This window comes from Hesperophylax consimilis, chromosome 26, assembly GCF_061612785.1.
Source record: "Hesperophylax consimilis isolate HC1 chromosome 26, BYU_Hcon_1.0, whole genome shotgun sequence".
Classification (NCBI taxonomy): Eukaryota; Metazoa; Arthropoda; class Insecta; order Trichoptera; family Limnephilidae; genus Hesperophylax; species Hesperophylax consimilis.
Window position 1 is genome coordinate 26,795,587 of NC_142861.1, and position 1,153,433 is coordinate 27,949,019.

Sequence of the window (1,153,433 nt, forward strand, 5' to 3'; positions counted from 1 at the left end):
TTTTTTCAAGTCTCCCCTTAAATGTTAATGAACCCATTCCACTCCGCTAACCGATGATTGAACAACCTTAATCAAGCTGAAAATGTGTGTTGAGGCTTACTCTGTGTACCAACCTTCCTTGTATCCACAATATACATATCAAATAAGTCTGCCTACGCGTTTGTATTAGAGGGGAGAAAGTCATTATTGATAGTCACAATTTTATTTGCGGTAAACACAGTATACTATTATTGCAAAATTTACTGAGGATTATGATTTTAATTATGATTTTGTCGGGTGGCTCGGTATTTTAATAAAATCAACTGTAGTATTTTACGCACCGATGTTTGCTAAGCATTTTAAATTCCTGTCGAAACCAAGCAAACATGATTAAAAAAAGTTTCTCAAACTATAAATTCATTATTTGCCGGAGTTTATCAATCCACATAAGGTAAGCAATGCTTTATTTCAATTTATAGAAAAAAAAATTATTTACAAACAAGTTCTTCTGTGTAATTATTATTACGCTTGACAGTTTTTTGTCTTCTGAAGGCATTATGAAACTGTCACATCGTAAGAAAAAATAGGTTGAGTGATGTATTTTTCTAAATGGATGAGCTGTAACCACCTGCGCAATATACAGTGCGAACTTAAAGACCTAGAGAGATTTAAAAAAAATATGTAAATTCTTTCATAATTCTGTCGTGCAAAAATGTACGGCATTTTTTTAATAATACAGAAAATTTTTGATAAAAATCTAAATCAGACTAAATATTTGCTGTGCCTGGCATTAAGATGAAGGCATTGTGTCGGGAAAATACAAAACAATCCATGGTTGTGTGGGGTGCTGAAAGACTGAAGGGTGGGAAGAGGCATGCTGTAAATACTGATAGCCGAGTTTAGGCAGATCCTGATTGGTATGACGTAGGTACTGACATTACCTTCTGGTTCTATTTGCCGAGCATTTATTCAAAATAATTAGTCCTCTTTAAGATAATTTTAATGGACCACCTTTAAAAACGACAAAAACAGGAAACTTTAATGCCTTGGTCGCATTGAAATTGTTTATTTATTAACACGCTTTTTAGGCCAGTGCAATTAGCGCCAAAAAGGGGGTCGCGATCGTAATTATTCCGGTAGTCCCAATTTTTTTATTAATTTTATAAACTAATCCCCTGATGTAAAATCTGAGTTTCCGACCTTGGCGCACCTGTGCTCGCGCCGACATTTTGAAAAAACCGGCCGAAATCGCGTCAAAATCTAGTTTTTCCCAAATATGTCATTTTCAATGCAAATTTAGGCTAAAGTAGTTTTAAAAGTATAATAGAACATAAAAAAACCTACAACTTTTGGTAATGAAATTACTTCTATCTCTAATAGGTACTGAGGTAGAAAGTCGAAAAGGTACGTATATTTTTTTAAAAATTAGTTTTTTTGTGCGACTAGGTTTTGTTTTTCGTAAATACCTTGTTTCCAGTAGAACTTCATGAAAATTTTATTGATACCAATTATGTAGAACATAAAATTTCCAAAAATATTTGCAATTTTTATGTTAATATAGTTTTTCTTACCGATATAAAGTATAAACAAATTTAGGTAAGGTACGCACAAAAAATCTATCACGGTTTATTATCACGTTATTACATTTTTGTTTGCATTTTTAAATACACACATCTATAAATTTACTAAAGGGCACATCGGTATGGTAGGAGATACCCGTCCTCCCCCGCTTCTACTCTGATTCGTTTATTTTCATAACATTTGTGAGGGTATTGAGTCACTATGTGGGATTGAATCAGGAACGTCAGAGCAACATGTAGAGATGAGGCTTACAAGAATTAAGAGGGATGATTAAGACGTTCAAACTCTCATTGATTGGTTTACTTGCCATGAACTATTTCCTAAAACAAACAGGCTTATGTCTATTAATAGTAGCGTAAATAGGGGATAGCAAAGTAACTTGTCACATGGCTGAAAATATGCGAAAATTTGGTATGTCTAAAGTTATCAACCAGAACTTTGGAAACCTACACTTAAAACGTAGTGCTACGATAATTTCTCTTGCGGCGGTGACCAGCAGTGTCAAAAATCAAGCTATGGCAATATATTCATTAATGCTATTTTATCGTATGTATATTGTCAAAAGGTCTGAAAGTGAACTAAAAGAATATTTTCAATATGAAATCTATCCTGTTTCATTGTCTCGTTTCTCAGATGAAAGCATGCGCAAAGGAACGAGGTCTATATTTTACTCATCATTCAACCCTCTAAGCAGTAAAATACACATAATTGATGGAGGATATTTACTGCACAAAGTTGTATGGGGTCGTGTTTAACCCTTTTCAGTGATTTTCCAGCAATATGTGAGGTGTGTACGAAATCGTTATGGATCCAATGAAGTATTGGTCTTCGATGGATACCTAGATTCTATAGACAAGAAAAGCACTAAAATGGTGGAAGAGTTACAACTTCTGCTGAAGTTTTGTTTTTTGAAAGCATACACCCACAAGTGCCACAGGAAAAGTTTATGTGGAATGAGAAGAACAAGTCTCGTTTTATTTCCCTACTCAGAACCTCATTTGCACGATCTCACATAACGACAGTACAACCTGAAGAGGATTCTGACGTTCTTATAGTAACCACAGCAAACTCATTGTCATCTCAACATGATGCAGTCGTTGCATAATCACATAATCGTTGGTCAGGATATTGACCTGCTGGTACGCCTCAAAGCTCTTTCACCTCCCAACGTATATTACCAAAAAGTTGGTAAAAGTAAATCACCTAACGCGTTGTACTTGAACAAATGTTTCAAACACATTGAAATAGTTAAAAACATTTTATTCCTTCATGCGATACAACTGGATCTCCGTTCGGTCAAAGCAAACACAAATTTTGTAATATAAACATACATACACCCACAGTAACAACACGACAAAATACAATATTCTACAGCAGCACACATAAGCGTAACTACATTGCCCACTCTCCGATACAACGACTTCACACAATGGGAAATCATTACTTGGGTGATGTTGACATATTCAATACCAACTTGGCAAGTTTTGTGGATCATTTAAAACATTTATTTCAACAATACTCCTAAACACATCATGTAAACCAACAAATAGCTGTAATTTTCTGTTTTTGTTTCTTGTGTTTGTATGACTTGTTGCATAGCTTTTATCAAATGTAATTTTATTCTTATTTTTTTATGTTTGAAAGTATTTGTCAAATTAAAATTATACTACCAACCATGTAAAAGCCCTTTGGGCGTTAAATAAATAAATAAAAATAAAATAAATAAAACATAAAAATATTCTTCTCAAGAACCACCCAGTGAATGAACTTGTTGGTGTATTTAAAGATCCAAAAGCAAAGCCAGATACAATCACTTTGGCTGCCAAACAATTATTTGCACTTTTGTATGGCGGCAATGAGAAATCAAATTTGGAAAATTTAAGGTACATCATTTTTGTCAAAGGAGTAAAAAAGAAATTCAATTTATCCGGCTACTACCTACCAAAAATGCAGTCCAGCAACACGCCTCAAGAACATACTTGCAAGTGCAGACTTGGCTTGGTCACGATAAAGATCCATCTGAATGGGGGTGGAAAAACGATGCTGTTGGGTTACTAACTCCAGTATCAATGTTGAAGGAAGCTGCACCTCGAGCCTTGCGGAACTTTATATCATGTTAGTGCAAAAAGATTGCGTTGTAAAGTGCACCTGCAGAAAGTCGGGTTTGAAATGCTCCCTACTCAGCATTCATTGCAATGGCAACTCCTGCGAGAATGCTGTAGAAGACTGATGAAGTTGATGACGATGACGAGGAATATGATGACCCAATCGGGACAAATTTTGGTGATGAGATAGATGAAGAAGCTATTCAGGGCCAGGAGTAAGAAACTTTAGTCAAGGGCTCGTACTTCTGTCTAAACTGATCTACCATTTATTTTAATTTTTGTTATGCTGACAACTTAAGTAAAAAAGATAATAATGTCAATAAATGTTAATTTTACGAAAATACCAATTTATTTTTGAAGTGAAACTTCTTTACGCGCGTCATGCAATTTCGAGGACCGGAGTAAAACCGACTCATGACCGAAACGAAAATGCGGGTACCCCCACCACCGATTAAAGTTCATTTGATCTAGTCAAAGTTTTGAAGTAACATATAAATGCTTCTTAGCTCATCCCGACAACTGGCGTTGGTGGTGTAATGGTCAGCATAGTTGCCTTCCAAGCAGTTGATCCGAGTTCGATTCTCGGCCATCGCACATTATTTTTTTGTTTTTAACGCCTTTTTCATTCAATATCTTATTTTTTAGTAGGTCAGAACATTTTTTAAAAGAAAATAATATTGCAAAATAATAAAAACACTTATCTCACTGTGATAAAACATTACTCCGCTAGAGCGCGCTTTGCGTTATTGTGTTGGATTAAAATTATTATCTAATCCGTATATTATGATAATTGTATTACATTTATTTAATTAATTTATTTATTTTGATAATATGTAATAATTTACAGAAAAAAAAATTAAAACTATCTCCCTCTGATAAAATATCCGTTCGCTAGAGCGCACTACGCGATCTTGTGTGGGATTCTATTTCTGTACATTGTACATTATTTTTAAAAATATATTATATTTTGGGTGTGATGTAGGTAACATTATAAAACATAACAAGCTCTCATATTTTCAGAACCTACATAATATAATCAATTTATTCGGCTTTGCTTACAGTTGGTGCTCAGCGTGGTTGGCTTTCAATCAGTTAAGCGAGGTTCGATTCTCGGCTGTGGCATTTTTGAAGTGAAACCTTATTGAGGTGGGGGAGCCGCTCACGAACGTTCTCTCTCTTCTCTTCTTTCCTCTCTCTCAGACACCAGCGAACTGCGCCACGCCAAGCATCAGCTGAAACTAGAAGTTTCACTTCTGTCTTGCGTAGGCTTGACACACCCACTTTTTTTATATTTTATATTCCTTATCATCTTAATTATATTAATAATATTAAATTTATTTTGTGATTACGTTGATAGGCATGTCAGACCTAGCTGCGAGTATAAATGTAGCGGCTTGGCCTATGTTAGTGGTCTTCCTATTGGGAATGTATGGCGACCGATATGCTGAAATAGGCCATTAACTAACTAACTAACTAACCATCACGCCGTTTCCCCGCAGGAGTAGGCAGAGAGGACGGACCGCCAAACAACTCGGTCTTGGCACACACTCCTTGCCTCATTCACGTTCATACATCGTCTCATACATACTCTTCTACTGTTCTGACTTTGAATATATAATATATACCATCTACTATATTTATAGCTAGATCTGACCCAGGCATGACGATTGTTGTCGACGTATATGTTTTTACAAAAATAATTGTTACAGAAAAATAAAATCAAGAAATGCCAAGTTTAAAACACTTTACCTCTGTTTTAATTTTTGGCCTGGTTTTGGTGGATTAAAGCATGGATATGTAATAGAGATTAAAAACATAAATCCAATAGATATTTCTGTTATGAAATTTTATTTACTACAAAATTAACGTTTCGGACAACGTTAAAGTGTCCATCATCAGGGCAGATGTGACAATGTAACGTTCTGCCCTATAACGTTGTCCAAAACGTTGGCTAAAGAAGGAGTTAGTGCAACACGGCATAATTCCCCAAAAACAAATAACAAAAAATACTTTTGGCCGTGAAAATCTTAAATCATATTAGTAAAAAATTAATCCATCAAATTTTATTATTTCGTCAAGATCCAAAAAAAAAAAGTGGGTGTGTCAAGCCTTCGCAAGACAGAAGTGAAACTTCTAGTTTCAGCTGATGCTTGGCGTGGCGCAGTTCGCTGGTGTCTGAGAGAGAGGAAAGAAGAGAAGAGAGAGAACGTTCGTGAGCGGCTCCCCCACCTCAACAAGGTTTCACTTCAAAAATGCCACAGCCGAGAATCGAACCTCGCTTAACTGATTGAAAGCCAACCACGCTGAGCACCAACTGTAAGCAAAGCCGCATAAATTGATTATATTATGTAGGTTCTGAAAATATGAGAGCTTGTTATGTTTTATAATGTTACCTACATCACACCCAAAATATAATATATTTTTAAAAATAATGTACAATGTACAGAAATAGAATCCCACACAAGATCGCGTAGTGCGCTCTAGCGAACGGATATTTTATCAGAGGGAGATAGTTTTAATTTTTTTTTCTGTAAATTATTACATATTATCAAAATAAATAAATTAATTAAATAAATGTAATACAATTATCATAATATACGGATTAGATAATAATTTTAATCCAACACAATAACGCAAAGCGCGCTCTAGCGGAGTAATGTTTTATCACAGTGAGATAAGTGTTTTTATTATTTTGCAATATTATTTTCTTTTAAAAAATGTTCTGACCTACTAAAAAATAAGATATTGAATGAAAAAGGCGTTAAAAACAAAAAAATAATGTGCGATGGCCGAGAATCGAACTCGGATCAACTGCTTGGAAGGCAACTATGCTGACCATTACACCACCAACGCCAGTTGTCGGGATGAGCTAAGAAGCATTTATATGTTACTTCAAAACTTTGACTAGATCAAATGAACTTTAATCGGTGGTGGGGGTACCCGCATTTTCGTTTCGGTCATGAGTCGGTTTTACTCCGGTCCTCGAAATTGCATGACGCGCGTAAAGAAGTTTCACTTCAAAAATTTAAAAAAAGAAAAATCAACTTTTAACAGCCCTTATATAATCTAACTCATTTTCTGTATGAAAATTCGTGACTTTTTTATATTTAAAATACTACAGGATAATGTTAAAAGCATTCTTCAAGAAATAGTGATTTTTTTCTTTTTTAAGACAAAACAAGCCGTACTTAAGAGCATGAAAAAATATGTTTCGCATCGAAAATTTGCCTCGTCTAAATATGTACACAAATGTTCACATCATTATCTTTCATTCCATAAATTTCCCTTGAGTACAGACGATTTATTACTCTTTAAGATAAGAAAGCAATAAATTCAAAACTGTAGTGCGTTCAATTTCTAGGTATACACCTAATATAAATTATGGAATTCAAATTTAAAAAAATTAAACGTAATTTTTTAAAGTATATAGTTTTAGCGGGGTAAGAGATCAAATTTGTTAAGTAATCTTTTTTTTTGTGTAAGCTTTTGTTTACACTAAGGACACCTAGTGACAGGTTAACAGCATTTTCATTGTATTTGAAATGAAATTCTTAGGACGGGACATTCATAAAATAAATGGTTTCAATATTATATTTATAATTGTGTGCTCCTGGTAAAACGTGAAAAATAAGATAAGTTTTCAGCATTGTGTGGATCCTGGATTCATTAAAGAAATAAGATAAACTGTCCAACATCCACGAAATGATATCATTGTATGTTGATTGAGCAAGATTGAGGTGAGTTTTTTTACCTCTGCATTCTCTTGCAAGCTCTTGTTTTCCGGGCAGATTTATCAAAAATATTCATTTTTGTAGGAAGGCGAGGAAAGTGGACAGAGCCTTTATTTTTTTGTGAATACCGCAAAAGAGTCCAAGCACATGGACATGGCATCTCCGATTGAGCTATGTTGTGAGGCTGAAGGTAGTGGAGAGGTGGGGGAGACGGGAAAGAGGATGGTGGTGAAGTACCTGGCTATTTAGACCCCAAACACGGCTGAAGCAATTTTAAGCCGTTTCAACAATACAACACCACGGCGATACGGAGATTATCTTCTATTCTGGAACGTGTCGCAAATATACCTTATATAATTTTAATGATTTAATTTTGAAATAATACAAATCAATAAAATAAAATTTACTTGCCAACGCAGGGATTATTAGAGGATTTCTGGACGACAGCCTTACCCCTGGACGGCGGATGTCGTCCATTAGAAAATAAAAAAACCTCCTTTCAGCATTTTGAGTTCCTGGTAAAATGATTTGAAATTGGATGAAAATCAACACCTTCAGAGGCAAAATATCTTAACGCTCAGTGTTTAAAGCTCTAAGCTCGTTCAAATCTCAAAATTGAAAGCAAAAATAAAAGCTACAACCTAAAAAGCTATAAAATCTCAAAGCTCGAATCTCAAAAGCATAACTAAAAACACAAAGCTCAAAACTCACAACTCAAAGCTCAAAGCTCGGAGTTCGAAGCTCAAGGGTTAGAAGGTGCGAATTTGGTTCCTGTCGAGGATAGATTCCGTATCAAAACAACTTCAAAGCTCAGCAGGTTGCTTAAACTGGACTCCGATAATATATGAAGCCATGATAATGATAAATAAATTATACTGTTTTTCCTCTTCACGCTCTTGCGCTCCAATTAATGTTCATGAATTTTAATAATAAATAAAAGTTTTAAGTTTAATATTTATTATATTTTATTGTGTATGAGTAAGTAATCACACATTTTGGTTTGTAGTAGATTATGTGGTACTTATATATTTTGTACCAATTTACATCTGTAAGATGGTGTGTTCAAAGTTTATATTTAAAAAAAATAATGCGATAACAGTATTATAGGCTCCTGGTACAATTTCAACTAAATACAAGTGAGGTATTATTAACAATATATTTATTTTACCCTTTCTTAATGTTGTGTGCTGTTGAAATAAAAAACTGAAACATATATAGCTACTTAAAAAAATCTACGTCATTAAAGTATTTGCAGGTCATGTACTTTGCATACTTTGCAACATTGAAGCTTACCTCCCACCAAAGCTCAGAATATTCAGATTTTTTTTAAGTCATTTTTCTTTTTGCCGTTTTGTCGAAAGCTGATTTGTCGTCTCCCCCTTTTCTAAAAACGGGAGTCAACACGCTGAAAAGTGCCCATAATCATATTTTACGATAGCGACAATCTATATTATATATATACGCATGTTATCGCATACATGCATACATACGCATATGATATCAGCAAATACTTTTTCAATACCTTTACTCCGGTTGAAAATACTCTTAGAAATGTGTTTACCATATTCTACGTGTTTGTAACTTTATCGTATTATACGGCGTGACGTATATATTTTCTAGAACGTATTACGATATTAAATTTTTAGTATGTGCGCTCGTTCGGTGAAACAACAGAGGTTGTTTGTTTTGTGAGACTTTGACAGTAATGGCTTGTTTGTTGTTTGTTCATTTCAGAAAACAAAATATATTATTTAAAAGCGATCGTTGTTTTTTTTTGTCTTTCTATCAGAAATTAAAATAGTAAATAATTGACAGAAATACGGATAACACTGCAATGGCCCTAGGTGCAATGGTCTAGGGATATAAAGTGATGAGTAATGTGTCAGATCTGTTTAACTTTAATTTACTGTAAGAAAAAATAAGTAAATCATTGATAACAAATTGTGAGCAAATATTTAATTTAATTTATTAATATTTATTTTTTATTGAAATCACTTTTCTTTTAACTTTTGAGGTCAAACATATCAATTTAATATATCATTGAAGATGAAGATTAAACTAATAAATCTAAATGACAGGCAAAAATTAAAAAAATGTGTATAATTCTGAATTAGAAATATTAGATGGACAAAAATTACTCAAGTCCCAATGGCCGCGTGGTTTGAGGCGTTGTTTCGACAACGTTCCGGTAAGACAGACTTGATACGTGGTGAAATATGGTAAGGAAACGAATAAAAGATGTTTATGGTATCCTAGAATTGTCATTAGTCGAATTACACAGATCAAATACAGTAGCCAGAGTAGTCACAGTTGTTGCTGACGATAAATGACGATGCATGATCGATTTAATTGAGATGCATGTAGGTCACATCACGGTGGGATGTGAATCCGTGGTCCATGATCATGGCAATGAAGTCGGTGTCTCGACAGCGCCGGTGCCAAACTTGCAGGCGGTGTTCATCACTGGTGAAGACTAGTGTGAAGTAGATGATTGTGATTGTGAGCTCAAACCGCGCTGGTGACGCTTGATACGCGTAGTAAGTACTGCGACTTGATGCGGGAGCGGCGAAGTGCCCGGAGAAGCGGGTTGGTCGCCCGTCATCAGTTGTAGCTGGACGTTCAAATGGGACTGGCCCTCTTGTTAGACTGACTGTTGGTACTTCTATCCCTCTTTTTCCCATACTTATCTTCAGGGCTCCATCGGGTGGTCCGCTAAGGGGTGTGGAAGTCCTGACCTGCACCAGTCGCCCCAACCACCACCAATCTCTCAACAGGACTGCCAGTCGTGGTTCGGCGAAACTCCCCCGTCACTCTATTATGTCACTTATTTCTTCTTTGTGTTTACAGGTACTGAAGTGTGGGTTCCCTCCACCAACTATTTGCCTGACACTTGTTACCTGATTATTTGATGCTTATTGTTCTGTGTTGTTCTTAGACTAGTACCTGTAAGCGCTCGCATTACCGCTTCCTAACACCGTATGCGGGGACATTGAAGGTCTAGCTTCATTTTTATACTTTGTAGAGCCGTTTATTCAAAAAAATTACATTCATGCAAGAGCTCCGAAGGGGTGACCATAAGTCACCTATACCGGGGTGGGACAGGGTGGGTGTAACCTTCAATGTTGGTACTTCGATGTCGCCGTGTTTATATAGGTCAACTGCAATGTGATTCATGTTGCATTATTGAATTTCTAGCACCTAGTAGTAGCTGCCGCTACAGATTTATTAGTACTAACTTCTTCTTAAATGAAATGTATTCTTCAATAATAATTGCAAATTCACTTTGTAGCGTCGGCGTCGTTTTAATTTAAGGAAAATAAATAACTTTGTATTTACCACAAAATATGAAACATGAAATACCTCAAACATGAAACATACAAAAACATATCGATCATTTTGATTAAATAGTGGTAATAATACTTACAAAGTTATTTACTTTATTTAAATTGAAACATATTGAAGCGCACCGGTTTTAGAATCCTTGACTTTTGGATTCGGATTCAAGGATCTTAACCGCTCGGCCACGGAAGTCGTCGAATCATATGCTATCAAAAAATACAATAGACCTAGAGTAACCTGGATTTGAACTCGAATTCCTGTAATTATTGATAGAAGAGCCCTGCTAGACACAATATTGAAAATTAATTAATGAAACACCGTAGGCACTTCATTTTCTCCGCTAGACGAATTCTGACAAAATCTAATAATGGTACTAGTCAAGACGTTCATCATACACCTTACTTATGAGGATACGTTCATAATTATTAATCAAATACCTCTCTCCTTTAGTCCTTAATATACTTTGTACAGGGTGTAGCAGACAGTGTAAAAACTGACAGTGCAGTTTTGAATGGCTATTAAACGGCGTAACTTAGGTACAGAAATGAGGTTTATTTTATATTATTCGGTACATCATGTCGTATTTGATCAAGTCTTGAAAGCCATCATAAATAAGGTGATTGATCCCAGCAGTGATAATTTACGAAGGAGTTGTCAGCCGCATTTTGGCACATAGCAACGATTTCCTCCCGAATTACATTCATGAGTTCTTCTAAGGTGTGAGGCCGATGTTTAAAAACATTTTCTTTCATTTTCCACAGAAAAAAGTAGCGAATCGGTGTTGTCCGGACCAAACCATAGTAAAGACTAAAATGGCACGACCCTCCCGACACAATGAGACATCTCCCAGGTTCCTACCCCATAACAAGGAATGTACAGGCCCTTCAAAACTGCACTGTCTGTTTTGCACTCTGTATTCGAGGCAAAGCAAATGAATATTTTTGAATTTAATATACCAATTACTATATATTTTTAGCAGCTCTGTAGCTATTTAAAATGTTTTAAATATCATTCCTTCGCCCTGGCGGGAGACCACCGTTCTAAATCATAATTTTGTTTGTAATATCTATAGCCACATCTTTATTCACTCACTAGATCTAAATAACTCTACACATTCTCCTTCAATCCTCGGTCCTCGATTCCTTCAATTTCATAGTCCTACACGGCAGTTGGAAGTCTTTTACAGGACATATAACATTTACGAAATGAAACAGAAGGAAACAAAGTTTTCGTTTGATAATTTCTTGGTTTCGGTAGTCATCTATTTTCTGGCTATTTGCTAAAGTACTTTGGTAGCTTTGAGTGATAATTTGCATAAGCAAATTCTTTCGCAAGCAAACACAGCAGCGATCACACTTTGGAGTACCTTCTATATGCGACACACTTAACAAAAATATAGAGGACGTGATAATAATATGGCGACGGGCCGAGCGAGCCTGAATCGAATCATTCAGTTCCTTCCAGTGCGCTTCCACCTCCTCGCTCACCACCTTTTAGTTGAAATATCGGTATTAAATTGTGTTAACTGATTATATAAATACCTTTAAGCAACTTTGATGGCATTCTTCTTTGATATGAAACATCTAAGGGTAAGAATAGTTTTAGACGTTTCAATTTCTTATTTTTTTTCTATGAAATCCACTTTATCTTTTTTGCTATGAAACAAAAACTAGATAATATTATAGTATTTGAACATACGTAGAAATATGTTTCTGGTAGGTACTTACGCGTTCGAAAACAAGTAATGGTAGGTTTAAGAATGTACATCATTTGAAGCATAAAACTTCCCAAAGTTGAAAATGCCCTGTACATTTTTTTAAATGAAATTCATGTCATCATTTTTTATCATCATAATTTTTAATATGACGGATTTTAATTTCAAAATTTTTGCTTTGGGGATGATAGTAATATTATTAAATTAACTTTGACCTATTAATTTTTCTCTCCTGCAATGATTTTTTAGAAACTTTGCCATACTTTTGAGTACCTACGTTGCTGCTTTAAAATGTGTGCAAGTAACTCAAATACAACCACGTCAACATGCATTTAATTAACCTTTTTTTGTGAACAGTGTAGTGTTTAAAAATTCAACCATTTTAAATTTTATTTATTTCTTCCTCAATCTAATCTTCAATATAAAACCAGTCGATAATGTTGATAGAAGTCTCAGAAAAAGATCATTAGGAAAATCTCTCCGTTTACCCTCATAAATTTACGCTTGAAAACGTTTCAGAATTATTATTTATTGTCAGAAACAAAGGGCAGATTTTTTACTATTATTTCTGTGATATTTATGAGTTTTTTCATGAATGTTATTCTTCAAAATTCTTTGTGCGGTAAACAAAGCCTTCAACAACACTTTTGTGCTGAATTTCTGGGAAACATTTTTATAATTCCTCGCCCTGAAATGCGGAAGAAATAAACAAGCCCTAAACCATTATTGTTATTTTAGCAAACAATGGGGCAAGTCCTTAATAATAAAATATTTTAAAAATATATATGCCATTCTTTAGAAGCTATCAAATAGAAATGGACTTAAAAAAATATTTTACGGCACGTTCCAAAAAAGTAATATTATTTATTTTATTTGAAAGCATTGTGTTTTATGAATGTTTTTTTAGAGACCACTCAAAAACCTTTCTCTAACTAACTCTTAACCTTATATTAGTAATTTTCAACGTTTTTATATTTATAATTTTTTTTCCTTTATTTTTTCCGCATATTTTTTTACACCAAAATTAAATACACAATTTCAGAATAAAAAAAATTATAAAAAAAATTTAATATAAAAAAATTATATATTAATCTTCAAAAAAATAAAATTTGAAAGGCACAGTGTGCGTGGGTAATATAAAAAATAAACTCCTTAAACAAAGTAAAATAAAAGGAATATATATGAACAGCGTTTCAACGTCTAATTCATTAAGCCATAATTTTAAGTGTTCTACACAATATGATATTTTATTAGTAGTGTGTAATGGTTTCGGTAAAAGATTAAATGCGTTTGCATTAATTTGGTATTTATTTTGGGGGTGTAAAATACATTATTAATCCTCTTGCTCAATCTTTTTTTTATTTTTTTGATGACATAGACGCTGAGGAAAATAATTTCCTTCAGGGCCTTTGTCATCTTAAGAGATGCTTTGTGGAGGGTCTGTGCGGAAAGGAATGAGAGGAAGTTTTGGGAACAGGTATAGCGGGTGGGTAGGAATTTAAGAGTGAACGGACGTATGAGTCCATCTCGCCTAGTGCGATGCAAGGCGGTGCGATGGGTAGAGAGAATCCACTTGGAGACGTACGGTTTCTCGCAGGATGCTTTGCTTACTGCGTACTAAAATATTATTAGCTTCCCATGTTTGTACAACATTAAATTGTTCTACTAACCTCTAAACATGAAATTGGATGTTGGTTGTATTCACAAATAAAACATTATTTCCTTAATTTTCTCAAATAATTTAATTGTTTTCCATATCAATATACCTACAACATACTCAAACAATATTATATTTAAATTTTATGTACAAATTAATGACATCCACTTGAAAGTTTTAGATTAACAATGCTGAGTTTTTTTTACCTAACAATAAATTTATATTTTGGAAACGAAGTTTTTATATAGTTACAACATCTGAATACCACTTTTAAAATACAATCCGTCCCATAAAAAATTTAAGAAAGTGACATTTTATTGTGAAAATGCATGTTTTTTAAATTGTGTAATTTTTTTAAATCGCTGATTCTAATAAATACCTACTAAAAACTTGAGTAAAATTGTCATTAGGCTGACATAATTTTAGTTATAATTATTATTATCTATATATTTACAATCTTATGTGAAATACTTCTTATAAAATCAGACCATCAATTTAAATTCAAATAATTTATCGTGTATGTGACGCATAGATTATTTTGTAATAACAAAAGATCCATTTGAAAGAAGACATTGATAACGATACTACATTATAACATAATAATATTAATTTTAAGAATTTGGATCCAAAAATTTCTTAAAATTTCTTCCTTAAATAACATCGATAACCAAAATATTAGAAATCTAGGTACGTAAACTTTGTCCAAACCCAATGTTATCAATAAATAAGACAGTAAAAATAAGTAAGAAAAAATGCATAACGTTTTGATAAACTTTCGAATAAAAGTTGGAAGAAGTCCCATTTAGAATGTTCGAATGAAATACTTTGGTATAATTTAGGAGTAATGTTATTATTTAATATTTATAACTAGATCGAGTAACAATATCACTTTATTTTTTGTTCCAGTTCGCCAAGTTCATAAATTATTTAATTCGCTACCATGAGAGTTTACTGTTAGAATTATTAAAACTTCACATTTAGTGTTAGTTCTGTGAGTATCACACTCTCATTTCGCTCATTGCAGCGTGAGGAACACTGTGTTGGTCTCCATTGGAGTTGGTATTAGAATTCTTGAAAGTTCCGTGTGTAGCCCTCAAACTCTGGGTGATTGGAGGACTGTCAGACCTTCTCAGCATCGGGGGCGAAGGAGGCATGCTGAGATGCATCGTGGCTGATCCATTAGGAGGTAGTAGCATTCCGTGGTGATGCATTTCAGCTATCATGTTCGAAGTATTGATCAAATGCTGCTGTTGAAAATGGACCGAGCTATTCTTAGGAAGGGTTGCGACCGACGACAAGTTCTGATGACCCATTTGCGTATTAATGTTTTTTTGAGCGCTTCTGTTCTTGTGTGGAAGGGTCAGGCTGTTACCCATCATCACGTTAGGGCTCGATGGAGGTGCTTTGACCAAAGCTCCGCTGTTGATTTGCATGTTTGAATTCCCGCAAAGATGTTGCCCTTTGAAGTTTACGTCGGTGATGTGAGGATCGTTTTGAGATCCCATATTTTTCTTCTTACTGTGTTTTTGAGTTTGCGTTTCGACGTCGACAATGACGCTCGCATTTGGCGCATGATCGAGATGGTAATGGCTGTGCTTTTCAGAAAGTGGATCGAAACTAGATTTGTTGTAATGTGACATGTTCTTGGAGTCGAGTCTGCTCTTATCTCTCTGGTAGTACACTCCGGCAAAGATGAGCACGTTAAGGATTAATAAAGAGCAGCCAATTGCGATAGTTACGCTGAGGGCGGTGGAATAAGCTGCGTATCCGGCAGCTTCCAAGCTAGCTAGCGGGTCGTTAGTAGCGTTATTCGTTCCTCCTGGAATCGTGCCAGGAAGCACCGTGACACAGGTAGTTACGACGGTATCGGCAGTCGTTAGGGAGACGTCTACGAAGAGGGTGTTGTTGGCGATAACCTGCTGGCGTCTAAAGACGTCTGTTGACGTTTCGTAAGGGAGGGACCTCGAAAGCGGGTCCGGCCGGACCACGCCGTCGTACAGATCGGCGTCGTTGTGGTTCCGGAAGAGGTTATGACGTGCCACGACGTCCTCCATCCCGGCACGATGCAGTTCCGGCACGAGGCGTAGCCACACGGACAGCTGGTGAGCTCTGAAGTGGTTTTTCATCCTGGGCTTCATTCCTGCAACAAGAGATAATAAGTAGTAAGTACCTAATCAATTGGTTATGTTTGAACATAAAATTATTTGTATATCTTTTACAAGTACTTAGGTAGGTTATCGTTTTCAAATGTGAGAAATTTTTTTAATATTTCATCAACTGGAATAATTTTTTTCTTCATTTTGTTACTTTTATCATGGGTAAGCCATTTATGATCTCTAATCCCTCACAAATACAAAAATCAAAACAATATATATTTATATTATTATATCATGTTAGTAATGATATATTTCAAGCACAGTCATGAAACAACTGAGATCTTTTGCCAGAATCAAAAATGTTAAAACGGAGATATCGTGCTCATTTACTAACAGTAAAATATTAGTTATTTGTAGGCACAAAATTAATTGAAAGTTAATATAATAATATGCTATAATTATATTATATAGAAGTACATATTATTATTTTTAGGAAACAAACAGTCGTAAATTAAATTATAAACAATAAACATTCGTATGTTCTAGATCAAGGAAATTAAGTAAAATTTTGATTTATTTTCTGTGTCTTTTTAATACATTTTAAATGACAAAAAATAAACATTATAAAGAAATACATATAAACAAGAAAGAAAAACAGTTTTCGCGTGATTATAGTATTCAATACAATAAACTCAACAACGGATAACGACAGTATATTTTTAACACAATAAAAGTATTTAATCTTATCAATTTAGTGATTTAATGCATTTAACATGATTTCAAGCTACAATTGAAAATGTCTTCATCTCGTAAAGCATTATGAATTTTACAGATACGCCTATTAAAGAGTTTTGCGCGTATCTTTTTTTATCTAAAGTGTGGTGTTCTAAATAAGTAGTTCGATCTGGTGTTGTATTCAGGGCAACGAAATGCAATCTTTTGATAGACATTTAACGATTTTGTGTAAGGTTTAAGGCATCAGAGATTTGCGTTTACATAAGGCCGTAGGTTCAAACCGATCATCGATGTATTTACCACTGAACAGATACTCGTTAGAAGTGTGATACCGACGTGAAAGAAAACTAATATCTCCAATTAACATAAGACCTTATGACTCCTAGGCCCTATTAGATAATCCAATGAAATTGTCGAAGAATGAATTTAAATATTAAGACTAGAATATCGTAGAAATCGTCATAATTATCGCTACCATTTATAAATACTCGATTCTTTTTAATGATTATTTCGAATTACGAGTATTTCAATACAATGACGGTTCACAAATGAGTTTCGAGTTAGTTGGCTTATAGTGATTTTCAAACATATTATTTTTTGAATTATGAAGCTGTTTTTTTAGATGTTTTCAGACAGAGAAAAACGTTAATCTATTTAATAAATTCCACATCGATTATGATAGTTTTATTTATATTTTCAAGTAATGCATGATCGAATATATTTGACTATTTGAATATTTAAAGATGCAATTTATTTACATTTTTGGGGGGATTCACTTATCATTGTAATAAATTTAAAAAACATTGTACACAGAAGTCTCACTGATCTCTTTAGACTATATTTTGGCAGTTAAAACATATGCAATTAATATGAGATTAAATTTTCTGACACAAATGTTTGTATAAAAAAGTTGAATAGTTGAATGTTGAAAATGACAAAGTCACTTCATTTTAAGGTATCACGTTTCCTTTGATCTGGGATCTTTATCCTCGGGGCATTAAACCCTCTTGGAATGACTACATCTTGGGATTAAAAGGCGCCTGAACCTAAATTTATTTTGAATAAGGCGCCTTGAAAGCATTCTAGGCAAAATAAGTTTTAATTTGGGCCAGTGTGAGTAATGCGTTAACTTACTGTACCCACGATAGCTATCGACGTTACCTAGGTTCTTTAATCTTTAATATCTCTGTAATAATACACAACATCAGTCTTGAAATTCAGTGGTTCACCAAAACATGTTTTTTGTTTATTTGTAGTATAGAAACAACTTGTATATTGGTTACAGTAAAGAAACAATTTACAGTTATTAACTATTTTATGTTGGGTACCTATGATATGTTTCCTGTGTGATATGTATAGTCAACAATTACCAGGTGACGTGCATACTGCATAAGTGTGTAAGGGCGCGTGTGCGTGTGCATGTTCGAGTGTGTGTGTATACAAATGCGCATTGAAAATTTTATATTATTGACATGATTTCATTTTTAAATTAGGGCAGTGAGTCAGAAAATATGTCGATGTTAGAGTTTAGGAAAATATTAATCAGTGATTTAAGAGCACGGTTAATTGGGAGTATTAGATGAATTAGTTTGTTTAATTAAGCGGGTGGAATATGCACTATACGTCATGTATGTCTCAAAGTATGATAAAATTAATAAGGGACAGAAGATCACATCAATGTTTTTGTACAACATTTTATGAATAAATGTTAAATCAGCTTCCAATCGCCTTTGCTGCAAAAATTTAAATATACATAAAAAGTTGTTGTTGAATTTGAAGGTGAGATATTTTATAAAATTGTTTTGAAGACGTTTTATGTTATGGATGTATAGTTTATAATGTGGGTTCTAAATTGGTGAGGCATATTTTAGTGCACTTTCTGACTTATGCGAAATATACATTACGATTGTACGCAGATAACTGAACACTTTAGTTATACGTATGACAAAACCAAGCAGTTTATACGATCTACTTTACAAATATCAATTATTTCTGTTAAATATTTTATGCCATGTTATTGAATGAATTATTTTTCCCCTCAGCCAAGTATTCCAGCTAAAAAATTTCATTTTTGTAAAACTCTTAAGGCCTCGTAGTAAGTTTTCAAAGATGGTTTAAAATGGAGATATGTAAATAGGAATGCTGTAGGGAGAATATTTTCGCTTAATTATTGTAGTAAAAAACATTAATAATTAAGCGAAAATGATGAAAATATTTAATAAAACATAACTCGTTTGAAAAAGAGCAAACATCTATCTACAATGTTAATTTTTTCATACCTATAACGTATTTACCAGAATTTAACAGAATATTTAACAGAAGAAAACGTGTTCTTAATAATTTTCGGAGTTTACTTTGCGATTTTTTTCTATCAAGTGAATTTCATAGAATTACCATTTCGGCATTACAAATGTTTAGATATTGTTTTAAAAAATAACAAAAAATTCTTGGAATTTAAAACTTAAAAAGTTAAAGAGAAACTTGTTATAAATCGGTAGAAATGGGAATGCGGGGCCTTATTTAAAAATAATTTTCAATTATCATTTTTATGATTAAAATTAATTTGAACTTTAAATTAATTGATATCCTAAACCTATTTTTAAAACTTCATTACAACATTAATGTAAATTTTAATCATTAATGAATATAACTAATTTTAATTATGTTTTGAATTTTAACTATCCAATATAATATATCATTTAACCCATATTGGCAATGCGTTATTATGCAAATTAAATAATATGAACGTAAAACGATTAAAATTTAATCCTTTAATAACAAATAAAGAACCTTCATCGATGATTCAGATATTTAATATTTTTTCGGTGTGTATATTACGATGCATAATAAATATGTGAAATTGAAGTGAAAACGCGATTCAGTGCATTAGTTTCATTTATCTATGAGCAGATATTTTCTTGTTTAATCGAAAATGTAGGTCTGGAAAAAAAAGTAATCATTGGATGATGAAAATACAATTAATGTTAAATGTCTTCGTTATCCTGCGCGATTTTTGTAACCATTGTATGCGTTTTAGGAAATAATTCGTCTAGTTTTTTTGTGCTTGTTTTTATACTTGGCATTTTCATCATAGTTACGCAATTCGAAAGAAAGATTCGTTCGCTAAATGTCTAAAGGAATATATTTAAGGCGATGCACTACAAAGAAATTTAAAATCATGCGTTTTGGTTTGAAAATTTGGTCGCCTAGAAATGTTTCAGATGATTTAATTAAATACTGCGAGTAAAATACATCCTGGCTTTTGAAATAATCGAATATTTTTTTAGATAAGTCTTTTTATAAGCCCAGAAAAAAATAATGTATATGCCTATGAAAACTGCTTTAAAGTTCAAAATCTCCTACTTACGATCCCATTTTCGGTTATGGTTTTATTGTGTACAGTGGAAAATTAAGTTATTTATAAAACGATGGAAAAACATTTAAATATTTGTGCCTGAATATCCACAAAATAAAATAAAAGGCACTTTTTGGCAATGCTTTTTTCTTGCATAAATCAAAACAGGTGTGAAGCGGGAATTTGAGCCTTATCACCATCTACGTAAGATGTGTTATTGATGGCGGCTCGATTCAAAATATTACACGACGCACTTTGGACGGAATGGAAAAAAAACGCGAATTAAGTGGTTTTTGCATACGTTAATTTTTTTAATATTTATATTTTTTTTAGTGTAGTACAATAGTTTTTGCATTTTATGTGTTAATTTAAATATGTCAATAGGGCTTGATGGAAGTTTGGCAACGCTGCAAAGTGTGTCGTAAGTTGGATGTTCAGCATCGCGTTTTTCAGTTCATTCCTACGCGTGAGCAGAGACGGTTGTGTAATAAGTGACTTTTGGATATATTTAGAAAATTTTCTTATGGCTGACATTCCTCAAGGTATTCTTAATTTAATTTACAAAACTATTTATCAATATATCATGTGTGTGAGATTTGAACTAACATCTAATTTTACACTATTTTTGAATTTTTTTGCTGTTAAAATGCATATTTCAATTAGCATTTAGAAACAAAACATCGTTCGTTCCCATTTATGAATATATAAGTATTGTAGACTGAAGTCTCACCTTTAATGTCATATATAAATTGTGATCATCTTTTGTCCTTCCTTGAACAATTTTGTTATTTTCAGGAAGGCCTATATGCATTCTCCGGAGAGAATTATTCGAGGCATTAAAAAAACGGGGTATATTAAATGCCACTTCTGCGAAATCGAAATAGTTTTTAATTAATTACGTAACACAAAAATACCACATAGCGGCAGGTTCTAACATTTTGAGCCCTACATTTTACAAAAACATTAAGAATTTTTCACTACAATTAATGACGAAATGGAGAAAAAGCCATTTATAATAAAAAATTAATATTTTTACTAAAAAATAGTTATAATTCATTAATAAGATTAAAAAAAAAATTGCACTAATATTTAGCCATCAAACAATTAATTCGTGTTTTTTCTTCATTCCGTCCACTGTGCGACGTAGGGAATCGCCTAAACTATCCCGCGGTAAGTGGGGGAGTAGGTAGTACCACTATTCTACTTATATTAGCTTAAATACTTGACATATCATTTTAGTATTTTACGTATTTCTACACATATACCTTAGTTAGCATTAATAATTGAATGAATAATTGGGATTTCTGTAGTTTAAAAACCCATAAGACAGAACGGGTCGTCGGAAGACCCACATGGTTACGAAAGTTTTGTTTGCCATCTTGGCCTGTAGAGAGTTAAAGACATTCGACATTCTAGTATCTTTTTGTTTTTCATTCATGAAGTGTTAGAATGAATATCTTTGTTAACGGCTTATAGGACGATCGTCCATAACGTGATTACGATCTGTTCCTGGGACTAGTATAGAAATTACGACTAGTATTGAATAAGCGACGCTTAATTCAGAAATAAACGCTTAAGTTTTATAAAAGCCATTTTATTATGTAGGGCGCATCAGAACACGAACACCCAATAAGGGACATTTTTCTTTTACAGGTACTCTCTCTTATGGGAAGTTTTCTACCATCAGGGCTATCTTGAATATGAAATTATGCTAATCATGTTGATTAATAAGCCACTAAATGTGATATTTCCCCAATTACGTCTAGCTGACATGAACATAATATTAGCAATGTACCCTATAATTTACGTAAACTTTATACGACATCAGCACAAATACAATTCATCTACCTAGCTCCTATGATCTTCAACCTTATCCCTGAACTTTAACACCGAAACCAAACTCCATTCTCTCAAAACACAAATAAATCTATGAATTTATAATAAAAACACATAAATTTGTTTTTGACTATCGTGGTCAAAAACAAATTTATGTGTTTTTATTATAAATTATGATGAGCCACAAAGTGAATGCTTTTTACAATTACGTAAATCTATGAATCTTTACATCTATAATACATTGCGATCATAACACCCATACATTCTACACTCTAACCACCTAATCTCTCATATTTCTTATCTAATTTTATTAGTTTAATTTTTACATAAAATAGTTACAATTCAATCTGAAATCTATAATTCAAAAACATTATTATTTGCATATTATGAAAAATTTCAATTTACTTCAATTGCCATAAAACAGGAACACCCTAGCATGGCGGGTGGAATAAATAAAAAAATAAAAACATATCTTCTTTACAATTTTTTTTTTAATGAAATAAATTAAAGTTTAAAAAATGTAATACCGGTTTTTAATTTTGCTATAATTTTGTGACTGTGACAAGAATGGGTTATAAATAAATAAATATAATATTTATAATTATACTGTTCACTGTTTTGCGACCCAAGGGAAAATTCATTAAAATTATCTTGAGGTAAATGTATTCCCAATTTCCACACGACCAGTCTGACATCTGACCGCGGATAAATAAAGCGGAGCCCCATGGTTAGATTAGCGGGTAGATTAAATACCCGTCCTTTTGGACGTTTATCTTGGACGGGTTGCTCCTGCCCAGTGTCGGGGGTTAATGTAATTACTGGCCGGGAGATGAAAAAATATTACAATAGTAATACAATAGGGGTTGGAACAGATGGAAACTCAAAATGTAAGGTAAGATAAAAATGATGAAACAAAACTAAGTTATAATGATTTAAATAGTTAACATTTTCTATTTTATATATTTGCATTACCTTATTCTGATTCTTGTGTTCAATTTCGTGCCTATAAGTACTTTAAAATTAATCTACTTATCTCTGGCTGAATCCACTTTCCGATATGGAATTACTTCTTGGGGAAATTCTTGTAAAACTAATATTAGTTACATCCAAACATTACAAAACTCCATTAGAAAATTGTTAATCCAAAAATATACCAATACACACAGAAGTAACATTAAATTAATATACAAGTCAATGAATGATTTACCCGTTAGAGGAATATTATTGTAATTTAACATGTTATATTGTTTGATTCTTTTGAGAAAATTTATCTTAAATATATAATAGAAGATTCACAAGAATTGGTGGTTCCGAATGTACCAATAAATACGGTAAAAGAAAATTAAATTATATTATACCCAAAATATTTAATAAATAAAAAAATAATACCATTTGTACCGCTTAAATAAAATTTAATCTAAGAAATAGGTGACCGTCAATTTGTAATTGTTTTTTGTGTAATGTTTATATATATATTTTTTTATTTTTTATTCTAGGTAGGTACCTATTAGAAATAATATAAATGTATCGTCTGTAAGTGGGCTACCCACAGTTTTATAATGCCTTCAGAGGGCGGAACAGCTGTCACGCGTAATAATAATTACACAGCAGAACTTGTTTAAAAATAAACTGTTTTTATAAATGCAATAACAATATTATTGAATATATAAAAAAATAAAAAAAAATAAAATGGAGTTCTACAAATTAAACTTAATAACAATAAAAAAATAAAAATAAAAGTTTATATTTCTATTTATATTTACAATATCATCATTATTATACATAGGTATAAAACGTTTGGAAATGTGCCTTATAATTAGATAAAATATTGTCATTACGTACCTGCTGACAAACTACATAAGTAGTTAAGCAGGTTTGAATGGAAATTAAAAATAAATTAAAAATTGTTCCCACTCAAAATAACTGCTTTTTAACCCACAGAAGAGAGAAGATGCCGATAGAAGTGTGTCGTGGGAGTGTTTGTGTGCCCTTACTTCTAGCGAAATTGATTGAACATATTCAAATGACTGCAAGTATCTGCCTGTCTGTGACTTTGAAGTCAAAAGGTCTAATATAACTTATCGACAAGGTCAGTTTTATATTAAATCATTATAGATCGCACGTTATTGATTTGTATTGTATCACTTGCTGAAGTTTAAGTGGGTATTTTAAATTTATACCGCGCCGTTTTCGTTAAAAACCACCTCTGTGCCTAATGTTTCGTGTGTCCATTTTAAAGCTACAAACACATATATTACTTTAACTTCTTTGCCTTCATGGTACCATATAAAGGTAGTGTAACCGAGCGCTGGAAAGTACAGTGAAATATATTTAGCACCGCACCTCTGAGCACCTTATAAATAATGCCTTTAATTTATCGGTTGGGATTAAGTGCACTTCTGGACGTTACCGTTTGAATTGGGTAGAATTTCCTAAGGAAGTCTGTCTTCCTGAATCAACAGCGTGTTCTTCTTTCTTTACTGGAATATATCCTCATTTAATAGGGTGTGTCTAAAATATCAAAATGTCTGGTATCGGCTCAAAAGTAGAGAATTTACGTGCTTATCAACGGAAAATTAATTAATGCTGAAAATGACGTTATCTGCATAAGGTAAAATTTGTTTTACATTTGTTATTTTTATATTTAATTTAAAGTCTAATGCGTGAGCTGAAGATCAGACGAATGATTGTAATGCTTGCAATTACGCCCTACTTTTGAGCCCTAATAATACACTAACATTTTTCACAAATTTCCACAAAACATCTTCCCACCCTACCACAATAATGCTTACATGATAAATATAAACAACATTTTAAACTCAGTCACAAGTTTATAAGGTTTGAGTAAAATAACATGTTATTTTTTATGTGAAACCGCACAAGAGTCCCAAATGCTCTCAACCGTCTGGAGCCAGTAAAACTATGACATCTCTAATTGGAATATGTTGTGAGGTTGAATGTAGCGGATATGTGAAGGGGATGGAGGAGAGGAAGGTATGTAAGTACCTGGCTATTTAGATCTGGTCACCAAACGTTTCAAAAATGTTTCAATTCTGAATGGTGGTTTTACACCAGGGCAATACTGAGAGTATCTTCTACTCTGACATTCATTAATAGAAGTTATTTAGGGACACCATTAAATCATTTTGATGTAAATAGTGTTTTTTTTTCAAAATTATTTGTCTTTTTAAATGGGGCTAATATTAATAATGGCTTTAAATTACTTTTGTTTAGTTTGGAGAACCTGGTAAAATTTTACTAGACTTATAAACATGGGTTGGTTCGTTCAAGTTTGACAGTAAATTATTACTAACCACACACATGAAAGTGCATTAAAATTAACGAAAGACATAAAGAAGTCACATCCACGCTCCCGTTTTTATTTTATTTTATAGTTTTACTGCAAGTTTTGGAAAAAAATCTTACGAGACTCCTATTTAGGTGACGGTTGTGCAAATATCTATGACTTCATTGGCATTTCAGACAATCTCCACGTAACAAGAGTAGTGTGACTAGATTTTATTAGTGATGATGGCCGACATATGGAAAAAGCTCAGAAAATCCCCAGGCATTGGATACGTGACGTGCAGTTAACTAGAGCAAAAACCTATTTCATTAGCATTTTCAGGAGTTTAATACTAGTGCATGAACCACGTAAATATTTGGTACTACTGGGCTCGGATCACAGAATAAACAATGATCTTAGCTACTTGTTATGTATGGCCATGTTGGCAGTCCTGATGCGTCACGTGGGAGATTATAACGAGTGTGCGGGCAGTCAATAAACGTCATAGCTCTGAGTCAACAGTCTTTTATTTTTAATAATCCCCGATATAATAATTGGCGACGAGGATAATCTAAAAAGTTTAATGTAAAAACGAGTAATATTCATTTAATAGTCCAGTGTAAAACAGTGATTGCGTCTGTGTTTTTTTTTCAATCATTTTAACATGTCTACGAGTACTTTGCCAGTGCCGCAATACGAGTCGAGTTGTGAAACCCCCTGTCAGATTTAGTCATAGTGATTATGTTTAAGTTTTATTTGGTATTGTAAATTGTTTGAAAATAAAAAAAAAAATAAAGGAGGAAAGGATGTTATGTATGGCCATGTTGGCAGTCCTGATGCGTCACGTGGGAGATTATAACGAGTGTGCGGGCAGTCAATAAACGTCATAGCTCTGAGTCAACAGTCTTTTATTTTTAATAATCCCCGATATAATACTACTGAGTATTACATTTTTTAAATATTTTGACAGTATCTGTTATAGCTCACAAAAATTTATTCAATTGAAACGACCGTGTATACGAAAACTTTACCAACTGAAACGTAAAATAGAAACTGACTTAAAAATCAGGGAAAAACACGTAAGATTTATACATTGCTTATCCAGTCAAAGGGGGTTGTTTATCTGTTGTATCAACTAACAAATTATAATTCCCCGAGAATAACAACAACAACAAAAATAGATTTTTAGCTCATTGTAAGAGCAATATAAACAAATGATTTGTGTGATTTATATTTACATAGGGGAAGGGAGGGCAAGATGGAAGGAGCGGGCAAGATGGAAACTATCTACCTATCGCCAACCACGCGACAAAGTGCCCGTGTCTCTACGCACACAGATATAAGCGGCCATGTTGTATTTATGTCCGGTGACTCGGTTCGGCTCGCGCCACCAAGCAACTTCCACGCGTGTTTTGTATTTTCGCGACGAATTCTTACAAAATCAGTGGACTTTAAAAGTGTGATTACGCATAGAAAGTAAGTAATACTACCATTTTGTTTTTATAAACACTAACTATAAGGAATAGATTTATGAATGGATATTTAAAGAGGAAAAAAATTAAAGGATTTTCTAAGAAATTGATATTATTATTGGAAGTTAGCTTGTGGGCAAGATGGAAAATTGCATTTTAGGGCAAGATGGAATAGTTTCCATTTTGCCCGCGTGCAATTATTTTGATTTCTGTTTTAATTTTTTTCAACTAATTGAGAATGATTCTCTTTATAGATGGTGTTCAAGTATATTACAAAGAGAAACATAGGATCTTGAACTGAAAAAAACAATGCTGATAGTGATGGGCGAAGCTGTAACTACTACAATACGCGCAGCTTACAGCTACAAATATTTATTGAGAAAACAAGACCAACAGCAGATAGACTTGTTTAATTAATTCCATATAATCATGTTACTTATCAAAATCTAGAAGCTTTAAATTTAGCTCGAGAAAAATATATATTCATGCTCAGTATTCCCCTCCACTAAGCCACAAGCTGCAACCATTGGACGTCTCTTGGAAGTGGCTTTTGAGCAAGCCCTGACACTATTCAAAAGAATCATCCTGGAAGAAGATAAAATCAGTTTGATATAGCTAGGCTAGTATGCATCGCCTATGAACAAAAGTGCAACTGTGCAAAATGCCACTAGTGGGTTCAGAAAGGCTGGCATCTTCCCATATATAGAAATTTGTTTACAGATTTAGACTTTGCATCGGCCACTTTTTATGAAAACGCTCCAGTAATTGAAGGCGAACAAAATTTCACTGTTACTGATGAGGGAGACTAAAATGCCGACACAAATGATTATTCGTCAATAAACGTCAATATTGTAGACAATATTACCAATGAAACATCTACTGTCCATGATGGTTATGAAAAAAAACAGGATGAAGAAGTGCAACTTAATTTTGATAATACACAGAATACGATGTGAGAAGACAGTATATTTAAAACAAGTTTAGGTGTTATTGATAAGAGTTTGGAACAACCATCCACCTCGTACTAAATTTCTCCAATTAAAATACTTCTATCACCAAAAGTTACTCCTACAATAAAGAAGCGAAAATTGAGATGTAAAAAATCAGAAATCCTAACTAGTTCTTCATTCCAAGAAACTATTGAAAAAAATAAGGAGCTGAAAGCGAAACCAAAATTAGTCCTTAATCCGGTCATCAATGGCAAGGAAAACAAAGGTAAGGGCAAAGGAAAGGGTAAAAAAAAGGGGAAAATGACAGAAAAAGATGAGAACATACTACAACATCCGGAGCAGTCAACACAAGACGATGTGTTGTGTGTATTATGTGGAGAAGCATATGTGGAACCGCCCACAGAGGACTTGGTACAGTTTCCACAGTGTTGTGGTTGGGCACATGAACTATGTTCAGACATAGAAAACGGTTGTCTTTTATGTGTCAACTGTAAAATGTAAGGATATCCTATTCATTCCATCTTGCCCTTATAAGCTTTCCATCCTGCCCTCAGGGTTAGGGCAAGATGGAATATTTTCTGTTTTTGTTTTATGGGTCGTAACAGATTTTACACTCAATTTTAATTATTTTTAATAACTCAATTTTATAAGCATGTAAGATCTCTCTGAAGACTTATTAAAATAAATTATTGATATTATGTTGTTATATTTTTTTTACATCTTAACGTTAAGCCTTCCATCTTTCCCTCCCTTCCCCAACACAAAAAATATTTATGTTATTAAAACACATCATTTTCATAGGATTCTTATTAAATTCACGAGGTAAGAGACAATAAAAAAAATGTCTGAATTAACTCCTTCTCTTTTTCAAGACAAGAATTTCACATGGAGCCCAGTTATTTTTTACTAGTTTTATTTCGTTACGACGTTTGTCATTTTTCTGGCTACGCCACATTGTCAGCTTTGTTCTACTCCCATCAACCATAGAGCAGGAATTAAAACTCCACGTTTGGTTTTGTACATGGAACCGCACGCACCTAGTGAAAAATGCGGTAAGTAAGAATTCAACCGTCATCGACTCAAGATCGAAGAGTTATTTATCGGAGAGAAAACAAGTGACTTGCGACTAATTTTCATCGAATATTCTTCCCAAGTGCGAGCTCACCTGGATATCAATAGTCGAAAGAATCACCAAACCTGGTAAGTGAAAAAACATTACGAATACTTTGTATTTTAGTTGGGGCAGCGCAATTTCCTATCGAATTACAAGTCTCATTAGAACATAGAGAGGATAGAACGCCTTTATCTGCCCCTATTAGGGTGACGCAACTACAACATCATCGCACAAGTACCAACTCGATTCTTAACTTTTATAAAAACAAAATATTGTAACAAATATACCGTTTAACGGTTGTGAATCGATTTCTTTAGCAAGGCTGTAAATCTACAAATAACATCATAGTTTAAATATTTTGATCACACAAAAAGGGCAATACGTAAAAACGAAATTCATATTTATTTACATTGTTATTTCATAACGCGTTTTATATGTTGTAAGTAAAAAAGGTATTAAAACCTTCGCAGTTTACCCAGCAATTTGCTGCCTTAATACTCAACACGTTTAGCAGTGAGTTGAATGTGTCAACCACAAATTTGTGAGGAAACCGCGAGAGTTTAGCTTTTAGCGTGCGGTTTTGATGCAATTTTACTTTATAATTCTGCAACTACGTTATCAAATAAACTTCCTCGAAAGGTTGAAAGGAGAGGAGAGGATAATAGAACAACGAACAAGTAAAGCCTTAATGTGCACGAATGCTTTCAGAATACTCTTCAGCCTTAAATGACGTTATATAACATTTATTTATTTATTTATTTATTATTTATTAACGCCGATTATAGCGGCTTTTACAAAAAAATAACATTTGTTATACATATTAATACAGAATATACATAGATAAAAAAAATATAAATATAAAATACATAAAAGAGAACAATAGAAATAGTTATTATAAATACAATACAACAATTGTTTATATATTTATATATATATATATATATAAATATATAAACAATTCATATACAATAAATCCCGGATAAATTAATACTTTAAAACTATATTTGATTATAATCAATCTGAGAAGCGCTGACATACAGTTTTAATTAAATAGTGTTTGTATGAGGTTAAGCTAGTAATGTTTATAGATTCATCCAAAACATATTTATTACCAAGTACATGTAGGCGATTTATTATGGAATTGAGTTCAGCGTTAGATCCTGTATTGTTGCAATGATAGGGTAATTTGAAACGAACTGATCGACTAGGTACATGGAAACATATTAACGAAAGAAGTTCAGGGGAGTTCAACAGGTTGGTAACGATTTTAAATAAATAAAATAGGTCAAAACAAATTCTTCTTTCTTTTAATGTATCGAGTCCCAATAATTGTAACAGAGAGGGGTAATTAATGTTTTCGACGAATATTCCCAATTTAAAATTAATATAACGTAAAAATTTATGTTGGACTCGCTCAAGGGAATTCTCATGTACACTGTAGTAAGGACTCCAAATGGTGGTGTTAAATTCTAGTTGGCTTCTAACAAGTGAAGTGTAAAGTAATTTGACAGTTTTTAAATTTTTAAAATCCTTTGAAATCCGTAAGACAAATCCTAACATTTGCATTGCTTTACTGGTTATATTATTAATGTGTTTAATGAATGTTAATTTAGTGTCAAATGTTATACCAAGGTCTCTTATTTCATCCACAGATAATAAGGTGTGATTATTGAGAAAGTAGGTGAACAAAAATGGGTTTTTTTTTCTGTGGAATCTCATAAGTTGACATTTTTTTACATTAAGAGTTAATTTGTTTTTAAGACACCAATCGTAAAAGCTATTAATATTAGATTGAAGTGTTAGACAGTCCTCGATATTGTCAATAATTCTATATATCTTCATATCATCAGCGAACATTAGAATGAGAACACGGGTGAATATGTTTGTTACGTCGTTAATGAATAAATTAAAAAGTAAAGGACCAAGATGCGAACCCTGGGGTACGCCACTGGTAGCTTCGAACATGTAGGATAAGTGATCATTAATACAGACAGTTAACTGACGCCTAAGTAGGTAACTCTTAAACCAAGATAAAAGGTTTCCATTAATGCCGAGTTTCAAAAGTTTATTAATGAGGATTTTATGACAGACCTTATCAAACGCCTTACTGAAGTCCGTATATATAGAATCAACTTGTTGTTTGTTGGCAAGTGCATTGGAAATAAAATTTTCATATAATGTTAGGTTAGTCAAAGTTGATCTGCCGGAGATAAAGCCGTGTTGACAAGTTGCGATACAAGAGTTTACAAAGAAGCTGATTTTCTTAAGAATCAATTTCTCAAAAAGTTTAGGTATAGACGATTGAATACAGATAGGCCGATAATTTTCAACAAAGGATTTATCACCACTTTTAAATACAGGAGTTAGGTAGCTAAGTTTCCATATTTGTGGAAAGTGTCCTGTGGAGAGTGACTTGTTGAACAGTATATTAAGCGGAACAGATAAACTTTGGACACAATTCTTAAGTAAGATGGAAGGAATCTTATCAGGTCCCGAGCTCGTTTTGGGTTCAAGTGATTTAATACAGACTATAATGTCTTCAATATCAATGTGTATTTGCGATAAGTGTAAATTTATATCCGAATTGAAGTAAGGAATTAAGTCATCTGGAATATCAGGTTCATACACGTCCTTAAAGTAATCAGCAAACATGTTAACAATTTCATAAATTTTACTGGAGCTATTTTGTCTGTAACGTATATTACCAGAAATACCAGCATCATTGTTTTTCATTGATTTTGTGTATTTCCAAAAGTATTTTACATCATGAAGTATCGTGTTCTCAACCGAATTAATGTAATTTTTATAACATCTTTTTGTCATTTTTTTGCAATCTCTTCTAATATTGTTGAATGCCGTATAGTTGGGAATTGTTCTGTGTTCTTTATATTTTTTATGTGTTTCTTTTTTAATAACAATTAACTGAATTAATTCTTTGCTGAACCATATCGGATACTTTCGTACTTTATGATGAATTAGAGGAATTGTGTCGGAAATGATACTATTCAGTTGAGAGTAAAATAGTTCTACGCTATAGTTGAGATCACCTTCCTTGAGAACAGACCAATTTACTTTGTTAAGTGCATGATTAATGTCCTGGTAATTAGCATTAATGAAATTACGACTACAATTTTTAATTAGAGGGTCACACTCTATTGTAATAGGTACTAGTATTGTAAGTGGAGGGTGGTGACTATCAATTGGGTCAAAGGATTCGGCTGACTCATAGACTTTTATACCCTCATCAGTAGAAAAAATTAAATCAAGTGTCCGATTACTACAATTCAGCACATTGTTACATTGAAATAGACCTAAATAGTTCGACATGTCTAAGATTTCTCTCTCGCACGCCGTTAATGGTAAGTAATCCAAATCATTAAATTTACAATTAGGTAGGTTATAATCACCGCAAATTATAATATTGTGATTAGGGTGGTTAGATTTGAGTAGCTCGACATCTTCACAGTGATTTTTATACATTATTATATTAGAATTTGGTGGAATATATACACATCCGATGATAGTTTTTTTGGATTTATCGTTTAACATTACAAAAATTTGCTCAACATCATTGTTTTTGTTTTTTAATAATTTCGATGAAATTTTTTTATTTACTGCTATCAGGACGCCTCCTCCTCTTGATTTGGAGCTGGTGTTCCGATTTCGGTCAACTCGGTAGATACTGTGGTTAGGTAGACCGAGCTCCGCTGAGTATATCGATGGTTCCAGCCAGGTCTCAGAGAGTATGATGATGTCCTGTGTGATGGTGGGTGCATTAGTTCTAAAGTCACTGAGTTTAGTCCGAAGTCCCCTGACGTTCTGGTAGAAGATGTAACGTGGCGCGGTTATAAGTTTTTTGGTATATTTATTATAATTTTGGGTCTATTGTTGATATATTTGATAATTAAATTATTTTCTCCCTTGCTTTTTCGATCTTCCAGCTCCTTCCACAAGTTTTGTACTTCTTGCCGTTGAAGCATTGTTAAGTCGTTCTTGGTCTTGATAATTACATTTCCATACGGTATTCCTTTTTTCTGTAGAACAGTTCTGGCTTGATATTTATCGGACAGTTCGACCTTGATGGGGCGTGTTTTATTAGTGTCCTTCTTACCCAATCGATACACTTTAATTAGCGAGGTATCTACATTATCAACATTGTTAAGAATATTCTTCACATTATTCAGATCTTCACTCATTGTTGCAGTTTGAGAATTACCCGAGCTTTCAGGAACATTGAACATTATTACATTTTTAGATCGCGATTTTCTCTCGTCCATTTCATTCAAAGTTTCGCAAATTCCTGTTAGTTGTTCCGTTTCGATGTTGGTAGTTGATAAATTTTTGGAATGATTAGGTGAAATGTTCCTGTAGGCATTCAATTCACCTTCAAGAAAACTAACTTTTGTGGAAACCAAACTAATATTGCCTAGTAGCACTGAGAGTTGAGGCGTTAATTTACCCATTTGTTCTTTAGTAAATTTATTAGTGGGATCCATGATGGTCGTATTTAAATCACGTATAATATTGTTTGCTAATGTGATGAATGCATATGTATCGCAGGAGTCCATGATAAAGTAGCTGGCGAGATAGGTTTAGCTGCCCTGACTTGTATCGGCGGGAAGGAGTGAGTACTTGCGCTGAGCGGCTAGTACGGACACGCACACAGTCACGCTAGAGTAGTAAGTCGCGCTCGGTGGAATTAGGTACCTAATAGCGGTAATGGCGGATTATTTTTAATAAACTTAGGTTTTGAGTTGACACAACACGTATGTGGAGTGATGCACTACTTTCACTGCACTGTTACTAAATTAGCACTAGAGTAACGTATTACTTATGATCAGGATCTATTTAAATTCGTTATTTTTTTAATATTTTAGCAGGAGCTGATTCAAACACGTTAGTAATGTGTATATTCGTATTGTTGTTGATGGTAACATATTATGTTGATGGGTCTTTCCACGACTCGTTCTTCAGTTTAACAGCTCGGATCTGGAACAATTTACCGGCCTATGTGTCTCCATCTTCCTACAACATGAGCCTATCCAAAACCTAGGTGTGCTCCTTGTTTTAAAAAAAAAACATCCAAAAAGCATCTCCAGTGACGAAATAGATCCTGAGGTGACAAAGATAACATAGGTGTGGGGTAATTTAGATAAATAATACTAGTAATACAAACATATTGGTCAAACACCGGGTCACTTCCCGTCACTTGCACTTGTAAATATACAGCAGGACGGATAATACTAGGTCTTATAAATACCGTTGTTATTATATTCTTTCTTATTTGCACACATATTCACCCACATAGAAACAAGTACCTAGAATCTAATTTTACCATTGTCAGAGTATTTATATTTTAGTCATGATCACTGCACAAAACGGACCAAAAGGATTTGTCAAAGTGCCAATAAATTCAAACAGAACAAATCATAAGATTAACTTTCCCTTTACCAGTTTCCTTATTGTGTTGATGACGTGGACTGGCTGTCTTCTCACTTTGACCTGCGTCGAAGTTCCTCCACCATGCGAAGAAGTACGAATCATACCGAAGTAATAACTTATTAATGGGGGATTTTCTGACATAACTGCGTTTAGTTCAAGTAGATCTAAGTAACTTAATACCGAATTATCCAACATAACAAAATTAAAACGAGACGAATATACCGAATTATTTTCAGAAGCTTTTAATTGAAAAAGGGATTGGGATCTCAGCTTTATCCGCTGTGATGAGATCATTTATTATAAATATAAAATATCAAGAAACAAGACGTTTAATGTTTATTATGCTCATGTAAACTAATTTGCAGTAAGCTTTTTGGAAATACGTTTCTCAGAACAACGTAATGAAGAAACGTATTTTCAGAGATCATTAAACGTGAAAGCCAAATATTATATATACAGCGTATTTTTATACTATCAGTATAACAATTTTTTTAAATATATTTATCATAAATATCGTTTAATGATAGTTGTTATAATATAGGACGAACAAAGTTAGAACTCGTAGCTTAATTTGAAATTTTTTTTATTTAATATAATTTGAAGGTTATACCCATCAGTTAATATATCATTGAAGTAGAAAAAAAAACTAATAAATCTAAACGAGACATGAAACAGAAAAACATTCGATTTTTATTTACATGTGAAATTAATATATACCTAAGTAGTATTAATATATATATATATATATATATATACATCGACAAAAATGATGTAGACGTTGTCCTGGTAAGACAGAGATCTTTGGTTCGATTTCCAGTTAAGACCGTTAAATTGTTTTTTGTGTCTTGTCCTGTTTCATTTTTCGTTTAGATTTATTAGTATTATCTTCTTCAATGATAAAGTAACATTATTTGACAGTAATATTGTAATATCCTTGTCTGATATTTTTATGCTGTTATTTTTACTACGCGCAGCGTTGAATTGGGATAGATTCGGATATTAATACATTTCGCATAAAATGACACACTCACATCATTGTATATCTCACATAAAAGTTAATGAACCACTTCGTAATTTAAGTTATAGTAGTCGATACTACTTGGGTACAAATTAAGTTCACATTTGCGACTGTAATCTTCATTTCTTTGAGCCAAAATTCCAGACAGCCTTGAAGTGTTCATCATAACGGCATCAGATGATGGTATAAACTATAATTAAAGAAGGAGGGTGAAACCTACAGCCTTTTTTTGAAATTCTGATTTGATTCCGCGTCGGCAGGATTGCGGTATTTCATCGGGACTGGGATATTATAATATAACAATAATATTTGGGAATCAATAGATGCGGTTCCGATGACAATGTGGCACTTTGAAGGGCTGCACGAAATATAACACAATGTGTCGCCGAAGTGTCACCTCATCCCGTCCGCTTGTGCAGTCATTAGTTGAAGCCTGCATGTTGCAGTAAAAGCACGTTGCGAAGGATCCCCGTATTATCAAGAAATCGTATTGTACAAGAACATGATTGTAAAAGAGAATGCAAGGGTGGAAATATTTTTTCATGGTATATACTTGTCAAAAACTGTAGAACAAACTGTAGAATGTCAACCAATCATGGACATAAAAAGCCCTTGAGAGAGAGCATTAGTAGATTTTTGTGTGAATTGCATTGAAGCCAAACCTTGGGTGAAGACAAATGCCTGGTGCCTAGCAGCCATCTTGTATGAAACCTTTTGAAATGACTGTGTGCAAAGTGGTGCATCATGATTTTTTGTGAAAATTAAAACTTTGTTTACACCACTTTTAATTTATAACAATCTACATGTTTCAAAGCCAAACATTTTAATTTTACAACTATTGAAGAAGAAACTTTTGTTCTTAATGCGGTTTTCGTGGCTCATGTTATTTTCTGGTATTTGATGAGACAGGGAATGGGATATGTCAATAAAAAATGTAGGTAAGTATTTTTCATTTATCTTCCCTCTCATCCCGCGGCTTCAAATTGTTATCGAATAGCTCCGTCCAGGGCTTTTTAAGTTCATAGAACCTTAATTAGAACATTAATTATTTTAAAAAAAATGTTCTACCTCTTTTTTCCAGAATTAGTGAATGTACTAACACCCATTTCATTTAAGCTCACAAATTTTGTGCAAAGCCAGTTAACATTGATTATCATGATGACATGATAATACTTTTATAAATAAATTAAGGAATTTTAATAGTTGTCTTTGACCAAGATTTCTGTTCTGGCTAAGAGAGGGCCTCAAATGGCTTACTGCCAAGACATAAACCATGCTGGATTCAATATGGGAATAGGAAGGTTACCATTAATATTAATCTGGTTCCCATTGTGGAGAAATACATTACGACCTTCCTCAATGTGACCCTTCTCGCGCATTTGTCAAAATACTGCACGTGATGTATAACGCATTAGACTAATAACAGAATTCGTATTGTAGTTGTCTCCGAATTTGATTTAGAATCGGAAAGTACCGATATTATTTCAAAAAAAAATTTTCTAATAATACAATGACGTTTCAATATCTATAGACGCGCCATAAAAAGCTCAAAACGGCAAACGAAAAGTACGTCCATTGTAGTGCTTTCGATTTCGAAATTTTAGTACTAAACTGCTTTGCATCGCGTAAAGTCGTGCTATACCTTCAAGTAATTGCATTAATAAAGTGCCAGAATGCCCTCATGCGTAATGAGAAAGTGTCTTATATTATCGAAGAAAGCAAACACTTTGTGGCTTGAAATTATATAAATTGAAAAAAAAACTTTGTTTTTAACCAATTTATTGAGTTATACAGGTCGACCAGGTTCTGTTGTCCTATCGTTTATTTCGTTCATACTACTGAATTTGACTTAGTGACCTGTTAATTATAGAGCTTGATTTTGTGCTTTTATTCCGCATAAATATGAGCGGATTATAGCAGTACTTGCCGGATAATCGAATGAACTAGCAAGAGTGCTGTGCTGTAATTTTATTTAAAGGTGTAATTATGTTCTTAAATATTTATGTTATAATTGAAAGTACAGTTTTTTTTCTAATATTAACAATCATTACTTTCCTAAGCATAAACACCAGCTTACATTAAGAAAAATAAATATTATATATTTATTCATTTGCGTTATAAACAGTCTTCATACATTCGTATTCTAAAGCGTGAGTAATTTTTATATCATTGACCAATTAAATGAATAAATTAAAAATTTAGGACCAAATTAATAAAAGAAAAACACATCAATAAAATATAAACAGTACCGATAAAGTGCAACTACTTCAAGCTACAAACCATGTTTTGTGGAATATTTCCTAAGCAAACATTTAAACGTGGAATAGGTAATGTTCAAAATGATTGTAAATTGATCGTGTAAAAACATACTACTACCTAATAACGAAAAAATAAAATTTTATCCTGAATGTTTATTGATTTAGAATGTATTTTTTGTGTTCCCACGTGTAATTTACTCTTATTCAGTTTTTTATCGTGTATTTCCCTCGCACCATTTAATAATCACAAGATTTATTCAGCGGTTTTTCATCTTTCCCGCGTTTTTTACCTACTAAAATTAAATTAGCTATTTTCGCGAAATAAATATTGCTAACGTGTATTTTGTTATTATAACTTATAAACCGACGTGACTATTTTTGTATATTTGTTCCATTGAAGACAAGACAAAAGAGACTTCAAACTGGATCTCAACAGAATATATCTGAGAAGCTTTCTTGTTGTTATTTGATATAGTTACAAAATAATCTCAGGACGTGAAACAGATACCGTTCTTTATAGAACCTATCTTCATATATAATCTTAAACAATTGACAAAGTTAGTATTATCTGAAAACGAAGAAGGCTGACTTCTTTATTTGAGCGTTTATCATAGACGTATTATGTACGATATCTAGAAAATTATCAATTTTAATTTTGAATGTAAGCGTCTACAATAAATCAAACTAGATGTCGTTATTTCGGCTGAAAATATTCTTAATTATTTCATTTTTGAAAATTGTGAGTTTGTTTCAATAATTATTTTTAATATTTCGAAATTTTCTGTTTACTTTATTCAGTCCTCGTGATGTTAAGATATAATATGACTTTTTATGGAATAAAACATTTTAATAACTTTTTCATTTTTTGAAGTGAAACTTCTTTACCCGCGTCATGCAATTTCGAGTACCGGAGTAAAACCAACTCATGACCGAAACGAAAATGCGGGACCGATTAAAGTTCATTTGATCTAGTCAAAGTTTTGAAGTAAAATATAAATGCTTCTTAGCTCATCTCGACAACTGGCGTTGGTGGTGTAATGGTCAGCGTAGTTGCTTTCCAAGCAGTTGATCCGAGTTCGATTCTCGGCCATCGCACATAATTTTTTTGTTTTTAACGCCTTTTTTTTTTTCAATGGTTGACCATAATATCAATCCACTAAGTAATATTTTAGGCCTGTAGCATACTTGAAAAGTTAAAGAATGATATAAAATTTTTTATGATGTTAACGATAAAAAAATAAAAAAAAACATAAAATTACCATAAAAAATGGGCCAACGGCACGCGGTGTTCCCAAGCGGTCACCCATCCAAGTACTGACCGCGCCCAATGTTGCTTAACTTCGGTGATCGGACGAGAACCGGTGTGTTCAACATGGTATGGTCGTTGGCAAACGCTAAACAATATTAATTTCTATTCTACCTGCCAATAAATATATGAAAATTAGTATAAAAAAGCCCTAATAATACTGAAAACATTAGCAAGGTGTGTGCGACGTTGATAAAAATAATCATTACATACGCGCTTGAAAAAGATCGTAATTACATCCATAACTTTGCAGGAATTTTTTTTTTCAATGGTTGACCATAATATCAATCCACTAAGTAATATTTTAGGCCTGTAGCATACTTGAAAAGTTAAAGAATTTTATGATATTATTAATGATAGTAACGATAAAAAAATAAAAAAAAACATGAAATTACCATAAAAAATGGGCCAACGGCACGCGGTGTTCCCAAGCGGTCACCCATCCAAGTACTGACCGCGCCCAATGTTGCTTAACTTCGGTGATCGGACGAGAACCGGTGTGTTCAACATGGTATGGTCGTTGGCAAACGCTAAACAATATTAATTTCTACTCTACCTGCCAATAAATATATGAAAATTAGTATAAAAAAGCCCTAATAATACTGAAAACATTAGCAAGGTGTGTGCGACGTTGATAAAAATAATCATTACATACGCGCTTGAAAAAGATCGTAATTACATCCATAACTTTGCAGGAATTTTTTTTTTCAATGGTTGACCATAATATCAATCCACTAAGTAATATTTTAGGCCTGTAGCATACTTGAAAAGTTAAAGAATTTTATGATATTATTAATGATAGTAACGATAAAAAAATAAAAAAAAACATGAAATTACCATAAAAAATGGGCCAACGGCACGCGGTGTTCCCAAGCGGTCACCCATCCAAGTACTGACCGCGCCCAATGTTGCTTAACTTCGGTGATCGGACGAGAACCGGTGTGTTCAACATGGTATGGTCGTTGGCAAACGCTAAACAATATTAATTTCTACTCTACCTGCCAATAAATATATGAAAATTAGTATAAAAAAGCCCTAATAATAAGAGAGAAGAATACTAGAAGTTTCACTTCTGTCTTGCGTAGGCTTGACACACCCACTTTTTTTATTGATGAATGAACGGGTTTCAGCTTGTTACTGGTATCTTCAAACTGAAACATCATTTTGACTGAGTAAATTTATCTAGTTCATTTTCATTATTCCTTTATCCTGACGAAAAAACCATTGGTTTTGAAACATGCCGATGCTTTATGCTTAAGTAGTGATTTATGCAAAATTATTTATTTATTACAAATTGAAATGACACCACAAAGTGAATTTGCAATTATCTATCTAGGTTTCGAAATAAAAAAATTGAATTATTAAAAAAACTGTTATTCATATTTTAAGACTTTTTCACTACAAATCCATCTTAACTTCACCATAAACTCTTTATGAAAGAAGGCGTTTAAGCTCTCAAACAAAACGATCAGGGTATCGATTCACCAATCCTCCGCCGTCAAAAGTACATACATTGGTCGAAAAATACATGTATCTTTTTTATGCTAGTTTATAAAACGGCAATTTTTTTATTTTTGATTTTTACTAAAAAGCTTCTTATTTCAGTTTAAATGTATAACCATAGTTTAAAAACTAAGCAGCTAAAAATGATGGGATTTTTCCAAGTTTACGCTCAAAATCTACAATCGATATATTATATTATCTTTGCACACGACTGCATAGTGATGTATGCTTTCGATTAGAGATGTGGAACCTTGAAAAGTGTTGTAAAATCTGATTTGCTGTAAAATTTTATTTCGACTTTAAATATTGGATAAAATTAAGGATAACCTACCAAAAAGCTACGCGTTACCAGTATGTTCAAATAGAAATACTCGGTAGGTAAAAATGTTTGTGCATACTGTGCACAAGCGTCTGGAAGTTTTGGAGACGTTTTGTGCAGAATCTCAATAATCAATCAAGAAATTAGAAGTAAAAATGCTTGAACTGTGAGCTCAGGAATTTTGAAAATTCCGTTTATTCATCGTTCATTCGGTCCATTTCAGGTACATTTTTTTTCATATCGCAACGTAATTTTTTTCCATTTTCACTGAAGAGATATGCCGCTAATATAAAGATCGTTTAAACTGGAAGCCCGGTAGTACAAAATAGATTTACATAGTTCTGCAAAAAGTAAGTGGACCTTGCGTCCAAAAAGATAGGTTTCTAATTTTCTTTTCTTTTAAATCAAAACCAAAAATTTCTCTGAAATCAAATCATTTTTAAGTAGGACGAACAACACAATGATTTTCCATTTCACAAAGAATCTTTATGGAATCATTAAAACGGCCACCATCTTGAACCGGCACTGGAACACAACAACCAAATTTACAGACAGATGATATTTAAACACGACTTCGCTCAGCCAATAATAATTTGGATAAATAACCGTTTAGTTATGTGCATTAGATTTTAGTATTTTTTTCTGCATCAATTATGTTGAGAAGACCAAGAGAATTAAAATATATTTCTGCAAATAAAGTGAGTGCACCCCTGCCCAGTGCTAAAGCTTGAGTAAAACGGTCCTTGCACTTGATTCATTGCAATTCGCCAGCGCTCGCCTGATTTAGAACGCGGCACGTCGTCAGCGCGGACGTTTCGGCGCCCAGGGTCATAACTTCTTCGGGGCGGTAATGTATTCAGTTTCAGGGATCATAATTCGATGGTTGATTTATGGAAGGAATGGGAATATATCACTCGTGATTCACGTGTTAAAGTGTGAATATTATTGTGGGACTACTTTATTTCCTCCCACATGTGGCAATACTAACGCGAATTAACCCGCCGCTAGACGCAAGCGAGCACGAGAAGAGAAATCTCCATTCCTGTTTCAACCTTCGTTCCTACCGCCACTCTCTCTACTCTTTCTGTCACCGTCTCCGCGTTCTGTAAAATTGTAATGTTCGTCTTCACGAATAAATTTAATTAATTGTGCAGACACTCATTTCAATCTCCCATCTCCTGAACACAATTTACGGTTCGGGCAGCCACCGTAAATTACAAATAAGCATAGCTCTCATACACACATAAACATCCTGCCACATTATATTAGATTTTATTTTTATTTTAGGTAGCTGGACAGTTGTGTACTGTATCGTAGTCACAATAAAATATGGCAGAACACAAAAAGGAATAAACTATGTTGGAAATACACGAGTATTTCCGAAAATGTTTTCATTTCCTAAAATTAAATCGAAAACCTTTAAACATTTTTTGGCTGGTAGTTAATTTTATTTTTCTCGATTCTTTGACGGCCTTCGTAATCGAAGGGCTCGACTCACAAGCTGAAGGTCGCATTTTCAAAACCCTACGTGATATTTTACAAATCTTTCATTTAAAATAGTATATAGTATATTCTTCATAAATTGACCACTAATTGGTTTCATCAATTAGGTAGAAAGGAGAGTGAACTTTTACTACACAAAAAATGAAATCATACACAAACCAAAAACAACAGCGAAAACTCCAACAAAACAGTAAAAGATACGTTTATGTTATAATCTTTATCATTATATGTATATATGTACCTACCTAATACTTTTAAATTAGAATGCTACCCAAGCAGCAGTTAATCTTATGTTTAATGTAATATTTTACTTTATGGTATTTCTTCTCTTTGTTATTCATATTTATACAAACATGTTAGTAGGCTTAGGCACCAGTTAAAAGTACAAATACCTATTGTTTCATTATTATTTTAATACTATACTTATCAAACAACTTATCAAAATGTTAATACTCATCCTAATTTGACTGTCTTAAAACGGGAATCCTCCTAGTTGGGCAGTCAAAAAATTTCTCAAATAATGTATATAAATGTATAATCTTTTACTAATTAAAAAAAAAAAAAATCTTGCGGCACCTTCCAGAGTGGAAAATGCTCTCAGTATGTATTCCTGATGTAAGACGTAAGACCACCTTTCCGAAATGAAACGTTGATTGAAATGGCTTTAGCCGTGTTTGGTGACCAGATCTGAATAACCAGGTACTATTTAACTTTCCTATTCCCAATCTCCTTCCCATTCCCATACCCCAATTGAGGATGCTGCAGTCTCACTGTTTCAGTGAGACTACAGCATCAGCAACAGTTGGGACTCTTGTGCGGTATTCACATAAAAAAATAAATATAAAACTGCACAATAGTCATAACTGCTCGAAGCCAGTGGAACTATGATATTCGGTGGTGGTACCTACGTTGTGAGGCTACAAAGAGATTGTGGAAAGGAAAGGAGAGTAAGGTTATAAAGTATATACCTTGTAATTCAGAGCTGGCGATCATTCACCAGGGCTATACTTAGAATATCGCTGGAACCAATGTGAAGTGCCGCAACGTATTTTCACATTATTTTTCATTTTGTGTGTTTATGCCGTTGAAATAATTATTTCATCAGTCATCAAGTCTTTTATAGAATACAAGTAAAAATAATACCGACCTCGTCAACCGAGTTGCAGATACCACAAGGCAGAACAAATGTTCCGACACATACAGCATTGACAAGATGAACTGTGCTAATGAGTGAAATTTATGAAACAGCAGATGTATTTAATTAAAACTTTTTGAAAAATGTAAAAATAAGAAATCTTGTAAGGTAATTAGATAATTAACCAGCCGTAGGTATAATAATTTAAACAAATATTTAAAAATAAATAACAGTCGAAGGTCGACAAAAGGGTTATGTTGCGAGGATGAAGAAAGTGGCCAATAGGGGAGATTTAAAGAAGGAAGGATTTAAAGTACCTGACTAAACAGATTTGCACATGATCAGCACGCACGGCTAAAACCGTTTCAATTCCGATGGCATCACGATCACTGTCATCACTGAACTATGAATGGATGGGTGATTTGCATTATCTTCATTGAATTCCTAGCTTAATTGATGTTTATTGCTGTAGAAATTCTGACAGGCGACAGATGATGCCTTGCTATATCACTCCACGTCATGCCACTCCGATTATAAATCGTACATCCAGTGACATTTTCTCTTCCTTAAATCCTGTTAACCCAAGGTCAATGTTGGGTATGACTTTTCGCTCGTCGTTTCAGAGAAAGTGTTTTTTTAAATTGAAATATATGATATGGGAGTCGCAAATATTGCACACCAATCGGTTCGTGGTTTTATTTTGAACTATAATCAATATTTGACACAACTATTGGGGTAGCTGTGGTTAACAGTTAGAATTAGAAAAGGATTCTGATTTACCCTTGGTCTATTATAATGATATTACGGTTATCACTGCACAAGCTTCCGTAATATATTTTAATTTAACGCATCGAAGGAACATGTTCACAGCACCGTTTTTCTAATGATGTATAATATTTTTTGTGCAATGTCAGATGAAGGTATGTAGGTACTCCACACTATCAGACAGGGGCAGGTAATTGGGTAAAAGGTAATTGGGTGGATGAATGCAGGAACACACTTTAAAGGGAGATGCATTTAGTTGCATCAATAGATATACTTATGATGCACATATTGACCTTCCTTACAACGTCGTATTACCGTGTTTTAATATAATTTTCCTGGTTTTAAATATTACACACAAGTTGACTCCTTTGAGGAGAAACATAAAAAAGGAAAAAACTTAACTACCACGGTAATTGGTAACCTCCTCTAAAAACAGGGCAAGAAGCGAGTTTAAACTTCAAACAGATTTTTTTACAAAGTAATTATTTGTATACTTAACTTTATTTGAGTCTAAAGTCAACCACTGACAACTTCCGTGTCGTGAGCAGTGTAAAAATTTAAAAAAAACTCTTCGTGTATAGTTACAATTTACCCCGAAGAAGCAAAGATATCTTTGGAAACTTATTTATTGATTTGTAATTTTTTTTAATTAAACGCAAATAATATGGTAGGTACACACAGTACAATACAGATTAGATCATAATAATTACTTTCCACTAATTTATCCACTCAAGCGATTTTTGGCATATTATGCCAAGTTTGCAAAAACTTTTGAGCAATCGCTTGCAATAATGTTCCAAATTTCACCTGAACCTAAAATTATGGGATAAACGATGATATCTTGGTGGATTCATTGGATTTAAGACCCCGCATATCCAATTTCTACCGATTTATTGCTCTTGCAGTTTTTAACTTCCATGGATATAGAATATTTTACATGGAAGTAATGATTGAAGAAATCGGGAATGCCAAAGAAAAACATAGCATGATCAAATAATTATGTGTGGTAAAAAACTGGTGTTTGTGATGAGCAAAGAAATGTGTTAGGGCAATGTATGACGTGGTAGTGGAAGGCATGCCATGTTCAATTGAAACAAATACTTATTTTAATACAATAATGTTATTTCCACATTAAAAATACCCTCAGTTTTCAGGTACACTAGAATTCACAACATTACTCCAAACAATTCATAACTCCGAGCAACGCTGGGTACACGTCAGCTAGTATATTATAACTATTATTTTATAAGCAATAAAAGATACATGACGCCAACGGGACTTGAACCCGTGTCCTAAAGCCGCCATAGCTCAGTGGTCAAAGCTGTCGACCGGAAATCGAAAGGAAACGGGTTCAAGTCCCGTTGGCGTCATGTATCTTTTATCAGGAGATTTTTCAATGTGGATGAGTGTTTCAGGCTAATAATTATTGCTTATAAAATAATTGCTACCCTTTTTTCTATGCATAAAAAATCTTGTCTTAAACATTAGTTTACCAAAAAAAAAAAAAATTAGTATATTATAATTCAAAACCGGACATCATCAATGACTACTCCCTAATACAACACTAATTCAGGGCAGCATAATACAACATTGATGGCATTAGACTTAATTCAAGAAAAATGAATTATTTATGTAAACTTTTATGTCGACATAATTTTATATTTTCATTTGTTGTTTGTTATAACAAGTATTTTGTCAGTAATTCTCCCCAAAAAACCTTGTTTTTACGCGCGGTTTCTAATTTAAAAACATAGGAAATATTTTGCATATGAAAAGATCCTCCATATTTTCTTCGCAAAATATAGTGAAATGTTCACATAACCTTTTCTCATTTGACGATAAATAGGCACTAGTTTATTCCTACGGTAATCTCCATTAAGGCGCTTTTGCTCAGCAACTCCACGATATTTAATTTAGATTCTCTCTGAATAAGTTATAACAAACATAGTAACTTAGTACCTTCGTTGAGGAAGGGGTGGGGGTTATTCTTATGGTTTTGATTTTATAATGATGGGCCCTGCGATAATTTACTACGGAGTTTTTACTATTATTTTATTATTGGTTATATGGACAACGCCTCCATTTTACGCTTCGAACTTAAGCATATCTCCTTTGTTTCACTATTTTCCTATTGCAATATCCCAGTTCTTAACAATTCATTTATTTATTGAACGACCATAGGGCATTTAACAAACATTTTATGAAAGTACAACAATATGTACAACAATACATATAAAACATATCAGTACAATAAAACTCTTTTTTACTATTTTTTTAAATTTGAATACTGCACATGAGTTCTAATTGCTCCCAACCGTCTGGAACCTGTGAAACTATGGCAGCCTCAATTGAGGTATGTTGTGAAGCTAAAGGTAGTAGGGTGAGGTATGAGATGGGAAGAGGAAGGTCGGGGAGTTTTAAGATATTCAAATCTGGTCACCAAACACGGCTAAAGCCATTTCAAGAAACGTTTCAATTCTCAATGGTGTTCTTACGCTATGGCGATACTAAGAGCATCTTTCACTGTGGAACACAAATTCATATTCAATTCAGCCGTCGCCTTATACTTATTATCTTACACAAATTATACACAAATTCAAATCAGTTTCATTTACCAATAAATATATTTGCTGTGATGAAGGATGGAGATGATTAGAATATATCGAATAGATCCCTGTACTGTATTAGCAGTACCTCTAATCTTAACGACGTAAGTGAAGCATCCGTGCACGAAAATATGCGAAACATAGCCTTGGTGTATTGGGCAGACCTACGGCTGAATTTTCATTTTCAAATTTCTAAAATTATGTTTGAATCTTAACGACATAAGTGATAAAGACGTGTAAAACAAAATTTGTAGACTTTGCGAAGCGGGTCTAGATAATAGATCTTTCAGTTGGATTATATTTTAATTATTTCTGTTAAACATATTACTCAAATTTCAAATGTTTCTACTGGGATTCCTCAGGAAGTTACTAATGCATCATCAAAAAAACTTAAATCTGGTGTTTACAGCTAATTTTCTGTTTGAAAAACGTTTAATAAAATTTTTAAACCGTATTACATAAAATATTTTAACCATAAGGTCCAGTTTTTATTAATCTTAAAAATAATTAACTCACATCCACTTTGATCCCTTTAGAAATATATGTGATTTTAGTAATACGTTCATTAGAAATATTTAAAAGTATTATTTTTGTCGAATCTTACGTCGCGTTAATATATCATTGGGAGTTTGTCAATTTCTTATTCAACGTCGCTGTCTGTGGATTTCGGCACTATTTCCATCAAATGATATTACCAACTAGATTTATAATTTCAATGTAAATATGTATATAATTTCAAAGAAAAAAACGTGGTTTATGGTTTCAGTAGTGTAGATTTGACAACATTGTTTGAAATTATCAATATTTTTTTGGTATTTTTTCGTCACGGCAAATATCAGAGTTATGTGACTCTATTTTTGTTCACTAGCTGGATTTAGTCTATGGTCTAGTATATTCTATGAAATATAAAAGCATTTTTTGTAAACTTCCATGGTAAGGCATAAAATAGGCAAACATTAGAGGCACGTTTAAATTTAATACCGACTAGTGTTCGAGTTGTTCATAAGTGTCGGATATCCACTCTAATCCTTTCCACTAAGTCAGATCTCATAACACAATTAACTTTTTCGCTGATGACGATGATAGTAGAAGGAATTTAAATTTTGTCAAACTCTTTGTGACCAGGAAATTTTTGTCCTTTTATGAAAGAAAGTTAAAATTTTTTCCAATGAAATTAATTAATTATCAACCTAGGTACCTATGCAATTTTCAAATGAATTGTTATTTTCAATGAAACCAGTAAGTGTGTTATAAATATGTAACATTAAAACAGAATTTAAAACACTTATGCAATATGCCGCCAATTTTGCCACCGGGTGTGGATTATCCATGCCATTACTGAACTTATCAGTAAAATTTCATTCGCATAGTGATAATGTAACCCAGTTTCAGATAAATTAGACACTAGAGGGCCTCTCTTGTATTTTCTGTATTGGTGGTAGTATGGTTCATAAGGTTTCTATACCATAGCATAAAATATATCACCTAACATATTTGTGTTGACGTTACGTTGTTTGACGTAATACGAACGAGGCTTACTTTGCTGAATAACAGAGCAACGCTTGTCAATGTGCAGAGTGATTCAGAAAATATTACTACTTTCGTGTTTATTATAAAAACACTAACATTAAACCAAATTTAGTAATTATATTATAACTCAACCACTGACCGGTCAGTGGTTGAGTGGGCATAGCGCTTGGGTCTCACCCGAGCGTCGCGTGTTCGATTCCTCGGCTGGCTAAGTCCTCCATCACAACACAAGCAACATTTTCGGCTTTCTGTGGTGGTAGTAGGAGATTTTCAAACATTGTTGGGTTATTCGTAACCCGGGAATATTTGTCTTTCTTTTAAAAAATAAATATTGATTTATTTTTTGGGTATTATGCCGTGTCGCGCTACATTCTACTTAAGTCAAAGTCTTGGACAGAATTACATCAGGGATTGACCAAGATTGTGGTGAAGTGTGTGCTTATGTATGTAGATGTGATACCGTGTTCCATTTCCATCAAGAGCTGGTAATACATTATAATTTATCCGCTTGATCTTATTTGGCCACATGTTGGCCAATTTGCAAATGTTAACGAGCTCACGTTGTCCGAAATGTGGGCAATTGTGAAGAAATATTTTAAAACATTAATGGCCTCATTTCGTAAGCTCCAGCGCGATGGAAACTTCAATTATTCATTAAACTATATTAGATTTTAACACTCTAACAAAAGATGTCCTCCATTTCTTCCAACTTATTTGTTTTTGACATTCCATGAAACGGAATTATTGAATTATTTTTTCTTACAAATTTTTGATCATGTGTTTACATATTAAAAAAATTAAATTTTAATTTATAGAAGTGCTTACCAACTAGGCCATAGACAACATACAGAAGTCATAATATTTAAAATTGCTACAAGTAGGGACCACAAACGGCAATTTTAAAGTAAACAATATGCAGAATTCACGCTTTATAAATTGAACGATTTTTTTAATAATATGCAAAAAACGATCAAATATAGGTTAATTCAATAGCCCTCTAGAACTAGTCTCCGTATTAAAATTCGAAAATATAATTTTAGAGGGTGGGGAAATTTCCAAACCAAACACTCCGAGCGCCCAAGGCTGAAATTGATTATGTATCAAAACGCTCCAGTGGTGAATGTATATAATAAATATCCAATAAAAATCCATAGATAATTTTCAATATTATACAACGGATAAAGAACCCTCCTTTGCTATAAAACAATGAATAGTCCTTCCAATGTCAGTTTCTACAACATACTATTATTAAGGTTTTTACATACTCGGTTATTTATAAATTGAATAAATTATATACCACGTGTATTAATAAAGCTGTATAATTTGATGGCCTCGTAGTAGAGGGATAAGGCTCCGGAGATAAAATCTAGAGCTGTGTGGTTAAAATCCCGGCGGGCCTAAATATATTTTATTTATTTGATTTGTGTTATTTCACTATTAAATCATTTTTCATAATGTAAGGAATATTTTCCGCACATTCTGGAGTGAAAGATACTCATTGCTCTGGTGTAAGACAACCATTGAGAATGGAAAAAATTGCTTTAGCCATGGTTGTTGACCAGATTTGAATAGCCAGTTACTTCTTCATAATCCTTTTCCTCATCTTCTTCTCTTCCATACTACCTTTGGCCTCACAATTTACTCCAATCGGAGATGCCATAGTCTCACTGGTTCCAAGCGATCGGGAGCGTTTCACGTTTCTGGTCCATCTATCAATATTTTTTATTAACTTGCTGTGAAAAATCACTATTGTTAAATAATTCTAATGAATCTCGCTATGAAATTTAGCAGAATTATTATTGATATCTACTTTTTTAAATCCACAAGAGTTCAGTCCATAAATAAATACTTGAAATATTTCAGTAATATTAACATAATTCGTTTTGGGTTTTTCAATTATACTTAATAAAATATTACCATTTTAGTCCGTCAATAGCCTTTTCAACAACCCTGTACCTGTACGTATGTACTGTAAATGCAAATGAAATGAAAGTAAAAGCGATTGCTCGGTAAACATAGAGGGCGCTCGTTATGAATAGTCGATTTTTATGTAACGACAAAGCCAATTTATAGTACGGTATTTCCCAACCTGGCAAAAAATCCCAATTAAAATCATCCAAGGGAAGAAATGTATTATAATTGGCAATTAGAAAAAATGCCAAAACAAAGATTCGTTTTTAATCAGTCAGATTCTAAGAAATATAATGAATTGTTGAAGATAATATTAGCCATTCTTAAACGAAAAATCGAAACAAAAAAAATCTGAAAAAGATACGGTCTCATCTAGGACTTGAACTCAGGACCCTCGCTCTCTATTATCTCCAATAATTAAATATTTTAATTTGAGGTTTTACTCATTAAATTAATCAGAAAATGAAGTTCAAAATCGGTAACATTTTTTTGATTTTTTTATCTGAGTATTTATTTATCGCATAATAGACCTTACTGTTGCAAGCCGTTTGGAGGCATTGAGGCTTTGACATCCCCAATTTGAGTGTTTTGTGAGGCTGAAAGTGATGGAGAGGAGGAGAGGAGGAGAAGAGGGTCTTTCGGTTTTGAACGTTGTTTTTTCATCTGGGCGATACTTAAGTATCTTCCATTCTTGAACGTGTCGCAAATATACGATGAATTGTATTATTATTAAGTGCTATGCAGAAGTGCAAAATATGTTTTATTTATTTATTTATTTAGATATACAGAGTATCGAGCGGTCGGTGGACGAGTTGACATCGCGCTTGGGTCCCACTCAGGAGTAGTGTGTTCAATTCCTCGGCTGACTAAGTCCTCCATCACAACATAAGCAACATTTTCAGCTTACTGTAGTGGTAGTAGGAGATTTTCAAAAATTGTCAGCTTATTCGTAACCCGGAAATGTTTGTCTTTCTATACAAAAAAAAATTGCACTCACCGCTCTGTTCAGCTCAAATAAACAAACATTATTTTTTATTAATGGTAAACTGTTAACAAGACAAGTTTTTTATGCAAAGCACAAAGCAAAACAATTATTTAAAGCAATAATTATTGGCCTGAAACAAAAGTATAAATTAAGAAAATCGTAAAAAAATAAAATAAATGCTTCCGACGGGAATTGAACCCGCACCTTCTGATTGAATGACACGGAACCACTAGATCGAATCTTCTAGACCGCGTATTTAGCACACTAGATTGAATCAAAATGACATAAAAAACATTGCAAGTTATAAAACCACATTCGGACCAAGATATTACGTTTATTTTGCAAAACAAAACTCCATTACATTCTTCCCCTAGATATTGAACGAATAAAAGTTTAATGGGTCAAAATCAAGAATAAAAATCTGGTTGAAAGAGGGCAAAGTAAAACCTCTAAAATAAACATTAAAAACGTGATAGAAGTAAATAAAAAAAGAACTAACTAACTTTAGTCAATGTCTTTACAAGACACAGTACAATTACTATTCATAAATTCACTATTACCTATATTTTGTATTTACAATGTATTAAAAAATAATACACAATTTCCTTGATTACACTTTTACAAATTACCTGTTCAGTTCATCGATTATATAGTTAAAATATTTTTGAAATATTATGACATAAATATTCTATTAAAACTATGATTACAGTTACAGGAGATAAGATACTCCCACATAATCGACATTATATTTATGATTGATAAACTTGAACGAATAACCCCCTCAATAAGGTGTTTTTAACTAAAATATTATTATTTCAAACAGAATTAATCTGATATCTATAACTTGCATACGTAAAAATCGAAGGTTTTTTTAAATTTTTTATTAAAACACAAATAACATTGTTTACATTTAATAAAAAATAAATAATGCCATCACAAAGTGAAAAGCAGTTAGAAGAAGTTTTCTTCGAAAAATTATTTTTTTTAATTTAAAAAGAAATAAGGGATTGCTAATAATGACAATATAATCACTCCCGGATAGAGTATGTACATTGAGGTTCAGTGTGTTCCTCTATAAAGCATTTTAGTGCAAATATTATTTACATACATGATAGTTATAAAAAGTCATTGTATAATATATAAAGAAGAACGAAAATAACAATTACATACGTAAACAATACAAAATTATTTGAAAGAAATGAAGAAGAAACATAAACCTAACATAAAACATGTTATATTTTTAATTACTACAGCTTTTTCATGAATACACGAATGTTAAAAACATCAAATTACATAGTATACTAAAGATGTGTAAATATTATTGAAGCGTTTTGATATTGTATGAAAAATAAATAAATAAATGTGTGCCACAATTAACTCTGCAAAAGCGTACGTAAATATTTTGAGGCATACATCAGAAGTTTGACGATTATTGCTGACATAAGTTCTTACGTCCCTTAACCCGGTCTCAAGTTTGTAACTAAATTAACCCACCCAAAATACTACTAATTAACCGTACCCTAATTAAACAACACTAGTTAGTGTGGGTGGCAATTAGAAAATTATTTCCTCAGAACTCGGAAATAGAACACAAACAAAAAGTATTTTTAAAGTAATTTCAACTAAACAAAACTTCCAAAACCGCTTTTAGTCGGTCGATGTGAAACTTATCAAAACTATCTTCTCTGTTAGCTTTTCTCACTACATTATAAATTTGACGAACTTTGATGAAGATCATTTTTTTACTGTTATATTTTAAATCTGATTCTGGTTTTGAAATATTACAATTACGTCATAGTTTTACATTTTTATTAAATTTATTAGCAAGTTTACGACAAGTAAAACCAAAAGCTCTTATTTCAAAGCTTAAATACAATTTAATTTAACTTTGCTGTGCTACTAACTTTTTTATGCATAGTATTCGTTAAATGAAGTATTTTAAGTCAATTTGTGGGTTGTATATGGGCCAAATACTACTTGATTATAATTTGTTTTTCTTTTTATTAATTATAATATCTTTCTGTATTACTTTCTTACTGAATATTGTTTATTTTTTGTGTTTTTTTATTGTTTAAAGCGTACCTACTTTGTATAAATTGCGTAATTGCGGGATCTTAAATGGTTTATCTTATTCACGGTGAAAATTATATATTTAAATTATATAATTATATAAATTATTATATTTTATAACTCTTTGTATATTAATATATAAAATAAATTATATATTTATTGTAATATTAGTCTTTGGGAAAGTGCTCATTTGGATAATAATAATTATATGTAATGTTAACCCATAACTCAAAAGTGAAGCATTTATTTGAAAACTTAGAAATGTAAACTACAACCATATTAAATTACTTAAATCCTGTTCTACTGAAACTTATAATTATAAATTACAAAATATGAGACCCAATTACTAACAGAGTTCAAGTAGTCTACGTGTATTATTACTTTGACTTAATATTGAAACGACGTCATAAAGTAACAGTTATTCCACCTCACAGCCTAACGATAATTACCCGAAGTGCCTGAAACTGAATGTGTCATCTGACGCTACAATTATTCCAAAACCACGTTAAATTGCAAAACCGTCCTTAGACTTAGAACGGAGATGTCTCAACAGCACGATAAGCCAGGCTCAAGCCGTGACTCTATTATGGCTTGATGACATAACTGGAAATGCAATAGTTTTGCAGACAATACAGTCAACAATTCCACATTTGCATCAAGTATCCAGGCCTTATATAAACAATACAAATCTTCGGTATTTGACTATTCGCTTTGACGATAATTTACATAAATTTGTGGATGCGGGGTACTATTCAATACTCGAATGCTGTGTTAATAGTTTTCTCTTGTTAAGTTCAAACGAACAGAAACACATTATTATACAAATTTGCATATTATAAAGTCACGTTACTATTTCATTATTTGAGTACAGTTGTGTTGTTTGACGTAGGGCGAGATGTTTCAGCGCATTTATGAATACATCATTTCAACATAATTTATGTAATTTAATAGAAATACTAAAGTATTTCCATGTTCTCTCACTATCTTCATTGAGTTCTTATTATTTTATGCAAACGAATATCTTTGTTATAATTTCGTGTTTGGTTTTGTTGTTAGTAAGAAAACTTTAGATTACTTCACACAACGAAGAAAAGAGATTCATAGTCATACTATTTTTCTTAAGTACGGTGCGTTCAATGTCAAACCACGTTGAAATTTTTTCACACGGCCCTCCCATATTTATAAAGAAACAGATACATTTGTATAATCTATTAATTAATCTATTTATCGCATACCAAAAAAAGGGAAATCGACCCAAATCGAAAATAAAAAGGAGGGCAAACTATATTTATAAAGAAATTATAAATTATAAATTAAATATATTTATATATTATAAATTAAACTTTATTTATAAAGCTCTCCCATATTTATAAAAAAAACAGATACATTTGTATAATCTATTAATTAATCTATTTATCACAGACCAAAAAGAGGAAAATCGACCCAAATCGAAAATAAAAAGGAGAGCAAACCAGGACCCAGGTTTTGTAGATAATTGTTGAAACACTTATTTCGCTTCACGAGTAAATTCGTGGTGTTGAGGAAATGACAGTAAATTTTACTCATTTTAATCACAATTAATAATTAATTTTATGAGGTTAAAACTCTTTTTCTTTTTAACGTTCCTACAAAGAGTAATGAACAACACTTTTGTTGTTTCCAAATACCTACGAAAAGTTTTATTACCATAAAAATATATCAAGTAGCACGAGAGTTACATTGCAAACGTCTAGAACTTAAACCTGCAACTTTAATGCGGTAGTTTTTGATGTAAAATAGGGTTGTTTAAATTATGTAACACGACACTCTGATCCCAGTAACACTGTAGTGCCTTGAAGTCCTAGCCATGCAATAATCTCTCATATTTTACACGCTACGTGACAGCTGGTTATTTGCAACTGCAGGTAAACTTGCGAACTATGATATTATTCTCATGTAACTAGCTATATTGCACACTATGTGATGCCACGAGCAGTAACGTGCAAATCTAACCGGGACATTAATTTAATAGCGATAAAGCCCCTGTATACCCAATTTCTACCGATTTTAAAGATAATATTTATACATTTATTATGCCGAAACGTTAATTATATGAAATTCCCTCAATAGAAAAAAATCGCAGGGTAAGCTCCGAAAATTATTAAAAACGCGTTTTGTTCTGTTATTTAATATGTTATAAACATGAAAAAAATCAAAGTGTATCCTTAAATGCAACTAAAGCATTTGTCGTGAGATGTTTGCACTATTTTAAACGTGTGTATTATTAAATATTTTCGTTTTTTTTTAAACATTAGTGTGCTCCCTTTGACATTCGTATTTACATATCTCCCTGTCAAGCCAACTTTGAACGCATACTACGGGGCGTTAAGTCGCAGTAAATAGTAGACGAAAATTTGTTTTCTTCCAATGAATCAATAACTTTTTTTTTGTTTTGAAGTAAAAATCGTAGAGAAAATACAGTCTTCCTGCTATTGTGTAACCCGAATCGAATAAATTAGCATTAAAAAGACATAGTGAAATATAATTAAACATAAATTTCAATATCTACATCTCTTTGAATAATATTAGTTATTGACTGAGCGTATCGAAGTCCTATTTTAACTCGACCATTTTGATTTTCGTTTGTCTGTAAATTTGTTTTGTTAATCTTAGTTCTGATTCAACGTGGTAGCCAATTATTGGGTTCAGAAAATATTTTATTTTAAAATATGAAATTTTGTGTTTATTGTATTTTACCTTCCTGAAAAAAAGTTGTCATTGAAATAGTACAAAAATATTACAAGTGCAATATTTACAAGTGATATTCTAGCGAATAACAATAATATTGTTAAAACCGGGTAGTTTAAGTAGCTGCATGACGATTGGTTGAAAGTGAGCTCACTTTGTTTACCTTTTACGAGTGCTAGCCGATTTGCGGAAAACAGGCGTATCTCTGCCAATTCCCATTATACAAATAAAGTGCTAGTCCGATTGCAGACAAATAGGCGTTATCTATTCCAAAAGCGAAAAACACATATTAAAGTAATTTTATAAATTCTTAAAAATCCCAAGTGCTGACACTATTATTATAATAATTTATTATTTGACGGTATAACAACAGTGGAATTTGGACTAGAGGCGAACGTGTTAGCGCCGAGTTTCGAAGAACGACAGTTCGAACCCCATTAATTCCAAATAAATAATTACCGTTTTATATCTATTTTTTTCCATAAATATTGGTAAATATAAAAATAAATATACAAGTGAAAAAAAAAACAGGACATTACAATAAATAATACAATACAACTCTTAGTGACATGTAAACATTAAAATAAACTTTAAATGGCAGATCCCCCGTGTACCCCCCCAGGGGCTAAAGATCCTTTTAAAACATCGGGAACCACGCCGAGGTCACCGATAATCCGGAGCAATAGCAGTCCAGAACTAGTTAAGTCCCCAAGACAAACCCGAGCCGAAAGCAGAAAAGTTATGGACAAACGACAAAAGAAGGAAATTAAGACTAATAAACAAGCGTCAATCCCCACTAACACCAACTCTGCTCTTTCTACCACCACCGCAACAACATTCTCCTCTACTACAAGATCCTCACCAATAACACACGAGTCCAGTCCAGCGCTTCCATCTATCAACGAAGACAAAATTCCTCCTCTCAAAACCAAACCGATTCTGACTTCTGTTAAAATCCCCCAATATATTTCTCTCCAGAAAACGAAACAGTCCGAGACAGCCATGAATATTGTTCAAATTGCCACTCTGGCACTGAAAGCAGCCGAGCCTCTCAAAAATAACATATCCAAAGAAGTCCGCGACACAATAATCTCATCTTTGCTGGAGATAATTGAGAAAGGAGCCACACTGGGAAAACAACTTCATGCTCTGGAAGTCGAATTACTTGAAACCAAGGTGCAGAATGCAGAATGTCAACTGAAGATGGAAGAAAGACACTGTAGGGAAATGTCAGCTTTCTGCGCCAACTCTCAAAAAGAACCCGTACTCAGTTACGCCTCGGCAGTAGGGAATCGAGGAGATCGCACCAGACATGCCGTAATAGTGTCGTCATCAGACCAAGAAGCGACGTCAGAATCCATCACCTCAACAATAAAGGATATTATCAAGCCAGCCGACCTCAGAGTGGGTGTCAGTGGTATGTCAAAGGCCAAAAATAACAAGGTCATAATTACCTGCCCTAAAAAGTCAGATGCACAGAAGATCCTAACAGCAATTCCAGGGCTGACCAATGGTAACTTGGTTGCTCATGAGGGCAAACGTCTTAGACCTAATGTTATCTTGAAGGGGATCGAAAAAGAAACACAAGATTCCGAAATATTAGACATGATTTTGCAACAAAATGATACTATCTACGAAGCCACTGGAAATGATAAGGAAGCTATTAAAATTCTAAGATTCACAAACAACAGGAAAAATGATAGGCTACGAAATGTTATTCTGATCGTCAAAAAAGAAGTACACTCAGCTATGTTAAAACAAGAAAGAATAAATATAGGTTTCCAACGAGTCCGAGTCGAAGACAGCTGCCCAATCATGCAGTGCTATAAATGCATGGGATACGGTCACTCCGCCGCGAGATGTACTGAATCAAAAGATCGTTGTCTACACTGTGCTGGTGAACACAAATCATCTGACTGCACAAAAAAGGAACAAAAAGAAGAATTCCGTTGCTGGAACTGCTTTAAAATGGCCAAAGGCAAAATTGAGGCACCAAAACACAGATCAAACGATAGGGACTGCCCCTACCGTGCCATAATGATGTCACGCACAATGGAGAGAGTTGACTATGGCTAACTCAACTGTAACTACAGCATCCGGGACCCAGGCCAGTATAAATGAATACAAATATGAGAAAATTGAAGACTACAAGCCAATAAAAAATAGCCTTCGAATAATGTATCTTAACGCGAGAAGTATCAGAAATAAAATTGACGAGATTGAAGAAACTTTAAAGAGCATCAAACCCACTGTACACGTACTTGCAATATCCGAAACCTGGTTGGAAGATGGTGAGGAGTGCTTCTTCAACATCGACGGCTACCAAAGTACATTTGCGTCTCGCACCAATGAAAGAGGAGGAGGGGTGATTCTCTACACACACCATTCACTAAATGCTACAACTATCGAAAAACATTGTAGTGAAAATTCTTTCTTAGGAATTAATATCCGTAATAGAAATTTTAAACCGTTAAATATTTATGTTATATACAGAAAGCCTACCTCAAACATTAACGAATTCTTAATGTATCTTGAATCTATTTTAAATAACTGTAGAAATGATACCCTTATCTTTGGTGACTTCAACATTGACATTCTTCAAAAAAATAATACATCTCTTAAGTACATCAACACGCTAGACTCATACAACTGTTTCATATGTAACACATCCTATCCTACACGAGTAACAGATACCTCTACTTCTCTAATAGACCATATCGTCTCAAACAGACAAAATATTTCCTCAACTACTGCAAATATAGATGCCTACCTAAGTGATCATAACATTTTGATATTAGATTACCAAAACAGCTTGAAACATCACACTAATAATAGAATACATTCTTTTTCAAACAACACCAAAACCGATAAAAACATGTTAAAAACATATTTAGAATCCCACAACTTTCCACACGAAACCACCAGGAATGCAAATGAAAACTATAATAATTTTAATGAATACATCAAAACAGCAATAAAATCATCCCAACATAAATCTGAGTTACGCATAGGAGACCAACGGAGGGGTAATACTCCATGGTTTGATGCAAAATTAAATGCACTTATCAAACAGCGCAACAATGCGTTTAAACTCTGGAAAAAAAATCAGCAAAGTGATATATTCACAGCACTGAGAAATAAAACAAGAAATCAAGTTACCAACTATAGAAGATATGCTAAAACCAAATACTACACGACTATATTTAAAGAAAACCTGCGTAATCCGCGACAGACATGGAAAATAATAAATGCAATTCTAACAAATAGCTCGACACCCCAGAAAGATGAAATTGAATGTCTTCTCATTAAGAATGAAGAAATAACATGCCCAACACAGATAGCTTCAACTTTTAACAACTTCTTTATATCAGTTGGGGAAAACTTAGCAGCCACAATTGCATCATATCCAGATGATTCTATCACTATAAACACGGATCAAAAAGCAATCCAGTCCTTATACATGGCCAAAACAAATAAAACAGAAGTTCTCAGTATCATCTCTCAACTAAAGTCTAATGCATCTCCAGGTTTAGATGGAATTACACCAGTGTACCTGAACTTTTGCAAAGATATATTAGCTGACCACCTTGTTTTTCTTATTAATCAATCCCTGGATAGTGGAATCTTCCCAGATCAACTAAAGATAGCAAAAATAATTCCGATTTACAAAGATGATTGCAAAAAAAATCCTTCTAATTATCGTCCTATATCCATCCTATCTGTCGTCTCTAAAGTTTTTGAAAAGGTTATTAAGCTTAGGGTCACTAAATATCTCTTATCAAACAATTTACTCGCATCCCAACAGTATGGATTCAGAAACTAATCTAACACAAAATGTGCTGCCTTCGATTTTGTATACGCCCTCCAAAAGCATATAGACCAGGGTAAGCATGCTGCAGGCTTATTTATAGATTTAAAAAAGGCATTCGATACGGTTGACCATGGGATACTACTAAAGAAGCTAGAACACCTAGGCATAGTAGGCACTCCCCTGAAGTTACTGTGTAGCTACCTCTCTAATCGACACTGTCAGACCTTTGTTGGAAAAGGGACAAGCAACATGGGAACGATAAAATGTGGCGTGCCTCAGGGCTCCGTACTTGGACCATTGCTATTTTTAATATACATAAATGATATTGCTAAATGGGGACTTAAGGGTACAATACAACTCTATGCAGATGACACAGTGATTCTTTATCACAATAATGATTTAAACAAACTTGAAAAGGAAATGGAAAGGGATATAGCTTGCCTGGCAAACTGGCTGCGACTAAACAAACTTAGCTTAAACATAAAAAAAACACATTACATACTGTTTGCAAATAAAAAAAATGTAAGTCTTTATATAACTCTTGATAATAACCGCCTTGAAAGGGTTGATGTTACAAAATATCTTGGCCTTTTCATTGATTCACAACTCACATGGAATCACCAATTTAAACATGTTCTATCCAAAATTACTCCTATAACTGGTGTTTTATATAGACTTCGCGGGTTACTTCCTCCCTCTCTATTAAAATCGATTTACCATGCTATGATTCACTCACATCTAATATATCTCGCCGGAATCTGGGGATTTGCTACAAAAAAAATGATTTCAGAAGTCCAAGTCGTCCAAAATAGAGCCCTGCGAAATATTTTCAGTTTACCTTGGGACACACATGTCAAAGACATCTACAGAAACACCCAAATACTTCCTTTTAATACCATTCCCACTTTTGAAATAACGAAAACTATATTACAAGTAATTCAACACTCGGCACATTCCAACACTACACTCTATTACAATTGCGACGTACACCAACACAACACAAGAAATCACAACAAACTTCATATACCAAAAATCAAATCAACAAAATATGGACTAAGATCCCTAGAATACATAGCTCACACAAAATATAATCAACTACCCAACGAGATCAAATGTGCAAGTCAATGTAAAAAGACCCAAACTAACATGCTCAAACTTCAACTTATTAATGACTATCTGAAATAATAATGTTGTGTATGTCCCATAATATGTCCATTTAATACATACAACTATATGTTTCATGTAATGCGTATCATTCCCGCAATGAGTTTATTAACTCCTGGGAGTACAATGCTTTATATAATATACTATATTCTGTATTGTATACTTTTAATAAATAAAAAAAAATAAAATAGTGACGTTTCTTTGGAATAATTGTTTAATTCATTATTATAGAAATTGAAATCGTCGTATTTATTATTTAAGTAGGTAAATATTTGAGTTCTACATACTACTTACACGTCTAATTCTGATCACAGTACTATTACTTCTATGCCTGGGTGGAAACTCGCCGCATTTTCCACATCAAGCACTAAATTTAAATAAATAAATTACTTTCATGCTGATCTTAAAAGGCTAGACAGAGAGAGCATAACCAATTTATTTACTCGTCCAAGGACTTCAAGAATTGTGAAATTGTACTGGCAATAAACAGAAAAAAAAATCTTGGTCATAATATTGTGTTAAACGAAAAATAGAAAATCAATTCATGATTCAGGTAAAGATTGATGTAAGAGGTAGCCGTCATCAGTACGTTCCTAACTTACGTGGTTGATACTAGAACAGTTCCATTATCTCTAATGAGAGCTACCTCCAAAAGAAAATGGCACGAAATGAAGAAAAAGATTTTATCAGTCCCAAATAACACAAGGATTTGTGCTTAAAATAATGAAGTTTTGGATCTATTTATTTTTTCTTTTGAGTTCATCGTTTTTTTCTTATATTATCAATAATCCGAAGTGCCTGGCATTTCCAGTGCATGCGCTGAGTTTATCGTGCCGACAGTTGTAATAATTTCCATCGTATTTTGAACATCAGGTATCAAAATTCTGCTTAGCGGTGGGAAAGAGGACGGGAGATTTTTTTTAATTATCGTGTGGACAGTGACTTTTATATTGTTTTGTAGGTCAAGTTTGCAAAATGTCATCAATCTCGGAATAAAATGGTGAATTTGCATAGTTAATTAATACATTTTAAAATGTCTCGGTAGTGGATTTCATGATATTACAAGAGTTTGTATAACCCCATCACTACCCTTGGTAGAAGCGTCATATTTACATACTATACTACGCATATATTAGCTTCCATGTAGAGCTTTTAAGACACTAAAGCCTGTCATTACATTGGCTGGATGGATGGCATTCTATTAAAGCCTTTCAAAATGTCAATTCACAGAAACCGGTTTCAATGTTATCTTAAGATACCCTGGAATACGCGGATCGGAATAATTCCCTGAATCCTTCCTCGGGATCTGTGGCTTATAAGAGGATACATAATAATGAATTTTGTGATTTCACTAATCAGATATTATTCCTATCCCTGCAATTAATTGTACCTATTAATAATCACTAAGTAGGAACATGGTATCGTTTTTGGCGTCTTCAAAAGCTGAAAAGTTGTATCGCATTACAAATATTTTAGTAAATTAACACTTTTAGTGAAATCGTAAATATATATGTTTTTTACATTAATACTAGTGGATCCCCCGCAATGCTTCGCTATTTCTAATGTCTCTCTCGAGCGCCTCCGACTTCTTCCATCATTCACTACAGTATAGCACAATTTAATGTTAAAAAACTACATTACATCGCCTTTAATTCGACTTCATATCTCATTATAGTGCAGAGATATTCGGTCAAGTATTTCTCGGATGTCCCCAACTTCTTCTATCATTTAAACACCTTTAAGCACTCCTGGCACTAATAGATATATACGTTGAAATTTTCAGCGATATCGGTCGACTATTTTTTGAGTTTTACGAGCACAAACATACGCAAGGTGAATTTTTATATATTTAGATTAAAAACCAGTTAGAATTTGCAGACTGCCTTCTATGTAGGGATGTTAACACTTGGGGTTGCATTTATTTTTGGATGAGAAATCTGAAAAATACTTTTTTTTTATATCTCAACAGTGCCATATATCGGGTATATTTCAAGCTGGAACCAACCATACACATTCACAAAATTTAATTGAAATCGATTGGGAAGTTTCTGTGATCTTTATACATAAAGATACCCAATTTAAGCACTTGGAGTAAATATCTTTCAAATACTGAGAGTTTAAAGAATTAATAAAATAATGGCTACAATTATTTTTCCAACGCAATAATTTCTTCAATAACTACAAAGTGCTTAGGTAACAAAATAAACACGTTATTTACTTTTTATTTATAATTGAATTATGGCTTATGAAAGACTGGAATTGGAATGTAAATGGAAAATTTATTCTTTCTCGGTACTTGTGAAAATAATAAAATAATATTATATTTTCCGTATTGATCATCGTCCATCGATATTGATCATCGGATCAAACTGAATTTCGATTAAATGGCTCCGATACTCGAATAAATAATTGGTCTTTCCCAACCTAAAATCTAAATTCATTTGAATTTAATTTTTGTTCTCGGAATGCAAATCGAGGATGCGGATATTAATCCTCGTTGTCGATGACAATGCTTTCAATCAAATTTACAGACGCGCAAATATAGACATTTCTCTGAAATAGGACGATTTTTTCATTATTTATATTAGCTTTACACAGGTGGACTTGAGGAAAATTTGTCATCTTTGAGGAGGCTGTGTGGGGGGTATTTTTAAGGACAGGAATTAAAAGAATATCTGGGAAGGAAAAAGCTTGAAAGCAAACGCATGTACCAGGCACCCCTGCTAAGTCATCAAACATAGCGAATCACCTGAGGTGACTTATGGCAGAGGTGTTGGTTATCCAATAAATGGTTCCCGGGGCGGAGGTATCCATACCCGCAACCCGTCACCCCAAGTGGTTATCTAAGTTTCGGGACTTAGCAAGAGTGCCCGTGTTCATGGATTGAGTTTTATATAAGTCTTGGCGGCGGATGCCGAAAAATAATAATGTAAAAAAATCGTGATTATTTTTTAAGTCGTTTTTCCTTGTTGGGCTTCCTTATTCTGACGATGGAAACTGTAATGCTGTTCGAAACATTTGCTAAAGGAGGAAGTGCAATACGGCAAAATAACCCAAAAATTAATCATGTACCTACATAAAATATTAGTGATTATGAAATTTAAATATTTTATTATTAAATATGGAACACCATCACAATATTCGAAAACATTTCGAATATTATTACTATCGTAAATAAACATCTTGAATACGCGAAATGTGGTCATTTAAGTGGCTCTTAAATTTTTCAAATTTTCTAGTAAGTTTTGCAGCGAGTGATACCTATACTTGGACGATATTGAGTTTTCGAAGAGGTTTTATTACTCCACATAAGCTAAATTCCACTTGAGGATTGCGCAAAATATTATGGCAGAGTCCGAGAAAAATAACTTGGCGAAAACAAATTTGTTATTTTTCCTCGCCAAGTTGAAGTTGTAGTAACGAAATCAATCACATGTAATGTATCAAGTTGAAGTTGTAGTAATGGAATCAATCACATGTAATGTATCAAATTTAAGTTCTAGAAACGAAATCAATCACATGTATCTAGTTGAAGTTGTAGTAACTGAATCAATCACACGTAATGTATCAAATTGAAGTTGGAGTAACGGAATCAATCACATGTAATGTATCAAGTTGAAGTTGGAGGAACGGAATCAATCACACGTAATGTATCAAGTTTTACTTAATAGGTTATTATTTATTTATTTTATTTATTAATCTTAAGTTAGCTCACATCTTCGTGTGTGCTAATAGTTTTATAAACATATAAACATGTACATTGTTTGGCAAACATAATCTTTCTTTAAATATTTCAATAAAGTCACAAAAAAAGAAACATTAATAATTGAGATAGACATATTTTCTTAATTCATTTTTGAACTTATTAATATTTTCTATCACAGCAATTTCCTTCGGGATTTTGTTATAGAGTTGAACGGCTGTTAATAAAAATTAACTTGTTTTATAACTATTTGGTAATGTTTTCAAATACTTACATTAATTATCATCTACATTTGTTTTATTATATTTTCGTCTTAACTGCATCATTGCATTCACTTAATTGTAATATCATTTTATTTTCACTAAATACTAAATACTACAATGTTCCAAAGTCTGCTAATAATTATTTCGAAAATTCGCTAATTCAGAGGCTACACAGACTTGGTAATAAGTATATTTCAATCGATGTTTACCACCACTACTCAGCATCTACGCTAAAATTCAGTCTATTAGAATATTTTTAAAAGATCTACAATTATTCGACCGGTCAGTGGTTGAGTGGGCATAGCGCTTGGGTCTCACCCGAGCGTCGCGTGTTCGATTCCTCGGCTGGCTAAGTCCTCCATCACAACACAAGCAACATTTTCGGCTTTCTGTGGTGGTAGTAGGAGATTTTCAAACATCGTTGGGTTATCCGTGACCCGGGAATGTTTGTCTTTCTTTTAAAAAAAAAAAAAAAAAACTACAATTATTTGTTCCTGTAAATTTTATCTGTATAATCATTTTTCTATGTTCTGTAAAACACCCAATAGGCCGTGATAAAATTTTGTTAATTACAAACGTGCTTTACAAATAACAACAAAGTTACTACAAATTACTCTTTGACTACTTTCATCGTACCTCAAGTAGCTATTTTATACTCTTGTTTTAATTTCCCACTAGAATGCATAAATTATCATTTCTCAACAATTTCTTTAAAAACACGTACACTAGAAGATAAACGAAAAATAAAAAATTAACATTCTTAATAAAATTTTGCGAACTCCTGTAATTCATAAACTTACATATACCCCAATAACAATACTAAAAAATACACTGTTCTACTGCAGCATACCTACACTCAACTATATTTCCAACTCCCTCGTATAGCGGCTTCACACAATGGGAAACCAATACTTAGGTGCTTGATATATTGAATGATAAATTTTAACTAGGCGAATTTTGTGGATCGTATAAAATGTGTATTCTAACACTACTCCTAAACCTTCTGATGTATTTTAATCTGTTTGATCGCCTAATTTTTGTGTTTTAATTTTATTTTTACTATTTATTTTAATGTTTTAAAGTTGTACTACCTACACGACAAAGACCTCTGGGCCTAAAATAAACTAATGAGGAAACCTAAAATAAATAAATGAGGAACTAGCGTCATTGATCCCTTCGGCACCGGTGCGTAGTCGGGATACACGCCAAACGCGCGCCCAACATTTGTACACAGTTGACATTTGTCACATGAGAACGGGTCGCTTCTACGATTCGTTCTTAAGTTCAACAGCTCGGCTGTGGAATGAACTGCCGGCCTCTGTGTTTCCTCCCTCCTACAACATGGACTCTTCAAGACCCATGTTCACTCCTTCCTCTCCACAAAAAGACCCTCCACACAGCATCCCCAAAGATGACATAGGCCCTGAGGGAAATTATTTTCTTCAGGGCCTCCTGTGTGGAGTTAATATAAAAAAAATAAATTGCTAATAACCCAATCTTAACGACTGAAAACGGCTCGACCCTCCCGACACAGTGCGACAGTTCCTACCCCCGCTACACGGGATGTAACGGCCCTTCAAAACTGCACTGTCTGTTTTGCTGCACCCTATATATAACACTTTTGACGGCTTACCGTTTTATTTTTTATTGTGAACATCTAAGTATTTAATTAAAACAATTTGTTAAGGTTTAAAGCACTTATTTTGAATACATAATGCTTGACTGATTCTTAACCATGAAACGGAAAAGATGTATCCATCGATTATTGACGTGTAGGGAAAACGTATTATATTACTTGAACAATAAAACAACAAATGTAACCACATTTAAGCGTATCTTACCGATTTCCAGGTATTTTTGATGCACCGAATCGTATTCATCCCACACGATGCTTCGAAAGCGATTCCTCTCCCGGGAAGCCGCGAGGATCGTCTCTTGGCGGAAATGGTCGTTGGGATTCCTGGAAAAATAAAATATTTCTGTTATTAAAATTGGGAATACATCAAGAATCAAATATTTCTGATATTAAAATTGGAAATACATCAAGAATCAAATATTTCTGATATTAAAATTGCCAACACATTAAATGAATATATTAAAATTGGGAATACATCAGGAATCATTGTGACGACAAATTTTATAATTTGGAAATGCTTTATTCACATTTTGTTGGTAAGCAACAACATTGTTTTATCAGTGAAGAAATATATTGACGTGTGTTGTGAGCGTGCCCTGTGTTCAAAGTAAGCTCATTAAGTAGATATTAATTTTGGTTGTTGGTGCATGGGTAAGTAAGAAATGTGAAATACTCCTGCGTAAAATTATTTATGTTCAATGAATTTTATTTATCAAAATCTTTTAATTCATCTGAGATTTAATGAAATTCTTTGAATGGATATCCTTTTGATATCTCTTCGATTGGTTTGAATACAACGTGTTTTGTATTTTGAGTCATTTTTCAAGTTTACTCTTATTCGATAATTACATTTCTCCTAAAAACGGATTATGAATATCTGTTGCGCATGTATTCCAGTAATAAATAACACTCTCTTCATAAATAAACACTGTGCCTTTGTTTAGACTAAAAGCTCTTCTTATCTGGAAGGGCGTGTGTATTATGGTATGAAAATCTCTGTTTCTCGAAATCTGGTACCTCCGCACCATGGAAGGGCGACCTTATATACTACCGATATCGAACGGAAAACTCTATAGCCCTTGTGATCAACAACACTTTGTAGATGCATTTATGTCTTGTAGCTTGAACTATCACAATTTATTTTTCCCATCTGGGGCCTAGGAGTAGGTCTTATGTAAACAGGCGACATCAGTTATGATTTAAGATTTTCACGGCCAAAAGTATTTTTGTTATTTGTTTTTGGGTGTTATGCCGTGTTGCGCTAACTCCTTCTTTAGCCAACGTATCGGACAGCATTGCAGTGTCCATCATCAGGGCAGATGTGTTATTTGAAGTTGTGTTAAAATGTGAGCTTATGAGACAAGGTCTATGTAGGCCAGACAGAGCGGACTATCTCCAAAAGGATTTCAGAACACTTCAGAGCTTGTAAACTCGGCCACCCTGACAAATCGGCAATTGCCGAGCATTTGATTGACACCGGGCATTACTTTAGATTTGTTCCTGAAATCCTGGGGAGACCCAAAACTTATAGAGCACGGCTGATTACGGAGGCCATTGAAATTCATAAAAATCCCGTAAACATTAATAGAGACGATGGAGCTAAGCTCAATAGTTCTTGGTATCCGGTAATTGACGGCTACACCAGAGCTAAACGAAGAAAACCACTTTAAATAAAAAAATGATACGTTAATGTTAGCTCAGAGGGTTGGAGCTGGCAACACGGTATCACAACCTCATACATAAGCTCACATTTTAACACAACCTCAAATAACACATCTGCCCTGATGATGGACACTGCAATGCTGTCCGAAACTTTGGCTAAAGAAGGAGTTAGCGCAACACGGCATAACACCCCAAAAACAAATAAAAAAAGGCGACATCAGTTTTTTTCTAGTCAGTACAGAATACACTTCTTTATATTGTCTAATCAGTGTGTTATATGAACTTTTTTTGTTTATTTACTTTTAAAACCAACCTATTTGAATTGAAGATTTTTTCAAAAACTTTTATGTCTTTAAAGTTAAAACTTAACATTAGTTATTTTTTTGTTAGTGAAATAAAAAGGTAGAACTCTTTGTTTTGCAATGATATGTTATTTCAACGCACCTACGTGTACCAAAAAATTACATATTTTTACCATTTTCTTGGTATGCTTTCTTGCGTGTTAAAAGCAATCTTCAAGTATTTCAATTAATAAATTTACTGAGCGAAACGTGTTTGCCATTTGATTACTCGCTATAACGAAAAAAATATTTTTGGTGCGTGCTTATAAGAAATTTACAAAACAGTCCATATTTTTACATTAAACATTAAGTAATCAATTCAAGTTTTTCGTTCAGAATTCTCACAATATTAGTAAATTCTCCGGAGGCAATTTCAGTGGCGTGCCATAATTTCCCCTTATTTATAAAACGGAATAAAACTTTAACGGTTAAGTGAAATTTCACTTAGAAAAGAAGACATAACAAAGAGTAATGTCACCCAAAGTTTCCAGAGATGGTTGAAGCAGCCGTTACGAGAGATTTTTCCACATTTATGTTTACTTATCCAGGATGCTTGAATACCGTGAAATACCACGCTGTGCAAAGTGTTTTTTTTTTCTTTTGTATTATAGTTTGCCGCAGTTGTTGGGATGGAGAATAAATATATTCAAGGCCAAAAAGCCTTAAAAAAATAACCGGATAAAATAAATAATGTTTTACATAGATTAATAATGGCTTTTTCCTGGTAAAAAAATATAATTTCTTTCGTAAAATATAAAACTTTTCTTGAAATTTCTACTGAAATACAAAAATTATAGATAATGCTTTCTTTTTTAAATTTAGTATTATTTAATCAAAGTTCAACTATATACCCAATTATTTTCGAAAATTTAACAGAAACGTGGAAAAAATGTGTTTACGTAATACACGAAATATATTTTTATTCTAACTCTCGTCACGAAAATTCCTATAAGCACTTCTTTTTCAGTCTTTATTATATACTACAAATACAGTGCGTTGGTGAAAGGTATCATTTTTCGTTGAATTACAATAAATTAGAATTGATTTTAAAATACGTAGTCTTCAAACAGATGTACATGTATTCTCTTCGATACCATTTGATATCAAACCATTTTACTGATAGTGACGCGTTCCAGCCGAGAAAATGATTTCATGAATGTTTATTTATTAAAAAAATAGTAATTTTTTATTTGAAATGTCTTTTATTTTAATGTTTGACATATAACCCGTCGTCACAGCAGTAGCCAACAGGCACATGGAGAAAAATTCTTAATACTGAATATTTATTAAGAATCTCTTCAAATTATTCGTACTCCGGTTAAAAACTGGAATACGATAATAGAATCTGCTGGCGCACTGCAATAATTTAATGTCAATACGACGAATTAATAGAGTGAAGATACGTTACTGAGACGCATCTGGTTTCAATCAACTAGGTCCGGAGCACATACTTCATACCAAATATATACCGTTCGTATAACTATTTCATTTGTAAACATGTATTATTTAAATGACTATCTTTTTCGTAATCAGTGCTACATTTTTATTCGATAAGTATGAATATAGCGTGTCTTGTAGATGGCATCAGGGGTTATATACCAGAACCTTACCTCAGGATAGCTCTTAAAAGTCGAGACGTGGAGTCAGCTATCTGCTTCTGCTTCCATCATTCAAGACAAGGGATTCAGTTTTCAACGTTATACTATAGCAAAGGGCAACGTTACAACATACAAAGAATTACCACATAGAACACATTTTATACTCACGGGGCATGGAAAATATTACGGGTATAAAATATACCCCAAAATTAGTTCAATCTCTCTCTGAATTTAAGCTACAAAGTCGATGCTTAGTTTATGAAAGCACATAGAAAGGGGATAGAATGGTCCAGCTTACATGGTTCTTCAATTGGTGAGTGGAAGTATGGTTGGCCATTGTTCACGTGCAGCATACACGTCGAAACATGAGCGTACAAGTTAGTTTCACCGAGAAGTTCGGCCAGGAGTTTATACTATATTGCTTTGTTGAAAGGTAATGATTTTAGTGTGATTATCCAGATATTAGTCTGGAAATTCTTTTGTATCCAAATTAAGCTTCTGGAACGCGGGACGCAACTTCGGAGCGACGTGTTGACGCTCTAAGGCGAGCGTCCTAACGGCGTGCGATTAGTTCTTTGTTTTGCAGCGCGAACGCTAATGGCGAGACTAATGGCGAGGCCATGAGGGGCTGCCACTTGCGGCGATTGTAAGAACTGGCGTGCGGCACAATAGACTATTATTATTATAACTACTATTTAAACCGCCATGTAACAATATGTAGTTATTTTATTTTATTTTATTTAAACGCCCATAGGGCTTTTACCTATAATAATGTACATCTTTTTTTTTCAGTTTTACAGATTACATTAAAAAAAATCAGTGTTAAAAAAATACAGGTTTAATAAAAAAATAAAAGCGTTAACAAAATATGTTACATAAAAATATAAGAGTTTAAAAAATATAGATATGGATAGAGTACAAATATGTAAGTGAGACGAAAAATAGAAAATCTGCCAAAATCCTCCAAATCAACCATAATGATAATAATAAAGTATAACAATAGTTTACAAATTAGGTAAAAATAGTTCGCACATACTCCGTTTAAAGTTTGCCAAGTTCAAATTATTGTCAAATACATTTATATTGCTAAAGTATTTGTTACCAAGCTGTGTAAACGTTGTATTGAAGAGTGAAAACTATAGTTGGAATGAGATGTATGTATGTAAAATGTTGATATTTGCCTAGTTGTTCGTGTAGGTATGTGTAGATTTATTAAATGCAGGAGTTCACAACAATCGAGTTTAGAGTTCAAAAATTTGAATAAAAAGGTTAGGTCGTTTATTTTTCTTCTGTTTTCTAATGTCGGAATATTTAAAAGATTCAATAATGACTGGTAATTTATGTGTTCTAAAGGGATGTTAAGTTTAAAATTGACGAAGTCTGGAAATTTTCTTTGATTTCTTTCAACATTATGAATATGTACATTGTAGAAGGGCGGCCAAACTATGGAGTTATGTTCTATCAGGCTTCTAACAAGGGATATGTACAATAGTCTTTTGATTTGTAAAGATTCAAAGTTTTTAATTTTTTTTAATATAAAACCTAATGTTTTCATACCCTTAATCACAATTTGTTGAATGTGGGTCGTAAAGTCTAGTTTCTCATTAATTATTGTGCCAAGATCTCGCATTTCCTTTACTGTTTCTAAATTTGTTATATTTATTGAACAGCCAAAAAATTGTGATAGTTTTTTTTTGGAAAAGGTTTACAATTTTGCATTTTTCTACATTTAAATATAAATTGTTTTGTGAACACCAGTTCTTTAGCATGTCTATATTAGATTGAAGAACTTGACAGTCATTTAAGGAGGTTATTTCTTTATATAATTTAATATCGTCAGCGAATAGCAGTACATTGACATTTTTAAAGCAGTTCACTATGTCGTTTACTAAAACAATAAATAAAATTAGGCCAAGATAAATACCTTGCGGTACGCCACTAGTGGCCAAAAATAGTTAAGATAAAAAAGATTTTATTTTAACAAGTAAAGTTCTACCAGATATGTAGCTACTTAACCAGCTTAACATATTTGCTCTGATTCCTATAGCATGAAGTTTTTGGATCAGTACTTTGTGAGACACTTTATCAAAGGCTTTCGAGAAATCAGTATATATACAGTCAACTTGTTTATTTTTAGAAAAAGACTCCAATACATAGTTTTTAAACAGTAGTCAATTTGTTGTAGTTGATCTACCTCTAATGAAGCTATGTTTTTTGTGATTTATTAACTTTGTTAGTGTGAGATATACACAAAATACTATGTAATACAGAAAATTAATAAAAAATTAAATCAGTAATTTACTCCATCGACGATGATGATAAAATACACTCAACTTTAAAAATGCGAGTATTTTATAAAATTAAATTAATGAAACTGCAACATTTTAAACAGTATTATTTATTTTCCGTGATGTCAAATTTTGTTACCGATATATCTAAATAATTGTCTACGTAGCCATTTGAGCAATTTTTGTCATAATAGGCGAAGTTTCAAAAACATTTTGAGCGATCTATTGTCATAATGTTTTTAATTTATAGAACCTAAAAATATGGGATAGACGGTGAAATCTATGTGGATTAATTTGTTTTAAACATCTGTAATCAGTTCGTGTTTCCTTATTTATTTATATATGTACAAGGTGGGGCAAAAGTAATGTCATGTGATTGTGCTATATTTTTTGCAAATGGTGAATGTTCTTTGACCTTGATGTTGTAGACAAGATGACAACTAGATGACAAGAAGAAATGGCGAATGCACACCTTATGAGTGCGAAATTATTGTTACTGTTTATTGACCAAATAGAGAACATTTTTTTTCATTTCTAACAAAATGGCAGCCAATTCATATTATAACTATACTTTTGCCCCACCTACGTTAAAACAATAGACCGGAAAGTGGGCAAATAAGCATTAACAGATTGAAGTTTAATTTAACCCTCGCCTCAGTTTGAAAATATCTTACGCTCTGCATCAATGTACATAAATACAGGTTAATATTATTACTTACCTATATTGATTCAAAGACCAGATATACAGGTTAATAATATAGAAGGGATTCAACTACTTAACTAGGCTTATGTTTTGATGGTAACTAACAGTAACCCTTAACAGTTAGCTGGAGTGAATTGTGGTGGAATATTCGGCTTAAGATAGACCCTAAACTAATATTGTTCACGCATTGCTTCAACAGGGTGAATTTAATAATTATCTTATTATGCAATAGTTATAATTAATTAATATTTAAATTAAAAATTAATATTAAAGTAACAAGACGATTGAATACATTAGAAATGAGATCCTAGAGATGGATGAGCGTTCAAACTCTTTATCGAATGAAAAGATCCTAAAACAATGCAAGGCCGTAATCGTATCTAATAAAAGAGATTAAAAAAACTCAGAGTGTTTGGCCGGTTAAACAAAAAAATTCCACAGGCGTGAATTTCACGTAACCTGTCGTTATAGTATTTAAATCACAGACGGACGAAATCAGAGATTCCCAAAAGCGCCATCTCGGCGCGACAAATAAATGTATTGAATCTTCGGACATTTCAGCCTCGCCGAATATTTTCGAGTCATTTAATATTTCATTTTGCCAAAAACTTTTATTATTATATGTTTTTTTTTAATATGTGAAATCGCACACAAGTCCCATCTGCTCCCAACCATCTGGAGCCAGTGCAACTATTGTATATTCGATTGAGATGTGTTGTGATGCTGAAGGAGATGGGGAAGAGGAAGGTGGGAAAGTACCTTGATCATCAAACACGTACAACTCCATTTCAAGCAACGTTTCAAATCTGAATGGTAGTCTTTCACCAGGGCGATACTGAGATCTCTGATCACTCTGAATCGCGCCGTAAATATGATACTTAGTATATTTACTTAAAATTAGTAAATTGTGAATTTCCATTATGTCATAAATTTTATGATTTGAAATTAAAAGGTTCTTGGAATTTAGTGTCCGAGTGGGATCGTTCCGGATCATTTCCCATAAGTATACATTAGGTCAAAAACATCAGTAGTAACTATGTCAGAAATATTCAATCAAGACTTACGTGAAAGTTTCAATAATACACCTAGACATAATATTATAAGATAGTATTTACCTACTTATATTTCGCAATAATCCAAATTTATCGAATTATCATCCGCTTATAGATAATAACACGCTGAAAACTTAATGATATAAAAGATTGCCAATTTATTAAGAATCTCTTTAAATCATTCGTTATCCTGTTAGAAAACGAGAAACTGGAAACCTGACCTAACCTAACCGGATTGTAATAAAATTAGCAATACTCATTTTTCTCCGTACACTAACCTACGTTCTTCGTTCTTTATCACAATAATGCTGCAGCTCTTTCTTACACATTAAATTATATGTAGGTATTTGAAAATGAGACAAACGGTGTACGTATGTCTTTTCCCCTCAAAAAAAAGATGTAAGCATTATAATTGGCGGCTTGCGGGCTAACAGGAACGTCGTAGCAACGCACTCACTTAATTTTGGTCAATCTAAGAATAATATTTAATATAACCAAAAATAAAACCACTAAAAATCAAGACAAATATAAGTAATAAATGAAATAATCTTAATATGAGTATAACTTAAATTTAACGGGCTTGATTTTTCGTGGTACGAGCGTATTCCATATCGCACTACCCATACTATATCAATTAAATATACACGCAGTGAGTGAATGTTGACCATTACAATGTAAAATAAGAAAATATTCTTGCATAATACACAACACCTTTACACTAAACACATCATTTTGTACAATTGTACAAATGTACCCGACAGATTTTTTTTAAATTTTCTTCATTATGAAATTTCTTGCCTCGAAAAAAATCTTGCCCTTAAAATGCTTCGGATCTCTTCGGCGAGGCGGAAATTTCAGAGAACACCATACATTTATTTGTTGCGCCGAGATGACGCCACTTTAATTCACAGTTCTCGCTTACCAATAATTATATAAAATCGTTATAAGCTTCAAAATTGCTAGTATTCTTCATAATACGCAGGGGATAGAATGACAGTATTTTTAGCACACCACCCATTATTGCCCCATATCTCACACGTATTAAGGTACTCGTATATTCACATCTACTGGCACGTAACGTACCAGACACGTAGCGCACCAGACACGGCTCAATTATTTTCATACATTATATATGAAGACGATCATATCATAGCGTAGCGTGTCGGCACAGACACAGACCCACTATGTAGAATGTTTTTTTCTGTACCGTCACAGTTTAGTACCAAATAGCTTCTAGGCAATTTCTCCTCACCCTGGATTTGGCTTCAACTTCATTCATACTAAATCGCATTAAGTCCAGGGTTTTATAGGTTCATGGTGCTGTGTCGGTTCTATGTCGGTGCTTTGCAGGTAGATGTGATGCACGCGTCTGTGCCGGTCTGGTACGCTACGTGTCTGTGCCATTAGATATGAATAAACCTGGAAATAAAACACCGTTGCCATTGCCGTCGTTGTACCGTTGTCGTAAAAATTATGAAAACCCTAATCGAGATATGTGACGTCCCATTCTCATTTATTGAGAACAAATAGGTATTATAGCGTATAGCAACAGTTTTGTTAAGTTGGTTGCTCTCAACTACTTACATTAAAAAAAACCAAAGTTTTTTTGCGTGACACTTTATATTTTTAAAGCATCCTTCGTAGATGGGTACATTTATAATATTTTCAGTTGAATTTGACAAGGGCGGCACTCACGAGAGCGCCGGCTTGGGGAGGCTGGAGCGCTTAGCGCAGAGCGGGTGGGCGGGTCCATCCCCACCTCCGGTACGCCACTGTGCCGCACTGGGACGGGGGCAAGCCACCGCGGGACGCCAGTGCTGTTTATTTGGTTTGTTATACACTTAATCCTGAAATGTTTATTTTCTTCAAGTTTTCAGACAATGTACGTGAATAGAGGTATCTACTACGACATATTATTATTCAGAGGAATTATTTTCAGAATGTGTACCTTGATTTTAGTACTTTTAAACCAATTAGTAACCGAGTGGATCAATCAGGGATTCAGGCATCGTGGGTTCATCCCCTTATCATTTTACATGAAGAAAAAAAAATGGTTACAAATATGCAATTTAGGAGGAATACAAATACTGATTGTTAGGTTATATATTTTCCGACTTGTCTTTTTAAATTTTTTGAAAAAATATTAAATAACACCCTTACGCGGTGGTCGTATAAAAACACTACCAATTAACCACTTGTTAATATGATTATTTTTCTGTTAGTACCTACCTCAGATCAAGTAATTTAACTATCACATGAAGGTCTACACGGGCACAAGTATATCAAGTTTGTTGTGAATCACTTAAATAAAAACCTCCTTTTAATAAATAAAACACGATAAAAATAACAATATTTTCCGCTCCCTCTCTCTTTGCTTTAAGTATTATGTATGAGGCGATACTGACCATAAAAAATAATAAAAAAATAAAATATTGGAAATCTCGCCCCGTTTACTTTGAGCGTTATCGGCCATCCTGTAAAGAGGGAAGAAATATTCCATAAACATCCGATTTAATCCCGTTGCTCGCAACTCTTCCCGAAAGGTGGACGTAAATTATCATTTACGGGAATTTCTTCGGGCGGAAGTCGGGTCTTTCATATCGGTCTTGTATGTTTTTTGCACTTTTCACCGACAACGCCCGAAAAATAATGGATCCTTTTGAAAATAATTTTATGAAATTTAAATTTTCAATGTTATTTTTTTTTATTAATATTCCATCAAAAAGTTATGTATTTTGGTCCTTCACCTAGCATAAACATATATTTGGACAAAATTTAAAAAAAAATTGAAAAAACAAAATATTTTCAAAACCTATGTTTTTTTATCGACTGTAAATATCATGAAAAAGGATATTTTTTCTTCGACTTCTATTTACTGAGAAAAATAAAGTAATTTTATGTTTCGAAGAGAAGTTATTTTATTTTTTTAAATTCTTTCGAAAAAAAATATGATTCCTATCCACCAAAGTTTATTTTCTTGAAAAGTTGTGTTTTATTGTGTAAATAACTTAATTATTGAATAACTTTATCGCTTGTTGGAATATATAACATTACAATAAAATAAAATATTACTAAAAAATAAAAAAAATTATTCATTTGAAGTTTTCAACAAATTTTTTGAAATCGGGTCAATTAGACTCATGTAGGTATATACTGTGTACGTAGTTGAAAAGTCGAAAAAAAAATCTTTTCCTATAAACCAATATCAAAACCGTTAATCCAAACCGTGTAATGAGATGCAATTGAAACACACAAAATGGGAACGTCGGCTTCACGAAATTTGCGTTTTGTATAAATTCATGATCAACCCCATAATTCTCAATTTATTCATTAAAAAATTAGAGAGCTACATTTATTGCTAGTTTGATGCTTATGGTATAAATAAAATATATTAAAAAGTAATATAATTTGAACAAAGCCGTGTTGTATATTAGTAACTACGTTATATAACAAATACAAGTAACATATTTAACTGCTAGTCAGAAAAGGAATTTCAATATTCAATTGGTATCGGTTTAATGGTTTAATATACAAGCGTGTATTTACAAAACTTTTGCACATCCATGTTAATCTGAACTCCGAGTTTTTTTTAAATTTTTATCATGGGTAGTTTATTTTTGTAAAGGATCTCTACACAAATTTGCTTCGTTTTTATTTTTACAGTTAAGATAGATTATACGGAAAATTTGGAAGTAATTTATTATATCTTCCTGTGTTTACATTACAACCTTTCTAGTGTATCGTATTATCAGTATTTTGGGAAAAAAGTACACTTTAAAAGCAATACAGAAATGCTACTGGTAATATTTATCTTGTGAAGTATTTTGTTTCTTTGTATTGCTCAAATAAAAAATTGAATACACAGGAAAACCTACTACGATTAGATTTCTACAAAGGTCATTTCGTAGAATGATTTTTTGAATAAGTAACCAAGTAATAATTTTGAAAAAGTAATACAGTGAGCAAATACGTGCACACCCCTACAAATATCTTTACTTCCTCGAAAATTGTTTTGCTAACAAAATGAATACCATAAAATCTATGTTTTCAGCATTAAAATAATTTCACTGTTAGAATAACAATATCATCACAAGATTTTAACTTAGGTCACACGCATAGGTCGTTCGTTTGCGGTAATATGTAGGTGAATGATTGAAGAGCTATAGTGCCACGCGATTTGCTAAGCATTGCATACGAGGTCTTGCGCTACGTCGTCGTTGGTCAACCGAAGCGACGGTACAGGAGGAACTATTTTCGCACGATTTTCTAATCTTCGAATTACTGTTTGATAAAGAAATTCAGCAGTCCAATATTTTTATACTGTTCTACATATTTAACACTGTTTAAATTATTTTTAATAATTATTCAATAAGCTGTTAGAATAATAAAATCAACATAGAGTTTAACTTACTTGCGTGCATTTGCGTAGAACACACCGAAATTTTTATTAAAAAATTAATCTTGTCGGATATACCACAAATTCTCACACAAAATCATACATTTTCAAGGTTCTTCATTTCTTAGAAAAACTTTAATATTGGCAAAATCAATACACCGGCATATATCTTCAATTATTAGAGGCGCTATTTTATACTAAGATCTCGTCGAAACATTTTGGAATCGGTAGTTTTAGTAAGAGCGTTGGGAGAGTTAGAGGTCAGATGGAGGTCTAAAAGCGGAACCTGTTTTTTCGCTTTGTGTCTCGTCTAAATATAAAACATCAATGCACACCGGTAAAATTTGCAACAATTACTGATAAAATTAAATGAATCACCACTGTCGTTTTCAATAATAAATACTTCTACGACATTTTGACGACCTTAATTCTTCGAATGAAAAAACCCAAAAGATGATAGGAAGTATCCACTAGTTTCTACAGAACTTAGGTGAGATCTCAACAGGATCTGGGCTGCAAACTACAGGATAAAGGTTATCCTGATGATAACCAACCACCGATGGAAGAAGGTACAAAAAGAAAAAGGCAATATTCTATTTTAATGATCTTCGTATTTAATTTTATAACAGAAACAGTTGGTTATTTTTGAGCCAGCTCCAACTAAAACATCTAATTACCTCATTTCGATTAAATTTAGAAAAATCTAGATAGCGGGAAGCACTAAGAAAAAAGTTATGTGAACTACAAAAAAATTCAACGCCCTCGGGCTAGGGTTTTATTCTCATCCTCTAATGGGAATATGAATGGTTTTTAGTTTAATATATTCAGTTGTATTAATTGAATTTTCTTTGAAAAGACGCATTTTATGATGATATTTTGTAAATTAATTTTTATTCCATCGACTATTTCAAAGCAGAGGCTTAGTTTTCGTGGTCTCATGTTTCTCAACCGCATCAGAAAAATAGTTTATTTTTATAGTAATACGTTTAGTAATATATCATATGAATATAATTTCGATATTGTATTTACAATGTGCTGAAAACAGAGATCTTTTGAAAATCTAAAAAACACATACCCGTTGTAAACTGTTTTTTTCAATCAATGTTTTCGCATGTGGTTTGCTACTTAGAGGGTTGTTCGAAGTGCGTCGCTTGAATGGTCCCCGTTATACGCCGATTCTTGGCCGGTTTACGCTTTTGATGTGTCACAAATATTTATTTATATTTTATTTTTTGGAATAACATAATCAGTAAAAGATACGATCACATCTGGAAATTGAACCCAGTTCCTTCGCCCTGCCGAGGCGCTGCTCTACCAACTGAGCTAATGGGACCATATTTCATTCGGTCATATTTTAACAAAATCATACTTCTTATAAGAACTGCCAACATTGTCTTAATTTTTCTTGTTATATTTCTTATACGAAGTATAATACAGTTTAAATATAACCGAATAAAATAGTATCCTATTAGCTCAGTTGGTAAAGCAGCGCCCCTGCAAGTCAAAAGAGCTGGATTCAAGTCCCAGATATGAACGTATCTTTTTGTGTTTCAAATTTTCCTTTAAAAAGAGCTAATTTTATCACCATTATTTAAAAAAAAGGATGTATTTGATAATAATTTAACCATGGCAAACTTCAAATGCCTTATGTGTGAACTATTTCCACCTAGTATAAATTATTGTAATTTTTTTAATGATAAACTGATATTATTTATAAGACAAGGTTTTTGTGAATAGCATAAAAATAATTAATTATTATAATAATAAAAAATATAATATTATATGGCGACTATTTATTGCTTATAATAATTTAGTAAATAATTGAAGTTCATTTGGAGAATATTGACAGATTCTCTAATTAAATAAAATTAATTATATATACATATATATTTTTTTTAACGTTAACAAAAAAAATTCATGTTACTTATTTTTTTATTGTAAGTTTTCAAATAAATTGTAAGTATTGCATTTTATGTAAAAGCCCCTAGTGCGTTTAAATAAAATAAATTTTGATAATAAAGCATTACGGTCGTGATACATACTTAAAGTTTATACAAAAATTAGTAAAAAATATTGATAAAATAAAAAAGATTGATTTAATATAAAGGTTTGAAGAAAGAGATTATTATCAGACTGAAAAATGGTAAATAACAATACTTGTGTAGTCAATTCTTTTCCGGCACTTGGTGCTGTTATAACACAACAACCACTCTAGAAATGCCCGACAAATGGAGCGTGGGGGAAATCGTGGAGAAAAAAGAAGAAATAAAGCGATCCAGAAATTGGCTAATCGAGCTCGTAATGGAGTCACGGTAGACAGTATATTTATTTTGAAAATGTTTGGCGGGCATTACCGAACTGCTTCACTCAAATTGAATGGTGAAGGAAGAAAGGAAAAGCCTTAGAAAATAAAATTGACAAAGAGAATTAGAAAATCTCTCTGACAGATCTTAACTACAGCATAAATCTGTTTGTTGATCTGAAGCATCGAAAATTCTCGAACGGTTAACTCTGGTGTTATGAATTTCTGACAAAGTTTTTTTTTATGTCTGGAATATCTAAAGCAATTCTGCTGCGATTTTTAGTTGGCTTATTAAATTTAATATCTATTAAGAATCTTATAAATTTTAAAGAGGTATCGGTTTTGCGAAGCACAGTTTTAATATTGTGAAATAAAGTGTACAAACATGTACACTTTATTATATATATTATACTTTATTGTATTACTTTATTATTATAGCATATTACATATAAAAAAGTTATAAAAATTGGTTTAAAACCAATGATCTATAATACTATAATACTACTGTTTTTGTTACAAAGTGTATAAAGAATGTGAAAGTTAAGATTTGGGTTGGTACCAATAATAAAAATGTTTTTCGCGAGTTTAATCATGCGCATTAAAATATTCTTCAAGCGCCAAAACCACGGTTAACAGCTTTGTCACATGTTGTCTATTAAAATATCTTCACAGGTCGTGTTTTGTTCATAAAATAATCAGTTTACTATTATATTCATATTATTCTACATATTTACCACTTATTTGAGTTATTTTTCGTCTGTTTTAGACAAGTATTTAGATAATAATAGCTTTTGTGAAATTTACTTTCATGTTATGTCATAAAGTTAGGTTAAAAAGGTTATGCCATTTTTGAAATATAATTTTATAGGATATTTCTATTTCTCTAAAGTGTTGTTTTTTTGATAACATAAATGCCTAACGGACGTATTGGTAACAATCAAAAATTGAAAAATATGCAAACAATGCAATATTTATATATTTCCAAATATTTCCAAAATTCTATAACATAAGAGAATAAAACATATACACGCAACACAAAAAATGTATAAGGCAAGCGGCACGCACAAGCACATAGCTCATTGTAAATGCCGATTTCCATTCTCTTCTAATGTTTTTATTTTGGTGTGAGAATTGGATTTTGATTTCTAATCTTTATTTTTGATGTAAATTTATCTTTATTTTAATGTTGTTTTTTGTTTAAATGTATAAATTCGCATATTTTAAAATGGGGGCCTCAGCACGGGTGAACAACCCAGTGAGGCCAACGTTGCTGAATTGAAATGTTAAGTATTGTAGAGTAATGTATCAATAAATAAATAAATAAATAAATGCGTTGAACATTTAGGTTTTTTTCGGGAAATTAAAAGCAATTAAAATATTACTATATATATTTTTGTATGAACGACATAAAATATGAGGTCCCAATATTCTTGAAAACTCCATACATAAAATGACTGTGTTATCTGAATTTCGATTTCTCTGGAACTTTGCAACGATCAAAAATATTTGTGGTAAGGTTTAATTCCAACTTTTTTCTTTTTTGAAATTAAAATGTTGCACTTTTAAAGTATTAAAGTATATTAAAAATGCAAAACCTAATAGGTAATTTTATCAAGTATCTAAAATAGTATTCGTTTTTATGACATCTTGAAAATGAATAAATATGTACAACATATAAAATACATTGAAATTTCTGTGAGAAATTATTATTATTTGAAGTTTACACAATAGATAAACCACCCCCTGTTACTGGATAAGCTTTGTATGTATCTTTCCATGAATTCCGTTATGTCAGTTTTTATTTTACGTTTTAATTATTGAGGTTTTCACATACACGGTCATTTATCAATTGAATTAAATTTTCTCCACGTTTATTAGTAAGACCGATGTTTTGTCATATAATATATTCATAACAAGAACAATTAATAAAAAAGAATTGAATTTTACATACGACTTTAATATGAATGTTTATAGGAAAACACAACGCAAATATTGTAAACATTTCAAAACGTATTTTATAATAATGTTTCGTAATAATCATGTTTACTGAAAGAAAAAAAATGCATTTATTTCCAAAGAACTTGAATTTTGGATAATAATAACAATTTATAATAATTATTGGTAATAAATAATTTGCTAACAGTTTACAGTCACTAATCTGGCGGATGTGAACACTTAATTATTTTGCAATAATAAACATAACCAATATTTGAAACGAAAACATGTAATGTTAATTTAATTTGAACGCTGTTAAATATTCATCATGAAATATATAATATTTATGATACAATTTTAAATGAACATGTTATTAATAATAATTAACTTCGAGTTAGTCATCAGTGGTGTGTTTGACACAGAAGGACTATCATTAAAGATTCAGTAGAAGCATAATTTGAAATGTTATTTTGTGCCGAGTTATATATTTACAACAGAGAAACATGACTTTTATTGTGTATAATACCGGGTGTCCCAAAATATGTATGCATACTTTTATACTTCATTCTTTAAAACAAAATTCCATGCTAAACCCATTTAACATTATGTCTGATACAAGACTAGACTTTGTGATAGTAACGTGAGAACCTTCGTGAAAATCTGACGAACAGATGGATTGAGCAAAGAAGCGCCATCGAATGAACCCGCGCTATCCAGACTCAGACCACTGGATGTTTTTTGTGGTGACTCATCAAAGCTTTGTCCGTCATAAACGGCAATAGTTGATCAATTGAAGGCGGACATTGAAAGAGAGTGCAACAAAATTCCCAATGAAATGATTCGCCACTTTGTTGTCAACGATGTTTGGATAAAAATGGACACCAATTCGAACATTTGCGCTGACTAAAAATGAATAAAACATCTTCTTTAATTTGTTCTTTTAATCTGTCAAACATATAAAAATATACATACTGTTTTTATAATCATACCTTGTATTCGATTATTTCAATTATTAATATTATTTTTCTTTCTCTCCTTCTAGATTGTAGATCATTTCTTAATAAAAACATTAGTATCCAAATTCCCTTCCATTTTGGGAAACAAAATTTACTTTCTTAAATATTTCCTTTCAGGGAATGTACCTACTTCATTAAATCTACAAATATTTAATAAAGTTGTGTGAATATATAAAATTGTGTTTTATAACGCAAAATAATATAAGGAAATATCATAATATTATTTATTTCACATATTTAAAAAAAAATATAAGATTTCGTTTTCTCGAAATATTTTCACTTAATGATAAATTTAAAATATTTAGAGAATTCATTCACATAATTTTTAAAACATTTTTTTAAATAATTCTGTTTTCTTAGAATTGATTATACTTAATCGCAGGACTGTTTTCTAGTCGCAATTTGTGGTTAATTATTTTTTTTAACTTATAAGCATATTCCTCTTGCCCATCTCATATCTTTCCCCGATATATTGGGCCTTGCAAAATTCTCAAATAATTAGGAATAACATAGATAGTATGTTTGCTTCTAGACGATTGGGAGCAGTTGCGACTCTTGAGCGGTAAATAACATTAAAAAGTTGAGTAATATGGTTAAGAAAGAAGTGTCCTTTTTTGTTTATATGAAGCAGATACTTTTTACATTAACTTAGTAAACTCCACATTTATTTTTTATGCTCAATGCCGACCGAGTTTCGCTACATCCGTACATCCTTTTTCATAGCCGTTTCAAAATTACTATTATAATAGATTATCATACAGCCCTGAAGAAACTGTTGTAGCGAAACCTGGTCGGCGGTAAGTATAAAAAATAAAAGTGATGTTTACAACGTTTTTCTTTTATTTTAAATTATAAAGTGGTCTGCTAATTGTTTCTTGCCTGTTATTATTGTCAAGTCATAAAGTGTTTACTTTTTTATTTAAAAAAATATTACATTTTTATTTTGTTTCTGTAATAACACTTATTCTTATATTGTGTATTTTGAATCAATTTAATTCATAATTTATCAAAGCGTTGAATGTAATTTCCCACTGGAATGGAAATCTGGCAATTTGGAAAGCAAACATGTACGTACCATGTTGCCAATTATATTATGTTAAAAGTTATTACGGAAATAAAAATCCGTTTGCGAGGAAACTGGGTAACTCAACTACTCAAAGTCAATAAAAACACCAGAAAATAAATATTTTTACCTTTACTTACGGTAATTAGGATACAGTGCGTTCAATCTATATTGGGAATAAGTACGGCAATAATAAATATCAAATGAAGGTAAACCTCGTTAAAATATCAAATAATCGACGTTTTTTGTTTTCGTACATTGTTCAGTGACATGCCTTGATATAAATCAAGTCTGGACAGAAATAATGAGTGTGAGTGGTTTATTTATGGATTGAGTTATGTTAAGACGTGTGACTATAACACGTTGAAATAAAAAAAAAACAAGTTAACGCTTCCCTCAGCAAAATTAGGCTCTCAAATTAACAAGTCAGTACATAGTATTAAATAGAATAGCAACCACGTCAAAAGCCTATTAAATTGTTGTTGCTTTCTACGCCCCTAACGTGTACAAATGGAGCCTTAATTTCAGCCGGTAACGCCGAGGTACAGTTTGAAGCACCGCGTATACCTAGTCATACCAGCAAGGGTAGGTTTCTCAAGGGCGTGTATGCTCGAGAGGCTAGAAACTTGCCCCTTTGTTAGGCATATGAGATGATAGGTGGAGTGCCACTAGGATCTCATTTTGTACCACTGAGTATTTCATTGAAATGAAAACTTTAAAAACATAAATCCGAGTGACGTATTTTTCAACAAGCTACACATAATGTGAAACATATATTACTTAAATAATATAGGAATACTTTTACAGTATTCTATACATCGTTGCAAATGGAATTAAATGTTTAAAAAAATGTTTTTCTTTTTCTCGCCTTTTTTTCCTTGTTTAATGTTTAAACTCGAGACAGATATCGATTGGTGGACTTGTGAAGAAGGGGTGGCAAAGGGAAAAAGCATATTTGGAGGCGGACTTTTAAATTCTGGTTACTTAATATCATTAAAGTCATTTCAAGCGACTTACCCATTCGTTTCTGGTTGGATGTATCTTACCAGGCGATTATGAAAGTATCTCCGAATCCAAAACCAAATAAGTTTTTTGCTTTACCACGGAGGTTGTAAAAACATCAGCCATAAATATAATTTATTTATTTAGAATTCGTATATGGTTTGTTAATGAATTATTCTTAGTCTACGGGTTATATACATAACATATGGGGGAGGGGGAGAGGGGTTGTCTACAAGGGTTTTTAATCAATTATATTTATTACGTTTGTTACTAAGTCGTTTAAGACTGCATATAAATGGTAAGACTAAGAATAATTTGTACCAGTCTGAAGATGGCTTTAACGAGCTAAAACCGGTTGCGGACAATAAATTTAAAGTGGAATAAAGTTTCATATTTTTTTTTATTATAAAATATTATAATAATTCTTCCACCACGAATTTTCAGTTTCAAAAACTAAAATATTAAAACAATGCTGTTTAGGAAGATCAACCCAATAAACTCAATTGCAAAATCTAAATCCACAACTCCACCAGCAACGTTTGCCTCATCCGACATTGTAAAGATGTCAAGAATGGCTGAACGTAACCATTTCTTATGAGGCGAGGACAACCAATATCGACAAGAATATAATATGTAAATTTACGGTGAAGCACTCGATGCGATGTCGTATAATGCGATGGAGGCGAATGTGCAAACAGCTATTGCGCCAGCGGGGATTTGATGTGCATTTTATGGCACACACTGACGTTTGCATGTGCATCTCGAGGACTTTGGTGCATCGCTAGTGCAATAAAAACACCTTCACTCTCTCGCTGGTTCAAATTGAAAGATTTTACAGCTTAGTAAAATTTTTATGAAGCCTCTGAATTTGATTGGAAACCAAAGCTTAAAAATAATTGCCTTAGAAATATTGTTTGTCATTACTAACGGTAAAGTTTTGGGTACTTTAAATCTTAGATAATTTGTAGTAGATTACAGAGAGATAATTTTATAAAACTCAGAGTTACATATTAATAATGATGATATTGATTGACTGATTGAAATAAACTTGTTACTTTTGTTTGATAAATTTACACAAATACAATTATTTTGTGTAATCCCAATCCTCAATGATTACACTCTGAAATGACAGTTAGATCGACGCAAGTTAAAATTCATTATGTGTAATAACACACTATTATTTTGAGATTATTCACAACAAAACAGTATTTTCTTAAAACTTTTAAACTCAATTTTTCGAATGATTTTCGAATTGCAGGTGCAATAATTCAGCGTGCAGGAGGCCACTATGTTCAAGGCAGCATTATTTTTATTTCTCAGCATTCCATAAAATAAGGTTCAAGTAACTATAAATAGTTTATAAAGTCACAAAATAATAGGTATCTTGTACCTTATGTAAAGCTTTTATGTACCTTCTTCAGAAAAGGGAACAATGTGAGACACGCATTTCCAAAATACCAGGTATAGTACCTACAATAATAGGGCGTTGTAGTTATGGTAGATTTTTATATTTAATACACCATAACGAACGGGGCGATTAAAAAAAAACGTAAAAGCATTCCATTTTCCATTAGTCTTATGAAGATATCATCGGCATTTAGCAAAAAACTTTAAAAAAAATTATTTTTGTATTGTCATAACTCATGTGCATAAAGTTGATTTGAATATAGAAATCAATTTGCTAGACATAAATTTGTTTTTATATTTCCTGCTTTTTTCTTAAGATGCTTTCAAATAATATCATACTTGCGGTAAATACAAATAATTTATTGTATGAAAAAAATTTGTGAATTTTATCGATATTCGATTGATGTAGGAATATATTGCCAAAGTGGGTTGTCTTCAAGACTAAAACTCTTCAGATTAAAACGACAGGAGAAATATTTAAAATGGCTCGTGCTAGATTCGTGCCATTTTAATGCAAAAAATCATAAAAAACCCGAAAACAAACGGATCTTATAATTTGGTTTCCAAAATCCAGAACAACCTTTGTGATGTAATGGTTCCACAGAGCGAATCCGTAGATTATTGACACACAAACATGATTTATTAGATGAATAAATCACAATAATTTCCAGATTCACGAAATCTCTTTTCATTTGGTTACATGAACCAAATAAATACACAACATATTACAGTTTTTGTCGATTTGCCACAAGTGTCGTTTGTGTAGATCTGGCCACAAAAATCAACATTCATAAACCATACACTCAAAACATTCTCAGTTCAATTTTTTACAATTTTTTTTTTTCAAATCTACATTTTAAGTGTCTTTTAAAAAATACTCTGAATGTATTTTTTCCGTTTTATTGATAAAGGTCATTACAATTACGGCGAATGGAAAAGGGTTTTTATCGAAATGGATCTCAACCCTTGCAAATGTTTCGAGACCCTTGGATTAAAAAAAACTTTTTAATGGAAAAGTTGGCTCTCCTGGACCGTGAACGACAATTCTGTTGGCCGGGAGCCTTGCTTTAAAAAATGCGAACACATAGGCGTGGATGAAAAAACTTTTCACTATTAGGAATAATTTATTGGATACATCGGCACTTGGATTGGCTTGTGAAAGGGATTCAGTGATAACTCAACACATTGACAGTTCAACACACTTTTAAAAAGTGATATAAAGTCATTAGAAACGATGAATATATATTTTTTAACCTAACCTTACCTAACCTAACCTACTTAACCCAGTTAATAATTTTTTTGTTTCATCACTTTCCATGACTTTATATAATTGTTTAAAGATGTGATGAATTATCATTGCGATGATTTATCTGGTCACCTGTGAAATGGTAGGTATTAGTAGTTAAATATTATTTTCTTTGCAAAGGATTACATTATTCCATGTCGAACATCAACATATTTTACCCCACAAGAGTGGTGGATATTAATTAATTAATATCATACATCATACCTTCAAATAATAATACGAAAACAGATGAACTGCTTCAATTTAAGTAATCAATAATACCACCCAAATTTGCTCAAATAAAAATATGTACAATTATTTTTTTACATTACGGAAGTAATGTGGAAACCAAAGAGACCTTTAGAAAAATAGTATCCCTCTTCAAAAATAATATGCCAACTTTGGGGAAGCTGTGTGTACGGTTTTTTTAAGGTGAGGAAGATCTGGAAAAAAGGCATAAGGGGTGGGTAAAAATTAGGCTTGAGTTTGTCTAGGAAAGACGAACAATTGAATGCGGTGCAAAGCGATGGATCGAGAGAGTCCTGCTGGAGAGTAAAAAGATTTCCCAGTAAAACCAGTCTCTCCAAATCCGGCCCAGACGCATCCAGTGCAAAGATCTAAACAATCCTTACCCCATGATCCTGAGCATCCGCGCTAAGTCAACAAACGTAGTGAATCATTTGGGGTGACCTATAGCAGAGGTGTTAGTTATCCAATTAATATCCCGGGGCGGCGGTATCTGTACCTGCCTCCTAAATATCGTATATAAAGAGACACAAAGAGAGACAATATAAATTAGTTCAACAATAATTGTTACATATTTTTGAGCAATAGGATTTTTTCCGAAAAGGAAAATTAGCTTCACCTATAACCTTCAAGTTTTTTGCGGTATTGCAATTAAAACTAATTGAAATGAATAGGTACACCATGCGTTATTAACACGCCAAAAGTATAATTACGTAATACGTCCGGTACATATATTGTCCATAATAATGTATTTTAGCAATTAAGAATATAATATTTCACATGTTTTCAGTTATTCATAAAATGTTATCAGATAGATACAACATTGCGTATGTTTTGAATAAAGATACAATACTTTAGCTACCGTTTTCTTTTTATGTGAGTGTGTACAAGTCATTATTATACTATACATGAGAGAAATGTGAGGATGCCCCTGGAATATTCTAAGTACTCTCAACGGAAATAATAGGAATTATCCGAAAAGCAAGAAAACAAAGGATGTTAAAGAAAAAATAATGGCTTTTTAGCTCATTGCCATTCCTTTTTGGCAGAAATGTTTTCCCATACTAATGTGCTAATTAAAATGTTGCGCATTTCTTTTCTAAATAAATAAAATTCCTTTTTCAAAAGACTTATACACATGAGTCGTAATTTTGAATGGCGTTTTTATTTTATTTTTTATATTAAGCCCGCACATGAGGTCCTGAGTAAAATATTTTACTTGAGGGTCTATGTCATCTTTGGGGATGCTGTGTGGAAGGTATTTTTAAGGAAAGAAAGGACAGGAAGTTCTGGGAATGAAAAAGGTATGATAGGTGGGTAGGTATCTAAGGGTCAGTGTGTCCAGGAGAATAGACGTATTATTCCGTCCGTTCCGCTGCAGTGCAAGACGATGAATCGAAAGAGACCAGCTGTATAGGCCAAAGGGTTTTTCAAAATCGGCCTCTTTCGATCTTGCCCCACCACGCAGAAGGTAGACTCGCGCATCTGCCGCCAAGATCTGAATTTACCTCACCCGGTGAACCCGGGCAGCCCTGCTAAGTCACCAAACTAAGTAAACCACTTAAGGTGATCTAAGGCAGATAAAATGTATAATAATAATTATGAATGGTCAATGAATTGATACTTATATGTAATTTATCTTTTTTGTTATCAATTATCATAATATAAAGGAAATAATTAATGTCAAGTTTCTATGAATGTTGATATTTTTGGAATTAATGTCTCCATATTTTTTGCACTTACATATTTATAGGTGTTTATGAATTTATATTATGGTACGGGATGTGAGAGATTGAACTAAGATACCTACATTCTGGAATAATTCATTTATTATTACATACTTTTAACCAATATTTTATTTTTATTAACAAGATGCTTATTTTATGAAATATTATCTAGTGAACTAGTAAAATAGTATAAAAATTAGTTTAAAATATGCGCTTCCTTGAAGTTAATCGAAAATACTAATTTCAGATGTCTGTCCGTGATATGTTAGTCCTGCGTGACTGGTTCAATGAATTCAAATTTGCTTCAAATTCAAGTATCATTTTTAAGCTATAATGTAGGTATTTACCCATTGCATCATTTCAACGGAAAATTATTTTAATTGGCGTTTCCAAATATAGGACTGATTTTGTCAAAAATAAGATTACCGTGTGATATTTCACAGGTCTTTACTATCAATTAGTTACTAAAATAAAACATATATTTTACTTACATGTTTACGGTTCGACATTTGACTTCCATAATTTAATATTTAAAAAAAAACAGATGTTAGTAACTTTAAGCGTCACTAACACGAAATTTTTTAGTTCGTAAGAACTTATATAATTTATATTATTTATATGTACAGTATTCTCACACCCTGCCTGTGATGGACACAGGATAGATATTTCATAGCGGGCAGTCCTGAAGGATTCCTGAAAGAGTACTGAAAGCATGCCGGGAATGTGAAATGGAAAAGGTTCACACTCATTCTTTACCTTAGGAAGATGTTGAAAGACCTTTTAAGTTAAATTCCAGAAGAAACTCGAATTTTTGTAACACCCTTTGGTCCTCCTACTACATTACGAGTTGAAAGTGTTTGAAGAACAGAGCTCTTAATAATACTTTCCTGGTAGTCAATGGTATAAAATGAACTAGATATAGTTCTGTGATGCTCGATTTTGAGACCAAAGACTTATGTTTTGTTTTCCATAAATGTGATAAATATTTTTGATAACTTCAACACTGTGAAAAATAGTGACTTATGGTTCGTTAAAAATATTTAAAAAACATGAAACAATCTGCAACAGAATAGTAATGTTAGGTTAGGTTAGGTTCGTTCAAAGTCCCCATCAAGCACCTTTTCTTATTTGATATATAAGCTGTAAACATAGGGACTTGCTTTAAATTTTACACAACTTATAAACAATCGCTAATGTTTCGTAAATGGTTCTAATTTTACCCATCAGCTGTGAAATACTACAGGGATAAAATAAATGTAGTCTCTAGAATGCTTCCATACTCGTAGAACTGTCATATTTTGAACCAGGGCCGGCCCATGGGAGCAATTCACTCCTGGCGCCGAATCGCCAAGGGACCAAGGCGCTGAGAATACCTAACACCTAACAGTCCTAACTCATTGCCCTTGAGATTGTTTTTCATACAAATGAAACTGCACAAAATTATTGATTACAGTGATCACCTATCTAGGTGTCCACTGGTTTTGACAAGGGTCGCGAAAATTACACTAGCGCCAGGCGCCATTTGGTTCAGGGTCGGCCCTTTTTCGAACCTCATATTAGAATTTTACCGGTTATTTTCAATGCTTAAAGTGGCAATTTTAGATTTTGTATTTTTTTAAAAATTATTTTTATTTTTATGTGGAACCGCACAAGAGTTTGGGACTCTCCTAACCATCTGAAAACAGTATGACTATGGCATCCCTAATTAGGATGTGTTGTGAGGTTGAAGGTAATGGGAAGGAGAAGGAGATAAGGAAGAAGAAGGTGGGGAAATCATTGCTATTCAGATCTGGTCACCAAACACGATCAAAGCCATTTCAAGTAACGTTTCAATTCTGAATGGTGTTCTTACACCAGGGGTGACACTGAGAGAATCTTCCACTCTAGAACATGCCGCAAATATAAAAAATATACTATTTTAAATGTGTTAATTGTGAAAAAACACAAATGAATCTAGTAAAATTTACTTACGCACGCCGGGATTTGAAACCACGTCCTCTGGCTTGCTAGTCGAGAGCCTTACTTCTAGACAGATTTCTTTTTGAAAATAACAGAGGGCGCCACTTCCATTTACAATTATCCCAAACTGTTCCCATTATTATAAAAACAGTTTTGTGCGACCAGTGGCCTACCGCAAGGTAGGCAAGGTATTTTGGCCTGATTTGTTTCTCATTTTCATTTACGATATAACAAATCGTTTCGACGATGTCGAGGTATTGCTCTTTGCTGATGACATCAAGCTATATAAAAAAATAACTGATGTAAATCCAAAATACTTTCACTACTTACATTTAGAAGTAATATTGTTTAAATCTTGTGTTGTTTCTTAATAATTTATTTACCTTAACACTAACATGTTTATAATTGAACTAGAATTCCCTCACCAAACACAAGAGCACTGTCTCTTTATGGTGAGGAAAGGCTACTTTAATTTCTATTGTTTTATATCTTGTTTATATCCTGTATACTTATCTATGTAAAAAAATATATTTTTCAAATATTAAATAAAAAAATAAATGAAAATAAAATTACAAAATAAAAATTTAAAAAAAATAAAATCACTGCCAAATATTACAGTCAAATATTAATAAGTTTAAAGATGGGTGCGTACAAAATAATCTGTTTTTAAATGTAGACAAATGCAAAACCCTGACTTTCTGCAGAAATAAAAATCCTATTTTATTTGAATACTCCATTAACAATACAGCTTTAGAAAGAGTCACGGAAATGAGAGATCTCGGAATTATTTTGGATGAAAAACTAAGTTTCGCCAATCATATCTACTAAATTGTAAACAAAGGCATGAAAACACTAGGCTTCGTATTAAGAACAACTAAAAACTATAACTCCATACAAGCCATTAAACTGTTATACATATTTTTTGTTTTTAATAAGTTTTTATTATTCACAATGTACATTTGTTACGTATAAATTTTTTATAACATTAGCGACCGGTTTCGACACGTCCGTGTCATTAACTAGCTATTTTAAAAACGTTTTTAAAATAGCTAGTTAATGACACGGACGTGTCGAAACCGGTCGCTAATTTTATAAAAAATTTATACGCAACAAATGTACATTGTGAATAATAAAAACTCATTAAAAAAAAAAAATGTCTAGAAATTGTTACATAGTGAATGCCAAAGAAATACAAAAAATTGTTACACATATCTTTAGTTAGAAGCATAATTGAATACAACTCAGTAGTTCGGTCTCCCTCTTACAAAATTCACATTAATAACATTGAGCGAATACAAAAAAAATTACGTTTTATAAATTTTAAATTAAATATCCCACTAGAAGACTTACAATATCATTTCTTATGAAATACTAACGACTTAACTTTTTTTTCAAAATTCTAAATTCGACTGTTGTGAACTTCTGCAACTCATAAACTTACAAATACCTACAATAACAACACGAAAAAATACAGTATTGCACACATATCAGATAAGCCTATCGATCGGAATTTTAAAGGTCTCAATTTCACTTTGCTGGTTGATATTAAATTTACAGAAGCAAATAATTAAACGATTTGTACACTTCAAAACTTTAGGAAAAATAGGTATTAAAATAGGAAAAATTAATATTATACATGGGTATACATTATATATTATTTATTATTAAAAATATGTCTATATGGCGCATCTGCAGTGCTTAATATCATTGCTTTTCGTCTAGAAACTTCTGTTTTGGATGCTTTCTGAAGTAAAAAATTATTAATGCCTAAATAATTTACATTTATTTCCGCTTGAAATTATTCAGATTCTCCGCGATTTCATTCTTATTCATTGAATTGAAAACGAAATTAATGTCCTTTTTAATATATTTTATTAAAAAAATTAAGTCGTGTTCCTAAAATTATCTTGCATAAATCATGACGTTGTAGTACCTACTTAAGCCAACATTAATTTAATACGACGAGAAGAACACTTATCAAATATTAAAAACGTTCGAAACAAAAATTCCAAGAAATTTTCGCTGTAGCCAACTGAACTTTTTTAAAAGTGAAATACAATTTGTGTCATCGCACATATTTTTTTTGTCTATTTATATACATAGAAAGTATTTGATTTTCTTATTTTTCAGAAAATTAAATTGTACTTGGAAATCGTACTCCTTTTAAGTTTGCAAAATTTGAATTCTAATTTAATTAAGTTTTAATAATTCTCAGTTTGTAAAAAGTCTAATAAAATAAATTGTGATAGTATAATCTAATCACATATTATAAGTAAACTCCAATTTGACAGTATGTTACAATAGACTGTCAAATTTTCCATCTGGTAACTCATCATTTATATTTTTTTCTTTCTTTTTGAAATATTTTGTGTTTGTATGTAGTATTACTTTATGTTTGTTATTACTATATGATTGCTTCACTCAAATGTAAATTGTTAACCTTGATACAGGCTTAGGCTTAGATATTTATTAGGAAAATAACATTTCTCGATATATTCTGAATGACTTATATTTTATCAAGAAATTGGCATGCTATCATTTTTTTAACAGGATATTTTTTTCCGTGTATACTTTTATATGATTTTTCACCGTGTTTCCATTTTCAATAGAAGTAGAAAGTATTTGACGCGAAGACTTAATTGATTTACTTTTAATTGTCATAAAAATATATAATAAAAAATAAAAATAAATTCATCACTAAATCATCCTTGCTAAGTTTGTTCTTATTTTGACTACTCCCAAATGTCTCCCACTACCCCCACCTAACAATATCTAACTATTTCTGTACTTGTAACTTTTTTTGTAATTATAGTGATTTATTTTTGAGGTATAATTCCGTGTTGCACAACTTCCATCTTTAGCCAACGTTTCGGACAGCAGATTTCATCATCAGGGCAGATGGACTCTGTAATGCTATCCGAGGCGTCGGCTTGAGAAGGGGATAGCGCAACATGGCATAATTACCAAAAAACAAATCACTACCATATTTTTGGTCGTGATAATCTTAATTTTAAGAGCGCCATTGAATGACCGAACTCGGACAGTTTAAATAGTTAGCGAATTATAAGTATCGAGAAAAAAATGTAAAAAATACTATTCAAAAACAACAAAAAATTGCACTTTTGACCTTCAAAACAAGAGGAAGGTGACCTTTTAGGCGTGATTTAAAAAAAACCACCACCACATCATTTTTTCACCCCTTAAAGCCAAATTATTAAATTTTTCAAATCTGATGTTCAATGATAAAAAAAATTACTGTTTACAACTGATTTTGAACGAAACCTTCGTAAACTTGAAGACTTCAGTCTTCAAATAAAGAACAAAAAACAAGAACATTACATTTGTTCTAATAGTTCCGGTAGACACTACACTGAAAGGAGTGTGGTAATAAAACTCACCCAGTCCTGGCGAAGTTGGCGATGTACAGAATGAAGGCTTCGGAGAGAGCAACTTCCGACTTGGTGTAGTTCTTGGGGAAGTGACTGAATCCCTCCACTAGCGGCGCTCCGAACAGATAAGGTAGTTCCTCCCCGTGTACTGTGCCCATTCTCTGGAAATACAAAACAAAATAATATTAAATAATGTTGACAGATTTGCAAATTTTGTGATGGAGTTACCAATTTAACAAATTCACGGAAACAACGCCTATTGAAGTAGTTTTAGAGAAAATTTTAATTTATTATTTTTTTATTTGTTTAAATTATCACATTTATACAATTTTGTGTTCATGTTAACCATCACGCCATTTCTCTGCTGGGGTAGGCAGAGAGGACGAACCGTCAAACAACTTGTACTAGGATGGTAACATTAAAAATAAAGGAAGTGTTATCGCTGCGCCCCGACGTACAACACACAAATCCACTTCGCATGGCGCACTATGTATTAGTTCACCGCCCATTAGCCGGATATTAACCGATGTGATCGGTTAATTCATCAGATTAGGATTAGGGACGCGTTACGACACAACGGTCTGGTAAGTGAGGTTCTGTATTGCATTAGTATGTAGCCTGTTTATTTGTGTCACTATGCAAATATTTCTGCACTTGATAGTAACTGCGCCTGTTATATATTCATCCTAGACTTGAAGAAAAGTTAATAGATGTCGCTCATTTGAATTAAAACGGGATATATTTATCCAAAAAACTATCTAGATTGCATTTATTTCGAGTTGAATCTTGCGATCATACATACAATGATAGCAGCCAATATAAATGAGCGATGAGAAAATTAAGATAACATTAAGAGTTCTTATTCGTAGTATGATACAGTTAAATATGATCGAAAGATATAGGGACTCATTAGCTCTGTAGGTAGAACTGCGCCCCTGGAATGCGAGTGTAATGGGTTCAAGTCCTAGATCCGACTGTATTATTTTCTGATTTTCGTTAAAGAATCTCTAATATTGTCTTCAATAATTAAATAATATTTATAGATTATTTCAGAATATACAATGTTTTTTTAATGAATAAGTCATGAAATATCTCGAATTAATCAATTATAATTTAGATGACTACGCTGGGATTTAATATCGCCACCTACGAATTGATAGTCGAGGGCCTTACACCTCGACCACGGAGGGTGTTGTACAACATAGAGACCATGTATAAATAACTAAGTATTTCTCACTCATCATCTTTCCTTCCTCATTACTATCTCCATAGTTTAAAACCTTACACCGTATTCCAATTTTAGGGTAGTGGGGATTTGCTGAATATAAAGCGGACTGTAAAAAAAACAAAACGTTTTTTATTAAAATTTTGAAATTTAGGTCACATCGATACAAAGGTGACATGCGTTTGAACTTTCGAATTAAAAATAAATATCATGTTTTATTTCATTCTTTGAAATAAAAATATAAATCACTCCCTGGAAACAAGGAAAAAAAACTCTGGCCTCGTTTTTCTTTTTCCGACTCAATAAACATTTTGCTTATTGCGTTTTGAATTTTGAACAGTTTGACGTTTTATTTTGACTTGTTACATACAACATTTAACATTACTCTCAGTCATAAAAGAAAATATTTTGTGTGAATGGCAATTTAAACAATGCGAACATATTTATAAAGGAACTATTTATTTTGTTCCATATCACGAGCTTTTTCATTAAACTCATCCAAATTGATTTCATGATTAATGTATTTTTGGTATTTGGACGATATTGAATAAAAATACATTTTAAAACTAATTCACACTAAAACTATTCCCATTAAAACTATTCCCACTACAACTATTCATACTAATTAGTGACATCGAGATGAAATACAATTTTATTTTATTTTACATTTGGAACCACGAGCATGCAAACTTTATTGAGATATAAAGGTAGTATTCAATAAAGCCACCATCTTGATCCGGAAACGGAACGGAACAAACAAATTTACAACACTTTGAATATATTTTTGTTAATATTTTTGGGGTGTTATGCCGTGTTGCGCTAACTCCTTCTTTAGCCAACGTTTCGGACAGCATTTTAGTGTCCATCATCAGGGCAGATGTGTTATTAATAACACATTGGCTAAAGAAGGAGTTAGCGCAACACGGCATAACACCCCAAAAACAAATAACAAAAATACTTTTGGCCGTGAAAATCTTAAATCATATTTGACTTTGAATATACTTTTTATGCCAAATTTCAACATAATAATACATTATTCTTTTGATATTTAGCGAAAATTATTGATAGTTAAATTATTTTTAATTAAGTATTTAATTGAATTTTTAGTCCTTTTTATGAATGTATCAGGACCAGCAGATATTTCCAAAGCGGGTTTTGCAAGTCGACGAGTCATTTATTAAAGGGAAACCAATCTCTTGGGCCGAAAACAAAACATTTATCTGCGAAAAAATATCTTTCCCCCTTTCAAAATAATTTTTGCGTCGGCAGGGCACCATTTCATTGCGAAGAAGTAAAAAGTATTTATCTTTAAATAATATACCATTCAGTTGCTTTCTTCGTCGAGAAACAAAACGTTAACAATGTATGTGAAAAGCATCTTGTCTATTTCTCTGCCGTGAAAGTCTCCGTAAAGCACCCGTAGGTAGTTAATTTTGAAAATTTATGGGCTTCAATAAATAAATAAAAAAAACTTTATTGGCTCGGGCCTGCGTCCACGTGACGTATTTGTTCATTTTTATGATTTGTGTTTACTTCCTATAACTCCTGTACCCCTGGAACACTGATTGGAAAATCCCTATAAGTGTGATCGGACCGATTTGAAAAGAAAAAATACTACACCAATAAAGAAATAATAATGACTAAGCAATATGGATAGCTTTGAGATTAGATCAGTTTTTGACATGATATATTTTCTATAGCTACCTGATGTCTACGCCATTTAGCACCATTGAGATGATTTTTGTCATCAAATTCACAAACTTTAAAAAATTATCAAACTGATTTGAATCACAGCAATAATTAATGTATAAGTTATATGTTTTTACATATATATATTCAGATTAAAAGTTTAAAAATATATATTTTATTTCTAATAACTTATCGGTTTTCACTGAAAATACGGGCAAGACCTAAAAACAATATTTTTTAATGTAAGTATGAAAGTTGTAAGTCTCTAACTTCTGTTGTAAATATTTATGTCAGTAAGTCACTAGTTTTAAGTCAGTCGTTAAAAGCCTTAGTCGAAAGCCACTAGATATAAGTTATAGATGTAAACCTCTAGTTTTGAATCAGTACTTATAAGCTTCAGCCGTTAGTCTTAGATGTAAGTCACTAGTTATTATTATGAAGCTTAGTTGTAAACCAGTAAATTTTATTTAAAATAAACATGTTTGTACAGCGTCTTTGAGGTGATTTTTCACGAAACCGACCCTACATGGATAAACTAAATATTAATTTTATTAACAAATTATCCAAAACATATTTCTTATTATAACCTGCCTGCTACATAATATTTAAAAAAACCTTTATATCGAAAACCACGGTGTATGGTAAAATACGTATAATTACTCAACCAATAAAAGGTTTTCACTGATGTATCTTAATTTAGTGAATATAAAAGAAAAAAAAGTTACATTAGCCTATAAAAATGGAAAGGTGGGATGGAGAAAAAGGGATGGATCTAGCCTGTGTAGAGTAATGTATATTATGTGAATAATATTTATTAATTTTGAATTTAGCCATCTAGTTAAAATAAGGTTTTCTTGAATATTAAAGTGAATGCAAAAAATTTTAGAAACCGAAAACGGAACTTTGATACAAACAAATTGACAGACAGATGAAATGCCAAACGGACGAGTTAAAAAAAGGCTTAGTTAAGCTCAGTCAATTAAGACAAAACGGTGCTCAACAAATCATCCAAGTATTATTGTTATTATAATTTAATAAAAGAAAATTTCTTAAATACAGTACCGATTTGAAAAAAAATCAATATCTGAAACCAGACAGGCTAATGACATTGATCGTATCTTCAAGAAAAAAAAAAAAAAAAATTAAATTTAAGAAAGATCAATAATTTCGCTTGCATTGTGAAAAAATGAGCCACGTTCGAGTAGCCAGCTACGTCCACAAAACACTTCTATCTGCCTTGTTCGGTGGAAGTTGTATAGCGCTCTAAAGCGAACAAGCTATACTAAATTTTGAAAATTTTATATCATTTTTACGTTAAATCAGCCCTTATTTCCGAACGCCTTCCTTTATGAGGGTTATAATAGCAAGGACATACACGATACTGGATTGGCTACATAGATAATGTAAAGACGACCATTTATTCATATGTTATTATTTATTTATTATAATTCCCATGGCAGCCCAATTCATTTCTTACGTGCGGTGGGAGATGTATGTAAATAATTTCATTTTTCCCGTGGGAAAAGAAGACGTAGATACGTACACTGTTTTTCTCATTTTCAATTACCTAATATTATTTAGTGTAAGAAAGAGCTGGAACATTATTGTGATAAAGAGCGTACGTTTTGTATTTTGTATGTAGTGTTTGCTCTGAGTTTATGAAATTTGCACAGCATTTTTTAAGTATTTCTTGGTGAATGAAATTAGTCAGGGTCGTAACTTGTATTACGAGCTACGGAGATTTGAAATAAATACATTGACTATCGAAACAACAATAAACGCGTAACCTGGGTTCGCATAACTTCCGATAAAACGTTGTCATTTTAGGAGCGGGAGGCTCCTCTGTTTAATCTTATGTCTACATTTTAATGGCTGTACATCCAATTACTTACCTAGCACATTGTATATCTTTCTGTGTTTTGTATATTATTCAGGAAATATACGTGGAGTAGAAGCTATAAACCTAGCGTAAAAATGATACAAAAATTAAATATTTTACGAGCGCTTGATTTAAACTCCCATTTAGACACATTTGAGCGTTATGCGTGAAATGGCGAATTAAATAAATTACTGTAATTGGTATGAAAGTAGTTTACTTAGAAAGAAAGTGTTTTTTGGTCTTTCTTCTGGCTTAACTGGATGTTATAGTTGAAAGATTTGTGAAGCTGGAAGTAGTTTTTTTACTATTTTTTATTAGTTGCAATTGCAAAGTTTGTATATGATGTAGGTATAAACTATAATAAAAGTATAATTTTTTTCACCGTCCTCCTCGCTAGAGTTTCCTGTTCTGAGGCGGCCTGTAGTTATAAAACATTATTGCCTTTCATAAGAAAAACTGGTAAGTTTTTTTTATAATATAATTCATTTATTTTATTTAGTAAAAGTTATTAAAGACACTTGGAAAATGTTTTATCTGTCCAACTAGGAGAAATTCCCGTTTTACGACAGACAAAATGAACATTTTTTTTGCAACTAAAGACAAAAAAGAGAAGAAAACAAAAGAATGAGAAGAAAATAAATATTTTAAAATTAAAATAGATTTTAACATAAATTTAGTTGATGTTTTATTACCAAACGTATTAAAATTTTAACAACACAAGTATTTTTTAATAACTTAATAGGTAAAACCTCAAAATGTCATACATACCTATTGAAGATAATATTCACGATTTTTAAATAAAAATTTAAAGCAAAACATAAGAAGCAGACATCTTCAATAATTAAATGAATTGTTTACTTATATTTTGCTGCCAAGTAAGACAGATGATCATAGATTTACATTTCAAATGAACACGGTTAGTTAACTTTAAAAATAACAAAATCTGATAAAAATGCAAGTAAAAAAAATATAAAAATTATTATAAGTATTTTTTGTGGTATTTTGGCGTGTTGCGCTACCTCCTTCTTTAGGCAACGTTTCGGACAGCATTTCAGATGTGTCATGCCCTGATGATGGACACTGTAGTGCTGTCAGAAAGGTTGCCTAGAGAAAAAGGTAGCGTAACATGGCATAATACATAGCGTTACATGGCATGGTGCTAATCTCGAATCATGTCTGAAAGAAATGTACATTTGAAATAAACCTTAATAAAAAAAATAATAGTGTTCTTATTCTAGAAAGGTACCTACTTTATCGCTTGTCTGAATTGTTCCTGATATCTGCTCCAATATGAAATGACAATTAATTTCAAAGATAATTTGAGTTCATTGAACGTGAATAATTTCACGAAGGAATATTTCACTGGCTTTGTTACCCATTAAAAAACCTACTAAATTTAAATATTTTCTAAAGAGAAAGTCTTTGTTTGGAGAATTCAGACAAGCGATTAAGTACATACCCATAACATGATATTTTAACAGAAATTTATTTTACTTATACATTTTCAAAAATTGAACTTATTTGTCAAGAATTTTTTGCATTTCTTCCACGCAGAAGGCCCCGAGGACAATAATTTCTCTCAGGGTCAATGTCATCTTAGCGTAGAGGGTTTTTTTTTAAGAAAAGAAGGAGAGAAAGTACTAGGAAAAAAATTGTATCAGTGGTGAGTAGGAATCTGAAGGTCCGTTGGTTCAGGAGTGACAGACGTATGAATCTATCTCTCTAATTACGTTGCAAGGTGATGGGTCGAGAGAGTCCTGCTAGAGGTCAAAAGGCCTCCCTCAACCAGTCTCTCTCGATCCCGCCCGCCACAGGCCGCCAGCAGGTGGGCAGACGTATTAGCCGCCAAAGTCTAGACAAAACTCACCCCATGAACACAGGCACCCTCGCGAAGTCATCAAACTTAGCGAACAACTTAGGGTGGCCAATGGTAGGGATGTTGGTTATCTACTACCTACATAGTACCGGCCTTTCAAATTGAATCGAATTTCACGGATCTGAGCCAGAATAACATACTTAAGTACTGGTGATTCAATTTCACTAAATGAGGGACAACGTTATTTCGACCCCCGGGTTGAGCAAGCGTTCGATACGTCACCTACTAGAATCAGATTTCGTGTGAAAAATATCTTAAGATCCAAAAGTCAAAAAGAGAAGAAGTTTACTGGAAATTTTATAAATATCTTTATTAGCAAGTTGTATCCACATTAAACAAATAGCCTTTTCAAATAAAACTGTTTATTTCCTACAAAATAACCCCTAGCGTTTTCTCAATTTTGGTGCGGTTATTTTGCCGGCGTATAAACACGAAGAAATATGACTAGAAAAATAAAAACACCCATCGTGGAAGATAGTTTATGAAGCATTACGCTCATAAAGAATTTATATTATATTGTCGCACGCACATTTCAGATTCGGGAAAAAATAACTGAGGCAAATACCGCAACCAAAGCAAACATGTCTGGAGATAATCTGTTTTATTTACTTAAGATAATAAAAAAGCTTATGAAATAAGTTCTACTTTTTTACATTACAAACCCAAACAAGAAAATAATTTCAGAGCCAACGTCATCTTTGGGGATTCTGTGTGGTGTTTTATTGTTCGGGCATATAGCCTATTGTTTGTAATAATTTACTACTTACCCGTCCTATAACCTGGTCACCAGGAGACGGGAAGATCCTTCAGTACCGTTTCTGCAGCGCCACTGACTTACTCGGTTGTTAGGTTAGAATTACAGGTTAAATGCAATATGACGTGGAGTTTTTTCGTGCTTGCAGGGAGAGGGAATATTGAAGACACCAAGACAAAAGGTAGGACATCATCATTATTCTGGTGGTATCCTCTCATTGTTCTAATGAAAGTAAGAAGAGGAAGTTATGGAAAATAAAATGGTATGATGGATGAGTAGGACGTCGTAAATATTTTCTTCTCCCACTTATGTGCAACGCGACATGTCAAAAGGCCGGTTAGAGAGGTGAAAAGGTCTCCCTCAATCGGTCTCTCCCGTTACGGCACGCCAAGCAGTTGGTGGGCAGGAGCATTCGCCGCCGATACCTGGAGAAACATTACTCCATGAATCCGGGCATCCCTGCAAATTCACTAAACTTAGCGAAACACTTGGGGTGGCTTATGGCACAGGTGTTGGTTTTCCAATAAATGGTTACTGGAGCAGCGGTACCCATAAACGCATCCCAAATAAGTTAGAAAATAGCAATCGATTTACATTTTGGCAACCACAAAAATTAACTTCATTATATTTTATGGTAACATACTTGAGTTCATTTTCTTCAGTTATGGTACCGCCGCCCCGTTAAACATTTATTGGATAACCAATACCTCTACCATAGGTCGTTCTAAGTGGTAAGCTAGATTTGGTGAGTTAACAGGGGTGCCCAGGTTCATCGGGATAGGTGTGTTCAGGATGCGCCTAGACTTAAGCTGCGCGGCGTGCCAGATCGAGAGGGGCTGGTGACAAAGGCCGTAAGGGAAATTATTTTCTTCAGCGCCTCCCTTGTGGGGTTAATGTAAAAATAAAACAGAGCCTCGTATCTATAATAGGAATAGCGACAAAAATGCTGTTTCAGATATTTGATTTATCGGTTAGGAAAATAAAGCATTGTTCTTTTAATAAGAATACCGCAAAAGAGTCTCAACTGCTCCCAACCATCTGGAGGCAGTAAGAATATTGCATCTCCAATTGAGGTATGTTGAGAGGCTGAAGGTAGTGGCGAGAGAAAGGAGATGGGGAAGAAGAAAGTGGGGAAATAACTGACAATTCAGATTTGGTTACGAAACACGGCCAAAGCGATTTCAAGCCACTTTTAATTCAGAATTGTGGTCTTATACTAGGGTCATACTGAGAGTATCTTCGACCCGGAACGTGCCGTAAATATACCTTATATAATTTATTTTTTTATTAACAAAATACCTAGGGGTCATTATTGATTCACACTTACGCTGGACTGAGCACATAACTTTCATTACTAATAAACTAAAAAGAGTCATGCACCTAATAAAGTCAATCAAAAACATTTTCCCACATTCAATACTTAGATCTATATATTTCGTCCTCTGTCAATCGATTGTTACATATGGCATACTGGCTTGGGGAAGCGCTACAAACACTGCAATCGACCCAATACAAAAAATTCAAAAGGCAATAATTAAAATCATCTTGCAAGTACCATTCTACACAAATTCAAGCGAAATTTTCAAAACATTAGACGTCATGTCAAAAAGACAACTTTATGCCAAATCTGCACTACTAAATTTCCTCCAACAGAAACTACACATTCCAATGCCACCTCAAACAACAATAAAAACAAGGTTGACAACAAACAATACCCTGAACATACCGATAACATACACCACACACGGACAAAGAAACTTCCAGTATTACGCTACAAAACTTTTTAATTGTATGCCCACCACTCTGAAACTACTACTAATGGGAAATACATACACATACATTCACAAAAAACTGATCACAGCCTGGATCAAAAAACAAGATATCCATTTTATACAAAACATTATAACACCAAACCAAACATATGCAATAAATCTCTACACTATATGTTCACTTGTACTATTGATATATTCTTACAAACGCTTTTTTTTATTGTAATTATTATAAAAAGAAGAACGAATCAAATTAATTATTGCTGTCAATTAAACAAACACTCACTATGTCTCCGAGTATTATCTAAACATAAAATAAATCTTATAGAAAAAATCAAAACCTACAATTTTAGATATGAACTGAAATCGAGCAAGAATAGTGATACACTAATTATGAGCATTATTACTTATTCATTTACTCGTAGAATTTTATATACATATTTTATCACACCTAAATAAATACAATGGAAAATTTTAACTTAAGCGAAATTGATAAAAATCTAAATATAGAAGAATACGTATGTGAAGCAGCCAGTGAATGCAATAAGATCTATGACAATATAATAAATAGACTAACAATCTTGCACCTAAACATTAGAAGTATAAATAAAAACATGGATGAACTTTTGGTATCCCTAAATACATTATGTTCACAGCCAGATTTCATAATACTATCCGAGGCGCACATACATGCAAACATAAATATACCAATCATCCCAAACTACAAAAATTACAATACAAATTATCAGATTAATAAAAATAGTGGAATTGTAGTATACGCTAAAGAAAAATTTACTGATATCAATATTACCGAAATACACATATGCAAAGCAAACTGTTTGTCATTAAATTTTGTTTTAAATAATATGCCATTCAATATAATCGCAATATATCGAACACACAGTTCTGATGTACCTTTATTTATAGAAGAATTAAAAAAAATACTATGTAACAAAAACCATCTAAATTGTATCGTAATAGGTGATTTAAATATTAATATTGGTCCTAATAACCACTGTAAAAATAAATTAGATTATATAAATGCTATGAATGAAATGAACTTTATATCATGTGTAAATAATTTCACAAGAGAATTTGCAAACCAATCGCCATCATGCCTGGACCACATATGGAGCAATATTAAACACACAGAAAAAATTAAATCTATTATATGGAAAAATGATATAACAGATCACCATACAAATATTTTTATTTATGATTTCAATAAAAACTTAGGATTATATGACTCTAGAAAAAATATTAACATAATTTCCAAATTGAACAATGTAAAATTAAACAATAAATTAAGTAACGAATCTTGGTCCTCAATACTAAATTGCCAAAACCCAGACATGTGCGCAAACTTCTTTGAAGAAACTTTAAATGCTCATATCGCAGACTGTACAACCTTTATAAATAATCAACCAAGTTCTAAATTAAGGCAAATCAAACCATGGATTACGCAGGGATTACTCATATCTATCCGGAAAAAAGAAAAACTTTTCATAGACACAAAAAAAACCCTACCAGTAGCCAAGTAAAAAACGAATACAAAATATTCCGGAACAAACTCATTAAAATTATCAAAGACACAAAAGAAAAATATTACAGGGAGAAAATAATCCTCACAAAAGAAAACCCTAAAAAAACATGGAACACTATAAATGAAATAATGAATAAAAATAATAAAAATAAGTCTACAATAAATGTCATAAACAATAATGGAACTAACATAAATGCTATCCGTGAACCAAAAATGTGCGCAAATATTTTCAACAAATTTTTCGCTACCGTCGGTCAAAAACTTGCATATAAAATTGACCAAAATTATCAACCTGATGACATACATGAAGATAAAATAACAAATAGCAATCTTTCAAATTTTAAACCGACTTCAGAAAAAAATATTGAAAACATAATACAATCACTTAAAAATGGTAGTGCGCCAGGATACGACGGTATAACTACAGAAATCTTGAAAAAATACTGCAATTTTCTAACCAAACCGATTACGCATATAATTAATGTAAGTACTAAATACGGAATATTCCCGTCTAACTACAAAAAAGCCATTATAATCCCAGTATATAAATCCGGAGATCCAAAAGAAGTAAACAATTACCGCCCAATATCCTTATTATCCAACATTGCAAAAATACACGAAAAAGTAATAAAAAAACAAATTACTGATTATACAGATAACCAAAAAAGTATTAACCCTAGTCAATACGGTTTTAGAGATAAACTTAGCACACAAGACGCAATTGCAGAATTAACTAAGATTATTTACAAAACATTAGATAGAGGCAAAAAATGCTTAAGTATATTCATTGACCTCAGTAAAGCTTTTGATAGTGTCTCACATTCAAAATTAATTAATAAAGTAAATAATATAGGAATTACTGGCAAAGCTAAAACATGGTTAAAAAGTTATCTCTATCAAAGAACTCAACAGGTTAAAGTAAACAACGAATTAAGTGAAATAGAAAATATAGATTTTGGAATTCCACAAGGAACTGTTTTGGGACCTTTACTTTTTATAATATATGTTAATGAACTTTTTCAACTCCCAATCATTGGAAACATCATATCTTACGCAGATGATACAGTTATAACTATTGAAGGAAATTCATGGAATGAGGTCGTAGTATCAGCTAATAATGCAATAAATATCGTTAAACTATGGTTTGACGAAAATTTATTGACACTGAATGTCGAAAAAACCCATTTTATACCTTATAGCCTAACAGGGAATAACTCAAATGTAAATCTAAACATAAAAATTCACGAAAGAAATTGCCTCCTTAAATTCGCACCCTGTAATTCAAACTGTATAAACATTAGTAGTAAAAAAGAAATAAAATATCTTGGAATAATTATTGATAATAACATTAAATGGAAAAGTCAAATAAATTCCACAGTAGACAGAATGAGAAAACTAATCTATATATTTTTTAGACTAAGAAATATTGTATCATTAAAAATACTAAAAGATATTTATTATGCATTGGCGCACTCTGTCCTACAATATGGAATCGTGGCTTGGGGGGGTGCATATAAATCATCCCTACTCCCACTGGAAACTATTCAAAAAATACTAATAAAAATCATCTTAAAAAAGCCATATTACTACCCAACTATAAATGTTTTTCAAGATTTCCCGGTTCCCCCACTTACAAAAATTTATGACAAAATTGCACTTCTACAAATACATAAAGATTTCTTTAGTAAAAATAATTTACCACAATTGAATATTAGCAAAAGAATAATATCTGTTGGAGGACTAACCGTGCCACTAGCACGAACCACAACAGCACAACATCACTATATATTCAAGGGTGTAAAATTATTTAATAAATTACCCCTTGATATACGATCGGAAGAAAACTACGAAAAATATAAAAAAAAAATTAAATTAAAATACTCTTGTACCACCTCATAACTTTACTTATTGTTTAGAAATATGTTTTTGCCTTTTAAATTCTTTGAATCATTTATTAACTAACCTATATTTTTATTACTTTTATTGTTATTTTTTGTGTTATTTTTTGTTTTATTACTAATATTTTTTGTTTAATTTAAACAAATGTAAAAATATTTTTGTTGTCCTCTCCTAAACACAAGCAGCTGCTTTATTAGGAGAGTGATTGATATATTTTTGTTTATATTGTTAAAAAAATTGTAACCTTGTTTATATGTTTCAATAAATAAAAAAAAAAAAAAAAAAAAAAAATAATCATGGATGAATGTGTATGTATGTATGTATGCATGTGTTTACTTATATGTGTGTATGCATGCATATATATATATATATGTATTTATGTATGTATACATGGGTGTATATATATATGTGCATATAAATAAATATTTTTTTCCTTTTTTCTTCAAATAACAATGTACAATAACCATTTAAAAAAATAATAATTTAAAATCCCAACTTACATTTATATAAAGAAATTTAACCAATACACATGTACCATTTAATCAAAACCACGTAAACACCTCAGCACAGGTTCTCCCAGTGAGGTGTTCACGAAACATATAACATTATCTACCACAGTGTCACCTACTCAAACCTACCTCACACCCAGCAAAAAACACCATATTAACAAAAGTTCTAAATTTATGTATTATATACAAATGTAAATATTTGGTAGACACTGTAATGTATGTATAGAAATAAATAAATAAATAAATAAATTTAAAATACTTAAATTTTAAAATAATCCACATTAATCCAATACAATTTAACTGCGCACGCCGGGATTTGAAACCGCGACCGGTTGCTAATTCGGATTGCTGGTAGAAAACCTTACCCTTCGACTAAGGTGACGGAGGTCTCTGCTCTGGAATGTTGTGTAAATTTCCTATTGAATAAGGATTTACGATTTCGATTGATATTTATGTGAGATTTGCTTTTGGTTTTAAACTACTTTTAACTTCGGGAATCGATCAGTGACCTGACGCAAAATGTGATGTAAGCCTTTGAGGTAATTTTTTCACAAAAACAGCGGTGCAAATAATCCAATCATTATTATTAAGTACAAAATTACACAAATGCATTACCTATTATTTTTTCATTTAATGATGTTTGATGGTGGTAGTAGGAGATCTTAAAATATTTTCATGTTATTCGTATCCGGGAATGTTTTTATTTCTTTAAAAAAATGTGTACAGCAGACAGAGGTTAACATAAAAAAAATACAAATACCAACAGTCCAATTTCCAATAAAAAATGTGTATAACTGTGTGTAGATAAACAGAAATAAGCAAATAAATCAACAACAACAACAGAGAAAATTAATTTTGGTAGGAGAAATCGGTAAGATCCCAGGAAGAAAAATAATATGCCACAACCAAAACAAACTAATTATTGACTCGTGTCCAAACCCTTGGTGCCAATAAACAATTTTTCAAGCTTTAAGTCATAACTCACATTAAAAAAATCAGAAAGTTAGTTTCCGGTTTTCATTCTACCCACCAAAACATCAATTTGTATAAAATGTTTCTTCAATCCGAAAGTATATAACTGACATCTAACTACGGAGCAAAAGAAACATGTTCAAAGAAATAAATTGCTGGAGGAAACCTTGTTCATATGGAAAAGATACCTTGCAGTAGAGATATCATTTCCAACTCCGTTGGCGATTGGTCATATACGTATTGAATACTCATGTGAATAAGTATAAGTTTAAAAGCGTGGAACCCGACAAAGGCAACATAGAATATTGTAGAAACCTTGAGAATGACAGCACTATTTCGTCGCATGTTGGGAATTCCCTGTACAACGTCTGAAATAGAAGTCGCAATAAAAATTTCCAAGATGAGAAAATTTTAACACTCTTCATAAATATCAAAAACCGTAGACCACAGTTTGTTATACAATTTTTAGACGTTTTTTACAAAATAAAAAAAATGTTAGTAAAAGGTAAAACTATATTACCGAGGTATCTTTTTTTTATATGAAACCGAAGAAGAGTCCGAATTGCTTCTAACTGTCTGCAACAAATGATACTATGGCACTAAAATTTACTTAAAAGGGAATGGAATTTAAATCCGCGACTTTCGGACTGGGTAGTCGAGAGCCTTACCACTCGACCACGGAGACCGTCAAAGCAGTTTTAATGGAAAATTTTCATAGCTTTTGTATTTATGTCATATAAAATATGCCTAGAAATGTTGGTTAAATATTACAAATATAAATCACAAATTTCGAAGAATTTAGAATTTCCACATTTGAAATGTTTGAAGAAATAAAAACACAAAGGAGGATAGGGTTTATGTATTTTAAATATCCTCTTACATATTCATCATTAAATAAACGTTACCAGCATGGAGGATTCAGAATTTTGTTTCATGTTTTAGGTAACAACATAATATACCCATCTAGCTTTAGTTAAATTTAAATACAAGTTAACAGAACCTGTTTTTCAAGAACTTTATTTAAAAATATTATTAAAATTTTATCGTAGAACATTGACGTAATCAGAAAATCGAATGAACCATTAGCTCAGCCAGATAATACGTTTGGAAGTGCTTTTGGATTATCAATTCCTAAAACTTGAAGTAAACATCGAATTTTTTTATATTAGTTACACACAGGAGGTCCTGAGTAAAAAAATTCACACAAGGCTTTTGTCATCTTTGGGAATGCTTTGTGGAGCGTCTTTTAATGGAAATGAAGGAGATGAAGTTCTGGGAAGGAAAAGGTTATTCTAGGTCGGTAGGAATCTGGGGGCGATGTGTCCAGGAGTGGTGGATTAATCCATCCCTCCTACTGCGGTGCAAGACGATGGGTCGAGAGAGTCCGGCTGGAGAGGTCAACCAGTCTCTCCAGATCCGACTCGCCACGCAGTAAGACCTAGACAAACCTCACTCCACGAACACGTGCACTCCTTCAAAGTCACTTCCATCAGATGCTCTGTATCCACTGAGCAATGTCGGCTTATTTCCAACACGCCAAATGATTCAACATGTACTAGTACCTCAGTCAACAATTACTGCTCGCTATATTTTTTCACCTGTAAACAACCAACTTTATTTTTGTAGGAAAGTCTTTGCTAGTGCTAAATTTCTCACTAGATGGCGTCGAGACATATGATATCTTCTAAGCCGACATAGCTCAGTGGATACAGAGCACCTGACCGGACATCAGAAGGCACGGGTTCAATTCCCGTTGGCGGCATTTATTTTTACTCGTGAGATGTTTTCAATTTGTATTAGTATTTCGGATGACTAATTATTGCTTATAATTATTTAATGGCCATGTTGTGTGGTCCTTTCTGAAATACAGTTTTGTTTATATACAATGTTATAAATTATATTTTTTTTGTTTATATATAATTTTATACTATACAATGCTTTGCCATATTTAAGAATAAGTTATAAAGGTACATTAATTTAAAGTATCTAAGAAAGCTAAGATATTCTCTTACACCGAAAAACACACGGACAAATATTTTTTCACAAAAAATGTCAATGTAGAAATAAATTATGTGCAATTTTTATCATTCGCTAGGGGGTTTCCAAAAAAACACATCAAGTCATTCCTATTTGTACAACTTCGATGGCATCAGCTTCTAACTAGTCCAGTATATTTCATGACATTGCTATTGGTTTTAGTTAGATCTACAAGTAGACAAGAAGAAAATTATTCACACTCGTCAATAAATCTAATCATGAATAACATATTTCATCTGTAGGCTTTCAATTTCCATTGATTGTAAATGGATAAGCAAGCCTTCCACATCCGCTTACCCTCCAGTCATTGTTTTATTTAATGGTTTTAGGGTGGGACGAGGGAATTGTAACCAGCCTAAAGTGCTCTCAATTATGCAACTACCCGCAAGTAAAATAAGTGCCAAGCGGTGTTTGATCGCATCCCTTTAATTGGATTGTTGAGGGATTAAGGGTTGTACGTCAGCATTATCTAAACACACATCCGCTACGTTTAGCATTGTACTTTACACCCTTAAAGTCATGGCATTGTATATGTTTGGTTGAACTATAGCTATAGTGAATAAACAAATAAAAATATCTAAAGCACTAGAAGAAACAACTGCGCTCGTTGTACAATTCAAATAGGGTCATACAAACATGCGTTACTTTCTTGCGCGATACGATCACGTAAGTGTGTTCCTTTCTCTTTAAGTGATGAAGATCGTCAAAAAGAAAATTGCATATTATTATTCAAGTAAGCGATCCAATTTTTCTTTGAAAGCATGTTTTAGTCCGACCCTGTAATTTCGTTTATCTTCAAAGATCAAATAGTAAATGTAAAAAATGCTCGTCTAATTCGATAACTCACGTGTATCCGAATTCTATCAATTCTCAACTAACCTACATGGGCAACAAAGCCGCATTGATATGTGTCCCTACAAAACACCATAGATTTGTATCCTCCGTACAAGCAAAGTTAAAGTGGACAGATTTTTGCGAAACCCGAACGTAATCCTCAACCTCAATCTGGCTTAGGATCTCGGTATAAACTATACGATACTTTTCTAACTCGGCTTTGTTCAGTGTTCATGTAGGAAGAGCAACGATTCATTTCACCTTTGTTAATACAACTACAAGGTTATTAGATAATAGGAAAAGGGAATAGAGCTGGTAAAGATATATATTATTCTACTTTATCCAAAATATTCTTAATTTAGATGGTTGCGGCTAAAATTACTAATACCTATGAAAAAATAATGACAGAGTATTGGTAAAGATTTATTACTCCACATACTGTTGTATAATGAAAATGCTCCCACATTATTGAAGTAACACATTGTTCTAACTCAATGCAAGAAACAATTATTTACACGAAGAAAAAAAGAGTTTTGCTAATTTATTAAGAATATCTTCTAATTGTTATTCTGTTAAAATCACATTACACATTTGTAAATTAACTAAAAGTTTATCAGGAAACCTATTTATTCTTTCGTAAAAACCTGCAATCCCGTTTTTATCCGTATTACAAATAATTTGAAAAGATTCCTAATAAATTACAAATTTTCATTTTTCTACGTAAAGGTTCTTAGTATGGATTATTCAAATAAGCTGTGCGTATTTAGATTGAATCGGAATCTTTCCACAAACCTCACAGCATGTTAACAAAATCCAACATGGCGGCTAAACATCTTTTGGCACGAGAAATTTTGAGGTTCGATTGAAAAAAAGGAACATTAATGCAACTTTTACTATTTCCTCTAACATTTATAGTAATTTATTGAAATACTAATTGAGTTGAAACCAAGTGTTGATTGAATATCATTGAAGGGGAAGATAATATTGGGTTATTGTGCCATTTTGCGTTTCTGATAATGGACACTGTAACGCTGTCCATACGTTGACTAATGAAGGAGGAAAGCAACACGGCATAATTAGCCAAAAATTAAACAACATAATACTTTTGGCCGTGAAAATTTCATATGATAATTTTTAACATATTAAAATGTTTGTAATAGTATAGTAGCAATTCACCCGTCCGCACTAAAAGCTTTGTAGATCTAAAGTAATTTTGGCATAATTTTGTTTATTTTCTATGATTCGTAATTAAGTAACTGTAACTAATTCCTCGTGTACTTTAAAAATAATGTTAAATTATTTGAGCTAGCTGAGAATTGCCAACATTTTGATCATCGTTGTCCTTTTAAATTAATGGCATAATATCTTGTAGATGTATATTTTGTCATACTTGTCCTTTTATAATGTAATTCTTTTTTTCTTCTCTCTGGTACTTTTTAAATTTATAGTTATTGTGTTTTTTACAATCAAATATCAACATATGGTCATCCTACATGTTTACCATATTATACAATAATGAATTGGCTGGAATTACTCGTAGCTTAAAGGTTCCAATTTGTGGTAATATTAATGTAACAATATCGTTCTCTCAATTTATAATCTTTGTGTTGTTTTTATTATTTTGTAATTTTTTTAACCTCAACACAGGCTTGTTCTAGTGAAGTTAAAATATAAAAAAAGTTACATGTGATGAAACAATAAACTACATTTTATTAAATTTACTTTATAATCTAGTACCTATTACACTAGTGAGAATTTGTAGTACAAATTTATTGTTTTTCTTAGTATTTCATTTAACAATCTAAATCTAAAAGCTAACATAGTTTGCTTTGATTTTACTATTGAAAAAACGAGACATAAAAAAAAAGATAATGGTCACAGCAAGGAATTGAACCCAGGATCTCTCGTCTTACCAGGATAGGCGTCTTAACCATTCGACCATTTGAACCTTTTTATAAAACGTCGCATTTGTTGTTCACATTAAATTTAAATTCAGAATTAAGAATATCATCATGCAACCAATTTGAATTTGAAATATGAGATCGACAGAAATGACGGTTAATAAATAGATCCTAATGGTCGAGTGGTTAAGACGTCTGCCTCGGTGAGACAAGAGATTTTGGGCTCAATTCATAGTTGTTATCCTTTTTTTCTTTGTCTTGTTCTGTTTCATGTTATTATTGATTTATTATTGTTATCTTCTTCTTCAGTGATATATTACATTGATGGATATAACCTTCAAAATAAGATAAAAAGAAAAAGTTTTTCCTGTTAATTAAATAATTTGTGCGTATTATGAAGTAAGCGGAGTAAGGAAACTTAACCAACATTTTTATTTTATTTGAACACCACTTTATTGAGTACCTATATATTATAATATAAACCACCTAGACTCGGTTCAGCCTGAACCTTTATCAGGGTTATACAGGGTGTCCGATAGTAAAGTGTGCCAACTTCGCTAACTATATACATGATTATAGAAGTAAAAAAGAAAAAAAAAGTTTTTTCGAAATTCCAATGTTTTAAGGTAGTTTTTATTTTAAAATTATTATTTTTTTGGTAAACTAATGTTTAAGACAAGATTTTTTTATGCATAGCACAGAGGGTAACAATTATTTTACAAGTAATAATTATTCGCCTGAAACACTCATCCACATTGAAAAATCTCCTGATAAAAGATACATGACACCAACGGGACTCGAACCCGTGTCCCTTCGATTTCCAGTCGACAGCTCTGACCACTGAGCTATGGCGGCTTATCTCTTATCCGCGAAATAATTCAATATATAGTTAGTTGTTTTCAGATGAAAAAATGTAACAATCAGTAATTGTTGAATGAAACACTAGTTTTGTCGCAAGATATCTAAAGTTTCGTTGACCAAAAGTAGTGTGCGTTTAACAAAAGTATTTACAATGTTTGTTGATTTCTTTATCTTCGTATTTATTGACTAGTTTTGTTGTTATTTATTCTTAATTTTGTTATGATTGATTATTATTTATGTATTGTTTGTAGCTCTATTAAAAATTATTATTACTATAATTATAACACGGGTAGGTTAGTGGTAAACATAAAACTAATAAATTAATACGTTTATGTCTATTAAAAATAAAAGCGTTTGCAAATAATGTCGCTACATGTGCACGAAGGGTACAAGAAGTTCAGGATATTGCGCCTGTACCCCGTGGGGCTAAAACCACCCAGCGTGCATTTTATTCATAGCTGTCCTCTGTAATGTAGACCTACATAACATTGAATATTGTAGAATATTTTTAGATTAACCTTGTTTAACTTCATATGTACAAGTACAATAATTTATCTCTGTACTAAAAAAGCTTTGTTCCAAAAATAAATTGGATTACGTACGAGAACCAATTTAATTTTTTTTATTTTCTTGTCAGCATTACTCCCACAATAACAGGAAATTCCATTTCCGACCAATTTCATAAGGCATTACAATAATATACCTGGGTATCCTATGCCAATAAACCTCCCTACCTCTTCTTACCATCAAATTAGGTCATTGTTTATTATTCATAAGGTATTTAGAGATCCAGATGGGTAAATCATAAAATGGAATTTTTTTTAAATATTATGTAATTTTTCGTTACTTGTTGTTTTTCGGAGAAAAAAATATACGTTAAAGTGGTATGCAGGGGTATAAAAATATACTCCACAATTCGAAATTTAAAAAAAAACTAACAAACAAACAAAAAAATTATAGTGCTTTATTTTTTGATATAATTTTGACATGTTGCGCAACCTCTTTCTTTTGCCAACGTTTCGGACAGCAGTACAGTATCTATCATCAAGGCAGATCTGCAAACACTTTATTCCAGCAGATATTGACCTTCCTTGTCTCTCCATAATATCATCGATGTCATTCAGATCATAAATATGTCCAAAATATTTTAATAATAATAAAAATAAATTTTAACAGTAATACCAACATCTATTTTCCTTTATGTAACATACTGACCATGTTTAATGAGTTCATTTTCACATTTGAAATTTTTTTTGCCAAATTTCCACATAAAATATTGAGTATATCGTTTCGTTAGTATTCTAACTAGAAGAACTATATTATTCCACGTAATATATATTATCTAAATATACTCCTTGAACATGGCAACATACCTAATTTGTATCATTTAAGTATTTGAATTCATATGATTTGGTTGGCAACAAATTCACCTCTCAACAAATTTCTGATGTGACGGGATTATTTGTTGTACAGTATTAATTTAGTTTTTAATTTTAAGTAGATCAACATAACTTTATATTAGAATTTGATTCCAGTTATTTCAAATTGCGTACCATTTCTTTGATTACCACAAAATCCTCATGTATAAAAAATAGTTACTCGCAATTTAAACATAATTTTGAAGAAAACGAACCAACTCTTCAATCTAAATGATTCCATAGACGACGGTGTTCCCTTTATTATTCATAATGTGCTCCATTTTTTAATATTCATGAATAATTCTCAAACATTTCTTGTTCTATTTTACAAAGCGGCGTCATTCTCAAGAACCCTTTTAGTGCAGCCGGAGAAATATCTCTCAAGTTCGTCTAAGTTATAAAGTGGATGCATTCTGTTGGTAACCTTCCTCGCTAAGTCCTCACTTCCTATCTGCAAACACTCCGCTCTCGTCTTCTCTGCTCTAGCCAGGTACTATCTACCTACTACCTGTTCAATGCTAAAATAGTAGAGTGGTAGTTCCATGCTTTTTGTACCCGTCCTGTGACGAAAGAGATGCAAATATTATTAGAGATTTGTTAATCTCATAATTTATGTATTATCTACTAAAGACAATGTTCGGCAAAATATAATTTTAATCAATCTGAAGTTATAATACTTAAGGCTGTACTCTATTTGACTTCCAACTGATGACATGTTAATTTTTTTTAACATTTTGAATATTTTTTAAACTATCCCCATATTATTTATATAAAACTTAACATTTAAAAGCTTTATTTGATGTAATTTCAATATGATTAATAAAACTTAGTTTTTGATCAAAGTGGGTTTATGCCCAAATCATTTACCTCGGTCAAAGTTGTTAGAACTATATAATTGATGGAGTAATCATAAATTAATGTTTTTTTTACCCTACGAAATCTCATAATTTGACATTTGCTGAGATTTATTAATTTGACAGTCATTAATATTTCTATTAGCTTTGTATATTTTTCCTTCCGCAAATATAATTTGGATTGCGTTAAAAATGGTAAGAACTTCCAAACTACAAATAACAAAAATAAAAATGGTCCCAAATATGACCTTTGGGGAATAACTCGGTGAATTTAAATGTAGTAAAGCCATTCATTTTAACAGCCAATTAATTGCCTAATACTTAAATTACTGCTAAATCCCGTGTATTCAAGTTATTATTGACCCTACCATTCCAAATTCAATAAGCATTTTAAAAAATAAATCACGATTGAATCTGTCGAAGGCTTTGCCGAAATCGGTAAAGATAGAATCAACTTGTAACTTCTTTGACGTAGATTTGGATATAAAGTTTAAGTCAACTAAAAGGTTAAACAAAGTAGGTTTTTCTGAAGTAAAATCATGTTGTTCAGGTAAAATGACTAGCTTGATACAGTTAATGTTTTATCTAGAAGTTTTTAAAACAATTTAGGAAAAGTTGATAAGACAGATCGGTCTATAATTGCTCACCTTATTTAATATTCATCTAAATGGTGAAATAACCAAACTGACCAATGGTGTAGTCTCCTACACTAAAATTGTAACTTATTTACAAATATATACTATAGGGCTCGCTGATGAGAATGGTTGATTTTTTGGAAAATACTTAATGTTTTCGGGAGGCCGCAAAGCCTTCAAAATGTTTATATTTGCGTCTAACCAATAGAAATGTGATGTAAAGATACATACAATGGTGTCACGAAACATGATTGTAGAAAATTAACCCAAGTTTACTTCAAAAGCTGGTAACTTCATAATTTTTGGAGATAACGAAAAAACTATTTTACTCACGTTACGACTGCAAAATGCCAAGGATCACATTTGTGAAAGTCGTATTATTATTTGTTCTTTCATGAAGTATTTTTTTCCAATCCCGACCAAAGATAAATATTGGCGGTTTTTCCCAAAGACCGTTAGTGCAGTGTACTTCCATTAAAATGTGAGAAAATAAGACAAACTTGGATTATAATTTAAGCACATTACAAAGACAGTGCTTCTTTAAAATTCACGTGAACGTACAAGGTATGGTGAAAGAACAATTAACAAGAAAATCGTCACTACAAATAAAAACCACTTATATGGTAAATCAACATCCTATTTTCGGGCTTACAATAAAAAGCCGACAAAACCCAGACAAAATTTGCTCCTGCATTTCACAGAAAGAGTTTTTAGGTTAAGTGGAAAAGAATTTCAACCATGTTCAATGCTCCAGTTGGTCTATTCCGATGATGTAGATTGACCCAGATTCGCTTTGATTGGATAAAACGACTATTTGACATCGACTAGTCTGATAAATATTGCAAGTAGACTCATTCTTGCTGACCATCACCGAATTTGGTAGCTGATTTTATATTCAAAGTAACAAAACTTCTCGAAATTTTTCTTTCTCTTTTGTTCGGAAATGAAAACATTTAAAGTTATTTTTTCCACGAAATAGTGTTACTTTCAAAAATTTTTTGAAAAAATTCTTATAATGCCCACAAAAAAATCAAAGTTTCAACTATTTTTAACACAGTCTTAAATTTATCAGGGCTGGTCCGCGGTTTAACTATAAAAAATGCTTAAATCATGTAGGCATTCCATCCATCGATGTGGTTGATGATTTCATCAAAACCATGTTCAAAAATCATATTACTGATATATGTTTTTGTGCAATTCGTTTGTTGTATATTATTTTGTTTTAGTTAGTTTGTTGGTACCAAGCATTTTCGTCTTTCATTTTTACTGTTTCTCCGTTCGTGTTATATGGTGTGTGCTGTGTTTTTATTGAATGATATTTTGTAAATAATAAATAAATATAATAAATAAATAAAATTGCATTACTTGGAAAAATATGTTTTTTTTCTTTTAGTGAAACTGCTTTTACTTATACAAGTAATATTTTGATGAGATTCTTTACTTAAATTAGCGATGAGTCGTTCATGAAGAAGCCGCACAAATGACTCCTGGCTAACCGTTCCATGGCTGAACCGAACAGTTACTTACTTTTCTATGATGAGACATTTTAGAAAAATAGCGCCATTAAAATCATCCAATTATTAATTGTTAGTAAATACTCAGAGACGTGAACGGCGTCTGACAGTCCAACATCTGGACTTGGACATATGTATCTACACCTTTACTCGTTATACGAAGCGGCGTACCTGTATAAAGAGTCGTACGATCATTAATAAGCTTAGGCTGGGAGCTGGGAGCCGTATCGGGGAACCGTATCGGGTGAGTCGTACTGAGCGAGCCTAGAATTCTCATGCGCTCTGAGCTCGCGGCTCCTGTTCAATTGAGCCGTCGCGTTGTTCAATTGAGCCTTGACTCTTTGAGCTGGTACCGGTGGCTTCTGTTTTTAATAAAATGAGTCATGACCCACCGCTATTGTAAATCTGCTTTCTGTAAAAATCTCTAAATAATATAAAAACAAATCGCTATCCGCGTCTGTATGTTTGAGCGCTTAGTTCTTCTAAAATAAGCAACGAATTTTGATAGAATTTTCAATATCATTTATAAAATTTCTTCCGAAAAGTTTATATAAATATTTAATACATGTAAATTATATTTATAGAAAATTGAGAAAATTCACTGTATTGTGATTAAGACGTAATTAATTATTTTTGAGGGCTTGCTAAATTGTATATCTTAAAAAGGCCTACTGAAAAGTCCGAAATGGCATATGTCTATCTATTAAGTAACGCCGGGTACACATCAGCTAGTAATTTAGTATATAGTAATATTCTGCATACTGCTATTGGTAAAACCGTAGAAAAAAAACGAATGACGCAGAAATAAAAAAAAATTGTCAATGAACTTGAAATTGAAAACATTAATTATAAGAAAAGGTTAGTATAAGGTTTTATTTATTTTAATAAAACCATTCTAGTAAGCTCCGAATCAAAGAACTTTAAGATATCACTTTTGAGTGCATTTCCTTCTTGTGTAGCTTTTATACTTGGAGTTTGATAGTTCCCGTTGAAATGCGATTGCAAATAATAATAAAACGAAAGTTTGAATGTTTCATAGTTTGTTGCCGACTAAAACGGTTTGAAAGCATTAGCATAAGTTTTAAGTGGTTTCGCAATGAACAGAAATTGTTTGGTGTGTTGTAAAATTCAAGTAGTTACTTACCTGTCTATTAAGTACCAAACATCTGAGTAGGTAACTGAATACAAACCGTTTGAAAATGTATGTCGGTAGTAAAATTAACATAAGGAAGCATTGAATAGTTTAATTCCATGTAATAATAATTAGATAATTTATATAGAGTCGTTATTGTGAAAAATCACGTCAAGAACGCTGTACCTATAATTTATTACGAGTTACTAGGATCTATCTAATTTTACTATTTAGAGACAGATAAAAAAGACACATACTTATTACCATCAGATAAAAACTTGTATTGAAACGTTTACAATTTTTCATGCAGAGGACACTATAGTAAAAATACCATAAATTGTTTTACATTTGCTATTTTATCCTCCAGTGTACTATCGATATTACTTTTTCATTAAAAGATTAGTGGGAAGAGTAGAATAGATATTTATTAAAAAAACTGGTTAATTTATCACTCTTTAGGACTGGAGAACTTTTATGAAATGACCTTAAAATGCTTAAAAATTCATAGTTGTTAACGTTTGTTAAACATGTAGTTGTTGCAATGTTGCGGAGTGTACAGGTAAAAGTTTTCTGAATTTATGGATATGAGTAAAAGATAATATGATAAATAGGTGAGTTTTAAGTTAAGGTCTGAATTCTGTAGAGCCTGTGATCCTTTTTGGAGGACGTGGTGGTCTTTTCCAGGCTTTAGGTCCCGACACTTCGAAAGCACGTTCACCGAACTTATTATCTATGATGATACTGCTGACCTGAGGGTTAACTTTTTGGTGTATTGATATTTAGGGACATATATTAACAAGGTTAAAGGACTTAACCACCAACAGTACAATTACTTTTAAAATCCCGACAATAATTAAAAACAGCTAAACTTAAGAAATTTACTTAAGAAAATGTTTTCGGTTTTATGGATAAAAGTATACCTATTACTTCAATGCAGTTAAAGTATTATTTAGTGTGTATTAGGTATTTCATTAGAAATTTTTTATTATGGAATGTATATAACACGATTAGTTCATTTTTATTATGGTACGTAGAAATCACGATTAGTTCATTCGCATTCTTATTTATTTTTTTTTTTTTATGTGACACCTCACAAGAGTGTCCCTACCTGTGCAGTGCACAGACAGGGGAACTATGTCACCACCCGGTTGGGCGGCGTTGTGAGGTGGAGTAAGGTAGGGGCTGTAGGAAGGGATTTGTTAATGCGGGCCTTGAAGAGGCTCGGATTATAGGAGGGAGGAAAAACAGATGCCGGTAGCTCGTTCCACATACGAGCCGACTTACACAAAAACGAGTCGTAAAAACGGCCCGTTCTCATGAAGCCAACGTCAACCGTGAACGGGTGTTCAGTTCGTGTCCGTCGAGTTTCGCGCACGTGCACCGGTGCATCAGGAATCAATGCTGCTAGCTCCTTGGAGCAGGCTCCATTGAAATACCTGTAGAACAGACACAGCATGCCTACATTGCGTCTATGCATCAGAGAAGGCAATCGGTCTGTTAACAACGGATTGTCAATCAGACGGATCGCTCTCCTTTGCACAGACTCAAGCAGGTTTATCAAGTATTTTGAGGCACCAGCCCAAAGGTGGCTCCCAAATTCAATAGTTGGGCGGACTTGAGACTTGTACAGGGTCAGCAGCTGGTCACTGTTGAAGAATCTCCTGTACAAGACGCCCAACTTTTTGGAGGCCTGATTTACTCGGGCTTCTATGGATCCCCGATACTTGAGCTGGTCTGATATAGTAACTCCAAGCATTTCAATGGAGTCTTTATTGGGGAGAGTGCTCCCATTAAATTGCACCAGACAGTCATTGATCTCCCTCTTTGCCGAAATCAGACACGCTTGGGTTTTTGAGACGTTGAAACTGACCAAGTTGGCCTTACCCCAGGCACGAACCATCTCTAGGTGGTGGTCAATTTTTCGCTTCAAAACTTCCCGAGCTGTTCGGACATCATAGGTAGAAGGGGGCCTGTCAAAAAGATAACCCTCGTGAACGGTGCTGTCATCAGCGTAGCAGTGAATTGGTGCACATTCAACGAGATCGTTGATGTGCAATAAAAACATGGCATATATCATTTTCCGTGAAAACCGCATAAGGCTCAACTGCTGCCAACGTCTAGTGCTAGTGAGACTATAGCATCCCCAACTGGGGTGTGTTCATGTGGTGAGGCTGAAGGGTAGTGGGAAGGGGAAAAAAATGGGGAAGAAGAACGTGAGGGAGTGGCTATTTTGTGGCTATGCAGATCTGGTCACCAAACACGGCCAAAGCCATTTCAAGTAAAATTTCAATTCTGTATGGTGGTCTTACACCAGAACAAACCTTACACCATATAGTATACCGCAAGTAAACTGTTTTTTACTTGCTACCCTCGACCACGGATGCCGTCAAAACATTACAGCTATCAATCGCCTTATCTATTCGTAAAGATTGCGATATATCAGTCATAAAACTACATTTTTTACTGTGAAAGTGTCCATATAAGTAGGAGCCAGCTTGAAATTGTAATAGGCGAATTGCATTTCAAGAATTTTTCAACAAAATGTAGGTAGCAAATAATTGTAACCCTCTCATTTTAAGAAATTATCGAGTTTAACCTCAGCGGAAACATGACATTTCCTTATTTAATCGCCCCCTGGAGCTTGATAATAAAACATTTAAATAAAACCTTAAATTTTCCAAAAAAATGTAATCTTGGTATTAAGACATTGAATATTTATCTAAAGTACCGGGTTGTTCCAAACAATGTTCCATTATTCTGATCCCTCCAAAGGGAACGCTTCTGACCTGGGCCCATTGTTAGCGATATTAAAAAAGGATTTAGATTGTAAAGAAAAAAAAAGTAATTCCCTTGGGGTATTTTGAGGAGATTCCTTACAAATAATAAAGGAACAACAATAGGGGAGAAAACGTTTACACGCCGAGGATTTTATTCAAATTTACTTTCTTTCTTCTAGGATAACTGTAGATTATTTATTTCAAATTAATAATTGAAATCAAATTAATAATATAAACTAACTGTAATTTAGGATGAAAACTTAAAAGAAATTTGTTGCAGTTGCAACTGGACATTACAAATGATATATTAAAGGTTACCTTATTTTTTTCCATTTTGAAAAAATCCTTTTGAGATATCGCTTGTCATAATGTTCTTTATATATAAAACCTAAAAATATGGGATGGACAGTGAAATTTAGATGTATTCAGTGTCTTTAAACCACAGTAAGTAGTTTCATATGTTTTCAAATTGATATTTTGGGAATGGTATTAATTAAATAATATGGTAAACATAGTAAGTGTATATGACAAGAATATCATTGTTTAGTTTGAGCATGCTTCAATATTGAATGAATAAATGTTATCAACCGTTCTATATTGTGAATAATCACCGGGCGGACGGAAGGAGATAATGCAATCAAATTAATAATACAATGGTGCAACCGCAAACGCATTTGGGTGTCGTGACTTGTGACGCTGCTTGTGACAGATAATCAAATTAATTATTGTGAGAGTGACCCGTTAGAGCAGCCGAATTTAAAATGGTATATTTATATTGCCTTGAGGAATTTCCCACGTTCTGATTATAAAAATGGCATTTATCATATTTTTTTATAATTAACCGTCTACGTGGTCGAGAGGTATGTCTCTCGACTAGCAAGATAAGCAACCGGCGACTGGAGGTCGTCGGTTCCAATCCCGGCGTCCTTAAGTAAACTTAATTTGATTTCAACTAAAAATTACAAACAAATTTAAAATTACAACTTTATATAGAGTGGCAGCACTCTCAATAGTGAAGTAATCATAATCGAAACGTTGCTTGAAATGGCTTTAGCCCTATTTGGTGACCAGATCTGAAGATCTGGCTACTTTCCCGCCTTTGTCTTTCCCATCACGCCAACGGTGAAATCCAATGTCTCACTAGCATGTGGTTTAGCATCACAAAAAAACAGATTTTATTCATGGTTTACCATTTTCTGCCCGCAACGCAACAAAAAATGGAACTTGTACGCAAACGAGATTTAAGGTGACACAAAAATCTGATTTATTTATTTTAATTATTTCTGATGAGCTTATTACTAAAATCTTAAATGTTTCTAGAGGGATTCCTAGGGATGCAAGTTATTTATATTTAAGATTAATAAAAACAGGACCTTACCATAAAATATATTATGTAAAAAGTTATGTACATTTTATTAAATGCAAAATGTTGTAAGATTAACGGCAAACACCAAATTTTATTTTTCTCGACGATGAATTAGTAACTTCCCGACGAATCCCTCTAGAAACATTAGAGATTTTATTTATGTATTCATAAGAATAAATTAAAATATACCACTCGGAAATTTCCAATTTCTATACCGCTAAAGGAAACACCGCTGTAAGTACTTTAATAGTGCAACGCACGTAACTGTATTCGTGTGCAGGTGCTGAAGTACTTACACCGTTACAGTTCAGTGTCGGCCAGAGCTTAAGCCGGAAAGGTCGGATCTTTCCCGGCCCGACTGTATGGCGATTTGTTTTACGTATTTATTTATTTAATCAAACAATTACTTTTAAATCTATTAGTGAAATTTTCTGTTTTTTATAATTTGACTTCTTCCAAAATTAGTTAAAGGTTTTTTGTATGTTACACCAATACAAAAGAATACATTATTTTTTAGAAATGATTTGTACTTTAAATATGCACAGTGGTCAAGTTCCAGAAAAAATTGGACATTGATAAAAAAATATTAAAACAGTTTATTTTGTAGAAATTTTTAAATTCTTAAGTTTATTTATTTCAATAGTTTAATATTACCTTAAATATTATTTTCAACAAAAAGTTTCGCTGTTATGTTTGATTTTTATTTGTAATTTTCACGCCTAAAAATGATTTTAAATTAGAACTTTTTTTGATATAAAAAGTATTTCAAATATAATTATTATAAATAATGTACATATTTTTTTTTAAATACAAATTATATTATTTGGCTTTCAGTCATGCCAATTTTTGGGCACCGAAAAATTGGAAGTGATTGTAAAGAATTCACAGATGCCATAAATACCTATCTATAGCTGATATAATATTTTAACAAAAAAATGCCTTACTTTAAATTGCAAGCTGAGTTTTCAAGAATTTACAGGTTCTGCCCTAGTATAAGATATTAAACAAAGTGATAGGTATAAAATTTTAGCTATTCAAAAGTAAATATGGGAAAGCAGAACACAAAAATAGTTATCCCTAGCAAAATTATGGCACCAAGGAAAATGCTTAAGGGATTGTAGAAGGTACTACTGAAATACTCACATAAAATTAGATTTTTGGGATAAGTTTCCTACAGAACATAATTGCACAATGTCAGTTTAAATAATATTATATATCTACATATATATGTAAGTATATACATATATGCGCAGTCGAAAACCTTGAATTGAGCAAATTGAATTTGGAGTATAAGAAGTACCTAGATTAATATTGGTTTCCGGTGACCTGCTTTTATTTTTAGCGAAATGCATTTTTACACCAAATAGGTAAGCTAAGGAATTGCTGGTGAAAGTAAAGTAAGCGTTTCATTTGTAAAAATATTATATTTTCTATTTTTGTACTGTTTTGTATGTGAAACTTGTAATTTTGTTATCAAAATACCAATGTAAAATTGTACCTAATAACTCCCACCTTTTTTTTAAGTTCCTCCCGTCCTACAGTGAGTATTGTAACTCATCGGGATTGCTTTAGCAAGAAATAATAAAAAAAATCATTAATAATTAAAAACATGCAATTTTTTTTAAACTTTCATTTGCTCCTATCAAAGGTGTCTACCAAATAAATATACATTTATTAACCAAAAAAGTATTTGTGATTTATAATTTTTTGGGATCCCTTACAAATTTTTTCACTGTACGTAGATACCATAAATTTCCAAACACCATTCAAAGTATGCATTGCATTAACTAATGCTAACAATAATAATAATTATTATTATCGTAAACAAATTTATATTTAAAAAAACTTGTCCGTTTGAAATCAAACCATGTCACATTGTCCAATATTTGGTCTGGCGCGGCGAGCAAATGAAACATGATACGAAATGGTTAGGTATATGGCTATGCCCACTTAAAGCGCGTTCACGCCCATAACTGATATTTTTTGGCGTCTTATTTCGCCTTAGTAACATTTTTAGCTGTAAGTGTTCAATTAGTACCAGAACTTAGACAAAACTGAAATTTAATTTACGACAAAATAAATAAGTTTAGTAATTTATTCATTAACTACTACATTACATAGGAAATTTTTGTATTATGCGCAAAAGTTATCAAACAAGATTAGTTTTAGTAAACCAGAGTAAATTATTTATTCAGTAAAATGTTTTTCATTAATAAAAGAGAAAATAAGATTGAAATGAAAGTGGAAAACAAATTTCCAATAATTACCTCGAAGGCGGATAGAGAAGTGATGAAAGTCACTCGCTAAGACTTGAATCTGATTGAATGTGCTGAATAAATATATATAAATACATACATGTTTAAATATATTTTGGGCAAGTGGTTAATATATCCGTAAAATAAACAAATTACGAAATAGAATGGAGCGTGAAGACTGTCACCAAGCTACGATCAAAATGCACACTTGATTTTTTATATATTATTTTTGCGGCAAGTTCCAGAGTAGAAGATACTATCAGTATCACCCTGGCGTAAGACCACCATTCAGAACTGAAAAGTTGCTTGAAATGGCTTTGGCCATGTTTGGTGACCAGATTTGAATAGCCAGGTACTTCCCTACCTTCAATCTCACAACATACCCCAATTAGGGATGCTATAGTCTCACTGGCTTGAGACGGTTGGGAACAGTTGGCGAGGTTTCACAAAAGACCGTTAAGGCGAAAGAGCCAATGAATGATTTGCGTTTGTTGAGTTGATGAACGATGTTGGCGACATGCGTCGTTGTGCTTGTAATGGTTCATGACCCATTTACTAATTTTCAACTATCTACTTTTTTATCTGACATTATTAATTAAAAATGAATCAAATTTAAATTTGATCAATGTATTTTAACACAATTATAAGATTATCACAGACAGTATTGTTTATTTGAAGAGATTAAAATAACTTCTTTCGTTCAAGAACCGGGGAATTTGTCGCTTTATTTCGTCGTTTTCTGGTCCGTTCAACATCCCCTTCTTTAGGGGTGTTCATTTACGTGACCGCAATGAACAAAAGATTCATTTTCAGAAATTCCGGTAATCTCGCTTGATGGTACTTCTACCTGAGAATTTGTGCAATGAAAGTCCAGTAAAACTTACCAGTGAAATAGACAAACCAAGATTTGCCAACGACAAGCAAAAATGGACAAGAATCGAAAACATGTTTTGATTCACTGATTAATTAAAAAAAATTATCAGCTAAAATTTTTGTTCACTTAGAGTGGTTTGCTACGTTTGGGAACTTAGCGGGGATGCCGGGGGAGAGATCAGACCTGTCCTGTGCAGGCACAATTGGAGCAGTCAGCTCCGGGTGACAACTCGCCAAGGTGCCGAGGATCCAAGACGTTGATAATACCTGACACCTAACACAACACTTTTACATTTTTTCAAGCGCCAGGATCCGTTCGGCTCACGGTCGACCCTCAATTCATACGTCCGCCACCCCTAGACACACTGAACCCAAGATTCCTACCAACTTCTAATTTATTTTTCCTTCTCAGAACTTCCTCTCCTGACATAGGCCCTGATGGAAATTATTTCTTTTGTGTGGAATTTATATAATGAGAAAACTTAATTATTTAAACTAGCTTTTCAAGAATAAATGAGTAATTTTCATAAATCTTCCGTAACCTATCAAATCGATGTATGATATTCATAAAAATAAATGTTTTGACAGAATACCTAATAATGAGAACTTCACAAAAACACTATGGGTATGTTTATTTTAAATTAATGAATTATTTCATTTCATTGCTTTCTTTAAATCTGATAAAAGTATCCAGCGCTTGTGATTGCGGATTCTTACCGAATACCAAAAAATGAGAGACCATAACATAACAATGACTTCAAAATCCTGTGTCTCATTTTTAGAAAATAAAAGAAGGGTTTTAAAAATAAGTATTTATTATTTAAACAAATTATATCATTTGTATTAGTTCTCAGGGGTTATTTCAAACTCTTAATAAATCAACTCCGGCCACAAAACTCTTTTGAATTGTGATAGAATGGCAATGGAATCTGATATGATAATTGGAATAATCTGGACCCCTCAGGTTTTTACCTTGTTTACTGTCATATTATTCTCGACAGCTAACACCATCTATGGTTAACCTAATGGGCTAATCAAGTGCCATCTATAGTTGAGCTCATATCCACTAGAGCGATTTTTGGCAAATTTTGCCAAGTTGGCCAAAACATTCAAATCGCTCAAATGGACTAATATCAAGGATATTCCAATTTGCTTTAGAACACAAAAAATATCTAGTGAATTCTATATCAAAGAAAACAAGCCAAGACTCAAGTTTTCAGTGGCGTTTTACCGCTCAATTCGCACCTTGCATTCTAATAAAAGCCGCTTCGCGCGAACCATTTAAGGTAAATGTACATTTGTACATTTAAAGGGGGCGCAAAACTGTTAGTTCGCGTTCCATCACCATCCGTCACGATCACCATTAGTCCCGACTCCCGGCGCGATTCGCACTGGATTTGGGCGATTCCGCGGAACTTTCCACGTTTATACGTATCCACGTTTTTAGTCGTACCGCAACAAACTGGCGCCGCGTATAAATTAGAATTGATGGGCCAGAACGGGGATCAGGGCGAGTAATTACTGCGATCCGCTTCCGGGGGGAGATTGGCGATAAAGCGGAGGAATACTTTAAAGATAATCATGAGTTTTCATAGTCATGAACGTAGGTGAGTTGTTCCTTACAGAGTGCCATTGTCGGCGTGTGTGATGTTTATTCCAATTTGAACATATTACGCAGGATGATATTGTCAGATATAATCAAATCAAACGTAGCTTGAAATGGCTTGAACCGTGTTTGGTGACTATATCTGAATAGTCAGGTACTATATCACCTGCCTCTTTCCTATCTCGTTCTCCTCTTCACTACCTTTAGCCTCATAACATACCCCAATTGAGAATGCCATAGTCTCACTGTAGAAGTTGTGCGGTATTCACAAAACATATCTTCAAACTGTTTCATAAATCAAAAGATTAACATATTATAACGTTAAGGATTTCCGAGGCCAAAATGTTGAGAAAAGTGACACAAACTGTCCGTATTCATGAACATCACAAAACAAAGAATCTATAATAAGGCCAACATATTGAGATAATTGAGAAAAACTGCGCCTCTATATGAAGAGCCCAAAACAAAGAATCTATCTGAAGAGACTTTAACCTATACAAGTGAACTTACGATATGAAGTAGAGATTACAAATTAAAAATGAAAGAATAACTTAATTTTCCCCAAATTTAGTGTGTGTTACTGAATATAATATATGGTTGGATATGTCGAAAGAATCCAGGTAACAGGGCAAATAAGACAAAATGTTCACGAAGTGGTGTAAAAAAACTATGCATTTTACATCGTATTGCATTCAACAGTATATATTCCGGAGAACTTGTGTCATTATTGAACTTCTCATCCCCGGAGTGCCTACCCGGAGAGTTCTCAGGAAACGACCCTGTTTTTTTCAGATGGAATCACGTCACGTTAACGGCACCGCCCAAACGTTAATATACGAAGGCTTGTTCACGCTTAGGTCGGAAAAGGTTTCACTGTACTGTGTAAAAGCTAGTATGCTATAATAAAAGTTTAGTATTTTTTTCAATATTTCAAATAGATTAATTTTACCAGTCAACAAAAATTAACAGATCAAAAATAATTAATTGAATTTCTCTGGATACGATAGGAAGCGGGTAGATCTAATTTTTGTAGAGTAATAAGTTTTGTGTTAATGTCATTTGTAAATATTTCAATTTTATTGATACGATTTTTTCTTCTAATGTTGTTCGAAGAAGTTACAAGTTAAATTTTACACCGATTGCGATTGTTTCGCTAGATAATTCCTTTTTATATTTAACTATTTAAATAGATTTCTTTAACAGTTTATTAAATAAATTTAATATTATTTGTCCACATATATTGCACGGAAAGACAAAACTTTGAACGTACCTTTTTATAATCGTTTTTTAACATCATTAAAGAGTGTCAAAAACCGGCAAATAGAAAACTAAATAAAATTGTGTTAAAGTTTTTTTTTAATTTCTGGGTATATTTTAATCATTATACATAAATTTAACAGTCGAAAAATCATTATTGTAAGTAAAAGATTTTTTAATGGAAGTAAAATCGACAAATAAAAATCATGTCCACAACAGAACCCAGCAAAGTGAAAAGATTCAATCGACAAGATAGCTAATACAGCCAGTCCACACGCACGAGTTGTCGCCGAGAAATCGTGTCCTTGGAACAGCAAGGTTCTGAAAATTATTTTTTTTCTAAATAGTGTTTCTAATATACGTGTTAGTTGTTATTTCTTATGAATTTAAAGGAGTGTGGTTTTAGAATAAAGTTGTTTAAGTGACATGGTGTTAAGTTTTTCGAAGATTCGTCAGTGTTATTCTTACAAGGATGTAATCATCCTTCCTGGAACGTACTCAAAATTTAAGTTAAGTTAGTATCATCTCCAGACATCTTTCTTGGTATCGAATTGTCTGCGAAGGGAAACTTAATTCCGCTACATTGCATTCGGAATGGCACGTGAATAATTCTATGCAATCTAAAATATGTGAAAGAGACCCCTTCGTGAATTGATAACAGTTCTGTCTCAAGTCTTTCTATAGTTTTTTGGGCATAGTGGTCTGCTTTTGATTTGTAATAGTATTTGGTGAAAGGACTGACTATTCAAAGACGATTGTGGATAAAGCCGCTATGAACTCGATCACATTTTATTTACATACATTTTACGATCTTAAATTTATTTTTAGACATAACCGTTTTATTGTTTAAATTACTGCCTAAATTGTATATCACTGAATAATTCATAACTATTTCGACATAAAAACAAATGCGAAAAAATTAAACGGCCAAAAGGAAAAACTAAACATATTTCAACATCTTTGTTATTATTATCGAGCGATAGCTACCCAAATTTGGGTAACTTTAAAGAAGATTTTTATCATTTTCTCTTACATATAGATACTGTTCACACTTTGAGGAAGCAATAATATAGAGGAATCAACTCAAGACACTCAAATAATATGAAAAACAGTTATGACAGAATTTCACGGCCAAACAGTGATTTATTTTTGGGGTACTATGCCGTGCTGCGCTACCTACTTCTTTAGACAATGTTTCGGTCAGCATTATATTACATCAGGGCAGAAGCGTAATCGAAGATTGTGGTGAAGTCTGTGCTTATGTTAGTATACGCGAAACCATATTGCCAGCTTCAATCCTCTAAGAACTTATGTTACAGTATTATAGTGGTTTTCTGCGTTTAGTTTTGGTGTAGCCCAATCACCGTAAACCAAGAACTGTTGAGCTTATCCCCGTCGTCTTTATAAATATAAATGATTTTTTTGTGAATTTCAATTACCTCCGTAGTTAGGCGCGCTATGTGCGTGTTGGGTCTTCCCAGAACTTCAGAAACAAATCCTAAGTAATGGGCGTTAAGAAAAGATGGATAAATGAAGGGGTAGCACAACAGGGCAAAATATCCCAAAAATAAATCACTGTAACACAAACAATAATTAAAATCGTTTAATTAGGTTTTGTTCCATAAACCATCTATCAAACTAAGGTATCTCTTTCAAAACTTACTTATAAGTGGTTGCGCACTGTACGATTTGTATTACGTATTGAAAATATCTCATTAACATTTGTAAATGTGCGGTACAAAAAGTTTAAAACATTTGTTTTGGTTGAGTCTGAGTAGATTCTTACCTTTTTGATTTATTTGAAGGTAAAGGGCCCGCCTTCAAAATATAAAGTAAAGTAGATGGACGTGAAATGCAAATGAACGGCAACTTTTACCACCTGACTTTATTCTCACTAAAAATAATTGCGTCTGAAAGGTTAATAGACTGTCGCAGAGTTGTTGCCATCTGAGCTTGCCAATTTTATGATAGCACATTATTATTTATTATTTTACAAGGTCTGGGTGATTTCATTGACAGCTATGGGACAGTTATGGTTATCTAGCTAGATTTGGTACATACAAGTACACGAGCAGAAATTTGTCGAAAGCTTGGCAAGAAAACTGATTTAAGATAGTTGTCACCTGCTTACTACGTCATTTGAAATAGATTATATGAAAAAACAATAAATTTATAGAGTTTTTAAGGCCATATTTTTAGCCGAAAAACATATCAAACGGAATTATTTATGAAAATTCTACTCAAATCACAAATGAGTAGAATTTGATTCCATTTGCACGGAAAAAAATCGTATCGCTTATTTATTAAGAATCTCTTCAATTAATAGTAGTCCGGTTAAAAACGGGATTGCAGGGCTAAACAAATAAATTAATAGGTTTTCTGATAAACTTTTAGTAAATGACGAATATATTATCACGCTGTCGGAAAACGGAAAAAAATTAAAAACGTAATATTTTCACATTTCTTCATGCTGTATTACCAAAGCAAGTAAAAGTGATAAAAGTTTATCAGAAAACTTGTTAATGCCTGCTATCCCGTTTTAAAAAGGACTACCAATGATTTGAAGAGATTCTGAGTATATTATTTTTAAGCAATAATTATTAACCTTAAGCAGATATAAAAATTAAAAATATCTTCCGAGAAAAAATATATGCCGCCGAGAGGAATTGAACCCGCAGCTTTCTGATTGCCGGTCAGTTCCCCTACCAATTTACAACGCGCCAAATTATTTTTGAGTCGGAAGTTTTTTTCAATTCATAAAGGTTTTTGAGGCTAATAACTATTTCCTTAGAATAATATATTATCCTTTGTTCTATGTGTAAAATTAAAATTACTTTATCATTAAAAATAATAACATTCTTAATAAATCAGCATTACGCATTTTCCTCCTTGTAGTTATATATCTTATTAATTTTCTATAAAAATGATATAATTCTTATCCATTAACCTCATGATAATATTTCCTAAGAGCTGTTTAATAAAAGGCTATCAACTAATTTCGTCGGAGGAAAATTGATATGGAATCAGTGTTGCCTCAATTCAAAGGGGATATAGGTCTTTCACAAGGGTTATACGAACACACAGCTTCTCGGAAGATTTATCCTAAAAACGTCACCCGGTTTTCATTCTAAAGCCTATCATAGATCAACGTCCGACGTAGAAAGATTTTTCTTCGATTCACGCAAGTACAATAGTTTTCAGGCACCGAAATAAAACTAACAAACTTGCCCTATGCTAGAAAAAAAAAACCGACATCAAAATTTGGACAAAATTTATGTTGTGCTATCGGTCATCTGCCACTAAATTAATTTTTTACGACAATTTGTGGAAGGTTTTATTTACCGTTTTGTGTTAAAAGAGTCAATTTTAATTTATGATTAAATTACCAGTCGCTTACGTACGTAAAGATTAGCATAAAGTGATTAATTAAAAATAAATACTTCAATTTTTTTATTGAATTGAGTACCTTAGAAGAAATAACTTCTTTTAATACTTTTGGAAGGTTAATTAGGGTTTATTAAGTCAATGGGTGTCCCATATAAATAAAAATCGGATCTGCTTAGGTTACAAATAAATTCTTTAGAATTTGGTAAGCATTCAAAAAATATAGCAGCCAAAAATATAGGAAAAAATTACTTGAAGATAATATTTATATTTTTAATGATATACTAATGTTTACGAGACAAGACAAGAAAAAAAATACATGCCACCACCGGGAATTTTAAATTTGTTTACTATATTAATTTTCAACATTAATTTGTTGAAAAGAATGTGACATTACTGGGTTCAAAGGTCATTAATTACCCATTCTAAGGTCACATTGTACATGGTAATTTGTGTGATTTATAATTGTAATTTTTGTCAAGTTTATTACTACGTTATTTTTTAAAGTGATTTTTGTAAACGTTCAAAATATACAAGAGGTAATTAAATTTTAATTGAACCCGCAGCATTCTGATTACCGGTCAGGTGCCCTACCAATTGCGCTACGTCAGCTTACATGGGTTCAATTTCCGTCGGTATCTCTTTACTTTTTTTTAAATGTATATAGTTGTTTCAGGCTAATAATCATTGCATAAAATTAAGAAGATAACAACGTTAATTCTGAATTTGAAGTATAAACTCAACAATAATAACGTAAAAAAATTATGTCGCAATGGCCGAGTGATCAGAAGCGTTGTCCCAGTAAGACAAAGATCCTGGGTTCGATTTCCAGTTAAGACCGCAACCTTTTTAAAAAAATTCTATTACTTGTACTGTTTCATTTATATTTATTAGTATTTTATCTTCTTCTATAATGATATATCTTTATTATTTGCAAATCTCACTAGGTTTTATTCCTGCTTTGAGGTCTACATGTCACAATTTATTGTTTTACATATATTCTTCTTGTTTTTTTTTCTTAATTGCATTTTTCATTGCATTAGAGTCGATTTTACAAAAAAATGAGCCAGAAAAACGACTTGTGGTTAATTTTCCAATTTTAATTGAATATCGACGTGTATTCCAGAAATAGAATAACCGTTACCTGCGAAGGTACGAAGAAATAATTAATATTAATTTATCAAAACTAGTTAAAATATTTATATATTAAATATTTAAATATTTATATATTAAATAGTTAAATATTTATATATTAAATAGGTAATTTTTACACATTAAATAGTCAAATATTTATAAATTAAATGGTTAAAATTTATATATTAAATAGTTAAATAGTTATGTATTAAATAGTTATTTTTTCAAACTAAGGTCTTATCTAGTTGATCCTATTTCAATTTTTCATATATTTAGATCCTTCTCACGACGCAGTTCGTGATAAAATAATTTATTACAAGGTAGTTGTGGGACGGCCATGTTTGTGATTGTAATGGTATTTGTGCATTGGCTTTATAATGCCATCGGCGTTCCACAAGGTCTTGGTGTGAGTCCATTTGCAATACGCTAGACGTAATGGTACTGCATCAATCAGGCTTAATTTGTCGGAGTCTGAATGCCCAGATTTTTTTTAAAGATAAATAAAACAGAAGGAAAACAATTGAGACAGGCAACATTAAGAAAAGAAGAAAAATATTATAATATTAAAAACAAAACATTTGTAGAGCGCATTTTGAGTTATTTCACCTTAGTACTAAAATTAAATCGACGACTAGATAAATATTGAACTGAAAATTAGCAAGTAGATTTTTGCTTGGCACGTTGATGTTTTATTACATTAGTTTGCACTTAAGTAAGAAGTTCTTCTTCTTTCGATCTGTAAGGGGGGGGGGGGTCACAGAAGAACATTTAGGTCAGTGAATTAGTCTAGAGCCTCAGGCGTCGCCCTGTGTACCTTATTAATCCAGCCGGGGAATGCATTCACCACATTCATATATCGCAAACTTTTTAAAGCCCCACCTGTACATCAAACAGGCACAGCGGCCTGGGAGAAACTTATCCTATTGATGACGGACCAGAGTTTACGAGGCAGTGAGAATTCAGGCTGTCTCTCGGAGAATAACAAAGATTTTCCACCATTATACTTGTTACGATCAAATGAATCAGATACTTGAGCCGGACCATGTCAATATTCAGAATATTGGAAGAATATGTTTGAATAAGAATGAGGCAAGGAGTGTGTTCCAAAACCGATTTGTTTAGAAGTTCATCCTCCGTGCTTATCCCTGCAGAGAAACAGCGTGATGGTTAGTTAGTTAGTTAGCTAGTTAGTAGTAAAACATTGTGGGATTTAATCTGTACTTTTATTTTTAAAGATTGCTCTCATGTTCAAATTACTTTAAATGTGAGATGTGACGTGACGGAAATCATTTGTTGATTTAAAGATCAAACGAAATCTATTTCCCAAACATTTAGGTGAGATATGGTAAACGTTTTGCATTTACCCTGTCACTCAAACGACCAGATACAAATAGTAGCCAAACGCCACATCCCCTAAATCATGCTATGCCAGCCGATCCACCGCAAAGCATCCCCATCAGGGGTGGAATAGATCCACCGAACAGAAATTCCTTAGAAGTGTGATTTTCTATGCTTGTTTGGAAAAAAAACTGTTTACAAATTAGTTTTATTTTACAAACTCATCACAACAATACTACATGTAAACAGTGCACGGTTTTGTTTCTGCTCCAGTTTAAAACATAAATAAGAATACTTAATTTTATACCTGTGCGTATAGGAAGTACTAAATTACAAGTGCAAATCGAGTTTTAGTGTAGTGATAGAATTCCAAGTGATTCCAATCTCGCAGTTAAAAGATATATCAAAACCAAAATAAATATAAATCTGTCAATCGAACTGTCGATTCGTTAGTTCGCACTTGCTTCTAGTGTGTGTGTAAGTAAAGTTACCTTCACATTTACGCATACTATCCCGAGTACGTGATCAGGGCAGCTAAACTTTTTCATATTTTATATTTCTGCTTCGATCTACTAATTATGGATTCGTGTGATCCCTACCATTTTATTACGATGGCAAGTAATATAATAAACTCTATGAACAGTACCATTATGGATCCATCGAATAAATTTACCAAAGAGCAAATGGCTAAATTAACTCCTAAACTTTCGGAACTTTTGGGGAATATTAGTGTTGTTGGTGCGAAAGTGGGCTTCCTGGAAGGAGAGCTGAAGGCCTATACAAACATCTCACAACAGAAGCCACCTCAGGTCCAACCTCTACCTAACACCATACAAGACCTACCTGGAATTTGCGAAACACTAGCGGAAATGGAGGAGAGAAAATTACGTTCTAAGAATATTATAATGTTTAATGTACCTGAGTGCTCAACTGGTACTCAAACTGACTGCATGAGGGTGGATAAGAACAAAGTTTTGAGCATTCTAAGCAAAGTTGAAAATGTTGATACCTCTGAAATAAAAATGTTCCGTTTAGGTAAAAAAGAAATGGATAAAATACGTCCGATCAAGATTGAACTGTCAGATCAACATCAAGTGAAACTGGTTCTTCAAAAAAAGGCGATAGACTACAAAAATTTCAGTATTAAAACCAAAAAAGACTTAACATGGGTTCAGCGCCAAGAAATTCAAAATGTATGGAAGGAGTTAGAAAACCGGAAAAATAAGGGAGAAAATAATTTAACCATAAAATATATTAACAACTCACCTAAAATTATCAATGTTCAACCAAAAAACTCCAGCCATATAAACGCCTCATCTACTACCAGAACGTCAGGGGCATCAGAACAAAATTAAAGGAGTTCAGAGTAAATGCTCCATCTTTCTCAAATGATGTCATCATACTCACTGAAACATGGCTAACATCATCAATCTTCTCAGCGGAGCTAGGACTACATAGGCACCATGTCCACCGAGCAGACCGGAGTCAGAATACCAGCTCCAATACAAGAGGAGGTGGTGTCCTGATAGCGGTCCGCAAAAATATTACTTCGAAAGCACTCAAAATCAAAAATACTGATGTGGAACAATTGTTCGTATTGTTAAGTGGTGATTTCAAGAAAACTATTATTGGAACTGTTTATATTCCTCCTAATGCCAACATATCAATCTATAAAAAACACTGTGAAGATGTTGAGTTAGTAAAAACAAAATATCCAAATCATCAAATAATTATTTGCGGTGATTATAATTTACCTAATTGCAATTTCAACGTTTTAGACAGTAATTTTAATTCAATACCAGCAACCGCCTGCGAACGAGTAATTCTAGATATGTCTTTACTTTTTAATTTAACCCAATATAACCATGTACGTAATATTAATAATCGTGTTCTTGATCTAGTTTTGTCAAATGAAAGCAACGTTATTATAAATGAATCATTAGAGTCTATTCTTCCGATAGACAACCACCATCCCCCACTAGCAATACTTATCTCTTGTACTAAAGAAGGCAATCAAAATAATTCAATTCCTACGTATAACTTTAAAAATGCGAATTATCGGGACATAAATGATCGTCTCCACAAGGAAGATTGGTCATTTCTTAAGGAAGGCGATATTAATCAAAATATTGAATCTTTTTATTACTTGCTGGATAAAATTATTACAGATCTCATCCCACTCATTCATTTTAAAGAATCAAAATATCCGAGATGGTTCAACAAAGAACTTGTTCAATTAACTGCCCTTAAAAAAGTTTTACATAAGAAATATAAAGAAGACAGGTCTTTATCAAATTATATTGAATTTAAAAACGTTAGAAAAGATTGTAAAATCTTATCAAAAATGTGCTACAATTCTTTTATTAATAATGTTGAAACTTCAATAAATCATAATGTAAAGTATTTTTGGAACTATGCAAAATCAATGAAAAATAACAACTTTGGTATACCCGCCAACTTGGAATATGCAGGTAAAAAGGCCAAAGACACTAAAAGTATCGCTGACCTTTTTGCTGATTTTTTTAAAAGCGTTTATGAATGTGAGACACCAGTTTCTGCTAGTACAGTATCAAATTTTACTACTGATCATAATCTTAATTTATCTTTTATCCACATAGAATATAATGATATATTGACTGAACTAAAATTACTAGATCAAAGCAAAAGTGGTGGACCAGATAAAATACCTCCTGTATTTTTGAATAATTGTGCTACCAATCTGGCGTACCCTTTATATTTGCTGTTTAATCAGTCTTTACGAACAGGATGTTTTCCTACTAAATGGAAATTCAGCTTTCTTACACCTATTTTTAAAAAAGGCGATAAACACGAGGTGATTAATTACAGACCGGTGTGCCTTTTATCAACAATTCCTAAAGTTTTTGAAAAAATTCTTCTTAAAAAAGTTATTTTCCGATTAAACCACGTCATTTCTCCTAAGCAACATGGTTTCTCTACTGGAAAATCTACCCTTACTAACTTGTTAACCTATCAAAACTATATATCTGATTCCATGTCTAGTAAATGTCAAGTTGACTCTATTTATACCGATTTTAGCAAGGCGTTCGATAAAGTCAATCATGAGTTATTGCTGAATAAACTCCATAAATTCGGTATAGGTGGTTCACTATATAAGTGGTTTAATAGTTACTTGACCGACAGATTACTGGCTGTTAAAATTGATGGCACATTTTCATACAAATTCACTGCTACGAGTGGTGTTCCCCAGGGATCACACTTAGGACCAATCCTGTTTTTATTATTTGTCAATGATGTATTGTATATTTTCAATGATGTTCAAGTGTTAATGTTTGCAGACGACCTGAAATTATTCAAAGCAATCAGAAACATTAACGATTGCCATATATTGTCAAATAACTTGTCAAGATTAATTATATGGTGTCGTGATAACCGCTTGCAACTTAACATAAGCAAATGTCAAATTATGAGGTTTCATCGAATAAAGTATCCAATATTTTTTGATTATTCCATTAACAACATGTCGTTAGTATCTGTCTCGGAAATTAATGACTTAGGTATTTGGTTTGACACGAAACTTAACTTTATCAAGCATATTGAAATAATAACCAATAAAGCTTTGAAAATGTTGGGATTTATTTTAAGGGTATCTAGTGATTTCAATAAGGTAAATACTGTAAAAACATTATATATGTCACTAGTAAGGAGTCATGTAGAATACAATTCCACGGTTTGGTCCCCAAATTATGAGGTTCATTCACATGCGATTGAAAGAATCCAAAATAAATTTTTAAGATATGTAAATTTCAAAATGGGCATTCCTAGAGAAAACCTAAATTACGATAACTTACTTTGTTCATTAAATTTAATAAAATTATCTGATCGCAGAATTATTTCCGATTTAACCTGTTTGTATAAAATCATTAATTCAATGTTTGATACCCCTGATTTATTATATGTAATCTCTTTTCATACTCCAAGCAGGTCGGTTTCAAGACAGTACCTACCATATTATTGTAGCAATTCTATGTCAACGTCCCAATATCATACTCCTATGCGACGGATTCAACAGCTAGGAAACAAATATTCAGATGTTGTTGATATATTTAGTACATCAATTTCAATATATAAGCATACCCTATTGAAGTTTTTTTTTTCATCGAGTAGTGGAATATTTGAATAAAGGTATTTAATTTGATTTGACTAACATATAATAATTTTGTCAACTGAAATAGAAAAAAATATTTTGGATTTTTTATATGTTGTGCCTGCATTCTGTGTAGATCAAATCAAGTTGAGTGATATTTTGACTTTATATTTATTTTTCTGCAATTGTTTTAATAGTCGTTTCCTGCACTATTTTCATGTATAATTTCGTAAATATTTTTTATATATATGTATGTAAAAGCCTTAATAGGCGTGAAATAAATAAATAAATAAATAAGCGTCAGCTGAAAAGTTGGCAGGAAGGAAGCGTAAAACGATATAATAACCCAATAGTTGATAACGATGATTGAAAATGTTTCAATTCAATCAATTTCGCAAAAAATAAGGCATAAAAGGAGCCTACATAATGTACAAAAACACGCCAGCAATACACTTCTACTGGTTCATCTTTACTGAGCGTGGGATACATAGATCCTTGAAAGCGCCGGTGGCTCACTCGTTCAGTGTCACATTAAAACCTCAAATTTGGGTTTTGTCAGAGATCAAAACAACAAGCGTGGCTTCGTTTGAAACATGACAATTTAATGTTTTACCAAATGTATGGGTGATGGGACAATGGGTTCAGACTGGATTATTTGAAACCGAACAACCAGTATAACAAATAATTAAAAATATCCATAAAATTAACAATCACCTTATATTTTTGAAAACAGTTGATGAGTATATGTATTTATTTATTTACAACTTTATTTAGGCCTTTAGTAGGAACTTTTATGTATGAATAGTAAAAAATAGATATTAATATAGTACATATTTACCATACATAAAAAACTGTTTCGGTAACAACCTTTTGAATTTTTAAGTGGTAATGATGTCCACTGACTCGGTAAAATTATTTTCTCAGTAAGTATTCTGGGCATTGAGGAATACATAATATGGTAGCTTGTATCAGAATTTCTGCACTGAAATAAATCCCGACTTTTAGTATTATCTAGTGGAATCCGAAAGTTTATCAATGCAAGCATTTCTGGACTATCAACATTTTAATGCATTATTTAGAATTTTATATAGAAATACCAAGTCATTGAAAACGATTCTGTCAAACAATTGAAATTTATTCTTTTCATTTAAAGTAGTGTTATTATTCGACAAAATAGCTGAAATTCACACTTAAATATAAGAACTTATTTTGTATTCTTTCAATAACTAAACTTCTACATGCGTATTATAATGTGGGTTACAGACGGGAAAAATGTAATCAATTTGATTTCTAACAAAAGAAAAATAAAACAGTTTAATACTTAGAATTTTTTAAATTTCTAGTTAACCTAGTTATAAATCCCAATATTTTAAAACACTTTTTAGAGATTTCCGTTATGTGGTTAAAACGTAAAGATTTGGTTGAAAAGTGATGCCTAAGTCTTTAATTTGTATTAATGTCTGAAGAGTATTGTTATCAATGAGGTTATTACAGATCACTGGATTATTTATTTAGGATTTATGTTATTAGTAAAGGATGAGAAAAACCACTTAAGATATTTATAAAAGAAGAAGTGAAGTAAATAGATAACATTGGAGCTTCATAATACTTGGTTTCCACTCACAGTTATTTGAAACTCTTTTATCTCTTTCTCTCTTATGATGCTATGTGAATTCCATGGAGAGAGAAATTTCACCAATTTGAGTAAGTTGGGTATTTTTTAGTTTTATCTCCATATATATTATTATTCCTTCGAGATTGGAACCATACTATAAAAAAGAATACAAGAAATGTCACATGGGCGTGTTTCGTTATACGAAAGTCTTATCAGTTTACATTTCGTGGGAGAACTTTGTTATGTCTATGTCAGGTAAGTTTAAGAGATACAGAGCGCGCGCTATATGGGCTAGAACCAGAAGGCACTTGTCAGTTGTAAAATTGGTGTCCATTCAAATTTGTATGGAAAGCAGTTAAATAGCGTTCTTCTTTATTCTATGTTTGTAATCAAATATGTCATAAAACAGTGAGGCATTAAACTGGCAGATGAATGAAGAAATGTGAAAATTTGGAACTAAGAACTTAGAACTTTAAAAAGGAGATAATTTTACATTATTTGCAGTGAATTATTAATGTAGGTATATAAAGAAGTCAGGGATACTTATAGACAAATATCTACTGTATGTGGCACGATCGAGTGAAATCAATAGTCACGATTTTCCCAATAATCTGCGAAATCCAACTTCTTTGGTGCTGGTAACCTCCGCTTAGGTTTTGAAATATTGTTAAATTTCTTAGAATATCGGAATGCTTCCGAGGTATCAAAAATATGCAACATTTTGTTTATTTTTGATGTCGTCGTGATAATTAATATGTATCATACTTAAAATTGTCTTCGAAATTTTTGTTTTTGAATTAAATATTGATATTTTTAAATAATAAAATTTTAATATCAAACATTAAAATGTTCAAAAAAACTTAACAGAACATTTTGATTCAAAAAGTACCCAATTTCGAAAGAATTCGAAATTTGGAAAACACATTCCTTTTGTGTAGGGAATTAGTAAGAAAAATTTCAATTTAATTTTTATGCCGTTCAGACAATAAACAAATAAAAATTATCAATGAAAAAATCTCGTCAATTTGTAATCAAATATTTTGATTTTTTTTTGCATACATAAACATATATAAACTGAGAATAATTATTTTTATCTATGCATCAAAGAAAATAAGAAAAAAGGTTTTTAAATGTACCGACGACGCACAGTGGCTTAAATTTGAGCGCTGGCGCGACATTGACCCCAGATCGGCATGTTCCCGAAATGAATTTTTTTTTACCAATGTGTTCTCAGTTAATCACTGACATTAAAAAAACCATTGAAAATAACATCCGAAGCTTACTTACTCGGTAATTACGCACAGAACTGAGATGTTCGGGCGCGCAACTATGCTGCTGTATCTAGGCGAGTTTGAAGGCGTGCGGAATCAGGTTGTTTGTGTACTTGTTTCACAAAAAAAGTATTTTTAAAAATTATTTGACATATTCTTTAAGATACTTGATTTATTTAAATAACTGAAAAATATATTTTTTTCATAAATTATAACTGTTGCCTTGGTTCAAAGTTTACCTTTTTTTCCAATTTTTTTACCAAAGTTTTCCCTTTAATGGAGTAGGAATAAAAATCTTTAAAAGTCTTCACGCAAATTTTAATAGGATATTATTGCTGTGTCTTTTTTGTACACGAAAAAAAAAATCACTACCAAATTTAGCCAGCCACTCCAGTAATTGCATTTTTAAGAAATGATTGTACTTAATTTTCGTCAATTTTTTTCAGAATCCTATATTTTACTCCGATATGTCAAAGAAAGATCAACTGTATGTAATATTTAGTTCTTCGTACCGTTAGAATAAAATTAAAGTTATTCCCAATTATTCACTGTCAATTTAAATTAACATCTGAAACTCAACTATTATGTAATTAGTCGCAGAACAGGGGTACACTGATATTCGGGCGCGCAACTATGCTGCTGTATCTAGGCGAGTTTAAAGGCGTTCGAAATCGGGTTGTTTGTGAACTTATTATACAAAAAAGTACTTTTAAAAATCACTTCTAGATATTCGAGATATTCTTTAAGATACGTGCTTTATTTAAGTATCTGAAAAAAAACTTTTTTTCATAAATTATAACTGTTGCCTTGGTTCAAAGTTTAGCTTTTTTCCATTTTTTTTTCCTTTAATGGAGTAGGAATAAAAATCTTCACTAGTCTTCACGCTAATTTTAATAGGATATTATTGCTGTGTCTTTTTTGTTCACGGAAAAAAAATCACCATCAACTTAAGCCAGCCACTACAGTAATTGCATTTTTAAGAAATTATTGTACTTAATTTTCATAAAATACAGACTTAGCGCCCAAGTTACACGCTACTTTTTATAAAAGCATTAAAATTGTTATCAACATTTCAACTTATAATAATTAACAAAAAATAAGTGGTATTTCTTATTTATACTTAAAAAAACATCAATGGTGCCAAATAGTCGAACGCCGAGAGCGATGTCGCGCCAAATCATTAAAATTGGCCACTGTGCGACGCCCCGATCAGATCTGTCCTTTAGAGTTCTAATATAATATGATGTTTGTGGCTAGTATTTTCTTTCCTAGCCCTGAAGGGTTAATTATTTATTTGTCATTTGACTTAGTCATTTCGAAATAAGCCACTAGGTAAAACTCTAGATAGGAGCATCAAAAATACGCCATTATTGGTACCGAGGCTGTTCTCAACTATACGAGTTATTTTCGTGCTAAAATTTAAGATTTTAGAGAATTATTTATACCGCGTCATGTTTGAGTGACATGGCATTATGACTGGTTTTGAACATGTGTTAATTTCCAGCAAACGAGGTCTAATTAATTCGGACTATGAAAGAGTATAATAATTAATGAAAACCGACAAACGCAAAAGCTAGTTTTCGTGTTCACTATGATATATTATTATTTATGAAATTAAATTAATTTTCATATTTAGGCAAGTCTATATTTTATGTGCAATTTATAAAGACAAACTTTATTATTGTTTTCGAAAAGCTTCACACAAAATGTTTGTAGCAGAAAATATTTCTGGCTGAGCAGCAAAAGTGACGGCCTCTGTGGTAGAGGGGTAAAACGCTCAACTAGCAAGCCGGAGGTCGCGGCGTGTTAGAGGGTAAGACTCACGTCTGGCAAGCTGGAGGTCGCGGCGTGTTAGAGTGGTAAGACTCTCGTCTAGCAAGCCGGAGGTCGCGGTGTAGTAGAGGGGTAAGACTCTCGACTAGTCAGCTGGAGATTGCGGCGTGTTAGAGGGGTAAGACTCTCGAATTGCAAGCCGGAGGTCGTGGTGTGTTAGAGAGGTAAGACTCTCGAATTGCAAGCCGGAGGTCGTGGTGTGTTAGAGGGGTAAGACTCTTGAATTGCAAGCCGGAGGTCGTGGTGTGTTAGAGGGGTAAGACTCTCGAATTGCAAGCCGGAGGTCGTGGTGTGTTAGAGGGGTAAGACTCTCGAATTGCAAGCCGGAGGTCGTGGTGTGTTAGAGGGGTAAGACTTTCGAATTTCAAGCCGGAGGTCATGGTGTGTTAGAAGGGTAAGACTCTCGAATTGCAAGCCGGAGGTCGTGGTGTGTTAGAGGGGTAATACTCTCGAATTGCAAGCCGGAGGTCGTGGTGTGTTAGAGGGGTAAGACTCTCGAATTGCAAGCCGGAGGTCGTGGTGTGTTAGAGGGGTAAGACTCTCGAATTGCAAGCCGGAGGTCGTGGTGTTTTAGAGAGGTGAGACTCTCGAATTGCAAGCCGGAGGTCGTGGTGTGTTAGATGGGTAAGACTCTCGAATTGCAAGTCGGAGGTCATGGTGTTTTAGAGGGGTAAGACTCTCCAATTGCAAGCCGGAGGTCGTGGTGTGTTAGAGGGGTAAGACTCTCGAATTGCAAGCCGGAGGTCGTGGTGTGTTAGAGGGGTAAGACTCTCGAATTGCAAGCCTTAGGTCGTGGTGTGTTAGAGGAGTAAGACTCTCGAATTGCAAGCCGGAGGTCGTGGTGTGTTAGAGGGGTAAGACTCTCGAATTGCAAGCCGGAGGTCGTGGTGTGTTAGAGGGGTAAGACTCTCGAATCGCAAGCCGGAGGCCGTGGTGTGTTAGAGGGGTAAGACTCTCGAATTGCAAGCCGGAGGTCGTGGTGTGTTAGAGGGGTAAGACTCTCGAATTGCAAGCCGGAGGTCGTGGTGTTTTAGAGGGGTAAGACTCTCGACTAGCAAGCTGGAGGTCGCGGCGTGGTAGACGGGTAAGACGTTACATACCGACGGTGACATGGCTCATATTGAGGTGTCACATAAAAAAATATTGCGAATTTTTGTCGTTAAAAGGCGTTTTGTAAGCAATTAATTGCTTTATTTTACTGTTTCCTCTCTTACAAAATAATTTTATTTGTTTTACAAACAATACGCAATAAACATGTTTTAAATTAAATAATAAGCAGACAACATGGTGAGGAAAATGATAATCTTCTATTTAAAAACGAGAATATTGAATTTCTAAGAATTTTTATCACAAAACGACGTTTTGTTTCTTTGAAGTTCTGAAAAACACATGATTGTCATAATCATCATTTATTACCCATTTAATAAATGTAGTGGCGTCTATAGCGTTGGCAAGTTGCTTTCGAACCTCTTACTTTGCATTTCTTATATTTACTTAAGACGGCCTCCTTGGTCGAGGGGTAAGGCTCTTGACTAATTACCCGAAGATCGCAGGTGCAAACCCGGGCGCAATTATTTTTTTTTGCTTATTGAAGACAATATTAGCGATTTATAAACGAAAATCTGAAACAGAAAAATCAGAAAAGGATACGAAGGTTTAGAACTCGCTAATATTGTCTTCAATAATTAAATATTACAATTTGAGTTTTACTCAGTAAAGTTATTCCGAAAAATAAAAATATTTTTTTGCTATTATTTTGTTTTTTTTTAAATATGTATATTTATATATTTTTTTTAAAGATAGACAAACATTCCCGGGTTATGAATAACCTGACAATATTTGAAAATCTCCTACTACCACCAGAGTAAGCTGAAAATGTTGCTTGTGTTGTGATGGAGGACTTATTAGGAGGGCCAATTTAACTAACGAGAATCTTCCTGTCCCACAAGTACAACAATTCCAAATATATTTGGATGGTCAGGGTTTGTTTACTTCTGCCTGATTTGCAATGTGTGCAGGTATTTTAATCGCAACTTCTTCCAGAAGGATCGAACCATGTTACTTAGTAATTGCTTGCGCTGAGCAAGATTAATCTTTGTGTCTGTCATAACAGAATCAGGTATGTGAGACTGCAACGTCGTAGACATTCAAAAATGCGCAGGCGTTATGACTTCCAGGGAGGGGTTAGAAAAAATGACTGTGAGAACGGTACGTAGCTCCTTGTAAGTGAAGAGCTGAGTTCCGATCACACGGTACAAGTGAGTTTTCATACATTTTATGTTTGATTCCCACATACCTCCGAAATGAGGTGTGCGTGGTGAAAAAATTTTCTACTTGATACGTCGATTAGCGAGTTTGCTCTAAAGCGTAAAGCGTTAAAATGTGTGCTCAAATTCACATTAAACAAACTTCTAGAGAGCATTTAATTGTGCCTTTGCACCCAGAAATTGGTGCCATTATGTGAATACAAGCATGACACAGGACAACGCCGAGAAATAAAACGGCTGAAAGCTGCCAGGAAAGCATTTGACCTTAAGTCTGAGACCTATTCAAAGCGCATGGCTTTGGTTAAAAGGCATGCAAATAGACAGATATATGCCTCTTAAGAATGTTCCCCTCTCCGACGAGCAAGCGTAATACGAAGGGGACCTGCATAATCTACGCCGATATGAAGCATTTGTATCTACAACACGATATGAAGGTAAATCTGCCATCATCGGCGTAGGATGTGATGGGTTTAAGCGGAAACAATTACATTTAAACGTAACAGATGATCCTCATCGAGAAATATCAATAAATTCTGAAGCTTTTAGGAAAGTCATTTGCCTTTCTGGAGTGATGATGATTTTAAATCAAACATTATAGTAAAACACATCATCAAGGATATAATTACTAAAAAACAACAAAAAGAAAATTAATTAATTAATTAACTAATGTAAAATAATAATTTCTTCATAAATTTTTTACGGTAACGGAGAGTTGTAGAAAAGTTTGATAAAAAAAGTTAATTTCTTAAAGGAGAACGGCTGAGCGTCCTTTTTTGTACAAAGTTTAAATACGGATTCAAAAAGATAATTATTCAGTCTGGTTGGGTATATTGGACTCCATCCCAATCCCGTGGTTCAATAGTTAATTTATTTATTTAGAATTAACGAAACAAGTGCCACAAATATAGACATTTTTTTACAGTAATAAGTACAAAATAGAAAGAAAAGATTTATTATATGATTATATAATTAAACAAAACCAGAGAAAATAGAATACACACCAGAGCAAAGAAAGCAGTGAAAATTAAAAACAAACCAAAAAAACAATTTTCCAATGATCTCGTTAAAATTTAAAAATATGTACTGCTAAGTGTTTTATAGAGGCATATTCAAAAAATCAGCTAACAAAGCATAAGAGTAACGTATGCGTGTAATCTATTTATAACATAATTGTAGCCTGAAACCGTAGTACAGTCGTCACAGAAATACATAGTAGGAAACCATGATCTATTAGTAGACAAATTAAAGTGAATCAACATTATTGTAATAGGGCTATCCAACTGTCAATTTACATTTTTATTTGAGGCTAGGGTTAAATAAAGTTATTATCCTCTGGCGTCATAGAAATAACACTTAGTTATTCCAAGTTAAGTTTCCTCAGGTAGAGAGTTGTGAAATGCTTAATAATTTTCATTAGAAACCTCCAGCTTGCTACTAGAGCATTTCCAACGCTTGGCGCAGTCCTATAAAACAATGGCAGTTATACCCTCCATTGTGAATTGCAGGCATAAATAACCGGTGTGTACAAAGCGACCAGCGCGTTGGCAGCTTCTGTTAGCGGGTTCTGGATGTTGAGAAATGTGCCATGTGATGTGTTCCTATCCTAGAAAAGAAGTGTGCGCAACCTTTTAACACCGCGAAAGCAATTATTATTTTTCGAATGTTTTTATATTTCAATTTCCGAGTTTAAATCCCAGCGTACTTAAGTTTTTTTTATTTATTTGTTTTATTTCATATTATATTTTCGGCACGTTCCAGAGTAGTATTTAGATACATTCAGTGTCGCCTTGGTGAAAGACCACGTTTCAGGAACTAAATGTTGCTTTAAATGGATTTAGCAGTATTTGTGACCAGGTTTGAATTGTCAAGTTCATCTCGGAATTCCTCTACCACATCACATTCCCTTTCCCACTATATTCAGTTTAAAAAGATATGCCAATTTGGGATCTCATAGTTTCATTGGTTCCAGACGGTTGGGAGCATTTGGCACTCTTGTGCGGCAGGTACTCATATTAAATGACTGTAAAAAGTAGAAGCACTTTTTCATTTGAAAAAAAGGTAGAATTCCACACAAGAACATTCGTACAATAGTTTTTCTTTTACTACCTATCCAGATTTGAATTTTGTTCATATATTAATGTGGAATTTCCCATTATCTGTGAACCGCACTCTCCTGTTACCACGATCATCTCACTGATGCCCATATTTATTATATCATTTGGCGACTCTGAATATTATTTTTATTATTACCAATGTATATATTTGATGAGTTCAATTGTTCACAGGCTTACTATAGTAATGCCTAGTACGCAGTAATGACCATCACTGAAAAATTATTTTCTTCACTTGTGTAAAAACAGTTGAAGACCTCTGATCGAGTAGATATTTCAAATTCAATAATGAATTATCTTTTGATAAAGTTGGTTTTGAAACGGAGGAAAGAGTTAAATATATACTCGTAAATAGGAGGTTATAAAGTTCGGTCAATTTTATATTAGGACGTTTAGTTATAACGTCGCATCATTGGAGCTTTAGTACGGTATCGCAATAATAATATATAATGGCTTATTCTACAAAGTGAAAATAATGGGGGTAGTGTGATGCTGTGGTTACAAAGGAATAATATTATTTATAGATAAAGGGGGGGCTATTTACACATTATCAACAGTATTATAATTAGATGGATCGAGCCAATATAATATAATATTACGGTACCCACAGAATCAGATTCAAATGTGGTAAGGCACGGCCGAGATTAAAATATTGAACAAGATTTTATTTTATTTATTTATTTAAGGATAAAACACAAGTACAGATAGTAATTAAAATATAATTTTATAAAACAATAACTTGAGAATTTGCCTGCATTCTAACTATTTCTCACAGGTAAGGACTTGGTAAATAACAATTTTAAATATTTTTTACATGTAAATTAGGAATGAGTATAAAATATTTTTTTTTTGTTTAATTAATATATTGACTACTAAATTACTATAAAGACACCATGTACGTTATTATAATAAAGTCCATTTATACCTAAGAGTGACAACGAACATTAAACATTTTTGATAGAATTAAATATGTTTTTTACTTTTAACTGGTTGCTTATGCATTCTCTGCATAGTAATGCACCGACACAATAAAGCACCGATATGCTAATTTACCAGCAAAATAAATCACTGATATAATCATGCACCTACATAATAAGGCTCTGACATAATGATGCACCGAAGTCATTTTGCACCGATATACTAATGCACAAACAGAGACATATTTCGAAATACTAATACACCGAAGAAATAATGCACAGACACGATAATGCACGGACATAATAATGCACCGAAATACTAATGCACCAGCATAATTATGCACCGACGTGATAATGCACCGACACAATAATGCACCGACATAATAATAAATCGACAAAAAACATTTGACTTCCTTATCTACTCTTGCACAATATTTTTTTTTGGTTTTGTGACATTATTTTTCAATAAAAATTGTATAAATATTCTTCAACATCTACATTTAACACTAGAAAGACCGGGTACTGCTCCATACCTATAAAGACCACAACGGTCATTTTGACCGCTGATAACATGCGAGTTTATTATTATTGTAATTGTGTAAAATTTGGCATAATATTAAATAACTAAAACAATAATTATGTATTGAAATGATTTACTTTAATCAATTAGGTGCACATTTAGTACAAACTGTTGTTTTTTTATAATTTCCGAGGCACTTTCCGCAAACAGATTTCTTACAATTATCACATGTGTCAGATGTTTTATTTTGTTTACATTTTTTATTAGTTTGGCACTGTCGTCTTTTAGAAGTTTTATTTTCCGGTTCCCTTTTCTGTCAATTCTTCAGGAGCAAACACAAATGGACCAGTTATGGTATTTGTATATGCTGACCTTAGTTCTCCAACAAGCTGTAGGTATAGTAAAATTGTGAGGAGATAATAATTTTTTTGCTACCTTTTTATAAATTATCCATGCATTTATAGCGGCTAGATCAAGTATGTTGTAGAAAACGTGCACAGGCCACCTGCTACTTCCAGCTCTTACGGAATTTTTTTGATGCATTTGGTCGATTATATCGAAACCATATTTTGTAGAATTGTAAAATTCAATCGATTCGGGAATTTTCTTTGTTCCGTCGACAAATTGAACATCTGGATGTACTGTACTCAATATCATAACATTTTTCTACGGTTTTCCTTGATAAACAGTTAGTGTAGTACCATTGTTAGCTTTCAAAATAAATGATTCATAACGTGGAGTACAAATGGTTTTGCAAACTGCTGGTATTTCTCTCCTGGCCCTTTTCATCGTTCCGATAATAATTTGTTCTGCTCGTAATTTCTCTGCCAGCTTCATCGAAGTAAAAAAATTGTCAGTTGTAATGTTTCGTCCCTTTTTGAGATACGGTTGTAATAGTTTCATTATTATTACATATTCTGGTAATGAATTGAAATCTCCAAACTGAATATCTCCAATTTCCGGAAGTTCTGTTACTCTTGCAGAAAAACATCCTACAAGTTGTGTACATCTCTTCCACGGCTGCCTCTTATTCTAACCCCTCGACCACGAAGATTTGAAATCGGATTTCTAGGAAAAGATGTCGATGTCATCTGAAGATCTTCATCTAATTCTGTAGCTTCTGATGAAGAAATATTGGGCTCCAAAACAAAAACGGTGTCATAAATTTCACTGGCACAACATTCTTCATCTGACTGATCCTCTGCAATGTTTTGAAGTCTTGCTAGTTCTTCCATTATATCCGACTCGGTAAGATTTCTACGAGCTCTTATATCGATATGATATTATGTTCCAAAGTTTCAATAAAACTATAGCAAAAATAATTGGAACACAATCTACAAAAATAAAACGAAATTTTTGATGACTTGAAATACTTACGCACAGAATATGCGGTATAATACTAACAACTTGCACCCACAGTGCAGATCTAGTAAGAATGATACCGAAAGAAATAGAAAGGGAAATTAGTAGTAACATGTATAAGTTGGAATGGGTATATTTAAACTTGGATAAAGAAGATCCTAAACAAACTCAGCTTAAAATGGCCCTAACGGTCACATTGACCGCGGCGGTCTTTGTAGGTATAAATCATTATATTACAATAAATAAATAAGGTACGTACATGATTTTTTTCACTATGGTCGTTAAATCATAAATCATGAAAAGTAAAAAAAAATCAGATCATTACCATAAATATTAAGCAAAATATCGTCATATTACATCGAGAAACGGTCAAAATGACCGCTTCGGTCTTTCTAGTGTTAAATAGAAAAAAATTTTATTCCCCTGTAGAGCAGCTGGTTGAATTAGCAGTCCTATGAAATTATGACTAAAAAACTATGCTATTTGGCTACTTGCATAATGATTTTGGGAAATGGGTCTAGCAAAATATATGTCTTTGAGATGGCCAAATTATCTTAAACCTTAAGGGTAAAATTAATAATGCCTTTGAACATTTTCCTCTTGCGATAATAACGGGTACCTGCTTGTACAACAAACTTCGTAATTATCAACGTAAGTATATTCTTAGAAACCATAGTTAATTAGTTGCCAAATTATTTTATTATTGAGATAATTAGTTAATCTAAGTGCCGAACCAATTTATTAAAAAAGTGATATACTTAACAGCAAAGCAAAAACTGTAATTGCAATGATCTCAAATTATTTTTTTCAGACTTAATTAAATTAGTCATTACATCATGTTAATTAAGTTGGATCCGTACCATTCCTATTATAGCCGTCAGATAAAAAACTGTTACCAAATGTTGACAGCCCACGACAATATTATTGTTCCACTGCATTATGTTAGGCACACTTGAGATATACAGTATAGGTGATCGGAAATATAATTTTTTGCCTCCAAAAGTGAAATTATCATCAGTAAATTTTAAATAATTAATTAATGATCGTTCTGTAGCCAAGTTGACGAACACGTTTGTTTTCCACATAGAAATTGTGAATTCAATAATCAGGTTGCTTAGTCCTTCATCATTGCACAAGCGACATTGTCCCACTAGAATGGTGAATGTAGAAGAAATTAAAGTATTCATTTGCATTTTTTTACTGAAAAACTAATGTTTATAAGACAAGGTTTTATGCATAGCATAAACGATAACAAATAATTATAAGCAATAATTAGTTGCCTGCATAGACATTTTATTCATATGTCTGTGGTTGTCTGAAATATCAATACAAATTTAAAATATCTCCCGAGGAATAGAACGGGAATTGAACTCGTACCTTCTGATGTCCGGTCAGGTGCTCTAAATCAATGAGCTATGTCGGCTTTCCAACCGGCCAAATAATTAAACATGTACCTCAATCAACAAATGTTGGCGGCATTTATTTTTACTCGGGAGATATTTTCAATTTGTATTGATATTTCAGGCGACTAATTATTGCTTATAATTATTTATTTATTTGCAGGTTATTCGTAACCTTGATGAGTCATGACGTGATACCATTTTGCCAAAAGATACTTATTTCCTTTAAGATTTAATTTACAATATCAGGATTTCTTTTTACCATCTATTACAAAAATTATTTTATGAATATCTAAGCAAATTCTGCCAAGAATTGGTAAACTCTAGGTGCTCAGAAAGCCGTATAAATTAAAATCCAATATTCGAATAAAAAAATCGTTTAAATTTACAGTCAACAGATAATATTCTTTTTCCGGTACATAATTCGATAACCATTGTAGCAGAGTGGTAATTACTGTAATATGGACTTAGAGGAAAAATTAGAAACCCAGCGCTTGCAAGGAAATTAATAAAAATAGTTATTTCCCAAATGAATTTTATTTTTCCTTCTGATTTATTAACCAGATGTAAATATAAAGTGTGGTGATCTCGACTGCGCCAAATTTCAGTGGACTGGTTCCAGTTTGTAATACTTTAGTGTGGTACTTCAGGTAAAGATTTAGTGGATGATCTATGAGTAATTATTATTTGTAGTATTATGCCGTAATGAGCCGCTTCCTTAGCCGTGTGTGAGTAATATTCAGGTTAGGTACTTAATAATAACAGAGTGTAGGTACACTATTTTCACAGTTTAATGTCGCAATAATTGTACAAGTTACTTGAAAGAAGTAAACTGATAAAAATACATGATACAAAAGCAGACATACCCTTTTATACGTCAGCCTAATCATGTTGTAATCTCTTCTGATACTTCAAACCATCCGCTTTTTCTTCTTCCATTCCGGCACTTCTTTGAGTTTCAAAACTTTCTCCAAATTATAAAAACAATTATTTATAACTCTTGAATTGAAAAGATTATCCCGTAATTTGTAAAAAACATTTACTTTGCGGCTTAACTTTACTTGATCTTCAAAATAATAGGAAGATCACTGTATACATCTAATTTAGAAACACTTTGCGATTACGCAAAGCATTAGCTCGGGTAATGTCGGGAACTTCAGCTGGTAAATACAAAAATTGATAACTTAGAAGCATTTGAAAATAAAAAAAATCCCCAACCAATTAACCTTGTATATTAAATAACCAAATAAATTTATATTGTGGCCCTAATCTAAATATGTATTCAGTATGCCGCTCTGTTCCTCCCGCAAACCCATTATTTAACCACCTACTCCTAAGTACACCTCCCACTCTCAATATTTATGTATGTCTGTCAAAATATTATAACTCACACATGATGTAAGTTTTATTATTCCACTGATGAAAAAAGATAACTTTGAAACCAGTCTACCGGTTTCAGAAGTTATCATCTCTATGAGTTAAAAATAAGCTTAAAGCAAATTTTTGTATTAATATTGAAAAAACATTGTGTTTTTGTATTTACTTCTGTCTCATTTTACAAATTAATTGCCTTAATACGCAAACATAATGGAGATATACAAATAAGTCCTGGATAAGAAAATCTAAAGAGCATGTAATAAGTCTTAAGTCTTCTCTTGGGAATTTATAAATTATTCGGATGAGAAGAGACTTAGAAAAAGCCATTCTTTAACTACCTTCCACGTGGAAGGCTCTAGGGGTAGCAAGGAGGTGGTAGAGATTGGGCGTGAGGGGGTGGGATTATAATACATGGAACCTCACGAGGGAGAGTAGAAACATGTTTTTAGCGGTGTAAAGGGATGAGCGTTTTGCTTACTTAATTTTTTTTTTTCATTTCAAATAATAATATGTAAATTGAGTAATGAAACTAAGTAACACATTTGTTGAAAATAACAAACTTCTTAATGTGAAATTGTTAGTTTTAAGTTTTTCTGATCAATTAGTAGGTTACAAGGCCCGTATTTGCTAGGATACTCAAAACTTCGGAAATTCAATTATCTGACTAGATAAAACAACGCAATCAAGAAAAGTCTTAAACCAGATACAAGTGTTAATGTATCTGTTGGAACCATTGCCAAAACAACAATCAGTAAAAAAGACGAAAGAGGTAAGTTATACAAAACATATGTTTGCGAATAAATAGCCCTGACCTTATGTATTCATATACGATTATTTAATGAATTAAAACTAGAGCATAAAAAAACTGTATTAAGCATCATCTTTACATAGTCACTGCTTAATTCTTAATCTTTAATTTATTTACCTCAAAAAAGTCATTTTTCAAAAGTAGTTTCAAAAAAAGATTTTTCAGCTGTATAATAAAGCTATCTCAACTCCGCAAGATTGCAGAATTTCTCATTTTGTATGCACGTCGTTGAAGATTTAACAGAAAATAAACAAGAAGCATTTGAACTCTGGCACATAATCTCATGCTTAGAATTCCCTGGACGCACCAAGTAACCTATGAATAAATGAGTTAAAAATTAAAATAACATAATAAAATTTACAAACAATATACGAACGAACTTAAAGTAATAAAAAATCACATTATTTCACCAGCGATATCAAGCACCCGATCTAACTGAAACCGATATGAATAGGAAACGTTGTAAACAATATTCTTTTACAAGCATCCTAAATACTTGCTGTCCCTCTTCCACTACTGACAATAAGTAGGCGTTAAGAAGACAAAAGCTTTTCGTCGCCGGTAGAAGCTTATACCGACACACAAATACATTTACTGCTAAGGTTTTTTTTCCTGCATTAGCAATACGAAAATTATATATACTATAGTCTCACTGATTTCCAGCATTTCAGACTCTCATGCAGCGTTCATAGAAAAAAATGTCATTTAGTCTTGAATGGCTATTTAATTTCAAACCATCCTCTTCTCCAGCATTTCCTAAATTAATATGTTGTCAACCTTCAACTAGATACTAAAAAAAATCTAGACTGACCATAAAAGTCGTCATCACGGATTTCCGGATAATTACCCGCTTATCCTATCTCGAGACATCGTTACTCATCTTTACAAAATCCAATGCAAGGACTTAACACAATCACTTACATAATAAAGAGATAAAACCCTTAAATGTGTGACCATTTTATCATTTTAATTACTTCCTTCTTGAGGATTTTATAGCGAGATTTTTCCGCTCCTCTCTCAGAGGTTACCGCCGAGCAGTGCCGACTATATTTATGTTAATAACTATGTAAAAATATTCAAATGAGATCGGCAGTTCGCGACTGAACTTCTGAACGGTGTCAAGTTGAGTTTTACCTCGAGTGAATCTGAAATCATGACTCCGGTAATATGTTGTAAAAATGCATTTTGCTTGGGCGGAGGGAGATTGAATCACTCTGCGAATGGAAGGTTAAATAATATGGGTAGAGTGTGAACTGAAAAGAGATAAACGAATGTTCTTCTTGCCTGATACCAACATATATGGGACGCTTTTCTTGTCAGGGGACAAAGAAAAATATTATTGTCGAACTGAAAAAAAATTAGATGCATGAAATAGTTTGTAATTTTTGGCGCATTTATTCAAATCTAATATAAACATTTTTTAATTAGAAGTTTTAAACAAAACGGCAACTTCTTACTAAAACAAAAGCTTTGACTTAGTCAAAGAAATAAATTTGCAAGCTGTCTTACCTATAAGAAATAGAATATTTAAATAAATCAACCTGAGAAAACAAGTTTTTTTTACTATAATACATCTCTTTTAAAACTTTGGTTTGAATGAAGATTAAACCAAAACCTTTTCAAAAAGGAGGTTGGGCATATTCCCAATGGTCAACGGTAGTTAGAGTGTGTGTAGAATTCGAAAAAATGCAAGAATAAATTCAATAAGACATCAAAGAATAAACAACAAAATGTACCAACTTACAATAAAATTGATTGACCTTTTCTTAGAGATAATCTGTCTTACTCATAATATATAATACGGAGGGATAAAAACAGGTTAGTAGAACGTTACTCATAATCACGTGAGTACTGCGTATACCGACCGTAATACCGCAATTATAGTTTCAGATAGATTTTTGAAACGCTCGGCCCCCAAGATTAAGATCGTATTACTAAAGATCAACAATCTGGTTTATTTGACAAATATAAATCGGTCCGCTCTAATATCTTTGGTCCACAACGAAAGTGTAAACTGTCTACTGGACTTCTATGTAGGCTCCCATTTACAAGCAATGCAGCCAATTCCTGATGTCTAAAAGTCTTTCTCAAATTTGATTTTCTTTATTATTATTATGCATACATTTTTTTCTTTTCAATCATACAATATTTATATTTTCATTTTAAATTCTTTGTATTATATAGAACTCGTGGGATTGCACCACTCTGGAATATACAAGTCAAAAAAAGTTACATAAAAAAAGCAATGTATTTCTTGGCAGAGGTTCATAGCAATCATTTTTTTTGTTTACCCTTTTAGAGAATCAGTCTAAAAGCAAATTAGTTAACGTATGCATCATGGGTTGGTGGTGAACTAGTATGTTCACTGCATTGAAGTTTAGTCTGTTTGTGAAGCAGCAAGTCAAAACCAAATTTCAAACCGCCGCTGGTAGATCAAAGTTAAGATTATGCATTACTCGGGAGATTTTCTAAAGAAGAATCAAGGCAGGTAGGAAAAATATTTACTCGTTTTAATATTAACCTGCAACACTTTTGTTTAGTTTCAACGAAAATTTAAACGTTCATATTATATTTTGTACATTTTAGGAAAGTGATTTTTTTTAAATTTAAAATTCCCTGTGTAATCATTGACCATATACTATCAAAAAAACATAAAACTTTGTGAAGTGCAATGACATCTTCAAGTGGGGCGGTTAACCTCAAATTTTCAAAAAATAAATGACAGATTGAAGGACGATCCTTTAATTGAATTTATTTATATTATGTTTTTTTGTTGTTTTCATTACTAAATAAGTATGTTTATTAATTTTCTCCTATTCCGCTTCACTCTTAATACGCAATATTTCACTTTAAAATAAATGGATTTAGATTTATTAAATCAAAACAAGATTTATTATGTCGGGGGAGACGGAAATATACGCACTTTTAATTTTAATTTCGTTTATTAAGTCACTTACGCGATATGTCAATTAGTATGCGGCGCCGCCGAAAGCGACTATGTTCATATCAAGAGTTGGATTATATTCATAATATCGTAATTCATACCTACAAAATATTTCATAGACACTGCTGCCAACCAAAAAAAAAATAGTATTGCCATATAAAATAAATAATATCATCGTTTATAATTAATCCATATTAATATGTAAGTCAATGTATTATTTATAACAAATAATCAACATATAATTAAATAAAATAACCCGAATAACAAACAAATAGAATAAAATGTGATTAAACGTATTCCGTTTAGGTAGTTAAGGTTAGGTTAGGTTAGAACATGTAAAATAGGTATTAGAATTAAATCACAAAAAAGTCTATACAAACCTAGCGTAGCCCACATACTATTTGAAAACTGGGATATAACTCTAAAGGGGACGCGAGCAGGCGTTATTAAAGGGGCATTTTTTTTTGCTATAGAAAGTCACAGTAAGATTAGGTTAGGTTATATAATAATATTAATTTAATATTTTCAAGATTTTATTTTCTTTAACTGAATTAGTTCGTAGGTAGGTACTGTACCTAACCCGCGCACTGGCTAGGTAAATAACTAGTTGTGGTATTTCCGACAAATGTCACATTATTTTGTTTCTTTCAAATCTCGTGTGACATATCGCGTAAGTGACTTAATAAACGAAATTAAAATTAAAAGTGCGTATTTTTCCATCTCCCCCGACATAATAAATCATGTTTTGAATTAATAGAGCTAAATCCATTTATTTGAAAGTGAAATATTGCGTATTAAGAGCGGGAGCACACAGAGAGCGGTCAGAGTTCTGCGTTCTAGTGACCGTTGACCGCTCAAGAGTTCCAAAGCACACAAGCGGCGTTCAAATTCTCGCGTTCTAGTTTCGTTTGGGTCTTTGCATATGCAACATGTCACTAGAAAGTTCATCATCCGATGAAAAATTATTGCTCTTGAGGAGCTTAGCAGCTTCTAAAAAGAAAAGGAAGTATTGGGTGCACCCAACGCGAGAAGAACAAGGCGAATTTACTAGTATTTTTCAGGATTTCCTTAAAGATGAACAGCGATTCTATATTGGGTGCACCCAACGCGAGAAGAACAAGGCGAATTTACTAGTATTTTTCAGGATTTCCTTAAAGATGAACAGCGATTCTATATTTATTTCCGAATGTCGATTAATAGTTTTAATGAATTGTATAACATCATTCAACCCGATATCGAAAAACAAAATACTAACTGCAGGAACTGTGTTTCATCAAAAGAAAGGCTGGCTGTATTTTTAAGGTATGTATTTATTTATTAAGGATAAGAAAAGACATTAGAATATTTATAAATAATAACAAAATATACGAATAAATAATTTACATCACTTAAATCGTATAATAAACTCCTTTCCCTAACCAATTCAATTAACTTATCCGTGTTTGTAACCTCAGACATCGCGGCGTTCTGGCGTTCTCTGCCTCGGCGGGAAAAGAACTCTTAGAACGCGACGTACCGTTTTGACCGCCGCGGTCTGACTGCCCGCTGTGTGCGTTGTTGTTATAGTATCAGTACATTCTAATGACCGCCGAACGCGGAACTCGGAACTCGGAACTCCTGACCGCTCTCTGTGTGCTCCCGCTCCCATTGTCTTTATTAAATTAGTAAGTTATTTGTTTTTATTTAAAAATTTATATGTTTTTATTTTTATTATTTTTATTTTTAATCTAAATATATTTTATATCTCATGTAATATGGTAGACTGGGATTGCGCTATCCTCCTACTGGATAAAAAACATAAATAAATAATAGTCTCCATGTTACTAAAACTCCACAAAAAGCCCAAAACTTTAAAACTTTATTATTATTACTTACTAGTGGACCCCGAAATACTTCGCTATTGTGAATGTCTTTCTCAGATGTATCCGAGTTCTTCAACCATCAACTACTGTATAATATACCATAATATTTCGGTGGAGAGATATTGTAAGTATTCCTCGGGCGTCTACGACTTCTTCTACTACTCTCCAAACATGCCTAGCACTAATTAAATCAAACTTCAGAATTTTCAGCGATACCGGTAGACTACTTTTCGAGTTGTGCGAGAGCAGACATACGCAGGCTGTTATTATTAAGATTTAGAGCGGGAGCACACAGAGAGCGGTCAGGAGTTCCGAGTTCCGAGTTCAGCGTTCGGCGTTCATTTAGAATGTACTGATACTATAACAACAACGCACACAGCGGGCAGTCAGACCGCGGCGGTCAAAACGGAACGTCGCGTTCTAAGAGTTCTTTTCCAGCCGAGGCAGAGAACACCAGAACGCCGCGATGTCTGAGGTTACAAACACGGAAAAGTTAATTGAATTGGTTAGGGAAAGGAGTTTATTATACGATTTAAGTGATGTAAATTATATTCGTATACCTACTTTGTTATTATTTATAAATATTCTAATGTCTTTTCTTATCCTTAATAAATAAATACATACTTTAAAAATACAGCCAGCCTTTCTTTTAATGAAACACAGTTCCTCCAGTTAGTATTTTGTTTTTCGATATCGGTTGTATGATGTTATACAATTCATTAAAACTATTAATCGACATTTGAAAATAAATATAGAATCGTTGTTCATCTTTAAGTAAATCCTGAAAAATACTAGTAAATTCGCCTTGTTCTTCTCGCGTTGTGTTGATTGGGTGCACCCAATACTTCCTTTTCTTTTAAGAAGCTGCTAAGCTCCACAAGAGCAATAATTCTTCATCGGATGATGAACTTTCTAGTGACATGTTGCATATGCAAAGACCCAAACAAAACTAGAACGCGAGAATTTGAACGCCGCTTGTGTGCTTTGGAACTCTTGAGCGGTCAACGGTCACTAGAACGCAGAACTCTGACCGCTCTCTGTGTGCTCCCGCTCTAAGATGTTGGCTATTGTTTCTAGCTCTTGCAACTAATTTTAGAGACTTCCGTTAAAACAAACATTCAAACTACCTCGCATCAGTTGGTTGATGCCACTCTTATTTTATCTGATTAGTGCAAGGTTAGCATTTCAGTATGGTGATGGTTTTTAACCGTTTTAATGACCCGATGGGTCCCCCTATCGGTTCTCATGTCTACTCAATGATTCTAAAAGCCCCCACTGTCCATACACGACACAATATACATTTACACATATTAAAAAGTATTCTCATCTAAGGCAGTTTGTTTTTGTTTTTGACGCCAGTGGAGAGAAAACATTTACAAAGAGGAACATACAAAGAAAAACGAAAGAAAAAGCAATTTTAAACACGTTCCCATGGCAGCGAACAAGACAAGAACAGCCTTCTGGCGCACCACTCGCAGTCCCAAGAAGAGATAGTGAGCAGTGGGATGAGAAAGTGGTCCTACGAACCCTTCACACCGTCCCCGGCAGCACAGTAGACGTGACTCCTATGAAAACGGTGTGATAGTAGAGAAGAGACTTTTGAAGAACCAAGTAACTCACTCCAGCCACAAGAGAACTTCGGAGAACTACACAGATACAGTACGCCCTCCTTCTGAAAGTCTACATGACTCTGGCTTCGATGGAGTCCCAGTGCCTGAACTGGTCACTTAGAGTTACACCAAGCATATCAATGGGAGGCAAGTTGGAAGCTTTCTTGAACGGATAAACAATTTCATAGGCCTGTCAGCAATAGGTATAGGATTATTACTCACGTAAATTGGCGACAAAAATGGTTGTCGTGATTTAGCGATTGTTATTTTGGTATCGCATAACAAAACCACATTTTTGCTTTTGTCTTGCAATTCAGATTCTAATGCAGAAAGAGTAAAAGGTAAATTGTAATCAAATCAGATTTTATTCGAAACGCTTTACAGAAAACCTCTATTCGTTCCGCAAATTCTCGAAACCAAGCGATTTAATCCGAAATTCCTCGTATGGGGAACAAACGAGAAAAAAATTGTTTCAATTTGTCCCTAATATAATAAGAGAAGGCGGGAAAAGTCCACTTTTGTACGTCACTTAGGGGCAAGTCGGGAACACAGGAAGAGAGGAGACAGAACGGGGAAAGTGGGGAACTCTCAATTCTGCTCAGATGTGCACAATGTGGTATACTTTATGAACAGGAATAATCCAGGGCTACCCTTTTATTACGGAATACATGAAGCCAGGCGAATCATCCATGCACAGTTTGTTCCGTATCGCTTGCTATATTCCATGACATCATTCTGTTACTAAATAGAACCGTACTCGGAATTCAGTTGTCAAGATATTGAGTCAATGTAGTGGATTATAAATAAATTTTTCTTGCAATAGTTCAATTTTTCCACAGGAGCAAGCCTGGATCATAATATTATAAAAACTGTTTAGGCAGGAATAAAGCGTAAAGATTTGCTAGGCTTTGATCAACTTTACTGAAGTATTCGTTTATTCATTTTTTTACTGGAACAACTTTTCTTTAATATCTAGGTTACCCATTCATGTAACACATCACTTAAGAATAAGAGAATACTAATAACCGTTATCATTTTTTTTTTCTGTTTCATATTTAGTTAAGATTTATTATATTCTTCTTCAATGATATATTACATTGATGGGTAACTTTCAAATTTATTAAAGAAAAGTTGTTCCATCAAAAAATTGAATATTTATTGAAGCTTTTAGAACAAAGTCTAGAGCTATCCCATATTAATGAAATTCGGACAAGTAAATTAAAAATTTATCCGAGACACTATTTAAATTAAAACCCATTCTTGAGAACTTTGTGATCATTAAAATAATGATTATTAACCCATTATTTAGAACTTTGCAATCATTAAAAAAATAATTATTAATCCATTATTTAGAACTTTGTAATCATTAAAATAATGATCATTAACCCATTATTTAGAACTTTGTAATCATTCAAATAATAATAAAAAAGTGAATGTCTGTAAGACAGAGACAACGTTTTAAACCACTCAACCATTGGTACCTAGTCATTTATATCGATCTCATATTTCAAATTCAGCGATATTATCTTGCAAATAATTTTTCTCATATTTTTTGGCTGCTATCTTTTTGAATGATTACAAAGAGATCGGAAAGATAGGTTTGATTCCCATTTGAGACCGTTTTCTTTTTTTATTTTTCTGTGTCTTGTTCTGTTTCATGTTTCGTTTAGATTTATTAATATTACCTCCATCTGAAATAATTAGTTTAACTTTATTTTTGAGACTGATTTATTTTATTCACAGCTTGCCTAAAATGTTAGCTTAAAAAAATCGCCTGGTTACGTGTAAAGGTGCGTGCGATCGCCGTAACGTTCTTTGAATATAGAAATTATTATCATCATTAAAACGAACGTAAATAAGATTTACTACATAATTTGTTACTTTTTGCGTACTTTACGATTAGGGGGTAGGATTTTTCCGAATGTTCTTAGCGCAACTATTCAGTGGTATAATATAATTGGTGGACTATAAATAATTAAATTAAATTACAGTAGTAACTTGAAAAGGCACCTTGGAAAATCCTGTAGGAGGTATATATAAATTTATTAAATTCAAGAAGGTGGCCTTCTTTGTTCTACTGTGTATTTATTGTACGTGGCGGCGTAAACACATTGGTACTAAAACCATTTTTCATCATGAAGCAAGGTTAATTTGAGTGGTAAATCTTAAGGATATTTTGAAATAATATATCACTGTTTGTTGGATCTATTTTAAGACAAATATAAGTTTATTTTTGGTGTATCTATTATTATATATATATGGGAGTGTGGTTTGGGTACCGCCGCATCTGGAACCATTATTGGATAACCAACGCCTTTGCCATAGGTCACTCTAAGTAGTTCGATACGTTTGGTGATTTAGCAGGGTGCCTGGGTTTAACGGGTGAGGTGTGTTAAGGATGTGCTCCAGCTTTGGCTGGTTTGGGGAGACCCTTTGACTTCTCCAACTAGTCTCTCAACCCATCGCCTTGCGCCGCATGACACACTGATCCATAGATTTCTACTCAATCCTGATACCTTTTACCTTTTCATAACATCCTCTCCTTCTTTTCTTTAAAAAAATCCCTACACAGCTGAAATAGGCCCTGAGAGAATTTATTTTCTTCGGGGCCTTCTGTGTGGTAATGCAAAAAATCGATTTAAGCGGAAAAATGTTTTTTAAATATTTTGTGAAAATTTTATAAGAAAAAAACGTACGTCACAAATAATCTTTACCGTAAGATAGTATTTTTTTAAATGTATTCGCTTTCATAATTGTCTAGTTACAAAAATACTTTATTTACCAGTTTACGCCTATATTTTAATGAAAGTAATTTTCCTATTTCATTTTAACTCTACTTAATTTATCCAAAGGATATTTTTTGGTGTTTATAATATATTCGATTCGTAGTAAAGATTTATCAGAAGCTCCCAACAAAAATTTAGGCTCTCTAAATTGATTTATTAGAAGTTCGTGATAAAAAATTCTTTCTTATTATTTAAATCAGATTTGAATCTGAGTAAACTTATTTTGTTTATGAACTTCGCATTGTGTAAATGTGGTGATGTTAAAACTAAATAGCATTTTATTGTCTACTCTACTGGTCCCGGGGACACCTAGAAGTTACACGTCACGATACCGTGCCGCACCGTATTCTATTGAATGCCTGAAAACTCTATGTACTGCTATGTAACCTCTGTTAAATCTTCAAACATTCGACAAAGAGGCGAAGCACATTTAAGTAAAATGCCTAATTAGTTGGGAAGAAAAAAAAAAGATTTTTTAATAAAGTGGTTAGTTAACTGTGTATTTTAAAGAATTTTTCTCAAATCGTGTAAAATTTTATACTGCCTTTTCCGGTCGATGTTACAAAACTTCGTAACCTTCCTATATACTTCGAACCTGCCTCGCTGTCTGGTCAGTTATTATTTTAACTTTCTTTTTACTACTCTATTTGTTTAGATAAACAGCAGTTAAGTAGAAACATATACAGTCGGCCAGTTGGACATTAAATCTTCAGGAAATCGTGGAAAGGTTTCCACGTAGGCCGTGTTGGGAGTTAGATAACTACCAACGTTTAAAGCAAGTTATTCTGTGTTTACTCAGCAGGTTGATCCATTCTAGTTTGGGATGTTTGCTTAAGCGGGTACTTCGAATAAATCCATTTATGTGTAGATTTATGAAGGTACATAATATTATTATGGCATAATTATTTGAGAGCTAGTATTTACTTACAGCCCGACTTTACACGTGATTTCAAAGCAGTCTAAATATATTTTATCGAAAATTTTAAGCATGTTTTTTTTACTTTAGCTCCACACAGGAAGCTTTGAGAAAAAAAATCCCTCAGGGTGTATGCCATCTTTAGAAATGCTGTGTCGAGGGTTTATTTTAGGTAAAGGAAGGAGACAAAGTTTTGGGAAGGAAAAGGTATGAGGGGTGGATAGGAATCTGTGGGTCAATGTGCCCAGGAGTGACGGACGTATGAATCCATACTTCTAGTCTACCATCCTCCCTCTAGTCTAGTCTGGTTAGAGGGTCAAAGGCCTTCTTCAACCAGTATTTTCCGATCCGACCCGCCACGCAGTAGGTGGGCAAATACATCCGCTGCCAAGAACTAGACACATCTCACCCCAAACAACCCGGACACCCCTGCCAAACCAAGCCAAATCACTCAAGGTGAACTATAGCAGGGATAAATATGATTTAAGATTTTTACGGCCAAAAGTATTTTTGTTATTTGTTTTTGGGGTATTATGCCGTGTTGCGCTAACTCCTTCTTTAGCCAACGTTTCGGACAGCATTGCAGTGTCCATCATCAGGGCAGATGTCTTATTTGAGGTTGTGTTAAAATGTGAGCTTAAGTATGAGGTTGTGATACCGTGTTGCCAGCTCCAACCCTCTGAGCTAACATTAACGTATCATTTTTTATTTAAAGTGGTTTTCTTCGTTTAGCTCTGGTGTATCCGTCAATTACCGGATACCAAGAACTATTAAGCTTAGCTCCATCGTCTCTATTAATGTTTACGGGATTTTTATGAATTTCAATGGCCTCCGTAATCAGCCGTGCTCTATAAGTTTTCGGTCTCCCCAGGATTTCAGGAACAAATCCAAAGTAATGCCCGGTGTCAATCAAATGCTCGGCAATTGCCGATTTGTCAGGGTGGCCGAGTTTACAAGCTCTGAAGTGTTCTGAAATTCTTTTGGAGATAGTCCGCTCTGTCTGACATAAAGACAAGGGAACTAGTGAAAGCTTCTAGCATCAGGAAAGAGGATTGGTCTAAGCTTTTTGTAAAAGCCTCTAGAACTCCTGCCCTGTATGGTCTCCCAAAAATACATAAAAAGGAAATCCCAATGAGACCGATTGTCAGCGCTATTGGCGCTCCTACATACAAACTTTCCCAATACCTCTCAAGATTACTGCAGATGCAAACTGGTAAAACTGAATCGTGGATTAAGGATTCAACAGATCTGATAAGTAAGCTCAAGAAAGTTAAGACTGAGGAAGGAGATATTCTGGTCAGCTTTGACGTCGTGTCACTTTTCACAAATGTGCCTCTAGAAGACTCCATGACAATGCTCAGGGAGATATATGAGGAAGAAATTTGCAAACTTTTTGAACACTGCCTCAAAACGGGATACTTTGCGTTTCAGGGTGAACTATTTGAGCAATTGGAGGGAGTTGCGATGGGCAGTCCGTTATCGCCAGTACTGGCCAACTTTTTTATGGAGAAGTTTGAAGAAGTGGCACTCAACACAGCTTCGGCTGTCCCTAAAGTATGGTGGCGCTACGTCGACGATGTCTTCGCCATTTGGCCTCATGGAACGGAGAAACTAAACGAATTCCTGGACCATCTTAATTCTCTCCACAGCAAAATTAAATTCACAATGGAACTGGAAAACGAAGATAAAATCCTGCCCTTTCTAGATGTGGAGGTGATGCGGAAACACGATGGTAGCCTAGGGCATACTGTATATAGGAAACCAACCCACACGAATCGGTACTTACACGCTGATTCGCACCACCACCCAGCGCAGAAGAGAGGACTTATCCATACATTGGTGACCCGAGCGACCAGAATATGCGAAGAACATAAAATCGGAGCGGAACTTACGAAGCTGACCGATGCACTGGAGCGTAACGGCTACCCAGCAAGTCAGACAAGGCAAATCATAAGAGCCAAATCTGCACCAAACGAAGACAGAGTTGAACAAGAGTCGAAAGGCTGTGCCTTCCTGCCTTATGTGCACAATGTGACAGACAAAATTGCCAGGCTTTTGAGAAAGGAAAATATCAAGACTGTCTTCGGAACAACAACAAAGATACAGGACTTACTGAGGTCTGCAAAGACTAAGTTTCCTCTGGAAACAGATGGAGTGTATAAACTCAGCTGTTCCGGATGTGACAAGGTCTATGTAGGCCAGACAGAGCGGACTATCTCCAAAAGAATTTCAGAACACTTCAGAGCTTGTAAACTCGGCCACCCTGACAAATCGGCAATTGCCGAGCATTTGATTGACACCGGGCATTACTTTGGATTTGTTCCTGAAATCCTGGGGAGACCGAAAACTTATAGAGCACGGCTGATTACGGAGGCCATTGAAATTCATAAAAATCCCGTAAACATTAATAGAGACGATGGAGCTAAGCTTAATAGTTCTTGGTATCCGGTAATTGACGGATACACCAGAGCTAAACGAAGAAAACCACTTTAAATAAAAAATGATACGTTAATGTTAGCTCAGAGGGTTGGAGCTGGCAACACGGTATCACAACCTCATACTTAAGCTCACATTTTAACACAACCTCAAATAAGACATCTGCCCTGATGATGGACACTGCAATGCTGTCCGAAACGTTGGCTAAAGAAGGAGTTAGCGCAACACGGCATAATACCCCAAAAACAAATAACAAAAATATAGCAGGGATGGTAGTTATTCAATAAATGGTCCATAAGGCTTGGACAGAATTTTTTTTTTCAAATCATAGTAGTCATGGAAATGAAAGTTATTTAATAAAGAGAGAGGTGCGTTTCTTTTTAAATTTTTCTGTTCTCATGCTTTGATAGTTTCTCTTGCTACAGCCCCTCATGCTTTTGGGATAATAACTACTAAATTGCTTAAATACGCTGTCAGAAATTTGTAGAATTAAAGTGCATTTCCGCTTTGCAACAAAATCCTAAAATAAATGGAATATTTCTTAACATATCCGTAAACTAAAAACTGTTTTGAAAGGTGAAAAACAACGGATAAAATTTTATTTTAAATAATACATAATTTTAAAAATATTAAAATTTTATTGTAATTAAAACATCATTTTCAAAATATTGAAATCTTATTGTATTTAAAACATCATTTTCAAAATATTAAAAAAATTTGTAATTAATACATCATTTTCAAAATATTAAATTTTTTAATTCAAAGATTCACAAAAGAGACTTACCTTGTTTTTTTCGTTTAAACACTGAGGTAAAATTACGTATGGCAAAAAAAACACATTTTATTAGACAAATGTATTATAAACATTACTGTTACCTCCCTTTTTGTGGTTTCATATAAAAATATTTTTTCCTCAAACTGCAGTCGGAACCTTCGGTTTTATAGAGGTGAACATTTTGATTCTTCTGTAGTTAACTCCTAGATTTTAATATAAAGTGTAGTATTTTTTCTTTCACACACAACGGTTTTTATAAGACCATCCATTTTTCTCAAAATTAGTTATTTTGAGTTGTTTCTCCAAATAGAACGAACAAAATGACTCCACGGGTAATAGCCGTCTGTTCGCAAAACAGAAAACATGAGCCTGCTTGAAAAGTAAATAATTATTAATCTTTCTATTTTTAAACTATAACAGAATCATGGGATATTATAATCGTTGGATTTGTGAAACTTGTTGCCCTTCAAAATAAATATTGTCAACTTTCTTTATTATATTCCTAAGTATGTCTATGATCGAAAAATGACAAATTAGATATAATACATATCATAATATCAATGGTAATAAGAATAAAATAGCAACAATAAGGCAACATGCAATGTTTTAATGTGCATATTAATCTGCGTACAAAGTTGTATCTTCTCCATAAAACAAAAAATTACCTATACGAATTGTACAGTCAAGTAAATCCGTAAAGAAATTAAACAGAACAAAGACACATTTCAATTCTATTTCATCGCTTGTCTGACATAACTTATATCAGTTCCAATGTTTAAAAGTAAAAGTTCACCGAACATGATTAATTTTATGCGTTACGCAGGATTGCAATTTTTTATCACGCACCAATGCACCAACAATCGAAATTATTTTGTAAGGATTTTAACACATAGATTAATCCGAGGCAAATATGAAAACACTCTCTACAAAGTTAATAATTATGCTCTAAAATAAAAATTATTTCAACAAATCGGGTGGGAAATTTTACTAATATTTACCCAGAAACTATGCCACTTACGATTAGTTGCATCGATGTACACATTTACGTATACAATAATACAATAGTATCGTTCCTCAAAATATTAACAAAGAAACATGAATTGCTTACTGCGGTTTGAAGCCAATGAATCCACATAAATTCCTTCGTTTATCCAATATTTGTAGGCTCTAAACATAAATTAAGCACGTTATGACAAGCGACCGCTAACGTTTTTGCAAAAATGCCAACATTTGCCAAAAATCGCTGGAGTGGATAGTATTATAATAAAAACATTAACAGTTCAAGAAAGGAATTATTTTAATAGAACATTCATGGTAACTCCATTAATGGAGGACTGAACGTAGTTGGCGCTGACAAAAAAATGTCCAAAGAAGCGAAACTAACAGTCCACAATGGAGTACTTGCAGCTACCCTGATGTACGGAAGTGAGGCATGGAACTGGTAGAGAAAGGATGATAGACTGAATGCTGTAGAAATGTGATCCTTGAGGCGTATGTGTGTAAAACCATGCGTGATCGTGTGAGAAATGTGAAGATCAGCAAAGTGTGCAAGGCTGATGTAAGCTTAGTGAGTAAGATTAAGAAAGGGACGCTTATATGGGTTGGGCATGTAGAGCGAATTAGCGAAGAAAGTAGTGTAAGGAGAATATATGATGCAAATGTAAATGGTAGCAGAAGTCGGGGACGCCCGAGGAAAACATGGCACGACCAAGTGAATCAGATACTTGAGTCAGAATAATAGAAGACGTATGTGACGATGTATGAATGTGAATGATGCAAGGAGTGTGTGCCAAGACCGAGTTGTTTAGCGGTCCGTGTTCTCTGCCCACCCCTGCGGGGAAACATTCATAAATCGGCAGTATTTCGATAAAATTTTATTAAATTCACTTTCTTATAACTTTGTTACGACATTTTCTCATAATTTCAACAGCAGTATATTAGACGTAACATCAAATTAATGAAATTATTATTAAACTTCTTCTCTTCCGCACTGAGATTCTCATCTTAAAATGTAATAGCTATAATAATATTCAGTACCCATACTGAAATATAAACTGAAGACATCGCGTCCGCATTTCTGATAATGATAAAGCAAGTCCCATTGGCACTTTCTAGACGGCAGAACCAATCTTGTTTATTTCAAACACACTTTTCCAGATTAACTTCCCGAACGACAGATTTATCTTGTCGGCCGGAGCACTGCAGAATCGCGGGAGAGAGTGTAGAACGGAGTGTGTTCTTCACAGTAGAAGTAAGTAGACGTACAGTAGGAGGACAGTAGAAGTGTAAACCGGGTGAGACTACGTATCGAGGAGGGTAATGCTTTCGATAAAGCTGGCATACCTGGAAGCTTAAGTACCAAGTTGTGAACTTTATTTAATAGGTTATAGGAAGTCAACTTCCTGAACGACCAACGTTCTGAAAACGAAATTGCTGAAAGCCAAAATATCGGAAAACATTTGGGAAGTGGGTACGGGAACCGCCACCCTTGGAACCATTTATTGGATAACCAACACCTCTGCCATAGGTCACCCCAAGTGGTTCGCTACATTTGGTGACTTGGCAGGGGAGCCCGGGTTCATGGGGTGATCTGTTCGGGTCTTGGCGACAGATGCGTCTGCCCACCAACTGCGTGGCAGGATGGACCATGAGAGAATGGTTGAGGGAGATCTTATGACCTCTCCAGCAGGACTCCAAGAACATCCCCTTGCACCTCAGTGAGAGTGATGGATTCATACATCCGTCACTTCTGGACACATTGACCCTCATACCTTTTTCTGTTCCTAGAACTTCCTCCCCTTCCTTTCCTAAAAATATCACGGCATCCCCAAAGATGACATAAACCCCGAGGGGAATTATTTTATTTTATTGTGTTCTACCCATGTAAAAAAAATTACATGTTTTTTCAAGTGACAAGATATATTTAACTGTACATTGATTAAGATACTTAATACATGAGAACGGTTCTAACCTTATCAAATTAATATGTTAGTAATAATAATATTAAAAAAATAATGAAAAGGAAAAGTCATAAATTAAATGTTTAAGTATTGTTGTTGACTAAATAAAAATTTAATTATGAATTTAACAATACAAATTTTATGATAAATTTAATAATAGAAGCATACTGAAAAATTAAGTAATAAAAATCATAGTTCACATCACGTTAATGAAATTTATTAATTAGTTTTGTATTTAAGCAAATAATCATGAAACATAAGTCAAAGTGTAGTTATTTTTCATAGTAGGAATATGCATTATCGCCCAATGGCCATATGTGTAATTTTTTTTCTTTAGCGGCCTCCATTAAGACCCTCGACTATAAATCCAAAGGCCGTGGGTTCAAATCCAGGCGTGCGCAACTAAATTTAACTTGTTTCATATGTTTTATTACACAATTTAGTAATTTAAAACAATATAAAGTTAATTTGCGGCACAATCCAGAGCGGAAGACACTCTCAGTATCGACCTGGTATAAGGCCACCTCCCCATTACATAATGCCTCACAATACCCCCTATGAGAATGTCATAGTCTCACTGACTCCAGAAGTTGAGAGCAGTTGCAACTATTATGCGGTATCTACATAAAAAATGGTGTGTTGTTGATATGAAAATAGTCTTTCAATAGTTTATATTGAGATACAGCAAAATATGTATCAACCTTTATTGAGGTGATATTTGCAAAAGCACAGCGCTTTGCAAATAATAATATTATTAGCTTGTATTGAGCAAAATAAAACTTTTTTTTTAAACTTCCGATTTTATTGTCCGGGTTAAATCTTCCTCATAGGAAAAACTAAACCCTTCCACACGCTTTTCCACAAATGATCATCTAATCAATCAACATTATGCAAGTCCATTATATAAACAAAATAAATAATAACAATACAAGAAAAACACGTCAACTCTCCAGAGATCAAATGGGAAAATAATTCACCGACTCCAGATATTTTCATATCAGAGGGATCGGCTCGGTAGAACTTCTAACAGGGCCTATAAATCCTACTGATCCCTCAACACATTTTTTTTTATTGATTATTTGTTTCCCTATTATTATTTAATACAGGGGTGTCCAAACTAGATGGGACCCAGGGCCAATAAAAAAGACTAAATACATTGGTGGGCCGCAAAATATTTATAAAAATAAAATACTGGTAATAATACGTAATATCGTTATTTTATTATCTACTTTTTCATTAATTTGTCTTTTACAATTCTGTCAACATCAACCTCAATACTAGTGGTAGCTAGGCGCAGTGCATGTTTAAGTGAAGTATCTGTCAATGAAGACCTGTATTTCGATTTAATAAACTTCATTGTTGAATATGCACTTTCACAAAGGTAGGTACTGCCCATCATCGAGCCCATTTTTTGCCCGAAATTCGTCAGTTTCGGGAAACGTTCAGCGAGGAGCTTAAAAAAATCAATTCCTGTTTCTGTTCTGCCCTTGTAAAAGGGGTCTGATTGCAGATCACACAGTTCCAATTGATAATCAATCTTCACACTCGCAACTGCGATCGTTAATGGATGAGTAAAGAGAGCTATATCACACTCAATTTTTTTTAAATCTGCAAAACGCCGCTCAAATTCGACGATTATTTCGTCCATGTATTTGAGGTGGTCCAAAAAATTACATTCTTCAAAATTTTTCATCTCTAAATAATGTTCTTTACAACTTGAAAAAAAAGAAAAATCATTTTTTTGTAGAGACGTTTTGAACAATTTCAGTTTACTTCTGAATCCATTCACATTTCCGTACATGTTGGCTATATTGAGGTTTTTACCTTGCAATTTTAAATTTAATTCATTCAAGTGTTGCGTCATATCAGTTAAAAACGCAAGATCAGCCAGAAACTGAGGATCTCACATTTTATCTTGTAGTTCAGAAGTGTCAGATGATATCTCATTTTTTAGAAATAAAGGTATTTCTTTTCTTAAGGCGAAAAAGCGTTGCAAGCACTGGCCAGCACTTAGCCATCTGATTTCCGAATGCAATAGTAAATCTCCATAGTTTGCATCGATTTCACTTAAAAAGTCTCTAAATTTTCTATGTGTCAATGCCCTGTTTCCACCTCTAATCAAATTGGTTATCCTTATAACAACTTTCATAGCATTCATTTGACGCAAAGATTTTCCACACAAGGCTTCCTGATGTATAATACAATGCAACAACGGGCAATCAATGCCATTTTGTGTTAGAAGTCCCGCGAATCCTGTCACTGTCCCGGTCATAGCTTTTGCCCCATCGGTCACAATACAAGAACACTTACGAAATCCTCCATATTCTACTATAGTTTTGTTAACCGCTTCAAATATATCACTGCCTTTAGTTGTTCCATGAAATGGTATTAAATCCAGCATTTCTTCCGTGATTGTAAAATCTTTGGAAATGCAACGTATAAAGATTATTAATTGACTGACATCGGTCTGGTCGGTACTTTCATCCAAACATATTGAATAGTATTCGCAATCTACAAAGTAATCACATATTTTTTTTGTAATATAATTACCCATGTCCTCTATTCGTCGCGCCACCGTTTGATGAGATAATGCAACAGATTCAAACTTTTCCGCTAATTTCGGCTGCATAAAGCGTTTAGCCATTTCAACTGCGCATTTTTTTATTAAAACTCCATCACTAAATGGTTTTTTTGCTCTGGCTAATTGTAATGAAACTTCATATGAGGCAGCCAAGCTTTGTTCATTCTCAGTACTTACTTTTGAAAACATACTTGTTTGCTGTATTAGTTTTTTTTTGTACTCAGCCACCATAACTTTTCTTGCTTCACCGACATGTTTTTTTATACTTTTCTTCATGTAAAGAAATATAGTGTCGCTTAACATTATATTCTTTACTTACAGATAAAACTTGCATACAAATCAAACACTGAATTTTATTGTTATTGTTGGAGATAAAGTAGTCTAACTCCCATTTCGCATTGAATGTACGATTTTCTTCACTTAACTTCCTCTTCTTTGTAGACATGATGAAAAGTTCAATATACTCAAACACAAAGCGAACAACGTAATACCAAACTTTAAAATAATGTAAAAGTCTTTAATAACCCGAGAGTAACCTTGCGCAATCAAAACTTTCATTGCGTTGAATGACAAGTGACAAACAAATGCCCAATGAACGATGCGCGGTAGGTACCTATTTTGAGTTCGGGGAATTCCCCGAATTCTCGAGTCAATAGTGATGTGAGCGACGTGATCGAACATACCCAAAACGTTTGAATTTCGTCGCGACAAAAATAGTTTGCTCATTAATGTATTTAAAACTTCGAACAAAGAAGATAATGAACTAAAATCTGAATAATAATTGCTTTCATACAAAATGTGACAAGAAATAAATAAAGTAACTAAGTTAAAGCAATTATTAATTAAAATAAATATAGTTTAAAAAAACTAAAAAACACGCTTTTAAATAATATTGAACTAAAAACTTCAAAATAATTTTTAAAATAAGCTTAAAGCAATAATGAATGAAAAATGATAGTATTATTGTTAAAAAGCGTGGGCGCTTTGTGCCATATTTTTCGTATATTGTGCGCCCGACGCTTTTTCACAATAATACTATCATTTTTCATTCATTATTGCTTTAAGCTTATTTTAAAATTTATTTTGAAGTTTTTAGTTCGATATTATTTAAAAGCGTGTTTTTTAGTTTTTTTAAACTATATTTATTTTTCACTTTTTAGTTTCGTATGCTACAAAAGCGTGTTTTTTTAGTTTCTTTAAACTATATTTATTTAATGGTAGTTTCTTTATTACCGACTATGGTTCTAACAGGTAACTTTTATTCCGGAGAGGGAGCCTGAGAAACGGCTACCACTAGGGCCGAGGAAGGCAGCAGGAGAGTTACATACAAGCAAGCAAACAAGCAAGCAAGCAAGCAAACAAACATACAAGTGAAGTTAATATAAAAGCGTGTTAATAAAGTATTATTATATGCAGTGGGTACACCTACAGACCTCTTTGTAGTCGGTGTAACCGAACCGGACTTTTTTTTGAAGTCGGTTAAAAAAAGGTTCAATGGGCCGCAATAATCTAAACCGCGGGCCGCATGCGGCCCGCGGGCCGTGGTTTGGACAGCCCTGATTTAATATATTCATTGTGTTATGAACATGAAGAAGAAACCGTTCTAGTTTTAACAATACATAAAAGTCCATTTTGTCGAGTATCGCACCTCGCTTCTAAATAGGTTACCTTTGCCCTGCATTCAATTTGCAGCGAGTCAAGCACAATAATGCTCCCTGCGCACTTCCAGCTACTCTGTTGTCGTATTTGGAAATATACTTACTGCTAACTTTATATATTAGGGAGAGCGCTCACTGAAAAATCGCAGATAAAAGTGTTTGAACGTCTGCCTTGCTTTTATTTTAACTAAAACACTGGATGGGGAATTTTATCGATGTTGGAAGTGAGTAAGAAAATAAATTGATATATTAATAGAATATTTAAAGCTGCTAATACATTTAAACTGGAAGTTAGCCAATTAAATAAGTTTTATCTAACTTTATTAATAAAAATTAAATTTTCGTTTGTTACAAATCTATTTTTCTTAAACTGAAAGTTGTTCACCGATGGATTAAATTTTGACACAACGTTGCATTCGAATACCCGTTTTTTTTTGACACAACGTTGCATTCGAATACCCGTTTTTTTTTGACACAACGTTGCATTCGAATACCCGTTTTTTTTTGACACAACGTTGCATTCGAATACCCGTTTTTTTTTGACACAACGTTGCATTCGAATACCCGTTTTTTTTGACACAACGTTGCATTCGAATACCCGTTTTTTTTTGACACAACGTTGCATTCGAATACCCGTTTTTTTTTGACACAACGTTGCATTCGAATACCCGTTTTTTTTTTACACAACGTTGCATTCGAATACCCGTTTTTTTTTGACACAACGTTGCATTCGAATACCCGTTTTTTTTGACACAACGTTGCATTCGAATACCCGTTTTTTTTTTGACACAACGTTGCATTCGAATACCCGTTTTTTTTAAATAACCTATTTTATAAATGTCACCTGTTACAGGTAAAACATGTTTTTTTTAAACATCGCTATCTGCTGGACGTAAAAGCAACATGTTGTTGTTTTATATTTATTGTTAATTTTTTAGTATTATTTTATTGTTTATTGTTAAATTATTGTTTCTCTATCTGCACAGGCAGATTGACGAGGTACAGCTAGTATCCTTTTAAATTGAATTGCTTCACAATTTTCCTACTATTTAATCAAATCCTTCACAGGTTGCTTAGCTAACATTTGGAAACTAACAAGAATCTAACACCAATATTAAAAAAATGTAATGAATGTGATATAACTAACTATAGACCAATATGTAAGAAATACACAATACCGAACCTTAAAAAAACTATTACTAGATAAAATTTCCACTTATATTAACAACCTCATTGTTACGACTCAACATGGATTTTTGTCGGACAGATCGACTTTGAGAAATCTTTCACAATGGGAAAACTATATATATAGATGATGATGGATGAAAGTTGTTTGAGTGCTGTAGAAATGAGATCCCTGAGGTGTATGCGTGTAAAATCATGTATGATCGTGTGAGAAATGTGGATATCTCACTGATGTAAGCGTATTGAGTAAGATTAAGAAAGGGACGCTTAGACGGTTTTAGCATGTAAGAAAGGAGTGTAGGGAGAATATATGATGCAAATGTGAATGGTAGCAAAGGTCAGGAAACCCCGAAAAAGACATGGCACGATCAAATGGATAACATACTTGAGTCAGGCCATGTCAAGAGTCAGAAAAATAAAGGAAAAATATGCATGAGACGATGTAAGAATGTGAATGAGACAAGGAGTGTATGGCAAGACCGAGTTGTTTGGCGGTCCGTCCTCTCTGCCTACTGGAGTGATGGTTAGTTCTTTTATTTATCGAACACATTAGCTGAGAACACTTTCAGGACACAGGACTTTATTAAGGCCAACGAGAGCTATTGGTTCCAAAATCCTGTTTAAATGTAACAATATCAGGATAAAATATTTTAATCACTCGCTTATACCTAGATTACATATAGTTAGAGAAATTCAGATACAGCGAATCGAATGTTTTTGCATGGAAGGTAGGTACAAGAAAGATATACGGTCATATATTTTCAATCAATGTAAATTAAACCTAAATCTACTTAAACTTGTTTTTTATATTTTGTATGTACATGTCTCTCGTTCTAGAACTTGGATTCATTTTATTCTTTCAACATGCAACTTTCACTAGATATTTTACTAAAATCAAGAAGAAAATGCGATGCGTATCCCGTTGGTCTTAAAATCTTAATTTTGCTTTGGAGATTTTTGAAGCGATGAGGGGGGCGTGTTACAAAAATAAGGTTGAAAAACACTGCTCTAACATTATATTAAGTAAGCGAGTCTAAAAACTCAGTTATCTACATCCAAACCTTTATCTTCTGGCCCCATCATAAATCGGCTACTCGAATTTTTACACAAATATCCCATACTTTTAATAGCTCCGGTTAATTTGAACATTTGTCTAAAACAGCGCAGTAGAAGAAAAACATTTTTTAATATAAAATCTTAAATCATATCTATAAATATTTTGATATAATTTAATTTAATGAAAAACTAATTATACTTTTGAACAAGTGCAAACGAGGTCAACGATGGCTTATTCGGAAAAAGCTCCGTTCAAACAAGTTTCAAACGACGTGGCGTCCCCTTCAACAACTTTGAAACGAGTAGCCAATTTGCATGTTGTGTATGACACCAGGTTACTATAGGAAAAGCCAGGCACTTGCTTCAGTCGCCTCTCCCACGTAAGCTTTTAATATTTAACCTCGGCCACTCTGCGTTACTTTACATTATGTGTATAGTACAGTGCTTTTCACTTTCATGAATGCTTTTAACATTGCAGTTGCAGACCATTAAGGGTTAAGTGAAAGGCAAGAGAAGGAATATCATCATATAGCTGGATTAGTTAAGTTTTTTCAATCTTCTGGAACACTGACGTCGTTTAAATTATATGAATAACGCATCGCCAATTATAGAGGTACCTATGTTGTCGAGAGCGCGGTTTAGCTCGAGATGGGAAATAAAAAAGTTACGAAGTAATTGTGTTTTCAGAAATCATATCTAAACATATCGTAATTCATTGCAAGAAACGTTTCAAGTCCGAATGTATGGTTCTGAAAGTGTATTACTCTAAAGTATACAGCTCTTAGTGCAGGGCAAAACAGCGAGGATTCAATTTGGGACGAAGGTTTGGGTACGGCTGCCCCGGGAACTATTTATTGGATAACCAACACCCCTGCCGCAGGTCATCCCAAGTGATTTACTTTGTTCGGTGACTATCAGGGGTTCCCTGGTTCATGGAGTTAGGTTAGTCTAGTCGGCCAATGTGTTTACCACCTGCTGCCAGATTGAGAGAGACTCTTTGACCTCTCCAACCAGACTCTCTGCACCCATCGCCTTGCACCGATGTGGGAGAGAGGGATTAACAAGTCCGTCTCTCCTGGACACATTGACCCTCAGATTCCTACCCAACCCTCATACCTTTTTCCTTACCAAAATTTCCTCTCATTCCTTTCTGCAGAAAGATCCTCCATACAGCATTCCCAAAGATGACAAAGGTCCTGATTGATTTCTTTCCTGTGTAAATAACCATTTAAAAATCCACACCTAAAGCATACGAAATTAACTTATTTCATTCTAAGGGAATGAAAATCAATTACTAACTACCTAACTTACTTCGAATGTTTAGGATCGACAATAATGCACCAAAGAGTCAATAAATTAAACAACCAAATAAATAACCTTTAAATACATAGTTAGGCCTTTCAAGTCGATCTCATTCCCATTAATGTCCTCTCAAACGTACTCAATGCCAAAGAAAGTACTCAAGAATCAACCAAATTCATTTTCAATTCTTTTCAACGCACCCCTTCCAGCCGCGAGGTCTAATTATCGTATTAGCCTGAACAGGGAGGACCCTTAGCCCTTAGGGATAAAGGCATACTATTATGATCATCTAAGTGTTATTATCATTACAAGAAGCTCTTCGCTTAGACCGAAGCTCTTTTTAAGCTTTTCAGCTTCGTCGTGAAAGTCGTCAATGTTTTTAAAACTCCCTAATCTTCTTTTTTATGATAATTTTTATTACATGATGTTCCAATGTTTTTTTTTCAATGGAGGACACAACAATTAATGGTTTTCGTATATTTTACAAACCGATGAGAGTTGGCGCGCTTAATATCACAATGTAACATTGCATACTGAAACGAATTTAGGCTGAATTGGAATAAAAACACTAGCTAAGTTTATCAGATAAATGCTTAGTAATAATACAAATACCATAAAAAAAAAAAATTATTGGTGTTAAAAAGCAAAGGTTCCCCCCATCAGAAAAAATATTTTAATTGATTTAAATGATGCCAGAAAGTTATTAAGAAAAAATAATTATTTAAGAATACATTACTTTAATAGTTCAATTTAACCCATTCAGCACCGCACTTTTGTTTTGACTTATACGAGTAGTCCATATTTTGTGATTGATACCTACACATAAAATAATTATTTGATGGTTACATTCTTTTCTTACTAATTTGATTGTTGTATAACATATCGCACAAACAATTGCTTACTATTACAATAAAATACACTAATCGTGCGTAATATAAAGATAACATAAAAAAACTTAGAACAATAATGGGAACCAGTCCAAGCAAAACCGTCGAAATGGGACCTGTTATTATATTAAATGTATTTTTCGCTGGAATAAAAAATGCAACCTAACCCAAAAAAACGCCGTATGGAATATTCTGCACAAGCGTTAAGCAAAATACGGGGCTATTTGGTTCACAAAATCAAGAGATATTAAAAAAAAATCGTGTTCCTTATGAAGAATACTGGTTTTGAAAAGGTTGAAACAAATTTTAAATAACGATAAGTAAAATCTTATAACAATGTGGCTTATTACAAACGCATTAAGTTGTGTGACATTGATATAAAATGAAAAAAAAACATGAAAACTATTTTTAAATGTTTTTATTGTTTTATTGTGCTTTTGCCGCATAAGCTACTCGACTTCCCAGAGCCAGTGGAACTAATCTCCAATTTAATATTTTGGGTAATTTTGTAATACTGAAAGAAGTGGGGAAAGATACGATATGGATTTATTATATGTATTCCTATGTCTCAATGATTTTAAATAACCAGACAATATTTGAAAAAAATCTACCTTTATCATTGTAAGCGGAACATGTTGCCTGTGCAATCATGAAGGACTAGGACTAGCAGGGGAATTGAATCTAGCTGAAAACTCTAGGCATTTCAAAACTGAGTTTCTAACCGGTCAAGCTATCTAGTGAACATGCATAGTGAAAAATTCCTCCTGACAAACTTATAACGCACAACATAAAACGTTGTAATTCTCACACTGCATAAACAAAAATCATCTGTCCAAATAGCCCTCACTAGTCCCAAACAATAAACCTAAACAATGTGTGAGTTTAATGGACGTAACAGTGCTTAATATTTTTTTAAATAGTTTCAAAGTATCGTATAATAGGCAACCCAAAAGTTCCACCATAACGCTTAGCCCGGGTCCCAGCAAGGGTGTGTTTGACAGTATGTTTAAGTTGGTGCCACGGGAGGCTTACAGGGACAAATAAACAATAATTTACTTTGTATGTTCGTAATTACTAATTTAAATTATAATGATAAATCTACTGACGGCTTTGGCTTGGTGTTTAGTATGGAAGTTACTAGATTCTACATGATGATGCTTGTTATTATGAATTAACTATAAAATAATGATATTGAATTCCCTTGGAATAACAATATTAAATGTGATACACAACTGCGAAAACACCTAAACTCTTTCATAAGTTCATTCCTTTATTTAACACCAGAAATGTGTCGGATATCAATTTTTGGGTAATCATTCCGTGTTGAGCTTTTTCCTTCTTTTAGCCAATGTGTCCATTATAAGATGTCATACTAATACATAATCACAACTGATTTCTGACAAATACTTTAATAATTTACTAAAACATTATTACTAAGCCCCGGTGATGACACTATAGCTGTGTGAAACGTTGGCTAAGGAAGGAGGAATCGCAATACGGCTCTCAAAAAATAATTACGATAATACTTTTAGAAAATGTGATAATCTCACTTTAGTCCGTAGTATTTTTTTTTGTAGTAACTTCATTGTGTAGAAAATTGGAGTAGAGTTCACACTTAGAAGAGTGTTGAACGGAGGGAAGACAATTTTAGATAAGGCTTGATAGAAGAAAGTTTATGTGTTTAAAGAGAGACAGTAAAACTATAAGTGATCTAAGGTCCCCATTTACAGATGACAGAAAGCACTCACTTTTAAAAATGTGAGAAAGATAGAAATAATACCAAACCATTGATTAATTTGGGAAGCGGGTTTGGGTATAACCGACACCTCTGCCATAGGTCACCTCAAGTGGTTCGCTACGTTTTGTGGTTTAGCAGGGGTGCCCGGGTTCATCGGGTAAGGTGTGTTTAGGGTTCCCACCACCTACATGGCGGGCGGTATCGTGAGAGGCTGGTTTAGGGAGACCCTTTGACCTCTCCAACTGTTCTTTATTTACCTATCACCTTTCGCCGCAGTGGAAGGGATATATCATTTGTCCGTCACTCCTGGACGCATTGATCCCTAGATTCCTACCCACCCCTCATACCGTTTTACTTCTCAGAACTTACTATCCTTTCTTCCCTTTAAAAAACTCACCACACAGCATATCCAAAGATAGGCCTTGAAGGAAATTATTTTCCTGATCACCTCCTGTGTATGTGAAAAAAATCTCATTCGAATGAGTGAGGATTTATGTTTTGGAAAAATGGGGGAGATGTGCAAATCACTGTTTTGTATTGAGGCATAGCAGGCTCCTTCGGATTGGTAGTCTGTACCTAGTGGTTAACAAAACAGTTAACGGCGACCATTTATACAAAAGTAGCAAAAAAAATGTTAAACGCGGTTCTGCTACCTATTTGCACGGCGTATTTTTTTTACCTGTGTGTGTACGTAATGTAAACTTAAAGATTAGATCTTTGTCATACAACAGGTTAGTAAAAAAAAACATAACACATCAGAGCACGTATCTGATACTAGATCAACTGTAATAATTTCTCTATCTTCACAGACAGACTGACCCACAGCAACGCGAGGCGGGGTACAGATGGTCTATATAAATAAAAATGTGAATGTTCGTTTGTTCAAAATCTTAAATGTCCGAAAGTTTTTAACTGTTTTGAAATTTTGACACATTCCATTCGAATACCCGTGTGTTTTTTATTAAATAGAGCCATCTGTTGGACGTAAAAGCTAATCTTCGATCCTCAGACTAATTTAATGTATTCTTGCTAAACTATTATAATCACGGCTGCCCCATCGCATGGCATACATAATGTGTTTCGTCTAATCCACTGAAGAGATAAATTAATAGAAGTGTATTAAGGGCGTACCTCTGTGGCTGAAGTAAGCTCATTTTTCTCTTACTTTTTGGTAACATTTTAAAGTATATTTTATTTAGCTATGAAACTTGACATTTTATATTTAGTATATATCTATTATAAAACTAATATAACATAATATTATACTACCCACGTAGTAATTTTGAGAAAATCGCCCACAACTTTTAGCTTCCTTTACATTTTTAAGTAATTTCATTGAATATTTAAAAACCCTATAAATAAGTATTGTTATGTTGCCGATGAATTTGTCATAGGAAACCTAAAATCTTAACAGTTTCTCGTAGGATACCCGTGAACTGTACTGATAATACTAACACTTATTAAAAAAAAATCTTGTAGTACATATATTTTTTTCTAAATACGAGTATATATAGGTACTAGGGTATTATATACTTAACGTTACCTCGCACTTAGAATATTTTATTTTATTTGATTTATATATTATACTCCCAAAGTAAGATTTTATTTTAAAATTATATTGAACACATGGGGAAGAAAAGTATTATAGCATAATTATTGAAGAGATATATTATTATATCCTTCTTGTAACTTGATTCCGTGCAGTTGAACACATCGGGATACCATGGAGGTGTTCTTGATCGACTTCCTTGTTTTAGTGTCTAATTTTAACTTTAATTCTATTACCAAGCTTTTTTTAAATGTAAATACCGTACAAAAACCAAGTCCCAAGTACATAGTCCCAAATGCTCCCAATGGTTTGGAGCCAATGAGAATATGGCATCCCCAAGCTGAAGGAAGGTGGGTAGTACCTGCCTATTCACCTGGTCATCGAACACGGCTAAAGCCATTTTAGCAACTTTTACATTCTGAATGGCAATACTGAGAATATTTTCCACTCTGGAAGGTATCTCAAATATGCTATATATTATTTTAAATGAATAAATTTTGAAATAACACAAATTAAACAAATAAAATTAACTTTACGGCGAAAGCCGAAATTTTAACCCGCTGCCTTCGGATTGCTAGTCGAAAGCCTTACCTTTCGACGACGGAGGCAATATTTACACTTATCAATTTTTTTTGCATCTCTGAGGCTAGGCGGTGAACGGTGATTTGTAAATTGCACAAAATTAGTGTTCGTTTAAATCGGTGTAGGGATTTTGCGTTCAGTGTTCTAATTAGAATACATAATATTGCTTTTATTGTATGCGGTGGCATTCCAACGCGTAACTCCTGCAGCCCCCACCCTATGAATAATTCGATCGAGCAATCGTAATTTACATAGAGATTTGCAGATCGGAATGCGAACGCGGAAGTTAACGACGGAATCGGAATGATGTATGTTTAATAATTTCTTATGGGTTTGATATGGAAGCGTTCCGACAAAGTGGTTTCGTAAGCGCGTTTGTTTGGTGCGTGATATTTTCGGAATTACAAATACATCGCAGACTTTTAGTTACGATTACGTATGTGGCATTTAATATAATGATGCTGTGTTCAAGTTTGTAGGTTAAAATGGGTTATTTCAGTTTTAAATGACAAATCGTTAACCATAAACCGTTTTGATAACTTCTGTTTATAGTTAAACTAATTGGAATCGAAAACAATTTCTGCACCTTTTTTTTGAGGTCCTGGGTTCATTAACTAGATGCGGCCGTATTTTTTCTTATTTTTTCTTTTTATACATATCGCAAACCGATTGAGATTACATTTTATGTTTCACTCATTAAATTTTTCGAAAAATATTCATCCTAGACTTGCAGAAAAGTCAATAGATGTCACATATTAAAATTTAAAAAAAAAGGATTTATATATCTAAGATACTATCTATATTGCATTTAGTTTGGTAAGAATCTTGCGAACATAAATAAAGATAGCAGCCAATAAAAATATGCGTTAAAAATGAAGATTATGTTGGTAGTTCTTATTCAAAATGTGATAAAGTTAAATATCACCGAAGGAAATAGGGTCGGATTAGCTCGGTGGTGGAGAAGCGCTCCGGCAAAGTTACGGTCCTGGTTCCTTTCTAGATGCAACAGTTTTTTTCTGATGTTTATTTTTAATTTTTTTTTTTTGATAATTTCTTATATTGTTTTCAATATTTAAAAATCTTTCAATTACATTCTTATTGCATTCTTTCCCCCAACAAATCTTTTCATAAAAATCTGTAAAATAAATACATTTTTTTTATTTTTATTTCTTACTAGAGCAATCCAGATAAATTTAAAAAAAAATCATTGTAGGATGAGAGAAACTTACATGACATACGTGGGAGTTAATAGTTACCCTTTTAAATTGATATTAAAAATTATAAGTTTCAAATACGAAACAATATAAAAATAAAAAAGGGAGGTTAAGTAGAACAAACAACAAGAAACAAAAAAAGAAAACGGACAGGGATATACAAATAAGCTTAAAGCCAAGGTAGGAATTTACAAGAAGGTAATTTACCCATTGACACATTGTTAAAAATAGATTATGCCCGATTACAAATACAGGGTATATGAAAGTAGAGAGAAATAAACAACACAAAATAATTACGTATTCTTGCTTCTTCTTGTAATTTGCTTTTTATGTCTTAGACGGTAAGCTTTGGCGTATAAAATTTAAAAAGTGTCAGCTCTTTATCTTGCTTAGATCTCTAGTTTAAAAGAAATCCATTTTGTCAACTCTACTCTCGTAGCATACTGTACCTAAATAATATACTACTTCCTTTTCAGATAATCCTATGGTAAATGAAGGATGTTTTCCTTATTAAATACTTTATACCTAACTATTAATTCATAACTCAATAATATTAATTTTTAGATGGTTAGCTTTCTATTCTCTAACTTATATTATTATTTACTAGCGACAGTAGCTTATAACCGTAAAGTAGCTGGTTTATTTTACGATATTTTCGTGTAAACATTATTTATTTCAAATGTTTTTTTAGCGCATTCGCGTTCAGAGAACCGGTCCCGAATAAATTCAAACGATCTACGACCTTTCAGAATTGACGCGTAAAAATTGGAAAACGTTTTCGGGATGAGTTATATTCGTATTTCGGCGGGGTGATTCTGGCGGAAAATATGAACCAATTAAACTTTATAGGGGGAATCATTCCAATTCGATTCCACGTTAACGAGGAGTGGTCAGCCTGGAATTGCACAGAAAAATGTCAGAGCCCCACAAAGTACCAATATAAAGAATTTCATGTAAATAAACGCATTTATTTATTTACTTAATATATTTTAATACAAGAAAATAAATGGTACCAATTCAGCCAAATAATTTAGATATGGTTATAGTATGCACACGGAGAAAAATAACTGATAAAAGAAATGCTAATTTATTGACCATCTTTTTAAATTATTCGTTATCTGGTTAAAAAGAGGATAACAGGCTAACAACGAATGTATTGATAGGTTTCTTGATAAACTTTTAGTAAAATAATTCATCAAACCTTAGCATTGTGTCATTGTATATTATCAAGACATACGCAAGCAAATGAACTCGTATCCCGATATTATAACGAATTTACTAAAAGTTTATGAGAAAACTGCCCGCAATCCCTTTTTTAACTGGATTTCCCTTAATTTGAAGAGATAAGAAATACTCATTTTTTTCATGAGCAATGAACATATTTTTATAAATTTTATTTATTAAACTTAAAATAAATGCACTTCAAGTGGTCTTATATAACCAAATAAACATTTTTCTTTGAATTTTCTTAAACTAGGTACATTTTAAATTTCATGGAACTGAGCTATACATTTGGATTCTTTTATACAGTAAACAATTATTTGTTTTTATTTTGTTCATTTTTACAGTCTAATTTTTTTTCTGTCTTGAATAGTGTGTGTGGAAGTCTGTATTGTATTGTAGTTTTTCTAATAATTTGATTAAAAACTCAACAGGGATTAGTATAATTCCTAAAAGCATCGAGTATAAGCTGCGACACAGGTTTGAGTGCATTATTACCTAGTCGACATTATTTTCCAGCGAGACAGTGCCTGATCTAAGAAACTAATCATTTGCAAAATTATAATTTTTAACATATCGTCAATATGAAATGATAATATATAAATGAAGAAATGTTCGAAGTTAAGCTTAATTTATCGTCACAGACGAAAATTTCTTAAACTAGTGAAACGTATTAGAATTGGCACATATCAAATAAATATTTTTAATTAATAAAGCAACTTTTCAGCTATCAGAAAAAAAGAAACATTATTTGTAACTTAATCAACGTACACTAACAACGCTCCACTACTTAATTTAATTCAGACACTTAGGTACATAACTATACATACTTTCACATAAACAGACAATAAACCTTGTAAACTGTAAACCACTCATTTTTATTTATGTACTGTTTGTTTCTAAAATAGGAGGCTGGATCTATCGCCCTCAATTTATGAAGATCATCGATAATGTAGTTTCTAAACAGAGTAACTATCCGCCTAGTCAATATCAGATAATTTTGCTAGATCAACTCAAATATTATAAAAATACGCACGTAATATCTCCATTAATTTATAACTCAGCACATTGATACAGACAATCAACGTACAGATGACCCCAGTTCATTAATTATTTTTTTCAGTGAATCGGAAAAATCGTTTGAACTTTTCCATTTCAATGAAAAAAAAAACAGGAAAATTAATAAATTTCAGTGAAACGGGTAATACTATTCCACCAGAAAAGTCCTTTGTTTTTATTGAATCATTTGTTTTAATTAACAAGGATTTACTTTTATTCGCTTTCGACATTTCAGTTATTTTTGGCAGAGCGTTTGACGTGTCGCGCTGTAATAATTGTCGAAAATAACTGATTCCGAAAACGAGGAATAGGAAAAACTTACTTCACATTATTATTCAATGGAACATTTACTCAATTCTTGCTGTGTGAGAGAGTTTTCAACTTGTTTATATCAAATTATGTGAAGGCAAAAAATGTTAACATTACATAATATTTTTTATTTTTTTGGTGTGTTTTTTATTTAGTTATAAGAAATTACATTTTTATTTCTAGTATAACCCTAGATATAAAATTACTAATAACTATTTCTATAACATTTAGGCACACTTTACACTATATATACAACTTATCCTTCATAGTATTTAGGCATAACCCGCGAAATGCTGCAAGGTTTCTTTAACATCTATCAGTAGTTCATTGAATATCTTGAATCCTTTAAAAAAGAGTTTATTTTGAGTTGGTGAAAAAAATTGTTTTTGGAAGCTTAAAACTGAATGAATTCTGGAACACAGAATTAAGGAAACCTGTAAACCATAATAACCTACCCGAAATAGACAAGCACATTTTTTTTAATCCTAACATCAAGTATGCGGAGATAAAAAAGTGGCATAAAATTTCTGAAATGCTCAACACATTACCTGTAGACATAAAAAAAATAACATCACAACATTTACTCAGAAAATAAAAAAAAACCAAAGACATGTCAAATATGATTTAAGATTTTCACGGCCAAAAGTATTTTTGTTATTTGTTTTTGGGGTGTTATGCCGTGTTGCGCTAACTCCTTCTTTAGCCAACGTTTCGGACAGAATTGCAGTGTCCATCATCAGGGCAAATGTGTTATTTGAGGTTGTGTTAAAATGTGAGCTTAAGTATGAGGTTGTGATACCGTGTTGCCAACTCCAACCCTCTGAGCTAACATTAACGTATCATTTTTTTATTTTAAGAGTTTTTTCTTCGTTTAGCTTTGGTGTAGCCGTCAATTACCGGATACCAAGAACTATTGAGCTTAGCTCCATCGTCTCATCGTCCCTAAAGTATGGTGGCCCTGCCTTATGTGCACAATGTGACAGACAGAATTGCGAGGCTATTGAGAAAGGAAAATATCAAGACTGTCTTCGGAACAACAACAAAGATACAGGACTTACTGAGGTCTGCAAAGACTAAGTTTCCTCTGGAAACAGATGGGGTGTATAAACTCAGCTGTTCCGGATGTGACAAAGTCTATATAGGCCAGACAGAGCGGACTATCTCCAAAAGGATTTCAGAACACTTCAGAGCTTGTAAACTCGGCCACCCTGACAAATCGGCAATTGCCGAGCATTTGATTGACACCGGGCATTACTTTGGATTTGTTCCTGAATTCCTGGGGAGACCCAAAACTTATAGAGCACGGCTGATTACGGAAGCCATTGAAATTCATAAAAATCCCGTAAATATTAATAGAGACGATGGAGCTAAGCTCAATAGTTCTTGGTATCCGGTAATTGACGGCTACACCAGAGCTAAACGAAGAAAAACCACTTTAAATAAAAAAATTAAAAAATGATACGTTGATGTTAGCTCAGAGGGTTGGAGTTGGCAACACGGTATCACAACCTCATACTTAAGCTCACATTTTAACACAACCTCAAATAACACATCTGCCCTGATGATGGACACTGCAATGCTGTCCGAAACGTTGGCTAAAGAAGGAGTTAGCGCAACACGGCATAACACGCCAAAAACAAATAACACAAAGTCATGTCATTCTACTCGTACATTTGTTAATATGTATGTACGCATCCCTACATAAAGCAGTAAATTTTAAATATCTTTTTTTATGTGAGTACTACACAAGAGTTCCAACTGCACCCAACCGTCTCTAGCCAGTGACACTATTGCGTCTTCAATAGGAGTATGCTGTGAGACTGAAGGCAGTGGGGAGGGGTTAGAGATGTAAACAGGAAGGTGGGGAAATAACTGGCTATTCGGATCTGGTTGCAAAACACGATGAATGCTATTCCAAGCAATGTTTCGATTACGAATTTTGGTATTTCCCAAGGGCCATACTTAAACTATCTACCAATCTGGAAAGTGCCGCAAAAATACTATTTAGTATACCGGTTTGGGTGATGTTAAGAGAAGTTCATAAATTTTCAGGGCTTAATTTACATACTTTTTACATAATTTTCAAAATTAAAATCCCTCTCGCATATACCGCTTTGTAAAGTTTTGTCAACATGTCTTGCATATATTTAATAAAGTTATGAACCATGTCCCAAAATAGTTTTGATTTTTTAGATTACGTGGAACAATCATCAAATGGATCATTTTAGTCACTTAAGAGTCGGTATAACAAATGAGTTTCATGAGACAACGTTTGAATGCGAATGAAGCAAGCTGTATATGCCAAAACACAAATGTGTGGTAATTCATCCTCTCTCCTAACCCCTAGGTGGAAATAATGCAGTGGTTAGGTTAGGTATAGTAAATAGACTTTGAAATAGTGATAAGAACGTCTTCGATTGAAATTTTAAATAGTTTTGATGTATCAAGTGTACAGCAAAATATATTCTTAAAATATAATAATGAATCTATTCAAAAATACTGAATTCTCTACAATACCGGGTATTCATCAAACAAGGTCGAATCACAATGAGTTAAAAAATATTCCGAGTCATAAAACCACAATCGGACAAAAAAAATATATTTATTTTGCGACGAAACTCCACAACATCCTTCCCCTGATATAAAGCGAATAGAAAATTTGAATCAATAAAAATCAATAATAAAAATTTGTCTGAGAGAGATTAATGAAAAATCTCTGATAAAAACATTAAAAACGACGTAGAAAACTAATAAAACTGAAATGAATAACTTTAATTCGCCTCAGCTGACATGTGCCCAGTGAGGAGGACTAAGAAATAAAATTTACTAAATATTTTATGTCATATTTTGTATGTAGAATATTTAAATAGTCGCCATAAAAAAGTGTATGTGCTCCACCGTAGATGACACTTAATAAATTATAAGGTTACCCAAGGTGATTCTGACCACCTGGTAATTAAGATACCAAAGCCATTGGCAATCCATCACAATAAAGTTCCAAGTGTTTTGTTGAAGCCGAAGTTTTATTATTTAACAGAGTTTGTGAGAAAACTCATAGACACGACAGCTTTGATTACCAGTTGCGATCCTTACCTTTTTATTATGTGAGACTTGTTCTGTTTCATGTATCGTTTAGATTTATAATTCCTTTTCAATTACTTAAATTTTAATTCGGGCACATATACACGTCTACAAAATATTTCTTCCTCTTTAGTGTGTTTAACCAATTGACATTTTAAAATTATAAGTTATTTTCTATTTCCATATTTCCATTCAAATCTCTCTACGAAAATGTATGTAAAATCTACAATACAATTTAAATAAAAGTGGGTTTACGTATGACCCAATATGGGGTAAAATAGCACACCACTCGGGGAGAATGGGGTGAGTTGGAACACTGTTCGGGGAAATTCAACCGCATTGCATCATGCACATTATTGTACCTAAGCAGATATAGAAATTGCTCCTAACTATGTGCATACATTTATCTGTTTATGTGTTGCGCTCTAATATCGTGTAAGTTAACAATGTTACCCTACGTATGTCCCAGGGGATATGTTACCAACATTATGTTTGTTGAATATGAAATAGATCAAATGATTCCGTTTTGCAGGTCACAGTTAAATCAATCATCGATAAAGTTTGCATTAGAGGGGAAGTTTTGCAAAACTGATTTATTCGACCTGAACTTCTTGATGGGAAATTGTATAAAACTGATATGGACATCAAATATATGTGATTTTTAATCTGTGTTTTTTTGAATTATTTTGATAAAAGATAATAGATAAATTTGATAGTATTCGATTTGAAACACAAAAAGTTAACAAATATTTAAGAGTAATTAGACGCTAACACTTTATGTTTGGAAAAGGTCTGTTTTGTGAGACAATCACGGACTAATACTATTTTGAAACCTACTGTATTGAAATAAGCTAAATTTAAAACGCCATATCATATATCGAAACTACACGGTGGAAAATAACGTATTGCAAATTTACTAAGAATCTCTTTAAACCATTCGTAATTCTGTTTAAAACAGGATTTAAGGCGCATAACGAATGAATTAATAGGTTTTCTGATAAACTTTTAGTAAAATACTAATGTACTTTATATCACGATTGTCGAAAAATCTTGACATTTTCACATTTCGTCATTATATATTATCAATGCAAACGCAGGTGCATGAACATGTGTTCCAATATTATTAAGAATTTGTTAAAAGTTTATCAGGGAACGGCCTGCAATCCCGTTTTTAACGGGATTACCGATAATTTGAAGAGATTCTTAATAAATTCTCACTTAATAAATTTGAACACTGATTTTCGTCGGTGTGACTTGCAACTTTCCTACAAATTAACTAGGCCGTAATTTTGTTACGTGATCAAAATCTCTGTTTCTTTTGGCTGAAATGGAATAAACCCGTTTTGTCAGTAAAATTAAACGTAAATTGTAAGTAATATTTAAGTAAATTCGATGGATTCAGACGGGTTTGCAAAATACACTTTTTAAGTTATTTTTTCTATGGGGATAAGAAGCTTTTGCAAGATCGTAGTGCAAAAATATTGTGTAGAAATAAATACCTACACATAGAAATATATTGCATTCACAGATCGAATTTGATAAAAATTGGAATAAATCAGTTTGGTAACAACAGACACCCCATAATTATGAAATTATTTTCTGTATGATTTTACCTGTTAACAATTTTATGGATAACGATTTTCCAGATTTACGGCTTCAAGTACCGTTATTGCAGTGCATACATAATATTTTCATTGCAATGAATGTTGTGTTATTTCTAATCTGTCTAATTCTGAGAGAAAACCTCTTGGTTCGATAAACTTTTAACAAATCTCCCGTCTAAATAAAAGCTTATTGCGTAGCAACATATTGACCAAATAACAAATGTAACCAGATAATAAAATCATTGTAGTATTTGATAGCTAAAAGGAATCGCATTTAAAGTCTTGGTTTACAAATTTTAAAGGTTATTTCAAATTCCAAGATGTTATTTAATACCGGCTTCAGAACAGGTATTCTCTAGGAAAGCGAGTAAAAAAAACATTTTTTTCATAATAATTGAAAAACGTTGAGAGTGCCGTCAATGAAACTGAAAAAAAATGAAGGAGAAAGAAATATATATTTTTTAAATTTATTAGATTTTTAAGAAAAATATTGCATCCTAATGCACACTGCACATTCGTAAACCTTCTCAAACTTTTTTCATGACGCATTTTCAGTGTCTACCTTATGTACAATTCGTAACCTTAAAATTTTCTCTGAAATAACTCTAAAAAATTCCTGCATTTCGTTACTGTAAATCTATAAATATTGAATACTTTTCACCTGCACCATTTTTATACTAACAAGCTTCCTCATTACAAGGATTTAAGATTTAATTTTAATGCCATACTAACATGGTTACTGAAAACACCATGTTAGTATGGCATTAAAATTAAATGCCATACTAACATGGTTACTGAAAACACTGACATGTTTCAGTAATGAGGTGACACAACCCTTTACAATAAAAGTTAATAAAATCCAAAAGCATTTTTCTTTGCACACAAAACATCCATGTCATTAAAATTTTCATTTTCGTCCTGTCTTTTTCTTATTTTAGAAACATGAACTAGAATTGTGTTTCTGTTCTCCTTTCCTATTTTCCTGAGAAAAATTTACAGAGCTTTATAATTAATATAATAATAAACCTTCTGCTTTAAAAAACGGGCCAGGTATTAAATTGTTTTTCATATCTTTTTCTGCACTTTCTGGATTTTAATTTAAAGGGAAGTATTTTTTTCAAGTTTTGGTTTGCAAAAAATAAATTATTTTAAAATTTGATTAAAAATTAACGATTAATATTCTGACCATTACCTTAATTAACGACAAAGTTCACTTTAAATTGTTGAATGATTTTAAAGCATGTAATCGAAGTTTTGTCGTAAATCAATAATGTAGCTATGATGCCTATCATAAAAACATTTATTTAGCGATTTAAAAAAATTACAATCTGTTAGATACCCCAAAAACATTCAATAAAAAAGTATACAAGAAACACCACGTGGGCGTGCTTCGTGGTTCAAAATTCTGTTAATTCTTTGCTTATTTTTCACAAGCTATATCCCGCCTTGGGTTGCTGTGGCCTAATTTGTCTGTGCAGATAGAGAAACAATAGCGCGTGTTGCTTTATAACGTTGCTAGCGAAATTAAATATGACATAAAAATCGATAGAAAACATATAATTATGGGTGAGATAATTTCACCCGATTTCTCGATTATTTATTCATTTTCGGGAAATCGACAGCTTACATTTAATCAGTTTGTACATAAGTATTATATGTATAGTAAAATAAAACCACTTATGGATTTACCCCTTGTGAATTTACCTCTTCTGAGACAGCATAATATGGTATAAGTAAATTAAATTTGTGAGAAAGAAATATGAATTAATAATTTTATACAAAACAAAAGATTATATAAAACGAAAAATTTACAAAAAAATACATTTATAGTCATGGAGAGAGGTTGTAGATATAAATCAAATCATAATAGATATATAAACAATAGAGACATAAACATTATTCACAAACCATCAGAGAAATATTATTTTATGGACCTCTTGTATTTGGTAAGTTTGCAACTGAAAATATCAACCTTGGATAATACGCTATTGTAATTATTGCATAGTCTGTTCAGGCAAAAATTTTGCCTAGAGTTCGTTTTGTTTCGATCAACCCTAAATAGGACACAAGAGCGTGTTGAGCGCGCAGGTACATTGAATGGAATCTTGTTTAGCAACTCTGGGCATTGAATATTATTGTTAACTACTTTATAAGGAATAGTGCATCCTCATAATACCTCCGTACACTCAGTGAATCAATTTTTAAGTATGAAGCTGCCTCTGCATAATTATTAAATCTTAAAAATGACTTGTAAAAAAGATATTTTAGGAATTTGTTTTAATTTGCTTCGATTTTGTTTATTTGGATTTTGTAAAATGGAAACCAAACAACTGATGCAAACTCCAAACGACTTCGTACATAGGCAATTATTGGCTCAATCTTTAATAGAATCAAAGATTTAGGTACACTTAAGTGGAATTATTCGCTTTCATGAAGGGCCGTTAGAAGTTTCATAACAAAATACAGGAAAAAACAATAAAATTAGAGAAACTCATTTAAGTGCGCATTCACAATTATAAACACCGACCAAAAATTACTTGAAATGTGATATTTATTGTATTTATTAACTATCTGACGTGTACCCGGAGTTGCTGAGGGTTATACCTAGGAAATGTACCTTCTTGGACTTTTTCTGTAGGACTTTTAAGATTTTCTTTAAGATATAAATTTCGTAGAACCTACAATATTTTGATGTATTTTGTAAGGTTTGGCCAGCGTTAGCAATGTAAGTTAGCAATTTAAATTGTTCCTACTACCTCCTACATATGAATTGTAAGTTCCTCCTGTCCTAAAATGAGTTCTGTTACTCATCGGGATTGCTCTAGCAAGAAATAAACACAATAAAAATAAAGTTGTTTATTGTTTCTTTACATTGTATATTTTTACGTTAGAATTTTTAACCTCACAAGGACAAGCCTGTGTTGGAATGAATAATTTCACAAAATAATAAAAATAATATTTGTTTGTAAAAAAACATAGTAAACTATTTAAATTACCAGAGAGAAGAAGAAAAAAAAAACATTATAAAAGGACAAGGATGAAAGAAATGTTGGCAATCTTCAGATAGCACAAATAATTTAATATTATTTTTAAAACTACACAAGAAATTTGACGATTTAATGTATTCTGGAAGGCTATTAAATAGAAGTGGAGCCTGATACAAATAATTTCTTTGACCAAATGAAGATTTAGTGTAAATTGCCACAAAGTTCAGACCAGAGCCAATTATTTTAGTACGAATTTGTTGCGTTATTTTCGCAATACTAATATTGTTAAAAAATTGCAAAGCGTTTGTGTGATAAATAGTTGTTTAAAATTCATGATATTACATTCCTTATAAAGCAACTGTTTGGGAAATCTTAATTTTTTCTTGTACATAACTTTGAGAATCAGTTTTTGGGAAATATTAATTAGTTCTATTATAGTCTTCAGGCAGGAACCATAACCAGAACCATAATTCCGATAAAAATTATTAACCACCTACCTTTTTCAAAGCCCAAACTATATGAGTAAGTTATTACATATTTTATTTGCAATTTTCTATTAAAACAAAAATGCAGACCAATTAGATACGAGTGCAATAAAATTTGTATGACGAATGCAGCCACCAATTTGACAGCAATTATTTCATTCCATAATAATAACCACCCCGTAATAAATATCCACTTCATGAGCTGCGAACGGGTTTATGAAAACGACCAACGCATCGACGATTTAATTGATAGAAATTAATCACGAGTTGAACACCAACTGATGAATAATAGTTTTTTCAAATTTAATAATAATTTTAGTAACGTTTTTTATTACATTAACTTAACTCCATGCAGGATGCTTTGAGAAATTAATTTTCTTCAGGACATCTCATATTGGAGATTTCTGGGTGGGGGGTTTTTGGTGGAAATGATGGAGTGAATCACGTTGTAGGAGGGAGGAATCATAGTTTCCGTTTTTAACAGGATTTTAAAAAATCAGCACATACCATTTTCCTCCGAGCGTGTTGTTATTTTGTAAATACCTACTCCTCAAAACGCTAGAAGCATTTTCAGATAACATCTCAATAAATATCTGTTGAGATTCTACAATTCTACATTCGTCAAAATTATTATGAAATCTTTAAGTCAGGCTGTATTATACGTTTTTTATAGAAGCTTTATTTTATTTTATTAGAAAATTATAAGCGTAGCTAGGCATTGTGTACTCTGATATTGTTCACGCACAAAGTCAAACCACTAAGTAAAAGTAGAACCTTTCTCAAGAAAAGGATTCTTGATTACGTGAGCAATGCTAGGCGTATGAACGTAACAAAAACTTAAAAGCTCACGTTTGAATAAGATATATCACAGACAATATAAATTCAAATCATATCACAAAAACAAACCAGTTAAAAGCTCCCTATGAAAATACTTAAGGAATTAACTTATTTATAAAATTATATGCTGCCGGATTCCAACAAGTTGATTATTAATATGTTCTTAATAATTTAAATGTGTAGCAATTCAAACAATTTTAACGCTGGGACGTTTCTATTAACCCCTCAGGCTTTTGCTATATAGATCATTATATTTATTAAAGACGCTGTCAAAAGGTCAGAAAACTCAGTGTATTTCCGCGTTGCAAGAAAATCCAAATATATTGAATATTTTATAACATATCTGAAGAGTAACAACCTTATAGAGAGTATATACTAGGAAAGTAATTAGTTTTAAATTTTTTTATTAATTGCTTTCACTTGGCATTAACACGTAATACCCGGAGGTTGAAAATGAAACACATGCGGCGGTGGTGGGTCCAGATTGACCCGGCTGAAATGATGAAATTAAAAGGCTTTTTATGCATTTTTCGTTCATATTCTTACTTTTATATGATATTATTGTAGTTCCTCATTAACTCATAACATATTCCCTGTGTTTCTTGTATGAACATGAAAGTTTTAGAAATTAGTGTTCCGTAAATTTTGCGGTTCGTCGATATACAGCGGCGCGGACATCCCGCGCAACAGCTAATCAACGACTGAATCGAAGACGGCCCCGACGGCCGATGCGGGTGCCGGGCGATGGTAAGGGGAATGAGGAGGGCAGTGCGGGAGAGGGGGACAGGAAGCGTTCGTCAGCGGAAACAAACATTTTTATGTCTATAATTATTAAAATTTTCGATGGTGTGCATTTACAAGAATATCGTGTATTCTTTAAAATACCAGAAATAAATCACTTATTTGATAATTTCCTTGTGGCTGTACCTCTAATAGAAAGATGTGTAAAGAGAAAATAAATTCAATTTATAGCCATATTAAACGATGATTGCTTATGCAAATATTAGAAAATATTATATAATGGCATTCAAATTCAAGTTGAGTATTTACTTCCTCACACATTTATTTGTCACAATTAAAACCATTGAATGACACACATTAAAATATACTAAAACTTTTATTTTTCAATAAAACAAATTTAAATTAACAATTTTCATTTAAAAAAAAGGAATAAAAGCAATATTCTAAATACGAAAATACAAAAATGATTCGACGATTAATAAAATTTATATACATACACAAAACACCAAATGGATTTATTATTACAAATTCAGCGGCAAAATAATTATATAGCACTACCAATTATAAAAAGTTTAACAGTTTTTTATTAGTTAAAATATATTAAAAATGCTAAAATTCACAAAAATAATTCATCGATATATTATATCATTCAATAAATGTCATCGAAACGTATATTGCTAAAAATATAGCGGAAGCGATCTCTAGATAAAGCGGAGGGGAAAAAATGCTGCCGGAATAAATCCTCGGTAGTCCAAAGTTCGCTTAGTTCTAACTTTCGGCCGCGATTTCTTCCTGAAGCCAAAAGAACTCCAAAAAATGCATACATTTCTGTCTTCGTAATGTTAGGAAAGCTGGAATTTTTTGAATTGAGCTGACAGAATTTATTCGTATTTTCAATAATTTCCTCCACCATTTCATTTGAAATAAACAAATCAAAAGCATTTCTGATGGATACTATGTTCTGGCTACCGTTTTTCAATCCAGGGGTAGAAGAAATAATGTTATGGCTTCTGGTAGGTGAGCTGGCTGTTGGCGCAGAATTCCATTGGAATCCGGAATTCGACACGTATAAATGTTGATCTGCAACGGATTCATTCGAATTTCCTACACTAACTTCATTATCACTTCCATTTCCACTTTCAGATATTTCCTCTAGTAATATTTCTTCCGGATCACTTTCAAATTCTGGATCTAATGTTTCGAATTCCAAGTCGCCATCATCACTGATCTCACTGTTCGAACTGTTAAGTAGCTTTTCGATCTCATTATCAGATAAATAATTTTGCTTTGCCATTGCGTTCGTACGCTACGAAAAAAAAAATTAAAACAAAGTCACAAACAAAAATCACAATACTAGAAATGTGCCCGAATGGTTGACAACATCTGCGCGGGACTGTGAGAGACAAAGACGGAAGGACAGAGCGAGAGATATGCTGTTTCGTCGGCTGCTCGAATTCAACTGAGAAGAAATGAGTTTTTGCGTGTTTTTAAACACAATTATTCTTATAACTTTTTTGAAACGTGTCCGATTTTAATCATTTTTGAGTCGAAATGTGGGTAAATATTTTATGAAAGAATAGAGAAAAGGAAATTAGCCTAAACGAGATATTTGCCGCAAAATCTTTTTTTTTTAAAACACTGGGTCAAACCAGACCCATCACCGGAGTCGAGGTGCTAATCACCTTCAATATTTTTCTAGATAATTTTCCGTGATACTTGTTATATACTATTGAAGTTATGTTACGTTTATGTGTTGGGAATGCGTGTTTTTGTCGTGTGCGACTTTCAGATATTTATTTATTTCTTCACGATCTCCATATAACGTTGAAACACTAATAGACCGGTCGGTGGGTGAGTTTACATCGCTTTTGGGTCCCACTCAGGCGTAGTGGGTTCAATTCGTCAGCTTGCTAAGTCCTACATCACAACACAAGCAACATTTTTCGTTTACTGTGGTCTAAGTAGGAGATTTTTAAATATTGTCAGGTTATTCTTATCCAGGAAACGTTTGTTTTTCTTTAAAAAAAATATATTTGTTTGTCTTTCTTTAAAAATATATATATATTTGTTTCCCTTTCTTTAAAAAATAATTTATATTTTTTTTAAGGAAAGATATACTATTTTAGGACAGATGTATATTTAGATGAAATATTTTAGGACAGTCTAAAATGAGAATCCTTCCTAGTTGGACAGCCAAAAGCATAAAATGTAATGAATATTATAAAAAAAAATATACACATATATAAGATGATTAAAAAACAATTATTTTGTTTATTTTTTGAAATTTGAAGTACTGTGTTATTTTATTACAAACACAAAAAACAATGAAGCATTTTTTATGAGAAAAACAAAAAGCTATGGAGATATTTGAAAGAACATGTAATATTAAAACAACGAACTAAATTCCAACATAAAAATAATACATTGCTAACCCAGGTAACGTACCTACCTACTTTACAAAGAAAAAAGTTGAAGTAGCACAGAGAGATTCAAACAAATGACTTTGTCAAAACAACAAAGTAAAAGCTATCATGAAAATACATAACATATTTTACGAAATAAATTCATGAACATACAACACAACAATTTTAACATCGTTACAGCGGCGAGTAGCAGGCGTCCCCGGTGCGGGCCAAAACTGTTGGTAAATTTTGCCAACATTCGCGGCCTGCACACAAATTTAAATTCCGTCCATCACCATCTTTTGTCCCAACGTCCCAACCTTCTTTTCCTATCCGAAACTCAGATAGCCGAGCCGCCAGACTCCTCCTATCTGGACTGCCCGGGCTTTACCCTCGCAAGCAAATTCCGACTGAAAGGAGGAGTCTGCCTCTATAGTCGAGCTGACGTCAACTGTGTGCGACTATTGAGTCTGGAAAACTCCAGATTCGACGTAATGTGGGTGCGCGTCAATCTTGCCAGTACGGCAAGATTCTACGCATGTCTATACCGCTCACCGAACCATAGCGAATCAGACACTTCCGAGCTCTTCAAACATTTGAGCGATACTATTGATGATCTCTTGCCCCGCTACCCTTCGGCCGAGTTTATTGTTCTGGGGGACTTCAACGTTCATAACGAACCATGGTTGAAGTTCTCAGGCCCAACGGACTCGGCTGGCCGACAGGCGGAATCCTTTGCCATTTGCTACGGATTAGAGCAATTGGTTCAGGAGCCTACAAGGGTTCCTGATGTCCAGACTCACCGCTCCAATCTGTTAGATCTTTTCTTAACTACTGTGCCAGACGGTTATAAGATTGACGTCACAGCGCCTCTGGGATCATCTGACCACTGCCTAGTGACGACATCAATCCCCGTTAGCCTCAGACCAACCAATGAGAGGCTGAGGAGAAAAGTGTGGCACTATAGGTCAGCAGATTGGTTCGGTATGCGGGCCCATTTCAACGCTTTTCCGTGGTCAGCTGTTTGTTTTCGGACTTCGGACCCTTCAAGATGTGCCCAGGAGATTGGTGAAGTCATCAAATCGGCGATGGATGGCTTCATACAATCGACTACTAAAGAAACTGGTGTGGGCTCAAAGCCGTGGTTCAGTCGACAATGCTCCGAAGCAGTCCGACGAAAAAACGCGGCTTACCGAGCCTACAACACATCTCGAACGCCCGAAAGCAGATCAGCATACAACAAATCGGCAAAGGAATGCAAGAGAATCATCAATAGGTCGAAATTCGAACACGACCTGCAGATCAGCAAAAAGCTGGCTGCCTGCCCGCATGGCAGCAGAGCATTCTGGTCGCTTGCGGGCTCAATAGGTCGAAATTTTTGCAAACCCAGTTTGCCACCTCTTACCAGACCTGACGGCTCACTAGCAAACACCGCCACCGAAAAGGCTAACTTATTAGGGAAAATGTTTGCGGAAAACTCGACCCTCGACGACGGGGGTGCTGTTCCGCCGTCGGTTCCTCACTGCGGCTTCTATATGAAAAAGCTGAGGATCCGGCATCGGGATGTACTCCACGTCATACGGGGGCTCGATGTTAACAAAGCTAGTGGACCTGATGGAATACCTGCCCTGGTATTGCAGAGGTGTGCTGCGGAAATAGTTCCAGTTTTGACAAAGCTCTTCAAAATGTCCCTGAAGTGTGGCACTGTGCCCTCTGGTTGGAAAAAAGCGGTCATTCACCCTATTCCCAAGAAAGGTGACCGCTCCAACCCGGCCAACTACCGCCCCATAGCGATCACATCAGTTCTGTCCAAAGTGATGGAACGTGTGATCAACGACAAACTGCTCACATACCTCGAGAAGAACAAAATTATCAACGACCGTCAATACGGATTCCGGCGGAACCGCTCGTGCGGTGATCTTCTCGCGTATGTGACGCATGTTTGGGGGCGGTGCCTGAAACGTCACGGTGAGACCCAAACGGTCGCACTAGACATATCCAAGGCCTTTGACCGGGTCTGGCACCGAGGACTTGTCAACAAATTGCATTCTTACGGACTTCCCGCATCCCTGTGTACGTGGATTGCTGACTTTTTAAGGGATAGGTCGATTCAGGCGGTTGCTGACGGTTTCACCTCTTCCTCGCACTCCATAAATGCTGGCGTCCCACAGGGATCGGTTCTGTCTCCGACTTTGTTTTTGTTGCACATCAATGACCTTTTGACATGTGCACCGATTCATTGTTACGCGGATGACAGTACAGTTCATGATAGCTTTTTGTTTGACAAGCCCCCAAAGGGCACACAAACTCCAACGGCTCGGAGGGCTTTGAAGCAGAGAATGGACGGTTATCTCGAGAGTATTTCCTCCTGGGGTAAAAATAATCTCGTCGAATTTAATGTTTCAAAGACCCAATCCTGTCTGATTACGTCTAAAAGGGATCCAAATGATAATCTAGTCTCCTTCAACGGAAGCAATCTTCCGAACAGGCCTTCCATTGATATGCTTGGTGTAACTATAAGTGACCAGCTCAGGTACGGGGGCTCCATCGAAGCCAGAGTAAAGTTGGCCTCTCAGAAGCTGGGCGTACTGTACAGGGCCCGCAGATACTTTAATAGTACACAACTGCTCACCCTGTACAAATCGCAAGTGCGCCCTACTGTCGAATTTGGCAGCCATCTCTGGTCTGGAGCCCCAAAATACCTGAAAAAAACCCTTGACTCTGTGCAGAAACGGGCGGTCCGTTTGATAGATTCCCCAATCTTAACAAACGGACTGCAATCTTTAGAGCACAGGCGTCAAGTAGGTATGCTGTCCTTGTTCTATCGGTATTACAATGGAAGATGCTCTGAGGAACTAGCGTCATTGATCCCTTCGGCACCGGTGCGTAGTCGGGATACACGCCAAACGCGCGCCCAACATTTGTACACAGTTGACACTTGTCACATGAGAACGGGTCGCTTCTACGATTCGTTCTTAAGTTCAACAGCTCGGCTGTGGAACGAACTGCCGGCCTCTGTGTTTCCTCCCTCCTACAACATGGGATTCTTCAAGACCCATGTTCACTCCTTCCTCTCCAAAAAAAGACCCTCCACACAGCATCCCCAAAGATGACATAGGCCCCGAGGGAAATTATTTTCTTCAGGGCCTCCTGTGTGGAGTAAATATAAAAAAAAAAAAAAAAAAAAAACTACCCAGGCAATGTGCTTTACAAAACTGCAGCTAGTTTAAACTACGTAAATCAAATACTGTAAAATCACAGGCAGAAACAAAAATTAAATTATCAATGCATTAAGGTAAAGCTCTGTAAATACAGTATTTAGTTACCTACGTAAAGCACTTTATAAAAGTTGACCCAGATGTAAAGATATCCATGTTCGACGGCGTTATAAGAAGTAAGCTGGAGTAACCTAGAGAAATGTGGACTACGCACAAAACTAATAAATAAATATGAAAAAAAAAACACAAAAAAACCTCAGGTGCGTCTTTATGCGGACGCATGGAACTTATCCGTGGTTCATGTACTATACAGACTTATTTGAGGCAAAAAATAGATTTAGCCTAAAAATCAGACGCTATGCAAATCTTGCAATGGTTAGTTATAATATAATTCATAACTCCATTCCTCTTGGCCCGCAGAATTCAGCTGTAGTCTTCAGACACGAGGCATTGTGCTGTTGAATGAAATGTCTGAAAAAGTGGATCTATTTAATTCCTCTTTAAATAGCCCTACAACTTTTTTGTGTATTTATCTTCCCACGTGTTAAGAGTGTCAAAATGAAAAGATTGTACTCTAATTGAATTAATAATCTGTCTTACAATAATAATAAAAATATAAAAACGTAAGTGAAGCAAACACACGATACTAAACATAAAATCAAACAAAAGCCCGTTATCAAAGCAAATGGGTTTTCACCTACAAATAATAATTATTTGTTTTCAGTAATTCTGCCTGAACTCGCGCCAATTCGGGCATATCAGGCTCATAATGTACCTGTTTTGTCGGTGAGAGAAAATGTATGTGAAATTGTACTAAACTTGGGATCGTTACACGTCGATTTCATTTGGTTCGGTGGTTTTTCCGAACTGTTTCCATCAGCGAGTAAATTTGAATTAAAGTTTCTGAATAAACAATGTTCAGTTGTTAGGGGCTGAAACGAATAATGTTGTTTGGTCAGTAAGGAATGATGTCGTGGAGGATGCCAGTTATTATTGACGTGCATTCAAAAACAATACAAAGTCCCAACAGCTCCCAACTGTCTGAAGTCTTTGATACTATGACATCCCTAATTGGGGTATGTTTTTTTTTTTTTTTTTTTTTTTTTTATAGTGAATACCTCACAAGAGTCCCAACTGCTCCCGCCTGGAGCCAGTGAGACTATGGCATCCCCAATCGGGGGATGTTGTGAGGCTGAAGGTAAGTGGAGAAGGGAAAGAGGAAGGTGGGGAAGTACCTGGCTATTCAGATCTAGTCACTAAACACGGCTAAAGCCATTTGGAGCAACGTTTCAATTCTGAATGGTGGTCTTACACCAGGGCGATACTGGTAGTATCTAAGTTGTTGTTGTATCTAAGTTCTTTATCTATGTTGTGAGGCTAAAGATAGTGGGGAGGGAAAGCAGATGTAAAAGATGAATTTGGGAAGTATCCGTCTATCTAGGTCTGGTCACCATCATGGCGTAAGTAATTTTAAGCAACATTTTCATTCTTAATGATTGTCTTTCAACAGGGCGATATTGTGATTCTATTGCATTTTTGACAAAATGTCTGACTTTTTGGATATTCTAGAATTATTATTTCAATTTTTAATCATATTAAATCAATTTTAAATTTCCTAGAAATTTTTGATGTTTTGTTTAAAAATGTCTGTATTAAGTTTTTTTTTTACTTTTTCTTGTCTAAAATCAAAAATTTGAAATTCTTAAACAGCAAAGTAAATAAAAAATTTTTAATCTTGTTTTTAAAGTGATATTAGTTTAAACGACATCTTCAAAATGAAAAAAAAATATATAGAACATTTAATTTACCTTGGAAAAATTTCGAAATTCTATGACAAATTATCATAATTATTACCACCCAACAGATAAACACTCCCCTTATAAAATAAGCAACTTGTATATTGATGTTTGGAAAAGCAATGTATATATCAATTTTAGTCGTTTATCAATAGAATAAAATTTTCAATACGTGTTTTAGTAAGACCGTCAATTATTTTTAAATGTATATGTGGGTAGTTACTTTTGGCGTGATCGTCACGAAACAAATTCATCCAGTCTCATTTTGAAATCCATGATTTTGAATTTGGAATATTCAGAATTCCGAGTATTCAATTGATTTGAATTTTTGGCAGCGCATCAGCAAACAACGCATATGGCGCTGCTAGCAGTGCTAGCTGTCGCCCAAATCAGCCAGGAATAAGTGTGATTAATTGCCGCCAGAGGGATTCGTTCCGAATTCAAATCTGACGTTTATTCCGACAGCCACGACACCATCACGACTTCAAGTATTGTATTGCGACCGACCGACTGGTCGAAATAATTGATGACGAGCGTGAAATTTATTTTTGCTCCAGCATCCGTGTGTTTGTAGAGAGTTATAAGATTCACTCGTATGCATTTGTGACATCCGTCAATTGGGATGTGTTCTGAGAGTAAAAAAAGTGGGAAAGGGATGGAGACGGAAGGAAGAAGGCGAGGGGAAAGTGTTGAATCTGACTGTTCAGATCTGGTTATGTAATGATTTTAACAGTTCACTTTATGAACGTTGTTTTTGTGTATCATCAACCTTCCCTTTAATGGGGTGGTCAAATCCCCGTCCCTGCTGTAATACAAACGACTTTTAAACATAGTTTCCTTTAGATTTGCAGAATATTAATGCTTTTATATTATTCTAACTAAATGTGGTTTTGTTCAAAGTTATCAATTGCTTTCTGCAATCAAATCAATCAAAGTTATCATTCACATAAATGTTACTAATACCTACTGTGCAGTGACACTTGAGAGTCGAGAGTCGTTTTTAGGTAAATGTAGTTTCGTTTAATTAAACAAAAAATTGAGTCCATGTACACCTTGAAGGAGTAACCAGTTGTTACATATAACAGGGCGGGAATGCGATGGGTCCCATCAACTGTTCGAATCTGGTCACTAAATACGGGTAATACCGTTTCAACTAATGTTTCATTTCTGAATTGTCTTAAGCTCTTAACAGGAACCCGCTTAAAAATATTTAACTGTTCCGAGTTATTTAGCTAATGACTTATTTGGGCAACATTGTTCAAATAAATGAAGCGGGAGAGAGAAAGCATAAGGGGATGCATTGTGTAAAGTTTCAAAATACGTTGAATATTCAAATTTTGTACATAGCTAAAGTCATTTCGTAGTCGAGGGTAAGGCTCTCGACTACAAATTCAAAGGTCGCGAGTTTAAATCCGGTGTGAAGTAAATTTTATTTAATTAATTTGTATTGCTTTACAACCATACATACTCAGCACAGAGACCCATAGTGAGGACAAAAAAAACTCAAAATAAATATTATTATTATTATTTAATTATTATTATTAAAAAAAAAGAAAGACAAACATTCCCGGGTTACGAATAACCTGACAATATTTGAAAATCTCCTACTACCACCACAGAAAGCTGAAAATGTTGCTTGTGTGAATGAAAATGTTGCTAATATCAAACATTAAGAAAAAAATATACAGTCGGTAATGGAAATAAAAATAAGAACATGTCGATTAATGCCATATTTACTGCTTGTTACAAAGTAGAAATGTCGATATCGTATATAGACCGGTCATTGACTGAGTTTGCATCGCGTTTGGGTTCCACCTAGACGTAGTGTGTTTAATTCTATATACTTCCTCTCTCCACTACCTTCTGCCTCACAACATACCCGAATTGGGGATGTCTCACTGGCTCCGGACGTGTCTCTGATCAGTATCAGTATTCACATAAAAAATGCAATTCAGCCTTTTAAAATTATTCTTTTTCAATTTATTAACATCCACGACAGAGAGGTAAGCTTTTTAAACCCGTGAACCAAGGTGTCTCATGCGTTGAGTAACGTTCTGGTGAAAAACTAACAAATAGAATTGGAACTTTGCTTGAATGACTACAGCTATAATGTGAACACATGGCTACTTCATGTTATATCACAGTACAGGGCCCTAGTTAGTAGGGAAACTTTTGCAGTAATAAATTTGAGACACAGGTTTGAGTACCACCGCCCCGGGAACTACTCGCTGGTTAACCAACATCTTTGCATTAAATTGGCCAAGTTTGTTGACTTATCAGTGGTGACCGGCTTCATCGGGTGAGGTTTATATTGTATATTATTTTAATTTTTATCAACTTTAATTTGTAGAACTCCTTTATAATTTTAAGTTTTTCGTAATATTTTTGAATGTTTTTTTTTTTTTTTTTATAGTGAATACCTCACAAGAGTCGCAACTGCTCCCGTCTGGAGCCAGTGAGACTATGGCATCCCCAATTGGGGGATGTTGTGAGGCTGAAGGTAAGTGGGGAAGGGAAAGAGGAAGGTGGGGAAGTACCTGGCTATTCAGATCTAGTCACTAAACACGGCTAAAGCCATTTGGAGCAACGTTTCAATTCTGAATGGTGGTCTTACACCAGGGCGATACTGGTAGTATCTTCCACTCTGTAATCTGAATGTGTAAAAACAAAATAAAAGATTTATCCAGGGCACGGTTGCTGATGTGCCTGCCCACAAGTTGCGTGGTGGGTCGGATAGGCAAAGGCTGGTTGCAAAAGATTCTCTGACCTCTCCAGCCGGACCCTGTTGACCGAACACTCCCCCAGATTTCTACCTACCCCTCATAGGTTTTTCCTTTCCAAAACTTCTCCTGATTTATTTTCTCAAAAAAACTCTTCTTACAGCATCCCTTAAGATAACAAAAGCACTAAGGTATATTTTCTTTAGAGCCTTCTATGACGAGAATACAAAATTTAATTGAAAAATATTTAAAAAAAAACATATTTTCACCGGCTAATTTCTTCCCAAAACTTCCTTTACTTAAAAAAAAGTGGGTGTGTCAAGCCTACGCAAGACAGAAGTGAAACTTCTAGTATTCCTCTCTCTCTATTTTCATTTCATCATCTCTATTTTCTCTCTTAGGTTAGTTTGAAAATTAGAGGTTAAATAATTCAACGACGAAGCATGGATTTGCTTTTTCTAATATTTTCTTATAGATGAATGACGTTCGATTAATGTATAGTTCCAAAAATTTTCAATTTATTCACAAGTATACAATATTACATAAATAACAATATTACAATTAAAAATTACAAAGAAATTACAATGACAATGATGTGTTCATCACCTCTATCTCGTCACTACTCATTTTTAACCTTTCCCTTACTGTGCTAAAAAAATACACGCGTTACGGTGCTGTGTAGTCAATACACATCTCAAAATAAGCGATTTAATATCGGAAAAATATGAATATTCATAGCTAATCGATTATGTTTATTATATTTTATATCAAAAGTGATAAAAATTGTAATTTAATTGCTGAAAACATGAAAAAACCATCGGCAGATGCTAAAGAAACGCGCAAGGGGTCCACATCTAACGACGGTTCGCGGCCAACTGGCTGGCACAAACACAGCTATGCGGTCGAAGGTATGGATGGTCTAAATCAAAAACTACAACTGCAGAAGTGTGGATGTCTCATGTTCCCGCATAGCGAATTAAAGCGGGACATCAATAGCGTGTCATTTCCTCGCAAACTCTTCGCGTATTGGTAACACACGGTTGATTGTATTGGTGGATTTGTTCCCGATTTTTAACAAAAAACTCTGATTTTTAATTGAATTTGAAAACTACGTAAAATATTATTTTTTAATTCAGTGCATAAATGTATAACGGAGGAATACCTAAAATCTGAACCCAGAATTCATTATATTTATAGAGTTATTAAAGTTATTAGAAGCAATGTGTAGTAGATACACACCACAGATGAGGAAAGGTTAACACTGAAATTCTGTACCAAACCGTATGAACCACAATCAATTACGTATTTCACTCGTATTACACTCACGACGCAGTATACTAACCAAGCAGCTGATGCTTGGCGTGGCGCAGTTCGCTGGTGTCTGAGAGAGAGGAAAGAAGAGAAGAGAGAGAACGTTCGTGAGCGGCTCCCCCACCTCAACAAGCGCATATGGTGAGAGAGGGACAGTGAACGGTGAGCGGTGGTGGGGGTACCCGCATTTTCGTGTCGATCCTGACTCGGTTTTACTCCGTCCCCGAAAATCCATTACGCGCCTAAAGAAGTTTCACTTCAAAAAAAACTCGCACATCATCCCCAAAGATGACAAAGGCACTGGGGAGAATTATTTTCCTTAAGGTTTTCTATGTCGAGTTATTATAAAAATGAAATAAAATGATCAAATTAGCGAAACGCTTGTTTTAATTTCCAACTGTCTGCTGCTCGTCAAATCATCATCGTTTTGCAAATTGCGTAAAAAATCAATTTTATGTAAAACATGATTAACGTGACTATAATTTATTCCAAGGCACAACAACGATTTCACAAATAACAAATTCCCAGATAGCTACGTGGAACTCAAACGTGCCCTGAAATTTAATTCTGTTTCACGATATTCCATTAGAACAAATACCTACCCGTATTAGTACATTATGTTGACGTAAAGTCTATACGAAAAATTCCTCCATTTTTTTTGGTTAAAAACTTCACCAAGCTTCCGAAACTAGGCTTTTGTCTCGTGAAAACAAAGTTAAAAATGCGTGTTCGATTTTGAAAAGAACTATGTACTTAATAGTTATAATGACCCAAACTTTTGCCGAATTTTCAAACTAAGATGTTTTCAAAGCACCCCATGAAAGTTGTAGTACCTTGGCTTGTCAATTTAAAATATTCAGAAAGAAAAACCTGCCCCATTTTCTAAATTGAATCTTTGGAAACTTTCTCGAGCGATACTTTTTAAAGTCTCCCGACGAATAAAGCTCCTCAGGTATTTCTTATCAATATACGGTGAAGTTTTTTTATTACTTCAGAAGAAATGGGTCTTTGTACGGTGTTATATTATGACATGTAAGTTATTTTGTATTACGACTATCAATTGAACTTAATCTATAAAACGATAAAATGTTTATTTATTTGAAAGAAAATTTACATTGGATGATAAATTATGAATGTTATTTTAACCGCCATGCTGAGGATGCCCCTGTATTATGGCGGGTGAAATTAACAGATTGAAGAATTTAATAATATTAATAATAGTAAGTAAATTAAATTATACAATTCCGATTCAGTTTTTATTTTATGTGATAAATAATTAATTAATCATTCACAAGTGCTATTTTTTATATGAATTAAATCAATTGAGGAATGTGAAATATGTGTGGAGAAAGATTAGGGGGTTGAAGTGTAGATTTTATGGGTGTTTTAGTTGAAATGTGTTGTATGTTAGGATCCATAGAGTTATTTGTGTTTTGAAAGTATGGAGCAGAGTTTCTTTTTTGGGATATCAGGGTAGATAGATAGGTTAATTGTCTTTGTGCTGATGTAATATGAGGTTAGGGTACATTGTAGTGTCGTTTGGCTATGTTTTCTCAATTCAATTCAATTCAATTTGTTTATTAATTTCAAAAACATTACAAAATTGTTAATTTCAAAGCGTTTTTAAAATAATTTTTATAATAAGAATTAAAAGATTAATATTTACAGTGTGTATATAAACTATACCAGTGATAATAAAGCTTGCCTTTTAAAGGAAGCTTCATTGATGGCAAACATGTCGATATAGGAATTGATTCTGTTCAACAGCAAGATTGCTCTCCCCACAGGCATGACCATTGGCAAGTTAGTTCTGTAGGCCGGGAGATAAAATAGTCTATGTTGTCGGTGACGTAGATAACCATCGGGAACATAGAAATGAATGCTCTCCATGATGACCGAGTTTTCAAACCATCCACGAATCAGTCTAAAGAAATGTGTAGCAATGCGCATATCTCTCCTGACCCGTAGATAGTTCATTCCGAGCAAACCCAAAAGAAAGTCAGTTTCTGTGTTGTAAGAGTGTTTATTTTATTGTATTTATACAAGAAATGTTTTAGCATAAATTTTAAATGGAGTCGGCGTATATTTAAGACAAAATACTCAATAAAAAGTTGGAGTTAGGAATATCTTGTCGGTCGCATATTTGTATCGAACATGAAAAATGATTTATTGCATTTAATATCAATTGCGGTTATAGTTGCACACATGCAAGTTTGATGACCCCCTTTTCCAAATCATAATATTTACCAGTTGAAAAATGCATCAATCTGTTACCAAGCGGCAAAAAGATTGGATGGAACATGAAACAGTTCGATAACCCTATTTTCTAAAACGAGATTAAAATATTGACAAAGCCAGTTGCTGGGCGAAATATTATTCACACCACAATACCTGCCTTTTGAAAACGTAAAAACGTTTTTGCAAGCTGACTTCACACAAACGCTTGTAAGAGATATTATAAATAGCCATTAAAAACAAGATATTGGAGCATTCAAGTACTACCACGAGTGGACGGAACACCTCCAGTCACAACGCGATCTGTTATAATTTAAAATTATAAATTCCTGAGTTTCAACTGAAAGCCGTATTCACTTTTGTTCCTCCATCACGGCACAACCATTTAAAAATATTACAACTATGTGCAACGAACTCTTTACTGCCGGCACTTTAGGCTGATTGACTTACATGTGTCTAGTAGAATGGTTCGTCAGAAGGTACCTTACCATTGTAACATTGCAGGTACCAAAGCAAAAATAAATTCAATAATGAACCGACTGCACAATGCAGGGAATAAATATCACATGAACACCAACGGTACTGAATGTCTATCAGCCTTTAAAAACATTTTTATTAAAATTGTATATCTTGATAGCTTAGTAATGTTTATAAATTTTCAAAGTATCTAAATTTATAGGAATGTGCATCCTATAGTTTATTCTGTTTGTTGCCAAGTTAATATTTCTATACTTGTACATATTTTAATTGTGATATATTTATTACACTTGATTATATCAAATGTATTTTAAATTGTATCATATGTAAAAGCCCTAATTTTGCGTGTAAAAATAAATAAATATATGTCATTAATTATTACGTCCTATTAGAACGTAGAAAAATTAATACGTAGATAAAATCTGCATATTAAGAAAACAACATAGAATTTGTTACAAATATTAATCTAACAGACTTCACCTTTCCTTGTACACTGAATGGTGGCATTAAACATCGATTATCTATACTTATTACCAAGTCTGTGTAGCCTATGCATTGGCGAATTTTCAATGAATTAAACTCTTTTGTCGACATTCTTCCCGGGGGCATTTTTTAATGAACGGTCACGAGAAGCCATCTGACCGCGAAAGTTCAAAGCATCTCATGCTTGCAATCCGGCCAGTAATTTACTCGCGCATTTGTCAGGTGCGGTTTATCCCACTGAATAACGCCTTTGCCAATATATGTCTCGCTTGCTTTATTGCACCGTGAAAAGTGGGTTTTATCTCTTTTATGTCCGAGGATATAAAATCCCTCGCAGCTTGTAGATTGCGATCAATTTATTTTTCCGATTAACGAATGACTTTATGTTGGAATGAAATTCGTACATTCATGGATCAATATTTGATAAATAAATAAAATATATATGTATTGCCTTTATTATTTTTCGAAATTATTAAAGCTTTAATTTTTATTGAAAGATAGACTTTATTACTGAAACATAAATTCACAATTAATCAAATAATGCTAGTAATTTTAATAAATGTATTTTAGGCTAAGGTTTATATTTTCAGTGTTAATATTTTCGTTGATTGATTTTTGGCGTAATAATAATAACTAGCAGTTAAAAACCCGCTTCGCGGGTTTTTTGCTGCTAGGCCCTGCGGGCGGCACTAAGTAGGGCTTCGCCCAGTATAAGGGATACCAACAACAGTTAAAGTTAACCTATAACAACCCAACCTAACCTAACCTATCATTTTATTATACATATAAGTACATGTCAGATTAAAGATTTATAAATATAAATTGATATTTATAAATGTCTAATTTTACAATCAATGAAGCGTTTATAGCTTCCGTGTGTGTTTCATGTTTTATCATTGGGTTGGCAGTGCCTACACTTCCTACAATCAAACCCGTATTATGCGCGAGCTTCTTCTGTCAAAATGGTGCGAAATTATTATTTACGTAAATAATATTAATTATCAATATTTAAAAAAATTGTAAATTCAAAGAGTTGTTGTTTATTGTCATTAAGTTGAATCAAATATTTGTTTTCTTTTTAAATGCGTATTAAAAAGGTAGTTTGAATAGATGACATTGTAGGTATTTGTTATGGATTATTTCAAATGAAACACTATAATTCGCTATTATGCCGCCAGAGGTGCGCTCTGTCGGCCAATAGGGAAACTACTCCAGCGGCCGGTAAAGGAGGGATTGATATTTTCAAGGAACGAATGCGTTATATCACGTGATATTTTGTGCGAACGCCATGGGGAATTACATTTTATTATGTACGTATGCATTGATATACAATGGAAATAGATAAAATAATGTTATCCGATTAAACTTTATTTTATTAAAAAACAAATAACTTTTTTAACTTCACTTTATTATATACAACCAATACATGTTTCATGAACGAAGTATACACCGAAGTCAAAAATTAAATATAGATTACAATTGGAAAAAAGAAGTGGAAGGAGGGGGGAGGGGTAAGAGTAGGCTGGGTTTATAAGAATTAGGAATTACAATATGAAAGACCAGTTAAGTGGGAAAATATTTAAAAGAGAGTTTATAAAAAAAATTCTTGTTAATTACATCTACTTTTATAAACATGTTCTCTTATTTCTAAAATTTCGAAATTATTTATTTGTGATGCTTTATATCCTGTGTGAAGTATTTTAAGACCTGAAATTTTTTTTGCATATAACCATAAAACAATATATTCATAAGACAAATAACATTTAATAACGGTTATTCTAATAAATTGATAGTTGAAATACTAAATAAAATAATTAAACATATTATCTTCAAACGGTATTTTTACCCTAGTTCTTAAGATATAAATAAACAATGGCGTAGAATTCTGTTTGTGGATAACGACACTTCTAAAATTATATATTATATAAACATTCCTGGTACTATTCAACCGGCGTTTTACACTAATAACAGAATGAATAAATATATTCTTAATAATAAAGATTGCGAAAATCAAACAAAAAAATCAGGAGTTTATAAACTCAATTGGGCTGGATTGTAATTTATTTTACAAAGGTAGAACCAATAGAAACTTTGAAGTCAGAACTAAAAAACATCTCAGTGTTCTAAATGGAAATAGTGAATATGAGTTTGCAAATCATCTTTTGAATCACACTTTCGATAAAAATTCTGGTCTTAAAATACTTCACTCAGGATTAAAGCATCGCAAATAAATAATTTAGAAATTTTAGAAATTAGAAAACATGTCAATATAAAATCAGATGTAATTAATAAGCAAAAAAAAATTATAAATAATAATGAAAAATGCCATTGCAAAGTTGAACTAAACTTCCAGAAGAAATCTTATTATTAAACGCTTGATGTTCAAGTAATTTTGCATATTTAAATATACGCGCCAGTCATTTGATTCGTTTCTTCACCGCCAGAGGGGCGCTCTGTCGGCCACCTATAGCCACGATGCGTATCGGGTATCGGCCATATTGAATTAACGCGAGCTTTTTTCGTCAAACGTCAAACGTAATCACGTAATTGTGGATAATTTTCACTGTAATGTAATTAATCCAATGGATTATGAACTTTCTAAGACATATTTTCTTCGATATTATCCAAAAATTGTATGAGCAGAAACGATATTTTTTAAGAAATATCGTATTACATGTGGCGATTCTATTTCAGTATGAAATCGTGTCTTAATCTTTAAAGTCTTATTTAAACAAAATTTGAATTTGACCAATCACAGGGCCTACACCGTCCAGACGCTGGAGTAATAATATTATCAGATTGGAGAGTTTTTACTATCTCCATTTTTTTAAATGAAATCCTCACTGGGATCTCCCGTGCTGATGATTTAATTTTCATATTTTTAATATTTAGTAGTATGGATAGTATAAAGTAATTATAATTATATTAAAGAGTGTTTTTTCTGAAATAATTATAAATACATTACAAGTTTTTTGTTTTGTTTAGTGGAGTGGTTTCGGATAAAGTCTGTATTTGGTGTCAGTACCTACATATATAATCAAATTCTGATATGTATAATTGTATAATTTTCGATAGCTCACTAGATATATTCTGTTTTTGAAATCCATTTAAAAGCCCGGCTGGGCATAAAACAAATTAAAATAAAATAAAAATCTCCCTGTGTTTTGTATCGAACTTTTTTTTTTGAGATAAGCCTCGCTACTCTACTTTCTCTTTGATAAAACAAAGTGCCTTTTAGACAACCTTGCAGCGTTCCTCGTCAGGGCAAAATGTTGTAGGCTGTGGTGAAATACGGAGTTATTTGTGAAGAAATAATTCTAATGCATTGATCAGTGAATAATTTGCCATAAAAAAGCTATTTAATATTATAATTTCTCAAAAAATGTCTTGGATTCAAGAATATCCATTTGTACGGTGGCTGATAATTTTTATTTGGACATTTGGATTCGATTTTGTAGTGTAACCTTTGCCGAGTTAAACTTTTGTTTTCGAGTAAATCAAGTCCGATTGTAACGTGTTCTATTACACGTAAATGAAATCCAAAATAAATACGTCAATGAAGAGCTCATTCAATTCGATTACTTCAAAAAATTTCAAAAATATCGGTCGCTAAGAGGAGTAAATATCTTTGGTATACGGTATTTTATGCTCCAAAAGTTTTTAAATCTTTAGGTGATGATAAAAATTGAAAAATGAAATTTTCAGATTGACAAAATATAAAGTTTTTTTGGTTCTCTAAGTGATGTAGATTCATCAATTTTTAGCGAGTTTCCGAACAACTTGTTTAAGTACTAACTAGTATACTACTAATGATATGAAAAATGCGAAATATCCGATTCAAAATGTTATATATAAGACTGAATAAGTAACATTTGAGATTATTAGAAATTCATTGAAACTATTATATAAATATAACTGTACCTGTGATTCCCGCCACAAAATTACACTTCAAAAGATACCAAAATTAAGTATAACAAAATTTCACCTGGAAAAGTTAAAGATATAGCAATATTTTGTTAAGTCGAGGAAACACCACAACAATTTAACAATTATCTGATAAGGCAGTGGGTTTTCATTGAATCTAATAAAATATGTTAACTTATAAACATAAAAAAGAAAGGGTTTCTTTGTTCTGAAAGTGAGAATTAAACAGTGGCGGTGTTTAGATAAACATAATATCCAGAAAACCTATTATACGTAAACTTTACTTGGACTGTAAAAACCAATGCCAGAGCTTAAACTAGAGTAGCCCTCTACTGAAACCAATACATATGTTCGAAGAACGAACAGGGGTTGGAATAGCCGCACTTTAAAGGGCTATTCCACACAGATAAAGTATAAATGAATTATATAGCTTGTGACAGGCGATGCGAAAACACAATGCATAAAGTTAATTTACAATCAACTTACCGGGAGAAGATGGTGAAATCTGCATAGTGAGCATCATCTGTCAGCACTGGAACGTTTAGCGTGGTTGTTAGCACTCATTATTTTGGTTAAATTGCGATAAAAAATACGTATTATGATTAATCCGATAAGACAACCGGGGATCGATATTTGACAGGACAAACGGTTTTGTGCGACTGCTCGGCCCACGGCCTCCGTGGATCCAGCTGACATGTGCGAAATTTAAACTATACAGTTTAAATTCTGACGGTACGATTGGTTAGTACACAGCCTGTCAAAAGCAATCAGCGTTACGGAACAACATATTTTAACGTATAAAAATACCAACTAATACCAAAATTCTGGATTCAGTGCGCCTATGGCATACCCGATTGGGGTATGTCATGAGGGTGAAGGTAATGGGGTGAATAGAAGAAGATCTGGGGGATGATGGGGGGAAAATACCTGGCTAATCAGATCTGATCACCAAATATGGTCTGTCCATTTCGATACCAGAAGTATCTACCACTTTCTAACGTACCGTATACATCACATATTATAATTTTAAATTGATATATTGTAAAATTACACAAATTAATCAAATAAAATTTACTTTGCGCTCGCCAGGATTTGCACCAGCGACCCTAACCCTATTGTAATGAAATCTTATTTCAGAAAAATGCATTATGTCGGTGAGTGCGTGATTTCTACCATAGAAGGCATTGTCACGGACAACGAGTCTATCTGAAAAGTTACAGCTCGATCGGAAACCAGGAAGTGGGTTTAAAGAAGATTTGCATTCATTCAAATTCAAGTACATATATTTCTAAATACTAAAACTCTTACCGAATCACGTTTCTCTCAGGCTGATCAAAATTTAACTATTCTTATATTTTTTTTTAAGGGTCAATCATTCAATTTGTAATTCAGCGGCAAACAGAATAAGGCTTCAAGGTTGATATTCCTCGCAATTGGCGATTTGAGAATCAGAGAGTATTATACAGTGAAGTCTTCAGAGGTCTGAGTCCGCTTTACTCTCTTCGGTGGAAGAAACTCTACACTCCGCAGTCTGAAGCTTAGAGGTGTAAGCTCGGCAGCCAACTATTGTAGCTGGCTATGAACTCGTATATTCTCTATGTATTCCCGGCAACGAGATTAGACTTTAAAGTGGAAGGAGTCAATTATTTCCCAAGTTTCTGAGGGGTAAGAGATTAAGTATTTACTCCGATTATAAATGATAAGAGTAAAACATTATTGCAGAAGTATTAGAAGTAGATGTTTGTTGAAAAAAGCAGTATGTTTAACTATATTAAATAATCTTAACGCCACGTTTTGTCTAATTCTGACTGTTGTTGAAACCTAAGCAATACGGAAGATTTTGAAATGGTGAAATGTATGAGAGCGTTTTACAAATACCCTTGAAATCAGTGGCGACTCGTAACTCGAGCTCGAGTGTGACAGGGTGCTAAGTTTGACAAATTGGACATTATTTGTCTTTGACAATACTGTTTTTTGTATGAAGATTTTCAGGAAATCCGTGCGGCGCACGGTCAAACTGAAATTTAATGAAAATCTTCATACAAAAAATCGAATTTTCAAAAAATAATAATAATCATTTTCGGATACACCCATCATCGATGCCATTGTTTGTAATATTAGTACTCAAATACATCCAAAAGTCACGAGCCGCCACTGCTTGATTAACAATAGAAAATAGTACCGACGTGAAGATGTGACAGTCTTGATAACGTTTGTCTTTGGAAAAGATTGCCCTAAAATCCATCGAAGCCAGAGTAACGTTGGCCTCTCAGAAGCTGGGCGTACTGTACAGGGCCCGCAGATACTTTAATAGTACACAACTGCTGACCCTATACAAATTGCAAGGCGCCCTACTGTCGAATTTGGCAGCCATCTCTGGTCTGGAGCCCCAAAATACCTGAAAAAAACCCTTGACTCTGTGCAGAAACGGGCGGTCCGTTTGATAGATTCCCCAATCTTAACAAACGGACTGCAATCTTTAGAACACAGGCGTCAGGTAGGTATGCTGTCCTTGTTTTATCGGTTTTACAATGGAAGATGCTCTGAGGAACTAGCGTCATTGATCCCTTCGGCACCGGTGCGTAGTCGGGATACACGCCAAACGCGCGCCCAACTTTTGTACACGGTTGACATTTGTCACATGAGAACGGGTCGCTTCTACGATTCGTTCTTAGGTTCAACAGCTCGGCTGTGGAACGAACTGCTGGCCTCTGTGTTTTCTCCCTCCTACAACTTGGGACACTTCAAGACCCATGTTCACTCCTTCCTCTCCACAAAAAGACCCTTCCACACAGCATCCCCAAAGATGACATAGGCCCTGAGGGAAATTATTTTCTTCAGGGCCTCCTGTGTGGAGTTAATATTAAAAAAAATAATAATAGGAGAGTAATAATAATAAAAAAACAATAATAAGAGAGAACACCCGAGGAATAAGAAAAACCTGATCGATAATAGTTTTTGCATTGGTTCTGAGTTACTCTAAACGTTTCGTAATGAAATCTTCAACAAGATCACAACAAAGGGCTTGATGTTGAATAACCTTCCAACCAAAATAATGATTAGCTGCTTTTTTTATGCTAGCAGCCCGATAGTAGTAATTATAATTAATAAAAAAACACTATCTATGTTACACATTACAGAATATTTACAATTATTAATGCAATGAAATAACTTCGGAAAGCTGCAATGCTACTAAGTTTTTTTATCCGTGGCAATTCATTTTTTAAAGTTATAGGAGTTTCAATATTTATTTTTACAAAAACCAAATTTTATCAAACTTTCAACTTTTCTAACAGAAAAGCTTATTTTCAGAAATTTGAATAACAAATCTTGAAAGCAAAAGAAAAGAAAATTACAATTATATTTCCAGTCATTAAACAAGAAAAATTTCAAATTTATTAATTTTCCTTAAAGTAAAAGCATCAAAAAGCATAACACAATTAATTATGTTTTTCTTAAAAATATTTTTTTCAGCAAAGATTCCGCTGTTAATAAATCAGTCTCTCTCCAACAAAAACCTTTTAAGGAAACATATTTAAACAAAAAAAATACTTACGACCTACGTACCCCTATAAATCATGGACCTTTCTTTGTTCAGTTTACAGGCTCGATGTAATGATTCAGAACGTAATCAGAAGGAAATTGGAATACTGGCTTTAGGATCTTTTAACGGTGAATCATGGGGGCTGATAAATTAACGTACGTGCTTAACGGAAGAAAGCTCGGAGGAATGAAAGAGAAAAAATTACAATACAGCGTGTCCTGTGCATACGGTATTATTAGTTTGATGTTTATTCGACCGTCCTTAGATTTGGTGAAAAAACCAAACAAGTTCGTCTACTAGTCTTTATCAGCCTGATCAGCAGTTTTGCTGTGGTACTTTTTAGATTAGTTTCATTGGAGTGGTGCCTTCCTCCCACTCCCAGTACGGACGTCACATCCTCGGGTTATGCGACAGATTTTAACACATTTGAAGATAACAAGATAAGCTATGGAACATAGCCACCAGGTTTTCCAGTGGGTATGTTTCATATCTCAATATTCTTTATTATATATTATTTTTTTAAAGATCTGTGTGTAGGTCCTGGGAGATTTGTAATATCTTAATAATTTGCGAGATTTCACTATTCATTTTGTTGTTGATTTCTTCAATTTTTTCATGATGTTTTTTACCATCTGCTAAAATTTTCGTTGATTTTTTTTAGTGAATTGATTTAGAAAATTACTATTGGAATTTTGGGTGAATCTTCTACATTTTTTTTCAAAGATCTTGTGTAACTTTTAATTTTTGGATATTTATGTATTCTCGGCTTGAGCAAGAATGTAGCACTATATTATCATCGCACCGTAGTGTTTATTCAAAGAGATTTTTTAATTATTGAAGGAGAAAATAATTCTTATAAATCTACATATACGAACCACGAAACAGAACAAGATACAAAAAAGATAACGGTCACAATTAGGAATTTAATCAAAGATCTCTTTTTTACCAGAACAGGCGTCTAAAGCATTATGTTCATACAGACTTTTAAAAATTCAAGGTATCCCATATAAACAAAAAAAACTGATATGTTTATCCGAGACACTATCTAGGTTAGAAACCAATTTCATTAGAAACTTAGTTTCCATTTTAAAAGGTACATGTCAAAAATCAGTTGCAAGATGATATTGTTAATTATGAATTTCAAATATGATATCGATTAATATGACGCTTAATAAATAGGTCCCAATGGTCGGGTGGTTAGAGACACCTGTCCCAGCAAAACAAAAGATCCTGGGTTCAATTCTTGGTTGTGACTGTCATCTTCTTATTTTTTTGTGTCAGAGTCTGTTTCATGTTTCTTTTAGATTTACTAGTATTATCTACTTCTTCGATGATATATTACGTGGATGGGTATAACCTTCAAAATAAGTTTTTTTAAGTTGTTCCTGGAGATTTTTTAATGTTAAGTAATAAAATAAGATTCCACTGCACGAAAATCTTTCAAACTGTTAATTACTGTCTATTACAGAGTCTGCTGAAAACTGAGTATTTATGTAATGATGGATATAAGATGATTCTGCCGCTGAGAACTCATGTGACAGGTAGTTTAATTTCACTAATAGAAATTTTTTGTTGAGAATAATTATTCGCGTGGTATTTTATTTAAATGTTATTATTTTTGGGACACCTTATAATTTAGTCAATTATCTGGAAACATGGAACGGGCTCATTCATTGAACTCTGAGTTTATTTCAGTAGTTCTTTGTATGCAAATGATGTCTTCCATAAAATAGTCTGAGAACGGCTCGCTAGATTCACTTTTTGACGTTATAATATTGCTAAAGAGTCTTTACCATTAATCTGTCTGGGAAAATATAATTTACATAAAAGACCTTCCCATAGCAAAATAAATCTCTAAAACATATATTTATCACGTTTTTTCTATGACCCTTGTTGCTCTTTGGCTTTAGACTTAGACCAAAGGTCAGGGGTTCGCATCTCTGGTAAGTACTTACCCGAACGCATGACAAATTGTTTCAGTCTATGATTCAAAAATAGAACTACTTTTCATTGTGCTTTTTTGGTGTCTATTGTCACTTACTGTTGTTTGAAATTTGGTAGCATCTTCATGTTTGAATAATTTTCTTCTCGCAAATAGATTAAAAAAACCACCAAAATATAAGTAACAAATGAACATCGGAAAATAAAACTCAATATAACAAAAATGTCAATAAATTGTTACATAGTTAATGCCAAAGAAATACAAAAAAGAATAATATGCTGCTCATATTGCATGGGCCCGACGAAACCTTTACGATTGTAGAAAGGGAACTACAGCAGGTAAGTGGACTTTTTATTATATTTTTAGGCAATTCTTGATATAATATTTTAGGTAAGATTAATTTGTGAGTTATACTTCCTTGGGTATAAAGCCAGTTTTTGTTGAGGCTATTTACACGCTTCAACAACAAAAATGGTATAAAATAATCACAACTCAATGACCTAGTGGTCAAAGAAAGGCGTTGCCCATGTTAGAGAGATTCTGGATGCGATTCCCAGTGGTGACCGTTACATTTCCATTTTTCGTTTCTTGTTGTGTTTTATGTTTCGTTTAGATTTATTAATATTATCTTTTTGGAAACCAAAAGTCAATGCTTAGAATGGCATTGATCGGTTGTGTTTTGTGGACATCCTTTTTTATTTTATTTATTTATTGCATCTCACTATACATGAAACACTCTTCACATAAAAATCAACCTCACTAGGACTAAACCTGTATCGAGGTTAACAATTTACATTTGAGTGAATCAAACATAAGAGTATCATTTCATAAGAGGAATTGAACCATCAGTCTTCTGACTGCCGGTCAGGTGCACTAAACTACTGTGCTACTTCTGCTTATTGGTAACCGCCAAAAAATCAATTAATAATTATTTATTCAATTAATCTATAATAATTTATTATTGAACAATTATTGCTTAGTGATTTTTTAGGTAAATAATTATGCCCCACACAGTCTTGCCCTGGTGATAGTTCTTTATACTCCAACTCCATTTTGTTGTCTTTGTAGTTTTGATCGATGATAAATTAACAGATTTAACTTTGTATGTATATCAAAATGAAAGATGAAAAAGAAATGACATCTCGAAGAAAAAAAAACATCAATGACCTAACCAGAGTCGATTATCTTTATATATAACAAAATATAAAAGTCCTACCTGCGGGTAATCTCCGTCCTTGGTCTGATAGTCGAACACATAAAAGAAGGTTTTAGGGGCCTGTTCCTCGCGCGTGGCGCCGGGGGGCATCGGTTTGGCACTCAGCAGATCCGCCGTCTGCACGAGCGGCGCCACGAACTGCGCGTCGCTGAGCGCTGCGACGGTAGCGTCGCGCATGGTGATTGGATGTTGCTGTAGGAAAAAAATACTCCCCTTTGAAACAATGCATTACATGAATTTCCTCTATGCTCCGCTTGTAATTATTATTAAGTGACATTCAATTCATTTCCATAAATATGTTTAGTAGATCAATTTGATTCACTTTGCAAAGGGTGAGAAATATAAGATTACAATATTGATAATCAAATAGGTGAAAGGCGTGTTTATAAAGATAGATAACTCTGTCAATTTAATTTGTGTAGTAAACAAATGGGGCGATGTGGGCATGTTTTATCCAGATATTAGATTATTGGGGAACAGACAATTTAGGAAAAAGATCGAGACAAACATACGTTCCATTATTATTTAGAGTGCAAGCTTACCTTCTGGCTTGCACACATACTCTTTCATGTACGTACACATTACTGTTACTTTCAAATAAAGTTGACTGAAATAAATGCTGTTCAGGGCTGAGATCTGCATGGTTGTGATTATATTTATTTTACTTAAATAATAAAATACATAACTAAAATAATAAAATATATCAAAATAAAGAAGAGAATGATTTTTATGTCATTTCCGTGAAAGTATTTTAAAGCAATGAGCTTGGAGCTTTGGAGAACTCCATATAAGGAGAGTTGTGAGACAAAAAAATGGGGTTTTTGCTTGATAATAATTTGTGATCAAACTCACCTGTATTGTTCGTTCCCAGTCAGTATATTCGTTGACCACTGTGAAGAAGATCTCGCTCAGATGATAGGTGTAGGCGTTTCTCACATAGGTTCTGCAATAAATAAAGATATAAACTTTTAAAATATGATATATAATATCAAAAATACGAAAACAGCACACTTGATATCTTTAAATTATATGTGCAATTTAAAAGTGTAAGTGTATTTTTGTTCAAAAATAAACAAAATTTATCGTTAAGGGTTTTTGATAAGGGTTTTTCATTGTATATACCAAAGTATTTTTGACCGTACCTAATCAAACCTCTTTATGGACTTCACCAACCCGATAAAAATACCTACACACTGTGATATTCTCCCACTTTTCGCCATTCTTTTATTTGTTTAAAACAATATAAAATTTTCTTCTCTCTTGGCTATGGCCGATATTTAATTTTTTTCTTTTAAGGCTTTGCATATGTGTTCGCAGGGATGGGAAATTCCTCCCCTACAACATATAAGCCTCCCTGAAAATTGGACCCTTAATTTCTTTGATATCTACAGAAAGCTACTTAAAGCTCTCTTGTACTACGTATCTTTATAGACATATGTACTTGACTAATTAATACGTTATTTACGATCTTGAACGCAAATATTTTCGTATTTATATTGTAATTAAATTCCATCAAACGTTGTGTAATTTTTTGATTTATGATATAGGATTTTAATTACCTTCATTTTTGTGGTAACCCCCTTGGTTCTGATCGAGGCGTTGAGTTTCAAAATTTAATTGGTCTTTCCATTGCAAACCTAGACTTAAATGAATTCTCTGAATGAGCTAACTTTCCTATTGTAATTATTCTGATTCCCTGCACCCTAACAAAGTCGTAGTTAAACGTGTTAAGTCGTGTGTCTGTTTGGCGCCACTCTTTTATGATTCTGCTGCTATAAGGTACATGTAAAGATTGATTTAGTAGGTTAATGTAATTAGTTAATTGCATATTTGACGAACTCGGAATAGCCCATTTGCTGGCATAATTTGGCTCCTTCCTCCTGCAAGTAAACGAGATGATCGTGGGTCAACCAGAAATTCGCACAATCTTTTGACACGGTTCTTTGATTGATACCTAAGTTATAGCGTCCCAAAAAACCTTCCACGTCATCATGCACTGCCTTCAAGTTTCCCCTCGGGTCCCGATACCCCCAAATTCCGACCCCTCCTTGGACTACAATTTACTTAGGGCGAACCGGTTTTGTCCTATATACAATCATATACTCACGGTTGGTGTGGACTTACGGGTCGTGAATCCTCATTCCACGTTTAAGAGAAAATGCGAGAATAGTCCAGAAGACCTAAAATGCAAGCTTTATGCAGGTCCGCATTCTCCAGTAAACAGTACATAAGAAGATATATATGTATACATACGTTTTTGGGAAAGGTTTATAACTTGCAATACAAGGCTATTTACCTCGCATCCCAAGCTCGGATCTCGTGCCAAGAACTCTGCGAAGTCCTAGGTTTGGTAACCGAATAAATACGTACTAATAGGGTGATACTAATAAATACTAGTAGAATAAGGTCTTATTGATAGTTTGTTTTGGAGAGCTATCGAACTCCAGGCTTTTTGTTTGGTTTTGACGTTTTTATTTAAGAGAATCGTCATTTCTATTTGGTTTGGTTAATGGTCTTGTTGTAGGAGCGACCACTGCCTCCTGTTTGATGAACTGTATTTTTCTTTCCCCAGGATTCAACATTAGATTTAGTTCATCCTATCCCGTGATTTTTCAACTGTTTCATGTAATTGATTGCCACATAAGAGGGTACACGACTCTCAACTGTCTCAGGCAACTGATGGGGTCTGTATGAGCACCCAATCAATAATATTCAAATGTTTCGTATAATTATTCGATATAATCCTACTAACCCGTGATTTTTCAATTGTCGATTGTGAATGATAAGTATTTGTAAGCACGCAGCTTCCAGCTGTTTCAGGTAACTAATAAAAATCTATGCGACTATCTAAACAATGGTATTCAAATGTTTCATGTAATATTTCGATATAAATCTTGCTAACCCCTGATTTTTCAATTGTCGTTTGTGATTGATAGGTATTTGTGAGCACGCAGCTTCCAGCTGTTTCAAGTAATTAATAAAATCCTATGCGACTATCTAATCAATGATATTTAAATGTTTCATCTAATTTTTCGATATAAATCTTGCTAACCCGTGATTTTTCAATTGTCGATTGTGAATGATAGGTATTTGTAAGCACGCAGCTTCCAACTGTTTCAGGTAACTAATAAAAATCTATGCGACTACCTAATCAATGGTATTCAAATGTTTCATGTAATTATGCGATATAAATCTTGCTAACCCCTGATTTTCAATTGTTGTTTGTGAATGATAGGTATTTGTGAATACGCAAAAATCGCTGCACATTGTACAATGACATCCTGGTAATTATCCTTATAGCCCTGACAAATTATCTAGTTACGGCCAAGGTCGTTTTCAAACTATGCGGTTGACACAGTTCTCCAGTGACTTTGTTTATCAACAAATCGACTAATATAAACACCTTCTCTAACACACTAACCCAGATGTGAGATTATTTATTTTAAAATTATCTCGCGCTCTCCTTGTGATTCAGTTTCGTCACCCTTTATTGTGCATTATTTAATTAAAATATTTTTTTTTTCTTTTATTGAAGTTAAACTATTTTTCCATTTTCCGAATTTAGTAAATTTACTAGGTTAAATGAAGAATAAATATAAATATATATTTAAGTACACATATCTCGATTGTCAAAATATGTTAAATAAGAGTACATATATTAATAAATAAATATAAAATATATGATTCTACATAGTCTGGAATATTAATAAATACATATTTTCTTTTTCAATAATATAGATATGTCCTCGGGTAGGTATTAAAAATCGCTACCATTTCGATGCTTCGATTAATAAATAAAATACATATATATAATTACATTACTCATATATATATTCTTTATATACAATATATTATTTTATATTTATATATACATACACAAATACACAATATACATATTTTAATGTGTAATTCTTTGTTTTGTTGTTTTTAATAATTTAAATGATATACCATTGATCAGCTGTGCCTCCTCACTCCTTGGGCCTGAAAATTATTTATAAAAGGAAAACTCACCCCCTACAAGATTTTTCCGGTTGGGTGCCACACAACAAATCTTGCCGAAGAAAATCCTACCTAATTAACTGTATTTTCCAACTAATTTCAAAATAAATCTTTTCGACTATTTATTCCTATTTAATATTTTATTTCTTGCTTGATTCATATAAATTAGCTGATATTTAATATTTGTGATATAGATGTGCCGAAAAACTATAAATTATTTAGGTCGAACTATTTTTGTTATTTTCACTTCTTTTTAATTTTTTTATATAATTTTATAAGAAAATTCATCCCGAATTGCGCAAACTTTTAATTATTTCGATTCTGAATAAATTAAATATCTGTTAAAACTTTCTTCTAAATTGCACTGGTTTCATCAATATTTTAACCTATCCACAATTAGTTTTTTTTTTTTTTGAACTTTTCTTTTTGAACAAAGGATTGGGCATTTATTATTATTGAATCCTTTTTTTGTTTTGTGTTTCTTTTAAACTAAGATGAAGGTATTTACTATTAATAATTTAAACAAAATTATAATCTTTTTTTAAATATTAATTCGCGAACACGTTCAAAAAAAACTCTCAATTAACTTTGAAAGTTTTCACTTTGAATGAAATAATAATTTTTTAAATTTTTAATTAATTCACAATTCACTTTTTAGCACTTCTCACTTTCCACTTTTAAGCACTGAATTTAATATCTATCTTTTTTTTAACACTGTTTGATTAAATTAAACAGACTTATTAAAATTTCACTGATTTTAGCACTTGTACTCTTTCCGAAATTCCAGGAAAAAGTCCAGGGACTTATTCAAAATTTAACACTTAAAGATTTTTCACTGTTAATCCTACCAAAGAACGTAGTACTGCCACGTAACAACTTTTCAAATCCTCGGCGCGACTCCCGAAAACTGGTCTGCACCGCCATTTTATACCCTTCTCAGGTTCCAAAAGACGTATCTGAATTTCCTCTGATGATCGATTCTATCTTTTACCAACTCGCAAATCCGAACATACCTACCCCCAATTTCAATTGTCCCTACATACGATCTTCTGTTTTCCGGCTCTGGGCGGTGGTTAATTTTTATCTCACAACTCTAAATCGATAGGGTCCGAATCGGGTAAGTCTGCGTTAGTCGCCCAAGCTTCCTTTGTCCTCCGTTCATACAAAATGTAGTTAAAATCTCATGATTTTGCGTTCCTTTTTTTTTTCAATTCGCGATAGGTCCATCCTCAATTACATATATATAGATCTCAATTTTATGCATCTCGTGCGAAAATTGTTTAAATCCATGCTGAAATCTTTACTACGCATTTTTGAATATCGATTTGTCTAAATTCTACTTAATTTTATTGTCACCTATATGAGCTTTTCCATTTCCACCCGTACTTTCTCTCTTTATGTCGCAGATTTGAATTTCCCCTTTTACTTTGAATTTTATATTATTTTCGACGTTTTCCTCCACAAATTTCTTCTTTATTCTTATGTTATTTCTCATAACTCTATAACTAATTATTTTCCAAGTCGTATTTATTTATTTCACGGATAAATTTGAATTGTATCACTTTTCTCCACTTGGATTATTCCTTGTCACCGTTCTTTACCCTTTCTTTTATCTTTTCTCCACTTTTCCCGATGTGTGTGGTCTCCAGGAAAATTTCATACTTCATCTATTATTAATTAATATATAATTTTCCACACTTCTATGGGAGATATACCTAATTAGACTCTGGGATATCTGTCATTTTTATTGTTTTATTCAATCTCCGCCCCATCCTCTATCTTTGTCATACAAGATTTCACATAAATTATATGTCTGGACACCTGTTTACGTCTCTGATTTTAGGTACTATGGTCGTAAATTTTATTTAATTTCAAACCTATTAATTTTAATCTCTTTTGCCTTATCTAAATATCTTATAAGCCCAACGTTAAAGTTAATCGCTTTTCTAATGGCTTATCACCTTAACCCTTTCGTCCCGGAAAGAAAAAAATCACATTGGATCCGAAGCGGGGTCACTCAGTCCCCCAATTTGTTTTGCTTATTAAAAGGTGTTAATGACATAATTCGATAAAATTTGTTTTGGTTATAATTAGAGGGAAGTATATTTTACATATTTCAGTAGTCATTATCAAAATCGTTTCATAAATAAAGTCATAATTAATGTTCTAATGACTTTAGACCATAACGCATATGTTTTCAAAGAAAACAGAGAAGGCGGGTACGTAGCAAGCATCGCGCCTCGTTTCCGAATCTCGACTGCCGATTGGCGATTAAGCGTCGACGTGGGTGGCTAGTTTCTTGCATAGGGTGGTCTGTAAATGATGGATATATTTTTTAAGTTTTAAAAACCTAGCACTACTAAACTAGGTGCGGATGTTATTTCGAATATTATGTGAATATTTAGATGTAAGTGAAGATTATTATTCCTAATTTATTATTTTATATAGTATATTTACATTTAGGGTTAAATCGTAGTGTTTGCCTTACCAAAAATAATGGGTTCGTTTGTATGTCGAGGGGTTCGAGATAAAACGAATTTTTGGAAAATAGTGAAAAATAAGGTATTTTTAAAACTTAAACGTGAATTAAATTATTTTTCTATTGTAACCTCAGATATTCCTGTTGATTTTTCTATGTGAAAACACCACAACAGTCCCAACTGCTCCTAATCATCTGAAACCAGTGAGACTATGGCATTCCCAAATGGGGTATGTTGGAGTAATAAAACTTCTAACTTTTAGGTGTACTAAAGTGAAAATATTTCAATTATTAGTAGACCCAAAAGTCACGAGCCGCTACTGTTATGTTGTAAGGCTAAAAGTAGTGGGGAGGGTAAGGAGATGGGGAAGAGGAAGGTGGGGGAAATACCTGGCTATTCAGATCTGGTCACCAAACGAGGTCAAAGTCATTTCAAGCAACATTCGAAATGAATTCTGGTCAGTAAATTGTGAAATATCACAAAGTATTCTATTAAATTTTACCTACGCACACCGGGATTTGAACCCGCGACCTCCGGCTTACTAGTCTAGAGCCTTACCCCGCGACAACGGATGCTGTAATATTTATGAAAGAAAAAATATATAATATCAAGTTGCAGGGCGGTAGATGCTTTCAGTATTGGCCTAGTAAAAGACCACCATGTAGAATCCAAACGTTGCTTGAAATGACTTAAGTCTATATGGTTATTAGATTTGCATATGCATGTACTTCAACCTTTGTCTTTCCCATATCCTCCCCCTCCCTATCCCAACTAACTTCAGCCTCACAAAATACCCCAATTGGGGATGCCATAATTCCACTGGCTAGGACGGCTCTTGTGCGGTTTTCACACAAATGAATTAAAACGATAGAATTTTCTGATCTTATTTAAAACATTGGTAAATATGCCGTAATAAACTGCAATAAATACATGCCGACTGATTACATAAATTCTAATATTTTAAGTACAGAATAAATATTTTACAACCCTGAAATAGATATTAATTTATAAACACCATTTCATAAGTGTAAATGTACTGCTTACCAGTCTGAAGATGCCCATAGCAGGGCGAAACTAGTCCGCTTTTACAGAGAATTATTTACCACGAAAATTTAGAGAATTAGCAACTAAAACCCAATATACAATTTAACAGAAGTTTGCGATAGACTTTTTAACCATATAGTACTTAGTTTTTATTCAAGTTCCTTCAAATTACTTAAAAATGTTAACAAAATGTGTCTCTTTCTGACCGATTTATTTTCCATGTGAGAAAAAGAGACAGACCTAATTTTAATAATGTTTCTAAACATGAGAAATTTACCGGATGTACGCCAGACAGGCCGATCTTAGTCCAGCAAGCGAGCATTTTAGCATCGCAAAAGGAAATACCAGAAGTGCAGTGTACGCGACCGGGAGTTAGCCCTTTCCATAAAATGCAACTTTTACGGTCCAATACGCTCGTCTTTTACGCTCGCTGGATCGTTCTCGGTGGAGAGCGGAGAGTGGGGATGGGGACGGGGGAATTTTAGCCGATGCTACGAAGCTGAGGTGCGGGGCAGGGGACAGGAATTTTGCCGGAATTTTGTACAAACTATTTAATATCTAAGAAACTAGAAATAATATATAATTTTTTTAAATGCAGATCGATAACCAAATAGTTTTTTTAGGAATACCTAAATTATAGAGTATGTGGTGTAAAAAACAACTTAGATATAGCATAAAACTCTCGTTAGTGTATGTGTGTTCCCCCCGTCCGGTACGGGAGTGTTAACGTAAACAAAAATCATGTTCGAATTTCGATTGTTTATCCTCTGAAATACACATGAGACCGTCAACCTTTTATCTTGTTTCGATCCCTCTGTAATCTTGTGTAACTCTAATATCTATCTACCCTGATAATTATGTAAAATGTCTACTTTTCCTGAATCTAATCTATCGTTATATGTTTAGTTTTATTGCCTCCCTCTGATACTCAATTTTCAAGTCCCTAGGACCTTTGTAGCAGCTCGAAATCTCTGTATTATCCTTCCATTCGGTCGCCGCACTTTTCTAAAATGTCTATTTTTTTGCGAGATTTTCATTCAAAATTGATTTACCAATATGTCCGTTTCATCTTAAATTGATAACGATTAATTTCCATTGTTTCCAAAACTCTCGCCTCTCTTTAGTACGATTTTTATCGAACTTGACACCCTCCTTCTATCATAAATAATTGTACTACAGTTGAAAATTCTGCCAGTAATTTCCCTAAGTTTTTCCGCCCTCTCTTATACTATCACGTTTATAATTTTTTCATTGCATTTTTGTGTGTGTGCTTTACAACTTGTAAAAACTTCCAAAGCCCTCGATTTCAATGGTTCGATACCTCATAAATGTCTCAGTTATTGTAAACATTCCCAGGGCTAGTTCCCTTGAACGTCGATGTTTACTCTATAGTGCATTTACCTCTAATTTTTGTGGGAAAGAAGAAGCCATTACTTATCTTTTTTATTGCCCGTTCCAAAGTTCATTCCTTTGTCTGTAGTTGATGCACGCCTCTCCGTTCACTGATTGGTTATTCAAAATTTGTATCGTTCTCGACCAGATCTAATTGGTCGACAACCTTCAATATTTATTTTTAGGCCTAGAAAGGGGGTTCCTTTCTCGTGCTAGACGATTTTACGACCTCTCTGCTTTCGTCCCGGAACCTTGATTTAATTCCAACTATTACAGGTGCCTATTGCAAGCAACTGAATCACTTTTTAAATCAACAGATGTCGCTAGAATGACGATTTTCATAAATAATTTGTATATTTTTTTGCAGCTATGGTTTATCTGTTTTTTCACTGTGATTTAAAGCCTTTCATCACAACACTTATTTAGAAATTTTGTAAAATCTCGATCCAATAAATAATTGTACTTTTTATTTCAGCGCTTTAATCGTGGGAAGATTTATAAGAACTTCCTGAAACCCGAATTGATCTCTAATGTGATAACAGAACAAATACAATATGTTGTTTATTATTTTTAATGTTTTGTGAAATGGTATTTTTGAATATATCACACGGTTATAAGACAAAACTTTAATGTCAGTTTTGAGATATAAAAGGCAATACGTATTTAAAAAATCTGATATTTTCATGCGAAGGGTAAAACCGGTCATTAATAAAAAGTATAAGATAGTTTTTCATATTCAATTTTTGTTTTCATACTAACAAGTCATATTAATTATTTATTGTTTTTTTTTTACGTTAGAATTTTTAACCTCACTAGTACCAGCCTGTGTTGATGTTAAAATAAATACAAAAATGGAATTCATCTATCAATAATTTCAGGTTTCGAAATCTGTAGGACACAAACTGAAAAACATTCATATATATATAAATGTGAGTTATACATTCTGACTCTAAATATATATATGAATGTTTTTCAGTTTGTGTCCTATACACTCAAAAACTGCTGGACCGACCTACTTTGTTCTTATTAGTGTCAGGAGTTTTAGAGTCGTTCGACTGGTAGAAAAAGTAGGGAACGACCAAGGAAGACATGACATGTTGAAATTAATCAAATTCTTATGTGCGGTAAATGTAGCGTATGTGTTGAACGAATAAAGGGGTGTAAGGAGAATGTAAGACGTGGAAATGAATGGTAGAAGTCGAGGACGTCATAACTTTTAAAATTCTTAACAATAATATGATTCCCTTCTCACCCAGTTTTCCGGTAAGCTAGAATTCGCAACCTCAAAAACTTCCTTCAAACAAAACAGGAATAAATCCAGATAAAATTGAATACGAATATGTACTTATTTTTAACACAAAAATTAATATTTTTTTTTTGTAATACGCGATTCCGGAGAGTGACTGAAGCAATTGTGATGGAACAAAGAAAGAAGAATCTCACAGTACACGGAAGAGGTCAGTAAGTACCCGAAAATCCCTCCTACATAACCTAACCTAGCCTATGACAACAACAAATGTCATGTAATGTAAAACACGCGCACTGTGAGTATTTAACATTTCTTATTATTACATAGCGCAAAAACAAGTAGGAACAAGGGAAAACAAAAAAAACAAGGGAAAACAAGGGAAAATGTAAATTATTATGTACATAAGTTTAATTAGAATGAATTGGTCTATTAACAAATTATTATATTTTGTTGTGTATTTTTTTTTGTTTTTTCTTAGTCTTCCTATCTAACGTGGTGATATATTTATAATTATAATACGTTTACAACAGTGATTTCAAAGCTTTTTATTGTTTTACTTTAAACTAGTGGAAACCTCACATTGTAAAGTAAATAATTTTTTTATATATATTCAATAATATTGTTATTGGGTTTATAACAACAGTTTATTTTTAAACAAGTTCTGCTGTGTAATTTTTATAATTCTATAATTATAATAATAAATATAATTCGTTCACCCCTACTAGATATCTTCAAACCTAGTGTAAATATGAGTGCACTATGAAGTACTTAATTATGCTATTAAAATAACCCTATGAGTCATCGTTTGGGAATAACAAACATAAATAAATTCAGTCAAATTTAAATTTAACACTAATTGGGGAAACTTTACTGGGGTAAAAACCATTAATAATTTCTAATATTTTACTCAGAAATCAATCAAGAAATCAGTAATTGAAATTAAAATACCTACCTAGAAATAATACAAATGCATCGTCTGTAAGTGGGCTACCCACAGTTTGATAATGCCTTCAGAAGGCGAAACAGCTGTCACGCGTAATAATAACTACACAGAAGAACTTGTTTAAAAATAAACTGTTTTTATAAACCCAATAACAATATTATTGAATATATAAAAAATTAAAAAAATAAAACGGAGTTCTACAAATTAAACTTGATATCAATAAATAAATAAAATTTCAATTTTAAACAAGAGGTAAATTAAAAGTTATTTTTCCGTCACGTATTTAATTTTTCACCAAACTTATTCTACGGCAGCTGTAATTAATTTTATTGAAAGGTTCTGTTCAACGCATATTTACCCTTCTCCCAAAAAACAAATAGATATCCTTTACTTTTGACAAATATTTGAATTGAACGCATTTTCAAATATTATCTGAAGGCTGTTTTTCATTTCTTCATTAAGGTTAGGTCATGTTGTTAAACAAAACAAAAATAAATTTACTATGCCTCAGCTTTGACGATTTCACTTTAGATAGGAAGGATAAAAAATGAAAAATTGTTTAAAATTCATTAGTATTTTTTATAACATTTAAAATTTAGTAGGTAGTTGATACTTTACTAGGTAAAGTTCAGTTGTTGGTAGTTATTTATTTAAATAAGAGTTTCTATGGGTTTTTACTTCATAGGAATATACTTTAAAACTATGGTAGGCATAAATAATAAACGGTAGAAGACCCCAATGAAATATGTAGCTTTAAAATACCATTTAATTTTCTATCAAAATGAAGACAAGACGTCATTTTAGATATATTTTCTTAATGTGAAACCGCACAAGAGCCCCAACCGTCTGGAACTAATGAAACTATGGAATCCCCAATTAGAATATGTTGTGGGGCTGAAGGTAATGTGGAGGGGAAGAAGATTGGAAAGAGGAAGATAGGTAAGTAACTGGCTATCCAAATGTGGTCACCAAACACGGCCAAAGCCATTTTAAGCCACGTTTCAATTCTGAATCGTGGCCTTACATCAGGGCGATATTGAGTGTATCTTCCACCATGGAACGTGCCGAATAAAATACTATTTATTATTTTATATGAGTAATTAGTGAAATAATGCAAATTAATGTAAACAAAAATTCTTGCGCACGCCGAGACTCCGCGAGGCCAAGAACCTTACCCATCGACCACGGAAGCCATCAAAATATTATCACCATGTTATATGCTCAATGCATTTAGGTTTAAAAATTTAATAAAAAAACAGTTGTTGCTCCTATGTTGAAAATAAATATTAATTCAATTTTTAAATTTCAATTATACATTGTATTTGTATATTTCGATACAAAATACAGATAAATAAATATCTACGTAAATATGTTGTTCAAGGGGATAAACGGCGGTTCTTGGTTTTTGGGCGTTGATTGCGTGCTGTGTAAAAGTAAAATAAAGGTAAAGTATTCCATTACCGATGCGGCCGATAACTCTGTACGCGATTCATCATCTCGAATTGGCCATTTGCCGAAATCGCTATCAATCTATGGCGGATTTGGCCGGCGAGAGTAACTCGGGGGTGGTGGGAACCGGAGGGGCGGCCGGTGACCCGCCCCGGTGCGAAACCATTAATTTCTTCTATCTCCGTTCGGCCGATGATCATATTAGTCCTGGGGGATGGCGGAGGGCGGAAAAGGCCGTGGCTGGAGGTGAGCGGGGAGTAATTTCAGGGCTTTTCAAACGTCAACGAATTAAATGGAAAACGTTTTTTTTTACTTTATTTGAATTGGTGACTATATGATGATGGCGCTGTTTTTAAAAAAAAATAATATTTCTCCAACAGATGGTGCTATTAAAAAAAACATGTTTTTACCTGTCACAGGTGACATCTATATAACAAAAGTATATTAAAAAACATGCTCGTATTTAAATTCAACATTGTGTCAAAATATCAAAGCGATTGGTAAAGAACTTTTAAGATTTTGAACAAACGACCATTAACTTTTTATTTATTTGGAGTATGAAAAACAGTGAATCTATTTTCATAAAATGTACAGTTAATTTATTATTAGTTTCTGTGAGCACTTAGGCCATATGCCCATTGTGTTACCTCCTATTTTATCTCACTCTTTCAGTAACCTGGTCCTTTTATAATCTCCATGGTCGTATTGAATTTGAGGCTATGTCTTCTAGTTCTACAGTGTGGATTTCCAGGCCTCATCTCTCTACTCCACTCTTCCTTGGTTCAGATGGCAGAAGGCCTCACCTCTCTTCTCTAATCCCCTTTGGTTCACTAAAAACCCCACAATCAAAGAGGGCCAATGTAAATGTACAATTAGTAAGATTACATTTTTAGAAATTCATTGATAAAAGATCAGACAACAATGCATCTTCCATAAACCAACTTGTAAAGTAGCTGGTATCTGAAAGAAACATTTAATATTAATAACTTATTCGATAAAAATCTAATTTAATTGAAATGGTCATTTATTAAACGTCGGTATTGAGTATCGACTTGACTTTGGTTAAGCCCATCACTCCAGGAAATGTAATAATAGTACTCTCGGATAATGCTTTATGTTAACACGAATCGTTTATTAAAGGCAGGTAACCAAGTGTTGGGATCAGTGAGAGGGGGTGCTCGATATGGGTGGCCGGTGGGGTGGACCCAAAGGGGTATGGGTGGTAGGGGTGGTTGAGGGAGGCTGCAGACCCCAAATTACCGGATAACCGGCCCCCGAGTTAAGCTTGTAAACCTTTACGAATTTCCCGCAAGAGATAACGGAAAAATACACGTCACAAAATCAGATTCAATGACATAAACAAACTGAATCTCTGTACAATTTAGCTTCGTGGCTGAACGTGTGTTGGACTTATCTTGAAACAATCATTTTCTGGCTTTTACTTTTTTGATAAATACCAAAGATATTAGAAGAACTAATATCTTTGATAAATACCCAAAATGTTTCTCCTTGATTTTTTAAGTTTGGGGTTTTAGGCTTGTCCATATGGCATTATTTATAAATTATAAAGATGCTGGAAAGGATAAATGGTTAAAGCACCATGTAGCAATATTGTAGTTAGCCATTTATCCTTTCCGGCATCGCCACAGAACTGATTTTTGGCATATTATGTCAATTATCTTTTGGAGCGATCGCTTTCCATAGTGTGAAAAATTTATAAAACCTAAAAATATGCGATAAATGGAAAAATCTAAGTAGCTTTAAACCGCAGTTAGCAGTTTTATATGTTTCCATAGTAATATCCTGATGAATGCTATTAATTAAATGATATGGTAAATTCATATAGATCGATCGCTCGAGTGGACATTATGATTTAATTATGTAAATGGATGGCAGCACACTAGCACGTTTCGCATTAGAAAACATCACTCCCCTTTCAAAGTTTAAAATCGGACTATATTTTTAAATTTTTTTACAAAACCGTCGTCATTTAATGACAATGTCAATGTCAAATTTTGACACCCAATTGACACTATAAGGAAGTGATTAAAATATTGATTCAAGCCATCAATAAACAATATTATATCGTGGTGTGTCACGTATTCAAAATTAAAACTGATAATTATAGAGAAAATTATTATTAATCAATATTGTAAAATCCCGACAAATCATTAAATATAAAATGATTGAAACCAATACTAGCGATTCTTAAACAAAAATTTGAAACAGAAAAATCAGCAAAAGATACGATCACATCTAGAACTTGAACCCAGGACCTTCGCCTTGCCGGGGCACCGCTCTACCAACTGAGCTAATGGGACCCTATCTCCTTCGGTCATATAATGAATCATATTACCAACGTTAACTTCATATTCTCACAGCATATTTTGATTGGTTGCTATTTTTATGTAAGTTTGAAATTTCAGCTTTAATTTTTCGTTTCAGAATTGCTAATCCTGTCTCCAATAATTAAATATTACAATTTGAGGTTTTGCTCATTAAGTTATTCCAAAACCAAATATAGATAGAATATCTATTTTTGTAATATTTTACCAGATTATTTTTATTCCATATTCAAAATATGATTCTGTAGACACAAAAATTCTCAGATTTTCACGATCTTTTATATAATGTGTCCACGAGCCTCATTTCCGTCTTGTCTGGCTTAGCCTGAAGCGCTTATTATCTGAAATTTAGGGTATCTACCATTTGGAACTAGGAACATGTTAGATGAAAGTTTTCTGCATCATCGTGGGACTGGGATATTAAAAGTAAACGTCCATGTTTCGCGTCTACATAATTTTTTTTTTACACACAGGAAGCCCTGAGGAAAATAATTTCCCTCATGCCCTATGTCATATTTTGGGATGCTGAGTAGGGGGTCTTTTAAAGGTATGGAAGTTCTGGGGAAGGAAAAGATATACGGGGTGGGTAGGAATGTCGAGATCGGTGTGTCCAGGAGCTACGTATAAATATATCTCTCCCGCTGCGGCGCAAGGCGATGGGTCGAGAGACCAGTTGGTGAGGTCAAAGGGTCTCCCCAAGCCAGTCTCTCCCGATGCGGTAAGCCAGGCAGGCGCCGAACAAACCTCACCCGGTAAAAGGTGTTGGCTGTCCAATAAATGATTCCTGGGGTGGCGGTACCCAAAAAAATTCTAAATTGTAAATATTCTATCAGCAAGGTAGCAAAACATTGATACACGATGCAAAAGAAGTACATAACTAATTGATATTAAGTCAGTGTCAGAATTAAGGACGCATCCTAGGCATAGCCAGAAGAGATGCAGAAAGGCGATATCGTAAGCCACTTCTTCAACAGGGATACATAAATATCCGAAACTCAACGGACAGGTGGTTTGTACATAGGCATAGGTTGCCGATGTCGACAAGGGCAGTTTCTCGCTACCAGCTGGGCGAATATGATCCCACTAGCGTCTTTGCCGATACTGTAAACACGGTGTAACTTGTGTCATACATTTTGTAACAATGTGTGCGCTATACATATAAATGCTAGGAACCAAACAGTCAAAAAAGAATGACAGAAAATAAAAATAACAGCTAGGTGCAGCCACTGTTTGGTTGTCAAGGAGGTTACAACTCAACAATGATTGGAGGTGACACGGGTCTCATGACTTCAGTAGCCGCAAGTATGGCCCGTGCGCAACAAGATAGAATAAACAATTATTGAAGAGTCACTTAGCTAAATGCTGATATGATGTAAAATTGTACTGTAACTGGAATGAATGTTCTGTAGTACAATAAAAAAAATAAAAATAAATAAAAATTAGTATTGAGGGTCGATAGTAAAAAAAAATCCGAAGAAGAAAAATGATGTTATTTTTATTCGATTAACATCTCGGTCGCGCAAAAACGTTGACGAAGTTGAACAATTTTTACCATTACTTAAAAATTTACGATCGGCACGCTTGAGTTTGTTACGATATGTTATGGTTCAATACAGTTAATTAAAATTTTGAAAATTATTTTAAAAATAACAACAAAATCAATCATTTTAGGTGATTCAAAACCTCTTTTTGTCACCTTGTTTAAAGCTAGTAGGTACTCCAGCATGATACTTCCCTATAAACTGTATTGTAATTTTTAATACAATATATAAATACGAGTCAAAAATGAAAAATAAATATTTCAACACGAATTAAAAAAATTATTTAACATGTAAATTAATTGTAAATATAATAACAGAATTTAAAGAAAGCTTGAAATTGTGTTTAATAAAATTAAATATTTTTCCGTCCGAGGGGGTTCACGTGATTCCGAACCCATCAATATGTGTCACGTGCAAACAAAACGTCAAACGTAAAAATAAAAATGAAAGGAAATTGTGGCTCCTTTAACTTTTTACGGTACAAAATCCTTTGTATTGGATTTACAGTTCCAACGAATTTACATAGTACGTTGATGTAATTTGAAAACAAATTGGAGATTTACTTTAGTATTTCGTGTGGGGGTGTCTTTTTTGCCAACGGTTTTATTGAATTCGTTTTTTATAAACTGTTTTCCATTACATATAATTCTGCTTGGAAATTATTTACACTTATTTTCTTTTGCAGTCCATAAATTTTGCCTGGGTCATTAGACTTATGGCTATTTAAATTTATGCGACAAATTTGTAGAGCGAGCAGTACAATGGGATTATGCTATTATTTAGTTTTAGTGTTCAACTCGAAAATTCCAAACTAGATTTACAACAAGGCAAATATTTACCGGGTAGGTGGCAAATAAATAAATCAAAAACTGCTTCGTTCAAACGATGAAGTGATTTTGACTCTTGTTTATTTTATTTTTATAAGCAATAATTATTAGCCTGAAACACTCATCCACATTGAAAAATCTCCTGATAAAAGATACATGACGCCAACGGGACTTGAACCCGTGTCCTTTCGATTTCCGGTCGACAGCTCTGACCACTGAGCTATGGCGGCTTATCTCTTATCCGCGAAATAATTCAATATATACTAGTGTTTCATTCAACAATGACTGCTTATTACATTTTTTCACCTGAAAACAACCAACTTTATTTTATATGAGAAAGGCATTGTAAGTGCTAACTCTCTCACTAGATGGCGTCGAGACAAATTGTCTACATTTTTTGGTGAAGATACTTGAACTTGTCAAATATTAATTATTATTTTTTTGGTGAACTAATGTTTAAGACAAGATTTTTTCATGCATAGCACAAAGGGTAACAATTATTGCTTGTAAAAATAATTATTACCCTTTGTGCTGTGTATAAAAAAATCTTGTCTTAAACATTTTTTTTTTTTTTTTTTTTTTTTCATTATTTCTGGCTTTCACCCTTCAAGGGTGTTCTTGGCCATCATTTAAAATTATTGAGAAAGGTGTATTGAAAGTTGAATTTAAATATTAATTTTATTTAAATAGGCAAATTTCAAAATTATAATGAAAATTGGAGTCGAGTTCAGACTTAAAAGAGATGAAATGTTGAATGGAGGGGAGGCAATTTTAGTTAAGGCTTGATAGAAGAGAGGATATTTGTTTAGAGAGGGACAACCAAAAAATATGTGATCTAAAGTTCCCACTTCTAGACCACAGAATGTACAATCTGGGGAGTCAAGGACGTGAATTTTAAAAAGATGGGAAGGAACGGAACAATGACCGATCCTCATTCGAATGAGTGAAGAAATTTATTTTTTGGAAAAATGAGGGAATTGCTGAAACCACGGTTTTGATGGAATAGTCCTTTGTATTGAGGCATAGCAGGCTCCCTTGGATTGACTAGCAATGTGCCAATACTCTGACCAAACATTGCGGGATCTTTCTTTGATGATGGAAAAAATGTCAGATAAGGGAATGTGGTTTACGAGGGTAACAACAGGGTTGGACGCTCCTTGTTTTGCCAAGGCATCCGCAATATCATTACCCATGATACCAACATGTCCAGGAATCCAAATCAGAGTTACAGATTTACCAGAGCTTTGAATGGATGCTATCATCTCTCGAATAAGGCATACAAAATGATCATCAGGATGAAGAAGAGGACTGGATTTAAGTTTTTGGAGGGAACTGAGAGAGTCAGAGAGAACGAGGGAATGTTCAAAATTATTTTTGATTATATATTTGAGAGATTCTATTATTGCAATGCACTCAGCTGAAAATATTGAAAATTGATTTGAAATTGAATGAAATATTCTATCATTAGAATTATTGTGGTAAACGTTAATACCTATACCACAGTTAGGAGAGTCGGGAGATTTGGATCCATCAGTAAATAAAAGAGAAAAGTTGGGCCATTTAGATAAAATAATGTCATTGAACATATTATTGACAGTTCGGGCCGGGAGATTGGAATGACTTTTAAAGATTCCGATCCCTTCTAATATTGTTGGGGATAGGGTGACGTGACTATATTTTAGTTTGTATAAGGGAAGTAGATCATTTTGGATGATGTGGAGCTCTGAGAGAGACTTAAAATTTTTACAGATGTCAGGAATAGGTTTAGTTGAAGCTCTGATTGTAGATGAATGGTTTGAGTCAATGAACAACGAGACGCTGGGGATAACCTGATGACATTTAGAATTTAAACATTTAAGAACAAATTTGTCAGCAAATAGTTGACGCCTTAAATAAAGAGGAGGATCAGAACATTCTACTTGAAGGGAATTGATGGGTGACGATTGCATCGCTCCAGTTATTATTCGCAAAGATTTAGATTGAATTTTGTCTAATTTATTAAGTACATTTTTTGAGGCGGTACTAAAAAGTGGGCAGGCATAGTCGAGATGGCTTCGAATAAGTGCATTGTAAAGCAACTTAATGCAAGTAGGGTGAGCTCCCCACCAAACGCCAGATAATGATCTGATGATATTTAAATTTTTTTCGCATTTAGTAATTTATTTTACATTTTCGCATAAATTATTAATATGGGAAGACCATTTAAGTTTCCTATCAAATGTTACTCCCAAAAATTTTACTTCAGAAGCGTTGGAGATTGGAGAATTTTTAAATAAAATTTGAACGGGGGGGTTTTTATGGCGGTTTGAGAAGGTGACACACTGAGTCTTTTGGATTGAAAGTTCAAGACCATGTAACGTGAGCCATGTGCAAAGGGCATTCATGGCTTCGTTAAGATATTTGACGGCGAGAGGGATGATTTTGGATGATAAGAAGAAAGCTATGTCATCTGCGAACTCGATAATTTTTATTTGTGGGGGAATAGTGACATGCATATCATATGTGTATATATTATACAGTAAGGGGGACAATACATCGCCTTGTGGTAAACCCTTCCAAATAGACCTACTTTGAGGAGAAATATCTGGAAGTTCAATGAAAATTTTTCTATCTAGAAATAGATTAATAATTGATTGGACAAACATGGGGGGAAGGCCAAGGCCTAGAAGTTTTTTTTTCAGGATTGGGATGGAAACATTGTCAAAGGCGCCTTCTATATCTATAAAGACGGCAAGACAAACTTCCTGTTTAGAAATTGATAAATTAATATCAGTGCTGATGATGGCAAGGTTATCCTGAGTGGATTTTTTTTTCCTAAATCCAAATTGAGATGGAGAGAGAAGCTGTTTACTCTCGACAAAAAATTCTAATCGGTTTTTAATTAATTTTTCATAAAGTTTACTGAGGGTGGATGAAAGAGCGATTGGCCTGTAGTTGGATCCAAAATTTGGAGATTTGTTTGTTTTTAAAATAGGGATGATTATTTGAGAACTCCAGTCATCAGGCATTATACCAGTCTGGAAGATTTTATTTAAGATGCTTAAGAAGTGGTTTAGAACATTATCATTACTATTTTTGATTATGCTGTAAGGTATACCATCTCTGCCTGGAGATGAGTCCATGACTGTTGATAAACAATTTTTTAGCTCAATTAAGGTGAATGGAGAGTCTAGCCAATGATTAGACATGGGAGTATTATAGATGGGCGTTATTTCATCTAAGTTAGGAACAGAAGGGGGGGCAATTTTGTCCAAGAATTCATCTATCCATTTAGAATGGGACGCTCGAGGAGATGGTGAACTGAAGGAGGATCGAAATCTTCGGATCATAGACCAAACTTCCGAAATTGGAGTGTTCGGAGATACTGAACTGCAAAAGTTGTACCACCCGGATCTTTTTTTTGACCTCAATACCCTTTTGGCATTGGATTCAGCGTTTTTGTATATAAGATAGTTCTCCATAGTCATATTGTAACCATAGGAAAGAGATTTAGCTTTCCGAATTCTTACTACTTTGGAACATTCCTCATCCCACCAGGGAGTTGGAGGGAGTTTTTTGAGAGATTTAGTTTTAGGGGGAGGATTTGATTTATTTATTGCAGTTATGAGCATTGATTTGAAGTTATTATAATCATCTTTGACGGAAAATATATCGGTGGCGGGTGAATTTAGTAGGAACTTGTCCATATGAGAGTTAAATTCATCCCATTTGGTGTGTTTCATTTTAATCTTTGTCGAAATATGAGACTTGTCCGATTGGAAAGAAGTTTGATAAGTAATGATGATCGGGAAATGATCACTGGAGCAAGGGTCGGGGGACACCACCCACGAGGAGAGAGAAGCCAGACTAGTAGAACATATCGAGAGATCCACTGCACTGGGGTTTGTGCTGGGGCGTGAGATCCTAGTAGGAGATCCGTCATTCAAAAGGAAAAGGTTGGATTGATCTAGGAAATCCATCACACTTCGACCATCTCGGTCGGAGAAAGCAGAACCCCAGACGGGGGAATGGGCATTAAAATCGCCTAATATAAAGAAAGGAGGGCTTAGTTGACTTACAATTTGCAACCAAGTTTGTTTATTGAAGTGGGCTGTTGGGGGAAGATAGACTGAAATAAAGGATGTGTCCTTTATTTTAGCTGCAACCATTTGGAAGTCAGCATTGGGGGGTTTGATATTATTTATTGGGGAAAATGATATGGATTTTTTAATAAAAAGGGCAGCACCGCCGCCCGAACCTTCCGGGCGATCGTCGCGGAGACAGAAATACCCTCCCACATTAAAGTGGGTGGATGGAGTAAACCAAGTCTCCGAGATAGCAGCCAAAGAAATAAAGTTGGAATTTAATAGGTTAAGGAGATCAGATTTGTTAGAAATAGCACTTCGGCTATTCCACTGAAGTATTCTGACATCCTGAAGAGCCATTTTGAATAAATGATTTTAATGTGGAAATAATAGTAGCAGCGTTGGACGGTAGATTAGTTTGAGAAGAAATAAGGTCAATTAGAAGCATAATAAGAGTTTGGATAAATGAAGAATTGTCTTGGGAGAGTTTTTCAGAAAGTTTAAGAGAGTTCATTGAGGACGGATTATAATTATTTGCACACCCATTTGTGGCATTTGAAAGAGGTGAACCATTGGGATTTAAGAGCAGTGAGTTGTGTTGTTGCTGATCGTATCCAGGAGCCGGTTTAGAGATAGCGTTTTTGTATGTGAATTTAGTTGAACGAGAAGAAGTTTTTGTAGTGGAGGGAAGAGGGTTGGATGAGGAGTTGCTGGATAAAGCCTCAGCAAATGATTTTTTGACAGGCGGGAATAATTTAGAAGCCTGCAGAAAAGACAAGTTCTGAGAGGCCATTGAAATTTTAATATTTTTTTGGCGAGATTGTTCTGGGCAAGATGTGTTGATAGCTGTATGTGAGCCTGAGCAGTTAAAAAATTTAGGTGAGGAGGAAGAAGGACATTGGTCAGCTGCGTGGTTTTCTCCACATTTAAAACATCTGGGTTGAGATCTGCATGCAGCTTTGGTATGACCAAAACGGCAGCAATTGAAACATTGAGTGGTGGGATATGTATACATTTCAACTGGTAATGAGTTGAAGAATAAATATATATGGGAGGGAAGAGATTGACCTTCAAAGGTGATAACAACAGATTGGGAGGGCTTCCAGGTAATTATACCCTCAGAGGAGTCCTTGTAATTTAGCCTCCTGGCTTTTATGGGATTGCCAATATGTTGGGGGGTTGAAAGTGAAGACAGAATTTCTTCGATGGACAGATCGGTCGAGATACCTCTGACCAGGCCCATGCGAGTGACATTGAAAGTAGGGATATATGCCTTGAACTTTGAATTAGATGAAATGAAGATATTTTTGATGAAACTGTTGGCAGCTGGCCCTGAGAGGAATTCGACGGAGATTCGGAAGCGACCCTCGGCTTTTACACCTCCAGGTTTGATTGAAAGATTCTTGCTATTTGATAGGAATTTGCCAAATTCAAGAGGGTGGATGGTTTTTCCTTGCTCAGTTTTTTGGGCGTATGCTATGAATGGGCCACGGGAATGAGGAGAATAAAAGTTTGTTGGAGGAAGTTGAGAAAGTGCTGGTGGGGACAGTGAAGTCGAAGGCAAGTCAAGTTTTATTGGGGAAGAAGGAGTAAATTTCCTTTTTTTGGTAGAAGTCAAGATGACAGAATCACTGTCAGAAATTTCTACATTTTCCCCGTCTGGGGGGTCTGGAGAGGGATCTGGGGGCTTTGTAGGGGCTCCAGGGGGGAAATCTTCCTCCATTATTCACAACAGTAAACAACTACAATAATAGTATGAAAAATGACAGAAGTAAAAAAGTTTATAAATATCTGGAAATCAGCAGCGAAAAGTGACTCCTGGAAGATCAGGAGGGAGAAGAAACCTCAAGGCACAACACACTACACTTTTTTTTGCCAGAAAACAAAAAAGAATGGTAAAAAATTAATTTTAGATAGAGCAAAACAGAACAACTGATGACAGCCAAATGTTCGTCTTAAACATTAGTTTACCAAAAAAATAATACTTGTTTATTTTATTTATTTTTTTACAATTATTTATAAGGATACAATGGTTCTCTCAATGTTTTGAGGTATTCTTTGGCATCTTGCTACAGTTATAAATTTATTAATATGGGACCAACATATCACGCCGAGTCCGGTGATGGGCCAGAAATGATCCAGTGTTAGCAAACGTGATTCTTTGGGCATATGGTAAGGAGATTAAAGAAAAGGGTTGTGAGGTCACAGCGTTTAATGAGTCAGTGTCGTAGCGAGATGTCTCTGGACCGATGCACAAGCAGTTGGTGGATGCAGTCAACATCGAAATCCCCAGGTCGAAGATCGACACCGGATGTTACTGGAGCTGACGGTGGTGGAGTGGTTGAGGCGATAAAGTCGGTGGCTCGACACAGCGTTGGTGAATACCGGACTTGTAGATGATGTTCAGCACTGGAGGAGACGATGAGTCTTCCCGGTACTCCAGTGCGAAGCAAAAGAGCCGAAGGTAGGGTTGACCTGGTTGGCAAATGACGTGAGCGCGGATTGCTGGCCACGCGGGATATGAATATTGGTGAAAGTGTTGCAGGGCCAAGGCGCAGACAACCGAATATGTCGCAGGGTCTAGACATGGGGGGGGCGCAGGCCAGAGATAATATAACAAAGCCAAGGCGCTGTTGTGATCCCGCGGAGTCAATGAATATCCGTAGCCTCTCCCTTGTTCGTGCAACGCTGGGCATAGTAGGTCCGTGGCCCATGGAAGTGTGGTGAGGTAAGAACGGGGTGTAGCGCGGGAGGGGAGTGCATTGATGGGCGGCTGGTGAGGTAAGAGCGAGGCGTAGCGTGGGAGCCTTCAAAGCTGCCGCCCGAATTCAGTTAGCTGCGAGCCCTAGTACTGGGTACTCACTTGTAAGACTCTGTAGCTGTCAATTACTGATTGACTGACCTACCTTGACGTAACCGCTTATATAGGGCAAATGCGTTTGAGAACATGCCAGCTAATCGCTTGTAGGTAGATGCGCTGAACATTCGTTGTTTTACCAGTAGGTTCTAATGTGATGCGGGTGGCATCTATCCACGTTTCCAAACCTTCTAGTAGCTAACGCTATATATCTTTACGCCATTGGTCCCCGTGGCTTTATTTTGTTTTCACTAGTAGCATAGCCAGGATTCACGAATTATATTTTTAATCTGCACAACGCTTTGAACGCCACCTGCGACCTTTTGAACGCCACCTGCAACCATTGTCTAAGTACTTCTTGCTTTATCATGACGCGATAATTCGTCGTGATCACTGTGAAACGTTGAATTAAAAAAAATTGAAAAAATAATAATCTTAGGTGTCGATCGCCTTGTGATATATTTAGTGTTTTATCTAGCCTCGCGATTTCAAATATCGCTTAGTGTGGGTCCCCCTTAAATCAACACCAAGAGAATCAAAGCTGGTGATGAGAACCTACGCTGTATTGTGTAATACTCTGTTTGGTGTGCGGAAAACAAATATGTATCGGGGATCACCGGTCTTCATTCGGCAGAGAGTAGGAACAATATCCCTTTCCCTGACCCGTGACTTGACGTAAGCAATAGTGTCACCTTACAACAATTTATATATTTAGGCTAATTTTGGTAGGTCTAATTTTTTATCTATATTTACCCACGATTTCAATAAAAATTAATGGTCAAATTTCGTTTACTTTTGTATAAAAACGAGCTAAAACGTGTTCCATTGACAGTTGAATTTGGAGAGCCATCGTCTTCTTTTCGACCTTTTACTCGCTCTTACGCAATCAGGTTGTTTCATTTTTAAAACCTAACAATTCCTAGCAGGAAACATAACTTTTTTTGGCTTTTTAATGTAATTCCATAACGTTATCATTAAATTTAGAAGAAACATTTTTTTTTAAACAAGTTCTCCTGTGTAATTATTATTAATCGTGACAGCTGTTTCGCCCTCTAAAGCCACTATAAAACTGTGGTAAAAAACCACTATGGTGAATAAACCGTTTTTTGTAAATTTAATGAAAATATTATTTATATTTTTAAAAGAAAAACCAAAAATTAATTTGGAGTTCTACAAATTAAACTTGATAACAATAAATTCACGGTTTTCCAATAAGAGGTGTTATTTTGAATAGCCCGCTATTTCGGTAGATGTTACTTTTGAAGCTGTAATTTTTATTTTTTGACAAGTAAAAACTACGTTATTGATAAAAATATAACAATACACGCTTCAAAAACGCATTGAAATTATTAAAATTCACTTGAGTGAATCAAATGCAAATCATCTTGAGAGATGAAGCCCATTTCACCTCAGTGGCTTCGTCAAAAAGCGAAATGGTCGCATCTGGGGCTCGGAAAACCCAAGAATTATTGTTGAAAAGCCTCTCTATCTTCAACGTGTGACTGTTTGGTGCGGTTTATGGTCAGGCGGAGTCATTGGACCTTACTTTTTCGAAAATGAAGCTAGAGCAACAGTTACGGTGAATGGATTGCGCTATCGAGATATGACTAATGATTTTTTATGGTCGAAATTGAATGGTATTGATTTGGACAGCGTTTACTTTCAACAAGAAGGCGCTACTGTTCTGACGCACAATGATATTCATCGTATACATGAGTGCTTAAAATGGAAACGTAATCACGACATAAGCACAATTTTATATGTTTGGATATTTCTGTTGCTTTCAAACGTAGAGCTGATGTATGAAGAAGTATTATCTGATACAATATGATATTGCGCGTAAACACCAAGAGGGAAAATACGGAAGAGGGAATTCAAACTTGCCGTGAAGACGGAACAAACTTGGATTTTATTGAAACCTCTTTGGTACTTCAGAAATATTAAAATATTAGAATGCTTTTATCTTTCCAATATCAAAATGATCATACTTACCTACAATAAGTATTTTATATCAGATATTACCAAAAAATAGTATTTAATAATACATGTTGTCAATAAAATGGTACTATATGTATTTCATATTAAGTTTTCAAGAAATCCATGTCTGTTGAACCCTTTAAGACTATTTTTGTTGGGTTCATTTAAAATTATTCTTATGTACTTCATATATTACGTAATATGCGGTAAAAGAATTTCGTTAAAAACACCATAAAATATGGTGTACAACAAAATATTGTTTTGTTCCTTTTTTATTTGGCAAACAAACATTGATTTTAAGCCCGGCCGTCCATTTGTAGGAATTTTCAAAGCGATCATTAATTTGTTGAAAGGACAGCAAACATGAAACGCTTAGGCCTAAAGGCAACGTTTGAAACAGCCAGGCATTAAAACACTGCCTTTTCAGAGCGTTTCAAGACACTCGACCCATCCGTTTCTTCAAAGTCCCTCTCAATACAGAACGTTAAAAAATACTTAACCTAATTTCTTTTTACCTTTTGATGCAGCGAAAAAACACGAGAAAATACTAGAAGAAGGGAATGTATTAATGTCTGGGAAGAGCAATCGATTTCAAAACAATATTTGGGGTTCGTGAATAAATGTTGAATTCGATTAATATTTCTTATTTTTTGTAACAGTATTTCAGTACAGTACAAGAAACAATTAAATACTTATTATGCTAGACTCAACAGTTTTTTCTTTAAGGTCGTTCGAAAAATAAACGCCGAAACCCGCATTAATTAATCAGGGTAAACTTTTTGGCCGCGAAAATTACAAATTATATCACATATTACTGACCAAGGAACATACTTTTTTGACTTTTAATCTTCAAAGCAAGTTATCAATTTAATCCTTTTAAGCTTTATTTTCAACTACGACTGAGGACTACGGTACCTCCATTTGGAGTAGGTCGTGAAGCTGAAAGGAGTTGGTAGAGGAAGAAAATGGGAAATAAGATGATAGAAAATTGAAATCAATGGAAAATATTTAAAATCACAATTCGATCTTGCAACTTCAATTCGATTTCTGTCACAAATATTTTATATTCTATTAATAATGTAAATTATTCTTAATATTTTAATAATCTGAAAAATCTGAGATTTGAGCTGTAAAAACCAAAAGTCCTATTCTTAATAATCAATTAGATATATCAAGTAGTCAATATTAAGTTTGTTTCCAATAAACCCTTAAAAAATGTCCAAGTGCTCCTTATCACCATTTCAGTTGATGTTTTGTTTCTCCATATATATTATTATAATCCATTTGTCTACATAATTATCTTTCGGCTTTTCTCATGTCTTTTGTACTTGTGTAAATGTATTGTATGATTTCTCTGTGTTTGTTATATTTTTTTATCATTTTGTCTCCCTCTTTTTTTTATATATATATATGTATAAGCTCACACTTTATACTTCTTGTCTAGTAATAATTTGTACCCTGAAGATGCTTGAGTAAAGTGAAACCGGTCGGTTCAAAAAATTATTAAAAACTCGTGGTTTTAAAAAAAAAAGTATTTTATTTTATTTTATTGAAAAAGATTAAGTTATAAATCGGTTTCGGATCAAGGTATAAGGATAGTGCTCCTCCACATCAAATATAGATTAGTCGGCCTACCGACATTAGGCCTTATTGCCTCATGCGTAAGGGTCTTTTTACGATCTCTGATCTCTTTGAGCGTCAGTTCTAAGTCATCGAATACTACTTAAGAATGGTCTTAGGACAAATAAAAAGCGGACAATCAAACTCAGCCTACCATTTCTCTAGCCATCAATAAGCCCAGCTGTAATGAAGGACACAAGAAAGAAGTGGATGACATTATAATGGTTAAATTAAATAAATTAAATTCAAAAGCCAGGGTTTTAACCCGTGACCTCCGCCAAGCCACCAAATAATGTAAAATTAAGAAAAAAATATGGAGATCTGTGAATGTGTAGCGACACAATACTTCTAGTACGGGTGCCTGGAAACATCGCTATTTTTGACGAGAACTTGCCGGCTTTCCCAAAGTTTCTAGAATGGTCTTGACCGCTCCAATAAGAACCGCGCTATGTACACGCCACGTCTGCCGCCGATTGCTCGGTCTAATCTAGTACTCAAATTCAGTCAGTCTTGCGACCGTAGACGCTCTCGTCGCCGCGGCGAGCCGGCACCTCCATCAGTTCGATCACACTCCAGAATTCACTACCGTTTGTCTACACCACCCACGATGTCAAGCATCACACTGGAGGACTAGGTATAGCTGAGATGCATCCCAACGGGATGCATATACCAATACTGTCTACATAATTAAGCCACGGAGTTACCTACATCAACTTCTTTCATTGTCTTTACCAACCGTTACCCAAAAATGTATGATAAAGCTGGTCACCAAAGGGCTGACAAAACATAATGTATCGACATTATTATAACACAGATAATTTTGAAACTGAAATTACGGCGTATGCAATGTATTTTATTTTGTTCATTGGATATTTCACAGCTTATGGTAGAATTGACTTCATAAGCTACAGAATGCCTGAGATGATTTAGAAAATATTGCAGACTGCAGAACGCTGAACATAAAAAAATATCAAAGATAAGGCTCATCGCTCAAGAGTTTCTGGTACTTTAGCAAATTAAACGGTGTTCATTTTTAATAATATAATAATTACAACTAATAAGAAATTCTTTCATAATACCCATTAAACCAAAAAACCAGTTAATCAAAATACGGTTCTTATGTAAACAATTAATATAATTTTTCAATGAAATTTCCGTATATTTCTTCCAAGTACATTATATATTTTTACATGTTGGTATTAATTTTTATGTTGCGCTAATGATGTCACAAAATAGAGGAGAACGACTTTGGACAATAATAGACAAAGCCGGCCGCTCTCTACTGAAAACCTAAACAGGAGATTATTTTTATTGAAACAAATACTATGAGATGATTTCACAAAGAACAGAGTTCTTCAAAAATCCAAAGAAAATAACAATCAATGGGTAATCGTATTAAGCGTGGCAGCAATCCCAAATGTTTACCAAAAAAATTAAAGTTCTACTGAAAACACAATTAAAAATAAAATAAAATAAATAAGACATTTTCCTTAATAGTAATTGAGATAAATTAGAGGGTTTTATTTTATTTTTATTAAATTAAGCTTGGCCAGCGATCCCGAATAATTACCTTTTTTATTGCTTTCATATTTATTGCCAATAATTTAACACTTTTATCTCCAAAGTTAATTCAAATTAACACGAACTTGTGATTTTTTAACCGTAACTGTAGTAATATAGAAAAGTCAGGTTTTTATTCTATTATAGCTTCCAGTCTTCTCTGTGGCGTCTATTTTTTCTGCTTGGTTGCAATCCTTATTCCCACAAAAAGGGGTAACATCATGTTAACATGTTAACAGCTGCTGTCGATTGCGCAATCCATAGAAGTTCTGCCGTCGTTGATTACTTAATTTAGGTGAGATAACAACATTTTCTTCTCGACTTAAACATATTATAACGCAATAAAGATGTATTTTATAATAATAACATCATTTCACTGTTCAGAGTTATTTGCCAAAATATCGGTAATGAATTTCAATGTTTATTCAAATTAATACAGATTGTGAATCGAATATTTCTTAAATTCTGAATGAATTTTAATTAAACTGTTTTTTGTTTCATACTTTAGAGATTATTTGTGTGCTATGTTTATTTTACCTTATTAAAAAGGACCCTTTGATGTCCAGTGTCCAGTGTCAATTACATTTATAAAAAAATAATTTTCTGTGATATTATAAAGCATTACATATTTTATATATGTGGAAACAATAATGCGATTGTGAAAGGGTTAAGAAGAATTATAGCTATTTATTTTTGAGAAAGAAGGATGTAGCGCAACGCGGCATAATACCCTAAAAATAAATCACTATAATACTTTTGGCCGTGAAAATCTCAAATCATGTCTAAGAAGAAACCATTGTTTACGGAAATCTCAATGTTTGGCCTTTTTAAAATAGAGATCTACCAAGAGTTTTAACTCTCAGTCTGTAATCAACTGACACTTATGCGAGCTGAATAAATCGAGGGTCGCAAATAGTTTTTGTTTCTTATCTTTCCTTAAGGGAATAACGACTTCCGTTGTAGGGTCTTTTTTTATTAGCGACAACGTATGTCATTACCTTTTATCATTAGTTGAAATATTCATTTGTTTTTTTTTTACCAATTTTAATTTATTTATTTGTTTATGTGCCCTTGCATACAGTTTACAGATCAATAAATTATGAAAAGTCCAAGTAATAAAAAATGTTCCTAATCTATCTATATAAATAAAAATGTAAATGTTCGTTTGTTCAAAATCTTAAATCTCTAAAAGTTCTTAACCGATTGCTTTGAAATTTTGACACAACTTTGCATTCCAATACGCGGGTGTTTTTATATGTCTATATGATGGTGTATATGTAGATACTGTGACAGGTAAAAACATGAAACTCTAAAATAAACATTTAAATCAGTAACTGTATGTAAACGGTCGAGTAGCAATATTTTGTAAACAGCTTACCTCAAATTATTATCATTGAAAATCAAAAAGGCTGGTAAACGCTGTTCAAGGAAACGTCATAAATACTAGCGCTTATGTTATGAAACGGTAGAGTCTTTAGTTGCTCGTTATCGTCTGAATAATATCCGACTGTCTCCAATTAGCGGTATTCAAAGAGATATACATTTATTTAATAATCCATCTACTGTTGTAAGTCTAATCCGTATACAATATCACTGAATACTTATTCCTTCAAATGAACTCTAATGGATAGGTAAGTAGGTACTGTTTATATTATTTAAGTACCCACCAGCTACTAATATATTTTGTCATCGGGTACCTATACATGCGTTACCTGTATATGAGAGAATGTACATAGGACCATTTCTGGATCCACCCTTGTTCTTAACAATAATGCTCGATTTCAACATCTCAGAATCGATCGATATTTTCAATTTTTTACCCATGTCACAAACTAGTAAAACTGCCCATATGATCTTTTATACTTAAGTGTATCTCAATTTTGTAATGTATTGGTTCTTAACCGTTTTATGGGATATATAAATGAATACACCAAGGTTTCTTCGAACGTTTATCCCAAAGTATTTTTACGTTATTTGGAATTCATTCCGATAAAAGATTTCTGTTTCGGAAAAAATAGGCAAATATTTGAATGATTACATTGACTGAATTTTTTGAAAATCGGATCTCTTCGTATTTGTGGGAAACTATGCATGAATGTATTACAGATTTGGAGGTTTCTTAATTTAAAAATGTATGACTGACGTAAGCAAAATACTGAACAAGAAATAAAAGGACGGTAAAATAATCACTGTAGCTTATTTGGCCTCATTTAGGCCAATTTGAAAAACACCCGATCTTACTCCGGCCAAAATGTAGCTAATTTGGAGAGATATGTAAAAAAATTATGAAATATTTCAAAGGCAGTGATATTCACTGAGATAACTGTTTTACACATCAAATGGATTCCCTATTTTCAATAGATGTCTTCCATCTCTTACAGTTCTCTAATGAACAAATATTTTTCTGTTTCATAATATTTTTGAAATCCTATCTTGCCGTTGCAATAAAAAAAACCCGTAAATGATTATTTTACAAAAATATAAATGTATTCGTTATTGGATCCTCTTCTTATTAAAAGTTATTTCAAAGATCCGAAATGAATAATAAGATCAAACGCCGGAAGAATGCTATGAAATTACGAGAAGGTGAATGGTAGAAAAAGTAGGAGACGCCCGAAGAATACATGGCTCGACCATGTGCAAAAATTAGATACTTGAGTAGCATCATATCAAGAGTCAATATAAGAATACACTGGACCCACGTACACAATGAACGAAACGCATTAAGATATCTGGACAATTTACAATTCATACATTTTCTATGAAAATAGATGCTTCAGAAACACAGGCAACCAAATCCCACGCGTCCTGCAATACCGATCAGCGCTGTCCAAATCGGCGTGGGATGTTTGAAAGAAAGATGGCGTTGGTGGGAGGTCTTTTAACGAGTGGATTTGAGGTAATGTCATGTTTATTTTGTCATTTGATGCTTACTGACATTACTGAGTTACTGATAATTGCTACGATTCAAATGTGCATTCCGTGTGTAGGACAAGTGTGCACGTTGGCCTGGGAACGTATTAAGGCACGTTCTGCGTACGTAGGTCCAGTGTGTCCTTACCTTCAGAATAACAGAAGAGTTTGAAGGAGACGATGCATGAATGTAAATGAAGCACGGGGAGTGTATTAAATTTGTAGGTAGTAAGTTAGTTACTACATGTGTGACCTCAGATTAACGCACTCTCAACCAACAATGTATAACTACAAATACTAATTTAGATTGTGATTTTATCGTGTGATTGTAACTCCGGTTCAATGAACTGAAGAACTTGAATTTGCTTTGATTTTAAGTGTCATTTACAAAGTTGGAAATGATTGAGAGAAAAATTTAGACAAGCGATTAAGTAGGTACCACTTGTTGTAAATTGACGAATAAATTTGTATTTGAAACGTGTATTTCTTTTGTTTAATTTTTTTAATGATATTGTAAGGTTTCAAATTTTACTACTTTGTTCATTCGGAAGGTAAATTAATATTTCTAATAGTCTTTAAAATTGTCAATTTTTGTTTTTGGAGAGCAAGAATGTTTTCCTACAATATATTTTTTTTCTTGCTACAGCAATCCCAATGAGTTACAAAACTCATGTATAATATCCCGTGATTTTTCACAGATTAGCTCTTACATTGTAAATGCAATAAAGTATAAATACGAGTAAATATGTCATGTTAATCAGGTGAATTGACTCTATCCTTTACCTATACGCATAGGGCTTACCATTATATTTATTTTCAGAACTAGCAAAACTTAGTAAAAGCTCTTTACTTTCTAATATAAGGGTTAAAGCTTTCATTACAAAAAATAGTATGTAATACCTATTTAAATTCCCAGGCTTCGTTTGAGTAGAATATTTATTTTTCTACTTCATTAGTGATCTGAGGTAGGTACTATTCATCTTATTACGCTACATAATTTAGCCTTTCTGGAGCACAACCTTCGAAATATCGATAACACAAAACTAAGCCGGATATATTATTTAACTTAGCCTTAGTACGGATTGGTAGATATCCTTTACACTAATGAGATTAGAGTTCTTGAGAGGTATCGGGGGTGGAGTTAGGTTACATTCTTTCTGAAAACCCCGCAGGGAATAAGGGTGGATGGCTCTGTGGAACATGAGATTAATTAACTAAGAAAGTTAGCAGTGTCAGGAAATTAATTCGGAGGTAGTGGGAGACAAAATATGGACTACGCTTGTCTGCCCCTTTGATGGAAAGATAAGGGGACGGTAGATAATTTTATGTCAATGGTTGCAACAGTATCGGGAGGTAAAAATATCGCGCTAATATTAGTAGAAAATGAAAAACAGAATCAGGATCGACAAATTGCGCAATTTCTGCAACCATAATTATCACGATTTCGAGAACAAATGTTTGAACGAAATCGTGATAATATATTCGTTAAAGTCCTGCAACCAGGTTTTCAAACGAATTACCAATAATTTGAAGAGTTAATAAATTAGCTATACTCATTTTACTTCGTGCGCCATAGATATTTCGTTGAGGCTAATTTTCTTAAGCCTAATCTTATTTAAAATATTTCCCCGCAATTTGAGGTAAAATGAATAGGTTTAATCCGACAAGATTGGTGTAAGTTATTAGTATAATCCATCTAAAATATTATCAATTTATATAAAATACTATCTTTTTTATACACATGCAAAGAATAATTTTTACAGAAATGTACAGTTTTATATTGAGATTAATGAAATTTTGCGCGCTTGACGTTAAAATAAGAGGAAAATTACTGTGATGTTAAGATGTACCTCATCGAATTGTTCAACATTAAGCTTGTCAAAAAATATATCTATTTTAAATAAAATATTTGTAGCCTACCTCACCACAGGATATCCTTAGCGAGACAGGCACCGTATAAAATGTAAGCCTTGCTTAGGTATGCTTTATGGATGTACCTGATAAATAATTATTATTTGATTGATGACAGCCAACCTCTGATAAAAATAACACAAAAAAAGAAGTAAGTGATAATAAAGGTTGAAATTTAAATAAAGCAGGTAAGTTCGGCGAAGTATTCGGCATCAAAATCATAATATTTTAAAATGGGTTCAGGGCAAACCAACCAACCTGCGGTAGCAAGATGCAGATATCTGCTCGTTTTGCATAATGCAGCGGGCTTAAGTGCGGTAACCTAAATTATACAACTGATGAAAAATCAGCCCGTCGAATGAAAATCAAATCATTTGCTAGCACTTAACATTTCATTTCATTTTCCTTCAATCAAACACAAAACAAATCAAACCTCTGAAAAGTATGTTTTTCTACTGTAATACATCTATTTTTACTAACGTATTTATGCGTTTGAATTTTTTTTTGTTTCCTGTGGATTGAACTCGGAATGGCCATTTGAGAACAATATAACATTTGAATTTTTGCGAAACAACTGGACCTAACTTTACCGATACTTTATGAAATAACACAACATTATTTCATTACTACTTTTATAATAACTTAAGTATCTGTATTGTATTGTACTCTTATTATTATTTATTGAACAACTATTACTTTAATGGACAACATCCTCCAACAATAACTTGTATTGTAGTTGCTTATATAGTACGTACTCGGCCTATTATGATATGTAATATACACTCATTATTGTACTCTTGATCAGCGTTCCTTAAACATTGTGTACGTGGAAAAGCCTTCATGGCGTGAATAAATAAATACCTCATCCTCTAATCCTCTTCAATTTCTACTCCCACACTGTCCACGGCGTCCAATGCACGGGGCATGGAGCTCGGTACAGTTCACAGTTCATACCAGATCCTTATGATTAAATTATCCGCAAGGACTGCTTCCGACATTTGTTATGACTGTGCAGATACTATCATTTATGTTAAGTATTTTCAGGTCAGATGCACTCTTACCTAATACCATCTTCTACCAGTTACCTTTGCTCAAACGAAAATTGATTTAAAAGCACACTTCTTTTACATATGTCCAGAGTTTTTAGATGAAACGCATTTGAAAATTTGACGAACTACGTAGGGTGTATCTTCTATGTTTCAGTTTCTTAAATTGAAATAATTATTTACACGAAAATGGGTTCGAACACAACAACAGTGTTTGTGTAATACAAAACACAAACATTTTTAACTAAATGGATATACAATAAGTGTGTTTTCAACAATCGACATTAACAACACTGTTAACTGTTAGTTTGGGGAATTCCATGGGTAATATTTCATCTGCAATCTATAAATAGATTTAACAACTTTACGATGAAAATGAAGACTTTTTTTAAAAATAGTTTTACAATAGTATACCCCTGTGTTTTATGAATCAGTTATTAATTCACGGCTTTTGCGAGTAGAATGACATCCATATAATAAGTGGTTAACATCCTTGACTGCGAATAAATTCATGGATCATTGGATCGAATACAATAATACATATTAATATTATATTTGCGGTGTATCCCACAGTGGTGAATACTTCTTACATAATCGTACTGCAGGTCTTTTGATCACTATTGCTTTCTGTACATAAATGACTTTAGCCGTATTTGGTAACCAAATTTAAATAAAATCTCGCATATCTACTTCTCTTCCTAACTACCATCATCTTCACAACATCCCCTATATGGGGATATCATAGTCCCACTGGCTCCAACACTTGAGAGCAAATGGTACTCTTGTACAGTATTCACATTGATTTTATAAAAAAAACTATTAAATTAAGAATAGGAGCAATAAAAAGTAAATACTAAAATTTATTTTGGCCAAATTTGGACCCCGGCCCGACTTATTGAATGGACTTACTGTCGACAGGAAAGTTGTTCTTTCCGGGGGGTTTATTTTAATAATTTCTGATGAAACTATTACTAAAATCTCAAATGTTTTGAGAGTGATCTCTCGGGAAGTAACTAATTCATTGGCTTGAAAAATAAAAGCTGGTGCTGATTTAATCAAATTGGCACCATTTATGTTTAAATCCTTCCAAATCATATCAAGTCTGTCAATTCGTTGGTTAAATTTTAAAAAGTTAGTTAAGATGTTTGTATTGACAGACGATTGTCTTGATATTTTTTCATCCTTAAATAATAAGATTTTTTGAGTAATATATTATATTTTTAAATAATAAAATTTTCCCATTTGCTAAAAACTGAATGTCACCCTAGTTGGCTTTATTATCTACATTGTTCCATCTTGGGAATAATGATAAATGATTAGTTATGGTTCAAATATTGTTACAATATACTGTCAAATTACCCATCTGGTAACTCATCTAAAACATATTTGTTATTTCTTTTTAAAAATTTTATGTTTTTATGTAGTATTACTTTAGGTTTGTGATTACTCCATATTTGCTTCACTTAATTGCAAATTGTTAACCTCGATGTAGGCTTAGTGAGGTTGATTTTTGTGATAAAAAAACAAAAATTTTGTATAATGAGATGCAATAAATAACATATTTTTATCTACCATTTTAACGGTTTTTAAAACAGTCCCACGTTGGGCGCCAATTCATAACAAATTTTATTTGGTTTAATTAATTCGTAAGACAGGTTGGAAATAAAGACTTTTGTTTGTAAGAAGAGTAAGTGCTTTGTGATCTGCGTGTCGAATCAGAGATCGCTTTGTTTGTAGAAATATAATGCCTACTTAGGTGAGAGCAAGAAAGTATTCATCGCGCGGTTTCGTCTCGTTACAACCCAAAGTAAAACCCTCGGTAAAATTTATTTTATTAAGCAGAACTCAGTAAAAAATATTACAAAAATTTCCCATTTTTCAAACTATAAATGCAATAAAAACACCATTCCGCAATAAAAATACAAAGAAAGAGCTAGCAGCGTTTATGAGAGCGCAATTTTAACGACCGTTAATTATACATTTTGGGGCAGGTGATATTTAAATTGGAACACCCGAACAATAAACTGGTGGGAAGGCCACTCGCTAATTCCTAGCCTTGTTCTCTTTCAGAAGAAAAACTTTCACGCGGAAGTAAAAATTATTCTGTAAAGTGAAAAAGTTTCGTAATTTTTTTTCAGCAAATTTAGCATAATCCCACATTAAAATTAATTTTCTTTGGTAGCTGGCGAAAACAAAATGATGTTAAACCGCGATGAAAGGATGGAAGTTTTGTGGTGTCTGAAATAATAGGTACTTACTGGAAATAAAATTAGAAGAACAAGAATAGAACTGAACAAAGTGATGGGGCGCAAATCATTATTATAAAATGAATTAAAGCTCTCACTTAGGAATGGGTGTGTCATACTCCATTAGATTTAATCACTAAATAATAATATTTGGCTAATTTATATAGCGCCGTTTTCGTGAAAAAACGCCTGAAAACAAAAGCTGAAATGGAGATCATTCAAAAATCGTCAATTTGATGGTCGTAAAATGTGACCCGCAGGTCATCCCGTACTAATCGCAAGTGCACCCCATTGCTGAATTTGACAGCCACCTCTAGTCTGAATTTCCAAAAAACTAACCGTTTAAATTAACCGTTTAGATTCCAATGTCTTAAAAAATCTTTTGTAAAAATTGTGATCGGCAGAAGAGGACATCTCTCATGTTGTTAATCATGACTATTACAATTTGATAATTTCAAAATAAAACGGAGCTCAATGAAAAATTTTAAGCAAATCTATAGTTTTATTCATAGATTAACAAAATTTTGTACGCTTGACTTTCAAAATAAGGGGAAAATTATTGTTATTTTAAAATGTAAATAATCAAATTTTTCTACATTAAACTTGTGGGAAAATTTACCTATTTTAAATAAAATATTTGTAAAATAGCCTACCTTAATACAAGATACACTTAACAAAACAGGCACAGTAAAAAATGTAAATCTCACTTGGGTGTGCCTTATGGATGTACCTATTAAAAAATATTGATTTTTTTGATGACAGCCAACCTCTGCTAGTAGAGAACATAAAAATAAGAAGTAAGTGGTAATAAAGGTTGAAATTTGAATAGAGCAGGTAAGTTTGAAGAACATTATGTAAGAAGTACTGTAGGAGTAGTTTTAAGAATATGACTAATGAATACTTAATAATTATTCTTAAGTTTATTTAAAACAACACAAAATTGCGCTACACAAGGTGTCCGGTGGTAAAGTGCGCTAACTTTCGGTGGTAATTGATTCTACATGATGATAGAAGTAAAAAAGAAAAGTATTACAACCTTGAAACTTTGAGCTAAGATTTTTATGAACAACTAGCTGCTAGCTAGCGTTGCCCATGCTTTACACAGAGTTTTACGAAATCAGATTGAGACAGAAATTTTCCTTTTATTTTGAAGGTCAAGTGTGCAAAATTTCATCTTCGAAATTCTCCTTCATAGTTATGCCATGTGTTCTTTAAATAATATTGGTGACCTTCCTACAAACTTCTCCGTATCTTCAGGTAACCAGAACGGCCCTCCAAATTTTCAACTGTCCGCTAAGGAATTTTCCATAGGAACTACATTTTCCTACTTCCTGATCTGCTTTGACCTAGCACTTCACTTATCGTTATCAATTTCTGTTTGAAACACTTGTTGCTTCTATCATATATCTAGGTTTGCGGAATACCATATTATTTATTATCTTTGTATTTGTATTATTCAGAGGCACTTTCTTCTCGTTAAGGTCCCTCTGCAAGAGTGTTCATGGTAAATTCAGTAATCTCTCGAATCACACTACATTAAACCTTGTCGCAAACGATAAATGTTGCATTCCACTATTTAAATGCATCGTTGTAATAGTCTCCTGCTTAAAACCATTTAGTATTATTATTTTATAATTTATAAACTGTACACTGTCAAGCTTGCAAAATTTACATGTATATAATATTTCATCCAGTTATGGACGTCATTTGGAAGGTATCTTTTAGGAAATAAAAAATTAACCTTACTTTTGAAAACATAATTAAAGTAGATGAAAAAAAAAATAAAAAAAGTCAGCAGAACCAACCGTATGATAGATGTTTATCTATATAATATGCTAATAGAAAACGACACTTATTTAAAGCTTGCAAACAATTACTGAAAATATGAAGACACCAAAAAATTATCAGGTGTCATTGCTATCTAAGTCTAAGCCACGTGGGAATCTCTCTCAAGTTAAGTCTATAAATTCAGATTGTTAATTAATTAATTACCAACGCAAATAAACCATTGTCAAACCAACCCGACATAAATTTATATAACAATCAATTCCAAAGTTTGGGGTGCAAAGGCAATTTGTGGAACTAACTTTACGATGTTTATTTGATCAGAAACCGGAGAATTGATCATAATATTGACAGTGGAATACTTGTTGGAAAAACAATTATGTATGTTTTATGTGATACCATAGAATCCTTTTATGAGAAAAAGGAACGGAAATTATATTTTTATCAACTTGCTGTTCGCAATTGGGGAGGAACGTTAAGAACATTGATATAAGGTTGAAAGTCAACAAATAGAAGGTTGAATGGTTCAGGTGTTGATAATAAAATAAACTTATCAAAGACAACAAGATGAGCACTCCACGACGGAATTTTTATGTTCTGTAAGAAGTATTTACCGCATGTATTTAGCAGGGGAAGAAAGAAAACGACGTCATTAATAAGTTATAATGTTTGAAATATTTATTCATTCACCTTCTCCATTCAACTGTACGACCAATATATTATAGAGAAAATATGAGTATTAACAATCAATATCATTGGGTTTTTTTTAATCGTGGTGTGAAGCAATATTAAAAAAAAAAAAACATTCGATAAATGTATTATTTAGTTAGCTTCTTGCATTGATTTATAGAGTTCGATGAGTTAGTATCGTAAATTAAAAATATTGTATTATCCCTAGACAAGAGGCTCCGAGAAAATTTATTTCCCTCAGGGCATATGTCATCTTTGGAATGCTGTGTGGAGATATTTTTAAGTAAAGGAAGTTTGGGAAGGTTTGAGGGTTGGATAGGAATCTAGGAATCAGTATGTCCAAGAGTGACGGAGACATGAATACATCCCTCTCAATGCGGGGCAAGGCAATGGGTCGAGAGACCAGTTGCAGAGGTCAAAGGGTTTCTCCAGACCAGCCTCTTCCGTTCTGTTATTTTCCAGATCGGCAGCGGCAAATAGTCAGCACCATAATTTATCACTTTGCACCATGAAAAGAACAATTTTTCGCAGCCAGCTCTCTCGAGAGTAGAATTTTGAAAATCACACATTGCAATTAAAAAAACCTATCACTTGCAATGATAATTACGAAGACGCAAATCATTGGTCCGAAAAAATCGACAAAAAACTGGACTAGCAGTGCCATCTCTGGTCAAAAAACATCATCCAAAATAAATCCTACTGCTTATATGTACCCAAGTAAATGGATTTCATTAACATGTCCCTGTAACAGAGTTGAATCTATACAAAGACAACCAGAGGCATCGGTACTATCAATTATTTGTAATTTTAAATTAAAAAAATTAGTGAAAAAAAAAAATTAAATATCATCCAAACTACAAAAAGTCTACAGCGCTTCTCTAACATCCCAAGCTCGCGTAGCAAGTTGTGAAAATCAAGAAAATGCAAAAAAAAATAATCCAATAAAATTCATGATAATCTTTCAAACTTATAAAACCAGGTGCAAGGAAAGCAATATACAAAGATATAGAGAGGTAAGGGGTGAAGAGAAACACCAGTATTGCTAAGAACCTGGTTCAATGAGTAGATACTAATAAATCTTTCATTATTGATGAGAGATGGTGCTTGAACTCAATATTCTGGAAGGTTGATCGTATCGCAAACTAATTGGTTTTATCTTAAATAAAGAAGGGTAAATACAGGTACTGCTTATTTCAACTTGTAGTCTTTTAGTAAATAAGTTTTTAATTAAAAGAATTCTTCTGTCTGAATAAATTTACAATCAACATTTAAAGATAAAAGCGATAGATTTTAGAAACAAAAAATACGGATGTGAATATCGTAATAAAAATAAAATAATGGAGGCAGTTATAAAAACTAAGCAATATGCATGTACGGGACCAAGTTAGTGAAGCCCGCACAAATACTGCAAATTCAATAGGGCACCGGCACACATTCAGAGGCGGATTTGCAGTCTTGGCCGCCCTAGGCCCCAGACCATGTAGCCGCCCCTTTCTCAGTACCCATCATATTGACCAGGAGTATCCAAACTTTTCAGTAAGTTCCTAGGGTCAAAACCGTTTTAATTTTCCTGCCATTATCATTCATGGTTCATGGGGTGAGATTTGTCCAGGTCTTGGCGGCGGATACGTCTGCCCAACTGCTGCGTGGCGGGCCGGATCGAGAGAGAGACTGGGTGAGGGAAGCCTTTTGACCTTTCCAGCCGGACTATCTTGACCCATCGCCTTGCACCGCAGTTGGAGGGATGTATTCATACGTATGTCACTCCTGGACACACTAATCCCCAGATTCCTACCCACCCCTCATACATTTTCCTTTTCAGAACTTCCTATCCCTTCCTTAAAAAGACCCTCCACACAGCATCACCTAAGATGACATAGGTCGTGAAGGAAAATATTTTCCTCAAAGCCTCCTGTGTGGAATTAATGTAAAATATACGCTTGCTAAATTCGCTAGTTCAATTACTGTATAATTGTCGATTGTCGCAGGCCGGATTGATGACATTGGCGGGCCGTTGTTTGGAGACCCCTGATATAGACAATAGACTACATAATGAATTTACTTTATTGACAACTTTTATCGAAATCGATTCAGAAATTTAGTCTATAATAGCTGCTAGTTTGTAATACTTTCTAAGGTTTCAAGGATTTGAATAAAACATTTAAAACAGTTTTAGGTTTAATTTATTTAACTAGCAGGTTTATTCTCATACAATAATATATAAGTGTTTCACAGTTACAATTAGGGTTGCCAGATACGGGCTGGATAAAAATTTATTATTAAGTCTCCAAACAAATAAAAGAAATCAGCACCTCTTTTAAATAAAAATCAACTTAAGGTACATATTCGAATATAATAACTAAACTTAAAATACAAATTAAAACGTTGGTAAAAAAAATTACGTAAAGAATTATCTAACATAAAAAAAACTGAACTCAAAACAAAAATCTGGCAGTTACAATTCTCGTCTGCACTTAAGTGCAGCAAAATCATTAACTAGATCTTCGCAATCCAATTTCCTTAAAAAATCTGCTTCTATGTTAAGCAAAGCAAGATTGTTCAGCCTTTGCTCCGCCATTGTTGTGCGTAAATAATTTTTTTACACGTCGTAAACAAGAAAATGATCGTTCTCCAGAACAGTTACTGGCGGGAGTACACACACACACATTCGAAGAGCAATATCCACGTTTGGATAAATGGTTTGAAGATCTTCAGTTCGTAACCATTTTAACAAACTGACAGCGTTGTTTCGATCCTTATTTTTCACACTGCAGTGCACGAAAATGGAGACATTCTTCTGAAAAATGGGCTTCTAAATCACTAGAATAAATCATTTGCAATGATTTTGCCTTTTCTTTGACTTCAGACGGGCTTAGTTTTGTCAATTGAGTAACAAAATTAAATTTATTATAAAGTGATTTGTAAGCACCCAGTCGTTTTTTAGTTCTGCTGATAAGGAATCGATTATTACTAAAAAAGTAGCGATTCTGAAATTTTCGCGGCCGTTTTTTTGTTGCATCTCTTCACCTGTATTATTCTCGCCAGGAAGTAGCTTAGGCTTTCGATTGCGTCGAAAATCTCTTTCATATTCCTGTAAAAAGGACAGTTTTTTGGCTTGGTTTTCGAAATTATCTCGCATTTCGCCAATAAAATGTATAAGTACCTCATACAGTTCGATGACAATGGTGATGTCAATTTCCACACTCTGAAGTTTTTTACTTGTGGCGTTAATACGATTCAGTAAAAATCCCCAAAACACAGTCATGATGGCCGTTTCAAAGCGTTCCAGTTTTAAACGAATACCTCTTGCTTCACATATAACGGATTTCTTCTGTTCTGTGTCATTTTCGATCGAGACTAACGCTTTATGGATTTCATGCCACGATTCGCGTAAACTTTTGCATGCATCTGCACGAGCTGACCAACGAGTCGTTGATAGACTTTTGACGGTGAAATGGGCTTGTAGGAGTTCCCAACGCTGAGTTGATGCTGCAAAGAAATTATACAGCTCTTTGAGTAGAGAAAAGAACGAACAAGCCTCTTGGCTGCTTTCAGCGCGCTGTGTACTGAGTGTGAACACGCTCTTGCATATCGCTATTTCGTACGTAGAATATTTAGGTACTTAGGAAGTAATTTATTGTTATCATCTGTGACGTTTTTGTCACGATTGGCCGCCCCTAATATCTGGCCGCCCTAGGCCCGGGCCTACATAGGCCTAAGGGCAAATCCGCCTCTGCACACATTGACACCTTGATCTGAAAGTTTTTGCAGGTGCAGTAGGAAAACATTAAATTAAACAAGTATTACTTTCCCGAGTACTCTCGGATGAGAAGTGACTGTTTGTACCAGTTACTTCTCTATTTATTGGACAAAATTATACATTAAATTTCACACATGTTCAATGAGATTAATTAGCGATCACCCTTATCTTATCTCTTCACTGTGTTGAACAAACAAAACATTAGTTTTTAAATGTATGGTGGCGCCGAAAACCCATTAATATTAACTATAGCAGTCGCACATTAAGGATGTGGGATAATATTATAGTATCATATTTATTTTGACGCAGATATCTTAATGGTTTTATCAAAAATATTAAGGACATCGTAAAAACTTGAGATCTTGTTATCTCATAATGACTTTGGCTCTGTACGTCCGATATAATGCAAATAATATTTTTTTTTTGTTAAATTTATCTTAAAAGAATAAAATATAGTACATAGTACACATATTATACACAACCGACCATCAATTATATACATTTTGAGTAGTTTTATAGCTGGCTTAATTATTTTATTTTTATCACGTTTCTTTATTTTATTTAACTAATTTTATTTCATTTCGTTTAAATTTGTTTAATTGACGTGATTTCAAAACAGTACAATTTTATTTTTATTTTATTTATAATTTGTCAATTAAAATTTTAAAAGGTAAAACACGCAGTGAGGCTCACATTATCAAATATATTTTATAAAAAATAAATATTTTAATTTATCAATAAAACAAAAACAAAAAAATACATATGTTTTAAAAAAACAAAATCTTCGATAAGTTTCAACAGATCAATCGAAACAATATGAAATTATTGAATGTTCCAAATATCATAAAAATGAGTGAGAATAAAAATCTTTTTACATTTGTTCAATGATATTATTTTTCTTTTTTTATGTATGTGAAACGCACAAGATCTGTTGGTACCAACCGTCAGTGAGATTATGGCATACCTGATTGGGGTATGTCGTAAGGCTGAAGCTAGTCGCGAAGGGAAGGAGATAGGGAAGAGGAAGGTGGGAAAGTACCTGGCCGTAGCCATTTCAACAATCGTTTCAATTTGAATGGTGGTCTTATACCAGGACGATACTGAGAGAATCTCCCGGTTTGGATCGTGCCGCAAGTATTCCAAATATAATTTGATATGCGTAAATTGTGAAATAACGCAAATAAAATTTTGTTGCTCGAAGTGCACCCCTCCACCACGGAGGCCGTGGAGGCCGTGGAGGTCGTTGCTGAGGGGTAAGGGTAATATAAAAGAAGTTTAAGAGGAAGCTACAAGCCAAAAATGTGTATTATATTCTTGGTATAACATATATTGTAGGTAATATGCATTAATATCGCTTGACAATCGGAGTCTAGAAACGTTGGTTTTGACAAAACTGGTTTTTATTTGGGTAAGTTTTTAGATTCTCACGGCCAAAAGCATTTTTGTTGTTTGTTTTTGGGGTGTTATGCCGTATCTTCGGATCTACCGGATCTGCCCTGATGATGGACACTGCAACGCTGTCCGAAACGTCGGCTAAAGAAGGAGTTAGCGCAACACGGCATAACACCCCAAAAACAAACAACAAAAATGGTTTTTATTTATTTGTAAATAGTTTTATAAGAAAGCAAAAGAGTTAATCAAGTGAAACTGTCACAAATAATCTTAGCTATAATACTGTATTTTTTAAAAGTTGCTTCCTTTATGCACATTAAATTTATATTTTTTAGTAGTTTAAATTTATTAAACTGAATGTCACCCTATCTGTCTTTATTATCTACTTTGCTTCTTCTTTTGAATAATGATTAATGATTAGTTATGGTTCAAATATTGTTATAATACTGTCAAATTACCCATCTGGTAACACATCTGATACTTATTTATTCTTTAATTTTGAAATATTTTGTGTTTGTATGTAGAATTACTTTATGTTTGTGATTACTCTTATGTTTGCTTTACTAAAATGTAACTCGTTAACCTCGATACAGGCTCAGTCCTAGTGAGGTTGATTTTTATGAGAAAAAAAAGTGTTCTATGTATAGTGAGATGCAACAAATAAATAAATAAATATTTTTATTGATTAATTTATTTTTTTATTTGTATTCTACTCAAGCGAAACGAAAATAAACCTTCAATTTATCAAAACCATATTTTTTTGTATTCATAAAGTACACGAATTCGTTATAAATTTTAATCAAAATAGTGATTTGGCATTAAGCTTCGCCTTAACAACGATCACTGCAGGTTTACAAAATACCATTTTAAGCCATATACATTTATTTATTACAACGTACGTCAAAGGACCCAAATTGGTTATTAAAGCATGCCCTGTGACGTCATACTGTTGGTGGCAGCAGGGTAAGATAGGTCACAGCTGGTAAAGAGATGGATGCAGTTCACTTTGGGTTGCAATTTATGACGTTCTATTCCGTACTGCAATATTATTTGGCGCAATATCGCTTTCGCACTGCACTAGACTAAAGTTTTTTACATTTGCTTGTTCAAGCGACAAACCAGGATGCTTCATTGGCACAATGAATTAATCTTACTCAGTTTCTGGAGAGAAATGAGAGGATACTAAAATAATCATTTGTTTCGCTAAGCTAACGCATCTTCGTAAAAAATATACCTACCTACAATGTCTTAACGAAAAACTCACAAAAGATCTCATGGCCTTTTGTACTAACTTAAATTTGTTCTTTATTATAAGAATTAGGGAGAATTTTTCTTCTTTGTTCTTCTATTTTAAGAACCACTAAATATACTGTTTTGCGAAAATGGCCTGTAAAAATATTATATTTATCATGTTAAAAAAATATTTAGAATTTTATCTTTTTCTAATAAAACGATTTTGTATTTTACAACAAATTATCAGTTTTACAGACGAAACATAAAAAAGTGACAAAAGTAAATGCAGTGAAAATTAATTGACCAAAGGATTGGGCCAGAAGATAAGAGATGGACTCTGAGAGTATTAGACAATGACAATTTGTATGCGAAGATACGAACCGAACTAAATCGCAACCCTTAAAGGCATCTAGGGTGAACAATGAGCAACCCATTTTCCTTTACAAATATTTGCAGGCAAACATTAATTTAAACTATGTAAGTGGTTTTCAAGCAAAATGTAGGATGTATAATGCCAACTCCATGTGTCTGCTTGGATGGCTAGTTCATAAAAAAATTAGGTGGCTTATTCAGTTGACAATTTATTTTAAAACTATTTAAAATTGTTGTTAATAATAGTAGCACATCAACTACCAAAAATGATATGTACATGACAAACCTACAATAATTGAATGCTTTCTTTACACCTTACAAGAGCACCACTATCTGTACAGTATAAAGGCAGGGGAACTATGTCGCCACCCGGTTGGGCAGCGTTGTAAGGCGGGTTAAGGTAGAGGCTGAAGGAATAAATTGATTAATACGGGCCTTGAAAAAACGAGTCGAAAAAATGGCCCGTTCTCATGAAGCCAATACCAACTGTGAACGGGTGTTCCACTCATTTCACACACATGCACCAGTATACCAGGGATCAATGCTGCTAGCTCCTTAGAGCAAGCTCTATTAAAATACCCGTAGAAAAGACAAAATTAATTGTCAATCAAATGGACCGCCCTCCTATGCACAGAATCAAGAAAGTTTATCAAGTATTGAATTAATTAAATCATAATTTAATTATGAATCATACTCTTCTACGGTTTTTAAATAATATAAAATAATAAGCTCACACTTGAATTCGGTGGTGGGTGAGGAATGAACGCAGTGCTTGCAAAAATAACGTCATAGATATTTCGTTCAGGGTAATTTCCATATTTTTAATGTTTTATCAAATATTTACCTTTAATTTGAGGTAAAAATGAATATAATCTAACAAGAGTTTACGTATAAGAATCAGTATATTTCAATATATACCTACTCAAATATATATTTATTTGAGTATAAGAATCAGTATAGGTAATAATCAAAGAAATCAAACACCTCGTGGCTTGACATTATACAAATGCAAAAAGTTGTTTGTTTAAAAACGCTCCGACTGATTTTAGTTGATCTCAACCTTCATCAGGAAAATGAACAAATAAACTAAATTACAACATTAGAAGAGAAGGTGAGATAAAAAAAGAAACAGAAAGCTTATAATAGAGGAAGAGTAAACGACGTGTACAAATCAAATAAAGTGGTTAAAAACAATAAATTATTTCTTATTTGTTTAATAATATTATGAATAAGCACTAAAAATCATATTTGTAAAATACCATTATGAATAAGCGCTAAAACGAATCGCCACTTAAATTTGGACAGCCGTCAAAGCTGTGTCTCGCTCGCTCTAATGAAATCTGTACATGATTTTGCCTTTTGAGTTGTTGAACTATTACATTTTATGCTTGTTACTTAATACTTTTGTTTGAGATTTTGTACTTTCACTATTCTTACTTTTGTTGATGGCAACGATATGCCGTATATATGAATAAATAAAATTAAAATTAAAGTTTTCAAATGTCTAATTTATTTTTAATTATATTTACATATTATAAAATTTGTATTATTTTTTTTTATTGAATCTATCGATTGGTATTAATATTGTATTATTTTGTACAGTTAACTTGTGTTTCGGCTTTTCTTTTTTTAGTCTCTTTTCGTTGCAAATTCTTGTATTACGTTTGTGAATGTCCTAATTGTATATTATTTTTGTAAAAGTATTTTGGAAATAGTTCGTTATTTATAGGTTGTGTTTAAGGTCAGCATCTGTGTTACTGTTTGCCAATTTAGTTCATCATTTTAGTTACTTTTTAAAATCGATTTCACCTAATTATTATTCTCATTGATCTGTTTTGGAGAATTTGTAACATATTTTATTCTAAGAAAAGGAACGTTGAACAGTAGTTAGAAATGTGGAGTAATAATGGAGTCGATATAGTGATTGTAGTTTGAATAGGTTATATGGGGAATGGAACATTGATAAAAATGACATGAAAATCACATTACATTTTTTTACGTGGTTCTGTATTTGTACCCATCACTACTGCTTGTGTTTTGTTTTGACCCACTCGGGTTGGTTTACGTGTTTGCCACAATCCTTTCCTACTTCCTACTTCCCGCACGGGAACAACATTTCACACTGATATAGCAAGGAATGTAGAATAAATTTATTTATAACTTTATTAACCTTTCTGATATAGCAGAATATTATGTTGAGTGGTTGCCCCATCGAAATTTCAAAAAGCCCCAAATAAGAAGCACCTAGTAGAGGTAGTACCTTATCGCCTAATTTCATGTAGAACAAAACTTATGCACCTGCAGTGAAGTGGCACCTCCACCCCCACTTCCCTCTGATGCAATCCACCGCTACCTACCTCTGACAACGGCCCCGGATTTTTTCAAGAGTGCTCTCGGCGGCAGTTCCGGAGTAGGATCCTCTTTAATATTCCGCCCAAGAGGAGACATTCAAATATAGACCTAAGCCGGAGACAAAGGAGGGGACAAAGGAGAGGACACAAATTTACATCCTCTTCCCCCTTCTCCCTACACTCACTGAGCCTCCCGGACTTGGTCAGCTTCCGGTACTTAACCCCTTCAGAGTTGACTGTAATATCGAGTTCTCATCACTGTCGCATTCAAAGTAAACTTTTTAATCTTTGTTTACATATTTATGAGCGTCCTTCAGGTCTTGTAAGGTTTGAAAAAAAAAGTTTTTTATATTTTGTTTGAATAACATTATCACAGAAACTATATTGAAATGGTCCTTACTTTTATTGAAATTGATTTCCAAATTAAAAATAATCTAAGAATCTAATCTTTTACAATTTCTGTTTGCAGTTCATTGCAGTTGAAATTCTTGATTTCGAGTATTAAAATGGATTCCATTGGGTATTCTTGAATAATATTTTTCGATGTATTATGTGAACTTGATGAAAAAAACAGTTTGATGACTTTATTTTATAGTAGCTTAAATCTACATCATTATAGCTGATAGCTCAAGAACACATTTGGATCCATTTTTACTAGAATTCTTATTAATCGAGCTAGGATCGGATATTAAAAAATTGGTGGAAATAAGTTATAAAGTAGAATATGGGAAGTGAAACGGAGAAGGAAGATATTGAAATCTGGTAATTTTTTTACATAGTTAAACTGAAACCTTTTTAAGCCAGGAACCCTTTGAATTCTGAAGGGTGGTCTCTCACAAAGGCTTTGCAGGGAATACAGTCAACAACTTCAAAATGGAAATACGTATTTATTCATTTATTTTTTACAGAAGATCTCACTTACGTGAGAACAATCCTATTGTAAAAACTTTGACAATACACAAATAGGTAAAACAATTACAAAATATACTCTAATAAAGGATACATTAATTTTCATACATCTAAATAACGATTAAAAAATAAACCAAATTAAAAAAAAATTATTTATTACTTGAAAGAAAAATAGTTCAAAAAAGTAAGAGGCACAAATAGATAGACAAGAGGCACACATTAGTAATCATTATTTCTTATTAGAGTTTGTAAAATCCTTATTATTAGTGTATGAGCTCACCCATTGATAGTACTAAATTAGTCTAATAGGATACCCATAGATGGCGTTAGCTATCGAGTCTTGTAAAGACTTGGTGGAAAATAAATAAGGTGGGAACTTCAAGTTCGGGGTCCATATTATTCTAACCACCTGCTAATTAGGATATCAAAGCCCATTGTCAATCTATCACATAGTCCAAGTGTTTTGTGGAAGCTTGAGTTTTATTCAACAAGAGAGTTTGTGAGAAATCCCGGAGATACAACAGAGATAAAAATAGGCTAAATATTTACAAATATTGCAACTGATATTATAACTAACTTCGTACATGCGGGCCGCACAAAGCAAGTTAGCCGCCCCAACTAGTTAGATGAATACTAAAAAGCGGACCAGATCTAGAAAACTGAACTACTGAAAAAGTGTAATTTTTTTGAGCAACGCAAGTTAAAAGAGTGAAAATAATTCAGGACAGAGGTATAAGGTCTATATTATGCTGTAGCAGATATACAAGGATAAAATAAAGCAACGCCAACTCAATATTCTAAGGGTGTGGCAACCATTGGTCTATAATACCCTAGTATTTAAATACGAGCTGAAAATAAAATGTTGCCAGATTATATGTTAAAAAGGGTAAGTATTAATAGTACAGTTCATGGCTATCCTACGAGAAGCTGCAATGATTTTAGGCTTTCTCATACAAATTTACCGGCAACACAAAACAATATTTATTATAAAGGTTTCAAAATGTTCAATGAAATCCCTTCAAATGTTAAGAAAGCAAAAGTCAAGCCAAGCCAAGTTTTTCGTTGGTTATGTCTCAATGTTGTGAAGTCTAAATACTAGTACTTAGGTAATAGAATATTTTTGTAGTAGTTTTAGAATAGATGTACACTAGATAAAAAATGTTAAATGTATTAACTAAATACTTAAAAAAAAGACAAGCCGGGCAACTCTTCAAGATGGAAAGACACTTATCGAGGGAACTGATAGGACTAGCACTACTAACGGGACACTGTCATTTCAGGAGATACAAGCAGCTTTAGGGAATGTAGAAAACGCTATTAGATACATGAAATATACAGAAGATGAAGAGACTCCAAATTCATCTACCTTACCAGTGTCCCATCCTGATAGGAACTAGGATTTATCAGCTATCTGGGAAGATACAATGTGGAACCAGGAGTCCAATACCCAGCCCAATATCCAACTATAGCCCTCGTGAAATAGATATAATGCAAGTGACCGAGTTAATCTCAAAGGAATGTACTGAAATGGGAGATACGAGGTAAGTTGGGCCCATGTCATGGCTGCTCACGAGAATCGTTGCAAACCGTCTACGCTTTGTTAAAAAATACAAAATACTTGAAGATTGATTAGAACGCCCGAATACACTGTCATATTCACAATGATTGATTTCATATACTTGTTTCGCCATTTCGACTGCTTAATTACTTGTTTGCTGGTTAAAACTGGATCTCGTGCGTTGTGCTGTTCTTTTCGTAAAGTTTTTTGCATTATTCATAAGTTAACTCCAATAAAATCTGACAAAAATAAATAATTTTAACATATCGACCATCGTATTAGGGCGTCATTATTTAAGATGCTTGGATTCTCCAGCCTCTCAAAGGGTTAGTAGGTACCTACTAAATACGGTTAGACTCCCAGTTTCCTGCATTTTGCGGCTGACTTGAGAGCAGTAACCAAGTTAGAGTGATCTACGGACTACACGTGTTTGTTTTTTGTAAGTTCCATTTGGAAGATATCCCAAAAAACAGCACAGAAAGATTGTCAAAACATGTGAAAAAAATAACAAAAGAAGTAAACACCTTAACCAGAAATTGTATTGTTGCAACGACTGTATTTTTTGAAGCTCCTTTTTAGTGCTGCTGTAGAAAGATATTTTATTCTTGAACATATCAGTTTGAGATAAAAACACATAACAGTTTTCTAGACATTGTAAATAAATAAACATATTAGAAGAAATCCGCAGTGGAGTCAATATGGGGTCTCGAACTTGATTTCAAAATTCAATTCGATTTAACAAAAGATGAAAAGTTGCATGGCCACAAAATGTTACTCAACTGCATTTTTATAGAAAATCTTTTCCATATTCATTTATTTTGTCTTAAACTTTGATAAACAAAAAAAAACACATTTTTTACCGAATGTGTTTTAAAGAAATAAAACAATAACTTTGTTTATAACCTCGAAATCCTATTAATATCTTTAGACCAATAGGTATCGCTTAAAACAAAGATCATCGGGGTACAAATTAAACTAATCAAAAATACATCGAGAGTGTGAATATTTTTTTTTTAAATTTTTGTGTCTCTTGTGTCTCGTGCCTCCCTTTGTAATATTTTTTATTTGAATAAGTTTTTTTTTTTAAATTTTGCATTTTTATCTAGATATTATTTATTTATAATTCTATTTACATTAACTGTACTTATTTGTATATTAATTGAGATTTTTTATAACTAGATTGTTTTCACGTTATTAAGAAAATCTGCAGAAACCCAAAATAAATATAGGACGATTGTAAAGACGATCGAGTTGTCAAATGCGTTTGTTTCCCACCCTAGAATAGGCCTCCATCGTCCAAAGCATAACTTTTCGGTATTATTATGGCAGTAGAAGCGATTTAAATATTTTAAAATTATTCGTAATGTGTAAGAGAGAAAAAGTTAGTTTATCTAAATATCAAAATTGTTGCTTTGTTTTTTGTAAACTATAAAAAATCTACTTTAACGAACTTTCTGCAGAAAAATACAAGAAAGTTTGTGTAACACAGTTTTCCTTTTTCATTCAAACGCGAACCTAATTAAAATCACGTAATCTGTTGTGAGTTACGAAAGTATCTAATCTACGTGTGAAATAAATCTTATTATTCCTAAACTCGTAAAAAATGTCAATCACATTACATCATAATATTATCAGGGGAAATCCCGACTTGCCTAAATTTTCCTCGTTTTGTATGCTCAAGCACGCGCCAGTCTCTATGACCTATGCGTATCAAATGACAATTTCTTCACGAGTTATCTGTGTATAAATATTGTACACATTTCACGTTCAGAGGAAAAACAAATCCCGGAGTTGGTTAGCAAGGAGAAATAATATTTGTAATTAATGGTGTACATATATTGTTTTTTGGTGAATTTGAAATAATAGTAGGCAACTGTAACGATAATAATAGGGCCTAAACACACACAGAGAAAACTTAGGTACTGATATAAAATATTGCTAATTTATTACGAATCTCTTCAAAATTATTTATAATCGATTAAAAAACTACAGGCCCTTAACCAATGAATTGACAGGTTTTCTGTTAAATTTTTAGTAAAAAATGAAGGAATTGTCGGAACACATGTAAATTAAAATCATTATATTTTCGCATTTTGTCATAATATATAAATTATCAAAGCAAACAAAGTGCATGAACACGTGGTATGGTATATTAGGAATGTACTAAAAGATTAAGAGGAAACGGTCTGCAATCCCATTTTATTGTTGCTGGATTTTAAGAAATCAGCAACACTCATTTTTCTAAGTGCAAATAAAGCACCCAGTTAGGTCAACATTACCAAGTACTGTTTAAAAGAACTAGTTTTTGTGTAAAATAACTAAAAGAAAATAATTAAATGAAAATAACATTAAACATTTTTTTCGTGATCTGCGCAGATGAATCCCAACTGCTTCCAAGCTTCGGAAGTCAGTAGGACTGTCGTATCCTGTCGTATAAGGTTTGGGGTAATGGGGAGGAGAAGAACATGTGAATATGAATGTGTGGAATAACCTGGGTATTTGGATCTGATCACCATTTCAAGGAACGTTTCGATTCTGAGTTGTGGTCTTTCACCAGGGCGATGAGGAATGTGTCTTCAGCTATTGAATGTCCAGCAAATATAGTATGTTAATATTTTCAATTTGGGAGGCGGGTATATATAGAAAACATCTTTAAGCAATGTAGTGATCAATATGGCAGAGGCTTCAGGGATTATAGGAAGGGAAACTATCGAAGCATGAGATCAGCAAAATTTAAAAAAAAACTTCCCTCTATCTTTGTTAAATAATTTTCATCTCCATGACTACATTGATAAAAAAAAAGATGTCAAAGCGGTATGGCACCCCTGCCCCGGGAACCATTTATTGGTTAACCAACACCCCAGATATGGGTCACCCCAAGTGGTCCGCTACGTTTGGTGACTTAGAAGGGATGCCTGGGTTCATGGGGTGAGATTTTTCTTGGTTCTTCCACCTGTTGCGTGGCGGATGGGATCGAAAAAGAATGGTTTAGGAAAAAATTTTGATGTCTCCAGCCGGACTCTCTCTCGACTCATCGTCTTGGACTGCAGAAGGAGAGAAGCATTCATTCGTCACTCCAGGATACATTGACCCCCAGGGTCCTACCCACCCTTCATACCCTTTTCCTTCCCAGATCTTGTAATGATCTACCCTTTCTACTTCAAACTTTTCCTTCTCTTCTTTCTAAGATTAATTTTCCTTAAGTCCCGTAGGTAACTTTTCCATAAGGCTTTGGTTATATATATATATCCGGGGTAGGAAGGTCCTCCCTGCCGTCTTTTCTTTATTACACACCCCTTCAAGTGTGTACATCCTAGTTTGTCTACGTGACGTACGACCTTGAACGTACTCATTTCACGTGACGGTTCAGTATAAAAAGGCTTCACCGAACGTTGTGTTGGGTTTTTGTTTCTCGGTTTAGAAACCTAGTTATCTATGTATGTGTGGTATCCCTTGGTTCTTTTGAGATAGAGTGAGTTGAATCCATTACCGCTGTGTTTTAAAACCATTTTATAAACCTTATCTTCTAAGTCGCCTGCTCCCCCCCCACTAGCTACTCGATTCTACCTATCGTAGGGTAATGTGAATATAATAAAGTGTTAGATTTTATATATGTGATATACATACGATAAGTTTATGGTGTTAGTTGTCGGCGCCATCCATGTATATATTTTGGGAGGGGAAGGAGAGGAAAGGAAATGAATTTTTTTCAAGCTAAGATTGACTCCTCCTCTTACCAAACAAAACTGATGGATGATAATTTGAGCAAGGCGATCGATATCTGCATGTCTGGATATCACAACCGGCCGGGTCTCCCCTTGTTCCAAATCGGCAACCTTCACGCCAGAATAAAGAAAACCAGGTCTCATCACCAATTTCAGAATTGCCCCAATCTCAAACACCTCCAGGATAACCTACTTTACTGAGTGTAGAAGGGGAAAGCCATGACATCCCTTGTCACGAATCTAGTCGCGAAAATGTGACACGTAAGGTCCTAAGTTACGAGCCACCTCTAGAAAACATTGTAACTCCCACGCCGTCGGGGATTTACATCCCTTTCTAGGTCAATACATAGATCACACACGACGATCTTGTCGACATTTAGCCTGCTTTTTAACGATAGGTTGTGTGCCTACCCATTCAGCCAATTATCATGTGAGATATATGTAAGGTCTACTCGAAATGCCAAATTTAGGATGAGGACTGTCTGTATTTTAATATTCGGTTCTAGTAATTATTTTATGAGGTTACTAGCATCCTCGTGTATTAGGTATGGGTAACTTCTACTGAATTCCTATCCTCTCAGGTAGGTATAAACGGATAATTGGTTTGATTTTTGCATTTAATTTAAAGAGGCTGCCTACCTCTCGAAAGGTACCTGTTGAGAAAAGTTGTTCGGTTGGTAGTTTTATTTCGGAGATTACCATCTCCCTCTTTCGACTTTAGATTTGTTTTTGTGCATCCCAATTCGTAACTTAGAAAGTCAAACAATAGATGAAAAGTATTAAATTAGAAAGTCAAATAACAGAAGAAAAGTTTTCATTTTGTTCCGTCTGGTTGCATCCGATCGCTTTCAATTCGGGACGGCATACGCTAGCAAAACTTCCCCCTTTGACTGACTGTACACCGCGCCTCTCGGCCTATATATGAAAAGGTCATTGGCCTGTCTCTCACTCACAGCTGATTGACAATCCGTCTAGGGTATTCCTTTTAATGATAACATTGTTTGGGCGGCAGGTGTCGTAAACTTAGTTGTATCCGTCTTTTAAAAGGGGTCCTCTGGAATTTAATAAATAATATAAAAAAACTCACCCAGTTAGTCACCTCTCATTCTCAGCGTGAAGCTTACCTGGTTACACTATATAGCTAAATCACTTTAATTTTCGACCTCCTCCCTACGCTTATAAAAGGGTAATTAAATATTCCTGTAAATAAAATTGTACCTCCCTAATCTGTCAGGATTCGAACCCACAGTTAAAAATCTATTTGATTCTCTGGTTTTCGGTCTCCGTGGATAGAATGCCATCTCGCCAAATCAATAACCTAGCCGGATTAAACACTTCCCGCCTTTAAGTACATTCACTCTGTTTTAAAAACGCAATCATTATTTTTATTATTTTCATGTTTTTAAGACAAGCAATCTAGTTCGAACTGTATACGAAATCACGTTTAAATCAACACAACTTTATAACACAATCGCGATTGCACAACACCTGGCGCCCCTGAGGTGGGTTTTTACAAAACGGCGCTCTACAAATTATCCAATTATTATTATTGTCATTATTATTAATTGTTTTCCCACTGAGTCGAACCACTTTCACTTCACACAAACACCGGATCAATAATCTTTCACTTTAATTCAATATTCCGCAATATTCTCTAATACCATTTGAATTCAATAATTAACTGTAATTTCAAACAACACTTCTGATTTGTATCCATTTCTCGGGGCTGTCAATGCACTCAAGTTCAAGACTCGACTGTCCCTCCGGTCTCTCCTTTCCCGTGGGAATCTGTTTACTCCAGGCCTGTCTGTCAATAAATCTTCCGTCGTTGTCTAAACAAAAAATTTTTTTGAGCACGTTCGTTTATTATTTATCGTTTATTTTTGTGGATATTCAAAACATCACAATCTTCATCTCCTACCTCTCCTTCTTTCCTTAAAAAAACCTTCATACAGCATCTCAAAAGATGACATAGGCCCTGAAGAAAACTATTTTCCTAAGATCCTCTTTTGTGGAGCTAATGTAAAAGAAAAAAATAATAAATTTCTAAAATAACCTAAATGAATGAAATAAATTTACTTGCGCACGCTGAGATTTGAACATGCGACCTCCTAACTTAACCTAGTACACTAACTCCAAATGAAAACTTACCTAAACTAAACTATCCTAACCACCGGAGTAATGAAAATGTTATACAGCGCCTATGAAGTGATTTTTCACGAAAACGGCGCTATATAAATTAGCCAAATATTTTTAGTGATGGTTACTTAGTTAATTAGTTAGATATATTATAATATACAGCACATATACCTAATTTAGTCCAAACTCGGCAAACTTTAAACTATTTTCATGAACGTCATAGTGCAGCGTTTGAGCTCAAACTGTTTGATATTTAAAATCCCTCCGAATAGACTGGCAGAAGTTAGCAGTAACGGCAACAAGTTTGTTTTTTCAGCCCATATTGAAATTTCCCGCAAAGCTCGTGACCGAACTACTGATGTTATATTTATCCTACGGAAGAAACTACCCCGTGTATAAGGAAGGTTTCTTCACGGTGATATTCAGGGCGGAAGAATATTTTTAGTTTCATGTCGATAAAAAAGAAGTTCTATAGGGGTTCATAGTTAATAGGATAAAATAAACAAATACGATGTTTTTTTAAATTAATCCAATCGTTTGTTTTCATGATAATTGTCGCTTAGAATGGATATTGAAGATATTGAGCATGCTTATTTAGATCTTAAACATATTTAGATAATGAAGATATTGAACATACTTATTTAGATCTTGAACATATTTAGATATTGAAAATATTGAGCATACTTATTAAGGTCTTAAACATATTTGGATATTGAACATTCTTATTTAGATCTTAAGCATGTTTAGATATTCATCATACATATTTAGATCTTTAAAATATTTAAAAAAAGGAAGATATTGAACATAATTTTTAGAATAACTTAGAATTTTCAGACTAATTTGTAATTTTACAGAAAAATTGTCCGTTAATAATACAACATCACACAAATGGATAAAAATACATGGGTGAAAGCCAAAGGATAGCAAGTTTTCCAAGATTAGAGCAATGACAATAATATTTATACATAAAAAAGGCAATATCAAATCAAATAAGGCCCGCGTATTTATTTTTATGACGACTGGCTTAAATCATTTAGACTTAATCCTTTCACTTCAGTTGACAAGTCTTTCATAATCTCGACATTCGGGAAAAAATAGAATAATATTTTTAATAATTAGAATAGTGTTGATTGAGCAATAAATCATTATTTCGGAATTCAACAGGGGAATAGATTATTTTATTTTATTTAAGTATATAAAACAAGCAAGCAGATGCCGAAAAATGTTCATACATGGATGTTTTAACACTTTGTTATAACAAAAATACTTAGCTAAATATGCAAAAGTAAATGACAACACGAATGGGTAAAAGGTAGAATATAAATTAATATGTCCTAGTCGATTTATTATTGTCACCTGTAGTGATAAGACATTGATTTGGTAGACTTAATCCCAATATCACCTTGATATAATTAATAGTAAAACTTTTTTTTTTAATTTGTACATTGGTCTTAAAAATTATCTATGTCATTATTAAATCAGTGTATAGTGTTATAATTTGTTAAATTTCACTGTGCAGGGGAGAAATATCCTGTATTTGTGTGGTTGGCTTTAATATTAAAATGTCTTTCAACATCGTTATTGATTTTCTTGATGGAGTGTTGTTGATATTAATTTGGCATAAAATATCGGGTGTATCAACTGAAGTTTTTTTCTAAAAAAGATAGGTTAAAAGATTGTAAAATTTCATCAATTATGAGTCCTCGCGTCATTCAAAGTCCTAACCTTTAAGAAATTTTCAAAAATCTATGCTGTATGTATTCGATATGATGAATGCGAATAGTATAGACTTTTTTACTTGGAAATCAGACCTAATGATACTCAATTGGGAAAATAATGCTCGTCGTGCAATATTGTAAGTTCATGATATTCTAAATAAATATGTTATGTTCAATCCACAACTAATTTTTGAAGTTTCACAGCGGAAAATACAAAAAAACTGGGAAAAGTTTGACTGTCTATTTTGTAGCATAGCATTTACGCTTGTTGTTTTGAATCTCGTAATTTTGTGGTTGTCCAATTTTACATTCTATATCCTGCTTTTTATAAAGAACGGTTGTTCTGATTCCGGTCAATCTCACATTGCTTAATTTATTTACTCTTATATTTATTACAGTTGTATTTGCGACAGCGAAAGTCACTTGTTTCATGTATTTATTTTACACTATAGAAGCAACCAATACATTGGTTAAAATGTTGAAAAAAATTACAGATATTAAATATTTCAAGGCGAGTACCTATGATATGTTTCATTATAATGTCTCATATGTGGTATGTACAATGTACATTTACAGTAATTACCGGATGACGTGTGTGGTGTATAGGTGTATTAGTGTGTGTATATGTAAGCGTATTGAATAGCTTATATATTATTGATATGTTTTTCCTTTTAAATTTGGACAGTGAATCCGAAAAAATATCGATGTTTGAGAGCTTAGACAAATATTATTACTTACGTCAAGTTCCTTTGTGCAGAACAATGTTCCATGATAATTCACAAAATTTATGTTACTATCTGTCAATTACCATTAATTCATTCTAATTTTGAATTCAAACTTTATATAAATACAAGATCCAAAAGCTTACCATCAGAAAGGTACGAGTTTCATGATATTTCAAACGCACCGACCCGAACTAAATTCGCGCATAAACACACCATTATACAAACAGCGTTAAGCCCGTTGTTTTGTTATGAAACCGAGAACGAAAACAATATAATAATTTATCCACCATAAACTAGGATGTAAATACCCTAACTTGACTCCAGAGAATATAAATAATTTATTCATTTCCTCCCACACAGTTTCTAATCTGTTTAAAGACACTAAAGCCCATTAAAGGCCCTTCAGTTCTGTATACTCACAACGTTATATTATTATTTTAGCCTTTCAAGAAAGTAAACACTTAAATTAAAAGACTCAGACTTGTTTCTAAGTCATCAGAAAATTATTGAAGTTTTAGGTGAAAGAAATTTAAATAAATTAATATATTCGAGTTATTTTCATAAAACGATCATATAACTTAGTACGGATTGTTTCATTTCATTTAACAATTCAGCAAAATTTCAACGTTAATTTTCAATTTCTGTGAAAATTCTATTCAAGTTCTGTCATTGTATTATTATTGGACATTGGCTTCACAAAACTGAAATTAAAACAGAACTTAAACAGAGCTTGAAAGTCAATTTCAAAATTTGACGAATTGTTCAAATTCAGGTCGAGGGGTAAGGTTCTCAAGAAAATTTGATTTAATCAATTTTTCTCAATTAATTCATTCAAAATTATATAGGTATTTATAATATATAAGTAATATAATAAATAAATGGAAAACACTCTCAGTATTGCCCTGGCGAAATACAACCATTCAGATTTGAAACGTTGCATGAAATAGCTTAAGCCGTATTTGGTGACCAAATTTGAGTAGCCAGGAACTTTCCTACTTCTCCACCTTCCTCTTTCTCTTATTTTTACCCTCTCATAACTACCCGCAAGCCTCACAAAATACTCTGATTGGTAACGCCGAAGTTATCTATGTCGTAATACAATCCTTTCACACATGTATTTTAAAATAAATTAAACACATATTTTCGTAAATTGAGTTTCAGTTTTTTTTTTAATAATTTTATTTCTTCTTGTAATTCGTAATATATTTTCATAGCTCCGTACGTCAATGACTGGCCTCTGGGTATTTTTTTCTAAAGGGAAGTCCTATTTTTATTAGTGTTATTGCAGCAGGTTTCCAATTTTCCTTAGAAATTCAGTTGACATTTTTGGCTATTGAAAATAAATTATTGATGTGAATAATCTGTTAAAATAAATGTTTTTTTCAGTTTTTCTGTATAGCTCGTAGTATTGTTGTTAGTTTCATTAATCCATCGTTGACGAAAAACAGAATGCTGCTACTGTAATTAATGTGTGGTACAACGATTACGTTGCATACATTTTTACAAGACACTGTGGCTTCTTAATATTGAATTATGTAAAGCGAAAAGACAAAATTTCAAAAACAATGTTTCTGTATCATCGAAATTCAATTCAATATCCTGGAAATTTCTCATAGCAAATGTACGTGTACGGCATTCATTGTTAACTATAAACTACGCAGCGCGATTAAAACTATAGCATGTTTATTTTATTCACAACGTTTTTTCATAGTGTAAAACACCAGAATATAAAGTAATACATTTTCAGAGACACGATAAAAAAGCGTTCGAATTTTGCACCGTATTCGGGGTAATTTAATTTTTTCAGCGTTCGTGAGGCATTCCACAATTCTGCGCGAGCAAGTGTTATTAAAAGTTAGCTGTTCTGGTGGAATCTCTCGTAGAACTTCCTCTTTCACTTAATTTAAATTAAAAAGCTCGCCGGATATGCGCTCCCCTGATCTTACATGCAAGTTTTCAATTTGCAGCGTCGCGCTGAAAGCTCCGGTTAAAAATTCATTTTATTACTGAAAGAACGGTGAGCTTAATTCGCTCGGTGGTTTTCGGACACAATAAGCCTAATTGGGCTGCGGCTTTTGTCTCTGTTTATAATAATATACATAACTCTATTTGGTCGGAATCAGAGCAAAAATATGCTGGAATTGTGCAGCGTATTCTAAATGGAGCGAAGCTCTCGTTTTATTGGATGAAAACTGTAAATTCGAAATGTAAAATATTATTGGAAAATTTGAACAATTTTTAGGCCAAATTTCATTTAATATCAAAAAACCTAGTATTATTATAGTCTGATTGATTTGAGTTAACCGTGAAAAAGGCTTTCTAAAAATAAACTAAATTCATCAGATTTTTTTAAAGTTCGTAATAAAAAAAATGGTTAACACATTTTGTAATGTTATTTAATCCAACATTCATAATGAAAAGCACTTGGATGGCATTATTTTATGAATAAAAAAATATTTATTTCTATTACCTTACTTAGTCACAATATTTTAGGAAATTTATATTTTTGAGTGATACCAAATTACTGCCGAATATTTTCTGGCAATATTTTCACTTTCGTTGTCAATTTTTGTATCGGCTTACCCTTAATCACCTCAGCCCCGTATTTAATGTTTTTTTACGGATGTACCTAGTCGTATATCGTTATTATCGTATTTCTGAAAAGCTATATAATGTATGTGTGACCTAGCAAAACATGTTACATAAAGGAATTAATAACAATAAAACCTCTTTTGTTATAAATTGAATCATCTTACCTTAAAATCCTGTCTCGTCTTTCAGATTCAAACCCGTTCTGAATATCCTGAGCTGAGAACTTCCATAAAGCTTCACTGGTAACCACTCCGAATAAAAGGTCGTATCTATTCTGGCTGTTCCTCCCAGAATTCCTATCTGACCTCTTAGTATGACTATTGTACGTAGACCCCGACTCAATCGGAGCATAATTCTGCATATCGTTTGGTATAAAATACGTCAGGAATTCCTTCGCATAGTCGGTCTTTATGACTACGCCATCCACTGATGGTCCAAAAGCAGACAGGTAGTTTGGTGCGGATACGTCTGCTTCCAGTAATTCTTCGATTTTTGACTCTCTGAGGCAGTCCACAATCTCTTCGTGATCCTTGGCGAGGTCCTCTGGGATGCTGCAGTTTACTTCCCGAGCCAATCTAACGGAATAGTTAACTGGATCTTCCACCAATGCCCAGGAGCTCAGCGCAGAACCAGATAGAAGCACTGCCCGGTGGAATAAACCTGTGGAAATTAAATGAATTCATTAAAACATGTATAAGTTATACACGTGCTTAAATCTTCAAATAAACTAATCCAAATAAACGACAAGGGTTGACACTGAAATAGTGGGTTTTAAACCCGAATTTTTGTTGTAATTTTTTGTACGTGCCAATCAAATACAATAAATGCGCATTATTGTTTGTTTATATATTTATTTACTTTTCGAAAAGATGACAGCAATTCTTACAAGTAACGTAAACATAATATTTTTTTTTAAATTGTAAAAAAGTTTTATCTCTCTACTTAGAAGAACATGTTTTTATTATTTTGCAAATATATTTCATTAAAAATTATTGCAATCAACTCTGTTAACTGTTTTTTTTAAAGAAAGACGAACATTCCCGGGTTACAAATAACCTTATAATATTTGAAAATCTCCTACTACCGCCACAGTAAGTGGAAAATGTTGCTTGTGTTGTGATGGAGAACTTAGCCAGCCGAAGAATTGAACACACTATGACTGGGTGGGACCAAACGCAATGTCAACTCAGCCACCGACCGATCAACTCTATTGTTGAAAGTTCATTAACGCAGTTTTAGAGTGCTCGCGGTTAATTTTTCAAACTCAAGAATCTAATAACCCGTTTACCAACTATGTAGATTCTTTTAAATTCGATTCTGTTAAATATATACAACCAAATTAAGAGGTTCAATTGAGTTAAAATATAAAAGGCATATTGTAGTTTGACTAAAAAACGATGTCGATTTATTATTGAAATTCGACCCGGGAAAATATTAGTTATGTATAAAACACCGGATTATTTCGTTCAGAATTTATAATATTTCAGAACTGAAAAGACTCTCAAATTCACCGTAGTCACTATACTCATTCTTCCCGATATTCTTTCAATGTATTTGTCTATGTTTAGTGTGTGTGTGGCAACGTTCAGTATATATTACCTTAGTATTTATTTAAAAGTTAAAATAGTTATAAAGTCTCCAAATTATTTGTTTAAAAATATATATAGTAGGTACAGTGTGTAGTATTGTACAAGTAATATAATTTTATTTTGTGGTTTTAGAATAGATATGCGTTGAGTATGTTAGTTTCTTTACAATGTTAGACCATAGTACAAGATGCCAAGTACAGCAGTAAGAGTTATGTTGGTGGTCTGTTGGCTTGGATATTATGCATTATTTAATATAAGAGTAAGCAGATCCCAATCACGTTTGGAAGTTACACAGTAGTTCGATCATAACACAGATATTGTACACATTTAATTTAATTTAACCCACAAACAAAACTATGATAATTATTCGGGATCGCTGGCCGCGCAAAATACGAATTATTTTTAAATAAAGTATTTTGAATCATCTTAAGTAAAGAAAATATTCACAAGAGATAAAAGTATATTACATTTCAAATCAGACATCACTTTTTTTTGTTTACCCAATTTGTAGAGAAATATTCTCGGGTCAAAATGGGGAGCCAGTCTATGTGCTTATCTATATATATATAGATAATAATATGTATAGTTACAAAAATGGAAAAAGAATATTTTCAAAAATACTGTAAAATACTACAAAATATTGTGCAGTAAGAAAATTACATATAATTATAGAAATAGAATATCTACAAAAATCAACGAAAAATCAACGAAAAATCAACAAAAATATAAGCAAGAATATAAGCAACAGAAATAAGCAACAGAATATATCTGAAAATCATCGATAAAAGTAAGTCAATCTTCTCTGTAATAATACAACGAAAGTTTTTTTTTAAATTTAAAATAATTTTTCTCACTTTTTATTGTATCCGGTAAATCGTTAAATAACTTTGGGCCCATATATTCTGTAGATCCTGTTTTTCCTTAGATTCACAAACCAAAGGAAAAATTCGCGTTTGTTTAAAAACTATAGTCGATTTTTTTTTATCAAATCCCAACCGTCCAAAATTTGAACGCTAAAACTAACAAAAAATAACACCGAACGTTGTGTTAAACTTGTTTTGCATATTTATGCTTTAAAATGATGAAAAAAAGAATCTCTTGAAATTTCAGGAACCCGGGCGTTTATTGAAATAACATTATCATATACAAACAAGTAAGTAACCGTTCCGATACGGGAGTGTATATATGCTTACATATACACACATATACATACATATACATACATACGCATATATTTATATATCCGTATATATACCAGCTTATAAAATATAAAATGTTACCTGCATTTATTAAACGATGGTAGTGCTTACTGTTTGAGTACTGCCGTTTCAGAATTAATACTGATTTGTTAAAATTCATAAAAAAACATTACCTACCTATGTTTATTTTCAAAGAAGTACTAAAGAGCATTTTTATATTACGAAAAATCATTTCTACCATTTCTGGAAACCAAAATTTTAGGACAAGCATAAATTTCACTGTAGCAATCTCATTCGAAGGTATTGAATAGTTCCGCTATGCAATAATCCTCCCATAAACTAACCACCCATGAGATTCATTTGCAATGAAAGTAATTTATCGCTCGATAGAATAACAATCGTTCCGAACTGCACCATCGTTTGAAAATTAACTGTTGCCAATTTCCTCAAACTACCGAACAGATAAGCTGGAATCGGTCGAATCATTAAACCTACGGGTTCTTGTGTAACAATTATTATCACAATTGATTAAACATTGTTTAAATCTACTAAACTATATACATAAATGCTACACTCATTATTTTGCAGATAATTCGAACGTTACAAATATTGAAAACGTAATGGTAGATCTGACATTCGAATAGTTAAGTCAAAGTCACGCTGTAAGGACAAAATGCGATAATTTATTTCACTGATTTATAGTTAACAGTAGACCAATTGAAAGAAAGCCATTAGTAGGAAAGCGTTAGATATAATATAGAGATATATAATTAAAGATAATGCAAAGAGCTGTTCACTTTGTCCCAAAACAGAAATCATTGGAAATACAGAAAGTAATCATATATCCAGCAATGTGTACAGAAAACCTAAAAATGAAGAGAATTATGTAAGCATGATCGTTCAGCTAGCTGTTCTAGACATAATTTGAAACGTAAAAATCCTGAGGTTACACGAAGTAACGGAAATAGCCCAGAACCTGGCTGTTCAGATCTGGTCACCAAACACGGCAAAAGACCAAAAGTTTTACAAAGAGAACGCTTAGATTCTGAATGGTAGTACTTCACCAGTGGTAGATACTGAAAGGATCTACTACTGTTGACCGTACGGTAAGTATTCTTTATTCTATGGATAAGAGGAAGAAGACGATGGTGAACATGGTGCATTTCCCATATTATTATCAGCATTTTAAAGAGGTAAATATTTTTCCATCAATCTGAACGTTATAAAATTGTTTCGTTTATATTATGTTAACAAATGCGAAGCCAAAGTTATGCACACTTTTTTCTTATTAATGTTTTTCACTTTCTTTCAAGAATATTTCATCGGGCTCGATTTATTTTGCTGCTTGGTTGATAAGAGAAAGACAAAACTAATGGGTTTTGTTGTTGGAAACTAAATTGTATAGCAGGTTTTGACAGCAATATTGAATGCCTGAAGAACTTTAATAAAATTTCAATAGGCATAAAGTTATTTTGAGGTCACCCGGCTTGCCACTTGAAATAAACTTCCCACTCAATGACGGCCTTTCAATAATTCAATGTATTATGTCGATATTATAAAAGAAAATAGAGATATTTATAGCTCGGCTGAGGTCCACAAAAGAAAATGAAAGTCAAAAATAATCTAACACCCTCACATACAACCAAATACACCCTCTTTTAATGTCAGTAAGATATCAGATCTCTATTCTGTTTTTAGCTTCAAGCGTTCCATGAGTTTCTGGAGAAGTTTATTCCTCATGATATTAAAATAACTCATTATTTATACTTACAAAGACCTTTGATCCCATTCTTCAATAACAATAATAAGTTACACTGGGAATGTGATGATAAAATACGAAATACGTATATTTATTAAACATTTTATGCGTTCTTAAATTTAATTATTAATATTAATTCCTCATTAAAAATGATTTCTGAATTACTGAGAGGTAGTAATGTGGGTAGTATTCTACTTCATTCTATGGCATGTCATTACCTACCTAATAATACCTTTACAAAACGGACGAAGTATTGATGATTATTAATAATTATGTTCGCATAAATAATATGTAGAACATGTGTAATTAAGCCACAGTGTTATACAAAACTAATTGTAAGCCTTTTAAGATGTTTGCTATATGAATTACACTTTTTAGTTTACAGAGGTAGACTATTTTTTTTATTCAAATTCTGAAAAGAACTGCGTGAACCGGAGGTTATTTTTGTAAGGCCACGGCTTTCGAGAAACTTCATTAGAAAGGATGCTCCTTGGATTTTTCTGCAGACGACAAGATTTGGAAAATTGTTTTAAAAAGTTGGCTAATACAATAAAAAAATTATGACATAATTCGATCCATCGCCTATGAATTAATACGAAATATCATAATGTAACACATTTCCGTCAAATTTGAAGATCAACTGTGAATAACAGCCTCCCAATTTATAAATAGATTACACTTTCAACAATGAATACATATTTTATTTTTCCTAAAACAACTATGACTATTTTTTTGTATAAAAATAATAATATCTTATAGGCAGGTAATTACAACAATTATTTCATTAAAATTCTCTTTGTATTTTACTTTCTACAAGAGTCCGTAATATTAACACTGCCGTCCCGAAGGGGGTACATTTACCCTAGGTGAGAGCTCCGGTCGATATCGAAGTTATTTTTGACATCATATACTCCATCATTTAGGTAATACTAGAAAATAATTATTTGGTAGTTGATCCGCATAAAAAAATATGCAGTTACTATTATATCTAATATATTAAGTATAACAGCTATTAACTACTCGTATATCAAGTAATATCTCTTAAATTCCAATAAAAACCACCACCGATCATATCTACCATCTACGGTGTCGAGCAGCGGCCTGCAAGAATTTGTCAACATTCGTCTCCACCACCCACAGTGTCAAAGAACCAGGAAGATTCATAATATTCATCACCAGCTGACCATAAAATCACCGAGCACAGATCCAAATCCGGACGTGATGTGACCTAGCTGATATACACCAATACTGCCTTCGTAATTTACACAGTGATACCAAAAATATCTAAATATTTTGGTCTCTGCCTACCGTTACCTACATGTATATTATTTGAATAAAAGTTTGACAAAAATGGGAAATCTCCGGTTAAAAAGAGGTAATAAACTAATATCAGTTACTGCAAAGGTCAAAATAAATGTAAGACACACGGTCACTTCGCGATTATGTGGGGGACCCTAGTGACCCCTTTCAGATTTTAATTGATTTTTAGCATAAGGTTGGAACCTTACATAAATGATAAAAGCCGAATTCGTCTATTCGGCTAGATGAAGACTATCTCTGTGATGGTTTCCTAGCAATGGACAGAAGTACCAACCTACAAACAAAAATTTGATAGTATAGTAAGTAAGTAAGATAGTAAGTATTTGTAATCATTCTAAATTCTACGCGGTAAGTCTTGCTCGGTTTCTCTCCCCCATCCCAGGAAAATAATTATTAAAGTTGGCCGGTCATTGAGTAAGTTATGCGTAACAAAGGCCCCAATTATTATGTAAACAGATAATAGGATTAAACGCAGATAAATCATGGTCATTAAAATTTAAGCATGGATTATTATTGGTTATTTTTAATGACGAGTAATGAAATGCCTCAGTGTCTCCAATTAATATTTTCCGGAAATAATTATTTTACCGATTATGGACATTGATCATTACTCTCCATTGCAGGTTATCAATGGAAAGGTACTTATTTTCGCGTAGGCAGTTAGTTTGATAAATTTAAATTTAATTGAAAAAGCAGGTTAAAATTATTGTGTGACAATAATCATGTTAGTAATTAATCTTGGTGTTGATAGAAAAACACTCTACAGCGGTGATATTTTGATTTCGAAATAACAATGTCATCATTTTAACTAGGTTATTATATACGGGGTGTATCGGCAAGTACCCGACAATCTTTAACCAGCTATTCCTCAGCACATTTGGAGTAAAAAATGTTATGGGCGCTTTGCTGTCCGGTAACATCTTTTTTTTCAATAAAAACAAAAAATAAATAAAAAATCCACACTCCGTCACTGTCATTTGCGTTGTTTTTCGCGTTCAACAGCTGTTATTAGCAAGTGTGTCAAAAAGTGTCCTCGCTCTTTCGTACACACTAAATAATAATACCTAAAAATGAGACGAATGGTGCCGTGCCATTTCGTTGTGATTGTAAAAGCGCGCCAACGTAGGTACGTACGTACATTATTCAACAAAACTCGAATAAAATATTGCCAGATGGGTTTTCAAACTTTGACAAAGGATAAAACATTGGTGACATGTGGTGAAAATATGAATTATAATTTTTTTATTAAAAAAAATGTTACCGGACAGCAAAGTGCCTATAACATTTTTTACTCCAAATGTGCTAAGGAATAGCTGGTTAAAGTTTGTCGGGTACCTGCCGATACACCCTGTATACCATGTTGCAATTCCTCCTTCTTTAGAAATCGTGGTTTATGTGGTTTTCGGATTTAATTTTTGGCGTAGCCGTCAAATACCGGTTAAGACGATGGAACTTAGTTCTTGGTGGTCGATTATTGACGGCAACACAAAAACTAACCACTGAAATTACATTATTTTAAAATCACAATACGATACGACCCATTAGTACAAACCACACACTTCAACAAAATCTACGCAAACCTTTTTTTTACTAAAACGATTATTTAAACATCGTACATACAAAATGCGATGTTAAATATATGTATAGTAAGTTGTATTTCTTAGTCCTCCTCACTAGGGTGACCTGTGCTAGGGCACAGACTATAGTCACAGACCTACCCTGATAATGGACATGCTAACGCTGTCTGAAATGTTGGCTAAAGAAGGAACCAGTGGAACACAACATAATTTCAATTTTAGAGGTGGGTATGGATACCGCCGCCCCACGAATCATTTATTGGATAATCAACACCTATCCGATAGGCACCCCCCTTAGGTTAAGTTTGATGATTTAGTATTTAACTCAGGTTCAGCTGAGATTTTTCTGGGTCTTGGTAGCGGATGCATCTGTCCAGCAATCGCCAAATCACGAGAGACTGGCTAAGGCAGGACTTGCAGGACTTGCAGGACTTTCGGAACATCTCCTTGCAGTGGAAAGGATGAATTCATACGTCCGTCACTACTGAACACACTGACCCTCAGATTCCTACCCACCCCTCAAACCTTTTTCATTCCCAGAACTACCTCTGCTTCCTCTCCTAAAAAGATCCTCCACACAACATCCCTAAAAATAACATAGGCCCTGAGAGGAATTATTTTCATCAAGGCCTCCCGTGTTGAAGTAAAGTTTACAAAAAAAAACAAAAATAATCACCATAATTCACTTTTTAAAAAACCTCCGACGAATTAGATTATTTCACCAAATAGGGCTCTGTTTACGTGCTTCAAAAAGGATCCCCAGTTGTTGCTGATAATTAAATATATAAAGTTCAGCACTTAATTGTAGAAATAAAGTAAATCTAATTAACTGTTTTTAATCAATACAGATTTAAAGGTTTTTTAAGGCAGTCGCTTCCCTTAGCCCATAATTCGCATTATTTTATCGTTTTTCGATACTAATTAATTCAGTTAATGGCGATTAGTGTCATCGTTTAAGTCAGACTTAAGACCGCACAAAGTCGTACCTTCTGCAGATAGAAGAAGAAAGGGAAATTAATTGTTTAAGATGGAATAGTAAGGGAGGAAATTATTTTAAAACAGAGATTGCTATCCTATATCAGCGAGAGGTCGTAATGAGACGTCGTCGTTTTCGGCTTCCTACGAAACGCGTGAGAAGAAAGAAGACAATCGTTGATGAATTACTTACGAGCTCATACTGGGAATAGAATATTACAATTGTACAATTCGAAATTTGAATGAAATTTCCATGGATCGAGCCTGTCGATCTTTTGTCCTAATAAAATGATTAATGAAAAATAAATTAAATTAAATAAATGCTTGTTTTTAAATAAATTTTACTAAAAACCATAATACACATAATATTATTTATCTTAACATGTAAACAATTTCACGACCCAGATGCAATGATAGCCATGTTTGATGGCGTCATACGAAGTAAGCTGGAGTATGCTAGTGTTGTGTGGACTCCGCACCAAACTAAGTATATTAATATGCTGGAACAAATCCAGAAAAAATTCCTCAGGTGTGTCTATATGCGGATGCGTGGAACTTATCCAAGGTTCATGCACCATGTGGACTTACTTGAGGCAACAAATAGATTTAGCTTGGAAACTAGACGTCATGCAAATCTTGCAATACTTAGTTTTAACATAATCCATAACTATATTGATAGCCCGTTCCTCTTGGAATGCTATGGTTTATACGTGCCCGAAAACTTCAGCCGTAGTCGTCGACACGACTTATTCAAAATACCATACGGCAGTAGAGATATTCTAGCACAACATAGCATGACAAGAGGAATGGCGCTATTGAATGAAATCTCAGAAGCACTAGATATATATAATTCTTCTTTAAATAGCCTAAAGTTTTTTTTGTAATTGGTGTTAAAATTGTCAAATTGAGAATTGTACAGTAATTGGATAATCTATCTTTTGGGCAATAAATAAAAAAAAAAATAAAAAAATAAAAAAAAATAAAAAAATCTTAAGATGTAAAAATTCAGCCTGCGTGTGTTTGTGCTCGCAAAACTCTAAAAATGGTGAAGGTGTGTTGTAATTAGTAACAGGAGTGTTTGGAGAGTGGTTTGAATGATAGAAATAGTCGGGAACGCCCGAGGAATAGTTAACGTAATATCTATGCACCAGAATGAGATACGGAGTGGAATTAAAGTCGATGTAATGTAGTTTGTTAACTGTAAAATTGCGATATACAGTAGCGAATGGTGGAAAAAAGACACCCGAGAAAGACATTAGCAATTGAGAAACATTGCGGCGTCCACTAGTGTATAATAGATTTTGAAACGATGCTCACTATGTTTCTTAAGGCCTGGTGATGGTCTGGATTGTAAGCCACACAGACCATCAGGGAATAATTAATTCCCTTTGAAAAAAAGTTTGATTACAAAATTCACTTTGCAGGCAGCGGAACAAATTATCATCCAACCACCAAATACATAAAACAGAGAACTCACCGAATATTTCACTCGCATTGAGATTGGCAGCAATTCTTTAATCTCCAAATTTGGTAACGAACGGCAATCAGCACAATAAAACTTGCATTCGCTCCATGAAATAATGATCTGTCACGACAAGCTCTCAAGAGAGTAGAATTTAGAATGAAATTTGAATTAACACATTCGTAATTCAAAAACTGTCACTTTTCTTATGTCAAAAATGTTTAAATCTTTTAGTCGTAAATCGATCAAACAGGAATAGAGGTGCCCTCTTTTGTCAAACAACATAATTCAGATAATTCCAGCTGTTTAATACACAGATGACTGAATTTCAGTGTCACTTACCTAAGAGCAAAATCTATACAATAACTGACCAGAGATGTCTATCCCGTCCACTATTTTTAATTTTATTTTCAAATTTTAAGTCTACTGCTTCTCCAAGGCCATTATAAAGTTATTTGTTTTTAACGGTAGAGAAATAAATTCTTGTATTTGAATTGGGGAGTTACATAACAACTTTATATTTTTAATTTAAGTGAGTAATTTTTTGACATTAATTTAATATTAATTCGTTTACCGGTAGAAACTACAATGGTGGATTAATTGGACGATTCTAGAACCTTCTATTAGAGCTGAATAATTCACTTTAGTGCTTTCTATTTGCTTTAAATGTTTGGTGAAGTAATCGATAATGACTAGTCTTGGAACCAACGAGTAGTTAGTTAACCGTTTCGCTTAGTTTGCGGTTAGTTTAATTGTCACATTAAGCAAATAATGTTAACCTACTCCTTTTGTATCTTCGAATAAAGCACATTCTTACTATTGAAAGTTTGTTACTCTATCGTAGAAGGTGTTTAAAAAAAACTATTTATAGATATCTTTATCTTTTCATCCATCGCTTAATTTTTTTTATACTGTAATTGTTACATTTTCTAGCGATTCCGTTCATTCAATTTTTCTATTGACTTGCCTACCAATGGACAATGGACAATATCAGCGGGAACATAACAAGTCAATCGGTTTAATTGTTGGCAGATGAATTCATCTAAATGCGTTTAAGATTGACGATTGACTTTATTCATTAATTTCATTCATTTAACATATATATCCAGCTAACAATAAAAACACCCTAATAAAATGGAACTTCCTTCTTCTTCTGACGTTAGTAAGATTAGATTGTTAATACTCGTATTAATTTTAGTTGTAAGTTGTGTTCGCGCAATATATATGGGATTGTTAGGTATGCATCCACAGGCTTAATGGACAAGTGTAATGTCAATACCAAATCCTGCAAATGTCCTACCTACCCTTTTACCCATCCCAAAATGTCACCATATTAAAAATATTGTTGCGACACATGTAAAATCTGACAAGTGGTGTCAGTTGCTTATCAGAGTTCGGAGTGATAATTAATATCAGACAGGGCGATAATACATATATTTTGTGAAGTGCAATCAACCAATACTCCTGGAGACGTGTGATAGTCATCAACGGGTGAGTCCATCTTTCCTGCATTCCAATCTGGGCTTATCTTGTGCTCCAGAAGCCCAGATTTATACCTTTGATTATTGCACTGTCCATCGGGTTTGTCGGATGCATATATCGTCCCATACCTATCATTCGGAGTAGTTTGGGACTGGTCCTTTGGGCGTGTGGCATATCACACCACCTCTAAAATATATAGTGGAGTCGCAGCTTCGCGACACCATTTTTGGTTCTTTCGAGCCGGATTACCAACGGGGTATTTAAAATTAACATATTTAAAGTTATAAATAAATATTATTTCCTCTTTATACTTTGTTAATTTGTATGTACTAGGTTGCATTTGTAATTATTGTTGTGTTTAAATTCCTACATACAATTAATCATGGCGACTAGCGATAGTACTCAGGATATTAAAATCAAGTTACTAGAATCGAAGATTAATTTGATGCATAATCGTGTTAATGAATTATATGAGAAAGGGAAAAGTATTGCGGACAGGGAGACGAGAAGTTCGGAGGATTTTGTTAAACAAACGGTTAATATAGCTACATATTATGCACAATTTAATACGTTGTGTGATGAATTTCATACACTTCAGTTGAAAAAGGATTCAAATTACAATATGAATTTCGATTTATGGAGTAAATTCGAAAATAAGTACTGTTTTGTAGTTTCTATACGCGAAAGCATTATAGCAAAGCAAGATTCATCACGTGATCGACAGAAATTAAATAATTCACCATTAATTAAGCTCCCACCGATCGAGATGCCATCGTTCGATGGTAATCAAGAGAATTGGTCGATATTTTATGAAGCTTTTAAATTAAACATTCACTCAAATGAAAATTTGAATACGTCGCAGAAGATGCAATATCTGATAGGGAAACTCCAAGGAAAGGCGTTATCAGTTTTTGCGGGAATACTTCCGAACGAACAAAATTATTTTTTAATTTGGGAAGCTCTCGAAAAGAAATATCAGGACAAACGCGTGCTAGGTACCTTTTATCTGAACAATATTTTGAATTTAAAGTTATTGGCACCTAGTAACCCAAATGAGTTAAATAATTTTATCGAACGGTTTGCGTCTTCCATAGCTGCACTCAAGGAATTAGGTATTGATGACCTAACCGATTTTATAATATTACATGTTGCACTGAAAAAATTAGATATACAGTTGGTGCAAAATTTCGAAATGTCTATACGGGAGAAAGCTATACCTACATATACCGATTTAATAGAATACATTCGGTCGCATGTTAAAATCCTAGAACGAACTGGGCAAAATGATAATAAAGTTGTTAATAATAAAAACAAAGTTACGCATTCATTCGCTGTGGTCGAACCGAAGTCAAGTAATAATAATCGTAACAGGTGTCGGAAATGTAATCATTCTGATCATGTTGAATTGTTTAAATGTGAACAATTTAACGAATTAAGACCAAATGCTCGCTTTCAGTTTGTGAAATTAAATAATTTATGTGTAAACTGCTTAAGCGATAAACATAAAACTGTGAAATGTCCATCTAAATCGGATTGTAGAATTTGTAAAAAACGACATCACACCGCTCTGCATTTTGAGAGCACGATGAATACTGAAAGTCAATCGAAAAACGAAGCCATTACATTAATAGCGCGTAATCATAAACATCATAATAATTTTTCTGCGGGTAATATAGCTACGAATGTACTACTGTCAACCGCGCAGTTATTTGCTTATGACAATAAAAATAATCAAGTAACCGTAAGGTGTTTAATTGATTGCGCCTCGCAACAAAATTTAATCAGTTTAAACACTTGTAATGAATTAAATCTTAAAATAATTCCTTTAAATAATTTAGTAGTTAAAAGTGTTGGTTCAGTAGAGACACCAATATTGGGACACGTTGCGTTAAAAATTAAATCCCGCGTTTCAGAAGATACTTATAAAATTAGTCTATTAGTTGTCGATAAAATAACTGATAAGCTTCCTACACAACATGTTGACACAAAGTCATGTGAGCATTTAGTGGGTTTAAACTTAGCGGATGAATCCTGGAACGTTCCATCCGATGTTGATATCTTATTAGGTGCACAGTTATTTCCATATATTCTGCTGGGGAATAAGGTTTTATCTAAACATAATACGAATGCACCACCGGCTATACAGACAGTATTCGGGTATATTGTAATGGGTGAAATACCTACGTGTACGCCGGAGGTTTCGTGGACGTTCGGCCCCATAACCAATGTAGATTTATATAATGCGTTATCCAAGTTTTGGACGATGGAAGACATGCCTATTAAGTCGTTGATGAGTGCTGAAGATGCAGAATGTGAAAAAATGTACCTCGAGTCAGTCCAACGGGATGAATCGGGAAGGTATATTGTATCTTTACCGTTTAAGATAGATCCTAATAATTTAGGTGATTCGCGCCGTGTCGCGCAGCGTCGATATGAATATTTAGAACGGAAATTTAATACGTCGCCAGAATTGCATTGCAGTTATAATGAAGTAGTTTCTGAATATCTGGAAAAGGGATATATGAGGGTTGAAGTTCCGTCTTCATCTAATATTGATGAGGGATATTTCATTCCCCATCACGCAGTAATTCGTAAAGATAAATCAACAACTAAAACTCGTGTTGTATTAGATGCAAGTACAAAGACCAGTTCAGGGTTGTCACTTAATGATATTTTGTATACAGGTCCAAATTTGCAATCTAATTTATTTACACTTTTAATTAAATTTCGCTTATTCGCTGTAGCATTAACCGCAGATGTTAAGCAAATGTATCTACGTATAATGGTAACGGAAAGCCATCGTAAATATCAAAAAATTCTTTATAGATTTCACGAAGATGAACAAATCGGAGTTTATCAATTTAATTCACTCGCGTTTGGTTTGAACTGTTCACCATTTCTAGCAATGCGAACTATACGGCAGCTAGCGAGCGATGAAAGAAATCGTTATCCGAAAGCGGCGGAAGTTGCAATTAATGATTTATATATGGACGATTTTGTATATTCTGTATATACTATAAGTGAAGGCATCACTTTGGCTACAGATTTAATGGCGATGTTCAAGTGTGGAGGATTTGAATTAGTCAAATGGTCGAGTAATTCTCCTCATTTACTGGCCCAATTACCAGAGTCGTACCGCGCGACAATGGATTTTTCGGATAAATGTAGCATTTTAGGATTAAAATGGGATCCGATATCTGATTGTTTTCGATTTATGATATGTCCGACGGAGGAAAAAACTATATGTAAAAGATCAATTCTTTCCACAATAGCTCGTTTATTCGATGTATTAGGTTTGGTTGCTCCGGTAATTTTATATGCCAAATTACTTTTACAAGAGCTGTGGTTAGAGAAAGTAGGATGGGACGAGGAACTACCCCAAAGTATTGTTAATAGATATGTCAAATTCAAGGAAGAATTACCGATGCTTTCTAATTTAAATTTACCTCGATATTTGGGAGTAAAGGAGGACTGCACGATAAATATTATCGCCTTCGCAGATGCGAGTATGAAAGCATACGGTTGTGTAATATATCTTCATGTCACGGATAAGGGTGGCAACACTACAATGAATTTGATATGTTCTAAATCCAAGGTGGCCCCTCTGAAAACAGTGTCGCTCGCTCGATTGGAATTATGCGCTGCGCTTATTTTATCTAGACTCGTTAGATCTATTATAGATACTTATAGAAATCGCGTTTGGATAAACGATATATTTGCTTTTTCAGATTCAAAAATAGCACTTTCTTGGATTCACTCGTCCCCTCACCGGTGGCAAACTTTTGTAGCTAATCGAGTTAGTGAAATTCAGGAAAATTTACCCGCGAAACATTTTTATCACATAGATGGCGTTACCAATCCTAGTGATTGTTTATCACGAGGACTACTGCCTGCTCAGCTGGTCGATCATTCTCTTTGGTGGCACGGTGCGCCCTGGGCTGCGAACCCAGTATCCGAGTGGCCTGTCGAAAGATTTTCCCCCTCACGAGAGGAGGAGAATACTTTGGAATTGAAAAAATCGCATACATTTACGATAACGTCAATAGAGGAAAATTCTCCGATATATAATCTCGCTTTAAAAATTTCCTCATGGCCAAAACTGCTGAGAATTGTGGTATATATTTTACGATTTATGCGAAAGTTATCACGCTCAACAGTTATAAATTCCACGGAATTAAACATTGCTGAAATGAATGTATTAAAAGCTTTACAGAATAGGTATTTTAGTGCCGATATACAATTGATACAGAGGGATAAATTATGCTCACCTTCAATCCGAAAACTAAACCCGTTCCTAGATCATAATGGCTTGTTACGTATAGGTGGTAGATTAACAAACGCGAATATACCTTTTGAAAACAAACATCCAGTACTTTTGCCAAGACAGGATCATATTGTCGATATAATTATAGACTTTCACCATCGTGTGAATTGTCATACTGGTGCACATCTCCTTATGTCAATAATTAGACAGCGTTATTGGATCTTATCGGGGAGAAATCTAATACGCAAAAGAGTACATGCTTGTAATTTCTGTTTTAAAACTGCACCTTCTAATATTATACCGCTAATGGCAGATTTACCTACAGCTAGAGTTCAGGAAGCAAAGGCATTTACACATACGGGTGTAGATTTTGCCGGACCAATAAATATAACCCTTTCTAGGCGTCGTGGGGTAAAAAGTCAAAAGGCATATATATGTCTATTTATTTGTTTAACAACGAAGGCTATACATATGGAAGTGGTATCAGATCTAAGCACGGACAATTTTTTAAACGCATTTAAGCGTTTTCTATCCAGACGCGGACCGGTTTCGTGTATGTACAGTGACAATGCGACAAATTTCATAGGCGCAAAGAATTGTCTGGATGACTTATATAATTTTTTAGAGGCGAATTCAACTAAAGAAGTTCTTCGCAATGAATTTAACATTCGGAGAATTGAATGGAAGACGATTCCACCCCGCGCTCCTCACTTTGGAGGATTATGGGAGTCAAATATTAAATGCATTAAATCGCATCTGTATAGGGTTGTGGGTACTCAACTTTTATGTTATGAAGAGCTTCTCACAGTTCTGACACAAATAGAGGCTGTACTTAATTCACGGCCATTATGTTTATTAAGCAGTTCTCATTATCCAGAAGCTCTTACTCCGGCTCATTTTCTGATGTCTACCCCGATTTAGCATCTACCTGCTTATGATTTGACTAATGAACGCATTAGTCTACTGAAAAGGAAAGAGCTTTTGGACCACCTCGTTCAATCTTATTGGAAGAAGTGGCATATAGAGTATCTTCACTCTCTGCAGATGAGAAAAAAATGGAATAGTCCCGCGAATAACATTCTAGTAGGTACCATAGTATTGGTGCATCAAGAGGATGCGCCTCCACTTTATTGGCCGGTGGGCGTTGTTGAGGAGGTGTTCCCTGGTAAAGACGGAGTGGTTCGTGTCGCACGCGTAAGGACCCCTTCCGGGAACTTTAAACGACCAGTCGTAAAATTGTCTCCTTTGCCTACACAATAAGTATTATTTCTTTATTTCATTATTTTATAAATTCTCGTTTTAACTTTGTAATATTAATAGCGTATTGATTAGAATATTTATATTTCATCTTACTTCGTTTTACATTTAATTTTTTACTTTATTTGAAAGTACTTAAAATTTCGGAAGGTACTTTCAACGCCGGGAGAATGTTCGCGCAATATATATGGGATTGTTAGGTATGCATCCACAGGCTTAATGGACAAGTGTAATGTCAATACCAAATCCTGCAAATGTCCTACCTACCCTTTTACCCATCCCAAAATGTCACCATATTAAAAATATTGTTGCGACACATCGCTCACTCCTTTCAACAACGTCATATATCAAAAATCGTCAATTTTGAGTTATGCATATTTTCGGAATGCCCATAAAAAGTACTATATCCCTGCAAAAGTGGCGTATTTTTAACTTAATATTTAGCCGCTAGAGGGCAGAAAGTGTTGTTTTCGCATTTTGAAGAAATTCTAGATTGTTCTTTTCAAGCCTGTCACAAGTTAGTTGTCGTTGACCTGTTGAGCAGGAAGGTCCGTGTCGCTTAGTGAAATAGTGTATTATTTCGTCAGAAAACAGTATTGCTACAAGGTAAGAACATTTTTTATTCTTAGTTTTTTTATCAAGAATGCAGTATTTTGTTTAATGTCAGTATTGTAAGGAAAATAAATAGCGTCTTGTCATGGTTTATGTTGATTTTTGACGTTCTTGCACTGTAAGAGCGTGGCATCGATTGTAATATTTTAACTTATGACACTATTGTCAATAAAACTTTCTTCCCCAGACAATGCGGATTTGAATCAATTTGTTTTATGACATTCTTCCAAAGAAAATTTGGCCGTTATTACGAAAATGTGCAGTTTCATTTAGGAATCTGTCATTATTGTCATTAAAACAATCTACTGTTTGTAAGTTGTCACATATTCCAGCATGCGTTCTTTTGTCACAAATACTTCTTCTATTTATTTTGTAATTTACGATTTTCTTTCCAGATTGATCATGACTTCTCGAGGGAAAACGTTGATAAACTTATGTTTATCTAGAAATTCATCCGACAGTGAAGGTATGAAAATTTTACTGTAGATACATGCACTAAATGTGCAGTAAATGGAATTATAAAAATATTATATGTTTGTACTTGTTTCAGGAATACCTGGTTACCAAGTAAAAAGGAAACTCAATTTCAATTATGTTAATTATGATATTCTTCAGCCAGCAGCAACTAAGCAGAAAACTGATCAAAGGGAAACATTTTTCGAGGCGATTAATGACAAAAATAATGTTACTGAATCTTCAAAAGCTGGTACGTTCGTTTATTGAAAAAACTTTAAATTATCTTATCTATATGTTACTGTTACTAAATAGGAGAAACATGATTAGATTTTGATAACCAAAAAAGGAGTGTTGTGATTCTACTTGTGTACCTATTATTTTATTTTCCTTGATTGCAGATTCATCTGAAGAAAACCCGAACAAAATTAGCAAGAACATTGATGCAAGCTTAATTACTGAGCAAAACGCCAACCAATCGGATGTCTGTGCCATGGATAAAACTAATACGAAGAACCAAGTGGCTAATGGAAAAACACCTGGAGATTCTCCTTCTAAATCCAGGTATGATGAGCCAAGCTCATCCTCTTGTTCATCAAATTCAAGCAATTTAAGTGATGGAAGCGAATCTGAACCTTTTGATGATTCGGATGCAGACAAAGACTGGAACCCTTCACCTGACAAAAACATTTGCAATGCATTTCAGAAAGATATTGACCGTGTTATCATCATGACCCAAACACTTTCAAGCAGTAATGTTCGTAAATTTAGTAAGGTTACTGAAACTGTCAGCACTTCAGATTTCATGCATTCAACGCCATCAATCAGCACTGTCAGCCAAACTCCTAACCTACCTGTTACTAGTACCTCTGCCTCAAGCAACAATCCTGGTTCAAATACTCCTGATCTACAACCTGTTCCTAGTACCATTGCTTCAACCAGCAATGCCGATACCTCCTTTTCTAATACCGTTGATATTCTGAGTCCTGTTAAAAAAGGTAAACGAAAGAGAAATGAATCCAACTGGAAGAGAAACATATTGAAAGCAGCTAGAAATAGTGGAAAAGCGTACGAGAGTCATTCAAAAACACCTGAAAAAGCAGTGAAAGAAGCAAGAAAAATGAAACCTCCTTGTAACGATGCATGCCGATTGAAGTGCTCTGAAAAATTGCTGAAGATGAAAGGAAGAGCATTTTCGATGCGTATTGGAACTTGGGAGACATGGCCAAACAGAGAGAGTTTATTCATAACTGCACTACTGAAATTAAACCTCAGTATCGTTACGTGCGCGAAGGTGGACAAAGGCCACGAAGGAATTATAATACTGCATTCTTTTTTAATCTTGGTGACAGACGCATTCGTATTTGTAAGTTGTTTTTCAAAAATACTCGAGATATTAATGACCGCCCTATTCGCACCGTCTTTGAAAAGAAAGATAAACTGGCAGGCGCCGTGATGGCCGAAGATAAAAGAGGATAGCACGGTAATCATCCCAAGATGGATGAAACTGTTAGGAATAGAGTTACAAACCATATCAACAGAATTCCTAAAATTGAGAGTCATTATACACGCAAAAACACCACGAAACACTACATTGAAGGGGGCAGAACTATAACTGACATTTACAACGATTATGTGAATGACTGCAAACGTGATAAAGTTACCTTCTGTAACTTCAATTACTTCCATAATGTTTTCACTAATGACTATAATTTAAGTTTTTTCCAGCCTAAAAAAGATCAGTGCGAAACATGTGTTGCTTTTGAGAATGCATCAGAGATAGATAAAGTAAACTTGAAGGCAAGTTATGATCAGCATTTGATTGAAAAAGAAATGTCAAGAAAAGAAAAACAGAATGATAAAGAGTCACTAGCGGGTAAAGCCATATTAGCGGTTTACGATTTGCAAGCTGTCATGCCTTTACCAAAAGGTGACTGCTCGGCTTTCTACTATTCTTCAAAACTAAACGTCTTAAACTTTACAATAACAGATCTTATTAAAAAAAGCACTGATTGTTATGTTTGGGATGAATCGAACGGCCACCGTGGAGTAAATGAACTTGGTTCGTGTGTCTTAAATTACATAGAGAAAAACATTGGAACATCTAAAGATGTTATTTTCTACTCCGATAATTGCAGTGGACAGCAAAAAAACCTATTTATGTTAGCTGCATACATCTTTGCTCTCCAAAAATACAACCTTGATTCCATCACACACAAGTTTTTAATCAAAGGCCATACACAAAATGAAGGAGATTCCGTTCACTCATTGATTGAACGGAAAATGAAACAAGCACTCAAAAGTGGGCCAATTTATACGCCAGAAGGTCTCATTTCATTGATCAGAACAGCAAAAAGAACGGGTCAACCATTTTCTGTAAATGAACTTTCCTATGAAGACTTCTTTGATTTAAAACTTTTGGCCTCTGATATTGGTCCTCTGCGTATCCTAAAAAATAAGCTAAACCAACCTGTTAAATTTAAAGAGATTAAAGTGATGCGAGTTCAAAGAGATTCCCCAAGTTCATTTTTTTATAAACTTTCTTATGGAGAATCAGACTTTATGGAGGCCATAATTATAAGGAAACCCAAGTCAAGTAATAATATCCCATTAAAACCTGCCTTCGTCCAAAAACCTAAAATTTCTGACGCCAAAAAGAATGACCTAATGCGACTTATTGAAAAGAATTCAATACCAAAAGTTTACAAAACTTTCTATGAAAATCTTTAAATTAAAACAGCAACGGTCCCTTTAGTGTTATCAAAAAACAGTATTATTCAGTGGTTTATTTTTTTTACTTTTATATTATTATCATTTGTATGTATTATACATGTACGAGCATTGTAATTGTTCCCGACTACTTTTCTGAATTTTTCTGAGAATATTAAATTATATTTCCCCTATCTGTGTTTTATCCCAACAACTAAATTCCTGTGCCTTTTCCACACCCATTTTTTTTACTCAAACTGAAAGATGTAAAGTAATAATCTAAATTAGGTATAAAATCCTGCTTGGAAAAAAATTACCTTAAGATACTCCAATTTCAGACTTCCGAATTCTATTTGTTTTAGTGAAAATAACGACATATTTTGACGTACTCCAGGCACCATCAATGGAATTTTGAACAAGAACGTCATAAATCAAAAGGTATTGTTTTAAAATTAAAAAAAATATACTTAATTTTATTCAAACAGAGAAAAAACTTCAGGTTTTATCCAAAAAGATCTGTTGCATAATAAAAAGTACAATAGGTGGCTTGATATTTATTTTTAATATATTTTATTCTATTTTTAAACTTTAAAAACGCTCTCCTGAAAAATCACGTTTTTTGATATATGACGTTGTTGAAAGGAGTGAGCGACATGTAAAATCTGACAAGTGGTGTCAGTTGCTTATCAGAGTTCGGAGTGATAATTAATATCAGACAGGGCGATAATACATATATTTTGTGAAGTGCAATCAACCAATACTCCTGGAGACGTGTGATAGTCATCAACGGGTGAGTCCATCTTTCCTGCATTCCAATCTGGGCTTATCTTGTGCTCCAGAAGCCCAGATTTATACCTTTGATTATTGCACTGTCCATCGGGTTTGTCGGATGCATATATCGTCCCATACCTATCATTCGGAGTAGTTTGGGACTGGTCCTTTGGGCGTGTGGCATATCACACCACCTCTAAAATATATAGTGGAGTCGCAGCTTCGCGACACCAAGTTGCTAAATATGTAAATACTCGTATATATATCGTTAAGATAGTAGTTATAGGCCTTAGTCGTCACTAGATATAAGTCTTAGAGATAAGTCAGTAGTTCTAGTATTAATTATTTAAGAAATATGTTTGCACAGCGCCCTTGAGGTGATTTCTCACGAAAACGGCGCTATATAAATTAGCCAAATATAATTATTATTATTAATTTGATGAGTGCTATAGAAATTGGATCCTTGAGAAAAATGTGTGGTTGAACCATGTATGATCGTGTGAAATGTGGAGATCCGCAAATAATGTAAGACGTAATGAGTAAGATTACGAAAGGGACGCTCCGATGGTTTGTGCATGTGTGAATAAAGAAAGGAGAAATCATGACGTAAATGTGAATCGCAGAAGAAGTTGGGGACGCCTGAACACATGATCTTATTAATCAGATACTCGAGTCGGGCCATGTTAAGAGTCAGAATAATAGAAGAGTATGTATGAGACGACTTGTGAATGGAATGGGGTAAGAAGTGTGTGCTTAGACCGAATTGTTCGGTTGTTCGTTCTCTCTTCCTACCCCTGCGGATAAATGGCCTGATGGCTAGTTAGTTGTTAGCTAGCTTAACTTGAGATAATAGTCAACAATTTCAGAAAGAATTTAGTATTTTCGCGGTAGTTTTTTAAAAACAGGAAAATGATTGGAAAAAAAGGATTTGATTATGATTCTTAATTACATTTATTATGCCAGATTTAAAACTTCACTAGCCCTGCCAGGGCAAAATTAATAGAGAAGTGCGATAGTCACAGTGAAAGAAGTAGGTAGGTACAATCTGAGTAAGATAAACCTGAGGGTTTACCGGAAAATGTCAGTAATGGTGCTGTTTTTTTTTTAATTAATTTATAATTACCAATGCCATCATTATTTATGATAATGGATATCTTATTCGGAAGGTATCATCGTTATTGTCATTAACGATGAATATTAGTAGTTTTTTATAGTCTCTGCCTATTTACTATAATTAATAATTTGTCAAAATAGAAATGAATGTTTTACGGATCTCAAAAGGAAGTCAAAAATAAAAAAAAAGACTCATTTAACTGATTCGTAATATTGTTCTCCAGCTATTTAACAAATTGTTTACCTCAAAATTTCGACATACAATAAAAGTACGTACCTATCTGAGAAGGACTCAGGACTCAAGACTTCAAATTTAGCTTCGTTTTAATTTTTTACGCTTGTTAACAATTAGTTCTTAGTACAATTTTATTGAGTATTAACTTTGCAAATATAACACACACTTAAAATGATTTATCGAAGTACCTAATTCTTGATAGTTTTTAAAAAATTAGAATAAATAATTAGGGAGAAATACAGGTAGGTACTTCTTTACTCGATCGTTTATACATTTTATTTATTTAATTTCACGAGAAAATGGTCCTGATAAAATATTAGTCACTAAGAATAATATCGAAAAAACGTGTTTTTTTCCGAATTGCGACATCAAAACAAATTAAAAATATCTCCTCAGTAAAAATAAATGCTGCTAACGGGAATTGAACCCGCACCTTCTGAAGCTTATAATTATTTGTTATCCTTTATGCTATGCATAATATTTTGTCTTATAAACATTAGTTTATAATTAAAAAATAATATATTTGTATGGTTTTAAGTAGTATTAAGGTGTCTCCATAGATGTCAGTAGTATTTCCACACGATGGAATCAAGTGACTGCCGTTTGGGTGGCTATTACAGAAATGGTTACGAAGATAGCCGATGTTAGCTAATCTACAGGCGAGCATCTTCAGTGAGCGATTTACCCGCTTCAGAATTTCAGAATAACTAGTATCCTAGGGACATCGTCGAGTCCAGTTAGATGTTCATTGTAGACACGACACGACAAACAGACCCTTAATTTCAAAATGAACCGATTGTATGGCTAACTAGAGGAAAGTAACAGTACACCACAATAAGATACTTATTGACTGTGTATTAGAAATATTTACAAGGAAATTTATGGAAACTTGTAATTTGTAGAAGAGCAACAAGTAAGATATTTTGCGATTTGAGTGATTGAATGTCGGTCGTATGGAGGCAAAACCTAAAGAAAAAACTTTTTAAAAACCTTTTTACTACCAATATAAAATCAATAATGTTGCCCTCACTTTTGTCGGTAAAATTAATTTAACTTCCTTTCACACATAAATTCAGTTACCAACAAAGGATTAAAAATGCATGGTTTAATTTTTCGAAATGGCAGACACTTTCGTAATATTTCAACATAGAAATTGTATATACTCCTTTAGTTCGTAGTCAGGTTAGTATCTGGTCCCCTCACTTAAAAATCCATTCTGACTCCATTGATAAAAATCAGCATAAATTTCTTAGATTCATTAACTATAAACTCGGTCTACAAATTGAAACCTTAAACTACAATCACTTGATGAAAGAACTATACTTATTAAAACTCTCAGATATAAGACTTGTTTTCGACTTGATTTTTATTTATAAAATTGTTAATGGTATTATAGACAGCGCTGATTTATTAAGTCTAAGTACCTTTCATATACCTATAAGAACTAGTCGATCCAAAACTCTTTTTAATTGCAATAAAAATATCAGGACTGAGTTATTTAAATACTCGCTTGTACCTAGATTGCATCCAGTTGGCAATGTTTTCTCAGAAATTGTAGATGTGTTCAACTGCACGGAATATAGTTACAAGAAGGCTATACTAACATACCTCAGTAATAATAACAATTAATTTTAGCATAATACCATTCTTGTATATGGGTTCTGTATAATTTAAAATGCAAATATTAATATTGATTACTGTTTCACTGAATTATTATGTTCATGTTATCAAAGGTTTGTAAAAGTTCTTATGGGCGTATAATAAATAAAACTTCCTAGATCACAAAGCCAGGACACTGAATCAAATCAGCCTCCTAACTTATATGGAAACCTTAAAAAAAATCTATTTCGAAATTTTTTTGAATGAACTAAAACATTTCAAGGTGTTTTAATAAATGAGAGTAAATTGGAAAAAAATTAAAACGAGATTTCTATAAAATCCCATACAATTTAGAAGGCTACTTTGAATGAGTGTCCTGGCCTCGTGATCTAGGAGGTTCTGATGCAGGACCATTAAGATGAAATATTTAAAATTTTCAAGTTGTTTTGCATTGTTTGTCTTTTCAAACTGCCCTTACAGTTTTATTGAGGGTGGCAAATTAACTACAACATTTAATGTAAACACGGTCCTAATTGCTTAATTGCTAGGTATGACGTCGCGTCCTATAGAGGGCTTGGACGGAACTCAAACGGGTCGCAAATGGGACGCAAATGGAACCCTGAAAGGAAGGAAAAGGGACGAAAGTGTCCACGTGACGTGATTATAGATGACTGTAAGCGGCATAGGTTATAATCAACGTTTTAGGCCGCTCAGGGAGAAATTCTTATGAATATGTAATACGACGGTATTACGTTTATTCTGTATACGTACAAAAGTTTTATTTTAAAATTATGGTTTTGAAGTACGGAACACTCTTTGAAACTGTAACTTAGTGCGTACTACTTCGTTAATAACTTTTCTCAAATATTAATATTAAATCAAATTTTTATTTTTTTTACTGTACGACAGATATTTCTTCCAATTATAGCGCAATCTTCTCGTTCCGACACTTTTAACATCTGGGAAGATAATTATACAAAAAACTTTTGTGGTTTTTAAAGAGGCATTAAATACTCGTACATCCAATGTTTCAGAAATTTCATCAACAGCACCATGCCTCGTTTTGCTAGAACATCTGTTTTGCCGTGTAGTATCTTAAACAAGTCGTGGAGACGACCACGACTGAAGTTTTCAGGCACGTGTAACTCGTAACATTCCAAGAGGAACGGGTTCTAAGCTAAATCTAGTTTTTGCCTCCTCTAAGTCTATATGGTGCATGAATCTTAGATAAGTTAAGTCTATATGCGAGCTATAGATACCCTTTTATCTGGATTTGTTCCAGCAAATATGTATTAGGTTTGGTGCAGAGTCCACACACTACTAGCATACTCTAAGTCAGCGTTAAGCTCTCTTGGAAAACAAAGCACGTCGAAACACTCAATCAGCAATTTCTCGAATCAAATTTAAATCACATAGGTAGGTACTACAGTTTTTGCTCATCTGGTGTTTTGAGCTATAATATATTATTTGATCGCTGTTTCGAAAAAAAAGTTTACGTTGTTGTTGCCAAGTTCTCGTCTTCTCCGAAGTTCTGAACGGCTTTTTAATTAAACTAATTAGCAAATTATTTACGTCGCTTTGTTATTCTACGTCTTAAGTGCCATTTCATTTTACATCGCTTTTAATGTTGATCATTACATAATTAATATTTAAGCAATTTGAAAAACGGAATTTCTATGGAAAGAAAAATCTGTTTCAGTTTTCTCTTTTTTATGTGAAAACCCCACAACCCTCTCAACTGCTCCTAACCGTCTAAAGCCAGTGAGACTATGACATCCCCAATTGGGGAATGTTGTGAAGTTGAAGGTAGAGGGGAGGGGAAGGAGATGGATAAGAGGAAGGAGATAAGAGATAGGAAGGTAGGGAATTACCAGGTTATTCATATCTCGCCACCAAACAAGGCCAAAGCCATTTCAAGCAATGTTTCAATACTGAATGGTAGTCTTAACGCTTATAGACAATTGTTTCGATTACCGAAGCCTAACTGTGCAAGTGAATTGTTTATGTTAGATAAAGTGGTAGAATAAATTGTTTGTTATGCTACAAAGACGCGTAAAGTAGCCCGATGCAGGCCATCGAATTCCTGAATTATTCTTACTAGGACAGTATACTCTAAAAATTGCAAAGGAATCTATCAATCGAACAGCATTACCTACATTTTATTTATTGTAAAACGTTGATATGATTTCATTCCTTTCATATTTCAAAACAAACAAAAAAATGCATTCTATGCAGGTATGGATTTTAGTGTTACAGATCGGTAAGTGGCTGAGTTGGTGCCACTTGTGGGTCTCACCCAAGGCATCGCGAGGTTATTCGTAACCCGGGAATGTTTTTCTTTCTTTAAAAAAAAATATAGCATTGCACAACCCCTACAATCTGCATGTAGCCCAGAATAAAATAAAAATAATTATTATTATTACTGAATGACTTGTGTTACAATTCAACATGGTTTATATTGTCTAATAGTCATTATATGTAAATTAGCGAGAATTCCAATGACAAGGCAGTCTTCGTAATAACATGTCTGCTATTCTACTTTAGTGTTGTTCATCTCAATTAGTGACAGAACGTCCCCTCGTATCAAAACACAATAATAATTTCTCCCTAACGAGACATAATGCAGCTTTTATGGGTTGTTACAAGCGTGGTGTAATGATGGTGTGCCGTAGGCAGGCAACATGGTTCTTATGGTCCCGGAGCGTAATGTTGTTTGAGCAAAATACATAAAATTACCGCTGATAATTAATGTTTATTGCTAATGTTATTAAAAAAATAAGCAGTTTGTAAAAGGCTCATTTAATAACGTCACAACATCAGATTGGCACTTGGCCAATGAATGTTTTCGGAACAGTTCGTTAAATCACTCTGTGCTTCAAACAATGGGTCAGTACTTGCGATGAGTCGTTTACAAATGAGTCGCACAATTGAGCTAGTTATTCTTTTGAAGAGCTGCATTCGTACAACTCCCGTTGTACCACGACTCAATTGAACAGTTACTCTTTCAGGTGATGCTTTAGAAATTAACCAAGTTGTAATTGTTTTCAGATACGTGAATGGCGTCTGACAGTCCAACATCTGGACTTGGACATATGTACCTACTAACTACCCAGAATCTTTTTTTTCTCGTAGTACGAGGCAGCGTACCGGTACCAAGAGTCGTACGACAATTCACACGCTTACTGTGAGAGCTGGGAGCTGGGAGAGCTGTCCGCGAGCACAGTATTCTCATAGTTCATAAGCTCTGAGATTACGGTTCCCGTTCAATTGAGTCGTCGTTCAATTGAGTCGACTCTGAGCCGTATGGAAATATTGAGTTAGTTTCGTGGCTCCCGCCATTGATAAAATGAGTCATGACCTATCGCTAGTCTGCACTAACAGGCTTTGCTAGAAGTTCGAGACACCAATGGTTTTTTTTTAACATTATTTATTTATTTATTTATATATACGCCTAAAAAGGCTTTTACATAGAAGCGCTACATGATGCAGTAAAATAAGAGAATATGTATTATACAGGAGATATTGACAGTAACAAAAGACGTAATCCATTTTAAAGAAGGTAAAAAATACACACTTGTAAAATTGTGATTACAAGTATAATGAGAATTATTAAGAAATAAGAAGCAATATTAGTAAAACGTAAGAGTAACATAAAGTAAAAAAGAAATTAAAACAACACTACATATAAGACAAATCATTAAAACTAATTTACCAACGCTACTCTAATTTGTAGGATTCAACAAAGTGTTGGTGTAGATTATGCTTAATTCTATATATGGAGTCAATAAATAAATCAATAGCACCCCCATACTTGTTGCCCAGATCACGCATCCTATTGGTCAGTGAGTGTGTCTAATAGTTGGTCGAGTATGTATTACAGAAGAATGTTATATTTTGTCTTGTATTCCTAGTCGACACATGTAGTTTAATAGTGGCAAGGATGGCAGGACTATTAATTAAGTTGTTAATGACTCTGTGTAACACAACCAGGTCTGAAATAATTCTCCTGTCAGACAGTGTTATTAGATGCAATTGATTCATCAAACTGACATAATTAATGTAATCAATAGGAATTCCGAGCTTAAAATTTAAGTACTTAAGAAATTTGTGCTAACTCTTTCCATATTATTGGAGTGAACTTTATATAAAGGGGACCAAATAGGTGAATTATACTCCAATTGACTTCTGACTAATGAAATATAGAGGGTTCTCATACAATCTATGGACTTAAAATCAGTTAAAGTTCTGCAAAGGAAGCCAAGCATCTTTAAAGCCTTATTAGTTATATAGTTGATGTGTTCAATGAATGACAAGTTTTCATCGAATATTACACCCAAGTCACGAAAATGTGATACTGGTATTAATTTAATATTATTCAATGTACATTCATGTAATATATTATAACGAGTTTTGGAAAATCGTATTACTTGACATTTCTGAATGTTCAAAAATAAAGTATTTTGTTCACACCATTGATGAAGTTGTTCTAAATTACTCTGTAAAATTTGACAATCGTATACATTTCGTATTCTTTTATATATTTTTAAGTCGTCAGCAAATAGCAGAACTTCTACATCATTAAATTGGTCAACAATGTCATCGATGAATAATAAGAAAAATATTGGGCCGAGGTGGGACCCTTGAGGAACCCCACTTGTGGCCTCGAATATATAAGATTGTACAGAATTAATCTTTACACTAAGCACCCTATGGCTAAGATAACTTACAATCCAACTCAATAATTTACCTTTGATGCCCAACAATCGAAGTTTATAAATAATTATGTGATGTCGAACCTTATCAAAAGCTTTACTAAAGTCAGTGTATATACTGTCCACTTGTTGTTTGAGACCCAGAGATTCAGATATATGTAATTTTCATAAATCATTAAATTACTTAAGGTAGAGCGACCTGTGATGAAGCAATGTTGGTTAGGAACAATAATGTTGTTGATAGGTTTTACAATGATATCTAGGACTAATTTCTCAAAAACTTTCGGTAAAGCAGACATTATACAAATTGGTCTATAGTTTAATATATCGCTTTTATCTCCTTTTTTATGAATAGGGATTAAATAACACTTTTTTACTGAGCTGGAAAAGAACCAAAACTTAAAGAATTGAGAGTTTATAAAGAGGATATTTTAGACTACTAATACAGGTTTTGAAAAATATTGGAGGAATACCATCCGGTCCAGCAGATTTATTGCTATCTAATTCTTTTATGACTTTTTCTATAGTTTCTTTTTGATGAAACATTGGCTTAGATTTAATACCTCTTCCACTGAAATATCGGGAATCGTATTGACACGAATATCTGTGTCGTAAACACTTTTAAATGAATCAGCAAATAGATTAACTATACCTTCGATACTGTCGGCACATTTTTCTTTTAAGTACATGTTATTGGGAAATCCACAATCATTTTTTTGTTGATTTTTAGAAAAACTCCATAATTTTTTAACATTTTGGTGTACCTCTTTTTCTATTAGGCTTACATAATCACTATAGCATTTTATTGATAATTTTTTACACTGCTTACGTAATTTAGTAAAAGTTATGTAATCACTAGGATTTCTGGTATGTTTATATATTCATTGGATATGTTTTTTATTATTAATATATTTTTTTATTCCCTCGTAAACCATTTGGGATAGTTAGATGGTGTGAAGTTGACCCTGGGAACAAAGCGCTCTATCGAGGTATATAAAATTGAGTAAAATGTTCTAGTTGATTATTTAAATTATTTTCGTTGTCTAAAAATTACCAATCTACCGAGGTAATGTACTCAATAATATTATGGTATTTGGCTTTAGAGAAATTATACGATGTGGTAGTTAGGTTTGGAGAACATATTTGTTATGATAATATCTAATGGTGGATGGTGTTTATCTAGAGGCAATAATAATTCGTCAGATTTCTACACCACTATTTTTGAATCACTTGAAATAACTTCCATGTAACAACATTTATAATAACTTCCATGAAGTAATACCTCAATTTTAGTGATCCCCGAAGTACTTGTATTTAAGCTGTTATTTTTAAATATTTATAAATTTATTTGAATTGCTTGAAGTGTTAAGATGTAACATTCAAAATGATTTAGAATAGAATGTAATAATTATGATTTTTTATAGAATTAAGAACTTAAACTAATACTTTAACACAAAATTATTTGCTTGTGTTGTTTAATGTTGTTATACGACACGATTATTGTTTTTACAAAAAAAAAATTAAACAAACAACACTTTTATTTTTAATACTTGATGCCGACCGGGTTTTGCTACAACCGTATCTTCTTCAAGGCTGTATAACACTGTATTAAAATTTAAAATCCAATATCTACAATCTACCAGTAACATGTGTTTTCGATATATAAAGCTTATACTTAGGGTTGCAAGAAATCTGGTTGAGTTCCAGTGAAGAAGGCTGCAGGAGTAGTTTAGGTTAGGTAGGGGTTGGAAAGATAGTGGTTTTTGTCAATGGGGAACAACCTAAGTATTAGGCTTTTAATAAGCTCGATTTGATTGTTGATGACTTTGCCGTTAACGTTTTTGGCTTTCCGTAACTCTAGTGCCTGCAAGTTATCCAGATGATCCCTATTCCATTTTTATGAAGTAACATGACCCCTGTGTTTTTATTAAATTTACGATTTATTTCAATGATATGATTGGCACATTCAGATAAGCCATTAATATTTAGGCATCTTAGGTGTTATTTGGGCCGAATATATTACGCGATGTTTTATTTATTTATTTATTTATTTATTTTTTCATGTTCTCCGTAAAACGTTTATTCACCAATACATTATGGAGAAGATTACAAATTAACAAAAAGTATAGCAAAACACATAAAAAGGTCAGTTTCACTATTTTGTGACATACGTCAAAAGATAATTGTTAAACTGCCTGTAGGTTACGTTAAAAATGTCGATGGTCAATGCAGACTCGTTGAGCAGTTCAGTCGCTCTGTTGACTGGGGCGTTCTGATAGGCAGAAGTCCTCGCTTTTGGAGCATAAAAAAGGGTATGGGACCTTCCACGAGTATACTTGTCTGGGACATATAAGTTAATCTCTTTCAAAATAGGTGGATTATGTATAGTTCCAGAGATTATCTTTAAAAAAATGTTTTCCTAAAAATATTTTTCGGCGGGCTCTTAATGTATTAAGATCGAGCATTCCTGCTAAGAATAAGGATGGATACAGGAAAGGGTAGTACATATATTCCCTCATATATAGGTAACGCATGAATCTCTTTTGTACTTTTTCTATTTCGAGAATACGGTTTTGCTCAGAAGGGGCCCAAATGATGAAACTATATTCCAAGATACTGCGAACAAGTGCTTCATACGTTCTTCGGATTGCGATTCCGTTGGTAAATGATCTTGAATTACGAAGAACAAATCCAAGCATTTTGTTGGCACGGGAGACAATATCAGATATATGGGATTTGAAAGAGAGATTTGCTTCAAAAATTACGCCAAGGTCTCGAATCTCATTTTTACGTGTTAATTCATGTTTATTAATGTGGTAGGGGAACAGGAATGTATCTTTGGACCTTGTAAATGTAACGACACTGCATTTCTGAATACTGAAGGGTAAGTTGTTCAGTTCCGACCATTTGACAAGAGAATCAAGATCGTTCTGCAGACCTTTTGCCTATATATAGTTTGTATTTAATATTTTTGTCAATAATATCTCCCGTTCTAAAACTAATTTAATTACTTCCTACTTTATCACTATATCTTCGTATTCCTTCCTACAATTTTTGTTATAATTTCTATTTTTTCTCGTCTTCAGTTGTGTATTTTTTTTATTCGTGGTATTCATATTTAATAAACAACTCAATTACTGTCAAACTTGTTGTGAAATCAGATATGAGCGCATCAGCAGAATGCTGTCTGCTCATTACATAATAATAATAATAATATTTGGACTTGCTTACACATAAGTAGTTATGAAATAAATAGGTACATTTTTTACTGACTTTCATAATTGGTCACTTCTAATTCTAACTTGCATTATGTGAAAACTCTTTCAATACTCAGTTTAATAAATACCAAACTACGTAACACGTAGTTAAGAAGAATGTGAACGTAGAATGCTATATAAACGATTTTTACAATTGTAATTTGCTATTGACATTACGATATAATATGGGGGGTGATAGACGCATGAGAAAATTTGCGTACTTACAGCTCGATGACCTTTCTCGCCCATGACAGAATTGTGTCATCCAAATACGCGAATTTTAAAAACGCCGAGCTAGTTCGTCGGCGATTTAAACGGTTTGACATTTTGTTCGTATCCCGTATCACAAGCCTGTCATCGCCGCGAGCCGCCGATTTTTTGAAATTTCGTAATAAACCACCATCAGAAACACGTCAATTTGTTCCAACACCACGTTAATAAATTCATAATTTGAATTATGTAGCTATTACCATTAAAACAATGCTACAATTCCCTTCATAATTAAAGAAACATGAGCCAGTACCATAGACATATGAATATTAGTAGACCTGCCCTAAGTGATTAAAAGCGTATTATCCCCACTCCCCATACCGGTTCCATTGAGCCGGCTGGGCTCGCATATGGCCTCAAGTGAAATTTGAAAACGTGACGTCATCATTCTTGTGCGAACTATGGTCGAGGCATCATCGGTTCATTTTACGAAATAAAACGGCAAAATGTTGACTTGTGATATGAAAACTTGTAAAAATAGATGTGAAAAAGAGAATAAACCCAATTGTCGTATTACATTCCATAAGTAAGCATTATTTTACTTTATTTTAAGCTTATTCACACCGTATTATATGGATCAGTTTTAGAAACATATACTATCACATCTCAATGTAGCGATTCTCAAGTGTGCTCATCGTTGTTTACTGGGGTAAGTAAATTATGAGACATTTGTAAAAGTGTCTTAACTAAATACTCTGAAACTAACTACGACTCTGAAAATAGAAGCTGCCTTACTTTGCCGAATTTGGACTTCGCAAATTAGTTCATAACGTGGCGAGTAATTTGCGCTCCCATGTAGAAATGTCTATTCATTCAAAAGCAGATTTTACTTTTAAGAACTAAATGGTGATATTATAATGCGAGATGCCTATTTACTGTCAGATTGATTTATTGACGAATCACAGTCAGCCTTACTCCCTTCGTTCTTCAACAGTTGATTTTACCCCTCGCCATTATCTTCTCGTCTATTAATTCCTATGTCTGTGGCCAGTACCAACACAAGTCATAGTAGCAACATGTTTTCCGTCAAGAGCTACTAAGCAATTTGGAAATTGCCATATATGCTCAAACTGGTCAGCAATTGCTGTCCGTTCTTGTTTTGTGTGAATATAATTATCCTGTTTTGCTATAATAGGTGTAACAAGTGCAAGATTTCTCCATAGAGCGTTTTAGGCATTCTCAAATAGTAACGAAAAATTTCCTTCTCTTCACGCAATCTCTTTTCATCAATCAGTGCTTCACATATAGTAGTAGCCGATTTCATTCTATTTTGTTGGTTGTTAAAATATAATATTATGATGTTATAATTCCTAAATAATACAAAGCTTCCTCTGTCGATGACATCTCGTCACAGTAAGCTGTCGTATGTCAGCGACCTCAAGCTGGGTCAGTCCGATAACTCCAAACTTTTTAAAATTAAAAAAATATACATAAACACTATTCATCAAAATGCCCAGTAAACTGCCAAAGCAGTTTGTCACCAGGCCAATTTCACAATATTCTCTATAAAAATAAAGCACACATAAAATAGAAGCCACAATATAGAATATAGCTAAAGAAGAATAATATTTCGAGTGACTACAATACAAAGGCATCAAATATATTCATAGATAGGTATAACATGGTCCACATACATCATAGGGAGATGTCGTATTGTCAATGAAAATAAAATTCAAAATGAAAAGTTTTTTTGTTTTAAACCACTTAATAGTTCAACATATCTTTATTGTCCTGAACAAGGTTGAGAACAACCGAAACCGGTCGACATATATATATAAAAAAAGTGGTTTAAAACAAAAAACCTTTTCATTTTGTATAATGTCAAGCCACAAAGTGTTTGCTTTCTTCGATAATAAAATAAAATATGTGTGGTGTATGTGGTGGTAACATTTTTTTTCTTCCAGCGCAATGCGGCTTGTTTAAGAACTGTTGTTTATAAATAAAAATCATTATTAAAATAGTAAAAAATGGTAAGCTTGTACCTGGCATAACAGTGGGCGATATCATCAGGAAGTTGATGCAAGCTGCCCCGGAGCCATGCCCTAGTAACGTGACGCTACCAGGGTCACCACCGAATAGCTCGATGTTCTGCTGAACCCAGTGCAGGGCGGCAATCTGGTCCATCAGGCCGTAGTTGGCAACCCTGGCCTTCAGGTGAGGAGTAGGGTTGGCGTTCAGAAAACCTGTGAATAATTTTTATTCATTATTTAAAAATTCTTTTCCGTCTTCTCGATTTTATTTGCCTTTTGGAGTAATACATACGGAAAAAACGAAAATTGTGGATTTATTAATATCCCGTTAACGGCGCCGTTTCCTAATAAATGTTGATGATTTCCGAATATATCAGTTCCAACGTCACGTTAGTACATTATTTTTTCACTTAAAACTTAACATGAAATCTATCAATTCATTCGTTAAGGGCCTGCAGTCCCGTTTTTTAACAGGATTACGAATAATTTGAATAGATTTATAACAAATTAGCAATATAGCCGAAGAACAATGAAGGATTTGCAAATTTGTAGTTTGCAGTAGAACTATTTAAATTTGAGTTTCTCTCTTTTTGATTTTATATTTCCCCAATTAAATAAATAGAGGTTAATATCTAAAAATATCAAATGTTTCTTATCTCAAAAAGAGTAAAAATAAATTAAAAATTTGCATCTTCGATTTAATACCAGTCAGTTTCCTCCGCGCACACTGTATTATGTACCAGCAGTTATATTAGTAATGTTAAATACAATTCATTTTTTAAACAAGATGGTATATTAAAATAGAAAATAAAACATTTTTTAACTTATTTCCACTTGTTTATAATTTGATAAAAATTTAAAAATAAAATAATTTATAAAAATAAATATTTTATAAACAAGTAGAAATAAGTTAAAAAATGTTTTATTTTCTATTTTAATACTATATAATTCCACCACGTATAACAGTGTAATAAATAAACTCATAAAATATGGAATATGCCTGCTATGCACCCAAGGGCTGTTATATAAATTTAAGCTTTTAATTGTTAATGGTATCTTAAAAATGTGGTTATTCTATCAAGTGAAAATATTTTTTAAACATTCTCTTTCTGTCGTCCAAGAAGTTATGCATTAAATAGAGTAATGACACTTCACTTTGTATGTTTTTTTCGGAGACCCGACCCTTGATCCCCCGAAATTCGATTCCCCGACAGTTGACCCCCTGGACAGTTTTTCACCCGGAAAGATGATCTTTCTGCCGTTGATCTCTCGGACACTTGATCCTCCAACACAATTATTTCTCTTGTACTTTCTCACAGCTAACGAAGTATCCCCAAAGAAGTATACAGATAGAACAGAAGGCCGAAAAATTACAAGTAGACACGCTTATTATGTGCAGTCGGCAGAAAATATTATACACCTCTTGGGGATGGTAAGTGACATTACATATGAAGGTAGGTATATCGTATTTATGCCGACTTCACATGTAAGTATGTCGTTTTTTATTGAAGGACCAGGGAGGAAGGACAACAGAAATAACCCTTTGGGGGATCAAGTGTCCCAGGAATTATCTGGCAGAGGGATTAACTGTCGGGAGGATCAAGTGTCGGGAGATCATCAGAGTCATGGAATCGTTTTTTATCATGCTTTTCAAATTCACAAACTCTTCCACTTGCTACTGGAATTAACTGTTGACAACTATATAACCCATTTTCTAGTTTTACTTACATAATTTAAATAATGAAAAAAGAATGTGAAATCATAATATTAATCTTTACCCGTTTTATGCTTATATAATGCACTTGCATAATGTGGATTGACTAGATGATCATTTGTGGAAAAGTGTGTGGAAGGGTTTAGTTTTTCCTGTGGGTAAGATTTAACCCGGACATAAAGTCAAAAAAATTCTTATTCTAGATACAAATGTTTGCAAGTTTTCAATACTGTGAGAAATTTGCAATGCACCTTTTAGTTCTCATGCAAATATCCAACTCCGTGTACAAATTGATTTATTCAACACTTGCAATATTTTCCTCGAACAGATACGCGATTGCCTCTGTAAAATTTGTATTCGCTCTTCCGTAATCTTTATTCTTATCTTACATCGCAGACAAACGTCTGCTTCTGAAGATCAACAAAAGAAAGTATCATATTTTTCTGTACCTAAGCGTTTGCAATTAGGTAAATGAATTGGCCCATTCACCTGTTACACTTGTGAATTATCTTACTTCTCATTTGTCTGCTTTTGAAGATCGCAAAAAGCTAAAATAAAAAATTTCTAGACTTAAGCATTTGCAATTAGGTAAAAGAATTGGTTCCGTTATACTAGTGAATAAAGTACTTACGATGAAGTGCCTCAAACATAATATAATTTGTATACAACTCCTTTTCCCCCTCAGGCCTCTGGCATATTCTGTCAGAATTAAGTAATAACACGTAATTTTTTAAATATTAAAATTTTGAATACAAACCAAAAATATTTTATTTATTTTTAGTTTTCAAGTTTAATTTTAATTTTTTTTTTATTCCTTTATTTTTCCCAATTTTTACATTAATTACATACAATATTATATAAATCAATACGAATAATGGAAACCCATCAAAGCGCAGCCTGTGCGTGGGTAATATATTTAAGTTATTATATTATTGTACCTAGAAATAAACAAACTTCATTTTCTCTAAGCGGTTTGTATAAAAAGTGTTTACAATAGTGTATAGTGATGTTATAAGTGTAATTGTGGATATGTTTAGTGTATGGTGAATATTTTATGAGAAACATAAATTGATACAAATTAAATAAAAAGATATTTCAACTGTTGTATCGAAAAGCCATAATTTTAACTCTTTTTAATATTGAGGAAGTTTAGTAATCACTTGAATATTTTTCTGTAAAAGATTGAAAGTACGAGGTCCAATGAAATTTCAGTGTGCTTGCACTTGTTTTGTGTTCGTTTGGGGAGTATAAAATACATTATTATTTCTAATGTTGATTCCGTTTTCATTTATTTCGAACTCCGAACTCTGAACTCCGCTGTAATTTTTTTACCTTTTATGTATTCAATAATATTTTTGTAAAATTTTATCAAATACCGTCGTAAGCTTTGGTTTCACTGTGGTGTAAATTTTAATTCTTCTGTGATTAACTTTTAGATTTGAATATAAAACGTAATGGTTTCTCTTTCTAGCACCATCTAGATCATATTTCTTACCGTGGCAGAAAGGGAGATACAACGATGTCTATGAGACCATGTGAGCTGTTCCCAAAAGTGAACAAATAAGCCTGAAGGGTTAACACAGAAGATTAAACAATGTTTCCATAATATGATAATACGATTTTTTTCAATTCTTACCAAAAAGTCCCAGCCTGTAATTAATAGTGATGACCACCATCTCTGCGTAGCTCGCCAGCACTGAACCATCATATGGATTTCCAGAGTTCCACTCGAATGACTCTCCGTGGATGTAGACTAGTACTGGTTTCTTGGTGTCTCTTTCATCTGAAACAAAGAAAATAACAAAAATTAGTTCCCTATTAAGACATGCTAAACGTCCAGAAGTATATTTGTATTCTGTTTGCAAAACCATAAAATCAAAAAATGACGGCTTCCGTGGTCGAGGGGTAAGGCTCTCGACTAGCAAGCTGGAGGTCAAGGGTTCAAATCCAGGTGTGCGCAAGTAAATTTTATTTGATTAATATGTGTTATTTCACAAATAATATATAGTATATTTGCGGCACGTCCCAAAGTGGAAGATACTCTCAGTATCGCCCTGTTGTAAGACCACCATTCAGAATTAAAACGTTGTTTGAAATGGCTTTATCCATGTTTGGTGACTAAATCTGAATAGTCAGATACTTCCCCATCTTCCTCTTCCTCATCTCCTCCCCCTTCCCTCTAACTTCAGCCTCACAACGTACCCCAATTGGGGATGTCATACTCTCACTGTCTCTCGTACGTTTGGGAGCAGTCGGTACTCTTGTGCGGTTTCCCATAAAAAAAAAATTAATTAAAATATGCATTTCCACCATCTCGTTTCAAGGAAATCAAATGAAGTGATTAAGCTGATATTCAGTCGGCAGTGGAGTTTTGATACCAATTTTGATTTATGGCAGGAAGTCATAGGAATTGCAAAAGAAGGACTAAAGTATACTGCTCTAGTAATCTTTGAGATTTGAAGCAATGACGAGACGGTGCATTCGGCCGAGCGCTCGGCTGAAGTGATCAGTACAGACAGAACTCGTCCTACTAGCTGGCGAGTGATTCATGCGAGACAGTGGATATAAGCAAAGCCCAATGACTCGGTCGAGTAAGTACCTCCCCTATCTGCATACTAAACTTCAACACGTCAGTGCAATCAGCCGAGTCAATCAGTGAAAGAAGTAAATCCAAATTTAAAAAATGTTAATATTTTAGGAGTTTTGAGGTTTATTGTTTAACAATTCTCTGCATTTTATACATATTCATACTTGACGAAACCATGTTAAGTGCTGTTAACATCCTGCAAATTAATCTCAACAAACTGACTCCCATTGTCTCTTATATATGTGATCACCTCTTCTCTCTAAAAAGTTAATCGGCCGAATAAGTGAGCGAGTGACTCGGCCGAGCACTCGGAAGGTGTAATTTGGCCTTAAACATTGAAATTCTGTGGGTCAAAACAAAACAAAAAAAACACCAGTAATGGGTACCGGTAGACCAGTCAAATCATACAATTTTGGTTTTTTAATAAAAAAAGTAACCTGCTTGTACACTTATTTTATTCATTTTTAACTAAAGTTGTAGGTAAATATTTGATTACATTTTACGAAAGTAACCTTAATGAAATATCAATGGCGTAAGAATGATTTTTGCAACCACTGGGTTATTTCTGAACCACCATTGAAGTCCTCAAATCTTTGTTGACTGTGTATGGGACACGGATTTTTTTAAAGCCATTATAACCTTTATGTGCAAAGTTACTGTGTGAAGAATAAGTTAAGAAAATTTTTTTTTCATGTGCACTGCTTTCCTGACGGCTTTGAAATATATTATCCATTATTTTTCGGCTAGACACATTTTCTCGTTTCATGGACGTCATCACAGTCAATATGGTAAGAACAGCTTAGGAAGAAATTGTCTTTTTTTGCGATAATTTTTTTGGCGATTATATTACCATATCTAAAGCACAGATGCAATGTGGGCACGCTGAAATGATGCTTTTTTACGTGTATTTTAATGGAGCCTGCTCGAAGGAACTAGTAGCATTGATTCCCAGTGCTCCGGCTCACTAGTGAAAATCGAAGTACACGAGCGGAACATTCACAATTGATGTTGGCTTCATGAGAACGAGCCGCTTATACGACTCGTTTTTGCGTAAGACATATGGAACGAGCTACCGGTATCTGTCTTTCTTCCTTCGTATAATCCAGGCCTCTACAAGGCCCGCATTAATAAATCTCTTTCTACAGCCCCTACCCTAACCCACCTCCCAGCGCTGCTCAATCGGATGGCGACGTAGCTCCCCTGCCACACTGTATAGACAGGAATGCTCTCGTGAGGTGTCAAATTGTTAGTGAAAAATTAAAATTTTAGTATCTAGGTTTTCACAGTCTCTTATATAAAACCATGTGGGCAGGTAGGTACTATCGATAGAATGAGAAAATCCTAAAACGATGCATAGTCGAAACACAATTTGTATGAATATTGTATTTTAAAACGGTTGTAATTGGCTCTTGAGTACATGTGCAACACGATAAAATAATCGAATAACGTGGAAACAAGGGGACCGCTAATGGCTGGAAAATTGATACTAAGCACTCACACATAACTTTGTGAACTTCCACCAAAGAGATATTCAATATTTCAGTGAGAATTCCCACTATGGGCAACGAACCATTTAAAGTGGTCCTGACTTTACACTTGCCCAACTAATGCCGTTACAGTACGGTCAGTAATTCGATTGGTTACGAGAGGGTTAAGGAGGCTGTTGACCGAGCTGAAAGGTTGTATATTCCTTCTTTTGGATTTTAAACCAATTAAAATAGATATAATATTCCCACATAATAATGAAATAAATGTTCTCTTCGAAATGTTCTTAGTCTTCTATGGGAGACACAGTCGAGTACAACTATTCAATTTCCGGTATCCTTCCAATCACAGTCCTTCCTAAATATGAAATCGCGAGCACCATCCGACAAATTACCTAACAATCAACCCACACTAACATCAAGCTACTTTACAATCAAGACATCCACAACCACAATACTTGGAGTACAATGATAATGCATTTCTCTAATATACATAAATATGGGATAAAATCTCTTTAAATATTGCCTACACACTCTATAACTCTCTTCGAGATATGTATAAAAAAGCCATAATATTGAAAAAAAATCAATGTAATGCTTTAAAAAAATATTTTTTAAAAACATATAAAAATGAAAATACGTAATGTCGTGTTGTATTTTGTATTGTTTCTCTTTCTCTCTAGTTTTCTATTCTCTGTATTTGTAATCGAGCATAATCTTGTTTTACCAATGTATTAGTGGGTAAGTACCTTTTTTGTAAATTCCTACCTTGGCTTTGTGCTTATGTGTGTATCTCTGTCTGTTTCCTTTTTGGTTTTCTTGTTTTTTTTACACCTCCTTTTTTCTATTTTTATACTGTAGAAATTATAGTTTTAATAATTTTTATATATTTGTACTGTTTCGCATGTGAAACTTTTGATACCAAAATTAAAATGTAAAATTGTACTGATTAACTCCCACCTATGTATTTTAAGTTTCTCTCGTCCTACAATGAGTTTTGTAACTTTGGTAAAAACTTGGATGTGGAATAATCATAATGTTTTTTAATATTAAACAGTTCATTAATTGTTAATTAGGGTTCTAAGATAATTTAAAGATAAGACGTATTCACAAATTGGCCCGCATTGGATTACAATATCATATATGTCAGTAAAATTTACGTTAGGTCCACATAACAAAATAGAAAAAAACACGTTTTAATATTTATATGATACCGACAATAATTTGTCATTGAATTCCATTATAATGATTTGTTGAAACGATTTAAAACTTTTATCCATTTATTTATTTTCGACCGTTACGGGTTTCAGCCTGTCAAAGTCTTTCTAAGAAAAGTCTGAAGATTGCTGAAACCGGTAACGATCAAAATGTAAAGTCCATAAAAGTTTCAAATCGTTTGAATTAATCACTTTAATGTACGGATTGCAGCTAAAAACAGAAAACTGGTAAATTTATTTCCGCAAGATTTTAATGTTTTATCCCAATAGACGTTTGTTTTTTATAGTTTAATTACAATATGTGGTTGTACCGTTATACATGGTGTCCAGAAACTTGTAGTAGAAGTGGAAAACTGGTGAATTTGGAGTCGATTAAGTAATTGAACTTTTTTGATATGATATTTCGGTTTAGAGTAAATTGAGTCTGAAGTTGATATTTTTAGGTCAACTTCAAAAATATTTGTCGCTATGGGGTTATTTTCAGCCGTTGATTATAAGTTCCGGACACCGTGATTTATGATTTTTTCGCAAAAATCAATAAGATTTATTTATTTATACTGGGTTTTTATAGATGTTCTCACTTACGTGAAAACTATCCAGTTACAAAAAATCAGTTAAGTTACAGATAAAAAATCTATAAATTACATAAATACATGTTACGTACAATTAAAAAACCAAACAAATAATAATAAAAAATTAATAAATTATACATAAGCTCAGTAAAATTACAAATAATACTAGGAGAGATAAGAGACACGAGAATTACAGTGATATATAATATAAATATCTAAACATATTATTTAGCAGCAGCAGAACATTTTTTTTGAATCTGTATAGATTATCGAAAAAAATATCTACTTCAGCACACTCAATCTTAAAAGACACTGGTGTAAATTTTTTTTGCGGATACAAAAGAACATAAAAAAAAACATATCATAAAGTAAGGGTAGGTATTTTATCATTTCAAAATTTGTGCTTTAGAGTTTCCCAAAACTATGCCCAGAAATAAATACTCAGTTAATGGAAGGTTGAAAGGAAATATTAAAGTTAGAAAAGAAATCAATTGTAAGGCTATGTAAGAAAATAATCGGTTTCAATATATTTGGTTTGAAATTTGTTTTAAAATCACTTGAAATCCGTCACAACTCCCAGTCAAACTTACGTTCGAAGACGCCATACTTCATCGTTTAAAATCGGTACATAATCCTTAAGTACTGCATTTAATTTCGTCAAACGCCAATAATATGCTGGGTCCTTACGAATCCGTAACGATGAACGAATGTTGCGATTCTTTAATGTTTTCATCCTATACAAACAGGTTTAGGTACGATTATTAGTAAAAACTTTTGGAATAATCAATAACAAATTACCAATCAGCCAACAACAATAACTGTACACAAATTTAAGAAATGCAAACACAACTTAGCATTGTAATTCGTAACACGCTAATACTGGGTTCGTATGGACCCAGTTTATTAAATATCTCAAGAACTAAGACAAGGTGAAACGACCTAGCGTTCTGCTCCAAATATGGTTCAAATGGTACCAATAAGTGTGGATGGAACTGGGGGTAGCGGTGGTTTGGCACGTCTAACGGTAGACGAAGAGAAGAATGTATTCTTAGGTCGGGTCCGCATGGACCCAGTACAATGCTTAAGGGTTGAAATTGAAAACTTTAAAATGCTCTATCCCATTTGATGCAACCATTTAAGTGCATCAAGGTGGATTTAACTGCACAAAGGTGATTCGCTTTAATTGCGGCGGTCAGAATAAACCTTCTCAGTATTGCTAGACGTACTCGTAGTTCGCGCAATGGCTCTGTCGAAATAGCTTTGCAGTCGCTATTGAGGCTAATGATATAAATTACCTTTGATGCCACAAAGCTCTACGCTCTGCATTATTTACTGCGGCAATAGGTAGTATCTTTGATTTACGTGAAGCGGATTTTTCCATAGAACCTTAGTGATAGCCTCTAAGACATAAAACTAGCAAGATTGTGCCTCAAGTATAAATAAATAAAACTATACATTACCTATTTTGATCGAAACAATATACAAATAGATTTATAATGCCTCTGCCTATTATCTGCGAACAACTCTGTAAAATTAATTATAAACACAATGCAAGTATAAATCAGCAAAACTTTTTGTTTAAGAAGCAAAATTACAAGAACGGGGAGTTGAAACGTGAACAGCTTTTCCTGCCTAAAAGTTGTCTAGTTTACAGATGGTATAGTTATGCATAGTTGTATGAAAAATTGATGTTAACATATAATATTGTATTTTATTCTGGATAGCCAACGTTGTCATTCTGTCTCAATAATCTTTAATTAAGCTTTCCTTCGAACGTATATATAATTTGAACTAAACTAAACTAACATATTCTAAATCACTCATCTAAAATGACACTACTGTTCGGAGATACATTTTACCTCTCAACTTAATTTCACCTTTTAACACTAAACCAAAAATTATGAAAAACTGCAATTTTACCGTCATTTAATAAAATAAGTTGATTGGAGCTGAGAAAATTAAAAATTTTGTAGTTTTTTATTTTAAATTGCATTTATTCTTAAAATATAAAAGTTTCTTTTTGTTTATGTTTTCATTGTTACCGTTTCTAAGTGGGGAAATATTTATACCATTGCTTTGCTTCATAAATGAACCAGGCGTCCTATTTCGGCAGCTACGTTTCCTCGCAGGTCCATTCTGATCTCATAAAATCGTTGCATTATTTTCCCCAGTTTTGTCTGGGGCAACCATCTAAGCGATTTCCCTCTAAAATAATTTATAAGAGGTCGAGAGTAAGTTCTTCTAGAAACTGTTTATTTTATTTTTTTATATCCACTGAAAAGCTGACTTAATCGCTTCTACCGGAAGCAAGGCAATTTAAAAGGGACTTAAAAATATTGGTGTTTTTGAGAATGATTGTTGTAAAATAATAAATGCCTTCTTCACCAAAAAACACTTTATTAGACTAAAAACTCTAGTGATAATGAAAGATTGTGTAGGACGGCCTGAAGGGTAAATTTTTCTCTTTTATGCTCTCAACATTTTTCTGTTGCTAGGAACCTACTTGCTAGCTCCCATCCTTTCTGAACATGGAGGGGCGAACCCCGCAAATACGTATAGTACTGACATCGGTAATCATGAAATAAATTTCCTGAAAGTTTGACATTTAACTCCGTAAGATTTTTTACGCCAGGTACTGAATATCTTATATTTGCTCGTCAAAAAATAGCAACACTGACATGTATTTTCATTGGTTTCATTTTTAATGAAGGAGAGTTGCAATGGGCAGTTCGGCCCTCAGGAGCCCTTCGACGAGCGCTCGGGTTTTAAGTGTTATGGTGGTCGGTCATAGCTGACTGACACTCTCGTGTCCTTGAATTTGAATTCAAATCATCCTTAATTAACTGAATTTCTGAAAATGTATTTTAAAATAGAAACGAAGACTTATTGTAGTTGTTAAAAACTCAGTCCAGAGATTTTGAACATTCCTTCTACTGACTGCGGTGGAACAATGCGATGGGTAATGTAAATTTTATTCTTGATACATGTTTTAGTTACTTTGAAGATTTTATTTATCTGAAATAGATTTAAAATCATTAAAACATATTTTTACTTCTTCCAAAAAGAGATTTAAGTTTTTCCTAGAAGCGTAAACTCATTAGCTGCAATATAGGTTTCCAAATTGGGCAAAATAGATTGTTTTATTAACAAACATTCCTGTGATTTACTTTCACATCCTTTCGTTCTCCAACCCCTAAGAAGCGGTGATTTTCCGAGTGGATCATCAACTAACTGAAAACAGGACAGATACATAACCGATTAAGCTAGTAATGGTAGAAATGTAAGTATTTAATTAACATTTAATGACGATCAAGCATAACGCGGTTCCAAACCGTTTCTTTGTGTAATAGACTATAACTTTTAAGATATATCTACACTAGAGTTGACAAGAGCCATCCATGTATTGTGGTTCAAACTATCACTGTTCTTTACATGTTTGTATAAAATTACTTCCTGGGCATTTGAAAAGGCTTTTGACTGATTTTAAAAATATTTGATACAATGGCAACTTCCATACTAAGTTTGCGCGACTCACCGAGCCGCTCCCAGAAAAGCAACTAAGTTAATACATTTTTTTTCTAAAACATACTCACCCCTAACCAAACAACACATTTTAATTAGCATGTACATTTTGTTTTTAGTTCTACTAAATAGATTATTATTGTATTATCATTTGGTAATATTTTAAATACTTGCATTGATTATCATATAGTTACATTTTGTTTTATTTCATTTGGTCTTAATTTTTAATTACACTTCATGTTGTATCCGCTTCTTTTGACGAAACAATATCGACGCAAAAGTAACATTACGATGTAAAAAAATATTAATTTTTTAACTAGTGATGCATACATTACTGCCGCCATGGATGAGACCACAGTGTACCTCAAGGACGATGATGTGTTTTTGGTTATGACAGGATAATAACAATATCCCAATACATGCGAACACCTCAGCGCAGGTTCTCCTAGTGAGGTGTTAACAAAACTTATGCAAACTGTATTTAAAAGAGAATGGAAATAAAAAACTCTTTTACATTAAATTTGTATTTCAAAGTTTCATGACAGAAATAACTATGCTAACTAGAGGAAAAAAACTTTGTTATACCAAATCCAGATAAAAAGGTTTGTAATTGTCCACACGCCAGAGCTAACATTGTGAAATTGAACTCGCACACATAGCTAAGTTTTACATTTTAGTCTGAAAATAACCATATTAATCTGAAAACAGAATATTTTTTCAAATAGGAAAAAAATATTAACACTAATACCAAAATTTGTTCTTTCCGTTTACATACTTGCCAATGCAGAACATTCCTTATGAAGGAATCTGAAAGATATACGTAATAAGTTAATAGCCCGCTCAGATACTTCGGCAGGCAATCTGAAGTCTTTGTGGACTTCCAACATTTCCCAGTAAAATGGGGAAATCTATTCCGTGGAATCGATTGCAAATTGATTTTGTTCTTTTCGTTACCTTGTTATTTTTGAGGGCTTAATTGTCTTGAATCAAAAACGATGGATTTATGTCCTTAAAATGGGATTTATTTAAAAATTCAGCATAACGGATGTACGTAGTTTACCGTTATATTTGTACCTAATGGTTGTAGATTATAAAAGATAATTAAATTTTGAATAAGATCACCAATTAAATAAAAAGTTCAGTCAACTTCTTGTTATGTTCTGTATCATTTGAGATTTTCACGGCCAAAAGTATTTTAGTCATTTGTTTTTGGCACCAACGTTGGCTAAATAAGTAGGTAGTGAAACATGGCATAATACCCCAAAAACAAATCAATATAAATCTTGTTATGCTGTTTCACGATAAATATGTTTTACAAATTATATTTAATCAAACTAACGTTTTCATGAAACATATGCGTTTGCTTGAAAATGGAAATTTTAAGTACTACTGTGTTAAATAAGCAATAAGGCTTAACTCTTAAGGACTCGGCCAAATTCAGTCAGACGATTGTGGTATTTCTGTTTTGCAACAACATCCAAAAAAAATAATATTTCTGTACGTATTTCTTAAACTAAAAACTGTTTTTGTTTGTGATAAAATACGCTCACATATTTTTTTATCAAACATAAACATATAGTTTTTGAAATATTAAAATTTTTGGTGCAAACACCAAAAAAAATAAATTGGCTCACTTTTCGTACTTTGAAACTAAAATTACTGATAATGAAAAAATTAAACAAAAACACACTTATTTTATTAAACAAATATTATTTTATTAGACAAATTTATTTATTTATTTTTTCATGTTCTCCATAAAACGGTTATACACCAATATATCATGGAGATGATTACATTTTAAAAAGTTTACAGAGGCAGTTTTACTATTTTGTGACATGTGTTAAAAGATAGTTACGTTGTAGGTGAGATTGAAAATGTCGATGGCTAATGCAGAATCGTTAAGCAGTTGAGTCGCTCTGTTTATTAGTGCGTTCTGATAGGCAGAAGTTCTCGCTTTCGGAGCATATGAGAGTGCATGGGATCTCCCTTGAGTATAATTGTTAGCGACATAAAAGTTAACCTCTTTCAACATAGGCGGATTGTGTATTGTACCAGAGATTGACTTAAAAAAGTGTTTGCTTAAAAATATTTATTTTTCTGCGGGCTTCTAATGTATTGAAATCGAGCATTCCTGTTAAGAACAAGGATGGATACAGGAATGGATAGTATGTATATTCCCTCATATACAAGTAACGCATAAACCTTTTTTGTACTTTTTCTATTTCTAAGATATGGTTTTGTTCAGAAGGGGCCCAAATAATGGAGCTGAATTCCAGGATGCAGCGGACAAGTGCTTCATATGTTCTCCGTATTGCAATTCCATTCGTAAATGATCTCGCATTAAGAAAAAATGTTATTTTCAGCTCACTTTTTTTGTAGATTTATACAAAAATAATTAATAAGTCTCTTTTTTTATTGCGGTCGGTACCTGCAAATTTTAATTTTTCTTTTATTAATTTCTAGATTTGAATATAAAGCGTGGGTTTTTTTCTTTAACATAATAATATTTGAATGATTTGAATAGTGCCATTTTTGTGCAAAATCACCTTTAAGGACGCTGTACGAATATATAATATGTACATTTATACATTGATCCATATTATTACTAACTATATGTATATGGAGATAATATACAGTACTATACTTACCTGGTAGGTCACTTAAGATTAACACTTAATTAACATTCAATAACTATTTACTAGCGAAATTAAGAAACAGGATTTAGGACATAATTTGAAAATTATATATAATTGTACTTTCTCTCGGGAATGGTATATTTAATTTAAATGTATGACAGCATGAAAAGGTAAGCTTTTAGTTTAGACCTGAATTCTGTTGGACTTGTTATGGATCTTAGTTCCGGAGGAAGTTTATTCTAAGCCTTCGGCCTAGATGCTGAGATGAGACACAACAAAAGAAGATACAACGATTTCTGTGAGACCATATGAGTTGTTCCCAAAAGTCAACAATTTAGCCTGGAGGGCTAAAAGGTTACTTGTACTGCGCTCTGTGGTGAATCTTAAGCTATTAGGTCTAGAACTTGACTATTGTACCCCGCTGTCGTGTCTATTTTCACTGGTTATAGGATAAAGTAATTTTTCTATTGTTTATATGATAAGGTAGAGCGCTACTTTAGAGCTCGACTGAAAACACAGGTTCAGTTCTTGTTATTATATTGGTTTATTTTTAATAAATACAATGAGGTCCTTTAAAACTCCCTTCTTCTTGTTCGTACACGGGTCAAAGCAGTTTTTTTTCCGAACTATCAAGAGGGGGGGGGGGGGGGCGAGCGAGCCTTTATCTGGGTAGAGATTTAAAAAATTGCAAGTCATCGCGTTTTGTTTCCAATTGTTTCCATTGTAAATAAACATAGATTAATATTTTTGAATCGGAGTGTGTTTTTTGCCACTGAACTTTTTGATCTGAAACCTTAAAAATCTATTTCAAATTAAACTATTGCTCTCGGAAATAATAATAAGTGTTCTATTATCTTCCGCTTTTGTAACAAAAAGAGAAAATTATATTTTCGCTGGGATCTCCCGTGCTGAGGATTTCATTTACATATTAATAAAATTTTATTACAACATAATAATATATATTATACTATAAACACTCTCCTGATAAAGCTGATGATTTTGCTTAGGAGAGGAAGACTTATACATTACAATTACTTGTGTATATTATTAGGTAAGGTTATAAAATGAACAATTGAAGTTGAAATTTTCAAAGCGAAGTTCAAAGTTCAAAACTAAAAATTTCAGAGTGATGTTAAGTGAATAAGTTAGGTAATAAATTAAATTACGTTTTTTCTGAAATAATTATAAATGAATAACAAGGCGTTTTTTATTCATTTATAATTATTTCGGTTTTGGTTTCAGCCTGTATTTATTGTCATTAATATCTATTTCTTAATTGCGCATGTTTTGAATCCAGTTTTTTATTTGAGATTTAAACGTTTTAATATTATTTTTTAAATATTTTTTAAATTGCGAGTTTCAATAATTCGTTATAACCTGTCACAACTTGCAAAAGTGTTGCCGGAATCATTTTGCGAATTTCGTTTCTGACCCGTTTGCAACCAATTATGACTTTCTCCGATGGATGTCGCCAATGGTTTTTAAAAATAAATGGGGTTCCATATTACCAGCAATTTTACCATCAGTTACCGTACTTTCTTTTATTTAGATTGTTAAGGGACGAACTTTACTTACTTTAACCAGCGATCCCTGACAAATTAGTAAGAATTGGATAGCTAGGGTCAATGCAAGGGATTAGGCTCGGTGACCAGTGACGACATGTTGAAGTTTTTTTTTAATTGTTGTTAAAAAAAAGTTTAAAAAAAAAATCAAAAAGTCACCGGAGACCAAAATTTCATTTATATGTTTACTTAAGTACGTCCTAAATGAGAAACTATTTACTATTAGCGTGGCAATATTTGAATTCTACTTAGTCCTATCAACCAAAAATGTTGCTTGCGCTTCAACGTGGTGCATAGTCAGCGGAGGATTGAATTCACGCCGCCTGGTTAATAACCGATGCTATGAACCACTCGGCCACTAACTGGTGTACGCAATACCGGAGAGGTTTTTGAAAAAACTCGTCTTCATAGGTGGATTCACTAAATTTGTATGTATTAAGTAATAAAATTAATTTCTGAAAAAAAAAACGTTATGAGTATTATTCATAAAACAACATAGGTGTATTTTTTTCAACATGATGTAAGTCATTTAGAATCAAAGGCAAAACTATCCAGAATCGATCGAAATCTAACAGTTATGCATTTGATTTCAAACACGATTTTCAAATCAATTTTAATACCACAGAGACAAGATTTAGAATTTAGATAACGAATTTTATATTTTTACGAACATTATGACCTAAATAATAATATGGTATATTTAGTTTATTTTTTTGATAGTTTTGCCTTTGATTCAATACAGCTTATATATATATATATATATTTCTGTTGAAACTTGTTATTTTAAAATTGCTGAAACAGTGAAGCAACCGCCAGTGAAATATTCTCTAGCCTGATTCCGTCAGCTTTGCTAGCTGAGAAATCAATCAAGCCACTCCTGAAACATACTGAATCCTTCTTCAATCCATCCTGAAGCCTTCTGATGAGTTGAGTTCCCAGGAGAGCAGCGAGAGTAATTGGTAGCGGAATTTTAGCTTACGTTTTAGACATTGCCAGGGAATACGGAACGGGAAATCGACTACGACTGTGCTGGCTTCAATCCTTTGGATACAGTATTTTCTATGATAATATTATGAGTAGAAATGTTCTGATTACTTGCAGACGTAATAATTTATATTCGAATATTGTTATGTATGGAGGTTAATTAAAGTCATATTATTCAAGACCGCAAATTTTAAATTGGTTCTAAATGAACCGTCTGTGTAAATGTTGTTAATTTAAAGTAAATAAAATTTTAAAATGTTATGTATTTTAAGTTTTGCATTCATTTGTGGTAACAAATTATCTGCGTTCGCAAATAATTTTTATTTGTTAAATACCTACGTGTTACTTCATGATTAAATCATTAAACATAATATAAGGTATATTTGCGACTCGTTCCAGAGTGGAAAAAACCATTCAGTATTGAAGCGTTGCTTAAAATATCTTAAGCAATGTTTGGTGACCAGATTTGAATAGCCAGGTACCTCACCATCCACCTCTTTCCCTCCACACTATCTTCAGCCTTACAGCATACCCAATTGGGGATGCCATAGTCTCACTTGCTCCAGACGGATTGAAGGAGTTGGGACTCTTGTGCGGTATTTACCGAATCTATTTTTACCAAATATTTATATAAATCACTTTAAACGTCAAAAAAATAAAACATAGGGTAGGGGTAAAAAATCATAAAAATAAGTCATCTCGATTTAATAGGTCATAGTCATTTCGGCATAACCACAGCTTGATAATGGCCTTAAACTCAGAAACATCTGTCATAATAATATAATCTAAAGTACTTGCAGAATAAATTATACTCAATATCATTTGAGTTCATTAAATATATATATGATATTCATTGTTGTTATTATTATTTAAATTTACGAATCTTTTGCGCGGTTTTATTTCGATTACTGTATAATAATGACAAGCCATTTAATAAATAAAGATTCGAAATTTTAAAATTGGAAATTCATATTTCATACGGCATATATTCTGGTCTAGTAATGTGTAATTTCTATCACCTAAGAAATTCTAAAAAAAGTACTATAGGATTAATATGTCTTATACTGATTTATAAATGTGGGAATTCTGACTATACAATTGTAAATGTTCTCCAAAATGCCCTGGAAAGAATCTCAGACTAATTGTGATGTCCCGAAAGAAATTATTCATCTGTTCTGAATGCAATTAATAATGTCATCCAAATTGACCCTGGTAATAAATTACATCTTTGCGATTCTTTCGGGGATAATGAAACCATCCTGTCACTTCGAATGCAATAAACAATGTTCTCAAAATTTGTTTTGACAGCATCGCCATTCCATTGAAAGAATATTATGTACTAAATACACAATTTGGCTGTCCTGAAACGGGAATCCTTCCCAGTTTGACAGACAAAGGTTCATTTTTTGTATTTTTTGTAATTTATATATATATATATATATACATAAAATAAAATAAAAAAATACAAAAAAATATATATACTCTAGAATTATACTCTATATTCTATTCTAGAATATTCATTTTGACATTTAGAATGTACGAGAGTTGCGACTGTTGCAAGCTGTCAAATCATTAAGCCAAATACAGTGAAATAATGTGAACAATAGTCACAGTAGATCATTACGCCAATCTACTGTTATTGCTATTCTGTCATATGAAGGTACTTTATCGCTTGTCTGACACTTCCAATAATTTTGAAAATACTGATGTCACTTATTCTAGAATTCATTGAACCGGAGTTCATTACAGAAAGACAGAGTCACAACCGAAATTAATATTTTTAATATTGCAGAGTACAAAACACGAGTTAAGATTCAACGCAACGCTCGTTATAATCTGTGTTCATAAATTTAATTATTTTATTAAAATATGCTTTTTGCAAGTTATGCTTTACAATATTAAGACGATTTTTTTTCAATATGAATATTAATAAATAGTTTTTTTCCGTATATAAAGTAAATTTATTCAAGAACGGCGTATTATATCGGTGACTCAATCGTATTTGAATGCTTCTCTTGAAAAAATTACGTTTTTATACGGACAAAACTATTTATTCATATTGCAAATGTCAAATGTAAAACAATAAAAAGTGTAAATATTGTAGCGCATAACTTGCAAAAAGCGTAATTTAATAAAATAATTAAATCAACGCCATCTATGAACACTCAGATTATAACAAGCGTCTCGTTTAACCTTAAATAGATATTTTGAAATTTTAAAAGACAATTTTATTATTTTTGTGCATTATTACTCCAGTGAAATTTTTAAAAACGCATTCCAATAAATATGTAATACAATTGGATTTTTGATAAATTGCAAGGTGCACAGAGTTCACGTCAAAATAATGGTATTCCGCTCACAGAACTCAGAAAGGGGTTGCAAATGGGGGAGGGGGGTTCCCAACTGCAAGCTATCCTGTCTACAGCATCCGGCAGAACTTTGTTCATGTTCGCGCGATGGAAAAAAGATGACATATTTTCGACATCGGTGTGACAGGGGACGGTAGCGAATAACTTTTGCTATTGCATTGTAGTGATATAGATCAATGTATTATTTGGTCTTTCTGTAAAAAAATAGTGAAACAAAAATTAATTATTAATCAATGAATTGATAACTAAATAGCTCACTAACCATCACGCCGTTTTCCCGCAGTGGTAAGCAGAGAGGACAGACCGCAAAACAACTCGGTCTTGGCACACACTCATTGCCTCATTCACATTCATACATTGTCTCATTTATGCTCTTCTTTTATTCTGACTCTTGACATAGCCCGGCACAAGTATCTTATTGACTTAATCTGCCATGTCTTCTTTGGGCGTCCCCGACTTCTGCTATCATTCACATTTACGTCCGGTAAATGTGAACCGGTCGGTGGCTGAATTGACATCGCGCTTGGATGTAGTGTGTTCAATTCCCCGGCTGGCTAAGTCCTCCATCACAACACAAGCAACATTTTCCGCTTACTGTGGTGGTAGATGGAAATTTTCAAATATTGTCAGGTTATTCGTAACCCGGGAATGTTTGTCTTTCTTTAAAAAAAAATAATAAAGTCATATATTATCCTTTATCTCCTTTCTTAGCTCATTCGCTCTACATGCCCAAACGATCTTAGCGTCCCTTTCTTAATCTTACTCGTTACGCTTACATCAGCCTCATATCTCCAAATTTCTTATATGATTCAAGATTATACATGGTTTTACCACGCGTACGCCTCAGGTATCTCATTTCTAGAAATTTGTGGGGTTAAGAGAATGATCCAGATCGTCTCATTAATAGTAAACAGCTTGACCTACCTAAGTACTTGCAAGTTACTATCGAGAACTATTCGTAAACAACGCGACCTACCTACGAAAATACGTTGCGAGTTGGTATGGCACATCACGCCAACTCGCTAAAAGGTTCTAGCCTATCGCCTATGCATAATAGCAGCGCCGCCGAAAGTTCCAGTAGGACCCAGACTGAGCGTGTGTCTCCGTTTTACTTGCGATTTCGCCTACCCACTGCCACCGTCGGCTGTACCGTATAAATAAGCCCGACGCAGCGAGCAGTAAGTCAGTCATCAATCAGCCGTCAGTTAACAAGGCTCAGCGAGTGATCACCCGCGTTCCTCTTACTCGCGCGTTAGGACGACATTCTTCCCGGCTCTGCTCGTGGACTCCATCGGGATATCATCATAGCGCCTTAGCCCCGGCCGCCGTCCCTGGCCAGCGCTACAATGGATCATAGCGCCTTGGTTCCAGCGCATCTGACCAGCGCTTCATCCATGCACCATGACCACCACGAGGACACGCAGCATCCTCACTAGTCTACGCACCTCCCGTTCACCGCCGACAGGTCCACCGTATCTTCGGCCTTCCCGTCAGCACTGGAGTACCTGAAGACCCACATTCTTCGCCAGTGCCTGACCGTCATCGAGTCTGGTCACCAGCGTCCGGCGTTGACTCACTGATCCGCACTTGACCAGCACAACACCTGCATCTGGAGAATTCAACATCTGTCCTACATCATCTCTCATCACGGTTAGCTGACTCATCAATAAACACTGACCTTCACGACCGTCTTTCATTTCGTGCCTCTCACCAGATCTCCAAAAAATAATTTATAGATGCCCTAAAAATGTGATTAATTACTGTGTTCTGGTAGCACATTAGCTAATTATAATTATATAACATTCAGTCTTACTCATAAAGATTCCCGATTATTCAGCTGCAGCGTTGGTAACGCTATACAAATAAGGCCGTATACTGATCGGGTTAAAATCTTTAATCATAATAATATTTTTTTGACTAGCACCACTTCGTTCCGATCCTCAAAAATTCGGTCATCTCTCGCATTTCACGTTTAGTTGCTAATTTTACGTTTATTCAGATGCCTTTTTTAATGTCACTGACCCGGTCTGTTTTGAATTGCATCGAAGGCTGGATAATTTGTTTATGTGTTACGTATATGCTTTTGTAAATATTCCTCTGATAGAGCTGCAAATGGGTACTTCTCTACTGATTTTTAACATTTTCACTGCGCGACCAATAGATCATTGTAAAATTAACCAGATTGTTAATAAAATCCGCCATCACCCTCTTAAGACGGTCGCAATTATATACGCAGTGCACATGCGCGTGATTATGAGTAACGTTTTCTACTAACTCATTATTTTCCCCCCGTATCATCTATTATGAGTATGACGGTATGAGTAGAAGTAAGTATCACTATCCATTTTCTGGAGATTTTGTCTATGGGATACAACTTTTACACTACTTGGTTGTTTAACGTTTGTATTTCTAGTAGATCAAGTTTAAACGGGTATAATTCTCTCCTTGTGTTATTTTATCAATGCGTAATTCCATCCAGATGTAGATCATTCTGGTAGTAAATGGCATAATATTGGTGATAATGGTATTCTACTTCGTCATGTGTAACTTCGTCCCTATAAATTATGTGTTTAAGCGGCATGTAGAAAGAAATATTAACATTATCAATTTATACTGCTCGTAAAACTATGCGTGTTTCTTAAAATAAGTGGCCCAGTTGAAGATGTGTATTTAATTATAACACAATATTTATTATAATTAATTTAGGTCATTAGTTGAAAATGGGCAATTTATATTATGAAGTAAAAGTTTTGCGTCTTGTCTTCCTAATAATACGCTCGTTTGTGTTTATATAAAGTTATTCTGAAATAAGTGCCGAATTTTCTCATCTTTCAACAACTTTATTAAGAGAGTTTCAGTCTTCAATCGAGAAATTAATAGTCCAAAGCGAAATATTCCATTCGACGGATCAAAACTCCTTAAGCTGCGGCTCAAATACTTGGTTCTTCACAAAGCGAAATATTAACTCAATAAAAAACATCAAACCATTCATTTTCTAATTAACTAACTCTATCGCTGATGAATTTTCACGTTAACAACATCTTAGGGAGAATTACTTTAGATTGGCCAATGTTTTTGGCAGAGTAATTACAGATATTCTTTTATTGAATAATATTTGCCAGAAACCGAATATATTTCTTAGGACTGTCGGACTGAGAGTTGGGTATTTTTATTAGGTCAAACAAAACCATTAATTATAACGGAAAATAACTCACCAAAGAAATAACGAAAAGATGCAGTTAAAAACTAACATTCATATTTAGACGTTTCGCATTCCTGATGCGATTCGACTTGTTGGGAGGGAATCAATTAAGTAATCATTTTATTCGGCCATATAGCCGATTAGTATTTACGATTTTAATTTAAAACATACCTGCATCCCACATTCATTTTTTCTTTTTTGTCACCAGGATAAGGAGAGTACTTTTTCCAAGAGCTATCGAAAAACATTAATTTTGTAATAATTAATTAATGTTCACAAGTTTTAAAGGTTAAAATAATCTTGGATAACTGGTTATTTAGAGAAACTTGGCTTGTTTTTTCGTCTTTCTTATCTTTCAAAGTCTGACATTTTTCATTCTCTATCCATCAATCTACAAGGAATTTCCATAATTAACTACGCAGTTCACCGAGATTGCCTGGACGAATTCTTAACATTCAAAGCGAATGGAAAATCAGTCAGATTTTCTGGAGACAAAAAATATTGTTGCAGAAGAATTCAGTACAGCGTCGAAATTATAAAATTAACTTATGAAATATATACGAAAACAATTCATTCAGAGAGACATATCCAGGTTCAAGTATGTTAACAGACGACAAAGAAAGATTGTTGGTTTCCAATTTCTATTCAAATAGAGCTGGGGAAAATGCAACCGATAGCTGTAAAGATTACGGTAAATCAGACGCTTTAAATCCCAATTCTAAACTGCAACCAGATTGCGTCACGTCACGTCAGCGTGAACAGTGAACAGCCTTATCTCGGAAGTTTCAGCGTCGGCGTTGGCGTCGGAAAGAAGTCGACGCTGTTTTATCACTTCTATTTGAAAGTTCAGTGTTGCAATGTCTTGTTGACAAATTGTTGCCGTAAGAAGAGCGATATGTTTTGAAAGGATTTGTATTAAAGTTATAATGAAATAGTGTGATTTTTTTTAGTGCATCTCCAATTAATAAAAAAAAGTTTTATGTGTGTAAGTACGTAGGTATTTTATTACAACCAACAACTAATTAGAAATGTTAACGTCCAAAACAATGAAAACTATTGATCAGAAAGGTTTTGCGTTAATGAATTTGTATAGTTAGAACATCTTAATAGGGATTTTTTTCATTTGCAACGTCTATTCTTAAACTAGCTCTACAGCTCAGAAAAAAATATTGTAAATTTTAAGTAAGTCTTCTTACCCGCCAGAGCGCCCCAGTAAGACGAGGGTCCTGGGTCTAAGTCCTAGACGCGACCGTATCTTTTTTCTGATTTTTCTGTTTCATATTTTCGTTTACGAATCGTCAATATTATTTCAATTATTAAATAAGCAATAAACTACTTTTTTAATTTTAATGTGCATACTTATTAACCAATTCAAAAGTTGAAATAATAATCTCTCTGGACTCAATAAACCATCTACCATCTTAAAGCGCAAACGGAACATTGAAACAAACTAACAGTCAGATGAAAAAATGCAGAACGGTTTAGTTAAAATAATTACATTTACACTCAGTCAATAATATGCTCATGCGTAACATTTTCTTAAAATTTTAAATGAATAACGTATTTGAAAAGATGAATAACTTAAGTTTTATGACTTCCTAGCGTATTTCCCAGGTAAAATCAGTCTGAATAGGGAAAATACAGGGTAAACAATTTACCACGGAAGTTTGAACACTTTTCCAATTATCTTTAGTTAAGTTTTAAGAAGAAACTTACAGACGAATGCAAAGAGCCTTAACGAGGCATACTTCTTTGAACGTTTGGAGCACAAGGTAAAACTCTTACTTATAAAATTAGAAGTTAGTTATTGAGAATAGGCTGAAGATAACATGTTATATTTATAAATATGTGTAGTGTTTATTATAATATTCATTAATGCGTATATTTTTGGTGGCTGATTAATAATTCTATATAGAATCTTAAACAATAACGTCGATCGACTGTACCGAACTTCTGTACCTAATTATTTATACCGTTGATACGTAGACGACACACAGTGCTATTGTACACGCTAAATTACTAACTAAATGCAGCAACTAATTCTCAAATTAACCGAGCTCTTCATACATTCAATAATATTTGACTAAACTCTAGTATCGAAATTATTTTCAGATTCACTGCCCAAATTTAAAAGTGGCTTCATGTCAATAATATTATAAACATATACACATACTCACACATACACCTATGCATTACACACGTCACCCGGTAATTACTGAATATACTTACCACACACGAGCCCTTACACGGAAACATACTATACTTATCAACCTTGAAATATTTAATATCTGTAAAATTTGTCACCACTGTTACCAATGTTCTGTTTGTTTCTATAATACAAGATAAATAAATTTAAGGTTTACATACAATATCTATGAAATAAAAAAAAACGCATTCAAATATAAATATTCTAAATATAGTAAGTTCATGAAAATTTACGTTAGAAACAAGCATTACAGAATCTATCATCATCATCATCATCTGCCTAGGTGTTGTCTGAAACGTTAGCTAAATTAAGAGGTAGCGAAACACGGCATATTACCCCAAAAAATTCACCATAATACTTTTGGCCGTGAAAATCATAAAACATATCCATGCACACTATATATATTTTATTATCTTGTAACGGTGTATCTTGTTTATTATCATATTGAATAGGGTGTTAATCCTTAATAATTGAAAAAATACGATCAAATGTAAAAATATAAATGTATCAGCACCTTTACGCTAGTGTCAATTAGTGTGTACCTAAAAACTTGCTACCCGCCCTCTCCTACCTCACATACAGGTTGTTCAATAAACCGGAGTGATTTTATCGATTTTAGAATTTCAAAATTCCTATATGCTTAATTATCGATCCAATACTATATGAGAAAAACTACATAATTTTAATAACCCGCGATGATATCTTCAGGTTAACTATTATTATAGCTCTTCACAAAGCGCAATTCAAGTAACTATTATCAATATTATTTACTGTGACACGTTTTGGACTATTTTTTTCTAATTCTAATAACTATTTAAAGTGACTCTTCTCCATTACAACAAACAGCCTCAAATTGTATTGACGCAAAGCACTTGAAAAATGCCGTACTTACTTACTACAAACTGCCTAGCAATAAAAAAATATTTAACGTATCTTGTGTTACTTAGGAAAGTCTATAGTTAAATTAAAGCCTCAGCATTCGATCATGATCTCATTTTATTTTAGTAAGGTACTCAAATTATAGCTTTGAGTTTAGAAACATACTACTTACACTAATATAGATTATGACAAGGTTGTTTCGAGAATCTTTAGTTTTATGGGAACACTTAAAATATAATAAAACTGCAACGCAATTCAAATTCTGGCGTCGAAATTTGACCCCTCGGATACTAATGCATTGAAAAACATCAATTGTTTTGAAAACCAAAATCTTAAGTTATAATATCAAGTGTGAATAATCACGATTTGAAAAATCATATTCTATTTGATTAGGTTTGTGTTCGCACTGTAAGTATTGACTTTACTTGTTTACGAACAATCGTTAAACTACCAAGGCCACTGTTTTTTTCTGTGCATAGTGATATATCGATGTCAAAAACTGTCATCAACTAATATTTATTATTTAAAAAAAAACTAACAAAGTAAAGTGCTTAAGACTACCTCAAACCTAAAAGATATGTCCCGTAAACATTTTTATTACGAGTTTCACGATATGACATAAAAACATTTTAAAAACTTTACAAATAAAGGTTAAGGAATAATCTTTTACTTTCCGACGTCTAAAGTAAGTTTTTTTTACGCTTTAGTTATAATAATATATTCGCTTCAATTAATTTAGAAGATTGGAAAAAAGTTATATTACTAAGAGTATGCTTGTAGACAGTGATAACTCTCCAATAGTACTAGGATTGTGAAATTATCACCCAATTTATTTGCAAAGTCATATACGTGTACATCACGAGCCATAGAGCTTTGAAAAATCCGTTTAGTTGTAGATTCACAACAAAAAGTATACAATTATTACTTTTAGAACTCGAGAACGGTTTTCTTTCATGGTGTTTTAGATAATTTTTTAAGGGATTATTACAAAACCTAGAGAAAGGTTAATATAGCTGAGAGGTACTTATGTATGCACACGTTATAAGAAAGCAGTTTAGATACAAATAAATGAGCGTTCTAATATTTAATTTAATTTTAGTCTCTTAATATTTTTCTAATAAGAAATTAAATGTGTAATAAGATATTATGAGTGTAATGCTTATTAAAATGGGGAGTCGCTTTCAGATAAATGTACAGTCACGGACTCATCTACAGACGCATTTAAGAAGGAAACCATTTATGGGCGTCGGTAAGGGGGAGGGTATAGGGGGGGAGCTCCTTCCCTCAAGACAAATTGAAAAAAAATACATTTGTAACTGGCGCCGAAACTACAAATCTGTTGATTTTTAGAATGTATTTAGTGCATGATACAGACGTAACGCGTCGTCTCTGTCGGGGGCAAACTTCTAATTATGCCTGAGATGTCCCGGCATAGAGCCCTTACCTTGAGGTTGATGGCCTCAGCCAGGAATCGATTTAATAATTTTATTTTTTAATATTAAATGTACACAGGAGTCCCCTATAGAAAATAAGTTTATTAAGGCTTACTGCATCATCATCGAAAATGATACGGATACAGGACTCGTAAAATAATGTATGAACGTCGGAGAGGTCCCGATTAGATTCCAAAATGATACACGTTGAAGATTTCACATTTTTATTGTGTAAGTAAAAAATGTTGCAATGATGGAGGACTGTTGTGGTTTGAAGTTTTTTGAAGACGCCTTCTTAGGATTCGCTCGAGAACTAACTTGTTGAAACGAGCATTGTGTTTAGAATATAACGATAAAATAACATTTTTTGAATTATCTGCTGACCCATTTTGAAGGGAAATATTATCGTGTTCGAAGTGCAGTTATAAAATCCAAGATGCAGACTATGTACTGTTGATTTATTTCTATATCCAGTAGCGGATAATATATAGCAAAATATTTGTGCGGCCCGCGAGTGATACTACAAACATCCAAATGGCCCACGACAGAATACAGAATTACAGAATAATTCACAAATTTTATAGATCCATTTCATGTATAAAATAATATAGAAATAAAAGATAACATGACAATTCAAATCATGTTGTGAGGCCCCAGATAGTGGGAATGGGAAGGAGACGGGGATTAAAGAAAATTATCTTGCTATTCAGATCTGGTCAACAGACACGAACACAGCCATTTTAAGGTAATTCTGAATGGTGGGCTTACACCAGGGCGATACTAAGAGTATTTTCCACTTTGGAAGGTGCTGCAAATATACTACCTATTTATTATTTTTATTGTGCCATTTGTGAATTAACACAAATCAATCAAATAAAATTAACTTGCGCATGTAGGGATTTGAACCCGCGATCATCCAACTTGCTAGTCGAGAGCATTACCCCTAGACAACGGAGGCCTTCAAATAGAGTGTTTTAGAAGAGAGGTATGAAAAATTAATTGTAACACAGAATATGATTTTAACCCATATAAATATAAACAGAGAGATTCATATTGGAGTGGTATTAATCAACACGGAAATGGTCTAGTAAAAACAAACCTTTAGGCAGATAAGTTTACCTTAACATTTAAGATATATTTTTAAGTATTTTTCCCCTTTTAAGGATTTAACCGAATTTTATTGTGTAGCTTGAAATGTGAATTAATAAAATCTTTTTTTTAAATTGTAAATAGTGATATAGACAATCCTGATTTAATTAACCTCATTGAATTTCGTATACCCAAAAAAGCTGTTTGTTCTGTGTTTGTTGTAAACCTAGAACCATACAAAAATATTTTTATTCCCCGCAGATAAAAATATCGAAGTTTTTTTCTGTAGAAATTACCAAAAGCTTTGAGTGCACGTTATTTAATACGGGCAATTTACGTATTCAAGAAATCCATATATGTTCGTATGTCGTATATTTGTAAGTTTGAAGGAATCTCCATCGAATCCTCTGAAGTTTGAGGCACTAAAGGATATTCCCCAGCCACCAAAGAATCCGAAGGGAGGAAAGTCCATTACCTGATTGATATTGGTAGAAAATTATTACAAGCTTTTAAAGCTTTAGCATTGCAGCAAAAAATGAACAGCGTTACTTTAAAGAGGAAATAAATAATCGTAAAAAACACGATCTATGGTACTTGAAAGAAATATTCTATTCTATATAAAATATTCTAACCAAGCCCATGAGCGGTCATGTCATATCTATTTTAGTCCAATTCTGAAGAAATGAAATCCCTGAGATGTGTGTATTGTAAAACCATGTTATATTTTCATTTGATTAATAATTATTATTGAAAACAATGTAGAGTATATTTGTGGCACGTCCCGGAGTTACCGAATTGAAACGGTGGTTGAAATAGCTTTAGCCAAGTTTGGTGACCAGATTTGAAGAGCCAGATACTTTCCTAACTTCTTCTACTCCCATCACCTATTTAATTTGCTTCATAACATACCCCAATTAGGGAATTATTTGTGAATCTTGTTCGGTACTCATATTTTTTTAAGCTGATGGTGGTGGAAAAGAGAAATGAGAAAAAAAAGACTTGAGGATGGTTTGATAATATTTATCTAAACAGATCTGGTATCTACCTAAACGCAGTTACAGTCAGTTAAACAACTACTTATGAATAGAGGTTTCTCCTACTGAAATTGTGCTTGCCTCTCTAACGAGGTGCATAGTTAAATTTGTATTATATATTTGCGAAAAATGTTTTAAAAAGTTTATTTTAACAGTCCAGATCAAAGGAGCGTATTTTTCTGCCACGGAACTCGTTAACATGGTTGCTATTGTACCTACATAGAAACAAAACATGGAGTGACTCAATTTACAATGCCAAGCGCACCGTATGATACTATACACATCGTATTACAGTTTATTCCAAGAATGCGGGTCTAAAACCTGACAAGTTCTGTCCTTAAATTCTGATTTATTCATACGAAAGGATTCAAGTAGTTTGTTAGACGTTTCGGGCTTAGCCAAACTGAGCATGAGTAGCCTTTGGGTAAAATCTTCCCCAGGCACAGAGCGCAGGAGCTGCCATGTATGATGTTCAAAACGTTTCAGTGCCACTCACGGAATAATATTAAATTTTAACTGTAACTGCTATTATAAAATACCCCTAAGCGATATTTAGCTTTACCAAAAGTAATGTGGTAGTGGGTATTTAGCATCATATTTTTGGGCATAGTGGCAAAGCAACAGTCTCTCAAGTCTAGGATGATCAATCTAAGTATGTAGAATGTGTTAATTATGAATGTATGCAAGTCTAAAGTCATGGTGTTTGAAAGACCTTTAAAAAACAGTGAGCAGTATAGGCTTTGAATTATGAATATTTGGAGCATGTGAATGAGTTTGTGGGTTTGGGATATATGCCAGAGATGGAAAGGCTGATAAAGACATTCAAAAAGAGTAAATGCAGGAAACTCCGTTAATGAAGGACTGAATAAGATTGGGAAAAAAATGACCAGCAGTCCTCAACCAATGGAGTTCTGGTACCTATCCTGGTGACAGTGAGACATGGAACTTGCAGAGGAAGGGTGAAAGTAGACGCCTTAGACACGTGATTCCTGAAGAAAATTTGTGGTAAAACCATGGATTATCGGGTAAGAAATGTGGATTTTAAAGAAGAGTGCAAAACTAATTAAGTATATTGACTTAAGAAAGGAACGATTTAACGTTTCAGATATGAAGAGCGCTGAAGGAAAAGCGAATAAAGAATTGAAAAAAAAATATATATATAGCTTCATATATATATATAAATAAATATGAAGCTGATGTGAATGGTAGAAGAATTCGGGGATGGCCGACGAAGATATGGTACGTGTAAGGTACAAGTGATCCAAATACTTAAGTCGGGCCATGTCAAGAGTCAGAAGAACAGAAGAGTACGGATGAGACGATGCGTGAATGTGAATAAAACAGGTGGTGTGTGCCAAGACCGAATTGTTTTACCATCCACTATGCATACCGTTGTGGTAAAACGGCGTGCTGGTTAGTTAATTAGGCAAAACCAGATCAATATCTTAAAACCTAACAAATTATTATAAGCAATATGTTTTCACCTGTAAACAACCAGAAAAAAATTTAATAAGCAGTAATTGTTGATTGAAGTACTAGTACTTATTCCAACGTAGATCAGTGGTCTCAGAGCACCTGACCGGACATCATAAGGCGCGGGTTCAATTCCCGTCGGCGGCATTTATTTTTACTCGGGAGATATTTTCAATTTGCATATAAAACCTTTTAAAAAAAATAATCTTAAAACATATTGGAATTATTCACAAATAATATAAAAGCTGTGAAAAAACATTGTTATTTTTCATCTCACAACAAACACGCCGGAGAGAGTAGAGAATCTGATTTTAACTAAAAATCTATCTTTTTTATTTTTTGTGTTTTTTCGAATTAAATTTCTTTGAACACTATTAATATTCTTTTAATAATTAATCGGACAATGAAGCGTAAAGCATTAATAAGTCACCTTTAGTAAATTTAACATTACGTGGTTTGTTTTAATTTTATTAAAAATGTCTAGAGATTAGATCAAAAAATACGCAGAGGAAAAAATCAGGCCTGAAAGTTGCTCCCTAATCCTAGTGATAAAATTAGATACCTAAATAAAAAGTAACAAATTCCAGTCTCTTAGCTCTTAAAACCTTAGGTTTTGTATGTGTTTTTTTAACATGAACATATTGTTTAATTTTTTACATCATTACCTTTCATCGAATACATATTCCAATAAAAGAAACACATCAATAAAACAAAAAAGACATGAAAGACCTGAATAATCGTCAAAGTTTCGGGCGCCAAAAACTATATTGAGGAAATTGGATAGAATCTTGCGAAGACTTTCTCAATGATAGTCGCAAAACAGGACTTCCGTCCTGGGAAGGCTTTCAGGCCGGAAGTAAGATACCCCCGGAAGCCTTTAGCCCAAATCCTTCTGTTTCTTGGATAGCTAAACTAATATTCCGGCTTATTTCATTGTTGAATATTTGATATCGACGTTGGTTGTGAAATTTCGTGGAATCATTTTTACTGTAGATATTAAAATATTTGTGGCATAAATTTCAATATAGATCATGGGAAATTTTATGTTTATGATTTATGAAATTTTTAACAACGGTTTTACGATTAATGCGATTTTTATTTTGACATCATCAATTATTTTATATTTCCGAAATACAATTTTTTATTCTTTGTTAAGCGTGTTGTAAAGACAAATTTTAATTTTTTTTAGCACTCTAATAAAAATTAATACCATAGGTACTGCAGGTGTATATTACAAACAAGATCGCTGAATTGGTTTCATTGGGGAAAAAAATTTAAAAGGTTTTATTTCCTGCCAAAATGCCAAATGATGGTATGACTGTAATTTTAAAAGATTTAAATGCTTGATTTTAAATTATGGTAATTGCATATTTTTTTATATGGCTTGGTTGAATAAGTTTTTTGATCTTTCGTTTATAGGTGCTACCAATACGGATTAAATTGATTGTTGATTTAAATTGATTGATAGTTTTGTAAAACGGGCAAAATTGGTTTAACAGTTACGGCAATAAAGCAGAAAAAGTTCAAATGGTTTGGTGACTTAGAATGTGTCCACCTGCAACTTTGTCCACCAACTGCGTGGCGGATCAGATCCGGAGAAACTGATTGAGGTAGACCTTTTGATCTCTCCAAACGGAGTCTCTCGACCCATCGCCTTTCACCGTAGTGAGAGGGATGCATCCATACTTCCGACACTCCTTTACAAATGGTCCTCCAGATATCTACCGCCTTCTCATACATTTTCCTTCCCAAAACTCTCTCTCCTCCCTTTCCCTAAAAAGACCCCCCACACATCATCCCCAAAGATGACATACACCCCGAGAAAAAATTATGGAAAACGTACTTGATTGGAAAAAACTTAATATCACTGAAATTTGGGGCCACGATTTGTTTATAATCAATTTTCAATATATATATATTTTTTAAATCAATGCTTTTTTGATTTTTAAAGTTTTGTAGATGTTATTTTTTCAATTACTTGATAAGAAAGGAAATTTCTCAAAATAGACGTGATAACCTGTTTTGACCACAAAAAAAAACGAAACCCTTTGTTTACTGAAAGGGGGATCCGATTTTAAACTTTAAAATAATAAAAAATCCTTAACATAATCCAAAAGTATTTTTATGTCCCAAAATATAAGTAACCCTTATTTTTCTGTAAAAATTTGCGTACAACGTGCGCCCCATTATAACATAGGGTCCTCCAGCTAAGCCGGCACATTACCCGGAATACGTGACGTCATTAGGCCTGGGCCCCTTGTAAAACAAAAGACCTCTTGATTAGGGTTGTCCAAAGTTCCGGGCCGAATGCGGGATACCCGGAAACGCGGGATTATTGAGTTTATCAGCGGTTTATCTTCTTCACTTGTCCAACTAACTTATTTGTTTGATTAGAGTTATTAATTTTGTTTGAGTTACGCGAATGCAAATTAGTTTTAAATGTGAGATAGTTTTGCAATATGGGAAACAAATATTTAATTTAGTAATAATGTGTGCGACGTTAGCAGTCTTATATGAGCTAAATTAGATAGAAATAGAGGATTATCGTTATTCATGTCTTCAAAATTAAAACATATGTAAGTATTTATTGCTGTGTTCCACAATATTGAATTTTTAATACTTCTAACCTAAATTGACTTTTAAAGAATTTTGTAGGCTTGTGAAAAAGTGCAGCTGGAAGCATTTATGAGTGAACTCAAGTGTCGGTAAACAAAAATTTTTCAGCTTGCCACTTTCATTTGCAGAACTTAGATAGTGCCGAAATTTCATACATAAAATAGTCTGTTCTAGCAGAGGAAGCTCTAACGTATTTACGTATTATAATAATCACACAAAAAGATACTTAGTGAAAACCTTTTTTCTCTTGTTTGATTTTTTTTTTTTAATTATTTCTGAGAAAACAAATAATATATATCTTTACAATATTATATTTTGAAGAAGAGTATAGATACAGATGAAAATTACAAGCATGAAAAATAATTAAACGTTGTCGGGAAACAAATAGAAATATTTAACTTCATTTAAAAAAACAAAGTTTCCCCATTCTATGGCAATTCAACAACAATTCTCATGAACAAAAATATATGTGGATAATTAATGAATATAAAGAACATCCCTTTATTTTAAAGAACTTGTTAAAGTAATAATAACATATTGAAACTTGAAGACTTGCTTTTTATTGGTAAATCTAAGATAATTTATTTATTTTACCTTCAAAATGAAATTTATTGTTCTCTTTTAGCAAAAATTTTTATTTAGATTTCTAAAAATATATATACTATGTAATGAATTAATTGTTAAACGTCGCCATTATTTGGATTTGTTTAATCTCTTGAAAATAGTGTTCTTTTCGACAGTATTATTTTCGTTGAAATAACTAAACAAACTATGAATAAAGACTGAAAACAGTTGTTTTTGATGTGAAAAGTATATCTTATTTAGTGTTTCACAATACAATAAATATCGTGGAATGGGAATGGAATCGGATATAAAATCTTACAGAATATAACTTACGGCGATTTTGGCGGGGAATCTTTCTCAGGCTTCTTCACATGCTCATTCTGCTCTAGTATGAAAGTGTTCACATCCAATTTATTTTAAAGGTAATTCGATCTTACACATTATACCTATAGGTATACAGTATACCTGTAAGGATTCCTTTTTTTTGTTGTTTTTGTAAATTTTCCTGGGTTTTCTGTACTGCAACGATCGACTTTCGACTTTTTTTGTGTACTGTAATAAACCGCCTGGAGAAGAAATTGGCAATTATATCGAACTAATTTGTGGTTACGAAATTGCATTTGCAATCTAGCACACTTTCTTTTTTCATTGAGCCCTTTCCTATCGAAGTTTAAAGCAATATTTACCCTGTAACCTGCAGCCCGGAAAAAAATCAAAAGAAACTGCGCAGTTTAAGATCACACGGGTTTAAAATTTACGTCATATTTAACCAATATGTCTTACATCATTATAGATATTAAATTTTATGTTGGGTTATGTTGCATTTCACCGCTTCTCATGAAGTTTATTGACGTAAGCAGGGTACTTTTACGTTTTATGTCCAAATAAATTCTAGATACTTTGCAACAAAGCTTTACAATGCACTTCCACTGACCATTCAACAGAACACAAATTATTCTAAATATAAATTAGTCACCAATGCTAGGATGATCAGCCAAGACAGTTCAAACATCAACATTTAGGACGGGTTGTTTCGGAGAATTTGAACAATTCATCAAATTTCAACGTTCATTTCCGGGTTCTGTGAAAGTCCTATTCAAGTTCAATTATTCTAGTTAATTATCTTTATAGGCTAGTTGCTTCACAAAACTGAAATTAAAACAGAACTTGAAAAAATCTTTCACAAAACTTGAAAATGAACGTTGAAATTTGATGAATTGTTCAAATTCTCCGAAACAACCCGTCCTTAATTAAAACGTGTTATTTTCAATGGGACGATGCTGACTGTCTTTTATTTTAACAAATAATTATAAGCAATAATTAGTCGAGTGAAATATCAATACAAATCGAATTCCCGTTGGCGGCATTTATTTTTACTCGGGAGATATTTTCACTCGATTTTCACTTATTTAACTTGACTAATCATTGCTTATAATTATTTGTTATTTTTACCTTGTCTTATAAACATTAGTTTATCATTAAAAAAATAATAAGTATTTTATTTTATTTCTAATTTTTATATGGTTGTGTATTCAAAGTGATTTATTTTGTTTAAATTTAAATGAAGACACAAAGTGAATTTACAATAATTGCAAAGTTAATATTGAGTTTTCATTTTGTTGCAGACTGTTTATGCTAAAAACCGCACCTTCTCTCAAAGTAGGATTCCCTAGCGCGGCAAGCACAGTTAATCGCCAATATAATGTAATTGATAAAGTTGAATAAAATAAATATGATGTTATAAATCAAAACCCAAATCAGCAATCGATAAAAATATAAATAAATTTTTCCCTGTCCTTTCAGGATATTCCGAAATGGCTGTATTCGTCTTTCATTATTTCACTTTATTCTCTTATAATTGCAAAGTTAATATTAAGTTTTCATTTTGTTGTAGACTGTTTATGCTAAAAACCGCACCTTCTCTCAAAGTAGGATTCCCTAGCGCGGCAAGCACAGTTAATCGCCAATATAATGTAATTGATAAAGTTGAATAAAATAAATATGATGTTATAAATCAAAACCTAAATCAGCAATCGATAAAAATATAAATAAATTTTTCCCTGTCCTTTCAGGATATTCCGAAATGGCTGCATTCGTCTTTCATTATTTCACTTAACTTTAATATGGGAAATAAAGTATTCCAGGTGAGTTGTTATTTGTCACTTCTCCCAGCCCTGACCCTAATGAGTATGGGAAGAGGGTACAAAGTCATTACGCAGGTGCCGTCTTAGTGTGACATTGTTATTTGAAATGAATGCAAAATGAATGTCAAAACGAGTGTCATACCTTGTAATGCCTACTACTCTGGCGCCTAGTACCTGGTGCCTGGTACTAGCTGGGAGCAGGAATTAAAACACGAGACATTTCTATGGAACCCGCTGTAAGCGAACGGCCCGGTGCTCTATTATATTCGTAAAAGCTTTTCGAAATAACTTTTCATTTAATTTTCAGGGGAAACGATATAAAGGTGCAAAAAGTTACCTGGAAAATACTTCGAAGTTGTATAACAGTGATTTTATTTTATGTTTCAGAGTTTTTACTGCGTTATACTTGGGGCGTGTTTGTCGTTCAATAATAATTTTAAAATCAGTTATATTATTTGAACGTTTATTTGCCGTTATACATGATATAATGAAACAATTTTAATTTTCATTTAATTTTTTGTACGGTTTCCAGTTTTATCTTCCACTTGAGCGATTGGGGTCACATTCAGGATACCCGGGGGTAAATTTCACTCACTTCGGGAGGCGATTCTACATGATGGTAGAAGTAAAAATAAAACCAACTGTTTTCTGAAATCCAATGTTTATTTTCCCGTACAAAAATATTATTCCATAGAAGAATATACATTTTTAGATACGAACAATTTTTTTTACCTTAAAACGTTGGAATTTCGAAAAAAATTAACAATCTTTTTTACTTCTTTTATCATCTAGAATCACACCCCGAAGTTAACGCACTTTACCCCCGGAAACCTGGATATTTATATATATCCTGATGTCATTTACATTTACCATATTTGCATTTTCTTTTTTATTGGATAAAACACAGATACAGATAGTAATAAACATGACAGTAAATAAAATTAATTTGAGAATTTGACTGCATACTCAGAATATTAACATGGAATACAATACCATTCCTATAAAAATATTAACATTATGAAACTGCTTACTGTGGTGTAATGCCAATGAATTCACCTAGATATCACCGTTTATTATGGCAAGCGATGACTCTAAAAGTTTTTTCAAACTTGCCATAATACGCCATAAATCGTTTGATGGTTATCATAGCCATCTTCAAACTAGTACAGTAATGCATTAAACCATAGTTTATGTACACACCATTTGGGAAAGAGGGTGGAGGTTCACTAGGATGGTAAACAATGATTTAACTACAATTATATAGATTTCCCCATCTTCGTTGCTTCATAATTACCTCGGTTTTATCGATAAATTAACTATTTACTTAGGGAATATATTATTTTAACGGTTTTCACCCAATTACAGTTGTCAAGCAGGTGACTATTTATAATATTATTATATTCGTGTTTATATATAATATCGAAGTTTAAAGCAATATTTATCCTGTTACCTGCAGCCCGGAAAAAAATCAAAAGAAACTGCGCAGTTTATGATCACACGGGTTTAAAATTTATGTCATATTTAACCAATATGTCTTACATCATTATAGATATTGAATTTTATGTTGCATTTCACCGCTTCTCATGAAGTTTATTGACGTAAGCTTTTCATTTAAATTTATTATATTAGACTTTAAAAGGATGCGCATATTTCAAAAAGTAGGAAAAAATGTTGTAATGGACTATATAAAATACATATTTTTAGAATACTTTTTTAAAATTGACCCCACACAGGAGGTGTCATCTTTGGGGATGCTGTGTGGAGGTCCTTTTTAAGGAAAGAAAGGAGAGGAAGTTCTAGCGAGGAAAAAGATATGAGGGGTGGGTAGGAATCTAGGGATTAGTAGGGCCAGAAGTGACGGACAAACGAATGTACCCCTTCCGCTCAGGCGCAAGGCGATGGGTCGACAGACCAGTTGGAGAGGTCAATTATAAATGACAATATTATAATGGATGTAGAAGTAGACTTGGCTTACGCTTTTAATTTTTTTTTAAATAGTGTGTATTTTTACATAAATCCCGTTAATTAATTTTATGCATATATATAGATTTATAATGAAGTATACTAAAATTTTTTGACCTAAAGACCTTTGTAAGTAATCTAAATATCATTGTTGGGGTCCACATTACAGCGGAATAACTTTTATTTAGATTTTTTTGCATTGGTGGACCAATTTATAGTATTTTTAAAACATTATTATTATTATTCTTGTACAGGGTGTCCATAAAGGGTAGCGGGTAATTGATATTTGGATAAAATATAAAACATTAAAAATCGATTATTTTATTTATTTAAGACACACAAGATTGTGTTGTCCAGATTCCACCATTCGCGTTGCTGGCACTCCTCTAATCTCAACACATTGCTTTTGAGATGGTTGCAATTTCTGATGTGATCATTGGTCTATATTTTCACTAAGTTTAACGAGGGCGAGCACTCACTGTGAATGGTGACCATCATTATTGCGAAATGTTAGGAAATTTTTTCACTCCAGATTTGCAAGAATTTCATGACTTTAATTCAAGAACATGGTTCGATTAAGAAGGAGCCATTGCTATACATCTGACCAATCAATGGGGTATTTTCAGAAACTAAGTGGAAGATTTCAAGATAATTTTTCAGATTCTGATCATTTTACTAAAAATGTGTAATATTCAAAATTGAACATTCTTAAACCGTTTCAATAGGCTACAACATAATTATGCCATAGAATCCGCCATTGGCTGGCAAGACAGCTGTCATCAACGGTGCCTGGCAAGATTAGAGGAGCGCCACCAGCGCGAAGAACAGCATCTTATCAACACAATCTTATTCTAAATATTTATACTATATTTATACTATAAATAAAGAATAAATACTAATTTCAAAATTTATATTTTTTGTTTTGACTTTCAAATTACCCGCTACCCTTTTTGGACACCCTGTACAATTATACTAATAAGTATGTTCAAAAAATACTTTACTAACGGGATTTACGTACAAACACACAAAAGTATAAAAATTGAAAGAAATATTTACAGCGTACAGTGTCTAAAGAAAAAAACAACGAATTTAATATAAATATATATTATGTTTTTTTTTTTTATAACTATCAAATACGCGCAACTTTTTGGACACCCTGTATAAATTTCTCGTGATTAATACATAGTGCAGATATCAAAACTAGCATTAATATCAATTTATTTTGTGAATTTGTAAAACCACATTACTAATAATCCTCTCAACAATATTATCCATTCGGATAATTAATGATTTGCTGATGATTATTTTAATCATCAGTTATTGCGCACAATTTAACGTTGATTAATTAGGGACATTATGTACAGTTACAATATTAGGTATGGTATTATTAGTAATTACAGGTAATCACGTAAGAGGAGTTAGTTAACATTGATTACATAGGTTAGTGTAAATTGAAGGTTTTAGTTACCTATAAATAACTAGATATAGGTTGTAGATCGTAAATAAATATAATGTGTTCCTAGTTGTGGAAGGATCATCAGAAGAACTATGTATCCTTAAAATGTTTTATCATTGAAAAATCTCTGTAGAAACTTTAAGATCCCGACTCAGTTGTCTGTATAATGTAGTGTAATGCAATGTAGTGCAATGTAATGCAATGTTATGCAATGTTATGCAATGTTATGTAATGTTATGTAATGTAATGCAATGTGATGCAATGTAATGCAATTTAATGCAATGTAATGCAATGTAATGCGATGTAATGCAATGTAATGCAATGTAATGCAATGTAATGCGATGTAGTGCAGTGTAATGCAGTGTAATGCAATGTAGTGCAGTGTAATGCAATGTAGTGCAGTGTAATGAAGTGTAATGTAATGAATATATTTAAAATCCTCATGTGATATGTAAAAATAATGCTTAGAGAAGTCAATGGAGTGTTTTTTTATTGAAGAGACCCTAAGGCCTAGCTATAATAGACAAATATCAGTCGATCTCATGATCCCGAGGCAAATACTTTCACCTTCAAAAATTCTACAATTATAATATTCCGTCATTATTCGGGGGTCTGCCTTAAAGCCTACTATATAAGTAAATAATTTCTCTAATGAGAAATGTTTTGAAAAGAATAATTAAGCTGAATACAGAACATCAATTTTCCAATGCCTTAGAGCTTCTGTGCTCAGCTCTTGTCCCATCGTCCTAAAGTGCACATAAAAATTAGTAAATTGGCTTAAGTCGTTATTAAACTTTTGGTAGCATTCTTTTAACTGAGATGCGAATTTTACCCGGAAAACATATTAAAACAAAGAAGACCCAACCATGATGCGTTAAAGGCTTAACAGAATTCAGAGAAAATCTTAAAATCCAGTCGACAAAATCACGCTCGTAAAATAGGGGTCTTAAAGTAATAAGATTTAGAATACTGTGACCCTTATTACAAACAAAAATCGTAAATGTAACATTTAAAAAAACCAGAGTGACACTGAAACGCCAAAGAAAACATTCTCTTGAATCTATCTCTAGTAAGTTCTTATAGGAGTGTTAAAAGGATGGTTTGAATGGTAGAAGTAGTCGGGGATGCTCGAGGAAGAATTAATGTTGAAATAGCGAGGATTTTTAACAGTATCAAAGTAAGTGTTACAATACTACATGAGGAGAATGATAAAATAACGTCAGGGTTGCCAGAGAAAGACTTGAATCAAATAATCATAATATAGTAATATGAGTTGAAGAGATCGAGAACGCCCGAGGAAGACATGGCATGATCAAGCAAATTATTATAATAAAGTTTTATTATTTACACCTTTAAAATGCACACCTCAAAACAACCATAACCTCAAAACTTTTCCCCAAACCATTTCTAAGTCACCGAGCAACTCCGGGTACAGTCAGCTAGTATTATGTAAACATTAATGAAACAATCAAATAAATAAAAAATACCAACAGGTCTTTGATTATTAGCCAATAAGTTATCACAAAACGATAAATAATAACTTGACTTTTTTTACTCTTCTTTAAAACTCGACCGGATGTTTCCGAGAATTTGAACAATTCATCAAATTTCAACGTTCATTTACGGGTTTTGTGAAAATCCTGTTCAAGTTCTGTTATTATATCATTAAAGGCTAGTTGCTTGACAGAACTGAAATAAAACAGAGCTTGGGTAAATTTTTCACAGAACTTTAAAATTAACTCTAAAATTTGAAAAATTAATCAAATTCTCCAAAACAACCCGTCCTAAGATCATTACTAATTATGAACGAGTTTTAAATTGTATACATCTGTTAAATAATCATAAATAAAGAGAAAATGGTCATTTATTAGTTGTATAAAATTTAAAACGCGTTTATTATCAAGAGGGTTATAGTAATAGGTTAGACTTTTCTTTCTGATACCTAATATCACGAGAGTGTCTAGATTCTTGACAAATTAATAATTGGATAGGGTAGAAGTTTTAAAAAACTCACACAACCGCTTTATAAAGAACAAAAAATAATATTAAAAACAATACTTTCGAAGCGAAAATTTTAAACCATAAATTCTTAAAACTTCAGTTTAAAGAATTTCACGTCAGAAAACTAAATATATTATACTTCTATCATGCAACATTACAAATTTACATAGATAATATTCTAAATAAAAAATGCACTTTTTAAAAACAATAGATTACTCGGACAAACGACAATACTCCCAACTCCGAAATGTAAAAAAATAATGGGGCAATTAAACTATAAATATCATGGAGTCAATTTTTTTAAATCATTCAGAAACATAGACATATGAATATTAGTTAGTTAGTTAGTTAATTCCTATGTCTGTGTTCAGAAACTATTTGAAATATAAATATAAAGCAAGATTTTAAAGTTCACGTTAAAAAACGCACTGAAAATATTAACTAAATATTTTGGCATATTACATAAAAATAACTAAAAAAATTACACATTCCCCATACACACAAGACTAGCTTTATTATGGTGGTACATCTATGTATAAAATTAACTGAAATAATAACTATATTTCTGTAAATTATGTAAAATTATTTTTTGTGAATTAAAAAAAATCCAATTTTGAAAATGCCGATCAAAATATATATTTTTTTAATATTACATTGTGAGTGGGGAGTTTATCGCTTGTTTGGGTACTTGACACAATCAGTAATTTTGAATATTATATGATACTTAAATTCAAAACAAATCCGAGTTCTTACTGAACTTACGTACGACAAAAACACAGACAAAGAACCGAATTGAGTATGTTTGATCTTGTTTGACGTCATACGAAAATTTAAAATCGACCTCAAACGCGATGATATTTATACATAAATAATAAATAACCTATTACCAAAATATTTTTAAAAAAAAATTATCCAACAAGAACATTCTGAGACATAACACAAGAACGTGCAATGAAATTATACTACCAAAAATGGACAAATTCAATACTCAAAATAGTTTACTGTTTCCCGTTTACCGTTGCCGGAAACCATAAAGTCTGCATTAATGTATAGATTAAAACTTGATTATAAAACCGTGTATCAATAAAATGTAACGAATAATAAAAATGTTATAATTTATGTACGTAATTAGTAATAATAAAGCATACGCTGTAAACTTGAATGTACCAAATTCCAACATAAAAAACTTTTTTTAAACATATTTTTATCTTTTTATTTATTGAATTACATAACAACGTAGATTTGCTGTTAAGCTATCTCTTAAAGGTTTTAATGAATTTTCAGAATATCCTTGGGTAGTTTTAACCCCTGGGACATCCAGCAGGGGTTAAATCGGCGCAGGGTGATATTGACCCAATTTAGGAAATTTGAGGTTTGGAACTTTTACGGCACCTCGTATGTACGCCAGTTTAATTAATTGTCAGCAATTTGATATGAAAATTTAATCAAGTTTCAAAGCCAAAGGGTTACGCAATAAAGTGACTGTGCAGTATCAAATTCATATTGAATTATAACAAATTCTGTAATAATTTTACGTAGTACAGAGTTTTTTTGATTATTCCATGTTTCATTTATTAATTAAAAGGAAATAACAAAAAATATATCAGCAAAATCTATTTTAAATGATAGTTGTGGATTGTACAATGCTAAATAATAAATAAAGTGACCTTAATCCACCTATATACTCCTAATGTACCAATAAAGGTTTATATTAATTTTAATTACAAATGCATATTTGTGACTTTGAAGGCCAAGCATAGATTTTTATAATTTAATCTAATTACCTGAAACACGGCGTGAGTGAGGTTGGGTATGCCGTACCCGAGAAGTTTTTATAATTTAATCTAATTACCTGAAACACGGCGTGAGTGAGGTCGGGTATGCCGTACCCGAGAAGTTTTTAAACGCAGATCGTTTAATATTATTGTCATTATTATTGGCAATGGCGGCTCGTGACTTTCGGGTGAATTAGGGTGCAAATATAACAAAAGATTGAATTATTGATTTGGTTGTAGCTGAAAACGACTTTTTATTTTCTTTTCGCTCTTTTTTCAGCGCGCGAATATGGCTGGGGTATAATACTGACTTTTTGGGTTTTACCATTTTTACCGTTTTTAGGTTTGAGTTATTCTAAGATATTGTAATTTACACTACCCCATCCGATAATACCGTATTCTAAGAGCTATTGACAAAGAGCCTTGAAGATCTTTATTAAGTCTTTTTTTACTTAAAAAATATTCAGTTTGATCGGGTATTTTGTAGTCAAGAATTAGTCAGAAAGTAGTCAGAAATCTATTTACAGAAATACTTTTGACCTTGATAACATTCACATTTAAATCAACTGGACCGCTAAGATATAATTTAGGCGCTAGTGCACAATCTCTCTGTCACTAATAGAAGTGAACGTTGTATTTAGATTTACGATAGCTGTACTAGATACAATTAATTAAGGATCGATGATTTTTTTTACATATTTACCTGCTAAGCGATAAGGTTTACGATGTATTGTTTTTGTTTTGTTTTTTCGCCCTTCCAGTGAATTCTCATTTAAAATAAAATCTAAATGTGTATCAAATATACATTCAGAATGTTAAATGTGTACATTATTTGGATGTGATTTGAGATTTTACGGAAAGTGATAAAAATAGGGCTAAGGTTAATTGTTATTGGAATTCGGTAGGTACTTAACGGTAAACGGCGAAAACCACATTAATTTCACTAATTATTATGTTGAAATACCGGCCCTTAGGGCATAAAATAGGAAAATACCCTTAAATAAAGTTGGAATCTTAACGGCGTAAGTAAAGATGCCAAGCAAAAAACGTATGTGATGCGCGGCCCTAGTGTATTGGACAGACCTGCTGTTGAATTTGCCCTAGCACATCTCTTTTATAAAGTAGGATTCTTAACGACATAACTAAAGAAGTCATTTAAAAAATATTCGTCGAGAGATAGCGAAATGGACGGACCTATGGTCGAATTTACCGTAGCAGGCCTAGATCATTCCGTGGGATTTATTTCAATTATTACTAAAATCTCACATCTTTCTAGATGAATACCTCAGGAAGTTACTAATTCATTGTCAAGAAATATAAAATCTGGTGCGTACCGCTAATTTGATAGCTGAAAAACGTTTTATAAATTTTATAACAGTTTTGCATAAAATATATTTATGAAAATGTACTGTTTTTTATTAATCTTAAATAAAAATAACTTACATCTGTAGGTATCATCAGTCTAAAAAAATAGATTATCGATATGAATTCATCTGAATTAATTAAAATGTGAGACTTGACAAACTTCAGTATTGTCTCGCCGGAATGCTTTACACACTTCACTACGCTCTACAGATCTGACCTGATAATGACACTGTAATGCTGTTCGAAACGTTTGTCTTAAGGAGGAGGAAGTGCAACAAGGCAAAATAACCCAAAAGTGTTTTATGTCGTTTTTAGTTTCTCCTCAAATTGACTATTTGTCAAAAATGTTGACTGACTTTTAGATAAAGTGACGAAATTCAACGATTTTCACCATCGATTAGAAATCAATTTGGCACCATAGATCAGTGTCTGACTCATCCGAACTTTAACATTTCATTAAAAATATCGACATATTCATGTATTACGTTACATACTAGTACGTAGAATGTACGTGCATAGTATTCATTCTACCGTGTGATAATCACCCCCGACATAGATGCAAAGCTCGGCATCCACTGAACAAATAATCCCTAGAAGAGAGATGTATGTAATATTCCAAAGAATTAAAAAAGTTTATTTTTAATACGTTTTTATTTCACTTGGGAAGATTTAAAATTAATTGAGGCTTTTTTTGGATCTTGTTGTGCCGGGTAATTTATTGTGTTGTTTAGGTGCAAAATATCTGAAGTTGCTTTGTCCAAATGCAGTTCGACAGCCTCCGCGGTCGAGGTGTAATGCTCCCTACTAGCAAACCGAAGGACGCGGTTTCGAATCGAGTAAATTTTATTGATTAATTTGTGTTATGTCACAGTTAATTCATTTAACATAATATTATAGTTCCAGAGTGAAAGATACTATCACTTTCGTCCTGGCGTAAAACCACCATTCGGAATTGAAACGTTGCTTGAAATGGCCTTAGCCGTGTTTGGTGACCAGATCTGAATAGCCAATAGCTATTTTCTCCCCCACCTTTCTCTTTCACATCTCCTTCCCCTCCCCACTACCTTCAGCCTGCAGACGGTTGGGAGCATTTGATACTCTTATGAGGTGAACACATAATTATTTTTTTAACAAATTATTATAAACAATAAGTCTCTTGAAATATTCATACAAATTGAAAATATCTCCTCAGTAAAAATAAATGCCGCCGACGGGAATTGAACCCGCGCCTTCTGATGTCCGGTGTCAGGTGCTCTGAACCACTGAGCTATGTCGGCTTATTTCCAACAAATAATTCAATATGTACTAGTACTTCAATCAACAATTACTGCTTAATATTATATATATTTTTAGCGACTAATTATTGCTTATAATAATTTGTTATCCTTTGTGTTTTGTGTAAAAAAACCTTGTCTTATAAACATTAGTTTCCAAATAAAAAAATAAAAAAATAAATTAAAGTTATTGTTTGGTATGTTTTGAGTAATTTTTTTTTAAGAGGTGAGTTAAGAATGTTTTGGCGTAAATTTATCAGTTTTTTTTATCACTTTTCACAAAAATTAAGAAAAAACTTAAATATTATCTGGCACACTGAAGACGCCCATAACACATTTCTATCGGTTTATTTCTTCAGTGGCGGTACCCAATGCTTGGCTCGGATCCATACATTATGAATTTGAATCTGATTTATGATACGTTAGAAATTTTATCACCCTCCATAAATCACCGTAGATAATCTATTTTGAGATTGAACATACATACTAGTACATACTGATCTGTTCTGCACATAAGAAGGATAAGATAAGAATGCGAGGCTTATGGTAATATCATGAAGTCTGGTATTTGTATAAATAAACCCCTAACAAATCGTGATCTGTTTGTTTTGTATTTTCTATTGCTTGGAGATATCCCTTTCCTATACAAAATATACAAGTCATAAAGGTAATATTATCACAATGTTCTAATCAAAAAGGCAATATTCTAATGAAAATCTATGAAATTCTTTTGAATAGCTTTAATCTTGGCTGCATGGGAATTTTTTATGTGAACGCTGCACAAGGTTCTCAACCTTTCGAAGCTAGTAATACAGTGATACTATGTCATCTCTAATCGGGGTAAGTTGTGACTTTGAGGGGAGTGGGAACAGTATAAAGATAGATAAGAGGATGGCTGGTAAGTAACGTGATAGAAGTGATTCGATGTTACGTTAACTTCACACACAAAGCCCTGATAAAAAATTCTTCAGAGCCTTTTTCACCTTTGGGGATGCTGGGTGAAGGGTTTTTAAGTAAATGACAAAGAGGAAGTTCTGTGAATGAGAAAGGATTGAGTGATAGGTAGAATCTGGTGGTCAGTGTGTTCAGGAGTGAGGCATAAACCCACCCATCTCACTATGGTTCAAGATTTTGAGTCGAGAGAGTCCGGTTGGACAGGTCAACCCGGGCACACGTGCCAAGTCACCAAATATAGCGAACTACTAGGAGTGACTTATGGAAGAGTGTTGGTCATCCAAGGAATGGTTTCCGGGGTGGCGGTACCCATTCCTGCCTCCCAAATTGAAACCGAATGGTGGTTGTTAGAAATTGGAGTTTGTTGGCTTTGCATAGATGTCTCTGTGTGTAGATGCTTGCCTTTCCAACGGACTGAAGTTAATAAATAAGTTGATAGTTTTTTCAATAGATGTCGCCATAAATGCTCCCCTGCTAAAAGTCAATAAATAGGTTGATTTATAATTTTCTTCCTCTTCTGCAATAAACATTTCTGGCGAAACAAGTGGGTTTGAATTTCTACCTGGATCCAAAATTATACATTGGACCTTCGTGCCGCATCCGTATTATCGATTGAATCGCGGATGATAAAAGAACCAGCAAACATCTTCAACATCCAACATCAGAGGGGATCTTCAGAAAAACGGGCAAGTGACCATATCCCATATACCTACCTTATTTTCCCAGGCAGGAGAGCATGATTTATTACACAGCCGTATTTCTTTGTTTGTTTTAAAATTGAATCGGGCTGATTGTTACCAAGTGTTGTTTGAATTGATTTCATACCCATCATCGAAATTGTAGTAAGCAATAATAATTGTTACAACAATATAAAAAGAAGTTAGAATACAAAGCAAGTATTTTAAATTTCTTAAAAGATTTATTACGAGCGGTTATATTTGAAAATCCGTTAGTTTAAATTTCGAAAGTTACCGCGAGTCGGTAAAAACACCAACCCAGCCGCGAAGCAAGCTGACGCATGCGCGGTGGAGATTGTGGAGAGAATAACAATAGTGTCAAATTGTTTTCTTTTTGACAGCCATCGAGCTGTTGCATTTATAAAATTCAGATAAAATTCATTGTTTATCGGTTAGTTAGTAAAGTTCTGTGATCAAGGACAGTGCACGTGTAGTGATTGATTACAAGTGATTATCATTTGACAATACGTTCTGTGAATACCTCCTTTCTTGATATTTAAAAATGGATCTCAAAACTTTGATTAACCAGCGTGGAATTTGCAAGGCGAAATTAACTAGGTTCAATGAATATATAAACGGTGATAATTTGTCGCAATCTGAAATTGAAGTCAGATTGAAGAAACTTGAACCAATTTTAGACACTTTCGACTCATTACAAGATAACATAGAAGCAATTTCGCCGGAAGAATTAACCAAAACAGAAAGGCAAGCATTTGAAAATTTATATTATAATCTTGTTGCTAAGGCTAAAGATAAATTGTTAAATAAAGTTCAGAATACAACATCACATAACATACGTTTGCCTATACTTGAGTTGCCAAAATTTAATGGGAGTTACGAAAATTGGTTGAATTTTCGGGATACCTTTGTTGCTTTAGTTGAAAATAATCCATCTTTAGAAGTTATTCAAAAATTGTATTATCTGCGATCATGCCTCGAAGGTGACGCAGCTAAATTATTAACCTCACTTCCAAATAACCAGGAGAACTATCATACTGCATGGGAAATGTTAACTTCTCGCTATCAAAATATAAAAATTATTATACATAAGCACGTTGAAGCATTATTTAAATTGCCTGAAATAAAATTTGAAAATTCCGTAGCATTAAGGAATCTTATCGATGAATCCGAATTACATTTAAAATCGTTAAATAAGTTAAATATACCCACCGAAAATTGGGATATCATGTTAATATATTTATTGTCGCGAAAACTAGATAGTGAAACTCGACATCATTGGGAAGTATTTGCCACAAAAGAGAATCTACCCACATATAAAGAGTTTATAAAATATTTATCAGATCGAGTTCAGATTTTAGAATTTGCTGGGATTACTGAAGGAAAATTTAATCAAAATAAAACTTTTCCTTTCAAATACCGAAAAGAAGCTATGATTTCTTTAACGCCTCAAATGACAAAATGTATTATTTGCAAAGGCGATCATAAGGTTTATAATTGTAAAAAATTTTTAATATTAAATACTAAGGATAGAATTATAAAGATACGTCAAGTAAATGCGTGTTTGAAATGTTTGTGCTTGGGTCATAAGCTAAAAGAATGTAAAAGTAAATACAATTGTCGTATATGCGAAAATAACTCGCACAATACTTTGTTGCATTTAAAAAAGGAAACAGATAATTCGAAGTCTCAGGATAAGGATTCACCATCAACATCAAATAATGAACCTTTAGTTACAAATCACTCTACGAAAATATCTAATAGTTTTGTTTTGTTATCTACCGCCGTTATTAAAGTGTTGAATAATAACGGAAATTTGATTAAGGCTAGAGTTTTATTGGATAGTGGTTCTCAGTCCAATTTTATAACAGAAGAATTTGCAACAAGGTTGCAATTAAAACCCAAAAGGGCAAACATACCGATTACCGGAATCCAAAACAAAATATTGAATATTAAAAATAGCATAAATTTAAGAATTTTCTCGAACTATTCACCGTATGAAAGAGACATAGAATGTCTCGTTTTGAAAGAAGTAACAAGTCATCTGCCGCAAATTTCTTTACAGAAAAAGGATGCCAACATACCTGATGGTCTTCAGTTAGCGGATCCTGCCTTCTATGAAACAAGCTCCATAGATATGCTACTCGGAGCGGAAATCTTTTGGGAAATTATGAAGCAAGATCAACTTCGAAATGGAGACTCAGGACCCATATTACAGAGAACTGAATTCGGATGGCTGGTGTCAGGACCCATCGTCACAACAAAAATAAAAAGGCCAGTAAAATCTTGTCAACTATCATTAAATATAATCCATAAACAGATTGAAAACTTCTGGAAATTAGAAGAATTCCAACCGGTGAAGCACCGGAGCCATGAGGAGCGAGCGTGCGAGGAGATTTTCAAGGACACTTATAAAAGGAATGACAATGGTCGTTTCATGGTAAGCTTACCACAGCGCCCCTGTGTTAAACAGTTGGGAGAAACGCTGCCCATTGCGGAAAAAAGACTTTGCAATTTGCAAAGGAAATTTTCTTCAAATCCTGACCTGATGAAAAAATATAAAGAATTCATGCAGGAATATATAGACTTGGGTCACATGACCCAGTGCGAAGCACCCTCTAATGAAGATTGTTATTTTTATTTGCCACATCATGCAGTATTGAAAGAATCGAGCACTACCACTAAGACTCGAGTGGTATTTGACGGTTCAGCAAAATCATCCAATGGTATATCGTTAAACGATGCTCTCATGATAGGACCTGTTTTGCAGAAAGATTTAGCCGCACAATTGATATGTTTCAGAAAACACCAGTACGCGATAACAGCCGACATTGAGAAAATGTACAGGCAAATATTGGTGCGACCCGAAGACAGAGATCTACAGCGAATAGTATGGAAAAATTTCCCGGAGGAGGAAATTCAGCATTATCGACTTAACACCGTTACCTACGGTCTGGGGCCGTCATCATTTTTGGCAACTAGATGCCTCCAACAGCTGGGAAATGAAAATATATCATCAAACCACAAGGTCAGTCAGATTATAAAGAATAATTTTTATGTGGATGATTTAATTACTGGAGATGAAACTGAAGAAAACTGTTTAATAATTAAAGAACAACTAATATCCATCATGGCATCCGCTGGGATGAACTTAAGGAAATGGCGGTCGAATTTGCCCTCGTTATGTTCGAAGGAAGAAAGCATGTCAGATATGATTATTAGTACAGATTCAAATGACAACAAAATATTAGGCCTGTCTTGGAACAATCAGCAGGATAATTTCCTATACACAGTGAAGTTATTAAAAAATCCAATTAATAGCAAACGACAAATACTGTCATGCATTGCGTCCATATTTGACCCGTTAGGATTAATAGGTCCTGTTACTGTTATTGCTAAATTATTGATGCAAAAATTGTGGCAGGCAAGGCTTCAATGGGATGAGCCTATTCCATATGATATGTTGAAGACATGGGAAGCATATGTGAATGAACTGCCTCAATTAAATAATTTAAGAATAGGTAGAAAGATAATATGTCAAGATCATGTAAATTTACAGCTACATGGATTTTGTGACGCCTCAGAAAAGGCATATTCGTCCTGTGTTTATATGGTGTCTACTGACAAATTGGGTAAGAAGTACTCCAATTTGATAATGTCCAAATCACGGGTAGCGCCTTTGAAAAGTGTTTCTCTACCCAAGTTAGAATTATGTGGAGCCGTATTACTGACAAGACTGGTGAACTACATTAAAGATGCTCTATGTACTCCGGATATACCTACTACATACTGGTGTGATTCCCAAATAGTACTGTGCTGGATCAGGGATCAGCCAGTAAGATGGAACACTTTCGTTGCTAATAGAGTGGCGGAAATCCAGGAAACTAGTCAGCCGGAGCAATGGAACCATGTACGGTCGGAAGACAATGCAGCAGACGTGCTTTCCAGAGGAATCAGCGTTTCACAGTTATTAATTTCCAGCATTTGGTGGCATGGTCCAGGTTGGCTGACGTTGGATTCAGCGTGCTGGCCAAATTCCAACTCATTTTGTATTGATCCACCAGAGATCAAAACAAGCTCGGCACTGTTGTCTGCTGTGAAACAGGACTGGGACATTTTTGATAGATATTCCAATTTTTCCAAATTACAGAGAGTAACAGCATACCTTAATAGATTTATTTTTAATTGTAGAAACCCTTCGCAGCGCCGCTATAGTAAATTGACAGTTAGTGAGTTGGAAAATTCAGTAAACAAATTAATATCTCGGGCGCAATCATACTGTTTCAGAGACGAAATTCGAGTTTTAAATAATGGAGGTAATATACCTAGGAATAGTGCACTAAAGTCATTAGATCCTTTTATTGAAAGGGATCTAATTCGTGTGGGGGGAAGGCTCTCCAAAGGTAAAATGGTAACCGAAGGCCAGCAGCACCCAATTTTGTTACCTTCGCATCATAAATTAACAGAGTTAATTGTAAAACACTATCATTACTTGAACTTACACTCGGGAACGCAGTCATTATTGGCGTTGATTAGAATGAAATTTTGGCCGATTAAGGGAAGGAATATTGTAAAAAAAATAATAAAAAAATGTATAATTTGTTATAGATGTAATCCCAAATCCGAACAGCAGTTGATGGCCGACCTGCCAGCTGAAAGAATAACTGAATGTAGGCCATTTCAGATAACAGGAGTGGACTACTGTGGACCAATATTAATAAAGTCGGGTATTCACAGAAAATCACATAGCGTTAAATCATATATTTGCTTATTCGTATGCATGGTCACTAAAGCCGTGCACTTAGAAGCTGTGCTGTCCTTGAGCGCAGAGAGTTTTTTAAACTCTTTGAAACGGTTTATCTCGCGTCGTGGTAGACCAAGCAAAATGTTCTCGGATAATGCAACCAATTTTAAAGCGGCTAATAATGAACTAAGAGAAATTTATAATTTTTTAAATATGTCTAATGATAAAATTGATAGTTATTTATCCACATTAGGAATACAATGGCAATTTATACCAGCTCGTGCGCCGAACTTTGGGGGGCTCTGGGAGGCTGGGATAAAGTCAGTTAAGCATCACTTAAAAAGAATAACCAGTATCGCTTCATTAACTTATGAAGAGATTAATACGGTGTTGTGTCAAATTGAATCTTGCTTAAACTCCAGGCCACTGTCTCCCTTATCAAATGATCCTTATGACCTTAATCCCTTGACTCCCGGTCACTTTCTAATAGGAACTAGTTTGGCGGCGATTCCAGAACAAAATTTGGAACATATCACATTCAATCGATTAAACAATTACCAAAAACTAATCCAGATTGTACAATTTTTCTGGTCGAGGTGGCGGAAGGAGTACTTAGCAGAACTTCAAACCAGAAGCAAATGGACCAATAGGAATCAAAGGCAGATGCGGTCTGGCGACATGGTCGTAATAAAGGAGGACAACGTCCCTTCTTGCTACTGGAGGCTGGGACGTGTGAGCGCCGTTCATCCTGGCGCTGATGGAAGAGTTCGCGTGGCGACCATCATCACGTCGAAAGGCATCATCCAGAGGGCCATATCAAAGATCTGTCTGTTGCCAATAGATGACAACGAGGAGTTGAAAATGTCGACACCCCCACCCAACGGACCAGACGCTGAGTAAGCGCAAAATAAAAAAAGGTTTTGTGCAAAACAATATAAAAAGTTTCGTGATAAAAACAATATAAAATTTTTGTGTATTATCATAAATAAAAATAAAAAATAATAATAATAAATTAAAAGAAGATAAGGAAGAAATAATAATAAATAAAAGGTAAAAACAGTGCATAAAAAAGTGGATAACAATAAAACTTGCGAGTTTGATAAAAAATATACAAAATAAAAAAAGGATTGTAGATCCGTATATACCAAGAAAAAAAAAACACTTTAAAAATGAACGCTTATAAACCGAGATAGCCTGCTGGCTATATGTAATTTCAAACTACACAAATACATCTGAAGAAACTAATTATAAATGTGGTAATGAACTATAGAAAAACACAAACCCTTAAGAAGGATGACCAGGAAACCAGCGCTCCATGTTGTGTTGTCTATATTATTTGTTTTATGTTTGATTATTGTTATGATTTCTGTTAGAACAAGGTTATTGGAATTATCTTAGTTGTTAAATTATAGTATAGAATAGCTTAGTGAATTGCATGAATTTGATTTGAACGAAAGTAATAATTTTAATCTCATAATTAATTTGTATAATTTTAGTTAGTTTGAAATTGTCATTTCGTTTTTAGAGTAGTCTTATGTTTAAACTTATGCTTAGAAATAGGTTACCTATTATTTCAAATATTTATTGTTAATCAATTTTTTTTTGTATTAACAGTAATAGTAAATAATTACTATTTTTGTTTCTTCCAAATTAATTTTGGCATATATGTAGATATTTAGCTGCTTAATTTTTATTCTTATGTTTTGGGGTTTGTTTCAGAAAAAATGACCTCCAATCCTTTTTTCGGGGGGAGTTTATGTTAGAAATTGGAGTTTGTTGGCTTTGCATAGATGTCTCTGTGTGTAGATACTTGCCTTTCCAACGGACTGAAGTTAATAAATAAGTTGATAGTTTTTTCAATAGATGTCGCCATAAATGCTCCCCTGCTAAAAGTCAATAAATAGGTTGATTTATAATTTTCTTCCTCTTCTGCAATAAACATTTCTGGCGAAACAAGTGGGTTTGAATTTCTACCTGGATCCAAAATTATACATTGTAGCTGCGTCACCTTCGAGGCATGATCGCAGCTACAATGTATAATTTTGGATCCAGGTAGAAATTCAAACCCACTTGTTTCGCCAGAAATGTTTATTGCAGAAGAGGAAGAAAATTATAAATCAACCTATTTATTGACTTTTAGCAGGGGAGCATTTATGGCGACATCTATTGAAAAAACTATCAACTTATTTATTAACTTCAGTCCGTTGGAAAGGCAAGCATCTACACACAGAGACATCTATGCAAAGCCAACAAACTCCAATTTCTAACAGTGGTCTTTCATCAGATTGATTTCAGAGGGTCTACCAAAAACCGGATAAACCTCACCCCATGAACCCGAACACATCTGCTAAGTCACCAGATGCAGCGGGCCACTTGGGGGTGACTTATGGAAGATTGTTGGTTATCCAATGAATGGTTTCCGAGGTGGCGGTACCCATACCCTCCTCCCTTATTGAAATTGATAGTAAACAATAAAATAATTATGACTTGCAAATATTCCTCTTTCTTACAAACATACCCTTTCAGCCGCAGTGTTAATTGAAATTACCATTAACTTTGTGATTTTTTTTACCGTAGCGGTAGAGATTTAGAAAGAGCCACGTTTTTGTTTTCTTATAGCTTGTAATCTTTTCTGTGGTGTCTATTTTTTCCGCTCTGTTGAAATCCTTATTCCCGCCACAACAACGATTCATATTTTGACATCTGCAGATTGTGAGTTTCATCGAATTTCTGCCGTCAGTGATTACTTAATTTATGGTGAGATATCAATATTTTCTACTCGAATTACAATTATTTTAACGCATTAAGATGTGTTCTATAATAATAACAACAGTTCAATTTACTGTTCGCAGTCATTTACCAGAATATTGTAAATGAATTTCAATGTTCATTCAAATTAACACTGGTAGTGACGGACATGTTTTCGACTAGTATGGCAGATTTTTAAAGATTTATTATCCTACATTATTTCTTTATTCCTGAATGAATTTTAGTTAAAATGTTATTTGTTTGGACCTTAGAGATTATCACTACATTGTAAATGTGCATTTTTGACTAGATACAGTTATATGTATTACTTTTGTGTTTTGTTTATTTCACCTTTCTATTTAAAAAAATACCCTTTGACGTCCAATGTCAATCAAATAAACATAGAATAATTTCTAAAAAAAAGAAAAAAACAAAAATACCAAAAATTTTCAAAAACTTTTCTGAGGTATTATCAAGCATTAGGTACATATTTTATTTACGTGGAAACAATAATGCGGGTGTGAAAAGGTTAAGACATCATAACTTAAGGGAAATGCTCGTATATTATAACTTTTTAAGTAAAAATGCATTATTTAATGAATATTTTGTCTTCTTCTTCATCTAGTTGGAGGTTGTGGCAACACAGGGATGTGGAGATAATTTTCTTTAGCTTTTCCATAGCATGGGGGCGGCGCCATGAAGTGCAGCGTCGATGTGTCCCGAGGAATCTATTCAAGTGAACACTTCGACAATGTGCTCCGTGTTTTGTTCATTTTTACTTTCTCTCAATACAGACCTCTCAAGTCAAGAATAAATATAAACAGTAAGGTTTACGTGTGATGAAGTTTTAGAATTAAGTACGAGTACGGATGTGTTGCAATTAGCACTAAAAACTCTTTTTTTTTTAAATTGTGATACGTAGGTTCCTATATATAAGTTTTTTTCGTAGCTTTCCCTAGACTTATTATTGTTTCGTTGTTACACAAGTTCAAACCAGTGAAAAATCATGTAAAAATTATAAAAATTTGAAGGTAGCGATTACTTTTGGGCGTGACATTTTATTGTAAATGAAAAATACACTTTGTAATACACCATTTTTTATTTGAATTAATAAATGGCTTCCAACCGTGTTCCGCTTATTTAAAACTTAATCAGTGCTTTTATATTAACTAATTGATGAATTGTTGATCAGTTAGTTAATTTGCATTGCCCTCATGAAGCTTGAGATAAGCAAAAACTGGTTAGCTGTCATTTATCAACTTAATCAAAAGTGGTGTATTACAAAAAGCGTTTTTGTATTCAATAAATAAATGTAAAAAATTAACTGAGCAATAAATGTTCATAATAATCCCTGGCATTTTGATTTTGTCAGCAGTTATTTTAACGTTAGTTATTTTTTTAACATTTTATGTTTAAATGTAATATTAGCGCCACTGCGGAAATTAACACATATTTTCCCATGACATTTCTGTTCTCCTTGTACCTTGTTCCTTTCGACGCGTTCACATGTTGACGTTTATTTTATTTATATAATACATGTACATGTTATTCCAATTGCCTACCTTTTCACTTTTCTGAAGTTTTCACACAATCAGTTCCAATTTTGAAATGACACTTCAAAGTAATTCCTATGTGACAAATAACACGAGCGGTGCAAAGAGACGAGGAACTTTAGTTCAGTTGGTTTGATATGTTTGCGTGAAGTTGATGCGATGAACAATGGACAATTATTATTGCCTTAGTAGTAACATATTCTCGAAGGAATAGCAGAAAGCACCCGGCATGAGATACGAAACCCGAACCAAAGGTACGAAAGGAACGAACCCCAAAGTACGCATAAACGGACCAGACCCTTAACGAACCAGACAGTACTCAATATGAACAGAAACTCACTGAGATAACTGGTAGGACTAATGTAATGTGTGGGATTGCACTTACCTTCCCACATTCTGGAATGTGGGGAGGTAAATCACTTCAAACCACGTCACAATCATGTTCGCACCAACTTCGCCTTGTTAGCATTTTTTGGTAGTCGCTCTGACTTATAGCTTATATTTCATGTTCGTTAATAAAAAATATTAATCTATATATAGCTATTTAAAAAATATATTTACCCAGTTTTACAGCAAAGTCGATTCATTCATAGATTACCAACGTTCAACATGTTTTTTTCAACTATTTTGCGAAAAAATAACATAATGTAATTGAAATAACCGAAGCATGCTCGAATATTCTGCAGTCAGCATGTCACTTGACTTTCACGGCTTATTCACTTGGCAACCGAGTGGAAAAATAATTTCCATCGATCAACTTTGTGTCTACCCTTCTACAGATAACTAAGTGATTGACTATAAACAATAATGAATCATTAGCTCTTGGGTTCTAATAAATTCTTCGACTTTATTTCGACCTTTTATGTCTTTTAAGCATAAATATATAAATATATTTATAATAGGTTACAGACTTCTTTACGTAGAATACCAAAAGAAGGTAACTATTTGTTCATATTTATCTCGCATTTTGCAGAGAAAATGATGCAGGTAATTCGGCATCGTATAAACTGCATGTGTATTAATGTGTTTCCACAAATTCCACTTCTGTTGTTTCTTCAATATTCAACATTGGCATCCCAGTTATTAAGTAAACATGTGGTTTTAATACGCAAGGCAAAGTGAAACGAGAAGATTAGAGGATATTTGCAGATCAAGTTTTTTCACCGCCCTTGTATTGATTGTTTGACTGATAATATAATTTTAAAGAAAAATGCATTTAATTAAGAAATTTACAAGATAATGCTATATTAAATCACCATACTAGGTGGCTGCTTGTTTCATGGCAATTATAGTTACTTTGCATAAAGCGTAAACATAATAATTATTAAAGATATAAACAAGCAGAAAATATGTAGAAAGAAATATAAGTTAAATAAATACAAACAACAAAACAAAACAAAAAATGGGTGCGGCAATGTAACTGCATTATCATTTCCCAATAAAATATTAGTCTTTCAGAATAAATCTGAACACGTGTTCACGTAGGTGCCCTTGTGCGAATAACTATAACGGACGAGATGTGAAACTATTATTATTTTGAAGAACACGTGTTCCGATTTCCTCATAACATATTCGTGCTTTATGGATGGTTTGTTAAGATTTTTTTTAAATCGAAATAATATTTATCAAGTACTTTATTAAGTGTCACAAATATATTTTAGGGAATTACAATGTATTTCGTAATGAACGGCGTATTTATTACTTAATTTTTATATTTGGACTACTATCCAATTTGTTATACAAGCATATTACAAAATGGAAAAAGGAAGATAAGAGTTACAGAAAAGGACCAATACATACGTACGTGAATGTCTAAATACTATAAAACAAAGTCACTATCCGCGTCTGTCTGTTTGTGCGCTTAGTTCTTCTAAACTACTAAAAGATTTTTGACTTGGTTTTCAATATCATTTAGAAAATTTCTTTCGAAAGGATAATATATATATAAAACATGCATATTTTATTTATAGAATGTAGAAAAAAGTTGATGTTTTTTAATAAAGACGTACAAAAAATATTTGCGGGTGCTTACATTGCTAACGCTGGCTAAACCTTATGAGATACATCAAAATAATGTGCTACGGAATTGTATATCTTTAAAATGCCAACAGAAAAGTCCGCAATGGTATATGTCTATCTCATAAGGATAATCCCCAGCAACTCCGGTACACGTCATCTAGTAACATTAGTAGAAGTGCTTTCCATACAAATTTGGAGGGAAACAAATGTCCATTAAGGCGATGCAATGCGAAGTAATGCGAAAACTTCAACAAAATTATGTGTTCTTGGATTGAAAATTAAATCGCTTACAGATATTATAGATGTTTTAATTGTCTATAAAAATTTGTCTCAAAAGTCCAAAAAAACCTAGAAAAATGAGTATCAAGTACAAAATGTATAACTTACAAATCTCTTTTCGAGTTAAATTTTATTGTATGGCGTGACAAATTAAGTTCTTTAGAAATTAATTGGAAAACATTGTTATATTTATGACTGAATTTCATAAAATAAAATAAAACTTATTGGCGATTTCTTTGCGCGGATTAACACAGGCGGCTTCGAACGAATTTGTAACGGAAAATTTCATCCTTATGCATTTTATATCGTATCGTTTAGTCTTCATCCAGCTCTCGAAGCGGACGAACTTGTCTCTGACTGCATGACGAAATATATCTTTGCCAAATAACAAAATACCGTTAGGCTATCGATTACTGGAGTCTAAACTGAATTTTAAATATCTCGCTCTTTAGAACTACAAAATCGACGCACAAACGTTGAAAGCGTGAATTATTTAATTATTTTTAGTTCATTTAATTTTCCACATAAATTTAATTTAAACAACTTTTTAAAAAAAGAAAGAAACATTTCTGGGTTGCGAATAACCTGACAATATTTTCAAATCTCCTACTACCACCACAGTAAGCAGAAAATTTTGCGTCTGTGTGACGGAGGACTTAACCAGCCGAGGAATTGAATACACTCAGCCTGGGTGGATTTCAAACGAGATGCCATCTCAGCCACCGACCGCGTTAGCATTACTGAAATCAAAGTTCTCCATCACATAAAATATGAAATATCTAATTCCTGTATATTGTTTCATCTCTGTAAATCATGTACTGTTTGTTTCTATAACATAAAATAAATAAATAAAAGCCCGAATTTGGGCAAATATTTGGGTCACAAAAAACGCCAATGGAGTACTTATTGTGTTATTCTTTATTAAATGATATTATCTATGTACTAGTAGTGAGGGGAGGAGTAAAAAAAGAAGAATAACTCTTGTCAAACTTTTTTCTGAATAATATTTTTTTTACGTGGTGCCTCGGGTTCCAAAGCAATCATTATTTTATTTAATGACTTTCATAAATGTGAGTGAGTACGTCCAGTTTCTAATTACAGTGAAGTAACAGTAGCCATTGTAGAAAGTGCCATTACCAGTGATTTATATCGCGACTGGCTTTCATGCCCGACATCGTCCGCATATTGCTCCCGGCCATTTCGCATTGTTCAACACTTGACCATACACAATGATTTTGCAAAAATAATGACATCATTATTAAAAACAATAATATTTTCTAATAGAATAATTGATCTGCCCCACCTTTTGTGGAATCATTACAGCCGAGTCAAAATTATAGGTAGTAGCCTCATGGATAGCTTCGTCTTTGTATAGATTCAACTCTGCTGCAGGGACGTGTTATTGACATCCATTTACCTGTGTACATTTAAACAGAAGGATTTATTTGGATGATGTTGTTTGACGAGAGATGGCACAGGATTTGGAGCTTTCTCAAAGACGGATGATATCTTCAGTAAGTCTTTTTTTATGTATTTGGGTGATTTGATGGATTAATATTATTTCACGCCCTCTTTACAGTAAATTTTGCAAATCAACCTTTTTTATATAGGAAATTGAATATTCCTTGATGGTCTTTGCGATTTTACTAACCAGATCATCACCAGAGTTTAAATTTTTAAAATCCTTTAACAGTAAGGCTTTAGTAACAGTAGTAAGGATTTTTGTCACTAAATTCAAATAAAACTGACGCACTCGGAGAAATCATGGCTGCTTAAAAAAATAGTTTCTACGGAATATTATGGGTAAGTACATAATTTTTGTGAGATGCAAATAATAAAACTTGATAGATTCTACGTCAGTTTTAATTCTTAAAATAATAAACTTAATTTTATTTATTAACCGTGAGTCAATTTTTATGAACAATCGATTAAAATACGATTACATTCTTATTGGATTGTATTGTCCACAGATCGTAAATAAACAGGCATTTCTAGAATTTACGTCATCAGGAAAATTTGCTCCTTGCTCGCAGTAATTTTACGCATCCTAATCTACAAGAAGAGAACATTGAATATCTTCTTTTACCTACTACTATTTGCCCTTGAAGTTGACTTTCATAAAAAAATGGCGATGTAGAAATCATCCTATTATTATCATTATTATTAACTATCGCCCACATATGTTGTTACTGCAACTAAAAAAGAAAACAAATAAGCTTTACAACGAAATTTGACATTTCCCCAGGAGAATCCGAAAATCAAATAAAATCACGAAGAAATCGCGTCACGCCTTTTCAGTGCTCTTACCGCTTCCTCTGCTAACATATTTTTTACGCAAATAAAATAGAATTAACATCTTTAGGTATTCCTTGAGATACAGACCTTTGAAGTAGCTGTAACTCAAGTTTGATTTCCTAGAAAACCTTTTAAAAAGCGCCTTAGAAATCAATCATTTTGATGGAACGCCGTCAAAATTGAAAACGAAAAATCAACTATTGGTACTTAAAAGTTGAATGTTTGTTTTCTTGGCGTAGATGCTATGTTCAATTTAAGCTTTGAGAATGCTAACTTTTAGCACTTTTCATAAAACACTATTTAAATTTACTATAAAGGTATATTTTGGTTTTGATAATTTGAGTAATCGATGAAATATATAAAACACAATTTTTCGATACTAAAACAGCGCTGGTCGTCGACTATAAACAATGTGGTGCAAAGGCTTACCAAAAATAAATCTCGAGCAAAGATTAAAAAATAATATTTACCCTCGGTCCTCCGGCACATTGAACGTAATATTTCTTAAAAATTCTATCAGAAAATATAAGAATTTGTGTGTATTTCTGCTTCTATAATAAAATCCAAAAAATGGGTATTCGAAAATCAAAAACTTATTAATAAAATACACATATTTTATAAGATATTCAAATTTTGAAATCAATTTTTTTTTTTAAATTGGCTCATCTTACGTTTATTCATCTAAACACTGAACTTAAATGATGATAACTAAAACAACACATGTTTTATTAGAAAAAAATGTATTAATAGCATTATTGCAACCTCAATTTTTTGACGTTTCATATAAAAATATTTGGTAAAAAAAATCACATATTTTCATAAATTTTGCTCAAATTGGTTAAAGAAATTATTTTTATTCGTTGTGGATTACATATTTCATATAATTTTAATACAACTCGCTTCAGTACCGTAAAAATATAAAATATATTCTGATTTAATCATACTTAACAAAAGTTATTCAGAAAACAACGGTTACCGTGTTTTATTTAATTTTTTTCAGAAAACAATTTAGTTTCCTCCCTTTCAGCAGAAGACAATCCAATTTTCAATTAAAAATTCCACCAGGCATGTCTTATTTTGTTTTTATTTGTAGAATTTGAAATTTGAATTAAGAACAAATGGAATCGCGGGACTAATCAAAAGCCTTCAATTAGCTTTTACCCATTTAATCACTCTGAAAAAAATAATTAAAGGTTTGGAGATAAAACTTGAAAACAATTATAAAATTATAATGACTAATGCGCCCTTGAAAATTGAATTTAATGCACGACGGCATTTATTTTAATTTTCACTAGAAATAAAATATTTAAGTTTTTTAATATAGAACAGTTGATTATTGTGAATGTAAGATGATTTTGTCTTTCTAAATGTATACTGTTAAAATAAGACAGCCAATAAACTAACATGGTAGGAAGAAAGCATTCAAAGTCAATTAATTTTGTATTGGCATACACATTCACGCTCCTTGCTTCAAACGAATTCTTAAATCGATTTGATTTGAACTCTTTTCACGACCCAACAAAAGAATTCTATTAACTTGAAATGCAATGGGACCATGTCTGGAGGGTTCTAGACATCCTATTTCATCAACATGCAGAACATACTCTTTTATGTTATTCTATTTTATTTTGTTTAAAGTTTATACAACAGACAGAGCAGTAAAGGGGTACCGTTACAAAATAACATATAATAAATACAAACCTTCCAAAAACCATGTACAACAAAATGTAAGAATAAAACAATTAGTTATTAGTAAAACAAGAAAAAACAAGAGACAATAAAGTTTACGGCAAGTGAAGTCAGTTGAAAACGGATTTTAGAGAAATTTAGCACAGTCCTGAAAGCTATCGCTAAATACTTCTTGAATCTTGCAATTACAGCGGTTGATATATAGTCGATGCAATAACACAAGAAGTTGTGATTGTATATTGATTTTGATTGTATCCAAGGTGGAAGCTGTTTCAAAATTATTTGCGCTCCTGCATACGAAGTACGAACCTCGAAAAAGTATCCTTCTAATTATTAATTTATTTATTTACAAACGGACCAAGTCCGATAAACACATTACATATTACAAGAAGTTAAAACAAGGAGAAACGTTATAATAAAATATGCTATATGGCACAAAAATAATAGAGTCAATGACAAGTCAAGACAAGAACAAGGTTTTGATGGAGTTCACGACTTCTGCCATATCAATACAAAATATTACTTGCGTATAACATCATAATCATCATCTGACAAAAATCATTTAGGCTTACACCAAAAAATTCAAGGTCCTGACTTGAGTTGACAAGTCTGGCCATTCTGAATACTGGCGAATGGTATCCATAATTTGTGGAGTGTTGATTGAGGCAAAGAAATTTTTTATTTCCGAGTCTACAGGAATGGATATTATATGTCTGATTTACAACATTAATCGAACACACATTAATCGAATGTACTTATTTCACAAATACGTCTCTGAGGTGTATCAATTTCCAACATTTAATCTACTTTTATTACTCCTCCGCCAGTTATATGTCTCACTAACACATTTGCTAGATGATGAGATGCTATCTAAATTCTTAATGATTTTATAGACAACCCTGATTTTCTAAGCGTAATTACTTTCCATAAACTAGCTTTTTTTTATATTTGCAACATCAATATCAGGATTGAGTCATTTAGATACTCGCATGTACGTAGATTGCAAGCAGTTGGCAATAATTTCCCAGACATAGTAGATGTGTTCCCAGACATAGTAGATGTGTTCCCAGACATAGTAGATGTGTTCAACTGTGCGGAATTTAGTAATAAAATAATTTTAAAAATAAATAAAACTCAGCGGTAGAGTAAAATTTGTGAATGACATAACTTGACCGCAATAGTTATTAGCATCGCACAAGTTAATTAATATTATACAGTTTGTGCCGGCGTCGTCTGCGAACACTCGAGTAGCCCCAACTTGCATTGTCGAGCGAGTCGTTCAAATCAGTTGGTAAACTATTCCCAGCGAGAGCTCGTGTGGACGTCATCATCCATCTCACGCGTCTTGTTTGAAAACGAAAATAATAAACCAATTTGTATACTAGAACGACGGTCTCCTTGGTCGAAGGGTAAGGCTCTCGACTAGCAAGCTGGAGTTCGTGGGTTCAAATCATTGATTAATTTGTTTTTTTTTCATAATTAACTCATTAGAAATGATATATAGTATATTTTTAATACTCTTTAGTACAATACTTTCAGTATGGCCTTGGTGTAAGACCACCATTCAGAATTTAAACGTTGCTTGAAATGGCTGTGGTGTGTTTAGTGACCAAATCTGAATAGCCAGGCACTTCCCCACCTTCCTCCACCCCATCTCCTTCCCCTCTCCACTTTCATCCTCACAACATACCCCATTAGGGGATGCGATAGTCTTACTGGCTTCAGATGCTTGGGAGTAGTTGAGACTGTTGTGCGGTTTTACATTTAAAATAAAAACGGTGGCTGAAATATTTTATTTTTGGTATTCTTCGACACCTACTGTAACTTTCCCAAGTTTTTTGAACTACACACTAAATGTATCAACCTTAAAACAAATTAGGTAACTTTAAATAACCTTTAAACCATAATATTATGTACATAGAACAGACCGGTCTGTTGCTAAGATGGCATAAGTTTTGGTTCCCAGCCATGCGTCATTTATTCAATTCCTCGGCTGGCTACGTCTTCCATCACAACACAAGCAATATTTTCCGCTTAACGTGATGATAGTTGGAGATTTTCAAATTTTAAGAGGTTATTCGTAACCCGGGAATATTAATATATTTTAAAACAATTGTAATACATAATAAGTAGTTCTGTTACATAAATAGAGTATTAATTTCTAACTAGCAGTTAAAAACCCGCTCCGCGGGTTTTTGCTGCTAGGCCCTGCGGGCGGCACTTCTTCCACGGCACTGATATTAACTGTTATGGTACCTAATATAATTTGCTCATAGGAGACTTGCAGTGCTTAAATATGTGTTACAACCGTCAATGTCTATAAGTTGAATCAATATCGTATAGTTTGTCACAACAATTAAAGATAGTTATAACAAAGTTGACTGAAATAATAGATTATTACATATTGATTAATTGTACCCGTGTTTATGAATAAAATGAGGGTAATTGTGCGATGAGATTAACAGTCGGTTTAATTAAAAGGTGTAAATTTTACTCCAACTGGTGGTAATTCTTTACCTAAAACTGTTACTGTATCTAATAAAGTTTAAAGTTAGAATATATATACACCTTCATCAGGAGAGTAAAAATCTATATATAAAGGTAGATTATTACAATATAGCGCCCCTGAGGTGATATCTCACAAAAGCGGCGCTATGCAAATTGTCCAATTAATAAATAAATATAATGTTTACATTTTTTATGTATGTATGCATTGATATACAATGGAAATAGATAAAATAATGTTATCCTATTAAACTTTATTTTATTAAAAAACAAATAACTTTTTAACATCACTTTATTATATACAACCAATACATGTTTCATGAACGAAGTACACCGAAGTCAAAAATTAAATATAGATTACAATTGGAAAAAAGAAGTGGAAGGAGGGGGGGAGGTAAGAGTAGGTTGGGTTTATAAGAATTAGGAATTACAATATGAAAGACCAGTTAAGTGGGAAAATATTTAAAAGAGAGTTTATAAAAAAAAATTCTTGTTAATTATATCTACTTTTATAAACATGTTCTCTTATTTCTAAAATTTCGAAATTATTTATTTGTGATGCTTTATATCCTGTGTGAAGTATTTTAAGACCTGAAAAAAAATGCATAAAACCATAAAACAATATATTCATAAGACAAATAACATTTAATAACGGTTATTCTAATAAATTGAAAGTTGAAATACTAAATAAAAAAAATTAAACATATTCTCTTCAAACGGTATTTTTACCCTATTTCTTAAGATATAAATAAACAATCAGGATTAAAGCATCGCAAATAAATAATTTTTAAATTTTAGAAATTATAAAACATGTCAATAGAAAATCAGATATAATTAATAAGCAAAAAAAATTATAAATAATAATGAAAAATGCCATTGCAAAGTTTAAATAAACTTCCAGAAGAAATCTTCTTATGAAACGCTTAATGGTCAAGTAATTTTGCATATTTAAATATTCGCGCCAGTTATTTGGTTAGTTTTTACACCGCCAGAGGTGCGCTCTGTGTCGGCCAGCTATTGCTGGCCATATTGAATGAACGCGTGCTTTTTTCGTCAAACGTCAAACGTAATCACGTAATTGTGGATAATTTTCACTGTAATTTAATTAATCCAATGGATTATAAACTTTCTAAAACATATTTTCTTCGATATTATCCAAAAATTATATGAGGAGAAACGATATTTTTGAAGAAATATCGTATTACATGTGGCGATTCTTTTTCAGTATGAAATCGTGTCTTAATTTTTAATGTCTTATTTTTTTTGTATCCAGTCGCCTGCAAACCGAAATGAACCTTACGGTTGCTTAAAATTGAGGGGCAGATTGGTATTTTTTGCCTGCAGACCCCCAATGCAGAATTTATCCGAATCACATAATATGAATTTGACCAATCAGAGGGCCTGCATCGTCCAGACGCTGGGACAATAATACTATCAGATGGTTAATCAATTAAATGAAATAAAAAACGAGTAAAATAGCTAAAATTCATCATTTAGTTTTTTTTTAATTTTTAGAAGTTGACCTTATTTCTTACCCTACAATTCTATTACCCTACAATTCAAACATAAAAAGTCACGAGTAAATCTCATAAAAATTTAACCAACTACTTCAATCAAATCAGGCTTGATTCAGCTAATTGCATTCATTGGTAAGAGTTTTTTCTCGTAAAAATCTCCCGCTTGCTCGAGCAACGAGTGGCTCTCTTGTATAAATGAATGTGCCCCTTCTTAATCCTGCATCCTGGCCGCGGATGTTAAGGAGGTTGGGTTTGACTGAATTATGCTGTTTTCATCATTCATTTATCATAAGGATGTTTGAAAATAACAGCTGTCACAAACCTCACACCGCTTTAAAATGATAAGCTTTTAAAAAAAAATGATTAATTAATCTTAAGTCAGCACACATCGTCGTGTGTGCTAATAATTTTAAATAACATATAAATATCATTAGTTGGCAAAATACCATTTGTTAAATATCATTAGTTGGCAAAAATAATATATCTTTAAATATTTTAAATCTAAACAAGTCACAAATGAAACATGAATATTTGAGGTGGATGTACTTTCTTAATTCATTTTTAAATTGAATAATATTTTCAATCTCTGTAATTTCGTTCGGGATTTTGTTTGCAAAGTTGGAAGGCTGGTATGTAAGAGATTTCTATGCGATTTGTTCCATGTGGGCAATCCATTTGTTTTGCATTATCTCGTGATTGTAATTTAGTTTTAATGTCATTTGCTTAGATATCATAGCTACGTTAATTATGTATAAAAGTAAATATATAGTTTGTTTCACTGTCATAAAATTTAGCTCCTTTAAGATATGTATCCGTGTGTATTTTTTGCGTTTCAGAATTATTCACATTGCTTTATTTGATAGTTCTTGAATTTTTATTTATTTTATCTTCATTGTAGATTAAAAAAAGTTAATAATTTATTAGATTGAAATAGTATCTCAATTACGCGGAATGCTAATTAACTTCTAATACGTGTATAAAACGATAATAAATTGCTTCATTTTTTTACCTTTACTAAACACAACTTAATTAACATTAACTAACTGTTTATCAGCAAAATTTAGATACAGTATTTATAGTATAATCGAAAAAATGGATATAATTAAACTTTATCTCAAGAATGGTATAATATATTTAAGTTTTTAGTTTAGATCTGAATTCTGTTGGATTGGAAAACGCGATCACTAAACTTAGTATTTGGCTTGCGCTTAGATGTTTTTGGGATAATATCGCTGCCAGAAATAGAAATGGCCGCCCAGAGAAACTCATTCTTAGATGGATTCAGCTTCAGCTTGTTTGAAGACATCCAATAGTCATTGCTTCTAGACATTCAGTTAAATGGATCTTGAGACTATTGTTTTCATTTGGAGCACAGTAAAAATAAACTCGTCAGCGTTGCACTGAGACAAGAGAAATGAAAAGATATTTTAGCGACATCATTTGTAAACAGGATGAAGAGAAGTGGACCCAAAACGGATAACTGGTGTACCCCTGAAAAAAGTGTTTTGAAGTTAGACAATTCAATTCCTACGATGAATGTCATTATTGATATGTTTTTTGAAAGGGTTGTTTTTTTTAATATGATGATGTGAGCCTACATTAAATTATAACGATACTTTTTCATGTTTGGTTCCACAACTTTTTTCAAAATTTACCTAGGCATTGTAAAAAACACGTTTAAAAAGGTTTCAAAAGTACAATATGAAATAGTTCTCGCAAACTGTTGGTTTACGATCACTGCAATAAGGCTTCAGAGGTAGGTGAAAGCTTCGGGGTGGGCCGACAGATGTCGCCAATGTAGGAATGACAATTAATTTGGAGAAGCGGTCGAAAGTTTCTCCATAGTAAGTTTTTGACACCCTTGTCCATTGAGCGCTTTATAATCAGTTTGATACTTTTAGAATGGACTTTTGGGATTTATCTACCCTTTCTACTGCACAATAGGCTTATACACATTTAATATTACATCATACATGGATTACCTGGTAACATAAATCATATCTTCTTTTTCTTGAAATATTATGTAGTTTGAAGGTTTAACAATCCATTCATTAATTATTAGCCAAATAACGAAATATATATATAAACGGGATATGAAAGTTAAAAGTAAATGCAAAAAAATGCCTTGGCCGAGATTCGAACTTCGAACAATTGTGCTGACCATTAAACCTCGAACGCTCGCTTTGGAAGAGCATAAATTTTATGAAAATTGCACTGAGTCTAGACTTTCGGAATTTATAAACTAAATAATGTAATTCGTTGCTAAGAGGCGAGATGACTCCCAAATATAATTTAAAAAAATCAATTAATGTTTAAAAATAGGGTTTGAGAGTTCTAGAAACAAATTACGCAATTAGCTAGATGAAACGTTAAACGTATTTTTTTTAGTTGCAATTGCAAAGTTTGTACATGATGTAGGTATTAAGCATAAAATAAGTAAAAATTCAATTTTTTTTTCGCAGTCCTCCTCACAAGGGTTCCATGTTCTGAGGCGGCCTGTAGTATTTAAACTTTTGTATTTAGTTTCAAGTTGTCTTTACATCGTCTTCATAATGTTTGTAAGATGAATATCACTTTGTTCTCTCAGCCATGTTTTTACTTTTGTTTTAAAAATATTCATTTCAGTTTTTTTATTTGATTTGGTAGAGCATTGTATAATTTTGTAGCATAGAATATATATATATTTTTTTAATTTGCCGGTAACCCGGGCGTTTATTGACATCAATATTTGTTTAAAAATTATGTGCGCTACCCAACTCACTAGATAATATCTGTTCTGAGCCGGGTAGCAGTATCTACCATTACATATATCAATAATAATAAAAGTGAATAAAAATACAAAGAAAATAAATAAAAATACAAAATACAGGAAAAGAAACGTAATTAGAAAATAAAAGATTACCTAGATAAAATAATCTAAATATAAATTATTACATACATATGTAATAGTAATTGAACATTTTTTTTTTTTTTTTTTTAATATGCCATATAAAAATTAGCATGGAAGGTTTGCAAGTAACTTGTTAATGCCATTTCTTTTTTTGTTCATTAGCCACGTATTAAAGTATTTATATGTACATTTTCTGTTGATTTGAGTTGTATGTTGTGTTTCTTTTAAGAAAATATTGAATATGGAAGGTGCGAGGTAAGATTCATGTTTTTTAGCAAGAGTGGATTTAATTTTTGGCACTTGTAAATGATTGTTAGATTTAGCTCTAGTGTTCTGGGAGTGAGATATGTGTGAAGGTGACGATTTTATGCAATTTGTATGGATACTTTTTTTTATGAATAGCTTCCTGATATCAAGTATTTTATTTTTAATCAAAAGATTTTCAGTGGGATAAAGATATGGTTTTTTGAACATAGTTCTAATAAGTGCTTTATGAGCTGTATTAAGTAGCTTGATGTATGTGTCTGCGGCACCACCCCATGCCGATATACCATAAATTAAAATACTTTGACAAAGGGAAAAGTAGACATTTTTTAATAGTTTAAGTGACATTTTTCTAATCGTTTTAAAAATGTATATTTGTTTCCGGATTCTCATTGCAAGTGAAGTTATGTGAAGTTCCCATTTTAGTTTGCAATCCACTGTTAAACCAAGATACTTAATATTATCCGAATGTCCAATTTTTTCGCAGTCGCAGTTTTTGGTTTGTGATGTAGTACATGGATGCAGGTGTAAAAGCGGGACGGTTTTTGGTTGCCCAATATTTGTTTTACTGAATGTTAGAAATTTGGTTTTCGAGGTGTTTAGGGTAAGAAGATTTTTGTCAAGCCATTTTTTTATCTCCCTCATACCAAATTCGGCGCTCTTAAATGCCTTTTCCCAAGATTGCTCTTTAAAAAGAAGTACAGTATCATCTGCGTAGCTGATCACATTATAGCAGAGTGTTGGAATTTTAATATCAGTGAGACCATTAATATAGATAAGAAAAAGAATAGGGCCTAAGACACTACCCTGAGGCACTCCGTACTTTATTTCTGCTGTGTCACTCAAGCATTTATTAAGTTCAACTATTTTTTTCCTATTTTTTGTATAACTTATGAACCATTTGAGCGGTTTTCCATTGATGCCAATATTTTTAAGTTTTTCGTATAGCATATCATGAGAGATGGTGTCAAAGGCTTTAGCCAGAGCTAGAAAAACTCCAATTACTTTAGATCCCTTATCTACATGTTTTACAATGAAGTTGGTTAATTCAGAAATTGCCTGTTCTGTGCCCATTTTTGCCCGAAAACCGAATTGATGACTTGATAGTAAGTTGTGTTTATCGAGGTAGGATAGCAGTCTTTTTTTCATTGCTTTTTCTAGGAGTTTTGATAGAGAGTTAAGTAGTGAAATAGGTCTGTAGTTGGAGATTAACGTTTTGTCTCCAGATTTATGGATCGGGGTAATACTGGCAATTTTAAGTTTGTCAGGTACAACACATTGGAAGAAACTTTGATTGAATATATGTAGGAGAGGTATACCGATATATTCTCGTAGTTTAATCAGGATTTGGTTAGATATGTTGTCCGGGCCAGGTGCACAATGAGTTTTGAGAGAAAAAATGAGTTCGTTAATTTCTTTTTTATTTATTTTATAAATGTTAAAGGAATGATTTGGTCGCAAGGAGGAACTTTCTTTGACAAGTAGCTCTTCTGTCGTGTGGTTCTTTGTAAGTATTTTTTCCGCTAAATCTAAGCCAACGTTGGAAAAATGATAATTAATGTGATTGCAATTTTTTTGGGTTCGTTTTGTGTTAAACAGATTTTCCCATCGACTAACAATTTATTAATAGAAGTACTGTTCTTAGGTTTTGAATAAGCGGCATCTTTGATAACTCTCCATATCTTTTTTGTGTCTCCTCCGGCATTATCTATTTCTTTCCTGTAAAACTCATGTTTCGCCTGCTTTACTAGTCTATTACATAGGTTTCTGTATAATAAATAATTGTGTTTTAATTTACTGTCCATTGGGTTTTTGTTTACTCTTGCATGCATTATATTCCGTTTGTGTATACTTTTTACTAGCCCTGCTGTAATCCATGGTTTAATTTGAAGTGTTTTGTGAGTAGTGTTTTTACGTGTTTTTATTATAGTGTGTTTAGTGGTAAACGTATTCAGGGTTAATAAAAATTCATTTAGCGCTTTATTTGGATCCGTTTCTTTTAGAGTTGTAATTCAAGATTCGTGACTTATATCAGAGCTAAGTGCTTTGAAATCTATGATATGCTGTGACGTATTTGTATATATTTTACGTTTTATTTCATTTTTCAATCGCATACCAAGTGTGGTGGTGAAATGGTCAGTAACGGTGGAATGAATAGTGGATGAGATGGTTTTATTTTTTGTTTTAACAAAAATATGATCAATACAGGATTTTGACTCTAGTGAGGTTCTTGTCGAAGAATTAATAGTTGACTGAAGGCCATAGTGAGCTAGTAGACTTAGATATTCGTTAGTTTTGGGTTTACAGTTAAGAAGGTTTATATTTATGTCCCCTGCTAAGATAAGTTGTTGAGTATTTTTATTGTTTTCCATGAGTTGTTGTAAAGAGTTTAGGAAAGGTGATATATTTTTGTAGCATGGGGGCCTATAAATAGCAAAAATAGATAAATCTGATGCTAGAGATATTTTGACGCAACTTGCTTCTGTTAATTTTATTTCCGATAGAGAAGAGTTCAGCGAGTCCTTAATAAAGATAACGATCCCATCATTTTGGTTCAGTTTAGTAATTGTGTGGAAAGTCGTATATCCTAATATGTTAATGTCAGTGAAAGTTTCGTCTATCCAACATTCGCTTAAAATGATAATATCGAAATGAGTGTTAAGGTCTTGTAAAAATACTGCAAAATTGTCAAAGTTTTTTTGAATGCTTCTAATATTTTGAGAAATTATGTTCAGGGAGTTATTTTCGGCGACGGTTGCTTTAAAATCTGTAGTATTGGTGAAAGTGTGTTCTACATTACATGATATTTCAAAATCAATATTCAGTGTTGAAGCCATTTTAGAGGATGAATATTGCGTTCTATTTTCTCTGTCGCGATTTTAGATGGAGTAGCCATGTAGTAGCAATGCACGTATACCCACAATGATAAGATTTGGAAATGTACAGATGTGTGTGTGGTGTTTGAATAAAATATTATGTGTATGCTTGTATTGGTGAGTCATAGTGTGAGAAGAATATTTTCAGATGTAATGTGTATAGCTCGCGATTCTGATGTTTGGCGTACGTAGACCCTTCCCGCTTTAACCCATACGTAAGCTAGCTTTTTTTCCGTAGCCGTCTTCTTCGCCAGGTAAAGTAAGCGTTTATTTGTCGACGTTAGGTGTTCCGATATATAAACTGGAGTGCGCGGTCCGGAGAGGCCTAAGGAGCTCGTGTTGAGTTTTTCTTCGTTCGTGGTAGCGTTCAAATTGTATTTTTTTACACAATTTAAGAATTCATCTCTTAAGTGAATGTCTTTGAACCGCACAATTATTGGCCGGGTTTTTGTTGGAGCTTGCCTACCAGGAGCTCTAAAGGTTGTTTCGATGTCATTTTTAGTGGTGGTTGTGCGTATTTCTTGATTTATGTTGAAAATAATGTTTTGTAACTTTTCACCTTCAGCCTCAGGTATTCCTCTTATTTCGGCAGCGAAATTTTTTTGTTGGCGTTCTTGATCGTCTAGTTTAAACTCGAGCATTGTAACTTTTGCTTCAAGTTCCATGTTTTTCTTTTGGACTGAATCTATTGTTTTCATTTTGAGGATTGTCTTTTTCAATTCATCCTCAAATCCCTCCATTTTTGAGTTGAAAAGGGTCAATGAATTTTTGAATTCTTTGAATTCATCATATAATACTGCCACTTTTGTTTGGATGCCCTTGAAATCTTAGAGTTCCATCTTGATTTGTCGGAGCTCCTCCATTAGAAGAGTTTCCCCTGGACTTAGTCCTGGTTTGCTGACGTTGGCAGGAGGCGGTGCGATCTCTTTACTCGATGTGGAAGTTGATCGCGCCGTTCGACGAGGTTCCGTCTTGCATCCACTGCATTTGGTGTTGGCGCGTTTTTCTTGGGAGAGCTTCCGGTACTGACCTTCAGTTATGCCGCCGCAGGCAAAGTGAAGACTCTCATCACAGGAAGAGCACCAAAACATCGACTCCTTTGTAATTATAGGTTCTGGACACTTGCTGCAGGTGAAGTTCTCCATATTTATTTTTGTGCTGATAGGTATTAAATTTAATTTTTATTTATTTATTGGCAGGTATTATTATTATTAAAATAAATTTATTTTTATGAAAATAGCTTGTTATTATCAAAAAATAAAAGTAAAAATTATATTTATAAAAAAATAAAAATAAAAAGTTCTTTATAATTTCGCCCGTGTGAGGATCGAACCATGGGCGTCGCCTTGAGATATGGTGCTTTAGACCACGGAGCTATTCGCCCTTTCTGAGCAACGGTGGATATTACTCTTATATTTTTAGGTTGGTGACACAGGATTTATTTTGTTAGTTCTTAAGTTTAATAATATGTTGTAATTTTTTTTTCACTATTATTTTTTCACTATAGTTCACTATATTTTGCACTGTGATATTATCTAGTTGAATGGTGAGATTCGCAAAGAATTGTGTTGTAAGCAGCACGAGATTAGTTTTTTGTTGTTGTTTTGTTTAAGTTTTAAGCTATCACGATGACAAGCGTATTTCACATTCGCGATATTTTTAGATTGAGGGGAATGTTCACAGAGCTAGTTAGTTAGTGCCGAAGGGCAATGTTGTTCAACCACTTTACACTATAGTTTACTACGTTAAAAGATATTATATTAGCAAAAACTATATTTATGCAAATGCAAAAACTATTTTTATACGGATAACGTCAACAATGCGTTTCGTGCGTTAGCGGTGACACAAACCTGCTGATTGAATATAATATTTCTCTCTCCTAAAGATGTGTTCAAATTGGGAGTATCCGGTACAAGCTGGCTTATTGATCTGGTTGAGTATTTATTTTGGGCAGTGGATTACTTTTAAATAATATATTTTTTTAATAAATTTTTTGTACGTTGTAGACTAAGAAGTTTTAAAATATTTCTTCTGTCGGTGTTCTAACCAGAACTTTTAGAATTGTCTTTAGTACTGCTTATTGGGCTATGTTGAACCGCTCTGTGTGAGTGCTCGAGGCAAACCCCCAACCAGTTATCCCGTACTCTATTAGTGATTGATACAAAGTTATCATTATTGCACGGAACGTGTTTACCTACACAAGAAAAGACTGTAAATAATAAGCACCGGCACACATCAGCCCTCAACCTGAGTAATGATTTAAGTAAAACACCGTGAGGTGTTCTATCCAAACCATAATAAAAGAAACTGAGACAATCAGAATTCTTGCATCGATAATTTCAGATTAGAGCACATTGTGCGTCATCGCGCCATACGATACAGCAAATGGCGCAGGCAACTGCTGCAACAGTGGCCTGTTCAATTGGTAGCCAGGAAGAATTGGCCAGCCTCTAGGTTGTCAGCATCAGTGACTAATTCTGTCGGTAGCCAGGAGGAATTTGGCGAGCCTCTAGGGTGTCAGCATCAGTGGTTAATTCAGTCGGTAGTCATGAGAAATTGGCCAGCCTCTAGGTTGTCAGTACCAATGGCTCTAGGTTGTCAGTATCAGTCAGTTGCCAGGAGGCATTGGCAGCCTCTAGGTTGTCAGCATCAGTGGTTAATTCAGTCGATAGCCAGGAGGAATTGGCCAGCTTCTAGGTTATCAGCATCAGTGGCTGGTTCAGTCGCAGGAATTCATCAGCCACCAGGTTGACAGCATCAATGACCAGCAGTCGGCAGCAGCAGAGATTGTCCAGCCTCTAGGTGATCAGCAGCACTGGCTAATTCAGTGAGAATCAGGAATGGTAATTCAAGTTATCAGGTGTTGCTTCGACGAGTTGTAAAAATTGAATAGTAAATATATTTTTTGGTGAAGTATTTATAGTCTTCCATAGTTGTTCGTGCGACGTCAGCTTGCAAAACATGTTACAGTTTCTGTGATATGTATCAATAATATCAGCCTGGTAACAAATAGCCTTTGTTTATATTTCGTTTTTAAAATAGGGTCATCATAGAAATGCAACAATATCATGTTTCATATAGTCGACTTGGCCTGTATTGCCTGGTAACAGATTGTTTTGATGCATAAGTCGAGTATTATTGGCATCTTCATCTGGTAAATATTATGATTTGGAAAAAGGGGTCATCAAACTTGCAAGTGTTTACTTCAAGTGATTGACACGGTGGGTGGCAGCAACTTAATCTAGTTGTGTGATTTGATGTTCGATACAATTATTCTTTTATATATTAACCCTACACAAGAGGCCCCGAGGAAAATATTGTCCCTCAAGGCCCATGTCATCTTTGGGGATGCTTCGTGGAAGTTTTATTTAAGAAAAGAAAGGAGAGGAAGTTTTTTTAAGGATAATTGTATGAGGGGTGGGTAGGAATCTTGCGATCATTATATACAGGAGTGACGGAAATATGAATCTATCTCTTTCGCTGGCGCATAGCGATGGGTCAAAGGACACAAGTTGAAGGAGTTAAAGGGTCTCCCCAAATGGCCTCTACCGATCTGGCACATCACGCAGCTGTCATTACCAGTCACTTCACAAAAATGAATTAATAACGGAACTTGGATAGAACCTACACAGAACGTGAAAATCAACTTCGAAACTTGATGAATTGTTCAAATTCTGTGAAACAACCCATCTTAAGGGTTAACATTTTAATTTGGATTCATACTTTGAACCTTAAAATCTCAGTTTCTTACAAATGTCAGATATAACCTCGTTGTGCCAAGGGAAAGATGTGGCAAACAATACCCATTTGATAACATCGTAGGGTAAAGTTTACAAGCCGTGCATTCTGCCCATTGATAAACGAGAACGGGGAATAACCCTATCCCCATTCCTTCATTGTATTGTTAGCCACCTCCATCCTTTATTCCTTGCAAATTCAGTATCGAAATTCGAATTTCGGGTTAGGCCCTTTACTCCCTACATTATCACCACCACAACTCGCCACCTATGCTTACAACAATGTAGGCCAGAAGCCTCCAAACTACAGCCTGGGAGCCCTTTGTATCCGGATACTGAAACAGATCAGATTCAGTTATTAATTATTTTTTTTTACTCACGGAGAAAAATAAATATTGCCTATTAATTAAAACCCGGTTAAAAAGAGGCCGTTTCCTGATTTATTATTAATGTACTTTTAGTACATTAAGTGATAATATATAATGACGAAATGCGAAAATATTAGAATTTATATGAAAACGTATTCCTTTATCGCGATAACACATTCAAACCAATCAATTCATTCGTTAAAGGCCTGCAATCCCGTTTTGAACAGGATTATGAATAATTTGAAGAGATTCTTTAAATTGGCAAAATATTTTATATCAGTAAATTTTCTCCGAGAGTGGTTATCAAGCGATTATGAATTCGGTTTGATCCGCGGTCATAAATCGTGAACTGATTAACCTGTTACCTGTGGATGGGACAACGGTGTCTACTACACCGGTACTAACAAATCTAAAACTAACTTACTAACTAACTAACAGGCTATAAAACTATACAATTCACTTCCAACACAATATAAAACATCTAATCTTACAGAATACAAAAAACACATATGGAATTAGCTACAATCCTTTTAATATTTAATTTGTTATATTTCACATTTTTTTGTTATAACTATGGAAAAATCGATTATATCTTTTAATTTTTATTGTTTCTCTGTGTAACCAACTCCACTGTATTGTTTTAGTATTATATAACTTTATGATTGAAAAAGTCCTCCACAACACAGGTGAACTCCTAGCGTGGAAGACAATATACTATACCATTGTAATACAAATAAATTTAAGAATAAATAAAAAAATTAAATTAAAAAAAAACGAAACATGAAACAGAAAAAGACCCAGAAAATAAAAATATAACAGTCTTAAATAGGAATAGAACCCAGTATCGCTGTCTTACTCGACCAAAGTCTTTACCCACTTGACCATTGAGACCTTATTTATTACACGTCATATTTTTCGATCTCATATTTCAAATTCAGAATTAACTAAATTATATTAAAAAAAATTGAGACGTTCTCTTTTTATTTTCGGTATCTTTTTATAATTCATGTTTTGTTTTGATTTGTTAGTATTATCATCTTTTTCAATTTTTAATTTTTATTCATGATCAAAATAAATCAATTGCTGATACACCAATTCGATTATTACAGAAATTACAGATGGGTAACACACAAAGGGACAGTAAATGAGAAATGGTTAAAAAATTGTACATAAAAAAGTAGTAAGTGACATCATTACTCTCTGCAAGGGTAGTTGACAATATCAACGGTCAATGAAGCATCATTGGTAAGTCCCGATAATCTGTCCATCGGCTTTCAAGTTTGTAAGTTTGGCGAACCCTGCAGTAGGAAGTAAATGCTCGACCACCCCGCAATTCATCCCCTGGGAATGTACACATACGTGACCGGTTCGTAAATTATCAAAGGAACTATTTAATATATCAATTTATACGCATTGCTTTATATATACTGCTAAAGTGTACAGTAGTAATACAAACGCAATACTATGTTAAACTAAAAACTTACTACAGGGTTTTCCAATAAGAGGTGTTATTTTGAATAGACCGCTATTTCGGTAGATGTTACTTTTGAAGCTGTCATTTTGACATTTGACAAGAAAAAACTATGCCATTATTAAAAATGGAATGATACACGCTTCAACAACGCATTAAAATCATAAAAATTCACTTGAGTGAATCAAATGCAAATAATCTTGAGTGATGAGGCCCATTTCCACCTCGGTGGCTTCGTCAACAAGCAAAATTGTCACATCTGGGGCTCGGAAAACCCAAGAGTTGTTGTTAAAAAGCCTCTCTATCTTCAACGTGTCACTGTTTGGTGCGGTTTATGGTCCGGCGGAGTCATTTGACCTTACTTTTTCGAAAATAAGGCTGGAGCAACAGTTACGGTGAATGGATCGCTATCGAGAGATGATTAATGATTTTTTATGGCCGGAATTGGATGGTATTGATCTGGACAACGTTTACTTTCAACAAAACGACGCTACGTGCCACACAAGCAACGAAACCATTGATCTTTTACGATTGAATATCAAAATAACACCTCTTATTGGAAAACCTTGTATTATTCCTTAAATGTTCCAGGCGCCTTAATTGTCTGCTTGGGATATTTTGCTTAGTAACTTCAAAAATTTCTTTATAATCGCATTTATTTAAATTTTTCTTGTTAATTTCTTTATTTTATTATGTGAATACCGCACAAGAGTCCAAATTTCTTCCAATAGTCTGGCGCACGCCTAACATTTGTACATGAGAACGGGTCGCTTCTACGATTCGTTCTTGAGTTCAACATCTCAGCTATGGAACGATTTTCCGGCCCCTGTGTTTTCTCCCTGCTACAAAATAAGTCTTTTCAAGTTACCATATACGGCTAAAGCCATTTCAAGCAACGCTTCAATTCTAAATATTGGTCTTAAACCAGGGCGATACTGAGGGTATCTTTTACTCGGGAACGTGCCGCAAGTACACCGTAGTATTATTTTAAACTAGCTGACGTGTACCTGACGTTGCTCAACTTTTCTCTACTTTCTATAAATATAATATGCATGTATTATTTAAACGTAAATAAACCTTTCAGAAGAAATTCTCTAAATGATAGTGAAAACCCTATCAAAATCCGTTGCTTAGTTTAGAAGAAGTAAGCGCACAAGCAGAAAGACATGGATAGCGACTTCATTTTAGTATAATTTAAAATTAATAAATTGTGAAATAATACAAATTCATTATATAAAATTTACTTGCTCACACCTGTCTGTCCATAGTATGTTTTGTTTTGTGTATTTTTCATACCGCTTCAATAGAAGGCTTGTTTGGTATGTGATGAGTGAGTGGGATAGTGTCGGTAACCTGCTCCTCGTACTCAGATAGAGGTGTATATATTGTTTACATGTGTAAGGAATAAGATACATGTATGTAAGTATATGTATTTTATGTAAATGTTTGTATATTTATATGCATATATGCATGTATGTATGTATATATACTTGCGTGTGCATGTGTATGTATGTATGTGTACTCTTTGTATATTTGTGTTTATTTTATAGAAAACTTTGTGAGTTATTAAAAACATTTTTTTACTAATTTTCAATTTTTTTTTAATAATTGTACCAAAATATGTTTACACTAGACTTAAATTCAAACTAACCATTCCTTCATTGGGCACCATGAAACAGGCAGCTGCCTTGTATGGTGCTCTAATGTATCTTCTCTAAATAAATGTATTAATCATGTAACATGTACTTATAAATAAAAAATATATATCAAAAAATTACTGATAAAAATAAATAAATTCTATTTGGTTACTTTTAAATGGGAAATGTTTTCATCAGATAAACCCTCTATTTTTTATAAATTGCTTCGTGGATGTTCCATTGTTTAGTTTATTTGCTTTAGATGGTAAATATATCTACCATTTAGTAAGAATTTGCCCTTTTTGATGAGTTTTCGAGTGAAGTCCATAAAATTTGGGCAGCTCCTCTTACTTCTTAGAAACAAAACACATTAGGTCTTTCGTAAAACACTTTTAGGGTTTTATTACACATTTTCACCAATCCGTATCAATAGATTAGCCAAAACTCTATTGTGTATTTCAACAAGGTTTTTTTATACGACACAGAACTTCTCGTCGCAAGTTAAACAATAAAAAAGTAAACCTTATATAAATAGGTATCTCTAAATAAATTATTTATTGATCGTTCTGGTTTTGTTTCATGGAAAACCAATATACATAAATATCATATTATAACGGGACAAAACCGCGCGACTCCGAATACATTCTCAGAAACACCTATTACGGCATTCATATCCACGAACGCAGGTCTCCGTATATCTCCCACTGGTTACGCAAATTATTGACCGACTTATTATAGGCTAGCTCCAAGCTACCACCAAATGATGTATTACTGACAGCCTATATAAGCGGACGCACGGCCTTGAACGAGCAGAGATCACGAGCCGGTCGAGGGCTCAAGTCCTGATGTTAGCAAGATGTGTCGTCCTTTTAAGTAAGGTGAAGAGTGCCAATAGGAAGTTTTTATCTTTCGTATCTAGTCGGGGGTTGGCACGCCGTGTATTTCCGGAAAGTTTGTTGTATTCGTTATATCTGTTACATAAAATTCGAAACGTGGGACTGTGATAAAAACTGTTACACAATATCATTATAAAGGAATTTTCGGAACGAAACAGAAAATATTGGTGAAAAACCACATGTTATAATATGATTACTGAATTCTTAAAAAATATTTAAATGCCTATTACTAACTTTACCAGGTCTTTTAAGCAACAATCAACAATTATCAATGTGAATAATTCAATATAATTCACATTTATGACAAAAATTTCGTGTATTCTCTCACCATACGCGATATTCTCATCATAGACGATAATTGACAGTTAATTGTGTAAATATCCAAAATCTGTAGTTGATTAAATTTACTGGAAAAATAATTAAGATCAACAAAAGTAAAAATTCAAACAAAAATTAATGTGATAAAAATCTTTACTCAGATTTACTTAAAATTTATATTGATTTCTGCAAATTACACATAATTACGTTAAATACTTTATATATGTAGGTACAACATACATTATCCGTAATCCTTCTAATCCGTAATCCGTCTAACTATACTTCAAAACGTACCATTCATGTTTCTTGTCTATACTTACCACAGGGGCATGGATATGAAAATGCTCTTAGTTCATTCCTTTGTTTGCTTGCTAACGTCAAAGATCAAAACCCAGATGATATTATTCTCGTAATTGGAGACTTTAATATGCCCACCATAACATGGAAACCACAAGATAAAAATTCACACTTAACACCTGAAAATTTAAATTCAATTACTTCCTTACTTACTGACACAATCCATTACTCTGAACTGAACCAATACAATTCCATCAAATGGCAATAAACGTATACTAGATTTAGTTATCTGTAATGAGGAATGCCTTGTATCTCAAGCATACAACCCTCTTGTCAAAGAGGATTTACACCATCCATCGCTCAAAATCAGACTACAATTAGACACACTTCCAACTATCAATGCTCCACCAAAAGAAATTTATCGGTATGATAAAGCTGATTATGATTTAATAAACCAACACCTGTCTAAAACAGACTGGTCTTTTACTCACGATAATGCTGACGTTGACGAAGCAATTTATACTTTTTATGACATTTTAAATAATACCATTAACCAGTTTGTCCCCAAACGTTTCATCAAAAAGAAAAAATTTCCCAACTGGTACTCACCTCCCCTAATCAAAATCATAAATGAAAAACAAAGACTACACAAAAAATGGAAATCAAATAATAATCCAGTTGATTACATAGAGTTTTCAATCAAACGAATACAACAAAAACACTTACAGAAACATTGTTACACCCAATATATAAATTCAGTTGAGTCTAGTATTCCAACTAACAATAAAAGTGTCTGGAATTATGCTAAGAACAAAAATAGGACAAATGGCATACCACAAATCATGAACCTAAAAGACGAGTCAGGCACCGGTGCTCATCAAGTGTGCCAACTGTTCTGTAAACACTTCCAATCTACTAACGTAAGCGATGAGGGCACGGATGATCCCAGTAATATAGATAATTCTACCTTCGTTAATAATGATAACCCGATCGGGGACGTACAAATAAGCAACTCATTGGTCAATAAATACTTGAATGAATTGGATGTTACAAAGGGTGCGGGCAGTGATGGTATCTCGCCATTTTTTATCTCAAAATGTGCCAAAAATCTTGCATTTCCTTTAACTAACTTATTTAACATGTCTTTAAAAAAAAGAATATTTCCTACAAAATTCAAAGAAGCCATTATAATCCCCATCCATAAAACTGGTTCAAAAAGTAACATTGCAAACTATCGCCCAATCTCAATACTCACAGTATTTAAGTAAACTCTTTGAGCGTATTGTGTACGATCAAATTTATATAACTATTGTCCGCAGCATGCAAAATCAACAACATGGTTTTTTACAAAAAAGGTCAGTAATAACAAACGTAGTCAATTTTACTGAATACTTAACAAGCAATATGGATAATGGACACCAAGTAGATGTTATCTACACAGATTACTCGAAAGCTTTCGATAAAGTTAACCACTCTATCCTCATTAAAAAATTACACCAATTAGGAATCCATGGCAACTTACTTAGGTGGCTTACTTCATATCTGCAGAAAAGACTACAGTGCGTATCAGTTGAGGGAACTAAGTCTAGTTTCTTAACTGTGCCCTCTGGCGTACCGCAGGGTTCCCATCTGGGACCATTACTGTTTAATGTATATATATTTGATATTTATAAATGTTTTTTACATGCTAACTACCTTGCATATGCAGATGACAAAAAAATATACTTAGTAATCAAATCTATCAATGACTGCATAAAACTTCAAGAAGACCTAAATCGTCTTTTTGCATACTGTAAATTAAACAAATTAATCATAAACATTTCTAAGTGCAACAAATTATCTTTTACGCGCAACAAAAATTAAATTTATTTCAATTATAACTTTCATGATACACATATCAATGAAATAGAATCAATCCGTGACCTTGGGGTAGTACTGGATGTAAAACTAAATTTTATCAAACACATTAACGAAGTAATCAACAAAGCCAATAAAATGTTGGGATTTATAATTCGTATATCTAAACCTTTTCGCAATATTAAAACCATGTATTCCCTTTACACCACGTATATCCGCCCCCACTTAGAATACTGCACACTAATTTGGGCACCGTTCTACCAATGCCATATTAACAGAAACGAAAGTGTGCAAAACAAATTTTTTAAACACATAAATTAAAAATTTAAATTACTCTTTGCAAATAACACCGAATCCTTAAAATTTCACAACTTTACTCCACTTCAAACACGTAGATTAATATCTGATCAAATATTTTTATACAAAACTCTGAATAACGGCCTGGACTCTCCTGAACTCGTAAATTATTTAAGAATTCACATACCTACAAGGCCAACCAGACAAAACTATTTTTTTAATTTGCCCGCGTTTAGAACCAACCTTAGAAAAATTTTTCCAATCCCCCGTATATGCGCGCAATATAACACGCAATTTAACAATATCGATATTCTTAATAATACTCTTGTGAAATACCGAAACGAAGTCAAGCGCACGACCACAAATATTAATTAAATTAATGCACAGTTATAGAAAAGGTACAACATGAGCGTCTCCTGTCCCCATCCCATCTTCCTCTGCCTCTTGCCCTTTCCTATTCCTTCTTCCTTCTAATATATTTATATGATTTTTATTTTTTTTGTTAATTTCATTTTCAGTTAATGGTTATAACCAATTACAACCTTGTATTATATCACATTAACCAACATTAGCATAAGAAACTATTTTGGCTTACCTCATATGTAACCTCTTGTATAACTAATCCTGTATAAAATTGCGGTTTGTTTCTTACAGTAAATAAATAAATAAAAAAATAAAAAAGTAATTTAAATATATATGTTTCTAAAATATCTTAGACCTACATTTCCAAGAAATATTAGTCAATTAACAACTATTTACCCTATCACTTTAACACACAACCTTCAGACTCGAAGTCAAATATATAGCTTGCTGTTACTGAGGATTGCTTTGAAGATTATGATTGCTTTTTTATACTCGTAATTTTATCCATGATTATATTATATTGTTTATTATAATTGATGTTTATGTCTATCCGCCATTTAAATCTGATTATATTGGATTTCAAAACGTAAAGTGGTTCATAATATATGATTTATAAAATCAAGACAGCAAGTTTTTTGGTACTATTGATATATTTAATGACACCATTTATAGAATTAAGCGTAATCTATATCAGCACTTTTTTGAATCCTACAAAATATAGTAGCGTCGTTAATATAGTTTTAGTAATGTTTTGTAAGTAGTATTGTTCTAGTTTCTATTTTATTTTAGTTTCTGTCAAGTTTTACTTATTTAATACCTAGTTTTTTAAAATTTAATTTTACTCTCATCATCTCATATTTATGAATTCACACATTTTATACCTAATTTATTTATTTATTTCATATAAACGCCCATAGGACTTTTATATATAATGAAATTTTTTTTATACAATAAAAAGAAAGAGTTAACATAATATATAAGAATATACAGATTAAATATAATATAAGATTTAACACGGTTTGTAAAATATACGTAACACGAAACATAAGAGTGTATAAAATGTAGATAACATGGGAATTTAAGTAAGTGAAATAAAAATAGATGATCTGCTAATATTCTCCAAATCAATTGAATAAAAAAGTATCAGAATGTTGTTCACATAAGCCTATAAACCATGCAACTTTAATACACAATATCTATTACGGAAGATTAGGATAAGAATCAACAAAAGGTATAATAGAAAAACATTTATATCTAATGTAAACTTTCCATTAAACTGAGTTTAATTTTTGATACTTCTGATTGTTCGCGGTAAACATCGATTGAAGTGTACTTATTACCAAGTCTGAGTAATCTTTGAATAGGCTAGTTTACGAAATAATTGTTAGTAGATTTTGGAATATTATACAGGACATTCAGTCGAGTGTCCCGTGTAGGTACTCGCAACGAAATAACGCTTGTTAAATCTATGGCGTCCGTTTGGTTGTCCCTCTCTTAACAAATATCCTCTCTTCTATCAAACCTTATCTAAAATTGCCTCCCCTCCATTCAACATCTCATCTCTTCTAAGTCTGAACTCGACTCCAATTTTTATTATAATTTTGAAATTTGCCTATTTAAATAAAATTAATATTTAAATTCACCTTTCATTTCTCAATAATTTTAAATGATGGCCAAGAACATCTTTGAAGGGTGAAAGCCAGAAATAATGGAAAAAAAATCTATGTCGTTCAGTCTGCCATTCGATATTTTGAATAGACATACCAAATCAGTCACTGTGCGCCAAAATGATAAGTCGGTTAAGTTTAATAAGTTCACTAAAAAGGTATAATTAAGATCTTCGATTGGAATTCCTAAATCAGTATTATTCTAATTATATTCTACCTATAATGGATTACATCATTTTACTGTTATTATTTGCTATTTAATACAGATATTCTCTTATGTACACTGCATCATGTATCACTTTTACGTAAAAACTGTTTTAGGCGTATAAATAAATAAATAATATCAGGTGCCTACACACATTACTTGTGAAGATAATAAGTTGATTGATTACACGTTCGGGCATGTAGAATGAATAAACAAAAAAAGGAGTGTGAATAAAATATACGACGCCAATGTGAATGGCAGAAGAAGTTGGGGACTCCCTGGGAAGACATGGCACGATCAAGTGAATCAGATGCATAAGTCGGGCCATATCAAGAGTCAGAATAATAAAAGAGTATGCATCAGACGATGTGTAAATGTGAATAAGGCAAGAAGAGAGCCAAGACCGAGGTGTTTGGCGGTCCGTCTTCTCCGAATACCTCTGCGGAGATACGGCATAATGGTTACATTTTCTAATCGATCCACAGATGTGATTTTTGGACAGCAAAATTTGATTATTTCGGAAAATTTTAAGGATTTTCAGATAAAACGTTAAACTTGGCTGGTTCTTAGTAATGCCACAACCTAAACCAACTTATGCTAGTAATATTTTAAATATTTAATATGAAAATCGTGCAGACACTATTTGACCTGCTGGGGGGGGGGGGGGGGGATCACACAAATACGTTACGTTCTAGGCAAAAAATAATTGTGAAACTGTCAGGACCCCTAAACTCAGAGATTGGTATTTTTTTCGGCTTCATATTTAAACATATTTCTCATGGGAATACTAACATTATGAAACTGAAGAAATGCCAAATTATAAAAACCTGAATGATCAAGCTGTGTAATAATATCACGTGAAAGATTTAGACGGAGCTATAAATATTAAAGTTAACTCGTTAGTCATAGTACAGTAGGCATGTGACTCCTTAGAAACACATAGTGGGTCGGAGTTCCTTTGAAATTCCACGACAAACTACGCACACAAGATAAAATTGGTTCTGACCATTGATATCGAAAATTCAAGAATGGCATTGGCACGGTCAAAAATATATTTTCTCAGTGCTCAATGTTCAAGTCAGAAGCATAGTCAAGATTGATTTCTCATGCATTTCCCATTAGAGGATTTCGTTTTAGTTTTGAAATAAAGCGTTAACCCTAACGTAAAGCCAAATAAAGTATTGAAAATCATATTTGAAATTATTGACAGGCATCTACAATGTCATTGTTTTACTTAGGAATTTTCATAGACAATATTGAAATGTGTTCAAAACTTCTAAAACCTAGCTCTAGGTACATACTGAACCTGAAGGTAGTCATGATTTCACTGAACTGTTATTATAGTTGGTCGTATCCTAAGGGTTAAGGATCTCACTTCACGATATTTTCCATCATTCTTCCCCTATTATTGGTCAGTTAGATAAATATTGGTGTAGTTTTAGTTTCACGTCTGGGATAATTTAGCAATTTTTTGCTTCATTTTTCCTATGCTAATACCATATCTTATACAATAATAAAATAGACCTAAATGACCACTCTGCGCCATTTTACTTTTTCGACAGTTGTAAGGTTCCTGCTACCGATTAAGTCCGTTTTAGCTTTTGAACAAATTGTCATCAGCAGAAAAGGACAACTTTCATGTTGCGCTTGTCAGCATGTTAAAATTCGATAGAAAGCTGGAACGCATCTGGAATCGGCCTTTAACGGTGAGCTTTCAAATGCCAAAAAAACAAAATGGCGCTGAGTGGCCAGTTGGTGACAATTTTTATTCACTTTAAAAATAGAACATGGAAGTATTACTATTCGAACAGAAAATTCAAAATAAAGTTAAGGCTGGCCGCATACATACGTTTTCCGTATTCGATTTCCGAATTCGTTTTCCGTATTCGGAATTCCGTGAGACTAGCGCAAACGTTCGTTTTTCTTCATTCGGAATGTACTTCATATGAATAGTACCAGTGTTGCCAACAAGGGCGCCATTTAGGCTACTCAGAGCGAGAATCGGCGCCGAAAAAATCTAAAAGGCGACTGGTCGCCAATTAAGCTACTTCAAAAACATCAATTTTAAACATGTTCTGAAATTCTCTAGCCACCCCCCACAAAATACGTTACGTTCTAGACAAAAAAAAATTGTGAAACTGTCAGGACCCCTAAGCTCAGTGATTGGTACTTTTTTCGGCTTCATATTTAAACATATTTCTCATGGGAATACTAAAATTATGAAACTGAAAAAATGCCATATTATAAAAACCTGAATTATCAAGCTGTGTAATAATATCACGTGAAAGGTTTAGACGGTGCTATAAATATTAAAGTTAACTCGTTAGTCATAGTACAGTAGGCAGGTGACTCCTTAGAAACACATAGTGGGTCGGAGTTCCTTTGAAATTCCACGACAAACTACGCACACAAGATAAAATTGGTACTGACCATTGATATCGAATATTCAAGAATGGCATTGAAACGGTCAAAAATATATTTTCTCAGTGCTCAATGTTCAAGTCAGAAGCATAGTTAAGTTTGAATTCTGCATGCATTTCCGATTAGAGGATTTCGTGTAAGTTTTGAAATAAAGCGTTAACCCTTAACGTAAGGCCAAATAAAGTATTGAAAATCATATTTGAAATTATTGACAGGCATCTAAAATGTCAATGTTTTACTTAAGAATTTTCATAGACAATATTGAAATGTGTTCAAAACTTCTAAAACCTAGCTATAGGTACATACTGAATCTGAAGGTAGTCATGATTTCACTGAACTGCTATTATAGTTGGTCGTATCCTAAGGGTTAAGGATCTCACTTCACGATATTTTCCATCATTCTTCCCCTCGATTATTGGTTAGTTAGGTAAATATGTGGGTAGTTTTAGTTTCACGTCTGGGATAATTTAGCAATTTTTTGCCACATTTTCCTTTATTTTTCCTTTTTCATTAGGACTATACACCATTCAATAAATACCATAAAATAGACCTAAATGGGCATTCTGCGCCATTTTACTTTTTCGACAGTTGTAAGGTTCCTGCTACCGATTTTAAGTCCGTTTTAGATTTTGAAAAAATTGTCATCAGCAGAAGAGGACAACTTTCATGTTACGCTTGTCAGCATGTTAAAATTCGATAGAAAGCTGGAACGCATCTAGAATCGGCCTTTAACGGTGAGATTTCAAATGTCAAAAAAAAAACAAAATGGCGCTGAATGGCCAGTTGGTGACAATTTTTATTCACTTTAAAAATAGAACATGGAAGTATTACTATTCGAACAGAAAATTCAAAATAAAGTTAAGGCTGGCCGCATACATACGTTTTCCGTATTCGATTTCCGAATTCGTTTTCCGTATTCGGAATTCCGTGAGACTAGCGCAAACGTTCGTTTTTCTTCATTCGGAATGTACTTCATATGAATAGTACCAGTGTTGCCAACAAGGGCGCCATTTAGGCTACTCAGAGCGAGAATCGGCGCCGAAAAAATCTAAAAGGCGACTGGTCGCCAATTAAGCTACTTCAAAAACATCAATTTTAAACATGTCCTGAAATTCTCAAATTCGGCTACTTTACGCTATCTTATGTATGAGAAACGGCGATATTAGGTCAAGATCCGTTGGCAACACTGAATTACTGAACGGAAATTTCCAAACGTTTGCGTCGGCACAAACAAACTGTATGCAATAGCTGCGTTCCACATGACGTCATTAGGTTTTTTCCATTCGGTTTCTCCGAACGCGCCGGCTCGCATTCGGAACGTGCGTAAGGAATTTGTTCCGTTCGGAACTAAAACGAACGTGTGCGGCAGTTAATGTATTTTCTACTGATTCCGTGCATTCGGATGTCCGAATACGGAAAACGAATTTGGAAATCGAATACGGAAAACGTCTGTATGCGGCCAGCCTAAGTCAGTTATTGACATTCTTTTACTTCACAATGTAGATATTGCAACACTTCGGCTTACATGTTGTCTAATTTTAAAAGTCGTCAGAATTTTTAGAATTTGAAGATTTGCTCAATAATACCAGTCACTAATATTGTCAATGGATGTTTCTTCGGCTAGATTCCTTTTTTCCCATGCTAACAATTTTATTCTATTTGTCAATAGAGCGACATTAGTAGATTCATATTTTACCATGGTAACCGCTGTTATTTTGTTATCTGATATATTTTTCTCTTCAATTTTCGAACTAAATGAACAACAGCCGAAGCGTCTTTCTGTTTTATTATTATGGAAGTTGATTACAAATGCAATTGACCTACCTACTTGGATGCAACATTATCTTTAATTTTTAAACATAATTTATAGATACTTGGCAGGTGTTTTCCAGTGACGCAAGGTACTTTGGGAGGCGTGTATGTGTACCGCCGCCCCGGGAACCATTCATTGGATAACAAACACCCCTGACACAGGTCACACCAAGTGGTTCGCTACGTTTGGTGTCTTAGCAGGGATGCTTGGGTTCGTGGGGTAAGGTTAGACTAGGTCTTGGCGGTGGATGCGTTTGGCCACCTATTCTCCAGCCGGACTCTCTCAACCCATCGCCTTGCACCACAGTGGCAGGGGTGGATTCATATGTCTGTTCCTCCTGGATATATTGCTCCTCAGATTTCTACCCACCTATATTTTTTTTTCCTTCTTTAACTTTCTCTTTCTTTTCCCTAAAAATACCCTTCACAGAGCATCCCCAAAGATGACATTTTTTCCCCATAGCCTCCTGCGTGGAGCTAATGTCAAAAATGGAATACTGCGTGGGCGAAAACTTACCTAAGATGTTATAATTCATAGGAAGAGATTTGACTTCCACTCTAAATATGCAATGGCGTTTTGTAGAATTAAGTTTCCCACTCTTGCTAGAAATAGCTAGTTAAAACCTTTTCCAAAAATAGGAGACCAAATCTGGATTAAATATTACATAATATTAACAGGATGCGAGTACCTATCAGGCTGTTGAGAACTTCAGAAACAGATTTTTAGAGAATTTGATTCCAGTCGAGTTAATCTTGAAGATTAAATTAATATTCATGGAAGGTTAAGAGCCGTTTCCTTTCATAATCCGCCATTATCGGGGTAAATGCCAAATGGCTAAATGACTTTCAAACATTGTTTTGTACAACCTTTGTGTTAATGGACTACGAACGCAATTTTGTTAATTCTTTATTGTTTATCTAACATTTCTGAAAGCTTCGGAAACAACCCCTTTCTTCATAATAAACACTAAATTTTCGCCATGCGCCAGTTGATTCAATTTCCGTAATAACTTACTTTTTTTTACAAGATGATGTTTTTGGAAACTATAACGTCTTCCCAGATAATGTTTATATATTTATAAATACAGTAGGTAAATAAGCTACCGTAAGTAGTTTCCCCAGAATAGCTAGTTATATCATTTAAACATTGACTGGCGGGTACGGATACCTCCACCCCGGGAACTATTTATTGGATAACCAACACTTTTGCCATATGTGGGTGACTAAGTCACCAGACGTAGTTAAATGGTTCACAACGTTTGGTGACTTAGCAGGGGATGATGATGATAGATCCGGTTTCATAGTATGAGAATAACCTCCTACTGCGGCTTGTCGGATCGGCAAACGCTGACTTATGGACCCCTTTGACCTCTCCAACATGACCATATCGACCGATCGCCCTGCGATGCATTGGGAGTCCACTGAGCCCCAAATTTCTGCCCACCCTACCTACCTGCTTTCTTCCCAGAACTTCCGCTTCTTTATTTCTTTAAAAAAACTTTCCGCACAGCATTCTCAAAGTTGATATAGACCGCGATTTTCCAAAAAAATTCTAAATGATATGTTAACGCACACGTGTATAAATATGATAGAAATTTTCTTCATATAACGTAATTAGTATAAAATGGTTTATTTTATTTTTAGAATCACTTAATGAGTAAAACCTCAAATTTTAATATTTAATTATTGAAGACATTATTAGCAATTCTTAAACGAATATTTGAAACAGAAAAATCAGAAAAAGATACTGTCACATCAAGGACACAAACCCTTGCCTTGCCGGGGCACTAGATGTGGTCTATCTTTTTCTGTTTCAAATATTCTTTTAAGAATTGCCAAGAATGTCTTCAATAGTTAAAATGTTTTAAATCTATAAAACGTTTATATTTTACGTTTGCATATACTATTTACATTAATTCGGAATATCGATATAAATACATGTTGTAAATTGGTATCTTAATTTCTCAGTAAATGACTTCACTAAGACAATGTTGAATTTATGAGCACTTTTTATAAAATATTGAAAATGAAGACTAGCCGAATTGAATTTAAATTTCTACCCATTCTATTTCAAATCCCAGGGGACAAAGGTAATGGACACGGATTGAACGAATGATTGAATAGAAAAGTAAAGATATTTCATGGTGTTTATGGTTATTTATTACCTTTGCAAATGCGACCGACAACTATATTAAAATATACACACAGTGCTGACTTCTACACGGAGAATAATGAGTAACGCTAATTTTTAAATATCTTTTCAAATCATTGGTAATCCTGTTAAAAACCGGACAGCTGGCCGTTTCCTGATAAACTTAAAAATATAAAAAACCTTAATAAATGTAAAAATAACGGAACACGTGTTCGTCCACCTACGTTTGTCTTAATGATATTATATAATGACGGAATGCGAAAATCTTGGAATTTTTATGAACAATTCATTAGTATTTTAAAAACTATTATCAAGAAACCTATCAATTTATTTCTTAAGGGCCTTCCCGTTTAAACACAATAACGAATAATTTGAAGAGATTCTTAATAAATAAGCAACATTTTTTATAGCAAGTTTTCTCCTAATACTGTTAAGTAATACAATTATTAATATCTCTAATAAACAGAAAATTGTTTGAGACTTGATTATATGTCATGTTAACAATATTATACGCTTACCAATTATAATAAAATATTTATGATTTTTATTTGTCATGAGACATGACTCAAAGCGCAGCTGCTCTTTCAGGACAATTAGTAGCAGAAACCAACTAAAGATAAGCTGCAATGGATTTTGCAAGTTTCAAAAGTAACTGGAATAAAAATGTGTTATATTGTAGCAGTGTGCATTAACAAGTCAAATGCTGAATCCCTTTGCCATCAAAGGAATAAACCAACCTTAGCTTCGGGCGCTTGGATCTGGGCTGGACAGGAAAACATTTCTACTATTAAATGCACGAGAGAAAGATAAAGGTACCGATTTGAAGTAAATGCAATTTTTAAACAATATACTTCACAACACAACATCCAATTTTCCATTTTAAGGCGATGCACTACGTCGTGTAATGCTTTAAATGAGCCGCTATCAATAACAACCCTTACGTAGATGGCGATAAGGTTTAAATACCCGCTTAACACCATCCGCCTTTTTTGATTTATGATTAATATTATAAATATTATTTATAAATAACTTAATTTGCCACATTATACAATAAAATCATAACCGAAATGGGTTCGTTAGTAGGAGATTTTGAACTTTAAAGCAGTTTTCATAGGCCTTTACATTATTTTTTTCAGGGCTTATGTATTGTATTGTTTCATAGTGCTTTCACACAAACGAAATATTGAATTCCGTAAGTCAAACTTAAACTTAAGGGTGCACAGTTTACAGCCGCGCTGTGCAAGCGGGTTCCCTACAGAGCATCGGACCATCCGTTATAAAAAAACTTATCTAAAAAATACTCGATTATTTCAAAGGCCAAGATGTATTCTACTCGCAGTATTTAATGAAAGCATCTAAAACATTTCTAGACGACCAAATTTTCAAACCAAAAACACATGATTTTGCATTACTACGTATGGCATCGCCTTAAAATTGCAGAATACATTATTGGTTATCTATCATGTGTGTAAAATTTAATCACGTTTATTGTTAAGGCCCTACGTAGTTAACAAAATGTTTTCATTAATATTCCTATATCGAGTGACGTGCACAGAGTTTTTAGATTGTAGACAGTTTGAAAAATATCCAATTGATTCATATTAAAAAAAAACATTCCACGAATGTGGTAAGTTTTCACTGCGAATGGCTAAGATAATGGCTTTTGTCAATTTCGGTTGAGATTTTTACCTAAGCCATTTCAATAAGCATTCAAATAACCACTTCATTTATGCATTTATCAAGCCAATCAACGGATTATATACAATTTTCCACATTTTTTTGACCGCACAATTGCATGAAAGAAAACCAACATATGATTATTTCATTAGTTAAGTTGTATTAATTAATATAAGTACCAAGAGATGGCACTGATTACTGCATTTGAGATTAAAAGGCACTGTGTGACCAAAATTTGTGATTAAAAGGCACGTTGCGATCAAAAGGCGCGGCCTTTTTCGATACTAGCACAAACGAGTTGTCCCTTGAATTTTACGTCGAGTGAAAACAACATGTTTTCAACATGATGTATTGTCGTTGAACGTAATCGGACAAGATTCAAATGAGTTATAAGTGTATTTGTACTATATACCTGTCGAAACAGTATCTTCCTGGCTTTAATGCAGTCTGAATATTTCTTTTACAAAACTTAATGATTCGGTACAGAAAGCATGGCATATAAGAGACTAGTACATATTGAATTATTTGGCGCGTTGGAAATAAGCCGACATAGCTCAGTGGTTCAGAGCACCTGACCGGACATCAGAAGGTACGGGTTCAGTTCCCGTTAGCGGTATTTATTTTTACTTTGGAGATATTTTCAATTTATATAGATATTTCAGGTGACTAATTATTGCTTATAATTATTTGTTATCTTTTACGCTATGTATAAAAACTTCGTCTTATAAACATTAGTAAAGTTTATCTAATTATATATATTATTATTAAAGAATAAAGGTACTAATCCGCCGTATCACAGACGATTTTATCAATCAAGATTTCAAAGTTTTCGGAATGGGAAAATGATATTTGAAGAAAAAATCTACATATTATTGAATCTGAACAATGAAAAATAAAAACGATGTCGCTTCGGTATATTACATTGGTTGTCATTGAAACAGAAAATAGTGTTATTTTAAAAGAATGGCCAGAACCTTCACAAAACTTCCTTTCAACATAATTTTTTTGTGGGAATCAAAAAAAATATCGTTACGAAGAAATTTATTAACTAAACAATGTTTTTCTTCATAGTTTCTGATTTTATATTAAAAATGCTTCTCTCAGACAAATTCTGATAAATTGAATGATTGCAAATTTTTCCTTTGAATACGCTTCACATTTCAAGTACCTTTATGCAAACAAATATCCTAGGTAGAGTAATTACAAGAATAAAAATCAAATAAAATATAACATTCAATTTAAATTACATTTTTACAAGTTAATTTGGTATGCGAGTTGGGTACCATTACTCGATAACCAACCATTTACTCTATAACCAACACCTCTGCCATATGTCACCCCATGTGGTTCGCCACGTTTAGTGATTTAGCAGGGGTGCCCGGGTACATCACGTGAGGTGTGTTCAGGATGCGCCTATCCATCAGCTGTTTCTCACGCCAGATCGGGAGAGGATGGTCTGGGAAGACCCTTTGAACGCTTTAACTGGTCTCTCAACCCATCGCCTTGCGCTGCATTGGGAGGGATATATTCATGCATTCGTCACTTCTGGAAACACTGATACCTAGATTCCTACCCAGCCTTCATATCCTTTACAGTCCTAGAACTTCCATTCATTCCTTTCCTTAAAATAGACCCTACACAGAGCATCCCAATAGATGGGCCCTGAGTAAAATTATTTTCCTGAGGACCTCCTGCGTGGGGTTAATGTAAAAAAAAGAAAAATAGAATCAGTTTTACCCAGGGCCGAGTCGTATAATTTTATTTTTTTATTATCATTAACCTGCGTATATTACTTCTTAGAAGGACTAGCAAATACACGGAAAACAAACTTCATACAGAATTATTTAGGACGGGTTGTTTCGGAGAATTTGAACAATTCATCAAATTTCAACGTTCATTTCTGGGTACTGTGAAAGTCTTATTCAAGTTCTGTTATTATATCATCGTAGGCTAGTTGCATGACATAGCTGAAATAAAAACAGAACTTGAAAAAATCTTTGACAGAACTTGAAAATGAACGTTGAAATTTGATGAATTGTTCAGATTCTCCGAAACAACCCGTCCTAACTGTAATATTTATTGGAAGGACGAATCATATTAGTACAATAATTCTGTTGAGTAGGTATTGTTTATATTGAGAAAAGTGATATTCTCTAATTATTGCATTTATCAAGTTTTCTTATAAGTCCGATTGATTTATATGCGAATATCAGCACGTAGGTAGGCGAATCAGTATGATGATTGACATGCTTTGTTATATTTAGTTACTAGATCTGAATGGTCAAGTATGTATTTTATAACCATTTTTTCCATTTTCTTTCTCTTCCTTTCCCTTAAATATCAAATTTTACCCAATTGGGGACGCCATAATCTTTCTGCTGGCAGTTGGGAATTTTGTACGATATTTAGAAAAAAATATATGAGCTTTAATCTTAACTAACAAAACGTCCATTTAATTCTTCACAGGGTCAGCAGAGTGATACGGAAAGCTTCATAATTATTTCTTTAAATACATTAATTAAATAATTTAAGTAAAAACATGCTTCCGGCTCATAAAATGATCTGAGTCAAATATTATTTAAATAACTTGATCCAGCCATGTCTTTTTGAACCTACCTTACTTCTTCCTCCATAAATCTGTACTTAATGATTTCTCCTGATACTCTTTCCTGCGTCCATACCGTCAACGAGATTTCCTTAATTTTTATCGCGCACGGAGAAAAGTTACTGATATTAAATATTTATAAGTTATTAAGAATCTCCTAAAATTATGCGTTATCCGGTTAACGAATGAATCGTTAGGTTACCTTTTAAACTTTTAGTAAAAGATAAAATATGAATGTATTATCGCGATGTCGGAACACGTATTCATAAAAATCAAAAATGTTCACATTTCGTCATTATATTATCAAGGCCAATGCACACGAATTGAACACGTGTTCTGATATATTAGGAATGTACTGAAAAATTAAAAGGAAACGGCCTGCAATTTTGTTTTAAACGGATTTTAATAAATCTGCATTACTTATTTTTATCCGTGCGCTAATCGACCTAGACTTTTTTAAAAATATTTTATCATTAATAATGTACATGGCACTGCATTTTTTCGCTTCATATTCGTATTTCCACTCTGCATAAAATGGCCGTCGTTGGATCTACCAAACTACTGACAATTCATTTTGGTCGCCGCTGGGCGGAAAACCATACAAGGATCACAATAATAATGCTGATTAATGAAAATAATAATAAAATATTTTATTTTTATACTAACGTTTTACTACTGAAAGTGTTTGAACATTTACAACACTGATAAACAAGACTTAATTTATGGCAGAGCAGTATTTTACGGGGCATTTAATCTTTGTAAAACCTTTAACCACCCTCAGAAGATTCAGTAATTTTCATTAAATCTAAACATTTCGTACAATCTAACCTCTTGTGTAATAAGAAACTATCTCGCGCTGTAAATCAAAAAGTTTTTCTTAAAAAAATTCTTTTAGTTGCATACCGATACGAAGTATTTAAAATAATACCTTTTTACGTACCCCACTTGGGTCAGAAAGGCCTGAAAAGTTGGCGAAAAGTTGTTGAAACATGAAGTAAAGTAAAGATGGAATCTCTCTTGTAATAATGCTTCTTTATGTAATCTCAACGGTTTGTGTAACATGTTGAACTAACATTATTTTGTGTAAAAATTCTAGAAAACTTTCGGGGAAAAGTTTTGTTTTATGAAGGTACTAGCTACTTAGTATGGTTATTAATAAAGGTTTCTTTGTGCTTTCGACTTTAAAGCTGGTTTTAATTGTTTTGATAAAGCTTAAAAATTGCATAAGTAGGATTACAGAAAAATATTAGAGCGCACGTTTGCATGTATTGCTTCACACTGATAGTGGTTCAAATTGTATCAAAATAGCTTTCCTTTACATCTCCCTCCTCCCCCTTCCAACTACCTTCAGCCACAATGAGGGTGGAGGCTTCAGACGGTTGTGAGCAGTCGTGGCTTTTGCGCGTTACTTACATAAAAACACATCCCTTTCACACCTTTTCATAAGCCATTTTACAATAAAATAACACGCATTCAATGAATTGGATTTCAACAAAGCCTAAGTCTAAGCTTTTACCAAGAATGAAATATTCATGAACCCTTTGTAGGAATAATATAAGATTTTCATGAGATGTAACCAACAAAACAAGAACACCAACAGAATAGAAGAGGGCTTAGAGTATCTATTAGCTGTGTATGGTTGTCACGTCTTACTTAGAGATGCCCGATCGATTATTTTATTCAATTGTACGTCACGTATTTTCCCTCTTTAATTTTTCACCAAAATACACACACCCCTGATCAATAATGCTACCTTATTCAGCGTTATTGACTTAATGAGCGAGACGCCTAAAATAAATATCCCTCAAAGCATCTACGGGATTGAAATAAAAATCGATCCATTTTCAATCCATTATTCCAGGCAAATTAGCATGGGCCTTTATTCCCGGAATCGCCTTATAATTAACACGTTATACCTGTAACAATAAAGACACGACTTTAATAGGCGAGGTGTCGTTCCACCCAGGGGATTTTGATATTGAATCTGGGCTTAGGATAAATTTAGCTTTGTCCTTTGACAAAATCAAACGAACAAAGTATGATTATTATTAATCGGCTTTGGCACGGTATTGTATCTACGCCACTAATATTAAGTTTTATTCGTTTCAAAGGAAAAGAGAAGATATATGAAAAATTTTATTTGCTGTAAATTGTCACAATGACTTTATGTTAACAATCATTCTGTATGGTAGTTAGGCTTGGAACAGGTAGAGGAAGAACACGTGTAGCTGGATTCTGTAGAAGTCGCTTATAATACTGAGTGTGGGTATTGGGAATGTCAACATCGGAAAATAATGCAAGACTGGTAAAATAGAATAAAATAAAATAGAAAAAGGCCAAGAACAAGATGTTTTGATCGTTTGAACATGTTGAACAGGAAAAATAATACATCACTTTATGTAAGAAGAAATCGGAGACGTCCGGTCCGGGTGAGACAAGTTGAAATCTAGGATATCAAATATATGCATCGAGTCACGAGTCGTGAGTTTGAGAAGAAAACATATAATTTAAACAAAAAACGTTTGACACAATATATGAATCTGGATGAAGCATTGCAGAGAGAAAGAGTCGTCTAGCGGCTCATTCCCTAAGTTGTCATGGTTATAAATATCACAAATGTATTGTGGACAAGCGATTTGGATAAAAATGTAAAAGATATAACCTATCTGAATTTTAGATCAGATGTGATAAATATTGTTTACGGTAACTTACTCTGATAACAATGTCGCACATCTCGAGAGTTATGATCGCTTTGCAAATTGCTTTCACATTAAGTATTTCATGGTACCAATTGAACGAAGCCTTTGATGGAAATTATTTCTATTCGTTGTTTTGGGATAGAAAAATATGCTATTGTTTGAAGTCTCAATGTAAATTCTGTAAGAGATTATCTTCATCGATTTGATATCGTCCGTTGATTTAAGTTTCTTCCTTCTTCCATGTGGAACCTAGGTATTCATAAATCATCCATGGTATTTTCTTCATCATTAATTTTTCATTAGTAATCGGTGAAATCAGCAACCGATCCTTTTTACACCAATTAATTTTGTATTCATATTAATGATTGCACATAAGAAGTATATTGCTCCCCAAGATTAAGTTAATGTTAATAAATAAATAAAGTATATTTGACAGTTTTACTATCTTTGAAAAAGACGAAACACCTGTTGTCCTAGTCGTCCGCAAAAATAAAAAAATAGATATGTAGGTTCCTAGCAGCATTCAGATCGTTTAAGTCCAAAATCACTGACTTGGAAAATGTTAAATTTATGTTAATTTTTAAGTATAATAGCTTTTCCAAGTGGCGCTGCGTGTGTTCAAACGTAAGCCATGTAAATTATCTCAGCTCGCTAGCTGACAACAATGCCAATAAAATGCAAAGAAAAAGCCGAATAAAATTGCGAATGATTGACATTCAACTCTGAAACCGAGAGCGGCAAATAATTGGTACGAAATTATAATACGTTGGCTTTGGAAGAACACAATTTCTCGATATATTGTCAATCGGCTGCCGGTAACGCCAAACTTCGAAAGTAAGATTCCAATTGAAAAATGAGCCTCCGGTCCATGAGAGTCAATTTTAAAACATGATTGGGAGAACTTTGTCTCGCAGATGTAAGATGTGTGAACAGATGGGGGGTGAAGATATTGAATGGAGGGAAGTTTCAACATGCGGCGGTGGTTAGACAAACATAGAATTTTTTTAAATATCTATGAATTTTAAGCTCGAATCAAGTTTTAGTATTTTATGCGAGGGCTATAAAAGTAAAGACAGTAATACGAACAAGACGTACGGTTTACCGATGTTCACAGTTTAAACAGATAACAAGTTTTACACAATAATTACAATGTTAATTATCAGTAGTTCTGTGTAAATTGTTATGTGGTCGTGTTTTTTGAATATATACAGCGTATATAATTCACAATATGGAAGATCTACAGTCTCTCGTGTCTAGGATGAATGAAGTGTCTATAAAGAGTGAGTTAATGATGAATTTAAGTAAGTCTGAAGTCTCGGTGTTTGAAAGACAGAATACGAAAACAGTGTGCAATATCGTTGTGATTGAGGAATACTTGGAGCAGATGGATAAGTTAATTTATTTGGAAAGTATGTTTACGAGAAATTGAAAGGCTAACAGATATATTGAAAGAAGGGTAAATGCAGGTAACTTCATTAATAGAGGACTAAACGCAGTTGGCGTTAACAAAAAAATTATCCAAAGATTCGAAGCTAGCCGTTAACAATGGAGTGCTGGTACCTACCCTGACGTATGACAGTTAGGCATGGAACTGGAAGAGGATGAAAGTAGACTGAATGTTGTAGAAATGAGATCTCTGAGGCGTATGGGTTGTAAAACCACGTAACATCGTGTGAGAAATGTGGAGATCCACAAAGAATGCAAGGCTGACGTAAGCGTAATGAGTAGGATTAAGACAACGACGCTTAGATGGTTAGGGCATGTAGATCAAATGAGAGAAGAAAGAAGTGTAAGGAGAATATATGACGCAACTGTGAATAGTAGCAGAAGACGGGGACGCCCGAGGAAGACATGATACGATCAAGTGAATCAAATACTTCAGTCGGGCCATGTCAAGAGTAAGAATAATAGAAGAGTACGTCTGAGACGATGAATGAATATTAATGCGGCAAGGAATGTGTGCCAAGAGCGAGTTGTTTGACGGTCCGTCTTCTCTGCCTACCCCTGAGGAGAAACGGTATGATGGTTAGTTAGTTGACTTCTGTGAAACTGTAACGCTGTCCGAAGGCTATTGGTGAAAGGAGAAAGTACAACACGGAATAGTAACCCGAAAATTAATCACCAAAGCTACTATACTTTGTCAAATGGAATTTGAAATTTTACTACCATACATAAAATTATTTATGAAATCCTGCAAAAATACAATAAAGAGAATCGTTTTTATATCCACCTAAAACAAAATGTAAAAAGAAACTAAAAGCAACAAATTATTAACATTATTCTAAAACCCAAATTGACTTTCAAGAGTTGCCTCGTGTTGATTTATGAAGTCATTAGAGGCTGAAAAATACCTGGAACTGAATTTCAATTTAAAGCTTTAGAGAGTCAGGTGCTTTCGAAGGGGTGTCGATTAGTTGAGAATGTTAAATGGCCGTACTGCGAAGTGCACTGTCAATATTTACTACGCCACTGGCAAAATGATGGCTTGATATAATATTTATTAAGGGGATTACAAGTGATTCCTTGATTTAATTCATAAATCTATTAGTAGATTGGGTATTTTTAATTCGTCTTTTATCGATGCAAACAATCTTTCATTTGAAATTCCTATGACCTAGAATTTTAATTTTATTATTTTACTAGCCTAGTAAAGTCCTGTTTTAACTCGACCGTTTAGTATTTCGTCTGTAAATCTTCAGCCGCTAGGAAATTTTTCCAAGCTCGGTTTAGTCAGTATTTACAGAAACGACAATGATAGAAACACTAGATTTTATAAGCGTGATGAAGTTGGCACAGGGGATAATGTAGTTAATTAATTGATTAGACGTAGTGTTCTGCTTTACCTCTATCGTTTTGCATTTATCAGTCTGCATATTCCGTTTCTCTTTCAAGATGGTGACCGTTGCAAAGATTCATTTTTGAATGTGAAATCGTCATGTTTATTGGGACGACCTTTCTTAGTCGTGTGCTTTCAAATTTATGGTACCCACCTGCTTGACGAAAGTTTGAAAAAATAATTGTTGAGATAGTAAAGTTTATAAAATTTATTATATGAAATAAAAAAGTTTGTTTTCTAATAAGTGTGATGCTACAAGTGACAATTCGCCTTTGTCATTCACCCAGTTTGTAAAGTGTTCTTTAATTCGGCTTTTGAGTGACCTTAATGTCCTTGTAGACCACTCCTCTCCCTCTCCCCAATATGTGATGTAAATAAATCCTAGATTAAGAATAATTTGTACCAGTCTGATGATGGCTTTAACGAGCTGAAACAGGTTACGGTCAATAAAATTAAAGTCGAAGAAAGCTTTTTATTTGTATATTTATAATATATTAAAGTAATTTATTTGTGGGGTATTATACCGTGCTGCGCTACCTCCTTCTTTAGTCGATGTTTCGGACTGCATTAAAGTGTCCACCATTACACTGTAATACTATCCGACACGGCTTATTAACCCAAAAATAGGTTATTATAATAATATTCTTACTTATTATATCACTATTTTTTGACGTTATTACGTCGTGTGAAGAATCTTTTTTTCGAATATCAATATTTTTACTTCGATTTTAACGTCCATACGTTAAATTACATTAATTTACCATTATATTAATTAACCATTACATTAATTAACCATTACATTAATTAACCATTACATTAATTAACCATTACATTTATAAACCATTACATTAATTAACCATTACATTAATTAAACATTACATTAATTAACCATTACATTTATAAACCATTACATTAATTAACCATTACATTAATTAACCATTAAATTAATTAACCATTACATTAATTAACCATTACATTAATTTACCATTACATTAATTAACTATTACACTACTTAACCATTACAAAAATTTAAAAAATAACATAAAATTACTATCTTTGATTTTTCTACGATTAAAATATTTCTAAGACTGCGCTTTTTGCAGCTGCCTTTTTACAAACGATATTTGCTTCTCTTCGCTTAGAAATCAAAACATAAAGTCTGTATTTCATACAAATAGTTTTCTTCCACAGATATCACAGACAACGTCAAAAACAATAAAACAGATTGTTTGAAAAAGAAAGTTTGCTTTCTGTTCTGTACGAAATGTTTCTTATTCTATATGCTTTGCACGAGTTGTTGGCTCTTTCCCAGTTAATATCCAAACTTGTAAAAGTGACCTGACCAAAACTAGATAAAAAAAATATAAAACGTAAAAAAAAAGCGAGTCATGCGTGGAGAGGATAACAAAGAATATAATATGAAGTACCTACTTCAAATTGTTTGTGATATGCCCAAAGTGAGGGATACAAATCTTGTCTTATGAGATTTTTCTACCTATAAGTAGGTAATTACATAAAAAAACCACTGATCATCTCATACCTAGAATTGTGATTCATTGTTTTGAAAAAAAAATTATCTCGCCAATTTACACTAAATCTTTACACTTCTAGGCCCCAAAAATGGCCTAAGTGGTAGAGGAGCAAGGCTCTCGACCCGGAAATCGTGGGTTCAAATCTCGACGTGCTATTTCACAATTTACTTATTTAAAATAATATATATCATCTGGAAGATACTCTTAGGCCCTAGTCTTTACGTCCTAGTGTAAGACTACCATTAAGAATTGAAACGTTGCTTGGAATGATATTTCTCCTTTGATATTTTTCTTTTAGTGTTATAATTATATTTTAATTTTTAATCTTAATTTTTTATTTTAAATTTATCTTTATTTTAATGTTGTTTTTCTTTTATTTTCTTTTAATTGTATAAATTCTTAAATTATAAAATGGGGGCCTCAGCACGGGTAAACAACCCAGTGAGGCCAACATTACTAAATTGAAATATGAAATATTGTAAAAAAAATGTATCAACAATAAAAAAAAAAAAAAAAAAAATGGCTTTGGCCGTATTTGGTAACCAGATCTTAATAGCCAGATACTCCTCCACCTTCTTCTTCCCCATTTCCATCCCCACCCCACTATCTTCAGCTTTACAATTCCAATCGGGGATGCCGTTGTCTCACTGGCTACAGACTTTTGGGTGCTTTTGGCACTCTTGGCGGTATTTACATAAAAAACGCCCGAAAAGGCCCGAAAAATTTTTTTTCTGCCGAAGAAAAATTTCAAAAATTTGGAACTTTTTGATAAATTTCATTGGAAAGGGGAATTTTTTCCGATTTCCGTCACACGAATGATCCCATAACGCACTTCTTTCTGTTTACTTTTCAGTGAGCAAAAGTCCCACATGGGCACATATAATGATTTTTCTTCCCTTTTTCTATTTTGGATATGTCCCAAGTTTGATTTTAATCTCAATAAAGAAACAGCTAACAATAGATCCAGCATGTTATTTCGATCATTTGGTGTACTTAACCTCTGAACTTTAATACGTGTCCTCCTAGAATATAAGGATATATATTTTTTATCGAATTCAATCTCCTTTTTCGTGATTTTGCTTGATCCCTCCCGGAGTTTTACGTTCCTGTCTGATAAGACGCATTTCTCTAGATTTAACGGAAATCAGATTACGTTTACGTCTTGCATTGGGGAAAATGCTCGTTTTAAATAACGTTGAATTTAATAGACGGTAATATGATCCCTTAAATCAAGGAACGCGGCACGTATTTACTTATTGGTAAAGGTTTGGAGTATTTTTGAAAAAAATTATATTGGTATGTCAGATAAGCATGGGATGTGACGTGTTTTAAATTTTTGAATTTGAATTTTTATTTTGAATTATCCCCGCAAAAAAAGTAATTATTTGTACTTAATGCTACAAATGATGAAGTGGTTGAGGGTTAAGGTTCTCGACTAGCCATCCTTATGGTGACCTTAAATATCGACGTACGCATTTAAAAATTATTTTGATTCAATTGTGATAATTAACAATTTACTTACTTAAAAAAAATACAAATAAACATATAGTATATTTGCAGGACGTTAATTTCAGTATCGCCCTGGTATAAGACCACCAATCAAAGTTGAAATGTTTTTTGAAATGGCTTTAGCCATGTTAAATGACCATATCTGAGTACTCTTCCATCTTACTCATCCCCATATCTTGCTCCTTTCCACTACCTGCAGCCTTAATAATGCCTCAAAACTAAATAAAGTTGTAGGATAAATCTGCAAAAAAGTTTGATTGACATTAGTTTAGGCACTTCACTATATCATTTATGTAGAATATAATAAAAAGGAGCGGTCCCAAAACAGATCCTTGAGTAACTCCAAGGTTTACATATTCTTCAAAGATATCATCTACAAGTTTGGTTCTTTGCACAAATTCTATTTTTTTGGAAATAATAAAACACAAGACAAACAAGCAATCATTTTCTTGAATGTCCTTTAATTTAGTAATTTGTCGTTCTGTCTATCATTTCAAAGGTACATCTAAAATCCAAAAACATTTAAAAAATTTTTATCCATACCAGCTTTCCATTCATTAATCACATCATTTCTTTCTGTTTATATTGTTATATAAAAAGTAATTTTCAAATAAATTCCACCATGAATTAACTCTTTCAAAATAATTAATTTCATATTGTTTGTTTATTTCAATGAACTTTTTTCAATATACGAATACAGCAAAGAGTATTGATCAATAAATAGATTTTCCATTAGCGTTTAAATTACATTGCTGTTGAAATGTTCAAACTTCGAAAATCTATTTGTTTGCGTACCTTTGTTAATATAAAAAGATTTTCAATCTGTTGAAAATTTCAGTTCGTAAAATTGGTCAAAGTTATATATTACTGTGCGGAAAATAAATCAGTAGAAATATTTCCAAGATAAACCTACGTATCGATTCCACCAAATTATAATTATTACTATAAGAATTTTTCGAAAATTCCTCATTTCATGGAAGTCGGTAAAGCTTTTTGTCCATCTGTGACTAACCTTTTTTGTTTTCCAATTTATAAAAGCAATTTGTGAGATAAATTATTCACTCATTGTTTATTCATAGACTGATCGCGCTCTGAACGCTTTTTACATGACCGTTCCAAACTGCTTTCGTTACAATATAATGTGCACTGAATGTACACTACTGTAAAGTTTACAGTAATGTTCATTCAGTGCACAATATAGAATTTTTTAAAAATTTATTTCACAAAAAAATAAAAATATATTTAACGGCACAATTGATATGTATAAATATGATAGTTATTGGCAGTAATGGTACAATACCAAAAAAAGAAAGAGAAGAAAAATTATAAGATTATATAAGTTAACAAAACAACAGAAAAAAATAATATACGTTCATAAAAAGTTCATGAAAGAAATGAAGAAAAACAAATAATGTGTTTTTTTTTTAATTTTTTTTCTGTTATGCAGTAACCTCGTTAAAATATGCTCTACCAAAATGTTAAATTAGTACAACAACTTCAACAGAGGCAAATTAAAAACATCATAGCTAGGATTCATGGAAAAAAGAAGCACAAAAGACGCCATTGCTAATTTATCTAATACAATAAAAGACGCTTTAGATAAGCCTTTGAAGTGTATTGGTATATTTGTTGATCGCCACAAAGCTTTCGACAGTATATCTCATTTCAAACTAATACAAAATTTACGTCTAGTGGGTGATAATGACAGATCATTAAATTGGCTTAAAAATGTTTTTTTCACAATAGAACACAAGTTGTAAAAATAAACAATATTTTAAGCCTTTGGCTTGAGTGTTAGCGGTGTTGACTCCAGTTATTGTGGAGAAAGGCTCAATCCTCAGTCATTTTTTTTAATACATCTATTATTAAAAACAGATATTTTATATATATTTTTTAACTTTGATTTTGAGTGGTTGATTTTTTATTGTTATAAACTGCGCCCACTCTCAAAACAGAATTTTCTAGTGAGGCACAATATATACACCAATGTTACGTAATAAATAAGGTTGAACGATTAAAAAAATATTATTTAAAAGTATGTAGGAAAAGAAGGACAATACAATTTATTTGTTTGTAATTTTTTCATTCTCTTATATTCAAACTTTAGTAATAGTTGTCATTTAATTAACTACTTAACCTATGAATTTCTGGCAGTTCTTTAAAAACAGAATTATATCAGTCTCTAAGTTTTAAAACTTACCCCATCAAGTTAATGCATGTAAACGTCAAACTTGCATAAAGTTCAAATCTCTTATTTTTGCAAGTGTAATAAATGAGGTTTGCGCAAAAAAATTACGGGAGTCGACTCATAAATTTCACAAACGTTTTCTTAAAAAAATAAAATGGGGTTCTTTTGAAATGTTAAGTGATGCCATCCGAACTTCTCTTGGAGAATAAAACCAACCAAAGTCGTATCGCAGTTGCAGTGACCACTCTTCGTAAGATTACAACTGGATTAAAATTCATAGGAAAACAAAGCGAGCAGAAATTATGATGAACCTGATGATGATTTGGTTTATTATTCGCTTTAAAAATGTTGAAATGAGGTAACACGTTTTATGATAACGATAGTTAAAGGAATAATTTTCATGAAAATTGTGTATTTAAATTAAGAAATTTAAATATCTCCAGCAGCCAAAAATAGTTCAATAAATGACAACTTAGTAATTGTGTGGTGCTTTCGAAAATAATTATTAATAAAATAATTCATTAATAAATTGTGTAATCGAATCAAATTTTATTTGATAAAAATATTCACGCTTCGCAGAAAAAAATGGCATGTAAAACGTTATTAACGCTGTCCTGAAAACAGAATAAATTTAAAGTAATTTTAAAAGCATGGTTAAATTGGAATTATATAGGAATTTATTACATCACGTGATTTTTAATTATTCTGCGCTATTAAGTGTAGTAATAATCTTATTAATTCAATATAATGACGCCTGTAGAGTCATATTTGGATACCGAAGATACAGCAGCGCATCGACAATGTCCACAGAATTAGGACTAAATGGATTTGCCGGCCTGATGAGACACCGGGTCACTGGCGCCAGGATACGGCTAATGGCCTCCGCCAACACGTTGGTGACCGCAGCCTACCAGCACCAAACGCCACTCTTGAGTGAGCGCTGGGCCCAAGCTCACTCAAGACAAAACGCCCTGCATAGTTGTACTCTGTTGTTCATTTATTCTTCTTCATATAATTTTTCATTTTTCACATAACTCTTGTACAAACAATATGTATATATATATGGGACGTGTGGTATTGCACTAACCTCCCCACATCTTGGAATAAATATTATTATTATTATTACTAGAAGTTCTGTTAACAGCTGGTGGTGGTAGACTTGGCGTAATATTGATTACTTAATATTGGCTACTATATTGAGAGGATTGACCGGATATGGAACACAATTACAAATTAACAGACAGATGAAATGCTAAGTGGTTGCAGAGTCTATCACTAACTAGTAATTATATTTTTCATTACGAAAATATCAAATAATGAACAAAGGAAACCTTTACATCTACTCAAGATTTAAACTTTCATTCTTCCCGTTGATTCCCTCTTTAGAAAGAGCTTGCATCGCACATCCGGTGTGGTACTTTAGTACGATGGGAAACAGCTTTTAAAGGAAGTCGGCACTTAGCTCAGTTCCTTGCACCGTTCATCCGTTTCAAAAACAAATTCTGTTCCCCTGGACGAACGCGCAGACGAAAGCAAATAAATATATTATTCAGCTACATTTAATTCATATATTTGCTTAAGTAAAGGGGTTAAGTACGGATATAACAGTGTCTTCCTGTTTGGTTGCTTTTCAGAAGCAAAATGCTAAAAAAATACAAATTTTCTTTTTCCGTGTTTCTCTTGTACCCACTTCTTTCCGATGATTCTTTCATAAAAAAACTGTATTTTTCTGGATGCATCTAACGTTGCTTCGAAATAGCAAAATTTGACATTATTTGTATCCAAATTCGGAATGTTTTGTTTCCAATAACCATTCTGTTAAAATAGTGTCAGATCTTTCCACGAAAGCAAATAAACTTGTTCATATTTTTCTCCATTTTGTTTTCTAATGTACAGATAAAAATATCTTCAAATCGTTCTGCTTGTACCCACCTTACAACAGATTATTACTTCATCATTTGTGTTTTGAATGCAAAGTAATTGTATCTAAAAAAACAAATTAGATTTAACTATATAACTATAAAATGCGGGGAATTCTCCTATAACAAAATTTTATTTTGAATTACGCAACTTTCAGAATTTATACTCACTGCAAACTTTTATTAAATTTATTTTTATTATGTTAATTTCGTTAAACTCAATTTTGAACTTATCGATTATTAGGTTCAAAAAGTTATTTTTAATTCTTAATTTGGCTGTTTGGGCGTTCAAATTCAAAATTGTCATACTTCACTTACTTGTGTTCTGACGTATTTTTTTTGTTTTATGTGAATACCACACAAAAGTCTGAACTGCTCCCAACCGCCTGAAGGAAGTGAGACTATATCATTACCAATTTGGGTAAAACACGGCTAAAACCATTTCAAGCAAAGTTTGGTTTCTTAATGGCTTTCACTATGTGACGTGCTGCAAGTGTACTACACATTATTTGAAATTAAAAAATCGTGAAATAACACAAATTCATCAAATACTATTTACTTGCGCACGCCGGGATTTGAGTCAGCGACCAATCGAGAATATTACCCCTTGACTATGGAGTCCGTCGGATGTCAAAATTACTCATAAGACTACTCACCTGTCGTAATAAATACATTTCACAGTAAAAAATTCATAGCCCGCATCACTTAAATGAGCATTGTAATTGTCCCTCATTAGAAAACGTTGACCATATAACGTATCTGGGTCTAAAAATTGATGGAAATTTAAAATGGACCAAACACAATTAGCTATTTAGATAATAAAATTAAAAAACTAAGTTATTTTTTCAAAACTATCAGGAATGCGCTCATTAAAAAAGACTTAATCAAAATTTACATTGCTCTCTGCCAATCACTGTTAGAATGCGGTATTATCGGATGGGGCAGTGCAAATAAAAATATACTAAATCCACTAATTAAAACTCAAAAATCCACAGTGAAAATTATACTGAAAGTTCCTGTAAGAACTAGCATTGACGAAATCTTCACCAATCTTAACATCATGTCACAACTATATTCTAAAACTTTGCTCATTTAGATTCATAAGTACAGAACCCAAGAAATAACAACAAACACGTACAATAGAAACACTAGATCTCATGGTCAAAAACTTATCCAACAAATATCTACCAATACAACTTTTGGGCAAAAAAGCTTCTTATATCATAGTATTAAACTTTACAATAAAATACCACTCTCACTCAAAAACCTCTACATTTAAATTTCAAATAAAAAGCTGAATACTTAATATAGGGAGATCTGAAATAGAAAATATACTGATATCAAACACAGACTAAAACCGAATCTACTAAACTTTACAAAAAAAACACTATCATACTTATTTTAAAATTATTTAAAAAAAAATTATACTACATGATATATGTTCATAATTAAATTCATATATTATTTTGTTTTAATATTAATTTATTATAATTAAATTATAATATGTAAATGAAATCCTCAGCACGGGAGATCCCAGTGAGGATATCATTATCTCTATATGGTACTAAGAAAAGAAGACAATAAATCATTATTATTATAATTATTAGGATTTGGAAAAATCTTTAATAGGAGCATTATTTTACAGAACCATAAAATGTTTATAATCTTTTTTGGAAATCAATGGATATCAACAAATAGTATTTAGTATCTTTTCTACATATGATGGGTATAAATAATATTTTCGAAGTACATTGTACTGATATTTTTAATGTACCTATCATATTTTATCACTTTTAAAAAAAATTATTTTACTTATAGAAATTTATGCTATCAGTGTTTTAAAAATAAATAGTAAACTTAGGGTTTTTTGAAAACAAGGTAAGTTCATTGAAACTTAAAAACGTCCCTACAAAATTTACTTGGCAGTCTTCGATGAACACTATAAATTTTAAAATGTTCACAATGAATATATTTTATTACCAGGATGTGAAAACGTCACATTGGATAGCGTGAGTGAAGGAAATTGTAAAAAATAATTAATAATCACAATTTTGAAAATTAGTGGGTCGAGAATTTGCCGTGGTTTAACCATCAAATGTAATACCTAGTGGTGTGAAAATGGTGTTTTTCCTGTTTCTTCGTGGTGATTTTATCGTAAAAAAGTCATTTTTTTTAAATGGAACTTATCATCGTTCCATTGAATTGGTAAACAAGAAAGTGATCTAATTGAGCGATAGATGCGGAAGATGCTAAGATCATCCTGATTATTATTAATATACTTCCATTTTCTATCCCTTTTAACGAAATTTTTATTGTAATGTTTAATCATTTCATGTCTCTGTAGTCAAGGGGTAAGTCTCTCGACTAGCAATCGCGGGTTCAAATCCCGGCATGCCCAATTAAATTTTTATTTAATGATTTTTGTTATTTGTTTTTGGGGTGTTATGCCGTGTTGCGCTCCTTCTCCTTCCTTCTTTAACCAACGTTTCGGACAGCATTGCTGTGTCCATCATCAGAGCAGATGTGTTAATAATAACAGCTAGCGCAACACGGCACAACGCCCTAAAAACAAATAACAAAAATACTTTTGGCCGAAATCTTAAATCATATATATGTATATATATATTTTTTTTTTAAAGAAAGACAAACATTCCCGGGTTACGAATAACCTGACAATATTTGAAAATCTCTTACTACCACCACAGTAAGCTGAAAATGTTGCTTGTGTTGTGATGGAGGACTTGGCCAGCCGAGGAATTGAACACACTGCGCCCATTATTTATTTAACGTATTCATTTTATTGTTTTTCCACAATGTATTCATTAAAAATTGTATAGTGTACTTTCGGCGCTTGACTCCTAGTATCGCCCAATGACTAGATCTGAATAGCCAGTAATTTCCCCACCTTCCTATTCCGCTTCTCCTTTTCACCCCACGACCTTTAGCCTTACAACATTCCCTAATTGGAGATTCCATAGTCTCACTGGTTCCAGACTGTTAGGAGCAGTTGTGCGGTTTTCACATTAAAACATTGGCAGACTGGGCTTGCACTATTCCCTGGTCTTATTGGATTTAAATCTTAAATGAATACCTACATAAAATAAAAATAAAAAATTACTAAAATCCATTATTTAATAGATCGATCAGTAGATTCTTATATTAATTTTGTCAGAATTAAATGTTTTAAACAAATTATAATTCTTTAATAGTATTTAGGAGAATGGCCAATTTTCTCAATACACAGTGGTCATTTTATAATCATTCCTACTCACCTGACATAGTAATATATAATGTAAAATATACTAGCAAAGTAACCCTAAGTTCATATTAAACTGACCTTATCAACTATGTAACAAGTCTTCTGAAACCTTCCAAAAACTAGCAACATTTTATTTTCGTTATCTTTCAATTAAACATTAGACTTTGCTTAAGTCTTTAAAGGGTACCGGTTAAAAGGTTACAGTTTTTGTGCCAAGGATTTCCATCCTTTTTGAGGCTTAGTACTAATTAAAACACACTTTTGCTAAAAGAGTACCCTTTTAAACCCGTCAAACTACTTCGTTAGGTAGGTTTTATATACGGGGTGAACAACCTTGCGGTGTTTGGGCTACTTTAAGTACAATTTCTGAATAAATCCTGAAAATTGCTGAAAAATCTAAATTATAACAAAGTGAAAATGATGGATTAGTGGCAGGACTATACCTTTGTCCAATATAATATACCAATTAAAGACACCTTTCAATACTGTATGTGAATAGTTCTAAACCAAAGCATGACGTATGATACAACAGCAATAATATTTTATTTAAAAATCAACATTAAACATCTCCACTAAAAAATGATAAAAACATTTATTTTTATAATGTGTTTTACTGATATATATATATATATCAGTAAAATATATATATATATATATATATAATCCTATTATAATACACGTGACATAAATCACATAACTTTAGATATTTACAAATAATTTATTTTAGAGTCCTTGCCTAAAATGACTCCTGAGTATTGCTAATTTATTGAGAATCTTATTGCAAGCCTTTAACAAATGAATTAAAAATAATAAAAAATTTGTTAGTTTCCTGATAAATTTTATTAAATGACGAATATATTGTCGGAACATGCGTTCCACGTGTTCCCGAAGTGGAAACGTATTCGAACATGTGTTTTGACATCGTGATAGTATATTAGTCATTTACTAACAGTTTATCAGAAAACCTATAAAGTCATTCGTTAAAGGCCTGCAATATGGTTTTTAATGACTTTAGCAAAAATTTGAAGAGATCCTTAATAAATTGGAGTTTTTTATTTTACTCCGTGTATGCTGGGCGAAAAGGTCCGGTTTGCCATGTGAAATATAGAACGATTAGTGATGTTGACCCTGGTGGTAGTTGTTTGGTATGAACCATTTATTATTCCAGGAAGTATGGGCTGTCAATAAAATAGTATATTATTTAAAATGCTGTTACTGTAGGGGCCACATTTTTCCTGCATTAGAGACTTTCCTGGCGCATTTCAGAGAGCAAATCCATGTGATGCATTAATCGCTGGGACTCACTATCTTAATGTTTGATACAAAATTATGTAACTTGTCCATTTATTACATCTAAAATCACATAAAATCTATGTAACTTGTCCATTTATTACATCTAAAATCACACAAAATCTATGTAACTTGTCCATTTATTACATCTAAAATCACATAAAAACTATGTAAATTGTCAATTTATTACATCTAAAATCACATAAAATCTATGTAACTTGTCCATTTATTACATCTAAAATCACATAAAAACTATGTAACTTGTCCATTTATTATATCTTAAATCACATAAATAAGACATTTTCAACTTTTTTTAGATAAAGAACAGTGTATATTGTATGCATATTATATTGAGATTATCTTCTTCTTATGAATATATGAATAATTCAGCCTGCGTATGTTTGCGCTCAGAAAACTCGAAAAGTAGTCTACCAATGTCGCTTAAAATTTTAAAATTTGTTTTTGTTAGTACCAGGAGTGTATATTAATGCAATATCTCTACACCGGTGTAAACTGAGTAGAATAAAAGTCGATGAAATGTAGTTTTGTAACAATAAACTTGTGGTGTACCTACAGTAGTAAATTGTGGAAGAAGCCGGAGAACAACGATAAAGACATTAGCAATAGTGAAGCATTATGGGTTCCACTAGATACATTTTACAATATATTTTCCAAGATAAAATACGTTTTACACAACTAAAGTTTCGACTCTGGCCTCACTGGTTTTCAAGTAACCCACAGTGACATTGAAATACGACCTTACAACTTATTAAGTTGCATCTGACGTAATTGGACCTACATAATTATGTCGCATCTAATGTACGGAGGCCTTATTAAATTTGATTTGAAATTAACCCTACAAATATGATATGACTTCTAAATTTCCGACCCCTGTTCGCCTTCGAATAAGACTTGTTTTTAATGCAACAGAACGAGGCCTGAAACTGCCCTTCACACCGCGAGGCGAAAAGGGTTCCCCTTTTCGGGGTTGAGGGGTTGGAACTTGTACTTTATTGAAAAAACTTTTGTTTTATGAAAAATAATCTTTCCTTTGTCTCGCCCTGGGCCGGCTGGCGCGCACGAGGCGAGTTTCGTGTTTCGGTTAATTATAAGTTTCAACAATGAGCTAATAACGTCGTGTTTTCCTGTTTCTACGGAAAGAATAGTATTATAACGATGGCCCTCTATTATTGTGTAAGGTTCTTTATTTTGTATAATGCGAGGAGGCCATTGTCTCCTCAGATCTGTCAGGATTTATTTAATTACTTAATTTTATCAAAGAGCACAGCAGAGGAATTTGGTTTGACTATTTTAAAATGAGGAGCAAATGTGACGACAAAAAATTTTGGTTGGAACTCTTTGTTTTAAATTCTTTATGTTTATTTTACAAAGGAGTAATTTTAGAAAGGAAAGTGGCAAGCGTCCATACCGTAAAGGTTAACGCATTCGATTGTGAGTCGGGAGGCTCTATTTTAAAGCCCTGCTCAACTTAATAGTTGAGCAGGGCTTGATCTTCCATGTATATTTTCAATCACGCCAAATGCATCGGCAAACTATGTAATGCTACCACCAGTTAACAATCGTCATGTTTTAATCCCGTATTATTTATTTCTTATTTTATTATTATTTTAATAAATGGAAGATGGTTTGGGCATGTAGAGCGAATGAGCGAAGAAAAGAGTGTAAGGAGAATATACGATGCAAATGTGAATGGTAGCAGAAGTCGGGGACGCCCGAGGAAGACATGGCACGACCAAGTGAATCAGATACTTGAGTCGGGCCATGTCAAGAGTCAGAACAATAGAAGAGTATGTATGAGTCGATGTATGAATGTGAATGAGGCAAGGAGTGTGTGCCAAGACCGAGTTTGTTTGGCGGTCCGTCCTCTCTGCCTACCCCTGCGGGGAAACGGCGTGATGGTTAGTTAGTTAGTTAGTTAATAAATATGGTAAACTAACATCAACGTGTTATATGATTTAAGATTTTCACGGCCAAAAGTATTTTTGTTATTTGTTTTTGGGGTGTTATGCCGTGTTGCGCTAACTCCTTCTTTAGCCAACGTTACAGTGTCTATCATTAGGGCAGATGTGTAATTTATAGTGGTTAAATGTGTGATTAAGTGGAACTAGTGGATAAAATCATCAAACCATCCTGTCGCTTCGAATGCAATCAACAATGTTCTCAAAATTTGTTTTGACAGCATCGCCCATTCCATTGTAAGAATATTATGTACTAGATACACAATTTGGCTGTCCTGAAACGGGAATCCTTCCCAGTTGGACAGACAATGGATCATTTTGTAATATATTGTTAATAAATAAAAAAATAAATTTGTGCTTGAGTTGAGCTACAGTTGAAGTTGAGTTTAAATCGATGGGTCTTGTTTTGCGTAAGGTAAAAAAAAGAAAAGTTTTAAAATAGCTAGTTAATGACACGGACGTGTCGAAACCGGTCGATAATTATATAAAAAATTTATACGTAACAAATGTACATTGTGAATAATAAAAAATCATTAAAAACAAAAAATGTCTAGAAATTGTTACATAGTTAATGCCAAAGAAATTCAAAAAAATTAAAAAAAGAAGCTTACAGAGCATTTTAGAGAGTCGGGCTGTTTGTTATCCATATGGGTCCGTACAAACAAGATATTTTTTTTGGGAGAAAAGAACAAAGCAATCACAAGCAACGTACGAATCTTTCTATATTGCTTTGTTCCTTTCCCGTGATTCGCGGCTCAGCTCGCAAATTTTTTTTCGTGTTTATAAGTAGCATTAGAGTGAATGGTATAATGCATTATTCCAACATACTGCAAAGGCTCACTAAATCAATCTGCTAACTATAGAAATAATATTTCCTTACCTACAGCAATTGCAGGTCTTCAAAATTGTCAGAAATTAACACTGTACTAAAATATTATGCTTTATTTTATCATGTAAAACAAGAATCCTGATGCCCGTTGCAAAAATTTTGTGAAACTAAGATACATTTTCAAAATGTCCGGTTGCGAAAAGATATACAGAAGGGAAAGGAAAAATAAAAGGAGAGAATTGACTTCATTAGAATGTATCTTGACTCAAAAATGTAAGCCTGGTTAGTGAATCTATTCTAAAGCAGAACAAGTGGGGCTGTCAGACGCCTGGGGATGTTTTTTTGAATATGTTCTGTAAATTGGACTATTCTTTTTACACTTTTTGCAATACCACTCCAAATTACGAACTGCCCGGAGTCATTGCAACTATCATACGGTTATGAATTTTTCTTTTTATTTTTTCATGGAATTTACTTTCACAAAAATTAAACACAGTGATAGTTGTATAATAGGTATATATAGTAAAATGACGTCTTCATATTTGATGTTTATTATTGTTGTTATTTAAGTTTAAATAAAAATAATATATTTTTTTTGCATTAGCTTCACACAAGGGGCCAATAAGAAAATAATTTCACTCAGGGACTATGACATGTTTGGGGATGCTGTGTAGAAGGTTTTTTTAAAGAAAGTAAGGAGAAGAAGATCTGGGAAGGAAAAACCAGGGTGTCCAGGCGTGATGGACGCATGAATCCACCTCCCACTGTGGTGCAAAGTGATGCCTCTAGAGAGTCCTGCTGAAGAGGTAAAAAGATCTTCCTCAATCAGTCTCTCGAAATCTGGGCGCCCCTGCTAAATCACCAAACGAAGGGTACCCTTTGGGGTGACCTATGGTTGAGGTGTTGGTTATCTACCAAATGGTTTCCAGGGCGGCGGTACTCATACCCGCCTCCCAAATTATATTTATTTTTTGGTCGAATTAAACTTCGTATCAAAGAAAAGGGTTTTTATAAGGAGTCATAATGCCGTAGGATATTTCATTTTTCATTACCTTCATTTACTATAAAAATCTGCAAATATAATATCACTGCCAAATAAAAGGTCCAAAATGGCCGGGAACGGCGCACTAAATAACATTTGCGCGTCTTAATTACTAGAAGAAAATATCCGAGGTTTACCAAATTAAAATATACATTTTTTCCTCTCGTTTCGGTGAAGATTTTTTTAACTAATGAAGTAATTTGTATGTCAATAGCAAAAGGTTTACTTTGTATTGACAGAGAGCGGAGTCGGTACTCTAAATTAATGAACAAAGACCGTTTGAAACCTTGCTTAGAAACAAGGGCAGGAAAAAATATACCAACCTTAAAAATTCTGTAATTGGAATTAGGTCTTCTTTTCAATGCTACCCTTAGGTTGTGGTTGGGAGTTGAGACAGAAGTTGAAAATACCTGAAACAAACAAGAAATATTGTTTTAATTGATAATAATAAACGAGAAAATTTATAATTTATATATAATTGGTGTTCATTTTTTTACATTACGTGAGAAAAATAATATCCTCTCATTCCTTTTCTGAAAAAAAAACCCTGCTGTGTGTAGTGTTACACCTCATCCGATGAACCCGGGCAAGCCTGTTAATTAACCAATCACAGTAAACCACTCGGGGTGACCTATGGCAAAGGTGTTGGTTATCCATTAAATGGTTTCCGGGATGGCGGTACCCACACCCGCATCCCAAATTTATAGTAAACTTCAAGCAGTCTGAGCGTTTACATAACTTTAGTTTGTTTTCAGTATCCATAAAACAGTCGGCATTGTAAACAAGAAGGTCACCGTTGGCATTAGATTTAGAAAAATCTACATAAAGCATAGGCAACACCGGAAATTCAGATAGTATACTAATATTGAATTTTATTATAGCATATAAATCAAAAACATATTCCACAAATCATATTTCACTAGCCCTTGACCGTGACCGTTTCAAGTCTCTCTTCGGCGTAATTGACCGCATTCTTTCATCTTTTGCACCCATCGTCATTTCGGTTATACTGACTTTTTTTTATGACAAACGAAAATGTCTCTCAGAAGTTGAAAAGGCAGGTCTTAAATTGATAGCATTGTTTCAATTTTATTGAAAGTACATCAAAGCAATAAAACAAAATTATATAAAGTCTGCGATTCTTATAATGTATTGATCAAAACGTTGGGAGCGACAAGTTATGGATTACACAAGTGATTATAATTCATGGGAAGATTGACGTAAGACCTAGTAGGGAGATTTGTGTCTCCATAATCTAACCTAATGGCTTCAAAACCAATACAGGCTACACAAGGCTACACAATACAGATTATAGGATGAAAGTTAGGCTTTTTTCTTTTGGGATGCTTTGTGGAAGTTTTTTTGAGGAAAGGATATAATTAAGATTCTGGGAAGGCAAACGGTACGACCAATAATTTGGAATCTAGATAATAAATAATTTGTATAAATTAACCTACTGCAATCCAAGGTTATGGGTCGAGAGACCAAAGGGTCTCTTTCGACTGGCATCTTCGGATCCGGCCCGCAACGCAGCTTGTGGGCTTCGTTTGTTGCCAAAAACAGGATAACCCACACTCCATTAACTCTGGCACCATTGATAAGTCATCAAACGTAGCAAAAAGTAAAGAATATAGTTATGATGGTAGCTTACATCCGATAGTATAACAGAAGAACAATATTAGAGTGTATATCTTGAAAGATAGTCCAAGTTTCTCAAATTATTATTGGAGCACTTCACAAGCGATTAAAATAGAATTACAAAGCTGTTCCCCAATTTGGTGAAAAAAATATTTTCCATTTATTTTATTTAAACCAAATACAAACTGCAGAAGTTGATATTTGAATTAAGTCATTTATGCGGGCTGTTTCATGAATTTGACATTTTATTTTCGTGGATTCAAAATCCCCCACAACAATCAAGATTTCTAAATCAAAGCAGAAAGGTCACTCTGAACGATTTCCGAAAATTTCTTGATCGACCTACTTAAAAATAAAAGTATTTTAAGCCATTTTTACTCCTAAAGAATCTTCCCATGAATTTTTGACAGTTCAATTAGAATTATCTTTCTAGCAGACAATTTTCCTTTGTCGCCATTTTTGTTTGTTATGATATTATTATTTTCGCCGTCGTTTTTCCATCTGCCGTCTTCGTTGAAAACGCCGGGCAAGTAAACGAATTTCGTCGTGAAAAGATCGCGGAAAGGTTGTACTAGATGACACCCCATAATGTGAAGGGATTTGAAAACATGTTTTTAAAGCCTAAAATGCCATTTACTTTTTAAGCTCCGGTGATTTATGGTGTGCTGAAAATATCGGTTTGGATCCGAACCTTTCCCCGGTGACATAATTCAAATAGATACCCGTTTAATAAAATATTTCGCCTCACCTCGGTAAACTGGAATGCTTTTCAAAATGCCGCACGTTGTTTACCTATAGATATCGGGGAATTTCTATCTTGGAGATTTTATGAAGATTTATTGTAAGATTACGAAGAAAAAACACAACCGTTATTTAAAATGTTTCTGAAAACTTTATTAAAAATTTGAGTCATGAACCTTTATACTGTACCATACCATACAGCATTCTTTTCTTAGCAGTCAAAACATGTAATATTGTTAAAACAGTCAGCATTAGAAAATACTGTTTTGGAAAGTGGAGGAAGTTGAAAAACCTAATTAAAAAACAGAAAAAAACAGTATCTATAATTGAATGAAAAAGAAATTTACCTAATATTTAAAACTGTGTTTTTTTAACATCTGATAGTATTAATACCCTTGCGTCTGGACGATGTAGGCCCTCTGATTGGTCGAATTCAAATAATTTGTTTCGGTTAAATTCCGCTAACTTGAAAATTAAAACCCAATTTCATATTAAAATAGGATCACCAGATTTCTTCAAAAGCATCGTTTCTGCTCATATAATTTTTGGATAATATCGAAGAAAATATGTTTTAGAAAGTTCACAATTCATTGGATTAATTAAATTACAGTAAAAATTATCCACAGTTACGTTTTATATATTTGACGTCTGTCAAGAATCAAACATTCCAAGGTTCCTTAAAAATGTCAATCCCTCCTTTACCGGCCGCTGGAGTAGTTTCGCTATTGGCCGACAGAGCGCATAAAAGCGATATACAAATACGTACAATTTCATTTATCCAAACAACGGTAATTATTTACGTGAAACTACCGTTTTAATACGCATTTAAAATAAAACAAACATTTAATTCAACTTAATGACAATAAACAACAACTCTTTGCATGTACGATTTTGAAAAATATTGATATTTTATATTATTTACGTAAATAATAATTTCGCACTATTTGACAGAACACCGACATGAAGTTAACAATACGCGGAAGTATAGGCACTGCCAACCCAATAAAATAACATGAAAGACAATCGGAAGATAGAAACGCTTCGTTGATTGTAAAATTAGCCAACAAATCTCTAATCTGACGTGTACTTATAGGTATAATAAAACAATCATTTTGCCAGGTATATAATATGTATTAAGGTATTATTCGGAATTGCTGGACAAGGATAATACGAAATATTTTTAAATAAAACCTTCGGACTTACCTTAATTAATATAAAAGGAATCTGAATGCATTTGGGAATTTTTTAATTTTAGCATTTTCATTTTTAATTACGTAAAATTAAAATTCGCTTTCGTTGTATTGGATGACAGCCGGAATAATTTCTATTGATGAAATTTTCTTTTTTTGGTATTCCTGATATGAGTGGCTAGAATTTTTACCATTTATTGTGTGCAAATACTAGGTAGGTGGTACTATTTTAGCCAAGCTCGAAAAATAAAATAAAGGTATTTTGGTTTCTTTTACAAGTAAGGAAATATTTAAAAAAGGTTATTATAGGTTAGAATAGGTTAGGTTGGGTTATGCTACGTTAGGTTAGGTTAGGTTGGATTAGTATAGTTCAAGTTAGTTTATAGGTTAGGTTAGATTAAGTTGGATTATTATAGGTTAGGATAAGTCAGGTTATGTTAGGTTAGGTAACGTTAGTTTGGGTTATTATGGGTTAGGTTAGGTTGGGTTATTATAGGTTAGGTTGGATTTTTATAGGTTAGGTTAGGTTAGGATAGGTTAGGTTAGGATTGGTTCGGTTAGGTTAGGTTGGGTTAGGTTAGATTGGATTATTATAGGTTAGGTTAGGTTGGATTATTATAGGTGAGGTTAGGTTAGGTCAGGTTAGATTATTATAGGTTAGGATAGGATATAGGTTAGGTTGGATTATTATAGGTTAGGTTAGGTTATTATAGGCGAGGTTAAATAAAATAATAATGATAATAATAGCCAAACAAATCATTTGTGCTTTTTAGGTAGGCACTATTTTGCCGGAATATTGTATTACATTATATTTTTTTAATTAACGTTTTTCAATTGTCTCTATCCGCTCATTTCAGGAATACCGACAAAAGAAAATGTTATCAACAGAAATTATTCAGGCTGTCATCCCATACAGCGAAAGCGAATTTTCATTTTACGGAATTAAAAATTAAAAAGCTAAAATTAAAAATTTCCCAAATGCTGTTCGATTCCTTTTATAGTAATTAAGGTAAATCAGAAGGTATTACCTATATTAATTTACCTTTAGCCATTTAGGCAATTATTCGGGAAAGGTAAAGTTTTACCCGAGCAACTGTCATTCTTATTATGCCTAAACTCCTTCCTGTTCCGTGTTTTCACAATATATACTCACCCTCTCTCTGTGAATGACCTAATATCTACCTATTAAATGTAACTGTTGTTAGCATCACTTAAACTGGGCGAAGCCCAACCAAGTGCCGCCCGAAGGGCCTAGCAGAAAAAACCCGCGGTGCGGGTTTTAAACTGCTAGTTCAACATATAATATCAAGAGTTCGTAAGAACTGACTATGCAGGATGGTACTATTGAGATAATAATTTATATTCATAATACATTCTGAAGAAAACTTGAAAATAGTCTCAATGAAGTGGGCGTTCCACCCCTAGATATAGTAAAAGAATGCACGTGGCGTTTTTCACATCGAAGATTGTGAAAAAAGTGCCTAAACTTATAACAAAAGAATCACTAATTTGAATCTAGTCAGTCAACATCTCATCAGTCCAAAAAATTTGGTTTTCCGAGATTGGTATTTTGGATTCATCGTTATGGATTTGTCAACACGTCTCCACGCAAATACTGGTCTTATGATTTGATTTAATTTTATCTTTGATTAATGAAATTGCCTAATTTCCAATCGTGTGCATCGTAATTAGTGATTACGTTTGATTGGCTGCCCATATTTATGTGACGGTAATGTGCTTGCTTAGGTCACGCCTGATTTGACGGGATTAACGATAAGCGAATTGAACATTGGCGCGCTGAGTGCTCAAACTGTGCGCTTCTAATGAGCAATTGAATGACGTAAATCACGAAACACAAAACTTCTGACTAATTTACATAATTATAAATAATTTTTAATTAAAATACAGATATGACCACACAACATATACAATAGTACAATGATAGTAAAACATAGTAAAACTAATGAAAATAACATAAAAACTATAAAAAATGGATTTGGGTGCCTCGGTGTTGGTAGAAAAATCCGGAGACGTCATGCTGGATAACAATGGACTCTAAAATCTGCTTCTCCAGTTCTCAAGTCCAGTCCTGTCCAGTCCAGTTCTCAATTCAGTCAGACATTGATTTTATTCAGGAAGCTTTTGGTTTCTGGTCTGTGATTAATTGTTGATAATGTTGTTTCAGGATTTATATTACACTGTCTAATGATATATAAACTTGCTCATTGACTATCAAAAAATATGCCATTGAAGGGTGTTATTATACTCTCGTGGTTTTGAGAGGAAAAATTAATGGAGATACAGTAATTGATGGTACGCTAACATATTTCAGTCGATCCATTACACTTGGTAAAGAATGCTAGCATCAGGGAATACAATATAGTATCAAAAAAATGATTGTTACAGGGAGAGCTAAACCAATTTAAACCAAAAGAAGTGATGTAACCTGATGAATTATTTTACCCAATGGACGTGCTGACATAGATAAGATACAGAGCTTTAATTATATTTTTCAAGTTTATTACAATCTGCTGGAATTAGCTGAATGTTGTCTGCGTACTGTAGTGGTGCCATCTCGGCACGACAATTTAATGCACCATGTCTTCGGGTTTTCCGCCTCGCTGAAATTCTATGTCTTGATGAACTCTGTTCTTGTTTCGGAGAAATTTCAAACAATAGTCAACATGGACATACAATAGACCAAAGATATTAGAAGAACGAGATATGCTATGTTGGCCGCCGGACCGTAGCCGGAGTACTACCTAATTAGGGTACTTTGAACGGTATCGGGACGTGTACGCACAGAAATCTGTTCTATGTATTAGTGCGGATACCTTAGCGCAAGCGAAGGTGTGCAGTAGTATTGGTGAACAAAACCGGCGACACTCGGCAAAACAATTCCACTCAGTACGAACTGCGCATAGCACATCTCGTTCTTCTAATATCTTTGCAATAGACATTTCTCAGTGAGCGATATGGGATCCGTTCGCACCACATTACTTATGACACGTGACACAATAAACAAAAATTTGATTTGGTTGAATTTAAATTAATTAATTATAGTATTATTATTATTTTTGGCGGTACATACTAAAACTTATTTTTGTCAAATAAACTATTTCAGGCACCACTTATGTGTGTTTAATATTCTTCCAAATCATATTAAGTCTACCAATACCTTAGTTAAATTTAAAAAATTAGTAATGATGTTTGTTTTGACAAACGATTGTTTTGATATTTTTTCATCCTTGTCCTTTCTTAAATAATAAGATTAAATGTACTCGTAAGTTACATTTGCTAAGAACTGAATGTCACCCAAGTTGTCATTATTATCTATGTACTTTGTTTCTTTTTGGGAATAATGACTAATGATAAGTCATGATTAAAATATTGTTACAATATATAATGCATATTTTTTCTTCCTTTTGTAAATATTTTGTGTTTGAATGTAGTATTACTTAACTTTTGTGTTACTCTATGTTTGCTTCACTCAAATGTAAATTGTTAACCTCGATACAGGCTTCGTCCTAGTGAGGTTGATTTTTTTAATGATAAAAAAACATGATTTATGAAAAGTGAGATGCAATAAATAGATAAATTGTATTACTTTTATTGGTTTTAGTTTTAAGTGGTATTGGTTAATAATTATAATTTTTGGATTGACCGAAATTAAGAAAATGCGTAGCTCCAACTCTGATTTCTAAGCGCTAGCCGCCACTCGTTACAGTATGACCTCGGTTATAGCATGGGTAATTTGTAAAGCGGAAAGAATAAGAGGAAGCGAAAGAGAAGGTGGATAGGATAAAGATAAGATAACATAGCTAGTCACTTCAAGGATATTGAGAGTATCTTCCACCATATTCTGTTTCTGTTGCCCTCTCACTGCTATCTTTACCCTGCGGGTTGAAAGTCAGCGGAACTGCACTCATACTAGTCACGTTGTTTTATCCGTGGAATGGAGATGTATTTTATTTTAATAATTTCTACAGATACCAACTGAATATTTACCAAATAGACTTGTATTACTAATGTCCCTAGACTTGTAAATATGGTAGGTAGAGACGATAATGTACACATCAGAGTATTTATTACGCTCTGTATTTGTGGTGTGTATCATGTAAATCACATCACATCGGGATGCAGATCCGTGCTCGACGCCATGCGGTCGGAGGGTTGGTGATGTTATGGTCAGCTGGTGGTAAACATCACGCATCTTCCAATATTCCTCCAGGCCGATGTTTGACACTGTAGGTGTTGGAGATGAATAGTGGCCAGGTATGTAGATAGCGATCAATGTTACAGGAGTTGCCGCTAAATACTACGTCTCTAGCATTAAAAAATATACTTCTACGTTATTTTTCATTTTATTTTTTCATCATGCAAATTTAGATACCATTTTAGGTTTGTTTAAATAAATACAAAAAGTTCTTCAATAATTAATTAAAATTAATTTTGTGACTTTATTTCAAATAAATTAAAAAAATAAACTTTTTATTAAAAATATTAAAGTTCTTCTATGTTTTCCTAGTCGGTAAAGGTATATTGATCATTATGAAGAATATGGAAAGTAGTCCATGACCACTACGGTAGAAACGACAATTTTTTTTAATGAAATGTATCAAGATTTATTGCTAAAAATGTTTCAACGTCCCTTCAGTATATGCACATACACATTATTTTTTGTAATTAAGACAATAGATTCGAACTATTTTCTGTACGAGATTTATTTATTGAGGCGTATCGTTATATTTTTGTGAATGATTATGTGCCTACTCTTATAATTTTTAAGTTTCAGTTGACTAGACAGAGAACACGGACCCCCAAACAACTAGGTCTCGGCACACACTCCTTGCCCCATACAATTTAATGCGTGCGTCGTCTCAAACGTACTCTTCTATTATTCTGACTCTTGACATGGCCCGACTCAAGTAACTGATTCATTCTTAATCTTACTCATTACGCTTACATCATCCTTGCACTCTTTGCGGATCTCCACATTTCTCACACGATCATACATGGTTTTACAACACATACGCCGTAGGGATCTCATTTCTATGACAATTAGTTTGCTTTCCTTGTTTCTCTGCCAGTTCCATGCTTCACTTCCATACATCAGGGTAGGTACCAGTACTCCATTGTGGACTACTAGTTTAGCTTCTTTGGGCATTTTTTTGTTAGCGCCAACTGGGTTCAGTGCTTTCATTAATGGAGTTACCTGCGTTTAGCCTTATTTCAATATCTCTGTCAGCCTTCCCATCTCTCGTCAACATACTTGCTAAATAAATAAACTCACCCACCTGCTCCAAGTATTCTTCACTCAAATTAACAACTACAACTATATTGCAAACTATTTTAGTACACTCTCTTTCAAACGACATGACGTTAGACTTACTTACATTCATCATAAACTCATTCTTCACACATACATTACTTCGTTCATTTTAAACTGTAGATTGTCCATACTGATAGCAATCAGCACCGCATCATCAGCATACGAGAGGCAACATACTTTCAGATTACTCAAACTCTCGCCCAATCCCACTCTTGCATCCATGTATAGATTGAATAACCACGTTGACATTACGCAGCCTTGTTTAACACCTTTTGTGATATCAAACTACCCCGTAAACCACCGTTCAACAAATGCAACGCTTTCCTCATACAGAGACGCAACAGCCTGATTAAATTCGTATCACTCCATACTTGGACAACACCTTCCACAGCTGTTTCTCGTTGACTCAGTCGTATGCTTTTTGTATATTTACAAAGGTACAGAAAAGTTTCTGGTTTTTTGTCAGAAACTTCTCAGTGAGCATACGAAATGAGTAGATCTGGTCCATATACACTCTTCCACTCATAAAAGCACCTTGCACATCACATATTATATGTTTATTTCTGTTTGTAAATTGGATGCGTTTGTTATCACCTTTCAAAAAATTCCCATTTATTCGGATTTTATTGAGTTTTTTTAATGAAAAAAACTTGCTATTCATTGTGAATTCTTCCATCGGGTTAGCCGAAGATCCAAATTTTCTTAAAAAAATAAAATAATTTTGAAAAATGCCTATGATTTTCAGGACTGCCAATAAAGTGGATGTTTACGAGCCTTAACTATTGCAGAAAGGCATCAATTTCCGGTTAGTGGATCATTCGACATACATTTAGGTTTTTTTTATCAAAGCTAAAAACAATAATTATTTGCATTATTTCTATGGGTAGAAAGCCTGCATTTGTTGGGGTTATTTACACGCTCCAGCGTAAATATAGTTTTTTACTTCCATATTCGTAAAAAATAATCAAATTTTTTTTGATATAATTAAATTAAGAAAAATAATTAGTTATGCACCATAAATTTGAAGTTCTTGTTTAATTTCACGTTTAACTAGCGCTCTCAGATGAAACACAATTCTAAAAAACTTATATTAAAAACAATAATCAGTTTGATTTACCAAGTTGATTAAATTCTAGTTTTCCAGTTCTTAGTTGATGCTATTCATATTATGTGGGTGAGAAATATTCTAGGAAAGGGGTGGTTTCTCTCCAATTGAAGGAGGCTTCTCGGGAGCATGTGGTATAAAGGGACCACTCAATGGAATCAAGGGGTGTTAATCGATACGTCTGCGGTCTAATCCGCATAAGTTATTCTAGTGATTATAATTGCACTGTCTTACGATAATTGTAACCTCAGCAACAATGGATAAATTCTGTAATTACTTGCGAATGTTTCCATTCATAGTCCTCCTCACTAGGGATTTCTGTTCCGAGGCGGACAGTAAGTAGGTTGTTGTGTGCATGTTAAATCATTAGTTTTATGATTTCATCATCTACATGTTTGTTGATATCCATATGTTCACGTGAGTTGGCTGTATTTAAGTTGTTCTGTTGGTGTTAGGTACATGATTTTTTTTAATGATTTACTCATTTTCATGATTTTTTTATGATTTCCTCATCTTCATAATTACTTAGACATAATTTGATGTTGTTTTAAAATATGTTTAACTTGACAGTATATTTAATTACTTAATTAGATTCTTGAAAATACACTATGGTACTGATTTCATTACAATTAATTTAATAATATTATAAGTTCGTGTTTTATTATTATTAGATAATAAATCATGGTGAAATAACTTTTCCAGAAGCACAATACAATTTTTTTTATTTAATATTTGAAAACATATATTTTTACATAGATAAGTATACAGGATAAAAAAGATATAAAACAATAGAAATTAAAGTAGCCTTTCCTCACCATAAAGAGACAATGCTCTTGTGTTTGGTGAGGGAATTCTAGTTCAATTATGTACATGTTAGTACAACACAAGATTTAAACAATATTACTTCTAGATGTAAGTAGTAAACGTATTTTGGACTTATAATAGTTTAAGGTAATTTTTTAATTTAAGGTGAAATTCCTGAATATTTTCGATATTTTTTAAATTTAATGGAAGGTTATTAAAATAAATTATGCCTAGATAAAGATAGGTATTTTGAATGAGCTTAGTGTTAAATTTTGGGATTTTAATAGTTTTCTGGTATCTTGTTGATGTATTGAATTGCAAGTTATGAGTATTTTACTGCATTTCTTTGTAAATTTGAAGTATTGAATATTTTTGATACATTTTGTCTATTGTAGGTACTTTGAAAATTGTAAAAAGAATTTCGGTAGAAAATTTTGATGGTTTTTTCAAAATTACTTTGATTACCAATCTTTGAACTACTTTAAGTGGGTTCAAAATTTTATTATATGTTCCTCCCCAACCAATAATACCATATTGTAATATAGATTGAACAATCGCATAGTATTTAAAAATTGTTTATTTAAAAAAATATATTTAAAATAGTATATAAAAATTGTTTATTTAAAAAAATGATACTTCCAAATATTAATCTTCTGAATGATTATGATTATTTTATTGGGCTATATGCCGTGTAGCACTTCCACCTTCTTTAGTTAACGTTTTGAACAGCGTTTCTCTTGCCAGGAGGAGGAAGTGCAACACGCCACAATATCAGGAGAATACTGGATCTCGTTTTCTTCTCTTAAAATCGAATAATTGCCTTTTATTTTTAGGTCAAATTATGAAAACATTTAACTAAAACTTTTCAAAACCTCTTTCAATTGCTACACACATTCACATCAATGCATTGATTTAAATATGAAATTTTTATTATTCCTTTTCCGACATAATCTTCAATTGTAACTGAATTACATTACATGCATCCTGTGGCATCCCGACTTATTCTATATTTACTTGAGTATATAAATATTCTCGTCACACTACTTTTAGCCTCATATAGGAGGCCACTAGAAAAATATTTTTTGAGGTCCAGTGTCTCCAATTGTCAATTTTTGTTGGGTAAAGGATATTTTAAAGGAAATGAAGGAGATGAAGTTCTGGGAAGGAAAATGAATGGTAGGTGGGAAGAAGCATCCGCCACCAAGACCTAGACTAGCCTCAACCCATGAACACGGACTCACCTGCCACGTCATCAAATATAGCGAACCACTTGGGGTGATCTATGGCAGATGTGTTTAATCCAATGAATGGCGCCCATGTACTAACCTCTCAAATTATGGAATTATTTCAATATTTATACTATTTTTTACAAACGTGAGAAAAATCCATGTAATGTTAGACTATTCATTTATCCATCAGCTCTACAAGTCTCAACCGACTAATTACCCCTTACGTAATCCTCACCTAAAACAAGTGGTAGTTTGTGGTCTTTTTGACTAGTGGTTCAGAATATTAAGGGAAGATATTTATATTATCTCGAGAGTATTTTCTCCTGGGATAAAAATAATCTCGTCGAATTTAATGTTTCAAAGACCCAATCCTGTCTGATTACGTCTTAAAGGGATCCAAATGATAATCTAGTCTCCTTCAACGGAAGCAATCTTCCGAACAGGCCTTCCATTGATATGCTTGGTATAACTATAAGTGACCAGCTCAGGTACGGTGGCTCAATCGAAGCCAGAGTAAAGTTGGCCTATCAGAAGCTGGGCGTACTGTACAGGGCCCGCAGATACTAATAATACACAACTGCTGACCCTGTACAAATCGCAAGTGCGCCCTACTGTCGAATTTGGCAGCCATCTTTGGTCCGGAGCCCCTAAATACCTGAAAAAAACCCTAGACTCTGTGCAAAAACGGGCGGTCCGTTTGATAGATTCCCCAATCTTAACAAACGGACTGCAATCTTTAGAGCACAGGCGTCAGGTAGGTATGCTGTCCTTGTTCTATCGGTATTACAATGGAAGATGCTCTGAGGAACTAGCGTCATTGATCCCTTCGGCACCGGTGCGTAGTCGGGATACACGCCAAACGCGCGCCCAACATTTGTACACAGTTGACACTTGTAACATGAGAACGGGTCGCTTCTACGATTCGTTCTTAAGTTCAACAGCTCGGCTGTGGAACGAACTGCCGGCCTCTGTGTTTCCCCCCTCCTACAACATGGGACTCTTCAAGACCCATGTTCACTCCTTCCTCTCCACAAAAAGACCCTCCACACAGCATCCCCAAAGATGACATAGGCCCTGAGGGAAATTATTTTCTTCAGGGTCTCCTGTGTGGAGTTAATATAAAAAAAAACTATAGTTGCGCGTTAGGTTTTAAAATTGAATAGCCTTAAAATGTGTACCCTTCACCCCCCTTTGTTCCTTGTCCCCTTTCCTTGACCCGGGCCAAACGATAAGGAGCATTATTATCGTTGCATCTTGGTCACCGCGAACATTCGTGTCATTTTGTGAATACCCGCATACGTTGAAATCGGCTGTGATTGTTTTGGAGCATCACAATCGTCCAGTGAAACGTTTTTACCCGCCGCAGTGAATGTCACTTTTTTTGTGTTGAGTGAGCGAATGTTAAAGGGAATTGCCCTTAATTGTATGCAAGCTAATAAGTGTAAAGGAACCAGCGGCTACGGAGGACAAGACCTAGGCCGAGACGAGTCTTTGGCCTTTCCCACTCATTTCCTCTTGTAAACAAACACTAAGGAAAATTCAATTCGTTTTGTTTTGTTAAGTCATTATCGCACTTACCGCAACCCCCCGATCAATTGCGAACGAAAGATTTGCGCACCACCATATTATTTATATTTGTTTGATCATTTTTTTTAAATTTCAAGCGCCTTTTCACTTCAACTCTTGGTATCTTTTTTTAAAGTAAACAACACTTTATTTAACTATTGTACAAAATTAGGTATCACTAACAAAAATAACTCAACAAATAGTAAACGCAACTATGAAACGCAATTCTATTCGAAAGTGGAAACCAAACTAGTGAAAGAACAACACAATATCTCATTAATAGCGACTTTAAGACAATTAAGACATCATCTGTTTTTCTTGTGGATTCACAGATGTCATTAAAAGCAAACGGTAGAGGAAATGCAGTAACAAGAAAATAAAAATGTACAAAAATTTACTAAAAAGAAAGATAACATTCAACTAGCATATATGTAGGTACTGCAAAGTGCAGCTGTCGGCTTCCGACCTAAGCCTATCCCATGATGAGCCAATTTTAAGAGTATAGTTAGGACAGAACTTTGAAACCTTTCCGGTTTATCTGTTTTCATTATTATTATTGCATTACTGTTATGTTGTATCCGAATCAACTAGTATAAGCTCTCTGAATTCACTGTGTCTTATTTGTAACCCAACAAAGACCTCAAAAAATACCCGTCGCTAGTAAGTATTATAGCGTATATTTATAACTAAATTAAATACGTCACGGCATCCATTTTCAAAAGATACATTCGAAAGTACAAACGAAAATAATTTTCAACGATGATTTTAAGGTCGTTCATTTTATATCGCACGAGGCAACCTTATATTTTTTACCTTTCTTCTGTCGATAAAACTAAAAATATTCATAGAATACAATATAAAAAAAAAATAATACCCACATAAAAAATTATTACTGCTGTAAACTAAGAAAGAAGACAGAGCTAGTGAGAGAGCAAATTTAATAAATTAAATACTGTGAAATTTCCCTGCTTCAATTAAAGGTTTCGTCACCGATTTGATTCTCAGCTAATTCAAGTTTCCTCACGACTCGGCAGTGGTAACAAGAAGTGAAATTTTCCCGCCATTATTTAAATTACTTTACGTAAAACAAATTCAAGGAATATCCAGAAACCACTGACATAGAAGTCTTAGAATGATTTTTCTTTACAAAGGCCAAAAATAATATTTAAATATATAGTAAATCATTATCAACCCTTGCTTGTGCAGGTTAGTGGTTAAATCAAAAAAAAATTAATTTCATAACGGTTTTGATTTTATCAAAAAGCTGAAGAGTGAATCAAAAAAAATATTCTCGAATAGAATTTAAACGGAATTGATAAACGTTGCAAAGCGCCCAGTATTGTTGGACCTTTGTAGGATAAGAGGAAACTACTTAAGTATTTACCATGCTAACCTGGAAAGTTATTATATTAAAATGCTCAAAAAACTCACGAATTAGTCAAAAAATGATCAATGGTAGGACTTTGCAGGGTCGTGGAATATACATTGGAATCTTAGAATGTGGATTTTTTTAGCTGTGGCACCAAGAAAACTGGTCTACGATGTCGATTTTCACGAAATTTATAAATGTGCCAATATGTTGGAAACTGGTCATTTTTAATTTTTCTTATTTATATACTGTCATTTGTTGGGCTATAAACGATACTAAAACTTTGTAATAAATAGTATAAGCTGCGTGACAACGGCAGCTCCCTTATTGAATTGGCCAACAACCTTCTAATGGATATCGTTGACTTTTGGGATATTCTGTATACTTTCATCTATTATCTCTTAAATAAAATAAAACAAGACGCTTAATGTGTGATTCTTTACATTTCAATTGTTCCAAACTCAATTGCCTTGAAACTTTAGCCAGTTCGGCTTAAAAGCTTCTACTTCTAAATTTTAACATCGCGGTATCTATTTTTTCATATCTTTTATTACGAAAACGTAATTTCAATCTTTTTTTTACTAGATTCACCAACGCGTGGTCATTTTTTTGACAGGGGAGGCATTACAGCTTTTTTGTTTCAACGCCGAGAATACATCAAGATGGTAGTAATTGAGAATATCCGTTTTAATTTTGTATTTGGGAAACTTTATTCCGTAAGGAAAACATAAGAAAATTAACGTTTTTAGTATTTCCCTTTCTTGGCCCTGCTACAAGTATTCCTTTAAATACCCGATAAAGGAATGGTTTAGAGAGAACCTTCAAATTTCCGCATTCATCATTTAGTATAAAAAAGGATGATTTTTTAAGAAGTTCACGGATTAGAATCCTGGTTATAATTTTCACAAACATTTTACTCTTCGTCAAATATTTTATTTACCATAGCTTTGAAAATTATATTTTATCGTCCGCAAATAAACAAAATATTTCGTTTTGGTATCGTTGGTATTTGGTATTTTAGTATTGATAAACTTTACATTTACAAATACTAACAACAACTGAATAAAAAAGTTATAAAAAGAAAAGTAGATCAGGATTCATTATTATTTTTAAATTGAAATAATTTTTGTAAGTCAGTTTTCTGAAAAAAAATTCTCTATTTTTCGGCAAATTCCACGTATTTTGCATCCATAAAATTGCATTCTTACGAAATAAAACTTTTTAAACGTAGTTTGATTAGGTTAGATCTCTGTGATGTAGTTCCACAGTGAATACTAATATGATGAGACCATGTTAACCTTCGCTATACAAAGTGTCTTTTTTGATCGGTTCGGCAATATAAAACCAACGTACTTCTAAAACGAACCTTTCGAATTTGAATAGATTATCTGAAATTCGTAAAATTAGCCTGTCGTACCCGCATCATGGGTTAAAAACAAATTACACACCTATTAATTGAATTCAACTTATTTGCAGAAATAAATAAAATATCACGGCATTACATTAATTGATTTGAAACCAATCGTTCAAATAGCTTTTATATTAAAAAACTCTACCTACTAATGGAAAACATTATTTAGTGCTTTGTTGGAGACAAAGGGAGATTTTTCATATTTTAATTGAGAGTTGTTGGTATTATCATCTTCTTCAATAATTAAATATTTCAAATATATAAATTGCTATAGTAAATAATTTTAGTAAAATTCCACCGCGAATTCTCCGTTTCTGAAATTGAAATATTACAATGAAGTGACCTTGAATAAGTTTATCCTAATAAATTGAATAAAAACAATTTTCTAGTGAAAAAATACAAGGACGTTAATGGTCTAGAAAATAACAAAATTGGAAGAAAACAAGTTCCTTGCTTTACGTTTCTAATTAAACCACTGTAGGGATTGTTGTCATAAATATATATTTACAAAATTATTTCATGACATCATTCCTCAAAATATTAATATTAAAACATATGAAACTGCTTAATATTTCCCTTAGTGTGCTAAAAAAATCTTCGCGTTCCGGTTCGGTGTAGTGAATACACTCAAAATAAGAAAGAAGAATATCGGAAAAATATAAAAATTCATAGCTAATCGCTTATGTTTATTATATTTTATATCAAAAGTGATAAAAATTGTAATTTAATTGCTTAAAACATTAAAAAACAATCGGCAGATGCCAAAAAAAAACCTGCGAGGAGTCCACATCTAACGACGGCCCGCGACCGACTGGCTGGCGGGTGGCACACACACAGCTATGTGGTCGTAGGTATCGATGGTCTTAATCAAAATAGGTACAACTGCGACCGTGTGGATTTCTTATGTTCCCGCAGAGCGAACTAAAGCGGGACATCAATAGCGTGTCATTTCCTCAAACACTCTTTGCGTAACAGTGTCACACGGTTGATTGTATTTGTTCTCGATTTTTAACAAAAATCTCTGATTTTTTATTGAATTTGAACACTACGTAAAACCTTTATTTTTTAATTCAGTGCATAAATGTATAACAGAGGAATAATTAAAATCTGAACCCAGAATTTATTATATTTATAGTGTTATTAAAGTTATTAGAAGCAATGTGTAGTAAATACACACCACAGATAAGAAAAGGTTAATGCGGTTCAAATCCAATAAATTCACCTACATTTTGCCGCTTATCCTGTATTTTTAGGTTCTATAAATATGGCATAATATGACAAGCGATATCTTACAACGTTTTTGCAAAATGGCAAAATATGACGAAAAATCACTCCAGTTTATTAGTCACTGAGAATGTTTGGAATACCAAGCTAGGCACATGCCTGTGTTGTGGTGGTTGATTATAAATAAAGTACATTTAAAGAATATGTCAAGTATGACTTACAACTTAGCAGACATTACAAGGAAACATATCATAGGTACCCAACATGAAGTATCTTATTCCTGTAAATTGGTTCATCTCTGTAAATGAAATATAGAAGAAATTCAAAGACATTTAGAAAGTATACAATATAAAAGAAAATAAGGAGTAAAGAATTTAAAAGAATGGAAGAAGTATATAATTTAAAAAAATATATATAAATTCAATTTACGAAATCAATGTATCAGAATTATAAGAAAAAAATAAACTAACGTTTTTGTTTTATATGTGTGAATTACAGTGTTTATGTGAGGTACATTAAAATGTTTGAAGGATTATATCAAAAGCTTTAAAAATATACAAATTTAAAAAGAATAAATAGTGTAAAATATAAAACATAAAAAAGGAATATAGAATTCAAAAGAATATAAAAAGTGAATTATTTAAAAAAAAAATAAAACATCAAAGTAACTATGTATTACTAGGTAAACAAATAAGAACATATTATAAACTTTTGATATGTTGTATGTGGGAGTTGCAGTTTTTGTACAAAGTACCTTTATAAAAAATAATTAAAAAGAATATGTTAAGTATTAGATATAGAGAATTTAAAGAACATAAAAATAAGAGAATCTGGTGACATTTTAGTTACACCGACATATGTGGATACATTATTTTAACATTTTTTGGATTTTTTTTTTTTCAGTGGATTCTTAATTTTGATTGAGTGTAAGAAAGATTTAAAAAGGAATAAAAACTGTTCCCGCAAAGGAAATTTCATATACGAGTATAATTCTGAACGTGTAATCTTTGAATTATTCGTAAAAACACAATTTTGACAAATGGTCGTAAAGAAAACCGGCCTTAATTTTTGCAAATAAAAAACGTTTATTTTACGGAGTAAGTAATTTTACGTATAAATAATGTGGTTATGCTGTACTTAAGCTGTAATTAAGTAGTAAATTAGTGTAAGTAAAGATTTTAAAACTTTATACGGCATTTTAAAATACCGTAATTTCAACCTTTTTTATTGGTGGCAGTCAAAATTACGGTGCTGCCCAATCTTCTTGTTTATTTACCTTATTATTCACATTTCTTTTAAGTTATGTTTAAAAAATCTACTCTCTCAATTTCAACCCCTATTAACGTTGTGTACGTCGAGCAGCATTTCAAAACAAAGATGTTTGTTTATTTCATGGCTTACTTTCCATTCTGTGACACAAGCATCGGGTGAGGTGTGTTCAGGATGCGCCTACCCATCAGCTGCGTGGCGTGCCAGATCGGGAGAGGCTGGTTTGGGGAGACCCTTTGACCACTCCAACTGGTCTCTCTTAACCCATCGCCATGCGCCGCAGCGGGAGGGAAAGATCATTCATCCGTCAATCTTGGACACACTGATCCATAAATTCCTATCAAACCTTTTCCTTCCCAAAATCTCCTCTCCTTATTTCCCGTAAAAATATCCTCCCCGCAGCATTCCCAGATGATATAGGCCCTGTGGGATATTATTTTCCTTATAGATTCCTGCGTGGGGTTAGCGCCAAAAAAAATCAGATTTCTACTTTTGACTTATAAATTTAGAATTTATGGCTATTTGGAAAAAAATATAAGTTAGGCATCCACGATAAGCTCTCAACTGTCTGCCTACAACATATTTTAAGATACTTTTTGATACGTTGCTTTCCAATCTGAGGACTCTTAGAGAAACTCATAGAAGGCATGATGATGTGGTTACCTCCCAGATAAATGATCCTTTAATGTTAATTCTAAAGCGGCAGCTGGTTCCGATGGTGTAACTTCTCTCCTACTCAAAAACTGCAAGGAGGAACTGGTGGATGACCTCATATCCTTAATAAACCTCTCTCTGTCAAAAGGTATTTTTCCAGACAAACCAAAAGTTGCAAAAATTATTCCTATACATAGAGAAGAATGTTATAAAAATGTCCAAAATTATCGTCCAATCTCTATACTTCCAGCTATATCTAAAATTTTTGAGTGTCATTAAAGAAAGACTATTGAAATATCTCGAATACAACAAAATTCTCACCTCAAAACAGTACGGTTTCAGACGACGGTCTAACACTTTATATGCAGCTTTAGATTTCATACCTTACCTACAGAAACATAGTAAATAAAAAAATAAATAAAAAAATAAATAAAAATAAATAAATTATTAAATAAATAAACATAATCAGCAATATTTATTGATCCAAGGAAGGCGTTTGTCACGGTGGATCATAACGTATTGATCCGATCATACCTATCAAATCCCTTTTCGGCAGTAGAATTGGGTGGAAAAACGAGTGAATTGGGTAAAATAACATGTAGAGTGCCACAATGGTCAATTCTGGGACCGTTGCTATTTCTAATATATGTTAATGAACTCTACAACTTTATGCGGACGATACGGTAATTTTTTATAACAAAATAAACCTAGCGGAGCTTAAAATGGAAATGAATGCTGATTTTTCCCATCTCACAACCTGGTTGAGAATAAATAAACTAACTCTTAATGTAAAAAAACGCATTTTATACTTTTCGGCAACAAAAAAAATTCTAGCCTCAATATAAAAATTGGTGACAACTGCCTCGAAAAGAAAACAAGCACAAAATATTTGGGCCTTATAGTAGATTTTCAACTCTCGCGGGTTCTTCACATAAATCAGGTAAAGGAGAAAATTACCCTCATAACTGGCGTACTATATAGACTTCAAGGATTACTACCCATTCATTTACTTACTTCAGTATATTATGCTATAATACATTCATACATTTCCTATCTCTGCTGTATCTGGGGCTTTGCCTCATAGAAATTGATTGCTGACCTACAGGTGGTTCAAAACTGAGCTCTCAGAAATGTTCTTGAACTTCCACGGGACACTCATGTAAGGGACATCTATTTAGTTTCCGGTATCCTTCCAATCACAATCCTTCCTAAGCATCAAATCACCAGCGCCATCCTACAAATTACCCAACAATCAACTCGCACTAAGGTCAAGCCACTTTACAATCACGACATCCACAACCACAATACTCGAAATAAAAATAGAATCCGCATTTCTCAAACAAACAATACAAAATATGGAATAATATCCTTAAACTACATTGCCTACACACTTTATAATTCGCTTCCAGAAATATACAAATCTATTGAGAAATATAAAAAAACTTACAATGATGGTTTAACGAAATATTTTTAAAAATGATAATCAGTAAATCCATATTTGTATATCTTTGATTGATCCTTCATTTGTTTACTCTTTTTTTTATGTTCTACTTAACCTGTATTTTAAAAATTGTTATGCAGTGTTGTATTCTTGATATTTTGATGCCAATGTTAAATTGTATGTACTAACTTGTGTATGCATTCTTCTTTTGTATTCTCTTCCGACTTATGTATTGTAATTTCCTCCGGTCCTAAAATAAGTTTTGTAACTCATCGGGATTGCTATATGACAATATTAATAAATAAATAATATAATCTGGAATTGCACCATCCTCCCAGTCCTGCTGGATTCAAAACTTAAATAAATACAATACACGTAGAAAACTTCCTGATAAAAAATATATATTGATACTTTATTTAGAATCTCTTTTAAATCATTCGTATTCCTGTTAAAAGCGAGATTATAGGCCATTAGCGGATTAATGGAAGAGTTTAGGTATCCTGATAAACTTTAAGTAAAAATCCTAATATTTTTGCATTTATTTTCGGTAATCGACAAGTTATATTTTATTAGTTTGTATACGTGTAGCATAGCCAAAATAAAACCAATCTTCTCTGTAAGTGTACTTTTAATAAGACAAAACACTAAGAATATAAAATGTTTTTATTTATAAGAAAAGCATATCAACAGAAAATATTGTTCGTGATAGAAATATTGATAATAATATGGAAACAAAAAATCACTTGTAGTAAAAATATTTAAAATTATATAAGAACAAAATATTGCGTGTTATAAAAAAATGAAATCAATTAAAAAATTTACAGGAATAAAATATTGCTTGTAATAAAAAATTATTGAAATTTATGAGAAAATTATGTATATTGTGTTGTTATTTTAGTTTTGCAGGTGTCCATTCATCAAAATGACATGGCGTATTATGTCTAACTAAATGTTACAGTGTAAAGTAACTTGCTTCCAAAATGACTTATTTTTGTCTGGAATTTATTTAAGTATCATTTTAAAGAAGATATCACCATTCGCCATGCTTGTGTCATTTCAGTGCTAATATTAATATTAAGCTAATTGAAGCAACGTCATAATTATTCAGAGTGTTTCAGGGATGAAGGAAACGCTAACCTATAAAAGAAGTGTATATTTCCGAGGGTGGAAATTAAATTTCTGAGAAGGGAAAATGAACAATAAAACTCCAAATGTATTTTCAATTCTCGTGTTATTTGAGATGTCTGAAATTCTGTTATTTTTACTGTCAAAAAGTTAAAATGTTTTACAAAAAAAAACACTCTTTACTCTTCTCACAACTCTTCAGTGTGAAAAATGTTGGAACTATTTCAAAAAATAAAATTAACTACTTAATCCTTATGTACAAACTGAGAGATAGAAAGAAAAAATACACATTTTCATAAGTTAGATAACTAGGAAAAGAAAACATTTCGTTCTATTTTAAATATCATAGAGAAAACCAATCTTTCTAGTTTTATAATAATCCAAATTATCAAAGTATTTGGTTTCGGTTGCCTCCTTATTGTACCTTTTTTTAAAAGTCTACTCAGAATGTTATAATTTCTGTGCACAAACTCCTCCTGTTTTAGTTTTAATGATTTTGTTTTGTAATGTAGGCACTATACGAGCACTGTTATTTTTATCCTTTGTTTTGTCATCGCTTTGTATAAACTGTAAATTGTGTGTTATATTATTTAATCTGTATTAGGTAAGGCGCACGGTAGGAATAATTTTAAGAACATTACCACTAATACTAAATTACTACTTTAAGTTTGTTATGGTAAAGCGCACTTTAAGTGAAATGACACAAAATAGCGCTACAAAATTACCATGTTATTATTATAATTTTGAAGTCGGTAACATTGGATGATTTTGAGTTAAATAATTGATATTTTCGATGTCGCGAACTTTCAGAAACGTGGTGGTTTGTTTTAAAATTTTGAGAATTTGGACGACGTCATTGAATTTGAATATACCGCGTTGCCAGCACCTTTTTTAAAATTTCAGAATTATTAAATAATGTATTGTTTATAATTAGTAAACGTAAATATAACATTGGTCATGGTTGTACATACATACATTATACATAATATTGTAATCGCACGTTGAGGGAAGACAAAAAACCATTTCTAAGACAAAATGGTGAAAAATACGGATAAATTGAATATTGTAAAAAATTCCGAGTTCATTTATCATTTTACTTTTTGCTGAGATATGATTTGAAATTTTCACCGGCTAAAAGTATTATCATAATATTTTTTTGGTTATTATGACGTATTACGCTTTCCCTTGTTATAGCTTACATTTTAAACAGTGTTACTGTATCCATCATTAAAGCATATGATAGGCCAGACAGAATGGATCGTACCTATAAAGATCTCAGAACACTCTAACGCTCTCCGAAATATCACATAACGCATACAATTGTGTGTTTCAATACACAATACATATAACATGAAATGTTTTGGTCAAATTTTAAATAAATCGGTCGCTAGGGGGTAAGTATAACGTATTTTAAAATGCGTCAAGGTGTAGACCTAGTTTCAAATGTTTTTCAACCCTTTAGTTGCTGAAAAAATATTAAAAGTAGATTATGATCGAAATATTCAGATCGAAAAAGAATCGAGGTTTTTGGGGTTCCCTTTGTGAAATATATTCACCAGTTTTACGGTTGTACTATGAGTTTCCAGACCCTGTGAATAATATTTATAATACTTCCCATTAAACAGGATGGTTTTTTTTTATGTTTTTCCGTTTTTTTTTTGTATAACTTTCTATTTTGTTGACATATTTGCCTTCTAGGCACCATTACCAACTTGTGATATTCGTTTAGTAATCCGATTCCGAAACTTTGAAAAATTCCCACTAGCCTGTGATTTCTCAACCATTTTCTAAAAATACACAACCGTATGTCATTGTAATCAGCGGACCCCAGCGTCAGAAGGACAAAAGCTCCAATCTTATTGAGTTAGCCCTCGCCGGCCTTTCCGCTAAAACTTTCCTCAGGCAAAATACAATTTCCCAGAAATAGAGTTAAACAAACTTTTTTTTCGAAAATCGAGTTTTGGAAGTTATCCTCAATTCTATGAAAATGAAAATCTTGACTTTTAATCAAGTCGTAGAGCCATGGAATGAATAAACAAATTAAAAAAGTGGTTTCGGTTACATCTGAGAATGTCTTTAAAATAAATAGCAGTGCACCTGTACTATTGTCCCAACTGTACCGAATTTATCAAACTTAACTATCCAATGTCCACTAATATGCTGATCCAAAGAATTAACCAGGATCTGCCTATCACATATGTTAGACATTCAGACCATTGCTATAAAAAAACACACTTCGGGCTAAAATAATCATCTGAGTTAAAGGACGGCTCGGTCTCCCTAGTAGTTATGAAAAGAACTGCCTTATACCGGGTAGAAAAAGAGAAGTCGTGGTTTGTATGGAAGCTACTTATATTTATAAAAAATACACAATAACAAAAGCAAAGAAAAAGAAAAGTATTGACCAAATTTTGTGTTTACATGTAACCACTAAAACAGCTTCATACCTTATTGATTAAGATACTGCCTAATCATATAAACAGTGAAACCTGTAAGTAGTAAGACGAAAGGATTCATTCAGGCTTCAAATCTAATATCAATAGGATAATAGAAGTCACTATCTAAACAAAATTGCTTTTTTAGGAGAATGAGTGAAAAAATTTCCCAGGCAATTAATTACTAATGAGGTGATCGAGTTCAATAGAAGACGTTGGATTTTAGACTAAATCGTTGGAGCGTCAAATAGCGGCCAAACTCGTCAACTGTTGTAGTGGGATGAGAATTTTCTAGAATTTAAGGCGATAATTTGGTTCGTAAAGTAATTTTTTTATTTTTATATGATGAAATAACTCTACCTAATCGACGTCTTATAGTTTCTCTATGCATCGGAAGGACTGGCGCGGTAGCCAGCTAATGACGTCAGCATAATTCTTCATCAAAATTCGGAGGCACGACCATAAACTCCTACACAGCCATTGAAGAGATAAATTGATTTGAGTATATTGTGGGCGCGTTCAGGTTCCTAAAGTTAAATAAAAGAAAAAGTTTAAAAAAAAAATTAACCGAAATTTCATTAGCTTTCCGGAAAACCTTTTTCAAATCAGTTTTCTTTCGGTAGCTTTAATTATCACACAACTATCGATTTACTTTTCAATGGCAGATAGATTATTGGATGCAGTTAAAAAATTACTCCTCTGTGAAGATTTAAAAAAATAAATTGAAAAATGACAAAAAATACTTTTCTTTTAAAATAAGATAGTGAACAATCATGTGAATTTGAATATGTTATTAAAAAAAAAACACACATTTAACGCTGGTGTTCCTGATTTAACTGTCTGTCAATTTTTTTTAAAGTTCCATTTATATTTTGAAGATGGTGAAATAAAGAATTTTTTTCAATTTTTTTCAACTACTTGCAGAAAATTTGAAAAAAAAAATTCGTCGAGGAAGTGACGTTCAGTTGGACAAATCGTCATCGAGAGGATGCCGTTTCGTTGGACAAATTGTCATCGAGAGGATGACGATTTGTTGGACAAATTTTGATAGAGAGGATGACGATTCGTTGGACGAATGTCATCGAGAGGATGACGTTTCATTGGACAAATTGTCATCGAGAGGATGGCGATTCTTTGGAAAAATTTTCGTTGAAAGGATGACGATTCGATGGACAAATTGCCATCGAGAGGATGACGATTCGTTGAACAAATTGCTATCGAGAGGGTGACGTTTCGTTAGACAGATTGCTAATTTCGTACTTAAATTTTAAAATACTACATTTAATAATGTATGGTCTATAATTATGAATATAGAAAGATATTTAAGAGGTTTTGTTTTTCGATGTATTTAATTAGAAAAAATTAGAACCATATCTTTTGGACGCCAAGTCTACTGTTAAAAAAACTACTGGTGTAAGTTTATGGAGATATTACAGATTGAAGAATACAGATTACATACGTAAGTAACCATCGTTGTTACGGGAAGGTTATAAATATAATGTTTAAAGGGAAAAACTTTGCGGTACCCCTGCTTACCTAGCTTCTGAAATACCTACATTACAATTTAATATAAAAAAACGCATTTCTCTTACATTATAAGGATATTTCTGCATTCACGCGTGAATAAACTTGTCTATAGGAGGCCTGAATCATAATATCCAGTCGAAATAAATTACTTGTATCGTTACAATGGAGCAGCGCAGGTTGTGCACCTCTGCTTCTCAGGGTTTTCCTAGTCATAAATACACATTATCGACAAACATGTGTGCGGAATATAAAAGCCCCGCTATTTTGTGAGCTTAGAGCTTTCGCGTTTTATCGCATTCTGGAATAACACTGATTTATAGTTTGTGGTACAATCGGTTTCTATTTCAATATTCACCCCGTGAGGCTGCGCGTAGAACCTACCTACAGAAACAAAAGCCTTACCAGTCCTAAAGGTAGATGCTAAGGAAATAAGACTAACAAATTAAATCATTTGCCTAACCTACATTTAGCGACAGCAGGTACTTATTATAAAGCATATATCATTTGTAATATTATATGTAGGTACCAACAAAACTTCTGTAAAATGAACAGAAAGTTTCAGGTGTTGTATCGTGTTTCAACAATTTTTTTTAGTAAAATTATGGATTTATTGAAAAAATTGGGTCACAACCAAAAACTGGTTGCGTTACTTTTTTTTGCGTGAAAACGTGTTTTGTTCATCACTCGGCATAATTTATGAGGAAAATAAAAAATCACAATTCGATGAACGCATTTTTGTTTTTCATCTTACGAACTTTACAATGAAATCAAATGAATTGCAGAGTAGTGAAATATAATTTACATTATTTGTAACTCGACAACTTTAATATTTTTAGCTTATCTTGCTTTCTAAAACACATTACTATCTGCATGATGACGCACAATTATCTCCTGAAACCCTTTCCGTTGCAGAGTTATGATTGATTCATTGGCCGCGCGGAGTGAATTTCGAGGCTCTTATCTGACCACATCCCCGCTCGATGACGTAAGCGCACCATGACGTTGGCCCATTAACAAAACATTGGTCTAATTTTAGAGCACACATGCCACAACCCTTGGGCCACGAGATTTGTTTAAATATCTGGCAGCAACAAAAGCGTTTCTCCGGCGGAACCTTAGTAGAGAGGACCATCTTAAAAACGTTTAGTTTATTAAAAATAATGTTTATATAATAACCTTCTGTTATTATGTCGTCATTTTTTTTTAAATTTTATTTCGGCCATTGCACTTTTAAATGACGTAAATGAAAAGTCCCCGTTTAGCGCCGATTCTCATCCCATTTCAGAATTTGATCAAATCGTGATCAGTCTACAAGCATAACTTTCCGTACGTGAAAAATACTTAGTTTACTTAGCCTTGTATCGCTTACAATACATCCTAATCACACTTTTCGTATTGGATTTACATTATTCGAAATTTGTCTTATACCGAGGAATAAATCTTATTTAGGACGATGAATTCTGATCAAAACATTATACTGTATTACCGCCCTACATGCAATTAGTTTTTCCTCTTCTAAACACTTTCATTATTTTTTTAAATTTTATTAAGTAAAAGATTATACATTTATATACATAATTTAAGAAATGTTTTGCCTGCCCAACTAGGAGGATTCTCGTTTTAGGACAGTCTAATTAGGATGAGTATTAACATTTTGATAAGTTGTTTGATAAGTATAGTATTTTAAATAATAATGAAATAATAGGTTTATATACTTTTAACTGGTGCTTTTGTATAAATATGAATAGCAAAAAGAAGAAATAGAATAAAATAAAATATCCAATTAAAAATAAGATTAAAACTGCTGCTTGGGTAGCATTCTAATTTAAAAGTACTAGGTAGGTACATATATACAGTATATACACATAATGATACAGATTAGAACATAAAGGTATCTTTTACATGGTTTATTTTTTGTTGGAGTTTTTGGTTTGTGTTTGATTTAATTTTTTGTGCAGTAAAAGTTCGCTCTCCTTTCTACCTAATTGATGAAACCAATTAGTGGCCAATTTATGAAGAACAACTGTGTTTTACTTTTTCCAAGCATCAGGCATGAAGTTGTATAGTTTTGGCACTAAGAATAAATACATAAATAACAACATGTTTTTGAAATAATTAACGGAATTAATCTAAATTTCTCTAATAAACAATAAACAGTGTTAATCTCAAGTGACCTACAACGTAATAAAGGTCGTGTATATTATCTGTTTGTACAAAATATAAATAAATAATAAACGTTCATTCTATCATCACGATAATATCAAATAAATTCGACATAAATTTTTGTTTTTATGATTGACGAACCGTTAGATTCAATCAGTATCCATAAATTGATAATAGTTAAACTATTTTATATTTAGTAATAAGATAAATCATTGTAAAAATGTATTATATATTTGTACATCGCCCTTGAGGTGATTTTGCACAAAAACAGCGTGATACAAGTCATCCAAATATTTTTATTTGGATTAAAGTGATTGTAATGGAATTTGAAACACTCCATCCCCTTATCGCTATAAATTATTACTGTTATGGTATACAGAATTTAAGGAAAATTACGTACAGTTATGTATTTATGTCACTGCCGGGGCGGGTTGACTGAGTGGGTAGAGTGCTCCATTCCTCTGTACCGGCACATAGGTGCTCCTTGTTCTGTTCACATTCTTGCCTCTTCGCAAATACTCGTCTAGCTGTCTAGTATATCAACGCGTGACATTACCATGCGCAAATATTTGATTCGCTCAGTCGTGCTATGTTTTCCTTCGACATACCTAATTGTTTATCCATCCACGCATCTTATACAATACTAGCTTACGTATACCCGGCAAAGCTAGTAGACTTTTCTCTACTTTATAAATATAATAATTTGCATTATTATATATATATATAAAACTTCCGGAAGAAATCCTCTAAATAATTATCAAAACAATACTAAAATCCGTTGTTTAGAAGAACAAAGCGCACCGACAGACACGGATGGTGACTATGTTTTATATTATTTAGAGAAACACTTAAATCGGCAATACATTTTATTTATTTATTTATTGTTACTTTACATGTGGTATCATTGCTTACATTTTAATTACTAACCACACTAGGAATAGCCTTTAAATATTATTTGCGAATATTCTCATATCGTTTATCATTTTACGCAGATTCATCTTATAAATAATATTAGTAAACAACATCAGACCTTGTAAAAATTGCAAATGCGCCCACTGTTGAATTTGGCAGCCAGCTCTAGTCTGGAGTCCTACAATATCTGGAAAAACCCTTGCCTTGTTCGATTGTTCCCTTATCTTAACAAGTGGAATGCAATATTTAGAGCACAGACGTCAGAAAAGTATGCTGTCCTTGTTTACCGCTATAACAAGTTAAGATGCTCCAAGGAAATAGCTTCATTGATACTTTTGGCGTCGGTTCATAATCAGGAAACACGCCAAACGCAAGAGTTTTCTCGTAGAAGCGTAATATCTTCAAACATCCATGTAACTATGTAAAATAATATTTAATGTTTCCATTTATTTGAGTTAAATTAAAATTCAGACACAAGTTCTGAAGCCTCAGGGAGTTAAGATACTAAATAAACTTAGTTAAACAATAATTAACTCAATAAGGGTTATTTGATGGGAGTTTTGACATGGTGGGAGCTAATGATGTGGGAGATTGTCTTATTTCTCACTAACACATGATAGATGTATTGTTACATTTTGAGTGCCAGGTCATCGATCATCCTTATTTTTATTGATTACTTTACGGATACGACTGATTTAGGTGTGGGTAAAGACAAGATAGTTTTTTTCAATTAACGCATGAAATGCCACGGGTAAAATGCGAATGGCCCGCCGTGCGCCAGGTGATACAATTTACGTAATAACTTACTTGTTTGTTGCAGAACTATATTTTTTGTTAATTGTACCACCTTACCAGGTAATGTTTTTTTTATATATTCATGAAAAATATATGTATCTATCATATGTAATTTCCCCAGAATAACTACTTATAGTATGAGAAATGTTTTTTTCCTCCCTGATTTCATATTTCAAGACACACGTAAAAAAATGTTTAAGAGTTTTATTATCGTTCCAGCTAAATAACCCTTATTTACAGTAGAAATACGCATTTCCTGTAAATATATATTCAGTTATGTTACTTTAAAAAAATTGAATTATGACATTTGAGAAGTATCTTACATCGAACATTTTCACAGATATAATAAACAGACCTATTATATGCAAGTGACAAAATGACAAGCAAAAAATAATATAAAGTGTGTGAATAATATGTGTTTTTTCCTTGCGAAGCAAAAAATATACATACTTTAGTGTGCTAGGAGCATTAATGTTCAAAATACCAAAAACTCGTGGCAGATGCGGTGAGTTAGGAAAAATATATTTAATGTTATTTTTTTAAACTCAGGTCAAATGTAATGAACATATAAATATGGTGTAATAAATTAGTTTCATAACATTAACATTTAAAATATTGATTATGGTGGAGCTCCAGATTTCAAAAGGAATTTATAATTTCGAATTGTTCCTTCAGAAGGTATTTGTTTCAAAGTGAAACCGGTCAGCTTTTAAATAATGAATAAGCGAAATTAAATGATTTAAATATTCCCGTTTAGCATATATTTTGATTATATAATTTGTAAAAAAATAGGTAACAACATATTATGTATTCCAGTAAGTAGTTTTGAAAATATATTTTAACCAATCTCTTGTTACTCACAAGCCTTAACAGATAATAATAATAACTAGCAGTTAAAAACCCGCTCCGCGGGTTTTTTTCTGCTAGGCCCTGCTGGCGGCACATGCTTAGAATTCGCCCATTTTAAGTGATATTAACAACAGTTACATAATAGATAGATATCAGGTCATTCACAGAGAGAGGGTCAGTATATATAGTTAAAACACGGAACAGGAAGGAGTTAATTAATAATAACATGCTAAATTTACGCATAATAACACTGAAGAAATGAGTTGTTTGAATAAATGAAATTTTACGTATTTGTGATCAATTATTTCAAATGAAACACTATTATTGACTACATGTCTACAACTGATATTATTAACTGTTATCGTACCTAATATAATTAGCTCATAGGAGACTTGCAGTGCTTAAATATGTGTTACAACCGTCAATGTCTATAAGTTGAATCAATATCGTTTAGTTTGTCACAATTAAAGATAGTTATAACAAAGTTGACTTAAATAATAGATTATTACATATTGATTAATTGTACCCGTGTTTATGAATAAAATTAGGGTAATTGTGCGATGATATTAGCAGGCGGTTTAGTTAAAAGGTGTTAATTTTACTCCAACTGGTAGTAATTCTTTACCTACAACTGTTACTGTATCTAATAAAGTTTAAAGTTTGATTATATATACACCTTCATCAGGAGAGTAAAATTCTATATATATATAAAGGTAGACTGTTACAATATAGCACCCCTGAGGTGATATCTCACAAAAGCGGCGCTATGCAAATTGTCCAATTAATAAATAAATATAATGTTTACATTTTATTATGTACGTATGCATTGATATACAACGGAAATAGATAAAATAATTTTATCCGATTAAACTTTATTTTATTAAAAAAACAAATAACTTTTTAAAAATCATATATACAACCAATACATTTTTCATGAACGAAGTATACACAGAAGTCAAAAATTAAATATATATTACAATTGGAAAAAAGAAGTGGAAGGAGGGGGGGAGGGGTAAGAGTAGGCTGGGTTTATAAGAATTAGGAATTACAATATGAAAGACCAGTTAAGTGGGAAAATATTTAAAAGATAGTTTATAAAAAAATTCTTGTTAATTATATCTGCTTTTATAAACATGTTCTCTTATTTCTAAAATTTCTAAATTATTTATTTGCGATGCTTTATATCCTGTGTGAAGTATTTTAAGACCTGAAAAAAAATAGCATTTAACCATAAAACAATATATTCATAAGACAAATAACATTTAATAACGGTTATTCTAATAAATTGATAGTTGAAATACTAAATAAAAAATTAAACATAATATTCTCTTCAAACGGTATTTTTACCCTATCTCTTAAGATATAAATAAACAATCAGGATTAAAGCATCGCAAATAAATAATTTCTAAATTTTAGAAATTAGAAAACATGTCAATATAAAATCAGATATAATTAATAAGCAAAAAAAAATTATAAATAATAATGAAAAATGCCATTGCAAAGTTTAAATAAACTTACAGAAGAAATCTTAGAAAACGCTTAATGGTCAAGTATTTTTGCATATTTAAATATTCGCGCCAGTTATTTGGTTAGTTCTTACACCGCCAGAGGTCCGCTCTGTCGGCCAGCTATTGCCGCGGCCATATTGAATGAACGCGTGCTTTTTTCGTCAAACGTCAAACGTAATCACGTAATTGTGGATAATTTTCACTGTAATGTAATTAATCAAATGGATTATGAACTTTCTAAAACATATTTTCTTCGATATTATCCAAAAATTGTATGAGCAGAAACGATATTTTTGAAGAAATATCGTATTACATGTGGCGATTCTTTTTCAGTATGAAATCGTGTCTTAATTTTTAATGTCTTATTTTTTTGTATCCAGTCGCCTGCAAACCGAAATGAACCTTACGGTTGCTTAAAATTGAGGGGCAGATTGGTATTTTTTGCCTGCAGACCCACTATGCAGAATTTATCACAATCACACAATTTTAATTTGACCAATCAGAGGGCCTACATCGTCCAGACGCAAGCGTATTAATACTATCAGATTATATAAGTTGCTTGTCATAAAAAATAAAATATTACCGGCTCAAAATTTTTCAACAAATCATCAAACATTTTCAAAGCTTTACACACCCCGAAGCAAAGCGTGAAATAAACATTATTCATACTAATCATAATCCCACAACGCTGGGAAAACATCATTTTGTACTCTGCCAAAATACATATCTATGCATTATGCATACGAGGGTTAGGATCACAGGGGCCTAACAACAAAAACTGGTGTTTTGAGTTAGGTTGGTTTCGGTAATGCCAAAATCATATTTATTAGTGACACGAAGGTTTGTGTCTTACGTACAGCTATTTCAGGGATATAGTTGGGAATGAAACCACTAAAAAAGGGCCCTGTTTGTCTTCCCTTAGCAATGCAGCGCCTCAGAGATGTTCGCAGAGAGAAGGGTACACGGGTTTGCTGCCTTGATGCGCCATAGATTAGCCGAGACGAGTCGAGCGCTACCGGAGCTCGGAAAACACTCTTGTCCAGGCCGTCGCCCAGTGGCAGAGGGCGCCCCTACACCACAGATGGAAAATTAAGTCACAAGATGTCCCTTGTGGTGATTTTGCACAAAAACGGTTCAGTTAGGCATATGAGCATTTCAATCTTTATTTGCGTTTATATCAAAACATTGTTTTTGTAGATGGGCGTCTGTGATCCTAAACCACCGCGTAATTCCCCATTTATCACATGCTCCATAATATTGTAGTAAATATACATGTACTTTATTATATTAATAATATCAATGAGTAATAATACGTCCTTTGTTTCAACCTCCGTTCTTTAAGTACTAAAACAACAATACGACATTTAATAGATATTGTGTGAACATCAATGAGTTATATAAATAGAATCTATATTCCTTGCAAAATCAGTAAATTATTGTTGCCGCGCGGAAGTAGGAAGGGGGGTGTGGAAGTTGTCAACGTCGCCCGAATCCTGTCGACCGCAAACTAACTCAAGGAACGGAGTCGCCGGTGACCGGCACCCCAACTTCATGTGCTCCTTGATTTTCTAACATTAAAAGTCAATTTTATATTACTGATTTTGGTAAAACCCAACTTACCGATTAAATAGGTTATAATAAATATAATATTTAGATGATTTATATAGTATATTTTGAAGTTATCGCCAGAGACCTGTGCCCGGCGAGCGCTTATAATTGACTGAAGCCCGTAGTAACTCACAGCGGACAATTAACCGATGTTTTTAACCTATACTTCAAACGCCAAAGTTAGTTCTATCTAAATACCTCAATGGTGAACATCTGAAAATCATTAGGTTGAGTTATTAATATTGAATAAAATTAAACAACAACTCTTGTGGCAAGCATTCCATACAATATTGACAACCGCAGGCTAAACTCATTCCATCATTTGCCATAATTCGAATCATTATTATTATGTATTTATGGGAAATATAAATAATGTTTTACCCTAATTGATGATATTTCTATGATGAAATATTTTACAGTCACCCTCTCGTACAGCATTGATTATGTTCTTAAGAAACATTTTTTTTAATATTCTTTGTCGAAAAGTTTTAAGTGTAATGACTAGTCGTGAAGTTGAGTTGAAAATCTCAGAAGTTGATGAAAGTTTCAGAAGTATTGATGAGAGCGCATTATACGAATTTATTGTAGGATTAAATAAAGTTTTAAAGTACCTATCTAAATTTCTACAGAAAATAAGGGAGTATTAACACATCGACACCGGTGGTGTTTTCAAAATAAGTGAGTATTAACACGTCGACGCCGGTGTTGTTTGCAAAATAAGGGAGTATTAACACGTCGAGTCTTGCAAAAATTGTTATTGCGTTACTGTTTTTTTTTAAATAATATCGTTGCTTGAAATGGCTTTGGCCGTGTTTGGTAACCAAATCTGAATAGCCAGGCACTTAGCAACCTTCCTCTCTCCCCATCTCTTTCCCTTCCTTACTACCTTCAGCCTAACAACATATCCCAATCAACAAGTATCACTGGAAATATTTGAAAACCTCACATTACTATCAAGAAAACGTCGCTTGTGAAACTTAACTAGCAGAGAAAACTTTGAACCGGCGATGCCTAGATAGGAACCTGACCCTGTCTCCACTTGGCTTCTAACCGATTATAATGTTCTCATTTTAATCTGTGCTATTATAACCTCATGGTATTTAACGTTTTGAATACAGAAAAAACGTATTCACGCGAATAAAATTGCGTAGGAGGTATATCATCACACAGTCATAAATCATCTTAGGTAATAAAAATATTTTAAGAAAACATCACCTCCAGGCATTTAAGATCAGGTACACGACCCTTACTTTGACGGCCGCGGTTTCTACCTCCAAGATTAATGGAGGGCGTCAAAGGCGTCAATCAGGGTTTCATGGGAAGTCTCAAGGCTTATCTGCAAAAAACAGGACATTGTGGAACGGTTCATAGATTAGCTCTGACACCCACACACCCACTGGGTCTGGGGGGAGTAGTGTGTCTGACATCTTGTGATTTTATTGCTTAGGGATATATTTTTAAATGTAATTGTCGTGAAGGCAATGGTGACCGGATAAACCATAATAATGATAATCACATCTTTAAAAATTTATATAAAGTCATGGAAAGTGATGAAACAAACACTTTATTAACTGGGTTAAGTAGGTTAGGTACGGTTAGGTTAGGTTTAATTTATTTTTTTCATCGTTTCTGATGACTTTATATCACTTTTTATTGTCACTGTATTGAGTTATCATGGAACCTTTGAAGAAGAAGATATTACTAATAAATATAAACAAGGAATCGAAGCCAGGATCTGTTGTTTTACCGGGATAAGCGCCTTAAACCACTCGACCATTGGGACCTGCTTATTAAGCATCATCTTTGTCGATCTTATTTTTCAAATTCAGAATTACCAACAGCATATTAATTTTTCCCACATTTTTGACAGCTGCTTTTTTAAATGACTACAAAGTTTAAAACTAATTTGGTTTGTAACCTAGATATTGTCTAACACAATTGAATTTTTTATTACATTTGGCGAAACGGGCTTTACACACGTTTTTTGAAATCAGACTTCTTCTTGTTCTGTAATAGGCAAGTGTTCAAAATTCATCAATCTCAAAAAAAGGACAGTTGTTTAACTGTCTGTAAATGACGTTGAAAGTTTCGAAGATCAATGCAGATTCTTTAGTCAGAAGTCCTAGCTTTTGGAGTATAATAAAGTACACGAGTATACTTGTTAGAGACGTCTAAGATATATTTTTTTATACAAGTAGATTAAGTATAGTTCCAAAGATTAGTTTAAAAAAATTTTTAGCTAAATATAATTTTTAGGTGTACATCTAATATGTTGAAATCGAGGAAGAAAAATGGAAACAGAACTGAATAGAATGTGTATTCTCTTCCATAAACCTCTTTTGTACTTTTTGGTTTTGTTCAGAAGGGGTCCAAATAATGGAGCTTTATTCCAGAATTCTGCGAACAAGGGTTTCAAGATATAAATATTCATAGTTGCGTGGGAAAAAATACGCCGATAGACTTAGATTTGTTCTAGAATAAGTTCTAGAACAAATAACAAACAGCGATAAGTCGCTGAGAATAACCACATTTATGAAAATGGTGAAAGGTGGTAGGTACTGACTACAATGAGAATCAAACCCTATCCGCCTGATTACTACTGTTCGGGATTTTTACATCCCGTCCAATTTAAAAATATATATCCAATTCGGAAATCGTTAGAAAAAAAAATTACAGATGGGTTTCCTAAGCGTTTTAACTCGGATGTGACGAATGACACGAACGGAAATAAGTTTAATCGCAAAATGGCATAAACCGGAATTTCCGATAAAACCTTTACAAAACGATTATCTCCCGCCTACGCGGACCCATAAATCGTTAGCCGATTTTATAAATTTCACGAAACGAAGAAATACGGCGCCCTTTTACTTGCCAAATCTCGCTGATAAAGTTACGAGGTATTTTATCTGTTGAAATTTGCCGCGTTACTTCGTTAAATCGATGAAATTATTATCAGTTTGAATTTAATTCGGAGCCTCACATTACGATGCTCCAAACCTACTTAATTAGAAGAGTTCGGTTTCAACAAGATGGTGCACACACAGCTTGTAATTCAATGGCTGTGTTACGGTATCAGTTCTTCTTGCCAGATATGTTAATATTCACTGGCCTCTTTGCTCCCATGATTTAAGGTTGTGTGACTTATGTTTGTGGGGATATCTCAAGTCCCGAGTAAATGTTAACAAACCACGTCAAATGTTAACTGACGCCACTCAAAGATTTCGGGACAATTAAATGAAAATGGCCAACCAATAAAAACAATTTAAAGCGAATTTTATGACTCTACATTACATTACTCGTGACGGAAATGACCAGCTAAAAAGAAAATATGAAAGTAAAAAATAATTCAGACAAAAACGCTGTTCAAATTACAATACACTAAAGCTTACAGTAAGAAAGTTATTATCTGACAAGAACCAACCGATTTCCTGTACGAAAAATATGATTCCGCAATGACAATTTGAAAGATTTGCGAGCTATCGGTTTAAACATCCACATAAAATTTTACTCAACGATTTTTTCGGTTCAAATGAGTATACTTTTCACGCAGCTATCACTAGGGTGTAAATTGCCTTTTTGTCAGGAAAAATCAGGCATAAACTGTTTTTTTTTCTAAATATCTTAGATTCTTTTAGGGCAAGTGTTTTGAAAAAGTCAGGAAGGCCCCTTATTCACTGAGATTAATGGCCGTGGAGTCTAATTATTTCCGGCGAAGTCATTTTCTACTCCTGGAAGGAGGTTTATGTCTGTTCAATTAAAAATGCTGCGGAGCTAATCAGGATAAATAGATTCGATAAAAAAACATTCTTGTTCATTCGGTTCCTTCTTTTAAATCATTTTTGGGAAGTACGTATTGAACAAATGATTTTTTTTTTGCATAACATAATCTAAGATTCTAACGACAGTGATAAAGAATTAGAAAAACAATTCAATCAACGTCAAAGCAATAATATTAATTTTTTTGGAATAACTTAATGAGTAAAACTTCAAATTGTAATATTTAATTATTGAATACAATATTAGCGATTCCTAAACGAATATTTGAAACAGAAAAATCAGAAAAAAATACGGTCACATTTAGGACGTGAACTCAGGATCCCTGCCTTGCAAATGAGCTAATGGAACCCTGTCTCCTTATCGCATTTAGTTCGAGTTGAATCTTGCGATCATACATAAAGATAGTAGTCAATAAAAATGTGCGGTGAGAAAAATGAGGGCAATGTCGGTAATTCTTATTCGATGTATGATACAGTTAAATATGACCGAAGGAGATAGGGTCCCATTAGCTCAGTTGGTAAAGCGGTTCCCCGGCAAGGCAAGGGCCCTGGATTCGAGACCTAGATGTGACCGTATCTTTTTCAGATTTTTCTGTTTCAAATATTCGTTTAGGAATCGATAGGATTGTATTTCCCTAGAGAAACACCACCATTTGAAATCAAAGCCTCTCTTGAAATGGTTTAAGCCGTGTTCGGTGACCAGATCTAAATTGCCAGGTGATTTGCCGCTCTTCCCTTTCCCATTTACTTCCCCTCCCCAAGCCTTTCAGTCTAATAACACACACAATAACACTCCCGATTGGGGAGACCATAGTCCCTCTGACTCTGAAAAGTTGGGAAGCTTGTGCAATATTCACTTTTTTTTTACCAATTAGCTTAACCCGAGTTTATTAACAGTTTTTTCGACATGACGCAAAATTTAATATTTTTTAAAATTTGACATTTATAACATTTCTTGACATTTGATTGCATGTTTTGTATCCCATAGCTCATGATTGAACCATAAAGCGTGCCCAACACATTTGTATACGGATGACATTTATCACATGAGAATGGGTCGTTTTTACGACTCGTCTTTGGGTTCAACAGATAGGCTATGGAACAATCTGCCGGTCTCTGTGTTTCCTCTCTAATAACAACCAGGATCTCTTCAAGACTTATGTTCTCACCTTTCTTTCCCCAAAAAGACCCTCCACACAGCATACAGGAGAACATTCATTGCATCCTCATCCATATCAAAACATACTCAAACATATATGTTGATACCCATTTTTTATTTCAACTATTGACATTTAACCCAAACAAATATTTATTTCACCATGACACTATCGAATTGTCTCCAATTTTTATTCCATGCACTTACTTATTTCACATTCTTCTAACACTTTTGTCTTTGTCAATCCATTCCCGGGTTACGAATAAGCAGGCAATATTTGAAAATCTCCGGCTATAAAAAAACCGAAATACCAAAAATTCTGAAAAATCTACAACATTTTATCGTAGAAGTTAGAACAACTGTGCCGTGAAATTAAACACGTCTTAAACAGAAGTGATTTGAAGTCACTCCACATCGTAAGCAAAGCTATTTAAGTTCATTCAGATTTTCAAGGGAATTTCTGAAGTAAGAAGAGTTTCAGATACAGTTTTGGTATTCCCTCTTTCATCTTGGCGTTGACAAATTGCAGGGTGTCATCTGCCTGAGTCGGGAAAATCATATATCAGCTTCCCAGAGGAGCAGACACGAGCGGCATTCTGCCCTGAAAGTGGGGACTATAAAGCCCTGGAAGAGATTACCTAAAAAACGGAGAAATTTAATTTATATGGCTTTAGTGCAGAAATAAACGTACGAAAGCAGCTTCGGTACAACAGAATGGGATGAACATTCTACAGGGCGATTGTAAAAAAATAATTAAAATGTGTTCGCAAGCTTTCGTGGTGTTTTGTTTGTTTATTACCACAAACCTGCTAAAATAATAATATTAGTTTTCAATGACTGCTGTGCTAAAATACGCAATCCTCGCAAATGAAAAGAGGACGAAAATTAAAATGATAAAATGCAATACAAGAAAACCGAAAATTCTAAAACTCACAACTAAAAATCATCATTCCTCACATTTTGAAAACAATGTTATGGCATCGCAATAGATAACGGATTTACTGCAAGTAAACCTTAAAATTTTAATTCCAAATAATGTTGTTGTTAGTGAGAAATATGTTATTTACTTATGTGGTGAGAATGTAAGTTATTACGGCAAAATGAAAATTTTTTAAATTTTCGGCAGATTTGAAAAAATAACGATGTGTGCAATATAATCATCAAATAAAAGCCGGAAAAGCAAAAAGGCCAAAGCGACAATTATGTCAAAAATTAGTTAAAGATATATTATAATAAAACAAATAAAAAACTTTATTCCACTTAATTTTATTTTGACCGTAACCGGTTTCAGCTCGTCAAAGCCATCTTCAAGCCATTAATAAAATAGACCCTAACTTTGTAATGAATAAACAATTAGAATCATTTGCCAAGTCTCCGCTCTTGTATCCATTGTAATTTTCATAATAATTTCGACATTAAAATAAGTAGTTAGGTTAGACCATCCCTATTTCAATGTAAACATGTACCCATTCAATAAGTAACTTTGTAATTAATAAGCTATTAGTATCAGTTGCTAAGTCCCTACTTTCTTAATTCTTATAATAATTTCTCAAATGTAAACATGTATCTTTTCAAAAAGCAAATATAATCCCATCATAAATAATGATTTGACAATAAAATTAGGTCATTAATAATGCATATTACCTGTGAGGTTTTTTCCCTAATAAATATTGAAATAAGCTACAAACCCAAGGTAATTAGCTTACTGGAATTACCAAATATTTAGAAATTCAACAATCTTAAACGACTTAGTAACAAATAAAATTGATTAAAACCCTATAAACTACCCCTCTCCCCCCTCCCCCATATGTTGTGTATATAAACCGTAGACTAAGAATTTTGTGTACCAGTCTGAAGATGGCTTTGACGAGCTGAAACCGGTTACGGTCAAAATAAAATTAAGTGGAATAAAGTTTTTTATTTGTTTTATTATAATATATTATAATGGAATTCCACCACGAATTATCGGTCTCAAAAATAGAAATAGTTAAAGATACAGTTTTGATTAGCATTTCTGTCTGATATCTAGTATACTTCATATTTCATTGTATATATATTTATTTTGAATTAACATATTATAGTTAAAGTACTACCGTGATTAATTTTGGGTCACTATGCCGTGTTGCGCTTCCTGTTTATTTAGCCAACTTTTCGGACAGCGTTATCGTGTCCATCATCAGGCAGATTTACGCTGATAAGTATGATAAAAAGACTAAATCAGGAGGAAAAGTAATACAGCATAATAATCCAAAAATTAATAAAGTTCAAATAGTACCATATTGTGGTGGTTTTTTTGACAGAGATAGGATCATTCAAAAACAAATTAAAGACGGAAAATACGTTAAAGTTGTTTCCCTCAAAATGTACATGAAGTGAATCGGAAATGATATTCAATAAGTTTTTACCCCTCTAAACTTCAATCATTTCAGTTTAATGCATAATTTTTTTCATATCAGAGGATAATCGTTAACTTAAGTTCGATAGAAGTTTATATTTCACGACTTTACTCTTTTTAAACGTTTTTTTTTAAATATTAACTCCACACAGGAAGCCCTGAGGAAAATAATTTCCCTCAGGGCCTATGTCATATTTGGGGATGCTGTGTGGAGGGTCTTTTTGTGGAGAGGAAGGAGTTAACATGGGTCTTGAAGAGTCCCATGTTGTAGGAGGGAGGAAACACAGAGGCCGGCAGCTCGTTCCACAGCCGAGATGTTGAACTAAGGAACGAATCGTAGAAGCGACCCGTTCTCATGTGACAAATGTCAACCGTGTACAAATGTTGGGCGCGCGTTTGGCGTGAATCCCGACTACGCACCGGTGCCGAAGGGATCATTGACGCTAGTTCCTCAGAGCATCTTCCATTGTAATACCGATAGAACAAGGACAGCATACCTACCTGACGCCTGTGCTCTAAAGATTGAAGTTCGTTTGTTAAGATTGGGGAATATATCAAACGGACCGCCCGTTTCTGCACAGAGTCAAGGGTTTTTTTCAGGTATTTAGGGGCTCCGGACTAGAGATGGCTGCCAAATTCGACAGTAGGGCGCACTTGCAATTTGTACAGGGTCAGCAGTTATGTACTATTAAAGTATCTGCGGGCCCTGTATAGTACGCCCAGCTTCTGAGAGGCCAACTTTACTCTGGCTTCGATGGAGCCCCCGTACCCCGTACCCCGTACCCCGTACCCAGTAAACCCGTACCCCGTACGTTTGTGGGTACACTGTTTTTTTTTTAAATGCGGACCTGAAGTCAACTTTTTTGAAATACATTTCTGAAATTGAGTTGTCTACAAATGAGTATACTCGTACATGCTCGTTTGAAAGTACTTTTACTTTATTTGAATTCGAAATCATTAAAGAAAGATGGGCAACATTACGTAATTTGTGTGCAAGTTTTCATCGAGTGGAGGTTACATTAAGAAATAACCTTGAAAGTTGTAAAACATAAATAAAATTTATTCCGAAAGTCATGGGTTTGAAACCTTCAGAAACTAAATGATTTTTTGGGTACCTTTTTCGTAAGATTTTACATTAGAGTTCGCAAAAATAAAACAAAAAAAGTTGTCAAGAGCCTTACCCATCGACCACGGAGGCTGTCAAAAGGTTCTACCATTTTTCTTAGTTAAAGAAACATAATTTAATATCAAATATAGCTCCTCAAATTGGGCAATTGTGATACATTTGTAACTTGGTGGATTCGGCATTTGGAAGATTGATTTCTCCTAGTTGCAAATTCAGAAGGGATCCTGATTTTTTAAGCTAACGACTTCATCAACACATAATAATGTACAAAATGTCTCGGACAGGGTAAAAACAAAAGATACAGAATTATTCATTACTTCACAATAAGTCAAACATAAACAATCAAACACAATAACATTGAGGCATAGACTAAATACAACATCAATGCATTGAGGTTATTTTAAATCTAAAATCACCACATTGCTTGATACCTATATCGTAAACACGTCAACACAGATTATTCCAATAAGGTGTTTACGAAATACTGTAAACTTAATATTTAAAAATCACGTGTCAGCGTGTTGGTACATGGTAATCTCCGAAACCGCATAACCGATTTCAATTAAATTTTTGTGAATGTTTATGGTTGGTTAAATCTTGAAATATTTTTAGAATTTCTTAGGTGATAGAAATTACACATTACTAGACCAGGATATATGCCGTATAACATATGAATTTCCAATTTTAAAATTCGAATCTTTATTTATTTAATGGCTAGTCATTATTATACAATAATCGAAATAAAACCACGTAAAACATTAGCATATTTAAATTTAAATAATAACAACAATAAAGATCAAGTATTAGGAACAAAAATAACCATTTTTAAACTTGAAATAAAGACTTTAGATCCTTATCTTTTAGTAAAATAGCCTTTTGGAAGAGAAAAAATAAAATATAACATAATATTATCAACGCTATGTCTAGCGGTATACCTACAGTAGTGAATGTGATTGAAATAAAACAACCTAGTGTATATTTAAATAGTTTTAAAGAGCAAAAAAATATGTCAAATTTATTATTCAATCGAAAATAAATAAACTTTTAATTTGCACCCTTATTGTGACCTCTATGTCTAGCACTTTTCGACGTAGTCATCAGTAGTTGATATTTTTGGAGGCTGTAAAAATGTTTTCGGGTGAAGTAGGTAATAAGTGGAATTCGAAGATAAATAGGATAGAATCGAATCGATTTATCAAAAGAAACGTGAGATGCAATATGGGGTGACAATTGAATCTAGGGGTGACTTTGAACATCGCAGATATCATCTGTAAAATTCTTGCTACCATTTAAAAATTACTCGCTTCTTTAATTGTATTTTTCGGGCAACGTGGATACAAAGTCACATTGATAATAAGTTGGTTACTAGTTCCATTCAAACATATTTATGGTTAAATTTTGAATTTGTTTATATAGAATTTTTGGACAACTATAAATGTTAATACATTTTATTAATTCTTGAACGATTTTATCTTCCTCATATTTTCAAGACATTTCTATCGTAAAGTAAAATAGTGTCTACCGATTTATTGAATTGAATATTCGAACTCCAATTTTTTTACACATTTTTTGGTATTGGCGTATCGTTGTAATAGGCTTATAAAAATGGTATATCAAAATCAAAATCCTCTCAAAGGTGACTTTGATAACCATGTTTTTTTTATTCCCCAAACTATTATATCTTTTTTAAACATATATCAATAGCTTAAACATGTATTATTTAATATGGCATAAAATCTTTCAACACAAATGATTTTATAAAAAAAGTATTTTAGTTTCAAAGTTGAAAATTGATCGAATTCACCCTATTTTACGGTATTGGAAATACTCAAGATATAATATCTTTGGAAATACTCAATACCAGGGATAGTATTAATTGAGAAGTTCGATTAAAAAACAGCTAAAGTCACAACTGTAGGGTCATAATAAAATCAAAATAATATTTTCTACCCAAGACAACTACCGTAATTAACAATACTCACCATATTGTCAGATTGCGTGCCGCCTGTAACCGGTTTACACGAGTAGTATTTCGTTATTTACACTTTATTATTATTAGTACGGTGAATCGTAAAGTTGGGGTTATATTTATTTTAAAATTTTGCTTAGGGGATGTTAAATAAGAAACAGTTGTGCGCGAGCTTAAATATTGGACTATGTATAAGTACCTATTTACTATGTACGTACAGTGTACGGAGAATAATTTTGTTTAAAAATGTTTTCTCATTTCGCTTTACTGTGAGATTAGTTATTTTATTACCGTGTTTTAATCAGTTATATGACGGTATTACACAAGCGTGAATCTCACGTACCAATATAATATATAACACTGTGTAAATTACACATGGACGGAATTACACATGGAGGGAATTACACATGGAGGGAATTTCATCTACATAAATTGCACCTACTAGAAACGCATTTATTTCATTGCATTAATTTTCTTTTGTGAAGTGTTATAAATAGGTTTTAACAATGTTTTCCGATCATAGTATGTAGAACTTAATTTGCCAGATTATGCTATAAAATCATTACCGAAAATAAGTGCGTAAAATTTGCAGTTCTAAGTATTTTAACTTAAATTATAAAAAGGATTATCAAAACAGCTTGATTATAGCAAAGGCTAAAATGTTCTACTCGTAGTATTTAATTAAAGCATCTCTAAGATTTCTAAGCGATGAAATTTGCAAACCAAAACACATGATTTTGTATAACTTCACAATGCCTCGCGTTAAAATTAATCAAAATCGATGTAAGAGTATCTATCAAACTTACCGATGAGAGTTTTTTCAGGATTCCAGCAGACCAGAATTGTCTATAAATTTTGGCAGCAGAGTACATGAATTACAATTTGTACAGAGTTGTTTTCTTGTAATTTTATCTGCGTGCTTTGTAAATTGTACATTTAGTTGTACAGTTCTCACAGCTTTCAAGAAACTAACTTAATTCTGGAAATAATTGAGCTTCTACAGCTAAGTTGGTCACTTAAGGTCACACGAAGTACGCTATTGGAAGGCTTGTTGGGAAGATTGCGTCCGTTAAACGAGACTAGATTTTCATCTCAATCCCTTTTGGCCTTACGCAAGATAAGGTCTTATAATCATTAAGTTATACGATTCATAGAGGATACACTATCGAGAAAACCTTTGATATCATACCATTATTATATTTTAACATTATTATTATTTATATTTTAAGTTCTTTCACTTTGTTTCAAATTATTTCGCATTTAAATTGGAGGAAAAAAACTTAGTGATATAAAATCTTACTAATTTATTAAAAATCTGGTAAAACTATTCGTATCCCTGTTAAAAACGGGACTGCATACCTTTAACGAATGAATTGACAGATTTCCTAACAAGCTATCAGTAAAATACGAACTTTTTTTACTTTTAAAAATTCAATTATTTTTGCATTTTGTCTTTATATTTATCAGGATAACTACACGAACACGTGTTCCGATATATTATGAAAGTAAGCGCAGCGGAAACGTGCTGGGCCCATAACCTGTAATAAAACGACATTACGTACGAGTACTGACAAGAGACTTACTTTATTATCTTTATAAAACTTACACATGACATACATAGATGTCAGCACTAGACTTATATTGTTTATATAATTATAACACTTATATTTTACTAGGAAATGGCATGTTATCACGTTTTTAATTGGATTTTAATAAATCTGCAATACCCATTTTTCTCTGGGTAAGACGCATTGATATTTGGAATGACACGGGGAAAACGGATTAACCATGAAATAATACCATGAGTTATGCCTGGTAGGGTCTGCGGGACACGGTGACAATATTTTTAAGCTTTTGTTCTTTTTTTATGTTCTAATAAATAGATTTAAAACATATCAGAAATTACAACTACTTTATCCACCATGAGTCAAAAACAAACCATCTAACTTTTATCTTTTAACAGTATGACGCTTTTAAATAATCGTGTAAAACTTCAAATATAATACAATCATAACCAAAAAGATGCGTTGTACAATATAGATATTTGGACCATTTTTCAATATTCAATTTTTTTTTTAAATTTTGTGGTCAAGCTTTATAAGAATTTTTGGTTTCTTAAATAGCACATTTTTAGCAGGAGAGAAGTAAATTAAATTAATTAAGCAAATTTAAGTACTACAATAGTGACATAAAAGCTTTGTTTTACAATGTTTTGTGTTAAGACATGTAATACACCTGTGCTTTATATCAGGGAAGTGGTTACATGATCAACTGAGTTATCGCAGCAACCTCCATTACCGCCATGAACCACTTAAATCATTTTCTAGTTGAGGATTTTCTTGATGATATCCAACCTGCGATATGAGGGTGCACCAGCAGAAGAAAAATTTGAAGTAAAATATTCAGATTTTAAAATACAGCATTTGTCGGAGTACCAAAAAACTGAGGCAGTTATTTTGCCACATTGGTGGACGGATAAAACAAAAGCTTAGAAGGAAAAACAGTAGGATTAGAGGCAGATTTAAGATTGGTGGGAGGTTAGAGTAATACGTTGTAGAAATAAATTATGTAATCCGAGCATAACACGATATTATAAACTTTGAAGAATTTGGCCGACTATTTTTTCTGCAAAAAGTTCCGTGTGTTAGTTAATAGGTTCTACAAACAAGCGTTAATATTTTCTTTTTTTTTTTTTTTTTTTTCGAAGGAAGCAAATACTTTGGGGTGTGACATATTGAATGAAAAAAACATACACTTAGTAAGACACCACTTTATTTTTGAATTAATAACAATAGCCAACCGGGTTTCGCTTGTCCCAAGCTTCATCAGGACTACATATCAACTAAAGCAAATTAGATACAGGCACATATAAATATAGGTAAATGAAAACAATGAGTGAAAGAGATACAAAACAGATAGAAAGAGATGCAAATAGAAAATGTGGAGACAAATTATTAAGGATGATGAGGAGGGTGGGGGGGAAGGAAATAACAGTTTCAGCGGCGGAATAAATTTAATATGGGACTATCAGATAAATTAATTTGGTTATTTATTATATTTAAATTATTATTAACTGCTTTTTTATTTCAAGGGCTTCTAAGTTGTTTAATCTAATTCCAGATCCATTTTTATGCAATATTTTAGTTCCCGAGATTTTATCGAATGAATGATTAGATTCTATTAAATGATTTGCGAATTCTGAAAAGGCATTATTGTTTAAACATCGTAAATGTTCTTTTACTCTTAAGTTGACATTCCGGGCCGTTTTTCCGATATAAAAAGCAGAACAATCATTACAATTAAGTTTATATATGCCCGAGTGGCTTAGTTTGTCGTCTTTATCTTAACAAATTAATCAAAACATTTATTTTAAATTGAGTTAAGAATAATATTATATTAAACATAATTTATTATTAACCATTTTAAAAAATGCTTTATATTTAGTGCTTTTTCACGGGTAACTAACTAGCTATAAATCCTTCTTTAAGCCCAGTAATCATTCTGTAAACAATTAAGAAGACCTTGCGTCGAAAAAAGTAGGCTTAATTTTGTTTCTTTTTAATAAATCAATACCAAAATTCCTTCTGAAATCATAGGATAAGTAAGTAGACGCCTAAAAACGTTCCAGCATAATTATATAACACAAATATTTAATATAGCATTTTGTCAATTTCAAAAATTGCTTTAAAAATTTATTCAACAAAATGACACTGTCAATTCTTTTTTCAAAACTTTCTTCTGGCCGGTAGGTAGGTACCATAATAGTCACCATCTTGAACCTAAGCCAGAACGTAAGAAACAAATTTACATACTGATAAAATGCAAAATGGTCGAGTTAAAACATTACTTTGCTTCAAACAATCAAATATTATAATAATGTTTATGTGTGTTGTGCGTTCTTCCTGCGTGAATTTATTCACGTTAAATGAACGCAATCTTGCTTTGAATTTTAGTGTCATTCCGTCAAATATATAACTGCTTGTGTGGAGAATAATTCAGACAAGCGAAAAAATATGTACCTACTTGTAATACAAAATTTTAAAAGAAAATGATTGTAATTGCCTTCCTAAATTGGAATTTTAATATCTGCACTGTTATTAATTAAAAACAATGATTTAATGAGATGAGTACCACAAAAATAAATAGTTATCACAAACATTCAATTATATTCAGTTATTTAAAACAACGGTTCATTCTTAATCGAATTTCGAATACATTCCGAATTCCCACCCCTATTACAACCACCCCGAGTAGCTTGTACTACCCTTACGCCTTTAACAGACATTGCAATGTCCATTAGGCAGTAGGCAGTAGACACTAGGCAGTAGGTACTAGACAGTAGGTAGGGGGGAGAGAGTTGGCCATACCCCGACAAAAAGCGATTTAAATTCACTGCGCAGCCTCGTTAAATTGGAAAAATCGAAACAATAAAAACGACAAATTACCTGAATGTTTCCAAATGCGGTCGTGGGCGGCGCTAGTGTTGGAAAATGGTGCTGCAAATGGGTGTTACTTCGACTTCTGTCGTTGTTTTTTTTTCATGTATGAAATAGTTAATGTAGCGCTCTTTTCTGTCTGATCGGATTTATTATGCTAAGCCATTCTGACCCTAATAAATACTGTATAAAATTATGAGATTTATTTATATAGGCGCATTTAATAGGCTTTTTACAAAAATGTGATCTATACGAAATAATGTAATAATAATGATGAAGTAAAATTATGGAATAGCATTTTTTATTTATTGTTTTTTGTTTTATTCGTAGAACTCCATTAATTTTTTTTTTAAATTTAATTAAAATCAAATTTAATAATATAATTATTAAGTTCTGTGAGTATTTTTTGGTTTTATTTTTATTTTTATATTAACTCCACACAGAAGGCTCTGAAGAAAATAATTTCCCTCAGGGCCTATGTCATCTTTGGGGATGCTTTGTGGAGGGTCTTTTTGTGGAGAGAAAGGAGTGAACATGGGTTTTGAAGAGTCCCATGTTGTAGGAGGGAGGAAACACAGAGGCCGGCAGTTCGTTCCACAGCCGAGCTGTTGAACTTAAGAACGAATCATAGAAGTTTTGTTATTGATACAGCTGTTTTGGCATTCAAGGCCATTTTCAAATTGTTGTTATAACCACCTTCAGACGACTAATTTATATGATTCTATTTTACTCCCTTCCAATTGAAAATGATTTATTACCGTTTAAACCAATTTACTGATGTGACAATAGATTTCATATTCTGTGAGGGTATTTTGAAGTCCGTTTTGCCCACATTAATGTTATCTTAGTTGTTTAATAATGATGTGGCTTCTATTAATTTACATAAATGAGTTTTGTTGTTTAGGTTTTGTGAACATTCTTTGAAGCGGGGAATAAATTATTTTTCTTTACTTTATTAATTATTGTTATATTAGGATCATACCTTCTAATTATGTTCAAAAAACAAAAAAAATAAAACTAATTTAAACAAATTAATAGCAGCCACATCATTATAAAACATTGATTGCATCAAACATCGATATACGAACTTACGCTCCACTCATTTAAACATTCATACCTTGGTATTGAATCATTCAAACCTTGGCAACTCCGTACTAGACGCGACGTGCATATGTCGAAATGCCGCAAACGTGACGTCACATGACGTGTTCTCACTGTGACACTAGCCGTACTGGCTAAAACCGAGCAATGAGGGAGACGACAACTACTCTCATAATGGCAATTCATTTGTTAGAGCAGTAAAGACAAATGTCTTGTTTTGTACAGCGCGTGCATTCGCGGCGCAAACGAAGACGCATCCTTGGTCGCTGACAATGCGTCACACATGCGTAAAGATACCCAGTCATACCATTAACGATATTTTCGCGAATTAAAACGATAAATGGTGTTTTTAGCGATACTAAAAATGATTTTTTAGTCGCTATAATCTTGTATTGATTGTAGAAGCATGTGCCATGTTGAGTTTCAATCAATAATACAATAAACATTTTTCAAGTGATTTTGCTAATTGTTTTTGATTTAATTGTTTTTCCCCTCTTGCCGACTCCCATTCCTTGACGTTCTCCTATTTAGCTATAAACGCTATGGAAACGCAAAATAAAAGCTATTTTTTCAATAATTAATGCTACATTTCTTAAAAATTAAAGCTATGACTGGATGTCTCTACACACGCGTATGCCAAATATTTGGAATTAATTTGTTTGGATTAACGAGTTTGAAACTAATTAACAATGCAAGATGTTAGAGCGTTATAGATCTAGATAAAAACTTCGATATTAAATTTGATATAAGCCAGTTTTAGCACTGAGCCCGGTTTTCAAGAGTTTTTCGTTTGTTTGTGATTATTGAAATTGTTTTTGAAAAATAATTACCCGCCATTGTTGAATTATAGGTTTGTAAGGTGAAGGCAAATTCTGTAAACGGGGTTTTTAAGAAATAGCTATAATCGACATTATAACAATAATGATTGGATCAATTCTATAGCACTGTTTTCGTCTGAAAATCACCTGAAGGGCAAGACATCATGGCTTTGTTGATGTGATTGTTAGTTTTGCGTGTACAATTTACGAAGTCGATGTATCGTGGAGTGACGGATATGGCTCCTTTTACTGAAAAAATGGGAGTTACAGGTATGCAACTCCCGTTATCATTTAACCCTCAGACATATTCTGTCAGAAGTTCGGAGTATTTCCTCTTTGCAGTAAAATCCAAATAAATCTAATATTTCTGAACTTATTCGTTAAATAAAAACTATTCTTGACAGGCAATAAAATACGCTTTCAAATTTACTTATTAGAAATGAAGATATATATTTTGTGAAATATTAAATTTTAAAATACAAACAAAAATAAAAAATAAGTTTTTTTAAATAAAAAAATAAAACACATTCATATTATACTGGTAGTTAAAGCTAGTACAAAGTTCATATTGTACTAGCAGTTAAGTTGTTATATGTTAGGTTAAAGAAAATAATAATGATAATAATACCTAAATAAATAATTTACGCTTAAGTAGGCACTATTTTGCCGATATATTGTATTATTGTATATATTATTTTTAATTTACCTTGTTCAATTGTCTCTAGCCACTCATATCAGGAATACCAACAAAAGAAAATGTCATCAACAGAAACTATTCCGAATATCATCCCATACAACGAAAGCGAATTTTCATTTTACGTAATTAAAAATTAAAATGCTAAAATTAAAAAATTCCCAAAATTGCCGCCTCTGATCAAGAAGCAAAATTTGCAATTGAAACAATATAGAATCCATGCAGAAGAAAAGTGTTATGCTAACCTTAATAATTATTATTATGCTGTCATATCCTTCTTTTAACTATATTTAGCCCAGTTGAAAATATCAATGAAATTATTTCCAACTGTAGGCTATCTAGGTGTGCTATTATACATAATATATTATACCTAAGTGTTAAAGTCAATTGAATATCTCGTAATCATTTGAAACACATTAATCAATATCAAAATACCCCACAGAATATGAAATCTATGGTTACAATTATTTTACCAGTAAATCGGTTTAACCGGTAGTAAATCATTTTAAATTGGGAGGGGGTAAAATAGAATCATATAAATAAGTCATCTAAACGTGGTTAAAACCACAGTTTGAAAATGGCACTGAACGCCGAAACAGCTGTAACAATAACAAAAAGCAAAAAATACTTGCAGAACTTAATAATTATATTAATAAAATTGATTTTAATATTTTTTTTAAATATCAAAAAGTTATGTTACTGAAGGGAAAAATAAGATTTTTTAATTCCTCTAAATTATTACATGTGATACCAGTTTAACCTTCCGCAGTCTTTTTTACTGCTGCGGATACAAATCATAATTTTACAATTTTGACAGCCTCCGTGGACGAGGGGTTAGGCTCTCGACTAGCAAGCTGTACGTTGCGGGTTCAAATGCCGGCGTGCGCAAGGAAATTTTAATTGATTAATTGTTATTTAGCAATGTACTATTTTCAAATAATATTTGGTATATTTCCGTCACGTTCCAGAGTTGAATAATCTCTCAGTACCGCCCTAAAGTAAGACCACCACTCTTGAATTGAAACGTTGCTTGTAATGAATTTGGGCGTGTGTAGTGACTAGATCTGAATAGCCAGGTACTTCCGAACTTCCTCTTCCCCGTCTCCTTCCCCTCCCCACTACCAACAGCTTCACAACATACCCCGATTGGGGATGCCATAGCCTCACTGGCTTCATACTGTTGGGAATGCGGTTCGACATTGAAAAAAAAAACAGATAAAGATGATTCAGTCAAACAGATTCAGGACGACTTTCGTGGCCAAGCAATAAAGATTCTTGGCTACGAATACGAAGATCGTGAGTTCAAATCCTGCCATTGGAAAATAAGTTTTATTTAAATAATGTGTTATTTCATAGTGCATTATCCCCTCCAGTATCTTAGGGCCTGGCGTCCATATATTATAAAAGTATTTTTATACATTAAGAACATTTTCCCACTAACAATACTCAGATGAATATATTTTGCACTGTATCAATCCATTGCCACTTATGGAATATTAACTTGGGGAAGCGCTACAAACACAACAATTGACCCAATTCGAAAAGTTCAAAAGGCAATAATAAAACTCATACTGCAAATACCATTCTACACAGACAGAACCAAAACCTTCAAAACACTAGACGTCATGTCAATAAGACAACTTAATGCCAAAACTGCTCTCCTACACCTCATCCATAATAATCTTCATATTACAAATCAACCAAAAACCATAATAAAAACCAGGTCCTCAACAAATAAAACACTGAACATTCTGATAACACACGCACAAATGTATTTTCAATACTACTCAACCAAACTTTCTAACAGTATGCCCATTACTTTGAAACAATTACTGACTACAGATACATCTACAAACTTTCTCAAAAAACATATTATCATAGCCTGGATAAAAAATCAAGATATTCACTTTATTCAAAAGATTATCATTCCAAACCAAACATAACCAAGATATAATAAGTATCTTAAAATAAATATTATACACGTTTTTCAAGAATTATCCAAATATACCACTCACATAGATGTGTGTTTTCATGTTTCAATAAATGTCTGTGAAAAAATAAATTAAAAATTTAATTTAAATTAACTTTCTACTACAACACAAAAATACCTGTCACACTTAATCACAAACACGTTAACACCTCAGCACAGATTCTCCTAGTGAGGTGTTCACGTAACATTCAATATCACCTACACATAGTTTTACCTATATCAAACTTTATTTTTTGTACCTTTTTCTGTACTTTTTCTCTGTACAACAATATAAACCACTGTAATCATTTGTAAAATGTGTATTCAAGAATAGACATAAATAAATAAATTAATTTCTTCCGGAAACACGTGGTATTTTCATGGTTTCAAAGAGAAACAAATGTTCTTCTCGGTTTTAGATCTCATTTTACACGAGTTATTTACTTTAATATAGGTACAAACGAAGCTTATTTTATACTTAAATGAAAGGGACTTAATTACTCAGGTCACCGTCCGTTTGATATAAACTTGAAATAAATTTACAGAAAAAAAATGTTTTTGTTAACCAGTCTCGCCTTTGATTTGAAATCATTTATGAATATCATCAAACTGAAGCCGTTGAAACATATTGCAGGAAATAAAATGACGAGAAAAAATCGGGACATAAACGTTTTCAAAAGATTACATTTTTTTATATTTGAGATACAACTTTATCGAATTTTAATAATTTTTAAATTCATGGTTATCGTATTTCTACATATACGTGTATTACCTATACCTAGAGGTACATTATTAAGGCATTAAAGTCGTATGAGAGACAAGTTTAAAAAAACTCTTTATGTTTTATTTTACCGCACGAAAAGAGTGGATGTCTCATATCTCGTTTTCAGCCTGCCACATCTAATGAACGAATTTATTATTAAAAACGTGGAATTTTACCTGCGTAGATCACCTGTATTTTATATTTATTTGACTTCTTTACGGCCTGATAAATGGCAGAGAGATTCATTACTCGACCTTCCACTGGGACCGTAGATCTGAAAAGTGGAAACTGTGACACCCTAATTTATCACCGGTTTTTGAAGGTCATGAGATTTTTTACTTCGTGTGAACACCCCACGAAAGTTCCACACTTTCACAGCCCAGCGTTAATGAAAGTATTGCCCAACTCTAAACCTCGAAGAAATTGAGGGAAGGGAAGGAGAAGGGAGGAATGGAAAGTTTGGAATTACTAGGCTTTTCACATCTACTTAGATTAGATTAAATATAGTTATATCCATTTCAAAGTCGACGCGACGTTTAGACTGCCGCATTCGCTAATCAAACTGGGCGATCGCCAAGTTAAATGGAGCTCACACGCGCAATCATGGTGTCACCAATGCGACTGAACACATTTGACTGAGTTTCTAATTCCTAAACACAAAATGAATCAATTCTGATAACAGTGCAATAATTAGTTAACTCAACCATATCGAAAAATGTTAAATATTTGTAAACTATCCTCAGGCAGAGGCACGGTTAAAAATAAGTGTGAATTCAATAAATACATAAATAAATTCAATAAGTGTCGAAGTGTCAATTATTGGCTAGTCCAGACAACGCCATCAATCAGCATATTGGCCCTTTTGACGGCATTTCTTAGTTTCCTAAAATGATGCTATTCACCGCGATCTCGGGAGTATGGCTCGCGGCGGTTCCCGAAAAGGACGAAGCATTAGTTTCTTAAAAATAGTAACGTAAGTTTGCAGCGAAAATTCAAAATAATATAAAAATGACTTGTGACCGACAGTATATTCGTTTTGCTTTTTTATAAAAGCACAGGCTTAGCGCATGGAATCATTTTTATTATTAAGGTAGCTGGAGTTTTCTAACGAAGATAATAATAATAATAGAAAACTGGTTAAAAAACGTCAACTTTTGTTTAGACACCTTGGCATTCGAAAACATGTTTTCACAAAAAAGTACAAAGGCATTTCTTCTGACACAAGCAACTATTTCCGTGAATTACTGTGTTGCTAGCAGAAAAAAATGCTTTTGTTTTTCTAATTTTGTATATTTTATTTATAATTAGTGTTAGAATTGAGCAAATGCTCAGTCAATATTTAATAAATCCGTCGCTAACTCATAGAATGAGCAACAAGAACTTTTTTACCTATGGGGTTGCTTTGATTTTAGAGTGAAATTACCTTAATTTGTTAATGTTCAATGCTGTATTAAATTAGTTAAAATTGATATACAATGCCAGGAGCTGCTAAGTAATATTAAATTACATTATTAAATCAGTTTACCTGCGCGCTCCACACGCTCTAATGTCATATTCAAAGTGGATTAATTTAAAACAAAATGTAAAAGAAATTTTTGCTTGAACAGACTACATCATTAAACATAATTACAATAACATGTTATAAAATTCGACAGGTTCAATTGCGAGCTGAACACATTTTTAATGCAACTCCAGAAAATAGTTTTTTTCAGACTGATGACGAACAATTGTTTTTGTTTATATTATAAATGGGTAATTACGTTAAAAAAAATTTTTCACACCATATCTTCTTTTATATTTATATATATATATATATATATATTATACTAATTTTGTATTATATATTATATATCAGAAGTCCATAAAAATCACAATGAAGGAATGTTATGTACATTTTATTCTAATTTTTGATTCGGTTTTGTATCATATTATTTGATCTATATTATGGTAAGCTAAAAATGGTTGTGTTTTTGGCATAATGTAAAAGTTGATTAAATTCATCTGCTAATTTCCAAAAGATTAATGAATAATGTAAACATAGTTATTAATATTTATATATTATTTATTTATCTTTATTATTTATTTCCAAAAGATTAATGAATAATGTAAACATAGTTATTTATATTTATATGTTATTTATTTATCTTTTATATATACATAGTTATTGATATTTGATAATTCAGCATCTGAGTTTTATCATTTTTTTACATTATGCTAAAAAATACACCCATTTATAACTAATATCACAATAAGTAAAATATCACAAAACTGCTGAAATAAATGACTACAATAAACCGTCATCAAACGATAGCTCTTTGTCGGGGAACTGTAACAAGGGAAATGCGTAAATTTCAATTGTGTTAACTAATTAGTGGAGCATAAACTAAAGTTATGGCAGTATTTTACAGATGGGTACTACAGAGCAATGTGGATCTGTACCTAGAATGATAGATCTGTGCGGCATCGTCAAATTTCTGTCACAATTAAAGCCAAATGATGCGATTTGTTTAAAATATTGCTGACGCATTGTAGTTCTTTATTACTCACGATATTTCTGGAGAAAACCCACCATGAATTATGTTTAGCTCTTACGCAAATTCTAACGTAAATTTGGGGTGAAACAAACATAATTTATGATCATTTAATCAAAAATACTAATTTCGGTTGTCTGTGTATCCTGCGCAACTTTGATTCAATGAACTCTAATTTTATTTGAATTAAATGTAATTTTCAAAATCGGAACTGATTGTGTGAATTATTCAGACAAGCAGTTAAGCCATATTGAAATATTTTAACAGAAAATTTTTTTTACTGTCATTTTCAAAATTAGTACCGATTTGTCAAGAAATTTTAACATTTAACAATTTAGTCTAGAACTATGCAAACATATTTAGAAAACGCACAACCGTTAATTTTATTAAAACACAGATAACTTTGTTTACATCACTTTATTATATACAATCTCTACATGTTTCATGAACGAAGTTCACTTCATTAGGAGTAAGTATACACAACGAGTGTATACTAACTTTCTCGGAACATGTAGATATTGTATATAATAAAGTGATGTAAACAAAGTTGTTTGTGTTTTAATAAAATAAACAATTCCATCAAAAAGTGATAAGCATTCAGAAGAAATTTTCTTTTGATTATTAATTATTTAATTACTAAGGAATACCAATAAATATGAAAGAAAACAAGGCATAGAAAATAAAAAAAGGTTACTGTAAGATTACGGAATCAAACCCAAGATCCCAGTCTTACCGGGTCATTAACTATATTTCTATGCTGACCGTGGTTTACTTGTAAAAAATTTTTGTAAGTCCTAAATAATATATAGATAAATATTTCCGGTAAATTTCCTCTCAAATTCCTTGACGAATTGCCTTACTCTTTTTATTTTTTAGTTTTCATTCCACAAAACCTTAGTTTTCATCTAAAATGTGTATTTTACTGAAATTAAACGGTCTTGAAAATAATACCTTTGTTCACTACAGCATTACGGTATTACGTCTATGGTGCTCGTAACGTCTTACCTGAAACAAACAAAAACAAAACAGTTAATAATCTTCAAAGTTTCAAACGGCATTGCATTTAACAGTTAAGTTAATTAGCATTGAGTTATTTTATTATTATTTTTTTAAATAAAGAAAGACAAACATTCCCGAGTTACGAATAACCTGACAATATTTGAAAATATTCAACTACCACCAAAGTAAGCTGAAAATGTTGCTTGTGTTGTGATGGAGGACTTAGCCAGCCGAAGAATTGAACACACTACGCCTGGGTGGGACCCAAACGCGATGTCAACTCGGCCACCGATCGAATCACAAAGAAGAAAGATTTATGAATATGAGATCCGAATAGTCAAGCTTATCTCTACAATATTTTCCCCACTATCTCCTTCCCCACCCACTACTTTCAGCCTCACACACGGAGAAAAATTAGTGTTGCTAATTTATTAAAAATCTCTACTCTAGTAATACGGTTCAACATGGGATTGCCGAACGTTTCCTGAAAAACTTTAAGCAAATTCCAAATATATTGGAACACGTGTTTATGCACGTGCATTTGCATTATGTGTTTTGACATCGTGATGATATATTCGTCATTTACTGAAAAAAATATCAGGAAACCTATTAATTCATTTGTTTACGCCTGCAATCCCGTTTTTAACCGAATTACAAATAATTTAAGGAGATTTTACATAAATTATCAATATTCACTTTTCTTCGAGCTATATACCCCAATAGGGGATGAAATTGTCTCAATGGCTCCAGACGGTTGGGAGCAGTTGGCACTTTTGTATGGTACTTATTAAAAGAAGATTGCGTGGAGGCTTCAACAATAATGACATCATTAAAATAAAAACAACCTTATCAAGGACGGGTTGTTTCGGAGAATGTGAACAATTCATCAAATTTCAACGTTCATTTTCATGTTCTGTGAAAGATTTTTTCAAGTTCTGTTTTTATTTCAGTTTTTTCAAACAACTAGCCTACAATGATATAATAACAGAACTTGAATAGGACTTTCACAGAACCTGAAAATGAACGTTGAAATTTGATGAATTGTTCAAATTCTCCGAAACAACCCGTCCTAAATGATCAAATGTAATGAAATGCTTTGTTCAGTGATCAAATGTAATGAAATGCGTTGTTCAATGATCAAATGCAATGAAATGCGTTTTTTAGTGATCAAATGTAATGAAATGCGTTAAGTTTCTTAAATGGCATCCCTGGAACAAAACCTGTAAATCATGACAGCAAGTAAGTAGTTAATGAATTTCTTAGGAGTGTTGTTAATAACATAAATAAAACAACAAAACTCTCTCCACAACCGAGTTCATAATAATTGAACAATGTGAATCACAGCACCTGTGAAATTAATTAAATGCAGCTATTACTGGAGGTGTGTGAACGATAACAAAACCACCCCTCGCCAATTGTGTACAAAAATGTCACAGAACACCCTCGTCACACGCCACCTAAAACAATCCTACCCCACCATTTACTCCTTTACTCCTCCTATCTTCTTTGTTTCTGATCCTTTATCACATTCAGAGTATGAATTCCCAAAGAAAAGTGGATTTTCTGCCATTTAACACGTGGTTTCGCCGTACTCCGGAACAATGGCGGTGTTCTGCGTGGAAACTTAACGTCCGACACATTTCAGGAGATTAAAACAGAACAAAGCAGGTGAGAAAGGGATTTAACTTAATTAAATAGCATTTATTCGAGTAAATTGGCCATCAGAAGCTTCCACCGGAACTTATTGTTAATAACAGGGGAGTTTGAGAGTGCGCATGTTTATGGAAAGTGCCAAATTGTTGGCAGATGAATTATCTCATTTAACAGATTGAATAAGAGAAAACTACTTCACGAACCCGCTTTCTGCGTTACCACAGGATTCTGATGGTACCTACATGATGACAAAGAGCACTGAAATGGGAGGGTTCAGAGAATTTTTCTGTAAAATAATAATACGTTCGCTGAATATTTCTACCTAATACGAAATACAATGTCAAAGCATTATTCAATGAAATAATTGTAACCTATCAAAAAAATCTGGAGCTGTAATTACATAATTTTGGTATAATCAAATATGAAAAATTCTGTAGTTAAAAATACATTTTTTTCAATTCAGTGAGACAGTACAGGCAATGTCACGTGATGAAGTCAGTGCCATCGAGCAACGACAGATTTTTGTTGATTCTTGTTGTTAAAGCTGATTTGTGTGTTTTTTTACCGTAGGCTTATTAAATAATGATATTTTACGCAAAGGTTCGTGCTCTAGTCGGCCTTATGAAAATGGTTATGAGATATTGACGTATTCATATTTTTTTATCATCTGGAATTAAAATTGTTTTCTAAAGGGTTAAAAATTACGTTATATAGTGTCGGAGATCATATTATTACGTTATCAGTGACCAAATAAACGTGTATTTTTGCAGGAAGTTAAAGATAATCTAAACCTTGGAAGTATGTGATGTTAATTTTTTAATTATTTGGAGGTATTTTATCATACTATTTTCATTGAACTACATAAGAGAGGTGCCTAACATAATGTTTGTTTGGAAGGAAGACCTTTTTGTCGATAGGAAAGTGCGGCTAAATAATAACGTGGGTTCTCGCAGACAGGTCTGGAAAGTAGGTACTATAACAACTAGAGTGGTTTTATTGACATTTTTAAGACCCAAATTGAATTGGTGAGTCTCCCTGAAGACATCTTTAAACGATCTTTCCAGGTAATGGCACATAACGAGTAAATATCCACCTACGTTGAATATGAAGGTATAATAAAAGTGCCTGATTGTATTTTAATTTTGTTGTTAGATTTTATGCGGTTTGGTAGATTTCCGATTCCATTTTAGCAGGAATTTGAAACAGTAAATCTCGTGTTTTATTTATACTCGTATGTAAGTCTTTTAAATGCACCAAAGCATAAATTTTGACAAAACTTCACGATTATCTTCGGTGTTAAAAGAAATGTTTGCATTTTGTCTGGAGTGGAAGACTGGTACAAATTAAGCATTTTAATTTTTACCGATTTGTAACCTGACAATATTTGAAAATCTCCACTACCACCACAGTAAGCGGAAAATATTGCTTGTGTTGTGATGGAGGACTTAGCCAGCCGAGGTATTGAACACATTACGGCTGGGTGTTGTGATGGAGGACTTAGCCAGCCGAGGTATTGAACACATTACGGCTGGGTGTTGTGATGGAGGACTTAGCCAGCCGAGGTATTGAACACATTACGGCTGGGTGTTGTGATGGAGGACTTAGCCAGCCGAGGTATTGAACACATTACGGCTGGGTGTTGTGATGGAGGACTTAGCCAGCCGAGGTATTGAACACATTACGGCTGGGTGTTGTGATGGAAGACTTAAATTTTAATATTTTTTATTTTAAACGAGTCGTGTTTTATTCAATATTTTGCGAATTTTTGCTTAATAATCATCGTTTTTTTATATTAGCGCACTCTTTATCATTTATACTTAAATATATCCCTTCCAAAACATCTTCTTCTTTTTAACGGAGACTTAAGGCAAAAAAATCACTCGTGGATCAAAACAAAAGTCAAGATAGACCTACCTAAAAAATACACGAAGCAGTGATGGGTATATTACCGATAGACCTACCTAAAAATACACGAAGCAGTGATGGGTATATTACCAATAGACCTACCTAAAAATACACGAAGCAGTGATGGGTATATTACCAATAGACCTACCTAAAAATACACGAAGCAGTGATGGGTATATTACCAATAGACCTACCTAAAAAATACACGAAGCAGTGATGGGTATATTACCGATAGACCTACCTAAAAAATACACGAAGCAGTGATGGGTATATTACCGATAGAACTACCTAAAAAATACACGAAGCAGTGATGGGTATATTACCGATAGACCTACCTAAAAATACACGAAGCAGTGATGGGTATATTACCAATAGACCTACCTAAAAATACAGGAAGCAGTGATGGGTATATTACCGATAGACCTACCTAAAAATACACGAAGCAGTGATGGGTATATTACCAATAGACCTACCTAAAAATACACGAAGCAGTGATGGGTATATTACCGATAGACCTGCCTAAAAAATACACGAAGCAGTGATGGGTATATTACCAATAGACCTACCTAAAAATACACGAAGCAGTGATGGGTATATTACCGATAGACCTACCTAAAAAATACACGAAGCCATGACGGGTATGTAACAGATAGACATACCTAAAAAATCGAATTTATGGCTATTCATGTAATTTTTATCCAAATCTTTAATTCAGGATTATTTAACCTGGTATAGTAATTGTAGAAATTATTCCTCGTGTATCTCATAATTTTTCCCGCAATCATTTCCGAAAACAAAAGTGAAATTCAAAGAAATACATTATATATAAAAAAATCACTATTGCGATTGCATTAGAGTGTTTACATTTTTTCGACGGCTGTCCAAATTCAACTGGCGATTTTTCGTGTCATAGTGCATTTTAATATTCAATTATAGGTAATAATAACTTACTTGATACATAACCGATTTTATTAATTTTTACCTCAAATTGTTGGTACATATTTGACAAAAGATTAAAGATAAGGAAAATAGTCTCAACAAAATAACTAAGACGTAATAATTATTTTTACGAACACTTGGTAATTCCTGACCCACCTGCGATATCGTGTTAAAAATACCAATTGGGGATGCAATAGTCCCACTGTCTCGGCATGGTTATGAGCAGTTGCGACTCTTGTAAAAAAATTGAAATAATTTTATAAAAACGTAGTCGACAACGTCGTTTTAAATTATACCTTCCTTGAAAATAGCACGGAAAGAGCTGGGTACAAAAACTAGTAAAATTTTAAATAAGACTTATGATAAATTATTATTCAAGCTTAGCCCATGTAAACATTCTCCGGTCGAGATAATGAACTCAAAATCTAGTCTCGCATAGATGACTTTAATATCCGGTTTGAGGGTTCTTCATTATAAGTGGTGCATAAACTAACAATGATTTCAGCAATTCATAAAACCTTGAATGGTTTCGTACAAATTTATTTTAACAAAATTAAAAACATCTCCGTTCATCCTAAAGATTTTTTTTCTTATTTATAATATATACCAATATACATGCTTCATAGTATATACATATACAACTAAACACATAACACCTAATATACAATATGCATCCAATTTTTCCATCGTAACTCCAGAATTGCAATGACGCCTTTTATTAAAACCTCGCACTCACACATTCGCGCTCTCATCTTTCGTCACCTCTTTCTAAATCACATACACTACCTGTACTTTTACAAAATTATATGATTTATGACAACAATATTTTATCTACAAACATTAATAGATTAGTACTTACAAAAAATAATGATCGTGGGAATATCTCAAAACATCACAAAAATTGAGTGATTTTTTTTTACAAATAATTTATCTGCTTCGAATTTGCTTGATCAATTCTATGATTCAAGTATTTTGCACATCGACTAGATTTCTTCATAGCAATATCACACTAGATTCCCACTGGTCTATCACAATCGAATATATGAAGAGATATAGGAAGGTTAGGAAGTCACAGAATATTCAAATCTGGTTGATAATGTTGCTAATTGCTTAACGTCTATTTCAAGCAACTTTCGAATTCTGAATACCTACATATCTTTTACAAGAAATAAACTAAATTCTATATTCATTTTAGATTCTAAACGTGAAATTTTTATTTTCATATCCCAGTTTTAATATCGAGAATGCTGAGTTCTTAGCCAAAGCTCAAATTACTCTGCCATGAAGCTCTCAAATCTATAAACAAACATGTTGTGTGATTATTTGTGTATGTTTATTATTCTATTATAATGGTAGAAATATGTGAATTCAAAAGGCACTCGGGGCGCAGTAGGTTGAAAGAAGACTTCATTGAAATTCTTTGAATTCTGTGGTATAATTCTATTTATTCAGCTTGATTTATTCGCCTCGAGTCCCTTGATAGACTGGACTATTTACGAACATGCAGGATTTAAATAGGGGTGGTGTAGTACGGAAATAGGATGGAGAATTGGCTAGTAAAATAGTACTTACCCTTCACCGTTTTAAAAAACACATTTGGGAATCTTTTTCGATCATGGTAGCAAAGGGCATAATTGAAACATGTGATTCTGAAACATTGATTTGAATTCATCGTCCTGTCACACGAAATACAAAAAGTGTCTTTAAATGCTTTTCCCTTAAACAACTACGCAGAAATTTTACAGTTGTTGATCCCAAAGCAAAATTTCCATCGATGAATCTCTTTGTTTTGTTCTGATTTGAATCACTGGAACGAATTAAACAATACAACTCGGTTTTCTGGACTTTTACAAAGAACAACGAAAGGGTTATGGATAAGTTTAAATCTTTAGAGTAATTTAAGAAAATTGAAGGTATCTGGTGGATTAGATACTTCCATGAGTTATATACCGATTATTTAATTAATTTAAGTTATCAATAACAAGATTTATAAAACTGGGACGTATCCAAAAGCAGGGCAGGAGATATAAAATAATTGGCTGAATAGTGTAGAAGCAAATACGAAAGCTTTGGGCATAGGGAAATAGAAGGAAAAAGTAGAATGACTGTAAGGAATAAAGGCAATTTCTTAAGGCGACCAAAACTATTAAAAGTTAGTAAAAATATTTTTTTATATGAATATCAGACAAAAATCTCATCTGCTCCCAACCATCTTCAGTCAATGAAACTATGGCATCCGCTTTTGAGGTATGTTGTGAGGCTATAAGGGAAATATATGAGCTACGTTTCAATTTTGAATAGTGGTCGTTCACCAGGGCGATACTGAGAGCATCTTCCACTCTGACTTTTAACAGCGCGTATGTATATTTTTGCACATAGCCAAAAAATCTATTAATTCAAAACTATTCATACAGTAAGTTTCCAAGTAGCTATATAATTTGATAAATTTAAAATTAATCTAAATATATTTATTTAAGAGGAACGGCTCCGCGGCCTTCTTTATACAAAACATAAATTTTGATTTGAGGGCAAAATACTTAACCAAACTTAATTATAATATTTTTTAATCAATAGGTATAGCAAATATCTAGTACAGTTTTGTACCACTTTATTTATTAATTAATAAAATATTTCAACTTTTCGCGATTTCACAGTCAACTTCGACATTTTTTGTGACTTAATTATAATTATTAAACAAATAATCTTTCGTAATGTACTATGTGTACGGGACGTGTTTGCATGTACAAGAAAAGACTGTAAATAATAAGCACCGGCACACATCAATTCTCGACCTAGGTAATGATTTAAGTAAAACACCGTGAGGTGTTCTATCCAATCCATCATAAAAGAAAGACGATTCAAATCAAAATTCACATTTTAATTATAAGTATTGTGCTGGTAAATAGAACGTACAAAGGGGTGTAGCTTATAGGTACTTCCTATTTCTTACAGCCAACCAGATTCACAAGAAAAATTTATATGTATTTCAATACAATTGGGTTTTAAAACACAGATAGAAACTGAGACAATCGGAATTCTTTCAACGATAATTTCAGATTGGAGCACATTGTGCATCATCGCGCCATACGATATAGCAAATGGTGCAAGCAACTGCTGCAGCAGTGGTCAGTTCAATTAGTAGCCAACAGTAATTGACCAGCCTCTATGTTGTCAGCATCCGTGGTTAATTCAGTCGGTAGCCAGGAAGAATTGGCCAGCCTCTAGGTTTTCATCATCACTGGCTAATTCAGTCGGTAGCCAGGAGCCAGCCTCTGGGTTGTCAGTGTCATTGGCTAGTTCAGTTGGTGGCCAGGAAGAATTGGCTGGTCTGTAGGTTATCAGCATCAATGGCTAATTCAGTCGGTAGCCAGGAAGAATTGACCAGCCTCTAGGTTTTCAGCATCACTGGCTAATTCAGTCGGTAGCCAGGAGCCAGCCTCTGGGTTGTCAGCGTCATTGGCTAATTTAGTTGGTGGCCAGGAAGAATTGGCTAGCCTGTAGGTTATCAGCATCAATGGCTAATTCAGTCGGTAGCCAGGAAGAATTGGCCAGCCTCTAGGTTTTCAGCATCACTGGCTAATTCAGTCGGTAGCCAGGAGCCAGCCTCTGGGTTGTCAGCGCCATTGGCTAATTCAGTTGGTGGCCAGGAAGAATTGGCTGGCCTGTAGGTTATCAGCATCAATGGCTAATTCAGTCGGTAGCCAGGAGGAATTGAACAACCTCTAGGTTATCAGCAGCATTGGCTGATTCAGTCGGTAACCATCAGGTATTCGTCAGCCTTTAGGTTGTCAGCATCTGTGGCTGATTCAGTCGCAGGAATTCAGCGGCTGCATGGTCATTTGATAATAAGGGCCGGCACACGAAGACGCCCCATTATTCTAATGATGACAGATGCGTCTGGCTCAGCTGATAGAGTGCCGGCAGTAAACAGCTCGTTGCACGTAGTTGTAATCTTTAAAATGATTGTGCCGTGATGGAGGAACAGAAGCGAATACAGATTTCAGTTGACACTCAGAAATGGGAAGAACAGATCGCGTTGTTACCGGCGTTGTCGCGGTATTGTAGTGCGAATAATATTTCGCCCAGCAACTGGCTTTGTCAATATTTTAATTTCGTTTTAGAAAATAGGGTTATGGAACTGTTTCATGTTCGATCCAGTCTTTTTGCCACCTGGTAACAGATTGGCGCATTTTTCAATTGGTAAATATTATGATTTGGAAAAAGGGGTCATCAAAATTTCAGGTGTGCAACTTTAGCCTCAATTGATATTAAATGCAATAAAATATTTTTTCATGTTCGATACACTATTTAAATATGATGATATATTCATTTAAAAAATAAGAAGTGGTTTATTGGGTCTGAATTTTAAATTTATATACGACGTATTTGTGTTCCAACGCAAATCGGTTGTTTGAAATTTAAATTTTACTCAATCAAATGTTTTTGTTTTGTTTATAATTTAAATTTTTCCTTTTATATTTCACTATAATAACACAGTAGGTAAGGAAAGATTATTTTTTTTATGAATTACTATTAAGTCAGAAATAATTGCCAAACTTGCCTCAAATATACATATTATGCCATATTTTATAATTTGAATGATAAATAAATGAAGTAGCAGGATTATTTATTTTAGATATTGAAGACAATATTAGTGATTTCTAAACAAAAATCTGAAACAGAAAAATCATAAAAGGAAACGGTCACATCTGGGACTCGAACCCAGGACCCTTGTCTTTCCGGGACAGTGCTCTACCAACTGAGCTAATGGGACCCTATTCCCCTCGGTCACTTTTAACTGTATCATACTTCGAATAAGAACTACTAACATTGTCTTCATTTTTTCACTGCACATTTTTATTGGCAACTATCTTTATGTATGATCGCAAGATTCAACCCGAACTAAATGCAATCCAGACAGCGTCTTTTTAGATAAACCTATCTTATTTTTTATTTTTAATGTGAGATTTTACTCAATAAAGTTATTCCGAAAAATAAATATATTAATTTTAGTTTTAGATTTTTAGTTAACTTTTTAATTAAAATAATAATATTTCAGTTATGTTTGTTATTTTGGCGTCAAACCCAAACTTATGTTTGGTTTCATAAATGCTGCACAACCGTTCCCTTAAACGTAAGTACTACAAGTTCATATTTAATTTACATAGATATAAATTAATGACGTGGTATTGTTTCATAATAATTTAATTAAAATTAACTGCATTACCAAACCATCAGGTTTAGCATTAATATTCAATTTCAATTTAACCTTTTGAATGCGAGCCCCATCAAAGGTTGTCAGAATATTAATAATTCAACCCCTTGTTAGAAGGTGTGTTTAAAACATGCGATATGATTGCCCTGTAATATTATGAACCGGATTGGTCTTAGAGGTACAACGGTGGACAAATTTTGTAGAACACTCCATTTAACCAATCAGCAAAAGAATATTAGCTTTGTGGAATACTACATATTACCCATTAAAAAAAGAATATTAATTTTGTGGAATACTCCATATAACCAATCAACAAAACAATATAAAGTGTTATCCTCTACCCTCCATGGTCGAGGGGTAAGACCCTCGACTAGCAATCCGAAGGTCGCGGGATCAAATCCCTGCGTGCGCAAGTAAGTTTATTTGATTGATTTGTGTTATGCACGTTCCAGACTGGAAGAACCTTTTAGTATTTTCCTAGTCGAAGATTGAAACTCAGAATTTAAATAATGGCAGGAACTTCCCCACCAACCTTACAACATACCATAATAATAATAATAATAATAATAATAATACTGCCGTAATGTAGTACCATATTATGAATACGAACCAAATTCATTTTTAGAAAACGAATTTTATAAAATATATTATGATAAAACTATACTAACAGACCGAGCGATTAGTCATAATAGACCCGATATAGTTTTACATGACAAAATTAAAAAAAATAACTTATATCATTGATGTTGCTATTCCAAATTCCTGTAATATTCAAAAATCTGTTAGTGAAAAAATAAGAAAATACACAGATTTAGGAAATGAAATAAAAAGAATTTGGCATTCTCAGACTATAAAAATATTACCATTCGTTATTTCGGCTACTGGCATTATACCTAGCTCTCTAATTAAAAATTTAGGCGTATTAGATCTATCAAAAAATTTATATATAAAGATGCAAAAGTCGGTCATTTTGAATACATGTAGGATAACAAAAGATTTTTTAAATATTTATGTTGAGGGATCAGTAGGATTTATAGGCCCTGTTAGAAGTTCTACCGAGCCGAACCCTCTGATATGAAAATATCTGGAGACGGTGAATTTTTTTTTTTCCCATTTGATATCTGGTGATTTGACGTGTTGTTGTTCTTGTATTGTTTTGTATTTATTTTACTTATATAATGCACTTACATAGTGTTGATTGACTAGCTGATCATTTGTGGAAAAGTGAGTGGAAGGGTTAAGTTTTTCCTTTGGGGAAAACTTAACCCGGACAACTAAATCGGAAGTTTAAAAAAAAAAAAAAAGGATAATTTTTAGAGCGTCGTTTTTGTGAAAAATCACCTCAAGGGCGCTGTATAATTTATTTCCTAGGATCTACATTTGTTATTTGGAAAATATACCAAAACATACTTACCTGGCAAGTCACTTCCGACAAACACACTTATATTAAAAAGTTTATGCTTATAAAAGATAAAACTGCACGCAGAAGACACTATATCAAAAAACACTGGTCATCGCATGACCTTAAGTCTGCTATAGTTTTTATTTTAATTTAACTGTATTTTAACTGTCTTAAAAAGCCTACAAATTGTTAGTTGTTATCATTTTTATTTATTTATTTTTAATTATTATCAAAAAAAATTTAATTGTTAGTTTAAATTTTTTATTCCAAATTTAACTGTATTTTAACTGTCTTAAAAAGCCTACAAATTGTTAGTTGTTATCATTTTTATTTATTTATTTTTAATTATTATTTTTATTTTATTTTTAGTACTTTTTTTTTAATTTTGTTAATTTAAATTGCCGTCGACTGTGAAAGTGGAGGTTTCTGAAATTATGGATACGACTGTCTGAAAAGGTGCGTTTTAAGTTTAGACCTAAATTCTGTCGAGTCTGCGATCATTCTCAAATCATGCGGCAGTCCATTCCAGGCTTTAGGTCCTGACACGGCGAAAGCACGCTTACCGAACTTAGTATCTGGTGTGCGCTTTGGTTCCTTCAACCTTCCTATATCTGATGACGTTGCTGACCTAAGGGTTGACTGTCGGGAATTGGAATCTTCTGGAATACACAATTCTGATAAGTAAGCCGGAGCCATTCCGTTAAGTGACTTAAATACCATCCAGCATACCTTGAACTGGATTCTTTCAGGACATTTGAGCCAGTGCAGATTTTTGAGATACTCTGAAATGTGGGAGTATTTAGATACTCCGGTGATAAGCCTTGCCGCAGCGTTGATAACGGATTGTGGTGATTTTGACCAAAAACGGTGCCATACAAATCATCCAAATATTATTATTAATTTACCCCGATTGGGGATGCCATAGTCTCACTGGCTCCAGACGGTTGGAAGTATTTGGAACTGTGCGGTATTCACAAATTATGGGGTTGTCTTAAATAAAATTAAAAAAAACTAAATGTATTGATTAAAAGACGTGTGTGTGGTAGGTATGTATATACATTTATACATTTTTGTCATGCAAATTTAAAACGTTTTTATTTATTTCTTTTACCTTAGGTACATTGAAATGTTTAAAATTTCGTACATAAGGGTTATAAAAATATGGTTGCAGATAATTTATTTCATTACAGTGGATTACAATTGGATAAAAATTAAAATATGTAATAAGAATAATAAACTGAAATTATCAAAAATAGTGTCTTGGCATAAAAACATGTTTAGTTTTAAAGATCGATTTTGTTACATACAAAATGTCGATAGCATTGGTATATTTGTGTGCTAAACTTTGTACGCGAGGAGTTGGCGAGTTTGCTACATAATTTGTTTGTGATTGGCAACGTTGAAAGGAATGCTTAAGCCCAGTGTGATGAGTAGGTACACATAAATTGACTAGACTCTAGTATTATGTAACTACGGATGAGGAGTTTCGGAAAATATTGTCTATATTTAGTGAATTGGGATGTGCTGAGTCAGCGTCTTGAGGAGTGCAAAATAAAAACACGTCTGTTCGGCGAAGAGTTAGAGATTAGTGGTAAGAAAATGTTTATATACATTTACGTAAATGGAGACAGGACAACGTCACTAAGTTGCAACAACAGCATTAATCACAGCACTCTTGAGACGATTTTTCACAAAAAGGCGCTATGTAAGTTATCCATTGACGGCGATGACTGAACAACAATTTACGATTAGATAGTGAGCGAGGGCATAGTGAAGAAAAGGTGAAAGTAGTGAAGGAATAATAAATGACGTGTAATGGACATGCATGGAACAGGAAAAAGAATAAAGAGATATTCCACGAAGATGTTACACGATAAAGTAAACCAAATAGTTGAGTTCAGTAATGTGAGACAAGTTCAAAATTGAATATAGTCTCAGTATCGCCCTGGTGTAAGACCACCATACAAAATTGAAACGTTGCTTGAAATGGCTTTGGCCGTTTTGGTGACTAGATCTGAATAGCCAGGTACTTCTCCACATTCCTAATCCCCACCGTATTCTTCTCCTCACTACCTTTATCCTCACAACATACCCCAATTGGGGATGCCATAGTCTCAGGCTCCAGACGGTTGGGAACGTGAAACAAAAGTTTTAAAAAGTCACGAGTCGAAATAACAGAACGTTTGAATGAGAAAGTTATTTTTTTGTCAAAACATCACTGATTAACCCTGGAGAGAGTTAATGACCCGACAATTTATCCCCCAACAGTTAGTCTCTCGGACAGTTGATCCCATAAATCATTTTTTCTTACGAACATCCTCATCGGTAAAGTAAGTATAAAGGATTAACAAAATATAACCGTACCAGAAAAGTCAATATACTCGTACTTATATTTTTACAAACAATAATCAACTGTCCGAAGAATCTACTGTTTGAGGTATCAACTATCCCAGGGATCAACTGGCAGAGGAATCAACTGTCCAGGGGATCAACTGTCCAGGGGATCAACTGTCCAGGGGATCAAATGTCCAGGGGATCAACTGTCCAGGGGATCAACTGTCCAGGGGATCAACTGTCCAGGGGATCAACTATCAGGGGGTCAACTTCGGTGGGCTAAATGCCGGCTGGCCAACTGTTGGGGGAACAACTGTCATGGAATCGGAGAGTTAGTTCACAAATGTGGAACATTTGATCAAATAATAATTAAATTTGACAATTTACGATGCTTTACAGTGCATTATTTAATATCAACTATATCATAATACATCAACGCTTCTTCATACGCAACAATGAACAACGTATTCCACATCGGCTTATAATAGAACTTCCATTATTTATGCGTAGATTGGATTCAGTCAAAATGTACATGTCTGAGTGTGGTTCATTTACAATTCCTATTGTAGAACCTGCACGCGTGAATTATACTTCATACATACATAATTCTAAATTAAATAAATAATTTATCGGATGGCTTAAAACGGAGGTTTGTGACGACAAAAGATCAATAGTAATAATAATAATTGAATCATTTTTATAACGCTGTTTGTGTGAAAAATCACCTCAAAGGCACTGTACAGTTTTTTTATGAGTCCCTAGGCTATACCTGTAATATTTACAAGCGTATACAGAAATCATACTTACTTTCCTGGTAGATCACTTTATTTATTTTTTTTTTTTTATAGTGAATACCTCACAAGAGTCCCAACTGCTCCCGTCTGGAGCCAGTGAGACTATGGCATCCCCAATTGGGGGATGTTGTGAGGCTGAAGGTAAGTGGGGAAGGGAAAGAGGAAGGTGGGGAAGCACCTGGCTATTCAGATCTAGTCACTAAACACGGCTAAAGCCATTTGGAGCAACGTTTCAATTCTGAATGGTGGTCTTACACCAGGGCGATACTGGTAGTATCTTCCACTCTGGAACGTGCCGCAAATATACTATATATTATTTTAATTAATTAATTGTGAAATAACACAAATTAATCAAATAAAATTTATTTGCGCACGCCGGGTTCGAACCCGCGACCTTCGGAATGGCAGTCCAATGCGTTACCACTGGACTATGCCGGCCGTCAAGAAAGAATTTACTAGAAAGTTTGAGTTCGGAGAATATACGACTTTGCACGCATAGGAAAATATATGTAAAACAATGGACATTACATTATCATACATTTGCTATTTTACTATCCATTTTATTTATATAACGTTTATTAAAATATAAGTGGCAAAAGCAGGGTTTACATAATTATTTTTAAATACTTAAGTATCCAGGACTCTTTAGGATGGGAGAATTATTATGGAATGACCTTAAAAAGCTTACCAATTATAAGTTTTTTTAATTACTTATATTTCTTGCTAGAGCAATCCCAATTAGTTACAAAACTCACTGTAGGAACAAACAATACTTACCCAGGTGAGAGCTAATAGGTACAATTTTATATTGGTATTTTTATATCAAAATTGTAAGTTTCACATACAAAACAGTACAAAAATTGAAAAAAAATCAAAATTATAAGTTTCACATACAAAAAAGTACACACATAGAAAAACAATCAAAATTATAAGTTTCACTTAAAAACATCACAAATAGAACAAACAAAAAGAAACAGCAAAGAAAACAGACAGTTATTTACTTTTGTAAAATTTAAGTATCAGATATTTTTAATAGCACCGAAATAACTCACAAAAAAGCATTTCACATATTTTTTTCGAAAACAGTTTTCAACTAAAATTTAAAAACAAGCTGAAATAAAATAAAATATAATAACTAAGGCGGAAACGAAAAAAAAAATCGGTAACCATGGTACCTTGCACAAGGTACGGTGGTATATAATGATGTGTGTATTATAATGGTGTTGAATTATGTATATGTGTTTTATAATTTTATATTTTAATATTTTTGTAATATTGCCTTTTTTGTTCTTTAATCCATCTTATAATTTTGTATGTGTAATGTTTTTTGTTTCCCTCACATTTTATATGGATTATAGGTAATCTGCTTTTCTTACTTTTGTTAACTGTTTTAAACCAATGGTTGTCTTGTATTTATAAAATCTTACAAATAATAGAAAAGTTTAAATAGACTAGAGTTTAAACGTGAAGTGTATTTTAACAGGGAATAAGAAACAAATTATATGGGCAACCCCAAACGCAAACAGACATCTGCCACAGGCAAAAATGTGATTGCCTTTCAATAACTTTAATAAACTAATTTTGGATTTAGGATTATCTGGGATCAAGTATTAATTTATTTATTTTTATAAGCAATAATTATTAGCCTGAAACACTCATCCAATTGTTACCATTTGTGCTATGCATAAAAAATCTTGTCTTAACATTAGTTTACCAAAAAAATAATAATAAATTTATTTATTTATTGCATCCCACTATATATAAATCACGTTTTTTCTAATAAAAATCAACCCGACCAGGACTAAACCTGTATCGAGGTTAACATTTACATTTGAGTGAAGCAATACATAGAGTTATCACAAACATACAAACAAGTAATACTACATACAAACACAAAATATTTCAAAAAGAAATAAAAAAAGTATGTATTAGATGAATTACCAGGTGGGTAATTTGACAGTATATTGCAACAATATTTAAATCATAACTAATCATTATTAATTATTCCCAAGAAGAAACAAAGTTATTTTTGTTTAATTTAAATATTTTTTTTTCATTTTATCTTTATATTTATTCGAATTATAATGTGAACGATTTTTTTAATAAAACATTATCTGTGTTATATATTTTCATGGTTCGTAAAAATTAATCCTTTTAGATCTAAAAAAAAAATAATTTTACGAAAATTTATAACTTTATCAAGCATAAAATATGCTTTACGAGTGTAAACAAAAGTGCGGCGCTGATAGGGCTAAATGGAAGTGAGGTCGTTCCCCTGCATTAAGAGTTTACTCCCGTGCACACTATTCTGCTTAGTAAACAGCTTTATGGACCGTGAAAGTTACAATAGTGGTAGTTATTTGTCCAACTGCTTCAAGACACAACCTCCAGTGCTAATAAACTACACAGCCTGCGCTAGTCCAAACAACCTCCATTCAAATATTCAGGGTTTACTAAATAAGTGTCGCGACGTCGGACTACCCACACAACTATTCCACTCTGTAACAACGTAACCCATGACAAAACTAGTTAATTACATCAACTGTGTACTACATTTCATTGCATAAATGCACTTACTAATGTAATTTGTCCATTTCGCCTTCGTATACAATCTACACGGAGAGAAATAGATTTTCGCCCTCGAGATAAATTAACAGGCGTTATTAATAAAACATCTATTTAATAATGTTTTATCGATTTGACTTGATACTATATACCGTGAAGATACAATGAATTTTCTTTGTAATATAAATATATTCAGACTTTCATGAACACGTGCTCTGACATCATGATATTATATTCGTAATTTACTAAAAGTTTATCAGGAAACCTGTTAATTTATTCCCGTTTTAACCAGAATTATCAATAAAGTCAAGATATTTTTAACAAATTAGCAATAGCCATGTTTCTTCGTGAACACTTTTGCCCTGATCATAGGCACTAAAACACTGACCGAAACGTAGGCTAGAGAAGGAGGAAGCGCAACAAAGGTTATAATAAAAATTAAGTACGGCGAAGATCTCAACTCATATTCTTTAATATTGAAACAGTTTTGTGATTATTCCACATCCCAGTTCCTATTCAAATTGAATTTTTCTTTTGTTCCTTGTCTTTCCTAAAAACATTACCTTATAAGAAACAAGAATTGAAAAAGAAGATCGACCCCAGTGTCATTTGTTTTATGATTCGAATTTTCGTCGTTATACAGAGTGCATCTTATTTTGCTCTCGTATCAATAATCTCTTCAAAAGTCCATTAATTTCTGAAAACATCACCCCTGAGCATTGATTATATTTAGAAAATGACGCAAAAAAAGGTAATAATTTTTTACCTCCAACCGACCTCCAATGTTCCCAAGGCTCTTACGAAAACTACGGAAGTGGAACAAATTTCAATGACATATTAGTACGCAATATCGCCCCTAATAATATAGCTTTGTGTCCCCAAGTTAAATAATGTCATGTGGAGATAATAAACAGAGTTTTTGTTGTGAAAATCTAACATTAATGGTGCTTGTATCGGTGCACACCTATGAACTATAAAGTAACCCACTGAATGTTAAAAAAAACCAAAGAGACTCAAAAAAACTAACATCGTCATTAGGAAAAGGCTTCGTTTCCTCTATCCTCACATTTCTTGTGATAGTAAATTCTTAAGATGATTGATATTTTCTTTTCATTTAAAAATAGTCCATTTTAAATACCAATCTGCGATCAAACACATATTATCAAACATGAACAGGTATGTTAGTACCTTCTACAAAAAGGTAGCAAGAATTTCACTTAACTTTAAAACTTGGGAAGTAATAATTTTAAAAAGATGGTTTATCACTTTTAATAAGCACTTGCATAAATACAAAATAATCTCCGGAGTTGATGGTGTTAAGAAGCATTGATGAAATAAATTAACTTTCATTACCGCCAGTGAAAAGATGGCACCTACTTGAGGAAGTTTACGAAAGTTAAATCCCAGCTGGCTGTATTGTTTACCGCTGAATAAAGCAGTGAAGCCTTAAGACAAGAAACTGAAAACGAGCCAGTGCATTAATGGCAAACTCTACTAGTTCAGAGTTCGCTAACTTCGGGGGAATTATTGGAGGATGAAACCCTGTCATATCGGGAGATACAACAGCTGCTCAGACTTGATTAACAAAGATCAATGATGATTTAATACCCCTTGAAGTTAATATTTAGTGCAAATACTGGTTAACTAGTAAAAACAATTGTTTCCCTACGGCTTCCTTATTTATTCATCATTGATTTTACAAGCAAACATTGGTTTATGGTTATTTACAAGCTTTTTAAAAATTAAATAAATCCCAAACTAATAAAAAATCGGTAAAGTTTATAAGCCGTAAGGTTATAAGCCAATTATTTGTAATGTCGTGATCAATCAATCTTGTGTGTGGCAACGTTTATTCTTTAATACCCTAGTGTTTAAAAAATAAATTATTACCAGATTGTGTGTTTAAAAGTTATTACAGTCCACAACTATCCTACGAGAAGCTGCAACGATTTTAGACTTTCTAAGACAAATTTTTTGGCAACACAAAACCAAATTTATTTCATTATTGAAGACAATGTTAGCGATTTCTAAACGAAAATTTGAAACAGAAAAATATACGGTCGCATCTAGGACTTGAACCCATGACCGTCGCCTTGTTGGGGCTCCGCTCTACCAACTGTGCTAATGGGACCCTATCTCCTTCAGTCATATTTAGCTGTATCATACTTCGAATAAGAACTATTAACATTATCTTAATTTTCTCACTGCACATTTTAATGGGTGCTATCTTTATGTTTCCTCGCACGATTCAAACCAAACTTAATGCAATCTAGGCAGTGTCTTGGATAAATAAATTATATTTTTAATTTAATGTGCGACATCTGTTGACTTTTTTTCAAGTCTAAGATGAATATTTATTTATGGAATAACTTAATGAGTAAAATTTCAAATTATTATATTTAATCTTTGAAGAAAATATTAGCGATTCTTAAACGAAATTTTGTAAAAAAACATTCGGTCTCATCTAGGACTTTACTCATAAAGTTATTCCAAAAAAAAAAAACGAATTGCTTGTTGCTCCCTACGTGAAATTTGTAAACTCACTGGGAATACGAGTAATACATTATAAATTTGTTATCATTTTGTAATGTATTATCTTGTAATTATTATTTTTTGGTAAACTAATGTTTAAGACAAGATTTTTTATGCATAGCACAAAGGGTAGCACAAAGATTAATGTAACCCTTTGTGCTATGCATAAAAAATCTTGTCTTAAACATTAGTTTACCAAAAAATAATAATTAATATCTGACAAGTTTTAGTATTTTCACCAAAAAATGTAGACAATTTGTCTCGACGCCATCTAGTGAGAGAGTTAGCACTTACAATGCCTTTCTCATATAAAATAAAGTTGGTTGTTTCAGATGAAAAAATGTAACAAGCAGTAATTGTTGAATGAAATACTAGTATATATTGAATTATTTCGCGGATAAGAGATAAGCCGCCATAGCTCAGTGGTCAGAGCTGTCGACCGGAAATCGAAAGGACACGGGTTCAAGTCCCGTTGGCGTCATGTATCTTTTATCAGGAGATTTTTCAATGTGGATGTGTGTTTCAGGCTAATAATTATTGCTTATAAAATAATTATTATCTTGTAATAAACAAAAATACGTGTCCTGGTACCAATAAAAAATTAGCACCAATCAATTTAAAACAAACCTGCAAGATTTCAAAATATTTGACCGGTCAGTGGTTGAGTGGGCATAGCGCTTAGGTCTCACCCGAGCGTCGCGTGTTCAATTCCTCGGCTGGCTAAGTTCTCCATCACAACACAAGCAACATTTTCGGCTTTCTGTGGTGGTAGTAGGAGATTTTCAAACATTGTTGGGTTATTTGTAACCCGGGAATGTTTGTCTTTCTTTAAAAAAAAAAAAAAAAAAATTTCAGTCCAATAAATTCCACAAAGATAAACCAATATATTTTAAACTGCTTATTCCCTAAAATAAAACAATGATATATACTTTAAATAATTAATCAATTCCATGCCAATGAAATCGTAATAATTCCAAACATATTTCTACATTTTTCATTTAACGTAGTATTGATACAATAACAGGTAGTTTTACAGATAAATCTCCGTAGGTATATTTATATCATGAGTAGGTACCTACTATCCAACCTCTTTGTGGTGAGCCTTAGGAAGGGGTGATCTCATTACAGCTGTATGTAGCTAATTTGCCATAAGTGAAGCGTAATGATTGCAAAATCAACCTCATAATGACATAATAATTGGATGTCGGAGCAAAAGCGTACTACCACATCTTATGGGGTTATTGAAGTAGATAGCTCCCTGCTATTTACAAAACACATCTCTATCAGATAAATATAGGGTATTCATGTTGGCAAAAATGTTAAAACTGTCGCTGTCCAAATAACAAAAGAAAAATATTTACTGATTTATTTGAAAAATAAGCTATATTTATATTTTACAGAACTTGTTTATAAATAAACAGATTTTTTTGTAAATTGAATATATAAGAGAAAACCAAAAATTAAAATGGCGTTTTACAAATTAAACATTATTTGTATTAAACCATAAACCATATTGGTCAATAAAAACACAACGGCTAGTAAAAACATATCAAAAAATATGTTTTTATTGACCCTGATGAAGGTTCGGGTTGAACTGAAACCGGTTGGTTATAAATATATACAATAAAGTGGTATTCAAACAAAGTTATTTTATTTAAATTAATTAATAAATTATTTCGGTTATTTAAAATTTAAACCGAAATAAATGAACCAGTGAATTTCCGCATAAAATTCATATTATTGTTATGTACAGAAAAAACATAAACAATTGAAGAAAATCTTTTCAATGTTGTTTTTACTGCGGCCGAGGGGTAAGGCTCTCGACTCTATTCCGGAGGTCACAGATAAAATTTTATTTGACTATATACGGGTTTGTTCTTTTTAGGTATATTGTGTGTGTTTTTTTTGCTATTTCTGGCACTAACCCAGTCATTATTGATAGTTGATAGAAATTGAAATAGCTTTCATCTGAATAAAAATAAACTAATAAAATTTAACGGTAAACATTTGATAAGCGAATAATTCTGTTAACATTTACAACTTCCTACTGACAATTCCCAGTTGTGCAAAACTACCGCGGTACAAAAAGTTTGAGCGAAACTTCGTCTCCAAGAATTAAGCGGGTGCAAGTTAGTACCTAGTCGGGAGTTTAACTTAGGCATTCGGAACGTTGCGAGATGTGAAGCGAACGATGCATTATGCACGTACGAGTGCTCCTGAAAAGATAGGCTCCATGCATTTTTCGATTTAAAGAAGAAAATTTAGCACCATATTAACTGATGTACAGGAAAATTTTTCTTCTCCAAATGCACAGTCGATAAAAGGACCAACATCTTGCGCAGATTTAAGATGTATTATTTAGAAAACTTTATCCATTAGGCCTTTATTTCACAAGGATATGTATTATACGCAAGCTTCTGATACTCGATGATTTAAGTATCTAGGCTTATATACAGACAACAATTACACAGGCAAACGTTTTCGACATTTCTTAAACTCGTCGGTGACGCCAATCTCCAGCGACCATCTGGTCAAAGTCCTTTTCATATAGTTGAGACTTCAAACATTACAGAGCAATTAATAAATATGATCTTCTTGCAAATATGATTGTCATTGTCACTTGTGTCAGACATTTTGTAACATTGGAATACTGGAACACTGGACAGAACAGAACACTGCAACATAACACTAGACTACGTGATACCTAGTTGCTTAAATATGTTACCTGCTGAAATAAAAAAAAAATGTACAAATGTAAAAACAAATATTATGTTGAAAAATTGGCTCGCTGAAAGAAATAGTTTGTATTAGAGTCTATTACAAACTATTGGTAGATACTATCACTGTTGTGTATATGTTTTTATATTTTTAAAACAAATTGTTATTTTTTATTGTTATCACTGTTGTCGTTAAGTAAAATAAGTTTTATCTTTTTTTAATATTTTTTATGTGAAAAGTTGCCATCGACAAACTACTGAAAAGTAGTTTATTGGAACTTTTCTGGTTTTTTCTGTATTTTTTTATTATTTACTGTAATATATATTTTTGTCTTGCTTTCTTTAAAAAAAAATTGCGTGCATGGTGTAAAATGAGTATTGCTTATTTATTAAGAGACATCCTTTTTGGAATAACTTAATAAGTAAAACTTCAGATAATAATATTCAATTATTGAAGACGATATTAGCGATTTTTTGCTTTTTTGTTAAATTTAATTAAAATCAAATAAAGAAAAAAAATAAAAGGAGTTCTACGAATTAAACACAAAAACAATAAATTTAAAAAAAAATTAATATTAGCTATGCTGGAACAAAAATTTGAAACACATTGTCATTGGCTTCAATAATTATATTCGAAGAATCTCTTCAAATTATTTGTAATCCGGTTAAAAAAGGGATTGCAGGCTCTTGCACATTTTATTCCTCTCCCCACTCCCTTCGACCTTATGACGTAGCCCAAAATACATAAACATAGTTCCACCGACTGCGAACAGTTGAGAGCAGTTTGAACTCATGTAAAAATATTAACATAAAATAAAAAAAAAAATTTAAAATTAATGATTTTTGTAAATAATAAACTAATATCCACTGGGATAAATTAAAATAATAAAATGAAAATTCGGAAATGAAATGTTAAATTCACATAAAAATATTTTTTATATGATTTAAAGTCACTATTTTGACAGAATATTATAAGTACCTACAGTAAACTAATATTGAAAGAGTAAAAAAAAAATATGTGAAACCGCACAAGAGTCCCAACTGTCTTGAGCCAGTGTGATTATGGCATCACCAATTGGAGTTGTTGTGAGGCTAAAGATAGTAGGAAAAGGAGATGGGGCGGATGAAGGTGGGGAATTAATAACATTAAAGGGAATTGCTTATTAAACTATTTATGAGTAACTAGGGAGATCATTTAAATAATAACCGTTTACCTCCCAATCTGGTAACTAATTTGCATCCCTCTGAGGAACTTCCGGGAACTAGGATGAAATATTTCTGATTATAATACAATCAGGCGATCATATTTTACAAGAATCTTATTCCGTTAGTAATTGCGACTCTCCGCAAAATAACTTATCAGCGAAGTTGCGCTGGAAAATAACGCACACTGTGAATAAATAACGAAATTACCGGTTTCATCTAGAAACAGGGTAATACCGCTGAATCCAATGAAATGAGATACGTTAGATTGGATATACGAAATCCCAACATAATTACATTGCTTTATAATTATTGTATGATTCAGTTATTCCAATTAAAGCCCTATATAAGGCCCGATTGATGCTGCATTAGCTAAATAATATTTTTAATACTATTAGTTTTAACTAAGCAGAGAATGAGATGCAAAAATAATCTCAGAGAGCCCAGTTAGGTTAGGTTGTAATAAAATGATATTGAAATTGAAATAAAATATTTTTTTTTGTATCTTAAAGGTTATTATAACATGGATTATTAGTCTCACTAACATCAACTAAAAACTATGCAAATTATTCAATTAAAAGTATTTACCGGATTTTTTGCAGGCATTTTCAAATGTCACTGACACGGAAGAGAGTAACATTGATAGCTGTCACTCCAAAGTTTTTTTTACATAATTTAGACGTATTGATGTATTTACATCTGTAGATGCACATTGTGACATTTTGTGGTAGGACACTGCTTCAGCAAGGATGAATATATATTGTGGTAACTATTCTCCCAAAGCCTTTCACAGGGTAAAAGCTCTTTTTGTGACATAATATCGGGTATTATTTCTACTAATACACTTCTGATGTCAGTTTCCAACTCATTTGATCATGAACCCATATTTAATCACATAAGAAAGAGTATTATTGATCTTTAATTCTATTTCATTATACCATCCTAAATAAAATATAGTTCTCCTGAAACCAGTTGACAGTATCATGATCTTAGTACAGCAATAGTCAAAATCTAATAAAATCAATAAAAAAATTGATAATAGAGTGGCAAAGATCTTACTAGATCATAAAATTTATAACTTTTTAAATTCACCCTCACCTTACAAATTGGGAAGGGGTGGCGCTGACGAGTATTTTTGGCATTTTATTGGGTTAGTAAAAAGAACAGTTAGTTCAATGTAATATTTATAAATGTAATAATACAATTAACTAGTAGTTCTGTGAACAGTCGACAGCGTGTACAAAAAAATATGTTCCTAATTTTTGCTTATTTAATAAAATTGAAACCCATATTTCCTCAGATCTCAAGAGATTTGTGATTAGGTACCTACTAATTTAATTAATAAAAACTACGATTTACGATCGATCAAATTTAAAAAATAATTTTTACTAAGTCATTCAAAAGGCCATCATAGTTTTTTCATCATCTAGGATTCTTGCTGCAGAGTCTCCATCTTCTATCTTCGTGTAACCTGTTCCTGTACTTCATTTTACTGAACTTAACTACACTTTATTTTTGTAATATTTATATTATTTCGTAATACCTGCATAAACTGTAATGCGCCCCTGAGGTTATATCTCACAGAAGCGGCGCTATACAAATTATTCAATAAATAATAATAATTATTTAACAGAACCGGGATATAACAAACAAATTTAAAAAAAAAAAAACGAAAATTAAAACTCGAAAATAAAAATTAAAGTAGTCCGAGTTCAAACAGTCTTTGCTACGCTAAGCTAATATTTTATATGAATATGACATTACTATTGAAAACAGAACTAACCTACTTATGACAATATATTACGCGACTGAAATGTTTTTGGAAATCGGTTGTTTTAACACTTCCAAATAATGTTTTTATTTGGAGAGAAACTTACGATCAACCGCCATTGTGATCGAAGGTAACCGGATAAATCATCACAATGATAATTCATCACATCTTTAAAAAGTTATATAAAGTCATGGAAAGTGATGAAACAAAAACTTTATTAACTGGGTTATGTAGGTTAGGTTAGGTTAGGTTAAAAAAAAGTTTTTCATCGTTTTTAATGACTTTATATCACTTTTTAAAAGTGTGTTGAATTGTCACTGTGTTGAGTTATCATGGAACCGTGATCGAAATACCACGAATACAGAGTATAATTGTGCGAAAAAAATGACATAAAGATAACTGGATACTTATTAGAACCAATGGGAAATGACAACCCTAACATGATCTTGTACACTTTTAATATATTATCATTCTTCTTGCATAAGTACCGTCGCGATGATATTTAATAATACAATATTAAAAATAATGAAAACTGGTCAGTATAATATTCAATATAATACAATCTTCATGTATCACTTTGTTTAATTAATTATAAAATCTATTTTAAATAAAGTCTATTTTTGGTAGGAAGATGGTAATTCTAAAAAAATATATTAATGTTGAAGGTTAAATGCGCTACGCTTTACCAATTTTTCGAGTAGCTGAAAGTGTCGTTATATATTTTATTTTTAAATTACTTCAAAATAGTTACATTACAATAGTTCCAATTTTTTGCAGCAAAATTATTTTCTTGAACGCTTCATTTAAATGTGAATAATTATTGCGAAGATTTTGAAATTGAATTCCTTTTTTACCCTTAAATAATAACTAAAACTCAACTCTCCTTTTGGCTTCCGATTTTTATTGCACATGAAAGCTATCTCCATATAGATAAAAAAGTTTTATAGGATTTTTTTTATCATTTCACGCGAAATAATATATAAGAAAACGCAATAAGTTCTTTCAAACCCCTGTAAACTTTTGAAATGTTTATATTTAATTAGCATTTTGACTCAATAACCATGGACATATTATCAACACATATATTTTCTGTTGGAATCAAATTAAAAAGGCTTTTCGTTAAAAAATAAACAACAACAAACTTTATAAGAGTTAATGAGAATGGCGATCTATTTGTAGAACGCGAAAAAAGGGTTGTTATTATTTTCATTTTAGTATTATATTAAATTAGGAAAACAAATTTTTCTGTTTTGTGCACTTGCTTTTTGAATATTAAATGTTTTTTCGAATGGAGAGATAATTAAATGTTTGTTGTAAAAAAGATAGTTGAAAAATTTACAAAAATACAATTGGTAATTCATTAGAAGTGTCAGAAAAATATTTTTAAACTACCATATTATTTGTTACTTCACGTGTCGCAAATGCTTGTAGCCGGTAAGACTAGATTATTGCCAGTTTTGTAGAATATTGAAAAAGCTGAAGAAATTTGGAATGTGGAGTAGATAAAAAAGAAAAAAAAAATAGAAATGCCTAACTATTCAGATCTGGTCAATATCCGTAGCTGACGTAGCTTTCCAAATAATATATCGATTCTTTATGTTGGACTCTAGCCAGGTCAATACAAAAATTGCTACATTGAAGAGATTTTTCACGAAAATTACGCAATGTAAATCAGCCAAATTTTTCGCTGCGAGATTCAATATAATTGTCAATCTCAATCAATTTGGTTTTTGATTTATCATCTAAGTTACTGCTATTCTGAACATAAAATACAATTGAAAACTTCTAAAGCACAAATTTCTAAAACATTCAAAAGACAAAATAACTTTACTGACAAATAAAATCAAAGCAGAAACGTGTAAACAAAAATTTTCCCTCTATTTTATTTGCCACATGAAACGACACGTACTTTGCTTTTTTCTCGTTATATTATTATAATGATCTTTTTCAGCAAGGAAAATCCAAAGAAACCACAAGAATACGAAATGAATATGAAATATAACTCGATAAGGTTCATTTAGCCATCTAGCGTGTCCCATACAAATGGTCCACCCGTATTAACGTGGTACCTGTAGCCTGTAGCATGTAGCCTATAGCCCAGAGAACGAACAATATTATTAAACTGAGCCTGTATAAATCACAGGGCATATTACCTATTTAGACAACATCTGTGTTTAAGCGATACTCGGAATATTAATGTTCCGGTACAACAAAGTTGAAAGATACATATATTTTGTGTTGGTTTGCTTGGGGTTGACTAACACTATATTACACACTATATATACTTCAGTTCACAGGGTGGAAAACTACTGAGAAATACGTAAACATTATCGTGTTACAGATTGGTAGGGATGATGATTTGGGTTAGGTAAAAATATCCTTTGACCGTGGCTTGGGTCTGAAAGCGATACGTGTTTGAGTTGAAGCTTCTTAAATAACAGGTATTTTCTAGAATTTGTGATACGATACTATTTTACATAGTTATCACATCAAACGGAAAGTACTACAGTATGAATAGAGTGGGTTGTGATTAAAACTATGAAGGAATTTTAAATATGCTAAACAGAGGTCACTACATAAAACTAATCAACCTTTTTGGGTGTTTATTCACATGAGTTAATTAAATAATGTTTTATCACATCGTTTCTGAGTAAATCAATCTAAATAATATGAATCCGATGAGAGGTCATTATTTAAAATTAACATCGAGGCCTGCAATGGTGTTAACTATATTTTACTGATTAGATTCAAAATGCTCGTTATTTTACAATATTCATCACCTCTTGAATTAGTTCCTACTGCAATAACTCACCAAATTGGGGATGCAGTAGTCTCACGGGGCTTCGAGAAGTTAGGTTTCTTAAAAACGTCGTATTCAAATCTAATCGATTGATATTCCTGTACTGATATCCGCATTGATTACTTTTAACTGCAAGATTTCCCTTCCCACCAACATGACTGTTGGCAATTAAGTCCTGCAGGCCGGGAGATAAAATAGCCTAAGCTGTCGGTGATGGAGATAACCATCGGGAACATAGAAATTATAGCCGAGTTTTCGAACCATTCACAAATCAGTCTGTAAAAAAAATGTAGTAATGTGAACGTCCCTTCTGACCCGTAGATGGCTCATTCCGGGAGGATAGAATCACGGGTAGTAACCATACTCCTTCAGATACGAAGAGCAGCCATACTCCTGATGAAGGCCAACTTACGAGAAGAAGAATAATTAATTGATTTAGTCGTCATAAAACAACCCCTACAATATGTTCATTCATGCATATGAAAAATATTGTATTTACTCAAATATATACTAAATAATGGTAATAATAATGTTTAAATATTACATTCATTCTTATCAATTATTCTCAATTATAATTAATATCAATTATCACACCCTGTATCGCGCCGATTAGTAAGGGCAGGTTCGTTGGTTGGACAATACCACTTGGCCATATTTAAGGGTGCGTTTTCAGAGGATGTATCAAGCTACGACTCCCCCAGCCCGACTAAGTTGAGGGGGAGAAGTTCAAGGTGATCGATTTACGTGAAAAAGGGTTACAACGGATGAATATTTTAGTAGAAATTCTCTACACCTTTAATCAAGTATTTAAGCCTAAAATAGGTGATACATTTCGGTAACTGTTCGGTGATAATATTATGTTACTTTTGCATTATTCTACTTCTAGCTAGCTCCATATGCGAGCCGACTTGCCCCAAAAATTCTCGTTTAAAAGACTTTAAACCGACCTTCTTCAGAATTTTTCAAAAAAGGTTAAGAAATTTAGTTAACCAGAAAAAATTTATTCATCGTTACTCTAAAGGTAACTTTTCATATCCACTGCAAAAAAAGATAAAATTAGAAAAATGAAACAAAAAATTAAAACTTTCAGGATTAAAATAAAAGGCAATATTACGTCAGGTATTAGCATGGATTAGCGGTGAAGCGGCCCCCAGTAACAAGGGAGGGGTAAGTGAATGGACGAAGAAGGCCAGATGTAACGGGAAATCTGGCCACATCGTAAAAAGGGGATTTCGTCAAATTAAGGATTGGAAGAAATATCATTCGAGTCCTGTTATCTTACACGCGCAGGCTCCTAAGCAGAAGCAGTGGTCCCAAATCTTTCTATGAAAAACATATGTCAATTACAAAAATACTTAGGTTTCCTATAATATTATACTAGGTATGGTATTAAGAATAAAGTGACGTTATTTATTTTTCGAAATAACTTAATTTGTAAAACCTCAGATTGTAATACTTTTATTGAAGACGATTTTTAAACGAAAATTGGAAAGAGAAAAATCAGAAAAAGTTACGGTCGCATCTAGGACTTGAGCGCAGGACTTTCGCCTTGGATACCACTTTTGGAGGTAATTTTAGATGTCATTCTATTATTAACTGATTAAGTTTACAATATATAAACATCTACCAATGCATTTTCTATTGTAAATAAGGCAATTTTCAACGTAAATGCTTTCTTCGAATGCAAGAAAAAAGTTTGTTCGAAATTTCAACATTTAACGGTACTTCCTTTCAGGTAAAATTGTATAACTTTAAAACTTCTTGTTCGTTTTAGCTAGTGAGCGGTTTCCACGGATACACAGTCATTTCAGTCCCGTTGTTTTTATCCGGTAAGCTAAGGGAAAGTTTGAATTCATGCTACAAATTATAAGTTGTGAGTTTTTTATCACTATCTCCACACAGGAGGCCCTGGGGAAAATATTTTCTTTTAGAACGTATGTCATCTTTTGGAATTCTGTACCGGGGATCTTTTTAAAGTAGGGAAGGAGTTAAAGTACTGGGAAGTTAAAATATATAAGGGTTGTGTAGGAATCTAGGGATCACACAGTGTGTACAGGAGGCTTCTCCCGATTTGGCCTGCCATGCAGTTGGGGGGTAAGACGCATCCGCCGCCAAGACCTAGCCAAACCTCACCTATTGAACTCGGTCCCTGATAAGTCACCAAACGTAGCAAATCACTTACGGTGACCTATTGCAGAGGCGGCAGTACCCAAAGACGTTTCTAAAATGATCTTTCATATAGAAAAAAAACACCAATCGAATTGCGAAAAAAGTTATTCACTTCGAAGCCTTGTATTTATACAAATTTATTATGAATTTAACTGCTCTTTTACATGTTTATGTTACTAATCCTATCTTTTTCTACTGAATATTACTTTAAAATATTCTTAAACAGTATACAATTACAGTAAAGTATACAGTTCTCACTAAACCTTAAATGGGGTATTTGTGCTTGATAATTATTATTTTTCTATTTGCAGTTCAAAGTTAGGAAAATTCGTCAAACAAAATTATGTTCTGGGTCTCTTAATTAAGTACAGTCTAGACTTCTAACTGAAATACGTGGATTATTATTCTACATTCAACAGCTTTCACATTTGATTTAATATCGTATTTCAAATGGTTCATATGCTAATAAATTAAATAATGCTTATAATGTAGGGACTAATAACATGTGGAAAGTTAAAAAAAAGTATTTAGTATACATAACTGAACGGCCTCAATAACAATCTTTTGTATTTGTTAAGTGACAAATTGTAGATGCCCACTGAATCAGTATCATTCCCTCCTTTAGTATTCTGGGCGATGAGAAATGAAGCGGTAGTTAGTCCCAGAATTTCCACATTGAAATAATTCCCGACTTAGAATCCGAAAGCTGTAATATCAAATGCACAATTTAGAATTATGTCAGTGAGAATCTTTCTGTACGACTAATTAGACACATTCATTTATTTTAAAAGAGTTTGTAGTTCAACAAAATTGCTGTAATACGCATTTTAAAACAAATATTTTTTTAACTAAAAGAATTTTATTAGCATGGCAGTTTTGCGAATATTTAAAACTCACTGTCTCTTTTTTTGTTATTTGTTTTTGGGGTGTAATGCCGTGTTGCGCTAACTCCTTCTTTAGCCAACGTTTCGGACAGCATTGCAGTGTCCATCATCAGGGCAGATGTGTTATTGTTATTATCAATAACACATCTGCCCTGATGATGGACACTGCAATTCTGTCCGAAACGTTGGCTAAATAAGGAGTTAGCGCAACAAGGCACCCCACACCCCAAAAACAAATAACAAAAATACTTTTGGATGTGAAAATCTTAAATCATTGTCTCTTCTTCAATCATAGATAAGATATTATAAATGGACATCTCTAAAAACTATTCGTAAAACATGTATAAAAAAAAAAATCATTTTCAATACAGTAACACATTTACAAATAAATTATTCGTAACATATATAGGAAACTATAACATACTCTTGAATAAATGAAGATTTTAGAATCCAGTTACCAGATAGCCTGTAAAAACTAATATAACTACTGGTATACAGTATATAAATAATGCATTTTAAAATATTAGTTACATACATTACTTTAAGGTTTTCTATATAAGTAGGATGTTAGTGATTGTAAACTTTGAACCCAGGCATCGTGGGTTCATATTCTTTTCTACATAAGTCCTCCATCATTGCACATACAAGTAACCTATACTGCTTATAATGATGAAAGTAGTAGTTTAAAAAAACATATATAAAAAGCAAAAGCAAGCATTCCTGGATTATGAATAACCTGACAAGATTTGAAAATCTCCTACTATCTCCAACCAAATCTCCAACAGGAGAAAATGTTGATGGAGGACTAAGCAAGCCGAGCAATTGAACTTACAATGCCTATGTGGCACCCAAACTGGTCATATTGTTAGGTTATTGATAACACGAGAATTCTTTCTTTTTAAATAGAAAAAATCAATAAAAAATAATTAAATAAAAATAAAATAAAATAATAAAATCATACCAACTAAAAATATACCAATAAAATCTCTCCAACAAACGTTTCTATGACAACTCAACATAATGACAATTCAACACTCCTTTAAAAAGTGATATAAAGTCATTAAAATTTATGAAAAAAAATAACGTATAAAACTAACATTAGCGACCTACCAGGTCAGTATGATTCTATATATTATCTGCCTGTAGAAAATATAAATAAATGTACATTCTAGCATCACGTTCAAAAATCAAACGCATTGTACAGGTAAATATAGTTTTGTATAAGTGATTGACGAAACGGTGTTGCAATAAATTGATAAAAAGTTGCCTAGTATATATTTAGTAATAAGTTAATTTTAGAAAAGTATTTTGTGTTTGTACAGCGCCCTCGAGGTGATTCTGCACAAAAAAACGGAGCACATACAATTCATCCAAAGGTTGTTATTACTAACTTAATCAACATATTTTATCTAGTTTTTATTTCATCACATAACTTCTTTAAGGTGAATTGAATTGTCATTTTAATGAGTTATACGGTCACCCCAACAAATAAAACTCAGGAATTGAAATAAAAGTTTTCCTACCACTTAAAGAATACGCACGAGGTAACTGCCAAGGACATGACGAGAAGTGATTTATTCAATGATTTTGTGGAAGAACTATTGCTTCCCTGACCTTGATTTATTATTGCTTAAGTGATTTATTATTTTATTTGAAGGAGACAGAACACAAAAGGTGATATATTGCTATTGATTGCTATACTAAGGATTAGATTCAATGTTCCTCCAAGAAATGATTATTTCGAGATGATGTACCTATTGAATGAATGTCATGCTTATCTAACGAACCTCCCTTGGAAATATAATTATTGATCTTGGTTTCAGAATAAACTTCTGTGTTGAAATAAGCTTCGAAATAGTATTTCGTCAAGCACCATAATATAATTTATTTTTGTTTTGGTTCGTTTATAATTTCCTAATATTTAAATAAGTACCTCAAAGTTTGTGTTCATGCCTTTATGTATTTTATAATGTTCACTGATCTGGTAAGATATTCCGAATGCATGATGAATAGTTTTAGTCTATGCTTCAAAAACAGAACTACTTGTCATTGTATTTTTTCAGCGTCTATTGTCAACTACAATGAAATTTAGCTTCTGCAAGTTTGTACAATTTTCTTCTCCTCGCGAATTGTTTAACATGCCGCCTGATAAACAATAAACTGCTGCGCATATTGCACGGGCCAGACGAAACCTTACGATTGCATCTACCACATGTTAGTGCACGTTTATATTATACGTTTAGGCAATTCTTGACTATAATCTTTGAGGTGAGAATAATTTGTCATTTATACTTTCTTGGGTAGAAATCCCCATTTTTTGTTTGGGTTATTTACACGCTCCAACAGTGTTCGTAAGATGACTTATGTTATAATAAATGTCGTAAGTACCTATTTAACAAGCTTCTTTACAACGTGTAATATTGTTTAATTATTAATTGGATTTTGTTTTAGTATCGAACTGTCTTCCCAGATAATAAAATTACATTTTTTACATTGTTTTTGTTTTAATTGTTACATATGTATTCCATTGACATAGTTTTAAACCGCAGAACATTATTTTCCCTTCAGTCCCAGTTAACTCATTTTAGGTCATTATTTGCAAGAGTTAGAATATAATATAAGCAAACATAAATACTTTTGCGCAGGCCTGTGAAACATCACGTGTTCATGAAATTCCAACTTCGGCAAAAATATAAATACTTTTATGCAGGCCTGTGGAACACCACGTATTCTTGAAATTCCAACTTCAGCACATATAAATACTTTTTTGCAGGCCTGTGAAACACCACGTGATCTTGAAATTCCAACTTCAGCACATATAAATACTTTTGTGCAGGCCTGTGAAACACCACGTGATCCTCAAATTCCAATTTCGGCAAATATAAATACTTTTGTGCAGGCCTGGGAAACACCACGCATTCTTGAAATCCAACTTCGGCCATTATAAATACTTTAGTGCAGGCCTGTGAAACATCACGTATTTTCGAAATACAAAATTCAAAATGTCGGTTTTTACATTTACACAGGAGGTCAATAATTTCCCTCAGGGCCCTTGTCTCCTTTTGGAATGCTATGTTGATGGTCTATTCGAAAGAAAAGAAGAATAGGATGATCTGGGAAGGTAAAAATTATGAGGTTTGGATAGGAATGACGGACATGTGAGTATATTCCTCCAGCTGCTGCGCAAGGTCGAAAGACCAGTTGGAGAGGTCAAAAGGTCTCCCCAAACCAGCCTCTCTCGATCCAGCACGCCCCGCAGCTGGTGGCCAGGTGTATCCTGAACACACCACACCCGATGAACCCGGGCACCCCTACTAAATCCCCAAACGTAGCGAACCACTTGGGGTGATCTATTGCAGAGACGTTGGTTATCCAGTTAATGGTTTCCGGGAAAACGGTACCGAAACCTTCGGTACCCTCGCTCATCTGAACTGTTCCCGCAATAAATTCTAAATGTTAAATTAATACTAAAATTCAAAGCAAATTTGAGTTCATTGAACCTGACTTCGCACACGACCAACGCACATCACAGACAACCGAAATTAGTATGTTTTGTGATAAGTTGTCCGGTCATTGAGTGGTGGAGTGAGAACTTACACAAACTGGTAGAAATATTTAAATCAAATTTGTTTGTTGTCTGTGCTCAATAGGCAGTTATTCCTTTTCAAGAACGTACAGCAGTGTTTGCCTGTCCCCTAGATCTACTCGTCAATAAAGTTAAAAAAATAAATTATTTTAAATACAGGTTTAATACATAACTAACTAACATAATAATATTTTACGTTACCGTCACGTTTTACTAACTGGAGTACAGAGTCTGCAATTTTTTAAAACTTTCTATGTCATTTTATAAAAAATTATTGTTTATGGTAAACTTTTACATTTGATAAAAACTTATAAAATAGCAGTTAAAACACAAGCAAAACATTTGTGTTTTCTTAGTGTGTCGAATATCATCAATAGGTACTATAAATTAAAATCGCTTGGAAAACGGAGTCTAGAAATGGTAGAATTCTATATATTTTATTAATAATTTAATAAGAAAAAAAAATTTGATCAGGTGACACTGTCACAAGTAATTTAAACCATAGAACAGTATATTTTTTAAGTTGTTTCTTATTTATTTACGTTTATAATTTAAAATAAAAAATACATTATTTGTAGTTTAGGCTTATATTTTTTTTATAAATTAGTCAACAATTCTTGAGATCCCTGAGGCGTACGTGTTGTTAAATTATGTACCATCGTGTGAGAAATGTGTAGATCCGTAACGAGATCAAAGCTGATGTACGCGTAAGATTAAGAAAGGGACGCTTAGATGGATTTGGCGTTTAGAGCAAATGAACGGAAAAAGGAGTGTTAGGAGAATATATGACAAAAATTTGAATTGTAGAAGTAGTCGGGGGCGCTCGAGAAAGATGTGGCACCATCAAGTGTATCGGATTCTTGAGACGGGCCATGTTAAGAGTCAGTAATAGAGAGGATGTATGAATGTGAATGAGACAAGAGTGTGTGACAAGACCGAGTTGGTGGTCCATCATCTCAGTCTAACCCTGCGGGGAAATGACGTGATGGATAGTTAGTTAGTTAGTTTTATTTGAATTCTACTCAAGGGAAATGATAGGAAAAGATTTAATTTAACCAATTCGTTTTAAAGATCAAAAATATTTATTTCACTAATAACTTCAACTAAACTTAAAACTCTGCTCACACCGTCACAACGTCGAAATATAACCTGTTGTTCTTTTAATAAAGCTTTACTTTTGTTCAGAAATACCAATCTCATGTATTATATTTCAATTATGTTTGTTTTAATTCCCGACTACGACAGTTTTCTCCTAATGCCGGATACAGCACAGTTAGTAGGGGCTTAAAATGGCGTCCGCCGGACACTTGAATTCCCTTGGCTGTCAGCCTGCCAATAACTCGGATAACTTAGGGGACGGCGCAGTTAGAAATGGCGCTGGACAATATTTCTCCAACTAAGCGGCGCAAGGAAACGCTGTTGATATTGACGTGAAATGCTAAAGGATTAAAACTTTACTTGTTTGTTAAGTTTCTCTTAGCTCGAAAGCAGATCAATTTGTTTGTATAAAGCATCAAAAACTCTCGATTGGTGATCATGGTGCATTTTGCACAACTTTGAATTGATTGCAATCCTGTTCGCAACGTTAAAACGAGCACAAGTTTTGTTAACAGTAAAAATTTGTATTTAAATATCGGGTGAAGTCGGGTTGTAATTACTTGAAAATTATTTAAGCCTACCAATCATACTTTTCGCCTACCTTATTTCATATATTATTGGGAAAACTTAAATGCACTAGTTCCATAGAGAGGTTGTACATGACGCAATAGTTCTAGTAGGTATCTGATGTTTTTTTCGTTTTAATACTAGACGTGTGAGAAGAAAAAGGTTGATCGTCGATGATGTACATACGATTTAAGGTACATTACCTCTCTTGAAAAACATTCTCATTATTTACCCAGTACGCGCACATCACGTATTGTGAATTTGTGACCGATATATAATGAATCCCCTTGACCGCAAGACCTGTTGGTATTTGGCCCCACAAGACGTTTCTCACGCAGAAAATTGGCATATGACATCAAGGCCCACAGGCTAAGCCAAAAACCTTTATTTAGCAGAAAATATCCACAATTCTGACCTAAAGGCTAGGAAATCATATTCCCTCAATTGGTAACTTAAGCCAAATGGGTCAAAAACAACTGCGATCGAATTTCATGTCGCCGATTTACAGTTGAATACCAAACTCTGTGTTCAGCTCGATGGAAAAAAATATTAACGATGACCCCCACCCCCGCTATCTTGGAGTTACTTTAGACAGAATCCTGAAATACCGGCAACACATACAAACTGTGAGCTCAACTTAATGCAAAATTGCAAACCATCAACGGGATTTTAAAATCTACACCTCTCCTTTGTATTTGCACACACAACCCCATCAAATACCAGGCGAGAGATTGCAACGCCGAGTGAATACAAGAATACGCTGCAAAAAAGCACATTACCTTTGCACGATGATTTACCTAGTCTTGCATGCCACTTGAAGTCTCGAAAAGCCTTCTGGGCGATAAAAAAGTGACTTTTATTAATTTTTTTTTCAATTAAAAAAAATAGGTAGACCAACAAAGCTCTCACATGCCAGCTTGTCTGCAGGATCCACCGAATCAAAATATCTTTTTTTTTCCTCTCATTCCAGCAGATAGGTCAAACCTTGTGATGTTTTGAATATCCACAAAAACAAACGATAAATAATAAACGAACGTGCTCAAAAAAATTTTTTGTTTAGACAACGACGGAAGATTTATGGACAGACAGGCCTGGAGTAAACAGATTCCCACGGGAAAGGAGAGACCGGAGGGACAGTCGAGTTTTGAACTTGGGTGCATTGACAGCCCCGAGAAATGGATACAAATCAGAAGTGTTGTTTGAAATTACAGTTAATTATTGAATTCAAATGGTATTAGAGAATATTGTGGAATATTGAATTAAAGTGAAAGATTATTGATCCGGTGTTTGTGTGAAGTGAAAGTGGTTCGACTCAGTGGGAAAACAATTAATAATAATGACAATAATAATAATTGGATAATTTGTAGAGCGCCGTTTTGTAAAAACCCACCTCAGGGGCGCCAGGTGTTGTGCAATCGCGATTGTATTATAAAGTTGTGTTGATTTAAACGTGATTTCGTATACAGTTCGAACTAGATTGCTTGTCTTAAAAACATGAAAATAATAAAAATAATGATTGCGTTTTTAAAATAGAGTGAATGTACTTAAAGGCAGGAAGTGTTTAATCGGGCTAAGTTATTGATTTGGAGAGATGGCATTCTATCCACGGAGACCGAAAACCAGAGAATCAAATAGATTATTAACTGTGGGTTCGAATCCTAACAGATTAGGGAGGTACAATTTTATTTACAGGAATATTTAATTACCCTTTTATAAGCGTAGGGAGGAGGTCAAAAATTAAAGTGATTTAGCTATATAGTGTAACCAGGTAAGCTTCACGCTGAGAATGAGAGGTGCCTAACTGGGTGAGTTTTTTATATTATTTATTAAATTTCAGAGGACCTTTTTAAAAGACGGATACAACCGAGGTACAGGAACTAAGTTTATGACACCTGCCGCCCAAATAATGTTATCATTAACAGGGATGTGCTAGGCGAACCGTCAATCAGCTGTGAGCGAGAGACGAGTCAACGACCTTTTCATATATAGGCCGAGAGGCGCGGAGTACAGTCAGTCAAAGGGGAAGTTTTGCTAGCGTATGCCGTCCCAAATTGAAAGCGATCGGATGCAACCAGACGGAACGAAATGAAAACTTTTCTTCTGTTATTTGACTTTCTAATTTAATACTTTTCATCTATTATTTGACTTTCTAAGTTACGAATTGGGATGCACAAAAACAAATCTAAAGTCGAAAGAGGGAGATGGTAATCTCCGAAATAAAACTACCAACCGAACAACTTTTCTCAACAGGTATCTTTCGAGAGGTAGGCAGCCTCTTTAAATTAAATGCAAAAAATCAAACCAATTATCCGTTTATACCTTACCTGAGAGGATAGGTATTCAGTAGAAGTTACCCATACCTAATACACGAGGATGCTAGTAACCTCATAAAATAAATACTGGAACCAAATATTAAAATACAGACAGTCCTCATCCCAAATTTGGCATTTCGAGTAGACCTTACATATATCTCACATGATAATTGGCTGAATGGGTAGGCACACAACCTATCGTTAATAAGCAGGCAAAATGTCGACAAGATCGTCGTGTGTTACCTATGTATTGACCTAGAAAGGGATGTAAATCCCCGACGGCGTGGGAGTTACAACGTTTTCTGGAGGTGGCACGTAACTTAGGACCTTGCGTGTCACATTTTCGCGACTAGATTCGTGACAAGGGATGTCATGGTTTTCCCCTTCTACACTCAGTAAAGTAGATTTTCCTGGAGGTGTTTGAGATTGGGGCAATTCTGAAATTGGTGATAAGACCTGGTTTTCTTTATTCTGGCGTGAAGGTTGCCGATTTGGAACAAGGGGAGACCCGGCCGGTTGTGATATCCAGACACGCAGATATCGATCGCCTTGCTCAAATTATCATCCATCAGTTTTGTTTGGTAAGAGGAGGAGTCAATCTTAGCTTAAAAAAAATTCATTTCCTTTCCTCTCCTTCCCCTCCCAAAATATATACATGGATGGCGCCGACAACTAACACCATAAACTTATCGTATGTATATCACATATATAAAATCTAACACTTTATTATATTCGCATTACCCTACGATAGGTAGAATCGAGTAGCTAGTGGGGGGGGAGCAGGCGACTTAGAAGATAAGGTTTATAAAATGGTTTTAAAACACAGCGGTAATGGATTCAACTCACTCTATCTCAAAAGAACCAAGGGATACCACACATACATAAATAACTAGGTTTCTAAACCGAGAAACAAAAACCCAACACAACGTTCGGTGAAGCCTTTTTATACTGAACCGTCACGTGAAATGAGTACGTTCAAGGTCGTACGTCACGTAGACAAACTAGGATGTACACTCTTGAAGGGGTGTGTAATAAAGAAAAGACGGCAGGGAGGACCTTCCCTCCCCGGATATATATATATAACCAAAGCCTTATGGAAAAGTTACCTACGGGACTTAAGGAAAATTATCGTAGAAAGAAGAGAAGGAAAAGTTTGAAGTAAAAAGGGCAGATCATTACAACCTTGAGGGGCAATCGACCGACTTGAGAAATGTACTGAGAAACAGCTTAGTTTCCTGGATTTGGATGGTCCGCCATCAATCGGATAACCTACAAGACAATCGTAAACAGACAACCAAACATGTGATCAAATAACGTCCGCTGCATTCATTCCCTGGCGGGACTGATGATGTCCACACGGTGACGCCTAAGGCCTGGCTTACCGATCTAGATGTTTCCCTCTTACCAAAGAAAAAAAGATCACCATTTCATCACACCAATCGAACTTTTCGTAAGAATCCCCGTTAACCATATAAAACTGGTAATATTGTATGTTTCTGTATTTAAAAAATTCCAATCCTCACATGCCACTTTATACTTTAGGGGCATATTTGCATCTTTGGAATAAAACTATCGACTCTTCCCAATATCACCATGAATAATTAACCTTAGAATACTAATCTCAGTCGTTTCGACTAACACTGCGTGCATTTAATTCTGTACCTGGCTAACGAATGTTAATTCTAAAAGCCCGATATGGCGTAAACCCCTACAGCGTTTGAGGGTCATATATGACCGGGCGTCCATATTTAAAAAAAATATTTTTATCTTTATGCGAAAATGCTTAATTTGTTTTGGGGTTAGAAAGAAAAATAATAATTCTTTCCAGTTTGCTTCAAATATTTTTACTGCAATCCAATTAATATCATCCTAAAAATAGTCAAAATGAATAATTCATATTTTGCGCCGATAACTTAACAATCTGTTTAACTTTAAACATTATTTTTTTTTATTATATGAACAAGATAAAAGTGAAGGTACAGTTTTCTTACACATCCCCCAAACAAAACAAATGTGTTTTTGAAATACCAAGTTCTCTCAATTCTTCTATGATAGGAGTAAAATTATATCTAATGCACCTCACTAAAAACAAAAAGTTAGGGAATTTACATTTGAACACCTTAAAATGTAAATTCCCAAACTCTTTGTTTTTAGTGAGGTGCATTGGATATATTATGTATTTACAATTACTCGTTAGAAATATATTTTGCGAATGTATGCAATAAAATAAAATCTGTGACATGTACCTACTTAGAAATAAGACTTACTCATGTACACATAATCATACAATGTTATAGACATAGACATAAGATATTTTGATTCGGTGGATCCTGCAGACAAGCTGGCATGTGACAGCTTTGATGGTCTACCTATTTTGTTAAATAAAAAAGTGTTATACATACTGTTTTAAATTTAAAAAAAAAAATTAAAAAAAGGAAAAATGTAGTTAGCGTTTTTAAAAACATTTCTCAAGTTTGCTAATAAAATTTTATTTTTAGAAATAGTAATGTTTATTTTAAATGCATACACCGAAAGGATAATTATATCTAGTTTCTATAACAGTATTTTTTTACTGAAAATTAAAAACTAAGATGTATAAAGCGCATTTGAAATATACATAAAACATTGCAAGCTGCACAAAAGTGATGAAAGTACTGAAGGGATAATGAATAATAATTAAATAAATATATTGTTTTTAAAAAAAGTTATGAACTGCTTTAGTTGTTTTGTAAAAAATTGATTGGTTAACAAAAAAAAAAACACATTTTGAGATGTTTGGTATTAGTGTTAGTCAAATTGACAAATGGTTAATTTTTACGTGCAAAAATATGATGAGTCTTCTAGGGTTAAATTGCGAATCGAGAATAATAGGGAATTCAGGTCATATTTTTATCCAGTATTGGTGTGATAACATTAAGTTTTTAAGAGAGTTAGTTATTTAAAAAAAGGTTTATGTACACAACATTTAACTGTTTATAAATTTTAATTCAAAGCAAACAGATGAATAACGTGATTGGAAATTCTCTATAATATTCGAATTAATATAACCATAATAATATATCCCTTGGCCAAATAACATATTGTTGGAATAAGGCCCGATTAATTTACTTCTCATCACTTACCCCTCCCCTTGTACACTGTCTCATTCTTGTCTATTTTCACACACTGTTAAGTAATTGCATGTCATTCTCTGTAATTATGCTCAATAAATATTGTATGGCAGTGATATATTATTATCACTACACATGATTATAATTTAAATGGAAGACAGATCATTAAATATAATATTATATATTTGTATATGATGGCATTCAATTGATAACGATTCGTACATGGTGGTTTTGATAAAATTAATCTGAAGTTACTGCATCTTTTTTATCATGATAAAAGAAAGTCATCTATATAAATATATAAAACTCCTCGGTTCCGTCCACACGACGCCCGCACAAATCACTGAGCCGCTTCTAACTAGCAAGTAAGTTTAAAAATACCTTGGCTTTTACTTAACATTATCTTCCACATTCAAATTTTCGCCAATTTGTTTTCATTTCTTAATAATGTACGTCTTACTAAGGTGCTTCAATAATATGTTTCTTTTTTTTCCTAAATTAGCTCCACACAAGAGGCCCTGAAGAAAATAATTTCCCTCGGGGTCTATGTCGTCTTTGGGTATTCTGTGTGGAGCTTCTGTTGAAAAATAAACTGATAATATATTATTGCAGCGCCTTTGCAAGACGTACATTATGAAGACATGAAAGGAAGGAGAAGAAGATCTGGGAAGGAAAAAATTATGAGGGGCAGGTAGGAATCTGACGGTCAGTGTGTCCAGGAGTGACGGATGTTTGAATTCATCGCTTTACTGCAATGCAAAGCCATTTCTGCTGCAGAGGTAAAAAGGTCTCCCTCAATCAGTTTCTCCGAATCCGGCCCATCACAAGGTACACACAGTAGGTGGGCAGACGTATGCCTTGGCTATCCTCACCATAAATACGGCACCCCTGCTGCGTTGGTTATCCAATGAATATTTCTCGGGCAGCTGTACCCATACCCGCTTCCAAATTAGATCAAGTACCAGTCACTCTTTATAAACCCCATTTATTAACTGATTTTTATGTACAAATCCTGGCGATCAGAAAGAAAATCGATATTACCAATTTACACAACGAAAACTTTCTAGTTCTGGGCTGTGGTCGAGCCAATAAAAAATATTTTATCGATTTCATCGACGGTACCCGGACTGCACACCCACATTCACGCGCATATCCCTAGGTCTGTAGTTCCGTTTTTTTGTTTTTATTGTAACAAGTTACAAGTTACAAGTTCTAGCATCCGGATTTCTTATGGAAACTGTCAGAATAGTTCACAAGGGAGGTTAAATTCTTCCACGATACACTCTTCTTTGATTCAAGCAAAATCAGGATGGTGAAAATAGCACTACGCTTAAAAAACTCCTTACATAGAAGGTCTTTTTAACATAATTTCCTTCCGTACATTTGGTGAACATATATATTTTTTTCATTTTCGTCTGGTATATCACTTCTCCCCAAAATGGTCGTACTGCGATATACAAAGTTTGAAAACAATGAAAAAAATAAGTATTTACTTATACCACTGTTTCTTTGTGGCGGATTTTATCGCCTTTGCGGGAGTCGCCTTATTGTATTGCAACAATTCGATGAAACTAGTTAGCCCGCGACATTCTGAAACTTCTCTGTTACACGGGGCGAAAATCTCCCCTTTTTATGTTCCCACCCCGATTTCTTACAATCCACCCTTTTTCACTCTTCCCTTCCCCCCACGGCTGATGGGAAAAGCCCCGCAATACACCAAATCCCAAAAGTCATTTTATTTCAGATGGCGTTAAATTTTTATCGGCCAAGTTTTGCACCGTGGAAACTATAAAAGATAATGGTGGTTTAATTTAAAGGAACGTAAAAAGTTCATATTATTATCACCGTCGAAGGCTCTATGGAAAAGGTAATTTTATTTTAATCATAGTTTAGAAGAAGCTGGTGAGATTAACCGCACCAAAATTAATTAGACATTATATTTATTGACTGCTTCGGTGAAAATCGGGAACCCGTGCTATTCTGTTAATCTTACACCTCGCAAATGGTTGGGATAAAGTATTCATGCCTTCCAAAGACAACTATGCCAGTTACTTATGATTTTTTTAGTATATGAATTTCGCACCAGTCCCAAGTGCTTTCAACAATCTGGACCCAATCAGATTACGGCATCCCAAATTGAGGCATTATTCATTTAATTTTTACTTTTTTCTCTTTTTCTATTTGTTTCTGTATATTTATTATTATTTTATTTTATGTTCTTTTACTTCATATATATTATCTTACAATCTTTATTTTTACTTTGATTTATTTTTAGTATGCACCTCTTGCACAATTTTTTAGACTAACTTTAATTATAATCGTACCGTTTTTCTTTATGTGCTTACTGTTATTTCTAGGTACAAAAATATAAAGTATACTTTTATATTACCCACGCACAGGCTGCGCCTTAGTGGGTTCCCTTTCTTATTATAATAAAACTGTAATGTCAAATGTATAAATTGGGAAAAAATAAAGGAAATAAAAAAATATAATAAAATAAAATTGGGTATGTTGTGAAGCTGCTGAAGGTAGTGTGGAGGAAAAGGAGAAGAGAAAAATGAAACTGGGAAGGTACCTGGCTATTCAAATTTTGTCACCGAACACGGCTAAAGCCATTTCAGACCTACGTTTAAATTCTAAACAAAAAATTACACGAAGGTGATGCTGAAGGTATCCTTCCGCTCTGGATCGTGCTGTAAATATGCTGTTTATTATTTCAAATGAATGAATTTCGAAATAATTTGATAAAATATACTTGCCCTCGCCGGGATTTGAATGTGCCACCTCCGGATTACTAGTCGAGAGCCTTGCTTTTCTTTCCAGTGTTCAGAGATTAATATGAATATCTACTGGACATTAGCTGTACATTTCATTAGTTAATATTTATGAGGTGTATAAATTTAACCTATAATAAATTCTAAAAAATCGTTACCATAGATACGTTTAAGCTGCTTACACTTATTTAATTACACAATAACCATAAAGATTTTTTTTTCTGCAATTTACTTATTTCAACAGATAATATATGTACCTAAAATATCAATAATTACTTATAAATAACTACAACATAGTAATGTAAACTTCTTTTCCTACCCTAAGCTAACATCTCCATTGAAGAGTAGGATACAAATCTCACAATATGTACAAACACAATGTTAATACTATTTTGTATGTTACTTACCTTATTAATAAAATAAAAAATATAATTTAAATTTTCTACAATATGATAATATTCGTATTTTTTTCAACTCAAATTCCACTACCCTCTGTTAAATCCACTTATTTGTAATTCGCCATGTAATTTATTCGAGGACACGGGGTTAGACTTTAATTTCAAATTATGGTCATCCGATATTTTTTACAAACTTTTTAAAGGATTAAATCTTCACAACGAAACCTAATCAGCCAAGGAAAGAGCAATTATTTTCTGCAAACCCGGTACCGGTCCGTTGGTAAGTATGCAAAATTATATTTCACGAGAGTTCTTGACATTTTAGAACATCCAATGCCTGAATTGGGTTTACTCTTTCAAATTCTAACAAAAATGTTTCAGTTCCTTCGAAAATGATACTTGAGCAAAATGAAGCTTTGAGTGTACAAAAATCACAAAATTATAATTTTCATAAGCCATCCGCAGTGTTTTTTTTGTGAAAATAGTTTTATGGTGAAAATGGTTTTATTATGAAAATGGTTTTATTGTGAAAATGGTTTTATTGTGAAAATGGTTTTATTGTGAAAATTGTATATTTTGTGAATGGTTGTGTGCATTCAAAACTTTATAGAAGATAACGTAGAACCATTATTTTTACATTTGAGCCTTTACCCGTAATAGTGAAAATTGTTATTTTAAATTAAATAAATCTCTTTGTATCAAAAGAATCAAAACGTTTCAAAACCAATGGTTTCTTCGTCAGGATAAAAGTATAAATAATATCCTGACAAAGAATATATTGTTCTGTTTAATGTTTCGAACAGATTTATTAATATTATCTTCTTCTTTAATGGAATATAACATTTATGGGTAAAAACTTAAAAAAGTGAAAGAAAAAATTCTTAATAAATTTTCATCAAGACTTTTAGATAAAGTCAATAGGTACCTATTCTAAATAAATAAAAATCGGATATGTTTATCAGAAAATCTATCTATAAATCAATTCATTAAGTCTTTGTGGTCATTTAAAAAAGTAGCGGGTTAAAATATGAAAAAAACAATTGGAAGTTGATATCGTTAATTCTGACTTTAAAATATGAGATCGACAAATATGACGTTTAATAATTAGATCCCAAAATTAAGATCTTAATAGTATTTTCTACTTCAATGTAATCATATTGGTATAGGGGTGTAAACAAAGATATTAATTTTAATTTAAAAAAAAACACCACCCATTGAATGAATCTGTTATGCTTTATTAATTTCAGTTATACATTAAAGGCAAGTAAATCATATTTCATATGTTTAATTTGTGGGAAAATTTTGTACGCGAAAATTTCACGTGCAACACAAATACCACAAAAGGTTTGTTCTCTGTTTCATTCAATAGTGCCTTATAAAAAGCAAAGTACTCATCTAATATGAATTCGTACATAAACAGATACATGTGCGCGGATAATATGCACAAATTAATTTTAAAACATTTTGAATTAGTTCAATAACAATAAGAAACAACGAAACTATTTCAGGTACTGGAAAAGGAAAATAGTGCATTTTAATACATTATTTTAATACCTGACAGGTCAGTGGCTAAGTTGGCATCGCGTTTGGTCCCAACCAGGCGTAGTGTGTTCAATACTTCGGCTGGTTAAGTCCTCCATCACAACACAAGCAGCATTTTCCGCTTACTGTGATGGTAGTAAAAGATTTAAAAATATTGTCAGATTATTCGTAACCCAGGGATGTTTGTCCTTCATTAAAAAATAAATAAATTAAAAAAATATAATAGAGGTATTTATTTTTATTGAATATTTTGATACATATTTACATACACACATAAAATTACAAGTGCTCTTTTAAATGTAATTAAAATATATGGAACAGGTTTTGTTGTAAAAAATGTAAATAGAAAAGAAAGCGTCGGATGCAGAGTGGTTTACCGATAACATATCAACTGTAAGTAAATGAAACCCTTCCACATGAAGTACACTTTGATGAGACGATAAAACAAAAAAATTATGAAATTTTTTTTGTTTATTTTTACGTAAATTGATATTTTTTAAGAATCCATTTTGGGTCTTGAAACTTAATTTCGTAAGTATTTAATAAAACAAGAAATCGTTGTTAATATTAGAAATTAATTATTTTAACAACATTAATACACCGTGGTAAGCGTTCAAAGATGGTTTGAAAGGAAGAAATGCAAATACGAATGTTAGAGGGAGCGCGCTAATATAAGAAAACAATAATAATTTTGAGAAAATGGTGAAAATATATAATAAATCACGACTCGTTTGAAATAGAGTAAAAATCTTTCGACAAATGCCATGTCTATAACATGTTAAAAAACAGGACAAAACGTGTTTTTAATAATTTTCGTAGCGTACTTTGAGATTTTTTCAATCGAGGGAATTTCATATAATTAACGCTTAGGTATAACAAATGTATAGATATTATCTTAAAAAATACCATATATATTTTTGGAACTTTAAAATTTAAAGAGTTAACTAGAAACTTATAATAAATCAGTAGAAATTTGGGTATGCCGGGACTTAACTCTTTTTATTTACAATCATCATCATAGCGTCATTGATGCCTTCGGTACCGGAACATAGTCGAAAAACGCATTGAAATACGGTTTTTATTTTTCAAATAAGAACTTGTCGTTTTTACGACTCGTTTATGAGTTTAGCAGCTCGGCTGGGGTACGTACGTATGAACGATCTGTGTTACCTCCCTCCTACAACATTCGTCTCTTCAAGTCCCATGTTCACTCCTTCCTCTCCTCAAAAAGATCCTTCACACAGCATCCCTAAAGATGACATATTCCCCGAGGGAAATCACTGTGTGGAGTAAATCTAAAAAAAAAAAATATGTAGAGGTACCTATTGACATCATAACACGTACTTACAAAAAGTATGGAGAGATACCTATTGACACCATAACACATAATTACAAAACAGTATGGAGAGGTACCTATTGACACAATAACACATAATTACAAAACAGTATGGAGAGGTGCCTATTGACACCATAACACATAATTACAAAATAGTATGGAGAGGTACCTATTGACACCATAACACAAAATTACAAAACAGTATGGAGAGGTACCTATTGACACAATAACACATAATTACAAAACAGTATGGAGAGGTTCCTATTGACACCATAACACATAATTACAAAACAGTATGGATAGGTACCTATTGACACAATAACACATAATTACAAAACAGTATGGAGAGGTGCCTATTGACACCATAACACATAATTACAAAATAGTATGGAGAGGTACCTATTGACACCATAACACAAAATTACAAAACAGTATGGAGAGGTACCTATTGACACAATAACACATAATTACAAAACAGTATGGAGAGGTGCCTATTGACACCATAACACATAATTACAAAATAGTATGGAGAGGTACCTATTGACACCATAACACATAATTACAAAACAGTATGGAGAGGTGCCTATTGACACCATAACACATAATTACAAAACAGGTCGGTAATAAAACATGAAAATAATCTAGATAAGGATCAAACTAAAATGATCAATCTATGTCTGCTAAATTATGAAGTGTTTTGTAATCAAATTTAAATTATCTAATTTCATAATCAAATATTGAAGTTATAAAGGTCTAGAGCTACGTACTACGTAGATAGACAGTAGCAAATCATAAGGAATTAAGGAAATTACCAAATTTTAATGAGAAATTTCAGTCCCAGTAATATTTCAGCCGTGTGATTGAACGACCTGGTACCTAACTCAATTATCTTAGATTAAATTCAAACAAGCGAAATTATTTTCTGATGTTAAATTTATACAAAACGGTTCGAATTCAGCCTTACTTATTTATTGGCGATCTCGCCATTGTCGGCAGCGGCAGACTCGGGGCTTCGATTGTAGTATTAATATACATAATACATGATATTATAATATATTCGACCGGTCAGTGGCTGATTTGGCATCGCGTTTGGGTCCCACCCAGGCGTAGTGTGTTCAATTCCTCGGCTGGCTGAGTCCTCCATCACAACACAAGCAATATTTTCCGCTTACTCTGGTGGTAATAGGAGAATTTCAAATATTGTCAGGTCATTCTTAACCTGACAATATTTGACAAGAAAACATTACTTGTAACTTAATCAATGCGCACTCACAACGCATCAGTACTTAACGCAATTCAGACACATAGGTTCAAATACATACATAAACTCGTCTTATATGATATCCAACTCGGTAAAATTTACATATATATAATCACTCGCTAGATATTTCATTGAGACATCATGTCATTGGTTCCGATCCTTGAAAAAGTGAACTTCCATTGTTTTTATTTAATAGAGGTATTTTATCGACGATTCAATTATCTATAACGAATTATAATGTGCCATTTTTAATTTTTGATTTGCAGCCAAAATGACGCGTTCGTTTTTATTCGTGAATTCGGCGGTGTTGACGTCACGCTGGGCAACGTTGGTGACAGCCGTCTTACCAGCCAGTGGCGGTTTCCTTGTCAAAATAACGTTGCAGCCCGTTGAAACTGTTTCGGAATATGTGGTTTTAAAAAAAATAAATGTGAATGAAAATATTAAAATAACATATTTTTAGTACAATCCTTGGATACATTTCGATACGGCACCGGTATTATTTTGAAATCATTCTCGGATTACGTATAAACTACTACTGTAGAAATTTGAATAACTCCCACTGCAATTATTATCAGCAATGATTGAAGACTCATCTATCATAGAATTTGGGCCAATAATCCCTGGTTGGGAACCCTACATAATTGTTTACTCAGCCACGCTGTAAAAATGTTATATCTGTTATTATATTAACAGAATCAACGACGGTTTAAGTAATAAAAAATCACCTTATTGAAATGAAATATTAATTCATCACACGTTGGCCTCGAACAAAACATAAAAACAAAATACCTAAAAAAACCGCAAAGAGTTTTTGGATTGATGATAAGTGAGAGACCAGGAGTAATGGTTTCGTTTATTTATTTCACGTTTCAACGAAATAAATCCACCCACTCACAGCAAAACAATTGGCGAAAAATTCACCACAAAGAATCACGGATCAAAGACAAATAGGTTCGGTGAAACCTTATATTTAAGGTTCATTTTCAATTGGGTGTTGAATATTGTCAGCCCAAATCAAAGAAACCATTACTTTAGAATGGTTAATGGTAATACAAAATCATACAGTCATGAAACAGTGTTTTTCAATAGAAACAAATCGAACAGTGTTTTCCCATATTTTTACATTCTCGCTCATGTCGAACACTGCAAGATTATCCAAAACTTTGCTTCAAGTTAGTAGGAGAAGTGCAACACGGTTTATTATCTCAAAACCTAGCTTCAAGTTTATAAAGGAAGTGCAAAACCGTTTATTATCTCAAAACCTTGCTTCAAGTTTATAAAGGAAGTGCAACACTGTTTATTATCTCAAAACCTTGCTTCAAGTTTGTAAAGGAAGTGCAACACGGTTTATTATCTCAAAACCTTGCTTCAAGTTTGTAAAAGAAGTGCAACACGGTTTATTATCTCAAAACCTTGCTCCAAGTTTGTTAAGCAAGTACAACACGGTTTATTACCTTAAAAAATTGGTTCAAGTTTGTAAAGGAAGTGCAACACGGTTTATTACCTTAAAAAATTGGTTCAAGTTTGTAAAGGAAGTGCAACGCGGTTTATTACCTTAAAATCTTGGTTCAAGTTTCTAAGGAAAGTCCAACACGGTTTACTACCTCAAAACCTTGGTACAAGTTTTTAAGGGAAGTGAAACACGGTTTACTATCTCAAAACCTTGGTTTAAGTTTGTGAGGGAAGTGCCACACGATTTATTACCTCAAAACCTTGGTTTAAGTTTGTAAGGGAAGTGCCACACGGTTTATTACCTCAAAATCTTGGTTTGAGTTTGTAAGGGAAGTGCCACACGGTTTATTACCTCAAAACCTTGGTTTAAGTTTGTAAGGGAAGTGCCACACGATTTATTACCTCAAAACCTTGGTTTAAGTTTGTAAGGGAAGTGCCACACGGTTTATTACCTCAAAACCTTGATTCGAGTTTGTTAGGGAAGTGCAACAAGGTTAATTACTTCAAAACCTTGGTTTAAATTTTTAAGGGAAGTGCACACAATTTATTACCTCAAAAATTATTCAAAATATTCCACACGTAGAGTGTTCGGTTTTACTATTTTTATTTGAAAGACAAGAGACTCCGTCAGTTCCACTGTTCTGGATGCTGTGGAACTATTATATCCTGAATTATCACGATATAAGCAGGATCTTCCTTGGAAGAGACCAAAATTCCACGGTAAGTTATCGGATTTTAATGGATTTCCAACAAATGCATGTACGTTTCCCTTTTCTTATTTCTAACATAACCTCACAATATTGTGTGTTATCTATGTATAAAATAATTTAATATAATATTACTACCCACGTCATCCACACTTGCCTAGCGGTAAGCTGGGACGAACTCCAGTCCAACGAAAGTAACATTTAGGTTCGGTCTTTATCTCCAACTTAATCCAGGATTAGAACTTAGGGAGAAACTGCTGGTATATAATGTGAATAGAGTACGAAAACTTAAGTCAATCCTTCACTACCACTTAATTTAGGGGAAAATTAGTTTTCAGGAATCACCTACGCCTTCCCACCAGTCTTTACAATTTGACAGCAACTGTTAATTGCCGCTATACATATCTAAATACTATGAATATGAAGTAATTATTATTCTGACGATAGTATTGTGGATCTTGTTTATTGTGAGTGATTAACATTTACATAATTCTGAATGAGAGGAGTTGTGACTTAGTGAAATTTATATTTATGTGAAAATGAAATACTTCGTATTTAATATTTAACACCACTTTTGATCTATAATAATCTACATGCATCAAAGCCAATCTTCGTCGTGATAGTGTAAATTAACTTAAATTTTGGTTATTTTCGATTATCCTGACGAAGAAGCCATTTGTTTTGAAAGGTAGAAATTATTATTGATTAAAAGTATTTTTTGTAAGTTATTAATTTTCATTGATTCTTTGATTTTTCAATTAAAAAAAAAACTGTAGTGATCAAAATAAATAAATATACAGAAATCGTCTCTTTTGTCTACATTTTGATTAAAATTTTAATCAAATTTAATCAATAACTAATGTAGCATGACAAAGAGCACAAAAAAAATCAATTATAGAAATACATTTCATCATGGTTGAGCGGTGAGAAATAAGTTGTTTCCGTAAGTTACAACACATTACTGAACCGAACATGACAGCCGACAGCTACACATTTATAAGTATGCTTATTGATGATATATTTATGATTATACATAAATCTTTTTTTTTATTCTATGGAGTTGATGAATTGCCGGAACTACGGTTATAGTATTTGGGTATGTGGTTATAGTTTTGACGGCCTCTGTGGTCGAAGGGTAAGGCTCTCGACCAGCAAACCGAAAGCCTCAGGTTCAAATCAAGTTATTTTTATTTGAATAATTTATATTAAATCACAATTCGTTTCAAATTACCCTATCATTGCAACAATACAGGATCTAACGCTGAACTCAATTCCATAATGAATCGCCTACATGTACTTGGAAATAAATATGTTTTGGATGAACCTATAAACATTGCTAGTTTAACCTCGTACAAACACTACTTAATTAAAATTGTCTGTCAGCGCTTCTCAGATTGACTATAAACAAATACAGTTTTAAAGTATTAATTTCTTAACACTCATTATATAATATCCGGGATTTATAATATGTTGTAATGTATTTATAATAACCTACTCATTGTACTTTTTTATGTTGATACTAATGTTGATAAAATATTCAATAATTTAACGTTAGAAATAAAATCAATAGCCAAATACGACAGTTTCAGGAAAGCGCTCGGGAATTTTTTGATGTGCGATTGTTATAGTGTTAGTAGCCTATTTCAAGTACTCAGATAGAGGTGTATATATTGTTTATATGCGTGAGGATGCGTCATATGGGTGTATGTATACATGTGTTGTTATATGTATATAGGTATGTCTGCTGCTATATACACATGTGTGCCTGCATGCACACATATTAAAAATTATATATATAATTATGTACATTTTTACAATCTAATGCTAATTTACTTATTTCTCCTTTCTAATTTCTATCTTCTACTTTTTATTACAATTTTTCCAAAATTTTAGCTTCATCTATAGTTACTAATTTCATATGTTTACACTAGATTTCATATTTCATACAAATTAATTACACTCAATTGGTCACCATGAAACAGGCAGCCGCCTAGTATGGTGATTCATTATATCTACTTTATGTAAATTTCAAAACAATGTAACATGTATTAAATAAATAAATAAATAAAATTAAAAAAAATACTACTATTTCTATTGTTCTCTTTTATGTATTTTATATTTATATATTTTTTTATCTATGTATATTATGTTTTCATATGTAAAACAATTGTTATTCTTTTATAAAAGCCCCTATAATCGGCGTTAATAAATTAATAAATAAATAAAATAAATGAACAATTTTTTAATTAAAATATAATATAAAGTATACTTGCGGTACATTCCAGAGTAGAAAATAATCTCAGTATCGCCCTGATGTAAGACCACCATTCAGAATTGAAACGTTGCTTGAAATGATAAATAAAACAATAGAATATGTTAAGGAGGTAAAATTATGGCTGAATGACGCAGATATTGAAACGCTTTTTATATAAATTTATTGATCCTTTCTACAACTCACTTGCTGAAACTTTATAAACTATTGTACATAATGTTTTCTCTTTACTTTTATTATAACTATAAACAAACAAAAAAACCTTTTTCTACTTATATATATTATACTTAGGTTCTCGAAATGTAGTAATGGTTTTATATTTTTTTGTTTTCATTTCTTGTGTAGACAATTTGGTAATATATATTATGTAATAAAGTAAATTAAAAAAAAAATGGGTGTGTCAAGCCTACGCAAGACAGAAGTGAAACTTCTAGTATTCTTCTCTCTCTCTCTTTTCATTTCATTCTCTCTTTTTTTCTGTCTATTGACATATTTATAAGTAGCATGTGATAAAAAAAATTAAAAGTTATAAAAAAAGAAAAAAAAAAATTAGTTAAAGCGGGGATCGAACCTCGGTTCTTCACGACCACAGTCGTGCGCTCTGCCTGTAGACAGCGAAGATGAGTTAGGAGAGTGAGTTAAACTAGGTATATAATATTAGCTAGGCTCCTATAGCGAAATGATCCCTTTTTTTCGTCACGGTCATGAGTCGGTTTTACTCCGGTCCTCGAAATTGCATGACGCGCGTAAAGAAGTTTCACTTCAAAAAATTCCTCCAAATTTATGGATATAATTACGATCTTTTTCAAGCGCGTATGTAATGATTATTTTTATCAACGTCGCATACACCTTGCTAATGTTTTCAGTATTATTAGGGCTTTTTTATACTAATTTTCATATATTTATTGGCAGGTAGAGTAGAAATTAATATTTTTTAGCGTTTGCCAACGACCATACCATGTTGAACACACCGGTTCTCGTCCGATCACCGAAGTTAAGCAACATTGGGCGCGGTCAGTACTTGGATGGGTGACCGCTTGGGAACACCGCGTGCCGTTGGCCCATTTTTTATGGTAATTTCATGTTTTTTTTTATTTTTTTATCGTTACTATAATTAATAATATCATAAAATTCTTTAACTTTTCAAGTATGCTACAGGCCTAAAATATTACTTAGTGGATTGATATTATGGTCAACCATTGAAAAAAAAAAAAAATTCCTACAAAGTTATGGATGTAATTACGATCTTTTTCAAGCGCGTATGTAATGATTATTTTTATCAACGTCGCACACACCTTGCTAATGTTTTCAGTATTATTAGGGCTTTTTTATACTAATTTTCATATATTTATTTGCAGGTAGAATAGAAATTAATATTGTTTAGCGTTTGCCAACGACCATACCATGTTGAACACACCGGTTCTCGTCCGATCACCGAAGTTAAGCAACATTGGGCGCGGTCAGTACTTGGATGGGTGACCGCTTGGGAACACCGCGTGCCGTTGGCCCATTTTTTATGGTAATTTTATGTTTTTTTTTATTTTTTTATCGTTAACATCATAAAAAATTTTATATCATTCTTTAACTTTTCAATTATTCTACAGGCCTAAAATATTACTTAGTGGATTGATATTATCGTCAACCATTGAAAAAAAAAAAGGCGTTAAAAACAAAAAAATAATTTGCCATAGCCGAGAATCGAACTCGGATCAACTGCTTGGAAAGCAACTATGCTGACCATTACACCACCAACGCCAGTTGTCGAGATGAGCTAAGAAGCATTTATATTTTACTTCAAAACTTTGACTAGATCAAATGAACTTTAATCGGTCCCGCATTTTCGTTTCGGTCATGAGTTGGTTTTACTCCGGTCCACGAAATTGCATGACGCGCGTAAAGAAGTTTCACTTCAAAATTTATTTCATACTACTGGAGCTAAAATACAATATCAAAAATATCCTTCCTTTGAAAAATAATGATTCTCCATAAAAAAGGAGTGCACTGCCCGGGAATCGAACCCGGGTCGCAAGAATGGGAATCTTGCATGATGTGCTTCCGCATTCCTAAAATAATTGTGAAATTATAAATACATCCCGGCTGCCAAAAGTCCATATTGAAAAATTAACAATTTTATGATTTTTTTCAAGTCACTGCTTGTATTTAATAAAATGAATTCTTAAAAATATCACCTGAAATAATCAAAACACAAATTAAATAAAACAGTATCTCAGAAAATTGACCAAAAATAATTTCCGGTACCGGGAATCGAACCCGAGCCTCCTGGGTGAGAGCCAGGTATCCTAGCCACTAGACCATACTGGACTTGCGAAATTGTGCGAAAATACGTTATTTAACTTGTTTAATAATTACAACGAATTTTGTACACCATTTTTCTGAACGGTGAGCGGTGGTGGGGGTACCCGCTTTTTCGTTTCGATCTTGACTCGGTTTTACTACGTTCCCGAAAATTCATTACGCGGCTAAAGAAGTTTCACTTCAAAAAAAAAATTAAAAAAAATGACACTGGCCGTGTTTGGTAATCAGAACAGCCAGGTACTCCCCCCAGCTACTTCTTTTTAATTTCATTCCACTCCTACTACCTTCAGCCTCACAACATACCCCAATTGGGGATGCTGTAGTTTCACTGGCTCAAGACGTTAGGGACTAGTTGGTACTCAGCTCAGTTCTTGAGCAAGTAAATTGAACCAAACATAATGTAAATAAAACCATTGAACATTATAAATAAGCAGATATGAACCACGACTTGCACAGTTTGCAACGTAAAATGGATTCAATGTTGACCTCGATAGCAGAGTCCTCTGAAGTAGAACAACTCACTTATCGAGCACTAACAGCCGGATGCCATTCCATTTATTTGAATGAAACTTATCGAGGGGTCGTTTACGGGTTTCAAAATATGAACCGTTGTTACAAAAGGGCTGCGGTTGCATTGTCAAAGCTTATCAAGTCCCTTGTTTAGACAACACAATAGGTATTTACAATAGGCACACGCGGATATGCGCTTATTATTTTGTGTTACTAACACGGTCAAAAGGGTTCCAAGGATTGTTAAATCTATTTACAAAGTTTCATATTGTATAACACATTCGTATTCATGCATGAAATATGATGGGGATTATACTGGAAATTATAAACAGTATGGCAGAATATACAAAAAGGAAAATCCACGACCCTTATTTAAAAAAAAATTGAAGTACCACCAAATCGACGCCGGAATGGCAAAAGTGCTTGAGCGACAATTTTGTCAAAAATATACAGTTACCGTGCAAATGCAAAGCAAAATAACGTGAAAAGCAAAATAGTGCAAATGCGAGTTGTTTTTCTGGTTTTTTGTTTTTAAAACAGAAGACGAATTCAGACTATCTTGCATGTTTTTGATGTTGTTGTTCGTATATATAATCTCGTTTTGTAAGAAGAAATAAAAATGACTATCATTTTGCTTCGATGTAATTTTTACATTTTCTTCGATACATTATAGTTTGATTGTCATTAATTATGAATTATGTACATCTTATCTACATTGGTTATTACTTGTACATATTGTCTTACAAAATTGTGTAATCTCTTCTAATGTATGTGTTGTTTTCTCCATTATCTTCTAAAATGGTAAAATAATTATATTTTTTGTCTAATTAGTGTAAGATTAGAAATTTACACTGGAAATTGATTGTTGTTACATCCCTTTGTCTGGTCTCTGGAGGTTTGGATTTGGTCGTAAATCAACCTCTATTGTAAACTTCTTCCGTCTTGCAAAACAAAGGAAATATCGTGCAGTAAATGAGGTTATTAAAAAAAACGCAAATAATAAAACTTTTTTATATTCATTTATTTTTAAAAAATCTTATAAAAGTTCAAATAATCTGCAATAAGTTAAGATCGTGTTTACTCATAATGTACTGATAATAATGAAGTAAAAACGGGATTACAAGCCGTTTTATGATTCGTAATCGTGACAATACATTGTTATCTCTAATAAATATAAAACAAAGTCACTATGCGCGTCTGTCTGTTTAGTTCTTAGCTTATTTCTTACAAACAATGCAACGGAGTTTGATAGGGTACTCACTATCATTTAGAGAATTTACTCCGGAAGGTTTATATATAATACATGGATATTATATTTGTTCAAAGCGGAGAAAAGTGGAGCTACACCGGGTACACGTTTGCTAGTTCAATATAAATCAATATTATTATGTTGTCATAAAATTTATGGGGAAAAATATGTATTTAAATAGAATACAAAGAGATGGGTTTTTTTTTTCAAATGCGGAAACATAGATCGTACATTTTGACTAAATAATAAGTATGTACCTATCTATTATTTTTCGGTCTTGAAATGAGAATATGGTGGTTCATACCGGGAAATCATTTATCATAATCACATAACGATCACCTTGCTCGAAAACTATTTGAATTATGCAATATGATAGATACTGCATGAAAATAGTGCAAATGCGAGTTGTTTGTTTGTTTTTTGTTTTTAAATAGAAGAATGATTTGCACTATCTTGCAGATTTTTGAAGTTGTTAATCTCGCTTTGTAAGAATAAATAAAAATGACTATCATTTTGCTTTTTATAATGAAATATCTTTTTTTTAAATTCGTTCGATTAGTAACCATGAAATGTTAAAGTTATTATGTAATGTGTGCCTTGGAAGAGATGATAGAATAGTAAGTGATTGGTAATATATATATGTAATGTATATCCATTTTTCTTCCCATACCTTGTTCTTTCCTACACATGCTATCAGCCAATTCTAGCAAACACCATTTTATTTTGTCTCAAGTATTTACAGTCCATTTTCATGTTTATGCACTTTAGGATGCAACAATTTTAAATACTAGTGATGTTTCGTGTGCCAATGCGTATCTTTGTAGCTTTACTTTTGTTCATTTCTCCATGCTACAAAATTTTATAGCAAGCAAACTTTTTCTACTCGAAATCACGCTGTCAAGTCGCATTACAGGTGGGTTGGTCGAAGACTCCCATTTCAAAAAATTGAATGCGATCACAAAGAAAAGACGTCCAGTTGATCGTGCAACGAAAAGTTGAGAGAAGCAACTCCAGAATCTGTGCAAGGAGAATCTAGTAAGATGGAGGTTGTCGAAGTAGTAAATGATAAATGTACACAAAGAATCATGTAAAACGGCGTGCTACATATCTTATTGCGAGACAGGAAAACTATAGTGGAGTAAATCTATAACGTTAATTGTAGGCAGTTGTTAAATTTCAGCAATGACTTTGGATGGCCTTCTTGTTTGGGAAAGAAGAATAGAGGTCTCCTCAGATGATGTGAAATGATGATCTTTTTGGAAGCTGCCCACAACCTTCTGGAGCCAGTGAGACTATGGCATCCCTAATTGGAGTATGTTGCCAGGCTGAAGGTAGTGGGTAGTGGAAAGATATGGGGAAGTGGAAGGTGGGGTGTACCTGGCTATTCAGATCTGGTCACAAAATCGTCTAGAGCCATTTAGAGCAATGTTTCGATTCTGACTGGTGGTCTTATACCTAGCGATACTGAGGATATTTTCCACTCTAGAACGTGCCGCAATTATATTATTATATATTATTTTAAATGATTAAATTGTAAAATAACACAAATCATATAAAATTTACTTGAATTTACAAAAGAAAACTTCTAACTTTTGGTGATCTGCTACCAAAAATGATATGTAAACTATTTATTTATTGTTTTTGTGTTTAATTCATAGAACTTCATTTAATTAAAAAAATGGAAACAACGTTCTGGCAATGTCTTAGAAATAATAGAATCCCTAGAAATGGGTTTACCACTCTAGTGAATAATATATTGATATAACGTAATATAATGTTTGTTCCTACATACGTTGCGAGCACTGTATACCTAAAGAGAAAATCTTCTGATCTAATATTCGGCTTTCGTTTTCCTGGTGAATTTAAGGTGTATGTCAGTTCTGCTTTTCTCAAATATGTTAAAGTTTTTCAAGCAAATGCACCTTTTACAGAAGAGTATGTTGTGATGCAGACAAAATTTATAAAATTTAAGATACGAGACACCGCGTGTCTACTCCAACAGATGCTTAACATACTGCATAAGTTTGTAGGTCGCAATAAACATATTTCAATTTTGTTCCTACTACCATTAAAATAGAACTAATACATTGAACCGGGACAACAAAGATTTCTTCTGATTTTATCAAATTAGAAAAGGCAATGTTTTTTTCTATAATCATAAGACATTTATTATAAATTATATTATATTATATTATATTTTTATCGGACTAACCGTTTTTGCTTACACTTTTGTTACATTGTGAAGTGTCAATTTATCTTAGGTTTATACCATTAACACCGTTTTGTCCAATTGCAATTTCAGACAAGGCAAACTAAGTTGCAAGAAAGAATTGAAGAACACCCCGATAAACTAGAAACTAAAAGAAACGAGGCCAGGGAAAGAGTAACCCATTCAAAATGATTGAAAGGGCTAACATGAAGGTCCTGCTCCAAACAAGGGATCTTTGGAAAAGCAGGATTAATTATGTTACCCAACAATTGTACATGAATTGTTTTTTTGAAATATAATAACACTTTATTCTTGAACAGATAATCAATTTTATTGGCCTTTGTTGAGCCTTGAGGTCAAAATGTCTAAAGGAAATTCTCGACATCAGTTGGCTTTCAAATCGGTAAAGATCAATTCAAATAGAAAAGAGGATTTTCTAATCAGTAATCGTAGCCTCTATCATGCACTTAGATACTACGCTGGATAAAACACCACCTATTTTTAAAGGCATTAACTCGCTTCAAAGCTCTTATGTGTCTGTAAATCAATCCCAGGGCTATTATTATATGTCCACCGACCGCAGAAGTGCGAGCTTTTCTTCCCATGGGTTTTGTAATATTATGTGCTCTTAAAAGAGTTTCGTTACAGCCCATAATTATGTTAAATCTAATAATTCATTTATAATACTAGTTACACAATCAGATACATACACTAATGACTGTCTCGTGAATTTATATTCGATAGTCGGGTAAAATATGATGGGTAGCTTTGTTCTTGGATACTGCGTACAAAGAGAAAATATATTTTCTCTATAAGATAAAGAAGAAAAAGGCAAAAACACACATTTTTCTTAGAAATTATAAAACAGTTACTTTTGGTATTTCAGAATTTTAGTTTAATATATTTCGCATGACGTCACTATGCAATACGTCCGGGTTTTTTACATTAGCTCCACACAAGAGGAAATAAATTCCCCTGATGGCCTATTTACTGAGATCTAAAATCAATTAATTCATTGATAATACTAGTACTGTGGTATGGAGTGAGTGTAGTTGTGGGAGATGGCTCCGGACCGACAGTTGGTGGATGCAGTCAGCGGCAAATTCCCGGGTCGAAGATCGACACCATTTGTAAGCGGAGATAAACAGTGTGGCGTGGTTAAGACGATGAAGTCAGTGACTCAACATCGTGTTGGTGTAGACCGGAATGAAATATTTTTTTTCTTTTGGTAACGGTTAAAAAGACCAACCCCGACTTCCGTTATTTATAAGGTAACACCTTAAGGTACCTTACAAGGAGTATTAGGAAGGAAAGGTGTGTAGCGTCGAGAAAAATCTACATTAAATAATTAATAATAAACCGCTCGACCTACTTAGTACCTACTCCCGAATTATGTACCTTCAATCCAAATCGCATCGTAAACAGAACAACCTACGTACTTCAAGTACCTACCTGTCTATCGACGACAATAATACTGCAGTCCGTCTGGGATACTACGAGAACTCGCCAGAAGGTTCGAGTCTACGGCCTATGCATAATCGCCGCAATGTCGAAGGTTCCCGAAACACACAGTCCGAGCGAGTGGTCTTTATTTGATTGCAATTTACTACCTACTGTCGCCATCGGCCGTGTAGTATAAATAAGCCCGACGCAGCGAGTCAGTCAGTCAGTCATCATTCCGCCGTCAGTCTACAAGGATCAACGAGTGTTAACCCGCGCTACTCTTACTAGCGCAAAGGACGATATTCCCGGCTTCGCCCGTACCATCATGGACTCTATCGGGACACCATCATAGCGCTTCGGCCACGTCCATGGCCAGCGCTACTCGGATTACAAGCGCCCTGGTTCCAGTGTCTCTGACCAGCGCTTCTTCCACGCCATCATGACCACCACGAGGACACGCAGCATCCTCACTGGTCACGCCGTTCCCGCTCAACCGCCTACAAGGTCCGCCGCACCTTCGGCCGTCTCGTCAGCACTGGAGTGCCTGAAGACCTACGTTCTTCGCCAGTGCCTGACCTTCATCGAGTCCCGGTCACCAGCGTCCGGCGTCGACTCACTGACCCGCGCTCGACCACCACATCATCGCAGCAACCGGAGTATTCAACATTTGTCCTACATCATCTCCTCGTCACGGCAACTGACTCACCAATAAACACATGTGACCTTCACAACTTTCTTTCATTTCGTGCCTCACCACCTGATCTCCAAAGGTGTATGAGATGTTGGAAGGAATCTGGGAGTCAATCTAGTGTGTTCAAGAGTGATGGATGTATGAGTCCATCCATCCTTCCCACTGCGGTTAAAAGCAATGTTCCGAGAGAGTCCTGCTGAAGAGGTCATAAGGTCTTCCTCAACCATTAATCCCAGGCAAACGCATCCAAGACACTCCAAAACCCGGACAAGCGTCACTTCAAAATTACCAGGACATCCCTGCTAAGTCACCAAACATGCGGTGATCCATCACAGTGATGTTTGTTATCCAATTAATGGTTTCAGGGGCGGCATACCCATTCCCAACTCCCAAATTTTATATTCCCGTAATCGAAATATAACGAACGTTTGTTTGAACTGTTATGTTCCATTTATCCTAGTTTGGTGCCCAGAAATACAAAAAAAAATAGCATAGTGAAGGCAGGTTCAGATTTGTGTACGCGCGTGGCGGCGCCGATAAGCTTTATGAATTCTTAATTCCTACTCGCCGGTGACGCCGGTTAGTGGCGCTTATTTTTATTGAGCAGGAAGATAGTGGCAACCTGAGCGACCTGTTTATTGCCGCTGTGTTCAACAAATCGCCAATCTGGGATAAAAGAAACACTCTACACAAGTTTTATTTCTCAATTTCAAGAAAGTATTCTCCAAAAGTAAAAAAAATCTTCGTCTGACGAGCTCGACATTTTGTTAAAACTGTCAGGCTTTACCCGCGTTGTACGTGTCCACAAGTTGGCGCTAACTGCCGCCGACGAACTTAGGCACTGAGCACTGATAATCTGAAAGCCGAAACACGCGTCCTTTGTGTTCGTACACTAATGCTACACCAGCTGACCGGCAATCAGAATGCTGCGGGTTCAGTTCCCGTCGGCAGCATGTATTCTTTTCTCCGAAGATTTTTTCAATCTGTATGGGTGTTTTAGACTAATATATATTGCTTATAATATTTTTTCATCATTTGTGCAACGCATAAAATAACCTTGCCTCGTAAACTTTTATCATTAAAATTAATGTAAATTGATAATTGGATAGCCCTGATATAATAATGTTAATTCACTTCCATGTACCTACCATTGGATCAAGGTTCTCTAGTATAAAAAAAAATATGCATTCATTTTTGAAACCGCACAAGAGTCCCAACTGCTCCCAACCGTCTGGAACCAGTGAGACTATGGCATCCCCAATTGAGATAAGTTGTGAAGCTGAATGTAGCGGGGAGAGGAAGGAGATGGGAAGAGAAAGATGAGAAATAACCTGGCTATTCAGATCTGGTCACCAAATACGGCCAAAGCCATTTCAAGCAACGTTTCAGGCTACAATTATGTTATAAGTTGAATACACACCACTGGTAACTCGTATGCTATGTTAGCTGATGTTTTTAATATGCCTCCATCGAAATATAAATCTGGACTGCTTAAACATTTTAGCAGTGCTTATACAGATCACTTCACAACAGGTTTTTGTTTTGTTTCATCTTTATTTCTCTCAATAACTTTGTACTATTGTGTATTCTTTTTTCTTTTTTTTTGTATTTCTTTGGCATTCACTATGTAACAATTTCTAGACATTTTTTGTTTTTAATGAGTTTTTATTATTCACAATGTACATTTGTTACGTATAAATTTTTTTATAAAATTAGCGACCGGTTTCGGCACGTCCGTGTCATTAACTAGCTATTTTAAAACTAAATTTTTAAGTGCAGAAATATGGGGTTTTATTTAGTTTGGTTCTTTGATGGGATTGATTGGAGGGGGAGGGGGTTGGGGGGTTCTTTTTTCTTGTTGACTTATATAAAATATTTTTTCATTTTGTTATATGTTACTATGACAGTCAATAACTTTCATGGATATAAATGGTAATTGTGCCGTTAATTCTGAATAAATAAATAAATTCAACACATCTAATATACACATCTGTCTCAACACAGGTTTATCCTAGTGAGACAGACATCGAAAAAAAAAACCTGTAAAAAAACTTAATATTGATAATAAAAAAAAATAATAAAAAAAATATTAATATAAAGTCGTGAAAAGTGATGAAACAAAAACTGGATTAAATAGGTAAGTTTTTTTTCATCACTTTTAATGACTTCATATAACTTTTTAAAGGTGTGATAAATTGTTATTGTGTTGCGTTATCATTGAACCGTTTTATGAACATCCTATCTTGTTGTTTTGATAAAATTTTATGGTTTTTGCTTCATATAATTTTCATTTAATTCTTGAAGCGGAAATCTGAAAGTGGTCGTATTTTTTTTCAATGTTTAAATGATAATACTCAACATCTTATTTCCCAAAGATTAATAAATTATTAAAGTATTGAAAACTCTCTCGCATTTTTTTTTTAAATCTGACTCTTCTGAGCTCTTCCGTCCTTAGTACAACGGTGGTAGTTCACGCTGCTCTCACGTTGGAACTTTACCAGTGGCACCTACAATGGCAGCAATTACCGCTAGGGACGAGAGTGTGAACGACTCCCATCTACTAAATTGAAACGCGATATGACATACTTGCTACTCGAGGGCGAGAATACTCTTTGTGCGCGCGATAAGCAAGCGGGCTTCCGAGAGTGTAACTCTAGCACCGGCAGTAACAAGCGGACTGTACGAGACTGTACCGGTGATATCTCCTTGCGTTTTATGCTACCCCTGGAAGATAAGAATATTCACCTGGTCAAAGTTGCATGCATTGTCAAAGTTACCTATATCAAATTATATAGCTAGAATATTACAACCTGCTGCAAACGCATTTCGAGAACATAGCAACATAGCGAAAATAAATATAATGTTTAGTTTGACAATATTAAATGCTGTAATTAATTTTACCTCGTGCGTGGAATAAATTTTAATTCTTCGCAATGTAACTTGCAGATTATGAATTATTTATTGCCATTTGCATAAAAAACTTTTGTTATTCAACGATAAGCAAATAATGACAAATTATTTAGTTCCCCCTTTTAGACAGGTATTTTTTTACTTAATTATGCTTAAGAACAAATTTTATAGCTCTATGAAATTTACAGGGTTGACAAATGATGAAATCGGTAAGTTTTGAAAAATGTTTGGGAGAAAATTTTATAGTGACTTGAACTATTTAGAATCTTTCTTGATAACTTAAATGTTAAGAATTCCAACAAACTTTGGGATTAAACATTTTTTATAGCGCAACGGCAGATCTGCCCACAATCTTCTTGTTGGCTACAAAACATACTATTCACCTAGAAAAAAAAATCTAACATGTTTCTCAATAATTCATGTCTCTGTGACCAATGATTTCTTGTTAGTCAAGGTTTCACAAAAAAATGTGAAAAAATTCAAAAAAACGCAGAATATACATGAAGGTGGTTTAGGTACTCCTAGAGGTGTCCATTGTCCAACCTCTGGACTTTTTTGGGACATCCTGTATAATAATATTAAAGGTACCTAGGTCTATGTGGGTCATCACTTTATTGCTCGACACATCCTTTCCAATTTTGAAAATGACAATTATAATCATTTTCAATTAAAACGGTTATTATTTGTGGGCACATTACCGCTTTTCTGAATGACTCACACAATCAGTTCCAATTATGAAAGCGACAATTAAATTAAAAACAAATTCGAGAGTAGTTACAGACGGACAACTGAAATTTGTATTTTTTATAACGTTTTGCATCGACATATAAAATTAGTAAATGTATTATTCTTATTGGCTTAAAAAATTCTTACAAATCGATTTTCAAGAATCATATTATTATTTATATTATAATAGCTACTTGTACAGACCAAAAATCAAAAGCCTGTTATTAATCTCCATTCTGTCATGATTTATACCCAATAACCTATCAATTGTACCGTTCAGCTTTTCAAATAAAGGTACTATTACAACATGGGAGGTAAATAAAAGTGATTGCAGAAATCTTTCTTTACAAATTTTATTCCTTGGCAATAATGCGGGCAATATTTTATTTGTATTTTCGCTAACGAAAACCATTCGAATTTTTAGATAAAGTAAACTCAAGAAAAATAAAATCTTGGTAAAATGTAAAAATATATTATTAAATGGAAGCCCTCGAACGAATTTTCACGAGACCTAAATAAATATCTTTTAGGGGCCATTCCTTCAACGGGGTCAAATTATACAAAAAATTAAATAAAAAAAAAATCAAGTAATATGTACGTTTAATATTGAAACACTTTAATGGTTAATCTAACAATCCGATTCCTACCTAAATTGCCTTCTCCCTTGTTTTTATTCCATTTCTTAAATGTCTTACCTTCGAAAAAAAGAAGCAAGAAGATTTGAAAAATAGAATGCCAAAAACAAGTGTCTTCTGTTTATTGATGTTAATTTTCGTCGTTGTTGAATTTCGTTGCATATTTGTCGCCCCCTCGTAATAATTATCAGAAAACACTATAATTTATCAACCCCATTTGTCATACATTAAATAAATATTGTATATTATCAAGAGTGGTCAATAAACCGTTCATGTTGTGAAACAATAAATATTTGTGATACGAAAACCGTTCGTGTGGTGAAACAGACTAGATGTACATCCATAAACTATAGTGCCCATAGAACATTCAAGCCCAACATTAGAACTTAAAATTGAAATAACAACATTCACAAGGTAAAGGCCTCCTTTCCCACTTCTATTTTTCCTTGTGAAAAACAAGATTGTTCATTCTTATTATTTTTAATGATAAACTAATGTTTATAAGACAAGGTTTAATGCATAGCTATATTTAGAATATTTCAACAACAAATGTAGATATAATATGTCTCGACGCCATCTAGTTGGCAATTCAGCACTAATAAAGCCTTTCCTACAAAAAATAAAGTTGGTTGTTTACAGGTGAAAAAAATATAATATGCAGTAATTGTTGATTGAGGTACTAGTACATATTGAATTATTTGGCGAGTTGGAAATAAGCTGACATAGCTCAGTGGTTCAGATAACCTGACCGGACATCAGAAGGTACGGGTTCAATTAACATTGGCGGCATTTATTTTTACTCGGGAGATTTTTTCAATTTGTATTGATATTTCAGGCGACTAATTATTGCTTATAATTATTTTTTAAATTATTTTCTTATTAAAAATTACGGTCCATTTGTCGAGTACCAATCGGTTCGGTACGCAACAAGGTAGGTACAACAAATTAAAAATTCAAAAAAAAACTTTACAGATAAGAATAAGAATATAATAAAACGAATATCTACATACAACCATCTTTATTAATACAAACCGTGTTGTTCAAAAAGAAATGTTTAGCGGGCTTAGTACTAAACTCAGTGCAAGAAATCCGAAAACAGAAATCAGTCAGTTCATTTTCTACAGCACGGCCTGTATTAATAAAGATGGTGGTGGTTACATGCGTCTCTTTAAATTTCTCTTCTTTTCGGTAATGATTATATATATATATATATTATATATATATTCCCCATCTTTCTCAAACGATGGCATCATACTCACTGAAACATGGCTAACATCATCAAACTTCTCAGCGGAGCTAGGACTACATAGTCACCATGTCCACCGAGCAGACCGGAGTCAGAATACCAGCTCCAATACAAGAGGAGGAGGTGTCCTGATAGCGGTCCGCAAAAATATTATTTCTAAAGTACTCAAAATCAAAAATACTGATGTGGAACAATTGTTCGTATTGTTAAGTTGTGATTTCAAGAAAACTATTATTGGAACTGTTTATATTCCTCCTAGTGCCAACTTAGCAATCTATAAAAATCACTGTGAAGATGTTGAGTTAGTAAAAACAAAATATCCAAATCATCAAATAATTATTTGCGTTGATTATAATTTACCTAATTGAAATTTCAACGTTTTAGACAGTAATTTTAATTCAATACCAGCAACCGCCTGCGAACGAGTAATTCTAGATATGTCTTTAATTTTTAATTTAACCCAATATAACTATGTACGTAATATTAATAATCGTGTTCTTGATCTAGTTTTGTCAAATGAGAGCATCGTAATTATAAATGAATCATTAGAGTCTATTCTTCCGATAGACAACCACCATCCCCCACTAGCAATACTTATCCCTTGTACTAAAGAAGGCAATCAAAATAATTCAACTCCTACGTATAACTTTAAAAATGCGAACCATCGGGACATAAATGATCGTCTCCACAAGGAAGATTGGTCATTTCTTAGAAGGCGATATTCATCAAAATATTTATTATTATTATTTGCTGGATAAAATTATTTCAGATCTCATCCCACTCATTCATTTTAAAGAATCGAAATATCCGAGATGGTTCAATTAAGAACTTGTTCAATTAACTGCCCTTAAAAAGTTTTACATAAGAAATATAAAGAAGACAGGTCTTTATCAAATTATATTGAATTTAAAAACGTTAGAAAAGATTGTAAAATCTTATCAAAAATGTGCTACAACTCTTTTATTTATAATGTTGTAACTTCAATAAATCATAATGTAAAGTATTTTTGGAACTATGCAAAATCAATGAAAAATAACAACTTTGGTATACCCGCCAACTTGAAATATGCAGGTAAAAAGGCCAAAGACACTCAAAGTATCGCTGACCTTTTTGCTGATTTTTCGAAAAGCGTTTATGAGTGTGAGACACCAGTTTCTGCTAGTACAGTATCAAATTTTACTACTGATCATAATCTTAATTTATCTTTTATCCACATAGAATATAATGATATATTGACTGAAATAAAATTACTAGATCAAAGCAAAAGTGGTAAAATACCAGATAAAATACCTCCTGTATTTTTGAATAATTGTGCTACCAATCTGGCGTATCCTTTACATTTGCTGTTTAGTCAGTCTTTCGAAAACAGGATGTTTTCCTACTAAATGGAAATTCAGTTTCCTTACGCCTATTTAAAAAAAAGGCGATAAACACGAGGTGATTAATTACAGACCGGTGTGCCTTTTATCAACGATTCCTAAAGTTTTTGAAAAAATTCTTCTTAAAAAAGTTATTTTCCGATTAAACCACGTCATTTCTCCTAAACAGCATGGTTTCTCTACTGGCAAATCTACCCTTACTAACTTGTTAACCTATTAAAACTATATATCTGATTCCACGTCTAGTAAATGTCAAGTTGACTCTATTTATACCGATTTTAGCAAGGCGTTCGATAAAGTCAATCATGAGTTATTGCTGAATAAACTCCATAAATTCGGTATAGGAGGTTCACTATATAAGTGGTAATCAGTGGCGGTTTGTGGTCTTTTTAACAGGGGGTTCAGAAATTCAAGAGAAGATAAACATATCTAATTAAAATTTACTTACTGTTGTCCTTCGTCAAATATTCGAATACGGCAGCAGTCACACAACTTAAATAAAGTTAGTGGGAGGGGTACATACATATTATTGTTTTTAAATCACTTTACACTAGACACAATTATTAGATAATGCGAAAAGTTTTATAGGAATTAAATTATATTTATAATTATTAATAAAGGAAAGATCGTTTACTCCAATTTTACACCACGATGGGTCGCCTCCAAAAACTAAACAGGGGAAGCAAAATAACCGATTGGTTTCCTCGCAACCACATAACCAAGTACAGCTCGCGTACCAATCACGTTTAAAAACTCAAGTGAATTTCTCGGTTTTCGCGGCACAAACCTGCTTTAATGAGAGGTCAGGACGCGGAGGCCCTTTATTTTTAATTTCCAACCTTTTTTCATAAGTATTGGCATTATTTTTTTTATATAGACAACACTGTATTCCGCCATTGTATAAAAAAATTATGACAAAATATTCGCGACAATCAATAAACGCAAACGCATAAAAAAACATATACGCAAACGCATAAATAAACATATACGCAAACGCTTTCAATTTGAAATCCGAAAGAATACTGGAGATGGAGAACTGGACCAAACACAAAATTGCATAACTAGCGACGACAATGGGGCGTTCGCCGAAACTTTCGCAAATATAATTAAGGAATATAACGACTTATCTAAAAAAAAAAATACGAAAACAGAAATCAAAATCGGTCTACTTCAATAGGTAGTAGATTTACAAGTGCCATAAGCAAACGGTTGGAGAAATGCAGAAACAAGAAAACAAAAATATGTACAAAAATGACTACAAAGTTAAATACCATAATATAACATAAAAAATAACACTTGCTTCCCTATGGTTCAAAGGTCAAACGTCGACCAGTCAGTCCGCGAAGTGCTCGGGTTTCTTCGGTTACATTCGTCAATGTTCGGAGGTCACGTGATATCACAACGCGTGTTGGGCGCACACAATTTGTCTTAGTTTTGCAAAGAAAGACCAAATTTTGTATATGTCACCGTCATAGGGTCTGTACCGGCTAAAATTCTTTTGTATGAAGAGTTTGGCGCGGATTACAACTCGCACATACTTGGAATATGTATCGTATTTTTCGGTGGCGCGGGTTTTGAAGGCGAAATTTTAATAGCGTGCTATCTATAATGTGCTTATATTATTATAAAACAAGTTTGTTTTATTTTCTCATCTTTTTAATGGGGGTTCGCCGCACAAACGCACTTTAGAGAAAACCGCCACTGGTGGTAATACACTATATAAGTGGTTAATAGTTACTTACTAAAAGATTACTGGCTGTTAAAATTGATGTTACATTTTCATAGAAATTCACTGCTACGAGTGGTGTTCCCCAGGGGTCACACTTAGGTCCAATCCTATTTTTATTATTTGTCAATGATGTATTGTATATTTTCAATGATGTTCAAGTGTTAATGTTTGCAGACGACCTGAAATTATTCAAAGCAATCAGAAACATTTTTTTTTTAAATAAATTTAAAATAAATCAAATTTAATAATGTCATAATAATTATTAAGTTCTGCAAGTATTTCTGTTATTTTTACAGTTTTTAATGTGACAGTTGTTTCGGCTTTTGAGGCCATTATCAGTTTAATAACGGCCTCAAAAGCCAAAAGAGCTGTCACATTAAAAACTGTAAAAATAACAGAAATACTTGCAGAACTTAATAATTATTATAACATTATTAAATTTGATTTATTTTAAATTTATTTAAAAAAAATTAAATGGAGTTCTACGAATTAAACACCAAAACAATAAAAAAAGAAACATTAACGATTGCCATATATTATCAAATAACTTGTCAAGATTAATTACATGGTGTCGTGATAACCGCTTGCAACTTAACATAAGCAAATGCCAAATTATGAGGTTTCATCGAATAAAAAATCCAATATTTTTTGATTATTCCACTGACAATATGTCGCTAGTGTCTATCTCGGAAATCAATGACTTAGGCATTTGGTTTGACACGAAACTTAACTTTATCAAGCATATTGAAATAATAACCAATAAAGCTTTGAAAATGTTGGGATTTATTTTTAGGGTATCTAGTGATTTCAATAATGTAAATACTGTAAAAACATTATGATGAACGGAATTTAAATTTGTGTGCAGGTCGCGAATGTTGGCAAAATTTACCAACAGTTTTGGCCCGCACCGGGGACGCCTGCTACTCGCCGCTGTAAAGATGTTAAATTTGTTTTGTTGTGTGTTCATGATCTTAAGTTTAAAAATGTTCATGATTTTAAGTTTGATTGATGTTGTATTTAGGCACTGAATAGATAATATACACTAGAATTGCCTAACATGTAGATTTGAATGGCAACCCGTATTACCAATAATTTCGTTCTAGCCCATCTGCACTCTGTCTCTCTTACACTTTCCTGACATCGTATATCGCTATCTCATATGAATTTCATAATGTTGATGAAACATTTTTACCATTCCCTTAAATATTAAGATGAAAATATATGAAACTGCTTATTGCGGTGTAACCCGTCAACTGTGGATGGGTGTCCTCGATAGAAACATTTATGAAACTTTGTTTCTGTTTTAATCCTTATGTACAAAAAGCTGTTTTAATCCTTATGTACAAAGGAACTGTACTAAGAATAAGCTTGGAATTGCTTGCGCTAAATATTGCTTTAGAAATACTTTTATCTGTAATACTTTTATCTTTTATCTAGCGTCATTGATCCCTTCGGCACCGGTGCGTAGTCGGGATACACGCCAAACGCGCGCCCAACATTTGTACACAGTTGACACTTGTCACATGAGAACGGGTCGCTTCTACGATTCGTTCTTAAGTTCAACAGCTCGGCTGTGGAACGAACTGCCGGCCTCTGTGTTTCCTCCCTCCTACAACATGGGACTCTTCAAGACCCATGTTCACTCCTTCCTCTCCACAAAAAGACCCTCCACACAGCATCCCCAAAGATGACATAGGCCCTAAGGAAAATTATTTTCTTCAGGGCCTCCTGTGTGGAGTAAATATAAAAAAACAAAATTAAAAAAATCTGATGTATGCAGCTTCTCTGACGGCTTTGGTATAAATTATCTACGATTAATCGAAGTGTCAATTTTTCTCAAGGTCACGGAGGTTACCCCAGTCAACGCTCGAGTGGATATTGGAAATTTACGGCCTGATTGGCCAGAGTAGTGGCGACTCTAGAAATAAAATACTATTGGGACCGAAGCATGGAAATGATTACATAAAATCAAAAAAACTTAGACATTAATTCGTTTATTGAAAGTACCGGTCGGTGACTGAGTTAACATCGTGTTTGAATCCCACCGAGGCGTAGTGTGTTCAATTCCTTGGCTGGCGCCATCACAACACAAGCAACATTTTCCTCTTACTGTGGTAGTGGTAGGAAATTTTAAATTAATATCAGGTTATTGTTAAAACGTGAATGTATATCTTCCTTTAAAAAAAAAATAAAATGCGTAATATCTACCTTAAAGAACGTGAAAGAGGTGTATTATGTTGTCAGGTACCTGGTACTTGTTGCGACTTACCTGTAACAAAAAAACATAATGATTAACCTTATTGAATAATAACTAGATACCTAGTAGATAGTTAATTCGATATATGAGTTTTTTCCGGATGTACAAAGCTCTTTGCGTATTCGTTTCGCGATGTTCGAGGTAATAGTAGTATTTATTACGAAACATGTCATTATAATTATTTTTTTTATGTGTAAAATATATAACAGTTTATTGTAAATGAGAACACTAAACTGTTGAGCTGCATAATAAAATATGTATTATAAATAAAGACAAGGTTTTGATGTATAGCACAAAGGATAACATATTAACAATTGCGCTACGTCAATGGTAGAACACCTGACTAGCAATAAGAAGGCTGCAGGTTTAATTCCCGTCGGCAGCATTTATGTTTTCTTCCGGATGATTTTTTTTATTTTGTACAGGTGTTTCAGGATAATAACTATTGCTTAAAAATAATTTTTTAAAATATTTTTCGTAATAATATTTGAAGGTTGGAATGCTGTCAATAACCTGGCAATTACAGATATTAATATACTGAAAAACTCGCTTGATAAAAATCTCCTCTAATTAAACACTGAAAAAACAAAATTTATCCGATTCTCTGTCAATATATTTCAATGAAAACCAGAATAAGAAATTATAATTCACCCAAGCAAATGTAGCAAAATATAATTGCAATCTTCAAAAGTTGAACATCTTACTGACCGAAATTTTACATAGAAAGCATATATTTGTGAACTTGTAAAAAGAATTATGAAGTGTATTTATATATTTATATAAATATTCTTAGACTACAAACCGAAAAATAGTGTACTATGCAATTGTTCAATCTATATTTCAATATGGTATTATTGGCTGCGAAGGAAAATATTTTAAAACCACTTAAAATAGTTCAAAGGTAATCTTGAAAAAACCATCCAATTTTTCTACTGAAGTTCTCTTGTCAATATTCAATGTACTTACAATATACAAAATGTTTAAAAAAATTCAATACGACAAATTAAAACAAACTCAGTTGAATAAATTACAATTCCATATTACAAGATTTCAGAATAATTTAAAAATTTCATAATTTAATACCAAACAAATTTAAAATACCTATCTTTATTTAAGTATAAGTGACCAGTGGCGGCTCGTGAATTTTGGGTTACTAGAGTGCTAATATTACCGAGAATGACGTTATTGATGTTGTAGCTGAATTCGATTTTTTTGTAAAAATCAATTTTTGGTATGAAGATTTTCAGGAAATCCGTGTGGAGGAAAGCGGACGGCTAAACTGAAATATCATGAAAATCTTCATACAAATAATCGATTTTTTTTTTTAATCGTTTCAACTACAACATCAGAAATGTCATTTTAAATAATATTAGCACTCTAGTTCGCCCAAAAGTCACGTGCCGCCACGGGGTATAACTTACTTTAACAATCTTCCTTTAAATCTACAAATAATGGAAAATGTTCGATTTCAGATAAAATTGAAAAATTATCTTAGACTACCATATTATAATACTATAAGAGTCAACATATTTGTTATTATTTAAAAAAAAAACTGTAAATCTATTATTGATAAATCTTGAGTTTTTCTTTCTTATCTTTTCATTACAATTTACAATATTTTGTTAATTACGTGTGTACTTACATAATTTTATATAATTTATCTAGAATTACCTCACCAAACATAAAATCCTTTTATCTTTATAATGAAGAAAGGCTTTTTTTATTTTCTTTGTGATACTGAATAATTTGTAAAAAAATAATTATCGGAAAAAATACAAATATTAATAAAAAAAATAATAATGTTTCTGAGTAGAGTTTATCCCCACGCGCAATCTTTGCAGATTACAAAATGTCCCCAGATTTGATCAAAACTGCATTTCTCTCTGGGACGCACCGTTACTCTCTAATGCAGCAATCACACGAGAACAGTACAATACTGGTTTCTCCCAGCTCCAGATCCATTGTCCTAGTCTGAACAGTAGTTTGGAAGACAGTACGATGAACCAAGACACAGTCCCAGAGATAGATGGGCAAGCTATCTCCTCGGGATAGTGTCTTACCCCCACCACCGCGTCCGGTTGCGTTGTCCGCATGTAAACACGTTTTAACAAGATAGAAGGACAATAGCCAGACGCTCCGCGCGTACGTACTCGTATATCGGCTCTCGGCTTTTGGATCTCGCATTTCGGCTTAAAAATGTAGCGTAAATGGAACGATACAAAACATATTGGGATAAAAAACCGACAGAAAGATAATATGTTTCTCGAATTCGATCGTGACGCGCGTCGTTGTGTATTCAATTTGATAGCGTTCCGCGTTTGAACTACAGTCAAATTGTTGTATTGTACCATTGTCCAGCCGGCGCGGTCGAGGCAGTTCATGGAGCAGGGACAGGACACTATTGTATTGTCTTCTGTATTACCCTCGTGTGAAATATCCTCCCGGCTTAAATCTGGGGAGAAATTATATAATATCATTCTGAATAGATCCAACGGATTTTTTTTAAATCGCTAACGTATTATTTTATCTAAACTGTAGATTTAATTATCGGAAAAAAAAAATTTTATCTTGGTTTAGCCGAAACCGTGCCACTTAAAACCCCAAACACATTATTTAACATACAAACATGTTAAATGTCGTCCTAAGATTCAATTCAAGATCTCGAACCCGCTACCGCTAATTGATGCGCTTAGACAAAGAAGAATTATAAGAAGCATCAATAAAAACTTCGAAGGATTTCTTATAAACATTAAACAAATAAATATTGAATTTGATATTATTATCCTAACAGAATGTTGGATTAAAAATTCTTATACACCAATAAATTTAGAAGGCTACTATTGCATCAATACTTCATACAATACTAAACAAAATGATGGAATTGTAGTTTACATCAAAAACAACCTGAAAATTACTACCAAAGAAATTAAAATAAATGACTCCAACTGCCTACACATACAAGCTAACTCAGTGATTAATATACTGGCTATTTATAGATCCCCATCTGCACCTAACATTACAAACTTCCTTACCTCACTTGAAACTGAGTTACTTAAACTAAAACACTGTAGTAATCTGTTTCTGATTGGAGATATGAACATTAATATTTTAGCAAATGGTCACCCTCAAAGAGATGATTACCTAAATGCTATAAGCTACTACGGTCTCATTAGTTACATTAACAAACCTACTAGAGTCACTGAAGAATCTCTCTCTTGCATCGACCATATAATTGGTAGAACGAAACTATCTATCAATACTATAATATATGAATCCACAGTAACAGACCACTACTCTACAATATTGGAAGTAGGAAATGAAAATAAAAGACAAAGTGACAATGTTAATGTACCTATTATGAAAAATAAAATTGACTGGAATAAAATTGAAGACAACTTAAAAAACGAAAAATGGGAAAACTTGTACTCAATTACTGATAATGATACGGCATGGAATTATTTCACTAATTTTATGGAAAACCAAATAAATCTACACTCCAACCATAAAGAGGTACTAAATAAAAAAAATACAATCACGAAACCATGGATTACACCTGGACTCTTAAAATGTATTAGGAAGAGAGATAATATACACAAAAAAATTAGGAATGATCCAAATAACTACCTACTTTCTATATTTTATAAGAAATACAGAAATATATGTACAAAGTTAATTAAACATGCAAAAAATAAATACTACTATAGAAAAATTATTGAATGTAATAATGACTCTAGAAAGATCTGGCAAATTCTTAAAGAGATAACACATTCAAAGAAATTTAGAGGTCAAATCGAGGAACTTACAATTGATAATCAGACTGTGAATTTTAACTCTGACCCGAAGACTATTGCCGACCATGCAAATACCTTTTTTACGAATATTGGATCAAAACTGGCCAGTAAAATAAAAGAAAACATCAGCTGCAACACTAAAATTCCTCCATTAGACGAGGATCTCCGAGAAGAAATTCAAATAAAATTCTGTCTAAAAGAGGTATCAATTAACGATATCATCAAAGAAATAGACTCACTGAAAGAGATGACATCTCCTGGACATGACAATATACCAAGTAAACTTCTAAAATCACTAAAATCTCATATAGCCTTTCCCCTTAAATTTCTAGTTAACAAGAGCTTCACTCAAGGTTGTTTTCCAAATGTATTAAAAAAAGGTACTATCTCTCCAATTTTTAAAGGTGGAAAAAAAACTGAAATTACCAATTACAGACCAATTTGTGTTCTAAGTTCACTTTCTAAAATTGTAGAAGGTTTACTAAGAGATCAACTGACTACTTACCTTGACTCTAATAAAATATTATCAACCAATCAGTTTGGTTTTCGCAAGAACTTGTCAACCTCAGACGCCATCGCTAATGTTACAGACTTCATAATAAGTAATGTTGACAAAGGAAATAAATGTTTAGCAATTTTCCTTGATCTTGCAAAGGCGTTTGACACTGTGAACCATAAAATACTTTTAGATAAACTTAAGAGGATAGGAATATCAGATTCAGTCCTGCAATTATTTCATAGTTATCTAACTGATCGAACTCAATGTGTTAAAATAAACAGTACCTATAGTAGTCCACAAAAAACGGTATGTGGTGTTCCACAAGGTAGCATCTTAGGACCCTTATTATTCTTAATATATATAAATGATTTATGCAACCTACAAATTTGTGGACAAATCACAACTTTTGCCGATGATACAGTTTTGCTATTTTATGCTAAATCTTGGGATGATGTCTTTAAAAAAGCAGAAAATGGCTTTCGTATTGTTAAATATTGGCTAGATACCCACATATTAACCCTGAATACAGATAAAACAAAATTTTTAACTTTTAGAATATCAAATAAGCTCATACCTTCACAACAAAGCCTCAAACTACACAGCTGTAACCCCTTATTAATCCCATGTACTTGTCCTTCTATAAGTAGAGTTGATAGTATTAAATATCTTGGTATTCAATTAGACGATCGTCTTAAATGGAATCTACATGTTGCAAACCTAACGGCAAAATTGAGGAAACTCATCTACTTCTTTAAAAACGTTAGGGATATCTTAAATAAAAAACAACTGAAACAAGTTTACTGTGCTCTTGTACAATCATCCCTTGAATATGGTATTATCAGTTGGGGTAGTGCCTCAAATACTTGCCTGGAACCTTTAGCAAAGATTCAAAAACTAATTCTGAAGGTTATTCTCAAAGTCCCATTGAGGACGAGCACTGATTTTATTTTTAAGGCACTTCATGTTCCTAACTTGGAAAAATTGTATTCAAAAAATATCCTGCTTCATCAATTTAAAAATGCACATATGTTTGAAGAACGAATAAGCACTAGAGCCCTAAGACAGTCACATATTAAATCTTTTAGCATCCCAGTTTGTCAAACCTCTTATGGTCAAAGAAGTTTTAAATACAATGCTACTAAACTATTCAATTCTTTACCTACTGACATTAGAAATACGCAAACAAAAAGTTCATTTAAAAGTAAAATCATCGATTACCTCCAATAAACATATCCATTGAGTAATTTTAAATATATTGTCTTATAATACTTGAATTGTATAATTAAAAAAAAAAAAAAATTATTTTATTTTATTATTGTGTCATGTTTCATAGTATGTTAACAACCGCTCTGTAAATTGCCATCTCAACACAGGCGTTTTCACACCTAGTGAGATGGGCAATACTTGATCACTCTGTTTATATGTAATATTAAAAAAAAAAAAAAAAAAAAAAAAAAAAAAAAAAAAAAAAAAAAAAAAAAAAAAAAAAAAAAAAAAGCTATGACATCGCTAGTTAACTTTTCTAGGTGGTAATTATTAATGCACATGAGCACCCACAGATCTGCCCATGTGTTCCTGTGACGAGCAGATCGTCTTCTGTCTGCGACGACAGTCTGTCCTTCACGATCCAATGTGTGTGTGATGCAACGGATCGGCTCGCCGAGCATTCCCTCATTAGCATAATAATAATAATATTGGACATTTTTATAGCGCCGCTTTTGTGAGTTATCACCTTGGGGGCGCTTTACAGTTGATGCAGGTGTTACAAAAAATATAAATATTACCAAAATAAAGTGAAGTTAAGTAAAGTAAAATGAAGAACGGGAACAGGTGACATGAAGATAGAAGATGGAGACTCTGCAGCAAGAATCCTAGGTGGTGAAGAAACTGGACCAGCTGCTGCAGCAAGAGAGTCCACCAAAAGTGCCAACACGAGATTTGTCATCCATCCAGGTATGTGTCTGCTGCTAATAAAGCGCTGACACAATATCCTCATATAGATAACAGACCTTGGCAGCACCGCTGTGACGTTCGGTGAGTCCATCATATCTAGTCTCTATCAATAATAATAATAATATTTGGATGATTTATATAGCGCCGCTCTTGTGCAAAATCACCTCATCTCTCCTAGTCTATTTAAGTCTCTCCTAGTCACTTCTTAGCTATTCATGCCACTTAGTGCATCTTCTCACCTTTTAGACTCTTTCCTGGCTCTTTTTTAAATTTTTTTATATTAACTCCACACAGGAGGCCCTGAAGAAAATAATTTCCCTCAGGGCCTATGTCATCTTTGAGGATGCTGTGTGGAGGGTCTTTTTGTGGAGAGGAAGGAGTGAACATGGGTCTTGAAGAGTCCCATGTTGTAGGAGGGAGGAAACACAGAGGCCGACAGTTCATTCCACAGCCGAGCTGTTGAACTTAAGAACGAATTGTAGAAGCGACCCGTTCTCATGTAACAAATGTCAACCATGTACAAATGTTGGGCGCGCGTTTGGCGTGTATCCCGACTACGCACCGGTGCCGAAGGGATCAATGACGCTAGTTCCTCAGAGCATCTTCCATTGTAATACCGATAGAATAAGGACAGCATACCTACCTGACGCCTGTGCTCTAAAAATTGCAGTCCGTTTGTTAAGATTGGGGAATCTATCAAACGGACCGCCCGTTTCTGCACAGAGTCAATGGTTTTTTTCAGGTATTTAGGGGCTCCGGACCAGAGATGGCTGCCAAATTCGACAGTAGGGCGCACTTGTGATTTGTACAGGGTCAGCAGTTGTGTACTATTAAAGTATCTCGGGCCCTGTATAGTACGCCCAGCTTCTGAGAGGCCAGCTTTACTCTGGCTTCGATGGAGCCCCCATACCTGAGCTGGTCACTTATAGTTACACCAAGCATATCAATGGAAGGCCTGTTCGGAAGATTGCTTCCGTTGAAGGAGACTAGATTATCATTTAGATCCCTTTTAGACGTAATCAGACAGGATTGGATCTTTGAAACATTAAATTCGACGAGATTATTTTTACCCCAGAAGGAAATACTCTCGAGATAAACGTCCATTCTATGCTTCAAAGCCCTCCGAGCCGTTGGAGTTTGTGCGCCCTTTGAGGGCTTGTCAAACAAAAAACTATCATGAACTGTACTGTCATCCGCGTAGCAATGAATCGGTGCACATGTCAAAAGGTCATTGATGTGCAACAAAAACAAAGTCGGAGACAGAACCGATCCCTGTGGGACGCCAGCATTTATAGAGTGTGAGGATGAGGTGAAACCGTCAGCAACTGCCTGAATCGACCTATCCCTTAAAAAATCAGCAATCCACGTACACAGGGATGCGGGAAGTCCGTAAGAAGGCAATTTTTTGACAAGTCCTCGGTGCCAGACCCGGTCAAAGGCCTTGGATATGTCTAGTGCGACCGTTTGGGTCTCACCGTGACGTTCCAGGCACCGCCCCCAAACATGCGACACATACGCGAGAAGATCACCGCACGAGCGGTTCCGCCGGAATCCGTATTGACGGTCGTTGATAATTTTGTTCTTCTCAAGGTATGTGAGCAGTTTGTCGTTGATCACACGTTCCATCATTTTGGACAGAACTGATGTGATCGCTATGGGGCGGTAGTTGGCCGGGTTGGAGCGGTCACCTTTCTTGGGAATAGGGTGAATGACCGCTTTTTTCCAACCAGAAGGCACAGTGCCACACTTCAGGCTCTAATACTTAAATAAAATTACAATTTCTTCTATTGTGTCGTGTATCCAACGATTTCATACCTCTGTCTCAGACCTATAGGGCTCGTTTATTGCAGGCTATCATAAACAAAATCTCGAACCAATGTCAAAGTGAAGTGTATGTGTGTCATCTGAAACAAAAAAACATAAACAAAAGTCAATGAGCATGCCGTCATTCAGTGATGGTATATCAATTTTTTTCTTATATTTCAGAATGAATTTTTTGGGGTGAATATCAAAGTTTCTAGAATTCCATAGAATATTTTCCAAATGTCCCAAGATTAATTTTTTCTTTAGCTAGATCTATGTGAAATTTTCCTAGACATACCATAATACTGTAATTACTGGAGTCGAATTGTATTATCTGGGCCCCATTTGAAGCATCCTATATTTTAAACATTGAAAGAGTTCATAAAAAATTCCTACGTTTTTTTTTTTTATTTTTACGCCTCTATGGAACATATCCATATTTATATCCATCGAGATTTATTCTAGGTATGACTAACTACCATTCTCTAGAAACTCGTAGATATTTTGCGTTGCTAAAATATTTCTTTCAATTAATCAATGGCCTCGTCTCTAACGGTGAGATTCTGGCGCAATTCAATTTATTTGTCCCAGAGTCTCACTCTCGGGCATTTGTCTCAGAGTCTCACGTCACCATAACATATTATATTGCCGATTGAGTCGTACAAATCTGTACCCGCATTCGCCCGTGGGAAGAGCGATACGCTATTTAAATATATTAGACAAAAATTTTGACATATTCTTCAAAAAATTCAATGAGTTTGTAAGGTTTTTGGCGCTATATTCTCACTGTGAAAATGGTACTTTTACAATTGGTAAGATAAAATATCTGTAATGTTGTAAAATTTTTTGTACACCAATAAAATAAAATAAAAATAAAATATGAGATGTTCGGCGCTCGAATTTACGAATGTACGAATGTACGCGTGTGTCCGTCGGCCGATTTACTCGGCGGACAGATTCGCTGAGCAGATTTGTGTGTGAATTCTACGCATAAACCGGACGTTACGCAGATGACGTAGATAAAGTATCCAGGTCCTAAAAACGTCCTTTCATGCGATCGAGAAATCTGGAAAGGAGATTTTGAAGTATGGACGTATGCGAGGTCGAACATCACGCCACAAAACTTTATTTTCAGCCAAAAAATTTGTGGAAGTATATAACCCTGGTAAACGGGTGCAGTAGTAAAAATATATATATCAAATATATAAATTTGACCGGTCGGTGGCCGAGTTGACATTGCGTTTGGGTCCCACCAGGCGTATCGTGTTCAATTCCTCGGCTAGCTAAGTCCTCCATCACAACACAAGAAACATTTTCAGTTTACTGTGGTGGTAGTAGGAGATTTTCAAATATTGTCAGGTTATTCGTAACCCGGGAATGTTTGTCTTTCTTTAAAAAAAAATACACATAAGTATCAAAATACACCCATTTCAAATAAAAACCTTTGACAAGAAAAAAACAAAACTAATCTTCAAAAATAAAATAGACTTGTGTCAGAATTCTGACTGGGTTCTTACAAAAATGAGCAGTCTTGTAAATTTTGGACCAAACTTTTACATTCGTTGTATCTATCTGTTCTTTTCAGCTTATTTTGAAGGTGAGCCTATATTTATTAAGTCCTCACAGGATCTTTTAGGATGCTATATGGAGGGTCTTTTTTTAGGAAAGGAAGGAGAGAAGTCTGTATTATACTTCTCATTTTGTCATTTTATTTTTTATTTTTAATATTTGTTTTTTTTAATTTTTTTTTATTTATGTCTCGCCAACAGTATACATCACATAATTTTTACAGTAATTTACATTTACGCATGGTTTTAATGATGTTTCTAATTATAGGTAAGCACAACATTCATCTCAATATTCTTTGTGTAATAGTAATCGGTTAGAAGTAATAGTAAATTTAATTACAAGAATGTATATAAAAATAAAGAGGATCAAAATCAATTATTAGGAAGAAAGATGCATACATACTTAAAAATATATTATACATATACGCATACATACACACATCTAAATACACATATATATGTACACACATACATACATACAAACACATACACATTTAAATACAAACACACACATAAGCATATATGCATAGATGTGCATACTGTACACATATTGTATGCAAACACGTGCACATGCCCACAAAAATACATATATTTTGAATCTAATGTTAATGTTTATTAAGACGTACATAGTACACAATGCTACAGGTGATAAGGTATATTAAATTACACATGATTAAACAAGTTTAATCATAAATAAGAATGGCATAATTTTATCGCAAATAGTGGGTTTTGCTTTATCATGATTTGAATCATGACGATGTGAAGTTTGAGCTATGAAATATTGTATAGTTTTCCGTTAAGATAACAACATTATGAATTTTAATGTGCGATATGTTGGTTCTGTCTGTTGATAGGAGCGGTCAATCGGTCGAGTTGTGAGAATCATTGATTCAGTTAGAAGTTAAAAGTAATATTTGAATATCCCGGGCATGAAAATAATTTTTAAAAAGTGCTCATTCCTATATTAGAATTCTAGCAGACAATGTTGGTGCAAGTGAAAATATAATCATATTATCAAGTGATTATTGCGTTCAATTGGTGACCATTATTTGATTGTGTAGTGAACATTTTTACGTAAATAAACAGAAAAGTGGGACACGGTTAAAACGTACATTTTAAACACTTCCCCCGTTACTAATAAAAGTGTTTTAATTTTACCCAATTGATACACAACCGTTTACCACATATTAATAGTTGTTCAACAGTTGTGTAAAATTTAAAACACGTTTATTAGTGAAGCCCTTTGTATCACTTTTATAACAATAAGAAACAAATATTATGCATTAAATATGCATTTTAATATGTATTTCGGTGAAATTCAAATCGATTGTTCACTTGGCGGCCATTGTAATTGATAGGAAAGTTTTAATGCATTTTAATATGTATTTCGTTAAAATTCAAATCGATAGTTCACTTGGCGGCCATTGTTATTGATTGAAAAGTTTTAATGCATTTTAATATGTATTTCCATAACATTCAAATCGATAGTTCACTTGGCGGCCATTGTTATTGATTGGAAAGTTTTAATGCATTTTGAAATGTATTTCCATAAAATTCAAATCGATAGTTCACTTGGCGGCCATTGTTATTGATTGGAAAGTTTTAATGCATTTTGAAATGTATTTCCATAAAATTCAAATCGATAGTTCACTTGGCGGCCATTGTTATTGATTGAAAAGTTTTAATGCATTTTAATATGTATTTCCATAACATTCAAATCGATAGTTCACTTGGCGGCCATTGTTATTGATTGGAAAGTTTTAATGCATTTTGAAATGTATTTCCATAAAATTCAAATCGATAGTTCACTTGGCGGCCATTGTTATTGATTGGAAAGTTTTAATGCATTTTGAAATGTATTTCCATAAAATTCAAATCGATAGTTCAGAGTGTAAGGAGGATATATGATGCAAATGTGAATGGTAGCAGAAGTCGGGGACGCCCGAGGAAGACATGGCACGATCAAGTGAATCAGATACTCGAGTCGGGCCATGTCAAGAGTCAGAATAATAGAAGAGTATGTATGAGACGATGTATGAATGTGAATGAGGCAAGGAGTGTGTGCCAAGACCGGGTTGTTTGGCGGTCCGTCCTCTCTGCCTACCCCTGCGGGGAAACGGCGTGATGGTTAGTTAGTTAGTTAGTTAGTTAGTTCACTTGGCGGCCATTGTTATTGATGTGAAAGTTTCGAGGTTATTTTTTTCCTCTTATTTAAGCCGAACCATGAACCTAGTAACCTAAAATAGATTCTTAAGTTAGGTATAATTAAAAATCAGTAAAATAAACTAGCCTAAAAACCTATTTTAATATTAACCGTGTCCCGATTTTCTGTTCATTTATTTATTTTCGGGATGATAGACTCTAAAACATGTATTACCAACTAACCACCGGTAAAGTCACTCAGTGAGGCTGACGATGCAAAATAATATTTTATTAAAAAAACGATATTAATGTATCAATAAAAAAATAAAATAAAAACCATAAAACGTTTCCCCGCAAGGTTAGTCGGAGAGGACTGACAGCCAAACAACTCAGTCTTGGCACACAAACTACTTGCCTCATTCACATTCATACATACTCTTCTGTTATTATGACTCAATTATTTGATTCACTTGAACGTGCGATGTCTTTCTAAGGCGTCCCCGACTTCTTATAAAATTCACATCCACTCCTTTCTTTGTTCACTCGCTTTAAACCATTTGAGCGTTCCTTTCTTAATCTTACTAATTATGCTTATATCAGCCTTGCATTATTCAGATGATCATACATAGTGTTAAAAGACATTAGTCTAAAGATCTCATGTATATTAAATAAGATATTAATAAGTGGTACTGTTTAACTTTACCTTGGGGAGTGACATTTCAGTTATTTGAGATGAGATGAAATCGATGCCGAAATTTGTTAAAGTGTTTCCACCAGAATGTGAATAACAACACTTTAATACAATCGATTGAATACTGAATTCGGCATTTGATATCAAATAGTATTTACATTGGGTTTGTAAATATTATGAGATTTGAATACAACTCTTCCTTGGAAGCGTAAGCTTGTGGTTGGAAGCAGTATCGGCTCGGGACTTCTGGGTAAACTAGAGTGCTAATATTACAAAAATTGCATTATTGAGGTTGTAGCTGAAAACGGTTTATTTTTTATTTTTTAGAAAATTCGGTTTTTTTATGAAGATTTTTAGGAAATTGAATTTTCTAAAAAAAAAATTGTTTTCAGCTACAACAACATCAATATGTTCTACAATAACATCTATATGATGTATATCAAGGTTAGAAGAAGAGTGTACAATACATTATTGTAGTAATTTTTAAGTATTTATTGGATTAATAATATGATATTATATGTTGCAGTGAGAAAGTAAAAATAGTTATATTGCATGTTTGGTAAATGTTAGAAGTTAAAGCGTATCTAAAATAACGTAAATAGCGATAAAACATGACATTATGTGTATATTTGAAGAAGAGATAAATGAATAAGATATAGGTTATTTTTAAAATCAATTCAAGTGGAAACTGTTTTTTTGATAAGAATGTCTAATATTTTTCACAGTGTTCAATGTTTGGATTTTGTAAATAATATGTCTATTTTATTTCGGAAGTCGATTGAAAAAAATCCTTGATCAGAATATTTTATATTATATATATTTTTTTTACTAAAAAAAGATATAATGCAACAGATAATTCAGTACAGTGATTTATTTTTTTGGGTTTAGTGCCGTTTTTCGCTACCTTCTTTAGTACCCAACGTTTCGGACATCATTACAGTGCCAATCATCAGGCAGATGTGTAACAAATAATTCGCTCTATTATAAAATGGTCAAGTTGTGTTTTATATGTGTAATTCTATTGATTTATTTTTGTATCTTCGTTCAGTGTTATCATAATTTGTGAAGTACCTACTGCACGTGTGTTTTTGTAGTTAATTACACTGCCAAGTTTATGCCCTAAATATTAAGTCGTGGTTACATACATAATACGAGTAAAATATAATAGGACAGGGATTCCTGGAGAATCCCCGACCCGGATAGGACAAAAGGAAGAAGAAGAGATGTTATTTATAGTATTTCATCTCTGTGATTATGATTTTGTTATAGGTCCGCTCACAGTTGACGATCATAAAATAGTAACATTAATAAGATAATATGAATACACTTCTGTTCATCATTGTAATGCTGGCTTGCGCCGGCCAATTACTAGCCTATAAAATTCTGGTCGTCACCCCAATACCATCGAGGAGTCATTGGATCCTTTTAAAGGCGCAAGCAGACATTCTCCACGAACATGGCCACGAGGTGAGCTAAACAATTCCCAATATGTATTATTAAACTAGTTCAATAGTATCAAATGCACCCCGCCCACTGCACCTGTGTTATAAGAAATTTGATGTTTTCGAGAAAGCCGGGATTCGAACCCAATGGTTCAGGATGGCGTAGGCAAGAAATTGCTCTTGCTAAAATCGTATGTTCATATTTTTATTTGCAGGTAACATTAATAAGCTGTTACCCGTCAAAGAAGCCCCTCTACAGAGAGTTAGGATTGCCGGAGATAGCTAAAAGTGCAGCACGTAAGAATTTTGAATAAATTCGACAAATATTTCCGTCACCTTTCATAAACAAAGAAAATAATAATAATAATTTCTTACATTTGGTTTAACATGTTGGGTATGAAAATTTCTGTTCAAGTATCAGTTATGAACTTCAATCTTGCCAAAAGAAGTGCTGTGGAAACAATGCATCGATTGAAAGACATCAGCGAGTGGACTGCCAATGGAATGTTCACCAACGAAGCTGTGAAAAAGATGCTCGATGACGAGACCGAGAAATTCGATCTGGTCATCATAGAGCATTTCATGAATGATGTGTTAATTGGGTAAATTCTCTTACAAAACTAAAACTCTCTCAATATATTTGTCTTTAAGAGTGGATTTACGAAGCCCGTGTTGTCATAGAAAAGATTGACAGTTCAGTTTTTGCTCCTGTGGTAATCAAGTATCGCTTTGATTATTCTTCGTCTACCATACCAGGTGAACCACTTTATGAATCTTTTGTGTCATTCAAACCCACAGGACTTCCATCCCCGCACTTTTTCATTTAGTTTTCCTTCTTTCCCGTATATGTCATCTGATCGACACATCGACCATGGGCTTACAGCTTTAGATATAAGAACTCCTCTGATTTGTAATTTTTAATCTGCACAGAGATGTTGTGAACCCAATTTTTGGAGTGATACACAGGCTTTCTTGAAATCAAGGTTCGTTGTTCTTCAATAGCTAAAGAAACTTTTTCTTAATGCTGAGTGTTTCTACCCATCATATCTTATAAATATTCCGTAGTTTGGGCTAGTGTCTACAATTTCAAACCTTCCGCTCTATAAAGGTCATTATTTAATCTTTGTTCTGTTCATCAGTTTCATTAATTTTCCCATTCAAGTTTATTTTAATTTTCTAATCCAGATGAAATACGGGACTTATCTAAATTTATCAGAAGGTATTCAAATTCATTGACAAGTTTTAACGATATTTTGTGCTTTGGAAGTTTTCGATTTGGAGATGTATTAAGAATTTGTTTACAAATTGCACTATTTTTCCAGGTTAGGTGTCAAATACAACTGTCCACTGATAGCCAGTTCAACCAATTCAGTAACTCATTGGATAGCCCGGATTACCGGGAACCCCTTAAGCATATCTATTGCTCCCCATCTTCTGACTGCCTTCCCACCGACGATGAACCTGTGGCAGAGAGCTGTGAACTTCGGCATGACTGTGATAGATGACATGTTTTTTAAGTATGATAAATACTATATTACGATATTTTTTTATTTGGAAACTTAAAGAGGAAATATTGTTACATATACACTTATTTAATTCAGTTTGCAAAAACACTAATTGTTGAAATTTGTTGTGTTGGGGTGTCAGTAGAGCGTATTAATGAAATGTGTACGTTTGCGGTTTTGATTCGAGAACACCTCAATAGGTTAACTAACGGAGTTTTAGAAGTGATAAAATACATACGAATATTTTATTACTTGGTTATATTCATGCGACATTTAAATAAGCCATAAAAGTGGTCCGCAAAGTGAGAAATCAAATGAAAGCATCTAAGCAAGATAAAACACAACGAGAGAGATAAAATTATGCGAAACGAAAAAGCAAATAAGCCGCGATTGGTTAATAGGCAGATACTTCACAAGCGTCTTGTTTAAGTGTATTTTTTTTATTTTCTAGGTTTATTCTGAAGCCAAGCCAAGAAGGACTTTACAAAAAATTCTTACCCAAAGAATCCAAAAGGGTTCCATTCTCAGAGCTCCCCCAATACGTGGCGTTTACATTCCTAAACAGTCATTCTTCTATTGGAATTCCCAGACCATTGCTACCCAATACCGTAGAAGTTGGAGGGTACCATATCCAGAAGACAGGAAGTCTACCAGAAGTTGGTATTTTTATCAATCATTGCTATCGTCATCGTCATCAGCATCACCATTTGGTTTCGGCTTCCCCAAGTTGCTTGGTATAGTTCAGTAATTTTTCCAACAACATGGTCTTCCCGACGATTCAGCGGAAATTTAACAAAATGAACGTTGAGAACCGTGAGAATATAAGTCATTATTAAATAAATTGTAATATTTTCAGACTTGACTTTGAAAAATTTAATAATTTGAAATAAATTTTATCAAAAACAATCTTACAAAAATAACTATCTGAGTAATGACAAATATGGACTTTGGTGGGATATCAAGATTTTGTCTTCACTAATTCAACTTAATAATCGATTTATTCAACTGGAATGTATAAAAATCAAAATGCCATCTCATTTCGGAAATAAATTATGTTTAAAAATTCAAAAGACCACGTAGGAGTGAGTAGCAAACGTGTTCGAATTATTTATTGCTATTAAGTTTAATTTGTAGAACTCCATTTTATTTTTTTATTTTTTATATATTCGATAATATTGTTACTGGGATAACAATATTGTGTTCGATTAACATGGCCAAATTAGATTCACAAGCTTTTTCTATGTAAAATAAAACAATTTATGGTCTTGTTCAGGACTTTCAAAAACTTCTAGACAACGCAAGTGATGGAGTCATTTTCTTCAGCATGGGAAGCAATCTTAAGAGCGCTGATCTTTCTTTAGAATTCAGAGAAGGTTTATTAAAACTTTTTGGCGGTCTCAAGCAGACCATTTTATGGAAATTCGAAGAGGATTTGCCAAGAAAACCAGAAAATGTTATGATTAGCAGTTGGTTACCGCAGGCTGAAATACTGGGTGAGTTTGTGGTCAAAACTATATAACAATACAAAAGAAATTACTTATGAACACTTCTCTAAAATGATCCTTCTAGTGCTTGTTTACGATGTTGTTTTGTCTCTTTTATCAGGTTTTCCTGTGGGCTAACCTTTGAACGGTTGAAATTTACACGTTCACTGACGACAGAATAACTGAGTTAACCAAGGAAGTTAAAAATGAACTGAATGCATATTGTAGAAACTGTATTTTATGGTACTTTGTCATCCACTTTCTTCATTAAACAAAGAATTTTTCTAAAACGCCAGTTTTCTGCATTTTTGTGCAAAGCATTACTTAAATCACAACTTTTTAACTTTCCCAGCTCATCCAAACCTAAGAGTTTTCATCACCCACGGAGGTTTGTTGAGTTTAACTGAAGCTTCAAGCGCTGGAGTTCCATTGATCGCTATTCCCATCTTCGGAGACCAGTACAACAACGCTGCAGCCGTCGTTGAAAGAGGCCAAGGAGTCAGACTTGATTACACAAACTTTACCGTGGCTTCCTTGAGTTGGGCTATTGGAGAAGTTCTTAACAATCCGAGGTATGCTTTTGATTATATTGAACTGCGTAAAACCTATTTCTTTTACTAAATCGTTTTTACCATCGAGTAACAATGCAATCAAAGCGATTTTAAAACGACACATAAGTGAATCAATATTTAGAGTCTCCTTTTTTGATGTTATAAATCCGATTGGAATATATAATAAATAAAAACAATATTAAGAACTCTCGAAAAACTAATAACTCTCGCTAAACGTAAGGAACAACTTGGGGTGACCTGTGACAGAAGTGTTGGTTATCCTGTAAATTGTTCGGGGGCAGAGGTACCCAATCTCGCCTCCCAAATTGAAAAGATAGCACCTCTAACTCTATAGCTCTATGCCTCTCCCATGTTACTATCAAATAACAACAATACTCTTTTGACAGTACAAAGATATTTTGATCTACTTCTGTCAAAAATTAACATTTAAACTATTTACAGTGAATTATTACACATAAATATTATTGAATATTAACAAGCAGCACTTATTTACTAACATAACAGTATTTAGCATTGGAAGTGCGTGTGTACTGTGTCAACAAAAGCAAAAACAAGTCATCGACTCCCAACAGTGATAAGCAGTGAATAGTGAATTTTTAAACGTTTCACAATGGATGTGCAAAATTTCATCTCCAAAGCAGAAATAGCTGTCAATGCCTTAAATAAAGTACTTTTTGATCCGGCCAACAAATTTAACAAGGATAAAATCCTTAAAATTTCCCCAATTGCATGTGACATCTTAAGTGCCATAAGTACCATGTCTTCAGCTGTAGCATCCAAAACTGCTAATTTAAAAGGTGAACTGCGTGCATACAAAGATAGTAGAGCAAATCCTTCGCAAAATAACTTAAGTATTTGCGAGGCAATTTCGGAAATGAATGAACAACAAGTGCGATCTAAAAATATTATTATTTGCAATGTGCCCAAAAGCATTAAGACGACAGAAGCTGGCAGGATCTTGGATGACCAGGCAGCTGTCACCAGTATAATCGGTGTAATCGACAATTCAGCAAATGAAAATATTTCTAAATTTTATAGGGTTGGAAAATTATTAAATGACAAGCCTAGACCAATAAAAATAGAACTACAAAATTCAACACAATCGAAAAATATTTTAAGCAAACTAAGTCTTCTCAAGAACAATGTCAGAGTTTACCCCGACTCAACACCGGCGCAACAAAAATTTCTGAGCGATCTGAGGGTTCAGCTGAAGAAAAGGAAAGAAAATGGTGAAGATGTCACCATTAAATACATTAACTCCACCCACCAAATCGTGCCAAATCGACCAAAAAACTAGGAAGTTACAAAAATATTCAAGAAATCCCACCTAACCGAACCAGAACCATAAAAATCTATTATCAAAACATCCGCGGACTGCGACCAAAACTCGATGACCTACAAGCAGCTCTACCTTTTCATCATCATGACATAATTATACTTACGGAAACCTGGCTAAACTCGGAAATCAAATCGTCTGAACTCGGTCTTACTAACTACAAAGTATTTCGTTGCGACAGAAACGTCAGATCAAGTTCCAAGTCAAGAGGTGGAGGAGTTTTAATTGCAATAAAACAGAAGTTGTCAGCAAGAAAATTAACTACGAAACACAATAACATCGAACATTTTTTTGTGCAAATAACGACTCCTCTCGAGAAAATTATATTTGGAACGGCCTATCTACCACCACTTTCTGACCCTCAGCCATATAGAAACCACTGTGAAGACATCGAAAAAATTTCATCAAAATATCCTCACTCGAAAATTTGTTATTCTTGGGGATTATAACTTACCAAACTAAATATGAAAAGCAAATATCTGTGGTCTCATCATAAACAAAAGTGAAAACGATCGTGCACGTGAAATTTTGGACATGGTAAACTTTCTAAACTTTCATCAACATAATTTTATATATAACAGTAACAATCGCTTATTAGACTTAGCTTTATCAAACTATCCTCAAATGTCTGTAGAACTCTGAAATGATCCACTTCTACCTATAGATAATCATCATCTTCCCCTATACATTAAATTAAATATGACATGTGATAATGAAAGGAAACTTTCACAAAGCGTCCTAAACCATAAACGAGCCGACTTCGACTCAATTAACTGCCATTTCTCAAATACAGACTGGTCTTTTTTATCCGATGAAAGCGTTGATGAATTGTTAGATAAACTTTATTTATATTTTTATAATACTATTGAATCCTATGTACCTTTTTACATACCAAAAATCTATACCTACCGGTTTGGTTTTCATCAGAGCTTACAGCCTCTCTTCAGCAAAAAAAGGAGTCAACACAAAAAATTCAAACACAGTTAATCCATAAATGATTATATAATCTTTAGCGAAACTATGAAAAAATGTAAAGATCTTTCCAAACAATGTTACAAAATGTACATAACCTCTGTCGAGGACACTGTCTTTAAATCCAAAAACCTTTGGAAATTTCTTGAAAAAATGAACAATGAAAACACAGACTACCCGCCAACAATGCAAATGAATGGAATCAGTGCAAACAATACACAGGATATTGTAAAAAAAATTTTGCGGACTTCTTCAAAAATGTATATGATGAAGACACTCCAGATGATAAAATACCCGAATATAAATTTAATATGACCACAAACTTAACAAACTGCCAAATCACACAAAAGTGTTGCGAACAAAAATTACTTTCCTTAGACACTGACAAATCCGCTGGCCCAGACAACATTCCACCAATATTCATCAAAAAATGCTCTAACACCTTATCTAAACCACTCATATTACTATTGAACCGTCTCTTGTCCCTTGGACATTTTTCAGACCGCTGGAAATCTAGCTTCATTACACCGATCTACAAAAAAGGAGACGCTACTGACATAGCTAATTATCGCCCCATTTGTATACAGTTAGTACTGCCAAAGCTTTTTGAATCATTGGTCCTTGATGAAATCTATCCCAAATTAATAAAATTAATTAATCAAAACAGCACGGTTTTATCAAAGGAAGATCCACCGCAACTAACTTAACGGTATTTCAAAACTTCACTATACAATCATTTGCAGAAAATAAACAAGTCGACTGTATATATACAGACTTTTCGAAGGCATTGGAAAAAGTATCTCATAAACTACTTATCCAAAAACTATTTGCTCTAGGAATAAGGGATAACATGCTAAAATGGTTAAGTAGCTATTCGTCAAATCTTAAACTATTCTTAAAATAAAATCTTGGATGTCGAAAGCTTTCCAGGCTACCAGTAGCCTACCGCAAAGTAGTCACCTTCGCCCGGTTTTGTTCCTCATTTTCATCAATGATATAACCAATTGCTTCAACGATGTCGAGGTATTGCTCTTTGCAGATGACGTCAAACTATACAAGAAAATAACTGATATAAATCATTGCCATATACTACAGTAAAATATTAGTAAGTTTAGAGATCGGTGCGTTCAAAATAATTTATTTTTAAATGTAGTAAAGTGCAAAACCTTGACTTTCTTCAGAAACAAAAATCCTGTTTTATTCGAATATTCCATGAATAACATAGCTTTAGAAAGAGTCACGGAAATGAGAGATCTTGGAATTATTTTGGACGAAAAACTAAGTTTCACCAATCATATCCATCAAATCGTGAACAAAGGTATGAAAACACTAGGCTTCGTATTAAGAACAACTAAAAACTTTAATTCTTTACAAGCCATTAAACTATTATACGTATCTCTAGTAAGAAGTCTAATTTAATATAACTCAGTAGTTTGGTCTCCATCTTACAAAATTCACATAAACAACATTGAGCGAATACAAAAAAAAATTCTACGTTTTATAAATTTTAAATTAAATATCCCTGTCGAAAAATTAAAATACAATTTCTTATTAAATACTCTAAAAACACATACATTAGAAGATAGACGTAAAATAAACGATTTAACGTTCTTATTCAAAATACTTAACTCTACATTCGACTGTTGTGAACTCCTGCAACTTATAAACATACATACACTCACAGTAACAACACGAAAAAATACAATATTCTACAGCAGCACACATAAGCGTAACTACATTGCCCACTCTCCGATACAACGACTTCACACCATGGGAAATCATTACTAGGGTGATGTTGACATATTTTGATTTTGATTCTTACGTACCAGGACAGATTGGATTGACAAAAGCTCAAAACATATCTATAGAAAACGTTAATAACATGGATTTCAGTTTAGCAATAAGAAAATTGAAACCAAAAACATCATTTGGCCCTGATTTCATTCCACCCTTCGTCATTAAGGGTTGTTCTGAACCACTGTCTAATCCACTTCTACATATATTTAATCTTACGATTAAAAACGGAATTTTTCCTAAACTGTGGAAGCTGTCAAAAGTTACCCCTCTACATAAAGATGGTGACAAGTGTCAAGCAACCAATTACCGTCCTATAGCAATTCTTTCCGCACCTGCCAAGTTATTCGAAATAATTATTCATAAATATGTATATGCCAAGGTTGAACCATTCTTGATCGAACAACAACACGGATTTCGACGTGGCCGATCAACCACTACAAACTTGATGGCATATACTGATTACGTGGCGAGAGCGCTCGATAATAATGAGCAAGTTGACACGTCATACCATGACTTTGCGAAAGCTTTCGATAAGGTTGATCACTTAGTGCTCTTAAGTAGGCTTGAAGAAATTGATTTTTTCCGAAAACTTAATTAAACTCTTTGCTAACTATTTAAAAGAAAGGTAACAATTCGTTTCCTATGGTGGTTTTAACTCTAACGCGTATCCTACAAACTCTGGTGTGCCGCAGGGTTCCAATTTAGGACCCTTATTGTTTCTAATTTTTATAAATAATATTCGGGGAAAAATCAAATTCGTCCGTTTTTTACTTTTTGCAGATGATATTAAACTGTTCTTAAGAATAAGATCATTAGAAGACTGTAAAAAGCTCCAGGAAGATATAAATGCAATTATTGACTGGAGTATTGACAGCAAACTCGGTTTCAACTTCCAAAAATGCTCAGTTATGTGTTTTACGAGGTCACAAAAGATCGTATATTTTAATTACAAAATGAAAGATACATCACTAAAGCATACGGTGACTTATAAGGACTTAGGAATTGTGTATGACGCTCGCTTAACATTTCACGCTCACATTGAAAAGATCTGTAAATCAGCTACAAGAATGTTAGGTTTTGTCATACACAATTCAAAGGAACTGACAAACCTTGCAGTCATTAGGCTGCTTTACTTTAGCTTAGTGCGTAGCATTCTCGAGAGTGGATCTCAGGTATGGGGGCCAGAGGACACTGTCTATGTACTAATGGTCGAGAAAATTCAAAAGAAATTTTTACGATACCTCTATATGAGAGAGTTTGGTTTTTACCCATGGCTGTTTCCAACAGCATTTATCTCGGGAATGCTGAATATCTGCAGCCTTAGTTCCAGACGGGACGTCGCATTATTGATGATGGCTTACAAGCTTCTGAATGGTTTAGTATCAATTCCAGACATTCTGTCAAAAATAGGACTTTATGTCCCGGATAATTTCACGAGAGGCCGCCAACACAGGCTTTTAATTCTTCCCAGGTCCAGAACTAACTTACCAATGGTGATGCCCCTGGGAAGACTCACTAGGTTAATTAACTCCCTTCCAGCTAACTTGGATATTTTCCATATGTCCTACAACGACTTTAAGCGCGAAATATTGTATTTGTTTTAACTGTATACTTATGTATAATTTTTTTCCATATTTTGTTTACCGCTTTTGCATATGTTTTAACTGTATACTTATGTATAAAATTTTCTTCAATAATTTGTTTACCGCTTTTGCAATGTATTGGTTTTTGTACTGTTTTTGCAAATAAATAAAAAAAAAAAAAAAAAAAAAAAATATTCAATACCAACTTGGCAAGTTTTGTGGATCATTTAAAACATTTATTTCTACAATACTCCTAAATACATCATGTAAGCCTACAAATAGCTGTAGTTTTCTGTTTTTGTTTCTTGTGTTTGTATGACTTGTTGCATAGCTTTTATCAAATGTAATTTATTTCTTATTTTTTATGTTTCAAAGTATTTGTCAAATTAAAATTATACTACCAACCATGTAAAAGCCCTCTGGGCGTTAAATAAATAAATAAAATAATAAAATGTTTCATCTTTGATGCTAATACCCTTTCGTAATTGAGTATTTGAAGACATCACTAGTTTCCGCAATATGGTTTCTCAAAATCTGAACCTTCTAACTCTGACTTCAATTAATAGTAAAATCCTTTGTTTCCAGCTACGCTCAAAATGTCAATACCATCAAGCAGCGTTTCCACGACCGTCCCATGAACCCTCGAGAAGTCATCAACTTCTACGCAGAGAGCATCATCCGCACCGGAGGAGCTCCTCATTATTCCCCAAGACCACTGTGTCTGATCTCTACACTCTTCCTGGATGTGGCTGCTCTCTTTCTTCTTCCACCAATCCTCTTATTACTGGGCTTGTGTTTAGTATGTCGAAGGTGTTGCAAGAAAACTACCATAATCGATAAGAAGAAGAAACAGTGAAGCAAAATGTATTACATATATTATTTATAACTATTATATTCAATTGATTGTAAAAGAATTTTTTAGGAAATTACAAAAAGTTTTTTTTAAATTATATATGTACAGTGTAACTACAGTATAACTTTATTTTAGATCCCAAATACAAACATATCTGTGGTCAGACGAGACCATAAAAATCCAATTATTTATATTCTGCTAAATAATTAGATTCTTTGTTACCTGCTGATGCAAGATTAATACAAATTATTTATCTGTAATTTCTATGCGGATAGTTAAGAAAAAAAAGTTGTTTATAAAACTAGCGCAAATAAAATTAAAAAAAAGTTTTTTCAATACATTTAAAACTAAATAAAAAAATTTAAAAAATCCTTTTTTGGTCACTTCGAGATGATTATCTGAATTTGTTCTATTAAAGGTATGCTTATAAGAAATAGATTTCGTGGTAATAATTGTATTTTTGAATTTAAAAAAATCAAAGATTTATTTTTAGGGTATTACGCCGTGTAGCAAAAAGTAATCCTTCACGATTCTTAATTTTAATTATTTAATGAAAATATTAGAAATTTTAAAAATTATTTTTCTCTCCCACCCATTTTCTACTTACATTACGCTGCGCGGCCTTCTTCATACAAAACTTAAATTTGGATTTGGGACCAAACTAAATAGTTATTTTTTTAATCAAAATGTATTGTAAATATGTAGTAAGTATAATATGTGCAGATTTATTAATTTGAAATTAGAAAAGATTGGATAATTAAAGAATTCAATAATTCAATATTTTAGAAGCAAACCTGACAATTTTTGTGAGTTAATAGTAATTATTAAAAAAAGAATCTTTCTCAATCTAATATTTAAAAACAATGAAATATAAATTTTAAAATAAAGCAAGGAATTAAAAATGTATGCACGACAAATTTGCGTCCCAACGTAAATCTGTCGTTGGAAAAAATAAACTTTAACTCATCAAATTAGTTTTATTAGTAAATCAATTTCTTTCAAACTGAATTCTACTAAATACTTGCCTATATTTTATAATTTGAATGGAAAACAAATAAAGTAGCATTAGCAGTAGATTTTTGCTATATTCTTGGATTAAAAAAATAGTTTCGTTGGGTATTTAGGCCTCAAATCTAAATCCCCAAATTGAATGAAAAAGCCGCGCAACCGTTCCCCTTAAGTTCTCCAAACATGGAAATAATAATACTTTCGATGTTTCGATCGCAGTGAGAGATCACCTAACTAGTGACATTATCATATAATCATCTCGGCTCACGCAATTGTAATGACATAACTTGTTATACCGGATACCGTCACTTGTGCCAGGGTTCAGTACAATCTGCAAGTCATTAAACGTTGACAAACATGTTCTAGTGTCTGAGGTAACTTACAAATCTAGTAGCTATACCCCTGTATAAAAAAAAAAACTTGTCCGCTTAGTGTAAAGTTCGCTTAAGTTTAGAATTGAAACGTTGCTTGAAATGACTTTGGCCATGTTTGATGACCAGATCTGAATAGCCAGGTACTTCCCCGCCTTCTTTTTCTCTATCTCCTTACCCTTTCCAATAGCTTCAGCCTCAAAACAAACTCCAATTGGGATGCCGTAGTATCACTGGCTCCAGACGGTTGGAAGCAGTTGGGACTCTTGTGCGGTTTCATATGAAAAGGGGTGTTCTAGGCCATTATTTCAAATTATTTATTTATTTATGTCACGCCTATTAAGGCTTTTACACACATAAAAATAAAATATATTTGCGAAATTATACACGAAAATAGTGCAGGAAACGACCATTTAAAACAATTGCCCAAAAATATAAATAAAGTGAAAATATCATTGAACTTGATCCACACAGCATGCAGGCACAAAACATAAAATCTCAAAAATATTTTTTTTTTCAGTAGAGAAAATTATTATGTGGTAGTCAAATTAAATACTTTATTAAAATATTCCACTACTTGATAAAAAAAACTTCAATAAAGTATACTTATATTCTGAAATATACTAAATATATCAACAACATCGTAGTATTTATTTCCTAGCGAGAGTAATGGGACATTGATGTAGAATTGCTACAATAATACGGTAGCTACTGTCTCGTAACTGACCTGCTTGGAGTATGAAAAGAGATTACATGTAATAAATCAGGGGTATCAAGCATTGAATTAATGATTTTATATAAACAAGTTAAATCGGAAATTATTCTACGATCAGATCATTTTATGAAATTTAATGAACAAAGTACGTTATCGTTATTTAGGCAATCTATAGGAATGCCCATTTTAAAATTTACATATCTTAAAAATTTATTTTGGATTCTTTCAATCGCATGTGAATGAACCTCATAGTTTGGGGAACAAACCGTGGAATTGTATTCTATATGACTCCTTACTAGTGACATATATAATTTTTTTACAGTATTTACATTTTTGAAATCACTAGATACCCTTAAAATAAATCCCAACATTTTCAAAGCTTTATTGGTTATTATTTCTATATGCTTGATAAAGTTGAGTTTTGTGTCAAACCAAATACCTAAGTCATTAATTTTCGAGACAGATACCAACGACATATTGTTAATGTTATGGAGAGAGGGAAGCTGAATTTATGATAATACGTTAATTTTAGTTAAATGGGCAAAGTTATGAGGTGGGTTTAGGAAGAGACTGTAGGAATCTTAATTAAATGAAGATGCCCGAAATAAATTAAAGAGGGGCATTTATTAAATTAGTATGAGCAAAATGAAACCTCGCGAGCCGGCAGAGTTTTTTAAGAGTAGAGAAACAAAAGAGTTAGAATGATTGACTAGCAAAGCATTTGAATGCTTACAGTAGAACTGTTTGCTGGAACTTCTTATCAGTAAACATCAGACACATTTAAAGAAAAGAAAGGGGTACTTCATGGATGCATATATTCACCATTGTTATTTGATTTTTTTTTATATTGGTAAATAAGTTTCTTTTTTGTTGGAAAGGTGGAATAAAAGACTCTTTTAAAGAAGAAATGAATCACCTCCTCCTCTAAGATATCGACAGAGCAAATGCCAGTATAAGAACAAACGATCTCACATACATCGAAACGGTTAACGACTTCACAAATTAAGGCTGATGATACCCAAAGATACGTGCAGTGATAAAGATGTAATGAAGACCACCAAGGTAATATTCGTCAGGGCGCTGATTTCCTACGTATTTCTACTTATTTTGGAAACATTGACACTTAGAGCCAGCGAAGGAAAGTGGATAGACGAAGTCGAACTATGGTCCAGAAAAAAAATATTTAGGATTTTAGGGAAGGATGCCAGGTGCACTAACATATTTATTCCGGAAGAGTTAGGCATCCACAATAGATTTTCAACTGTCTTCCTACCGGTGATTTTAAAATACTTTTGGCACATTGCTGGCCAAGCCAAGAACTCAAATTCAGAGAAACTCATGGTCAATGGTAAAGTGAAGGGCAGAAGAAATAGAGGAAGATGTTCAATGGGTTGACGAAATCAAAGGCGTCCAGAAAGTCAGTGTCAGGCTTTCCACGCAGCACAGGAAATGCGAGGAGTAGAGGTGCCTTGTCCATCATAGAAATTGGAGTGGGGGGTCACGATCCTCAGCATTGAGGAACCGATGAAGAAGAAGATTTATTCATAACAACGTTTTTTTATGAAAATAAATATTTTTGATTTGATATTTTCAATGAGTTTTTCATTGATTTTAACCGGACAACAAGGCATTTGATCAGTTAACATTCTAGAAAGAAGCCGTAAGACTAGAAACTGAAAACTAATATCTTCCATCTGCATATGTAATGTTCTGGATATATGTACATCAGGTGTACATCAAACCTACTACTACAATAAACAGGGTCAACAGCCAAGAACTACTCGGCTATTTTATTTATTTGAAAAGTTTACTACACTTTTTATTTGAAAAGTGGCGTAAGGCAAGGAGAAAGCATGTCTACAGCACTCTTCAATATACACTGATGAACTAATTCAAATACAAAAATAGGTTACCATTTCAAGAAGTATGTGTAAATAATATTAATAACGCCGATGATCTGGATCCTAGCACCGTCACTTTCGTCAGTTCACTAATGAAACTAGTCCAAATTTGTGAAGATTTTGCAAAAAATCATAACCTTGTATGTAATACGTCCAAATCAATCGTCATGGTTTTCAAATGTAACAACAAAATCATGAAAACACCTTCAGTATGGCTAAACGGAAGGAAAATGGATGTTAGTCGTAGCGTCAAATACCTGGGACCTATTATCACAGACGACCTGAAAGAAATAGATGATATGGAAAGACAAAGAAGATCGATATCCGTTAGAGGAGGTATGCTGTCAAGGAGTTTTCAATTTTGCAAACGTCAAAATAAAACTATTCAACGCATTCTGCACTTCGCTGTATACGTCAGAATTCTCGGTAAATTACACAGCATCCCATCGGAATGAGGAAAAAGTCGCCTAAAATAATGCTTATCGCCAACTATTCCGTCTATCGAGATAATGCAGAGCTATGGAAATGTTCCTGGATTGACGAATGCACTCTTTAAGCGCGATCTCCTGATAAAAGATACAGTAATTGTTGAATGAAACACTAGTATATATTGAATTATTTCGCGGATAAGAGATAAGCCGCCATAGCTCAGTGGTCAGAGCTGTCGACCGGAAATCGAAGGGACACGGGTTCGAGTCCCGTTGGCGTCATGTATCTTTTATCAGGTGATTTTTCAATGTGGATGAGGGTTTCAGGCGAATAATTATTGCTTGTAAAATAACTGCCATGGTTGCCTGGATGCCCCCTTGATGGCTCTCTGTAGACGGGACATGTTAAAATATCCTCCCTTATCGGTTGTTTGCACACATTTTTGTGCTTTACCTTTTTCACTCATATTCCGCATTTTTTTGCCTATCTATGTATTGTTATTTTGTATTATTCTTATTATTTGTCTGATTTCTTTTTTGTTATTTAAAAATATGGAATGTATTGCATTGCACTACCCCTGCATACATTCTGGAATACACTCTAATTATTATTATATTATTTATTCAATCTATTCACTTAATAATCTAAACCATTTGTCTGAAGACTTTTTGTCTTGGTCCAATCTAACAGTCTCACAGAGCAAATCAATCGTAAGGAGAGAATTTGTCTACTCCGTTATACGTATTCCACTCAAAACATAAATGTAAATGGAATTCATCTGTTTTTATAAGTATAATGGAATAAGTTTTAGAATAAATGCATATATCAGGATCATTGCAGAGTTCCGTCTCATCTACATGATCGAGAACTCATCTAATTGAAGTTCGTGGTATTAATCTAAATCATTAATCTTTTTGGAAATATTCTTGGTGTGTGTAAGAATATACATTGGACGCTGGCTTGGCGTACCAGTGTTGTTAATTGCGTGGTTGTGGGTCGTTGTGTTGTTGGTAATAGATTTGTGCTGTGTACATCAATGAAATTATTTGTGTTTAATTAAAAAAAATATAGTGGTATTAATGTAAGTACAGAAATTTATTTATTTATTGCATCTCACTATACATAAAACACATAAAAATCAACCTCACTAGGATTAAGCCTGTATCGAGGTTAACAATTTACATATGAGTGAAGAAAACATAAGAGTAATCACAAACATAATGTAATTGTACATACACACACAAAATATTTCAAAATTAAAGAAAATTTTATGTTAGATGTGTTACCAGATGCGTAATTTGACAGTATATTGTAAAAATATTTGAACCATAACTAATCATTATTCAAAAGAAGAAGCAAAGTAGATAAAAAAGACAGATAATCCTTTAATTTAATAGTTGATTTTTAAAATCATGGATTTCATTTAGGAATATGAAATCGCGACTGCAAATTTTAATTATAATAAGCTACCTTTGTAGAATAAGAATTTTTTCTCCAATTATCTATTGAAATTGCTTCATATATTAAATTAATCGGCTTCATAACAAAAAAAAAACAATACTATAATTTTTGTTATTGGTTTTTGGGGTGTTATGCCGTGTTGCGCTTACTCCGATATTATATTAGATATCTAGATAACACATCTGCCCTGATGATGGACACTGCAATGCTGTCCGTAACGTTGGCTAAAGAACCAGTTAGCGCAACACGGCATAACATCCCAAAAACAAATAACAAACATACTTTTGGCCGTGAAAATATTAAATCAATACTACAATTAAAAAAATCATGATATCTTAACAAGATAGTTTTACAAAACGATGCCAGCACTTTTTATTGCCAACAAAAATCTCCGAGATTCTTTAAATTTTATTTTAGCCATTTTTACATGCAAGTATTCAAATGTATATTTTATTATAACTTATATACATACATCATTGCGTTTTTCTTATTCGTTTAGTACAGATGATATGTACTTCAAATGGACTGTATTTTAATAAGAAAAGTTAGGAGTGAGGAAAGAAAGCCTATACCTTTTGATGGTGGTTGTTAATTTTGGAGTTCTATTGGTTTCTGGAAGATTCCGTGGGCACTTATCATTGATATATTGGTCGATGGCACTTATAGTTCATAGATACACATCTTATAAGCACCGTTAATGTCTTGCAACCTGAACTCTATTTACAATCACCACGACAATAATTTATTTAACTCGGGGATGATAATTTGCACTATTTTACGGACCTTTCACAAGTGAACTGCGACCAAAATTCAAACATTCTTCCTTTTTAGAACGGAACAAAAACAAAATAATGAATTTGAGTAGGAGCTGGAATTATCATAAAACTGTTTCAAAATTAAACATTATATGTTTATTATGTTTTTTATTAATAGGTCTTCTACAATCCAGATTTTGGAAATTTGCAAATTTTGCAAATTTGTAACTTAACTGATCAGATGTGTAGCTTTCAAAACGTCTCCGTGGCTGACCGGTATGGCTCTCGACTAGGTCGCTGGTTCAAATCCGTTGGCAAGTAAACTTTAAATGAATAATTTGTGAAATGATCAATAGTGGAAGATACTCTCAGTATCACCCTAGTGTATGACCACCATTCAAAAATGAGACGTGGCTTGAAATGGCTTTAGCCGTGTTTGGTGGTCACAACTTAACTTGGTCACAACTTACCCCAATTGGGGATACCATAATCTCACTAGCTCCAGACAGTTGGGAGCACTTCGGACTTTTTTGCGGTTTCACATTAAAAAAAAAAACAAATTTTGTTACCGAACGGTGCACGTGAAATCGATACGATTTTGAAAAATTATTCATGTTTTGGATTATTTTAATCGTTTGCATATCAAATAATAGGTACATACTGTGATGTATGGTAATAATGTTCAGTATTTAAGCGATAGATGGCGCTAGTCATAAAGCTTACTCCAGAGTCCGTCAGATGTCGCTAGAGTGTAACAAGTACTTGTGAGATGATATTGACAGGGAACAAGCTTCTCGAACCAGAGAATTACCAACCCTCGGGTAATGAACAGTGTAGCTAAATCCAGTCCTATTAATTGTAACGTAAATAAACACAATTATAATAAAGAACCTTTTACTTTTTTCAAAGAGTTTACCAACACCAAAATCTTCATAGTAAGGCAGACATAACAACTATGAGACATAACACTCATAACTAAAGTAATTCGTGAAACATATATTTTTCAAAGGAGTCTGTAACCAATATAACGAAAAATCAGTGTTTGTCATAGGAATTATTAAAAAAATTATATTCAAATGTGACAATGTGACCGTAAATAGGTTTATTTCTAGATAAGTACGTACCAAAATTAACCTGTTTTTAAGAATAAAAATAAAATGATATAAAATAATTTTGTATTTATTTTTTAATCTTATTTAAAAAAAACTATTTCTGTTTTCTTTTAATATCTTTTTATCAATCAGTTTTATTTTTTAATTTAATAAGGTTTCTATAATAATATGCATTATTTAAATTTTTGTTTAACCAATACGATTTCCCTTTCCCTTATGTTTTATTATTGTTCTACAAAATATAATTTTGTTATTCTTACATAAATCACGTACGACTACCATAATACGGGCATGAGCTTAGTATGGTATTTGAGAAAATTACCAAAATTGTAATCATTTAAATTTTATGAAATAACAAAAGAGGTTTTTTTCTCGAAGGTATATGAAGATATTACGTAAGGTGTGCGTGAGATGTAGTATTATGTATACAAAAAATAACCTTGGTGAAGCCTTGGAACATACAAAGGGAACTTGTCCAGCGTTTAAAGTCCTATAGTATTATAATTTAGTAGGCGAAGTACTCGAAGTTTTCTGGATTTCGCATAGAGTTTTTCAATACCAGACTTCGACAGTGACCTTCCTTTTGTTTTGAAGTTCAGGTGTTCAAAATTTCATCAATCTCAGAATAAAACACGCCTGCCCTGTGACCCCTGCCACGGCCGCGAATGGACAATTTTCTCGTATTGATTTATTTATTGACTCCATTTATAGAATTAAGCATAATCTATACCAACACTTTGTCGAATCCTACAAATTAGAGTAGCGTTGGTAAATTAGTTTTAATGATTTGTCTTATATGTAGTGTTGTTGTAATTTTTTTTTTTACTTTATGTCAGGTACTCTTACGTTTTACTAATATTGCTTCATATTTAGTTTTTTTTGTTTATTTAGTTTTCTTTTTTTAATTATTTCTTAATAATTTCTCATTAAACTTGTAACAACAATTTTACAATTGTTTATTTTGTACCTATTTTACAATGGATTACATCTATTTAATGTCAGTATCTTCTGTGTAATACAGATATTCTCCTATAAACACTGCATCATGTATCACTTTTATGTAAAAGCCTTTTTAGGCGTATATAAATAAATATAAATAAATTATTTATTTTTTATCCTAAAATACTCTGTTACACGAGACACGTAAAAAAATCGCCCATAAGGTCTTTGCAGGTCAGTATTTTTTTGTTTTTCCTCATATAGGATAGGGTCCATTGTTAAAGTCAATTGATTTATGAATATGTAATATGCATACTAATTTATTGAAAGATTATTAAAGAAGTAAAATTAATTAAAGAAATTATGAAAAGGAACATGTGCGAAAGTATAATAAAAGCTTACATTAATAACTATTTTTGAGGTATGTTATTATATCCTTCTTGTAACTACATTCCGTTCAATTGAAAACGTAAACTATATGTGAGAAAGTATTCCTATGATATATTGTATGGATTTTTACGTCCCACTTACGTCCTTGTTAACGGGAGGGTCAACACTAAACATGTAAATATCTCAACAAACTTGTTGAAAATGGCAATGATCAACAATAATTTTATAATTTTGAAAATTTACATATTTTTAATTCAAGATGAAGAGTCTTCTGTGTGCTCTTGTAATGCTGGTGTGTGCCAATCACATCCTGGGTTACAAAATCCTCTTGGTGGTTCCAATAGCGGCGAGAAGTCATTGGATACTCTTAAAGGCACAAGCAGACATTCTTCACCAACATGGTCATGAGGTGAGCAAAGCAGTTTTTCATTAATTATGATATTTATTTTCACACAATGTGGTCGAATGAGATGTTTGACTAAGCTAGTGGTGCTCGTTATAAAAACCACAATACTGTTTATAAAAAGTTTCAAAAGAGTTTTTTTTGCAAATTTGCTGAGAATTTAAGTGAATCGATTACCACACGGGACACGGACAGACTTAAAATAATCTGAAGAGAAGATGTATTTGCACATCAGTTAGACAAGGTTATAACTTCACTACCATGTTCTGAGATATGAGGTGTCAAAGTTTGCAAAGACTATTTTTCATCGTCTATTTACCAATTTCTGATTTTGAGGTTGAATCTTATATAAAGTATTTTAGTTTAATTTCAGATAATCTTAATGGCGCTATTTTTCAAAAATAACTTCTGATAAAAACGAATATCCGTTCAATTGAGCCGTGATACGGTTAACCGGGAGTCGTAAGGAATACGGCTCATCTAAAAAGCTAGCTCAATTGTGCGGCTCGCTCATGATTGCCATACTTGATGAATAAAATAGGTACCTATTTAGATTGAGTTACCATTGATAGATTTTAAATTCGTGATTTAGACAGTACTTTTATGACTCATCAGGAGCAAGAGTCACGGCACCGGCTGTACATTTTCTCACGGTTCAAAGAGTTGACTCAATTGATGGAAGGCTCAATTGAACGGGAGCCGTGAGCTTAGAGCGTATGGGCAATGAGAATACTGTGCTCGCCCGATACAATTCATCCGATATAGCTCCTCCGGTAAGGCTCCCCGCTGCCGCTCCCCACTACGACTCCCTGCTCCTCGTACTACTCTTGGTACCGATACGCCGAAGCTAGATAGTTAGTAGGTGTAGGTACATATTTTCAAGTCCAGATTTCAGACTGGCAGACGCCGTTCACCTCTCTGATTATGCAGTACTTGAATAATTTTAATGACCCTATTTTTTCTGAAATATCTCCAGATATAAAATACATTCAATTGAGCCGTGATGCGGTTTACCGGGAGTCTTGCAAATACGACTCAGTAAAAAGTGCTAGTTCAAATGTGCGGTTCGAAATGCGGCAGTAGCTTGAAGCATTGCATATATTCGCAATAAGTTAAACTATTTATGTTGGGTTGGTATAGGTAAGATAACACCATCACATTTCTTAGAATAGCTTCAGTTACAGTAACTTGATCTGGTTTAATTGTACGTTCAATTATTCTCTCTCTCTTCCCTCCTCCATTAAACTTCCAATTCACATTATTACCATTTGAAGAAGTCAAATTCCAGGCAGAGTACATAAACAAATGAGTTAGTGGTGATTGTCTTCCTAAACGACCGAGAGCAAAATAAATTTCAAATTCTCCAAAATAGGGCAATGAGAACAATACTCAGACGAAATAGGTATTCAAAAGTAAATAAAATGTTAAACGAACTAAATTGGCTAACGGTGAAACAGATGTTGACCTTGAACACGATGATATTTTTACACAAAATTGTTAACAACCTGCTACCCAAATATTTTTCGAATAAAATTGTATACAACAAGGATATACACAAACATAAAACTAGGACGTACAATCAAATTAGGCTACCAAAGAAGGACAAAGCGAATACCCAGAATACTATATTATATAAAGGGATGAAATACTATAACGCGCTGCCGGAAAACCTTAAGTCTGCCCCAATTGAAAAGTTCAAGATGTTGTGTAGGAGCCACATCAAGCAAGAAAAAAAAACATAGTATATTTGAATGTAATAATTAATTAGTCATTTGTAAACTTAAATGTACAAATTACTAAAATAAAAACAATAAATAAAACACCAATAACAACTCAGCTGTCTTCAGACATTAAAGATACTTCAGTGATTTACTGACTGACAGTGAACAAATATTCAACATATTTGACGTACTAGACATACGCCAAATATACATAAAAAACACTACTTAAGTACATTTTTGATTAAAAGACTAAATTTAAACCAACACAAACTAACATTAATAGACGAGCATAAATACAAAACATTAAAAAACCACAATTACGCAATAAACCGGACCAACAATTATAAACATCTTGCTTAGTTTTTATAACGGCCTGAGTTATTTTTACTTTACTTTATATTTTATTCTCAAAATTTAATTTAAAATCGTTTTATTAACATAATTTCAATACAGTACATTTTTATTTACCTACAAAATTTATCACATGAAATTGTAAAATAGTGGCCTCAGCAGAAGTAAAGCACCCAGTGAGGCTCACAGTACCAAATAATATTAAATAAAATAAATACTTGTAATATATCAATAATAGAGTTAATAAAATTAAAATTAAATTTAAAAAAAAGTGGAATGGGATTCTGGATTATAAATGCACTGTCTTTGCGTATCCATTCGAAGAAATAGAACTCCGAAAATTACGTTACATTAAATAACTTAGTCAATCATACATTTGGCTCTCTTATTTCACACTGAAGTATCAGGAAGACTCAAAGTCCTCCCCAATGCTGAACACCATCTACATGTCCTGTCTCCACCAACACGGTGTCGAGCCATCGACTTGATCGCCTCGACCGCTGACTTCTTCCGCCCGGGGAATTTGCCGTCGACTACTTCCACCAACTGCGTGAGACTCACTGACTCAATAAACGCTGTGACCTCACAACCTGTTTCATTCGCCTTCTTACTACATCCCCAAAGATATAAATTTGTTTTTTGATTGTTTACAGGTAACACTGATAAGCTGCTACGCATCAAAGAAGCCCCTCTACAGAGAGATAGACTTGCAAGAAACACGTGAAAGTTCTGCAAGTAAGAATATTTCTTTAAAAATATCATGCTGAGTGGGCATCAATACATCTGCGCCTGGGATCAAAGAAATACTAGACATGAATTACAGCCAATCTTTTGTCCGTTTATCCGCGGCCTGTGTCAAACGAATTGATTTCAGGGGTTGGTCAAATAATTGTGACACTTGACTTGGACAGGATGTATTATAATCTGAAATCTGTCTAAAAGATAAATACTTCGTGTCACCAAATTCCGTCCACAGACTTGATAATTTAAAACAGTTACCATCACTGATCCATAAACTTATCCTATTTCCTATAATATGCCCCTAAAATTTAGCGTTGATCAGACCTGTTGGAAATGATAATGTTCCAATAACCTAATAGAAATGCAACGATTTCATAGCAAATTTGCCTCTATCTCCATACAGAGATTTCATAGCCGCAGTAATATTTATTTTTCAATTTCTGAAATATAAAGTTTCAAATAATGAACTCTTACTAGCTTAGTCTATTATTTTACAATGACATCAGTATTTCTATTTTAGTGTTTTCGTTGTATTCTCAGTGCACATTTTGCAGTATCACATCAGCTGTATTATTTAACGATATAACACAATTAATTTGATAATGTTTATATAATTACATAATATGCGTCTATTATTAATATTTTCGCATTTAAGACAGATATCTTTCTATGTACACTATGTATAATATATATATATATATATATATATATATATATATATATATATATATATATATATATATATATTTTTATTTTTTTATTTTTATTTTTTTATTTATTTATTTATTTATTTATTTATTTATCAAAAGAAAGTACATATTACATATTGGATGCTTTGCCTGTCCAACTAGGAAAGTTTCCCGTTCTAGGACAGACAAATTGACATGTTTAGTTCATATTATTACTGAAATGTACATAATTACATAACAAAAACCAAAAAAAAAAAAGTTTCATTTTTCTCTGAAACTAAGTTGTGTAATAAAGAAAATGTATATAATAAATATAAGTACACATACATTGTTTTGTGAGAAGTAGATAAAATTAATCTGGTAGCATATATTATAATCGGATTTACCGAATTAACCTGGTAACATAAAATATTAAAATTTACAGAGTATGAGGTAAGCGTTGTAACTAGAATGTGTAATAAATTATGTGCATGATTGTTTTCACTGAATTAAAACATGAATTCAGAACAAATTATATTATACGGCAATACGAATATATACCGCGCTCATTTCTTGAACTACTGCTAAAATGTAAAAACAATAACTATATATATAGATAGAAATATAAACTATGGAACATAAACTATGAATATAAATACATAGTACCTGATTTAGTGCTACTTTGGTGAAATTGGTGCATTACTTCGTACGCCATATTGTGTTATGTATTTATTATAAATCATTACCGTAGTAGGTACCAAGTTTCACACAGAGTTAGTGTGCGACGTACAAATGTGATACGCTTTACAGTAGTGATGTACCTAATGAGCAGACAGGCTTCAGGGGCGCATAACCATAAATCTTAGGTTGAAAAACATCAGAAGTTTGGTGATTTTGTTTAACAGTTGATTTGGTGATTTTGTTTAACAGTTATACAGCATACGTTCACTTTCGACTCTCCCTAAGTTTAGAATCCAATCATTGACTAATTTACGCAGGACGCTTCCACTTTTCAATTTCCAAGAACCGGGTATAAGGTTGAACATTTTTGGACCTAGGTAAGAATATTGTCTTTGAGCAAGGGATGTCATAGTAGCAAGTGGAACTATTGGATTCCTCCCTGCATGTCGGGTGTTGTGATAATGTTCTACGGAGGGGAAGAGGTGACGATATTTTTGTGTGTATAATATAACTTTTCTTATAAATAGTTGCCTCACATCCAGAACTCCTATCTCTTTGAATAAATCATTACTGGGGTATCTAAATGGTTTTTTAAGTATGACCCTTAGTAGTGATTTCTGTGCTTTGGCTAAGGGGTCCAGAATTGATTTGGTACATCCTCCCCATCCTAAAGATGCATATTCAAGTAAAGAGTTGCACATGGCATAGTACATTAGTTTTAGATCTTTTGCGCATAGAATATTTCTAATCGCCATGAAAAGATGCGTGAGTTTTCTGACCTTTGTGGAGATTGAATAGATATGTTCATTCCATCTCAGATTCTTGTCTACAATAATTCCTAGATATTTTATGCTATCCACATACTCTAAGGTATTGCAATTGCAAGTGTTTGGGTCATTGCAATGGTGTATAATAATTCTTTGAGTTTCTCTTGGTTGTCCCGCTTGAGTTGCACTGAAGCAAATGAATTTAGTTTTGTCAGTATTGAGAGTGAGAAGATTATTATCTAGCCATTGTTTTACCTTGTTAATACCAATTTTTGCATTACTATGAACTTCATTCCAATTTTTGCCTTCAAATAATAATACTGTGTCATCGGCAAAGGTGATAATATGATCGGCAAATGAACTGTTACATAATTCATTTATATAGATATTGAATAAAAGTGGTCCTAGAGTGCTTCCTTGAAGTACACCAAAGTTTATATCAGCCGGATCGCTTAGAGTATCGTTAATATTCACTATTTGGCTCCTATTTTCTATATAACTACCTAACCACTTAAGTAGCTGACCCTGAATGCCGATGCGCTGTAGTTTTTTCAAGAGAATTTTGTGTGAGATAGTATCGAACGCTTTGGCTAGATCCAAGAAGAGCGCAATGCATTTTCTTCCTCTATCTATATTGTTGGAGATGATTTTCGTCAGGTTTGTAATGGCATTTTCAGTGCTCAATCCTGGTCTGAAGCCATACTGTCTATTGGAAAGGATATTGTTTTTTTCAAGGTAATGACTTAGACGATTCTTTACAATTTTCTCAATAATTTTCGAGATTGAATTGAGCAAAGAAATTGGCCGGTAATTGTGTATCTGCGATTTATCTCCATTTTTGCGAAGCAGTATAACAATAGAGTGTTTTAAATGATTTGGAAATTTTCCTGAATTGAAGCTTAGATTGGAAATATACGCGATTGGAGTTGCTATGAAGGATTTAGTAATTTTTAGCAGAATTGATGAAACGTTGTCAGGACCACAAGCATTCGATGACTTGAGTTCGTCAATTATATTTATGACTTCGTTAGAAGTTGTTTGGATTTTGTCTAATTTATGACCGAAATTAGAGATTTTTAACTTAGCGAGATCGGATTCTGTTGTATTAAGATTGTTGAGAATTTTTTTCGCAAGTGTGACTCCCACTGACGTGAAATAATTATTGGCAAAATTCGCAATGGTTTTTGGGTCTGAGGTGTTCGCGTTATTGATGTTCAGTGATTTAATAGCGGAAGATTTATTTATTTTTGTTTTAGTTATATTGCGAAATGCTTCCCATAAACGTTTTGGAGTACAGTTATTTTCGTAAATTATTTTTTTATAATAATTTTCTTTGGCCGATTTTATTAGTTTTTTGCAAAAGTTCCTATAATTTTTGTAATGAGCTTGTACTAAAATATTTTCAGGGCACCTATTTGCCTTTTTATGAAGTTGGTTCCTAATGTTAATTGATTTGATAAGGCCAGGGGTGATCCATGGCGTAAGTTTTATTTGTTTATGTGGTATGAGTTTATTGCTTGTATGTTTTGAAATATATGAATGTAATTTAGTGATAAATTCATTCATCGATGAGTCGGCATCAGTTTGGTCTAGAACATTTTGCCAGTTTTCTGAGCTCAAGTCTTCAATTAAGTTATTATAGTTTATTCTTGCAACATGTTTAATTTTAGCAGGATTAGGAGGTTTGTTTTTAAGGCAGAGTGCTGTTGTATAGTGATCTGAGATTGTAGAGTGAATGACAAATGAGTCAACATGGTTAATTTTTTTGACGTTGATGTGGTCAAGACAAGATTTACTCATGCCCTGCTCACGAGTAGGGCTAATAATTGTATGAATGAACCCATTTTCAGTTAGCAAACATAGGTAATCGTTGGATTGGCGGTGGTATTCGGTAATTGTATTGATGTTGAGGTCGCCTATAATTATTTGCCGTTCTATATTTTTTGAGCTGTTGATAATTGATTGGAGTGAATTCAGAAAAGTGTCAATATTTTGAAAAGAGGGTGATCTGTATATTGCAAAAATACATAGATTATTATTCAATACAATTTTCAGGCAGTTGGCTTGTGATAAGAAAATTTCATCAACTTGAGATTGAAGTCCGTCTCTGATGTATACAACGATCCCGCTAGACTTATTAAGATATATGTTTGTGTGGTGTTCAGAGTAATTGTGAATAACTTTTGAGGTGTAATCTTTACTAAGCCAGCATTCCGATAAAATAATAACGTCGAATTGGTAATTGAATTGATCCAGAAAAATTAAAAAATCGTCAATATTAGAAATGCTTCTTATATTTTGGTGTATAATTTTAACGCCGTAAGCACACCATTTATAGTTATTTAGATTGTTCATATCATCAATGACATTATATATATACTATAATATATATATATATATATATATATATATATATATATATATATATATATATATATATATATATATATATATATATATATATATATATATTATAGTATTTTACATTCAAAGATACCTACTTCTTCATTTTTCCATTCCAGATAACGGTATAAACTTCGGTCTTACAAAAAAAGGCGTTCTTAATACCATGCAGCAATTGACTTATATAGGCGAGCGGACCGCCAAGGGATTTTTCAATAACGCAGCCGTGAAGAAGATGCTGAATGATAAGACAGAGAAATTTGATCTGGTCATCGTAGAACATTTCATGAATGATATGTTTATTGGGTAAGTTTCTAAATAAATTTTATTTCTTCTTTCAACTGGAAATATATACTTTGCCGGTGTATCATTGGACACATTACCTTGGAGATCCCTCCGGGAGAACTGTTTAATATTTTTGTTCAGTGCCCGAAGTGAAAATATATTTGCTTATTATGATTTAAAAAAAAAAAAAAAAACAAGACTAAGCACAAGTATTGAGTACTGAGTCTCAACAGTTCTAAAATAAGGAATCAGTAGAACAAAATATTCGTTAATAAGTTAACAAAAATCATTGTTTATATGCGATGAAATTTGTTTTATGAAAAACAGTTGACATCTTATGATAGACTTAAGTAGGCATCACATTTTATGAATTTGGTATGAAATCGCTTTGAACATCCCTACAGTCATAGAATATATAATTTACCCAGCTAATACTATTTTTCAAGTAGCTAGCCATACTCACAATCGATCGAGTCCGGTCCCAACCTGAATAAGCATTTGCACCATCCCAAATTAAATATTGAACTTAACCTCATAATTGTGTGTATAGAGTCCAAAAGGGATATATCTAGCATATAAAGCAAGTAAGGGAAATAACTGCGTACTAGAAACCTTAATATAAAAAGCCGAAACAAGTTTTATTTCAAAATGTTTCTTAATTTTGTTAACAGGTTTGAAGAAGATTTTTCATAACATATAAATCAAACAGCCTAACACTCTTTTCAGTTTGGGCGTTAAATACAACTGTCCAGTTATAGCCAGTTCCACCACCTCTGTCACCCACTGGATAGCCCGGGTTTCCGGAAATCCATTAACACCTGCAACGGCTCCCCATTTACTTACTGCCTTCCCAACGAAGATGAACCTCTGGCAGAGAGCAGTAAACTTTGCAATATCTGTCACTGACGATATATTTTACATGTAAGAATTATATTTCAGATAATGCACATAATAACGGTATTTCACTAAATAACTCATAATTTTGATTTCTAGTTTAAAGGTCTTTAAACTAAGGTTTGCAAAATCTAGTGTACAAGTTGCTAGTATTACGTAAGTTGCGTACGCGGTTGTAAAAGTTTAAATTGAATCACTTTATTCAACAATCGCTAATTCACTTTGTGGCATCAATTTTACTGATTATAAAAATACACTATTTAATAAAACTTATCAACTTGTTTGAGAACCAAAAGTTCCTTCATCAGAATACAAACTGAACTTGAATTAATTAGAAATCACATGGAACTAAAACGTTCGTTGTGTTTACTGTTCCCATACCTCACCAGGAAAAACACTATTAATAACTATTCCTTGTTATTATTATTATTATTGACCATTATTGACATTATTATTATTGATCATCATTAGTATTGGCCATTATTGCAAAATAATGTATTTATAATTTGTGTGGTGGTAACAAATTAGATTTGGAGAGTAAATAATGAAATACGAAAAAAAACAAGAATATTTATAAATCAAAAGAATTAAAATGCTTTGTCACTAAACGCAATGATCTAGAAAAGTATTTTTTTTAAATTAGTTATTTTAGGGAAACCAACAGTTGTACATATTTTATTGAAATAAAAGGAGATAAATGAGTATTGCTGATTTATTAAAATCCTGTTTAAAACGGGACATTAAGGTATTTCCTAATAAAATGTTAGTACCTTCCGAATATATCGGAATACGTGTTCATGCACCTGCGGTTTGCCAGATCAGTATATAATAACGAAATTTGAGAATATATCCATGTTTTATGAACACGTGATCCGGCTTCGCGTTAATACATTCTGTTGTTACTAAAAGTTTAACCTGAAACCTATCAATTCATTCTTTAAGGGCCTGGTAAATCTAAAAGAACTTAATTTAAAAATATACTTACTTTAAATATGCAGAAAACAGACAATTTTCGACTTAACCTGAGTTCTTCTTTTCAGGTTTATGTTGAAGCCAAGTCAAGAAGGACTTTACAACAAGTTCTTCCACGAAGAGTCAAAAAAAGTTTCATTCTCAGAGCTACCACAGCGAGTGGCTTTTATATTTCTAAACACCCATCCTTCTATTGGAGTTGCCAGACCATTGCTGCCCAATACAGTGGAAGTTGGAGGGTACCACATCCAGAAAGCAGGAAAGCTACCACAGGTCAGTTTTTTTTTTATATAAAAATGTATGAAGTTAAAGATAAACGAATCAAACTGAATGAACAATAATATGATATGACTAATAGTGATAAACCACAGAAATCAAATTGAAAATGAAAGTTTTAATTCCGGATGCTCCATAACTAATCTGTTTTTCCATTCCACTTTTAAAAGAAAAACCTTATTTTCAGCACCTCCAAAAACTGCTGGACACCCAAAAAGATGGAGTGATTTTCTTTAGTATGGGAAGCAATCTCAAGAGTGCCGATCTTTCTATAGAACTCAGAACCAGTTTATTAAAGCTTTTTAATACCCTCAAACAGACCATTTTATGGAAATTTGAAGAGGACTTGTCAGGAAAACCTGATAATGTTGTGATCAGCAGTTGGTTCCCGCAATCCGGTATATTAGGTAAGTGATTAACTTGAGTACAGATTAAACATAAAATGTAAATAAATAAATAAATAATAGTCAAATAAATAATTCAAACATACCAATCGTATATTTATCATGCAACTGGAGATTTTAAATAAAATATGAGAAGCTGGAATATTGCAATGGTCTACTGGTAGAATTAAACAATTACTTCAATTAGCAAAATTCTTAATCGAGTCACCAGTAAAAAATCATTTAAAGTGTTCTCGAACCGTGCACCGCAGTCATTTGTTGAGTACTGGGCAATGTGTCTTTGTACATTGTACTATACAATAATTATATTCATTTCGTAAAAATCTACCAGTTTCCGAAACAATCACGCAGAATATTTTATATACCTTTTTATATTTCTAGCTCATCCGAACCTGAGAGCTTTCATCACTCACGGAGGTCTGCTGAGTCTCACCGAATCTGCAAGTGCTGGAGTACCTTTAATTGTTATTCCCATTTTTGGAGACCAGTACAATAACGCTGCTGCCGTTGTTGAAAGAGGCCAAGGAGTCCGATTAGATTATGATAACTTTACTGCTGATTCTTTGAGTTGGGCTATTGCAGAAGTTCTCAGCAATCCGAGGTATGTTTTATTTATTTTAAAGATTGATCATTAATCATTTATGCAATATCCCAGTCACTTTAATAATGTCTTTTGGGTATTTGACGAAATCTCCCGGTCTAACAACGTGACTCCCCAAATAATTATTTTTACTAACTTGTCTGTATTAACAAATGTGATTTTTCTAGCTTTTCCAAAAACGTTAAGACAATTAAGCAGCAATACCACGACCGCCTCTTGGACCCTCGAGAAGTCATCAACTTCTACGCAGAGAGCATCATCCGCACTGGAGGAGCTCCTCACTATTCCCCAAGACCACTGTGTCTGATCTCCACACTCTTCCTGGATGTGGCTGCTGTCTTTCTTCTTCCACTAATCCTCTTATTACTGGGCCTGTGTTTAGTATGTCGAAGGTGTTGCAAGAAAACTACCAAAACTGATATGAAGAAGAATGAATGAATTAAATTGTATTATATTTACACAAACGTAGGTATAATCAATTGAAATTATTAAATAATTTTTCATAAGATGCTGTTTTTTTATGATGGTATCAGTGTAGTTTAAATTATGGTGGTGCGCATATCTTTCGCTCGCAATTGTGCGGAGATGCGGAGTGCGGTAAAGAGCCTAACAAGGTAAAAAACGAATTGAATTTGCCTTATATTTTTTACAGGAGAGGAAAGATTGGGAAAGGCCAAAGATTTACCTCTTTGGTCTGGTCTTCAGTAGCCGCTGGTTCCTTTTACACAGATCAGTTCAAATATAATTAAGGCAATTCCTTTTAACTCTTTGTGCATATAACATAAAACAGTGATGTTCAATGAGGCGAGTTGAATGTTTCACTTGACGATGTGATATTCCAAAAATCACAGCCGAGTTTAATAATTGCGGGTATTCACAAAATGACACGACAATTCTTCGCGGTGACCAAAATGCAACGATAGTGTTACCTCGTCATTTGGCCTTGATTAGCAGGAAAGGTAAAATGGCACTGATATTGTGTATGTGCAGTACCCAGCAGACCCCATTGCAAAACTAGATAAGCCCCAAAGCATTTCATTTTTATTGCCCTTAAAATTTACAACACACTAATTACAACTTTCGATGAGACCAAGTTACGTTAAAACATTAACTATTATAACAAATACATCAAATTTTGGCTAAAATACAACTAAGTAGGTAGAGGTATTTTTATGTTTAATTTAAAACATCCACTGAATTTGTCACATTTTATTGTTTACATTTCATTTATCGTTTTGTTAATTTTCTTATTTTTTTATAATTTAATTTGAAATCTTCAAAGAAAAGTACTCTTTCTTGTATGCTATATACTTAATTCACAGAAATGTAATAATATGACTATAATACCCACCCACAGGCCATGCCTTTGTGGTTTTTTTTTGTACTACACTGTAAGTACTACACTGTATTTCTATTTTTTGACTGTTCCAATGTTGTATCAAAACTTTTAATAATAAAGCTTTAAATATTTTTAGCTACTCCATTTCCTGAGAAACTAGCCTTAAATAAGTATTTAAAGAACGTCTTCACCACTACGCTATGCGCCGCTTTGAACCTACTGAGAAAAGGTAATAATAAGAACTTAACAAATAAGATTGCCAATTTAGCTTAATTTCCTTTTCTTTCCTTTTTTGACAAGGAAAGTGTTAGAAATTTAAAAAATGGAAGTATGAAATGACTGAATGTAACAAGGTGGCAATAGTACAGAAGTTAGGGTGGAGTGCAAGACTAGAACACCTGAGTTCGATTGTGATGACGGATGCAAGCAAAAAGGCCTATGGAGGAATGACAAACGTTCGTGGGACTTAAGGCATAATTGATTTGCGCTACATCAAAGGTTGCACCGTTAAAGGTTGTGTCCTCAATACACTTAAAGTTATCCGCAGCATTAGGTAGGCGACACATTAGGCTATAGCATCATGTCTTAGCCTATTTCATCATACCACTCCCCATACACTACCAATCGCTGCCTTAGTGCTTGTATGTTCAATAGACCATTTAGCAAATTTTACAGGAGACGTTTTTTTTGTTTTTACAGGCAAATTCTAAAAAATTCTTGATTTTGGTCATTTCGATTTATACATATGTGTAACAGGAAATGTTTAGAGATCATTTTTAGAAGATTGAAGCTATAATATGCCCATATTATGACTTTAAAGGTGGACGTTGAACATGGCATGAAAATGATGAATAATTATTTTGGATATTGAACATATCGTCTGGAGATTGAACAATTCGGCTCCCATAAGTTCGAGGTATTTTTTGTTCAATTAGCCAATTAGTGGTAAATTGTATATACAGGCTGATTTTCAGATTTCAAACACTTTACTTTTATTTTAGTTAGTAGTTGACTTAAAGGAGTACTTTAAAATATACAAACAGCTTCCTTGGGGTGATTTTTCACAAAAACTGCTCTATATAAATCATCCAAATATTATGTAAGTTTGAAAACAATGCTCAAGTACAAAGATACCTACCGCTAATATACTACTATCGGTTGTCGGTGCATGCGTGATGTGAAATATTCTTACATCGTACTATTACGGCCTCCGTGGTCTAGGGGTACTCTTGACTAGAAATCCGGAGGTCGCGGGCTCAAACCCCGGCGAGCGCAATTAAATTTTATTTGATTCATTTATGTTATTTCACAATTTATTCATTGAAAATAACATATATTCAATTTGCGGCATGTTCCAGAGAGGAAGATATGGTGTAAGGACCACCATCAGAATTGAAATGGCTTTAGCCGTGTTTGGTGACCAGATCTGAATAGATACTCACATACCATATCTCTTTTCCTTCCTCCTCCCTCCTATATTTCTTTTCTCCATCTCCTTCCCCTCCACACTACCTTCAGCCTCACAATATATGAATATACCCCAATTGAGGATTCCATAGTCTCACTGGCTTTAGATGGTTGGGAGCAGTTGAGACTGTGCAGTATTCCATAAAAAAAAATCCTGAGTGATGCGTAAAATTATTGAAGTTCAATTTTGTGAATAAGTTGAAAAATTGGTTTGTTTTTTATTGTTTCATTACCTACATTTGACAAATGTAATTTTTAAAGTTTACTTACTTTAAAAAGATTTTTTTTATTTCGAAGTTTCTTATTTGCCGTGAGCTTATTATTTATGTTGATTATCGTGAGTAAAACATTATTTTTTTTAAATGCTTTCAGCTCTTAAAATCCTAAAATTATAATATCCCGCGATTTTAGTTGTTGGTGTGCTCTATTTGACATTACGTTTATTATTGTTAGTCGTGTGCCTCAATGGTTTTATTGTAGTTCCTACATAAGAATATGTTTATTGTTTTTTATGTGACTAAAAAATTAAAAAAATCGGATTAATTGAATGAATTCAAAATTGAAAGATTTGGATTTTGTTTTCATCAGCGATCTCAGCAGTGATGACGGACTGAATATGTGTCGTAGATGTCTTTCAATCAGACTATGAGGACAGTCGACTTCTTGCACATTTCCATGTCCTGGCTCTTTTGTTATATTTCTTGAATAAAAATAAGTTTTAATGCACTAATATAATTTGTTAATACTTTTTTATGAACAATTTTATTTTTAATAATTTTAATAATAATTTTAGGTAAAAGCCCTAAGTTTTTAAATAAATAATCGAATAAATAAATAATAAATGAAGCATCCTGTATATTTCCTAGCAAATTCAAGAAGTACATGTAAAATATGGTGAAAAAGCCTATGAATGACATAATTTTAAGACTTACCTTTTCTATCTGAGCTACTGGTCTAAAGTTTATTGATTCTGGAGTCGGTGAAGTAATTTTTCAGTTCTATATCAGTATATATTCCCAATTAAACGTATTTTTAGTGGAACAATTTCGTTGTTAGAAAACAACTAAAAATCAACATGGCCGCTCATTTTAACTAGCCGACTCCTGATTGGTTGAAAGTGGAGATTGAACATTCAAGACCTCAACATTCGGCGGGATGTTGAACAAATATCTATGAAATTTAAAAACAATATTATATTCATAATATTGAGTGTTTGAATCTTCAATATCCGGGAGTTTGAACAAATAAGAACTAAAACATTGTTCCGTGAGTGGATACTGGCACTCGAAAAATGCTGAAAATGTCACATAAAAACCAAAAAATATGTTTTTTTTGAGCTTACTTAATGCGCAATAGGCTAATGAACATATATTGGCTATCATAACTCAGTTTTGCAAAAACAGGTCTATTGAACATACAAGAACTAGTACAGCGCAATGGAAATGTATTGCGAGCGATATGATGAAATAGGCCAAGCCACGAAAATATAGCGCGCGTATAGCGTGTTTTGTCACAGGTCTTTGATGCCATTGTTTTTGCAACAGTTAAAGGCAGGAGAAAATTATTATTTCTCCGCGAGGTATATTATTCAAACTGTATTTTCTTCCTCTCATTCAACTGTAACTGTAACATTAAATTGGATTCATTCATAACTGACAAACCCTAGCGAATATGTGCATATGTGCGCACTTGCGGCTCTTTAAATGGGCGCCTTTCGGCGGTCAACGTACGATTGATGTCGTAGTTTATTAAGCATTCTTGAACGTTCTTGGTGCCAAAAATATGGTCAAGTATTGTTCTTCCAGCCCGTCGAAAATTATACCCAGATTGCATGTTGGGGCAACTCTATCAATTTGGATGTCTATGGTATTTCTAAAAATTAATTATTATGCCGCAGAAGTGGATGGAATATTTTTTCAGGGACAATGTCGCGTTCGTGAATCAAACACTTCGGTCAAGTCACTTAGATAGTCCAAAGGATAAACGGTGCATTAATAATATAATATTACAATATGTTCACACATTAGGTGAGGAGTAAGTGTCACTACAGAGTTATGTAACTCTCTATCCTCTATCCTCCACTCTTGCCAAATAGGGGGTTAGGTGCGGTAAGGTTAGTATGTTAGTAAGGTTTGATGGCATCCGTGGTCAAGGGGTAAGGATCTCGACTAGCAAGTTGGAGGTCGAGGGTTCAAATCCTGGCGAATTTCATTCATTAATTTGTGTTACACCAAGACATTACTCGTTTAAAATAGTATAAAGCATATTCGCGGCACGTTCCAGAGTGGAAAATCCTAAATATCGCCCTGGTGTAAAACCACCATTCAGAATTGAAACATTGCTTGAAATGGTTTTAGCCGTGTTTGGTGACCAGATCTGAATAGCAAGGTACTCCCTTACCTTCATCTTCCCATTTCCTTCCCCTTCCCACTAGCTTAAGCCTCACAACATACCCCAATTAAGGTTGACATGTCTCCAGGGAGCGGTTAGAATAGAAAAAAAAGGGAAAAGTAAAAGGACATTGGGATGGTTTTTAGAAAAGTGGGAAACAAACCCGCAGATCCTTTTCTTTATAAACATACACACTTAAGTCCCCGGCGTCACCCGGGCTTTCTAGAGGGTTTTTCAAAATCAGATGTAGACAGTAATTTTCCTCCTGTTTTGAAGGTCAATTGTGCAAAATTTCATCAATCTCGGAAAAAAAACTATAGATTTATATTATAAAAAACAAAGCCACGCCGGTCCTCTAGATACACAAGTTCTTTGTTAATTAATACTTTTCGAGTGTCGTGGTTCGAATTTAACTTTCGCGTTGTGAAATGAAGATCAGTTCAGAAATCTTACTGCTATTTACACCTCCTAACGTCATTTCTATCACGACCATTGGAGATTCAAAATATTCAGAGAGTTGTGACAAAACGCAATTATAGTTAAAACAACGTTTGTTTAATTTTATTTCAATTGTTCAATAAGAAGAAAAAAAGATTTGTACATCCATATAATTAAATAATACTACTAAACGGGGTGTCGGGTGGGGTAAAGTGCGTTAGCTTTGGGATTTGATCCTACATAATGGTAGAAGTAAAAAAGAAAAAAATACTCTTTTCCAAATTCCATTTTTTTTTTCCTATAGAAGAATATTTATTTTCTCACACAAACGATTCACTTTTTGTGCCTCAAAACTACCTTAAAACTTTTGAATTTCGGAAAAAGGCATATTTATATTTTACTTTTTCTATCATACAGAATTGACCCCCGAAGTTAGTACACCTTAGCACCGATACCCTGAATTTGGTTGGCTATAGACGCATGACGTATCACTAATTTCGTACTCAAATCTCTAGTAATACTTGCAAAGTGTTAACCGTGGCGAAAAAATTAAAACCTAACCATCTCAAAAGACGCAATCGCCTTGAAATAACGTTTTTTATCAGGCTATTGCGCAACAGTTCAAATGCATGATCGTTTCAACGGCCAAAATCATAACCTGATATTCGGCTACACCACACAGACACACATTCAACCTATACATGCTAAGGTTAATCAGTTTCAGAATCGCTTTACCATAGTGATACTATGTCTGGTCAGAAATCCCCACATCTGAGGAATTTAGAATTTTAAGGGGAGTTTTTTAATTAGAAATCTTGGTAATTTAGAGCAACAGTAAAATCATGCATTTTGTTCGATGGCCATCCATAAGCGATGAGCCAACGACATTTTGTTTATTATTATCATTGCTTTATTATATCCACGGAAAATCAATGCAAGAGAGAAAAACTCTTATTACGTATTTTAACGAAATAAGAGTCTCGAAATCTTGACGAAAGCTGATAGGCCTGTTGTAGCTCCGTATTTTGTTTTTTTTTCGAATATTGAGAGTTTTAGTGAGAAGGGAGATTTTTTTCTCTTAATATCATTGTCTTATCCAGTGATGTCTGAATTTTCCTAGATATAAAGGAGAAAAATAGTTCTTGGTAAAAGGGTAAAAACACAAAAATGTTTTAAAATATCCGCTAATTTCAAATATTCCGGGGAAATTTCCATATATTTTGTAGAAATTATGAAATATTGAAAAGAATAATAATAATAAATAGTGTGGAAATATTCTTCTCCAAAATTCTTAAGCAAACCACCCCCTCCCGGATTTGAAAGAATTGTGGGTAATCCAGATCTGAGGAATTAAGAATACCTCACACAAACCCGTTCTGAAATCTAGGGAAAATTTAGGGAAATAAAAATTTTGGGCATACCACCACTGATTTTATCGCTTAGTTGGTTTCGCCTCGTCTACATTGTCGTGTCGTTGAGTGATGTGAAGTATGGTGAATTATTTAATAAATAATAATACCGACAAATTTGGTGTTTACTTCATAACACCGCGATTTTTTAGAATTGTGTTTGAATCTTAATAAGTTTCTGTAGAATCCTTGCTATCTTTACAACTGCAAAACTAATCTATTGTTGGTATTCATCAATGCCTGTTAACAGTTGATGTATGTACACACAGAAGTTATGATACATTTTGGCAATGTTCTGAGTTTTTTAAAAATTGCATAAATAATAACAAAATTTATTTTTACTTTAAAAAATTTGAAACATTTTTTTTTTATTCTCTTTAATTCAACTCAACATAGCTTTTTGTATGTTTGTTGGTTGGTTTATTATTCATTATAAAACCCGTTTAACTGCCAGTGCAGTTTGTTGACAGGTTGATTTTACAATAATAATTTTATATGAGAGAATTATAATGAGAAATTAGAATTTTTAAAATAGAGACCGAAGAATAATAGGTAAAATTACGTAATAAAAGATTACCACCCAAAGATATAAACTATATACTTAGGCAACAAACTCAAAAGCATAAATACTAGGAATTTAAAAAATAGTTTTATATCAATTTAAGGACTTAGAATTAATAAACATGAAATTACACGTGTAGGTAATAATTACAAATTTTCCTTTAGTTTGGTAAGTTTCCTTTAGTTTGTATAGTAATTAGAAATATTTAATTGTAGTGGTTTTAAAATGAATATCTTTATTTGCCTTCAAATTGATAAATACCATATTTTTCGTGTTGTTAAAAGAAACGGTTCATAATCAAATAATCAGTGAACAATTTTAATGCAATTAGGTGTGGCTACACCAATACTTGTCTACTTTATTCAATGTAATCAGATTATCAGTGTTGTTGTCAAGTCTTAAACAAATATTTTATAAGAAAGGAGGTAATACAAGCGATTATTATTTGAACCGTTGTATCTCTAGTAGATGAACTTGAAAATAAAAAAAAATAACAATATAATAACAAAAAATGTGTTAACTTAGTATTCTTTATAAAGAGCAAGTGACCTCCAGGTAAGTATGATCCTGTGTATTAACTTTATTATTATTATTTTTTTTTTCTTTATTCATAAAAATATATTTGGATACAGGTTTTTTACATGCTTTTCGACTACCACACTAGACACATGTCCGTATTATGGTAGTCGAAATTTGTGTATAATTATATAAATGTAATACATGATTCATTCATTTGTAAAATAGGTATAGGTTAAATAGGTTTAACTGAAAATAAGAAAGCGATGAAAATAAAGATAAATTAAATAATTATTTTAAAAAGAAATTTTAACAGAATTGAAATTAAAAAAAAGAATAATAAAGCAAATGAACTTATTTAATGATGTCAGGTATTCTTTAAAATAGTTCTTTCCCTTCATAAATAACCAATACTGAATATATAATATTATGTACATGATCACATATAGGAAAAGAATTGGAGTAGGTGAATCTTGTAAACATAAAGATAAAAATAAAAATAAGGTAGGATACAAATAAAAATAATAGATAATGCTAGGGATAATAGAAATAAAAATAATCGCATCAGTAATATAAAGTTTTTGTTGAAAGTTAATTTAGAGATAAAATTTTTACTCGAAAAATAAGAACACTATTAAGTTGTAAGGCATTCTTTATAATATTTCCTTCCTTGAGCAAATAACCAGTTCTGTACACTAATGGCATAAAGATCATCAGTTTTCGATGTCTTAATATCAATACTCAGTAAGTTGAACATTTTAGGCGCTATATAAGAGAACTGTTGCTGGGCGAAGGCTGTTTTTGTTGGAGGAATTTTACATTTTTGGTGTAATGAGTAGCGGGTGCAAATATTGTGTTGAGTTTTGAGTGTTAAATCATTTTTCCTTATGTGTATAAGAATTGTCTTCACGTATAATTGTCTAATGTCTAGGATTGCGAATTTTTTAAAAAGTGGGTCTGAAGGGTGAGGATGGGTGACATTTTAATATAATCCTTAGTAGCAGTTTTTGAATTAAGATCATGGGATTAATAATTGAAGCTGCACAGCCTCCCCATCCCACGATACCGTAAGTAGCTATTGATTGTAAAAGTGCAAAATATATGCATCTCATTGTTTGAACGTTCAGGATTGATCTGAGAGAGCGAAATATATAGCACAATTTGCGGAGTCTTTTTGTTGTGAAATTGACATGATCCTCCCAACGTAGTTTATCATCTATAACAACCCCTAGATATTTAATTTGGTCGGATTTTTTTAGGTTGGTGCATGAGCAATTAGGCATCGTAGGAGAGCATCGTAGGAGAGGCGTAGGGGTAATATGGTTTTGTGGGCATGAGTGAATGATAAGATTAGGACAGTTTTGAGGAGTAGTGACTTTGCGTATGGAGAAAAGTAAGTATTTTTTTTTGTCAATATTAAGAGTCAGAAGGTTGTCGTCTAACCAATGTTTTACTTTATTTAGGCCCTTATTTGCTTTTTCCATAGTTGAGTTCCAATTATCAGATTCAAAGATGATTACCGTATCATCAGCATAAGAAATTATAGTTCCATCAATTGCCAAGTTACATAAAGTGTTTATATATATTAGAAAGAGAAGTGGGCCTAATACACTGCCTTGAGGCACACCGTACGCAGTGGCGGTTCGTGGTCTTTTTAACAGGGGGTTCAGAAATTCAAGAGAAGATAAACATATCTAATTAAAATTTACTTAGGACGGGTTGTTTCGGAGAATTTGAATAATTCATCAAATTTCAACGTTCATTGACGGGTTCTGTGAATGTCCTATACAAGTTCTGTTATTATATCAGTATAGGCTAGTTGCTTGACAGAACTGAAATAAAAACAGAACTTGAAAAAATCTTTCATAGAACTTGAAAATTAACTATGAAATTTGAAGAATTGTTCAAATTCTCCGAAACAACCCGTCCTTACTGTTGTCCTTCGTCAAATAGTCGAATACAGCAGCAGTCACACAACTTAAATAAAGTTAGTGGGAGGGGTACCTACATATTATTGTTTTTAAATCACTTTACACTAGACACAATTATTAGATAATGAGAAAAGTTTTATAGGAATTAAATTATATTTATAATTATTAATAAAGGAAAGATCGTTTACTCCAATTTTACACTACGATGGGTCGCCTCCAAAAACTAAGCAGGGGAAGCAAAATAACCGATTGGTTTCCTCGCAACCACATAACCAAGTACACCTCGCGTACCACTCACGTTTAAAAACTCGAGTGAATTTCTCGGTTTTCGCGGCACAAACCTGCTTTAATGAGAGGTCAGGACGCGGAGGCCCTTTATTTTTAATTTCTAACCTTTTTTCATAAGTATTGGCATTATTTTTTTATATAGACAACACTGTATTCCGCCATTGTATAAAAAAATTATGACAAAATATTCGCGACAATCAATAAACGCAAACGCATAAATAAACATATACGCAAACGCTTTCTATTTGAAATCCGAAAGAATACTGGAGAAGACAAAACACAAAATTGCATAACTAGCGACGACAATGGGGCGTTTGCCGAAACTTTCGCAAATATAATTAGGGAATATAACGACTTATCTAAAAAAAATACGAAAACAGAAATCAAAATCGGTCTACTTCAATAGGTAGTAGATTTACAAATGCCATAAGCAAACGGTTGGAGAAATGCAGAAACAAGAAAACAAAAATATGTACAAAAATGACTACAAAGTTAAATACCATAAATATAACATGAAAAATAACACTTGCTTCCCTATGGTTCAAAGGTCAAACGTCGGCCAGTCATTCCGCGAAGTTCTCGGGTTTCTTCGGTTACATTCGTCAATGTTCGGAGGTCACGTGATATCATACCGCGTGATCGACGCACACAATTTGTCTTAGTTTTGCAAAGAAAGACCAAATTTTGTATAAATCACCGTCATAGGGTCTGTACCGGCTAAAATTCTTTTGTATGAAGAGTTTGGCGCGGATTTCAACTCGCACAAACTTGGAATATGTATCGTATTTTTCGGTGGCGCGGGTTTTGAAGGCGAAATTTTAATAGCGTGCTATCTATAATGTGCTTATATTATTATAAAACAAGTTTGTTTTATTTTCTCGTCTTTTTAATGGGGGTTCGCCGCACAAACGCACTTTAGAGAAAACCGCCACTGACCGTACGTGATTGGTAAACTTGTACTTCTATATTCTTTAGCAGAATTTATAAGAGACGATTGCGATCTATTTGTTAAATAGTTCTCAAACCATTTAAGGGGAGTACCTTTTATTCCTACGCATGTACAGAATATAAATAAGTACTACATAGTACTAGTACTACATAGTACTACATGTACAGAATATAAATAAATTGTAATATACGTCAATTCTAACGATCATCACGTGTCAAACGCTATGTTAATATAGTTTTATATTATTGATCGACAAACCGATGGATGCAATCTGCAATGCTAGAACTGCCGAACTGAACCACAACTTATGGGTAAGGAACAAAACAACCGAAAAGGGCGCGAAACGCCGCTTGCAGTTGCTTCGTTCCTTTCCCGTAATTCGTGGCTCGGTTCGCGTTCAGGTTCGCAAATATATACGTACCATTAGGTTTGCTTTGATTGTTGTAATGGTTTGCCTTGTATATAGAGAGCTATTATATATATGTATAGTGCCTTGAGAAGATTTTAGAATAAACGGCCCAATACAAATCATCGTAATATTATTGAAAATATTAAATATTGTACTATTAAATAGTCAAATATCAAAAAAGTCTAAAGGAATGTAGGCAGATCTTAGACTAAAGAACTCTTGTACAGAAATTGGCTAGCCATTTTACGATTGTCCTGGCAATTTACTACTGATATTATTTATCTTATACAGGGTGTCCGGGGGTAAAGTACGCTTACTTTGAATGGTGAGAGTTTGTTTGTTTGTTTCTATATATGAGACAGTTAAAGTGAAAACAAACAAAATAAAAAAAAATCGAAATTACAGCGTTTTTTAGGTAAAAGGTTTTGAATATTCATTTATTTGTATGGGAAAATAAATATTCTATGAAAAAATATTTTTTATTGGAAAAAATTTAGAATTTTTCTAAAAAGTGAATCTAAATCTTTTTAACATCTACCATCACGTAGGATCAAGTCCAGTTAGCGCATTTTATCGTCGGACAACCTGGGTAATATATCGGTAAGTTTATTTTTTGATAAATTTGATCAATTGATGACATGCGATTTAATGATGTGAGGCGTATTTATTTCAAAACGAATCACGTAAAAAACTTAATTTAGTATAAAAAATATGAAAATCCAAAAATGATGCAAATCTGAAGTAAGGGCAACTCAAAATATTAGAAATGAAACAAGATTAGTTTGAAGTATACATAATAACATAAAATAGTCATATTTATTACTTAGTAAGTCATAAGAGGAAACATAATCTTAGAGCATCGTAGAGAAAAAAGGCAAATTATATTGAAAACAGGTCTAACATCTTTAAATCTTCAAAACAAGACACCATAACTTGTTTAAAATTGTTAGGCGTCTCTAAAAATCGTTTTATCGGCGTATATATGCGTTTTTTCTGTGAGGAAACAGCGTGATGGTTAGTAAGTTAGTTACAATATTGCGTACATTTTCAATTGACCGTTCTGGAAAATCGATAAATATAATTTAAAAATAACGGCACGCCCATGTTCCCTTTCACCATCATAAAGTATAATTTTTATTATGTGTACTTACCGAATAATGATGTAACTCTGCAATCTAATCATTCGCTTTATTCGGTTCACAGTTTACGATCCGAACCACAGTTTAACAACACGAGAAAAATGAAGGGACTACTGTCCGCCGTTCTATTATTGGCCTGTGCCAGCCAAAACCTTGGATATAAAATCCTCGTCGTGGTGCCCTTCCCAGCGAGGAGTCATTGGATCCTTTCAAAGGCTCAAGCAGACATCCTGCATGAACATGGACACGAGGTAAGCAAAATTTAAATAACAAATACTATTCCATGTTTGGCTTTCTCCTTCTTTAGCCATCTTTTTAGACGGCTTTGCAGTAGTCGTAATTGGGACAGACTTGTAGATGGTGGTATCCGGAATTAAACGGTTATTCCAAAACGAAACGCTGAAACCACATTAATTAACGCGGGCGCTGTTTAATTTTTACTTAAATAAATGCACTCTACACCACAATAAGAAATAGGAGCATGGATGTGGTAGTTGGTAATGAAGTTATTGTTGCAGAATAATATATTTGGCCTAGTTGCTTGAGTAGGTACCTACTCTGAAATGTAGGTATACGTTTGCAGGAGTTCACAACAGTCAGGATTGAATAATTTTAAATAAAAAAGTTGGGTCATTTATTTTTCTTCTATTTTCTAGGGAATGTATAAGTGTATTTAGTAATCATGTATGTGTTGAATAGTTATGTGTAATTATATCGACTCAGGCCCCCAAACCTGTAGTATTAAAAAATGTACAAATTGAATTTATTACATACATGAATTGTCAATTACCTCTGTAAAAGCCCGATAGGGCGTTAATGAATAATAAATAAATAAATTAATCTCAGACTAAAATGCATAGTTTAATGACATTAATAGCATTCTATTATATTAATACATACAATGTATTCAAAACAGGTGACTTTGATAAGCGCCTTCCCGTCGAAGGAGCCCGTTTACAGAGAGATTGGATTAGCAGAAATGTTAAAAGGCTTGGAAGGTAAAGAAATAAAATCAATTTTTTATATTAACGATATGCAGATAAATCATATTCTCGAGGTGCCAACATCTGAATGTTACTTGTTCTACCTGCAAGTGGTGCAAAAATCTCATCTAAAGTTATCCAATGCACCTAATCGAACCTTTTGTCTACAAATTTACTAAAACATTGGATTAAAAAACAGAGCTTGAATTCAGAAATAAATTTTAATCAAAAGAATGAGTTCTGAATTTTTTTGTGTTTGAACTCAAAATAAAAAAAAATCACAATATAAAATTGTACTTGTTTAGCCCTGATCGAATCAGAGATCTCACCTTCCAGATACACATATTCCAAAAATGGGGTCGGTGGTTCCGAAAGATATCCTTCCGGTAAACTCTGATTGGTTGAGATTCATATTTAAACAACAAAATTTTTTGAAATAACTTAAAATAATAGTAATATTATTACCGTAACCTTTTTCCTTCCAAAGGCAAGAGATGGGTTTGGAAAATTTGCAGAAGTTAACAAACAAGCTGCTTTTTGAGGAGGTGCATTTTATTTTAAATAAATAAAGCTTTGGTTTTCCAGGCAACAAGAACAAACCGGGTTTTAGTATGGTCGATTCCTCGCTCTTGCACTCGCTGAGCGTACTGAATGAGTTGGGTAAGATGACCGCCACCTCTATGTTCAACAATGAAGGCGTCAAGAAGTTACTGAATGATGAGAACGAGAAATTTGATCTGGTCATAATCGAACACTTCATGAATGATATGCTAATTGGGTAAATATTAAACTTTTACTATATTCGTATTATTTTTACCATTTTTTGATGTACACTCTCCACGACATACCTTTTCCCTATATTTTATGAATAGTCTCCCAAAGTTTTGGTTTCAAAGCCATTTATTTAAGGTTTTTCAAGTTTGCTGTGGTTGACTGGAGGGTAATATAATATAAATACAAACAAGAGTCAAAATATAAAAACTGCAAAACGATAATGCGAGAAGTAAGTATGTGAATTGTGCAGAGATAAGATTGAATGAGAAGGAAATGGATGGTCTAAGCATAGATGAAACATGGAACCAAATAAAAGTGTGTCTTTGTGAATCTGCTAGAGTGGTTTGTGGAATAAGTATGCAAGATAGGAAGAAAGGTGATGCATGGTGGGATGATGATATTAAAGCACTGGTCTCAGAGAAGAAGAAAGCATGGTTATGTCTGAATGCGGCTGGCAGTGCTTCCAGCGAAGAGAAGGATCGAGCGAAAAAATTATATAAGGAATTTAAGAAAAAAGTAATAGTTGGAGTGAAAGAACGAAAGAAACGCCTGAAAGAGGAAAAAGAAATTAAAATGACAAATTATTTCCAAGAAAACATAAAGTTGTTTTGGAAGGAAGTCAAAAGGTCCCGGAGTGGCCCAGAAAACGGAAGCATGAAAGTGATAAAATCGAAAGATTGAAAAATGTTAACGAATGAGGAAAAAATAAAAGAGAAATGGATGAAGTATTTCGAGGAAGTCTTCGAAAGCGAAGTGAGTGACAGTGATTCCAGCGGCGAATCAGATATGAATGATGATGAAATTAATTACCGAAATTAGCATAGATGAGATAGAAAGCTCGATTAAATGTATGAAGAATGGTAAGGCTGTCTTGTTCGACAATATTGCTGATGAATATTTTAAAGGAGGTAGCCGTATAATTCTGACATGGTTGTGCAATCTTTTTAACCAATTTTTAAAGGAAGGTTACATGACTTTAGATTGGAGAAAGCTTGTGATCATGCCATTATACAAAGGTGAAAGGTCACGTATGGAATGTGGGAATCATAGGGCTATTAGCCTGCTAAGTTCAGTTGTCAAGCTATATGGTAGAATTTTGATTGAAAGAGTGAGAAAGGAAACAAAGGATAAAATATGGGATGTGCAAGGTGCTTTTATGAGTGGAAAGGGGTGCATGGACCAGAGCTTCCCATTGCGTATGCTCACTGAGAAGTTTCTGGCAAAAAACCAGAAACTTTTCTGTGCCTTTAAAAAAAGCATACGACCGAGTCGACAGGAAAGAGCTATTGAAGGTGTTGTCCAAGTATGGATTGAATACAAATCTGACTCAGGCAATTGCGTCTCTGTATGAGGGAAGCGTTGCATGTGTTAGGGTAAACGGTGGTTTTACGGGGTGGTTTGATATCACAAAAGGTGTTAAACAAGGCTGCGTAATGTCACCATGGTTAGTCAATCTATACATGGATAATTGTATGCAAGAATTGAAAGAGGTGGGATTGGGCGCGAATTTTGATAATTTGAAAGTATGTTGCCTGTTGTATGCTGATGATGCGGTGCTGATTGCTAATAGTAAAGATGATCTACAGCAGTGTTTCCCAGCCTTCTTTATGCCATGCCCCACCGTAGTCTTTTCAAAAGTCAGATGCCCCACCGGCATATTTTTTTATGAAACAACATGTAAATTTTTAAATAAAAATCTAATATGTTTGTAAACATATGAACCCCTTATGAAATTGAATAAAACCTTTTCTAATACATATATTACAACTGAAATTAAATTCAGTTACGCTTGCTACTCAGAAATTTTATGTCCGGATCTAACTTAGTTAATTTCGGTCTTAGGTCCCCTCTATTAGTTATTTCTAAACGATTTAGTTGTTTTTTAATGAGTAAATTGCTTATGGCGCTAAAACCACATTCCACCAAATAAGTCGAGGGAAAGGTTAGTAATAATTTTAATGAGTAAGTCGCTTATGGCGCTAAAACCACATTCCACCAAATAAACTGAGGGAAAGGTTAATAATAATTTTAATGAGTAAGTCGCTTATGGCGCTAAAACCACATTCCACCAAATAAGTTGAGGGAAAGGTTAATAATAATAATAAGGATAGTCTTTTCAGGCAAGAATTCTGCTTAAAGTTCGTTTTGCTTTGATCAACCCTGAACAGGACACAAGAGCGTGTTGAACGCGCAGGTACATTGAATGGAATCTTGTTTATCTTGGGCATTGAATATTATTGTTAACTACTTGATACAGGAATGGTGCATCCTTATGATTTTTTTTAATTTTTTTTATTACAAGATAATACATTACAAAATGATAACAAATTAATAATGTATTATTCCCAATGAGTTTATAAAACTCATTTCGGGAAAGACAACATTAGAAAGGACAAGGCAAATAAATAAAATACATTAAAATAAATACATTAAAATAAATAAACGCAGGTGTTATTATGGAGTACCAGAGAAAGATTGTATTAGTCATTAATGAAACTGCTAAGGAAATATCTTTTAAGAGCTTTTGTCAATGTTTTTTTGTTAGTTGCCGGAAGTTTTAAATTACTAGGTAATGCGTTATATTGTTTGTGTGCAATGTATTGTAAGGAGTTCATTCCAAATTTGGTCGTGTAAGTAGATGATGATAAATGTATTTGATTTTGTGATCGTGTTTTGTGCTGGTGTATGTCAGAATTAAAGACTGGTTTAGTGTTGGTGTGTGAGGAGTGTTGAATTATTTGTAGAATGGCAGTTGTGATGTTATACTTTGGCAGGACTGTAAAAGGAAGTATTTGTGTCTGTGAGTATATATCTTTGACATGTGTATCCCATGGCAGATTATATATATTACGTATGGCTCTATTTTGAATTACTTGTATTTCGGAACTTTTTTGATGCCTCCGTACACTCATTGAATCAATTTTAAAGTATGAAGCTGCCTCTGCATAATTATTAAATCTTTCAAATGACTTGTAACAAAGATATTTTAGGAATTTGTTTTGAATTGATTCGATTAATTTGTTTATGTGGATTTTGTAAAATGGAGACCAATTAACTGATGCAAACTCCAAATGACTTCATACATAGGCAAAGTAGAGTTGCTTAATTATGATTTCTAGTATTGGTAGTTGTCTGTAAGTATCACGTCGGGACGTATATCATGTAGATTACATACATCGAGATGTAGATTTGTTATCAATGCCGTGGTAAAAATCACGGATCTTCCAATTTTCCATCATTGAGATGCTCGACACCGTAGGTGGTAAAGATGAATGGTGATAAATTCTTCCAGGTCGATGCTCGACATCGCAGTTGGTGGAGATCAACGGTGGTGAATTCCGGTTGGTGGTCGACCTCCACAATAGTTCTATAAACTATGGGAAAACCGGCGCGTTCTCGCCAGGTTTCTAGTTTCCAGGCTGTAATTTGCGCGGCCCATTCGAGAAGTAACGTGTCCCTAATGTTTTCTCCTATCCTTTTCCATTCTGCTCAGATTCTGATAAGATTTTTTTACGAAATCAAAAATAAATAATTAAAAAAAAATATATAAAAAATATATAAATATATAAAAAATAAATTATTTATTAAAGAATAATCATTTCTCCTTGCCACATGGCCAGTTCATTATATCGTATGTTGCATACTTTTGAGCACACACTTGCCAGGCGGCCAGTTAATTATATTGTAATATAATAAATACTGTAATGTGCGACGTTCTTTGAATCAGAAATCATTTGACATTTGACACGAAGACATTCGAGATGCAGTGGGGTCCGAAAATTTTCCTCCTGACACCATATATGTACGTTCCAAGAGCAATTTGATTAGTTTTCAATGTGTTAAGGCATTTGCCTATAATAAAACATCTAGTTTCTGTGTCATGACTAGTAGAATGAATTTATAAATTTGACTTAGTTAACGGCTAGTCAAAATACAGTACAGTCACATACCGGGTATGAGTAGATGATATTTTTACTAATTTGGAGTCGATAAAATGATAAACTTTATATGTTTAAAAAGATATTTATACTTTACTTTCAGGTTTGGTGTAAAATACAACTGTCCAGTGATAGCCAGTTCCACAAGCTCCTTAACTCATTGGATAGTTAGGGTTTCGGGAAATCCAACACAATTGGCAGAGATTCCTCACTTCGTAGCCGCTTTCCCCCAGCCGATGAACCTGTGGCAGAGGGCAGCTAATCTCGCTTTCAATATAATTGATTACCTATTTTTCACGTAAGTATTTTGCTTCTTTCATGAACCGCTAGGTCGCTAGAACTAACGAAAGATTCAGCAAGATCAACAACATCACCGACCAAAAAAGTTTTAGCAACTTTTAAAAACAAAGCAACCGAAATTCTCAATTATCAATAATAATAAGTCGAGATTTTTGTTGTTATTAATTTTTTGCATTAACTACATTCAGGAAGCTGTAAATTATTTTCCTCGTTGCCTATGGCGTCTTTGGAGATGCTGTGTGGTAGGTTTTTCTGAGGAGAAGAAAGAAGGAATATAATTTTTGATGAGACCCGTGTTGTAAGAGGGAGGAAATATAGAGGATGGCAGATTGTTCCACCGTCGAGCTGTGTACGAGTCGTAGAAACGACCCGCTGTTGTGACAAATACCAGCACTGTGCAAATGTTGAGCGCGCGTTTTGCGGGTATCTAAACTATGGAATAGTGCCGAAGGGATCAATGAAGCTATTCCTCGGAACATCTTCAAACGAAATACCGGTGGCACAGTGACAGCATTCTTGAAGCCTGTGCACTAATGTTGTGGAATCTATCAACCGGACCACTTGTTTTTCTATACCTACCTACTTCCTGTACTTGACATAGCACTAAGCAGTTGAGATGCACAGAAACATGAAGACGACTTACTTCATTACTAATAAAATGTATTTTAAATTTTAAACAACTAAGAAACATCCATTTACCCTTAATTAATTATTGCTCATCAGTTGTCTAAAAATTAAAATACGTTTATAAGAAAGGCACGAAATGATTAAAACAGCTGTCAAGCTGTAAAGTAGTGTATGAATAATATGCCTAAAATGAAAACAATTCTTCCAAATAAAATATTTAAGAGGAAGGTTTAACATTCAAAAAAGCATTTCACGTTTTTTTGCAACCGCATAAATATTATTTTTTTAGGTTTGTGATGAAACCAAGTCAAGAAAAACTTTACAATAAGTTTTTCCCTGAAGAAACTAAGAAGGTCTCATTCTCAGATCTACCCAAGCATGTCGCCTTTACATTTCTCAACAGTCATCCGTCCATTGGATTCTCCAGAACTTTACTACCAAATACAGCTGAAGTTGGAGGGTACCACATCAAGAAGGCTGGAAAACTACCAGAGGTAACACTAACAGTTTCTTGCATTGGTATATAAACTGGAATAATGGGTACTTGTAGGTATTAAATGAAGCGCGTTTTATGTTTAAACCGATAAGGGCGCATCACTTATAACATTGAAACTCTATGTATCCTGTTTTAAAAGGTAACAATATAAAATGTCGACAAAAACCTAGGTTTATCCGAGCAATTCTGTTTTGTTTGTCTAAGTACAAAGATGTTTAAGGCGAAATAATAACTGAGATTAAGAGAAAGGTGGGAACGTTTTCGAAAACCTAGCGGATGTGCCTATATGTGTGTTCCTCTTGTTGAAAGATGGGAACATTAATTTGATGAAGGCAATATTTGATGAAAAAAGAAAAAAATAACCTTCATCTCCATACATTTTTAAGACTAATTTGTAGTTTTTGTTTGACTTACCGCTCCATTCAAACATACAAATTCATTGGGAATTTGTCTAACATAACAATGTCAACTCACCTATTTTCCAAAAATTTTAATACTTTAAAACGTTGCTTTTTCAGGATCTCCAAAAGCTGCTGGATTCCAAAAAGGAAGGCGTTATCTTCTTCAGCATGGGAAGTAATCTGAAGAGTTCTGAGCTTTCTATTGAACTTCGTACCGGTTTATTGAAACTCTTTGGTACTCTCAAGCAGACCGTTCTATGGAAATTTGAGGAGGATTTGCCCGGAAAACCAGATAACGTTGTGATCAGCAGCTGGTTACCGCAGGCCAGTATTCTAGGTGAGTTTCAAGTTGTTAGCTTACTACATGCAGAAGATATTTTCACAGTTTTCTTAGAGGCATCGAACGGTTACGCAAATACTGTTATGTTTTCAAAAGAAACCAATTTGTCAGAGGACGATGCTCGATTTGTCTCATCATTGCACTGTGTCTTTAACTGAATAAGATTCACAGAAAAAAATTAAAAATTTTTTGAATAGTTTTGGACCGTCTTCGTATGTCAATTAAAGAATATTCATAAATGGATGGTTTTTTTTAGTATTTCGATCACTTCTTTTAGGCTTTGACCAAGGAAACTATCGAACCGATAGTTGTGTGTTTATCAGATTATAATTAAAATATGAGCTCGGCTATTGCATTGAATTGTTTTTATAAGAGTAATTCTTCTGTCGTGTTATCAGTCGTTATAGGTTTACCACCTAATAACTAATATAATGCTTTTTTTTTAGCTCATCCTAACTTGAAAGCTTTTATTACCCATGGAGGTCTTCTGAGTTTAACAGAAGCGTCCAGCGCTGGAATTCCATTGATTGTTATTCCCATCTTCGGAGACCAATACCATAACGCTGCAGCCGTTGTAGGAAGAGGCCAAGGAGTTAGATTAGACTATGCCAACTTCACTGCTGAATCTTTGACCTGGGCACTTGGGGAAATTCTCAGCAATTCAAAGTATGTTCAACAATAATTCCATCTTTAGAAGAGAATTTAACTAAGCATTTAAAAACATATATTAATCTTATATCAGTTATAATTTGTTAATCATCAATTCCCTAATAGACTTTTTCATAAGATGTTATTAGGCAAGTATTTGTAACACGTGATGACTTAGCAGAGGTGCCGTTAGGTTTGTCCAGGTCTTGGTGGCGAATGCTTTTGCCCACCAGCCGCGTGGCGGGACGGATCGGGAGAGGCCGAGAAACTCTTCGACCTATCCAGCCGTGGGAGGAATAGATTTAGTCATCAATCCTGGACATACTGACACTAGATCCATACCCGTCCCTTATACCTTTTGCCTTCCCACCAATTACTCTTCGTCCTTTATTTAAAAAAACCCTACGCGCAGCAACCCTTAAAAATAATGGGCTTTGTGTTTTGAGTAAGAATTTAAATAAAAAATTTAATTACGCAATACCTTATGTTCTGTTCTATATGTATATTTTCAGGTATGCCCGAAATGTCAAAACAATCAAGCAGCAATTTCACGACCGTCCCATAGACCCTCGAGAACTCATCAACTTCTACTCTGAGCACGTCATCCGTACTGGAGGCGCGCCTCACCTCTCCCAAAAACCTATGTGCATCGTCTCTCGCCTCCTACTGGACGTAGCAGTTCTCTTTTCTCTGCCTCCTCTACTGTTATTAATTCTCGGCTGCTTTGTCTGTCGTAAGTTATGCAACAAAACTGCATGTAAGAAGAAGACTGAAACGGACAAGAAGAAGAAGCAGTGATAAAAAACTTTGTTTTGTGACGGAGGACATTATGATAATTATTGGTATTCTAATTTGTCTTATCAGAAGGTTTTGGTAACGATATATAACCATATTGCATTTATAAGCACATAACAACTATATATTACGAATGCACAACAGTTTTATACAATTAAATTATAGAATTGAAAATTTTGATTTTGTGATTGGTGGAGTAATAAATTTTATTTAAAAAATATCATTTTTTATTTGAAAATCATTTGTAAAAGTCTGTCAAAGTATAATAATTGTGTAACACTTGATAGTGTCGTATTTTGCAGGAGAATGTCAAATAATCGTCTGTTAATCTACAGATTTACATATCTATACACATTACTATTTATTCATGATTCAATTCAATCTTTCATGTAAAACAAATGTAAACCATGTTCAATCAGTTCAAAATTCACTAGTTAAATTATTAGCTCATAAAAGTTTATACGAACAAAGGCATAATTTTCCATACCTTTATCAGAATCTTAAAATTTTCTCAGTAAGTTCAATTCTGTGGTATTAAATTTTATTTCAGCATATGAATAGCCCTATATTAGGGTGTCCCAAAAAAATTAAAGTTGTTATTTTTGAACGCATACCCTCTAATTTTGTTTTAATAATGACAAAACACTTATAAAAAAAAATTCGTTTACTTTGGACAACTGCAACCCGTGCCGACTTGCATCGAAAGATGTCAGTACTTGTACATTAAGACGCCAGCGAGCAAACGTGTTGATGAGCTTGTAGTAACTTGCTATTTTGTTAGTAAACGAAAATCACTCGTTCAGGCAAGATGTTGTTAGATTTACGCACTTCTAAAAAGAGTATATTTTTAATAGGAGTCGTAAAACACCAAATATCGGGTTCTAAACTGCCATCTAATGGAAAAGTTCTTGAAGTTTTGCTCTACAATATCCGGAAAGTGAATTTATCTGTCAATATATACCAAATATAGCCATAGTTGGTATTAAGAGCTGTGTTTGAAGTAAAAATCAGTCAAGTGACTAAACACCCTGACATACGACTCTTCAAAAAGTTTCGAGATAACTGTAAAAATGTTGATCCCGATAAAATTCAGTGCTACAGAGAAAATCTCACATTGCACCTAACCGCTTCCGAAATCGATGATTTGCTTGACTTTTACCGTTCTGCACTGACAAAAAAAATACTTGGAGATAACTATTGAAAGTTTTTAAAACTCTGTGTGATAGTTTTAGGAGGAGATACAGCGAGAAAATTTAAAATTCCGCCTCCAGGTGCTCGATGTATGGCAAAGGCACTTTATTCCTTGAAAATATCATTAATTTGTGCGCAATTTAAAATTACCGGTAAGGATAAGGCGGAAATTTTAGACGTTTGCCTGTTCATAGTAACATCCTATGTCAAGCCATGGTTACAATGTATTATAGCAGTTAAAGCACCTTACCAGGACTTGTGCTTTTTGAAATCGATGAAGGCTTAGGAAAAAATTGATGAAAACATCTCAATGGCAGGTTTATTTCTGTTCAGAAAGCAGTTATGGTATTTGACCGATGAAGGATCTATTTTATCGCTGTTTGACGATGCTGTGGATCAAACAACTAAAATAAAAATGCTCGAAATATCAAAAAAAATAATTTATCAACCCATGACAAACGTTACATCCAATCGAAGGAAGATCTTGATGGTAAATTGTATGGTAAGTTTATTAAGTAGTTTAAATTATGTATTGTATTGAGGTTTTTGTTCATATCATAATTTAGTGACTTTTGTTTCAGAGAAAAATATTTACGACTTCATTTCAGTCAAGAGCAAGTATTTGTTTGATCGTCTGAAAACATATGCCAGTTTTCTTAACGAATTCCCTACGATGTGGTCAAATAATGCATCGTATCAAGAAGTCAGAAAGAAGGTGTCGCCGCTGAGGGTAGTGAATGATACAGCTGAAAGAACTGTTAAGTTAATGCAAGATTTTCATAGCTTAATCTCACGGTCGAAGAGGAACAAAAATAATTTTTGTTACGATGCGTTCAGGAACACCGGAAGATTTATCCTGACTGTAAAAAACAAACTATGGAGAAAAAATTTAATCAATAAACCATTTTTAAATATAAAATACTACATAATTGAACATTTGTGCATTTTTAAATTTTATTTATCTGACAAAAATGAAAGTTGAAAATCCTTCCATATTAACTCTGTACCATATGTTTGGCATCAAGTCGGCACGGGTTGCCGGTGTTTAATCAAAATAATATTTATTATATGAGTTATTGGGATCAAATGGAATAAAATAAGAGGGTATGCATATTTAAATTCATGAAAAAAAAATTCTTCCTTATGTCTTGGGACACCCTACCCTATATACATAAATAGACTGGACCACACTTACAATACTCGTTTTACGTTAAATGAAGGACTAATAATTGTACCTAAGCATTTAAACAAATATGGATAAAGAACACTGGACTACATGATACTTAGTTTCTTAAATATGTTACCTGCTGAAATAAAAAAATATACATTTGTAAAAACAAATATTATGTTGAAAAATTGGCTCGCTGAATGAAATAGTTTGTATTAGAGTCTAATACAAACTATTGGTAGATACTATCACTGTTGTGTATATGTTTTTATATTTTTAAAACAAATTGTTATTTTTTATTGTTATCACTGTTGTCATTGAGTAAAGATGGTTTTATCTTTTTTTAAATATTTTATTTGTGAAAAGTTGTCATCGACAAACTACTGGAAAGTAGTTAATTGGAACTTTTCTATTTTTTCTGTATTTTATTTTATTATTTATTGTAATATATATTTTGTCTTGCTTTCTTTAAAAAAAAATTACAAATTGACGTAACTAGCAGTTCGCTCGATTGGCGGAAGAAATGTTTCCATTGCAACCGGAATTCTTTACTCATCTTATATTTGTGTAGGAGTGTGTGCCAAGACCAAGTTGTTTGGCGGTCCGTCCTCTCTGCCTACCCCTGCGGGAAAACGGCGTGATGGTTAGTTAGTTAGTCTTATATTTCCACTAGGCAGCTCATTGCACCCCATTGCTCGCCACGTTTGAATAAATGGGCGTTACAATTGTATTCTTCAGAAAAATCACTAAGAGTACTGACAACTATGGACACGTGTTATTGTGTGTGGATTAGTACCACGTTAGTATTTTTTGTAATGGCTAAAAAGAAGGCAGCTCGATAAAGTGCAATTTATACATGTACATTAGTCAAGACGTGGTTTGACAGGGAACTTTTACCGTCCAAATATTGAAACATATTTTTCTAGTTGTATCCTACTGCTTTACGAGACAACCCACAACTAATAGATCATTATATTATTATATTATATATAATATTATCTTTTTAATAGTTTTCTTGCTTAACACAATTTACTTCAATATACCTACAACTTTAAAAGTTTTTTCATTTTATATATTTTACCAAAATGAACTAAAATGTTGAATGTTTATTACCAAAATGTAACCGGACTGCGATCAAAAACAGATAGTTTCCATTTTAATGTCACCAATAGCAACTATGATATTATTATGATAACAGAAACTTGGCTTGTCGACAGCATTGCCAGTGAAGAGCTATTTGACAACCGTTACCTGGTATTTAGGCGTGACCGTAATGAACAAAAACGGGGAGGAGGTGTAACGATTGCGTTGAAGAAGCACCTCATAGCTCATGAATGTAAGGATTTTAACATGAATGCTGAAGACATCTGAGTGACTGTTACGATTAATAATATCATAAAAATTCATTTATGCTGTGTTTACATACCTTCAGGAGTCAATCACTCACAAAATATAAATGAATTCATGGATAAATTATGTGAACTTCGAGGACTACATCACGATGATCATTTTGTCATATCGGGTGATTTCAACTTACCTCAAATTTACTGGTCTTTAAGTAATGGTAATAGTATGCAAATTACGAATGGCTCTAAATCTGAAATTATTTCCAAACTATCTGACACCCTTTCATTTACTGATCTATCACAGTACTGCACCTTTCCAAATAATAATCATACATACTTAGACCTTGTTTTTAGCTCAATCCCTGTAAATGTATCAAATACTGACCAGTATCTCATCCCCGAATGTAAGCATCATAAAAGCATTCTTGTTGACATTAACATATCTCTGGAAACTCCTATGGTGGACAACAAACGAACAATCAATCTTTTTAGGAAAGCTAACTTTGAAACAATAAATAACGTCCTTAGTAGTATTGATTGGGATGCAAAATTTTTAAACCTATCAACCAATACTGCTATTGACCGCTTTTATGCAATTTTATATGAAATCATTCGATTAAACGTCCCGTCTAAGGAAGCTCATATTAATAATTCTTATCCCTATTGGTTTAGTCCAGCCCTAATAAAACTGACTAAGGAAAAATATAAAGTGTTTAAAATGTGGAAAAGGTGGTCCAATCCTTTAGACTACCATGAATTCTGTATCCTTCGGTCAAGGCAAAAGAAATTGTCTAGAGAATGTCTTAAACAATTTATAACAAACGCTGAACTTAATATATCTCGTGACCCTAAAAACTTTTGGTCTTATGTTAAAGGAAAAAGAAATAATTCTGGTTTACCTCATGTTATGATACTGGGCGAAGTGATTGCTGAAAATCCTTTCGCAATATGTAACCTGTTCTCACAGCATTTCGTCTCCACCTTTAATTACAACACTATTTCCGATGTAAACTCTACCAACTATCATTTTGACAATCAAGTTAATATCTCCTCGGTATCAGTTTCAAAACAAAAAATAGAAAAAATAATCGATACTATTTCTAGCTTACTGGGTGCGGGTAGTGATAAAATTCCGGCTTTCTTTATCAAAATGTGTAGCAAGGTAATCTCGAAGCCCCTATTATTGCTCTTTCAATCCTCATTGAAAGAAGGTATCTTTCCTGATCGTTGGAAGAGTGCTCTCATCACACCTGTTTTTAAGTCTGGTGCTGAAAATGATGTCCAAAACTATCGACCGATATCTAAATTACCAATCTTTAGTAAAATTTTTGAAAAAATTGTTCATGATCAACTATATAACTGCATCGAGTCTGTAATATTCGTGAACCAACATGGCTTTATGAAAAAAAGATCGGTTGTATCTAATCTTGCCATTTTAATTGAAAATATTACTAAATCAATGGATGATCAAATCCAAGTTGACGTAATCTATACAGACTTCTCAAAAGCGTTTGATAAAATTGACCACAGTCTTCTTTTGTCCAAATTACTAGCTTTGGGAATTCATGGGGATTTATATAGATGGTTAGTCTCCTATCTTAATGGGCGCACTCAGGGAGTAACAATAAATGGCTTCATCTCTGAGATTGTAAATATACCCTCAGGTGTGCCCCAAGGATCTCACCTGGGACCGTTACTGTTTACAATTTTCATCAACGACATTATAAAATGCTTTAATTATGCAAATTTTCTACTTTTCGCTGATGATATGAAAATATTCCTGCCTATTAATTCTATAATTGACTGCTTTAAACTACAAGAAGATCTGTATAGGCTTAATGATTATTGTATCCGCAATCGTCTCGACATGAACACTTCTAAATGTTATGTAATTACCTTCACTAGAAATAAAATAAAATTTGACCATAATTATCATATAGCTGGCCAACTACTCAAAAAAGTTACACAAATTCGTGATCTAGGTGTTATACTTGACAGTAAACTTACATTTGAGGCTCATATTGATATGATTTTTAAGAAAGCCCTTAGAATGCTAGGATTCTTATTCCGTATTGGAAAAGAATTTAATAATATCATAACACTTAAAATATTGTATTTTTCTTATGTTCGCAGTCATCTTGAATTCGCTTCTCCCATATGGAATCCTCAATATAATGTTTGCATAAATCGCATTGAAGCCATCCAAAGAAAATTTGTCCATCATTTAAATTTCAAATTAAATTCAAACCTTGACGTAAACAGCTCGATGAACCTTTATGGACTTAAGCCATTAAAAACTAGAAGAGACTCCGCAGATAAATTATACGAGGCGTATCCAGAAAGTAAGTTTACTGAATTTTCGTAGGTTACAAATCTTTTTGTTGAAACAAAAAAAATTACATGGTTACCGTAGTACATATGTAAGCTATTTTTCGACATAGTCGCCATTCCTCTCAATGCAGGTGGTGAAGCGGGGGATCAAATTTTTGATGCCTTCCTCGAAATAGTTTCCCGCCAACACCTTCGTCCACTTTTCCACCTCCTCCTTTACCTCTTCGTCGGTTAAAAACCTTTTTTCACCGGTATACAGCTTCAGGGAGGTAAAGAGATAATAATCTGAAGGTGTTAGGTTAAGGGAATGCGCGGAATGGTTCAGGATATCCCATTTAAACGAAGCACGCAGTTCTTTCGTGGCGTTGGCCGTGTGTGGTCTGGCATTGGCGTGCAGCAGGCTGACTCGCTTTGTCAGCATGCCTCTCCTCTTATTATGAATCGCCTTCCGCAATTTTTTTAGGGTCTCACAGTATCTCGCAGAGTTGATGGTCTCCACTTGAGGCAGATATTCAATCAAAATTATGCCTTGACAGTCCCGAAACACGGATGCCACGATTTTCTTGGCTGAAATTGTGGTTTTGAACTTTTTGGTGGAGGGTGAAGAGGTGAGAACCGTTTTTAAACTCGCGATACCACTTGTACACACTCGTACAATTCATAGCTTTATCACCATATGCAGTTTTAACCCCATTATAAACCTCAAACGGAGGTTTTTCCTTCCAAACGAGATAATGAATGACGCCGCGTATTGCGCATTTGGCGGGAGATTGGATTGACTTTTTTCACGAAACTTGTTGTCGCGTTGACACTTCTCAACGTACTGACCTTGAACAGGTCTCGTTGCGAAGGGGAAGAGTCAGGCTACATGTAAGTGTAGCCAACATATCGAAAATAAAATTCATTCGGTCGTGAGAGCCTCAGTACACTTACTTTCTGGATATGCCTCGTATCTCCATAAAATTATCAATGGCTTTATTGATTGTTCTCCCCTTCTGTCTGAAATTAAGTTTAGAGTCCCGAACGTTAAAACTAGAGAAAAATCACTTTTTCATCTCCATAAATGTTCTACTAATATCAGACAAAATGCGTTTATATTCAGAGCCTGTAGTATATTTAGGTAATAAGAATTTTAATGATATGGACATATTCACAAGTAATTTAGGAACCTTTAAAAGATGTGTAATAACTAACATTAAATAATTTTAAATATTCTACTGGAAGTTATCATGTTGTTGCTTTGAATCCTTTCCAGTTACTTACTTCCAATTTATATTCATGTATTCAATTTAGTTGTAGGTATACACTTATTATATTGTTATTTTTGCTATTGTGTAGTGCTTTTATTGATTGCTGCTGTGTTGAAATTTTACAATACATTATGTTTTGAATTTTAGCTGGTTATTAGTATATCAGTTAAATTTAAATTTTTGAAATTTAGCTGGTTATTAGTATATCAGTTAACTTTAAATTTTTTTTATTTATTTGTGTTCCTAGATCTGTTATTATTTTTTATTTATTATTAACAATATTGTATTTTTTGTAAATCTCTCAGGCCACGGGTACAGAACCCTTAGTTTTTTTAATATTCTTTATTATTATTATAATTTTAAGTGAAAATCTGTTATGGGATTTTATCTTTATTATTTAGTTTATTCTTATATATGTAAATAATCTGTTGATTTTCCCAAATAAATAAAATAAAATAAAAATAAAATTTATCAATATATGTAATTGCCATTTTGTAATGTTCTTTAAATTACAAAGTAAATTTATTCGTTGGTATATATGGTTTGTCTTTTTCAAAAATATAGACTTTACTGATCGGTGATCACAAGTTTATGGATACTGTCTTTTTTCTCACAGACACGGTCTGCCGCTGGGCACATATTAGATTATTTCGGTCATTTCCGACTAATCACTCGAGCCGTCTCGAGCGACACCCGAAGGTCATGTACCAGCGTACCCACTCGCAGCCCGTCACGATGTTTTCAGTTTTTTTTTAAACATTAAAAACACAGACATATGAATATATAGACTAGAAATTAAAGGTGAGGGGTAAAATCAACTGTTGAAGAACGAAGGAGGTAAAGCTGACTGTGATTCGTCAATAAATCAATCTGACGGTATTAAGGCATCTCGCATTTTAATATCACCATTTAGTTCTTAAAAGTAAAATCTGCTTTTGAATGAATAGACATTTTTACATGGGAGCGCAAATTACTCGCCACGTTATGAACAAATTCAATTCAAAGTCCAAATTCGGCAAAAAAAAATTCTTCTATTTTCAGAGTCGAATATTTTGTTTACGTATTTAGTTAAGACACTTTTATAAGTGTTCATAATTTACTTCCCAGTAACAACGATGCGCACACTTGGGAATCGCTACATTCGACCAATGTTGGAGGGTTGTCACAACCGCTATGTTCCTATTAATAATAAAATATTGAAATCTTTAAGAAAGAAAAGTAAAACAACTAAAAAAACAAATGAAATTATATACACACAGTTTTTACCAGCGATTCCTAAGAGTATTTGGAGTAAAAATTTGGAAATCATTTTGCCTTCCGATGACATTTTTTCAATTAAAAACAAAAAACATGATTTTCTATCACACATCGCCACTCGGTATAACCTAGCGCATTACGTGATATGCACTTCTTCTCGTTCCAGCAGTACCGTACATACGAAAAGAGCGCGTACCTAAAACGTGGTACCTAAAGCGCAAAATGCAAAGGCACATCCCTGATTCTTATGCACACGGCTTTGTATTTTGCGTCCAGATGTATCTCGATGTGATAGTATATGTTTCTAAAACTGATCCATATTATACGATGTGAATAAGCTTAAAATAATGCTTACATATGGAATGTAATACGACAATTGGGTTTATTCTCTTTTTCATATCTATTTTTACAAGTTTTCATATCACAAGCCACCATTTTGCCGTGTTATTTCGTAAAATGCCTCGACCATAGCTCGACGCTAGTTCGAACAAGAATGATGACGTCACATTCTCAAGATTCACGGGAAGCCATACGCGAGCCCAGCCGGCTCCAATGGAACCGGTATGGGGAGTGGGGAATAATACGCTTTTAATCACTTAGGGCAGGTCTACTAATATTCATATGTCTATGATTAAAATAGTATTTTAACACAACAACTTCACATACTTATTCAACACTCTTACTAAATACGCTTAAAGAACACACCCTAGAAAAGAGAAGAAAAATAAATAACCTAACTTTTTTGTATAAAATTCGACTTAAAGCACTAAATCGAGCAATCATTCAAAATATATTTTTCTACAACGAAAATTCCAGGTCTAGATACAACACACGCGTACCTATTTCTCGCCTTCATATATTTGGAAACAAGTTCCCCTCATATATCGACATATTTATGTTGAACTGTCATTTTGATGAGATACCCGGTCACCGCCGTTGTAATTGCCAATCACATCCTGGGTTACAAAATCCTCTTGTTGGTTCTAAAGGCACAAGCGTAGATTCTTCACCAACATGGCCATGAGGTTCTGTAGTCTATTGCAAAATAGCCTCACGCTGCTGGACTCCAAAAGGATCCCTCTTAACCACCAGGATCGGCAGATGTCATCCGATTCAATCAATCGAATAGTCATTGGAGGGGACCCACCCTTTCCCGACGGCTGTGTGAGGAAACTGATTGTTTAACCTCCTTAGCCGCACACGTCAGGACTCTAATTTTTTTGTAAAAAGAAGCTACATTTATTTTAAAACGAATCTAGACCCTCGAATAGTCAATAGTCAATGCTCCATATGCAAAAGCTGATGCTCACAGAATTGGCGAATGTGTTCGTCGAACCTCAGTCAAGAGGAATGCCCGCCGCTCTGGGCTGGTGATAAAAGAATGCCACTGCTTTCAATGCAAATCAAAGATTCTAGCTCCCTCAGGTTTGGCAACTCTCCAAGTCAAAATTCCGGGGCTGTCAATTTGAGCAATAACAAAATGACAATGTGTAGGTACTAAAAGACCATAGATGCGATGTACGTAAAGTGATGCACACACCTTGTTACAAATCTTATACTTATGTAATAAAATGCAAATTTCATTTGTATTTTTTTCCTTTTTTGACTGAGATAACCACCATCTTAGTATTTTTCCAATTTATATAAATGTGTAAAAAAACACCTCAACCAGACAATTTTTATTTCAAAACCAATTAAAAGTTGATATATTTAGTTATTTATTTATTACACTCCCTAATGGGCTTTTCACACTACAAAGTTTAATAGTTGAGTATCACAGTTATTATAAATTCTACAAAATTAAAACAATAAAGGAAACATAATACAACGAAAAAAGAAAAAATAATAAATGTTACAACAAAAGCATATAATAAAATAAGATTCATTAGTAAAAATGATAAGAAGTCTCAAATAAATAGATTTTCAAAATAAAAAATAAAAATATATAAATTGCGGAAATTATAGATGTCTATTTGTGTCTAGATATATAAAAGAATTGAAATAAACAATATTTATATTGATTATTTTTAAGATGAAATATATCTCCCAGATCTAAATATTTATTTCCAAGACTGTGAAGTCTTGGAATCGGGGAATTTTGATAAGACAGTGTCCCGGTGTTGTAAAAATAAAAGGGTAGTAAATTTCGGCAAGACCTTTTGGTTATGTGGATGCTGATTAATTGGAGTAACTCAGGACAGTCAATTTTGTAATGAAGTATTTTATGTAATACTATTAAATCTGTGTTTATTCTTCTTTCAGAAAGTTGTTAGGGACAATTTATCTAGTAAGTAGTTATAATCAATGTTTTCTACAGGAATATTCAATTTATAGTTTAAATCTTTTCAATGTTATCGGAATGAATATTGTAAAAGGGAGACCATAACGTAGACTTATACTCTAGTTGGCATCTAACAATGTCTTTTAAAAAAAAATTTTAAAAATTAAAATTTTTTAGCAAATTTGTATTATTTTCCTGCATAATGTATCCATAAAATAAAATGTACGCATCGCACAATATTGTCTTTAAATAAGGAACTGATGAAAAAACAAACTCTTTTTAAAGATATAAGTTTTTGATCGATTCCTCAAAAAAAGTTGTCAGGGGGTATTGCAATTGGAACATGTTTCCAGATGAATAACCACTTAACGCCTCTTCACGTATACTACGACTCTCAAAAGGACTGTTGCGTATACATTTGAGAGCCGAAACGCTAGCCGATCCATTCATTTTGAGAAAGGAACGACGCAACCGCAAGCGGCGTTTCGCGCCATTTGCTGTTGCATCGTTCCTTTTCCATAATTCGAGCCTCGGCTTGCGTTTCGGCTTGAAAATGTATTCGTGCCATACTCTAGAAAATTTTAATTACAATTTTCTTTTTTGAAATTTAGAATTGCTTTATTCAATAGCTTTCTTTGTTAGATTATCATGAATATTATTCATTCATAATGTAGTGATTTTTATATAAAAAATAAATAATAATCCGCCTTTTCTGTATCATTTACACATTTCAATATTTATTTTTCACAGATATGCAAAATATTCTTTAATTTAATACCAATCACGCTACTGCACGATGAACTTACTACGTCCTTGTTGATGTGTGTGTATAAACTAAACTATCATCTAGATTTCTTTGTCTCGTCAATACAATTTGTTGATATACCTATCGAACAATATGCTTTTCCCATTACCCACAGCTGACGATCTACATATTTAAACAAAATTCAAATAATACAAGACAAAGATACTTTTGAGCACCCTTGTTATGCTGGCTTGTACCAGAAAACTGGAATTCAAAATCCTCTTGGAATTAATAATTAATCTTAGCGGCGAAAATTCATTGGATACTACCAAAGGTTCAAGCCGACATTCTTCACGAACATCGCCATGAGGTGAGCAAAGCAGGTATTCCATAATCAGTTAATTTAGTTCAATTGTCGAATGTAAAGCTCGAGGAAGCGATGATGCTCGGTATCAAACCATTGCTATCGTTTATGGAAAAGTCTCAGGCAATTATGCTTGCAAATGTGCCCATAATATCAGTAAAACGTCTTCTGATAAGAGACTGGCTATAGACTAGACTAAGAAAAACATTCAATAGATGTCCCATATAAATAAAATTTAATAGGTAGGTTTATCCATGACACGATTAAGATTATAAAAATATTTGGGTAGAACTTTGAATTCACACCAAAAACAAAAAATTTGGTTAAAATTGAAGAGTTTTAGTAATTTAAAAAAAATGGAAGCATAAAATTTATAAAAAAAAGGAATGTAATAAGGTGGCAATAGTACAAAAGTTAAGGTGGAGTGCTGGTAGATAGTCGGTATTTCAATGTGTTGTTATTTGTGTATATTATTCTAACTGTAATTTCTTTCACTCATTCGACTGTAACTGTAACATTTATTTATTTATTTAATTATCGTTTCTTTACATTGTATCTTTTTTTTAAAGTTATAATTTTTAACCTCACTAGGACAAGCCTGTGTTGAGGTTAATAATTTTACAAAATATTTAAAAAAAATAGTACAAAGATTATAAGAGATTTAAAATAGTACAAATATTAAAAAAATTAATTCAAATATTAAGATAACAATATTGTAACATTGACGTTTCTGTGAATTGGATACTTACATGGTACCTATCAGCCTATTCATTACAATATAATGCCGTAAACATGTAGGGTGACCATGATATTTAATTGCAATAAAAATGTAACAAACTATTTTTTTTTAAAACAGAGAAGAAAGAAAGAGAGAAAAAAAAATTACATTAAAAAAGAAAAGGATGAAAAAATTTACTTATTCAAAATATTATGCCACAATTTAAAAGGACAAAGATGAAACAGGACATTAAAATGGAATCACCTTACGCTGGCAAACCCTAGTGAATATCGGCGCGGTTATTTCAATATGCGTTCTTCGGCGGTCAACGTACGATTGATGTCGTAGTTTATTAAAACCATTCTCGAAAATTCGTGGTGCCAAAAATATGGTCACGTAGTGCGCCTCCAGCCCGTCGAAAATGATACGCAGATTTCATATCAGGGCAACTCTATCAATTTGGATGTCTATGGTATTTCTAAGCATTAATTATTATGGCGCAGTGTATGGAATTTTTTTTCAGGGACACTGGCACGATCATGAATCAAGTACTTGGGTTGAGTCACAGAGATAGTCTTAAGAATAAACAGTGCATTAATAATATAATATGACATCAGGTAAGGATCAAGTGCCACTATGAGTAGACAGTTATGCAACTTTCTATCCTCAATCCTCACTCTTGCGAAATAGGGGATTCGGTGCGGTAAGCTGCGGTAAGGTGCGGTAAGGTTAGTATGGGAGTAAGGTTTGACAGCCTCCGTGGTCAAGGAGTACAGCTCTTGACTAGCAAGCTGGAGGTCGCGGGTTCAAATCTTGGCGAAATTCTTTGATTAATATGTGTTATTTAACAAATTAGTTTCAAATAAAATGAAGTATATTTGCGGCATGTTCCAGACTGGAATATACTAAATTTCGCCCTGGTGTAAGACCACCATTCAGAATTGAAACACTGCTTGAAATGGTTTTAGCCGTGTTTGGCGACCATATCTGAAGAGCCAGGTACTACCCTACCTTATCCCTCCCCATTTCCTCCAACTCACCACTGCATTCAATCTCACAACATACCCCAATTTGGGATGCCATAGTCTCACTGGCTCCAAATAGTTTTGGAAAAAAAACTAAATATTTGTATTATAAAAAAGGCAAAGGCACGCTACCTCGCCTAAGTAATTCGAGTGTCATTGTTCGAATTTAAATTCAATACAGAGAATCTTTCGCGTTGTGATTTCTTGTTTTGATGTGTGTGACAAAATTAAATTATAAATAAAAGAGAGTTTGTTTAAATTGTTCAATAAAAAGAAAAAAGAGAATTGCACATCCGTATAATTAAATAATAATAGTAAACAGGGTTTCAGGGGGGGGGGGGGTAAAGTGCGCTAAATTTGGGAGGTGATCCTACATGATGGTAGAAATAAAGAAGAAAAAATAACTTTTTTAGTAATTCCTTGTTTCTTTTCCAAAGAAGAATATTTATTTTCTCACACAAAACAATTCACCTTTTTTACCTGAAAAATACCTTAAACCTTTTGAATTTCTTCTTCTATCGTGCAGAATTAACCCCGAAGTTAGTCCCCTTTAGCCCCGGACAACCTGCATTTGGTTGGCTATAGACGCATGACGAATCACTAATTTCGTACTTAAATCTCTACTAATACTTTCAGCGTGTTGACCGTGACGAGAAAGTAAAAACCTAACCATCGCAACACACGCAACCGCGTTGAAATAACAAAGTAATATTTATTTATTAATTAATTATTATTTATTTATTAAGTAATATTTATTTATTTATCAACAGTTCATATTCATCGTCATTTCAACAACCAAAATCATAACTTAATATTCGGCTGCACCACACATTCTACCTATAAATGCTGAGGTTGGTACGAGTATGTAGTGCGTGCTGAATGCAACGAAATAACTATCAGTTTCTGTATCGCTTTACCACAGTGATACTATGTCTGGTCAGAAATCCCCACATCTAAGGAATTTAGCATTTGAAGGGGATTTTTTTTAATTAGAAATCTTTGAAATTTAGAGCAACAGTAAAATCATGCATTTTGTTCGATGGCCATCTATGAGCGATAGCCAACGACAAAATAATTATTAGTTTTGCTTTATTATCTCAGCCTAGGCCTCAGCACGGGTAAACAACCCAGTGAGGCCAACATTACTGAATTGAAATATGAAATATTGTAAAAAAATGTATCAACAATTATATCCACGGAAAATCAATGCAAGAGAGAAAAACTCTTATAACGTAGTTAAATTTTATAACTACCTTCTACAATTATTTGGGCAACCCCCACCCCCCTCACTCCTGGTTTCGAAAATTTTGTGGGTGATTCAGATCAGAGGAATTAAGAATACTTCACACAAGCCCATCCTGAAATCTAGGAAAATGTAGGGATAAATTTTTTTTAGCATACCACCACTGATTTTAAAGCTTAGTTGTGATTCATTTATGCTTAGTTGGTTTCGCCTCGTCTAGATAGTCGTGTCGTTGAATGAGGTGAGGTATGTTGAAATATTTTATAAATAATATAGGCAAATTTTATCTTTACTTCATAACACCGCGATTTTTTTTAATTTTGTATGAATCTTAAGTTTGTTTACAATCCTTGCAATCCTGCAAGGATTGTAAACAACTGCAAAGCTAATCTACTGTGGGTATTCATCAAGGCGATCAATACTACAGGCGTGTTAACAGGTGATGTATGTTCTCACAGAAGTAAAAAATTTGCGTAAATAATTACAACATTTATTGTACTTAAAAAAAATTTAAGAGTTTTTTTTTTAATTTTCATAAAATCTATTCGACTCAACATAGTTCTTTTTTTGTTTGTTGTTTGGTTTATTATTCATTATTGAACCCCTTGAACTGCCAGTGCAGTAAGGATTTAGAATAAATTAATTTCAAATTACTCGAGTATATGTACTTATTACAATTTTCCTTTATTTTGTGAAGTAATTAGTATTATTGCATTGTAGGAGGTTTATAATGCATATTTATTTGCCTGCAAATTGATTAATATCGTTATGGCAGCCGGACGCGTCCTCCAACGCGTCTTTCTACCGCTTTGTTTTTTTTGTTTAGTATTTTCAAGGGAAATTGGGCAATTTCCCTTTGAAATTTTTTTAAAAATCAGTTAACCAACATTTTAAATAAACGTAACAACCAGTAATCAGAACTTTATAGTAATGTGATTAGAGTGCAGTGTGTCAAAAGTGAATAATCGAAAATTCTGCTAAAAAAAATTCGATATTCGCTGATCTTGAACTTGGGACGAGGATCGGTAACTGTAGGTAAGCCAGATGTTTTCAACGGAATTCTCGGAAACTCTGAAGGCTCTAACAAATGTTTCGCTAAGCCCAGGGTAATTTATTATCCCGACCGTCACTTTTATTGCGGGCACAATGCACCTCTACTACAATCACCAGAAACAAGATTATATGGAGATGAATGATGGACTGGCCGAACGTCACAGCGGTGCTGCCAAAGTCTGTTATCTACGTTAGGATATTGTGTCAGCTCTCGATTAGCAGCAGACACATACTTGGACGGATAACAAACCTCGTGCGGGCACTGTTGGTGGACGCGGTGCACTCTTTCGCTGCAGCAGCTGGTCCTGTTTCTTCACCACCTAGGATTCTTGCTGCAGAGTCTCCATCTTCTATCTTCGTGTCACCTTTTCCTGTACTCCATTTTATTTAACATAATTTCACTTTATTTTTGTAATATTTATATTTTTTGTAATAGATGAATCACTTGTAAAGCCCCCCTGAGTTGATATCTACAAAAGCGGCGCTATACAAATTGTCTAATAGATAAATAAATATAAGTGTTGTTGTCAAGTCTTAACCAAATATTTTATTAGAAAGGAGGTAAACACAAACATACAGTGATTATTATTTAAACCGTTATATCTCTAGTAGATGCACTTGAAAATTTGAAAAAAATTCTCAACAATCTTTATAAAGAGCAAGTGATCTCCAGGTAAGTATGGTCCTGTGTATTAACTGCATGTACAGAATATAAATTAATTTTAATATATACACGTTATAACGTCGCATCACGTGTCAAACGGATTGTAAATATAGTTTTGTATTATTGATCGACAAACCAATGGATGCAATCTGTTAGGTTGGTTTGGGTTATGGTGATGGTTTGCCTTGTCTAGAAATAAGACATATATTTGTAGAGCGGGCATTAAAAACAGTAAAATATCAAAACTGATCACATCGCTCTTATTTGCTATTTAAGTTTTGTTTAAAAATCTATTTCGGTCACCAGTATTTTATTTGTATTTATTATTAACCAAAGAATATCTCAAATATAATTATTCAGACTAGATATTCAACAGTAGTCTGAATATCTACAAATAGTAGATATTCAGACCGTAAATGTTATTAAGGATATTTGTAATGTTTTTTTTGGTAAACATACGCATAATGAATACATACTTAAATTGAACACGAATGTATTAAAAATAATTTGCTCATAGTCACGAAAGGAAAGAATCGAGGTGGAACCCTTGTGAAAACAGCGAACGCATAATATCTAATCTACTAGAGTTCTAAATTTGATATTTCTACAATTTATCTATTTTTTAATTCGCAATTAAGTCGTTTATATAATATACCCATCGTTTAGACGCAAACACACTTGACATAAGCATGATAGTAGCCATAGTTTGAAGTCTAAAGAAATGTAAGCAGATCTTAGAATGAAGAACTCTTGTACAGAAATTGGCTAGACATTTTAAGATTGTCCTGGCAATTGAATACTGATATTATTTATTTTATTCAGGGTGTCTAGGGGTAAAGTGCGCTTACTTTGGAGGATGAGCGTTTGTCTGTTTGTTTCTGTACAGACAGTAAAAGTAAAAACAAAAAATAAAAATAAATCAAAATTTCAACGCTTTCAAGTAGTTTTTAGGTAAAAAAAGTTCGATAATTTGCAATTCTTTGAAAAAATATTTTTGTTTTGGAAATAAATTTGGATTTTTGTCGAAAAAAGTCATTTATCTTTTTGCTTCTACCATCACGTAGAATCAACTTCAGTTAGCAGATTTTATCCCCGGACACCCTGTGTAATATATCAGTAACTAGATCTGGAAAGCAACTGCACATTTTATTTTTTTGTTCATCAAAAATACGGCAGTTAGACATGGAACTGATAAACGTAGGACGTAATAAGATTTAATGATGTGAAATTAAGGTTGCTGAGACTTATTTATTTTAAAAAATTATCACATAAAAAACATAAACAAATTTTAAAATCCAAAAATGATGCAACACAGGGGTAAATATTAAAAATGGAACAAGATCAGTTGGAGGTATGCATAATAACATAAAATTGTCATAGTCATTACATAGTAAGGCATAAGAAGAGACATAACCTTATGGCATCGTACTGAAAAAGGTAAGTTATATCGTAAAGAGGCCTTACATCTAAATGGTTTTATCGGCGTATATATAATTACATACCTACATTAGGGTGTCCCAAAAAAATTTAAGTTGTTATTTTTGAACGCATACCCTCTAATTTTGTTTTAATAATGACAAAACACTTATAAAAAAATTTCGTTTACTTTGGACAACTGCAACCCGTGCCGACTTGCATTGAAATATGTCAGTACTTGTACATTACGACGCCAGCGAGCAAACGTGTTGATGAGCTTGTAGTAACTTGCTATTTTGTTAGTAAACGAAAATCACTCGTTCAGGCAAGATGTTGTTAGATTTACGCACTTCTAAAAAGAGTATATTTTTAATAGGAGTCGTAAAACACCAAATATCGGGTTATAAACTGCCATCTAATGGACAAGTTCTTGAAGTTTTGTTCTGCAATATCCGGAATGTGAATTTAACTGTCAATATATACCAAATATAGCCATAGTTGGTATTAAAAGCTGTGTTTGAAGTAAAAATCAGTCAAGTGACTACAAGCCCTGACATACCACTGTTCAAAATGTTTCGAGATAACTGTAAAAATGTTGATCCTGATAAAATTCAGTGCTACAGAGAAAATCTCACATTGCACCTAACCGCTTCCGAAATCGATGATTTGACTTTTACCGTACTGCACTGACAACAAAAATACTTGGAGATGACTATTGGGAGTTTTTAGAGCTTGTGTGATAGTTTTAGGAGGAGATACAGCGAGAAAATTTAAGATTCGGCCTCCAGGTGCTCGATGGATGGCAAAGGCGCTTTATTCCTTGAAAATATCATTAATTTGTGCGCAATTTAAAATTACCGGTAAGGATAAGGCGGCACTTTTAGACGTTTGCCTGTTCATAGTAACATTCTATGTCAAGCCATGGTTACAATGTATTATAGCAGTTAAAGCACCTTACAAGGACTTGTGCTTTTTGAAATCGATGAAGGCTTAAGAAAAAATTGATGAAAACATCTCAATGGCAGCTTTATTTCTGTTCAGTAAGCAGTTATGGTATTTGGCCGATGAAGGATCTATTTTATCGCTGTTTGACGACGCTGTGGATCAAACAATTAAAATAAAAATGCTCGAAATATCAAAAAAATAATTTATCAACCCATGACAAACGTTACATCCCATCGAAGGAAGATCTTTATGGTAAATTGTATTGTAAGTTTATTAAGTAGTTTAAATTATGTTTTGTATTGAGGTTTTTGTTCATATATTAATTTAGTGACTTTTGTTTCAGAGAAAAATATTTACGACTTCATTTCAGTCAAGAGCACGTATTTGTTTGATCGTCTGAAAACAGATGCCAGTTTTCTTAACGAATTCCCTACGATGTAGTCAAATAATGCTTCGTATCAAGAAGTCAGAAAGAAGGTTTCGCCGCTGAGGGTAGTGAATGATACAGCTGAAAGAACTATTAAGTTAATGCAAGATTTTCATGGCTTAATCTCACGGTCGAAGAGGAACAAAAATAATTTTTGTTACGATGCGTTCAGGAACACCGGAAGATTTATCCTGACTGTAAAAAACCAACTATGAAGAAAAAATTTAATCAATAAACCATTTTTAAATATGAAATACTACATAATTGAACATTTGTGCATTTTTAAATTTTATTTATCCGACAAAAATGAAAGTTGAAAATCCTTCCATATTAACTCGGTATAATATGTTTGGCATCAAGTCGGCACGGGTTGCCGGTGTTTATTCAAAATAATATTTATTATATGAGTTATTGGGATCAAATGGAATAAAAAAAGAGGGTATGCATATTTAAATTCATGAAAAAAAAAATTCTTCCTTATGTCCTGGGACACCCTAACCTAAATGTATTTATTTCTGTAGGGATACAGCGTGATGGTTGGTTAGTTAGTTAAAATATTGCATACATTTTCAATTAACCGAAAAGCACGTTCTAGAAAATCAAAAAAATATAATTTAAAAATAATTTAAAAGTTCCCTTCCACCATGATTAAGTATAATGTTCACTATGTATCGAATAATGATGTAACTCTGCAAACTATTCGTTCGTTTTATTCGGTTTACAGTTTACATAAAACAGTTCAGCAACACGAGCAAAATGAAGGGACTACTATTGTCGGCCGTTCTATTATTGGCCTGTGCCAGCCAAATCCTTGATATAAAATCCTCATCGTGGCACCCGTCCCAGCGAGGAGTCATTGGATCCTTTCAAAGGCTCAAGCAGACATCTTACATGAACATGGACACGAGGTAACCAAAATTAACATAATAAATTCTATTACATATTTGGATTTCTCCTCCTCTAGCCAACATTTTGGACGGCTTTGCAGTGGTCGTAATTGCGGCAGATGTGTAGTTGTAGGTGGAATCCGGAATTAAAAGGTTATTCCAAAACGAAACGCCGAAAACCATTAACTAACTCCGGCAGGGCGTTTCAATTTTACTTGAAAAAATGCACTTTACACCACAATAAGTAATAGGTGCATGTATATGGTAGTTGGTACTGAAATTATTGTTGCAGAATAATATATTTTACCTAGTTGCTGAGTAGGTGCTCTGAAATCTTTAAGTTGCAAGAGTTCACAACAGAATAAAACTCATAGTTTAATGAAATAGATAGGAATCTATTACACTAATGCATACTATGTATTCATAACAGGTCACTTTGATAAGCGCCTTCCAATCGCAGGAGCCCGTTTACAGAGAGATTGGCTGAACAGAATTGGTAAAAGACTTGGAAGGTGAAGAAATCAATTTAATTTTTTAAATTTACTATATGCCGATAAATCATATTCTCGAGGTGCCCACATCTGCTTGTAATTGGTTCTACCTGCAAGTGGAACGAAGATCTCATATAAAGCTATCCAATGCATCTTATCGAACCTTTTTAAGTGGGTGAAAAAGCAGATCTTGAATTCAGAAATAAATTATAATCAAAATAGTTCTGAATTCTTTTATGTTATGAACTATTAAACGAAAAAAATCACTATATAAAACTTTACTTGTTAATCCCTGATCGAATCAGAGATCTTACCTTCATAGATACACATCATCATCCGGTAAACTCTGATTGTTTGACATTCATATTTAAATAACAAACATTTTTGCAATGACTTAAAATAATAGTAATGTTACTACCATAACCTTTTTCCTTCCAAAGGCAATTGAGAGTGGGGGAAAATTGGTTTAAAAAAATTAACAGAAGTTAACAAACAAGCTGCTTTTTAAGAAGGTGCATTTAATTTTCAATAACTACTGCTTTGGTTTTCCAGGAAACAAGAACAAACCGGGTTTTGGTATGGTTGATACCTCGCTCATGGAAGCGCTGCGCATAGTGACTCAGATGAGCGAGATGACTCTCACCTCTATGTTTAACAATGAAGGCGTCAAGAAGTTACTGAATGATGAGAATGAGAAATTCGATCTGGTAATCATCGAAAACTTCACGAATGATATGCTAATTGGGTAAACCTTAAATTTTATAATTAGAATTAAGATAACATTAATGTGGGGAAAACAGACATCAAAAACCCCCACAAAATACGAAATCTATTTTCACAAGTATTTTATAATTCTTTTAATCGGTAATAAATCATTTTAGATTTTGGGAGGGGGGGGTAAAATAGAATCATTTAAATAAGTCGTCTAAACGTGGTTATAACCACAGTTTAAAAATGGCCTTGAAAGCCGAAACAGCTGTAACAATAACAAAAAAAAAACGAAAATACTTGCAGAACTTATATTATTAAATTTCATTTTGTTTAAATTTAAAAAGAGATAAATTGAAGCCTACGAATTTAACACAAAAACAATCACTAAATCAAAGCAATTTATTAACGTTTTTTTAAATTTGCTGTGGTTGACTGGGGGCTACTTTAATATTAAAATAATGATAATAGTTTTGTAGGGATCTGAAATAAAGCATCATAATATTGAACGTGGCTGTATTTATTATGATTTTCACAATCGGTAGTTTTGCATATGTATTACGTAGGTTAGATACATCGGAATGCAGATCTGTGATCAACTTCGTATTGTCTAATATTTTGTGATGTTGTAGTCTGCTGGTGGTAAAGATCACGGATCTTCCAATTATCCTTCAATTAGATGCTCGACACTGGAGGTGGTGAAGATGAATGGTGACGAATTCTCCCAGGGCGATGTTCGACATCGTGGTTGGTGCAGATCAACGGTCTTGAATTCATGTTAGTGGTCAACCTTCAGGATAGTTCTATAAACTATGGTTAAACCGGCGCGTTCTCTTAGTTTCTGTGTCATGTCTAGTAGAATGAATTTATACATTTGAGTAGTACTTAGTTAACGGCTAGTCCAGAGGTCGGCAAACTTATTTGCCAAAGAGCCAAGTATGTACATTACAACGATTTAAAAAAAAAATAAGAGCCAATTCTGTTTTTTTTGATTTAGCGAACATTTATTATAATTTCAGCACTTTATTAAATTACGGGTACCTACACTGGATAAAACTTGATATCATATACAACAATAACATTGCTTGTAACTGCTGTCAAACTTTGCTCTTCCAATATTTTTTTTAATAAAATAATATATTGCGATCATTTTAATAAGTTATAATTTAAAAAAAAATTATTACATTATATAATAATGACAACGCGATCAAACTCTAAGCCTGCCAGCAATCCGGAACTTTTGCAATTACTGGACAACAAGTTTGAAGACTTCAAAATTCATTTCCTAGAGAAAACCTTTAAGGAATTTAAAAACACTATAGTCGAAGTCATAAAAAATGAATTCAAGGAGGAAATTAACGAGCTTAAAAAGAAAGTGTTCCATTTGGAAAAACAAATTGATAGCAACGACCAATTTAATCGTTCAAATAACGTCATTATAAGTGGGATCCCTGAAACCAAAAACGAAAATGTGTACGACATTCTCTCCAAAATTAGTGCTACCGCTGGTTGCAGTATCACGCGACAAGAAGTGGATTTCGCCAGCAGAATTGCTCCCAGAAAAAATCATGATGCAAATAATGGTAAACCAAGGAACATTGTCGTCAAATTAACACGCAGGTACCTCAAGGATGAACTTATAGCTGCAATAAGGAAGAGGAAAGGGATGCTCGCTTCTGAATTACAGCTCCCTGGTGCCGGTAAAATATACATCAACGACCATCTAACCCCAAAAAACCAACATCTGCTGAAACAATGTCGCGACATAAAAATAACCGGTAAAATTCGCTATTGTTGGGTAAGAAACTGCAAAATATTTACTCGTATAAGCGATTCAACCCCCATAATCCTAATTGCTGACCAAGAGGATGTCAACAGGCTATCAACATTGAAGTCAACACAAGATGCACATTCTACCAGATCAACCGGCCCTTTAGGAAATATATAAATCTAACATTATTTAATTACTGTACAAAGTCACTAAAAAACACGATTCACACGATCTGTCACTACTCTCATGAATTATTACAACCTGCTAAATACAAAAAACTATTACACATCATTGCAAGTAGTTGTGCTATTACGACACAAATGTTATGTTTACAATCAATTCTAATCATAAATGAACTTCTTAACCTAGTTCTGTCAATATCTGATACCATAGACAAAATCACTTACCACAAACAAACAAAATATTCTCATGTTCAAAATTGCCCCCCTTCAAAGCATAATTACTTAATAACACATAAATTATTTTCACATCAATTTTACAAAAAGACATATTTAGTAATGCTTAATTATATACTTTCAAAATGCATTCTAGCAAAACGGCAATAACATTTTACTATCAAAATGTACGTGGTTTAAAAAGCAAATTAAATGATTTGCACTGCGAAGTGCTCAGTTGCAATTATGATTTAATTTGTCTTACAGAAACATGGTTAGACTCCTCAATCTATGACCATGAAATAGTAGATGATCGATATAATATTTACAGACGAGATAGGGACACATCGAGTTCTTTTAAAAAATCAGGTGGTGGAGTTCTAATAGCCATAAAAAAAGAAATGACATCTATCACAGTCCCAACACACAACTCAAAATTTACAGAAGATTTATGGATTAAATTTAAATTGTATGAAACATCTAGGCAAACCATCAACTTATGTTTGGCGTATTTGCCTCCAGATATTCCAATCGAAAATCTCAGAGATTTTTTCGAAAAGTGTCAAACAACATATAATAATTTATCATCAGAGGATGTAACAATAATAATGGGCGATTTTAATGTACCATCTATTCAATGCCCACTAAATGTCAATGAAATTCACACCAGACCAGTCATATATAATAGCCAAAAATCAATATCCCTATTAGAATTTCAAAATTTGACTGGACTTAATCAGTTCAATCACGTCTCTAATAATATAGATCGAATTTTAGATTTAGTGTTTTCCAACAATCACCTTGAAATTCAAATTGCTTCACATGTGCTATCTAAAGTTGACTCCTATCATCCTCCCATTGAATTCGAGTTTCTAATGTCTAAATACAGACTCCTACCCACCAACCCAGATCACATCAAATATAACTTCAAAAAAACGGACTACACTAAATGCAATGAAATGCTATCACTAAATAACTGGAACGATCTTAATACTCTGAATTGTAATGACTCCCTACTACATTTTTATAACCTATTATGGCTATCAATTGAAAAACATACTCCGCACTTAAGAAACAGCAACAAAAGGTTTCCAATTTGGTTCAGCAGTGCTTTGATCCACCAACTCAGAGAAAAAGAAAAGTTTAGAAAAAAGTGGAAAAAATACAAAAATCAATGTGACTATGACAGTTTTTCCATCTTGAGGGCTAGAGTAAAATTATCCATACGTTCCTGCCTTAAAGCCTATGTAGATTCCATAGAAAATTCTCTCCCTAACAGTATCAAAAATCTGTCAACCCTCATTAAATCGAAAAGAGTTTCTAATTCTCTCCCAAAAATCATGCATCTCCACGACAAATCAGCAACAAATGGCAAAGAAACATGCGAACTCTTTTCTACTTACTTCTCTTCTGTATTTAGCTCTTCATCTAATTCTAAAAGTGACTCTAAACATTCTTTCCCACTCTATAATTATCCACTATCTCATATCAAAATAACCCTAGACGAGGTCAAGGTGAAGTTGAACACTCTCGATATCAATAAAGGTTCCGGTCCAGATGGTATTCCTCCACTATTCATTCGAAATTGTGCAGATCAACTTGCAGCACCTTTACACAAATTATTTGTCAAAAGTCTGAACGAAGGGGTATTTCCAGATCTGTGGAAAGTTGCCCACGTCATTCCGATCCATAAGTCTGGCAGTAAAAACGATGTAAAGAACTACCGTCCTATCAGCCTTTTATCTTGTTTTGGCAAAATATTTGAGTCCATTGTATATAAAGAAATATTTAATCATGTAACACACATACTTAGCCCTTTTCAACATGGCTTTGTAGCTAAACGATCCACAAACACTAATTTAATCGAGTATATGGAATTTCTGTGTAAATCAATGAATAAAAAAACACAAGTAGATGCCGTATACACCGATTTCAGTAAGGCTTTCGACAAAGTTAGTCACCCTATCTTAATGAATAAACTGGATAAAATCGGCATACACGGAAATCTGCTTCGTTGGTTAGAATCATATTTATCAAATAGAAGTCAATTGGTTACTGTTAACGGTTTTAACTCTTCCCCAATATTAGTCACGTCGGGCGTTCCACAAGGATCACACCTTGGACCCTTGCTTTTCTTAATCTTCATCAACGACCTTACATGTAAACTCCACTGTAATTTTTCTCTATACGCTGACGACCTCAAGATATATAAAGCAATTAAATCTATGGAAGATTGTGAACTCTTACAACAAGACCTTAACACATTATCTGCCTGGTGTATTGACAATGAAATGGAATTGAATATAGCTAAGTGCAAAGTTATAAATTTCACCAAGAACACCAACAAAACTCTATACTCATATAGCATATGTGGTCACAATCTGGAAACAGTTGAATCGATCAAAGATTTAGGAATTATATTCGACAACAAACTAACGTTCAACCAACACATAGAATACATTGTAAATAAATCAAATAAAGTACTAGGTTTTATTGTAAGATCAACTAAACTGTTCAAGAACTCTAATAGCCTAATAATTCTATTCAATTCGTTAATCCGCAGTGTTCTTGAGTACGGGTCAACAGTCTGGAATCCACATTACATTACACAAGTATCCAGACTTGAATCTGTCCAAAGAAAATTTACACGGATTTTGTCTTATCGATCAGGTGTCTACCATCTTCTAAATGGGTATGAACAAAGACTTACATATTTCAAATTAGAGAGTTTAGTTAAAAGACGAAATATAAATGACCTCTTAATGCTTTACAAAATTGTGAATAATCGTGTTAATAGTAACTTAGTCAATCAAATCAATTTTTACGCCAGGCCCAAATACACTAGAAATATGAACATATTTTGGACCGAAATTTTTGCCAATAACACTGGATATTTTAATCCTATGTCTAGAATGTCTCGATCATACAATGATCTTGCTAAAATACACACTGTCATAGATATTTTTGCAAATAATATAACGTGTTTCAAGAAATATCTCCACGATTTCTGTACTTAAAAAAAAAAGAAAAATAAATAAATAAATAAAATGTTTAGTGGTTTAGAATTTTTTTTAATATGTACTCTTTAAATTTTTCTACTTATTATGTGCTTCAATCTTTGTAATTAAGTTTTAAGTTTTGTATTTAAATACTGTCATTATTTTACATGTTTGCTTATGTGAATGTGCAAATGTGATTGCTGCAGACACATTAGTCTAGGGATATTTTTAATTGTACTTTTTTATTTTGTAATCCATTATTAATGTTTTTATAAATATCCTGTTTGTGTCTCGAATAAATAAATAAAAAAAAAAATAAAAAAATAAAATAAATAAACATTTTATTCGTTGATAAAAAACTAATATATAATTAAGGAATCCATAATGAGGCATCTCATTCAAAAATCAAAACAAAAGTTAGGTCATTCTACCTCCGTGGAACATGAAAACAAATATCTAGAACTATAACAATAATATTGTCAATCGTTGAGCCACGCGGATGTTTGTGTTCAGCGGTTACAAAAAAAATCAAATTACCAAGCGATAAACATATCTAAGTGAAGTGAAAATTATAAAAATCTTTAGGAGAAAGTGCCAGACGTAATCTCAAGTGTTTTTTTTTTTGTAACATTCAATTAAAATAAACCGTTAAAACAAACAAACAGTTCAAAATTGTGAAAAATACCTGCATATTATTATTGTGACATTCATCGACAGTTCTAACGTCTCAGTTTGCGCATAAATGTGTATTGTGTAAACATAACACACAGTATATACCTGCTTACGGGCACGTTACTTAGGCGGTCGCTGTCACGAAAAGGGGAAGCTGGTGCACTACCGAACATAAATTCAGATATCAATTAATCTAAATCATGTCAACCTCTCATAAATACTTAAATGAAGCTAAGACAGTTATTGATGAACTGATAAGTGTTGTTCAAGATGAAAAGAAAAAATATAACAAGGATCAAATAAATTTTATTTCCGGGAAAGCCCAACAATTATTATTCCTTATAGGACACTTCGGAATCGAATATACTGAAATAAAAAAACAAATCCCAACAGAACCTATAAGCAGTAAGATGACGCTGAAGCCAACAATATATAAAAAAAAACTCGGAGCAAATAAATGAATTCTGCATCCTTATCACACCAAAAAACAGCGGTGAAACAAGTGAAACTCTGAAAAAAAAAATACAAGAAAAGGTCAAGCCGGGAAAATTAGGTGTTCGTATCAACGCTATAAAACAGATTTCATCAAACAGACTCGTCATAAAGTGTCCCGAAAAAAAAGATGTAGACAAACTATCAAGTATGATAAATAACGAAGTCAGGGAAGCAAATGCAGAAGAAATAAAAAAAAAACAACCTACAATGATCTTCAAGGGAATTTCCAATGACTACAATAAAGAGGATTTTGTTGAGGACATAATCAACCAGAATGAAGGCATAAAAATAATAACTCAAGGTCTAAACAGAAGTACCCTATTTGAAATTAAAAAAATAATTAAAAATAAATTTAATGACAATGTTAGCTACATTGTCGAAATCAACAACAAAGTCAGAAAAGAAATAATAAAAGAAGGAAAAATCAACCTGGGGTATCAGCGAATATACGTGGAAGACACAAATCCTGTCGTACAATGCTATTTTTGCCTTAAATTTGGGCACACATCAAGCAGATGCCTACAAAAGGTAACAAATAAAATGTCGTGTATGCACTGTGCAGGAGACCACTCCTACAAGGACTGTGAAAATAAGGAAACTTCTCCAAAATGTAAAAATTGTGCCACAACAAATGAAAGATTCAATCTAAAAATACCAACAAATCACCTAGCAAATAATAAAGCTTGCCCATATTATCAAAGAATGCTTAAAATAGCTTTGGAAAAAATAGAATTCTGACTTTATCATAAAACTAATTTACTAGTTAGATTGTATTATAAAAACTATAATATACCTTCAGTACTTTATATAAAATTCTGTATATTAATTTCCAATAATTTACATATCAATTTATTTCCATTTACGAAAAACTCTCATTGTATACTACAAATTATAATATCGTTTAAATTCTTCAAAACTTTAAATGTGTTTAAAGAAAACATTTCACAACCGTTTAAAAACTATATACAATACAATTACCAATATCATAATATTTTTAAAATATATTCCTTCGCTTCACTGAACAAAAATGCATCAAACGCTTATATATTATTTAATCCTTTTGCTAAAACTAGAAATGGATGACTACATTATTCAACATCTGGAAAAAAAATTTTACGTAAAAAATGTAATTTGTGACAACTCTAATGACTGTAACACAATACTTCAAACGACTCCAGATTCATTTACCGTAATGCATCTAAACATACGATATATAAAGAAAAATTTTGATCATTTTCTAGTAAACCTAAATTTATTAAACAAATATCCTGACATAATCATACTGACTGAAGCACATTTAAACACCAACTAAATCATCCCAACTCTCCCCAATTACAACTACTTTCAGAGCTCACTTTATATTAACAAAAATAGTGGTATTGTTATATACACGAAGACGATATTTAAAGACGTACTCTTTACTGAAACGAATATGACTAATGCAAACTGTATTATTATAAGACTGAGCATTAATAATAAACTACCTATACAAATAATATCAATATACAGGACACACTCTGCTGTTATATCCACTTTTATTGGAGAATTGAATAATATTATTTTAAATAATAAATGTACAAATAATTTTCTAATTGGCGATATTAATATTAACATTGCTGAAAATAATCACACTATTGAAAAGGACAATTATATTAACATGATGACCGCTTTAAATTTTAAACCCTGTATTAATAAATATACTAGAGAATTTAATAATCAAATACCATCATGTATTGATCACATATGGTGTAATTCCAACTACATTGATAATCTTCAAACAATAATATGGAGAAACAACATAACGGACCATCATACATGTATTCTTAACCTTAACATAGAAAAACAAAACATTAATAATAGTAATAAATCTAACATGCCTAAAATATCGATAAACCAACAAATACTTCATAAAAAACTGTCTCACGAAACATGGGAATCTATACTCTGCACAGAAGATGTAAATAATAGTGCTTTAAAATTTCATGACACCTTACAAAAGCATATAAAAGATTCAAGCTGTGAAATACACAAAAAAATATATTAAAAAAAATTCAAAAAAATTAAACCATGGATTACCCATGGTCTAGTGGTTTCCATTAGAGAAAAAGAAAAATTATTTAAACTTACAAAAAAATTCCCACTAAATAATTCAATTATTTTACACTTTAAAAAATACAGAAATAAACTAACGGCACTAATTAAAATGACCAAAGAAGAATTCTACAAACAAAAGATGTTAAATTCAAGTAACAGTGGTAAAAAAATTTGGAAAACAATAAATGAAATAATTGATAAAAAAAGAAAGACAAGTGACATTTTAAAGCTGCACATTAACAATAATATGATGCAAGTTTCTGATAACCCAAAACTATGTGCGAACGCTTTAAATAAATTTTTTTCAAATGTCGGAAAAAATCTCGCAAACGAAATTACTAACAACATAGATAATACCACCACATCAGGAATTCCAGTAGCTTCATTAAATAAAACGGTAAAAACATTCGAAACGATAACCGAACAAGAAACTGTTGTTATAATACAAAACCTAAAAACTGAGTCCGCACCAGGTTTTGATGGGATAACCGTTGAAATTCTGAAAAAAAATCTTAACTTTTTGAAAAAACCTATTACACATATCATAAATAATAGTCTTAAAAAAGGAATCTTTCCATCTATTTACAAAAAAACTATTATTTCACCGATTTTTAAATCAGGTGATACTAAAGAAATTAATAACTACCGACCTATATCAGTATTATCAAATATCTCAAAAATTTTTGAAAAAGTAGCAAAAAAGCAACTGCTAAAATTTATTGAAACTAATAATATATTGAGTGACCAACAATTTGGATTTCGCGAAAAAATAAGCACACAGGACGCAATTATAGATTTAACAACAAAAATACATCAAGCACTAGACAAAGGCAAAAAATCTCTTGCAATATTCATAGACCTAAAGAAAGCCTTCGACAGCATAAGTCACAAAAAATTACTCTACAAGCTTAACAAAATAGGAATTATAGATAATGCCAAAATGTGGATAGAAAGTTTCCTGAACTCTAGAAGTCAATATGTAAAAATAAATAACACTCTCAGTGAACCGAACACAAGTGACTTTGGAATACCACAAGGCACCATATTGGGCCCTCTTCTATTCATATTATATGTTAATAATATCTTTAAATTACCATTAACAGGAAAACTCATTTCATATGCAGATGATACTGCAATTATATTTCAAGCGAATTCATTGAATGAACTTGAAATAATTGCTAACAATGATATCAATACGTTAAAAGAATGGTTTGATAAAAACTTATTAACATTAAATATTGAAAAAACATATTATATAATTTTTAGTATAAACAAAATAAACCCTCTTATTAAATTAAATATTAAAATACATTCAAAAAAATGCATATCAAAAAAATCTACTTGCCAAAATAATGACTGTTTATCCATAGGAAATAAAAATGAAATTAAATATTTAGGTGTAATAATAGATAGTCAACTTAAGTGGAAAACTCACATAAACAATATCATAAATAGATTAAGAAAACTCATTTACATATTTATTAGTCTAAGAAATATACTTAACTTAAAAATTCTTAAAAATATTTACTACGCTCTAGCCCATTCAATAATACAGTATGGTATCGTTGCGTGGGGGGGAGCTTACAAATCATCACTTTTACCGCTGGAAATCACTCAAAGGCTGTTAATAAAAATTTTAATAAAAAAACCATCAGACTACCCAACCTTACAACTTTTCCAAGATTTTCAAGTCCCATCACTAAAAAATACATATACGAAAAATACGCTACTTCAAATCCACAAAGATCTGTATAAGAAGATTAAGAAGTCACACCATGCCATGGTTCGTGTCGAGAGCAATAGGCAAAATACAATGGGTCGCTTATGGACTCCATTAATGCATACCAGTTTTGCACAACACTATTACACGTACACTGGAGTGGTATGGTTTAATAAATTAACGACTGAGTTGAGATTAGAACCGGATTTTAATAAATTTAAAAATAAAATTAACCTCACTACAATAAATAATTTAACGAATTAGAATGACGATGATATCTCACTAAATTATTTTATAAATTATTATATAAAAAAACTAAAATCTCTTCACTTTATATGTTTTTATGATTCTTTTTTTCTTCTATTTACATATGTATGTTAAGTTTTTATTATTTTCCCTTTACACACGAGTTTTAGACTCTTGTAAAGGTAAACATGTTAATTTTTATTGAAATATGTTCTTACTATGTAAATTTAAACATTATACTGTATTTTATAAAATAAATAAAAATATTAAAAAAAAAAAAAAAATAACAAATACCTAGATCTGTGAAAAACAAATAATTTCCAAAACCAATAATATTATGGACAAACACCTAGATCTGTTAACCATTGTTAAAAATAAAATAATTACCATCGTACATTATGATTATTATGATCAAAAGCATTATAAGAATAAGTTAAATATTTTAATATTAAGTATTACACTATTACGTAATTATGATGTATTACCTATTAAAATATTAAGTTGAGATATAATTATTTTATTACAAACAAATAAACAGGAAAAATGAGAAATTTCTTACAATCAAACTGATTGATCAGTTTTGTAAGATTTAAGTAACGTAAAATATTTTACAAAGAAAAATTAAAAAACAGATTAAAAATAATATATATTAAACCATGACAATGACAATCATAATAAGTAGTTAATGCGAACCATGCCCTTGCATCTCCTTCGAAAGTTTGAGTAAGTCAGGTTTGTATGTTGTTGTTCTTAATTTTAGGTACGATTCCAGGTTGTCATCAATAAGACGACTTCTCAGTTTACTTTTGATAAAGTTCATGCTTGAAAAAGATTGTTCGCATGAATATGTAGAACCAAAAAGGGATAGTACAGAAAAAGCGAGTTTTTTCAGCTGGTCATAACAGTTGGGAATACTATTCCAAGCGTTGAATATGATCATGTCTTCCTTCTCTAGGTCTTTCAAGGTAGACCACTTGTGTTGTGAACTAAGCTCTCATTTTTTCTTCTCCAGTATTTCTAAATCAACACAAAGACGTTCAAATTTAGAGCTCCATAATTCCTTGTTTTTTAAATCCAGCAATTGTATTTCAAAGTTACCAACGTCAATGCCAAAAGGAGAAAAAATCAAATCTGTTATCGAAGCATTAAGAGGATATTTGACGAATGCTAAGATCGCTCTGCTGTTTTTAAATTCCTGAAACCTGCTGAGAAATGCTTCCCTCATATTTAAGATGGTTGTTTTGAAGTAGTGCTTGTCAATGAAAGAATTATTTTCTTGGCGATGCTTCAGCACACTCGGAAAGTGAAACAATGTTTCCCTTGCAAAATCTTCAGCAAAGAGGGATAATTTGTTTTCAAATGAAACGACTTCTTCTAACATCTAAAAAATTGTATTTCCTTTCCCTTGTAGTTTATGATTAAGTTGATTTAGATGAGACGTAACGTCTACCGTGAAATAAAAGTTTTGAATCCACTTATCGTCTGTTAGTTCTGGATAGTTAACACCCTTCTCTAGGAGAAATGCTTTGATTTCTGGAAACAGCGATTCGAAACGCTTTAAAACGTTCCCTCTTGATAACCAACGTACCTTGTGATGAAGCAGAAGATCACCGTACTCACTCTCCATTTCAACTAAAAATTCTTTGAATTGGCGATGATTAAGAGCTTTAGCTAAAATGGAGTTAACAATCGTAATCACCAATTCCATAACTTTACAAATTTCTTTTGGAAATGTCTGCGCACAAAGCGCTTCTTGATGAATGATGCAATGGTAAGCAAGTATCTCGTGATTATTTTTTTCTTTCAAAAGAGCAACAAATCCCTTTCTGTGGCCGGTCATACTTTTGGCCCCGTCTGTTGAAATCGACACAATTTTTTCGAGAGAAATTTGATGTTTATCCATACATCCAATTACAGCGTTTGCGATATCCTCTCCACGCGTCTGACCTTTGAGTGGCAATAATCCTAAAAGTTCTTTTTTAGGACCTGTATGAGAAATAAATGTTACAAAAAGCGAAATTTGCGCTGTATCATTTATGTCACAAGACTCGTCAACTGCTATTGATAAATCCGAAACCAGTTTTAGATCTTCGATTTGCTGGATGGTTATATTCGAAGACATTAAGTGTTCTATCTTTCATTGTTTTGGCAGACAACCGTAACTCTTTATTTTTTTTTAATTTCTGCTTAGTTCTTAAAATCCCGAAATAGTTCTTCGGATGCCTTTACAAAACAACTTTTAATGTATTCGCCGTCTGTGTACGGTTTTCCTCTCTTAGCAATCTCTTGACTAACAACAAAACTTGCCATATTAACATTACTGAAAGATTGCATCCAGTTGTTAAATACAGAAGTTGATGTCTCTTGAGTCTTCTGGAGTTCCTCAACTGCTTTCTTCCTTGCATTACCAACAGGATATTTATTGCTAAATGAAGTGTGTTTATTTTTAAAGTGTCTCTCCAAATTTGACTTCTTGTTATGCGCCAATTTTTCCTTACAAATAAGACATGTCGGAAGGCCATCTAAGTTTTTAATAAACGCAAAAGTCTCGGTTCACTCAACTCTAAATTCACGGTTTTCATCTTCCGTTTTTCTTTGCTTCTTTTTGGTAGCCATGTGAAATGGGGACCTATAAAAAATCCCAAAAATATTTTTTTCCGTCACCAATACTAAATAACTATCATATTATAATATAATTTTTTCCGCCACCAACACTAAATAAATATCATTATAATATAAATTATTATCATGTAGCAACGCGACTGGCGAGGTGACTGCTATCCAACGCCAACCAGACTTATTGAAACGCGAGAAGAGTCTCCCTCGCACCGCGCACCCCGCAGTCGTCACCCGCCGATACCATCGGCGCGTCTTGCGCGCCTGTCCGTGAACTTTTGCGCGGGAGCCGCACTTAAGAGGCTAAAGAGCCGCATGCGGCTCCGGAGCCGCACTTTGCCGACCTCTGGGCTAGTCAAAACACTGTACAAGTACATACCGGGTGAGAGTAGATGATTTTATTACTAATTTTTGGTCGGTAAAATGATGCACGTTATATATTCAATAAAGATATTTATACTTTATTTACAGGTTTGGTGTAAAATACAACTGTCCCGTGATAGCCAGTTCCACAATGTCGATAACTCACTGTATGGCCAGGGTTTCGGGAAATCCAACACAAGTGGCAGAGATTCCTCACATCATGACCGCTTTCCCCCAGCCGATGAACCTGTGGCAGAGGGCAGCTAATCTCGCTTTCTATTTAGTTGATTACATATTTTTCACGTAAGTATGCCATACAAGTACACGTAAATATACGTTAACAAGAACTAGGGCTTCCAAAATGAAATAAAAACTCTGGTTCAATTAGAGGTAAATTAAGTTAAAAGAAGTAAGAGTGTACTACAATATGGCATAAATATTAAAAAGGGGTCCCTAGTTACTGCAGCGCTTCGACAGATTGATGGAGAGATGCTGTTACAGCTTTGCTTCTGTCATGAACCACTTGTTCCCTAGAATAAACGAAACATTTAGCAAGATAAACAACATCACCGACCCAAAAACTTTTTCGAACTTTTAAAAACAAAACAATTGAAATTCTCAATTATCAATAATAATAAGTCAACTTTTCAATTGAGATATTTCTTGTTATTATTTTTTTGCATTAACTCCACTCAGGAAGATGGAAATTATTTTCCTCGCTACCTATGGAGTCTTTGGAGATGCTGTGTGGTGGGTCTTTCTGAGGAGAGGAAAAAAGGAATGTAAATTTTGATCAGACCAATGTTGTAAGAGGGAAGAATCATAGGGGATGGAAAATTGTGTCACAGCCCAGCTGTGAACTCAAGAACGAGTAGTTGAAACGACGCGTTCTTGAGACAAATATAAAAAGTGAGCAACTTTTAAATTTCTAACTCCTACGAACTTCTTCAATTTAAATACCGGTAGCACAATGACAGCATCTTTACGCCTGAGCTCTAATGTAGTGGAATCTATCAAATGGACCATTCATTTTTCTATACCTGCTTACCTCATGTACCTGCGTGTTGACAGTTGATATAGCACTAAGCAGTTGAGATGCACAGAAACATGAAGACGACTTATTTCATTACTAATTAAATGTTACACAATTAATAAACATCCATTCACCCTTAATAAATGGTTGATTATCAGTTGTCTAAAAATTAAAATACGTTTATTAATAAGGCCTAAAATAAAAACAGTCGCTAGATACTAGACCACGGATCAAAAATAATTTTCAAAATATTTAAGAGGAAGGATAAAAATTCAACAAAAGCATTTCAAGTTTTTTCGTAACCGCATAATTATTAGTTTTTTAGGTTTATGTTGAAACCAAGTCAAGAAGGACTTTACAATAAGTTTTTCCCTGAAGAAGCTATGAAGGTCTCATTCTCAGATCTGCCCAAGCAGATTGCCTTTTCATTTCTCAACAGTCATTCGTCCATTGGATTCCCCAGACCTTTACTACCAAATACAGCTGAAGTTGGAGGGTACCACATCAAGAAGGCTGGAAAACTACCAGAGGTAACTACAGATCAGCAACTGGTTACCACAGGCCAATATTCTAGGTGAGTTTCAAGTTGTTAGCTTACTACATGCAGAAGTTATTTTCATAGTTTTCTTAGCGGCATCGAACGGTTACGCCAATTCTGTTATGTTTTCAATAGAAACCAATTTATTAGAGGACGATGCTTGATTGGTCTCATCATTGCACTTTGTCTTTAACAGAATAAAATTCACAGGCAAAAATTAAATGAAAAGTTTGAATAGTTTATGACCCTCTTCGTACGTCAATAAAAGAATGTTCATAAATGGATGGTTTTGTTAGTATTTCGATCACTTCTTGGAGGCTTTGACAAAGGAAATTATCGAACCGATAGTTGTGTGTACAACAGATTACAGATTATAATAAAAGATATGAGCTAGGCTATTGCATTGAATCGTTTTCATAAGAGTAATTCTTCTGTCATAATATCAGTCGTTATAGGTTTAGCACCCGATAACTAATTTAATACTTTTTCTTTCTAGCTCATCCTAACTTGAAAGCTTTTATTACCCACGGAGGTCTTCTGAGTTTAACAGAAGCGTCCAGCGCTGGAATTCTATTGATCGTTATTCCTATCTTCGGAGACCAATACCACAACGCTGCAGCCGTTGTAGGAAGAGGCCAAGGAGTTAGATTAGACTATGCCAACTTCACTGCTGAATCTTTGACCTGGGCACTTGGGGAAATTCTCAGCAATCCAAAGTATGTTAAACATAAATTGAATCTTTAGAAGAGAATTTAATTAAGCATTTAAAAACATATATTATTCTTATATCAATTATAATTTGTTAATCATCAATGCCCTAATGGACTTTTACATAAGATCTTATTAGACAAGTATTTGTAACACGTCAGCTTGATGATTTAGCAGAGGTGCCGTTAGGTTTTTCCAGGTCTTGGTGGCGAATGCGTCAGCCCACCAGCCGCGTGGCGGGATAGATCGGGAGAGGCCGAAAGGCTCTTCGACCTCCTCAGCCGTGGGAGGAATGGATTTTTTGGTCACAGGTGGACATACTGACACCAGATTTATACGCGTTCTTAAAACTTTTTGCCTTCCCACCAATTACTCTTCGTCCTTTATTTAAAAAAACCCTACACGCAGCATCCCTTAAATATAATATACCTATGTCTTCGTGTTTGGAGTAAAAATGTAAATTAAAAATTAGATCACGCAATACCTTATGTTCTGTTCTGAATTTATATTTTCAGGTATGCCCGAAACGCCAAAACAATCCAGCAGCAATTCCACGACCGTCCCATAGACCCTCGAGAACTCATCAACTTCTACTCTGAGCACGTCATCCGTACTGGAGGCGCGCCTCACCTCTCTCAAAAACCTTTGTGCACCGTCTCTCAACTCTTATTGGACGTAGCAGCACTCTTTGCTCTGCCTCCTCTACTGTTATTAATTCTAGGCTGCTTTGTTTGTCGTAATTTATGCAGCAAAATTGCATGTAAGAAGAAGACTGAAACGGATAAGAAGAAGAAACAGTGAAATTAACTTTGTTTTTTAACGGATAACATTGTGATAATTATTGGTATTCTATGTTGTCTTATCAGAAGGTTGTGATAACGTCTCATATGTTTAAACTTTGTTTAGCCGTGGAGAACTTAATCTATCCATGTTGCTTTTACTAGATATTACGAATGCGCAACAGTTTTGTACACTTAAATAGATTTTTTTATCGAATAGAATTTTTTGATTTTGCGATAGGTGGAGTTATAAATTTAATTGGAATTTTTATTTTTTTATTTGAAAAACATTAGTTTTAACATAATGCAATAATTGTGTAACACTTCATGTTTTATTTGGCAGGAGAATGTGAAATAAAAGTCTTTTAATTTACAGATTTATATTTGTATACATATAACTATTTATTCATGATTCAATCACAAATTAGATCGATATCTTCGGGCTTTTTGTACTAAGGAGATTGGTCCTAAATCTTACCATAGATATGCTAATATTTAAGACAATTTTTCTGCGTGTGCAAAAAGTACGTCACACACCATCGACTAGGATAGAGGGGACTAAAAAAAAGTCGCAACCATAGATAATTTAATTCTCATTCAGAGACCCCATTCACTAGCCTAAAATATTATTATAAAATTTAAAATATTCGATATGTCGTAATATTCCCTCACAACAAAAAAGTTTCATCCGACAAAGTGCTGTCATGCGAAAATGAGCTTAAAGTATCTTTCTTTATATCTCATTTTCTCAGGAGAGCGCATGTCAGGTGAAATCTTGTTGTTCTAAGGTGAACATTCAATTTGTTGTAAAAATAAACTGAAATTACTTGAAATTTAAAATCTTTTAAATAAAGGCAGAACATTTATATTATTAAACAATCAAATATGAAATGTGAATATGTGCTTTTTACAACAGTATCGAATTTTGAAGTTTCTCTGCTTTTAACATCAAAAGTAAAAACACAGTTGATTTTCATATTTCGATTTATGACGAGTTACGATTTTTTTTCGATTTATACATATATTTTTTACAAGATATTATATTAACGGTCATGGATTATCAGATAAGAGGATTTCTTGGTTCTGATAAGAAGGGAGCCACGATTCTTACCGATTTTTACTTATAACTAAATAATTTTCATTGTAAGTTTTTTTAGAAAATGAAAAATTAATATTGTATATTAATAGAGATATTACAGAAACAGGTAATACAATAATGTATTAGCACGAAACACATTTAGAAGGAGTTCTAAGACAATATATAAACAGGAAACACAAGAATATATAAGTACCTACAAAACATATTTTAAAAAAGAAGTTGAAAAATATTAATTATGATGTCGATTAAATAACAAAAAGCTATACAAATAAAATAAACTAATTAGGACAACCATTTCTTCCTATATTTTGTGTACTTTAAAGAACGTTGTATGGCCATTTTCTCATGGAATTTGGTACATTATACGCTTTTGTGTCTTTGCCACATATTTTCTTATTGATGTCTTCACACCATTAAATAATTATAAAAGGCACAGTGAATTTAATAATTTCATTTATAACATTTTTCCTATGCCCCTCACAATTAATCCAATCGAAACATACATATTTGGATAAAGTTTTTTTGATAATAGGCACAAGATGCAAATCCCCACAATTATGATTTAATACATACCCGGCACCAAGCAGGAACTATTTCTTTAATGAGTTGCCATAGCAAGACGTTTTTTAGGCAATTCTTCTGTTGGACTTTTCGTAGGTCTGGCCTGGTCCTCAAAATCTCCATAGGCAACATCAACATCTTCCAATGTACCTTAAAATGCACCATCATTTATTTATAAAAAACACAACATTTGTTTTATTTTTATTTTAAAGCCTTACGTCAATATCTGATATTGAAAAATTATTGATTTTTCTGTGCTAGACCCACTGGTCTAGACCAAAAATGGCATTTACAAAAAAATCTTGCTCTTCTTCGAAAATTAAACTTATTAATTTTGAGATTAATATTATAATCAAGATCTCATTAGGTTTATCTTTTGTTAAATTGTTTGTTCCTAAATAATTGTTAAATTTCCTTTTGTTTTTCCTTTTTTGATTAGGAGAGTGTTAGGACGGGTTGTTTCGGAGAATCTGAACAATTCATCAAATTTCAACGTTCATTTACGGGTTCTGTGAAAGATTTTTTCAAGTTTTGTTTTTATTTCAGTTTTGTCAAGCAACTAGCCTACAATGATATATCTCCATTGCATCTCCATATCAAGTCCCCAACGTTGCCCGGGCTCTCCAGAAGGTTTTCAAAATCATATGTAGACAGTAATTTTCCTCCTATTTTGAAGGTCAAGTGTGCAAAATTTTCATCAGTTTCGGAAAAAACTATAGATTTGTAATTTAAAAAAAAAACAAAGCCAAGCAGCGCCTCCAGATACACAAGTTGTTAGTAAATACTTTTTCAAGGTCGTGGTTCGAATTTAAATTTAAAACAGAGAATCTGCAAAATTTTTGCGTTGAGAAATGAAGATCAGTTCAGAAATCTTACTACAACAATTAACACCTCCAAACGTCATTTCTATCATGAAAGTTTGAGATTCAAAATATTCAGAGAGTTAAAAAAGAGTTGTGACAAAATGTAATTATAGTTAACAGTTTGTTTAATTTTGTTTCATTTATTCAATAAGAAGAAAAAAAAGATTTGCACATCCATATAATTAAATAATACTAGTATAGAGGGTGTCGCAGGGGTAAAGTGCGCTAACTTTAGGAAGTGATCCTACATGATGGTAGAAGTAAAAAAAAAAACCTTTTTTCGAAATTCCAATTTTTATTTTCCCACACAAACAATTCACCTTTTTACCTGATTTACTATTTTTCTTTTTTACTTGTTCTATCATGCAGAATTGACCCCCGAAGTTAGTGCACTTTAGCCTCGGACACCCTGCATTTGGTTGGCTATAGGCGCATGACGAATCACTAATTTCGTACTTAAATCTCTAGTTATACTTTCAGCGTGTTGACCGTGACGAGAAAGTAAAAACCTAACCATCTCAACACACGCAACCGCGTTGAAATAACCCGTTTGTCGGGCTATTGCGCAACAGTTCATATTCATCATCATTTCAACGACCAAAATCATAACAATATTCGGCTACACCACACAGACACACCACATATTCTACCTATACATGCTAAGGTTGGTATGTAGTACATTATCGCTTTACCGCAGTGATGCTATGTCTGGGCGAAAATCCCCACATCTGAGGAATTTAGAATTTGTAGGGGAGTTTTTTTTAAATCAGAAATCTTTGAAATTTAGAGCAACAATAAAAGCTTGCATTTTATTCGATGGCCATCTATGAGCGATGAGCCAACGAAAAAATTATTTTAATTATTGCTTTATTATATCCACGGAAAATCAATGTAAGAGATAAAAACTCTTTTTACGTATTGAAATTTTATAACTCCATTCCGCTCGACGAAAGTTAGTGAGCCTGTTGTAGCTACGTATCTTGTTTTTTTTTCGAATCTATCTATGGAGTTTTAGTGAAAAAATTATTTTTCTTTGATACATCCAGTGATGTGATGTTTGAATTTTCCTAGATATAAAGGGAGAAAAATGTTTTTAGGTAAAAGGGTGAAAGCACAAAAATATATAAAAAATCTACGGTAGGTAGTTAATATTCCAGGTAAATTTCGATATATTTCGTGAAATATTTGAAATATTGATAGTTATTTTATTAATATTCTTCGCGGAAACTCTTTCCCCAAAACCCCCCACTTGGATTTGAAAAATTTGTGCGTAATCCAGAACAAATGAATCGAGAATACCTCACAAAAACCAATTCTGAAATCTAGGGAAATTTAGGGAAATAAAAATTTGGGCATACCACAACTGATTTAATCGCTTAGTTCGTTTCGTCTCGTCTACATTGTCGTGTCGTTAAGTGATGTGAAATGTGTTGAAATATTTTATAAATAATGCCAGCAAATTTAGTGTTTAATTCAAACACCGTGTTGTTTTTGAATTTTGTATGAATCTTAATAAGTTTGTTTACAATTCTTGCAATCCTTACAACTGCAAAACTAATGTACCTATTGTGAATATTCATCAAGGCGATCAATATTACAGGCGTGTTAACAGGTGATGTATGTACACACAGAGGTAATGATTCATTTTGGCAATAATAACAAAATTTATTTTTAGTTAAAACAGTTTTTTATTATTCTTTTTAATTCGAACATAGCTTTTTGTTTGTTTGTTGGTTGGTTTATTATTCATTATAAAACCCGTTAAACTGTCAGTGCAGTTTGTTGGCTGGTTAATTTTACAATAATAATTTCATATGAGAGAATTTTAATGAGAAATTAGAATTTTTAAAATAGAGACCGTAGGATAGTAGCCAAAATTACATAATATGAAATTACAACCCAAAGATATAAAATATATACAAAGGCAACATACTCAAAGGCATAAATTCTTCATATTTAAAATTTAGAATTAAGTAACATCAAATTACCCGAGTACTTACTAATTACAATTTTCCTTTAGTTTGTGAAATAATTGGTATTGTTGCATTGCCGGAGGTTTACAATGCAAATTTATTTGCCTGCTTTTGATAAATTGAATTGAATATTCCTTGATGGTCTGTGCGATCTTACAAACTAGATCATCACCAGCACAGACATAGGAATTAATAGACGAGAAGATAAAGGCGAGGGGTAAAATCAACTGTTGAAGAACGAAGGGAGTGAAGATGACTGTGATTCGTCAATAAATCAATCTGACAGTAAATAGGCATCTCGCATTATAATATCACCATTTACTTCTTAAAAGTAAAATCTGCTTTGAATGAATAGACATTTTTACATGGGAGCGCAAATTACTCGCCACGTTATGAACAAATTTGCGAAGTCCAAATTCGGCAAAGTAAGGCAGCTTCTATATTCAGAGTCGTAGTTAGTTTCAGAGTATTTAGTTAAGACACTTTTATAAATGTTCATAATTTACTTCCCAGCAACCAACCAGCTTTGTGTTTCGCGTCCAGACGTTTCTCGATGTGATAGTAACAACTGATTCATATTATACGATGTGAATATGCTTAAAATAAAATAAAATAATGCTTATATATGGAATGTAATACGACAATTGGGTTTATTCTCTTTTTTCGCATCTATTTTTACCAGTTTCCATAGTACAAGCAAACATTTTGCCGTTTTATTTCGTAAAATGAACCGATGATGCCTCGACCATAGTTCGCACAAGAATGATGACGTCACGTTTTCAAATATCACTTGAGGCCGTACGCGAGCCCAGCCGGGTGAATGGAACCGGTATGGGGAGTGGGGATAATACGCTTTTAATCACTTAGGGCAGGTCTACTAATATTCATATGTCTATGATCACCAGCTATTATATATTTGTAGAACGCTTAGTGAAAATTTAAAAATAAACGGCGCTATACAAATCATCGAAATATTATTATTTTTATTATTTAAAATGTTAAATATTGAATAGTTATATAGTAAAATAACAAAACTTATCACATTACTGTTATTTGCTATTAAAGTTTTGTTTACAATTTTTTTTTCAGTAATTAGTATTTTACTTGTATTTATTATAAACTCAAGATATCTGAAAGATAATTATTATAGTAGATATTAAGACCGTAAATGTTATCAAAGACATTTTTAATGTTTTTGTTTTTGTAAACATCGGCATATTGAATACAAATGTTTTAAAAATAATTTGCTTATGGTCACGATAGGATAGAACCGAGGTGGAACCCTTATATCTAATCTACGAGAGTACTTAATTTTATATTTACGCAAACACGGGTTCCATCGAAGCCAGAGTAAAGTTGGCCTCTCAGAAGCTAAGCGTACTGTACAGGGCCCGCAGATACTTTAATAGTACACAACTGCTGACCCTGTACAAATCGCAAGTGCGCCCTACTGTCGAATTTGGCAGCCATCTCTGGTCCGGAGCCCCTAAATACCTGAAAAAAACCCTCGACTCTGTGCAAAAACGGGCGGGGTAAAATTCGGTTTATGGGAGTCACTCGAATAACCGAAATTGAACTTGATTTAGACTAATTTAGGGCTGGGGAATCCGAATCTGTAAGAATTAGGTGGGGGTCGGCACTATTAACTGAGTTATAGGGTCTTGAAATTTTGTACGCGATACATAGAAACCATGTTTTATTTATCAATTATGACATAAGAAAATCAAATTAGTGACTATATATTTTTGAAATTTCAGTAGTGCCAACAAAAAAAAGAAAAGTGTTGCCATATAATAATAATATTTTTTTACAAAATAGGTTAGGTTTTTAGTTTGGGTTAGAGTAGGCAGAAGAACATGGGAAAAAGGTATTAGAATTAAATCACAAACCAGTCTATACAAACCTAGCGTAGCCCAAAAACTACTTGAAAACTGGGATATAACTCTAAAGGGGACGCCAGCAGGCGTTATTAAAGGGGCATTTTTTTGTAACAGGAAATACCATGGAAAAAAGGTTTTAGAATTAAATCACAAACCAGTCTATTCAAACCTAGCGTAGCCCACAAACTATTTGAAAACTGGGATATAACTCTAAAGGGGACGCGAGCAGGCGTTATTAAAGGGGCAATTTTTTGTAACAGGAAATAACATGGAAAAAAGGTATTAGAATCAAATCACAAACCAGTCTATACAAACCTAGCGTAGCCCACAAACTACTTGAAAACTGGGATATAACTCTAAAGGGGACGCGAGTGGGCGTTATTAAAGGGTCATTTTTTTGTTATAGAAAATCACAGTTAGGTTAGGTTATATATATAAATTTAATATTTACAAGATTTTAAATAATAAACTACAAATCTGGCAAATGATATTTAATTTTCTGAATTTTCCATGCATTGATATTATTATTATATGGCAACACTTTTTATTTTTTGGTTGGCACTTCATGACACAAATGTGAGACTATTAAATAGTCATTAATTTTATTTTCTTATGTCATAATTGATAAATAAAACATGGTTTCTATGTATCGCGTACGAAATTTCAAAACCCTATAACTCAGTTAATAGTGCCGACCCCCACCTAATTCTTACAGATTCGGATTCCCCAGCCCTAAATTAGTCTAAATCAAGTTCAATTTCGGTTATTCGAGTGACTCCCATAAACCGAATTTTTTCCAACGGGCGGTCCGTTTGATAGATTCCCCAATCTCAACAAACGGACTGCAATCTTTAGAGCACAGGCGTCAGGTAGGTATGCTGTCCTTGTTCTATCGGTATTACAATGGAAGATGCTCTGAGGAACTAGCGTAATTGATTCCTTCGGCGCCGGTGCGTAGTCGGGATACACGCCAAACGCGCGCCCAACATTTGTACACGGTTGACATTTATCACATGAGAACGGGTCGCTTCTACGATTCGTTCTTAAGTTCAACAGCTCGGCTGTGCAACGAACTGCCGGCCTCTGTGTTTCCTCCCTCCTACAGCATGGGACTCTTCAAGACCCATGTTCACTCCTTCCTCTCCACAAAAAGACCCTCCACACAGCATCCCCAAAGATGACATAGGCCCTGAGGGAAAATATTTTCTTCTTGTGTGGAGTTAATATAAAAAATTTAAAAAAAACTCACTTGACATGATCATGATAATAGCCACAGTCTAAAGTCTAAAGGAATGTAGGCAGATCTTAGACTGAAGTAATCTACTGAAATTGTCTAGACATTTTACGGTTCTCCTTTTAATTGACTACTAACTGATATCATTTATTTTATATAGGGTGTCCGAGAATAAAGTGTGCTAACTTTGGAGGATGATTCTATATTCTACACATTACAAGTAAAAATAAAATAAAAATTTGGAATTCCAACGTTAAGTAGTTTTTTAGGTTAAAAAGTTCAAATATTTGTATGGGAAAATAAATATTCTATGAAAAAATATGTTTTTACGGTAAAAAAATTATCTTTTTTACATCTACCATCACGTAAAATCAACTCCAGTTAGCGAATTTTATCCCCGGACACCCTGTGTAATACGGTTCCATGATAACTCAACACAGTGACAATTCAACACACTTTTAAAAAGTGATATAAAGTCATTAGAAACGATGAAAAAAAAAATAACCTAACCTAACCTAACCTAACCTACTTAACCCAGTTAATAAAGTTCGTGTTTCTTCACTTTATATAACTTTTTAAAGATGTGATGAATTATTATTGTGATGATTTATCTGGTCACCGTGTAATATATCGGTAGCTAGATCTGAAAAGTAACTGCACATTTTATTTTAGATCTTGGTACGTCAATTAGTTTACACATCATTCATTATACGGCAGTTAGACATGGAACTGATAGACGAAGAATGAAATGACATGATATTTAATGCTGTGAAAATAAGGTTCCTGAAACGTATATATTTTAAAACGTATCACACAACAAAAATTATCTATAAAAAATTGAAAATGATGCAAGGGCAACGTAAAATATTAGGAATGGAACAAGATTAGTGGGAGGTTTACATAATAACATACACTCTTTGTATTCTCGTCGTGTCCATTGAAGAGTACCTGACTCCTTTGTTATTTGCATTGAGTTATCAAATACTTATCATGATGTAATTGTTTATTTAAATGATTGGTAAGATAAACGTCAGTAGAGGACGATTGAATGACTATGATGTTTGATGTTGCATTGCAGCGTCAATCGGCAATCATTTCGAAGGCTAAACATAATTCGTGGAAGCCAACGCATGGAAAATAAAATTGTTATAATTATTACATAGTATGGCATAAGAAGAGACATACTCTTTGGGCATCTTTCAAAAAAGGCAAATTATATCGTAATGAGGTCTTACATCTTCAAATCTTCAAGACAAAATACCATAACTTGTTTTAAATTGTAATGCTTCCCTAAAAATGGTTTTATCGGCGTATATATATATATATATTTTTTTTTTTAAATTTAGCAAACACTTTTTGGATATACATAATTATAATAAAATAAGTTTTGTTTTTAAATCCCTTTTATATATATATATATATATATATATATATATATATATATATATATATATATATATATATATATATTAATATATATAATATGTTTTTATACAACCCTGATGAAAGTTTAGGGTGAACCAAAAGCGGTTGGTTTAATATATTGAAACGGTTCCATGCTCAATACAGTGAATATTCAACACACCTTTAAAAAGTGATATTAAGTCATTAAAAACGATGAAATTTTTTATTTTTTTAACCTAACCTAACCTAACCTAACTTAACCTACTTAACCCAGTTAATAAATCATCACTTTCCATGACTTTATATAACTTTTTAAAGATGTGAAGAATTATCATTTTGATGATTTATCCGGTCACCTGAAAATATATTCAATAATGTGGAATTCAAGCCAAATTTTTTTTTTATAATAATATATATGAATTATATAAAGGACACTATCCGTGTGGCGGGCGGCGTAAATTTGCTTTTTATACAAATTTACAGTTTCATTACGAAATTTGATGAACTTTTGCACACTTGACCTCTAAACAAGAGGAAGATCATCGTATAAGTATGGTTTTGAAAACTCTACAGCTAAGCCCGGGCAAGTCGGGGGCTTCAAAAGGAAAATTTATAATTTAAAAACCTGATTTTTTTCATAAAAAAAAAGATTAAAAAGTGTTTTTCAAGACCGTTAAAAGATCGTAAATTATGTTTTATTGAAACGGCAATCATTTTATTAAATTGAAATAGTTTTACATGTTTAAATAATAAAATTGGTTAGTTAGTAAAATAATAAAATTTAGTTAATACCAAGAAGTCAGTAAAGAATTTGTTAAATCATCTCCATTTGCGGTTTTACTTTAAAAACAGGAAAAATCGTATTAATAATAATTGTGATAAAAGTTTGAAGTACATATAGATAAGAATTTGAGCCGTAATAATCGTTAAATAAATTAGTATCTAATCTTCTCATTAGAATCAGCAGATTAACATCATTCTGTAATTATATTCCAGTGGCTTGTCGTGATTTTTTTTTTAAATTGTAGCTTTTAGAACCCAAAATGTGTAATTGTGTTTTTTTTATATGAATAAACTTCACTTCGTGGGTAAAATTCTCCGAAAATATTTTTTTCACAGGGTTAGTCAGAGTGCACTTCTACTCTTAGGGCACTCTTCTTGTTTCAGGATGCACTAGTATTCATAGGGCACTCTTCTTGTTTCAGGGTGTATTACTACTCTTGGGGCAATCTTCTTGTTTCAGGATGCACTACTACTCTTAGGGCACTCTTCTTGTTTCATTTGCATCATTCATCGTCTCGTGTATACAATTCCGTTATTCTGACATTTTTTTCCATTTTTTTCTCTAATTACCAACCAAAGATACAACCATATTTTCTTATACACTCTTCTTGTACTCTTAGCTCACTCTTCTTGTTTCATTCGCATCATTCATCGTCTCGTATATACAATTCAGTTATTTAGGAAAATATATGACGCAAATGCAAATATTAGCAGAACTTGGGGACGCCCGAGGAATACATGGCACGATCAAGTCAATCAGATACTTGAGTCAGGCCATGTCAAGAGCCAGATAATAGAAGAGTATGTATGAATATGAATGAGGCAAGAACTGTGTGCCGAAACCGAGTTGTTTGGCAGTCCGTTCTCTATGCCTACCCCTGTGGGGAAACGGCGTGATGGTTAGTTAGTTACAATATTGCACATTTTCAATTATCCGAATAGCACTTTCTGGAAAATATAAAAATATAATTTAAAAATTTCGGCACGCCTATGTTCCCTTCCAACATGATAATTTTCACTATCTGTCGAGTAATGATGTAACTCTGCAATATATTCGTTCGTTTTATTCGGTTTACAGTTTACGTACAACTGTTCAGCAACACGAGCGAAATGAAGGGACTACTATTGTCGGCCGTTCTATTACTGGCCTGTGCCAGCCAAATCCTTGGATATAAAATCCTCATCGTGGTCCCCGTCCCAGCGAGAAGTCATTGGATCCTTTCAAAGGCTCAAGCAGACATTCTACATGAACACGGACACGAGGTAAGCAAAATAAACATAATAATACATTGCCAGTGGATTCGAGTCATATTCGATTTTTGGTTTACTATCCCATGTTTGGCTTTTTCCTCCTTTAGCCAACGTTTTAGACGACTTTGTAGTGGTCGTCATTAAGGCAGACGTGACTATCTGCACAGACAGACTGAGCCATACAAACGCGTGGCGGGGTATAGCTAGTATTATAATAAAATTCACAATGATTATAGTCTTACAAAACTGAGTGATCACTGATCAGTTTGAGTGTTAAAAATAGTTAACCTCGTTAGACGTCAAGTCTCTAAAGTGTTTACACATCGCTCTGCTTCGTGTCAGCGTTACCTGTTTTTTCTCGCCTTGAACTCTAGCATGCTCCTCCGAGCGATTCATTACCATTTTTGTTTTAGGAAAAGTAATCGAACAGAATATCACATTATTTTAATAACAATATTTTATTTTATTTTTTTTTATTTAAAGAAATCAAGACAAAAATATATATTACAGAAAATAATAAAATAAAATACAGAAAAAAAAAACAGAAAAGTTCCAATAAACTACTTTTCAGTAGTTTGTCGATGGCAACTTTTCACATAAAAAAATATCATAAAAACTTATTTTACTTAATGACAACAGTGATAACTGATAACAATAAAAAATAACAATTTGTTTCAAAAATATAAAAACATATACACAACAGTGATAGTATCTACCTATAGTTTGTATTAGACTCTAATACAAACTATTTCTTTCAGCGAGCCAATTTTTCAACATAATATTTGTTTTTACATTTGTACATTTTTTTTATTTCAGCAGGTAACATATTTAAGCAACTAGGTACCATGTAGTCCAGTGTTCTTTGTCCATATTTGTTTAAATGCTTAGGTACAATTAGTCCATCATTTATCGTAAAACGAGTATTGTAAGTGTGGTCCAGTCTATTTATGTATATAGGGCTATTCATATGCTGAAATATAATTTTATACCACAGAATTGATCTTACTGAGAAAATTTTAAGATTCTGATAAAGGTATGGAACATTATGCCTTTGTTCGTATAAACTTTTATGAGCTAATAATTTAACTAGTGAATTTTGAACCGATTGAACTTGGTTTATATTTGTTTTACATTAAAGTCCCCAAGTTGTGATTCCATACCTTATTATTCGTACAGTATGAAATCAAAAACACAACATGCTGAAAACTTACTGACATAATATACAGTAAATTTATTAAATTTGGTCAAATTATTCGTTTTCTTGTTAAAAATGTGACTGTGGGCCTATAACGAATGAATTGAAAGAGTTCCTAACAAAGTATCAGTCAAAAGCAAATATTTTGTGAGGACAGCGGAACACGTGTTCATACTGACATACTTATTTGTTACTGATACTGACATACTTATTTTGTGGCATTCCGTCATGATATCTATTAGGGAAAGAACACTTGTTCTCGATATATTCTTAAATGTTTTTTTTTTATCATGAAGTTCGAATGCTATCACTTTATAACAGGATCATTTTTCTCAGTGAAGGAAAAATAAAGTTTAAAAATAAAGTAAAAATTTAGCATCTAGTCAAAAAGACTGAGCTTCTGAACAAATATTTTTGATTTTTGATCAAAACAAATGAAAATAAAAATAAAATCATGATTAAGAAATCGTGTCAAAGAGAAGATTATTATTAAAACATTTAAAATATGTGCATACCACAAGAAACTAATCTATAAATTGGATTCCATTGAAATACAAGGAACACTCAAATAATGGTCCCTAAGTCATCTATCAGAACGATACTAACATGAAAAAATTATTAACAGGTATTTTGTTTTGATCAAACCCATTTGTTAAAAATTTATAATTCCTCAAGGAACAGTTTAAGGTTCAGTATTGTTTATCTTTTACATAAATGTATTTATAATTGAAACAACGATTTGAATCAAGAAACACATTACTATGTTTAGTATTACGTTATTAGATTTTTTTTAAATGTATTTTGGTTTGCTTCAATAATGACAATCATAGCTTCAAATATTTATTTTAATACACAACGGTTAAATTAATATAATCGATGTAAACGATCAATCAGAATTACCGGGAGATTAAAAATATTGACTAAGATTATTAGTTATCAGTTATCACTATCGCCGATGAGTTGTTCATTGACTCGTTAGTTGCGTTTTGCTATCCACATCATGACTTTTGATATCATCAACGTGATACCCAAAAAAAGAGCCATGATGACAGTCGGTAAAATTTGATTTTATAAAGTTTTTCCAAATATAATCTAACAAATATTTTTATTTCACGAAAATTATGTTATAAAATAATATTCTTTACAACCAAGAAATTCTTACTAGATTTTATTGGCTATTTGTCACCATTAAATACAAATAGAATTTGGAATGTGCTTCAAATAATATTTCTTGAAATTGGTAAAAAATAATTTTAAACTCATTTGACGACAAGTGCTTTTATCTGTTTGAATTTTGCATTTATAAGTCGAACTTGTCCATGAAAACTTTATTATTTTTAATATATGTTTTTTGTTTTTATATTTCTACGGTTATTACCCTGCCTATATCCATCGATTTATATCTTGGATATGACCACTATGACCAAATACCGTTCCTTGAAGACACGTAGAGATATTGCTCTGATTAAATATTTTTTTCTAGTACTAAACAGATGCATTATGACGTCACCAAAACATTATTAACTGTTGAGCTAGCTGTACAAGTTTGTTAATGTACAAACCTGTGGGGAGAACCACGTCTTCGTAAATGCAATCAAAACTTTTTGGCACTTCAAATACATTAACAGTACAATTATAACGACTTATGCCTCAAAACTGTAGTGTTAAAAAAAGTACAAATTGAATTAAATAAATAAATAAATCTCAGACTTAAGCGCATAGTTTTAGGACATAAATAGGAATCTATTATATTAATGCATACAATGTATTCACAACAGGTCACTTTGATAAGCGCCTTCCCGTCGAAGGAGCCCGTTTACAGAGAGATTGGCTTAACAGAATTGATAAAAGACTTGGAAGGTAAAGAAAAAAATAATTTAAATTTATTATATGTAGATAAATCATATTTTCGAGGTGCCCACACCTAATTGTAACTTGTTCTACCTGCAAGTGGTACAAAGATCTCACCTAAGCTATCCAATGCACCTAATCGAACCTTTTGTCTACAAACTTATTAGGACATTGGTTGAAAAAGCAGAGCTTGAATTCAGAAATAAATTATAACCAAAAGAGTTCTGAATTCTTTTGTGTTATGAACTATGAAACGAAAAAAATCACTATGTAAAACGTTACTTGTTTATTCGTGATCAAATCAGAGATCTTACCTTCATAGATATACATGTACAAAAATGGGGTCGGTGGTTCGGAAAAATAACCTTTCATCCTTTCGGTAAACTCTGATTGATTGAGGTTAATATTTAAACATCAAACATTTTCGAAATAACTTAAAACAATATTAATTTTACTACCATAACCTTTTCCCTTCCAAATTCAATTGAGGGAAAGTGGGGGAAAACGGGTATAAACAATTAAACAGAAGTTAACAAACAAGCTGCTTTTTTAGAAGGTGCATTAAATTTTCAATAACTGCTGCTTTATTTTTACTGGTTTTCCAGGCAACAAGAACAGACCGGGTTTTGGTATGGTCGATTCCTCGGTCATGGACATGCTGCGCATACTGACTGAGATGGGAGAGACTACCGCCACCTTCATGTTCAACAATGAAGGCGTCAAGAAGTTACTGAATGATGAGAACGAGAAATTCGATCTGGTCATCATCGAACACTTCATGAATGATATGCTGATTGGGTAAACCTTCAAATTTTACTTTATTCGTATTATTTTTACCATTGTTTGGTGTGCACTGTTTACGACATACCTTTTTCATATATTTTATAATAATAATAACTGAATGACTTGTATAGCGCCGTTTTTGTGCAAAATCACCTCAAGGGCTCTGTACAAATTGTACAGTGATCTATGTTATTACTAACTATTTATGGAGATAATATACAGTACAATACTTACCTGGTAGGTCAATTGAGATTAACACTTAAATAACATTATCTAATTGTTTATTAGCGAAATTTAGATACAGAATTCAGGACATAGTTGGAAAATTGAATATAACTGGACTTTCTCTCAGGAATGGTATATTTAATTTAAGGGTATGACAGTTTAAAAAGGTAAGTTTTTGAGTTTAGACCTGAATTCTGTTGGACTTGTTATGGATCTTAGTTCCGGAAGGAGTTTATTCCAAGCCTTCGGCCCAGATACTCCGAAAGCGCGATGACCAAACTTAGTATTTGACATGCGCTTAGGTTCTATCAGTCTGCCTACAGCTGATGATGTTCCTGATCTAAGATTTGACTGCCTCAGACCAGTGTTTTCCGGGACGCATAGTTCAGAGATGTAGGGTGGGGCCATTTCATTGATGGATTTAAACACCATCCAGCACAGTTTGTACTGGATTCTTTGGGGGCACTTGAGCCAATGAAGGTTACTAAGGTGTTCTAAAATGTGTGAATATTTTGAAACCCCGGTTATAAGCCGCGCTGCTGCATTAAACACAGATTGAAGTTTGTCAATTTGATATTTTGGAAGGCTGGCATAAATGCCGTTGCAGTAATCGAGACGTGAGACTACGTAAAAGTTGAAAAGTAGTTTTTTTGCTTCTGTAGGAAGGTTTCTTCGGACAGACTTGAGTTGTCTTAGGTGAAAAAAACTGGTGCTTACAGTCCTATTTATTTGACTTTTAAACGAAAAGTCTAAATCTAAATTGACACCGAGAAGTTTGACTGTTATTTTTGGGATGATATCGTCGAAGGAAATAGTAATAGGTAAATCGTCTTTTAAATGTTGACGTTTGTTTGTGGCCGCCCAGAGAAGTTCAGTCTTAGATGGATTGAGCTTCAGCTTGTTTGGAGACATCCAACGAGTTATTGCTTCTAGATATTCAGTTATTCATATCTTGAGACTATTGATTTCGTTTGGAGCGCAGTAAAAATAAACTTGCTGATCATCAGCGTAGCAGTGGGACAAGAGATCAAATGACTCGATTATTTTGGCTTGCGGTACCCCTAAAGAAAGTGTTGCGAAGTTGGACAGTTTATTTACAACCCTCACAGCTTGTAAGCGATTGAATAGATAGGATACCAGCCAATTTTTTGATGTCGGAATTCAAACCAAATGTTTCCTCTAATCTCCTAATGAGGAATTCATGATCAATCGTGTCAAAGGCTGCACTCATGTCTAGGAGTGAGATAAGTGATAACTTACCTGACTCTACGGCAAGAGTTATGTCTGATAGCATACGAAGTAGTCCGGTTTCAGTTGAGTGGAACTTACCGTACGCAGATTGACGTTTTGCGAATAATTTATTTGAATTCAAGTGACTGGTTATTGGTGCGGCAGCAATTTTCTCCAGGATTTTTTAAAGAAATGGTAAGTTTGAAACGGATCGATAATTACCTAAGTTATCAGCGTCTAGTTGTGAATTTTTCAGTATTGATGTAACTACAGCTGACTTGAGTGGTTCAGGAAAGTCACCCGTGCTCAGTGATTTATTAAAAACGTGAACTAGGAATGGAGCTAAAACATTAGAACATTGTTTTAATAATCATGTCGGTATAGAATCAAGACTACACTGCTTATTAGGCGAGCTTAAAATATTTTTTATTGCTTCTTCCAGCGTTGTGGGTTTGAAGGAAGACAAAATGCTTTTAGAATTTACAGTGAATATTGGCGGAGGTGCGTGAGATGCGGAAGCACGAATGGATTCAATTTTTTCCCGAAAAAAAATTGAGAAGGCTTCCGGGGTAATATCTATTTTCGTTGGAACAGTGACTTCGGAAATTAGTCTTTATTGAGTTCCAGAGACGTCGCGGGTTGGTTCGCTCAGAGTTTATCTTTTCTTTCCAATACTCTGATCTTTTGGAATTTATTTTACTCGTATACTATTTTTGAGTAAGGATCTACTCGTCTCTTATAGTGACAGAAGAGTTTTTTCTATAGGTCCTGTCTAATTTAAGTCTCTTCTGGTTTCGACATTCATCGTCAAACCAGCCGTCAGACATTCGAACTTTTCGTGTTTTTGATGATGTCGGGGCATATTTATTTAACAGACATGAAAATGTTTTATTATATGTCTTGACAAGTTCGGTAGGGGTCTTTGTTTTTCAAACATTGAGTGTACATAAGCGAGAGGTCTGTAACTCTTCCATAAAATTACTAAAGCTAAATTTACGCCATTCCCTTTATGCAATTGTTCTATATGGTACTTTAGGCGGGTTAAGGGCCCGCTTTCCGCGTGAAGAATTTAGATTTGGGCAACACCCTCAAAATAAACAATATTTAGTGTTAAAAGAATCCGACAGAGGTGTCTGAATTCGTATTAGGAATAATTTTGGGGATTATAATTTAAATAACGAAATTAAATTACCGACATCTATTGCAATTTTAGAAAAACAGAACCATTTTTAGTTAGCACCGAGCGAATTATAACGATGTCGAAATGAAGATGGTTCTCAAAATATGGGTTTTATTACGGATTTAATTAATTATTATTTTTTTTTAATTTTACAAAAAACATTTACGAAAGTTATTTGAATAGGTATAAAAATTACTTTACTATACTAAAATACTATTATCACTTTTATAAAAGTAATTTATAACTTTTATAAAATCAATAAATATATTTTTACATCAATAAGGTTTTTCTTATATGGTTATCTTTATAGGGTGTCCGGGGGTAAAGTGCTCAAACTTCAGGAGGTTATTCTAAATGCTAGAAGAAGTAAAAATGAAATGGAAATTATTCGAATTTCCAAATTTTTTCCGCAAAAATTTATTTTCCGTAGAAGAAATTGTTTTTTTTTCTAAAAAAATTAAACTTTTTTACTCGAAAACTATCTTAAAACGTTGGAATTCCAAAAAAAGTTTTTTTTTCTTTTTTACTTGTACTATCAATTAGAATCACCTCCCGAAGTTTGTGCACTTTACCCCCGACATCTTGTATAATATGCGCAATATAATATTTATACACGTGTAATATCTACTTTTGTACATTTATATCAATTATATACACGTTTACATTTTTATGCTCATCAAATTTATTATATTATAAAGATAGATAGAAAGATCCTTAGTGCTTCCCGAGGACTTACAAATCAGAAGACTTTTTTGTAAGTATTTATTTATTCATTTAAACAATTCAATAATTATAAAGAGTAATAAAACATGTAAGCAACATAAAATTACATTCTAAAATGTGAAAGGGGCTCTATTTATTTACATTTTTATGAAATTACTACTTTTAATAGTTTAAGCTTTCAGTGAACTTTCAATTTCATTTTTAACTTCTCTAAATATTATTTGTTTAAATTGTCAAATATAATTTAATCACAAACACAAGATTCACTCAAAATGAAAGATTGGTGGTTCTGAAATGTTCCCATAAATACGGTGAAAGAACCCTAAACTATAAACTTATTACCCTAAACATGCTTCGAGCGAAATGCGGATCTGGAAACCTTATCGTCAATCTGAGCAAAACATACCATGAACGTCAATATAGCAACAGCCTTTGTTCTGCTGCAGTTTCATTAAATGCCGAGAGATCCGTTTACAGTCTCCAAAAAGCAATACTGGGGCACAACCCTAGAAGCAAAGCAAAATGATTGGAATACAGAAAGATAAAAACACACCATTGTCAAAAATATCTTGGCCGTTAATGATTAAATAAAATTAGATTTATTCAGGAAGGCAAGCATTACGGTGATCGATGTTAAAAATCTAACATAGCCCTAGAATAACTCCAGTATCTTTAAGAAACCTTTCTCTTAAAGCTCAGAAAAAAACTTTCCATGACAGTTAGATATACCACTCTACAACAAGACCGCGTACGGTAAAACTGTAAAAAAAAATAAAGTAATAAATAACAAAATAAATATTTCACAACACAATCATTTCATCGAAAATCTTAAATCCGTTTCACCTTTCTACATTTTCTATATTCTCCTTAAGAGTATAATCCTTAGATAATGCCTTTTCAGATTATTCGTGGAAGCTAGAAAAAAATAAAATCATTGATTATAACTGCACTTCAAGTGACCTTTTAAATAACAGTAAAGGGCTCAAATGATTTTATTATTACCTCCGTGCCTTTGCATCTTTACAAGACTTGGGCAAAACATTCTGTAGCGGAGTATAGATTTCACATCTGAAACATAATTAAAGAGTTTATTGAAAATAGAACACCAAGGTACGGTTAGTCAAAAAACGTACAATTAAGTTAATTCTGGGTAGAAATTGTACAGTTGACATTCAGGACAGGTTCACTCCCTCCTCCTCAAAAAGACCCTCTATACAGCATTCTCAAAGATGACACAGGCTCTGAGAGAAATTATTTTCTTCAGGGCCTCCTTCCGACATGAAAAATAACATCACTGAACTTAATTATATTATTGTAGAAAGCAATCACTTTGTGGTTTGACATATTTAATAAAATAAAATACTTTTTTGTTTTAAAACCACGATATTTATTAATTTAAGAACCGACCGGTTTCGCTTTACTTAAGCATCATCAGGGTACAAATTAATACTAAACAAGAAGTACATAATGTGTGCATATATATAACAAAATATAGAGGGAGACAACATGATACAAATATATTATAGAGGGAGACAACATGATACAAATATAAGCAACACAAAGACGGTCATAAAATACATTAACATAAGTGTACAAGTAATGGAAAACCGCTAGATAATTATGTAGACTAATGGGTTATACGAATAAATCGGGAAAAACAAAACATCAATAAAACCTCAATAATAACGGTTTTTTCCGAATTTGCAAATCATTTGATCGATAAAGATCATACATTCTGTCATAGCACCGGTGCTAACATCTTACATAAAAACGGGCATGGTAACAGACTAAACAATTTAGAGGCACTAGAAATTAAAAAAGCTGTAAAAACCAAAAGTCAGATACTTAATAATCAATTAGACATATCAAGTAGTCCAATATTAAGTCTGTTTCCAATAAACCCATAAAAAATTCCCAGTTCTCCTTACCTCCTTACCACCTTGCCAGTTGATGTTTTGTTTCTCCCGATTTATTCGTATAACCCATTAGTCTACATAATTATCTAGCGGTTTTTCCATTACTTGTGCACTTATGTTAATGTATTTTATGACCGTCTTTGTGTTGCTTATATTTGTATCATGTTGTCTCCCTCTATATTTTGTTATATATATGCACACATTATGTACTTCTTGTTTAGTATTAATTTGTACCCTGATGATGCTTAAGTAAAGCGAAACCGGTCGGTTCTTAAATTAATAAATATCGTGGTTTTAAAACAAAAAAGTATTTTATTTTATTAAATTATATTCCCCACAGTTTCAGAACTTTCAATAGCTTTTTTCGCTGGCCCGTTCATTATTTTTCTGGATTCCATGTTCGAGTATTGTTATTTGAAACAGGTGGCCCTTATTATTATTACATATTATATTATATTTCGGACATCGTTGCATTGTGAATCATTAGAGCAGATCTTAGAGTAATATTACTCTAAGGAGCAGATGTAAAGTGACGTGTGTATTTGTGTACGTAGAAAGTTAATTCGCAAATAAATCACGATCGTATAGGAACAAGAAAAGAGACAAGACAACAAGAAAACTAAATTAATAAAAATTTACCCCGTAATTTCTAATGCATTGGAATTAGTTTTATTTCCCAAAGTACCTATTCTGAAAAAAAAATAATAACTTTTTACTATACAATACATAAATAAAAATATGAATTATTAATTTTTATAGTAAATTATCGTTTATAATAATTATAAGCTTATAAATCAAAAATTGTATTTTTTTCTTCTCACCTATTAGATAGGATATAATTTTATGAGATAACATTTTTTCTTTGAAATACGGGATATCTTTCGTGTATTTCCCATCTTTGAAAAAACAATATTTATTAACTCATAAACTTTACACGCGTAAAAATTATCTTTATAAATTCAAATATTTGCACGTAATCGCACGTCTGTAGATCATAGAACGATGAACGACACGTCTGCCCCCAAAGCCCTCGAGTTGGCGAATGAACTTTTCAAATAAAGATAGGTTAATCTTCAAGTCGGAGCGAGCGCGCTATAATAAATATGATTTAAAAGCAATAGGCGTAAGCGACAGTTGTGAAAATGTTTAATAAATCACGGCGTATTTCAAAAATAGCAAAAATTACTTTTGGGGTCTATTGAGTAGCATTAAAAGAAGCATTGTGATTTTTTTCATACATATAACTTGTAAAATAACAGAAATAAAAGTGTTAATAATATTTTTCGGAGCATACTTTGCGATTTATTTCTATCGAGGGAATTTCAAATAATTACCGTTTCGGCTTTTGGAACAAATAGATACTATCTTAAAGAATAACATATATTTTTTTAAGAGCTTAAAAACTTCAAACTTTTAAGAAAAATATCTCGGAAATTGGATGAAATTCGAATAGTGGGCCCTTAAAATCAATATCAGTGCAAAAAAGCCGATGGTCTGACAGTCCCATATCACGAATGTCTGCTGAAAGCGGTGGATCACTGTTCTGTGAAATTAGTACATCTAATGTACCACCAGCTTCATGAGTTTGGACGTCAACCCATTGGCGGCATCCAAAGCTGGCTAATAGATGTAAGAATTTTTAACAGTGTTTGGTGATGAATATTAATGTCGCCTGTAATAATGATTGCATCGGAGAGTCCGACTGAAGGTTCCAAAAACTGTGAAAACCATTATAAAATTCGACAAAGATTGGTTTTGATCCGGGCCTATAAAGAGTGCACAATATGACCGACGTTCCTGAAGAAGAAACCCTGCATCCAATATACTCAAACGTGTTAAATGTACCGAGAGCTACTTTGTTTAGCCGTAATCCTGGCCGGGCTATTATCGCGACACCCCTGTGATTCACGTTTGAGATATTGTTTGATGGTAGGTCCCCACTAGGTCGGGCTTCTTCAAGAACCACATACCCTAACGCTTGGAGTCTCTTAATTGAGTACGAATCACTGTTCTCGTGCCAAGTTTCTGTGACGGTAAGGATATGAAGTTTTTGGTCTCTGAAAATATGGTCCACCACCTCTAGTTTGTTGTTAAGTGATCGTGCATTCCAGGAACCAATCGCAAGCTGTCTGCTCCTATAGTTGGCATGTCGTTCTAATCTAATTTCATTTAAGTTGTTGTGGAATTTATCAGAATCACGGAGGGCTATGGACGGTAAGTAATTCTGTTCGTCGATTGGTTCGACTACTTGAACACCCTGTACTGACGGAGACTTCTTATTATTTTCATTACTATTGTTATTAATAATTTTTGGAACGTATTGTTCCTCCCTGCATAAATATTTTGTTTTAGTCCACCGCGGCACCCCCTGTATCTAAATTTCAAATTCGGATCACGGACTGGATTGTATAAAATTGCTTTTGCAGTCACTGAAGGGTTCAACAGACTATCACTTTTAAAACTTAGGAGTGTAGCCCGATCACTTACAGCACGAGTGTTTTCGGCCTGTGCTGCATCACAAAGTATTGTGTCATATTGTTCTTTTCTGATGCACAGTGTATGTTTTTTATGATAGCGTCCAGCACGGCAACCACGAAATCTAATTTTACGAGTAGTATTATTATCGCGTCCAAGGTCATATAATGATATTTTTACAGCTAATTTAGGGTCCATAAAAATACTTTCACTTTTGAGATGTAGTAGTGTCATCCTGTCGTATCGGATATTGTTTACAATCACCATAGTTCAAAGAATACCCATTATAAATCACTTGACACTTGACACGGTTGCTCGCTAGTCTTTCACACTGCATTTGAAGCCAATTCCTTCGGCCGATTACCGATGCTGCAGAGTTATTGTGCACTTCTAGAACAACGTGGCAGATTTGAACTTAAAATATTTGAAATTTTGTATTAAACTTGAATTAATCTCGAATCAGCGACACTAAAATTATTTAATTATTTTCTTTTATATATCTAACTTAAAAAATTACCGCGGTTATTTTACACTTTATATACACCGTAAAAATTGAGAACTTCCCAAGATTTTCAAAATAAACTCGGAGCGCTTAAAAAAGCAGCCGGCCGCCCCTAGAGCGCCTCTTACTTTATTTTATGTCTAGTCTTGTAATGTTTTGGTTTCAAAGCAATTTATTTGTTTTTTTCAAGTTTGCTGTGGTTGACAGGGGGGTAATATATTATAAACATAATTATATGTGAAATTAAACATTACATATTGAACATCACTGTATTTATTATGATTAGGCCAGTATTAGTAGTTGTGTGTATGTATTACGTTGGGGCATATATCACGTAGATCACATACACTGGGATGCAGATCTGTGATCAACGCCGTGGGGGCTGAGATTCTGTGATGAAGTGGTTTGCTGGTGGTGAATATCAAAGATCTTCTAATTGTCCTTCAATTAGATGCTCGACACCGTAGGTTGTGAAGATGAATGGTGACGAATTCTCCCATGCCGATGCTCGACATCGGGGTGGTGAATTCCGATTGGTGGTCGACGGTGGTGACGTAACCAAGTAATATGAGTCACAAGTCGTAGGAAGTTGATTGGGAGTACCAGCAGTGAACTGAAATAAACTGTGTGAACTGTCTGAAAGTTTGTGCGTTCTCGCTGTAAATCCCGAAGTTTTCAGGCTGTAATTTGCGCGGCCCATTCGAGAAGTAGCGTATCCCTAAAGTTTTCTTCTATGCTATTCAATTACGCTTAGATTCTTAAGATTTTTTAATGAAATGAAAAATATGTTTCAATATTATTATAAATGCCATTTTCAAAAAAATTTAGAAACTAGAAAAAATATTATTAAAAAAAAATAAGCAAACCATTAAAGAATAATCATTTCTCCTTGCCACGTGGCCAGTTCATTGTGTTGTATGTTGCATACTTTTGAGAACATACTGGCCACGTGGCCAGTTCATTATATTGTTTATTGCATTCTTTTGAAGACATACTTGCCACGTGGCCAGTTCATTTTATTACATGTTGCATACTTTTGAGGACAGTTTGTATGTTGCATATTTTGTGGATACTGTAATATGCGACGTTGATTGAATCAGGAGTCTAAAGACATTTGAAATGCAGTGGGGCCCGAAAGTTTTCCTTCTTACACCATCTATGTACGTTCCAAGAGCAATTTGATTAGTTTTCAATATTTTAAGGCATTTGCCTATACTAAAACATCTAGTTTATGTGTCATATCTAGTAGAATGAAATTTAGAAATTTGATTTAGATAACGGCTAGTCAAAATACTGTACAGGTACACACCGGGTATGAATAGATGATGTTCTTACTAATTTGTAGTCGGTAAAATGATAAACGATGTGTATTTATAAAAATGATTATACTTTACTTACAGGTTTGGTGTAAAATTCAACTGCCCCGTGATAGCCAGTTCCACAACCTCCATAACTCACTGGATAGCCAGGGTTACGGAAAATCCAGCACAAATTGCTGAGATTCCTCACTTCTTAACCGCTTTCCCCCAGCCGATGAACCTGTGGCAGAGGGCAGCTAATCTTGCTTTCAATATAGTTGATGACCTATTTTTCACGTAAGTATGCCGTACAAGTACACGTAAATATACTTTAACAAGAACTAAAGCATCCAAAATACATTTTTTTAATTAGAGGTAAATTAAGTTAAAAGAAGTAGGAGTGCACTTCAAGATGGCATAAATATTCAATATGGGTTCCCTAGTTACTGCAGCGTTTTCACAAATTGGTGGAGATATGCATCACAACTTTGCTTCTCTTATGAACCACTAGGTCGCTAAAACCAACGAAATATTCAGAACTTTTTAAAACAAACCAACCGAAATTCTCAATAAAGAGTACTATTCACATTTCTATTATGTGAGATTTTTGTTGTTGTTATTTTTTGCATTAAATCCACTCAGGAGGCTGGAAATTAATTACTTCAGTGCCTATGGAGTCATTGGAAATGCTTTGTGGGGGGTCTTTCTGAGGAAAGGAAAGAGGCAATATAAATCTTGATGAGACCCATGTTGTCAGATGAAGGAAACACAGAGGACGGCAAATTGTTCCACAGCTGAGCTGTGAACTCGAGAACGAGTCGTAGAAACGACCCGCTGTTGTGACAAATATCAACAGTATGCAAATGTTTCTGAACTTTGCACCAGTGCCGAAGGGATCAATGAGGCTATTCCTCGGAATACCGGTAGCATAATGACAGCATTCCTGACGCCTGTGCTCTAATATAGTCAAATCATTCAAACGGACCGTTTTTCTATACCTACCCAACTTCTGTACTTGCGTGTTGACAGTTGAAAATAGCACTAAGCAGTTGAGATGCACAGAAACATGAAAACGACTTAATTCATTACTAATTAAATGTATTTTAAATTTTACTCAACCAATAAACATCCATTTACCCTACATTAACGAATGCTTATCAGTTGTCTAAAAAATAATAACGTTTATTAGTAAGAACCAAAACGATTAAAACACAGCTGTCAAAAATTTTATCCGCCGAAGAAAAGTAGTGTTTGAAAAATTGTCGCTTGATACTAGACCACGGATCAAAACCAATATCAAAATATAATAAAATAAGAGGAAGGCTTAAAATTAAAAAAAATCACTTCACGTTGTTTGTAACCGCAATAATTTTATTTTTTAGGTTTATGCTGAAACCAAGTCAAGAAGGACTTTACAATAAGTTTTTCCCTGAAGAAGCTAAGAAGGTCTCATTCTCAGATCTGCCCAAGCAGGTCGCCTTTTCATTTCTCAACAGTCATTCGTCCATTGGATTCCCCAGACCTTTACTACCGAATACAGCTGAAGTTGGAGGGTACCACATCAAGAAGGTTGGAAAACTACCAGAGGTAACAGTAACATTTCTTGCAATGGTATATAAAAAATGAATGGTCTTTGAATATATTAAATGGAGCGCGTATTACGTTTCATCCAATAATAGCATGGAACCTCTAGGTATCCTGTTTTCAAAAGGTACCAATATAATTTTTTGACTGAAACCTGGGTTAATTGGGAAAACTGGGATTTTTTTTTTCTCTAAGTAGGTACATAGATTGTTAAGGTGATAATAACTGATATTATTCTTATGAGAAGGGTGGAAACGTTTTCAAAAACCTAGCGGATGTGCCTATTTGGGTGTTTCTCTTGATAAAAGATAACAACATCAATTTAATGAAAGCAATATCTGATTGAAATAAATTAACAAAGTTCATGCAAGCAACATAAACCCTAGAACTCTATGAATAATTTGTGGTTTTCGTTTGATTTACCACTCCATTTAAACATATAAATTCCTTGTGAAGTTGTCAAACATAATATCTCAACTCACCATTTCTTTTCATGGTTCAAGCGTTGTTTTTTTTAGGATCTCCAAAAATTGCTGGATTCCAAAAAGGAAGGCGTTATCTTCTTCAGCATGGGAAGTAATCTGAAGAGTTCTGAGCTTTCTATTGAGCTCCGAACCGGTTTATTGAAACTCTTTAGTACTCTCAAGCAGACTGTTCTGTGGAAATTCGAGGAGGATTTGCCCGGAAAACCAGATAACGTTGTGATCAGCAGCTGGTTACCACAGGCCAGTATTCTAGGTGAGTTTCAAGTTGTTAGCATGCTAGACGTAGAAGTTATTTTCAAAGGACGTTGCTCGAATGTCCTCAATTCCAATGTGTGAGCCAACACCTTTAAACTTTAGATTTGACTAAATAAGATTCAGCGAAACATTTTGGATGAAAAGTTGGAATGCTAATAAACCGTCTTCTTGTGTCAATTAAAAATATTTATAAATTAAGGCTTTTACAGGGAGAATCTTTCTAATTTGGTTATTAAGCTGTATCAGATTTTATTTATGGAAATGAATTAAGCTATCGAATTTCATCAATTTATAATATTCAACTGCGGAACATGATAAATACCAGTCGTTATTGATAGAGCATTGTCGTTTTACAATCTACTAATGTAGCTATTTTTTGTGTTTTCAGCTCATCCTAACTTGAAAGCTTTCATTACCCACGGAGGTCTTCTGAGTCTAACAGAAGCGTCCAGCGCTGGAATTCCATTGATTGTTATTCCCATCTTCGGGGACCAATACCATAACGCTGCAGCCGTTGTAGGAAGAGGGCAAGGAGTTAGATTAGACTATGCAAACTTCACCGCTGAATCTTTGACCTGGGCAATTGGGGAAATTCTCAGCAATCCAAAGTATGTTAAACAATAATTTCAATCTTTGAAAAGGAATTTGACTAAGCATTTTTAATTATTTATCTGTTTTATTTAAATAATAATCAGGGCCCTTATTGGGCTTTTATAGAAGATGTTGTCAGTCAAGTTTTTATAATACGTCAGTTAATAAATTTATTGTCATGAAGCAGGCGTTCCGATAGGTTTGATGAATGCTCTTGCCCACCAGCTGCGTGACAGAATCTGGTTGTGGGAGACTCTTTGACCTCACCAGCCGTGGGAGGGAAGGATTCATTCGTCACTTTTCGACATACTGTCCCCAGATTTATACCCGTCCTTTGTACCTTCTGCCTTCCCCAGAAAATCCTTCCACCCTCCACGCAGCATCCCTCAATGATAAAAGGTTTACTGTTTGGAGTAAAAATAAAAATAAAAAATTAATACACGCTATTGCTAATGTTCTGATCTGAATTTATATTTTCAGGTACGTCCAAAACGTCAAAACAATCAAACAGCAATTCCACGACCGTCCCATAGACCCTCGAGAACTCATCAACTTCTACTCTGAGCACGTCATCCGTACTGGAGGCGCGCCTCACCTCTCCCCAAAACCTTTGTGCATTGTCTCTCGACTCCTACTGGACGTATCAGTTCTCTTTGCTCTGCCTCCTCTACTGTTATTAATCCTAGGCTGCTTTGTTTGTCGTAAGTTATGCAACAAAACTGCATGTAAGAAGAAGACTGAAACGGATAAGAAGAAGAAGCAGTGAAAATAAACTTTGTGTTGTGGCGGAAGACATTGTGAAAATTACTGATGTTTACTTGTGTCTTAACAGATAGTGTATTATAATACATTTAAACTACATTAAGCGGTTGCAAATGAATCCAACCATTTTGAGTTTATAAGCGCATAGCAACTAAATATTTCAAATGCATATTAGTTTAAGACATTTAAAAAAATACATTTTTATGAGGGTATTGAAATTGTTTTATTAAATTCTGATTTTGTCATCGATGTAGAAATATTTTAATGTTTTTTCTGCGCTCGTGACTTAACGTAGAAATTCTACCAAAATTTTATCATCTTCATAACAATAACCTCACGGGCGGTTAGAGTACCAAAAGCATCTCGGTATGTGGATAAGTACCAAGTTAGAATTGTTTTGTTATTGCCAAAAACAAGGATGCCTGAGTGCAATTTCATTAAGATTTTTTCTAGTTGTTGTACCTACTACCATAGGGGGCAACGGACAGTCAAAAGATCATTAGTTTATCATTCATCCATAGAAAAATTGTTTTTTTCGTATTAATCCGCCAGAGATAGCTTAACCAAACAAGCGCCCTGACTACAGTAAAATAGATTTCATATCGATTAAGAAAATCTTTTCTAATATTTTTTTACTAAATCGAAATGATTTTGCATGTTCAAATAGTAATATTGATATAATAATCATAATAATTTTGAAAAATAATAATAACATTAAAAAATAAGAAAATACACAGATTTAGGAAATGAAATTTGGCATTCTAAGACTATAAAAATATTACCAGTTGTTATTTCGGCGACTGACATTACACCTAGCTCTCTCATTCAAAATTTAGGCGTATTAGATTTGTCAAAGAATTTATACATAAAAATGCAAAAATCAGTCATTTTAAATACATTTGGGATTAAGAAAGATTTTTAAAAATTTATATTGAGGGATCAGTAGGATTTATAGGTCCAATTAGAAGTTCTACCGAGCCGAACACTCTGATATGAAAATATCTGGAGTCGGTGAATTATTTTCCCATTTTGTTTTTTTGTGTAATCAGCATATACATAATGTTAAACAAAGGTGAATATTTAATTAATTAGAGTAACATTGCCGGCCACTAATGCTTCTCTTGTCACATCGTTGATGCACAATTGCCGGCCACTAATGCTTCTCTTGTCACATCGTTGATGCACAATTGCCGGCCACTAATGCTTCTCTTGTCACATCGTTGATGCACAATTGCCGGCCACTAATGCTTCTCTTGTCACATCGTTGATGCACAATTGCCGGCCACTAATGCTTCTCTTGTCACATCGTTGATGCACAATTGCCGGCCACTAATGCTTCTCTTGTCACATCGTTGATGCACAATTGCCGGCCACTAATGCTTCTCTTGTCACATCGTTGATGCACAATTGCCGGCCACTAATGCTTCTCTTGTCACATCGTTGATGCACAATTGCCGGCCACTAATGCTTCTCTTGTCACATCGTTGATGCACATTATTAAGACGAAAGGCTGCGCGGCCTTTGTCATACAAACCTTGTATGGCCTTTGCCATACAAAATTTAAGCCACCGAAAGAGACGAAAATTTGGAGAAAAAAGAAAAATACTAAAAAATTTACACAACACAACACAAATATATGAAGTAGTTAATATCTGTACTAGTAGTTTGCTTCACCTATTGATCAAAAAAAAATCATTTTGGTTTGCTATTTTGGCGTCAAATCCAAATTTCAGTTTTGCATGAAAAAGGCGGCGCAACCGTACCCGTTAAATAATGGTTAAGCGTGTATTTTCGTATGACATAATAACTGAGTTTCATAGGATTTAATAAATCTAAATTAAAATCTTAAAAATAACGTATCTTTCATCGAGTAGTTAAGATTTGATAAGATGGATTAGATTGGATTTCAGTCAGATACAGTGATTTGGAGAGCGGTATATAATTGCCTAAAAGTGGATTGTTATATTATTGGGTAATGTTATGATTCCAAATAAACTTTTTCAATATTTTGTACTAATTCAAAATTTAGACGTATTAAATCTGTCAAAGAATTTAAACATAAAAATGCAAAAATCACTCATTTTAAATATATATATTTAGGATAAGAAAGATTTTTTTAAATTTATATTGAGGGATCAGTAGAATTTATAGGTCCAATTGGAAGTTCTACCGAGCCGAACCCTCTTATATGGAAATATCTGGAGTCAGTGAATTTCCCATTTATCTCTGGTGATTTGACGTGTTGTTTTTGTATTTATTATACTTATATTATGCACTTGCATAATGTGGATTGACTAGATGATCATTTGTGGAAAAGTGTGTGAAAGGGTTTTGTTTTTCCTGTGGGGAAGATTTAACCCGGACATATAATCGAAAGAACTTTCATTTCGCGTTTCTAAAAAATTATTATCATAATATATATTTTTTTATATTGACTCCACACAGGAGGCCGAAGATAATAATTTCCCTCAGGGCCTGTGTCATCTTTGGGGATGCTGTGTGGAGGGTCTTTTTGTGGAGAGGAAGGAGTGAACATGGCTCTTGAAGAGTCCCATGTTGTAGGAGGGAGGAAACACAGAAGCCGGCAGTTCGTTCCACAGCCGAGCTGTTGAACTTAAGAACGAATCGTAGAAGTGACCCGTTCTCATGTGACAAATGTCAACCATGTAAAAATTTTGGGCGCGCGTTTGGCGTGTATCCCGACTACGCACCGGTGCCAAAGGGATCAATGACGCTAGTTCCTCAGAGCATCTTCCATTGTAATACCGATAGAACAAGGACAGCATACATACCTGACGCCTGTGCTCTAAAGATTGCAGTCCGTTTGTTAAGATTGGGGAATCTATCAAACGGACCGCCCGTTTTTGCACAGAGTCATGGGTTTTTTTTAGGTATTTAAGGGCTCCGGACCAGAGATGGCTGCCAAATTCGACAGTGGGGCGCACTTGCGATTTGTACAGGGTTAGCAGTTGTGTACTATTAAAGTATCTGCGGGCCCTGTACAGTACGCCCAGCTTCTGAGAGGCCAACTTTACTCTGGCTTCGATGGAGCCCCCGTACCTGAGCTGGTCAAAAATAATATAATGACATCAAGTCGGAAAAATAAAAAATAAAATTATAAAGTTAAGTGAACAATGTATGTGCCACTAAAACTCAGAAACGAATCCCGTTATAAGGCGTGGTAGCCCTCTATCCTCCCATTCATTAAGAAGTTTCCCGTTTTTACCTGAAGGGTGTAATTTTTAAGATATAAGGGCTGGAAAATTGCTCTCTAGAAATTTTTGGAACAGTCCAGAACATCCGAGAGTATTTGAAAAGATTCTACAACATTCCAGAACACCTCGAAACATTCTGGAATGTTTTGGAATGTTCTGTAATATTCTGGAACGTTCACGAACATACCTGAACATCTCAAATCATAATGAACTAAAAACGGGATTACATGGATTTTCCTAATAATTTTTTTGTAAATTGTAATCGTGAAAATACACTGGTATCTCTAAATATTATAACGCGAAGTCACTTCCTGGGTCCGTCGGTTTGTGTGCTTAGATCTTCTAAACTATGCAATGGAGTTTGATAGGGTTGCCAATATGATAACACATCTGCCCTGATGATCGATACTGTGATTTTATTAGAAATCGTAAATACGCCGAAGTTCTCCGTCCTTCTGACATCATCTAAAAAATATTATGGTCAATCGAAATATAAAGCATTAGCCCTCCAGGGGCTGATGCTAATGCTTTATTTATATTAATACGTTTGTTCCAATTTTTATCGAATAAAGTCAATATATATTTAGCCATACTTTTGTTTCGGGTAAACCCAATTTAAAGTATTTATTGTTTTTGTGTTTCTTCTTATTACAATCAGTAGATTAACATCATTTTGTTAATATTTACCATTGGCGTGTCGTTAATCTTCTTATTAGAATTAGTAGATTAACAATTTTTTTTTTATTATGTACCAGTGGTGCGTCGTGGTTTGTTTTAAGATTGTGCTATATAAACCAAATAGTAAAATTGTGTTTTTATGATACGACCAAGCTTCATTTTGTGGGTAAAGTTCTCTTCAAAACTGTTAAAAACGGATTTGCGATTTTATCACTAAATGAATTATTAATCCTCCGTGGTTAAGGGGCAGTACCCGCGACTAGCAAGACTAGTTCAAGACCCGGCGTGCGCAAGGTAATTTTATTTGTTTGATTTGTCTTATTTCACAATTTAATTTTTTTAGAACAACATATGGTATATTTGCGGCACGTTCAAGAGTGGAAGATATTTTCAGTATTGCCTTGGTGTAAGACCACCATTCAGAATTGAAAGCTTGCTTGAATAGCTTTAGTCGTATTTGGTGATTATATCTGAATAGCGAGGTACTTTCCCACCTTCCTCAACCCCATCTCTTTCCCAACCACTGTACTTTTAGCCTCACAAAAATACCCTAATTGGGGATGCAATTGTCTAACCAGATCCAGGCAGTTGGAATAAGTTGAGAAAAAAAATAATAATCATTATTGTAAATAAGGCGAACAAAATAAAATTTGTTAACACCACTATTTTTTAAGTTTTTTTTTTCAATTTATAATTAAAAAAAAATAATGAACTTGATAATAAAAATAAATCATTTACATAGCGCAGTAAAGTGTTATTTCACTTCAAGTGTGCTTTACTACAACAAACTTAAAAATAGTAAATTATCAATATTTTTTATTAAAAATAGTTGTGTTTACAAATTTGGTTATTTTCATTTGTCATGTTATTTACAATGAACTAGAAAATAATTTTGCAATTATTATTGAATGAATTTTTGCAAGCATTGTAATTTGGGAAAAATAATTCGCTTCTGTTGCAACTTATACCAAGTACCCTACTTGCCGTATTATCAAGTTCTAGAAAAAAAATATTATTAAAAATTACAGCACGCCCATATTCCTTTCCACTATCATTAAATTTATAATCTATTCCTACGGAAAAGTGATGTAACTCTGTAATCTATTCTTTCGTCATATCAGGTTCACAGTTGTCGTTTCGCATCACAGTTCAGCAATACGAGCAAAATGAAGGGACTATTGTCCGCAGTTCTATTATTGGCCTGTGCCAGCCAAATCCTTGGATATAAAATCCTTATCGTGGTGCACTTCCCAGGGAGGAGTCATTGGATCCTTTCAAAGGCTCAAGCAGACATCCTGCATGAACATGGACACGAGGTAAACAAAATTAACATAATAAATACTATTCCATGTTTGGCTTTCTCCTCCTTTGGCCAACATTTTAGACGGCTTTACAGTGGTCGCAATAGGGACTTATGTGTATTTGGTGGTGTCCGGAATTAAATGGCTATTCCAAAACGAAACCACAAAACCACATCTATTAACGCGGGTGCTGTTTTCCTTTTACCTAAATAAATGCACTTTACACCACAATCTACACATTTGCCCTGGTGATGAACACTACAAGACTGTCTGAAACTTTGACTGAAGGAGAATGAGAAACACTTATTAAGTTCTTAAAACCCTAAAAATCATACACGTTTTTACATAATTCATTAATTAGTTATTTTTAATGATAAACTAATTTTTAAGAGACAAGTTTTGTTATAGATTGCTCAAAGGACAACGTGTTATTTTTAAACAATAATTATAAGCCTAAAACACCTAACTATATAACATCATTTAATTGAAAATAATTTTGCTAAAGGCACACATTAAATAGAAGTAAGATCATTTATGAAATCTTTAGATAAATTTGAACTATTTAATAAATTATAGATCAAACATTTTCGCTCCTCTATATGGGGACACTAGGGAATAAATTAACAACATCAACCGATATGAGTTTACAATCTTCCTTTTCATTTAAGACCGGCATTTTATACAAATAATAATTTAGGAAATTCCAAAGATAAAGACAACACACTAAGTCATTCGCGAATTTATAAATTAGATTGTGGTGATTGTTCAACATTTTATGTAGGGAAAACAAGACGCCGAAATTATATCGACTAAGGCCTCAAAACTGTAGTGTTAAAAAATGTACAAATTGAATTGGATAAATAAATAAAACTCAGACTAAAACGCATAGTTGAATGACATAAATAGGAATATATTATATTAATGCATACTATGTATTCACAACAGGTCACTTTAATAAGCGCCTTCCCGTCGAAGGAGCCAGTTTACAGGGAGATTGGCTTAACAGAATTGGCAAAAGACTTTGAAGGTAAAGAAATAAATTTTATTTTTAAAATTTTATGATATGCAGATAAATCATTTTATCGAGGTGCCTACATCTGCTTGTAACTTTTTCTACCTGCAAGTGGTACGTGGTACGAAGATCTCACCCAAAGCTATCCAATTCACCTAATCGAACCTTTTGTCTCCAAACTTATTTAGACATTGGGTGAAAAAGCAGAGCTTGAATTCAGAAATAAATTCCAATCGAAATTCTGAGTTCTGAATTGTTTTGTGTTATGAACTTTGAAACGAAAAAAATCACCACATAAAATTGAACTTTGTTATCCCTGATCAAAATCAGAGATCTTACCTTCATAGATAATGGTGTCGGTAGTTCCGAAAGATATCCTTCCGATAAACTCTGATTGGTTGAGATTCATATTTAAACAACAAACATTTTTAGAATGACTTAAAATAATAGTTAAATTATTACCGTGCTGCTTTTTGAGGACGTGCATTTTATTTTCAATAACTACTCCTTTTTTTTACTGGTTTTCTAGGCAACAAGAACAGACCGGGTTTTGGTATGATCGATATCTCGGTCATGGATACGCTGCGCATACTGACTGAGATTGGCGAGATGATCGCCACCTCTATGTTTAACAATGAAGGCGTCAAGAAATTACTGAATGATGAGAACGAGAAATTCGATCTGGTCATCATCGAACACTTCATGAATGATATGCTAATTGGGTAAACTTTAAATTTGTATTATATTGGTATTATTTTTAATATTTTTTTGTGTACTCTCTACAACATACCTTTTTCATATATTTCATGCCTAGTCTTCTAACGTTTTGGTTTGGTATTGGCAAAGTTTTTCTGCATACATCGGAATGCATATCTGTGATCAACGCCGTGCGAGCTAACATTTTGTGATGTAATGGTCTACTGGTGGTAAAGATCACGGAACTTATAATTTTCCTTCAATGAGATAATCGATATCGTATGTGGTGAAGATAAATGGTGACGAATTCTCCCAGGCCGATGCTAGAAATCGTGGTTAGTGCAGATCAACAGTGATGAATTCCGATTGGTGGTCGACCTCTACGATAGTTCTACAAATTATGGAAAAGCCGGCGAGTTCTCGCTGCAAATTCCGAAGTTTCTAGGCTGTAATTTGCGTGGCCCATTCTAAAAGCAACGTGTCCCTTTTCTCCTATCCTATTCCATTCTGCTAAGATTCTTAAGATTTTTTATAAAATAAAAATTATTTTTCAAAATTGTTTTAAATGCAATTCTCGAAAAAATGTACAAACTACAAAAATATATTACTCAAAAAACATAAGCAAAATATTGATAAATAATCATTTCTCCTTGCCACATGGTCCGTTCATTATATTGTATGTTGCATACTTTTGAGAAAATATTTGCCACGTGGCCAGTTCATTATATTGTATATTGCATTATTTTGAAGACATACTTGCCACGTGTCCAGTTTATTCTATTATATGTTGCAAACTTTTCAGGACATACTTGCCACATGGCCAGTTTGTATGTTGCATACTTTTGTGTATACTGTAATATGCGACGTTGTTTGAATCAGGAGTCTAAACACATTTGATATGCAGTGGGGTTCGAAATTTTTCCTCCTTACACCTTAAACCAAACAAAATATATATGTTTGAAGAGCAATTTAATTAGATTTCAATGTGTTAAGGGATTTGCCTAAAGTAAAACATCTAGTTTCTGTGTTATAGCTAGTAGGATACAATTTAGAAATTTAACTTAGTGAACGGCTGGTCAAAATACTGTACAGGCACTAACCGGATGGATGATAGATGGGTAAAATGATAGACTTTATATATTTAAAAATATTTTTTTACTTTACTTACAGGTTTGGTGTAAAATACAACTGTCCCGTAATAGCCAGTTCCACAACCTCAATAACTCACTGGATAGCCAGAGTTACGGAAAATCCAACGCAAATTGCTGAGATTCCTCACTTCTTAACCACTTTCCCCCAGCCGATGAACCTGTGGCAGAGGGCAGCCAATCTCGCTATCAATGTAGTTGATGACCTATTTTTCACGTAAGTATGCCGCACAAGTGCACGTAAATATACGTTAACAAGAACTAAAGTTTACAAAATACAAACTTTGGTTCAATTAGACGTAGATTAAATTAAAAGAAGTAGGAGTGCACTACAATATGACATAAATATTCGATATTGGCTCCCTAGTTACTGCAGCGCTTTGACATTTTGGTGGAGATACGCATCACAGCTTTGCTTCTCTTATGAACCACAAGGTCGCAAGAACTAACGAAAGGTTCAGAAAGATCAACAACATCACCGAACAAAAAACTTTTAGCAACTTTTAAAAACAAAGCAACCAAAATTCTCAATTAAGTCAACTTTTTAAATTTCTATAATTTGAGATTTTTTAACATTAAATCGACTCAATAGGCTGGAAATAATTTTCCTCAGTGCCTATGGCGTTTTTGGGGGTTCTGTGTGGTGGGTCTTTCTGGGGAAAATAAAGAGGGAATATAATTCTTGATGAGAACCATGTTGTAAGAGGGAGGAAACGTAGAGGACGTCAAAATGTTCTACAGCCGAGCTGTGAACTCAAGAACAAGTCGTAGAAACGTCCCGCTCTTGTTACAAATATTAACAGTGTGCAAATGTTGGGCGCGTGTTTTGCGGGTTTATAAACTATCGACTAGTCCCGAAGGGGTCAATGAGGCTATTTCCTCGGAACATCTTCAATAGAAATACCGGTAGCCCAATGACAGCATTCCTGATGCCTGTGCTCTAATATAGTGGAATCTTTCAAACGGATCACCCGTTTTTCTATACCTACCTATCTCCTGTACTTGCCTGTTGACAATTAATTTAGCACTAAGCAATTGAGATGCACAGAAACATGAAGACGACTTACTCCATTACTTATTAAATTTTACAAAACTAATAAATTCATATACCCTACATAAATGCTTGCTTATAAGTTGTCTAAAAATTAAAATAGATTTATTAGTAAGGCCTAAAAATATTAAAACATGCACTACTTTACAAGTGTCAAGCTGTAAAGTAGTGGATGGAAAACAGTCGCTTGATACTAGACCACGCGTCAAAAACGATATTCAAAATATTTAAGAGGAAGGCTAGAAATTCAGAAAAATTTACATTTAATTTTTTTTATAACCGTGAATATATTATTTTTTTAGATTTATGCTGAAACCAAGTCAAGAAGGACTTTACAATAAGTTTTTCCCTGAAGAAGCTAAGAAGGTCTCATTCTCAGATCTGCCCAAGCAGGTCGCCTTTTCATTTCTCAACAGTCATTCTTCCATTGGATTTCCCAGACCTTTACTACCCAATACAGCTGAAGTTGGAGGGTACCACATCAAGAAGGCTGGAAAACTACCAAAGGTAACAGTTTCTTGTATTGGTATGTATATACTGGAATAATGGATACTTGTAGATTAAATGACACGTGTATTTCGTTTTAACCTATAAGGGCGCATTATTAATAATATGGAAACTCTAGGTGTCCTGTTTTAAAAGGTACCAATATAAAATTTTGACTAAAACCTAGATATATCCGAGCAATAGATAGATGTTTAGAACTGAGATAAAGAAAAAGCTGGGAACGTTTTCAAAAACCTAGCGGATGTGCCTATTTAGATGTTTCTCCTGTTGAAAGAAAACAACATTAATTTAATGAAGGCAATATGTGATGGAAACAAGTTGACAACGTTAATGCGAAAAAAAACCTTTCATCTCCACGCGGCTTTAAGAATAATATGTGGTTTTTGTTTGACATCCCACTCCATTTTGAACATATAAATTCCTTCGGAAGTTGTCAAATATAATAATCTCAACTCGCTTCTTTTTGTTAAAATACAACTATATCAATTTTACTAAGGCAATATACATACAATTGAAAAAAAGTTAACTACGTTCGTGAATGCAAAAAAAAACAAAATACTTTTTGTGCGACCTTACCACTCAAAATACGACATTTAAACATAGAAATACATTTAAATTTATGAATTCCTTCGCTATTTGTCAAACACAATACTTAAAATAACTGGCAAATTTCAACTCACCCCTTTCTCATGTTTTAAACTGTGTTTTTTTTAGGATCTCCAAAAACTGCTGGATTCCAAAAAGAAAGGCGTTATCTTCTTCAGCATGGGAAGTAATCTGAAGAGTTCTGAGCTTTCTATTGAACTCCGAACCGGTTTATTGAAACTCTTTGGTACTCTCAAGCAGACTGTTTTATGGAAATTTGAGGAGGATTTGCCCGGAAAACCAGATAACGTTGTGATCAGCAGCTGGTTGCCACAGGCCAGTATTCTAGGTCAGTTTCAAGTTATTAGCATTCTACACGTAAAAGTTTTTTTCAAAGGACAATGCTCGAATGATCTCTCTTGCAATGTGTAAGCCAACACCATTAAACTTTAGATTTGACCGAATAAGATTCACTGAAAATTTTTAGATAAAAAGTTAGAAAAGACGCTAATAAACCGTTTTCTTGTGTCAATTAAAAAAATATTTATAAATTGAGGCTTTGACAAGGAGAATCTTTCCAAAATGGGTACAAAGCTGTATCAGATTATATTTGTGGAAATGAACTAGGCAATTGAATTGCATCAATTTATGATGTTCAACTGCATTCGGAACATGATAAATACCAGAGCATTTTCGTATTACATTCTACTAATGAAGCCTTTTTTTGTCTTTCCAGCTCATCCTAACTTGAAAGCTTTCATTACCCACGGAGGTCTTCTGAGTCTAACAGAAGCGTCCAGCGCTGGAATTCCATTGATTGTTATTCCCATCTTCGGAGACCAATACCACAACGCTGCAGCCGTTGTAGGAAGAGGGCAAGGAGTCAGATTAGACTATGCCAACTTTACCGCTGAATCATTGACCTGGGCAATTGGGGAAATTCTCAGCAATCCCAAGTATGTTTAACAATATTTATTTATGATATTATATTTATTTATCTATTTTATTTTATTTATAATCAATGCCCTTATTGGGCTTTTATAAAAGATGTAATCATTTTAGTATTTATAATACGTCAGTTTGGTTACTAAGCAGGCGTGCCGATAGGTTTGATAAATGCGTCTGCACACCAGCTGCGTGGAGGGACGGATCGGGAGAGGCCGGTTGTGGGAGACTCTCTGATGAATCCATCTCTCTCCATCCGTGGGAGGGATGGATTCATTCGTCACTCCTGAACATTCTGTTCCCAAATTCATACTCATCCCTTATACCTTCTGCCTAACGAGAAAATTTTTCCACCCTCCACGCAGCATCCCATAAAGATAATCGTCTTACTATTTGGAGAAAAACAATAAAAAAGTAAATACACCCTATTGTTTATGTTATTTTCTAAATCATATTTCAGGTACGTCCAAAACGTCAAAACAATCAAGCAGCAATTCCACGACCGTCCCATAGACCCTCGAGAACTCATCAACTTCTACTCTGAGAACGTCATCCGTACTGGAGGCGCGCCTCACCTCTCTCAAAAACCTTTGTGCATCGTCTCTCGGCTCCTACTGGACGTAGCAGTTCTCTTTGCTCTGCCTCCTCTACTGTTATTAATCCTAGGGTGCTTTATTTGTCGTAAGTTATGCAACAAAACTGCATGTAAGAAGAAGACGGAAACGGATAAGAAGAAGAAGCAGTGAAAATAAACTTTATGTTGTGGCGGAGGACGTTGTGATAATTACTGGTGTTCCCTTATGTCTTAAGGCGAAATAGGTAGACTTGTCCTGAAATTCGGCATTTTTGAGGCGAGTTTTAGACGTATGGACACCTTTCTAGAAAAAAAACACAGATTGATTTTGAAAGATCTTTATTTTATCTAGTAAAGTAAGATGTTAAATTTTGAAAAATAATATTATTTTCATATCATAATAAAGTGTTACCGTTGCACGTTGCGCAGATTTGTTGCATTTTCAAAGGTGAATTTGTATTTTACAACAAATATTTCAAATTATATAATAATAATTAAATGTGAACAATTAAAATTACAGAATAAAATAATTCAATTGCATGTCAAATAATTATTAATAATGAAAATTACAGTCAAATAATTATTAATAATGAAAATTACAGTCAAAAATTAGAAAAAATAATCACAACAAATCAAAATGTTAAAACATACGCTGAAGTTAGCGCGCAACACAAATCTCCGGTTTTATATCCCATTATTATAAGCTCAATAAACGAAAAAGAAGACATCAAGGAAATAATAACTAAGAACGTAAAGATATCAAACACTGGCGTTGGTATTGCTAGCATCAGAAAAACATCGAAAAACCAACTTATAATTAACCTTAATAAAGAAGAAGATAGGATCAAGACAAAAAACGAAATAGAAAAAATGAACCTAGAAGGAATAAACGTGGGCGATTTAAAAAAGAAAAGTCCTTGTATGATTTTCAAAGGAATCGACGAGAATTATAATAATGGAAAATTTATGAATGACTTAATCCTACAAAACGAAGACATAAAAACAATATATATGGAAAAAAAAATTAAAATAAAAGGAACAATCAACATAAAAAAATATAAACAAAAAAACATTTTTATCGAATGCACTGGAGACATTAGAAATTTACTAATAAAAAAACAAAAAGTAAACCTGAGTTTCTCCCAAATAAAGGTGGAAGACTGCAACCCACTAATGCAGTGCTTCCACTGCCAAAAATACGGCCACACAGCCACGCGTTGTCTAATAATTAATTAAGATCACGGCATTAGAGACTGTAAAAACAAAAATGAAGTCCCAAAGTGCATAAACTGCACAAATAACAATCTTTTGAAAAAAAGTTATTTTCCAACAAATCATAAAGCAAACAATGAAGAATGCAAACAACGCATAAAAATGTTACAATTTGCAAAGAAACGAATCAATTACAACTAACATGGATGATTACATTGCAAAAAAAATTTACCAAAACTACAACATTACAGAAGAAATATGCGAAAACGTTACCGAAATTAACAAATGGTGTCAAAATAGGGATTCTACTTTTTTAGTGCTGAATATGAACATAAGAAGTATCTCAAGAAATCTAGATGAATTATTAATAAATATTAATAATTTAAATACATCACCGGTGTGCATAGGGTTAACTGAAACACACTCCAACAGCGATCAATACATAAGTGCGCTACCCAACTACCGAGGAATAGCAACTAAAAAATCTATAAACAAAAATAGTGGAATAATTATGTTTGTACGTGACGATTGTGAAGTGATAAACACAGAAGAAGTAAATATTGAATTTGTCAACTGTTTAAAAATAGATATTAAATTTAAAAATTCTATTTATAGAATCATTACAATATACCACACACACAAATCAAACATAACGAATTTTACAAACGAATTTTATCTATACCTGAATAATTTAACAAAGATTTTTACGATTATATGTGGTGACTTTAACATAAATATTTCTAATAACCATAATTCTATAGAAAAAAATAACTTCTTGAACATGATGACTCATCTTAACTTCAAATCGTGCATCAACAACTATACCCGTGAAGTACCAAATCAAACGCCATCTTGTCTAGACCATATTTGGTGTAATGTAAACCTGAATTATATAAAAAATATCAAATCCTCAACCTGGAAGATAAATATAACTGATCATCACGCAACCCTTTTTAACTATGAAACAAAAAATAAAACAAAAAACCTACCTAAATCAAGTACCACAAAAACCACATTAAACTACCAACTATTAGAAAAATCACTCATAACCGAAAAATGGACTGAAATAATAAACAGTAAGTGCGCCAATCAATGTGCATCATTATTTGAAAAAATTTTTATCAGAACACATTTTAAATGCCTCTAAAATTAAAAATCTGCATCAAAACTCTAAAACAAAGAAAATAAAACCCTGGATCACTATCGGATTAGTGAAAGCAGTTAGAAAAAAAAACAAACTTTACAAATTAGCTAATCAACCGACTGCCAAAAAATCAATTATTTCTTATTATAAAAAATATAAAAACATCTTAACAACTTAAATTCGAAAAACGAAAAACAGCTACTACTCCCAATTAATTCTAGATGTTAAAAACAATAATAAAAAAATATGGACTACAATAAACGAAATAATAAATAAGAATAGAAAGAACAGTTGTGTATCCGAAATTTCAGATGGGAAAAAAACGTATAATGTCCAACTTGACACCAAAAAATGCTGTAATATTCTAAACAACTATTTTGCAAATGTCGGAAAAAATCTGGCTAACGCCATCAAAACATGTCCCAACAGTAATAAAAAGAATCCCCACGCTTCCCAACACCAATATAATAATTTCAACAAAATAACAGAAACTGATGAACTGGGGTTCCACACCCGGTTATGACAACATAGATGTAAACGTATTAAAAACAATGAAACAATATCTAATTTACCCCTTAACTCATATAATAAATACAAGCCTTATAAAAGGTGTATTTCCTGATAACTACAAAAGAACAATAATAACACCGATTTATAAAGCTGACTGCCCAAACGACCCACAAAATTACCGCCCTATATCCCTTTTATCAAATATATCAAAAATATTCGAAAAAATTGTAAAAAATCAAATCTGGTCCTTCCTAGAACAACATAAAATTATTAATTCTTAACAGTATGGTTTCAAAAAAAATACCAGCACCCACGATGCCATTGCAAAAATAACAAATTTTATATATACCGCCCTAGAATCAAATGAAAAATGCATTGGAATATTTATTGACCTTAAAAAAGCATTTGATAGTATTTCACACACTAACTTAATAAAAAAATAAAATTAAATGGAACGGTACTATCCTGGATTATAAGCTTTTTGGAAAATAGACCACAGCAAGTAAAATTATTAAATGAATTAAGTGATTCCGAAAGTAATAACTTCTCGATACCACAAGGCACAGTTTTAGGACCACTTTTGTTCATATTATATGTAAATGATATATTTGAAGTTGCTAAATACGGGGAAATTGTCTCATATGCAGATGACACAGTGCTTCTTCTAAAAGCAAACACATGGTTAGAACTGAACAAAAAGGCTAATTCAGACATCAATGAATTGAAAACATGGTTTGACAATAACCTACTAACGTTAAACTCACGTTAAAAAAACACACTACGTACCATTTTTCATAAACAAACCAAATACGCCGCATGAAATAAACATTCGAATTCACTCTGAACCAAGCACTCAACAACACCACTGTAACTTACTATGTACTAATATTGAAATTAAAACTTCAACCAAATATCTAGGGATCACTATTGACCAATGCCTAAAATGGATACCACATATAACCATTCTCAAAAACAGAGTACGAAAATTAACCTTAATTTTTATCTGCTTGAGACATATTCTAAATAAAGAACTACTGAGAATGACGTACTTCGCATTCTATCAATCCATAATCCAATATGGTATAATAGGATGGGGGGCGCCTATAAAACTCACACACAACCTCTTTACATTGCGCAAAAACTAATAATTAAAATAATATTAAAGAAATATTCGACCGGTCAGTGGTTGAGTGGGCATAGCGCTTGGGTCTCACCCGAGCGTCGCGTGTTCGATTCCTCGGCTGGCTAAGTCCTCCGTCACAACACAAGCAACATTTTCGGCTTTCTGTGGTGGTAGTAGGAGATTTTCAAACATTGTTGTGTTATTCGTAACCCGGGAATGTTTGTCTTTCTTTTAAAAAAAAAAAAAAAATCATTTTTATATTCATCTGAACTCATTTTCAAAGAATTTAAAGTCAGAAAATTAAATACTCTTTTCCTGTATCACGCAACCTTACAAGTTTACAAAGATGATATCCTAAACAATACCGTACCATTCAAAAACATAGCAAATCTCAGGCAAAAATACATGTTACCAATTCCGATTTGTAAAAAAACTTTGGGTAGCAAAACTACAAATACTTAGGAACAAATTTCTTCAATAAATTGCCAGAAAATATAAGATCACTAAATGATTGTTTCAAAGAATTCAAAACACAATTAAAAAAAATACTGAAAACCTAAACTAAATTTAAAAAATAAATAAAAGAAAAACAAAAACAAAAACTTAAAAAAATAAATAAAAATCTAAGAAACTAAACAAATAATACCTCATCCCATACACACTCAATTGCTTTTTATGGGAGAACATTGAAAAATAATAAATATTAATCATATCATAATCATATCATACTAGTGAAATATATATATGTATATCACACATTGTAAATTTGTTTATTGAATAAATTGAATTTGTTTAAAAAAAAAAAAAAAAAAAATACTTCAATAGTCCGAGCTCCTCTATAAAATATTAGCTAGGAAAGTCGTTCCTCAAAGTCGTTGTCCACTGGAACATAAGTCTGAATCATACAACAAAGTCAATAGAAAAAATCACCATCACCATTTGATCTGTTTGCTGGGTTATTTTGCTCCTTTTAAAATCTTTATCATGGGTGTTTTTTTTTTAGAAATAGCTTTTGAAAAAGATTTGCTTACATATCCGACATTCAAATACACAAATTATTGAAAAAATTTTAAATTCATGGGTTTACAACAAAATTACAATTCGTGGTGGAATTATAATATCGTTAAAAGTCGAAAGGTTTTTGACATAATATTATGGCAAATTTGCAAAAAAGTTTTGATCTATCGCTTGTCAATTTTGCCAATTTTATAAAACCTAAAAATATAGGATAAATGGCGAAATCTAGTCGGATTCATTGGCATTAAACCGCAGTAAGCAGTACATATATTTCCATTTTAATATAATGACGAACTATATTAATTAAATAATATGGTAAATGTACATATATTCATCCAATTAAAAAAAAATCAACACAAAAAAAAAATAAAAAAAATAAAAAATAATACAGTATAAAAAATCAATAAATTATCTATCATAAGTATGTCTAAGAAATTTATTTTATTTCATAAAAAATTACTAATAAATAAATCCGAACACGCGTTTTGTGACGAAAATCCCTCAATTTGACTATTTATTTATGGTCTTACAAATTGGTGTAGTTCAGATTTTTTTACAAAAATAATTTAACAAGACATTATTGAAACATTAAAAATAATTTATGAATAAAAAATATATTCTTAAAGTATATAATAGTAATTAATTTCGAATCGCGTTTGTGCATTTTTATTAACTCGGCAGAAGACAAAATTTTCTCACTCTCCGCCGCGACCGGGCGGCAAGCGGACGTGTAGTAAACGCCGGTCTAGTTAATAACATTTAAAAGAAATTCCTCGCTTAAAAATGGGAAGGAAAATATCCTTGAAACAAAAGTTTTATTAGAAAACATAAATTACGAAATCAAAAACGTACGTGGGAGATAAATTAAAAAAAAAACAAAGGTTAGTGATATTTAATTATCCGTGTACATTGTACGTACTTATATGCAACAGGGTCGTTCAAAAGAAGAACAGAATGAGCACATATTTTTTATAACATTTGGTGATAATTTTGTGTTGTTTGATTTCCAGGGAAAAGAATCAACTATGGACTATCAGGAGTTTATGTCTGTCATCGATGTTTCATGTATAAATATTAAAACTTATGCCAAAGTACGTGAAACTATTTGTGATTGCTGGTCAAAAAGTGCCACGAACCAAATGAATTTTGATTCGTGATGTGCGATTCAAATCATTTAATTGTTCATTATTTCTATTTTATTGTCCAATTCACTATTACATTATAAAGCGATACAATATTATGCAATCGCATAACTACATTTGTATGTAGGTAGGTACCGTAGAAAATAGTTGGAAATAAAACATAGTTTTAATTTAATATATACTACTTCAGTTGTAAGGAATAAACCCTCTTTTCAATGTCATACGTATCAAATGAAGTAATACTTTAAAGATAAGTATTAGAAATAAAACTTACCGGTAATACCTTTCGGACAAACGATTAATATGTAAAACAAAAAATTTTACTCACTTTTGGAAAACCTATTTAAAATAAATAAAAAAAAATGAAATTAAACAAATATTTGAAATTTTTTTATATCTACTATGTCAACGCACTGCATTTGTATTTATTTATGTTTACGCACTCCGACGTATAATTTACAAATATGTATGTAACTACTTTTTAAGAAGAAAGCTACAACCGAGAATTCATCAACAATAATAAAATTGTTATTTCATCGGAGCCATGCTGTAGTTTTCGTCAGCCGCGCGGATGTACGGCTTGCAGCGGAATGAATTCTTTATTTCTGTCTCGTTCTAAAAAATCGTCCGATCGCGAGACCGTCTTTTAACGAAATTTGAATTCTCATTCGCTGGTTAAGAGTTGTGTTATAATATATTTGAACTACATGAATTCTGCGGTTGCAAATTAATCCAACCATGTTGGGTTTATAAGCGCATAGCACCTTAATATTTAAAATGCATATTATTTTTAGACATTTAAATTTATGTTTATAAATAAATAGTTTATGATAGTATTGAAATTGTTTTAATTAATTATAATTTTCATTGATGTAGAAATAAATTGTTAATATACATTATTTTTCTCCGCTCGTGATATAACGTAGAAATTCTATCAAAATATTCTTTTCTTCGGAACAATCACCTAGAAGACGGTGAGAGTACTAAGAACATCTCGGTCTGCGAGTAAGTACCAAGTTAGAATTGTTTTGTTATTGCTAAAGACATGAATGCCTGACAGAGTGCAATTTCATTTTAAGATTTTTTTCTAGTTGTTGAACCTACTACCATAGCGGACAATAGACAGTCGATATATCATTATTTTATCATTCATCCATAAAATAATAGTTTTTTTCGTATTAACACGCCAAAGATAGCTTCCACACAAGCGCCCTAACTGCAGTAGAAATGATTTCACGTCGATTATGAAAATATTTTCTAGAACGTTAAAATTGATGAATAATGTTTTGTTTAGTTTTATAAAATCGAAATGGTTCTGCATGTTTAAATAATAATATTGAGTTAATACCAAAAAGACGTAAAATTATTAAATCGTCTCAATTTGCGGTTTTACTTTAAAAACCAGAAAAAAATCATTTATTTTTTCTTCATTATAAGGTCGAGGCCAGACGAGCGTAATTTTGTGATTTGTGAGTTGCATTTTTTGAATCGATCAATTACACTAGTGGGTCGGCAGTCATCTCGTTTTGTGTCGCCGTGGGTCATAAACCGGATGTTTATATGAAACCGAATTCAACGTAAATAAGGCGACTAAAAAACTCACAGATGTTCGCAAATGGAAGGATGCATGGGTTCCTTGCTTTGATACGCCACAGTGTAGCTGGGACGAGTCAGCGCTAAGGGAGATCGGAAAACACTCTTGTCCAGGCCGTCGCCCAGAAGCAGGGCGCGCGCCTACATAATAACTCAAGCCACCGTAGCATGAGTGTAAAATATGTGTACTATTTTATTTTCTTTTCCATCCAATAACATGACGGCCTCCATCGTCGAGGGGTAAAGCTCTCGTTCTAAAATTTCAATTATTTTTTATTAATTTGTATTAGTTTGCAAATTACTCGTTTATAATAATATATGCATAGTACTTATGGCACGTTCCAGAGTGGAAAATTCTCTCAGTATCGCCCTGGTGTAAGACCACCATTCAGAATTGAAACTTTGTTTAAAATGGCTTTACCCGTGTTTAGTGACCGGATCTGAATTCCCAGGTACTTCACTTTCCTCTTCCCTATCTCCTTCCCCCCACTACCTTCAGCCACATGACATACTCCAATTGTGGATGTCTCACTGGCTCCAGACAGTTGGGAACAGTTTAGTCTCTTGTGGGGTTTCACGTAAGTTTTTTTAATGCAATTTATGTAGATGTGTGCCTTTTATATGGTAGATACAGTATTGCACTCACCGCTATGTTCTGCTGAAATAAAAATAATAATAATAATAAAAAATTTCGATGGATAATTCTTCATGCCATATGACCAACGCTTTATCATCAGCATATACATAATGTTAAACAAAGGTAAATATTTTATTTATTAGAGTAACAACACTCCAGAACATCCCGGAACATTCTGGAATGTTGTAAAATAATCTGGAATAGTATGAAACGTTCGGGAATATCCTGGAACATCCCAGATCATAATGAACTAAAAACGTAATTTCTGGGCCTTTCCTGATAAACTTTTAGTAAATCATAATCGTGAGAATACATTGGTATTTCTAAATAGTATACAACGATGTCACTGTCCGCGTCTCTCTGTTTGCGCGCTTAATAAGACTTAATCATGACAATACATCGGTATCTCTAAATAGTATACAACGATGTCACTGTCCGCGTCTGTCTGTTTGCGCGCTACATAAGACTTAATCGTGACAATACATTAGTATCTCTAAATAGTATACAACGATGTCACTGTCCACGTCTGTCTGTTTGCGCGCTTAATAAGACTTATTTTATTTTATTTTTATTTTATTTGGAAAACCAACAGTTATAATAATTACAAAGTATGGTGTATTAAGTGTTAATTATTTAACCAATAATAGGTTTTCACTTAAGTATTTTAATTATTTAGTGAATATATAATATTTATGTAATAAAAAAAGTTACATTAGCCTATAGGGATGGGATGGGGAAGGGAGGGGTATGGGATGGATCTAGTCTGTGTAATGTGTAGCATGTACGTAATAAAAAATAAAAATGATCATATAATTATTTATTGATTTTAGGTTTGAAATTGTGGGGTGCTGAGTTAAATAAGTCTAATTCACTGTATGAAGTATTAAAATTGTATGAAGCACGGTGAATAAAAGCATTTTGTTTTGAGTTCGTGTTACATTGAGGGATGTTTAATGTGTGATTTTGTCTGGTTTGTCTGATGGGTACTCTTAATTGAATTCTTTCAAGTAATTCTGGGCAATCTATCACAGAGGTGGCAATTTTTTGTAAAAATAGTACGTCTGCGGAGTTTCTACGACTTTCCAGTGACGAAATCCTGAAAAACGCTGCTGACTCCTCGTGACTCAGATGAGGACGATAGGCCCGAAAATCAAGGTATCGTAGAAAACGATATTGCACTTTCTCAATCCTTTCTATGTGTGACTTATACATGGGATTCCATACTTGAGAGGCGTACTCCAGAGAACTGCGTACATAAGCAAAGTACAGCATTTTCATGGTATTTACTTTTTTTAAATTTTTGCAGGTTCTGAGTACAAAGCCAAGTACCTTGGAAGCTTTTGCAACCATGGATTCGATATGGCGCTCAAAAAGTAATTTCGGATCTAACACTACTCCCAGATCCTTAGCCTCTGTCATTTTGCTCAGTATTGTGCCGTTAAGGGAGTAATTAAAAGAAATGGGATTTTTATTTCGGGTGAAGCTGATGGTGCCACATTTTTTTACATTTATTTGCAGGTTGTGTTCTGCACAATAAATATTAAGGCGATTTAGATCTTCTTGCACGCGGGTGCACTCATTGATACACGTGACAGGGGAGAATATTTTCATGTCATCTGCGTATAATAAAGTTCTGGAGTGGTGAAAACATTTCCCAATGTCATTAATATATATATTAAAGAGTAATGGTCCCAATAATGACCCCTGGGGTACTCCCGACGGCACGGTTTCCCAGTTCGATTTATAGCCACCGACGACTACTGCTTGGCTACGGTTTGCAATATAGGACGAGAGCCATCTGAGGAGGTCTCCGTGTACACCGATTTGTAAAATTTTTCTCAGCAAGATATCATGAATAACTAAATCAAAAGCTTTACTATAATCTGTATATATTGCATCTACCTGTATACGCTGATCCATATTATCTTGTAAGAATTCGGTGAATGCCGTTAAGTTAGTGGTTGTAGATTTCCCCCTCATAAATCCATGTTGGTTATTATTGAGTGACGATCTCAAGGCCGAAAACATCTGGTCATACACAATTTTTTCGAAAACCTTACTAAAGATGCAGAGCTTTGAAATTGGCCTATAATTTTCGACGTTAGATTTTTGGCCATTTTTGAAGATGGGAGTTACAAATGCCGTTTTCCAGGTGTTTGGGACTATTCCCTCTTTAAGGGAGCGACTAAAAATTATGGATAGCGGTTTAGATAGGCTGCGGGCACATTTGTTTATGAAGAAAGGGGGAATTTTATCTGGGCCTGCGCCTTTTTTGAGATCTAAATCTTCAAGGTGTTTCTGTATATGATGCTGGTCGACTTCAATATTATTAATGCTAGCAACACAGAGCTCTTTGGGGTTGTCCGGTAGGATCTGGAAGTTTCGAGCATTATTGTTGTAGACAGACATGAAATATTTAGAGAACAAGTTACAGATGGCAGACCCATTTTCAGCTTTTTCGTCTTTAAATGTCATAGTGTTCGGAACACTGTGGGATTTGGAGTTGGATTTTATGTAATTCCAAACTTTTTTTGGGTCGGAGGATATATCATGTTCGATTTTTAATAAGTAAATATTGTGGCATTCCCAATTAAGTTTTTTGTGGCGTGATCTTAGTAAAGAGAAAGTGGCGTAGTCAGATGGGTTTTTGTATATCTTAAACTTTTTAAAGTATTTGTATTTTTCTGATGTCAATTTAATGAGGGCCGAATTATACCATGGCGGGTATTTAGAATTCCTACATAGTTTTTTGGGAATGTAGGCGTCTATAAGATTATTTAATTGTGAATAGAATTTTTCTAATGCCGTGTTTACATCACCAATCGAAAGGAGCTCATGCCAGTTTACCTGGTCGAGACATGTATTAATTTGTTCGTAATCACCGCGCCTAAAGACGTAACCGCTTCTTAGTTCCTCCACTAGTGGATCGGGTTCCGAAAATGAAACTTCTATGATTAGTGAGGTGTGATGAGGGTCTTCTGAAATTAATGGTTCATCACATGCAGAGACCGTGACGAAGTCATTACATAGGACGAGATCAAGAAAGTGACCGTTGGTATTTGGAATTCCATTATATTGGTGCAATCCAGAAAAATGCATGCAGTCTATAAATGATGTGCTAACAGGCGATAAGCGATCACTGGGTATAAGGGACGTGTTATTGGGAGACTTATTCCATGAAATGTCAGAGAGGTTGAAGTCACCTAGGATAATGAATTTGTCTGAGGGAAATTGCAACGTAAGTGCTGAAATTTGAGTGAGGAAGCTTTCCATATTTTCACGATATGTTGGTCCTTTAGGGAGGTAAGCACAGCATATGTGAAGATTTGTGTGTTTGGATCCCTTAGATTCTAATGATATCCAGATGTCCTCAGCTCGCGAATGCCACCCTGGGCGCTCGTGAGCTACCAGTTCACGACGAACAGCGACTAAGATACCCCCGCCCAAGCGCTGCCCTGTGCAAGCGTAGTCTCGATCTCGGCGGTGTACATCGTAGCGATCATCAAATAACTCTTCATTACGGATGCCATCAACAAGCCACGATTCGGTCAGAGCGATAACGTCATACTCGTTGGATCGAACTGCCATCAGCAATATGTCAGTCTTAGTGCGTAGCCCTCTTACGTTTTGGTGATATATATTTAATTTATTTAGAGTCATTGGACGGAGAAAAATCGATAATTAAGTTTGTGTTTATTTTTATATAATTCCCAAATATTTTTGCAAAATGTTTAAAGAACGAAAAGTGTGTTAGTGTGAATAGATCCTTAGGGTAGGTGATGGGGATGAGGGAGGGAAGGGTACATTTAAAGTAATATAAATCATTACGAATAGTTAAAATGAAGTTAGTATGAAATACGATCAATTTAAATGGTCTTATCTTGAGGCTTGGCTCGGCTGAGGGCCTGCTGCATCTCCTCGGTTGGGTCCTGTGGCTGGAGGCTCGCGGTCCATCTTCTTCAGGTCTGCCTCCTTTGAGATTATGATGGGCGCTGATGACGTATTTCGTCGAGCGTGAATTATGCAGTTTTTTGTCCATACAAACTGAAAACCCTTTTGTTTCGCGAGAAGCCTTGCGCGGTAAAATAGCTGTTTGTTTATGCTAGTGAGATGGTCACCCACATAGACATTTTGCGGTAATCCCGTAAATCCCAAGTCCGTCGAGGAGATCCCTTTGCGGTCTTTTACCGCCTGCAGAAGCTGGTTTTTTAAGTTTCGGCTGGTAAATTTCACAACTATTGATTTAGTTTTTATCTTCCCAGTCTCGCGGCCTCTGGGAGCAACACGTGTTACGAACTCCATGTCCCTTTCGCCGATATCCACGTTGCTCAGACTAGCGATTTTTGAAATAATGGTTACTAAGTTTTCACCCTTCTTATCCGGTATACCCCTTATTTCTAGGTTTTGCAGTCTTGCCCATTGGTCCTTTCTGTTCGATTCCTCGATCATATTACGTACTTCTGTTCTCAGGTGGGAGACTTCTGCCTCCAGATGTTCGACTTTTTGAAGTCGATTTTCCATATCGGCAATCTTGTTTCCGAATGTTGCTACATCATGGTGACAGCTCTCAACCGACTTTTGTACGCCTTGTACTTCTTCACGGAGGATTTTAATATCGTCGTGCAGTGCCTTGAATGATGACAAGTCCATCTGGATCCTTTTGATATCTTCCATAATGGTGGTCAGATCGTGGACGCCGACGGCAATATTTGAAGATTTGCACCTGCTGCATCGCCAAGTACTTCTCAGGTCCAGTTTCAGCTTTTTATAATTTTCCTCTGATGTACCTCCACACTTGTAGTGCAGATTTTCCTTACAGGACGAGCATTGCACGCCTTGAGTTATAGAGGATTTGCACACGCCACAGTTCATTTTAAAAAATGATGTATTTATTTATTATTATATTAAGTATTTATTTATTTCAATATTATTTCAAAATGCGACCTCTATGTGGTGAATTCACTAACAGATCTGCAGTATTTTGTTTTGGTAATAATGTTATTTGCATGCAGACAGAGATGGCGTTAAATAATCGTAAAAAATAAATTAGTTAATAATGTAGTGCTTTTATTTATTTAACAGATTTGGTTTAAGCACTAGACGTGAGTATTTATTTTATCAATATTTATTTATAATTTCACTGTATTTTTAAATGTCTTTAGAAAAATATTATTTACGTGGGTAGAATAACAAAAAATATTGATACGCTTTGTTGTAACTGTTTTTGTTTAATATTCACTATGAACGACAGAATTCACTTGTGCAACGTCACTAAAAACAACAAGTTTCTACTGCTTAATATTAAATATCACTAATTTATGATTAATGTTGATGTTTTAGGCAGTTTGGTTATTTTTTACGGGAGCGAAGTAAAGACGTGACCGTTGTCGTAGATATCGATTGACTGTGACAATACATTAGTATCTCTAAATAGTATACAACGATGTCACTGTCCACCTCTGTCTGTTTGCGCGCTTAATAAGACTTAATCGTGACAATACATCGGTATCTCTAAATATTATACAACGATGTCATTGTCCGCGTTTGTCTGTTTGCGCGCTTAGTAAGACTTAATCGTGACAATACATTAGTATCTCTAAATAGTATACAACGATGTCACTGTCCACCTCTGTCTGTTTGCGCGCTTAATAAGACTTAATCGTGACAATACATTAGTATCTCTAAATAGTATACAACGATGTCACTGTCCACCTCTGTCTGTTTGCGCGCTTAGTAAGACTTAATCGTGACAATACATTAGTATCTCTAAATAGTATACAACGATGTCACTGTCCACCTCTGTCTGTTTGCGCGCTTAATAAGACTTAATCGTGACAATACATTAGTATCTCTAAATAGTATACAACGATGTCACTGTCCACCTCTGTCTGTTTGCGCGCTTAATAAGACTTAATCGTGACAATACATCGGTATCTCTAAATATTATACAACGATGTCATTGTCCGCGTCTGTCTGTTTGCGCGCTTAGTAAGACTTAATCGTGACAATACATTAGTATCTCTAAATAGTATACAACGATGTCACTGTCCACCTCTGTCTGTTTGCGCGCTTAATAAGACTTAATCGTGACAATACATTAGTATCTCTAAATAGTATACAACGATGTCACTGTCCACCTCTGTCTGTTTGCGCGCTTAATAAGACTTAATCGTGACAATACATCGGTATCTCTAAATATTATACAACGATGTCATTGTCCGCGTATGTCTGTTTGCGCGCTTAGTAAGACTTAATCGTGACAATACATTAGTATCTCTAAATAGTATACAACGATGTCACTGTCCGCGTCTGTCTGTTTGCGCGCTTAATAAGACTTAATCGTGACAATACATTAGTATCTCTAAATAGTATACAACGATGTCACTGTCCACCTCTGTCTGTTTGCGCGCTTAATAAGACTTAATCGTGACAATACATCGGTATCTCTAAATATTATACAACGATGTCATTGTCCGCGTCTGTCTGTTTGCGCGCTTAGTAAGACTTAATCGTGACAATACATTAGTATCTCTAAATAGTATACAACGATGTCACTGTCCGCGTCTGTCTGTTTGCGCGCTTAATAAGACTTAATCGTGACAATACATTAGTATCTCTAAATAGTATACAACGATGTCACTGTCCACCTCTGTCTGTTTGCGCGCTTAATAAGACTTAATCGTGACAATACATTAGTATCTCTAAATAGTATACAACGATGTCACTTTCCACCTCTGTCTGTTTGCGCGCTTAATAAGACTTAATCGTGACAATACATCGGTATCTCTAAATATTATACAACGATGTCATTGTCCGCGTCTGTCTGTTTGCGCGCTTAGTAAGACTTAATCGTGACAATACATTAGTATCTCTAAATAGTATACAACGATGTCACTGTCCACCTCTGTCTGTTTGCGCGCTTAATAAGACTTAATCGTGACAATACATCGGTATCTCTAAATATTATACAACGATGTCATTGTCCGCGTCTGTCTGTTTGCGCGCTTAGTAAGACTTAATCGTGACAATACATTAGTATCTCTAAATAGTATACAACGATGTCACTGTCCGCGTCTGTCTGTTTGCGCGCTTAATAAGACTTAATCGTGACAATACATTAGTATCTCTAAATAGTATACAACGATGTCACTGTCCACCTCTGTCTGTTTGCGCGCTTAATAAGACTTAATTTATTTATTTATTTATTTACGGACAAATAGTCCATTAACAACATATTAATTACACGAATAAGTTTTATAAACAGAGATGACAGTGAAAGGAGAGCATATATAAATGAGGAGCGAAGACAATAACAATGACAATAATAATATAAAAGTAAGAATGGGAGATAATAATAAGTCAAAGCATGAAGATGGTTCAAAGGGCATTAGAAATTAGACATTGCGTATTGACTGTCGAAAGTCATTTAAGCATATACCACAAAATTCAATGCTTTGACTTGACAGTGAGTTGACAAGTCTCGACATTCTGGACAAAGGAGAATGGTATCCATAATTGGTAGAATGTTGATTGACGAACAGCAATTCATTATTTCGGAGTCTACGGGAAGGGATGTTGAATTGGATAAGTTGCAACAAAGCAGGTGAGTCTGTAATACCATTGATAATCTTGAATATGCAAATCAGATCAGTGTCCCTTCTACGTTTCTCCAAAGAAGAAATGTTTAAAGTTTGTTCAACTTCATCATATGAGTACTCTCCTCTTTCAAGACCCAACCTCCAAGCGATTCCTCGTAGGAAGCGATGTTGTACGGATTCTATGTGACAGATGTGGACAGCATAGAAAGGAGACCAAATAACACTAGCGTATTCAAGGTGAGGGCGAACTAACGAGCAGTAAAGAGTTTTAAGGGTACTTATATGTTTAAAGTCAGAGGTTATTCTATGAACGAAGCCAAGTAGTTTAAGTGATTTGTTAACAATGTTGTTAATGTGCTCACGGAAAGAAAGTTTGCAGTCTAGAGTGACCCCAAGATCCTTGATAGATGTTACAGTAGATAAACAAACATTATTTAATTTATAATCAAACTGAATAGGTTTTTTGGTTCTATAAAAGGACAAAATTTTACATTTATCAACATTAAGTTCCATGCAGTTTATTTTGCACCAATTATTAAACGAGTCAATATCACGTTGAAAATGTAAGCAGTCAAGGTAGGATTTAATTATCTGAAGAATCTTATTATCATCCGCAAAAAGCCAGAAGCGTGTATGAGAAAAAACTTTGGTGATATCGTTAATAAAAAGGTTGAAGAGAAGCGGGGCCAAATGAGCTCCTTGGGGAACGCCGGACGTTACGTCAATGTTAAAGGATTCAAAGTTGTTTATTTTAACCCTTTGTTTTCTATCGCTCAAGTAAGAGCGAAAGAATGATAACAACGGGTTTCTAATGCCTATAGCATAAAGTTTGGCCATGAGAATCGAGTGATTTACTTTATCAAAGGCTTTGGAGAAATCAGTATAGAGTACGTCAACCTGAGTGTTGTCTTCCAAGGCTTTAACAATGGTATTTGTAAAGGACAATAAATTAGTTGTTGTAGATTTCGCCGATCTAAATCCATGCTGTTCATCAATCAGAACATTTTTGAATATAGGAGTGATTTTCTTTGTAATTATCGACTCAAATATTTTTGGAATACAAGATATAATTGATATTGGTCTGTAATTTTCAATGTTTGACTTGTTCCCGGACTTAAAAATGGGTCGAATATATGAAATTTTCCATGAATCAGCAAATGTTCCAGATGAGAGTGATAAGTTGTACAACATACAAATTGGGTTAGATAATGAATATTTACATTCTTTTAGCAAGATTTCTGGAATGCCATCAGGTCCGGTACTTTTTTTGTTAGAAAGTTTACTTAAAGATTGGTAAACCTCTACAAGTGAGATTTGGCAATCATTCAAGTCAATGTTGTAGTCATAGTTGAGTGGAGGGATGTTGCATGAGGCACCAGAATATACAGAGGAGAAGTGTTTGGCAAAAAGGTTTGCGATGTCAAGACCGTTAGTAGCATGAGTTTCATTATAGTGCATACTAGAAGGAAGATCATTATCAGTACGCTTTTGCGCAACAAATTGCCAAAATTGTTTAGGGTTTAGCAGTAATTTTGACTCAGTAACTTCTACATAAGATTTATAGCATTTGGCTGATTCGATTTTGGACAGTTCCCTTAAATGAGAAAATTTTCGATACAAGTTTAAGTTGCCAGTGTCTTTAAATAGCTTATGAGTTTTCTTTTTTTCAATTATTAACTGTTTGAGTTTTGAGCTAAACCAATTTGGAAACTTGGGTTGATAGTAACATCCCTTAGGAACAAACAAATCTATAGCGCGTGAGACGCATTCATTAAATTTAAATACAGCGTCATTAATATCAGATTTTAAAAATAGTACTGACCAATTAATCTGGGAAAGAAATTTGTTCATATTAGAGTAGTCACCATTAAGATATTTGTAGTGATAAGAGGCACTTGGTTTCAAAGAATCTAATTGGAAGAAATTAGTGATGTTAATAGAGAGAGGTGGATGATATTTATCTATAGGTAACAAAGAGACATCAGCTTCACTTACTATGATATTTGGTATGCTAGAAAAAATTAAATCTAGGCAAGAACCTAGATAGTTAGTGACTGGATTTATTTGAAACAGATTCAAGTAGGCAAAAAAATTTACAATTTCAGTAGCTTGTGGGGAAAGATTACTAGTAGGAGTTTTGACACCTTGGTTGTCGTTCAGCCACAATATTTTAGGTAAATTATAATCGCCACAAATAAATAAGGAATCAGCGTTTCTAGAAACATGTTCAGTTAAAGCAGTATGTGACTTATAGACTTCTATCGAAGAGGATGGAGGAATGTAAACACAACCGAGTACAAGTTTTTTGTTACCTAATAGAACACATAGAAACAATTGATCAGACACATTGTTAGATGACTCTAGAATATAGCAATGGTATTTCTTGTTTACACATATCATCACTCCACCACCTTTACATTTCGCAGAAGAAGTAGAACGGTCACTACGAAAAATGTTATAGTCAAAAAATCCCAACTCAGCAGATGAGATATTATCGGAGAGCCATGTTTCAGTAAAAAATATAAAGTCATATTGACACACACTGACATTACAGCGAATGGTTTTCAGTTTTGTGTTTAGGCCACGAACATTTTGGTAGTACATTGAGTAGGAATTATTCACAGAACGATTGATCAGGTTCAACCTAAAAAATTAATCCGAGAGAGTTCACGTCTTTCAGCAGCCTGGCGGGCGGGGCAGTCCTGAGCTCCAGTATTGTGAGAAGCCGGTTTCCTGAAGAAGGTGCAGGTGGCGCATACTAGTGATTTCACCTTATTGGGGCAGGCATCACGGTTGTGGCCAACTTTGGCACAGTGGGGACAGGTAGGTAAGTCAGTTTGGCACTTTGAAGCTGTGTGACCATATAATTGACAGTGGCCACACTTTAAACTACCTACCCAGTCTCTTACTCGGTGTAGTTGCCAGTCTATGGCAAGTTTAGTTCGCGATATTAAAGAGTGACGCACAGATGGAGGGACTCTAAAAATGTGGATGCAGTTTCCAGTGCGAGGGCCAGATTTATGGGAAAAAGACATGATCAATTTTAAGTTCTCCAAAGATAGACCAGTGTCGTTGGAAGATTGAAGATGAACGGCACTTATAATTTCCTCTGCCGAAATGTCTTGAGGGAGGTTGTGGATGGCGATGCGAGGGAGGCGATTTGGGGCAATGGTTGCTTTTAATCCCGCTTCGTTAAGCGCCGGAGCGTTCGCGAGTTTATCTGCCTCAGCAGAAGTGCTGGGGTGTATTAACACCCCACCATTTTTTAGTTCTCGCATTCCAGTGACTCGGATGCCCAGTTTGCTGGGATTGATAGCATTTTTCAGTGATTTTAGGGTCGACTCGGAATTGTCTGTTGACTGGTGAATTATAACCGAAGGTCTGGCAGGTCCTGGAGGAGCATTATTTCTGGTTATAGGTGGCAGTTGGGGAAAATTTTCCAGTTCAGCTCTCGATTGATGCTCTACAGTTGAGATTTGAACACGATTGTTTATCTTCCTTAAAATTCTATTTTCACCGGAAATTTCAGCCATTTTTGCCGCCATTTCGCTAATTACACCTAATATAGTTATAGTCTTTGGATTCAATTTACTCATTTGTTCTTTGCTCAGTTTCGTTGTAGCATCATAAATACAGTTTTGCATCTGTTTTACCGCTTCCGTAGCTTTGGATATGTATATCTGGGGATCCATCTTGAGTTTTGATTGTAAATAAGAATTTACGAAAAATTTATTTATCACAGCTTGAATCACCGTCTACTTCAAAAAGTGTCTATGGTTAACTCAACTGTCAAAATCACTTTTAGAACTTGAAATTCACGTAGATTATTAAGATAGCGAAAAACTAATTTACGCAGGAGAATAAACGAATATTTCTCCACAAAATGATGTATCACATATATAAGATATCACTCTTTTACTGCACTTTTTCACGTAAGAAGAACAGCTAACAGTAAGTAAATGCGCTTAGAAGTATTGTTGTTGAGAAGGTTAATCGTGACAATACATTAGTATCTCTAAATAGTATACAACGATGTCACTGTCCACCTCTGTCTGTTTGCGCGCTTAATAAGACTTAATCGTGACAATACATTAGTATCTCTAAATAGTATACAACGATGTCACTGTCCGCGTCTGTCTGTTTGCGCGCTTAATAAGACTTAATCGTGACAATACATTAGTATCTCTAAATAGTATACAACGATGTCACTGTCCACCTCTGTCTGTTTGCGCGCTTAATAAGACTTAATCGTGACAATACATCGGTATCTCTAAATATTATACAACGATGTCATTGTCCGCGTCTGTCTGTTTGCGCGCTTAGTAAGACTTAATCGTGACAATACATTAGTATCTCTAAATAGTATACAACGATGTCACTGTCCACCTCTGTCTGTTTGCGCGCTTAATAAGACTTAATCGTGACAATACATCGGTATCTCTAAATATTATACAACGATGTCATTGTCCGCGTCTGTCTGTTTGCGCGCTTAGTAAGACTTAATCGTGACAATACATTAGTATCTCTAAATAGTATACAACGATGTCACTGTCCACCTCTGTCTGTTTGCGCGCTTAATAAGACTTAATCGTGACAATACATTAGTATCTCTAAATAGTATACAACGATGTCACTGTCCGCGTCTGTCTGTTTGCGCGCTTAATAAGACTTAATCGTGACAATACATTAGTATCTCTAAATAGTATACAACGATGTCACTGTCCACCTCTGTCTGTTTGCGCGCTTAATAAGACTTAATCGTGACAATACATTAGTATCTCTAAATAGTATACAACGATGTCACTGTCCACCTCTGTCTGTTTGCGCGCTTAATAAGACTTAATCGTGACAATACATTAGTATCTCTAAATAGTATACAACGATGTCACTGTCCACCTCTGTCTGTTTGCGCGCTTAGTAAGACTTAATCGTGACAATACATTAGTATCTCTAAATAGTATACAACGATGTCACTGTCCGCGTCTGTCTGTTTGTGTGCTTAGTAATAATTGGAGTTTGATAGGGTTGCCAATATGATAACACATCTGCCCTGATGATGGATACTGTTATACTGTCCGAAAAGTGGGATAACGAGGGGGGTAGCGTAACACGGCATAATACCCCAAACATAAATCACTGTAATTCTCTTGAAAATCTCAAATCATATCTCCAGAGTATTTTATTATTTTTAAAAACAATTTTTAGTTTTCGGATACTTTTGGAATGTTCTTTTTTTTTGGATTTTATTGAGAATCGGATATATGCAGTAATTCTCCGTTTTTCTGACAACATCTTAAAATATAACGATCAATTGAAATATAAAGCATTAGCCCTTCAGGGGCTGATGATAATGCTTTAGCTATATCAATATGTTAGTACCAATGATATCAATACCTAGAATGGAGTGTGAAATATCACAAAAACCACATGTACTCTCTAAATCATGTATCAATAAAATAAATATTTTTTTATCGAATTTACTATATATTTAGCTATATTTTAGGTGCGTGTAAACGCAGTTTAGTAGTATCTAATCTTATTATTACAATCAGTAGATTAACATCATTTTGTTATTATTTACCAGTGGCGTGTCTTGGTTTGTTTTAAGATTATGGTATAGAACCCAAATAGTGTAATTGTGTTTTTTGATACGACCAAACTTCATTTTGTGGGTAAAGTTCTCTGCAAAACAACCAACCATTTATTCACAGAGGTTGGCAGGATTCACTACCGCTCATAATGATAATAAATTATAATGCTACTGTATGATTTACCTTGCATGTAAAAGCCGTCAAGGCGAGAACAAACAAATAAATAAATTAATTAATTTTGTCATGTATCACATTTAGCCATTCACATGTAATTTTGTAATTGTTAACATACCTACTAGTTTATTTCTCTTTTATTGCAATGAATTAACTCTACCTTAACTTATCTATTCACTTACCTACCTTTCATATTATGTTTACTTTTATTTTTATTTTTATAGTCTATCTTTTTCCATTTAAAAATGTTTCTGTATATTATGTTATGTAAAAGCTTGTTATGTAAAAAACTTGTTATGTAAAAGCCCACCAGGGCGTTGAAATTAATAATAATAATTAATAATAATAAATAATATGTGTATTGGGGCCCACCCCTTGCTTCATTACAATTAGTTCATCGTCTCATATTTACCATTCCGTTATTCTGATTCCTGAGATATGACCTCAAGCAAGCTTTTGGTTCACTTGATCGTGTCTCGTCATTGCGTCCCCCACTTATTCTGACATTCACATTATCGTCGTTCATTCTCCATACATTTCTTTCTCAAATTACCAACGCAATATACAACAATATGTTCTTACAATGATTTCATACGAATGAACATTTGGTACCTACAATATTGCATTATTTCTTTTTTAATCAAACGAGTCAAAAACCGTGAAAAACGGATTTACGATTTTATCACTAAAGGAATTATTAATCCTCCGTGGTTAAGGGGCAGTACCCGCGACTAGCAATCCAGAGGTAGGTTCAAATCCCGGCGTGCGCAAGTAAATTTTTTTTGTTTGATTTGTGTTATTTATCAATTTAATATTTTAAAATATCATAAGTTATATTTACGGCACGTTCATGCGTGGAAGATACTTTCAGTATAGCCTCGGTGTAAGACTACCATTCAGAATTGAAACCTTGCTTTAATGCTTTAGTCGTGTTTGGTGACCAGATCTGAATAACAAGGTTCTTCCAACTTTCCTCGCCCCCATCTTCTTCCCCACCACAGTACTTTCAGCCTCACAAAAATACCCCAATTAGAGATGCCATTGTCTCACCGGCTCCAGGCAGTTGGGATTTGTGCGGTATTTAAAAAAATAAAATATTAAATATAGTAAAATAATTGTTATTGTAAATTAAACGAAAAAACCTAATTTGTTTACACCACCAAGTATTTTCTCAATTTATGATGAAAAAATATATGAACTTGATAATAATAATAATAATACAGCATTTTAAGTGTGCTTTACTCTAAAAAACTTAAAAATAGTAATATAGTATTAGTGGTCATGTTCTTAAAATTATTCCTTCAGTGCCCCTTACACGATACGTGTCTAATAAATGTAACAAAATTATCGTTTACCATTAATATATGATCAATTACATTGAATTATCAATATTTTGATATTTTTTATTAAAAATAGTTGTGTAAACAAAATACTTGGTTATTTTCATTGGTCATGTAATTTAAATAGTTGTGTAAACCAAGTTCATTACTTTCATTCGTCATATAATTTTAAAGGAAACAAAAAATATTTTTACAACTATTATCGAATAAATTTTTGCAAGCATTGTTATTTGGAAAAATATAAATCAGTTCTGTTGTAACTTATACCAAATATTCTATAGTTAATATTGTTGGGTGTTTGCTTATACTTACCGTATTAGCAAGTTATAGAAAAAAATATTTAAAAATTACAGCACGCCCATGTTTCTTTCCACTATCATTAAATATAATTTTTATTATCTATACCTACGGAATAGTGATGTAACTCTGTATTCTATTCTTTCGTTATATTCGGTTCGCAGTTGTCATTTCGCATCACAGTTCAGCAACACTAGCAAAATGAAAGGACTACTGTCTGTCGTTATGTTATTGGCCTATGCCAGCCAAATTCTTGGATATAAAATCCTCATCGTGGTGCCCTTCCCAACGAGGAGTCATTGGATCCTTTCAAAGGCTCAAGCAGACATCCTGCATGAACATGGACACGAGGTAACCAAAAAAAAACATTAAAACAATTAACGTTCCGAAAATAGTTTTTTTCTCGGCCAATCGTGTTTGATTTTTGGGTTTTTAACCAACGTTTCAGACGGCCTTACAATGTTTATAATCAGAGCAGACGTTAAGTTTGTGGTTTCCGGTATTAGATGATTATTCCAAAACTAATCGTCAAAAACCACATTGAATAATGTTGGCCGCACACATGACACAAATAAACGCACTCTTCACCACATTCTACACATCCGCCCTGATGACCATCTGAAACGTTGACTAAAGCAGGAAGAGGTGCAACACGACTTAATACCATAAATTTCATACACACACCAATAAAAATGACTATCGCTAATTTATTGAAAATCGCATATATCCTTGTAGCGGTACGCCACTACTTCATTTGAACGGAATTCCAGAAGTTTCGATATTTTCCAAACAAGATTCTTGGATGTTCTTTTATTATTTTTCATTTTTGTTTGGCAAATTATACATAGCAACCAAATTGTTCTAGAAGCTTTAACTTATAAAAGCGGCAGCGTGAAGGAACTCGCTAGTATTCCGTCTCCAAACCGCCAGTCTAGTTGACCTAAATATCGCTAGCATTTTATTGTGAATAATAAACTAGATTTTTATGTTGTACACTAAGATAACTACAGTGGTGACCCCGACGTGATGAAAGGAAATGCTTCATTTTTAAAGACCTTCCCGCAGCTACCCATGTGTTTCTAAGGGACGACACCGTAAAAAGCCCGCTTCAGAAACCCTACACTGGCCCTCGCCAAGTGGTACGACGGAACGAAAGAACGTTTACGATTTTAAACAGAGGCAAAGAGGTAACGGTGACTATAGACCGCCTCAAACCTGCGTACATTGCCCAGGAAACTAAGGGAACTACGCAAGGAATAAGATCAACCCTTCCTATGCCCGCTACCAACCCGGATCGCACTCACACGACCACACATTCCGGTAGGCGTGTTCGTTTTCCGGACTACTTTAACGTCTAAAGGCAAGTTCAATCCTAAATGCAAAATTATGTGTTTTGATGAAAGCGGAGTCATGTAGTGATCGGTTGAGGCATCGTGGAGCTGCGTGCACCAGACCATCTCTGCACAAGCGCGGATAATAGTGCTCACAATAGTTATTTTAGTGTATTCTCAGCCTGTGTCGTGAACAGTGTTTGTAATTTATAATAATTTTGTTTTTTTTCTAACCATTTTATTTTAACGTGAGAGAATACTACAACAACCGTACAGTGGCCCTGAACCCAAGATAAATGCAACAACCCCAGGACCAACCCTTCTTAAGACCATCAATAAGCAAGATCTGACTCAGCTTTTCTTTCTATCGCGGCCCTCAACCATGCCGCTGGAAGGGGAGTACTGTAGCGGTACGCCACTACTTCATTTGAACGGAATTCCAGAAGTTTCGATATTTTCCAAACAAGATTCTTGGATGTTCTTTTATTATTTTTCATTTTTGTTTGGCAAATTATACATAGCAACCAAATTGTTCTAGAAGCTTTAACTTATAAAAGCGGCAGCGTGAAGGAACTCGCTAGTATTCCGTCTCCAAACCGCCAGCCAAGTTGACCTAAATATCGCTAGCATTTTATTTGTGAATAATAAACTAGATTTTTATGTTGTACATTAAGATAACTACATCCTTATATCTCTTATTGGTAATTCCGGTTAAAAATGAGATTGCAGGCCTTATGAATGAATTGACAGGTTTCATGATAAACTTTTAGTAAATTACGTATATACTATCGTGATTTCGGAACACGTGTTCATGAAAATCCGAAAATTTTTGTAACGGGGAAAATTCTTTGTATCAACGTGATATATTATCAAGACAAATTGATGTTTTAATTAATTTAAGGCCTGTGAGTTTTTAGATTCTCACGGCCAAAAGCATTTTTGTTGTTTGTTTTTGGGGTGTTATGCCGTGTTGCGCTAACTCCTTCTTTAGCCGACGTTTCGGACAGCGTTGCAGTGTCCATCATCAGGGCAGATCCGGTATCACATCTTCGGATCTACCGGATCTGCCCTGATGATGGACACTGCAACGCTGTCCGAAACGTCAGCTAAAGAAGGAGTTAGCACAACACGGCATAACACCCCAAAAACAAACAACAAAAATTTAAGGCCTGTTAATTTATCTTGGGGGTAAATTTCTTTCCGTGCGTTTGTATGTACGAGTATATTAATTAACTCATTTATATTTTTTTATAAATGAGTTAATTAATATACTCGTTTGTATGTACGAGTATATTGACTAACTCATTTATAATTTTTTGATGTTTACCATGGAGAGCCATTGAAACAACAGTGTGTTAGCTAATGAATAATAGAATTGTATTAGTAAAAAAAGATTATCTTTTCAAGCAATCTATAGTTAAGTACACTTCGTAAAATCAGTTCTCGGTTGAAAATATTTTTTCACGTTACTATCGGATATGCAACCACAATCATTTAGTGGTTTGAAATCTGTATTTTAATCATGATTTTGTCAAATATTATCCTTTAATGATTCTTTCATTTTATTCGTCTAATGTCTTTCCTATAAATTTAAAAAAAAATGTATTTATATATATCACCTGGAACGTCCGTCCATCGTGGTAAAGATATCTAATGGCCTAAATTTGTTTCTAAAAATAATTACAAAATCAGGGCATTTTAGATTGAACGGAGCGAAGTTCTAGTTTGACTCTACCACTTTGCATTTCATCTGTCTTTAAAATTGTTTATGTGTTCCATGTCTGGTTAATCCTGTAAACATGGTAGCCGTATTTGATAGGACCTTTTTATTCCGCCAGAGCGGATGAGCGTTGCGAATGTTGAATGTTGTCGAAGTAATCAACATTACGCGAAACAGAATTACTAGTAAAATCTTTATTCATATTTTAATAATATTGTAGAAATTCACAATAATTGAAGTCTTACAAAACTGAGTGGTCAGTTTGATTGGAAAAATCTTTGGAAAAATCATCTTCGTTCGACAGCAAGTCCCCAAACTGCTAACCCTTTTATCATTTTCAGAATTTTTCTTCAATAATTAAATATTTAAATTTGAGGATTTACTCATGAAGTTATTCCAAAAATAATATTCTTCCAAGACTGGCAGAAAAGTCAAAAGATGTCACACATTAAAAATAGTATATATTTATCCAAGACACTATCTAGATTGCGTTTAGTTCAAGTTGAATCTTGTGATCAAACATAAAGATAGCAGCTAATAAAAATGTGTGTAGAAAAAATGATGATAATATATCTAGTTCTTATTCGAAGTATGATATGGTTAAATGTGACCGAAGGGAATAAGGTCCCATCAGCTTAGTTGGTAGAGCAAAGTAACGCGAAGGTTTTTGATTCAAGTTCTAGATGCAACCGTACTAACATTGTCTTCAATAATTAAATATTACAATTTGAGGTTTTACTCATTAAGTTATTCCAAAAATGAATTTAAATAAATTAAATACTTCTTTCTTTTTTACAAAAATTATGAATTTTCTTTATATATTAAAAATTGATTATTATAAAAATCGCCCATGTCACCTTTGGGGGTGCTTTGTGGAGAATCTTTTTAAGGAAAGGAAGTAGGGGAAATTCTGGGAAGAAAAAAATTATGAGGGATGGGTGCGAATCTAGGGATTAGCATGTCCAGGAGTGGCAGACGATTAAATATATATCTGCAACGGCGCATGGTGACGGGTCAAGAGTCAGGTGGAGAGGTCAAAGAGTCCTTCCACCAGCTGGTGGGCAGGTATCCTGAGCGCATACAGAACACACCTCACCCGGTGAACCCGGGCACTCTTTCTAAATCATCAAACATAGTGAACAACGTAATTTATGATTTAGAATGATATTCTTGGTAATGAAATGAAGTAATTATTCACTACCCACAGAATTTGAGTATGCTTCAAAAAATGTTTCATAAAATTGGTTACATTTAATTTGACGAGTTACGATTTACTATCATGTAGATATAAATAGTATTGTATAAATCTCTGATAAAATGCGTACTTTAATGTCATAATAATTGGGTATCTATCGTATTAATGGAAACTATATATACATAACAGGTTACTTTGATAAGTGCCCACCCATCGAAGGAGCCAGTTTACAGAGAAATTGGCTTAACAGAAGTGGCGAAAGATTTGGAAGGTAAAAAATCTATTTAATTTATAAATTTAATAAGTAAAATAATATTCTCGGGCTGCAGACACTAGGAACACTAGGTCTACAAACTTATTAAGACATGTGGAAAAACAGAGCTTGAATTCAGAAATAAAGTATAATTCAAATACTGATTCCTTTAATTGTTTATTGTGAACTTTGAAACTTAAAATTCAATCTTCGATTTCATTTCGATTAACTCTGATTGGTTGATGAAAATAGAAGTATTTCAAAAAGTTAATTTTTAAAATTAACTTTTTGAACTGTTCATAATTCAAAGTTTCGTTTACACTAATTTTATTTTTGAACAACAATATATTGTTCCATCTCACACCTAAATACAAATAGTGGAGCAGAGCGGTGGTCGTTCTAAGCATAGGGATGGCTATTAAGCCATTAGTTTAGAATCTATTGCTTATGCTATCTGAGGGGTGAATTTTATGTATAAAATATTCTTTATAAATTTGATATAAGGCGATTTTCTTATACAATTCTGTGATAGATGGTAAATTTATAATTAAATTCCCGAAATATCTCTTAAGTTGGGAAGTCGTATGGTTTTTCTAAGTATGGTGTTTTTATAATTGTCAACTCGAGTAGCGTAATAAATATTTTATTATAAGAAAATAGTATTACTCCTCTAATAAATATTGTAAGGAAGGTATACGGTTAACAGAAGTCAACAAACAAGCTGCTTTATGAAGGGGTGCACTTTATTTACAATAACAACTGCTTGGTTTTCTAGGGAACAAGAACAGACGGCGTTTTGACATGGTCGACACCTCGGTCATGGGCACAATGCGCATGCTAACTGTGATGGGCGAGAAAACCGCCACCTCTATGTTTAACAATGAAGGCGTAAAGAAGATGCTGAATAATGAGAACGAGAAATTCGACCTGGTCATTATCGAACACTTCATGAATGATATGCTTATTGGGTAAACCTCCAACTTTCACTATTTTCATATTATTTTTACTATTTTTGGTGTACACTGTTTACCACATACCTTTTTCTTATATTTTAAGTCAGTTCTTCTACCATTTTGGTTTCAAAGTAATCTATTTGAGATCCCTCAACTTTGCAGTGGTTGACTTGGGAGATTATTTATAATATGATAATAATTTTGTAGAAACGTGAAATGAAGTTATTATCGATTATCACTGTGTTTATTATGATTAGTAGTATGTTATTTGTGTGTTTAAATACGTCAGGACGCATATCCCGTAGGTTACATCACTTCGGGATGCAGTTCTCTGATCAACGGCGTGCGGGCTGAGGTGTTGTGATGTAGTGGTCAGCTGTGGTGAGATGCGCGATACCGCAGGTGATGGAAATAAATGGTGACGAATACTCCCAGACTTATGCTCGACACCGTGGATGGTGGAGATAAATGGAGATGAGTTCTGGATGGTCGACGGTTGAACGTGAGGCCGAAGACTGCAGACTTAAGTCGGTCTCAGACGGCTGGTGGGCGACGTAACACAACCAGGTAACGCGAGTGTCACCAGTCGCAGATAGTTGCAGTTATTTTGCTGCAGAGTACTAGCAGTAGACTGAACTAAACTGTGTGGTACTAGAAGTAGCGAATTGCTACAGGTTTATCCTATACTATTCAATTTCACTTAGGTTCTTACGAATTTTTAAAGAAATAAAAAAAAAATCCTTTCAATATTGTTAATTCGTGAAAATGTCGAAACTTAAAAAAAGATAATAACGATAAAAGTTGAGTAAAATATCAACTATAATTATTTCCCTCTGCCATGTGGCTAGTTAATTAAATTCTATACAGCATCTTTTCGATGTCACTGTAATGTGTAATGTTGGATTGGATCAGGAGTCTAAAGAAACATTATTGCATGTTGTCCGAAAGGTTTCCTCCTTACACCATCGATGTAAATTCCCATAGCAAAGTGATTCGTTTCCAATGTGTTAAGGAAAAATATCTAGTTTCTATGGAGAAGAGGAAAGTGGAGGAGTACTTGGTAATTCGGATTTGGTCAACAAATACGCCTAAAGCCATTTCAAGCAACGTTTCAATTCCCAATTATTAGGTCTTATACTAGGGCGACATAAAGAGTACCGTCCACTCTGGAACGTGCGGTAGTATAATATATTATTTTGAATGAATGAATTGTGAAAGAAAACAATTTAATCAACTTAAATTTACTTGCGCACCGCGAACTTCGAATTGCTAGTCGAGAGCCTTATTCCTCGACCACAGATGCCGAAACTAATATTAATATTACAGCAATGAAATCTCGTATAGGTATAAACTTCGTAAGAGCAGATGAGATTCTGAATAATTTCTTTGTGTGGACAAAACGTAATAATGTAAACAGATGCTTTAATTGATAAACTACATCTTATATTAAAAAAAGTAAAGAAGAGTATTTTAAAAATAAAATATTATCTTCAGAAAATAACCATAAACAAATGTGGAAAACTGTTAATTTCGCCATAGAAAATACAAAAAAAACAGAAAACATTAAGTACATTGAACACGATAAAAAAATTATAGATGCCAATATACAGCCTAAACAATGTGCAAACATATTTAATTCCTTCTTTGCAAATGTTGGGAAAAATCTTGCGAAAAATATTCATAAGCCTTCAAACCAAGAAAACCATAAAAATAAAAATATATAGAAACGTAATATACTTTCAATGTTTGAAACAACAACAGAATGTGAAATCTCGAAAATAATAGAAAATATGAAAGGAGGTTCGTCCCCCGGTTTTGATTCTATTACGACACACATGTTAAAAACTATGAAACCTCACTTAATAAAACCTATCACTCATTTAATAAACTTAAGTTTAACAAATGGAATTTTTCCAATGAACTACAAAACCACAATAATCTCACCTATTTACAAATCTGGAGATCCACATCAAGCAACGAATTATCGCCCAATATGTCTAATTTCTAATATAGGAAAGATCTTTGAAAAAATAGTAAAAAAACAATTGGTAAATTTTCTAGATAATAATAAAATATTACACAAAAACCAGTTTGGCTTTATAAAATCACTCAGCACACAAGATGCTATTGCTAACGTAACTTCATACATTTACGAATCATTAGATAAAGGTAAAAAATGTGCGGGTATATTTATTGACCTTAGAAAGGCATTCGATAGCATATCCCATGAGATGTTATTAAAAAAATTGAATAATATTGGCATAAAAGGCAACGCAATTAAATGGATCACCGACTACTTAAAAAACCGTCCTCAAGTAGTAAAAATCAATCGTGTTAATAGTGATCAAGAGATTACAAGCTTTGGAATCCCCCAAGGTACAGTGCTTGGACCAATTCTATTTACTATATATGTAAACGATATTTTTTTTCAACCCTTACATGGTCAAATTACGTCATACGCCGATGATACAGTATTAATAATAAGTGATACGAATTGGGAAAATGTAGAATTAAAGGCCACAGAAGACATCAACACGCTCAAGAATTTTTTCGACACTAATTTACTGTCACTTAATAAAGAAAAGACATTTGTAATTCCATTTGCAATCCATACAAATGATACTCCTAAAAATTTTAACATTGTCATACATAATAATACTAAAATTCACAGCCAAAACTATTGCAAATCAAACTGTACAGTACTAAAAACAACAAATAAAATTAAATATCTAGGAGTAATTATTGATAAAAATCTGAAATGGAAGGAACAAATATGTCAAGTAGTAAACAAAATTAGAAAATTAATATATATATTTTTAAGAATTAGAAACTTTCTGTCGATAAAAAATCTATATTTAATTTACTATGCCTTAGTTCAATCCACTTTACAATACGCTATTATTAGTTGGGGATCCGCGTATAAATGTAACCTTCTTCCAATTGAAATTATACAAAGAACAATTATTAAAATTATATTAAAAAAATCCTTTGACTACCCAACAGAACGCCTGTTTGAAGAATTTCAAGTACCTACATTTAAAGACCTATATATTAAAAACTCATTAATCCAAATTATAAAAGAAAAAGATAAATATCAATTTTTAAATGAAAACAGAACGCGACTTAGACATGTTTTTCTATGCCCAAAACTAAATACGTCTTTTGCACAACATCATTATACTTACCAGGGAAGAACTTTTTTCAATCGTCTACCAGAAGAAATCAGAAGCATTAATGATAAAACCCGAATACTGCTCTCTGTCAAGAGACATTTTAAAAATATTCTGAAAAAAAAAACTACTGTCACTTAATTAATCTCACAAATATCCTTAGTTTTCCATAACTTCCTTTCTTTTTTAAATTTAATAAATTAATATATTATCCTTCACTACTATCAAAAAAAATACTACAGCAAACATACATTTATGTAAAAAGAATTATTTAAGTACCAACTAACAACAACATTTTTGTACACTCCCCTTCCATACACAAGCAAATGCTTTCAATGGAAGAGTAGTAAAAAAATACAAGATGTAAAATGAAACATAGTACCATGTAAACATATTATTAAAAATAAAAAATAATTACAAAAAAAAAAAAAATAAAATAAATATTAAAAAAAATACTCTTTATTTCAGGTTTGGTGTAAAATACAACTGTCCCGTGATAGCCAGTTCCACAACCTCCATAACTCACTGGATAGCCAGAGTTTCGGGAAATCCGACACAAACTGCAGAGATTCCTCACTTCCTGACCGCTTACCCAGTCCAGATGAACCTGTGGCAGAGGGCAGCTAATCTTGCTTTCAATTTGTTTGACGACTTATTTTTCACGTAAGTATTTCGTACAAATACACATAAATATACTTTTAAGATCTAAGATTCCAAAATATATACTATGGCTCAATTAGAGGCAAACTGAGGTAAAAGAAAAAGGAGTGCACTAGTAAAGCATATATTTATTCAAAATGGGCTTCCACGTTACTGCAGGGCTCCGACAAAACTGTTGGATAAAAGACGCATCACAGCTTCGTTTCTCTCTAGAACCACAAGGATGCTGAACTCATGAAAAATTTAGCAAGAGCAACAACTTCACCGTTCGAGAAACATTTATCAATCAAACGTCTGTCTGTCTTTACAAAAAACGAGACCGTTTGCATCATAGCTCGTATGAGAGCAAAACAAGAAAGCAACAAATATTATTACTTATTTTAATACTTATATTTTTGCCTCCATTATTTGAGATTTCTATTGTATTATTTTTTATACATTAACACTCCTCTGTCGACTGGAAATTATTTTCCTCAGTACCAATGTCATCTTTGGAGATGTTGTGTGAGAAAGAAATGAACATTGTTCTTGAAGAAACCCATCAAGTAAGAGGGAGGAAAGATAGAGGATCGTAAATCGTTTGTAGAAACGTCCCATTCACATGGGACACAAATTTCGACGGTGTTGGCATTAGAACGCATTTGGCGCTTTTTCAAACATGCAACAGTTCCGCAGGAATCAAGTATTCGTATTTATGTTTTTTTAGGTTTGAGCTAAAACCAAGTCAAGAAGGACTTTACAATAAGTTTTTCCCTGAAGAAGCTAAGAAAGTTTCATTCTCAGAACTGCCCAAGCAGGTCGCCTTTACATTTCTCAACAGTCATTCATCTATTGGATTCCCCAGACCTTTGCTACCAAATACAGCTGAAGTTGGAGGGTACCACATCAAGAAGGCTGGAAAACTACCAGAGGTAACAGTAACAGTTTCTTGCATTAGTATATAAACTGGAATACAGGGTAATTGTAGATATTAAATGAAGCGCGTATTACGTTTAATCCGATAAAGGCGCATTATTAATAAAATGGAAACTTTAGGTATCCCGTTTTAAAAGGAACAAATATAACATTTCGACTAAAACCTAGGTTTATTTCTGTTTTATTTGTCTAAGTACATAGATGTTAAAGGTGAAATAATAACTGAGATAAAGAGAAGGGTGGGAGTGTTTTCGAAAACCTAGCGAATGTGCCTATTTAAGTGTTCCTCTTGTTGAAAGATTTTATTTAATGAAGGCAGTATGTAATATCAAGGAGGCGGAAAAAGAGGTAAGTATTTTTTAAGTTTCTTGAATATGTAAACTAGAATAATGGGTACTTGTAGATATTATATACTCGTGGAGTGCATATTACGTTTAAATCCATACCAATGGCACATAACAAATATCATTAAACACGGTATCAAATTTCAAAAGGTAATAATGTCAACGTTTGACAAAATATTTATTTATTTATTTATTTATTTATTTAGACGCCGTAAAAGGCTTTTACAATATACATGATTTATGTTTACAGTGGTTCACAGGAGCGAAACAGTATTATGTTAAACAGAATAATTACTAAGAAATTATGTTGAAAATTAAACAAGAATAACATCTGGTATACATAGGTACAATAGCATTTTTATTTTCAATCCATACAGTAGTTTAGTATTGAGGTTATTGTTACCTTCAATATTGGATTTGGTTGAATTTGCTGAGAACTAAGAGTTAGCTCTATTGAAACAGGGCTGTCAGTAAGACATCTCATAACAATTTTGGTAAAAATTTTAAGTATATAAAATTATTAGATAACACTCTTCTGTCTGATATCTGATGTAAGTGCATAGTTTAGGTTCTGTGATAACTTATGAATAGAATGGTATTATGCCTAATAACTTTGATAATTACGACAGAGGTATGTTATTATAGCCTTCTTATAACTATATTCCGTGCAGTTGAACACATCTACTACTTCTGAGAAAGCATTGCCAACTGCATGCAATCTAGGTATAAGCGAGTATCTAAATGACTCAGTCCTGATATTGTTATTGAAATTAAAAAGAATTTTGGATCGAGTGGTTCTAGTGGGTATATGGAAGGTAATTAGGCTTAATATATCAGGGCTGTCTATAATACCATTGACAATTTTAAAAATAAAAGTCAAATCGGAAATAAGTCTTCTATCTGAGAGTTTAAGTAAGTTTAATTCTTTCATCAAGTGATTGTAATTTATTGATTCTATAGGTAGACCGAGTTTATAGTTAATGTATCTTAGGAATTTATGCTGAATTTTTTCAATAGAGTCGGAGTGGATTTTAAAGTAAGGACACCAAATAGGAGAATTATATTCGATTTGACTTCGAACAAGTGAGGAATATAAGATTTTTAGTGTTGAAATATTTTTAAAGTCTCTGCCATTTCGGAGAATGAAGCCGAGCATTTTTAGTCCTTTGTTGGTGACTGTTTCTACATGTGAAAGAAAGTTAAATTTTGAATCGAAAATAATGCCGAGATCGTTAATTTCACTTACAGAGGCGAGAGAAACATTATTAATTTTGTATTGATAGTTAAGGGGTTGTGTTGTTCTAAAAAATCTTATAATGTGGCATTTACTAATATTGAGATAAAGTTTGTTAGTTTTGCACCAATCTTGAAGTTTATTTAAATTTAATTGAATTTGAATACAGTCATTTATTGTTTTTATAATTTTAAATAGTTTAAGGTCATCGGCAAAAAGTAGCACTTCAACATTTTTATCAAATACAGTAACAATATCGTTTATGAAAAGGAGAAACAGTATTGGGCCTAAATGTGACCCTTGGGGTACACCGCTAGTAGCTATGAATTTGTGTGAAAGGTTAGAATTATTTTTTACTTGTAGATTTCTATTTGTTAAGTAGCTTTTTATCCATTCCAATAGTTTACCCTCAATTCCGATTTGACTAAGTTTATTAAGAAGAATTTTATGGTTAACTTTGTCAAACGCTTTTACAAAGTCTGTATATATTGAGTCGACTTGGGTTTTGTTTTCGAGTGAACATGCTATAAAATTTTCATATAAGGAGAGATTTGTTAGTGTGGATCTGCCTGGCATAAATCCATGTTGATTAGTTACAATGATGTTGTTAATATGTATGGAGATTTTATCGAGGATAAGTTTTTCAAACAGTTTGGGGATAGTTGAGAGCATGCAGATGGGTCGGTAATTAGTGACATCATGAATATCGCCTTTTTTAAATACAGGTGTTAGATAGCAATTTTTCCATAGGTCGGGGAAGCATCCAGAATTTAATGATTGGTTAAATATATGACATAGTGGATTGGCTATTATTGATGCACAGTTAATTAGAAAGGCAGGACTAATTTTGTCAGGACCCGCTTTTTTCTTTAAGTCGAGTGTTTTTATTTTGCGTATAACATCAGGAACATTTATATGTAAAGCGGGAATGTGGACCGATTCCTTTGGATGAAAGGGTGGAAGTTGAACATTTGGGATATCATTATCGTAAACATTTTTGAAGAAGTCGGCAAACAAATTAACGATGTCATTAGTATCACTACTACTTTTCCCTTCGAAATACATGTATGTTGGTAGGCTAGGTTTGTTTTTTCTTAGTGAGTTTACATGTGTAAAAAAGTTTTTGGTATTTGAAGGAATAGACTTTTCTGTGTTGAGTATGTATGTTTGATATAATTTTTTGGAGAGCTTTTTACAGTCAGTTCTATATTTATGAAATATTTTGTAGTCTGAGATAGAGTTGCTCCCTTTGAAATTTTTGTGCCAGATTTTTTTGTTAATTATTAAGTGTTTTAAGTCATTATTAAACCATTTGGGGAACTTTGATGGTTTGAATTGAATTAAGGGAACATATTTTTCAATAGCCGTGTTGATGATGGAGTAAAAAGATTCAAGATTTTGGTTAACATTTGTGTTTTTGTCTAAAAAGGACCAGTCTGTACTTTCTAAGTATTTTGTTATGAGTGGATAATCTGCCCTTGCAAAATTGTATGAATATTTAGGAACACTATTAGAGTAAATGTTTAGGAAGTTGTTAGTAATGGTGATGTTTAAGGGAGGATGGTGGGAATCTTCGGGAAGAAGGGGGTCTATGGATTTACATAATTTTACTGAAGGATCGCTACTAAATGCAAGATCTAGTAAATGGTGATTAGAGTTGTATACGTTATTAATTTGTTTAAGACCTAGGAAATTTGACATATTTATAATTTCACGAGCATTAGCAGATGTATTAAAATGAGTTGTTGAGTTATCGTTATGGGTAATCCAGTCTGTATTGGGAGTATTGTAGTCGCCGATTAGCAGCATTCTAGCTTCCGGATATTTGAGCTTGAGGGCCTCTACATCTTCAATGTGGTTTACGTAAATTTGTGTAATTGATCCGGGAGGAATATAAACACATCCAAGAATGATTTTTCCTAGGTTCGTCTTGAGTAGTAGGAAAATTTGTTCTATATTTTTGTGTTTGCATTTTAGCCTGGATGAAGTTATAGATTTGGTGACTGATATTAATACACCTCCTCCTCTTGATTTGGTGCTGGTGGCGGTACTTCTATCTAAGCGGTAGGTGTTGTGTGAAATGAAGCCTAGTTCTTCTGTGTTAAAGGACGGATCCAACCAAGTTTCAGTCAGGAAATATATATGAAAGGGATGGATTGGAATCGATGATCTTAGCTCATTAAGTTTTGTGCGGCAGCCTCTGATATTCTGATAGTAAGCCATGATAGGTTTTAGTTTTTTGAGTTACTATTTACAATAACAGGTTTATTATTTTTGTATTTTATTGTGAGTCCAATCTCACCTTCTTTGGTTCTTTGTTCTAGTGTTAAACGTAGCTTGGTGAGATAGTTTCTTTGAGCTGGGGTTTGGTCTGAATAAATTTTAATACCGGGGTATTCGGTTATGTTGTTCTTTTTCTTCAGTATGTCTATGGCTTGGATGGAACTGTCAAGGATGACTTTAAGAGGTCGAGGTTTGTCAGGTTTTGTGATTCCCAGACGAAAAGTTGTTATGTTGGCTCGGGTGATGGATGAGTTAAGAGTTGTTAGTGTGGTTAAGATTCTCGTTGTATCATCAGTATTTTTTTCTATATGGGAACTGGCTGAGCTTTCAGGGAAGTTAAAAATAATTATGTTTTTTGACCGTTTTTTCCTCTCTTCGAGCTCATCGGCAGCTTCACACATTGATACAGTTGATGAGTTTGTGGATTCTTGTGATGAGTTTGAATCTATCAATTTTGAAGAGACCATGTGCTCGTACGACTTGACCTGTCCCTCGAGAATTCCAACTTTTACACCTACATCCAACATAGTGCCAGAGAGGTTGGACAGTTTATTGAGTAGTTTGGTCATCTGATCTTTAGTTAGTTTTAAAGCGGGATCCGTTATGTTACTGTATAGAGCACTAATTTCTTCTTTCGCTTTATTGATATAAGAAAGAGCATCTGTGGCACTCATCTTGCAAGTTGGAATTTATAAAATTATTTTAATTTTATTTTATATAATATAGCGGTGACAACCCTGCACTTGAGTTGTCTGTGACAAGTTAGATGGGCAATTCACTTGCACACTTCGATACTCTGAATGTGTATGTCAGTAGTACTTCCTTCTGTATGGCGTTTGTTTGTGTGTGTCTAATGCGCTCTGGTGACAGTTGAGATTTGAGATATTAAGTTATAAATAAAGAGTTACCAGTTAGGCAGCTGCAACTATTATTTCACTGTTTAAGTTTAGATTTTAGTTGAGTTTTTGTAATAAAAATCACTACATAGAGTCCTTAGATTAATGTTTACTGTTAAATTTTGTGGAGCAAAAAAAGTATGTGTTCACTGTGACACTTGGTATTGTTGTATGATTAAAATACGATTAAAATATGATTAAAATACGATTGGGTATATTTAAAGATTAAGATAGATATAGGTAAAGATTTCTGTTTTGTTTCTCCAAGTACATAGAGGTTATAGGTGAAATAATAACTGAGATAAGGAGAAAGATAGGTACATATTTGACAACGTAGAGGATGTGCAATATGTGGATTTACCTCTTGTCAAAAGATAACTAAATCAATTTTATGAAGGCAATAAATATGTAATGGAAAAAAATTATGGATGTCCGCACAACCATCAACAACAAAACGTAAAATGTAACAGACCACTTTCATCCACTCGCGTCTTTATACGTATTACTTTCTTTAAGTTGTCAAACAAAATACTGTGAAATAGCTAGGCTGGTTTAGAAAGACCTCCGACCTCTCCAACTAGTCTCTCGACCAATCGTCTTGCGCCGCAGCGTGAGGGATATCTTCAAATGTCACTCTTGGAAAGACTGATCCCTAGATTAGTACCCAAACTTTTAGCTTCCCAGAATTTCCTTTCCTTAAAAAATATCCTCCACACAGAATCCCAAAAGATAATATGTTTGGTCACCTGTGTGCGGTAAATGTAAAAACAAATGTCATCTTGCACCTTTTATATGTTTCGAATGTTGTTTTTTTGTAGGATCTTCAAAAACTGCTGGATTCCAAAAAGGAAGGCGTTATCTTCTTCAGCATGGGAAGTAATCTGAAGAGTTCTGACTTTTCTATTGAACTCCGATCCGGTTTATTAAAACTCTTCAGTACTCTCCAGCAGACTGTTCTGTGGAAATTTGAAGAGGATTTGCCAGGAAAACCAGATAACGTTGTGGTCAGCAGCTGGTTGCCACAGGCCAGTATTCTAGGTAGAAAGAAAACTTTCTAAAATTATAGTTGCGTTTTTATCAGAGGATTGTGATTGATAATTGTGGAAATGGACCAGGCTTTTGCATTGAATCCTTTTCTTAAGAGTAATCTTTCTGAACAAGTGTAATATCAGTCGTTATCGATAAAGCATTGTCGGTTTACCACCAACTAGTTCTTTTTTGTGTTTCCAGCTCATCCTAACTTGAAAGCTTTCATTACCCACGGAGGTCTTCTGAGTCTAACAGAAGCGTCCAGCGCTGGAATTCCATTGATTGTTATCCCCATCTACGGAGACCAATATCACAACGCTGCAGCCGTTGAAGGAAGAGGCCAAGTAATCAGATTAGACTACGCCAACTTTACTGCTGAATCTTTGTCATGGGCAATAGTGGAAATTCTGAGCAATCCAAAGTTAGTTAAACAATAATTGAATCTTTACAAGGAAATTTCTCGAAGTATTTAAAGATGTAATTAGTCAAGTTTTTTTTAATCTGTGTCATAAGTCGTGAAAATATTACCTTAGTTTGTGATTTGCTACTTTTGATGACTTAGCAGGGGAGCCAACAGGTTTTTCCAGTTCTTGGTGGCGGATGCATCTACCCAACAGTTGGATCGGGTGAGGCCGGTTAAGCGATACTCTTCGATCTCTCTACCCGTGGGAGGGATGGTTTTATTCGTCACTCGGGGTAACACTGGCCATAGACTCACACCCGTCTCTTACACATTTTGCATTTCCGGAAATTCTTTTTCTTCCTTAATTTAAAAAGACCCTTCACGCGGCATCTCTTAAAGATAATCGGCTTACTGTAAGGAATACAAATGTTAAAAAAATTGAATACTCGCAATATCTTATGTTCTATTCTGAATTTATATTTTCAGGTACGTCCAAAACGTCAAAACAATCAAGCAGCAATTCCACGACCGTCCCATAGACCCTCGAGAACTCATCAACTTCTACTCTGAGCACGTCATCCGTACTGGAGGCGCGCCTCACCTCTCCCAAAAACCTTTGTGCATCTTCTCTCGACTCCTACTGGACGTAGCAGCTCTCTTTGCTTTGCCTCATCTGCTGTTATTAATCCTAGGGTGCTTTGTTTGTCGTAAGTTATGCAACAAAACTGCATGCAAGAAGAAGACTGATACGGATAAGAAGAAGAAGCTGTGAAAATAAACTTTGTTTTGTGACGGAGGACATTGTGCCAATAACTTGTATTCTGTTGTGTCTCATCAGAAGGTTGTGATAACGTTTAATATGCTTAATCTTTGTTCAGCTGTGGGCTACTTAATCTAACCATATTTATTTTATAAGCGCATAACAATTACATGTTAGAAATGCACAACAGTTTTATACAAATAAATAATATTTTTATATCGAATTGAATTTTTTTATTTTATGATTGGTGGAGCAATGTTTTTTTTATCTATAGGGCGTTTATCTTTATAAAGTAAAAAATAATGTTCGTTTGTTCAAAAGCTTAAATGTCCGATAGTTCTTCACCGATTGCTTTGAAATTTGGACACAACGTTGCATTCCCATACTGTATTTTTAAATATAGATTATATAGATGTCATCTGTAACAAGTCAAAAAACATTATCTTTTTGACAAACAGTGCCATCTGTTTGCAAGCAAAACGCGCTTTGCTTCTCTATCTGCACAAACCAACTGAGCTATAGCAACCCGTGGCGGGGCACAGCTAGTAATTAATTAAAAAATAAAATGTTGATTATAGCAGAACCTTAATTTTTGAAGATATTTACTATCATTGCTTTTCCTTATCTTTTCAAAACTACTTGTACAGTTTGTTAGCGTGCATGTCGTTTTGCAGTTACCGCTGGAGATCCGTACTCGACTAGCGCTCGACATCAACTGAACCCCGTAATATTTCATAGCGAACAATTAACCGATATTTGTGGGCAATATTTTGAACGCTATAGTTTGCTCTATCCATATACCTCAAAGGATTTTCCACGGGTTTACGCTGGTATTATGTAAAATCACACAGCTATTATTACAAAACAGAAAGATATAATTTTACTCTCACAAACAATAATATGACTGTTCTTACAATACAACTGGCACACGCCCGAATATGTAGTTAATTTTAACAATATAAACATATTACGTCAAAAAAGAAAGTGTTTTAAGAACCAAAAGGAATGGAGAATGAATTTCCATACCAAATTCATTTTTTTCAACCGATTTTAAAATTCAATTTCCTGGACGAAATAATATGCTATTGCATCTAAAAGCTCATTGACACCCCTTCTTTCATGGTCATTTCAATTTCAGTTATCGGAAGTGATTCTCAGAAAATATAAATATTAAATATTCACTGTTCGAATTTTCCACTTTGTTCTTGAATTATAATTCACCTAAAAATTCAATAAAAACTTACAAAAATAATTTCAAATTGAAACTATTTATAGGTGTATAACCTATACGAGATAAAGTTATTACTCCTAGAGCACGTTACATTTTCGTTTTCTGATGTCACCTTCCATGTCGTAAATAACTTACTCACAGTGTGAGCATACCACTGAACAGAAAATCTCTAGATGTATGATCTCTACCGATTTTGTAACCGAGTATCATTCAAGAAAGAATTTCGATGATGTTATTATTATGTTTTTCCATAAAGCGAAGACTAAGATTTGCCGCCAATAGTGATTGCATTTTTTATTAGCTCCACACAGAGGCTCTGAGGAAAAAATCCCTCAGGGTCAGTGTCATCTTTGGGGATACTGTGTGGAGGATAATTTTAGATAAAGGAAGGAGAGGAAGTCCTGGGAAGCAAAAGAGGTATGAGATTTTGGAAGGAATATGGGGGTCAGTGTGTCCAGGAGTGATGGATGTGTGAATCCATCCATCCTTCCCAATGCAGTTCAAAGCAATGTTCCGAGAGAGTCCTGCTAAAGAGGTCAAAAGGACTCCCTCAACCAGTTGCTCCCGATTCGGCACGCCACGCAGTTGGTGGGCAGATGCATCCACCGCCAAAACCTAGACAAACCTTACCCCATTAATCCAAACACCAAACCTGAACTTTCTTTAAGCGGGCAATCATTACCAATTTTACCACTAAGATAAATTTGTCTATAATTCGGATACACAGATACGCCTATAAAAAATTTCTACCGGTTTATTACTCAGTAGAGTAAACACTTCCTTATTTATGGCTGTTTTGACAATAAATCATTAATGTGAAATGATGCTCCACGCCTTCCGCCCAAAATATCGAGTTGAAATAATGACGATGTGTAATAATACTGAGAAGAAATAATGACGTTGTTTAATAATACTGAGTTGAAATAATGACGATGTGTTATAAAAATTAGTTGAAAAAATGACGATGTGTAATAATACTTAGTGGAAATAATGACGATGTGTAATAATACTAAGTGGAAATAATGACGATGTGTTTTAATTAATACTGAGTGGAAATAATGGCAATGTGTTATAATAGATTTTGTCGTTGTTATTTATGAAGCATCGTCAAGTATCTACATTTTATTTATTTAAAATGGAAGGTAAATTATTAAATTTATTACAAATACCACTGTAGCAGGGGGCAAGCTCCCTCGTTTTTAATTAATCAAAAACTAAGGACGGGTTGTTTCGGAGAATTTGAACAATTCATCAAATTTCAACGTTCATTTTCGGGTTCTATGAAAGACTTATTCAAGTTCTGTTTTTATATCATTGTAGGCTAGTTGCTTGACAAAACTGAAATAAAAACAGAACTTAAAAAAATCTTTCACAGAACTTGAAAATGAATGTTGAAATTTGATGAATTGTTCAGATTCTCCGAAACAACCCGTCCTAAGTCAAATTACACCCTTTTTGTATGATTTATCTTACTATCGCACGCATGATAGACTGCTGCTCAGAATCGAGCAGTTGCTTGAAATGGTTTGAGCCGTCTTCAGCAAAGAGATTTGAATATTTTCCAAACAAAATATCCCGATTGAAGATCCCATACTGATAATATCTTGGTTAGGACGTGGTTATATGTGCAAATTGAATATGAAAATCTGTAGCTCTTTTGTAAATCTACAGATCTATTACAAAGTTACTAATTGAAGGGGTACAATTAGAATCATTTGCCAAATCTCCGCTCTTGTATCCATTGTAATTTTCATAATAATTTCGACATTCAAATATATAGTTAAGTTAGACCATCCCTACTTCAATGTAAACATGTACCCCTTCAATAAGTAACTTTGTAATTAATAAGCTATTAGTATCAGTTGCTAAGACCCTACTTTCTTAATTCCTATAATAATTTCTCAAATATAAACATGTATCTTTTCAAAAAGCAAATATAATCCCATCATAAATAATGATTTGACAATAAAATTAGGTCATTAATAATGCATATTACCTGTGAGGTTTTTTCCCTAATAAATATTGAAATGAGCTACAAACCCAAGGTAATTAGCTTACTGGAATTACCAAATATTTAGAAATTCCACAATCTTAAACGACTTAGTAACAAATAAAATTGATTAAAACCATATAACCTACCCCTCTCCCCCCTCCCCAATATGTTGTGTATATAAACCGTAGACTAAGAATTTTGTGTACCAGTCTGAAGATGGCTTTGACGAGCTGAAACCGGTTACGGTCAAAATAAAATTAAGTGGAATAAAGTTTTTTATTTGTTTTATTATAATATATAGTTCAGACATATTATTCTTTAATTGACTGTTAACCGTGTGAATTTAATAAGAATTCTATCTAAGTGATGTGTTTTACTAACAAATTGTGTGTAGGTAAATATTATTAATAAAAATTAACGTTTATATTGCGCTAACAATGAAATAAAAATCATATTTTTTGTTGTTGTTATTCTCTGGTAATTATTATGAGATTGTGATTTTTAATACTTTTCCATGTTTGAAATTAAAAGATTCCAATATATAAATATTAAACCATATTTCAAATACAAAAAATTTAATGGTCATTTCATATTGTTTCTTAAAATGGTATTTTTTTATGACATCTTAAAAAAGAATAAATGAATCGCACATTTAAAATACCTTGGAAATATTCCGAAATTCGATGAAAAATGTTAAGTTTATACAGCAGATAAACAACCCCCGCTGGCTGTGTAAACAATGTATATTTATTTCCATGAACTATTTTATATCAGTTTCTATATGAGTTATATTTTCTCTACGTTTTTTAGTAACACCGTTATTATTTATATTCTTTGTTCAACTTTGTATGATAATTATGAAAATACGAGTTATGGTGTGATTTACCCCACCGAGAGACAGTCTTAGTTTTAATTGCCACGCAAAACCTGGTCCGCCATCAATAGGTAAAGGTGCTCCCATAGCCTCTGTGCCCACATGGTGCACAGATGGGGCCTTAAAAAGTAGGCGATGTGTAAATGTGGTGCGGTGCAGACACGAATTCCCGCTCCATTCATTCCCCAGCTGAATTGTTGAGGTCCACGTGGCGACGCCTTAGGCCCTAGACTGGTTCGCAGACATAGATGTCCCCCTCTGACCCCCCCACCATACGAAAGAAGAAGAAGAAGTGTGAATTACCTGATTAATCAAATTAAAAAATTGAAATCCGTTTTTAACTCTGCGGCAATGCTCTAAATATTCTAACAATTCAAAGCATCTCACATATTCCGAAAGAATCCAGTTCAAGATGCGCTGAATGATAATGTCACTTAAAATGATGGCTTCGACTTGCATAGGAGAACTGTGTATACTTGAACATAAAATTTACGACTGTCAATCTTTCATCAGCAGCGTCGTCAGCTCTGCTATCGGAAGGTTGAAGGAACCAAGGGGCACAACAGACGCTAAGTTCAGTGAGCGTCCATACACGGGCGAGTGTTAGAAATGGGTAGGTACCAACCTGAAACAAAGAAAAACGTTGGTCAGTTATGATTGTTTGCTTCATGGCTAAGATTATAAAAAGTACAATTAAGTTTTGTGAGGTACCAGCTTTTCCACAATTATTTATCAAAATAGTCCCTGGTTGCGTTTTTATTAATCTTACCGAATAAATTAAGCTTTTCAATTAGAATACATGCATTCATTGGGAGAGGGTCAACAGGTTTAGCTGACAAATGTTTCTAAATATCAAGGTAAAAATTATTTTCCATTACAGATCTAAAAACTGACACAGCGTGTTGAGACAGATTGACGCACTTTCTCATTCTTTAGTCAACATTTCGGACAGCGTTACGGTATTCATAACCATGGCAGATGTGTAGATTGTAGTGGAGTGTTTATGTGTGTTACGCAGCACGGAAATTAATAACCCTAAAATGAATCACGATAATTAACTTTAAAGTCTAGGGTTCCAGCTTCCTCAAACGAACAATCTGTAAGTTCTTTTGCAAATGCAAACAAAGATAGATATTTTTTATTGGAGCAAATTCTCTTTGATAACTTTTTATGGCCATACCATCAATGAAATATATCATTGAAGAAAAAATATTACTATTTAATTTAAAGCAAACATGAAACAGAGAAATAAAAAGATAACGGTCGTATCTGAGAATCGAACCTAGGATTTCTGTCTTACGAGGGACGTCTTTAACCACTCAAACATTTTGACCTAATTTTGAACAATCATTATTATCGATCTCATATTTCAAATTCAGAATTAACAACATTATCTTGCAACTAATTTTTCCCTTATTTTCTATCGTTTTAAATTATTACAATTATTTTTAAATAATTGGTTTGTAACCTAGATAGCGTCTTAGATAAACAAATCAGATATTCGTTTATAAGAAAAAGATAAGGCAGAGATCTTGGGTTCTTTATCCTTTTATTTTTTGTGTCTCTTTTTGTTTCACGTTTCGTTTATATTTATTAGTATTGCATTCTTCTTCAATGATATAAAAATAAATAAACTTTTAATCAATTCAATGAATAAAGAAACTTGAGCCATTCTGGCATCTACAAGCTTAGACTTAATGATTGTTTAGCATTTTTTTGTTCAAAGTGCACAAAAATGGTTGAACACTTGTAGTAATAAACAGTTTAGGTTTTTGCAACACACTTAATAATGAATGATCACTCTCTTCATAAATCTTCAGTTCGGATATACTGCACAGAGATGGGATAGGACAACGATTGAATAACCTAGAAGCTCTTGGAATTACCTTAACCAATAACCTTCTCTACACTTACTTTTAACCCCTCTTTCTACACCCTCCCTCCTCGATTCCCACCAAAGATGATGTTTTTTCTCCCTCTTATGTATTACAAGTCTACTGTAACTGTGTAATTCCTCTGTAAAAGTTTCACAAAGAATCATCATAAAAGTAATACTAAAAATTCTACCTTCTCAACAGAGTCACTATTTAAATTGTTTCCAGTACCAAATGTCAATGACATATTTAAACAAGCTTCCATTGTAAAAATGTGCAAAGAAAAAATAACAAAGAATACTAAGAATTTTACAAACTAATAAGAAATAGAAATCAATTTATTACACCAAATTTTAAAACGACACAAATGCAAAACCATTATATTTACCAAGCCATAAACAACTACAGTAATCTCCCTTCTGAACTGCGCTGTATTGTCAACCAATCAGAACAAATAAATTAAATTAAAAAATTCGAAAAACACGTAAATTAAACATTAAATTGAAAAAATTATATTCTATACAAAAATATTATTACAACCTAAAACCTATGTAAGAATCGTGGCTCCCTTATCAGACACAAGAACTCCTCTTTTCTGATAAGGTACACATAAGCAATGATGATCTAAAATGTAATATTGTTAAATATTTATCTATAATATATTCTTTATATTACAATAACAAAAAAAAATTATTTGGTATGTTATATAAAACCCTGATGTAGGTTCAGGTCAAATCGAAACCAGATAGTATATATATTATACTCAAATAAAGTGGTAGTCAAACAAAGTTTTTTATTGTAATTGTAGTTATAAATACCCACAATGTGATTGATTTATGTGAATATTTATTAAAAATAAATTTTAATGTTTTCCTTGCGATGATTGTTTTGATTACTTAACATTACCGTTACCCCACTCCCTTTCTTCGTGGTTCGAATGACGTGTTTGAATGGCTGACAATTTGGTGGTACAATTAAGGCAAACAATCGCTCGGTTATTGTTCAGCGCTCCGGAGGAGAACGCCGCTATTTGTTTCACCTAGTTCATTATTCACGAACGCGTCTAGTTCTAAGCGTCACATAAATTAGGGCCTTGGAGCTGGGAACTTGACGCCAATGCCACGCCGCTGGGCGCGCGCCGGGGCGGGGCACGCCACTGGCAGGTTCCTGTTAGGAAGGGACATCTTATAGAAACAGGGCTGGCAGAAGTGAGGATAGGTGGCCTGGACCAGGAAGGAATCAGCAGGGGAAGTTTTATCGATGATTTGTCTTAGATCAGTTCATAGGTAATTTGAATTGAAAAACCTCTGTTAAAAATATTCCAGTTGTTCCAGGTTGGTTCTTGTAGATCGAACTTTTCTAAATCCTCGCTGTTTAGTAATTAAAACTGATTCCACGTGTGTTAGTGTGTATTTATAAAGAATCGATTCGAACAATTTAGCCGGTGCAGGTAGTATTACTACCGGTATAAAATTTTTAAAAGTATTCTTTGTACCGCTTTTATAAATCGGACAATTATTTTCCAGGAATCATAAAATGGACCAGTTTCTAATGAGAGTTTAAATAAGAGCTTAGTGGCAGTTTAAAAAACTCGGCACAACCTTTAAAGAAGAATACCGGAAGAAAATCTGGACCAAGTTAGTATGAATTTTTCAGTTTTCCAATGGAAGATTCTATATCTGATTCACCAATTTGACCAAAATAAAAATGTTGGGCTACCATTATATTTGACTTGGCAGCAATATTAGTATATAGTATTGGAGACGCATTACTATAACACGGATAGGAAGTATGTTGCAAAACGTTAGCCACAACCACTCCCCGAACTCCCCGATCACTGTGCATAATAGTGTCAATACCACCATCCCAGAAACAGAGTCCCAAAACATGGTATAATATGTACTCGTATAGTGTGGTAAAAACTCAATACACTTGAAATTCCAGGTACAGTGGAATGATTGGACACCCTGTTTCCGGGCAGTGCGCAATGCTCTCCGGTAACTTAAGGCTGAAAACAGACCCGAAGCCGGTGGCCGGGACAATGGCCCCATAGAAATTAGAGCAAGTAATAACAGCTATGTTTTCTCAGCAATCATCTGTGTTATTTCATTGCCATTGCCTTGCGCCCTTACAGTCTCTCAGACTGCTCACCACCCATCTCATTCCACAACCCACAGTCCCGGCCCAGGGCGCCTATTGTCGAATGATTAACTTTAAGAAGCCGCCCGGCTCAGGCCACTTGGAGACGGCATGACAGACGACGAATTTCTCGTACTGGAGATTATTTGGAGAGAAATATAATGATTCAATTGTTTGAACTTAATTGGGAATGTTGAAATCTAATTAATTTCCGAGTAACAATTACAATGCTCTTTGTTTAGAATTTACTGAAAGTTTAATTTTTACTCAACAGTGTTTTCATAGTAACTAAATTCTCTTAGTGTCGCTCTGGTGAAAAACCAGTATTGAGAATCCGAAAGTTCATTCCTAAGCAATTTTTTTGTGCTATTACCGCAGGATTCCTGACTCTGGAACGAGTGAGGCCATGGCATCCCCAATTGGGGTATATTGTGAGGCTGAAGGTAGTTAGAAAGGGAAGGAAATGGGGAAGAGGAAAGTGGGAAAGTACCTGGCTATTCAGATCTGGTAAAAAAACACGGCAAAGCCATTTCAAGCAATGTTTCAATTCTGAATGGTGGTCTTACACCAGGGGCGATACTGAGAGTATCTTGCACTATGGATCTGTTTGGTCACCAGGTGTATAAAAAGACACGTACTTAACAATACTTCTCTACATATTATTTTGTAAAACATCAAACATAAAAATAATTTACAATATAAAGTAAAATTTATTGTAAGGATAGAATCAAAATAAAACTGCATCTAATAATATTATTATATACAATTACTTTTTTTCCTATTTCATTTTCTTGGGAGTTGAAATTTAAGTATATTTAAACACGATACATTAAAAATGTAATTTGAAAGTTTCGACAAACCGAGATGGTAAAATATTTTTTAATTATTGAACACTATATTAACAATTCTCAAACGAAAATTTGAAACAGAAAAATCAGAAAAAGATAAGGTCTTATCAAAAACATGTACAATAATATCTAATTTGGTCTCCAATAATAAAATATTACAATTCCAGGTTTTACTCATTAAGTTAATCCAAAGCATAAAATATTCATCCTAGGCTTGCAGAAAAGTCAATAAGGGTCGCTCATTAAAAATAAAAATGTATATATTTTTTCAAGGCCCTATCTAGATTGCATTTATTTCGAGTTGAATCTTACCAACATTCATAAAGGTAGCAATTAATAAAAATGTGCGGTGAGAAAATGAAGATAATGTTGGTAGTTCTTATTAGAAGTATGATACAGTTTAATATGACCGAAAGAGATATGGCAAGGTGAAGGTTTTGCTGTTTCAAATTTTGGTTTAAGAATCGCTAATATTATCGTCATTAATTAAATATTTAATTTAAGGTTTTACTCATTAAGTTAAAAATAAAATTATTTTATTTTATTTTAATAAGACATTGTTAAGATAAACAGGTGCATGGAATGAAAAAACGCCTGTCCTGTATTTCGGCATAATTTTTAATTGGGCAATCGCGCACAATCGTGTACCTACTTCTGCCAATTTCCTTCATTCCCTAAACTGGGTCCGCCTTTCAAATTTTCCTCGCCGGAATGTAGTAATAAGGAATTTTCATCCCGATTATTTGCTCCCAAGCAAGCCGTGAAACTTTGGTAAAAAAACTATAGAGGTCCAATAAAATTTCAAAAGAGGGAAATATTTAAAAAAAAAATTGTTTTGCCTAAAAAAATATTTCCCGCTTGTGAAATTTTATTGGATCTCTATGACTTGTTTTACCCAAGCAAGCCGTAAAAAAAAACTTTTAAAAAGTCGAAGAGGTCCAATAAAATTTCAAAATAAGGAAAAATTTTGCTAAACAAACCATTTTTTTTAAATATGTTTTTCCATTCAATTTATCTGAAATTAAATTTCGAGGTTAGTACTGAAAAAAAGCACTTTATAAATTTATAATTTTAACTACATATTAGTAGACCATAAAAATATGTATAATTTTTTTTTAATTTAATAAATCAAAACCGAAATTTCGTTTAAAATCACGATTTCTAACTAGACATTAAACACCTACCATCCTAATATATTATGTATGCCTTATATTTTATGTAACTTAAAAAAATCATATGATGAATTATACAATTTGTCAAAACAAACGTCCCTATCTCAATGATAAATTATTTATTCCAATTTTCTTTGTGTACAAATTGAAACAAATCCAAATAAACACGGCGATTAAATCTTTTTCTTTACAATCTTTACTGACAATTCAAACGGCCTCCACCTTAAAACAGAAACGAAACGTACTAAAAAAATTACAGACAGATGAAATCCAAAAAGCAAGAGTTAAAAAATGACTATACTGTAATTTTCAGTCTACAAACCGAAGAGATAAACTTAAAAAAGACGAACATTCCCGGGTAACGAATAGCATGATAATATTTGAAAATCTCCTACTACCACCACAATAAGCAGAAAATTTTGCTTGTGTTGTGATGGAGGACATAGCCAGCTGAGGAATTGAACACACAACGCCTGGGTGGGACCCAAGCCAGCCCAAATCAGTCAACCCAGCCACCGACTAGTCAAATTTATTTAATAGATTACATTTCTTAAATTTATTCACTGGAACCCGCAAATATTTTCCTAACTAACCAAATATATTTTACTGATGAATCATCGATAGCAGTTTTTGTATCAAAAATAAACCAAGTATTTTTTTTAATATATGAATTCCGAACAAGAGACACAACGGCGCTCAACCGTTTGGAGCCAGTGAGACTATGGCACCCCTATTTGGGGTATGTTGTGAGACTGACAATAGTTTGAAGGGGGGAGGAGGAAGGTGGTGGAGTACCTGGCTATTCAAATTTGGTCACCAAACATGGATAAAGCCATTTCAAGCGACGTTTCAGTTCTGAATGGTGGTCTTACACCAGAGCGATACTGAGAATATCTTCCAATTAGGGACGTGTCGCAAGAATACTATATAGTATTATAAATTAATGAATTGTGAAAAAACTTAAATTCATCACATAAAATTTACTTCGCCGGGATTTGAACCTGCGACCTTTGAATTGCTGGTCGATAGCCTTAACTCTCAACCACGGAGGCGTATAACACCATTTTGAGTGATGACTCTTCAAGTTATTATTATTATAAATGTCACGTCTCTCAATTACTCCGTCGCGCTCAGGGATAAGGATTTTTTATGAGGAAAAGCAAAGAGGAGGTGGGTGATGATAATATATAATAATGATAGATTAAGGCTGATATAAATGATGTAATGGACTATAAGAAAGACAAAAGAGAGTCATTCTCACTCTTAAATTGATTTAATTTATTTTTTTATTACATCATCACAAAAAACGCATTCAAGGAATTAGACAAATTCGTCACAAGCAATTTATGTAACGTACGTTGTAATCTACGCGTTTATAATTTTTGCAAGTAATGTTTAAAAATATTAAGACGAATTATTTTTTTACGGCCGTACATACGCAATATGAATATTAATAAATAGTTTTGTCTTGAAAAATTATTTTATCGATTGATAACAATTGAAATCCCACGAAGGACTTATTTAACGACTTCAAAGTACTCAACATAAAATCCTTATACGTCAAAAACATATCCTCCTACTATAAATTCAAACATACGAAAAAAAATATTTTTGAATCGACCCATAATACAAGATATTCCAACAAATCGAATTATACTATTCCCCCAATAAAAACCTCAATGGCACAAAGACAATTTAACTTTCTTGCTCCAAAAATATTCAATAATTTAACGTTAGAAATAAAATCAATAGCCAAATACGACAGTTTCAGGAAAGCGCTCGGGGATTTTTTGATGTGTGATTGTTATAGTGTTAGTAGCCTATTCCAAGTACTCAGATAGAGATGTATATATTGTTTATATGCGTGAGGATGCGTCATATGGGTGTATGTATACATGTGCTGTTATATGTATATAGGTATGTCTGCTGCTATATACACATGTGTGCTTGCATGCACACATATTAAAAATTATATATATAATTATGTACATTTTTACAATCTAATGCTAATTTACTTCTTTCTCCTTTCTAATTTCTATCTTCTACTTTTTATTACAATATTTCCAAAATTTTAGCTTCATCTATAGTTACTAATTTCATATGTTTACACTAGATTTCATATTTCATACAAATTAATTACACTCAATTGGTCACCATGAAACAGGCAGCCGCCTAGTATGGTGATTCATTATATCTACTTTATGTAAATTTCATAATAATGTAACATGTATTAAATAAATAAATAAATAAATAACGAGCCACTGCTACATTGGCTACTAAGGACGGGTTGTTTCGGAGAATTTGAACAATTATTCAAATTTCAAAGTTAATTTTCAAGTTCTGTTTTTATTTCAGTTCTGTCAAGCAACTAGCCTATAATGATATAATAACAGAACTTGAATAAGACTTTCACAGAAGCCGAAAATGAACGTTGAAATTTGATGAATTGTTCATATTCTCCGAAACAACCCGTCCTTAGTCTAGTCTCCGCTTCTTCACCGTAGAGCTACCAATTCATGGGCCGTGATCATGAAGCACTGATTCACATCTCACCGTGATGTGACCTACATGCATCCCATCGTGATGCACATCAACTACTACAATGACATTGTCATCCATTGTCAGTAACATACCACTACTTTACGTTGGATACTCTATTTGGATTCTGTGAACTCTGACTATTTCAATAAAGTCGATGAGAACTTCACTCCTCTTCCATTCGTTTCTCCTTACCATCCTCAACATGATGTGTTACCTCGACACACCGATAACCCCGTGTTAAAAAATAATGGGTTATTGGTTGGGACACAATGGATCAACACGCATGCATCAGTCGGATGAATACCGGAAGTTTTACCAGCTTCATCACCAGCTGACTTCATAAACGACCACATCATCTTTTTATTTATTTTTTTATTATGTAATGATTAAACAGTTTACAATGTATAATAATATTTGCTAACAATAATGATATATAAAAATTAGTTTTCACAATTTTTTTTTTTTAATTTTTTGATGTTTCTCTTTTATGGAAGCAGACGCTTGTGTTTAAAAGAGATGCTGAGTATCGAGATGAACATTATTTATGTAAGTATTCTTATTAATAATTTAAGGAGTTTAGAATATTAAAAATATAAGTGTATATCAACAATGTACAATTTAACGATTTATAACGTTACATTAGTCACGTTAATTGAATTTCGTTATTTTGATTTTTTACATTGAAATGTTCTTTGATCGCTTTGAGTAGGGTTTTGTCGTCTTCGATTTTTTTGATATTATCAGGTAGGTTATTAAAGTATTTATTGCCTAGAAATGTGTAATGATGTTGTGCAAATGAGGTGTTAAATTTTTGTATTGGAAATATATGTTTTTGACGAGTAGGTACGTCTTTCAGTTGAAAAACTGTGATTTTGTTTTTCTTTTATTATTTGAATTTTTATGTTTTTTCGGATAAGATCATTAAATTTTAGTACTTTAAATTCTTATTCATCTGTTGATCTTAAGACTGGCGTTCAACAAGGTTGCGCGGCAGCGTTCCTTCTTCTTTCCATTTCTCAAAAAAACAAATTTTCAAATATTTTATTACACATATTTGAATTTCACTTTTGTTTTCGGCAATGAATGCAAATCTTGGAAGCAGAAATTAACCCACTTTCTCTCTCTCTCTCTCTCTCTCTCTCTAAACTCTGCAGATAGACTCTTTGTCGATTTCAAATCGTTCTGTCAACTTTTGGTTGCAATCACGTGGACATATATGCTTTCTCTGTAATCGGATGACATTACGACATTTAATATGCGAAATAAATGTCAAATCCTAAAAGACCTACCCGATCGACACTCCGATACCTGGATAGGATGGTTTAATCCTCAGCCAAAACATTTTTTTTATTTATAAGTCATACTTACTAATTACTTCTCTCATCATCGCTTTAAAATCTCAACATTTATAGAGTCCGACGAAAGGGAGCACTAAACATAAAAGATTTGAACTTCCCGCTGAGTGGGGAGATTTTAATTTAGGGCTGTATCGGGAAATATTGTGGATAACTTCTACCCCGCCATAATACCCCGAAGAATAATAAATACTTCTAAGGAGATCGATAAATTCGCAGGGATTCGGGAGAAAGAAAGTCAAAAGGATTTCTGCAAGCTTTATTTGCACGCATAAATTTATACTACAATGAAATAAAAAAGCGAAAAAAGTTTTGTAAAGGAGATATTGAAATACTTGGAAAAGGTGAAATGTTTATGTTAACTTTTGTAATAACTTTACGGCTGTTAAATTTGCATTGTGAAATGGAAAAAACTAGTGAATTTGGTAATGGATCTTAATCTATAGAATTGTTTGATTTCGGCAAAATAAAAAGAATTAAAAAATATATAATTTTCTTAGTTTCCTTTCAGCAAAGGTTGTACGTGATTATGACTTAAGGTGAAACACTACACTAAGTAATGCAAAATCATGTGTAATTGCTTTGAAAATTTAATCGCTTAGAAATATTTAGAAGCTCTAATTAAATACTGCGAGTAGAACATAACTTTATCTTTGTAGATTTTTATTTAAAACCCGAAAAAAAATAAAGTACAGGTCCATAAAAACTTCTTGAATGTTCAAAATCAAGTAAAAGATTGAACCCAGTAGGGACAAACCTATTTTCGGTTATGTTTCTTTTTGTATAATGTGGCAAATTAAGTTTTTTATAAAATGATCTTAAAATATTTAAATATTTGTGCCTGAACTTTTCAACAAATTTCTGTGCGTACACGTCCCGATACCGTTCAAAGTAAACTAATTAGGTAGTACTCCAGCTACGGTCCGGCGGCCAACATAGCATATCTCGTTCTTCTAATATCTTTGGTATTCACAGTCGAGCCTGACTTTAGTCGTTTATATATTTTTGTATTGAGTATCTAGTTGTCTTTAGATTGTCTTCACAACGTTTGCAGGTTGATTATCACAGTTCTTTCAGCCATGTTTAGTTATCTTGTTTCTATTTCCGTTATTTTTTTGTTTCATTTATTAAGGCATTATATAGTTTCGCAGCACGAAATTTAATAATTTTTTCTCCAAAAGTATTTTCAAACTGGGAATAACCAGTACCTATATTTTGGTTTGTTGTCTTGATTGAGTATTTATGTTAGGTAGTGGAGTATTCAGATATGTTTTTTAAAGTTTAAATAAACATACATACAAGTTTTTGTACGTTGAAATTTTAAAAGTTTTAAAAATTATTTAGCAGAGTTCTAACCGTATTACAAACATATTGATAACAATCAATTGTTACGATTATCGTTTAACGCCGTAAATTCACGACCCGACTTATTCTAGACTGTATTAAAATGTGAATATCTGACAAGTACAACAACTTGGCAGTTCCGATATAATAACTAGATAAAAATCTCAAATGGGCCTAAAACCAAATTATAACGGGAACCTTCCAATGTTAAAAACGGAATATCGTAATGATCGTCGATTTGATGAATGTCAAATTTGAAAATTGTAAACACCTTAACCTAGGTGGTGTCACAAAAATGCAATATATAAATTGGTGTTAGAAGGTGCTAATAGGATAAGCCCTTTGTGTGTTTCGAAGGAACAGTCCCAAAACTACGTTAACTGCAAATCATATTACATGGGAATCTCGATGAACAGTATTCGTCAATATTTTAAATTTGGGCTTCTTCAACATAAGATAAGTCCGATTGGAATATAATAGAAAAAGGATACACCCGTCGCCGTTGGAGCCATAAAATATGTCAACTTCATGATGCTTCACTAGTAGGTTGAATGTAAAGAATACTAAATTATGAAATTGTATTCCGCGGTCCTCTTTATATCACACATCAATCCCTCCTTTCTGAGGTATTAATTTACACTGATCATACTGTGAGTTTGAAAGATAAGTACTGATACAGTTAAGTGGACCTTTTAGATATAAGACAGGTACTTTACAGTTACTTTACAGGTACTGTCTTTGTATTACATATATAAAGCACGGTAGATGACGCTCTATAAATCGTAAGTGCGGCCTACTGTCAAGTTTGGCAACCACCTCTGGGCCTAAGCCTTTTCCCTGACCATTAATCGCATGTTTTGACAGTTATGGTATATATATTCGTACTTATATCAGTACGTGTGAGAACTGTCAATTTTTTAGTTAATGGTAACAAAAATACGCGTTGAAAGGTACTAGGGGACTGGAGTCCCTGATGAAGGTAAGATCCACGAATAACACCTTGAGTATCTGTCTGATAAATTCCCTACCTTTTTACACGAATAGCATGGTTACTGTTCAGGTGAAATGCTGTATATTTTTACAAATTTGCCAGTAAGTATGAGTTCTCTGGAAAAAACGTGCGTAATGGGTTTCAATTCCGCTGTTATCCAAGTCCTCCATCAATGCACAAGCAAAATCCGGCCAACTGTGACGGCCTCCGTGGTTGAATGACTACGATCTTTGACTACGAAGCCAGAGGTCACGGGTTCAAATTCCGGCGTGCGCAAGAAAATTTGTTAGTTCAAAATTATTCATGCGTTAAAAATCACATAATATTGTAAGTATATTTACTAAACGATTTCATTATAGCCCTGGTGAAAGATTACAATTATAATCGAAATGTTTTTAGCAGTGTTTGGTGACCAAATCTGAATAGTTAGCTACATACCCACCTTCCTCTACCCCACCTCTTTCCCCTCCCCACTTCATGCAATCATAATACATACCCAATTGGCTATAGTATCAATTTTTTGATTTGGTTCTCCAACAATAAAATGATATTGGTTTTTTCTAAATTATTATGTGGTGAAAATCGTTTTAATCAATAGTTTTTTTTACCAACTTTTCTCTCATAGAACTTCGATAAAATAGACCGGGTCTATATCCTATAAATTCTTACTCGGCTGCTTCTTCGGCCAACACAATAGAAAAGCAATATATTGTATTGATTCTATTGGGCGGTACCTAACTAAATAAGAATTATTACCAGCGAGACGTTTTTGCAGGAGAAGTATATTTATTTGGTCGTACCACTGAAGGCCCCATTTTAACATTTCCACTGTAACATACGACATTGTGGGAAAGAGGGACAAGTTACAACGGAGCTTTCAACGGTTTGTCCACACATTCTTATTTGACATCATTTCGTTAAGGAAATAGAGTTGGTAATAGAAGAGATCACCAAAATCCTTTATAATTTGTGAAGCTTATAACGGTTTCCACTATCATACCTCTCAAAGAACACACATAATAAAACCCCTTCACATCTAAAACTGTGAAGGGATTTTATTTTAAGTGTTAATCTTCGGTTTGAAAATCTAAATGGATATTAGAATTAGGCAGGACAGAGTCAGAAAAATTGTTAAAAAAATTTATCAAAAAATAATAATTACTTTTAACTAATATATACATATATATATAAATTTAATTTATACAATCTTATAAATAAATTTAATAATATAATTATTAAGTTCTGCAAGTATTTTTTAGTTTTTGTTATTGTTACAGCTGTTTCGGCTTTTAAGGCCATTTTCAAACTGTGTTTATTATCGAAAATGAAGTTAGAAATACACAATATATAATTATAACATTCAAGAAGATTCACATAACCTAAAGAAGTGAAATTCTAATATACAGTTGATAAGATGAAACATTTTTAAATTATATTTACAACATAAAAAGTAATATCCCTTATACAATTTTATGCACAGGAAGTTTAATATTTGGTTCTATTTTTACACAGGAAATTTTTTGTACCGTTATATTTCCCAAATTTTGTTTAAAAATTCTTAATTTACATAATATTTTGAACGTTATTTGCAATGAATGCTGTAGAAATGAAATCGCTGAGGTGTATGTGTGGTAACACCATGTATGATCGTGTGATAAATGTGTCGATCTGCAAAGAATACAAGGCTGACATAAGCGTAATGAGCACGCTTATTTTATTTTATTTTATTTTATTTGGAAAACCAACAGTTATAATAATTACAAAGTATGGTGTATTAAGTGTTAATTATTTAACCAATAATAGGTTTTCACTTAAGTATTTTAATTATTTAGTGAATATATAATATTTATGTAATAAAAAAAGTTACATTAGCCTATAGGGATGGGATGGGGAAGGGAGGGGTATGGGATGGATCTAGTCTGTGTAATGTGTAGCATGTACGTAATAAAAAATAAAAATGATAATATAATTATTTATTGATTTTAGGTTTGAAATTGTGGGGTGCTGAGTTAAATAAGTCTAATTCACTGTATGAAGTATTAAAATTGTATGAAGCACGGTGAATAAAAGCATTTTGTTTTGAGTTCGTGTTACATTGAGGGATGTTTAATGTGTGATTTTGTCTGGTTTGTCTGATGGGTACTCTTAATTGAATTCTTTCAAGTAATTCCGGGCAATCTATCACAGAGGTGGCAATTTTTTATAAAAATAGTACGTCTGCGGGGTTTCTAAGACTTTCCAGTGACGAAATCCTGAAAAACGCTGCTGACTCCTCGTGACTCAGATGAGGACCATAGGCCCGAAAATCAAGGTATTGTAGAAAACGATATTGCACTTTCTCAATCCTTTCTATGTGTGACTTATACATGGGATTCCATACTTGAGAGGCGTACTCCAGAGAACTGCGTACATAAGCAAAGTACAGCATTTTCATGGTATTTACTTTTTTAAAATGTTTGCAGGTTCTGAGTACAAAGCCAAGTACCTTGGAAGCTTTTGCAACAATGGATTCGATATGGCGCTCAAAAAGTAATTTCGGATCTAACACTACTCCCAGATCCTTAGCCTCTGTCATTTTGCTCAGTATTGTGCCGTTAAGGGAGTAATTAAAAGAAATGGGATTTTTATTTCGGGTGAAGCTGATGGTGCCACATTTTTTTACATTTATTTGCAGGTTGTGTTCTGCACAATAAATATTTAGGCGATTTAGATCTTCTTGCACGCGGGTACACTCATTGATACACGTGACAGGGGAGAATATTTTCATGTCATCTGCGTATAATAAAGTTCTGGAGTGGTGAAAACATTTCCCAATGTCATTAATATATATATTAAAGAGTAATGGTCCCAATAATGACCCCTGGGGTACTCCCGACGGTACGGTTTCCCAGTTCGATTTATAGCCACCGACGACTACTGCTTGGCTACGGTTTGCAATATAGGACGAGAGCCATCTGAGGAGGTCTCCGTGTACACCGATTTGTAAAAGTTTTCTCAGCAAGATATCATGAATAACTAAATCAAAAGCTTTACTATAATCTGTATATATTGCATCTACCTGTATACGCTGATCCATATTATCTTGTAAGAATTCGGTGAATGCCGTTAAGTTAGTGGTTGTAGATTTCCCCCTCATAAATCCATGTTGGTTATTATTGAGTGAAAATCTCAAGGCCGAAAACATCTGGTCATACACAATTTTTTCGAAAACCTTACTAAAGATGCAGAGCTTTGAAATTGGCCTATAATTTTTGACGTTAGATTTTTGGCCATTTTTGAAGATGTGAGTTACAAATGCCGTTTTCCAGGTGTTTGGGACTATTCCCTCTTTAAGGGAGCGACAAAAAATTATGGATAGCGGTTTAGATAGGCTGCGGGCACATTTGTTTATGAATAAAGGGGGAATTTTATCTGGGCCTGCGCCTTTTTTGAGATGTAAATCTTCAAGGTGTTTCTGTATATGATGCTGGTCGACTTCAATATTATTAATGCTAGCAACACAGAGCTCTTTGGGGTTGTCCGGTAGGATCTGGATGTTTTGAGCATTATTGTTGTAGACAGACATGAAATATTTAGAGAACAAGTTACAGATGGCAGACCCATTTTCAGCTTTTTCGTCTTTAAATGTCATAGTGTTCGGAACACTGTGGGATGTGGAGTTGGATTTTATGTAATTCCAAACTTTTTTTGGGTCGGAGGATATATCATGTTCGATTTTTAATAAGTAAATATTGTGGCATTCCCAATTAAGTTTTTTGTGGCGTGATCTTAGTAAAGAGAAAGTGGCGTAGTCAGATGGGTTTTTGTATATCTTAAACTTTTTAAAGTATTTGTATTTTTCTGATGTCAATTTAATGAGGGCCGAATTATACCATGGCGGGTATTTAGAATTCCTACATAGTTTTTTGGGAATGTAGGCGTCTATAAGATTATTTAATTGTGAATAGAATTTTTTTAATGCCGTGTTTACATCACCAATCGAAAGGAGCTCATGCCAGTTTACCTGGTCGAGACATGTATTAATTTGTTCGTAATCACCGCGCCTAAAGACGTAACCGCTTCTTAGTTCCTCCACTAGTGGATCGGGTTCCGAAAATGAAACTTCTATGATTAGTGAGGTGTGATGAGGGTCTTCTGAAATTAATGGTTCATCACATGCAGAGACCGTGACGAAGTCATTACATAGGACGAGATCAAGAAAGTGACCGTTGGTATTTGGAATTCCATTATATTAGATGGTTTGGACATGTAGAGCGAATGAGCGAAGAAAGGAGAGTAAAGAGAATATATGACGCAAATGTGAATGGTAGAAGAAGTTGAGGACGCCCGAGGAAGACATGGCACGATCAAGTGAATCAAATAGAAGAGTAGGGCCATGTCACGAGTCAAAATAATAGAAGAGTATGTATGGGACGATGTACGAGTGTAAATGAGGCAAGGAGTGTGTGCCAATACAGAGTTGCATGGCTGTCCGTCCTCTCCGCCTTCGGCTTGATGGTCAGTTAGTTTACATTATATTATTTATACTACATTAAATGTAGTAGAAATATTTTGATAATATTTGTTATGATGCGGCTTGCTGAAATTACCTAAAAATATACTACATATTTGTGGTATACTGTTCCAATTTGTATTACCTTTGTGTTATACTCTGGTACTTCTTCTTTATAGTCTTAGCGGAAGATCTTTGAGTATTATAAATTATGGGTAGACTAATAATAACAGGGTGTTATTACGATTTACACTGTTAACTATTGTACTAGTTACTCGAAAGAAGGCTAATGGGAAAAACACACAATAGTAAAGCAGACATACATATTTATACCTCGACATAATCATGCAATCTCTTTCGTACGTGAATTTAATAATTTTTTTATTAATATCAATAATTTTTCTTTTAAAAAACAGAATAAATATGGTCGAAAAATATTTAAAAAAGCAATACCTAATTTTTATGAGGCGCTGACGTGTCATAAGCTATTAAGATTCGTAAATAAAATTGTGTAGTGATTATTCAAATACGATAACTTAAAACTTTTTTTTTAATTACAAATTTTAAAGATTTTTTACATCAGCACTGTGACTCCCTATGCGGTTAAAGTTCGCAGCTTGCCAGTTCAAACTCCCATCAAAGTGCTTAAATCATCGACGTAATTTTCCAGTTTTCTATCGTATTAAAAATATGAGTTAGCGCGTTGTATTAAAATAAAATTACCAAGCATTTTCTATCCCCCTAATTTTATTTCACTGGTTAATTATAAATTGAATTAGATTGAAATTTTGGATCATGCCTTATAATATCCTAACTTCACAAACCCCTTTAACATAATCAATATTGAGCAGAGCTTTCTCTCAGAAAGCTTTCCCGAATTCCGTTAATATTTTATCTGCGCTCCGTTCAGAACAATAATTATTAATTGCCTTGATTAAACTATAAAATCAAACAGAATGCTCACATTATATTATTATTATTTTTAAACACTATTCAGGGAGTTATTTTTGGCTGTCTGTCTCGTAGTGAAATAAATAATTGAGTGCTTCGATAAAATAAGTGTATTTGAATATATTAGTAGGTGGGAGGTACCAAGGTTCATTTTTACTTTTTATACACGGCCGATCACTGGGTATTTCTTTTTTTATTAAAGAAATATGTTAAGTACTTACAAAAGAGTATTTACGTTATGTTTATACATATAATGATATTAGTTTACTACTCACTATGGAAGTGTTAGTGGTTAGAAGAGGAGTGTATATGATAGGTATACAAATGTTGTGTAGTAGGTGGTGACCGGATAAATCGTCACAATGATAATTCATCACATCTTTAAAAAGTTATATAAAGTCATGGAAAGTGATGAAATAAAAACATTATTAACTGAGTTACGTAGGTTATGTTAGGTTAGGTTAGGTTAAAAAAATTTTTTTTTCATAATAAATGTAATATAATATTTATAATATGTGTGTTGAATTGTCACTGTGTTGAGTTATCATGGAACTGGTTAAGTATTTAAAGTGAAATAATAAAGAAAGAAAATATACAAGTCGCTTATTGGAACGTTGCTTGAAATGACTTTTTCGTGTTTGGTGACCATTTTGGAATAGCCAGGTACATTAACACCTTCCTCTTCCACACCTCCCTCCCATATTGATTATCTACGTCTACATTCAACATATCGAAGTGCATACCAGTGCCGCAATAAGCGGTTTAGAAAACGAAAAATTCTCAGTTTTTTAAGAACAAATTTATCTTAAATTATAAATATTACTGACAAACAGAAAACTGGAAATTTGTGTATTGAAATTGATTGATATCGGCGCACAAAGGATAAAATTTTGAGGAAACTTTCTCCGAAATAATTTTTAATCCAACTTCGAAAAATAAAGCTCTGCCAGAACCTTAATTATTGTCAAATTTAGTCTCTGGTCGAGCTAACAAAATTGGTTTTTACGTTTTAATGAAGTTGTTTTTGGACCCTTGTGACCCTTATTTGCTGAAACGAATCTCATCGCTGTTAACCCAAGTTTATTGGTATAAAGTAAATACACATATTATTATTAGTTTGACGTTGATTTCTAAATTCAACGTGTTTACTTTACACGTGTACACGTGTACAGGGTTCCTGAATGCTACTTGAAATCTTGAAAACCACTCTTGTAAGTGGTAAAAGTTTGCAAAGCAAAAGTTAAAATGTTGTGTTATTTCGTTTAATTTTTTTTTTTAAAGTTGGGTATACATTCTTCAAACATCAAAAGATTAAATAAATTTTCAGGCTTTGTATTTGTGAGGTTAAAAATTATATTATGATCAATTATTTACCATGTGAAGAAACAATAAACACTGAACAGCTTCTTTTTAATAAATTGATGACCAATTCTAAGTAATTAATGACCAAATGGAGATTAACTTTAATGAACCTCCCATCTTTTGTATTGGGCTGCACAAAACTAGAAATAAAATGAACGATTTACTTAATTAACAAAATTTAAACGAATGATACCAATATTTTATGAGTAAGAATTTTTTAAGGGAAATTGTGTTTCTCTGAAGATAAATATGAGTGATATTCTATGGAAATTTTAATAAGACCATAACCGAGGATTTGAATGAAACAATAAAATATACAGCCACTAAGCACTGACTAAATTGCGGTGGAGAAAAAACATCTGTTAAGAAAAAACATTTTAGACAACGCAATTTCAGGGATTTCCCGGTTTAAAAAATACTGATAAAATGTGGAAAAATTCGGGGTATTTTTAAAAATAAGTTACGGAATAAAATGCAGGGTAGGACAAGGCTATTTGATTACGGAAAGAAGAAGCGTAATAAAGATATGTCGGCCGTGTCCAGGTTTCTCGCTTTTTCATCTCCCATCTCGTGAAATTAGATTTAAGATATGAGAGATGAAAGGCGATAAAACTCATCAGCCAAAGTCTGAAAATGTCGTGGCAACCTGATGTTGCAGCTTGGGTGTACTCTAAAAAATTGAATTTTATATTGTTTGCTGCTACAGGTACGTTTCTGCCGAGTGAAAGGAGTTTTTTTAATCATAATAAAAACAAAGTAAGTATGCACTTAAATGGTTTATAGGTAAAAATAATATTTGTATTGTATCCTTTTTCAAATTTTAACAAATGACGCGCACCTGGGTGTCTAAACAAACTGATTCAAAATATTTATGTTATTAAACTCGAAAAGAGTTAGGCGTTGCATTTGTTGACTGACTAACTAACTAACTAACTAACCATCACGCCGTTTCCCCGCAGGGGTAGGCAGAGAGGACGGACCGCCAAACAACTCGGTCTTGGCACACACTTCTTGCCTCATTCACATTCATATATCGTCTCATACATACTCTTCTATTATTCTGACTCTTGACATGGCCCGACTCAAGTATCTGATTCACTTGATCGTGCCATGTCTTCCTTGGGCGTCCCCGACTTCTGCTACCATTCGCATTTGTATCATATATCCTCCTTACACTCCTATCTTCGCTCATTCGCTCTACATGCCCAAACCATCTAAGCGTAAATGGACAACGGACGCAAGAGGTGTCAAGCAGAGATGTGCTTTATTTCAAATAAATCCATTTCAAATGGAAATGCAAAATGCAAAATGGGTATTTTGCATTTTAAATGCTTTTCTAAAAACCATTTTGCATTTTGCATTTTAAATGCTTTTCTCAATGCATTTTCCATTTTAAATGCTTTTTTGCAACATTCTTCCTACTATCTCCACTCATCGTTTTTTCATAAGCCCCAAATATTAGTCGGTCCTCAACCTCGATATGAGAGATAATTTACGTTTGTCAAGTTGCTCCCTGGTAGGAGCCCTGGCAATCGAGTGATACCATTACAAAAAATACTGATTCAAATACTGAACATGGGGCCATGACGCTGTAATATTAAATGTTGGATAGCAGTTTCTATGTTTTTACGTTGGCAACATTTGTCACGCGCAAATTTTTTGTGGTTTCATAATCTGTAGTCGTGGTGTTTTTGGATTTACCATCATGTAATATGTTTGTTCTACATTGATGTCCATTATTAAATGACAAAATTGTTTAAAAATTCTATAATTATTTTAATTGTTTGACCTGAGAAACCATTTTGCATTTTCAATTCCTTTTGTCAATAGGTATTTTTCATTTTGCATTTGAAATGCTTTTCTAAAAACCATTTTGCATTTTGCATTTTCAAATGTAAAAGTTTTGACCCATTTCCATTTTGCATTTCAAATGGTTTTGGGTACCAATTTTGCACATCTCTGGTGTCAAGTGATAATAAATAACAAGTGAGTGGATGGAAAGAGTAGAGGACATCCCAGTCCCAGAGTGGTATTCTCAGCATTGTCCTTTTGAAAGACCACCATTCACAATCAAAATGATGCTTGAATTGGAATAAGCCGTATTATTTGATGAACAGATTTGAATAGTCATGTACTTTGCAACCTACCTACTTCTGAAAACAAAATATCAAAAACAGCGCTGAAATTCCAGCAAAGCTGCGTAGTAAAACTATAATATTTATTAAACTCATTTCTTATTATCACCGAGACAACATCACAGAACAGAGGAAGCCATTAGAGCCAAGACTTCATCAGGGGGTGTCAAATAAAATACCATTCAACATCCAATTATATTACGCTGTATTATTATTGTGGAAGAAATGGAGCGACTGGGAGGGCTGATAGGGTCAATGGAAGAGGTCTCGTCTGCTCGAAATGGGCTGCTAGCTGCAATGAAGATATAAACTTGTAGATGTGTACAGTGCGCGGAGAAAACTTATTGACATTAAATATTTCTAATTGATTGAAAATGTCGTCAAATTATTCTTTTACGTGTAAACACGGGACTGCAGACCTTTAATAAATGAATTGAAAAATTTCCTAACAAAGTAATAGGATGATTACTCTATCGTACAATAATCTAAATCTATATAAATAAAAATGTTATTGTTCTTTTGTTCAAAATCTGAAATCTTCGAAACTTTGCCACAAAGTTGCATTTGAATACGCGTATATTTTTATATACCTATTTTAGATATATACCTATTTAAATTTTTGAAACACAGCGCCATCTGTTGGACAAACACCGTTTCTTTTAAAAACATTACCAGCTGTTAGACGTAAAAGTAACACGCTCTATTGTTTCTCTATCTTCAATGACAGGCTGAGCCACAACAACGCTTGACGGGATCCAACTACAGATACATACCAATTGAAAAAATCTTCGGAGAAAAAATTAATGCCACCGACGGGAATCGAACCAGCAGCCTTTTGATTGCCGGTCAGATGCACTAAGCCACTATTCTACATCAGCTTATTTTAAACCCGCTAAATAATCCTATGAATACCAATATTTTATTCAACAACTATTGCTTAATAGATTTTTTCTTCTGAAACCAACTTTTTTTTTGTAGGGAAGGCATGGATAAATAAAAATATTCTAAATAATGGATTATTGCACCGGACCGGCAATTAGAAGGCTGCGGGTTCGATTTCCGTAGACGGCATTTATTTTTTCTGGGAAAATGTTTTCAATTTGTATAGGTATAATTATTGCTTATAATAATTTGTTATCCTTTGTGCTTTGCATGAAAACCTTGTTTTGTGAACATAATTTTTATATTTTACTTTATTTATATTTACAGTTTATTGTTTTGGATAGAGGATGATTAGAGGCTGGTTTGGGGATACCGTTTGACATCTCCAACTGGTCACTTTTAACCCATCGCCTTGCGCCGCAGCAGAGTCACTCCTGGACACATTGATCCCTAGATTCTTACCCACCCCTCATACAGCATCCCCAAATATGACATTGGCTCCGAGGGAAATAATTTTCCTCAGTACCTCATGTTAATGTAAAAAAATATTAAAATATATTTTTTTGTTAAATATTATACGTTTATTCTGATGAAGAACCAGTATGTTTTTTGACGATCCTTTTTTATTAAATATTAGGTAGTGTTTAAATTTAAATTACGCCACAAAGTAATTTTGCAATTATTGAATCGTCAGAATCGCCCTAAAAAATAAGCCACCATTAAGAATCTAAAGTTTGCTTGAAATGGCTATTAGCTATGCTTTTCCTTATCAAAACAGATCACACTTCCAGTAATGTTAAGTGGATAGCTAGTGCTGAATACAGTTAGTATAGGGCACTTTTATATGATAAAATATTTGGAAAAACAACGTTTTGAACTCCAGAATGTCATCACGAACGTATTACATTATGTCTCCGGCCAAGTGGCTCATTTACACAGACTATTTGGGTGTGAAAAACTGAAAAGGGTTGACTGGGATCAAATTTAAAAAAAATATTTCACAAGGCAAAATATTTTCGGTGCTTACTTATTGAATTATGTATTTACAGAACGGGGAAAAGCTTTTGCTTCATTTTTTACATTAGTTCTGCTTAGGAGGCTCTAGGGAAAAAAACCCTAGGGGCCTGTGTCATCTTTCAGGATGCAGCGTGTAGGGTCCTTACCATAGTAAGGAAGGAGAGAAAGTTCTGGGAAGGAAAAAGGTTATGTTGTTTTGTTACTAGATCCATTCCCTACATGGGGGGGAGGGGGTTGTGTTAAGTAATATGTATTGTGTGAATGTTATTTATTGATTTTTGGTTTGAACTGTGAGGTGTTAAATAAGTCGAATTCACTGTATGAAGTCTAAAAACTTTATGAAGCGCAGTGAATTTAGGTGTTTTGTTTTGAGTTAGTGTTGCAATGGACGTTTAATGTGTGGCTTAGTCTTGTTTGTCTGATGTGCACATCCAAATAATAATGGTAAATAATTTTCCCCGCTTTTAACTTTCCCCGCAATTAACTTTCTACGAGGTGAATATTTTTATTGTTCCGCAAAAAAATTTTCTCTTTGATTTGTGGGCGATAAACTTTCCCCACACTAAAATTATCTCACAGTGAATTTCCCCGCCGTTAAGTTTTCCCGCAATTAACTTTCTATGCGGTGATTTTTTTAATTTTCTCCGCAAAGATTTTTTCTCGCGGTGAATTGTGTTCGGTGAGATTAGATGTAGTTTGTAAAATACAGGCGGTGGATTCTTCTAGAAACCAGTTCCCATCTACTTACTTAGTTTATGTATGGAGCAGAGTAAAGCCTTACTTCCACGCTGAGCCTCTTTTTATTACGGCCTCAAATATTCCCGGATATAAAAACACTCAAAGCCTTTTTTGTGTTTTCTTTATGTGTACTCTTTGTATTATTTCCCGGGGTGAAAGACCGCTCTTCGGGCGTCAAATAATGCGACTACATTGGAACAAACTGCTCTCTATGCCACACGCGCTAGTTCCTCGTGTGTGCGAGACGTTATTGCTGGCTGTAAGATTGAAAACGAAGAATAACATTGATATCACGCATATCACATTTTTCTCGGTAATAAAATGTGGGTTTTCTTTACATTATTCAGTTATTAAAGAGGAATAAACGGGAGAACGATGTCGCGCGAAATGAAAATCATAAAATATCACGTGGAAAATATTCAGTGAAAAATCTTGTTTTATGTAACATCTATGAATAATTTTTTATACCATTTTATATTGTTTTTACTTTTCTATTGTACTTATGTGTAGGTAGGCTGTAGAAATATGTTTATCCAAAATGTATAAAAATGTCTTTATTTGGCATTAACACGAATAAAAATCTTTGGAGGGTTGTGATTATCGACAATTTAAATGGGTTGTTGGCTGAATGATTCTATGGTTCTCCAATCCGCAGAATCCAAGGTTGCGTGATTACTCTCGGTGTGCAAAAAATGAGAATTTGGATATCTTCAATTTAGTTTTTATTTTAACAAAACTTACGTTACAATAATTTTATGAACAAAACAGATCGCGTACTATAGAGGAGATTTTAGCGCTTAACCGGCGGCTGGACCACTGGAGACAGAATGAATTATTTGCCGCGCGAGGTATCGCGCGCAGGTTCACAGTGATACCAGCCTCACAAGAATGTGGGTAAAAGTAATGTTGTCATTATTTTCGGAAGCTGTAAACTCCTCTATTCAAAATAAATACGCCCACTAAAAAACATATTATATTTAAATTGATGTAAAAATATTTTAATTCGTAATAGTTAAACGATTGCCTTCCTCTTCACAAACTGTTTCTAGTTTTCCTGTTTTTTTTTTTTTTAATCTTATTTGTTGCCTCGTCGATTTCTTATCAAATAGGTATTTCTATTTCCAAAACATACGGAATATTTCCTCAATTTCGTCGTATAACCAGCTCTAGCAACAAAAGTACAGGGTGGGGCAGAAGTAATGACTTGGTTTGGAGGAGATATAAAAAGCAATAAAACTTTTTTTATTATGATCTGTATATTTTATTAAGTTTTGAATACCATTTAAGCAAGATGGCAGCCTTCAGAAGCAATACCCTGATTTTGTCTATTTATGAATTTTTGTTTTTCAAGTAGCAACAACTTGCAATTGTTAAAAATTGCTGCTTCAAAAAAAGCAGCCCAAAACTTATAAAATAGACTACTAAGTCTATAAGTTTATAAGTTTTTTTATACCTTCTCAAAACCGGGTCATTACTTCTGCCCCACCCGTATTACCACAAAATCGTACATCACAAAAAATCAAGCAAGTGAATGGTAATTTTTAAATTAATCTTAAATAAATATGTACGAATAGGCTATGACGTATGATTTTCAGCTATCATTGTCAATATCGTTTGAAAAACTTCTCTTTCTGCAATATTAGTTATAAGCTATTATTATTAATCGCAAGATTTTTGAAAACGACTCAAATAATCTATACTCTTTCGACCTCGGTGGAGAAAAGACATCATTCATCGGCGTCATACACTGTGACGTCATCAATCACACGTGTCACGTGCTATACGTGATCCCAAAATAAACACGTTGTTCCGAACGAAAGCCTCCCAACCCCACCCCGAGAGGCTTTATTATTTTGTTTTGGAAACGGGATGTTATAGTTTAATGAAAGATTATTAATGTGTTTAAATGTATACATATTTTTTTACATTAGCTCCACACAGGAGGCCTTGTGGAAAATTTCCCTCTGCACCTAAGTAAGCTTCGGGGTTTTTTTTAATAAAAGAAAGATAGGAAGATCTGGGAAGCAAAAGGGTATGGGTGGGTAGGAATCTGGGGGTCAGTGTGTCCAAGAATGACGGACGTTTGAATTCATCCCTCCCATTGCGTTGCAAGGCGATGGGTTAAGAAAGCAGCGTAGAGAGATTTCCCTCAACCAGTCTCTCCATATCTGGCCCTCTCCACAGTACGTGGGCAGACGCATCTACCGAAAATCCTCACCCCATGAACCCGGGCACCCCTGCTAAGTCACCAAACGTAGTGAACCACTTGTAGTGACCTATGGCAGAGGGGATTGTTACTCTACGAATGGTTCTCGGGGTGGCGCTACCTATACCCGCCTCCCTAATTGGGTTACTATCAAAGGTTTTTATCACTGAAAAGAATATTCCTGGAAGTGTGATCGATTTAGATTTCAAAAAGAAATTATTTCTAAATGTTATACAATGTATACGACCAAACTACGTCTAGGCCCCAGTATCATGCTAATAAAAAATGATAATTTGATCAAGAAGAAAATCGCATAAAATAAAAATATTATTGGTAGTTGTTCGTCGATGTTATAATACAGTAAAATATGACCGTAAGGGATGGGGTCGAGTTAGCTCAGTGGTAGAGCAAAGCCCCGGCAAAGCTGTGGTCCGGGGTTCAATTCTTAGATGCGACCGAATCTCATCTGTTTAAAATTTTTGCTTGAGGGTCACTGATATTGTCAATGACTTAAGAAAAAAATCGACATACGAGACAGTGTTTGATCAATTTGATCAGGAACAGAACATTTGGGAGTAATTCTTTTAAACAAATAAGTCTCTAAATCATTTTTATCGGCTAACCTCGTCACTGGCTTTAAGAAATCATATTATAGATAATTAAAATTTAAGGATTTTTAAGCATGAGTTGCTTTCATAATGTCAAAATGCTAGACATAAATTCATTTAGTTTTTCTTGGAAATTACAATCAGCTCTAATTTAAAATGTTGCTTCTTTTCAAAACCAATTACAAAGAAAGCTTTAGATGTAAAATTTGATAATTTTGTTAGAAGAAATATGATTTCTAGCGTATATATTTTTTAAGTAACTCAGAATTTGTATTTCAAGAGATATTGTGTAATTTTTAAAACAGCTTTTTTATTATTTATTTATCAATGCCCTACTAGGATTTTACATTAAGGCCGAGTGTAGTTTTTTATTAATTTAAAATAATGATAATATTATTAAACAAATCGATAATGATAGTGTTTTCAACAAGTAAAATTTTTTTTATACATTTTTTAAATTAACATAGGCTTAGTAATTATCAAAATCAAATCGAAAATATGACCTTTTTCAGACCGTAATACGTGCGTTTTAAAAAATACTATTAAAGGCTTAATATCGTCAAAAAATACCTGAAGGGGTTTTCTTTAAACGTACGAAAAAAAAAACTAAAAAATAAATAAAATAGGTTCGTAGTTTAATTTTTTCATAAACACTAATTTTTCTTGTTTTTAAAATGCAGATTATAAAACTTTGGATACGTTTATTTAACAAAACTAAACGATAAATTATTGGTATTATATTTTTCCATTTTTTAAAGTTAATTTAATATTTTTTATACTATAATTTAAGAAAAAAAACTTAGATTTTTAAATTACTTTTAAAGTAGGCCGTCTAGTGGCGCCTATTTGACAATTTTAACACGGTAGAACATCGAACTAAAAGCTTCTTTTAAATATCCCAACAGATGGCGCTATCATGGTCGGAGTCTTGGTTATTGTTTATTTTTCAAACCGATTATATTATTAAGTTATTATTTAAATAAATAATTGTTAAAATATATATTTTAAAAATTATCTATTAAATTATATGATAATTGTTAAAATATATATTTTAACAATTATATAAATATATATTATAATTAAAATATATTAAAATATTATTATTATTAAATTATATGATATTATACCATATTTTTAAAAATTAAATATTAATAATATGATAATATTTTGTAATCCTACATGTATTTAAAATGACTGACTTTTACATTTATATATATAAATTTTTTGATAGATCTAATACGCCTAAATTTTTTATAAGAGAGCTAGGTATAATGCCAGTAGCCGAAATTACAAATGGGAATATTTTTATAGTCTGAGAATGTCAAATTCTTTTGAACTCATTTCCTAAATCTGTGTATTTTATTATTTTTTCAAAAACAGATTTTTCGATATTACAGGAATTTGTTTTTTTTATATCAAAGTACTAAATAAGTACAAAAAGAAAAAGAGAAAAAAATCTAACCTATTAGGTGTGTGAGTTTGTGTTACTACTAACTAACTAACCATCACGCCGTTTCCCCGCAGGGGTAGGCAGAGAGGACGGACCGCCAAACAACTCGGTCTTGGCACACACTCCTTGCCTCATTCACATTCATACATCGTCTCATACATACTCTTCTATTATTCTGACTCTTGACATGGCCCGACTTGAGTATCGAGTTTGTGTTAGCATGAGTTATGCTATTCTGTACATTATACTGTAAAACTCTCGACTCGAAGTTTGCGGGATCGAATCCCGAAGTGGGCAAGTAAATTTTATTTGGTTAATTTGTGTTATTCACAATTAATGAATTAATATACGTATGGTATATTCGCGGTACGTTCCATAGTGAAAGATACTCTCAGTATCGCCTGGTGTATGATCATAAAAAATAACATTAAAAATACATTAAAAACAACAAGAATAAATTTAAAAAAAATGTAGCACAAAATATTTTAAAAAATTGTTAAGATATTATCACACTAATAGAAATAATAATATACTAGCAGTTAAAAACCCGCTGCGCGGGTTTTTTTCTGCTAGGCCCTGCGGGCGGCTCTTGGTTGGGCTTCGCCCATTTTAAGTGATATTAAAAACAGTTACATTTAATAGATAGATATTAGGACATTCACAGAGAGAGGGTGAGTATATATATTGCTAAACACGGAACAGGAAGGAGTTAATTAATAATAACATGCTAAATTTACGCATAATAAGAATGACAGTTGTTTGAATAAATGAAATTTTACTTATTTGTGATGGATTATTTCAAATGAAACACTATTATAGACTACATGTCTACAACTGATATTAACTGTTATCGTACCTAATATAATTAGCTCATAGGAGACTTGCAGTGCTTAAATATGTGTTACAACCGTCAATGTCTATAAGTTGAATCAATATCGTTTAGTTTGTCACAATTAAAGATAGTTTTAACAAAGTTCACTTAAATAATAGATTATTACATATTGATTAATTGTACCCGTGTTTATGAATAAAAGGAGGGTAACTGTGCGATGACATTAGCAGGCGGTTTAATTAAAAGGTGTTAATTTTACTCCAACTGGTGGTAATTCTTTACCTACAACTGTTACTGTATCTAATAAAGTTTAAAGTTAGATTATATATACACCTTCATCAGGAGATTAAAATCTATTTATAAAGGTAGATTATTACAATATAGCGCGCCTGAGGTGATATCTCACAAAAGCGGCGCTATGCAAATTGTCCAATAAATTAATCAATATAATGTTTACATTTTATTGTGTATACACCGAAGTCAAAAATTAAATATAGATTGCAATTGGGAAAGAAGAAGTGGAAGGAGGGGGGAGGGGTAAGAGTAGGCTGGGTTTATAATAATTAGAAATTACAATATCGTTAGACGGGAAAGACCAGTTGAGTGGGAAAATATTTAAAAGAAAGTTTATAAAAAAATTCTTGTTAATTATATTTGTTTTTATATTAACATGTTTCCTCATTTCTAAAATTTCAAAACTATTTACAGTGGAGTATTTTAAGACCTAAAAAAAACAAATAGCATATAACCATAAAAATATATATTTATAAGACAAATAGCATTTAATAACGGTTATTCTAATAAATTGATAGTTGAAATACTGAATAAAAAAATTAAACATATTCTCTTCAAACGGTCTTTCTAAAGATAGAAATAAACAATGGCGTAGAATTCTGTTTGTGGATAACGATACTTCTAAAATTATATATAAAAACAATCCTGGCACTATTCAACTGGCGTTTTACACTAATAACAATGAAGAAATATATTCTTAATAATAAAGATAGCAAAATTAAACAAAAAAATCAGGAGTTTAAAAACTCAATTGGGATGACTGTAATTTCTTTTACAAAGGTAGAACCAATAGAAACTTTGAAGTCAGAACTAAAGAATATCGCAAGGCTCTAAATGGAAATATTGAATCTGAGTTTGAATAATGATCACACTTTCGATAAAAAATTCAGGTCTTAAAATACTTCACTCAGGATATAAAGCATCGCAAATAATTAATTTTGAAATTTTAGAAATTAGAAAACATGTCAATATAAAATCAGATATAATTAATAAACAAAAAATATATAAATAATAATGAAAAATGCCATTACAAAGTGATAAGCTTCCAGAAGAAATCTTCTTATTACGCTTGTTAATCGTAAGTAGTCACAATATTGTGAGCTGCATATTTAAATATTCGCGCCATTCATTTGGTTGGTTTTTATACCGCCAGAGGTACGCTCTGTCGGCCATCTAATCTATTTTATTTATTTATTTATTATTGGATAATTTGTATAGCGCCGCTTTTGTGAGATATCACCTCAGGGGCGCTTTACAGTTGATGCAGGTATTACAGAAAATATAAATATTACAAAAATAGAGTGAAGTTAAGTTAAGTAAAATGAAGTAAAGGAACAGGTGACACGAAGATAGAAGATGGAGACTCTGCAGCAAGAATCCCAGGTGGTGAAGAAACTGGTCCAGCTGCTGCAGCGAAAGAGTCCACCGCGTCCACCAACAGTGCCAGCACGAGGTTCGTCATCCGTCCAGGTATGTGTCTGCTGCTAATAAAGCGCTGACACACTATCCTCTCACAGATACCAGACCTTGGCAGCACCGCTGTGACGTTCTACGAAGATAGAAGATGGAGACTCTGCAGCAAGAATCCTAAGTGGTGAAGGAACTGGACCAGCTGCTGCAGTAAGAGAGTCCACCGCGTCCAACAACAGCGTCCAGGTATGTATCTGCTGCTAATAAAGCGCTGACACCTCACATAGATAAGAGACCCTGGCAGCACCGCTGTGACGTTTGGCAAGTCCATCATTTATCTCCATGTAATCCTGTTCCTGGTAATTGTTGAAGTGGTGCATTCTGTCCGCAATAAAAAGCGACGGTTGGGTAATAAATTGCCTTGGGCTTAGTAAAAAACTTGCCAGTGTCCAAGCTTGCCCAGTTTCCGAGAATTTTGTTGAAAACATCTGGAGTGCATTTACCGGTCGCCGTTCGTTTCGAAAGTCCGATATTTTAAAGCAAATTTCAGAATATTCACTTTAAAACACTGCACTCAAATCACATATTATAAAGTTGTAATAATTATTAAGTTTATTTTTATTTAAGTTCAAATGTTGATGGATTGATTTTAAAAATAATTTCAAAGGGATGTTGCCTCATTTCCCTTGAAAATACTAAAAAAACACAAAGCGGTTGGAGGAAGCGTTAGGACGCGTCCTGCTGCCACGGAGGGCGCTACAATAAAAAATCTATAGCCGTGCGTATCGGCCATTGAAGGAACGCGTGATTTTTTTATAAACGTCAAACATAATCACGTAACTGTGGATAATTTTCACTGTAATGTAATTAATCCAATGGATTATGAACTTTCTAAAACATATTTTCTTCGATATTATCCAAAAATTATATGACAGAAACGATGCTTTTGAAGAAATCTCGTATGAGGCGATCCTATTTTAGTATGAAATCGTGTCTTAATTTTCAAGTAACCCGAAACAGACAATTTTAATTTGACCAATCAGAGGGCCTACATCGTCCAGACGCTGGGACAATAATACTATCAGATAGTTTTGTGATTATTCCAAATCTCTTGTAATGTCTTTTTCTCCTCTCCTCCCTAAATACCTTGGAAGAAAAGAGAACTGAAGGAAAAAACCGACGCCAGTGAAATTTTATTGTTATCAACATATATATGTCATATTTGTTTTATGTTTGCATTATCTCGCTGCTCAAATCATTAATCTCGTAAAAAGTCCATTAAATAGTGATAGATTTCATTCCTAAGTTCAATATTGTCGAGTGGAGAGGATTGTTAAACAGGATCGTGTAGTGAGGATATAACATTAATGGCGATTGTGTAAGGTAAGGCTTCCTATAGATATCTCGTATTCCTAGTGATATTAACACGATTGAATTAATTTCCTTTGGTTTATTTATACACAGTCCATTTGTTAAACCATTTGGCATCAATCAAATATATTTTTCTTTTATATATCTAGTTTTATTTCCCTAATATTATGTCTATAAAACGAAGCTTTTCATAAAAAAAACAGACTACATAGGAATTTTCTCCTCTTTTTGGGCTCGCTCTTATATCAGATGTTGGATATCATGTTAGATATTTCAATTCTGACTGGTGGTCTCTTGCTGGGGCGATACTAAAAATCCACTCTTGAACGTGCCACAAATATAGGTACTATAGAAATACATCACTCTCAGGTATCCGGAATATTTTGTCAGAAGGTTGGGATATTTTTGCTTTGCATCAAAATCCAAATAATTTTAATATTTCTCAATGTATCCATAAACTAAAAACTGTTTTTGAAAGCTGATGAATTATGCTTTTAAAACTCATATTTTAGAAATAAATATACAAGTTTTAGAAAAGTAAATTTTTTAATGCAAAAATAACGTTTTTTAAAAATGGTTCTCCGTAACTGAAATTACTGATAACCAAAAAATTAATTAAAACACCAACATTTTACTAGAAAAATGTATTACAGACGATATTGTAACCTCACTTCTTCATCTTTTCATATAACACTATTAAATATAATAATAAAATGTGCTAATTTTACAATTCTTTTTTTTTCAAGTTAAATTTGAATATGAAGTTGGATTTTTTTCTTCTTTTTAATTCCTTTTTTATCTTATTTCTTACCATGACAGTAAGGAAGATAAAACTTTTACTTGTTCTCTTACTCTCATGGTTAGATCTTACTGTCATTGTAAGATCTTATTTCTAACAATAAAAGTAAGGGAGATACAACTTTTACTTGTATCTCTCTTACTGTTATGGTTAGATCTTACTGTCATAGTAAGATCTTATTCTAAACATGACAGTAAAGGAAATACAACTTTTACTTATATATCTCTTACTGTCATGGTAAGATCTTATTTCTAAACATGACAGTAAGGGAAATATAACAATTTCTATGAAATCGTATGAGCTGTTCCCAAAAACGAAATTAGTCTGAGAGGTTAATCTAATTCGTTATTGTGGAACAACATAAACGGATCGAAAGAATTTAATTGCGTACCGCGGGATTAGAACCCGGTATCACCGACACAACAGGAAAACAACCGTTTAACATAAATAAATTGTCATTTCCCAGTTGCGTAAAATTAAAAAATCTATCGTTCACAAATTCTAAAATCCCACTTTAGTATTATTTGGTGAAACGAACTGTGAAATCATTGAAAAATTCTACTTTAATTAAATTTTTGCTTCAACTAACAATTAATTACTTGTTCTTAATACTTCCAACAAAATCTTAGCCAAATTAAAAAAGGATCCGTTCTTTTATAATTAAAAATTCCTTTCCAATTCACTGGACCAAACTTGGGCTTCGTAGACGGAGAGCCAAAATCTCGTAAATAACGGAATTTTCATTTTATCTTATAAACTAACGCAAACCCATGGAATTACTTTTAAACACAAAATTTAAAAAAATGCATATTTTTTTTATTAAAATATTAAAATTTTCACGGCCGCAAATCGAATCCCGATCAACTGCCTGAAGGTATTTTTGCTAGCCATGAAACCAGCAACTTTTGTAAGGACGGCGGCATAAATTCGTTGTTTTTCTGATGTCTTAAATAAAAATTGTGTATTTTTGATTATGTACCTACATTAAATTCGAAATTACATTGTTTATTTGTGAAAAATCACAGGATAGTTTGAAGAATCCGTTCCATTTTTTGAAATAATACAATTTTGTGCTGTAAGTAGGTACTTTATTGTTTTTCTCAATTCGTCACACATCTGAATTCAATTTCGAATGTAACACTTAAATTCAAAGCTAATTTGCTAACCAGATTTCATCCAGTAAACTTAAATAAATTCGTTTGTTTCATATTTTTTTATTGTAGCGACTATAATATTGTTTTATATATAAAATATTATAGTCAATATATGTATGGTAACTTTTATTTCTTATTCTTCCTCACCAGGGTGAGTGCTGAGGAAAATTAAAGTTATTCATATCTGTTTTATTCGTTTAATTTTAGTTCAAGTGATTTTAGTGGTTGGCCCCTTGAGTTCATTGAAAATGTTATATAAATATCAGGACTGAGTCATTTAGATACTCGCTTGTACCTAGATTGCATTCAGTTGACAACGTTTTCTCAAAAATTGTAGATGTGTTCATCTGCACGGAATAAAGTTACAAGAAGGCTATAATAACATACCTCAGTAATAATAACAATTAAGTTTAGCATAACACCATTCTTCTGTATAATTTTATTGCTGTTTCACTGAATTATTATGTTCATATTATCAAATGTTTGTAAAAGCTCTTTTGGGCGTATAATAAATATTTAGTTTGCTTATATTGAGGGTCAGAAATAGCAAGCAAGTAATATTCATCTACATTTATTTTATTGGTGACCTGTTTATGGAGATTACTGATATTGTTTTATTACATTGTGTATAAGTACTTGAAGGTGTGTTTAGGTACTCTCAGTACCGCCCTGGCTGAAACCATCATTCAAAAATGAAACTCTGCTTTAAATAGCTCCGTTTTTGAAACTTCTGATATTGACGGCCTCTGACTTGAATTTGTGTTATTTCACAATTTATTAATTTAAAATAATATATAGTATACTTGTGGCACGTTCTAGGGTGGAAGATATTCTCAGTTCCGTACTGGTGAAATATCACCATTCAAAATTGACACTTTGATTGAAATTCTTTGCTGTGTTTGGTGAGATCTGAATACTGAGATCAAAGTACTCCCCCACCTCTTCCCCATCTCCTTCCCCAATTTACCCTAATTGGGGTTGCCATAGTCACTAACTCCAAATGGTTGGGTGCAGTTGAGACTCTCGTGCGGTATTCACATAAAATACCTCTCATAATCTTCATTGCTTTCCCTCCCCCACCCTTTCAACCTTGCAACTTTCCCCAATAAAATTAGGGGTGCTTTAGTACCACAGGCTTCAACTTCTGGAACAAATCAACTATATGTACAAATAAATTTGAATTGGGTATGCTTTGTATTAAAAAAATTTGATCAATGAGTTACCCAACGGATATTAAAATAAATACAACGATTGTAAGAAAACTGCAAAAATATAATGTTTTTGGTGCTAGATATAAGAGCTACAAAATTTGTTGAAGATAATACAAAGTTTTTGAGATGATGCAAAGCATCCATCAATTATTTGATATCTTATTTGTTGATGTATTATTTATCATTTTACCAATGTGATTGAGTATTAAATTATGATAATCTGACTACTTTTTCTGCTAAGAATTTGTGAAAATGAGTGATTTGCAAAGTCTTCATAATAAATCAATGTTTTAATAAAACGAGATTGATTCATGTAGTTACTACAAGCTTGGTTCAAGAAATAATAAATATTTTATTAATAATTGAAAAATGCGGATTACTCAGAGAGCTACTACTCAGGCAACACAGTCATCTCAAGAGAAGGAGATTTTGAAAGTAGAGAACATAAATATGAAGATATTGATGAAACTTCCATTATTTACTTCAGTTCTCTTATAGTGTTAGCTAATATAGGTATGTATTTTTTTATTAAAAATTATTATTTCTTATCCATAAGTATCACTGAATCGCTGAAAGCCCTGAATTGTTATTGCCAAGTTGCGATGTCTGCCAAGCTATTCCAAGTATAATTAATTATGTGGGTAATAATAACCTCATTTTTATAGACACTTTTTATAGACACTTTTTTTCTAGACTTTAATAGAATATTCTCTGTTCACTATGGCGTTACTTACCTTAATTGAATTTATTTTATATAAACTAATGACTATTATCATAGACACCTCATACTTCGACTTATGACAGGTCTTATACAAGCATAGTATCGGTTCAACTATTGTTACACTGGTATATATTTCTCTTGAATTATGCACTGTCTTACTTCACTCATATTAATAACAGCATCACTTGCAATAATGTTTTTGTGTACACATTATTTTTTCTGTAATTTATTGCTATTACTATCCTGTGTACCACTGTACGCTTGTAATTCGATTATGACTGTATTGTAAAAGCCATTTTATGGCGTTTGAATAAATAAATAAATTATTCACCTATGGTGCTCAGTTCTGCCCGATTTGAAGAACGCTTGGAAACTGCCTGGGGAATCATGTGAAACCAGGAGACAAATAACCTACGATGATTGATTATTTTATAATAAAGGAATGGGTTACTTTCAGACAAATAAGGAAGAATTTTTACGTTAAATGGAAAGGCTTATAGGGAGACTGAAAGAAAGGTTAATGTAGGCAAACCCATTAATGGAAGACTGCACGTGGTTGACGCTAAAAAAATGTCCAAACGAGCGAAGCTCGCAGTCCACAATAGAGTGCTGATACCTACCCCGATGTATGGCAAGGAGTCATGGAACTGGCAGAGGATTGAAGGTAGACTGAATGCGGTAATAAATGACGCAAGAGTTAATGCGATAGTAGAAAAAGTTGGGGAAGCTCGAGGAATACATACCTAATACTTTTAAGTAAACCAAAAACTTGATAATGGCTATGTCAAGAAACAGATAACAGAACGATATGTTTGAATGTGAATAAGACAAGGAGTGTATTCTAAGACCGAGTTGTTTCACGTTCCATCGGTCGGTAATTTAATTAATTTGTATACATTGGAGACAGCAGAAAGGGTTTAAGTGCTAACAGGAGCTATGCGGATCACCTTTAACTAATCATTGTAACCATCGAGTTTATATTGAAATCTTTTTTTTTGTATGATTGGTGAAAGTGATGGCAAGAACCTGATTTTAATGTCGTATTTGAACAGTGAAGTTCTCTAATAAAATATCATCTATATCATGTCAATTTATGGGATTAAAACACGATTAAAAGTAGCAAAAACCGTTGAAAATGTATGCTTTACTATGTGAAACTCTGCAATAATAAACCAATGTTTGCTAAAATAACTTGATTAAAATGATCGATTTAAATTGGGTTTCCTGGAATATTATACCAAAACAATGTCTGTATTTCGATGTAAGTTTTCAGTTAACCGGTTGTTATGACAATTCATTGAATACCTACCGACTCGATCGCGAATTTAACTTGCCAACGGCTAGACAATAAACTTAATTTGAAGGAATGGAAATAATAATGTACTATATAATATTGCATTTCATCGAGTAACTTGAGCAATTGATAATTCTACATATCAATCAATTAGATGGTGTCAAACACAGACAAACTAGTACTACATTATTTTGTTTTAGAACAGTCACGACAGATGAGGTGAAATATACGTTTATTCGGTATCTCACAAAGAACTTTGTTACGTATATATATTTGAGGTTGGTTAACAATAATTCGTTGACAATCTTATTCTGCTAACTAGAACTTTACTGTTACCAGTCAAGTGGGTGTCGAAACCATCGTATTACGAATTAAATTCACATAATACAGATCATGAAGTTTTTCTTCTTCAAGCTTTGAACGAAATAAAAATCAAGCTGACACATTCTTGGCTCCCAGCAAGGCAGGTAGGTTGGTAGGCACAATCATTCAATGATGCTCTCACCCGTGAAATTCCCGAACTTTAGAGAGTAAATTACTTTTTCACAGTACCTAGAGCCGGGAGACTATCACTGGCACGCTCGCCATCGACTCTCGATATTATTTTTTCCAAAGTGTGACAGTTCGGAAAATACCGGTTAAATTTCGTGTGAAATCTGTGAATTTGAGCAGAAAAAGGAACCAAGTTTCAGTATATTTTTTCGTGCCCGAATATTGTTTCCGTGTAACGGAATTGCGAGTTGACAAAACGCGGAAGGGGGAATGGAATTTAAACGAGCTCCCTTTTATGAAAAAGAAAAGGATATGAAGATTATCAAATATTTAGAAAGCATATGGTGTCGGAATAAAGATTTAAGAAATGATCGAAGAAATAAAAGCGTTACTTATTTATCAACGTGCAATTCAGATGTCAGGCTATAATCAGGATATTAAGATAAAAGTTTATTCTTATTAGTAATTAAAAGTAAGCACAGGTGCCCAGTGTCTGCGGCGCGTATTTGGAAAAGTTTACAGTGATAGAACGCACAAGTGTATACATATTTAAACGAAAATAGCACGTGTTGTAGTGTTTAAAAGTAATCTGTGTTATTACGAGATGCTTGCATACGTCTTTCCACCCTCAATAGGTATCATTGCAAGACCTGCACTCCCAAATTACTTCCTACAAATCGAAAGTCACAAAATGTTATAATTCTTCTTGTTACACAAAATCGAGGCACCCATCACGTTCAAAAGAGCAGACCTACGAAGAGGCTCTGATTTAAGAACCCTATCAACTCGTGGTTTGATAATAGTTATTATTTGCTTAAGCATTTTATCAGTTGACTAATATTTTGTACATAGACAACAAGTCGTTCTAAAATCTACTAGATAAAATCTAAACGGGCCAGAAAATTATAGTTAAGTAAGGATTGACTAAGTTGCCCAGTTAACGTTTTGGCCGGGCTAAATTGGATACCGCTACGTGAGGTAACAGGGGATTAAGCTTGGCTTCGTTTTGTATATCCTAAAGCTTATTATTTTATGCAAATCGTTTTATTAGGGTTATGTTAGTTATGTACCGTACCTCTACCGGGCTTTGATGCAAAATCGTCCACGGATTTGATTTTAAGTCCTGAGGTAGGCGGCTCTATTCTCACCATATTTAAATTAATGTTTTCTGCTCGTATGCGCTACACAAATAAAGATCATTTCAAATTTATTTTATTGCTTACTTATCTATTGGTTTCTAGAAACAGAATTCAGATAGATTGAATCAAATGTTCTCCAAAATGCCATGGAAAGAATCTCAGACTTGTGATGTCCCGAAAGAAACCATTCATCTGTTCTGAATGCAATTACTAATGTTATCCAAATTGACCCTAGTAATAAATTACATCTTTGCGATTCTTTCAAGGATAATGAAACCATTCTGTCACTTCGAATGCAATCAACAATGTTCCCAAAATTTGTTTGGACAGCATCGCCATTCCATTGTAAGAATATTATGTACTAAATACACAATTTGGCTGTCCTGAACCGGGAATCCTTCCCAGTTGGACAGACAAAGGATTATTTTGTTTTGTATTGTTTGTTATTTATATATATATAATAAAAAAATTTCAAACCAAAAAAAAAAGAAAAAACAGAACGCATAGTGACCGAATTTTGCAATATAAACTACCCTTTCTGACAGCCAGACGGAAACTTTCTTATTTGATGCTTCTACATAAAATTATATATGCATCGGATGATAGACCAAATATTTTATCCGAAATTAACATCAACACATTATCAAGAAAAAAAGGAGCGTTTAAAATGCCTTAAAAAATGAAATCCTCCCACTCAAATACAGGATATTCCCCCCCTGTACTGCTAACATTAAGAAATTATAATACTTTATGCCAAATTAGTGTCCCGTCAATACAAGTTACAATAATAAATTGTTTATGGATATAATTGTTTTCAACCTTTTACCCATTCTAGTTTGTCATTATTTTTAATTTATTTTTAAATTATTATGTTTTTTATTTAATTTTTTTTCTATAATATTAAAGTTAAGTTTTAGTTATTTGTTTTACTACATACATGTATATCATTGAATCATTGTTCGTTTTATATATTTATACTTATTTGTTACCACCATGATACGGGCATTTGCCTAGCTTGGTGTTTTTAAAAGATAAATAAATATACTTTTAAATATTTAGTTATTTTCTTTTTCATTTTTGTTATCACTGTGTATTAAAACATCGATGAATGTAAAATTTAGGGCATCGTGCCTGATTTATTTGCTTAAATAAAATAAAAATTTTATTATCGTTGACTTTAGATTTATAACATTGACTTCTGAATGATCTATCCCTTCCGCTGTGGCGCAAGGTGACAGGTCAAAAGAGAGACCAGGTGGAGAGGTCAAAGGGTCTCCCCAAAACAACCTCCGGCATGCCACGCAAATGATGGGCAGGCGTATCCTGAACCACACATCACCCGAAGAACCTGGGCACCCCTGCTAAACTACCAAACGTAGCAAACCACTTATAGTGACAGATTGCAGAGGTGTTGGTTATTCAATAAATGGTTCCCGGGACGGCGGTACCTAAGCTTCCAGCCTCCCGAATTGAATGGAATGATTGTACAAAGTTTAATCTATCAGAAGCAATACATTCCTGTGATTACATAATTCTAGTTTCCATCGCTGGGCACAATTTGACTATGCATCAGAATAATTGACAATGTAACTTGGAAGGTAACATAAATTTTGATTTAATATCTTGGGCAGCAACGTAAGATGGTTTATGCATAGAGTTACATCTACTGGAACACCATAGAGCTGGGAAAACCAATTACCGTACTTTAACTAGTTGTTAACTAAGTTTTGATACCATTAAACTACGTCACTCGGGATTTAAATTACCGCTCTCCCAGCAGTAAGCACAAACCATCACGTAACTTCCACGCTATATATGAGTCTGATGAGGAATTAAATAAATCGAATTGATTATGGATTTCAGTGCCAATGCCTAGCTAAAAATACCTGACACAATGAAAAGAATAAAATATATTAAACCAAGAGTCGGAATAAAGTACTTTAATCGTGTGTAATCGGATTTGAAAAGTCACAACACTTTCAAACCATCTTCACCTCCATTTCCCCAAATTTCTTCACGTTGGCAATATTCCCAAAAATGCACTGTTAAATTTGGCAACCATCTCTGGTCTGGATTTAAAAAAAACCTTGACTCAATGGAGGATGCTCAGAGGAACTAGTGTCACTGATCAATTCGTCATTGTTATCGTATCTTCGTATCGTATCTTCTATCATATTGTCATCTGCTATAATAAATTAATGTCTGGTCTAAATCTACCACTTCTTTCTACCCGGCGAACTATTAATGACATTCTTATACTTTTTAAATTACTGAACAATCTCATAGACTGCCCTCAAATGTTAAGTGTTATAAATTTTCGTGTCCCTGTTAAATCAACTCGACTCCACCATCTTTTCCACAGTGACAATCATAGCACTAACTATTTGTATCATTCACCGTTGGCGCGTTTTCACCGCACTGCCAACACGTATACAGACCTTTTTGATATTTTCAAAACCTCACCGTCTTGCATCAAGGCAAAAATACTTGGTTGTGAATGTAACTGATATGTTTGTGAAATGTTAAATGTCTGTTTGTACTGCATCATACTGACTGTTGTGTTCTTCTTTATGTGTAACATATATATGGTGTTCTATACATATACATTCCACATATATACATATATGTGAAATGTATATGTATAGCATCAATAAAAACTGCTTGTGGATGTATTATTTTAATGAAAAATGCTATTTCTAATTGTCAATCTCTGACAGCCCTGAACTGTGTACTTATAATCCAATGTTTCACATTACTGTAAAAGCCTTTTATGGCGTTTAATAAATAAATAAATAAATTGGTTCGTAGTAGGGAAACACGTCAAACTCACGCCCAATATTTGTACATATTATTTGGTTGACATTTGTCACAAGAGAACTTCTTGTTTGCTGGTTTCTGTGTTTCCTCTCTCCTACAACATGGGTCTCTTCAAGACCCGTATTTACTACTGCTATTCATTTCATATGTCATCGCCAAAAGTGACATGCCTTTAAAATGATTATTTTCCTCGGGTCCCAATGTCTGCGTTGCCATTGATCCACACAACTCAATGTAGACCCTTACACCATTAAGATATTCTGTTGTTTTGAATTAATGTTATAAATATATAATTATTTTACACACCTCAAAATAATGAATCTGGATGTCGGCAAGATATTATTAATCTCATTATTAAAATCATAGCTCGTCAATTTCAGTTGAATCTAATAGCCAAATAATTTATTTGAATGAAATAAAACTTTCGTTTTGTTAGAATTCGACTTTGCTAGAATTTTCCATAAATCAGTTTTTAATGAAACAAACAAAAATACAAACAGAAAGTATTGTTGTTAAATAATGGAACTTTGGTTTTCAAAAACTTCAAAAACCTCTGCAATTCTAGGACCACTTTACCTCTATATTCACTATAGTGTTTCCAATCACTTAAAAGTATTTACTTATGGCTTCAATATTAATATACTACCCACACAAGTAGCTTGTTTTTGAACAAGCTACTTGTGTGGGTAAGTTTTACGTTGGTCAACCCAAAAGGTAGAATTTATTTATTTAGTGTAAAACTAAGCAACTATTAAATTTCATGTAGGTAGTTTATAGGTAAATGTATAAAAAAATTATATAGTAAAACCACTCGGAAATTCTGTACTAAAATCAAAATCTACGTGGGAGCACTTAGCAAAAGTAGGTAGCTACTACTGATGTGTCTGAATACATAATCAATAACTGCAATTTGAAAACCACAATGTCAATAGTCACTGGAATTTATATTTTACCACCTCTGCCATAGTTGTTCGCTACGTTTGGTGATTTAGAAGAGGTGCCCGGGTTCATCGGGTGAGGTGTGTTCAGATACACCTGCTCACCAGCTGTTTGGCGTGCAAGATTGGGAGAGGCTGGTTTGGAGAGACTCTTTGTCCTCTCCACCTGGTCTCTCGACCTTGCGCCACAGAGCGTTGGATAATTGATGACTTACTAAATACATCTCGATACGCCTGTTTTATAGCGCCCAGTGCGTCGAGAATATTCAGACTTGTCAAATGCTGGTATCGTATCTAGAGAGTTCTAGCTACTATGCGATTTGCATTGTCGAACGTTCCCGAATATTCGAGTAGACTGTGACTTCACAGGACACTACTGAACATATTTTACCAATGTTCACTTTAAAAGCTCATTACATCGTAATTCTTTCAGATTTCGAAAAATTATTTTTACCGTATTGTTATTAACTCTTTAATTTTTGGTAATAAAAAATTATGAAACAACCGCTTTAGTTGGTTCGGGTTCAAAACATACAACAGGGGGTGCACTCCTGGAATCTGAATGCCATATGAAGGTGACACAATACCCTGATAACGGGGATTTGCTCCGACGCTCACATTTTAATTATTTCTGATGAGCTTATTACTAAAATGTTTAATGTTTCTAGAGGGATTCGAAGGGATGCAAGTTATTTATATTTAAGATTAATAAAAACAGGACCTTATCATTAAATATACTATGTAAAAAGGTATGTACATTTTATTAATTGTAAAATGTTGTAGGATAAGCGGCAAGCACCAGATTTTATTTTTGTAGACGATGAATTAGTAACTTCCCGACGAATCCCTCTAGAAACATTAGAGATTTTATTAATGTATTCATAAGAATTAATTAAAATATAACACTCTGAAATTTCCAATTTCTATACCGCTAAAGGAAACACAGCCGTAAGTACTTTAATACTGTAACGCATGCAACTGTATTCGTGTGCAGGTGCTGAAGTACTTAGAACGTTCCAGCTCAGTGTCGGCCAGAGCTCAAGCCGGAAAGGTCGCCTCTGTTCCGGCCCGAATGTACGGTGATTTCTTTTACGTATTTATTTATTTAATCAAACGATTACTTTTAAATCTATTAGTGAAATTTTCTGTTTTTTATAATTTAACTCCTTCCTCAAGTGAGTAAAGGTTTTTTTTATGTTTCACCAATATAAAAGAAAACATTATTTTTTTTCAATTGTTTATACTTAAAATGTGCACAGTGGTCATGTTTCAGATAAATTTGGACATTGTTAAAAAATATGAAAACAGTTTATTTGGTAGAAGTTTTTTTTAATTCTTAAGTTTCTTTATTTTAATAGTTAAATATTTTTTTGAATAAAAAGTTCCGCTGTTATGTGCAATTTTTATTTGTAATTGTCACACCTAAAAATGATTATCAAGTAAAACTTATTTCATATAAAAAGTATTTCAAATATAATAATTATAAACAATGTAGTTTCTTTTTACATATAAATTATATTATTTGGGTTTCAGTCACACCAATTTTTGGCATAGAAAAATTGGAACTGATTGTGAAGAACTCAGACATGCCATAAATACCTAATATAATATTTTAACCAAAAATTGCTTTACTTTAAAATGCAAACAGATTTTTCAAGAATTAACTGGGTCTGCCCTAGTATAAGGTATTATACAAAGTGACCGGTATAAAATTTTGGAAATTCGAAAGTTTTTTTTCCATAAAACAAATACTCTACATCGAAAGTTTTTTTCCATACAGACAATTAGACATATGTTACCTATAAAGTACCTAAAGTCATTCGAATATTAAAAAGAGTTATTCATCTTTTAAGTTTAGATTGTGAGATCATTTGTTGAAGATAGAATTGTACAATTATCTCCCCAAGTTACTGCACTTACTTACGTTGAAATGATTTTCAAATTTAAGGTAAAATTGAACCAATTTATAATAAATCTCTTGGCTAATATATACGTACGTTTCAGTTAAATATGGGAAAACAGAAGACAAAATGAGTTTTATCCCGAACAAAATGACGGCACCAAGGAAAATGCTTAACGGAATTGAGACGGTACTACATAAATAAACACTTAAAAGTAAATTTTTGGGCTAAATTTTCTACAGAACATAATTGTAAAATGACAGCTTAATTAATTTTATATATCTATAAATATGTAGGTATATACATGTATACGCACTCGATAAACTTCCAGCGATTCCTGAGCTTATTCAATTTGGAGTATAAGAAGTACATTCATTTTGGTTTCCGATGACATATTTTTTCCACTTCAAAAGAAAAACAAAGCATTGGACGGTGAAGGTTTTTTGATATCGAAATACTGACATAAAATTTTACCCATTAAATCCCACCTACGTATTGTAAATTCCTCTCGTCCTACAATGAGTTCTGTAACTCATCGGGATTGCTCTAGCAAGAAATAAAATCTAAAATCTGAGATGTAAAAAAACTGTAATGTACGAACTATTTTCTATGTCAAAGTTTTATTAGTAAAAATATTTTATTTTTCTATTTTTGTACTGTTTCGTATGTGAAACTTATAATTTTGATATGAAAATACCAATGTAAAATTGTACCTAATTACTCCCACCTATGAATTGTAAGTTCCTCCCGTCCCACAGTGAGTTTTTTAACTCATCGGGATTGTTCTATCAAGAAAAAAATAATAACAAAAAAGTATTTGTGATTTATGATTATTTGGGATGCCTTGCATACTGCAGATGATTATATACTGTATGTAGATACCACGATTTTCAAAACACCATGCAAATTATGCAATTCATTAACTAATGCCAACAATAATGAAAATTATTATTATCATTTTAAATTTATAATTATAAAACTTGTCCGTGTGAAATCAAACTATGTCACACTGTGCGAAATTTTGACCAACGCGGGGCGTAAACGAAATGTTTTGGGCTATAGTATTACTCTAAGGGCTATAGCCGCGCCCACTAAAAACGCCCATAACTGATATTATTTTGACGTCTTATGTCCTCTTAAGGAGGTGCGTTTTAAATTTCGCGCAGCTAACTTTCGTATTTTGTATGAGAACAGAGGGACACATGCAAAACAAGCTGAACGGAAAGAGAGGATGTAATATTTATACGATTCTTATATACCACATTTTAATAGCTTCCAGTTTTTGCTGAAATAAACAACATTGATTTGATTTTACCAAAAGGGTTTTAAATAATCGTATAAAATTATTGCAAAAATCATTCTGCATCTTTTTCATGACTACTGTTGTGAATATCAAATAATATAATAATTTTAAGAAACACAACGTGCCAAAAATATTCGAATCTTAATTTTATTAATATAAGACACATTCGTGCGAGAAGTCGTAAGTGACGTCATCTTTCTGGTCTCTTTTATCTTTTTCGTTATTTTACATGATATTTGAGAAGGAAGATAACGATCGTAGATGAAGTACATACGAGCTCTCGCTGGGACTACTATATTTACATGTTTGGTATCGCATATTAAAGATTTTAAGGACAGGGCAATCGATGTATTTTCATATACCAAGGATCGGGTTTTGTCTATATAAAACTACATTATTTGGATAGGCTATTTACGTAAACTTCCAACAGCGTGCAGGAATTGCATACTCCAGTCTTTTTATAGCTAAATTTGGCACTCAGATTGTAGAGTGATTTAATGACGAATGAAATAAGTCCAAAGTCATTGTAATTGATAGGGACGAAACCAAGACATACGTATATTAGTTGGGAACTTCGGTCCTCGGAGCCGGAGACTAGTTTGGTGCATTTGAGAGAGACGGAAGGTTGATAAGGATACTATGGCAAAATTTAATCAAGAAGCATTAACGTTCTAAGGGGTGGAAAACGGGTATGGGGTAGTTTTTTGAAGACTAGACACCTTAAACACTGACCTTCGTCTAGTGTTTAAGGTCGTGTGTGTAAAATTTCATAATCCTCGGAATAACGGTGTACATTTGCATAACAAAACAAAGCTACCCACGAACAGACAATTGTCTTTATATGTTTATATAAATTATTATTTTTTTGGTAAACTAATGTTTAAAACAAGATTTTTATGTATAGCACAAAGGGTAACAATTATTTTACGGAATTATTTGACGGGACATGTCCCGTTGGCGTCATGTATCTTTTATCAGGAGATTTTTCAATGTGGATGAGTGTTTCAGGCTAATAATTATTGCTTGTAAAATAAATGTTTATATAGATAGATACATATAGATATTTGAATTTGAAGGAATTATTTGTAAAAAAATTACTTCAATAAAGACAAAACATGATTCACTTTTCGCTATCTAACACTTTTCAATAGAAAAAAGCTTTCAGAAGACAATTGAACACACAGATAAAAACTTAATAATTAATGATCACGCATAATAACCAAGAAGGGGTAGACAAAGAGGATAAACGACCACATACCTCTGTCTCGGTAAACAATCCTGGCTACATTTATATTAATATATCAACATACGTGACCTGATTAAAGTTTTGGATTCTCCTGATGTGTCCTGATTGTGTCATATCTTCCTCCGATGTCCCCGACTTCTTTAACCATTATCTTTCGCGTCACAATTCTTCTGACCTACACTCCTTTCTTAATTTATCCACTATATATACTCAAACCATTTAAGTGTCGCTTTCGTAATCATGCTATTGCGCTTACATCAGCCTTGCATTATTTCGTAATCTCTTCATTTTTAAGACGGTCGTACAAAGTTTCCTACATATTCACCTCAGAGATTTCAAAATTTATGTGACATGTTATGAAAGGTATAACATTGAAACCTTTAATACAAATGTTAAAGGGTAGGAAAAACATTGTATATTTTTTAATGGTTCAAAACGTTTGAAATTTGAAAAGCATTTATTATTTATAAAACGTTTTATCTAAATCCACATTTTAAAATGCCTGGCTTTGTGATGGGTGGTCAAAAATAGCACCTACTTTCCAATCTTTCTTCGCCTCCTTCTCGTCCCTCGTAGTCTGGTTCACAACCTGTGCTAAAAAGGGCACCGTCGTGTCTGATTCTACTATCATCTGTTCTATCGTAATTTTTACAGAACACGTTCAAAAGAACTATCATCATTGACCACTAGGTACCTGTTCGTGGTCGGGATATAAACCAAACGCATACTCAGATTTTTTATACTGTTGACAATATGTTTCCGAACGAAAAATGATCGTTTTATCGATTCTTCGTGATATGCTGGCTTTTTGTGTCTTTCCCCTATGACATGGGTCTTTTAAAAATCCAAAGTTCATCTCTTCCTGACTAAAAATATCATCGCAGTATCCTCAAGTACAACACAGGCATCATAGGCATCCCGTGTTGAGTCAATCTTATATTTAAAGCCAAAAATTCTTCGAGTGATATCTAAAGCAGTAAAATCTCTGAAACTGAGAGCTCTTACATGAAAAAATGTTTTTATTTAGAACTACCAACTAAACATATTTCTTGAAATGTTGGATTTTTAAAAATCTTTTTTTTATCATGTACAGAGTATAAAGGGACGTACTTACTTTTACCAGTGATTGCCGACATTATTTGAGGTAAAAAGTGTAAATGAAATTTTGGTCTAGAGTGACTGTTTTTTTTATGTCATTTTTTTCTTCAAAAAAAAATCGGGAAGGGTGCATGGGTTCGCTGCTTTGATACGCTACATAGTAGCTGGGACGAGTCAAATGATATAAAGATGCGATATTGTCTGTTTCGTTATTTGTATCGATTTAACACAACAATAATTTTATCTACCTACAGACTTGACGTTTCATCCTTGCTCATACTAATTTAAAGAAATAAACGCAAATAAAGCTATATTTAAGCAGTAAAAAAGTGCAGAATACATTGATTTCACGATCGTGTGTTGTTTGTGTGTTTTCAAACTTTAAAAAAGTGAATCTGTGCTCTATTTCATTGTTTGTGAAAAAGGGACAATAAGACACAACAATTTAGTGAATTAAACAATTAACAAACAGTGAAACATAACGAAATTTAAAGTTTATCCTAAATATCTAGAACCTATTAAGGTTTTTATTAAAAAACGGTGTTTTTTACTTTAAAACAATATGAATCCACATCAATTCATGGATTCTGCGAAGGAGGCAATTGATGATTTATTGAATTGTGTTCAAGATAAAGTGAATAAATTTAATAAAGAACAAATTAACTTAATTACAACAAAAACAAGTGCTATATTTAACTGGATGGGACATCTAACTCTTCAGTTATCTGAAGCAAAGGGAAAAATAGTCGAACCAACATTTGGATACGGCAAAGTAGCTGAAAACCAAAATAAAACATTGGAAAGTGATTACAAATTAATAGTTTCATCGAACAATGCTGACAAATCTTCAGAAAATATACAAAATAAAATCAGGAAGAAAATTAACTTAAGTAAGATTGGTGCAAAAGTGATTGGTGTTAATGCGATATCTAAAAATAGAATACTTATAAAATGTTCGACAAAGTACGATGCGGAAAAAATGAGTAAAGCTATTGGAGACGAGTTCAAAGACATCAGCGCTACAGAAATTAAAAAGAAAAGACCAACTATAATACTTAAGGGCATTGCAAATGACTATAATAAGGATGATATTATACAAGATATAATCGAACAGAATGAAGATATCAAGGATGTGATGATAGATAAACCAGAAATTGAGATGACGTTAAAAAAGATCTTGAAAAACAAATATAATAACACATCTAATTACATAATAGAAGTTAGTACTGAAATAAGAAGAAGGCTAGTATATACCGGTAAAATCTATGTGGGATACCAGAGAATACAAGTAGAGGATGCCCATCCTCTAGTGCAATGCTATCACTGCCTGGGCTTTGGACATACTTCTGTCAGGTGTCTTCATAAAGAAAAGGACAAACCATTGTGTACACACTGTGCTGGTGATCATTCCTACAAAGATTGTGCTAACAAAGATAAAGAACCTAAATGTAAAAATTGTGATAAAAAAAATAAAAAAATGAACTGGAATATTGACATCAGGCATTCTGCAAACGATAAAACGAAATGTATTGTGTATAAAAAAATGAGCTTTTTAGCAAAAGAAAAAATAGAATATTGACTAGAAATAAGATTAAACCTGTCTCAAAATAGATTTAGTGTTATTACATTTTATTACATAATATCGTTATAAAAATTATAAAAAATCACAAATTAACTAACAAAAATAACATTATTATATTACATTATTTTTTTAATAGTAATATCATAACGCCACCTTCAAAAACATTTTTTTGTTTACTTAAACATGCATTTTTTCACTGTGTACTATATTTCACATTCATAATTATAAAAACAGCTTTTAAATTTTTTTTTAAATATGAAAAATATTCTGAAATAACACTAGATGTGAACATACAGTTTATTTTATATTTATTAAGCCTTTATCAAAAATTACTTGTACCAATTAGCTTCAAATACAATCGCTTTTATTTTGTTAAATATTTAACATTAAATTCTTCAATTTATACTCAAAATATGTCTGTTAAACAAAACAAGAAAACAATTAATTACCATCACGAATTAAATGGCGCAGAATAATTTTTCTTATATAGATAATGATAATGAAATAGAAAGTAGTACAGTAAATAATTTAGAAGATTGGATAAAAAAACAAAACATAAATTCGTCTGATAATCTTGTTTGTATTCAATTAAATATTAGATCTATACAAAAATATTGGGATGTATTGCATATATATTTAATTAATTGTTTGAAGCATATTGACATTCTGATGCTATGTGAAACATCTGTACAAAATGAAAGTATGTGTATTTACAATATTCCTGGATATAATGCATATAACTACTGCAGGACTGATAAGTCAGGAGGAGGAATTATATTGTATATAAGAAACAAATTTGAATTTAGACTAAAAACATTAAAATCAATACATTTTGAAAATATATCAGGAAAGCTCATACTCCAGGACAAAACTAAAGTCAATATAATAGCTATCTATAGACCTCCTAATTTCAGTAAATCTTCATTTCTGACGGAATTATCATCATATCTTGAGACAATTAATAGTAAGGAAAATATTATCTTACTTGGAGATATAAATCTTAATTTGATTGATGAACAAGATAATATTGTAACTTCGTATGAAAACTTACTTACTAACCATTATTTAACTAAATGCATCAATGTAGTAACCAGAGAAGCTGTATCAAATGGACAAATTACTCGCACGTGTATTGACCATATATTTGTCAAATTTAGAGGCAAGAAAATAACAGCTTGCGTCTGTGAAAATAATATTGCCGATCATTTTATCACTGCTATTAATATAAAATGTCATAAACGTCAGGTAGACTTTGCAAATAAGTATATTCAAATCATCTCACAAAAGGATATTGATAGACATATCAGAGATTATAACTGGAGTAAACTTATAGAGGATAAGGATTGTATTTCATTATATGAAAAAATAAAATCTTTATTTAATAAATTTTACAAGAGTAGTTCTAAAACGATAGTGCAAAACCCGAAAACACGACCTTATGCAATAAATGAATGGGTAAGCAGTGAATTATTATGTCAAATAAATAAAAGGGATAAACAATATAAAAAATGGAAAAGTACACCAACAAACAAAATATATGAAACAGAATACAAAAAATCACGAAACCTTGTCAATAAAATTATAAATAAAGATAAAACTAACTACTATAATAATAAATTTAAAAACTGTTTTAATGATACAAAAAAAACCTGGGATGTGATAAATAATATTTTAGAAGTAAACCCAAAAACGATTGTGATGAAACAATAACACGATATATGTTAAAAGATAGAACTGAGGATTCTGTGTCAAATGATTTTGTGAATTACTTCTCGGATAGCATCAGCAACATGTTACATAAATGCAATCACAAAGCTACTAATATTGTACTGGAAGAACTGCCTCACAGTTTATTTATACCAAGAGCTACTATAACTGATATTGAAAACATTGTTAAAAAAATGAAGAACTCTAAAAGCACAGGTATTGACAATATAAGAATGTTTGATTTAAAAAGAAATATAAAAACTCTTGGGCCAATAATTACTCATTTAATCAATACGATAATAAAGCAAGCAAAAATTCCACAAGAATTTAAATGTAGCATTACTAGACCAATATTTAAAGGTGGAAAACACATTGAACTGGGAAATTATAGGCCTATTAGTATACTACCTGCGTTAGAAAAAATTCTCGAAAAATTTTTATCAAATAAATTAAATAATTACATTGAAAAATTCGCTATCATAGATCCCAATCAATATGGCTTTCAAAGAAAAAAAAATACTGAAAAATTACTGCAAGATTTTTCCAATTACATAAATAATCAATTAAATAATAAATTACATGTTATTGTGTTATTTATCGATAACTCTAAAGCTTTTGACACAATTAACTCTAAAAAACTGCTAGAAACCTTAGAAAAAATTGGAATAAGAAGAAATGTGTTAAATTTATTTAAAGATTATCTTAGAAATAGAAAAATATGTACCAAAATAAATAATACTTTTAGTAAAACAAAGAATGTATCTGCAGGAGTTCCACAAGGTTCCATATTGGGACCTACACTATATATAATTTATGTAACTATAATGAAAAAACTTTTCTCTTTTGTTAAACATTTTGTATTTGCAGATGATACGGCATTGGTCATATCACATAAAGATCTAAAAATTGCAATTGAACTCATGCAAATTGACTTTAATCAACTTTGTAAATGGTCACATGATGCAGGACTATTAATAAATGCTAAAAAAACCAAAGTTATGCATATAAGATCACCTAATGCCAGATTTCAATTCAATCCTAATATTATTTCTCATAGTTTTAATTGCATCCATAAAAATATCCCGACTAATTGTAAATGTGAAAGCTTAGAATTAGTTACAGAATATGTCTATCTTGGTGTTACAGTAGATTGCTTTTTCAAATGGGACAAACATATTAAAAAAACCTGTAAAAGACTCAGATCAATTGCTGGCAGAATGTACACATTAAATTTTTTCCTATCAATTGAAACACTTAAAATAATTTATATGTCAATGGCAGAATCTATTATAAGATATGGATTAACCATATGGGGAAATACTAGTACAACCAATCTGAAACAAGTCCAAGTTGTACAAAACGCAATTGTAAAATTACTAGTCGTCCCTAATATTTTTAAACAGAGACATAATACACCGTTGCTGTTTCAGAGTGCCAAAATTTTACCTGTTAAGGCTATACTATGGCAAAAAATCATAATTCAGTATATATTTACCCCGCAGCATAAAGAAAAATTAGAACATAAATACAGTACTAGATTCACGCGCAATGACGGGTTAATAGTTCCGAAATTTAATAATAAATACGGACAGAGAACGTTTGAATACAACATACCGAAGATATTTAATTTATTACCTGACACTATAAAGCAATGTAAATCTATGAATAAGGTTAAATATATGGTGAAAAATTGGCTATCGGAAAAAAAATATTTATTTTAATATGTATGAAATATTGTATGAAAAAATTGTTAATTCTGTAGATATAAGATGTAAATTACAACTTTAAAAAATGTATTTGAAACTAACTTTAAGCACCTGTGGACAAGCCAATTCAATCGGCTTAGCAGGACTTGTTTTTTTGATATTATGTATTAACTATTTATTCAATAAAAAAAAAATAAAAAAAAAAAAAAAACCTTCCTCAGGACAATAAACAGGTAAACTAAACTACAGTATAGAAGGAGATTGTGATAGTGTAAAGTGGTTTTAAACAAACAAAAAAAATCAAGTGTTTGCTTTCTTCGATAGTATAATGATATTTCATTACATTCCCTTAGAGCACTGTAAATTTTCTGCGGTATTCGCATAAAATAAATAACCACCTTCCTTTGTAACTCTTCGATATTATTGTTTGCGATTTCCGCAGAAATACTTGGGCAATCTTCTCGATAAATGCAATAAGAGAAGAACGCTCTATAAATTGTCTCCGCTGTGCCAATAAAATGAATCGTGAAAGTGGTCGAAAGGAACGACCCGCAGTTGCAGTCGGTTAATGTTTCAATTCTGTCCGTTTTTATTAAGGTTTAAATTTTTGTCGCAGTGCAGGAACTAATAACGGCGTTAGGGGCATATCCAATATAGTCTTGCTGCACTTTGCTGGTTTTCTTTGTGGTAGAAATTATGTTTACGGCTTGTTTTTTTACGCTGTGGTATCAATGGACATTATGGCGACTGACTACAATGTAATTCGATGGATAGTTTTTGTGTATAGTGGATTTTATATCAATGAATTCAGCTTTACGATATTATGTACTTACTAACCAACATTCACTAATTCTAGATCAAAGCTTTCATTTCATGCTTTGTTTTATTTGTGTATGATGGTTTTTTTGCTGTTCACCTGATTTCTACCTAACTTTTAAGATCAATTTACTCCTCTCCAGTGGTAGACATATAATATGGAATACCACACGGCTCTGTTTTGGCAATTTCCTTAATTTTTTCATATTTACCTCTCTTTTTTACTAGAACCTTCTTCATTGACTGATTCACTAGTTTTTAACACGCATTTTCACAATCTTCTTTAATTCAATTCTTTCTCTGTCCATTGCCTGTCAATATTAAAAATCTATGCTTCCTTTTCTAAATATTATCCATTATTTTAACATCGGCCACAACATTTAACCATTGGTAATTATTTTTGGTTCTCCTCGTTTATGGTTTTATTACACATTCTAGTCCTTACACACTAAAACCCTTTATTAATTAACCTATGTTATATTTATCAAATAACATATTTTGGTCATAGATATGCGTCTCTTAAAGTAAACATATATATTTTGGGTCTGACATTATCTTCCTAAAACGTAAAAGAATGAAAGATAAATTCTGAAAAATTTCCGGATATCTTTTATTGTCCTATTTAAAAAGTAAACAGGGAAGGGTAGGTAGTATAGGTAGGCAGGCACTTGAATCCCATTCGTATTCTGATAGAATACATTTAAATCAAAACCCTTTTCAAATGTCATATTGGTGGCAGAATGAAAAAGGTTTCAACAACAGAATAGGACGCCGTTGGGAGAATCACATAAATCTCAACATAATGAATAACAAATATATACGGATAGGAAAAATCACAATTATAAGCTAATATGAATATAAAACACCGAGTCACGTGGTGACATCGTTAGTAAAGCTTAATACTTCAGATTGATAACCACAGAGGCAAGACTTAGATAGGAATATTTGGATGGTATAGTTAGTAAATTTTATCTGCCCATCTATCCTGATGATGAACACTGTAACGCTGTCCGAAACGATTGCTAAAGAAGGAGGAAACGCAATTCGGCGTAGTAACCCAAAAATGAATCACTCCAAAACATTTTTTCTGCACGATGTACGAGTATTCTACATTTAGTTTTTGCAATAAAAAAAACATTTTTTAATGGATAAGAATTTATGAACCATTAATCACAATGACTTAATTATTGTGCATTGAAAAAAATACATGGTCCAAATAATTATTTGCTTAGCCGACCGTCGTAATATATGCGAAAATTGATTTAATATATTTTAATGTTATAACTATTTAATGTTCGAGTTATAACTTGTCACTTCGGAATTATCTCACAACACTTCAAATAAAACTCCGGGGTCAACAAAACACTTTGGACTTTATTATATTTTATAGATACAATGAGCTCCGATCACTTCTCCAGCAGGCGGTGGACATTATTCTGGACCTTGACCTTGAAGTTGCAATAATATTCATCACAGACTCAATACCTGCATTATTGACAGCCATTTTTTTTTAGTTGAATAAATACGGTAAAAACATACCATTCACAATATGTAACATCTATCGTTAACCTCTTGAAACTACTATCTAGTGCAATCTATAAGTAACCTCTTAAACTACCCTCTAGGATATCAAAGTTCGGTAGATGGTTTAAATAAAATCCAATTAATTTGGATAATAATTAATGAATTTGTATAAAACATTGATGTGGGATAATAAAGTCAAAGGTGCTTGACTCTGCCAGTGTAGAGCGAGACAGATAGATTACAGTTGTAAAAAAGGCCATGCTTTAGTTTGATTTCCCTCTCACATCTCAGCTCACAAATAGTAATCACGTATCCGTAATCTCTGCAGTCGGTTAACAATGAACGAAGTTATCAATCTCGGAGTATCATTATACGAACAATCCCGAACCGTATACTAATAGTCATATAGCCTTCAAACCATATAATAATAACTACTAAGAGCTTGTCAAATACAGCTGTAAATTTAGTTTAACAAAATTTTATAATCATTAAGTGAATCAAATTGTCATTTATCACGTACCGATATACAGTTTGCAGAATCACATATTGCTATTATATGTGATCAAAACATATAACGATACTATTATCATATTGATAACCTTCAAATCGTGCTTTAATAACTTTTGACAATATATCAGCAAAATTGGATCACTTTTTCACGATATCTCATTTTAAATGTCGAACGTCAAACGTTAAACACATCAACATCTGTCATCTCTTCTCGTCGTTTTTCGAAAAAAAAAAGTGTTTTTCAGTCCGATAAACAACTATCTATTTTCAAATCGAATTTAGTAAAATATTTTTACAGCGTTTCTTTCCTAACTTTCAATTGAAAACAACACCCCAGTAAAGTATAAGGGAATTCATATTTCTTGTTAAAACACTCCAAAATGTTTTCTTTTCTTTCTTACCCTATTCCTCTCTTATTTTCGCCCTTTATCACTCCTATTTCTTACGTCTTCTTTAATTTCTAAACTCTACCGCATAAAATAAAAAAGGGTAGGAAAGTGTTGAAATATCTTCCTGTACTGTCACGACAAAAGGAATAAGTCGTAATACGATTTTTTTTAGAAAAATGTTTATATAAATGTTTATTTCTTGAGCTTTCAAAATGAAGTCATTGATAGTTGTCATTATTGAGTTCAGTGATCTAATTTGTCTTCTGGCATTGTAAGCTATTACTTTGCATTTTTAATGAAGATTTGTACAGTTATGTTCCTGGCTTGGCGGTTTTAAGATAAAAGATTAAGATATTCGAATAATATTATGTATTTTATTGAACTTCCATTAAAGAAGTAAAATCATATTTATATATTTTATTATATTGTTATTTGGTTTTACGCCCAGCTGGACTTTTACATTGATTATGGAACAGGACAGATGGCCTCCGTGGTCTAGGGGTAAGACTCTCGACTAGCAAGCTGAAGGGTATGGGTACAAATCCCGGCGTGCGCGAGTAAATTTTATTAGATTATTTTGTTTTCATTCACAATTTACTCATTGAAAATAAAATATAGTCTTATTGCGGTACGTTCCAGAGAGGAAGATACGCTCAAGACCAACATTCATGGTTTTGACCAATTTTTTTTGACCAGATCGGAATAGTAAGGTACTTCCCCGCATTCCTTTTCCACACCTTCTTCCCCTCCCCACTATCTTCAGCTTCATATCATACCCTAATTGGGGATGCCATAGTATATCACTGGCTCCAGGCGGTTTGAAGTGTAAACTCTTGTACGGTTTCACTAAATAAAAATAATATACGTAGTGAGCTATCGAAAACTATAAACAAAATTCTTAAAGAATAATACTACATAAAAAACACAATAAAAATACAATTTGGGAGGCGGGTTTGGGTACCGCCGCCCCGGGAACAATTTACTGAATAACCAACACCTCTGGTTGTCATAGGTCTCCTCAAGTGGTTCGTTACGTCTGGTGATTTAGCAGGGGTGCCAGGTTTTATCGGGTGAGGTGCGTTCAGGATGCACCTGTCCACCGCAAGGTCTCTCTTGACCAGTTAGAGAATTTTTTATTTCAACCAGTTTTTATTTCTTTCGTCCGTCACTCCTGGACACACTGATCTCTAGATTCTTACCCGCCCCCATACCCTTTTCCTTTCCAGAACTTCTTCTCTTTCCTTTCCTTAAAAAGTCCATCATTAACAGCATCCCCAAAGATGACATAGGCCCTGTGGCGTTAATGTAAACAAAAAACAAATCACTAAAACTGCTTGACCAACGTTACTTTAATGTGTAGAATTCAACAAAATGCATGTATAGATTAAGCGTAGTTATATAAATCGAGTTAGTAAATATATCAATAGTACCCCCAAACTTGTTGCCTAGATCATTCATCCTATTGATTAGTGAGTGTGTTTGATAGTTGGTTATGTGTGTATTGCAGACAAATGTTACATTTTGTCTTGTGCTCCTAGTCGGTACATGGAATTTAATAGTGGTGACGATGGCAGGGCTATCAATTACGTTGTTAATGACTCTGTGTAATACTACATATTTCTTACACTTATTATTGTACAAATGTAATGTACATGGTTTAAATTGTATTAATTGCATAGCACTCGAACACATGCATGTGCATGAAGATGTATGTAGTGCTTAAAATATGCTTTTATTATTATTGAAAACTATTTTTCTTGGAATTAAGTAAAGTAAACGAAACATCTTCTTGTCAAATCTTACTTTTTAAACTAATGCATGTTATCCGAACACCTGGAACTAATTCCAAGATAATTATTCAGTGATTCCTTTGAAGAATTTATCGATTCGTGTTTGATGAAGTAAAGTTTCACTTATAATATTAAATTAAACATCTTTTCAATTGTACCTTAACAATTTTAGATCCTATCAAAGAAACTAAGTTTGAACCTTTACGGCACAAAACCCATGTTCAGTGAATAATAACACAAGTTTGAACTGTTGTCAGTACACCACGCCAAAAGTCCATTTTTCAAGAATTATATAATTATCATTTATAATCATTGGTTAAAAAAAATACATTTTTAGAAGTTAATAAAATTATATTTTATAGGAAAATGCTTGTTTTTAAACATTAACTCCACAAGAGAGAGCATAGGAAACTTAATTCTTATACATCGTTTAATCATTGAAAAAGAAAAATGGAAGCATGAGATTACGATGATGAGATGTCAATAGCTCAATTACAAGAAACGCTAGTCCCAGGTAAGACTAAAGGATCTGGGTTCGTATGGTCCCTTTTTAATCATCCGTCTCTTTGCTGTTTCATAATTTTGTTTTGAGTTGTTGAGAAGATCTTCTTTAATGATGAAAAAATTAAATTATTTACCCCAAGGCTCTTGTTGTGGTTGGGGATGCTGTGTGGAGTATATTTTTTATAAAATTATGTCCTACTTCTAATAAGTCGTCTTGAGCATAGGGCAATCTATCAACTCAATTTATATAGTTTTTAGCATACTATGTCAATAAGGCTATAATGGCATCTCAATTTGCTGAATTTTGTGAGTCGGAAGATATATGTAAAAGGATAGAATGACAAAGAAGAACGTCGGGAAGTGCTAAGATATTATAATCTTCTTACCAAACACAGCTTAAGCGCTTTCAACTCCATACATTTTTTTCTTTCGTACCATAACGAATTCTAACGTTCCTTAAAATGCCGTTGGAATTCTTCAATGTTGTGAACATATCTGGATATCCAGGTGATGTCGGGGAACTATTGTGTGGAGTAACACACAAAAGTAGTAATATTTTGACACATTTTCCTATGCCATCTCATTACATTTCGTAATCGGTTTTGATACCATTATAGTAAAACTTTATAAATACCGGGAAACATTGTGGAGTAATACACAAAAGTAGGAATATGTTGACAAATTTTCATCCACTATTATAAATATGTCCAGACTCTAAAAGCATTGCCCGATTACGCCCCATCATGAACAAATGTTCCTATATAGAAAAGGGATTTTCTTACAAATAAGAATAGAGAAGTCTAGGCTTGTCATTAGATCTTTGGCAGATTGGGAAAATTTTTAAATATTTCCAACTTCTTGTGCAAAATTTTATCAATCTCGAAATAAAACTGTAGATTTTTAAATAAATAAAAAAACACCAACTTCTTTATATAAATAGATAGATGGATAGATATCCACAACTGTTTTAAGTGACGTTTAGAAACGTTTAGAAAAAAATAACAAAATACTATAACAAATGGTAATTTTAAATAAGCTACACACCATCAGGCTTTACAATATTTTTTAATTATTTTTTTAATATGAGTTTAGGACACATGGAGTCATACATGCGAATAAATTTTACAATAAGTATGTTGAAGAAAATTTAAAAAAAGTTATGATCCATTTAGAATATTTTTTTGGTTACAGATTAGGATGCAAGTTATAAGTAAAAGAATAGACGAACAATAGGGAAATAATTGTTTTATTTAAGTAAATTTTAAGGGTAATTCGATTTTAAACGTTTGAAGGGTACAGTGGAAAATATTAATACCTCTTAGGATATTGTAAGATTTGCAGATACGTCCGAGTTAAGCATAAGGCATCCGATCTGGTATTGCAATCAGGGTAATGAAATGCAATCCTTTCTAATAGAGTTTGTGAGTCAATAAGGAATTTCACGATCTTATACAGAAACAGTACGTCACAATTTTATTTTATAAAGAGTAATAGGATTTCACTGGTGGTTTTCAAAGAGATACGACGGGTGTTTCCATTTTTTAATATAAGTTTGGTATTGAAAATTCCAAATGACACATGGAAATTCGAGATGAGATCTGACATATTATTTCATGTATAGTAGTTCAAGTGTAAAAGGTTTATTGAATAGTTTTGTGATCCGTAGAATTGAAGCCTACTTTTTTGTAGGCTTTTTCTAAGATGCGTTCAATTGGATCTTAAAATAAGAATTTAGTGACAAGTAACACTCCAAGGTCTTGGATTATTTCTACTCGTTCAAGAGAAATGTTGTTCAGGTGGTGAGAATGGATTATTGGGAGATTTTTACGTGAAAATATTATCCCATTACATTTATTTATGTTTATTTATATCTTCTAGTAATTTTTTAAAATCATTTAATGAGCTTATACATTTGTAATAAACAGTATTTATACATTTATGTTTTACAGTATAAGGAAATGATTATATCATTGACTAATAAAATAACGACAAAAAGATTAAGACTAAATTAAAAATACATAAGATTATCATATAAACAGTTCTGAAGTGCAACTACTTAAAGACACATTAAGGACGGGTTGTTTCGGAGAATTTGAACAATTTTTCTAATTTCAAAGGTCATTTTCAAGTTCTGTGAAAGTTCTTTTCAAGTTCTGTTATGATTTCAGTTATGTTAATTAACTTGCCTATAACGATATAATAACAAAACTTGAATAGGACATTCAAAGAACTCGCAAAAATGAACATTGTAATTTGATTAATCGTTCAAATTCTCCGAAACAACCCGTCCTAAGTGGTTTTTTGAAATATTTTCAAGTTTATTTTTAAATGTGGAGTGCTTATAAATAATCATAATTAGAGAAAGTGATGCTATTCTGTTTAAACTATTGTTATTCGATTGTGCTATGATTCTGCTATTCAAACTTATTTTTTTCAATTCAAACTGAAAGCAGAATAGGTAAAAAGAAGGAATTGTGGTGAAAAAAAAAATCAATAAAATAATAATTTTTCTGATGTTGAATTTACTGAGGTTCGTGTGAAACAAGTCAATGTCTCATCATAATCTTATAAACGCGCTTCAGTTTCTTTTTATATATGTATTTGCAGGATAGTTATTGAAAAAAAACTTTATTTTGTTTTTTTTTTAAAGTAATTTCACTTTCTAAAACATTAATTGATAACTTTTACTCGGTAAACTCTTGTTTTTCTGATGTTAACACAGTACAAAATTTTTTTTTCACATATCTATAAATGTAATATGTAAAATTCTGTTTTAAATTCTTATTAAGTAAGATAAATGTTAAAGAGAACCAGCAGAGAAGCAACCGTGTGGCAGCTTTGCTGGACTACCACTATTTTTAATTTAAATTGTATTATGACATGCAATATTATCAAATAAATAAAAAGAAAAGATTATTAAAATTGCTTTTAGGAATATAAAATGTGTCCCGAGATTGAGTAACTCTTTATATTTTTTTTTTTATTTTTTTTTTTATTTTTTTTTTTTTTCGTAGAAAGCAATCACTTTGTGGTTTAACATTTTAATGAAATAAAAACAATATTTTTTGTTTAAAACCACGAATTTTTATTAATTTTAAGACCGACCGGTTTCGCTACACTCGAGCATCGTCAGGTGACACACTTAGTCATGCAGGAATTTATTAATTAAATTGTAACAATTGTCCAGCGTTTTATATCGGGAAGACAACGCGCAATGTCAACATTAGGATTAAAGAACATCTTAGATGCCTAAATAGCAATGGCTTTTCAGAGTTTGCCAATCATCTTATTGAAAAAGATCATACCTTCAATAAAAGCACCAGTGCTAAGATTCTCCATAGAAAAGACCATAGTAACAAATTGAATAACCTAGAAGCACTAGAAATTAAGAAAGCCATTAAAACCAAAAGTTTAATTCTGAATTCAATTAGATTTGTCAAAAAGCCCAATACTGGGAATATTCCCTGTAAACTGTAAAATTCCCAGTATCCCTTAATCACCTTACAATTATTAATGCCTGTTCTCTATTATTATAATATTTATATACACTAATTGTTTTCTTTTAATATATTGTTGTTTCATTTTGGTTTTACTTTCTATCTCCCTCTGTATGTATATATAATGACACATTTTGTATTATTGACTAGTTTAATTTTGTACCCTGACGATGCTCGAGTGTAGCGAAACCGGTCGGTCTTAAAATTAATAAAAATTCGTGGTTTTAAACAAAAAATATTGTTTTTATTTCATCTTTATATTTTCATATCGTCAGCTTAAAAAAACAGGATGACTGACGATGAATGTTTGATGTCATTGAAAGACCTCTTCACCAAGAAAATGTTATATTCAAAATATGAACACAAAATAAAACATAAAATTGGTCCAATAAAATGATGATGGCTAAATCCGGTCACCTAGTAGGTACTAGGGATTGTGACCAATTGAGATTGGAAGAAAAGGGTTCGAAATGAAAAGACATCAGTCAAAACTGTAAAAGGAAAGTGGGTAACTAGGATTTAAAATATCCCAAATAGAATTTAGTCAATGGGCACTCAACCGTCCGATGCTATAAATTCATTCTGAAATATAGGGCTCGTCAATCCGATCAAATTAAAATTCCACCCTTATTGGACAGTGATTGAGAAAGGTAATTAATGACACTTGCCCTTATTGAAGCCGGGGATGGACCGCTATTTTTCATCGTTCGTTCCTCAATACCGTGTTAACTTTGAATTTGATTGAATCTTTTATTTATTAATTGGTCCTGTTTTATAAATTAAATTCCGTTAATTATAATGGTAGGATTTTTAAAGCTGAGAAAAGATGAAAACATTTACCTTTCAAAGGTTAATAAAATTTAAAAAATTACGACATCCATCCAATGAAATTACAAAAATACAAGATACTTTATACTTAAAATAATTTAACAAAAAATGCAACACCGCTTATGAATTATGTCCACAGGACCTACTTTTATTAATTCATCTAAGCAGCTGCCAAACATTTTAACAATAGAAATACATATAACACCCCCATACACACAAGCCCTGCTTATTTATGGGGGTACATCGAATACTTATATTATGTAATTAATAACCTACTATATTGTGTAATTATATTATGTAATTGTTATATTATGTAATTCGTGTATCTTTTTTTTACTAATAAAAAAAACTAAAAAAAAAATATATATATATTTTTGATTCCTATTTTATCGCTCGTCTATACCTATCACTTCCAATTTTAAAACTGAATGTCAATTGAACATGAATAATTTTTCGCACTACGCAGAAATACATTTTCAAATAACGCACCGATTTATCGACAAACGAAATAAGAATGTTTAATTAAGCTCCGTTTTAAGCGTATGGAAAATTAGTATTTAATTTATTACGAAGTGCTTAGTTAGCAAACGAAGAAATGGAACGTTATCTTATCTTAGATGGGACCTACATATCAAAGGTATCAAGGAAAAACTTATATATTTCTTTAAAAATCGGAGAAATGTGGTAAATAAAAAGGATATGAAAAAAATCTATTACGCTTTATGTCACTCTCGGATTGAATATGGAATTATAGGATGGGGATTTGCTTTATCTAAGTATGTATATAAATAACCTAAACACAATTTCAAAAGGAATCATAAAGACCATACTAAAACTACTCATAAAAACGCCTTCGATTGAAATTTTCAATAGTTTTGATGTACCAAATATATGCTTAAAACATACAATTGAAACTTTTCAAAAATACTGAATCCTCAATAATACCGCGTATTCATCAAACAAGGTCAAATCACAATGATAAAAAATATTCTAGGTCATAAAACCATTTTAGAACAAAAAAATTATATTTATTTTGCGACGAAACTCCACAACATCCTTCCCCTGATATAAAATGAATAGAAAATTTGAATGATTACAAATCAAGAATCGAAATCTGGCTGAAAAAGATTAATGAAAGAACTTTGAAAATAACATTTAAAACCACATAGAAAAGTAATATGAAACAGAACTGAATAACTTTAGTCCGCCTCAGCACAGGTCACCCTAGTGAGGAGGACTAAGAAATACAATTTACTATACATATTTTTAGTATCATTTTTTGTATAGACGTAACTCGTCTATGTTTTAGCACTGACTTTTTAATTAATTTACATTCCAACTTTTGATAAAACCCGACTCAAGTATTGATGACCTTTATTCTCCAACTTACACTCTTTTATTCAATTTTTCATTACACTTCTGTCTTTTTTTTCTGCGGGTCATTTCCAAATCTATCTGAAAGCCCTGCACTCTTTTTGTTTTTTTTTAATGGAATATTTTTTCAGTTTTGAATTTTTAATATCAAACTTAAGAATAATAAAAAAGCTAATATCAACACAAATGCCTAAAAGCAAACTAAATGACGATATTTTACAAACATAGTTTCTGTAAATTGAAATTTTATTTCGTTAGAAACCAAACAGTGAAAATATATCCTTGTTGCGAAAAAGATAGATGGAAATCCTTTCTTAACCTTATACAATCTTTCACTGTCATTTATTTTAAGATCCTCCAATGAGATAAATTCTAAGGATTTATGAAAATTTAATCCATATGTGTAATTAACTTTTCATATACATTTGTAAACATTACATGAACTATGTTATTTTATCTTGTTTTGTAGGATATTTCTTGATTCTCAGAATTTTTTTAATCTTCCTTTCTCAAAAGGTTGTATTCAAACCCTTCTGCTCCTTGATAACCCTCTTCGAGCAGTATCTCCAAAGATAACGTAGTACTTAATGCCTGCTTAAAGATTTTTTGTGAAATCAGATGAAATAAGATTCCGATGTATCAATTTCCTTCGAGTTCATCGAAATAAAAATGCGTAATCATTTAATTTGAGAAACCACCATGAATGAAGGGAGGGGGGTTAAGTCGGTGTTTAAAACTAGCCAGATCTAGGGAATCATCAAAAGGGGAAGCCAAAAGAACCTTGTCCCCGAATACAGGATGTTACGCCACGATAAACATAATTTTATAAGGTTATTTGATTTAAAATTAGAATACATAGAAGTATCATCAAAAACAGGTGTTTTTTATTGTTTTGTAAGATACCTATATAATACTTAATAATAATAAATAATCTTAATAAAATTTAACAATAAATGGTAAACAGACCACAGCCTCCCGACACAACGAATGGAAATAAAAAACAATCATTATTCATATTCTCTGTGTAAGATTAATATTGTTGTTCACAGAATTGGATTTCCAAAAGTAACTAAATTATTAAAGAAACTAAGTAAACAATAAAACAGATGCTGACCTTGAACGCGATGATATTCATACATACAATAATAAACCACCAAATTTATAGAGACAAATATATTTGTTTAGGAAGAATGCTGCGTTTTTTTTTTTTCATTTTGAGACCGAATGTCTAACATGTAAACACCATAAACACCAGTGTGCAAAAGAAAAAAATGGTTGTAAATATATCTAGCTTTGATGAAGTGCGCAAAATCAACCCCTAGTTGTGTATCTTACGAAGAAAACATCAAATAATCTTAAAGCTTTTTGATGGAAAGAACTAATTTTACGATTCAATATTAAAAAAAAACTGGCCAGGACAAATGGTTGAGTGTACCTAATAATTTATTGCTAGTTTATTTCGACTTTGTCCTTTTGAACACAGACATACTTGAAATGATAACAAATTTTATTGAACACACAACTTATATTATAAATCACGTACCTACCTAATATAAATTAATAATATTTTACGAAGTTCATTTAATATTTATTTTATTTGAATTAATAATGGTTAATAAAGTTTTTAAACAAAAGCTTTGTTTCCCATCAAAATCAACACCATAATTCTATGAAAAAACTATTTAACTTTGCACAGTTTCTCTTAGGACGAGTTGTTTCACAGAATTTGAACTCTTCATCAATTTTCAAAGTTCATTTTCAAGTTCTGTGAAGGTTTTTTCCAAGTTCTGTTTTCATTTCAGTTTTGTGAAACAATGACATAATAATGATGACATAATAATAGAACATTAATAGAACCTTCACCTAACTTAAAAAAACGGACTACATTAAATGCAATGAAATGTTATCACTTAATAACTGGGATATTCTTAATACCCTGAATTGTAATGACTCCCCACTACATTTTTATAACGTATTATGGCCATCAATTGAAAAACACACTCCGCGCTTAAAAAAACAGTAATGAAAAGTTTCCAAGTTGGTTTAACAGTGTTTTGATCCACCAACTCAGAGAAAAAGAAAGTTTAGAAAGAAATGGAAAAAATACAAAAAACAATGTGACCATGACAGTTTTTCCATCTTGAGGGCTACAGTAAAAGTATCCATACGTACTTGCCTTAAAGCCTATATGGATTGAATTGAAAATTCTCTCCCTAACACTATCAAAAATCTGTCAACCCTCATTAATTCGAAAAGAGTTTCTAATTCTCTCCCCGAAATCATGCATCTCCATTCTCCGTGACAAATCAGCAACTAATGGTGAAGAAACATACGAACTCTAATCTACTTACTTCTCTTCTGTATTTGGCTCACCATCTAAATATATAAGTGACTCTAAACTTTCTTCCCCACTCTATAATTATCCACTGTCTCATATAAAATCAGTTTTGTGAAGCATCTCGTCAGTAATGACATAATAATAGAACATTAATAGAACCTTCACAGAACTTGAAATTCAACTTTGAAATATGATGAATTGTTCAAATTCTGTGAAACAACCCGTCCTTATTAATATAGATTTAAACGAGCATTCTATGGCAAATACGATGTGATTTTGTCAGAAATTATTAGGCTTTAAAATAAAATAAAGGGGAATAAATCGTTTTCAGGGGATTAGACATTTTTTGCATAAGCTTTCTCGTTAAAGTACCACGGTTGCTGTAGTATTGAAATATTTTCAATAAATCGAGATGTTTTCTATTTGAAGTCAGGTATTTGAATTTAATGAGATGAAAACAAGAAGCACAATAAGAAAAGTGAGTTCAAATAACTTAAAAGACTATTTGAGTTCAGTCACTGAAAGAAACGGAGAAATCGCAATCGAAGTGAAAAAAGTTCTAACAGTGAATCGTCATTATTCGAATCCTGAAGGATTGAAAAAAGTTTTCTGAGTTGAATGCTTTCCCGGTAGATATCAATTTATTATACGAAGAAAAAATACTGAACCTAATTCATCTAAGCACTGCGCGGAACTAATAGATTATTTCAAGCAACTTTTATTTAAGCAATGATTTAGTTCAACACATTGTTAAAGAAACCAATAGATAAGAGGAACGATTTATCAATCCGTTTTCTTTGAGAATATCTATTACTAAAAAGAGCTTACATCGTTTCAAAATGTAAACCATGGATCTTTTACAACTTACAAGACGTATTATTTTTTATCGAAAAATTATTTTATTTCGGTAAGAATCTAATATTTTTTTAATAGTTCGATGATTTTATTTACTTGTTGACAGTTTTATTTAATTTATTTTCGGACTTCTAACATGGAAATGAATGAATTTTGATGATTCTTTAAACATTTAGCATAACTTGACATATTTGGGAAGATAAAATTAAACTTCCCGTTTCCAACACCAAAAACTCTCTTCAAATCCAAAAATGACACTCCAGCGTTATAGTCAAATTTTAGTGGTTTACATATTTCTCATTTGAAAGGGAATTGAAAAAATGGCCTCTTTCAAATTGCCCATTAGATTTAACATTTGCATTTCTTTTTATTTTATATGAATACCGTACAAGATTCCCAACTGCCAGTGAGACTACTGCATCTCCAATTGAAAGAGGTCGTAAAATTGAAGGTAGTGGGAATGGGAAGGAGATTATAAGATGAAGGTAGGGAAGCACCTGGCTATTCAGATATGGTCACAAAATATGGCTAAATCCATTTCAAGCAACGTTTTGATTCTGAATGGTGGACTTTCCTGGGCGAAATTAAATTAATCCACCACTCTGTAACGTGCCACAAATATAGTAGATATTATTTTAAATTAATAAATTCTGAAATAATTCAAATAAATCAAATACTTTTTAGTTTAACCCGCAACCTCCGGATTCATAGCTGAGGATCGTAACCACTCAACCACAGAGGTCGTCAAATGAATATGTTATAAATGAATGCTTTTCGGAAATAATAAACGCTATTGGTTTGTTTTACGCGTAATGTCATATTAATTAAATAAGCTAGGTAACTTAAGTTATCAGCTTAGTTACGGAAAATTTAATCTTTAGAGGATTCTGAAATACCATTGTACTCGTATATTGTAGAAAAATCTAAATCGTAATATATTATACTATAATGGTTCGTTTGTTATAATCGCAACAATATCAAGGGCGCTGTACAAATGCATTTATTATTTAATACATATATTTGTATTAATTTGTATTATTAATCACCTCGAGGTAATTTTTCACGAAAACAGCACCATATAAATTAGCCAAATATTATTTATTTAATCAGTATTGACGTGTTTCATAAACATTAAGAAGAAAATAAACACGAAATTTAGATTAATTAACCACCTCAAAGTGCTAAAATGTATTCAATAGTCAAATATAATATCTAAAGTGTTTTGGCTTACGAAACTACCCCTGTATATGGCCTCCAGCGCCTACTTGGTTGGGGTTGTAATGTAATGTTGGCGGCGCGGGTAATACAGGAAAAAGGATTTTGGTTTAACGGGAGTGTGGGTTGGGTGAGGATGGGGTTGTCTGTTCCATCAAAGGAAACGGTTGATAGGAAGGGTATAGTGTACGGTGATACCTTCTTTGCCCGAATAAAGGTACACGAAAAAATAAGAGCTAAAGAAGCTACAGGCTGGGAGGAAGTTTGTAGGCGCATTACATTAGAAAAGATTTTATATTTTATTGAAACACAATTTAAAACCATTTCGATTGTCATGTACTCATGATGAACCTTCATATCCTTTACTTATAACCAATTTATAACTTATTTTTTATTGAACCATAGGTGCCTTACTCATAAAAGTGTTTTAAAATTTACACAACTAATAAACAATTGACGTATCGTAAATCCACTCGGCGTCACAAAATTTCAAAATCTTATGAGGCAATAAAGCGATCGTCTTTTTCGTATTTGCATCATCGTTGACCTGATCTACGCCTCCGGATAATGCCACCAATCTCTTGAAACCGTTAAAAAACCGTCGAATGACAAAACGGCTTAAGAATAGTTGCTGAGCAACATCACACTGTCGCATCCCTGATTGCAGTAGTGCCACCACTTGAGCGGCTTCGTCAATAGTGGTGTCCATTTTAAGGAGTTGCTTTCTACCGCTAATTATTCATGTATGTCCTTTTCAACGTTTCCGTAGTGAATGACCTACATTTTACTTAAACTTGTGATGTTTTGAATATCCACAAAAACAAACGATAAATAATAAACGAACGTGCTCAAAAAAATTTTTTGTTTAGACAACGACGGAAGATTTATGGACAGACAGGCCTGGAGTAAACAGATTCCCACGGGAAAGGAGAGACCGGAGGGACAGTCGAGTTTTGAACTTGGGTGCATTGACAGCCCCGAGAAATGGATACAAATCAGAAGTGTTGTTTGAAATTACAGTTAATTATTGAATTCAAATGGTATTAGAGAATATTGTGGAATATTGAATTAAAGTGAAAGATTATTGATCCGGTGTTTGTGTGAAGTGAAAGTGGTTCGACTCAGTGGGAAAACAATTAATAATAATGACAATAATAATAATTGGATAATTTGTAGAGCGCCGTTTTGTAAAAACCCACCTCAGGGGCGCCAGGTGTTGTGCAATCGCGATTGTGTTATAAAGTTGTGTTGATTTAAACGTGATTTCGTATACAGTTCGAACTAGATTGCTTGTCTTAAAAACATGAAAATAATAAAATAATGATTGCGTTTTTAAAACAGAGTGAATGTACTTAAAGGCAGGAAGTGTTTAATCGGGCTAAGTTATTGATTTGGCGAGATGGCATTCTATCCACGGAGACCGAAAACCAGAGAATCAAATAGATTATTAACTGTGGGTTCGAATTCTAACAGATTAGGGAGGTACAATTTTATTTACAGGAATATTTAATTACCCTTTTATAAGCGTAGGGAGGAGGTCGAAAATTAAAGTGATTTAGCTATATAGTGTAACCAGGTAAGCTTCACGCTGAGAATGAGAGGTGCCTAACTGGGTGAGTTTTTTATATTATTTATTAAATTTCAGAGGACCTTTTTAAAAGACGGATACAACCGAGGTACAGGAACTAAGTTTACGACACCTGCCGCCCAAAAAATGTTATCATTAACAGGGATGTGCTAGGCGAACCGTCAATCAGCTGTGAGCGAGAGACGAGTCAACGACCTTTTCATATATAGGACAAGACGCAGGTACAGTCAGTCAAAGGGGGAAGTTTTGCTAGCGTATGCCGTCCCAAATTGAAAGCGATCGGATGCAACCAGACGGAACAAAATGAATACTTTTCTTCTGTTATTTGACTTTCTAATTTAATACTTTTCATCTATTGTTTGACTTTCTAAGTTACGAATTGGGATGCACAAAAACAAATCTAAAGTCAAAAGAGGGAGATGGTAATCTCCGAAATAAAACTACCAACCGAACAACTTTTCTCAACAGGTACCTTTCGAGAGGTAGGCAGCCTCTTTAAATTAAATGCAAAAATCAAACCAATTATCCGGTTATACCTACCTGAGAGGATAGGTATTCAGTAGGAGTTACCCATACCTAATACACGAGGATGCTAGTAACCTCATAAAATAATTACTAGAACCGAATATTAAAATACAGACAGTCCTCATCCTAAATTTGGCATTTCGAGTAGACCTTACATATATCTCACATGATAATTGGCTGAATGGGTAGGCACACAACCTATCGTTAAAAAGCGGGCTAAATGTCGACAAGATCGTCGTGTGTTATCTATGTATTGACCTAGAAAGGGATGTAAATCCCCGACGGCGTGGGAGTTACAACGTTTTCTGGAGGTGGCACGTAACTTAGGACCTTGCGTGTCACATTTTCGCGACTAGATTCGTGACAAGGGATGTCATGGTTTTCCCCTTCTACACTCAGTAAAGTAGATTTTCCTGGAGGTGTTTGAGATTGGGGCAATTCTGAAATTGGTGATGAGACCTGGTTTTCTTTATTCTGGCGTGAAGGTTGCCGATTTGGAACAAGGGGAGACCCGGCCGGTTGTGATATCCAGACACGCAGATATCGATTGCCTTGCTCAAATTATCATCCATCAGTTTTGTTTGGTAAGAGGAGGAGTCAATCTTAGCTTGAAAAAAAATTCATTTCCTTTCCTCTCCTTCCCCTCCCAAAATATATACATGGATGGCGCCGACAACTAACACCATAAACTTATTGTATGTATATCACATATATAAAATCTAACACTTTATTATATTCACATTACCCTACGATAGGTAGAATCGAGTAGCTAGTGGGGGGGGAGCAGGCGACTTAGAAGATAAGGTTTATAAAATGGTTTTAAAACACAGCGGTAATGGATTCAACTCACTCTATCTCAAAAGAACCAAGGGATACCACACATACATAAATAACTAGGTTTCTAAACCGAGAAACAAAAACCCAACACAACGTTCGGTGAAGCCTTTTTATACTGAACTGTCACGTGAAATGAGTACGTTCAAGGTCGTACGTCACGTAGACAAACTAGGATGTACACACTTGAAGGGGTGTGTAATAAAGAAAAGACGGCAGGGAGGACCTTCCTACCCCGGATATATATATAACCAAAGCCTTATGGAAAAGTTACCTACGGGACTTAAGGAAAATTATCGTAGAAAGAAGAGAAGGAAAAGTTTGAAGTAAAAAGGGCAGATCATTACAAACTGCGCCTTTTACAGTCGAGAAAGATTACACAAGTGTGGAACCTGTAAAGAGTATTTGCGCAACATATTTTAAACCCTCCCGTACTTTTTACTTCCTGGAAAATTTGCATCGTTTATGAAATGAAACTATTGAAAGTACTTTCGATGGATATCAATATTGTTTGGGTTAGATGTATTGGCTCGGGGCTCGATGAAACTATATAAAATTTATCTTAGAAGATATGCGATTTTTGTGACACTGCGAGTAGTTGAGTCAAATCATCAGTTGGGTCAAATATAAAACGTGTGTAAGGGGGTAAGATTTCTAAAGGTGAAAAAAATTTATACGTATTTGCATATGTTATTTTTTTAGATAATCTGTGCACATACATTTTCCGGGTGAAAAAAGTAGTAAAATGAAATTCCCTCAATAGACGCAGAGTGTGTTAAAAAATTATAAAAACAGGTTATTTCATTTATTTAGTTATTTAGTTCATTTATTTAACATGTTATAGGTATGAAATTTTCACTACTACTTGAGAAATTTTCTCGTAAATATTGGCTCTTTTTTAATAGGCTATTTTTTATTACTTTTATCGCTTACGCCTTAACCCTCCGATAGGCAATGTGGCCTGGTCAGGCCATTTTGATTTATTTTTTTCGAGTGGTGCTATTGCCGATGAGTTTGCGTGTAGTTACCGAATAAAAAAACGAGTCGAGAACTTTAAGTACTATACCACACGGCCTGGATAGGCCATTGCATATAATATTATTATAATTTTAAGTGTTTTATTATCTTTTTTTAACAAATGCATAATGATATCCTCACTGGAATCTCCCGTGCTGAGATTTCATCAAATGTTATTGTGTTGATTTCATGATGGCATCAAGGTCAAGGTGAGTCTATCAGGGCAGATGTGGAATTTAAAATTAATTTAAAATCTTATGATGGACACTGCAATGCTGTCCAAAACGTTGGCTAAAGAAGGATGTAGCACAACACGGCATAATACCCCAAAAATAAATCACTATAATACTACGTAATTGTAAAAAGCATTCACTTTGTGGCTCATCATAATTTATAATAAAAACACATAAATTTGTTTTTGACCACGATAGTTTTATTTTCACTCTACCGGTTTCGGAAGATCCCTTCCTTCGTCAGGAGAATATTTAAAACTAATCTACTACACAAAATATTGACACATAAATACAAAAATGTTAAGTGTTTGAGAGAGATGTCGACAAAGTGGAAGGGGTAATTACGGGAATTCCAGGAAGAACAGAGCGGTTAACTGGAAATATGTCAAGAATCTTGACAAGAATCTTGACATATTTCCAGTTAACCGCTCTGTTCTTCCTGGAATTCCCGTAATTACCCCTTCCACTTTGTCGACATCTCTCTCAAACACTTAACATTTTTGTATTTATGTGTCAATATTTTGTGTAGTAGATTAGTTTTAAATATTAGACGAAGGAAGGGATCTTCCGAAACCGGTAGAGTGAAAATAAAACTATCGTGGTCAAAAACAAATTTATGTGTTTTTATTATACACTATAATACTTTTGGCCGTGAAAATCTCAAATCATACCTACCCGCTCAGACGTCAAATTTAAACGTAAAAACTTCCAGATGCCGATTGTGAAAAGAACCAAGGTGCTCTAGTGGTGTTGGATTTAGTTGATAAGTATCGCTGTACCGGCCGAATAGTATACTGCGATAATTTGTTTGTCTTATGAAAAAGTAATTGCCCTCGTTTGTACTGTACGCACAAACAGGAAGATGTTTGTCCCGTTATAAACATGCACAACTTTTTTTTTTAATTACATTTTTTGTGATTTTAACTCCCAAACTATGCTCATGCCCGTATTATGTTAGTCGCATATGATTTATTTACAAATAACAAAATAATATTTTGTAGAAAAAATAAAACACATAAAGGAAAATAACATGTTATGATAAAACAAAAATAAAAAATACGTTTTATTATAAAAACCATTTAAGAAACAAAAAAAAATAAAACTGTTAGTTTAAAAGATATTTTAAAGTTAATAGAAATAAAAATAAAAATGTTAAACAAAATAATTTTTATTCTCTGTATCACAGGTTTATCATGGTACGGTCTTATCTAGAAATGTCCCTGAGACATTCACATTTGAATTTAATTTACGAGGTAAAAAATCAAAATTAAATGATAACTTGTGAGTGAAGACTTTTTTTATATTGTGTTAGGTAAGGTAAGGTTGTTTTGTATTTAAAAAAGATTTTCAAACAAAGACAAAGATTTTCAGCGCCATTAGAGAATGTGATATAGCGAACGTAGCAACACATAACTCATATAAGGACAACCTAGTAGCAGTAGGTAGTATCATACTGTATTCCATATTCGTCTAAGTGTGAGCGTTTAACCATATCTTTTCTCTCCAGTCACACCCATGATTTTGTAGAATATAGTATTCGAAGATATTATCTTTTAAAAATGACAACGCCGCCCGGACCGATACTTTATTTTGTTCATCCACAGTACATATTTTTTGAATGTCTATCTTTGTCATACATGAACAACTTATGAATTAAGAAATAACTGGAGACATATGAGTGTTTCTTACTTGCCACATTTGATCTCAATAGTGAGAGACAATTTCAAGTCTGTATGTTATTGGTTAATTCACGTACAAAATTCGAACAACCCAAAATATTGCATATTGTAGCTCGTTTTATCGTATAAGATACTCTCAGTTTCAATCAGTGAAAAGATGACTACTTACAAAAACGGCACTCTACAAATTATCCAATTATTATTATTATTATTATTATTAATAGGATTTTTTCGAGAAAAGACTAGGGATGTATAGCTTAAAGCAAAAATTAAATATTGAAATAATGATCTGAAACCATGCAACCCTAAGGCTGGCCGCATACATACGTTTTTCGTATTCGATTTCCGAATTCGTTTTCCGTATTCGGACATCCGAATGCACGGAATCAGTAGAAAATACATTAACTGCCGCACACGTTCGTTTTAGTTCCGAACGGAACAAATTCCTTACGCACGTTCCGAATGCGAGCCGGCGCGTTAGGAGAAACCGAATGGAAAAAACCTAATGACGTCATGTGGAACGCAGCTATTGCATACAGTTTGTTTGTGCCGACGCAAACGTACGGAAATTTCCGTTTGTAATTCAGTGTTGCCAACGGATCTTGACCTAATATCGCCGTTTCTCATACATAAGGTAGCGTAAAGTAGCCGAATTTGCTGTTAGGTGGGACATGTTTAAAATTGATGTTTTTACGTGAAAATAAACTAAATGGTGATATATCGCCCTTGTTGGCAACACTGGTACTGACGTTTATACATTCCGAATGAAGAAAAACGAACGTTTGCGCTAGTCTCACGGAATTCCGAATACGGAAAACGAATTCGGAAATCGAATACGGAAAACGTATGTATGCGGCCAGACATTCCCTAGTTACGAATAACCTGCCAATATTTGAAAATCTTTTACTACCACAACATTAGTCGTAAAACTTTGCTTATGTCGTAATGGAGGAATCAGCCGAGGAAATGAACTAACGACGCCTGGGTGGGACGAAGGTGCGATGCCAATTCAGCATTCACCAGTCAATATAGTAATGAGTAAGTGAAAATTAAAGATCTTGTTTACGATGTTAGTTTAATCCTTTCTTACTTACCACACATCTCCGATTATTTTGTCGTCAGGAGTCTGCGCCCGGGCAGTACCTTTTCTACCGCGCCACAAATAACAAGTCACAAGTTGAAATCTGCGTTGTGTGAAAAATTAATCTTTGCACTGCAGTAAATGATTGCAATTTAAAGAGGTATCGAAAAAAAAAATTACAGCAACATAATATTGTGACTTTCGTATCCCCCTGTCAAACCTGTGTGAAATTGGCGTATAAGGCAATTTGGGCGAAATGTATTCTGAGATGAGGCTTAACCAGATGGTATCTTAGTTGAAAAACTATTTATTCCCCCCCTTAATTCTCACCTGTTTTATCGCGGCATCATCAAAGATTTCATCCCGAACCAACTTCCCCATGCACCGGTCCCTACCTAAGGCCTACTTAGTAGATACAGATCGACACACTTAACTATGAAGCTCAGGTATTGCTACTGTAGAATATATAAAGTTTATGATGGCAAAAAAAATTAAAACACACGGAGAAAACTTACTGATATAAAATTTTGCTAATTAGTTAAATTTGTTAAGAATCTCTTCAAATAGTTTGTAATCTGGTTAAATACGGGAGCTCAGGCCTTTAACGAATGAATTAATAGGTTTCCTAATAATCTTTCAGTAAAACACTAATGTGTTATCGCGATGTTGGAACACGAGTTAATAAAAATCCTAACATTTTCGCATTTTGTCATTATATATTGTCAAGACACAGGCAGGTGTATGAACACGTGTTCCTATATTATCAGGAAACGGCCTGCAATCCCGTTTTAAGTGTATTTTAATACACCAGCAATACTGTTTTTTCTCTGTGCCTAACATTATTTAATAATTTATTTTTAACCAATTGAGTGTTATGGTTATGAATATAAATAAATAAATAAATAAAATAACATAATATTATGTTGGCTTGCATAACACATATTTTTTAGTACGTCTCAAATCAAAGAATACAAATATTTAAAATAAATATCAACTCTATTTTCCCACTAATATTCTGATAAATGTAATTTCAATGGTAAAGGAGGATAAAATTAATTATTTACTGCCTTACCTCAGCAACATTTTCTACATCAAACCGTTTAAATATACTACACATTAAATTACATATGATTTATAGGCACTGAACTGAAAAAAAGTACCTATCTAGAACCTAAATATATAGTTGCTACCTCGTACATTATGTATATGGTTCGTTACTAACCCGGAGGCCTGTCATTGAGCGGTGGAAAAATAAATAGACAAACATCGACTGCCACGGAGTTACATGGCCGCGGACGTACCAACCGCCGCGCCGTCCCCTCCGTAGTTATCAACCCCTGGTAGGTACATCACATATGCGAAGGCATGTTCAATAATAATAATTGGATAACTTCCATAGCGCTGTTTTTGTGATAAATCACATAAAGGGCGCTGTAATTATTGAAATTAATCTTTTCTTCTTATTATTATTTTATTAAAAACATTTATTAATAAGAAAATTTTAATTTCAGAAGTTTGGTTAAGGTGCGCATTGTGCTAACCTTTTGATCATAATATTTATTTTTATTTGCTCGCATTATTACTTATATTAATATGTAATGTATGTATTTATAATATTATTAGCCTATAATTATAAGTTAACGAACATACTCTTACTTGACTTACTTTAACCAGTGATTCCTGACATTATTTAGGGCAGAAATGTAAAGGAAATATTGGTCTCCGGATATATATTTTTGATGAAAATATTTTAAAGATCAGTAGACATTGGCCAGTCATTCCAACATCACTCGAGGACAACTTAGAAGATGATACAATATTGCCCTGTCCCAGCCTCAGGACAATGGGACAATACAACAATTCGTAATAACGTAGTCCTAAAGCTGATCGAAAATGGATAAACGACGATGCGCGTTACGAGCGAGTTCACAAAAAATATTGATCTTATATACCGAGATGTATTGGAATTGTTGAACGATGAACCAAATAATAAACGAAATACGAGATCCGAGCGCCAAGAGCTCAGAGAGCCGAGATATGTACGGCATGTACGCTTGGATCGACTTGTTTTTGTCCTTCTGTCTTGTCCAAACACGTTTACACGCGAACAATGCGGCCGGCCGCGGTACTCAGAGTAAGACATTGTCCTGCCGAGATAGAAAAATGAACTCTTAAGTGTTTCAAGCACAAACCATTTGGTTAATTAGTTTTTTTTTGCACTTTTTCAGGGTATACAGGTTTAAATCGTATATTAAAAAAATCTAGCTAGCACGGAATTCCAATGCCACCAGCGAACAAACGTTTTATCGGCGGGAATATGTTTTGTCACTGGTGTACGAGCTGTCCTTTACATTTCCAGAGTTTAAAGGCTTTCTTCCAATGATCGTCCGTATTAATATTATTGTTTATTACAAAATATGTAATAATTTAAATGGAAAATCTTTTCAAAAATAGTAAATGCCTCAACACAAAAAAGTAAATGCTAAAGCTAAAATAACGACTGAAATAAAGAAAACAACATTAAAACGGAACGTTTATATTTTTTAAGTAAAAATCTAAACAAAACAAACAAAGAAAAAAGGCAAACGTAAAACCTGCACGTAATTAAGGACATCCATTTTACTAAAAAAATCTTCCTTGACTGCCGTTGGCCGCTAGGTTTACGGGATAAACTGAACAGAAAATATTCCCTAGAAGTGTGATCAAAACCGCCTTTATAGAAACCTGTTTATATAAGACCTTTCGACTTCTACACTAAATACTGGAGAATCACATTGATTTCTACTCAAGGAACAACTATTTAGAATTATTGTGATTAATTTTGAGGGTATTATGCCGTGTTAAGCTATTCCTTTCTGTAACGCTGTCCGAAACGTTGCGTTGGCTAGAAAAGAAGCATCGCTAAACAGCATAAAAATCCAAAATAAATGACGATGATTGACGTCGCATCTCCCTATAACATATTTTCCTGCATTCCCCCACCAAACCTGCTACCCAATTATCTGTCCCTGTCTGACAGTGTGAAAAACCTTCATCGGTGACATTTGCAACAATTTACTGAGCACTCTTTTAAGAAGATCAAAAAAGTGAACATATTTTCTCTAATAACCTTTTAAATAAATAAATTCGACAAATGAATTTTTTTTATCATATTGAGCAGAAGTGAGAAGAATTTTAGTTTCCTTCGGGTACACAGACATGCCTACAACACGCTTCTGTCCGTTTACTTCTTCAGTGACGGGATGTTATATTTTGTAACGAGGTATCGTGCGATGGAAACACGATTTCCCGTCCGGCCGAACGTGTTTTTCCAGGATCAAGTTTTTGCCGACGGTGAGGGGCTTTTTACTCTTGATAAACGGACATACTGTTTTTCAGATGAATCCTAGAAAATTCTCGCTTGTCTTGCCTTTAGTCATTTCATAATATTGTTCAGGTTTTGTAGGAATTGTGGCTTTACAATAAGACAAAGGTAAAAAGAATCAGGTTTTAAATATATTTTTTAATCTTAACGTCATTTTTCCTTAGAAGTTTTAAAAAATATATTATTTTAATATCCGGTTATTAGTAGAAATATCAATTTCAATTTGTCAATGAGACTATGACATCCCAAATAAATTGGTGTATGTACTGATGCTGGAGAGTAGTGACGAGGAGAAGTTAGTCAAATAAGAAGAAGAAAGGGGTAGAACGTAGGAAGTAAGTGTCGAGAGAAATATTGAGAAGTAATTGAATATTTAGATCTGGGCACCGAACATGACAACGAAGAGCGGGTTTTTTCATAGAATTAGAACAATTCATCAAATTGCAGTCTTGATTTTTAAGTTTTGTCAAGCTTCTATTCAAGTTTTGTAAATATAGCATTATTGGCATTTGACTTAAACAGCTCAATAGAAACCCACTCGCATCAGTCACATATCTTGGTTCAAAGGAATTTTCCTTATTCCTCTTTAGATGCCAAGGATTTAACATGGCTTTTATTTTCATTCTCATAAACTTTATCAATTCAAAATATTCATTAATTGATGTTTATCATTCTTAAACTTTCATTAAGATTATCCATTTCCCAGGACAATTTTCCCCGTAAATCTACCCCTGCTGACTAGTTTTTGTCCTAATCAGCCATTGAAAGAGAAAAACAGTTAGTTGTAGATGTATTAACCGTGCAATCTTGGCAAACAATTTCGATTGCAACACCTTAAAGGCTACGAAGAAACTATTGCAATCAAAGAGAGTTTATTTTGCTTTTCATTACGGCTTTCCCTTCAATGCATTGAAATAAACTACGATAGATTAGCCTTCCAATCAGAAAACAATATTTTTTTGCGCGGGTGCAATTAAAGGTTTCAAAATTACCAGAATATTGGAGTTAAAGCATTTTATTTTTGAAATGTATTTACCTTGCACGGAAAGAATACATTTTAAATATTTTGCTCGGTACCAAGAAGATTTCTTAATTTTCGGTCAACGAAATTTATGGAGAATCAAAACGTAAAATGTTTTTTCCGCTAAAATAGCTGACTGAAAGGAGGGAGAAAGGGAAGATTAAGGTTACTTAAGTAGTTTCTTAACAGTTTTAGTTGACTAATTTACGAAATACCTAGCTCTACCTGACAACAAACCTCCGTAATAAGGAAATTGAGAATAAAATTGACATTTAATACATATTCATGTAGATAAAAAAAGCACTAATAATACAAATACATGTATTTAAAAAAAATTACGTTTAGTAAATATTCATTTCGATCAAAAAAATTCGACGTTTAATAAATATTCAAGTAGATCAAAAAAATCTGACGTTTAAGACATATTCATGTAGATAAAAAATGACTTTTCATGTGAAATATGATTTAAGATTTTCACGGCAAAAGTATTTTTTTTATTTTTTTTTTGGGGTTTTATGCCGTGTTGCGCTAACTCCTTCTTTAGCCAACGTTTCGGACAGCATTGCAGTGTCCATCATCAGAGCAGATGTGTTATTTGGAAATATAACACATCTGCCCTTATGATGGACACTTCAAAGCTGTCCTAAACGTTGGCTAAAGAAGGAGTTAGCGCAACACGGCATAGCACCCCAAAAATGAATAACAAAAACATTTTCATGTGGATCAAAAAAAAATTACTTTAAATACATATTCATACAGATAAAAAATTTAATACATGTTCATGTAGATCAAAAAACACCAATTCTGAATATGTAAATAAATATACTTCTATAGTTTTACTCTAATAATTAATAAAATGTTTTTGAAAAATAATTTACAACTGCATGAACGCACCATGATTTGTCGAACGAAAACTGACGTCAAATGTACTGTGTGAGGTTTTGTATAATGTAATAACTGAATACATATCTCTTTCTGTTAGTTGAGTACTTGTGATTTGTGAGATAATTTGTGGTTGTCCTTTTAGATTTATCGATTGCTTTAATTTTCATTGACAAAACTATTTTAAAACATGTCAAAAATTGAATCACTTATCGCAACAAAATCACAACTTCAATTTTTTAAATTAAATATTGGACGTGCGTATTTTTACATATATAATGCAGGTATTTTAACGATGAAGGATTTGTAATACTATTTTATAAAATTACAACGATGAATGACAAAAATGCGAAGTAATATAATCTTTTTTTGCACCTCAAGGACCATTCTTGTTTATTTTTCAACGATGAGCAAAGGCTTTTGTCGTCATTTGTGTTTCCCTGCATTACTTTCCGCGACTAATCAGTGCAATGAGGCAGGTCTTAATTGCAACGCCAATCCGCTGGAAAAGTTGCACAACTTAGAAGTAAAGCTCTTTGAAAACTGTGCTAGCCGGATTTACTGAACTGGAAGAGATTATTGTATTTTCAAACGAAATAATTCACACGTTTTGTTTTAAAGCATTTAATTTTACGTTTGTGTTAAAAAGTGTAAGATACACCCAGTGTTACTCTTGTGACATACCAGCGTACAGAACTGATTCGGTTTATGAAATGGTGTTTAACCTGACAATATTTGAAAATCTCTTTAAAATGTTGCATGTGTTATGATGGAGGACTTAGCTAGCCGAGGAATCAAACACATCACGCAGACGTGGGTGCGATACAGGGAGTGAGAGCCAAGGAGTTTGAACCAAACGCAATGCCCTTGTTGATCTCACAATATGATAAATGAGTTGCTCTGATTTTAGCTTTATTTAGTAGTAAATAAACAAATGTATCATTTTTCTTCAGAAAAGCAGTAAAGCTATTTTGAAATTAAAAACAGTCACTTCATTTTTACGAGTATGCCAACCGGTTTTCCGTTTAATATTGCCTTCCTTATTGCTGATTTAAAATGTTTATCACATAGTAACTGGTTTCGTTGTAGGAAATCTAGCCCGCAAACTTCAACCTTTTTTAAAATCACTTCCCTACGAAGGCTATACTCAAACCCCTATCCCATAGCCCATCCCTTATTGGGAGTCCCAATGGCTTCTCGTAATTTTATTTTCATAATTTTTATGGTAAAATTACAAATTAAGCTTTCAAAAGTGAACAAATAATAATAATAATGGAAAACGCTTTAAAAACATTTGATTAATCCTGCAATTACCAGGATGACTTTGCTGAAAAACTTTATACGTCTTCGATAATAAAGTGTTGGTAATCGCGAGAAATTTATGTTCAGAACAACGCTATTGGTACTGTGTTTTCGAGTTGAGGGGGTAAAACCAAAACCACCTCAACTTAGGCCAGGACACTGAATCAAGTCGACCTCTTAAATAACTAACTGGTACGCCGTTTTTTTGCAGGGGTGAACGAAGAAGTTAGAACACCGTATATCGAATCATAGTTACACTTCTTTTATTTTGACTCTCGTCATGATCCGATTCACGTCAATCGTCCATAAATATTTATGGTATAAACCATGATGGCGCAATAGTCATCACTCTGTGTGTCATCATCGTCTCTAACATCATCACAACTTTGACCTCTATGGAAGTAAACAGAAGCAGAATACACGTTGACAAACCATAGATTCCTATATAGACTCCTCAACAACTCGGAATAATTGTGTTATAATCATTATTTTGTCTAAGTTGAAGCCCTGCGAAGCAATTCAAAATCATGTGTTTTTGAAAATGTTATGACATAGAAATAATTTAGAATTCGTAATAACATTTTGGCCTTTGAAATGATCGAATTCTTTTTAGATATGTTCATTTATAAGCCCAGAAAAAACTAATGTATCAGGCCTATAAAAACTGTTTTAAAGTTCAAAATCTTCTACTGACAAACCCTTTTTCGGTTATGGTTTATTGTAATATTTGTCATATTAATTTCTTTTATTAAATGATCGTAAAACATTTTAATATTTGTGCCTGAACTTTGCAAAATAAAATAAATCACTTTTTGGCATTATAAACGAAACTTAATGACGTAAATCAAAAAAGGGCGACTGGTGTTCAGCGGGAATTTAAACCTTATCGCCATCTACGTAGGGAGTGTTATTGTTAGCGGCCTGATTCTAAATGTTACACGACATGGTGCATCGCCTTAACGAATAAAGTTACGGCCTTAGGGAATCAAGCGAGAATTTTTGTGCCACCTTGAATAATTACATCAATAAAATATTTTTATGTGTTTATTAGTACTTATTAATGACCCGAGTTGACATTCATGCAAACCTCAACGAGTAATCGTGGGTTCCATTCCTCTACTGACTAAGTCTTCTTTCATTGCCCAAGCAAAATTTCCGCTTATAATGATAGCAGTAGGAGTTTTCCAATTTCTTTCAAGTAACCCGGGAATACTTTCTGTCTTTCTTTAAAACAAAAAAGCTGAATTAATTCAGTGTCCTGGCCCGGTTTGAGGTGATTTTGGATCAGCTGTAGGCAAGATTAAGAATTACCTGAAATCCGCTAGTCATTGAGCGCTGTAAGATTTTCTTTGTTTTTCATAAATACGCCCTTATAGCTGCATTATTATTTAAGAAAGCGATTAAGGGAAAACGGGTTTTGAATTTTTGAACAAGAAAGAGAAGATTTCGGAAAAACAATTTAACAAAATTAACTTTAGACTTGCGAATCTAATTGAGCATGAAACCATCGAGAGATTTTTAAGGACCGAAATGCCTTTTTTCTGTATTTTTGTGCTTTGTTTTAACGTAGATAGGTTGCGGCCAAACAGAGAGTATATTTTTGAAGGGCTATTTAAAAAGCTGCACAACTTACAGAAATAGGGTATATTTTATTTTATTTTGGTACATAATACCGTTTTATGCATCAAGTTCTGAAGATGAGATAAGAAAGTGAATAAGAAAGTGATACATTTATGAAGGCGATTTCTGAAGTTTTCGGCCGCATTTTGGCAGATCTGGACGGGTGTAGTGGCGATTTCCCATCGAATTCGATTCTTGAGTTATTCCAAGGATAATTTTCAAAAATATTTTCGTTCAGATAGCCTTACAAGCAGAAGTCGCAAATTGTGGCGATAAAAGAACGGCCATTTTCTAAAAAGTCCAAACGGTGAAGCCCCAGTGTTTTCCGGACCAAACCATGGTGAAGACTGAAAACGGCACGACCTTCCCGAGACAATGAGATCCCTCCCAGGTTCCCCCCACCTTCACTAGATGGGATGTACCGGCCGTATTTCTATGCATTATCAAATGTTAGTGAAATAATCATGAAACATTATAAAGTAAACGAATTTAACTATAGAGAACTGGGGTCTGGGGTGGCACTGTGGAAGGATTGCCAGATAAGAGGAATACTGAAAATAATGACCAGTGGAAGCAACCCAGAAGCAGATAAGATTGACTGACTGCATTAACGAATATTGTTGCAGGATAGGAAAGCCTGAGGAATGGATGTGACTGGCTAGGGACTAGAATACGAACTAAAATTATATTTAATGACTAGATCTGAAAAGCCGGGTATTTCCCAACCTTTCTTGTCTTCGTATACTGGCTTCAACCTTACAATATTCAGTTGACAGTTGTGGGGGTATCACGTCACAGTGACTTATTATTTCATTTACTTTGATATGTATCGTTCTCACCATCTAAGTAAAACTCTTCTTATAATAATTAAAATAAAATAACTTTGTTTGAATACCACTTAATATTTTTTTATATATTTATTTAATTTTAATAAGTTTTTATCAACCCTGATGAAGGTTCGGGTTGAACTGAAACCGGTTGGTTATAAATATATACAATAAAGTGGTATTCAAACAAAATTATTTTATTATAATTATGTATACCCACAAAGTGTTTGCTACAAGTGAAAAAAAACTTTTCTTGTTAGATGTCTTTCATTTATTATTTTAGTTTCAACTTAAATAACACTTCAAGCACTGGCTATAATTAATTAACCTGTCCGATTTTGTACGCCGCAACACATCTCATTCATTGTTGGTAAAAAAAAACCAAAAGCGTTCAAAAAGCTTTCATGGTTATATTTTCGTAAGCATGAAATAGTGTACAAAATTCAGGAAACATTAACGTAACAAACACAACTGCTTCATATTTTTCTGTGCTGTATTGTTAAAATTATGCTAATTTTTATTGTATTATTTTTGTGAAATTCCGTCATACAATACAATAGTGGAGAATATCTGTATGTTTACTTCGTTCTTCACAGTGTTAAACATGTTACATTTATTTTATTTGTTAAAAATACGCATATTACAAAAATATCTAACTAACCATCACGCCGAGAGGACGGACCGCCAAACAACTCAGTCTTGGCGCATACCCCTTGAATCATTAACGTTCATATATCGTCTCATACATACTCTTCTATTATTCTGACTCTTGAATTGGCCCGACTCAAATATTTGATTCACTTGATCCTGCTGCCATTCACATTTTCGTCATATATTCTCCTTACACTCCTTTCTTCGCTCATTCACTCTACATTCCCAAACCATCTAAGAGTCCTTTCCTTAATCTTACTCATTACGCTTGCATCAGCCTTGTATTCTTTGCGTTGTATTCTACAGCACTCAGTCTACTTTGATCCTTTCTCTGCCAGTTCCGTAAAATAAATAGAAAGTTGTTAACAGAAAGAAATAATCAATCAATATTTATTATAAAAGTAAGCGTACAATGTGTGTCCCGCTAAAACTCAGAAACGAGTCCCGCTACGATCAAGGGAGTTATATGGTATGGTAGCCCTCTATCCCCCATCCATGAAGACGGTTCCCATTTTTACCTGAATGGCGTGCTTTTGAAGATAATGGCAGTAAGTTTCGCCCTCTAGAAAATTCTAGAACAGTCCAGAACATTCGAGAGCATTCCACAACATTTCAGAATATCCCGAAACATTCTGATATGTTCAAATTTTCGGGAATAGTGTAGAACGTTCGGGAACATCCTGGAATATCCCAGATCATAATTAACTAAAAACGGGATTACAGGCCTTTTCTTGATAAACTTTTAATAAATTCGTAATAATATAATACAACTCGTGTTCATTTACCTACGATATTAACTGATTAATATATACTGATGAAATGCAAAAATGTTTTTTAGGAAAACGTGTTTTGATATCGTGACAATACATTGATATCTCTACATAGTATAAAAAAAGTCACTATCCGCGTGCGTCTGTTTGTGCGCTTAGTTATTCAAAAATCTGAAACGGAGTTCGATAGATTTGTCACTATCATGTAGAAAATCTCTTCTGAAAGGTTTAAATATCTGAAACATTAATATTATATTTGTTGAAAGTAGAGAAAATTCGAACAACGCCAGGTACACATCAGCTAATTTTAAATAAAGGCGATCATTGAAGAAGAAATTATAAACATGTTCAATTTAATTAAACTTTTATAAATTTGTTTTGTTCACTCCACGAGTATGAGGAGAATACAATGTCCACTCCACGAGTGTGAGGAGGATAAACTGTCCACTCCACGAGTGTGAGGGGGATAAACTGTCCACTCCACGATTATGAGGAGAATATATTGTAATTTAGTCAAGATCAACGTAATCAAGATATATTGTTGGGTACCTTCAATAAATTTAAAATTTCCTCCTTGTGTATCATACAAAATAACAGCCCTCATAAATGTAGGTAGATGAAAATGTAAAATATTATAGTGACATCGCGTCTTGAATTAAAATTGAAAATTACCCCTGGGAAAAAAAAATCATACCCTTTTCTAATTTGTTTTTCCACGAAATGGTAGCTTAGTGGGGACGGGAGCGCCGGGAGGAGAATTGCTTCCGAGAAATGACGCATGAACTAACGAGAATAAAATGAAAAGCTTTACACCAGATTTCGTGGTGATCACAGTTTTTTTATTTTAATTTTTTTTTTTTATTTGGTACAAATTTTTTAAATTTTAAGTTTTCCAGTAATGTAGGCCTCACTGGGTGGCTTGCCCGTGCTGAGGCCTTCATTTTATAATATGAAAATATAATCTACATAATACATTTAAAGAGAAAATAACACATTTAAAATTAAAAATACTTATTAATATATTTAAAATTAAATAATAATACATTTAAGTTTTACACTGTTGAAAGCTTTTATAGCATGGTATTGGTAGTGTCTTTGTACAAAGCTTGAATTTACTGTCGGAGTTTTTATGTTTTCTTTGTACGCTTGTCGAACTGGTCTGTTAGTGTTATTTTGTGTATGATGAAATTTTTTTTTTTGTCAAATAGTAGTTTTGTAGTGTTTTAACGTATAATTGGCGTATATCTAGTACGTCACAGCTGTTGAATATTTGGTTTATAATAATACATTACTAATATAATGATCAAAATAAAGAGCTGAAGAAATTTGAAGAATTAGCTAAAACCCGATTTCTTGTCACCTTTAGTTTCCAACCATTTGTGATATGTAACCAATTTGAAAAACACAAATAAATATTCAATCCTAGAACAAAATGATTTAATCCATATTATACAGACGAACTTATTTTGCCAGGTCGTACTCAGAGAATTTTATGAGGAATCGTCGTAATTTTAATTACAACTAATTAAAAAGGTCTTATTTTAACATTAGGAAAACAGGCAAAAACAAATTTCATTTAGTTCCAAGGTAAAAGCCCTAAAAGGAAGAAATGCGGCACTCAGTAAGCCGGTTATGAATAATTATTATCCATAATAGATAACGGTATTGCAAAATATTTTAATAACTTTTTGTCATTTCTAATACACCGAGGTTTAGTTTCAAATACACCTAGAAAAATAAACAAAGTATATTTGTTTGTCTTAGTTGTGTAGCTACTTTTAAATAACGTTTTCAAATTTGATAAAAATCTGACCACGGGAATTGGTGTCGATGAAGTATGAGTTTTAGGCACAATTATTATTGTATTTCATAAAATACAACATTACTCTCACCCATTAAACTAGGTATATTGTCCTTTAATATTTTATTTACAATTTTTCGATACGTTTAAGTACAGAATGTATAAGTTAGGTGAGAAATTATCAAAATTATGTACGTTATTTGAAAATAAATGGGTGAGACATTATTTATCTCCGTTACATTATCTGCCCACTCATCGAAACATTATGTAAATAAAAATAAATAATTTTAGATCTACAGAGCTTAAATACCAAGATTTAAACGTTGTTCTTCATAAGCACGGCACGGCATCGAAGACAGTGTCAAATTAGCCTCTCAGAAGCTAGACGTACTGTAAAGGACCCCCAAATACTCCGAATAGTATACAACTGCTGACCTTGTACAAATGTATACTATCTGGAGTATTTGCGGGTACTGTACAGGGCCCGCAAATACTCCAAGTAGTATACAACTGCTGACCTTGTACAAATGTTTACTATCTGGAGTATTTGCGGGTGCTGTATTGGGCCCGCAAATACTCCAATTGGATACAACTGCTGACCTTGTACAAATGTTTACTATCTGGAGTATTTGCAGGTGCTGTATAGGGCCCACAAATATTCCAGATAGTATACAACTGCTGAACTTATACAAATACACCCACAGTTTAAAAAACCCTTCACTCTCTGCAGAAACGTGTGGTCTGTTTGATTCGAAATACGCCAAATATTCGTACACAGTTGAAATTTGTCTATGGCGTGTTTCCCGCCTTTCTGTTTCCTACATCTTACAATTTTTACTCATGTTCAATCCGTCCTCTTTTCAATAATTCCTTCCATATGAAATCTTCCAACATGACACAGTACCCGAGGGAAATTATTTTCCTCAGGGCCTCATGTGTAGTGTTATCGAAAAAAAAATTAGAGAGAAACAGAAAGATAACTAAAAAATGTTAAATAACAAACAGGAGATATACCTAATACTTAAAATAAATATCATGAAAAAGTTTCCATCAATGTATAACACACTCTTCTGTTCGTTCGCCGCTTCAACATCATTAGCGAAAACGTGTCGATAGTTTCCGTTATCAGGGGAACTTTCCTTGTGCCGATAATACTTACACGTCAGGTGAGATGATGATTAATGGCTATACATATACATGCCTGCCAACAAGAATACGAGTATTAATAATGAGGTGATATTTAAAGCACCTTAATTGATCTCACGTATGTTTTGTTATAATTCCTTAGCAGAAATATTTATCTGAAAGGTAAGCCTGGTCTATACACTCCTCAAACGCACGTGATCCGTTCCCAACTAGCAAGTATTAATTATTTACGTTCGTCCCTATAACAATATTGATTTTTTTTCCCTATTCCGCTATCTAAGATGCTATTATATGTTTCACCTTTTTTTAAATGTAAAACGGTAAAAGACTCCAAGTTGCATCCAACCGTCTATAGCCAGTGAGTCCGTGGCATCCCAATAGTTGTGAGTTTGTTTTGAGGCTCGAATGTTGTAGGGAGGGGAAGGAAATGAGGAAGAGGAAGGTGAGGGAGTACCTGGCTATGTAGATCTAGTCACCAAACACGACCAAAGCCATTTCAAGCAACGTTTCAGTTCTGACTGTTGGTCTCACACCAAAGCGATACTTATAGTATCTTCCACGATGAAAAAAAAATTAAACCTAACCTAACCTAACCTAACCTACTTAACCCAGTTAATAAAGTTTTTGTTTCATCACTTTCCATGACTTTATATAACTTTTTAAAAATGTGATGAATAATCATTTTGATGATTTATCCGGTCACCGGTATACTTATAAGAATTCTGCTTTAAGAGATGGGAAAAGGGGATGAACGAGATTGTATGAAACTCAATAATAATATTTGGATAATTTGTATACCTATAGCCATTTTTGTGGAAAATCACCTGCCGCTGTACACATAACATTCCACTTGTTTTGAAGATCAAGTGCACAAAATTTAATCAATCTCGAAATAAAACTACAGGTTTGTATTAAAAAACACTCACACATCTCACTGCGACACTCTTCTATACACTAATAAATATAAATATCAAAGATCGTGGGACACCAAAAAGTGAATCATTTTAAAAAATGTATTGACTTTTGGGTTAACTAAAGTGGTAATATTAACAAAAAATGCATTACTGATGTTATTGTAGCCGAAAACTTTTTTATTACTTTTTAATTATTTTTTTTTAATTTAATGGCTTTATTGATTGTTCTCCCCTTCTGTCTGAAATTAATTTTATAGTCCCGAGCGTTAGAACTAGAGAAAAAACACTTTTTCATCTCCATAAATGTTCTACTAATATCAGACAAAATGCGTTTATATTCTGAGCCTGTAGTATATTTAATAAGAATTTTAATGATATGGACATTTTCCCATGTAATTTAAGAACCTTTAAAAGATATGTAACAACTTACATTAAATAATTTTAAATATTCTACTGGAAGTTATCATGTTGTTGCTTTGATTTCTTTCCAGTTACTTACCTTCTAATTTATACTCATGTTGTTAAATTTAGTTGTAGGTATACATTTATTATATTGTTATTATTGCTATTGTGTAGTGCTTTTATTGATTGCTGCTGTGTTGAAATTTTACAATACATTATGTTTTGACTGGTTATTAGTATATCAGTTAACTTTAAATTTTTGAAATTATTAGTTATTAGTATATCAGTTAACTTTAAATTTTTGAAATTTAGCTGGTTATTAGTATATCAGTTAACTTTAATTTTTTTATTTATTTGTGTTCTTACATCTTCTATTATTTTTTATTTATTATTTACAATATTGTATTTTTTGTAAATCTCTCAGGCTACGGGTACAGAACCCTTAGTTTTTTTAAAATATTTTTCATTATTATTATAATTTTAAGTGAAAATCTGTTGGATTGAATTTTGGATTTTATCTTTATCATTTAGTTTATTTTTATTATGTTAATAATCTGTTGATTTTCCCAAATAAATAAAATTACAATATTTGGTTTTTTGTATGAAGATTTGAAGAAAATTGATTATTTAAAAATTCCTGAAAATCATCATACAAAAAAACTGATTTTTTAAAAAAAACAATTAAAAACGTTTTCAACAATAGTGCCATTTTTGATAAAATTAGCAATCTTGTACAACCAGAAGTCATGAGCCGCCACTGCACAAAACTACCTTTTTCTAGGTTGATTCAGCAGTGAAATATAAACTTTATTTTTGTATTAAATTGAGGGCCACAAATCAACACTTCAAATACGAAAATAAATCAATGTTTTTTACTTTCAAACCTACTTGAATTTGAATGGAACATTGACTACAAGACGTTTCAAACATTAAGTGCATATTTTCACAATTTATATGATAAATTGTCGTAGAATAATATTTTTTATAACCATTTGAATTCGTCAAGAAAGACGTCACTTATAAAGAAGTTTGATGGAATTTTGATACATTAATTTAATTACTAGCTAAAAGTATTGTTGTATCGTGCAAGATAAAATTCAACGTAAAAACGCACGTCTGTCATGCTAAGTCGTGTAACCGAAATATTAACATGGCAAAACAAAGTGCTTTTTCAGGCAAAAACGAAATGGAGGGGTGACAAACCGAAGCCGAATTCACGCAAGAAAAAAGCTATATTATTTAATAACGCCCCGGCTGATTTAAAATTAATATTTTTCTGCTTATGCTTACGAAATTGCTTTTTAAATGTACGTAATTACGGGTCTGATAAAAATAATATAAAGTTAAGCGTAAATAATCTCAAATGGTAAGCAAATTGGGTTTAAAATATCATACATTGTATTATTTTTAAGCAATAATTACTAGCCTGAAACAGCCCATCGACAGAACACCTGACCGGCAATCAGAAAGCTATTGGTTCAATTCCCGTCGGCGGCATGTATTATCTTTAGGAAGATTTTTCCAATTTATATATGTGCTTCAGGCTAATAATTATTGCTTAAAAATAATACGTTATCCTTTGTGCTATGCATAAAAACTCTTTTAAACAACAGATAATATTTAAAAAGATCATATATTGCTTTAAAATCAAAGTTGTTCGCGCAAGTTTTATGTTTTCCTAATGCCATTAGGAGGTTTTTCAAAAGTTCTTGTGTGTAAAATATCTTCGGTGGAAATCTAAAACCCATCGCAAAATACATTTTTCTGTCGGTTTCCATTTTTTTAAATTGCTATGTGCAGCGAATATAAATGAGAAATCAAAAAAAAGATCGATAGAGAAATATTTTTATTTTTTAGTGTTGGGGAGCAGCATTTTCAATATGTGGGGATTTATAGTTTAAATCGTCGATTGAATCATAGATTTCGAAATAGTTAATTGATTTTGATATTTGGTTTGTAGGTCAGTAAATTCAAATAACGTCATAAATCAGATATAATGCTCCATTCATTGGACGAATGATACCTTTTTTAGCAAACGCTTTATTTCAATTTATAATATTGATGTGCAAGAAGTTGGTATGATTACAAATAATACAATGCATATTGTGTATTTCGTAAAAAAATCTAGTTATTTTTTGTTGCCAAGAAGGTACTGTTATAAAATTATTCGTTATAATAGCACTTTGCATTAAAATAATATGAAAAAAATTCAAATAATATCTTCTAGGCTTTTAAAATACTACCAAATTATACAACAACCCGTTCTTGCATTACCTGTAAAAAAATCGTTTCCTTTTTGTATATTGGTGCTAAATGGTTCCTGTCAGTGATTCAAACCGACCAATACGCTTCCATTATGGAGATGAAATTTAACAGTGGACAGGTGCCCAATCACGAACGTGAATTTCACGGATTTTTTTTATTTATTTTCTTTTTCTGGGACACTGAACATGTAATCCCAAGAATTTCAATATTATTTTTTTTATTTTGTTTTGTAGAGCGCAGTATTTCCGTGACTCCTATATCACACGAAATTCAATTCAATGAATTTAATGAAACTAAAGAATTTTCTTTTTAAATTAAAGTCAAATTACATACTTTGTTTACACAACTTTATTAGATACAACATCTACTTGTGTCGAGAGCATTGTTCTTTGTATAGGATGAGTTGAAAGCATTAAGTTAAATATAGATTAGCATAGGAAGAGGAGTTAGAGATCGGGGAGAGGGGTAAACCTAAATCAGCAGAAGAATTTAATTGAAGGAGTGAAAGGGGTAGGTGAACGGGAAATTAATTAAGAAATTACATGGTGGTTGGAAGAGGAAAAATGGTTAGATGGAAAAATCTTCAAAGAAGAATGCTTAAATTTTTTTTTCTGAATATTAATTATATTTGACTTACTATCAATACGTTTTCTTATCTCTAGTATTTCAAAATTATTTACTTTCCATAGTCTTTAACCTTTGTGTAATATTGTAACCTTCTGTTAGTATACAATGTATGGATACATTCTAATAATTGCGAATTCCGAGTCATTATTGATTTTTAGAGCTCTCAGATATTCAGAGTAATATACTCTCATTTCAAACTTCTTGTATTAGATTTTAATTCTTTATTATTAAATTAATTTTCAAATTTGAATTTTTTTTTTAAATTGGAAAAAAAATATCAAATTTAAAAATATTAATTATGCATCCCCCGACAAGTCAATGGAATTGTTTCACCAAGCAAGGTTGAGCATACTTTACGGCACACTGACACTCCCAAGACACATTTCAGTCAGTGTTCCAGAGGACTGCAGATATTGGTTTCGCGTTAGCGGATGATGGATGCTCACACTGAGGCGGCAAGGCGGTTCCGCCAAGGGATGTCGTAAAAATGTTTGGGTGGAGTTTATTTATGGGAAATAAATATGGTAATGCGATGGTATTACAATAATGCGTGCAGGTCTGGTGACCTTAAAGCCTAAAAAGGTTTTTGGTGATAAGTTTTTTTTATGCCGGAAGTAGTAGTTTATGTGTGATTATAGCTGCTGTTTGTGAATGTAATGGTGTAGATCTTTATTCAATCAGTTATGTTGATTTGAACTAACTCACTATCACGCTGTTTCTCGGCAAATGTGCAGGTAGAAAGCACAACTCTGCTTGGCATACACCTTACTTCTATAACATTCATATATATCGTATCATACATACTCTTCTGTTATTATGACTTTTAACATGATTCAGTATTTGATTCACATGATCGTGACATGTTTTCGTCAGTCGTTCCGGATCTCTTCTACCATTAATTTTCGCTTATACCCTTATCCTTAAACCCCTTTTAATTGTATAAAAAACCCTACAAACGGGAACCTTAAAGATGACTCTATTAGTCTGCAGCATTCAGTTTACTTTGTTCTTCCACTTCCAGTTCTACGTCTCACTGCCACCAGGGTTGGTATCAGCACTCCATTATGGACTGCTTGCTTTGCACCTTTGGATATTTTTTTATTAGTGTCAATCGCGTTTATAAAAGATTTAATTTGAAATCTTTTAGAAACTGAACTACATTGATTTAAAAAAAAAAATCACTAACTAACAGGGTAGCAGAGGTAGGCAGAGATGACTGACCGCTAAACAACTCGGTCTTGTCACACACTTCTTTCCTCATTCACATTCATACATCGTCTCATATACACTCCTCTACTATTCTGACTCTTGACATGGCCCGACTCGAGTAGCCGATTGACTTGTTCGTGCCATGTTCCCGACTTCTGCTACCATTCGCATTCGCATCATATTTTCTCCTTACACTCCTTTCTTTGCTCATTCGCTCTACATGTTCAAACCATTTAATTGTCCCTTTCTTAATCTTACTCATTACGGTTACATCAGCCTCTCATTCGTTGCGGATCTCCACATTTCTCACAAGATCATACATGGTTTTACCACACACACTACTCAGGGATCTCATTTCTACGACATTCAGTCTACTTTTATCCTTCCTCTGCCAGCTCCACGCCTTACTGCCATACATCAAGGTACCAGTACTCCATTGTAAACTGCTAGCTTCGCTTCTCTGGATATTTTTTTTGTTTACGCCAATCGCGTTCAGTCTTCCATAAATGGAGTTAACTGCATTTACCCTTCTTTCAATATCTCTGTCAGCCTTCCCATCTCGTGTATATACACAAACTCATCCACCTGCTCCGAGTGTTCCTCATTTACAGCTATACTGCACACTGTTTTCGTACTCTCTCTTTCAAACACCATTACTTTAGACTTACTTACATTCATTATAAACTCATTCATCATACATACTTCGTTCTTCCTAGACACGAGAGACTGTAGATCTTCTATACTGTTAGCAATCTACAAAATACTTTAGGATTACTCAAATTCGCGCACAATCCTTGCACACAATTATCCATGTATAGATTAAATAACCACAATGACATTATGCAGCCTTGTTTAACACCTTTTGTGATATCAAACCAACCCGTAAAACCAACGTTCACCCCAACACATGCAAAGTTTACCTCTTACAGATACGCATTTGTCTCAGTGAGATTCGTATTCGATCCATACTTGGACAACATCTTTCATAGCTTCTTTCTGTCGACTCAGTCGTGTGCTTTTTGTAGTTCACTTCATAATCTATCGAAATTGGTATAAACTTTAATACTTTAGTACAAACGTACAAATAATGAAAAAAAACTTTTTTTTCCATACGCATAGTCATCGGAAGAAAAAACAGTTATTTAATTTAATCCAAATTTGGTAATCGTGATTTTTTTTTAGCCTAATCAAATAACTTACCATTATAATTACAAACCAAAAGCACTTAAAAATATTATCGATTTTATCACTCTAATTTTTATAGTTGTTTTCATATAAAAGGTTGATAAAAGTAACTCTTTTATCATCACTTCAAAATTCAAAATGATTTTGATTTATATTTCATTATTGTTGCAAATGCTTTTTTAAATAATGTAGGTAGATTATAAGATGTTGTTTCATCGAATCGGTAAAAGTTTTTCGAAATTAATAGATTGTCGTAAACTGTTACTGTTAATCGTTTCCAGACTTTGACAGTTAATTATTTCCATATTTTTCTAGTGAAACCGACATTCCCCATACCCGGGAAAATGTATGTTGAAGTATCAGGGGTTTATCATCGGAATGAACTCGTACGAGAAATTCTGTTGGGAAATTGGCGCGTCTAAACCAAACATTACTGAACCACCAATCAAACAACGGCATGTTTACTATTGTAACTTCTTCATAAAATATTATTTTTTCATCGTTTTATTCGTCTTGGTTTTTACCTTTTCTTTAGCAAGTTCTATATTTTAATAATCTAAGAAAAATGTACTAGTAGTTGGTGTGAAAAACTTTGCATCCGAAAAGGTATTTTTCTCGTTTTAATAAATCAAAACCACAAGATTCGTAAGGATGTACATAAAACCTTCCTACTTAATTATAAACAATATATTTTATGTTACATTTTGAAAATTAAAATAAGAAATTATACAATTTTTCCAAAGAAACGTCAATCTCAATGATTATTATTTTTTTCTAAAATTCTTTAGACCAATAGGTACCATACACAATATTGAAAAAATGTAAATAAGAAGATACAGCAAAATTACCGACCGGCGAAATGCAAAACGTCAAGTTAAAACAGGATTATCTCAATGAAAATTGTTTTTCAAATTTTCTAGGTAGGAACTATTACATTGAAAATATGCTAATAAGAAAGTCCAAATTAATACAACGATTTCACATTATAAAATCAACCCGTATAAACGAAATTTTTACTATAAACATCTATTAACTTAAAAAAAGAAAAAAAAATTGTGTGACTGACGATTGAACCTTCCTACATAGGAACTGAAGTCGACAACTCCACCAACCTCACCAAATGGCGATCGGGTAGGAGCGATATTTGTTTCGTACATTAACTGATGTAATATCAACCGATTTCAGAGTAATGCATATATATGTCCCCGTGTGTACGTGATTGCCACCTAAATTTGATAGACTGCATTCAATCATGTTATTTATTAGAAAAAGAAAACTGCGTTAACATATGCTTTGATATATCATGTGCAAATAATATTTTATCTGGAAATCAGCCTGGTCATCATCACTTTTATAACAGGATCATTTTTCTACATGTAACTATTAAAAACGTCCTTACGCCTAGTGAATTTAGTTGGTACTCTTATGTTGACTAGACTCAGTAGTTTCTTACAGTCTAAATTTACAATATCAGGTAGGTAGGGGTGGCTGTCAACCATAAAAGTGGCGCACAGGCGAATTACGGGTAGTGTTATTTTTAGACATTACTTACAGTAGACCTGAATGTGACAACATTCTCACAATCATTTTTACCAAACTATGAGAGACGAGGGTTTTTAACAAGGGCTTGTCTTCACAATCATATTACATAAACTAAATTAAACATCATCTCATGAATTCTATCATTTATCTTACAGAGACGAGGCTATATTCGGGAGATCAAATAACACAGGCGTATTGTTTTCTTTATTTAATTGTCTAAAATGCTTCCCTCATTTCCCGGAAGGTTCCCGAAATGCCTACTTTATTCGGCTCTACAAAAAAATCTGATGGTATTATTCTGTGTTGTGGGCGATTTGGGAGCAGATATTAGGTTTGCTCTTCTTTATTATATTTGATGTAAGTCTGCCTTCGATGTTTCAATAAATAATCACTGGTAACGAAGAGCCTTATAAGAACGATTTTTTTTAAATCATCCTTTAGTAACAATCCACTGCTAATTTATAATCATTAATCAATGCTGTTTTGTGTCATTGTCAAAAATCTTCAGAGACTGATAAAAAAAACATAGTATGCTTTCCTCGGAAAATATTAATTTTCAATTTGGCAGGCCGGTGTGCTTACGCCGCCCCGGGAACTGCAGCATAATCTGTAGCCATGATGGAGATTTTGATGGAACGCCAGACCTGTGTGTTCCCCGAGCTCCGGCTAGCTCCGTGTTAGAGCATATGCTGACCGTGGCCGGCATGGAGAGGGCCTCCATAGAAAAAAGGTCCACATTTATCGAATAACAATCATCTCTGTCATAGGTCACCACAAGTGGTTCGCTACGATTGGTGATTTAGTAGGGGTACCCGGGTTCGTTGGGTAAGGTATGTTCAGAGTGCGTTTGTCCACCGACTGCGTGGTATGCCAACTGGTATGACCCATCGCCTTGCTCCGTAGTGGGAGGGATATATTCACATGTCCGTCACTCCTGGATACTATGCTTCCTAGATTTCTTTAATGCCTTTACCTTCTCAGAACTCTCTCTCCTTCCTTTACTTAAAAAAAAACCACCACACAGCATACCAGAAGACGACATAGTGGGGAGTTAATGTAAAAAATAAATAAAAATCTAATTACTACCAAAATCACCGAGGAGCGAATTTAGACCTAGGTCACAAGGTCCTATTGGAAATGTTTTATTAGATTACTGCGCTTCGTGTTAATGTAAAATGGCCTTAAAGGATTAACAGTGAAAAGAAAATTGCCGAAGAATAAATAAATAAATTAAATGTTTGCCCAACACATCTAAATCGGCTTTGCTCAGATCCGATTAATTATTCGAAACAAAGTTCGATTATTCAAATGTTTCGTAATCGGATCTCCATTCGTTATCTGCGCAGAGTCAAACCAAAAATAAAATAATTCAGAATGGAAACTTTGCTTATAATGGCTTTAGCTATGTTTGGTTACCACATCTGAATAACCGGGTACTTCCCTTCCTTCTCTTTCCAATAATCTATTCACTTTGGCGTTCACTTCAGCCTCACAACATTTTTTTAAATGTTAAACCGCACAAGAGTCCCAACTGCTCACAACCATCTGGAGCCAGTGAGACTGTGCCATCCCCAATTTGGGTATGTTGTGACGCTGAAGGTAGTGGGGAAGGGAAGGAAACAGGGAAGAGAAAGGTGGGGAAGTATCTGGCTCTTCAGATTTCGTCACCAAACTCACCCCGATTCCCTAATCGGGTGTTACACGATGCATCCCTATGCATCGTGTAACAGGCCTATTAGTTCCGGTCAGATTACAGTTCTTATGCACATAAATGGCCGGTAAAGAGCAGGACTCTCTCGACCCATCACTTTGCACTGCAGTGGGAGGCATGGAATAATATGTCTGTCACTCCTGGACACACTGACCCCCAGATTCTCAACCACCCCGGATACCTTTTTTCATATCTTTCCTCGAAAAGACCTTCCACACAGCATCCCCAAATATAACGTAGGCCTTGAGGGAAATTATTTTTCTCTTGTGCGGAGCTAGTGCAAAAAACATAAACAATAAAATCGCACGAAATTATACATATCCCAGTCTGTCATAATATTGACTTCTTAAAATTTAAAAAAAAATCTTTACAATAAAAATATGTGTAACGCGAATCAAATAAAAATAAAACAACGATTCAGCTAGTTTAAGCAAAACAAATCAATGTTCAAATTGTTCTCATAATTGGAAATTCAATCAATTGGAGATGTTTGGTAAAAAACGAATACACAATAATAATTCTTTTAATTTACCTTTGTTCGTTTGATCCCCATTCTACGTAGCAATATTACGAAAAAGGGACTTCTGTTTCGCAAAATTAAGTTAATTAAATAAATGAGATGAAAGGAAATCAAACAGTATTTTTTCAAATACTTTTTTTACAAAAAATGATATAGGTAGTATCTAATTAACTTCTGAATGGAATTTAGTTTCTGAATGGAATTTTGCCTTTAAATGGATCTTTGTGTAACTTTTCCTGTTCCTTGGAAAATACAGATAACTAATAAAAAAACACTTCTTTGTTCACAACGTTAATTTACAGACCATGCATCTTAACTGAACCCGCACCTACTGATGTCCGGTCAGGTGCTTTGTACCACTGAGCTACGTCGGCTTATTCCCAACACGCCAAATAATTCAATATGTACTAGTACTTTGATCAACAATTAATATTGTATTTTTCAAATGTAAATTAAAATTTATTTTAAGTTCACACATCTGAAAATTATTTTCAATTTCAGTTCACAATTTTTTTCCATCCCGATAAAAATACGTTTAACTGCGCAGGATGCAAAATAAAGCATTTGAATATCCTGCATGATTGTTTTATATGAGTGATTTTTAATAACTAACTAACTGGATGTCCGTATGAATTTAATCATGGTAAAAAATATCGCCTTTTTCGTTCATTCAATTTTTAACGAAAATTTTTTATCTTTTCAATTATAAAATTAATTCCTTCCAAAAACAGGATTATGGAAATAATTAATGACTCTAATCGTAACGACTAGATATTATAGTTTGATTAATCGTAGTTGGGTTTTCTGACTGGCTTAACCAGCCGAACGATTTTCTGTTCCACCAAAGCCTCCACCGTCACATTGTAATTCTGCTCGATTATTAATGTTGCGGTAGGCCTGAAGATTTAAATGTATCAGGAATAATGCAGATGATTAGGTAATCGTTATTGTCAAAGAGAATAACATCAAATCTACCCAATATATTCCACTGTAATAACGCGACGCTACGTATGAAACAGATGATAAAATGCATTTTTTGACGTGCACCAAACTTTATCTTACCAAACTACACTGGGATGGCGTCGGACGGTAATTGAGACAGCCCGGACCTCCGTACCGGTGACATGAGCGCAACGGATGACGCTCATATGGGGCACAAATCACGTGTTGGAGCAGTGCAGATATATTTTAGTGAAAAATGATGGGATGGTCTGGATTCTTAACACATCAGTTCCAATTTTGAAAACAACAATTAAAATAATTTTCTGTTAAAGGTAAGATTATATGTAGGTAGTTTTTTTACTTTACTGCTTTTCGGAATTCATAACACATTGGTTCCAATTTAAAAAAACATATTATTTTCCAAAGAAATCCGAGTTCATTTATATATTTATTTATTTATTCATTCATTTATTTTTTCCTCTGCTGTTCCTCTGAATTCCTGTCAGATGAGCAGCTTTACAATTATATTCAATAAAATAAGTAAATCACATAACACATACTCCTAAGGTGATTCGTGAAGCCACGACATGGAAAATCCAAAATCACGACTCTCAGCCAGTATGGAATTTTTACAATTTTCTTGAATAGTTTCAACGAACTCATAGTTTATATATTTTCACCGAGCATATTATAAAGCAACGGAGCTTTATAAGAAAAACTCCTTTGACCAAAGGATGTTCTGGTATTCACCGGCTAATTCATTAGAGAACCCAATCTAACAGTGAATCAGAGTTACAATCACAGTCAGAATCTAGTGTTGAACCAGAGTTACAATCACAGTCAGAATCTAGTGTTGAAAAAGAGTTACAATCGCAGTCACAATCTAGTGTTGAACCAGAGTTACAATCACAGTCCAAATCTAGTGTTGAACCAGAGTTACAATCACAGTCAGAATCTAGTGTTGAACAAGAGTTACAATCACAGTCCCAATCTATTGTTGAACCAGAGTTACAATCACAGTCAAAATCTAGTATTGAACCAGAGTTACAATCACAGTCAGAATCTAGTATTGAACAAGAGTTACAATCACAGTCACAATCTAATGTTGAACCAGAGTTACAATCACAGTCAGAATCTAGCGTTGAACAAGAGTTACAATCACAGTCAGGATTTGGTGTTGAGCCACAGTTACAATCACAGTCAGAAGAGATGTCAACGTCTCCCAAAAAATCTTTAAAAACGCTCCACCAAATCCATCAACAGAAATTTTATTAGAATAATAATTTTACCATAACTGCAGAATCTTTGACCTTCTCAATCAACGAGCTAATTCTCGGAAGTGTATTTTCAATTCTTACTCGTTTAAGCTTTAATTCGGGTTTCTTTTCCTTTAGTAATTATATTATCGGCGGTCCCTGAGGGCGATCGTGTGAAACAAATGGTGGGTGAAAGTTCTCGCGGTGGGTTTGGACGGATCCTGGTTTTCCGATACGAATTATTCTGGAAATGTGGGTTCCAGGAATACAAAACCTTAAGTAATACGGACCATGAAACTTCTTCCGAGAAAAATTATTAAGGGAAAATGACGTTACAATACATCTTGACTCGTTATTAAACCCAAGATAAAAAGTGGTAAGAAAGAAACACTCCTATGTTTCCAGTAAAATCTTAATTCAAAAATTGTTTATGTACCAAGATAGACATACAAAGAATGGTGACCGAATAGCTCGTCAAAATGACAACTCAACGTATCTTTAAAAAGAGATATAAAGTAGTGAAAAGTGAACCAAAACTAGTTTAAATAGGTTACGTAGGTTAGGTTAATAGGTAAGTTTTTTTCATCACTTTAAATAACTTTATATTACTTGGATAGGTGTGTTGAATTGTAATTGTGTTGAGGTATCATGGAACCCTCCAAATATAAAGAATTAATAAGCTTTCAAAGTAAACTTGGGCAAACGTACATACGTCCCGTAACGTCACACTAGACACGATTCAGCACAATTTATAATTCTATGGCATTGCTGCAGTATCGTGCACCATGATGTCCTAAGTTTTCGGCTGGCCACAAATAACAACATGTCTACGGTTTAATGCGATTTTATCCGAAAATTCAAAAATTACGTCCTCAGCATGAATAAAAATTACTTCCTTGGCAAGCTTAAAAACTACGTCCTCGGCATGCTTTAAAATGATGTCCTCAACATGCTTAAAAACTACGTCTTCAGCGTGTTTATAAAAGAATATTTCTCTGATGGTTTGTGAATAATGTTTATGTCTCTATTGTTTATATCTCTATTGTGATTTGATTTATATCTACAACCTCTCTCTCTGGATATAAATGTATTGACAAATGACTTTTGTTATGTATAAATTTTTTAATTCATATTCCTTTCTTACAAATTTAAATTACTTATTTCATATTATTTTGTCTCAGTGGAGGTAAAGTCACAAGAAGGAAATCCATAATTGGTTTTATTTTGGTTGTATAATAATTATGTACAAACTAATTAAATGTAAGCTGTCGATTTCCCGAAAATTAATAAAAAAATAAAATGTTCATAAACTACGTCCTCAGCAAATATGATTTAAGATTTTCACGGCCAAAAGTATTTTTGTTATTTGTTTTTGGGGTGTTATGCCGTGTTGCGCTAACTCCTTCTTTAGCCAACGTTTCGGACAGCATTGCAGTGTCCATCATCAGGGCAGATGTGTCTGCCATATCTGCCCTGATGATGGACACTGCAATGCTGTCCGAAACATTGGCTAAAGAAGGAGTTAGCGCAACACGGCATAACACCCCAAAAACAAATAACAAAAATACGTCCTCAGCATGCTTAAAACTACGCCCTCAGCATGCTTATAAACTACGTTCTCTGAATGATTTTAAACTACGCCTTCAGCATGCTTAAAAACTACGTCCTCAGCATGCTTAAAAGCTACGCCCTGGGCATGCTTAAATTAATATTATGATACATTTGTAAAAAAATTATTAGAATGGAGGTGAAATGCTCGACTCAATGACCCACATTCTGCGAACTACCACCGTTAGCAATATTACTGTTAGAAATACTGACCACCATCTGGTTCTATGGCAAAAGCACATTATTTCATAATAGGAAAGTAGGCTTCCCCTTACAATTTATTTAACTTATTTGAAATTCTTGAGTAAGATTGATCGAATGTCGAACTAGTTCTAGAATGACTCCACGCCACACGTCTTTATGCATTCATATTTAGGTACGAGTACAGTTCCATTTCTAACTGCGGTCTGAATAATAAATTGATAGGTAAAAAAAATAATAAAATTCAACCGTATAACACAATTGTTGGTAAAAGGTTATTTATTTTAAGTAAGTAAGTTCACAGATCACATAATATGGTAAAACATAGTCACAATGTATCAATTCACTAATTAACTGAGCAAGGGATCGGAGGGAACCTTGCCGTTAGGCTTTGGGAACAACAAAAACTGACTGTGGTTCTGCTTAGAGGGTCGTACCATAGGACGAAGCGCAACTAAGGCAGCAGTCGAGGGTCTGGTTGGGGCTTTACTTATGGTAGTAGAATACTCCTTAGAGTGTCGTGCCAGAGGACGAAGCGCAACTAAGAGAGCGTACTAGCCAAGAGCGAGCTGCAGACGAACTGACTAATTTGCGCGCGCAGCCTGTTATATAGCCCATTCCTTGTTGCGGGGTGGGGTTGGTGTAGCGGCTCGAGGGTGGGAGATGCGCAGAAGGCGTCGGCGCATCCGGGTTTGCTTAGGGGTGGGTGAGCAGGATGGCGCTGTACGGGGGAAAGAGATGGTGTAGTGGCAAGCGTAAAAACGGCGCGCTACAACCGGTATTTTACTTAGTTATTTGAAAATTAACAAGATTAGCTAAAAATAGTAGCGCTTTTTTTACACTATATGTTTTTGGGCTTACTTAAATAATACCTTCAATAAAAGCCCTTACACACCTCTCTACAATTGGAGGCAATTTTGGGAGAATGGTGGTGGTTGTAAAAATGGCGTCTTCTCTACACACCTGCCCCATATAAACTTATCGTGCAGCGAAGCGCTCTTCGATCAAGATGGCGACAAAACTTTTTAAATATCAGAAAATAAATACACACAGCGTGACTCAACGCTAGCCGACCTAATATCAACCTAGATTTCGGAGTTACGGCCGATTTGTATACTGATCAAGGAAGAGATCTTGGGTGCTCCCCACCACTGCCCCGATATTGCCTCCTATTTCAGGGAGAAATAGAACTCATATCATAAAGAGGCAAAACATTTTTTTAAAACTTTTTTTAACTTTTAACAAAGATCCTGGGTTCGATTCCTTAAACTAAATTAATTCCGATAATGTTGAGATTGTTACTTTTTTTCTACTTTACTGTGTCTCATTCTGTTTCATGTTTCGTTTGGATTTACTAGTATTATCTTCTACTTCAATAAGTAAAATTATATTTACAATGTAAGTTAAGCCAGAAAGCTCAAAGCATTGGCGGGGAAATTGTTATGAAACTAAAACACGACTCCCAGTGTACAGTGTGAAATGTGGCCATTGGACATAAATTGTGATGACTTCGAAAGGGTGAAGTAACAAACATACAAATTTTTTTAATCGTTTTATAATACACTAGTTGTACCCCGTCCCGCATTGCTGTGGCTCAGTCTACATGTGCAGTTAGAGAAACAGTAGCGCAAAGTAGAGAAACACTGTTTTTCAAAAAATTGTGCAACAGATTGTTGGTTGTTTTTACCCTTCATAGAAGACATCTATATAATATATTTATATAAAAACAAAGGCGTATCATACGTGAGCGTGGCATACGTAGCGTACCATGTTATAAATTAGGGTCCTTTTAATTAAACTCCGTTATTGAGAGCAAACTGAATCACTTTATTTAATAATAAACATACACTATCACATGATATGACTAGGCATTTTTTACGGTAAATACTCAGATACAGGCTAGTTCCTGTCGTTCTTTAGGATAGGTGAAACCTTTGGTTGTTTTTGAGCAAGAGCGTTCTGATACGACGTTCTGTCAAAGCAACCGGTGTAGAACTTTCGGAGATTGAAGATTTTTAACAAACGAACATTTTAAATGAAGCGATTTCTAAACGAAAATCTGAAACAGAAAAATCAGAAAAGGATACGGGGCACGGTGCCCCGGCAAGACAAGGGTCCTGGGTTCGAGTCCTAGATGTGACTGTCTCCTTTTTTGATTTTTCTGTTTCAGATTTTCGTTTAGAAATCGCTAATATTGTCTTCAATAATTAAATATTACAATTTAAGGTTTTACTCAACAAAGTTATTCCAAAAAATAGATAAATTTACATTTTTTATTTATATACAAGATTAAGTCGAAGCGCACACGAGCAACTTTTGTTGCAGGCAACAGTTGCGTGCATCAAAATCCATTACGGTCACACAACATTTGGATGTCAATGATTGCAGCGACACGCGACGCTACGAAGATTTTTTTAATTTGTATGGATTTTAAAACAGTTAAAGTTGCTCGTGTTCCTGTTTTTTCCAATTAGGAACTAGAGTGAAAAATATTATTGCTTAAACATATAAAAATTCGTATTATAGATCTGAATAATCTATACAAAAGTTTTATTATAATTAATTATGCATAGAACAAGCGCAGATCTGTGAAAAATTACGGGATATTATAATTGTAGGATTTGTGACGCTGAAAATATTTATTAAAAAAATATTTGCGTCGGAATCATTGCCTTTCAAAAGAAGAAATTCACCTTTCAAATGTAAGTGAAATTGAAAAATTACGACATTTATCAAACATCTGTCAAACATTTGAATAAAAGAAATTCCCTTTTTGAATAAAGAACATATTATATTAATTAATACAAATAATTTTGCTACCTACTTTATCGCTTTTAAATGACCATATTTAGGTTCCTACCTATTTTCTTTATCGCCTGTCGTATTTTCAAAATTAGAACTGATTTGTTAAGAATTTCGACTATCCCGTGATTTTTCACGCCTCTGCGCTAGTATAGACAATGATTATCGTACCTACCTTCAGCCCCAAAGAAGATACGATTTTCTGTATTGGTAACTAACCAGTATCAATCATAAATGTACATATTTCAATTAGTTTATAAATCTGACAGTTGAAATCAAAGTATAATAGTATTTTCCACAAGCATTATATTATTTGTAAATGGCAGGACGACGGCATATTTAAATCATCCAGAACAAGGATGGGATTGACTGTAAAAGCGTTATCTGCACGAAGGTTTAACAAAACCCTCATCACAGGATTACAGAATGATTAGGGTAGTTACTGGAAGATTAGTTATGGATAAACTTTTTCGTATTACCTTCAATCAGAAAATACAGGATTGTGAGTAAAAACATTCGTAGTTTACAAATTTCTTACAAATTTTTTTTTATTGCCCAGTTTATTTTATTTTCTATTTTGATTTTATTTGAACTGCCATATAAAATTCCGGCATTCCGACTACGGCATTCCAACATGACGGCTGACTAGCAATCCGGAGGTGGCAGATTCAAAGCAAGGTGTGCGCAAATAAATTTTATTTGCTTAATTTACATTTTTTGACAAGTAATTTATTTCAAATTATTTATTTGCGGTATTTGATATATTTGCGTCACCCTCCAGAGTGGAAGAAACCCTAAAGCCCGGTTGTTTTGCAGAAATTCAAATGTAAAATTGCAAATCAAATAGCCATTCAGTGCCATATTTATAACGTTTGAAAAGGTAAAAAACATGATAGGTGTTTTCTTCTGCTGATCACAATTTGGTCAAACGCTGAAACGGGCCTAGAATCCGTATTTTGATTACAATTTTACATTTGAATTTCTGCGAAACAATTGGGTGTAGGTACCACCCTGGTAAAATACCACCATTAAGAATTGAAAGATTGCTTGAAATGGCATTGGCCGTGTTTGTTGACCAGATATGAGTAGCAAAGTACTTCACTACCTTTATCTATACCATCTCCTCACCCTCGTCAGTACCTTCAGCCTCACAAAATAGCCGAATTAGGAGATGTCATGGTCTCACTCGCAGGACTGTCTAGATCAGTGGTTCTTAAACTTGTTGGAGGTACTGACCCCCACCAGTTTCATATGCGCATTCACCGAACCCTTCTTAGTTGGAGAAATAAAATTTGTTTTTTTTTTTAATTCAAAATATAGGTATATGTTTATACATAGGTGCACAAAACAAACAAAGCAATGAAAGAACAAATCCATTAAGAACAAAGAATAAATCGATTAAAACATAATTTTTGCACAGAAACAAAAACATAGTGATGAATATTTACTGCAAATTAGTGTGAATTCTGCTGTTGCCTTTCAGAGACCAGTTCCGAAATGCTCGGCTTTAAGTTAGCAAGGGCCACTCTCGTGTCATTTCGCAACAAAGTCTGTTCCTTTTCTTCGTTTTTATGTCCAGCATCCTCGAAAAGGATTGATTGCTCGCAAAGATATGCTGTAACAAACGGTATGAAAATCTCCAGAGCTTTCTTATAAATAACAGTGTACGTTACCATTTGTTGACACCAAAACGTTGAGAGCGTTGTTGTTCTGAAGAGTTGCTGTTGAATCTGGCTCTGCTGAATTTCAATGATTTCATCGAGGTATTCATCATTGACATCTGTTGTCTCAACACTAAACGTGAACGGCTGTCTCACCCATGCTGGATGGATATGACTCTCTCCTAGAGAAGTGTCCGTCGAGAGACTTTTCAAGCTCATCTAAGTTCGTGGCAATTGCTTGCTTCAGTTCTGCGGGTACAGAAATGTCTCCGATTCCAGATACATCTTCGATCTTACTTACACAGTCGTCTAGCAGGGGAAAGTTTGCGAAGTTGTCGTTCTCTGTTCGTCGTTTCCATAACGGTAGCTTTTTAAAAAGCCTTCAGGTTTTCTTCACCTCCACCGAGATGATTGAGAGCTGCAAAGATATCATATGAGTCGGATGTGTGTCTTGACCTCCGCCGAACCCGCAAAACTGACTCACCGAACCCCTAGGGTTCGATTGAACCCAGGTTAAGAACCACTGGTCTAGATGGTTGGGAGTAGTTGGAACTCATGTGCGGTACTCACGGATGGGAAAGAAGGAGCCAAATGGAAGATTTGGGATGGTTTCAGAACAGTTGACTGTTCAGATCTGGTCAATAGGTAAACTATCTTAGAATTTAATTTATTTTTATTCTGAATGGTATTCACTTGTCAGGGTGATAATGAGAGTATCTTCAACTATTTATAGATTTTTTATCTGAATACCACACAAGAGGCAGTATCAGTAAAATGGAATCCCCAATTTATTGGGGTAAGGGTGGAGCGATTGATGAGAGATAGGAGAAGAAATGGGAAGCTGGAAGTTGGTAAGTATCTGGCTATTGAATGTTTCGATTTGGAATTGTGGACCTTCCAGTTGAGTGTCGTAACTTTTAAAACAATTTTTTTAGAATAATCTTCTAAAAGCACGTGCTTAACTCTATAATTTTTTTATATCGCTAAGTTCAAATGTTACAATTTAACCGTAAGTAGGTACATTTCTAGATAAGTACGTACAAATATTAACCTGTTTTAAAGAAAAAAATACATCATTTTTAAAATAATTTAATATATATATTGTATTTTAATCTCATTTTTAATAATTCTAGTTTATTTAAAATATTACTTGATCACTCAGTTTTATCTTTATTTTTATTTCTATTATGTTTTCTATCATAAAATGTTTTGATAAAAAAATTTGTTTAGCCGTAACAATTTACTTTTCCCTTATGTTTTATTATTTGTTCAACAAAATATTATTTTGTTATACTTACATAAATCATGTACCTACGACTACCATAATAGGGGCATAGTATGGGTAGTTGAGAAAATCACCAAAATTGTAATCTTTTAAAATATATTTTTAAAAATCTAAATAACTTTGTTTACACAACTTTTTAGAAAATATACATATATAATTCCATAAATAGTCAATCCCACCCCTTCTACCTGTTCCATTGTTGCATAAATTCTTCTGCCGATTTGGGTTCAGCCCCCGCCCCCCGCTCCCTGGCCCCTCTCTTAATGTGTATCCTCATGAAGTAAACATTTTTCTCGATACATGCAGGTAGTTTTTTTAATCCATTAAAGAAGTGTTAATAAAGTTATATGACTTCGTCGTCCAAAAACAGGATATAAGACCTCAATCAATGGGAGTTCTTTCAAGATAATATCTATTAGCATTTAACAAATCCCCAGACATTTTTCCAGTATTGTATATTGTACTGTTCTCAAAACATTTAATAAACTACTAATGATAAGCAAAAAATATATCATTTGTACTGCTAAAGTCAAATATTATCCAAGAAAATGGATGTTAGATACAGATTATGTACATTGATGCCCAACTGAAGTCCTTGTAATGCTAATTAAAATTCACATTACGACTTATAATTATTTACTAAGAAACTTACTTGATTGATTACTAAGAAATTGTTGTTGTGTTTGTTCAATTTTATTTGTTTGTTATATTATACAATTCAGTTAATTTAAACCATTTATTAATTGTTTTCTATTAGCATCATTATTATATATATAAACAGTTTGAAATAAACCATATAATTACATAAAATGTTATCTATAGGTACCTGCTGACAAACTACATAAGTAGATTAGAAGGTTTGAAAGATTATAAATAATAATAAAAAAATGGGTACTCGAATATTATACTTTGACGTGCAGTAGAATTTAATTTGTAAGAAAAATAAAAATGTATGGAACCGAAAACTGTAGATATCTTAGTGGCAAGTCGATGTCACCGCTTTGGGAGATTTATGGCTCTGGAAACAATTTTTCAAAGTTTCGCATTAAAAAACAGTTGAGTAATTGTTAAGAGTTATGAAGCGATTTTGCTTCGGTCAAATTAACTGTCAAGTCTGTCAAATTCATACAAGCTGATAAAATTTAACCAAAAACAAAATGGCAGCAAACGTTTTTAGATTTTTTAATATGTAAGTGAATGAAAATGAAAAGGTAGAATTTTGCCTGAAAGGGAGTTAAATCGAATATTTTTACTCTTCTTACGTGCTTTGAATTTTTTTTTGATGGCGCCTTACAATTAATGCAATACCACAAAACATTAATATTGAGATTGTTTTTGTGTTACGTCTCACTGTACAAGAGTGCCCCAATCTGGGAAGTTAGAAGATAGGAAGAATTGACGATGTAGTTCTCCCTGTCTTCTCACTCACAGGAGTGCCCCGATCTGTGCAGTGAGAAGACAGGGAGAACTGACGATGTAGTTCTCCCTGTCTTCTCACTCACAGGAGTGCCCCGATCTGTGCAGTGAGAAGACAGGGAGAACTGACTATGTAGTTATCCCTGTCTTGTCACTGCACATTAGGGTGGAGTGACGTTGTATGGGACTTTTTTTTTTAAAGATGCCAGTACTGTAATAGCAAAAAAAAGTTGCCTTTATATAACACCTCTTTCGTCTAAAAAAATCAACTCGATCGAAACATTCCTTTATTCAACAACCAGCACATTTATATTTAGAAAAAAATTGTATGAAAAAAGTCGCTGAAAACTCTGCGAAGCATTATAAACAAGCGATATTCATAGCAAAAATACAATTTTATTAGGGGTTTTATAGCTAATATGGTGCATAACACATCTGAAAATAAAAATAAAATTACCATAGTTTCAAGGCGGGGTCTATTTTTGGTTTTTTGAAGAGGATTATTGATTTTTTATTGTTTTTTTCGTGTTTTTGAGAAACATGTTTTTTTATTAAATAAAATACTTTAACAAAGAGAATTTTTTTAAACATTATCGAAGTTTTATAATATTTATCGTGCTTTGAAATGAAATTTGGTGTGAAATTCGGGCATTATATGCCTAGATTTTATTGTCGCCCGAATGAATCCATCTCTTGCTTCAGGCCCAACTGTAGACAACGATGCCTGGGTAACTAATTTGATGCACCTCTCGACTGCTTGAGTGTGGCAGGGAAATCTCGGAAATTCAATACTGTCCTTTTCTTCACCGAAATTATTTATCATTTTGACTAGGTCGTCCTTACTGATTTCGGATAGTATCGGTGGCAGTGTAACTTCGCATTCCTGCCAGTTGATAATATCGTAATATTTACTTGCTGAAAAGTTTATTTCTTCATATGAAGCGGTTACTTGGTGATGTGACATTATAATTTAAAATTAAACAATAACTTTGTAAACATCACTTATAGGTAAATACTTAATGTCGACCGGGTTTCACTACAACCGTAGCTTCATCAGGACTTATTGTTGGAATAATAAAGTCTCTAACAACAGATGGACTCGGACATCTATCTCACGCCTTTAATATTCGTCTCAAATCCAATTCTCTTACAATAAGGTTGTCATCCATTATCATGGATAGTAGCAGATTTTTCGGGTGGCAAAAATAGGCGTTTCTTTGAATTACTGGATTAATTATATCTCGTAGATCGGTGCTCAAATATCGGGTGAGTTTTATTATAGTCATGTAATGCCCCATCTTTACACGACGGGTGCCTCTTTATCTCAAACCATGTCGGAGCATATGCTTTAACAACATATTCAGCAAGAATTTTTAGGTTCACTGAAGGGTTAGTTGTTCCTATATATAATCGAAGTATTGAGTTTGCTGTCGTCAACCAGCGTGAGTGACAAATACTACCTGGATGACGGTTTGCTAAATTTGGTGGGCAGTGACCTGTTGTAACTGCAAAACAAGTATTTTTGGTCCGTGCTCAAATTTTTCAATTCCTCTGCGTTGAGTTTGTGCATCTCAAAGTGTATTGGTGAATAATTTATAACGGTGTTTTCAGAGCTGCTTGAAAGAAGTTTTCCAATAGGTCCTGAAAACCCTTTAGGTCCTGTTGTAACACCATCTAGGTGTTGAAACAAGTGGCGAAGGGGAAGTTCGTTTGCATGCAGCTGACAGATAAACCATTGTAACGGATGACCTAATTCTAATTCCATGAATCTAATAGTTCCATTTCTTTTGCCTGTATTGACAGCAGTCCCATCACATCCAATCGTTGATAAATCATTCAAATTAAAACCGTTCACTTTTAAATGGTGTAACATACTCTTTGCGATGTTTTTGCCAGTTCCTGATGATGGTGTAACATGTTCAACATATTGAGACCCCGGCTCAGATAAAATGGAATAATGTTCTTCTGAAATCGTTCTCCGATGATATCTATCCCCTATTTTTTCCTGAGACAGTGTTTTATCCTTCCTTCCATCGAAATATAGACCTCGAATTTTTGTTGACTCCGACGACATCTGCCATGTTTTTATTAAAGAAGTGCGACACGTTTGTCTAGCTCGTCTGAGTTTGCTCCTATCAATCACCATTTTAGAGTCGTCTTCGGTTACTATGCCAAAATCTTGTAATGTAGCACTTGCAACAGCTGATGCCGACCTGTCTGACAAACCATACTGATCGCAGATTCTGGCCAAAGTGGGGAGTTTTAACATAATACGGGAATTTTTTGGAGGTTGCGAAGAATGTGAAGAAAATTATTGGTTTTCATCAAAAAAGGGTTGACGTGGTTTTGTCGCTGATGCTGTAGATGAGCTGACCTTCGAAGCAAGTTCAGATAAACGAGCTTGCATCCTCATTTTCCGATGTAATTTTTTTGTTGTGTCAGTGTCTATTGCTCCCAGCATCATTTTTCTCGAGGATCTTTGGTCTTCAAGGAATGCTTGTTCTTTGGTGGGTACCTTGCGCGTCTTTTCGCAGGAACACATATTCAGATTGTTACATTTGCATGAAGCAATATCGAAAAGTTTATTCATTTTGATTTTATAAGAATTTAACTTAACATAATAATGCACACTTTTTTTTGGCCAATTTTTAAGTTTTAAGTATTCGTTATAATGATCTTGGATCAGTTTCATCACTCGATTGTGTGAAACAATGGGAATAGAAGCGCGCTTCCAAATTCCTTCAACAATTGCAGATATAACACTTTTTATTTCGAATACTGACGGTTTTTTGTAGAGTTAAGATTACGCTCATATCGTAAGAACAAATAATGTTTAATCACTTCTGAGACAGTAGGTAACACTTGAGAGTTCATTTCAGTTGGTGCCCCGAATATTGGACATAACATTTTGCTTCTCGTGTAATTTGCATTCATTTTCACAACAATTATATGTGTTAAAATTTAATCGGACAAGGATTCTAACACGTATACGGTCAGCGGTAGCCGAAACAATAGGAGCGAAATTATCCCCCCCACCTCCACAGCGCTCACAAACTCACTAGTTTAAGAGCAATTTATGCAGTGTTTTTTTTTTTATAAAACATGTAATGTTCAATAAGGTAAATGCAATTGAAAGTAATGGATATTATTTTATATTTTTGAGACTGTACTCAGATTTTGGGAAAAAAAGGCTAAATTTACGTTTTTTACGTTACGAAATCGCTAGGTTGTTGAATGAAGACATAAGTTTAGATTTTTTTAAGTATTTTTACGAGAATATGAATGACATGAAGCATCTTTTGGCAGCTATTACAATACCGAGATTTGATTTTTGCAATGTCACTCCACCCTACTGCACATATTGGGGCACTGTTGTGCAGTGAGAAGAGAGGAAGAACTGACGATGTAGTTCTCCCTGTCTTGTCACTGCACATATTGGGGCGCTGTTGTGCAGTGAGAAGAGAGGGAGAACTACATCGTCACCCGGTTTGGCAGCATTGTGAGTTGAGTTGGTAAGAGCTGTATGAAGGGATTTATTAATTTGAATCTGGAAAAGGCTTAGGGAAGATTTTATGAAGGAGGAAAAACAGATACCGGTATTTTTGTTATTTGTTTTTGGGGTGTTATGCCGTGTTGCGCTAACTCCTTCTTTAGCCAACGTTTCGGACAGCATTGCAGTGTCCATCATCAGGGCAGATGTGTTATTTTGATTAATAACACATCTGCCCTGATGATGGACACTGCAATGCTGTCCGAAACGTTGGCTAAAGAAGGAGTTAGCGCAACACGGCATAACACCCCAAAAACAAATAACAAAAATACTTTTGGCCGTGAAAATCTTAAATCATATTTTTCAGATACCGGTAGCTCGTTTCACATTCGAGAAGAAGAAACGACCCGTTCTCATGAAATTACTTCAACTGTGTTCCCCGGGACCGTTGAGTTTCTCGTACGTCCACCCGTGTACAGGGGATCAATGCTGCTCCTTCGACTAGGCTCTATTGATTAAAACAGCAGCATTCTTATATTGCGTCTGACATTAGAGACAGAAATCGGTTTATTGTCAATCAGACGGACCGCCCTCCTTCGCACAGAAACTAGGAGGTTTTTTAAGTATTTTTGGGCACCAGTCCAATATTACAAATTTTTCAAATAAGCAAAAAATCGTTTGTCCCAAGCACAAAAAACGCAAACAGTAATCTATGACCGCCATTATATTTGCGCAGAAAGTATCTGTCTGAATTTTCTCTTATTATTTGATCACGAGGATGTAAATGATACAAAATGAATTACTACAAAATATTTCATATTGCCTATTCTACATTTTTTTTAAATTTACTCTCAAACAAATATACAAACGGAAAACATTATTTTTTAAAGCAACTCTCAATTTTTTTTTGTTTTCATTATATTTTTCTAAATTAATTTTTCTACCCTTTGAACGTTACTGAGTTTTTCGTGGAAGTTTTTTCAATATTAAAGTATCTATATACTTGAATATTTGGATAAACATACGCGTAATTTCTTTAGCATCCCAATAAAAAAAAAATTTCATTTAAAATGTTATTTTCGGAAAAAATAGGACATATTTTCATAATCCTGAACATATTTGTATTTTGAAAATACTTTAATAAACTTCACTCATCAAATAGAGAAATTTAGTTTTTTATTAAAGCTTAAAAATTTATATATTCTGCGACAAGAAAATTTTATATCAATATATGAAACTTTTTAAAGGAATATTTTGTTGCGTTTAACGAAGGCTTTGACAAAAATGAAGCTTTGTTTGGTGTACCCCAGCTTTGAGTAATAAATACACTACGTTAATATTCGTTAGGTGCTGCTTAGGGGGAACTCTGCGTTGAGTTAATAAAGGGAGGCTTCACGGTTACGGTATCTACGATGTGTAAAGGCTGTATCTACAGTGATGATCGCTAGCCTAGACATGCGGGACGGTGGTCTCGTTAAGTAAATGTAGAGAAACCTAACCGGAACTTAATAATTGGCGCATTATAATGAGCGATATTAAATATCAATCAATCTTTTAGAAATCTTTTATAATAAAACGCTGTTTGGAGGCCGAGTATAGAAATTCGTCAGATTCCCACACATTCCTCTCTCTGCTATCTAAGTCATCCATCACTGCACAATCAAATTTTTGGCATATAAAATGCAAGAGGAAATCACATTGTATCAGATTATTAGTAAAAAACACAACGACTCATATTTTGTAATAAATTCCTGTACAATAGTATCCCCAACATCGCAGTAAACAAAAACCACGGTTGGCGTAGAATTTTATACATTAATAATTTCTCGTCCTCATGTGTTTTAAAATTTCCAACAGAAATTAAAGCCGCTTTTTATACCAATAATAACCTAGATAAACTTTTAATTAATTCAAAAGATAAAGAAAATAATTTAAGCCATTCTGGCATCTATAAACTTAAATGTAACGACTGCGAAGCATTTTACATTGGTAAAACTGCAAGAAATGTTCAAACGCGGGTAGTTGAGCACTTGAGATGCTTACATAACATAGGTTTTTCGGAATTCGCAACACATTTAATAGATAAAGATCACTCATTTGATAAGCCTTCAGGTGTAGAAGTATTACATAGAAACGGGATAGGTCTACGCCTCAACAATTTAGAAGCACTCGAGATAAAAAAATCCCTTAAAGTCAATAAAATCAATTTACTAAATAAACAATTAGATTTAACAAACAGCCCCATTTTAAATATATTTCCATTTCCTGCACCTATGTTTACCCCCTCTCTCCTACCTAAGTCTTCCACCCCCACCAAAGTTGATGTTCTCTCTCCCTCTTCCAGCTTAACTATAAGTACCCATACACCTCTGTAATTAATTTAATATGTTTTTATTAACCCTGATGAAGGTTCGGGTTGAACTGAAACCGGTTGGTTATAAATATATACAATAAAGTGGTATTTAAACAAAGTTATTTTATTTTAATTATTATAAAAAAATTTCAGTTCCTCCAGATGTTTTAATTTATGTACCTATTTTTTAATGTGAATGTTCTAACTGTTCTCAACCTTCTGGAGCCAGTGAAACTATGGCGTCCATAATGTGAAATTTTTTGAGGCTGAAGTTATTGGAAAGAGAAAGGATCTGAGAAAGTAGACGGCAATTTATACAGTTAGTAGAATTTTTATCCACCCCTAACACACAAAAATGTCAAGATTCCGTAGTTTTAGTACAGGTCTGACCGTATGACTGTGACGGTAACAGGTTGAAACCGGTTCGGTGTACAACACAAAAGTGAAATATAGACCAAAAATGTTTTATTATAATTGTTAATAGAATATTGCACATCTCTGTTTCCGTGAAAACAACAAAATGTATACCTCGAAGCTGTGTAGGTACATGGATACCGTGGTGTGAATACAACCTGATATAGTGACGTGCATAAATTATTCCCGAAATAACATCCGAGACAGGATGATCCACCCCTGGGAAAATAAAACCATATTTCCATTAAAATTAACATTTTCTTTGTGATATATGCAAGGGATACAAATTTATGCAACAAAGCCGGATACTGGTATATAAATGTTGATCCTGAGGATAAAGGAAGAAATATATATTGTAGAAGCAGGATTAGGTGTTATGAAATATTACGACCTTCCTTTCTCCTCACATTATCCTGTGAATGGTGTTTAATATATTTTTGTAAGCATTCTCGTGGAAAAACATGACGTTGAATTGTCGTTTATTTGATGTTATTGTGGTACTTGTCTAATAAGCTTAAAGTATGGAGCTTCGCGTGTAGTTTATTCGTAAATATTGTTTAATTAAGCCTTGGCTAGAAAACCGAAGATAGGTATTATGTAACACCTGATATGACTATTGACCATAGATACTGTTTTATCAAACAATAATCTTCTTTGCTATAGATAAACAATCGTTTAATTATTTTTTCTAGAGTTCCAGACCCTGGTTACACACATGGTCATGCACTGACGGGCCGTGCAAATTTACTAGCATCCTTTTAACAGCTCAGAATCTGAAACCTTCTGTCGAGTTTATAACTTGAATAACACGTTTCAAAGTGGAAGATACTCTCAGAGCGCCCTGGTGTTACACATGACCATCGTTCAGAATTTAAACGTTGCTTAAAATGGCTTAAGTCGTGTTAGGTACTTCCTCATTATCTATGCCCCATCTCTTTCCCCCCCCCCCCCTACCTTTAGCCACAGAACATATAACCCCAATAGGGGATGCCATAGTATCTCTGACCCCAGACGGTTAGGAGCAGTTGAGACGCTTGTGCGGTTTCACATTTAAAACTATTAATCTTTAGAACTGGCGCCCTTTTAAAATAGAATAAGCATGATTACTATCAATTTTACCTACCTACCTACCTACCTACTGGAACTTAGGAAACCTACTTACTGGAGCTCAGGAAAATGACAATAAATTGCATTAAGACGGGATTTGAAACCGCCACCTCCAAATTGCTTGTCGAGATCCTTACTCTTTCACTACGGAGGCCGTCAAATTGTGTTACAATGAAAGTAAATACTGAATATTTTTTTTTTTTTATTAATCAGAGGAAAAAAATCCAAATTGGATATATCTATAATTTCAATCTATCCTTCATTTTTAAGTAAGTTTTTGCAAAAATATCTTTCGAATAAAGTTGATTTACCGTATCTAGTTACTGTCGAAGTATCAATTCTCGGAATAACGCATTTAGATTGAGCTGAAAATATTTCCACTGAGCAGAAATTTTGAACAGAACTAACAGTATTATAAAAAATATATTTGTTAAGCTGATATTGGTATTTGAAACACAGTTATTTCTATGAAACAGAGATTTCAAATAGTACTAAAATTTGAAATCAAAATCAACACGTGCGTAGTAGAATAAAAAACATTATGTTAATAATAATTTAAGTACCAAATGTCTCAGATTAAAACGTTTTGTCTGCTCAATTATATTATTCACAAGCTTTGTATCAATAATCGACGACTAAAAAAGAAACTAATATTTATTTAATAAAGTTTTAGCATATAAAAGATTTACTGAAATCAAATATTCCGTCGTTTGTAAAGCAAAGTTTCGTTCGAAAAGTAAATTTTCAAGTTCTTTTCAGGTTTTGTTATTATTTCACTTATATTGAACAACTGGCCAATAACATGATTTGAAAAGAACCTTTACAGACTTTTAAATTTGATGAATTGTTCTAATTCTGTGAAACAACCCGTCCTTAGCCCGTACTCATTAAGTTATTCCAAAAATCGAATATTCATACTAGACTTGCAGAAAAAGCTCAATAAATGTTACACATTAAAATTAATATAAGATTTATTTATCTAAGACACTGTCTGGATTGCATTTAGTTCGAGTTAAATATTGCGATCATACATAAAGATAGCAGCCAATAAAAATAAACGGTGAGAAAATAAAGACAATTTTGGTAGTTCTTATTCGAAGTATCACACAGTTAAATATGACCGAAGAAGGTAAGATCCCATTAGCTCAGTTGATAGAGCGGTGCCCGCAAGGCAAGGATCCTGGGTTCAGATTTGACCTATCTTTTTCTGTCACAAATTTTCGTTTAGGAATCGCTAATATAATAATAATAATAATAAAATAGCATTTATGCAAGTGCGCTTAGCTATAATAAACTTAAAAATAAAATTTCCTAAAAAAAAAAATTAATAACATAATATGAAATAAAGAATAAACGGTTTACACAAAAGCAGAGAATAAAATTTAACAATATAAGTGCTATTTTAGTAGAGGACAACAATAAAAGACAATAACAGTGCACGAAAAATAAGAACTTTAAAATTAAAATATTATATAAAACAGGAAAACATAAACATATTATATTATAGGTGGACATTAAACATAAAAGTACAATAAGGAGGAAACCGAAACCAAACAATTACCGGAAACTTCAAAACCTGGCTTATTATAGTATATTGAAAAGAAGCTTAGATTCATGAGAATATAAATGATATGATTTTTTGAATAATTTTGTTTTTAAAACCCGTTTAAATTCAGCCAAATTTTGTATATTGGTAAGGGCTGGGGGAAGTTTATTCTAAATGAGTGGGCCAGCTACACGAAATTGGCATCATTATTGGCATCAAGCTAGATTTTTGCTTTTATTTTTGAAATATTATCTAGTATGCGATTTTCAAAGCTATATAATAAATTTGAAACTTCAGTTATTATCAACACATCATTTAATCGTTCATCTGTCTCAATTAATGTGGTTGAAAAGCGAAAACTTAAAGCTTACTGTTTGAAATGGGCTTTGCTTCCGTAAACATTTCAATCGCTGCTTACACTGCTAATCTAAGAGTTGAATGTCGCAAATTCGCATTTTCAGAATGCCCAGTAACTATTGCTACTAGAGTAAAGCGGAGTCATATCCGTAATAGTTGTTTTCAATACCAACCAACAAAGCTGAAATGTAATTCGTCAGAGCATCATTTTGGCTCAATTACCTCGAATCTTAAATAAATCATTTTTAATTGCATAAAAAAAAATTACATATTATTTATTTTTTATTTTTTTATTTTTTTATTACACGCCTTATTGGGTAATTAAAAATATTACAAAATGAAGCATAAAAAACATTCGTAAAAATGTGAACAGAAACTAAGAATAAAAATAAAAACTAAATCACGATCACGTCGACGTTTATCACCCCTCACTTATACTACCGGTTCTGATATATTACAATCGACTTTGTTTTATGTGTATTGTGACACTGAACTCCCATAAATCACTGTTTAATAATTTAACACCATCATCTCGGTAATGGTTTCATTGACAGATGAAAGGGTTGTTGCGTTACTATTAATTATGTAAACATTCTAACGTAACCAATAATATTGTAAAGTAAATTGGAAAAAATGTTTATACCGTTTTATAGTAAACCCTTTTCTCTGTAATGAATTATTCCCACTATTTCTCGGTAACCGAAGTTTTGATCGTAATCAAATGATCGTAAGCAAAAAGATCGTATGCCAATTTTTGTATGTAAAAAGATCGTATGCCAATTTTTGTATGTAAAAAGATCGTAAATTTCATTTGATCGTAAATTGCCATTTGATCGTAAACTTTACATAATCTTAAAAAATAAATTATTACACTAAATTTTATCATATCTTCTTATTCTAACAACGCACACAGACAATTTTATTTGCTCAAAAATCATTTGTTTATTATTTGCCCACGATCATTTTATTACGATCATTTGATTACGATCATTTGCTTAGAATCATTTTGCTTGCGATAATTTGAGAGTAACGATTTTTTTGCTTTTAGTTTGTATAGAGTGACGATCTGATTACGATCATTTATTAACGATTATTTTGCTTTTAGTTTGTATAGAGTGACGATCTGATTACGATCATTTATTAACGATTATTTTGCTTACGATCATTTTGAAAACGATCATTTCGCCTACGATAATTTGAGATTTGCGATCATTTAATCACGAACTTTTGATTGCGATCATTTTGTTTACGACCATTTTGCTTACATTCATTTGAGAGTTACGAAAATGTGTTTACGATCATTTTGTATACGATCATTTTGCTTACAATCATTTGAGAGAACGATCATTTGATTGCGATCATTTTTTATACCATTATTTTGCTTGCGATCATTTGAAAATAACTATCCTTTGATTACCATCATTTTGTATACGATAATTTGTTAACGATAAATTTAACTAAAACCCTAAATCTCTTCGTTAAACTACAAAATTGCTACAAAGCAGTAACTGAAATATTTTATTTTATTTTAAATTTAATATAATCTTACCTCTCTGGTAGGAGATTCAAATGATTTATATTATTAGAATTGATAAAACACGAATTAAATGTAGGTAGTGAAGAACTGACTAATTCGAAGGCAGAATTTCTCGCACTGCGACCATTTCGCAAATCATGATTTATAACATTTATTATTTCTCCACTTTTCCGAGATAGAATAATATGAAGAGTTAAGTCTTTGAAAAATGCCGGCAATTTGACTTCGGTACTAATAAATTGGTAGGAATTGAAACAAATTATATTTTGCTACCGTAAGCCGTTTGCATGAAGACAAATTGCGGGAGAAATGTCCATACTTATTTTTGTTATTTCGTCGAGAAAGAGTTTGCAGGAAGAAGAGAAAGGTGTGTTTGAACGGAGCTTTTGGCGATGAAGGTAATTTTGAATTCAGTTGTCAGTTCGGATGTGCGAACGTTGGACTGTAAAATATTTCAGGCAAAGAGTTTTGACCTTTTCAATAGTATTGCTTTTCTATGCTCGTTATTTGAATGTTTTGTCAAACTCGGCGCAATGAAAAGGTCAGAGGAGTTAGTACAAGTAATGTAAAACGGTGGAATTTCGATATTTGAAAGGATCGGTTATTTTTGGAATACAATATTAAAATATTGTGAAGAAACTTTCATGAAAAAAATATGAAATGATGGATGTTATTATTAAAAATTCAGCAAGAAAGTATACATTTACGACTGTCGAACTTGTATATACAATTCATCGCGATTTAACAGTTTTACGGATACGAAAGAACAGAAATATGTTGTTGTTGACTGTTCAGTACCTAATATACACATGGAATTGCTAGTGTTAGACTTACAACGAGTAACGAGTTACAGAATAACTTACAGGATAGCACGTTAAACCGCCAACCGAATAAATATAGAATTACTAGTACTAAACACTACCCACGATCCAAGTTGCAGAATAACTTGCAGGACAGCACGATGGACCGCCAACCGAATAAATATAGAATTGATAGTATTAAACACTACTCACGATCCAAGTTGCAGAATAACTTGCAGGACAGCACGTTGAACCGCCAACCAAATAAATATAGAATTGCTAGTATTAAACACTACTCACGATCCAAGTTGCAGAATAACTTGCAGGACAGCACGTTGAACCGCCAACCGAATAAATATAGAATTGCCGAATTATTATTATTCCCTTTGTCCGGCCTGGAATGATAATAATTCGGCACGATCCAATTTGAAGAACCCCAGCAAATCCTTAAATGTATAAAATTAAATTAAATAAAAGTAGATATTTTAATAAAAAATATTTCCCCAGGTTTTACGCTTAAAACTTTTTTATGTACGCCGACAGGTTTCGGAACGACCGTTCCTTCCTCAGGGCCAAATATAATAACTTAATATGACAAAACAATAGGTTAACACAATTTATTACTAAGAAGTGATGTGGATTGGGAGGATAGAGGATAATGATTAGATAATTTAGAAACTAATAAAGAAGATAATTTAGAAGCTTTTAATCGCTTAATAATGAGTCCATTATCAAAAAACCAAAAATATTATTTTACATTCCCATCTTAGACATGTTCCCTTCCACCGTCCCTTCCATCTCCTCCCCCACTCTTCACTAATCCATAGTGATGCCTCCACCCCCCTCCACACTTCAACACTTTTTTGTAATGTTAAGTTATGTTTATTTTGCTCTGAGGAAAGAACGGTTGTTACAAAATCGGTTGGCGTATAAAAAAATGTAGTGGTTCAAACAAAGTTACACTGTTTCATTTAATATTTTTCAAAGATTTACCATTACATCGGTAGTATTGTATTGTTGCTGAATATTATATTAAAAAAATATATATCCGGAAGTATTTCAATGCATGCAAATCTTACGTAATTATTATTAAAAAAAATAGACTACTTGTTAAACTAAGTAGCTTTTCTTAAGGCAAAAAGTAAAACATTTTATTTGATCTTACTCGTTATAGTGACAAACACGTGGAGTTCTACAAGAATAGTTCTAAAAGGTTTCAAACTAAGTCAACATGGAATAAAGCGAACAAAGTGTTCTGCACAGAAAACATGACTAACGATGGTGTACTTCTCCGCATCCAGTAAAAAGGGAAAAATTTGTGCATTTCTCATACCGTCCGTGGAAATAAAAATCCGCCATATTATAATATTATGCTAAAAGTAATGTATATTTTCACAAGTCATTTTAAATAGATAATATTTATTTATTTAATATTTTGGTTATAAAACAGTAATGAATATTTTTAATTATTTGATAATAAAAAAATAGTGACGCTGTGCTACCACAACGGGGATTGTGTGCAGGTTCTACCATTTTTCATTATTTTTTTTTAATAGCCATATAATGGCTTTTACAATTACAAGTGTACAGTGGTAAACAGGATAATAATAGCATTAATTAGATACCAATTTATGTGTAAATAAAAACACTTTTGCAAGTGATGCATTTATTAATATAAATGCATTAAGACAATGCATAATTCAAAAGATATATATACCGGTGTAACAATAGTTGAACTACTTTTTACTTGGTTTGTATAAGATCTGTCATAAGTCGAAGTATAGGTGTCTATGATAATAGTCAGTAGTGAGTTATTGTTACCCACAAAATTAATTGTACTTAGAATAGCTGAGTAAGCATCGCAACTTGGCATTAATAATTCAGGGCTGTCAGCGACTCAATGGGACTTATAAATAAGAAATAATAATTTTTAATAAAATAATGCATATTTTAGCTAACACCATAAGATATCAAGGAGCCATGCAGAAGAATATTATCATTATTATTGTTTTTGAGGTATGTTATTATAGCCTTCTTATAACTATATTCCGTGCAGTTGAACACATCTACTACTTCTGAGAAAACATTGCCAAATGCATGCAATCTAGGTATAAGTGATTATCTAAATGAATTAGTCCTGGTATTTTTGTTACAATTAAAAATAGTTTTGGATCGACTAGTTCTTATAGGTATATGGAAGGTAATTATACTTAATAAATCAGGTCGTATCATTCCTATGATTAATATATAGAACACAATATAATTATTTTCTTAGTAAATTTAATTTCCCGACAATTTCTATCCTTAATACACTGGTATATTATTCTGATGCTGACTGCTTCCTTTATCATGTTTTTAATATTCTATCCCTAGATCATCATTTTGGTTCATTTTTTAGATAGGTATCTTAAATACAATCTCACTTGGGCAAGTCCATTTTTATGAATTATTTTTATTTGCTACGAGTCAGTTTGATAAATTTTGTATCTTGAAATCAAATAACACAATTGGGCCAGTCGGATTTGTGAAGTTAAAAGTTTGTACCTTGCTTTTCACATACGGATTACAGTGTACAAACTTACAGTGTACAGAGACGATTCTGCATTGTAAATTATTTTCAAAATTTAAGCGTTTTAAGGTACTTTTCAGATACAAAAGTATAATTGTTAGTAAAAAAATTGATAACCTTTGATGGAAAAACGTTTTTTAATGGAAAAAAACAACTGAACTTGAAAAAAAATATATTTATCTTTTTTACTTATACCATCATGTTGAATCACCTCCCGAAGTTAGCGCACTTTACCCGGGACACCCTGTATATGAAGTTCATAACATAGTTTTATGTAAAAATGAACCAGTTTGAAGTGTAAACATGTACGAGTTAAATAACGTTATTATGTAAAATTTTAGTAGTGCTGCATAGACATTTGCGAACCGAAACGCGAGCTGAGCATCGAATTATGAGAATTTGCGTTTCGGTTCGCAAATGTGTATACGCAGCATAAAACTGTTAAAAAATATTTTATTATACTTTATTTGGAGAAGAGTTTTATTGTAACTATATTTGAAAAAAATAGACTGTTCATTTTTCTATTGGATTAAAGAGCCTTAAATCTTTAATTATGTAAAAAGACCTAGTTGTATTAATTATCTTTATCTAGAATAACCATCGTCAGCTTTCAACAAAGCGATTAATCAAAAAATAGAGATCCATTATCTCCAAAACATTTTAATACAAAATAACTTTTACCCATAAAAACATTACATCTTATCGTTATTTTCAACGGGAATACTCACTAATGCACACCAATACAGAACTAAACGAACGATAATTAGGAGTGATCAATCATTGTCGATAAGGTGAGGCCGCTGTTTTATTAAAATGGCCTCAACTTCTCGGATTCGATATTCAATTAGTAGTACGCCTGACATCCTAAACCACGGGGAGACGATTCAATCTTCTATTAACGCCTCGAATCGGGCAAAAACTACGGCGAAAGACGTCAGGGAAATAAAAGCACAAACACAAAATCTATCAGAATCCCTCTTTGAAAGCTGGATCATGTTAAGTCATGCAAGAAAGGCAATCCGCTTTTTGAAAAGAATTTAGTCTCATAATTTTTTTCTCATTTTTTTTATGTTTCTTTGGCGTCAGCTATATAACTATTTATATGTACTTCAAGTGTGTAACAATGTCTAGACATTCTGTTTGTGAAGAGTTTTATTTTTATTTATTTTTTTTAGAATTAACGACACCAATGACATTTTTATACATGATAGTTATTGATGGTCATAGTACAATACAGAAAGAAGAATGAAAAAAATATATGCAATTAAAAAAGATGATAGTTAAGTACAAAGTTAGAGAAATCTGTTATGCAGTGACCTCATCGAAACCCGCACTGTTCAAATATTTAATTAGAGGCACGTTAAAAACATCAGCTAACATAGCATAGAGTTACGAATGGTGTTTAATCAATTCATAACAGAATTGTAGCATGAAACCGTAGTATAACTATCACAATAATACATGATAGGGAGCTTTAATTTAATTGTAGGAAAATGAAAATTAATCAACATTAATACACGTTATCTCTCCCCTCTCCAACTCTCCACCCCAATACCCCCGATAAATTATCGCATTATTTGTTATATCTATAACACCCTACAAGGAGAAAAATAAGTATTACTAATTTACTGAGAATCTCTTAAAATTTTTGGTAATCTGGTTAAAACCGGAATTGCAGTCCGTTTCCTGATAATGATCAGGGCTATCCAACCGATAATTTACAATTTTACATAAAAAAACATAGCATCAATTTTTTATCTATATAATTATTATTATGTTCTATTTACTATTTTCCACACTTGTTACTTATATTTGATAAGATTAATTACCGGTTTCGATACCTCGGTTTCATTAAACTAGAATTATTGTTTTAGATAGTGGGGGTTGGGGGGGGGGGAGTGGAAGGAGTCAAAATAAAGAAACTTGGTTAGCGATGGTGATTTACAGAATACTATTGTTTTATTAACTTTATTTTTTTTTTTTTGGTCACTTAAAAACAATCAAATCTATAAAAAAAACTTTCAAGCAAGGTGATATATATATTATAAAATTAATTCTAAAAAAATGGTATATATGCTGCTGAATGTAACGAATGTTACATGTGACGCACGGTTAGTAGGAATGATAACTAGAAGCATTATATTTGTGACTGACTTTCAGACAACCCTGATAGTTACGAACGTAAACGATAAAAGTTTACGGAGAGGATTGGACTTGGAGAAGTCTTGGAGTCTGCTGCTATCCAACACGACATCTCCAGATTAATCTGAGGCATTCAAATCCGTCACCCACCATTAAATGGACATCTTCCTAAATAAGGGAAATGAGATAAATAATCATTATTTTCATTGATGTCTTATATTTATTTATTTATCAACGATACAAATAAATTTAAATACAGAATACAATTTTTTTTACAAAAGTGTTCTTACTCACAATTTTACATTGTAGACATACTAATATGATAAAAAAAAATGCTTTTTAAATTAATTATTAAATATTTTCAAAAAATATGTAGGTAATGTGCTTTTTTGTAAGTTCTTTCGGTGCTATTAAAAATAACTGATATTTCTGCAAATTGTTTACCTATGTTGTGTTTGAGTGGTATAAGGGAGTGTCAGTAAAAGATAATTTTAGTTCATGTGACCATATTAGGAACATGAAATGTAATTAAATGCAATAATACAGGGCTGTCAAAAACGGAGATTTTAAATTAAAAAATTAATTTAAATAGTTTTATAATGCCATTTTATTATGGTTATTACACTATTCTTATTTGTTTTGACATTTAAAACTTTGAAAGCTGCACTTTAAAGAAATATATTGGTGTTTATCTCAAATGGAACGTACATGGCCTAAATAAGTCAACACGATGTACATATTATAAATACAATATGTTTCAATAAAAAAACAATTAAGTAACCACTGTAATACGAGCATTTGTCTGGGATATTTTCAATAATTAAATAAAAATCAGGGAACACAAACTGTATAATATACAGAATTAAAACTACTTTGAGTTTGCATAAGCTATTATAGCTGCAATTAAGGAAAAACTAAGTTTTGCAAAAATGTATAAATACTTATTTTAAATTGTCCGCCTAACAGATATTACAAACTAACAGAAAAATAAAACTAAAAAGAATATTGTAAAATAATGATAGCATCCTGTAAATTACCATTTGCTAACCCCAATGAGAGAAATATCGATTATTGCCTTCACGATAAATCAATAGGCATTATTAATAAAACATCAATTTAACAATGTTTTATCGATGACGATAAAAAGAATTTTCGTTTAACGCAAAAATATTCCGATTGTTATAAACAAGTATCCGAAATCATGATAATATATTTGAATCGGGAAACCTGTTTATTCATTCGTAAGGCCTAAAATCCCGTTTTTAACTTGGGTTACCAATAATTTGAAGATATTCTTAATATAATATAATTAGTCTTTTTTCTCTGTGCATGGTTCCTTATTTTGATACCTCCTGCTCTGCTGCTCTCCCCTCTCCAACTCTCCACCCCACTACCCCCGATAAATTATCGCATTATTTGTTATATCTATAACACCCAACAAGGAGAAAAATAAGTATTACTAATTTATTGAGAATCTCTTAAAATTTTTGGTAATCTGGTTAAAACCGGAATTGCAGTCCGTTTCCTGATTAACCTTTTAAACACCTGCCTTGCCTTGCCTTGGTTATATATAATAACAAAAGGTGAAAAAATATAATTTTTATGTTCACGTTTATAATATTTAACATAATCACCCCTCAAACGAACTATTTGCTAAAATTAGGGTCTTAGGTATTCGCCAGTTATTTACTAAGACAAGCTTGTGCTACATACAGAAAACAACCTGCTAGTGTCTCCACAACATCAAGCACCCACCCGCTTGTTGACAATTCTGGTTTATCGCTAAAATAAACAATGTCTTAAATACTGATATAGACTCAATTAATTCTGTATCGCTTTTTACTATCTGTGTTTAACGTTAGCTATTTTAAAGGAGACGCGCCTTATTTAAGGAATCCATGAGATCTTAACACTGTCTAAACTGTTTGTGTTTTTAGTTTTTGTTTTACCATAACAATTTACTTTTCCTTTGTGTTTTATTATGGTTATTCTTACATGAATCATGTGCGACTCCCATAATACGGGCATGAGCCTAGTGTGATAGTTGAAAAAGAAAGTAAAGAAAGAAAGAAAAAGCGAAATTGTAATTTTTTAGTATATATAAAATAAATAAAAATAAACATGAAAAAAAAAATTTAAAAAATATATTTGTATTTTACTAAAACTTTATGAGGAAACCTGTCAATTCATTCATTAAGGGTCTGTAATCCCATTCTAACCGGATTACAAATAAATTTAGGAGGTTCTTAATAATTTAATTTGCAATACTCATTTTTCTCTGTGTAACAATATCTATGTTATACTTCATTACTTGATTTGCTGAATAAAAAAATCACAATTTATTACATAAGAATACCAATAAAATAATGAAACAATATTAAAAGTCTAATGTATTGGATAAACAATACGAGATAAAGGGTTTTAGCGGCAATAGGGATTTGAACGTCGCTTTGGGACATTCCGCTTTTTGAGTGACTGCTCTACCCTTGGAGAAATAAGACTCTAACCGATATTTTATTAAGGTTTCCTTCAGGCCCTTCGTTTCCTGGTTCCCCAATTCATATCGTCGTTCGGCATGCAATACCGCGAATGTGACATGAAATTGTTTCATGAAAGGCGAAAAAACCACGACACATAATATATAGTATTGTCCTTGGAAGCGATGTGACATACTGTCATTAAACGAATACTTAAACAACTATTTGGAATTCGGTGAAAGAACGTGGTGAAAGAGAAAATAATTATACCGAATCGAATGAACAAATAATAACTACGTAGTGGTTTTGAATTTGAATATATATTACTATTTCAAGATTGATGCGGGTGTCAATTTAGTGACACCGGGAGATATAAAAGGGCACAAGGTCCTCCCAAAGCCCGCTGACGAGATAAACTAAAACCGAGACAAACGTAAAAGCCCAGAAACAACTTGGGGAGATTTTTCTATCGACTTATTTTTTTAAGGTTAGGTCAGGAAAGGTTAGGTTAGGTTAGGTTAGGTTCATCAATGTATTATTTTATGATTGAAGAACAGGATAATATCAATAAATCTAAACGAAAAGTGAAACCGAACAAGACGCATAAAATAAAATTGTCGCAGCTTTGGAAGGAACCTAGGACCCCCTCTTACCGGAACAACACTGTCACCACTGAGCTATTTAGAGCTAGATTAAGATTTATTAATGTATTAAACTAGTCTTCAATCTTCCTCTTTCATTCACCATTAAGAATTTCTATTTGGGAGGCGGGTATGGGTACCTCCGCCCGGAGAACAATTTATTGGATAACCAACTCCTCTGCTATAAAACACGCTATAAACATAAGTGTTTCGGGTCAAGGGTCTTAATGGCGGATGCGTCTGTCTACCGACTGGTTCGAAATTTGTATAGGAAGACTTTTGACCTCTCCAGCAGAGCTATCTCGACACATTGCCTTGCACTGCAGTGCGAGGGATGCATCCATATGTCCGTCACACATGGTTAAAATAATTCCCAGATTCCAACTCACCCCTCACACCCTTTTCCTTCCCAGAATGTTCTCCTCTTCCTTTCACACATCATCACCAATGATGACATAGATCTTGGGGGAAATTATTCTCCTCAGGGCCTCCTGTGTGGAGCTAAATAAAAAGTATAAATTATGTTCAGTGGCTAATGTTGTGATTAATAAGTATGCGTGGAGGGGAGTTTTCAAATATTTAATTACTCCCCAAAATAGCTAATTCTATACCATCGAAAGCGGTAAGCTTCCTCTTTCACGGTGCATAATACAGTTTTCAAATATCACATCGTCCTTTACGGGCGACAGCTCCACAGGCCTGCTGGGCTGGCTCTGTTGGAGTTTCCTGAGTTTATCTCGTAGTTCGGGCGGAACAATGGGATCTCCCCATTCAGGACACGTGCAAACTTCCATCCCGCAGGTTACCTGGCTCGCCGAGTTTTCAATCTCCCCCAGAGCCAGTTAAAACACTGCCTCAATTGATGCATTATCTGCGTGTAGCCCGCAAGCATTCTATTGAAAGTTCGTGTGGATGTTGGATTATACGGCCGAAGGATTTGTGAGAATTTTGTTATTTTAGTTAGTTGGCTGTCTTTAATTTATGCACTATTATTTGATCTTTGTTACAGTAATATTTCAGAATCAGACGTTAAATTGCTTTATGGAGATCAACATCCTAAATACCCTTATGAAACGTAATTCAATAATATTATTTCAAATGTTGTAAAACAAAGGAACCCAACCGTATCTCAAATATTTTTTTCTTAGAAATCAGCCAAATTCAATTATTTTATGAAAATTTAATTATAATGATTTTTTAAGGTCTACTAAAACTTTGGTTATATTTCTGCAGATGTCAATTTCATTTATTTACTTATTTATTAATATTAAACGCCCTTTTTGGGGCTTTTACAAAAGAATATTAAGAAATATACATTATTTATTGTGCACAACTGAATTGCTTCACTAACAACATTTTATATTTGATTATATTGATATAAGATTTTTTGTCTAGGCATTTAAGGGACACCGTGCCTTGTCAATCAAATGTGTCAAATTTTATGTGCTTGCACACAAATCATTATTCATTATACGAAGAATACTTCATAAGTTTAAACTTAACTAGAGGCGCACAGTTTACACCCGCGCTGTGCCAGCGGGTTTCCTGCAGAGCATCGGACCTCCGAAGATGTCCACTGACTTGGTATAATTACGAAAAAATTTAAGAGTAATACATATGGTAGTTAGTCCCAGAATATCTGCACTGAAATAAAACCTAACTAAGTATTACGCTGTGGAATCCGGAAGCTTATCAATTCTAGTAATACCGGACTATCAACTAAATCATTTAGAATTTTATATATTGTTTATATTTATAATAATATTTTATATTTTATAATAATTGCTGGAATATCCATTTTAAAATTTATAAAACGTAAGATTTTTGTTTTGTGTTCTTTCAACAGCTTGTACATGTATATTATATTGTACATGTATATTATATTGTACATGTATATTATATTGTACATGTATAATGTATAGTAGGCATATTATAATAGTCGTTAGAACATAATTTTTTCACATTAAATATAATCGTCGCGGATATCTGTGTACCATATAAAAGTGACCGAAATATGAAATAATTTTTTATAATCGCCAAAAAACACGTTTCAATACTAAAAATTTATGTATTGATTAGTTTGCATAATCAATACGTCATAATTACAAGTTACAAAGACTCTCCTCAACAGATTTCAAGCTGTAACACAACTTCGTGTACTATTTTCATGCCTTCAGAACACTTTTTAAAGGTGTGTTGAATTTTCTGATTCAAACAAAACTCTGTGAATTTGTTTACCTCGATTACATAATGAACACTGTATTCTCCGAAATGTATAATTTTCACTTTAAAACTGTGACAAAGTATTCCGATATAACGTGTTTTTAAACTGTTAAAACTTTTTCCATCTGAAATGATTTTGAACGTTTTTTATATAACATTGTGTAGAGTTTGTGACAATGCAATAAAGCCTTAAATATATTCAAAAATCCTACATTTAAAATTCCCAAACACTTTTCTTTGTACATTTCCAATAAATTATACCTACGTGTTGTAAAAACAGTAGAAACTGGCGATAAAAGTTTTACGACAGCGTGAGACCTTTCGTACGTTTTCCGCTTGTTTATTTGTTTTGAGTTTGACATCCAAAACTTACGCGTGATTGTGCCGACAAAACTAAAAAATCTGTATTCCTAACGAAGGTTAAACAGATCACAAACAAGATATCTTAGTAGATAAGGTAAAACGGTTAGGAAAATGTTTTTGAAGTTTTTTATTTCATTCAAAATTACGTAAGATGACAGAAACTCAACTTAGGCCCTTTGTTTACAGAGATACATCTAGGCTACGTGACTGTGAAGCAACCATAAGTAGCATACTAATATTCTACTCTCTAAAGCTGGTCACACGGCGCTGCTCGAATCACATAGAATTTGATAATTTTTTCAGTTACTCTAACGATAAAGACAATAATATTGTTCTTATTTATATTTACAAGCATAAAAAAATATCATACACGAGATTTTGGGTTCACTCTTAATGCAATAACTACTTAATAAAAAATCTATTGATGGCCCATTTCTATTGAAATACTAGACCTATAACTTCAGCCGTAGTCGTCACGACGTGTTCTAGATACCGCAATGCAGAACAGATGTTTTCTGACCCAGCATAATAATGATGGTGCTAATGAATGAAATTTCTGAATCAGTGGATATATTTCATTACTCTTCAAATCACCTTAAAACATTTATGTCTTCTAAATAAGAAATTCTGTAGACATTTTTTGGAAATGGACAAGTAATCTGCCGTCCAGGAAATAAATCATATTATATATAAATATAAATATATAAATTCATTTTCTAATTCTTTTGACAAGTTCACAAATTTGTTTTTTCCATTTAAAATGTTGATCTATATATATACAAAGATATTTAATTTCAGAAGTTAGACTAAGTATAGAACATTCTTGATTGCAATTAGTTCTGTTACATTTAAATTGATGTATTATAATTTTTAATTCTGGTATTAATTTAAATTTGTTGATAGAGAATGGGATACATTTCGTTTTTTCAGTATTTAATGAGAGGAGGTTTTTATCGAACGAATTTTTCAGTATATTAATATCAGTATTTGCTAAGTTATTAACATTATTCCAATCAGTACCTTCAATTATTATGACAGTGTCATCAGCATAAGATATTATTTTTCCATTTAATCTTTGATTGAATATGTCATTTACATAAATGATAAACAGTTACGGTCCCAGAACTGTACCTTGAGGTATGCCGAAGTGACTTGTTTTTTGTTGACTAAGTACATCGTTGATTTTTAGGACTTGAGGGCGTTTGAAAAGGTAGCTTTTTATCCATTCTATAACTGTACCACTTAATCCAATGTTTCTTAATTTACTTATAAGTTTGTCGTGTGATATGCTATCAAAAGCTTTTTTAAGATCTATGAAAATTCCAATATATTTATATATTTATAAGACTTAGAAATATTCTTAGACTATAAAACCTAAAAAGAGTGTACTATGCAATTGTACAATCTATATTACAATATGGTATTATTGGCTGGGGAGGAACTTATAACAATATATTAAATCCACTTAGAATAGTTCAAAGATTGATAATTAAAGTAATATTGAAAAAACCATCCAAATTTTCTACTGAGTTTCTCTTTTCAATATTCAATGTACCCACAATAGACAATATATATAAAAATATTCAATTCTACAAATTTATAAAGAAATACAGTTAAATAACTTACAATTCAATTCATCAGCAAGATATCAAAAAACTATCAAAATCCCAAAACTTAATACAAAGCACATACGAAATACCTATCTCTATCTAGGTATAACATATTTTAACATTCTTCCATTATATCTCAAAAATATTGAAGATATTCAGGAATTTAAAATAAAATTAAAAAATTACCTAAAACTACTATAAAAGTCCATATCTTACTCTTATTATTATTTCCTTCAAATCTTGAAACTGTATTATTGATAAATCTTGCCTATTTCTTACTTATCCCTTTGGTTTTGCTAATATATTATTTACTTACTTACATGATTCCATATAATTGAGCTAGGATTCACTCACCAAACACAAGAGCCTCGTCTCTTTATGGTGAGGAAAAGCTTTTTTTATTTACCTTTATAACACTGTATAATATTTATAAATTGTATATTTACTGTAAAAAACATACAAATATTAAATAAAAAAAAATATATAAATAACTTTACTTTTACCGTAGCTAAAATTACACCACCATCATCAAATTTTGGGCCTTTTTTCACACCACTAAATATGTACTTTAATAAATGACCTGCTAACTCTGATTGTGTGCGATCTTTTAGGAATTAACTTTAAGTGGATATAAATTATCAGTTCTTTGTGAAATTATAACATATTTATGAAGTGTTTTCCAACACAAATACAGCAAACTCGATGGAAATTTCTAAATAGATGGCTGGTACTCATTTTAAGTTACTTTTCATTCAGTACACTAAACCGTAATGGGAAAAGAATCCACATCCATTGTCAGAATTTTTTTTTCTACAGCCACATAAGAACACATGAAGAATATTGGCCGCCTCTAGGAAAACCCTCAACTCCTGCCGGTGTTATGCGATTTCCCTTTTTCCTCCAATTTGCCTTCCCTTCACAACTGTTTGGTTGTAGCACATTATCAATGTATGCATTATTGCATAACTTGTAATGTGAAAGCTTCCCGAACGAGTAAGATATATACTTATACGAGCACCTCACGCAAGAAACAAATTCAACTTCATACTCAATGGAATTATTGCAATATATCGGTACCGTCTTCATCTTCTTCAACAAACTAGTAGTTCTGTGAACAGTAAGTAGACCTCGCATAGTGTTGATTATTCCGATATGAAAACTTGTAACGCTCGTGTGAACTCTGGCGGAGCAAAAAGGTATTATCTAAGGCTGCTGCCATCTTGGCAGGATTGACTGGATAAGGAACATGCAAACAAACTTCAAAAGAGAGTAGATATTCTATACAGTGTTTATATAATATACATACATGGCATTTTTTTAGTCTTATAACGTTTCCAATGTACTGTGTACCTATATCACTTTAATGAAGCAATTCGTGAGAGCTTATTTTACGAGAAAGATACATGGTCAACACAAATATACAAAATGATCGCATCGCGCAAGAGCGTAATGCAACTGCAGCTTAGTCTTTCGGCACGTTCTATCCGATATTCGTAGTGTTATTTTTTGTGCTGATTCTTACCTATACATCGAACGCAGCTGTTTGCTGTCATGCGTCATTTAAAAAAAACTTCTTATAAGCTTAGTCTACCTGCACTTACTGGACAGTCCTCGTATTGTTTAATAATTGAATGAATGCCAGTTCCTACCTTGCATTGGAGTGTAGATATTCATGTAGAGGCAGTCCTCGCTCTGGTTGCGCAGGTACGGCAGTAGGCGCTTGAGGTACTCGAGGCGGCCCTTGGGCATGCGCTCCAGGGCCGCACTCTCGTTTCGGATGTCGGGCAGCTTCTGTGGGCAAGCCGGCCCTGCCGCATCCGATATACGGATTCCGTCCCACGGGGAGGGGGTGCGGGTGGGGCTGAATCTGGAAAGATTTTTTTTTTTAAATTGATGTAAAAGAACCGAAGAATTATAAAAAAGAGAGTTGAAAAATCGAAGAACAACGAATAATCAAAGAAATTCAAACAATGATCGAATTGAAAAATGAATTTAATCGAAGACGGAAATCAAAAATTTGAGAAGGTTAAAAAATCAAATAATGTTGAAAAACCAAAAAGATTGAAAATTTAAAGAAAGTTGAAAAATCAAAGAACGTGAAAAGCAAAGATGTAAAGAAATCAATGATATCTAGTTGAAAAATTAAAGAAACTATTAAATTTTACCGGAATATAATTATGGTTTTTTAAATTTCTATTTTCTGTCATAAAAACATATATTATAAATGTACACGTTCGTCATTTTATTAAAATCTTCCAGTTTCCAATAAACTTATTCGAGTCAAGCTGCATAGCTTCATATCCTTCAGATCGACCGCGAACTGTCCCTGTTAAACTTCCCCTAACTAAAGAAGCCACATGATAGAATAGCGCTCCAGGCCATACCCAAGGGGCCCCCATCCGAATAAATAGTTGTGAAGAGCAACTGCTATTTCCACCGCCTTGAATGTGTCATACTTCGCGATACCTCGGTGCCTTGGGTAGGATATAGACACTGAATATATGATTATCCCTAGAATTATGATTTTGATGAAAATTTAAAAGCTTATGAGGTAGACACTTTTTTTAGTGAAAATTTATTATATTTCAATTCATTAACGGGGGTAAAATTAGTTTTTAGAAAAATCTCCGAAGTTATGAGCTTTCAAGGTGAACTTGGGTAAAACGTATACACTGGTGTCTTGTGAAATTACACAAGACAAGATTCATAATTCGAATAGCATTGCTGCAGTACCCCCGCGCAAGTCCCGTAATTACACAAGCTTTTCAGTCGGCCGCAAATATCAATATTGTAACAGATTATATCCTCGGTTGGTACTATCGGGTATTTTGCAAAAATTCAACGCTGTGTCCTCAGAATGCTTTAATTAATATGGTACATTTGTAAAAAACAGGAAATTTCGTTGGGGTTTGTCGTGAGCATAGAATCAAGAAGAACTCTTGGACCGCCTTATACGTAGCCACGGACTTAAATAACTCATTTATTGAGTGAGCTTGTCTCTCTCACACTTGCCTGACTTCGTATATCGCCATTCCATTTGTATATCATAATGATGGCAAAACACATTTTTGCATATAAAGAAATTCGAGCGGAGAATCACAAAGCTTTTGCATCATGAAAAACTCCTACTTGACATTTCTTATGTTTTTATTTATTCAATGGTTATGAGGCCGCATGAAATGGATAGGGAGCAGAGATTAGAAATAGAAAGGTTGGTTAAGGTAAAGGTTAGGTTATGTACCTGACTTTTCAGATATGGTCACCAAACACGGCTGTTCTATTCTATGCATTCTGAATAGTGATCTTCAACCAGGGCGATACTAAGAATTCAACCACTTTGTAAACCATCTTTTACCGATTTTAAAGAAAATTGATGACACATATTTACAATAGACCTTTTGATTTCTAGATCCCATTCAGATCAATAAAATTGATAATTTACTCGAGAAAAAAGTATTTTGATATATTTCTGTAGAAGTAAGGAAAATGGAGCTAACTTCGGACTCACCGATACGCCCACGACACAATTTTACCATCCTTGTATCCCATCGGTGGCTAGAAGTTTTGAGGTGTGCGTTTATTTAATAATATCAAATGTGATTGCTCCAAAAATATCAACGAATGTTTATTTGTGCTTTGCACCCTCTGTCGAAAAATGTGTTTTGAACAAAGATTTTATGTTTTGTCGGAAAATATCTATCCATATCCCTTGTATTGATAGTGTACTGGACACCTACGCCAGTGACATTGACTGTAAATGCCGGTTTCCTCTGGGGGTACCTTGGGTAAGGATTTGAATAGAAACACAACTTGCGAAAGTCGTCAGACAACTGACTGGTTGAGCCAGTTGTTGACGTATTTATTGGGTTCAAATTGAATATTTTCTACACGTGTCAATGTGGAGCAATTATTCCTTAATCTAAACATATGCTAAGGTCCCACGGTTTGTCGTGCGACTAATTCACCCTTGAACTGGCGATATGACACGTGGTTCGAATACCATAATTTCTACACGTGTAAATGTGGAGCAATTATTCTTAAGTCCCACGGTTTGTAGTGCGACTAAACAACAAAGGATTCTTCATCGTACAATGCGTTACATCAGACAAATATTCATTTTCTTGATTATTTAATAATTATTTAGGTATATCCATCTGCTGTCCGGTACACCCCCAACGTGAAAAAGTATTTTTCTCCTAATAGTTTCCTCGGACAGTAAGGTAACTTCTTCAGCCGTGAAGAACTATGGTTTTCACAGCAGGCCTAATGTACTCTCCGGTAGCTGTTTTGACACGAACGCTTCGCACCTGTCCATCTGCTGCGGGCTTGGCCTCGGTGACGATTCCCTTTGGCCAGCTATTCCTTGGTGTAGTTGGATCCATTATTAATACCAAGCCTCCTTCTTTAATGGGGTTCGCTGGCGTCTGCCACTTGGGTCTCTGGGCCAAAGTTGGTAGATATTCTTTAAGTTTCTGTCGTTGAGAGGTCCTGCTATGTTGTCGTAAATGTCAATTAAAAATCCATATCCTTTTCACGGTATCAGGCGATCGTTAAAGTAATCGTCCTAAATATTTCAGAAGAATGAATGAACGAATCGCCTGTTAAATAACGGGCGGCCTTCGGTTATGTGACCCACGTGTCAAGTGTTTACATGTGAGGTATTTTTTATAATAAACAAATCTTTCGTTTGTAGTTCAAGTTCGTGAATCAGTGTTATTGTTATTTCTGTCTGTTTATCTGAACCTTATCTGGTTCCTTACTTATTATTTATTCCAATCTTTACTTTAATTACGCCTCGTGTAGTTTTATTCCTCGGCTCAGAGGATGAAGTTAGCAGCTTGTACAGCAACAACCTTTTTTTTAAACGATTTCCACTCTCGTGCCATTTGGATTACTTCAGCGGTACATTTGGAGGGGAAGTACAGGAAAACACAAGGACTATAATTATTTGCAGTAGCGTCGGAAAATTCACTTTTTCCATCTGGCGGGCCAATGAACTTCGATTTTGTCATATTATATGTGCACGGTTCTTCCAGGTGATTCTCCCCCGGCAGAAATAACCTTTTATGGTATTCTGTTTTCATTTCCACCTGGAGAAATATTTCTTTCATGTTCGCAGCAACTACAATTCTTTGTACAATTCTTTGTCCCGTATCTAGGTACCAATTTGACTCTCTCCACTTGGGCGTCGTTATGGGCGCAACATAAACATTATCTACATTGTTTTCTTGTGTAACAAAGCTGTCACCATTATCTTGTTCGATTAATATGTTTAGTGGATACACTTCTTGTGCCGCTAGTGTTCCGATTTCACATGGATTAATTTGGTGATAAGTATCACTCGGCAGATTTATAAATTTCTCAATTTTCAAAGATGTCACAATTTTCACAAATCTTGAATCTTCCTCGTGAATGGTGTTTCCGGGGCTCCATACTCCTCCGGATGATAATGTGGCATCAGTAATTTCACTTTCCATCAGCGCCATATTATGTGGCTGATTGTCGACCCCTTCCGTTGTGAGTCGTTTCTTTTCGCTTACATTCCTAAGCGACAGTGTTCTTTTCAAATATTCTTCATTTTTATGAAGCGGCTGCACAAAGGTTGTCTCCGGTATATCCTCAGGCAGTAGTGTGAGGGTGGTCTTCTCACCACCAGTTGCAGTCTGTGCATTTTCATTTTCTTCATTTTTATGAAGCATCTGCTCAGAAGTCGACGATAACTGTGGAATGTCCATCACAGCCGTGAATCGAGGTGAGAATGAAGTCTGCAGGTTATCCTCAGCCAATATTGTGAAGGTGGACTTCCGGCCACCCTGGAAATCTGCAATCAGTGCATCCAAATGCCGTGCAGTCTCCTCATCTTGTGGACGCTGAAGGCGCCCATATTCTTCTAGTTGACGTTGTAAGCGCCAAAGCTCTTCTAATTGGCGTTGTAAGCGCCAATTCTCCTCCCGTAGTGCTCTAACTGTTTCCCAAGTAGAGCGTGAGTTGCCGCTGTCTTCGGGTGCCGGCACTAATCCTCTCCTGATAGCAGGTGCTTCGGCGCCTTTCCAGGAGCGCAGTGACGGTGTCATGTTTCCTAATTTCTGAGGAAAATCCGGCTCGAAGGACCATAAATGTACTGGACACCTACGCCAGTGACATTGACTGTAAATGCCGGTTTCCTCTGGGGGTACCTTGGGTAAGGATTTGAATAGAAACACAACTTGCGAAAGTCGTCAGACAACTGACTGGTTGAGCCAGTTGTTGACGTATTTATTGGGTTCAAATTGAATAATTTCTACACGTGTCAATGTCGAGCAATTATTCCTTAATCTAAACATATGCTAAGGTCCCACGGTTTGTCGTGCGACTAATTCACCCTTGAACTGGTGATATGACACGTGGTTCGAATACCATAATTTCTACACGTGTAAATGTGGAGCAATTATTCTTAAGTCCCACGGTTTGTAGTGCGACTAAACAACAAAGGATTCTTCATCGTACAATGCGTTACATCAGACAAATATTCATTTTCTTGATTATTTAATAATTATTTAGGTATATCCATCTGCTGTCCGGTACAGATAGTAAAAGAAGATTAACTTATTTTTTCGACAAAAATAAATCCTCGTGCCAACTTCTGAATTCAATAGCAAACTTAACAAATCATAAAGCAAGGGGGTTATATCATTCTGATGTTTGGAAAATTAATTGATACCCCACTGTTCCGTAGCTCACAGTTAAAATATCGTTACAAAAGAAAAAATCAGATTAGGAAGTAGGAAACATTTCAGTAGGACAGCATTTTAAGTTTTTGTTGCTTAATACAATCTGACGCGCAGCTTTCGGGTAATATTAAATTATTTAACTCAAAATTTAAAACTAACTGTAACTATGAAAAGGTAGAAAAAATCAACATGTGAAAAAAAGAGTTTTCGAAATAATACACCATCATATACCATAATTTAAGTCGTCTTTGAACTTGAATAAAAATGGCAATATTTTTTAAAAATCAATCCCACGCAGAAAGCCCTCAGGGCCTTTTTTAATCATCTTTGGGGATGCTGTGCGGGGGGTCTTTGTAATGAAAGGAAAGAGGAAAAATTTAAGGAAGGGAAGGAAAAAAGGTGTGAGGGGTGGGTGGGAAATCTGGGATCATTGTGTCCAAAAGTGACGATGAATAATCTATCCACCCAACTCTGGCGCAAGGTGATGGGTTAGGAGAGATCAGTTGGAGAGGTCAAAAGATCTCCCAAACCAGCCTCTCCCAATCCGAACACACTTCACCCAATGAACCCGGGCACCCCTGCTAAATCACTAAACGTAGCGAACCACTTGGGGAGACCTATGGCAGAAGTGTTGGTTATCCAATGAATGGTTCTCGGGGCGGCGGTACCCAAACACGCAGAAAAAAATGCAACAATATCTTAAATGGTTCTACTCATACAATAAAGTTATTATATGGTTGTACTGTAAAAGAAAGTAGTTTTTTTTTAAAATTATTTAATTATTGAAGACAATATTAGCAATTCCTAAACGAATATTTGAAACAGAAAAATCAGAAAAAAATAGGTCATATCTAGGACCCTTGCAAGGCTAATATTGTGTTCAATAATTAAACATTACAATTTGAGATTTAACTCATTAAGTTATTCCAAAAAAATAAAGTTCTTAAAATATTTATTTTGGTTTTCACCCATTAAGGGCGATTGATCTTGGCCGTATAAAGTGTTGCATTTTTTAAAACTATAGTTATATAGAAGAAAATATTGGATCAAATTAGTTAAAATAGCTATTTTTAGAAAATAAAAGCCTTCGTATAGATACGTTATATTTTGTTTTCTGTAAAATACACGTTCGCTAAATAATGTCATGATATTAATTGAAATCTCTAGCACTTATCCCAAGGGATTGCCATTATTAATAATACGTGTCATGTTTACCGTGTGTCTCATTTCAAACGTTGTAAAATAATTCACGGAAACTTTATTAATTTCAAAGTATTACATATTATCAGATTATTACAATCAAGCATGCCCCCATATCGCGTAACGAAAACGCGCATTTTTGCCTGAAACTCCCTTCTAATAAGCCAAATTAACTCTTCCGAAGTCGCAAAGTTTCGACACTTTAACATTAATAACTTAAGTCAAAAGTCAAGTTAAGTTCTATCAAAGTTACGCATCTAAAGTTAGCATTATTGAATGTTACTCTCTTATGAGCCATACGTTGTAATAATATATATGCTTTTCACATACTCACACACGAATCCTCCGTAGCCTGAACAAATAAAACTTCCGAACGCCCCAGTCTCCTATCAAATCCTAAGTTTCTCATACTAAATTGTTTGATTTTGGTATATTCTCTGTGTAATTCGGGGCTTAGAAAAACTTTTTCCGATCTGGGACAGAATTTCAGTATGCCGAAAGCGAACTGGGATACTCCTTTGTTCTAGGAAGTAATACATCGGTTAATTCGGATCACAAATAAAACTCGATAAAAATTCTCCAACTAGTGAAAGAGAATAAAACTGTTCAAGGCGTTTCTTTACCAAACTTACTATAAAATAAAACTAATCAATGCACTGTTTCATTGCAAGAGTAGCAGAGATCTCATGAAATTATTTTAAAATACAAACTCTGATAAGAAAGGATTGGCGTAAAATAATTTTTTTTTGAAAGTAGGTACACGGAGAAAAATGTGTATTGCTAATTTATTAAGAATATTTAGGAACAACTTTTTCTCTTGTAAAAGCCTTAATAGGCGTAAAATAAATATATTTTTTAATAATAAACTAGTGTTTATAAGACAAGGTTTTATGCATAGCATAAAGTACAACAAATAATTAGTCGCCTGAAATATCAATACAGAATAACAATATCAGAAGGTACGGGTTCAATTCCCGTTGGCGGCATTTATTTTTACTCGGCAGATATTTTCAATTTGTATTCATATTTCATGCGACTAATTATTGCTTATAATTATTTGTTATCCTTTATGCTATGCATAAAACCTTGTGTTATAAACAATAGTTTAGGTATCATTCAAATAATAATAATATTTGACAAGTCAACATATTTCATCAACAAATGTAGATATAATATGTCTTGACGCCATCTTGCGGGAAATTTAGCACTAACAAAGCCTTTCCTACAAAAATAAATTTGGTTGTTTACAGGTGAAAAAAATATAATTGGCGGTAATTGTTGATTGAGGTACTAGTACATATTGAATTATTTGGCGGGTTGGAAATAAGCCGACATAGCTCAGTGGTTCAGAGCACCTGACCGGACATCAGAAGGTACCGGTTCAATTCCCGTTGGCTTCATTTATTTTTTCTCCGGAGATATTTTCAATTTGTATTGATATTGTAGGCAACTAATTATTGCTTATTTTCAAAATCATTTAATTAGTAAGAATCGTGTACAAATATAAAGGTTTAGTTCAGCAGAATACAAAACAAATATGTGAATATAAATTTCATTCAAAAGTAAACTTCTCCCTTCTTAACCCCTCAGGCTAATTTGTTCGCTTTTGGGAACAGCTCATATGGTCTCATAGAAATAGTGTAAATGTCTCCCTTATTGTCATTGTGAGAAGTATGATCTAAACGGTGTCAGAAAGAGAAAACTTCAGGCTTTATAATCAATTTAAGAAAGAATAATTAAAATTTACATTTCTAATAAACCAAAGGTTCCGAAAACAATTTGAAAAAAATTATGAAACATATCGAATTTTAAATTATTTTTATACTGAAACAACGAACACATGAGGTGACGGTTATGTTTGTGATTCATTTGTCTAGTAAAAGGCGTGTGTTTTATATATATTTTTCGTCATAAATAATTTTTGTTACAAAAAGCATTTTTTTTTGCATTCAAAATGTTATTATTTCACAAAAAGTTTATTTCTAACAATATAATTTGAAAGCCTATTTTCAACCTTCATCTCTCAAAAACAGTTTTTAGTTCTCATAAATATTTTATTAATTTTGATTTTATGGCAAACCTGAAATAATCCAACTTTCTGAGACAATATGTCTGAGAGGTTAATATTAATTTGTGCTTTGTATCTTATAATAGTAATAATATTGGATTTTACTTACCGATTGGATCCAACGGGGGGCGTCGCGTAAGGCACCCCCAAAAACACTTCCACTGGCTTTAAAAACTTGTGTTCATCCATCGAAACTATCACTCCTTGAAGTTTGCCATACCTAGTCTGAATAATCCGATTACTCAGCCTAGACTTGGCGTTAGAATTAGCACTAAACTGTCTCGCGTTCAAATACGCACTGTTCAAATTATTAACTCCTCCGGCGAACGACGTGAACGGGTTACTACCAGAATTCACATTAAACTGTTGATTGTGATTATTATTATTATTGTTATTGTTGTTTGTGTAGTGGTGAGTATCGTAGTCTGTGTTACCGTTGCCGGTGTTGTGATCGTAATTCGTGTCAGCGTTGTCGTAGTGGTTCTTAGGATCGTATTCCCCGTTGTCGCCGGTCTGCGCGCTGTTGTGAGGCTCGTTCAACAACGCTTCGTTGTGACTTTTATTATTATTATTATTCGGTTGATTTACGATTGACGACGCCGTGTTGATGTCACTATTAGTATTTTGAGTATCACAACTGACGGTGCTTAGCAACACCATAACTATGAATATTGTTTTAAGATAGAATATAAGCCACAGTGACATTTTAAAGCGGCTCTTGTACTGGGCTTCAGCTCTTATTTTCAAAGAGGACATTATAAAATTGGAAAATTTATTTTCACTTGTAAACTGCACATTTTTTTAGTTAGTCTGAATAGTTCATATTTCAACACTTATTTTTTTTCCTTAAAATAGATGAATTCATTTTAATAAATATTAAGATTTGATCTGATGTTTGTGATAACTATTCGTCCGGTAGCCCCAAACTGATATTTAATTCATAAGCTTAACACAGTTCTAACTTGTCAAGTAGCTATATTTTTGCGTCTGCATGGAACTTATCGTATTATTTTAATCCAAGTATTAATTACTAACTACCATTCACTAGCAACGAATAAATGTATTGCTTTGTCAAGATACGTACTTTTTATCAACAGCCTGCCTCGAACAGTGAAATTTTGTCGCAAATCAACCTAATTGTGCCCTTTGAGTCTCACTCGAAGTATCTAAATACGCCCACGGGGAAAGCGACCCGCTATCTAAATTCGGTGGATGACAAAACGTTAGGTGCTTTAAAAATGAATTAGGTAATGTTATCTACATGCATAAAAATAATTAGTTTTATACAAAAAATCATTACTAAGATAGAATGTTCTCACGTTCACGAATAAGAGTTAAGATTTCGCCCAAAATTTCATCGATGTTATCAGAAGTTAAAGATGTATTAACCTTACAAAATAAGAATACAAATGTTGTGGTTAGTTGGCAGATCGCTTAGACAAATTCATCTCCCAAGTAAGAATTAGTGAACCAAATACGGTCATAAAGACAATTTGTTGTGGTAGACAGAAAAATCTAGCGTTTTTCTTGCAATTCAACTCCAGACGGTAATTTTTCACGAAAGCAATACGTTATCCAACAGAGCGCAATCGACAAAGGTGTAATGCTGTAGATTATGTCATCTTAAATTTTTTTCTTAATCGGAAAACTAAGCGGGTATTTACAATAAATAGTACTTATTTATTGATGCTGTTGATTTTTATTTAAAACTAGCTTATATTTATTCGGCGTTGCTCGGGGACTTATAAATATTTTCCTGTAAATTTCGTTGTAAAAGAAGTTGTGAATTCTAGAGTACTGGGTCATCTGGGTGCATTTTTAAGTTGAAAATCATACTGAATATCATTGAATTGTTATATTTATAATAAATATTTATCTTCTCGGGCATCGTCGACTTCTTTAACTATTTGCTTCCAAGTCATTCATTCTCCTTACAACTCTTTTATCACTTCGTCTCATTTTACCAAAAATAAGTATTTGATTCATGTCTTCCTCTGGCATCCCCCACATTTGCTACCATTCACTTCATGAAATCCACATTTTTACTGTTTTAAAACTACATTTTGTCGACTTAAATCGACTTCGTATCTCATTCCAGTGCAGATATAAAGCGGTAAAGTCATTCTCGAGCGTTCCCGACTTATTCTACTATTCAAACAACTCTCTATACACTAAAAACAAACTTTCAATTCGGATGAACGATATCGAAACGCGTACGAGCAAACAAATAAACATTCTTTTTTTATATATATAGATGAAATTATTACTATTTCAACCACAACTAAGCGTGTCGTAAATTAAGAAATCAATAGTTAATTAAAATGATGTTTTCAAGTTTGCTGAATTTTTTCTAGTGTCTATGATAATTAATCAGGCAGACCAATGATCTACCTTCAAATATTTAGTACTTTTGAAAGTCCTAGAGTCTGAGCCTTTCTTCTTACTGAATAAACATTATAACTCTGACACGGAAAGTGACACAGAGAAATTACTTGATGGAGGGGGTCATACAATAAGATTCTAACCCCGATCAAAGTGGTCCAGAAGCTAATCCTCAAAGTTATCCTCAAGAAACCCTCCACGTATCCAACAGAAACACTATTCACAGATTTCGGGGTGCCCCGAGTAGAAGATATATTCAAGAAAAATGCAATTATCCAAATTTTTAAAGATAATATAATCAAAAAATTTGAAACCCACGTATCTAAAAGATATCAATACAATGTCAAAATTCCAAAATGTAATACCAAACAAATGCAAAATAACTATAAATATTTAAGAATAAAGTATTTCAACAACCTTCCGATTGAAATAAAGAAATTAAAGGATATTAACATACTTAAACTAAAACTGAACTTACTCTTTCAGAAATAATTAACTAAATAATTGCCTGTTTTTCCCTTCATTGATATTTATTATCAGTCTATACTCATCTCCACTGTATTTAGATTTTGTCTCTTTATATATTGTTCCTATCATATATGTATATACTTACTTATAGCATAATGATTCTATTTTTCTTATAATTAGTTTAACTCTCTCACCAAGCACAAGAACCAGTTTCTTCATTGGTGAGATTGCGAACATAAATATATTTTGTAATGGCTTTAGCAATATTAGTTACTATGGTACCGAGGGTTGTTGACCTGAAATAGATGAGGCCTTTGTAGATTTGCAAATATTGAAGAATTAAATTGAGAGCGTTGATTTTAATTATCTCCAACTCTGAGTTGAATAGATTTTTAGGTTTCGCTAAAATTGTTATAATTTATTTATTTTGTAAATGAATAAATTTTCGTTTTTTTTTAGATTTTAGTTAAAAATCATTTGTAATATAACTTTGATTTGTGTCATGTGACACAGTTTGAAGCTTTCCAGTGTTGAAGACAAGTATCTGAAACAAAGAAAAAATATGTTATTAGTATCACGATTTTTTTGGTCGTTTTAAAGGAAAGGGTTGTTATATTTAGGTGAAATAAGAATACAGTTATAATTGTATTAACTTTAAAAAATAAACCATTCTTATTGACAATCGTTTAACAAGTGTTTGACATGAACAAGTTCAGAAACAAAGACAATCTGGGCATAGATAATAGACAAAGATAATATGTGTTACTATATCCAATAAAGGTGAGGAAGTCAATGCACAACAGTATATTCGTTTATGAGCACCTGTCCATAATTAATTGTACTCAAGGAACCAGTATCCACCAAAATCTGGCGTAATAAAGGTTTAATAATACAAACATACTTTACAACAAACTTTTCATTTTAATCAATATCAAAAAGGTACTACACATTGCTCTGTAAATACTTTCATAGTACCTTGTACTTGCTTGTACTCTTATTAAAAAAACATTCTGATTTATAGAATTCACTGGGCAGCTGGTATGGAGGAATTTCCTAAGATCATAAGGATTTTGAAGCGTCACGTGATCAAGTCAGTGCCACCGAGCAACGATAGTTTGCAAATGGCTACGATTTTGTTGATACTGCTGATTTGTGTGTTGTTACACCGCAAGCATATAAAATAAACAGAGCAAATATTTAGACTATTAAACAGTGAAGTTTACTTAGCGACAGCGTTGACTTCGTCATTTGACGATCACGCGCCCAGGCCTGCACTCTAGTCGGCCTTGAATTCTTTTGCACGGTACGAAGTCACAGATACTCTCAGCATCGCCACGGTAAATGAATACCAATCGATGCTAGTAATGCTGTAGCCGTATTGGTGACCAGAACTGAATAGCCAGGTATTACCAAACCTTCCTATTCCCCAACTCCTTCCCTTACCCACTTCCTTCAGTCTTACAACATACCCCGTATTCGGTATTCCATAGCCTCACGACTGGCTTCGGACAATTGAGAACATTTTCGACACAAAAAATATAAGCATTTCATATCTATAGGTAAAACTTTTGTTAGATTTTGGTCCAATTATTATTATTTTGAAATTTTTCGATTAAAGAAAACCTTTTAAAATTTTACTCTGTGGGTAGTCATAATTCAACCCTAGTTGTAATTAAACCTTTTCAGTGCTGAAATCTTAACGTCCACCCTATATTATAATTTTCCCCTCCCCAACCCCCTCTGAAACGTTCTTATATATAAAGTTTCAGTCTTTTGTTTGTTAAGTAGGACCGCCCCACTGACTGAATAGAATTTGTCTGAAAGTGTGATAAATTATAGGTATACATTATAATATAGTGTTTGACAAAAAAGCAATGTGTTGCAAATTTATTGACTGGGCGTAGCGAAGTGCTGTTTTAATTCGACTGTTGTATATTTCATGCGTCTGAAAAATTATTTGTACGTTCCGTTTCCGTTTCAAGATGGTGACCGTTTTAATAATTCTGTAAAGATTATTTTTCAAATGTCAAATAATAGTGTTTATTTGGACCTATCCGCATTTTTTTACTATACTATAAGAGAAAACTAAGAACGCACTTCTGGGCGCTAGATCCACTGTTCGCATAACAACTATTATATCTGTTCAAGAAAGAATATCGATGGTTGAAATAATTGTTTGATCAATTTCAGCAGAAGTAAAATATAAGTGACCTTACTTTGGCCTTGCAGAAAGGTCCACATCACACTTCCATCGGTTCATATGTTCAGTGGACCGCCTAAATATTGTGGAAACTTTACTTTTTATGACTGTTCTGTTCAATGAGATGTTTCGAGAAACATATTCTTACTAGTGTTCATTGAACTTGCAACAGTTACTTTAACAAGATAATTTATATTTTATTTTCATATAACTGTAACAATACTAAGTGTCACAGTCAACACGTAAATTTTTGCTCCACACAAATTAATAATTATATTAAAATTAAGAGCTTAAAGTAGTGTTTTTCACCCACGAGTACTTTACCATAATCAAAAATTAACATTGTGTACCAACAGTTGCAGCTGCCTAACCGGTAATTCTTTATTATTAATTAAAATTTCAACTGTCACTGGATTCCATTAGACACACACATACAAAGCCGATAAGAAGGAAGAATACTAATACAATCAAAGTTTCGAAGAGTACAAGTGAAACGCCCACCCACTTCTCGTCATAGACAACGCATGAACAGGGTTGTCACTGCATCTTATATAAATTATAATATACAAAATCCAATTGCAAGATGAGTACCACTGATGCACTATCATATATCAACAAGGCTAAGGAGGAAATTAGTGCTTTATATAGTAATATTACTGATCCGGCACTTAAACTAACTAAAGATCAGATGACTAAATTACTAAACAAACTTTCCAACCTCTCTGGCACCATGCTGGATGTTGGTGTCAAAGTTGGAATCCTCGAGGGACAGGTTAAGTCATATGAACACATGGTCTCCTCAAAATTGATAGAATCAACCTCACAACATGAATCTTCATATTTACCAAATTTAACAATGTGCGAAGCTGCTGACGAGCTCGAGGAGAGGAAAAAACGTTCGAAAAACATTATTATTTTCAACTTTCCTGAAAGCTTGGCCTGCTCTCAAATTGACAAAATTACAGATGACACGACAAAAATATCAAATACACTAACGGCCATAAACTCAACCATCACCAAGGCCAACATCACAACCTTTCGTCTGGGGATAAAAAAAACGGACAAACCCAGACCTCTAAAAGTGATGCTTGACAATCCCACCCAAGCCATTGATATTTTGCGAAAAAAAAAATAGCATAACAGAGTACCCTGGCATTAAAATTTATTCCGACCAAACTCCAGCCCAAAGAAATTATCTCGCCAATTTACGATTAACCCTACACCAAAGAACCCGAGACGGTGAAATAGGTCTCACAATCAAATATAAGAACAATAAACCTGTTATTGTAAATACAAAAAACTCCCCACGAAACTGACATTTTACTACCAAAATGTTAGAGGTTTGCGTACCAAGCTCAACACCCTAAGGTGTAATATTCCAACGATAAATAACGATGTGTACTGCCTAACAGAAACCTGGCTTCATGAAAATATATCTTCCCCCTGAATTAGGCTTCACCAACTACGATGTTTACCGGCTGGATCGTGAAAATATTACTGGCGGCGGGGTTTTAATATCGATCAGAAAGATGTTCCATTCAAAACTATTAAAACTAAAAAATAAAAACATTGAACAAATAGCTATATTAGTGAAACTCAAAGCAACAAAAATAATAATTGTGTGTGTGTATATCCCCCCCCAAGTTAGTGCTGATGTGTATTGTAAACATTGTGATGAAATTGAATCTTTGAAATTGAAATATCCTGATGCAAAATTAATAATTTTTGGGGATTTTAATCTCCCAAATGTAAACTGGGTACAACCCACCGAGTCTTCAAATCCCATTTCTGCTAAAGCCCAATTAATCATTGATATCATCAACTTTCTCAACCTTAAACAATTAAATCATGTTAAAAATATAAATGACAGAATTCTTGACCTTGTCATATCAAACATAAATAATAGTAATGTCAGCGAATCGCGTGAATCAATAGTATCCATTGACTCTCATCATCCCCCTTTACAAGCGACCATTTATTTGGCACCCATTGAACTCCTTAGTCCCCAACCTCCCGTTCACGAACTAAACTACAAGAAAGCCGATTATAATCAAGTGCGGTTATATCTTTCTTCGCTCAATTGGTCCCGCATTTTTATGTCTACAAACGTAGAAGAAGCAACAAATGTGTTCAACTCAAACCTTTATGATACTATTGAAAATTGCATACCAACTTCTATTGTAAAACGTAACGACTGTTACCCAAAATGGGTTAGTACTGAACTAAAAAAACTCATTCAATGTAAAAAAATTGCCCACATTAACTTTAAATCCGATAACTCCACTGACTGCTATAAAATTTTTTCTGTTTTACGAAATAAATGTAAAAGTCTATCTAAAAAATGCTATTCAGATTATATTACAGATGTAGAGCAGACTATCAAGTCAAATCCAAAACATTTTTGGAATTATGTGAATTCTCTTAAAGACAACAACGGCTGTCCTCGATCAATGTATTCAGGGCGAAAACATGCTGACAGTGATCAAGAAATAGTTGACCTCTTTGCTGATCATTTCTCAAGTGTTTATGAACAGAAAAATGATAATGTAACTATACCTGAATTTAAATACACCAATGTAACTGACATATCAACATGCCACATTTCTCTGGATGATGTTAATACAAAGATCAGATCTCTAGATTGTAAGAAGGGGTCAGGTTCTGACAAAATTCCACCGGTATTCATAAAGGAATGCGCTCAGTTTATAGCAGCTCCACTTCAACACATATTCAATCTGTCACTTCAAACTGGAATATATCCTGATCCTTGGAAACTTAATCACTTGACACCTGTATTTAAATCAGGTGATAAAAATTGTGTTTTAAATTATAGACCAATTTGCATACTGTCTACCACCCCGAAAATGTTTGAAAGTATTGTCTTAGATAAAATTGCTGTTAAGTTTAGGCATATTATTACTCCAGAACAGCACGGTTTTGTGACCGGTCGGTCTACCACAACCAATCTTCTATTGTATGAACACTATATCTGTGAAGCTTTCACGTCTCGTGCACAAGTAGATTCAATATATACTGACTTTTCAAAAGCCTTTGATAAGTTAAATATTAATATCCTTCTCGCGAAACTGCAAGCCCTTGGTATACATGGATCATTCCTAAAATGGTTGAATAGTTACCTCTGTAACCGCGAACTGATGGTAAAATTAAATAATAAAGTCTCATATAAATTTAAAGTAACATCTGGAGTTCCTCAAGGCTCTCATCTGGGCCCACTTCTCTTCGTATTGTTTATAAATGATTTATCTTTATGTTTCGAAAATGTCAAATTCATTCTATTTGCAGATGACCTAAAGCTTTTTAAGATTATAAAATGTTTAAATGATGCACTTATCCTTCAGCATAATAAAGATAGACTTGCTAGCTGGTGTGAAATAAACAAATTATTCCTAAACGTAAAAAAGTGTTTCCACATGTGTTTTTACCGTTGACGGACTCCAATAACCATATCGTATTCAATTAACAATAATGAAATTGCATTAGTACCATTTATCAAAGACCTTGGTGTTATTTTTGACAGAAAACTTACCTTTGATCGTCACTGTGAAACAATTTCCAATAAGGCCATGCAAATTCTAGGTTTTGTAATGCGTAACACAAGGACTTTTCAAAACATTGAGTCAATTAAATTACTCTACTGCTCTCTTGTGAGATCGCACCTAGAATATGCATCTCCTGTATGGTCTCCGATTTATACCTGTAACTTACACCGCTTGGAGAAAGTACAAAGAAAATTTCTTCGATACGTTCAATTCAAATTGAGACAGCCTGTAATTGATATCTGCTATAATACATTAATGTCTGGTCTAAATCTACCACTTCTTTCTACCCGGCGAACTATTAATGACATTCTTATACTTTTTAAATTACTGAACAATCTCATAGACTGCCCTCAAATGTTAAGTGTTATAAATTTTCGTGTCCCTGTTAAATCAACTCGACTCCACCATCTTTTCCACAGTGACAATCATAGCACTAACTATTTGTATCATTCACCGTTGGCGCGTTTTCACCGCACTGCCAACACGTATACAGACCTTTTTGATATTTTCAAAACCTCACCGTCTTGCATCAAGGCAAAAATACTTGGTTATGAATGTAATTGATATGTTTGTGAAATGTTAAATGTCTGTTTGTACTGCATCATACTGACTGTTGTGTTCTTCTTTATGTGTAACATATATATGGTGTTCTATACATATACATTCCACATATATACATATATGTGAAATGTATATGTATAGCATCTATAAAAACTGCTTGTGGATGTATTATTTTAATCAAAAATGCTATTTCTAATTGTCAAGTCTCTGACAGCCCTGAACTGTGTACTTATAATCCCATGTTTCACATTACTGTAAAAGCCTTTTATGGCGTTTAATAAATAAATAAAAAAATAAAAATAAAAAAAATATTTAATAACGTTTGTTTCCATTAGTTTTATAGAATACTGGGAATCTCATCCAATATTCAGTAATAATTAAATTTTCTTCTCCTTCTTGTTGATAAATTTGACTTGCGAAGTTATTAGTTTTGTTTACATGCATAACGAATATTTCACTTCATTGTAAAATAACTTATTCATTTATCGACGGAACGAAATCAACGTGTACTGCATTTCTAGTTTTTTTCTCTAGACTTTTTCTTAAAGACTCTAAAGGGGGTTTGATCGACGCTCACATTATAATTATTTCTGATGAACATATTACTAAGATCTCAAATGCTTCTAGAGGTATTCTTACGGATGTAAGTGATTTGTAGTTGAAATTAATAAAAACAGTACTATACAATTAAAATATTTTATGTAAAACCGTTTGTAAAATTTTATAAAACGCTTTTCAACTACAAAAGCGGTAATCATCAGATTTTATTTTTCTAGACAATAATTAGTAACTTCTCGATGTACTCATTTAGAAACATCTGAGATTCTAGCAATATATTTATCGGAATTATTTAAATAAACCCTGCGGAAAGATCAATTTTATATGTCCGTTCAATACGACGGGGCCGCTTGCCGAATATCTAAGTACTCGCCTCTTTCAATTATGTCGTTAAGATACCGACTTTATTTTGAGGTATTTTATCATCTTAATAACAACAGATACGTTTCAAGGGGAGATACTCTCAGTATCGGTAGCGATAAATGACAATTCAAAATCGACACATCGCGTCGCGTGTCGTGTTTGGTGACCAGATTTTAATAGCCAATTACTTTCTGGTGCTTTATCTACATTATATTTTTCTCCTCCCCAGTACGTTTAACCTTATAACATACCCCAATTGGAGATTCCATAGTCCCACTGGCTCCAGATGGATAAGAGTAGTTCGGACAATTAAAGTGACAATGATTTTTGGATACGTCGTTTTTGTGAAAAATTAAAACGAGGACGCTCTAAAAAATACATCATCTATAAAAATAAAAATGTAAATGTTCATTTGTTCAAAATCTTAAATCTCCGAAAGTTCTTTACTGATTGCTTTAAAATTTTGACACAACTTTGCAATCGAATATAAATGCATGTGTTTTTATATACAGATGTCACCTGTAACAGGTGAACACAAACAGACCGATCCACAGTAACGCGTGGCGATGTCCAGCTAGATACATAATAAAAATATTAAAACATATTATGCAATAGAACTACATGAGTTGAGTTTTAATAATAGGTACCTACGTTTTATTGCATATGTCTTTATTATGATAATGTGTATAATTATAAATAAATCTATTTCTAAAAATGGCAAAAAACAAATTCGTCAAAACGCAAACCCCTGACGACATTCGATCCAGTCGCTGCGAGTTACTGGGCATTACGGTCAGATTGAAAATGATCGTGACGTCTTCTGTTTTAAAACTATACACATACTTCAAATCAAGCCCGTTCTTCAAGCGGATAAAAAACAACTGAAGTTCTTAATCTAAGTAGATTTAAATCTCGTTAGATAAGAACCCCCTAAACCTTTCTTTCGCATTCATTTTTCCGCTCCCCTATAGTGTTAAGCAGTTTAATATTTGGGGTATAGTTATCCATTTGGTTCAGAGCAATTGGGTCTACGACTATCGAGGGCTTAGGATCACTGGGGTCTTACTACAGTTGTGTTATGAGTTAAGCTTGGTTTCGGTAATGCCATATCATATTTATTAGTGACACAAAGTTCTATCTCGTAGATAAAACCGTTTACGAGATACAGTTTGGTATATCAGTTGAGCGTGTAGTTGAGCGTATGAGCATTCCAAATTCAATATAACGACGCCTGTAAAATCATATTTGGATACCGAAGATACAGCAGCGCATCGACAATGTTCACGGAATTAGGACTAAATGGATTTGCCGGCCTGATGAGACACCGGGTCACTGGAGCCAGGATGCGGCTAATGGCCTCCGCCAACACGTTTGTGACCGCAGCCTACCAGCACCAAACGCCACTCCTGAGTGAGCGCTGGGCCCAAGCTCACTCAAGACCACGCCCTGCATAGTTGTACTCTGTTTTTAATTTATTCTTCTTCATATATAGGACGTGTGGGATTGCACTAACCTCCCCACATCCTGGAAAATTATTATTATTATTATTATTATTATTGTTATTATTATTCCAATCTTTATTTGAGTTTATCTCAAAATTTTGTAAATTGGCCTCTGTGATTCTAAATCCCCGCCTTAAGACAAGAAATTGAGCACGATTAAATAGGACCACTAAATCATCATGAAAAGATAATATTATTGTTTACAGCATTTACCATTAAATTGATGTTGTACCTATTCCAAAAAAATGTACAATTTACCAAGATAATAATTACTAATATTTTTTTCCCAGAACTCTTTTATTGACTTACAAAAGAAGGGTTACAAGGCTATGCCATGAAAATGTAACCTTTTGGGCTTACAAATAATATTTTCTTTCAGCTTGAATTGAGTTAGGTATTAGGCTTTCGACTAAATTAGGTATTATATATAATAGGAAAATAAGTCAATTATTTTTTTATAACGTAAGCTATGGTTACGACTGTTAATTAACTACATATAATGAATTAACTCGCATTTTTTCCTACTTACCCTCCCAAACACACGAATCAATAAGTTAGTGCAAAATAAATTCCTGAACCCTTTCAGCACCGCACTTTTTTTCCACATATAGACTGTATTTTATGCTTTATAACCCTTTTAATGATTCATTATTATAAGCAATATTTACTAGCGTGAAACACCCATAAAAAAATGAGAAAAAGATAATGCCGCTGACGGGATTTGAACCCGCAGCCTTCTGATTACCGGTCAGCTGCGCTAGTCAATACGCTACATTTTTTATGCTTAATAATTTAGATTTTTATTACTTTTAGACCTCAAAGGGCTATTTTTTTGCAATGAGAAACCTATCAAACAAACAATTGTTTAGTTAAAAAAATAATAATTTTAAAATGCGTGATAACTTTAAATTTAAAAACATAAAACTTCAAAATAATGATGGATCCCAGTAAAAGTAAATAAGATCAATTTTATTTTATTATTCTCAATTTTATGTTGTAAATGAGACCTGAAAAGAATGCAGCCCCGATGGACAGTAGTTAATAAGATTAAGATACGCGGATAAAAATAACTAGTATTGTATATTTCAAAATTTATTAGCGATAGTGATGATGTAAGAATAAAAGGTGGGAAAAAATAATATAGGAAATGCCACAGAAAGGCATTGAATGAAAATACAAGATATGGTGTAAAAATGCAGACAAAAAAATGAGCTCGTATAAGTATCGATATTGAGTTGTGAGGTATTCCATTATATCTGCATATTGCGGGGAAATAGCGTGTTTGTTAGTTCCTTAGATAAAATTTATGATACACAACATGAGTGAATCTCACCACCCTCACACGAAATATTAAATAATCCTTGCTAAGCAAACTTCCACTTGTTTAACCCTCTCATCTCTAATAAAGTAAGCGAGGAGGGTATTACATTGTCTTAGCCCAGATAATATTTGTGACAGTTCCCATTAACCGTCGAAGTTTTACGTCATGTGGAATGTAAAGAAATTTCTTTATCCGAGATTTAACAAACGATTAAGGATAAGTTATGTCAAATGTAAACGAGGCATTATGTTCAGACAGTTATGTCAAGTGACAGGGCCGGATATCCCGTGAGATAAAAAAAATAGCTTAAAGTTAATTTTTTAACCCCGTGGTATAAAGGTGGTAGTATAAATATAAATACACTAGACCCACTCGTTTCGTTACTACGTTCCCAGATTCCCAAATTATTATCGTAATATCACGATATTCAGTTGACTTAACGTCATAACAATTCGTAAAATCTTACTTAATCTATAATTAGTATCTTAGAAGGCTTTCCACCGACGCCGACACCATCTTTGGGTGCGAAATGTAAGATCGCGTTTCGTGTGACAAGTGTGTTTATGAAGCATCTATTTTAATAGAAAATATATGGATGTAAGTTGTCCACATATCTTAACGCGTTGCATTCGTTGTGTACGTGGACTCAGTGTGTGCTTACCTAAAGAGATCCAAAAAATGCTACGTAATGCGAATGACGTATAATATTTGAGTTACAAAACGAAGGGGTGGATTTTAGTGGAGTACACAGAAGCCACAAACCAAATAAAAAAGCATGCCTCGAGTTACAAAACATAATATTGTTATAAAGTATAGTGATGAACACAACGATACAGTTTTTAATTTAGTCTGTAAATTTTATCACTACGTAAGTGTTTTAGAAGTTTGTACGCCCTTCAATAACGTAAAAGCAAATTTATTGGAATAAGTTTGAAGTGAGTCAGATATTAAAAAAAAATAAACACAAAAGCATGTTTATGGACTTATAATTTTGGCAGTCATCCAACGATGTTATATTTGGTTAGACGCTCTTTGACCCACAATGCTTTGGTAAATTGAATGATTCATTATTATTTGCTTCAGATTTTTGACGGAAATTAAATAAAGGTTCGAATATTTTAGATGTTTTATGATATTTTTATATATTTCAGTGAAACGGCATTACAAAAAGTTTTGGTCTTATTTCATTTCTGTCAACTCTAGGGTTTATTTTGAATTTCTCTTTTAAGCACTATTAGTTCACTTTGCCCGCCTCACCAGACAATCTTCATTCTGAGTAATTGAAAATTTAATTAACCAGACTGCTTTATCTACTTATTCCGTTCCGTGTTTGTTGTAAGAATTGTATCTTCTTAGTGTGAATATTTGTATTAAATTATTCATTGTGGACAGTCTGACAATATTTTTTAAAAATTGTAGAGTATACAATAGTAGTATATAAAAAGTTTTTCAATACAAATTCGTTATTTTTAATGATAAAATAATGTTAATAAGACAAGGTTTTTTATGCATAGCATAAAGGATAACAAATTATAATAAGCAATAAATATTTCAAATATTATATTTTCAAAATATTTCACCAATAAATTAAGACATTTTATTATTTTTTTTAGTTCATAAATATTTTGTTTAAATTAGATTTTTGGTGATTTTAACAACTACAATACTAGGCTCATGCCCGTATTATGGTAGTCGTACATGATTTATGTAAGAATAATAATAATTAAAAAAAAAAAAAAAACGAAAGGGAAAAGTACATTGTTATTCTAAAACTAAAATATAAAAAATGCATATTATTATAGAAACCATATTAGAAATTAAAATTAAGATTAAACTGATTGACAAAAAAGATATTTTAAAGAAAGTAAAAATAAAAATATTAAAATTAGACTAAAATGCATGCAAAATTACACCAAATTATTTTTTTAAACCGTTAAATCTTGGTACTTGGAAAATCAGCACTAATAAAGTATTCCCTCGAAAAATAAACTTGTTAACAGGTGAAAAAATAATATGATAAGCAATAATTATTGTTGAATGAAATTCTAGTTCATATTGAATAATTTGGCGGGCTTGTAATAAGCCGACGCAGCTTAGTGGTTTATAGCAGCTGATCGGCAATCTTAAATATTCTATAGGTAAGTATTAAATATTCTATAGTAAGTTATTTAATACTTGTAGTAGAAATCTGTATTTCGGCAAACAGCTTTGAGCTTCAGACTTCGCTAATTATTAATCATCAGCTAAGAATCAATTTTAAAGAAGCTTTTTTTAAATCGCTGCCTTTTGATAGTTTCTATACATACTTGTAAAAACACCTAAGAAACACAATTCAAATATATTATAAAATAAAATAAACACAAAATGCAATAAAATGTAAATATAACGCATTCTGTACTGGCCTGTATACTTATGAGACATGAAGTCACTACCGAACTTGCTCGATAGAACGACTCCGAATTCAATATAATGACGCCTGTATAATCATATTTGGATACCGAAGATACAGCAGCGCATCGACAATGTTCACGGAATTAGGACTAAATGGATTTGCCGGCCTGATGAGACACCGGGTCACTGGAGCCAGGATGCGGCTAATGGCCTCCGCCAACACGTTGGTGACCGCAGCCTACCAGCACCAAACGCCACTCCTGAGTGAGCGCTGGGCCCTAGCTCACTCAAGACTCACATAGTTGTACTCCGTTGTTAATTTATTCTTCTTCATATATTTTCTTCATTTTTCACATACCTATTATACATATGGGACGTGTGAGATCGCACTAACCTCCCCACATCCTGGAATAAAAATTATTGTTATTATTATTATATAACGAAAATTTACGAAAACCAAAAAACATGGAACACAATTCAAATAAAATGAAAAAAAAAACATTCTCCAGTTATAAATTTAAGGCGTTTGGGCAAAATTGATCATCGTTCCGGTTCTGCTACTTGAATCCAACCGTTGTCAAACAAGAGAGCTTTTTACAGGGTAATTTAGGGTTGGGTTAGGTTAGGTTATTTCTCCCTCAGGCGCGCCATTTCTCTATGGACGTTTCAACTCCTCATTCCATAAACAAGGGCGTGGTTGGTTCTGCGTTGTGCTACGTGCTTTATCGTCAGTGTGGTGCAGATAATTGTCTATGTTTTTAAATGTTAAATGGGTACACGGTAATTACAATGAGAGGAGCTATCATTATTTCATTGTTTTACTGTTTTTATTCTTTCTTTTTTCACGGCAATTGGTTGCAATTTACGTATGGACAAAAGGGTCTAGGTAGTAAATTGCTTTTATAGAGGATAACGAAAACAGCGGATAAAAGATTGTGTAAATAAATAATCTGTAAAGTTGGGTTGACTAAAGATGGCATTATTGCATGAATCAAAAACTTTACTTGGGTCATTTCAAGATTCAGTTTAAAAGTCAGTTTGTTTGAAAAGAAGTATGGAACGAAATGAATCAAGAAGTGAACCAAGAGTTGTAATCAGTTGCATGCTCTCTGCCTAACCTGAACCTAACCTAACCTAACTCTGAATATTTGACGTGTGAGTTTAATAATTAAGGAAATCCATAATTGGTTTTATTTTCCTAAATAATACTTATGTACAAACTGATTAAATGTAAGCTGTTGATTTCCCGAAAATGAATAAATAAATAACTAAATATATATTAAAAATAAATAAATATTATCGAAGACATTAAATTTTGTATTTAGTAAACATTTTGATGTTCAAAAACGATTAGTTGAGAGGTAAATTTATAAATTCATTAGATTTTCGCAGGAATATTATTAATTAGTATATTTTATTTATATTTTTGTAGAATGGAGTAACTTTTGGATTTGACACTTTGATTAAAATAAGCCCATTACTTTGTTCATAAATACTAATTTTTATTTATTTCATTATCTATAACCAACCGGTTTCGCTAATTACAAGCATATTCAGGTTAAAAAAATATATTTTATACCCTGAAGATGCTTGTACCAAGCGAAATCAAAATAATTGTTTTATTTTCATTATATTATTTATTCTTTTCAAGAGAATGTATTTGCTTCTTTTCTATGAGCAAGACACTATAGTAAGATACAAAATAGAATTAACTACATAGTTTGGTACGAATCAGATTTATCCACTTTCCTAGAATTTTCTTCGGTTGAGTAGATTTGAATCAAATGCACGGGTTATATCAAAGGCGTTCAGTTCTTTGAAGATTCACCGTTAAACTGCATTGGGGTTCATCTAGCCCATATCCATAAGAATAACTGCAATACCTACAATATTAAAATTCAGCGGTATAGAATCAAAATTATCACTCTCTGTAGTCTTCGTACCTCAGTCCACGAAACGATAGTATAACATTATTTTTGTTTTCTGAAAGCAATAGATTTGTTATTTTCAGTGGGCGTTATGAAATCTTTTGCGTGTAACTCATATTAATTTTTTTAGCTCCATTTTATGGTTCTGGTGACACGATCGTTATTGAATAGAAGCGTTTTAAATAGTTGAACTTGTCGCATAGAAAATTTTGTAGCAAGGTGTGTGGATCCATTTAGCGGAATTTTTATAAATGGCTTCGGTGTATAGCACTTTTTACGTTCTTTTTAAGAATTTACCATTTTGTGTTGGCCATATTGCAAACATTGGATTATTTTGACGTCATCCGTGGTCGAGGGGTAAGGCTCTCGACTATCAAGCCGAAGGTCATGGGTTCTAATCCGTAATGACGCAATTTAAAATGTTTCATTTTTTATATGAACATTGTTTATTAAATTCTTAGTTATTCTTTCCCGCTTCTATTAGTATTAAAACATTTTTCGAAAATTATTTTCCATGTTAAAGTTTGTATATGATGTAGGTACATATAAAGCGTAATACAATTATAAATTCAATAATTAAATATACACTTTTAATTTTGTGAGCACTTGAGAAGAACGCAAGTCATCAGACATAATCTACTGTCGTTTCAATTACTGCAACTGTTTTTTATAGTTCAAAAAATATTGAACATTAAAATAATCTGTTTTTCACCCTCAAATTGGTTAATACCTAATACAGTCTGTGTTTTAAAAAATATTCTTAAATCAACGGGCATTTTTGTGGATAGTCATTAAAATACAAATAATTAAGGAGTAACACCTGAAATTATAATATTTAATCATTGTTGTCAATATTAACTACTCTCAAACGAAAGACGTGAAACAGAAAAGACAGAAAAATTTAATTGAACCCAGGAACTCTTCTTTGCCGAAGAAGTTCTGTGACCACTTAGCTAATTCGACCATATCATACCACAGTGTCCATCATCATCCTACACATCTGCCCTAATGATTAACACTGCAATGCTGTCCGAAACGTTTGCTAAAGAAGGAGTTAGCGCAACATGGCATAACACCCCAAAAACAAATAACAAAAATACTTTTGGCCTTGAAAATCATAAATCCTATTACATATTCATCTATTATTCTGACTCTTGACATTACCCAACTTAACCTTCCCAGTGACAAATTGTGAAAGAAGTAAAAATAAAAACGATTTTTGTGAAATATTTTGTAAGTCCGTTCCCAATGTGGTATTTTTTTAACGTAAATAAATTCTCATCCTCGTGGATGAGGACACTTTACAGCTAGCAGTCAACTGATTTCATCACATCGTCAGATTTCACTACACCGTCAGAGTACATTACATCGTCAGATTTCATTGCACCGTCAGATTTCACTACACCGTCAGATTACATTACATCGTCAGATTTCATTGCACCGTCAAATTTCACTACACCGTCAGATTACATTACATCGTCAGATTTCATTGCACCGTCGGATTTCATTACACCGTCTGATTTCATTACACCGTCTGATTTCATTACACCGTCAGAGGCGGATTATGTTTGACCTATTTGTTTTAAATTTTGTTATGGACAGCCCTGAAATTCTCGCCCTAATGTAATTATATGTACCGACCAGAAATATGAGACAAAATGCTACCTTTTTTGTGACATTTAATAATAATTTTGGTAATTAATGTTGTATTAGTGATGAAACAGAATCTCCGTAATTACTTTTCTGAAATTTACGTGTTTAACCGCTAAGTAGTGAATGCACATTTTTTCTTTGTTTTTATCAGCATATTTTTTTAATATATTTAATTTATTAATCCTATTAATTTCTCATTTTAAAGAAGTTATTTTTCTATATTATTTTAAAAATCGATACAATGTACTTGCTATACCATTTTTACAAAGAAAAACAAATAGTTAACACCACTGTATAACTTACATTTATTTTATGTAAAAGCCCACTAGTAAATAAATTAAAAAACATCACACATTGTGTTGATTACTATAAATAAAGTATCATAAAGCACAAAAAAAGCAAATAATCATCTCATCAAATCTCTCAGGCCTCCGTGGTCTATGGGTAAGTCTCTCGACTAGTAATCCGAAGGTCGCGGGTTCAAATCTCTGAGTGCGTAGGTAAATTTTATTTGTTCGAGAGTGGAAGATACTCACAGTATCGCCCTGGTGTAAAACTACCACTCAGAATTAAAATGTTGCTTTAAACCGCTTTAACCGTGTTTTGGTGACCAGATCTAAAAAGCATTCGATAAGTTGCCTGAAATAAGAACTTCCCCATCTCCCTCTTCTCCATCTCCTAACCATCCACATTACACTCAGCCCCACAACATACCTCAATTATATATATATATATATTCATATATATGTTTTTTTTTAAATCTCTTAGACGCTCAACTGTCAAACTTACGAGGTAAGTACTAACATAATAATGTAAATCATTTGTTATACTATCCATCTAGTGGTCACTAGATGAACTGAAACAAATAGTTGTTTTTTGAAAGTTAATCGAATAAAATCATAAATCTACCGAGAGTACATTCAAATACGCAAATTAATAACTGGTCTCAAATGAGGTCATACCCCTGAGAGAGTTAAGTATTTGATTCACATAACATGTCTTTAATTATTATATAGGTAGCAACCTTTAATTTTTAAAAGATCAATAAAGGTCGTACCTACGGTTGTGAGACGAGAGTCATAAATAACCCATAAAATGAGCAATTAAATCAGCACTGTACGCTATGGGACTATGGTATCCCCAATCGGGGGCTGAAAGGAGTGGGAATACTGGGAATGGGAAGGAAATTGTAAAAAGGGCTTTCTGGTCTTGGCTAGTTTGCCTACGCTAAGTTGGGGTATATAATCAAAACCTTACAGTGTAATTATCCATCGTGCTGGAACAAATCCCGAAATCCTCAAATATATCTGTACGCAGACGTATGGAACTTATCCGAGGTAAATGCACCATATGGACTTACATGAGGCAACTAATATCTATGTCTTATGGGTGCCTGAAAAGTTCAGCTGTAAGCGTCTCAGCGACTTGTTCAAGATACTACACTGCAGAAATGATTTTCCAGCACAGCATAGCATGACAAGAGGAATGGTTCCATTGAATTAAATTTCTAGAACGATATATAAATTTAATTACTCTCTGAATAACGTGATTACATATTTTCACAGATGTTAAAATAAGAAATTTTGTACTGTAAATATATTTAAATGATGAATTTGATTTCCAATAATTTAAATAAAAAACAAAAAAAATCTAGTCACCAAATATTACTAGAGCCATGTCAAGCAACTTCTTGATTCTGAATGGCAGTCTTTCATTAGGGCGATACTGAGAGTATATTCCAATCTCGAACGCGTACTCGAACTCAGTTATTTCAAATGATAATAGTATACTTTTCCCAAATTTTAAAATGTTCAGTTCCAGGATCAACAAAATTACATACATTTTCAAAAAACTCTAAGCATTCTTGCTGTGATATAAATTAAGCTGCATGTAAAAGTAGTGAAAATTATAAAATTTATTAAAAAAACTTTTCTTCTTCGAAAACAAACTAGATAATCCGTAAGAAGTATCGTTGATACTGGTGGGAACTTTAATTTCCTACACATTATCCCCGCTTCGAAATATTTCGAAAGAAAAATTCCAATAATTAATAAACTTTGAAACTGTTCAGTTGTAAGGCTTTAATGAAACAAGTTTCAGCCCTTGTAGAGGGTTCTACCTTTGTCTAATTATTATAATAATATTATATTATATTAATTTGCTTGCGATGACTTTCGACGTTAAAAAATTACTCCGTACTTTTAGAAAACTTAAAGAACTCTCTTTTGAAGATTGATGGCTAAGTAATAATAATAAATGTAGAAAGGGAGATATTTTCAAGAAGGATATAAAGTATTTATAGTTTAAAATGTATTTAATTCATAATTTGTTTAACCTTCTAAGGGTATTCAAATTACTTTACGTAATGAATTATTGTTATATAACAATATTAGAATTGAACTCTTGTCGAATTACGGATGTCTTTCTGGTTTAAAATAAAGTAGTGATTTGTAATATTTAGGGCAGATCCGTCATTAGACGTTGTCCAAAATAAATGGTGACATATTGATTTATATCACATTTTTAGTGGAATTAACATTTAAAATTGATGTTATTAGTTTAAGAACTCCTTCGTTAAATCACTAAATTAAAATAAATTTAGATATTTGTTATTTATTTATTATCGCCCTATGGGGCTGTTACGATAAGATTATATTTAAAATTATAAACAGTTGTAAATAAACTTAACAAAAGTAAGATGAAAATAACATTAAAAAATAAAGCAGGAATAAAATATACTTAGTAAGTTAATAACACGCTTAGGACGGGTTGTTTCGGAGAATTTAAACGATTCATCAAATTTCAAATTCACGAAAGACCAATTCAATTCCTGTAATTATATCATTTTAGGTTAGTCGATTGACTAAACCGAAATAATAAAACTTGAAAAAATCTTTCACAGAACTTTAAAATTCACTTTGAAATTTTAAGAATTGTTTTAATTCTCCTAAACAACCCGTCCTAAGTGAAGAGAGCTTTAAATAAAATATAAAAAAAATTGAATAACATTTAATGAATACTTAATCATATGTATATATTATGAAATATTGACATTTAATAATAATATTTTCATTTACTGAAAAGTGATGAATTAGTTTGGTTCCAAATGTATGAAATATTGTTGATTCATTGGCAATTCTGTGAATAGTGAATTCTGTGAATATTCTGTGAATTCCTTGACGGAATTCAACACAAAGTTATTGTTGTAAAACAACAACATTGTGTTGAATTCTTATTAATTATAGCTTTTTTACTCGGTTTCGCTAAAGTATATTTTCGAATATGAAAAATTTACTCCTTTTATCATTATTGTCATTTTTTTTTAAATAAATTCAAAAATGTTTCTAACTCTATGTAATGCGATGGAGATAAGGTTTTGAGACGAAAATCATTGAATTGATCTCATTTTTTTAAAACCTTTAAAAATTTCGTTAAGTCTCACAGTTTGTTATAATAAAATGTATAACATCGCAAAAGCAAATCATTGAACATCCTAGATTTCTTTTAGAAAAATGAATGAATGTAGAATTGTGGATGGAAAAGTGAAAACTAATACTGAAACATTTATTTGTCAACAGATCATCAGCTTGTTATAGTTTTCTACGTGACATTTTTGTCAACAGATCATTAGTTCGCTACAGATTACTATATCATATTTGTCAACAGATCATTACAGTACCTTTTTACAGATTTCTATATCATATTTGTCAACAGATCATTAGCTTGTTACAGATTTCTACATCATAATTAACTTCACAATATTGATCAAAGGGTCACTGCTGGTTTTCAGCAGAACCTGGCTTTGCCTCTGATGTAATATTTACATACATACATAATAAATAATTCAAATATATATGATACTCCATAAAATAATGATAGCTTTTCACACGTTCTGTACTTACAGCAGTATTAAAGAAAGATGGACTCGTTTTTGAAACGGCTCGGGCCATTTCCTCGGAAATAAAAGTACATAATTTAGATCCTAAAGGCCCGGATCACTTTTATGGCTGAGCTATGTTTACAGAAAATTGTCACTCTTTAAAGGCGGTAGTTAAATACAAGACGGGTCAAGCCCACTGGACAGATTATCCCTAGAAATTTGTGATACAACTCTTGTCGCGCATTACGACCTTTAACTCCCAGACCTCAGACAGGTGAAAAGCCTTATCAACACACCGCACTCGAGGCACTTTCCAACTTACAATGGGTGAATAATAAGCGTTGCGACTGTTGCGAGCTGTCAAGTCGGAGTTTTCAACATTGCCAAAGTCTACTGTTCACAGAACTATTACTAAAACTTAACTCAAAAAATGTTCAACCTATTGCTTGTTCACCTACACTATACAGGGTGCGGAAAAATATATAGTGCAGTTTTGAAGGGCTATGAAAATGTTCAACATATTGCTTGTCACCTACATTATACAGGGTGCGGAAAAATAGACAGTGCAGTTTTGAAGGGCAATGAAAATGGGGTTGATTTTATTTTATTCAGTACATCGTGTGGTTCAGTCCTGAAGTTGACATTAGAAAGATGATGGCCTCCAACAGCGAGACATTGACCAAACCATAGTAACGACTGAAAACGGCACGACCCTCCCGATACAGTGAGACCCCTCCCAGGTTACTACCCCCACCAAACAAGATGTAGCAGCCCTTAAAAACTGCACTGTCTATTTTTCTGCACCCTGCACAAGGACTAATCCTCAAATATACTAAATATTCGAAAAATTCTTAACGTATATTATTTTTGCCAGAAAATTCATTAATTCCTTTCTATAAAATTTTATAATGCCCTTACAAATAAAATTGAAAATACTATGGAGATAAAAAAACTACATCAACAATACCATGGAGATAAAAAAAAAAACTACATCAAAATATGCTGGCAAAAATGAAGATGTAGAAATTACAAAAAAAAAATATGAAGTAACAGTCATCTTCATGCAGACATAAAAAATTACGAACACCAACTCAACAACCTTTAACAGTTGTGAAGATGAGGTTTACAAAGTGAAGATGAGGAAAAAAACAAATATGAGAATAAGGAAATCATAAAAATTACAAACACCAACACAAAAACCTTTAACAATTTTGAAGATGATGTTTACAAACGTGATATTGAGGAAAACAACAAATATGAAGATGAGGTCTACTTACAAAATTGAAATAAGAAAATCATACAAATTACGAATAGAGACCAATACAATAATTATGAGTAGGACCGTGTCTTCAATAGTCATTATTAATAAATACATAATCTGAAAACATAAAACAGTCAACTATTTTTTTTACTACAATACGTCTTTTTTAAAATGTCATTTAACTTTTTTTTTAATGTTTTTCTAAGTATTGAACATTCCTACCCAGGAACTGAAGTCGACAACTCTAGCAACCTCGTCAAATGCCGATCGGGTGGGAACGACATTTATTACGTATATTTACTGCTGTAATGTCAACTGATTTCAGATAAATGCGCATACGTCCTAGTGTGTGTATATGATTGTCACCAAAAGTTGATAGAATGCATTGTCTACGAGTCTATCTGCCTTGTTTTATCAATTTCACTAGAAGTAATGAAAAATGAGCCTCGTGCACACGGACACGCCCACAACTCACTAATTCAGTTTTATAAGTTCAGTGGTCAGGGCCTAAATGTTTCGTCGGATCAGTGACGTTTTAGACATATTTTTTGTAGCTTTTTTATGTCTTGTCAACGTTAACCCTTTTTTAAAACAGAGGGACGCACAATGCCTATAATAGATCCAGTAATCTGAGCTTTACTGAACTTTTATGGCCTTGTGTGTAATTGTATTTATTTTACGACCATATATATAAAGCCAGTAGGTGCCTATCCATAAAATGGTAAATTTAATTCCTTCCTATAAATTTATTTTTTTCGCGTGTGTTATAATGTGATTTATTTTCATTAGTTTACTACCTCAGGAAAGGTTTGATTATGTTCTGTAATTTTTATCAGACGTATTTTTGACTAAAACTATATAAATATGATTTGTGTCATGAAGTGGCTCTATCCGAGTTTTGTGACCAGAACTGAATAGCTAGGTAACTCCCATCCTTTCTCTTTCACGACCTTCTTCATTGAGGATGACATAGTTGCATTGGCTTTGATCATGTGAAGAAAGATTTTTTTTAAAATTATTTGTCCACTTCGGGATATAAACTCGAAACCCAAAGGACCAAGAAGGTTGAAGCTCTGTGAAGGTCATAAAAAGGTCATGTACTACAATGTTCGGGTTCATAAATTTAACATCTATGTGTTGAAATGAGCCAAGTTTTCGTTGAATTGCACCAAAAGCGCCACTTTACACCATTCCGCGGAGGCATTATGTCTACCGCCGTTAGAGTTGTATTTCAAACCGGCAAGAAATCTCACCGTTAGCTCAAAACTCGTATCAAGCTTAGAGACAAGAGAAAATAGCGTTTTCCGAGTCAGTTGTTGGAAAATCGTCGAGATTATAATAATGCTAAATGGGTCTTTACAAAGTTGCCTTCTCGGAATTTCCTTTGATGTTTCAAAGGTGACTTTCCTCCGCTGCGCCGACCTTAGTTCGCTGAAACTATAGCGCCCTTTTTATCAATAATATGCACATGCAGACTTCGATATTATTTATCCAAGAGATCTGAATAAAATGAGCAAATATAGTTACCGAATTCTTTGAAAAGTGATTTGATTAATAAGTCGCTGCAAATTGAAAATGATGCTATTTATTTATTACCTTACACGAAGTAAAATAATTTTCCATTAACTAAAATGCATTAAAAGTTCTGCTTGCCAAATCTTTTACAATGTGAATTAAAATAAATATGCGTATAATGCAATATAAATTTAATTGCAGACGTGGGATCGTAAAAAAACGCGATGAAATTAATAAGGTTAAGATAATCAAATTAGTCGCTTCGAGGATAGCGTGATGAAATTTAATTTTATTGAACCTAACAAATTTGACAAACAGATGGACAAACAGTGGGATGTCGTTTGAAAAAAAGATAATATTTAGATATTTGAATTTATTTAGAATGGCTACATTAACCCTTAGAAGACGGTTAATATTTTGTAAATATCTCAAAGCCAAATTATATTTTAAATAATTGACAGGCATCTACAATATCAACGTTTTACTTAGGAATTTTCATGGACAACATTGAAATGCGTTTAAAATTTCTAAAACCTGGCTCTATACACAGCACACTATAGTGCACGTGAAGGTATACATGATTTCACTGAACTACTATTGTAGTTGGTCTTATCCTAAGGGTTAATAAAAATTGTTGTACGGGACGTGTTTGCCTGCACAAGAAAAAAACTGTAAAAATATAAGCACCGGCACACATTTACGGGGAGGGGGGCATTTCAGGCCGGATGTGCGCTTAGGTGCGCGCTGGAACTGTGAAGGGGCCAGAGTTGAATCCGGCTAGCTTGCTGCTGCAATTTTGATGACAAGCCGGACATCATGTAGTCACGGGGATTACTTTGCGGCATATCCAGAGCCGGCATTCGAAGCCGGTACGGTCACTACAAACTTGTGGGTGACAGGCTAGCCATCATGTAGTCACGGTTCACTGCATATCCGGGACCGGCAGTCGAGGCCGGGACGGTCGCAGCAAACACGCGATTGACAGGATGGCCAACATTTAGTCACAGTTTGCAGCATATCCGCAACGATTCGAGGCCGGGACGGTCGCCGCAAACTTGTGAGTGACCATTATATAGTTGCGGTTTGCTGCATATCCGGGACCGGCATTCGAGGCCGGGACGGTCGCAGCAAACACGTAGGTGACTGGCTGGCCGCAGTCGAATCGGGCTGCGCTCCGGATGGTGTCGGCTCTCGAGATGTTACGTATCCGGGGGGCCGGCATTCGAGGTCGGGCCGGTCGCTTCAAGCTCGTGGGTAGACGTAGCCATCATACGCGCATCAGGGGGCTCTGGCTGGTGATGGGGGCCCAGTGTAGTAGGGGGCCTATCCAACAAGGCGGGCTGCGGTACTGCGAACTCGGCAGCTTGGCGGCGAGATGTTTATTTTTATAGGTCTGCAATCTGTTTTGCGTGCCAGTTAGCATTCATCCCCCGGCAAAGCGCACGTAATGATCCCCAGTGTACTCGAATTGTATTGTCGTCATCTTATCGGAGTCCTGGGGGTGCGGGTCACTGTACGGCTGGCACATCGTATAAGGTAGTAGGGTACTCCGTCTGTAGGCGGTGTCACTGGTTGCATAGGTTTCTGGCCGCCAGCGCGCTCGGGGTGCATGTTATACCTCGGCTGAGTAGATATTCTGGCTGTCTGGCGGGCAGACTGACACCTCTCACGGGCTAGTGCATGCAGTGTGAGAGTTGTTTGGTTGCTCACCCGGGCAATGTCACCGGCAATGTTACTGATTATCACCGGCGGTGTCACTGGTTGCGCAGGACCCATGCGCATTGTACCGCGGCTGGTTAGATATACTGGTTGGCTGTCGGGCTGTCCACTGTAGAATTTGAGTAGGTACGACACCGCATCCGGGATGTCACCGGCAATGTCACTGGTTGGCACTGGTGATGTACTGGTTGTCACCGGCGATGTACTGTTTGTCACCGGCGCACAGGACTCGTTCGCATTGTAGCTCGGCTATTTAGGTATACTGGTTGGCTGTCGGGCTGTCTACTGTAGAATTTTAGTATGTAAGGCACCGCATCCGGGATGTCACCGGCAATGTCACTGGTGATGTACTGGTTGTCACCGGCGATGGATGGTTGTCACCGGCTACACAGGACTCGTGCGCATTATATCTCGGCTGTTTATGTATACTGGTTGGCTGTCCGATGTAGAGTTTGACAGGCAGTGGCTCATCGTGCCGCTCTGAGTATGTAAGACACTGCATCCGGGATGTCACCGGCAATGTCACTGGTTGTCACCGGCTATGTACTGGTTGTCACCGGCGGCGTCACTGGTTGCGCAGGCCTCGTGCACGTTATACATTGGCTGAGTTTGTATACTGGCTGGCTGTTGGGCTGTCCACTGTAGAGTTTGACAGGCAGTGGCTCATCGTGTGGCTCTGAGTATGTAAGACATTGCATCCGGGATGTCACCGGCAATGTCACTGTTCGTCACCGGTGTTGTACAGGTTGTCACCGGCGACGTCACTGGTTGCGCAGGCCTCGTGCGCGTTATACATTGGCTGAGTTGGTATACTGGCTGGCTGTCCAATGTAGAGTTTGACAGGCAGTGGCAAGCCGTGTGGGCGTTGTTTGCTCACTGGAGCGGTGACTGTGTGTAATCACCGCCGCCGGGATGTCACTGGTTGCGCAGGCCTCTGCTCTATATACCTCGGTAAGCGACAGCAAGCTCAAATAAACCCGAGCCATGTGGGGCCCGGGGCCGAGGTGCTGCGACATCGGGAGCAGCGAGCACAGGGGAGCACGTGGGCCCGGGGAAGAGGCGCTGCGACAACGGGGCCTTGGTCTCCGGCAAGCCCGGTGAAGAGGCGCCGCGACGTTGGGGCGTCGGTCACCGGCAAGCTCAGGGAAGCCCGGGGGTAGAGGCGCCGCGACGTCAGGGCGTCGTTGGCCTGTCGGTGGAGCCCGAGCCAAGAGGGCTCAGGGCATGAGGGAGCCCGAGCCGAGAGGGCTCAGGGCTCGGTGGGAGGGGGGTGCCCCTGGACTGCTCTGACATCGGCTGGTGTTCCAGCGAGCAGAACCGCACGCTGGCGGGAAGGCGGTCGGGAGCCGGCGTGTGTCTGCTTTCAGGGCGGGAAACCGGCATCTTAGATGACTTCCGGGTCTCTCAGCCACTGCAAGGTGATGACATCTCCACCGGGGCAGGACTGAAGGCGTGATGTGTGGTTCCGGCTCGAATGGACCACTTTGTACGGGACGTGTTTGCCTGCACAAGAAAAAAACTGTAAAAATATAAGCACCGGCACACATTTACCTTTGTCCTGTGTAACGATTCAAATAAAGCACTTGAGGTATTTCATTTGAACCATTACAGAGTTATTTAAAATATCATAAAAATGCAGGGAATATTGACTCTTGTAATATGTTTGCCTCAATGAATGCGTCTTGAGAAAGACGATATATTCGAAATTTGTTATTTGCTTTTGAAAAGAACGCCTTTATAAAAGCGGTTGTTTTTATTGCGGATAAAACTCCTTGTATTCGTCCAAGGTCAGTCAGTAACGGCTCTGTGACATCGGGGCCAGTGAGCAGGACCGCACGCTGGAGGAAAGGCTCTCCGGGACTGGCTGGCAGGCGGGCTGGCAGGCGGGCTGGCTCAGTCGCCAACGTTCAGTCCCCTCGATCCAGGGAATATCGACTCTTGTATGTTTGCATAAATGAATGCGTCTTGAGAAAGACGATATATTCGACATTTGTAATTTGCATATTGAAAAGAACGCTTTTATAAAAGCGGTTGGTTTTTATTGCGGGTGCAACTTCTTGTATCCCTCCAGGCTCAGTCGGTAACGGCTCTGCGGGGCGCTGGCTGGTTCAGTAGGCAATGGCAGATCCTCTCTCCGAGGCTGGCTGTTGGGAAGGCTCAGTGAAGCCCGAGGCAGAGGCGCCGCGACGTCTGGGCGTCGTTGGCTTGTCGGTGAGCAGCGAGCTCAGCAGCAGGCAGTTGCAGTAGACAGCGGAAGTGGAGCGGGGGGGGGAACCGGGTTGAAATCAAACACAGCGTGTTGCTCTCAGGTAGCGAAGCGGGTCAGGCAGAGCGGACAGCGGTAGGTGTTGCTCGGTCCAGGGCTTATGGCGGAATGGGCAGGGACCGGTTTTTGCGGCGCCTTTATAAGATTCTATAGGACCGCGCCTCCGACCCTTGATTGTATTATGAAATTCCCGTAACGAGCTTGCTTTTTTCTTGCTATGAAGCTCGCCACGTTTGTAGGATAAAATCTGTTTATCTCAGAAATATAGGAATATTTTATAATATTAGACCTTATCTGCCTCTGTCGCCCTGCCAAAACCACATCGTCGCAATATTGTTTATTTAGTTATAATAAGACATATTCTACAAGATAAGTGGTCAAATCTCTGTAACATTTTCAGAGTTTCGCTGATTACATAATTATCTTACGTGTAACATATTTTATTTCTATTCGAGCTTATTTAATTAACATATAAGTATCTTTGTATATAATTATTTAGTTAACATTGTTTCCTATTATTACAGGAAGGGCTTGCAAATTTGTATTTTTTTTACAAATCTCTTGGATCCACGTGGGCCGTTCAAGCAGGTTTTGTGCTTAGCCAATCAGCGGCTGCCTAGCCAGAGTAAGATGGTTGCTTGAGTTGAAGCGAGACAACTGCCTTTTAGGTCCGAGCGATAAAATTTACCGTTAAACGGCAGGGCAGGTTTTTAAACATGAGTTACCTATATGTAAGGCAGGTTTATCAACATTAGTTTTATGGAAGGTTTTACATAGTTTTCGACAGTGGTAAATATGATGGCATTTTGTTGTGTTTTTTTATGATTGATGTACATTTTATATTGATGATGCTGATGACGTTCGATACAATTGTAAAAAATATATATCTGTGACCCAAATGATGTCATCGAAGACACGAGTCACAGTGATAAGTGAAATCTGTTACGGTATAATATTTTTCTGTGAGGAAGTTTTCAAAGTATTTTTTTTTTCTCTGAACACAGTTAAGTTATAAAAATTGCATTTATGATGCTAGGAATAACGAGATACGTTACTTAAAAAAATTATCTGTGAAAGTCAATTTTAAAAGAAATGCTGCAGCAAATCTTGCGGCTAATCTAACTATAAAATTAATAAAAACCTTAACACAACGCCGATAAAAATGAAAAAGCACCTCCGCTCTCATCTGCGGGTTTGTAAACAGCCATGAGTGTAATTAAGTTTTCTTCAAGCATTTTCTAGTTGTAATTAGATTAAGTTTTCCTAACTGTATTATTTGTTCCTCAATTAACTCGGAACAGGGAGTTCCTACCCTGCGCATGTTCTTTACCTCGCCGTACCCACTAGCAGTAGCAGTAGAAGTAGGCTTCTCGATCTACTTTGTAATACAAGCGCAGAAAGGGGTTCGGTACTTGCTTAGGCGATGAAATGTGGAGTTGGAAAGTTATTTAATATTAACGCTTTTTATTTATTACCTTCTTTATCTCTGGATGCAAAGGCTTTTTTAATTATGTAATATTTTAACATTTTAACAGATCAGATAGCAAACAGTGAGAAATGGAAAAAGGATTAAATCTGGGTGAAATAATAAATATGTATTTTTCCAATATATAATAATACAATATCTTCGCTGCATATTTGGTGTGCAATAAATTTCATTTTTTAAATAATTAGGTACCTTTACCGAGCAACCTCGAACAATCGTATTTCTCTCTTCAATTAGCTTTGTATAAAATATTTTTTTATTCTAATATTGATGAAATTTTGCACACTTGGCCTTCAAAATAGTAAAAAAGTCACTGTCTACATAAGAATTCGGAAAAACTATCTCCCACCCCTTTTTCAATCTCTTAGAAATTTTTTTATATTTCATGATGAATTTTTGCACACTTGACGATCAAAATAAGAAGGGATTTACTGTCTACATCTGATTTCTAAAAATCTAAGAAATCCCGGGCAGTGCCGGGGACTCAATAATACTATAAAATAAGAAGTTTTCATTCTGTAGTGGTAGATACTCTCAGTATCGCCCTGGTGGTGAAATGACTTTAGCCGTGTTTGTTGACCAGATCTGAATATGTACTCTTCCTTGCCCACCCCAATTGGGAATACCATAGCCCTAATGGCTCAGAATATTTCGAGCAGTTGTGACTGTTGTGCGATATTCATAGAATGATAATAAAATAGGCCTTTTAACTCCCTCCAGGTTTCTCTCGTACCCACAATCAGAGTAAAAATTAAAACTACCCCATTCGAAACTCGATAAAACTACCCCACCTATCAGAAATGCTTCCTTTTACGAAGTTAAGCGCCGGCGCATGTTTGTTAGCGCCAAAGTTTCCCCGTTCCGCCGCGACGCTAATACCAACTACATACACAAGTTGCCCCGCCGCTATCAGCAGCCAGGAACACAGGAACACCTCACAGGTGCAGGTTTCATGAAAAGTCGAGGAAGCCTTCAACAATATGTTAATAAGTTTGGGAGAAGTCGTGTTCACATTTAGTAGTGATGTACACTGATTTGCTGAACGTAGACCGGGGTAGTTTGAATGGATTTGTTTAAGTTTAAATAAGGAGATAATTTGATCAAAAGTCAAAAGAGATTGATTAATTTCATTTCAGCTGTTAAAAAGCCATTATTAAGTTTAAAAAGTGAATACTATTGCCATTTGTATTGTAAATCGTAAAAGATATTAGGTTTGATGCTCGATCTAACTTAAGTTTCGCTGATTATATGATAAGACGAAGTTTTTCTATTGATAAAGTAGGACGCTATTTCAGTGGTTACCTAAAAATACAGAATTCTGTAAATGCTTTTGTTATTATTTTAGTTAGATATATTTTTTATATAAATATAAGGAGCTTCTTTCCAAATCACTTCTTCTATTTTTTGTTCTTTTTAGAACTCGCAAGGAGGGCGAGCCGTTCTTTATCTATGTATAATCTATATCTAGATCTGTATATAGATCTTAAAAAAGTGCAAGTCATTATGTGAATTGTTCTGTTGTAAATAAATATTTAAAGCCGAAGTGACTTTTTCTTTACTGAAGTGACCTGAATTCCTAACATCAACAAATAAAGGTACAGGATGGTGATATACGTCTTGCCTTATATCGTGTATCGCCGTTCCACTTGAATTTAAAAATGATGTTTAAATACAGTTCTGCACATAAACTTTAAAAGAGGAATCGTCAGCCTTTTGAATCACGAAACACGCCCACGTGAGTTTTTTGTGTTCATCTTTATTCTATGCCTGAAAGAAATAGAATTACTAATCTCCCACAAATATTACTGGAAACTTTAACTGCATTATTGTGACAACTATATTATATTACAATATGTTTAATTCGTTCCCGCCAAGCAGCCACAGATAATTTAGGGCCGCTCTCTTAGAAGGATTTCCCTCCGAACCGCCATAATTTATATCACTCGATAGAATGTTTTGTTTTTGACTAAATAGTAGTACCTATGTGCCATTTCAAGAAGAAAAACAATACTTACTTATAAATATACGAGTACATATATATTTGTTAATATATATGTATAAATATATATATTATGTAGAACAAATTAATAGAAATTTAAATCTAATTCGTTCCAGGAAGACAATCCAGGAAGTAATTGGTTATGCCCAATTATTATCAAGAGAGTCATTCTTGCGCATGACCAATTACTATTCACTAGAGACACAGAGGTATTGCTCTGATTATCTATTTGTATGTTTTACTAAACGGTTACATATCCATGAGATTCTGCTTCAAATATTTTTTTGTACCAGAGTCTCATTCTCGAAGACTTCACCATAACCTCCTTTACTATAGAGCGAGCCGCACTAATTTTTCCATGAACTCACCCATGGGACGTACTTCCTAAATGCAGTTGATCGATATGTTTTTCTTGTCCAACAACTCATTTACACGATTTTTGGCACTGCAAACACACTGTAGAATCGGTACAATTATAACGACGTAGACCTCACTGAGCAAAGATGTAAAACAATAAGGATTTTTAGTAAAAAATATTTGGACTTTTTTTTCAATATATTCATGTACATAACAAAAAACGCCGATTCTGAAAATACTTATTTTTACCCATATATTTTTACTCTCAGAATTAATAAATACTTCTTGAAAAATTATTTAAAAGCTTTACTGGGTATACGCTCCATGATTGGTCAAACGAAATCTGATGTCAAATGAACTCCGTGTTAAATTTGTGTTGCATGTGAATTTTGGTAATCAGAGAGAGAGGTCGCTATACAGTTTTGAATTGTTTAGTTAGGTGTGTCGATCTGAGTTTTTGAGATGATTTGTGTTTGTCTCATAAGTCATATCGATTGTTTTAACTTATCTCCTTACATATAAAATTTTGTTAAATCCAGAGCGGTATAATTTTTAGCTATTCCGTAATAGAATGCAACTCAAACAACTAGCGCGACCGCGATTAAAATCACATTCATGCCAATTTAACGTTTTTGTAAAAATGAGTATGTAGGAACTCATTTAAAATTAACGAGAACCAGAGATGTGCTTTATTTCAAATAAATCCATTTCAAATGGAAATGCAAAATGCAAAATGGGTATTTTCCATTTTGCATTTTAAATGCTTTTTTGCAACAATCTTCCTACTATCTCCACTCATCTTTTTTTCATAAGCCCCAAATATCAGTCGGTCCTCAACCTCGCTATGAGAGATCATTTATATTTGTTAAGTTGCTCCCTGGTAGTAGCCCTGGAAATTGAGTGATACCATTACAAAAAATACTGATTCAAATACTGAACATGGGGCCATGACGCTGTAATATTAAATGTTAGATAGTAGTTTCTATGTTTTTACGTTGGCAACATTAGTCCCGCGCAAATTTTTTGTGGTTTCATAATCTGTAGTGGTGGTGTTTTTGGACTTACTATCATGTAATATGTTTTTTCTACATTGATGTCCATTATTAAATGGCAAAATTGTTTAAAACTTCTATAATTATTTTAATTTTTTGACCTGAGAAACCATTTTGCATTTTCAATGCATTTTGAAAATGGGTATTTTGCATTTTGCATTTGAAATGCTTTTCTACAAACCATTTCGCATTTTACATTTTCAAATGGAAAAGTTTTGACCCATTTCCATTTTGCATTTCAAATGGTTTTGGGTACCCATTTTGCACATCTCTGGCGAGAACGCGCCGTACTGACGCGGCGTGAGATACTTACGTACATTGATAATACCGTGTAGAATTCGGTGTACGGGCTTTGGAGATGTTTTGTCGAGAATCGTTAATAATTAATTACAGTATAAAATTTTGATTTAAAAAAAAATCTTTTAATTTAGTTAGTTAGTTTATTTTAGACAGTAAACATTGATAAAAATACGTACTGGAATTCCTTACTAAAGAATAAAAAAATCTCCATGCAAAATGCACTAACCACCGGAAGTTCAGCGCACGGATGACGTCACGCACCCTTCCGCTTCTTACCGTACCGGACTGCGATCGTTTTGGCAGGCTAAAAAATATTCAAACTTGGAGAATTAATTTCACCATGAAAATGAACTTTAAAAAAATAAATCAACTCGAGTAGGGTTATTTTAAGAGATAGTGTTAATAGTTGTTAATAGTATGCAGCTAGCATTGATTTTGAAGGGGGACAAAAATTGATAACACATACTTACAACAACAATAACAAAAAAGATAGTCATATTGGTTTAATTACCATGAAAGTTGGCTTTTAAATTATATCTCTACCTTAACAGTATCGTGTTTCATTGTTCATTAATACATCAACAAATTCATCAGTTTGACAATGAACAAAATATGCAAGAGAACTAAGAAAGATTCTGGACAGTTATGATAATTATATTCAACGAGTCACGCGCAAGTTGACGTGTAAAATAGGCCAAATACCAGAGAAATTATTGGACTAATGTGTTGGATTATCCGAACCATGGATCGCTTTGAACCCATTACCTAATCCCCTGTAAGAGGCGTCCTTAAATTGGTCCTTGAGCTTACGATAGCCCTATTTACCTAACCAACTTTAATCAACTTCTGGGTAATGATGCCACCGAGTCTTAACTTAATGCCAAATGACGAATAATTTGGTCTTAATTGGGGAACGAATATTATTTTTAATTTATTTGCAAAGCCAAGAGGAAATTTTCTCGCACGAAAGAATCTCCAAGAACCTATTTGCTTTCATCTTGCCGTCGAAAATATTAAAATTACTTGTACCTGCGCACCGCTTTTGCTGTGATTAGAATGTTATAATTTTCATTTAGTTTTTTATCAAATAGGGTCCAAGTAGGTTGTGAGAAAAATTACTCGGAAAATTAAATAACTAAAGGAAATGGAAAATACATGACATCACAATTATCTACTTAGTTAGGTAAAGCAAAATTAAATAAGTTTCTTCGTTAAAAATCTACGCGGTATTTAATCTTTTTTGTTTAATTCATCTAACATCGGGAAACACGCCGAACGCGCGCCCATCAAATGTACACGGTCGGAACTTGTCACATGAGAACGGGTCGCTTCTACGACTCGTTCTTGAGATGAACAGCTCGAAGGAACGATTTGCCGGTCTTTGTGTTTCATCCCTCCTACAACATGGGTCTCTTCTACCCAGACCCATGTTCACTCCTTCCTATCCTCAAAAAGATACTCCACACAGCATCCACAAAGAATTTTTTTTAAGTATCTGACACTTTGTACTCATAAAAAAAACATATATTTTACGGAATTCTTATTAAATTTACAACCATAAACTCAATTCATATATAGGTCAGGAATTATTACATTATTATTATGTGAATGAAACCGATTAAAATTAATAAAAATAAGCAGTACCTAATGATATTGAATTATACTAATAGTTAGTAGAAAATTTTAAAGAAATTACGAACAATAACACGATTCACGAAGCGATCCATCAAAGCTGTCATTCTGCAAACGGGAGAACCAAATACGAAACACGCATGCTACTTGACCAGTTTATTAAAGAATTTATTTTATTAGTATGATTTCAAAACAGAGCTCTTCAACAGTCTATATTAATGTGTAATTAAATAACCGTATAACGGTTGGAATGCATTTTTTTTAATAGTAAGGCTGATAATATATTTATGAATACTAAACTTACCTTACCTTACCTACCCACTTGGTAGGTATTCAGATTGACTTATTATTAGTCCAATATTTGTATATAAAAAAAAAATTCTGTACTGGACACCTACGCCAGTGACATCTGTAAAATGTCGGTTTCCTCTCGGGGGTACCTTGGGTAAGGATTTTCAATGAAACACAACTTCGCGAATGTCGTCGGATAACTGACTGGTTGGGCCAGTTGTTTGCGTATTTATTGGGTTAAAATACGGTTTCTACACGTGTTAATGTGGAGCAATTATTCTTATATCTAAACAGATTATTATAATGCGTTATAGCGCCGAGAATTAATTACTAAGGTCCCACAGTTTTGTCAGTAATTCATCCTTGAACTGGCAATATGACACGTGTAAGGTGATTTAAAATCTTATCAATATTTTTTTATTTTATTTTGTTTTATTTGGAAAACCAACAGTTATAATATTTTATAAAGTGTAGCAGTATAAGTAATATAAAATACAACCAATAAGAGGTTTCCACTGATGGATGCGAGAGAGGCCTCAAAAGATCGTAAAATGTGTGATATCGGAATATTCATTTTCTTAATTATTTAGGTACATCCATCTGCTGTCCGGTACATATTCATTAATCATTTAACATTGACAATGCAAAATTTGTTATGATATTTTTTCAATGAAAAACTAAGATTACCATAGAAATATACAAGTTTATTAATTGTCCTTTGACCCTGCTGACGGAACAGCGCGCTATCCGGTTTAAAAAGGTACTGAATGCGACCATGAAACATCTGCGACAAGTAAAAAGTCGCTACGAGTAAATTGTTCATCCCTGAATATTTGAGCCCTTCGCGAGATGCGCCCTCTGGCCGACCTTCACTAAACACGTTAAGTTTCACGTCGTAACTCTTGCTGGCCTTTGTTCCAACTTCTGGTAATAAGATGAAGTATGGTCGCGATTCCCGATTAATTTGTCAGCGAAGTAATATCAGAGTTTAACAAAGCGTGCTTAATGCTAATAATAATTTCGTTCTTTGATATAAAATCAAGATGAACCCTTTGCCAAGAATAAGAATGTAGCAATTTAACAAAGTTCCACTTATTGGAGCAACGGAGAACTTTTCGTAAAACACCACTTTACAGATATTAAAGCAAGATTATATCATATTTTGATCAACGTGATGAAATTTTCAAAACAATCTTTCAACTCTATATGATTTTAATGTCAACTCGGTTTCTTTACTGCCCTCCACACTAGCGACCAAATTCGTGTAAAAATGGTGCGAAATCTCACACTTATCGACGTCACAATAAATACAGACATTTTTTAAAATCGAAAATTTTCATAAATCGAAAACGTATCTCCAGTTAATAGAAAATCCACTTAATTTGTGTTTAAAACCCAATTTGAATTTATGATTGTTTAGAGTTTTAAGGCAATGCCAAACGTACTAATGCAAAATCATGTGTTTTTGGTTTGAAAATTTGGTGGCCTAGAAATGTTTCATATGCTTTAATTAAATACTGCAAGTACAATACATCTTGGCCTTTGAAACAATAGAGTATTTTTTAGATAAGTCTTTTTATAAGCCCAGAAAAAAAATATGTATAAGGCCTATGAAAACTACTTTAAAGTTCAAAATCTCCTACTTACGAACCTATTTTCGGTTATAATTTTATTTTATAATGTGGAAAATTAAGCTATTTATAAAATGATCGAAAAACAATAAATATTTATGTCTGAACATCCACAAAATAAAATAAAAAGCACTTTTTGGCCATGTTTTTTTCTTGCATAAATCAAAACAGGCGGATTGTGTTACGTGGGAATTTAAACCTTATCGCCATCTACGTAAGGGTTGTTATTAATAGCGGCTCAATTTAAAATATTACACGACGTAGTGCATTGCCTTAAGGGTAAAATAACAAAATTATGTGTCTTGTAGATGAATGGATACTACATAAGATTTTTTTTTTGGATTTTCCAGGTATAACTCGCATTATACAAAGGCGATAATATTTAATTAAAATAAAACACTTGTTTTGTGCAAAACCACGTATTAATTAATACTCAGTATTAATTTTTAGCCTGATGATGCTTGAGAAAAGCGAAACCGGTCGGTAAATAAAAGAATTTTAAACTCGTGGTTTTACACAAAATAAGTGTTTTATTTTTATTAAATGTAAAAACCACAAAGTGATTACTTTCTCCAAAAATAGGAATTTTTTGTACATTATTTTCATTTGATTAATGCCTTTATCGGATACCTGCTTAAAGTGGATATTCCAGTGACGTCTTTTATTATTTCTATAATCATAATTGTATCCTCTTCTGAGGTGATAAGGAAACATAATCCCCAGCTGTCACGTATCTAAAAATGTGTCTTATTTCTGAAAAATGGTGTTCGTAATCGCATGTCTACTATTCGCGCTAATGTCTGGTAATTCCCATTGACATTATAAACACTGTATATGCAATGGAGTTATCCGTAAACAATCACGACATACAGATTTTTAAAAAGGGAATATCTCTTGAAATAGTAGAAGTCAAACCAAAAGTTATCAAATTTATTGATTGGCGATTCTTAAAAATTACAAATATAATAGAAATAATATTTTTAGATGATTTTTATAACGCCGTTTTTTGCAAAATCACCTCAAGGGCGCTGTATAAATATATAAACATTTGTCAATGATCTATATTATTACTAACTTGTGGGGATTATATACAATACCATGCTTATGTGGTAGGTCACTTGAGAATATATTGACTACGTTAGAATAGCCAAGTATTTCGTTAGCCAATATTATTATCTTCCTACGTTGATTATTCTAGCTATAAGTATTGCAAATTTTAAAGCGTATTTTACATGGTAACCTGATAAATCATCACAATGATAATTCATCACATCTTTAAAAAGTAATATAAAGTCATGGAAAGTGATGAAACAAAAACTTTATTAACTGGGTTATGTAGGTTAGGTTAGTTTAATTTAAAAAAATCATCGTTTCTAATGACTTTATATCACTTTTTAAAAGTGTGTTGAATTGTCACTGTGCTGAGTTATCATGGAACCAATTGTAACAGAAGGTTGGGCTAACATAGTTTATAATTTTCATAATTAATCATTTCCACAACAATACGTTATCCAATCAATCTTGAACATAATCCGTTCGTTTGTCTCTCTTTTCTAGAAACGTATTTTTCCCCAATACTCCATCATCCAGAAAAACTTCTTTGCTTTTGTTTCGAACATTTCATAAATTAAAAATTTTCAAATATTGTTTCAGCAAAGAACTTATGTAGACATGGTTGCAACCAATAACTAAAGAAAACACTCTTATTCCTTATTCAAATGGTTGCAACAATATCTGAGAACCGCAAATGCGAAACTTGTGAACCAATTATCTTCCAATGAATTATTAATACTATTCTGTTCAAAACACGAGGGTGCGATGTTAAGATAAAATTGGTGAAAATATCTACCAAGAATTAACAGAAAGTTTTTAGTCCGCTGATTCCCTAATTTCTCAAAGATTCCTAAAGTTTCGAGATTTTCTGAAAATTCCACAATTTATTTCGGTAGAGTGCGCCGAATTATTTTGTTTTGGATTATTATCACAATACCGTTGATAGTACTGGATGCTTAGAAAATTTAATTATCTTTTGCAATGCTGCTAAGTTAATGAAAAATGATTTATTTCATAATAAGCGAACACTTTAATAGACTTTGAAAACAATTTTGTTCCTTACGAGAGAACAAATTGCACATGACGTTTTACTTTATTATCTAGATAATTTGAATCTAACTAATATCATTTTCATATCTAAACTTTCCATTCTGCAATAAACGAAAAAGATATTTAATCACTCGAGCGATGGGTGTCTGGTTTTCGATTTGGCCATTCGATTTAATTAATATTGTCCCTCAAAATATTAATATTGAAACATATTAACTACTTACTGCAATAAATTCACCTAGATTTCACCGTTTGTATGTTTAGGTTCTACATAAATTTGACCCAGTGAGGCCCAAAAAAACTTGCCATAATATGAAATTTTATGATTTTAAAATAATCTTTATCTATGTCGACAATCTACGTAGCAGAGACGTAAGCTCGTTGCCTTTGGGCCCAGAGGACGTGGGATTTAAACTTTGGAACAATTATTTACAATACAAACAAATATGATTTATGACGTATACCTTCAACATACAAATTACAAACACTGCGAACTACCGGCTGTAAAATTTGCATTTCCTTCTTCATTTAATCCGGGTCTTTTTAAGACCCCCTTTTCAAATCCCTTCCTACCATCACAACGTTGTCCAGCCCAATGGTAAGATAGATTTGGCACGGGTGCCTTTTAAAAATGGATACATCTGTATTAATACTGACTAAACTATATTTCTTGCTTCAGCATTATCCAGTGCTAATTTTTTTACAATTATTTTTTCAAAATTTATTCAAAATCTGTCCACTTTAACATTTTGGATCATTCAAGCAAACAAATTAAAATAATTCAGAAGAAATAAATTAAAATTTGCGATCTTTCATTTTGTAAATTACAGTTTATTTATTTTGACTCGTTTGTCGTGAAAAAATCACAAATCTGTGCTGTTTTCTAGGGGTTGAATAACGACAGTTGATAAAACAATTAAAATAACATTTCCGCAGCAAATTGCAGAAAACGGACATATCACCCGCTCACAATTTGACCTAACAATTATTACGGCGCTTGATAATTGGTCGCGAAAAATACAAAACACATTCCATTGTTCCGCGCAGTTGAAATTTCCGTTCCACATTGTTTAAAACGTAGAGAAATTTCACCCGTTTTTTGTGAAACTTGTGGCATTTTACTAATGAAAACTGCGGACCAACAATTAGTCGCTGGAGAACCTACGTTCGTTTGGAAAACACCTAACAACTACGTGAGTAAATGGGACGATGCAATGTTATTCCGTGCTTTCCGTGTAATTGATTTTATCCTGCTCGATGGATGTTGGCCAGAATTTTTGGATTAATGCGCTGAATTTTTCGTTTTTGTGCTTAGCATAATTATTATTATGCTCTAATTATGCATACTTATATTAGTCATTTTCAATTAATATGGTATAAATCAAAATTATGGAATATTTCAAAACACTGTTTACTTTCGCCTTTTAAACCTGTACTAGGACGTTTTTTCTAACGCGTATATCGTTAACAAGTTATGGTGACGACTGCGGACTATATAACTATAGCTTGTATTCTCACAAATTTCCACGCTTGACATCTGTGTTACCTTTCTAATGAATTCACGTCAAGGATACAAACAACACGTTAACAGACTACCTGTACGTATATTACTAACGTGTGACGTCCCCTACCAGCACGTGCCTTCAATAAATCGCACCACCAGCACGCACGTGCGGACGCACAGGGCACACGGACACTTACTAAGAACGTTGTTACAAAAATGGCAATAACGCAAAAGCCATACAACGTATCTCCTTGCAAGATAGAAAGACTAATGACTGATTAAGAAGCTGTAAAAAGATTGGCAATATACCTAACATTAATGATCTAGTAGTACACGGAGAAAAACGAGTAGCGTGAAAAATGTGACTGCATGATCATTTCCCAATAAAATATTAGTTTAGAACACGTATTCTTGGTGCCTTAGTCCAAATAATATAATGGATGAGATGCGAAACCATTATTATTTTGAAGAACACGTGTCCCGACTTCCTCATAATACATTCATGCTTTACTGATAGTTTGTTTGGAAATTTGTCAAATCATTGCTATAGGCCAGCAGTCCTGTTTTTAACAGGAAAACGAATAAGTAGACCAGATTTATAATAAATTAACAATATTTCAAATCAGTAAGTTTTCTCCGTGTATGACTTTGGTAATCATTTTGCACGTCTAGATGACCTTTAGATTATAAACACCTCCATAGATTGGAGAAGAGAAATCACAAATAATGAGAACAACTGGTTTTAGTTGGGTGACAGCCACAAAAATCAAATAATGAAATATTTCGGGGAGACATTATATACCTTTGCACAAAGATGATTATCAAGATTCTAGTGAAATAGAATTATAAAATAGTAATAATTTTGTTCAGATTTGTTGCCTGCATATTTTTGGTAAGAATTACACATTTAAACCCTCAGCAAACAAAGATATGATGTATACTCGTATGTCAACCGATAATCCAAGTGATTGATAGAATACGTGTGTAGTTGTTTCGAACCCAGTGGAAATCCGCTAAGTTGTTTTGGGCTAACAGTAATGTGAACAGTAATGTAGACTATAAATACCCAACATTCGATAGTAGATCACATGAATAAAGGTAAGCTTAAAACTATAAGCATCTAAAACTGCACGGTGGTACAATTAAAGTGTTATAAACTCTCGGGTAAAATAAAATTAGGTTATATTTCGTTAAAAGTTTCGTTTGAGATTTCCAAAATTGACAAAAGATTACACTTCTCCACCTACAGAATATTCGTCAACTTCAGTTCGCTGCCATCAAGCCAGTCATCTCCCAGAGTAAATGTTTCCTTCTTACTATTATTCCCTGGGAAGAAGGGAAGATATAAGTTTGAACTGTTTTTGTAACTTATGAGCAAAGAGATACTAACAAGAGCCAACATCCACAAAATATTATTATCTTAGTCTCACAAAGTAAGACTCTTTCAAAGTCAGCACGTCTTTCAAAAAATCTACAAAGTCTCGCATGATTTTCGAGTGAGTATTGACATTTTTAGGAATACAGACATTCTGAAAAAATGTGATCAACTTAAATTTATAATTTTTTCCTTATTTTGTATGTTTTTATTTAGTTATAAAAAATCAAATTTGTATAACTAGTATAAACCTTTTAACAACTTATTTCTATGACATTAAGGACACTTTACAATACATCTATAACTTTTTTTAGCTTCCCTAAAATCTGTTAGTAGCTCATTAAAAACTTTAAATAGAGATTATTTTGGGTTCCCAACAAATTTGTTTTTGTAAGTCTAAAATCTCCACAGTTTCTCGTTGGGTAGCCATGTATTGCGAAAGTAAAATTTACTTTCTTAAACGCGTGGGATCATCTTATTTTTTAGTTTAAATATAAATATTATGGTATTGTAAATTATTCGCTGTCTCCCACTTAACATTCCTAGTTATTTCTGCAAAAGAACTAAATTAGAATAAATAAAAAATAAATAATCCTCAGTATTAATCTTACGCTCGTAACGGCAACCCGCATGGTACTGTCTTCGCGCTCTCGTTACACCGCAACGTAACACTTTCATGACGGTAGAAGAGTTGTTGAATACGCTAAAAAATGAAGTTCAAAAAATACAAACCGTTAAAGACTCGAAAACCAAAACTAATATCGAAAAAATTATTATTGATCTTGACAATGAAGTGAAATCTGAAATATTAAAAATGCAACAATAAATAATTCAACTACAAGACAAACTTATCGAAAAAAACGACCAACTGGTGGGAAACTTTGAAAAAATAATGAAAAGCGCATCAACACCATCCTATGCACAGGTATTATCAACAACCAAAGTCACTCCTCGAGAAGAAGAGAGATTCTCAATCATCATTTCGTCGACCAAAAATAATGCTAAAGCAGAAGAAATTGAAAAGATAATAAAACAGAAATAAATTTAAGCAACATAAAGATAGGAATAAATGGTTTGAGAAAAACAAAAGAAGAAAAAATAATAATATCATGCCCAAAAAAGGAATATGCAAATACCTTAACCGCCGAAATAAAAAAAAACTGAATACCGATTTGGTGGTAAATGAAATTCAAAAGAAAAGACCAAAAATAATAATAAAAGGATTAAAATCCAATCTTACTGAAGACGAAATAGTTTGCGGAATAATTACCCAGAACGAAGGAATTGAAGATGTTTACAAGGAAAGTGAAGACAACAAAATCACACTTATAACGGAGATAAAAAACACAAACATAAACGAAAAGCAGCGCCAGTTCACTAGCTACATCATGGAAACTAGTGGCAAAATGCGAAAAAGTCTCCTTGCACTCGGTAAACTAAATATACAGTTTCAACGAGTAAAAATTGAAGATTGCGATCCACTGACTCAATGTTTTCATTGCTGTATGTTCATGCATACGGCTAAAAGATGCCTACACCAAACCAGCCCTCCAATTTGCCCACACTGCATGGGCGATCACATCCTTTCAAAATGTCCGGGAAGAGAAAAAACAGTACCAGCATGTGTAAACTGCACCAGACAAAATTCTAAATATGGAGAAAAAAACACCACGGACCACGCAGCCAACAGTATTAGGTGCAACTATAGAAACAAAATGCTGAAAATTGCGAGGGATCGCATCGATTACGACTAATGATGCATATTATTAATTACAAGTGTAACGAAAACCTAAATAATATGCACAATATTTCAAAAAAATATTACGAAAAACCCGCCCGCAAAGTGTTAACACGCAGTGATAATGTACAAGCCAACACATATAATATTATAATTGCAAATGTGAAGTGTATTCCCAGCGCCAACATTATTGTTAATTCTATTACTACCTCAAAATGAACGACTTTATAATAAACGCAATAGATAATTCATATAAAATAGACGAAAGGATTTTTGACACGGTAAATAATACAAACGATTTTATAGATATAAAACCTACAGCCAGCCTAATAATAATACACATGAACGTTAGATCTTTGGAAAAAAAATTTCGAAGAATTTCTAATAACTATTAAACAATTAAATAGACTTGACTGTATAATATTATCAGAAACGCATTCATCGAGTGAAATTAATTATAATATACCGGGTTACTCGTACTATGCAACAAAATATAAAATTAACAGAAATAGCGGCGTCACCATATTTGTATCAAATATTTACGCTGTCACAAGTGTAAATGAAATAATGGTGAATAATGTCAATTTATTAAACTTGGAGATAAATTTTATGAATTATTCATTTAATATCATTGCTATTTATCGGACACACTCTTCTGCTATAACCACATACATAGAAGAATTAAAAAAAATATTACAACATCATAGAACCAAAAAAACAATACTCATCGGAGATATTAACTTAAATATCGCTAATGACTACTCCTCTAACGATAAAGATAACTATTTAAATATGTTAGCAGAATTAAATTACATTTCATGTATAAATTCATACACCAGAAACATTATCGGACAACGACCATCTTGTATCGATCACATATTCACAAACACCAAAGATATACAAAATATATCATCTGCGGTAATTAAAACATCTGTAACGGATCATTTTGCATGTATATTTAAATATGACTACAAACATCAAAACCTCTCATTACCAACCACAACGGCCGTTAATAATACTGATAAATACAACTATAGTATTAATATAAATTCTCTCACTAAAATATTAAGTAACGAAAAACAATGGCAAGAAATATATCAATGTAACGATGTAGAAGAATGCTGCAAAATATTTGATAAAAAACTGAGTTTTCACATAAATGCTTGTAGAAATATTAAATCTAACAAAACATCTTCAAAACTAAAGCCAATCAAACCATGGATAACTCACGGATTAATCATCTCAATTAGACACAAAGAAACACTCTACAAACAATATACAAAACAACCGGAAAATATAACATTACAAAAACATTTCAAAGCTTATAAAAAAAAACTTACATATCTAATAAAAAACACAAAGGATGACTACTACAAACAAAAACTTGAATTATCTGGAAATGACAGTAAAAGGATTTGGTCCATCATAAATGAAATTGTCGATAAAAAACATTTAAAAAATAAAACAATCAACAATGTAAATCATAATGATTCAAAAATCTGCTGTAAAGATAAACCTCTAGAAGCCGCAAATGTATTTAACAATTTTTTTGCTAATGTAGGAAAAAACCTCGCTAAAAAAATCCAACAAGGCCTTACCCCAAATGACCCAAATACTACAGTAAATAATGAGCATAAATTTGAATTATTTCAACCAACAACACCAGAAGAAATTGAACAAATTATTACAGGTATGAAAGGAGGTTCTGCCCCTGGTTTTGATGGGGTCACAATACAAACACTGAAATGTATAAAATCACAAGTATCAAAACCATTAACTCATATAATCAATACAAGTTTTCAAAGCGGAGTTTTTCCATCCATGTACAAACAATCTGTAATTATACCAATATTTAAAACCGGCAATCCGGAAGAACCAACCAATTACCGCCCTATTTCTTTACTATCAAACATTGCAAAAATATTTGAAAAAATTGCCAAAAAAAGAATAACTCAGTTCATAAAGATTAATAATATAATTCACGAAAATCAGTTTGGATTCATGGAAAACAAAAGCACAAAAGACGCCATTGCTAAATTATCTAGTACCATACAAGACGCTTTAGACAAATCATTAAAATGTGTTGGTATTTTTGTTGATCTCCAAAAAGCCTTCGACAGCATATCCCATGTCAAACTAATACAAAAATTAAAGATCGTAGGTTTTAATGACACAGCATTAAGTTGGCTAAAAAGTTATCTTCACCAAAGAACACAAGTTGTAAAAATTAATCACGCATCTAGTCTACCACTCACAAGTGATTTTGGGATACCACAAGGTACTGTTTTGGGTCCTTTACTTTTTATCATGTACGTAAACGATATTTTCAAACAAAACCTCAGTGGAACAGTTATATCTTACGCAGATGATACAATTATCCTAACTAAAGGTAATGACTGGAAAATTGTAAATGAAAATGCAAATAATGACATCCAAATCCTAAAAAACTGGTTCGATACAAATCTACTTACAATTAACGCAAAAAAACAGTTTATATACCATTCACAATAAATAAATTCAAAACTAACCCCAACATTCATATAATAATACACAACAAAAAATGTAACAAAGATGTTTGTAATAAATCATGTACCATACTTAACCAAACAACTGAAATAAAATACCTCGGTGTAATTGTAGACCAACATATGAAATGGAACAGACACATATGTGAACTTGTTAAACGCATTAGAAAATGTATCTATATATTCATTAGATTAAGAAATGTTCTCAAGATAAACAACCTGAAAAAAGTCTATTACGCACTAGTCCAATCATTACTTCAGTATGGAATCATTGGGTGGGGAGGTGCATATGAAAAATTTTTAAGCTCTGTTAAAGTGGTACAAAAACTAATTATCAAAGTAATTTTGAAAAAAAAACCAACTTTCTCTTCAGCATCATTGTTCAAAATTTTCGAAGTACCAAAAATTGAAGACCTCTATAAAAAAGATGCAATATTACAAATATATAAAGAAACTGTAGTAAAAAAACTTAAATTTAACTCATCCTTAAGGCATAATTTTAACATCCAAATTCCTCTTTTTTCAACACAACAAATGCACAATAACTACATTTACAAAGGCATAAGATATTTTAATAGTCTTCCCGAAGAAGTGAAAAAAATACCAGATTTTATTTTATTCAAAAAGAAGGTCAAATTTATCTTTAAAAAAAATTAATATCACCTATCAAATGTTATAACTTCAATTCATGTTACAACCAAAATTAACGTCACAATCCTCTTTTAAGTTTATATTTATTGTACTGTAATAATGTTAATTACTGATATAAACATGAAATAATTGTCAAATAACTCCTACGCCAAGCTCAAGAGCTAGCACTCTTCATTGGAGTAGAATTTCAACAACATATGTTTTACACTATTACTTATTATTACCTTATTTTATGTACAATGTAACAATGTTATAAGTTAAACAATAAAAAATATTTATGTTTCTGTTTTCACCTGCTCTGTCTGTTAGAGGAGGGAAAACCAAAAAGTCAAAGATATCGTAAATGATGCTGTGTCTTCATGACAAAAGTTTTTCAAAGTTTGCTATTTAAGTTAATTGTCGATACATTTTTGATCAGAATTATAACCTGACTGTTGTGCTTGACAGCGGATCACATTTAGATCAGAATCTGAAACGGGCTGAAAAACGATTTTTTTTTCAAATTGCGCTGATCGTTGTTTTAAACACAAATCAAAGTTAATTTTTTCGGTTTTTATTAGTAAAAAAATGTGTTTAAATGTTTCTATAATAATGTTTTCATCGTCAGAATGAGTTGTGTACTAAAATTAAATATAAATTAAGATCAGGAGACGGGTTGAAGGGCGGGTTTCATTTTCTTAAATCAGAGTCCATTAATACATTATTTCATACTCCAATGTAAAAAATGTTTTCCTTAAGTTTAAAGACAACTGTAATTAGGTGAAAACCATGCAATTAAGTATTTCCCTAAATAAATAGTAAACGAATCTCTAAAACCGAGGTAATTAGGCCTGCTGTTAATAGCAAAATAGATTCCTGTTTATTCCGTATCCTTAACAGTTTTATGTATACAAACCATAGTTTAAGGAATAATCGTACCATTCAAAAAATAAAAGAAGTAGAACTAAACTAACTAACTAAATAAACATCACGCCGTTTCCCCGCAGGAATAGGCAAAGAGGACGGACCGCCAAACAACTCTTGGCACACACTCCTTGCCTCATACACATTCATACAAACTCTTCTATTATTCTGACTCTTTACATGGCCCAACTCAAGTATCTGATTCACTTGGTCGTGCCATGTCTTTCTCGGGCGTTCCCGACTTCTGCTACCATTCACATTTGCATCGTATATTCTCCTTACACTGCTTTCTTCGCTCATTCGCTCTACATGCCCAAACCATCTAATCTATCTCCCTTTCTTGATCTTACTCATTACGCTTAATTCAGCCTTGCACTGTTTGCGGATCTCCACATTCCTCACACAATCATACATGGTTTTACCACACATACGCCTCAGGGATCTCATTTTAACAGCATTCAATCTACTTTCATCCTTTCTTTGCCAGTTCCATTCTTCATTTCCATACATCAGGATAGGCACCAGCACTCCATTGTGGACTGCTAACTTCGCTTCTTTAGACAATTTTTTGCTAGCGTCAACTGCGTTCAGTCCTCCATTAATGGACTTTCCTGCATGTACCCTTCTTTCAATATCTCTGTCAGCCTTCTCATCTCTCGTAAACATAGTTCCTAAATACCAAACTCATCCACCTGCTCCGAGTATTCCTCATTCATAGCTATATTGCACATTAAAGTTTTAAATTTGTTTCAATATAATTTATCATTATATTGGAATTCCACCACGAATCGTAAGTGTCAAAAATAGAAATATTAAAATAGATGTTGTAATAATATTAATAAAAGTTTACATTATTTAGGTCACGTTGTATGTAACTTAATATTCACATGTACGTGTTATATTATTTCATTTATCAAAATATTTTCTCCTTCTATACGCATCAGGAAATTTAAACTCGCTTTTCAACTTACTTACAATAATAATACCTACCGCTGTGGTTGTGCGTAAGCTCGTACTTACGGCACATCAACCCAGTGTTTGTAGGCATTACTACGTATAAATGTAACAACCTGATAATTGAACAAACGTGTTCACAAAAGCTGTGGTTACTAGCGACAGTTTCAAAAAACATCCCCCCAGCGGGGATATAATTTATATTATGTGAAAGTTAACTATTTCATTTCACGCCAGCGCGGGCGTTGAAATAAATGTTAAAATATTGTTAATGATTTTTATGGCTTCGTGGCGAAGCACTATTTTTATTTATGTGAATACCGCACAAGAGTCTTAAATGCTACCAACCGTCTGGAGCCAGTGAGACTATGGCATCCAAAATTGAGGAATGTTGTTAGGGGGATGGGATGAGTAAGAGGAATGTTAGGAAGTAACTAGCTATTTAGATTTGGTACCAAATACGGCTAAGGCCATTTCTAGTAACGTTTCAATTCATAATGGTGGTCTTTTGCCAGGGCGATGGTTATATGTGATATTGGTATCTGCCACTCTGGAAAATGCCCGCAAATATATTATTATTAACCTATGTATTTAGTAATGAAGCAACACACATTAATTAAATAAAATATACTTGTGTATGTCGAGATTTGAACCCGCCACCTTCGGATTGCTAATCAAGAGCTTTACCCCTCGACCAGGGAGGCAAGTAAATTACTTGAATGTATGATTTTTGATGGAAAATATCGAGGGAAAGGAGAGAGGAAGGAGGGTGGTTAAAGTGTGAATTGTCATTTAACTCTCATTTCATCGTTTTATTCCAAAAAAGAAATTCATGAAATTGTCTCATGTTTACTCTTCTGGTCAGTTTTAAGAGGGAACTATTTATTGGATAACCAACACCTCTGCCATAGGTCACCCCAAGTGGTTCGCTACGTTTGGTGACTTAGCAGGGGTGCCCGGGTTCCTAAACTGGTTGACGGAGGTTGGAACTTCACCTTGCACCGCAGTGGGTGTGATGAATTCGTACTTATGTTATTCCTGGATACACTGACCCCCCGATTCCTACACCTCTCATACCTTTTTCCTTCCTAGAACCTTCTCTACCTCCTTTCCTAAAAAATGACCTTCCACACAGCATTCCCAAATATGATATAGGCCGTAAGGAGAATTATTAACATCAGGGTGTGGACCTAATGCAATAAAACAATATGATAAAAATTATAAAGTTCTCCAACGAAATATAAAATATGGATAAAGTGAATAAACTTATTTTTACAGCGGAGAATTCAACTGCGTCAATTTGAAACCCGCTGACTTTGCGTCATAGGTTTACCAAATTGAAAATGACAGAAGACCCACAATAAACATTTTTATATATGATAAGTTGCAAAATCAGTGAATCACACTAAAAATATATTACATTTAAACGAACTTTATTTTAGAAATGGGTTTAAGATTAAGCTGTAACATTTCAAGCTCATACTTGCTTAGACTGCACCTTTGGGCAATGGCCTCCCCCAAGGGTTGGAATACATGGGGCGTTGCAGAAATACCGCCTAAAGCCTTTTGAGTGCTCCAGAAATGATCATTTACTGCCTTCCTCCAACTGCTTTCATATTATGAGATTCAATGGGATGGGAATTGGAAGCAGTGATAAATATTTTGCAAATTATATCTCGTTTCCAAAATACTTTTAACACTTCGTGCAATGGGGTAAAAGATTGGTAACACAAGCTTTTTAAAAATCGCATTACTTCGCGGTAAATTTTATTCTATCAATTTGAGTTATAATGATTTGAATTAATATGTAGTATATTTGCAGTATGTTCCAAGTTGGGAGATATTTTCAGATATGTACTAGTGAGCCCCAAAGAATAACTACGCCAAACAAGACTCACTTTGAATATAATACAGGGTGTCCATAAAAGAATATCACAGTTTCAATGGTATATTATAACAGTTTAATTAAGACTACTTAAGGGCTCAAGTGCCCTGAAAGAATCCAATACAAACTGTGCTGGATGGTGTTTAAATCCATCAATAAAATGGCACCACCCTACATCTCTGAACTATGCGTCCCGGAAAACACTGGTCTGAGGCAGTCAACTCTTAGATTAGCAACATCATCAGCTGTAGGCAGACTGATAGAACCTAAGCGCAAGCCAAATACTAAGTTTGGTGATCTCGCTTTCGGAGTATCTGGGCCTGAGGCTTGGAATAAACTTCCTAAGGAACTAAGATCCATAACAAGTCCAACAGAATTCAGTTCTAAACTAAAAAATTACCTTTTTAAGCTGTCGTATCCTTAAATTAAATATACCATTCCTAAGAGAAAGTCCAGTTATATTCAATTTTCCAATTATGTCCTAAATCCTGTATCTAAATTTCGCTAATAAACAATTATATAATGTTAATTAAGTGTTAATCTAAAGTGACTTACCAGGTAAGTATTGTACTGTAAATTATCTCCATAAATAGTTAAGTAATAACATAAATCACTGTAGAGATGTATTATAAGTTTGTACAGCGCCCTTGCATCCAAGGTCGCTGTCATCCAATTATTATTATTACTTACAACAAATCATACATCAAATTGGTGAATTAACCTAGTTGTGAAGTTCAGTGATGAGTCAAATTAGCATCTAGGCGGGAAGGCAAATACCCATAATGTTCTTATCTGTGGGTCAGAACATCCTCATGAACTGTAGAAAACCAAAGACATTTCCGAAGTGTATGGATTGAAGCTACCGTAACAGGGTGGTTTATCTGGATATGTTGAAAGAATGGCTATTTCCGCAATCAGCATGGCGTAAACCTGTAAACTTTAATTAGCTTTCCACTGAAATCTCTTTGTACGAGAGTGGTTGAACGTCGAAGACCCTGACCGTTAGATTGGTCGTGGTGGTCGAGACGACAGATCTATTTTTCGCCGGCCTATACGTTCACCTGACATGCGATTTTTTTCTTTTGGAGCCATATTATAGATCGTGTCTACATTCCGCCGGAACGTAATCATTTCCCAGAGTTGAGACACCGAATTGAAGAGGCTACTGCATTGAATATTTAGGTTATTTAACAATTTACTCACTAAAAATAATATACAGTATATTTTGCGGCACATAGAGTGAAAGATAATACCACGACCACCATATAGTATTAAAAAGATGCTTGAAATGGCTTTGGCCGTATTTAGTGACCAGATCTGAATAGCCAGGTACTTCCACACAGTCTTTTTACATTACTCCTTCCCCTCCCCGCTAACTTCAGCCTCATAACATACCCCAATTGGGGATGCCACAGTCGGATTCAGACAGTTGAGAGCAGTTGAGCCTTGGGTATACGGTCGTGCACGGCGTTTTGTCAACCCAAAATTGTTTATGACGTTATGTTAATTATTTCAGAAACTTTGAAATTAAACAAAAAATATTAGAAATAAAGCAGATACGCTATATGGTTTATTTAACATTGTATTATTAGACATTGATTTAAAACAGTGCCTAATAACTCAAACGGTGTTTGTACATATCGTAGCTAGAATAATCAATGTAGGAAGATTGGCTTTTCACGTGTCAGTCTTCTGAAATGCGACGTTGCCAGTTTTTCGAAGCCTAGCAAAAGATATTTTTTATCAGTACCAACTCGAATCAAACTTTTTACAGTATTTATACAATGTGTCTATCACTCTCCATCATTTACAGTATTGTATTTTGTCTCCTTTTGTCGCTTTTCCAACTAACTTACTTTTCAATTGAAACATCGTCGCCGAACCAGAAGCCGACGGAAGTCTTGTTTCAAACATAAATAACTTTTCATAATAAAATAACAGCATCAATTTTCAACTCTCTAACTTCCAATTTACGAAGATGAAAACCTTAGTAGAATTGTTTCATCTTTGTATTAAAATACACAGCGAGGTGATGGAAAACATCGCATAGTGACCCAATAATTTAAGACTGGAATTGTGAAACAGAGCTGTTCAACTTAAGGCAACCCAAGGAATAGAATGTTCTTAATTATCCATGGTTTTCATAATCACTTTGATGGACAGTAGCCCTAATCTAGTTTATGTAAAACTTTTAACAATAATAACTGACCAATTGGTGGCTGAGTTGACATCGCGTTTGGGTCACACCCAGGCGTAGTGGGTTCAATTCCTTGGCTGGCTAAGTCCTCCATCACAACACAAGCAACATTTTCCCCTTACTGTTCTGATAGTAGGATATATTGTTAGGTTATTTGTAACCCGGAAATGTTTGTCTTCATTTAAAAAAAATTACACTAACAAAACAATCCCATCTTAAATTCGGTTCCATGATAACTCAACACAGTGACAATTCAACACACTTTTAAAAAGTGATATAAAGTCATAAGAAACGATGAAAAAAATAATTTTAACCTAACATAACCTAACCTAACCTAACCTACTTAACCCAGTTAATAAAGTTTTTGTTTCATCACTTTCCATGACTTTATATAACTTTTTAAAGATGTGATAAATTATCATTGTGATGATTTATCCGGTCACCCTTAAATTCATGTGGGTTTGACAAATAAACATACGTTTTGTTTTCTCATCAATTTCGGATAGCTATTCATTTGAATTGCTTCATTATGTTTTATGTGGTTTCCTCACAAGAGTCCCAAATGCCTGGAGCCATTGGGGCTATAACATTATCAAAATGGGTATTTGTTTCTTTGATAGCCAAGGCCGCATCAAGCAATATTGGATTGGGAATTATGGCCTCTCATCAAAGCGATACTGAAAGTATCTACCACTCGGGAACATGTTACAAATTTTCTTATATTTAAAATACATTTAAATTTACCTTGTGATTTGCCTGGATAATTTATAAAAAAAAATCCTTTTCCACCTTTCTCAACAAAAGGGGTTGATTTCGAAAATTGTAAATGTCAAAACCTGCAGAATACGGGCCGCATAAAATCTTACAGTGGTTGGTCAGTCCTGTACAGCAATATCGGTTAGCTGTCGTGCAGTTGTCACGTACACAATAACCGATCGGTCTCAGATAATGGCCTGTACCCTGTACAGTTCACATCGTGTACACCGTACCTATGTACACAGCAGTGGCGTGCATTGTAGTTTTTGAAATGTAACAATTTTCCAATACTTAGTCCATATAGTTCTATTTAATTATTTGAATGTAACTATATTCCCATATACATTAGGACACCTACATCACGAAACAATTGGAAACTACGTTATTATATTACATTTATAATTTATTTCATACTTTTATGTGCACCTTGTAACATTTAATCTTACCTGTACTGGATACTTATCAAAAGGAACTCAAGATATATGTGGGTAGATTAATGCTTGCACCAGTAATAAAACTCTTATAACAAATATAAGATTTATTTTATGAAATGCAGTTTCTGAACACATAGCTCTAGGAAATAATAAAAGAAACAAGAGACTCAATATAAAGGTTATATCTCAAAGCGTGTCGAGACGATTGCTCGATAGTTAAAAGTGCAAGTCATGTCAGTTGAAGATTTTACAAAGAATGAATGATGCTATCAGAAATAAATGGGCGCCAGTTCAGAATTAGATAATTCTGAACAAATTTATAAATTATCAGTGTAATCCCTAATAAACTAAAAATACGTCAATCTCAAATAAAAGGGCCTCTTACGTAAATTCAGGGTCCGCCAAGGTCGGTAAGCCTTTCACCGTTCCTTGTCACACGAGTTTCGAACCACAACTCACAGAACCAACAATTCAATGCAGCGCAGCGCCCTTCAGAGTATTTCGCAAACCAAGACGACAACTTGAGAATGCTGACTGTCGGTAAGGTAGGTACTTAAACGGGCGAGACTGCTACATCCTTTTATCGCTGTATCAATTTTAGCTATGTACTTTAAAACACCTAATCCAGCGTATTAAAGTTTTTCGTTTCTACTGCATGCTTTACAAACTGTTCAGGTTTTTTTGTTATAAATATCAACAAAGTTACTACATATAGCTCTGTTACTACTAAGTACTTATTTTGTTCTCTTGTTATTACATAAAAAAAAATTAACTCTTTTTATAACATAATTAATGATGTTGGTTTTATCTAGAATTAGTTGAATTAAAACACAATGAATTGATAAATCGTTGGAAAAGGAATAGTTTTAATAAGTTCATAATTATGTTAATTCGTGATAATATTCCTAGTCAATAATTAAATGTTTTAATATTTTTTTCTTCCAAACATCATTTTTTATGTTGGTCTAAAGACCAAAGTTAAAACTTTGCGGTTGTTTTGGAAAGTTTTAAAATTGACAATTTATGAAAAGGGTTAAAACCTTTAGTGGAAGGAAGGTTGTGTACCTAATTACACAACGAACATTTTATAATAGTGCAAAAATTCACAATGTTTTCTTAATTTATTAATTTGACTTTACAACTTTTAGTAGCAGAATTGAGATGTGTGGAGTTTTGACAAGATCTCTCAAAAATACCTACAAGATTGAGCAAGCATAAAATTGACTGCCGTAAATCAAGTTAATAATAATATTTGGATGATTTTCAGAAATTTGTCGCAGTTTTAGCGACATAGTTTTTTTGTTTGGGTAAGCACGGATTTTCAGCTTTTGCGGACTGCACGCTACTGCTCCGTGGTATGATTGTACCGCGGATGAATGGGAAGTTTTATGTTTCAAAGACACGACGCGCGATGCTGTAAATATTGTTTCTGTCGTGATCAAGATTTATGGCGTCCTTTCAAACTAAATACCTACCCAGTCTCGTAACACACTACAATGATGAAATACTTGACGATAAAATGACTCTTCTGTGAAAGGCTTACTTCGGTAATAATAAATATTATTTTATCAGACAATCCTGTGTAGAGTTCTTTAATGAAAACATCACCCCAGGGGAGCTCAACATTCACGTTTCTATGGTTTATGGATTTTTACGCTAATGATGTTAAATTTATTGTTTTGCTGGAGAATATATCTATCATTAGCAAAATTCCAAATAAGATATAGAGTAACTACATGGGGACATTCAACGAAAAAAAAACTTAATTTAGTTCAGAAGATGTTTTGAGTAATGTCATCAATCTTATAAAATTCTGTAATAATATTATCTATTAATGCTATATTGTGGCTTAATTATGAGTCATACATCTCAATCTGGATATAGCAAAACATGCTCATAATACAAGATTAATTGCAGACGATGATCTTGTTACTCCCAGATGTCTAAATAAATATGTCAAAGAACCTTAGAATACAATGTTCCTAAAATTTATAACGTGTAACCAACACAGTTATTTGAAAAAGACTATTTGTACTGATCTATTTTTCTCTCTTATTTTCTCTGTTTTTTTTTTTTTTTTTTAAAAAGAAAGACAAACATTCCCAGGTTACGAATAACCCAACAATGTTTGAAAATCTCCTACTACCACCACAGAAAGCCGAAAATGTTGCTTGTGTTGTGATGGAGGACTTAGCCAGCCGAGGAATCGAACACGCGACGCTTGGGTGAGACCCAAGCGCTATGCCCACTCAACCACTGACCGGTCGAAATTGTTCTGTGTGTTTTTTTCTGATTCATTATTATTATTTTTTTCTTAATTTCTCCGTTATTTAATATTAGTAATTCTAAAAAAAAATAATATTAGAGTTCCTTTTTTTGAAATATAAAGTAGATTTCTAATAGTAACTCATTGACAATTTGTTACCTAACTGTTTAATTGGACTGCATTGTAATTGTGTAATATTTAAATAAATAAATATTAGTAAAAAATATATATATATTTATATAAATTCCAAGAACTGCATAGCGATAAACAATGCGCATCATTGAAAGTTGTTTATTGTAAAGTAGTACTTTTCAACACTTTCAAATCAATTGAAAAAAAGTAAAAGAATATATTTTTAAAAGTTCGTTAAGTGTCAATATGTTAACAAATAGTACTGAACACAAATATAGAATACGTATAAGCATAAAAACAAGCATGCTGATATGTCTTCGTTGGTCAAAAAATCAATATCAAACTTTGTGTGTGTGGATTGCTGACGATTGCTCTTTCTCGCATTCGATAAAAATGCCGGCGTCCCACAGGGATCGGTACTCATCCGACTTTGTTTTTGTTGCATATCAGTGACCTTTTGACACGTCTACGAATTCGTTGTCACAAGGACTACAGTACAGTACTACGTTGCTTTTTGTTTGACAAACCCTCAAATGACATGATTTAATAGGGCTTAACAAACGCATTGTAATATTTAGAGCACAGGCGTAGGGTGGGACTGCTGTTCTACCAGTATTTCAATAGAAGATGCCTAAAGAAACTATTGTCATTGATTCCTTCGGCGCTGGTGCACATTCGGGAAACATCAAAACCCAAACCGCTAAACGCGCGCCCAATATTTGCACGAATTTGAGTATATGTGTGACATAAGAACATGTTTATACGACTCGTTCTTGAGTTCAAAAACTTGGCTGTAGAATGATTTTCCGGCCTCGATGTTTTCTAACTACTATAACATGGGTCTCTTCAAGACCCAGCTATGCTCTTTCTATTCCAAACTATCCTCCTTCTACTTCTAACAGATTCCCTGTGTAAAGATTAGTCTCAACATACAGCTAAATTCAAGTAGCCTCCTGTGAGCGTTTTTAAAATATTTATAAACATGACTAATACCATAATAATGATCACAGACCCAACTCAAAGTCATACATCTTTATTTAAGTTGACAAGAATATCGAAAGATGATAGCTATATGAAGAAACATAGTCAGGAAATGGTACTCCTCAAAGGCTACCAAGGGGTTATGTAGGGAATCCCCAAAAACTAAAATAAAAATGGACAGGAAAATAATTGTTTTAGGGTGGCTTAATTGTAGGTAGGTATGTTAAATTATTTTTGACTGAAATTATTATATTTGACTTGAATTTAGCTGTAACACAACTGAATCGATTAGTAAAATTTGTTTCTGAAATAGTTTTGAACGCTGCCCTGCCCCTTTACAGGTGATATTATACTTAATATTAATATACAAAATTGTAAATGGTTGTATACACAGCTCTAATTTACCTAACTTCCTTGAAGTTCATATACCTACGACAGCTACTCTTTCCAAAATCCTTTTGAAATGTAACATTAATAGGACTGAGCATTTCGAATACTCGCTTTTACCTAGCTTACAAGAATTTAATAATTGATACGCAGATGTGGCGGATCTGTTTAACTGAACGCAATCTAGGTACAAGAAGGCTGTATTATCATAATACTACTTATACTTTTATATTTTATAGAATTGTATCTACTAATTTTATATCCTTTTAGAGCTTGTATTAATTTTATACTTTCTGTCATCAAATTCCACATTTAACTGTCATTTTCAGTCAACCGAGCCAAATCTCGATTGGGTAGAAACGATATTTCGTATATCAACTGCAGTAATGCATGAAATTTCAGAGAAATGCGTGTATGTCCACGTTTGTGTGGGTTTATGTCATTGTAGTTGTTGATAGAATGCATTCTCATCGACAACGAGTCTATCTGAATGTCGGAAATTGGGTTTATTTCCGCTTCCAAGATTTGGATTCATTCATTACTAAAAACAAAATTCAAATTCAAATAGATGTTTTTAATAATAATAATGTTTAGTTGTTTAATACTTAAGACACAAACATAGGAATCATGCTGGTAAAGTACTGCCGCATTATATAACTGTTTGCTGGTTTGTACCTCGGAGGACGTTGTTTGCAACACTAATTACAATGAAAACTTTGCAGATAAATACTACTAAGGTTTGTTTCCGCAAAGTGAACTAATACATTAAAAAATCCTTCCTCTCTCCGGTAAAGCTTCGTCGGAAAACAGGGTAAATATTTAATTTATTTTAACAACACACACCTCCTTTTCAAAAATCAATTCAATTAGATTCTATAGAACAAGTAATCTTGAACAAAACTGAAAATAACAAACATCTCAATGATAATTTTATCTAGTTTCCTAAATGGTAATTATTTTAACGACATCTTAAAATATAGCACGTTAAAAATTCACACATCATAAGAAATTTTATCGTGTCGTTGGGAACTTGCAAGTAAAAACATTGTTGACAGTTTTATAAGAAGTAAGCTGGAGTATGCTAGTTGCTTATTGATTCCGCACTACACTGTATATAAAAATGCTGGTATATCTTTTTGTAGGCGCACAGAACTTATCCAAGATTCTTGCACTATGTGACCCTACTTGAGAAACGAATTGGTTTTATTTTTGTTGTTTGTTTTTGGGGTGCTATGCCGTGTTGCGGCCTAGCACCCCAAAACTCCTTCTTTAGCCGACGTTTCGGACAGCGTTGCAGTGTCCATCATCAGGGAAGATCCGGTAGATCCGAAGATGTGTAATTGTTGGTTGTCGAGTTTGTGCTTATTTACATAGAAGCGATACCGTGCCGCCAGCTTCAATCCACTACGAGCTTGTAGGTATTACAGTACAAGGGAACTGCAATTTAAGTGAAAGCACAGTATTTACGTTAACCTGGGGCCCGTCCAAGTCGGCTAAAGAAGGAGTTAGCGCAACACGGCATAACACCCCAAAAACAAACAACAAAAATGCTTTTGGCCGTGAAAATCTAAAAACTTACCCGAATTGATTTTAGCTTAGTAAACATACGTTCTGCAATACTTAATATAATAAATACATAATTCAATTTAATATAATACATAATTCTATTGATATCCCATTCCTCTTGGAATACTATGGCTTATATGTGGCCTGAAAAATGCAACCGTAGTCGTCACCACGACTTGCTACCACAGATACCACACGGCAGAACAGATGTTCTAGTATAGCATGAGATAGGAAACGGTGCTATTATTATATACTAAATAACCTTAAAACTTTTTTGTCTAGCTGTTCTCTAATGTTCAAGATTGTGAAAATAAAACAAATCTTATACTGTAAATAATTAATTTCCTACAACTTTTTGTTGTTGTTTGTATGTGACACTCATGAGAGCGCCCCTGTCTGTACAGTGTAAAGGCAAGGGAGATATATCGCCACCCGGTTGGACGGCGTTGTGAGACGGGTTAAAGTAGAGGCTGTGGGAAGGGAAAAACAGATGCCGGTAACTCGTTTTACTACCATCATCATCACTCGTAACTACTACCAACATTATTGGCGCCAAATGTAGGTTGTACTTGAAGGACTAAGCAAGCAGAGAAATTTGCTGTAGGTTAAACGAACATGGGGGTAGGCCAAGGCCAACATTCTAAAAAGCGCCTTCTATGTCTATAAAGATTGCAAGACTGGACAAGACTGAAAACCCACTGGACACCCACTGGACACCCACTGGACAAGACTGGATACCCACTGGACAAGACTGGACACCCACTGGACAGTGCATATAAATTCCTGTAGGGTATCTGCACAAGCTTGTTAAAGAATATATTTTTCAGCATTGAAATAAACGAATTTTCCACATTTATTATTGCCCTCACATGTTCAATGAAAATTCTAAAAAAAAATTTTATTATGAAACTCTAGGAATTTTACATATAAAGTTACTTACACTTCACCTGACTAAGCAACGAGCATCATCCATAACGAAAAGTAAAATTATATTATTTTTCCTAAACACTGAAAAATATCCGAATGTGAAAACTTCAAATCAACTGAAGGAAAGTCCTGTAAGAAGTCTCATTTTGTTTCTTCCCCGTACCGACAATGAGAAATATCATTTCTTTTCTAAGTGCTTTTCTAAAAATTCCTCTCGGAAAACTCCAGAAGTTATTCTGTAGCAGTGACTCTTTCAGGAAGTGTACCATAATGGTCTGTTAAATTTTCTTTAGTAACTTTGACGTACGGAAAATTTCTGACGGTGGATATGGAAATGTCAAATTTTCGCAACGTTGTTCCGGAAAATACAACAAGTACCGAGAAGGTGCGATGGAAATTTTTGATTGAATAAACTCTGGTTGTATTGGCACAAATAATGTTCAAATTGAGCATTATGAATTGTTCTGGAAAAGAGATACATTTTATGACTGGATGGTTTGTAGCAATACGATGTTATATCTAATGGGAAAAAAGTTGGGATATCGAATAAAGTTATTTATCTAATTTACATCTCGTGGAGAATCACCCCGAATTATTTTTTTCGAACTTTTTAGGTAAGAAAGCTGTGTTGAAATATATAGATTGATAGCATCATTGATTCCTTTTGGTTTACAGCTTGGGGACACAACAAACGCTTGTCAAACATTTGTAAACTATCAACTTTTGCAATATTTAACCGCCCTTAAGAGTAGATTTGTTTTTTTATCCTACGAAGTGGACCAAGAATGTAACAATTTAAAATTCTCTCCAAATTCTAGATTCTTCAGCAAAATCCGAAAACTTCAAAACAAAGTCAGGATAATTCATCTAACACGTCTTTATTTAATAAACTGCCATCAAATTGGGGCAAAGTCGCTCAATGGGTCCATTTGTACCAGATCCGAAGAAGATTGAGTGTTCTTTTTCAATACGAAATCCGGAATAAAATAAGAATGCATCATTGGGGGCCGAATAAGCCCAGACATTTTTTCCCCGCTCAGAAAATGACTATTCCCCTTGGCAAAAAGTGCAAAGAATAAATCTAACCCCTTGATGCCACAAGCTACTGGCTACCAGTGCCAGGAGGCATAAATTAACCCCGAATCCTTCTTATCATGCGGTTAACCCCTTCACAGCTGTGAGACTAAGAAAATAAATATTATACCTAGGTATTTTATTTAAAATATTCTGACTTATTGAATGGTGTTTTTGAGTTGATACCTATGAGTTATAAATACATTGTTTTTGGTATTGTTATCATTTGTAGGTGATAACTTTTTTATTATATTTTAATATCCCACAAGACACCCAACTGCTCCTTGTCAATCAAAGGCATTGGGACTATCGGGGTATGTTTTGAGGCTGAAAATATTAGGTCATTGTTGCTATTAACAATAATTGTTAATTGATCGTTAACAGAGTCAATTGAAACGATTGACATTTCAACGGTGAACTACCAATCTCTCCTATTTCGTATTTTTATGACTAACGTTTTTGATGACATACACCACGTGATGATAAATCTTAAATTTAGGTAGGTACCTTTGTTCTAAATATTTAAAATATCTTCTTTGGGAATATCTGCCAAGTTCGTTGAAAACGAGCAATAACCTCCAACAGATTCGACAGGTTGATTTTGTGCGGAAAGTGTGTTGTATTGATTTATGTATTTTATGGTTTTTCTTCCTCCTGAATTTTACATTTATGAAGACAGAAGATATTGGCGGTTCACTGTCGATTTGCGACTTCGCATTGACGAGAGAATGATGGGTATTTTGTTTGCATTTTGCTTCGCACACACAGACCATCTCCATTGGCACAGCGGAATAATCGTTTTACTGTGCGATTGACAATTGTGCATTCAATCGAAGCCTTTGGAATTAATTTAGTATGTTAACTTGACAATTGACATTCATTGGGGCGCTTATGATGGGATAAAAATTTTCTTAGGCTTGAAAAATTTAATAATACTAAACACAATAACTAATACGAATAAAATAGCAATAATAATTAAGTCAGGGAGGGGAATAAAAGCGGATTAGGAATAAAAATAAGCACCTCGTATTCAGATCTTATCATGGCTAAAATGAGTGTAAGCGCGGGTTCACGGGTTCAAATCCCGGCGTGCGCAAGTAAATTATATTTAGTTTAATTTGATGATATTGCGTTATTTATAAATACTACTTGCGGAACGTTCCAGAGTGGAAGATACTCTCAGTATCGCTCTGAATTAAGACCACTATTCATAATTGAAACGTTGCTTAAAATGGCTTTTGCCGTGTTTCGTGACCAGATCTAAGCAGCCGGGTACTCTCCCACCTTCCTCTTTCCCACAACCTTCAGCCTCACACTAAACGCTTGGGGAAAAACCAAGGGACTCTTGTGCGGTATTCACATAAAAAATGCAATAAAAAACATACCCATCAATACATTTTATCACTATGACTGAAAAAACGTCTGATTTTTAACATGACAACTTTATTTGGAGTTAGAAACAAACAGTTTTACCTGCCGTAGCTCATGGGTTTAGGCAGGTCCTGTACCACTAGGGTTAGCAGAAATCCATCTGATTCCCCCTCCGTAACGTCACCCTTAGGAGCGATCCCGCGACCCTTCTCTGTAATGACTACCCGAGCACGTGGAAAAACAGGCACGGGGAAAATTCGTTACGTTTTATATTATTCACATATTGAGTGTCAAATTATTGCCAACTGTGTTTACGATGCGATTATGGAACAGGGGATATGACCGTTGGATTTTAAAAAAAAAATTTCAATTTCGGAATATTGTTTGTTGTTATGCACTAAACGTATCATTCAAAGAAGTATTATATACCGATTTCTTGAAGATTGTGAACGACCCAGTTTTGCCAAAATAATTGTTACGCCACAGAAATTTCGTTGTTTCTAATTTCCTTTAGTATATAATTTTATATTAAATATTTACCCACAATTTGACGTAAATATAATTATACAAGGTTCAAGTGACTTATTGCAATAATCTTTTATTTATTTAAAAAAAAATGTTTCTTTATTTGTCCCCTAATTAAATGATAGCAAAAGTCAAGGATGCCCGAGGGAGATGATGAATGGTGATTAACGAAGAATGAAGTTAAAGGAGACGGATTGGCTTTAAAAACTTATAATTTATTTCTACAATTCTCTATCTTATTATTAACTATAGACTAGATAAAGTATTACAATAACTTACGGTTAACAAATTGCATCCAACGGTTCGTCAATCAATAATACAAAACTATATGTACGATATGTTCAATACGTTTGACCAAAGAACATTTGCTGCGTTAAAATGTAAATATATTATTATTTACTTATATTCTGTACAGGCAGTTAACATACGTAATATGGTCAACTAACCTAACCTAAACTAACCTAACCTAACCTGGAATTCGCTTGTGATCTTTATTTTTTGTCTTGAGGTAAATAATATATATGTGATCTTTTGGGATTCTATGTGGAGAGTCTTTTTTAAGAAAATGAAGTAGTGGAAGTTTTGGGAAGGTAAAGGGTATCAGTGTTCGGTAAGAATCTAGGGATCAGTGTATCCAGGAGTGAAGGACAAATGAATATATCCCTCCAACTGTCGCGCAAGGCGATGGGTCGTGTAATATTTCCTCTTTTTTCGCCATTCTTTTATTTGTTTAAAACAATATAAAATTTTCTTCTCTCTTGGCTATGACCGATATTTAATTTTTTTTCTAAGGCTTTGCATATGTGTTTGCAGGGATGGAAAATTCCTCCCCTACAACACATAAGCCTCCATGAAAATTGGACCCTTTTCTTTGATATCTACAGAAAGCTACTTAAAGCTCTCTTGTACTATATATCTTTATAGACATATGTACTTAACTAATTAATACGTTATTTACGAACTTGAACGCAAATATTTCCGTATTTATATTGTAATTAAATTCCATCAAACGTTGTGTAATTTTTTGATTTATGATATAGGATTTTAATTACCTTCATTTTTGTGGTAACCCTCTTGGTTCTGATCGAGGCTTTGAGTTTCAAAATTTAATTGGTCTTTCCATTGCAAACCTAGACTTAAATGAATTCCCTGAATGAGCTAACTTTCCTATTGTAATTATTCTGATTCCCTGCACCCTAACAAAATCGTAGTTAAACGCTGATAAAAGATATTATACATGTTTATTTGGACAGGTAATTTAATATAACTCAAATGGTTAATTGTTAGTAAATTTGATTTTGGTAAACTCTTGTGTCTGTTTGGCGCCACTCCTTTATGATTCTGCCGCTATAAGGTACATGTAAAGATTGATTTAGTAGATTAATGTAATTAGTTAATTGCATATTTGACGAACTCGGAATAGCCCATTTGCTGGCATAATTTGGCTCCAAATCCTCCTGCAAGTAAACGAGATGATCGTGAGTCAACAAGAAATTCGCACAATCCTTTGACACGGCTCTTTGATTGATACCTAAGTTATCGCGTCCCAAAAAGCCTTCCACGTCATCATGCACTGCCTTCAAGTTTCCCCCCGAGTCCCGATACCCCCAAATTCCGATCCCTCCTTGGACTACAATTTACTTAGGGCGAACCGGTTTCGTCCTATATACAATCATATACTCACGGTTGGTGTGGACTTACGGGTCGTGAATCCTCATTCCACGTTTAAGAGAGGATGCGAGAGTGGTCCGGAAGACCTAAAATGCAAGCTGTATGCAGGTCCGCATCCTCCAGTAAACAGTACATACGAATAAATATATGTATACATACAGTTTGGGAAAGGTTTATAACTCGCAATACGAGGCTATCTACCTCGCATTCCAAGCTCGGATCTCGCACAAAGAATTCTGCACAATTCTTAGCTTGGTAACCGAATATATACGTAAGAATAAGGTTATACTAATAAATACTAGTAAAATAAGATCTTATGATAGTTTGTTTTGGAGAGCTATCGAACTCCAGGCTTTTTGTTTGTTTGGTTTTGACGTTTTTATTTAAGAGACTCGTCATCTCTATTTGGTTTGGTTAATGGTCTTGTTGTAGGAGCGACCACTGCCTCCTGTTTGATGAACTGTATTTGTTTTAAATTTTACCTCCAGGTTTCAACATTAATTTTGTTCATCCTATCCCGTGATTTTCCAATTGTTTCAAGTAGTTGGTTGCCGCATTAGAGAGTACTCGACTCTCAAATGTCTCAGGCAACTGATGGGGTTTTGTATGAACACCCAATCAATAACATTCAAATGTTTTGTATAATTATTCGATATAAATCTTACTAACCCGTGATTTTTCAATTGTTTCAAGTAGTTGGTTGCCACATTAGAGAGTACTCGACTCTCAAATGTCTCAGGCAACTGATGGGGTTTTGTATGAGCACCCAATCAATAACATTCAAATGTTTTGTATAATTATTCGATATAAATCTTACTAACCCGTGATTTTCCAATTGTTGATTGTGAATGATAAGTATTTGTAAGCACGCAGCTTCCAGCTGTTTCAGGTAACTAATAAAATCTATGCGACTATCTAATCAATGATATTTAAATGTTTCATGTAATTTTTCGATATAAATCTTGCTAACCCGTGATTTTCAATTGTTGTTTGTGAATGATAGGTATTTGTGAATACGCAAAAATCGCTGCACATTGTACAATGACATCCTGGTAATTATCCTTATAACCCTGACAAATTATCTAGTTATGGCCAAGGTCGTTTTCAAACTATGCAGTTGACTGACCCAATTCTTCAGTGTATGCTTTGTTTTATCAACAAATTGAACAATGTAAACATCTCATCTGACCCACTAACCCAGATGTGAGATTGTTTATTTTAAAAATATCTCGCGCTCTCCTTGTGATTCAGTTTTGTTACCGTTTATTGTGCATAGTTAATTTAAATATTTTTAATTCCTTTATTGAAGCTAAACTATTTTTTCTTTTCCGAATTTAGTAAATTTACTAGAGTTTAATTGAAGAATAAATATAAATATATATTTAAGTACGCATATCTCGATTGTCAAAATATGTTAAATAAGAGTACATATATTAATAAATAAATATAAAATATATGATTCTACATAGTCTGGAATATTAATAAATACATATTTTCTTTTTCAATAATATAGATATGTCCTCGGGTAGGTATTAAAAATCGCTACCATTTCGATGCTTCGATTAATAAATAAAATACATATATATAATTACATTACTCATATATATATTCTTTATATACAATATATTATTTTATATTTATATATAGATAAATACAAATATTACATCTATTAGTGTGTAATTCCTTTTTGTTGTTTTTTCTTTAATATTCAATTGATATACTTCCATTTCACAGCCCTTCTGTGTCTCCTGGGACCTGAAAATTATTTATAAAAGGAAAACTTACCCCCGTCAAGGTATTTCCGGTCGGGTAGTACACAACAACCTTGATGAAGAAATCCTACCTAATTGATTGTATTTTTCAACTAATTTCAAAATAAATCTTTTCGACTATTTATTCCTATATAATATTTTATTCTCGCTTGAATCATATAAATTAGCTGATATTTAATTTTTCTTCCGAACGAAATCCTAATCCAGAAAACCCGTTGATTTAATAACACCTTTCTAGTTTAGGCTTTTGAATGATAGCTGTTTCAAATACTTTTTTCGAAATGGTAGGCTGATGTTTAGAATTCCGGTTAAAACGACAAACACTTTTAACACTGTCGCTATACGCACGATGGATTTTAATTGATCAATTTATTGATTCTAAAATTTCTTTTTATTTATTTTTATAAGAAAATTTTTTCCGAATTGCGCAGACTTTTAATTATCTCGATTCTTAATAAATTAATTTCTTTTCCGAACTGTTACTTTTAGAACAAAGGTTTGAGCATTTGTTGTTATTTCTTTTCGAACTGTCTAGATTGTGTTTATTTTAAACTAAGACGTAAATATTTATTACTATTATTATTATTTTTTAACCAAATTGATGTTAAATTATAATCTATTTTTAAATATCAATTCACGAGCACATCCACTCTAGATGAACGACAAAACTCTCAATCGAATTTTAATTTCACTTGAATGGAGTAATTATTTTTAAATTTTGATTTAATTTTTTAATTCCGTAATCACTTTTTGCACTTCACTTAACACTTTTTAAGCACTGAGTTTAAATTATATTTATTTTTCACTGCTTAACCAAATTAAACTGACTCAACAAAACTTCACTGATGGGATTTTCAAAGGAATTTAAACTGAATTTTAAAATTTCTAACTTTTCACAAAACTTCCTAAGTCCAGGGACTTGTTCAGAATTTAAACTTAGACTTTTTCAAAATTTAACACTTAGATTATTTCACTAGAATTTTACCAATAGACGTAGTACTGTGACGTAAACTCCGTTTTCAAAATCTCGACTGACTCTCCGAAAACTGATCTGCACCGCCATTTTATACCCTTCTCAGGTTCCAAAAGACGTATCTGAATTTCCTCTGATGATCGATTCCATCTTTTACCAACTCGCAAATCCGAACATCCCTGCCATTAATATCGGTTGTGCTTCCATAAGATCTCCTGCTTTCCGGCTCTGGGCGGTGGTTAATTTCTATCTCACAACTCTAAATCGATAGGGTCCGAATCGGGTAAGTCCGCGTTAGTCGCCCAAGCTTTCTTTGTCCTCCGTTCATACAAAATGTAGTTAAAATCTCATGATTTTGCGTTCCTTTTTTTTCCAATTCGCGATAGGTCCATCCTCAATAACACATATATAGATCTCAATTTTATGCATCTCGTGCGAAAATTGTTTAAATCCATGCTGAAATCTTTACTACGCATTTTTGAATTTCGATTTGTCTAAATTCTACTTAATTTTATTGTCACCTATATGAGCTTTTCCATTTCCACCCGTACCTTCTATCTCCATGTCGCAGATTTGAGTTTTTCCTTTATCTTTGAATTTTATTTTTATCCGCGACGTTTTCTTGCACAATTTCTTCTTGATTCTTATGTCATTTCTCATAACTCTTATAATTACTCATTTTCCAAGTCGTATTTATTAATTTCACGGATAAATTCGAATTGTATCGCTTTTCTCCACATGGATCATTTCCTATCTCCGTTCTTTACCCTTTCTTTTATCTTTTCTTCACTTTTCCCGATGTGTGTGGTCTCCAGGAAAATTTCATATTTCATTTATTATTAATTAATATATATTTTTCCACACTTCTATGGGAGATATACCTAATTTGACTCTGGGATATCTGTCACTTTTATTGTCTGACCCAATCTCCGCCCATTCTCCATCCCTCACTTACAAGATTTCACATAAATTATACGTCTGGACATATGTTTACGTCTCAGATTTTATGTACTACGGCCGTAAATTTAGTTTAATTTTAGAGCCATTATTTTTAATCTCTTTTGCTTTAAATAAACATTCCATAAGGTCCACGTTAAAATTAATCGTCTCTCCAATCGTTTATTACCTTAACGTAAATAAAAATCATGTTCGGATTTCGATTGTTTATATTCCAAAATACACATGAGACCGTCAACCTTTTATCTTGTTTCGATCCCTCTGTAATCTTGTGTAGCTCTAATATCTATCTAACCTAATAATTATGTAAAATGTCTACTTTTCCTGAATCTAATCTATCGCTATATGTTTAGTTTTACTGTCTTCTTCTGATACTTAATTTTCATGTCCCTAGGACCTTTGTAGCAGTTCAAAATCTCTGTATTATCCTTCCATTCGGTCGCCGCACTTTTCTAAAATGTCTATTTTTTTTGCGAGATTTTCATTCAAAATTGATTTACCAATATGTCCGTTTCATCTTAAATTGATAACGATTAATTTCCATTGTTTCCAAAACTCTCACCTCTCTTTAGTACGATTTTTTCGAACTCGACACCCTACTTCTATCATTAATAATTGCACTACAGTTGAAAATTCCGCCAGTAACTTTCCTTCGCTTTTCCCGTCCTTTTTTATACTATCACGTTTATAATTTTTTTCATTGCATTTTCGTGTGTGTGTTTTTCCAACATGAAAACTTCAAAGCACTCGATTACCATTGGTTCCCTACCTCCTAAATTTCTCAGTTATTGTAAACATTCCCAGGAGTTTGTCACCTTGAAAGTCGATGCTTACCCTAAAGTGCGTTCACCTCTAATTTCTGTGGGAATCGAAATGTCGTTAATTATCTATTTTAATGTCGGGTCCATAGTTCATTCCTTTGTCTTTCGTAGACACACGCCCCTCCGTTCACTGATTGGTTACTCAAAATTTTATAGCTCTTTGTTCAGATCTATTGGTTGACAAAATTCAATATTTATTTTTAGGCCTAGAAAGGGGGTTTTCTTTCTCGTGCTAGACGATTTTACGACCTCTCTGCTTTCGTCCCGGAACCTTGATTTAATTCCAACTATTACAGGTGTCTACTGCAAGCAAGCTGAATCAATTCTTTCTCCGCCAGATGTCGTTAGCATGTCCGTTTTCATAAATAATTTGTATATTTTTTTGCAGCTATGGTTCATCTGTTTTTTCACTGTGATTTAAAGCCTTTCATCACAGTCGAGAGACCGGTCAAAGGGTATCCCTAAACCAGCCTCTCCCGATCTGGCACGCCACGCAGTTGGTGGGTAGCCGCATCCTGAACACACCTGATCAGATGAACCCAGGCACCCCTGCTAAATCACGAAACGCAGCAAACCACTTGGTATCACCTATGTCAGGGGTTTTGGTGCCAAAAAATAAGTTATCCAAATTGAAAAACTGTTTTTTTTTATTAGAGAACTTTAGTCACATTTCGAATGCAGGGGAAATAATTTGAAACACATGTAATTAGAAAAACTATTATTTAATTCTAGCAATTATTTTAATAATTTATATGAATAAGTTCTTTAAGGAAAAGCAAAATTTGGGCGGTATAGCAGTACAAGGATTTGACTAGAATTTATCTTCCAAAATGTAATTCGTCTTTCAGTATGAGACAGATTGAGGTGTAAAACGTAGAAAAATGTGAATCTAATAAGAAAAGTGCGATCAGGATATATTAGAGTTATACAAGAATGCTACTCTCAGGCAGGTATATTTAATTTAAGGGTATGAGAGCCTAATAAGGTAAGATGTTAGTTTGGACCCAAATTATGTTAAAGTTGTTATTCATCTTAGTTCCTGTGTGAGTTTACTCCAAGTCTTAGGCACAGAAATCCCGAAAGCGCTATCTCCAAACATAGTATTTGGCTTGCGCTTAGGTTCCTGCAGTCTGCCCATAACTGATGATGTTGCCGATTAAGACTAACCCGCATCAGACCTATATTTTCCAGGACATATAGTTCAGAAACATGAGGTGGGGCCATTTTATTGAAGGATTTAAAAAACATCAAGCCCAGTTTGTACTAGATTCATTCACACCACTTGAGCCAGTGAAGGTGTTCTGAATAGTGCGAATATTAAGAGGGTTCCATGATAACTCAACACAAAGACAATTCAACACACTTTTAAAAAGTGATATAAAGTCATTAGAAACGATGAAATTTTTTTTTAACTTAACCTTACCTAACCTACTTAACCCAGTTAATAAAGTTTTTGTTTCATCACTTTCCATGACATTATATAACTTTTTAAAGATGTGATGAATTATCATTGTGATGATTTATCCGGTCACCTATCACCAAACGTAGCGAACCACTCAATTATTTCCGATGAACGTATTGCTAAAATCTCAAATTTTTCTACAGGGATTTCTACGGATGTAAGTTAGTTTATATTTAAGAATAATAAAAACAGGACCTTACCATTTTTCAACTATAAAATTAGCGGTTAACACCAGATTTTATTTTTCCAGACGATGAATTAATAACTTCCCAAAGGATCTCTCTAGGCTTCTGATACGGACACATTTGTTTTAATATTGATCCATACAAAAAAGTTTAGTTATTCAAAAAAAAAAAATTTCGATTGAAATTTCGTTCACAGAAATCAAGTATGGAAAGACTTCATTGGATATAATACCCAGACGATTTGAATTTAAAAATTTATAAGTAAATTTACCTATTTTTTTTCCACAAAAAATATTTCAATGTTTTCAATTTCATTTCAACAAACCCACAATTTTGTGCAGAGCGATAAGACTGCCACAAACTGGCACCAGCAAATGTGCGTGTGAAAAATATGTACGTTATGTGCAAAGGCTGTGTGAATTGTTGATACCTACCTATTCAGTTTAACCGTCGAAGCCTTCTAGGTAGGGGAGGAAGACGGCATGCCCTACAGATTTGTAAATAAAAAATACAAAAGGGGAACACACGGAGAGTTGAACTGTTCAAGGATATTGCATCGCACGCTTCGATGAGACTAAAGACTAAAGAAATTGGTAAAAAGAAATATCACAAAGGTTTTATCTGTCGTCCTTATGGATAGAATTGTAGAATTTATCTGTGAGGAGTATGAAAAATATTTATATGCGTGGATTACACGTGAAGATAAGAAGAACTCCACGGACGTATGAATACATCCCTTCAACGCAGTGGAAGGGATGGATTCATACGTCCGTCACTCCTGGACTCATTGACTCCATTTCAAGATTTCAAGAACTTCCTTTCCTCCTTTCCATAAAAATACCCTCCATACATCATCCCCAAAGATGACATAGGCCCTGAGAGATTTTTTTCCCTCAGAGCCTCCTATGTGGAGCTATTGTGAAAAAAGGACTGTAGTTAGTTAACTTATTATCAACAAAATAGATTGTAGAAGTGTTATTTAGATTTTGTACCAATCAAAAAAGGAGCTCAAAATATTGTAATCTCAAAAACTAACTAGATTGTTATTCACAGCAAAACATAAAGCTTAAAAAGTTACAAAGGCATCCTAATTATGTATTTGCAATAAACACGACTATAGCCAAATTTTGATTCTGAATTGAGGAATGTTTTCAATAAACGAGTAAATGCAATAAAACTCTGATATTTTTGTTAAAAATTGTAAGTTGAACGTTAGTAAAAAAAGTGGCATATTTCGATGTACCGTTGAACTGCAAAAAAGTAAAAAATATGGAATACTTGAAACTTTGTAAAGCATTTTTAGGATTAAGTGTTTCACCTTCGTGAACCAAACGGAGATAATATCGATATCGGTAAATTGAGAGTATTTACCTATATCGATTTTATCTCCGTTTGGTTCACGAAGATAATATCGATATCGGTAAATACTCTGAATTTAACGATATCGATATTATCTCCGTGAAACAAACGTGAGCTGGTTTAAAAACTAGCAATATATAATACATTCTATTAACAGTATCTTGCATTTTAAAAAAGTCATTATGAATTATCCGTACACAAAATCTTACGACTTAGCGAAACGCTCAATAAAGATAAAGTTTCATTGCCAACTTAGGCAATAAAAATATGATAAGACAATTGGCTTCGTAAAATACAAGGGCAATAAAGACAGCTTTTTAGAATTTCTACTTTCTCAACTCCATCGTGTGAATAAGTTATAATAAAAACTATTCTTAAAACTTTATTACATTTTTATTTCTCTTCGACCGGACCTGTTTCAGGCAGTCACATCCATCTTCAGAATGGTATATTTATTGCAAAAAAGTGTTAAATTTGTACTTGATTTGTTAATTACTAGCAATATTTTCTATTCAAAATTTATTTTATTTACTATTACACTTGGGAATAAGATACCAACATACAATTTTATGTGGTCTCCCTATGTATATTACAATTTTATGTGGTCTCCCAAAGTATATTACAATTGTATGTGTTCTCCCTAAGTATATTAAAATTTTATTTTTATTCCACAATTCTTTGAACAATAATAAGAAAAACGCAAACTATTATGCTAACACCGTAATAAAAAAATATATTTTTCCGTATTTAGTATAATAATAGAGAATATATGACGCAAATGCAAATGGTAGCAGAAGTCGTGGACGCCCGAGGAAGACATGGCACGAACAATTGAATAAGATTCTTGAGTCGGGCCATGTCAAGAGTCAGAATAATAGAAGAGTATGTTTGAGACGATCGCGATGTATGAATGTGAATGAGGCAAGAAGTGTGTGCCAAGACCGCGTTATTTGGCGTTTTGTCCTCTCTGCCTCATGTATATAGTTTATTTGTTTTATCAGTATAATACATTTTCGATCAGTGTTTAGACGAACAAACGGAAAAAAGGGTAAGCCATTTTAAAACTTTTATATATTTGATACCGAAAATCATATTTTAGTTTTAATTACAAAAATTGAAAACATATTTTACCACCTTTCAAAAACAGTTTTTACTTTTCAGATACGTTCTGAAATATCCAATTTATTTTGATTTTATTGAGAAGCGGAAATACACACAAATTCTCCGTCTTTCTGACAGTATCTTCAAGAAATATAACGGTCAATATGCCAGAGGCCTGAAGGGTTAAATGAGGTCCTTAAAAATATAAAATCATCTATATTAAAACATTGTCCACAAAATTTCATTACGGTGAATGTCAAATTCCAGAAACTTGACGTTATATAATATTTTTGGGCGAAGGCTGTTTAAATTATATTAGCTCAGGAGTAATCACAAATTCAGACCTGTTATCCCCTCCCCTCCCCGAGCCGCTTTCTGCGATGATTTACGACCCCTTGTTGGAAACAGTTAAAATCTAGGATGTAAATAAAAAGTTACAATTTATTTCTGAAACTGTAATTGGATGAGCAGTATGAAGGTTTTGAAAAGGCTTCTCAGATCCCGCCCCACAATATGGGCTCATAAATCAGGGAGGATTTAATTCTGTAGGCTTTTTAAAATATTCTTGGTTATATTCGGGCTGCGGAGGAAACATGGCCCAGTGCGCATGTTACTTTGATATGGAATACGTGAGATGAACCCAATTGGTTGAAAGTTATCAACAGTACATTTGACACATGAGAGTCGGGTCGTTTCTACAACTCGTTCTTGAGTTCAACAGCTCGGATGTGAAACAATTTGCCAGGCTCCGTGTTTCCTCCCTTCTACAGTATAGTTCTCTTTAAGACCCATGTTCACTGCTTCATATCCTCAAAAAGACCATCCTCAAAGATTTCATAGGCCGTGAGGAAAATTATATTCCTCTAGGCCTCTTGTGTATTTTTTTAGTATGTATATTTTCTATGTCAATACCACACTGTCACACCACGGAAACTAAATTCCTAACTGCTACCAACAGTCGGTGAGATTATGGCATCTCCAATTGGGGTATATTGTGAGGTTGAACTTAATGGTGAGAGGAAAGAGATGGGAAAGAGAAAGGCGGGGGTAGTGGTAGTACCAATTTATTCAGATCTGGTCACCAAAAACGGCTAAAGCCATTTCAATTTTCAATTCTAAATGGTGATCATACACCAGGGCGATGCCGAGAGCATATTTTACTCTGGAACGTCCCAAAAGTTTATTATATATTACTTTACATGAAATAATTGTAAAATAACACAAATTCACCAAACAATAAGTTCATTTTAATATTATTTTTACTTCACCTACTTGACAATATCACTCAAACGAACATAGATTTAAAAAAAAATATGTACCCTTAAAATTAAAGCATTCTAATATTTTCCTGTTTAATGACTCATAAATTTTTTAGTCAAAATGAATTCACGAAGAACGTCATTCTGAGAACTGTTTTGTCTATCTAGTGTACACTTGTATCAGTGGCGTTAGAGTTCAGAGAAAAAAAAACATTTGTGGGTTCCGCATAGAAAAAGCATAATGACGCAAAAAATAACTCTCATCATTTTGCTTTTGATGAAAAGTGTTCTGGACGGCGGGTTACATTTAAGCAAAAAATGACTTTTTCATTGCAGATAATGAATCTAGCACCATTCACCATACTGTGTTGTGTTGGTATAAACAATATTATCATTTTACTTTTTAATGTTCGGCTGTGCCAAAGCTTTTATTCTACAACACTTTCAACACTAACGATGTTTTCGGTTGATTTATTTTCATCTAAAAGAAGGAACAATCACAATTATAAGTGTTTCAGATGGCTCGTTCTTTTACCACATACGTGATTGAACTGATTTTTTTTTATATTGACACACTTTTGATTTTGGAAAATGCTTTTCTCGTATGATGGTTTTACGTATGCATTTACATAAATATTTAATTTATTGACCTCGCACACTCACTCGTTACGAAAGTATCCCTTAAAATATCATGTAAATTAATGATGATCATTAATAAGATTTATCGTTCAAATATTATTATCATTAACTACTTATTTTTTTGCTTCGATTATAGTTCACAAAATCGTCCCTGTCTATAGAGTGTAAAGACAAGGGAGCTATGCCGCCATCCGGTTGAGCAGCGTTGTGAGTCGGATTAAGGTAGGGTCTGTAGGAAGGGATTTATTAATGTGGGTCTTGAATAGACCTGGATTATATGAAGTAAAAAAAGATGCCGGGAACTCGTTCCACATGGGTGCGGTCTTACACAAAAACGAGTCTAAAAAGCGGCCCGTTCTTATGACACCAACATCAACTGTGCACTGGTGTTCCGCTCGTGTACGTCGAGTTTAAAGCACGAGCACCGGTACACCGGAGATCAAAGCTGCTAGCTCCCTAGAGCACGCTCCATTAAATTACCTGTAGAACAGACTCAGCATGCCCACATTGCGTCCGTGCATTATAGATGGCAATCGATCTGTTAATCAGACGGACCGCCCTTCTTTGCACAGAATCATGTAGGTTTATCAAGTATTGTGGGGCTCCAGCCCAGAGGTGGCTCCCAAATTTAATTGCTGGGCGTACTTGAGATTTGTATAGGGTTAGCAGCTGGTTACTATTAATAATAATCTGCTAGGCATTTACAAGCCGCCCAAGCCAGATTTACTCAGGCATCAATAGAGCTCCCAGTAAATAAAGCACAAGAGTCCCAACTGCTCCCAACCGTCTGGAGCCAGTGAGACTATAGCATCCCCAATTGGCGTGTCTTATGAGGCTAAAGGTAGTGGGGAGGGGAAGGCGATGGGGAAGAGGGAGATGGGGGAGTGCCTGGCTATTCACATCTGGTCACCAAACAGGATTAAAGCTTTTTCAAGCAACGCTTTCATTCCTGAATGGTGGGCGATACTGAGAATTGTATAAATTGTGCAATTTACTTGCGCACGCCGTGATTTGAACCCGCAGCTTACGGATCGCTAGTCGAGAGCCTTACCCCTCGACCACGGAGGCCGTCAAAATGCATATTTCTGCATTACATACCGTAATATATAATTCATGCTGAAATGATTAAATTTTAAATGTATAAAGCTCAATTGGTCATTCAAAGAAAGTTATTTGTGAATGAAAACAAATTCGAGAAATTAACGATAAACTTTGAATTTGAAATAGTAGAAATGTGTGTCTATTTTCCCCGCTTTACTATCCCAACATCGAAATCTTATGATTTACTGAAGTACTAATCCTTTCCCACTTTACCCAAACACAATAAATTATATATCCATTTTATAATGTCAGCCCTGATAATACCAAACAGAAAAACATTATTTATGTCGAAGTTGGGTGTTGAACTAGGTCAGTAGCGAATAAGGTTTCCAAGCTCCGTATTGTGGGGTTAATCCGTGCCTTGAATAAAGTAGGATTTAAAGTGGTGGCAAATACAATTTTACACCGCAGTTCCAAACTGATTTGTGTGGAATTGTTGTAAAGACATATATACACGTTATGTGGCAGAATTAGAGCATCAACTAGACGTAAATGTACATTCGCTTTATACGTATAGAATTGTTATAGCACCGACAATTCGCACACAGAGAAAACATACTGATATAAAAAATTGCTAATTTAATAACAATCTTTAATTATTGAATTCAATAATAGCGATTCTTAAACACATCTAGGACTCGAACCTTGCCTTGCCTTGCCGGGGCACGTGCCCCGGCAAGCGTATCTTTTTTATTTATTTTATAAGCAATAATTATTAGCCTGAAACACTCATCCACATTGAAAAATTTCCTGATTAAAGATACTTGATGCCAACGGGACTTGAACCCGTGTCCTTTCGATTTCCGGTCGACAGATCTGACCACTGAGCTATGGCGGCTTATCTCCTATCCCCGAAATAATTCAATATATACTAGTGTTTCATTCAACAATTATTGCTTGTTACATTTTTCCACAAGAAACAACCAACTTTATTTTATATGAGAAAGGCATTGTAAGTGCTAACTCTCTCACTAGATGGCGTCGAGACAAATTGTCTACATTTTTTGGTGAAAATACTAGAATTTGTCAAATATTATTTTTTTTGTAAACTAATGTTTAAGACAAGATTTTTTATACATAGCACAAAGGGTAACAATTATTTTATAAGCAATAATTTTTTCAAGTGAAAAAATGTAACAAGCAGTAATTGTTGAATGAAACACTAGTATATATTGAATTATCTCGCGGATCAGAGATAAGCCGCCATAGCTCAGTGGTCAGAGGTGTCGACCGGATATCGAAAGGACACGGGTTCAAGTCCCGTTGGCATCATGTATCTTTTATCAGGAAATTTTTCAATGTGGATGAGTGTTTCAGGCTAATAATTATTGCTTATAAAATAACTGTTACCCTTTGTATGCATAAAAAATCTTGTCTTAAACATAAGTTTACCAAAAAAATAATAAGTATCTTTTTATGATTTTTCTGTTTCTGATTTTCGTTTAAGAATAGCTAATAGTGTCTTCAATAATTAAATATTACAATTTGAGGTTTAACTCGCTAATTAATTCCAATAAATTAACAAGAATCTCTTCGTTATGAGGTTAAAAACGGGACTGCAATCCCCTAACGAATGCATTGTTATGTTTCCTTTTATACTTTTGTCGTGTTAAAATAAATCATTATATTTTTGCATGTCCTTACTATAAATTATCAAGGCAAATATAAGTGCATAATTCCGATACATGTTCCGATATATTAAGAATGTACTAAAATTTTAACAGCACTGCAATCCTGTCTTTTAACTGGATTTGAAAAAATCAGCAATACTCATTTTCCCCCGTTTGTATTAATAATAATATTTGGCTAATTTATATAGCGCCGTTTTCGTGAGAAATCACCTCAAGAGCGCTGTACAATTATATTTCTTAAGTAGTTAATACTAGAACTACTGACTTAAACTAGTGACTTATCTCTAAGACTTATATCTAGTGACTTACGACTAAGGCCTATAACTACTATCTTAATGACATATATACGAGTATTTACATATTTGGCAACTTACAACTAAAATCAAAATTAATAATCTAATCTTACTAACGCCAGAAGAAGAAGGAAGTTCTATTATATTAGGGTGTTTTTATTGTTAGCTGGATATATATGTTAAATTAATGAAATTAATGAATAAAATTATATTATTATATTAATAGTAGTACAATTTCGCATTTATTATATATGGATGACATAAAATTATTTTCGAATTCTGAACAAAATTTAGAGAAAATGATCGAGGTAGTTAAAAACTTTTCAGATGATATCAAAATGACTTTTGGTTTAGATAAATGTAGAACGATCCATATAGAGAAAGGCAAAATTGTAGATGGGGACGAGAGTATATTTAGAAATTTCCAAATTACTAGTATGAAAAGGGATGAGGTTTATAAGTATTTAGGATACCCACAATCAAATAGATTAGACCATAGTAGTATTAAAAATGATATTAGGATTAAATTTCAAACTAGGATCAGGAAAATTTTAAAGTGCAATCTATCTGCTAAAAATTTAGTAAAAGCAATAAATACTTGGGCAATACCTCTATTAACGTACTCATTTGGCATAATTAAATGGTCTAATACAGATTTAGATAACTTAGAAAGATTAATTAGAACTACGCTAACAAAGTTTAATTGCCATCATCCAAATTCAGCTATAGAACGAGTTAATTTACCTAAAAATTTAGGAGGTAGAGGTATAGTCAAAATAACTTCTTTGAAACATAATCAGGTAGAAATGCTAAGAACTTTTTTCCATAGGAAAGCTCATAGCTCAGAAATGCACAAAATAATTTGCAAGGCAGATAGAAATATTACACCTTTAAATTTATACGATGAGAATGCCAACATTTTTATAAATCCCAACCAGGAATTATTAGATTCCTGGTCAAATAAAATTTTACACGCAAAACACTTCAATTATCTCAACCAAACGTATGTTGACAAAATTTCGTCAAACAAATGGTTGAGTATTGGAGAGTTGAGCGCAGAAATAGAAGGATTTATGCTTGCCATTCAGGATAGAGTCATTAATACTAAAAATTATAGAAAGCATATAATCAAAGATACAAATCAAATTGATGATTTGTGTAGAAAATGTTTGGCTTTTCCGGAAACTATAGAACATATTATATCGGGATGTTCTATATTAGCACCGTCCGAGTATACATTTAGGCACAATCAAGTTTTAAAAATAATTCACCAAAATTTGGTAATTAAACATAACTTGATTGACTGCCGTAATGTAGTACCATATTATGAATACGAACCAAATTCATTTTTAGAAAACGAATTTTATAAAATATATTATGATAAAACTATACTAACAGACCGAGCAATTAGTCATAATAGACCCGATATAGTTTTACATGACAAAATTTAAAAAATAACTTATATCATTGATGTCGCTATTCCAAATTCCTGTAATATTCAAAAATCTGTTAGTGAAAAAATAAGAAAATACACAGATTTAGGAAATGAAATAAAAAGAATTTGGCATTCTCAGACTATAAAAATATTACCATTCGTTATTTCGGCTACTGGCATTATACCTAGCTCTCTAATTAAAAATTTAGGCGTATTAGATCTATCAAAAAAATTATATATAAAGATGCAAAAGTCGGTCATTTTGAATACATGTAGGATAACAAAAGATTTTTTAAATATTTATGTTGAGGGATCAGTAGGATTTATAGGCCCTGTTAGAAGTTCTACCGAGCCAAACCCTCTGATATGAAAATATCTGGAGACGGAGAATTATTTTCCCATTTGATCTCTGGTGATTTGACGTGTTGTTCTTGTATTGTTTTGTATTTATTTTGCTTATATAATGCACTTACATAATGTTAATTGACTAGATGATCATTTGTAGAAAAGTGAGTGGAAGGGTTAAGTTTTTCCTTTGGGAAAGACTTAACCCGGACAACTAAATCGGAAGTTTAAAAAAAAAAAAAAAAGTACGTTTTCTTTAAACTGATATAGCAGCATTAACGAGTTTAAATATACGTTCCGTCGAATGATTGTGGATTGTAGCAGTAGCAAAGCTTCAAGAAACGCGTTTTGTGATGGAAATTGCAAGAAACGCGAAAAAAGATATTTCCATATGCGTTCTATTGAACTAGTATTACGACAACTTCTTTAAATATAAATACGCATTTAAAATGTAACAGCTGCGACTAGCTGTATGAGTTGACAAGCTCTGTGTTTTAGCAGACGTGTAGATACGCGTTATACTGAACTCTTATAGAAGCGGACAAGCGTTCAATACTCTTTCTTTTAAATCCGTTGTAGAGGCGAAGTAATAATATTATCCTTTTTGCTGCAAGCTGCGCAGCACTCATTAAAAATTAAAACGCAGAAGCTCTTCACTATAATAACTCATATAAAAATTATGGTATACACACCGCGCCTGCTCCTGTTTTAATTTGAACATTTAAGTGTTAAAACAAAACAAAAATATTCCCTTAGTTAATTAATTCAAAGACAACATAATTATTACATTAACTACTATCGACTATTGACTTTGTAGCTAACATTATTTTTAGGGTGAATTGCCTAATACAAAAAAAAAACATTATTTTTAAACGACAAAAAATATAAAACAGGAAAATATTCGATCGTATCTGGGAAATGAAGAACTCTGAAATTCCGGGGCATTGTGCTGACCACTGAGCTAATTCGACCATACTAATTTCTGTCATTTCTAACCGCATTGTAGTATTTTTAAAAAAAATTATGTAAATCAAATAATTTTATTTTTAAGTTCTGCAAGTATTTTTTGTGACAGCTTTTTTGGCATTCAATTCCATTTTCAAATTGTGTTTTAACCGGAAATTTATTTATTTATTTATTTATTTATTTATTTAACGCCCAGAGGGCTTTTACATGGTTGGTAGTATAATTTTAATTTGACAAATACTTTCAAACATAAAAATAAGAATAAAATTACATTTGATAAAAGCTATGTAACAAGTTATACAAACACAAGAAACAAAAACAGAAAATTACAGCTATTTGTTGGTTTACATGATGTGTTTAGGAGTATTGTTGAAATAAATGTTTTAAATGATCCACAAAACTTGCCAAGTTGGTATTGAATATGTCAACATCACCCAAGTAATGATTTCCCATGGTGTGAAGTCGTTGTATCGGAGAGTGGGCAATGTAGTTACGCTTATGTGTGCTGCTGTAGAATATTGTATTTTGTCGTGTTGTTACTGTGGGTGTATGTATGTTTATAAGTTGCAGGAGTTCACAACAGTCGAATTTAGAGTTAAGTATTTTGAATAAGAACGTTAAATCGTTTATTTTACGTCTATCTTCTAATGTAAGTATTTTTAGAGTATTTAATAAGAAATTTTATTTTAAGTCTTCGACAGGGATATTTAATTTAAAATTTATAAAACGTAGAAATTTTTTTTGTTAATGTGAATTGTTGTTAATGTGAATTGTATAAGATGGAGACCAAACTACTGAGTTATATTCAATTAGACTTCTTACTAGAGATACGTATAATAGTTTAATGGCTTGCAAAAAATTAAAGTTTTTAGTTGTTCTTAATGCGAAGCCTAGTGTTTTCATACCTTTGTTCACAATTTGATGGATATGATTGGTGAAACTTAGTTTTTCGTCCAAAATAATTCCAAGATCTCTCATTTCCGTGACTCTTTCTAAAGCTATGTTATTGATGGAATATTCGAATAAAACAGGATTTTTGTTTCTGAAGAAAATCAAGGTTTTGCACTTTACTACATTCAAAAATAAATTATTTTGAACGCACCAATCTCTAAACTTTCTAATATTTGACTGTAGTATATGGCAATGATTTATATCAGTTATTTTCTTGTATAGTTTGACGTCATCTGCAAAGAGCAATACCTCGACATCGTTGAAGCAATTGGTTATATCATTGATGAAAATGAGGAACAAAACCGGGCCAAGGTGACTACCTTGCGGTAGGCCACTGGTAGCCCGGAAAGCTTTCGACATCCAAGATTTTATTTTAACGAACAGTTTACGATTTGACAAATAGCTACTAAACCATTTTAGCATGTTATCCCTTATTCCTAGAGCAAATAGTTTTTGGATTAGTAGTTTATGGGATACTTTGTCGAATGCCTTCGAAAAGTCTGTATATATACAGTCGACTTGTTTATTTTCTGCAAATGATTGTATAATGAAGTTTTGAAATACCGTTAAGTTAGTTGCGGTGGATCTTCCTTTGATAAAACCGTGCTGTTTTTGATTAATTAATTTAATTAATTTGGGATAGATTTCATCAAGGACCAATGATTCAAAAAGCTTTGGCAATACTGACTATATACAAATGGGGCGATAATTAGCTATGTCAGTATCGTCTCCTTTTTTGTAGATCGGTGTAATGAAGCTAGATTTCCAGCGGTCTGGAAAATGTCCAAGGGACAAGAGACGGTTAAATAGTAATGTAAGTGGTTTAGATAATGTATAAATAAAACAACTTAGACATCGTAAAAATCATATAAATAAGTCGTCTCAACGTAGCAAGTTTGAAAATTACCTTGAACGCCGTCACAATAATACAAAAATAAATTATTTGCAGAACTTAATGATAACATTATTAAATTTGATTGACATTACATTTTTAAGTTAAATGAAATCAAGGAGATAAAATTAAAAACAATTAATAACGCGTCATTCTTCGAATAAGAACTACCAACACCAAATGCCACCAAGTCTTTTCAAGCGAAATCTCAAATTGTAATATTTAATCAGTCGAGACAATATTTACCACTCTCAAACGAAAAAAAATGAAACTGAAAAGACTTTTTTTTTTGTGAATTGCCTAATACAAAAAAAAAAAGTCTTTTCAGTTTCATTTTTTTTCGTTTGAGAGTGGTAAATATTGTCTCGACTGATTAAATATTACAATTTGAGATTTCGCTTAGTTATTTTTGAGACCCTAAAAAATAGTGAATATTGGATACCAAAGTATATGGTAAAATCTGAGTATTCTCACCAAAATATTTAGTAGAATCTGGAAATTCCCACCAAAAGATGTGGTAGAATCTTGAAATTCCCACCAGTACATGTGATAGAATCTGGGAATTCTCACCAATATATTTGGTAGAATCTAGGAATCCCTACCAGAATATGTGGTAGAATCTGGAAATTCCAACCGAAAAACGCTTCGCAAGTTTTCATAATTTATACTCATACGTATATTAAAACTGATAGATGACGTGAGAGTTAGTCATCTTTCTTAGACAGGTGGATACCTAAATAACATTCATAAACAATTTACACAAAAGACATCTCCATAAATTTTCCACGGCTTTTATAAATATTTACCAAAGCTTAAAATTCACCGTGTTACAATAAAATGAAGCGTAAAATGTTATATTTGAATAAATATGATTCTCATAAAAATATATCAATTCAAATCCCCAAAATCAAATACATCCAGGCAATATAATTCCGAAATCAAAGAAATAAACCAAGCCGAAATATGAACGCTAGACTTGAAATTGGATTCTTTTCTTTCTCATCCGAATTATACTTTGTAATTCAATTTTTGTTCTTCCTCACATTACTTAAATTGACGGCAAAGAGAATAAATTTGCTATTTCAAAGGATTTGCATAAAATGTTATAAAATGTATTTAAAATTGTTTTTGAAATGAACTGCTTATTTAGTATTTTAAAAAACACTTTCAAAATATTTTCATCTAACTAGAGTACCACTAAGTACTTATTCTCTTATCGTGACTGGCATTCTGTCACTTTTATTCCGTTTTTTATTTATTATTTTAAGCCTTAGATTGTATTACTTTCAACATTAACTGTTTGAATGGATAAACACTGCAGTCTGTAAGATCTTTCTATAAGCTTTCTTTAAAAAAGGTCTTTATAAAGTTGAAATGTAAATAAAAAGAAGTGTGATCTTATTAGTCTCTTAAAGAATTAGAAAAGCTCTGCTTTCACAAATATTTTACCTACTTCCCAGCAATTCCCGAGTTTCGACAATCCTGTATTAAAATCTTTATTTTTTTAAATATGTGACCTTATGAGCGTCAAATTTATTTTTTGGGGTAGTTAAATGGGTATTTTAAAAATTCATAGATCACGATAAAAAAGACAAAACTTTTTTCGGTTATCTGGAAAAATACATAATCATTTTTGCACGAAAAACGAGTGGTTTTATGTGGACACTAGAAGTATGGTCATGAACCAAAAAAAACTTCCATTAATAAAAATATAACTACATACTAACGAAGGACGGGAAAATACATTCAATGGTTTTATGGCAAGCAACGATTTAAGTAAATAAAACAATAATACCTTTAGCTTGACAAAAGCATCATCAGTTGAATGCATTGATGATGGTTATGTTACACGATACCAATTAATCATTGTTTTATTACATTAATAACTACTGCTATTTACCAAAATACTAGAAATTGAAAGTAAAGTGTATAATAATAATTTAATTACTTTTAGAAAGATGGAAAAAATGTACCAAATTAATCGAACTGAAGGGGGCAATGTCCACTAATATGTGGATTTATAAAATTCACTGGGTGACGACCGACGGCTGTCTACTGTATATTGCCTAAATGGAGAAATTTTCCAAGATTGCTGACGAAACGATCGAGTTCAACAGAGGGCGAAGGAGTTTGGACTAGATTTGGACACAATATCGGAGTTCAACTGAGGACATTCTAGTCAGCGTTAGTAGTGGTACGAGGGAACTTTGCCAAATAAGTAATTGATATTATTCTGTCAATAAACACACTCAACCTAATCGACGTGTTGTCATTTCACTACCAGGCGGCTGATGGTACTTTCAGGTGGCTGATGGTATGATACCTACAGGTTAGATATATTGGTTATGGTTAGGTTTGGTTAGGTTTGGTTATGTGTGGTGAGGTTAGATCAGGCATATACCTAGATACGTGAGTCCATTTATTTTCACTTTTCTTCAATGTTCTATTTTGTCATTGAACCGAAAAGACTATATCAAATTGCATATTTTAGGTTTTCATTAGTGAAATGACATTATTTATATTTAATAACACGTAAAAATTTGTATCACTTTGGAAGGCGTGGTGAAAGATATACGTGAAACGCGGAATAAACAATAGATGTGACTTATTGTCCGCCAAAATAATAAGTTATGAAAAAGCTTTTCCGTTTAGGGGCAGCCTGCCAGCAATGTGACGTGAATGGAGATAAAGGAATAAGGATAAGGGAACAGAGTCCCAATGGTTGATAAATGTTTTATCTTAAATTCTGTTAAAGGAATTGGCAGCGTTCTCTTGCAGCGCTGTCAGAATTATCAATTCTTGGCGATTTTACAAGCGTTTTAGCAGAATTTATGTCGTTTGTAATTGATCAACTGATCGATAACTTTAATGTAGATACGACATTAATTTTTTAATTGTTTGGGTAAATAAATGCTATTCCAATTGGACTAATCTGTTTTTTGTAATCGCGCCAAAGAAACAAATCAATTCTTCTTTGGGTAATTATTGTCTTTCTTTATATTTCTAGTCGTTGGGATTTCAAACCCGACTACACTATGCCAATTCTCTCAGCATATCTGACGAACCTAAAATTGAAACCATTTAAAAAAGTTTAAACATAGAAATATCAATACGGTAAACTAGTTCCAGCGAGTACTCGTAAGGACGTCATCGACATTCATCCTCTTCCTTCATAAGTGTCGTGTTTGATAACTAAAAAGACTGAAGATACAAGAACGACGACGCGTCGTCGAGAGACGTCGCGACGTCCCATCTATCGCTGGGACTAGTATAATATTACTGCTGCCTTATGTCAGAGACTCAAAACATTGCATCATCCTGCTACGATAACAAATGTGCAAAGCACATGCGATGAGTCGTTAATGAGCGAGGCGCACAATTGATCGAGCTTTTTTTGATGAATTGTATTCGTACGCTCAATTGAACGGTCACCATTTTTAACAGGACATATTTTAGAAGAGAAATAGAGCCATAAAAATTATCCTATTATGAATTATCATTACATAATCAGAGACGCTAACGGCGTTTGACACTCCGACATCTGGACTTGGATGTATGTATCTACACGTACTAATATCTTATTTGTCTCGTGTTACGAGGCGGCGCGGCGTACCGGAAACAAGAGTCGTACGATCATTCATACGTTGAAAGCTGGGAGCCGTATCGAGCGAGTCATTGTGTGAGCATAGCATTCTCATTGTTCATACGCTCTGAGCTCACGGCTCCCATTCAATTGAGCCCTACGAAACTATTAAGCTGAGTCTTAAAATGAGTCATGACCAATCGCTAGTTCGCACAGGAGTAACTCAAGTTCAAGCTCGTCAAAGAATGCATTACATGCACACACGGTATAAATAAATGTCAAGGGATCGGTAATAATTACAAAACAACCACTACGTGTCCCTATGTTATCGACAATCTAACACGCATGCCAACCTCGCACGTGTGCTACACTACAAATTGCAAATCATATTTTTTTTTACTTTTAAATAATGATAAGTGCATAAACAGCCTGATTCCGCACACCTTCAAACTCACCTAAATATCGATGAAGCGTAAATCCACGCTGTTTGTCTCTGACCTTTTTTTATGTGACACCTCACAAGAGCGCCCCTATCTGCACAGTGTAAAGGCATGGGATCTATGTCACCACCGGGGATAGGGGCTGTAGGAAGGGATTTATTATTGCGGGTCTTGAAGAGGCCTAGACTATAAAAAGGAAACAAATGCAGGTAACTCGTTCCATATACGAGCCGTCTTACACAAAAATGAGTCGAAGTAGCGGACCGTTCTAATGAAGCTAACATCAATTGTGAATGGGTGTTCCGCTGGTGACAGACTCATCATCATGTTGTTTAGTCATAAACATTTTGCGTGCGCTGCACGGATTTCCTGAAATCTTCATACAAAGAACCGAATTTTTGAAAAATTTCAACCAAAGTCACAAGCCAGCACTGGCTAAAGGTAAACTTTTATCTCATCAAACATTTAAAAGTAAGTAAATAAAATAGTGCGAAGGATGACCGACCACGTAGTTGATTGATATTTGAAATCGGCAAAGAATTTCAATCAAGCATTCACGGGGCTGGCAGATTTGTCTGCCGTTGGTGCTCGCTCATCAAAGTACTTACTTCAAAGTGATATCATTTTCACGTCACGTGACAATATTGAATAGGGCCCATTGAGTGCTCACTTCAGAGGAGCCCAAATTATTGACAAAGGATGGGATATTTTTTAGCACCTACAAAGAAGCACAAGTAGAGGCAAGCAGGAGCAAACTGGATTATCCACGTGGGCACACCCGCTCTACTAAAATATTTTTAAGATTTTGTAAAATGTTGCAATTATTTTTTGTAATATTTCATGTTTTATAAAAAAAAATTAATAACGATTTTTATGAGCTGATTCACGTAGGTAGAAGGTAAGCAGGAATAACTAAGTACAATTTTATTTTCAAATCAGAAATCTTAAATTAACCCACCTACTTATAAACTTAAAAATGTGTAAATATTCACATATAACACATGACTTATTACCATGGCGTTCATTTGGTTATAACGTTCTTAAACCAGGATCAATTAATCTGTATTTAATAAATGAAATAATTACAAATAAAACAAAAATTAAATTTAAAAAAAAAATGTCAATAAATAAATAAAAAAATATCTAATTTTTTAAACAAATAGACAGATTATATTATAGCAATAGAAAAATGCAAGATCCAAAACGTTCTAATTACTTGTCTGATTAATATTGGAATGTTCCCAGAGTTCACCTCTGAATGGGTTCCTTCGTCCCATTTGGCAGGGTGTCCTTTCTGCCTTCCAGCCCCTTTCTTCCTGCCGTACCAAAGGAAGCCATTTGCCTCCCAGGGACCAGGGACCTGAGTAATTGAAATATTTTGAATATTCTAAATAGCCCGTCTGAAGTCTCAATGTAACTGGCTATAAAAATACTACCGTAAAATTGGGTGACTTTGATCAGTTTTCAACTATGATATTAAATAAGTTTTTATAAAAATAATTATATCAGAAAATTTAATTTCATATTTATTGCATGTGTTTAAACTATCGAAATACTTTAATACATATTTGTTTGGTGAGTCAAAAAATAATACATGAAAAACGGTGATCAAAATTACCTTTCGAAGTATGGCTACTTTGATGTAACATAATATTTATAAGCTCACAATGATACACAAATCCCAAAAACAATGCGATTTAGAATATTCATGTACCTATATGTATATTGGTAGACACTGATCGATATTATAATATAAATGACACGAATTGAGGTAATTTTGCACAAAAACGGCGCTATACAAGTCATCCAATTATTATTATTATTATTATTATTAATTAAATGAAATTAAAACTCTCCTGTCTGGAACCTACATTATAATATACATGTATAAGCTGTTGAAAGAATACAAAAAAAATTCTTACGTTTTATTAATTTTAAAATGGGTATTCCAGCAATTATGTTGAACTACAACACTCTGTTAAATTATATGAATATGCTCAAATTGTCGGACAGAATAATTTTCACTGACTTGGTTTTTCTATATAAAATTCTAAATGATTTAGTTGATAGTCCGGTATTGCTAGAATAAACAAGCTTTCGGATTCCGCAACTTAATACTAGAAGTCAGCATTTATTTCAGTGCAGAAATTCTGGGACTAACTACCGTATGTATTCCTCTTTGCCCAGAATACAACAATTATACCAAGCAAGTGGACATCTTCAATTTATCTGTAAACAAATATAAATTGTTGTTAATGAAGCAATTCAGTTATGTACAATAAATAATGTATATTTCTTAATATTCACATATAAAAGCCACGAAAAAGGGATTTAATAAATAAATAAATTTGTTATGCTTTTATATTAATTAAATTTATAATTATTTCACAATATTAATTATAAAAAAGCACACATATAACGAGAAGCCTCTCTTTCAAACAATTCAACCGACAATATATTTTAATGTAAATAGAAACTAACTAATTTGGCGCTTATTATCGAAGCCTCATTGCATCCACGTTTCCCGTGGTAGGGAGAATCGTTCAGATTACCGTTATGATCAAAGTCGCCCCATATTTCGGTACTTATTTGTTTGAGTTTTCGAGAGAGCTAAAAGCTTTGAAACTGATTGTTTGTGTGGATATTTTACATTTAATACGGTATTTTATTTTGAATAAGCATTTGTGATACAATAGGCAGTCGGTAGCTCTCGTGGGAGGACGCACAGCTAGCAGTCGGGCGGATAGAGTTGATAACAGCCAACGTAGGCAACAATCTTGTTACCCTTTCAACTTACGTTTTCATTAGTTATAGGGTAGGTATAAACTATAAATCATTTTATGCAACCTACATAATAACATAACGTTGCATTAGAATCTTCTTGAACGGGTAATAAGGGTCGTTTATTCAAAGAAATATTCAAGAAAAAAAAGTTCTCGTGAATATTGTGTAATTTTTTCACAAAAAAAATATTTATTCCGTTCTATATAATTTGAATTTTAAAAGAAATTCCCAAATAGACATCGCTACAAAATAAGCAAATACGGGGTAGACTCATCCAATGCGTATATTTTAAAAACTTGTAGCAGTTATATTTGTAACCCCGGTAATCTGAATGTTGAGTCATAGTTACTGATACTGGATGTTGACTTTATGTTGCTTTAGCGAGAGTGTAGCCGCTCGTATGAAAGGACAGTGATCAGCGGACTAGCCACGGTGGAAGTGAATCTTGGGAAGGACTGATGGGTGAATCTTCAGTCGACACGTAAAAGAAGTTATCTTTATACTGGTCATCTTAATGCTAGTTATAATTACTCTTACTGAGATGTCAATCATATGACACACATGGCGCGCGACTATTTCTTTTAAGGTTAGTACTTCACCTTAATAATGTTGAAGACATTTATCATCAACTTACAAGGATTCTTGAAATCTTTTTCTCACCCTGAGGTAAATTAATTTAACAAAACATAGAGTCTTTGTTATGAAGTGTATCAGTTTTTTTTAAAACACGAGTATGTTTCACTTGCTCATAAAAGCTTAAATTGTCATCATCTTTTATTTCATTCCCCACAGATGCGTAGTAAAATATGATGGGAATTGATGAAAACGTCATAGGTATGAATTATGTTCAAAATTGTAAATGGTAGTATAGACAGACCTGATTTAATTAACCTCATTGAATTAAACATACCTACGAGAGCTAGTCCAAAATACTGTTCAAATGTAATAATTCCAGGACTAAGCATTTCAAATACTGCCTTTCGCCTAGATTGCATGAAGTATATTATAGATACGCAGACGTAGCGGATCTATTTAACTGCAAGGAAGGTAAGTTATTCTATCATTTCTATTCAATCAATATTAATTAAACCTTAGTCTACTTATACTTGTATATAATATTTTGTATGTCCTTCTAGAGCTTGTATTAGTTTTATACTGCCTGTCGTCATTTTATGTTTAAATTCCACAGTTAAATGTTATCTAAAAAAATAATTTATCATTTAATTACCCTTGAAACATGCATTTATAGTTGATGGTATATTTATACGTGTTTAGTAGGTATTTTAATTGCAGGAATTATTCAGAACTTACCAAAATGTTATTTAATCATGTATCCATCAAAAGAAGAATGAACTTTGATATTTAACTATTTACTCACCTCCATAATGTAAACTTCCTGTACCGGTGATTAAAGCAATACTGATAAAACAAATGTATTACATATTTAAACAGTTTCGACATCAAAGTGGGTACACAACAATCTCTAATATCTCCCAAACTACATGAAAATGGAGAGGAACTAAATTATAAAGTTCTGTTAAACTTCATAAATTCGTTAGTCATTAATGTATCGATATTATTTTTTTAAATAATGATATTGCCAATCAACGACGAAGTGAAATATTATTAAATAGTTGTCAACAGTTTATTTCAACATTTAAATTTAGTATTTAGTCATCCTCGCTGAGTTTCATAATTATTATAAAATTCAGTAGATAGAAAATTTTCAATTTATGAGTTGGCCTATTTCAAAATTCGTTCAACAAATATTGTCAATAGTTGGAAAGAGTCATTAATAATGGCCTAGTAGTTTTAAACATTTCAGCTTAAAATGTTGACTACTCATCAGCTGCTGTTAAATAAGTCATTTTGTTTGAAAATGTTTCCATGATAAGATAAATAATTCATTGATTTGTGATACGCGTCACTTAGCTCGTAGCAAAATGAAAGCAAATGGATGATGAAAATTAGTTTGTTTCTAATTTTTTTTAAACTCTAATACGAAACGAATTAACGAAACACTATTATTTCTGTAAAGGTAGACCTCGCGTAAAAAAATGTTTGTTTTTAATTTTCTCTAATTAAATAAGTCAATACCAAAATTTGAAGTAGATATTTAAATACCCGTTAAATACATTAAGGTAACTACTAAATGGGGTATTTTTACAAACTACCGACTCTGATCATTGTACTAAAAATTTGTAATTTAAACAAAAGGTGTAAAACCGAACACAAAACGGTTCCAACTGGTTACAACGTCATTATGACATAGCGAACGCCGATCTGTGATAAGACAACTTTCACCAACGTCGCCCGACGTGACATCAACGCTGCCGAATTCAAAAATCCAAAACCGAACATGCCGTTTTAGCGGCAAATCGAAAATGGCACATTCGTAAACATAAAAATACTTTCATTTTATTTTTTTTTTCTATTTATATATTTTATATAAGGAATTCCACAATTTGTCTAATGAAAGATCACTATCTCAATAACCATTATTTTTTTAAACTTTCTTCAGGCACAGTACAGTAGGTACAGGTACCAGACACAATAATATTGAAAAAAAAACGCGAATAAAATAGACTAACTAAACATGACAGTATCAAATTTGAAAAATAATCTTTATTGAACCATTGAAACGACCACCATCTTGAAATGGAAACGGAATGTACAAACAAATTTACAGTTAACCAACTGCAAACCGGTCAGTAATTTATTTTAATATTTTCCCATACTAAGGACGCCATGACTGACAACAATCAAAACAAAGGTATTAGACGCAAATAAAATTATTATTTTACTAATGTAATAAAGTTAAAATATATTTCATATGCTTTTTGTAAGGTTCAATGCACACAGGAGGACCTGAGGAAAATAATTTTCCTCTGGGTTTATGTCATCTTTGGTGAAGCAGTGTGGTGGGTGTTTTAGCAGAAATAATGTAGAGGAAGTTCTGGGAATGAAAAATGTTTAAAGGATGGGTAGGATATTTGGAGTGAGTGTGTCCAGGAGTAACGGACATGTGAATCCATGCCTCCCACTATAATGTAGGGTAATGTGCGATGGGCCGAAAGAGTCCGGCTGGAGAGGTCGAATGGTCACCATCCGGCCCGCCAAACAGTAGGTGCCACCAAGACTTGAACAAACCTTCCCCCATAAACATAAGCTAAGTCACCAAAATTAAGGGAACCACACAGGTTGACCTTTGGCAGAGCTGGTGGTTTTCCAATGATTAGTTCCCAGGTCAGCGTCATCTTGTAAATGCGAATGTCGAATAAAGATTTTATCAATGACAGGAACTAATTATAACAGTAAGCTGGTATCTAAATAATTATGAATCAGAAACTGGTAGTATAAACGGGAAACGATGAGATGAATTTTTGTTCCAATTTTTTCAATTGCTCGATAAGAAAAAAATCTCTGTCTAATTAATCCAAGAATTGTGAATCCATAATGAAAAAAAAATGAAAACTTATTCATTTAAGGTAATTACAAATTAAACCTTTGTCATGAATTAGTTTCGAATGTCAAGTATCACACTACAACTGTGGGTCGATATCATCTGAAAATAAAGATTGAAAGTAAACATAGAAATTATCAAAGTACCACACTCTGAAGACCTTTAGAAAACTCAAGTTCAATAAGCACTTTGTGGCTTGACATTATACCTACAATTAAAAAAAATGTTTAAAACAACTTTATTTGATTTATACACGTCGACCGGTTTCGGTTGATCTCAGCCTTCATCGAGACAATAAACAAATAAACTTAATTTCAGTACAGAGGAAGATATAGGGTAAACAAAAGAAAAAGCATATAAGAGATGAAGAGTTATCTTATATCTGACAAGTTGGTAGAGGGATAGGTCGAGGGGTAGGGGAAGAGTTGGGGTTCATAGAGAGAATTTTAAAATAAGAAACTTAAAATCTGTCGGTAAATTATTACTGTTCGTTTAAAATTTGGCTTTTTTTTTCTTATTCCTATTTTACTTTTACAAAGATATAGCTTGGATGCCTATATTTCTATCAAACGTATGGTTAGTATTACTAAAAGGTTAAACACGTGACTTGTTCCATCACTCTAATACTTACGTTACGCTGAGTTGCACCTATGCAGATTGCTGGGCAATCGTTGCAATTAAGTTTGTAGAATGAGTGGCTTAATGTATTTTATTTGTCTTAAAAATTAAGTTTGTAGAACAAGAGGCTTAATGTATCTTATTTGTCACAAACAAATAAGTTTGTAGAACGAGTGGCTTAAGGTATCTTATTTGTCATAACAATTAAGTTTGTAGAATGAGTGGCTTAATGTATCTTATTTGTCTTAACAATTAAGTTTGTAGAATGAGTGGCTTAATGTATCTTATTTTTCTTAACGTTTGTAGAATGATTGGCTTAATGTATCTTATTTGTCTTAACAATTAGTTTAAAAAAAATTGGATAGGTTATTTTTATTGGTATAAAAGGCCGGTCTTATTTTTTTTGTAAATTTAGATGACCACACTTTGAAGATTTTCGGAAAAGCCAAATTCAACAAAATATTTACAGTCAGTTTTTGTTCCACGTAAGTAACATTAAATTTCCCAACACTCGAGTTACCGCTCGCTACGTTACATTCGGTAAGCTTTTTCAATTCCACCCATAACTATTTCAACCCTTGCGTACTTCACACTTAGTTTCCCCTCCACGTTAAGAGTGGGTCCGATTTATCACGCCCTGACCTCCGCAGGGTCATTCGTTCGCAGAAGGGTCTCGCGAATAGATTCTGGCCACCGCAGGAATCCCCAGAAATTGAAAACTAAATTGCAGTTGCTGATGGACTTTCATTGGACCATGATCGCAGCAATCTTTTCTAGATATTTTTACAAATCTGTTTTATTTACTTAAATGTATTTAGTTCATATACATACAACACAATACGGCAATCCGGAAGATTATCAGCTCTCTAACTAGAAATATTTTTCATTTTTAGTAGCCAAAATCTAATTACGCTTTTTTTTAATTTTTTTTTTATTTTATATTATAGAAACAAACAGTACATGATTTACATAGATGAATTAATTTGTTTATTTATTTGCATACTATGGATACGTATACTCAATGATAAAATACGAAATAGTTTTTTGGGGAAACTCAGTAAACGCCAAAGATGTGTTTATCATCCAAAAGAGGTGCCTACGATAAATTACAAACTCTGATCACCGGGATTCAGGTAGACCAATTTTAAAAAATCTCAAACTTCTGACAGTGACGGTCGTGACGGACATATATATAATGGAGTTAAGTTTATTTTTTTAAGATTTTATTTTTTTATTTACATACATTTGTTAACATGTAATTGTTGGGTTATGTAATATAATGTGTATTTGTAAGGGTTAGCTGGAAGAAATAAGATGTAACCCATAAACTATGCCCTTTGTACTCGTATTTTTGTGCAATAAATGTTTTTTTGAATTTGATGAAACAATATACAGGAATAAGATACTTCATGTTGGGTACCTATAATATGTTTCCTTGTAATGTCTGCGTGTGTGTGTGTGTATGTATGTATGCGCATTGAATAGTTTAAATTATTGACATGATGCCACGTTTGAATTTGAGCAGTGAATTTGAAAAAATGTCAATGTTAGAGTTTAGACAAATATTATTTAGAGTATGAAAAGCTCGGTTAATTGGCGAGTTAGATGCTGCTTTTTTTATAATTAAGCGTGTGGAATAGCACTGTAAGTCGTGTACGTCTCAAAAGTATGTTAAAATTATCCAGTTTTAATAGATTGAGATAGCCTTTTTCATTTGACATTTCACAAGAGCGCCCCTATTGATACAGTGTAAAGGTAGCGGAGCTATGTCGCCACCCGGTTGGGCAGCGTTGTGAAGCGGGTTAAGGAATGGTTATAATGTGGGTCTTGAAGAGATCGGATTATATGAAAGAGGAAAAACGGACGGAACGGTAGCCCGTTCCACATACGAGCCTTCTTACACAAAAACCAGTCGAAGAAGCGGCCCGTTCTCATGAAGCCTACATCAACTGTGAACGAGTGCTCCACTCGTTTACTTGGAGTTTCACGCACGTTCATAAAAATACCCGTGAACAGACTTAACATGCCCACATTGCTACTGTGCAACAGATGGCAATCGGTATGTTAATAATGGAGTGTCAATCAGACATATTTTGCACAGAGCCCCTACTATAAATCTACAATTTATCAAGTATTGTGGGGCTCCAGCCCAGAGGTAGCTCTCTAATTCAATTATTAGATATTCTTCAATTTTTCAATTATTATTAGAGATTTGTACACTTTTAAAGAATCTGCTTCAAGAATCATACCGCTGATAAGAAATGGCGTCTTTATTTTTGTATGTATATTTACAGTACCTAATTCACTCCAATAATAAACATTAATTTTCAACGTTCAATTAAAAATATCCTTATCAAGGAACATTTAATGTTATTTTTAATATTTTACATTTATGGGTATTTTTTTCCGAGCTGCATGACCAATGGCAGGTTTTCGGCATTTCGGAATAACAAAAGTCCTGTGACTGCGCGCTCTTGGGAAATTGTCAAGAACCTTAAACTCTCATTTTTGTATGGCATCCGGAATGCAAAAAGATATGGCCGTTCAGAAGGATTAACATCAAAACAGTTATAATTATTTTTTATCCTTTATGCTATGCATAAAACCTTGTCTTATAAACATTAGTTTATCATTAAAAAAAATTATATTTGACAAGTCAAAATATTTCACCAACAAATGAAGATATAATATGTCTTGATGCCATCTAGTGAGAAATTTAGCACTAACAAAACCTTTCCTACAAAAATAAAGTTAGTTATCTACAGATGGAAAAAAATATAATAAGCAGTAATTGTTTATTGAGGTACATATTGAATTATTTGGCGGGTTGGAAATAAGCCGACATAGCTCAGTGGTTCAGGGCACCTGACCGGACATCAGAAGGTACGGGTTTAATTCCCGTTGGCGGGATTTATTTTTACTCGGGAGATATTTTCAATTTGTATTGGTATTTCAGGCGACTAATTATTGCTTATAATTATCAGTTTAATAATGTTTAAGGTTTGAATCTTTCATTTGGATAGCAATGTAGTTTCCCTAGTTCCAACATGGTAGTATACACTGTATTCAACCAGTCGAGTTTTTCTGGAGTCGAACGGGAATGTCTTATTCAAGTGCAGTGTTTGGAAAAACTAATTTTCAAAACGTTATTAGATTAAAGAATAGTAATCTCATTCAGGAATGAAACAATTTTACAGACGTCTTTGGTGCAGTTATAGGTAATGTGATAAATGAACTACATAACTGTACTCCACTTTTTACTTGAGATGAACCGATTTCATCTTGAAATTCTTGTTAAATGCTTTGTTTTCTACTTAGGTACACTAGTATATTATCCAAAGTTTTTTTTAAATATTTTCGGTTTCAGGTTGCATTTATCAATTAAAAAATTACTGTCGAAGAAAAACTACTGGTTCCTTATTGCAAAATATTCAATGTGATTCCAATATTTTCTATAGGTTATTCCAATTATTGAAACTTATTATATTATGTCAGTTGTCAAATATACTTAGTTGTGGGTCTGTTTGTAATGTAACTCTGGTTCAATGAACTCGGATTTGATTCGGATTTATTGGTCATTTTCAAAATCTGAACTGGTTATGTAGAGAATTCAGACAAGCAATAAAGTACCTACCTTAAGTTAGGTAATATTTTAATAGAAAATTATTTTAATTGCCATTTTTTAATTTGAAATGATGTTATTCAGACAATCGATAAAGTACCGATAAGTAATCGATAAGTCTACAATTGTTTTTTTTTTCTAGAAAGTCATTTTAAGCCCATTGAAAAATCCTAACCCAATCTGAGTATATACTCAGATTGTTCCCTATTGACAAAGAGCACTCGCCTCTCAATCTCCCACCTATCCCTACCCCTTCCACTGTAGCCCAGACTGTCCACTCACCGTGATATCACCACATTTTAATCTAAATTTTAGATGTTTAGTATTATACTGCCCTGATGAAGCTACGGTTGTAGCGAAACCCGGTCGGCATTAAGTATTTACCTATAAGTGATGTTTACAAAGTTATTGTTTAATTTTAAATCATAATGTTACATCACAAAGTAACCGCTTCATATGAAGAAAAAATTTCTTTTGTTCAAATTTATTAGGGTTAAAAGGTAGGTCTGATTTCGCGATTTTTCGATCCAGCATTCATTATAATATCCCGTGATTTTTGGCAGTTGAACATAAAATCCTAAATTGATCTCAATTTGTAAGTACCTAGGTAACTACCTGATTCCTTCAAATTTAGAATGAAATGTCTCCACCTTCTGCTAAATTCGGGTAGCCCAGGTGAAACACCAATTCAATTTGACTGGTTATTAGCTAACTCCTCTGAGCACACACGTTCCGTGTTGAATCACTTTGCATATTGATCTGATTATTAGTAACTGGCACTTACTCCAATAGACGGACCGATTAGGGCATATTAACCTTGTTAAACTCGGAATCCCGGCGGATCTGAACCCCGGGTACGGGGATTACGAAGTTCACCCTTCTCACAGTCTTCGGGCTTCACTGGCCAACATGTCCGTGTCCAACGGACTAAGAACCGTATTCCGGCTCAAGTGCTGCGGATTAAAAGGAAAACAGTTGTTTGGATGAGTAAGCTAACCGTTATGTAGATTTTTCGATTGAATATATTGTCTTTTCAAGGATAGCTTTCCGGCGACGAGATAGATGGGCGAATTGGGATACTTATTTGGGTACGGGTGATATGTGAATTTAGGCTTTTATTACCTTCTGTGAGATTTGTATATATTTTTTTAAGTGAAATACTGTTAGAAAAAAAGATAAAGTTCAATAATAATTGGTTGTTTACGAGTGTAAGAAAAACAGTCGAATTAAAATAGGTTGTTGACGATTTTTATATTAATTGGTGTAGACAAGTAAGGCCAAAGGAATATGAAGCCCTTATTTACTGATATTGCAAACCAATGCGCAAGCAAGCCTTTTGCGCATTTAAGGTTGGCTGCTTTAGAATTTGTAGTTTTATTAGGTAACATTAATCTATTAGGTAACATTTTCAAGTGAGATCTCACTATCGTCAAGATAATTCTGATAATTAGTAATAAATTTATAGACAGATTGTAGGCCATTATCAGCAAAGTAGCTCTCCGTCTCTTGGCAAGACTATCAATCAATACTATATGAAGCTATTAATAATTGTATCATAGTGATCATGACCACAGGTAGAAAACTATACTTGCAATTTGTACATAGTTCTGTCGCAGTTCTGTATGTACGAAGAGTATAATAGTATCTGCAAGACCAACGCACTATTTAGTACGTCCAGCTTTTGAAAGGTTCTTCGATGGAGCCTGGTGACTGAGGCCACACAGAATATGTTAAGTAAATGGAAAGCTTGGTGGGAAGATTGCTTCCGATTAAGAAAACTGGATTTACGTATCGATTTTGGTCATAATAGAAGATAATCTCATCTTCGAAACATTAAATTCGACTGGGTTATGCTAAACCCCAGAGACATTTTAAACAAAACTTGGTAACGAGTACCTTAAGAGACCAAAATGTTTGTTTCTGTTTAAACTTTTTTTGTTGTACGTGTATTCCTCACAAGAGTTCTAAATATCGTGATACTATGGTATCTACAACTGGTAGTGGATATAGAAGAGGATGATTGGGAAGTACTTGGATATTAAGATCCGGAATGTTGGTCTTTCACCGGGCGATACTGGGAGAATCCAGTATTTAGTACAGATAAAAATATGGCTAAAATTTGAGAAGGCCAATAAAACTAGTACGGGGCAGATACACCATCGCTACATTTTTACCCAATTTATCGAACTCAAGTAGTCAATGTCCCAATATCAATGTGCTTATCCTTATAATTCACAGGGTGACAACCGGCGGCTGCCCATCACGAAGAAATTTCCCAGATTGCTCACGAAGAGTTCAACAGAAGACAGTTCAACGGAGGCCAAACTCGTTGGTTGTAGTAGTGTGATAAGAGATTTTTAAGGTATGTCTTCTTTTTTATGTGCCGTATCAGGTCCCCCCGACGTTGGCGATCACTCTAGAAAATGTCTCTTTGTCTTGCGCTGCCCAGAATAGCTCCTCCACACTTCTAATGCCGGTCCACTCTCGTATTATTCGCAGCCAAGACATTTGTCTTCTGTTTAAGGTATGTAAGATGATTTTATTTAGTTTATAAATACATTCAATACGTATGTATTTTGTCATTTCTCTGCACCTTGGAAAAGGTTAACGCGGTAGCCAGGGGATTAATAACGTCTGTATGATTCTTCAGCAAAGTTCGAAGCCACAACTATATTCAGACTCCTACGTATTTATTACAAAAGAGGTTGTATGTAAAATGTTATTAAGTATGAACCAGATGTTGTAAATAGTGGTTACTTTTAATGAAAACCTGAAAGTTTTGCCATAAACCAGATAAATCACAAAGGTTGAAGACTAATAATTTGTTTCACCAACTACTTACTGTGTAAAATGAAGAAATAATGAAAGTTATGTAGGTACATACGTCGATTGTCTTGCTCAAGATGAACTTTAATAATAAGTTGTTAAATTCACTATAACAACTTAACGTGTATGGAAGTTCGTGTATTCATAAATTGAGGTTTGGGAAATGTGATCCTTAAATAAGTGGTCCAATACATTTTGTATGAAGGCCCGCGTAAGTTTGGAACTTTGCTTATATATTCATCTGGAAGTAACAATTTATCGTATGGCGTTCTACGATGTACGATATTAAACATCTATTATGCTTATAAATTTTATTTTTACTACTCGTATGAACATTTCATAGTTTTGGGTAGGAAAAGAGTAGGTATCTACATATATGTTGAAATCATACAAAGACCACGATTTAATAAACTAAAAGAATTGATAATCATGTTTACTAGCTTAGGACAGAATGGTTTTTTTTTTATATCAACCGGCCACAAGTAGCCCTGAAGAAAATAATTTCCCCCGGGGCCTATGTCATCTTTTGTGATGCTGAGTGGATGGTCCTTTTTAAGGAAAGGAAGAAGAGGAAGTTCTGGGAAGGTAAAAGGTATTAGGGTTGGGTGGTAATCTAGGGATTGGTGTGTCCAGGAGTGACGGACATATGAATATATACCTCCCACTGCGGCGCAAGTCTACGGATCGAATCGAGAAAGCAGGTGGAGAGGTCAGATAGTCTCTCCAAGCCAACCTCTCCCGATCTGGCATGCCACGCAGTTGGTGGGCAGACGCATCCTGAACCCGCCTCAACCGATGAATCCGGGGACCCCTGCTAAATCTCCAAACGTAGCGAATGATGGAGTGCTCGCTTCATAAATTGCAGTTCTGCTATTTTGATAATCATGTTTACTAGCTTACGACAGAATGGTCCGCTATTTTATTTTTGGGCTAAGACATTCTGGGTTAATTTTTCTAAAATTTGTTCACAATTACCTCTGTGGCAGAGCAGAAAGCTTCTTGGCTCTTTATCAAGAGATTGTGGGTTCAAATGCAGCATGGGCTAAGAAAACAGATGAAGTACTCATGTCTATCAATCGGCGTTAATAACTAACCGACGTAAAAAGATTTTTACTAAACATGTATAAAAAGGAATCTACTCCAATGAAATCTTTACTCATCTCCCATCCACCATTGATCAACAATATTCGCAGGTTCTCAAACTTCCCTCAGAAAAAGAAGGACCCTTTTTTAAATATTTATGTATGTGACTTTCGCTTTTCTAGATAATTATTTACCATCATCGTTTAAAATTATGGATTCTCACTTAAGTATATATTTTAATATGTATTGTTAAATAAATACATATTTTCTCAAGTATATTAAAGGTACTCTTTTAATCCAATTTCTGAACACGAGTTGAACATGATTATGGCATTAATAGCTAATGCTAGTCGCAAATGTTTCAATCCTGAGTTATTATCTTTCATCAGGGCGATATTAAGAGTAACCACTACAAGAATAATTGTTTGTTAAATTTGGACAAAAAATTAAATATTTTTACTCAATCATCTCCACTCTTAATGACTGCATAATGTTTTTTTGTATTACTTTTTCTTTTCTGGTGGTGATCTATCAACGGGTCGAAGCAGACGAAACACTGATAGTTCCACATACAGGATGTTATAAGACATGTATAAATTGTATATTTGACTTAGTTTTTTAGTTCGTGATTCCTCAGGTTATTTCTTATTTTCTTTTTGAATTAAACAGTTTTTTAATCATTACGTAATAGACTGCCAACAGTCAATCGGGGGCAAGGGTAAGGCGGTTAGTGGACTACGAAGCTGAAATAAAATTATTTGTTTTGAAAAATTAATCAAAAACAAAAAATTTCAAGGGAACCCAAAATTAATTTATTTTTTTACTCCAGATATGGTTAAAATGGTAAAATTTACACCGGATGCCTCAACACCGTGTATACCTAATACATTATACAAGGTGTCCGGGGGTAAATTACAAAAGCGTATTATCTAAGTTTGATATTTTCAGTTGCGAACTTACCAAATACAAGAGGTTCATAAAATAATATTTCTGTGATGGTTTGTGAATAATGTTTATTGCTCTATTGTTTATATCTCTATTATGATTTGATTTATATCTATAACCTCTCTCCATGGCTTTAAATGTATTGTTTTGTAAATATTTCGTCTTACATAATCTTTTGTTTTGTATAATTTTTTTTAATTCATATTCCTTTCTTACAAATTTAAATAACTTATTACGATATTATGCTGTCTCAGTAGAGGTAAAGTCACAAGGAGGAAATCCATAATTGGTTTTATTACACTGTATAATATTTATGTACAAACTGATTAAATGTTAACTGTCGGTTTCCCGAAAATGAATAAATAAATAAGTAAAGTGCGCTTACTTCGGGAGGCGATTCTACAAGATGATTGAAATTAAAAAAATACTTTTTGATAATCCGATATTTATTTTCCAAAACAATAATATTCTTCGATTGAAGAATATTTATTTTCCCATTCAAACAATTCAACCTTTTAAACTAAAAGCAACCTTAAAAAATTGGAATTTCGATAAAAGTTGATTGTTTTTTAATACTTAAAGCATGTAGAATCACCCCCCGAGTTTAGTGCACTTTACCCCCAGACAATCTGTGTTTATGACATTCATGTGAATTAAGTGATAGTTCGAAGATTTTCCATTTAAGAAAACGTTTAATTTTGGGACACTACCATTACGGATAATATTTAGTCTAATCAGTGTGAGTAGCGATTTGTTTGCTGCCTGCATCACAGTCCCCTCCGCCACCACCCTCCCCCTTCCACCCACATCAAATACCAATCGGGAGTACAGTGAGCCAAGACGGTTTTCCAATTTCCAGTTGATTATCCTTAATGGGCTTGCAAATTGATTCCTGATTATTTTCCAGGGTGGTCATTCCGCCCGCACCACCCTACGTAAGTACTAAGATTTGGATGTAAGATGTTGAAATAGAACTAACTAGATTACACTGCAAATTATATTATTTTTATATATCTATCTATATAAAAAAAGGTAAATGTTGGTTGGTTCAAAATGTTAAATCTCCGATATTTCTTCACCGATTGCTTTGAAATTTTGACACAACGTTGCATTCGAATACGCGTGTGTTTTTATATTTATATTTTATTTCTACTTTATTTATATACAACAGCGCCATCCTTTGGACGTAAAAGCAACACGCGCTATTATTTCTCTATCTGCAGTCAGACTGAGCCGGAGTAACACGTAGCGGGGTACAGCTAGTTATAAATAAAACAATAAATTTTTTAACATCACTTTCATTTTCTTTAACTATTACCGATCAAGTATAGCAACTACCGTGGCTTCTTCAAGGCAGTGTAAATAATACTGGAACAAAATCTAATTGATATAAAGGGGGGTGGATTCCGGGGGGTTGGGTGTCCAAGGGTGACGGGCTGATGAATCCATCCCTCCCACTGCAATGCAAGACAATGGGTCGATAGAGTCCTGTTGGAGAAGATAAAAGGTCTCCCTCAACCAGTATCTACGGCCATCCGGCCCGCTACGCAGTGGGTGGGTAGACGAATCCGACGCCAAGACCTAGACGAACCCTCACTCCATGAACCCGGGCACCCCTGTTACGTTACAAGTTACCAAACATAGTGAGCCACTTGGAGTGACCTATCCCAAATTAAAAGCTGCGTTTAATCAATAATTTGAACAGCTATGCACTTCCCAAACTTACATTTTCCTTATTTCGAAAATGTGGATCGTGTTGCCTGAAGTTATAATTTTTTTTTTAAATCTGCCTTCCCACTGTTATTTTTTATGCATATGATGGAAACACTAATAATTCTGCATAACATATGTCAATATTTTTATTAACATATTGTAAATTTAAGTCATTTTGAAGCTTGAAAGACCAATCTTACGATTGTTTTGTCAACGAACTTATTGTTCGCCAAAGACATTAATATATACGAGGGTTCGTATTATTCAATGTTCTTGAGCAATAAATCGAAAATATTACTTCTCCTTGTTGTATTATAAGATCCACAAATTTTGAAGAAAATAATTATTTATGGAGATTCGTTCCGAAAATATGTAATTTGAAACGGGGTCTTATGTTTTTATTTAAAGAACCTTAATTCAACGAAGGAAGAGTAGGATATGAAACCATGACATGAGATTTCCTGGAGATTATTTTATTTTCAGCATTGAGATCAGTAGATATTGCCTAGAAATTTTTTAACCTTCAGGCCTCTGGCGTAATGATCATTATATTTAAGATGCTGTCAGAAAGTCACAGAATATGTGTGTGATTCCGATTTTAATAAAAACCAAAAAAAAAATATTTCTGAACGTATCCGAAAACTATAAACTGTTTTGAAAATGTGTTAATAACTTTCAAATTTTATTATTAGAAATAAATAATATATATTTTGAAATATTCGAATTTTGAAATAAAAAATAAGAAAGGTTTTAAAAATGGCTCACATTCCGTTTTTTAATATAAATACTGAAGAAAAATTACTCATAACATACAATACACATGTTTTATTAGACAAATAAACATTACTGCTACAGTACCTTTCTGGCTTTCCATTTTTTAAGGAAAGACAAACATTCCTGGGTTACAAATAACCTGACAATATTTTAAAATCTCCTACTATCACCACAGTAAGCGAAAAATATTGCTTGTATTGTGATGAAGGACTTAGCCAGCCTAGGAATTTAACACACCACGCCTGAGGGACCCAAACGCGATGTCAACTCAGTCACCGACCGTTCAAAAAATATAACATACAAAATAATTAATAAAAAAATTACAAAGTTTCATAATTTTTTCTCAAATTGCAGTCGGAACCTTTGGTTTTGTAGAGGTGTACATTATTCCTATGATGGACATTGTAATGCTGCATGTAATGAAACTTACTAAAGAAAGAGATGGTGATCGCGGGATAATACCTCACTCAAATAAATCACTGCAATACTTTTGGCCCTAAAAATCTTAAAAAATAATGCCTTCTTTAAAAAGTGTTTTTCATTTAAAAATCGTATATTTTACATACATTTAAATACTCTATAATGCTCTATTCATTGCACAGTAATGTTTGATAACTGCTATAACAATGGCTTCCCATGTCTATGTACAAGCTTACAACATAATACACCTTTTCCAGTGTTCTTCCTTGTATAAAATAGCATTTTATGATTATTTTCCTGCCATCAACCCATATCGATCAATTTGGTATCTGCTCCTGGCTGGCTACGAGTACCAGGGGAGCATGATACTAATGTGGTGTCGTTATTCCCAGCACTCTGTTGAATTGAAAGTTCCTCAAAGGATTACGTTGCCTGAGGCGTTATCAGAAGCCTTTCAAACATATTGAAATGTTTTCCGGATTAAGAATACATTACAATGCAGACAGAGATTAAAACAACGGCAAAACAGCTCAGAAAATGCTAGCATGTATTGAAACGGAATACCGAGTAATGTTTGTCTGTAAGGAATATATATTTTTATCCAATAAAAAAGGGAGCAAATTATAATTTTGCTAGAAAACAAAAGACGCGAGTCCCGGTAAGACTGGAGGATCTGAGTTCGAGTCACAGTTGCCACAGTTACCTTTTTTTATCTTCCTTGTATGTTTCATTCATTCATTCATTCATTGGGAATTGTCCGTATTATCTTCTTCTTTCATTTCATTTATATATACTTCATTTTTATAGGCCCGATACTTTATTTGTTCTAAGGCTTCTAAAAATGCTTGATAAAAGCAAAGACAAAGATGTGTTCAACTGCAACAGGAGGCCCTGAGGAAGATAATTTCCATATGTCATATTTTGGGAAGCTACGTGAGTGGTCTTGTTAAGTAAATGAAGGAGATGAACTTCTCGTAAGGTAATAGGTATCAGGGTTGCGTAGGAATCTAGGGATCAGTGTCTCCAGGAGTGACGGACATATGAATGGATCACTCCCACTGCAGTGCAAGGCAATGGGTTGAGAGACCAGAGGTCATAACCACCTCACAAATTGTAATTTTAATTATCTGTAATATTTCTTGGTCCGTCAAATTTACAAACCAGAACACATGATTTAGCATTGTTGTCCATTGCATCTTCTTGCAAGGATTTTCAACAATATTTAGTTTCAATATTATAATAGAATGGTGTCTGTAGACAACAAAAAACTGTATTATTTAAATTTTTATGATGAAAGAAACACCCAAAAAAAAATTAGAAACTTTATCCCAAAAATTTCAACGCACCTTTAAAACTATTTATAACTGACATTATTTTAAATTGTGCAACAACAATACAAGTACAAGTACAATAGTAAGGTACCTACCTGCATTATTTTTTTTCTAAAAATAGGTCATATTAAAAACTCCTTTAAATTTTAAACTTTTCTAAAACAAAAAAGAAAAAAAACGTATCAAAGAAAAGTAAAATGTTTAAAAAAATTTTTTGTCTTCCGGCGAAATTTAAAATTACGAAAGCATTTTTTTACAAAATGGTTCTTTTGACCTCTCTTTTGTGTTATTTTCTACCAATTTGACGTCTTAAAGCTCTGCTCAACCAAAATAATGATGTCCTTACATGAAGTCACGATATGAAAAAAAGTTCATAAATGATAAATCATTGACACAAGCTCTTAATGAATGCCCTTATATTCTAGGGACAAAGGAGAACTTTTCATTGTTGATGTTTAATATTCTTGTATAGAACCTTTATTTCATGTCTGGAGCTTTTAGATACCTTCTTAAGCTTTTAACTCTGTCCAATATACAATACCGGGCATTCCGTTTAATATACATAGTGTAGGTACTTTCCCAACACTGATGGATTACAATCTTTGTACATTGCACACTGGCGTAAGAAATTACATTTTATTATTTTTTAACTAACTAACTAACTAACCATCACGCCGTTTCCCCGCAGGGGTAGGCAGAGAGGACGGACCGCCAAACAACTCGGTCTTGGCACACATACATCGTCTCATTCATACTCTTCTATTGTTCTGACTCTTGACATGGCCCGACTCAAGTATCTGATTCACTTGGTCGTGCCATGTCTTCCTCGGGCGTCCCCGACTTCTGCTACCATTCACATTTGCATCGTATATTCTCCTTACACTCCTTCCTTCGCTCATTCGCTCTACATTCCCAAACCATCTAAGCGTCCCTTTCTTGATCTTACTACTTATTTTTTAACGATAAGCGAGTGTTTGTTTATAATACAGGGTTTTTATGCATAGCACAAAGGGTAACAAATTATTATAAGCATTAAATACTAAAATTTTTAAATCTAAAATTATTTGGTTTTTCAAAGTATTTCACCAAGGCATATAGGATATAATATGTCTCGACGCCATCTAGTGGGAAATTCATCACTTACAAAGTATTTAGTTGAAAAAAAATATGATAAAAGCAGTAATTTTCGATTGAAGTATTGAATTATTTGGCGGGTTGGTAATAAGCCGACGTAGCAGTAGTCCAGAGCACCTAACCGGACATCAGAAAGTGCGGGTTCAATTCCCGTCGGCGGCATTTATTTTTACTCGGGAGATATATTCAATTTGGGTGGATATTTCAGGCGAGTGCATATTTTAATTTGCTAAATTACATTTTCTTATAAATAAATTAAAAATCAATTTCACAATGTCGCTTCTTTTACTTTGAAGTACTTTTTAAGCTGAGGTACTGGCGTTAGTATTTAGGGAATAAGTTTTATTGCGCACTCTCCGTGCTCACATTTGGTCATTTTTAGGACCAGTAGCTATTGTAATTTATGATTTCATTTTAGCTTATAACACTTTTTACACGATTTAAAACATGGTCGGCAGTAAGTACTGGTATCCAAATAGTTACACAAGATTATGATTATGGTGTTTATAAAGAAGATAATTGATAATATGGTGACTCGAAAACGTCAGATAAAGAGAATTATAAATGTTTTTTTTGTTGGTTGTGTAACTCGTAAGTACACAGTTACACAGGTGTAAAAAAGATTTATGTATGTAATAAACATTTTTATTTTTGTAAGATCTTCCTTACCACATGGAAAATTTCAAATTAAAACATCTCTATGAATTAACGACACAGTAGGTATACTCTTACCTTAATCTTACGATATTTCTTAGGATGGTGCATCGAAGAACAAGAGTAAACTAATAGTTGAGAAACATGCAAAACTTTTGCCGGGCAGTTTTACGTGGTCAACAATTTTTCGGCATTAGAAGTACAATCCTATTCCGACTAATTCTTGTGTTGAATTGGTCGGTTGCGGAATAAGATACATGCTTTTTTTTCTTTCCTCTTTCAATTTTGATTTCTCCAAGTATTTGGTTCACTGCTTCCTCTCCATAAATATACCCCAATACACAGCATCCCAAAGGCGACACATGTACGCTTTGAGAGACAACTTAAAGACTTAAATAGAGGTTAACACGAGGGTTTTTCGGAAAGTAACTACAGTATGGCTATAAGTAAAAAAAAAACACAGGGACACAAAATATTTATTACGTGCCTATTAAAACTACAGCTTTCCACGAGTTTTCAACACAGTTGCCATATAAATTCAAGCGAATTTCACCAAATTGCAAATTCCTTCTGCGTAGAACTCGGCCGCTTGGGAATGTAGCCAATCTGTCACAACAGCTTGAAGATCTTCACCGTCTAGTGGAAAATGACGTTATGAAATGATTATATTGAAAATAGTGGAAAGCTATAATTTTAAGAGGCACGTAAGTAATAAATATTTGTATATACACGTATTTTATTCATAGCCAAACTGCGGTTAGTAGACAGGTAGAATAATGCATTATCGTCAAATAAATGTGTGAAAAAATACCATTTCGATAAAACGTTGGCAGTTTTTTATACAATGTTGCAAAGAAACATTCACAATTCACATCCTCACGAGTGGAGATAAGCTAGATTGAGCATTTCTCTAAACTCTGGAAATTGCATTTAAGTTCATGAGCTTTCCGGAGCATTTTTGTTCCCTAAGGGAAGAATATATTTTATAGTAGAAAGTTTTTTATCAGAGCATATAATTTTTCACCCAGAAGACTGACGTGAAAGATGAGAAATGTACAATCTCCTTTTGTTTTATGCTTTTGAATGAATCAAGAGAACTAAAGTTTGGATGCGAAAATAAAAACATGTTCACTGTTTTTGCTCGTTACAAATCTCGTTGTACTGCGTCCAAATAAAATGTGATTTAAAAACTCAAAATATCAGTGAAACCTATGAATAACAAAAAATTATTAAAATATGTTTTCTTTCAAACATCTATATGAATGAGAATATAAAATGCCTTAGAAATACCTTTAGTAAAATAAATTAACATAAAATAAAGTGTAGTTCTTATTATTTACGTATTAAGACCATCATTATTATACTCACTTAACAGAAAAGTTACGATTATAAGCTGTTTTGATGAAGAATACTTTTGAGTATTTGTATTGGCATCGTCTTGTTTGGTTTTTTATCACTTTTCCAAATCAATTTTTAGTTTAGTGGGGTACGTTCAGAAATATTCCATTTATTTGGTTTTTATTGCAAAGCGGAAATATTCCGACCTGATGAAAATATTGAAAATATAGCAGAGGCCTGAGGAGTTTTCCACTGCAATGACTAAATAAAATATCCTTTTCACTGTACGGAATCAATTTATCCTTAATAAATATTAAAATTATGCTGATTTTATTTTTTATAATTTTAAATCTATTTTTTTTTTTATGACAACGGAAATTATCAAATTGGAAAAATATATTTTATTATGTTGAAATTGTTAAAATATACTTTTTTATACTTTGAAAAATACATTTTTTTTTAAATTGCATTGATTTTGTGTTTTCATTTTAAATTGTTTTAGTATCATTATTTTAATTTCTTCCTTATAGTGAATCAATTTATCCTTTAAAAATGTCCTCCACACACAGGTGAACTCCTAGCGTAGAGGACAATATACAATCTCTTGCAATAATAATAATAATTGAATAAATTAATCTACTAATTAAATTATAATAATGTGATAGTAATTAACTAACGAACTAAAATAATAATTATTATCTACCCTATTAAGTCAACAAACCTAACCGAGATAATATGAATGAAAGGTTTTCTATATTATTCCGACGAGAATATTTTAGTTATGGACAACATGGAAACATCACTCTGTAAATGGGGGTAGCTTTTAGTCAATTTCGAAAGTTTTAATATTATTTGTTGAGATTTATTGTGATTTTAAAAAGCTTTCGTAATGTTTTATAGCCTCAGGAAAGCTTACTGCGCAAGTTTTTAGTGCAGAACTTAAATAAAACAGTATTTCTCACAGGACTTGACCTCCAGATCATTAAAACTAACAAGGGCACTCTTGAAAATAAATTCGTGAACACTAGTAAATTTCTAAATATCATCAAATAGAGTCGCTATCCGCGTCTTTCTGTTTGTGCGCTTAGGTTTTCTTAACTGCGCAACGTATTTTGCTTATTATATTTATATAAAGTAGCGCTGATATGATATGCTTCAAAATAACGTACTACGGAATTGTATATCTTAAAAAGGCCTACAGAAAAGTCCACGATAGTATATGTCTATCTCCTAAAGGATAATCCCCAGCATCGCCATATATAAGTCAGCTAGAGTAGAATCAAATGAATTAAAAACAATTGTAATAAGCTTGGCAAACGAAATCTATCACAACAACATGCGAATCGAAACTACAACCACATTATGGTTATTTTTAGCTTCATCGCTAGGTACTATAATCGCACAAACGCCCCATCTGCTCACAACCGTCTACAGCCAGTAAGACTATGGCATCCCAAATTGGAGTATGTTGTGAGGCTGAAGGTAGTGGCGAGGGGAAGGAAATGGGAAAGAGGAAGGTGGGAAAGTACCTGGCCTGGTCACCAAACACGGCTAAAGCCTTTTCATGCAATGTTTTAATACTGAATGGTTGTCTTTCACTAGGGACTGAGAGTATCTTCCGCTTTGGAACGTGTCAAAAATATAGCGGGTATTATTTGTAATCAATCAATCGTGAAGCGAAACAAATTGGTTGAATAAAATTTGTTTGCGCACTTCGGGATATGAACCCGCGTCCTTGGGATTTGTGGTCAAAAACCTAACCCTCGCTAAAACTGGGTATTTAACTTTTTATTTTATTTGCATAACGCAAGATTTTTAAAAAAAAAATTTTTATTAAAGTAAGACAAACATTCCCGGGTTACGAATAACCTGACAATATTTGAAAATCTCCTACTACCACCACAGTAAACGGAAAATGTTGCTTGTGTTGTGATGGAGGACTTAGCCAGCCGAGGAATTGAACACACTACGCCTGGGTGAGACCCAAGCGCGATGTCAACTCGGCCACCGACCGGTCGTATGTTCAAATACATCTATTCGATTTTCGATTTTTCTTGAATGAATGAATAAATGAATAGAACAGAATCTTGTAAGTGAAAACTAACCCTCTTCCCGATTTAAAATCGAGCTGAAGCTCGATAGATAAACTTTTTGTAGATGACAACGCATTCTATTGACACAATTTCTGAAATTGGATGACATTACAAAAATTTAAAGCAGTTATAAATGTCGGTACCATCGACAATCCTATTAGAATTTTGTAAGCGATGGCGCAGTTATCTCATACTAAACAGTCTCTGCAGAGGAAGGTTCATTCCTCGTTCAAATTGAAAAAAAAAATGTATAAATAAATATACTTTTTAATAATAATTGATGTATCATAGTAAAAAAAACTTATTACGGGTTGATTTTTTAGTGAATGAGATTCCAAAAAGAAAAGCAACATAAATACATATCTTACTTATTCTCAATACCATAACCTTTTTAAAACGCTTTATTCTCTTGGTGTTATTTTAAGCAGGGGGGTTTATTGATAGGAATGAAACAGACGTGGAGACGAACATTCGCCCCGTGCGATAAAAAGTGTTAAAACAGATAGGGCTGATTTCCCACGGGGCGTATAAAGACGGAAGCAGTCGCGTAAAGCAAATGATTACTTCGCGAAATATTATTCCAGGCATCCATCAGCAAGCCTCAGTTTTCATGTTTCATAGATTCTGCTTTTGTTGGAATAACAAAAAATTTTGGGAACATCTGTTGTTTTAATGCCATAATATTTCTAAATATAAAACTAATCTATTTTCTTCCGTCCATCTGGTTATTATTACCCGTATACAAATAAGAGTATCTGTGGATGCGTGGTGGGGTGGCTTTGTTTTTAATACAAATCTGCAGTTTGATCCATAGATTGATTTTTGAGATGAGATGAAATTTTACACTCTTGGCCTTCAAAACAAGAGTAAGTTTATGTGAAAAACCGCCTCTATCCCCTTTTCACAACCCTTCAAAGCTGAATATTGATATAAAGAGTGTCTGTGAGTGGGTAGGTCGTAGCGATGGGCACAATCGATGAATTTTGACACACCAATGTACCATTCTTTGTCGTCGTCGTCGTCGTCGTCGTCATCGTCGTCGTCGTCATCGTCGTCGTCGTCGTCGTCATCGTCATCGTTGTCGTCATCGTCGACCCCCCCCCCCCCCCCCCGACCCTTCAACAATCTGTCTCTGTCTGCAGCTACTGCTCCATATCGATCATGTTAATGTTTCGATCCTGCCCATCACTTTTCGGAATCTGCTTTTGTTAGAAAAAAAAACATAATCGTCATGGTTGTTATCTAAAAAAAACAATCTTTCTAAGTATTTACTAAAATAAATATTATACCATAGTTTTGGCAACACTGCTTCTTACTAATGTTTTAGACGACGCGACGATCAAGTTTCGGGCCTGTATAATGTTCACTTAGTATAATTACAGACATATACAAATTATGCACGGATACAAATTACGGAGTGACAAAATTGACAAGAAAGAGACAGAATAATTAATGATTTCAGTCAGTAAAGTTATTAAGCCTTAATGAAACCTGGGGTAAATCTAAAATTTTAATATATATTTGTATATTTGCTAATGTTTCATTACAAATTTCTTATTAAAATAATTGTATTACTTGTGATGATTGCTCGGACAAGATGCTGAGCTTTTTTTTCTATTCTAATTTCTTAGAAAATGTTTCATCCAAGAATTTCAATTACCGTATCCTCGACGGAAGAAACAATTTTCCAGGGAGGACAAAATTACACAAATCGTTTCTATATATATTGAAAATAAAATCGGGCCAAGTACAGTTCCCAGTGGTATTCCGTGTTTTATCTTTCTGTACCAAAAATATTCAATCACCAAGTAAATTTATGTTGTTAAATAATATGTTTTTGATTGTAGAATTTACAGTGTAGCGTAACCCCGTCGGTATTAAGAAAAAAAAGTGCTGTTTTGTAAGTTATTGTTTTATTTTAAACTTTATTCCAGTTTACAATAGCTTAACAACTCGTTTTATTTTTCATATTATGTGTAGCAAAAAAACATTACTGAACAAAATGCATGACCTTAACCATATAATACTTATTATATGAAAAACTAATGGACCCCGCAATGCTTTCCATCACTACTGTACACCACAATGTTACTGTTAAAAAAAACTACATTACATCGAGTCTAATTCGACTCCGTAACTCATCCCGTCACAGAGATATTGCGTTAAGTATTCCTCAGGCGTCCCCGACTTCTTATACCATTCAAACTACTCTCTAAATACTCCTGGCACTAATAAGAACAAATATTCTATATCGGTCGACTACTTTTCGGGTTTTGCGTTCACAAACGTTCACAAAGCAGGCTGAAGTTTTATATATTAAGATAATTTAACTACGAAGGAACGGTGCCACAGAATTTATGCAAATATGGTAATATTTATCGTTCATCTACATATATTATTAGGATTTTTTTGTGTGGTTATAATGCTTGTTTTTTTAAGTAATTTATTTGTTGAAAATCACGGGATATTATAAAAGTGCATCTAATTAGTTCGTTACTTGAAAAATCACAAAATCTAACTTCACTAGTCAAGATTAACCCTAGTAAATTTATCAAAAGAAATACACATTTGAAAAAAAATAATTTTCTTGTAAACAAAATATTATATGCTTTAAAGGTTGGTTCCAATTTTGAAAAGGACACTTAAATTTTAAACAAAACGGAGATCATCGAACCTGAGTTACAATCACAGACAGACTCAAAAATTAAATTATAATTAAATTTGTACCTTTATTTCGCATCACTTAACAATGTGAAATTGGAAGTTTCTCTCAGAATTGCCCTTTCTAAATCAGAGTGATGGCGAAGGATTGTTTCAAATTCACAATTTTTTCAGTAGGTTGGTAATGTTTTTTTAACTGTTAAAAACGATATTATTTTGATATTTTATTGAAACGATTAAATAATTTTTGTATATATTTAAATTGATGTTATCCGGAGATCGATCATTTAATCTCAGGTTCTCAGCGTAGTAATATATGTGGGAGAAACAAGTCGTAGAAATAATATATGGCACCACTAAAAAAAGTTCCCCGTTTTATAACGAGATACTTCCAAAATGTCAAAAGGTTTTCATTTTATCATAAGTGTATATTATACTGGTGTATATTGCCACCCGCTTCAGAGTTTTGTGATCCCTACAGTGTGTAGAAATTGTACCTATCCTTTAACTCAGGAGCCTTTTTGTGAAACGGTGGCTACAGCTACACGGTGTGAGGAAAGTCTGTGGGTACTTAGCGTGAAATTCATTTGAAAGAGTTCAAAAACGCGGTACGCAAGAGAGAGTGAATTTTACAGGGAACGAAAATAAAAATAAAACATTTAAAACGTGGGTTTCATTTTGTGTCTAAATTACATTTTAATATTGTTTTAAAATAATTGAAAAGAACTTGAATATTTCAAGGAATACAACTATTTCACAGCAGCAAAATAACAAAACTGAATTCCAAACGGTGTATAAAAGTTGTAAATCTGATAATATTATTACTCCAGCGTCTGGACGGTGTAGGCCCTGTGATTGGTCAAATTCAAATTGTGTTTAAATAAGACTTTAAAGATTAAGACACCATTTCATACTGAAATAGAATCGCCACATGTAATACGATATTTCTTAAAAAATATCGTTTCTGCTCATACAATTTTTGGATAATATCGAAGAAAATATGTCTTAGAAAGTTCATAATCCATTGGATTAATTACATTACAGTGAAAATTATCCACAATTACGTGATTACGTTTGACGTTTGACGAAAAAAGCAGGCGTTAATTCAATATGGCCGATTCCCGATACGCATCGCGGCTAGGTGGCCGACAGAGCGCCCCTCTGGCGGTGAAGAAACGAATCAAATGACTGGCGCGTATATTTAAATATGCAAAATTACTTGAACATCAAGCATTTAATAATAAGATTTCTTCTGGAAGTTTAGTTCTACTTTGCAATGGCATTTTTCATTATTATTTATAATTTTTTTTTTGCTTATTAATTACATCTGATTTTATATTGACATGTTTTCTAATTTCTAAAATTTCTAAATTATTTATTTGCGATGCTTTAATCCTGAGTGAAGTATTTTAAGACCTGAATTTTTATCGAAAGTGTGATTCAAAAGATGATTTGCAAACTCATATTCACTATTTCCAATTAGTAACCTGAGATATTTTTTAGTTCTGACTTCAAAGTTTCTATTGGTTCTACCTTTGTAAAATAAATTACAAATCCAGCCCAATTGAGTTTATAAACTCCTGATTTTTTTGTTTGATTTTCGCAATCTATATTATTAAGAATATATTTATTCATTCTGTTATTAGTGTAAAACGCCGGTTGAATAGTACCAGGAATGTTTATATACATCATTTTAGAAGTATCGTTATCCACAAACAGAATTCTACGCCATTGTTTATTTATATCTTAAGAACTAGGGTAAAAATACCGTTTGAAGATAATATGTTTAATTATTTTATTTAGTATTTCAACTATCAATTTATTAGAATAACCGTTATTAAATGTTATTTGTCTTATGAATATATTGTTTTATGGTTATATGTAAAAAAAAATTTCAGGTCTTAAAATACTTCACACAGGATATAAAGCATCACAAATAAATAATTTCGAAATTTTAGAAATAAGAGAACATGTTTATAAAAGTAGATGTAATTAACAAGAATTTTTTTTTATAAACTCTCTTTTAAATATTTTCCCACTTAACTGGTCTTTCATATTGTAATTCATAATTCTTATAAACCCAGCCTACTCTTACCCCTCCCCCCTCCTTCCACTTCTTTTTTCCAATTGTAATCTATATTTAATTTTTGACTTCGGTGTATACTTCGTTCATGAAACATGTATTGGTTGTATATAATAAAGTGAAGTTAAAAAAGTTATTTGTTTTTTAATAAAATAAAGTTTAATCGGATAACATTATTTTATCTATTTCCATTGTATATCAATGCATACGTACATAATAAAATGTAAATATTATATTTATTTATTAATTGGACAATTTGCATGGCGCCGCTTTTGTGAGATATTACCTCAGGGGCGCTATATTGTAATAATCTACCTTTATATATAGATTTTTACTCTCCTGATGAAGGTGTATATATAATCTAACTTTAAACTTTATTAGATACAGTAACAGTTTTAGGAAAAGAATTACCACCAGTTGGAGTAAAATTCACACCTTTTAATTAAACCGACTGCTAATCACATTGCACCATTACCCTCCTTTTATCCATAAACACGGGTACAATTAATCAATATGTAATAATGTATTATTTCAGTCAAATTTGTTGTAACTATCTTTAATTGTTGTGACAAACTATACGATATTGATTCAACTTATAGACATTGACGGTTGTAACACATATTTAAGCACTGCAAGTCTCCTATGAGCAAATTATATTAGGTACCATAACAGTTAATATCAGTTGTAGACATGTAGTCAATAATAGTGTTTCATTTGAAATAATCCATCACAAATACGTAAAATTTCATTTATTCAAACAACTGTCATTCTTATTATGCCTAAATTGAGCATGTTATTATTCATTAACTCCTTCCTGTTCCGTGTTTTAACAATATATACTCACCCTCTCTCTGTGAATGACCTAATATCTATCTATTAAATGTAACTGTTGTTAATATCACTTAAACTGGGCGCAGCCCAACCAAGTGCCGCCCGCAGGGCCTAGCAGCAAAAACCCGCGGAGCGGGTTTTTAACTGCTAGTTAATATTTACTGCTTGGTAAATCTTCTATTCGTGTGGTGGATAAGAGTTGATGGAGGTCATAGGTCATAACAGTATGCTGAAGTTTAGCAGTCAGTCAACGACATCGAGAGTTATTTTATTAAATCAACGAACTTTAGAAACCAATGTCTACAAATAATATGCTGATTTATCAGTTAAATGGAGGAATTTCCCAAGATCGCTAACTAAACGATCGAGTTTAACAGAGGGCAATGGAATTTGAACGAGATTCCATGACACAATATTAGAGTTCAACGCAGAAACACCTCTCTAGCTGTTGTAGTGGGAAGGAAGGGTATTATACGGAAGGGTATCTTATAAATATATATATATATATATATATAATGGATATAACACGTAAATTTATTTACACGCGACCAAACAACTTTATTGAAAATTCAAATCGTGCCAGCCATTTAAAAGGGCCACGTGTGTAAACCTTCAATCTTTTAAAAATTACATCAAATCTTGGCTAAAAAACACTGAACTATTTATTCTTATAAGTTTTAGCAAAGCTATCTGTAACATTTATATCCGTAGACAGATTTTTTTATATTATTTCACATACATAGAAAACAGCGGATATATTTTATTGTGTGTTTTGCTTTGTCTGCTAATTCACCTTTTAAGATGTCTTTTTAAAAACTAGTATTTACCTTATTTTTTGTGTTATTTTAAAACTCTTACATATTCCATGCTTTAGTTTCTTGTATTGCATCTATACAGTAACTCTTTTAAAATAACTTAAATTTATATTTGATATTGTATCTCCACTTAAACCATGGAAATAAGATAAAAATACATATAATTCCTACATATAGATATAGAGAGGAGAGGAATCTATTTAACGGACCGCCTGCTTTAGCACAGAGTCAATGGTTTATTTTCAGGTATTTTGGGGCTCCAAACCAGAGGTGGCTGCCAAATTCAATATTGGGGCGCACTAACTAACGGATGCGGTTAAGTAAAGACTTCCGAAGGAACGAGAATCCTGGAAGTTTAATAGTTGGGATAAAAACAAGTTGATTGTTTGTTTGCATATCTGAGATTTTCCATTAATTTTCGGCGACACTTTAGGTCAGTGTCATGACTAAAAAGTTTTGTACTCAATCTAGTGCGCTAAATTATTAACCTACCCCAACCAAATCACCAACAGGACACCGTATGTGTGGCTCACAGGTACACTTAAAGTTTTGTAATTTGTTTCAAATAACATTTGATACTTGATTATCTGAAGATAAATTAAAATCACATTTTGTAGTTAACTTATTATTTCATCTTATTTTAAAAATGGTGCTTACGTTTGGTTGTATGGTGAAAATGTATCAGTTAGTCTATTATTCAGGGCACACATTTTCTTTGCGTAATACTTTCATGTATTCCAGGGTCATAAACGTTAAATTTAACACCGCCGCGCCGTGTAAATGTTAAGTGTTCTGAGCGATGCTGAATCAGGTAAACAAGCATCGGTTTGGATTAGAAAAAAATAAACATTTCTTAAGGCTTTAGGGGAGCACTTTTCGGGTTATAACGTAACACCTATTGCCTTTGGATTCGGGGTCAAAGATGAAATTTTCAGGTTGTGTAAGCTTAAAGTTTTTAAAGAAAGATGGCTTAAGTATGAACGTTAAGTTTTATGTGTGGATATAAAATAATAAATGAGAATTGTCAGTTTTTATAACACAGTAAAACTCGAACAAATATATTGTATTATTCGTCGATTATGTGAAACCATTTGTCCCCTACACTCTATAGCGGACAAATGGTGTTTTTCTAGGGCCTGGAGGGTATTTTTTGATGAATTCATGAATAAACTACTCTTGAACTACTCTTTTTTCATAATGTTTATAGAGATGACAAGATGGTAGAAAACTTTCCTTGTGGATGTCCTGAACTTTTTTTCATAACATGGTTTGAAATAGCTTTAGATATAAGAAATAATGATTTTGGAAATTATCGACTTTGTGATGAAATAATTACAATGAAAACCCAACGTTGTGTAGATATATCGCTTTAAAAACTGATGTGGACAACCTACACGAAACCTAACCCAACCTACACTAAAATATTGTGTTTTTTTTTAAATTTTATTTACTGGGCTTTTTACAGATGATTTCACTTACGTGAGAACAATTCAGTTATAAAAACAAATAGGCACATACAATTACAAAGATCTTCTCATAGACACGATATATTAATTGCATACATCTAAATAAGATTAAAAAACAAAAATAAAAAAGAAAATACAAATTATATTATATGAAAGCTTACTCAAATAGAGTCAAGAGACAAAAGATATAATATAATTATATATTATATAATGTAATATAATTTACGCAAAATATTTTTTAAATCCGTTTAAATTATCCACGAAAATGTCTACTTCAGCACACTCATATCTTATTGCACAGTCGACACATTTGATTCTCCGAGGGCTAAAACAGGCTGTATTATTTTTAAATATACTTTCCACTTAATAAAACATTTTTACAACGCCGTTAAAGTGAAAATTCACTTCAACGGCGCTTTATAACAATTAAAATATAGTAGATAATATTTATATTAATAGCAGGTATCCTTACAAATTTAAAACGAACGATATAATGTCGTTAACTTGTTCAAAATTTTCGAATTATGTGTTAAATCTTAACATCAAAATGGAAGCTATGTTTAGTGATAGTGACACTAAATAAACTTCCCAACCATCCTCTTCTTCCTTCTTCCATTTATCTACTTATTTCAGTCTCCCAACGCTCCCCAAAATGAAGTCGTAGTAAAGCTGTCTCCAGGGTGATTGAAAACCTGTGCGGTATCCCATTAAAAAAATAAAAACAACACACTTAGCACAATTTGCAGTTTTAAACATACATATTAATAACACTCTTAATAAAAAATAAATATATTATATATTTACTTTCAATTAAAGACCTTTACACTACGCATAACTGGAGCATTTGTTTCATACATTTGGTTCATTATTCTGATTACGAACTAAAATCGATCTGACAAGACATAGTGGCATATTATTCATATTTTGAAAATTTTCAGTTGTTTTGGATAATCTCCATTATTGTTAGTTGTTCAGTGCTGTGTGCCTCGTATAATGTTGTTTGCTGTGTAAATTGTTGTGATGGGTAGCATCACTATATGTCTTTAAAAAAAAGACAAACTATCAGATACGATTGTGAAGGACAGTTGGAAGTCTAATGTCCGTTCTCTTATGCTCTCAAAATCTCTCTGTTGGTAGAGACCTAACTGCTAGCTCACCTCGCATCTGAACTGAAGGGGTGTAAATTATAGACATCCCTTGGAGAACTATATACGTTTTATAAGCTACTAACACTAGAACTATACACGCTGCGTAACTTGAACTATCACAGTGAATCTAAGTAAATATTATTCAAATTGGTAATATCTTGTTGGCATAGAAACCAGACTCTAGCAGCATCTTCATTCTCTGATAATACAACTTACAAATGTGGGTCACAACAGAAGCTATATTGGATTAGAAGATTCCCTCGACTATAATATATCATATCTACAACTGACTGAGAATAAATTCTGCTCGGACTTTGTAATTCATAAAGCTTTTCACAACCGCCGCCAGCGACCACCATTGTGCCAGATATTTGTATTGTGTTGAAGAAGCCAAGCACGATCAAGTTATACGGTCGGTGAAATCCGTTCACTTTAGCTTGTTTCACTGCGTTTTATGGGACATTGAGAATGTTCCATAAAAAAGGAGCAATAAAATGGTACCTGTAAATACACATTAATTAATTATTCACATCAACAACAAAGATTTAGAAATGGTAAATAGCTTTATAATTTTGAAGTTTGCGGGCTTTCAAAATCTTTTTAAGAAAGTGTATTCGTATAGTTTCAAATAATTACGATTAGAAAAAGTGTAGTAGTGCATAAAGGACAATATAATAAAGTACCTAATTACAAAAAAAAACATTTTAATGTCGCTATTAACTGTACTACATATATGGTAAGTATCCAGAAAAGATATTGATGAACACAAGAACGTGCAAAAGCAACAGGAGGCTCTGAGGAAAATTATTTCTCTTAGGGCCTATTTCATCTCTGGGGATGCTGTATGGAAGGTCTTTTTGAATAGAGGACCTTCCTTGTGAACATGGGTCCATGGACCCATATTGTAGAAGAGAGAAATAACAGAAGCTGGCAAATCGTTCCACAGCCGAGGTGTTGAACTCAGGAACGAGCCGTATAAGCGATCCGTTCTCATTTGGCAAATGTCAATCGTGTACAAATGTTCGGTGCGCGTTTGGCGTTTTCCGTTTATTCACCGGTGCCAAAAGGATCAATGACGCTAGTTCCTCGGAGCATCTTTCATTGTATTACCAGTAGAACAAGGACAGCATGCCTAACTGCCGCATGTGCTCTTAAGTTTGCAATCACCCTCTTAGGCTAGTCAAACTTACATGTTTACTTTTATGTAACAATATTTACATAGACGGGACGTGTATATAACTATTAGTAACTATAGACTGGACATGGGACGTGTTTGCCTGTACAAGAAAAGACTGTAAATAATAAGCACCGGCATACATCAGCCCTCAACCTGGGTAATGATTTAAATAAAACACCGTGAGGTGTTCTATCCAAACCATCGTAAAAGAAAGACGATTCAAATCAAAATTCACATTTTAATTACAAGTATTGTACTGGTATACAGAACGTACAAAGGTGTGTAGCTTATAGGTACTTCATATTTCTTACAGCCAACCCAATTCACAAGAAATAGTTATATGTATTTCAATACAACTGGGGTTTGATACACAGATAGAAGCTGAGACAATCGGAATGCTTTCAGCGATGATTTCAGATTGGAGCACATTTTGCATCAGCGCGCCATACGATACAGCAAATGGCGCAAGCGAATGCTGCAGCAGTGGCCAGTTCAGTCGGCAGCAGCAGGAATTGGCCAGACTTTAGGTGATCCGCAGCAGTGGCCATCATCAGGAATTGGCCAGCCTTTAAGTTGTCAGCATTAGTGGCTAATTCAGTCGGTAGCCAGGAAGAATTTGCCAGCCTCTAGGTAATCAGCATCAGTGACCAGCAATCGGCAGCAGCAGGAATTGCCCAGCCTTTAGGTTGTCAGCATCAGTGGCTAATTCAGTCGGTAGTCGGAATTGGCCAGCCTCTAGATTGACAGCTGTTTCGGCATTCAAGGCTATTTTAAAACTATGGTTAGGCCACGTTGAGACGATTTCTTTGTATAATTCTATTCACCGTGAATTTTTATTATGTCTACAATGATTTATTACCGGCTAAACCAATTTACCTGGTAAAAATAGATTCTTTGTTCTGCGAGTTAATTTTTAATCTGTTTTCCCCACTTTAACTAGTAATGTATTCTTAATTATTTAATACGTGGCCTAGCCACGGTTTGTAAATGGCATTGAAAGCCGAAACAGCCGTCACAAAAATAACTAAAAAACTAAAAACTTGCTGAACTTAATAATAACATCATTTAATTTGATTTTTTTAAATTCTGTTTTTAAATGCCATTTTCGTCTGTCTAATTGCTTGAATAATGGATGTTTCAATAATTTGTATTGGATTTTTGTAGCTTGTTCTCAGTATTTCGCATAATGCTATCAAACCCAGTGGCGAAGTAACAAAAAGCCCCGTGGGGAAGCGTTTTAACCCCCCCTGTACAAAAACTTTGAATTTAAGTAATGGAGATAGGACACACTAAAATATTAGTAAGCTTTGCGGAAACTTTCCCTAGTTTGTATTTGAACGCAGCGCGGGCCCCTTCTAGCCCCTGCTTAGGATGGCTGCCCAAAGTATCCAAAAAGTACCTACGCCACTGATTGAATCACTTTGTGTTAATTAGACGTTTTTTCCCTTGAGTATACCAAAAAATTGATAATCTTCAAATACGAGTATATGCATTTCGTCAAGTACAGAAGTAAATTTGTTCCGAAATGATCAAACAAATAATAAAGGATATCGGTGTTATTTTGTAAAAGAGATTAAAATTTTATCTAAACCAAACGATATATTCAAGGTTATAAAAAAGTATAGTGAGAAAAATGGGAAAAAAGTACATTTTTAGAATAGCAGATCGGTTAATTATTATTTTTCATTAAAAATCTACTCCAACAAATCGTAAAAGCAAATAAACTCAGCACGAGCCATTGTGCATTAAGAATTCCTGCAGAATCGATAACTGAATTAAAAAGTACAACCGATTGGATACTTCAATGAAGATGAGTCAAGGGCTTTGAGCGCCGCAAGCTTCATCCGATTGGAAAAGGGGAAATAATCAAAGAATTTCAATAACTGAATACAATTTCGTTTTTGTGCAGCCAACCTGATGAATTGCATCGAAACTTGCAGGGAGCAGAGGGTTGCATTGAATCAGATGAATGAAGTTTATTTACTATTTACTAGTGCAATACCTGTTTTGAAATATTATAATGGTTGTATACCTTGAATCAAGTGAATACATTTTATTTATAATAAAACACTTTGTAAATATTATAATGGTTGTATACCTTGAATCAAGTGAATGCAGTTTACTTACTAGTACAATAATTAATACTTTACAGAAGTTATAATGGTTTTATACCTTGAATCAAGTGAATGTAGCTTACTTACTAGTGAATGCTTTTTAGATTTAACACATTTATTTGGAAAAATAAATATAAGTCATAAGTTAGGTAGATTAAACTTTTTTATAGTTAAAGCTCATATTATGATGTTGTAATGAACTAGAGTTCATTGAACCGGAGTTACAGATAACCACATCCAAAATTAGTATTATTAATTAATATAATTAGCTTAATTAAAACCAGCAGTCATTTACAAAGACATTCGTGTAAGCCATTAGACAATTGATGTGCCGAATTCCGTGGGCTTCCCAGATCCGTAGGTAGGATAAGAAAGGCCACATACTTCCTGCAGAAGGGTTTATTCAAAGCGGACCTCCATTACTGGGCCTAAACAGGCCGAATCCTCAGGGATTTAATGTGGAGTGTTATATAAAGTCTATTAGGGCAAAAATATGGCTTTCTCCCGTCTCCCAGTGGAATCAACCCTCTAGAGAAACCAACCCAGGGGAACTAGAAAGACATCTAAGATGTTGACTTAGTTATTTAACCGGTGAATTAGGATTTAAGAATGTTAAGGGAGTCGTTAAGCGTTGCGAGAAATAATACTAACTTCATGAATTAACCCCGATGTGAGAGTAGGTGACCTACCTAGAGATAATGTTTTACAGTGTTGGTCTAAGTTATTAGTACCGCTGTGGCTGAGTTATAAGTACGCTTACACTATGTCGGACGTTAGAAGGTTAGACCAAGCTAGAAGAACTTTATTTTTACGTACTCACTACTAGTATAATGTAACATATTAGTTATATATACCTTTTTATAATTATAGTTACACTTATTATTATAGGTGTATTTCTAAAGATAACTGCTTTATCCGCTGGCACTTTAGTGGATAGAGCGGTCACCTTTAGAAATATACATGTAAAAAAACGAGCGCCAGCTGCCCAAATTTGGGTAGCAAAACGACGAATAGCTTTCATCTGCTACCCAAATTTAGGCAGATGGCGCTAGAGTGGTTAATGTTTATTTTTATTTTTTATTAAAGTTCAGTTTTATGTCATGTTAGTTATTATAGTTCTGTGCTGTCATCGCTTTGTATACAGGGTTTCCGGGGGTAAAGTGCGCTTATTTCGGGAGGTGATTCTACATGATAGTAGAAGTAAAAAAAGAATTCAACTTTTTTCGAAATTCCAATTTTTTTTATTTTCCATACAAAAATATTTTTCTAAGGAAGTATATTTATTTTCTCATACAAATAATTAAACTTGTTACCTAAAATTTAACTTACAGCATTGGAATTTCGAAAAAAGTTGTTAATCTCTTTTACTTCTAAAATAGTTAGCTGACTTTACATCCGGACGCCCTGTATACTGTACATTTTTGAATTCTATTATTTGATCTGTATTGGGTAAGGCGCACTGAACGATAAATTTAAAAAACATGACCACTAATACTAAATTACTATTTTTAAGTTTGTTGTATTAAAGCGCACTTGAAGTGAAATAACATAAAACTGCGCTATATAAATGTTATGTCATTATTACCGCAAATATCATAGTTAAAAAAACGTTTTACAATATCCTGTTTACATTAATCTTAAATAATAAAAAAAACTTATATCCGTAGGGATCCCTCTAGAAACATTTGAGATTTTGGCAATACGTTCATCAGAAATAATGAAATTGTGAGCGTCGAGCATATCCCCGTTATTAGAGTCTTTTGTCGCATAATGATTTTCTTATACGTTTTAAATGACAGAATTACCTCAAAGATCACCCTTAAATATAAAGTTTTACAAATATCCGTGTCCCAGTTAAATCCACTCAACTTCATCATCTTTTCCACTGTGAAAACCATGCACTAACAATTCATAACGCTCAATATATGGGGAGAAATTTTCGATATATTTAAAACCTCTCCGCCGTACATCTAACCAAAAATTATTTTTAGTGAATATAACTGATATGTTTCTGTATTTGGTTTGTAAAATGTTAAGTAGGTATTTATTGTACTGATATCTATTATATGTTTGTACTGTCATGTTATTTCTGTGTAATTTTTGTAAATTTTCGACATGTGTGATGTTTGTAAAAGCCTTGGGGCGTTCGTTCAGTATAAATATATATTAAAAGGATTGAATGAAAAAATGTATAAATATAATCTAAGCAAAAGAGTTTATGGAAATATGGAGTTGTGCTTCATTTTAACCTCTTAATTTCGTGAAAGTGAGTTGTTAGTTAGCGATGTTTAGTTAGATAGTTTCGTCTATATTCTATATTCGTATTTACATGTTCCCTTAAAGTGAATATGCATAGTGTGCGATGTAAATGAATAATTTGATTCGCTGTCCTCAATTCTCCCAAGTCCCACCTCTATTAATGTGTAATTTTGAGAACCCTTTGACGTGGCTTATACTTCGGTTCTAGTTTCTTGTCACCCTTCATACCAAAGGGACAGGAACCGACGCGAAGGACTCCCTTGCCCCACTTATATTCTATTGAAGTGGATATTTTCACGTAAAGGTCATATTATAATATAGGTAAGAAGGCATAAACCCATTTGAAAGGCAGACCATTCATCATTTTTATGTCTAGGTAGATCTAGATAGATGTAAAGATAGATTTAAGTAAGGTTGGTTCTGTGAATGTTGGCATTTTCTCGGTTTCTGGAACCTCTAGATATCAGAAAACCACTCTCGACTTAAGCAAAAGTGGGTTGTCCATCCGTATATATGTATATATTCGTATATTGATTCCAATTTTCTTAATAATTAGGATAAGCTGAAACACTGTGTTTATTCTACCGGTGTATTCATTGAAGGAAGTAGTAATATTTATCTCTTTTGCACCAGGGCACAGCGTGGACGCGTGTCCATTATTTATTTATACACACCGGAAAACGTGTTATTTTTACTACTTGTTCATATGCTCAAAAATGACACTGTTTGCCTTAACGAAATACAAATACAAGGAGAATAAAATAAACAACCTGTTTATTTTATTTGGTGAAATACTGGTACCCATTTTCGATTACTTCTAACTTCCTACTAACTAGGTTAAGAAAAACTATTTATGAGCAGTTTTATAGGTAAGTTAATTTAATTATTGTCTAAGCTAAAGAAAAAACTCATCCAAAACTTAGACCACAATATTTTTCACCCGGTTTATTTTATCCAGCAAACTTATATCGTTGGCTTAGAGTTAATAAAATATTGTATTTCCATAAAAAATAATATTGAGAAAACTGTATTTGAATTATTGTAAACCTGGAAACATTAGATTTAATGTTATAAAAACAAGTTTTAGTTGTGTATTACTATATCTGTATCTTGGCATAGATTTTGTTTAGCATAAAGTTAAATATCATAATTAATAAGATACAATATTTGTGCCAATAAAAACATTGTTTGAAGGATTTACAACATATTTTAGTAAGTTTATATCTTTTGAACGGTAGGTTTAGGAGATACAATATTTGAACTAATGAAAATATCTTGATAATACATTTCTGTACGTAGGTAGCTCATTTTTTACTAAAATTGGAGATACAATATTTTAGTTCTAAGCCATAGTAAGGCAAGTAGGTTCTGACGATTAAAAACTTTAATTTTTACATTTATTTGAACACAAATCTTGCGAAAATAATTATTTCGCTTCTCGGGTGTAACGAAAAAGGAAAAATTTATTTAACTATCGAAGACAATATTAGCGATTCCTAAACGAAAATCTGAAACAGAAAAATCAGAAAAGGATACGGTCACATCTAGGACTCGAACCCACGACCCTTGCCTTGCCGGGGAACCGCTCTACCACTGAGCTATACGAACATATCGTATTTTATTTTTAATTATTTTTTTTTAATAAAATAATTAAATAAGACATGTTTTTCTAACAGTCGCTGTCTAGATTGCATTTAGTTTGGGTTGAATCTTGCGATCATACATAAAGATAGTTGCCAATAAAAATGTGCGGTGAGAAAAATGAAAGCAATGTTGGTAAGTCTTATTTGAAGTATGATACAGTTAAATATGACAAAAGGAGATACGGTCCCATTAGCTCAGTTGGTAATGCCCCCGTGCCCCGTCAAATTGCATCTGTATTTCATTAAGGAAAATCGTGTCATTTTCGAGCATACCAACAAGTAGTAAAAATAACACGTTTGTTTTCTTCGAAACTAAAATATTACAATTTTAGGTTTTACTCACTTAGTTATTCCAAAAAATAAATATATTTATTTGTTAATATAACCATATGGGCTTTTACAAACATTGCTTAATAATTCAGTGGAACAGTAATCAAAAATAATATTTTCATGAAAATTATATAGAATCCATGAAGAAAAAAGTATTATGCTTGCCTGCATTGAAATTATTTTCGAGGTATGTTATTTTAGTCTTCTTGTAACTATATTAAATAAGTGAATATGCCATAGGCATTTAAGAGTACGATGTAGAGGATCCACTAAATAACTAGGCTGGAAAAGATTGCAAGCTCAGGTTGTTGAAGCTTTCGCTCGCAAGTCGCTACATAAAAGTAATTTTCACTCTGCCATACTAAATCCCCTTCAGAGATGCACTAGTCCCATTGATTTCGTCTATCAGGTTATTCGGCTATTAAAAATGAATTAAAGATGAATATTTTCAGGACAATTCAGTTTTCCTGAAAATCTTTACACAAAAAATAAAAAATCGTTTTCAGCTACAACAAACATCAATAACGCCATTTTTTGTAATATTAGCACTCTAGTAACCCATAAGTCACGAGCCACCACCGGAGGTAACTGTACAGATAAAGAGAAATTATTTTAATAAAATTGTTCCTTCCACTCCTTAGGTATATAATTTGAGTTTCTCCACAAAACAGACTTAACCAAGATTTTGTTCACACAACCTACAACAGCATAATTGCTTGCCATAAGTTTCTCAAAGCTGTTGTGCAACTTCCGTACAACTTGTCCAACTTATAAAGCAGGATGCGATGCATGGCGTACCGTCGGTCCTTACTAAACGATTATTTTAAGGAATAACTGAAAATATCAACATAAATTAATGAATCTTTGAAAAAAAATTAACAATGTTGTTGCGGTTATGTGGTGTCGCGCTCCTTCACAATATTATCTATATAAACAAATGTTAAAAACTATCCAAAACAATTATCGCTAAACAGACGTGTTGTCATTTTTGTATTCCTCTAGACTAATTGACGGCCTCTGTGGTAGAGGGATACGTGCGCAAGTAAATTTTATTAATTGAATTTGTGTTATTTTTAAACCTTATTCATTTAATGTAATATATAGTATACTTGCGGCACATTCCAGAGTGGATGATACTCTCAGAAGTGTGGTGCAATACTACCATTCAGAATTAAAACGTTGATTGAAATGGCTTTAACCACGTTTGTAGACCAGATGGTGATAGTCAGATACTCACCCACCTGACTCTTTCCCATCACCTTCCCCTTCTCACTACTTTTATCTTCACAATATACTCCAATTGGGGATGCCATAGTCTCACTGGCTCCAGGCGTTGTGACTCTTGTGTGGTATTCACTTAAAAATATTTTTTTAAAAGGCTGGGCCAGCAGACAATCGACTGTAACTGACTCAGCACATTCGTCACACCAGTACATAATAATTATGAATGTTCTTTTTACAATAAAACCCACAAGTGACTAATGGATCTGATTCCTTTTGCACACAGTCCACTCTGACTCTTACTTTGCCAGTTCCATATAAAAATCAGGGTTCGTATTGGAATCATATTATGAACTGCTAACATCTCTTCCTTTGACAAGTTTTTACTAGCGATTGCTGCATTCAGTACTCCATTAAATGAATTTCCGGCATCCACGTTTCTATCAATCCCGTCTTTCACGAACACACACACACATGTACCTATTATACGGTTTGTACATCTCAAATGCTCAACTTCATCCACTCGCTTCTAGGACTCTATGTTCATTGTTCACTACAGTGCTACCAAAAGATGTGCGCAAGATGGGTCACTAGAATGCTCACAGAAGACCACAAGCGCGCTTCAGCAACCATGAAAGGGTGGAAGATCAGATACAACGCTTCCGCAATGACATGGCGGCGAGCTGGTATTACATGGATCCTCAAAAATTGCTACAACGCTTACAAAAATGCATTGACTGAAATGGAGACTATGCAGAAAAATAAATAAAGGTTCATGCTTTAAAAAATGACTTAGCTAGGGTGCCCGGCTTCATGAGGTGAGGTCTGTCTTGATCTGAGACGGTGGACGCGTCTGCCAATCTGCTGCGTGGCGGGTCAAATCGGGAGAGACTGGTTGAGGGAGACCTTTTAACCATTCCAGCCAGACTCTCCCTCCCCGTTGCCTTGCATCGCAATAAGAGGGATGGATTCATGCGTCCGTTTCTCCTGGACACATTGACCGCCAGATTCCTAGGTACTCATCATATATTTTTCCATCCCAGAACTTTCTCTACTTCCTTTCCCTAAAAAACTCTTCACACAGCAATCTCAAAGATGACATGGGCTCAGGGGATTTTTTTTCCTGTGTGGAGCTAATGTAAAAAAAAAAAAAATTCTTTGTATTTCTATAAAACCTCGTATATTATACATTTGTTATATTGGAACATTTTTAGATCATTAACATGATATATAGTTAAAAATTCCGTTAAAATGTTCACAGAATGTATGGTTTACGATTTACTTTTTTAATATTTAGAGACCCTAAACAACGTTTATTTGAAATGATGTAATATAAACAAGAAATATAAATAAGAAAGAGGGAAAAACAAATTACAACAATTCACATTCAATTTACAACAATTCACATTAAAATAACAACATTATTCTCCGCGAAAGGTCATGACAGTAGATTGCTAAATTGATATTTTAAATATGCCAGACTCGTCTAAATATACACATTCAATAGTATTGTACAAACATTAGTATTGTACAAACGATATTTTCGAGACTGCGGAATGAAGTAGTCAACATTGTTATTAAATAGAAGGAATTTAGAAGGAAGGAGATGAAATTTAATTCTGTCTCCTTAAATTACGTCTATTGTGCTTTGTTCATCCTAGACTAAACTGGGAAGCTGTAAATTTTCATCGCAAAATACTCAGAATATCTCAGATTTTAAAAACTAGTCTAGCGTCTAGACAGGAATTTATAATTGTGGGATTTGTGAAGCTGAAAGTTTTTATTAAAAATTTTAATAGAACCTCCACCGAACTTGTAAATCAACTTTGAAATTTGATGAATTGTTCAAATTGTGTGAAATAACCCTACCTAAATATTTGATATTGAAAGCGTGCTTGAGGTACGAAATTTCCATTAGAAGTGCAGGTGAAAAATATTCTGTGCGTAAAAGATACGCTTAATAATTGTTTGGCGAAAAAAATTTATCAAATGTGTTGAATTTCCGGGATTTTGTCACAAAACCTCTTAATCAATAGCGCGTGTTGCTTTTTCTAATCCAACAGATTACGCTGTTTAAAAAAAAACATTATTTTACCTGTCACAGATGATATCCATAGAATTGCAACGTTGTGTCAAAAATTCAATGCAATCGGCGAAGAACCTTCGGAGATTTAAGAGTTTGAACAAACGAACATTTATATACTCGTAGATTATTCTCGACAGCTGAAGAAATCGTGTGTAACCTAATAGACTATTGTTGTGCCATCTGTCGGTGAGCTCATAAACTAACATCAAGGATATTACGGAATGGAAGATGAGAAATAAGGGTGCACTACTAAATAGTGAATTTCCGAGGATCCTTGGGGACTTTAGAACCAATAGACTCTAAAAGACATCCTGACATTTGCCTCCCGGGTTCAGAGCATCAGGAATTTCTCCTTTCGATCCTGAAAGAGTACTTAGTACTAAGAGAAAATTCTTTACAGAGAAAAAGATATCTCTCAATCGAGTGGCATAGTGGCATTGGACAAAAGCTTTTACATCTCTTCTGAAGGTTGATTAAGTAAATTAATAATAAGGTCCAACAAAAGACATAATGTGTGTACATTTAAAATACAGCATATAATTATTAAATTTAATAAAAATAAAAATAAAATCTGATTTTACCTTTTATATCGCTCGTCCGATACAATCATTTCCTATTTTGAAAATGACGCATTTAAAGCAAATTCAAGTTCTAGACTTAATTGAACCAGAGTTACAGATAGATTCACAATCAAAATTACTATTTTTATAAGAGACGGGTTGGTTTCTTTGAATAGTTGGTTTGAAGTTTGAATTTCTATGGAAAATATGTGTAGTGTAGCTTGAAAGACGAAAAAGATTTTTACAGTACACGAGTAGAGGATTGTCTTGATTGTCCGTGACCTACTTTGCGAGAGATGTGTGTAAAGCCATTACTCTTGAGATGCGACATGCTCCCTGCTCACTGTTCACCATAATATATTATTACATTCGCAAGAGAGTGAAATTTCAGAGCTTGGTTAGACGAACTAAATAAAGCAATTTTCAAAGAGAATACGTAAAAACATGTGTATTAAAGAAAAATATTTGAATATCAAATATAACAATTCAACGGTAGTTACAAGTTGATTAAATAATCAGCATATTTTTCAAGTGAGTTACAGATTCCTTCAATATTGTCCTGCTTAAAAGCCACCGTTCAGAATGTATTGTAAAGTTGGTTGTTATGGCTTTTCTAACTTGGTCAGGTACTTTCCAATCTTCCTTTCTCCCATCTCCTCCTCCTCCCCACTTTTTTCAGACATATAATAATCCCCATTGGAATTTCAAGCAACAGTGGCTCCTATTTGCATTTGAATATTCGACATAAATAAGTATTGCTGAAACAATGTTTTATTAGATTTATAAACACCTACTTAATCAAAGATACAAATTTCGGTTGTTTATGATGTGATATGATGTAAAATATTCATGCGGCGTGAAATTATTCACGTTCAATGAATATATAATTTTTAAAATTGGATCTGATCGTAGTAACAATTCGGACAACGATAAAGTAGGTACCTATAATTACTTTATTTTAATTAATTAAAAATACAAATTTTAAAATTTGTATTTCTTTTGTTAAAATTTTTGACAGATGATTTTTCAAGTTTGCGAACGGTGTTCATTCTAAAGGTAAATAATAATTTCTGACGTATCTTTAATTTTCAACAAAAAAATATTAACCGTATTCGGCCAAATATTTTATAAATACTTTTCAGCTTTATATATCGTACAATTATAATATCCCGTGTTTTTTCAAGAGTCTGCGCTAATTACCTAATAAGACGGCGTATTAGAACAGACAACATGTTGCCTAATTCAAGATTATTAAGTTAATAAATATAAAAGAAAAACAAAATATCAGTGGTTATAATAAGGAATCGGTTCTACTTGGCTTAGTTTACACAAATAGGAATAGAATAAACGCCGCATGGCAGACCGTTTTCCCCCTGATAAGGTTGCTAAGGCTAGGATAATATGGAAAAGTCCAATAAAGGCCAAAACCGATTTGGCCACAAATCCTCTCCCACAATAAAAGTAAAATATTTCTTAATTTGGCCTTCATGCGGAATGTAGTTGGTAGGCAATTAATGAGAAAATATATCCATCGTTTTGATTTAATTGTTAAAAGCAATCTTAAACGTTATTTTATAGAACCTGTTAGAAGCCTGTTAAGACCAATATTCATACCGGTACATTGCCTGTTACTTAGGACGGGTTTTGAATGTTTTAGGAATTTGAATAATTTTTCAAATTTCAAAGTTAATTTTCAAGTTCTATGAAAGATTTTTCAAGTTCTTATATTATTTAAGTTCTTTCGAGCAACTAGCCTACAAATTATATTATAACAAAACTTGAATAGGACTTTCCGAAACAACCACAAATTAATTGGGTGGAATACAATAATTATAATCATGGTTTTTTTCATAGAATTTGAAAAATCCATCGAATTTCAACGTTCATTTGCAAATTCTGTGAATGTCCCATTCAAGTTTTGTTACTATATCATTATATGCCAGTTATTTGGCTAAGCTGAAAGAATAACAGACCTTGAAAATTATGTTTGAAATTTGAAAAAATATTCAATTTCTCTGAAACAACCCGTCTTAAGTGCATATTGGTTAATTATTGATGATTTGACTATGATTTAACTAACAATTGATCCCCGACAGTTGGCTCCCAGACAGTTGACCCATCGAATAGTAGATACCCCAAAGGATTATTTCAGTTATACATCCTCATTGGTAAAGTAAGTATGCAGAGAGGGTATACGGCCGTAGAACAATAGTCGTTTTACTCGTGAGTGGATATCCGCTGTGCATTTTTTTTGTAACAATAACGCCGTGTCCGAAAGGAGCATGCAGTTAGGATATACCACCGAATAACAAAATACGACATCCTTATCTATGCAGTCAGCTTAGTGAAAATACGCTATATGTATTTACTTGAACATAATATAACTAAATGCCTCCGAAGGGATATGCAGAGAAGATGCATGGCCGTAGATATAACACTACAGTCAATATATCGTACATCCCGAGGGCAACGGTCCAGGGGATGAACTACCGAAAAGCCAACTGCCGGGGTATTTATTGTCATGGAATCGCATAATGCGTATTTGAGCTGATGCGTTTTTCATGCATGTTCGTCGATAATGCGTATTTCATCAACTTTATTCCATAAAGCATTATATTTTTCTTCCGTTGTATTAAAGTTCTTTAAAAATAACATTAAATTGATGATCTTACTAAACCGATCAACAATACATTAATGAAAATAGGAAAAGACGAAACAAAAACCAGATTAAATAGGTTACGTTGTTAAGGATTTTCATCGCTTTTAATTACATTATATCAATTTTTAAAAGAATGTTGAATTTTCATTTTGATGAGTTATCATGGAACCCATTGAATTAGTTGTTATTCCACCCTTGATATGGTGAGATTCCATTTGAAAGTTTGTTATTAAATTTGTGTTCACGATGATGTAAATTAAATGTGTAATATAATAATGTAACCCCCTCAAAACCACAACCTCTCACTTTGGTTTTGAGGTTTCAGCCCTTCTTCACAACCCTTCCCCATCATACCATCCACGATACCACCGATCCTACGTAACAGCCCCCTTGTTCTCTTTTATATTTTTTAGCCGCCGTAATTTATTTTCCTCTTTATTGCCGTTCTGTCGGTGTCATTAGACCAGACACTAAAATGTGTCTAAAAATATTACTTTTCTTGTACAGATGCTACAACTGGCTGTAGAACCGTCAATTACCTCCCTTCCAGCACCGACCTTTGTAAGGTAGGCTGGTCGTTATCGTATAGAGTTTTTTTTAATGTCGTGAAATTGTTTTCTCAGATGACTCATAAACCGTGTAAGACTATTAAATTTTTAATTTATTTATTTTTATTTATGTCGTATGTTGTGATGAACTTGCCCGGGATAATTTTTTCCGTTTACTGTAGGAATTAATGAATTCCGTTTATTGTAGGAATTAATGAATTTGGCCAACTTAAAATTTCGCATGACTTTCGCACATTTTCTGACATTTTTTTATTAATTATTACTAGAATAATTCCTAATTATTCGTTTTTTTTTCAAACCTAACGACCTATTCATGTATTCTGAAATTGTGTTGACAAAATTATTTGCACGGTATATCAGTAAATTAACCTCGTAATAACAGTCAACAATTTTATGAAGATAAACCTGAACTAAAATATCGTTATGTAATTGCTCATTATAGCCGTGAACTCGCTATTACTGTGATCGTTATCACCAAGTCCGACTGTAATACAATTTTGCATTACATAATCATGATATTTGGAGAGCTTGCTAAATGATGTTAATAATTAATTATTTTATAAACAGAACAAAAGAAGGGTACACAAATTGGTACAAAAATCAGAAGAAAGAGAAAGAACAATTGATTTTCAGTATTTGAATATTATCAACAGTAAAATATTGAAATATCACACTGATTGAATATATACATAGATCAGAATGAAAAAAATATTTGAAATGTGCAGCTCTTAAAATATGGGATGTAATCAAATTTTAAATACAATATTTTAAGAAGGCTTTCAAGGGACAGCCTATCGTACAGCAGCCACCTACAGCTTTCAACCAACAGCCAGTCAGAACAACCTTCCCCATTAGGTAGCTCCAAGTGTTTATTGCCAGTTACATTAAGTACGCCGTTGCGTAATTTCTTACTCATAAAATGGCAAAAATTTTATTATTGTATATTTTTTCCCTCAACTAAATGATGTCTCCTTTATAAAGAATTTGGGGAATACGGTGAAGTCTTTATTTATTTGATGTAATTTTATGGCTTGCATTACAATCGTGCTGCGGCGATCTTGTTACGTTATGACGAATATTTTGTATCTAAAAATAAAACCACTATAAAAATAATAACGATCGTGATCTGTCATAATAGTGTATTATTTTTTCTCATCCTAACAAGTTAAAATCAATTAATAATAATACAGTAGTAAAAAATTAATTGCTGATAGAAACTTTAAAGTATTCACCAATCCCAGATGTATTGTAGGAACCCCATTAAGCGTGGGAAAATGTAGTACATATGTTATAATCAATTATTAATTTATAAATACAAAAATTATACAATATTATACGAATTACTAAAACAAAATTAATAAAATATTATAAGAATTACTAAAACAAAATTAATACAATATTACACGAATTACTAAAATGAAATTAATACAATATTATGCGAATTACTAAACCAAAATTAATCTGTGTTTCTTTTTGTTTTTAGAAAAGCTTTTTTTATAACTTTAGAAAGTTATACACATTAATGTAATATATCATTGAAGAAGATGGTAACTCTAATAAAGCTAAACGACATATGAAACAGAACAAGACACAGAAAAATAAAAAGGTAACGGTCTCAACTGAAAAAGATCTGACTTACCGGAACAAGGTCTTTTATCTCTTTTTATCATTGGGTCGAGAGAAAATCCGGCTGGGGAGGTTAAAAGACCTCCCTCAACCAGTCTCTCCCGATCAGACCGCCACGCAATAAGCAAACCTAGACCTAGACAAACCTCACCTCATGAACCCGAGCACCCCTGCTAAGTCACCAAACGTAACGAACCACCTGAGGTGACCTTTGGCAGGAGTGTTGGTTATGCAACAGATGGTTGCCGGGGTGGCGGTACCATAGAAGTCTCCCGAATTGTAAATTGGTGGTAGCACAAATACAGCATTTACAGCTGATCTATATTTTCTAATTATTGCAGTCCATCCGTTAAGGTATGTACCTACCTACCTAGGGGAATAATCTATCAAATTATTTTTCCAGAATTTTTCATCATTTTTTTACATGAATCTAGGTGCTACAGAATCTGAATTTTTTTTTAGAGAAATAGGTTTCATGGTCAAATAAGAAATACTATCAGTGGCAGGCTATTAGAATAAATTCCACAAAAAGAAACTCAACCTTTGATTCTTTCAGCACCAGTAAAAAATAATACCGCTCGGACGTATTACTCGTAAAAAAATATTCACGTTAAATTGAGCAACTTAGCAACCTTCTTACAGGGAATGAAAACTAACAGTTCAATCGTATGAATGGAAATGTAACCACTCTCTTCTGTACCTCGCATATTATGAATTTATCTAAATCTTCCATTTACAACAGTCTCATTTATACTGCGATTTGTAACCCCGACCCTGATTATCTCTGGTACTCATATGACCCAACTAAAACGGCCAGTCCACACTGTCTCCAGGGCCTTTTATCTTCTAATTAAATGCTCGTTAAAGTTAGATAAACCACATACCCATAATATGATATCACATCGCAGGTAACATAATGCGTATAAATAACATAAAAGCAAAGTAGGTAGTATTTTCAAGTTGAAAATTAAAAACACATTAGCAAAATAAAACATTTTTTCTTGCAGTTTTCACTATCATATTTTTTAAATTTTTTGGACGGGGGAGGTTTGAGGAAGTGAGGATGGGAAACTGATTAGGATGATGGAGGTTGTATATCACGCAATGATTCGATTCTGATTGAAGATTTTTCTTGGCTGATTCTGGATGGAAGGACAGAGGCTGCTAAGGATAGCCATATAGAAGATAGTGGGAAACTTCAGTGAAAGACGGTTGAAGTGGGAAATACACAACCTCCGTGAAGACAGACTGGGCTCTCACTGTCTCCTAAACTCTCATCCTCCATCAATAAGACAAGGTGACAAGACAAGCCGTTGTGCCCACACGATGCATACAGGGGGTTTTAAATAATTGATGATTGTGTGAATGTGACATGTGGCCAGCAAATGCCCGCTCCATTCATTCCCCACAGAGAGGTCCACGGGAAGACGCCTGAGACCTAAGACTGGCTCGCAGACAATATATCCTCCTCTGACCCCCCACCAGGCCATTCAATATTCAAAAAAATATTTATTGCACAAAAATACAGATTACAAAGGGTATAGCTTAGAGGTTACATCCTATTTCTTCCAGCTAACCTAACAAATACACATTATATTACATAACCCAACAATTACATGTTAACAAATGTATCTAAATAAAAAATAAAATAAAAAACAGAGGTATTCAATTTATGTAAGGTATTCATTCAAGTTGTAGTGAAAATTTTTGTTTAAAAGAAATGTTTTTAGTGATGATTTAAATTTAAGTATGTTCGTTATTTGTTTGATGCTACGTTAGGAAATAGGTACATTGAATAAATCTTTAGCAAAAATAATTTTCAGTTTATATTCGAACAACTTTTTTTAAATATTTTTTATTGAGTAATTTTTTTAAAATTTTATTTGTATATTTTCAAGCGAAGCAATAGGAAAACCTTCAATTTATCTAAAGCATATTTTTTGGTATTCATAATGTACACCAATTCGTCATAAAGATTAATCCAAATAGTGATTTGGTATTAAGCTTAAACCTTAATTCTGAATTTAAAATATGAGATCGACAAATATGACCTTAAATAAGCTGTTCCGGAAAGACAGAGATCCTGGTTTCGATTCCTTGTTGTGACCGTTATCTTTTTTTTAATATTCTGTGCCTAGTTCTATTTAATGTTTCCTTCAGATTTGTTAGTATCATCTTTTTTTCAACGATAAAAATAATTTTATATAAATTTAATGAAAAATTTATTTTTATGATTCTGGGACTTCCTCAATGCCCTGAGCTAAAAACCGTACAATTCTGCAGAAGAGGTAGTAAAATGTTGATATATTCAAGTCACACCATTGTCTTTAAGTGTATCATAATAATGCAGTTAATATAAGACCGCATATTTATAATAATCATTGCTTTCTACAGCAGATTAACAGATGGCAATGAAATGGAATAACGAGCAATAAAACAGTAATGAACTGTGAGAAGCAAAGAACCCTCGTAAATAAATAATATTCCCCTTTGATCACTTGATGTTATCAGAATCGTGGTGGTTGATAGACGGATGGGTAAATACATTTTTCGAGACACCCTCGAGGAAAAAGAAAACTTAACATTTTGGGAAAGTCACGTGGGAAATAATTTCGAGTTTTGCAAATCCAAAAAAAGTCGTGAATAGACGTTTACTTAATATTTTTTGCCTCAGGGATCACTGCCAAACTTGTTCAAGAAATAAAAATGTTTTGACTGTTGATCTATTTATGTTTAGACTAACGTGTAATAATATTCAGAAAACTTGACGAATATCGACGCTTACGCAAAGATCTTTGCGCTGTCCAAATCAACATATGTACACGGTGTCTCGTAAGTAGTGGATCGTTCCAAAAACGAAATATTTTGTTATATTTAACCTCCATTTGGGAGGCGGGTTTAGTTACCACCGCCCCGGTAACCATTTATTGGATAACCAACATCTCTGCCATAGGTCACTCCAAGTGAGGCTAATTTGGGGAAACCCTTTGACATCTCCAACTGGTCTCTCGAACCAGCGGCAGACATATATTTATACTTCACTCCTGGGCACACTTATACCTAGATTTCTACTCACCCCTCATATTGTTTTCCTTTCCAGAACATCATCTCCTCAAGAAGACCCCCCACGCAGCATCCCCAAAGATGAAATGGACCCTGAGACAAATTCTTTTCTCAGGGCCTCCTGTATGGTTTTAATCTAAAAAAAAAGTTCTCAAGATAATCAAACTTTTTTATTTTTTCTGAAATTAACACCCTTGCAAGCTCTCTTCGGCGCCGTGGATACAAATGAATCAATTTGGTTAATCTATTTGCTGTGGCCGGTTATAATGTTCCTGTTAATAATTTTCCAGACAAAATGTTCCCAGTTAAAATCTTACCAAAATTTTGTACCAAAATTTCCCATAAATATTACTAAGTAATAGTTGCACAGTGGAAAGAAAGAGAAAAGAATAGATAACACAATAACATTAAAAAAAATACTAAACGGTGGTTATGTTAGGAAAATTTTGGCATGGAACATTTTTACTGGAAACATTGTTTCCAGAACATCCTAAATTTGAACCCTATTTTAGTATAATATCCCTGATACATCAATAAATATACTCTAAGGACGAAGGTGAAGGTTCTATCCAAGTTCTGTTATTGTTTCAGTTTTGCGAAGCCACTGGCCAATATTGATATAATGAACTTGAATAGAACCTCCACAGAACTTGAAAATCAACTTTGAAATATGATGAATTGTTCAAATTCAGTGAAACCAACAGTCCTTAAGCTTAAGCTTTTACACTGTAAGGTTGTCAGAAAGATTAGCAAGAAAAATAAGAGATAACAGAGAAATCAATATTTTTTTTACTTTTTCTATTAATGTGAACAAGCATGTGGTGGTGGAGCTAAACGATTTAATTTATTTAATAATATTCAATTGTTTCCAAATTTAATTCCGAGGGATGAAGTAACAAACGAATATATATTATTATCTTATCAAACCCATTTTCCTTAATATTGAATTCTCTGATTCTATTTCCGACGTTTTCCGAGTTACTAGCCCGGAGGCAGTCGGTGTATGGCATCCCATTTAGGGAATATTGTGAGACTGGAGAAAATAAGAAAAAAGAAAGAGATAGGGTTGATAACTGTTAGAAAGTATTAAGCTGGAGAAACGGGCACTAGAAATAGCTGAAATTGTTTCAAGCAACAAAGTTTCGATTCGGAATCATCAGGGATTTTTTCAACATTAACTTCACACATGTCTTGCAGAAACTCATCTTGTAGGAGGGAGGAAACACATAGGCGGCCAATCATTCCACGAACGAGTGAAGTTAGAAACGACCCGTTCTCATTTGACAATTGTCAACCGTGTACAAATGTTGGGCGCGCGTTTGGCGTGTTTACCAAATATGCACCAGGATCAATAACGCTAGCCCATCGAAGTTTCCAATGAAATACCGGTAGAACAAAGACAGCATTCCGACCTGGCGTCTGTTCCTAAGTATTGCAATCCGTTTGTTTAATATAAAGGAATCTATCGAACGGCCGCCCGGGAGTCAATGGTTTTTTGGGGTTCCAGACCAGAGGTGGCCGCTATATTCAAAAGCAGGGAGCACTTGCGCTATGTCAGGGTCAGCAGTTGTATACTATTTGCAGTATCTGCGGGACCCGTACAGTACGCCCAGCTTCTGAGAGGCTGAATTGACTCTGGCTTCCGTCAAATATGCAAATATGCTTTAAATATATAAATATTTTTGATTACTCTTCCAAATGACTATGTAAAGTAGATAAGAATTAGTGGTATTCATATACAACGCACCAAATCACTGTTCAGGTAATATATTATTTGCATTCGTTCGTTTTAAACCCATGACCTCTTGGTCCAGAGGCCCGTCAGTAATGGTTTCCGTGTTTGAGTGGTTACTATCCTTGGCTACGAATCTGTCTTGCTTTACAATGTATTAATTAAAAATAATACACAGTATATTGTAGTGAAAGATACCTTCAGTACCGACTTGGTGAAAGACCATCATTCAGAATTGACAATTTTCCTCTTTCCATCTCGTTCTCACCACTTTCTCCAGCTTCACAACATACTCGTACCTCAATATTGGGGATACCATAATTTCACCGACTTCAGACAGTTGAGAGAAGATTGAACTCTTGTGCGGTAGGTATTCAGAAAAAAATATATTTTACTAAGGAGCTTACAGTTCTACCACAGATTTCATATATAGACAACGTAAACAAAGTATTAACTTATGCTACAGAGAATAAGAAAATATACGCAAATAAAGAAGTGACAAACAATTCTCCCTTGTCAAATATGTCACGTGACTCGCTCACAGCACGTGTGATTGGTTGGTTGGATTAGACAAGTTCATATACGACATGAAAGTTGAATAAGACAAGTTTTGAAGAAACATTTTGGGGTCGATTCGTATGGATAAACCATTAGATAAATAATATATTGTTCCTCCAAGGATGTATTAGTTTTTGTATGGAAACATTTTTAATAAGAAATTATTTTTCTTCAAAACAAAAACATGATATTATGTACGTCAGGCAGTTATTTGCTGAAGCATATTTGAAAAACTTTAATTTGAGAGACATAATAGTTCGTGAATAAATAATGATACACGTTCGCAAGAGGTATGTAGACTTTTCTAAAAAAACTTTTTGAAAAAAACCCTTTTGGTATTTGGGCCAACGATTCAATTCTACAATTAACTGAATTAGTAAAACTTCTTTTATACTAAATAATACTGAAAAAAGGACGTTTTACTGAGACAAAATATTTCAAAGATCCAAAGTTTGTTATGGAAACGAAATTATAAGGTAAATAAGGTTGCGTCGACTTTGGAATTCAAGACAGAAAAACTGGTCAAATTTCGTGAAAATTTCGCCGTTAGAACGTTTCGTTGAGATAAACAATTATTCAATTATAATTTTCAGAATATTGAAATATCATTTTTTTATCAAATTACATAGTTTCAACTAATAAACCATATTGCAGAAAAATATTAATCAATAACAAGCAATTTGATAAATAATATAAAATTTGAAATGTGAGATATTTTACACAAAAACTCAGAATGGCAAATAATTTATCAAATTGTGAAATCGTAAAATTTGCATTAGTCTCATAATTATTTGTTTCTAGATTTCCGTAATTTCCATACTTCAAAATACACGACAGGTCTTCAAATTGAATCTTGTCAGCAAAAAATGACAGCAAAGCGATTTGAAAAAATGAAATATTGCAATATGGTTACGAGATATTTCATTTTTTGGTGGCGTTGATGTTAAAAAACGTAGATAAATAATTTGTACAAAAATTATTTAAATGCTAAATATGACATTGATACGAAATTATTCAATTACGATAAAAACATTTTTCATTTATTTGCTGACTTTTATATAAAAGCGTTGGACAGAAAATAATTAATTTGTGCTTCGTGGAAAATTAACTTTTTAATTAAACGTGACAATAACAGTACCCAACGGACGATTTTTTTTCTAAATTTAATAAATGGAAAATATTTTTTAAGAATTTTATTAAATGTTTGATTGTTTACATAACATTTTTGGATGAATCTTATCAGGAAAAATTACATTTGCGAGCAACAGCAATATCGTTTGGAGAGCCGAAAAAAAAGGCATAGAAAAGGCTCCACAAGGCAGGAGATGGTAAGAGTGGTAGATAAATAGATAACCGGCCACCAAAGAGGCTTCTTTGTAATTAACCTGCAGGACAAATGAATTTTATTTGATTTGATTTTACCCCCAGCTGGGCTTTTACATGTATTATAAGAACAGAATATATCTAGTGATCTATCTAAAATTATGTGCATAGTTTTAAATGGAGTCAGTAAATATATCAATAGTACCCCAAAACATGTCGCCCAGATCAGGCATCCTATTGGTTGGTGAGTGTGTCTGATAGTTCTGATAGGTGATGTATATTACAGAAGAATGTTATATTTTGTCTGTTCCTTTTGTTCTTCTTCTTCTTCTTTCGTATGGTGGGGGGTCAGTGTTCCTTTTGTTGAAGGTAAACGTCGCATCCCTTGACATAAGGAACAAGAGGGAGGCATCGGGAGGCAAGGCATTTCATGATCAAAAGTAATTGGCTAGAACAATGAAATTAACTGCAGCATTGGTATCCATACCGTTGAAAGTGTCCCAGAATATTGGCTAAAGAAGGAGGTAGCGCTAAATCACTATAATACTTTTTGCCGTGAAAATCTCAAATCATACGAATATGTTTTATCCAGTTTTAGTATTTTTGAAGTTAATTTTTTTTTCAAAAAACTTCCAACGATTTAAAAGAGGTTCCTTAGAGATGAAGCTGGTATTTATTAGTACGATTTAATGTGCCGAACATATCCTGCATCTTGTGATACGTGTTGTTAATAAGAAGAAGGAGAGGTTACTATCAGCTCTTTTGTTCTCATTCTATATAAGGTATAACGATATTGGTCATCAAAAGTTTAAGATGTTGAGTCAAATCATCCCTTCAGTAATATTTTTAATTGAGTCAACAATTTCCTAACCGATTATCCATCAACACCAGATGAAAGGGCTTCTTGCGAAAATTGAGATAAAAGCTTTATTTCACCCTTGAAAGCCTTAAACTAAACGTTGCGCAATAACTTTATAAATTTGGCTTGCGGCGTCTGTATTGTAATTGGCTTATCCATACCAGTGAGCTAGCGAATACGCAGGGAATTCAGGTCAAATCCAAAATTTTCTCCAAAATTATAAATTTTTCCACCAACAGCTTAAACCTATTTTTCCATCTGACCATTGAAAGGGTCTTGTTCTTTTTAATGGCGATCTTAGTAGATTGGTGGTAAGGTCTTTGCCTCTGGATACAGAAGTCGCAGGTTTTAAATTCTGCGTAGTAAAGACGAATTAAATCAATTTTACTTCTTCTAACACAGCAAACTTATTTTGTGGCACCATTTTAATTGAAATTATCTATTTTAATAATTAAATTTCTAATTCCTTAACAAAAAATGTACCTAATGAAATTCTTCCTGTATTTTATGCAAATAATAAACTTAAAAATTACATAGTAAATAATAAAGATAGAGATTCAAAAATGAAAAAGTCTGGAATATTTAAATTGAAGTGTAATGATTGTGATTTCTTTTATATAGGAAAAACTTCGAGAAACTTTGAAATAAGGATTAAAGAACATATGAAATCTTTAAACAATAACAGTTTCTCGGAGTTTGCCAACCATTTGTTGGAAACTAGTCATACCTTCAACTTCAATAGTGGAATAGAATTAATACATTGTAATGTCAATGGCATCCAGTTGGATAAACTAGAAATTTTAGAGATTAGAAAGAGTGTGAATGCAAAATTGAATATTATTAACAATCAAAAATTATTTTTAAATGACCCAATATTAAACCTATTCCCTTTGTAAATTGTTCCATATTGCCTCTCTTTTCCCTATCCGTCTTGTCATTGTCTATGTCTAATATTTTTTTAATGACACCATTGTCTATGTCTATTATTTCTCTATTGACACCATTGTCTATGTCTATTATTTATAATTAGTATTATTAAAAACCCTGAAGAAGTGAGCGTTGCTCATGAAACATGTTGGTAATAAACAATAAAAGTGGTAAAAACGAAGTATTTTATTAATTTCAATTTCAAATAAATTTTAATTGAAAAATTTATTTTTAACTAAAAAACAGATGAGTTTTTCAACATAGGAGAGGTGGACAATAATATTATTACCATAGTAATACACCACAATTCGATTTTTAAAAATAAAATAAAACAGCCAAAGAAAAAAAATTGTTTTGTTTTGTTAATCCTACAATTTGTGCTCTAAACTCACTTGAAGCTGCCCCACCGACTTTTTTTATCCAAAACCGAACAAGAACCTTAACTGCTCCAATCCGTCTGGAGCCAGTAAGACTATAGCATCCTCAATCGGGGTATTTCGTAAGGCTGAAGGTAGTGAGTAGGGAAAGGAGATGGAGAAGAGTCAGATGGAGTACCTGGCTATTCAGATCTGGTCACCAAACACGGCCATAGCTATTTCAAGCAATATTTCAATTCCGAATATACACTAGTGCGATACTGATAGTATCTTCCACTCAAATCGTGCTAGACCAACTGTTCTGCCCATCTGAGTAAGGCTTAAGTCTTCAAAAATGAATATATAAAAATATACTTACATGTAATATATAATTACACTAGTATCCGCAAAAAAACACGGCTAAAAGGCCTCGCTACCCGCCAGAAAGTTTACAAAAGGGGAAAATTGAATTCAGCGGCACTGCCTAGTACGTACCTAGTACCCACCCGGAGGGAAACTCTGCCAAAATCCCAGAGTGCGACTTTCGCACAGTCGATATAAATCTGACTCTATCCCTAATGTCCTAATTTATCCCTCTACCCTTACTCGTGCTTTCCACCCTCCCTCGGGCGAGATTCGGAGTTAACTAGATGGGCCATCCGCCTGTACACTGTACAGGCTCCTTAGCCAAACTTTATTTAATTAAATTGTCGGGTACAGGCGCTCGGAAAATATTCTACAATAATGTCATGTTAGGTCAATGCCTATAAACTAAATAAATCGATTCCCAAGCGATTGAAAATTAACCAATTAGTGGTGCATACAGAATGATTAATTTTATTTAAATAAATTGAGATTTACAAGTCAGACCATCATCCCGCACACGTGCCCCTTGATTAAAAATAAATTCATCAAAACCTTAGCTAACTTTATTTGTCAGGCGCCGGCGGTTGGAAAACATCGTACAGTAATATAAAGTTAGGTAAAATGGCAACCGAAATTTCTAAACGCCTTTGGTAATCTAAATAAATCATTTACTGACTCTAATGCAGTATTGCTGCATCTGCTGTTTGAGCAGAATATTCCGATGGTAGAGAAGTTCAGTACAGTCCGTAGTTTTTAAGGTATTTAATAAGGCTTCTTTCTCGGCCACTTCTATTTAGATTTGTAATTAACACATTGAACATTGAATTGTTTCAATATTCAATAAATCGTTTTAATCATATCAAACTAAGAAAAAATGAATATCTCTAAAAAAACTTCAATATTTATATATATTTTTTATATGTATCTTGTGGTCGTAATTTTGACAATAACCGTGTAAGCCGAATAACTAATTTAAAAATGTAATGATTATCAACTTTGTTCTGGAGGGCCGAACTTGTGTGATCTATATCAGAGATTTCTCGGGTCCCCAACAGCACAACAGACGTCGCTGAATTATTTCACATATAAATGTGTAAAATGTTACGAAATGCATTAGGAGAACATAAAGAATGATATAAAATAATGAATGCTAATTTTCTGTCAAGAAGGACCTACTTTACGACCATCTGTGTGAAAATTAGAAGTATTTTTCGTTGCCTAAATGACCTGATTTACTTTAAAAAGTATTTTGTTTTAAAGGTTTTAAAAAAAAAAAAAAAATAGTTTGTAGCTCTGTGGGACAGCAGTAATTGCTTTGACTCGCACTTAAAAGGTAACAGTTGATAACCCTATCACCTCTGACTACAACCTTAACACAATCTGTGCACCACGCGGGAGTCAAACTGTCACCTTCAGACTCAAAGATTTATGAGTATAAACAAATATATAAAACAAAATTATTATTGAGTGAATAAGTGGTTTTAACCTACTGTTAACATAACGCCACCTCCAGTCGAAAGCCTTGGGGTAAAGGTCTATATGGAAAATACCAAAGGTGCCTTAAGAGCCAAAATCCATGCCAATCCAGGGTCATTTGGTAAGAAACGGGACAGATAAACTTCTAAACAAGCTTAATTCCTATCCCTCCTTCTATTCCATTTACCATAATTGAGGTGCGGCCTAGAAAACTAAGATACAAGATATAAGACAATAAAAATATTGAATTTTTTTTGTATTTCTTCAATCACTTCAATTTAGAAAAAAATATTTTCAAATGGATAAGAATTTTTGTTTTTAAAATGGGAAACAAAGCAAATGAGCAGGCTGAATAAAAGTATAATTCATACTACCTTTTACCAAAGAAGCTTTGATTTTTTAGCTATAAAGCTTAACAAATTTCTTTATTGTTCAATTGCTTTTAATGGAAGTGTTGTATAAATTAAAACAGTATGAATTGTAAACATTGTATTGTATATTGATTGTAAAAATATATTAAGTACATGTCGGCTTGTGTTGTGTTGGGCGTAGGAAGGAGTCATATATGGCCTATTCTTAGGAATTCCTCCGCATTCGCCTGTTGAATTAAAGGAAACCAGAGAAAACCTTAGTCAGGTCTGCTCTTCCATCCAGTATCAAACAAATTTAAAAAACAAAATAAACAAATTAAGTTCATCAAATCTTGACTTGACTAGTATTTTTAAAACATGCCCATGGAGGTTACTGATAAAGCCATAACCACAACATGAAGTTAGAACCATAAAATTCGCAGACCACCTAAAAACTTAATTCTCTTTTTTTAATTTTTTTTTTATATTCAATAATATTGTTATTGGGTTTATAAAAATAGTTTATTTTTAAACAAGTTCTGCTGTGTAATTATTATTACGCGTGACAGCTGTTTTGCCCTCTGAAGGCATTATCAAACTGTGGGTAGCCCACTTACAGAGGGCGAATGCCTTCAGAGGGCGAAACAGCTGTCACGCGTAATAATAATTACACAGCAGAACTTGTTTAAAAATAAACTATTTTTATAAACCCAATAACAATATTATTGAACATATAAAAAAAAAATTAAAATGGAGTTCTACAAATTAAACTTAATACCTATCAATAAAAAAAAAATTAATTCTCGACAGCACAGGATATCTTAAGGAGAACTACGACAATATTCCACAAATATCAAATGTATCTCCTTAAAATGGTAGGGCTAGCTCTGATTATTTTTTTAAATTTCAAATAAGGAATTTTACAAGCTCATTAGTGTGGATTAGATTTGTAAACAAAGGGTAACAATTATTTTTATAAGCAATATAATATGCTTATAAAAATAATTGTTACCCTTTGTGCTATGCATAAAAAATCTTGTCTTAAAAACATTAGTTTACCAAAAAATAATAATTGTTAACAAATGGTGATGTTTTCTATTTCCAAAGAAAAGAGTTATTATTCGAATATGTTTTATACAAAACATAATTTTCTCAGGCTCTATGTCGCCGAACACACGTTTTCCACAACTATTGATGCTTTATAACCTGGTGGTTTCAAGTGCCACCTCCTCACCATATAAGTTAATGTGATGTAAAACTAAATAAAAACGGCCTAGTGAGGTGTTGGTGAAAACATATCAAACATGGATAAATAATATAGTATTTTTTAAAAACTTTTCTTTTAAATTACACTCCCGTTGTACGAGTTTTCAAATTCAAACAACACCAACAAATACTAAAAAACCTCCTTTGATATCACAATAATGTCAAATACCACCGTTATTTGTGTATGTAAATCATTTTAAACAGGGTTAACCATATAATTAGCGACCGCAAAGTATTCAAAAATGTATAACACTTCAAAAAAAGTAGCACATTCCTGAAAACATATCAGTTGACCTACTTAATCCTTCTGTTCAGATTCAACGACTGTTTATTATTTCAACACATTCCCTGGGCTCTCGTTCAGCCTTGTTTACTCTTGTCAACAAATAAATTAAATTAATTAGGTAAACATAATGTGTCACGTGTAAATGTCAGCTTCATAGAATAACATTAAATTTCACAATTACAGACCGCAATTTCGGGGAAGTATTTGGACAGGGGTGTTTCCGGCCTTCTAAATATTTACTTTAAGGGTGAAAAATCAGTGAAGTGATAATAAAGTATACCCTTGTGGTTAAGATTTGCTCAGAGAATGGTGTAATACTTGACGAACATACACACGGAGAAAACCTACCGATAAGAAATACTGTTAATTTATTTAAAATCTGGTCAAATTATTCGTTTTTCTGTTAAAAATGAGACTGTAGGCCTATAACGAATAATTTTGATAAATTTCATAACCAACTATCAGTAAAGCACGAATGTGTTATATATGATGAAGTCGAAACACTTGTTCTTCAAAATAATAATTAGTTTCGCATATCGTACATTGTATTTATTCAGACAAAGCACCTGCGTTAACACAAGTTCAGATATATTCTGAATGACTATTTTTTTTTTGAAATGATCATGCAAACACATTTTTAACAGTATCTTGATTAATAAAGTTGTACTCATTCTGCTCCGTGCGGTGTTACTTGCTTTAACTGTAATCAACTATACGAATTTCGGTTATTTATATATTTATTTATTTCACGCCTATTAAGGCTTTTACATACATATATATAAAAAATATTTACGAAATTATACACGAAAATATTGCAGGAAACGACTATTTAAAACAATTGCAGAAAAATAAATATAAAGTCAAAATATCACTGAACTTGATCTACACAGCATGCAGGCACAAAACATAAAAAATCCAAAATATTTTTTTCTGTTTCAGTTGACAAAATAAGGTTATTCGTCAGTCTGAGACTTTGGATCTATGGATGCTTAAGTACCTGCCTATATTATATTTTTTCTTAGTCAGATTTTTTAGTTCTTACATAATAATATATTAAAATTTTGAATTTCTTTCGTTTAAATTTCTTAGGTTTAATCTCGACGAGTAAAGTCGGATTTCGTGATTTTTCAAAGGGTCTGTCGTTTTCCATTTCAAAAATGCTTTATTTACTAACTAGAATTCATACTATCCCCAAATATATATGGGTCTGCCATAATCTATTAAAATAAAGTACAAATAATTGCATCTTCTCATACGCAGACATTATTCAAAAAATAATAACAGATTATGAAAAAAGAAGTTGATTTTTACCACTTTTTAAACGGCAATAAAATTTTAATTGCTTAAAATAGAATTTATTTTAACAAATCCACTTTGAAACAATTTCAGCAACCAAAATTTGTTTATAGATCGGGAAGCTAAAATGCTTACTCATTTTCCGGTTGATGAATTTGGTAAAGCGACCCTAAGAAATCACGTAATCATTTATTTGGAATGTTTTCCGTTGCCATTCTCCGAAGCTGAGTGTTTCCATTGTCAAAAAATTACGTTACATAAGTTTCTTGATTCAAGGCTTGGTGGAATAATTTCGCTCAAAAGTTTTAATTGGTAATTTTCTCTCTCAAACCAAGCCATCGTTCTAACAAGATACGTCGACAATTGAAACAGTGACTTAACCTATAATTCCACGAGTTTTTCAGTACAGTGATGAAAAGCTTCAGGGCTTAGGAGCTTTTGGAAGCTTTCAGTTTGTGCGCGTAGGTGGCACCTTCATAGATAAACCTTATTATTTCCGAGAGGATATGGCGTGGTCTATGAAACGTTACTACCCGTTGGAAAATTCAATTGTGAGGCAGGAGATTTTGATGCGAAATACGTTAGAGATGTTGTTCTTTAGCACTTACGGGGTAAATATTATTTTTTTTAAATATTATAAACCCACAAGGGCATACATATAATATTTAATATAATATAGCGCAACAGAAATCACTGAGTAAAATGGAAAATTGAAAGATATTCAGCGAAAGTTTTTACGATTTATTTAATTATAAGTTCATAACAAATTAACTACGATTTTTCAAATCAGTAATTCAAAAATACATATTCTTGAAGATCGGCGAAGGATCATTATTTTCAAAATTGTAAATTTAGAGCTTGACTGTTCCAACTTCTGGTCATTTTAAGAGTTGCTACTCGACCGCTAGGCATAAGAACCTATTTCAATGTCACCATTCATAAACAAATTATGAAACAAACTCGCCAAGTCCTCTCTTATGCTGCCTTTACATTTGTGAACCGAAACGCGAGACGAACCTCGAATTATGAGAAAGGTACGAAGCAACAGCAAATGGCGCGAATATGCGGTTGATTCGTTCCTTTCCCATAATTCGAGGCTTCAAATTGAAATCTATGAAATATTCAAAATAATAATATTATGATTACATTAGTAATTATTTAAAAAGGTATGCTATTACAGCCTTTTTGTAACTATATTCCTTTCAGTTGAACACATACAAATTCATGCGCGCATTATGTTCTGAAATCACGAAAAACATTTCTGAATATTTCATTTTGTCTGTTCAACATTCCGTGCTCTCTTTGTACCAACTTGTTCAAGATAAAACAACAACAAAAAATCAACAATTCCAGCCAAAAACATTTTAAAATAAGGCAAAGTTAGGCTCTAAGGAGCAAACTTACATAATTTTCGGTATGTTACAAAACACAATGATGGTGAGTGCTTTGAAATGTTATATTATTTGTGACAAAGTTCATTATCTTAAGCATTACTCTGTTCAACTTCATTTGATGTGGTCTGCTGACATTATGTTTGTCTTCAACAAGCTGGAACAAATCATTTTTAGGACATGTGTAACGATACTTTTTTTTTGTATAATAAACAAATTAATTATATGTCTTTCAGAAAATAAAGCAGATTCTGTTAATAATTTTTCAAAAAAATTTAATATTAATGACGAAATATACTTGTTAAAAGTTCCGAGAAACATTTTCAGTAAAACGGCAATCAAATTTTGAAAAAAAAAAAAAATTATATTATTTAAAACCGACAATTTACATATTTATTTGATCTAATATTTCATGTTCTTCTGGAAAACTGTTTGAACTACATTATAATTACTTTATTAAAAAAATAAATATTTTAGTTTAAATTCACTCGCCATTTTTGGTATTCTGTGCGAGGGGTATCTTTATCGCAAGACTAGTTCTAAAAACGGCCGAAATGATGTTAACCATGTAACAGGGTAAGTCGCAGCATCCCTGCGTGAAGTGTCAGTAGAACAAACACAAAATACTCACCCAATTTCAAAGGTCAAGCAAATATTAATATTGTAAATTCTATAAATTCTAACAAGCTTAAATTTCTTCTAAAAAACATAAAAACTCCGATAGCAAATTCAAGCTTTGGACAAAGACACTACCAATACCATGCTATAAAAGCTTTCAACAGTGTAAAAATTTAAATTAAAATTGAGGAAAATAAAATTAAATTCACACACAAAATTACAAAATGGATTAAAGAACAAAAAAGACAATATTACCAAAATGTCATGTCATAAAATAAAAATAAAACCTACACGTAACACACAAAACCAATATAAACACACACCACTCACAAACACACAAGATTATATATTAAATGTATTATTTTATCTTATATTGTGGATTGTATTTAGATTATATTTTCATATTATAAAATGAAGGCCTCAGCACGGGCAAGCCACCCAGTGAGGCCAACATTACTGGAAAACTTTGAAATGTAAAAAAATATTGTACCAAATAAAAAAAGGAAAGTAACAATTTACATAGAGATACTACATAGATTGAAACGACACCTAATCATTTGTGAATGAGCGTATATTTATTTGTACGTTCCGTTTCCCTTTCAAGATGGTGGACGTTTTAATGGTTCAGTAAAAACAAATTTTTCAAATGTGAAATCGAAGAAGTCGAGGACGCCCGAGAAAGACATGGCGCGATCAAATGAATCAGACACTTGAATCGGGCCATGTCAAGAGTCAGAATAATAGAAGAGTATGTATGTGACGATGTATGAATGCAAATGAACAAAGGAGTGTGTGCCAAGACCGAGTTGTTTAGCGGTCCGTCCTCTCGCGAGATCTACTGTTCACAGAACGACTAGTTAATAAAATAAAATAAAAGTAAATTTAACAAACAAGTTCTCATCTACGATCAAAAAATATGAAAATCATGGAGCTCTCATTCGGCTATGCTAGAAATTGTTGTTAAATTACGTTACTTGGTTGTAAATACACTTTCAAGAAAATATTTTATTTCCTTTTTTCCTCGATTCTCGACGAAGTCATTCCACTCGAACAACGAGTAGTTCGACCCACTCGTTTGTTCGAGTGGAATGACTTTTAACGTTCGGCGCATGTAATTATGTACCTTCGGCGAAACTCAAGAATAAGAATATCTACCAATGTATGTACTTTCGACGGGTTGCAAGCGGCCTGGATTGGAGAATTGATACCCTGGTTGAATAATCAAATTAAATTTGAACTTTATGTACACTGTCAGAAATTTAAAACATTTAATAAAAATGTTTTGTAAAAAAGATAGGTACTAAAACGTGTGTTAAATTATAAATTTGAGAGGGGGGTCACAATCCTCAGCAATGTGAAACCGTCTTAAAAAAGAAAAAAAATCATTTAAGACTAACCATCTTGGTAATTAGATTCTCACACGCCGCGGCCGGTTCAATTTTGATGTAGTAAATGATGGTACATCACGGTTTTCAGAACAGTTGTATGTATTTTGTTTAATCATTTAATCGTCTTCGTGTCCTTAGGCAGGCTTTACTAAGTGATATACAGGGTGTTAAGAGACGTACTTGACTTACCCCAATTTCAATTCAATCTGGAGTAAAAAATGTAAATGAAATTTGGGTCTCAGTTTTGATGTGGTGATCAGTATGTATTGGACAGTTGGAGTTGGGGGAGGGGTTGAGCTGTTACTCTGAGTGACCAGTGATGACACGTGGAAGATTAAAAAAATGAATAAAAAATTATACTAAAGTAATGTCACGATCAATGGTTTAACCAAGTAGGTCAAGTACGTCCCTTAACACCCTGTATTTATGGATGATACTTGATACAGACGAAATAAGAGAGGCTTAGTACATCAGACGTTAAAAAAATCCATTTTGTAGAAATAGTACTTTAGTGGAATAATTTAAAGCTTATTTTTAGTTGAGATTGATCTTTCGTATAAGATTTTTTTTATCAATTTTTTTTTTTAATATTTTTATAGTGAGTGCAAACAAAATTAAAAATCTTTGTAGATAAAATGATCAAGAAAGCGTTTTAAAAAAAGTTCGCTACGTTGTCAAAAGATGCAATTTATGAAGTCAAATAATAAACATATACATATTTACCAAATTTTTTGTTGTACACGAAAAGTTTTGGACGACAAAAATAGATTTTTAATTTTTTAGTACCCGGCTCGGATAGTGATTCTGTTTTTGAAAATAATCTTGAAAGAAAGAAATAATCAGTCATCACGGTTTCAGAACATTTCGGATTTTTTAAATTACTGACAACATGTGACGGTCTCCGTGGTCGAGATGTAAGGCTCTCGAATAGCGCAAGTAAATTTTATTTGATTTATTTCATAAATTCTCAATTTTTTTAAATAGTGTATTTTCGGCAGGTTTCACCGTGGAAGATACTTTCAGTATCGCCCTGGCGCAACATTTATAATTGAAAGGTTGCTTGAAATAAATTTATCTGTATTTTGGTGACCAGATCTGAATAACAAGATACTTCCCCATCTTCTTTCCCCCCCCCCCACTACCTTATAACTACTAAAACCATAAACTTATCATCTTTGGGGATGCTGCTTGGAAGGAAAGGAATTTCTGGTAAGGAAAAGGTGGTAGAAACGTAAAGATAGCCCTCCCGCTGCGGCGTAAGGCGATGAGACAAGACACCACTTGGAGAGGTCAAAAGGTCTCCCAAAACCAGCCTCTCCTGATCTGGCCCAACCCGGGCTCTCCTGATAATTCATGAAACATTGCGAACCATTTGGGGTAACCTATGACAGAGGAGATGTTAATCCCATACATGGTTCCCGGGGCGGCGGTACCCAAACCCATCTCACACATTGTAAAAACGAATTTGTTTATGGAGACCATAAAAATAGACCATATATATATATATTATATATATATATTTTTTTTTTTTTTTTATTATCTAATAAATGTTACATTTTTTAACTACCATACTAGGCTTATGCCCGTGTTGTGGTAGTTATACGAAAATATTATAAGAACAAAAAAATTAAGTTTGAAAAAACTTAGTAGCTCATGATTGTATGATAATCTACTGTAGAATCTGAATAGCAAGGTACTTTCCCAACTTCATTCTACTCGTTTCTTTCGCCTTCCCACTACCTTCAGCTCTCGAAATCCCCTGGGGGTGCCATAGTCTCACTTGTTCCAGGCGGTGTGGAGCACTTATGACTCTTGTGGGGTATTCGCATAAAAATATATATTTAACAAAAAAAAATCTTAAGGAAAACAAAATATTTATTACGTCTAATATTTTATAACAATTAAACTCTTTATAAGTGAGCCCCATAGCTCATAGTGAAAATAGTGTTGTATTTTGTGCAAGAAATATTAGCAGCAGGTATAATGAAATATTGTATTTATCTTCGATTAATATGGATAATCCTTTGCTTGGTAACAAATAATATTATTTGCGGATGATCCTAATTTAGGTCCTGCGGGAAGCAGGATGAGAGATGGGGTAGTGACCAGAAGGAGAAAAAAGTAGATTAGCTTTATTATAGTGCAGCGTGCTTTGCTTCTAATCCTGATTTATTGTGAGACTTTTCATGCGGAGATTGTAAATACCACGGGGCGCATTTTCACTTACATATAATAATATTAAGCTAACAGCTTCTATCCAAACTTTCAAATTAACTTTTTTTAATCATAACAAATTAAGTCTGATCTATTTATATTTAAAATAAAAATTTTGCCTCTTATCTGCATTGGTGAATGAAAATAATTGTGATAATAAATAGGTTTATTTAAAATATTTTGTTTGTTCACCTAAAGTAATGAAAAATAAACCTTACTTCGGTAAAATCAGACATGCCCAAAATACACTTGTATAGAAATATGCTGGAACGAATCCAGAAAGAAATATTCTCATGTGCGTTCATATGCGGACGCATTGAACTTATCCGAGGTTCATGCACCACATAGACTTACTTGAGGCAACAAAAAGATTCAGCCCAGAAACCGGACATTACGCAAATCTCGTAATAGTTAGTTTTTATATAATTCATAACTCTGATTAATAGCCCATTCCTTTTGGAACGCTATGACTTTTATGGTGACCGGATAAATCATCATAATGACAAACCATCACATCTTTAAAAAGTTATATAAAGTCATGGAAAGTGATGAAACAAAAACTTTATTAACTGGGTTAAGTAGGTTAGTTTAAGTTAGGTTAGGTTCAAATTTTATTTTTTTCATCGTGTTTAATGACTTTATAATCACTTTTTAAAGGTGTGTTGAGTTACCATGGAACCGACTTTTATATGCCTGAAAACTTAAGCCGTGGTCGAGCGTGACACGAGGAATGGTTCTGTTAAATGAAATTTCTGAAACATTGTATGTATTTAATTCCTATTTAAATAGCCTTTTTGTATTATATCGATTATCTTCCCAAAGGTTGAGAGTGTCAGAATTAGAAGTTTAAACTCCATCAGTATCGCAAAAATCAACAGAAAAAGAAGTTTTCCATAACAACGAATTAAATCAAATTTGAATACTTTGTTACTTTCCAGAAATTATAATGATTTTGAATTTCTTGGAAAATTTTAATTGGCAATTTAAATTCTTACAATTCGAAATGCCCCTTGAAACTACCGTAAAAAATTGCAATTTGTATTGCAAAGCACGGTGTTTAGTTAAAATATTAATTTTGGAATACGTGTGCGTCTTTGTACCCGTAGCGATGCTCCAGATTCTGCGTGTTCTAACATATTTGCAAATTTGTAAGTTAATACTCGTAATTATTATTCAACAACTTGTTAAAATAAGAAACTGACAGACTATAGAAGACGACATAATAGTGTTATAGACTGGATGGACGGAGAAAGGAGTTTCAGAAAATAAATAACGAGTGAGAAACCGAAAACAGCCCCTGGAAAACGTGGTATGATATTATTTATTTATTTACGGTCATAGTGCCTTTAAATAGTTTAACAGTTGTTTATCCAAAAAATAAATAATATACTTCAAATTAACCACAATTTACAGTGAGGCCATTAAAAACAAAATATATCTGTATAAAAATTGGTTTCCTGCCGCGTGGATGTTGTTGCAAAGAAAGATATTTTTAGTTCGCATGTCTCTGTTAGGTACATGAAATGGCTTCAGATGCAATACAATCAGTCAACAAAAAAATTGATTAGTTTAAAAAGAAAAATTACATCAGATACAAAACTTCTGTCGGACAGATTTATTAATTAGAGATTTTTCCATTTCTATAAACAGGTATAGTTTATATTTTCAATACGATTATTAAGTTTTTAACTTTTATATGTATTATATAATAGCTGAGACTTGAAATGGATCACGTCAAGATTCGGAAGACCAGAACGATGAAATAAATCCAAAGATCACGCCAAGATTTGTAAGAACAGAACAATGTATAAATGCAATATTTACGTCAAGATTCGTAAGAACAGAACAATGCAATAAATACAATATTAACAAATATTTATTTTTATAAGTTGCCAAGTGAGGTGATATCTGCTCACAATCAAGGATTAACGATTTATTGTGTACCACTATCTACTTCTAAATCATCAACAGATAAACACCCCCCCTTTGACTGGAAAAGGAATGTATATATCTTAAGTATCTTTCCACGAACTATTTTATGTGTGTTTCTATTTTACGTTTCAGTTAGTAAGGTTTTCAAATCATCATCATCACTTTTGGCTCTACAACCCCTGGTGGGTCTTGGCCTCCTCAAGAGTCTTCCTCCACTCATCTCGGTCTCGCGCCAGCTCTCTCCAGTTTCGAAGCTCCAAGGCAGACAAATCTTTGAGGACGTTGTCGCTCCATATTAACCTTGGCCTTTTAAGGTTTTCACATACACGGTCGTTTATCAATTGAACAAAATTTTCACGACGTTTTTCAGTAAAACCGTATGTATTTAGCGCATCATCGTGAAACATCATAAAATATGTTTATTTCCAAAGTGGAAACTTACCAAAGTAATCGTGCAAACGAGTACATTGCACGGTGTACACTGGTCTCTGCATATCCAAACTATCACCCAGCTTTCCTACCACATGAGAGAATAGTAAACGAAAGCCTTCAGCCTTTTGTTAATTGCCTAAGGCTCGTAACGCGATCGCCGGAATGTTCAAAATGCTGCACATTCCAAAACGTTACCGAAACACCAGGCAATGTCCAGGATGCTTAAGTGCAATTTAGTCTCCGCCAACTTTGAGAGGTAACAGACGTGATGCTAATTGGCGTGGACCATTGCAGGGCGGGATGCAGTGGTGATCTGTTGATTAGACTACAGGAAGGCAGTGTTGAGAGCAAAGTTCATCAGTGCGGTAAATTGACTAGCGACTTAGTACCTCACTTACCTGAAATGTAAATAGCAATTGTCGAAAGCTCGCTCAGTTCTGATTCAATGTACGTGTTGCGGAATACGTATTTAACAATATTATTGTGGGGATTTTGAACTAATCTGTGCAGGTGGTTAAGTTGGCGTTGCGCAGGCTTTAACGCAAAGTTTTTCGTAAACAGATATAGACTTCAATTTGGGAGGCGGGTATGGGTACCGTCGCTTCGGAAACCATTCATTAGATAGCCAATACCTCTTCTATAGATCACCCCAAGTGGTTTTCTATGTCGGGTAACATAGCAGGGGTGGCTGCTAAAGAAGAGGGAGATCTTTTTACCTCTCCAGCAGGACCCTCTCAATCGATCGCCTTGCACCTTGGATACACAGACTCCCATATTCCTACCCATTACTCATACCTTTTTCTTTCCCAGATATTCCTCTTCTTCTTGTATTTAAACCACACACAGCATATTCAAAGATGACATAAGCCCTGAGGGAAATTATTTTCCACAGAGCCACCTGTGTGAGGCTAAAGTAAAAAAAATAAAGAATTTTCCTCTTACTGTGAACATTAAGTATGAAAATTTCATCAAGAATTATAAAATTTTGTTTTAAGTGGTGGAAAATGGGATGGAGATGATTCTTTTAAATCTCATGTAGATAGTGACCTTTCTCTTATTTTGAAGGTTAAGTGGGCTAAATTTCATCAAACTGGAACAAAACAGTATATTTACAAACAAAATAAATCCATGCCTCCCGTCACAGACACTATTCTATCAGATTAAAAGCTGAAGGAATTAGGTGCGGAAAGGAATGTAATCAAAGAATGAAATCTGCAAATATAAAATCCTAAAATTTTCTATTTTGAATCACGATACAAAATCATAACATAGTACAATACCCGAAGAAACATCCTATATATTACGTTAAAATTTAACAAACGCACGGATTCCATTCAAAATGTTGTGGGTCAACGCATCTCAAACATAAAAAACTTTCTGTTTTTGATAAACACAGCCAACAATCCAACTTTCCGCACAACTTGCTTAAATACATATTCAATAATAATATATCTAACCCTTCGCAAGGTGGGTGTGAACTTTGGACCCTTAAATCATTGGAACCGATACGGGGCGCGTTGTGGAATAAAACAATGTATTTTTTATTCTGTGGAAGTTTTATTTGCGCGCGTTCCTTCGGGGATGGAAGCTTTTCTGTATTTCCACAAAAAATGGTCTGCAAGATTAATGTTCTTTATTTTCGTCGATCCGTGATGAAAGCTTCGAACGAAACGCGTTTCGTGGAAGAGAAGAAATATTGTATGCAATATTTTATTTTTAATCGAATTTAAATAGTAGAATTTGGTTCATTGCACAACACAGAAACATTTCTGGCGGCAATCAAAATATATTTGATTTTAAAATAATTTAAAATTTTTAATAAACTAAACCAAAAAAATTAGCTGTTCTAAAAATAATTAGTTAATAAATCACGTGCTAATAGGCGTCACATGCTGTCATTTGTGAAATTACGCAGTTTTTTTTAAATGTGTAGGAGCTTAAGGCTTAAAAAGTAAGTGTTTAAAAAGAAGAAACAGATGGTTTGAAAGGTAGATATGTAAATACGAATATTATCAGGCGTAAGTAAATCTATTAAATGAAGCATGACATATTTTAAATAGATAAAAAATCTCTCAAGAAATGTTTTAGGAAGCATAAAAAAAAGCCCTGTGAATTTGCTCTTTCCTAAAACATGCTAACCAAATTGTGTTTTTTTTATACTTTTTGAGTATACTGTCGGGATATAAGAAAGCACCCCAATATGGTAATTATTATTCATAAGATGGTCACCCTTTTATTAGATTGCAACACCGGCCGCTGCAGGTCCGACCGGACACATTAGCGACTGCAGCGGCACTCTGTTTTTGAGCGTCTAAGAACTGACACGTTGTTACTTGTGTAGAATCACTTTCGCTTATAAATGTTAAATGTACCTTCGTTGAATAAATAATTAAACGTGGAAATTTCTTTTACTTCTCCGAGTCGATAGCCCTGCTACCACAAGTAAGTATTCAGGGCGATCTACAATCCACATCCTGAAACCTTCCACAATACTTTTCTATCGAGGGAATTTCATGTAATTACTTTTTCGGTGTACGGAGATTGTGTTCAACAATATTATATCAAATGAAAAATTTTATGAGCTTGAAACTAAGTTCAAGGGAAATATGTTATAAGTCGGTAAAATTCGGAATTCGGGGTATTGTGAGTACTATGGAATCATTAATAATTGTTATAAACGTGTGAAAGAGACATTCATGTATGAAAGAGACAGCATGATTTTACCAACTAGTATAAATGGTTAGGTCTGCTTTTGTTACATGTCTTTTACCAGTAGCTTCCTTCTAAGTAACATTTTCCAGTAGTGCGACAATAAAGTGTAAATAGTCGACCTACACTCCAGTAGTATTACTAAACCTACCATCATTATATTACTCGATATCATCCACTGAATCTCTACCAGAAAAACAATAAGTGTGATCAAAAGGGATCCAGTCTCCATAGTTTGATGCAGTCAAGATGACTAGAAATCGGCGCACCAAACTGATTGAGTTATAAGGTTTGAGGAAGCGCGAGTGTGTAAGGTACCAATGGGACGTATCTGGCTCTTCCGATCTGGTCATGGAAGAAAAGTTATGCATTTCAGGTACTGGATGATACTTAAATCGTCCGATTGGTATAAACAGGACACAGAGAGTATCTTTCATTATTGAACAAGGTGCAAAATTCGAGATGAAAACCTGCACAAAATATAATCTACGTTTTGCATACCGACTGTCGAACTTTTGACCTTAGAAACGGGAACATGGTGCTTACCGATTTTCCAAATTTTTGGACAAAAAGTCATGTGATTGACCCTGTCAGTATAGAGCGACACAGATAGATAATATGACATTCATATAAAAGAACATGTTGAGGTTGATCTCTCTCACACATCTCAGCTCTTGGCTAGTAAACACGTATCCGTAATAATAATATAATTTATTACATACAAATGGAAAAAAATATTCAAAGAAAATTATCGATTTGTATGGGTATCATAATAATTTGTTATCCTATGTGCTATGCTTAAAAACCTTGTCTTAAAACAATAGTTTATCATTTAAAAATATATATTTTTGTACTCGGTTAGTAATAAATACAGTATTCGGTCTCGGGGCATCATTTATATGAATACCATAACCTGCTAAAACCATATTATAAGACACAAATTCCTTCATATTTCCAGAAAGCTGATTTAGAAATACATTCATTATGTAATAGCAAGATTGAAGTTAATATCAATATTGGGTTTCCAAGGTACACAACGGGACTAGTATGCATTGTGATCGTAAGCTGCATGTTCCCAATATGTATGCCAGGGTCCGGATTATTGGTGAATTAATGTGAAAATTTGTAACAATCCTCGCAAATCCTCCAAATCGGGTTCTTACCCAAAAAACCCTTTTCAGACCCCAAGTTGAAGGAAATTCCGGGATGATAAATGTAGCAAGTTGGTCTTACAATTCATTTTCAATGGAATATTAAAATGAGACCCAATCATCAAACGTACTAATTTCGGTTGTCTGTGATGATGTGCGTTAGTTATTCCTGCCTGAAATTTTTCACGTTCGATGAATTCAAATTAACTAGGAATTCAATTCTTTTTATTACTTGAAAAGTTTTGTGAATAATAATAATTCATACAAGCCATACGGTAGGTACCAATTTATTTTAATTAAATTAATTTAGAGATTCTTCATTTAAAATACGTATTTATAATATTTCAAGTTTATTTCAAACGGTTTTCATTCGAAAAAAAATGTCTTAACGTCTTCTCTCTATTTTGACAAGAAAAAAATTACGTTATTAAGTAAACTTACAATATTTATTTTTGAAAGGCAATAACAAATTCAAAAATTATAATATCCCGTGATTTTCTACAGGTCTGCTTGGTGTTAAATTCACCCAAGTTATTACGTACTTGTAGATACTCTTAGTATAGTTATTTTGAAAGATAACCATTCAGAATTGAAATGGCATTAGCAGTGTTTGGTGATCAGATCTGAATAGCAAGGTACTCCCAAACCTTCCTCTTTCCATCCCCCCCCATTCCTTCTCCACTTCCTTCAGTCTCACAACTTACCGCAATAAATTACGAATGGCGTAATCCGGGATTCGAGTAGTTTCTGTGCTGTGTTATCTAAAAAAAAATATTAAAAAGACAAGAAAACTTCTTCAAAATTCTTTTTTTGTCAAACCCAGTCAAGTGACGAACTATTGAATGAATTATTTCTAAAAACTGTATTTAAATTATTTCTAAATTAAAATTTGGGAGGCGGGTTCGGGAACCCCCACAGATTACGTTTGGTTATTTAGCAGGGGTGCCCGGGTTTACACTCATCCCTAGATTCCTACCCAACCCTCATACCTTTTACCTTTTAAGAACTTCCTCTCCTTATTTTCCTCAAAAAGATCATCCACACAGCATCCTGAAAGATGACATAAGCCTTGAGAGAAATAATTTTTAAAAGGGTTTCCTACGTGAGGTTAATATTAACCCATGTAAAGCGCCCTTGAAGTGATTTAATCACTAATTGGAGATGTAAAAAAATATGATCATAAATAGTATTAATCAATAAAAATGTGTTATCAAACATTATGAAGTTTCAAACGTTTCTTCATTGGTGAGATTGCGAACATAAATATATTTTGAAATGTAAATATATTTTTTATGTACTCATATAACATCCTGTACCCACTTATATAAATATTTAATAAACAAAAAAAATATATAATCAATGAACTTGAAAAATATGAAATATGTTTTCTTGTACTAAAAATGCGAATCTTTAGACATTTTAATTAACCCCTTAACCTAATTTGTTCGCTTTTGGGAACAGCTCATATGGTTTGACAGAAATCGTTGTGTCTCCCCTACTGTCTTGATTATAAATCTTATATAAAGGGTTAGAAATATAAGGCACCATGCTTTATGTTCAAATCTTGATATTACACATAAGAATTAAAATGTACACCCTTGTGAAAACGAAGGTTCCGAACGCAATTTGAGAAAAATGTATGAAACTTGACAAAAAAAATGACGTTATTGAAAAGTAAATAATACATTTTTCTAATAAATCATGTGTTTTTTCATTAGTTTAGTGTTAGAGTTTTAACGAAAAAATTTAAATGTTTTAAAAAGTGTCTGTTTTTTTCTAATAATAAAATTTAACAGCTTATTTTCATCAACTTTCTAAATCAGTGTTTAGTTTTCAGATGAGAAATACTTCAAACATCTGATAGAATATGCCACAGGTCTGAGGTGTTAAAGATCAATGATTGTAATATTTTTGTTTCGCAATCTTCTATATACAACTTGAATCACAATGACGAATCTTTCTTATGATGTACCTATGTATATTTATTTATTTATTTATTTTCACATATACGGCACAACATGTGCCATTCACATACTAAATTACAGAGAATAGTACAGCAACATAAGGAATGAAACAATATAAATGTAAGTATTGTAACGTCAAAGAATTGTGCAAGTTTGGATTGCCACGGTAGTGCCTGATTATTGTTTTGTTGAGAGTTTTTCGGGTGGCTGCCCTGCGATCGGTTTGAGGGGCGAGCAAAAATTACGCGGGTAGGCAGATTGGGAACAATACGCGGGAGGACGATTCCGCGGTGCGCGTGGCGTTAGGCGAGAAAAAATGGAGATTGAAATTTTGAGAAAAAGATCGCGCGGATACCTTGAACTTATCCTTTGGAGACTTTCCGTTTAAATTTACAAAACACATAACCAACGTTTCGACTCCTGTGTGAGATCGGCCTGTGCTTGTTCGAGTGTTGTGGCTTGAAGAGATGAAAATATACAATCGGTTATTTGGATTAAAAAATGGTTTTATTTGTGAAGCGTAATTCCTTGGAGACTACACTGGATTACCAAGCATGCTGTCGAGGTGACACCAAGATGAATCATCATTGTTCCGTTAAACGTTCAATGGATGCTGTTTAATTGAGGATGGCCTCGCGCACTCCATCAGACGAATCTCTACCCGGCGCAACCTGCTCACCGCTGGCGGACTCTCAAAACACCTTCAGACGTGACAACATGATCAAGGTTCTTTAATGCTTTTACACATTATGTCTTCTTGCCTTAGCCCCATAATAACCCTGGTGATTGACAAGGGTCCATGCTCATCAGACGCTCATCAGACGCTCATCAGGATGACATCGGACGCGACATTGGCGCTCTAACGTAAATAAAGTTTTAAAACAACTTTAGGTGCTCGTATTTAAGCCTATGGCAAGGGGATACTCTCTATCGTATCAAATTTAAGATTAAAATTGTAATTTAATAATTTTTAATGTATAAATTCTCTAATAATATGCTTAATGTTTATATATAATGTGCATTACGAAGTACTTATGTGTGTGCATTGCGTGGTTGCGTTGTGGCTTCGTTCGCTTTACATTGATGTTTTGTTCGGTAGACGGTGTACAATTTTGACGTGAACTAGCTTCGTTCGCTCATTTGCTCAAAATATATTTTTTTAAATTAACTACTGAATGATATTCGGGTGCTGTTGTTTTAATCCACTGGTAACACGGAACTGTCAGTTGATATTGTTTTGAACATAGTGACAGCGATAATGTTTATTATTGTCGATCATTTGATATGTCATTACATTTGTAAATGCGAGCTATACACTTATATAGAATTTGAACACATTTGTTACGACTTGCGGTAACGTGTTAGTGTACCAGATTTTTTTTTTTAAATTTAAGAGTTAATGTTTTTTAAATAATTTTTGAAAAATTTCTCAAAAAAATTTTTTTTTTCCTTTCAATTAAAATGGCGATTCCTAACATCAATAGTTGTACGAGGGAGGAGTTGATGATACTTTTAGAAGATAGAAAAATTGTTCCAGAAGCAACCCTAACAGCAATGAGACAACAGGCACGTAATTTTAATCTATCATTAAAAGAAGGGGGCTCCGAATCAATAGACAAATCCTTGGATCCTCAAGTAAATAATATAACAAATAACTACTATTATTCAGCAAGAAAGGAAGATGAAGTCTATTCATGGCAGTTACGTTTTGACGGGACGTCAGACGTCAGGGATTTTTTGTACAGGGTCGAGGAACTGAGTAGAGCCAGGAAAACTAAGACGGACAATTTGGTTTTGGGTTTTGGTGAACTTCTTGAAGGAAAGGCGGCCAACTGGTTTCGTGCATTAGATAAAGAGAATTTAAATTGGAGTACATTGAGAAATAAGCTTATAGATCGTTATGAACGCGAAGACAGCCAGGTAGAAGCAACGCGAGCAATTTACACTATGCGACAGGAACCTAACGACACTGTTGCTGATTTCGTGGACAATTTGAGAATAGCGAATTCCAAATTACTAGAATCCCTATCTGATCAGCAGTTGGTGCGTCTGGCAAGGCATAGTCTTTTAGACAAATATGCAAGTGTATTAGCCTCCAGCGACACATCCGATCTAGAGTCCCTAGTTTCAGCTTGCACAAAAATAGAGATGTACACTTCAAAGCAACCCTCACATAGTCAACCTCGGCGAGCTGTTCATTTTGAAGGACCGACTTCTTCTTCTTCTCGAAATAATTCTTCCCAGAACAATAGATCTTTTTATTGCAATTTTTGTAAATTACAGGGCCACTCTTGGAATAACTGCAGGAAAAGACAAAATCAAAATCAACGTCGGTTTTCAAAAAACTAAAGGGCGGTTTTCACCATCTTACGTACGAGGATGAGGGGAACCGTACTTCGTTTTCATCTTTAGAGTGTTCTAAGACACGTGCAATGCAGGCATTCACGCCTCTGGAACATGCTAAGGATGACATCAGACCACATATTAATTTTAACATTGCAAATAGGATCTTTTCATGTTTATTGGATAGCGGCGCTTCGGTTAGTTGTTTTGGGGGGAATATTTATAATTTTTTTACTAGTTTAGGATTTGAATTAAGATATTTAAATTCTTTTGTTACCACTGCAGACGGTAAACACCAAGATGTAATAGGCACGATGCGAATACCTGTTACCTTTAATGAAAAAATTAAAGATATTTTATTCTTTGTAATTCCGTCACTTTCACCTACGATTATTTTGGGGGTCGACTTTTGGAGACAGTTCCAAGTAGCTCCGCAACTGTTTCCAGAAGTAAACATCACAAGTAATGATTTTGAGAGGGGCATTAATGAAATTAGAAAAATTACTGCAGCTTCTTTTCTCTCTCCAAAAGATAATTGGAAGTTAAAAGAAATCATCAAAAAATTTGAAACAATTTCATTTGAAAAATGTGGGTTAGGACTCACCCATCTTGTGCAACATCATATAGAAACCACGGGACCACCGATAAAGCAACGTTACTATCCTTTGTCTCCAGCGCGTCAACGCTTATTAGAAGCTGAATTAAAGGAAATGTTAGCTTTAGGTGTTGTTCGCCCTTCACGATCGGCTTGGTCTAGTCCAGTGCTTCTAGTAACAAAAAAAGATGGTTCCGCAAGATTCTGTCTTGACAGTCGAAAAATCAACGCAATTATGAGGCGAGATTCATATCCACTACCATACGTGTCACGCATTTTGGACAAGCTTCGTGGCGCGAGTTTTATTTCGTCTGTGGACCTCTCGAAAGCTTTTTGGCAGATTGCTCTAGATGAGTCCTCAGCTCCTGTCACAGCATTTGTTGTACCTGGTTATGGTCTTTACGAGTTTACGCGTATGCCCTTTGGCCTAAAAAATGCACCCAGCGAATTACAACGTCTAATTGATAAGCTATTTGGCCCTGAATTTGATGAAAATGTGTTTGGATATGTAGACGACTTAATATTAATATCGGTTGATTTTGAATCTCACTTAAAACTACTACGAAAGGTTTTCGAACGATTAAAAGAAGCTGGTCTAACAATAAATTTAAAAAAGAGTGAGTTTTGCAAGAAAGAACTAAAATACTTAGGTTACGTGGTAGATTCAGAAGGACTACGGACAGATCCGGTTAAAGTTGATTGTATCAAACAATATCCAATCCCGAAAAACTCAAAGCAAATTAAAGCTTTCATTGGATTGTGCGGTTATTACCGCAGGTTTATTAAAGACTTTTCCACTGTAGCAGCACCGTTAACTAAACTTACTGGCTCAAGAAAAGGAGTAAGTAATTTTAAATGGTCTCAAGAAGCAGAGGACGCATTCAACAAATTAAAAGAAGCCCTTACAACAGCTCCCGTAATGAATTGTCCAGACTTCAACTTACCTTTCATTATACATTGCGATGCCAGCGCAGTCGGAATCGGTGGAGTTTTAACGCAGAACTTTAACGGTGAGGAACACCCGGTGTGTTACTTTTCGCGTTGCTTAAATGTTCATGAAAAAAATTATGGTGTCACAGAGCGCGAGCTTCTTGCAGTTTTGGACTCGGTTAATCACTTCAGACCATATATAGAGGGGACTCATTTCACTGTGATTACAGATCACTCAAGTTTGCAATGGTTGGTGTCTCTTTCGAACCCTACCGGTCGGTTGGCTAGATGGTCTACGCGATTGTCGCAATTTTCTTTTGATGTCATACATAGAAAAGGCAAATTACATACGGTACCTGACGCACTATCCCGTATGGAAGTCTCATTATTGTCGACAGGGGATGCGCCTGCTCCAGTTCCCACAAGTACTGATACGTGGTACAATAACTTGTTCTCTAATTGTCTTAATGCACCTCAAAGATTTATTAATTTCAGAATTCTGGGTAACGAACTATTTAGACACTGTAAGACCCGTTTCGCCCTTTGCGAAGATACGGCGTGGAAATTAGTAGTACCTGCAGAGAAACGTATAGATATCTTGAGGAAAGAACACGAATCAGACCTTTCATGTCATCCGGGAATATTTAGGACTTACAAAAAGGTTCATCTACATTATTATTGGCCTGGAATGTATAAGGATGTGAAAAACTTCGTAAATCAGTGCAAAACATGCAAAGCTCATAAGATTAATACAGCTGCACCGGCGGGGATTTCTGTTAATCCAAAAATAGTCAACAGACCAATGAAAATGTTGTCCATTGACCTTGTCGGTCCACTGCCAAGAAGTTATTCCGGATTCACATATATTTTGTCAGTCGTAGACGTGTTTTCAAAATACACATGGATTTTCCCACTTAGGAACGCTACAACAAAAAGCATTGTTAAAAATGTAGAGCAGTACATTTTTCTCATTCATGGGGTCCCACAAACATTTGTTTGCGACAATGGCAAACAATTTATATCTAATGAATTTAAAAAATTACTCTCTGACTATAATGTTCCGGCACCTTTCTATAATGCTTACTACACGCCACAAAATAACGTCGTAGAACGTTATAACCAAACGATAGGTACTACACTGTCTATTTTGACCGAGTCCGACCAACGTAATTGGTCTAGGTTTCTGCCACAAATACAGTCAGCACTTAACAATACGGTTAACTTCGCGACAGGTTACACACCTTTTTTTTTAATGCACGGGCGTGAACAAATAATTGATGGCAATTTTCATAAAAATTTGATCTCTAGCGGTGCGGATTCGAATTTAGAGGAATCAAGAGATAGTTTTGCTAAGAAATTAGAGGACTTGGCTCCGATTTACAATAAAGTTTCGGAGGCCTTGTTGCAGGCTTATAGGAAAAATGCTCAACATTATAATTTACGTAGGAAGTCGGTAAATTATGAAGTTGGAGATGTGGTGTGGAGGAAAAATTTTGTCCAATCGAGTGGACCCAATTTCTTTTCGCACAAATTGGCTCCGAGGTTTGTGCGAAACGTTATCAAAAACAAAGTTTCTAATTTAGTGTATACCCTTGCAGACATGCAAGGCAAGGTAGTAGGAAATTTTCATGTTAAGGACATAGTTCGTTTAGATTAGGTTTAGTTTAGTATATCATAGGAAGCCAATGAAATAGTGTAAAGGACTACCAACCCTTCATGCTGCTTCATTCCCTTCTTTATGTGTTTGTTCCGGTCACGTGTTCTGGAGTTTGGTACCTTCAGGACTTGTGCTTGGAATAAACGCAACATTTTAGTGTACTGATGATAGATTTCATTTTTTTTATCCTCGTTGGACTAGAATAGGAACATCTTCACAAAAGATGTTTCTCTGATCCTAGTGATCAGTGGCGCCCATTAATTTAGTTTAGGTCTTAATTCTTTATTATCACTTAAACTTTACTGAGATTTATTCTTATTTACGTTTTGAGTAATTTTCATTTTAAATGACAAGATTCGTCTTCTTACTGTTGTGAGCTTAGTAGTGCGACGCACACGCACACACACACACATTGGTACGTTCCGTCAGCATAATGGACATAAGTTTTGGTTGTCATTATCCTTTGGTCTGAACCCTTCTTTCACAAGTTCATTGGAGTTTTCTTATACTTTTGTCAAGTATCGAAGTTTTATTAGTATCCAAAGAGTCTTCAGGGGACTTGGAAAGAAGGATTCTTATTTTTTTGTGTGTGAAAGAATTGAGCAATTTTTCATACACAAGATTATGTAATTTCTATTTTAGTTGTTCAATGTACTAGTTTTGTGGTTAAATATATTTAGTTTAATATATATATTTTTAAGTCTTAGTTTCTTAAGGAAATTCTCAAATTGTGTTGTTTCAAACAAAGGGAAGTACATACTGCTTTGGCGTACTTACCTATTAAATAATTCCGTCTGGATATTATCTCTATACCTCTGCTACGTAAGAGTGTGTCTTTGTACAGTTTCGTTAGTCATAAGTACAATTTGGTTAGTTATAAGTAATATATGCATAAGTATTTCATTGCTAGTACCAGTGTTATGCTGTAAATTTTGTAGTACAAGTGTCGATCTCTTGAATTGTGCTCGTACACCTCGTAACCTGTGTCAATTATCTAAAGCACATAGTTGAACACCAATTATATTTTGTTTGTCCAAGAAATTTCGACTCTTTGCTTACATGGTAAGTGAAATTTTTGTTAGAATGCCATCTAGGTTACTTCCTTAGTCATATTTCTTGAGCAAGCAATGTTCATTCGAAGAGAATATGCTAGGTATTTTTTATATGTAAACCCTGATTCAACCACGATAGACAGGTTTATCTTCTGATTGTAAAACCTCATCTAAAATTCTAGGCATTAAGTTATGTAAATCCTGCACTGAACATTTTTAAATCAATGTTGTAATTGATTTTGTGAAGATCCCTAAGAGATTTAGTGGATTTTTATTTTGTTAAGTTCTATTGTTTCAAGTTTTTATCTTAGAATGGTAAATTTGTTTTATATAAACATAGGGAGAGAAAGAGAGTTTATGTAGTTACTTTATTTATTTTCTGTTAAAAATATATATGTGTTTTTGTTTTCTTCTTCAAAGAATAAAGTGGGAGCTTGAGTTCTCCATACTCACTGGTGTCTCAGAGAGATTGTCTCTCGATAAGTGAGTAAGTGTTTGCGAATCTCATATTAGAGATATAAAAGTGAAGGTACAATCCCCATGTAAATATTGATAATAATATCGGTTGTGCAACACCAATCTGCGAATTGGTTAACTCTTTTCGTTTTCTTGGTTTATAACTTGTTTAGTTTTATGGTTTTCTGTAAAAACTTATTTATTTCTACTAGCTTTGTCTTTTTCGTACATGTGCGGGATAGAAAGGTATTCGCGTGGGTTTTTTTTTGTTTTAAGGTAATTTTACTTCACTTCGCGGCGTAAAATTTCCGGGGGTTGCGGGGAATTGTAACGTCAAAGAATTGTGCAAGTTTGGATTGCCACGGTAGTGCCTGATTATTGTTTTGTTGAGAGTTTTTCGGGTGGCTGCCCTGCGATCGGTTTGAGGGGCGAGCAAAAATTACGCGGGTAGGCAGATTGGGAACAATACGCGGGAGGACGATTCCGCGGTGCGCGTGGCGTTAGGCGAGAAAAAATGGAGATTGAAATTTTGAGAAAAAGATCGCGCGGATACCTTGAACTTATCCTTTGGAGACTTTCCGTTTAAATTTACAAAACACATAACCAACGTTTCGACTCCTGTGTGAGATCGGCCTGTGCTTGTTCGAGTGTTGTGGCTTGAAGAGATGAAAATATACAATCGGTTATTTGGATTAAAAAATGGTTTTATTTGTGAAGCGTAATTCCTTGGAGACTACACTGGATTACCAAGCATGCTGTCGAGGTGACACCAAGATGAATCATCATTGTTCCGTTAAACGTTCAATGGATGCTGTTTAATTGAGGATGGCCTCGCGCACTCCATCAGACGAATCTCTACCCGGCGCAACCTGCTCACCGCTGGCGGACTCTCAAAACACCTTCAGACGTGACAACATGATCAAGGTTCTTTAATGCTTTTACACATTATGTCTTCTTGCCTTAGCCCCATAATAACCCTGGTGATTGACAAGGGTCCATGCTCATCAGACGCTCATCAGACGCTCATCAGGATGACATCGGACGCGACAGTATAATGGTATAATCAGTAAATAGTAGTAAGGTTAAAAGTATGAAAAAAAGAGATATAAATAAATAAATAATATAAGTCAGATAGAGAATAATGTTATCCAATCTTGCATATTTTATATCACTGTGGTAACCCACAGAAAATTGTGATCTGAAGTTAGTTCTGCAGAATGTATGAAAGCAAATTGAATAAAAGATTCGACCAACTTTCGGGTTCTTTTAAAATTTCAATTTATAAAGTTTGAAATGGAACTTTATTGAAGAATCATAATATTTTTCACATACCTATTCTAAACTTAGAGCAAAGATATTTCCCAACCAATAGAATACTCAAAAATGATTGACGATTTATATGTTTTATTGTACTCGAAGTTTTCAGAATTTTCTTCGATATATCCTTCAAACATTTTTTTACAGAGATGTGAAGAAAGAAGTGTGAGAAGAATTGAAGAGGTTGGTAACGCCCCAGGGAGATGTGGCATGTTCAAGTGAATCAAATGCATGTCATGGGTTAATATACCCAAAAATGATGTATGTAACGATGTATGATTGTAAATTAAGTAAAGGGTGTGTGCCAAGTTAAAATAAATATATCATGGCTGACTCCAAGGCACAATCACGTAATGAGGCGTGCTGTATGCCTTTTGGGACTTCCCAGGACCTCAAGAACAAATCCAAAATAATGGCCGGTTTCAATGAAATGCTCGGCGATTGCCGATTTGTCTGATGACCAAATTTACAAGCTCGAAAGCGTTCTGATATCCTTTTGGAGATCGTTCTTCTGTCTGGTCTACATAAAAATTATCACATTCGGAACAGTTGAGTTTACAAATTCCTTCTGTCTTAAGACGAAACTTGGTTTCTGCAGACCCCAAGAGTCTTGAATTTCGTGGTTCCGATGACAATGTTGGTGCCTTCTTTTCTCAGTATCCTGGCAATTCTGCCCTTCACATTGTTAACCTAGGACAAGAAGCAATGGAATAATTGTACTATTATATGTTATTTTATCACCCTTTAAAATATATTGCTTGGTGTTGGCCTTGCTCTACCGGTATTACAATGGATGATTTCTTAGGCACCAGTACATACTCGGCAACAAGACAAACGCGCGTCCAACATATCTACACGGTTGACTATTGTCACACGATAGCGGGTCTCTTCTTAGAATCGTTCTTGAGTTCAACAGCTCGGCTGTTGCCGGTCTTTATGTTTCATCCATCCTACAACATGGGTCTCTTCAATTTCACTCATTCCTCTCCTCAAAATACAAAATACCGTCCATACAGCATCCCCATAGATGTCATAGGCCCTGAGGGAAATTATTTTCTTTAGGGCTTCTTGTGTGAAATTAAAGTTCACTTCACTGAAATAATATTGAATCCATGATTTAGTATTTTGTAGAATATAAATATATAGGGACAGGTTGTTTCGGAGAATTTCAACAATTCATCAAATTTCAACATTAATTTTCGGGTTCTATAAAAGTCCTATTCAAGTTCTGTTATTATATCGTTACAGGCCAGTAGCTTGACAGAACTGACATTAAACAGAATTTTTAAAAAATTCACAGAACTTGAAAATGAACGTTGTAATTTGATGAATTCAAATTCTCCGGACCAACCCGTCTTAAGTGTTTGCTTTCAGATTGACGCTATCAAATAATCGGGTTCTCCGTTTTGATGGCTCGGAGAACATGAAAGTGTTATTATCTTGTTCGCGATAAAATCACTTTCAAATTTTAATTACTAGGTTTTAATGCGTACCTGAACGCGAAAAGGATGTCCGCTTTTAATGAGTTCGCTACTAAATAATTTTATTAATCCTTAAAATTTAACAATGAATAAAATTTTACACTTTTGTTACACATGCAATTATTTTTATTGACCCTTTTCCCTAGCGACGGCAGTAAAGTAAAAATTTAAAGACCTCCCAAAGTCACAAATAGAACACTTAACGGACCTCTACACCAGCGACCAAAGTAAATGTTTTATTTGTAAATTTGTTTTATTTCACAATTTATTAATTTAAAATAATATTACATATACTGGCGCCACGTTTCAGAGTGTAAGATATTCTTACTATAACCCTGGTGTAAGACCACAATTCAGAATTGAAACGTTGCTCGAAATGGCTTTAGCCGTTTTTAGTGACAAGATCTGAACAGCCAGGTACCTCCATACTTTCATACCTTCATACCTTCCTCTTCCCCATCTCTTTCCCCTCCCCAATTAGGTATGCCATAGTCTCACTGGTTTCACATAGAAAAATTTAAAAAAAAACATTGCCGGCTTCGAATTAACTGACCATATGTTTTGAATCTCCTACCATATTTTTTTTTTCATTTTGTCATTATTTTGTTTTTCCAATGATGGAGAAATAAGTCAGTAGAGGAGTCGAACCTGCAACGCCTGGGTTGAACTCAACACATTTTAGTGCCCTTGAGGTAGTTTTTCACAAAAACGGCGCTGTAAAAGTTATCCAATTATTATTATTACTATTACTACTCACTGACTAGTCATTATGCTTATGATGTAACCAAGAGAGAAGCGTTTTCTTCCATTCATATCGAGGATAAGGGCTAAAGAATCCCTCACTTGAATTCACACAAATAGGTGGGAATCAACCTTTATAAAATAAATATTTTCTACGATTTTTCAGCCATAGTTATAATTTTGCTACCTTTTCAGGGAAAACTTCAAATTATATACTCATAACAAAATGAAATAAATTTAACATCAAATATTCAAGGATATTTGGTAACTTTTAACAATTTTTTTTTATAAGATTTTAAACCTTCAGATCTTAAAAAGTCAATTGAAGAAAAATATTAAAAATAAAAAAAAAATTTAAAAAAACAGAGTAGTCTATAAATATTTAGAAAAAACACTTAATTTAAAACTTCGTAGAATTTTATTTAATACGGCGATAAAAAGAAACATTTTTTTTAAATTACCACAAATCTTTTTCTTTAAAAGGTCGCTTAACTCAGCCGTCGAACACTAAACAAAAAATGACGTGTTTGTGGTTATAAAACTTGCAGGAATTCATTCCCTCTGAATTTACCTTTCACGAACCCTAACATATCTGAGGAAAAATGTTTGGGGTGAATTCGTTTCTTCTGAACTTGTCAGTTGAAAGAAAAATACAAACTTGCTGGTGGTTGGTTGGGTAGATTGAAATGTGAATAAAATATGCGAAATATCTAAAACTTTATTGCAATCAATAAATACGTGAAGGTTATTTGTTGCAATAGCTTGTTTGTCATTTTGTGAATAAATCTAATGAAATTGAAATAAAATATTATAAATGCATGCACTCCGATGGCAGTATACTAAGATGAAATGAATCAAGTGTATGAGTTTGAATGAAATCATTTGTTATGTCTTATTTCGAAACATAGCTCAGAGCGTATGAGAAATGAGAATACTGTGCTCGCACGATTCGAATCGACCACACGGCTTCCCCGCTACAGCCCCCCCGATACGGCTCCCCCGCTACAGCTCCCCCGATACGGCTCCCTCGCTACGGCTCTACCGATACGGCTCCCCCTATACGGCTCCACCGATACGGATCCCCCAATACGGCTCCCCCGATACGGCTTCCTCGCTATGGCTCCACCGATACGGCTCCCCCGATACGACTCCCTCGCTACGGCTCCACCGATACGGCTCCCCCAATACGGCTCCCCCGATACGGCTTCCTCGCTACGGCTCCACCGATACGGCTCCCCCGATACGGCTCCCTCGCTACGGCTCCCCCGATACGGCTCCCTCGCTACGGCTCCACCGATACGGCTCCCCCGATACGGCTCCCTCGCTACGGCTCCCCCGATACGGCTCCCCTGATACGGCTCCTCCTGATACGGCTCCCAGCTCCCAGCGTCTGAATGATCGTACGATTCTTTGTATTGGTAAGCGAGATAAATAAGATTCTTAGGTAGTTAGTAGGTATAGTTATAAATTTATACAAGTCCAAATGTCAGACTGTCAGACGCCATTCATTTCTCTGAAGTATGTAATAACAATTAATACTTAGATAATTTTAATTTAGCTATTTTTTTTTAAATATCTACAGATAAAAATGGTAACCGTTAATTGAGTCATGGTACAGTTTACCAGGAGTCGTACGAGTATGGCTCATCTAAAAGAGTCTGCTCAATTGGGCGATTCCCTCATGAACGACTCATCGCTACTTCGAAGGCCACAAAACAGACAGTAATGTAGTCTGTAATCTCATTTTATTTCCCAAATAACATGTATCAAATCATCCCTCAGCAGCGATACAGCCTTCACCCCGAGTAAAGTAATTCCCCAATGAAGGGATGTTTTTCCTGATTAGATAATATTAGTATCGGGAGTTGTTTGTCTTAAGGGTTCCATAAATTTCTACCATCTTTGTTCCATTTTCCATCTCCTCCCTCGCTGCCGCGCCATAATTAATTTTCTTTTATGCTTTTGCGAATAATCGACTTTGTTTTTATTTGTGGGGTTGTTCTTAATTAAGTTGAGTTAAACTTTTGAAGGACTTATCTTGGCGTTGCAACACGAATAAAATTTCGAAATTTTCAAACTCGGTTTTTTTGCAGAATCGGACGTCTTATGAAAAATTATATTGAAAAAACCAAGAGATTGTAGATTTTTCCTCCTCAATTCTCATGCAAGTACAAACAATAAAAATAAGTAATTTTATAAAACACTAACTGAAAACAGTATTTTAAAAACCAAGGCGTATTACAAGGTTTTAGAATCACCCCTTCTTTAATATGGTTTTTTTATGTTTTTGGATCATGTATTGAGAAAATTTCCTATTTGCTCACGCATCTCAATTTTAAGTGACAATTCCATACACATATTATATTGACCGCGGTCATCATAACCGCTACTATCCTTTTTCTGTTGCAAAAATTGTTAGTATGAATGTTTGGCATTTTGGCAAAATAAACAAAAAAGTTTATATTTTAGTAGTGGAATAACTTTACTTATTGCTCAAATCGTAATATTTAATTAGTTATTCCACTCTAAAAAATAATGAATACTGTCCTAAACTTGTAACAAAGTCAATAGATGTCACATATTAAAAACGATGAGGAATATAATGTAGCCAAGATACTGTCCAGATTGCATTTAAATTGGGGTAGATTATTATAAAGATAGCAGACAAAAATATGCATTAAGAAAATTAAGATATTGTTGGTAGTTTTAGTCAATGTATGATACAGTTTAAAATGACCGAAGTTATGGTCACATTAGCTTAGTGGTAGAGCAAAGCCCCGGCAAGGCTATGTTTCTGGGTTCAATTTCTAGATTTTTCAAATCAAATTTTCAAAAATTTCAAAATCAAAAAAAAAAACATTTCTAGGTCAGTTTGCTGACAGTGATTATCGTTGCAGGTCATTTTTCAATGCACTGTTAAACATAGATTTCAAATTAACAATTTCATAAACAAAAACAAATGTTTCGTGAATAATATGTCGAAAAAGTGATGAATTAGTACAATTAGGATGACTCAAAGGATCGATCGAAGGAACCAACAACATTTATAAAATCTAAATCTCACAAATAATACAGATACAGTTAATAGAGATAAAAAATGGTCCCCTAAAGTGATCAATCCAATTCCGTCTGGCAATGGTCGGATGCAACATTTTTTTAGAAAATCAAGTATAAGATAAAAGCGTAGACCCTGAAAAAGGAGACATACGAGAGATTTGTCCGGACTGAGTAAACAATGTAGAGGGCAAGACTGGAATGTCGACAGAAAGAAATAACGAACACAATCAAACAGCACAAAGTAAAATAACTGAAGTCTGGACAAACAAAGTAATGTATGTGAAGGTATACGTTATGTAATGTAAATTGATTATTAAATTCCAATAACCTTATAACAGAAATAAAAGTGTTGGCCAAAGAGATTGCAGTTTTAAACTGGTGAAAAAAATCAATCAAAAATTAAACGTTCAAAAACAGTACTGAATTTATATCATAAAAAAAACTGGACCATTCTGCATTTACAAGCACCTATTTCCACAGTGGAAGATAGAAATATTTCTAAGTTTGTCAACTAAGGTAACAAAACTGTGAATTATATCCCAAGGGAAGAAGGGGTGATAGTTTTTGCGAAACATATTTCCTTTGTTTCAATTTCTGAACATTTTATCCATTCTTCTTTTTGAAGCATGCTCAGTTCTTCGGCATTAATGAACTGCACAGTCCTGTTAAATTTATTTATATAATTCCTAAACTTTCTTATCTTCATCTCCTTCCCTTCCCCACTTCTTTAAGCCTTATTAAATTTTCCTAAAATAGTGACAACCCACTCCTACTGATTTGCAGTTAATAATACTCTTGCCCATAATAACACTTTCAAAGACTGTTTTAAAAACTTTACATTACTACACCGATGCGCTACCTACATACTTGATCAAATAATTTATCAGGTTAACAGTCATTTTAATTACTATATAAATAACAATCGATTTAACCTGACAATTAAAAATGTACATCAATTCTCCAGTCTTTATAAATATAAACTCTTCTTTTGCCACTAATCTTCTCATCAATGTAATATCAATAGTAATGAAGCCTAAAATACAACCTATGTTTTAAATATGGTATCTTCTCCACTTTTTATGAAAAGTTGAATTAGAAGTTGAAGTAGAAGTAGAAGTTAAAAGTTACCTGCCAGGTAAGAATGTTTTTATTTCTTTATCTGTTTCTAAATAATTAGAGATTAACATTTAAATTAGAGAGAGCCTTGGAACTAAAAATAAATTGTTTATCGCCCTCGGGGTGAATTTTCACAAAAACGGTGCTTTTCAAAATTCTAATAAAAAATAATTCTAATACGAACCAAATTCATTTTTAGAAAACGAATTTTATAAAATATATTATGATAAAACTATACTAACAGACCGAGCGATTAGTCATAATAGACCCGATATAGTTTTACATGACAAAATTAAAAAAATAACTTATATCATTGATGTCGCTATACCAAATTCCTGTAATATTCAAAAATCTGTTAGCGAAAAAATAAGAAAATACACAGATTTAGGAAATGAAATAAAAAGAATTTGGCATTCTCAGACTATAAAAATATTACCATTCGTTATATCGGCTACTGGCATTATACCTAGCTCCCTAATTAAAAATTTAGGCGTATTAGATCTTTCAAAAAATTTATATATAAAGATGCAAAAGTCGGTCATTTTGAATACATGTAGGATAACAAAAGTTTTTTTAAATATTTATGTTGAGGGATCAGTAGGATTTATAGGCCCTGTTAGAAGTTCTACCGAGCCGAACCCTCTGATATGAAAATATCTGGAGACGGTGAATTTTTTTTCCCATTTGATATCTGGTGAGTTGACGTGTTGTTGTTCTTGTATTGTTTTATATTTATTTTATTTATATAATGCACTTACATAGTGTTGATTGACTAGCTGATCATTTGTGGAAAAGTGAGTGGAAGGGTTTAGTTTTTCCTATGGGGAAGATTTAACCCGGACAACAAAATCGGAAGCAAAAAAAATTATAATTAATATCTTGCACAGTAAAACGTCCAAGTAGAGTTTGGATGAGGCAGTTTGCCCGGAAGTCCATACATAACCGTAATGCACAAGTTGGCCGGTGCGGCGTCTCGTAAACCATGTCCGATGTTGACTTGTAGAGGGACGGGAAGGGTTGAAACCTCGGAACAACTATTTTATAGACGGAACGAAGTGTGTCTACGGATGTTAACTTTTTACAGGTTGTAAAAATACGAAAGGACGATGAACGGATGACCGCAGGAACTGAGTTAGTCTTCGACTTAGTGCCTTTGTCCTGAATTTGACTTCCACTGAATCGAAATTCGGTAGAAGTATGAAATGTATCGATTTCGGGAACACAGGCCGATCTTTTAAACACTGTATTTTTTCAGAGTTGACTTTAAGGAATTTAAATAATCATAATTGGAACTTTAATGAAATATAATGGGGTATTGAGTTGGTAGTCGGATAAAATGGTATCGAGATCAAAAAATGGAACGTTTTTTTCAAAACAAATGATTTGATTTGAGTATTAGATCAATTTGTCTAATTTACGAAGAGAACGCCATTTGACTGCTAACATTACACAAGCGGCTATTTTAGAGCTCAGATGGAAGTTTATAACAAGTGCTCCTGTTTTTCTGATTTCTCCTAATTTTTCACATTTTCATCTCTCTCTTTCCAATATTCTGAGAAAAATCTACAATAGTAGATTTCAACAAAAAACTCCGCCTTTAAAATGTTATCAAAACAGTACTGGGTAACTGAAAATCGTCAACAATTTTTTGTTTTCGTTTATATAAGTAGGACAGTAAAACTCGCCGTAATAAAAACGATATTTTCTTCTCACTGTTCGGAATGTGGGTATAATATTATATTGTGAACTAAACCAATAAATATTTTATTGTAAAAATAGAGGCTTATACAAACACGTCCACTTTTCTGTTACAAAATATTAAAATAAAATATATAAAAAACAATATTATTCAATCTTAGTCTTTGGATACCTTAAAATCATAAAACAGGGTCCAAATTTATAAAGGGCAATTCTATTGAATAGAATAGAATTGCAAACACGTCCACTGTTCTATTACAAAACATTAACATAAAAAAATATTATTCAATCTTAGCCTTTGGATACCTTAAAATCATAAAACAGGGTGAAAATTTTATAAAGGAGATAAAATTGAATAATTGTACTATAGCGTTCTCTGTACCGTTCAAACAAAATAATATATGTTTTATAGTTAGGCATTATTATTTTGGCAGCAAAAAATGCTTCTGGGCATTCGCAACAAATTGGAATCTTACATTAAGTACAAGTTGTTTCCTAATTAGACAATTTTTCCTTTCAGTATTTTGGTTTTTATGATCAATGGGATTTTAAAAAGCCCCCTTCTACGATGTTTTCTCTTTCGCTAACATTAAAAACCATATATTCGTTCATACATTTTGGTATTTTAAACATTAGTAGGCAATTTATTTCGAAAAAGAGCTGCAATTTGCTTTGTAGAAAAAGAAAAACATTTCCAATTACGAGTATTATGACATCATTTAAAATCGTCCTACTAACGTATTATAAGCGGAAAATGGTGCTTGCGCAATGGCAGACGATTTAGTCAGCAGACGACCAATCAGACTAATAGTCAAGTAAGTTGATCGTAGGATTAACATGGTTGTAAAAACAGGCATTTGCCTGACGTGTAGTGTTAACCAGCGGTGGCGAAACAGATAAAAATTACACTACTCGACGAGTAGCTCTAATCGACCATTTTTACAGAAGGTGAATACTCCATTTAATGCAAAAATTTATTTTCCTCTAAAAAGTAACTAACGTTTAAAAAAATAACATACACACCTCGCTGCAAGGTGGAAAAATACACATATTCCGTTTAGACCCTTACTCAAATGCATACAAGTCCTCAGTAAACACTGAACGCGGTAAAGTTACATAACAAATGTATTTTTTAAGAGATCGAGGGAAATGAACCGTTCAGACTGTTTTTCACCTATTTGGATAAAATTGACTAATATGAAATATTGTTGATTTATTAAAAATCTGGTCAAATTATTCGTTTTCCTGTGACTTGACTCGAGGTGAATGACTGAATGGATTTAACACATTTCATTAATAACTCAGTCAAGCACGAATATGTTATGAGGAAGTCGGAACACGTGTTCTTAAAAATAATAATATTTTCGTATCTCGTCCATTACATTCATTCAGAATATCACTAAGCACGTGTTCAGATATAGTCGAATGACTAATATTTTACTAGGAAATGGTCATGCAATAACATTTTTAACAGTATCTTGATAAAAAAGCCGTACCTCTTTTTATCTCGGTGTACTCTCAGTGATAACGACTAAATATATATGTATACTCGTGGACAACGATGCTTCGCCATTGCTTATTACTTTTTCGGATGTCCAACTTTTTCCACCAAAAAATACTGCATACCAGAATGTTACTGTTAAAAAACTACTGCATACCAGAATGTTACTGTTAAAAAACTACTGCATACCAGAATGTTACTGTTAAAAAACTACTGCATACCAGAATGTTACTGTTAAAAAACTACTGCATACCAGAATGTTACTGTTAAAAAACTACTGCATACCAGAATGTTACTGTTAAAAAACTACTGCATACCAGAATGTTACTGTTAAAAAACTACTGCATACCAGAATGTTACTGTTAAAAAACTACTGCATACCAGAATGTTACTGTTAAAAAACTACTGCATACCTGAATGTTACTGTTAAAAAACTACTGCATACCAGAATGTTACTGTTAAAAAACTACTGCATACCAGAATGTTACTGTTAAAAAACTACTGCATACCAGAATGTTACTGTTAAAAAACTACTGCATACCTGAATGTTACTGTTAAAAAACTACTGCATACCAGAATGTTACTGTTAAAAAACTACTGCATACCAGAATGTTACTGTTAAAAAACTACATTACATCGACTTTAATTCCACTCCGTATCTCATTTTGGTAATTGATATTGCGTAAAGTATTCCCTGGGCGTCCCCGACTTCTACTACCATTCAAACCACAATCTTGTCAATAATAAGAACAAACCTTGAAATTTTCTGCGATATTTGTTTTGCGTGCACAAACATACGCCGGCTGAATTTAAATGTATTAAGATTTTACTATATTTAATTTTTTGACAATCGTTCATGTTAAAGAATATATTTTTAATAGACCCAAAATATCCTGAAAAAAGAATTTCATCTTTTCCGCCCTTTTGGCTTGGAGCAGTCAATGTGTAAAATGTTTTTTTTTTCATTAAAAATGTAAAATGTTTACTTAAATGACAATTCCAGTGTAGATGCCTTTAAAGCATCCCTTTTTGACAAATAAAAGCCAAGCTTTGTGTCTCACACTTCCTTTGTTGTGAACTTTTAAAATGGAGACTGTCACACTATATTCGAGTAAAGTGTCAATTTTCTTTATAATACAAATTAAATTGAAATGTTGCCTTTTAGTTCTGAAGGTAAAATTCAAATAATTTTTAATATTCTCTCCAAGCAAGCCTGGTTTTGTGTCTGACGCATTCTTTACTGGCAAGTTTACTGACGAGAAAGGCATATTGAAGTAGTGTCAATTTCCTTTGAAATTCAAATATTAAATTTTTACTCCGAATTCATTAGTAGCGCAGTCTGCCGTGCAGATTGAAAAAAACAATAGCGTACGTTGCTTTTGAGTCCAACAGATGGCGCTGTTTTTTTTTTTTTTTTCTTAAGAATGTTTTTACCTGTCACAGGTGACATCTATAAAATAAAGGTATATAAAAAGGTTCCATGCTAACTTAACACAGTGAATATTGAACACACTTTTAAAAAGTGATATAAAGTCATTATAAACGATGAAAAAAAAAATTTCAACCTAACCTAACCTAACCTACCCAGTTAATAAAGTTTTTGTTTCATCACTTTCCATGACTTTATATAACTTTTTAAAGATGTGATGAATTATCATTTTGATGATTTATCCGGTCACCATATAAAAACGCAGGCATATTCGAATGCAACGTTTTTTCAAAATTTCAAAGCAATCGGTGAAGATCTTGAGAACGGAGATTTAAGATTTTGAACAAATGAACACTAATTTTTTTATTGTAATATAAAATTTTGTTTTTGTTGACAAATTAAAGAGAAGATCAGAAATTTACCTTTCAAATTAACTCCTTGAGTCAATCTAGTTATTTAGTATAAAAAGGCTTTTTTGAAATTTGAAAAAGCTCAGATCCTTGAGAAATAACGAAATATGACTTTACTTTTGTACAAAAGAAATAGACGTTTCAGATAAAGAACTAATATATTTTTTGGATAAAAAAATGTGGTGAAATAGGTTTTTCACACAATCAGTTCCAATTTTGAAAACGACATTTCGACCGTTCGGTGGCTGAGTTGATATCGCGTTTGGGTCTCACTCAAGCGAAGTGTGTTCAATTCCTCGGCTGATAAGTCCTCAATCCCAACACAAGCAACATTTTTAAATTCTTACTGTGGTTGTAGTTGGAGATTTTCAAATATTGAGAATGATTGTCAACATTCAAAGTGTATCCGAGTTCTTTTTTATGTGAATACCGCACAAGAGTCCCAACTGACATCCCCAATTGTGTATGTTGTGCTGCTGTAGGTAACGGGAAAGAGGAAGGTAGGGGTGTATCTGGCTATTCAGATCTAGTCACATTTCAATTCTGAATTGTAGTCTTACACCAGCGCGATACTGAGAGCATCTTTCACTCTGCAACGTGTCTCAATTATACTATATATTATTTAAAATAAATGAATTGTGATATAAAAAAAAATTTACACGCTGGGTTTTGATCCGCAAGCACGGAGGCCGTCATTAAACAAGAGTTACACGAACAGACAGAAACAACCTAAATTAGTATTTTGATGATGATAACCATATAGTAGACATACAAACAACCTAAATTAGTATTTTGATGATGATAACCATATAGTAGACAGACAAACAACCTAAATTAGTATTTTGATGATGATAACCATATAGTAGACAGACAAACAACCTAAATTAGTATTTGGATGATGATAACCATATAGTAGACAGACAAACAACCTAAATTAGTATTTGGATGATGATAACCATATAGTACTTAATACGTAGGTATCTTACTTTATCGAGAGTGTCCTGGCATTATTTTGACACTTTTCGGTTGCTTTTTCAAAAACAAACAAAAAATCTGTCACATGTCGTCACTGCTCACTCTGTTGAGTAATGGCCCATCCCACTATCCCGACCATATCTGTCCATTTTAGTTTCAAAAAAATATAAATATAAACGGCATCGGAAACCAAAATATGATCTTTATTTTTTTACTCCAAATAACCTCAGTAATCGGTGGTCAACGTACGTCAGGTACGTTCCTTAACAACCTGTATATTATTACATCGAGGCAGTATTAATATTCTGGGTCGCACCGTTGTGGCTTGTGATTGTACCCCCGTGGCCAGCTACCCTACTTTACTCCGATAACTACAGGCAAAGTGGATTGAAAACTCGTGTTTGTCCCATTGGTAAATATCACATTGTCTTATGGAACAAACATGGGTGCCGACTGCCTCGTATGGAGAGCTCAGTACACAATGAATTAACTCAATCATTTTCCTTTTGAGATGAGATTGTTTGGGCTGAAGTCCCCGGCGCTGCCCGGGCTTTACAGAGAATTTAACAAAATAGGTTAAAACTAATTTCATTATAAACTTTGTTTCCATTTAAAAAGATAGATGCATAAAATATGGGAAAGATTTAGTTGTTAGATGAAATTGTTAATTCTGAATTTGAAAAATGAGATCGACAAATAAATAGGTCCTAATCGTCGTGTTGACGCCTGTCTACTAGGTTCGATTCCTAGTTGGAACCGCTGTCTTTTTATTTTCTGTGTCTTGTTCTGTATCATGTTTCCTTTAAATTTATTAGTATTATCGTCTACTTGAATCTTCAACATATTTTATGTACAGAAATTTTCTAAAATTGATATTTTATCGTGATTTTTTTGTGGCATAATGCCATATTGTGCTTCTTCCATCTTTAGCCGGCTCGACTATGCTAAATAAAGAGGAAACGTAACAAGGCACAATACCCCAAAAATAAATAACAAAAAAACTTTTGGCCGTGAAAATTCATCGAAGCATAATATCCAAGTACACATTTACGAGTAGTTGAAAACAAATATTATGTTAAATTACTACTGGATCAATTATTCTTAACTACGTTACTTCTCATAACAATCGTGTATTATATTCCAAATGGCCATTATAAAAATATCACATGTAATTAATTTTTAACTAGCGTTGTAATGATCATAATTATTGTTCACTTAATTGAATTCAGTCATTGGAAATTACAAGTAAAATATATTTCTTCTTTAGTTATTTTTCCCAATTAATAATACAGTAATTTAATAATTAATTCAGTTTAACAGGCTACTATTCACCTGCATTTGTAAATCATCCCATTTTAACAGGCTACTATTTACCTGTATTTGTAAATCTTCCCAGTTTAACAGGCAACCATGTATCTGTGTTTGTAAGTACATGTATTTGTTAATTTAAAACTTTTATTAAAAATGATTTTTTACTAATTTTATAATAAATATTTCAAATGATACGAGATAAATTCTTCAATATTGAGCTCGTATAACTCGTAGAAATGTCAGAATAATAACAAAATACTGCAATAAAACTTTGCAGTGTTTAAACATGTGTACCATAAAAGTTATGATAACTACATTCAATTTTGTGAAATAATCCTTTTGTTATATTAAATGAAATTCAAATATCAAAACAACCTTAATTTAACATAAAATGTACAATATATCCAAATGTCTACATTTCAACCCCTCGTTTGATTTATACTGTACATATGGATATGCAGGTATAAATTCCGTTCCGCTCCCCGATATCAACAATTCAATGTCCACCTAAATCAGAACTTGTGGTGAAAAGGTCAACGGGGGTAATGTAAATCATGTCAGAACTCTGCTTTACGATACATAACTCAATTAATCATTAACACACATAATAAAATAATTATCGCTATTAAATAAGAAATTTCAAACCGTTTTCAGAAACGTTTCGTTTTTAGGTCCGCAGTCCCATTTTTAACAGGAAAACGAATAATTTTACCAGATTTTTAATAAATGAACTGTTTTTCATATGAATAAGTTTTCTCAGTGTGGAACGTACGATCGTAAAGACGAAACGAAGATTTTATTCCAAACAATTCAACCTTTGTTGTATGTAATTTTAGAAATCGTAAAAGAGGCTTTTATAAAAGCACCATTTAAAAAGCTCACGATCAAAAATTTGATAAACGAAAAACATTTTATTTGAGGACCCTTATAAGAGTAATGCTACCTAACAAAATGATATCGAGAGCATTTTATCTTTTAATGTAATTTCTCTTCTTCCCTAAATCAGCACTTAAAGCAAATCCATCCTTGCATTAAAGGGATACGCCGATGGATTTCAAAACCTTTAGGGTTTATTGGGGTATTATTTTTTGATGTAGCATGATGAGCTCCGGGCTGATTTACAAACATTTCGGAGCTTATGTGCTTTGCAGCCGGAATACCTTCCGACGAGCTTTTATTTCATATCAATATTCGGTTCAATCTTGGAGAAATGTACCTAATCCAATAAGGAATTACTTGTGTACATTAGAACGCATTGTTTCACAGAAAAAAAAACAGAATTTGAACAATTCGTCAAATTTATGTGAAAGTACTATTTAAATTCTGTTACAAAATAATAATGGGCCAGTAGATTCACAGAACTCAAATAATAACAGAACTTGAATGACTTATAAATTGGATGAATTTTTCAAACTCTGTTATTCAGTTATTCAAAATATTAAATTATTTAACTTAGTTGACATCACGCCGCAAGGATATACGTTTAGTATGGACTGACCAACAACTCTGACTTCACATACACTCCTTGCTTCAATCGCATTCATACATCATCTAACGCATACTCTTTTATGGTAAGAAATATATATATATACGGGTATAGTTTTTCATTTTATTAAAATTTTTTATCAAATGCGCACCATGCTGAAATGTTTAAAATTATTAATCATTATCACTCGCCAATAAACCAAGCCTATTACGAATTAATGAACTTCTGTTAGGTACATTAATATTAGAAATATTTTGTTTGTTATAATATATCCCGAAGCTCAGTTTGCCTCTTGGCATAGGCCTCCTCTAAAAATAATGCGCTTAGTTATATCTTTATCTTTATCTACACGTATGTGTAATGAATCAAAAACTATTATTTATTGAGTTATTATCTACATAGTAGCGCAGACCTGTGAAAAATCGGTGGATATTATGATTTCTCGACAGTTTCAATATTAAAAATGATAATTAAAATAATTCTCTGTCAAAGTATTAAATAGTAAGAAACTTTATCGCTGGCCTGAATCATTGACACAAGCAGTTACGATTTGAAAATGACATTTAAATTCTAAACAAATCCGTTGAACCATAGTTAACTTTATAATTTGAGAGACGGGTATGTGTACCGACTTAAAGCGCACTTGAAGTAAAATGACACTAAACTGCTATATATTAATGCTATGTTATTAATATTTTTTATTGATATTTCCAGGTGTTGACGGTGGATGCCCCTGCACACCGACTGCCTGGTGGGCCGGATCGAGAGAGGCCGGTTGAAGGAGACCCTTTGGCCTCTTCAGCTGGACTCTCGACCCACCTCCTTGTACTGTAGTGGGAGGGATATATTCATACGTCCGTCAGTCCTGAACACAATGACCCCCCAGGTTTCTTCCCAGCCCTCGTTTTTCATTTTATCACAGCCAGTTGTGAAACATAAAATTATTTTTCGTGGTCCACTACATATAGTCCTTGTGGAAAACCTCGAAGCCTCCAGAGATTTTATATATGAATCAAATAAAGGCTTTGAACGATTCTTTTTTCCCATTTTCATTTCATTTCAGTAGCGTATATAATAATTTATAAAATAAATATATATATTTATAATGTGTGCAATAAAGTATATAAATAGTGCAATAATCTCATAAATAATTTTTATTCTGTCTTCATAAAGCCATACTAGCTACTTTCCATTAAAATAAAAAGAATCATTTTTATGTAACTTTAATTCATAGAATTTCATTTATTTTCTTTTTTACATTCTATTGGCATTAACGAAAATTTTCATTTATATAAACGGTTTTAGTAAAATTATAGCACTAAGATAATTAATGCGTTGCAGCTGTTTTTCCTTACAAAGGGATTGTCAAACTCAGATTGATCAAAATACATTTTTTCGCACTAAATTATATATAGTTTCTCATTACACAAAAATTTACAAGATAATATAAATTGTCACGCAGAAGATACGAAGTAAATAAGGAAAATATTAATAAAATTATTTCAAAGGAATACTTAAATACAGAGGAATGAAACAATACGTTTAAACCTATTAACTAAAATATTGAACAAAGTTGTTAAATCGTTTATTAATTAGTGGTCTCTTTTTAAATCCGATTAGAAGAATGGTTGACACAAACTATGGTTCTTAAATTCGTTTCATGATTATTAAGTTATCAGGATTTCTGGGTATTGTAGAATGAACGTAATAATATATACATTTACAGAATAAAATAATGTGAAAGCTGGCTGATTAAATTAGTCGTACGTTCATAAATTAATTAGAATTACAAATCCAGAAAAGTTTACAAAGTCAAATCACTTTTACTAAATGTAAATATTTTACCAGCTTTGATAACTGACGTACATTGCGTGTATCATAAAAATATGGAAATACCACATTTGTCCTTAATAATGATTACAGTTTTAATTAAAAAAATACAATCAAAAATATTTTATATTTATACGTGAGATTAAGAAATACATTTTCAATTTAAATAGATCAATGATCTGTTTCGTTACAAATTAATTTAAACATAATATGATCATAAATATAATATCCAAAATGAGTGGATACATTTTTTCTAAATATTGTTTAAAGATTCTGAAATGTTTATCATAAATATTATGTTGTCGTGTTAAAATAAAACATTAAATTAGATATTTATGTTTTAATAGAACTGTTAAATAGTGGTTAAAATAAAATGATTTATTATCATTTATTTAAAATGATGTCACAAAGTAATTTAACAATAATTATTGAAGAAGTTTAGAAAAAGTTGAATCATCACATGAAATAGAAACTAGAAAATAGTGTAATACAAAATAATATGTTCATAACGTACCTTGTTGTCAAAACACCATCAGGAAATCCAAGACTAATCATAGACCGAGACACGTGGCTCACAACATAAAACCACTGAAAGCTCCTAACTTTAAGCTTTCCGCGAAACTAACCTCAAATATTCCCTTCGAATTCCCTTAATCTTTAAATTCATCTGACAAGAAGTCTGGTACTAAAATGAAGCGGTCTTATCTTGAAGCTCACATCTTAAATACAACCCATTTAATTTAGCACTGATCTTGATTAATATGCGTGAATATGATTTATTTTGCTTTACCACGTATAGTTTTTCAAAAAACAATGTTTTATAGATTTATTATCACTAATGTGCGTTCACTGGTAGTAATTTCTGATTACGTCAAAACACGGAAATTCGAGAGCGGATCGGACCGACGTCTGCTCCCCACGAAGGTTCGCGGCGTACTGAAATTTCCATTCAAATTCCATCTCTCAGTAAACACCCTCTCGCGGCCACCTCGACTCGATTTTCCGGAAAATCGAGGAGCCCGTTGAACATTGGTACGGAGATTTTCGAACTCGGCGCTAAAATTTGGCTGTTTTGTATCCAGATGGCCGCTGGGAAGCCGGCGAATCGATATGAAGTGTGAAGGGGATGGAAAAGCGAGATGTGAGAGACGCAGCATCCCAACAGTGATGGAAGATACACGAAAACGAATTACAATGTTATTATTTTCGCCAAATCAAAAAACATTTATCCAAATAATTTTAAAATAAACAAACCGTTGAAAACAAACAAGCTGAAACAATTTATAATGTGTACCCTTTATTTCGAAAAACATATTTTCAATTCACATCCATTTTTCCGTTCCAAGACACGTCGAAATCATCGTTATTTTGTAAATTGTGTTTCCTGCGGTAGAATAAAGTCCACACACGATAATTTTTAGAATAGCGTTTTTATGTGAAAATAAAATGTGTCAATTAAGATTTTTTCACTCTTATTTTAAAAACCAAATTGAGGGGACCATTTGGTTATGGTTGACGAAACAGATCAAGAAGCTGATTGTCACCGATTCGTAATCTAGGTGACTGGTACTCGTGAGTGGAGTTCCTTTGTGTTGTTCCAGGTTAGGTCTACATGGCTAAGATTGCCCAGATGATCGCCAACCTCCAATATGAGAAGGGCATTAGAAAAAAAAGGTTTATTTTACGTGCTCTGCTTACTATGCACAAATTAGTTAAATAACACTTCATTTCAACTTAATAATTTAGTTCAACAAGAAATAAATATTTACGTCGGGGGAAATGGCAAAATATGCATTTCAGAATTCAAATTTCTTTTAATCTAAGTTCAAAATTTCCCGTGTTTTACCAGTTTTTACGCCATATTGGATCTTATTGATGGTTTTGCCGAAAAGTTCCACCTCTAAAAATTAGCATTTAATAATCTATTTTATGGGTGTTTTTTCATCTCACCCGATGTAAATAACTGTTTCATTTACTAATTAAGTAGAAACGAAGTGTTATTTCTATCGTTTGGGCGTATTTAAAAAAAACTGTAAAAAATATCCGTTTTTTTTAATTTGAAACTTCACAAGAGCGCCCCTGTCTGTACATTGTAAATGCATAGCTAAAGTAAGACAAATTCATAGGACATATTTATTGATATTTTGAGTAATGATGAAGTTTGATGCACATTGATTATCCACTTCCGGCCCTGCTTAAGTTGGCGGGCAGCAAGAGACATCTGTCCACGCTGACTCCAACCTCCGCCATGTTGGCGCGTGCGTGGAGCGTCCTCCTTTACCGCCCCCTCGATACTGCCTCCCAACGCCTCCCCATCGACCCCCTGGACACAGCCTCAGCCGCCCACATCAGCGCCTTCTGAGTGAAGGAACGCGTTAGGGGTGCAATGAAAAATATGTTGTCGATGGCCTCCGGTCAATGTGGTTTATGTCTGTCTCTTAGGTCCCTATTAAAACAGAACCTTTATTAAAGATATTATTATTTTCTTTTTTACTTTCTATTTTTGATTTTTTTTTATTCAATTTATGTTTTATTTTTAGCACCATGAAAATTGTTTTTGCCAGTGAGACTAAGGCATCCCAATTAGGGTAAGCTTTGAAGCTGAAAGGGTTAATTATAATAATAAGTATAACATAGCATTTATATAGCACAGTTTAGCGTCATTTTAACTTCAAGTGCGCTTTTCTACAACAAACTTAAAAGCGGTAATTTAGTATTAGTGGTCATGTTTCTAAAATTATTCATCCGGTGTGCCTTACCTAATACAGATCTAACATTATGACATTAAATATACTTTTTTTATTATAAAATTATTTCCCAAGACAAGTTTTTTATGCATAGCACAAAGGACAACAAATTATTATAAGCAATAATTAGTCGCCTGAAATATCCATACAAATTGAAAATATCTCCCCAGTAGAAATAAATGCCGCCGACGGGAATTGAACCCGCACCTTCTGATGTCCGGTCAGGTGCTCTGAACCACTGAGCTACGTCGGCTTATTTAAAAGAAGCCAAATAATTCAATATGTAATAGTACTTCAATCAACAATTACTGCTTATTATTATTTTTCGACGCCATCTAGTGGGAAATTTAGCACTTACAAAGACTTTCGTACAAAAATAAATTTGGTTGTTCACATGTGAAAAAAAAAATATATATAAACTGTTTATACAAAGTGATGACAAATAAAAAAAGAATAACAGTAACAGCGGGATAGGACAAAACAAGAAGATTTAAACTAAAACATAATATAAAACAGGAGGCAGTCTGTGCTCAGAAATGAGAATCTTCTGAGCAGACATTTAAAAGAGGGATCAAGTGGGGGAGAGAAAAGTTGGAAAGATGTCTATTCACGTGCCGTCACCAAACAAAGCCATTCCAAGCCACGTTTCGATTAAAATGTGGTCTTTCACCAGGTGATACTGAAAGATGATCTACCACTCGGGAACGTGCCACAATTATGCGTCGATTGCGGTCATAATATTCTCCTTTATTATTTTTTTCCAGAGTTGTTTGGGTATTTAAATGTTTTCCAGTCCCGTAAAATATATTTTCTGAGCCTTCTTCCCAACAAGCAATTATTTACCGTAAAAAAGTGTACTGTTTCAGAGCACTTCTCCGCCACTGCAATCAATGTTGGTGCAAACTAGGCCACTACAACAATACTATAATCACTGCAATGGCTGCCGTCATAAAGTCTCCCCTGATTTCCCGTCAAAATTACTCCATAAACTACTATTTCATTAATTTCTAATTAATATTATTCAACGTCTTTTCTATTTTTGTAATGTTGTTAATAATATATTGTTAAGATAGTTCTGAAAATTAGTCATAGATGGCAGTGATTGCACATTTGGCGCCGTTGGGTCCCGAATGATTCCGGCAGAACCCGAGGATAGCCGATCATAGGTCGATAGCTCATTTTATTCCATTGCTTCCGCAGAATATCGTATAGACTCAAATAGATCAGACATGTGTCCAGTAAGACTTATTTTTATGATGATAAACTTATTTTAATCTTGAATGAACCGAGCAAAGTTTGAAGATAATATTCAATGTATTCTAATGAGAATATAACAACTAGTTATCCAAAAAAATACAGTATTTACTTTATGTATTGTTATTTTGATGTTTTTTTTATTATTTGAATAAATCCTAAAACATCATAATATTCAACAGATAATGAGTAAATTCGCTGCGTGGTTTAGAAATTGGACCCGCCATAATATGCTCTGATACGCGGCTGGCCTGGCTACGGTTACCCGGTGGCCATACATTATGCGCAGTGTCGAGCGGAGACGATGCGCGACGAAACACTTCCGCCCGCTTCCGGTAAGACCGCGAGATCTGACCACGTCACCATATTACCACAGGACCATATTACTATGCTGCCGATATAGTCCTAGTTTGGCTATACAATAACTACTATCTGTCTATCTCCGTCCAACGTTAATATCTTTGGGTCTTTCAAACTCCAACTTATCGTTTTTCCCTTACTTCAGGCAAAAATAGATGAAAAATTGAGAAGATTGGTGGAAAAGAGAGAAGATTGGTTGAAAGTGGAGAAGATTGGTGAAAAATGGAGAAAATTAGTTGAAAATTGAGAAGATTGGTGGAAAATGGCCAAGATTGGTAAAAAATATTACAGAAAGACGCTCATAACTATTGGCTTTAACCGTTCGTGATTAGTAAGAGTGCAGTTTTTCCAACGAGTCATATATCTGGGGGTTAATGCCTATGTCAGTTTTTAGTAATTTAATTTAGATACCAGAAGGTTTTTACATCGTCCCTTATTTGAATGGAATCCATGTCCATTTAAAGTAGAATTCAAAATATTGAAAAACAAAACAATAGATTGATAAACAAATTTCATTATTGGGCGATTCACAAATTTGACATATTTACGTTGAATATTAAACCCCGGGTATATAGGCTCTTATAGTAAATCATATTTATTCTACTACAGGCTATATTATGCACAGTGCAGATTGCTCTGATGAAAAGACAAACAGTCTTCCACATTTTTTCCAGGATACCACAATTAAAAGAACAAGAACAGGAGTACATGAGTTGTTGACTTGAAGATGTAATCTACTAGTTAACACTTTTATATTTCGATAAATACAATACTGTTGTAGTGCAGCTTGACTCTTGAGTTAGATAGCATTAGATTACGGAAATTATATTAGTTGAAGTTATTTGATACGTCATGTCATGAAGTTAATTTACACGTCAACCGTAGTCAAAAGGTACAAACGTGACTAGCATTAATTTATAAAATTGTCTAATTTCCATACTTGGGTTAAAACCGAGTAAATTCTACTACAGGAGTCACAAGTTGAATTAAACTAAAAAGATTTAAAAAAAATTACATTGAAATAAACCACTTGGTTAAGTTACAATCATCAAAATAATAGTAATCGTTCTATTAAGAATGAATCACCGCATTCAGACTTCATTAAAAAGAGTCATTTTCAATCAGATGCCAGCTTCCACCATTGTCGCCACGCTCACAAAAGATTGCGGTTTGGTTCAACTGGGAAAAGACGTTCGGTGTTTTTTTACTTCTGATCTGAACAGGACTCATCGGAACTCACTTGGCACCAGCTGATTTGCCAGCAACCGCGCGTAGTGATTAAATTTTAATTTTTAATAAACCCTTATTTTATCTGTGCGCTTTAGATGTTGGAAGAACCGTGAGGTAATCTGAGTTAGTTTGGACATAGACAATTGATTTACAAGAGATGAGACATATTATCATACCGACTTGATTTAGTTCTGTTAAATATTTTTGCTTCCAATTTCTAAAAAATGAAAGTACCGAAATTAAACTTACTGAAATGTACCAACTGTTAAAATTAAATGTTTGTAAAACAGCCTGTCGATACAGGATATTAAATAGGATATTATTTCAAACATACTAATATAGATGAACCAAATGAAACAAATCAAATATGTAGTTAATTTTATTTTATAAACGCTTCGTACATTTTTGTGTGAATTTAGTATTTGGTAAATTTGATACTGGAAAAAAATCCTTTAAAAGTATGATCAAACGTATTAAGGTTCACAGATTACGATTATATTTAAATAAATACCTAAAAACGAAATGAATAAGCTTAAATATAATTTATACTTAATAAGCTTAACTGTGCCAGTTCAGGACTAATTTAAACAAATCTTTCAGTCAACGTCTACGGCATTTAATTTGACATTATTTTTTCCTTTACTCAATTTTGGACCTTTATATTATTTATCATTCTAATTATCCCAGCTATTTGAGCCTAACTTTAGATCTCTTTATTTGGAAATTATGTTTCTAGCTCCTTACATAATAATTTATCGCAGAAAAGTTTACAAGCTGAATATTAACGAAAAGATATTAAAACACTCTTCAGATAATCTGGTATCAAAGATAGTAATTTAAATATTAATTATGGAATCACAGTTGGGAGAAGTAACTTTTCGGTAAACATATTTTATGTGTCGGAGAGTTATGAACTTGCCAAAGTATTTTCGTTCACGGAAGATACCGTAAAATTGATGTATTCGTGTTCCAACAAAAACATTGTTTTGGACACCAAATCACATTTTTATTTTATTGCTAAAATAAAAAAGAATCTACTGAAAGAATGTGACATATTGTCATGGGTAAAAAAAACTTTTTTAATTTCAAACTAGTCTGTTAAGAAAACCGAAAAAATATTATTTTTATGAAGCAGATATAATTTGACTTTACAAAGTATTTTTATCTGTCATTTCGTTTTGGTTCTGTGTTTGTTTTATGGTCGGTGATTTCTTATGTTATTTGTTATGAAATAATGCATTCTTATTTAAATACGTACAACCAATTAGTTGACTTACTTAATTATACTGACAATAAATTAACCAAGTATTATTAGAAACATTAATAAAAAAATTAAAAAAAATTGAGTTAAATAAAAAACATCGATAAAATAAAAGCGGAAGTCGAAATTCATTTATTTATTTATAAAGGCTTTTACATGTTTATAATATATTTATAAGTCTAATTGAATATAACTCAGTAGTTTGGTCTCCATCTTATAAAATTCACATTAACAACATTGAGCGAATACAAAAAAAATTTCTACGTTTTATAAATTTTAAATTAAATATCCCTGTCGAAGACTTAAAATACAATTTCTTACTAAATACTCTAAAAATACATACATTAGAAGATAGACGTAAAATAAACGATTTAACGTTCTTATTCAAAATACTTAACTCTAAATTCGACTGTTGTGAACTCCTGCAACTTATAAACATACATACACCCACAGTAACAACACGACAAAATACAATATTCTACAGCAGCACACATAAGCGTAACTACATTGCCCACTCTCCGATACAACGACTTCACACCATGGGAAATCATTACTTGGGTGATGTTGACATATTCAATACCAACTTGGCAAGTTTTGTGGATCATTTAAAACATTTATTTCAACAATACTCCTAAACAAATCATGTAAACCAACAAATAGCTGTAATTTTCTGTTTTTGTTTCTTGTGTTTGTATGACTTGTTGCATAGCTTTTATCAAATGTAATTTTATTCTTATTTTTTATGTTTGAAAGTATTTGTCAAATTAAAATTATACTACCAACCATGTAAAAGCCCTCTGGGCGTTAAATAAATAAATAAATATATATAAGGTAAGCTGCTCAGGAGTACAACAGTGAGTGTATGTTACATAGCATAATAGGCCGAGTAAAGACAATATAAGCAAGTACAATACTAGTTACCGTTGGAGGTTGTTTTACATTCAAGTAATAGTTATTCAATTAATAAATATTATGATTAGAGTACAAGATATGTCCTTAAGGTTCTATAAAACTAGTACCCTATCAATATTTAGTAACATTGTTGATGTTAGTAAAACGAATATGAAATTATTTTTTAATGCCAAACTAATGTTTACAAGACAAGGTTTTATGCGTAGCATAAAGGATAACAAATAATTATAAGCAATAATTAGACGCCTGAAATATCAAAACACAAATTGAAAATATCTGCTGAGTAAAAATAAATGCCGAATTGCCGAATATGCCGAATTTACATGTGGAAAAAATATACTAAGCAGTAATTGTTGATTGAGGTACTAGTGCATATTGAATCATTTGGCGGGTTGGAAATAAGCCGATATAGCTCAGTGGTTTCAGAGCACCTGACTGGAAATCAAAAGGCACGGGTTCAATTCCTGTTGGCGGCATTTATTTTTACTCTGGAAATATTTTCAATTTGTATCGATATTTCAGGCGACTAATTATTGCTTATAATTTTCGAATATGAAATGTTTATTGTTAAACACGTTGGTATTTAGCAAACCTTTATAATGCCAGATTGGGTATTATACATAACACAAGTGTGAGAATAAACAAGAGCGGTTAATTTATATAAAGATTATGTGTGTATGTAAGAAAAAATTATTTTGTAGATCAATTATAAATAAAGTATTCAATAACTTGCCTCCACACGTAGAAAAATTAGTATCACTAATTTATTGAGAATCTTTTTAAATTATTGGTAATCCGGTTAAAGTGGGATTGCAAGTTTGAGGGGTTCAACTTTAAGGGTTTCCTGAATAACTTTTAGTATAATATAAATATATTATCACGATGTCGGTAAAAATCCTAATATTTTCGCATTTCGTCATTACAAATTATCAAGGTAAATGCATTGGTATGAACACGTGTTTCGATATATTATGAATTTACTAAAAGTTTATCAGGAAACGGCCAGCAATCCCGTTTTTAACCAATTTGTGAATAATCTGAAGAGATTCTTAATAAATTAGCAATACTCATATTTCTCCGAGTAGCAAATGCTCTTATGCTCTTGTGGTCCTCAGACCGGACTATCTACTGCAATAGTTTATATGCTGGTATGCCTAATGTGTATTTGAAGGGACTGTACGGGTTGCCCAATGGGGTAGATTTCCCCGACAACATTCGTTTTCACGTTTTATTATAATAGCTTTCCTTTTTCTGTTCAATCGCTCTACTGGTACAAACCAGTCACTTCATTGTTTTCGCTCGTTACCCTTACATCAGCGCTGCATTCTTTCCTCGTAATACATGGTGTAACACACATACGCGTGGGGAATCTATTTCCACAGCAATCAGTCTACCTTTATCCTTCTGTTGGTACCGGCTTCACTGTCATACACAAAGGTTAGTATCAGCGCTCCATTGTGGACTACTAGATTTGGTTCATTTGACAACGTGTTATTAGCGACCACCGTATTGGATCCTGCATTAAGGCTTTGGTTACGCATAAAAAGATTCGCTCATTTTCGCATTTCTTTTTTTAAGGGTTTTTTATAGGAACCTTAGATTCGAAAAAAGAGGTCTTCAAAGATTGGCGCGGTAAAATAGTTTAACAAATAACTAATTTAATAAGTAATTTGGTGGAAAGTGGACACATTGACAAAGTAATGTAACTAAATTTTGCCAGTAATTGGGTAGAAAGTGGTGATATTAACAACGTAATACGGCAAAATTTTACCAGTAATTGGGTAGAAAGTGGACATATTAACAACGTAATACAACAAAATTTTACCAGTAATTGGGTGGAAAGTGGACATATTAACAACGTAATACATCTAACTTTTACCAGTAATTGGATGGAAAATGGACATATTAACAACGTAATACAGCAAAATTTTACCAGTAATTGCACAAAACACACAAAACTTAACGAGTGGTTTGTAGCAATCATCATTTTTCCTGCCCAAAGCACAGAATTAAAATGCAATGAGTTACAAAACAATTTAATTTCACATATTCTGATTTACGATGTCCTAAAATCAGTATTTCTCCCACTGTGCGCCGTGGTGAATTCCGTTACCCTGTTTAATTAGCCTTTGCAATGATAATCAACAGGATCCGGCGGCCTAATTCTCAATTCCGATTCGCTAAGCTCAGTAGCTTCGGCATCGGCGGTTGCAGCAGTGAGGCTGGGGGTGATTTGTGCATGATAATGGACCAGTTTAAAGTGAGACCAACAACTAATCTCAAAGTCCAACCAGGTACACGAAATACTAAAGATTTACTGGTACGGAGTTCCTGGATTCCTGCTAGAACCACTAAAGAGGTAAATTGATAGAAAGTTTGAAGGCGTGCCCGTGTGCCTTTGTGCCCAAAGAAAGATAAGAATTATCTAACTTCAGTTAAAATTGATTAAACATACCTAAATATGTGTCCTAAAATATGTCCTTGAGGTGATTTTGCACAAAAACAGTGCAATAAATATAATCCCATTTTTTATTATTATCAGTTTTATTACATATTGGCATAGATCACACTTATATCTGTTTATTTTTCAACGTTAGATATGAATTTCAAAGATTTTTTTTCCTTCGTCCTTCTCATTTATTAACTTTATTTAAGTTTAGGTATAAATATGTGAACAGCTGACAACTTCACTTTGTTCGAACGCAGAAAGGTCAGGTCAGTATATCCATCCCTTCCATTGCGATGCAAGGCGATGTGTCGGGAGAGTCCGACTGAAGTAGTCATAAAGTGTCTACCTCAATCGACCCCACCCGATCCCACCTGTCACGCAGTCTGTTGGTGGGCAGATGCATCCACCTGTCACGCAGTCTGTTGGTGGGCAAATGCATCCACCTGTCACGCAGTCTGTTGGTGGGCAGATGCATCCACCTGTCACCCAGTCTGTTGGTGGGCAGATGCATCCACCTGTCACGCAGTCTGTTGGTGGGCAGATGCATCCACCTGTCACGCAGTCTGTTGGTGGGCAGATGCATCCACCTGTCACGCAGTCTGTTGGTGGGCAGATGCATCCACCTGTCACGCAGTCTGTTGGTGGGCAGATGCATCCACCTGTCACCCAGTCTGTTGGTGGGCAGATGCATCCACCTGTCACGCAGTCTGTTGGTGGGCAGATGCATCCACCTGTCACGCAGTCTGTTGGTGGGCAGATGCATCCACCTGTCACGCAGTCTGTTGGTGGGCAGATGCATCCACCTGTCACGCAGTCTGTTGGAGAGCAGATGCATCCACCTGTCACCCAGTCTGTTGGTGGGCAGATGCATCAACCTGTCACCCAGTCTGTTGGTGGGCAGATGCATCCACCTGTCACGCAGTCTGTTAGTGGGCAGATGCATCCACCTGTCACGCAGTCTATTGGTGGGCAGATGCATCCACCTGTCACGCAGTCTGTTGGTGGGCAGATGCATCCACCTGTCACGCATTCTGTTGGTGGGCAGATGCATCCACCTGTCACCCAGTCTGTTGGTGGGCAGATGCATCCACCTGTCATGCAGTCTGTTGGTGGGCAGATGCATCCACCTGTCACGCAGTCTGTTGGTGAACAGATGCATCCACCTGTCACGCAGTCTGTAGGTGGGCAGATGCATCCACCTGTCACCCAGTCTGTTGGTGGGCAGATGCATCCACCTGTCACGCAGTCTGTTGGTGGGCAGATGCATCCACCTGTCACCCAGTCTGTTGGTGGGCAGATGCATCCACCTGTCACGCAGTCTGTTGGAGGGCAGATGCATCCACCTGTCACGCAGTCTGTTGGTGGGCAGATACATCCACCTGTCACGCAGTCTGTTGGTGGGCAGATGCATCCACCTGTCACGCAGTCTGTTGGTGGGCAGATGCATCCACCTGTCACCCAGTCTGTTGGTGGGCAGATGCATCCACCTGTCACGCAGTCTGTTGGTGGGCAGATGCATCCACCTGTCACGCAGTCTGTTGGAGAGCAGATGCATCCACCTGTCACCCAGTCTGTTGGTGGGCAGATGCATCCACCTGTCACGCAGTCTGTTGGTGGGCAGATGCATCCACCTGTCACGCAGTCTGTTGGAGAGCAGATGCATCCACCTGTCACCCAGTCTGTTGGTGGGCAGATGCATCCACCTGTCACCCAGTCTGTTGGTGGGCAGATGCATCCACCTGTCACGCAGTCTGTTGGTGGGCAGATGCATCCACCTGTCACCCAGTCTGTTGGTGGGCAGATGCATCCACCTGTCACGCAGTCTGTTGGTGGGCAGATGCATCCACCTGTCACGCAGTCTGTTGGTGGGCAGATGCATCCACCTGTCACGCAGTCTGTTAGTGGGCAGATGCATCCACCTGTCACGCAGTCTATTGGTGGGCAGATGCATCCACCTGTCACGCAGTCTGTTGGTGGGCAGATGCATCCACCTGTCACGCAGTCTGTTGGTGGGCAGATGCATCCACCTGTCACGCAGTCTGTTGGTGGGCAGATGCATCCACCTGTCACGCAGTCTGTTGGTGGGCAGATGCATCCACCTGTCACGCAGTCTGTTGGTGGGCAGATGCATCCACCTGTCACGCAGTCTGTTGGTGGGCAGATGCATCCACCTGTCACCCAGTCTGTTGGTGGGCAGATGCATCCACCTGTCACGCAGTCTGTTGGTGGGCAGATGCATCCACCTGTCACGCAGTCTGTTGGTGGGCAGATGCATCCACCTGTCACGCAGTCTGTTGGTGGGCAGATGCATCCACCTGTCACGCAGTCTGTTGGTGGGCAGATGCATCCACCTGTCACGCAGTCTGTTGGTGGGCAGATGCATCCACCTGTCACGCAGTCTGTTGGAGAGCAGATGCATCCACCTGTCACCCAGTCTGTTGGTGGGCAGATGCATCCACCTGTCACCCAGTCTGTTGGTGGGCAGATGCATCCACCTGTCACGCAGTCTGTTGGTGGGCAGATGCATCCACCTGTCACCCAGTCTGTTGGTGGGCAGATGCATCCACCTGTCACGCAGTCTGTTGGTGGGCAGATGCATCCACCTGTCACGCAGTCTGTTGGTGGGCAGATGCATCCACCTGTCACGCAGTCTGTTGGAGAGCAGATGCATCCACCTGTCACCCAGTCTGTTGGTGGGCAGATGCATCAACCTGTCACCCAGTCTGTTGGTGGGCAGATGCATCCACCTGTCACGCAGTCTGTTAGTGGGCAGATGCATCCACCTGTCACGCAGTCTGTTGGTGGGCAGATGCATCCACCTGTCACGCATATTTTTGGTGGGCAGATGCATCCACCTGTCACCCAGTCTGTTGGTGGGCAGATGCATCCACCTGTCATGCAGTCTGTTGGTGGGCAGATGCATCCACCTGTCACGCAGTCTGTTGGTGAACAGATGCATCCACCTGTCACGCAGTCTGTAGGTGGGCAGATGCATCCACCTGTCACCCAGTCTGTTGGTGGGCAGATGCATCCACCTGTCACGCAGTCTGTTGGTGGGCAGATGCATCCACCTGTCACCCAGTCTGTTGGTGGGCAGATGCATCCACCTGTCACGCAGTCTGTTGGAGGGCAGATGCATCCACCTGTCACGCAGTCTGTTGGTGGGCAGATACATCCACCTGTCACGCAGTCTGTTGGTGGGCAGATGCATCCACCTGTCACGCAGTCTGTTGGTGGGCAGATGCATCCACCTGTCACCCAGTCTGTTGGTGGGCAGATGCATCCACCTGTCACGCAGTCTGTTGGTGGGCAGATGCATCCACCTGTCACGCAGTCTGTTGGAGAGCAGATGCATCCACCTGTAACCCAGTCTGTTGGTGGGCAGATGCATCCACCTGTCACGCAGTCTGTTGGTGGGCAGATGCATCCACCTGTCACGCAGTCTGTTGGAGAGCAGATGCATCCACCTGTCACCCAGTCTGTTGGTGGGCAGATGCATCCACCTGTCACCCAGTCTGTTGGTGGGCAGATGCATCCACCTGTCACGCAGTCTGTTGGTGGGCAGATGCATCCACCTGTCACCCAGTCTGTTGGTGGGCAGATGCATCCACCTGTCACGCAGTCTGTTGGTGGGCAGATGCATCCACCTGTCACGCAGTCTGTTGGTGGGCAGATGCATCCACCTGTCACGCAGTCTGTTAGTGGGCAGATGCATCCACCTGTCACGCAGTCTATTGGTGGGCAGATGCATCCACCTGTCACGCAGTCTGTTGGTGGGCAGATGCATCCACCTGTCACGCAGTCTGTTGGTGGGCAGATGCATCCACCTGTCACGCAGTCTGTTGGTGGGCAGATGCATCCACCTGTCACGCAGTCTGTTGGTGGGCAGATGCATCCACCTGTCACCCAGTCTGTTGGTGGGCAGATGCATCCACCTGTCACGCAGTCTGTTGGTGGGCAGATGCATCCACCTGTCACGCAGTCTGTTGGTGGGCAGATGCATCCACCTGTCACGCAGTCTGTTGGTGGGCAGATGCATCCACCTGTCACGCAGTCTGTTGGTGGGCAGATGCATCCACCTGTCACGCAGTCTGTTAGTGGGCAGATGCATCCACCTGTCACGCAGTCTATTGGTGGGCAGATGCATCCACCTGTCACGCAGTCTGTTGGTGGGCAGATGCATCCACCTGTCACGCATTCTGTTGGTGGGCAGATGCATCCACCTGTCACCCAGTCTGTTGGTGGGCAGATGCATCCACCTGTTATGCAGTCTGTTGGTGGGCAGATGCATCCACCTGTCACGCAGTCTGTTGGTGAACAGATGCATCCACCTGTCACGCAGTCTGTAGGTGGGCAGATGCATCCACCTGTCACCCAGTCTGTTAGTGGGCAGATGCATCCACCTGTCACGCAGTCTGTTGGTGGGCAGATGCATCCACCTGTCACCCAGTCTGTTGGTGGGCAGATGCATCCACCTGTCACGCAGTCTGTTGGTGGGCAGATGCATCCACCTGTCACGCAGTCTGTTGGTGGGCAGATGCATCCACCTGTCACGCAGTCTGTTGGAGAGCAGATGCATCCACCTGTCACGCAGTCTGTTGGTGGGCAGATGCATCCACCTGTCACGCAGTCTGTTGGTGGGCAGATGCATCCACCTGTCACGCAGTCTGTTGGAGAGCAGATGCATCCACCTGTCACCCAGTCTGTTGGTGGGCAGATGCATCCACCTGTCACGCAGTCTGTTGGTGGGCAGATGCATCCACCTGTCACGCAGTCTGTTGGAGAGCAGATGCATCCACCTGTCACCCAGTCTGTTGGTGGGCAGATGCATCCACCTGTCACGCAGTCTGTTGGTGGGCAGATGCATCCACCTGTCACGCAGTCTGTTGGAGAGCAGATGCATCCACCTGTCACCCAGTCTGTTGTTGGGCAGATGCATCAACCTGTCACCCAGTCTGTTGGTGGGCAGATGCATCCACCTGTCACGCAGTCTGTTAGTGGGCAGATGCATCCACCTGTCACGCAGTCTATTGGTGGGCAGATGCATCCACCTGTCACGCAGTCTGTTGGTGGGCAGATGCATCCACCTGTCATGCATTCTGTTGGTGGGCAGATGCATCCACCTGTCACCCAGTCTGTTGGTGGGCAGATGCATCCACCTGTCATGCAGTCTGTTGGTGGGCAGATGCATCCACCTGTCACGCAGTCTGTTGGTGAACAGATGCATCCACCTGTCACGCAGTCTGTAGGTGGGCAGATGCATCCACCTGTCACCCAGTCTGTTGGTGGGCAGATGCATCCACCTGTCACGCAGTCTGTTGGTGGGCAGATGCATCCACCTGTCACCCAGTCTGTTGGTGGGCAGATGCATCCACCTGTCACGCAGTCTGTTGGTGGGCAGATGCATCCACCTGTCACGCAGTCTGTTGGTGGGCAGATGCATCCACCGTCAAGACCTGGACAAACGTCACCCCGTGAACTTGGTAACCCCTTTCAAGTCACCGAACGTAGCGAACCACTTGGGATCACCTATGGGAAAGGTGTTGTTTATCCAATAAATGGTTCCCGGGGCGGCGGTACCTATACCCGCCTCCTAAATTGTAATGATTTAATTTGGTGTGTTTAAATATGAGATTTACTAACATCCAAAGGTTGAGGGGCTTTGTCCGAAGGTACAAGACAATTGTATTGAAGGTGCGTATACATACAGGGTGTATCGGCACGTACCCGACAAACTTTCACCAGCTATTCCTTAGCATATTTGGAGTAAAAAATCTTATGTGCACTTTGCTGTCCAGTAACCTTTTTTTTAATAAAAAATTTATTATTCATATTTTCACCACATGTCACCACTGTTTTATCCTTTGTCAAAGTTTGAAAACCCATCTGGCAATATTTTATTCGAATTCCGTTGAATAATGTACGTGTGTACCTATATTGGCGCGCTTTTACAATCACAACGAAATGGCGCGGCACCATTCGTCTCATTTTTAACTATTATTATTTAGTGTACGCGAAAGAGCGAAGACGTTTTTCGACATACTTGCTTATAACAGCTGTTGAACACGAAAAACAATGCCAATGACAGTTATGTAGTGTGGAAATTTTTATTTTTTTTTTGTTTTTAATTGAAAAATAAATGCTACCGGACAGCAAAGTGCCCATAACATTTTTTACTCCAAATGTGCTAAGGAATAGCTGGTTAAAGTTTGTCGGGTACGTGCCGATAAACCCTGTATAGTACACATTCGGACAAAAACGAGTGTTTTCGAAAATATTCAAATCTGTAAAACCGTATAACAAATGCCAAATGAATACAAAATTTTATAGGGCCTTTTATAATTAATCTTTAATACTCAAACCACTTATTTATTGTTACTAAACTATTAACTTTTATAACTGAATAAAATATATATAAATGAGAAAAAAATTACAACAAAAAAAAAACTTTTTAAAATTGAAAATTGTACGATGGTGCACAACTTTCCCTTATATTGTCAATTAGATGTCAGATTAATAATTGCTATTGACTTGTTTACCATAAAACATACTTCTGGTGACAGATCGTTGTGTAGAAATGGCTTCCTGTCTTGCAATCCGTTTATATCTAAAGTCGTCTTGCTTTAACACAAGATGTTAGTGGCACATTCATTACACATTTTGTCATCATAAAGTGATAATTTTTGTAAGGCAGGCGCATATCTTTTGCATTCTGTGCCAACTGCAACATTACTAGACTCTCCCGCTATCTGCGCGGTTAGCACTGAGGGAGGATAGGGACAGTTCGGTGGCGAGCTTAGTGCAAATTAGCAAATAGAACTAGAACCTCGGCGATCGTGATGAATTATTAAGATATTGTGTGTAGCACTTTAATCTTTCTGTTACCAAGCTTGAAAACTTCCTTCTGATACCAAGAGGACACGCCGGCGTTACCAATGAGATGCTATATTTCATAAAAAGTGGTGCGAAAGGCATCACCCTGTCGGAAGATACTTTAATATTTGCAAATGGTGTCTTGTTATCATGACTTATTTGTGAAGTTAACAGACACAGACCATGTTGGCAGACCCTGGATCGCTATATTTCTCATATCTTATTAATAATATAGGAATATAGTTATAAGAAGGCTATAATAACATACCTCAAACACAATAATCAATGTCAGGAATTATAATATTCTTCTGCATGACTCCTTGATATCTTATAGTGTTAGCAAGCAAATATATTATTTTATTAAAAATATTATTATTCATAAGTATCATTGAATCACTGACAGCCCTGAATTGTTGATTCCAAGTTGCGATGCTTACTCAGCTATTCCAAATACAATTAATTTCGTGGGTAAAAATAAACTCACTACTGACTATTATCATAGTATATACTTCGACTTATGACAGGTCTTATACAAACCTAGTATAAAGTAGTTCAACTATTGTTACACTGGTATAAAGCATTTTTTTCATTTTCAGTGTCTTACAGCACTTATATAACTGCATCACTTACAATAGTGTTTTTGTTTACACATTAATTGTTCTTTAATTTAATGATATTATTATCCTTTTTGTCACTGTACGCTTGTAATTCGATTATCACTGTATTGTAAAAGCCATTATATGGCGTTTGTATATAAATAAGTAAGTATATAAAAATTCACGATGCGTTTGTTAATGCTCACAAAACTCGAAAATTAGTCAACCGATATCGCTGAAAATTTCAAAATTTGTTTTATTGCCAGGAGTGCTTAGAGATTAGTTTGAATGATTGATGAAGTCAGGGATGCCCAATGAACACTTAACGCAATGATGTAAGATGTAATGTAGTTTTTTAACTGTATCATTGTGGTTTACAATAGCGTATGATGGAAGAAGATGACGAAGCCCAAAAAAGACATTAGCAATAACGAAGTATTGCGGGGTCCACTAGTGTAATATAATAATTACTTTAATTTAATTTTTATATCCTTGATATTAGTGTAAGAGCTCACCCATAGATGTCACTAGATTATTAGGTTACCCATAGATGGCGTTAACTGTCGAGTATTGTAGAGACAGTGTATAATAAATAAGGTGAAAATCTCCAGCTCGGAGTACACATTATTCAAACACCTGCTGATCATATCAGAGCGCATTGTCAATCTATCACAAAAGTTCAAGTGTTTTGTGGAGCCGAAGTTTTATTTAATAAGAGAGTGTGAGAAAATCCGAAGATACAACAATTAGTGTATTATCATTAAGGAACACTATTTGTTTTAAGTACTTTGTGATACGCTAGCATCTGAATTGCGAAAAAAAATAATTTTTGGAGACATATTGAATTTAAGACCGAAATAGTTTAAATATACAACTGTGTTTATTTATTAACTATGATATTACTTGATTTATTTTTCAAGTTCTGTGAAAAAACAGAGCTGGCCCTTAGGTCGGGTTGTTTCACAAAATTTTCAAATACATCAAATTTAAAATTCAAGCGAAGATTCTATCCAAGTTCTGCTATTATTTCATCATGGGCCGATTGTTTACCAGTAGGAACATGAATAATTTTAGAACTTTCAATAGAGCTTTCACAGAGTTCCAATATTAACTTTGAAATTTAATGAATTGTTCAAATTTTGTGAAACAGTTTAATTTTATACCAAACATATTTACGGAGCACACAAAAACGTTACTGACAAAAAGTTTGTTGGTGTACCTACAAAAGTCCACGGTCCTGGCTCCGGGCATTCGGGAGCAGTCGTGACAAAAGTTTGCTCATGGCGTCTATTTTAAATCCTATTTGAATCAATACTGAAGGTAATTTATCGCATTACTTTGACAAATTGCATTCCTCATGCATTCCGAACTGCAATAACGTAATTGAATGCACGCGACTTTCAGTACACGCCGTTTGATATATGATTCCCCCGTAATAAATCACCTCACGTACATTATGTAATGCAGCGAGTAATTTGCTTTCTATGCGCTTGTTCGTTAATTTACGGCAGCCCTATCCAGATACGTGTAGAATAATGGTGTTAACACGAAATCACGTATTTTCAGCGCGCTGCAAATTCTACACGCCGAATGAAGCTTATTATTGTTGAACCGCACAATAATAATTGCAGCTACAGGGTGTTTTCGTTTCTAAAAAAATTGGTTGCAATATATATCTTGAATTCCGTGGTATAGCTGTTAGCTCGTTCGCAAATATTCTAAAAATCCACGTTGAAATTTCATCCAGCGTACGATATGAATTCTTCATACAAATTTACCTTAAAGCTTTGGTTTCTTAGATTCCGGTCTGAAATATTATCGTAGTACTTCAAACAAATTTAAAAACTGTTGTGAAGAGATGAGCACTTTTTGTATAAGTAGCTGAAGTGCCCAATACGGTTGCGTTTCCAGGGTTTTACGCAAAGTTTTTCGAAATCTGATGCAGACAGTAAATTTCGTCTTATTTTTAGAATATATCAAGTGTTTAAAATTGCATCAATAAGTATCAAAAGTCTGCTTATAGGGGTGAGAAAAGGCGGAGGGGTGGAGTGTTTTTGAACTCTCACATAAACAGTGACTTTCCTACTGTTTTGAAGGTCAAGTGTGCACAATGTCATCCATCTCTGAATAACACTGTAGATTTTATTAAAAAACGAACCCACTTATTGTTCATATTGATTATTAACATGTTCATATTTATGTAGATCCACTCGAGTGATCGCGTTAACAACTGCAATATAAATGATGAAGTTGGAAATTTCTCGTCCACAATTTATAAAAATCATTTCACAGAATTTGAATACGGAGGAATAATATAAACTGATTATAGTGCTATATAGCCTATGTATTCACCTTTATTTTACCGTTTATCCTATACTTTTAGGGTTTATAAAAAATATAATTAAAAATCGTGTATGCGTGAATTCTGCGAGTCAAAAATGGCATATTATGTCGTGCGATCATAGAGTATAATACATCAATATGTGCGATCATAGAGTATAATACATCAATACGTGCGATCATAGAGTATAATATATCAATGCGTGCGATCATAGAGTATAATACATCAATGCGTGCGATCATAGAGTATAATACATCAATGCGTGCGATCACTCAAGGCGTTTTGCAAAGTAGGCATAATATGCCGAAAATCACCCGAGTGGATAGAAGAAGTAGCTAAAATAAGATTTTACGAGAGATACATAAACTTACAAGAGTACTGTGAAACTTGAGTAATGCCATTTAATTTACTAATGACGCCTAAGCGTCCGGTACACAATGGAATAAATCAATTAACAGACGATTGACCCGGTCTAACTACGCGTGACATTGCGCGCTATACAAAAATGTCATATCTACTTTATGCAACAGAAGTGAAATATATAACGGGAAATATGCATATTTGAGAGAAAACTGAAGTGGCCCATTTATATACGACCTTTCTTATCATAAACCCCATGAAATTGATTTTATGAAGAAAAAAAACATGTTTGATTAAGTTCAAAGATGTAAGCAATAATTAAGCTTATTTTTTCGAAGAAAGCTCCTTCTGACCGGTTATAACTTTGTGATTCAATAGAATAACTTTGTTTCCATCACTGTATTTTTATATACACAATCTATCTGTTTCGCGAGGAACTTTGTGGAGGGGTTGGTAGAGGGAGGGGAAAGTTTATTAGAATTAGGAATTATAATGTGGGAAAATATTTCAAAAAGATTTTATTTAAAAAAAAATGTTTATTAATTATATTTTCATTTACCGGGGTACCGCTCTATCAATTGAGCTAATGGGACCCTATCTCCTTTGGTCATATTTAACTGTATCATTCTTATCTACATGTTGGTAGAGCGGTGCCCCGGTAAGGCAAGGGTCATGGGTTCGATTCCTAGATGTGACCGTACCTTTTCAAATTTTTCTGTATCAAATTTAGGAATCACTATTATTGTCTTCAATAATTTAATAAGTTATTTTTCTTTATAATAAATCCTGCGGGCCCGGGCAGACGTTGTTCTTCCAGAGACCGCCTTCTATGTAGACCGCATTTTATATACACCTCATTTTATGCAGATCTGTTGATGGATATTTTATAGAATTGACATACGTAGAACATAGAATACATGCGCAAGTCACATACATAGTAGATATTGTTTTGAAGTTTCGTTTGATATCGATAATTTCAGCAGATTGTTATTGTTATTTAGTACCTATGATAAAATAAGTAAAAAAGCGACCGATCAAAACTGCCTTGAGGTATATGTCTTTCACATTGTGACAGATTGCCGTACGAATACGTCCCACTGAAAACACTTACACATTTTTTATTTTAATTTTTTATTCATCTCATATTCAACCGTAATATGTAAAATAAAAATTCTTAAGTGACAATAGATAAAAATTAAATGTTTTAAATGAGGTAAATAAAGATTGATTCTTGAGTCTAGAAATATTGTTGTTTTAAATTATAGTAATGAATTTGAATTTAATGTAATGCGATTTGGTACACAATATTTTTTTTTGCCAGTACGAATAGATAAATATTACACAACTTTCAAATGAATTACAGTCTTTTTGGGGAGAGGAAGGAGTGAACATGGGTTGAAGAAAATACGGAGTTTTATAAATGACACGTTCTCGTGTGAACAATGCATACAATACAATAACGCTAGTTCGTCAAAGTTATACCCGCATAACAAGGATAGCCTTCCCATCTCATGCATGTGTCTAATTATTATGCAATTCGTTTGTTGAGATAGGGGAAAACCTGTAAATTCCTGTCTGCATAGTCAGGTTTTTTTTTGTATATCTGGGCTCTACACGAGAGTTTGCTGCCAAATTTGAACGTTGGAGCAATTGTGAAGTTACTATTAAAAAGGCGGGTCGCACTGTTTAAATTCAAACAAATACCACAATTTGCGGATACCTCCTATTAATTACTTTGACTTTTCACGGTATTCAATAGATTCAGGTTTCTGTCAATGTATTATTATATTGCCTCTTTGTTAATTATTTTCGCTGTGAATAAGATCCTGCTTACCGTCCCACCCTAGAATTACGCCTGACAGATATAGTTGTGTTTACATAAAATTACACGGGGAAGTCGAGCCTTCTTAGAGGCTTCAGCCTTCCGTCTCACGTGCGTCATTTCTACATAATTTGGACCAATTTATCTCCCACTCCCAGAATAAATACATAGTTCATATGGAAATTTAGCAAGATATGCATGACTAGGGAACGCTTCCGTTTTCTGAATCAAGCATTTTGATATTTCACAAAAATAACACGTTAAACTACATACTTTATTGTTGATGAGAGAAGTTTTGGTTGTGGAAAATATTGGTTTAGACAGCGAACGCTAAAAAAGTCACAGGTACTCTAGGGAAACATAATACAATCAAATGACCGATTAATGACTGAGTTTACAAACGTGTTAGGCACTTGCCAACTACAACTTAGGTTAAATGCCACTAATAGCCAAGCCATTCATCATTGCACTCAATAGAGGTTTTTCAAATATTGTCTGGATTTCGTAGAGAAATCGGAAATCTTTGTCTTAGGCTGGCCGCATACATACGTTTTCCGTATTCGATTTCCGAATTCGTTTTCCGTATTCGGAATTCCGTGAGACTAGCGCAAACGTTCGTTTTTCTTCATTCGGAATGTATAAACGTCAGTACCAGTGTTGCCAACAAGGGCGATATATCGCCATTTAGGCTACTCAGAGCGAGAATCGGCGCCGAAAAAATCTAAAAGGCGACTGGTCGCCAATATATTTAAACATGTCCCGAAATTCTCTAGCCACCCCCCCCCCCCATGAAATTTATTTTTCTGGGGACAAATTTTATATTTTCTTGAAATTCTCTAGCCACCCTCCCCATGAATTTTTTTTTATTTTCTGGGGACAAATTTTATTTTTTTGAAATTCTCTAGCCACCCCTCTCCCCCACGAAATTTTTATTTTCACGTAAAAGCATCAATTTTAAACATGTCCCACCTAACAGCAAATTCGGCTACTTTACGCTACCTTATGTATGAGAAACGGCGATATTAGGTCAAGATCCGTTGGCAACACTGAATTACGAACGGAAATTTCCGTACGTTTGCGTCGGCACAAACAAACTGTATGCAATAGCTGCGTTCCACATGACGTCATTAGGTTTTTTCCATTCGGTTTCTCAGAACGCGCCGGCTCACATTCGGAACGTGCGTAAGGAATTTGTTCCGTTCGGAACTAAAACGAACGTGTGCGGCAGTTAATGTATTTTCTACTGATTCCGTGCATTCGGATGTCCGAATACGGAAAACGAATTCGGAAATCGAATACGAAAAACGTATGTATGCGGCCAGCCTTAAGATAACAAAAAAATATCAAGTATTATTGTCATGTCATACCAATGAAAGTGAGAATAACAGAAAAGTAGGTTTTAGATGGTGAATGAAAATGAATTATTAAGCAAGTGGTGTTTGCCAAGCAGAGTTATGTGGCGGTCTATCCTTTCTGCCTACCTCTGCAGAGAAATGGCGTGATGGTAGTTATGTAATTAGTGTGCAATGTGTACCTAATTCTTAACCTTGTCATAAAAAAGTGTTTTAAAATAATCTTGAAAAAATTCAAACAAATAAATTACGAAATCATAAACAGGAGTCAAACGTACTCCTTGTAATTTGCTTACAATAATACTATTTATTACTCAGACTTCATTTTATTGCTATAAATCAATTACTGGTGATAATGAAATAAGACGACCATTAATTCGCAAGCAAAACACAATTGGCAATAATTATCTCCCATCAATTTAATTGTTTGCCCAAAAGCGTCAGCAATATGTTAATAATTTGAACTTCTATTCAACTTTAAAGCTCCTAGGCGCTTCCAACCCTCCATTAGTATTCAATACGCGATCTGGAAGAAAATAATATTAAAGTCCGGATTCTGTACACGTTCAGTGGCAAGTTATTTGAAGGTCCCCGGCCTCGGATGTGTCCATAACCGAACCTCAAACACAAATATAATTATTTATAAATAATCTTCCCTCGCATTAAATCAGTGGGGAAATATTTCATTTTGTAAGAGGAGCACACACTTACACATCCTTGGAGAAGTAAGGGAGCAAGTTATTTGGCCAACTAGCCCCGGGGAAGAAAATTATCTTCTTTATTGTTTTACACGAAACAACTCGTGTATTGGGAACACTTGCTTTTTCCTGAACTTATGCTTTATTATTTCATTTTTTTATTAACACTTAAAAAACCTTTATTCTTTAAAGTTTGATAGCCGGTACATTCGAAAAACATCTTATAATACATCACATGGTGCATTTTAAATATTTTTATAAAAATGATAAAATGGTAAATTAACAGTTAGATTCACATTTAGAACAAGGACAGCATTCCCACCTGACGCAATCAAGATAGGCAAATCTACCAATCGGACCGCCCCCGTCTCTTCAGATAATCAAGGGTTTTTTCAAGAATTTTGGGTCTCCAGACCAAATGTGGCTGCCTAATTTGCATAATTACATACCGTAGAAAATATTATTTAGAAGTAAAATCTAATTTTAATATAATACAATACTCATCACATAAAACATATATTTTTTTAATTTTTCCGATTTTATGTCTTTCGGTTAAATCTTCCCCATAGGAAAAACTAAACCCTTCCACACACTTTTCCACAAATGATCATCTAGTCAATCAACATTATGCAAGTGCATTATATAAGCAAAATAAATACAAAACAATACAAGAACAACACGTCAACTCACCAGAGATCAAATGGAAAAATAATTCACCGACTCCAGATATTTTCATATCAGAGGGTTCGGCTCGATAGAACTCCTAACAGGGCCTATAAATCCTACTGATCCCTCAACATAAATATTTTTAAAATCTTTCGTTATCCTACATGTATTTAAAATGACTGATTTTTGCATTTTTATATAAATTTTTTTTGATAGATCTAATACGCCTTAATTTTTAATGAGAGAGCTAGGTATAATGCCAGTAGCGAAATAACGAATAGTAATATTTTTATAGTCTGAGAATGCAAATTTCAAATTGCCGGAAAATGAACTAATTTTAATTAATACTACAGCACGTATGAAATGAAACATTAAACTTAAGTATTATAAACAACACTTACTGATAATGATTAATGCATTGAAAAATGTAAAATAAGAAATTTCTTACAATCAAACTGAAAATTACTTTGTAAGAAGTACGTAAAAAACACTGAACTAAAAATTATGGATTATAACACCTTTAAACATTTAATTAATGAATGGACCGGTTTCGCCTTATGATGAGACTCTTCAATCCGTAAAGTCAATTGCACAATTTATATTTACGCTCAATGAAATTCTCCTGATAACTTATGATATGGTTACTTTTATATACAATTTCTGCATTAAAGTTGTTTCGTGCATTGTACAATCACAAAAGTAATTTATGTCTGTAACAACATTGAGAAAAGAAAGAAATATGTATACCCTAAGCGAATACGAAGCGGACGTCATGAAAATCCATCGAACGCTTAAAAAATAAAAATGCCCGCATCAAAAAATACGTCAAAAGAAATAAAAATGCATCCAAATACATAATTCATCTTTTTTTTCAATTTTACATCGAACGAGCGTTCGAATTTTTCATCCAGTAACGCAGTAACCCTCCGTGGATTATAAGCAGTGCACATGGGCGCCCGAACCAAGGGGAGACCGAACTGAAGTTGCTTCTCTTCTCCTAACGCCGCGACCTCATAACCTATTCATTTTCAACCGAACACGTATGTATTTTTAATTCATGTGTGTTATTTATTTTTAAATATATATATAACGTCTATGGTCATTATTTTTTTAATTATAAACTAATGTTTATAAGAAAAGGTTTTTTATGCATAGCACAAAGGATAATAAATTATTATAAGCATTAATTACTCGCCTGAAATATCCATAAAAATTGAAAATATCCCCTGAGTAAAAATAAATGCCGCCAACGGGAATTGAACCCGCGCCTTCTGATTTCCGGTCAGGTGCTCTGGACCACTTAGCTACGTCGGCTTATTCCCAACACGCCAAATAATTCAATATTTTTATGGATATTTCAGGCGACCTATTATTTTTTATAATAATTTATTAGGCTACTATGGTCACGATTTATTATGGTCACGTTCCATTGATGGATACTTACACTTTCGCTCAGGTGAAATACCACCACTCAGAAACGAAACGTTGCATGAAATGGTTATAGCCGTGTTTGGCAATCAGATATAAATATTCATGTTCTTCCATACCTTTCTCTTCCCCATCTCTTTCACTACTTTCAGACTCACAACATGTCCCAATTGGGGATGCAACAGTCTCACTGACTCCATACGTGTGGGAGCAGTTGTGGTATCAGATAAAAAACAGTACAATTCCTGGTATAGATCGTTTGTAGGGGTAAGGCAATGTTCATACTCTTAGTATCTCACATTGTTTATTCGAAGTACCTACGTAGGTAAGCAAAAAGAAAGAAGTTCAAGTTATATATTAATCAGTCAGCCGGTGGAACTTTTCTCTTCCCCTTCTCTTTTCCCTCCCATTCCCTTCAGCTTTAGAACTCAAGAACTCCAAATGTTTTCGGGCATTTTGGATTCTTGTGTGCTGTTCAAATAATAAAAATAAAATACGCCTCAAAAAGTTATTTTTGCAGGTGGTTATAAAAATAATATACACTATATTTTATCGTTGAACTATTTCTAACTTAGGGCGGCTGGCCACAGTTTCGCGACGGGCCTGTTTACCGATGCACAAGTGGTAAAAACACCTGCTGTTTTTTGTGCATGCGTTATGGTGGAACAAAGGACTCTATTTGCTTCGGAAATAGTTGCATTTTCCGCATCACATCGCTTGGGTAACTTGCAAAGAACAATATCGCTATTGATTAATTACGAAGTCATTTTTTTGTAATAGTCGCTGTCAGGGGTTATCATTTTTACTTTATTAGAAAATTGCGATATAGAATATTTGGTTTCATAGCCATATCGTAGTAATAATAATAATATCTTAGGAAAGTTTACACATTACAACTATACATACATATTATTGTGTACATTGATTTGTAACTTTTATATTTAAGGTTATAAAATTAACAGAAAAAAATACAAACATAATATTGTGAAGGTAAAAAGAAAATAAAAGTACAGTTGAGGTTTCTCAAATACCGCCTCACTAGGCTAGCCTGTGTTGAGACAGAATTTTTCGTGTTAGTTCCTAATACTTTTGAACATACCTATACTTGTATTAAGATGTATTCGCTCAATAATATGGTGACTTCAATATTAGTATTAGTAGTATATTGAGGTTCTCGATTTCAGTTTGGGATTTACGGGAACTAGATAATAGTTTAATTCCAGAGTTTGGGGGGGTTGGTGGGATCCCACACGGAAAAAAAATAGTACTACTAATTTATTAACCTAAACGAATGAATTGACAGGTTTCCTTTTGATTTTTTAGTAAAATGGAAATTTACCATCACGATATCGGAACACGTGTTTACAAAAATCATATTTATTCGCATTTTGCCATGGTATATTATCGAGGAAAATACATGGTATATTATCGAGAAAATGCAGGCTTGTTAAAAAAAACGTTTTTAACCAGATTACAAATAAATTGAAAAGATTTTTTAATAAATCTGCAATACTCACTTTCTCCTAGCATACATCCTATAAAGGTATATACATAAAGGTGAGAAATTACAGTAATTATAAAAATTATAGCCCTTTTTATGGAAAAGAAGGAGAGGAAGTTCTGAGAAGGTAAGCGGTATTGGGTAAGAATCTAGGGACCAGTGTGTCCAGGAGTGATGGACATATGAACATATCCCTTCCACCGCGGCGCAAGGCGATGGGTCGAAAGACCAGTTAGAGAGGTCTTCCCAAACCAGTCTCTGCCGAAATGGCATACCACGCATCTTGTGGACAGGCGCAACCTGTACTCACCTAACCCGGGTACCAATGCTAAATCTCTAAACGTAACCAACTACTTGGGGTGACAATAAATGGTTCCAGGGGTGGCGGTACCCAAAACCGTCTCTCAAATTACTAGTGGACAATCAAATAAAACAACACACGAGGCCGGCCCTGTGCAGGCGCAATTGGAGCAGTCCGCTCCGCGCGCCGACTAACAAGGTGCCATTTGGCTCAGAGCCGGCCCTGACAACATATATGTTTAGTGTAGAAGTGAAAATATAGAAAAGGACAAATGAAAACAATAACAACAAAAACAATTAAATCTACAAATATAGTAAAAAAGAAGTAACCTTCATTAAAAAAACTAGTAAAACGTGGTCTAAGGTGAGATTTAAGTCTCTGAAAATAATAATGAATTTTGGTAATTGTTCCTAAACAAATTATAAAGATTCAATACACTTCAATCCCGCAACGGCAAATCCGTCATAATTACGATAAAAATCCCCAACCAAGTTTGGTTTTACGACGATAATAATGAATAACCCTTTTACAGCATAAATCTACCTTTCTTGTTACATTTTACGTATTTAAGAAACTCAGCAAACTTCTTTATAAATCACTCAAATATGTAAATCAAGGATTAAATTATCTATTCTGCCCGAAGTGCCTACTCGCGTAAAGTAGGAAAATGATTGATATTTCTAACTCAGTCCACTTATCTCAATCAAAAGTTCGGCACTTGAGTAAATCCAAGGAAAAAACTCAAGTTAGACTAAAAAGTACGATCACGTTTTATTCGAGAGTTAAAAAATATGTTTGATGTTTCAGTGGAGTCGAACGGCTTAAGAGAACATTCTTTCCTTGTACGTAAATTGTTTTTGGACAGCAATTAAAAAATATTATAAGTACTACATTTGATATTGTGAAGAATTGTAAAGAAGAGCATGGGAACAGATTTCTATAGGTGTTTATTCGGATGATCAGAGATAATAAGACGCACATAACGCACGCACCTTTATATAATATCTGCAAGCATTCTCTCTCGCTTGCACTCATCTCCTATAATAGATATTATCAGAATTATCGTAGGTGTTAACGTTGAAGTTGACTGTTAACTCTAGAATGAAACATTCTGTCAACCCACACTTTTCATAGCCAAGATGTTTTTTTTTTTTTTTAATATGAACATCGCACAAGAGTCCCAAGTAGCCAGTGGGACTATGGAATCCACATTTGGAGTATGTGGCGATGCTGAACGGGGTGGGGAGGTAACGTTTAACGTCTAATAATGATGTACGAATAAAATATGTAAGATTAATACAATAAAAGCCTTACTACAAAACGTGGCTTAAATTTTACGGGGCGTGAAAGATCAGAACAGTGAAATACGTCACTTGTTGCCATGGCGTTTTTGGTTAAAACGGTCTTAAATTAGCCTCAAGGCCTTTAAGGCATTATTATTATTATATAAGTATACATATATGTATACATGTGTTGTTATATGTATATAGGTATGTCTGCTGCTATATACACATGTGTGCTTGCATGCACACATATTAAAAATTATATATAGAATTATGTACATTTTTACAATCTAATGCTAATTTACTTCTTTCTCCTTTTTAATTTCTATCTTCTACTTTTTATTACAATTTTTCCAAAATTTTAGCTTCATCTATAGCTACTAATTTCATATGTTTACACTAGATTTCATATTTCATACAAAGTAATTTCACTCAATTGGTCACCATGAAACAGGCAGCCGCCTAGTATGGTGATTCATTATATCTACTTTATGTAAATTTCAAAATAATGTAACATGTATTAAATAAATAAATAAAATTTATTATTAAGGCCAGCTTTACTAAACCAACGTTGAACGAGCGTATATGAATCTAACAAGTAAGACGGTAACTATGTACAAAACAACGAAAATAAGTTTGGTTCAAGTGAAATCAAGAGATGAAAATAAGAAATTTGAGAAATTTAGTAAAGTTCTTGTGGCTATCGCTAAACACGCCCGGTATCTGGCCACTACGGTAGAAGTAATATAGTAGACATAACTGCACAAGAGGTTGGGAGAAGGTTAATTTCATTATTTGGAAAGAAACATTGAAAGTTTTCGGGGTTTAAAGGGTAATTAGAATTATTCTTTAGGATAATACCAGAGGTAGTCTATTTTGAACTGATTCATTCCATACATTGGACTACAGAACCAATCTTAAGTATGCTGATGTTGAAAATTGGCACAATATACTCTTAAGGCCACACTAGTGTCTTCTATATCAATATCATTTTATACAGAACACTTTTTCCACTGAAACATCAAAAATAACGATTCTTCGAAGTTCTTACATCTACATCCCTTTGATTAACACAACATTTTGTAGTTATGTCAATTCCACACATTACTCTGTTCTCAGAAAATCTATTCCAAACTCATTTCTTATTTCACTAATTGGATCATTATTATACTCTTTGAAAGGAAAAATAATTTAACGAATTTGCTTTTACGTAACATATTTTTTTTAAAGCATATATTTAAAAAAATCATAATGACATACCTACATACGATACTCCAATTTCTTTTCAAATTATGAATTGACTACGTATCAATTATGTATAGGTATGTATGTATGTATATTATTTTTAAGTTCTCAAGCGATTATTTAATAGTGAATTATAGATTTGTTCATTTTTATGTAGAAATCGGCAAGTCAATATAGGTGCCAAGCAGTGGCGGCTTGTACTCACAAAAATGGGTAGTGCGTTAAAAATATTGCTAATCTATCCCCACCTACAGGAATGATCGGTATGCGAACTGTAAACTAAAGTGGCGCCATCTCACCAAAAAGTTTAAGAGGCATTGGCGAGCGCCGTTCATGTTTCGGAGAAATTTCGATACTGTGGTCAACGGTTCCATGATAACTCAACACAGTGACCACCTTTAAAAAGTGATATAAAGTCATTAAAAACGATGAAAAAAAAAGTAAACCTAACCTTACCTAACCTACTTAACCCAGGTAATAAAGTTTTTGTTTCATCACTTTCTATGACTTTAAATAACTTTTTAAAGATGTGATTAATTTGATGATTTATCCGGTCACCCTGGAGCACAACCCCTGTATCTTGACTATGAATCAGAAAGGGGAACGAGGGGTAGAGAGGGGAACCTACTGCTTAAGTTTTCCAGTGTAGGTACTTACAACTACATTTTAATATTAATCCTATTAGCTTTGAAGGTAACTGTGTTCAAAGAATCGTAAAGAAGATAATTCACTTGCTTAGAGATGGGTTGAATTAGTACCAACCTGGTGATAATTCGCCGTTATTTGTAAAATGTAATGAAATTATCCTGCGAAGAGTTTTTTAATGGAAAAAAATCCGTTAGATTTTTTTAATTCATTATTAAGCATATGTTACATAATTTTGCATGTGCATTGTTCACATTTCAAAATCGTATTATTTATCCTAAGAATTATTGAGCCTGCGACTACTGGGTTATGAGCGAAGATAATAGAAACACGGGAATTGGGCCGCTAACCATTATTCGTATGTTCGCACGCACAAAACTGTCAAACATCGTTCACCTATACTAGGTACTGCAAATCTTTTCTCCGTACAGTGGTGCGTCTACCTCGTTTCTACCCATACACCAAACACATTAGTTTCACTGTCTCCACTGCGCGGCTTTTTTCGTGCAAAACATCGCAAAACAAATCATTATTAAAGCTGGAAGTAGTGACAAACATAATCCTGTCGCACACGGTAGTATTTAGTTGAATCGATGAAGAGCTGTAGTGCTACGCGCTGCGTAGGAAGAACATTGATCCAGCTCATCACCGCTACGTCGTCGGTGGACCGACGGTTCGTGTGGCACTATTTCCAGCCTAAGACCTACTGCTGTTTTGATATCGCATTCTCTGCACGTTATTAAAGTTATGCAATACTTTAAAAAAATTCAAAGTCCTAATAGGTAGGCACTGAACAAAAAATGAAAAGTTCTCAATGTAAATTTTTCAGTTCAACTTACCTGCAGCTCTCCGCCGATCTACCCGGCCGGCTATGTGCGATAAACCACTCTGCCATTTTAAAAATTCATAGAGATTTCACGGTATTTTTCATTCATAAACGTTAAGTTACTCGTGTAAAAACTGGTCTGAGTGCACCAGTTTAACTGCATAAATAAACAAACCACAGAGCGTTTCCAATCTATTCAACCCGCCTTGCCGCGCCGCACTGGCCGATGATCCCGTGGGATATTTGCTCTCTGCAATTAGTTTCTGGCATATTTAAACTATACGTAAACAACTTCTAACCTTCTCTAACTCTCTTTCTATGTTTCTACGTACTATTTTCTGTAACTCTTTATGTCCTCACAAATGGTGCCCGGATTCATGGGGTGAAGTTTATCCAGGTCTTGGGGGCGGATGCGTGTGCCCGCCTACTGCGTGGTGGATCGGGTGAAACGAGAAAGGGAGAAACGAGTTGAGGAAAAACCTTTGACTTCTCAGCAGGACTTTTTCGACCCATTGCCTTGTACCGCACTGAGAGGGATGGATTAGTACGTCTGTAACTACTGGACAAACTGACCCCCAGATTCTTACCTATCTCTCATACCTTTCTCCTCCCCAGGATCTCCTCTCCTTTCTTCACTCAAAAAGACCCTCCACACAGCATTTCCAAGATAATATAGGCCTCGAGGGAAATTATTTTCTTACAGGCCTCCTGTGAAATTTTAATTGTCTTCCTTTAAAGAATTACTAAGTCGGGAAAAAAAAATTGTTGCTCTGCCATAGAGATCGTTTGAACTACTATTGATTTTTTTTTAATTTACATGTTTTCGTATTATTATAAAGTTTTCGCGGCGAGTGAAAAACCAAAACAAAATAAATGTCATGGCACATTGAACTTTCTGGTATTCGAGACTTAGTACTAATTGGAACCATAAATTTTACCGCGACACATTTACGTGGAAAAGCGAACAATCACAAAATTTCCAACGAAAAATCCACCTCTCGTCCCGCTCTGGCGTAATGAATTTTCTAACAGTGCAAAAGAACAAAGTAACATCATACGGGGTGTTTTTTACAATAATAAAATTCAAAAGCTTAGCGTGAAAACCGCGAATATACCGCTTTTTACCATATGGTAATAAAATTGTTATTTTTTATGTCAATTTTAAATTCCTCGAATTAACGGGAAAAAAACATTGCACACGGATAAAAATAAGTGTTGCTTGTTTATTAAAAAAACTCTTCAAATTATTGTTAATCCAGTTAAAAACTAATGAATTGATTGGTTTCCTAATAAACTTTAAGCAAAATACGAATATATTATCACTATGTTGGAACACGTGTATATAAAAATCCTAATATATTCGCATTTCGTCATTATATATTATCAAGGAAAATGCATGTGCATGAACACGTGTTGCGACATATTAGCAATTTGCTAAAAGTTTATTACCAATAATTTGAATTAATAAATTATTCTTAGTAAATTAGCAATATTCATTCTTATTAAGTAAGTTTAAAGCCGTGTACGGAGAAAAGTTACAATCATTAAATAGTGCTAATTTACCAAGAATCTCTTCAAATCATTGGTAATCCGATAATTAACGGGATGTCAGGCCCTTAACGAATGAATATTATCACTATTTTGGAACACGTATTCATGAAAATCCTAATATTTTCGCATTTCGTCATTATATATTATCTAAACAAATGCAGGTGCATGAACACGTGTTGCGATATATCAGCAATTTGCTAAAAGTTTATTAGGAAACGGTTTGCTATCTTATTTAACGGGATTACCAATAATTTTAAAGATTTTTAATAAGTTAACTTAACTCATTTTTCTCCGTATGTTCTAAATTAAATACGTTTTAGTCATCGAATAAGACAGAAATTTAGTACTAATAAAATGACTCTAAAAAAATGCACGGAGCAAAGAGGAAATCATTTAAAAAGATTTTCAATCATAAAATCATATTTTTATCGATTTGTGACCTGTGCTGTTTTCAAGTCGATTCATTCAATTATAAACCCCTGTGTAACGTCAGTTTTGAAGGCTTTGGCTGGTAAGTGAATGCGGGGTTTCGTTTCAGTAAAATTGGATTTGGAGAGATGAAATATTATTCGCATGTTTTGAATAAACAACAAAACGCATAATGGAAGCATGTGAACCGTGTTTTTACAAATCATTTCGCATTCCAAATGAACTCGAATTTCGGGTCGAGGGGAATTCAAATGAAAATGTTGGTCTTTCACGATATTAATACAATGGATTACCTGAATATTGGGCTGATGAAACAAAATCTCTTTTGTTCTATACGCTTAGAAAATGCAGCACTTTATGTACGTTAGTTTTACGTTTTGCACACGCTAATTGCACACGCTAATTTAATTAATTATGAATAAATTCATTAATTACTAGTAAACCCCGAAATGCTTCGCAATAGCTAATTTCGTTTTCGGGCATTTCTTCCACCATTCACTATAGAATACCACAATGGTACGATAAGTATTCCTCGGGCGTCTCTGTCTTCTTCTACAATGCAAACCACTCTCCAAACGCTCCTTACACTAATAAGAGCAAATTTTGAGCGATATCGGTTCACCAATTTTCGAGTTTTGCGAACACAAACGTACGCAGGCTGACTTTTTAAGATATACTCGTACAGTTCGGTAGTAGGATTTGACATATTCCCGGCCAAAAGTATTATAGTGATTTGTTTTTGGGTATTATGCCGTGTTACGCTACATAATTCTGTATGGAATTAACATAAGCACACATTTCACCACAACCTTAAATTATACATCTGCCCTGATGATGGACACTGCAATGCTGTCCGAAACGTTGGTTAAAGAAGGAGGTAGCGCAACACGGCATAATACCCCAAAAACAAAACACTTTAAGTTCGGCAGTACATTACTTTGATGTATCTCATAAGGTTTAGGCAGCGTTAGCAATGTAAGCGCCCGAACATATTTTTTTTACGACCTGATTACAAAACATTATATGCATGTATTATATATACATAAACCTTCAGTAAGAAATTCTTTAAATGAAAATGAAAACCCTATCCAAATCCGTTTCGTAGTTTGGAAGCACTAAGCTCACAAACAGACAGATGCGGATTGCGACTTTATACTATTTAGAGATTACTAATATATTTTTTCTTATATTACGAATTTTAACATTGTTCAATGTAATAAATTATTTGAATACCGCACCGAGCCAAACAATAACATCCCCGATTGGGCTTATAAGGTTGAAGATAGTGAGAAAGGGAAGGCGATGGGCAAGATGAAGGTGGGGATCACCAAACATGTGTGAAGCCATTGATTACTAACAGGATAAATTTATTGCTTATATTCGAAATTTTAACTCCCTAGGACTAAGCCTATGTTGGGGGTAAAAATTTTGAAAGTTAATGAAAATAATACATCGAGCAACGTTTCGATTTCGAATCAGTTAAAACATTAACATCATAATTTTACTAAAGCGACTACTTTTTGTGTTGTTGTGCAATTTTTTTTTCTGGTTTAATACTGTTTTACTGTTAAGTGTACCTTTTTGTAACAACCAATATTAAAATCATGATTGAATAATAATAAAAAAATTGTTTTATATGAATAGTGCGTTTTATTTATTTATTATTTTTTCTCGGTTGTTATTTTTTTTAATTATATATATTTATTAATTGATGAACTACATTACATTAAATTTGTGATTTTTTTTTCTTTATTCAGTGTTTTTATTGGTTCTTACAGTTTTTATGTGTGTTAAAACCACCAAGCTTGTGGCTGATTAAATATACAGTACAAAAAAATAATATTAAATATAGAAGAAATTAAAATATTATAAAAAGTATACAATTTAAAAGAAAATAAAGACTATATACTTTAAGATAGTATGTGAAATACATAATATATATAATTAATTGAATCAGGTTCTAAATTACTTGCTAGTCTCACTATAGCCATGGTGGGAGACCACCATTCAGAGTCAAATCGTTGCTCGATATGGCTTTAGCCATGTTAGTCAACAGATTGCAATATCCAGTAGATACATCCGAAATTTCATTTTCCCCTATTTCTTTCCCTACCCACTGCCTGCAGCCTCACAATGTGCTCCAATATGGGAGCGCCATAGTCCCACTGGCTCCAGGCACTTGGGTCGCTTGCAAGGAAACCTTTTTCGAACTAATTATCACCCTATTTCCCCTCAGAGGTAGGCAGAGAGAATGCACTGCCAGACAACTCTGTCTTGACACACACTATTTTCATTCCATTCACAGATAAATTACTAATATTAATTATTGATAATTTATTAAGAATCTCTTCAAATTATTCGTAATCCTGTTAAGAACTGGATTGCAGGCCTTTAATGAACGAATTGATAGGATCAAAACTCGTAAAGTTTTAGTAAAATACGAATGTATTATTATGATGTCGGATCACGTGTTCCTTTGTGTTATTCAAAAATCCTAATCTTTCCGCATTTCGTCATTGTAAATTATGAAGTGTTTTACTACATTATGCATTTACCAAAAGTTTATCAGGAAATTAATGGATTACCATACCAAGATATTTTTAATAAATTAGCAATACTCATTTTTCTCCGTGGCACATCGTCTAACACAAACCCATCTGTTATTCTGACTCTTCACATAGCCCGACTCAAGTATTTGGTTCACTTTATCATGCCATGTCTTCTAAGGGCGTCCCCGAACTCTACTATTGCGTTCTTCTTTATATCTTTTTTTATACTTTCTTCATTTATCTGCTGTACATATCCAAATTATAATAACCTTAGTCATTACGCCTTGCATTCGTTGCAAATCTCTAAATTTTTTTAGACGGTCAAACATGGTTTTACCTCGCATATTCCTCAGGGATCTAATTTCTAGAGCATCACTCTAGAATCATATCTAGCAATTCTTTAGAATCCTTTAGAATAACAAAATAATTAACAATTCTGTTTTTATAACATTTCTTTTGGAAAGCATTTTGTTATTGTATTGTCCATTAACACACTCTTCAACGCCATGTAATCTTACGCCAAAATACCAAAGTTCATCTCAAAATAGAATATAATACAGTTACACGTCTTTACCAGCCCTTATATCGCTATATGGGGTAGTTCCGCTATCTTAACTTGCATCTTTTGTCGCATTACTTTCTTTATTGGAAATCTTGTTCGTTCCTTGTTCCTAGGAGACAAACCTGAAAAATCCAGAGATTGGAGTTTAATGGTTATTAGGAAAAATATAGAAAAAAAATCTGACAGATTGTATAATTATTTTTAATTAAAGTAATGAAATGGAATGTGAATAAGTGACGGAAATATATATTATGGAGTTATGCCTCTTAGTTCGATCATCTCCAGAAAAGTTCCTACAAAAAAACTCAACACATAAACACGCTACAAGGTTCACAGAAAACTTATTAATCCCAAAAGCAAACAAAACTATATTTCAAAAAGGACCACACTACATGGCCATTAAATTAAATAACAATTTTCCACGTAGCATCAAACAAATAACCGACTCACTTTAATTTCAATCATCACTAAAAACGTTTCTTTTAAACAAATGTCACTACACCTTAAATGAATACCTTACATAAATTAAATACCTCTGTTTTATTTTATTTTTTATTTACATACATTTGTTAACAAGTACATAATTGTTGGGTTATGTAATATAATGTATATTTGTTCGGTTACCTGGAACAAATAGGATGTAACCTATAAGCTAAACCCTTTTTACTCTGTATTTTTGTACAGTAAATATTTTTTTGTACAGTAAGAATTTGAATTGGAAAATGAAAAATAAATATTTTCTGAGAGAACCAAAACATGGATTTTAACAAACGGATTGCAATCTTTAGAACACAGACGTCAGGTGGGAATGCTGTCCTTGTTTTACCAGTATTTCAATGGAAGATGCCCCAAAGAATTAGCGACATTGATACCTTCGGCACCGGTTGTTCTTCCTTATTCCAAGGCGCCGCACAGTGGGCTGAAAATCGCCTTTCATAGACATAGAGACTTGAATTTTCAAGGGTATTTTTTTTGCTAGAAATGGATTCTGCTGATCATTACTATGCTATAAAATGTCGTACGAAGAAATTGCGTGTACAAATGAAGGAGTTATAATTTTTTTAAGAAAAATTTGTATGGCGCTGACATTAAAAATGAGGCTATCTCTGGAATCATAAGGTTGGCCGTTCTATCTTTACACACAGATAATACTACTATTTATTTGTATTTTTTTGACACACTTCATATTGTGGCGCAAGGTGCGATTATTTTTTAAAAAATCCTCAAAGTTGAAAAAAACCCTTTTTAATGTTGATGATTCATTTTAATGCTTAAATGCTTTAAGGCTTGCAGTGTAAATAAAATATTGTAAACTAGACAAAGCATACTCATATGTAAAGCATTTAAGCATTAAAATGAATCTTCAACATAAAAAAGTTTTTTTTTCAACTTTGAGGATTTAAAAAAAAAAAAATCACAAGTTTCACCACAATACAAAGTATGTCAAAAAAATACAAATAAATAGTAGTATATTTGTATGTAAGGATATAATGGTCAACCTTATGATTCCAGAGATAGCCTCATTTTTAATGTCAGCGCCATACAATTTTTTCTTAAAAAAATTATAACTCCTTCATTTGTACACGCAATTGCTTCGTTCGACATTTTATAGCATAGTAATGATCAGCAGAATCCATTTCTAGCCAAAAAAAATACCCTTGAAAATTCAAGTCTCTATGTCTATGAAAGGCGATTTTCAGCCCACTGTGCGCCGCGCCGGTGCACAGTCGAGAAACAGCGCACCCGACGTGCGTGCACGGTTGACATTTGTGACATGAGAACGGGTCGTTTCCACGAAAATTTTTATTTTAATACAATCGATAAAGAATGATATTCAATCTTAAAGAATCTGGATAGTATAAATGAATTTTTAAAATTCCGAAGTGATACGGTTAGTCGGTCATAATTTCGTAAATAGTGCACTGACTCCAGCAAAACACGTATTTATTTACAATTACATATTGGAGACTTTTTTCTAAAATCAGCTAAGCTCGCTTAAAAATAAAAGGAGTTAATTGACATTTTGAAATATCGTCATAAAAATATGATTTGCAAAGAAACAAGTTTCTGCATCAAAATCATACACAAAACGAGAAATATTGGTGATATCTATGTACGGAGGAAATGATTAATTCTAATTTATTTAAAAAATCTCTTATTCGTAAACCGGTTAAAAACGGGATTACAGGCCGTTTCCTGAAAAAAAATAATAATTTAATTCCTAACATATCAGAACACACGCTCATGCACATGCATTTGCCCTTTATAATGTACAATAGTGAAATGCGGAAATATTAGGATTAGGATACATTGGTATTTTACTAAAAGTTTATCAGTAAACCTATCAATTCATTCGTTAAGGGCCAGCAATCCCGTTTTTAACAGAATAATTTGAAGCGATTGTAATAAATTAGCAATATTCAATATTAGTCATTTGTGACCGTGTGCTTATGAGCTGTATACGGATTATGTGGAATGCTCGTAGTAACAATCAAGCAATGATAAAGAGTAACTAGTAAAAAACAAAAAAACAAAAATCAACACCTAAAATTTTCGCTAATACATTTCTTGTTCAAATATAAAAACAAAACTCTCTTTCAACACAAGTACACCACCAGAACAACTAGGTAACTATAACACTACAAAGTACCTTCACTACATACCACGTCAGCTCAAAGACAATTTTTCTTCCTAGCTCCTTAAATCTTTAAACTTTTCCCCGAAAACCTAAAAACCGTCAACCCCATTCCTTTAAAAAACAAATTACGAAATGGATCCTTACACACGGAATACATTACAACTATAATACCCATTCATTCTACACTCTATCAATGTAATCATCTTTCAGACAAAACATAATATATCCTTATTCCCTAACTTAACGGTATAGTGTGTACATAGTTAATTAGTGTGATCTATTTATTAATAATTTCTCAAATTTTTCATCTTGTTATAATTTTCTTACTTCTCCATCCTCTTCTTGCAACCCAAACTAGCTATACATCATTTTTCTTTTTTTATATTATAGTAATGTATAGATTCTATGTCCGCAAACTGTAAAATTCACCAGCCATAACACAGGGTCACCCCTAGCATGGAGGGTGAAATATCACAAAAAACCACATGTACTCTCCAAATCACGTATCAATAAAATAAAACAAACTAAGATACCGGCCCTATATGCATCCAGACTTTTATGGAAAGTTCCTTGCAAAGTGTTTCAGTAATATATTCAGTTCCATTCCTACTTCACCATTAATAAGGCTTCACTCAATATGATTACTCTTATCTCCATTGTGGAACTGTTATCGTAAATCTGCCGCCAGCCTTTGCGGAACTGCCCCCGTCTACTGCCTAGCACTACTGCCTACTGTCTACTTCTACAGCCTACTGCCTAGCAATCTAGCCCAACCACCCTGTAAACAGATGTATCTAAATGCCTCCAAGTAGCCATTTGCGGGAAAATGTATCGAGAGATATAGGGAGGCTTTAGCATAACTAACATGAATTGCAGAAAAGATGTGAGGAAAGCATTTCACAAAGTAGTTTTGATATCACATTTGACTGCATCTATACCCATTATCTCCAATTTTATGACTGTTACTCCAAACACTAATTTTATCTACAACGATGTGATGGTTAATTAATTTATCAATGCACAATGGATTTACGACGTCCCAGGAAGAGATTTTGCGTCTTGTCTCATACTTTGTTTGACAAACAAAAAAATTCAAAGCTCTAACAAGTTACATTGACCTATTAATTAATTCACTTCAGAAAAAAAAACTCTGCAATTTGTGACGCCTGATCCTGCGGCTAAGCACTCATGCTCACAAATTACGGCTTTTTAAAATATGGTTTAAAGGACAACACATTATTTGAAAATAAATAACATTAACATAGATATTCAAAATAAATATAATAATGTCTAATACAGTTATTTTACTTATAAAATAAGGAATAATTCTTCCCATCAACTGTATTGAATTTCATATACTTCTATAAGAGCAACTCGTTCCAAAATCATATTTGAATATAACAATACCATAACTGAGCATTTCAAACACTCGCTTGTACCTCGAAGTTTTTAATAGATCCGCAGATGTAGCGGATGTATTTAACTGCATGGAATATAGATACAAGAAGGCTATACTATCATACGATGATATTAAATAAATAAAAACTGCAATTGAATCGACTCGAAACTCAACCATCCGCATTGTAGATAGTTCAATATTAAGAAATAAATTAAGCTTTTCAAAGGATGCAATTTCAATTTATAATGCGGCTTTCTTTATCCACCCAGTCTCAGTAGTACAACAGGAAATGTATTTGCAGTTTCCCATCTGTAAGGGGTAGGTAATTTGTTTCCTATTTATGCAGATGCGAGACGAAGGTTTATGTAAACACTAGACGATATTATCTTAAGTTTAATTGTATTGTTTTTATTGCTTTGCACACTCATTTAACTTGGGGAATATTTGCCGTATTAGAAATGTTTCCATGGTAATTTATTTCAGGTGTTTTAATTAACTCACTCAGACATTTACAAACAATAAGACATTTACAAACAATAAGACATTTACAAACATAATATTTATTTAATACATAATATAATACGACATTTACAGAAAATACATATATATATAATCGCCATACTAGGTTTAACTAGCCTGTTTTATAGAGACCAATGTAACACACTCGTAGTTATTTCGTATGTAGTCTAGTGTAAACATATGAATTAAATATATAAACATGATAAAAATTGGAAAAATTATAATAAAAAAGTAGAAAACGGAAAAATACGTGCACAAGGATTAGAATACATTTTTTTAAATTTTTCTAATACATACATAAATACGTAAATACACACATACATAAATGCAATATATATACAGTGAAATTAACGAATTATAAATATAACAGTTACATTTAAATCAAGGTTCATATTGTTGTTGTTGTTGTTGAGTGTTCTGTACAAACCGAAATACGCCGGCAAACAATTATTTAAAGCTTGTTTTGTTAATAAAATATCTAGAAAGTCTCTTCAGTGAATGAAATACAATATGTGTACCGGACGTGTACACCGACTTTATATTAATTTGCATAAATTTGAATTTACGCAGAGGCAGTTTCCTTTACAAACTCACCTCTGCGCGTCTTCGAATTTATGCAACAAACTCTCTCTAAAAATCTGTAATCTTATCTGCACTTGTGTAAAACTATAAATCTTGTCTGCTGATTAATAAATAAAACCACGGGGTCAAGCAGTCATCATTATAGACAAAAAACAAAGGCTTGACCCCCCAACACCCTCTTATAAATTAAATACCTATCATCTGTACAAAACATGGAAGATTTGCATGAAATTTGAAATTGTGCAAACGCAGTTTCCTTTACAAAACTTGCCGTTTGCACAAAATTGAATATTGTGCAAATCTTCCCCTTTTAAATACCAACTCCCTTTAATTAAAATTGCATGAAAATTTGAAATTGTGCAAACGCAGTTTCCTTTACAAAACTTGCCGTTTGCACAAAATTAAATATTGTGCAAAGCTGCCTTGTAAAATATATTTTCTCTCTGTAATATGTGCAAACTCACAAAATGTATCTGAATAAAAATGAGCCGGGCAAAGTGGGTTGAAGAACAGTCAGGGACCTAGTCAAAATCGTCCCCTTCCAAGTTACGCAACAACGGCGCTCTCTCCTGTGACAAATTCCGGGAACCCAAAAATAATTCTCGGAATTTGTCGCTAACAAAGGGAGAGCTAGGCCCGTTGGTCCTTTAAAAGGCGGACAACTTGTGCAATTCGGCAGAGAGCCAGCAACGATCGGACCATCAACATCTCTCCTGGACTGCCCTGACTGCCTTCTTCAAGCCTCTTCTGCCCTGGACCTTCACTGCAACCTGGCCTTCTTCTTTCTCCCGGCTCCCTGGTGTTTATCAAGAAGAAACTGTCACAATAGTCGAAGCGTCCCTAGTCAGGGCGCAGGTTCCCCCCTACCTTCCTCCCCCCTGCCTTATACCTTTCTCCCACATTTTCCCCATTTCTCCCTTTTCCCTATATGTTTCCCCATTTTTCCCTTTCGTAATTTTTCCCCATTTTTTACCACATTTTTTCCCATTTTTGCATTTTCCCCATATTTTCCCCCATTTTTTCCATTTTTTCAACATTCTCCCTACCTTTTCCCGACCTTCCCTTCCAAGGCGTCGAAGCGGCCAGCCGGCCACTCCCGCTATATCGTCTGTGCGGCCGGCGACTACAGTGCCGTCCCGTACAATATGCATACGTAAAGTAGAAAATCCTGTTACATTGAAAGTGCTGGTTCGATAACCCACTAATTTCTTTTAATTAGAATATGTTTTTAATAATTTCGAAAAGGGTTATATTTCTTTTTTACTCCTTCCATCTACCTCACTCCCTCACGAAGCTAGCGAACTTTACCCCGGGACACTCTGTATGTATATATTATAATTTTAACTGAATAACTAAGTACCATTATATGTTTATTGCTAATATGTTTTTTCAAAATTTTATTGAATTTACAATTTTTTATAGTTTCTTGTTAAAAAATAGTAGTCTCACTTACAATAGTAAATTTTTAATACTTTATGTATGTTAATTTTTTAAAATTTTAAACTAAAAAAAAAAACATTTTTTAATATGAAAAGATGTCAGTTGTCGAAGAAACTGGTTAAGCTGTTTTATATTTTAATTGAAAGGGGTGATTTAAATAAAGTGCTATTCCCTTTTGGTTTCAAGACCACATTTTTTCCCCAAAGTATTTTTACATCAAACTATTCTTTTTTTGTCCACAGATCATTTAGCGAGCATTTTTGAGTAAATTTTATGCACACATCCTATTTTTGTCTATCTATGTCACTATGTAAAGGGTACCTCACGGGAATCGCTTGGGATTCAAAATTTAATGTTTTAATGTTAATTAGGCATAAAAAATTGAGTTGTGACAAAACATAGTGTAAGTTAAGAGTTGTTTGTTGGCAGATTGTGTTTTGAAAATCACGTCGCAGTCGCTTGCAATTTATGCATGATTGTAACTGGTCCCGAAATCTTTGAGTATCTTCAATTATCGTCTTGAGATCTTCAAGGCAGTGAGTGAATATTACCATATCTTGAGATCAAGCTGCATTCAAACTGATCCCTTAAGACAGCTATTGAATTACTAGCTGAGTGTGCAGTTGCATCGGTAGTTTAAAAAAAATCGGTTGATTTTCAACGAATATCGGTAGATTGACAGACTTTTTCCAAAATCGGTAGATCTACCGAAATTTCGGTAGGAATGGCATCACTGGCTTCAACGGCATCACTTTACCAGACAAATCAAGACCACCCACTACTCTCTGAGACTAACAACTCGGTCGTACTAGGCAATTAAAAAACATGCGGTTCCCGTGGCGGACCCTGTATTTCATTTTTATAAAAGAAACTACTTGTACTTGAAACAACGATTTAATATTTACATGTTTTTTTCGTGTAAAAAAGATGATTGATTAAAATACAATACATATAATGGATATTTCAATAGTTTGTTTTATTTTTGCTCTATACTCTGTTACTGAACACTGTCTTTCAATTAAATACCCTTTCTTTCTTTGTACAAATATTTGTCTCTGAGTTATGTATTTATTCTTCCATTACTTGCTTATTCTAAACTTTATCGATATGAAAGCATCTGACATACAAACGAATTCACAGAAAACATTCGAAAATAGATTATTTTCTTAGGACTAGCGTTGTGCAGATATTTATTTGAATAACAGACAACCCGCCTTTGTGAAACACTTGTCATTCTCTCGAGCTTGTTTGAAAAATAGGTTTTTAACGAAAATAACAACCGTGTTTAAAATATTAACTTCACAATTACTTACTCAGAAATTACCGAAAAATAAAATACACGAGCGCGTAAACAAAGTAATCACATTGACACTCAAAAATAGTAAAGTGTACTACCTACGTAATTTCTATCTCATTAATGGTTCTGCTCGTTTTACAAGGGATGTAATAGAAATATTAAAAATTAATATATTTTTTACCTTATGTACAAATAAAAATGCAAACCCGAACTCTTATACGTACCTACTCTCCATTTTTTTACTAGTTATGTTTTCGTTTCAGATGACGCTCATATAAAGAGGATAATCACTTTGTTGGTTGAAGATTTTTGTTTATGTTAGCCTGCGATACTCCAGCCCTCTAGGTCTGGGAGGTATGAAATCGTTAGATCACGTCACGTAGTACGGGGTGCCAAGGCGCTTTATTGTAAAGTAATTTGTTTGCAACGATTAATGTTTGCTTGACTTTGACAAGCATTACTCGTTTAGCAATTGTCATGAGAGTGAATGTCTTTTGTTCGTACACGGAATTTGTGAGCATATGAAATTTAAATTTTTAATTTCTTAACTTGGTTTGTTTTTATTTAGATATTTCACGGATACAAGATAGCAATGGCGGCTAGTGACTTTTGGGTGAACTAAAGTGCTAATATTACAAGCAATGGCATTATTGATGTAGTTGTAGCTGAAAACGATTTTTTATTTTGTTTCTAAATTTTTTTTTGTATGAAGATTTTCAGGAAATTTCAGTTTGGTCGTGCGCCGAACGGATTTCCTGATAATATTCATCCAAAAAATCTAATTTTTGAAAAAAAAATCGTTTTCAGCGTCAACAACATTAATAATTCCATTTTTGTAATATTAGCACTCATGACGAGGGAAGAAGAAGTAATAAGATTAAGTCGGCTAGAAGAGGCAGGAATAGACTTAAATGGTCGGTAAGAAGTAAGAAGATACGAGAAGAGTCAGGAAAAGAAAAGACGAGCTAAGAAGGGGTGAAAAGATACAAGAAGAGGCAAAAAAATGCAAGAAGAGAATATAAGGGCCAAATAGAGGCTAGGAGAGACAAGAATAGACAAGACCAACCTAAAAGGGTCGACAAGATGCAGTCAGTGGCATGAAGAGATAAGAAGAGACTAAAAGAATCTAGAAGAGACAAGAAGTGGTGATAATAAATAAAAATATTGGAGAAGAGCAAGAATACACAAGAAGAATTAAGATGAACAAGGAAGAGCCAAAAAGAGGTAAGGAAATTTTAAAATGGAAATGTATGCAAGGTTAGTAACGTAAAAGGTCTCAATGGGTATATGAATGTAGAATCTTCACTTCTTCATGCCTTACCCCCGAAACAAACTGTTTTTTTTTAAACTTTTTTTCTATTATGATAACACAAAATAATTGGTAAAAAAATCCACAAAGTAATTTTCAATTCTACAAGAATCGAGAAAGCAATAAAGTCCAAAAAACTGGACTCACGATTGACTGGTGTTCGCGTGTAAAACCCGTTCTAAGTTACTCGCTATTTTCTTCGTATTTTAATTTAGACCTCTATGGAAATGAAAACTTGAACCCCATAAAGGCACAGAATTTTTATTTCTTTTAAATAACATTTCATAGTGATAACACTGACCATTTGATATTGCTATATTTAAAAAATTATCTTACGTTTCATGAAAATTTATCAAAATTTGTATTATTTTCGTTTTGCCGAAAATTTGGAATTACAAAATTAAATGATTTTCCAATTTTTTTTATACATATTAACATTTTTGTGTTAAATTCTTACTTATTCTTTCCTTCCCGCTTCGATTAACATAAAAAATATAAATATATGCATATTGTGAACATTTTTGATAAATAATATCTGACATAAACGAAAGATTTTAAACGTTTCAATTATATTAAAAAAAAAAAAACAAAAAAATGTGTTGCAATTTTCATGATCGTGTACTCCAAATTTTTCTTTTTATGAATTTCCATATGAATTATTTGGCTTTGTAGGTGTTGACAATATCATCTATCAAAGGAAGCAAAAAATTCAAATTAATAAAAAAAGTCAAATGATTTAATAATATCAGTATCAGAAAGCTTTGATAATGGGTCACGCAGTGATAATTATCATGTTACAAGTACCTGTGTTGTCAAGTTATAAAATATATAATTGCGTCGAAAACCGAAAATATTGCGTAAAAACCATAGACATATGAATATTAGTAGACCTGCCCTAAGTGATTAAAAGCGTATTATCCCCACTCCCCATACCGGTTCCATTGAGCCGGCTGGGCTCGCGTACGGCCTCAAGTGATATTTGAAAACGTGACGTCATCATTCTTGTGCGAACTATGGTCGAGGCATCATCGGTTCATTTTACGAAATAACACGGCAAAATGTTTACTTGTACTATGAAAACTGGTAAAAATAGATGCGAAAAAAGAGAATAAACCCAATTGTCGTATTACATTCCATATATAAGCATTATTTTATTTTATTTTAAGCATATTCACATCGTATAATATGAATCAGTTGTTACTATCACATCGAGAAACGTCTGGACGCGAAACACAAAGCTGGTTGGTTGCTGGGGAGTAAATTATGAACATTTATAAAAGTGTCTTAACTAAATACTCTGAAACTAACTACGACTCTGAATATAGAAGCTGCCTTACTTTGCCGAATTTGGACTTCGCAAATTTGTTCATAACGTGGCGAGTAATTTGCGCTCCCATGTAAAAATGTCTATTCATTCAAAGCAGATTTTACTTTTAAGAAGTAAATGGTGATATTATAATGCGAGATGCCTATTTACTGTCAGATTGATTTATTGACGAATCACAGTCATCTTCACTCCCTTCGTTCTTCAACAGTTGATTTTACCCCTCGCCTTTATCTTCTCGTCTATTAATTCCTATGTCTGTGGTAAAAACTAAGGCAGTCCACATACATTGTATCGATAATAGCCTAAGAGATTTATTACAATTCCTTTGTATTCGTTTTATGTGCGGTCTAAGACTAATAAAGGCTGGGAATGATGGGCCCTAAGTGGATCAGTTCATTAGATCGGCAATATATTTACTGCTTTTTGCTGAACAAGCCTAAGAATCCCCACTTTCACTATGGCAATAAATTATTCGGAATGGATTCTGATAATTTATCTGTGTATTGCATGATGCTGCGTACATAATATATTATTATGATCGTGATTTTCACTGAGCTTTTAATCAAATAAGTAGGACAAAAAATAGCCTTTCTTGTTATCAATCAATGTTGTTTAAATAATCACATCTGTCCTGACCATGAACGCTGCAAGGCTATCTGAAACGTTAGTTAGGAGGAGGAAGCACAACATGGCTTATTTTACTCTAAAAATCAATAATATTTTAAAAAATTGTTGTCAAGTTCGAAAAATAATACCAGCTTAAATTTTTATTAAGATTTCAGGTCACTTCAGTAAAGAAAAACACACTCCGACTTTAAAATATTCTTCTGAGTTTATTTACAATAGAACAATTTACATGATGACTTTACTTTTTTGTATCTCTACCCAGATAAAGGACGGCTTGGCCCCCCTGACAATTCCAAAAGTACTGTATTGCTTTGCATGCAAAATAAAAGAAACAATTTTCAAGGGACTTCATTGTATTTATAAAAAAGAAACTAATACCATAACACTCACAGAATGCAGTGTTTACAGTCGAGTTCTGAAGTAGCATCCTACCTTATCATATAAACAATAAAAAAAACTGCTTTATCGTATAACCTTTGAAACATAGGTACGAGATCATAGTTCAGTCAAGTTCCAAACCTAATAATTTATGATTTACAACATAGAGGGCAATAGAAGTCACTTTTTAAGCCTAATTTGTTAATATGTGTTCTTCTTATCCTATGCACTTTTTTATGAACTTTTCGTTTTCTTTCGTTTTTAAATAGTGTCCGGGGGTAAAGTGCACTAACTTCGGAAGGTGATTTTATGGTAGCCGGACAACTCAACACAGTGACAAATTAAAACACTTTTGAAAAGTGATATAAAGTCATGATAAGCGATGGTAAAATTAGGTGAACATGGATGGGTTTGAAAGTTTGTTTTTTCCATGGCTTTCAATTACTTTAGATCACTTTTCAAGGGTGTTTTGAATTTTCACTGTGTTGAGTTATCCTTAAATCGATTTTACATGATGCTAGAAGTAAAAAAAAATGTGTTTTTTTTTTAATTTCATATTTTTTTCCATACAAACAATTCAACTTTTTTTATCTAAAAACTATTTTAAAACTTTAGTTTAGTTTTAGTTAATTTCGAAAAATGTATTTTTTACTTGTACTTCCACCCGCAAGTTAGTGCACTGTACGGGCGTACCTAAAGGTTCAGGGATCACACCTTCTATAATTTGAAGAAATGTTGTCTAGAACTATATCGAGATATATTTGGTGGTTATTAAAAGGAGATTTATAGTCCAGTCAGTGGGGAGTTTTACCTTGCAAAAGGTAAGTTAGTAGCGATTTTGATATATGTTGTTAAGATTGGGACTATAAGGAAAAAAAAAAGTTTTCGACCTTGGGGGGGTCGAGCTCGACCCGCCATCTTGGATTGAAGGTGCCAAAATTTGGTTTTTTCAAAATAATTGTGAAGTGGTCGTTTTTACAACAAAATTGTCGAAAACAAACTTAAAGACAACTAAATTACCTACATTTTTTGTACAAAGTTTTTTTTTTGTAAGTCTAATAGGTAACGAGTTACAGTGGCGGAAATGTGAATATTTTTCTAAAAAATGATGAAATTCCCAACTTTGTAATTATTTCGGGTTATTCATTACATAATTATAATAATTTTGTTAACTCATTTCCACACCACCATGAGGTAGAGAACATGGCGCATTTTTTTTTATTGTGGTATCCCCAGTAGGTCTACCCCACAGATATACCAGCGATGGTAGATTTCGAAATTATGTTACATTACTATGAATTATATTACTATAAATTATGTTACTTAATAACAGTCTTCGTCATCAATGTCATCATCTAACTCATTGCCTGTGATACTGAGATTCTGGGCTTCCATTGACAAAATCTCTTCTTCTTCGTCCTCGACATCGATGTGAACCTCTGGCGAATTTCGGCATTTTTGACCATTACAGCACCTACATACAATAGAAAACTTCAATCCAGCTTTCCTGCAGCTACATGCAACGCCGCATCCTTTTTTACAATTGCATGAAATAAATTTTAATAAAGTCTCGGGTGCTGGTTTCTTTGTCATTCTTACTGGAACAAGCCCGTTGGTGTCACGTTTCCAGCCCCAGTTTTCTGGATTTTTTTGGATTCCATACCATTTTTGGACTTGATGGTACGTTCTAAATGCATGGTACCGTGCAGCGTGGTTCGTTGGTGGCAAAGAGGCAAGATTGAATTTGATTTTTGCTGTCGACTTTGCGAAACGTTTGTAGCGGACTTCTTCCAAGGTTTCCTTATCCATGTCACCCCCGTACAAAGCAACAAGAAAGCGTGTTCCTGCAACTGCTATGTCTTCTGGTGTTGCATCATGTTGTTTGAAGATTCCTATCATGGCATTGAGTCTTGTGTCGTTTTGCACAAGCGAACAAAATTTTGTTTTTCCTTGGTTGAAGAAGGACGATGTTGTATCGCAGCCGCTAAAGGCATGAAGAAACAGAATATTCTCAGCCGCCTCTTTGTATTTCACACTATTCGCGGAATGCAATCTTTCAAAATTTTTGCCTCTCCCGGGTTTGCGAAGATATATACTACTTTTGGGTGGTGCTAATGCTGTCAGCAGAACTAGGAGATCAACGTCTTTGCCAATAATGAAAACAGCGTCATATGATGAACACAAGGAAATCGCAGTATTGACAATCAACTCATCAGCATCTTCTTCAGCCTGCTTAACTGTAAAATCATCCTGTATAAATTGCTTTGTAAGCATCAAAATCAGACGGACTTTGTTATTTTCATTGGCTAAAAATAGTTCTTGTGAAACTTGAACTGGCATTGTTTCATCGAAAAGAACATGTGCAGACATGAGCATCCAGGCAACGTCCTGTAACCAGGACTCAATCAGTGTTGCCAAGTCAGCTATAGGCTAGGATCCCACTATAACAAATCAACGTCATCGAGCACACGGATGATGCTATAAGTATATTGTAACGTAGAAATACGTTAAAATGATATTGTGTAATATGTTCGTACAAAATTTATCAAGAAAACTGGAGTTTTACAATTTTTTGTCAAAATTTTCTTCTTTCAACCGCTGTAACTCGTTACCTATTAGACTTACAAAAAAAAACTTCGTTCAAAAAATGTAGGTAATTTAGTTATCTTTAAGTTTGCTTTAAACAATTTGGTTGTAAAAACGACCACTTCACAATTATTTTGAAAAAACCAAATTTTGGCACCTTCAATCCAAGATGGCGGGTCGAGCTCGACCCCCCCAAGGTCGAAAACTTTTTTTTTTCTTTAGAGTTCCAATCTTAACAACATATGTGAAAATCGCTACTACCTAACCTTTTGCAAGGTGGAGCCCTTTTTTATCCCCCACTGACTGGACTATTAGTAATAAGTGTTTTTCCGAAATCCCATAAAGTTTCTTAATTGCAAACTTTCAAACCGAACTCTAATGTAACAATAACAAAACTATTAAAAATTTTGGCGATCTCTCTCACAGAAAATTGAACGGCCTCGAACTTGAAAGTTTCGTCTTATTTCAATGTGGTTCTAATTGATTTCACCGCGTCCAATAGCACAATCTGCCAACCATCGAGAAGTCTACCATAACCAGGGTAGAACTGATCGCGTTTGCGCCCAGTTTCATTTCATGTTATGGGGATGAAGGAAGTGTCAGAAGAAGAAAATAAAGAGGAGGATTCAAAACACAAAGCAGTTTCAAATCTGTGTCGTAATCTTTCTCTGGGTGATACTGAGAGCATCAAAAAACACAAAATGCCAGCAATTATATGTGAGTGTAGTATCTTAGGGCATCCCCGATAAATTGGGTTATGTTGTGAGGCTGAAGGATGTGGGGAGTAGAAGGAGGTTCAGAAAAGGTGGAGAAGTGCCTGGCTATTCAAATCTGGTCACCACGGCTATCACTATCTCAAGCAACGTTTACATTCTGAATGTTGGGCTTTGCCAGCGCGATACTGATAGTATCTTCCACTCTGGAACTTGCCGCAAATATGCTACGTAGTGTGGTAAGTTTTTAGATTTTCACGGCCAAAAGCATTTTTGTTGTTTGTTTTTGGGGTGTTATGCCGTGTTGCGCTAACTCCTTCTTTAGCCGACGTTTCGGACAGCATTGCAGTGTCCATCATCAGCCATCATCTGCCCTGATGATGGACACTGCAACGCTGTCCGAAACGTCGGCTAAAGAAGGAGTTAGCGCAACACGGCATAACACCCCAAAAACAAACAACAAAAATGCTACGTAGTATTTTAAATGAAAAAATTATCCACTTTTGAAAAGAAACCTTAATTATGCTATCATTATTTTAAGCTGAGTAACAAATTATAGAATGTGACCTATCAACTTCAAATAATATCTGCAAGAGGAACTTAACTGGAACTATGATATGGAAATATGATGTCGGAAAACTGCAAAATATCCACTTTGCCTATGACTGGAGAAATATTTTTTACCTAAGTTTCTAGTCCAAATTAATTCTGAATACTTTGTTTGTACCTCAAGAAGAAAAAGATGATTTTATCCATTTAGAATTCGATGAAGAATCAGCAGAAGCCGTGTCAGATTCATTAATGATTTAGTTAACTTTTATATTATTTTATACGGGTGTACGTAATTTCAACATTTAAAAAAAATCTGTTGTCTGTTTCTCGACATCCATGAAGATTTTCCGAAATGACAAACTGTTTATGTAATTTGAATTTTATTAAAAAAAAACAATAAGAATAATACATTCTCAAATTGAATGCAACATCTTCAAAATTGTCATTTAAATCAACAATCCAAATCCGGCAGTGTACAAACTCAAATACGCGTCCATCAAAATATTCACTTTTTAAAGAAACTTGGGCATTATATAGATAATATAATTAACTAACTAACCATCATGCCGTTTCTCCGCAGGGGTAGGCAGAGAGGACGGACCGCCAAACAACTCGGTCTTGGCACACACTCCTCCATTCATAGATCTTCTCATACATACCTACTCTTATATTGTTCTGACTCTTGACATGGCCCGACTCAAGTATCTGATTCACTTGGTCGTGCCATGTCTTCCTCGGGCGTCCCCGACTTCTGCTACCATTCACATTTGCACCGTATATTCTCCTTACACTCCTTTATAGATTATATGAAATAGTAATCTAGAACTGATTTATTTACATTATATTAAAATTTCCATTCATATAGATGAATAACTGATAAACATTTTTTTAAGATTTCCAACAATTTAAGAAAGTGCATATTATTTTAAAACATGCCCGAACCTCTCGCACATGGACCCCTAGAACTAGTGTTGACAAATTGCATAGTAACAATAATAAATGCATATTGAAGGAAAGCAATACCTTACAAAATAAACATATGAATAGGCAGTTTTGTACGTAAAAAACTCAATTCTTTCAAGACAAACAGATAAAACATTGGATTGAATCATCGGTACCATATTGTATTTGTATGCTTTTCTCGAAAGAATTAAGTTTTTGAACGAACACAACTATTTAATAATATTTGTATTGCGTATGTACGGGCTCAAACAAATAATTTGTCTTAATATTGTAAAAAAAAAAAAAAAAAAAAAACCTTGCAAAAAACTTATTTTAATAAAATAAATTAATTAACGCCATCTACGAACATGTGGAATATAACAAGCCTCGCTTTTAACTTTAACAAGTATATTGTATTTTATACTTTATTTTTTAAATCTTTTTGATTTTTTTATAATGTTGTTTTGTTCTTAATATAATTAATAATCGTTATTCAAAGGCCCAACGGGGCGTTACTAAATGAACAAATAAATAATTTTAATCATTATCCGGCGCTGCAACGTTTTTCTGTAACAATACATCTCATAATTATTACTACATTACTGCACGGTTCCCCTCGGTTTAACTTAATTTCCTTGCAGTCTTGCTTCAGTCTAAACTATTCGTAATATTTTCAGTCGTATTTCACTACACGAAAGTGTGTTTTTTTTCATAAAGTTTAATTACAATGAGGCGAAGTAATGGATATCATTAACTATGTCGTTAAAAATTAAAATGATTTTCAATTACTGAAGACAATATTAACGGCTCTAAAACGAAAAATGTGAAACAGAAAAAACGGAAAATCATTCACAGGAATTGAACCCAATATTTTAATGACTTTTCTGTTTCGTTTGAGTGTGGTAAATATTGTTTTCAATGATTAAATATTACAATTTGAGGTTTTACCCTTTAATTATTCCATTATAAAAATTATTGTCATGTTTCAAGGTTAGTTTTTTTTACCCAAACTAAGAACCTAAGAACTTTTAGGTAAATTAAAAAAGAAGAAACTTACCTAAAAACCATATTTTTTTAATATGTTTATTCTAGATAAAAGAAAATTACATTTTTCACTTATTTAACTAGAAATAACATATATATTACACATAAATATATTACACATGGATATTATTCTTTTTCATTGTTTTGCTGATGGAGCATAAAAATGATTTTTTTTTTTTTAAATGTACCTATACTTTTTTCATTTTTAATTTCGTCTGGGAAGCAATTATATATGTTGCTCCCCTCGTAACCAATGGATTGCTTGCCATAATTAGTATGTATAGTGTTTAAATGGATTTTATCGTGTTGCCGTGTAAAGTGTGTGTGTACTTGGGACGTTTTAATGAGTTCTGTATTTGTATGTATGAGTTTATTATTTATTTTGTAAATAAGGAGACATGTATTATATTCATATAATTTTCTTAATTTTAATTGTTTTGTTTCCATATGTAATTTTTTTGTTGATGTTCTAGGTTTGAAATGAAATGAAAACCGGTCAGTGGTTGAGTGGGCTCCTCCATCACAACACAAGCAACATTTTCGGCTTTCTGTTGTGGTAGTAGGAGATTTTCAAACATTGTTGGGTTATTCGTAACCCGGGAATGTTTGTCTTTCCTTAAAAAAATAAAAAATAAAAAACTTTTTGATTACTTTATTTTGTGTTACCTGTAGTTCATTTATATATGTTTCATGTGTATTTCCCCAGATTTCAATCAAGTAGTTTAAATGTGAGTATACGAGGCTATAATATAGACCTTTTTTAATTTTATTTGGTAACAAATATGATATCCGACTGAATACGCTAATTAAGGGGGTGATTTTATCTTTAATATCTTGAATATGCTGTTTAAAAGTTAGGTGTTTATCAATGCACAGTCCAAGATATTTCTCCTGTATCAGGATTTGCAGGTTGTTATTTTCAATTTTTAAGGGTACATGAGGAGGAATTATTTTACGAGTGGAGCTTAAAATCGTGTATCCTGTTTTTTTAATATTCATTGTTAGGATATTTGATTGGAGCCAACTGTTAATTTTGTCTAAGTCACTCTGTGCATTTTCTAGTAAGATTTTTAGTTCTTTACCCCAGTAGAAAATTGCAGTATAATTTGTAAATAAAAAAATATAACCGTTTAAATATAATTGGGAGATATCATTTATATAAATTTGGAACAGAAGTGGTCCTAGTATGGATCCTTGCGGAACTCCGTAGTTTATTGGTAGGTGGTTGCTATTTTGATTATTGATGCTAACGAATTGCTTTCTGTTGCTAAGATATGATTTGAATAGATTAAGAGCAGGACCATACATTATATCAAAATTATCCATATTATTTTATATTTACATTTCTATTACAGTGGCGACTCGTGACTCTGGGTGTACCTACTAGAGTGCTAATATTACAAAAATTTAATTAGTGATGTTATTGTAACTGAAAACGACTTTTGTTTTTTTTTTTTTAATTCGATTTTTGTGTGAAGATTTTCAGGAATTTTCAGTTTGGATTTTGGTTTGCACGGATTTCCTTAAAAACTTCATTAAAAAAAAAGATTTAAAAAAAAATGTTTTCAGCTTCAACAACATTATTAATGCCACTTTTGTAATATTAGCACTTTAGTAGCTCAAAAGTCACGAGCCGCCACTAATTTCTAACCGTCATGTTATTGACGTGACCGAGAAACAGAGATCACCAACAACATAGAAACGTTGCATCGTAGAACACAAGTTAAAATTCGTGCAAAATAACTTATCGTCGATAACTTAACTTTGAATTTCTACTTCCCAGAAGTATATATACCTCTCTCGGCATACGAAACTAACTCGCATACATAGTAAAAGCGAGAATCCGTCCCAGCTCGGTGGTCACGATTTCGTCGATAGGTTTTTATTCGCAATAAGGGAGTTCGATGCACCATTAACCCTGCCCCACCCCTGTCCTTTCCACCTCCCCCCATCCCTATAGACTAACCCCTCCCCTAATCTAATACAGTCTACTGTTTCAGCCGTTGTTCACGCTACTTGACTCACTCTAGCTGTTTTTTGTGCAACACTTCTACATGTTTAAGTTCCTCTTGGAGATAAAATATTTCAATTCAGAAGTTAGGTGGATGGTGCATCGAAAGAATGTTTGTATATCATTGAAAAAATACTTTATAACGAAATTATAATCTGGTCGGATTAGCTCAGTGGTAGAGCAGAGCCAAGGTTCCTAGATGCGACCGTATCTTTTACGTAAGTTTCTGTTTCAAATTTTCATAGAACTATTTTCATAGAACTAGATATTCCAAAAAAATTAAAAATATTTGTTTATTTTAGAGACATAATCTAATAACAATTCAATGTAAATGGTTATAAATGTTTGAAATGTTCGAATGGTTCTTGAAATAATAACTCTTTCACAACAAAGACCGTGTCTTTTGTTTAGCCAATAAAACTGTTACAATCAAGAATGAGTGTCTATGACGGCCTGGAGGCTAACGTCCTCTCAATATCTCTCTTTTCTACAAACCTCACTGATCTCCGTACCTTGGCACTCTCCATGGAAGGGCGATTCCATACACTACCGACATCTATTGGATGATTCTATAACCTCTACTATCTTTCTACACTGGAGCCATCTGTGTTTCGTAGCTCGAACACTAAGAACATGTATTACAGGTGTCATTAATTTAGCCCACATAATATGTGAAACACAAAATTAAATTGCAGAAATCACAAATTGACATTAATTGACACATCATTCTTAAAACCAATCACAAAACTTTTAAATACAATGTGAACTTTTTTACAGGATGAAAAATAATTTTTATTCAGTTTTTACTAGAATGTATCAATGCATCATCATGGTAGATAAGTTAAAATGGTGTTAACAGTAATTTATGGCCAGTTTCGAACAGCCATGTACTTGCCAACCATCCTCTTTCCCAATTCCTTTAATTCTCCACTCACTTCACCCTTTCTTAATTGTAATGATATGACTGCTATTAGCTTATTACATTCGCTACTTCTCAGAATGTTCACAAGACCTTAATAATATAACACATTTAAATATGCTGATTGCAGTCACGTCATTATTAAACATCGCCGCCCCGGGAACCATTGGCTAACCAACATTATGCCATAGGTCACCCAAAGTGGTTCACTGCATTTGGTGGTTTAGCAGGGGTGCCCGGGTTCATCGGGTGTGGTATGTTCGGTATCTGCCTGCCCACCAACTGCGTGACGTGTGGCTGGTTTGAGAAGACCCTTTGACCTCTCCAACTGGTCTTTCTTGACCCATCGCCTTTCACCGCAGCGCGAGGAATAGATCACGCGTCCATCACTCCGCACTGATCCCTAGATTCCTACCCATACCTTTTTCCTTTTCAAAACTTAATTTCCTTAAAAAGACCCTCCACCCAGCCTTACCAAAGATGACAAAGGCCCCTAGGGAAATTATTTTCCTCAGGGCCTCCAATGTAAAGGTTATTGTAAAAAAAATATTACTTTTTAATGTGGGGAACAGATTTCAGAATAGAAAATCTATTGTCACAATTACTTTCTAAGTAAATCGGTTTAACCGGTAATATACCATAAAAATTCAAATTGGGCGGGGGTAAATAGAATCACATAAATAAGTTGTCTCAACGTGGACTAGTCACAGTTGAAGATGGCCTTAAACGCTCAAATAGCTGTCAAAATAATAAAAAAATTAAAATGCTTGCAGAACTCAATAAGAACAATATTAAAATTGTTTTACATTTAAAAAAAAATTAAATCCCTTATAGTGATATGTATATAACCAAAGTAAGCCACGGAGACGGCCCAAAGCCTATATAAGTAATAGGGTGTTCCAGTGTCTCCGAGCATTAATTAAAACTCACTTCCAGCTAAGGAAGACATCGCCATAAATAATTAATTCACGCTCAACTCAGTTGACGCCCGGCTCAATCTTCAAAGTGCTGAATATTTCGCAAAATGTAATCGAAATTATTTTAACACTTTATTTAATTTAAGATCGGGGACTTCAGGCTTTGGGTCGGATTAAATATTAAATTCGAAATTGAAACCCGTGCAGATTTTCATACGAAATTTAATCCGCATTCCAAATTTCTACTGATTTATAGCATATTTCTATTTAACACTTAAATTTAAATTCCTAGAATAAAATATGTTATTTTTTAATATGATACATTTGTAAAATCGAAACAGTAATTAGATAATATGTTGTAAATATGAAAAATTCACAGTGTATCTTTAAATGCAACTTAAACATTTTTCGAGAAATTTTTGCTGTATTTCAAACGAGTCGTATTTTATTAAATTTTTTCGCTTAATTATTGTCGTTTTTTTTAATATTAGCGCGATCCTTCTAACCTTCGTATTTACACATCTTCCATTCAAAACATCTTTGAACGCTTACTAAGGAGCATTAATCCTTGATCTTCAAAAATAAAACTTTTTCAAAATATATTTTCTTTTTTTAATGGATTCGATCTGTTCTATGGTGTGCAGCATGTACCGACCTACTGTTGCGACAATGTCAGCAAACACTATCCACTAACGAAAACTAATAAGAAATGGATTATTTGCCAAACAAACGTGTTATCATTTTGTACTGCTCGTTAGCAGCCGACCCGGCCGCTGATGTACAATTCACCCATCAATGGTTACGTAGTAGACCTTAAGAGGAAGCTACAAGCTAAAAATGTGTATATTCTTGGTATACCTTATATTTTCACGAATGTAGGTAATAGGCATTAAAATCGCTTGATAAACGTAGTCTAGAAATGTTACATTTCAAGCCCAAAAGTGGTTTTTATTCATTTTACAAATAATTTTATAAGAAAGTAAAAAATTTAACGAAGGGAAACTGTAACATATAATCTTAGCTATAATACTGTATTTTTTTAATTGTTTCCTTTACGAGGTAATACATTTATATTGAAAAAAAAATTTTAGTAGTTAACATTTATATTTTTTATTTGTATTCTACTCAAGGAAAACGATAGGAAAACCTTCAATTTATCCAAACGCATATTTTTTGGTATTCATAACGTACACCAATTCGTTATAAATATTAATCACAATAGTGATTTAGCATTAAGCTTCGCCTTAGTAATTTCTAAAATACCGAGAAATTGCAGTATATTGCATGAATGGAAAGATTGTATTCTGACTAATTCAAGCAAAGCTTAATTTCATTTTATTTATGTGTTTTTATTAATGACTAGCTGACGCATTATTGACATTATTCGGGGTTGCTTCATGAGTGTGCATTCTAGTGTCCCTGATAACTGGGTTCTTGTAGAAGTGACTTCTTTAGCCATCCACTTCCAAGTGATACGTTCTTACCACAAATAGTTATTAGATTCGTGTCTTTCTCGAGTTTTTCTGCCATTCGCTTAACGTAGAATGATGAAATTCACATTATTACTATTAATATACTTATAATACATTATGTAGGCTAAAATTCGACTCTTTATCTCATTTCAGTGCATAGATAATGCGTTAAGTCTTCATCGGGCGTCACCGACTTTTTCTACCACTCAAACCACTTTCTAAACACTCCTGACACTAATAAGAACAAACTTTGAAATTTTCAGCGATTTCGGTCCAGTATTTTTTTAATATACTCGTATATAGGAGACTAACAT

General features: G+C 33.4%; 8 protein-coding genes, 1 long non-coding RNA gene and 5 other non-coding genes across 19 annotated transcripts; 9 read left to right on the plus strand and 5 right to left on the minus strand.

The window, feature by feature from the left end:
• Window positions 1-14,761: 14,761 nt before the first annotated feature.
• On the minus strand, window positions 14,762-901,977 carry LOC149411363 (neuroligin-4, Y-linked-like). Its single transcript, XM_089647299.1, has 10 exons — window positions 901,862-901,977; window positions 893,424-893,641; window positions 324,855-325,001; window positions 321,517-321,717; window positions 287,084-287,579; window positions 225,360-225,450; window positions 224,508-224,699; window positions 95,986-96,137; window positions 66,811-66,929; window positions 14,762-16,246 (listed from the first exon to the last, which is right to left on the minus strand). The coding sequence occupies exons 1-10, from the start codon at window positions 901,939-901,941 to the stop codon at window positions 15,105-15,107; spliced, it is 2,838 nt and encodes a 945-aa protein (XP_089503425.1). The 5' UTR covers window positions 901,942-901,977; the 3' UTR covers window positions 14,762-15,104.
• On the minus strand, window positions 38,939-39,057 carry LOC149411364 (5S ribosomal RNA). The gene has a single exon (XR_016304947.1). It is a non-coding gene; the product is annotated as a 5S ribosomal RNA (ribosomal RNA).
• On the minus strand, window positions 39,381-39,499 carry LOC149411365 (5S ribosomal RNA). Its single transcript, XR_016304948.1, has one exon. It is a non-coding gene; the product is annotated as a 5S ribosomal RNA (ribosomal RNA).
• On the minus strand, window positions 39,823-39,941 carry LOC149411366 (5S ribosomal RNA). Its single transcript, XR_016304949.1, has one exon. It is a non-coding gene; the product is annotated as a 5S ribosomal RNA (ribosomal RNA).
• On the plus strand, window positions 367,940-374,429 carry LOC149411367 (uncharacterized). Of its 3 annotated transcripts, none has more exons than XR_016304880.1 (2): window positions 367,940-369,020; window positions 370,339-370,759. XR_016304880.1 is itself a non-coding variant. In XM_089647307.1 (2 exons), exons 1-2 carry the CDS (start codon window positions 368,818-368,820, stop codon window positions 373,915-373,917), a joined length of 1,239 nt encoding a protein of 412 aa, XP_089503433.1. In that variant the 5' UTR covers window positions 368,154-368,817; the 3' UTR covers window positions 373,918-374,429. The 3 variants fall into 3 exon arrangements, 2 of the variants coding, with proteins under 2 accessions (XP_089503433.1, XP_089503434.1); XM_089647307.1 differs by lacking the exon at window positions 370,339-370,759 and adding an exon at window positions 372,882-374,429 and having other exon boundaries at window positions 368,154-369,020; XM_089647308.1 differs by lacking the exons at window positions 367,940-369,020; window positions 370,339-370,759 and adding exons at window positions 371,049-371,301; window positions 372,882-374,429.
• LOC149411368 (5S ribosomal RNA) lies at window positions 550,387-550,505 on the plus strand. Its single transcript, XR_016304951.1, has one exon. It is a non-coding gene; the product is annotated as a 5S ribosomal RNA (ribosomal RNA).
• Window positions 550,833-550,951, plus strand: LOC149411369 (5S ribosomal RNA). Its single transcript, XR_016304952.1, has one exon. It is a non-coding gene; the product is annotated as a 5S ribosomal RNA (ribosomal RNA).
• On the plus strand, window positions 582,470-592,744 carry LOC149411370 (UDP-glycosyltransferase UGT5-like). The gene is made up of 8 exons (XM_089647306.1): window positions 582,470-582,657; window positions 582,848-582,929; window positions 583,048-583,234; window positions 583,955-584,149; window positions 584,589-584,793; window positions 585,411-585,630; window positions 585,974-586,193; window positions 592,467-592,744. The coding sequence occupies exons 1-8, from the start codon at window positions 582,508-582,510 to the stop codon at window positions 592,735-592,737; spliced, it is 1,530 nt and encodes a 509-aa protein (XP_089503432.1). The 5' UTR covers window positions 582,470-582,507; the 3' UTR covers window positions 592,738-592,744.
• On the plus strand, window positions 598,140-613,420 carry LOC149411371 (UDP-glucosyltransferase 2-like). The gene is made up of 9 exons (XM_089647591.1): window positions 598,140-598,239; window positions 602,075-602,224; window positions 604,944-605,025; window positions 609,670-609,856; window positions 610,562-610,756; window positions 611,770-611,974; window positions 612,165-612,384; window positions 612,763-612,982; window positions 613,150-613,420. Exons 2-9 carry the CDS (start codon window positions 602,075-602,077, stop codon window positions 613,418-613,420), a joined length of 1,530 nt encoding a protein of 509 aa, XP_089503717.1. The 5' UTR covers window positions 598,140-598,239.
• On the plus strand, window positions 620,070-635,340 carry LOC149411372 (UDP-glucosyltransferase 2-like). Of its 2 annotated transcripts, none has more exons than XM_089647304.1 (9): window positions 620,070-620,281; window positions 625,885-626,071; window positions 626,737-626,818; window positions 627,389-627,581; window positions 631,619-631,813; window positions 632,732-632,936; window positions 633,457-633,676; window positions 634,126-634,345; window positions 634,840-635,340. In XM_089647304.1, exons 2-9 carry the CDS (start codon window positions 625,922-625,924, stop codon window positions 635,123-635,125), a joined length of 1,551 nt encoding a protein of 516 aa, XP_089503430.1. In that variant the 5' UTR covers window positions 620,070-620,281; window positions 625,885-625,921; the 3' UTR covers window positions 635,126-635,340. The 2 variants fall into 2 exon arrangements, with proteins under 2 accessions (XP_089503430.1, XP_089503431.1); XM_089647305.1 differs by having other exon boundaries at window positions 620,080-620,110.
• Window positions 676,981-701,368, plus strand: LOC149411373 (UDP-glucosyltransferase 2-like). 3 transcript variants are annotated; one of them, XM_089647300.1, is made up of 9 exons: window positions 676,981-677,217; window positions 683,937-684,121; window positions 687,083-687,164; window positions 687,761-687,953; window positions 697,590-697,784; window positions 698,870-699,074; window positions 699,590-699,809; window positions 700,200-700,419; window positions 700,883-701,368. In XM_089647300.1, the coding sequence occupies exons 2-9, from the start codon at window positions 683,969-683,971 to the stop codon at window positions 701,166-701,168; spliced, it is 1,554 nt and encodes a 517-aa protein (XP_089503426.1). In that variant the 5' UTR covers window positions 676,981-677,217; window positions 683,937-683,968; the 3' UTR covers window positions 701,169-701,368. The 3 variants fall into 3 exon arrangements, with proteins under 3 accessions (XP_089503426.1, XP_089503428.1, XP_089503429.1); XM_089647302.1 differs by having other exon boundaries at window positions 676,981-677,201; XM_089647303.1 differs by having other exon boundaries at window positions 676,981-677,196.
• Window positions 691,426-692,420, minus strand: LOC149411374 (uncharacterized). Its single transcript, XR_016304881.1, has 3 exons — window positions 692,299-692,420; window positions 692,140-692,211; window positions 691,426-691,802 (listed from the first exon to the last, which is right to left on the minus strand). It is a non-coding gene; the product is annotated as an uncharacterized LOC149411374 (long non-coding RNA).
• Window positions 706,224-713,110, plus strand: LOC149411375 (UDP-glucosyltransferase 2-like). Its single transcript, XM_089647593.1, has 8 exons — window positions 706,224-706,373; window positions 707,304-707,385; window positions 707,900-708,092; window positions 709,237-709,431; window positions 710,565-710,772; window positions 711,487-711,706; window positions 712,094-712,313; window positions 712,763-713,110. Exons 1-8 carry the CDS (start codon window positions 706,224-706,226, stop codon window positions 713,046-713,048), a joined length of 1,554 nt encoding a protein of 517 aa, XP_089503719.1. The 3' UTR covers window positions 713,049-713,110.
• On the plus strand, window positions 740,309-753,412 carry LOC149411376 (UDP-glucosyltransferase 2-like). Its single transcript, XM_089647594.1, has 8 exons — window positions 740,309-740,449; window positions 740,690-740,771; window positions 741,529-741,721; window positions 745,345-745,539; window positions 746,243-746,447; window positions 752,027-752,246; window positions 752,439-752,658; window positions 753,127-753,412. The coding sequence occupies exons 1-8, from the start codon at window positions 740,309-740,311 to the stop codon at window positions 753,410-753,412; spliced, it is 1,542 nt and encodes a 513-aa protein (XP_089503720.1).
• Window positions 901,978-1,153,433: the final 251,456 nt, after the last annotated feature.

Bases quoted from the DNA above. Each gene is read 5' to 3' on its own strand.
- LOC149411367 (XM_089647307.1), top strand. From the start codon at position 368,818: ATGGATCTCAAAACTTTGATTAACCAGCGTGGAATTTGCAAGGCGAAA. The intron at 369,021-372,881 runs GCAAGCATTTGA...AATTTGTTATAG, and splicing joins GAATTAACCAAAACAGAAAG to ATGTAATCCCAAATCCGAAC.
- LOC149411370 (XM_089647306.1), top strand. From the start codon at position 582,508: ATGAATACACTTCTGTTCATCATTGTAATGCTGGCTTGCGCCGGCCAA. The intron at 583,235-583,954 runs GTAAATTCTCTT...CTATTTTTCCAG, and splicing joins ATGAATGATGTGTTAATTGG to GTTAGGTGTCAAATACAACT. The intron at 584,150-584,588 runs GTATGATAAATA...TTTATTTTCTAG, and splicing joins ATAGATGACATGTTTTTTAA to GTTTATTCTGAAGCCAAGCC.
- LOC149411371 (XM_089647591.1), top strand. From the start codon at position 602,075: ATGAAGAGTCTTCTGTGTGCTCTTGTAATGCTGGTGTGTGCCAATCAC. The intron at 602,225-604,943 runs GTGAGCAAAGCA...GATTGTTTACAG, and splicing joins TTCACCAACATGGTCATGAG to GTAACACTGATAAGCTGCTA. The intron at 610,757-611,769 runs GTAAGAATTATA...TCTTCTTTTCAG, and splicing joins ACTGACGATATATTTTACAT to GTTTATGTTGAAGCCAAGTC.
- LOC149411372 (XM_089647304.1), top strand. From the start codon at position 625,922: ATGAAGGGACTACTGTCCGCCGTTCTATTATTGGCCTGTGCCAGCCAA. The intron at 633,677-634,125 runs GTGAGTTTCAAG...CTTTTTTTTTAG, and splicing joins ACCGCAGGCCAGTATTCTAG to CTCATCCTAACTTGAAAGCT. The intron at 634,346-634,839 runs GTATGTTCAACA...GTATATTTTCAG, and splicing joins GAAATTCTCAGCAATTCAAA to GTATGCCCGAAATGTCAAAA.
- LOC149411373 (XM_089647300.1), top strand. From the start codon at position 683,969: ATGAAGGGACTACTATTGTCGGCCGTTCTATTACTGGCCTGTGCCAGC. The intron at 697,785-698,869 runs GTAAGTATGCCG...TTTATTTTTTAG, and splicing joins GTTGATGACCTATTTTTCAC to GTTTATGCTGAAACCAAGTC. The intron at 699,810-700,199 runs GTGAGTTTCAAG...TTGTGTTTTCAG, and splicing joins ACCACAGGCCAGTATTCTAG to CTCATCCTAACTTGAAAGCT.
- LOC149411375 (XM_089647593.1), top strand. From the start codon at position 706,224: ATGAAGGGACTATTGTCCGCAGTTCTATTATTGGCCTGTGCCAGCCAA. The intron at 708,093-709,236 runs GTAAACTTTAAA...CTTTACTTACAG, and splicing joins ATGAATGATATGCTAATTGG to GTTTGGTGTAAAATACAACT. The intron at 712,314-712,762 runs GTATGTTTAACA...ATCATATTTCAG, and splicing joins GAAATTCTCAGCAATCCCAA to GTACGTCCAAAACGTCAAAA.
- LOC149411376 (XM_089647594.1), top strand. From the start codon at position 740,309: ATGGTGACGGGTCAAGAGTCAGGTGGAGAGGTCAAAGAGTCCTTCCAC. The intron at 741,722-745,344 runs GTAAACCTCCAA...TCTTTATTTCAG, and splicing joins ATGAATGATATGCTTATTGG to GTTTGGTGTAAAATACAACT. The intron at 746,448-752,026 runs GTAACAGTAACA...GTTTTTTTGTAG, and splicing joins AGGCTGGAAAACTACCAGAG to GATCTTCAAAAACTGCTGGA.
- LOC149411363 (XM_089647299.1), bottom strand. From the start codon at position 901,941: ATGGATGAACACAAGTTTTTAAAGCCAGTGGAAGTGTTTTTGGGGGTG. The intron at 321,718-324,854 runs GTAAGAATTGAA...AATTATTCACAG, and splicing joins TTACAGGCTGGGACTTTTTG to GTTTTCTGAACGCCAACCCT. The intron at 225,451-287,083 runs GTAAGATGATTC...TATTTATTGCAG, and splicing joins AGACGAGACAGGATTTTAAG to AACCTATGTGAGAAACGCCT.